Source organism: Leopardus geoffroyi, chromosome A3 (genome assembly GCF_018350155.1).
Source record: "Leopardus geoffroyi isolate Oge1 chromosome A3, O.geoffroyi_Oge1_pat1.0, whole genome shotgun sequence".
Classification (NCBI taxonomy): Eukaryota; Metazoa; Chordata; class Mammalia; order Carnivora; family Felidae; genus Leopardus; species Leopardus geoffroyi.
Window position 1 is genome coordinate 1,483,310 of NC_059336.1, and position 1,124,032 is coordinate 2,607,341.

The 1,124,032-nt window shown below is 58.2% G+C and overlaps 14 protein-coding genes and 9 long non-coding RNA genes across 43 annotated transcripts in view; 10 read left to right on the forward strand and 13 right to left on the reverse strand.

The window, feature by feature from the left end:
- GATA5 (GATA binding protein 5) overlaps positions 1-8,289 on the forward strand; it is a 10,244-nt gene extending 1,955 nt beyond the window's left edge. The window contains exons 2-6 of one of the 2 annotated variants that reach the window (XR_006702997.1): positions 231-406; positions 5,111-5,236; positions 6,024-6,173; positions 6,428-6,555; positions 6,907-7,022. Coding sequence is in view for 1 of the 2 variants with exons in the window: in XM_045444055.1 (XP_045300011.1) it covers positions 231-406; positions 5,111-5,236; positions 6,024-6,111; positions 6,428-6,555; positions 6,907-7,062 (674 nt within the window). In the remaining variant the exon portion in view is untranslated. Of the gene's footprint in view, positions 1-230; positions 407-5,110; positions 5,237-6,023; positions 6,174-6,427; positions 6,556-6,906 lie in introns of both variants that reach the window. The other variant, XM_045444055.1, reaches the window with a different exon arrangement.
- Positions 8,290-33,287: 24,998 nt separating this feature from the next.
- RBBP8NL (RBBP8 N-terminal like) lies at positions 33,288-48,003 on the forward strand. 2 transcript variants are annotated; one of them, XM_045444031.1, is made up of 14 exons: positions 33,288-33,512; positions 38,646-38,792; positions 39,599-39,641; positions 40,188-40,283; positions 40,569-40,681; positions 41,350-41,422; positions 41,818-41,948; positions 42,095-42,177; positions 42,394-42,560; positions 42,948-43,632; positions 43,891-44,017; positions 44,492-44,562; positions 44,839-44,968; positions 46,592-48,003. In XM_045444031.1, the coding sequence occupies exons 2-14, from the start codon at positions 38,732-38,734 to the stop codon at positions 46,720-46,722; spliced, it is 1,911 nt and encodes a 636-aa protein (XP_045299987.1). In that variant the 5' UTR covers positions 33,288-33,512; positions 38,646-38,731; the 3' UTR covers positions 46,723-48,003. The 2 variants fall into 2 exon arrangements, with proteins under 2 accessions (XP_045299987.1, XP_045299988.1); XM_045444032.1 differs by having other exon boundaries at positions 38,646-38,785.
- A 1,836-nt stretch (positions 48,004-49,839) lies between these two features.
- Positions 49,840-65,048, forward strand: CABLES2 (Cdk5 and Abl enzyme substrate 2). 3 transcript variants are annotated; one of them, XM_045444034.1, is made up of 11 exons: positions 49,840-50,349; positions 54,109-54,153; positions 57,738-57,809; positions 57,915-58,007; positions 59,198-59,275; positions 59,880-59,988; positions 60,528-60,693; positions 61,086-61,189; positions 61,550-61,656; positions 62,479-62,683; positions 62,878-65,048. In XM_045444034.1, the coding sequence occupies exons 1-11, from the start codon at positions 49,868-49,870 to the stop codon at positions 63,016-63,018; spliced, it is 1,602 nt and encodes a 533-aa protein (XP_045299990.1). In that variant the 5' UTR covers positions 49,840-49,867; the 3' UTR covers positions 63,019-65,048. The 3 variants fall into 3 exon arrangements, with proteins under 3 accessions (XP_045299990.1, XP_045299991.1, XP_045299992.1); XM_045444035.1 differs by lacking the exon at positions 54,109-54,153; XM_045444036.1 differs by lacking the exons at positions 62,479-62,683; positions 62,878-65,048 and adding an exon at positions 62,338-62,472.
- Positions 65,049-65,161: 113 nt separating this feature from the next.
- On the reverse strand, positions 65,162-66,328 carry RPS21 (ribosomal protein S21). Its single transcript, XM_045444057.1, has 6 exons — positions 66,256-66,328; positions 66,042-66,104; positions 65,879-65,942; positions 65,671-65,742; positions 65,316-65,371; positions 65,162-65,229 (listed from the first exon to the last, which is right to left on the reverse strand). Exons 2-6 carry the CDS (start codon positions 66,089-66,091, stop codon positions 65,220-65,222), a joined length of 252 nt encoding a protein of 83 aa, XP_045300013.1. The 5' UTR covers positions 66,092-66,104; positions 66,256-66,328; the 3' UTR covers positions 65,162-65,219.
- A 17,878-nt stretch (positions 66,329-84,206) lies between these two features.
- LAMA5 (laminin subunit alpha 5) lies at positions 84,207-135,178 on the forward strand. Of its 2 annotated transcripts, none has more exons than XM_045444027.1 (80): positions 84,207-84,587; positions 88,836-88,988; positions 98,430-98,547; positions 99,205-99,323; positions 99,412-99,582; positions 99,673-99,770; positions 104,594-104,709; positions 104,921-105,039; positions 105,192-105,282; positions 105,448-105,582; positions 105,743-105,802; positions 110,188-110,328; positions 110,413-110,550; positions 110,647-110,781; positions 110,862-110,996; positions 111,071-111,208; positions 111,684-111,736; positions 111,970-112,075; positions 112,192-112,244; positions 112,334-112,439; positions 112,742-112,841; positions 112,944-113,100; positions 113,236-113,374; positions 113,670-113,812; positions 113,890-113,996; positions 114,098-114,251; positions 114,753-114,913; positions 115,016-115,124; positions 116,318-116,415; positions 116,497-116,698; positions 116,786-116,912; positions 117,500-117,639; positions 118,290-118,405; positions 118,511-118,722; positions 119,067-119,271; positions 119,465-119,609; positions 119,831-119,971; positions 120,114-120,275; positions 120,490-120,591; positions 120,696-120,779; positions 121,437-121,667; positions 122,142-122,255; positions 122,496-122,623; positions 122,826-122,906; positions 123,032-123,246; positions 123,430-123,530; positions 123,639-123,819; positions 123,901-124,050; positions 124,599-124,750; positions 124,819-124,929; positions 125,113-125,224; positions 125,857-126,027; positions 126,206-126,402; positions 126,517-126,633; positions 126,772-126,926; positions 127,234-127,375; positions 127,480-127,582; positions 128,159-128,269; positions 128,993-129,172; positions 129,263-129,411; positions 129,492-129,662; positions 129,790-129,926; positions 130,001-130,154; positions 130,291-130,424; positions 130,500-130,662; positions 131,185-131,319; positions 131,436-131,584; positions 131,654-131,786; positions 131,870-132,013; positions 132,117-132,247; positions 132,350-132,514; positions 132,605-132,743; positions 132,855-133,000; positions 133,069-133,261; positions 133,337-133,501; positions 133,629-133,785; positions 133,895-134,028; positions 134,140-134,233; positions 134,390-134,512; positions 134,695-135,178. In XM_045444027.1, exons 1-80 carry the CDS (start codon positions 84,282-84,284, stop codon positions 134,832-134,834), a joined length of 11,103 nt encoding a protein of 3,700 aa, XP_045299983.1. In that variant the 5' UTR covers positions 84,207-84,281; the 3' UTR covers positions 134,835-135,178. The 2 variants fall into 2 exon arrangements, with proteins under 2 accessions (XP_045299983.1, XP_045299984.1); XM_045444028.1 differs by having other exon boundaries at positions 105,746-105,802.
- LOC123579913 lies at positions 111,759-134,789 on the reverse strand. Its single transcript, XR_006703005.1, has 3 exons — positions 134,669-134,789; positions 125,055-125,062; positions 111,759-111,769 (listed from the first exon to the last, which is right to left on the reverse strand). It is a non-coding gene; the product is annotated as an uncharacterized LOC123579913 (long non-coding RNA).
- A 201-nt stretch (positions 135,179-135,379) lies between the features above and the next one.
- On the reverse strand, positions 135,380-141,695 carry ADRM1 (ADRM1 26S proteasome ubiquitin receptor). Its single transcript, XM_045444054.1, has 10 exons — positions 141,581-141,695; positions 140,631-140,844; positions 139,915-140,031; positions 137,858-137,981; positions 137,454-137,540; positions 136,925-137,006; positions 136,464-136,696; positions 136,074-136,231; positions 135,814-135,916; positions 135,380-135,608 (listed from the first exon to the last, which is right to left on the reverse strand). Exons 2-10 carry the CDS (start codon positions 140,841-140,843, stop codon positions 135,505-135,507), a joined length of 1,221 nt encoding a protein of 406 aa, XP_045300010.1. The 5' UTR covers position 140,844; positions 141,581-141,695; the 3' UTR covers positions 135,380-135,504.
- A 6,169-nt stretch (positions 141,696-147,864) lies between these two features.
- OSBPL2 (oxysterol binding protein like 2) lies at positions 147,865-184,832 on the reverse strand. Of its 5 annotated transcripts, XR_006702996.1 has the most exons (15): positions 184,702-184,832; positions 171,508-171,680; positions 168,060-168,204; positions 166,516-166,591; positions 162,631-162,765; positions 162,100-162,197; positions 159,234-159,416; positions 157,517-157,624; positions 156,819-156,908; positions 154,442-154,565; positions 152,929-153,057; positions 151,814-151,937; positions 150,815-150,905; positions 148,681-149,072; positions 147,865-148,032 (listed from the first exon to the last, which is right to left on the reverse strand). XR_006702996.1 is itself a non-coding variant. In XM_045444037.1 (14 exons), the coding sequence occupies exons 2-14, from the start codon at positions 171,542-171,544 to the stop codon at positions 148,970-148,972; spliced, it is 1,443 nt and encodes a 480-aa protein (XP_045299993.1). In that variant the 5' UTR covers positions 171,545-171,680; positions 184,149-184,338; the 3' UTR covers positions 147,865-148,969. The 5 variants fall into 5 exon arrangements, 4 of the variants coding, with proteins under 4 accessions (XP_045299993.1, XP_045299994.1, XP_045299996.1 ...); XM_045444037.1 differs by lacking the exon at positions 184,702-184,832 and adding an exon at positions 184,149-184,338 and having other exon boundaries at positions 147,865-149,072; XM_045444038.1 differs by lacking the exon at positions 184,702-184,832 and adding an exon at positions 178,437-178,567 and having other exon boundaries at positions 147,865-149,072.
- Positions 183,862-186,841, forward strand: LOC123579908. Its single transcript, XR_006703001.1, has 2 exons — positions 183,862-184,098; positions 185,694-186,841. It is a non-coding gene; the product is annotated as an uncharacterized LOC123579908 (long non-coding RNA).
- Positions 186,842-201,191: 14,350 nt separating this feature from the next.
- On the forward strand, positions 201,192-206,146 carry HRH3 (histamine receptor H3). Of its 2 annotated transcripts, XM_045444041.1 has the most exons (4): positions 201,192-201,773; positions 202,845-203,011; positions 204,134-205,050; positions 205,698-206,146. In XM_045444041.1, exons 1-4 carry the CDS (start codon positions 201,524-201,526, stop codon positions 205,723-205,725), a joined length of 1,362 nt encoding a protein of 453 aa, XP_045299997.1. In that variant the 5' UTR covers positions 201,192-201,523; the 3' UTR covers positions 205,726-206,146. The 2 variants fall into 2 exon arrangements, with proteins under 2 accessions (XP_045299997.1, XP_045299998.1); XM_045444042.1 differs by having other exon boundaries at positions 204,134-206,146.
- A 10,602-nt stretch (positions 206,147-216,748) lies between these two features.
- On the reverse strand, positions 216,749-231,331 carry MTG2 (mitochondrial ribosome associated GTPase 2). Its single transcript, XM_045444056.1, is given in 8 exon segments — positions 216,749-218,192; positions 218,802-218,940; positions 219,065-219,283; positions 220,002-220,117; positions 221,006-221,068; positions 221,071-221,152; positions 223,283-223,473; positions 231,215-231,331. Coding segments are annotated over 7 exon segments (1,200 nt in total). The 5' UTR covers positions 223,469-223,473; positions 231,215-231,331; the 3' UTR covers positions 216,749-217,797.
- A 1,067-nt stretch (positions 231,332-232,398) lies between these two features.
- On the reverse strand, positions 232,399-262,841 carry SS18L1 (SS18L1 subunit of BAF chromatin remodeling complex). Of its 7 annotated transcripts, XM_045444044.1 has the most exons (13): positions 262,597-262,829; positions 262,145-262,217; positions 252,495-252,571; positions 251,944-252,033; positions 251,756-251,840; positions 250,028-250,172; positions 249,329-249,526; positions 247,998-248,162; positions 247,561-247,665; positions 246,590-246,679; positions 238,833-238,952; positions 235,805-235,932; positions 232,399-235,258 (listed from the first exon to the last, which is right to left on the reverse strand). In XM_045444044.1, the coding sequence occupies exons 3-13, from the start codon at positions 252,569-252,571 to the stop codon at positions 235,232-235,234; spliced, it is 1,230 nt and encodes a 409-aa protein (XP_045300000.1). In that variant the 5' UTR covers positions 262,145-262,217; positions 262,597-262,829; the 3' UTR covers positions 232,399-235,231. The 7 variants fall into 7 exon arrangements, with proteins under 7 accessions (XP_045300000.1, XP_045299999.1, XP_045300004.1 ...); XM_045444043.1 differs by lacking the exon at positions 262,145-262,217 and having other exon boundaries at positions 262,597-262,837; XM_045444048.1 differs by lacking the exon at positions 251,944-252,033 and having other exon boundaries at positions 262,597-262,834.
- Positions 262,842-263,025: 184 nt separating this feature from the next.
- PSMA7 (proteasome 20S subunit alpha 7) lies at positions 263,026-268,822 on the forward strand. Its single transcript, XM_045444058.1, has 7 exons — positions 263,026-263,281; positions 265,436-265,562; positions 266,109-266,233; positions 266,878-267,000; positions 267,460-267,579; positions 268,134-268,196; positions 268,607-268,822. Exons 1-7 carry the CDS (start codon positions 263,186-263,188, stop codon positions 268,697-268,699), a joined length of 747 nt encoding a protein of 248 aa, XP_045300014.1. The 5' UTR covers positions 263,026-263,185; the 3' UTR covers positions 268,700-268,822.
- A 1,589-nt stretch (positions 268,823-270,411) lies between these two features.
- LSM14B (LSM family member 14B) lies at positions 270,412-281,752 on the reverse strand. Of its 4 annotated transcripts, XM_045444050.1 has the most exons (10): positions 281,434-281,747; positions 279,538-279,701; positions 278,324-278,459; positions 277,449-277,565; positions 275,312-275,479; positions 274,985-275,062; positions 274,601-274,762; positions 274,153-274,303; positions 272,196-272,381; positions 270,412-271,614 (listed from the first exon to the last, which is right to left on the reverse strand). In XM_045444050.1, the coding sequence occupies exons 1-9, from the start codon at positions 281,558-281,560 to the stop codon at positions 272,210-272,212; spliced, it is 1,275 nt and encodes a 424-aa protein (XP_045300006.1). In that variant the 5' UTR covers positions 281,561-281,747; the 3' UTR covers positions 270,412-271,614; positions 272,196-272,209. The 4 variants fall into 4 exon arrangements, with proteins under 4 accessions (XP_045300006.1, XP_045300009.1, XP_045300008.1 ...); XM_045444053.1 differs by lacking the exon at positions 277,449-277,565 and having other exon boundaries at positions 281,434-281,752; XM_045444052.1 differs by lacking the exon at positions 274,985-275,062 and having other exon boundaries at positions 281,434-281,750.
- Positions 281,753-282,572: 820 nt separating this feature from the next.
- Positions 282,573-297,936, forward strand: LOC123579906. Its single transcript, XR_006702999.1, has 5 exons — positions 282,573-286,329; positions 291,903-291,992; positions 292,637-292,709; positions 293,433-296,381; positions 296,634-297,936. It is a non-coding gene; the product is annotated as an uncharacterized LOC123579906 (long non-coding RNA).
- An 8,315-nt stretch (positions 297,937-306,251) lies between these two features.
- Positions 306,252-310,401, reverse strand: LOC123579905. Its single transcript, XR_006702998.1, has 2 exons — positions 310,005-310,401; positions 306,252-307,199 (listed from the first exon to the last, which is right to left on the reverse strand). It is a non-coding gene; the product is annotated as an uncharacterized LOC123579905 (long non-coding RNA).
- TAF4 (TATA-box binding protein associated factor 4) lies at positions 308,196-374,020 on the forward strand. Its single transcript, XM_045444029.1, has 15 exons — positions 308,196-309,597; positions 344,791-344,957; positions 346,167-346,286; positions 349,344-349,463; positions 350,227-350,349; positions 351,778-351,867; positions 352,440-352,685; positions 354,916-355,063; positions 355,474-355,588; positions 357,682-357,851; positions 358,175-358,305; positions 358,971-359,096; positions 359,532-359,588; positions 360,012-360,131; positions 372,535-374,020. The coding sequence occupies exons 1-15, from the start codon at positions 308,274-308,276 to the stop codon at positions 372,700-372,702; spliced, it is 3,225 nt and encodes a 1,074-aa protein (XP_045299985.1). The 5' UTR covers positions 308,196-308,273; the 3' UTR covers positions 372,703-374,020.
- A 6,119-nt stretch (positions 374,021-380,139) lies between these two features.
- On the forward strand, positions 380,140-386,417 carry LOC123579911. Its single transcript, XR_006703003.1, has 3 exons — positions 380,140-383,375; positions 384,137-384,337; positions 385,990-386,417. It is a non-coding gene; the product is annotated as an uncharacterized LOC123579911 (long non-coding RNA).
- Positions 386,194-928,891, reverse strand: CDH4 (cadherin 4). 2 transcript variants are annotated; one of them, XM_045444030.1, is made up of 17 exons: positions 928,748-928,891; positions 926,169-926,280; positions 541,618-541,844; positions 520,179-520,352; positions 453,734-453,889; positions 446,211-446,355; positions 435,860-436,032; positions 416,175-416,312; positions 403,512-403,697; positions 397,271-397,524; positions 396,661-396,803; positions 393,314-393,547; positions 391,974-392,207; positions 391,751-391,890; positions 390,963-391,127; positions 389,723-389,904; positions 386,194-388,945 (listed from the first exon to the last, which is right to left on the reverse strand). In XM_045444030.1, the coding sequence occupies exons 1-17, from the start codon at positions 928,802-928,804 to the stop codon at positions 388,753-388,755; spliced, it is 2,913 nt and encodes a 970-aa protein (XP_045299986.1). In that variant the 5' UTR covers positions 928,805-928,891; the 3' UTR covers positions 386,194-388,752. The 2 variants fall into 2 exon arrangements, 1 of the variants encoding a protein (XP_045299986.1); XR_006702995.1 differs by having other exon boundaries at positions 388,834-388,945; positions 389,634-389,904.
- On the reverse strand, positions 685,957-693,159 carry LOC123579909. The gene is made up of 3 exons (XR_006703002.1): positions 692,289-693,159; positions 689,204-691,296; positions 685,957-688,817 (listed from the first exon to the last, which is right to left on the reverse strand). It is a non-coding gene; the product is annotated as an uncharacterized LOC123579909 (long non-coding RNA).
- LOC123579907 lies at positions 693,520-694,080 on the reverse strand. The gene is made up of 2 exons (XR_006703000.1): positions 693,955-694,080; positions 693,520-693,705 (listed from the first exon to the last, which is right to left on the reverse strand). It is a non-coding gene; the product is annotated as an uncharacterized LOC123579907 (long non-coding RNA).
- Positions 809,954-810,971, reverse strand: LOC123579912. Its single transcript, XR_006703004.1, has 2 exons — positions 810,757-810,971; positions 809,954-810,456 (listed from the first exon to the last, which is right to left on the reverse strand). It is a non-coding gene; the product is annotated as an uncharacterized LOC123579912 (long non-coding RNA).
- Positions 928,892-1,002,316: 73,425 nt separating the features above from the next.
- LOC123579608 lies at positions 1,002,317-1,007,528 on the reverse strand. The gene is made up of 2 exons (XR_006702843.1): positions 1,007,317-1,007,528; positions 1,002,317-1,003,715 (listed from the first exon to the last, which is right to left on the reverse strand). It is a non-coding gene; the product is annotated as an uncharacterized LOC123579608 (long non-coding RNA).
- Between the last annotated feature and the right edge of the window lie 116,504 nt (positions 1,007,529-1,124,032).

Here is a 1,124,032-nt window from a genome sequence, read left to right on the forward strand (position 1 = left end):
GTCTGACTGACTTACCTTCCCCCACCCTGCAAGGCAACCCTAACCAGCTTCTCTTTTAATCTGGCACAAACTTTATAATATGTAAAGTTAAGTTTCAAAGTAAAATTAGACAAAATAAATGTTAAAATAAAATGAAAGCCAGGGGCACACACAGCGGGGAAGACGCAGCAGACGCTGGGCCCCGGGGAAGGGCAGTGCCTCGGCCCGCGACCAGCTGCCTGTCCCCCCAGTGCCGGACTTCCTGGAAGAGCTCCCTGGCGAGGGTCGCGAGTGTGTCAACTGCGGGGCCCTCTCCACGCCGCTGTGGCGCCGTGACGGCACCGGCCACTACCTGTGCAACGCCTGCGGCCTCTACCACAAGATGAACGGAGTCAACAGGCCGCTCGTGCGCCCACAGAAGCGCCTGGTGAGTGCCGCCTGCAGAGGGCCGAGCTGAGTCCCCAGAGAGGCTGGGTGCCCCAGCAGGGCCCTGGGAGCTCTGTCTGCCGTCCATCTGGGAGCCGCCGCCGGGAGGCCCAGGCCCCGCCACAGGCCCTGCCCTGCCCTGCGCGCCTCCGCAGAAGGGCTGGGCTCACTGAGCCCAAGGCGGTGCTGCCCTGGGTCTGTGGGCCTCCCCGGAAGAGGGGCCACCCGGTGACTCTGCCCAGGACCCGGGGCACAGGATGGCTGTGGACCCAAGCGGCCTCCTGGGGCTCAGCCCTGCGGCTCCGAGGGTGGCAGGGAGCACAAGGTGACATGGCCCGGGCGTGGGGTTTGGAGGGAAAGGTGGCCGCTGGGTGGTGGCTTTGTGGCAGGGGTTTGAAATCCAATGCAGGAGGGGTCCTGGGGTCCCCTGCTCTTGGGGAGCACTTTCCCCCCGATACCAGGGGGCTGGAGCTGAGACCGGGTCTGGGGTGGTTCCATGCGCAAAACTTGTTTTCACTTTTGGTTTCTCCTGGCGTGTGGCTGGGTGCTGAGTGGAGAGGACTGGGGACTCACTTTTGCCCCCAGGCGGGCAGAGTCCCCGGAGGCTGTGTGAAGGTTTCGAGGCACTGGTTCTCTGCCGTCTCACCGGCAGACTTGGAGGTTCGAGGAATTCTGCGCGTGGCAGGGCCCGCCTTTGCAAGCTGTCTAAAGTTCGTGAGGCCACAGTGACTCCTGAGTCCTGGGTCCGGGTATGGCTGTTTCTGGGGATGCCGGGCCTTCTGCTCTAATGCTGGTGTGAGCCCTGTCATGGCCGGTCAGCCGGCTCTGGCCGGTTCTGGTGCATCGGAGGGTGGGTGGGGGGCTCGCCCCTGGAGGCTGCTGCAGGTGGCCCGGCCTGCCTGCCTGCCTGCCGCGGTGGCTGTTCTGGGCTGCCCTTTACGGAAAACCCAGACCTGGGCTGTGGAGGCGCCCGACCGATCCAGGCTCCAGACCAGGCAGGCAGGAGGCAGCACTGACCCAGCCAGGCAGTTTGGGGGAAGCCACTGTTTTTCTCTCCCTGTTCTAGCCTGGAGTCTGGGGCTCCACGGGTCCCCTAATTCCCCTCCACCCACACTGTGCCTCCTGGAAGGGGGGGATACCTCAGAATCCATATCACCTCCTCACTTACATTTCTGCCCCTGTGATCATGCCCACTCCCCCCCCACACACACACACATGCACAGCACTGGCTTGGCACCTGGTGTGGCCCTCACAGATGGGGAAACAGGCTAAAGCAGAGGTGTCCTGGGGGACTGACCCCCCCCCAACTCCCAGGGAGCAGGCCGGCTGCTCCTCTGCTCCCTCCCTTCTCCCCCGGGGGGGGGGGGTGGGGATGGGAACACTGGTAAACAGGAAGAGAAGGTTCGGATCCTCCCGTCTCTGCCCCCCACCCCTCACAGGGCTCACCTCCCAGCAGCAAATTCCTGACGTGGGGGTAAGCAGGCAGGGGCCATGAGGCATTGAGGCATTCACCTTCACAGCAGCCCTGTGATGACCCCAGGGCTCAAGCCGCTCAGAGAGTGGCTTCCCCCAGCAGCCCGGCGCAGCAGGGCCTGGGACTGCCTGCCTCGGGCTCCCGTGTGCCCCGCCCCCGCTGGTGATGCCCAAGGCCCCTGCACCCACTGTCCCCCTGCTGCGTTGGAAAGATTACTTTAGGTGGGGTGCTTGGACAGGCCTTAGCCCGCTCTGTGGACTGGTGTGGCCTCCGCGTCCTGGTCCGGGGCACAAGGAATGATTAGCTTTAAGGATGCTTTGTAGGGTAGAGAATGCCCTCAACTTACCCCCCCCCCCAGGTGGCCGGCCTCAGAGGGTGGTCAGCTGGTCATCCCTGCGTCCAGGCCCATGCATATCTGAATGCAGGACGAGCCTAGGAAGGGGGGACGGTGTTCCTAGAGGGGTCCTACTCCCCTCTCCTCCGAGCTGGCTCCTCATGGATGGTTTCCTCTGATTTGTCTCTGGGCTCCTGCCTGGCGCTCAGGGAGGGTGACCCGGCTGGCGGGGCCGGGCTCGCGTGGAAACTCAGAGATTCTCGGAGAGTGCTGGGACCAGAGCCCAGGCTCCAAGGCAGCCGTGGCGGGGCTGGGCCAGTCACCCCAGACTTGTCCCCGCTCGTGCCTCACTCTCCCTCATGGGTGGGCAGCACCGATGCCCCCCGAAAGAATTGTCCTAACCTTCTTTCAAATGATTACAGAAGTTCTAGAAACTTGTCACCAACAACACAGGAATGTGACAATAACAAGTGTGCGTCCACCACCCCCTAGGCCTCACCCCCAGTCCCAAAGGAGTTCATATCTTTTCTGCCCTTTGCATCCTGGCTGCATCCTTAGTCACAGGCACGAACCTCTTACCTGAGGCTTCTGTCAGTGTGGGCGAGCGAGTGGGGAGAGTGGAGGTGGCCCCACAGACCCCTGCGTGCCTGCTTGTGTGGCCAGGTGCTCAGAGCCCTCCCCCACCCAGCCCCACCCCACCCCAACGTCAGAGCCCTGCGGCCAAGGCCAGAGGGCCCCTGGCGGCACCACCTCCAGGAAGGGGCCCCGCATCCTTCCAGGAGCAAATCTGGACCTTGACTGAGGACCCCGGGTTTTCCTTCCTGCACAGTCCGCCTCACAGGCTCGTCCCTGGCACGGTCTGCCCTTGGCCAGCAAGGGACACACGCTTTGTCAGGTTAAGCGTCGACCGTGTCCTTTTCCGAGAGCCGGATGAGGGGACCCACTTGAAATGGGGCCATCCCCCCTCCCCCCCGCTGTACCTCTTGTTGTGAGTTTCGAGCTGCGTCTCTTACTTTGAAAAGTGGTTTTCGCTGTGTGAGCTGGCCTCACCCCTCCCAGCCGAGGAGCAGCAGCGGCCCCTCTCCCTGCTCCCCGCTCCGGCTCTCGGCCCGCCCTGGCTGGGCCGCCCAGCGTCCTGATTTCTTCACTTGAATCAGACGCGTGCGGAGCCTGGAGCTGCTGCAGCCAGCAGGCTTTGAAGTTTAACTTCTTTTGAAAAGAACAGACCAGAGAAGAAAACAAAATACAGCGGCGGGGGGGGGGGGGGGGGGCTGGCCGCGAGGGGGCCCTGAGAGTGGCCAGGCCTGGCCACTTGTGCAGGCAGCGAGGAAGGTCAGAGGGACGGCACCGGGGATGTGTCCTCACAGTGCGCTGGGCTCAGGGGGGCGGTTCCGTCCACCCCGATGCCTCCGGCCCAGCAGCATCTCTGAGCCTCGGTGCCCCATCCGTAGCACACAGCCCGATGAGGGGAGAGGAGAATACAAACGAAGAAACTTTTTACATTTTTTTCCAGGTCCTTTCTTCCCCTCTTTTTATTAATTTTAATTTATGTTCACTAAGAAAGAATTCACTGCTTAATCCAGGTTCCAGATTTTTCCCTTGCACTCCCAGGGTACAGAGGGACGGCTCTTGGACCTCTGGGCTGTTTTCTACACACACACACACACACACACACACACACACACACACACACGGCATCAATTCCACCTGTGGTTGTTTCCACACCTGTGGGGGGGGGGGGCGGCTGCGGGGCGGAACCGAGGCTTCTCTTCTCGCAAGACGCACAGGCGACCGTGAGGACGTTTGTGGGAGGTGCAGGCGAGCTCTGTGTGTGTACTCGTGAGTGCCGCTGAAAACCAGCACTGACGTTCAAGGCCCCGCGTTGGCACCTTTGTGCCCTGGCCTGAGTGTTTCCGTAGGAAGGATTCAGCATGGGGCGGCATGATGGCCCAAGGGGAGGGGTTCGGACTCCTACTTTTCTTTTCTTTCTTTTTTTTTTTTAAATTTTTTTTTTTCAACGTTTATTTTTGGGACAGAGAGAGACAGAGCATGAACGGGGGAGGGGCAGAGAGAGAGGGAGACACAGAATCGGAAACAGGCTCCAGGCTCTGAGCCATCAGCCCAGAGCCCGACGCGGGGCTCGAACTCACGGACCGCGAGATCGTGACCCGGCTGAAGTCGGACGCTAAACCGACTGCGCCACCCAGGCGCCCCCGGACTCCTACTTTTCAATGATGGTGCAACTTTTCTGGGAGGTGTGACGGCAGTATGAGCTCTAAGGGAGCAGCTGGATGGGGGGAGCGGAGGTGCAGGAAGCGGGGCCCTCGTGCAGCCCAAAGGGGTAGGTCAGGGTCACACACAAGACAGTCAAATGTGAATTTCAGATAAACAGCAACTAGCCTTTTAGTGTATGTCCCAAATACTGCACGGAGGCACACTTCTGCGAAGTATTTGTTGCATATCCGAAGTTCGCATCTAGCTGGCATCCTGGTGTGTGTAGTTTTTGTTTGTTTGTTTGTTTGTTTTTTGCCACATATGACAGCCTGGGGAAGGTCCTAAGGCCCCCTGCCATGCCAGGAAGGTGGGTGGACTGGCGGGGGTGGGGAGCCCGGGGCCGGGGTGGGCCGCAGGAGGGCGCCCCCTTGTGCGTAGCTCCTGGCACCGAGAGGCAGATGGGAGAGAGGGCCGGGGCAGGGAGAGGAAATTCAAATCGTGTCCAGTAAGAGCAGCTGCCTTCCAGACAGTCAGGATGTGGCCTCGGCTTCCCGGGGAGAGACTCGGGCGGACCCTGGTTGACTCCGGGTCCAGTGCTCGTGTCTCCGAGCGTCACCGTCTGGCCGGGAGGTGGAGCAGCAGGGCCCCGGCCCCCGGCTCACACCAGCCTCCCCCGTGCACAGACCTCGTCCCGCCGCGCTGGCCTCTGCTGCAGCAACTGCCACACGACGAACACCACGCTGTGGCGGCGCAACGCGGACGGCGAGCCGGTGTGCAACGCCTGCGGTCTGTACATGAAGCTGCACGGGGTGAGCGGACGGGGTGGGCGGGGTGAGGACGGGGGGGGCGGGGCCTGGGTGAGGGAACGGGGCGGGGCGGGTCATGGGTGGGGCCGGGCACGGGGTGACTGGAGGGGGCATGGGTGGGGCAGGGGCGGGGCCATGTGGGGGTGGTGAGGACTGGATGGGGCGGGGCGGGGTGAGTGGAGGGGGGAAGGGGGGGAAAAGGGGAAGGCGGGCCATGGGTGGGGCAGGGGCCCGGGTGAGGACTGGGTGGGGCGGGGGAAGGGCGAGTTGGGGGCGGGGCATGGGGCGTGGCGAGTGGACGGGAAGGGGGAGGCAGGGGCGGGGCTGCCCTCTTCGGGTCACGTGAGACACGGGGCCCTGGGGAGGCAGGTGGCAGAGCGGGGCGGAGCGTGTTTCCCGCGTGGCCCCCACTGACTGCGCGCTCCAGGCCTATGCTGTTACCGTTAGGCCCTTTTCACAGATGGGCCTACTGAGGCTCAGCGTCGCCGAGGCAGGTCTGCAGCCATTCAACCTGAGACAGGGGCCAGGCCCCTGGTGTGGCCTCTGTGCGCCCCTAGAGCCCTCCTGGCCCCTACAGCTCTGGGGGGTTGGGCCTGGACTGGCTCTTGCCCGCTTTGCCGGGAGGAAGGCCCCAAGCCCAGGGCCAGCAGCTCACCAAGGGCTCTGACGACTTGGTCACCTCCCAGAGTGACTAGCTCTGCAGGGCTGACATCAGGGCATGTGGCCATTCAAGAGGCCCAAGGGTGAGAAAAGACAGGACCAGTCACCCTCCCCTGCCTGCCCCTGCCAGGTGCCTCGGCCCCTGGCGATGAAGAAGGAAAGCATCCAGACGCGGAAACGCAAGCCCAAGAACGCCGCGAAGACCAAGGGCTCTTCAGGTGTGAGGGACCAGGGCCCATCGGGATGCCAGGAAGAGGCCAGTCCCCAGCCCTCCTGCGGGGTACACGTTCTCCCCTTGGAGTCGCTTTGAGTGTCGCAAATTTCCACCACTAGAGATGTGCACGTTTAGTTCAAGCATTGCCCTCCCAAAGCACAAGTACCCCTGATCCTGTCCCGGGACCCGTCCGGTCTGGGGAGGGGCCGGGCAGTGCGAGCCTACCCAGCTGAGGGGCAGCAGGGCAGGTCGAGGGTGCCACACCCAGTCCCTCTGACCCATTAAGTGACCAGTACAGCTGGATGCGCCCCCCCTTCCAGGATGCAGCACAGGGAACCCCACGGCCTCCCCACCCGCTGTCCCGGACACCGAAAGCTCAGCAGCTACTTTGAAACCCAAGTCCAACCTGGCATCCCCTTCGTGCCCTGGGTCCAGCGTCACCTCCCAGGTAAGTCAGGTGGGGTGGAACCGGGGACCCAGAGCTGGCTCCCGGGCACCTCCTCAGGGAACCCTGACTCGCCCACCAGGTCAGACCCCCATCAGCGCCCCCAAGGGCCTCTCCCAGGAAGGAGCTCAGGGCTGGGCACTCAGTTGGCCATTGGTTCCAGCAGCTGACCTGTGGCACGCTCCAGGCTGAACGCCCTCACGTGTTGTCCTGTCCGTCACACGGGGCCTCCCGCCCTCTTCCAGGGTCTGAGAAGGCCTCTTACGGCAAACGTCCCGGTCCCGTGGGCTCCCTACGCCAAGCGAGGCCTACTGGCCATTCCTGCATTCTCGTGCTTCCCTGTTCCCCCTGCAGGCCTCTGGCCAGGTGAACGACCCCCTGGCTCCCAGCCACTTGGAGTTCAAGTTCGAGCCCGAGGACTTTGCCTTCCCCTCTGCAGCCCTGGGCCCCCAGGCTGGCCTCGGCGGGACCCTGTGCCAGGAGGCCTGGTGTGCACTGGCCTTGGCCTAGGGCCTCGGGCGTCCATCGGACCCGCCTCGCTGCCTGCCTGGCTCCAGCACAGCAGAGGGAGACCATCAGGTCCATCCACCAGCAGACGAGCCAGCGGGACCTTGAGGCGCTGGGCATCCCTCAACACGGTGGCGGGGAGGTCTTCTGTACAGATGGCGGTCAGGCCCCGGAGAGGGAGAGAGGCTAATGAGAAGGCCTTGAGCCCCCCCCCCCCTGCAGACAGCAGGGGGCTCCCCCAAAGGCTGTGTGACACTGGGCCGCTCCAGCCGGGGCTGACCTGGAGGGCCCACTCCCAACAGTTCTCTTGTCCACATCTGCCATCGCCGTGTTGACACAAACAACAACAAAAAAGCCACCTGTTGTAAAACCAGGATCACAAATGAAAGGGCCGAGGTCAAGCAGGCAATGTGAATGAGGGGAGCCGCCCGGCATGGGGCCTCCTCAGGCTCGGGATCTGTTCCTTTTCTCACATTTGATGGATAAAGACACGGCACAGAGAACTTTCCCTCCCTGTGAGTGAAGGACTGCTAGGGACAGATGTGCAGATGTGCAGGTTGTGCACTGTGCCAGAATGCCACCCCAAGGGCAAGCCATTCACACCAGCGTCGTCGTCTACTTGCGTATTTATTTGGATGATTTCCCCAGAGGGGGCAGTAAAGGGCCTCATTCTGACTGAATCTGTGTATCGTGACTGATTCTGACAGAGTGAAGGACCTGGGGTCCTGTGCTGACCCCACAGGCACTGCCAGTGCTGGTGGTGGAGTGACCGCATGTCCTGGCCTACCTCGGATCATCCCAGCTGGCTCGTCCCAGAGGAATTCTTACTAGCCCCCCTTTACTTGCGGAAGCCCTCCCCCCACGCTGGGGTGACCCCTTAGTTGGTCAAGCCGGCTAGAAGGAGCTGTGCCCGAGGAACCGAAGGACGAGCGGCCGCCGGGGTCGGGGAGACAATAAGGCATGGAGGGGAGCGGGGCGCGCCTTGCCAGGGGCCTTGTCCTCGTTTCCGCTCAGTTGCCGCCTTTCGCCGGCAAACATCCGGAGACAGCAGGAGCAGCTGCCAGCCGCCAAGCCTCCTGGCTGAAGCTCGCCTTTCATATTTAAACACCGTGGTCCCTGGCGTTAGCTTCCAGAACGCGTCCTCCTGAGGCTGTACCTCCGGTTCGAGCAGCACAATTTACACGTGATGTTGTCTTTTTTTTTTTTTTTAAAGACAAACGATGCCATGAGTAAAAAATGTAAACTAAAGGTGTCGATTTTGCATTTCTTTTGCCGACGCCTGTGGGATTCGCAGCCCGGTCCCTGCCCGCCGGGTCAGCAGCGGGTCCACTGCTCACTCAGGCCGCCTCTCCTTGCGGACACTTGTCTCCATATGTCGGTCTGCTGGACCTTGCTGACCACACCGGGTCGACCAGGAGACCCTCAAACACAGGCTGCCCTTCTCTAGGCCGCGTGCCCACAGGCCTCGGGCTGCCCTTCCCGGGAGGCTACTCCCAGGAGAGCAGGTGAGGAGCCTCCCAGTTGGGCAGGGCGGTGCCCCCTTCCCGCCTCCCCACCCCCGACCAGGCGTCGGGTCCCGAGCGAGAGACCCTCACCGTTATTTTGGAAGAACCAAGCGGCAACTCCCTGCTCGGCCTTCCCAGCCCAAGCAGCTGTGCCGGGGACAACGTCCGTCCTCCGGGGCCATTGGGGGGCGGGGGGGGGGGGGGTGCCCAGGCTCCAGGTGAGGGAGCAGAGGCCCCGGAGGGCAGGAGAGGCGGGAGCCACCCGGCACCCTCGAGGACCTCCTCTGGGCTTGCATTGCGCTCCGCCCTGTCCCCCCTGCGAGGGGGCTGGTGCGGGTCCCCTCTTCTCCGATGGGGGAGACCAGGGCTCCGAGCGGTGGCACAAGGCACCTGGCCACTGAGGGGCCCGCGTGGGGGCCTGGGCTTGGAGGGACAGCACGGCATCCTCTCACCCAGCGGTGCTTCCACTTGGGAACCCAGTGGCTTTTGTCGGAGCCTCGGTCTCCCCATCTGCCGGGGGAGGGTGCCATGTGCCTGTGGCCGAGTGATGCACACACGGGCGCAGCTGGTCCGGGCCTGGGGGTCCCCGTTTCCAGGGGCGGCGTTCTGCACTCCCCAACCCAAGGAGGCTTCCTGGAGGCGTCCACAGTAGGACAGGTAGGGTCCTCACAAAGAGGAGGGGGACTGGATGTCCCGGCCCCCCGGCTCCCCGCCCACGAACAGGGATCCTGACAGGAAGGGGGGGGGGGGTGACGACGAGGGAAGGAAGAAGCCATCTCTTCCGTTTTTGTCATTGTTGGATGTGTCGTGCCCAGGACGAGGGAGGCTGAGCGCCCTACCTCTGGGCATGAGCGTTGCTGCTAATTTAAGCCTTTGCCCCCAGTGCCCCTTCGGGGCCGGAAGCTTCGGGACCCGGAGCCTCCATGTGGCCGCCAATACCCCTTCCTGTGGTGCTTCCTCCTGCCAGCCCACCCTCGGCTCCGCCTGGCCGGCCGGAAACCACCGGATGGGCCGGGGAGGCTGGCGGGCGTGGGCAGCCGGCCGCTCATCGGAGCCGCCGGACAGAAGGAAAGGCCTCTCCGTCCATGCTGCCTGACCGTGCACTCGATTCCCGTCACCTTCCCAGCTAGAGCCGCCCCAGAGCCGGCAGGAGGGGACCCGACCCTGCGGCTGTCCCGTCCATTGAGCCCCCGCTGGGGTCCGTCCGGGTGCCTTGATGCGGGCAGAGCTGAGAACACAGAGGAAGGGGTGACGCCCGGAGTCCCCTCAGCTGGGGTCCCCCCCCCCCCCACACACACACACACACGCGCTTAGAGCCCAACGCTTCACTCCAGGGCGTGCCAAGGACGGGGTCTCGGGGCTCCTCAGAGGGGACGCCGCCCGCACGTCCTCTCGGACGGACCCAGGGTGGGCGACACCCGGGGGCAGCTGCTTCCCCGCTTCTCCGAACGCCGCTGCGTTTAGCCGAGAGTGTGTCCCGAGCCCACGCCAGGGTGCACGTGCGTCCCCTCGGGCCCTCGTGCTGCGGCCCCACTCGGTGCCTCCGTGCCCGCCCCAGCTGACCCCCTGCAGCCCGGGTCTCCCCCCCACAGCCCTGCGGACCTGCGGGGAAAATGGAACGAGCTCCTTAAGAAGGGAACAGGGTTCTTCGGGGCGAGCCATGCAGGGTACCAGCTTTTTATTTGACCAAATAAGGCCATTTCTTAGAAAAGAACAGTTACTGCTGTCACCATCATCAGAAACAGGCCATTCTGCCACCAAACACAGCCGGCCGCTGTCTCTGGGAAAGGGACCACGCCTTTGTCACTTCTCACTGCTTTCCTTCACCACGAACCGTGGACAGCTAGTGGCGGCCCAGGGGCTGCCCTTCTCCAGGCCGCGTGGACAGGCACTCAGGAAGAGGACAACGAGGCCGGGGTCCCAGCCCCCAGGGGGACCCCCATTCGGCCGACGGAGGCCAGAGAGGCCAGGTGCCCCCTGAGGCCGCGAGGCTGCGGGCGCCGGGAGGGGGGGGTCCCCGTCCTTCCTCCCACAGGCGCTGCGGCAGCCGCTGAACGGGCCCCAAAGGGGAGGGGGCTGGCTGAGCCCCACAGCCCTGCTGGAGCCGGGCTGGGGGCGGCCGGCCCTAGACGACCACTCGGAGGCCGTGGCAGGCAGCACCCCCCCCGCCCCATGCCCTGTGACGCCCGCCAAGATGTTGACACGGACGGCTCCAGCCGCCTTATTTATTATCTGATAAAGGGCTCTCGGCACCGCCGGTGGACGTCGTCTGGCCAGGCTGGGGCCTGGGGGAGGGAGGCGGGTGGGTGGGAGGACAGGAGGCCAGAGCAGGGCCTCCACACTGGACTCTGGGGCAGGACACCCTGAGGCATCTGGGCTTCTCCTTCGCTGGCCGACGGCCTTCCTCCACCACCACCATCGAGGCGGCCGGCCAAGGAGGAGCCCCGCTCCTGCAGGAGGGACCCGGGCCTCCCTGCGTGGGAGCCGCATCCCGCACAACCTGCGCCCCTCTGCTGCCAGCCGCTGCTCCCCATGGTGTCTGCAGAATCCCCGGCCGGGGTCCTCCTCACCATCGGCCCCTCCCATCCAGCTGCCCACCCTCCTCCACCCCTCCCCCGGCCCAGAGCTCAGATTTCCCGTGATGCAAATCTGGGCCGGTTTCCTCTTTGTTTCCAAACACCCTGGCCCAGGTAACACCCCAGCAACCGCGCAGTTGGCCAGAACCCTGACCACCCCGTGACCTGAGGGCTCCCCTTTCCCACACCTGCGTCCTCTCTTGGGTGTGGGGGACACTTGCCAGCATCCAGGCTCGCCACGCCTCTGGGCCTTTGCACATGCTTCTCCCTCTGTGCACCGGACAGGGGCCAAGACCCTCTGATGGCGCCTCCTCCACGAAGCCTTTCTCGGGCAATGCGAGGAGGTCTCTCTGAGCACAGCTGTCCCACCGCCGGGGGCAGGAGGGAGACACCCTGTATGCCCGAGAAGAGGGGTGGGTCACGTGACAGAGGGATCGGGTAGAGACGGCCTTAAAGATCAGAGCTCCTGAGAATATGTAACAATTACAGCTCCTTCTAAACGTGTTCCCCTGAGCCTTGTCTGAGGCTTTTATGAGCAGGAGGGGACAACAAAGTACTGAGCCCAGGGCCTGGCCAACACTCAGCGGTGGTGGAATATCAGTGCATGAGTGGACCCTGTGCCCTGCTGGCGTCTGGGGGGCAGGCCGGCCAGGCCCTCCCGGGACCGCCTGCTCCCAGAAGCCCGTCCTTCCACCCACCATGGGGATGGTCGGCCTCCGTCTGTCCTCGGTCACCCCACAGCTCTCAGTCCTTCTGAGGACAGTCGAAGACGGGGACAAGAGGGGTAAGGTGGGGTCCCCGGAAAGGCAGATGCGAGGTGAGGGGTCCTGGGTGAGGTGGGATCCCCAGAAGCGCACTCCCAGAGGGGGACTTGCGTGGGGGTGATCCATGCAGGCCCTGCTCCCATGTACCTGGAAGGGGGCGGGGAGAGCAGCACCCAGCCAGCCCCAGCCCTACCCGTGTGGACAGCAACCCCCGCCCTCCACCAGCACAGCCCTGTGCACACAGGGAAAGGGCTCCAGGAACCCCAGTTAGGAACCCCAGATAGAGCATGCACTGCTGTCCCGCCCTGAAAAGCCAGGGCCAGTTTTGACAGCTGGGCCCCAGGGCCTGGCCAGGGTCGGGGGGTGGGGGGGTGCTGGGTGGGGCTGATTCCCACGCCCGGACCACCAGGGGTGGGGATGGAGGGCCAGGCCAGGGGCCTTCAGAGCCAGGCATGTTCTGGTCGACCACAAGGTGGGGCAGGCCTCTCCCCAGGAAGGCTTGGGGGCTGGCGGGGCGAGTCGGAGGGATTCTGGTTCCCGGGGGGGGGGGGGGGTGGCGCACGAGGGCTTCCCGTCTGACCTCCAAATTCATCTTTTCTAAGTCGTGTCTCCTTCGTGTGAGATGTGCCAAGTTGTGCAACATAAACATTTTAGAGATTACACAATTTTCAAACCCTGTTCTGACGATTCTTTGTTTTTTAATGCACAGAAGACAGCAGAGCACGGTGGGCGGTGCCCTTGACCTGACCTCTGCCAGGGTCTGGTGGCCAGGAATGGGGCAGGTCTAGTCAGACCCAGAGCAGGCCGTGTGCCCGGACGAGGAGGAGGAAGCCACTCTCTGTGCAGAGTAGGAGGGGCTGAGAGGGGGCGGCAGGGAATGGGGACACAGACACGGGGACAGCACAGAGCACAACTTCGACCCCCTGACCCTTCGTGCCCTTTGGTCTGATAGCCACAGTGCCCCCTTTCCCAGTGGTCTGTCCTGGGGCTTGTGTCCCTTCCCACCGTGTGAGGCCTGCCGGACCAGACCCCCAGGCAGGCCCTGGGGGTGACATCGGTGGGGGCAGGGGGGACTCAGGAGTGCCCCAGCCCCTCCGGCCCACACTCAGGGCCTCCCCACAGAAGACAAGACAGGCAGGTGGCAGGAAAGGACAAAGGATCGCAGCTTCCAGAGCAGAGGCCGCCAGACCACAGGGAGAGCAAGTGAGGCGTTTCTCTGAAGATCTTGAAAGAATTACCAGAAGCCCTTCAAGCCCAGTGGGTCATGACAGCTGATCCTGGGCCAGGGCCCAGCCAGATCCTTTCTATGGGAATCTCTGTCCAGCAATTCCAAACTGGGAGGTGGGGGTGGGGGATGCCCAGAGAGTCGGGAGGGACCCCACACCCCCGGGGCCAGCCAGCAGGGAGCCCTGACCCTCACCCTGCAGGGAGAACTCCCGGGTCATCCAAGGGCACCGGCCAGCTTGAGGCTGACAAAGCCTGTCCTTGGGACTTGAGCCACCCAAGAAAACTTGGGGCCTAGGTTCGGATGGTTTGGACACAGTGTCCCCAGGAGAACGGGCAGCGGTCCTCAGCTCGACCGTGGCGGCCGCGAGCCCGTCTCCCACTCTTGGGGGTGAGGGCAGGGGAAGGGAACAAGGAGGTCCGGACAGCAGCCTGACCCTTTGCGCTGGCCATAATCAGGGATGGGATTTCTTCAGTGGAGCCGGGAAGTCCGTCCCCGACATAAGGAACGGGATTAACGGAGATGGATGGCTTTGGGGGCCCCTTCCCTCCGTGACACTCAAGCGGGTTCCAGGAGGATGGGGGTAGGGAACAGAGCCCCTCTGAGGACCTCAGTGCTCAGCCCTTAGCCCGATGTTCAGGGAGAGTGCAATGAGTTTTTCCAAAGCCCGTAAACTAAACACAGAAACCCCCAGACCCACGGCCTCCTTAAACCAAGAGCTCTCTGAGCGGGCATGTGCCGTCCGCTGAGCTGATGGACGACTCCCCGCCAAAAGCTCCGCCGGGGTTTTCTGGGGGAAGATTTAAGACCCTCCAGCCCAGCCCCGTTAGCCTTTCAAAGTATAATGGTAGGTCTGTCCGCTTCCGGCCCGCGCCTCCCCTCGGTCAAGTTCTGAGGGCTTCCTGGCCTCGGCTGCGCAGGGCGACCGCGGGAGTTCACAGCCACTTGCAGATAAACCTCCCTTGTTTATTTTATGAATGAGAGAGGACATTAAATACTCAAGTAAAGTACATCTACGCACCCGAGGCCAAGAGATACTTAGAGCACCAGCCCTGTGTGGGGGACCTGGGAGAACACACAGCCAGACCAGAGGGACGGCCACCAGGGGGTCCCCAAACCCACACCCCACGGCCCCCGGGGGGAGAACGGGCAGGTCCAGGACCTTACGGGGTGGGGGACTGCAGGTAGAGGGTAAGTGCTCAGCTCTGGGGGGAGTGTGGGCCACAAACAACAGCAGAAACACAAGGCAGCCCCGCCGAGGGTCTCGTCAATCACCAGGCTGGCACAGCTCGGTCCTGGCCGGCCCTGGAGAAGACGAGGAGCCCCTCGCTGGGTCCTCTCTGTGACCCCCCCCAAAGAGGCACAGACCCTGGAGACCCGGGAGGAGGGGGACTGCTGACAGGGCCTCGGGACACCCGGCGCTCTCCACGGCCCCCCTCCATGCCTCTCCACCCCACTCCCACCCCACCACGACTGTGAGGGGCCCCGCTGTCCGCTCCCGCCCTGCTCAGCCGCTCCTGGGACTCGGCTACCCCGCCAGCCTTCCCAGGGCCCCCACAAGCGTGCTCGCGACCCCGACAGGGCTCTTCCCCGCTGCCGGTCCCCAGCTCCCAGCTCAGCGGTGGGCACACAGCAGGTGTTCCAGAAGACCGGCCCTGGAGGAGCGGTTGCTGGACTTCAGACGGACACAGGCGCCCCCTCCCCAGGGGCCCAGCGCCCACTCCTGTCCTGCGGGGAGAGGTCTGGGCGCCGCTGGGCCTCCCTTGAGACCCACACGACTCTCACACTCCCACCTCGGCCGAGGCAAGTCTAGGAGAACCCGATCGGGACAGACAATAGGCTCTAAAAATACACCAGGGGCAGGATTTCCCAGGGACATCTGTGAGCTCTGTCCGGCGGGAGTTATAAATACTAAATAACAGTAATTCAGAGTCACTAGTCATCCGGGGACAGCCACGTCCTTTGTGGGGACAAGGAATGTTTTTCCTGATCCATAATTTATTGCCCTTTACAGTTAAATTCAGCTATAGACCAAAAACAAAGACAAACGAAAAAAGCAGGGTCCCCTTGGAGCCACTGAGAGCTGGGCCCCTGGGAAGGTCGGGAACAGGGCTGGGCAGCTCCTGGACCATCTCTGTCCTGGGGGGTCCATTGCGCTTAGCTCTTCCCTGCCCACCCTCCTCCTGAGCACCCCTCCCCGTGGGCCACTTGAACGGGCACTGCTTTCAGGGAGCCCACCCGGTGGGTCCCCAGCACCGCTCCATCCATCCCGACTGGGGCTCCGGGCCCCCCTCTGTACCAGTTTCAAGCACAAGTCAGATTTGGGGCCTACTGCACACAAAGTCCGGGACTGGGGGCTGCTGACTCCTCCCCCCACACCAAGTATATGGACCGAATTGTGTCCCCACCAAATTCACGCTGAAATCCTAACCCCCCGTATCTCAGAACGTGACCGTATTTGGAAATAGGATTGTGGCAGATTTGCTCGGTTAAGGTATTGCTCACTACGAGGGGCCCTGATCCGATGTGGCTGGTGTCCTTGTAGGAGGGGGACATTGGGACACAGGCACACGCACAGGGAGAAACCCATGTGACAGTGAAGGCAGAGGTTCGGTGCTGCTTGTACAAGCCAAGGAGCTCAGGTGCTGCCGGCCATGGTGCCCACCAGGAGCGGCCAAGGAGCTCGGACCCTCCCCCAGAAGGAACTGGCCGTGAGGACACCTTGATCTCGGACTTCCAGGCTCCAGAACTGCAAGAAAATTCATCTCTGCTGTTTAAGCCTGGTCTGTGGTACTTTGTCTCGGCGGCCCCAGGACATCGGGCCTCTTCACCCGCCCTTCTCTCCTCCACCCAGGAGAGACCACCTCACCCCGCTGGCAGCCACAGAAACCACAGCCCGTGCGACCGCACGGGCCCAGATCCTTTTAAAGCAAAGTGCATGGACCTCACAATCACGGCTCCCCTGAGTATCCGGCATGCTGGTGAGGCGACCAGACCACATCCTCAACCCCGTCCCCCAAAGTGACTGGAAGGCACAAAAGAGACTGGAAGGCAGGTGTTCCACATCTGGGCCAAGGCAGGTCAGCAACTGCCCCAGGACTCTGCTCACTCCGGGCGAGGGGACCTGGGCAGGCAGAGCAGGGTGCCCGGCATCTGAGGGGAGCTGGACCTGACCCCCCTCTCGGGGAGCCGCCCCGTTCACTTCCGTCGGGCCGTCACGGTGACCCGAACTGTGCTCAGCACGCACCTGTCCGTTTGTGGTGTGTCTGCCTCCTGGGCCGCCCCGTGCGGTCCGGGACAACTATACCTCGGGCCACGCGCGTGAGCCCAGAGTGCAAGTGGCCATAACGGGAAAGGGAAAAGAAACAGGCACAATGCATTTAATAATACATTCTTCTCTCTCTCTCAAAAATAAATAAACATTAAAAATTGTTTTTCTTAAAAATCATATATTCTAACCACGCGTGTCCAAAATGCTGTCGCTTCAGCATGTCAGCAACACAGAAGGTGCTGATGTGACCCCCCGCAATGGCGTGTTTGAGCTGGGCCTCTGCGAACCCCCGTGTTGCACACCCACCGGGCAGCTCAGCTGGGGCCAGACAGCCCTCAGCAGCCACATGTGACTCGGGGGCCCCGGGCCGCTGGGCACAGGCAGAGACAGCTTCGTGGAGATTCATCCCCAGTTTTCACCCCCAAACCGAGGCAAGGGCAAGGTGCTGACACCCAAGTGTATTTGCCACTAAATGAAAGAGTGACCCAAGCTGGCCTCCAAGCTGTAGTCTGCACCACTGTGGGAGGGGCGGGAGGCAGGGCAGGGCTTGGGGGCGTGTGGGTGTGGGTGTCCCCGGCCCCGAGGTGCAGGTGGACCGAGCCCTACAGGCAGGAGGCCAGGTGCAGGGGGAGGGAGCCAGGCTGCTCCCCTCCAGCCTGCTTCCCCGAGATACGGGAGCAGAGGGGAGGGGAGGGGAGGTGGGGAGAGCCTGGGCCCCCCTCAGCCCTCTCCATGACACCCAGGCCAGCTGGACTCCGGAACCCCAAAGAGGAAGGCTGAGCCAGAATGTGGAGATGAGGCCTTTGCAGACTGAGCCCCCGGGTCCACGGCGCAGCCCCTGTCAGTGACAGATAGGGTGGGTTTTCCACGCAGCCTCCTGATGGACACCCCAGGGCAGTCCGGCCACCCAGGCAGTGTAGGGGTCGTGCCAGGCTCCACTGCCAGGCGGAGGTGTCTGCTGATGCCCCCAGACAAGGAAGGGGCCTGGTGGGGAGCCACGGCCAGGAGGAGGGGGGACCTTCCTTCTCCGATGAGAACGCCGTGGGGGACTGCTGAGCTCCACCCTGAGGGCCGGGCCATCGCCCTGGGGCTGCTGGGGCCGGTCAGCGGGGCTCACGTGGGCCCGGGGGGTGGCGAGCACGTGCCAGAGCGTGTCTGCCGGGGCTCCCAGGTCTCCCTCTGGAAGGGCGGTGGCCTCCCCAGGGCGGAGCCCAGCTCCAGGCACCGGGAGGTAGTCTGTGGGTCCCTCGCGCTGCTCCCACCACCCGCACTGGGCAACACTGGGAGGGCACGTGGAGGGTGGACGAGTGCAGACGCTCAGCGCCCGGCTGGACGCAGCTGCCCCGTCCCCACGGCTGGTCAACGGCCCCTGCAGGCCGGGGCCAAGCACGCCCTTAGCCTCGGGACCAACAGCCGGATGGTGGGGAGCACACACGGGCCGTGGTCCTCCACACAAGCAGGGGTGAGCCTCAGCGGCCGTAACATCGTCAGCGAGGGACAGGTGCAGGCTGGGTAGGGGCCAGGACCCAGGCCCCCCCCCCCCCAGCTCTGCGCGTCCTATCTCTGTGCCTGGACTATCACGGCCCTGCTCATTACCGCAGGGACCGGCAGCCCCCGAGGCTGAGGGCGGAGGGGCCTGGACGACGAGCTGGGCCGTGGGCCCGCCACAGGTGGAAACCCCCAGGATGGTCCGCTCCATGCACACGAGGCCCTCGTCTGACCGCTGCCCCTGGGCTCTTCATTCTGGGCCACCGCCCGGACGACACCCCAGAGGGACGGAGTGGAGGGCGGTGGCCAGGGCCGTGTAGCCCATCGGCCTTCCCAGCAGCCCTGCTCCACACACGAGGGCACGGAGGCCCGGGGCTCTCGGTGACGCACCCGTGGCCCCCCGCACCCATGGGCCCCTACCGCCCTCTCCACTCGGCTCCCGGCAAGGCTTGTGAGCACAGCCGGCGTGTGTGTGAGCAGGGTCTCCTGTGTCATTGTCCCCGGGTGGGGGGGGGGGGGTGAGCATCCCAGGCAGAATCTGGGGGAGATTCCCTGGGGAGGCCTGGCCCCTGCCGGCAGCCCCAAGCCCCCCTTCTAGGCCCCCTCCAGCCGCGCTCTCCGGTTCGTGTGGCCACCAGACGTCCAGCAGGCCTGGCAAGCGGGGCCCGCAGGGAACAGCAGGGCTCTGCCTCGCAGTGACAGAACATTCTCTCTGAATCCCGGGCCAGGCTGGGGTTGGTCACTCCCCTGGGTGATCAGCACCCCGTGTGAGCCCTGGGACCCTGGAAATGGGCGGGGCTGGCTCCTCCCCTCCGTCTTCACCCCACCTGCCCCTGGGTTCACTTGACCCACGTCCAAGGGGAGACTCAGAGGCCCTCCTCTCAGGGGAAGGAGGGTCGAGGTGCTAAGCTGTGGAGCTCAGGCAGGCCTGGCTGTCCCAGGTCAGAGTGGGCTGGGAGTGGGGTTGCTGAGACCCAGACAGGTCCCAGGGGACACACCACTTGGGAAGCCCCTAGCCTCGAGGCTAAGTCCCTGGTGGGGGCTAAAACACAGTGAAGGAATTCCGCATTTCCTCAGTTCTCCGTTTGCTCAGAAATACATATTACTTGTCTATTATGTGCTTAGTCTGCCCCCTTTCAGTCTCTGGATTTCACCTGAAATCAGGGTAGCTTCAGGGGGAGCCTCCAGGGGGAGGGTCCTTCCTGGCCACCACCCCCCCCCCCAGCTCCTGGTGTCCCCAGGTGTCCCTGGGACTGTGGTTTCACCCTGCCCATCTCTGCCTCTGTCTCCCTGTGGCGCCTCCCCTGTGTTTGTCTGCATGGGGACGTGTCCCTATGAGGACACCAGCCGTTGGATCAAGGCCCAGCCTAGTGACCTCATCTTAACTTGACCACATCTGCAAAGACCCTATTCCAAATGAGTCCGCCTTCACATCTGCTGCGGTTAGGACTTCAGTATATCTTTTGGGGGACACAGCTCACCCCACAACAGATGGCGGTTCCACTGAGGTCCGCGAAGGCAGCTGTGAAGACGGCCAGCCCCTCTCACCCTGAAACAGATATTTGAGTGGCGGCAGGACAGAAAATGTGTGAAGAAGGAAAGGAGAAAAGCAGACAGCAGGTGCAAAGGCCCTGAGACAGGAGCTCTCAGGGAAGGGGGGGGCAAGGAGGCTGGAAGAGGGCACAGAGGGCGAGGGCTCTGTCCGCATCCCCGCTGGGCTCCCATAGAACGGGTTACGCACCTGTCTCTGTTGTGTTGCCCCCGTAAGTGTGGGGTCTCAGTGTTTCCCGGCGACCCCCATGCACCTGCTCCCTCAGCGTCCACACGGTCCCCTCAGATTCCCGGGCTCTGAGCTGCAGGGATACAGCGGCCAGTGCAGGGGCCCCGCGCTGGGCGTCCCCGACACCCCCTGACCAGCTCCCAGCCGCGGCACAGGAGGACACCTAGGAAAACCAGAGCAGGCAGCTCGGAGGCCCGTGGGGCCGGTGGCCGATCGGACATGCGCTCAGGTGTCCTGACGTCCAGGGCCGCCCTGGGCCGCACACAGACAGAGCACATCCCTGAGGCACGTGGCACGGCACGCCGGGGCCTCGGCTTGGCCTCCGCAGGCCGGAGCTGTGGCGCCAGCCTCGGGCTCCGAGGCCAGGCGGCTGGCCAGGCGCCCGGCGGGGTGCACACCGGCCGGCACAGACCCGGCCCCCGAAGGCCCTGGCCGGCACGGGCACGGACGTCAGCGCTGTGAGTCGTCACGAGGGGCCTGCGCCTCGGGGCTCCGAGGGCCCCCAGCCACCCGGCCCCGGGACCCCCGCCGAGCAGCCCGCGCTTGGTAGAGCCCCTGCCTCCAGGCCCGGGGCCGGCCTCCCTCACCCTCTGTTTCTTTAAAGACCAGACCCTTGCTCATGCCTTTGATCTTCCACAAATCGCTGTGGCTTCTGCTCCGCGTCGGCCATGACATTGACAACTGTTTATTAGTTCTAAAATAGCTGAAATTCATGTCAGACATTCCGCATGTTAGAAAAATGTTTATGAAGTGCTATCATCGTTTATGTAACCGTGCGTGTTGGGGAAGCCACATGGGACGGATCGGACCACACAGGCCTCGGGCCTCGGCCCCAGGGCCACACCTCCCCGGGCAAGCGGGCGTCCCACGGTCCGCCCAGCCTTCCGGCCCGGCCCTGCTCAGGGGGCTCTCCCCGCCTCTCGCGGTCAGGGGGCTGCTCCCCGGGCCGCAGAGCGACCAGCCAGTGCTGGGTGGGGGCGGTCCTGAAGCTCCAGGGGCTGTCTCCCCGTGTCGCCCAGCAGACGGGCCTCAGCCCCCGTCTTGGGCAGGTGCGCTGTCCTGCGTCCCCTCGGAGTTCGAAGCGCGCGCTTATAATCCCACCGGACAGGCCTTTCTTTGGACGTAGGCACCTAGCTTCCTCCCTGGTGCTCTGAACGGTGCTGAGGCCGGGTGGGGTGTCCCTCGGGGGGGGGGTGGACTCAAAGCCGGGGGGCAGCGAGCCCGGCGGACAGCACCAGAAAGGCCCCTGGGCTCGCTCCCGCCCCCCAGCCCCCTCCATCCCCCCCCCCTCCCCGGGCAGCCGTGGTTTCTGCCCTCCCCCGGCCATCCTCTCCAGCAGGACACAGAGGTGTGAACAGCTACTCGCTGTCATTCAAATGTGTCACTCGCTGCACGAATGCCAAGTGGGGCGCGGGGGCCATGACATGCTGCTCCCAAAGGAAGCGGAGGCCACAGCCGGGTGAGTGGCCGCGTGAGGGGGCTCTGTGCGGCGATAAGTATGACCGCCGGGAGAGCAGCGGTGTGGACGGATCTCGGGCACGTGGCTCTGGCCAGAGAGGCTGCAAACGGATCGCACGGGTTCTGCGGGAGACCACGTTCGCCTCGCGTGACGGAATGCGGGGTGTCGGCTGCATCTCGGGGCGGGAGGCGTGCGGCTCCCCAGAAAGGGGCCGGAGGGAGCCCACCAGGAGAGGCGGTTCTCCACGTGATCGGGGGTCCCGCGGCTGGATGCGTTGGCCAAAGCTCTTCAAACCAAACGCTTCAGATTAAGGGAATCGCCCAGCAAAAGGCCAGCCGCCGGGTCAGTGCTGGGCCACAGCTGCCACTAGTCAGCAGGGGCATCAACACCGGGGGAGAAACTGTATCTCCATCTGGACAAAAGTACCCGAAGAGTTGAAAACGGGACCTCGGCGGCACACGTCCGAGCCTCACGGCTGCACCCGGTGACGGCTGGGGTCCACGCACGCACTGGGTACGACTCGGCCACGAGAAGGGACGAGGCGCGGACGCCTGCGACCCCACTGATGAGCCTCAAACATGTGACGCTGAGTCAGAAAAGCCAGACACGAAGTCCAAGCGTAGGATCCCGCTGACAGGAGGCATCCAGAACCCGCCAATCCAGACACGGAAGCAGAGTGGTGGCCTCCAGGGCAGGGGAGGAAGAGAGGGAGTGACCGCCGATGCGAACGGGGTCTCCTCTCGGTGGGACGGAAGCGTGGGGGTGGACACACGGGGGTGGTTACGCACCGCTGTGGACAGACTGTCACTGAGCTATTCACTTTAAAATCGTTAATTTAGGGGCGCCTGGGCAGCTCGGCCAGTTAAGCGTCCAACTCTTGATTTCAGCCCAGGTCACGATCTCACGGTTCATGGGATCGAGACCCGGCAACAGCCTCTGCCCTGGGGTGGAGCCTCCGGGGGATTCTCTCTCTCTCTCCCTCTTTCTCTGTCCCTCCTTCCTCCAAATAAATAAATGAATGTGAAACAATAAAAATAAATGAAATGGTTAACTTTAAACCATGGGAACGTCACCTTAAAAAAAAAAAAAAAACCTGAGCAAAGTTTTAGAGGAGCCTGACCCTGGGTCAGGGGCACACATGGGGGGCCTTCCCACTGGGGCCCAGAGAGCTGTGAACAGAGCTCACGACTGTCACTGGCAGAACCCGGGGTGGAGCAAAGTCCCGGGGTGGGGGCTCGACCACAGCCGACAAACCTATCGCCGGTCTTTGGTGCTCATCGGCGTCCACCGGGGACAGCCCCCTGGGGTCCAGGGACTGGCAGGAACCCACCTGGCCCCCTGACCATCCGCAGTACCTTCCCTGGACCCTTAATTTGCTCCTTTGCAGGGAGTCGTTCAAGCTGATTCACAACATGAAGCTGTAAGCCTTGCACCGTGGCGTGTGACCGTCCAACGGGGCGCACGTGGGAGCCAGGAGAATGTCCTTCTGGAAAGATCTGGGGTAAAGCTAGCCACCGCCGGGACATCCCCGTCCAGGCCCAGAGCCAGAGGGACCCTGGGCTCGGCCCTCCCCGGGACGTGCCCAGCCTGTCTCCAGGCCTGCGACTCTCTGGACGAATCTTCAAGCCCTTCCGGGGGAGGAGACGCCCGCCCGCCCACAGGTTCACAGAGGGGCTGCGGAGGCCGGCCTGCCCGTCAAAGTCGGCCTCCCCGCCCTGTCTCCGGGACCCTGGGACCAACAGTGACAGATATTTTGATCTCCCTTCCCACGTCCTCATTATTTAACTTTCTTTTTAGGCCATAAAATTCTGACTTTTAATATTTTCAACTCTTGTCTCTCGTAAAACAACAATATTAGCATTTCTCTAAAGGCACATGTACCATTACTGTATCTTTATGATGTGTGCGGGATGCGTGGTGCATGGACCGTGGCCTTCTGACGGGACGCTCCCGGTCACGAGGCATCAGTTACAACATCTTGGTTTGACACAAGTCTGCCCCGTGCGTCGCAGGAAGATGCAGTTTTATTATCTGTGATGTGCCAACAGACAGCCCAGCTCAAGGCTGGGCTCGCTCCTGTCACAGACACCTCCTCGCCCCCTCCCCCCTCCTGAAGCCAGGGACCGACGTATCCTGACCTGCCGTGATTTACAGTCCCCGTCACGTGCTTGTATAAATCCCCACAGCTCCGGGAGGCCGGGGGCCGTTCTGCGCAGACACGCGGGGCCCTGGAGTGCTGCCATTGGCCCGGGCCGGTCACATCCGGGGCGAGGAAGCAGAAAAACAAGGTTTCAGCTTCCCGGAGTCAGGTGAGGAGGCCCAGAACCGGGCCGGTCAGGACACTGGCTCAGGGGCAAGACGGCCTTTGCTGACAGGCCCTCTCCCTAGGCCCATGTCCCACCTGGCCGACAGGTTGAGGGGCCTGGGCCCGTTCCAACCACAAAATGGGAACAAATCAAACATTTTCAGGAGTGGCACATGGCGGGATGGGAGCCCCCATCGTCCCTTGGGGTTGAGGCTACGGAAGGAGCAGATGACCCCAGGCCCCTCTGTCCCTCCCCAGAGCCCTCTGTCCCTCCCCAGACCCCTCTGTCCCTCCCCAGAGCCCTCTGTCCCTCCCCAGGGCCCTCTGTCCCTCCCCAGGGCCCTCTGTCCCTCCCCAGGCCCCTCTGTCCCTGCCCAGGCCCCCTGTCCCTCCCCAGGGCCCTCTGTCCCTCCCTAGGGCCCTCTGTCCCTCCCCAGGCACCTCTGTCCCTCCCCAGGCCCCTCTGTCCCTCCCCAGAGCCCTCTGTCCCTCCCCAGGCCCCTCTGTCCCTCCCCAGAGCCCTCTGTCCCTCCCCAGACCCGTCTGTCCCTCCCCAGACCCGTCTGTCCCTCCCCAGGGCCCTCTGTCCCTCCCCAGGCCCCTCTGTCCCTCCCCAGAGCCCTCTGTCCCTCCCCCAGGGCCCTCTGTCCCTCCCAGGCCCCTCTGTCCTTCCGCAGAGCCCTCTGTCCCTCCCCAGTGCCCTCTGTCCCTCCCCAGTGCCCTCTGTCCCTCCCCAGACCCGTCTGTCCCTCCCCAGGCCCCTCTGTCCCTCCCCAGGCCCCTCTGTCCCTCCCCAGTGCCCTCTGTCCCTCCCCAGGGCCCTCTGTCCCTCCCCAGAGCCCTCTGTCCCTCCCCAGGCCCCTCTGTCCCTCCCCAGGGCCCTCTGTCCCTCCCCAGAGCCCTCTGTCCCTCTCCAGGCCCCTCTGTCCCTCCCCAGGGCCCTCACCCCATCCCAGGAAGTCTGTCTGGAGTCGCTGTGGGAGATTCACTGCAATCCCACTCAAATCTCAGGAAGTCACTTTATGGATATTGACAGTGGACGGGAGGCCACGGACCCAGAGGAGCCGACGCAAGAGCTGGAGGGGGACTGCCCGACGTCAAGCCCACCGCGAAGCCACGGCAATCACGCCGCCGTGTCCCGGCGGAAGGAGGCACAGACCGTGGGACGGAACAGAGCCCAGAAACGGGCCCCAGAAACCCAGTCGACGGACGTCTGACAAAGGAGCGGAGGCGACACGACGGAGCAGAGACCGTCTCTTCAACAACCGGGGCCGAACCCGCCGGCCGGCCGCCTGCAGAAAAACACATCTGGACACGGACCTTACCCCCTTCACGAAAATTCACTCAAAGTGGGTCACAGACTTAAAGTAAAATGCGAACCCTGATCTCCTCGATGACAACCCAGGAGAAAGTCTCGGTGACCCTGGGCATGGCGATGAGCTTTCAGACACAACACCCAGACAGGATCCAGGAAGGAAAGCTGGCAAGCTGGACTGGGGTAGAATTAAAGACGTCTGCTCTCGGAAAGACGGTCAGGAGAATTAGAAGACAAGCCACAGGCTGGGAGACAGGATTTGCCAGAGAAACATCTGACAAAGGACTGTCATCCAAAATACCTAAAGAACTCTTAAAACATAGCAACAAAAACACAAACACAAACATAGGCCCGAGACCCAAACAGGCAGCTAAGCGTCCGACCCTTGACTTCAGCTCAGGTCATGATCCTGTGGTTCGTGGGTTCAAGCCCCAAGTCGGGCTCTGTGCGGACAACTCGGAGCCCGGAGCCCGCTTCGGATTCTGTGTCTCCCTCTCTCTCCGCCCCTCCCCTGCTCGTGCTCTGTCTCTTTCTGTCCCTCCCAAATATAAATAAATGTTAAAAAAAAATAAATAAATAATGCACAAAATCGGCCCGGTGGAATCTCCTGGGCAGCTCCCACCCTGGACCAGGTGTCAGGACTGGGGGACGGCATCCTGAAGTCACCCTGCTAATCAACAGGCCGCGGTCACTGAGCCCTGCGCCCCACGAACCTGAGAAAGGGTGTGACCCATTCCGCAGCCAAGGAGGGCCGCTCCGTGGAGGTGGTGCTCAGGGCGAGACCTCGCCGATGCCCGGGACTTAGCTCGATGAGGGGGAGGGCTGCTCAGAGGGCGGGCCCGGCCCGGAGAGATCGGACCCAAGGCTGTGTGGAGGCCACTAGCCGCCCGGCTGGGAAAGCGGGAGTATCTCCGGGATGGCCTGTGGAGGATGGGGACCACCCACCCTGGCTCGGGCGCGGGCCATGTGTCTGACACCCCGTCTTCCCAGCAATCTGAACAGGTGGACACGCCGTCAGCCCCTTCCACAGATTAGAAAACAGAGGCCTCGCTGCTCAGGTCTGTGCTCGGCGCTCCAACCAGGGGCCTGCAGCAGATCGGACGGCCCTTACACAGCCCTGAGAGCGAGCACCCCGCTCCCCTCACCCCAGGCCTGTCTGTTTACGACCTGATGCCCCGTTCGTTCTGCATTTTTTCTATTAATTTTGATCTTTTAAAATATTGCATTGAGGGGCACTGGCCAGCTCAGTCGGTTGAGCGTCAGACTCAGGTCACGATCCCAGGGTGCTGGGTTCGAGCCCTGCTTTAGGCTCAGCACTGAGTGTGGAATCTGCTTGGGATTCTGTCTCTCTCTCAGCCCCTCCCCAGCTCGCATGCACTCTCTCTCTCTCTCTCTCTCAAATAATAATTTAAAAAAGAAATTAAAGTACTGCGTTGAAATATTATTAGCACTTTTCTTGACAAACTTCACACACAGCTCCCATGCGATGCAGCAAGGGCCGCGTTCCACGGGGACAGAGACCCACGTCTACACGGCGCCTGTGTCTGCGTGTTCGGTGGTGTTATACGAATAGTGTTATACACTATTATACGATAGTGTTGGAATGACAAATTTCAGAAACGCAGAACAGATTCGTGGCTGTCCGGGTTGAGGGAGGCAGGCTGGGCAGAGGTGGTTATAAAGGGACAAGAGGAAAGTCACCAAAGGGTGTCGGGAACGTTCCCTGTTGACATGGGTGGTGGGTGCAGACACCTAGGGAGAAGATAATACTGTAGAATTTAACACACGCACCCACGCACACACGCACGAGCCCATGCGGGGTAACTACTGGGTCGGGGGCAGCACCTTTTGTGGAAAGGACGCACAGTCCTTACAGCTGCGGGTGACCCCACAGTTATCTCAATAAACATTGTATTTATGTTTTTTTTTTAAGTTTATTTATTTTGAGAGAGAGAGCGTGTGCGTGAGAGCAGGGGAGGGGCAGAGAGAGAGGGAGAGAGAATCCCAAGCTGGCTCCATGCTGTCAGCACAGAGCCCGACGTGGGGCTCGAACTCACGAACCGTGAGATCATGACCTGAGTTGAGATCAAGAGTTGGAAGCTTGAGCGACTGAGCCCCCCAGGCGCCCCTCAGTAAAAATTGTAATTAAAGCAACGCCCAGCAATGTGCGTTGTTTCTCTTGACTGTGGAGCTGGTGGCCCCTGCCCCTGCCCCGTGCCACCCTCCAACCCGGCACCTCGCGTCCTCCCTCCACAGCCCAGCTCAGGGCCGGCGTGCAGCCCGCTGGCCCCGGGAGCACGCTGGCGGGGAGCCCCCCGCCAGTCCCACTTCTCATGTTTCCGCAGGCATCAGCCACGGTCATGGGCCAAAATCGAACCAAACCCCGCAACCAGAAGCAACTGGAATGTCTGTGGGGGGCAAACGGCTAAATCCAGTGAAGATGCCCATCTTGAGGGGTGCCATTGAGCCGTTAAGGAGGAACGAGGGGCGTCGTGCTTCCAGAACTGACCAGACTTCACCTCTGACCTGCCGACCCTCAGTCTCCAGGGCAGGGCCTGGGCATCCGGCATCTACCTATCCGTGTGTCTGTCTGTCAGCCATTGATGTCCATCATCTGTCTATCTATCGATCGTCTCTCTATCTGTGTATGTGTCTATCAATCGATATCTGTCTGTCTGTCTGTGGGTCTATCTATCGACCTACCTACCTACCTACCCATGCATACGCATCCATCCCTCATAGATCAATCTACCTACCCAGCCCTCCATCTATCCACCTGTCTACCCATCTATCCCCTATATGCCATCTATCATTCCTTGCCCTGTCTTTCAAACGCCGTAATAGTTACACAAACGGTTGTTTTTAGCAAGAACCCATCAGGGTGCAGGGTCTGTTGTGCTGAAGATTGTCAGGGACTCTCCTCAGCTGCACCACACGAACCTGCAGAGTCTCTGAAAGTCCTGAGGCCTTTGGCGGGCAGCACAAGGCTGCTCCCGTCGCTCCTGCCGTGAGGTCTACGCCCAGGAGAGCTGGAAACAGGCGTTCGACCGAAACCTTGGATGCGTGTTCGCGGCAGCACCATTCACGATCGCCACAAGGTGGAAACGGCCCAAACGTCCATCAGCACGTGGCTGGATAAACAGGCCGTGCCCAGCCCGACGGTGGAATACTACCCAGCCCCAAAGGAGGGACGCACTGACGCTCGCTCCAACACGGAAGGAGCTCGAAAGCTTTGTGCTCAGCGAACAAAGCCAGACACGGAAGATCACGTCCTGTGAGATTCCGTTTCTGGGAAGTGTCCGGACCAGGCGAGCCACGGAGACCGAAAGCGGCTTAGCTGTTGCCAGGGGACACGGCGAGCCACAGCCGACCAGCACGGGGTCCCTTCTGGGGGGCGACGAAAATGTTCTGGAATCGAACGGCAGTGAGGGTGGCACAAAGTGGCCACGGAACTGTGCGCCTTCAAGATGTTCGAGTGCACAGACAGCTGGCTGCACAGAGAAAGACCTGGCAGGAAACACTGGCAGGGCAAGCCGAGGCCGCCCTGGGGAGCGGAGAGGTGACAGCAAAGGGGGCTTGGGCCTTATCTGCAGGGGGCCGTCTTGTGGCTCCCGAGCTACCAAGAAAGAAGTGTAAAATCGGGTGCCTAGCGCGGAGGCCACGTGGAAGGTGGGTGGAGGGGTGGCCCCCACTCCCAGCTGCCCAGACCAGGTCCACGCTTGCCCCCGTCGCGAGCCGCAGCCTGGCCCAAGCTGGGCACACAGCACCCCGCCGCCGGGTCGTCAGAAGCCTGTCTGCAGCGAGGGTGGGGACAGAGACCGCAGATATAACCGCAGGTAGCCTTGCCCCCGGAGCCCCCCCCTCTACAGGGCCACATTCATAGGTGAGCCATTTATGTGGGGCCAATGCCCACACCCCCATCTATCAATCCAGCAGCACAAACAGCAGGACGGCTGGGCTTTTCAAGCTGCATTTGCAGAGGCCTTTGAAGCCTTATCTCCCAGCCCTCCAGAGCCAGGGACAGAGCCTGGGGGCGCCGCCCCTCACCCCTGGGCAGGCACCGTGCCCCCAGCAGCCTCAGGAAGCAGGGCTGGGGGGTCCAGGGGTCCCGGCTCTGCAGCCCCCGCCCCTCAGCTGTGGGGGAGGGCTCCCTGGCCCCGAAGAGCCCTGCGTTGGGCTCTGGGAGCTGTTCCTGACCCCCTGCCGCCCCTGCACGGGTCACCGGGCCTCGGTTTCCAGCTGCTCAGTTTGCCGGGTGGCAAAGGAAGGGTCTCCGGTGTCAGTCACGTTTGCTGGGGGCCTGGGCGTCGTGCCGCCCGAGGGGGGGTGCCGCCCAGATAGTTCGTCACACCCCCGGCCCCCGGCACCCAGCACCTAGGGTTTCAGAAAGCATGGAACGAATGAATGAGTGAAACGAAGGAACGAATGCCAGGGTGTGATCTCATTCCACCTGCACACCTTTGTCTTTGGTTGCAGATGAGTAAACTGAGGCTCAGGCCCCCCCCCCCCAGCAGGAAGAGTGGGTGGGAGAGTGGCCTCCGGCTGGCCTGTTCCCTGTCCTCTCTCCTCCGCCCCCGGAGAACCTTTGCCGGCTGCTCCTCGACGCTGCCGGCTGGCCCGCCGGTGTCTCCGGCTCGGTGCACGGGCAAGGAATGCCCCCAGATGTCCCCGAGGGCCGCCTAGCCCAGCTGGGCCATTCCACGGGGGTCTCCTGTTTCTGCGGGCCGCTGGGACTTTCACGTCGGCCAAACGGATCCACCCTTCCCGGGCAGGTGGCTGGGGAAACTGAGGCGTGAGCCAGAGTCTCCCGGTGGATCAGAGACAGCCGGCCTCAGGATCCAGGGCTCCCAACACCCAGCCCGATGGAGCAGGGAGGCAGGAAGACACGGCTTCCCGTGGCCGCCAGGTCTCGGGAAGGGGCCACGTCACCCTCTCCCCACTAACCTCCCAGCCCATTTTGACCTCATGGGCCCTCCAGGCCTCCCCACGCACATGCGCCCTCTGGCCCTGCACCTTCACCGCTGTGTCCCGGTCCTGTGTCACCGGCCCCGCCCTCTGTGAACCCCCCACTGTCCCCCCTCAGGCCTCCATGGCCGCTCACGGACCCCACGCCGGGAACGTCCAGGGACAGACTTGGGCACACACAGCGGGGAGGAAGAGTTAGAGAAAGAGCAGAGCAGGACCCCGCCCAGGGGAGGACCCGCCCCCGGACCTGACTCTCCATCCGTGCGGAGAGGCCACATCGTGTTGGGGACACAGGTGCTGCTCTCAGACAGAGCGGGCTCGGATCCCTCACGAGCTGGTACACCTCGGCTCCCTGGCCTCGGCCTCCCCGTGAGATGGGGAGGGGGCACGAAGGGACTCTGGTCACAGCATTCGGGGACAGAGGTTGTCACCACTCCGGCGAAACGGTAGGAACAGGGGGCCCTGAGTGCAAAACAGGGGACGCTTCCTTGTCCCCCAGTAGCCGGCCACCACCGTGCCAACACACTGTGCAGAGGGGGGTGACAGGGTTCCCTCGGTGATGTCAGGTCCAGCTACCTACCTCCCAGAGGTGGGGGCGGGGGCTGTGTCCTCCCCGCAGCCCAGGGGCCACACCCGAAACCGGACGACGCCCGAAAGAAATCGGGCCTCGGGCGGGGCGAACAGGGACAACGAGGCCGGTGCCCAGCACGGGTGTTCTGCCCCGAGGCCGGGCTGGGACTGTGTCCACCCAGCAGCCAGGGAAGGGGCCAGGGGCTGACGCCGCTGGGCGACCACGTGGGCGGCGGGTTAGTCACACGTCCTTGCGTCAAGAGCGGTTTAGTTTCCTACAGATAGACTTTGTTCTTACAAAACGAAACCCCGCCTCGCCGCTCAGTCCAGCAATGGTCCCATGTTACCTGAAGGACAGGGGACTTCTGTCCACGGAAAACCCGCACGCGGGGGCTCACAGCGGCCGTCTCCGTGATGGCCAACACCCGGGAGCGTCCGAGATGCCCTTCGGCACGTGACGCGTAAGCGCCCCGTGGTCCGTCCACGCAGAGGGATTTAGGCAGCGCCAAGAAGATGGGGCGCCTGGCGGCTCGGTCTATTGTGCCCGAGGCTTCGTTTCGGCTCAGGTTGTGATCTCGGTTTGCAAGGTGGAACCCCACACTGGGCTCTGCGCCGATGGCCAGGAGGCTGCTCGACGTTCTTCCCCCCTTGTCTCTCTCTCTGCCCCTCCTCCCCTTGGGCTAGCTCTCTCGCAAAATAAATAAATAAACTTAAAAGAGAGAGAGAGAGAAACGAGCTACCAAGCCGTGAAAACACAGGGCAGAACCCTAAAGGTACATCACTACGTGCAGGAAGCCAATCCGAAAGTCTCCACACTGACTCCACCTGGATGAGCTTCTGGAAAAGGCACAAGCTTCTGGAGGCAGTAAAGAGGTCAGTGTCTGCCGGGAGAGGGATGAGTAGGAGGCACGCAGGGGATTTTAGGGCCGTGGAAACACTCCGTGTGACACTAACGATATGTGTCCGAATCCGCAGCACGTGCAACACCAAGGGCGACCCTAATGTACTGTGGACTCTGAGGGCCATGGTGCATCCAAGCAAGTGTCCACTCTGCAGGGGGAGGGGTCTGTGGGCAATCTCTGTGCCTCCCTCTCAGTTTTGGTGGGAACCCTAAAACTCTTCTAACAAAGAAAGTCTATTAATTTAGGGGCGCCTGGGAGGCTCAGTCGGTCAAGCATCCAATTTCAGCTCAGGTCGTGATCTCACAGTTGGTGAGTTCGTTCGAGCCCCCCAGTCGGGCTCTGTGCCGACAGCTCGGAGCCCAGAGCCCGCTTCGGATTCTGTGTCTCCCTCTGTATCTGTCCCTCCGCACTCACATTCTCTCTCTCTCTCTCTCTCAAAAATAAGTAAACAAAAAATTAAAAAACAGAAAGTCTATTAAAACAAAACAACTTTATTGAGGTATACTTTGCGTAACGCCGTCCCTCTGGGCCGCAGCAGCCCTCGCCCACAAGATGCTGACTTTCGTCCACATCCCTGGGTGTTAGGGGACCGTCCCTCCCCGCCACTGGCGAGCGCAGCCCGCTGACGGGTTATCCACACGCCCGGCGATGCACGGTTGGGCGATCGTGAACTTGGCGGTGGGAGCGTCACAGGGTCACAAGGTTGTGGGCGGATGTGTTTACCTTCTGGAAACTTACAGCTATTGTTTGGTTACTAACGTGGTCTGGCCAGGGCCCCCGCACCCCCGCTGGCCGGCACGGGGTGCGCCTCCTGGGGCAGACCCTGGCCCAGCCATCGTCACAAATTCCGCCCGGCGGAGGAGGCCCCGGCTCAGAGAGGCTGGGTGACTGGCCCAAGATGGCTCAGCTCTCCGGGGGAAGGCGGGGGAGGGGGGCGCAGAGTCAGGACTCAAACCTGGCCGAGGTGGGGGAGGGGGAGCAGGGCACGGCCAAGCTGACCCTGGACGGCCACACGCCCACGCGAGAGAACGCACCACACGTGTGCACACGCGCAGGTGAACACGCACAAGGTGTGGGGCAGCTCACGGAGCCACGGCCAAGCACATCCGCTCACGGTCCCCACGCCCCCTCCCTCACGCACACACACACAGATCCGCGCCCGACAGCACACAGACGCATGGGCCCCGACAGGAGGGCCGGTGGGAGGCCTTGTGCAGAGGCGTCCACAGAGCTCCAGGGTCCGGCCAGAGCCTGGGATCGCCCTGGCTGACCTCCAGCCCCTTCTGAGATCCCGGGGCCCGGCCACCGCCGCCAACGGGGCCTCACCAGGGAGCAGGAAGTGCCTCCCGGGACCTCACCAGGTCTCCTGGCCCGGAGCCCGGGCCTCCTCCTCTCGCCCTGAGGTCTCCCTGGAGCGCACTCAGTGCCCCTGGGGGAGGCTGGTGCTCCTGCGGGGCCCTGAGGACGCCCGGAAGGGGTGTGGGGAGGGGAGCGTGGGGGGCGGGGGCAAGACGGGGGTGGGGGGTGGGGGCAAGGGAGCATGGAGGGAACGTGTGGAGGGGGAGCGAGGGGGTGCAGGACAAGGGGTGCAGGGGGCGCGTCATGGGGCAAGCAGAAGCCGACCTGTCTCTGCACGAGCGTGGCCACGACGTCCCAGCACAGAGAACAAACGCAGGAGAGCTCCCTACCGCAGCAGCCCCCCGCCCGGGCCCAGCCTCACCGAGCACCTCCACCTGCCCGGGGGCCCAGAGATGCCCCTGACCTGGGACACCTGGCCCTCTGGGAGCGCCCACCACGCAGGGGCTCCCCAGACGCAGCAGGGACACTTCCGACCACAGGTCTGGATTTCTGTCTCCTGACCTCTGGGAGGAACATGCCTGCGCCCATTATCCCCGCCGTACAGACGGGAAACCGAGGCCGGAAAGGTCAGCCCGTGGGGAGCCAGGATGCGAGGCAAAAAAGGGACACCGCGGGCCTCTGGCCCCCACCCACCTCAGCCCCCTCCACTCCCCTCCCCTCACGGCCCAGGCCCCGGATTCTCCCTGTTAACTGGCCCCTCGGTAATTATGGGAAACAATCCCGGGTCTGTGTGGTTCAGCCCCGACCCGTTTTGCCACTTTCTGTTCGAAGGCAGAGCCCGTTTGGCAGCTTTGGGGCAGTCTCTGCCTCCTTGCTGCTCAGAGAACCCAGAACCTGTCCGGCGGGTTTGGCCAAAATTGTGCCTTGTTGCCCGTGCAAGTTCACACACTGCTCACTTCTGTCTCCCTCAGGTGGGGAGCGCTGGGGCTCGGCCCGAGGTCACTGGAGGTCGCTGCAGCGAAGGACCATGTGAGTACCTGGGGACCCCAGGGTTCGCAGCTCCAACAACGGGGGAGGGAAAGGAGGGGGCTGGGGTGCCCAGCCCCTGCTCCCTGAGCAGGGGCGGGGGGTTGGCCGGACGGGCATTAGAGGCACAGCCACCTGCCCTGGGGCCCCTGGCCGAGGGGGCTGGGGGAGGAGGCCCAGTGGGCTTCCTGGGCAGAGGGACGGGGTGCAGAGAACTCTGGGAAGTCGTCATCTGGTGGGGATCCAGGGGCACCAGGAATGGGCCGCTGGCCGGCACCGCATCCTGGACCTGCCCCACTGCCTGGACCCCCACAGGGCAGAGGGGTGCAGCCATGGGGGTGGGGGTCGTACGCAGCGCCACCCCCCCCCCCGGTGCAGTGCTGGGCACCCCGGGACACTCGGCGGCCCCCGAAAAGCAGCCACAAACAGGGACGCGCGTCCCGCGCAGGCTCCCTTGACCAGGCCTCGGGGAGGAAGCCCGGGAAGGCGCAGCCACAGAGGGCCAGCCCATCCTCCAGGAGTCAGGTTGCAGGGCCCGCTGTTACCTGAGCCGCAAAGCAAAACCTCAGCCCGCCAAGCAAGCGCACACCTGCCTTGTTCCCCTGAGCGTGCATGCGTGCGTGTGTGCACACGTGGGGTACGCGGCTACACGGACCTGTGTGCGTGCGTCGGCGCGTGCGGCTCTCCCCGGGCCTGCGCAGGGCTGCGTGTGCGGCCGGGCGGGGGACTGAGGGCGGCACCGCGTGCGTGGGGTTTGTGTGTCGGGGTGCGCAGGAAGGCGTGTTAGGATATTGTCGGGATGCTGTCGCCTCCCTGTGTGCGTGCGGGCGTCACACACGTGTGGCACAGGTGATGTTAGAAACCACCGGGCAGTGACGCCCCCCTGGGCATAAACTGGCCCAGGAGCTATCGGGAGACCCAGGCCATGGGCTTGTGCCCTAGCTTTGTCCCTTGCAAGCTGGGGACCTCACTCTGAGCCTCAGCTTCCTCAACTATAAAATGGGGTTGCCACAGCTACTCCGTGGGTGAGCGTGAGACCCCATGAGTCGTTGCACGGGAAGCTCCCGACAGGTGCCTGGCGCCCAGGCTGGCCCCTGACCGCCAGCCAGCCACCCGGTCCCCGGAGCACCCACCACACCCGAGGAGACCCGACAGCCCGAGGTGGCACGGCCTCTGGTGCTTCCGGGAGCCCAGGTCAAGATACACGCCCACCGTCTGTGTCAGGGCCAGGGACACGGAGGCACAGCCAGGCGGGCGACTTGGCCAAAGTTGCCACGGAAGAGGCTTTGCCCATCACCACCGAGGCCCCCCAGAGAGGGTGGATGGAGGCACTGCGGCCTCTTATGCGCTCTGAGGCTCAGCCCCGAGTCTGCAGACCCGGAGGCCCAGCACCTTCTCGGAAGGTCTCGGGGCTCCCGTGTGTGTGTAGCCGGCCCTCTCCCGGGGCCTTGGCACTCTCTTCTGTGTGAGGGGGCCGGATGGCACCTCCCCTGGACACGGCCACCAAGACCCAGGGGACCCGAAGCGTCCACACACTGGACAGCTGTCCAAGGATGCAGGTGTGCACCTGGCGAAGTCTGAGGCCTCTCCCCTGAACTTGGGTCCGGGGCATCCTGCCCTCTCGCGAAGGGTCTTTGTGGCAGTGGGATGCGTGCTTGTCTGAGAGAGGAGGCGCCCCCGTACGTGGCACTATCAGCCACCTGGGGGCCACGTGAGGGAGGCGCTGGTGGAGGGACAGCGGGCAGTGGACACAGGGTCTCCGTCCGCACTTAGCTGAGCACTCCGCTGCCAGGCCCTCGGCTGGACGCGCATTGCCTGGACACGCGGCCTCTGGAAGGTGTCGCCTGGACAGCTGTCCCTAGATAGATAGAAAGGAGCCTGCTCCTGCCGGGGGGCTCAGCCCCAGCAGAGACCTTCCGGTATAGGCGTCCAGAGTGTCCACGGGCCCCGAGGAGCAGAGCTCAGGCCTCTGTCCCCACCGCACCCCGGCCAGCAACTCAGGCCACCCCCTCCTGTGCACAGGCCACCCGGGCCCAGAGACCGGGGCCCAGCCCCCCACCTGCGGGCACTCCTGGCAAAACGCGGAGCAGCTGCTGGGGAGAGCTGGCTCCAGGCAGGTGGGGACCACCTGCCTCCACCTCCCGCCCCTTCCTTAGACCCTCCCCCTTCCAGGAGAGTGGAGGCCAGGACAGGGTCTACCCCAGAAGACCGAGTCTGTCCACTCTGCCTTAGCCAGATGTGCTGTCACCTGCCCCCCCGGGGAGGTCACACAATCCCTGCAACACTGTCACCCATGAGCTGGATGGCTCTGGGCCTCTCCGGGAGAGGGGAGGAGATGAGAGGGGAAGGGAGGGGAGGGGAGGGGAGGGGAGGGGAGGGGAGGGGAGGCTGCCGCATGATGCATCCCTTCCAGCTCTATTTCCAGCTATCAGGACAACCTGCCCTGTGTCGCTGCTATGCCCTGCCCCGCGTGCAAGAGACCATCTCCTCTCGTGACGTGGGGCCTGAGGGGCCCTGAGGTGGGGGGAACGGGGTCCGCCGGCCCTGCGTCGTCACCCTGGTGTCGTCGTGGGGACCCTGGCCCACCTCCCGCTCAGGCTCAGGGTGCAGGGCTGCTCCCGGGCCTATGGGCACCAGAGGCTCCCTCGGGCAGCTCCCTGTGGACCAGGCGCGGGCCTGTCTGGCAGGTCTGGGTGGAATTTCAAGCACCGCGACTCAGCCCCTGCCTGGCGCTCCTCGCCCAGCCTCCCGACGAGTCTGCAGAGGCCCCCGCTCCCTGTGTGGCTCCGGGGGCCCTGCTGCACGATTAAAAGCCCCCCAGCCAGCACTGCGGGGCCACAGGGGAACGAGCCAGCGGTGCGTGCGGGGCAGGGCACAGCATCCACGGACCCCGGAGCCGGTTCAAACCCCAGCTCCACTTCCTCCAGGGTGGCTGGGGAGCATGACGTGATCTCTTTGGGCCTCGGTTTCCCCCTTTGGACAGCAGGCCGGGACTGGCATTAATGCCTCGCTCGAGCACTGGCCTCTCCCGGCCCCTAGAATCTCAGGTCTTGTCTCCTAACCTCACCAGGTGAGCTCCAGCCCCCAGCCTTGAGGTGGGGTCCCTCCTAAACTCTTGTCATCTCCACTCAACACGCAGCCACCGAGCAGCCACCCCCGTGCCCCTGGCCATCACTCGGGGGTGGCCCAGAGCCCAGGCGGGCCCTCAGAACAAGCTAAGGGGCCCCGGCATCCCAGCACCTGCGGCCAGCCCTGTTCAGTGGGCTCCCACAGCCAGTGCAGGCCAGAGGATGTCACCGCGTCCTCCGGCCGAGGCCTCCTGGTGCTTTGATGCTTGACCTCAGGTCCAAAGAGGCTGCTGAGAGCCACACTCCACGGTCCAGTCTCCCTCAGGCAGCTTCAGAAGCCTCCGGCTGGCCCCGACCCCTGGGTTCTCTTGGGGTCACGGTCAAGGACACTCCTGGGTTCCACCCCCAACTCCAAGAGCTCAGAGCATCGTGCTTCTTCTGTGCTCTGTGAGCAAGAATCACCAGTCGGGCCGGCCTTCTGGGCCGGCGCCCACCATGTGGTGGCACAGCATGACGGCCCCTGGGGGCAGCCGCCACCCCTCCCAGCAGGGACACTGGCAGTGGCACGTGGGGGTTCCCAGCGCGGGGCTGCTCGGTGGGTGTTGCTGCAAACACTCGTGTGCATGTCGTCAGCGCAAACGGGATGAGACGGCGCTCCCTTGGGCCGCCAGGGCCAGGACTCGGGCACAGCCTGGTGTGATGGGGCCACGGGCAGCTTTGAGCGCAGGCTTCGAGGGCCTCGAAGGGCCCAGTGCTGTGCAGAGAGTGTGTCCTCATGGGAAGGGGGGTGACGGGCCCCGTGGGCGTAGCAGGAGAGGGAAGGTGGGGTCTGGGTGGATGTAGGAGGCCGACGGGCGGCTGTGGGAGGCCAGCAGGAGACGGGCCAGGAGCGCCAGGAGCTCAGCCACCTGCTTGCGGGGTCCAACGGACCCCAGGGCTCCTTGGGCTGAAGCCCAGAAGAGGCCACCTCCCCTGGCCTGGAGGTGAGATCCAGAGGGAGAGGGTGGGGTCCGGCCCCAGGTGCACCTGGGAAGAGTCCGTCCCTTTGGAAGAGTCCGTCCCGCGGGGCCTCGTCCGTCCCGCGGGGCTGGCAGCAGCCTGGGTAAACACAGGCCAGAGTCCAGACGACCATCCACAATTACTTGGGGCGAACTCAGGGAGAAGGGGCGCTGGGGCCTCAGCACCCCTTAATACATGCACACACAGCATGGCACACACACATACAGGCACACACAACACGTGCAGTACTCGTGCACAGTACACGGGTGCGCGCAGTACTCGTGCACAGTACACGCACATACGCGTACACACATACCACACGTGCAGTGCGCACACCACACACACACACAGGGCGTGCACGGCGCCCCGCCTGGCCCAGGACGGAGTGCAGCCTGAACGCGTGGCAGCCCAGAGCAGAGGTCTGGGTCGGAGGCCCGCACTCGCTCCAGCAACTGGCAGTGCCCCCTCCCCTCAGAGAAGCACCTGGAAGAGAGACCTTCCCAGAAGGGCTCTGCATGTTGCAACCAGCTCACGGGTTAACAGAGCATGTAATGGGTGCCGGGAGCCACTGCAGACCAGGCCTGGCCCAGCCTCCTGACCTGTGGCCCAGCCTCCCGGGCCTGGGACCAATCTGTGGCCACAGGGGCAGTGGCAGGCGAGGGGAGGAGGGGGGTGGCATGGGGACCCACGGCCCTGTGAGCCCACTCCTCCCAGCTGCCCGCCCGCCAGAGATCCCCGCCCGCCGGGGCCCAGAAAGGCCTGGAAGGGAGGGAGGGCAAGGGCATCCAGGCCCCAGCCCCCGGGGCCCCTCAATTCTGATCTCAGGCAGTGGACCCTCAAGGTGTGCACGGCCCAACCAAGTACCTCTGAGGACCTGTGGGGAGGAGGGGGTGGGGCCAGCAGTCAGTGGGATTCCTGCCCCCTCCCCAGGACCCTGTGGCCTCTCAGTATGGGCCCCACTTCCCTGGGCAGACAGACGAGGCTGGTGTGTGTGTTTCTGCGGATCTGCGCCTGCATACACAGACCCTTCCCCAGCCAGAGTGACCTCTCCCCACGCCTTCCTCTACAGGCTGGGGACAGAGGGGCGGTAGAGGCCAGGGGGCCGTTCCCTGTACCCTGAGCACAGAGGGGCCTGGGCCAGAGCCCTCGGGAGCCATGGAGAGCTTCATGGAGTCACTGAACAGGCTGAAGGACGTCCATGAGAACGAGGTCCGCGGTGAGTGCCACGGGGGGCGGGTGTCCACAGCCCTCACCTGGGCCAGGTCGGGGTGCTCCTCCACGAACCTCCAAATCTTGCCAGACCTGGAGGCCCTGCCTTCCAGGCCCAGACGGGGAGTCCTGACCCAGAGCCCAGAGGAGGCAGGCGCCCAGCCTCGGATCAGCATCCCTGAGTGTGGCCCTGGAAGGTGTTCTCCCAAAGGGTCAGCCGACAGCAGAGCAGAAATAAAAAGCCAGGCCTCCAACAGAAAGCCAGACGCTTGGGTTGAGATGAGCCCCTCACCCAGGGCAGGGCAGGGGTGCTGGCGGCCCACAGCCGTGTGGTTGCCCACCTCCAGGGATGGATGGAGGCCCATCCAGAGCATTCCGGGGTTTAGAGCTGAAATCCTGCTCCCCGACAGGACCCCCGAGGCCAAGATCTGCCCCAGCCCACAGGCCTGTCCACTCCACCCCCCGTCACGGGGCTGGGGCCAGCATACTCCCCTCACTCTCGGCCGGCCCACAGCCCTCACACACCACCCTGAGGGCCCGAGGGGCCCGGATCTCTTCCCCGGTGACCTGGAGAGGTGGGGACTGCGTGGGCCCAAGTCAGACTCCAGCCCAGTGGCAAGGGCTTCCCCAGAGAGCGTGTTTTATTTCCACACTGGCTGTGCCCCCAGAAACCACCCCTCCGGGACTCGGCCTGGTGGGATGGCCTTGGGGAATCAGTGAGGGGGTCCAGGCAGGCGGTGGGGGTCCGCAGAGGGCTCTGCCTGACAGCCAGGGGCAGGAGGTGACCCCCACCCCTTTCCTGGCTCCCCCCAGGTCTGCAGAATAAACTCCTGGAGCTGAACTCCGAGAGATGCCGGTGAGTCAGGACAGACCCTGGCCCGGTGGGAAACCAGTGGGAAACACAATGACCACAGTCCAGGGCGCTAACGCTGCCCCCATCCAGCGATGCAGAAGGGGAAACTGAGGCTCGGGGCTGGGGGCGGGGCTGAGTCACCGGTCCGAAGCCGTGCCTCGAGTAGCTGCTGCAGCCAGGACTGGAACCTCCAAGCCCCGCCGAGCGAACAGGGGCCCTCCGGCGGGGGGGGGCAAGCCGTATCCGCTCGGGGCACCCAGGGCACCAACAGTGGGACCCCCAGGGCCCGCGGGGCAGGTTTTCACATCGCCGCTTCACAGTCGGCCGCACTCCTGTGCCACCGCCAGCAGCGCGTGGACGCGGCCGGTCACCAAGGTGGCCACGAACGCTCGCGTTTGGGCCGCTGGGCCAGCACCGCCCTCGTAAGGCCGGGCCCTACTAGCATTCCCAGCAGGTGCACCCCGCGGGACCCAGCCCGGGACTCACCCCGGCAGGAGGGGCCTCCCTCCCGGGCAGAGCAGAACCCGCGCCTCGGCTCGCCCCCCACAGGGACGCCCAGAGGGTGGAAGAGCTCTGCACCAAGAACCATCAGCTCAGGGAGCAGCAGAAGGCGCTGAAGGAGAACGTGCGGGTGCTGGAGAACAGGTGAGTGGACAGGGGTGGGGCGGGAGGGCAGCGGACCGCCGGGAGGCCTCGCGCTCGGGGGGGACTGAGCCAGGCGGTGCCGCCCGAGCCCTGAGCCAGAGGCACTTCTGCGGCTCCTTCTCACGCTCGGCAGAACAGGGAAGGCTTAGCCCACGTGCCGGGGCTTCCGCAGTCGGGGGAAGGCAGGGCCGCGTCCCCGGAGCAGGGCAACGAGGGCCCCAGCCCCCTCCGGGGGCCCCGGTCTCCGTCCTGAGAGCGGCCTCTTGGCCCCGCCCCACACCGCAGGCTGCGAGCTGGCCTGTGCGACCGCTGCATGGTCACCCAGGAGCTGGCCAGGAAGAAGCAGCAGGAGTTCGAGAACTCGCTCCTCCAGAACCTGCAGCACGCCGTCCTCCTCAGTGAGCCCCGCCCCTGTCACCTGCACCTTGCTCTGCCCCACCCCGTCCTCCTCAGGGAGCCCCGCCCCTGTCACCTGCACCTTGCTCTGCCCCACCCCGTCCTCCTCAGGGAGCCCTGGCCCGTTACCCTGCACCTCTCTGTCGCCCCCCCCCAGGGGGCCCAGGGACCCCCAGGACCTGCTCGGCCTCACATGGGGGTCTCGGGGAAACAGACAGTGATACAAAAAAGCCCCAGCGGGCCCCGGCATGTCCCTCACTGGTCAGTCACCTGGGCTGGGGGTGCCCCCAACCTCGGGACGCAAGCCCTCCTTCCTGTGATGAGGACAGTCCCACAGAGTCCGGAGCCCCCGCCTGCCAATGAGGAGGACAAGCCGCCTGTCCCCCAGGGGGCGCCCCAGGGACAAGCTTCGTTGCGGGGGGCGGGGGGGGGCGGTTCCCACCACTTTTGATGGCCTCCACTGCCTGGTGCTGTTTACTCAGTAGGGTCCAACCACGCACTCACACAGCAAGCACATACGGGGCGCCTGTGGGCTGCCAGACCCCGGGCCGAGTGCTGGAGTCACAGCTGGGGGACAGGCCAAGGAGGGGGACTTCCCTGGTGTTGTGGGGACCCTGCCCCTGCCCTGCCTCTCCTCCCCCAGTTCTTCACTGATCAGCGCATTTTGCAGCCAACGAGTTGAACCGGCTGCAGGGGGAAAACGAGACGTTGAAGGAGGAGATAAAGCGGCTTCGGGGCCCACGGTGAGTGGGGGAGGTGAGCACCCACACTCCCCAAACCCCCCCCCATGGGAGGCCCCCGCCACTGGTGCAGAGAGGAGGGCACAGGACCCCGGGGGGTCCCCACAGGCCATCCCCACGGCACAGACTTCTAACCTCTCATAGTCCAACAAGTGGGGGCCTGGGGGACACCCTAGAAACTGAGCTGGGTCCCCAACACCCGCGGCAGCCATCAAGGTCTTAGCCCTGCGGAGCCATGGACGGCGGAGTCTCAGGCAACATCAAGAGCGAGTGCTTTCCTGGTCACCTGAGTGTCCCCGCAGGGGTGGCTTGTCCCCCAGGAGGGTGCGCCCTGGCCTTCCTGGTCCTGGCACCGCCCTTGCTCACCCTCCCTGTCTTTGCCTCCCCTCCGGAGTCAGGCTCAAGCCCCAATACAGGGAGGGTGCCTCAGACCCCCCCTCACCCCTACCGCTCCCCTCCCCGGGCGCTCGGAAGGCTGCCATCGAGAAGACATCGGGAGGCCATGAGGAGGCCGAGGACGACCATCCAGGTGGGAGTCCCCAGAGGGGAGGAGCTGTGAGGGACAAGAGGCCAGAGAGTTGGGCACCACTGAGGAGCCCTCTGGCTGGAGGACGGAGCTGCCCACGCCTCTGAGTGCCTCCTAACCGGCCCTGCCCACTGCTTCTCCTCCCACAGAAAAGTCCACGGGGTACAGGACACCTCCAGTAGCCAAAATCTCCCCAAGCGCCAGCCTGCCCGAGACGCGGGCCCCAGACACGGTGAGCACGAAGGCCCCCAAGCCTCCTCCCCTCTTCCAGGCAGCCCCAGGCTCTGTGCCGGGCACGGCGCCCAGCCCCACGCGGCAGGTGGGCCAGCCAGGGACTGCTGGGTGGAGGCGAGGCTCAGAGCGGGCGGCTAACTTGCCCAAAGTCACAGAGAACAAGGGCAGAGGCCGGCGGCCGCCCCCGCCCGGCTGACGCGTCCACCCGGCGCAGAGCCCCCAGCGGATCTCCAACCAGCTGCACGGGACCATTGCCGTGGTGCGGCCTGGGTCCCAGGCATGCTCTGCTGACCGGGGCTCCACCAACGGGACACCCGCACTGCCGCTCACCGGGAGCAGCCCCCCCAGCCCACCCAATGAGCACAGCCTCCCCCTGGACAGGTGAGGCCCTGCCCGCCACCGCCACCCCAGCAGAGCGCCCGGTCTCCAAATCCGGTCCCACTTTTCAGGAGGCGGCCAGGACAAGGGGAGGGGGGTGTGGGGGTAGCAGATGGGGACTGAGCCCCGGGAACCCCCTCGGAATTGGTCTAAGACCGACCACCCTCAGTGTCTGAGAGCATCGTGTGGTCGGGACACAGGGGCTGGGGCCGGAGCAGGCAGCTAAGGCCGGGAAGAGAGAAAGATCTCCGTGTGCAGCTCCTTCCTCAGAGCCCCGGGCCCCAGGTCACTTCTGGCCCCTCCACGACCGTGTGCGCGGGCCTGCCTTGCAAGCTGGGGCAGCTGGGCTGTGAAATGGGGGCTAACCCAGGGCTTCTCCTCTCCCTGCAGCTTTCTGCGGGCCGCCCGGCACCCGGTCATGACCTATGAGTCCCTGAAGCGCTCCCTCCGGGCTGACCGCCTCTGCCTCCTGAACCGCCACCTGGCCCTGCACCTTCAGAGCCCCCACGGCGGCTCCCAAGTCCCCGCCTCAGCCCCCAGCGGCCCCTGGCCCCAGGGCCTGAAGGCTGGAGAGGCAGAGGCCTGGGAGGAGCCCATGGGCCCGCTAGGCCTCCCGGGGGGCCCAGTGGACATGCGACACCCTCTGCTGGAGGGACAGCAGCTGCGGGCACAGGGGCGGATGGGCAGTGCCAGGCTGAGGGGCCCGCCCCCGCCGGGGGGCACTCCACCCTCCCCACCAGTCAGCTCTGACTCAGAAGGCCCCCAGGGCGAGGCAGCCCTGTCCGGAGGGGGACACGCACAGCCCGCCGGTCCAGGTAGCCCCAGGGGAAAGGAAGCCACAGCCACACAGGACTATGTCCCAGACAAGCCCCTGGACCTCTCAGAGCGCGGCCGGGGCCGGGATGCCCCCAAGCCTCCTGACCAGCCGGGGTCACTCAGCCCCCCAGCTGCCCACACTCCCAGCCCAGAGCCGCCCCACGGAGCGGAGCCGCCTGCCCAGCCTGTACCCTGGGGACTCAGCAATGGCACCAAGGGAGCCAGAGCTCCAGAGGCAGAAGGACCCCCAAGTCCTGCGGTAAGGGGCCCACCCCTGTTCTCGGCCTCCACACGCCTCCAACCCAGGCCCGGCATCCAGCCAGGCCCAGGCCGTGCTCCCCCCTCTTTCCATCAGGTTGGTCCCCAGTGACACAGCCTGGCTGCCTGATTCACGCTAGAGGCGATGCCACCCTCCAGCTGCAGTCAGCCAGAGCCTGCTAGGCTGTGCCCAAGGCTGGGCTGGGGGCAGGGCAGGTGCCTCAGATGAATTCAGCTGCTTCCTCGCTTCCCCCCCCAGGATCCCTCCCAAGCTCTTCCAGGGCCCCACCCCAACGTGCCCTCTCCAAGCGGGACGGGAGATGAAGCTAGGGGGAGACCAAAACCTCCCCCCCACCCACACGGGCCCGATGCTGATGGCCACCCAGGTAGGATGAGTGCCTGGGGTCAGGAGCACCTGGGCGAGATAGTGGGACGGGAGGGGCCGTGGTCAGTGGCCGCCGAGGAAGCCCGTCCTAGGGCCCAGCTCAGCCGCCTGGACCTGCTCTGCCAAACCCTGGGTCTAGGGCTTGGCACCCCAGCTGCAGTCCCAGAAAAGAGTTGGGGGCCCAGGGCAGGCACATCTCTGATCATAGGCAGTGAAGGGAAGACCATCCTAGCAATTAGGGCTGCAGGGCAGGTACCGAGCTCCCCGTCACACAGCTACCCAGCCTGGGGATAGCCCAGCAGGTGGGGCCGCGGCAGAGGGTCCCGGAGACACTGGGAATGTTACTCGGCCCCTCGGTGCCTCAGTGTCCTCGTCTGCAGTTGCCACTCTTAGTCTGGCCTGCTAGAAAGGCCTGTGCATCCGCTAGACTCCAGGGCCCCCCACCCCGGCCTGACCCACACCCTGCGTCCTGCAGAGCTCAGCAAGGCCCAAGTGCAGTGGCTGGAGTCGGACGACCTGGACGAGTCAGACACCTCGGACGAGGAGGTGAGGTGGATCCCCAGCCGCACGCTCCGTGGGGCGGGGCCGCTGAGCCGCCTGGGCTGCCCCAGGCTCGGGGGAGGATCCTCGTCCTGACCACACCCCCAGGCCCTCAGGTGCGCCCAGGCTCGGGGGAGGGCCCTCGTCCTGACCACACCCCCAGGCCCTCAGGTGCGCCCAGGCTCGGGGGAGGGCCCTCGTCCTGACCACACCCCCAGGCCCTCAAGTTTGCCCAGGCTCGGGGGGAGGGCCCTCGTCCTGACCACACCCCCACACCCCTAGGTGGGCCGGAGCTGCGAGGTGGGGGCCAAGCCGAGCACACCGCGGGAGGGGCCCAGGTGCTTCTGCACCAAGGAGCGCGGGCAGAGCCTGCAGCAGAAGAGGAAGCGAGCCGCGGGCCCCTGGTGCAGAGGTACCGCGGGGACCGGGCCGTCGGGACGGCGTGGGGGGCAGCCGAAGCACAGCGCCCCCACCCCACCTTTGTAGCCGCTCAGAACAGAAACCAGCCCTGGCACCTCCCCCTGGCACAGGCCCCTTTGAGCAGGGACCCAGGTCAGGACAGTGTGGATCCTGGCTCTTCTCAGCCTCACTGTCCCGCCTGAGCCAGTCCCGTCACCCCGAACCTCAGTTTCCCCCCAGAACCGGCAGTTGGGGGGGGGGGGTGGCAGTAGCAGAGTGAGTGTGAGACTTCCGTGGGATAAGGCTGAGGACAGTTGTTATCACCGTCTTTGGCATCAGGGCGAAGGGGCTTCCTGGGCCACAGCAGCCCCCAAGCCCGGTGGCGTCCTGCTCCTCTCCTGGCCCCTCATGGCGGGGGTCTCCCGGACCCTCCTGTCCACCTTCAGAGAGGGGCATCACAGAGGGTGCAGGCCTCTGGGTGCGGAGTGTGTCTGTTCCCACTGAGGCGGTGGGGGCTGCTGGAATGTTTGCCGGGGGCGGTGCTGTGGGCCCCTCCCAGGAGAGCGCCCGGAGCCGGCGGAGGGTATCAGAATGACCTTTCACTTCCTGGTCAGGCCACAAAGGCAGCTGGGCTGAGAGCCTGTGAAAGCCTGAGCTAATAACACAAGTCGCCCTGGTGTTTGTGCAAGCAGACCAGCAGTAGGCAGGCTGGGCTGTGGCGCCACAATGTGCCATTGTTGCCTGGAAAGTGACAGTGGCCTGTGTTTGCTCGGGCGAGCCATGGAGGAGGCCAGCACACCTGTCATATTTCAAGGCACTTCCTGCTCGGCATATTCGGAGACTGTCCTGGTGGCCACAGTCCACAGGGGCTCTTGGGTATCCACCGTGCCCTCTGCTCTGAGCCAAGTCCCATCCCCGGTCTCCTCCCTGGGCGAACCCAGGGGCTCCCAAGCCGACACCCACCCAAACCCTGCAACGCACACACTGCCCGTCAGCGAGAACGGCGGTGTCGCCCAGCTTGTGGCGGGCACCGCTTGGCTCCAGGGGCAGCGCCCCTGGGTCCTGTGCCCACGCGGAGGTTCAAGGTGGCAGATGGAATCGACTGCCTGGGGGCCTCGCCACCCTGCCCAGTGACGGGGCATCACTGTTGCACAGGTGGGAAAGCCAAGACCCCCAAGAGTTAATCTGCCCAAGGCCACAGGGCTGGTACGTGGGGCCAGGATTCCAACGTGGCCTATCCAACCCAGAGCCCTCGTTCCGTTAGGGCCCAGCATCTTGGCAGGACCTACCTGCGAGGGTCCCGAGGACAGACCAACTGCGCCCTAGGCCCATGGAGGCACCCCACCAGTGTCTCGGGGATTCTGAGAGCATTTCCCGAGAAGCGGGATTTATCTAGAAGGTCCTGGGCCTTCAGCAAAGCATCGAGGCACTGGGGCCAAATGGTCTTGAGTCACACGCCTGGGGGGAGAGCCCACCCTCCAATCAGACCAGCCCCGCGCCAGTGTCTGGTGCCTCCAGGAACACATCAGCTCCCTTGCCCAAACGCTGCCCACAGGGCCCTGGGCAAGAACCCAGCATCACTGCGAGGGGGACACAGACTGCTGCCTGCCACCTAACCTCGGTCTACTCTCCACAGCCTCCAAGAAGCCACCCCCAGGGAGAAGGAATCCGGGGGACCCCCTGACAGCACATGAGGGGTCCAGGAGCCCAAGGGACACTGAGGACGGCAGCCCCCCACCAAGCAACGGCAGCTGGGAGGAGACTTAGCTGCTCCTGGGGGCACCACACCCAACTGACAGCCCAGCACAGGGCAGGAGGGGACCGGGACCTGGACCATCTCCACAGGGGCTGGAAAGGCCAAGAGGGGGTCTTTGGCTGGTCACTTGGACCCCTCCATCTCCACCCATCTCAGAAATGACCAGCTAGTCCTGGCGCTCGACCCTCACCCCACCATCTGCTTCTTTGGGGGGCAGTAGGGTTCTCAGAGGCAGGGGAGGCAGGGGTGACTCAGACTCCGGCCCAGCGCAGTCCCCACTCCTGCTGCACGTAGGCAACCCTTCCTGGGCAGTGCCCCCACTTCTGACGGTCTCAGACTCCACTGGCATCCCTGACCCCCAGGGCCCTGCGCGCCCGGCCACCCCCTCCCTGACTGGGCGGAGTGCGAGTGGTGGTCTCGGGCGCCCCCTTGTGGAAGCCTGCAAATGTGCCGGCAGTCAGGGTGTCGGGAGGCCAGCGGGCGGCAGTGGGCGCCCCACTGGAGAGGGTAACCAAGAACAAAGGTGTAAGGGATGGCATGTGCCGCTGGCAGAGTCAGGGGGTCAGCTGGGTCTCCAACTGCCTGGGCTCTTGAATGCATCCAGGCCTGGGAACAAAACCAGCCCCGTTTGCAGAGGGTACAGGGACCAGGGCAAACTCTGGGGAGGGCTGCAGGGAACAGAACGGAAAATGTGCCCCAGCCCCCACACAGAGTACCCTCCTCACTGACCGACTACTCCTGTGTCCCCAGACCACACGTGCAGGACCCCAGGGCGGCTGGGCCAGGATTGCACCCTTAGCCCTCAGGGGTTAGGTGCTCCTTCAGCCATTGTCACTTTAGGAGGGTGTGTCTCAGTACCCTCTGGGGGAGGAGCTTAAACAGGCTCCCAGGCCCCATCCCAGACCCACTGAACTGGGGTCTTGGGAGCAGGCCTGCACGCGAAGTCTGAGAAGTTTGAGAATTGCTCATTCTGGGCAAAGGCAGGCTACAGGGCAATGGCTGGGCCGGGTAAGGCCTGCGACAAATTGAGGGTACAGGTCTGACAACGGGAGCCCCACTCCCCCTCACTCACTGGCCTTCCCGCCTGCTGGCCCCAGAGACCAGAGGGACTAAATGCCCAAGAGGGAAGCTGGGGCGGGAGGTGCACGTCTGTGTGTGTGTGTGTGTGTGTGTGTGTGTGTGTGCGCGTGTGTGTGTGTGTGCGTGTGTGTGTGTGTGTGTGTGAAAACTCCTATTGTCAAAAGTTGCTCTGATCTGTCTGACATCAAATAAAAGCTGTGTGCAGACAAGCACGGATGGGGCTGGGGAGCAAAAGATAACAGTCCTCCATCGCTCCGTCCCCCCATCACCCCCTTCTCATCTTCCTCGTCTGACATCAGCTCAACTGTTAGCTACCCGTTTGTCAGCTGCCCACCTGCCAGGGGCCCCCCTCTAGTACCGCCTGGGCAGGACTGAGGGTCCACTCTGGGTCTAGGCACACCACTTCACAGCTCTGGTCTCACTCCTTCTAGGAGCCCCGCCAGTCACACACAGCGCCCCCACTTCACCGACAGAGGGGCTGAAGGTCGGGGAGGGTAAGCAGCTGACCCAAGGTGGCCCAGCTGGCAGGTGGCAGAGGAGGCAAAATCCGGAGCTCAGGCTCTTGGCTGCCCCAGTCGCCATGCTGCCCACTCCCCGCGCACCGGCAGGCAGCAGCAGCAGTGGGCACCACCCATGGGCACAGGGACTCCCCAAGAGGGAACTTCACAGGGCAGTTCTGCTGCCCGTGAGTGCCTGGCGGCCCACGTTCGGTCCTCATTACACATTTGGTCAAGCCCCACTTTCTGCCTGACGGGAAACTGTCCGCTCCCTCCCAAGCACAGGAGAGGCCTTGAAGGCCAACTTGGTAGGGCATCGGGAAGAGGAAAGAGGACAGGCCGGACGCTGGGCGAGCCTACCTGTGATGGCAAATGAAAATCAGTGGGAGGGGACACGGCCACGGTGGGAGGTGGGTACGGGGACTGAAGGGGGAGTGGCCGTGCAGCAGGCCCCAGCTGGGACAGGAGACTCCCTCACTCATCCTGCCCTCACACAGAAGCTCACAGCCAGGTTGCGTCTGCCCCGCCCCACCCCTCGCCCTCCCCAGCAGGGGCTCAGAAGATTCCCTGGATCAGGGTGTGTGCCCAGCAGCTACACGCAGAGGCACTACTGGGCCAACCCAGCAGCAGGTGCCCGGATCTGCAGCAGCACTGCTGACCCCGTGCTGGGATGTCCCTCACTGATCCTGAGTAATCCTGACAGTACCCTGAAGTCGTTGTCCCAGGCAGAAAGTTGGACAGAGCAGACGAGGTGGTGGCGGGACCCTGTCCCCCCCCCCCCCCGCCAAAGACACAGGTGGGCTCCTGGGGGCTCCAGAGGGCAGTACCCGAGCACGAAGCCACCTGCTCTGAGGTCAGGGGCACCTGGGTACAGAATGGGAAAGTGAGGCCGAGGCACCACGAAGGCTCAGGTCACGTTGCTGCTGAGGGAACTGCAAGACCCTGCCTGAGACTGAAGGCCCAGCACTGCCCCCATCTGCAGGTGATCCCAGGCAAGTGCCTTCTCCCTTCAGACCCTCAGTGTCTTCCTCAGTCAGTGAGGGAAGCCAGGTGGCACCACCTGCCATTCCAAGGAGCCTTGGGGCTCCTCGAGGAGATGACCTTTTGCAAGCTGAAGCCCCCTCTCCTGCAGAGGGCAGGCGGCACAGCTTTGGCCCCCACACCCCAGCTCCCAGCACCGACACACACCCCCGAGGAGACAAGCGCTGGAGCCTAAAGACTCAGGCTCAACGGAGGCTGACCACGAAATCCGCAACCCAGCAAGAAGAACAGGGCGCCAGCTCCCCGAAGCTCCTGCTTCCGAAGAGGGGATTCGAACCTTGGGTGACAGGGCTGCCTTGCCCGCCGCAGCAGAACTGCCTCTAAGACCCAGGGGAGCCGCCCACCATCCTCCTCCCCCTCCCCCCCCCCCCACAAACGGGCGACCTCCGCGGTCCGCCCACCGCGCCGTGCGGGCCAATGAAAAAGCACAACAGCTGTTCATTTGCATGCGGGGCGTCTCGGCCAATGGGCGGCGTTCGCGGGCGCGTGCGCGCAGGTGGGGCGGCAGCGGCGGGCGGCCGGCGGGCTCAGTCCGAGGATGGCCGCGGCCGCGGCGGGTGGAGCCCCGGGCCCGGCCCCCGGCCCCGCCAGGGCCCCGCCGCCCGCCGGCCCCGGCCCCGCCGCCAGGGTCCCGCCGCAGGCGCCCCGGAGGCGCGGGGACTCGCGGCGCCGCCAGGCCGCGCTCTTCTTCCTCAACAACATCTCCCTGGACGGCCGGCCCCCGAGCCTGGGCCCGGGCGGAGAGAAAGCCCCGCCGCCGCCGCCCCCGCCGCCGCCGCCGCCCGCCGAGGCCCACGAGCCGCCCGCGCCGCCGCCGGGACCCCCGGGACCCGAGCCCTCCTCCCGCGGGGCCCCGCCGCCTCCGCCGCCGCCGCCCGCGCCCCCCGCCAGCCTGCCCGGGCTGCCCGGGATCGCGGGCAGGGCGTCGGCGCCCCAGGGCCTGCTCAGCCCCGCGCCCGCCCCCGCGCCCGCCGGCCTCGGCCTCGGCCTGGGGCTCGGGCTGGACGGGCAACGCCAGAGGTGAGTGCGGGCCCTGAGCTGCAGCAGCGCGGGGCTGGGGTGACCTGGGGACGTCGACCCAGGAGTGGAGGTGGGCCGGCGACCTGACAGCCCAGGACACTGGGTCAGGGTGACCTGGGCGGGGAGCGTCGGTCCAAGGCATGGGGGCACAGTGGGCCAGGCCCCCTCTGCACAGGACTTGGGGATCGGGGTCACCTGGGGCCCTGTCGGCACAGGACTTGGAGATCAGAAGGTGACCCTGATCTCCTGTGAGCCGCAGACCCAGGGTTGGGGTGCCCTGGTTTTGCCAGCCTGAGAAAGAGAGTCTTGCTTGGGCCCGGTCAGTCTAAGATGTGGGGGTCAGCGTCCTCGGGGCTTGTCCCCAGACACCGGGGCCACGGTCCCCTTAATTCTTCCAGCTCCTCAGCCCTCATCAGCCCCCAGACACACAGCCCTGCCAGCTCTGGACACGCCCCTCCCCAGCCCGCCTTTATCCTGGACTCTGGATTCTGGAGCACTCTTGTGTGGCCCCTTGCGTTCCCTAGCTGGGCGACCCCTCCATGTGGGCCAGGGTTCTTCCTGCACCGTGACATCCAGTTTCTGAGTCTTCTGTACCAGGGCCAACCTCCCAGCCTGCCATCCCACAGCTCCCGCTCCCTGGTACACTCCCTACCTCTGTGCAGCCTCCCAGCCCTCCCCCCCACCCGCCCCGGTCCCCTCTGGGTTCAGTGTCCCTGGCCCTGTCACACCCCAGCTTGCACTCACTCCGCCTGCTCGGATTCCATTTCCAGGAAGCCCTCGGCCCATTTCGAGGAAGCCAGATCAGCCCCCACCCTTGAGCCCTGCCCCTCCAGTGTGCCTGTGCCCAGAAAGGCCTGGCTGCCAGACGCCCTGCCTCCTGCCCCGGAGACCCTTGCCCAGCCTCCTGCGTAGCTGCAGCTTCGGCTGCCCCTTCAGTACTGCTACCACTACCCTGCCTCCTCGCCCCTTCCTCCAGGTTCCGGGGCTATCCCATGCCCTGCCACTGCCCACCTGCACCTTGAGGACCCATTTGGGGCCTGGCACTGAGGATGGGCTGCGGTCACGGTCCCCCTGGAAGGCCACTGTGTGCAGGACAGAGCTGCAGGGTGTGCGGAAGGGCCCCAGTGCGGAGCCCCGCAGCCCAGGGCCCTGCAGAGGCGGGCCACTCCTGGGGTCCAGAGGCGGCTCTTCTCAGCTGGGGGTCGTCACGGCTGCGCACGCCATGGTGCCTCCCACCCTCGGCCGTCAGACGGGGGTCACGGCATCGGGGTCTTTTCTAGGGCTGTTTTGGTTGGGAAGGTTCAGTCCAGAATACAACGCTTGGCTCTCACTTTAGGGTCAGAGCTCTTGTGTGTGGCCCGTGGAGAAGCGCTTGCCGAGGTCACTGTCCCACCACAGTGGTATTTCTAACCATACAGAGGAGCGGCTGCCTCCTGGGCAGGCCGGAAGGACACCCTGGACCCCTTCCTCAAACAAGCCTGGCTGCGCTCCGGAGGCGCTTGGGGGGCTGACTGGGGCCAGGGGATCAGAATCCCCAACACGCGGCAGCTCGGCAGCCCGCGTCCGGTCCCCTGGGGGGTGACATGGGGGTGCTTGTGCGAGAGGAGGCTGACACCGAGAACCAGCTAGTTCCCTAGCAGGAGTCCGTCCGTTTTAAAAACAGAGCCCCGAAGCGCACTTGCCCTCGGCCTCGAAGTGGTCGAGGACGGTCCCCCCTTGCGCCGGGTGGATGGCAAAGCCCGTCTGTCGTGGGAGGAGTCGTGGGGCTTCGGGGGGAAGGCGGCTCGCCTGGAGACGGGCCCCAGCTGGAGAGCGATGCGTGTGCTCCCCGCCGTGTGACGCCGGCCGCCCCCTGCCCCTTCCGTGTGCGTGTGCCTGTGCGGACCACGTGTCTGCTCAGCAAGCAGGCCGCCCTGCTGTGGGCCGGACCCTGCGAACCAGCCTGGCCAGCAGCCTGCCAGGGAGGGGCTTGGGGGCCGTGGATGCTGGATGTGACACCGTAACCAGGAGCCCTGTGAGGCCGCGTGGCCCGTGGTGTCACCGCGTGGCCCATTCCTGGGGCGGGGGGGGGGGGGGGTGCAGGGGCCTGAGCTCGGGAGGAGGCTGGCTCGGGATGGGATATGGTGTGGGTCCGGGCGCCCTTCGGTCTTCCTGCTGCGTCCACCCCCGTCCCCGTGTCCCTCCACCCCTGGCGTGAGCCCGGGCCGTGAACCCACTGTCCCTCCCGGCGGACAGATAGCGGGCCCCCCGTGTGGGGACTGTCCACGTCACTGTGAGTTCCCCAGGCCCAGAGACGGGCCCACAGAGGGAGTCGCTGCGGAGTGCGTGCGGGGGCGGCCGGCCTAGCAAAGGGGGCTCCTAGCTGCAGGCTCAGTCGAGAGTCTGTTGTTTTCCAGGAGCAGGCGGGGGGAGGGCCTCTTCCAGAGTCTGTACCAGTGTGGTGCTTCGACCCAGGCCTGCAGAACAGACCTGTGCCCGTCAGGGGCTCTGTGACCACTGGCAGGAAGCGCGGCCCCACTGAGCCTCAGTTTACTCCTCTGTGAAGTGCTTCTGCCGTACATACTGTGAACCCGAGGGGCTGTGTGAGGCCAGGGGAGGTCACGGGCTCGGCGAGGGGAGGCAGCGGCCAGGGCCAGGCGAGCAGACGCTTGTCACAACCAGGTTACCAGCGAGTGCTCACACGCAGTCCACAGCAGGAAAGCTGTGTTTCACACTCAGGGTTGAGTCTGGCATGGTTTCTCCTGCTAAGCCGGTGAGCAAGTCATTGGAATCCCTGTTCCTCTCGAGCCCCCAGCTTGGCATTTATTTTCATTTCAACACTGCAGTCGCTTACCACGAGCGGGCAGGACGCTGGGCTCCTCCAGCCGGCAGAAACAGGTGGCCCCCGCCGGGCCCCGCGCCCTCCTCTCTCGCTGCCAAAACAAAGCACCGTGGGCTGGGCGGCTTTGAACAACACAGGGCTTCCTCGCACCGTCTCAGAGCTCATAGGTCTGAGGTCCCGTCTGGAGGCTCCAGGGAAGGGGCCTTCCTGCCTCCCCCGGCTCCTGGTGGCCCCAAGCGTCCCTTGGCTCGTGCGTGGCCTCAGCCCCCCAGTGTCGGCCTCCATCTGCACGTGGCTTCTCCTGGGTGTCTCTGTCTGCACCTGGCGTTTTCCCCTCCTTAGAGGGACACCAGTCATTGCCCACCCTAATGGCCACATCTTAACTTGGTCACATCTGCAAAGATCCTACTTCCAAATATGGTCACGGTCACAGATATCAGGGGTTAGGACTTCAGTGTAACTTTTGGGGAGCCCAGCTGAGCCCACCACAGTCCACGTTAGTGTCCAAGGGACTCATGACCGGGAAGGTGAGCCGGGGCACGGGGGAGCCCAAGGACATTGCTGTGTCAGCTGGGAACGCAGACTCTCGCAATCCTGGAGGGTTCACGCCGGAACGGTCCTGAGAAGGGGCTGAGCATTTTAGCCACCATGTTGGCCAGGAGCCACCTCGTGTTCCAGAAGCTGCCAAGCTCCTGTCCAAATTGAGCCAATTTCAGTGGCGCATCTGGCAGTGTGCTCACAACTCTGATTCGGGGGCTTCTTGCTGGAGGGCAGCCAGAGGTGGCAGCCAAGGTTAGAGCCTAGAGGCGCTGCCCCAGGGTGGCTCAGAGGCCTGAGACCTGAACCCCAGAGACCACACCCTGGGTCCCATGGCCAAGGGGTCTTCAAGCCTCCCTGAGCGGTTGGCTGGAATTTGGGGTTTGTGCTTTGCCTGGCAGGGACTTGGCGAGATGGGGCACCCAGGACCACCACTCCCTGGACAGGTGTGCACCAAGGGTCTGCGAGGTCGGCCGCTGCGCTCGGATGGGCACGGAGCAGGAGAGCGTCTCAGGTCATTGGCACTGGTACCTGTCAGCAGCCTGCTCTCAGCTGGCCTGACGCCTTCACTGGGCCCCTCCCTCAGTCTGGGTGGTCCTCGGCCCTCAAACAGACCTCAGGTGGGCACCCTGCTCCGTTGGGCGTTTCTGTAGTTACAGAGTAAAGGACGTCCATCAGGTGCTAGAAACTAACAAATAGCAATCTCTCTTCCTGTTTGTGTTTCACGTTTCGTGTTTCGGGGGCAGGTGGGGGGTAATTCTGAGCGCGAGCCGGAGAGCCAGCAAGCCGTGGTCAGCACGGTGGGCACCTGTGCCCTCGACAGCCTCTCCCACACCCCTGACCTCTGGCCCCTTCTTCCCCAGAGAGTCAGATGGCGAGTAGACACCATCCCGCATACACTGACCTGGGCGCCACGGAGAGGCTTCTGGGCAGGGAAGACCCGTGTTTGCCCAGACATCCAGGGCTGGGGGGTGAGGCAGTGCAGGGGGCAGAAAGCCCGAGCTGTGTTCTCTGTAGCTTGTTTGTGGGTGGTGTTTTTCAATGGGGTGTAAAATGCAGGCCCAGCTCTGGGGCAGCACACGGCCCCCCCCCCCAGAAGCTCTCCGCAGCCAGTACCCTTCGCACACCAAGACCCCCACTTTTTCACCGCCATCACGGCAGCATGTGATGTGCGGGCACAGGGAGGCGACCACACGTGGTGAGCACGGCGTGCCCGGCCTCCTGCTGACCGCGCCCGCTGCCCCCAGCGGGGAGTGTGCTTCCACTCGAGCTGCCACAGGGCTTCTGTCCTGCCTGCTGGCCAGACGGACGCCTTTCTGGGTGGCTGTGTCCAGAGAGGCTGAGCCGGGGCACCCTCGGCCGGAGCCCGCCCATGCTGGGTGGCCCATCCTGCCGGAGCTGTGTGTGAGGCCCTGGTGGTCTCACCTTGGGAGTCCCCAGAGGGCTCCACATTCCTCCAGAGGAAGCCACCAAAAGACCGGCCAGCAGGTTCTTTGAAAGGGGGCGCTGCGTAAGGGACGGCTGGCGCTGCTCCATGTCCTGGGAAGGGCGAGCCCCTCCTGACCACCAGGGGAGGCCCTGGGAAGGTCCTGCGTGTCCACCACCAGGGCTCTGGCCTCGCCTGTGGCTTGACCACCGGCTGTCCTGCTGCCTTTGCCGCCCACGATGCGGTCACCTCCACACCCAAGGATGTTGAGATCCCTGGGAGCCTGCAGGCTGCTCCTCTCCTGCCCACAGACTCACTTGCGGAACGTTCTGCAGCTCACTCCGCCCTCTGCGGACGGATGCGCCCAGTAACGCCGGGGAAGCCGGAAGCGGCACACCCGGGCCTCCCGTGTCCCAGGTGCCCACCCAGACCCACGGCTCGGGGTGCCCTGACCGGGGGCCACAGGTGTTCATCCACGCGCTAATGGCATCTCTGGAATGGAGGCCAAGTTCAGCAAGGGAGCACCTGAGGAAATGTCTGGGGGGCGGCCTCGATTCCAGCCACCCCAGCCAGCGCTGCAGCGGTAGTGGTCGCACAGACCGCCTGCGGGGGTGCAGGGCCCAGTACCGCCTTACAAGCTGCGTGATCTCGGGCAAGTTGCTCGCTGGCTCTGTGCCTCCGTTTCCCCACCTGAGAACTGAGAGTGAGGGCATGGCCCGTCACGTGCCGTTATTGCGAGGACTGAGCTTATATGTAAAATGCTCACGCGGAGAGACGAGTGGAAGAAAACCACAGATGTCTGCAAAAGCAACTGGGAACAGATCTTAACAGCTTGCTGAGCTGACTGCCTCAACCCGGAACCCACGGGAGGAGTGAGCCAGGCAGCAGAGCGCCGTGACGCGCCTGCCGCTCCAACGGGCGCCGGGCCAGAGGCCGCGTGTGGGGCCGGCGTCCACGGAGGTGGCTGTTGGCTCCGGGCACGCGAGCTCCCAGGCGTGCAGGAGCCACTGGAGCATCGCCTGGGAAATTAGCCGAGGAAATGAGTCTGAGGAAGCCACACGGGGCTGCTCCGTGGGGCCTCTGAGCCAGCCCTGCAAAGCAGCACACAGACACCCCCGGGGACGGTCGGGCTGTGCCCAAGCCGGTAGGTCCCGCACATCCACCTGCTCACCTGGCGCGGGGACGGTGCTCACCTGCACCCACCCCAGGCTTCTCGGGACGCTGGGTTGTGCCCGACACGCCCCTCCTGCTGCCTCGTGAGCAGTCAGCGTACCTGCCTGCGGAGGCCCCTGCCGCACATCCCCCCGCCACCCTGGCCAGGCCTCGGCGCCCCCCCCCCCCACCAGACTCCCCTCGCACTGACGTCCCCCGCCCCGGGCACTCTCCTCCGACGGGCGGGTGTCCTCCACCACCACCAGCCCCGTCTCTGGAGGTGGGGCCGCTCTGGGACACCCGGCGTTTCACCGGAGTTTCCACTGTGTTCAATTCTCATTTCTTTTCGATAAGCTTCTGCTGTCTTTGTCATTGTAAAGAAGTAAGTGGAGTGTGGGCTGTGGCTTCATGGTGACAGCCTTGGGGCCCCCCAGACTGCCCTGCTTGTGTGACCTCGGGCAGGTGCCGAGTTGCCGCAGGCACTCGATCCGGCGCTCGGTCCGTGGCCGGTGGGGGTGGCTGAGCCCCTAGGGCACGACGGCTCCCCAGGGACTCACGGGCTCATAGCGACCTGGATTCCAGGCTGGCTCCACTTGGTGAGGTGGCCTGACCACACCGGGCCTGGATCGGAAGCCAGGGGTCCTGCCGGGGGACAGTGTTGCTCCCAGGCAGGCTGCAGCTCCCAGGAGTGGCGTCCTCTGCCCTGTGCCACCCCCCACACCGGTCCCCTCCCCAGGAGCCCGCCCTCAGCTCACGTTTGGAGTGAAATAGTGCCACGGACACCGGGGCACCCACCCGGCACGTGCCGGCCCAGGCTGAGCTCAGGACCCGTGTAGCTTCATGTCACAGAACACACGGCCTCGGCCCCCCGGAGCCTCCCTCTTTTGGGGAGGTGTGGGGGCTCGGGGCTCACCTGTGAGATGTGCTTGTGACCCCCACGAGGACTAGGAAGTCGACGAGTGACCAGGTGGTGGTCTTGGTGCCAGTAACCCGGGTGCATGATCTTGACCTGGAGGTGCAGCCCACACAGGGTCTGAACCTTCCCGCTCGAGAAGCCCCCTGATGTGGGGGAGGGGGGAGGTTGGGAGCCCTCCAGGAGCGATTCCTCCAATCCTGGAAGACTTCCAGAAGCCCCTCCCTGCCTTCAGCCTGCTGTGGCTGAGCGGAGCTGCCGTGCCCCGTCCTGGGCCAGAGAGGGCTCTCGGGACCTGCTGGCCTGAGCTCCGGGAGGCAGTGGGCAGCGGTGGACCAGGGCGCTGGTCCCCCTTGCGATGTTCTGGCACAGTCTGGTCCTGAGTCTTGCCCGCGACTCAGATGTGGCCACAGACGGGCTCCTGACACCATGGCTGTGCGCTGCTGTCCAACGGGGAGAAGGCCGCGAGCGCGTCTCCAGGTCCGACAGCAGCCGTCTCCCCGGTCTGTTGCTGAGGCCCTGCCCTGTCTTTTTTACAGACGGCGAGTTGCCTCCCAGCGCTGCTCTCTCGAGTTCCTGGAAGATGCTGTGGGATGTGCCTCCGTTCAGAGGTGAGGGTCCCGCTGGCTCTGAGACCCCGCGCGCCCCAGCCACCAGGCTCTGGGGCCAGAGGGGCTCTAGAGGGAGGGGAGAGTGACCTGGGGTTTAAATTGCAGAACCAAACACATATCCGGCTCCCCAAGACATAAAGGCCTAAAGAAGACTCACTTCATCAAGAACATGCGACAGTACGACACGAGGAACAGCAGGTACGCATGTGCCACGGGAGCAAGCGTGTGGCCGCCCAGAGGCAGAGCGGGAGTCCGATCCCGGGCCCACGCGTGCAGCCGCGGCGCTGCCCCGCACGTCCACCCTCGAACCCCGTGTCGGCGAGCGGCTCCTGCTTCCCCCAGTGTTCAAGCTCGGGTCCGCCGCCCCCTTCCTCTCCGGTGTCCCGGGTGAAGGGCCCCCTGGTGGACACCAGCTTGAGTAGGAGCGCTGAGGTGAAGGGACATCGGAAACAGAGCAGGTGTGGCGACGGAACGTGGCCGGGAGAGGAGGGCAGCGGCCGGGAGGTTACACTAAAAGCCGAGATCTGGCTGCCCCAGACCAGGGTGTAGACGGGCAGCCGGGAGGAACTCCTGGGTCTGTGGGTGCTGTGTGGGTGCCCTGAAGGCGTTCCCGTCGCCCGTCCCTCACGCCCTGTCCTGCCAACCCTGGGGCATCTGAGCTCGGTGCCCTTCCTGCTGGAGGCCGTGCTGCCAGGCATCCACCCGGTGGCCTTGTCGGGGAGCTCTGTGTTCTAGCAGTGGCCTGGACCCCCCCAGCGTGAACCCCAGTGTGACAGGCCCGTGCTGGTGCTGAGGAACAGGCCCCAGCGCTGGGCTGGCTCCCGGGAGCCCCGGGGGGCCAGCAGTCACAGCCAGAAAAGAGGGGAGTCTCCTGCTGCTGGAGCCGGGCCGGGCCGGGCAGGGTAGATCCCAGCCCAGAGTGGGGGGAAGGGCTGGCCTTCCTGCCACACGCCCCACGCGGGGCGCCTCCTGGCCAGCTTGGCTCAGGACGCAGAAGTAGGCGCTTCTTGGCTCTATCAGCCCCTCCAGGTAGGCTGAGGACAGGCCCCCTGAGCCGGACAGTCCTCTGGGTGCACACCTCTGCTCTCATGTCCTCCAAAGCCTGGCCTCTCCTGGGTGAGCAGCCCCGACCACTGGCCTCCCGCTGCCTGCACGGGCCAGGCCAGACCTTCCTGTGCCGCACATCCTGTGGAGGGGACGCACCTGCCAGCGGGACCGAGCACCCTCGCTAAGCACCTGCAGGGAACGGGCGAGAGCTGGGACAGCCAGACCGACTGGCTCTCCTGTCCCCTGGACACCCCAGGCAGCTTGCATGACCCAAGTCTAGGCGGGAAGGAACTTTCTCCTGGAAACACCTGCCACCTGCTCTGACCAACCCTTCCCCCCAGGATCGTGCTGATCTGTGCCAAGAGGTCCCTGTGTGCAGCCTTCTCGGTCCTGCCCTATGGAGAAGGTCTGCGGGTCAGGTGAGTGACCAGGGGGCCATGGGCTAGGCCCCCCCCACCCCTCCCCCGGGTTGCAGTGGCCTCACACCGAGGCCAGCAGACCCGCTTCTGCCAGAGCGCCTCGGGAGCACTGAAGGCCATTTGGGTCCTGGTTCTCTGGGAGGGGTGTGTCCGCACGTTACTTACACGCAGTTGCCTTGGGGCGGTCCTCCTCATGGGGATGCGTCCTGTGGCCGACCCTGGCGAGTGCATCCCGGCATAGCTCCAGGAAGGTGACCGTCAGGGTGGAGATAGCACCACAGGACCTGCCGTGAAACAGCAGTAGAGAAACCTGCCAGGCGAGGGGCCTGGGTGAAGCTGGCCCGGGGGGGAGGCCTAGGGAGAGGCTGGTGCCGCCCCATTACTGCCAGCCTGCAGGTGTTCTCACAGGAAGTATGTGGGACTGGGAAGGGGCAGGACTGGGCAGCGCGGGGCCCGGGGTCCTTCCCCTGTGCCCGAGGCAGTGCTGGTACAGTTCCCGTCCCCCAGCTCTGGGCCTGGCGGGCGCAGAGCGGGGGCCCCTGCTCCCCTGCCGCCTCTGGGGACAGAGGAAGGCCCGGCAGCCGCCTCCCCCCGTGCATTGCAGTGACCTGCGGGTGGACGGCCAGAAGCAGAGGCATCCGTCAGGCGGCGTCTCCGTGTCTTCCGAGATGGTCTTTGAGCTGGAGGGCGTCGAGCTGGGAGCAGATGGGAAGGCAAGAGTGGAGGCCGTGCTCAGTCCGGGCTGGTGGGTGGGCTGGGAGCTTGTGCTCGCCCAGGCGATCAACACGGAGCTGGGTTTTTCTTGACTCCTAAAGTGCAAAGTGTCGGGAGGAAGCCACACAGCCCTGTGCAGATAGGCCCCTCACCTCGCTCAGCAGCGAGCTGATGGGAACCCGCGTGAGTTGGGCGGGGGCCCAGGTGCTGCCTCTGTGCTGGAAGTCAGAGGTCAAGGGCTTCAGAGGCAGCAAGAAGGTTCCTGTGCTGCAGATCCCACGTGGGGGATGGCGCAGGTGGCATTCGGGGACGTTCTTGTTACTGATGACACTAGCGTCAAGTGTTGGTGTAACAGGGAGGGATGCCCGGGAGCGTTAGCTCTCAGTGGGTCCTTCCTTGTCCCCATGAGGGTGTCGTTCGTGTGGGGGCTGCCTGCAGCAGAAGGAGTAAGGCACAGCTTGCTTGGACTTCTGGTCTTACGAGGGGCTGTGGACCCGGGGATGACTGGGACTGAGCCCTGACACCCGTTCCCCTCCAGGTGGTGTCTTATGCCAAGTTCTTGTACCCTACCAACGCCCTGGTCACTCACAAGACAGACAGCCACGGCCTGCCACCCCAGCCCCGGCCCAGCATCCCCCGGGCTCTGCCAGGGTCAAGATACAAACCTACCCCAGCCAAGTCAGCACCAGCCGGCACGGATCTAGGTACCCCACGTGCCCTAACCGGGTGCCGGGCAGGCAGCCACACCAGCTGGGCAAGGGACACACTGTGGCAGGCAGACCAGAATCACACTGAAGCCCATAGCCCCCGGTCCAGACGGGGAGCCAGGCTTGGGAGAAGGGAGCAGACGGCCTGTGCTTCATCCACCCAGGAACCCGAGAGATCCCGTGTCCACACACAGCTCCGGGGCAGGGGCAGGGGTCTCTCGGTCAGGACATCCTTCCACCCAGCCCTCAGGGACAGGGAACTGTGGCCTAGAGTCCCTCCCAGACCCCAGAAGCGTTGTTCCCCAGGGGCTAGTCCAGGGTTCCAGCTGAGGCTTGGGTTGGCCAGAGCCCTGGGCTCATGGTCGGTCAGGGCTGTCCTCTGCACACAGGGACTGACGCAGGGGACACGCTGGAGTATAACCCCAACCTCCTGGACGACCCACAATGGCCCTGTGGCAAGCACAAGCGGGTCCTCATCTTCGCATCTTACATGGTATGGGGGGCACCGGCGCAGGCCCAGTCCACACGCCTCTGGGTGTTCGGGGGCAGGCCGAGAGCGAGCCGCCAGGGCAGGGCTACCGGGCCCCCCACCCCAGGGCACCAGCACCTCGGGGCAGCAGGGGGTGTGCAGCAGGCCAGAGGCTGCGCTGACCACACCGCCCTGGCAGCCTGGGTCACCACTCTGCATCCCAGGCTCTGGGACCCTCTGTCCTGAGACGTGTCCTCTTCTGATCTGCTGCCTGAAGCCATTTGCAGACCCAGGCCAGCGTGAAATCAGCCCCCAGGGCCTCGGGTGGGTGGCCCCCAGGGCTGTGCGGGGCCGACCCCTACCCTGCGGCCTTCTCGCACACAGACCACGGTAATAGAGTACGTGAAGCCCTCTGACCTCAAGAAGGACATGAATGAGACCTTCCGGGAGAAGTTCCCACACATCAAACTGACACTGAGCAAAATCAGGAGGTAAGGGGACTGAGGAGAGATCTCTGGGCCCCGCCACCGGGATGAGGCCGTTCCTCTCCTCTCCTGCTTCTAGTAGGTTCTTGAGCTTGATAAGTCCAGATGTGCCCCGCCCAAGTCCCCTCCTGCTATCTGACCAGGCCAATATCAGCAGTTCCCCACCCCACCCCCGCCCGCCCGCCACCTCCATGGGTCAGGCCGCCTCAGGGCTGCTTGCACCCACACCTGCTAGCCCTGCTCCCTGATGCCCGTAACCACACAGGAGGTGGGCACTGTGGTGACCCCATCTGACAGACAGGATCAAGGGCCGAGGAGGCTTGCCCAAGACCTCAGCGAGCTAAGTGGTGGACCGTCCGGAGCCCAGGCAGCCTGGCCTAGTTGGGACTCCTGGGGATCGCCCTTCCCCGGGCCCTCCTCGCCCCACTGTCTCACTGTCCCCCCTCACCAGCACCAACGGGCTTCGCCGAAGGTCCAGACACTGCTTCAGGGCCTTTCCGCGGTGCTATTTCTCCCCACATCGTCCCTCTCGCAGCCACAGGGGAGCAGGGACTCTGTCCTCTGTGGTGGCCCCTGGAGGGCAGCATGGGCTACCCAGTACACTTCGGGGGGGGGGGGGGGGGGAGGGGGAGAGGGCACGGCCCGGCCCGAGGGGCAAGGGAAGCCAACATCCGCCTGCTTGTCCAGCAAGCTGCGGACCCTAGCGCCGGCCGTGCCCACCTGGAGGAAATGGTGCCTTCTCAACGGCCCGGAGGGCCACTCTGGAGCAGGGAGAGGGGCGGCCACTTCCACTGCCCGTCAGCACCCGGCTTCCGTGTAAACCCGCAGTTTAAAACGGGAGATGCGGAACCTCTCTGAGGAGTGCAGCCTGGAGCCTGTGACGGTGTCCATGGCCTACGTGTACTTCGAGAAGCTCGTCCTGCAGGGCAAACTCAACAAGCAGAACCGCAAGCTATGCGCCGGGGCGTGCGTGCTGCTCGCCGCCAAGATCAGCAGCGACCTCCGCAGAAGCGAGGTGAAGCAGCTCATCGACGTGAGTGCGCCCGGCCCCGCCCCCGGCCCCGCCCCGGCTCCGCCCCCGACCTGCTCTGGACCAGGGTGGGGGGTGGCTTGTGCAGAACCCGGCTGGGGCGGAGCGGCTGGTGCAGAGCTGGGGGTCCACATAACCTCCCTCCTCCCTCTTCCCTCTTCCCTCCTCCCTCCTCCCTCCTCCCTCCTCCCGTGCAGAAGCTGGAGGAAAGGTTTCGGTTCAACAGAAGGGATCTGATCGGGTTTGAGTTCACGGTGCTGGTGGCCTTGGAACTCGCGCTCTACCTTCCCGAGGGCCAGGTGTTACCTCACTACAGACGCCTCACGCAGCAGTTCTAGCCCAGCCTGGCCTCTGCCCGGAGGGCGGCCACCCCTCCCACACCGCCCAGACGCCCCGGCGCTCAGGGCCCCAGGGATGTGTCCGTGTGAGCGGCCGCCCGGCAGGGACAGCAGGGACGCGCCTGCCCCTCAACTGATGCCGCTGTCTCTGCACACCTGCTCCCTTGGAGGGACACCGCTTTCATTCCAAAGCACACCACCCGCCATGGTACATTCCTGAGAATCTTCTCGCATTTTTACGCGAGCAAAACGTGAGGTTTTATTTTTTTCCACGTGCCTGAGACCGACCCGATCCTCAAGTGGTCATTTCGGCATCTTTCCTTTGCACCGCCTGGTCTTCCGCAAACCACCACAGCCACTGCGCTCGCATCGCAGAGATCTGGGTTTCCGGAGCCTGCTGAACACTCTGGAATTGCAGAAGTTGGTGTATCGAAACATTAGTCTTGGCTCTTTCCGGTTTTCGTTGGTGGACACAGCTCCCTCCCGGCCCAGCTGAGCCCCTCGGGATGCCCGCTGGCCTCCCCCACCGCATCCTTCCACAGGCGGAGCTCTGGCATCAGTGCAACTAGGGCAGACTCCGGTTTCTCTCACTTCTTACTCCAAGCATCGTGTCACTGTGAAATCCTGATGCCCGAGCGTCACACACGCCAGCAGGCCTCCGCGCAGACACTAGCCCACCCCAGGGGGGACCCACCCTTCACCTCTCACCGGGAAACCCTGCTTGCCTGCGACACTCTGGACCTTCAGGATGTTTGTTGGACTGCTTGCTCCTGGCTCTTGATCTTTCTAAGCAATATCGTGATGGAGAAAACCGGTGTATTTATTGTTACTTGGGATTTGGTTTGATGGGTCTTAAGGGAACAAAATCTGGTCGAGAGCAGTTGAGGCCGTGACTTGGAACACCACACTGGACTCTCAGGCAGGCAGGAGGGGGGCGGGCTACTCGACAGCCCCATCTCCCTGGGGGGCGGATGCACACGCCTTTCTTCGTAGGCAGGACGCAGTCTTGGCTGTCACACGAAGCAAGCCCAGGGAGTGGTGGTTGTCACCTGTGTGCAGGCCTCTGCCCCTTCTCTCCACAGGGCCCGTGTTCGGCTTTCCCAGGTCTGCGTGTCCTTCCTGCACGTTCCGTGACCCGGTTCTCCAGCTCACTGTCCCGTCAAACACTGAAGAACCAAGGATGATTTCCCTCCCTGGGTCAGCTGGCGTTAAAAATGACCACGTTGGCTGGGCCATTAAGCTGCTTCCCTGCTGTCCTACAAACCTGTCAGTCTGTGCGACAGCCCCGCCCTGTATTGTGTGTGAACTGATGCTTTTGCCAAAAGGAGACACCGGTTCTGCTCATCACAAGGCTCAGGCACCAACGGCTCGGCCTGGACCCCAGCACCCGTGTCTGCGTGCAGGCCAGCTGTTCCTCTTCCCCCGGGGGACGAAGCCCAAGCCTGTATTCCAACCCTATTTATTGTGGGATAAACTCCCTGTCCCCCTCGACAGCCCCTAATGCACACGTGTCCCAGACGGATGAGGGTGGGAGAGAGCTGAGATACAGGTGCTTTTCTCCTGGACAGCAACGTGTGTATCCCTCATATCTCAAGGACACTCTAGTGTTCCAAGCACTGGAAGGGACGGGTTCCCAGACTTCACCTCAAGAGGGCATGCGTCCTGGTCCTCGACAATTTCCACACAGGTGTTCGAACAGCTGACAGCAGTTTAGGTTTCTGTGTTCCCATAGTAAGATTTAGTCCTTCACAGACCTGTAACTCTCCCTTTGGTGTGTCCTGTCCTCGACGCCAAAAGCTGCTCATGTGGCGGTCAGTGAATCACTGCAGCAAAGCCAGTATTGAAGCCAAACGTGTCTGAGCCCCTCACTCTCTAGATCGAGCCCACACATCTAAGAGGCGGCTCCGAAAGCAGCTGTGCATTTGAAAGTGCGCTAAGCGACTATCTGACCTCAATGTCAAGTCACATGTCATTTGTTTGCAAACGGTAATGTATTTGTGGTTCAAAGTAAAATGTGATTTTGCAAAGTATGCCACAGGTTGCCTCCTTTCAGCTGACCAGCCGCGTCCAGCTTTACAGCAGCCCTCATACTGATGCCCAGAGGAACGCATCCACACTCCCAGAATGAACCAACACAGATGGGTTTTGCTATTTTTGTTATTTATTTAAGACAAACATCTCACATCTGTAATCCTCTCTGGTCAGAAGTTCCTACGACAAAAGTAAGGACGACGTTAAAACCTCATTTCAGGAAAGGTCCCGGGCCTCTGTGCCCAAACAAAGGCCATCTTACTTACTTTGAAACGATGCCATCGGCCTTGGCCAGTCGTAGAATGGAGTCATCAGACTCACCCTGGAAAAAAGTGCTCGACTATCACCCCTGCTACCCCCAGCTGGCAGGAGGTCCAGTGGAGAGGCCTGGCACACGGCCTCATACCTGATTATGGGGGGCGGGGGGTAACCTGAGTGCTTTCTCGGGGGTTCCTATCTTGGGCCCCTTAGCACCCCTATTCCGCGGCAGGAAGGGGCAGACGGCTAGCACAGCCCCACAAGTTCACCCACTCAGCCCACAAATCTACTCGAGCCTCCAGAAAGGAAGACCCCCTTCCCCACTCAACCGCACACCCCGTGCGCAAAACTAGGGAAACTCACCATCCTCCGGATAGCCCCGCAGATCGCATAGGTTTTAAACTGGCCGTTAAACCTACCCGTCACCTTGTCAACCTGCAAATCGTCAACGCGAGTCCTAAAGATCTGGGGTCCGGGAGTACTCAGCCCGCTAGGCCACCCCGACCTGGCTTCGGCCGCCCCGGGGGCTTTCCCCCGGGCGGGACGGGCCCGTTGCCTCCGCCCGGCTCACCTCGGCCACGTTCATCTGGATGGACGCGTGGTCCTTGGCACCGATGATGCGGTTGCTGGCGGAGCTGCGGGGAGGGGGGGGGGGAGGGGGGCGGTAAGCGCAGTGAGCGGGGGAGGGGAGGAGGGGAGGGGGGGAGCGGGGGCGGGTGGAAGGGCTCGCTCACCATTTCCGCGGCACGTACAGGTCCACGAACTCTCCGGCGTCGTTCTGCATGTCGACGGCAAGCCTGCGAGACCCCGAGGCGCCGTGAGGCCGGGCCGCGTCTCCGCTGCAGCCGCCCCGGCCCCCGCGCCGTCTCCCCAAGCCGCCCCGGCCCTCGGGTGTCGGCTCCCGCCCGGAGACCCCGCACGGAGCCCCCGCCCGGCCGCGCGACCCACCTGCTGCCACCACCACCACGAGCGCGAGCGCAGAAAGGAAGCACTTCCTCCGCCGGCGGCGGTATTGGAGGACGGGGCGGGGCCTCGGCGAGTGCTTCCGGGTCCCGCGCGCCGCGGGGCGCCGCCGGTTGCCCTGACGCACTTCCGCTTCCGGCGGACGGGGCGGGACCTGCGGGTGGTGGCGCCCGGCGGACTCGCGGGAGCCGGTGGCGGGCCCAGGCAGGCGTCGCCGGGCTGGGGGACGCCCGGGTCTCCGCGGCTTCTGCTTCCGCTGTCAGCCCCGCGTGGGCGGGCGGGGGCCGTGCAGACCCCTCCTGGGACTTCGTCCGCGACAGTGGCCGAGCGGGAGGAAGCCTCGAGCAGGCTGGGAGGCGGCGGGCGGACTTGGGGTCCTCTCTAGGGCGCGGGGACACCGCTGTCGGGAAATCGAGGTCGGGGCAGGGAGGGGACGCTGCCAAGCTCCCGGGGCAGGACCCGCTGAGACCTGCCTGTGTCTGCATGTGGGTCAACCCAGCTAGTCCTGGTGATCAAAAGATTGTGTAGCTGGAAGGTGGGAGAGGCAGCTAGACTACCAGAGTGCCAGGAAGGAGAGAGTAGCAGAGAGAGGTCTGCGGAGGGATTTTCCTCGAGTGTTCAGCGGAATAGGGACCCCGGAAATAAACCACATGTGTGGTCAAATGATGTCCTACAAGGCTGCCAAGACCACTGTGGGGGGGAAAGGACTGTCTTTTCCACAAACGGTGCTGGGAAAATGGGACATCCGCATACAAAAGAAGGAAGCTGAACCCTTACCTCAACACCTTATGTAAAAACGATGTGGATCAAGGACCTAAAACAAAATTCTTTTTTTTTTTTTAATTTTTTTTAACGTTTATTTAGTTTTGAGATAGAGACAGAGCATGAATGGGGGAGGGTCAGGGAGAGGGAGACACAGAATCCGAAACAGGCTCAGGCTCTGAGCTGTCAGCACAGAGCCCGACGCGGGGCTCGAACTCACAGACCGCGAGATCATGACCTGAGCCGAAGTCGGCCGCCCAACCGACTGAGCCACCCAGGCGCCCCTAAAACAAAATTCTTAGAAGAAAACCTAGGGCACAGGCTTTACGACATTGGACCCGCCATGATTTTGAAATGAGACCAAAGGCATGGACAAAAACGACAAATCGCGCCTCATGAAAATTTTTAGGATTTGTGCATCAAAAGACACCATCAGCAGGGTAAAAAAGCAACCTACAGAATGGGAGAATATGTTGCAAATCATACACCTGGTGAGGGATCAATATCAGGATCTAGAGAGAACTAAAACTAAACAAAACCTGTTTTAAAAGTAGGCAAAGGACCCCAGTAGACATTTCTCCAAAGACGTATAAATGGTCGGTAAGTACATTTAAAAGATGCTCAACAGCACTAGTCCTTAAGGAAATGCAAATCGGGCGCCTGGGTGGCTCAGTTGGTTGAGCGTCTGACTCTTGATTGCTCAGGTCGTGATGTCCGTGCTGACAGCACAGAGTCTGCTTAGGATTCTCTCTCTCCTCAGTGTCTCTCTCTGTGCCTCTCTTTCTCTCAAGATGAATGTATCAACTAAAAAGAAGGAGGAGAAGAGGGAGAGAAAGAAGTAGAAAAGAGGAGGAAGAAGAGAAAACTTTAAAAAGAGGCAAATGTTGGCATGGTTGTGGGAAATCGGAGCTTTTGCTCGTTGTTGGTAGAAATCTGAACCGTGCAGCCATCGTGGGAGAGAGTATAGTGGTTCCTCAATTAAAGATAGAATTCCCGTATCCAGTAACTCCACTCCTGAGTGTACACACAAAAGAATTGAAAACAATGTCTCCAACAGATACTCGCACACCCATCTGCAGCCGTATTATCTACAACAGCCAAACGGCAAGAGCGACCCGTATGTCCGTTGGTGGATGAATGGGTGAACAAAATGGTCTACACGTACAAGGGAATGTTATTCGGCCTTAAAAAGGAAGGACATTCTGACACAACAGGTATAGTTAAACCTTGAGGACATTATGCTGAGAGAAATTAGCCAATCACACAAAGACAAATGCTACACAATGACACTTACATGAGGTAGAGTCGTGGAAACCAGAATAGGTTGGTAGTTGCCATTGTGTGGGAGAGGGAAACGGAGCCAGTGTTGAATAGGGAGAGTTTCAGTTTTGCAAAGTGAGTTCTGGAGTTGGATGGTGGTGATGCTAATGTGTTGTTAGAGTATTTACTACCATCGAGCTGTACGCTTGCAAATGGTTAAAGTGGTAGGTTTTACATCTGCGTGTGTGTTTTAACGTTTGTTTTTGAGGAAGAGAGAGTGTGAGGGCGGGGCAGACGGAGGGAGGGGGAGAAAGAATCTTAAGCAGTCTTCACGCTCGGCTTGGAGATATCCAGATATCTTTATTTATTTATTTTAGTGTTCATTAATTTTTGAGAGAGAAACAGAGCAGGGGAGGGACAGGGAGAGAGGGAGACAGAATCAGAACCAGGCTCCAAGCTGTCAGCACAGAGCCCGATGCAGGGCTCGAACCCACAAACCATGAGATCGTGACCTGAGCCAAAGTCGCACGCTTAGCTGACTGAGCTACTCAGGCGTCCCAATATTTATTTATTTTAAAGACTTTATTTTTAAGTAATCTCTACACCCAACATGGGTCTCAAACGCACAGCCCCAAGACCAAGAGTTGCACGGCTCCACCAATGAGCCAGCCAGGTGCCCCATGTTACGTGTATTTTAACACAATATTTACGTATTTTTTAATGTTTATGTAATTATTTTGAGAGAGTGAGCAAGCAGGGGAGGGGCAGAGAGAGAGAGAAGGAGAGAGAATCCCAAGCAGGCTCCACACTGTCAGCACAGAGCCTGAGGGTGGGGCTCGATGTCATGAACCGTGAGATCATCACCTGAGCTGAAATCAAGAGTCAGACGCTCAACTGACGGAGCCCCCCAGGCACCCCCAAAACAATTTTTAAAAATGTAAGACGATAGGATGCACACACATGGGTGTGCACATCCTTTCCTCTAGGGCAGAGTCTCAAGGCCAAGTTCTTCAAGGGGAAGAAACTTGTGCCCCCCACCCTGTGGCCCAGGAAATCTGGATTTACTCTCTTAAGAAACGTTGCTGTCCAAGGTCCCAGGTCCCACCTTGGAGCAAGTAGTCCCTGACAGCAGCCAGGTACCGGGGGAGGGAGGGCTGCAGATAAGATCCTAGGTAGGGATGGCCTCGTTGTGCCTGTGCTGTCCCCAGCAGCCACTATGGGGCGTCCAAGAGCTGTGTCTGCACTGCCTACAGCTGCGCTGGGGCCCTAGGACAGAGGCTCACCTGTTTGTTCCCGGCCCACTTCTCTGGAACTGAAGGGGGCTGAGCCATCTCCCTCAGGACCCTGGTCCCTTGTCCGTGGGGTAAATTGTTTACTGAGCTTCCTCTGGGGTCTCCAGGTTGGGCAAGGGCCAGAGGCCGGGTGGAACAAAGGCAGCGGGGGGGGCAGGAGGACCTGGCACTTGAAGACAGTCAGGCTTAGCCCTTTTTGTAGATCCCAGGGCAGCCTCTAGGAGCTCAGCAGCAGCTGTCCAGCAGGGTGGTGCCGTCCAGGGTTCCTGAGTGCACCTGTTTCTACTCAAGAGTATATGCCTGTGGGGTGCCTGGGTGGCTCTGTTGAGTGTCTGACTTCGGCTCAGGTCGTGATCTCATGGTTTGTGAGTTCGAGCCCCGCATCGGGCTGAGAACCTGGAGCCTGCTTTGGATTCTGTGTCTCTGTCTCTCTCTGCCCCTCCCCTACTCACGACCTCTCTCTCTCTCTCTCTCTCTCAAAAATTAACATTTAATGGGGCGCCTGGGTGGCGCAGTCGCTTAAGCATCCAACTTAAGCCGGGTCACGATCTTGCGGTCCGTGAGTTCGAGCCCCGCGTCGGGCTCTGGGCTGATGGCTCAGAGCCTGGAGCCTGTTTCCGATTCTGTGTCTCCCTCTCTCTCTGCCCTTCCCCCGTTCATGCTCTGTCTCTCTCTGTCCCAAAAATAAATAAACGTTGAAAAAAAAAATCTAAAAAAAAATAAAATAAAAATGAACATTTAAAAAAATTGGTAAGAAAATTAAAAGAAAAAAGTATACACCTGTGCTCTCAATAACCTTGACTTGTCAATATCACATCAGGATCACAAGTCAAGCTTGCACTGTCCCTCTAAATTACTCAGCTGCCTCCTTCTGGCCATGAAGTAGGGACAACGGTAGAGCCACCCCACAGGGCTGGGGTGGTCTGCATTCAACTAGTTAACACATGCAGTGCTCAGAACGAGTGCGGCACTCAGGAAACCCCCAGCCTGCTAGTGTTCATCACCACCACCATCACCATCACCATCACTACTGTTGTCATAATGTGGTTCCAGGTCATACTGTTGGGTTTGAATCATAGGCTGGTGACTGGCAGCTTGCACCAAAGACAGCCCGATCTCATACGGGTCCCCGTTCAGGCTGCCCGGGGAGGGCGATGGCGGCCAACAGCAGCTGGTTGGTGTCTGTGCAGCAGCCACGTCCTGCAGCACCCCCCCACACACGCCCCCCCCCCCCCCCCCCCCGCATGCACAGGTAAACGAGGCCCTGAGACGTGCAGCAGCTCAACCTTCCAGGGGAGCCTCCCCCTCCTCCTCCCAGAGCAGCTGTTTCTGGGCCAGGCCGGTCTGAAATGCATTGTGTGTGGAAGGGAACCGGCCAGAACCAGGAAACCCTCCTTCCGGGCCCGGGGCGGGGGCCAGGGTGAGCGGCAGGTCAGGGCCGACCAGACCTGCCCAGGAGTTACAGCCACCAGCCCCTCCGGCCTGCCCTCCATTCCCTTGAGAGCAGGCCTAGCTCACCTCCCTGGGGCTTGGGGAGGGGCGGGGAGTGTGCAAGCCAGTGAGCCACCAACCAGGGCCTGGCCCCACAGCCTCCCAGGCTTTGGGATCATCGTCTGACCTCAGAGAGACATAGGCAGTCACCGGCCCTCCCTGGTCTTGATGAGGGTCAAGGGAGGTCACGGTGGGCATGCGGCACCCCCCATATGGGTCAACATAACTGGCCCAGAGCTTAGGGCATCTGGCATCTTTACTCAGCCTATCGGGGCCCCAGGGAGCGTGGAGGGGCCAGGCCAGCGCCCCGTCCGTTCTATTTTACCTTGTTTTATTTTTTCATTTTGTCATTTACTATTTCGCTTTCTTTTGCGTATATGTCATTTTGTTTTTCTATTTGGTTTTTTCATTGAGACGTGATAAAAAGCACAAATACAAATCCTGAGTGTTCCGCCCGCTGGATGCTTCGCTCCGCTGTTCACCTAGGCAGGCAGAGCTCCCCATGACCATGCAGGATGGAGTCAGGCTCTGGGTGGGGCCTTCCCCCCCCCCCCCGCCCCCACCGCCCCTGCCCCGGCTCCCAGGAGGCTCATGCAGTCCTTCTCAGGACACAGGTGACGTGCTGGGGAGTCCGGTGGGGGCTGAGCTAGGCGCTTGGGGCGCATCTGTGCACCGGGCCCACCTGGAGGGGCCAGCTGACGGCAGGGGGGTACTGAGGTCGGACACCCAAGACTGTCCCGCCTCCTGGCCCCACCCCTCCTGTGGGGGCTGGCCACAGAGGTCTGAGCCAAGTGACAGGAAAGGAGGCCCTTCCGTCCGAAGCACACACAGGGCGTCCAGCTGGCTCGTCCCCGCGGACACACAGGGTTTGCCAGGCTGGCCGGAGGCCAGCGCGTCCCAGCGCAACCGGGTGGGGATCCAGATTCAATGGGAAAGCATGGCAAAGCGCAGGCAGCAGAGCCCCCCGGGGCCCAGGCCAGGGTCCGACCCAGGCACAGGCGGAGCCCCCACGTCCAGGCAGTGACTCGGGCGGGGGGACCTGGGAAAGGCCTGGGTTCCGGCGCCGTCCCCCTGCCCCTAGGCCTTCTCCCCTTCTGCTTCCCCATCAGGAGGTTGGAGCTGTTGTCCCCACACCCATGGGTGGAGGTCAGGGCTCAACAGGAAAGGGGCGGCTGGGAGCCCGGTGAGCGGTGCAGAGACGGAACGGTACCACACCCGGGGGAGCGCTCTGGTCAGGGAGACGGAGAGCTGCTGTCCCCGTGGGAAGTGGGCCCGAGGGTGACCCTGCAGCACTGCCCAGGTCCCAGCCCGCCTGTGCCCGGGCTCCGCAGGAGTGGGTGTCCCCGGCGCCCGGCCAGGCAGCCGGGACAGGGAGCTCTCGGCCTGGCACTTCTGAGGGAGGTTCACGCTTCCTGCCTGTGAACCAGCAGCTGGGGAAGGCTCCGCAGAGGCCCCATGACAACCCTGTGAGCCCATTTTACAGAGCAGGAAGCTGAGACCGAGGGAGAGGATGTCTCCCCCACCCCCAGCGTCACATGGCTGGGGCCACGCGGGCTGACGGGTGAGATGATCACAGCCAGGACCCGGCCTCTGTGCTGGAGAGGAGCTTGGACGGTGGGGTCTCAGGCGCAGGCACCTTCAGAACATCCCTTACCTTCGTCTGTGCCCCAGCGACACGCCCTGTGGGCCTGAGCTGGACGAGACAGGTAGATGGGCAGGTCCCCAGCCCTGGGCGCTGAGCTGGGCCCTGCCCCCAGCAGGGCGCATCGGCAGCTGCCGAAACAGGCCCAGAGGCAAGGTGGAAAGTGACGGAATCCAAATTCCTGTCCCAGGCATGTGGGTCTGGCCCGGGCTTGTCCAGCTGGCTTGGCCAGCCACCAGCTCCCGCCCCTCCCCACCCCCAGCTCTGCAGGCGCTCTGGGCCTCTGCGGCCCCTCCACCCGCCAGGACCTCCACCCACCAGGACCTCGTGTGAGTGGCAGTGGGAAGGCAGTGGTGCCGGGAGCTGTCCTGGGCCCAGGCTGGGCACTGGGCACTACAGTGTGCGAGACCGATGGTCCCTGTCCCCAGAGAGCTCATGACCCAAGGAAGACGGCCATAAGCATCTCATCTCAGGTGTAGGACAGTGGGTCCCACCCAGGAGCTGTCCCCCCCCCACCAGGATCCCTGCCAGGACATCACACCTGGGGGAGGAGAGGTGCTCCTGGCCACCAGTGGGTGCGGGCCAGGGGCGCTGCTCAGCCAGCCGCCCGTGGTGCCCACGACGGCCCCTTCGGGAGGCCTCGGGCCAGAATGCCTGGTCTAGGGTTTTGAAGGGCTACATCGGCTGGGCGGTCAGGGAAGGGATGTCCGAGGAGGGACAGTGCCACGTAGTGACCAGCCCTGAGAGGTGCCGCGCCTTTAACACCGGTCACCCCAGTGCCCCTGCGGACAAGGACTGAGTGATGGGCGCCCTGGAGTGGGGGTGGGAAGAGGTGCTGGGCTGGGGAATTCCAGAGGCTCTCCTGCCAGGTTCTCCGCTCCCTGCAGCCCCTGCCACGTTCCTCCCCTGGGTGGGCAGGCGATGGGGCTCAGTGCACTCCCGGCAGAGATACAGCGGGCCCGGGAGCAGCCCGCACCAGCCTCCTGAGTGACCCAGATCACCGTGCAGGCCCCAGGGGCCTGCTTCCTGGGGCTGGGGCCACAGGGCCTTGCCAGGACTCAGGGTTGCCGTCGCTGGAGAGCAGCGGGCCACACCGTCTGCCGTGAGCAAACCTCCCAGGTGGGGAATGAGTCCCTTGCAGACAGGGTCAGGACTTACCGGCGTGACGTGGTCAGCGGGGCCCGAGCCTCAACAGGCAGGGTCACACCTGGCCTCTCCGATCGTTGGTGCCCCCCTCTGTAAAATGGGCTTTTGTGGGCATCAGATCAGATGGCGCATGTTAGGCACTTGCCCGGCACCAGGCACGAGGGCACCAGACAGCAGCTGCCTAATGGCCCACTGGGTGCTGGGCGCGGGGTGGCTTGGTGCTGCTGAGGGGCTGGCCCGACAACGAGGCAGGAAAACGCAATCGGCTCCATTTACACAGGAGTCCGGTGGGGCGGGGACGCCTCTGACCTCAGGGCGCACCGCAAGCCCAGGACAGAGCTAGGAGGGTGGGCTGTGGGAGACCTGGGCCCCGAGGGAGGGGTGGCTCTTAGCTCCCAGCCTTCACCCCCCTCACTGCCACTCGCAGGTTCCGAGAGGGGGCCCAGACCACTTTCGAGGAGACTGGACTCCCAGTGGACCCCCCCCACCCCGACCCTGCAGTGGCCTGACGGGAGCCCCGCACGTCTCCCTATGTTTACATTCCCCCGGAGGAGCAGGACACATGTTTGTAAATGTCTGCTGGAGGCAGACAGGCCTGGAGCTGAGCCCAGCCACCTTCATTTCACCCCTGGGGCAGAGGACAGCCCCAGAGGATCCTGGAGGGGCTCTCAGCAGCCCACCCCTCTCTGCCAGGCCAGACCCGAGCCGGAGGCTTCGGACACTGGCTGGGTGCGCACCTCCAAGCCTCCCCCACCTACTGGGCATCCTGGAGGGCCCCCTGAATGAGATCAGGGTGACAGTGGAGGGACGTGGTTGGGGGTCAGCTGCATTTGAAACACTGGTGACCCTAGGGGAGCCCCAGGTCAGGCCACCTATAGGATGTGCAGGGGTGAGGCCCAGTGCCTCTGGGGTGTGAGCCCACAGGCCCCCTGCACGGTGACCAGGGCCTGCACAGGGGACAGGGCAGGAGGGGCCGTGACTCAGCATCTCTGCAGACGGGACCCAGTGGCATCACACACTCAGGCTGAGTCAGTCCACTGTTTGGGGTTGGTGTCTCTGGTTCACCGCGGCCCTAAACACGGGCCCACGTGTCACCAGAAACACAGGACCGGCAGGCCATGTGGTGGTGGGTCCGCAGGCACCCTGGCGCATCCCTGCCCCCACCATCTCTGCTGGAGGCCCGATGGGCACTGTTCCTGCGTATGCTGTGCCTTCCTGGCCCCCACTTGGCATCCACGCTCCTCTTGATGCCTGGGAAAGGCCAGCCGTCAAGCCATGCCCCAAGCCCTCTCCCAGTCCCTGCACAGCCCCTGCAAAGAAGCCATCTCCCGGGAATCATCCATGGTGTAGCAGCACCGAGACTTTGCGCCTCTCTGGGCTGACGCGTGCGCCACAGCACGTGGAGCCACACCTGGTCCCCCACTCGCCATGCGTGGACATCGGGACTGTTGTGCACAGCGCGGCCCTCGATGTTTGTGGACAGGAGCTGTGTAGATACGTGCCTGCCTCTCTCCTGGCACGTCTGCGCAACGGAAGGGCCGGGTCACCCGGTGGCTGCACTGCCACCGTCTGGTGTTTCCGTTCTGCCTGGTGGCCGTAGAACAGGGACTGCTGGAGACGTGCGGCAGGTCAGGTGCTGAGCCCTGACCCCCTTGGCCTGCCTGCTGCGGGGCCTCCGGGCCAGAGTGAAGGCTGTGGCCATAGGGTCACCTGCTCAGCACGGGACTCCAGACACAAGATAAATAACAAAATGATGAAATGAAAGAAATAAAATTTTTTTAGAGTTGAGTGAACAAAGGAAAAATGTGCAACAGAAAGGGGCGGGTCCTGGGGCCGTGGTCTGCAGGTGGGTGAGAGCGGACAGGGAGAGGCGCTCCTGGCCGCAGGAACTCCTTCGTCACAGCGGCTGGGGTGCTGGGGGCCATGTGGGGTGGTTTGAGGTGGGGCCGTGGTACAGGGCCATGGTGCAGAGCGCGGTGCAGGGGCCGTGGTTCAGGGGTGTGGTTCAGGGGCGTGGTGCAGGGTGTGGTGCAGGGTGTGATGCAGGGGCTGTGGTGTAGGGGTGTGGTTCAGGGGCGTGGTGCAGGGTGCGGTGCAGGGGCGTGGTGCAGGGGTGTGGTGCAGGGGCTGTGGTGCAGGGGTGTGGTTCAGGGGCGTGGTGCAGGGTGTGGTGCAGGGTGTGATGCAGGGGCGTGGTGCAGGGGTGTGGTGCAGGGGCTGTGGTGCAGGGGTGTGGTTCAGGGGCGTGGTGCAGGGTGTGGTGCAGGGTGTGATGCAGGGGCGTGGTGCAGGGGTGTGGTGCAGGGGCTGTGGTGCAGGGGTGTGGTTCAGGGGCGTGGTGCAGGGTGTGGTGCAGGGTGTGGTGCAGGGGCGTGGTGCAGGGACCATGGTGCAGGGGTGTGGTGCAGGGTGTGGTGCAGGGCCGTGGTGCAGGGGCCATGATTCAGGGGCGTGGTGCAGGGGTGTGGTGCAGGGGCCGTGGTTCAGCGGCATGGGGCAGGGGCATGGTGCAGGGGCGTGGTGCAGGGGCCGTGCTGCAGTGGCGTGGTGCAGGGGTGTGGTGCAGGGGCCGTGGTGCAGGGGCCATGGTGCAGGAACGTGGTGCAGGGACCATGGTGCAGGGGTGTGGTGCAGGGGCTGTGGTGCAGGGGTGTGGTGTAGGGACCATGGTGCAGGGGTGTGGTGCAGGGACCGTGATGCAGGGGTGTGGTGCAGGGGCCGTGGTGCAGGGACCATGGTGCAGGGGCGTGGTGCAGGGGCCGTGGTGCAGTGGCGTGGTGCAGGGGTGTGGTGCAGGGGCGTGGTGCAGGGGCCGTGGTGCAGGGGCCGTGGTGCAGGAACGTGGTGCAGGGACCATGGTGCAGGGGTGTGGTGCAGGGGTGTGGTGTAGGGACCATGGTGCAGGGGTGTGGTGCAGGGACCGTGATGCAGGGGTGTGGTGCAGGGGCTATGGTGCAGGGGCCGCGGTGCAGGGGTGTGGTGCAGGGGCCTGGTGAAGGGACCGACTCCAGGCTTGAGGGCTGATGGCTTCCCAACAGGGGCCACAGGGCTGCTCGCCTCCGAAAAGCCACCTGAGCTGACAGGCCCAGAGGCCTCTCGGCGGAGGCGGGCAGAGAAGGGACCCTGTTTCTCAGTGGGGGCCACAGGGCAGGTGGGCCTGAGCCCCCGGACAGCGCCCAGGCCAGGGCTCCCCGATGTCTGAGAGGCACCAGGACAGATGGGCACGTACCGCCCAAGGCCTCCCACCGCTGCAGCGACCCCGGCCAGCCCGTGGCCCTGCCGCCGCGACCCCTTCAGAGCACCTCCCAGACGGACGGCTGTCGACACCGCGGGTGTGCGCCTCTCCGGCCCTTCCTGGCTCCTCTCCTCCCCAAGCCTCGGTTTCCCTTCTGGGAAACGGAACGGTGTTTCCCAGCGGCCACCCCAGAGCCTGCCTGCGAGGTGCAGGCACATGGTGGGCCCAGGGGCCCCCCCATCATTCTCAGGAAACGCACCCAAGCCAGTGACTTGGGGGAGGCCTAGAGGTGCCGTGGCTCCGGGTCCCTCCCTCGGTCAGCTTACCCAGACAGCAGGGGAGGGGACAAGAGTCCCGGTCTCCACAGCTGGCCCGGAAAATGGCTGCCGCCAAACAGGGCATTACCACCGGTGCCATTACCACCGGTCTCCCTCTGCCCTCGGCCCAGGGCCTCCCTGGGGGTCTGCCCTGTGGGCTGGCAGGTGGCCTGCGGGTGGGAGATGACAAGGTGGAAATCGCCCCTACTTGTTGCGTCCTGGGGCCGCGTGGGGGCGTGGGGTCTGTCAGCTCCGGGTCCCAGGGGAGCCGTGACCTTGGCAGCCAGCTGCTGGGACCCTGTGACTAGAGCTGCGCAGGCAGGCAGGAGTGGCCCTGTCACCACCACTGCTGTCCCTTGTTAGAAATGAGCCCTCTCCAAAGGCTTCAGGAGACCCCAGCACTCTGAGACCAGACATGGGGGTGGGGGTGCCCAGGGCTGCCCGAGTGGCTGAGCTTGGCCGATCTAGGGCATCGGGCGGGGAGGAGAGAGAGACAGAGACAGATAGTGACAGAGGAAGGGACAGAGACACAGAGAGCGCAGCCACAGCCTGGGAATGAGAAGCCTGGACAGGGAGAGGGAGAAAAGACAGAGGAGCGGGCCGTGATGAGGAAAAGGATGGAGGGTGAGGGAGGGGAGGCCTGGCTCCGGGGTGGGGGGGGGGGGCACTGCTCTGAGAGGGGCCGGGCCCAGGCCGGGCCGGAGGAGGGGGCTGGGGGGGGGGGGGGCGTGTGCCTGGCTGGTCGAGGCCTGGGGCAGGGCTGCTGGTCCCAGGCCAGTCCCTCGAAGGGAGAGGGCCCCACCTGTCGGGGGCTGCTGTGGTTTCTGCCCCAGGAGGGGTGCAGACCCAGCGGGGTTCAGGGGACCCTGCTTCCTGCCTGTGACCAGACGCCATGGGGAGCTGCAGGTGCGCCCCTCTGTCTCTGGGCCCCCGACCAGATGTCGCAAAGTTGGGAAGGCATCCGGGCGAATCTGGCTCCCTTCGAAGGCTCACGGGCCCAGGAGGCTGGGGTCTGGGGGCTGCTGGAGACGCTCCCAGCCGTTGGCTCACGGCAGCCCTGGCCCTGCCCTTCCCGGGGGATCAGATTCCTCCTGGGCTGAGGACTCCTGGCCATATAAGGCCGTCTGCGGGCACCTCCTGGAGAAGCGGCAGAGCCCTCGCCCTCGCCCGCCCCCCATGGGAACCAGAGCTTGGCCAGGCCCCCAAGCATAGAGGGGGGAAGGAGCTTGCCGGAGTCCGGTCCTGCGAGGGAGGAGGGCAGGCCCCATCCTGGGCTGGGGCTCGGGGCCCCCGGGCGCCACCCTTCCCTCCGTGCCCCTCACCTGCTCCCCCAGGGCTGCCCAGTCTGCGCTGTGAAGGAGGGAGGTGGTGCGGATGGGGTGGCGGAGCACTGGGGCCAAAGGTCAGATAGCATAAAAACGGCCCCACGGAAGTGTTGGCGCCCTGGGTGCCCGATGTGGCCGCTCGGTGGTGTGTGCTCCCCACGGCCCGGACCCCAACCTCACACCCCAGCAAGGTGCTAGGAGGTGTCCTGATGGGGGCCCCCCCGGAGAAAGCTGCACGGGGCTGGGGTGCCAAGAGCAACCTCATCACCGGCCCAGGCTCTTGGTTTGCCTCCCAGACAGTGATGCTGGGGCTCAGCCCTGTCCTTCCCTTCCCCCGAGGCTGGGGCCTGGGGCTTGTTGTAGAAGCTCGTTCTGCAGGCCAAGGGGGGTCCTCAAGTGGAGGGGTGTCTTGCCAAGATGCAGACTCCTGGCCCATCAAAGGTGCCACCCTCCCCTACTAACCCTGGCTTCCGGCTCACAGACCCCGGGCCTCGAGGGGGTGCAGGCCGGGGGGCAGGAGTGCGGTCACTGGAGCCATGAGGGGTTCTTCCCAGGAGCCTGAGCCTTCCTCTGGGAGCCGCAGCCTGGCCGGCTCGGGGGAGGCAAACCCGAGAGGGCAGTTCATGCCGGGGCCGCTCTCTGGCACCTGCCCTCTGCCAGGCCTGGAGATACGGCTGGACTGACAGGCAGGACACAGCTGCGATTTAATTTAATAAAATGAACGAGTCCAAGAAATGAGACGGGGCCAACGCCCACTGGCTCTCTGGGGTGGTGCCTGGAGGGGCCAGACCCGAGGCCAGACCAAGGGGTGGGGGGGGTTCTGTGGTGTCCCAGGTGGAGGTAACGAGGCCAGAGTCCCACGAGAGGGGCGAGGACCAAGGACGGCTGGACGGAGGGGCGTAGCCGGGAGGCTCCTGGCTCCACAGGGCCCGGTGGGCTGCGGTGAGGGGGGGACGGGTACAGCGCAGGGCCAGCCCAGGGCCCAGCACCCAGCGGCCAGCAGGCGCCTGGAGCCTATAGCCGTCATCACAAGAGTTCCAACCCACGAAAAGCAGCCTCTGACAACGCTGACCTTTCTGGTTCCTTCCAGCTCTCGGTGCATTTCACAAAACCAGGCAGCTCCACGTCGTTGTGGGAAGGGCTCTCCCACACCCACCCAGAGTCACTAAGGCTGCAGGAGGGGGATGTCCAGGCTAGACCCCGGACTCTGACCCCCTGGTCCAGGACTCTCTGTACACTGAATGTACATCATTCTGCGGAGAGCCACGAAGTCCCTGATTTGAGCAGCCCCGGCCAGCAAGCTTTTTATAGGGCAGCCTGCCTGTCCGGGGCACCAGCTGGGGAGAAGGCAAGCCGAATTGGGGACGCTCCTGGGGGAGCCCAGGATCCGGGGGGACTGGCCGGCCCTGGTCTCCTGGCCCCTGGGCGCACCCTAGCCTGTCTGTGCCCCCTCCGGGGCACCCCCCACCTCCCACCATGAGGACGCCTGCAGGTCAGGCCTGCAGTGGGCAGTGTGAGGGGCATGGCCTGAGGGCTGGGCACACAGCAGGCAGAGAGGGACCCCTCCTGGAGATCTGGGGTCAGAAGGCTCCCAGAGTAGGGGCCTTGGCCGGGCAGCCCAGGGCGATCGATCCCAGAACCACGTGTCCTCAAAGCCAGGGAGAGCAAAGCAATGGCCGGCTGGGGCCACAGGCTGGGAGGACAAGGTACCACTCCTTCCGGAACAACCAGAGGCGTGCCCCGGGCCCTCCTCCCGCCAGGAATGCCAGGGCTCTCACCTGGCTCTGTCCTTCCGGGAGGGGTTGGACCCAGGTGGTAGCCCAGGAGGTAAGCGGTGCCCCGAGCTGAGGGGAGGGGCTCAGCTGCGGCTCTGGCCCTCTCTCCAGCCCCCGGGGTCCTGGCCCCCACGCCTCCAGGCCTGTCCTCTGCCCACTGGCCTTCAACGCCCCAAGCTCTGGGCCCGCTGCCACTGTGGCAGCCAAAGGCCACGGGAAGGCTCTGGGCTGAGCAATGGCCAAGAGGGCACCGGGAACTCTCCCAGTCCTGCTGGGTCTACAACCCTCTGCCGAGGCCTTCTCCCAGCTGGGAGTCCTCAGAATGCCCATCTGGTCTGCGTCCCTCCTCCCACTCGACTGGGTTCGACCAGGGCCGACGGTGGCCATTCAGCTCGGTGCCTGCGCCCAGCCTCTCCGCCTGAGGACGGGGTGCACGTTCTCGCCAGCTGGGCTCCCTGGAAGGGCCTCAGAGCAGGCCTCCCGAGACAGCGCCCCGCGACATTCCCGACCACAGTGCCGGCTGCTCCAGCAGCCCTCTTCCTGCTGAGACAAACTCTCCCGGCGACAGAGCAGAGCCTGGCCGCCTGGCCGCCTCCTCCACACACAGCGAGGCGGGGACACCCCTCGGTGCAGCTTCTTCCAAGGGTGCAGGGCCCAGTGGGTATGGGTTGGGGGGGGGGGGTCCAGCACAGCCGTCTGTTAGTGATTGTGGCCACGATGATGCGGCCTGCATGAGAAGCCAGCTGGCACCCGGGGCCCCTGCTTCCCGGAGAGGCTTCCTGAGTTTACTAGGCTCAGGTTGAGTCAGGTGTGCCCGGCCTGCCCCTCCCCTCCCCCACAGCTGCTCTGCGGATGGGGCTGAGCAGGGGGCTCTGTGTGGGGGAGGGGCTCGGGTGGGGCAATTTGGCCCAGGGAGGAGGAGGAGCCTGCCGGGGGCCGGACATACCCCCTCAGGCTGCCACCTGCCCCCACCTCCCCCCCAGGGCCCAGTTACCGCACAGTTGGGGGCTGGGTGGGGCGGGCTCTGGTTTGGGACCTCCCATCCGGTGGTGGCCAGAATCTCTCGCAGGAGGAGGAAGACGGGCTGCGTCCGTCCGTGCCCCTCCAGCCTGAAGCGCACCCTGGGATGCCCACCCTGGACTGAGTGACACAATGCTAGGGCAGTGGGACAAGGGGGCACTTCATTAGGGACTAGTGCCCAAAAGGTGCCCAGTAAACGGGGGGGGGGGTAGAAAATGAATGACCAAATTCCTCCTCCTTGCTAACTTGCCCTCCTGGCTGACCCCCAGACTTTTTGGGCTCAGTTTCCCCACTCGTAAGTAGGAAAAGTGGCTGGCTGGCCTGCGAGTCAGAGGAAGACGGGAGACATGGGTGGGCCACCTGGGGATGACTTGCCAGACGCGTGACATGGGTATCAGAGGTAGAGGCAGGTAGAGGTGGGCAGAGCTGGACTTCCCCTCCCCTGCCCTGCCCACCTCCCCCCGGAGGTGCCCTGGAAGAAGCCAGTGTGTAGCCTGGCGGGGGTGACACCTCCATCCTCCGTGCTGCTCCCCTCCCTGGGCACACCAGCTGGCACACGTGGGGGCAGAGGGTGGGCACCTCCCCCAGCCCCTTTCACCACATTCTCGTCCGCCCACGTCACCCCCCGACCCTCCCAGCCACCAGATGCTCCCGGGGCAGCTGTCTGCCGGGAAGCAGCTAGCCCCGGGTTAACCCTCCCTGCGCTGGGTGCCTTGGCTGACTCAGCACATTCTCTGGCAGCCACCCTCCGGGCTGCTCGATGCCCTCGGACTGGGAGGCCCGGCCGCTAGGCTCAGAGGGCTCCCACTCACCACCTCTGCCCGCCGGCCCTTCCAGCGACGTTGGGAAGCTGACCTGGGGTGGGGGTGGGTTCCCAGTCTCCCGCGCCCAGACCACCAGGACCCCCAGCTATCAAGGGAGTGCCACGGGCCAGGGTGCGGTGCAGTGATGTCCGCAATGGGGGGTGGACCCGGGGTGGGGGCAGCTCAAATTCCCCATCTGGGAACTCTGCTACTGCCCGGGGGTGGCTTTCTGTCCTTCACAACGGACCAGAAATTAGCTCATGAGCTGGCTTGCCTGCTTGGGGACCCCAGAAATCTCCGCATCCCCCCGCCCACCCGGCCGCCCTCTGGGCCGGCTCCTCCCCCACTCAGAATTTCTCCTACAAAGGTACCCGCCTCTTTTTACCCTCCCCCAGGTGGAAGGACAAAACTATGGCGTCCTGAGGGGGCGGAGGAGGCTCATCCCCCTGGCCTGTTTCCCAACTTGGAAGACAAGGGGCCTCCCAGCTCCCTTGGGATACAGGGTCTGCGGGAGGCCGGGGACAGCTAGAAAGATGTGGATGATAGTGCGACCTTCCGGAACAGCTGTGGCTGCAGGACCCCCACGAGGACCGGCTGCCCGCCACCGAGGACCGTCCAGGGGGTCCCACATGGGACATACACCCAGCTGGCGTGGCTCAGAGAATGGGGGGAGCTGCCAGGTCAGCAGCTGCGCAACACCCCCCCCCCCAATCCCCCAGGCTCCCCATGAGGCCGATTTGGGCCAGGAGCCCGAGGGGAGGAGACCCAGTGGCCACAGCCACCCAAACCCAGAAACAGCTGGGACCGAAACTGAGTTCTGGCCTCTAGACCCCGTCTCATTTCCCAGGCATCTTCCAGAGAGCGAGCGCCTGCCCAGCGCGAGGGAGTGGCCCCGAGCAGAACATGGCGGAGGCCACAGGCACCTCCCGGGCACAAGGGTGGGCTCGCAGCCGGCCCGGGACACCACAGGTGCTCAATACATGTCCTTTGCAGCCCATCTTCGCCGCACCCTCAGGGCTCTGAGCACCCTCCCTTTGCCACAGGGGCCCACAGTGGGCACCTGTGCCCTGTGCCTCTTGGTCCATTTCCCTACTTCAGAATATCTCGAAGCCAAGCCTGGTGCAGGTGGGAGCTAGCCAGGTGGAATCTGACCTGGCCGCCCCAGGGGCGCCTGGGGTCTCCGGTCCGGGTCTTCCCATCCCTCCCTGCAGTTGGGACTTCCTTAGGGCCCCCACTCATGGCCAGTCATGGCGGGTAAGAGCACACTTTCTCCACCTGCAGAATGACGCAGACACCGGGGGCAGGAGGAAGGGAGAAAAGCCAAAGCTCCAGCGACAGAGGGTGAGGTTGCAAGGGGTCTCCGGAGGTCACCGCGTCCAGTCCCCGGGGAACCAAGGGTCCGGGCTCCGGCGGGGCAGTCGCTCTGGACGGTGTGCCGGTTCTGGGGTGGGGGGCGTGGACGGGCTGGGCCGCTGTTGGGACAGACCGCGAGGGCTGGCCGCTGGGCGAGCGCGCCTGACTCTCCGCGCAGCGCCTGCCCCCGGGCCGCCGGGGGCGCTCGGCCGCCAAGAGGTGCCCAAAGTTAGGGAAACCAAGAGCGGAGCCGCCGGGCTGGGAGGAGCGGGCCGGGCGCCGCGGCCGAGGGGGCGCCGCTCGGGACCGGGAGCCAGGCCCCGGGGCGGGTGGGGGGGGAGCCGCGGTCGGGCCGCGTCCCCACGGCCTGGCCCCGGGCCAGCAGGTGCCCCTTCCGGGAGGCCGGCCGGGCCGGGGTCCGAAGGGTTAAGGCCACCGGCCGCCCCTCCCCCGCCCCTTCCCCGGGGCGCGGGACGCGGGCGCCCGGGCGGGCCGGGGCGGGGCCTGACGTCCGCGGGCGGGGCGAGCCGCCGGCCGCCGCCGCACTCCCGCCGGGCTCCCGCGGCGCCGTGGTCCCCCGGAGCTGGAAGATGGCGAGGCCGGACGCGCGGCACTGCGCGGGGTGCGCACGGGGGCCCCGGGGGTCCCGGGGCCCCGTGCCGCTGCTCCTGGCCGGGCTGGCGCTGCTGGGCGCAGCGCGGGCGCGGGAGGCGGCGGGCGGCGGCTTCAGCCTGCACCCGCCCTACTTCAACCTGGCCGAGGGCGCCCGCATCACCGCGTCGGCCACCTGCGGCGAGGAGGCCCCAGCGCGCGGCGCCCCGCGCCCCACCGAGGACCTCTACTGCAAGCTGGTGGGCGGCCCCGTGGCCGGCGGAGACCCCAACCAGACCATCCAGGTGCGCGCGGGCCGGGACTGGGTCGCCGCCGGGCGGGGCGGGGTGGCGGGGGCCCCGGGCGCCGGGGCGGACTTGGCGGGGAGCGCCCAGGTGCGGACCGAAGCCCGCACGTCTAGTACGGACGCCCAGGTTCCGCATTTCGGGAAACGGAAGGGACCCCAGCTCGGCCATTCGGGGCCGGCCAGAGAAGTGTGCGTCCCCCTCCGTCAAGGAGGGACGCAGCGTGCCCGGGGCGGGCCGTGGCAGGGCGGGAGGGGGCCCGGTGCCCGGTCCCCGGTGTCCCCAAGTCCCGGGATCCCGGCGAGGGCGGGACTTGGCCTCCATAGCGGCTGCCTGTGGGGAGGGGGTGGGCCCGCTCTGCCTTCCCCCGCGACAGGCTGGAACCTGCTGGGTGGGGGTGGGGCTGGGGTGCGGGCGGATCGGCGGGTGTTCCTAGAGTTTGGGGCCAGACCCAGGAGGCCATCACTGCGGATTGCAGAGGGTTGAAGTTCTCTCTGGGGGTCTAGGGACTTGGTGGGACCCTTTTGGGGGGGGGGCGGGCAAGCAAACAATGGTATTTGGAGCTGAGCATGGGAAATGCAGACTCAATCGGGGGCGGCGTCCCTGCCCCGCAGGTGCTGAGTCTGTGGGCTTCGGTCTCCCTGGGGAGACGTGGTCTCAACCCTGAAGACCCCCTGGAGGCATGCCCACCCCGCCACAAGTGTGTAGGTGGAGAATGGGCCAAGCGGTACCACCTGACCAGGGAAGCAGGGCCGTTAAGACGCTCTGGACTTCAGCTGAGGGCTGGGGTCCTGGGTTACCCTTGCGGGGGCGGGGGCGGGTAGGGTCTGCTCCGGGGGCCCCTTGACACCCCTGCTGAACCTTAGGGAGAGTGGGGGCCCGGGGCTGGTGTAACCTGAGTCGTTCAGTCCGGGTAGGAGAGGTTGGGGGAGGGGAGGAGGGCAGTTGGAGAGTGGATTAGCTGGGGTGGGTGATGAATGGAGGAGCCTCAGCTGGGCCCCCTGCACTTCCTGCCTGCCCACTGCCCTTGGCCCAGGGGAGGGAGGGACTGAGAGGGGGCTCTGGTGCCACAGAGCCCTCCTGGGACAGAAGCGTCACCTCCCTTGGGCTCCTGGGCTCACCTTGTGCTCTCCTCTGAGCCCAGCACAGCTGATATAAGAGATGTCAAGCCCACATTTCAGGTAGGGAAACTGAGGCCTGGAAAACCTGCTGGAAGCCCCACAGCCAGGCCAGGATCGGGCAGGGGTGGGCAGTGGAAACCTGGGTCCCTGCTGCAGCGCCCCCACCCCCCCCCACCCCTGCCACATCCGGTTGATGTCAAAGAGGCTGGGTCTCAGGGAGCTTGTGTGTGGGTCTCCAGAGCTGCCCCAGAGTGCCTGGCTGAGCCCTCGCTGCTGTCCCTCTAGAGCATCTGCCTGCCCCCTTACAACTCCTCGCTGTGCACCTGGGGGGGGGGGGGCGGCAGAGTGGCAGCTGCCAGACCCCTGAAGGGAGGGGCCTTTATTGCTTAAAGGAGCAGCTTGGGGGCCCCTGGTCAAAGCCTCTTTCCTCTGCTTCTCTTAGCTGTGCAGTTTCTCTCCCTGGGCCTCAGGCTTTTCATCTGCAAAATGGGCACAGTACGAGAGCCTTCTTCACCTGAGTTTGTGAGCTTAGCCTGAGGACCCTGGGAAGCCATCAGTTATAGTGACTTCTGACAAACGTGGTGTCACACGGGAGGGAGCAGGCCCTGAGTGAGCCCCCACAGCGCATGGTCAGGCGAGAAAGAGGAGGAAGCTTCCCTTTGAACGACCGTAGCACTTGTTGGTTAGCGTCCCGGTTCTGACACAGGCTGAACAGCCGTGTGGCCTTGGACCAGTCCCCGGCCCAGCCGGTGCCTCTGCTCTCTCCTCTAAGGGCAGAGGGCCTGCTCACCGCCCTGGCCTTCAAACGGGCTGGTGATAGGGCCTCACCCACAGGCCCCAACTGGAGCCGAGGGCCTGGGGTAGGAGGTGCCAGGGAGGTGACCCCCACCTTCCGTCCATCCCGAGAGCTCAGTTTTGTGCCAGCATGGGCTCTGGGTCACGGAGGATGTGAGGCCCAAGGATGGGGGCTGGCTGGCAGCCCCCAGGGCCCCCGGTGGGGGTGTCCCATCTGGGGCCCGGGGTGGGGGCTGCTGTCCGGGCAGGACGGGCACTGGAGCGGGCAGAGGGCAACTTGGCATTCAGGCCCTTGTGGCCTCAGGTGGGCATTGCAGGGATTCCGGGCTGGCCCTGGGCCCCGCAGGGGAAGTCGGGGGCTCAGCTGCCGGTGTGGTGACTCACGGGGAGGGGCGTGTTACTCCTGTTTCCTCACTGTGTTCCCGGCAGGACCCTCTGTGGGAGGGAGCCTGGTTTCCCCAGCGCTGCCCACCGTGAGCCAGAGCCGGGCTGGCAGGCTGGCCGGGAGAGGCGCCCGCCGTAGCCTCTTGTGGGGACTAGAGTCAGCTCTCCTTGACCCTCTGGGTGGGCCTGAGCAGAAACTTTCCTGACCTGCCTTGACCCTTGACCCAGCTTCCACATTATGCTCCCAGGCTTGGTTGGGGGCGGGGGGTCTAACCACAGGCAGCCTTCTCTGGGAGGCCCACCGACCCACCAGGTGGCCCTGCCCACCTCCCTGGCTTCTGGTGTGGGGTCACCACGTGAGCTCGGCAGTGGAGCCACCCACAGACATGACACCCACCGTTCTGGGTGGCCGCTGCTCCAGCCCCTAGGTGTGGCCGCTCTGGGCAGCGGGCTCAGGGGCACAGTCAAGAGCTGGGCGGTGGTCCCGCCACCACTGAGCTCTGGGCCCCTGAGCAGGGGACAGTGACCAGAGAATCGCTAGTAGCCAGAGAATTTCAGGCCCTGTGATAGGACGAAGAGGCGGGTGACGTACGGGGCTTGGCTGGTTGGCTGCCTGGGTGGTCTAGAGCTCTGGGGCCCTGCAGAGGGGGCGACATCTGAGCTGAGACAGGACAGGAGATGAGGGTCCAGAGCCCACAGGCGGGAACAAGGTCTGAGACAGGGTGACCCGGAGCACCTGGCACCGGGGGTCCTGGAGGCTGCTGGGTAGAAGGCTGGGTGCTCAGGCTCCGTTGCATTTTGGTCTCACTGTCCCGGGCCCGGGGCAGACGGGTCCAGGAGAGGCAGGGGCCCGCCTTGAATTTGTGGAGGCTTGGGGGCTCTCTTGGCTGCCAGGCCTGGGAGTGGGGGAGCAGGGGATCTCCCACGCTCCTACCTCCAACTCCTAGGACAAGGTCTGGCCCCCGGGGAGGTTAGGAGGGGTGGGGCAGCCACATTTCCCAGACACAGCCTCTGGGGCCTCAGTCAATGCCAAGTCCCAGAGGGCGGCCTTTGTGTGCGGAGGGATGGCAGGTCTGGTTTCCTCTGGGGTGGGGGTTGGGTCTCCACTCGGCCTGAGGCCAGTGCCTAGCTGCCCACCCCCCCCCCCCCCGCGCCCCCAGGCTCCCAGCACCTGTTCCTCCCTGACAGGGACGCCTCTGTCCCCCCCAGAGGATAGGCCCCCGGCAGGTGGCTGGACCGTGGCAGAAGCAGCTGTTGGGCCCCACGTGGGATCCGTTAATCGTGCTGTGGCCGAGGCAGGTGCTAGTGTCATCCCCACTCTTCGGATGGGGACACTGAGGCTCACGGTGCTGTGACCTGGCTTCGTCCCAGGGGCTCAGAGGCGGCAGAGCCTGGAGGTCTAGGCCTCTCCTGCCGGCTGCCCACACGCCTCCACTCTGGGCCTCTCCCCACAGGCCGCCGGAATGGCTTAATTCCGTCTCTCTGGAGACCCTAATCCAGCCTCTGGGTGAGAGCCCGACTTGGGGGGAGCTGCTGACGGAGCTGGGGAGGCAGCCTGAGTCTAGCCGTCCTGGCCACCTGGACCCCTGCCTCCCTGCTGTGGGGGGAGGTAGTGGTGACATCCCCCGCCCGGCCTTCTTTCCCCTCGGCTCTGGCCGCGTCCTCCTTTCTTGTCCTCCTTTTTCCCGTTTCTCCTTGCTTCTTCCCGGCCTGGGGCCTGGAGCGCACACTCCACTCGCCTCCTCGGGGAGGCCCACGCTGGTTTTCCCACCTTAGGAGGGTGCCGCTCTCCCGTTTCCTCCGGGAGGGGTGTGACCGTGTCTCGACGAGCCAGGTGCCCTGAGTCCAGCCCATCGCAGGTGCTCCGTGTGTGTTTGCCGGGCGGACGAGGGTTGGCAGGTTGGTGGGCGGGAGGGAGACCGGCCATCTGAGCACCCCGTCCCCGCAGGGCCAGTACTGCGACATCTGCACCGCCGCACACAGCAACAGGGCACACCCCGTGAGCAACGCCATCGACGGCACGGAGCGCTGGTGGCAGAGTCCGCCGCTGTCCCGGGGACTGCACTACAATGAGGTCAACGTCACCCTGGACCTGGGCCAGGTAGGGCCCCTTTTTGCCCCCGCAACCCCCACCGCTGCAGCTGCAGCTGGAGAACTCACCGTGGGGCCCCGGGAGAGCCCTGGGGACCGGTGGGGGGGGGCTGGGCACAGGTGGCTGCTGGCCGCAGGCCCCTTGCTGACGGAGGCGTGGGGGTGGGGGCCTTCTGTGTGTTTGTCAACATCCCTGCTGCACTCAGGGAGGGAGGAGGGGGGAGGGGGCTCACCAGGGGTCATGGGGTGAGGGGACAGCTCGGAGGAGGGCCTGGTGTTTACTCAGAGGAATTCCTCTGCCTGGAGCCTGGCTCCGGCTGGCGGCTGTGGGAGGAGGCCCTGGAGGTGGACATTCCTGGAATAGCTGCGTTGCAGTGAGGCCACCTTGGGGTTAGGTGTGCGTGCTCAGGCCAGGCCTTGTGCTCTCCTTGGCCTTTGAGGTCTCTGTGCAGGAGGAAGGGTGGGGCCGGGCATTTCTCAGTGACACACGAACCCCACTTGCTGGCTCTGGGCTGCGTCAGACTCCCCCAGGCTGCGTCCTGCTCCACGTGTAGCTTTGCCAGGTGCCTGGCCTTGGGGTCTTGCCTGTGAAATGGGCCAGCAGTCCTGTTGCCTCTGCCGCTGGGACTTCAGCGGGGGCAAGTGGATGAGCCCAAGCCCGGAAGCAGCCAACACTGGGTCTTCTTAGGGTCTGGGCCCCGAGGCCAATCCTGCCAGACCCCTGCCTGCTCACGGCGGTGGCTTGGCCACCGTCCTGGTGTGTGACCTGGTGGGTCTCTGCTCCAGGTGGAGCCTCCGTCCCGCTGTCACCCTCAGGGTGTTAGGAGAGGTGGTGAGGTGGCCGGAAGGGTGGGCCCCATGGGTAGATTTAGGGTACGTTGTTGGGGTACCTTCTGCCCCTAGCCGGGAGGCCTGCAGGCCCGGCCCAGGGGAAGGTGGGCAGCGAAGGGGTGGGTTCAGGCCCCAACAAGTGGCCTGGCATTTCCAGTGGGAGAAGCAGCTGAAATGCAGGGGCAGGAGTTGGGCCGGAACAGGGGTGGGTTGGGGGCGGCCGCCTTTAATGGGCTCCCGGCCAGGGGCTCCTCCGGGCTGGTGGTGATAGCCGGCCCGAGTCTGCAGGGGGCTTGCTCCGTTTCCCTTCAGCTCACTGGGTTTTTACCACATCTGTGCTCTCCTGTCCTCTGGAAGGGGTCTGGGAGGGGCCTGTGGGACCCCGGGGTCCTCCTCTCTCTGGCACCGCCGTGGGGGTCCATGAGAGGGAGGGCGGGTGGGGAAGTGGAGCCCACTCCTGCTCCGCCCCGCGGTCAGCCGGGGGGACCTGTGCTGAGCTGGCATACTCTTGCCTCTTCACCCCCTCTGGGGGACAGGCCCTGCCGCGGAGGGGAGGGGGCAGGGAGGGAGGCCCCTAGCTGGGTGCACAGTGGCCCCATCTCCATGGTCACCCCAGGGTGGCCGCAGAGCAGGTGGGCACGATGTCTACCTGAGGCGCAGTGAGTGGGGCCAAGGAGGAACTCGGACGGTGCCCTGCACCCTGCAGCTCTGACCCCTTTGGGCTCCGTGGCCCCTGAGCCGTGGCCTCCGTATCTGTGAAACGGGCCAGAGTTGATGAGGCTGGTGGTACCTTTGCTTTGTGGACTGGTTCCAGGCCAGCGAGAGGGTTCGCCGCATGTGTATCCGGACTCTCCAAACCTCGGTTTCCCCAACTGTAAAGTGACACAGAGGGGAGAGGGGTCATTTCTAGCTGTGTTTGGGGGAGATTGACTCACCCATCCACCTAGCCATTCTTCTCTCTCTTTCTCTCCTCCCCTTCCTTCCTGTTTTCTACCCACCCATCCACCCGCCCGCCCACCACCCACCCATCGCCAACCCATCCATCCATTCACCCACTAACATCTCTTCTTATCCACTCACTCCTCCCTCCTTCCTCCCCCCGACTTTACTGACTGCAGACAGATCCCCCAAAGCCCCAGTCTTGGTTGGGCCAAAGGGCTGCCAGCCTGGATTGGGTTGGGGGACAGAGGAGGACAGATACTGCCTGATAAAGTGCTTTGGAGTTGGATGGGGCACATGGACCCCGTTTCTAACTTTGTGGGGAAGAGAGATGTCTTTCCTGGGGATACTTCCCAGTCAAGATGGAATTCTGGAGGAAATTCCCGAGTTCGCCACCTTCCCTCTTGGAAAGGGAGCTCATTGCTCGTTCTTCCCTGAGCCACCGAGCAGTGACTGGGTCCCTCCGGGGTGCCCTGCTTGCTGGGGCTGGGGATGGAAAGCAGGTCCTGACATCAGTGCCCCCATGTAGGGAAGGGGGAATTCAGCGAGGGCTCGGAGGGCGGAGCAACAGCGGCCGGTGCATGGTGGGGAGGTGTTTTAGGGAGTGGCCCTAGAACGCGGCCCTCACAGTGACCTAGGCCTGAGCCCTCGAGGCCCCCCCTGGCCTGGTGATGGAGTGGCTGATGCCCAGTCAGACTGGGGACGTCCCCAGGGCAGGGCCCTCCGAGCACACTCCCTGGGGCGGATGGGGTGACAGGCTGGGCCCGAGGGGCGGCCGCTTCCAGGTTTTCCGCCTGGGGGCTAGGCGGTCCCGCGAGGCGTGGGCCCTGGGGTGGGGCTGGGCTTCGGTCAGGAAGCCGGGCTGAGCGGGCAGTGGGGCTGGGCACACCCCTTGTGGCGGGCTGCCAGCAGCCTTTGTTCTGGGATCTGGAGCGGATACCCTGGGAAGGGGGAGGGGGCAGCTGGCATCGGGCATCGGAGGCCTTCCTGCCTCTGGAGAACTGGGCAAGGGGGCGGGTGGGCCACAGGACAGCTCCTAGCCATGGTGGGTGGGCCCGGGGCTGGTGGGGCTTGATCCCTGCAGCGTCTGTGTGTCTGGAGGCAGTGGGGCCCGTGGGGCCTCGTGAGCCTGACCCTTCTTTTTCTGAGTCACTCGCATCCTTGTGTGGTCTTTCCCGTCTCACAGTGGAGGGGGAGTCGTTGGACCCTCCTCCTTCCCGTTTTGCAGACGGAGAAACTGAGGCTCTGAGAGCCCAGCCCTGGCTGCAAAGGGCATGGGGAGCCCAGGCCGTGGCTCCCTGCCCTACTCGCCTTGTGGACCTTGGCTGGGAGCCCTCAGACCTGAGAGAGCCAAGCCGCTGGTCTGACCAGCCTCAGAACTGGGCCTCCTCCGGCGGGGTACAGGACGACTCCACAGCTGGCACTTTCCTGGGTCCCAGTGACCGGCCTGGGGGTCTTCCCGGGCGCCTCCTGCCAGCCTGAGGCTCCCCCTTCCCCCAGGGCAGGGTGGGTGTCGTTCTGACTGCCCTGGCTCAGGCCCACACCGCAGGGTAGGTCCTGGCTCAGATGACCTGCCCCCTTCAGGGGTACGGCTGTGGGGTCCCGGGCCTTTCCCCCTGAGCCCAGTGGTTTGTTTGTTTTTTTTTTTTAATGTTTATTATTTTTCTTCAGAGAGACAGAGACAGAATGAGAGTGGGTTAGGGGCAGAGAGAGAGGGAGACGGAATAAGCAGGCTCCAGGCTCCGAGCTGTCAGCACAGAGCCCGACACGGGGTTCGGACCCACAGACTATGAGATCATGACCTGGGCTGAGGTCGGATGCTCAACCGACTGAGCCACCCGGGTGCCCCCAAGCCCGGTGGTCTTAAGGAGCTGGGCACAGATAGCTGGGGCTCGCTGTGGGGTGGACCCCCTCCCTTTCCAGACACCCCCTGGGGCCTGGCCACGGAGGAGGGGCTCCCCTCAGTGGTCCTCTCCCTCACCTGCCCACTGCCACCAACTCCCCAGATCTGGCTTCAGGTGGGGATGCTCATCCCCTCCCAGCTGCGTTCTTGCCCTGTGGCAGGGGCAGGTCAGCCCTTTGTCCCAGCCCTGAGAGGTATGGCCAGGTAACGGTACAGAGGGACTGGGGCCAGCATCAGGGTGTGAGGCCAGGGTGAGGAGTCTGCCCTCCGTGGGGGACAGTGGGGAGACAGGGCGCCAGCAGCCACCCCCCACCCGATGAGGGTGCCAAGGAACAAAGCCTTGGCACAGCTGGTAGCCACTGGTGGGTGAGCCCCCCGTGGGCACTTGGGGAAACTGAGCCAGTGTGGATGGACCAGGACCCTGGTACTGGTTTCTAGATGAGTTGTCGGGCTTGGTCCCAGCCAGGCCACGTGGCCTCTGTGCCTCCTGGGCTGTTCCTTCCTCTAGAGTGGGGACAAGAGCACCTCCCTGTGGACTTTGTGCCTCAGCAAGGGCCCCAGAACCCACTGGCGGCTTTGCCTGTTGGGGTCCCCCGTGTGGCTCTGCCCTGCCAGCCCCGGTTCTGGGCAGGATGCCCTCAGAGGCCAGCCGGCTCGGGGCTCCCCTGGCAGGCCTCCTGGTCCCCGGGTGCCTGCTGGCCTGGCTTTCTGGCCCAGCTGGGCACTCGGCCATGCGGCCAGCACCCTGGGAGTGTCATCGGGGTTGTTCAAGGGAAGTGGCAGGAAGTATGACCAAGGCTGGTGGCCGGGCTCTGGTTACGGAGCCCAGCAGCCAGGACAGGTGCGGGGGCTGGTCTGGACATGGCCCCTTGAGCTGGGCTCCCTCGGGGAGGACAGTGAGGGGGTCCTGGTGGCATCCCTGGGGTAGACATCCCCCCTCTCCCGAGAATGAGCGAGACCCTTTACTCAGAGGACACAGGGCCAGAGGGGCCACCATGCTCACACGAGCCACCCGGCACAAGGCACACACACCTCCCTGCCACCTCACAGGCCTCCCCTCCCGGGCCCCGGTGGCCCCCAAAGCCTCCTGTTTTCTGTCTGTAAACAAACTCCATGCATCAGTCACTAGCAGCCCCACTCACCGAGACTAAACTGTTTAGGTTTGGGCACCCCCCGCCAGGATAAACTCTACTTCCTGTGGCTCGGGATTGACCATCTGGCCTGACCTGGGCCAGGCTGCAGGGAGGAGGGGATGGGGGGCAGTGAGCTTTGGGCTGGGGCTGGGCCCGAAACCCTCCTTCAAGGCCTCGGCGGTTGGGGTCTCTGAATACCCCCGGGGCCCAGCTCTGTCGGGGTGCCGAGCCATGTGGGACACTCCATTCTAGCCGTTGGGCTCCTACACACCTGTCAGAGGCCCTTCCACGCCCCCCATTCCCTGAAAGTCTCCCCATGCCGCTCTGCCCACCGGGTGCCCTGACCAGCAGTGTTGAGGCCCTGACGCCTCTGCGTATCCTCTGTTTCCGTGTCCTGCCTCCGTCCCGACCGTGGCTTTCCAGTCCTTGCCTCTCCTGGAACTGGTCCACGTGTAGCCTGTTTTCAGGCTCCCTGTTCCTGCTGTGTGGACGGCCATGCTTATTTACCCAGTTGGGGGCTTGAGTCGACACGCCCGGCCCAGCCTCGCCGGCCCGTGCCGCGGCATTGATCGTCATGGATGTTTCCAGATGGAGTCCCTGCTTAGAGGGGTGCAGACCCAGGGGTGCTGGGCCCTGAAGGTGGGGGGATCCAGGAGGTCAGGGAGCTAGCCCGGACGCCTGGTCTAGGAGGGACTTCCTGCCTCCACCGGGCCACAGTTTGGGACCCTGGCCCATCCCGGGAATGTCCCAGGCATCGGCATGGGGCCTTGCTTCCTTCAGGGCCAGGGCTGAGTCACACACTGAGGGGTGATTCACACCGCCCAGCCCAGCAGGGGAGGAGGGGGCTGGGCTTCCTCCCCCCCCCCCCCCACCATGGACCCTGGTACTGGTTTCTAGATGAGTTGTCGGGCTTGGTCCCAGTCAGGCCCAGCCGGGCCCACGCCACACAGGGGTGTGAGGGCCGGCCTGGGTCTTTTCCAGCTCCGAGATGAGCCGGGGCAGAGGTGGCCGCGCTGGCCGTAAGCACCTCGCACTCCCATGTTCCAGCCGTGGCCCTGCCTTTAGTGATACGGGCGCCTTAACCGAAGAGGTGGCTGACCAGCTGTCACCTTCTGCCCCCCTCCCATCCCTGGGGGTGTCAGGGGCCCCTGGCGGGGTCTGGAGTCCCTCCCTATGTTGTCTGGACCCCAGCCCTGGCCCCTGCACATTCCCCTCCCCCCACCGCTGCCTTGGCACCGAGCATGTGTTGGGCACCGGGTGCCCTGTGCACCCTCCCCGCCACCTCCAGGGACAGGTGGTGTCTTCCCGTTCGGAGCTTTTGGAGAGACACCGCGCCCTGACCCGCACCTTTGCCATGGTTGTCTTCTGACCGTGCTGTGTCCAGGGAGGGGACGCACAGCCACCGCAGTCTCTAGGCCTCCTGTCCTGGCCCCAGCCCCCCTCAGGCAGTGGTCACCACCGGGGCACGTGCCCTCCCGGGTCAGGAGGGCGTGGGGGCCAGGGGGTGCGGCGGCCGAGAGGCAGGTCTGGCTGCCGTCCTGGAGACGTGCCTGCCCCGGAATAGCCAGATTTTTAAAAATAACTCGGAGGCTTTTGTTTGGCTCTCGCTTTAAAAGACATTTTTTTCCTTTTGCACAGAACTTCGCAGCAGCGGGAAAGGTCAGCCCCAGCTGGCAGCGGAGCCCCGCAGGCGGGCAGGCGGGGGGAGGGCCGTGTCCAGGGAGGCCAGGGGTCTGCTCCTGCTCCCAGGTCACATCCAGGGCAGCTGTGCGGTCCTGGCAGCCGGAACCGGTTGGGGACAGATGGGGAAGGCTGGGTGCACGGCTACGTCCCCTCCAGCCTGGGGCTGTGGGCACAGCTGTCTGGGGCCCCCCGGGTGACAGGCTGGTGATGAGGTGGCAAACAGACGGAGGCAGGGGTCTTGCTCGCGTCTAAGGGCGCTGCGCATGGGGTGGAAGTTTCCGTGCTGCCCTCGTCCCGCCTGCTCCGTGCGTTCGAATCAATATTTGTGCAAGTGCCCTCAGCTGGGAAAAATACGACCGGCCGCCGACCTGGGGGAGGGACAGAGCCGGCCAGCGGAGGGCGCAGCCTGGTGGCCTCGCTCAGGGAAAGGCGGGGGTGGGTCCCAGGGGGCTTGGCGGGAACCTTTCATTTCCTCGGGGCCTCTGCTGGGGGCCGAGCTGCCGCCCCCACCCAAGAGCAGCCTGTGGGCACCTTACACACACCCAGGGCCCCCCCTCCACCTGCCATGCCCCCCTCCTCCCTCACAAAGACCCCTCCTGCAGTAGGGGCCATTTGAGGTCCCCGGGGCTCCCTGGAGTGCCTGAGGGCTGGCCAAGGTGTCAGTCTGGGTGTGGGGTCTGTGCCCCAGAGACTCAGCCCCTCCCCCGCGGGCAGCACTGAACGGACGGTGACCTCAGAGCCCGGCTGTGGGTGAAGAAGCCCGCGCCCCCACCCCTCTCCCCGGGGAAAGGCGGCTCTTGGCTTCAGCTGGGCCCGACTCTGAAAACTCCAGGCCTTCTGGGAATGACAGGCCTCGGAACGGGTGTGTCCCAGGGGCCTGGGACTTTCCCGTCCCCCTCCCCCCATCCTTAGCGGCCCGTGCCCACCTTCCCTCACAGGATCACCACGGCGGCCTCAGTTGATGGGGGTTGACTGTGGGCCTTGGGCAGCCCTGAAGTGGCCCCTGCCTCGTCCCGTGGGGTCCCAGTGCTCTGTTCCGGGGCAGCAGGCGCTGGCGGGGCCCTGCTGAGGGCACGGTGGGGGGCCTGATGGGTGACGTCACCTCTGAGGCTGGTGCACCGTCCACTGCCTACCTGGGGGGGCCCTGGGAGTGCGCCTGGGGTGGGGGTGTGGGCGCCCCACGCGGCCTGTCTGCTCACTCTGTCTGCTCTTGTGTGGGACCCCCCGCCCCTCCTGAGTGCCCAGCCTTCCCTGTGCAGATTAGGGGCCGTCCGAGTCCCACTGCCCGCCCTGCCCGTGTCTCCTTGGAGCCCAAACACACCCTGCACGGGCAGAGCCCGCACAGTGGCCCCGCCGGCTTTGTTGTTCCCTTAGCGGCGGGGCAGAGGGCTGGGGGAGGGGGAGGCGCTCACTGGCCCTCAGAGCTTCGAGGCCTGGAAAACACTGTCCCTCCCCCATCCCGTCAGCACATAGGGGAGGCTGAGGCCGGGTGGGTGCAGGGACACCACCCCCCGGAAGCGTGTGTGCAGGGGCGGGGCAGTCACGCCCGGCTGGTGTGCGAGGGTGGGCCTCCCCAGCCACCCTTGCCTCTCAGGGGTCTCGGTGGCCCAGCCTCATCATCCAGGCCACGGCCGGGCAGGTGCCTGAGCCTCCTGGCTGTTCTCAGTGAGCCAGAGCCCTTTCCTGGGAACTGTGGCCCAGGGTTGGGGGCTCTGGATGCTGATGTGGGGACCCCCTGCCATGCGCCGCACCCCCCAAGGAGCTGGGTCCGCAACCTGTAAGGGTCCTCCAGCCTCCGTGGGGCGCTGCCTCTTGAAAGGGGCTCCTTCATTACCTCGCCCCATGTGTCTGCCTACCGGGGGCTCCGGAGCCAGCATGGGTGGGCTGCAGTCAGGAGGGCTTCCCCGAGGAGGTGTCCCGATTGCCCTGTGGATCCTGTGTCGGATGGGGCTGGGGGATCAAGGCTAACACCTGCTAGGCTGCAGGGCCGGGGAAGCAGTCGACAGAGGAGGGACCCCACCAAGCCCCTGGAGGCACAAGACATTAGGGACATCCCGGGATGCTGTCCTCATCCTCTGGTGAGGAAGAGGTGAGAGGCATACCTCCCTGGAGTGAGGTTGTGCTGGGGCAGAGCAGGAGAGGTGGCCCTGTGCTGCCTGCCGGTGCTTGAGGGATTCTAGGTGCCTCTGCGGGAACAGCTTTGCCCTTCCCGGGCTGGGTGCCGCCCTGACATGCCCCGGGCCCTGTGAAGTACCAGCTCCTGGGCTGGCGAGGGTTCCTTGGCCCAGATCTGAGAGGGCTTATGGTCCAGCCCCTCTGCCCCACTGGGTCTCCTGATGAGCACAGGGACCTGCCGTCCGGCCTCCGGGGCCGTGGGCCGGTCAGTGGGAGAGGGAGCCGGTCCCGAGTCAGCTCTGAGAGTGCCATGGGGGTGACCGGGGTGAGGCTGGAGAGGGGCCCCGTTCTGGGAGCTGCTGGCTGTTTGAGGAGGCCAGGCTCATTTGGGAGCTGGGGCTACCGTCTGGCCACCTGCCCAGGCCGGCCACCAGAGCCTTGGGGACAGTGGAATGAGCGCCTGACTTGGCCGGCCAGCCTCGCCGCCTGGGCACTGTGGACAGACTGCCCCTGTGCCCCTTCTACCCCGGCCCCCAGGCCTGCCTGCAGACTCAGAGCCTGACCCATGTGCCGCCGGGGCAGAGGTGGAGGGAGGCACCCCAGGCCCAGGAGGGGAGACTGTCAGAAATGGGGGTTCCCACCCTCAGTCTCTGTGTCCCCAGCATGGGCCTCGGCAGCCACAGGCCTGAGCCAAGGGGCTGTGCCCTGAGCCGGCTGGCCCTTGTGGGCCAAGCCCACAGACGTCCAGCGTGGGAAAAGAGAGCCCCCCTTACAGGGTGGGGTGGCCGTCCAGGCCCTGAGCTGAGGGGAGGGGGCCTGGGGGCGTCAACACCTCACCCTCCCGCAGGTTTTCCACGTGGCTTATGTGCTCATCAAGTTCGCCAACTCGCCGAGACCGGACCTCTGGGTGCTGGAGCGGTCCACGGACTTCGGCCACACCTACCAGCCGTGGCAGTTCTTTGCCTGTGAGTCTCCCGGCCGGGGCTGGCCAGGGGCGTCCCCTGGGGTGGGCCGCCATCCCCGTGCTCTCAGGGGCCCCGAGTGCCAGGCCTGCCCTCACGCCCAGCTTCCGCGCATCAGGGCCGTCGGGCGTGAGGTCCCAAATGCAGGTGCAGGTTCAGCAGTTCCTTTCCTTGACGCGGGTCCAGGCTGGGTCCAGGTGCTGGTGGTGCCAGGATCTCTGGTGCCACATCTTGGCTCTCACTGGACCGGCTTCATGGCCCAGCAGCTCCAGGAGTAACAAGGGGAGCCGGTCAGGAGCCCTGACGTCTCCCTGGCGCACCTGTCCGGCGCCACCATGACTGGCCATGTTGATGGGGACGCTCCCGCTGGGTGGGCCTGGGTCACGGGTCCCTCAGGACTCCGGGGGCGAGAGTGAGGGCGGGGAGTCCTCCACAGGGCAGTTGGGAATGGTCCCCCAAGCACGGGATGGGGAGGGCCATTGCAGGGGGGGGGGGGGGCAAGCGAGGGCCACGCCCTCCTGGGGAAGCTCCCTTCTCAGCAGGTGGCTCGCTCCTTCAGCAACTCTCTGTGGGGCCGGCAGGGCGGCCCCTCGAGGTGCAGCAGCGTCGGGGAGTGCTGCTGGGGCCCCGCGCCCTCACCTTCCCGCCCGGTTCCCACAGCCTCCAAGAGGGACTGCTTTGAGCGGTTCGGGCCACAGACGCTGGAGCGCATCACGCGGGACGACCACGTCATTTGCTCCACCGAGTACTCTCGGATCGTGCCCCTGGAGAACGGCGAGGTGGGCTCTGGGGCGGCACGGTGGCCGGTCCCTGCTGGTCTGATGGTGGCGGCCCGCACCCTGGCCTGACCCTTTGCCCTGTGTGCAGATTGTGGTATCCCTGGTGAACGGGCGTCCGGGGGCCATGAACTTCTCCTACTCACCCCTGCTGCGTGACTTCATCAAAGCTACCAACATCCGTCTGCGCTTCTTGCGCACAAACACGCTGCTGGGCCACCTCATGGGCAAGGCGCTGCGGGACCCCACCGTCACCCGCCGGGTGAGACGCCGACCGGTGGGCCCCAGGGGCGGTCTGGCCGGGCTGGGGCTGGTGCGGGTGGGCCGTGGCGCTCACTGCCCACGGGTGCAGTATTATTATAGCATCAAGGACATCAGCATCGGTGGCCGCTGCGTCTGCCATGGCCACGCGGACGTCTGTGACGCCCAAGACCCCGCGGACCCCTTCAGGTGAGGCCCTCCTCTCCCCGCCAGTCCTCATCCCCTTCCCAGCTCCGGGGCTTGGAGACCCGGTGCCGCTGCCCGCCGCGTCCCCGGATGACGCGCCCTGGCTGCCGTCCCACGGCCTCGGTTTGCTCACATGCGCGGTGAAGCGGGGGGCAGCGCGCGTGCGGCTCCCCGGGGGGCCCTGGGCCTGGCTCGCACCCGTCTGCCCAGAGGCCGGCAGCGAGGGGTTCTTGTCCGGCCCTCCGGCTTCTCCCGCCCCAGCAGGGCAGTCGGGCGGGCGTGGGGACATGCCTGAGACTGCACGTCCTTGTTCTCTAGTCCCCTCCCTTCCCTCGGGACACAAATAATACCTGCTCTGCTGTCCCCGTGCCTGACCTCGTCCCCCACCACAGGCACGGGCCCAGGAGCATCTGTTCTGGGGAGACCGGGAACGTGCGAACCTGTACCCAGTGTGGGGTCCCTGCGGGGCTGATGCTGCAGGGCCAGGCGGGTCTGGGGCGGACAGAGGTGCCAAGAGATGTAGCCGAGTCTGGATGGGGGGCCCGTGGAGACCCCTGCCCGCTACAGGGAGCTAGCAGGCCGCCCCTGCCGCTTCCCTGGCCTTGAAATCCTGCAGCCCCCACCTCATGCATTTGGGGTGGGGGCCTGCGCTGTGCTCTCTGCAGGCCATTGTCCACACCCCCACTTATGGGGGGGGGGCAGATGAAGCCCGGACAGCAGGGGAGGTCACCCCGTTCGTGGCCTCATGAGCGGCAAGCCCCAGGCCTCCTCAGATACGGCCGATGGGTCTGAGGAGAGAAGGGTACGTTCACCTGGCCGGAGGACGCAGGCTGGCTGCCCGCCTCCTGGTGGCCCTCCGGACCCATCCGGCCCGTCCTGCGGCCCTGTGGCCCCGACTCGGGCCCTCGCCGGCAGCGTCGGCTGCTGAGCTCGGGCCCCGCTAGTTGCTCTGGGAGATCGGGTGCCAAGTGGGAACACGTGCCAGCTGGCAGAGGCGCCTGCTGGGCGCCAGACCGGCCTCGGAGGAGACGCAGGCCTGCCCTTGCCTGCCGGGAAGGCGTCGGTATCTGCTCTGACTCACCTGCACACGGGTGTGGACGGGGCTCAGCTCACCCTGTGGGGCACGAGGGGTGGTGCCCACGGGGCGGCTGCCCCAGAACCACAGACGCCGACCCCCCCATGCCACGTCCCAGAGCTCCAGCCTGCTCTGCTCTCCCTGTTCCCATCTCCCACACCTCTGCCCTCCTCCGGGGGGGCGGGGGGGCTCTGCCCCTTACAGCCCCCGACCCACCATTTCCCGTGGGTCTCTGCCTCCTCCCCCGCCTCGGCCTGCACCATCCCCACCTCCTCCACCTGGAGCACCATCCCCACCTCCTCCACCTGGAGCACCATCCCCACCTCCTCCACCTGGAGCACCCACACCTCCTTTTCCTCCTCCGCCTGGAGCACCTGCACCTCCTTCTCTTCCACCTGGAGCACCCTCACCTCCTCCTCCTCCTCCTCCACCTGGAGCATCCGCACCTCCTCCCCCTCCTTCACCTGGAGCACCCTCACCTCCTCCTCCTCCTCCACCTGGAGCACCCGCACCTCCTCCTCCTCCTCCTCCACTTGGAGCACCCGCACCTCCTCCCCCTCCTTTACCTGGAGCACCCGCACCTCCTCCTCCTCCTTCACCTGGAGCACCCGCACCTCCTCCTCCTCCACCTGGAGCACCCGCACCTCCTCCTCCTCCACCTGGAGCACCCTCACCTCCTCCTCCTCCTCCACCTGGAGCACCCGCACCTCCTCCTCCTACTCCACCTGGAGCACCCTCACCTCCTCCTTCACCTGGAGCACCCACACCTCCTTTTCCTCCTCCACCTGGAGTACCTGCACCTCCCCCTTCTCCTCTACCTGGAGCACCTATACCTCCTCCTCCACCTGGAGCACCTACACCTCCTTCTCTTCCACCTGGAGCACCCTCACCTCCTCCTCCTCCACCTGGAGCACCCACACCTCCTCCCCCTCCTTCACCTGGAGCACCCTCACCTCCTGCTCCTCCTCCACCTGGAGCACCCACACCTCCTCCTCCTCCACCTGGAACACCTGTACCTCCTCCTCCTCCACCTGGAACACCGTCACTTCTCCTCCTCCTTCACCTGGAGCACCCTCACCTCCTCCTCCTCCTCCTCCACCTGGAGCACCCGCACCTCCTCCTCCTCCTCCACCTGGAGCACCCGCACCTCCTCCTCCTCCTCCACCTGGAGCACCCTCACCTCCTCCTCCTCCTCCACCTGGAGCACCCGCACCTCCTCCACCTGGAGCACCCACACCTCCTCCTCCTCCTCCACCTGGAGCACCCTCACCTCCTCCTCCTCCTCCACCTGGAGCACCCTCACCTCCTCCTCCTCCTCCACCTGGAGCACCCGCACCTCCTCCTCCTCCTCCACCTGGAGCACCCGCACCTCCTCCTCCTCCACCTGGAGCACCCGCATCTCCTCCTTCTCCACCTGCACCACCACCATCACCACCATCTCCAAGCCCCCTGCACCCTCTCCCCCATCTCCGTCACCACCACCACTACCCGCCTGGCTCTGTTCAGAACCCCTCACTCGCTCTCCTGCTTTCCTTTGATTGGGAAGTTACACGTTTTCTTTCTGTTGCTGTGTCACTGTGTCAGTCGCCTGGGCCGCTGTGACGAGATACCATAGACACGTGGCTTATCAACAACAGAAACACACTTCTCACTGTTCCGGAGGCCACGACGGCCCACTTCCTGGTTCTTGGTGTGTCTTCACACGACAGAGGGGGTGATGGAGCTCTTAAGGTCCTTTCATAAGGACACTAATCCCACTAACGGGGGCTCCACCCTCAAGACCTAATCACCCCCCGAAGGCCCCACCTCCCAGTACTGTCACCTTGGCCGCTAGGTTCCGTGCGTGAGTTCTGGGGGGACGCAGACACTTGGCCGGTGGCCGTGCTGTTCACTGTAGCGGTGAGACCCTTGCCTAGCGTCGGGCATACGTGACCAGATCAAAGCGTAACCAGCTGCTCTGTGGCCCTGATGACACAGCGCCCAAGAGCTCTGACCCCGTGCATGGTGCGTCTGTCCAGTGGGAATGTGTGGTCTCTGATGACGGCTGTTGTCTGTGGCTGTTTCGTCCCCACTCTTGGGTGGGGGGGTAGCTTGGCCGACTAGAATTCTGGTTGACGGCTGTGTCTCTCACGCTTCAGAGAAAGCATTTCGCTGTCGCTTGGTGTCCTCAATGGGTGGGAGAGTCACTGTCACATGCACTGTTGCCCCTCTGGTTTGTCTGCCCCTTCTGGATGGTTCTGTGACCTTCTCTGCAGAATATCTGTGGCATCAAGGAGTGGTTCTGTCTTCTCTTGCTCAAACTCATGCTTTCTGAATCTGAGAGAGTGTTTTTGTTGGTTCGGGACCATTCCTGGCCATCGGCTCTGACCTTGCCCCTTACACCTCTTTCCTTTTTCCAGAATTCTGTTCCATAGACGGGAACTTCTTACGGTTTCCTTCTGTCTCCGGACTTCACGTGTGCTTCCCTATCGGTTTTCTGAGCTGCCATTAGGTGGTTAGTTTAGGTCACTGAACCTCCGGCTGAGAGTAGCCTGTCCAGTCCGTTTCTGGAATTTTGGTGATTGAATTTTTTGTTTATAGAAGTTCTGATTGGTTCTTTGGCTACACCTGCCTGTTTTTCATAGCGTTACAGTTTTTGTTTTAGGTTCCTTTGGTTATAACTTTAAACGTTCGTGTTTTTGGTTTCTTCCCATTTGCCCCCAAGTTGCTGGGGTCGTGTCCTGCTGATCTGCTGTGTTGGCTGCGTGTTGTGTCGCTGCTGGGCCCCAGACTGGGAACGATCACTCTAGAGTAGTTTTGTGAGGGCCTTTGCCAAACACCCCAGGGTATCACTAGCCCAGTACCACTTTTTACATTAATTTTTGGTGCCCTGACCGTGTAGACCGTGGAAGAACCAAACAACAGGTGCGGACTCTACATTACGGACCCTCAGAGCTGGGGTGGAGACAGACCGGCTTCCTGGGGCCACCTCTCTCTGGCAGCCACTCCTGCTTCCTCTTCCACGGAGGCTTCCCAGACGTCCCCTGGCCCTGAGGGCGAGCAGTGTTGATTCCCAAGGCCCTGCAGACACTCTGGGGGGAGGGGCTGGATCCGTGTGATCTGAGGCCTGGGTCTCCGTGGACCAGCTTCTGAGGTCCTGCTCAGGACACGCACAGTGCCTGCAGCTGCGGTGCTGGCCCGGGACCAGAGTCAGCAGCCCCGAGCTGTGGTTCCTGCCCCCGCCTCGGTTGAGTGACGGAGGTGTGTGTCGGGTGGGGCTTGGGCATGGGTGTTCTGCAAACGCAGTCCTCAGCTGCGGCCAGCTGTCCCCCTGACCACTGAGCCAACAGGAGCTGCTCTCCAGCACAGCAGGCAGGCTTCCAGCCGTCTGGTGTCCACCCCCGCTGGAAGAGGAAGCAGTTCCTGGCCACTTGCCCCTGGGGCGGCGCCCTGGATGCCTGGGGGTATCTGGCTGAGCTCATACTGCTGAGTGAGACCTGGGCCTTGGAGCTGGCCCAGGGAGGCTGTGGGCTCGGCCTTAGGGCCCGGCCACAGGCAGGAGGGCTTAGCTCCATCAAGAAGGACCCGGGGCTCCAGGCTGACCTGAAGGCAGGGGCCACCTACACTGGCCACTGAGTGCCCTGTCCCAGCCCCCCTGACACGCATCCTGGGCCCTCCTCCCATCCTCCGTGTGCACAGCCCCTGCCATCTTTCTCCTCGTGTCCCTTTGGGTCCATGGTGGGGCCCCTCCTGTCTCACGTGTTCCCCACAGGCTTCAGTGTGCCTGTCAGCACAACACATGTGGGGGCTCCTGTGACCGCTGCTGCCCAGGCTTCAACCAGCAGCCGTGGAAGCCGGCAACCACCGAAAGCGCCAACGAGTGCCAGTGTGAGTGCCCTGCACGTGCCTGCGTGTGCACACACACGTGCTCACACGCCTTTTCCCTCCGCGTGCTCTGGCCACGTGGCGGGCTCCCCCCCACCCCCACCCCAGCCGGGCCACACCCGGGGTCACCCGTGGTCTGTGAGGTACGCCCTGGGGGTTCCCGCGAGAGGGGGGTCAGGGAGGGCCTGTGAACAGCCACGCCCCTTCTCTCCAGCCTGCAACTGCCACGGCCACGCCCACGACTGCTTCTACGACCCGGAGGTGGACCGGCGCAACGCCAGCCAGAACCTGGACGGCGCGTACCAGGGCGGGGGCGTGTGCATCGACTGCCAGGTGGGATGGGGGTGTGATGGGAACTAGGGCGCAGGCGGGGCTCTAGGGGGGTGTGGGCAGGGCCGCACGCAGTCTGCTCACCCAGGGCGGGGGGCGGGGGTGGGGGTGGGGGAGCACGCCCGGGCTCAGGGGCCCCGTATCCGCCACCCCAGCATCACACGACCGGCATCAACTGTGAACGCTGCCTGCCCGGCTTCTTCCGTGCCCCGGACCAGCCCCTTGACTCTCCCCACGCTTGCCGCCGTGAGTGGGGTTGGCCCGGGTGGGGCCTTCCGGGGGCGGGGGCGTCCGGGGTCTCCGGCTCCCTGCTCCGCTGGGGTCCCCGCCCCGCCGTGGGAGGCCCGGCTTCCCCGGGGCCGGCCCAGTGGCCCCGGGCCTGCCGTCTCACGACGCCTCGGCCCCGTCCAGGCTGCAACTGCGAGTCGGACTTCACGGACGGGACGTGCGAAGATCTGACCGGCCGCTGCTACTGCCGGCCCAACTTCACCGGGGAGCGCTGCGACGCGTGTGCCGAGGGCTTCGCCGGCTTCCCGCGCTGCTACCGTGAGGGCGTCCGCCTGTGGGGGTGGGGGGGTGGGGGGACCGGGGCTCGGTCCCCAGAGCCCTGGGAGGTGGGGGGGACCCAGGGTGGACCCTCCGGCCCTGCCTGCGTGTCCAGTGGTGCTGAGGCGACCTGGCTGACGCGCAGCGTCTCCTCCCTCAGCGGCGTCCTCCTCCCCCAACCACACCGGGGAACAGGTGCTGCCAGCCGGACAGATCGTGAGTAAGTGTCCCCCGAAGTCCCCGTCCTGCCTGGGCTCCGCTAGAGCAGTGGGGCGGGGGGAGCCCCGTGAAGGACCCCACGGAGGGGGGTTCACTGTGCTCACCTTACTTTTGGTTCTTGTGTATTTTTTAAGTTTATTTTGAGAGACAGAGTGGAGCAGAGGAGGGGCAGAGAGAGGGGGAGAGGATCCAAGCAGGCTCCACGTGGTCAGTGCTCAGAACCTGACCTGGGACTTGAACCCACAAACTGTGAGATTGTGACCTGAGATGGAATCAGAGGTCAGACACTTAACTGACCGAGCCACCCAGGTGCCCTTTGGTTCTTGTATTTTTATGCAAATAATGTATATTCGTGCTAAAAAACAAACAAACAAACAAAAAAAACGTTCCGGAAGGATGGGTAAGTATAAAGCAGAAAAAAAAAGACATCCAAGATTGCGCCATTTACAAATAAGCCCTCTTCCTACAGCCAGGACCTCCCTGTGTGCCTGCACACTTCTGCAGACAGCCACGTGTACATGAGCTTTGTAACTGTGTTTCCACCCGCTGTGGCCGCTGTGGCCCTGCAGACGTGTCCCTCCGTGTTCCGTGTCATCCCAACAGATGTAGCGTTGACTTCACTCCCAATTGTTAGAAATTTAGGTTCTTTCCAATTAAAAAAAAACGCTACGATAAACATCCCTGTAGCTAAAACTTTCCATAAATTCTCAACCATTTCTGCAGAACGATTTCCTAGAAGGTTCTGAGTCATTAGACATGCATGTTCGGGGACATTTTTGGCTGCAGGTTGCCAAACCGCTCTCTGAAACGAAATAGTGTCCAGTGCAGTCACGTTAGCGGCATCAGCGGACGCTCAGGGCATCACCGCAGCGACACAAGCTGCTTGAGACCATCAGCCCAGCTGGCAGGACGCTCACCTGTCAGAGACTGCCTCCCCCTTGTCTTTCTGGAAGCAGGCGCGCCTTTCAGCAGATGGTGTGTCCCAGTGTGATGGGCAGGCGTTTTTCTTCCGTAACGGCATCCACGTTGCTGGCGGGGCTGAGCTCTCTGCACGCTCAGCAAACGATGATGCGTGGCTCACATGCCGGTGCCTCCACCGGCAGGGTCCTCTGCCTTGTGTCTTGGGGACTCTTCTCTCCTGTGCTGCCGTTTCAACCCTCCGGTGGTTCTGTCGACGCTTCTTGCCTCTGACTCAGTCGTACGGAGGTGGTGCGCCTAAACTCACTTATTCTTGTGTCGCTTGGTCTTTGACGGTCTCTTCTTTACATTTAAATGTCTGTTCTTCGTCAGTGGCGTAAACAGCGGTCAACAGACTTCTTCCAGAAAGGACCAGACGGCCTGCCTTTGATTTTGAGGGCCAGGTGTCCTGTCGTGGCTCGTGAGCCCCGCTGTCGCGTGCCACAGCTGGAAAGCGGTGTGGACTGTGTGAACGTGAATGGGCCTGGCTGTGTTCCAATAAAGCTTTATTTGCAAAGCAGGCAGGGGAGCCAAGCCCTTGGACTACAGTTTGCTGAGCCCCAGCATAACTCCCAAAAGCCCTCCGGTCCCTGTGGCCCAGGGTTGGCGCTCCATGAAGGCCATGCTGGTGGGGTATTCAGGGCAGTCTGCTCCTTGTCCAAAGAATTCCGTTGTGTCTTTCCTAAGTTTTTTTTTTTTTTTTTAACGTTTATTTATTATTGAGAGAGAGAGAGAGCGTGAGACAGGGGAAGGGCAGAGAGAGAGGGAGACAGAATCCAAAGCCGGCTCCAGGCTCCGAGCCGTCAGCACAGAGCCCGACGTGGGGCTCGAACTCACAGAGTGTGAGATCATGAGCTGAGCCGAAGTCGGACGCTTAACCGACTGAGTCACCCAGGCGCCCCTATTGTGTCTTTCCTAACGCAGACCTTTCTGTATCTGTTGGGGAGACTGGTTGAGGGTTTTCTTGGTGTTTTTTTTTGGTGTGTGTGCCATCTTATTTTCATTTTGTAATTCATTTTATACAATACTTGGGAAATGACCCTCGCTTGGGAGGTTTAAAAATCACGGGAATTGGGGCGCCTGGGTGGCTCAGTCGGTTACGCGTCCGACTTCGGCTCAGGTCACGATCTCACGGTCGGTGAGTTCGAGCCCCGCGTCGGGCTCTGGGCTGATGGCTCGGAGCCTGGAGCCTGCTTCCGGTTCTGTGTCTCCCTCTCTCTCTGCCCCTCCCCCGTTCATGCTCTGTTTCTCTCTGTCTCAAATATAAATAAACGTTAAAAAAAAAAATTAAAAAAAAAATCATGGGAATTACCCATTTCTTAAAAGTTTGATAGGACTTCTGAGACCGCGGGCCCTGACACCTGTTGTTTACTGGAAGTCTTCGACTGTGGTTCTCGTTCCTCCCGTGGTTTTGTATCTGTTGATTTCCTGCCTCAGCCTAAGTCCATTCTGGTCGTTTATATTTCTTAGCAAATTGCTTACATCTTTTGGTTTTGTTTTGTTTTTTATTAAAGATGTTTTAAGTCTATTTTTTTTTGGGAGAGACAGACTGTGAGCAGGGGAGGGGCAGAGAGAGAAAGAGAGTCCCAAGCACGATCAGCACTGTCAGTATAGACCTGAGCCGAAATCAAGAGTTGGATGCTTAACCAACTGAGCCACCCAGGTGCCCCTGGATTTTAAAATGTGGTGGTATAGAGCCACACACAGCGGTCTGTCATGATGTCTACCTTCCCTTTCGTTTCTCTCATTGTCTGTTTTCATTTTCTTTCTTTTCCTTTCTTCCTCTCCTGGAAGTTTGCTTAATTTATTGGCATTTCCAAAACACAGCTTAAGATTCCACCTATAAGATCTGCTGGAGTTTTTTTCTTTGTAGTTTGGGGGAGAGATTTTGTTTCCTAATATTGAAAACCTTGAATTAAAATCTTTCATTCCTTCTACTTCTTTTTAAAAAAAATTGAAGCTAGTTGATGTTCAACATCCGGGGAGTTTCAGGTGGACAACGTCTTCGTTTGATATTTGCACATATTGCGAAACGATGACCACGGTAAGCGTGCTTAGCGTCTTGTCGCTACACGATTACAGAATTACTTTTTCCTCACGGTGAGACCTGTTCAGATCTTTTAGCAAATTTCCAGTGTGCCATCCAGCACAGTGAACCGCACATCACAGCCCCACAGCTTTCTCGTTTTTACACCCGGAAGTTATACCTTTGGACGCCTTCACACCTTTCTCCCACCCCTGGCCCGGCAGCCGCCAACGTGTTCTCCGCATCTGTGAGCTTGGTTTTTTGTTTCTGTTCTAGATTCCAAGTATAAGTGAGATCACACGGTATTTTGGTTTTTTTACTTTCTTTGGTACTGTTTGAATCACTTCTTGAATTTATTATTTTCGTTCTGTCTTAGTTACAGCAAGGTGTACAGCATTGGGTCTCAACCAGGGGTGGTTTTGATTCACGGGAACGCGTCTAGGGCAGGCCGTCGTTGCGACTGCGCGGTGCCAGTGGCCCTTGGTTTTTCTTCAGGAGCCAAACGGAGGCCTCTGAGTTTTATCTTGTGAAAGGAGACGTGGCCGGCAGGGACGTGGCCTCGGTCGGGGCTCCTGCTCTTGGCTGTGTCCCCTCTCCTCCCGCGGGGTCTTTCCTTCCCACGTTTGGCCAGATTGGGCAACAGAAGGTGTTTTGGTTTTGCACGGTTTGTGTTTCCTTCTCAGGGGTCACAAGTTCCGTTTTTGTCTCCTCATCTGGCCCGGGGTCACCCTTCCATTTCTGACAAATATCAAACCATTATCTTCTACAAGCGACAAAAATTAAATAGTATTTACGACCTCTTCTCAGGCATAAGTTGAGACGTTTGGCTCACTTTTCTTCCTTCTCTCCAACCCACGGAGTTATTTATAAAGACTACAATGTTCTTGGGGCGCCTGGGTGGCGCAGTCGGTTGAGCGTCCAACTTCAGCCAGGTCACGATCTCGCGGTCTGTGGGTTCGAGCCCCGCGTCGGGCTCTGGGCTGATGGCTCAGAGCCTGGAGCCTGTTTCCGATTCTGTGTCTCCCTCTCTCTCTCTGCCCCTCCCCTGTTCATGCTCTGTCTCTCTCTGTCCCAAAAATAAATAAAAACGTTGAAAAAAAAAATTAAAAAAAAAAAAAAGACTACAATGTTCTCTATGATTTTGTTTGTACGTTTTCTCTGGTGGGGCGAATGCCTGCGGTTGACTTAGCTGTGTTAGCGACGACTAATTACCCGGACTACAGCCGTCCTGATCTCCTTGCTTGCAGTTTTCCAGAAACGTGGGCTTTGCCTTCTTGGGATTTTTGTCCTTTCGTCCTTGTATGAGCGCACGAGGCATAAGGAGAGTTCGCGGAGAGAAGAGGTTTTCCGGCGGGGAGGGCTGGGGTCTGCGAGGCGCCTGAGACTCCCCTCTCACCCCCCAGACTGTGACTGCAGCGCCGCCGGGACCCAGGGCAACGCCTGCCGGAAGGACCCGCGGGTGGGACGCTGCGTGTGCAAACCCGCCTTCCAGGGCGTCCACTGCGAGCTCTGTGCCCCGGGGTTCTACGGCCCGAGCTGCCAGCGTGAGTGTGGCCCCGTGTCTGTCCTCGTGCGGGCCCCCGGAGCCTGCACCCTCTCTGACTGAGTGTGGCCACCCCTCCCTGCAGCCTGCCAGTGTTCCAGCCCCGGAGTGGTGGATGGGGACTGCGACCCTGACTCAGGCCACTGCGTGTGCCGGGAGGGCTTCGAGGGGGCCGCGTGTGACCGCTGTGCCCCGGGATACTTCCACTTTCCTCTCTGCCAGCGTGAGCGAGGCCACCCCAGCGGGCACGGGGGTGTGTGGGGCCCAGGGTGTGGCCCGCCTGGCTCAGGGGGCCCCCATGTGCTCCTTCCCTCTACAGTGTGTGGCTGCAGCCCCGTGGGGACCCTGCCCGAGGGCTGTGATGAGGCCGGCCGCTGCCCGTGCCGGCCAGGGTTCGACGGCCCTCACTGTGACCGCTGCAGCCCGGGCCACCACGGCTACCCCGACTGCCACGGTGAGCAGAGGGGCGGGGCCCCGGGTGGAGCGGGAGGGCCACCCACAGGTGCCCCGGGCCTAACCCCGTGTCACCTGCAGCCTGCACCTGCGACCCCCGGGGTGCCCTGGACCAGCTCTGCGGGGCAGGGGGCGTGTGCCTCTGTCGCCCCGGCTACACGGGCGCTACCTGCCAGGAATGCAGCCCCGGCTTCCACGGCTTCCCCCACTGTGCCCGTGAGTGTCCTCGCGGGGGGAGGGTGGGCGGCCGCGTCCCTCCTGCCCGCCCACACCCTGCCTTTCTCACCCAGCCTGCCGCTGCTCCGCCGAGGGCTCCCTGCACGCGGCCTGTGACCCCCGCAGCGGGCAGTGCAGCTGCCGGCCCCACGTGACGGGGCTGCGATGTGACGCCTGCGTGCCCGGCGCCTACGACTTCCCCTCCTGTGAAGGTGAGGCCGGCGCGGGGTGCGTGGTCCGTGTAGTTGCCCCTTCGTTCCTGTGTGCCCACGCCCGTCCACGCGCCGTGTGTGCTCACGCGTGCGTTCGTGTGGCCGTTCACGCACTGTGGTCACGTGGGGGCCCGCGTGCCACGTCTGTGCGTCTGTGGGCCTCGTAAGTGTGCGCACACGTTTTCGCGGGATTGTTCTCGGAAGCGCGTGCTCCCTCGCCGTGATCACGTGCTCTGTGCGCCTACAGCGTGTGTTCACACGTTTGCATGTTCCCTGTGGCGGGGGAGGGCACGTGTCTTTGTAGCCGAGGGAACCAGAGCACAGAGGCACCCTGCACGTGTTTGCACGCCTGTTCATGTGAGTGGGAGGCACGTGTGCTGGCTCCCACGGAGCCGTGGGTCCTGGCCGGGCCCGGGGAAGCCCTCGGCCCTGAGTCAGTGACTGAGAAGTGACCAGAGCCCGTGTCTCCCCGCAGCCGGGTCCTGCCACCCTGCCGGCCTGGCCCCGGCCGATCACACCCGTCCTGAGGTGAGCCCAGGTCAGCCCTCAGTGGAGTTCAGCCTGTCACCTCCAGGGAGACCATCGCTTCCCCTGCTGCCCTGTCGCCTTGGCAACCTCAGGGCCCGTTTGTTCCCTTGGCTGGTCCTCGGTCTGCATCCCAGGGACATGCCCGAGATGGGGCAGGGTCGGGGCTCCAGGGCTAAGGGTTTCGGGTAGAAGGGCAGGGACCCGTTCCGACCCTCAGTCTCATCTTCTCCCAGGCACAGGCCCCTTGCACGTGCCGGGCTCATGTGGAGGGGCCGAGCTGCGATCGCTGTAAACCCGGGTTCTGGGGGCTGAGTCCCAGCAACCCCGAGGGCTGCACCCGTGAGTCTGGGGGTGGGTGGGTGTCGGAGTGCTGGGGAGGCTCTGGGGCACGGGAGCGGTGTAGGGAGGCGAGTGCTAGCCCCGCAGGGTCCAGGCCCGCTCTGCCTCTCCCCTAGGCTGCGGCTGTGATCCCCGGGGCACGCTGGGTGGAGTCGCCGAATGCCGGCCGGTGAGTCTGGGGGCCGAGGTGCCTGGGGGCTGTGGGGCAGGCGTGTCCCGACCCTCCCTGCTTGGTCTCACCTTTTCGCCCGGCCACAGGGCGACGGCCAGTGCTCCTGCAAGCCTCACGTGTGTGGCCAGGCCTGCTCAGCGTGCCGGGACGGCTTCTTCGGGCTGGACCGAGCTGACTACTTTGGCTGCCGCAGTGAGTGACTGCGTCCCGCGGGGAGGGCCTGGCTGTCGTGCGGGCACTCGTCGGGCAGCCTCCGAAAGCCTGGCCAGGCCTGTGCTGGGCACGGGGCTGCCCTCTCTCTCCTGTGCCCCTGGCAGACGTCACTGGTCGGCCCCAGGGTCTCATCACTGTCCGGAGCCCCAGGCGGCCCCTGCGGGTTGTGGGAGTGGGCTTTGTGGCCCCGTTGCTCTGCAGATGGGCCCGGGCCCGGTGTGGGAAAAGCGCCAAGGTCGGCTGGGGGTGGGCGGCACTGACCTGGCTCCCTCCCGTCGCAGGCTGCCGGTGTGACGTTGGCGGTGCGCTGGGACAGGGCTGCGAGCCGCGGACGGGCGCCTGCCGGTGCCGCCCCAACACCCAGGGCCTCACCTGTGCCGAGTGGGTGCCCCACCCGGGGGGCCGGAGGGCAGGGGGCCGGAGAGGCAGCTCGTCCGGTAGGGGCCCCGGGGGACTGCCCTTGACCGCCCCTGTCGTGGCCAGGCCGGCGCGGGACCACTACCTCCCTGACCTACACGACCTACGCCTGGAGCTGGAGGAGGCGGCCACGCCCGAGGGCCGCACCGCGCGCTTCGGCTTCAACCCCCTCGAGTTCGAGAGCTTCGGCTGGAGGGGCTACGCGCAAATGTCGCCCATCCAGGTGGGTGGGGAGCTGCCCGGCCCAGGTCTCAGCGTCGAGTCCCCACTGCGGCCGGCAGACGGGGCGGGCAGGGGACCAGGCTGGGAATGGCCAGGGAGGGGCGACCCCGATTCTCTGTGCCCTCGTTCCCCCCAGCCCAGGATCGTGGTGAGGCTGAACGTGACCTCCCCTGACCTCTTCCGGCTCGTCTTCCGGTTCGTCAACCGCGGGTCCAGCAGTGTGAGCGGGCGAGTCTCTGTGCAGGAGGAGGGCAAGTTTGCCACCTGCACGAACTGTGAGTGCCTGGGGGCCTCTCGCTGCCCGTCCCGCTGCCCACCCTGCCCCAGCCCCGCTGCTCGCCCCACCCCAGCCCTGCTGCCCACTCCGCTGCCCCCCCCCCGCCCCCCGCCCGCCCTAGCCCTGCCCAGCCCCGCCCCAGCTGCTCCTGCCCCACCCCCTACCCTCCCACTTCTGCTCCAGCCCCACTGGGGGCCCATGTGTGGGTGGGGGGCCGGTCTGTGCCCTGGGGGAGCTGCAGCCCGGGGTGGCCCGTGGGCTGAGACTAGGAGTCTCACAGTCCACGTCCCCAGGTACGGAGCAGAGCCAGCCTGTCACCTTCCCACCCAGCACGGAGCCTGCCTTTGTCACCGTGCCCCAGAGGGGCTTTGGGGAGCCCTTTGTGCTGAACCCCGGCGCCTGGGCCCTGCTCGTGGAGGCTGAGGGGGTGCTCCTGGTGAGGCGGGGGCTGAGCGGGGTGGATCAGGGCCCACGGACGGGGCCCTAGTACCTACCTCTCCCCCCGCCCGCCAGGACTATGTGGTCCTGCTACCCAGCACCTACTACGAGGCGGCCGTCCTGCAGCTGCGGGTGACCGAGGCCTGCACGTTCCGGCTTGCCGAGCAGCGCTCCAGGGAGAAGTGAGGGCCGGCCTGGTGGGGGTGGAGGCCTGACCCTCACTGTGCCCACCGCGTGTCCCTGCTGACGGCATTCTGTGTCCCCCGCCCTCCCCCCAACCCAGCTGCCTCCTCTACACGCACCTGCCCCTGGATGGCTTCCCCTCAGCTGCAGGAACCGAGGCCCTGTGTCGCCGTGACAACAGCTTGCCCTGGCCGTGCCCCACGGAGCAGCTCAGCCCTTCGCACCCGCCCCTGGCCGCCTGCCTGGGCAGTGACGTGCGTGTCCCTGGGACCCCACAGAGGGGCAGGCAGGGTCAAGATCTGGGGAAGGCGTGCCCTTGGCTGGAGGTTGGGGGAGGGAGGGCCCGTGCCACAGTGACGGCACACAGGTGCAGGCAAGGCCACAGGTTTGACGTCGGGAGTCAGAACAGCCTTGGAGCCTCATTTGTAAATGGGGTGTCGCTGACCCCCCCGCCCCTCCAGCTTATCGCAAGGAGGCAGAGAGTCATTTGTTCTCTCTGAAGACCCAGGCTGGGCCTCCGGGCAGCAAGCACTCAGCAGCACTGAGGCCAAGAGGCCTTGGGAAGGCAGGGGAGGCTTGGAGTGAGCAGAGGTTGGAGGCCAAGTGGCCGTGGGGGTGTCCTGGGAGGAGTGCCCCGGGCAAGGACAGCAGGTGCAGACTCAGACCTGGGGGCGGGGAGGCTGTGGGGGCAGGCGGTAAGGGCTGTGCCGTTCTGCCGGTGGGGCCTCTGATCACTCTGTCCCCCCCACTCCCAGGTGGACGTTCAGCTTCAAGTGGCTGTGCCACAGCCGGGCCGCTACGTCCTGGTGGTGGAGTATGCCAATGAGGACGCCCGCCAGGAGGTGGGCGTAGGCGTGCACGTCCCGCGGCGGGCCCCTCAGCAGGGGGCACTCACTTTGCACCCCTGCCTCTACAGGTCTGTGGGAGTGGGAGAGGATTCGGGTCTGGGGGGGGACGTGTGGGAGGGCTTGGGCCCCGGGGCTGCCCCACCCGCTGACCACCCCACCCCCGTCCCCAGCACCCTGTGCCGGGGCGCCGCCCTGGACACGCAGCACCACCTGGCCGTCTTCCACCTGGACACGGAGGCCAGCGTCCGGCTCACGGCCAAGCAGGCACGCTTCTTCCTGGTGAGGCCCTGACCCCTGACCTGCATGGGCCCCAGGGCCCCCCTGTGGCTTCAGGCCTTTCGGAAGATTTCAGACGGCATAGAAGTAGAAGAGTGTGGGGAGCCCAGGTGCCCAGCAGCCGCCCCACCGTTAGTGCGCGCGCACGGCTCGTGGGGAGGGGGTGCGCGGGGGATCGGAGAGGAGGAGAAAGTTACTCTGTTAACAAAAAACCGCCTCCTGGTATAATTTGCAAGAACATCGCGGTGTGAAGGGGTCTGTTCGGCGGGGTCGTTGGCTCCTGGTCGTCCTCCGTGCTCTGAGAACGAGGACGACCTTGCCGCGACACGGGCCCCTGCACCTGCCTGGGCACGAAGCATCACGCTGTGCTAACGTCGCGGACGCCCAGGAGCGAGCGGAGACGTGCCCTCGATAAAGCTCAGGGCGGGTGACGCTCGCTCTCACAAGACCAGTGTTACGTTTCCCGCCCTTTAAAAAATGGATCTTCTCCTGCACATGCTGTTGTAAAAGCGTCGCATGTCGGGAAAGACTCACAAAGGGAAAGGGAGCCCCGTGGCTGCCCGCCGCACCCCCTCCGCGCGCTTTCTGGGGCTGGTGTGTTTCACGCGTGTTGCTGAAGACACGGCCGCAGGGCTCCTGCCCGACCAGCTGACGTCAGGGCGCCTGCGTCTGTGCTCAGCCCTGTGGCGGGGACCCAGACCTGCCTCGCGTGCACAGCCCAGCGTGGCTCTCCCTCAACCCCCACACCCAGGCCGGGAAGCAGCACGCCCCCCTCCCGACGCCCTTCGGCCCCTGTGGCCACCCCCCGGCACTGACCGCGCCATCCCATCAGTGTGTTCTGGAGCTTTGTTACCAGAATCGCACAGGGCAGGTGTCCCCGCCTCCGCTGTGGGGTTTCCTGGGCAGCTTTGGTGTCTCGCGTTTGTTGTATTTGCCACACAAAATACTGTCGCTGGAGCTGAGGGGGAGGTCGCGGTCGAGGAGCCGCAGAGAGTGACAGGATGGATGGCGGAGGGGAGACAGGAGGGTGGCCCCGAGGAGAGCTGAGAAGGGCTCTGGTCTAGAAGCTGCAGTCGAGGGCCAGTGTTCGTGCAGCCAGAGGAACCAGGGACTAGGCGCGGAGAGCGGGACGCGGGCCCGACGTGGGGTATGGGAGGGTCCCACGCGCACGTCCACGCCTGGCCCTCTGTCCACAGCACAGCGTCACCCTGGTGCCCGCGGAGACATTCAGCTTAGAGTTCGTGGAGCCCCGGGTCCGCTGTGTCAGCAGCCACGGTGCCTTCGAGCCCAGCAGGTGGTGGGGCCGGGAGGGGCCGGGACCGCTGGCGGGGCACACCGGCCGGCCCGCAGGGACTCATTCCCGCGCCCCCTCCAGTGCCACCTGCCTGCCGTCGCGCTTCCCGAAGCCGCCCCAGCCCATCATCCTGCGGGACTGCCGCGTGCTGCCGCTGCCTCCCGGCCTCCCCCTGGCCCGCTCGCAGGACTTCACGCCCAGCGCGCTCCCGCCAGGGCCCCAGCCTCGGCCCTCCACTGCCGTGGACCCCGACGTGGAGCCCACCCTGCTGCGCCACCCCCAGGTGAGGGCCCAGGCCGGGAGGACTCCACCCTCCAGCCCAGCTCGCACTCCTACCCCCGCGCCCGCTCAGCGGAGCCTCTCCCTGCAGGGGACTGTGGTCTTCACCACCCACGTGCCTGCGCTGGGCCGCTACGCCTTCCTGCTGCATGGCTACCAGCCGGCGCACCCCACCTTCACCGTGGAGGTCCTCGTCAGCGGGGGCCGAGTCTGGCAGGGTGAGTGGCAGGGGCGGGCCATGGGGGCGGACCCCCGGACGAGGAGCCAGCCCGTCGGGGGTCTCTTCACACGGCCCCTCGTGTGGTCATCGCGAGGTGCGGACATCGCGAGAGGTGTCCGCTCTCAGAGGAAGGGCCCAGGGCCCAGGGCAGGCGGCAGCCCCAGCCTCCGGGCCCCCTTCCCGGATTCACTTGATTCCCTTCCAGAGTCGGGGCTCGCCCTGTCACATAGGCGGGTAATCCCGGGTTCGCCGTGGGACACGTGTCGACGGCACCTGTGTCCTCACACGTGTGTCTGCTTCGTTTTTGCTCGGCCGAGCTCGGGACCCGTGCCTAGCGGGCCTCTGTGTGTGGCCACACCCGATTCACGTAGCGCGAGCGGGCCCGGCCAGAGAGGCCTGACGCGCGGTCACATGTCTGCCTTGTGCATCGCAGATGCACGCCCCTTGGTGGGCAGGGCGCTGTCCCGTGGCCATCTCTTCCTCCCTGGTGGCTCCGGGAGCGACCCCGGAATGAGTCCACGGGGCCACGGCTGGTCTGTGGGGCGTGGAGGGTGTGCGCCGACCTGCCTTTTCATCCCCCTCCAGGCCACGCCAACGCCAGCTTCTGCCCACACGGCTACGGCTGCCGCACCCTGGTGGTGTGTGAGGGCCAGACTGTCCTGGATGTGACCGACAGCGAGCTCACCGTGACCGTGCGTGTGCCCGAGGGCCGGTGGCTCTGGCTGGTGAGTCCCGAGGACGCCATGTCTGCACGCAGATGTCTTGGGGCCTGACGTGGGGCTAGCGTTTCCGGGTATGGATGTCCTGAACGCGTCACACCATCGGTCACCTCAGACAGGGTGTGTCCATCTGCGTGGCCCAGCCCCACGCCAGGTGCCAGGGAGAGCGGGCTCCATGGACCTCCGGGCCAGGCTGTGAGGCTGGTGGAGGTGGGAGGGTATCTAAGAGCCAAGATGTTGCCTGCTATCCCCCTGGAGCCCTGCTGGTCAGGGTGGCCTTCTCGGAGGAGGAGGCCTAGAGGGATGGAGAGGGAGGGCAAAGGCATGTCTGGCAGACAAGGATGGGAGGGGGGTACCAGGAGGCTGGACGTTTCTTTATCGCTGAGCATCACAACCCCAAGCGTCCATTAGGCCCCAGAAGCCGACCTCCCTTCAGAGCAGCCCACTGGGCACCCAACACCTGCCAGCCTTGCTGGGGCCCGGGTTGGGTGTGGTGCGGCCACTACCGTCTTAGCTGCCTGGCTGGACCCTGGCCGGTCACAGAGACCCCCCCGCCCCCCTTCGTGATGTGCTGCTTCCGGCAGGCTCTGGTATACTTCCCCAACCTGGGTCCTCCCCTGGGCCCACGGGAAGGTGACCAGGCCTTGGTGCTCTAGGAGTATGTGCTGGTGGTCTCCGAGGAGGCCTACAGCTCCAGCTACCTCCGAGAGGAGCCCCTGGACAAATCCTACGACTTCATCAGCCAGTGTGCCAGCCAGGGATACCACATCAGGTGGGCTGGGCTGGGGCTGGGGCGGGGCTGGAGGCGGGGCGGTGGGTGGGGCTGGGGCGGGGCTCCGGATGGGGACTTGGCCTCACCACCTGATTCTCCCCCCAGCCCCAGCAGCTCGTCCCAGTTCTGTCGTGATGCAGCCTCCTCTCTCTCTCTCTTCTATAACAACGGGGCTCGGCCTTGTGGCTGCCATGAAATGGGAGCCACGGGCCCCACTTGTGAGCCCTTTGGGGGCCAGTGTCCCTGCCGTGCCCATGTCATCGGCCGTGACTGCTCCCGTTGTGCCACTGGCTACTGGGGCTTCCCCAGCTGCAGGCGTGAGTAATTCAGCCCCTGGGGGTGCCGGCGAAGGAGGGTCCTAATCCCAAGGAGGCTTCCCAGTGGAAGGAAGTGTGGGTACGGTGGCCAGGAGAAAGTTCTAGAGCTCTGCTGCCCCGTCTGTAGGACCTCAGGCAGCCCGTGGCTTGGCTGTCAGGCAGGATCCGGGGACCGGACAGCGATTCTGGGCAACTGACCGCACATCAGAGGAGCCGCCTGGGCCAGGCGGCCTGGAGCTTGGCGAAACCGGGTCGGGGTGGGGTGGGGTGGGGTGTCCTCGGGCCCGGACCCCCGGCCTCTGATGGGGCAGAGGGTTCACCACGCCCGTGCCCGTGCTCTGCAGCCTGTGACTGCCGAGGCCGCCTGTGTGATGAGCTCACCGGCCGCTGTGTCTGCCCGCCTCGCACCATCCCGCCCGACTGCATCGTCTGTCAGCCCCAGACCTTTGGCTGCCACCCCCTGGTTGGCTGTGAGGAGTGTAACTGCTCGGGGCCTGGTGTCCAGGAGCTCACGGATCCCACCTGTGACATGGACAGTGGCCAGTGCAAGTGAGCTGGGCAGTGGGGCTGTCACCATGGCCCGGGGTCGGTCCTGGGTCAGGGATGGCATTGCCACTGAGAGCACCTTCCCCCGGGTCTGGAGGGGGGGTTACACCTTGGGGATCCGCTGCCTTGGGGGCCACCTGTGGTCTCCGTAAGCGTGGAGGGGAGGCCCGGCCAGCGTCTGAACTTCCTCTGGCAGGTGCAGACCCAATGTGGCCGGGCGCCGCTGTGACACCTGTGCCCCTGGCTTCCACGGCTACCCCAGTTGTCGCCCCTGTGACTGCCATGAAGCGGGCTCCATGCCCGGCGTGTGCGACCCCCTCACGGGCCAGTGCTACTGTAAGGTGAGGGGCCGGGGAGGGGGGGGGGGGGCCTAGGTGGCCTCCACGGCCTGATGCCCCACCTCCTGTGTCGCCTCAGCCGCTGAAACTCCTCCTCTGGGGGCACTGGGGGCTTCCCGGCCGCTTCTGGGGACTCAGCCCGTCAGCGAGCGGGTGACAGCGAGCCAGGGTGGTCGAGCCCACAGTACGTGGCCGACCGACCTGCCCTGTCCACCCGCCCCCAGGAGAACGTGCAGGGCCTGAGGTGTGACCAGTGCCGCCTGGGGACCTTCTTCCTGGACGCTGCCAACCCAAAAGGCTGCACCCGCTGCTTCTGCTTCGGGGCCACCGAGCGCTGCGGGAGCTCGGCCCACACCCGCCGGGAGGTGTGCGGTCAGCAGGACCGGGACTGGGGCAGGGCCGCCTCCCAGAGGGGACACGTGACCCCCAACCGGCAGGCCCCGGGTGCGGGATGGGCCCCCTGGCACGTGAGGGTGCTCACCCCGCGCCCCTCCTGTGTGCCCACAGCTTGTGGACATGGAGGGCTGGACGCTGCTGAGCAGCGACCGGCAGGCGGTGCCCCACGAGCTGCGGGCGGCCTCGGAGCTGCTCTACGCCGACTTGCGGCTCGGGGCCGAGGCCTTCCCTGAGCTGTACTGGCAGGCCCCACCCTCCTACCTGGGGGACAAGGTGAGCGAGCGAGCGAGGCCGGCCCTGGGGACGGCACTGGGAGGGTGTCCAGGAACCCCCTGGAGGCTGGGGGAGGACAGCAGTAAGGAGCCCACGTCCAGGGCGGGATAGGGGCTCTGTGAGGGTGCCCGGGGCCCAGCCCAGCCCCGTGGCTGGCGACCCTGGGCCCGCGGTCAGGGTCTGGCCGGGTCACGTCTCTCTGCCCTGCCTCCAGGTGTCATCCTATGGCGGGACCCTCCGCTACGAACTTCACTCGGAGACCCAGCGGGGAGACGTGTTCATCCCCATGGAAAGCAGGCCGGACGTAGTGCTGCAGGTAGCCGGACGGGGCGGGTGTGGCTGCGCGGGCTGGCGGGCACCGCCGAGCGGGACGGCGGGCAGCCCGGCTGCCGGCCCTCATCTGCCCGCGCGCCTCCCCAGGGCAACCAGATGAGCATCATGTTCCTGGAGCCGGCGTACCCGGCGCCCGGCCACGTCCACCGTGGGCAGCTGCAGCTGGTGGAGGTGAGCAGAGCTGGTCCGGGCACCCGGGGCCGTCCTGGATCCTGGCACGGCCCAGGGGAGCCCAGGGGGCCTGAGGCTGCCGTGCCCGCTCTCCGGGACAGAAAACGGGGCCCGGGAGCGGGAGCTCGGCCCCTGCCCCGCACACATCGCCACCCGCTGCTCTGGCCGCCCGTGCCCGTGGCGCTCCCGGCCGCCTGCCGGCCCGCGGGGCCCTGACCCCCAATGGCCGAGCAGCTGCGGGGGCGCCCGGTGGCCCTGCGGGTCCAACTGCCTTTTGCCCCGGCCTCCCTGTGTCTACCTCGGGAGCAGCGGCTCTCTTCCCAGCTCGTGGCCCGTCTGGGTCTCTATCTGAGGTGTCTGCGGGTGAACGGAGATTCAGATATTTAACGGATTCAGAGTTCTTGATTTTTCACGCGTGGTTAGTGTTTTTGTGTCTCGTTCACGTGTCAGTCTCTGGGATCAGAAAGCGCTCACCTACGTTTTGTTCTAAAATTCAAAGCATCTCCTCCGTGTGTTCGAATCCTTACCACGTCTGGAGGCGGTGTCTGTGCTCCGTGGGAGGTGGGGGGCCGGGGGCCGGTCCCCCCACGGGTGGTTGGGCTGTTCTGGCCCCGAAGTCACCCGTCCGGCCCCGCTGAGCACCGTCACGGCCCACAGGGGAACTTTCGGCACACGGAGACCCACAGCGCCGTGTCCCGCGAGGAGCTCATGATGGTACTGGCGGGCCTGGAGGAGCTGCACATCCGCGCTCTCTTCTCCCAGACCTCCTCGGCCGTCTCCCTGCGCAGGGTGGCGCTGGAGGTGGCCGGCGAGGCGGGCGGGGGGCCTCCAGCCAGCAACGTGGAGTCGTGCATGTGCCCTGCCAACTACCTTGGGGATTCCTGCCAGGTGAGGCGGGGGCAGGCGGCCACGTTCCGGCTCCCCGTTCACCTCCCGCCCGCCGGCTGATCTGTCTGCCCCTCCCCTGTCACCCGTGTCCCTGCCTGGCCCTCCGTACACACGGCTGCGCCGTATCCCTTCACTGCCTGGTCCGCCTGCGTCCGCGGGTCCACCCCGGCGTCGCCGCGTCCCACGCCTGCCCGCCCTCCTCCCCTTCACGCATTCGTCCCCCTGCTTGTCCGAGGGGTTCGTCACTGAGCACCCGCCCGCTCAGAAGAGGCATCTGGAGGAGAGAGAGGCGGCCCAGCCCACGTTGGGGGGGCTGCTCACCGGAGTCAGGGCGTCCGTATGCCTTTGGGGATCTGACTTCATGTCTCCAGCCGGTCGGGGCCAGGATTCCTGAGGGCCTGAGAGCGTGGTCCCTCGTCTGCACTCTGGGGCTGGCTCTGCTTCCTTTCCTGAGCACTGTGCCTCTGCCCCCAGGAGTGTGCCCCCGGCTATTACCGGGACGTCAAAGGTCTCTTCTTGGGTCGCTGTGTCCCCTGTCAGTGCCACGGCCACTCAGACCGCTGCCTCCCCGGCTCGGGCGTCTGCGAGGTGAGTAGGGCCCAGCAGAGGCCGGGCAGCCCACCGAGACACAGACTCGGGGAGACCAGCGCCCTTGGATCAGCGGTTGTGGCCACACTGGGGTGCGGGTGGAGGGAGGTGTCCTGGGCGGGGCACCGGCTGGCCTTGGGCACAGAGTCCCTGGCACGGCTGGCGGGAGGGCTGGTCAGACCCTGCTGTGAGGAGCAGGGCCTGTGTCGTCAGCGCCCCCACCTGTGCCTTCCGCCCCAGGGCTGCCAGCACAACACCGAGGGCGACCGCTGCGAGCACTGCCAGGCTGGCTTTGTTCGCAGTGGGTCCGAGGACCCGACGGCCCCCTGTGTCAGCTGCCCCTGCCCCCTCGCCGTGCCTTCCAACAAGTAAGCTGGGCCAGCCGGTCCAGGGTCCCCCCAAAGGGCGGCTGGTGGCCACGCTCCCTTACAGCTCAGTGTGGAAGGTCACCATCCCCTACCCGGTTGGGTCAGCACTGCTCTCTGGAGGCCGGGACAGCTGAGGTGGGCTTTCCGGGTGGGGGCCCCTGGTGGGTGTACCGCTGTAACAAGACCATCTCCGTCTCCACAGCTTCGCGGTGGGCTGCGTCCTGCGAGGTGGCCGCACACAGTGTCTCTGCAAACCCGGCTATGCGGGCGCCTCCTGCGAGCGGTGAGCTAGCTGGGCGTGGGGACGGGGGCTGTGGGGGGCGCGCGCGTGAGTCGGCATGTGTATGGGTGGGCGTGCGTGCGGGTGGGCGGAGGGACACAGGCCGCTCACCTTGCCACCGTCCCCAGGTGCGCGCCGGGCTTCTTCGGGAACCCTATGGTGCTGGGCAGCTCATGCCAGCCGTGCGACTGCAGTGGCAACGGTGACCCCAACCTGCTCTTCAGCGACTGCGACCCCCTGACGGGCGCCTGCCGCGGCTGCCTGCGCCACACCGCCGGGCCCCGCTGCGAGAGCTGCGCCCCCGGCTTCTACGGCAACGCCCTGCTGCCCGGCAACTGCACCCGTAGGCGCGGGGGCCGCGGGGGAGGGCGGGGGGCGGCGAGCAGGCCGCCGCGGGGGCCGCCGTGGGATGGAGGGCGGGGGGACGGCCGGGCGGAGCGAGGGGCTCAGGTCCGAGTGCGGCGGCGAGGAGGAGCCCGGTGAGGGAGGGGGCTTCAGGGCTCTTGCCGCGGCACCCCTTCCGCAGGGTGTGACTGCTCCCCGTGCGGGACGGAGACCTGTGACCCCCACAGCGGGCACTGTGTGTGCAAGCCAGGCGTGACAGGCCCGCGCTGTGACCGCTGTCAGGTAGGGCTGCCCGGGGGGCGGGGCCTGCGGCTGGGGGGCGGGGCCTGCGGCTGGGGGCGGGGCCTTCCAGCCGGGGGTGCCCCGCCGTCAAGGTGGTCTGTGCCGCAGGAAGGACACTTCGGCTTCCAGAGCTGTGGGGGCTGCCGCCCGTGTGCCTGCGGACCAGCCGCGGAGGGCTCTGAGTGCCACCCCCAGAGTGGGCAGTGCCACTGCCGGCCAGGGGCGGGAGGGCCCCAGTGCCGTGAGTGCGCCCCGGGCCACTGGGGGCGCCCCGAGCAGGGCTGCAGGCGTGAGTACCGGGGAGCCTTGGGGTGGCCGCCCCTCCACCCCCGACCTTCTGCCAGCGCTCACCCCGCCCCTCTGTACCTAGGCTGCCGGTGTCAAGGGGGCCACTGTGACCTGCACACCGGCCGCTGCACGTGCCCCCCTGGGCTCAGCGGGGAGCGCTGTGACACCTGCAGTCACCAGCACCAGGTGCCGGTGCCCGACGGGCCTGGAGACCGCGGCGTCCACTGCGAAGGTGCGCCCCTGTGCTCTGGCCCTGGTCCGCCAGCCACGCCCGTCCCCGCATCCTCCCAGGTCTGCCTGTGGGCGTGTGGGTCCCAGCCCGTCGTGACCTGGCAGTCCCTATGCTAATTTCAACTTCCAGAGAAATGCTGTGACCCCAACTCTCTCTCAGTTTTCCAAGGGGTCCCTGAACTTCATGCTGACCCACTGCTTCCTTCTGATCCCCAAGTCCTGGACTCCCCAACCGGTCCTTAGCACCCCTGGACCCACCCTGACCTTCTACCCACTTCCTAGCACCTGCCCAGTTCCGTGCTGACGTTCTGAGTCCGTGCCGACCTCTCGGTTGATCCTGTGATTCCCATGCTCGCCTCTGACCCTTACTAACCACGTCACTTTTAGCGTAGCTCAACATTCCTGTGCCAGTTCTGTGATCCTTGGCTGACCCGTCCCCACCACACCATCCCCCCGATTCCTTCCCTGGCCCCACGCCAACCCCCGACCCCATACTGACTCCCCCTCCACCCCCCCTCCCCCCCCCCCCCCCGCCCGTGCTGCCTGCAGTGTGTGACCACTGTGTGGTGCTGCTCCTGGACGACCTAGAGCAGGCCGGCGCCCTCCTCCCTGCCATCCGGGAGCAGTTGCACGGAATCAGCACCAGCTCGGTGGCCTGGGCCCGGCTGCACAGGCTGAATGCCTCCATCACTGACCTGAAGGTACATGTCAGTCCGGCCCCCCAGCCTGTCCTCCCAGGGCGCAGGTTCTCACCTTCTCTCCTCCCCAGAGCCAGCTCCGGAGTCCGCCGGGCCCCCGCCATGAGACAGCACAGCAGCTGGAGGCCCTGGAACGACAGAGCTCAGGCCTCGGACGGGACACGCAGAGGCTGGACGGCCAGGCAGGACCCTGGGGAACGCCTGCGGGGAGGCCCCTCCCCCAACGCTCCCGGGGATGCTCCTCCCCTGGAACACCCCTTCCCACAGCGGCCTGGACCTCCAGAGGTCCTCTCCCAGGGCCCCCGACCGTCTGCTCTCACCCCTGACGCTCCGTGCCGTGTTCTGACGGGACGCTGTGTCCACAGGCCACAAGAGCCCTAGCCCGGGCTAGCCAGCTCCTGGACGGCACTGAGGCCTCGCTGGGCCGGGCGCAGACACTGCTGGCATCCATCAGGGCTGTGGACCGCATCCTGAGTGGTAGGGGTGAACCCAGCTGGGCAGGGGATGGCAGGCAAGCAGAATGGTGCTCAGGGTCCGAGCCGGAAGTGCTGCCTCCAGGGGGCTTGGTGTCGAAGAGCCCCGCAGGGTTGGCTGTGTCGACGGGGAGATGGTGCCATGCCTGAGTGGGCCGCAGGGGGCAGGAGGGGATGCAGGTGTGGCTGGAGAGGAACGGGCAGGCGGATGCTGTGGGGCATGCCCGCGCCCTCTCTGGGGATACCATGCCCCCTTCTGGCGGTGCCCCATTGCCTGGAAAAACTTACGAACAGATCAGTCACCACAAGAAGAGACTGGGGGGCGCAGGCCCGGCCCAGGGGTCAGGGAGGAGGGGAGATTTCAGCCCACTGCTGTCCTGGAGCAGGAGCTGGCCAGGCAAGGAAGCCGAGGGGACGGGCTGAGCAGATGGGCGGCAGGGTTTGGGGTGGGGGTGAGGAGGTCAGGCGGCCCAGCAGCCGAGCACAGCCGTGGCTTGGAGCCAGGGTCTTTCGACTCATCCAGGGCGTTTCTGGGTCACGTGCTGGTGCCCTGAGCGTGCTCAGGCGGGGTCTAGTGGGCAAAGGTCGGCCTGGGCCGCGGGCTGGCCTTGACAGACCCCACCCCTGCCCCTGTAGAGCTTGAGTCCCAGACAGGCCACCTGTTCCCGGCCAACGTCTCAGCCCCGTCGGGTGAGCTCGTGCGTCGGACGCTGGCCGAGGTGGAGCGACTGCTTGGGGAGATGCGGGCCCGAGACCTGGGCGCCCCAAGAGCAGCGGCTGAGGCTGAGCTGGACAAAGCCCGGAGACGTGAGTGGTGTGGGTCCCAGAGAAGGAGGGATGGGGAGGGACTGGTCCGGGAGCCCCAGGGGGTGATGGTCAGCCCAGAATGGTGAGATCGGCTTGAGATGGGGCATTGGGGACTGGGCGGGACCTGGGCCTCGGGAGTTCTGCCTGAACTCCCGTCCCTGTGTGGGGTCTTGGCCAGTGCTGGCCCGCGTACAGGAACAACTGACCAGCCGCTGGGAGGGGAACCAGGCACTGGCCGAGCGCACCCGAGACCAGCTGGCCCGGCACGAGGCCGGCCTCATGGACCTTCGAGGGGCCCTGAATCGGGCGGTGGGCACCACTCGGGAGGCGGAGGAACTCAACAGCCAAAATCAGGAGCGCCTGGAGGAGGTCCTGGTGAGGGGCCCTCCTCTCCTTCCCTCTCCCGCTCACCTTCCTGCCCTGCAAGCTCCTTGTTACGTTGTCCCATCTTTTTGTCCCTGTCACCCTCTTCTTCCCCGTGTCCACCAGCAACGGAAGCAGGAGCTGTCCAGGGACAATGCCACTCTGAGTGCCACCCTGCAGGCGGCCCGGAACATCCTGGCCCAGCTCTCGGAGCGCCTGCACGGCATGGACCAGGCCAGGGAGGTGAGTGCCGCTCCTGGGGGCACCCAGGCAGGTCCGGGTGGGGCTCTGCGTGTAGGACACGCCTCTGGGTTCCCACATCAGATGAGAGCGAGTAGGGGGTCGGCTTGAAGGTCCCAGTTAGCCCTCCCCACCCCCCAGGAGTACGAGCACCTGGCCGCAAACCTGGACGGGGCCCGGACCCCGCTGCTGGAGAAGATGCGGGCCTTCTCCCCGGCGAGCAGCAAGGTGGATCTGGTGGAGGCCGCCGAGGCACACGCGCGGCAGCTGGACCAGCTGGCCCTCAACCTGACCAGGTGCGAGGCCCGAGAAGCGCCTCGGGCACTCGCCGGGTCCTCTCTGGGACACGGCGAGTCTGGGAGGGCTCTTGGAGAGGCTGCTGCTTCCCACAAGGTCTGGGCAGAAGCCCTGACCCCTGGGCAGAAGCAACTGGCCATAAGCTACAAGGAGGGCACACCTGGCAGGGAGCAGGGAAGGGATGAAGGGTGGGGGGCTGGAGGAGGCGGGCGGGCTGGCCTGGCAGCTGTGATGGCAGGAGGGAGGGCCCGAGGATGTCTGGGTCCCCCGGCCGCACAGCCAGTGTCCCTCTCCCACCCCCCACAGCATCATCCAAGGAGTCAACCGGGACCGTTTCATCCAGCGGGCCATCGAGGCCGCTAACGCCTACGGCAGCATCCTCCAAGCCGTGCAGGCCGCGGAGGGCGCTGCTGGCCAGGCTCTGCAGGAGGCGAGCCGCACGTGGGCGGTGAGGCCCCGCCCCTCCCCACAGCCCCGCAGGAGCCCCTGCCCTCCCCCTGCCCCGGCTCCCGCCAGGCAGGTGTGACCCGGGTCCCGTCCCCGTGTCTGCAGACGGTGGTGCAGCGGGGCCTGGAGCCCCGAGCCCGGCAGCTGTTGGCCAACAGCAGCGCCCTGGTGGAGGCCGTCCTCCGGGAGGAGCAGAGGTTGGGCCGTGGTGAGTGCTGGGGGGAGGGGGCGGGGGGACGGGGGCGGCCCTTTGTGCCCGCTCACGTTTGGGGAGCCCGCTCACGTAGGTGACGGCGTGAGGGAGGGGGAGGGCTGCCTGTGGGGGAATCCTGGTCACCGTCCGCGTGCTGCCCTGGCAGCCATGCAGAGGGCCACCACTCCCCTGACCTTGTAACGGGCCCGGGAAGGGTCTTTGCTACTGTCCCGATTTGGGGGCCGTGTGCACACCAGCCTGTGGCATGAAAAAAGGTGGCAGGAACACTCCCTCTGCTGCCAGAACCTTGAGGTGTGGGCAGCCCACAGGCGGTGGCCCAGCTCTTCCGAGGTTCCGTTATCTTATGCACGAGATGGGGATAATTACGCCTGTGGAGGGACCGGGTGGCTGCCACGAGCCCATCACTCCAGCTCCTGCCCAAGCTGGGGGCCCTCGTGTCCAGAATTCCCCGTCTGTGTGCATGTCGGCCTGGGTCCATCCTTGCTGGTCGGGCCGGCAGAGAGGGCTGGGCCTGCATGCCAGGAGTGGGGGAGGAGGGGCTCCCGGGGCTGAGGCTGCCTTCCGCCACAGCGCGGGCTACCCTCCAGGGCACCGGGACCCCGCTCCGAGATGCCCAGGCCAAGAAGGAGCAGCTGGCAGCCCGAGTCCGGGAGGTACAGGCCATGTTGGCCATGGACACAGGTAGGTTGGTCTCCGTCTGGCCTCACCTTCCGCTTGTCCTGGGGTGAACAGACCCCTCCCCCACAGGGGCGTCGTGCTGGTCCGTGCTCCCCAGTGGGCTCTGACAGGGGACGTGTTTACACTTGGGTAGCCCCAGCCCTGGGACCCTGCCTCTGGGGCAGGGTGGCTGCATGGGGAGTGTGTAGTGGGGACATTTCACCCGCAGGGGTTTGGGGCATTGGGCAGGACCTGGCTCCCGGGAAGGATGTCCAAGGGAGGACAGGGGTGGTTGGAGGACATGAGGTGTAGGTGGGACCGAGGCGGCCGTTGTGGCCGGAGCCAAGGACGCAGGCAAGGCCTCTGGGCAAGGACCGGTGTGCCCCACCCAGGTCCAACCGTGTGGCTGCCCGCTCGAGGGTAGAACGTGCCAGCAAGCTTGCAAATGGGGGCCGTGGAGACTTGCGCAGGGCCCCGGGACAAAGGACGGTGGCCATGGGGAGGCAGGGCCCTGGGACGGAGGACGGTGGCCATGGGGAGTGGGTGTTAGGGTGACCGGGGTGTGGTCTGAGAAGCTGGCGTAAAAGGAACCATCTGGAAGAGGAGAGGACAGGACAGACAGCGGTGTTTCCAGTGCTTGTTCTCGTGAGCTCTGGGGGGAGCTGGCGGTCTCCCCGGATGGGAGGTGAAGCCAGGGTGGTCCTTGCCTGCGTCGCTCTGAACGTACCTGTCCGCCGCCCACCACAGACGAGACGAGCAGGAAGATCGCTCATGCCAAAGCTGTGGCCGCTGGAGCCCAGGACACGGCCGCCCGTGTGCAGTCCCGGATTCGGAACATGCAGCAGAACTTGGAGCGGTGGCAGGGCCAGTACGGGGGCCTGCGGAGCCAGGACCTGGGCCAGGTGGTGCTGGACGCGGGCCGCTCAGGTGGGCGCCTGGGGTGTGGTGCCCCCGACGGGGGTGGCCCGGGAGCCTGTGAGACGGGGCCATCAGGGTCACCCCCTCTGCTCCCCGCAGTGTCCACCCTGGAGAAGACGCTGCCACGGCTGCTGGCCAAGCTGAGCCTCCTGGAAAACCGCGGGGCGCACAACGCCAGCCTGGCCTTGTCCACCAACATCGGCCGCGTGCGGGAGCTCATTGCCCAAGCCCGGGGGGCTGCCAGCAAGGTGGGCACGAGTGCCGGGGGAGAGCGGGCGTCCGGGGGGTGAGACGGTGGACGCTGATGAGCCACGTACCCCCCGTGTAGGTCAAGGTGCCCATGAAGTTCAATGGGCGCTCGGGGGTGCAGCTGCGTGCCCCTCGGGACCTCTCCGACCTCGCCGCCTACACCGCTCTCAAGTTCTACCTCCAGAGTCCAAAGCTGGCGTCTGGCCAGGTCACCGGGGACCGCTTCGTGCTGTACATGGGCAGCCGCCAGGTACTGGGTGGGCACAGCGGGCAAGGCGGTCTGGGCGGAGCCAGGCACCGGGTTGGCGGGGGGGGGGGGGGGGGAAGTGTTGCTGTGCTGGGACCCCCTACTGCTGAGTCTCCCGCCGCCTCCGCAGGCTGTTGGCGACTACATGGGCGTGGCTCTGCGCGACCAGAAGGTGCACTGGGTGTACCGCCTGGGGGAGGCGGGCCCCGCCACCCTGAGCGTGGACGAGGACATAGGGGAGCAGTTCGCCGCAGTCAGCATCGACAGGTGGGTGGCCGGGCCCCCCGTGCTTCCCCTGCCACCTGGGGGGGTCCACTCTTCACCACCCCCTCTGCCCTCAGGACCCTCCAGTTCGGCCACATGTCCATCACGGTGGAGAAGCAGACGGTCCATGAGACCAAGGCCGACACGGTGGCCCCTGGGGCCCAGGGGCTGCTCAGCCTGCATCCTGACAACTTCGTCTTCTACGTGGGGGGCTACCCCAGCGACTTCACGGTGAGCCTGGGCCCGCACTCCGTCCCGCCAGACCCTGCTCCGTGTGTGGCTGCGGTCCCGCGTGCTGCACCGTGGGCACCCCAACTGGGGTCTGCCCTGGGCGAGGGGCGCCCTGACTTGTGCCCTGTGCCCACAGCCCCCGGAGCCCCTCCGCTTTCCCGGCTACCTTGGCTGCATCGAGATGGACACGCTCAACGAGGAGGTTTTCAGCCTCTATAACTTCGAGGAGACCTTCCAGCTGGACACGGCCGTGGACAAGCCTTGTGCCCGGTACGTGCAGCCGGGGCCTGGTCCTCACCGGCGCTCGGCCCGCTCTTGGCTGACCCTGTGACCTCTGACCTGTAGCTCCAAGGCGACCGGGGACCCGTGGCTCACTGACGGCTCCTACCTGGACGGCTCAGGCTTCGCTCGCATCAGCGTGGGCAGTCAGATAGGCCACACGAAGCGTTTCGAGCAGGAGCTCCGGCTTGTGTCCTCCAACGGGATCGTCTTTTTCCTGCAGCACCAGGCACGTCGCGGCCCGGCCCCAGCGTGCCCCCTCCCCCCACCACCCTGTACCGACCTTGCGCCCCCTCTCCAGCCTCCCCCCGGTACCAGCCCTGCTCCCCGCTCCCTAGTGCCCCCCTGTGTACCGACCCTGCTCTGCTTTCCCTAGCCCCCCCATACCAACCCTGCTCCCCTCTCCCCAGCCCCGCCCCATACCAACCTTTCTCCCCACTCCCTAGCCCCCCACCATACCGACCCTGCTCCCCCCCAGTGCCCGCCCCGTACCGACCCCGCTCCCCCTCAGCGCCCCCCACCCCGTACCGACCCTGCTCCCCGCCCCCTAGCACTCCCACCCCCCACCCCATACTGACCCTGCCCCCCCTCCCCAGCCCCGCCCACTTCCTCAACCCTATACGGACTCTGCCCGCCCTCCCCCCCCCCCCCCATACTGACCCCGCTCCTCCTCCCCGGCACCCCCAGCCCATACGGACCCTGCCCCCACCACCCCGTACCGACCCTGCCCGTCCCCCCCCCCACCCCCCAGGACCAGTTCCTGTGCCTGGCAGTGCGGAAGGGCAACCTCACCCTCCTCTATGACTTTGGCACCGGCCTGCAGGAGGCACAACCACCCCACAACCTGGCGCACAAGCTGCAGGCCCTGACCTCCGCCAGCAAGGCGGTGAGGCGGGGGGAGGGCCGGCGGGGCCCCGGGGTCGCCCTCGGCGGTGAGGCGGGGGGAGGGCCGGCGGGGCCCGGGGGGTCGCCCTGAAGCCCCCGCACGCGGGCGCCTCGCAGATCCAGGTGTTCCTGCTGGCGGAAAACCGTAAGCGCGTGCTGGTGCGCGTGGAGAGGAGCTCCGTGTTCAGCGTGGACCGGGACAACACGCTGGAGCAGGCGGACGCCTACTACCTGGGGGGCGTGCCGCCTGACCAGCTGCCCCCCAGGTGAGCCCGCGGTGCCGGGGCGGGCGGGGCCTCCGGCCGGGCGGTGGCCCTGACACCCCTCCCCCGCAGCCTGCGGCAGCTCTTCCCCTCCGGAGGCTCCGTCCGCGGCTGCATCAAGGGCATCAAGGCTCTGGGCAAGTACGTGGACCTCAAGAGGCTGAACACGACCGGCGTGAGCGCGGGCTGCACCGCCGACCTGCTGGTGAGCCCGCCCCCGCCCTGGCCGGCGGCACCCTCTCCGGGCCCGTGTCCGGGGCCCTCGGCGTCACCGTCCTCCTCCCATAGATGCAACGGGCCGTGACTTTCCACGGCGACGGCTTCCTGTCCCTGGAGCTCCCTCACGTCGCTCCCCTCACGGGCCACGTCTACTCGGGATTCGGCTTCCGCAGCACGCGGGACAGCGGTCTGCTCTATCACCGAGGATCCGAGGTGCGTCAGCCCCCGCTCCCGGCAGCGGCCGCATGGGGCTCGGGCGGCTGGAGGGCAGGAGGCGTGCCCCGGCCTGGTCCAGTGACCTGGCCGCTATCCCCAGGATGAGCTATGCCAGGTGTCCCTGAAGCAGGGCCGCGTGACGCTCCGGCTGTTGAGGACGGAGGTGAAAACTCGCGATGGCTTTGCTGACGGTGCCCCCCATTATGTCGCCTTCTACAGCAATGACACAGGGTGAGCCCAGCCCGCGGGGCCTCTGGCTGCGGTGTTCGGGGACGGGGTGGTGGCAGGGCCACCGGCAGGGCAGGGTGGGGGAAACGCTGCTGTCCCCTGCAGGGTCTGGCTCTATGTGGATGACCAACTTCAGCAGATGAAGCCCCACCAGGGCCCGTCCCCCGGGCCCCAGTCCCAGCCTCCTCAAGCCGCTGAGCTGTCCTTGGGAGGCAGGCCGGAGCCTGGCGACTTCTTCAGTGGCTGCATCAGCAATGTCTTCGTGCTGCGGTGAGCCTCTGGCGGGGCTGTGGGGGCTGCCACCCATCCCCCCATCCCCCTGCCCCCCCCCCCCGACGCTGACCACACTGCCCCCCTCAGGCTCCTGGGGCCGCAGCGTGTGTTCGACCTGCAGCAGTACTCCAAAAGCGTCAACGTGACCGCAGACTGCACTCCTGTGCCACGTGCCCAGACCCTTGGGCGGGCACCTCAAGGACTGCGGGCTGCGGCGCTGCGGAAGGTAGGGCGTGGGGAGGGCAGCGTGAGCGAGGCAGAGCTGGGGACTGTGGGAAGGCGGCCCCCACGCATTCCTGCATCCCATCTGACCACCCCGCCACCCCCCCCCCCCCAGGCTTCCCGACGCAGCCGCCAGCCCCCCCGGGACCCTGCCTGCACACCACCCCGGCCCCTCAGGAGCCCCCGAGATGCCTACCAGTTTGGGGGGCCCTTGCCCAGTCACCTAGAGTTTGCCCACGTCCCGGCCCCCCCGGGGGACTGGTAAGTCTGGGCCAGGTGGGGTGGGTGTGGGGGGGCCGCCCAGGCTGATGGCGCCGCTTGGCTTCCAGGTCCCAGGTCTCGATGCTGGTCCGCCCTCGCACCCCCCGAGGACTCCTGCTCCTCGCCGCCCCTCTCACGGCCAGCGGCCCCTCCCTGCTTCTCCTCCTGAGCCACGGACGCTTTGTCGCTCAGACAGAAGGTCCCGGGCCCCGGCTCCGTGTCCAGAGCCGCCGGCGTTCACGGGCTGGCCGGTGGCACATGGTGAGGCCCTGAGGACAGGGGACACGGGCGGGGCCCTGGGAGCTCCCACTCTGACACGCTCCCTCCCGCCCCCAGGTGTCTGTGCGGTGGGAAAAGACTCGGATCCAGCTGGTGATAGACGGGGTCCGGGCCCAGGACCGGGAGGAGCCTGGCCAGCAGCGCCGGGAGCCGGGGAGCCCCCGGCCCCGAACTCTCTTCGTGGGGGGCCTTCCTGCCAGCGGCTTCAGCCCTAGGCCCTCCGTGAGAAGCACCTCAGTGCCCCCCCCACACCCCCGAGAACCACCTTGCTCCCCACCCCACCCCCCAGCTGAACTCCCCTCCCGGGGCTCCGGGGCCCTCCCCACACCAGCCCGTCTGTGCCCCACAGGTGGCCGTCAGCGGCTTCAGCGGCTGTGTGAGGAGACTGAGGCTGGATGGGCGGCCTCTGGGGCCCCCCACGCGGGTGGTGGGGGTCACGCCATGCTTCTCCGGCCCCCTGGAGAAGGGCCTATTCTTCGCAGAGAGCGGGGGAGTCGTCACCGCAGGTTTGTAGGGCATCGGTACGCCCCCAGCCCTCTGGGGAGGGAGTGGGGCTCTGGGGCGGGGGGGAGGCCGGGCAGCCCTGCCCCCCTCCCTCACAGTGCCTCCCCACAGACACCCTGGGGGTCACCCTTCTTGACGTGAGCCTGGCGCTGGAGGTACGGCCCCGGACAGCTTACGGCCTCGTCTTCCACCTGGGCCGGGACCGGGCGCCCCCCTACCTGCAGCTGCAGCTGCGAGAGAAGAAGGTAGGTCGGGCGGGGGGCGGGGGGCGGGGGGTGGGGGGGGTGGCGCTGCTCCCCCACCGCAGTGTGGACCTGGGTCAGCGACGCTCTCCCGACTCACCCGCCCCGCCCCAGGTCCTGCTGCGGGCGGACGACGGTGGTGGGGAGTTCTCCACGTGGGTGACGTGCCCTGCAGCCCTGTGTGACGGGCAGTGGCACCGACTGGCAGGTGAGCCGGGCCCCCCTCCCACGGCCGAGCTCCCGCCCCGCGCCTTTGTGCTTGGGGGAGCGCCCAGGAGGGGCAGCCGCGGACCGCGCAGTGGGACCCCCTGGGCCAGCAGCCCGGGCCCCTCCCAGCCCAGTTACAAGGACCCTGTGCCCGCAGTGACCAAAGGTGGGAATACCCTCCAGCTGACGGTGGACACACAGACCAACGGCACCCGAGGCCCCACGGAGGCAGTGGCCTCAGGGGACGCCCTGGCCCCTCTGCACCTTGGGGGCCTGCCCGGTGAGTGTGGCCTCTGCCTGGGGGTGGGAGCGGCCCCTGAAGGACCAGGTGCTGGGATTCCCCCCGCTTCCACCCCACCTTCTGGGATGGGGCAGCCGGGGAGACAGGTTTCGGGGGAGGGGGCGCTGCTGGTGGCACATTGGCCTCTGTTCCAACCTGCCCATCTTCCTTTGTGCCCCCAGGGCCCACGAACACACAGGCTGGGCCTCTGGCCTACCATGGCTGCATGAGGAACCTGGTGGTGAACAGGTCCCCCGTCACCTGGCCTCGCTCTGTGGGTGTTCAGGGGGCAGTGGGGGCCAGCGGCTGCCCCGCCACCTAGCGCGGCTGCCCCTCCAGTGGCCGTGCAGGACAGTCTTCAGGGGCCCCGGGCCTGGAGTCCACGGGAGGGCAGCCCCAGGCAGGCGGGCTCCCACCTTGGAGCCCGCAGGCCCTGCCCTCTGCTGTTTCAAAGTCTGTCTGGATTTTAGGTTCTAGGGGCGATGAATCTTCTTCCTGGAAATGGCTTTAAGTTATATCTCTTTAGACAAAAGGATAAAATTCTGTAAACTGGGGTTTTTAATACGTTTTATCTTTCAGTTTCGTTGAGATTTTCCTCCACCAATTTTTAGTAACGTGAGAAATCTGCCCTGCTTCTGAAATTAAAAAGTTACTACTTCTGTTTAACGGAGCGTTGACTTTAATTGTGAAAGGAGAAAAGCAGTCAGAGGCGATCTAGCCTCCGGACGTGCTCATGGGGGCAGCGCCGGCCCGGGGGCTCCCCTCGCCTGGAGTGGCTGTCCCCCCACCCCCGAGTCAGAACTGCCAGGGCTGGAGGGGCAGCGCTTGGCCCGGCTCCCTCCTGGGCACACGGGAAGACCAGAGGTGGCAGGTAAAAGACAAGACCTTTATTTCTCAGCAAGCGGAACGGAGGTGAGGGCGCGCTCCGCGCCACAGGCGCCATCGCAGAGGCCGCCGGCCGCGAGTCCCGACCCCTTGGGGACAGCAGATGATTAATCTAAGCTCATGTCCTCCTCTTCGTCCTTCTTGTCCTTCCCGTCGCCCTCCTGCTCGGATCTGGCACTGTTCTGCATGGCTTTGGCAAATGCTTCCACATCTAAAATACATTTAAAAACATGAGGCGCCCTTCCTAGACCCCGGCCTGAGACTGCTAACTGGAGGGCACAGGAGATGAAAACGTCAACACCAAGACCCAGGGCCACAGAACCTCCAGGGCCCAGCCGGCCAGCCCTGTGCCATGCAAACTACAAGGAGAAAAACAAACCCTGCCCTGGGCGCAGGGTGGGGGCGCGGGCACTTACCGCCTTTGTTGGCCGCCTCCACGGCCTCTGCAGGCAGGCCAAACTGGCACATGAGGGGGCCCAGCTGCCCAGAGGCCAGGGCTGCACTGAACATGCCCAGGGCCTGCAAAGAAAGCCAGACGCCCCCTGAGCACACGCTATTGGTGGAAGCCCGGGAGGGGGGCGGGGACGCTCCGTGACCGGGAGCCACGCTGAAGCTCGGTGAGCTGTGCCCCCTTCCACCGAGCACACGGCAGGGGCGCCCAGGCCACAGCGTCTACCTGCTGGAACTGGGGCGAGGTCAGCGTGTTCTGGATCTCCTCTGCCGTCTGCGGCAGTGACTCCCCAGAGGGCAGGTAGGGCAAGAGGCGCTCCTGGACGTCCGCGTTGGCGAGGATAGGTGCCATGATCTCGGGCGTCAGAACACTGGCCAGGTCCACTAAGACAGAAGCGCAGGGCCGTCAGCGGCTCGAGGCCGACGCAGACACCCGCGTAGGAAGCCAGCCGCGGACGCCCAAGCCGCGAAATTGGCGGGTGTGGCAAGGTGAGGGGGGGCAGCGGCTCAGCCCGGGGACGTGCTCGGCCCCACGCCTCGGAAAGCCAGCAAGCGAGCAGGCAGGGGGCGGCAGGCACCCTCACCCCCCAGCCTGGACCCGAGGAGCACATGTTACCTTGCTGGCCGCCTCCTGGCCCTGCCGGCACGTTCATAGTAGCTAGAATGCTCTGAAGGTCGCTCAGCTGGATGGGCTGGGTTGGGCTGGCTGCCGTGCTGGTTCCATTACCTGAACTGGGTGCGGGGCTGGGGCTGGTCACCGAGGCAGCTGCTGGAGCGGAAGGGGCGGGGGTGGCTCGGGTGGAAGAGGTGGTGGAGGACGGGGTGACTGCTGCCGACTGGCTCCGCGAGCTGGGGAGAGCGAGGGCAGCGATGGCACGGCCTCACACCCTGAGGGTGCCCGCATCGGTCCTGCCCCCAAAGTCCCGGAACTGCTGGGACTCCGGCAGAGTCTAGGCCCCAAAGGACCCTCCCCGGGGGGGGGTTCTCTGTCCTTCGCCATCTCCTATGTCCGGTCTCCTTCGAACGAGGGGACGCCTGGGGGCACACAGGCATGGTGGGGCGGAGCACAGGGCTCACCTGGACGAAGAGCTGCTCGCCGGAGGCCCTCCACTCCCCAGTAAGCTGGCCAGGCCTGGCCCGGTCAGGGCCCCCAGTCCCCCTGCGAACAAAGAGACGTGAGCTCAGATGCCACACCCTCCCGAAGAGCCCACCTCTCCCGGCCAAGCATCCTGCACGAAACCCAAGGGATGAGGGGAAAGCAGTGGCCACAGCGGGCTGAGGTGCCGGACTAGCGACTGCCTCACTCCATTAGGTCCGGGCACCTCCGTCCCGGTCTGCGGACGACGCACTTAGCGCGCACTAACACGCGCTGCAAACCTGGCGGAGCAGCGAGCGCTTCCCAGGCGTGCGCGACACACACCCGCCCCGGCACAACAGCGGGGGCAGCAGGGAACGGGGGGCCCTTCCCAGGGAAGCCGGCATGAGGAACACGTGTTCACAGAGACCACTCGGAGCCAACGAGGAACTAAAGGAAGAACTCGAATGGCAAAGCGACCCTAACTACGGCTGTCCGCCCCTAGCGCAGGCGGCGGGGCCGTGGGGTTACCCAGTCCTCCAAGGCCGGCGGGTCCAATGAGCTGCATGAGCTGGCTGTGGCTCATGTTCCCCAGCAGACTCTGCAAGCCGCCCTCGCCTGTAAGACAGGAGGTGCTCAGACTCGGGCCTGTCGCCGGGTCAACACCCACGGGGCCCCAGGGAGGCTGGGGGACTCGGGCTGACGCTGAGACGGAGCGCGCGCTGGGACCTCTCCCTCGGCTCTCCCCCAGACCGCAAGTGCCACGAGCCGACAGGGTGGAGCTCCGACGTTTCGCCCCTGGAAGGTGGGGCTGGGGACTGATGGGAACTGGGACGCCTCCGTGTCCCTTTAAAACAACCAGCCTGCGCCATCAGGGATCCAAGACCTCGCCACGTGCGCGGACACCCCAGCGTGTTCTGGGAGGTGACCGTTACCGCCCAGTGCAGAGAGCTCGTGGCCTCCACTCCCACTCGCCCCCAGCGCTCCAGGCATCGGGGGGTTGTTCAGATACTCGTTGACCTTGCGGCAGTGCTCCTCGTCCTGGTCCGTCTTGGGCTCCTGCGGGGGGAGGGGGTACAACCGGAGCTGCCACGGGAGAGCCCACCCGCCACCGAAGGGACTCACACACGAGGGTGAGGGGCTCAGACAGGTGATGTTTCCTGTCCACAGTCACACAGCACTGAGGACACGGCCCAGCAGGGCGGACAGGGACAGCAGTCCCACAAGATCGCCGGTGCCGTGGCAACGCTGGTTCTCAGGGTAACCCGCGAGGCCCTCTGACCCTCCAGGACCGGACCCTTTACACAACAGTCTAAGAGCCATGAGACCTTCCGGTGACTCGCGTGAAGCCACAAAACCACCGGTTGTGACCCCACGGCACACAGAGCAGCCCCAGCCGTGGCCCCTCGGGTCCGCTGGGAGCTCCATAAAGAGGCTTGCAGGCGCTCACCGGCCACAACCTCCCGAAGTGCCCCCAGGCCCACGAGCCAGAGTGCCCGCGACCCATTCCTCCGTCCCTGAGCGTGCAGCGTGGGCCTGCAGGGTGCTAGGGACACAGAAGGGACAGAACAGAGCTCCTCCCCTCCAGGGCAGAAGGAAGTGGGGAGAAGGGCAAAATCGGGAGAAACAAAAACAGTAGAGCTGGTGAAACGATTTTTAATTACTATTACAAGTTTCTATCTTTGAGCGAGCACGCATGTAGTGGAGGAGTGGGGGGTGGGGACAGGATCCCAAGCAGGCTCCCGACTGTCAGCACAGAGCCGGACACGGGGCTCGAACTCACGGACCGTGATTCACGACCTGAGCTGAAGTCGGACGCTTAACCGACTGAGCCCCCCAGGCACCCTCTGAGGAAACATTTCTTGGCCAAACTGGGGAAAAAGCTCATGGCCCCATCTCTGTCTGCAGATGAAGTTTTAGTGGAACAGGGCTGCCCCCATTCGTTCACTTCTCGTCCACAGCGGCTTTCACGCTCCTTCGGCGGAAACACAGCCTGTCCAGCCCACAGAGAGGAGAACCTTTTCTGCCTTGTTCCCGAAAGTGCTGAGGGGAGGGCGATAGGTTCACCTCTGGGGAAGGAAAGTGGCAACATCTGTCAAAACTGCAAAACCGGGGACACCTGGGTGGCTCAGTCGACAAAGCGTGGGACTCTCGATGTCAGCTCAGGCCACGATCTCTTGATCTCATGGTCCCCACTAAGTGTGGAGCCCGCTTGGGATTCTCTCTCCCTTTCTGCTCCTCCCCTGCTCATGCACACACCTGCGAGCCCGCTCAAGATGTTAAAAAACCCCAAAAGCAAAAAAACCCTGCAAACGCACTTGTCTACCCACTTCTACCAAGTCCGCTTCTGGATTTTAACACGGCGATCACCACCACCCCCTGTACGGGAAACAAACCTGGTGGAAAATCACTCTTTAACACGCCGCCTGCGACAAATCGGAGATGCAAACGGGCCCAACGGCCGACAGGTGGGAGAAGGCTGGGCGGCTGTTACGCCCAGTGGGATGCTGCCTGCCGCCGTGGGCACCAGGAAGCCCTGCCGCGCTGACCCAAACACCCCACAGCACACAACTGGGGGGAGGGCGAGGCAGGGCTCAGAAAAGCCTGGGAAAGAACACTCCGTTTCTGTACAAATACACAGCAAGGAGAAAGCGTGTGGTCAACCTTGCTTCCGCCGTGCGTGCTCACAGCCCAGGGGGGCGGGGGGAAGAGTGTGTGACAAGCACATCACAGGCCGGGTGCCCGTCGACGCATCAAGACCGGGGCCCGGTCCAGAAACCGCTCTGTGTGCCAGGGAGTTCCGGGTCGTGAAAGGGCACCGGAAGCCCAGCCACAAGCGTGTACCCTCTGCAAAGGTCCCCTGCTCCGCTGCCTCTGGCGCTAGGAGCTCCACGGAAATTCTCAGGTTCCGCGGCAGTCGCCTTCGGCCAGCACCAGCTCTACCGCCCGGTGAGCCACGCGGAAAGACAACAGGCCAACAAAACCTACCCACCTGCATCCAGAAGAAGAGCCGTTTGGACCCTGCCTTAAACTTGAGCACGTAGACCCTCCCGCTGGGGCACTGCGGCACGCGCTTGAACTCACAGTCGTCAGGAAAGATGATCAAATCCTTCAGAGAGCCACAGGGGAGGAGTTAGTGTCACACAAACGCTGCCTCCGCGGGAAACACGCTGGGTCCCGTGTCGGGGGAGGGGGCGGGGTACAGGACGCACCACCGGGTGGAGAGGCCAGGGCCACAGGCACCCCACCAAGGGCATGAGGGCCGGGAGAGGGGTTCGATGCTCAACAGGGAAGGGGGGGCCTTTCGGCTTTTCAAGGATTTTGATCAGAGACGTCTTGGGAACGACGTTCCCAGGTGGGTTCAAAGTGGGTCTGCGCTGCTCTCAACAAGGAACACACGAGCCTGGAGAGCAGACAGCGCTAAAAAGGAGGAGAGCTGGTGGAGCGCAGCGTTTACACGGCACCCGAATCCCAGGCACAACGACAGGAGCAGTCTACAGATCCGGGGCGGGAGACCCGAATGCCCGTGAGCAAAGCGGAACAGCTGGTGTGGGCCCCCAGAGCAGCGGCGCCCGCATATCCCAGCAGCACACCCCCACCGTAACAGGGCAGCTGCGTGTCCAGAGCCAAGTGAGAGCAGCTACGCGTGCTTCTGGAAAACCGGACGGTCCTGACGACCAGGCGGGCTTCCTAAGACCAGACACTTACGTCCTCCACGTTCCCAGATGTCCTGTCCTTCCAGCAGAAGTGAATGAGGGAGTCATCCGTCTGCTGAATGTACACGAGCCCTTTCCGTTTATCTGGGGTGACAGTAGTTCCTTTTAGCGACATCTTTCCTGCACGAAACTCCACCAGATACTTGTTGGAGGAGCCTCGGGAGCCTGGCACCAGGCTTGGAAACAGAGCGCCTGAAGTCGTCATCCTGGAAGAGCGACCAGCAAGCAAACCCGGTCAGGATCATGAAAGTCCCAGCTTCCTCGTCCAATGTGACACTGGCGGGACAGAGCGAAAGGCCGCCACCAGGCCGGGAGAGAGGGGGCCCCCCGCGGCGGCGCAGTCTCCCTGGAGCGCGCAGCCAGCAGGTGCCGGGGCGCGGCCGCAGCTGCTTCTCAGGTTTCTCCACGATCGGAATTAACCTGTGCACCCCAACCGCGCCCCGCTTCCCGCCGAGAACCCCGCTCAGCGCCACTTCTGCCGCCCGGGGCCCCGAACAAGTTCAGCAACGTGAGCTAGGCGGAGACGGCGCCGACACCTCGGACAGGACCGAGACTCCGGCCGGGCTCCGTCGGGGCACGCCCGTTAAGCTGCGACTCGGCAGACCGGCGCCCTTGCACAAACGAGCGCGGTGGGAGGGTGGGGAAGGAGACGGGACAAGCCCCAGGACCGGGGTCGCGCCGCGCCGAACCAGGCTCCTCCGCGCGGGGCCCACGGGCCCACTCCGACCTCGCGGCCCCCGCGGCCCCCGCGGCCCCCGCGGCCCCCGCGTCGCGCGGGGCGGTCGGGCCGGCACGGCCGCCGCCGGCCCGAGAGCCCGAGGCCCCCACAGCCGTCGCCCCGCGCACGGCCCCTGGCCTCCGCCGATCCGACCCCGGCTCGGGGACCCCAACGGCGCAGGCTCCGCCCCCGCATCCGTCCCCGCCCCCCGGCGACCCCCGCACCTGGCCCGCGCCGCGACTCGGCCGAGAGGCGCCGTCCGGGCTCGCTCTTCCTCCTCAGCGCCTGCCGGGCCCCGCCGGAAGTTCTTTCTCGTTCCGCCCCTCCCGCCGCTCTCGCCGCCGATTGGGCCGTGTCAGGGGAGGGGCCGACGCTGAACCGCCAGCGATTGGAAAGGGCAGCCGTCCATCGACCCGCCCCGCCCCGCCCCGCGCCCCCTTCCGGCGGAAGCGCGGGCGGGCGGCGCGCGGGCCAGAGCGGCCCCTATTGTTGCTGTGTCATAGGGGTGCGGCGGCGGCCCCTGGCGGCGGCAACCGGAGTGGCGTGGCAGGCGCCGACCCAGCGGTGGGCGTTGGAGCCCACATCCCCACCGTCGCGGGAGAGCGGCGGCACCTGCGAGGCGCGAGGGCGCGTCTCAGGTTCACGGCCAGCGCTGCAAGCCAGGTCCCAGGACGTGGAGGAAACAGTCCCCGAGTCAGGGGAAGGGCGTCTTAGGACCCGGGGGTTGGGAGGGCCGGCTTCACGACCGCAGGGGTGTGTGACCGAACCAAAGCCCAGGACTCGGGGGCCTGGACGCAGAGCCCACGACATCAACGATGGTCCTCGGGGGCGACAGAAGTCCCGTGCTGTACCCCCGGCCCCGTTTCCCCCGTAATGGTGCTAAGATGGGGCCCCCCTGTTCTCCCCCAGGGGCCCCCCATTCCAGTGAGGACAGTGCTGGCATGGCTGCCTCCCTTCTCCCTGGGGGGGGGGCGGGGTGCCCCTACTGACCCCATTCTTGTCCAGGCCCCCCCCCCCCATACCAGCGAAGACAGTGCTGGCCTGGCACGGCTGTCCCCCACACTCCTTCTGTGCCTGGAGTCCCCAGGGGCTGATGTGTGTGCTCAGAGTGGAGGGCAAGAAGCCCGTCCTCCATACTCACAATGAGTGACGGGTGGCCCTCCTGCTGGTCTTTGAGCCGCCGTTTCCATCCTGCACTTTGCTTCGAGGCTCCAAGCAGTTAGCAAGGGGGCGCACACGGAGCCCTGCACCCTCCCTGCCCCATGCTAGACCCCCGTCCGCCACCAAAGCAAGGCCACTGTGCGAGCTGCCTGACGATTTACCAACTAGATGTGTATACACAGGCTTTGTTTGAAAGCTTTTTGTAAAAAGTGTAAAAGTGGAAAGTAGTTTTGTTTTGAAGATTTACTCACGCTGGTACGTGTGGGTCTGGTGCATTATTTTAATTCCTGTATAACCTGTGTAATAATAGTCTGAAGGACAACCGCTTCTGTGTCCATTGTCTTGAGATCTAAAGACTCACCAATTTTGTTTTGGAAAATATAGCTGCTTTTCATTAAAAATTGTTCTTTATGTTAATAATGAGTTCGTTGTCTTTTTATTAAATACCTTTACTTTTCTTCATTTCGTTTCTAGTAGGGTGAATCCCAACAGGTAAGAGCCCCCACACAAACCCCACGGACCTTGATAATTCCTGAGACCACAGGGGAGAGGGGCGCAGCTGTAAGCCTGTGACCGTGACCGCCCTCTCGGAGCTCAGGGGAAGCCAGAAAGGACGACAACGGGAAGATCCGCTCCGGGTGCCTCGAAGATGGGCCGGCGGGCAGGCGGCACTTGTTCAAAGTCAGGACAAGTTAAAAAGCTGCCGCAGGAAGCCGCAGGGAGACCAGCGAACTTTCCAGACCCTGCAGAGCATGGGGCCTCGAAGGGCACTAACCAGAGCGTCTCCTCAGGCAGGGGGTGGAGCCTGGGGCCGGCCCGGTGACACGTGAATGAGAAACAGGCATGGCCCAGGCCCCCGCCGCGGGGCGCCGTGGGGAACACGGCATCGGGGTGCGCCCTGGCAGCCCCAGCAGAGCCGGAAGCCCCCGCGGCTCCTCCTGCGCCAGGCGGCAGGGCCTGGGCGCAGCAGCTAGAGAGGGGGCAGGACGTGCCCAGACGCGTCACCAGAGAGGGCACGGCCGGCAAGACACACAGGAAGAGAGCCACACCGTTGTTCCCGCGAGTGCAATTCAAACACGCGGAGTAGAACCGTCAGAGCAGAGGACAGACGGTGCGGCGATAGCAGGCGCCACCGGAGAACACGGTTTGGCGAGTGGGTTTTTGTTTTTCTTTCTTTCCTTTGAGTGACATGTTCCTTTTCAGAGCAATCACAGGTTCTCTCCAAAATGGAGCCCATCGCTCTCCACATACGCACAGCCTCCTTGCCACGAACACCCCGCAGAGGGTGTGCCGTGACAGCCCGCGGCCCCCACGGACATGTGGCATCACCAAGAGCCCGTCTCGGTGCGCACAGCCCGCGGGTTTGGACAAACGTATGGTGTGGACCCACCATCTCCCTGCGCGGAAGTGCCCCGCGCCCTCCTGGCCACCGCTCCCTCTTCCCTAAGCCCCGGACGCCACGGGTAACTTTTCTCCAATCTTGTTATATTGTGATAAGATACACGGGCCATATGATCTACCATCTGGACGTTTTTGAGTATGCCGTTCGGTGGTAACTACATCGGGATGTTGTAACGTCTCACCACCGTCCACCTCCAGAGCCCCCGTCACCTTGTGAAACACCAGCTGCCTGTCCCGTGTCCCCTGCTCCAGCAGCCACCACCCTACCGCCTCCAGCATTCTGACGACCCTGCCTAATGCAATCAGTGGCATCAGACAGCGTCCGTCTTTCTGTGGCTGATTTCAGTGAGCGCCACATCCTCAAGGTTCACCCGTGTGGCAGCAGGCGTCAGAACGTCCCTCCTTTTCAAGGCAGGGTAACAGCCCCTGGTCCGTTCGTCCGATGGGGGGACACAAGGGCTGCTCGCAGGCTTCAGCAATGCTGCCTCACGCTGCTGTCGACATGAACGTCCGAGTCTCTCTCCCAGACCTCGCTTTCAAGTCTTTTGGGCGGAACTGCCGGATCATCTGGTAATTCTATTTTTAATTTTTTGAGGAGCTGTCATACCGTCTTCCACAGCAGCTGCCCCGTTTTCTGTTCCCACAGACAGCGCACGAGGGTTCCGATGTCTCCACATTCTCGCCAACACTTGGTTTTTGCTTGTTCTCGACAGCCGCCACCGTAATGGGTGTGAGGCGGGACCTCCGTGTCGTCGTGAGTTGCATTTCCCACAAGATTAGCGATGTTGAGCACGTTCCCACGGGCTGATTGGCCACTTGTGCGTCTTTGGAGAAATGTCTGGTTTTGAATCAGGTTGTTTTCTGTTTGCCCGGTTTTACATCATCAGATACGGCAGAGGCTGGTGGAGCCCCTTGTCCGTGCACCTGGGCATCCCGAAGGCACTGCCATCCTGTGGACCATCTGTTCCTCTGACCACAGCCACCATGGCTTTTTGGATGACCGTCTCCACTCAGCTCCTCCTCCTGCGAAGTATGTAGCTGCTGGGCACCTAGGCCAGCAGCCAGGCAGCACGGACCTTCCGGTCAAACTCACACCACATTCTGGGCATTCTGTTGTTGTCACTGGGGGCTCTGATCCCCAGGAGAGAAGAGAAATGGTCAGTCCGAGCTCCCCACTTCCCAGAGAACGCAGGCCCCTTCACCCACCCATTGTGCCCACACAACGGTGTCACGGTGTCCCCGAGCCCCCACCACCATGACAGACAGTTTTCTGAAGCAATCCGCGTGCGGGGCCAATCCTACAGAGTGCACAGTCCGATCCGACACCCGTGCGCGGGGACTCGTCTGTGGCCGATCTGCAGTCCTTTCCAGAGAGGCCAGAACGACTGGGACAGTGAAAAATTGCTCAGTGCAGAGCAAATGTCAGCCACCACCCACTTCCAAGGAAATCCGTATTTGGAGCTGGGGTTGAACATTCATCTTCACGGATCTGTTCGGTCCTCCAAGAAGAACCTCCAAGAGTAGTGGATGCTGTTTACACGGATGGGTACTGACAGTTATGACCTATTATAAAAATAAATCCGTCTCACCAGCCATACTCCTGCCTGACATTTTCGAGCTACACTGACACAGGATAAACAGCGTGGCAGGCCAGCCAAGCACGTGCCCAGCAAGGAAGGAAGGGCCCGTGTCTGTGTGTCGTCGCCTGCTGCAGAGACCACGGGGCCTTTACGAATCGTCTGACACAGGACCGCTAGGTTCGCAGAGGGGCGACGGAGCGGTGCAGCCAGGGAAGGGCTGACTGTCCAGTAAACTCACGCAAGAGACACGAGAAACAGTTTTTACTTTGCAAAACCCTCCCACCATGCACGCAAAAGACAGTGAGGCCCAGAGTAATACAGGTGGAGGGAAGACCACCGGTGTGCCTTGGGTCTGGTTACATGCTCTGATCCGGGACCCCAATCTCTGCACCACTGTGGACCTGAGAAAGGCCTCGGGAAGACGTCTGAAAGTGCAGACATTGAGACGGGACAAACCAGGACCGGCGGGAACCTCGTGCCGACTGAACTCTCCTCGCCGCCCAGCCCTCCCCTCGGAACGCAGGGGTGATCAGGAGAAGGGCCACCGGAGGTTCCCAACTTGGAACTTTACCAGCACATCCGTGCTCTGTGCTCCTCGTGCGTACGTGAGACTGGGAAAGCCGGTGAGTCGCCAACTCTGTTGGGGAGCACTCTTTCCCAAAGAGCCAGTGTCCCGAGAGGAGGCTTGTGGCCAGGGCCGCCTGGAGGGCTGCCTGCACCTCGGGGAGCCTCCTGGCATTCCTCTCCTGTTCTGATTTCCTGACTCCATGTTCCGACCAGAACCCAGCAAGCAGACGGCATGGCCTCCGCTTCACCGGACGCGCCTCCCCAGCGGGTCGGCGTCACGCTCGGTCAGACACGCGGCCAGTGGCACCGGGCCTGGGCCTGCCCAGTGCCCCCAGAGGCCACCAAGGCTGCACTTGATGCCTCCCCCAGTGCCAGGCCCGCTTGGTCTGACACGGGCCCCCAAAGCAGGTCACGTGTCTGGCAGACCGGTGGGCTGACACTTCCACGCACTTTGCGGAAGGAGTCTGAAGGGGACGCGGTGGCCAAGCCCTCGGAGCTGCTCCTCAGGGGCGCCCTCCCTGCGGCCGCTCCGGCTCTCCACGCCAACACTCCCATGCGGCCGCTACCCTCCTAGGGCCCGGGGTCTGTGCAGAGCCGTCTGGGCCCTCACGCGTCCCTCCCACCCGTGCCGGGAAGTGGCAACCCGGGGTGGCAAAATGCCGTGATGTCCCCGAGGGCCCGGGGCCTGCTTCTCCGCGGCCTCCTCCTGAGCAGGAGCCACAATCAGGTGCCAGTGACGTCCTGACCCTGGCCGCTTGGGGACAGATTCGTGCCAGCTGCCCCCCGCCCCCAAACAGACAGGACCGTCGGTCTCCAACACCAGGTGGCCTATGAAACCTAGTCAGCGACAGGGGCCCCATGACATTAGGTTATATCGCACACGAGACACTATTCCAACGTGGTGTCTCTCTGTCCCTGGCTCAACCTCCAGTGGCTCCTGACACCTGTGTGCCCAGTCAAGGACGCAAGACTGGATCCTCACCTCAGAGGGGAGCAAACTCATCACATCAAGTGCTCAGGGGACAGTATGCTCCACTGTCCCTGCTGCACGGACGGTCGAAGTTACAAAATTACTCTAGAAAGCCCCTGGGTCCTTACGGCAAAGCCATAATGACATCAACGTGTGGCTGAGAAGCCACCACTTTCCACACAGGCCAAAAGCATCGGTAGCAGGTGCCTGTGTTTTGAGATGCATTTTCTAGTGAAAAAAATCTTTAGTAGAGACAAACCTCTGGCATCTGAAATGACCAAGGGAGACGAAGTTGAGGCAGTCACTTTACACGCTGGCATTTGCAGAGACCGAAGTTTAAAAACCATAAGCCCAGTGAGGACGGCCCCACAAATGCGTATGTTCTGGTGTCCACCGTCCTGCCCTCCTCCTCTGGGGCCTGGGCCCGGTGCGTGCTGAAAACCGGCCTCCCCAGCAGACTCAAAAGTGCAAACCTTGTTGGCCTGTTATCAGTGGCAGTGAGAAACGGATTCATCTGCAAGAAGTTGTTAAACTGCCCGAAATACTGTCCTTTTAAACGTGTCCTAGGACTGTGCCCTTCGACATTTTCAGCTCGCCCTCCCTCGTGGACAGCGAACCCGCCCACGGCCGCAGGTGCATGAGGTCCCCATTCGGACGACCAGATGCGCCACGACCCCGTCTCAGAACAGCGTCAGAACCGTAAAGCCTCGCACACCTCTGCCCGTCGCCAGTGGCTCCGCTCCTGTCTCCGTGGAGCAGACGCTCGGTTGCACCCAACACCTTGACTTCCGGTTTCCAAAGCTACAGAATCAAGGCTGCAGAACAACTATTCGCTTTTAAAAGTGTTTTAATGACAGATGTGACGTCGAAGCCCGGACACACAATGACGACAGCCTGCCACCGAGAACCCAGCACTCCATATGGCCGCGTGAGTGCGTGCACGCTCAGCAGACGCTCTCCGTTCAGAGCTCCGCTGAGGCCTGTGGTGTTGACACTTCTACAGAAAGACAAGAGCCACCAGAAGGGATGTTTCTAGGATGGACACGCACCTACTTTTTGTTAAGTAACTTTAATGACACAGCCGTAGCAGCTGCTGCTTCGGAGCCTCCCGCAGGGCGCACCTGCCGTAGGCACGGCGACCCTCTGTGACGCAGGCCTGGCCTGCAGAGGCCACGAAGCCCCGGTGACAGAGGCGGGGCCCCTTTTGAGGCTGGCAGCAGCCTGGGGAGGTCCGTCACGACTCCCGAGGTTTCCGGCCACCCCAGGCTGTCACGGTAATGCTTCGTTTCGGACAGTATACGATTGGTGATTAATGCAAACCTTGCTCTCCGGCAAAATACTATTCAAGTAGTTTTAACTTAAATATTTTAAAAGTAATCTTTACATTATTGAAGACTGGTAAAAAATACAGAATCTGACAGCTTTTCATTTCATTCCATCTGGCGCTCTGAAAGTCTTCACTTTTGCATTACCGTAATCTAGGAAGCAACCCCTGGCCCCGTAAAGCTCCTTGAAGGGTTACTTTCAAGATCCGTCTTCCCCTGTTACTGGTTCAAATGCACGACAGTCTCAGAAACCCTTTGCCACTGCGTTAGGAGGAGGGACACGGGGGCACTTAGAACTAAGACCCTTCCTGGTTACTTACTTCCGTTATGAACTTTACAATGAAGAGGGCGCTGTAACAAGCCGGGCTGATTCCCGTCACGTGAAGGGACGGCAGAGGATTGTCCTTTTCCGCCCTTAATGAAAACATGATGATCCCATGTGAAGCTTGATGAACAGTAGTAAAATGTTTGGCGATCAGAAGTTAATTAGAATCAAATCCTTGGCCGGGGATGGTGCTGTCTCCACGGACACAGTCGCTGGAAAAGCTGGTTTCTGCCGTGACCACTTGACGGAGTCCGGTCTCCGGTCCTGGGGGCCACTCCGGCCCCTCAGTAGATATCTGGGCAGCGGGAGAAATTCCGCTCAAAGTAGCCCCCCGCATACAACCAGTCGGGAGCCCCCGTGTGCGGGTTGCTGCCTTGATGAAACCACCTGGAACACAGAGGACATGGTCAGGAAGCACGTGGACACAACCTGGCTCGTGTTCCCTGCAGGGAGCATCACCGGATCGGCACGCAGCTTTAGATGCAGCCCAGGGCAGCAGCCGCGGCTGAGAGTTATTAACCACATTTTCTCTCGAATGCCGTCCCCGCAAACAGCCCAGAGTGGGCTTCGCCAGCAGACCCTCAAGGCCTTCACAGAAACACGCTAGGCTGTTAGCGGAGAACGGCCACTATCCCTTCCGAGGGAAGGACGGGCACAGTGCTGGTTCCTTCCCTGGAAGCGGGCCTGGCGTGTCTAACTGGGGAAGGGGACGACCTGTGGGCAGGGAGGCAACGGGGCCGCCACCGTGGGCACGTGTGTGGCACGTGCCCTGGGAAGCCCCCCGGACCCTCGACTGCCGGCGTGCATCCTGAAGACGACGAAGGACCTGGGGCTCACAAAGTAGAAGGAGTCATCTGAGGACCAAATATCGCTACTTCTGCAATGTATTTTTTAAATCGATTCCTTAAAGACAATGAAGGAGGGTGGATGCTTTGCAAGCTTTTTCTGGAATGAAGCCAATTCCAAATATTGGAAAGACTGAAAGCGCAAACTTAAATCAGGTCGGAAGCCCGAGCACAAAGAAATGGTTTTAAAAATGTTAGTCACAAAACAGCCACAGGAGGCGATCGTGACCAGACCTAGAAAACAATGCCTACAGCGCATCAAGCTTGACTGGAAAAAACACTCAGTGAACAGCTCAAAGCCACCCCAAGATTTTTTTTTTTTAATTGTTTATGTTTTTTTTTAATTTATTTTTGAGACAGAGAGAAACAGAGCATGAGTGGGGATGGGGCAGAGAGAGGGGGAGACACAGAGTCAGAAGCAGGTTCCAGGCTCTGAGCTGGCAGCACAGAGCCCGACGTGGGGCTTGAACTCACAGAGTGTGAGATCATGACCTGGGCCGAAGTCAGATGCTCCACCGACTGAGCCACCCAGGTGCCCCGTGCACCCCAAGATTTTGCTAGGACTAACATTTTAACGGACATATGTTTTTAATTATGCTCAAGTATTACGGTACTTACCCGACTGAATCCTCACCGAATGGGCTGTTTTCACGTAATTGCGACCACTGACAAACCAACCGCGCTTTTCCAGTGAGACAGCAGGAGGCCCCGGGCCCACAGGGTCTGCTCCCTGTCTCTATCTGTCTCTGTCTGTCTCTGTGTGTCTGTGACCCTCTCACCTGGTCTGAACACAGGTGTGTCCCCACCTGCGATGCCCCCGGGCACCGCTCTCCACGCTACCACGTGGGGCCGGCCGGGGCCTATCCGGCCACCTGTGCCACGTGGCAGGTGACGTGGACAAGAGCAACCTGCAGCAGTGCCAAAGGGCGATGGCCGAACACACCATTCCGTCCACAGCACTGCCTTTCCACAAGCTGTGTCGTCCTCCAGCTGGTGGCCTGGTTCAGACTACGGTTTGTTTTAAACCGTGTCCTATTTGAGAGGCATGCTCAGGGTCAGATGCGCTGTGGGCAGGACCGCCAGGCCCGGGTCGGAGGGGACCTGTCCCTGCACTGGCAGGGTGCCTACTCACCTTCGGGGACACTCGGCCCGTCTGTGTCACGGAACCCACGCCAGACCCGGGGCTGCGGCCCCGCGTTAATGGGACCCCAAAATAGCTTCTGCTCAGCCACAGGTGCACGTGGGGCCCTGGCCACTGCCCTCTCCCAGCCACCGAGGCCTCACCTGGTCTGCCACTCGGCCTCCTGCTTGGCCCGTTCCCTCCGGGCCTCCCGCTGCTTCTCTTCCAGCCGCTCCTTCTCCTGGCTCGCCAGATCTGGGGGCCAAGCACACGGCGTGGGTAAGGACTCAGAGTTGACGGTGAGGCTCCCGGCTTACAACCAACGGAGGCGAGGGTGGAAGGAAACAGACAGATGCGGCAGCGCCCCCACCCCCAGGCCCTAGGTGCGAAGTCACGCTGGTCAGAAATGTCGTCGTCTGCAAACCACACCCGGTCACGAGGCTACAGCAGCGCCCCGACCCCAGTGTGGCTGCGGGGAGAGGCAGGCCTTTCCCCCGCACCGCAGAAGGGCGCAGCAGGGCTCGGGAAGGAGCACCACGCAAGGGCAAGCTCAGGCTCACGGGCGACTTGACCCTCAGGGCAGGGCCGGGGCCAGCGGGGGCCGCTTCCCACAGAGGACCGTCCCGCATAACCTGACCCTCGGGGCTCTGCGGCCCGGTCCCGGGTGCGGGTGCAGACACTGGACCTGGAGAGTGGGGGGTCTCCCTGCCCCGTGCAGTCCCTCCACTCGACACCGACTGTGTCCACAAAACCCAGGACCGCTTGGGACGGCCCTCTGGCCAGCGGCCCACCGCACGGCTGACGTGGACGGGTGAGCCGGCGTGCGGCCGCTCCCTCGTCACGCGGAGACATCCACGGTGCGCGAGCAGCCTGGGCCTGGGATACGGTCCTACACTGACTTTGGACGGAGAACACGTCCAACCTTGGAAACGTTACCCCAATTTCGCTGATAAGAAGAACTGGGGGACGCGTGTTCCGCACGCGTTGTCCTTCATTTTTCTAGTAACTTAATCGCATCCTATCCACAAGGGGACTGGTCTGCAGCAGGCTGGGATTTCTAAACCTCTTCCACCTCGGAGAGTGCGAGATGCACTGTCCTCAGTCTCCCTGTCTGTCCACCTGCAGCACGGGCGCGCCCCGCCCCCACCGGCCCGCGAGCGCACCCATGTCGCCGTTCTCCATGCCGCGGATGTCGGGGCGCAGGCGGCAGTCCGTGGGAGCCAGGGTCTTCTCCATGCCGCTCTGCAGCTCGTTGAGACTGACGGTGAAGCTGGTAAAATTGTACATCTGGGGGGAGAGGCGCGGAGACCCGTCACCACGCTGGCATGTTTCCGCGCTCCGCTCAGCTAGGCCGCTCGGGGCGGCTGGGTCCTGGCCACTCCTGCTCTGCCCCACAGTCTGTGCGGACGCAGCCCCCCAGCCGCCCCGCCCCCGTCAGGTCCGGGGAAGGCCCCCAGCACCTCCTCACTGTCCCGCACCTGCCGGCCCTCCAGCTCCACTCCTGGGTCCACAGACACGAACCACAGGGAGGGGGAGCAAGTGTTGTTTTTAAGAGGAATTCCTGGCAAGAAGTACCCCTCTGCCCTGTCGGGTCGAACTATTCTACCCTCTGCTGGGAGCCAGCAGTGGCTGCGTCGAGGTGACGTCCGTGTAGGTGGGGGTTCTGTGTCCTTTTTACTGTGGTCTGGTAGGGTGATAGGAGCGAAGGTATACTTCACATGTAGTCTGTGTGTTTTACGTATGAACGAGACAAGTAATGATAGATATTAAAATGAGTTACTACACAAAATTATTACATTTATACAGTCACCCTCTATACTGCACCCTATCGTACACGATGTAATAAGCTTATCATGTGCAATATAAATTATAAGCGTAATTTTCAAACATAAGTACCAAAATGCATTGAAGCATCTGAACCGACAAGTCGGGAAAATAATCTCTCAAAAGCAGTCCGGAAGCCCCTTTCAGTGAGACCCAGTCGGGGCAGGCCGCCTAGAGAAGGTACCGTGTGCACGCGGGGCGCCTGTCTCACCGCGTGTCAGGGGCACGGCAGCACACCCACACGACATGTTGGCGGAGCACTGCCTTTGCCCCGGGGAGGCCAGGCCGTGGCCAAGGCTTGACTGGGGCTCCGGGAGGGCGGGGAGCCCTCGGAGGCTCACTCTGCGGAAGCAAGGTCCTAGGCGGCGCAGACACGGGGCCGGGGAACCGCTGAGGGGTCCGGCCTGGCCAGGGGTCAGGGGTGCGGAGAGGGGCGGGGGTCGGGGGTACGGACCTGGGCAGAGTTGGGGGGCCGAGTGTTGACCCTCCAGAGTAGCTTGCTGCCTGGAATGACCTGCACAGTCTCCTGGACCTCGGGCACGGCATCCGCCACATCGCTGTCAGCTTTCTGGGAGCTGTCGTCCTGAAACACAGAACACCGTGGGCCGGCCGGCCAGGTGGGACAGCTACTCTCGGAGCGACTGTCAGGCAGGGCAAGATGGGCTCTCTGGTAAGGGAGAAGATGCCGTGATGCTCTCTTTGCAGGGGCTCCCCGTGCTGGGGCTCCCCCAGAGGGCAGGAAGTCAGCAGCACGGAAGTACACCCCCCCCCCCCCCCCGGAGAGAGCACACACCAACACCTAGGGAACCACCGGCTGGCAGGTGGGGCTGGGGGGCTGGGCCTTCTACAGCGGCGGCCGGGCGGGGTGTGGCCCTCCCCGGCTGGACCCAGGCCCCACACGCCGCAGCTCGGCCCTCCGCCAGAACCGCTCATGCCGGGCGACCTCATGGACCCTTAGCACCTCTAGACTGAACCCCGCCTACAGACCACATCTGAAGACAAAACGCAACCACCCTCACATTTCCCAAGCGGCGGGACCGGAGAAGGAAGCAGTGGCCACCCCGCAGCTGCTGCGGGAGAACGCGGGGACATGACGACGCGGCCTCGGGACCCTCCCGGCCGACGTCCAGCGGGGCTCGGTACCGCTGGCCGCGGGCCACGGGGTTCGGTGCCAGGAGCTACAGAAGGCTGCTCCCGGGCAAGTGCTCACACAAGTCTGTCTCATGTCGAGCCACCCAGAGGACAACGAAGCTAAACTAAGGCACCAAAAGCCACCCCTCCGGGCATTTCACAGTCCAAGTCTGTGTGGTCTTCACATGGAACGTTCCTTTTGCTTTATAAAGTCAAAGAGCACGTTGGAAGGTGTCCAGCAGCACTCAGGCGATGCCACAGGGCCGGACCGCTGAAACCCTGGGGGAGGCTGGACGCCTTGGGCCCGGCCCACTCTCTCTTCTGACCTCGAACAACCTGACCCTTCCTTTGAGCTACCACTTATAGTTTTAGCCCTGAGATCATCAGTATTCCAAAGCTCTGGGGGGGGGGAAGTATCCTTGCCAAAACTTCCCAACTGTGGAATATATTACCTGGTGCTCAGAACTGAAAACACAGACATGACAGTCTTGATTTTTTAATAGGTCTAAGCTAACGAGGTGCTGGGAGACAGGAGGTTTACAAAGAAGAACCCGGAGCACGGCGTTCCCAGAAAGAAACGTAGGTGCACTTGGGCTCTGCCAGGCCTGGGGGACATGGCGTACCAAGTGGCCCCCGAGCCCGGCTGACGGCAGCAGCCTCTGCACACAGAAGACGCAGGTAAACCGAGGCCCCGAGCAGCACACAGACGGACGGGCGGATTCCAGGACCCCACAGGCCCAGCAGAGGGAAGGCAGACTCCCCCCGCACTCGACTCTGAAGCCCTCCCCGCCTCGGCCACCCCCCCCCCCCCCCCCCCGCCGGGGGCAGCACCTTACCGGCTGTGGCTTGCTCAGGTGGTCGCCTCTCCTCTCCCGCTTCTTGAAGGACTCGTACGCAGCAGGGTCTATTCCCCACAAACACTCTGTCCATTTTCCATAGATCATAAAGAGCTTCTTTTTGCTGTAGTCAAAGGGAATTTTTATTTTGCTGAAGTTTTTTATTTACCTTTAGTAACCTCTACACCCCACGTGGGCTCAAACCTACGACCTGGAGATCAAGAGCCGTGTGCTCTTCTGACTGAGCCAGCCAGGCGTCCCATCAAAGGGAATTTTTAAAACCGTGTTTACGGCAACTATAAACCCTTCATCTCAACAGGCAGCGCCTCGATTGTGACCGTGACCGTGGAGTCCATTCCCATTCTGGTTTGTCTCCTTGTAAATTTTAGAACCTCTCTGCACAGAGGTGTGAAGAGGAAACTCTGCCTTTGAGGGTCCCCCCTCAAAGCAGAAAGAAGATAAGGGCACAGGCCCCCACGAGTGTGGACAAGAAAAGGTGAGAAAAAGGCAAGGTTTCGCTGGAACCCACGTGCTGGTCTGGCCACTGCCCCCGACGTGCACGAACCTCCAAGACTGTGTCCTTCCCTTTCCTACCAATCACATCAACAGCCCCCGCAATGTCAGCTGGCATGGTCTGCTTTATCTTCATATCCACAGATCGGATGCCCACATCAGTACCCGCCTGCTTGCTTCATTTCCTGACGACCTCTGGAAACTGTCCAGACCGACCACCAGAGCGCTCTGCCGGACTCCAAAAGGAACAACGCCAACAGCGCTGGACTGTGTTTTGTTTTTCCTTTCTGTCTTTTTTGTGTCTTCCTGCGGGGAAAGCACGGTGGCCATGCACCCCCTGGAGATGCTGTTCTGCCAGGCGTGTGACATTTCTGGGAGGGCGGGCACCCCTGCCTCGGGCTCAGCCCGGAAAGTGGCCACGCGGGGACTGGCGGGGGACACTCGGCCAGTCCTCACTCAGGACTTCGTCACCTTGGCCGGCATATTCTGTCCCCAAGAGGCACGGCGTTAGGCAAGAGCTCACTCCAGTTTGGGATGGAAAATCAAAAAATCAGAACAGGGTTTGCAGACCCTCCGGGACGGTGCGCGTGGCAGTGAGGAGTGGCCCGTTTCTGCAGGCCCGTTTCACGCGGACCACGGTCTCTCTCTGGGTTGTTTCCACCACCAGGGACGGGCTGCTCGGGGCACTGGCCGGTGCCCTTGTCCTGGAGAGGGCTGCTGTCCTGCAAGGTCTCCGAGCTGAGCCCCGGCTCACTTCAGTGGGCACGGCGGTCAGAGTCTAAAGTCTAAAAGCATCTGACAGGCTGTTTGAACAGGTGACTTTCTGGTACTCAGCAGAAGAAGAAACAGCACCCACCGTTTTACACTGGAAACTTGTTTCTAATTAAAACGTAGGTGGGGCACCTGGCTGGCTCAGTGGGTAGAGCACCTGACTCTCAATGTCAGGGTGGTGAGTTCAAGCCCCATGTTCGCATGGAGGCTACTTCAAAAAAAGAAAAAAAAGAAGAAGAAAGAAAGAAAGAAAGAAAATGTCTAGTTTTTAGGAGGTGGAAGGGGTTTCATGACATTATACAAATCCCAATATCCTGACTGGGGAATAAAAAGTGGGAAATCTGAGGCCCAAAACATATAAGATAAAATAACCCAAAGGTCGGGGCGCCTGGGCGGCTCAGTCGGTCAAGCGTCCGACTTCGGCTCAGGTCAGGGTCTCGCAGCCCCGAGTCGGGCTCTGTGCTGACAGCTCGCAGCCTGGCGCCTGCTTCGGATTCTGTGTCCCCGCCCGACCCTCCGCCTCTCTCTGCCCCTCCCCTACTCACGCTCTGTCTCTCTCAAAAATAAGTAAACATTACAAAAAATGTTTTTTGAAATAACCCAAAGGAGAGAGAACCCCGGAAAATCTACTGGGAACTTCTGACCGTGTCTCTGGTCCAACACTTAAAAAGTCTCTGACTCACAGAGTGCCACGAGCCGGCCCGTGGAACTGAGGCTCCCACTACGGTCTGAGTTGCGTCTGCCGCCACGGAGGAGACGCGTGGCCACGTCTTCCACCTCAGTTCTGTTTGCAAAAGCGCAGCGTTTCCTCCCAGTGACAGCACCTCATCTCCTCCGTCCATTTTAGCAAAAGGAGTCAGACCCAGACCTCTCCCCCTCCGGAGAGGGCGAGACAGACCCCGATCACTCACCGCCCGGAAACGACACTTAAAACTAACCCTTCGTCTCTCTGTAGACCCAGTGAGGGAGCGTCTTCTCTAAACCAAACAGAGTCATAATCTTTTCTAGTGTGAACAAACGTCACTGGCACGACTACATCGCCATCAAGGGGCGCACGCGCCGCCCACGGTGAGCCACCCGGACGCAGACCTACTTTTTGTCCTGGATGTGCCCCTCCACTTTGTGAAGTTCTTTTCCAAACAGTCCACATGGTTTAAAATGAAGCACACACTTATCTCCAGTTCTGCGGGAAAAACAAAACACAGGCTTCCGTCGTACGACGCGAAATGTCTGGGAAAGGTGAACCGAGACCCCCGGGTGGCCGGGGCTGGGGCGTCAGGCAGTGACCGCGATGGGCGCGGGGCACCTTTCTGGGGTGACGGAGATGCTCTGACACTGCCTGGTGGCAACGGTACAGTTCGGTAGATACACCGAAACTCACTTAAATGCGTGAATTTTACGGTCTGCAAATTGTATCTCAATAAAGCTGCTGCAAAACAAAGCCGCTAGGTCACGAACTTCCAGGAGGAAGGTTCGAGGGTGGACAGAGGTCAGTATTTGAGGATGTTTCACGTGGGAATCCCATCGTTCTTCAGTGTCATTTAAAATTTCAAAATCAATTCACTATTGCGACTGAAACCAAAACAAGAGGTAAGCAGGGGCACAAAGACGATGCCACCACCGACCAGCACCGTGGCGGCCACCCCCAGGCCTGGCTCTTCCCGCAGGCGCGCCGAACCCCGACAGCCTGAATGGCAGCCCGGAGCAGGCCGGAAGCGTGTCCCCGAGCTCACGGCAAGCGCGTCTAGAGCTCGGCGCGGTCTCCGACTGGCGCACGACCGGTGCCATTACCTGTGGTTTACAATCTCCACCGTCCCGTACTGCTCTATCCAGAGCTTCCCGATAATCACGTTGTGCACACAGCAAGTAGGGTTGGTCCAGGTGTAAGCCTCATTGTGTCTGTGAAAGATGCCAGAAAACACGCAAGTCAGACGCCAGCAAACAAAAGCACTGCGTGACCCTAAAAAGCAAAATACCAGACAGAATTAAGCCGTAATTGCCTTAAAACCTGTGCCGGAGTAGAATATCGCTTTGAACTCCCTCGAACAGCGGCTATTTATTTAGCATTTGTTTGAAATTTATTTCTGCTTTCCTTTGTAGCATCAACAAAGCTTTCTACTTAAATGTCAAGACAAGTTAATAAGCAACAGGAGACCACCGAGACAAAGAGAAAAGGCTGTCCCGGGAAGCTGTCCACACAATGGCCTCTTCAGCCGGCGCCTGCGGGAGCCGCATGGCCCACACCCCGCCCGAGGTCCAGGGAGCAGCTCCGTTTGGGACGCCTTCCCAGACGCCTTTGCTCGTATCCCTCATCCTCCCCCAGTGGCCTGACCCAAGGAGAAAAGAACCCCCACGGATGTGATGCAAGTTCATGAGGCCCGTGTCTCGAGGGAGGCCGTGTCAAAGAGCCATGATCAAGAGCAGAGCCTAGCTCAGAGCAGAAGTATTTCAGGACAAGTATTCGGGGCCCCTCAAATTTCCAGGGGAAACTCAAATGCGTTAATCAATAAGATTTGCCACTTTTCAATTCTGCATGCCCCGCCCCAAGAAAGCACGGACCGCCGCAAGACGCACATGCTCCCCAGAAATGGGGTGCCCTCACTGCACCTGGTGACCCCATCAGCCCTGAGGTACACGGGGGTCAGGGGCTGGTATTCTCCGGCAACCAGCCAGGCTGGGCCAACGTGAAACAAAAATCACACCCCGTGCTTCATCATGGCGGGCCACGGTTAGCAAGACGTGCATCTCAGGGAGCCTGCGGCACACCGTGGCCTAGACCGGGTCTACGCTGGTTTTGCAACGTCCACGCGACTGCTAGACATTGGGCTTTTGCTTTGTGAGGGGTCCGAACAACACTGCACTGGGGAGCGTTTGGACTGAGATTTCACGGGTGTGCGGGCAGCCTCCACGACGCCCCTCAAAGTCCCCCACCTCCCCAGGTTTCATCCGTGTCTCCCTCCCACCCTCAAGCAGCGTGGTCCTCGTGACCAACGAGGGTTTAAGGTCAGGGTGAGGCCACTTCTGCGATGAGGTCCTAAGAGACACTGTGGCTCCATCCCCCTTGGGTCCCCAGCTCTGGTGGATGCCAGCACCCCGCTGTGAGCACCCCCAGGCCTCCCGCCAACGGCCACGGAAGGGGGCCTACAAGCAGATGTCCCACCAGCCGCCTTCGGCCCGCGTCCTGCCCGCCACCTCACGGGACCCCGAGCCAGAGCGCCCGCCACGCCGCCCCCCACCCCGGCCCTAGCCCTCGGAAACCACGTGGCAGAGGAGAGAGTGGCCGTTGTAAGGCGCTACGTGCGGCTCGTCACCAAGCGGAAGGACTATCACAGGCAGTGACTAAAGCCATCCAGGTCCTCGGGGGGCTGTCCCAGACGCCCACATCGCACCCAGTCCCGATGAGGGGTCTGGGGGGCGTTGCCTGTCCGAAGGAGTGTCTGCTGGGGGAAAGACCCTTCCGCTGGAACTTAAGAAAGGCGCCCGCCAGGCCCCCGGCCTCCGCACTCACTTGAGCAGCTCCAGCGTGATGGTGCCCCGGGGCTCGGCCTCCACGCTCTTGCCCCAGAACTTCAGCTTCGGGTAGATGGAGCCGTGAAACGAGAAGTCCTGGTGGAGGCCCTCTGAATAAAACGCACTGACCGGGGGGTGGTGGCTCACCTGCTCGGATATAAATCTGAACCCTAAATCCTCCCTGGGCACAAAAACAAGAGGGAGAGAGCACATCAGTGACAGCGAAATCCGACAAAAGGCTGGCTCGGCACACCTCCTGGGGGAGCCCCGCAGCCCCTGGCCACCCTGAGTGACAGAAATACTCAACACTCGCTCTCTCAGGCCACCCTTGGCCTGACACTGACTGCCCCCCCCCCCCCCCACCACCACACAGACACTTGCACGTGCACCCACCGCCTCTGGGCAAATCTGAACCCCGCATGGAAGGAGAAAGAGTGTGAGGGGCCTCCACTCACGCTGCCCCCAGCACGTGCAGGCCTAGAAGAAAACTCCTAGAGCCAGTGATTGAGACGTGGCCACCTCAGCTCTCAAGGGGCACCCAGCACCCAAGAACCGCAAGAGTGGGGAGCTCGCGGCCTTCCCGAAGGGAGCCCTCCTCTAGTCCCTGCTAGGGCTCCTGGAAGTTCTGTGACATGCCATGTCTGATGCCCCAAGATACTCCTGGGCCAGGAAACGGGATTTTTAGTACATGCTCTTTTTCAATAAAAATGTCAGTTTTTAATTGTTCCGGAACTGTGAATACACCTACAGTTGTAGTCCTTAAAAATTATAAAAGCTAAACCACATAATTACTAACTTAACTGGAATCAGAATTTCCAATCGTTACAGAGGAAGGAAAGTTGAAAAATTAGATTTTAAAAGGTTGCCAACCAAGGTATGTAATTTACAAAATGAATACTTGTCTAAGAAAAGAAAGTGCTATTTTTAGCCGTTGAGGAGCAATCTGTAGGGAAGAAGACACTGGAGAACGACTTGGTTTGGTTACAAAGCTCCTCAGACCGGAAGGGCCCTCGGGGCCCTGCGTGCAGCAGACGCGGCCGCAGTGCGACCTGGACCCGAAGACGGGCCTGCACGCCCCCGGGAAGTCAGTCCGGGGCTTCGCCTCAACCCCTCAGCCGAATCCTGGAAGTGACTGATGATCAGGGGTGGCCGTCAGCGCCACGGGTCGTGGATCGTGGGTCATGCTGTCTGTGAACCCACGCGCTCACTTCCCGTCGTCTGGAACTTCTTTCCTATCAGCTTTAATTCCTCTTTTCAAGATATGTTAATGGTGCTTTTTAATAACGAAACGCCAATAATTTCCTGGTGGCTAGACAAGGTCAGAGCCACCCACCCCGGCACCAGCACACATGCACCGTGGGGAGGCAGCAGAGGCGTGGCTGATAAAGAAAGCGCTCTCTGGGAACTCACAAGAAAAGTTCCTCTGAACAGTGAGTCTCGGGGCAGGTCTTTCCCTCACCTGGGCCTCAGGTCCCCCATCTCTGGACTGAAGAAGCAGGGACTTGCCACGGTCACCCAGGGTCGCCTGCACGGACCCCCACGGCAGCACCATGCCTCTAACCCGCCCGGCTGCCTCGAAGGCAGCGGGGTTCCGAAAGCAGGTGCCCGCGCACCGAGCGGCAGCCAACATCTCCATCCGTGAGAAAACCAGGCCAGCGGCACGCAGAGGGGCCAGCGGCAGGGCCGCCCCGGGCGGCCAGAAACAGGCCAGAGCCTGGACCCGGACATCTGTGCCACCGTCCCGAGTGGGAGGTGATTTACGCCTGTGTTGCTAACACTGCCGACTCCTCCCGCAAAGGTGTGAAAGCAGTGCTGACACACACACCCTGGCACACGCTTCCCTGAGCCGCACGCGCCCGGCGCGCTGACTCAGGCAGACCCACCCCCCACCGCCCGTCCACAACCACTTACTCACCTTTGAGAAACTCTCATCGTGAACAACTCGGCCATTAAGGGCAATAAACGGCCCGAGAAGCACGACCCACAGGGCTCCCTGAGATCAAGACGCCGTGACGACACAGCACGCCGCCACGACTCCGCGGCGCAAGGGGGCGGTGCGTGCGTCAAGCTGGGGCGCACGCAAACGCCAGACACAAAACGTGGCAGCGTAACTTAGCAAAAGCCTGTGACACCGTGGGGAAATGACGATGGCACGATGCTAAATGACAGACCACACACGTGCACACCTCGAGGAAATCGACCACAACCTTCACGGTCTCCTGTGGGATGACGTCTCCCTTTTCGCTTTTCTCAACTCACGCGTCTTCTAAAAAGGGTGTGCTCTTATCATTGAAGTTACGCTTTCATTTACTAAGACGCCCCCACAGACTCTCTACAGGACCCGGAGGGAGCCCCAAACGGCCCCACAGAGGAGCCCCAGCCGGGCTGAGCAGACGGCGGGCAGCACAGCGCCACCGTCCGCTGATTTACTTGCTGGTCTGGGTGGGCACCTCACGCGGGCAGCGGGGTCGGGAAAGAGCACCCCAAACAGGCCCGGTCCACCCTCGTGGGGCCCCCGCCAGGACCGCCACAGGCCGTGCCGTTTCTGGGGCGTGTGCGGGGCTCAAAGACCAGGTCAGAAGACCAGGTCGGGGGGGGCAGCACGGGGAGCCACCCAGCAGAAACCCCACCCGGCCCCTCGCCAGCACACGGGAGCTACTGCCCGCAGCTGCACCTGCCCTGGTGACAGTCACCAGATGCCCTGCTGACGTGGGCCGGCCTCACGCACGAGGGCCTGTGTCCACGTCAGTTCCAGGCGAGCCAGCGCCCCTCCGTCACTTGTCGCCTCCCCTCCTCTCCGGAGCCAGGCGCTCCGCTTCATCCCTGCGCAGCCATGCCGGGCGCCTGCGGCCCCGACCCCTTACCTGATCAGCTCATATGTCTCTCCCAGGAGCGGGTTGAAGGGCTTGCCGGTCCTCTCCCACTGGGAAGCCACCGCCGACACCGCAAAGGCAGCAACGCACTGGGAACAGCACACAGGACGGTGAGTGGGGGGCCACGGGGGGGACGTGCAGCCTCTCCGCGCCAGATGGTCTCCCTTGTCACGTGTTTTGAGATTACGGAACTTCCGGGGAAACGCCCTTCAGCACGAGCACTTCCTCAAACCACACGGGCAGGAACCGTGTGCCCCCCTCCCCCAGCCCGGGCAGCCCTGAGGCCCCGCGCCAGGTCGGCCGGGGTGGCCGCACCCACACACGGTGGGGGGGACGGGGGGGGGGGGGCAGGGGGGCCGGTCCCGAGCGGACCTAGTTGGAGCCGAGGCACAGGGCAGGACGGCACCCAGGAGTCAGCGGGAGCCACGCGGGCCGATCACCACGGGGCCACTCACGTGGCGTCATGCTCACTGAACACCACAGTCTCGTGTCTGGCGCCCCCAGAAGGGGCCCGCCGCCCACCTGCATCCTTTCCAGGGCCTGGGGCTGGCAGGAGGCTCTGTGAATGAGGTCCACATGCTCCATGTACTCGGTGATCCGCTGGAGGAAACTCAGAGGCTCGTTGAAGGCGATGGGCATGGTGATCTTGGACAGCTCCTGGAAGGAGCCAGTGAAGACTCGTCACCACGGCACTGTCCCCAGGAACCCGAGCCCACGGCCACCCCGCTCTGAGCACGGGGAAGATGCTCGTCTAGCTCGTCAGGAGAAAGGAAGTCAACCCCGTGGAGACCCGGCTTGCTCGCCTGCTCGATCAGCAGCACTGCACACGGGCCACAGGCAGGGCAGGGCAGGACGGAGAGAGGCCCCCACAGCCGGTGGGGGTGCAGAAGGGGGCCGCCTGGAGACGGGGCACCACGGCAGAAGCGCGTGTGCACCTGCCCTTTGGTCCCGCGGCCCCTTTCTGGGAGCCCGCCCCACAGATGCTCTGGCAAGCACACAGCAGACATCTGACGGGGATAGGCGGCCAGAAGGCACGGCACCGCGAGGTGACCGTAGGCCTAAGCAGTGGCTCTACGTGGCTGTGGCACCACGCAGTGAAACAGAGGCGGAAAAGCCTCTGGTTCGTCTGAAGAAAGAGGGAGGAGATGATACACGGTCCCCTCATGAGGCACGGGAAGACAGACCACGGAGGGTGGAAATGGTCTCCTCGAGGGGAAGGGCCAGTGCAGCGCGAGGGCAGGGACAGGAAGGGAAATTCTTGGAACCTCAGCCCAGAGATTTAGGTTTACGATTTTGAACAGAAGTAATTTAGAAAAGCAATGTCCAGGGGCGCCTGGGTGGCGCAGTCGGTTGAGCGTCCGACTTCAGCCAGGTCACGATCTCGCGGTCCGGGAGTTCGAGCCCCGCGTCGGGCTCTGGGCTGATGGCTCAGAGCCTGGAGCCTGTTTCCGATTCTGTGTCTCCCTCTCTCTCTGCCCCTCCCCCGTTCATGCTCTGTCTCTCTCTGTCCCGAAAATAAATAAACGTTGAAAAAAAAAAAAAAAGCAATGTCCAAACATCGAGAACAAAAGAAGCAAATGAGCGCACGCAAGCTCTGGGGGCCCAGCCACGTGGACGGGGACCACGGCAGGTAACTCCAAGCACGGTGACCGGAGACACGCCCTCCGGACAAAACGACCCACAAAAGGCAACCAACTCCCACGTGTCGGCACACACGCTGGTGGCGGCAGAAGTGGTCCTGTCCTCCGGAACCGTCGTGTGTGTGGGATAGAGCAGGTGAGTCATTAATTGAGTGCTGGTCTAAATCGGTCACCTGCACTGTTGTTGGAAACTGGGATGGTCGGTGTGGGGGGAAAGCGGCACAGACATTCGACCGAGGGGGCTGGAGTAATCCCGTCATCCCAGATTTCAACCGTCGTTGAAACAAATCCAGACAGCTCCTAGCTCTCCCCCCGGAAAGACCTAGAACAGCAATTCATAGCCCACCCCCTACCCCCAGGGCCCAGCTGTGGTCCTGAGTCCTCTCTCTCCCTGCACAAGCGGCTGACTCCAGATCCTGGACGAGAAAGGGACAGAATGAGCCAGAGCTTCGTCTATAAGGGATCACGGCCAAGCCGAAGAGGCTATTAACAGCCAAAGAGGGAGTGGCTCGGGGGCTGGAATGCACCGGGGAGGTCGGACTCCGTGAGTTTGAAAAAAAGAAACACAGACAAGCTAGCTGGTTACACTGGCCATGCTGGGTCATGCTAGTGAAGCACATCACGTGGCGACCGTGATAAAGTGAGAATCACTCACTGACCCTGACTTTCTTCTGCAAACTGCACTGGCGGCCACAGAAGGGCACGTTCTCGGCACAGAAACGTCCCAGGAAATAAAGGAAGAGTGACAGCACCGGCCCGAGCGCCAGGAGCTCTTAGTCGGGAGGGAGGTAACACCACAGACGGCAGAAGCACAGACAGAACGGTGCTCCGACAGCCGGGGACTGGACCCGGTGGGTAGCGGATGGTGCTAACGTGTGGCCTTCTAAAGTGTGAGGGTGGCCGTGCTGGTGGTAAAGAGAATCTGTATCCTTCAGCAACACGAAAAGTATTCACGAGTGGGGTCTGCTTCAAAATACGAGGAGAGGCGGGCAGCGGCGAGGCGTGGCGGTGTTCCCCGGCCCTGCCTGCCTCAGCGGCCCGTTGGCCAGCCCGAGGCCGCCGTCCCAGTGGGCGAAGGAGGAAGAGGGCCGTGTGCCACCCCAGAGGCGAAGCCCGTGGGTGCCGAGCCGGTGTAGCCCGGGGATGCGCCGACCCACGTGTTAATCCGAATCCATCCTACGGTGGGTCCTTGGGGAATGCAATGTGATGGTGTCGCTTTATGACAAGAAGCTGCAGGACCAAGGAGCTAGTCAGTGTTTATTATTTATTTTTGAGAGAGAGAGAGAGACAGACAGACAGAACCCGTGCTGGGGAGGGGCAGAGACAGAGGGAGACACAGAATCCGAAGCAGGCTCCGGGCTCCGAGCTGTCAGCACAGAGCCCGATGCGGGGCTCGAACTCACGGACCGTGAGATCATGACCTGAGCCAAAGTTGGATGCTTCACCGACAAAGCCCCCCAGGCGCCCGACCAAGGAGGTAGTCAAGTTCGACACCTATCTTCAGACAGATACACCCACCTAGACCTGACCTGCTCACACAGCCAGAAACGTAGGAGAAAACACTGCTAAGAGAAAAGAATCCCAAGCGTGCCATTTTAGAAGACAAGAGACGTGTGGGGCGCCTGGCTGGAGTGACTCTTAGTCTCAGGTTGTGAGTTGGAGCCCCATTGCTGGGTGCAGAGTTACTTGAAAATAAAAATCTTAAAAAATTAAAACACAAAAAAAGCAAAACAGGTGTGTACACAAACCCGTGTGTGCAGAAGCAGGGTCAGAAGGCACGCCTGGGCTTTCCAGCTCTGTCTGCCGAGAGGCCTGGGGCAGGGTCGCCCCAGGAGCGCCAAGCACATCCCGCGCCAGCCCTTGGTGCCTAAACACCAGCCGCCAGTACGAAGACAGCAGGGGGTACTAGGAAAGCCAAGTCAAGTGCGTGGTGAGCAGTGACGCTCCGACAGGAAGGCTGGCGTCTCGCTCACCGAGCCCCGGCTGCTACATGAGACGTCACCACGACGGGAAGCCGGGTGAAGGGCAAACAGCTCAAAGTACCACCCGCAACCGTCTAGAAGTCCAAAGTTACTTCAAAATAAAAAGTGGGAGAAAAGAAGCAGTTTCCTCTGGGAAAGGGGCTGAAAGAGACGAGGGCAGAAATACACAGCGGTGGCAGCACGCGTGGGAGGCACGGGGGACAGGGCCGCGTGCCTGTCGGTACAACGCTGTTGGTACAACCCACGGCCTGCGGTGCGCCCTGCCCTCCCGAGGGGGGCACAGCTCACATTCCCAGACAGTGACAGTCCCGTCACACAGGACCACGAGAAAAGAAGCCTGCGGCCCCGGGACACCAATTATCCAACCACCTCCTCTGAGCAAACCCTGATGCAAACCCTGAGCATCTGAGCTGTGCCCCAGGTCCCACACTCCTGCCCGTGGCTCGCCCTCGGCCTGTGTCGAGCAGCCCACGGAAGCTCCCCACGTCGTGCGGACTGTCCAAAGCCGACTGTGAGCCCGTCACAGCACGCCAGGGTCAACGTAAACCCCTGTGACGCGTCTCACATCAGGAGGCTTGCCTGTGGGATCACGTTCCCGCTGGCTGTGAACACCTTAGCCTTCGTGCCTTTTCTCTCCCCCACCCCGTCTGTCCCTGTCCTATCTTATCGTCCTCGTGCTACAAATGTGCAGAGCACATCTCCCTAAACTATCAGCAGTGCAACAGATACCCAGGAATTGAAAATGTTTCAGCTTCAGGCCCTGAAATGAGTCCCTCTGAACTTACCAGGCCGATGCATTTCTTTAATATACTCCACACGCTGAAGTCACTTCTGGTAAACATCGGGGCAGGCAATGACGTCCTATGAAAGAACGACCAGAGTGACACGGGTTGGTCCCTCCAGCACCAGGTTCACTTACAACTGATGATTTTGCCCAGTGACCATTTTTTTTTAGTTTTTAGATGCAAACACCGGCCATGTGTCTGCTCTGGCAGCCTGAGTGCTGTTAAGTCCTAAAGAAAGGTTTCTGCACAGGCATCCTGGAGGGTCTCCCGGGAAAGGACGGTGACCACGGCAGAGGCCGGGCCAGGAAGGCACAAGACAGAGCCGCGTTAACAAAACCTTTCGGAAGCCTGCCGGGAGCCTGCCGGGAGTCCCTTTCAAACACAAGTTTGTTCTCCTGAGGCTCATTCCTTTCTAGGCTCTCTTCCTGCCAGCTTCCCGGGGAGGCCTGGCAGTCTCCCTCCCAGGAATTGGGCTGGGATGAGACACTATTCCACCTGGGAAAGAGGGGTGCCTGAGCGGGCTGTGAAGCTAGAGTTGGGGGGCAGCGTGCTGGACCCATTGGCAAGGGTCAGCAGGGAAGAGCAGGAGGAGGGGGCCGGGGGCCAAGATAGCAGGGCAGATGGGGCTCCGCTGTGGGAACGGGCTGGATGCACCTGAGGACTCCAAAGAGGCCCCTGTCGGCTGGGACCAGTGACAACGGGCCCGGGGCCGGAGCCAGAGGAACACAGAGGGCCGGCCCTCATCCCAAGAGGAGAGTGACCCTGCGGTCCCCTCTCCCAGCCAAGGCACTCTGTTCACCATCGCTGGGGACCGCGCAGACACTGGCCGAGAGGCAGAGGCAGTGCATTCAGATCTGTCTAGTGCCCGTAGGGTGGAGAGGAGACGGGAGGGTGTGGAGGCAGTTACGGGCGCTACAGGGGCGCAGGAGAGGCGGCCGGACTGGGATGTGACACAGGAGCCGGGAGGGCTGAGGAGCCCAGGGGCTGCGGTAAGGCTGCAGGGCTCCCTCGAGCTGCAAAGCAAGTCGGCGTGGTGGGGGACAGAGGCCGCCTGCCCACCGCCACCACCTCGCGGGGCCTGTCTTGCCCTTGTCCTCACTTCTGCTGGGGAAGACTTAGGTCACCGTCTCCAGAATCTAACTCGGAAGGAAAAGGAAATGTGGGGAACAGGAAAGGGGGACTTGCTGCTCTAAACACCCATTTCCACACCATAGGGCAGACAGGCAGTGCGACATTGAGAGGCAGGCGGTCTGCAGGGGGCAGCAGGAGGGCGGCCCTCCCGCCGGTCCACCCCGCAAGTCCTGGGGCGGGGACCGGAATCAGCAGGCAAGGAAGTGCCATCACTGACCTCCAGGAGCCAAGGAGAGTGGCGTCGGGTCTCAGAATCTGTGGCTGAACAGGGCACCAGGGGATGCTGTCTGGGGGCACCATGGCTGGGTCACCCCTGGGCTCGGGACTCAGGAGAGCTGAAGGAGCGCCCTGTGGCACGGCCAGGGCGTCACAGATACAGCGGAAGATTCTAGAACGCGCGCACGATGGCGTACCTGTGCTTCTGAATTCCATTTTCTCGAGGGGGCCTCTCCCCGGCCTTTCCGACCCCGTTACTTCTGCTGGAGTCCACACACATCACCGCAGCGACTCTCTGACTTGCCTCTGAAAATCCCCCGGAGGAGCTCTCAGAATCGAAGCCTGCACACAAGCAGAGTGGTGGTTTTTGCAGGGCCGGGGGGACACGGAAGCCCGGCTCCAGGAGCTCTGACCGCGGAATTCCGGAAGCTCCACTTCATTCCTAACGGGCGCATTTTGCCACAATTCGCTCTGGTCCCCCAGAGCCCGAGGCAGAGGCAGAGGTAGGAACGCTTCTGGGGGCTTCCCCAGGAGCTCAGACAGCACGGGTGCCCTGTGCACCCGGTGTAGCCTGGCCGCCACCTGAGGTCTGGCTGGGAGGCCGGGGAGCGCGGTGTGCCCGGGTCTCAGGCCGGGCTCACGCCCTTCGGGGCAGGCCGCCTCTCCGGCACTGAGACCCGCCTCTAGGCTGCAGAATGTCCTGTCTCTGCACAAGGTCTGCAGTCAGCCCCGCCTCTTCTAAATGCAAGCCGTGGGGGCGCCTGGGGGGCTCAGTTGGTTAAACGTCCCACTCTTGATTTCAGATCAGGTCACGATCTCATGGTTCCGTTCATGAGATCGAGCCTTACGCGGGACTGCATCCTGGCAGCACAGAGCCCGCTTGGGGTTCTCTCTCCCTCTTCCTCTGCCCTTCTCCAGCTCGCGAGCCACCGCCCCCCGCCAAAATAAACTTTAAAAATAAAATAAAATACAAGCCACGGCACTGATGCTACAAGAACCTGCACCACGCAAACACACCGCCAGACTCTCACACCCATGAGCAAGACCCCAAGCATAGAACCAGCTGGAGCTCAGAGCACACCCCACGTCCACGTCCACAAAGAGCCACAAAGAGCTCGGTGAGCCGCAGCCACCAGGGAGGGGCTCCCGGACCACGGCGCTTGGCCACGACAGTGACCGTTTCCGGGAGGACGCGGGCTCACAGGGAGCTCGGTGCTCCCGCTGGCCCCTCACTTCACAGACCGGGGGGAGGCCCAGGGCATAAGGCCAGGCGGGTTGAGCACGCCGTCAGGCCCGAAATATAAAGAAACCTGCCACGACGCTTTCCTGAGGACACACAAAAAAGTCCTGTCTCGTACTTTTCCATATCGACAGGTTCCCAAGATGGAGTGTCCACACTCGTCACATGGTGGCTTCGAGAGGATACATTAAAAACAAGCCTCTTTAACGATCAACATTGTCTGAAACAGCCTGTCACCTCTGACCTCACTGAGACAAAAGCAACATCGACTTAATCCCCAGTCCAAACTTGGCTTCTTAAGGAAACCCCCGTGCTGCAGGGCCTGCCCGCCCTCCTCTGTGTGTCCCTGTCCCCACAGAACCCCCCGTCAACGCTAAGAGGCTGCAGGCGGCAGCTGTGAAGGAAAACGTTCACCTAAATCACTGCCCGAACCTGCGCCCGGGAAAACAGGGCGACGCATCACTGAGAACCCTGCTGAAGTCTTTTCTCACATTAAGCCAGCGCGACATAAACGGTTTAAACATTTTAACGTACAACACGTGTCTATTACAGAAAAACATACAGATAAACAAAGGAGAAACTTGAAGTCACCTGTCATCTGATCACCCAGAGGTGCACGCTGTTAACAGGTCTGTTTCCCTGGCCCTTAATCTGTACAACTTTTTCATGTACTTTGAAAACTGTCCTCTTAATAGTGCCGGTTCCTGGAGGAAGTAACTGCCCACGAAGCCATTCCTCTAGTAACTGCCGGGCGTAGACACTTCCCCTTAGATTACACAGGAAGGTGAGTCCTGTGGCGAAGTGATCGGGATTCTGCGTCCTCCACGGTGCCTCCCTGGGGCCCTGCTGCTTGTCTCCCACTATTTGGTTTAGACCAAAGAGCTGAAGTGAGCCATCATTTCCGTGGACAGCTGCGTCCCGGGTCTCAGAGACGTGCAGACAAGTGCAGGCGTGCGGGGGGGCGGGGGCAGGGGGAGGGGGGGCGCTTCTCTAAACGGCGGGCTACACAAAGCTCAGGTCCCATCCGGGGAAAAGTCTCCAGGCAGCGTCTGGAGACGCTCAGGGGTCCAGGTCCACTGGTCCCAAGCAGAAGGAAGCTGCCCACAAGAGTCCTAAGGGAAGGGCACGCCAAGGCCGGCTCTCTTGGCTAGAGGCCTGGTCGCCCCGCAAGGGCCAGGAGGCCCACAGAGCACGTCTCAGACGACACAAGCGGTCACTGAGGACCGTGCAGGTTAGGCGGACAAGCACATTTCCTAGGCGCACAGTCGCAAGGAAGACCGCAGCTACGAGACCAGGAAAGACGACTCAGTAACTGAGCTCAGCCCCTCCTGCTGCCTGCATCTCAAACAAGAATAAGTCAACAGTCGGGCTGTCGGTCCATCAACCCGGTCTGGGAGGAGGGGCCGGTCTGGCCGGTGAGTGACGAACGCCCCAGGCACACTGACCGGGCTCCCGGAGACAGACATTCACACAGCAAAGCGTGTCCAGAGGGGACAGTCACAGCAGTCACTACGGAAGTAGCCCCTTTGGCCACACCTGAAAGACCATCACTAAAAACCTGGTCTGGAGAAATATTTCAAAGTTGCTATTTTTATGCTCCTCCACCTAAGGAGGAGGGAATTGGACTAGAACAGTTTCTCGAAGTCCCTTTCCACCAGTAAGAGTCCTCAACAGATGACAAAGGACGTTCCAATTGTTGACCACAGAGAATGGAGGGCCGTCTTGAACTTGAAGAGTCTTCGGGCCCATACGGCTACTTGTCACTTTCCTGCAGGTGCTCAGGGCTCCTTCCCGGTGATGGCGAGCAGCCAAGCTGAGCCAGTGTGGGCTGACCCAGCCCAGCCTCCCCTCCCCTGCCCCCCCCCGCCCCCCGCCCCCGCGCAAATCCCCATGCCCTCAACACACTGTTTTCCGTCAGGCATACACTATCGTCTTTCGGACTACAGGCTGCGCAGCAGTCCTTAAAATGGTCACAGGAAAAGCGAAACATAGCTGAACTCTGAAACGGTAAGAGGCGTCGCGGAAGCACACACACTCACGAGCCTTGGAACACTTTACGCAGCACTAAACAAGATCTGGTTAGAACAGAGGACAGCGAGGCTTTGATCGTTATGTATAAATAACGTAAGAGAACTGCCCGTCTCACTTAGGATCCAAATAACAGTATTTACGCTCCGGGGCAACTCTTTTAAAGACTAAAACCCAGTTGCCCCTTCTTGTTATCACCTGTGGCCCAAAGCTGAGCTTCTCCCCCGCAGCTGGGATAGGGTACATGCGAGTCAACGCCGGGGGACACGTCGCGTCTCTCTCCTGCATGGCCTCACATCCCAAGGCCAAGTCCAGGACCCGGACCCAACCTCCTGCGCCCACACCGTGGCCTCTGAGTCACTTCCTGCCCCGCTCACCTGTGACAGCATCAAAGAATTCCTCCTCGCCGTTCATCCTGCCGTAGCCCGGCTCCCTCGCCACCCAGTCTTGGCTCTTCTACTGAACCATTGTACTGGACCTACATCGACAGCGTAAGTAATCGTGCGCCGTGAACTTTCCTTCTGGTAAAAACCCAACAGGCACTGGAAATCTAAGGGGAGAAAACATTTCAGTACACTTAGCTTTCAGAAGTTATATGGTTCAGAAACATTTAGAACATACCCATTCACCATTCTTGAAATCAATCTCAATTACAACGTAAGCAAAGAAATAAAATGAGTGATCTAACAAATGCAGGATTTCAAAAGGTATGAAAACATCCATAATATAAATATCCATCAATGAATAATAGATCAAGAAGTAATCATTATTTGAAGTTATTAGTGTTTTTTTAATGTTTATTTATTTTTGAGAGAGAGACAGAGTGCGAGCGGGGGAGGGGCAGAGAGAGGGAGACAGATTCCGAAGCAGGCTCCAGGCTCCGAGCTGTCGGCACAGAGCCCGACGCGGGGCTCGAACCCACGAACCGTGAGATCGTGACCTGAGCCGAGATCAAGAGTCACACACTTAACCAACTGAGTCACCCAGGCGCTCTTATACAGTACTTCCATTTTTTAAAGATAATTACAAATTTTTAAAAAGAAAACAATGAGGGGCGCCTGGGTGGTGCAGTCGGTGAAGCGTCCGACTTCAGCCAGGTCACGATCTCGCGGTCCGTGAGTTCGAGCCCCGCGTCAGGCTCTGGGCTGATGGCTCAGAGCCTGGAGCCTGTTTCCGATTCTGTGTCTCCCTCTCTCTCTGCCCCTCCCCCGTTCATGCTCTGTCTCTCTCTGTCCCAAAAATAAATAAAAACGTTGAAAAAAAAATTAAAAAAAAAAGAAAACAATGAAATGATAGATTCGGAGAGAGTTACTGTACAGGTGGAAAGGCGGGTCAGTTTCCGTGGGTGTTCACTCACATGTCTGGGGCTCAAACCTGCCCCCAGACGTCCCACTGAAGGTCACCACATACCCACACGGAAGCTACAACAGGTGGTTATAGGCAAATGTGCAGAATGATTTTCAAGTATTTGTTTCACGCCAACTTAAACAATTTTTTTAATGTTTGTTTATTTTTGAGAGGAGGGGGAGGGGCAGAGAGAGAGGGAGACACAGAATCCGGAGCAGGCTCCAGGCTCCGAGCTGTCGGCACGGAGCCCGACGCGAGGCTGGAACCCATGAACCGCGAGATCGTGACCTGAGCCGAAGTCAGACGCTCAACTGACTGAGCCCCCCAGGCGCCCGGAAGAACAGGATTTTATAAATGGAAGAGACTGAGCAAAAGATTAGCCTTGTCCCAGAAGGTTTGACTTTTTACAAAAACAAGCGGAGTCCATCTCACTATGTTAGTAACACAGATCTGGGTCCCCAGAGCCCTCCTGCGAGTTCTGAGGGTGGTGAAGGAGCAGCCGGTCCCGAGGGAGGGACATGCCCTCTGTCCTTGGAGTGGAGACACAGCACTGGGTGACGTCCCCAGAGCGACTCATCTCTGGCCCCGTCCGGTGCCACACGAGCTCCCACACTAGAAAACAAACTGGCATTAAGTTCCTCCATTCTTCCTGCCTTGAAAGGCTCTCTCAGAGACGCCTTTTCCCTTCCCACCGGCGGAACCAGGCACCAGGCGGCTTCTGGAAACACCCATACAAAGCCTCGCTCACAAGTCCGGGATTCGTTGCCTGTGCACATGAGAGAAGTTATTACTTACTTCCAGTTCCTCTGGGACAAAATGTGTCCCCTCTACAACACGTAGCAACTTGCTCTGCCCCGCTAGAAGCCACCCAAAGGACCCAGGGTCCCTGGAGGAGAAATGGCTGAATCCAGGACTGGGAACCAACCCTCCAGGGCAGCAAGAAGCTGGGGGTCCCGGCACAAGATGCAGGATGGGCCTGCAGAGGCTCCGTCTGCAACAGGAGAACCGTCTGAGCACCAGGATGCTCCAAGACACTGAGACACATCGGGGACAGCTGGGTCCTCGCTCGCGAAGATGCCGGAAGGAGACGGGGCGGCCGTCCCGGATGATGCCGGCACACCCGGTCGTCCTGGAGCAGGGGCCACGCCGATCTCCTCAGTGTGGCTCTGATGTCGTGCCCGTGCTGCCGCAGCGAGCACAGCCGACTTGCTCTGAAAAACCAGTCAACGACGGGAGCACCAGGAGTCCTCCTGTCTCCTCTCGGGCGCAGCCTCTCTGCACCGCTGGGGGGGGAGGGGCCGGTAACCAGGGTGGGCGCTGCTACAGAGCAGTTTCCAGCGGGTCCATGGGATGGGATGAGGGTGTGCGAGAGGCGAAGGGGCCGGGAGTCCTGACCCGTCCGTGCGGTGATCCCCCACCACGGGCTGCAGTGGATACTCACTCCCGGCCTCTCCGGGGGGACACCAGCCCAGGAGACACCACCAGTCCTCCTGGCTTCCCACAAAACGCCTGCCCTCATTGAGAGGAGTCTCACCCAGCTCTCTCCGAGGGGCGCCCTCTGAGTGCCGTCCGTGCGTCCAGGACCCCGGCTCAAAACGCAAAATGTTCCTCCACCACTTGCACAAGCACCTGTGCCTAAGCCTTACACATCCATCTGCACGACTCTCTCAGGAAAACAAATCTGCTCGTCTAGGACTGAGTGAGTGGCTAAGGGACCCTGGAGGTTACTCTCCAGGGTCGACTCAAGAGGAGAACTGTGAGTTCTCTCTCTTTCTCTATAAACACCAGGCAAGGCCACCCAGAGGTGATCTTCACAGGGAAAGACAGGGACACGAGCAAACGAAAGTGCTGAATCTACTTCTGCAGTTAAATTACCGATTCTGGATTTTTAGATTCTTCAAACGAACATAAATCCTATCTAACACTTTAAAAACGTGCTGGCAGGCACCAACCAGATGGAAGGGAAGGAAGGAAACAGAGGACCGGCCTGACACAGTAAACCAAGCAAAAATACGGCACACACCTGGAACACGCCCCGACAGCAGCAACAGGACACAGGGTCTCCAGCAGCGACCGGATGTCAGGCCACAGATTACATCTCAACAGATTTTACCAAAAACTCTCGCACAAATCACCTCCTCTGCCCATAAGGCAACGAGTTAGAAATCAATAACAGAAGGAAAACTGGAATACTCACAAACTGTGGAAATCCAACGGCAGGCTCTTAAGCAAGCAACGGGTCAAAGAAGAAATCACAGGGGAAATGAGAAAATACTTAGAAACAAATGAAAATGAAGACACAATATACCCACACGTAGGAGACGCAGTGAAAGCAAATGCTGAGGTGAGGGAAACATAGCTACCAACACCAGCATCAAAAACTCTCAACCTAACTCAAATCAACAACCCGACTTTACAAGCTGAGGAAAAAGAACAAATACCAGGGTTAGCAGAAAGAAGGAAATAAGGACAGAAAAACAGAGAAAATCAATGAAACTAAAAGTTGGTTCCCTGATAACACCAGCAAAATGATCACCTTCAGCTAGGTAGACTAAGAAAAAGAGAGAGAATACGCAACTACAATTGGACATTCTTACCGATTCGACATAAATACAAAGTACTCGTAAGAGCCTACGGACTATGAGCAATGATACACCAACCACCTGGATACCCTAGATTGAAACAGACAAATTCCCAGAAACACAAGACTCACCAAGACGAACTCACAAAGAAACAGAAAATCTGTGACTAGTAAGGAGACCGAACCAAGGATCAAATCTCACAGCAGGGGCGCCTGGGTGGCTCAGTCAGTCGCGCGTCCAACTCTTGATTTTGGCCCAGGTGATGATCTCACGGTTCGTGAGATCAAGGCCCGCATCAGGCTCCTCACGGACAGCATGGAGGCTGCTCGGGATTCTCTCTCTCTCTGCCCCTCTCCCTGCTCACATTCTCTCTCTGTCTCTCTCAAAATAAATTTTAAAATTTCACTTAAAAAAATCTCACAGCCAAGAAAAGCCCTAGGCCTGATGGCTTCCCTGGTGTATTCTACCAAACATCCAAGGAAGAACTAAGACCAATTCTTCTCAAACTTTTCCAAAAATTGAAGAGGAGGGAGCATTTCCTAACTCATTCTATGAGGTCAGCATGACCCTGAACCGAGGCCAAACAAAGGCACTACAAGAGGAGAAAACTACACTGCAATGTCCCTTAAGAACACAGAGGCAAAAGTCCTCAACAAAATAACAGTAAAATAAACACATTAAAACGCATTCAGCAACACATTAAACGGGCCATACACGATGACCAGATGGGATTTCTTCCTGGAGCGCAAGGATGGTTCAACATATGAAAACTGATTGATGTAATAGGTCACATCAACAGAATCATGGGGAAAACACACATGACCTTCTCAGTCGATGCATAAAAGTCATCTGAGAAAATTCAACACACATTTTCGTGATAAAAACTCTAAAAGCTAGCGATAGACGGACAGTACCACCCCCTAGGCAGAGCCAAATATGAAAACCAACGGCAAATACAGTCAAAGGCGAAAGCCTGAAAGCTTTTCCTCTAAGATCAGGAACAAGGCAAGGATAGCAGTTCCTCAAAAATTAAACACAGAATTATCACACGACCCAGCAATCCCACCTACAGGAACGCAAGGTCCTGGAGAGACGCAGGCTGACAGCAGAATTATGCACAACAGCTAAAACGTGGAAGCGAGCCGGTACCTGCTGGCGGGTGAACAGAGAAACCAAATGTGGTTTATACGTGCAATGGACCATCCCGGCCTCGGAAAGGAGGGGAAGGCCACCACGTGGAGGGACCTTGAGGACACTGTGCTCAGTGAAGTGAGCCGGGCACAAAAAGCAAATACTGTCTGATTCCACTTACATGAGGACTTAAGGAGTGGTTAAATTCATAGACACAGATGATGGCTGCCAGGAGCCGGGGGCAGGGGAATGGGGATTAGTGTTTAATGGGGACAGAGTTTCAATTTTACAAGATGACAACGGTGCCAGCGAGGGGTGGCAATCAGGGCTCCACACGGTTATGAATGATTTACTACCCCTGAAATGCACACTTAAGAACGGTTAAGATGGGTGCGCCTGGCTGGCTCCGTCAGTGGGACGCGCGACTTTTCATCTTGGGGTTGTGAGTTCCAGCCCCACCGTGGGTATAGAGATTATTTTTTTTAATGGTTAGGATGGTAAATTTTATGTTATTCTACCACAACTGTAAAAATTGCAAAAAGTACATAAGCACTGCAAACAAAAAATAAACGATTATGCACAGAGCTCAAACGCACTGGCTGCTAAGCTTACTCAGCTTTATGCTAAAAGGGAAAAGCTGCCATTATCACCAGCGATGGGACTGTTGCTAAGGAGGGACCCCAAAACCTCGTCTCACACTCCAACCTCGGGGAATGTTTCTGCTTCTGACGGCTCAAAGTGGTGGCTCATTCTCACCAGGAAACCGTGTGGCCGTGTGAAATCGGGGACCTGCAGAGCAAGGTCGGGCGCTGGCACGGGGAGGGAGGCGGACGCGGACCCCAGGCCGGAACGCAGGGCGGTCCCAGAAGAAGCGGGCCCAGGGCGATCGCCAGGGCGACTCGGGAGGCCCTGCACGGAGAGCAGCCCCGGGAACTGGGCCCGCGCTCAAGGCGCCGACTGCCTACGGCTGGGTTTCCATCCAGCACAAGTCAGAAGCTGTACCTTCTAGAGCACAGTTCATGGCAAGGCTCTCATGGCCCCAGCTCTTAAGGTCAAGGCCAAACAATCTAGAAACAGATGCCCCGTCCACAGTGCAGAGAACTCGGTGAGCCTCAGGCTAGGGAGGCGACAAACCAAAGCCCCCCCTCTCCCCCTCCCCTGGGTCCCCGTGGGCGTGAGACCCCTAGAGAGACGTTACAGTAACACTGAAAGTTACCAGAGTGCTCGGCGGTTCCCCAGGATCCCCGGAGCAGGAAACACTGTCACTTCCGAGCGTGGAAGCCGCACGGCTCGGCACACACTGGACAGTTAGCCGTGGGCGGGAAGTGAAGAACAGGATGGCAGAGATGGGAGCGAGAAATCAGGAACAGGGAAGCCAAGGCTTCTCGGTGACGCTAACGCGTGGCAAGGGGGACGCGGGCCCTGGCGGAGGGGCGGCCCCCGGCTCGCGGGCTCTCTCCACCAGGCAGCTCCACAGGCTCGAGTGAGGGGCCCCGAGCCACCCCGTCCTGTGCCTCTGGAGACCTCGCCCCTGTGGGGGGACACCGTGCTTGGGGCCGCTCGTACTTCTCGTGCCTCGAAGCCCACTTTGTGCACGAGGCCCACCTGTCACCGGATGCCTGCAGACCCTTGCCCTATGGATGCCCACTATGCCACAGCCCCGCTTCCCTCCTTCGTACAGCCTCAAAAATTCATGCAGGCGCACACCCCACCCGCACAGGCTCCAGCCCGCCAGAAACACACTCGCGGGCTCCGTCGGGCGCGGGGCCGCTGGCTGCCGGGGACTCTGAGCCCCCAGAATGGGGCTGAGACCACGGGGCGGGGGCCTTTCCCGCTGCCCACCCGGCAGCCCTGGCCAGCTCCCGGGATCCCGCCACACACAAGGAGGCGGTCGGCAGAGCAGGGAGGCGCCGAAGCACCGGGGCCGGTCGGAGCGGCAGGACCTTCCCAAGACCCAGCCGCCGGGTGCGACCCAGTAAGGATATCAGGCCAAGCCCGCCGTTCGCTCTCCTTTCCAAGACCGCCTGCACTGCTCAACTCGCGGTCACGGAAACACGCCTCGGGCCACCCGCTGAGGGACCCTCCGGCCCGCCCGTTCCCACAGCCGCACAGCCGGGGCGGTCAGCGACCTGCTCGGGGCGCACACAGCCTGTCCCACAAGGTGAGCCGCACGGACTGACTGCCTCCCTCCCGGAGAGCGCCGCGCACTCGGGCCTCCGGGACCAGGGGCGGGAGCAGGGACTGACTGCTGGGCTCTGCGTCCTTCCACCCGTGCGGGATGTGATTCCATCCGGTTGTACGCGACGCTCCATCGAGTGCCGTTTCCAGGCCACGGCGGGTGAGCCGTGTGTCCCTGTGTGTGTCCCTGCCCGGGTCTGCGTCATGTTCGTCGCAAAAACCGGCCTCCCGACACTGCAGAATTTACAGCTTCTCCCCCGACGGGCAGCTGTGGGCTCTTTCCAACACACTGGCGCTGATGCCGCGCCACCCTCAGAAGGCACCACCTCGCTTCCAGACCGGCCAAGCCGGTTTACCAGCCACTGTGCAAAGGCTGGTGGGCGGGGTTAGGAGTCCACTCAAGAAACGGAAGGCTTCTGGGCTGGAGGAAGGTACACAAACCTCTCATGCTCTGTCAATCGCTAACTGTTTACCACTCGCCAGGCCAACAGGGTGGCCTTGAAAGGCAGGCAGAGGGTGAAGCTGCCTGGCCCGGAGGAGGAGGAGAGCAGGGAAGCCACACTTCCTGGTGGGACTGGGCCGGCCGGCTGGCTCGGCAAGTGGGAGTGAAGCACTCCACCACCCAGGACCACTCCTTCTAGCTCCCTGTGCCCCCTCCAGCTCCCTGTGCCCCCTCCAGATCCCCGCCTCCATTGAACCAAACTCCTTCTCATTCAACGAGTGCCAGGAATACATCACACACTTCAAGGAACAAGAGCTTAGAACCCAGCACCAAGTGTTTCCAAACATGCATGAGATGAATGCAAGCTTTTTCACGTACACACGTTTGTTTTAATCGACCTCGTCATTGCGAAACAGAAAAAGCGGTTCCAACTCAGCTCGAGAGAATGCGTGAGAACACTCGGGAACTCTGTCCACGGCCTGTGGTCTGTGTTCACAGAAGACCGCCGAGCAGCCACCACGCCAGAGGGTGCCGTGCAGAGCCCTGAGAGTCCGCAGGGCCAGCCCCCCCCCCCCCCCCGCGCTGCCTGGTAGCCTTTGATGAGCAGAACCAAATGCCACGGACCAGCAAGCAGCGACCGTGGCAGCTGGGATGCGGGGTGCGGTGCGGGAGCGGCGAAAGGGGGTGCCCCGGCCATCCTCAGGGCACCCCACTCCCACAGAGCCTGCTGCCAGCCTCCGTCCGGCAGGATGCTTCAGATGCCATCTCCGTCACGGCACAGAGTCCCGTCTGCCATACCTGCCCTTCCGTCTGCCTGCCGCCCTTCCCTGTCCCACGTCCTTCCCGCTCATCTCCAGGTACGCCCTTCTCACCGCGCTGGTATCAGACCTGCTGGTTACTCCCGGCTACACTTCCTGAACAGTAACGGTGGGGACGGGCGGCGTCAGGGATGAATTCGTAACCAACGTCCCAAATACGAGAGAGAAGCAAAAAGGGGAAAAATCGTAAAACTCTGTGTTCGTTGTTTTTCTTCAGGAAGGTAACTAGGTTCTCCACTAAGTTCTCCAAAGGGCTCTGGATCCAAAACGGGGCTATGACCCCACGTGCGGGCCCCACGTGCCAGTGAGCACACCAGGCACCTGAGAACAATGGGAGCGGGTCACACACACGTCCCGGAAGCCCAGATCCAGTAGATCGGGCTGGGCCTGGAACCTGCACTTCTCAGAAAACTCCCCAGGTGTTTCTGATGAGAAGCCAGGGTTAAAATCCCTCCGTCGCTAACCAAAGAGCCTTCCGCCCTGACAGGCATCGGCATTCGACCCAAAGCACAGACAAGCACCTACAGCACCACTGAGAGGCTGGCTCCCCGCACGGGGACCCCTCCCACCCTGCTCTGTCCTGGGGACCTGCCCTGCTCCCCCACCCCGGTCAAGGACTCTGGAAGACAGGTCCTTGGTCCTAACTTATACAGGATTATACAGCATGGCTCCGGCCCTTCTCTCCCCTGTCCAGTGTGTGACAGTGTGACATCTGTCACCACTGTCCTTTTTCCTGGTGCTTCTCTACACACCAGAGGGTTCCAGTGTGCACATCAAATCATACGGTCACCCTGCTTTTAAGGCAATGGCAGAAGTCACTTTCTGGCCAACACAGTGGCTCAACGTGTCAGACTTCAGCTGATCTTTTCCCGCGATCAGCCTTTTGTTTGTCCAATAAAACTCACAGCCTTCCCTGCCCCGTGGCTGCCACAGTTTTTTCCAGAATCTGGATTCAGTACAGCTTCCCTACAGACCATTCTCGTGTATGTCATGCTCTCTCCCAAGAACCTCTGCACCAGCCTGGACCAAGATTTTCTCCGGGCACCTTTTAAGGCCAGTGCCCATCCACCGCTCACCATCAGACAGGCCTGGCCACCCAGGAGCGGCCCAGATGGTTTCCACCGCTGACAGGCCTCAACCCTGGGGACAGCCCCAGACCCTAGCACCCAGGGACCCAGGGTTTCTTGAACAGACTCCCAGGCACAGTGGGATGAGGCCCAGAAGAGCGCCACGCACACGCCCACCCCCACCCCCATCAGGCCCCAAGGCTGTGGAGCCAGGGGCCGCTCAGCCAGGATCGATCCCAAAGTCTGGGTGTCCAAACAGCGCCTGCAGGCAGTGCCGCCCGGATCTCAGACGTCTGCTTCTTCAAGACAATCCTTGTTATTTTTTTACTTGTAAGTCTTCTCTACCCCCCAATGTGGGGCTCAAACTTACAACCCCAAGATGAAGAGTCGCACGCCCTACCGGCTGGCTCAGTCCAGCCGGGCGCCCCAAGACAGCCCTTTGGAAAGGCTTACTTCTACTCTGGCTCAACACAAAGATCACGACATTTGCATAACCTGAAGGTCCAGGTGAAAGACCTGGTTTGGGGTTCTGCCCAACGGCCCCAAGTTCTTTTCTGAGTTTGGAAGGGAGAGGAAGAAATGCCATCAAGTTCGCAGGCCTGCCCGAGTGGCCATTGATCACACAGTCCCCAAGGAAAGCCACGGGTACGGGCCGCACTCCACACCGCGTCTCCCAGTCCGGGCTCTACCCAACCCGGGCGTGACGCGGCTGTCACACCAAGCACTTTGAGAAAAAGAAATGACGGCAGGGACACAAGTTAATCACCGCGCGCGGAAAGCGCATTTAAAGTATCCAAGTGCAACCCAAGATTCTAATGATTTTTATTGATCAGTCAAGTTCACATACTAACTTCCTTTCGGTCTCACTCCGCTACGACTCAACTATAGTAAAGTGCGCCAAGCTCAGGGGGAAGCTGCACACGGGACAGCGTGCCGAGCACTAAGTCAGGAGTCAGTCTCCACCGGGAGGACACGGCAGTGGCCCCGACCACGCGCTGGCTGTCCCCACGCCCAGGGCCCTCGGCTGAGGTACGGTGACTCCGTAAGCACCCGACAACCCCACGCGAGCAGTCGGAACTTGAAGGCATCCCCGTGACTCATCTCAGCAGAAGGCAGAGCTGCCCACCAAAGACGTCCTGGCTTCGCTTCGAAACCGCATCTGCGTCTGTCTGTGTCACGGCCAACTTCAACGCTCTCTGGCCGGGACGGAAGGGGCAGCCGAGGGGCACCCAGCACCCGTCATGATACTGGACACTCTTCCGTTACATTTTCACAGACAGTCCTCACAGGAGCCTGTGCTGCAGCCACAGACCCCGGACGCGAGAATGAGAAGTATCTCTGCCCCACCGAAGTCAAGGGGCTGCGGCTGGAGCCTGAGGGCCCCCGCCCGCGCTCTCCCTGCTGCCCCCACCGCCTGCGGAATGATTCTTCAACTCTGGAGCATGTCAGCCACCTGGAGCACCGTCCTCCCGGCTCTCACTCCATGTAAGCCCTACGTGCCTCATATCCGCCACAGCCAAACTCCCAGGAAAAGACGAGGCCATGGCTTTTCAAAGAAATACTGAAGAAACCATTTGTACGAGACAACTAGCCCCGTTCGAAGACAGTACTGAGTGCCTAAAAGGTTGGAAAACTTCCCCACTAAAAAACCAAATGTCCTTTTGTAATCAGCTGAATGTAACAAAATGTTAAAAGTCCAGCCAGCTTTAAGTGCACGTCCAAGCCTCATTTGCTAGCATTTCCTGGAGGGCATGGCTGAGGGCACTAGGATGAAAGTCAAGTGGCACTTTTGAAACATTAAAATAACCCCGTTGGTCAAAACACTAGACAAAACGGGAGTCTGATGCCCGAAACGCCTCTGAGACAAGGAATGCCCTGGGCATGCTTCGCGGTAATGCAGCAAGTCTGCTCAGAACTGAATTGCGAGTCACAACGTCAGACCTGCATGGACCTCCATCATCGCCCCGCTCCTACAATTCAGCCTTCCGCACAGTGAACATCAACCACCTTGCTGCCAACGAAGCAACTGGGCAGCAGGTGGGATATTTCAGGAAAAGCTGCGATAGCCAGATGGAGAATTCCTTTATTTCAGTAGGAATAAAATGGTTTTATAAACACTCGTGCTCACAAAAGAATGAAAATCTCTCAGGTGCATATGCTGTAAGAAATACAATTCTGACACATCATAACACAGCACATGTAGAATGTTCCAGAAGAAAACGTTAAGGGGCTATTGTAAACAATAATTTTGGTTTTAAAAGGCCATAGGGAGGGGCGCCTGGGTGGCTCAGTCGTTTGAGCTTCCGACTTCGGCTCAGGTCATGATCTCGTGGTTGATGAGTTCGAGCCCCGAGTCAGGCTCTGTGCTGACAGCTCAGAGCCTGGAGCCTGTTTCGGATTCCGTGTGTGCCTCTCTGTCTGCCCCTCCCCCGCTCATGCTCTGTCTCTCTCTCTCTGTCAAAAATAAACAAACATTAAAAAAATTTTTTTTTTTTTTTAAAAAGGCCATAGGGAGAGGCACTTTAAGAGTGTAAACTCTGAAGCCAGCCTACTTGGGTTCAAATCCCTGCTCTATCATCCACTACTGTGTGACTCAGAGTAAGTTACCCACCTCTCCGCTCCTCTCACTCATGAACACATTAAGGATGTCAAACACAGGAATAAAATGAATATAATAGGCTCGCTGCAGTCCTGGGAAGACAACTGTTACACAGTATCACCACCCGAGGTAGGAGCTGTTATTAACATTAAGGGCATGTGACGCAGACAGGAAAAGCAAATCTACCCAGGAGAGTCAGTCCATGCATGGTCATGTTTTCAGTGACAACACCATGCCAGGCCCCGCGCTGGACAAGGAGGAAGTGGAGCCGGTAAGGTTCCTGTTCTCAACAAGAGGAAAGGGAACTAATAATCTGGAGCACCTACTATGTGCCCGGGACTTGGGGGTGATGGGGTCGTCTGCTCCTCAGCCCTGCAGGTAAATGACATATGGCACAGAGGAAGGAGCTGAGGCTGGGGGAGATGGGAAAACACCACCCAGCAGACGGTCAGCAAGAGCCTTCTACTTGCAGGGACGCCCTCGGGGACACCGTCCTTGCACCAGCCCCCAGGGCTGTGTCCCTCCCACATCCCCAGTGGGTTGGAGGGGTCAGGCAGCTTGCTGCCTGCATTCCAGAAATGAACGAAGCGAGCGAAGCCAGGTCTCCAGATGTGCCCAGGCAGGCAGCTGGTCCCGGACTGACACTCAGGATACAGACCCGGGACGTGAGCACGGCTTCCCGGGAGGTGACCCTCACACTCAGGAGCACCGGGAACACCGTGCCAGCACCTGGTTTCTCCTCCCGCACACGTAGGGGTACCGACTGGAGACCGCCCCAGGCCCCGTTCTGCGAGGCTGCTCTCGGTAAGTCCGACGGCTTGCGCGGGAGCGGGGAAAGAGGAAACACGTCCGACCTGTGCGACATCGGAGTCCGGTCCAGGGCGCCCCACGGCACGACGGGCAGCGACGGCTGACACACGGACGGCGAGCCAGGCGCGGGCGCACCAGCCCTCTCACAGGTGGTCGCCCGGGGCGGCGGGGTCCCCGGCGGGGACGCTGCCCCTCCGCGCGGCCCGCGTGTGCGACCCCGGGCCGCAGCCCAGCCCGCCCCGGCCCACAGCCCGCGCCCCCGGCCCTCCCGCCGCCCGGCGGGGCGGGCAGGCGAGCCCAGGCCTCCCAGCCCACCCGACTTCCGGCGCCGCGGTTGCCCGGCGACGCGGGGCCTCCGCCGCCGCCCCCCGCCCGCCGCCGCCAACTTTCCTCCCAAGTTTCCCCGGGGCCGCAGGGCTGACGGGCGGGCGGGCGGCGGGGGTCGGGCCGGGGTCGGGCCGGGTCCAGGCCTGGCCGGCGGGTCGGTGAGCACGGGGCTCCCGCTCCCCACCACCACCCCGCCCCGCCGGGCCTCCCGCCCGCCCGACGCCCGCCCGAGCCCCCGGCGGACGCGGGGCCGGGGTCCGGGCCGCTCACCTGGACCGCGGTCTCTCCGGCGCCGGCCGAGCCTCGCCGCCCACCCCGCCCCCGCCCCACAGGCCCGCGACCCGCTGACACCGAGGCGGAAGTGCGGCCGGCCGCCAGGCAGACTGACAGCCGGCGCTCTCCACTCGCCGCGCCCGGCGCCGGAGCGTCAGCGGCCGTCCGCCCAATCCGCGCCCGGCCCGGGGGCCGCGCCGGGAGGCGGGACTATGCTAATCATTTGCGGGAGCGGCAACCCCCGTTGCCCCTCGGGAGTCCCGCCCGCGCGGAGGAGTGACGCCACGGACAGCCAGTCACAGCAGGCAGAGGCGGGATTATGCAGATATTGACCCTAGGTGGGTGGGAGAGAGGGAGGAAGGGGCGTGGCTGGACGGGTTGAGTTTACAAACAGCGAGTCAGGTGGCGGGGGTGCTGGGCGGTTGGTGGCTCTGCGCTACGCTGTTCCCGACCCCCAGGGGACGGGCGGCGGCGGGAGTCCTCCTCTCAAAGCTGTCTTCCTCAGTTCAAACATGTTGCGGGCTCCCCCTTGTCCACCCTCCTTAGCATACCATTCATCGCTCACCAGAATCCTGCGCCAATTTACCCTCCGGCCGTATCCCTGGCAGTTAATTCCCCTGTTTAAAACTCACTAATCTGTAGTGGCTCCGCGATTGAGCCCAGAAGCTCTGGAGTCAGACCCCGAGCTTGCATCCTTATCAGCTGTGTGGCCTTGGGCAAGCTAACTAACCTCTCTGAGCCTATGAGCACCCAGCTTTTCCTTTGCAAACTAGGTTTCTCCCACCCTCATCCCATTTGAATCACAGGTCTGGGTTTGGGTGAATGGAGTAACAGGAACCAGGCTGGTTGCTCAGAAAGTGATTGATTCAGGGGTGAGCAAGTGACCCTGTCCTGGCCAATGAGGGTCCGCCCTGAGACTTCCGCTGGGGGTCGGAGAGCTCAGGCCAGAAGGAAGGCTGAGGCCAAATGACTCTCCCATCTGCCCACAGACCTCTCCAGAACTGGGCCGGCTGAGAGAAAGACGCTGTCTGGAGCTACTTACTGGGCGTCTTGCCACCGTGAGGGATGTGGCGCCCGGGAATGAGGCCAGCCCAGAGGGAAGCAAGAGCACACGTCCTGGGTCACCTGGAACAGCTACACCCTAAGCAAGCTCTGTCCTAGACTTTTCAGTTACAGGAGCTACTGTATTTTCTTTTCTGCTGAAGCCAGTTTGAGTACAAAGGAATACTGGGTCTTGCACCCCCAACAGTACTGACAGAGTAGTCGTGACCACATGGCACATGGAGACAGTCCCGCTCACGGCCGCCTCTTCCACAAAGCCGGACCCCACCCCCACCGTGCCCCACCCGGCCTCCTGCCCCCCAATGCTGGTCTCCGCGCTGCCGCCTCAGAATGTGATTCCCCATCTGTAGCAAGGAGGAGGTACTGACAGGTCACCCCCAGCAGGACTAAGGGTGCCTTGAGGGCAGGGGCCGGCCTCGACTGAGTGGATGGGGTCTCCGGCAGGGGTGGGGCCCAGAGATCCCGTCATCCCCCATCCTAGAGACTGGCCCAGCTCACTGGTGGGCCCTGTCACTGCCGCCCGCCGACGTGCTGGGACTGAAAAGGAGCTCTCCCAACCTCTGCTGTAGAGAGAAACCAGGAGGGGGTGGGGCCAAGCCTCTGAAACAAAGGCGTTGCCATGGTTACCCCTGAAGAAACCGACCCCAGCAGAAGAGGGAGGTGTGTGCAGGCCCCCAAGCCAGGACACCGACAAGGCCTGTTGCCATGGAGATGCTCCAAAGCTTCCCTTGTGGGCCTGGCCAAAGTCCAGTGCAGGGTCCCGAAACCACCACCCCTCATTCTGACGGGGCTTTGCGATTCTGACCTAGGGCAAAGGACACGCCCCGAGGGATTCAACCTGCCGGCCCACCCCGTGGCCATGACCTCTGGGGTGAGTGCGGTATCGGGGAGCTAGGGCCAGAGGAGAGGCTGGTGTGGACAGAGTCTCCTGTCTGCCCACGGGCCACACCAGGGCTGAGCTTGACCACATCTGCCCTGGCCTTGGAGTGGGGTAGGGTCTGACCCCAGGTGGGCCCTGCGGCTGGGATATCAGTTTACCCCCTTTTAACAGATGCAATAAACTGAGTTCCAAGGATCAGGTGCTGGTCCTTCCTGGTCCCCGAGGCCAGGACTGAGTGAGAATCACCTCTTGGCTGATGGCTGGCTGCAGGCACCTGGGAGGTGGCACCTGGGACCCAACTCAGGCGCATTTTTCCTGATCTTCAGTAGGTCAAGAGGCCGATTCCAGAGGCAAAATTCTCTAAGAATGGGACAGGAGATGGGAGCGGAAAAGGAGACAGAGGGTTTGGGGCCATGCGATGATGGTGGTGGTGGCTGACATCATCCAGTGGGTGACATGTCTTGTCCAGTTTCATGCCTGCGACGGCCAACCGAGTAGATACTATGTGTGATTCCCACTGTGCAGATGAACAGACTGAGCTTGTGCCGAGGAAGCGGCCCAGGAGCTTGTCAGAAAGACAGAGACCTGCCCAGACCTCTCCACCGGGTCTGCCCCTGAACCAGATGCCCAGCTGTTCCTGGGTGGCTGGGGCCCCGTGGGACTCCATATGGGTCACCGTATCAACTACTGTTGACCTACCCACTGGCGGGGGATTGTCACAGAGTCTCCTCCATCCTGAGCGCTCAGGCCTGGCTTGGCTCCCAGGGTCCCCTCGGGATCCCAGGGGTCCATCCACGTGTGCTGGGCTGGTACGTAACTTTCAGGGTGCCCGCTCCTGCAGGAATTGCTCTCCGACCAGGCCAACCCCAAGAGCGTCTGTGTGTCCCTCACCGCCCCAGAATTAGAACCTCCCTGTCCCACGTCCCGCACGAGGCTCAGTTGATATCGTGACCCAGCAGCCCTGTGGGTGGCTGCACAGCCTCCCCTCAGCAGCTGGCCGACCTGTGGGCCCGATGCCCGGAAGCCCCAAATGTGTGGGAACGCGTGCCCTTGCTGTGCCGTCAGGAGGCACATTCACGCGTACTACCCTCCTGGCTGTCTCCCCGTGAGGACGCAGAACACGGATGATGCCTCCTTCGGATGGGGAAACTGAGGCTCAGGCAGCAGAGCAGGCTGTCCGCTCGCTGCAGAGCCGGCCGGCAGCCAGAGCCACCCCGTAAGCCCAACAGGGCTGGGCATCCAGGAGTGCCGATGCCCGCACTGCTGGCCTGGCCTTTGCCTTGGAAGGGGGCGGGGCGGGGCCCGAGGCTCAGCCCTCTCCCTGCCACCCACAGGCCTTTGCAGAGACACTTTCCGCTCTCTTCTGTGGGATGCTGGGGCGTCTCCTCTGAGGATGCCACCTGGGTGGCCGGAGAGCGCTGGCCACCGCGGCCTGGCCCTGGCCGTCACGTGGCCCAAGCGGATCCTTCCCCATGCAACCTTCTCGTCTCCTCTGCAACGTGACAGCGCTCGGCTTCCCCGTCGTCGGAGGAGGGTATTTTTAGTTTTGAACCCACCACGTGAAGAGAGACAAGTTATCAATAGCAGCGGCAAAGGGCTTTTTCTTTTTTTTCCCCATGGCTTTGGGGCCTGAGCAATCTGCACCCGTTAAATTCTGCCAAAGAAAAAGCAGTGCCTTCCTCTTACCCACTTTCCACCCCGCTGCGGCTCTGCCAGCCAGCTCCTCCCGGCGCGACCCCGCCTGACTCAGCGGCACCCCCATCCCTGGGGGAGGGAGTTGGCCCCGAGGTCAGTGTGTCCCCTGAAGGAACGGGCGGGGGTGAGCTGACCCCGGGGGCCGAGAGAGAGGGCAAGGCAGGCACGTGGGGGTTGGCGGGGCCCCGCCTTCCACACCCACAGAGGTCACACGGGCCCCACTTCCAGCTTCAGTAGCAGCCCTGGCATTTATTGAGCACTTACTGTGTACCCAGCAGTGGGCTGAGCATCTTCGAGGGCGCTTTTCCAAACCAGGTGCCATGCAATCCCCAGTCCCTTGTGGCTGTTATTAGGTGTTTCTGGAAGAAAGGGTTTCGTGGCCAAGTAGGTTTGGGAAAGCTACGTAAATGAAGCCGACGAGGGGGCACCCAGGTGGCTCAGTCAGTTAAGCGTCTTGATCTCGGCTCAGATCATGATCTCACGGTCCGTGAGCCCTAAGACCCATGTGGAGCTCAGCGCAGAGAGCAGAGCACAGAGCGTGGAGCCTGCTGGGAACTCTCTCTCCCTCCCTCCCGCTCTCTGCCCCTCCCCCGCTCGTTCGTGTGCGCGCGCACACGTGCGCACGCACGCGCGCTCTCTCTCTCAAAATAAATAAATAAATGAAATCATAACTAAATAAATAAACTAGGCCAACAAGTGTCCTCTCCGATGCAGGGCTTCCCAGGGCCCTGCTCACTCTGGTGTCTGTGGGAGCCTCTGGGATACGGAGGACCCACCTGCAGACCCAGGATTTGCTGGAACTGGGAGCTTTTCTTCCATGGAGTGTCCTGCAACATCCTGGAGGGACCCCTACCTTGCTGGGGGCAGGGACGTTCGGACCAACGCAGCTGCCTTCCCTTCAGGGTCAGCTGGAGCTGCATATATAGAAACTCAGAACAACAGAGCCTTCCGCAAGTGTCCTGTCTCACGGGACGCAGCCCGAGCTGTCCAGGGCTGGCGGGGAGCCATGGGTCATCAAGGACCACGCCCCAGCCCATCGTGTCGCCGTTCTGGAGTCAGCCTCCATTCTCAGTTTCACCTCATGGCCCAAGATGGCTGCGTCTACTCCAGGCATCTCATGCATATCTGGCCAGGAAGAAGGAGGCAGAGAAGGGCAGAAGTGCTGCCCCACAGTGAGTCGGCCCCATTTGAGGATCGGCCCCTGAAAGCTCCAGGCACTTCTGCTCACTCTTCACTGGCCAGAACTGCGTCCCACACCATTCTTGGTGGGACAGCAGCATTTTAGCGGAGGGCATGGCCAGCCTGAACAAAACAGAGGACCCATGGCCTGTGCCTGTGCCTGGCGGGATGCTCAGCGTCCCCGGACACTGAAGCGCTCAGCGTGGGCCTGTGGGTTCCCCCTTCCTGGCGGTGCCCTGACTTCAGGCCGGCGGTTCCTTGTGGTACCTGTCGACCACCTGCTGTGCTGGCTCCGTGGTGCCACTGGGAGGCCCTGATTCCAGGAGGCCAGAGGGGACCGAGGGCAAGGGGAGGGGCGGCTGGGCCCTGCCCCTTCTCTCTCCACCCCTCCTAGGGGCCCACGTGGGGCAGGAGGGGTGCGGTGCGTCTGCGTGCGGGGCATCAGCAGGGTGGGCAGAAGCAGGAGAAAGGGGCACCGGCAGCAGGTGGGGGTGGGGGTGTCGGGTAGGAAACACTGGGCATTTGAGGTTCTTCTGGGGGTCAGCGTGCCCCCTCCATGCCATCCCCGAGAGGTGAAGGCAGGGGAGGGGAGAGGAGGGGACAGCTGGCCACAGTGTGCCAGGCACGCCCCAGGCCTGCCTTCGTGGCTCATGGAGGACTGTGCCCTGTGCGACCTGTGCAGTCAGGCGAGGCTCCGTGCTCAACTCACTGCCCCGCTGTTGCCGCCTTGAAATTCTTCGTTACTGGGGAGGGGCCCACATGTTTCTCTTGCGCGAGGCCCCACAAATTCTGCAGCTGCCCTAGAGAAGGTACAGGAATCAGGGCCCACAGGTGCTGCCTCTCCAGTTCATGCACACAGCAGGCTGGGTGGCTCTGTCCCCTCCAGGCAGGGTGGCAGGCCGGGTGAGCAGGTCGGGCTTGTTCTGGGGAACGGGCAAAGGTGCTGAGAAGAGGCTTCACGCTGGGGACTTAGCCAGACCTGCCCCAGCTCGGGGAAGGCCATCTGCCCGCGAGTCCCACAGCCAGGGCACCACCAGAGACGAAGCCATCGGGCACCTTCAGCCACTCACTGGCCACAGGAGTAACATTGCTTTCTGGGCTCCTAGCCGAGCTACACACAGTAGGTGCTCAATAAATGCCCCTGGATGCTGGCAGGAGGTGGGTGCAGGTGGTCTTGGCAGGCAGCCAGGGTTGCGATGGGGCCTGGAGCCCCCTGCAGTTTGCAAACAGGGGTTCTTTCCAAGCCCGCTTCCCCAGGGCTGGGTGGAGCCCAGAGGAGACAGAGTCGTGGGAAAAGCACCTGTGAAGGCAGGACACAGGCGTAGCCCCAGAGCCGAGCAGCCAGCGCTCTCCCCAGCGGCCACCCCTCCCTCCAAGAGTGGCCAGATTCTCCTGAGGGACCTCCACCCCGAGGCTGGCCCGATCCCGTACCCCAGGCAGGTCACGGGATGGGACCTGGGGCATCACTGCATCACTCTGGGGTAATCAGGCAGGCGGGGGGCTTGGTCTCAAGGGCGTACATTGTGCCACGGGGAGGGGAGCAGAGCTGAACCTGGGGCGGGGAACGCGGGTTCTGATGAGAAGCCTCCAAGCCCGCTTCTCCACACGGGGAGTCCAGGCCTCTGGAGTGCTCCTCTCCCCATCAGGGCATCGCAGGCTGGGACCACCCTTCCGGATGGTGCACTGGTGCGTCACTCAAGACAGACTCCAAGGAGCTCCAAATGTTTCTGGGGGCATTTAGCCACTGGCTTCTCCAGTATTGCACCATTGTACAGATGGGAAAACAGAGCCCAGGGAAGGGATCATTACTTGTCATATGGGTGTTTCCAGCTCTGCATGAGTCAGCAGAGCAAATCTGGAAATGTGAGAGGACTATGTGATGCCAGGGAAAGGTAGATCCAGGCTGAATCTGGCAGGGGCATGGGGAGAGGGCAGGGGCTGGGGGAGAGGGCAGGGACTGTGGAATGGGCAGGGGTATGGGGGAGAGGACAGGAGCATGGGGAGAGGGCAGGGTGTGGGGGAGAGGGCAGGGGCGTGGGGTAGAGAGCAGGGGCATGGGGGAGAGGGCAGGGGCATGGGAAGAGGGCAGGGGCATGGGGAGAGAGCAGGGGCTGGGGGAGAGGGCAGGGACTGGGGGAGAGGGCAGTGACTGTGGAATTGGCAGGCATATGGGGGAGAGGGCAGGAGCATGGGGAGAGGGCAAGGGCTGGGGGAGAGGACAGGGGTGTGGGGGAGAGGGCAGGGGCATGGGGGAGAGGACAGGGGCATGGGGGAGAGGGCAGGGGCTGGGGGAGAGGGCAGGGGCTGGGGGAGAGGGCAGGGACTGTGGAATGGGCAGGCATATGGGGGAGAGGGCAGGAGCATGGGGAGAGGGCAAGGGCTGGGGGAGAGGGCAGGGTGTGGGGGAGAAGGCAGGGGCGTGGTGGAGAGAGCAGGGGCATGGGGGAGAGGGCAGGGACATGGGAAGAGGGCAGGGGCTGGGGGAGAGGGCAGGGGCATGGGGAGAGGGCAGGGCTGGGGGAGAGGGCAGGGGCTGGGGGAGAGGGCAGGGGCTGGGGGAGAGGGCAGGGCTGGGGGAGAGGGCAGGGGCTGGGGGAGAGGGCAGGGGCATGGGGAGAGGGCAGGGCTGGGGGAGAGGGCAGGGCTGGGGGAGGGGGCAGGGCATCTCCCCGGGTAAGAAGCGGCCCCTCCCCCAGGGCCCTGGGGAGAAACCGGGTGCCCCGTGTGTCCCTGCAGAAGGCAAGTCTCTAGTCTGGGTCTGGGCACTGGGACTTCATTGTCCTCAGTCAAAGCTGAGCCGGCCTCTTTCTGCTGTAGCCTGGGTCACGCCGCTGTTGGAAGCAATCTCCCTCAAGGACTTGGGGACATCTCCCTTGTTGGGTCCGGTGCCCCGGTACTGAAGGGACATTGCTATTATTGGGTCCAGCGCCCCAGCACCGCAGTTGGCTCTCTGGTTATCTTCCTGACAGACACAGGCCCCACAAGGAGCCCCCCTGAGCCCCGGGGTTCCCGAAGCACAGAGAGGCGCCTCGCCAGGGCCGGGCCCCGTCTCCTCCTGCAGGAGGCAGCTCCGGGGGTGTGGGCCCCGCGTGCAGGCCCCGTGGGGCCCCCCTGAAGGCCGGCCACCTCAGGGGGGAAGCGGGGCCCGGGGCTGCAGGCAGGGGCAGGGTGACGCTGGTGTGCTGGGGGCTGGGACCGGGCTCACGCGTGCTCGCACCCTCGGGGCCCAGCAGCCGCATAGGCAAGATGAGGGCTTCGGGGTGGGGAGGGGGGCACGGGGACCCGTGGGGGGTCAGGTGATGGGTCAGGTGTGGGGGTAGGAACAGAAGCTCGGCCAGGCTTCAGGCTCCAGGGCCAGGGCTCGGCCTTGGGGGCCCTCACGAGGCCCGAGGCCCGAGATGGGGACCGTTGACCTCTCGGCCTCACCCCTGGAGCAGAGCAGGGCAGCAACCAGTCAGGGGGAGTGGCCTGCACACAGCAATCGATGTCCCAGGACAGCCCCCAGTGTGCCCAGCCCAGAGGTCACCCCGTCCCCTACCCCCGACAGACTCCTCTACCTGTACAGTGCTGACCTCAATGGTGCCGTCCAGGGGCAAGGGCATTGTCGGCCCGCGTGCGGAGCACGTGGCCCCTGCCCAGCCTCAAACCCCAGGCCTGGGGGTCTGCAAATGGACTGCGGTCACCAGGCCCACCCCGCCTCATCATCATAGGAGGGGCCCAGTGGGGGACAGGCACATCGAAGGGAGGGGAAGGTCGGCCCCGGATGACGCACTAGGGAGCTAAGGTGCTGTGGCCGTGCTGCTGCTGGGCAGAGGGCACCGAGCAGAAACACGCTCCGGTCAGGGCAGGGCCTCCAAGGGCAGGCAGCAACTGGCCAGCTGCCAGCCAGGAGTCCAGACAAAGGAGCGGCTCAGGGCAGGGAGTGTTGGGGCCGGAGCACGGCTTTCAGCGTGGGACGGGACCCTGGGCACCGTCCCCCGCTCACGCAGGCCCACCCCTCCCCACTAGCCCACTGCCACAAGCCCTGGGACTGGGCCCCGGGTCAGCGTGGCCTGTCCCCACCTCTGTCCGGGCTGACGACCCCCAAGTTTTGACATTTACAGGAAAGAGTGAGCTCTGGTCGGTCCAAAGTCCCCAGAGCAGTGGCGGCTGGGGAACTGCTGAGTATGCTCAGCCCAGGTCCCCAGGCCCAGGTGACCTGTGGCAGGGCTGGGTCACCCAACCAAATACTCTTGGGGATGGCCGGGTCCCGTCCCCCACAAGCCGGATTCAGGTTCAGAGCCCTCCAGCCTCTCACCAGGCCCCGTGACAGCCCCCACGCAGCCTGACCCAGGGCCCTGGAGGAGACACAGCAGATGAGAGCGGAGTTCTCTGTTTTCTCCATGGAGCGTCCAGGCTTTGCCCATGGGGGGAAGCTGCACAGATAAAACACGCCCCATTCTGGGGCGACTGGCGGCTCAGTCGGTTGAGCGTCTGACTTCGGCTCAGGTCATGATCTCACGGCTCGTGGGTTCGAGCCCCGTGTCGGGCTCTGTGCTGACAGCTCGGAGCCTGGAGCCTGCTTCCGGTTCTGTGTCTCCTTTTCTCTCTGCCCCTCCCCTGCTAGCGCTCTGTCTGTCTCTCTCAAAAATAAACATTAAAAAAATTAAAAACCAGGCCTCATTCACTCAGGGAGTACTCGTCAGCCAGCCGGGGGTGGGCACAACCAGAGAGAGAGCCTGGGTCTTGCAGGGGGACTTTCTGGAGGTACAGGTGCCTCTTTCCTCAGAGAAGGGCATTTGTTACCCCTCTGGCCCCTCAGCTGTCCCCGCCCCTCCCCCAGACAGCTGTCCCCATGCCCCTCAGACCACACCTCTCCCAGGCTGCGCCTCTTCCGGGGAGCCCACCAGAGATTACCCTTCTTTTGCGTTTGATGACTCCACCCGGCCCCACCCTTGGGGGAAAGAACCCAAGGTGAGGACATTTCAGACCCAAGTCAGGTGCCGACTCCCTCTCCACACTCACTGTGCTCTTGGCGGCCTCAGCCTCTGCCCTCGGCCTCTCGTTCCCCCCAGTGGAGACCAAGGCCCCGGAGGGGGTCTCTCCAGCAAGGACGAGGCGGGAGGGGCTGGAGTGGGGTGTGAGCTTTTCTGGGGCCCGCTGACCGGGCTGTGGGCCGGGCTGACCCAGCCTCCGAGCCTGCAGCACCGGCTCCCGGCAAGCAAGAAATAGGCCAGGAAGGGCTGCGGGCTTCCTTCCCCCCGGCCGAGCCGGAGGCGGCCTCCAGAGCCGCCCTGCCCGGGCTCTTTGCGGTCTGCCGGGCCTGAGCCGCCCTCGCCCCTCACGCCCCTGCACGCTCTTCTCCCCCTGTGCCCCGTGCTCGCAGCGGACGCTCGGGAAGAAGGCGGTCTCGCAGTCCCGGCTGCCCCCAGGGACCCCCCCCCCCAGGGGCTTTGTCCCAGGGGCCTCTCACCGAGCTCTCGGGGCCCAGGCCCACCCCCAGGAGCATGCCCGGGCTCCCTGGGCCCTGCCGACGAAGGCCGTGCTGGGGGAAGGGCCAGGGGCCCCCCACGGGACCCCCCACCCCGTGGCGGGTGCGGGGGGCGACCTCGGCTTGCCGCCTACCACCCTTCCCCCTCCATCCTTCCTCTACCCTCCACAGGGGTGGGGTTCTAATGATGTCAGCCCACGCTGCCGCAAGCTCAGGCACGGCTGCCAGCCACCAGGATTAGGTCTGAGCCAGGCCAGTGGCACTAATTCTGGGTTTCTGTTGGCAGCCCCTCCTTCCTCCCGGGGAGTGAATGAGAGCACAGGAGGGCAGCCCAGCCGCAGGCAGCGACCTCAGGGACACATTCCCTGCTGGGAATGGTGAATACAGGGAAAAGACAGATGGCAAGAAGCTGCTGTTCTTTGAGCTCCTGGATACAGCCGTGTCTGAAACCTACCCCCTGGACCTTTCGGCCACAGGCCACAATCAGTACCCCCTCCCTGAGGGGTATTGAGTCGGTTTTGTCATCTGCAGCCACACTACAGCAACTATATCCCTGGTCCTCCCGTCCCCTCTCTCCTTCCTGCCACCTGGGCCCTGGGCCCAATTCAGCTCTGTCCCTAAAGGCAGGGAAATCAGACCCAGCTTTTATTCCAAATTGGTGGCGTCCAGAGCCATTCTGGTCACACCCGGACCCTGAACTCATCAGGACGCACCAGGAGCTGGCTCAGAATGTCACCAAGAGAAAAAAAAAAAAAAAAAGACAAGGAACAAAAAAAGAAAACTCTGCATTCCCCGTATTCAAATGAGCTCCTGCAGAAAGAGAGAAAGCAAACAGCAGTGGTTCCTCGGAAAAAGTGTCACCGCGCTGGACCCAGAGGCCTGACGAGTGCTCTGGCAAATGTGCCGGGGCCGTCACCAGCAGGACAATCGCCCCGCAGCTGGGCCTGGGCAGTTCCACGCCTCCATTATTCCTCATTAGCGGGCACGTCCCACGCGGCAGGGCAGCGCGCTGCGGGAACAGCCGCGGGCACGCGGTTGGTTGAAGGAGAAAGGTTTTTCCAGCACAACGAGGGTGGCTAATGGCAGAGCCCGGTGACAGCGTAGGACGCAAGGGACGGCCAACTTTGTCTCTCCGGCGCGGAGCTCCTCTAACCCAGGACCCAGGAGGAGGGGGGCGGGCTGCCGCGGGGCCCGGCTTCTGATTCCAGAGCTGGGGCTGGGCCCTGGGGGCTTGTCGACGTCTGTTCCAGAACGTCCAACGGGCAGTTGAATCTCGGGCACCCCATTGGCCCCAGTCTGCCCCTCCTGCATGCTCCCTGCCCACCGGTGCCACACCCTCCTCCGAGCCACTTGAACCCAAAGCCAGAAGTCAGGCTTGACCTCTGCCTTTGTGTCACACGCCTCACGGGTCAGCTTCAGAAGACGCCCAGAATCCGGCCAGGTCTTCCGCCGGCACTGCCATGCAGGGCGGGGCCACATCACCCTCACCGGGGGCACCTCCCCCGGCCCTGGGCCTCTGCCCTCCACCCCGCCAGACTCTGTGCACCGAGGAGGGGGGCCCGGCACAGCCCGGAGCCCTGCGGGGCCCCCCCCTCCAGGCAGCATGTCTGCCCTCTCCCACGCCGTCCCCTTGCTCTGTGCCCCAGCCACAGACACACGCTCCCACGTCCTGGTCCTCTGCTCCCGCAGTTCCCCCTCCCTCCAGACACCAACCGGGCCGCCCCCTCCCTCCTCAGTCCTCGGTGGGAGGGACAGCTGAGCCCCTCTGAGTGCTGCAGGTGCTGTCCCCTGCACGCGGGGGCCCCCCCGGGGCTGCCCCAGCCTCTCTCCTGGGGGGACAATTGGAGGACAGGGATGGCGGGCGAGCCCCTTTGCTACGGCCGGTCTCGGGGCTCAGCTGGGGCTCAGCCCCTCCCTCCTCCACGGTCCAGCCTACCCGGCCAGCCTCGTCCCACCTCTGTGTCACTCTGCAGGTCTTGGGGGCCTGCCTGGGAGGGTGACCCACACTCTCACCCCTGAGGGTCTGAGTCCCTGGTTGCTGTGCCTTCTAAGGCTGGGACAGCTGCCCTGTCCATGCACATGATAGTCACACGGGGGCCCCACGGTGCCAGGAGGGCCCTGCACTCCACACGTGTCCCCACGGCCGCTTTAGGTCCCAGCAGCCCCACCCCTCCTGCTGACGGAGCCCTGACTGCTCCTCCTGTCTGGGCCCAAGGGGCTCGAAATGCCGGGGAGGCAGTCGAGGCTGAGTTCACCAGGCCCTTGCCCGTGTGTCTGGGTGCCAGTGTGCCTGTGGGAAGGGGCCTGCGACCCTGCAGAGCCCCGGGGGGGGGGGTAAAATTCCTCCACGGGCCACGGCGTCCGGGAGTTCGTTCTCCTCCCGCCGGGCATGCAGTGCCGCGTACAGACCGGTTCGTTCCGCTGGGTCCCGTGGGGCGGTGCCCGCCCTCTCGGCCATTGCCCTGCTGTGGTGCCTTGGAAGGCTGTCCCCGTCTGCGTCCTGCGAAGCGACCCAGTCCAGGCTGGTGCGGCAGGCCGAGCAGGCAGCGGACTCCACGCTGATGGGCCCTGACAGGGCGCCGCCCGGCATGGGTTTCCCTGTCCTCCGGTCAGGCTTCCATGAGGCCCTGGGTCACGGTGACGGGCCCACACCCGAGCCCGTCTGTGAAGACCGGCGAATGTGGAAGGGGCCCAACGTATCCAATTCGCCACCAGGTGGCGATTTGTTCTCCAGAAGAATGTGCCATTTTGGGGACTCGGCGCTGGTCTCTGTTGCCGGCGGGTCAGACGTCCAGAGGAGGCGGTAGCCAGGTCGTCCTGGGCAGGTGGGAGCCCGTGCTCCTGGCTCACGCGTGGCCCCTGGCGCGACCGCTCTGTGCCATCACGCCATTCCCGGGGAACACTGGGGCCCATAGTCACACGTCCATCCACACGGCCCCAGCCCAGAGTCCTTGTCCCCACCTCTGACCTGACGGGTCAGGCCCCCGACCAGCCCCGCAGGCTTTGGACCCTGCCCCTGAACCCACGGATGTTGTCACCTGGGCCGTGTTCTGGCTCACGCGGCACCTGCCACCAGGGGCTGGGAGTCCCACCCACTGGGAAGACGTGCGCCTCGCCTCAGCTCCAGTTCAGCAGCAGACCCCTGTGCCCCGCTCTCTTGAAAGGAGAGCTGAGTGGCACACGCCGTGGCTACCCCAGGCCTGTGCCCTGACACCGTCTGTCCCCTGCTTTGCTTCATTTCCTACAACCGTCGGACGGAGGCATTTACTCAGTCGCCGCCTTATGCCGGCCTCCCTCCGTTAGGAGAACCTGGCGCGATGCCTGATATGCAGTAGCTGCTCAGGAAAACCTTGTTGCATGGATGAATGAACGAATCGATCGATCCGTCGGTGGGTGAATGATCTCCTCTGTGTGGGGTTTGCAGGAGATTCTGGCTGGAGTTTGTGTGAGTGGGGTGCTTGCTCTACGGCCCCTTTGTGAGACTGGACGTTTGGAGAAACTGGGGCACGAGCCACTCTGCGAGGGTCTCGGTGAGCCAGAGTAGGGCCCTGCTCCTGTCCCCCAACCATCAGCCCGACTGTGCCAGGGTCTTGGAGGGTCCATGCCATCCAGGGACCCGGATACTCACTTCTTGGGACAGAACCCCCCGGGCAAGATGTCCTGTGCACAGCCGTATGAAGACCTGCCTCATTCACCCCAAATTGCCTTGGCCCAGTTGGGCCCAGCCCAGCGGACATCAGGCTTCTGTCCAACCAAGGTCGAAACTGGCCTCAAGGGCCTTGATGTCAGAGCCGGGCCAAGAGTGTGGCTGTTAAGTGAGGGGCCTCTGGCCTCGTGTGACCTTGGGCAGGTGGCTTTCCCACTCTGCACAGGGACCTTCGGTCCTATCCACCTTTGAGGGCAAATGGGAGTTAATGAGGTCATGCATGTAAATGCCAGGAGGAGGTGCTCACCAGTCTTGGCCATGGTCACCCTCAAACTTGTGGGTCAGCCCTGGCCCTCCCTCTCTTGATGGCCTCAACTTACAGAGGCCGTCTCCACCTCAGGAAAACACATGACTCCTTTGAGTCATATAGCTGGCCCCCCAGTGCCAGGGTCTAACTGAGTCCATGACCCCTCCAGCTGCTGTGGGGACAAAGACTGCCAGGGAAGGCTCCAGAATATTGATAGTCACAAGGACAACCACGGCCAGCTTCACCAAGACTTCAGAGGGGCTGCCCTCTACACAGACTTCCCCTTGACTTGTCCCTCCATCCCGTACAGTAAGCAACACGGAGTCCTCATCCCAGAGGGGACACTGAGGCTGGAAAAGGGGCTCCCAGCTAGTGAGAGAGAGCCAAAGCCCCCCTCCAGTCCCCCATCAAACTCCATCTCCCAAGGCCAGGGGTGAAGGGCACCCGCACAGCACCATCCGCCCAAGGCCAGCCTTGGGCGACTGGGAAAGAGCAGGGCCTGGGGGACCCGCTCAGCAGGGAGCCGCTGGCAGACAGAGCGTGGGGCACAGAGTCCCGACCCAGGACCAAAGGTGCAGGAGAACTTGGGGGATGGCAGTGATGGGGTCCAGCGGCTCTCTGCTCCTCCAGAAACTCTCTGCGTGGCTCACCTCACCACCAACTAGCTGCCTGGTCCTGGCACAGCCCTGCCCACCAGGCACACTGGGGTACGGTGAGGAGAAGCCGGGGAGCCTGCAAGAGGAACAGGGCTCGCTGGTGGAGGGGAGTATAGCCAGGTGCTCAGAGAGGGCTTCTGGGAGCACGAGCTGGAGCCCCACACTCCTCCTCCAGCACGGGCCGGGCCGGGAGAGGCCGCGGAACAGTGGGCCCCCTGGGGCGAAGGTCCGGGGTCTCCTGCCGCACAGCCAGCTCTGAGGAAGGGTTAGAGGGAGCCTAGCCTCCTCCACTTCCCAAAGTTTCTGAAGTATCTCTTGGGGCTAGGGCAAGAGACGGTCCCCGCGTGCTGAGGAAGCTACGGTAAGTATGGGAGCGCCTGTGTGTGCCGGCGGGACAGCAGCCCCTCCCCCCAGCCTCGCTGCCCCCACCCCCCCACATGCAGACTCGCCCATTTCTGTCCTCCTGGAGGCTTCCGCAGATGCGCGCCGCTGGAGACAGAGCAGAGAGAGTCGCTGCTTTTCTCTCCCTCGGGCGCTGTTCCCTGGCTGTCTGCTGTCTGCTGTGTGTGTGTCTAACTGCCGTTCGTGGGTCCCCAGCCTGACGCTGGGTGGCTGTTTCCTTGGTCTGTGGGTGTCTGTGTGTCTGAGTGTGGGCGCATCTGTCTGTCTCGCTGTGTCTCCTGCCGAATCTGTCCTTGACCCTGTCTATCTGAGCATGTGTGTCTGGGGGGGGAGGGGGTGCTCCTTCCCGCCGCCTCTCCTCCCACCCCCCCCTCCTGCAGGCGCTAACGCAGCCGCGGCAGCTGCTGCCTTGGCTGCGCCCTAAGCGCAGTGACCTCGCCTGTCCCTGCAGCGGTGACCGCCTCACTCTGCTGTCAGCAGGGGGAGGGGGCCATGGCCAGGCTCTGAACCTCTGGCCTCTCCCTGCTCAACCTGGGGCCGCCGGAGCCCCGGGGGGGTGTGCTCCCTTCCCGGCTGGGCCCACTGGCCCCCCATCTTCCCTTATGTAACTCCACAACCGTCTGCGCCTTGCAGGTCACCCTAGACCCTGCGCTGGGCTCTGCCCAGAGTCCCACGCATATGGGGGCTGGAGCGGACCCCTGGTCGGGGCCCCTGCTCTCGGAGACCCTTCCCCCTCCTTTCTCCTTGGGACGTTCCTTCCCCTGAGACCCGCTTGCCTGAAGCATGACAGGAGGAGGGGTCCCGCGGGGCAAGTTCCCCTGGGCGCAGGAGCAGGTGCACCCCTCCCTGCATTTCAGGTCCCCACAATCGTCCCGACTCCCGACGAGGGCCCGCCAGGGTCGCCGGGGTTGAGGGCGCGGGTTCAGGCCCGGCGGCGCAGGTACCGGCTCCTGTGCGCGCGGGCCGGCTGGCAGCAGGCGCGCCCCCCGCCCCGGCGCCCGCCTGCTCGGGCCGGGCTCTCCGCCAGCCGCCGAGCGCTCCTGGCTGGGGCTCCGGCGGCCCGGCGGGCACGCGGCGCTGTCCGTGGTGCTGCCGGCGCCGGGCGGGGCGGGGGCGGGGCGGGGGCGGGGCGCGGGCGGCAGCCAATGGCGGGGGCGCTGCGCGGGGCGCGGGGGGCGGCGGGCTGCGCGCGGGGCGCACTCGGCTGCGCGCTGCACTCGGGGCGCACCGGCGCTCTGGCGGCGGCTCGGGCTCCCGCTCCGCTCCGGGTCCGCCCGGGCTGCAGCGGTCGTGCCGCTGGCCCCGTTCGGCTCGGATTCCGGCCCGAGCCCCCTCGGCGCCGCCAGCCCCGGCCCCGTCCCGGGTCTCGGCGCCCGCGGACCATGCGCCGGGCACCCCCCGGGGAAGCCGGCCGGGCCGAGAGCCCGCAGACACCAGGCTCCCGGGCCGGGGCCCCTCCCGGCCGCCCGGCCGGCGGTCCGCGCCCTGCCCCGCGCCCCGGCGCCGCCTGAGCCGGCGGGTCATGGAGCGCACGCCGCCCGACGGGCCGCTGAACGCGTCGGGGGCGCTGGCGGGCGAGGCGGCGGCTGCGGGCGGGGCGCGCGGCTTCTCCGCCGCCTGGACCGCGGTGCTGGCCGCGCTCATGGCGCTGCTTATCGTGGCCACGGTGCTCGGCAACGCGCTGGTCATGCTCGCCTTCGTGGCCGACTCGAGCCTCCGCACCCAGAACAACTTCTTTCTGCTCAACCTCGCCATCTCCGACTTCCTCGTGGGTAAAGCCCCCAGCCCCCGCCCGAGCCCAGGAGTGTCCAGCCTGGCCCGGCCAGCAGGGATTGGAGCGTGGACCTAGGGCGCCTTTCTGTTCGGGCACACGGCCCCGCCAGGGAGCCCTGTTTGGGGAGGGGGCGTCCGGGACCCGGGGGGGGCGGGGGGAGCGGGCGAAGTTCCTTGCCTCCCCCACCCGGGACCGGGGCTGGGGGGTGGGGGGGGATGTTCCTCGGGAAGGGGCCCCGGCGGGCGGGCGGGCGCTTGGCCAGGCGCAAGGCGCAGCGGCCGCGAGTGCACCGCTGGCTCCTGCGCCGTAGCCAAACAAAGGCTGCTGGCGGACTCAGGACGTGCGGAGGGCGCTGGGAGAGGTTTGGGGGAGGGGACACGGAAGGGAGTTTTTAGAGCCGTGTTGGGGGAGGGGGGCGTGGGGGAAGCGGGGTGGGGGTGGGGAAGATGCTCGGAGGAGCGCGCTCTCACGTGTCCGTGCACTGCTGCCGGCTTGGGGGCGGGGCGCGCGGAGGGGGCCCGAGCGCCAGACACCTGTTGGGGCTGCTAAGTGCGTCTGCCAGACCCTGGGCCTTGAGAGCGGCTGGCGTGGTGGCAGCCAAATGCCCTCTGGGTCGGGAGAAAGGCGTTCTCTCTTTCTGAGCTGAGGAGGAAGGGCTGTCCAAAGGCTGGGTTAGGGGCTGGGGTCCAGCAGGTGGAAGAGGAAGGAGGAAATTTTCCTGCCTCCCTTTGGGGACTGGGAGGACTGCACAGAAATGTGGACATACCGAATCAAGGCTTGGGGGGGGGGGTCTCATCGTGCCCGGAGGTCCCCACCCCTGGATCTTCCCTCCTACCTCCAAGTCCAGGGGACGCCAGTGGGACTGGAAGCTAGGCAGGGGCTGAAGGCCAGTTGCAGGGTAGAGGGTGTGCCTAAGAGACAGGGCGGAGGCAAGGGCAAGGTCAGGGTTGCGGGTCCCAGGAAAGCGGCCGTTGCGCCACCCCCAGGTCCTGCCTGTCTCTCCACTGTGGTGGGTTTGACCCCAGGCCCCTGTCCAGCCTTGGCCCACCGTGGCCCTACTCTCCCACAGGGGCCTTCTGCATCCCACTCTATGTGCCCTATGTGCTGACTGGCCGCTGGCCCTTTAGCCGTGGTCTCTGCAAGCTGTGGCTGGTGGTGGACTACCTACTCTGCACCTCGTCCGTTTTCAACATCGTGCTCATCAGCTATGACCGCTTCCTGTCAGTCACCCGCGCTGTGAGTCTGGGAAGCCGGTGCCCCGTGTTCGCTCCTGGGAGGGGGGTGGTCAGGAAGTGGCCACAGCAGAGGATGGCCACTTCCAAGTTGTGGGCAGTACCGGGTGGGCTTGGTCTCTGCTGGCCTCACCCCGGACATACTGGGTACTCTATGGCCAGCCGCCCACTCGGTAGCCATTTGCTGCCAGTAGGACGGGTCCCGGGACAGGCAGGAGGCACGTGTGGACCCGGCATCGGGTGTTCCTGAAGGAACGGGGGCAGTTCAGCCTCCGCCCTGGAGCAGGTCCAAAGTCTGGAGGGCTGAGGGAGGATCTGGGCCAGAGGTCGTCAGTGCTACCCTCCCCACCGTGCGCTCGTGTGTGTGTGTGTGTGTGTGTGTGCACACAAGCGTGCGTGCATGTGTGCACGAGTGTGCCTCCGGAAGTCAGTCATCAGCTTCTGGCTCCACAAGCTTTTCCTGGTGTGAGTAGTCACCGTGAGCCAGGGACGCTGGGCGGCCTGGGCTTCCTGCATCAGGGCCAGGCGGGCACGGGGGCAGCAGCCGGAGTCCCGGTTGGCCCTCTTCTTTGAGATGACTCTGCCAGTCACTCTGAGCGCCCTCTGCTGGGGGCCCCACGTGTCCCCGCCTGGAGAGGCCAGGAGACAGTGCAGAGCAGGGGCTCAGGGTCCCCTTGAGCCAATCCACCTGTGGTCTCCGCCTCTCTCCCTGAGCCACCAGGGAAGGGAGGACAACTTCCACCGTGAAGATTGCACGAGACAGCCAGCAGGTGCCGGGCACGGAGCCCGGCACGGGGGGCGCTCCGTGGGCAGGGGAGGGTGCCAGGACCTCCCCCACCCCCCGGGTGCCCACGGCCAGCAGGGGTAGCACACAAGCAGCCCGGCATGAAGTTAGCGTTTGGGGCCGATCTGAGGGAGGTTGCATGACCGCGGGAGAGTGTGCTGGGGCCTCAGCCGGCCAGACGCACGTGGGGAGCGGGGGAGGGGAGGGAGGCCACGCGCAGAGGCCCAGAGGCTGCGGCGGTGGCGGGGGCAGGGGGGGGGGCGCAGGGTGTTGGGGGAGCTCCCAGTCCCCTGTTGCCGCTGCCCGGGCCCCTTCCGTCCTGACCCAGCGTGTCCCGGGCAGGTCTCCTACCGGGCCCAGCAGGGCGACACGCGGCGGGCGGTGCAGAAGATGGTGATGGTGTGGGTGCTGGCCTTCCTCCTGTACGGGCCGGCCATCCTGAGCTGGGAGTACCTGTCCGGCGGCAGCTCCATCCCGGAGGGCCACTGCTACGCCGAGTTCTTCTACAACTGGTACTTCCTCATCACGGCCTCCACACTCGAGTTCTTCACGCCCTTCCTCAGCGTCACCTTCTTCAACCTCAGCATCTACCTGAACATCCAGAGGCGCACCCGCGTCCGGCTGGACGGGGCGCGTGACCCCGAGCCCCCGCCCGAGGCCCAGCCCTCCCCGCCGCCCGCCGCGCCCGGCTGCTGGGGCTGCTGGCAGAAGGGGCGCGGGGAGGCCGTGCCGCTGCACAGGTACGGGGTCGGGGTGGGCGAGGCGGCCCCGGGCGCCGAGGCGGGGGAGGCGGCCCTCGGGGGCGGCAGCGGTGGGGGCGCCGCGGCCTCGCCCACCTCCAGCTCCGGCAGCTCCTCGCGGGGCACCGAGCGGCCTCGCTCGCTCAAGCGGGGCTCCAAGCCCTCGGCGTCCTCCGCGTCGCTGGAGAAGCGCGTGAAGATGGCGTCCCAGAGCATCACCCAGCGCTTCCGGCTGTCTCGGGACAAGAAGGTGGCCAAGTCGCTGGCCGTCATCGTGAGCATCTTCGGGCTCTGCTGGGCCCCGTACACACTCTTGATGATCATCCGGGCCGCCTGCCACGGCCACTGCGTCCCTGACTACTGGTACGAGACGTCCTTCTGGCTGCTGTGGGCCAACTCGGCCGTCAACCCCGTCCTGTACCCGCTGTGCCACTACAGTTTCCGCCGAGCCTTCACCAAGCTGCTCTGCCCCCAGAAGCTCAAGATCCAGCCGCACAGCTCCCTGGAGCACTGCTGGAAGTGAGCCGGCCCTTGGCGGGCACCCGGGGTGCCGGAGGGTGGGGGGAGGGGGGCCCTCCCCCCGCCGCCCCCGCCAGGCTCCGGTTTCCTGGGCAGCCGGCCACACCGCCCCCGACCTGGCCGCCCCCGGGCGTGAGCCACGCCTCGTCTCCAGCCCGCCCTGAATGCCACGGCAGAATCTCTCAGACCGTCCGCCTGCCGCGGGGGCAGCTCGCTGGGCCGGCCAGAGCGGCCCCTGCTGCCTGAACCGGAGCCTGGTCGCCCACCCCGCCGCTCAAACCCTAGCTTCGCCCCGGGAGGAACAATCCCAGCCGCGCCGCCCGCGCCCCACGGACGGTCCGGTGGCCGGTGGCGTCCACCCTTTTGCACAAGTGCTGCTTGGTGTCCTTCCCAAAGCGAGTGATCGGCGTGCGCTCCGGGCCTCGTGAGCAGTCTGCCGCTGCACGTGCACACACCTGCGCACACCTGCACACGCCCTCCCCCCCCCCCCCCGCCCTCCCCACAAGCCAGGGCCATGGGCTCTGCTGCTGTCTGTCCCCTGCTTGAGCCCAGGCCCCGGCCCCCTCCAAGTCCCTACGCCCCCAAAGTGCCAAGTGCCCCCCAGGAACCCGCGGCCGTCCTCTGCCCTTCCATTCTGGGTGTTTCAGGAAGACGAAGAAGAAAACACGTCCGTGAACTCCATGTTCCTTGGCTGTTTAATCAAGAGAGACAAAATTGCTGAGGAGCTCGGGGCTGGATTGGCAGGTGTGGGCTCCCACGCCCTCCTTCCTCGCGCTGCTGCTTCCGGCTGAGCTGCGCCAGCTGCTTCTGCCCACCCCGCCCCCGGGCTCGGGGTGCTGGGCCCTGCCTGGCGGCTCCGGGCGCGGCCGGGGCCCCGGACGCCTGCTCGTCGGGAAGGCCGCCTCTCTTGCTTCATCCGCTCCGGCCGAGGGGTGGGAGGGGGCCCCCGGGGCTCGCAGGGGCAGCCCCAGGACACCGGGGCCGTCGGCCACGTCCCGTGCACCCCGTCGGCGCTGTGCATGCCCCGCTCCCCGCCTGCCCGCTGCCCTGCAGACTTCGAGGTCCACAGTAAAGTGTATTTTTTTATTGGTGCTGATTCCTGAGGCCTTCCTGGGGGTGGGCTGAGCTCCCGTACTTTGGTCGGGACCCCAGGGAGACACAAGGCCACTCAGCAGGGGATGAGGGGCAGGGGGGAGATAGGGCTGGTCTGGCCTGTCCTACAGGTCTGATCCCGATCAGAAACACCGTGCCCCGAGCCACGCACCCCTGTTCAGGAAGGCGGCATGGAGCGAGGAGGGCCTCACTCCTGCCTCAAGAATATGACCCACAGCCCCGCCCCCTGTGCCACCTGCCCACCACCCAGGACCGGAGTTCTCCTGTGTCACAGGATCTTCTACCTGGGGAGCTGCCAGGGGACCAGCTGAACTCCAGGGGTGGAGGGGAAGGGATGGGCCTGAGGAGGGGAGCCGCCTTGGATAGAAGAGGGGTCCCGGGCAAAGGCGTGGAGGCGGGACTGAGGGTGGCAGATGGGGACGGGGAGAAGAGGGTGGTGCTGGGTGAGCCTGCGTCCAATGAACAATCAGTCCCTGCATGCTCCACGGAGGGGGCAGACCTTGTTCCCGCCCCAGGGGCTCAGAGTCCACTGGGAAAGGGGGCGAGGCCAGCACAGCTTAGGGGAGATACAAATTTGGGCGGTCGGAAGCCACCTCCTCCAGGAAGCCTGCCTTCCTTTCCAGCCACTAGAGCGCTCCCTCCCCTGACCTCGTGCTCTCTCCCCACCACGTGGGTTCTACTTGCACAGCACTTCTGACCCCTTCCTTCCTTCCCTACCGCAGACACAGCCTGTCTCTTACGGCCACATGCCACCGGGCCCTCGGCACCGGTCAGCAAGCTCTGATTCTCTCCACTGCAGAGCGAGGTTTTTCATAGCAACATTTCAAAGCCTTCCTCCCCCAGACACCTCTCACCCCGCAGCTAAACCTGCACCCTCATTTCCCAAATGCCCCAGAAAACTTTCCCAGAGCCCTGAGCTGGCGCCCCTTTCCTCCACACTCTCCAGAGACCCCCTCCGGCCCAGGCAGGATGTTCTTTTTTCCCCCCTCCTTGGTGCCAGAGGGAGGGCCGAGCCTGGGGGCTGGGCGCTGTCTCGAGCAGAGGTCGGAGCGGGGGCTGCAGGGGGAGTGGTGGCAGAGACGGGGAAGCCCTCGTGCTCTGGGGGCCCCCCGTGCACTGCCAGCCAAGTGGCCTCCCTGCTGGCCCCGCGGGACCTGCCTGCCAACCCCCCACGGCGGGGGTCTGTCCCTGCAGCCCAGAGCTGTCCGGGGAAAGACAAAGAACCTGTCCTCTGCAGCGGCGGGCGCCTCCGTGCCAGCAGCACAGCCAGAGCCCTCGCTGCCCCTCCGCCCAGCCCTGCTAAATGGCTACAAATTGGAGGATAAAAGCACAGGCTTTCAGGCAATTTTGTCTTCAATCTCTGGAAACTGCTGCTCCCCGAGCTCCTGCGTGAGGCTGGAGGAGGAGAGAAGAAAGACACCGACTTTATTGGGCCTGAGTCCTGCAGCAAACAAACACGCCAAGGGGGCCTTTCTCCTTGGAAGCAGGCGCACCGGGAGGGGACACAAAGCCGGCGGGCCCGGGGCGGGAGCGGCAGCCTCTGCAGGGGCTCGCCCACGCCAGCAGCTGTTGTTTATTGAGTGCCTACTGTGTGCCAGGCACCGTAAGGGGTGCTGGTCGGCTGGGAGGCGGACAACCAACTAATGGCCATTTCCACGGGGACTGAGGACTGCAGGGGACATCAACAGGGCAGGGGCTGGAGAGGAGGGGCCGCCAGCTCACTAGCCAGGGGCTGGGAGCCTGTGTGAAGGGTGGCGGTTCACGCGCTCACGACATTGACTGACCCCGGTGGCGGGGCGCTCCAAGACGCCGCAGGGACCAAGCCTGGGGCCCGAAAGAAGGGCGTGCAGGCAAAGGGGTGCCCCTGGGAACAGGTTCCAGGCACCGTCCCTCCCAGGCTGGTGTGGACCCTATGTTTTCAGGGTGCCATGCGGGCACCCCCCACCTTTCTACAAAAGGGCAAGTTACCCAGTGTTTCCTCTGGGGAGCCGGGGCCACGGCAGGGACAGCTGGGGCCCCTCCGGCTCTGGAGCCCTGCCGTTTGGGGGAGCCACGTGGCCGTCTGTCCTCCGCCCCCACCCATCCTCACACCCACGGCTGGGCTTGTGGGTGCAAAGAACCTTTTCCAGCGACACTTGCTGGAGCCCCTCTGTCCTCACAGCCAGCCCACGAGGGGTGCTCACATTCTCCACTCTGCAGATGTGGGAGCCAGGGCTCTGGGTTCTGGGAGACTCACCCCACATCACAAACCCAGTACACATCGGGGGCCAGGACTCCACCCTCCCATTCCACTGGGGTCTCCCCTGTGCTCCCCTGAGCACCAGGGGCCCCCGTGTTGTCCAGGAGGGGGCTCCGGGGAGCCTTGGAACCGGAGCTCAGCGCTGTTGATCTCAACACAAGCACGTGTTGAGTATCGGCTGTTTGTGCTCTGTTGTGTTGTGCACAAGGAGCCGGGGAAAGTCACCCCTCCTGAGCCAGCAAGTAGAGGAGAGAAGGGGGAAGAGGCAGGGTGGGCTATGGAGTGGGAAGCCCCAATATCCAATGCCCAGGTCAGGCAGGGAGTGTGTTTGGAGAGGAAACTGAGGCCTGGGAGAGGGGACTGCCCCGCCTGCCCAGCGGGTCTGTGGGGAGGCTGCGACTGAAGCCAGGTATCCTAAGGGAACATCTAGCCCTTTCTCCTTCCTGTCCCAGTAAGTCTCAGGGGCCAGGCAGGGGCTCCTGGGCCTCAGTTTCTTCCTCCACAGAATGTGGTCCTGGCTCGGCAGGGTGATGCAGGGGCAGGGATCCCTGAGGCTCTCTCCTGGGCCCCCAGGGGCCAAGGGGCGCTGGCTCTGCCCGCCCATCATTACAGAAATGGCCCCATCGTCCATGCTGTCTGCCCTGTACCCAGCGGGTAGCTCTGTGCTGATCTGTGCCTCCCGCCTGGCAGCAGGCAGGCTGGCTGGAGGGGCTCCAGGAGTCCCCTCTGCACTGGCGCCTAGAGGGCTCACCTCTGCCCCTGCTTTCCTTCCTTTCTGTGGAAATGAGCATGGGATCTGGGCGTGGCTGGACGGGCAGGTGGTCTGGGCCGTGCCACCTTCCAGCCTCGGCCCCTGCAGATCTAACAGCGTCCTCACAGGGGCTGCAGGTAGCAAAGGACACCTTGTGCCTGCTACTTGGGGGACCGGGCCCGGCCCCCCAGTCCTCAGGGCACATCCGGTGACGGTGACCCACACTGGCGGGGGCCATCCGGGAGCTGGGGATCCTGCGGGAGGGGTCGGGGTCAGGGCTCAGGGTCAAGCCCCACCCACAGGAAGAAGGCAGGGACTCGGGTCCAGCAGGTCAGGACCAGGGAAGGGGTGAGGAAGCATGGCTGTGGAACCTGGCCCCGGGAATGTTCTCCGGGCAGGAACAGCTCCCGGTGTCTAACACTCACGGAGCCCCAGGCCCCATCGTGAACCTGCTTCCCATCTACACTCATCTGGTCGTAGACAGATGAGGTGCTTCTGTTCCGTTCGACAGGTGAGGACACTGAGGCACAGAGGTTGAATAATGACCTGCTCAAGGTCCCACAGCTAATGAGTGGCTGAATTGGTGCCCGTTCCTCCTGTGACCACTTTCCCAGCAACCCAGCCCCTAGGGGCCACCTTCTCCGGCTGGTCCCGGGCCTGACAGCCCGGGCACCTGGAGCCCCTTGGAAATGCACACAGGCGTCTGGCCCCCTGCCCCTTCTTTGGGGAACCACTCCCCCTTCACTCCAGCGAGTCCCGGGGACCGGCCCCACCCACAGGCTTCAGGACCGGGGCGGGTCCCAGGCGTGGCTGGTCAGAATTCCCGTGACAGGTTGGGGTAGCGCACACCCCGGGCCCAGCCGGAGAGCAGCAGCGCTGGGACCTTGGCTGGGACTCTGGGAAGCCCGCGCTGCCCTGCAGCTGGTGGCCCCCGGCGCCGCCCTCACCGAGGCTGCCCCCTGGCGGGAGCACAGCTCTGCGGCCAAGGCAGAGGAAGGCCTGTCAAACCCTGGGAAGAGGCAGCTTCCTGGTGCCATTGTCCGAGGGCCTGGATCCAGCCCTGCCTAAAGCTAGCGTCTGGATCTTTCTGTTTCATGAGTCACCAAATACCCTTTTCTTCCTACAGCTGACACAAGATGGGGTTTTGCAGTGTGAGGTGCTGAAAATGTCCCATCCAGCAAAACTTGGCCTAGGCGGGCATCCCTCTGTCTCGGGGGGCAACAGAGCCTTCCTGCCCATGGGAGGTCTGTGTCTTTGATTAAGAAAAAATGGGGAAGTGAATCAGTTATTTAGTAAAATAATAATTAGCTGTTTGTAATGGTCATGGGTAGGAGAGCAATCTTTTCTTTTTTTTTATTTTTGGGGAGAGAGAGAGAGAGAGAGCGTGCACAAGTGGAAAGAAGGGCAGACAGAGAGTGAGAATCCTAAGCCCTGACTTGGGGCTCAATGTCACGACCCTGGGATCATGACCCGAGCTGAAATCAAGAGTCTGATGCTCAACCGACCACCCGAGCCACCCAGGCAGGCGCTCCAGAAAGCAATCTTTTAACGCATTAGACTCTGGGGGTAGAAAAGTCAGGAGGCTGAGGCCACATGCCTGTGACATCTGTCCTGTCCACAGGGTGCCATGCAGGGACCTGACCAGGGCATCCTGTCCCCCCCCACCCCCAGGGAAACAGGCAGCTTGCTGTGAAATCTGCTCAGAAGGTCCCCAAAATACAAGAGCCCCCCCTTACCTGTGGGGACCCCGCTTCAAGACCCCCACGGAAGCCCGAAGGCGTGGGGGCACCCAGCCCTACACGTACCTAGTGTTTTCCTCGACACACACCCCGCCCTTGGTCGAGCACGGTTTATAAACCCTAACCGGGCGCAGCGGGAGATTAACAATAACGGTGAAACAGAACGGTTGTGACAATGTGCTGTGACACACGTCGTGTGACTGTGGTCTCTCTCCGGGGCACCTTCTTGTCCTGGGCTCACCCTCCTCGTGCCCAGGTGACGGGACGAGATGCCCGCGCCAGGGGATGGACGTCACGTGAAGGACGCGGCACGTGATGCAGAGCCAGGTTGCACCTGACCTTCCGACCTCGAGTCAAGGGGAGTCAAGTCCTCTGCTTCCCGTGGGGAGCCCGACGGCGGGTTAGGAGGGACTACTGTCTCCTTCAAAAGAAAAAGAGAAGGGAGAGAGGAGATGCTTTTGGGCGTAAGGAGGGGAGGTGACGAACTGTGCTGGGCTGCAAACGCATCTGTGACACACCAAAGTCACACCAGTTTCCAAATTCAAACATGACAAATTTCATGATCTTTAAATGCTTCTACTTTAAATGCTGATGATCTTTAAAGAGTCCAGCAAACCCTGGTTCCTAGCTGCGGTGTAGGAGTTGGGGCAACTCAGTGCATGGGGAAGAGCCTGCCTTTTGCCCTCCTTCCCAGGCCCCAGCCTCGGCTGGCTCCCCAGCTTGGCAGAACCCCGTGCTCCAGGGAAGCCAGGGGGCTGGGCAGGTGGGCAAGCTCCCCCTGGTGCCCCCAGGGCCCACAAGCTTTCTTTGTCAGCTGACGTTCTGCTCGGTCCTGCTCCTAGGCCCACCAATCTATTAATTCATGCTAAAGTGTGATGGACTACTCAGGGAAAGATGGAGATTTCCACTTGAACAGAGGGCATTCTTTAAGTCCAAGTGAGTCACATTCTAATGCAGGGATTTCAGACAGGGACATACCATGAGTGGATGCAGGGATGGTATCAGTGAACCTTCTCGAGGCCCTGCTACCTGCTGGGCCTTATGCTGCACACTGATTTGGTCAAAGGTTCCAGATCTATCCAGCTGGGAGGTCAGAGCCCTTGGACAAAGCCCCTCTGGTGGTGCAGTGGTTCTGTGGGGTCACCAGGCTACGGGACTCTACTGGGGCCACAAGGATATTTCCTGGGATCAGAACTGGGCCCTTTGAGATGCCCCCTTTGGTCATCTGTGGATCCCAGACATTCCTCAGTGGTCCCCGTGAGCCAGCTGGCACGGGGGCAGGCCCAGGCTGGCTCCTCTGAGTCACTTGGGAAGGCGTCCACTATCTCTGGGAGGGGGTGGCTTCTGCTGGGGCCACCCCGAGTACACCAGGGGGAAGCTGGTTAGAAGTGGTCGGTTAGGGCTGTCCTAACACAGGTGGAGTGCAGAAGTGACTTAGAACACGTGCTTTTGGGGTGGGGGTCCGGGCTGCTGGGGGAATTTGCTGACTCTACCCTCCCAACCTGGGGGCCTCCCCTGGACTTTGTCAGCTGAAGGCCTGTCCCTGGGGCTGAAGGGGGCCTCCCTGGAGGACAGTGCGACAGTAGAGTGTGAGCGAGGCAGGCCTGGGGCAGCGTGGGCAGGGCAGAGGCCCGGGGCGGGGTGGGTGGGGAATCACATGGGGGCGGGGGGTTTGCACCTGCCTCTGGCCCTGGCTGCAAGCCTGTAGCCTCCCTCCGCCTGCCAGGGGCTTCCCTCTAAGGGGTTGGCAGAAGGCGGTGCCCTAGGCCAGGGGGTGCCCCCGCTCCCCTCCAGCCCTCCCTCCAGGCACTGAGCTTTGTGTTTCCCCGACCCCCCTTCCCACACCTCCTCACTTGAGGCAGGCAGATAAAAGGCAGGAGCCCATGCTATCCGGATTTCAGATTTGCAACAGCTAATGCTTTAGCGTAAGTGTGCAGAGCTCTTTGTTGTGGATCTGAAATGCAAATCAACACATCCGGCAACCCTCCCTGTCCCTTCTCAGGGACATGACTCTGTGGGGGAGGGGGTCCAGGGGAGGGCCCAGCTCTAAGAAGCCACCCAGCTGTGTGGAAAGGACAGGGTGGTTGGGTGGGGGCGCTGGAGGGGTGTCGGCCCGAGGCCTGGACCCCTGGGTGTGCTCCCTGGAGTATCCCGGGTGGGGCCGACGTGAACAAGCATAAGACGCCCAGGCCAGGCCAGGGGTGACCCTGCTCCCCCGGCCTTACCATCCCCACTGTACAGATGAGGGAGACCAGGCTGGAGGCGGGGTTAGCACAACTCCCAGTGCTGAATGTAACAGGCATAGCATACGGGTGTAGTAATGGACCATGGCCAAGGCAGCAATCGGAGTGATTTCCCGGCTCTGGGGGAAATATGGAGCCATTGGTACCCATCAATTTTTTGCAAAGACTTTTTCTTTAAGGAACCAAATGATCACAGGACGGACACTACCCCTCAGTGCCCCATCTGTGGCCCCCATGGCCCCCAGGCAGCCCTGGCTGTGCCCCGGAAGTTTAGAGACCTGTGGACTGTGGAATCACTAGGTACTGCGACTCCCCTTAGCCTGTGTGGCACTGTGCACTCTGGACCAGGTGGCCTGGGGGTCCCCCTGCCCCATCTGGCCTTTCAGAAGCCTGGAGCGATGCTGACATCAGAGCCCCAGTGCAGGCCGTGAGGAGCAGACCGTGCCCGGCGGGTCTCGAGGAATTTCTGCCCACACCCATTGACCCCCACGGTGCCCTGGACTCAGGAAGGATATTCCCTGCAGAAGCCTGATGCCCAGGGGTTGCTTTGTGTCCTTTCAACCTTACGTGTCTGCTTTTAACATTTATCAGGAACGCCAGGCTTGGTGACAGAGGGGACGACGCAGGCCCGATCTCCCCGTCTCCACGGAGTTCATCCCAGAGCAGCGGCTTCTCCGGTGTCTTTTCTGCTTTTCTTTCTCTTTGGAGGCTGTCGTGGATTCACACGCAACCGTGAGAGACAACGCGGACCCCACGCTCCTCACCCAGTTTCCCCGTGGGAGCCGCGTACAGGACCGCCCAGCGGGACCACAGCACGAGGGCCACCTGCACTCGCGTGCGAGCGTGGGGCGGGTGCCTAGTTAACGCTCTCATCGCAGTCAAATACACAGAATCTCCCCTTTGACCTTAAGTGACACCAGGCACGGTCACGCTGTGCACCTGTCACTGCCGTCCAGCTCTACCCCCTCACCTTCCCAAACTGAGCTGTGCAACCCGAGAAACACGAAGTTCTAGGAGATTTTACCACCTGTGCAGATCGTGTCACCACAGTCAAGACACAGGACAGCTGTCATGGGGGCCCCTCGTGATGCCCCCAGAGCCCTGAGCACCACACATCCACCACCCATCTGGGCAGGTCCTCAGGAGTACCGTTGAAACGCAACCCCACGTGTGGCCTCGGGGGTGGGGTGCGGTGTCCGGTTCGCTCCCGCGTGTCGCTGGCCTTCCGCGGCCTTCCGTGGTACGCCCCGACACACATACGTGGTCCTCAAGGGCACCGTCGTGGCACAGTGCACGTCACAGGTGCCCGTTGTCAGCGAACCCCGCGGGGGCAGGAGTCGCGGCACAAGCCAGGTGGCCGCAGGAGCCGAGACAGGCTGACAAGGCCCGCGGTGGGCCCCGTGGGGAGGCCTCCCCAATTTCACGGGGTACCTGGGGAAGGGCCCACGGACCACAGGGAGCACTTCGTGTGGCCCAGAAACAGCTGGCGCGGGGGAGGGGCAGCGCGAGCGGCCAGGCCAGGGGAGGAGGGGCCTTTGCTCCAAGGGAGCAGGTGGCCCGGAGCCGGGAGGGAGGATCTGGGATGTGCAGGGGCCACACCACCCATGCTGCTGGCTGGAGAGAGGAGGGGACTGACACCCTGCAAAACACACATGATGTCGAGGTAAAAAGGGGGCTATCCTGGCTTGACTGGCCGCTCCCCCGTTCATATACAGCAGAACCTCAGGATGTGACCTTATTTCGATTTGGAAATAGGTCCTTTGCAGACAGAATTAAAGATCTCAGAATGAGGTCGTTCTGGCTCGGCGTGGGCCCAAAGTCCAGTGACTGGTGTCCTCGTAGGATGAGGGGATGCACAGAGAAGCCACGTGACCGTGGAGGCAGACCAGAGGGGCATGGCACAAGCCCAGGACACCTGGGGGAGACAGGATCCCCCGGCGCCTCCCGAGGGGGCACTGCCCTGCCCACGCCGTGGTGCTGGACTCGGGGCCTCCAGAGCTGGGACGGAATGAGGTTCTCGTTGTAAGCCCCCAGCGTATGGACTTTGTCACGGGAACCAACTCCCCCGCCACGTCCCTGGCCTGCTCCCCTCTCAGGAGGGCGCTCGTGTCTGGGTGGAGCAGGTCTGCGGTGGGGCTGCAGGGCCACAGGGAGGGCCTCCAGGCCCCACCACACCTGGGCTGCCTGCCAAGGAGCCCGAGGCCATTGTCCCCAGATAGCTGAGCTGGGCGCACGGGAGAGATCGGGGTCTCAAGGCGCCCGGATGGAGAAGCCCCACCCCCAGCTCACTCTGCACCTGAGCTACACACCGATGTGGACCCCAGCCCCACATTCCTGGCTTGAACCCACGGTGTGGCCCGGACCCCGTGCGGACAGTGTGGACGGCGTGTTTTTGCCTCACCCGGGCCTAGGGAGCTGCAGGCTGGAGGCCTGTCGGTCCCTACCCTACATTCTGCAGGTTAGGACAGGTCACCGGTCAGCCCGGTCTAAAGGCAGGGACAGAGTCACCTCTAGCAGGACAAGACGGGACAGGACAGGCAGCACAAAGCTGTGGTCATCCGCGGTTGCCCTCGCATCTCCGGGCAGGTGGCCGACCTCCCCGTCCTCCTGGAACCACCATGTCCACTCGCACCCACCAGGCTGGGAAAGGCGTGGGGGACAGACAGGCCTCTGCAAAGACAAAGGGAGGGCAGCCAGCTTCCCCAGAGGCCAGCAGAGCAGGGCCACCTCTTGGGGTGGGGTGGGGACAGAGCCGAGGGCAGGGGTGCTGAAGGCACCCTCAGGAGCCATGCCGGAGCCTGGAGATTTGTTCTTTGGAGCAAGTGGGTGCAGGCGCTCTGGAAGTGGGGGTACCAGGCCTTAGGGCCAAAAGTGGGCGGATTTGGGGAGCGCAGCATCCTGAGGCTCAGGCCCCCGTCACAGCCACTTCCAGAAAGGCCATGAGGAACCAAGTGACAGCCACCTTGACGGGAGGGACTGAAGCAAGGGGCAGAGCCTGGGGGGCAGCCTGCACAGGCCACATGGGAACTGCAGGCGGAGAGCACGGGAGAGGGAATCCTCAGGGCAGAGGGGGACCGGGGGCTAGAGCATCTGGGGAAAGAACCGACAGGGAGGGACAGGGGTTAGTTAGGACAGACAAGGGCAAGTGGCCCAAGGCAGAGGTCAGCTCCAAGGAAAGGATGGGCCACACAGAGGGCTGGACGCCTCGTGTAGGTCCCAGACGGCACGCATGTCCCCTATCCACAATCATGAGAGGTGGCCCTGGTGTGGGGCTGGGACGGGAGGGCGGTGGCACTGGGGCCTTGGCCACTCAGTGAGTCCTCCCGCCAACCACGTGCCTTTACAAGATATATTTTTCTTAAACGTCCATTTATTTTGAGAGTGTGTGCACATGGAAAGGGGAGGGGCAGAGACAGAAGGAGAGAGAACCTCGAGCAGGCTCCTTGCTGTCAATGCAGAGCCCGATGCTGGGCTCGATCTTGTGACTGTGAGATCGTGACCTGAGCCGAGATCAAGTCAGATGCTCAACCCATTGAGCCACCCAGGCGCCCCTCAAGATATTTTCAAACGAAAAGAAACTTAAATGTACCTAACATCAGACACCATTCCGTTCTTCGTTCCATAAATATTTATCAGAGCGTCTTCTGGGTCAGGCCCTGAGGCTGCCGGGGGCCCGGCCGAGAGCAGGGCAGACGCGGGGAGGCAGCCAGTGTCGCCCCTGTGCAGAGTACCGCGTGCCGGGGCCCAGCCAGAGATGAAAGGCCACGATAATTAATGCCGCTCTACGAAAGCCTTTGTGGTGGCCCCAGAGAGAGCAAAGAGATCGCAAAACCCATCTGTGTTTCCAGAACACAAGGACCTCGGAAATTATCAGACATTAAAATAAAGCTGCAGGCCAAGGACTCTGGTTCCAGCGCAGATGTGACGGAAGTTCAGAACGGAGCTGTTCCTGAGGGCTCAGGTCAAGTTTATCATCTGAGGGGACGCCCGGCACCCAGACCCCAGGCCCAGCAGCCGGCGGCGGGGACCCCCGTGGCTAGTCCCCACAGGATCCGGGGCCCCCTGCTCCCCATCCACTTTGTCCCTGAAGGGCCCTCAGGGCCGTGCCCCAAGCGTCAGACTTTATCTGGGGGGAACACAAGTCTGCGCCCTGAGTTAATAAGCCGCACGCGGCCGGGAGCCAGCCGCGTCCCCGGGTCGGATATTGGGTGCATTCAGTCGTGACGCAAGCGGCTCCGCGCAACACAGCTCCGTCTGGGAACAACCGGGGAGGCGTCGCCCTTCCTGCTTCTCTCAGACGGGGGCATTCGAGAAGAGCCTCGCGCCTGCGGGCGCACCCGGTCCCCGCACCCTCCTGTCCCCTCCTAGGGCGTGCGGGCCTCGGGGGCGGCTGCCGGCACTGACGGTTCCGGTGTGGGTGCCCCTGGGCCCGTGCCTCCCGCTCGGCTCATCCAAGTTTGGGCCGCTCGGCCGCATTTGAAGGCCGCGGGGTCCTCGCGAGGAGGGCGCCGAGCGACACGGACGAGACCCCCTCCGCCCGCTGGCGGGTACGGGAGGTGCGGAGTCTGCCGGAGGGGGAGCCCAGGAGGGCGCGGCACCAACGCTGCCGATTCTTCGCAAGCGACTCTCGTCTCCGCTCCGAGCGGGGGGATGGGGGGGCGCCTACCACCTGAGCGGCTGGCGGCCGCACTGCAGCTCGGTGGCCACGTGCTGGCGGTGGAGCTCCTGCAGACGCAGCAGCAGCGCCTCCACGTTCTCCCCGGTGGCCGCCGACAGGGCGACGGCGCTCGAGCCCAGGCGCGCCCGCAGCCGGGGCACGGCAGCCCTGGCCTCGGGGAGGTCGACCTTATTTGCCACGACCACGTGGGGTCGCTGGGACAGGCCGGCCTCGTGCTGCTCCAGCTCCCGCTTCAGGTCCTCAAGCTGAGTCCACGGCTCCGGCTCCGAGAGATCCACCACGAACAGGAGGAAGCGGCAGCGCTCGACGTGCCTGAGGAAGGCGCTCCCCAGGCCTCTGTTCCGGTGCGCGCCCCGGACGATGCCCGGGATGTCCGCCACTGCAGGGGGAGACAGAGCAGGGGGGCTGCCTCCGGAACCCTGGCCACGGATGCCGCCGGATTTCCCGCCGGAGCGACCCATCGGGCCGGCTGCCGTCCCGGGCACCGTGGCTCTGAGCTGCCAGAGGCTGAGGTATGCGGGGACAGGCTGGCGGGGGGGGAGCCTGCCCGGTAAGGAACAGTGAACACACGCCAGCCTCTGGCTGTAAAAATGATTCAGAAAAGGGGAAAACGGCCTCCTGTAAACTGTGAGGAACTGGATTGCTGACAGAAATTATTATAGAGCACTCTGCAAACGCAAAGCGCTATACGAGTAACGTGAGCGGCAGGCTCACTGCGTTTAACGGGTACCTTCCCTCCCAGGGAAAAAGTTTTCTTCCCTCGAAATGGCACGGGGAAAGCTCTGAGGTCACGTGTCACCTCCGCGACAAGTGCTGAGGGGGGAGGCAGGCCTTCCTCAGGCCCGAAAGGAGCACACGACTCCCGAGCGCACTTCGACAGGGGCCGCAGCAAGGCCGCATCTGGGGGGGCGGCTCTGAAGGCCGACAGAAGCACGGCTCCGAAGGACACTGTCTACACCCAACCTCGGAGAGGACTATGAAGTTCCACCTGCTATCTGTTGGTGATCGTCACAGCGAACAATCCCAACGTGGGGCTTTAAGGTGGTGAACGGGTAGGACGCCACGGCAGGCCTCGCGTTCGAAATGGCCCGGAGAAGCGAGGACTTCCCGGCATTGGGGAACCCAACCTGGAAGAGAGGCAGAGATGGGGTGTCACCGCGGGGCGCCTGTGGCAGCACTGGGGACAGAGCGTCTATCGGTCGGCTGTGCCCACACCCCCTCCTCCCGCCTGGGGCCCCACACGATACTCACCATCCCGGCGTGGGCCACCGTCTTGAGCTCCAGGAAGAGGACACGTTCTTGACCGGGCTGCCCGGGGGTACAGGTCACCGGTGCACGGTTGTCATTGGCCAGGAAAAAGCGGTTGCCTTTTCCTCCCGCACCTCCCCGAGCGGCGACGTACTCCGCGCCCGGGCAGGACAGGTCAGCCACGACTTCACTGCCCTCCTTCACTAAGGTGCCCACAGGGACCTGAAAATAATGAAGCACTTGCGGGACTGGAGGGCAGACACGTGAGTGGACCAGACCCCATGCATCTGTCCATGTCTAGAAGCGGGGGGTGTAGCAGAGGGAGGGGGCACCACTAGGTCCCCCTTCACAGAGCTATGAAGCACCAAGAGAAAGGTCCCGACCTTCACAGGGACTTTATGGGGCTGTCGTAATCCCTGCATGGCATTCAGATAGCTTCTTCAAACAGTGTTTCTAAAACATTAGGGTGGATGGAAGCATCCGGAAAACACTGGGATAATCTGAGAGAGAGATGGCCTGAGAGGGTCAGGACAGAGGAAGAGCGGACCCCTGGAGTCCCGCTTTTTATTTAAAAATAAAAAATTTTTATTTATTTTTGGACAGAGAGAGACAGAGCATGAACGGGGGAGGGTCAGAGAGAGGGAGACACAGAATCCGAAACAGGCTCCAGGCTCCGAGCTGTCAGCACAGAGCCCGACGCAGGGCTCGAACTCATGGACTGTGAGATCATTGACCTGAGCCGAAGTCGGCCGCTCAACCGACTGAGCCACCCAGGCGCCCCTGGAGTCCCACTTTTTAAATACAATTATTTTGTGATTTTTGAGAACGGGTCATACACACGTGTGGGATAAAATTAGGACCAAGTCTCGGTCTCGGGCAGCTGTGTGTCCGAGCCAAGGGGACCCCTGTGAGGCACCCCCCGAGGCCACGACAGGCTTACCCGGATGTAGAGGACAGCGCCGCCTCGCCCGGAGCAGTTCTTCCGGCCGCCGGCTTGCCCGTGGAAACCCTGGTACCGCGACAACACAGAGGACAGCGACTTGACTTGCTGGTCAGCTACAAGTCAGAGCAACGACCTTCACCATTGTTGGCTTAAAAGCAGAATTCTCTGCACACTGTCCACTTCCTCTGGTTGGGTTGAAGGACATTAGGAATGCTTGCGCACGGAAACATGGAATGAAGTCATGGCACAAGTTACCGAGCGAGCAATGGGTATTTTAATTTTTTTTTTAAACATTTCTTTCTTTTTAAGAGACAGAGTGAGAGCAGGGGAGGGGCAGAGAGAGACGGAGACACAGAATCAGAAGCAGGCTCCAGGCTCTGAGCTGTCAGCACAGAGCCCGATGTAGGGCTTGAACTCACGAACCGTGAGATCATGACCTGAGCCGAAGTTGGACGCCCAACCGACTGAGCCACCCAGGCGCCCCGCAATGTGACACTTTAAAAAGCTAAATTCTCACTTCCTTTCAAAAAAATACAATTTCTGAAAATTCAAAATCACCTATAATACCATCATCAATGTAAAAGTAGTTCCACTTTCGGGTTTGCCTGGGCGGCTCCGTCAGTTAAGTGTCTGACCCTTGGTATCGGCTCAGGTCACGACCTCAAGGGTTCATGAGCTCGAGCCCCACAATGTGGTCAACGCAGTCCACAGCCTCCCGGAATGTACCGAGACAGCAACACCGACCCTGTTGTTACATGCTGGACTAGAACGTTACACTCCCTGAGAGTAAACGCGCTCTGTACTCCTCAAATTTAGAAAAACCCACCACTGAAGTTGGTTCAGGGGCGTTAAGTACAAACACACATATAATTTAATAAAAATGATGTCCACACGTCAACATTTGAATTCAAATTCCCACGCGGATAAGAACCTGGAGACGCTCCGCCCCAAAGAGGAGCAGACACCCCGATCCTTCCCACACAGCCCCTGGGGACACGTGCCTTTCAGGATGACATGGCCACCGTCACCTCCATCACCACCGTCCGGGCCTCCGAACTCCTTCCGGGCTCACTGTGGAAACAGCTCACCCCGTCGCCTCCACATCCCCCTCGGATGAGCACTCGGCGATGGTCCACAAAATGCCTCTTCTGCAGAGAGCACAGCGAGCCCACTCGTTACTCCCTCCGCGATCCTCGCGAGGACCAGGCAGCCATGTGGAATGTGCCTTTTGTATCTATGACAGGTTTTAAGACTAGAGGTAAATGACGCTAAGGTTACTAATCTCGCCTCCAGTGCAAAAATAGGAAAAGGTTCCCATGAGCCCCTACTACTTGTAGGCCCACGTCAGTCAACAAGGCACATGTAAAAAGTGGTCAGCACAGAACTCAGTTGGATAACGAAGTCAACATTCCCAAACTAAAGAAAATGAGAGTTGTTTAGAGAACATTCCTGAAACAAAGCATCTTTCCATGTTTTTTCAAATAGCAATACGTTACTGAAATACCAGGTCTTTACTAATGGAAAGACGCCATAATGAATGCGAGAGTCCTTGGTGGATTACCAGGCTTCTGACTTTAAAGAAAGAATGTTTTCTGCAGCCCAACTGAAAAGGGCTTATGTTTGTTTATTTATTTTTTAATTTAAAAAAAAAAAATCTTTATTTTTGAGAGAGAGAGAGAGAGACAGACAGAGACAGAGTGCGAGCGGGGGAGAAAGAGAGAGAGGGAGACACAGAATCTGAAGCAGGCTCCAGGCTGTCAGCACAGAGCCCGACGGGGGCTCGAACTCAAGGACTGCAAGATCATGGCGTGAGCTGATGTCGGACACTTGACCGACTGAGCCACCCAGGCGCCCCTGAAGAGGGCTTAGGTTTAAATTTTTTTTTTTTTTCAACGTTTATTTATTTTTGGGACAGAGAGAGACAGAGCATGAACGGGGGAGGGGCAGAGAGAGAGGGAGACACAGAATCGGAAACAGGCTCCAGGCTCTGAGCCATCAGCCCAGAGCCTGACGCGGGGCTCGAACTCACGGACCGCGAGATCGTGACCTGGCTGAAGTTGGACGCTTAACCGACTGCGCCACCCAGGCGCCCCTAAATGTAGCAATATAAACAGAACTCCTGACCTGAGATTAAGTGTTGCTCTAGGCCCCTAAGGGAGGCACAATCTAGGAGAAGAACTAGAACTAACTAGGTTCACATTTGATAAACAGCTCATCCTGGCCAGCTCTCCGAGGTGCCAGGGCACAGTGCCGGTGTCCCGCTAGCGGGGAACCCGCCACCCTCCTGCACGCGTGTGCGGGTGGACGCAGCCATCCACAAGGCCCCTCCACCAGGACCCAGGGCATCTGCATTTCTGTCCGCTACTGCATAAGCAGTTTTTTTTTTTTTTTTTTTTTTTAATACCCAAGTATTTTAAGATTCTCTGGCACCACCACGTGGAAAAACCACGAATTACTATTTCAAAAACTTTGCTGTAGGCCAACATAATCAAGATCGACGTGATGGGAAAAAAGCACAACTGATGAACATTCTAGGGAAAATAAAACTTAGATTCAATTTGTACATTCAGCTAAGACCATGCAAAGCTGAGGTACGTGGTAAGTTGTCCACAGAAAACACTGTTGGCCCAGGTGATGCTTATCTGCCCACACCCATTTAGGAGGAAACAAAGTGGGTGGTGAGCACCTATCTTCTTAAATTTAATCAAAGGTCATTCACGTTCTTAGTAGGTCTTGGTGAATTTAGAACAAAAACCAGGTAAGGCTTAAAGAAGTATAAAGCTAAAGGCATGCCCCTTCCCCCCACAGATGTTTTAAATAAAGAACTACTCGTACATACTTAAGAACGTACCTAGTACACACGTCCCAGGGGCGCCTGGGGGCCCAGTCTGTGGAGCCTCCGACTCTCGACTTCGGCTCAGGTATTGAGCTCACGGTGGGGGAGTTTGAGCCCCACGTCGGGCTCCGTGCTGGCCTGCCTGGAATTCTCTCTCCCTCTCTCTGCCCCTCCCCTGTTAGTGTGCACCCTCCCTCCCGGCTGCAGGGAAGGAGCACGGCGCTCCGGCAGCACCCACGTGCCTTCCCCGCTCTTCGTAGTTTCCACGAGCAAGGACTCGGCACACACAGACCTTCTTTCCATCTCATCGTGTTCAAGATGCTACATGTGTAGCATCACACACATCAGAATGAATGAACAGGAAAATGAGATCTCAAAACACTGTGCCTTGCTTCTGAGAGAGGGAACTGCAGGCAACCTCCTAAAAGGTCAGAAATCTCACCAGCTTCTTCTCGGAGAGCGGTTTCTTTCCGGGGGGCTCCTGGTGCCTGGAGAGGTCCGCACGGCTGGCCGAGAGCAGCCTGGGGGGAGCGTGCCACGGGAGCTGGCCGGGCGCGACCCGAGTCCAGCGCCCCACGCCCCCAAACACGGTCCGCGGTCCTACTGAGAGAAGCCTCGAAGGCACCATGGCTCCTTAACAAAAATCAAATTGGCAAAATCAGACGCCTGGTTTAAACCTGCAAACCGAGGGGCGCCCGGGTGGCTCAGTCGGTTAAGCATCTGACTCTTGATTTCGGTCATGATCTCATAGCTGTGGGATGGAGCCCCAAGTCGGGTTCTGCGCGGACAGAGCGGAGCCTGCTTGGGACTCTCTCTCTCAAAATAAATAAACTTAAAAAAAAAACAAAACCCACAACCCTGCAAACTGAAACTAAAGAAAAGGCCTGTGCACAGCAGTATCTCCACGTGTGGTTTTGAAACACGTAAACAAACTCGCTAACAGGACAGTCTTCCATCACCACTCTCAGCTCCGAGCCAGGGTCACCTGCCCTTCTCAGCCTCTGTCTTACTTGGGAGCAAGCTGTGTGTACAAAGGATTTAAATCGTTAAACCTCCCGCAGCACTGGATGCACTCCTCTACAGGTTATCAAATATCTGCTCAGTGAGAACATTAAGAAGAAAACCTGAGCCTCAAATAAAAAGTTCTTAAAACACCCAGGGGTGCCTGGGTGGCTCAGTCAGTTGATTTCAGCTCAGGTCATGGTGTCACGGTTTGTGGGATCGAGCCCTACGTCAGCAAGGGGTCTGCTTGGGATTCTCTCTTCCTGCCCCTTCCCCACTTGTGTGTGCACCCTCTCAAAATAAATATTAAAAAATGTATTAAAACACTCAATTACTCAAATATTAGTGGGTTATCCTGTGCAGTTCAAAAATAGCCAAACTGGACCAGTGAGAATACGGGTTATGGAGCACGGTGGTTATGCCCCCAGACTGGAAGCAAATGTCCCCTCTGCCCCTTGTCCCCAGCGTGGACCTGGAAGCACTCTTCCCTGTGTGGCCTCACTCTGTGCATCTGTCAATGGGACGGGGCTGGCAGGACAGGCCGCCCACGTGCGTGCTCAGTGTGAGCCACCTGTCCCTCACTGGGGGCTGCTCCCACCCTTCCCAGTGCCCACACATCTGTAGGTGCCAAGGCCACATGTGAGGCAGCCTGGGACCTGGCCCTCTAGGGGTGACAGCCCCTTCTCCCTTTGCTGTGAGGGCCTGAAAGCCACGCACTCTCAGACGTCCCTGATGCGTGGGCACATGTGTGCCACGTAAAAGAAAACTCAGAAAGCTTTCCTCCCGTTTCTAAGTATGAAATATATACGCAAATAGGAAAAGAAACGTACACGTAATGTTTAAAATATAATTAGAGGGGCGCCTGGGGGGCTCAGTTGGTTAAGCATCCGACTTCGGCTCAGGTCATGATCTCACAGCTCGTGGATTCTAGCCCCGCGTCGGGCTCTGTGCTGACAGCTCAGAGCCTGGAGCCTGCTTGGGATTCTGTGTCTTCCTCTCTCTCTGCCCCTCCCGTTCACTGTCTCAAAACTAAATAAATATTAAAAAAAAAAAAAAAATTAGAAAGCCACCAAGTGTGTAACACAGCAGGAGAAGAGACAGAATTTGCTTGGACCTCAGAAACCCCTCCCGTGAGCCTCCAGCTCCACATTCGGGCTCCGCAGGGAAGGGATACATTCTTTGTAGGAATTCTTCTCCTAGCAAGGCACTGAAGAGTTTTGCTTCTCATTTGGAAACTGTCACAGTCATGGAAAAGGCAGAGTCGGGGGTGAAGGACCCTTTCCTTCCTGAATCGCCTGCGGGGAAGCTGCCGACCTGACGCCCCACGCCCCGGATCACCCCATGCGTGCCCCCCGTGGAGCCGGCGTCCCCCACGAGCAGGCCGCCAGCCGCACGCACGGCCCTCCCTTCAGCCTCCCTAGCCTGGGACGCTCCTCAGCCTCGCCTTGGCTCTCGTGCCAGTGACGCTTCGAGGCCACGGGCCAGGTGTCCTGCAGCAGGTGTGTGTCCCCCGTCTGACTGACGTCCCGTCCCCTCGTGACAAGAATGCCACACAAGCCCCGCAGAGGGCCGGGTCTCCTTGGTCCTTTCCTTTTTTTTTTTTTTCCTTGGTCCTTTCCTGATGCACTCTGAGCTCCAGCCCTCTGGGGTCCCTGCCGGCTTCCCCCTCCTCATTAGCTCCCCATTTATTCACCGTCGTGGGCTCGTGCTTTTCTGTTTTAGTCACCTACACTTGGATATGCATGCGTTTACTTATTTATGATTTATTTACGTATTTATTTATCTATCTACATATCTATCATGTTCAAGCGGTCCCCAGTTTGGCCAGTGGCGGCCCATCAATCTTTGAGGACTTCCTTGCTTCCGGGTACAAAACGTTCTGGGCTTACTTCGTATTCTCCCCAGACGACCCTGAGATCAGCCTTTACTCAAGAAGCCCCAGTTGCTGTGAGTGGAGAATGGGATTCAGAAGCCCCTGTGCCCGCTGGGCAGGCTGGGGTTTCACAGCTTGCGGGCTCAGGGGGGACCCGGAGGGCAGACAAAGGTACGCACACCCACACACCCACCTGTGCATCACTGCTACGCCTGTCCACCCACAGCTAGCGAGCAGCGTCTGTCCAAATCCAGGAACTCACACCCACGTGCCCAATTGCACACCGCAGGACGCACGCTCATTTCCTCTTTCTGTCTCGACAGCTCCATTCTCTGACTGCCAGGTCCCCGCTTCCAGCGTCCTGGACATGTTTGTTCCCTGGCTCAATCCTCATAGCAGCCCAACCCTCCCCTCCTCCACCCCCCATGCGGGGCTGAACCCCAACCCCCCCGCCCCGGGGATACCCTCCTGTTACCCTTCTGTAAGTGCATACTGTTTTTACAAGGAACTTTCATTTGGGAATGATTTTAGACTTACAAAAAAAAGGTGAAAGATATTCCCACATACCTCTTGGCCGGTCTCCCCTAACGTTAGCGTCTTACGTGACCGGGATACGTTTGCCAAAACTAAAAACCCAACTTGGGTTAAACTCCAGGTGGCATTCGGAGGGCACGAGTTTTTCCACCAACAGCTCTTTCTCTTTTCCAGGGCCAGAGCCAGGGTCCCACACCGAGTTAAGCCATCCTGGAGTGCTATCTGTAAGACAAGGGCTGTCCCCAGCATCACAGGCCCAGCAAGAACGCGCTTCAGGAGGGGAGATGAAACGAGACGGTCTCAGACGGTGAAAAAGCATCTCTACAAGAGATGCTTGGGAGTTCCCGAGGTGAAGGAAAACGGCACCAGAGGGTCACCCAGATCTTCAGCAACGGGAGGCAGCAACAGAAAAGGTAAATGAGTTACAAGCACTGCCAATTTTCCTGGTAAGACTAGACACGTGAGATCACAGCAAGCAAGACTTCTTTATAACACCGTCCAGTGGGTTTTCAATGCAGGCAGAGGTCCTACACCTGACAGCGTCAGATCGCGGGGAGATGAAAGGGACCGTGGGGGGCAAGAGGCCCGCACCAGCCTCAGCGCCGAGCAGGCGAGGACAGGCTGGGCATGTGCACCGTGTCCCCCCAGAGCCGCCGCTGACACGCAACACAGAGACGGCCCGAGAGCCAACCGGCAGGGACAGGGGACGCTTCAAAACACGCCAACGGTTCAGAAGAACAGGGCTAACGGAAACAGAGAGGACACACAGAAAATAAACAATAGAAGAGTGTAGTTTAACCTAACCAGACGCGTAACTGAGGTAAGACAGACGTCCAGAAACAGCATCACCGGACGCGAGGGAAGACATCTGATAGTGACCCAAGGGCACCGAGCAGCTACAGATGTGCACAATGACTACTTCAAAACACATGAAGCAAAATCTGAAAGAACTGAAGGGAGAAACAGACCGCTGCACAGCCATCGTGGGGAATTTTAATATTGCTCTCGCTCTCTCAGGAAGTGATAAAAAGAAAAAAAAAGTAGCTGAAGAGAAAACAAGCAAACAACCGAAAACAGCCACGAAGATGCAGAAAATCTGAGCGATCTTATCAACAGGGTCGATCTGACATGCACAGAGCAGTTCATCCAACGACTGCAGAGCAGACGCTATTTTCAGGCGTCTGGAACACTCACTAGACAGACCATCGGACGGGACGCAAAGCCTCAAGCACTGATTCAAGAGGATGGAAACCACCGAGGGTGTGGTGTGTTCTCTGGCTACAAGAAGACCGAAGTCAGTCAGCATACAGTACTGAGGAAACCCCGGTTACCCGGAAGTTATACGGCACGCTTCCATTTTGAAAGGAACGGCAAGGACAGCACAACGTGCCCAGTTCAGGGGACCCTCGGGGCTCTGCGTGCTCACCCTGGCAAAGAAGAACAATCTAAAACCAGCTAAGATCAAGAAACCAGAAAGTGCAAAGTGGAAGGAAGGAAATAATAAAGAGTAGAAATAAACCCTAGCAGACGACAGAAAAACACCACAGCCACTGAAAAGATTCATGGCGCTAACAAAGCTCTCATCGGACTGATCAAGAGTGAACGCAGATCCCCAATGTCAGGAATTTAAAAGCGGTTCTCAGCACCAACTGTCCAGATACGAAAAGGGTAAGAGAATGCTATGAACAAGTTTTTGCCAGCAAACTCAGCAACTTACGTGAAATGGACAATTTCTGAAAAGTGCAACTTACCCAACTAATACAAGTAGAAAATCTAAATGGCTCTGTGTCTACTAAAAAATGTTAAACTGGGGGCGCCTGGGTGGCGCAGTCGGTTAAGCGTCCGACTTCAGCCAGGTCACGATCTCGCGGTCCGTGAGTTCGAGCCCCGCGTCGGGCTCTGGGCTGATGGCTCGGAGCCTGGAGCCTGTTTCCGATTCTGTGTCTCCCTCTCTCTCTCTGCCCCTCCCCCGTTCATGCTCTGTCTCTCTCTGTCCCCAAAATAAATAAACATTGAAAAAAAAAAAATTAAAAAAAAAAAAATGTTAAACTGCTCATAAGAAACATCCCCCAAAAGACTCTAGACTCAGACGATTTTACTGGAAGATTCTAAAGAACATTCAAGGAAGACATAACAGCAATCTTACAGAAACTTTCTCAGAAAAAGGAAGTGAGATCACTACCTAACTCATTTTACAAGGCCAGTGAAACTCTAGTACCAAAGCCTCATTATACAGAGAAAATTACAGTCCAACATCCCTCATGAACATAGACCTAAAGAATCCCTAACAACACAGGGTCCAGTTGAGTCTACCGCGAACCAGGGCCAAGCGGGATGACTCCTGGAACACAGGCTTTATTAGCAGTTACAACCCCACCCCCCCCTTCCCACTGGCAATCACACACACCTGACCCAAGTCAACAGCCATTTGTGATCAGGAAAAGGAAACGCTGCAGCAAATGAGGAACGGGAGGGTACATCTCCAAGCTGACAAAGGGCATCTGGCCCACGCGGCCATCACACGGGATGGAGAAAGACTGGACTGTTACCCACGATGGGGAAAAAGCCGCTATGCTCACCACCGCTACGCAACACTGTGTTTCAAACGCTGCAATAAAGAATTAAAACAAAAAAGGAGAGGTGACAGCGCAGAAGATATGATTGTTTCCACAGAGAGTCCCAGGAAAACCTATAAAACAATGACTAAAATTAATAAAACGATTAACCAAGTTTGCAGATTACAAGGTTAACGCACAAAAACCAATTGTACTCATACACTAGCGGCAAACAACTGGAAAATGAAGAAAACAGTCTCGTCCACGGTAGCGCCATACAAAAAAAGTGCCTAGAAATAAGCGTTAACTATCAACATTCAAGACGTCTACCGTGTTGCAAAATACTGAGCTGAGTATTTTTAGGGATCGCCTTATCTGGGCCTCACAACTACTCTGTAAGCAAAGTCCTTTCAGTCCCCCGACTGGCAGATGAAGAGGGAAAGTGGCTCCCCCGAGGTCTGAGTGGTCAGGCGGCAGCGGCGGAGCGAGGAAACTGGTAAAGGGACCAGTCCTCCAGCATGGCTACCAGCACATCCACGGCAAAGCCCGCTGCAGGGCTGTACCGTGCACCCAGCCCCGGCCGACACCGGGTACAGGGCACCGGTGACACGAAACCCGGAGACCTGTGGCGGAGAAGGTCATCGGCTACAGGGCCAGCCAGAGACCTGCGCTCTGAATCTTGCCTACTGGGCTTACTTCCTCCTTCCGGGCCCTTCCAGCGCCGGGTGGAAAAGCCTGCTGATTGCATGCCTGAGTGACAGGGCTTCCCTCGATAAGTAACAAGTTCAACTTTGCTTCACACTGCTGTTTTCCTTCTAAATGCCATCCCTGCACTGCCCAATGAGCCAACCACATGGGGCTATTCAACTTAAATTAGTTAAAAATTTAAAAACGGGGCACCTGGGTGGCTCGGTCAACTGCACATCCGACTTTGACTCAGATCACGATCTCACCCTTTGTGAGTTCAAGTCCTGCATTGGGCTCCGTGCTGATGGCACAAAACCAGCTTCAGATCTTCTATCCCCGTCTCTGCCCCTCCTTTGCTCTCTCTCTCAAAAACAACATTTAAAATAAATAAATAAAAAGGTAAAAATACCGTCCCTCAGTTACACAAGGCACATTTCAAGTGCTGACAGCCACGTGTGGTCAGCGGGCCCCATACTGGACATCACACTTCCACTATTACAGAGAGTCCTTCTGGAGAGTGCTGGTCTCTACTGTGGGAACTCAGGAAGTGAGCTCAGATTCCTCCTGGCAGCATCTGTCTACTGGGCCCGTTCAGCAGGTAAAGGCCAGACAGTGATGAAACCCAGGATCCAGAGTCCAGTGGATGTTATGATTACAGGATGGGGCTTTTACAATTGCTGGAAAGGTACTCAGCACATGGCAAGGGCCCCACTTTATTGTTTTTTTAATATTTACTTTTGAGAGAGAAAGAGAGCGTGCACGCCGCAGGGTAGGAGGAGAGACAGAAAGGGAGACACAGAATCTGAAGTGGCTCCAGGCTCTGAGCTACCAGCACAGAGCCCGACGTGGGGCTGGAACCCAGGAGCCTTGAGATCACGACCTGAGCCGAGGTCGGACGCTCAACCGACTGAGCCACCCAGGCGTCCCTCCAGTTTGTTTCTTAAATTACTTATTATTGTTTTTCTTCAAGTAGGGTTCCCGTCCAACGTGGGGCTATGAACTCCCCACCCCCAGATCAAGAGTCGGATCCTCTACCGACCAACCGAGCCAGCAGGGCCTTGGACACTATTACTTCGCTCTATAAAGCGTTAAGCTCAGTTGTACTGCTGCGCAGAAGTTATTCTTTGCCAGGAACCTCTTCTAAACCTTCTACAGAAATTTCAAAATTCATTCCTTACAACCACCCAAGAGCGTGCGCGCTGTTTGCAGAGCCGGCCCGGAGGCACTTGCTCTCCCTGCCGTCGAGGAAGCTGGTTCCGGGCCGCTCCCGTCTGGTTCTGGTGGCGGCACCCTCCCCACTAAATCCTCTGGGTCCAGGGGCAGAAGCAACTCCACCGTCGCAGCTCCAGGTCGGCGTCCCGACTGCACGGTCTCCGCACACGTTCGCTCCTCGGCGGCGCCGCCCGCCCCGGACCCGGGAGCACGCCTGCTCGGGGGCCGCAGAGACACCCGCCACACCGGGAGCGCCCGGCGCGGGAAAGCGGGGCAGGGAGCCGCGTTTGCAGCAGCGCTCCGTCTACACGCGCTCCGACATGTTTCGCAGGACGTGTGAGCGCTCGCGCCCTTTCGCGCGGCCGTGCGTCCCCGCGGTTACGCAGACACGCACGGAAGGACGCGGGGGCGCCCGGGACCCAAGGCCGCTCTCACAAGGCGTGCCCGCCGTCGCCGTCCCCGCGCCCCCGTCCCCTGGGCCGCCCCGACGCCCGCCAGCGCCCGCACTCACCGCTCCTGGACACGTCACTTCCGGGGCCCGGACCCGGGCTGTCAGATCACTTCCGGGGCCGGACCCGCCCCCGGCAGGCTGCGCCTGCGCAGGGCCTGCCTAGCGAGCGTGAGCGGAAGATAGGACCTACTCCGGCCCACGTCCTTGGGCGCAGTCCGAGTTGGCTGTGTCGCGGTTGGAGGGGCGCCGGCTGGCGGGCACCCGGCCACCGCGTCAGACACCCGGAGCCCCGTCCGACTGACGCGGGTCATCCCCATCAGAGACCCGCCTCCTCCGTCAGGCACCGGCTGCCCCCTTCGGACAGACATCTGTTTCCCCCGTCATGCAGACATCTGCCTCCGCCTTCAGACGCCGGCCACCCCCATCAGAGACCCGTCTCCCCCGTCAGACACCTGCCTCCCCCGACAGCCACGGGCCGCTCCTGTTAGACCCCTGCCTCCCCCGTCAGACCCCTATCTCCCCCATCAGACACCCGGTGCCCCTGTCAGACACCGGCCTCCCCCGCGAGGCACCGGCTGCCCCCATCAGACACCCCCCCCCCCCACCCCGGTCAGGCACCGGCCACCCCCATCAGAGACCTGTTTCCCTGCTCAGCCACCCACCTCCCTCTTCAGACACCAGCCACCCCCATCAGACATCTGCCTCCCCCGACAGCCACGCCCCCCCCCCCCCCCCCCCCCGTGACACCTGGCACTCCTGTCAGACACCGGCCTCCCCCGTCAGGCACTGGCTTCCCCGGTCAGACATCTGCCTCCCTCTTCAGACACTGCCGCCCCGTCCAACTGATGGCTGTCTGCATCAGAGACCTGCCTCCCCCATCAGACACCCGCTGCCTCTATCAGGCACTGGCTTCCCCGGTCAGACATCTGCCTGCCTCCCTCTTCAGACACTGGCTGCCCATCAGACACCATCGCCCCGTCCAACTGACGTCAGCAGTCTGCATCAGAGATCCACCTCCCCCACCAGACACCAGCCTCCCCCGTCAGACACCTGCCGCCCCCAACGGCCATGGGCCGCTCCTGCCGGACAGACACTTGCCTCCCTCATCAGACACCAGCTAGCTGGGTCAGACGCCTGTCTCCCCTGTCAGACAGACACCCGCCTCCCCCGGCAGTTACCCACCGCCCCTCCCCCATGACCAGGTGCTGGTCCCCTGGGTCCGAACACAGAGAGAAACTGCCCTGTTAGGGTGGTTTTGAAGAACCAGTTTATTCATACATTACACCAAATCATAAGCAATTTATATGCGCCAAACTCCCGACCGGAAAAAACTGAACTGATAGGATGTTTTTCAGAAAATGTACCGTGCTCACAAATAAGACGAATTTGACCTGTTCCGTTACTAGAAATGAAGTAACAGCGCAACAAATCGAGAGGGGAACAGAAACATCTTCCTCCTGTGCAGCTCTGAACAGACGCCCGCACTCAGACCACCTGTTCCCGCAAACACCGGCGGCCCTGAGGCTTGGGCCCTCGCAGCCCAGCGGTCCTGAGGCTGCCCCCCCCCCCACCCCCGGAACCTTCCAGCAGCCCAGGTCCCCACTAGCCAGTGGCTGCACGGCAAACTCTAACGGGGGTGAGGTTCCGCGTGCCGCCGTGTTCACGTGCACTTCTGGACGCCGCGGGCGTCTCTCAGGTCCGAGACCTGCTGTGGCTCGGGGACAATTGGGAGGAAGAATGAGCATCACGTTCCGAGCGTCCTTTGCATCGTCACTGGCCTTCTGTGGAAGGAGTCATAAAAAACAAAGCACCATCGACCACACTGCACGAACAACTCACTTTAGCCTAAGCTTTGCAAACATGTTACAGAAGAGAAGATGTAATAGGTTTAATGATACAGAACTGCTGGCACCACCTCTTCCCCACAACAGCACACAAAAACGGACGAGACATTAAATAAACATTCCGTTATTAATCAGTAAATATATTAATACCCCAAATCATGTATAAATTAGGAAATAAATGTACAAACTATTTCACAAAGTGCTTTTTAAAATATATACACAACATTCAAGAAATTCTTAATGTAAGACATTTCAGATTGAAGTTCTGGGATAAGTGTAAGTGTCCTTTCCTTTCAAAAAGTAGTAATACAGCACTTAAAAAAACACACACACATAAAAGGCATATTCGCAGATTGGCAAGGAATAAAAATGAAACCACTTTCACAGTTATCTAAAATGTGTAACGTTTTCAGTGGGAAATTTTAGTTCCCGATGGAGTTTGCAAGTCAGTTCTATGAAAACTGTCAGGAAAGAACAGGACAAAATCGAGGGAGACACCTCCCTAAATGAAATTACTCATGTCTGTGTCATTTAGCAACTACGAACTCTCTTTCAGTAATTTAATAGAGTACGTATCTTTAAGCCCTTACCAGCGTTAAGAGTTTTTAAAACCCATATGCCTATAAAATAGACACTCCTATCCCAATGTACGTGTGATTCTGTCCCCACAGAAGAGGGGAAAATATGCTAGAACAGGACTGGTACTCATCTGGGGCAATCTTTAATCTGCACCTCCGTTCTTCATCTGTAAAATGGGAGCAGTAATTGCCTCCGTATTTCCCAGTGTGGACTGTCACGATTCATTCAAGCAACAAAACAAAAGAAAACAAAACAAAAACAGCATAAAATGCCTTGTAAACTGTAAGCCATTCAACACCTCCGGATGAAGGACTATTGTAGACTTTTAAAACGCGAAACTTATCAATTTAAAAACACCATCGTCAGTAGACCTGGTGTGTAAAGAATTGGATATTTTTTTGCATTTTCTTGGTTGTTCTTGGAAGTGTGTCAGCATTTATCCAAATATGTTTTTAAAGTATTCACATGGATACTATTATCCAGGTAAAAGCTGACAGAATGTTTGTATTACTAATTAGTGAAACAGAAGGTTTCCTTTTACTATGCTTTTCCAAGTGAGCTGTGTATAATGCTTGAGAGCTTAAATGGGATTTGATGTTCTAGGAATGTAAAATTTACTCAAATTTCCCTATATGAATCCTTTTCCTTGGGAAGAACACAGTCAAATTTGTGGGGTTCTTTTTGAAAATAAGGTGTGAATTTCAGATATCTCTAAAAGAAAAGGAACACTTGCTTAGAGAGCTGGATAAGCAGGTCCTGGAAGAAAAGAATATAAAAGAAAATACTTGCCAACCGTTTGGAAATTTTGGTATAAATATTTTAAATTCTCAATTCAGAACAGGGCAATATCAAATATCCAAATCCCAGAACTGACCGTCAGATAAATAAGGGCCAAGGCCAGTCATTTTAAAGAACTACCCTCTTTCCTTCCCTGGGTCAGGCTAATCGTACGTTTATCTGGAATATACTCGTTGATCCCTCTTTACTCTTTATACAAAAACATAAAACATTTTGGATAAACACAATTGGCGAGAGACACAGGGAGCGCACGAGCCTGGCAAGGGCTATTCGCAGCCTCCCCAAACGAAGCACGTTTATACTTTCCGCTGCGTACCAGAAACTGACCCAAAACACAGAAGATGCCCTCCCCCGCCATCGAGGCACAGGGAGAGGCTGCCACCCAGGGGCTGTGCGCGCGTGTCCAGCTGCGGTGTGGCCAGTGAAAGACAAGTTTACAACCCACATGACGACAACTGCGTGAGGAGGAGCAGACCCGAGGCCTGCTTGTGTGAACACACGGACTATGGCATCTGGTAGATGTGTCCCATTGCTGGGCACAGAATACTCTGGTGACAACAGGACCCCTAAAGCTAGCTAGAAACATCAAGGGGGAGGGGGACAAAAGAGACAACCTCCCCGTCGTATGGACGTACAATACTATACACAGCACCGGATATGTCACACCATCAAAGCGCCGTCTCTCGCCAGCGGTGCACCCTTGGCATCGTACCCAGATGAAACGTGCACGCTTCACATGCAGACGCTGCGTGGGGCGGAGGGGCAGTCAAGAGGTCAGAGTTCACCAGAACTGCCACCGGCCCAACCATCCCCAGGGGACATGCCACCACAAGGCTCTACCAAGAACGCTTGTCCCTTACTGCTGGTAATTTCCATACTGGCCCTGTAAGAGACCGAGACACGTGTTACACTTCCGTAGTTGAGACAGACCTCCCACCCCGCACCCCGCAGCCCACACCCAGGACTAGGGACGGAAGCAGGGATGGGAAGCAGGCAAGCAAACAGCTCTCTGCCTAGATCTCGGGCGGGCAACACGATCGCTGGCTTTCTGAAGGCCGTCCATCCAAGCCTGCGGCCAATGATTTAGATCAGAGGGTCAGCGAGGCTCACCCTTACCAGCTGCCCCCCAGTAAGACCCCCCCAAGGGGCCAAGCTCCCACAGGTGACTGGTCAGCAGCAGGGCTGGCTGCAAACTTGGGCTGGGACCCAGACGCAGAGCCACTCGGCCAGCCGTGTCTGACTGAGTGAGGGTATGCTATGCGTACAGTAATTCGCAAAAGCCTTAGCGGATCAGAGAATTCACATTCTGGAAGAGACCCTGGCAGCCAATTCCTTCCTCTCCTTATTCCTCACGACCGTAAGAGAAACCTTTGTCACGTTTCCACAGACACGACGGATCTGCGCGTCTGAAGGCATCCCCAAATCTTGCCTGCTCATAGCCATAAGGCCGCTGCTGCTGGGCGGACGGGCCCGTCTGAGATGCCCTGTAGCTTCCGTACTGCTGGCCTTGTCCTTGCTGGTACCCGGAGTACTGTGAGGCGGCTCCCTGGGCAGGCCCTGTGAGGACACACACCCGAGCCATGAGAACGACCCAACGCCCACCCCAGCCCTCCGGAAGTGTGCCACACCGCTGGATCCAGCGGTGGAAGCTCAGCCGAGTGCTCAAGCAAGGCTGCCGGCGGCTCCCGCGCGGCCCCCCCGGCCGGGGCTAGCGGGCTGCTCCCCGGCGCACCTGCACCAGCTTCCCGGCAGCAGCGTGTCCGCCAGGGTGGTCGCCACAAACCCACGAGTTAAGCACCACAGCAGCTGTTGAAGACTCGCGTGCGAGAGGAAGGAGGTAGGCGTTCCCGTGGAAACTAAGGCAAAAGCTTTGGAAAGAACCGGTAAAGGCCAAGGGGGCACCTGGGTGGCTCAGTCCGTTACGCGCCAACTTCGGCTCGGGTCACGATCTCTCAGTTCGTGAGTTTGAACCCTGAGTCAGGCTCTGTGCTTTCAGCAGGGAGCCCGCTTTGGATCTTCTGTCTCTGCCCCTCTCCCCCCTTGCGTGTGCTCTCTCTCTCAAAGACAAACCCTTAACAAAAAAATAGATTTTAAGGCCAAATAATTTTTCAAAAAATTGTTATTTAGTCAGTCGTGGCTATAAAAGGTTGAACAACAATCTTGAACTGGGGCTTACCTTCCTCACCGTGTGCCACGGTCACCTGTGAGCTCAGGAAGACACCTCACGCAAGGGCCCCGCCTGGCAGGTGATCCTGAGGTGCAGCGAAGGCCGAGTCCCGCGGCCTGGACGGGTTCCCTCAGGGAGGCACACGGTTTATGGAGGGGACGGGGCCCAGCTCTGGCTGGATGAGCGAGTGGGGGCTCCTGACTACAGTAAACGAAGACATTTTGGTACAGACAGATGGAGGTTTTATAAAGACTCGCAGACTCACTCTTAAGGAGATAATCACCCACTCGTTCAGGTGGCGAGGCCGGCTTTCACTGTATTTTATCTCATTGTATGTATTTATTTATTTAAATGTTTATTTTTGAGAGAGACAGAGCGTGAGCAGGGGAGGGCCAGAGAGACAAGGAGACACAGGATCTGAAGCAGGCTCCAGGCTCCGAGCTGTCAGCACAGAGCCCGACACGGGGCTCGAACTCACGAACTGCAAGATCATGACCTAAGCCGAAGTCGGACGCCCAACCAACGCAGCTACCCAGGTGCCCCTCGCGGTGTATTTTAAACACTGACGGTTTGCCGGGCCATCACGTGGTGGCCATGTCAGGCAGCGGTCCTCCTGTGACAGCAGCACCTGGGCTCTGGGGAGGGTGACCCACATGCGCCTCGGGAACAGGCGGGGACCCTGGGAGAGCGTCGTGCGGTCTCGGGCTCTTGGCAGACATGACCCGCAGGCAAGAGGCCAGGCCTGCCCTGTTTCAGGTGTACCTGCCTCAGGGGCCGAGGCCCAGAGAGGGCTGGGCGGATGGGCGGGCTATGCTCCCGGCAGGACGCTCTGCTGTGCCGGACGGCCTGACCTCGGGGAGACTCCGCTGACCTCCAGTGGACGGGGTGTCTCCCCTTTGTGGCTGCTGCAGCTCAAAAAGCCCACGTTTCTGTCCGACGGGCCTGGAGACCAATGCTTGCCGGCGGGCTCCAAGGCAGAGCGCCCCACCCGGGCCCCTTCGCCGTCTGGGGAACGCTCGTGGGGCGAGCAAAAGCTGACGAACGGGCGAGCCCCTCCAGGAGCTGCTGTGGGACTGACCCACACGTGGAGAGGCTCAGAGGATGCCCACGTGCCCCTGGCTCTCAGTCCCTAACAACGTTCTCTCGTCAGGGAACCAGAGCTCCCGTGAGACCTGGCTACGTCTAGGGCTAGTGCAGGGAGAGCATCGCGGTCCCAGAGAATAAGGAAATGCTCAGAAACAAAAGGACGGGGACATGTCAAAGGGACTGGAAGAGCTCCCACGAGGCAAACTGGACACGCTGAACAAAACAGAGAAGTACTGGAATACAACCCAGCGTATAAAACTAATATCCACAGACACATACTAATAAATGATTAGAAGCGGAGTGAGCCTTATAGAGGAACTCCAAACAGTCTACGGTAGACAATCCCCCCCTTGAGTACGGGCTGGACTCAGGGGCTTGCTTCCAATGATTGGGGGAAGGAGAGGAAGATGGGACAGCTCGATGGCGGGGGCACCGGGTGGATGCCTCTAACCAAGCGACCACACCCAGCATCAGAGGCACATCACGTTGATGTGGGATGAGAAGGGTCTTTCGCCCCTGCGAGCTTTCCAAATCCCACAGCCCACGGTCATCCTGAGAAAAAGCTCAGACAAAGCCGACCAAGGCTGTCCAACAAAGCACCCGTCCAGTCTCCCTCACGACTGTCAAGGTCCAGAAAGACCGGGATTTCCGAGACTCTGTCCCAGCCTAAGGAGCCGTGAGACTCAATGTCCTGTGGGACCCCAGAGGGGTCCCGGGACAGAATAGGATACTGGGGGAAACCCCGTGAGATCTGGATAAGCCGGGAGTTCCGTCCACAGCAACGCGCCAGCGGAGTTTCTTAGTCGTGACGATCACGCTGTGCTCGGACGAGGTGAACAAGAGAGGAACTCTGTGCACTAGCCACACAGCTTCGCTGGAAATCTAAAACCATTCCAAAAGGGGGGCGCCTGGGAGGCTCAGCCGGTTGAGCGTCAGCCTTCGGCTCAGGTCGTGATCTCACGGATCATGGGTCCGAGCCCCACATGGGGCTCTCTGCTGACAGCGTGGAGCCTGCTTTGGATCCCACGTTCCCCTCGTTCTCTGCCCCTCCCCGCTTGCGCTCTCTCTCTCAGAAATAAATAAAACATTAAAACACAGGTAAAACTATTCCCGAATGAGCGCACTAAGTGTCACTGAACGAACAGCAGCGTTACCGCGTGTGGGGCCCGGGTGGGAAGGCGTGCCCTCCCCCCGACCCCCTTACCGTAGCCCGGCTGCTGCCCGGGATAGCTCTGCTGGTTGGGGTACTGCTGCTGGTACCCGGCCTGCTGCTGGGCTGCGCCCTGCTGGTACCCCGCCTGCTGCTGGCTGTACTGCGAGTTCCCTGTGGGGGGAAGGAGACACGCGGTTCATTCCCAGGGACAAAGGCAGCCCTTCCTGCCACTCAGGACGTGGACGCCTCGGAAAACCCTGGGCCACCTCGACTACCTCGGAATCTTCTCTTTCCCACAAATCTTTTACGACATTTTCTCTTCTTGTTTTAGAAGATTACGAATAAACACCCAAAACGAAAGTGAACCGAAAGCAAAGGTTAATGCAAGTGTTTTGGGTCGAACCGTGTCCCCCCGAAAGGTACGCTGGAGTCCTTACCCACACACCTGTGCACGTGGTCTTATCAGGAATTAGGGCCTCTGCAGATGTGATCAGTGAGGGGCAGGCTGGCTGGACTAAAATGAGCCCTAATCCAATGACGGGTGCTGTCGTAAGAGGGAGTGTGGACACAGACGCAGGGAGAGCCACGTGCTGACAGCAGCGTGGAGTGACATGCCTACAAGCAAGGACACCCAGGACGGCCGGAGCCACCGCAAGCGGGGACAGAGGCCGGGGACACACCCCGCGTCGGCTCTCGGACCCCTGGCCCGTTTCGGCAGCACCTGGTCACGGCGGCCCTGGGCCACCACGACAGCCAGAGGCGGTGAGTCGGGACAGTCCATCCCGGCAGCCGCTCAGCTGTGGTGCCGGTCGTGGGAAGGACAAAGCACGAGGACTCGCACAGGCAACTGAAAGGACCGCTGCCGACGCAGCCACACGGCGGCCAGTGGGGGAGGAAACGGAGAAACTCTAACGGTCTTGGGCGGAGAATCAGTACCGGTCAGTGAGCCTTCGGAATGTTCTACACACGTCCCCCTCCCTTGCTGTCTCTTCTCACCGGTAAGGTGTGTGGGACGGGGCCGCGGGCCAGAGTGGGTCCCAAGCAGGCTACACGGACTACCTCACGTGCTTCCCATGACACTGGGAGGGGGACACCACCACACCCCCATTTCACACACGGGGCGCAGAGAAGGGAGATTCAGAGACGGTCGGTCCTGTGGCTGATGGGGGACGCTGAGGTGAGCGGCAGCTCTAAGGCTGTGTCTCCCCACGGCTCGGAAGGAGCCCTGATGTTTCCAGACACCTTCAGCGTGGAGGCGCACGTCCGTGGTGCTGGCTCAGATCCACATTGGGTTTTTCCTTTGACGTTAGGAAATCAGTGCCACAGAGCATTTTTTTTAAGGCAAATATATACCTGTATATATGTATATTTTTTTAACGTTTTTTTATTTATTCTTGAGACAGAGAGAGAGCGTGAACAGGGGAGGGGCAGAGAGAGAGGGAGACAGAATCTGAAACAGGCTCCAGGCTCCGAACTGTCAGCACAGAGCCCGACGTGGGGCTCAAACTCACGGACCACGAGATCATGAGCTGAGCTGAACTCGGATGCTCAACCGACTGAGCCACCCAGGCACCCCAATATACCTATATATTTTTAAACATTTATTTATTTAAGTAATCTACGCCCGACGTGGGGCTCGAAGTCACAGCCCCGAGATCATGAGCTGCATGCTCCCCCGACCGAGCCGGCCTGTATGTTTTTATCTTCACGTTGGTAAAGTCCAAGCACGATTTCAGATTCACTTTTTCTGTTTTTCAGGGAAAATGCCTTAACTCTCATTTTCAAGATCTCACCAGGCAGTGTCCACGCTAAAAGCCTCATTGCAGAAGGAAGCTTGCAGTGAGAAAAGTGAGGGTCCCAGTGAGCGCCTCGCCGGACGTGGGCCGAGAGTTAGATGGAAATCTTCCTAGAGCCTTCCCGCCAGAGGGTCTCCAGAGCTGCCCGTTCAGATTCAGGCTGGAGACGAAATTCCATTCACGGGTCTCCGAACGCTTTTATAAAAAATCCAGCATAAGCGTGGTTCTGTCGTGTTCTTTTGAGTTAGGGCTTCGCTCTTCAAAACCACGCAGAGTGTGCAGCCTTCGTAGTGCGTTCGGTCCTGAGTCTGCAGCGGGGGCTCAGGAGACCCCGGCCCTCACTCGCCAGCGACACCTGCCAGCAGACGAATGGCTGGCCCAGAGAGGATGTGGCAGCCCCCACCTACCCGTGGGGACCCCGCTCCAAGACCCCCATGGACGCCCGAAGGCGTGGGGGCGCCAAGCTCCACACACCCCAAGCGTTTTCCTCGACACACACCCCAAGTGCGGTTTATGAACTCGGCACAATGGGAGATTAACGGTAATGATGAAACAGACCTAGCGTCAGGGAGGGGATCCTCTGCTTCCCTCGGGGGGCCCCGTCACTGAGACGGCAGGGAGACTGTGGGTGGGGGGAGGGAGGGACTACTGTAGTTGCCTGTTCTTTTCTTTATAAGCAAAACATGTCCCAGAAAGAAGAAAATAGAGGCCAGATTATGAAAACCCGTAATTGTCGAATCCTTTTTTCTACTTTATTTTCCCAATTAAAAGTAAGTTTTCCTTTTCTAGGAGCCGTAAAATACAAGTATTTAAAAACCAGATCCTGGTGGCGTATTTTTCTAAGCAGCAGCTTTCCCGAGAGCCAATTCACCCCGCGAGGGCGTAAAACTGTCCGCGGGGACGTCAACAGCAGCCACCAAAGCAGCGTGCTCCAATCCCAGGGCGAGTCCCCCCTACAGGGGCCCTGCAAACCCACCGCATCTGCTCTGACAGCTCCTTCCCCGAGGCCAGCAGGCTGGACAGCCACGGGTGGGCAGCCACAGGGCAGATGCAGGGCAGGACGTGGGGCGGGACGTGGCAGGCTCCACCTCGCCTCGCTCACCCTGGAAGCACATCTGAGACACGGCGGGTCCTCCTCAGGGCTTGAAGTTTTTGCTCAGTCTGCGTACCTCAGCCTCACAGCCCCTTCTTACTGGATGGTAACGGAGGAGCTCACTCACAGGCTATCTGGCTGCGGCCTGGCACCCAGTAGGTGTGTCACAAACGTTAGCAGGGACGCCTCTGGGAAGCACACATCCGCCCTCCCACGCCCGGAAAACCTTCCCTCCACCGGAGTCAAGCCCAGTAGGAAAGGGGCCTGGCTGAGCGTCGTGGACACAAAACCACCACCAGGAACCAGTGACCCATCAGCTCAGTGACGCAGTCTATAAAAACTACGGAGCAGGGGCGCCTGGGTGGCTCAGTCGGTCAAGCGTCCGACCTCGGCTCAGGTCATGATCTCGCAGTCCCTGAGTTCGAGCCCCACGTCAGGCTCTGTGCTGACAGCTCGGAGCCCGGAGCCTGCTTCCGATTCTGTCTCCCTCTCTCTGACCCTCCCCTACTCATGCTCTCTGTCTCAAAAATAAATAAACATTAAAAACAACAACAACAAAAGCCAGGAGCAAGGGTGTACCTCGGGGACACGCATGGGCCACTCCGGGTCTCCTCGGGGCAAGACCCTGAGGACACCCAGGATAACAGCGCCATGACCATGGGACCAGGGGTGCGATGGGTCTGGACGGCCACAGGGTTGGGCTGCTTTGATCTTCGGAGATAGTCAGTAACGTTTAATATCTGTAAATTTACCTTCCGCACAGGCAGATACGTTCGCGAGATCCACAAATGTGAACACGAAGCCAGCCCACCTTCAAGAGGTTCAGGGAAAAAGCCACCCGCAGGCTGCCCGGTCGCCACCCGGTCCCCTCGCAGCCACTTCCATCGGTGTCCTGACCGTCTTTCCAGAGTTTGTCCGTGGGGTGTGTGTGCACGTGCCAACACGTACCGTGTTCCGCAGAAGGCGCCACCCCAGACACCCTGGTCCTCAGCACCCGGCACCACCCGGATTTTCCACCACGGCAGCCACAGAGGCTTTGCTCCTTTAACAGACACTGTTTAACACACACACGGACCGGTCACAGGGCCACAGACCCTGGCTCTGTCTGCTCTCCGCCACTGCCAAGGCTTCCGTGGACTGCTCGGCGGGGGCCCTGATGGCGCCGTGTCCACCTGGCTCGGCCGGCCCCACATCCCCTCATCCCGCTTGGCCTGGAACCAGCCCTCTGCACGTTAGCGCCCTCTCATTCTATGGGACCACCCGGGGCTCCTGTCCCGTGCCACCTCCTGTGAACCCCAGGACCAGCCGCCGCACCCCACAAGACTCCCCATCACACTGTGGAATAATGTAATGACTGGAAGACTCTTAATTTTGGCTTCAACCTACCCCCTCATTGCTTCCACTCGGTGCCCTCCGCCTGCTCGGGGCCACGGGCCACTCACGCACATCCAGTCTCCTCAGAGCAGAACACCGCCTGCCTCTCACACCACACCCGGCACTGCCACCCACCGTGGGGTGACCTGGGCCCTGTGACACAAGTACGGGTAGTGCCGGGTCGAGGTCCAGTTAACGAGACGGAACGAAACGCTTCCAGATTCAGGAGGAAACCATTCCGTCTGCCACACCTGCCTTAAAAAAAGTGACCGTTTTAGCAAACGTCCCGCGGATTATGGGAGGCGAGAACGCGTGAGCCAAACCTAAGGGTATATAAATGTGCGCTTCGAAGTTCCAAAGGCTGAGCGGCACATCCTGAACTTGTCTTTGGAGCAGTCGTTTCTGCCGGAAGGTTCTTTCCTGAGCACTCTCACCGGGACGCCGCAGAGCTGGCGGTGAGCAGAGGGCCCTCCCAGTGGAGAGGGCTGAGCGCCGGCGTCCCGGGAGGCGGAAGGAGGGCCCACGGCCGCGGCCTCTGCGGACAGGCCCCAGTGCTGGCGGAGGAGCGAGTGCAGGGATGAGCCCCAGGTGGCCCTGGGAGCTCACCTCTTCCCGGCAGGCGGAGACCCAGCGGCGCAGACACCTGAGTGCGCCAAACTCGACTTTTTACGCGTCGAGTTGTTTCTATAATGGCCCAAACACGCAGAGTTTTAGCCGTGTAGAGCCCACCAGATGGCGTACCCTGTGAAGTGTCACCAGCAGCTGCTGCCTGGAGGCAGGTCAGTGCTCCACAGCTGTCGGCCCCTGGCCCGGAGCTGTGCTGCTGGGCACAGGAACCCTCACCCCGGGACCCCCGTCTGCAGCGTGGCCTCTGGCCGCGGCCTCTTGGGTCTCCCGCTGCGAGGGGCTCCCCCTCCAGCACCCTGTCCAAGCGCCTCCCGGCGAGGCTGCGTGGGCGCGACTGCCCGGCGTGGGCCCATCTGTTCCCCCGTCAGCCCGCGATCCCTCCACCCTCCCGTACCCGTGCCAGTGACAGCGACACGGGCCGGCCACCACGGTCAGGAGCCCGCAGAGCTGTCGCTGGGCCTGCGTGCGTCTTGGAAACGTCCAAGGTGAGGGGCATGTGGTGCGCCCCGAGAACGCTCACTCACACCCGCCTTCAACTGGAAGTGAAGAGAAGCAGCTGAGCTTCCGCTGCAGAACAGCGCTTGGGGCGACCGTGTGGATGAGGAGACCGCCTCGGTGGTCTCGAGTGGCGAGTTTACTGTGGTCGTAACGGAAGGCACGACCAAGCGCGACACAGGAACCACCTGAGTCGTGGTGAGGAGGCAGGATAAAGGTGTTGCCCACAGGGCGCGTGCGTGGCTCAGCCAGCTAAGCGTGCGGCTCAGGTTGGGGAGTTCGAGCCCTGCGTCAGGTCCGCTGCTGTCAGCGCAGAGCCTGCTTTGGATCCTGTCTCCCCCCCTCTCTCGGCCCCTCCCCCATTCTCTCTCTCTCTCAAAAATAAACAAACATTAAAACACATTTTTAAAAAAAAAGCGTCACCCTTTCCCCATCAATGGCCAACACTCAATCACTTGACTGGTTCGTAAAAACAACGGGGAACATGAAGTTGTCCATAAATAATTTTACTTCAAGGTGGTTGGGATGTTTTGTTCTCTTGTTCTACACCCATCATCAGGTTTCAGATCCAGCCAGGGGTGATGGCCAGGTCACGGCACCTGCTTTGGGAACAGGCGGGGCACCTGCCGGGGTAGGGGTGAGGACCTGCCTGGCTGTGTGATGCACAGGCACGGGCCATCACGGGGCCTGGGGAGCCAGACTCGCCAGGACAAGAAGGCTGGGTCTGAGCCGTGTTCGCAAGCAACACCCAAACGTGGGGACAGGGGGAATCGCTGCGGGGAAGTCCTTCCAACTGGGCGATTCTCCCGTATTCTCCACATGTCCTCTAATCTCCTACCGCTGTAACTAAGAAACAAGATCGCGCCACAGAAGACAGAATGCAGTTCTTCAAAAAATTAAACACAGAATTACCGGACCACCCCTAATTCTACTTCTGGGTATAAATGCAAAGGAAACGAAAGCAAGGACTCGAAGAGACATCTGCACGCTGACGTTCACAGCAGCGTTATTCACGACAGCTGAGAGACAGAGACAACTCAAAAGTGTCCATCGATCAGGGCACCTGGGGGGTCAGTCGGTTAAGTGGCTGATTTCGGCCCAGGTCACGATCTCACCATCCGTGGGTTCGAGTCCCGCCTCGGGCTCTGGGCTGACAGCTCAGAGCCTGGAGCCCGCTTGGGATTCTGTGTCTCCCTCACTCTCCGCCCCTCCCCCACTCACGTCGTGTCTTTCTCTCCCTCTCTCTCTCAAAAATAGATGTAAAAAAATTTTAAAACATCGACCGTGAAATGGACGAACAAGTTGCTGTGCCCACACACTAGAAAACGATTCCGCCTTTAAAAGGAAGGACGCTCCGATAGCTGCTAACACACGTATGAACCCTGAGGACATTATGCTGACCGAAGTGAGCCAGTCACAGAAGGACAAGTGCTGTATGATCCTGCATGATGGACGCAGTCACACGCAGAGACAGAAAGTGGGCGCCGGGGGCTGGGGGCAGGAGATGGGAACCAGTGTCTGATGGGGGCAGAAAATCAGTCCGGAAGACGAACGAGCTCGGGGACGGACGGTCGGGACGCCGCCCAATGTAAATGTGCTGAACGTCACTGAACTACGCTCAGAAATGGTTCAAGCAGTAAATACCGTTGTGTTTTTAGCTTAATTCTTTTAAAAAGCCACTGTAAACACCCGACTTGCAAACTGCCTGTTTCATGGTTTATCTGTGTTTCCTTCCCCAGGGGCCCTGCTACGAAACCTCACGCTGTCTCCCTTCTGATGTCCTGACCGGGAAGCCTAGGCTACAAACGGGCTGATGTCCCAGTGCCCCGTGGCCTCGGGGTCTCGCAAGGGCAGCGAGGCACCTTCACTCTACAGGGGCCCCATCTGAGAGGTTAACGTGCAAATTTCTTCCTCGTTGTGTTTGGTGACATCACATTGGTGGCTGGAAGTCAGTGAGTGGGAGTATCCACAGCAGGACAATGGGTGCGTGCTGCTACTTGGCTCTGTGTTGTCAGAGTCTGCTTCTAGAACATCACCGCCTCACCCCACCTCTGCGGACAGCTCCCAGCCCAAGCTGCACTTGATCTGGCCAGCAGGTGTTTCAAGAAACGCCCAGGCCAAACCCAAGGAAGCCGCGCACCCCATGTGCATTACCTGCCTGGCTCGGGAGGGACACAGGGTGCCCGGACCCCCCGACCGAGTCGGGAACTCTTAAGGGAGCCCGTCTGAGCTCCCCCTGCACAGATGGTAGGGTCTGTGCCCCCACAACTCCAGAGCGGCCACTCCAACCACCCCGCCCGCGTCATGAGCGCAGCGTACCCTTGAGTACCCAGCGTCATGAGGCCACAGGTACCCTTGGCCTCACAGAGCGCGGCGCCACCCGGCATAGCGCGTGTCTGAGGCGTGGGCCCCGCGCAGCTTACCGCCCTCGTAGTAGTGCTGCGTGGACTCCTCGAAGGACCGGTCGTAGCTCTGCTCCGTGTACGACTGCTGGTAGGCGTAGTCTCCGTGTCCTGCGGGAAAACCCACATGGACCACGGTCAGTGGGGGGTCCAGGCCGCCTGGGCTCGGGGTTCAGTCGTGAACTGAACGGGCAACACGTCGGGTCAGGAGTGCCCGGAGTCAGGCCCGATCCGTCTTTTTCCCGCAGGTTAAGTCTGTGAAGCAGCTTCCCGCCACCTCCTGGCCTCCGTTCCCTTGAGACGCAGGCAGCCACCCTGCTTGGGGGTGAGCGTGAGGAGTCCGTCTGTCACAGTTTACAGAGAGGAGACCGTGTACTCAGTGCCCGACACGTGACAAGGCCCGGAGGCCCCTCATCCCGGGCACCGTGAGCCCTCAGGAGGCCTTGTGGCATGTGGCAGCAACACAGCTCGCCCTGCCCTGGCCTCAGCCGCCTCCCTACCACCGACCCCATGCATGCTCCGTGCCCAGGGTCCTTCCCCCTGCAAATCCCACTAATCCTAGGTGACCACTTTCCACACCACCTCCACAGATCCTGAGACTGTTTAAACGTGACCAAAAGGCGGCACCAAGGGAAAAGAATCCGCAGAAACTGAGCAGCAGATACAAACCGCCGCCTTCGGAAGGCATTTCATAAGGGCTCCCGTGTCCACCTTCCAAAACAATTACGTGCCCTGACTCAGGGGACGGCACATCTCAGCCTCAACCCCCTGCTGCCGTTTGGGAAGGGAGAGAGGAGCCTCAAGTAGGTGAGTGGCTGTGGCCTGAACTGGAAGCTTCTCTCAGCAGAGACCAGACGTGCCCTCACGCCTGTTCCCAAAGGCACTCGGGCGAGGGGGACTCCGGGTGCCCTGCCGGCAGAGGCCGGGGGCGACCGGAGCACGGCAGTGGGCAGCCACCCCACGGCCGGTGCCGGGGCGGGCGCGGGCCTCACCGTCAGGGTAGTACTGCTGGCTCATGGGCTCCGAGGCGGCCTGGCCGTGTCCGTACTGCTCGCCTCCGTAGTACTCCTCCTGGCCCAGGTACTGCTGGGACGAGCCTGGGGGCAGGACGGTAACTCAGCAACGGTTCTCCCGTGACGTGACAGCCTCCTCAACGGCCTGGTCGGGACCCCCTGCATCCAGCCCCCAGTCCCCGGGACCACACTTACAAACCTGACCGCCCCGGCGCCTGCTGCGGACCCTGCGCCTGACTTAACCCCCTACAGCCCCTCAAGCCCGTCCACCTCCAGGAGCGGCACCGGCCCTGGTCCTTCCCTATTTCGTCAGCCCCGCGAGGCTCCGGACCATCCACGATCCTTGCTCAATACTAAAGAACTAAAGCCTCACGCCCCCCAGCTTCCCAGGCAGAAAGACGCGGTGCGGGCATTACCTTGCTGGGAGGGCCGGTAGGGCGCCAGGGGCCGCTGCCCCATCATGCTGCTCCCCTGCCCGCTCTGGCCCATCATGGCGATGGACGACTGGCCCTGGTAGTGCTGGCTCCCGCCCTGCGCCGAGTTGTAGTGGGACGAGGCCGCCTGCTGGTGCATCATGGACACTGGGCGACACGACAGACCCGAATAACCCCGAGAAGCTCCCCAGGCGGGCGTCCTCACCCTCACCCCAGACTCCGGCCGCATCCCTGTCTGACTCCAGCTCCCGGGCCACCTCCACGCACAGAGAAACACGAGTCCTGTCCTGTCATCCCTCGTCTCCTAGGCTGGTTGCGAAGGAGCCATGCCCGTGCCTCCGGATGCTCAGGCCTGTGCCCTCTGGCCTGTCCAGTCGTGCCGCCCCCGCTCAGAGCCCGCTAGAGCAGCACTGCCCAGGAGGACGGGAAGTGAGCCATGCCACGACAGTAAAACAAACAGGTGAGATCTATTTCAGTAATATATCTTGGCTCGATATGTCTAGAATATCCTCATCTTGGGGCACCTGGGTGGCTCAGTTAAGTGTCTGACTGTTGATTTCGGCTCGGATCATGATCTCACCGTTTGTAGGTCCGAGCCCTGTGTCGGGCTCTGCGCTGACAGCGTGGAGCCTGCTTAGCTTTCTCTCTTTCTCTGCCCCTCCCCTGCTTGCTCATTCTCTCTCTCTCAAAAAAAAAAAAAAAAAAAAAAAAGGTGCCTGGATGGCTCAGTTGGTTGAGCATCTGACTGGCTCAGGTCGTGATCTCACGGTTTGTGAATTTGGGCCCTGCGTCGGGCTCTGCTCCCCCACCCCCATCCCTCCCCCTGCTCATGCTCTCTCCCTCCCAAAAAAGCCAGACATTACAAGACGTAAAAGTAAACTAGGGAGAGGGCTCATGATCTCCCTGTCCGTACCAAGCCTCTGAAATTCAGTGTCTGACACTCTGGGACAGCTCGATGGGGACCCGACGTTTCCCAGTGCTTGGCACCCCACTCCCAGCCCACGGGGCTCCCTCGGCCCAGCGTCTGTGGCCCTGCTCGCTGCCCACTTCTGCGCTCTGGCCACACCGCCCCCGACCCCGCGTGAGCCTGGTCCCGTCCTCAGATAGGGCACGGACCGCCCCTCGGCACGGCCTCGCCTGATGCTCCCGCGGGGACTGGTGGAAACCCCCTCTCCACAGAGCCAGACCTTACGTGGTCTGTTCCCACGGCCCCCACCCCTTCAGAAGCCTCACAGGACCGCGTGCACGGTCTGCACATATTTCGAAGGGTCACGGGGGCCGGCGGGGTGTCCCAGGGCCGAGCAGGGCGGTACCTGGGTTGGACTGCATGTTGATGTTGGCCCGGGACACATAGTTGCCGATGGCGCCCTGGCCCTGCAGGGGCACGCTCTGCGAGGCGGGTCCCGAGTGGCTGTAGCCGGGCCCCGTGCCGTGGCCACTGCCCGACATACTCATGGAGGTGGTGGGCAGCGTGCTCTGTGCCGTCTGCTGCATGGACACGTGGTTCGGACCTGCCAGGAGCACAGGGAGGGGGCCTTAAACCCACCAGGGACCGCGTCTGATGGCAGGCCTGGCCCTGCCGCCAGACACCCCACGTTTCCTTCGAGCGATCGCGTGGAGGGAGGCCAGCGCGTGGTTGGCAGCGCCACCGATTAAGGAAACAAACCGAGCGCAGGAATCGCACGTTCGCTGTGATGGTGACGGTTCCCGGTGGCTAGAGATCTAGCTCTTGATCCGGAGATGACCTTTTTGGTCTTGTTTAAAAAACCCACCCGGAACCCCACGTGTGGATGTGAAGTCAAAGCAGAGCAGGGGACCTGAAGCGCTTTATCCCCTTTGCATGTTACCCCTGCGCACGCGCACCCGGGCACAGCGGCGCCCCCGCAGCCGGGGCCTCTGGGAGGAGGGATGCCCCACGCTCAGCTCTGCAGGGCACGGGGTGCTCTGCCGAGACAGCCAGGCACCGGGGAGCCCGAGGCGGTGACCCTGTCGCCAGTGCTCCGGGTACTCACCGTTGCCGATCTGGCCCTGCATGAGGGAGGACGGGGGCAGGCCCGTGCCAATGGCATCACTGAGGCTGCCCTGGGAGTGCAGGCCCTGGCTGGAGCCGCTCTGGGACAGCGCTCCGGGGCCCAGGTTCATGTTCTGGGTGGGCGGCTGCAGGCGACAAGAAAGTAACGGGAGGCTGGTTAACCCAGAGACGAAGCACCCGAAGCCCTCCAGGGACTCGGCGGTTCGAGAGAGCTACCTCGACGGCTCACGGCCACCTGGCAGATGTCTGTGACTGACTGCCACTCACACACGTGATCGGTGACTGCGGACTACGAGGCCCAAACACCTCAGGCCAGGAGACGGTACACCGAGCATTCTTGTGAGCGTTCAGACCTTAAGCGAGTACCAAGCTAACCAGCACATACCGGAGGTTCAAAGATGGGCCCTCCTCACTGGGGATGCAAGGGACCACCTCACCGGTCCACCACACTGCCCCTGCCCCTGCCCCCTGGCCTCAGCTGGCCAGGATTCGCTGTGTCCCTCATCCACACCACCCCATGCCCCGGGGCCTTTGCACAGACTGCCCTGTGCCCTAGCCCTGGCCCTCTCATTGCTCCTGCCGTGCGTGTGCCCTGCACCGCAGCAAACCCAACCGTGATCAGGATATAGAAGGCGACGGGACGCACGAGGGACCCCTGCACCCTCACCTCCCGGATCCAGACCAAACAGCAGCTCCGAAGGTTCGGAGGCAGATGCTGTCTACACCTGGCCAAGAAAATGAAGTTCCCCGCAGGATCCACTGCCGTCTCCAGAGCGAGGAATCCCGATTTCATAGGCCAATCAATGTCCGTTTAACAATTTCGTCGGCAAGACACCCTGGCACCTATGACATCACTTTCCAGGGCACCAGGGGGCATCGCGTGTGTGCCAGAACGTCCCTGCCCACCACGGTCTACACGGGCCGGTCCTTCTCGCAGCTCTGCCTTCCGGTCCACCTGCGGGAGGCGGCCACTGCTGGACCTTGCCTTTGCAGCAATTATTTGATTTGGGGAAAATGGATTTTAAAAAGTTAAGCAGAAAACAAAGTATGTAGGGGCGCCTGGGTGGCGCAGTCGGTTAAGCGTCCGACTTCAGCTCAGGTCACGATCTCGCGGTCCGTGAGTTCGAGCCCCGCGTCGGGCTCTGGGCTGATGGCTCAGAGCCTGGAGCCTGTTTCCGATTCTGTGTCTCCCTCTCTCTCTGCCCCTCCCCCGTTCATGCTCTGTCTCTCTCTGTCCCAAAAATAAATAAACGTTGAAAAAAAAATTAAAAAAAAAAAAAAAAAAGAAAAGAAAACAAAGTATGTTGACACTTAAAACCTTCACTGCACCGGCAGAATCTCACAGTTCCGTTGCTGAATCGGAGCGCCATTTATTCCCGGGCAGCGTCTTCAGACTCGCTCGGAAGGGCTCACGATAAAGAGCGAGAACCCCCGCACCACCTCCTGTTCCCCGCGGAGACCTGCCGCCCATCGTTTCTAGGTTTGCTTCCTCAGGGTCACCTCCCTTTGCTACAGAAACTGATGTCACGATTCTGACCGGTCCGCTTCCGACTCGGGCCGACTGGCCTCCTGCCCCCTTTGCGGGCTCCTGTCTGTTCCTTGGCTACTCCACGTAACACGCTCCGACGGCTGCTCCCCGGATCGCACCGGGCAACTGCACTGGGTGAGGGTGGCCCACCGTCCCCCCCTGCCCCCCGCGGGCACTCACGGCGGGCAGCAGGGACTGCATGTTCTGGTTAGAATCCGCGATCGTGGCCAGGTAGACCAGGTTCCGGTGCAGGATCTGCTGGTACCTGCAGGGGAGGGGCACACAGTGAGGCAGCGCCCGCGGGCCAGTCGGAAGAAGCGAAGTCCACCCGGGACAGCCTCGCAGCCGGGCCCCAGGGGGACACTGACCTTCGGGGACGGGGCACGCGACATAGCGCTCTGTGCTCTAGCACAGAGCCGGGCAGGGAACAGGACCCGGCCTGAGTCGTGAGCGGGATCCTGTCTGACGAAAACATGCTGAAAGGCCCCGAGGCGGTGGCCCGAGGGCCCGCGCGCCACCAGGTCTGTTCAGAGTGGTGGGAGGAGGCAGAAGACTGAGGGAGACACCGGAGCGGGAGCGGACGCCAGAGGACAAGCCCTCCTCCATCTGACCGTGACACGCGGCGGACTTGATCTCTCTGCCCCCTGGACGGGGCAAACAGGCCGGGAGGACGTGGGGAAGCCCCCAGGCGCGTGGCGGCCGCTCACACACGCCAGGCCTCCGGTGGCTCTGACAGCCCCGGGGGTCACACGAGGTCCCGCCCGGGGGCGCTCATCGTCCGCTGGTGTGTCCGCCAGCAGCCCCCTCCGCCCACCCTTCACTTCCCTCCACGTCGTCTCCCCCTCCTCGGGGAGCGCCCCGGGGTGGGGGGACGAGGCCGTCCTCTGAGGGTGACCTCCGCAGCCCGACGGCCACTTACTGGGTGCACTCGGCCGTCTTGCCCTTGCTCTGGTAGTCCAGGATACACTGGATCAGGTGGTGGTTCTCGTCCAGCATCTGAAGGGGAAGCAGATGGGAACAGGGACACAGATGTGTCTCCGGCGCCCGGCTGGAGGGTCACGGGGCGGAGCTGGAGTCGCTCCATTAGGTGCGTGACAGTAACCGTCACCCGCGTGCAGGCGTTCTACGCGCGGAACTGCCACTCGCGCGCATCGCAACGCTCGGCAGGACCGAATACTCTCCACGTCCCTGTGCTAAGCATGTGGCCCTCCATGTGCCAGGGTCAACCCCCTGCCCCCCCTCCCACCAGACCCAGGGGCGGGTCCCAGGACCTCTCACCCGGCAGAGGAAGACCCACAGCCACCGGCTCACCATTTTCTAGGGCCCGTGACCACAGCGCATCTGTCCAGCTAGGGTGGGCCCAGAGTCTACGTTAGGGATGCTGGGCCGCCGGGTCTCTGTCTGGAGAGGCCAGGCAGGCAGTCCCGCCCGGGCGAGGCAGCTCGCAGCCCTGCGGGGCACCACAAAGGCCTACCACAGCCAGCTTTCCAGGACGGCCACGTCGGGGGCAGCGCCCGGGAGAGTCCGGGGAGACCCGGGAGGAGGCGATGGAAGGAAGCACAAGGGGGAGGAGGGCCTAGTGGGAGCAGGGAGGGGTGAGCCGGTGGGGAGGGGAGGGCAGGGCAATGTGCACGGGGCAGTGCCCACCAAGGTGAGCCCTCCTCCAGCCAGCTGTGAAGAGAAGATCCCGGCTTATTCACCACCCGTGCCCGTGAGCACCCTCTGGAAGGAGGGGCAGGACCGCGCCCAAGGCCAACGCTGCTTTCCAGGGAAAGGTCTTTACTCAGAAACTCGGGCCGAAAGAAGGCTCTGAGACTTTTGTCCTCAACGACTACCGGTCACCACGGTGCGGGCTCTCCTGGGAGGGCTCAGCGCCACAGGCCCCTGAGCCAGAGGAGGCGCCCCCTGCTCGCCACCGCCCAGAAGGCAGCTCACCTTCCTCCCTGCGCAACGTGGGCTCCTCCCTGCACTCTGACCACGGAGTCCTCCTCCAGAGCTCGGGGCCCGAGCCCGTCCACGGAGGGGAGGCCAAGGCGGCACAAAGGGCCTGACTGGGCCACGCTGCAAGGCCGAGTCTGCCCCGCGGCCCTGCAGCCCTGCTAGGCGACCGTCCCCCAGCCTCTGCGACCTCGGGGTCGGTCTCTCCTGCTCGGTCTTAGTTTACAGCTCTGTCCTGTCTACCCTCCGCCGTTTTCTCCCACGTGGGGGCAGTGGAGGCAGGCACTGCGGGCCCAGGAGCCGCCAGGGGGCTTGCTGAGGGCAGGTGGCGGTGGCTGGGCCCACCCCGAGGGCAATCGGGACTCGGCGTCCAGGTTGATTAAGGTAAACGACTAGAATGACCTTCCTCTCCCTCTGAGAGCCACCCCTCTACGGCTTCAGCTTCCTGCCTGAAACTGCCGGGCAGGGATTCTCTCCCAAGGACACACGCCGCAGAGCTGAAGTGCTATCAGGAGGTCCGTTTTAGCATCATCCTTTTTTTTTTTTTTTTTTTTTTAAATTGACTTCTTTTGAGACAGGCAGTGACGGAGAGAATACCCCAAGAAAGCTACGTGCTGACAGCGCAGAGCCCGACGCAGAACCCGATGCGGAACTTGAGCTGATGAACTGGGAGATCGTGACCTGAGCCGAAACCAAGAGTCGGAGGCTTAGCCAACTGAGCCGCCCAGGCGCCCCACCACATCGTCCTTAACGTTCCAAAAGGGACAGAAGCTAAAGAGTCAAGGCCAGCAACACTTCAGCGGACCGTAGCGTAAGCAGCCATCGCGAACAGTTCGCAGTTTTCCTGCGCACGAGGAAATGTACCGTAAGGGAATCGAGGAAAAGGACACGAAATGGAGCACCATCTCAGTTAAGTTACGAACACTTGGGAAAAAAGGCCAGGCCAGAGTGGGTGACAGATGGCGGGCGGACTGGAGGCCCCTGACCTCTAAACCCTAATGACCCGGTGAGCAAGGGACGTGAGCAGAGCTGAGACAGCAGTGCCAGAGTTCTAGAACCGGAGAGCAGATCCTGGGGTGCCGGATGTGACACAGCCACACCGGGAGCCCAGAGACCAGGAAGCCGGAGGCCCCAGGACCTTCCCCACTGCTCACCGGTAGGCTGGGAGGCGGAGAAGGGGGGGCGAGGCAGAGGGGTAGCACCAGGGCACCGGAGGCAGGGGCGCACCCCCCAGTGTCACCACAGACCAACCCGCCCCGGGCCCTGGCCCTGAGCAAGAGTACTCCCGGGAAGCCCGCCACCTGGAAAGATCTGGACGATCTAGACGATCTAGACAAGCTGAGGCCAGCTGCAGACGCCGAACCTGGGGGAGACGAAGACCATGCAAAAAGGAAGCTTAGAAAAACGAAAGGAGAGAAAAGCGCAACTGTTACTCATGCCCCCAAAGACAAGAAAACCGTATTCGTTAAAATATTCTTTTATGTTTATTTTTGAAAGACAGAGACAAAGCACGAGCAGGGGAGGGGCAGAGAGAGGGAGACAGAATCCGAAGCAGGCTCCAGGCTCTGAGCTGTCAGCACAGAATCCGACGTGGGGCTCAACCTCACAGACTGCAAAATCACGACCTGAGCCGAAGTCGGACGCTCAACCGACTGAGCCCCCCGGGTGCCCCAAAAGACTGTACTCGTTGATAAAAGATGCCACTAAACAAAGCCAAAAGAGCTCTAGAATATTTCTGTATTGACCGGAGCAAACAACAATTAACGCAAGGTTGGAACATAAAGTTGAGAAAAACTCCTAGAAAGCAAATTAAAAACACCAAGGTAGAAAACAGAAAAGATACCAAAATTAGAAAAATGATCTCACTGGCAAGAAGCAACTCTTCGAGGACTTCCAGAAAAAACACACAGGGAGAAAAATCATCTAAAAATTTGTTCAAAGTATTTTCTCAGAATTGAAGGATGTGAATTTCCATATCAGAAGGTTCTCCAAGGGGCCAACTTGCCAAAAACATGAAGGACAACACAGAGATCCTAAAAATGAACCAACCGAAAAACTACGGCAGTGAATTTCTCCAGACAGGCCAGAAGTTGGTGGACAGTGGAGAACAACTACCTGATCCCGAGAGAGGCTTCCTGAGGCGGGGCGACCGGATCCCGAGTGAGGCTGAAGAGGGATGACCAGATCCGGAGACTTCCTGAGGAGGGACGACCAGATCCCGAGTGAGGCTTCCTAAGGAGGGGTGACCGGATCCCGAGTGAGGCTTCCCGAGGAGGGACGACCAGATCCGAAGACTTCCTGAGGAGGGATGACCAGATCCAAGTGAGACTTTCTGAAGGGGGATGATTGGATCCTGAGGGGAGACTTCCTGAGGAGGGACGACCAGATCCGGAGTGAGACTTTCTGCGGAGAGATGATCAGATCCTGAGGGGAGACTTCCTGAGGAGGGACGACCGGATCCCGAGTGAGACTTTCTGAGGAGAAATGACTGGATCCTGAGGGAAGACTTCCTGAGGAGGGACGACCAGATCCCGAGGCTTCCTGAGGAGGGACGACCAGATCCTGAGTGAGACTTTCTGAGGAGAGATGATCGGATCCTGAGGGAAGACTTCCTGAGGCGGGGCGACCGGATCCCGAGTGAGGCAGAAGAGGGATGACCAGATCCGGAGACTTTCTGAGGAGGGACGACCAGATCCCGAGTGAGGCTTCCTGAGGAGGGACGACCGGATCCCGAGTGAGAGTTTCTGAAGGGGGATGATTGGATCCTGAGGGGAGACTTCCTGAGGAGGGACGACCGGATCCTGAGGCTTCCTGAGGAGGGATGACCAGATCCGGAGACTTCCTGAGGCGGGGCGACCGGATCCCGAGTGAGACTTTCTGAGGAGAGATGATCGGATCCTGAGGGAAGACTTCCTGAGGCGGGGCGATCGGATCCTGAGTGAGGCAGAAGAGGGATGACCAGATCCGGAGACTTTCTGAGGAGGGACGACCGGATCCCGAGTGAGAGTTTCTGAGGAGAGATGATTGGATCCTGAGGGGAGACTTCCTGAGGAGGGACCACCAGATCCGGAGTGAGACTTTCTGCGGAGAGATGATCAGATCCTGAGGGGAGACTTCCTGAGGAGGGACGACCGGATCCCGAGTGAGACTTTCTGAGGAGAAATGACTGGATCCTGAGGGAAGACTTCCTGAGGAGGGACGACCAGATCCCGAGGCTTCCTGAGGAGGGATGACCAGATCCGGAGACTTCCTGAGGAGGGACGACCAGATCCTGAGTGAGACTTTCTGAGGAGAGATGATCAGATCCTGAGGGGAGACTTCCTGAGGCGGGGCGACCGGATCCCGAGTGAGACTTTCTGAGGAGAGATGATCGGATCCTGAGGGGAGACTTCCTGAGGAGGGACCACCAGATCCCGAGTGAGGCTTCCTGAGGAGAGATGATTGGATCCTGAGGGGAGACTTCCTGAGGCGGGGCGACCGGATCCCGAGTGAGGCAGAAGAGGGATGACCAGATCTGGAGACTTTCTGAGGAGGGACGACCAGATCCCGAGTGAGGCTTCCTGAGGAGGGATGACCAGATCCGGAGACTTCCTGAGGAGGGACGACCAGATCCTGAGTGAGACTTTCTGAGGAGAGATGATCAGATCCTGAGGGGAGACTTCCTGAGGCGGGGCGACTGGATCCCGAGTGAGACTTTCTGAGGAGAGATGATTGGATCCTGAGGGGAGACTTCCTGAGGAGGGACCACCAGATCCCGAGTGAGGCTTCCTGAGGAGAGATGATTGGATCCTGAGGGGAGACTTCCTGAGGCGGGGCGACCGGATCCCGAGTGAGGCAGAAGAGGGATGACCAGATCTGGAGACTTTCTGAGGAGGGACGACCAGATCCCGAGTGAGGCTTCCTGAGGAGGGACGACCGGATCCCGAGTGAGGCTTTCTGAGGAGAGATGATTGGATCCTGAGGGGAGACTTCCTGAGGAGGGACGACCAGATCCCGAGGCTTCCTGAGGAGGGATGACCAGATCCGGAGACTTCCTGAGGAGGGACGAACGGATCCCGAGTGAGAGTTTCTGAGGAGAGATGATTGGATCCTGAGGGGAGACTTCCTGAGGAGGGACGACCAGATCCCGAGGCTTCCTGAGGAGGGATGACCAGATCCGGAGACTTCCTGAGGAGGGACGAACGGATCCCGAGTGAGAGTTTCTGAGGAGAGATGATTGGATCCTGAGGGGAGACTTCCTGAGGAGGGACGACCAGATCCCGAGGCTTCCTGAGGAGGGATGACCAGATCCAAGTAAGAGTTTCTGAAGGGGGATGATTGGATCCTGAGGGGAGGCTTCCCGAGGAGGGACGACTAGATCTGAAGACTTCCTGAGGAGGGATGACCGGATCCCAGGTGAGGCTTCTTGAGGCGGGGCGACCGGATCCCGAGTGAGACTTTCCGAGGAGAGATGATTGGATCCTGAGGGGAAGCTTCCTGAGGAGGGACGACCAGACCCAAGCGAGGCTTCCCGAGGAGGGACGACTCGAAAGGCTGGCAATACCATCGGGACGAGCCAGAGGTCAAGGTGGAGCCGTGGCCGGCGAGTCGTGGCGAGACCCTCCCGAGCCGCTCTCCACCCCCCCACCCCCGAGGCCAGCAGGGTGACCGGCCCCCCGCTGTGCGCGCACGGGGGACACCCGCCTCCTGCCGGCCTCCGCGGTCCCTCCGCACCCCTCTCCGCGGCTCCCGGCTTCCTGAGGCCTCCGCCGGCACCGCAGCCGGGCCCGCACGCACCGAGCGCCCGCAGCAGGCCGGCCCGTGGGGGGGAAGGGCCCTGGCTCCCCGGACGGGAGCCGAGCCGGTGCCCGGTCCGCGGCCGCCTCCCGCTCCGGCCTCGGGGGGGGGGGGGGGGGGCGGCGCCGGGGAGTGCGGTCACTCTCCGCACCGACATCCGTCACCTCCTCCCTGGAGCCTCTGGCTTCTGTCACGTCGGCGCCGCAAACGTCACGGTGCCCGCCGTGGCTCGGGCGGGAAAAGACTGGCCCGATCACTTCACGGGCCCTGAGGGACTCGGGGACATCGGCGCCGGGTCCCCCCACTCCCGCACCTCGGGCGGGGGGCGGTGCTGCCTCGGTCACAGCCCGGGGATCCCGGGACAACCGGCCTCTGACTCCACGCACGCGGGCCAGGTGCTCGGGCCCCGGCCCGCTGGCCGGGGGACAGGTTAGGGGCACGGGGCCAGGGCCACCAGAATGTCAGTGGAGACACCTGTTGGTGTCACGTGGCAGACCCCGGCTGCTGCCCCGTCCCCGGGTCCCGGGCTGCACCGCGAGGGTGGGAGGCCGGTGCGTGCTGGGGGGAGCGCCCGGATGCTTCCTCACCCTCCGGCCCGAGGGGGCCCCGCGGAGCCCGGGCGGCACCTTCTCCGGAGGAGGGCCCGTGGCCTCGTGTCACGGGGCAGAGGGCCCGGGCCCGGCTCTTCCCTCCCGGAGACGGTGCTTCCTCACACTTCCCCCACGGGGGCGGCACTCAGGGCCTCACGAGCAGACCCACGGCACCCCGCGCCCCGGCCGCCCGCAGCTCCCCGGGGTCCACCGGCCCCAGGACCGGCGCCCCCGGGACCAGAGGCGGGAGGCATCGCCCCCTCCCGTCCCCGGGGATGGAAAGAGAGACAGGTTCGGTGCCTCCCTGGCCTGGGACCGTGCTCACGGGGGAGAAGGCTCTCGGTGACAACTGCCCGAGAGAGTCAATTAGGCAAGTTGGGGGCGGGGGGCTCGGCATCCGCAAGCTGCTGGCAGCGGTAGGACGGCGAATCGTTAAAAAGACCAGTTTTACCTTCTTTACCGAGTCAGCTCACGTTCTTGAAGACGAGTTCCAAGCCTGAGAACGTACGGCACCCACCCCCAACCCAGACGGCCGTCCTTCACCTCTGTGCCCCTGCCCCCCAGCCCCCGGGCACGAAGGGCGGTGGCGCAGGGCTGGTCTGGTGCCGCCCCCTCCCTGACGCGCAGATCCCGAGCACGGCACCTGCCCTCGGGGGTCTCGCTCGTCTGCACGGGACCCGCGCTGGCAGACACGCCAGGTGCCCAGCTCCCGCAGAGCCTGTCTCCCCCCGGACAACGTGCCGGGGGCACAGGGGGACAAGACCCCGTTCCCACCCTCCGGCCCAGAAAACGAATTAAGGAGAACGACACAAGCAGGGACGGTAAAACTCACGTTTATTAAGCGACTACCGTGTGCCAAGAAACTAAGAGGTGCCTGGCCAGCAGTCAAGGCCTGGTGTCCGGGGCCCCCTCCGATGTGCCCAAGCCCAGCCACACGGCCCACGGACGCGACTGCCACGCCACCCTGCGAGCGCAGTGGGAGCGCGGCACTGGGCGGCGGGGATCCCCTGGTCCCGAACCAGCAGAGAGCGGCCCACGCGGGTCCCAGCCTGCAGGCCAGCTAGCCAGCTGCGGGGACACTGCCCGTCTCCACCTCAGGGTCCCTGGCAAAGTCACATTCCCTACGGTCCCCCCCAAGTGCCGTGCTGCCCTCTGCCCCGGCACCGACACGGTTTGGTCACCACCGGAGAAACCTCCCGAGCGCTCAGCGCAGGCTTCCCCCAGGCTGGCTCTCCTCGCCCTTCCGGTTTGGGCCCCGTGACCTGCTCCGTGTAGACCACCGGCAGGACCACCCTCGACTCCTTCAATCTCCCGCATCCTTCTGTGCAGACCACGTGCGGGACCGCCGCAACTCCCTGGACCTTCCAGAGCCTTCCTAGCCTCGCTCCTTGGTTTTCCTTGTCTGGAATCTCTCTCCCAGACATGTCTTCTGTTACGAGTTAAACCGTGTTCCTCAAAATATTAGGTTCGAATCCCAACCCCCAGAGCCTGCCAACGCGGCCAGATTTGAAAACGACGTCTTTACACCGTATTCCAGTCCAGGCGAGGTCAGACTGAGGTCGCGGGAGCCCTAAATCCCACGAACGGCGTCCTTAAAAGAAAAGGGCGATTTGGACACAGAGATACACGCGGAGAAGAACACCCCGGGAAGGCCGAGGCAGGGGTGGGGTGAGGCGTCGACAAGCCCGCAGCACCAGCAGCTCAGAGACAAACAGCAGAGCCTCCCCGAGAGCCCCCAGAAAGTCACCAGCCCTGCTCCCGGCTTCATTTTGGACCTTCTGGCTTCCAGAGGATGAAAAGTAAATTTCTACCGTTCTAAACCACCGAGTTTACGACAACGACACGGCAGCCACAGGAAATGAACACGTCTGCTTCTCCCCGACGCTTCCACTGGCGGAACCAGGGTCACAGACGCTCTAGTACGTACCGAGCACTAGCTGTGCCAGGCAGCGGGCCAGGCTAGGGACACAGCGAAGAATAATTCGGTAACGTGCCAACTCAGGAGCCCCGGCAACCTGTCAAAGCGCTGCAGTTACCCCAGGACTGCCAAGAGGGAATGGGGGAGGGGATGTCTGAGTGGGCCCTGAAGGCCGAGCACAAGTTCGCCGGGCAAAGTCCTGCTCAAATAGATGCTGAGGACAAGCCGTGTACTTCCTGCTCTCTCGCCTCCCTCAACGCTCCGAGCGTGGGTGTAAGACCCGCGCCTCTCAGCCCCTCACACCCAGCCAGCAAGACCCCCACCTGTTCCCTGCCACAGCGCCAAGGTAACACGCGCACTGCCAATCCCGTCAGTACAGATCGGGCGAGGGCCTAAACGGAAGACCCGTTTTCCAGGGTCAGCGAGTTCCCCTCTTTTCCACCTGATGCCTGGGGACATCAGGCGCTCTGGCACGCGGTTTTGCCCGAAGACTTCCGGGAGCTTTAACGGGGCGTGAGCGCAAAGCGCAGATAGTTAGATGGGTGCTAAGCCAAAAGAGGCTTTGGAAACAGTGTCTGCGCTCATCACGTTCGAGCTCCAAAAAGGCAAGGTGCCAGGAAACCCCCCTGGATTGCCCGAGGGTGCCTCTGAGCCGATCGTTTGACCCTGTGTTTAGCCAGGCGCTCCCAGCGCGACAGTCACTGGCGACAGGTGACCCTGGAGCCACTGTGCGGGTCTGTCTCCCCGCGAGCCACTTAACAGCAACCACGCTTGTCTTCACTATGCCTCAGTTTCCCTATCTGTAAAACGAACACAGTACCTGCCTGCCACAAAGAGTTAAGATCCGTAAAGCCCGGCGAGCAGGGCCAGGCAATGCAGAAAGTGCTCGGTGTTTACTAAACAAACGCAAACGTCGCACTTCTGCCCCTTCTCAGGTGCTCTTTCCCGTTCGCAGCTCGCTGACGTCCACTCGCCAAAACCGGCCGCAGCAAAGGCAGTCTGCAGACAGGCAAGAGGCAGAGGACAAGGTCCACAAGGTCCTGGCGAGCCCCTAAGCAAGAGGGGCCGCGGTCGTGAAGGCGAACCCCGCCGGCGAGAAGCAGCCAGTGGGGAACCGAGGCGCACCGCTGACCCGAGACTCCCCAGGGCGAAAAAGAAACCAGGGCAGCTGCCAGAGACGCCGAGAAAATGCAAACGGGAATGGCTAACACCGATTTTCTTCTGAACTTGCCTTCTACGGAGAAACAGAAGACTTAAAATCCCGGACCCAAAGCGTAAGGCTTCTGGTAAAGGTGCCCCCACACCCACGTGAGCGTGATCTCGGTAAAACCACAAGGCCAAACTTACAGGACGCGGGGAAAGGCTGTAAAGCGAATCGGTAAAGTTTCTGTTAGGTGAGGAGGCTGGCCGGGGTGTCAGGCTGAAAAACAATGTGACACGCGAGTAAGGGCCGCGGCGCGCGGCGGGCGGGTCGGCCCCGGGGCTGCCGCGCTCCGGGCCGGGCTCCGGGGCCGCGCGGGCTCGGCGCCCCGCGCTCCACGCGCCCCCGCGGGCCTCGCAGGGCCGGGCCCCCGTGCGCCCGGGGCCCCGCCGCCGCCCGCGCCGCCCCGGCCGCCGCCGGCCCGGCCCCGCCGGGCGGGCCCGGGCTCCGTCCCCCCGCCGAGCGGGGCGCGGGCGGCGCGGGGGGCGGCGGGGTCGCGGCCGTCGGCTGCGCCCCGGCTTTGTTCGCGCCCCGCGCCCGCCGGCAGCCCGCGCCTCGGCCCCGCGCGCCCCGGCCTCGCGCGCCCGCCCCGGCCCACCTTCTGGATGGTTTGCTGCGTGACCTCCCCTTTGCCTCGCGGCCGGGCGGACGCGAAGGCCACCGACATGGTCGCGCGCGGGATCTGCCCGAGCTCCTCGGGGCTTCTGCTCCGGCGGCGCTCGGCGGCCCCGGGCGCTCATTCTCCGCAGTCGCTGGGGGGGGGCGGGGGCCGCGGGGGGCGCCGCGCCGTGGGCTCGCCCGCCCCGCCGGCCCCTGCGTCGCCCCCGGGCCCGCCGCGCCGCCGCCCCCGCGCGCCGTCCGCCCCCCCAGGCCGAGCCCCCGGCGGCGCCCCGCGTCGGCCGCTCTGCGCCCCGCGCCCGGCCCTCCACCACCGAGCCGCCCCCCGCTCTCGGTCGCCGGTGGTTCGGCCCGGCCCCGCCCCGACGCGCGCGCACGTCAGCCGGACGCCGCCTGACGCCGCCCGACGCCGCCGTAAGGCGCCGGACGCCAGCAGCGCAGTGCGCGGCGGCGGGGGCGGGCAGGCGCGCGACGCGGGAGCAGAGGCGTCGTGAATCGCGGGCCGCGCGGCCGTGAGTGTGCGCTTTTCCCCGGCTCCGCCGCCGCCGCCGCCGCGCCGCGCCGCCGGCATGAGCTACGACCGCGCCATCACCGTCTTCTCGCCCGACGGCCACCTTTTCCAAGTGGAGTACGCGCAGGAGGCCGTGAAGAAGGGCTCGACCGCGGTGAGCGGCGGCCGGCGGGGCCTGGCGTGCGGGGCGGGTGGCGAGAGCGGGGCGGCGGAGGCTGGTGCGCGCCGGGCTCCCGGGGTCGGCCCGGGTTCGCCCGTGCTCACGGCCTCCGCCGTAGGGATGCGCTTTGTTCGGGCGGCTCTCGTGGAGCCCCGGGGTCGTTGGTGTCGCTGAAGGAAGCGGGGCGGGGGCCCGTTTGGGACCTGCGGATGCTGGGACGGCCGCGCAGGCGGGCGCAGGAGAGTCTGGGGCCACTGCCCTCCTGCCGGTGGGTTCTCACCGAAGGGTGGCAGTGCTACATGTGTGCCAGTGACTTCGCACGGGCGCTCGCGAGGCCGGCGCGCTCGGTGTGAGCGCTGAGCCTTGGAGTACCGGTTTCTCTTTCCCTCGGGCGTCTCCAGGGTGTATGAGCGGCCGTGGGACGGCCATTTTGGCGGGTCACCCTGCAGGGCCCTGCTTGGGCCCTGGGCCGTGGGCGCGGGTGCGGGCGCCTAGCAGCAGGGCTGGGTCGTTGTTGGCTCGGTGACTCCTTCACGTCCGTAAGCAACTTAAGTGAGCCGCACCCCTGCGGTCCCGGCCAGGGGACTTCCCCACTGGGGACGGCAGTGGTCCTGGAAGCCCAGGTGCGCTTCAGGAACAAAGGGAAGCAGGCTCTCCGGGGCGGCGGTGCCACCGGGAGCCCTCCACCGGGTCGGGCAGCTTGGCGATCATTCTCCTGCTGCCATCTGAGCACAGATCTGACGTTTGGGCCACCATTTGAAATTTGGATGGGGGATGCGTTTGAGACACCTGTGGGTCTGTTTCCTGGTGTTACTGGTTTTCCTCTTACCTGCTGCTGTCTCGGAGGTTCGCGGGCACAGAGAAAAAGGACACAGCTCTGGGCGATGAAGTGCTTTCATTTCCTGAATCTCTTCTGAAATTCAGGTCCAAAATCCATCTTTTGGCCCAACTCGGGTTAAAGAACACTGGGAGAGGAGCTGCTTGGACACTCCCCGGCCCCCGTACTCCCTCGGGCCAGCCAGGGTGGCTTTGCTTAATCCTCCCAGCATCTCTGAGCCTGGCTCCCTTTTCCCAGGGGAACCTGGAGGGTCACCTAAGAGCATGAAGAGCCTTGAAGTCAGAAACACAGATCGGTGTTTTTCCACCGTGGCCTGGGACGGGGGGTGGGGGTGGGGGGCACGGGCTGGAATTTTGCGCCCCAAGGGGTGTTTGCCACCCGGTGCAGACCTGTTTCTTTGCCTGTGAAGTGCTGCCAGCTGACATCTAGGGGTAGAGGTGGGCAGGGCAGCCCCAGGGCCCGCAGTGCCTGGGCTGAGATGTGTTGCTCCTTGGAGCGTTGCCCCGTTTCTATCCGATCCTGCCCTGACGGGGTCGAGGGATCACTTGTCCAGTGGGAGATTTTTCCATGTTTCCGAAACGCCCTCCTCTCCTGTACAGGATCTGCTATATGCAGAGAGCAAGCTAATTCCTGGGAATAATTGTTAAGATGTTAAGAGTTGTCCTTCCACTTGAGGGCAAACCAGACCTTCCCCAGAGCTGTGCACAGGTGTGCCGCGGGGGGGGGGGGGGGGGGGGGGGTGTTGTTTCAATGTTTTTTTTACTTAGAGAGGGAGCGTGTGCACACGTGAGCAGGGCAAGGGCAGAATCTCAAGCAGGCTCTGCACTGCCAGCGCAGAGCCCGACTCGGGGGCTCGATCTCACAAGCCACTGGGAGATCATGACCTGAGTGGAAACCAAGAACTGGATGCTTAACTGACCGAGCCACCCAGGTGCCCCCAGCGTGGGTTTTAATATGCTTCACAACTACAGAAACATTGCTTTCGAGGCATTTGTCTCAAATGTCAGGATCTCGGGCTTAAAAGCCTTGCATGTGTCTCTTTGATTCTCCCGGTTGAAGGTATATACACAACAGTTACTGTGTTGTAATTGAGACTTCGTATCAGTACGTTCAGTGCACAGGAGTGGGCGCCCAGGTCGTGATGCTTGGGCCAGCTCTGCCAGAAATGGGTCAGTATCTGTGATCTGCGAAGCGTGGGGCCCCCACCCCCAGGGTGTTCGCAGGTCCCGGTTACCATCTGCTAAGCGCCCTGAGCCTGATGGCAAAACCTCTCGTTGCTTTCTTAAGCACCGTGTTGGTTTTTATTGAAGGTCGGTGTGCGAGGGAAGGACATCGTTGTTCTGGGCGTGGAGAAGAAATCGGTGGCCAAACTGCAGGATGAGAGAACCGTCCGCAAGATCTGCGCGTTGGATGACAACGTCTGCATGGCGTTCGCAGGTGAGTGGGGCCCGTGCCCTGGTCCTCAGAGGCCCTTATTAGCACTTTGGAGGCCGTCTCAGCGGGTTGGCTTTTGGAAGATCTGGAAAGTGGGGAAACTAAAGTCGTTTAAAAGGAGTCGATTGGGACCTTTGCCAGCTTCACCAAAGCTTCCGGGGGTGGGAGGCGTTGCTGTTGCCGGCGCATGACTGGATCACAGTCTGGAGACAGGCCTGGCGAGCCTGGCTTTCGCCGACCACAGTTCCCTGCCGTGGGGCATGATGTGTGCCCCGGGCACTCTCGTGGCTTCCCGAGCTCCTCTGTGCGGGTCCACTCTAGCAAGCTCCCAATTTACGTAAACTAACCTAGGGACTGACGTGTCTTGTCCGAGGCCTCTGTGCACAGCCAGAGGACGATCACCCCGGCGTCCATCACCCAGATGACCGGAGAGCTGGGTTTCAGAGGACTGGCTGGAGTATGTAACTGCCGTGTGGTCGTGTGACCTGTGCCGTCCCCGATGGGAGCCGATGAGGCGTGGCTCCGGTGGCAGTCTTTGTGCTGTTGCAGGGCTCACTGCGGACGCGAGGATAGTCATCAACAGGGCCCGGGTGGAGTGCCAGAGCCACCGGCTGACCGTGGAGGACCCAGTCACCGTGGAGTACATCACCCGCTACATTGCCAGTCTGAAGCAGGTGGGCATCCCGCCACAGTAGTTCATGGTACCTGTGTGTACCTGTTTGCAGAGGTCCCTTCAGGGGAATCAGAAAACTGCTCTAATTCCACGCACAGTCCCGATCTTTGTGCAAATGTAACTTGCCGTAGGTTATCCACTTTGGTGGCATTGTTTGCGTTTAGTGGCGTGGGACGGTCCAAATTCACGTTTCTGAAGGGACATGGTAGTCTCTGTCTTGATGTCCTGAATGGTTGGCTTCCAAGCATTTGGGAGGAGCTGAGAGCCACCTCCACCCTCTGGTGACGTGCCGGTCGTTTTAAAGTCAAGTGTGTAGCCAAAGCGCGTGTGTTGTCAGAGTGGCTCCAGTGGTCTCGGTTGTGCTCTACGATGCGTTCGGTTGTGGGCAGGTCTTGCACACCTTTCTGAGCCAAACTGCACAAGAGAAGGAGGACCGCTGAGTAGTCCGGGCTCACGTCCCTCATCGTTGGAACTGCAGATAACTTGAATGTCTCCATCCCTTCAGCGAAGGCTCAGCTGTTGGGAACGCCGTGTGCGTGTGTGTGTGTGTGTGAGAGAGAGAGAGAGAGAGAGAGAGGGGGGACTTAGGGTGGGTTCCACGGGGCCTTTCGTGCTGAGGCATTAACATGGTCCTTCTCCCGCCAGCGCTACACGCAGAGCAATGGGCGCAGGCCGTTCGGCATCTCCGCCCTCATCGTGGGTTTCGACTTTGACGGCACCCCCAGACTCTATCAGACGGACCCCTCGGGGACGTACCATGCCTGGAAGGTGAGGCCCTGACAAAACAGAGGGTCTTCAGGCGGTCTCGCCAGTAAAAAGTTGCAGAGGCCACCGGAAGGTACCGGGTCTCCTGCTGGTGTAAGGAGGCCGTGTCCTGCTGGTGCGCGTGCACGCGTACTCACTACCCGTTTGTTCTGTGACGCTCCTGCTGATAGAGCGAAGGAGTCATTGGGCAGTGCTGTTTGAGACCGTGTCCAAGGATAGGGAGCAATGGGGGTATGTGGCGCGAAGCACAGTCACCCGTGTGTCTTTCAGTAACAAAGGAGAATCCCACTCGTGGCTGAGGATCAGCACCAGTTCCAAATAGCTCTTTGGGAAAGGAGTCCATAGGGCAGGACCAAGGGGCCAGGCTGCCTCTGACACGGCTGGCCCAGGCAGCTGCGGTCTTGTCCTCGGGCTGGTTCTGGATTGTCGTGCCCCGCACCGTAGAACACATTCCTCTTTCAGGCTAATGCTATAGGCCGGGGCGCCAAGTCCGTGCGTGAGTTTCTGGAGAAGAATTACACTGACGAAGCCATCGAGACAGACGATCTGACCATTAAGTTGGTTATCAAGGCCCTCCTGGAAGTACGTTTGCATTTGAAATCTGGTGCTTGGGCTGGGCAGAATGGACAGCACAGAAGTGGGCGGCTGTGTGCAGGCAGCAGGAGCGGGGGCGGTGAGGCTGCTGGCGGTAATGCTGGGCGCCCCAGGGCTTGCTCGGCCGGGCCCTGCCCCGGTGCTGTCAGCTCCCTCATGCGGTTGGGGCAATCAAGGACCGAGTTGCTGGTCCGAGGGCATGCTCAGGTGAGGAGCGGCAGAGGCAGGACGGGAGCCAGCAGGTGTGGAACTTTCCACTCAGAGCACACTGCTGCTAAGATTGGGGGATGAGGAGAATGGGGACTAGTGGCTGGGAGCTGTGGCCTTGGGCTTTGTCAGTACTTGGGAGATGCTGGCAGGTAAAGCCAAAGAGGCAGGGGAGTGGCCAGAAGGGCCAGGCTGGCGTCCAGCTGTTGGGCTTTGGGGGGGGGGGGTGGGCAGGGGGGCTGGGAGCCTAGCTGCTGTGTGGAAGCAGGGGTGGCGGGGCGGGTGGTGCTGGTGCCATGCAGGTAGGCACCTGGCCTTATTCTTCGCTTTTCAAGGTGGTTCAGTCTGGCGGCAAAAACATTGAATTGGCTGTCATGAGACGTGATCAACCCCTCAAGGTAATCACCGAGGTCGTCTGGTGTCCTTTGCTCTGGAGCATCCCCAGGGATGGTGCGGGGGCGGGGGGGGGGGTGGTGGTGGGAACAGGGACCCTACTCCTGTGGCGCTTGTGCTCCAGGAGATTTCTTCCCAAGGCTCCCCACAAACAAGTGGAAGAGTAAGCATCATCGTGTGGGTCTCCGGGGGAGGCTGGGGCTCGCGTGGCTGCTGGGCACGTTGAAAAGCTGCCGCAGGCCTGTGGCAAGCTGACCGGTGTCACCCGGATCAGGCGCGCACACCCTAGTTTTTCTGTTAGAAGCTGCTGTGAGGTGCATGTGGCTGGAGCCCCAGAGCTTTCCTCCCCAGAGGGGGTGCTGGTTCCCTGGTGCCTTGTGTGCTTTGGAGGCTAACTGTAAACTTCCTTTGGTAGATTTTAAATCCTGAAGAAATTGAGAAGTATGTTGCTGAAATTGAGAAAGAGAAGGAGGAAAACGAAAAGAAGAAACAGAAGAAAGCATCATGATGATGAAATCTTGAATTGATTTTTAAATTCAAATCATGGATTTTCAAAGCGATACATAGGCATTTCCCTCCGCTCCTCTACTGTCCAAGGGTTCTGCAATAAACTTCCTATTTGTTAACCTTTCCTTCAGAGCGTGTGTCTCTTGGGTGCAATCAGGACGGCTCTGTAGAAAGGGGGTCTTCCCCTCGCTGCGTCTGAGCGCTCTCCTTAGTGTTGCGCTCTCCTCTGTGCTCTGGAAGTCGCCAAGCTACTGGTGGCGGGCCAGGGGCGTCCAGCTTTTCGGTTTGGGAGTCCAGCAGTGCCAGGAGCACACGCCAAACGTGACGGCTGCTGTAGACAGGCGCGCGGCATTAGAGACAGACGCCAAGACTCCCGAGTTTCTCTTCCCAGAGGGGCTAGCAGACGGACCTTGTTCCTTCCTGACGGACACACGTCAGGGAACACGTGGCGCCCAGTTGGTTTTCACTCAGGATCCCACAGAGCAGCAGCCGTGTTCAGAACGAGTCGTTCCTGGTTTCCCTAGATCAAGTCTTCGCACCTGTGTGCTCTCCCTGGAGTTCCTGGTGCTGATTGTCCCCTGTGCCCCCTGTGCTTGCTCTCCCGCCAGAGGTGGCCCTTCCAGGTTCCAGCCAGCAGCAGCCTCGCCCTCACCCCTGCAGCTTCACAGCTTCACAGGAAGCTCTGCCACCAGTCCCCGTGACAGGACCACCGTCGGGCACCCCTGCCCCACCAGGCGATGGCACAAAGGGCTCTTTGAGTCCCTGGGCCGGCTGCCCTGCCGGCTGTGCCCTTGGGATTCCAGGGCGCTGCTCCCACCTCCGTCTGCAGCTTCCCTCACTGGGTTCTCACTGAATGGCACATATATATTTGATTTAGAAAGGAGTAAAAACGCCCAGATACGTTTTGAGCTCAGTGTAAAATGTAGAATTGTCAAAACGTCAGCATAGAGCGTCAGTAGTGAAGTTAGTCATTGTGGTAACCTGCCTAGTGCGACCGCTGAGTCACCTACTTCGTGGAGGATTCGTGTTTTGGCCACCTGCATCTGACTATGGAAGATTTTAACATTTTATTGGCCAAGGATGTCAGTTGTTTCCCCCAAAAAGAAGGTTGCTAAGAACTTGTTGAAATTGTGAAACTGACCACGGTGCCGTGCCATTGCAGGCCAGCCCCCCGCTGCTTGGGCCTGCTCTGGGCCCAGCGGAACCACAGGCAGGCACCGAGGGAGCGGTGACACGGTGGATGGGGCGGGCCTTTCAAAGACCCCCAGAAACCCATTTCAGTGATGCGGGGCGCTTTTGGTCCAAACAGCCACGTCTTCTGGATGGTGCGGGGTCCAACCCTGGAACAGGCCACAGGGCACAGAGGACACAGGAGCTCCAAGCAGCCTGGGGTGGGGGGGTGGGGGGGTGGGGGTGGGGGGTGGGCAGGCATCTCCCAGGCAGGTTTACTGTGGACAGAGCTTTTAGAACCAGCTCTTGTCCCATGTCTGGAGAGCAGAGCCCCTTGTTCTGGGAAGCTGGCCCGCTGCACACTCGGGCTGGCTCATGCCCTTTACCCAGACCAACCGGGTCAACGTCACTCGAGAGCAGATGTCGCCAAGGAGCCTATTAGCGCGAGGCCTGAACAGCTCCTGCCTCGGGACGGGCACGGCAGACAGGATAGGACTCCAGCAGCACAACCAACAGAACGATTTTACTCTCAGAGCAGAGAAGAAAGTTTTAAAGGTTTGCACGTTTATTTATAATTACAATTTACATTACTCCAACAGAGCAACCCATTGCTAGGTTCTAATTCTTAGCCATTAAGTCCTACAAAAATAAACCCAAGCTTTTACAGTAACTGAATCAATACAGAACTAAAACCTTTATAGCTATTTAAAGGGGTTTAGTTACCAAGGTGCTTATGTTCAACACAATGCCCTGTCCATCAGAAGGGCGCATGCTTATACTAAAGGTCTGACCCATTTACTCATGCAACAAATTTATATTCCCCACCCTCCCTCTACCCACCTGTAAAACAAAAACACAGAACTATTTACAATCAAGAAGAAATATGTTCTCGGTCAACCGACCTTGCAAAAAAGACTGGCTCGTTTCCAAGTGGATGAGACACTGAACGGTGGCCAGGGTCCAACAGTGACTGGCCTGGGTCAGGGGATGGCAGGGACGGGGCAGGAAGGGTGGGGACACCACAGGGCTTTGGTCCCCAACACTGATTCCTATGGAAGCCAGGCTCTGAGCAACAGTTCCTAGCTCACGTTCAGGACCCCTTCCTAAGCCTCCAGGACTTAGCCCCCCCACACCCCGCCCCCACCACCCACCAGCCCTCAACCTTGACATCACGGCTCTGGATGCAAGGGTTGTCTGGTTTGCTTCTACAACATGATCCGTGGGACACCCCCACTCTCCCTGCCCAGGCCCACCCACCCCCGCACGTCCCCAGGCTGGCCCTGCCTGACTCCTGAGACCCCAACCTACGGCACTGGGGGGTGCCAGGCCAGCAGCACCAGAGGCCAGTTGGGTTATAAAGATGCAACTGGCTGCCACGTTTGTCGAATGAGATTTGGCTCCACTTTAAAAAAGTCAAAGCTGTCACACAAAAAAAGTCACAAAGTGAGGATCAAGCTTTTGCTCTAGAAACCTTTTTCCAAAATACCAAAACCTTAGAATTAGGTTGTGTGCAACTAAAGAGGAAAGACAGGCCAAGATACCTCAAAGAGGTTACCCACGAATACTTCCCCCAAACAAGTGGTTCTAACTCAGACCACGTCCAAGTCCAATTAAGTCCAAAACATAAGTAGTAGTACGGGAATTTTCCAAACTCGGTAAACAAAGTGACCCACGTCTCCCAAGTAAGTGCAGCGTTTTCCGATAACCTCAGACACAGCTTCGTTTCCGTGCTGCTTCCGCAGGCACCTGCGAGAAAGGGACAGGACACTACGTGAGCACGCTCAGCACGTCCCACTCGGCAGCCCCCGCCCCCCTGGCAGGAGCCAGGCACACAGGGTCCTGGGGAGAACGAGGGTGCTCAGCTTCCCTCCCACCCCAGTCAGGCCAGGGCTCCCCAGACTTTCCAGTCCCAATCAACGATGAAAATCACCTTTGTACACACTGGGCACACCTGTAGCCCACTGCCCGCCCAGACCCACGGGGCACACGGGTGGATGGGACCTTGTTCACGCGTACCTGGGGGTCCCTGCGGGGCAGGGAGGCCAGCTGGTGACGGCAGTCCTTGCCGACCACACTGCAGTAGCCCGCGCCCAGCCCCCACGCCCGGACCCGCGCTTCGGGCGCCTGCCGTCCCTAGGAGCCCCCCAGGTGATTCAGAGGGCCAGGGCCCTCATCTCGGCCCCAATTCCCGCAGGCTCCTCCTCTTGCTGGAAGCCAGGGCCGCCGGCTCCAGGGCTCCTAAGCTCTTCCCGAGGAGGGTGCCCACAGGCAGTGCCCCCCCAACGCCCTCCCACCACCGGGTCCAGGAGCCCCCTTCCGTCACTCACCTGCGGCCCCATCCTTACACCCTGCCGGTCCCAGCTCTGTGGGAAGTTGGGTTGCGGCGGGTTGTACCGTTGCCCCTGCCCCCTCGAAATCCACCCCTGAAGCTACGGCCACGAAGAAACCTTCCCGATACCCCGAAAGTCTCCGTGTTGAGCTTCCGCTCTTCGGCCCACGTAGTCCGCCTAGAACTGGACCACAGACAGGTGCGTGAGACCGACTGCGGCCGGCATCTGGTCACAGCTTCCTGAGCCAGCACAGGGAGGGGGTGCGGGGGAAGGACCGGCAGGTGGAGCCATCAGAGGGGGTGACCCAGTCAGGACCCCGCAGCCAGAGAGCCCACCCTGCGGGTGCTCCCGGCCACACTGCCAACGGGGTCTGCTGCTCACCGGGCACCCCGGGGCTGCCCAGCATGAACTCTCCTGCCTTTATCGACAGGTGAGTGCGTGACACTAGGCAGTGCCCAGGCAGGTTCCGAGACCTGGAGCGTACCACAGACCCCTCCGCAGAGAAGTTTCTAGTATGTGAGGAGAGGGCTGGGCTAGATGGAGCGGGATCTCCAAGAATATGAGGCTTACACCCTGGGGATGGTGGGGCCACGGCAATGACACCACGCACCACTCAGCACCCTTCGTACTGAGGATGCGGCCAGCACCCACCTCTGTGTCCCAGGTGAGGGCCCCACGTCCGCTTACAGGCACAGAGCTCCCGCTCTACTGCCCCCTGGCCTCGCTTAGAGAGCCAGCAGCTGCACCCTCCACCCGCCCAGCCCGACAACCCCGACGGTCGTCTGTCGTGGTTCCCCTCACAACCTGTCAGCAAACCCGGTCCGCTCCCCCTGCAAAGCAGAGTCAGCAGCCGAGCTCTCCTCCGCCGCTGCCACCACCCGATTCCGAGGCCCCAGGACTACTGCACAGGCCTCCGGGGGGCCACCGGCCCCTCTGCCTGCCTTCGGCATCCTCAGCGGAGACGGGGGAGAGGTCAACCGGCACCGCCCTCAGCTCCAACCTGGACAGCCGCCCACAGCTCCCGGCACCCAAGCTGGTCGTCACCGTGACCTACTCGCCCTGCTCGCACGCGCCCCCTTCATCCCTGACCGCCTCTCTTGGGACTCTGCTCCGGCGTGTGGCAGACGCCTGGCAGGCGGCCCGTGTGCAGAAGCTTCCTCCGTCCACCCACGAGCGCTCCCAGCACCACACGGTGTGACACCTCCGTACTCGGTTTACCTTTACCTTCCCCCCCCAGGCCCTGCCCAGCCTCCTCCTGCCCGTGCCCAGACGCGTTTCTATCCTACTCGCACACGTACTCTCTACTTTCCCTGCCGGGATTGAAACATAGGACAGCAGGGCCCCAGTGTGTGCTGTGCCCTCGATGCCCAGCAGCGTGTCTGGCATTCCGTTTGCGGAATGAGTGCACACAGGTTTCTGTGCCTGCCCCTTCTATACTGTCTAGCTTGCTCGCAGGGTAACCTCTGAGCACCAGTCTCCAGGGGCTCTAACTGCACGCCCAGGTCCCCAGTCTCAAGCAGTCGGGAGCCGAACACGCAGGCCAGCTGCTGCAGGCAGCAAGGGCCTCAGGCCACCGGGTCGGCTGCCAGGACAAGGCGGCGTGTGACCGAACGACCCATCACTCAGCTGGGGAGCATGGTGCCGAACTCAGCCTCAGTGGACAACAGAGTAGCAGAGCCAAGATGGAAGCGGAGGCCGGACCTCGGTCCGACCCTCAGGTGCCTGTGACTGTCAGGGGTTCCGCGCTGCCTCCTGCTGGCGCCACCGGGACCGGTGTACTCCCACGGCAGAAACAGGAGGAGGATCTTAGGTTTGTCCTGAACTTAGACGGGAGTCTGGTCTTCAAGAGAGCATGGCCCAGGCTCCGGAGTTTTGAGGCAGAATGAGTGTCTTCCTGCCAGCTCATCCAGGCCTCGCCAGCCCCGAGCCCGGCCCCCTCACCAGGCCCCCTGACCTGGTCTTGAGCTCAGAAGAGATGTTGTCAAAGAAGGACTTGGACTTGTCATAGTAGCAGTTGGGCCCCAGGTGGTCTTCCTCAGCAGGAGCCTCGTCACTCTGGGTCACCACCGCTGGGTCCTTCTCGTCCCCCTTCTCAGCTTTGTCATCTGCAGAGAGAAGCAGAGTACACGGTGATGCCTCCCTCGGCCAGGGCGGGCCCCTGGTCAGCTGTCCTCAGGCCAAGCACATGGGGGGGGGGGGGAGGAGGCCCACCCCCCCCCCCCAGCCGTGTAGCTTGCTTCTCACCCACGAGCAGTTTGCGCATTACCCCAAGCCTCGTCCTCACTCAGGAATTCCTTAGATGGCGCCGCTTCCGCACCTGCCCCGCCCCCACCCATCTGTCTTGCACCTGCAGCTACAGACACTCCTTGGTGGGGAGGCACCCTCTGCATAACGCCAAACACCTTTAAAATTCAGTTTCTTCTTAAACTCTTTGTCCAGCTCCTCTCTGTTGAACTGGGCGTTTGCACTCTCAAAATCAAAGTCGCCTTCAAACTTGATCGTGTTCTCTTTGACGTTAGTCGGGCGGTTTTGCCCTCTGGAGCGATTCCTCGTTCGTCTGTTCCCTGGGGGAAGGAAGGAAAGCCGTGACTGGTGAGCCGCCGAGCTGACGTTACTCCAGTGAGATGGGTGACAAAGAGGGGACAAGGCACACGGAAGCGGACACTGAGCCCCAGCACCCCAAAGCCGTCACCCACAGAGACCAAGCAGAGGGGCGAGCAGAGAAGCGGAGCACAGCCGGGTGGCCCGCGGCTCCCCGGAACTCAGGTGGCAACAACAGCTGTTACCTGATCTCCTCCTCTGAGGTCTTCTGTTCTCGTCGTTCACCTGCCCTTGACTCTGCACAGCTGTCGGCTGAACTACATCTAAGGCGCAAAAGGAAAGAGTAAGGCAAGCGCCCACCGAAGCAGAGCCCAGCGACGGAAGCGGGGTGGCGCTAGCACAGGGGCCACGCAGCAAGGGCAGGCCCTGCGAGAACACGTGGTGTTTACGATGGGGGGCAGGGGGTGCGGGCTTTTGAATGAAAAAGAAAGAAGACAGAAAAGAGAACCCCAGGAAGCAGGGCGCCACTCTGAGGCGGTGAAGCGGACACCAGGACGGGAAGGGACAAGTACCGCTGGTGGTCTTGCCGCCTGGCTGGGCCGGGCGCCCGTTCAGCTGCATCCCCACGGTGGCCTTGCCAGGTAACAGCTTTTTGGCATTCAGGTTATCGACAGAACCAGTCTGGACGGCCTGCTCCACCATGGGGCTCTTGCCGACTGGGATGGATGGAAAACCAGCTCCTGAGATGGGAAGGGAAGGAGCGCTGAAGACCAGAGAGGAGAAAACCTCACGGCCCTCCAGCCCCTCCCTCGGGGCGGCAGGCCGGGCAGTTGAAGGCACCACCTCGAGACTCTCCCAAGTCTGGCAGAGCTTCCCGGACCATCCCCTCCCGTGACTAGCCCGGCGGCCACAAGGCCAGCTCACCAGGGAGCCCTGAGCCCCCGATCCCCAACCTAGGTAACCCCGAGGAGACAAAAACACCCTGCCAGAAACGAACACTTCCCAGGTGGTTTAGAAAACAGCTTTCCAAAAACCACACAAGCTCTAAGCCCGAGGGGGCTCCTTGGTTCCAAGATGCTGGCAAATTCACGGTCTGGGAATTTGTTTTGTTCTGGTCCACGCTGGACAAGAACCATCCCAGTCTGGGATCTTCTAGTAAACGGTCATTCTTTAAAGTTAAGCTCTAGAACGCGGTCGTTTCTGCTTGAAGCATAACAAAACCAAAAAGAATGGTGTGATAAGACCCGACTACAGAAAAGCAGTGCATCTTGAAGAGACGAAGGCTCCCAGGCTGCCCTTGGTGGTGGGGCCGTACCAGAGTCTGTCCCTACAACACTGCAGTCTCAGCCCTCGGCGGAGGTCCCAGCTCCCGAGGTGTCCTCTGAGGCAGGAAGGGGGAGAGGGCACGCCACCCACACTGGTCCGTCCCCCTACCCCCCCCCCACCCCCCGCCCCGTACCGTCTAAACGGGGCACTGTGGGGCTGGGCGGAGGCATACAGAGCTCTGAGGCACAAAACCTGGGCCCTGAGCACGGAGGTCACCATCAGGAGAGACGGCCCATTACGCGTGAAAATTGGCTATTTCAGCTTTCTGGTTTTTCACGTGAGACAGAAACTAAGGCAGTTACTGTGAATCCTTCCTCACGACCAGATCAAGAGAAGAGCTCCCAAGGCAAGCTGGACGGCCTCGCATACTGGCGCGCGCAGGTGTCCTGTGACAGGACCACGCTGGAGCCCCCTCCCCGGCCTGCCACCTTGCCCAGCAGGGCCCTCCCAGGAACGCAGCCCGGCTGTTCCTGCCACACTCTAACTCGATGGGGGTGAGACTCAGGCCCACCCGTTCTTGATAAAACAAAACCATCGACAAACCACCCTCCCCTGAGAGCAGCTTTACACCAACAATTCAAAGAACAAACCGTCTAACGTAAACTTTAACTGGGCAAAAACACCACTGCTTCTACGTCAGGGACACACTGGCATCCGTGTGGGAACGGAAAGCAACACGTGCAAAATAAGAGACTGGCATGGATGCTCTGGGTGCGACCCTGGACCGAGCCTCCGCAGTGGGAGGGCAGGGCATGGTGCTCTACCCAGTCAGGCACCTGAACCTCAGCTCTCAGAGAAACGAGAAGAACATCAAGAAAGACCAAGAAGCCCCAACAGGTGCCACGGCCCAGCTGAGACAGGCAGTGCACCCCGGCATTAACAAGCTGGTCACTCGGCCCACGCCGTTCCCCTGCTCGAGCGCATCTCCCAATTCTAACGGGGCTTCACGTTAGAAAGACACCCGAGGCCTCTCGGAAGGGTGACGAATACGCCACGCGGCTCCCAGAACAGCATGTGAGTTTCTTAGGGACGCTCCCCTGCAGTGTCACCCAGCAATCTAGAACACATTCTGGGCCAGCTGAAACCCCAGGGAAAGGCTTTCTGTGCAAAGCCTCCCACATTTGGTAGTCTCGATCCAGGTCCAAGCAGACCCTGGACCCAGGGGGGGAGTGAACAAGTTCCGGGTCAGTTCTAACGCCTTCTTTAAAACCGTGCGAGCTCGTTAGTAAGTCACGACTACGTATTGAACCACATGGAAGCAGCTGAATTGACCCTCGGGCTTGGCAAAGCATCTACTACAGCCACTGTCGCTCTGGGCTACTGGTTTACCCCCTTGCTCTCAGGACGGCAAGACAGCATGCAGCTCTCCCCGACTGCGGTTACCCTTGGAGGTGAGCTGATGTGGCTCTGAGGACACGTCAAGCTCTGAGGCGGGCTGTGGAGACGGAGAAGAGCTAGGGCTGGAAGCTGCGGCCGAGGCTGGAGGGCTCACCAGCTTCTCTAAAGGAAGACAGAGGAGAGCAAAAGAGAAAGTACGCAAGTAAGTAACGAGACACCGGTCCCGTGTCCAGCAAGCTCGGAAGAGCCAAGCAACCTCTCACGGGACACGTGGCTCACACAAACCTATTCTAGAAACACCGTGAGCCAGGCAGAGCAGCAGTCCGGACAGCGTGACTCAGGAGCGGCCCAAGAGCAGGTCTGCAGGGCCTGCCCACAGCCCCGGGCTGGGGTAGGAGCCTGCCGACTCCAGGGTTTGAACGCCTCGCAAAGCTGCGTCCGGGGCCAGGCAGACTGTCACGCTACACGTGCAGAAGAGAACCTCATTCCAGGACCGACCCACCTCGGGGGACGGAACTTTTGAGCAAAGCAGGGACAGCAAAATGCCTAACGGATGGGTATCGATTCAGCTTTTTGCGTTTACAGGCTTCCAAAGGTGTCAATAGTTGGAGCCCATCCGTAATCACAAAACCAGTTGTTTCTTATTGAAGCAAACATGCCGTGACTTCCACCCAGACCCAGGCTGGCGTTTCAAATGAATTTTGATTTGACTCATCTGTCCCCAAAGTCAGACGAACTCTTTTACTCTCAATTGAAGAGTTAGCCGGCGTTCTAACGGGTTCAAGTTGCACTGAGTGCCGTGCTGAGCGTGCGGAGCAAGCAGAACAGGCCAGGAACAGGGTGTCCCCACGATCAGGGTCTGCGGCCCCGCCTCCTGGAGATCACGGCGCGAGTTTAGCAGACAGAAACAGGTTACTCACCTAGACCCAAGGAAGCGGCGTACTGCTGGCTAAGCAGAGAGCTGGCAGCCAGCTGGCTGTAGGGCGGCATCCCTCTGAAGGGGCTGTAAGGCACGTGTGGCTGGAAGGAGGAGGCCGAGCCCGAGCCCAGGGAAGACTGGCCAACGAGACACACAGATGAGAGCAGCGCAGAGCAGTCAGACTTGTCTGCCTGTGTTCCTGGAGGCCCGGGGTCGTGGGGGCCAAGCCTCCAGAACCACCTAAGGGAGCTCAGAGCTGCCTTTCCCACATCCCGTAGCCAGGTTCGCCCGTCCGGGTCACTCTGACCGGAATTTCCCCTAACTCAGTTAACCCCTCAGATGGCTCCCCATCGGCTGTCGTTCCCTAGTTTAGCCTCTGTAAGAGGGCAGACTTGCCATCCGAGATTTGGCCCTGCCCCCAACACGCAGCAGCCCAGCCACACAGTTCCCACACGTGCGACACCTCTCCGGTCCCCATACCCTCAGGGACGCTGCTGCCTGTTGCTCCCCAAAGACCTCTTTGTGCCCCGAGGCCTGACTCAGGTACTTGCCTCTTCTGAAGTCTCTGAGAAGTCTCCCTCCAGACCTTTCATAGGTCTGGCCCGGGGCTTCTCCACATGTCCCCAGAGCCCCCCCAAGCATGCTACCTCCCAGGGAGCTCCCTCAGCCAGAGCCTCCCGCAGAAGCAGCCTCGGAGCGACCAATGAATATTCAGATGTGCAAGTCAAGAAAACATTAAGCTAGGCTCCCCGGTAATCCTGGGCAAATTCTGCCCTAATGCAGGAGGCACGTATACGGCATAAGAACCGCAAGGTCCATGTCCCACGACACTGGGGTTTAAAATCCAGACGACGTCAGGAGAGCAAGTCCTGCTGTCTCGACCCAACAGTAAGGACAAACATGATTCCCCAAGCCTCCCCGGAAGACTAGAAGCACCACCCCCTTCTCTCTCTCTCTCTCTCACACACACACAGACACACACACACACACACACACACTCGCACACACGGAGAGTCTCACTCTACAACACACGACACCGCAAGCTGAGGTTAAGACTTTCTGCAGCAACAGCCTGTGCAGAAATTAAACCACTTTTCATTGAAAGGCTATTCCTCGAGTCGAGCGCTCCCGCCAGACAGAGGACACCAAGTTCCACTTGGAAAGCGGCACCTCTCGGAAAGCGTGCCCACGTCGGGAGCAGGGCAGCACACTTACTTGGACGATAGCAGGGTCCTGCGGGAGCGTGTGCTGGGCTTTCGGAGGCTCACACACGGTGATATCTTTGATATCACTTCCCCGGAAAATGATGTACTCATAGATCTCCTCTCGCGGGGGGGCCGGCCTATCTGTGGGACGGTCTTCGGTACCGAAAGACCTCACTTGGGAGTTGAGAGAGAGAAGGGTTAGGTTGTCGTCCTCGGCCAAGGGCGTTCAATCCATCCTCCTGCACTGCAGCCCTCGGGCACTCTGTGCCCGGCCCTGCCCTGCACACCACCCTCGGTCCACCTCCCAACGGCTACTCCGCCCCCCAGTTTCCAGAGCACAATGCCTACAAGACCCCGGCTGGCAATGCTCCAGAAGGTTCGGGGCCCAAAGACAAGTTAACGAGTTCTGAGGCCCACAGTCCCCTGAAGTTGACGGTTCTCAAGTGTGAGCACAGGAGGGCCAGCGCCCTGAGCAAACAGTCCACTTTGCGGAACACCCCTCTACACCCGACTTCCGAGATTAAACAGCCCGCCAGCTGCTTTTTGCCTGAAACCTCGCCGCACGTCACCCCTGGGAGTTTGTTTTGTTAGGCGAGAAGCCTGTGGGCTTGTTACCCGCACCCTCCCCGGGAGGGGCTCTCACAGAAACAACGGGAGAAGCGGGCTCAGAGCCTGGACCCACACCACCGCCAGCCTGGGTCTGCCTGAAGGCCTTCTTGGGGTATGCACCCTTCCCAGCAGGGTTCAGGCTCTGGGGGCAGAGCTGGGCTCGAAGCAGCCTCTATCTAATCTGAGCACAACTCCTGCTAAGGACCAGAGGCTCTGGGCCTCAGTTTCTCCAACGAGGATGGCATGCCAGATACACTCAAGTGCCAAGGGTATACGTCAACACATAACCTTGCAACTCTGGATTCTGTCCTGGAGCCACGCAATTGGTCTCTCCTAGAACTCGAGCGCCAGACTTTAGGAGGTATGCCCGGAGTTTGGAATGACTGCGTCCTGAAGGCCCAAGGCTCCCTCTGACGTGGGAAACAGGGACGCCGTGCCCTGACCCTCACAGGCCCAACGACACCCATCAAACACCCAGGGTTTCTGCAGCCCTGGCTGCACCCGGCACTTCTCTCCAAGAGGCAAGGGAAGGACACTCGCCATCTTCCCCCGGAGGATGAAGACAAAGAAACTTTGAGCCACCTCCTCCTGCCTCTACAAGCCTGGAAAAGATTCTGGACTCCCCTAGAGCCACATTCCAGCCTCCTGCCTCTACGTCTGGCGGGGGCTTCAGGGTGCTCACGGCGCCTCCAGGGAAGGGTCGGCCACAAAAGGGGAAAGCCACAGACTGAACGTCTGCATTAGGGCAGGAGAGCGCTTTAAGTGGGGGCACCTAGCAGCCGACCGATGCTCCTCTCCCGGCAGGAGGCTCCATTAAGACGTGGTGTTTGTTCAGGCTCAAGGCCCCAGCTGCTTAATAGGTTCCAGAAGGGCTCACAGGAGTAGCGTTCTGGGGAGGCCCCGGGGAGCCTCAGGCCCCTCGCCCCGCCCCTCCTCCGCAGGGACCGGGATCTCGGCGCCCGCCGCCCCCTCCGCCCAGCCCAGCAGCACCGGCCCGCCACCTGCAGAGGTGGGCTGCGCGGAGGAGGGGGCGGCGCAGTGGGAGCTGGACCCGCCCCCACCTCCCCCCCCCCCCCCACCCTCGGGCTGGGCGGGCCGGCCGCGCACAATAACCCGCCGCCGGGGCCGGGGGAGACCATTGTGCCGGCCGAGCCCGGCGGGGGAGGGGGGGCTTCGCGGGGGAGGAAGCGTCCGAGGAGGTGGGGGTCGCCTGGAGCGGGGGGGGGGGAGGCGACGGCGCCCACCGGCTGTTGGCGCCCGGGGGCCGGGGCGGTTGGGGCGGCCGCGGGGCCGCTACCTTTGGCGAGCGCCACGGTGGAGTTGTCCGTGTCGATGGTGTAGAGGATGCCCTCGTAGCGGATCTGCGCCTTGGAGATGAGGCTGATCTTGCTGCCCAGGTACGGGGTGCCCGAGGAGCCGCTCATGGCGGCGGCCGCCCGGCTGGGCCTGGCCCACTCGCCTCCGCGCGGTCGCCTCGCCGCCGCCGCCCGCTCCTCCGCCTCGGCGCCTCCTCACCGTCGCCCGACGGGCCTGCGCGGGGACCAGCGAGCAAGCGGCGGCGCGCGGCCGGGGGCTCTGAGGGGAGCGCGGGGGAGGAGGGGCCGCAGCAGCCACATCCGGGGCCTAGCGCCGCCACGCCCCGCCCCCGCACGCTCGCCGCCCATTGGATAGCCGCGCCTGCCTCCCTTTAAATATGGCCGCGCCGCTTGCCTGGGGGCGGGCCCGCTCTCCGCGCCTGCGCAGCACGCGCCGTGAGCCCGGGCGGGCTTCCCCCGGCTCTCCGCCCCCTCCTCGGCCAACTCCCGGCGGGCCCCGCGCGGGGTGGGAGCACGAGACCTGGCTGGCAGGCTCGGGGGGAGGGGTGGGAATCGGGAGGGGCGGAGCGCGCGTGCGCAGGCAGGGGGCGGGGGGGCCAAGCTGGAGGGGCGGGGCCGGGGGGCGGAGCGCGGCGGCGAAGCCCTGGGCGCCAGTTCTTGAGAGCAGTCTCCCGAGCTCCACATCGTCTCCGCCGAAGAGACCAGAAGAGCTTCCCCTGTCCTGGGCTGGAAGGTCGCCCGGCCGGGGTGCGCCCCGTCCCTCCCGTTCTAAAGCACCGGCGGGCCGGAGTCCCTGCCCGGGGGGGTGGGGGTGGGGCGGGCGGAGGCGAGGGCTGCGGGTTTCTGCCCGCGACGTGGAGGCGGGGTGCGGGGGCCGAGGTCCCTAACCGTGACGTGGAGGCAGGGGCCAGGTCTCCCTGTCCAGCGAGGTGAAGGCGGGGTTCAGGGTCCCTGCCTACGAGTGGAGGCGGGGAGACGGGAGTCCTTGTCTCGGAAGGTGAAGGCGGAGTTCAGGGTGTCTGTCCCTCGGGGTGAAGGGGGGGGGGATTCGGGGTCCCTGCCTGCGACGTGGAGGCGGGGGCTCGGGAGTCCCTGCCCAGGGAGTTGAAGGCGGGGTTCGGGGTCCCTGCCTGCGACGTGGAGGCGGGGGCTCAGGAGTCCCTGCTCAGGGAGTTGAAGGCGGGGTTCGGGGTCCCTGCCCCAGACGCGGAGGCGGGGGCTGCCCTCTGGGCGCAGTGGCAGCTGCGGGTAACGAGCGCTTCCGGCGCGTCAGCCGCTAAATATAAAGTGCTGAGCGCATCTTCTCTTTTAATCCCTCCCCTCCCCCAAACCTGCGGTAGCTTCGTGTCCCTTAAAATAAATCCCAGTCCGCTACCAGCGCCTCAAAGCCCCGCCTGGCTTGGCCTGGCCCGCCCGGCTCCAGCCCGGAGGCCTCCTGGGCGTCCTCGGTGAGAGGCGGAGAGGGGGGCTCCGACTGTCCCTGCGCGGTCAGCCACTAAGAGCGCGCACGTGTGCGCTGGCTTTTTGTCCGTCTCTCCCTCTGGCCCGGCCCATCAGATCAGGGATTAGTGCTGGGCCCTGGAAGAAACTTGGTGCATGGTGACCAGCATTTTATAAAAATGAAACACAATAAAACGGAAGATATCAGGGCATCCCACATAGACTATTGTTTTGTGTTGAGACCATTTACATGCGTGAATATTTACATGGGTACTGGGTCAAATGTGGGATGTGTTTCTTACCAGAGTGCCAAACAAACGAATGAAAGCCAGTGCCGAGAACAACTTGAGCCACCCCACAGACCAGGCGTTCTGACTCCCCTGGTCTTAACAGAGGAGGACTGAGATCCAGCACAGGACAGAGGAGCTGCTGGCAGGACAGGTGCCTGCCCGTCACAGAACACTCTGGTCCCACTGGCACTCAGCCATGGCCAGTACCAGAATTTGAGAAAAGGGAGCGGGAGAGATGGAAAAGTCTTCAAAATGTATCTGCCAAGAGCTACCTGTACATTTTAGACCTGGTTCTTGACTCGTGGAAAATTGCAGTGGTGAGGAGAGCAAGGACAGGTCGGCCATGGAATTAGTGTAGCCCCACTGAGAGAGATCTCTGGGGATCCGGGCCTCCTGCTCCTGGAACAGAGGTAGGGCTCTCCCTCACTGTGGCACAGCCTTTCCCTGGGAGCGCACCTGTCTGGAGTAGCTGTCGTCCCCTGTCCCCTGATCATCTCTGCAACCATCTGGCCTGGTTGTCCCCCCGTGCAGCCGCAGCCCTCCTTCCCTCCACTTTCCAGCTCTAGAACATGACTTGCCCAATGTTATAGATTCTGTGCCTCCCAGATCCTGGTTTCTGGGCCACAGGCCTCTGTGTTGGAGGTGGGGAAGGACTCTTCACTAACAGGAGTTGGTTCTGTCTTGGAAAAGAGAGTTAGACCCGAAGCCTCAAGACCAGGGTGTGGTGTCATTCCTGGAGACCTCCAAGAGCCTGCTAGGCTTCTTGGTGTGCAGCTAGGTGGTTCCCTGAGGACATTAGCCATGGGGCAAATGCCCAGGCAGGGCAGAGGCTAAAAATATATGGGGCACACAGGCCCAGGAATGCCAGTCCTACCACCCATTCCTTGGTGTCCTGCCCAGAGCGGAGGGTACTTTGCAGAAGGTTTGAGAAGGGGAACGGTTGTGGCAGTACCTAAACTTGACTCTGGAGGTCATCGGCGTGGTCTGTGTCCCAAGCTGGGGCACACCCATCCAGCACGTCCACCTTAGACAGCTCTTCATGGAGCCTATCTATCGCCAAGCCTTAGACTCCTGGGGTGGGGATGGGGGGGGGGGTGGTGGATGGAGAGACTGCTGAGGAGCTGGGAAACCCTGAGCAGTTCGGACTCCCTCTCTCAGTTTCTCCGTTTGTCCAACAGAGATTATAGCTGTGCTGCCCATCTCGTCAGTGCTGGTGAGGAGCCTGGAGGACCGTGCCGTGGGGGCCTTGGCAGGGGCCAGGAGCCCACCGCCTGGGCCCACCCAGTGGGAAGCTGGCTGTGCCGAGGACCACCCACTGCAAACATGAGCCGCTTACCTAAGCACCTGCTGTGTGTATGGAGAAGCGTGAAGCGGGCCCTCACAAGGACAGGTGTGAATATGTGGACGTGGGACGCTGCCCTGGGTCCCATCACAGGCTGGCAGCGTCACACGGCCAGCGTCCTGCAAGAGGAGGGCACGTTGCCACAGCATATCACTGTGACTCTGATGTCCCCCTGAGGAAGTATGGGCCACGTGACCATGGGTATGCTAGGTATCACTGCTTGCTAGGAGCAAAACGTAACAGGTGAGTTGATTCAAAGACACGTCAGTGATGGGTGATCTACAGGGCAAGTCAAGTCAGTGGCCTGAAGCGTGGGAGCATGCCAGCGGGGCAGGACCTCACCCGTCTCCTGAGACTGGCACAAGGGAGGCGGGTGCTCGCCTCTGGGGAAGCCCTGGCCCAGCTGCAGGTAGCGCCGCCCGGAGGCAGCCGAGAGTACAGGTGGGCTGGGTGCGGAGATCAGGGCTGGCTTTGAAGGTGCAACCTACTAGGCCTTCCCAGCAGGGAAAGGGGCTGGAGGCCCAGGGTGTTTGGGGTGTTGGGTGGCTGGAGGAGCCGGGAGGGAAAAGACTGGAAGGGGATCTTGTTGTTCTTCCGGAGCCAAGAATTTTGAGGTCTGACCTGCTCTTTGTGAATCCTGTTGAAATCCATTTCCTCCTGCCCAGGGCCCTACAGGGCTGTTTTCCTTAGAGACACGAGGAGCACCAGTAGGTGAGGGCTTGAGGTTCATGCATCTTGTTCCCCCTCTCCCCTCCCCTCCCCCTGCCCTCTCCCCTCCCCCTGCCTTCTCCCCTCCCCTCCCTCTCCACCCTTTCCCAGTTAAGCACTCTGGTGTGAGGGAGCTAGGGAGTGAGAAGTCCAAGAAAAACATTAGGGCCCCGACCCCAGCAAGCCACAGCCACCTTTCCCGGCTTCCCGCTGGGCAGAGGGCTGAGCAGAGTTGGCTTCCCGAGGGGAGCTGCCCCTCAGAAGTTCAGAGGGAAACCCTTCGAGATTCTGGAAATAGGAAGGGGCACCAGAGGAGGCCCGAGGGGCTTCTCTCCTGATGGCGGTCAACTCTGCTGCTGCTCCCCAAGGCTTGAAGAGTGGGGACAGTGTGGGGGGACATGTTCCTGGGCCTCACTGCTGGAACCCGGCCCAGGGCCTCCAGGCTGTGGGCTCTCCCAGCGTCCGAGACGTCTAGACCCCACCTCAGAGAGACGAGCACTGAGTGTGCAAGGAGCTGCTCACGTGGGACCAGCGCACAGAAGAACCCAGTCATGCCCCGTCCCGGATCCCTGCCTGCGGGGCCCTGTAAGTGAGGGTGACAGCCTGGGTGGGGTGTGGGCAGCCTCAGGACCGCCACCAGAGCCATCCTCAGCCACAGGGCCCTGCCACCTCTTCCCTCTGCCTGGGGCCCCTCTCGGCCTTTCCAGGGAAGAAGAGACATCCAGGCCGAGAGGGGCCCGGAGGGACAGCCTCCCGGCAGGTGAGGGGGTGGTTGGGGGTGGCCTGCTGAGGACTGAGCTGGACAGCAAAGTGGCAGGTGGCCTGGGGGTGGCTCCTGGTTCCCCCTCCCCTGCTAGTTGGTGGGGGCCTCTGATGGTGCCACCCTGCCCCCCACCAGCCTGAGAGCCCTTCCACAGCCGGCCTGGCTCGAGGGGAGCGTGCCATTGTAGTCTGTCGGGCTCAGTTTACAGGGGCCGTGAGAGCGGCCGGCACAGCGAGTCGGTCCGGGCCGCCTGCCGGCCACCTGGACCTTGTCCCCTGACAGTTCCCGAGGGAAGAGGGAAAGGACGACCAAGTGACCAAGGCCACAGCTGAGGGTGAGGAGAGGGGATGTGACGAGTAGGGAAGGGGAGTGTATGGCCCCGTGCCCCTAAAAGTTGGCTCTGAGGACCCAGCGACGGTGCGTCTGCTCACCAGCAATTGTGCCCCAGAACGCTTTCGCAGTGAAACCGGAAACCCCCGGGCCCGCTGGCAGCAGATTGGACCTTTGATGGCAGCGTGTGCCCTGCTGGAAGATTCTGGGGCACTGAGTGTGAGTGGAACTCGGCTGCAGGGACAGGGTGGCAAGAGAAAGAGACGGAAAACGATGGCCTGACCCCCTGCACGTAGGCTCACAGGGAAGCACACCCGCGCTGTTATGGTGGCGGTCACCAGGGGCCTAAGGGCTCGAAGGAGCCCGCGTGGCTTTGGGAGTCAGCCACGCATGGGTACTGGTTACACAGGTGCGTTACATTTGTGGATATCCGTGGAGCTGAACACACGTGACCTGAGCACTTCTGTGCGCATGTCTATCACACTTGGAAAGAAAGTAAACGGAGAGCCTTGTTCCAGGGCAACCCACCATGCTTTTACTAAGTGCCCACAACGGCCAGTGTTTACTGAGCCGCCCCGTGCCGGCACCGGTGCCCGCCCGGTCGTGTGTTCCCCTCCCCTGACCCCGGTCCCGGGCCTCGGAGGTGTGACACCGCACCTTCAGAGGGGAGGCGGCCAGCCAGGTGCTCGGCCAGAGGCACACGACCAGCGGATAGCAGGGCCGGGATTCCCTTTGGAGCATCAGGCTGCTGGCCTGCGCACCGTGCCCCACAGCCCTCAGCCCTGGGGGCCAGGGACCAGAAGTGACTTTTGTGCTCAAGGAGCTCACCCTTCAAAGGTGTCCCGGATGGGGGCTGCCCTGAGGCTGGAGCTGGGCATTTGGGGAAGCAGTTACTTCTTCAAGGCTCTGTCCTCACCGCACATCCTCGGCAGTTGCCATGGAAACCCACAGGCTTGCCCGGAGCGTCCCAGGATGCCTGCTCCAAGTCGACTCCAAGGCTGGGCCCTGTGTGCCGGTGGGGCAGAACTGCAGCCCCAAGAACGAAGTAAAGAGGGAGTGGGAGAGACCGCCCAGGCTCCCAAAGCCTGGACTCCGCTGACAGCACTCCATAAGCCAACCTGAGTGCCCCTTGTACGCTTACTAAGACATTCTCACGGCCCAGTAAAAGGCTGCAGCATGCGGGTGAGCCAGGCACACGGGTATTTTCACTGCGTTAAGGTCTGGGGTGTTAACCCAATAAACCTTCCCTTCTGCTGCTGCCTTAAACATCCTGAACGCAAAGGCTGGATTCATGCACCGGGTGGAAAGAAATAATGTGCATGAGGAGCCTGTAGGTGCCCAGGTGGACACAAGGCAGCACGTGGGCCGGGCTGGGAAGAGGGCTCGTACCCCAGGAAGATGGCTTCTCAGTACAAGACCGCTTCCAGCTTTTCCAGTGGGTTCCAGAGGTTACACAGAGAGGACGGCGCCCGAAACCACAGCCCGTGGCCCATCTGGTTCCTACAGGCCATCACAGACCTACGTGAATACATACTGGCCTTTCTCAAGCTCTGGGCCAGGAGAGCCACGTTTGCCTTGGGACTCTTGCTGGGTTTGGGGGCAGAGTGTTTTCACAGACAGCATTCAGCATGAACTGGGGGACCTCAGGATGATCACTCCAGAGTCTGGTGTCTCCACCATGGGCTGGACTGGAATTCATGCCTTATTCACTTCCTTATTTGTTTAAAAGTTTTATGGACGGGCATCTGGGTAGCTCAGTGGTTGAGCGTCCGTTTTGGCTCAGGTCATGATCTCACGGTTCGTGAGTTCAAGCCCCACATTGGGCTCGCTGCTGTCAGCACAGAGCGTGCTTGGGATCTTCTGTCCCTCTCTCTCTCTCTCTGCCCCTCCCCTGCGTGTGCATGCACGTGTGCTCGCTCGCTCTCTCTCAAGATAAATCAACTTAAAAAAAATGAAACTAAAAATAAATAAAAATTTTGAAATATTACATATCCTAATATTCACCTATTTACAGCATACAGTTTAGGGGCGCTTGGGTGGCTCAGTCGGATAAGAGTCTGACTTAGGCTCAGGTCATGATCTCACAGTTTGTGACTTCTAGTCCCACGTTGGATTCTGTGCTGACAGCTCAGAGCCTGGCACCTGCTTTGGATTGTGTCTTCCTCTCTACCCTCCCCCACTTGTTCTCTCTTTCTCTCTCTCTCAAAAATAAACAAACATAAAAAAAATTTTTTTAACGTACAGTTTAGGGACACGAGGGTGGCTCAGTCAGTTAAGCATCCAACTGCAACCTGGATTGTGATCTCACGGTCCATGGATTTGAGCCCCGCGTCTGGCTCTGTGCTGACCGCTCGGAGCCTGGAGCCTGCTTCGGATTCTGTGTCTCCCTCCCTCTCTGCCCCTCCCCCGCTCATGCTCTGTTTGTCTCTCTCTCAAAAATAAACATTAAGAAAAATCAAAGCGTACAGTTTAGTGGGGTTTAGCACCAGAGGCGTAAAGCCACCTCCAGTGAATTCCTGGAGCACTTCATCCAAAACCTCTAGCCACTAGTAATCACTCTACGCTCCACTCTCCCTGAGACTTAGGCAACTACTGTGGGTTTGCCTGTTCTAGAAATTTCACTGCAATGAGATTCTATACTATGTGGTCCTTCGTTTTGTTCTGTTTTTGGCTTCTATTTCAGAGAGAGAGAGCGCATGCGCGCGCGCATGAGCGGGGGAGGGGAGAAAGAATATCAAGCAGGCTCCATGTTCAGCACAGACCCCAATGCAGGGCTCGATCCCACAACCCTAGGATCACGACCTGAGCCAAAATCAAGAGTTGGACTCTCAACCGACTGAGCCAACCAGGTGCCCCTACGCTACGTGGTCTTACGTGACGGCTTCTTTCACCTGGCATCCTTTATACACGTTTTCAAGGCTTATCCACATTGCAGTGTTGATTGGGGCTTCCTTGTTAAGGCTGAGTCACATTCCACTGTATGAAGTTGCTTGTGTTTTCTCAGGTGATGGCCGTTTGGGTCGTTTCTAATTTTCAGCTACCACGAATAACACGGCTGTGAACATTTGTGTGCAAGTTTTTGCGTGGACTTAGGTTTTTGTCTCTCCCAGGTATATACCTAGGAGTAGAATTGCCTGGGCACGTCATCATTCCATATTTAACATTGTGAGAAACGGCCAGACTGTTTTCCAAAGTGGCCGTACCACTCTATATTCCCACAGCAGCATGTGAGGTCAACCGGGCCCGGCCCGATGTTATCTGGGGACAGGGTGTCCGCGTGTCAGTGGTGCTGCTGCTCCATCCGGGAATGAGACTCATTTCCCTGCTTGGGTGAGTGCCTCGGCACCAAGTGTCCACTCCCTGCCAGCATTTGCCCGAGGGGCAGACTTCTGTGCTCAGATGAGCAGGGCAGATAGAACTTTCTTCAAAGCTTGGCATTGGGAGGGGACCGGCCACCCCTGGGAGAAGCCTCTTAGCCTGGCTGGTCACGCAGCACAGTGGACACCGGCACGCAGCCCAGAGACCCTGATCTCCAGTTCCAGGTCTTCAAGCCTGTTGTTTCCTTCCCCATCCTGATGCACGCAGATCACGCATTTTCATTTCTTGGAAAAATAAGGCCCACACGGTAAATAGTTTGCAGCGAGTGCTCGAAGGAGAAACCATAGCAGTTGAGATTTGTAATTGTTGAGCGTGTTCCGGGCATCGTGCTAAGCAGCCTGACAGGCACAGCAACGCTCCAGAGTGGTCTCACAAACAGGAGACTGAGGACAAGGACAGGTGGGGAGCGTGCCCACAGTCCGAGCAGAGCCCGAGTGCACACCCAGGCTGGGAAAGCCACGGTCTCCAGTGTGCCGTTACACATCCACCCCACACGTTTGCTGAGTGAATAGGTGAGCTGTCCCGGCTGCCCTGCCTGTCCTCACACAAAGTCCAAGCGAGAGGGTCCCAGGCTGGCTTCTCCGGCAAGCAGGTGCCGAGACGAGGGATGGTATGGATTATTGGGAGTAACACCCATGGGGGAGGTCGGGGAAGTCAGGCTGGGCTGGGAGCTGTCAGCCACTCTGCAGGCCTGGCCAAGTCTCTGCCCACCCAGCGGGAGCTGCTGCTGAGGAGAGAGAGTCTGGGGAAGGAGCCCCACACTGGGCAGAAATGGCCAGGCCCTGGTGCCACTGCCTCCCACCATCTCTGCTGGGCTCAACAAAGGCGAGTCAGAGCCTCAGGCCACAGGTGCTCGACCTCTCACAGTTGGACTGCAAGTCCCTTTAGGAAAGGAGATCTGTGTGGCCGCAGTTCCCTCCTTGTGCCCACAGGTGCCGTCCCCTTGCACGTGGCCGTTCCTCCAGGGCTGGCCCAGCCTCTCTTCCCTGGAGGGAGGTCTCATAGAGGAGGTAGGCAAACCAGCCTAGTTGGTACACCTGGTCTCGGGGCCCAGCTGGTGCTCACCCCCTCCCTCCTCCGCTGTCCAGCCTTCCCGGCCAGGCCAGCCTCACCCCACCTCTGCTGTCACCTCTGCAGGTCTTGGGGGCCTACCTGGGGCTGTGACCCACATCCTCATTCCTGAGGGGCTCGAAATGCCAGGGAAGTCGGTCTTCCACTTGCGGTTTCCACTTCCTTGATGCTCTTCCTCTGGCCTTCCTATGGGCCAGCCCTCCCTTCTCTTTCTGATGTCATCCAATCAGACGGGCCATCTGCAGCCACCAGCCACCCTGTGAAAATGGCCAAGCAGCCCCGCCCCGCATCCCCTGCATCCCTCCCTACTTTACCCCCCACATCCTATCCCTATAGGTGCCCTTGGCTCTGCCCCCTAGGATGCCAGCCCGTCCCCAGTGCCTGCAGCGGGTGTGAGCACCTAGTCCAGATGTGCAGGGCAGACTGCTGCCAGGTGGGTGGAGAAGACAGGCCAAGGCCCTGGTCCCGCCCACTGCTGCCCTGTTCTCCAGGCCCGGGGCTCGCACACTCACTGGTGGGGAGAGCTGTGTCGTGGCGGGCGGGGTTCGGACGTCACGTTTCTTGGGGGGGAGGGACGGCCATCGCCCCAGGTGGTTTGTCAAAAGTTTAAAGTCAATTTTTATTTGACAGATAAATACATAGAAGCTCAGGAAAATTAAGTGGCCTGTCACGCACACTTGGCTTTAAGTGCCCGACGCAGTGCTGTCTCCAGAGCTTCCAGGCCCGCCGGTTTTCAAGAGGAGTTAGAAATCTAGATTTTTAAAAATGTGTTTATTTTTGAGAGAGAGGGAGCGTGCGAGCAGGGTCGGGGTCAGAAAGGGGGGGAGAGAGAATCCCTCCCTCCAGCAGGGCTGGAACTCGCAAACGGTGAGATCATGACCTGAGCTGAGATCAAGAGTCAGATGCTTCATCGACTGAGCCACCCAGGCGCCCCTAGAAATCTGGATTTCATGAGAAACCTGGTTTTATTTGTCAGCAACTCATGTAATTGTCCTATGACACTGTGCCCAGATTCTTCCTGAAGCGGCGGGGGGGGGGGGGGGGGGGGCTGGCAGGTGCTCTTGGCCCCTTCACCACAACCCGCAAAAGCTCTTGGGTCAGACACGGCTTTTCTTCCTTCTCTTGCAGACAGGCATTCAAGTGACATTTCTTGATGTTTCCAGAAGACTTCCCCCGCCCTCCCCACCTCTGGCCAGTGTTTCTACTGAGTAGTTGGAGGTACGTATGGTGGTAGCGGGAGATGAGGGACAGCAACAGTGAGAGCTCCTTCCAAAAGTGCCTTTCAGACAAATCCAAATGTAAGGGGGTGACTTCCGGTTCAACCTAGCTTAGCGGGCACACGTACCGCTATCCCCTCCCAGGACCCAGCAGGGACCACAGAGGGACGCTGTGGCACCTCCTCTCCCTCATCTGGAAGACAGGTGCCGCGGAGGCCCTGGCAGTCGGACCAGGGAAAGCCACAGAGGCTCCAGCACGCCAGGGGGCTCTGAGGGTGGGGCGTGAAGGGGGGGTTAGAACAAGCATGAGCAGTTATGACCCCAGACCCAGGCTGCAGAGGCTGGCAGAAGACCAGAGGCCCCGGGTTCTCTCTCGGGGGTCAGGGCCAGGAGGCTCTGGGCTCAGGGGGCCCAGGCACAACCACACGCACCGGCCAGGGAGGAACAGGGAGATGAGTTCACAGGCACATCTTGAGAGGCGACCTTGGCCCTGACTCTGCTAATTCTCAGAGTTCTGGCAGCCAGGCTTGCCTCCCGTGCAGGAGATGGGGGGATTCTGCAGAATTGGCCTGGCTTCCCGAGACTTCTGGCTGAGTGTCTGGACCCTGCTGCTTAACTTTAGTGGTCTACCCTCACCCCACCCAGCCACACTGCTCGTATTAGCACCTAGTGCCTCTCATGAAGACCAGCAAACCTCCAGGATCACCAGCCCCTCGAGGTAAGAGCATCTAACACGAAAGACAGATTCCATACCTACCAAAATAAAGGAGCCCTAAGGAAACAGAAACAATAAGTAGCAAAAGATCATATAAAAAAGAAAAAAATCTCTAAGAGAAAATACCACACCCATGACCTAAGAACAAGATGTTATGAAAAAGGAACAGGCAGAGAATAAGTAAGAGCTCATTTGGGGGGCATCTGGGTGGCTCAGTTGGTTAAGTGTCCAGCTTTTGATTTCAGCTCAGGTTGTGATCTCAGGGTTTGTGAGATCGAGCCCTGAATTGGGCTCTGTGCTGACACCATGGAGCCTGCTTGGGATTCTCTCTCTCCCTCTCTGCCCTTTCCCTGCTTGTGCGTGTGTGCTCTCTTTCTCTCTCTCAAAATAAATAAATTTTTAAAAAGAGCTCTTTTTTTAATTAAAATATAAATAGCAAAAGTGAAAACTCGAAGATAAGTTTCCCACAAATTAGAAAAAAGCAAAATGAAAAAATACAAGAGAAAATATAAAATTAGACCACCGGTTTAGGCACAATGTAACGTATAATTAGTGAATTAGGAGAACACAGAAGGGAGAGCTTCATCAAGGCAGTCATCCACCAGAAAATGTCCTAGAACAGGAGGATGTGAGGCTCTAGGCCAAAGGAATGAAAACCCACCCCAGACAGGGTGTTGCAACATTTCTAGAACCAGGGCACATCAAACTGACTCTTAAATCTTCCAGAGAGCAGGCCAGGTCCCCTGTGAAGAGCCCCGGATCTGACTGGCCCTGGATCTGGCAGCCATCACACGTGGGCCCAGGTGACAGCAGCACGGCCTTCGAAGTTCTGAAGAAGCTGCGTTTGGAATCCCAGAAGCTCTACGCAGTGAATCTTGAAAGAGGGCTGCATCAGGCCACCTGGAGGTGACAAGGGGCCCCACGCACCTGTCCCAGGAAGCTGCCAGAGGATGCACGAAGAGTGGGCAGGGGGCCCGTGGAGGGGTGCACGGAAGCCAAGCAGGGCTCGCCGACACCGGGAGAGCTGGGGCACGGGGTCCCCTTCCAGCACAGGGACGTGCACCCCCGGGTGGCCAGTGGAGGAAATGGGGGGTGGAGGGCCCTGGAAAGGGGCAGAGCCCCCACACTCTTGTGTCAACTCTATAAGTAGACGTTAGGAAATTGCCACAGGCAGGCCGCAGATGGGGGTCCTGCCGGGGTGGGAAGGAGGGGGAGGTGGGCTATGCTTCCTTAAGACTGACTTTGCTCCGACGCTAAGTCCGTCCTAAGAGAGCTGGGAAGACGGCCTTCTGCCCGCGCCCTGCCCCCATCCGGGAGAGCAGTCGGTGCGTCTGAGGGGAGGCAGTGCTGACGGGACACGCAGGGATGGGTGGGCTGTGCTGTCCAGACATGGCCAGGTGGTGAGAATGGGCCCTCCCGAGGCTGTCACAACCGGTGGCCCTGGACCCTCGGGTCACCATATCATCGATTCTTTCATTAACTGCTTGATTGATTAATCCCCTGGTCACTGATGCGTTTGTGCCCCCGACGTCCGCTGGGGGCCTTCCGCACGTGAGACCCTTGCTGGGTGCCAGAACGGAGCCAGGATCGACACCGCACAGCCACAGGCTGGCCGGAAGGTGGCCTTGGGGGCGGAAGCTGGGAAGCGGGCCAGCGTCCCCGGCAGGGTGTCAGGTCGGTGAGGAAGCCCAGAGAGGCCTTGCGGCAACCGTGCTTTTTGCTCGGGCTCCGAGAGGTGCCCGTTGCTTCCCCTCCCCTGGGTGGCACGGGCGGGGACGCATGCCATGCCACCGCTGCCGGCGGGCCTGGGCCTAGCAGTGTCCTTGTTGCTGGGACGTCCTCACCCTCCTGACAGGAGGGTGGATTGAGGGCCCTGCAGTCTGCCGGTCGGCCTGGGGGGCCCTGTCTCCACACGCCGCCGGGACTGTGTGCCCCGGGGCACCTCGTCCTTGGCCGTGCCGCCCAGGACCTTTGCACAGGCTGTCCCGCACAGGCTCTGTGTCTCTTTTCACGTGTCCCTCCCGCTCTGTGGATTGGGCCAGGCTGGCTCCTCCCCACGCCCTGGTCCTTGCACACAGAGTGAAGGGCACAGAGGTGACAAACTTGAGCCCCAGGCCAGCCCGAGGCCATGCAGCAGGAGGGGACAGAGGAGGGACCAAAGCCATTCTGGGTGACCATTACCTGCCTGGCCCTGTGTCTACACCACTAGCCAGTGGGACAGTGAGGAGACCAGCCCAGCACAGGTAACACCTAGTGCCCAGCTGCCCTGCCTTTGCAGGAGAACCCCTTGCTGGGCCCTCACCTTGCCATGCCTGAGTAGGCCTGCTCCCACGACACTGCCTCCTGGAAGCCCTCCTGCCTCCCTTCCAAAGCAACACTTCTGTATCACCCTGCTGACTGTCCTTGTGCTACTCTGGCTCTGACTCCCTGACTCACGGCCTTTCTGATTTCCTGTCACCATCCCGTGCCGGCACGTGTCCCCGGAGCCCAGCACAAGCCTGGCGCACGGTGGCGTCCGGGAGGCGTCGGCCAAGGAATCGAGGAACACGCTCCCCTCCCCACATCGTGGAAGGAGATGCCTTTGTGTGGAGTCCCTGCCCTGTGGAAGTCTGTCCCTGGAGCCATTTCTCTCCTCCCCCCACATCTGCCTGGGAGGCCCCTGGTGGCCCCTGCCGCAGGCCCCCAGGGCACGGGCTGCGCGCCTGTGTGCCAACGTCCGCAGCTAGCCGCGTTCCCGGGAGAAACGTGCGTTTCTGCCCCCGCTGTCCGGCAGGGAATGTTCGCGGCAGCTTTCTTCACTGTGGCCCTGCCACCTGAAGGGCGAGTACACAGGCGGTGGGTATCCAGCCGGTGGAGAACCATCTGCGAGAGCTTGCCCGCGCACGCGGGCCTCACCTGCCCGGGGAAGGGTTCCCAACACAAAAGAGAAGTCTGGGGCTCCGTGAGCCTGACCCGGCGTCGCCCCACGACCCTGGCGCTCCTCTCTGAGGGGGGTGCCCAAGACAGGCGACAACCTGTGTCCGCCCACGAGTGCGCACAGCAGCACCGTTCCAGAGATCGAACAACCCAACATCCGCCAACCAACGGACGGGTCCACCAAACGTGGTCTCTCCACCGGCGGAGTGTCACTCGGTCTCAATAAGGAGCGAGGCATGGACACTGCCGCGTGGACGAGCCTTAAAAACACAGTTCAGAGTGAGAGAGGCCGGGCCCGGGAGGACACACGTCGTATGATCCCATTTGCAGGAAAATCCACAGGGACAGAAAGCGGCCTCATGGTTGCCAGAGACTGGGGAGACAGTGGGGTAAGGACTGACTGTTTCCAAGTCTCCTTTGGAATGATGGAATGTTCCAGACTGAGAGGGGACAGCTGCACAACAGTGCCAATGTACTCAATGCCACTAAGTCGTATACTTTGACGTGGTTACAGTGGTGGATTTTATGTGGCGTGCATTGTATCACAATGCAAATCAACCCCTCACAAAAATAAAACATTGGGAGTGGAAGAGCGTGAACTCTGCCTAGTTCCACTGACGAAGTTTCTGTATGAGCTCTAAAAACAGCATATGGGTTCTCAGGGCAGGACCTTAATTTTGCAAACTGTTTCCGAGTTGAACAACCCCCTTTGATAGACTGGGAATATCAAAACGCCTATTGGCATGGATTTGGGGAAAGGTTTTTTTGTTTTTTTTTTTTAAAGTTTTTTTTTTTTTTCAACGTTTATTTATTTTTGGGACAGAGAGAGACAGAGCATGAACGGGGGAGGGGCAGAGAGAGAGGGAGACACAGAATCGGAAACAGGCTCCAGGCTCTGAGCCATCAGCCCAGAGCCCGACGCGGGGCTCGAACTCACGGACCGCGAGATCGTGACCTGGCTGAAGTCGGACGCTTAACCGACTGCGCCACCCAGGCGCCCCGCGGGGAAAGGTTTTAACGTGTGAGAAGACAAGCCTTCCTCCCCTAAAGAAGAGATCCACTGGCTTGTCCATGACTTCCAACCTCATACTTTGGACACATGCTACTCTCTTTGGCTTCCCGAGAGAAGGGCAAGTGACTCATCCCAACCATCCCCCCACTTCAGGAATCCTGACGGAAAAGATCGGGAGTGTGGGCATCTCTTGTGTTAGAGCACAGAGTCTTAACCTCAGGGGATGGGCGACTCCTCTGGATGAGCTTTTCAGAATGCAGGTAACTGGGTCCCTCTGAAACCTGCGGGTAGAACTCCGAGAGAGGCTGGGTGCACCTGCGTGCCTACCTGTGCGGGTACACACAGCACCTGAGTCTGTGTGTGTTTTTATTTGACTTCTCAGGTGCTTAATGTCTCATGTATATACAAGAATGTATACATCATGGTGTGCCTTTCATAATAAGGAAGCAGGAGCCCACGTGCCCACCTCCCAACCCAAGAAGTAGAGTTTAACCAGCACCTCCGAGCCCTAGAAACCTTCCTTAATGGTGTCCTTCAATGGAGAGACCATCGCTCGGTCCACTTCCACTGCCGCCTGGCTTGGCTCCTGCCGTTGAGCCTGGGTGTCTTTGGTTTATGCTCTCCAGGGGTGGGGGTAGTGTTGCCTGGCTGTGTGGGATGGGGCTTGGGTAGCAACACGGGGTCCAGCTACACTGGGAACTTCCAGTGCCTTCTTGGTCCATACACCAAGGAAACTGGCAAATGTTATAAATCAAGGCTCCCCCACCCACTTAGGAAGACAGTTATCAAACATTCACCAACGCCTAACTGGGTAGTTGATCCCTGACTTCTAGGACCTCAAGTTCAGTGGAAGCGGTAAAACCTACAAGCATAAGATAACTTAAGAATGTTGACGAGAACCCCTCTGGGTATATCCCCTAAAGAACCGAGATCGGGGTCTCGAAGAGACATCTACACACCCACGTTCACAGCAGCATTATTTACAACGGCCAAGAGAGGGGAGTAACCCAGGTACCCATTGACAGATGAACGGATAAATAAAATGTAGTCCATCCATACACTGGAGTATGATTCAGCCTTAAAAAGGAAGGACGTTCTGACACCTGCTACAACATGAATGAACTTGAGGACATTATGCTCAGTGAAGTAAGCCCGTCACAAAAAAAAGACAAACCCTGTATGATTCTACTCACATGAGTGACTCAGAGTCAAGATCATGAAGACAGAACGCAGACTGGTGGTTGCCGGGGGCCAGGGGCAGGGGAAACGGGAAGCTGTTTAGTGGGTGTAGAGTTTCAGTTTGAAAAGGTGAAAAAGTTCTGGAGATCTGTTGCACAACAATGCAAATAATTCATTTTTTAATTTTAACGTTTATTTATTTTGGAGAGAGAGATAGAGAGAGAGGAAGGGAGGGAGGGAGGGAGGGTGAGCAGGGGAGGGGCAGAGAGAGAAGGAGACAGAGGATACGAAGCAAGCTCCAGGCTCTGAGCTGGCAGCACGGAGCCCGACACGGGGCTCGAACTCACCAGCAGTGAGATCGTGACCCGAGCCCAAGCTGGATGCTTAACCGACTGAGCCACCCAGGCGCCCCAACAGTGCAAATAATTCTTAACAGCACTGAACGGTACAGTTAAAAATGGTGGAGATGGCAAATGTTATGTTGTTGTCGTTGTTATTGTCTAACCACGACCAGAGAGGAGGAAAGAAGGCATTTTGATGGCAGCAGATTGCTGGTGGGGACAGCCCTGGCTGGGGACGCAGGACACTTGGGTTTGGGTCCGTGTTCTCCTATTTCCTGGTGGCCTTACGCAAGTCACTCACCATCTCCGAGCCCTGACGTCCTTGTCTTACGGGATGAGGGTTTTTTTTTTTAGGCTTTCCAGCTTAGAAAGCTGAGCATGCACAAATGAGTCTGACACGTTCCCTCATTGACTTTCACTCAAGTGTGACATTTACAAAAAAACTACACGCATCAACACATTCTCTCAAACCGAACACACCCGTTTAATGCCATTATGTGAATAGACTGCCGTTTATTTACCCATTTTCCTGTTGATGGAAATTTGGGTTGTTTCCAGCTTGGGGTGACCATGAACAGTGCTGCTTGGGCCCCTGCAGCACCTTCCGCTGGTGCACACAGGGCCCTGCTGTGGGGCACGTGTGCGGGAGGCCTGCTGGGGGGGCTGAGGCTGCTCAAAGCTCTGTAGAAGTTGCCCAGGAGCTTCGCATCGGCAGGTGCTCCTTCTCCTGGCCAACTAGGTAGTGTCAGCCCTTCCGAGTTTGGTCTCTCGGGGTGGGGGAGGTCTGTAGCGGGCCTAACTTGCATTTCCCTGGTGACCGATGAGGCTGAGCACCTCTCACGCCCCAGTTATCCTCTCTGTCTGTCAGAGGTGATGTCTTCTGTCCATTTTCCCGTGTTGTTCAGATCTTCTCCCATCCGGTGGGCCACTTCCCGTTCTTCTGGTGGCATCTTTTCATGAGAAATTCTTAATGTGGTCCAATTTATCATTTTTTTCCTTTATAGGGTTTAGTGCTTTTTGCACTATTAAAAAAAACCAAAACCTTACTCCAAGATCATAAATATGTTTCCTTCTTTTTAGAATTAAAAACAATATTTATTTATTTATTTATTTAGAGAGAGAGAGAGAGAGAGCACGCACACATGAGCAGGGGAGGGGCGGAGAGAGAGGGACAGGATCCCAAGCAGGCTCCCAGCTGTCAGTACAGAGCACAACTGGGGGCTCGAACTCAGGAACCCTGAGATCGTGACCTGAGCCAAAGTTGGACACTTACCCGACTGAGCCCCTCAGGCGCCCCTAAACATGTTTCATTCTAGAAGTTTTATTTTACCTTTTACATGTAGCTCTTCCAGTTCAGCTGGACTTGATTTTTCTGTATGGTGTGAGGTTTGGATCAAAATTTAAAAAAAAAATTCATTTTTCTTGCTTGTGGGTAGCCAACTGACGAAGTGCTAATTATTGGAAACCAAAAACCATCGTTTCCTCACTGCAGGTGGTTGTCCATTTTGTTGTGAGTAGGCTGACTACGTGCGAGGTTTTCCTGGACCGTCTATTCCATCCAGTTGGCCTGTTCAGCCATTGTACCAATACCCCACTGTCTTAAATACTCGTTACAGTGGCTGAATATGTGGTGGGGTAACCCTCCAGCTTTGCTCTTTTTTTTATAATGATTTTTTAATATTTTTATTTATTTTTGAGACAGAGAGAAACAGAGCATGAGCAGGGAAGGGGCAGAGAGAGAGGGAGACACAGAATCTGAAGCAGGCTCCGGGCTCTGAGCTGTCCGCACAGAGCCCGATGCGGGGCTCAAACTCACAGACTGTGAGATCATGACCTGAACTGAAGTCGGACGCTTAACCGACTGAGCCACCCAGGTGCCCCCCCCCCCCTTTTTTTTCAGCTTTTCTCTTTTTTGCAATTATCTTAGCTATGTTTGACCTTTTGCATTTCTGCGTGAATTTTAGAACTAATGTGTCCGTTTCTTTTTTTTATGTTTATTTATTTATTTTTTGAGAGAGAGAGAGAGAGAGAGAGAGAGAGCAGGGGAGGGGCAGAGAGGACACAGAGGATCTGAGCCTGATGAGGGGCTCGAACTCATGCAAAGTCAGACACTCAGCCAACTGAGCTACCCATATTTGAGAGAGAGAGAGAGAGAGTGAGAGAGAGAGAGAGAGACAGTGTCTGAGTGCAGGAAAGGCAGAGAGAGAGGGAGACAGAATCTGAAGCAGGCTCCAGGCTCTGAGCTGTCAGCACAGAGCCTGACACAGGACTCAGACTCACGAGCTGTGAGATTGTGACCTGAGCCGAACTGGGAGCTTAACAAACTGAGTCACCCAGGTGTCCCTAACGTGTCAATTTCTAATACAAGGATATTATAAATGAAAACCCCCTCTGTGCTTTGCTTTTGTTTGCAACCCACACACTTTGGTAGGTGGTATTTTCAGTAGCATTCAGTTCAAAATATTTTCAAATTTCCCTTGTGATTTTTTTTTCACCCTGGGATTAGTTGGATATTTCCAAATATTTGGGGGTTTTATAGCTATCTTGTTGTTATTGGTTTTAATTTAATTCCAGTATAATCAGAGAACATATTCTGTATGATTTGAGTCCTTTTATATTTATTGAGACTTGTCTTATAGCTCAGCATTTGGTTTACCTTGCTAAGCATACTGTATACATGAGAAAAGAATGTGTTAGGTGTGTTTGAAAAATACTAGCTCAAGATAGTTTATATAGTGTTCAGATCAGTTGTGTCCTTCATGAGTTTTTTAGTTCATTTGTTCTATGCAGTGCTGCGAGACCCATGTTAAAATCTGCAACAACGATTGCTGAATTATCTGTTCTCTTCTTAATTTTGTCAATTTTTTCTTTATGTATTTTGAAGCTGTTATGAGGTACATACCGATTTACGATTTTTGTCTTTTTGATAAAGTAACCATTTTTCATGAGGCAGCCTCTCTGTTTATCTCTGACAGTATTCTGTGAAAGCCCATTTTATGTGATGTTAACACGGCTCCTCCAGTGTTGGCAGGCTTACTGTTGGCATGATAGATTTTTAAATTTATGCCTCCTGTGAAAATAGCATATGGCAGAGTCTTGCTTTTATATCCTTTTCATCGAGGTGCTTAATGCCTTACACTTAATATGATTGATTTGGTGGGCTTTAGGTCTCTAATCCATTTGTTTTGTGTGTTTCTTCTAAAATGTCCTCTTCCGCTTTCTTTTGGGTGATCTGAATATTTTTTTTACCTTTCTGCTTTAGTTATTTGTTGGATTTCGAGGTGTACTCCTTTGTGGTTTGTTTGTTTTTTTAGTAATGGCTTTGGCGATTGCAGTGCACAGTGTCTGGGAGCCAATATAGCAGAATGTACCCCAGATGTAGAGCCTTCCAATGTCACAGGCCCATTGTCTGCGGTCGTTGTGTGCCTCACAGCTACATACAGTAAGATCCCCACAATGGAATGTTACCATTGTTGCTTTACACAGACGTATGGATTTTGGAGGAATGAAGAAGAAAGTACTCTTGTATGTGTATTCAGTTATGTATCCTTTTTATTCTTTCCTGATGATCGAGTTTCTAGCTGGAATCATTTTCCTTCAGCCCGAAGAATTTCCTGTCTAGCATGTCCGGTAATACAGGTCTGCTGGTGAGGATTTCTTTTAATATTCTTTTATGTTAAAATATATTTACGTACTCTCATTCTTGAAAGCTGGTTTGACGTCCTGCAAATGTGTTGACAGGCTTTCTTTCAGCTCTTTGTACATGTAGTTCCACTCTCTTCTGGCATCCATAGTTTCTGATGAGAAGTCATTAGACTCGATGTGTCGTTCCCTGGATGGCTGTGACCGCGTGGCTACTTGTAAGAGTTTTCTCTTTACGTGTGCCTTCCAGCAATTTGACTATGCTGGGCCTATGCATGGTTTTCTCTGTGTTTATCTTGGTTGGGGATCATGGAACTTCAAGTATGTAGATTCGTGTCTTTTACCACGTATAGAAGATTCTAGAAATTACTTTTTTCAAATACTTTTTCCTGCCCCATTCTTTCTCTCCTCTCGTTTTGTAATTTCAATTACACGTATGTAGACCTTTTGAAATGGTCTCACAGATCCTTGGTCTCTTTTATTTATTCCCCACTCTTTCAGATTGAATAAAGTCTATGGATAGATCTTCAAGCTCACTGATTATTCCTCTGTCATTCACTCTTCTGTTAGGCCCATTTAGTTAACTTTATACGTATGATATTTTAATTTTCAGTTCTACAATTTCCATTTTCTAAAAATAGTTTCTAAGGGCACCAGGGAGGCTCAGTTGGTTAGGCGTCCAACTTTGGCTCAGGTCATGATCTTGCAGTCCGTGGGTTCAAGCCCCGCGTCGGGCTCTGTGCTGACAGCTCGGAGCCTGGAGCCTGCTTCAGATTCTGTGTCACCCCCCCCCCCGCCCCTCCCCCACTCGCACTCGGTCTCTCTCTCACAAATAAACATTAAAACAAATAAAAATAAATGAATAAAAATATACATATAGTTTCTAGTTCTCACTTGTGGTTTTTAAAAAATATTTTCCCCCATTAAAAGCATATTTTTCTTTACATCAGTGATTACAGTTATAACAGTTATTTTAAAATCCTTGTTTGCTAATTCCGCAATACGGGTCACGTCAGGGATCAATCTCCATTACTTACCCTTTTTGGTTTGAGAATGGCTCTGACATTCTCCTTTTCTTTGTATATCAAGGAAATTTGGATTGTATCCTAGACACATTGTTATTTTCTGTTGACTTTGGAGTCACATGTACACATCCCCAGAGTTGGTTTTATTTTGTGTTCGTGTTGTTGTGACGCTAAGACTCGGCAGTGCTCGGGCTACGAACAACGACCCGTGGGCAGCAGCTCTGATCTCATGTTAGACCTCATCTTGGTTCTTTTGTCCTCAGCCTACCTGCCTGGAGTCGGCCCCATGCATGTGGTCCAGTGTCACCTGGGGATTTAGGCCCTATTTATAAACAGAACTCAGGCCCCTGTTTCTCTTACCCCTTCCCTTCTGGGATGTCCCTGCATCTCCCAGAGGGTGTCATTGGCCCGGCTCCGTCTCCTAGCCCCTTAGGCAGAAGGACTATAGGTGTTTTGTTGATGCTTTTTTTTTTTTTTTTAATTTTTAATTTTTTAAAATTTACATCCAAATTAGCGCATAGTGCAACAGCGATTTCAGGAGTAGGTTGGTGCTTTATCTGGTCAGTGTGGCATGGGCTGCAGCCTGGCCTTAGGCCAGGAGTGTTGAGACAGGCAGCTCCCCTCCCCAGCATCTGCCTGCCTTTGCTCACTCTGGCGACTCCAGGAAAAGGTGTTTTGTATTTTGTCCCGAGCTCAGAGTGCTGTCTGTGGGAAGGTGAGTTCAATAGGAGGTTACTATTCTACCACACTGGAAATGGAAGCCCAGCTTTCAATTTCTGTGAAAAAAAAAAAAACCCTGCTGGGATCTTAAAACCTGTTTTGTATTGAATCTGTAGATCACGTTGAGAAGAAAGGACAGGCTCCTAATTCTTGAACTTTGTATATCCCTCCACATACTTATTTTTTCTGTAATTTCTCTCAATCGTGTTTTACAATTTCCTCTCATTTTTTGTTTCTTTTGTTTTGAGAGAGAGAGAGTGAGAGAGAGTGAAAGAGAGCCAGAGAGAGCACGTGTGCGTGCATGAGCGGAGGAGGGTCCAGGGGGAGGCGAAGAGAGAGAAAGAATCTTAAAACAGGCTCCAAACCCAGCTCGGAGCCTGACATGGGGCTTGATCTTACAACTGTGAGATCTCATAACCGTGAGATCAAGACCTGAGCTGAAATCAAGAGTTGGACGCTGAACTGACTGAGTCACCCAGGCGCCCCTCTGTCTGTCGGTCTTTTGCTTTGTTTTGTTAGTTTTACATTGAGGTGTTTGGTTGGTTGATGCTTTTGTAAATGGTCTAACTTTCAAAGTTTAAATTTTTACATTCTCACTGGCATTTAATGGTCAGTGCCTAAAACCTTAGCTTTACGTATCTTGTGCAAACAGTTAATGCTAATGACACAGGTTCCAGCGACAAAACCTATGGTTTGGTTCATCTCCCAGAGCACCTGCAATGAAGTTTTCGAGAAGGTAACTTTTCAGGAATGGAGGCTGGGGCTTTACGAATTGAGCATTTAAGCTGAATGAGGGGCAAGCTGTGTCTAGGAATTAGCCAAAGCAATAGGCAGTTCTACCTGAAAAAACCCTCTGAGGGGCCTCATACTCAGAAAATGGAGTTCGGCAGCCTCACCTTTCCAGGGAACGGGGACTCAAGACACCAGCAGACTCCTCGGACTTGATAGGAAGGCTGTTTCTTGCTTGTACTCTGACGTGGCAAGGGAGACGGCCCAGGAAGGCTGACCTATCGGAGTTCCCACCTAAACTTTGAAATAAGCCCCTCCCTGAGCTAAACTAGTAAAATCCATCCGTGACAGCTGTAGTTAGCTATTTGTGGGAGTCAGCCAAGACACCGTCGTAAATGAGTCATTCGAGAGTTTGTAGACAGCCTGCATCCAGCAGATCCAGGTCAAGCTCCGAGAGGAGGCAGGCCTGACTCTAACTTCGGAGCAGACATCTAATCAGTGTACCGAGGGCTCGGTCCACCTTGCCAGTCTAAAAGGAGCATTGCCAGTGTCTGTCAGCTCTGGGGTCCGAGTCCCGGGTTTCTGTCTCCACCGGGAGAGACCTTGGGCTACTAATGACATCCTTCCTGAGCGTCAGTCCCCTCATCTGCCACACAGGCTTGGCCTGGCATGGAGGGAGAGCTCAGTGTGTCGGTGTCGCTTACCTGTGGCCACGGAGCAGACTTCAGCACCACACTTTCTTTCCGAGGCAGAACAGGGAGGGGTGGCCTTGGCTAGTGGATTCCACTCCAGATGCACCAACTCTCAGGCTACTGTTCTGGGGCAAAGGGGCCGATCGGGCTGATGACGGCCTTCTGATTGATCTGAAATTTCGGTCTTCTTTCCATAAGTGAACAAACTAGTCATCTGTTATATTGGGTTGAAGTGTCCCCCCCAAATTCACATCCACCCAGAACCTCAGCACATGACAATCTGGAAATGGGGTCTTTGCATATGTAATTGCTTAACAGTGTTGAGATGAAACCATTTTGAATTTATGGTGGGCCCTAAATTCAGTTAGTAGTATCCTCTAGAGATGAAAGGAGGGGCACCTGGGTGGCTCAGTCAGTTGGGCGTCCAACTTTGACTCAGGTCACGAGCTCACGGTTTGTGAGTTCAAGCCCCGCGTTGGGCTCTGTGCTGACATCTCAGAGCCGGGAGTCTGCTTCAGATTCTGTCTCCCTCTCTCTCTGCCCCTCTCCTGCTCATGCTGTCTCTCTCAAAAATAAATAAAAATGTTAAAAAATTAAAAAGTAAAAAAGATGAAAGAATACACAGGTGCTTGAATGGCTCAGTTGGGTGAGTGTCCAACTTTGGCTCAGGTCATAATCTCATGGTTCGTGAGTTTGAGCCCCACTTCTGGCTCTCTGCTGTCAGAACAGAGCCTGCTTAAGACCCTCTGACCCCCCCCCCAATCAAAAACAAATAAACATAAAAAAAAAAAAAGATGAGAAGACACAGAGATGCAGAGAAGCCGTGTGACCACAGAGGCACAGATTGGTGCAAGCCCAGGGGCCACCAGAGGCAGGAGGTGGGAAGGACCCTGCGCACTTTAATGTTGGGCTCCTGGCTTCTGGAACTGTGAGAATGAATTTCTGTCGTTTCTGTAAGTCCCTGTTTATGATAATGCTGACAGCCCTAAGAAGCGGATGTGTCTACATCTATGGATCAGTTAGGTGTTCCTGCACTTGACCCCGGGTCAGGGATCCATTCTTGATGACCGGCACACCCTGCCAGATCCACGGGGCTGAGGAGCACCATCCGCTGGGGTGGGGAGGTCCCCCAAGTGAATGGGACTCTGGTAGCCTAGGCCTGGGTCTTTAAAAAATGTTTTCTTATGTAGTATTGCAGGTAGACAACAGAAGCAAAGGGCATACAACCAACATCGCGTACCTTTCACACGGCCAGAGCAACGCGGAAATGATTTACTCTCGTGTTTGAGTGTGTCTGATGCTTTCTCTATTTTATTGAAGAGACACTGAAAAGGCGCACAAGGTGGCCCCGTGGCTTCCTCACTGCCCCTGTTCACTCTGGAGGTGGGCAGTGCTCCAGGGAGCACTGTGGCTCCCATCTTCCCTGGGGTGGGGGCAGGGGACGGGGACTCCCCTGGCAGGGAAATGGGACCACAGGGGGTGAGGTGGGGTGCAGACTTAACCGCCCACACTTCCTGTAGGACAGTGCCCTGGAGCAGTCTGCGGGTGAGCAGGGAGCAGGCCAGATGCAGAGGAGAGCAGCGATGCTGGCCTGCGTCCAAGAGTGCAGGCTGATCGGAGGCTGGGGGAGGGGGGTCCCGTCAGAGAACGCAGGAAGCCACCGCTGTGTGGAGAAGCAGGGGTGCCCTGAGATGGCACCACCAACCTTCCTTCGGGGAAGACGACAGTAATGTAGCAGGGGCGACCTGAGAGTGGGGATCCCCCCTCCCCCGCAGTCACACCGGCCCTCCAGGGTGCAGCGGAACAGAACAGTGGGCTTCACCCCAATCGTAATGCTTTGAGGGTGTGGACGATGGCTCACATCTGTTTCCCGGTACAGATGTCATCACACGGGGCCTGAAATCAGCCTGCCAATGCTGTTGCTTGGCCTACTTTAAGCTTTTCTAATTATTTGTAAGCGTTTAGAGATTACGATTTTATACAGAATTCCACATTTCCGCTATTTGAAAGCCAGACCCCAGCCCGGGCCGGGCTCCAGGGGCTGGAGGAGATGGGCACGGGAGCCGAGGGTCCCAGCCCCCCGCCCCCACACCCGGGGCGTCCCGTTCCTCCTGCGCGCCCCGTTCCTCCTGCGCGCGGAGGTGCAGGTGCACGGGTCCCCCGCCCCCAGGCGCGCGGGTCTGGGTCACGCTGCCCGGAGACCGCGGTTGTCCTCGCCAAGCTTCCCGGAACACCATCTGTTGGTAAAAAGCAAACAAGCGAAAACCCGGCACGAAGAGCACTGTACCTGAGCTAGTCAGTTCTACAGCGGAGATGCTCGTGCACAGTGTTTAGGTCACGCACTTTGTCAAAGGGAACAGAGCAAACAGGAAGAGGCCGTCCACACAGGACCGCTCCCGACTCGGGACTGCCGGTCACCACAAGCGCTGTCGGCTCCCCCAGTGATTTATGGATACCCGTGTGCGGGAGCCGTGCCGCCCCAGGCCGGGCGCCACTCCCTCCGGGGAAGCTCGGGCCGCGGCGGGGGGACGGGGACGGGGTCGGGGACGCGCGGGGCCCAGGACGCACCGCCTCGCCCGGCAGTCGCTCAACCGACGCCGCGAGGCCAGTCCTCGGCCAGGCCCGGACCGCCCGCAGCCGTGGCGCCGCCGCCGCCCGCCTGTCCCGGCTCCGGCCCCGCGAAGGCAGCGGCGGACGGGCCTCGGGAGCACGGCCTCCCTCCCATCCTCCCTCCCTCCCTCGACCGCCCGGCGCTCCCGTCAGCTCCGGCCGCAGCCATTTTGGAACGAGTGCAGACAAAGAGCGAGTCACCGTCGTTGCCCCCAGCAGGCCCGGGGTGCGGACCCCGCCTGCCGCGCCTAGCCGTCCGTCTGCCCCAGTCCCTGGCCCTCCCGGCCGCCCGCACCCCCACAGCCCGCCGGCCCGATACCGCCCGCTCGCCCACCGAGCCCAGGCCGCCCGCCCGCGCCCCGGCCTCTGCCGCTAGCAGCCATTGGCCGCGCCTTTTAAGCGCGCGCCGCGGCCAATGACGAGGCGCCGAGCGGCCGGGCGGGGGGCGCCGTGACCAATGGCAACGCGCCGAGCGGCGGGCGGGGGCGGGCGCGCCGCCGCGCCTGCGCACCGCGCCGTCACCGCCCTCTACACCCCCCCCTACGCCGGCCGCCCCCCGCCCGCCCGGCCGCCGCCCCCGCCCCGCAGGCGCGCGCCGCCCCCCGCCCGCGCCTGCCCGCCCGCCCGCCCGCCCGCCCGCGCGGAGCCTCCTCCCCGCCCAGCGCCGGCGAGCGGCGGCGGCGGCGGGCCGAGGAGGAAAGATGGCGGCGGGCTCGGATCTGCTGGACGAGGTCTTCTTCAACAGCGAGGTGGACGAGAAAGTGGTGAGCGACCTGGTGGGCTCGCTCGAGTCGCAGCTGGCGGCCAGCGCGGCCCACCACCACCACCTCGCGCCCCGCGCGCCCGAGGCGCGGGCCGCGGCCGCCGGCGCGCTCGGGAACCATGTCGGAGCCGGAGCGGCCGTGCCGGCCGAGGGCGCGCCCGCAGCGGCGCCGGAGCCGCCCCCCGCAGGTAGAGCGCGGCGCGGCCTGAGCGCGGGCGGGCGCCGGCCGGGCCCGCGTCCTCACCGCGCCATCCCGCTTGTCCCCGCAGGGCCCGCCGCGAAGCTGAGCGCGCTCGAGGCCGGCGCCGGCGCCGGGGCCGGGCCCGGGGCCGGGGCCTGCGCGCCGGGGGCCGCGGCCGCGCCCGCCGCCCAGCCCGCCGCCCGCAACGGCCCGCCCGGCGGCCCCGGCGCCGCGCAAACTTTGAATGGGAGCGCCGCGCTGGGGACCTCGCTCCGCGCCGCCGCCGCACCTGCTGTCAGCCTGCTCCACAACGGGCCCGCGCCCGCGCCGCCGCCCAAGCCCGCCGCTGCCGCCGCCACTGTCATCCAGACGCCGCCCTTCCTCGGCGCCCCCGCCGCGCCCGCGCCCCGCGCCCCCTCGCCGCCCGCGCCCCCCGCGCCCGCCGCGCCCCCCGCCGCCGCCGCCGCCCCGCCGCCTCCGCCGCCGCCGGCCGCCGCCAGCCTGGCCCGGCCGCCCGGCCCCCCGGCCGGAGCCCCGGCGGCGGCGCAGAACGGGGGCAGCGCCGCGCCCGCGCCCGCCCTCGCGCCCGCCCCGGCCCCCGCGCCCGCCCCGGCCCCTGCCCCGGCCCCGGCCCCCGCGCCCGCCCCGACCCCCGCGCCCGCGCCCGCCCCGCCGCCCGCCGCCAACAGTCAGCCCGGGCCCGCCGCCGCCGCCGCCGCCGCGCCCGCGCAGGTGGCCAAGGCCGACTCGCCCAAGACGGCGGTGCAGCCGGCGCCCGCGCCGCCGCAGGCCCTGGCGGCCAGCTGCCCGGCCGGCGCGGGGGCCGGCATGATCCTCGGGCCAACTATGCAAGGGGCGCTGCCCGCCGCCGCCGCCGCCGGACTGCCGCCGCCGCCGGCCCCCGGCACCCCCACCGGGCTGCCCAAAGGCTCGGCCAGCGCGGGGCCCCAGAGCCTGCCCAGGACGCCCTCGGCCACCACCGGCGGGATCCGGGCCACGCTGACGCCCACGGTCCTCGCCCCTCGCCTGCCGCAGCCGCCTCAGAACCCGACCAACATCCAGAACTTCCAGCTGCCCCCAGGTGAGTGGCCGCGCCGGGCGGGCCTGGCTGCCCCCGCGGGGAGTCCAGGAAGTTGTGGTGCTGGCAGGGCGCTGAGGTCACGGGTCTTGCGCGGGCCTGCAGCGAACGAGCCGGGGCGCTCCCCTGCCGGGTGCGGGAGAGCTCTCTGCCATGCGTGTGTGTGTGTGTGTGTGTGTGTGTGTGTGTGTGTGTCTGCGGGCACGGCCCCCGGGTGCTGTGGCAACAGGGGTCCCCTTTCCTGGGGCAGCGCTTGGCCTCAGCTCGCTGTTTGCATTGCAAAGTTTCTGGGCTCCCACCGTGCAGCCGCGGCTTTTCTGCTCTCCCGGCTCCCTGTGGCCCCTGTCCCGCTCCTCCCCTCCCCCCGCCGTGCAGCACTCTGGCTGCCGGCCTCCGCTGGAACGGCTTACTGGGTTATGCAGCCTGGGTCCGTGGCTTTCCCGGGTCTGCTGCTTTCCCCTTCTGGTTTTGGGGATCGGTTGTGTTAGGGCCTGTGAACGGAACTCGTCTGCTCCTCTGTTACTCTGGGCTGTGATGGAGGGCTGAGCACTCCCCCCAGCTGGTGAGGTCAGGCAGAGTAGGGACGCCCCTTCCTTGTGGCCGGGCAAGCGTGCGTGGAAAGCTTCCGCTTCCCTGCTAGCGGCAGGATGGCAGAGATCCCAGGTGAGCCCTGGAGGGATCCTTGGGCACACACACCATTCCTGGTCCACGTCCCTGCCTCCCACTGTGTCGTGCACTGCTTCGGCCACAGCGTCCAGCACTGCCGTCCTGCGGGTTAAAGGATGCTCAGTCGCTCTGGTTAGTGCCATCCGGTGAGATCAGCGGGTCTCTCAGAGGTGCAGACAGTGGTGGTGTGTAGTGAGGGGGAGCAGTCGCGGCCACAGCCTGTGCGTTTCCCGGTCTCTTGGGTCATCCCTGGCAGTCGGTTGGGGTTCTTCAGGTCTGACACTGAAAGGTACCCCACAGCGTCCCAGGTCATGCTGCTGTGTTTTGGGATTCTTGAGCAGAGAGAAACTTGAGCACTGAGAAGCCCTGTCTCTCGCATCCCCTCCGCCTCGCCTGCCAGGACCGGGAGCTTCTGGAGAGCTCCTCCCTGGCTGTGTAGTAACATGTGCTGCTGTAGCGGCCAACGCGGTGGCGGGAGCGGAAACAGCACCTCCCGTGTCCCCGCGTGCTTTCTGGGAAAGAGCCGTTGGTCACCTTGACAGAATTTCAGCGTCTAAACAAGGGAGGGTTTTCTTGTCAGAGCCCGTGAGGGTGTTCTTCTTAGGCCGGCAGGGGCGGGGGAAGTGGGCAGCCCAGACCCACGTCTCCCGGGTGGGAGTGGGGCTTGCCGTGCTCGGAGGGGACAAGGTGACGCAGAAGAAGTTGCTGGAGAGGTGTCAAGATGCCCCTTAGGACGCGTCTGGTTTGTTTTTTGAGTTTGTAGTGGGCACTTATTTGAAGGTTCTGTTTTGCTCGTTATGTGTGTTTTGACTTTTCGGTGGAGAATAGGGCTGATCTTTTAGTCACCTTTGAGAAAGGGAATTCGGGGTTGTGGTACATTATGTAAAACGTGGGAATATCCTTTCCCTATGTATAAAACTCCCTTTCTGGAGGTCCTGCACAGCTCAGCACCTGCCTTACTCCTGCCAGAGACCATTCCCGTGCCGCACTCGTGTTGTTGGAAACTGGTGTGAGCTGGTCAGTAGTTGGCGAGGCAGGCGCTTGGCCTGACCGGCAGGGCCCGTGTGATGCCTGCAGGTGCGGTGGTCTGGGGATGGCTGGGTCTCCTTGGTCTGCGCCTTAGCGCAGGTGAAACCCCTTCCTTATTTTTGTGCCGGGGGAGGAAGCCATGGTTGGGAAAGGGCGTCTCTGCCATGTTTGTCACTAGTGACCCTGGACTCGCTTCCATCTTTGGTTTTAACGTCGCTGTCACAGAGGTCTTCGTGTGCAAGCAGACCACTCCTTGAAAAAAGCTGCAAGAGTTGTCATGAGTGTTCGCGTTAAGTCCCCGGGATTTGAGAGCAGAGAGCAGCCCGTGTTGACATTGGGGTGACAGATGTCTTCTAGAATATAAAAGATGTGTGTCCGTGTTTTCTTTGACGCTCCCCCCACCCCGGCCCCCACCGATTGGGAACTCTGAATAGTTACATCGCCTCCTTTTTACAACAGCGGGAGCAAAAAAAGTATTACCCCGAAACAAAGTTCTCGCTTTTAAATAGTGCAATTTTGTAAACCAAAATGACAGGTTATGAATATTCTAGTTATATAATCGATCAGGAAATACTAAACTCTCTTCCATCATGTTGCCTCTTCATTGAAATCCCTCATCCCAAAGACGTATACAGCGGAGGTAGAAGTGACTTATAAAAATAACCGTGCTTGGCTAATAGCTCGTTCTTGCTACAACTCAGAGACGCAGACACTTGGGAAGGGGTCAGGGGCGGGAGGCCTTTCCAGGCTGCACACAGGTGTCAAGTGAGCGTGTATGAACGAGGCTGGCCCCTCAGCTCCTCTCCTTCCTGCAGGTTGAGCTCCAGATGGAGAGAGGAGGTACGGGGGTCTCACCGGGGCCCCAGGCCTTCTCATCGTGCACTGGAACCCATGTGGATTTTGGCTTTAGCGAGTTCCATTTTGATCTTCTTTGTTAGGTCAATTTTGTAAAGAAACGCTTACGTTGTTGTAATCGGTTTGCTGGTTTGAAGGTACCAGAGTGTCGGTTTTGTCCACTATGGGGATAGCAAGAACAGATAAGAGATTTTTGCCGCAAAGGCACTTCTCCAAGAACTGCGAAAAGCGCTCGTTTCATACAGCTTGTTAGTCGTAACATCCCGGTAATATTACGATCGTCATTGAGAGAAAAAAAAGTGATATGACACCAAAATTAGCATGTGTGTAAATGGTTTTAAAAGATCTTTTCAGGTAGATGCTACGTTAAAGATGCTCATTTCCAAAGGTTATCTCTTGGCGTGGCAAGTTAGCGTTTTTTGCAGTGGACGTCTGTTTGTCCTGCTTTTGCAGAGAATGCTCTCCTGTCACCTGAAGGTTTGGCCAGGGCGTAGGTTCTCATTCCGGGACGGAGCACCGTTTCCTCTCCATCTGCGTAGATGCCTTGGCCTGGGAACATTTGCATGCTCCTTATTGGAAGTGAATATTATCACTGTTAATATCCTTGCTCGTAAAAACGTGGCTCCCACCATGATGAACGCGGTTATTTGCTGGTAGGGAAGGGAAGAACCCAGCGGTAGCCGACTGGGCTGTTGGGCCGGGTTATTTCCCGGAGGGCTGACCCTGAGCCGGGCGGTAGGGTGTGGAGAGCCCAGCACTGACGTTAAAGGAACTGGACATTCTGGTGGCCGGTCTTGCCCGCAAGTGCTGTGGCCCGAGGGGTGCGTTTGCACCTTTAGATTTTGTTACTTGAGGGCACTCTTGGTTTCTCTGCTTGGAGTCCCAGTTGCCCCAGCTAGAAAGTGCCGCTGACCATATTGCAGAGCATTGTGGAATCCTGTCGGGACGAATGGGACACACCTCTGTCGTGTAACGTCTGTTATTTATGTGCTGTCCCAGTGACGTTACGGTTTTCGTGGGTCTTAAGCGTTATGTTGCTGTAGATGGTGCCAGGTCTAAAGACAGCTTTATTCTCATCAAAACCATAGCAGCCTTGGACGCGTTTTCAGTCACCAGGGAACCTGGTGCGGTGGGTGACTCTGGTTGTGTGAGTGGGAAAGTTGCCGGGCTGTCACAGGCCGGTCACAGACCCGGCGGACGTGTCCTGCTGCCGTGGGGGCAGTGGGCGCGGCTGCCTGCTCGGAGTGGGCTTTGGCATGGGGTTTGCTTTAGCCCAAAGGCCTTGGGGTTTTGCTTTTGATGTACTTGTGTAATGGTGACGTTCATAAAGAGAAAGGGAAAAGAACTCCTGGAGAGCCACACGTGGCCGGCACTGGACAGCTCTGCTTGGCGGGGACAGAGGTAGCTTCTCTGAGCTTCCACACCGTGGGCTTGGAGGGGAGGCCATCCTCTGTCCGCACCTCGCCCCTGACTGTCACCGCTACCTAAAGGGAGGACAAAGCCGTCTTGGCGCCTGGGGGTGGGGTGGCGTTTCAGGCGTACGTGGGGGTCTTTTGGAGCTGGTGGTTCTCACCTTTTGGCAGTAACCAGGAAAGGGGTCCCTTAGACCCTCCAGGGGTATCTGTTCTCTCCTGCTGCCTACCGTGCCGGAGGGCAACGCGTGCTGTGTGCATATGGCACAATTACTGGAGTTTGAAAAGTCGAGACTTCCCGAGTCCTTTGCGTTTGCCAGTTCAGGGTAGATCCGTATTTCTTAGCGCCCCACGAGGAAGTGGTTAGCAAGCGGGATCTTGCTACCTGGGTGGCCGATGAACCCAGGGCCAAAGGGCCCGACTCCCAGGAGTTCTGTCACCTCCGGGCCGTGGCGAGTGAGTGCCCTCGCTTGTGCTGTAGGAGTTGCTGACAAGTGGGCACTGGGTCCCCTCGGGCAGCGGTGTTTGATCAGAACGGGACTGACCCAGTTCACACCCTGCCCTAGAAACGAAGCAGGTCGGTGGGGCAGAGCAGTGGGGCGCGCACGTGGCTGTTTCCTTGAAATCAAAATAAAGGTAGTTCCTGGTGTGCTCCTAACCCCGGCTTCGGCTTCGGTGTGTAAATGTAAGCTTTCCTCATCTGAAATGATACATTTGAAGAAAGCTTTTCGAGAAATAGCTGGTCGTGTGTGAGTTGATCAAGACAGAATTAACAACTGGTTTGAAAAATCTTGAGGCAGAGATTTCAAAGGACTCTGGAGCAACTTGCCTTGGGTTTGGGGAGTTTGCAAAGTTCTCAAAAGCACTTTTACTTTTCCTCATGTTGATGATAAGCAGGAGTCTCAGGTTTTCTTGATCATCCTGGGAAATAGTTACTGTTTTAGGGCTCTCGTCTCTGAAACTTGTCTTCGACTGGAGGCTGGCAGTCTTTTATGTGATCAGGTCTTTGATAGTAAGAAGACTGAAGGAGAGAGGTCCTTTCTCGCCACTGGAGCCTCTGTCCTGGGTGCCGTGCACCAGCGTGTGAGGGACAGTTGTTTCCAGCTGGGGGTGAGATTGCCACGGCGTGGGGCACTGTAGGTTAGAAACACGCGGACTTCAGGGCGGTAGATTGATGACCAGTGCCTCTTAACACCCTGTGTACTAGATCAAGTGCTGTAGCCTCGTTTGGAAATTGAGAACCTAATATTTCTATGCTAGAACCGGGAACCCTCTCAAGTACAATTTTTGATTCTTACACATCCTTAGATGTCTGCACTAAGGGAATGAAATCTTCAAAACACAAAGAGGTATAAACGTTGTCCACAGTTTAGGCACCCACCCCCACATTTGAAAAGTGCATGGATACCCCCCCCCTTTTTTTTTTTTAAGAGAAAGAGAGTGCAGATGAGCGAGGGGGAGAGAGAGAGAGAGAGAGAGAAAGAAGCGGGGCTCACCTGAAGCAGGTCTTGAGCTCACCCGAAGCGGGGCTCAAACTCATGAACTGTGAGATCATGACTTGAGTCAAAGTCCGATGCTTAACCGACTGAACCACCCAGCCGCCTGCCCCCTTCTTGTCCAGCTTTCCTCTGTGGCCACTTGCCTGGCCACATCCCCCTGCATATGAGTGGACGGAGGCCCTCCCAGTGTGGGCGTGTGAGTGAGTGTAGATTGGGCTGGAGGCTCAGAGCCCCTCTGCTGGCCTTCTCAGCTGGGTCGTCTTTTTTTTTTAGTTTTTTTTTTTTTAACATTTATTTATTTTTGAGACAGAGAGAGAGCATGAACAGGGGAGGGTCAGAGAAAGAGGGAGTCACAGAATCCAAAACAGGCTCCAGGCTCTGAGCCGCCAGCACAGAGCCCGACACGGGGCTCGAACCCACAGACCGCGAGATCATGACCTGAGCCGAAGTCGGACGCTTAACCGACTGAGCCATCCAGGCGCCCCTCAGCTGGGTCTTTTATCCCGAAGTTGGAGTCTAATGGGACCTCTCTGCCTCTTGCATGTGGCCTGGGAAGGGGGTGATGGACGTGTGTGGTTCTTTGACCACTGAGCTCCTGAGGAGGGTGTGACCAGGTGGTGTGGGACCTCCTCGCTGACATTGGGGAACTTGTATCCCGAGGGCATATTTTGAAATGTTTTCCAGCTCTTGAGCTTGGGGAAATCCTAAAACAGGTCTTTATGACCGCATTGCATTGGACAGCAGATTTTAGCTGAGGAGCAAGCAGTGAGAAGGTTCTGTCGCTGTGCAGTGACTTGTTTTGGGCAGAGTGGACACGGAGTGGACAGAGCAGGACACTAGGAGCCAGAACAGCAAGGCCCTCGTCCTCAGTGCTGCGCCCTCTGCACTCAGAGTGGCCGGCGTTGGCCTGGGCACTCTGCAGAGGGCAGAGAGGGGCCTTGTGGGGTCAGCGATGAGGCCAGGCGCTTTGGGGAGGGGGGAGGTGCTGGGGCGTGGGGTGGCCGTACTGTGTGGACTGTCTTGTGTTGCCACCGCAGCTGGCAGGGGACGGAAGGCAGCGTTTCCACCTCAATCTTTGTGCCACGGTGTGGGGGCAGGTGCGTCAGGGGAGCTCTCCAAGGGGCCGTCACGCCTTTCACAGAGGAGCTTTGTCGAGTGCTTTTTAATATAATCCGTGTACGGATTTGCGTAGACCGACGCCGTGGGTTAGTGAACACAGCAGGTCACGGGCCAGGCCTGGCGTGGTCTGATCTCGTCAGGGCGCCCCCGGCGCCCCCACGTTGGGGAAGGGGAGAGGTGGGTGCTGCTGGTGGGTGTTGTAGCAGAACCACAGCGTCGTAACACTACTAGTCCTTTGAAAGGGACTCCTTTCCCACGTTTTTCCTCCTGATACAAAGTTTTATTCATTATGGGAAGTGTGGGCAGAAAAGAAAAACATGAGGGAGAAAATAAAGTTCCTCATAATCTCGCCTTGCCCGGCTGGTCACCACCTGTATCTGCCTGCATGAAGCACGTGCAGAGGGAGACCTTCGGTCACCGAGGTCCTGCCGCGCCTCCTGCCTTAGCCTGTGTGGGGAGTGCCCCCGCCCCGGTGGCCTTTGAAGTCCCCTCCTTCGGAGCTTCCCCACAGGCCCCTGGGAGGGGCTGCTGTGGCTCACGTCCTGTCCCCTGGTCGGCTGTGAATGACCCTCAGGTGAATGTCTTTGTGCACAGCTCTGCAGGCGTCTGATGGGTCAAGCATTCATGAGTCTTTGATACAAATTGCCTTCTTGAGGACTGGACCATTTACGCTTTTAAAATTAAAACCGTGGTTTTGAGAGCCGTGGCCAAAATGATGACTTTTTAGAAATTGCTACCATTCTACAGGTTTCGTTTAGAAGGTTGTGTCTGGTTCTAGGGTGTATTTCTTTGACCAAGTGAAGGTGAGCCTTTTCCCGTGGATGTGGATGGAGACCGAGGTCCTTTGCTCTAGGATGTACCTCGGCCGGGGAGCCGATGCACGGCGCTGCGAGGACAGGGCATCACGGGGTGGCTGAGACCGAGGACTGCAGTGAAGGGGGACGGGGGCGGAGGGCCGTGGGGCTGTCTGGAACGTGAAGCGTGTGGTGCCGTTTCTGAGGAGGCATCAGGGGTAGTTGAGCGTAAGGTGTGGGCTGGGGGCAGAGGCCGCGAGGGGTCAGAATTTGGGAGTCCCGTGGCATTGATGGAAGTTTTGGCCGTGAGGGTGAGGCCGCCTCCTGGGGGACTGTCTTGGAGCAGGGGGAGGGCGGCCGGGAGAGCAGGCGGGCCCCCCTGCTGCAGGTAGGGGGGGCGGAGGAGGCCTAGGAAGGAGGGGCGACCCTGAACGCCACCTGCCTTTCACCTGCCCTTCGGAAAAGTGGACACGGGGCAGTTGTTGTTTTAGGAGCTTTTTATGAAGTAGGAGTGTTTGTCATTAAGGCAGCAAATTCCTCCCGGCTTCTTTGCCTTTTTATGTGTGGAAATGGCTGGGGAGGGACATTAGCACTTCCGATGAGGTGACGAGGTGCTGCGGTCGAGCAGCCCACGTGGTTTTGCACTTGTGTGCCCGCCCCGGGCTTCCTGCCGTGTGCCGATGGACAGACTCGTGAGTCTGAGGATTCTAGAGCCGGGTGGTCCCAGTGAAGATGCTGAGACCCAAGGAGGTGAGTGGCTTTTCAGAGACTCCTCAGCCCCTTACCCGAGAGGCTGGGCCCAGAGAGAGGCCAGCCAGGTGGGAGGCCTGGGGCGATCACTCCTTCCTGCCGCGTCTCTTGTCTTCGTGCCTACTTGAGCCAGCTGACACAGGGCCGGGCCTTCTCGCGAGAAGATCCACAGCCCGGCGAGTCCCGAGCACACGGCAAGAGGCTGGCTGACCCCAGGGGCCGACACGCTGGTGCTGTCTGTTCCAGAGACCCGGCTGTAGGAAGGCAGGGGTGTGTCCAGCCGCCGCCGGACTCCTGGGGTCAGCGGGGGCTTGTGCCTCGTGCTACCAGACGGCCCCCCGGCCTCCTCTCCGAGTGGCTGCGGGCATTAAGGTTGGGGCCATCCCGACGGCGGGAAGGGGTGAGTGGTCGGGAGGTCCCCTGGTCTCCAGGTGCAAGGCCCTTTCTCCTGACTGCAGAGCTGTGCCTGGGCGGCCACCCATCAGCCCTGCTTGTGGCCTCGAAGGGCAGAGCCACGCTTCGTGAGTTTGATTAGTCGGTCGATGAGCAGACATTGGGCACCAACTTCAGATCAGACTTGTGCTAGAGTAGGGCAGTCCCCGTCCTCGGGAATTACTTTCTGATGGGGCTGTTGGTGGGCCATGGAAGATGGGTTTGCAAGGGGAGGAGGTGGGGATAAATGCAGCATCGTTTCTGAAATGGAATCTCATTAGCCGCTCCTTTTCCTGCAGTAATTGCTGAAAATAAGCTTTCTGTCTGTTATAGTCCATTTTGGACACTCCAGCGTTTTCTCTGCTGCTCTGGACTGATTAGATAACAAGTCAGGGTTGCTGTCACTTTGGTACGTATTTAACAGTTGAGAAACTTTGTTCAGAGCGTCTCCCAAGCTCTAGGTGACATAGTAAAGACAGCCTCCAAGAGGGCCGTGGGAGCCCGGCACGGAGCTCACTGGGAGTCCTGCGAGTCTGGGCCAGGGTCCCGACCGCTCTGGGCCGGGTGCCCGGTGGGCCAGCCCTGGCTTGCGTTTCATGCTGAGTGGTTTGGACACCGCTCTCTGGGGTCCCGATCCTGGAACTGATGGTGGAGCCAGCCCCTCTCCGACTCTGGGGGCTCCACGGTCCAGACACACCTCCGTAGGGGTCTCTGACCGTACTTGGCTTGGTGACTGCCGGGACAGCTGGCCGTCTCCCGGCGTGGGTAGGGCTGCCGACCTGCTGGGGACACGCCACCCTCGAGGACACTGTTGTGCCGTCAGCTCCGGGAGTTTGCTGGCCTGGCCTTCTTGAGACCGTCAGCCTCAGTCCCTCGGAGGCCCGGTCACGAGTAGCTGCGTGTGACGGTATGCGGCAGGGGCAGAAGCACGCTCTGTGCTCAGTGCTGGCATGTTGGACGGCAGAGGTGCGCTGTGCATGGAAGGCAGGTTAGGGGTGGCGGAAGGGGGCGCACGCTCTTCAGGTCCGCGTGTCGCGGGCATGTGTGTGTCCAAGTGTGGGAGGTGGCCGGAGGGTGTCCCCTCGTTCCCTGCAGGTGGCTGCTTCTGGGGCGGTGGGGGTACGGGCCTGCGCATGGGACCTCCACTTTTCTCTGTAATGTTTTATTTCTCTTAAAGAGACCTGAGGCCACTATGAGAATTTTTAGTGACTGTTTGTTCTGGGGGGTGGACCCCTAGAGCGTTTCCTCTTGCAGTTGTGTGTAGTTTAGAACTTTCCAGGCAGCTCCTGGATGTCCTCATCAGTAGGTGCCCAGTGTGGGGTCGTGGGCAGGCGCCAGGTGGGGCTGCAGGCACGGGAGGGTGTAGTGTCGGTCACTTGGGTGCCTCACTGTCCCCGCCCCGTCGCACTACCTGTTAGTCGCGCCTCGTCATTCCTCACTATGTCCCCTCTGCTTGGGCTGCTGCACACAAGGACCTCCACAGGTCCCTCGTTACTTCTAGAACAAAGCCGGACTCCTGACGGTGGTCTGGCTGTGGGGCGTTCACAACCTCCCCGCCTGCTCTGGCCCCCCCCCCCCCCCCCCCCCCCCGCTTGCTTCCACAGTGGGCAGCGCGCCAGGTCGCGGCTGCACCTCACAGCATTATTTTCTGGGTGCTTCTGCGTGTCGTTCAGGCCCAGGCTGCCGCAGTGCTTCTGGGCGCCGGCCTCATGGCCCCCGTGGTAGAGCGGGGCACTTCCTCGGGACTGGCGTGTCCCACCGAGGCCCGTCTCCGCGGGGCCTGGCAGTGGGCGGGTGGCCGTGAGTCGGTCCAGGCGAGGCTCTACCTGCCGGCGAAGCGGGAGCACCTGAGGTCAGAGAGCGTGGCTTGTGCCGCGTTCATTTTTGAAGCTCGGCATCAGCGTGGCGCTCGTGTGGCGGGGATGCCTGTGGCGTGAGTCAGGGAGTCTTCTGGAGGCGTTTGTGGTCTGTCTGCTTGGTGGACGGGCCACGACTTTGAAAAGCCATTAACTGAGACAGAAGACTAGTGCGGGACAGGATGTTTTGGATCTTAGACGCGCAGAGTTGAGTTAGGCACAGTCTCCGGTCCCCGCGTGACCTGCTGTATGTGACGAGCACCTGCAAACTCCACCCCACAGAACAGCTGGGAGCCTGCCAGCATCCCACGGGACCGTCCCACCCCCGCCGCCCCCAGCCTGTGGCCGCCGTCGTCCTGACCCCACGGCCTCCACGCCTTTGCTTCTCTTTTCCTAACTGCCCGTGGCCTCCCTGAGCATCGTTGAGTGTGTGGGGTTTTTCAGCTTCAAGCGTGTGGAAAGGGTACCGTGCTGTGAGGCGTCCTTTGGGACCTTGGCCGTAAGTGATGCTTCCGTCCTGTGCTGTGTGGTATTTTGTCACGTGGAGACAAGCAGGACTCCTCCATCCCCTCTTGTGTTGTTTGTGAGAAAGGCCCTCACGCCGCGCCTGGGTCTCCTGCCTGGGGAGGGGTGGCCAGCCCAGGGGGCACTGGCCGACTCTCGTCGACAGAGCCGCACGCAGGAGAGATCTTGAGACAGGCCGGGTCTCTTTACGGAGACTCACGTTCTTGGTTCTACGTGTGTACGCGGGGGTCGTGCACCGGGTGTCCGGGAGGGGGTCAGGGAGACCTGAGATTTGCGTCTGAAATTCAGAGGTGGGTTCAGGGCTGGGGATCGGGGGCGGGGGCCCTGATGATATTTCAGGAGACGTGTCTGGCTCAGCTGGTGGGACTCTTGATCTCGGGTTCGTGAGTTCAAGCCCCACATTGGGTGTAGAGTTTACTTTTGAAAAAAACAAAAACAAAAACAAAGACTGATGTCATCTTAAACCACGAGGGTGGTGTGCTCACCGGGTTTGGAGGAGGGACGGTACAGCCCAGAGAAGAGAAGACAGGCCAGAGACCTGTTGGGGGACATCTGACACCTGGAGGTGGAACAGAGGAGGAACCAGCAGAGGGGAGCAGGCCCAAGCAGGGGGCCCATGGGGGGCCCGCGGGGGGGTGGGGCGCAGGGTGCCAGGTCATGGGGTCAGGGGTGTGTCCGGGCGGTGAGTGTCTACCTGTTGTGTGTCGGTGGCCAGCTCAGGAGGTTAGGGGACAGACTTGCTTTTGGATCTGCCCCTGGAGGCCGGGACAGGCCGGGCCTCGGGGGGAAGGTGGGGAGGGGACAGCCTTTGGGGATGCTGGTTTCGGAGGGGGAACAGAGCCATGTGCTTGGAGTGTAGGGACAGTTCCTTTTGTTGTTTCTGGACTTGTTTCCCGAAGACGGGAGATTGGGAGCCGTGCTCTCCAGGAGGAGTGTGATGCGGGCCACACACAGAGTGTGAAGTTTCTGTTAGCGCCTTCAAAAGGACAAGGGATGTGAAAACGGAACAAGGTGAAGTCCGTGTTAACGCATCGGGTTCAACCCCGCCTCCCAGGTGTTGCCAGGTCGACACGCTGCCCCCATGCACGGTGTCCAGAGCCGCTGGCGTCCCGCTTCCTCTGGCTGCTGTGCCTGCACGTTGGCTCGCTCAGGTGCCTGCTGGCCGCCCGGGGCTCGTGGCTGCTCTGTACGTCCCTGCGTACGGGTCAGCGGTTGCCACAGAGAGAGAAAGTGGGGGGCAGGGCCCAGGGGGCGGCCAGCAGGCTGCAGAGAAGGGGGCTGGTGCCAGCCGCTGGGGGATGCCAGGTGTCCGGTCAGGCATCTGGGGGGGTGGCCGAATGAGAGGACAGGAGCTGGGGAGGAGGGACGCTGAGCCAGCCTCTTGGATGAGGGAGGGTGAGGGGCTGAAGTGGCCCAGCCCCACCTCCACTGGGGGGTGAGAGGGAGAGCTCGCCCTGGTGGGGGCCGCCGGGTGGCAGGGAGGGGACACGACAGAGGTGGCCTTCCTGCCTCCTTCCTCTGGAGGGCCGGGGGCGTGCGGGAGGCTGTCCCCGGGCTCTGTGCTGGGCGATGTGCCCTGTGGCCCGACCGCCACACAGCACTGCGTGCTCCTGAGAAATCGGCGTCCCGTATCAAACCAGAAGTGGGGTTCTCTTGGAGGAGGGGCACCCTGGCGGGAGGGTGGGTCGCCTGCAGGGCTGGAGGGTCAGGTGTACACTTGCCTGGGATGAAGGTAGCTGATCAGCAGGGGTGGTTGGAGAGTGAAGGGCGGATGTGGGATCACGGAGCCAAGACGGTGTGCAAATGGCTTGTTCTGGCAGCGTGGCCCTGGGGCCAGAGGGTGCAGCCGGCAGGCTGGGGAGGCCTCCCGCGGCGCCCCCAAGCCTCCCGCGGCCTGCCTTCCGGGTGCCGACGTGTGCCTGAGCGCTGTCCGTGCATGGCGAGCACGTGTCCCCATGCCCGAGACACCTGCACCGGCTGGAAAGGAGGCACCTGCGGAGCCCGGCGTTGCCGGGTCCGGTCTGTGCCAGAGGTCCTTTCCTCACCTGGTGTTCCAGGTCCCCTCTAGGGGGGTTTCCTCCCTTCTAAGTAATGTCCTGCTGTTCTCTTTCTGAAATTCCTTTGAGTTGTCAATTTTCTTGTGTCTGGGGGGCTTGTTTGCATGCCCCCCCCCCCCCCATCTTGGCACTTTCAGCTCTTCCCCAGGCTGCTTCCCTGCTTCCTGAGGGAGGAGCCCCACGGGTGCCTGGTGCCCAGGATGGTGCCGGTCACGCAGTCGTGTGCAGGTCTCTGTCTTGTGGGAGCCTGTCATGAAGGGTCTGCCAGTTCTGGCTCATGTGAGCGCTGTACGGATGGAGAGCCATCGTGGTGCCCTGGCTCCCCTCGTAGCGGTCAGGCGGGACTGGACAGGGGACCCTTGACGCAGGGATGTCCTCTGTTTCTGAGGAAAGGACCTCATGGCCAAAAATTCTTCTGCCTAGAGCATGGACATCCTGCCCTGAGCCCTGGGGGGTGCCAGAAAGACCCCTCCCGTTCTCTCAGAGTCTGCTTCTCTCTTTCTGCCTCTGCGGGCATCTCGTCCTTCTGTTGGCTCCTCCTGTCGGGGGTGTGGGGCCACGTCCATTCCTTGACTCTCGGCTTAGTGGGCTCTTGGCGGGGGAAGAGGTGTGGCAGATGGGGGAGTTCTGCTGGTCAGCCAGCTGTCCACAGGCCACTTCTTAGGGGGTTTGGGGTACCGCCCTTGAGTCTCCAGGTACCAACAAAAGCAGATGATGTGTTTTTTGGGTTTTGTTTTGTTTTTGGTAAAGAGCTTAATTTTTTTTTTTTTTTTTTTTTTTTAGCGTAGTTTAAAGTTCACAGCAAAATTAGGAGGACAGTACAGAGATTTCCCATATGTCCCCCCCTCCCCCCCCAGCACAGCCTCCCCACTGTGGCCATCTCCCACCGGAGGGTACCTTTGTCACAGGGCATGAGCCGCACTGACACGCCATCCCTTAGGGAGCTTGCATTAGCTTTATCTCAGAGGTTTGGACACACGGAAAAAGACACGTATCTGCCTTTATAGTGTCAAACAGTATTTTCACTACCCTTAAAATGTTTTGTGCTCCACCTGTTCACCCCTCCCCACCTCCCGACCCCGTCTTTTTAATGTCTGTAGTTGTGCCTTTTCCAGAAGGCCCTACAGTTGGTGTCACACAGTGCGGAGCCTTTCAGATTGGTTTCTCTCACTTAGTGATGTGCATTTATGATTCTCCTCCATCTTTTCATGGTTTGAGAGCTCGTTTCTTCCTATCACTGACTGACAGTCCATATTCTGGATCTACCACAGTTTATTTATCTGTCACCTTTGAGGGACGCCGTGGTCGCTCCCAAGTTTTGGCAGTCGCGAGCACAGCCGCTATAAAAATCCGTGAGCAGGTTTTTGTGTGGACACGAGTTTTCGACTCGTGTAGATAAATCGCAAGAAACGCGATTGCCGGCTCGTCCGGTCAGAGTATGATTCGTCTTGTAGCAAAACACCAAACTCTCCTCCAAAGCGGCCGCGCCATCCTGCGTTCCCGCCGGCAACAACCGAGCACTCCTGCCGCTCCGCGCCCTCGCCAGCGTCTGGGGTCGTCAGGGTCGTGGGTTTGGGCCCTGGTGACAGGCGTGCGTGGTGCCTCGCTGTTGTGATTTGCGTTTCCCTGACGACCTGTGAAGCGGAGCGTCTGTCCCCGCGCCCGTCTGCATCTGTGCGTCTTCTCCGGTGAGGGGCCTGCTCGGGTCTCCGGCCCGTTTCTAATTGGGTTGTTTTCTTACTGTTGAGTTTTAAGAGCTCTTTGTATATTTAGGATGACTGTCTTTTATCAAATGTCGTTTGTACCTATTTTCTCCAAGTCTGTGGCTCCTGACCGTCTTTCCGAGAGCAGACGTCTTTAATTCTACCCCAGTCCAGCTTGCCAGCTTTCCTTCCTGGATCCTGTCTGGGTGTTGTGTCTGAAAGCTCATCGCCATGCCCAGGGTCACCGAGACTTTCTCCTGGGTTGTCATCGAGGAGATCAGGGTTCGCATTTTACTTTAAGTCTGTGACCCGCTTTGAGTGAATTTTCGTGAAGGGGGTAAGGTCCGTGTCCAGATGTGTTTTTCTGCAGGCGGCCGGCCGGCGGGTTCGGCCCCGGTTGTTGAAGAGACGGTCTCTGCTCCGTCGTGTCGCCTCCGCTCCTTTGTCAGACGTCCGTCGACTGGGTTTCTGGGGCCCGTTTCTGGGCTCTGTTCCGTCCCATGGTCTGTGCCTCCTTCCGCCGGGACACGGCGGCGTGATTGCCGTGGCTTCGCGGTGGGCTTGACGTCGGGCAGTCCCCCTCCAGCTCTTGCGTTGGCTCCTCTGGGTCCGTGGCCTCCCGTCCACTGTCCATATCCATAAAGTGACTTCCTGAGATTTGAGTGGGATTGCAGTGAAGCTACCGACCAAACTGGCAAGAACTGACATCCCGACGATATCGAGTCTTCCTGTCTGTGAACATGGACTGTCCCTCCATTTATCTGGTTCTTTGATTTAATTCATCAGAGTTTTTAGTTGGCTTTATTTGGTCTTGTATTTTGTTAGATTTATAACTAAGTATTTCATGGTTTTTGGATGCTAACGTAAATGATAACGTGTTTTAATTCTACTCATTGTTGGTTTATGGGAAAGCGATTGGCTTTTGTAAGTTAACTTTATATCTGGCAACTTTATTGTAATCATTTTTAGTTCCAGGAGTTTATTTTGTCATTAAAAAGAAAAAGCTTACTTAGTTTTTGAGAGAGAGAGAGTGCGGGAGAGAGCAAGCACGTGCAAGTGGGGAGGTGCGGGGGGGGGGGGGGCGCAGAGGATCCGAAGCAGGCTCCGCGCTGACAGCAGCATGCCCAGTGTGGGCTCACACTCCCAAACCAGAAGGTGGTGACCTGAGCCGAGGTCAGGTGCTCAACCAAGTGAGCCATCCAGGCGCCCCTTCTGTCATTTGGTGGGGGCGGAGTTCTACGTAGATGGTCCTGTGAACAAAGACAGTTTTTTATTGTTTCCTTCCCAATCTGTGTACCTTTTATCTCATCTTCTGTGTTGCACCAGCTGGGATGCCTGGTGCCGTGTTGACGTGCAGCAGTGAGAAGAGAGACCTCCTTGCCTTGTTCCCCTTTTTAGGGAAGCTTTGAGTCTCTCATCGTGAAGTAGGATGTTAGCTGTAGGTTTGTTGTGGACAGTCTTTATCAGGTCGGGGGAGTTGCCTTTATTCCTAGTTTACTAAGAGTTTTTCTCACGAATGGAGGTATTTTGGGAAGAGTTGTCAGTGAGCATCTTCCCTGGGAGGTCAAAGGGGGGGTCAGGCAGGGAGACCTTAGGAGGTTCCTGCCATATCCCGTTCTCAGGAAATGCGTCTTGGTCTAGCCAGGTGGGAACGGGGGCAGTAAGAGACATTACCTTGGTGAGGGCAGGTGACAGACAAGGGGACGGGGCACAGGAGGAGGATAGGATCGACCCAGAAGGGCGCCCATGAGTTCTCTGCCCACCGGGGGAGGGACGTAGAAGTCAGGCGCTGCGCACGTCTCCTGCACCCCCACTGCCCTCTTGCAGATGGGTGGCTGAGGCTCGGGTTGGTGAGGCACGCTGCCCGGGGCCTCCCTGATCCTGAGCCCGCTTGCCCCTCCCTGGCCTGGGGACCGGTCATGATGGTGGCCCGGTGGGGGCATGCGTTAGCCCTGCTGTGTCCAGAGGAGCAGCAGCTGTGTCCGGCCCGGTGGGTGGCACAGGTGCGGAGGTGGAGGTCAGAACTGCCGTAGCGGGAGCCGGTGCGATGAGTGTGTGCGGGGCCGAAGAGCTAGCTGCCTGGGGAAGGGGAGTGCGGGAGGGGGACGAGCCCTGGGAGCCCTGGGCGGGGGGAAGTCCCCTTCGACTCTGCAGGTGGTTCTGGATGTTGCTGTCCTCCTGAGCCAGGGTCAGACGGGCCCACACAGCGACAACCAGTAGTGGGACTCTGTGCAGCCAGGCTCCACTGCTGACTGGCTGTGCAGGTCCCCTCAACCCTTGAGTGCCAGCTCTCGGAGCCATAACACGGATGGTTAGCAGTGCCCCTCAGGGGGACAAGGAGGCGTGCCCCAGGGAGTCTTGGTACGGCAACAGATGTCACTCTGCTCAGCCCCCACGCACGATTCAGTGTTTCTACAAAAGCATTTTCGGTACATCAGACTCCTCAAAGGCAAGCCCCCTCTTTGGTCTGGGGTTCGGGTGAACAGGCCCCCATGTGCTCCAGTACCTGGGAGGAGTTGGCCATGTCACTGCAGGAGGGAACCCGCTCAGCCCAAGACCTCCTGGGGCTTTAGGGGACTTTCAGGGGTGATTTTTGGTACTTGTGTTGGAAAGCAGCCCGCCACAGTGAGGGGGCACCTTGGTGGTGGAACAGAGTGGGCGTGGTGATGAGTGCACGTCGGGGTGGTCGGGGTGGACGGGAGACCAGCCTTGGCAGAAGGGCGCATGTAGGAGGGAAAAAGGTTTGGGGGCCACCCTGGCCGTGGGGGATCCCGAGGGAACAGCGTCCTGGCTGATGCTTGCTCGCCAGGCAGCCCCTCTGTCTGAGTGTCCTGGCAGGGAGAGGTCTGGGAGCCGGCGTTGACACAGGAGATCTCAGGCTCCCTCGGCTGTGTCGTCTTGTACGTGATTGAAACGGGGCAGCATGGGTTTGTAGGTTGTAGGGTACTGCGTTTGTACCGTGGGAACCAGGGGTCGCTTTTCTCACGGCGAAGCCGGACTTGTTCTGAGGCAGAGTGAAGCACTCTGGGGGCGGCTGGCGTGCTCCGTTCTCAGCACAGGATTTAAGATTTTACCCCCCACACTTGTGAGTCAGTTCCCTTAGAACGAGACTGGCCCCGGCGCTCTGTGGGTGTGGCTTCAGACCGAGTCCGGCAAAGACATGGCCCTGCTCTGCTTTGGTTGGTCCTCACTGTTCTTGCTTCCAGCTTCCACCCGCCCCCTTGCGCTTGTAGGGCGCCCGTTTCGGGGTGGGGGGGAGGTAAGGCGAAGCACAGTGGGTCTCTGCCGAGCAGTCTCACAGACGGACTGTCAGGTGGGAGCGAATAGCGCCCAGCTTCCGTGCGCGCTCCATCACACCTGGTGTGCCGCTCCGGAGAGAAAGGATGTCAGCAGAAGTGGGTCGGGGGCAGACGCTGGCCGCAGAGTTCCCAGAAGTGGCAGTGTGGCCCTCTGGCCGTGACACTGAAATCTCAGGTGGTGATCTTTGTGACCGCGGGTTAAGTTAGTACGAGATTTCGTAGGACACAGGTAGCCCGAACCGCAGTGGAAAAGATCGATACACCAGACTTCAGAATCAGAAGGAAACTTTTGCTAGGTGATAGTCGTCGTTAATAAACTGGAAGGCAGGCTTTGGAGTGGGGTGGTGCATCTGACGGAGAACTTATGTAGAGCACAGGGAGGCAGGTCAGAGCAGTGGTCAGAAGACCGATAAGAATGGGCAGAAGAGGGGCGCCTGAGTGGCTCAGTCAGTTAAGCGTCCGACTTCAGCTCAGGTCACGATCTCACGGTTCGTGGGTTCAAGCCCTGCCGTCAGGCTCCGTGCGGACAGCTCGGAGCCTGGAGCCTGCTTTAGATTCTGTGTCTCCCTCTCTCTCTGTCCCTCCCCCACTCGTGCTCTGTCTCTCTCTCAAAAATAAATAAAAATATTTAAAATAAAAAAAAAAAGAATAGGCAGAAGGTCTGAACAGACACAGTAGAAGGTATAAAAACGGCCCTCAAGCATATGAGAAGATGCTCACATCATCGGTGATCAGAGAAGGACACGTTAGAGTCCAGTGGGTACCCCATCGCTTCCACGCCCACTAACAGGCTGCACCCCAGCCGGTGGGTGTGGGGGTCATGGAGCCCGCAGGTTGCTGGGGGTGAGTGCCCAGTAGGAGGAAACAGCATGTGGCAGGTGCTCGAACAGCACTGGGTCCTTGCTGTGTCCAGCAGCCTGTCCAGGAGGAGTGACGTGAACGTCCGCGAGGGACTCCCTGGCCGCGTTTGCAGCAGCCCTACTCACCAGAGCCCAACTTGGAAATAACCTAAATGTCTGTGAGGTGCACGGCGTGTGGCCCGTCCACACTCGGTACTTGGTGACGTGGAGGAGAGGGTGCTGACACCTGCAGCCTTGTGGAGGGGCTCACAGCACTCTGCCAGGTGCAAGAAACCAGGCCCCGGGGACTGGCCGTTGCACGATCGCAGGTCTCTGAGACCCCAGGAGAAGCCGCGTGGTGCGCGCAGCGGTGGCCTGCTCTGGGGAGCCTGCCACGTGGTGCCGGGGCGCTTTGTAACTTGATGGCAATGTTTCAGGTCTCGGCTGCAGGAGTGACTGCTCAAGTGTGTTTATTTGCTCGAGCTCCCAGATTGTGCACTTAAAACAGGTGAACTTTATTCTTTGTAAAAACTAGATTTCAGCAAAGCTGCACTAAAAAGTTAGGGTGCCTCTTTGTCTGTCTGCCTCGGTGCTGCATCATGTTCCGGAAGGGAGGGTAGTTGTCATTTGTATAAAGTGCCAGCGTCTGCGGTCTCCTGAGGCCAAGAAGCTGGCACTGGTGTTCAGGGGCTTGTTTGAAATGGCTCCGTTAATGGTCGATCGGGTCTGATATGGGTACGCGCTTTTCTTACGGCTAAAATAGAGCGCTTGGAAGCATCTGCATGCGGTGAGGAGAGGTTTGTTGGCTGTGCCTGGAGAAGGGCCGCTGCCCCCCCCCCCCCCCCCGGGGCATCTGTGTGAGCAGTTACGTGCTGGGGGCCGTGGGCACCACCCGAGTCGGGTCTGTCTTGGCTTCGTTCAAACGGAAGCGTCGTGTGGTCTTCGTTAGAGAAAGTTGAGTGTCCGTCAGGGGCTGGCTGTGCACTGAACCCCACGGATGCGTCTGGGGCTTCCCTCCAGGCCTGGCCGTTTCCGTAGTGGCCGCTAGAAGGTGCAGCTCCCCTTGTCCGTAGTTACAAACAACATCTGGTTTTTAAACAGATGTAAATACAGCAGCCCCCCCCCCGCCCTTATTTGCAGGGGGATCCGCTTCAAGACCCCCAAGGAAGCCCGAAAGCGTGGGGGCACCAGGCCCTACACGCACCAAGTGTTTTCCTCGACACACACTCTGCCCTTGGTCGAGCGCGGTTTATAAACCCTAACCGGGCGCAGTGGGAGATTAACAATAACGGTTGCGCAGCGGGAGATTAACAATAACGGTTGTGACAATGTGCTGTGACACACGTCGTGTGACTGTGGTCTCTCTCCGGGGCACCTTCTTGTCCTGGGCTCACCCACCTCGTGCCCAGGTGACGGGACGAGATGCCTGTGCCAGGGGATGGACGTCACGTGAAGGACGCGGCACGTGACGCAGAGCCAGGTTGCACCTGACCTTCCGACTTCGAGTCAAGGGGAGGGTCCTCTGCTTCCCACGCGGAAGCGGCGGGAGCCCAGCGTGGATGAGGGGGTAACTGCCGTGATGTATGCTCATCCTGCAAGATTTGATAAGGACAAAAAAATACGGGAAAGATGTGAAGGGTGATCCATATTCTTGTCCCCAGGCGATCATTGTGGCTGTCCCTGACGCACCGTTTCCTTTCTAAAAGTTCCCCGGTCCTCCACTGCTGTGGGGAGTTACAGACTCCGTGGTCTTAATGGCCGTGTCCTTACCGAGTGCCAGCTCTGTGCCGGCACGTTACATGTGATGGGGGTCCTTCCGGGAGGGGTGACGGGCCACGTGCGCCACACGAAGTTCCAGCACGCGCACATCGGGGTCTGCTGCACAAGTGAGGCGGGGTAGGAGGTGCTGTTCAGACGGGTGCTCAGGGAGGCCACTCCGAGGAGGGACAGGACAGGGGGCCCCTAGAGTGCCTGTGGAACTTTCCAGACAGTGGGCTGAGCCTGCATTCTGGGAGCAGCCAGTGGGGAGTGGGGTCCCAGGGGTGTGGCTGTGGCAGGTGGCGGGTGCGAGCATACTGGGTCGCTTGCACGGCGGGCTTACGTGTGGTCCGCGCTGCTCTGCGGTCTCTGTGCCTGTGTGGCGGGGCTTGGTCCCCGCCTGCCTGTCCCCAGGTGCTCTCTTGTGTCTTCCTCCACGTGCCCCGAGCATCCTTTTCCTCCCGGCCTCTGCCTGAACCTGGAGTTAACTTCTGTGTGCCGGCGGCGTGGCTGTCAGCGTGCGGGGTTTGTGGACGTGGGAGGAGGCGTTGGGGGATGGCCCTGCGCTGTCGCTCTGTCCCCGTTGGCAGTGAGCGCCCTCTTCCTTCAGCCGGAGAAGTGTCAGCACGTGGCTTGGGCAGGGCCCCGCATCTGGGGTCAGGGAGCCAACCGCAGGGTACTTCCGATTCAGGTTGCTAACCCAGCAGGGGTCCCTTAAATTCTTTGAAATTGTGTTTGTAGCTCTTCCCTGGCTCAGAAAATCATGGGTCTGATAATGCAATCCTGTTTACTCACTTGGCGTATCGTACCATATACTTAGAGTTTCACAATTAAACAGTAAAAGTGGAGTTTAAGGTTTCTTGCAGTTCCTGTGTGTTCAAACTCCATTGAAATAATTCCTTTTTCTGTGTGTTTTGTTACCAGTTTGATGATACACGCTTTAGTTCTCTGCCCGCGGCAGGAGAGCTGGGTCTGCAGAAGCCTTTCCTCTGTCCCCTCTCTCTTGCCTGTCCCCAGAGACAGTTTAAAGTTTTTATTTTCATTGGTTTCTGGGCCATTCATTCAGTTTCTTTTTCTTTCTTTCTTTCTTTCTTTCTTTCTTTCTTTCTTTCTTTCTTTCTTTCTTCCTCTTTCAACAGGCTTTTTTATGGGGAAGGGACTGAAGAAAGGGAATTGGATGAGAACTGATTTATTTTTATTTATTTTACAGCTTTTTATTTTTATTTTGTTTTTTAATGTTTATTTATTTTTTGAGAGACAGAGAGACACAGAGCATGAGCAGGGGAGGGACAGAGAGAGAGGGAGACACAGAATCCGAAGCAGGCTCCAGGCTCCGAGCGGTCAGCACAGAGAGTCCCGTGTGAGGCTGGAATCCACAAACTGCGAGATCGTGACCTGAGCCAAAGTCAGACACTTAACTGACTGAGCCACCCGGGCGCCCCAGTATTTCTTTTTGTAAGAATAAGCATGTTCGTGTTCACACCTGAAGTGCACGTGTGCGGAGTTGCACCCTGTTTTCCTTGATGATGTACCCTGGAGATCATCTTGTGCTGGCATTCTGTGTTAACTGAGAAACGGACTTTTATATCTGGTCCACTCAGAGAAAAATTACTTTTCCTAGTGACACCTTCCTGCACGGTGCAGGCACTAAAGCCTTCAGAATACCTCTGGAAGGAATGGTCCAGAAGGACACCTGAGCTCCTCCTGCCACAGCGATGAGGCCCAGCAGCCCACGCCGGCCGAGCCGGGGAGCTCCGGGCTGCAGGTGGGGGCCTGCCGGGCGGTCCCGCCGGCCGAGGTGAGAGGCAGCTCCCCCCGGGCTGCTGTGCTGTCGCCAGCGGGTGACTCAGCCTCCTGGCCACGCGCCAGCCGGGTGTGAGGAGGCTCGCCTTTAAATAGCGCTCAGCACGCGTAAGGCTTTTCTTGGGGGTTAGACGCCCATAAGACACATGCGGCACAGTGCACCCGCTTTGAGAAGTGCGTGCATCTGTCCGGCCCCCTCACACTCCGGACGCACGTGCTCCGTTCACCCCCAAGGGCCTCTCCTGCCCTCTCGTTGACAGGCACGCGCCCTGCTTCGCGTCTCTGTAGTTTTGTTTGCCGTGTCACAGTTCGCGGAAACGTACTTGCATGTCGCGATCGTGTCTGGCTGCTTCACGCGGGGTGTTCTGGGTTCGCCCCGGTCGCGCACACACCGTATCCGTCAGTCCACCGGGCGCCGGCGGTTCGGTTTCCTGGTTTGGGCAGTAATGAACGAAGCGTCTCTGAGCGTTCGTGGACAGGGCTCGGTGTGGACGTACGCGTGCGTGTTCATTTCTCCAGGGTAAATACTGGGAGCGGAATTGCTGAGTCACAGGGGAAACCTGTGTTCAGGCTTCTCAGGCTCAGACCAGACTTTTCCTAAGTGGTTGTGGGAACGTGCTGTTCATCCAACAGGAGAGTTCCTGTCCCCGCACGCCTGTGCCGGGGCATGTGGCAGGGTCGGCCTCTTGCGTTCTAACTGCCAGTGGGTGTGCGGTGGCGCTCCACCCATCTGGCTTCACGGTCCTTTCTTGAGACTTAGTCTGCATATCGTGACGTCGACCCCGTTGAGCGTCTGACTTTGTGAGTTTTAACAAACACATACGTTACGTGTGACTGCCACCACGGTCAAGGTGTGGACTCCTCCCCAGGCCTGTTGGCGGTTACCCCCGGCGGCCCCTCACTGGCCCTGGCACCCTGTCACTATGATTTGCCTCGTCCGGAGTTCCGTAAACGTGAGCTTGCACAGTGGTGGTCTTGTGTGTCTGGCCTCCTGCACTTAGTGGGACGCTCCTGAGGCTTAGCGGGGTGTCGCACGCACCCCTTTCATCGTAGACGACTGTTCCATGCCGTGGATTTACTGCATTCTAGCCGTGCTCTGAATCGTCTCTCTCTAATTGGTAAGAGTTAACCTCTATCCCGGTTACGATTCCTTGGAGGTCACGTATGTGGCTGGTGTGCTCCTCAGCTGACGGCCAGCCTTTGCACTTTTCTTCATGGCGACGAGTGGGTTTCTTGGTTTTCCTGTAGCAGCATTTGTCTGTCTTGTCTTCGTGGTAAACACTTTTGAGTCATGTTTAATACCTTCTTCCTAACCCCAAGGTCCCAGGGATATTCTCCTGTATTTTCTTCTGACATCTTGACATTGGCTTCCGTCCCACAGGATCAGCTCTGTGTGTGTGTGTGTGTGTGTGTGTGTGTGTGTGTGTGTGGTGCGGTAGAGCTCGGGGTCACTCTCTCCTCTTTCTCCAGCAGACAGTTGCCCCAGCACTGTTTCTTTGAATGGGCCTTCCTTAACCCACTGGTCTGCACATCCCTCTGCAGTATTTCAAGTTTGTATTACATAGGGGTCAGTTTCTGGGCTCTCGGTGGCTCTCACTTGGTTTATCTGCCTTTTCCTCGGTAGCATCGTGTCCATAGTGTAGCTCTGTGCTGACACTGGGGCAGTACCTCACTCGCTTCTTCCAGAGAATTGTCTGTTTTTTGGTATTTTGATCTTGCTTATACATTTTTCAGCCAAATCTTTGAAGCTTGTGAAAGTCCCCATAGTTGCTTTGATTGGGATTGTATTGGTCCGTGGGTCAGTTCGGGGAGGATTGACATCTACGGTATAGTGCCTATGTATTCACGAATTTGGTTAATCACTCTATTTAGATCTTCTGTAAGATCTTTCATTCAAGTGTATGTATTTTTTTCCATGTAGGTCTTGTTAGATTCTTTCTAGGATTCTCTAAATAGTAGTTTTTAAGAATTGCATTTTCTAGTTTTTGGTGATGGTACATTGGATTGTAGTTGAGATTTGGATATTGACCTTATGTCTACCAATCTTATCGAATGCTTTCATTAAAAAATGTGTGTGCCATTAAAAAAATTTTATTTATTTTGAGATAGAGAGTGAGCGTGTGTGGAAGGATCAGAGAGAGAGAGAGGGGAAGAGAGAGAATCCCAAGCAGGCTCTGCTCTATCAGTGTGGAGCGTGATGTGGGGCTTGAACCCATGAGAACCGTGAGATCATGACCTGAGCCGAAGTCAGACGCTCAACCGACTGAGCCACACAGGCGCCCCTGTGGGTGCTGGTTTTTTTGGGTGTTAGATGTGCAGAATCCTGTTCTGTACAATTAATGACAATTTCATTTCATCAGAGCCTTATGCTCCCACTCCCTGACCTGTCCTCTGGGCTGTCGGCTTGCTGGGACCTTGGGTACGGTGTTGGGTAAGAGAGGTGATGGCTGGCCTCTTTGAATTATTCCTGATTTCAAAGGAAATGCTTCTAAAGATCTGCCATCGGAGATGATAGTTTGTAGATTCCCTTCATCAAGTTAAGGAAACTCCTTCCCACTGCTAGTTCTCCGAAGTTGTTTGCTTTTTTTGGCGGGGATATTTATTCTGTAGTCATGAGTGGATGTTGAGTTTATCAGATGCTTTTTCTGCCAACTGTGGGAATTGCCTTCATGTTACTGAAAACTGCACAGTGTCTCTTGTCAGCACCTTCTTCCTCCCACCTGCGCTCTCCTTCCTCGTTCTCCGGCTTTTCCAGCCGCACCCCCACACCCACACTTCCGGAGAGTTCTGAAGCCACCAGCTAGGAGCCCCCGGCTTCTCCTTCCCGAGTGCCGGCCCCTCCTGCCTGGGCCCTTGGGGCCTCGCTCTCCTGTGCTTGGACCTCAGCCTCCTGGGTCCCCTCTCTGTGCCCTTCCCAGCTGCCCCTCGCGGTGTCCTCGCCTGCGTCTCTGGGACAAGGTGCGTTCTCCCTCACCCTCCTGGCAGCGAGACCCCACTCCTTCCTGCGTCTTTACCGTGTCGCTTCCTCCGTGAAGCCCGTTAGGCCCCTCAGATGAGGTGCGGAGGCCCCCTGGCTCCGGGCTCCTGCAGTGCTGCGTGGCCCCCCTCCACGGCCTGGGTGGACGCGCGCGGGTCCGCTGCTCGGCTCGTGCCCCCCCCCCACCACGCGGGAGGCCCCAGGAGCGGGTGCCGCCTTGTGCTCCTGGTTTTCGGTGGTGCGTGTCGCACGCTGGCACTAGTAGGTCCTCCGTGGGTGAGTTGCTGGCTGACGGCGGGAAGGGATGGGCTCGGGCCCCTGCTTTGCTTCCTCGACTCCAGTGTTCTGAGAAGCGGGGTTGCCCGGGGCTGATGTTCTGCCGTAAATCACGTAAAGTCACGGCCTCTGCCACCTGACCTCCGTTTCCTTGAACTTGTGCAGCGTTTGCACGAAAACTTCCACAAGAGGCAGGGCGTCCAGCGTTCAGTGTAGCTGCTACGGCCCCAGGCGCTGGACGGGCCTCCAGTCTGGCTCCCCGAGTCCGGTCCCGCGGCACGGGCGGCTCTGACTGGCACGGCGCCTTTGACGCTTTGAGGTCAGTCCCTCTCCTGCGGCCTGTGTGGCTCACCAGCCAGCTGGACACGTGCGAGGGCACAGACGCTCACCTCGGGGTGGCCGAGTGTGCGGATTTGAGGGTACAGTAGATGATACTGACTGTGTGAGGACGTAGACCTTGCCGAGTAGAAGGCCATGGGGATGACCCTGCAAGGGAAAGTGCCTTTCTCTCCGCTTACTGATCCTGACAGAGACCCAGAATGTTCTTCCAGAGCATCCTGCGCATTCTCCGCCTCGGTGTTCGTGCAGAGCCACCTGTCCTATTTCCAGAGCTGCTCTTGGGACCCTGGACATCAGCACAGCTTTGTGAGAGAGGCGGTGCAGAGGCGGCTGCTTCGGCACCTGCCTGGGGCTGCTCTGCACGTCTGCTTTGGGACTGCGTTCCTGAGGCTTTGCCGGGAGCATGTGCGCGTTTACTCTTGTCTACGCACGGTTTACACTGGGAAGCGCTGAGGGTGAATAACAGCAGTATCCCTCACAGGAGGAGACAGAGTCCAGAGAAAGGGGGTAGGGGAAACGAAGGAAAGGCAGGATGGACTGGGGGCGAGGGCACGAGGGGCCCCGGGCTGTTCCGCTGCTGTGGGTGCGCTGGGGGCACAGGTGGGGAGCAGAGCCTCCCCCGGTCAAGGCTGAGGGAGCACCAGAGGAGTGCATGAACCGCACCTGGAAGAGCGTGGTAACGTGTGTGTGCAGAGGCTCTCGGGTGATGCAGGGCGTTTAGGATTTCAGCCTGAAGAGTAAGAAGAGGTAACTGCATTCCGTCTCGATGCTGAGAGTTCAGGGAGGTTGAGGGGTTGACCTGGGCCAGTGGGGGTGCTCGCTGCCCACACGGGGAGGCTGCCCGGAGCAGGGGTGCAGGCAAGTCGCCGACGCCCCTGGATTTCAGGGGTTTTAGAGAAGTGAGAACATGAGAAGGTGGCGCTGGCCGAGCAGAGGAAGGGCGGGGGCGCAGAGCCCACGACTCCTCTCCCACGCGCCGTGCCCTCCCAGGCAGGGGCAGGGACACTGGGTGAAGTGCACTGGGCAGGTGCTTGTCCGCCAGCCAGGCAGGTCGGGCCGCCGGCCCCTTGAGAGTGGGGAGGCCTGGGGCCATGGTGTCGGAGGGCAGCCTGGCCCTCTGTTAGGGAGGCTGTGTCCTCTGTCCTGCCCTGTTGTCGGAGAGCCGGCCGTGTCTTTTCTGGGGACAGCGTCTTCGCTCCACCTTCCAGAAGAGCAGTGACACGTAGACGGTGCTGGAGCCGCAGGGCGGGGCCGCCTGGACCCTCTGGCGCGTTGGTGTTTAGTAAGTGTCTGTTGAGTGCGAGGCCCCGGCCGCCCCCGGACACGTGCAGCATGGAGCGTCCGGGACCGGGCTGGGCAGACGTCCACGGGAGAGAACGCCTCGGCTCCCAGGGTTGCGATGGGGCCACAGGGGTGGGGACGGTGCGTGGGTCCCGGGGTGAAGTGGTGGTGGACCTTGAGGAGGGAGGGGGGCAGAGGTGGCGTCAGGCAGCCCTCCTCACAGCCCGTCACCCAGCACTTGCCAGCCCTGTTTTTCTCGCTGTGGATTTAAGTGACGTGGGGACTGTGACGCTGACGTAAAGGGCCGTAGACGGTGGGGCCGCGCGGACACCCTGAGCCGTGCGCAGACCGTGGTTTTCGGCTCTCAGCACACCGCTGAGCACGCCCGCGGCACTGTCACCCGGGTCGGCCCCCTGTGTTGCTTCGCAGGTGTATTTTTACGTCACACATCAAGGACGTGCGTCTCTCCCGGCACACAGTCGGAGCACATTCCTCTGGATGATGTGCGGCTCTCGTGCGGACGCGGCCCGCTGGCTGCACCTGTGCCTCCCGGGCGAGGGACGCGCCTTCCAGCACTGGTGCTGTGAGAAGGGACCCTTGCCCAGGATTTAAGCCCTGCATCCACCCCAGGCTGTGACAGATGTAGGTGAAGAGAGTCATCTAGTAATTTGCCCGTCTTCGTCAGTGAGGCTGAGCTCCTTGCTGCCTGGCCCTTTGTGTTGCTTTTGGGAATCACTTGATACATTCTTTGGCCACTGATATTTACTTAAAAAATGTTTTTAGATTTTATTTTTAAGTAATCTCTATACCCACTGTGGGGCTCGAACTCACAACCCTGAGATCAAGAGTCACATGCTGGATGGACTGAGCCAGCCAGGCGCCCCTTGGGCACTTTGTAAAGTAGATGAGGCAGCTGTGATTACGACAATTCAGTCAAGATTTGGACAGAATTTTGTTTTCAGAAATTGTGCTTTAAACACATTCATTACAAAATTTCGACCTGTATGGAAATGTTTGATCCACCCCACCCCCCACCCACGGCCTCTTCCACCGGCCCAGCCCGTGGCAGACGGTTTTGCAGGGTGTGTGTGTGTGTGTGTGTGTGTGTGTGTGTGTGCGCGCGCGCGCATGCGCGTGTACTTGTGTGTACGTGTGTCTAAAACACAGTGTCTGAAGAGTTCTGGGGACACGCTACTTTAAACCGTTAACGTCCTAAGTTTCATCAGGACTTGGAAAGTCCCAGGACGCTGTGAGGAGAGGGAAACGTGATGGGTTATGGAGTCCTGACTCTGTCTCAGGCCGCCATCCGCTTTGAACCCTGAACTGGCTGGGGATCCACCTGCCCTGAGGCTTTTTTGTGTTTCTTTTTTATTGAAGTGCCGGGGACCCGCAGTGGTATGTTGGTTTCAGCGCACGATGCACGACGTATGACGTGGCGATTGGCATGTCTGTCACGGTCATCCCGAGTTTGGTGTTTTGTTTTCATCAAACATTTCAGATATTTTTTCTAATCTTTCGCATTTGAAAGCATTGACAGCATGGGAAAACAGTTCCCTTTTTTTTTTTTAATATTTATTTTTGAGAGAGAGAGAGAGAGGGAGAGAGCATGAGCAGGGGAGGGGCAAAGAGAGAGGGGGACACAGAATCCGAAGCAGGCTCCAGGCTCTGAGCCGTCAGCACAGAGCCCGACGTGGGGCTCGAACCCATGGACCACAAGACCATGACTTGAGCCGAAGTCGGAAACGTAACCCACTGAGCCACCCAGGTGCCCCAGGAAAACAGCTCTTCACATGCACGTCCACCAGATAGCACACTAGCCACTGGTTGTATTTTTCTTGGCTCCTTGTCCTTACGATGGTTGGGCTTGTTTGCAGCTGGCCCGTGGAGTGCGGCTGGAGGTTGTGTTCTCTTTGTCTGCCTCTCCATGCAGACGTTTGAGGGTGTCAGTCCTGCCTCCAGGGAGCTTGTGCTGAGGGAGGCACCGTCCGGGAGCCACAGTCGTAGGATGTGGGCCTCGAGCTGGCTCTGGAGGCAGCAGAGCAGAAGGAATGTTCTAGAACAAGGCCCTATGGTAGGCGGGGGCTCTGTGGCTGGCGTCTTCGAGGTGAGGCTGCAGAGGGAGGGCCACCTTATCCCGAAAGCTGTGGGAAGCCCCTGCAAGCTCTTTGGTGGTGAAGGGAGGCTGACCATGCTGCTGGGTGCCAGTAGCCCATCCCTGGTCATCTGTGCTTTTCTGTTTTATGGATATTCCAGAGTCACTTGTCCTTTCATGTGCTGGTGTACTTCTGGTTTGTTCCCACCTTGTCACACACAAAGCTGCTGCGGGTGATGTGTGTGTGGGTCTGTGTGTTGAGGTGTCGCCCTGGGGACCTGATGTGCGCTCCCTGATGACTGGTGTGGCACACCCTCACGTGTGCTCACTCGCCATCTGGTATCTTTGGTGAGTGGTCTCTTCAAATGTGTTGTTTCTTATGTGTTTTCTTGAATTCTGTATGTGTTGTGGATGCAGGCCTGTCCTTGGGTGTGGGCCCTGCGAGGACTCCATCCCGCGGCTTCTATTTTCATTCTGAGTGTGGTTTCCAAAGAGCGGAAGTGTTTAGTTTTGATAAAGTCCAGTTTACCGATTTGTTTTTATGGGTTGTGTTTCTGGTGTTGTGTCTAGACTATCTTTGCCTAACTCAGGGTCACAAAGATTCCCCTCCCCTCCCCACATTGTCTTCCAGAAAGTTAGAGTGTCAGGGCTCACGTTTAGGTCTGGGATCTGCTTGGAGTTGCTCTCGGTGTATGGTGTGAGGCATGGATCCAAGTCCATGCTTTTCGCGTGTGGATGTCCGCTGGTTCCCCATTTGTCGAAAGGCTGCCCTTTTCCCATCCAGTTGCCTTTGTAGCCACCACTGGTCCGTGTTTGCGCAGGCCTATTTCTGGGCTGTTTTGTTCCTTGATCTGTTCGACCTTGCCTCAGTGACCGCGGCTTTCTGATGCCTTTGGAAACGGTCAGTGTTAGCCTCGACTCGGTCCTTACTCCCGCTTGTTTGGGTTACTCTAGGACCTTGTGTTTGTGGATTGTAGAATCAGCTTGTCTGTTTGCACACAAAAGCCTGCGGGGGTTCGGGTGGGTTTTGTGTTACATCTGCAGATGCGTTTGCGGGGAGTTGACATCCTAACCACGCTGGCCTGGTGAGACTCTCCACGTCACGTGTTCCTTAACGTTTCTCGGGCCGTGTTTGTAGCTGGCGGTGTATGCTCAGATGAACTCAAGTTCGTGATGATGGCATGTGTGTTGTGCAGGGAGCTGCACAAGCTGGAACATGAATCAGGTCAGAAGCTTCATCTCCAGCTAAATATTCAGAAATGCGGTGCTGCCACTGCTCCCTGCCCCGGAGCAGCAGCGTTTCCTCCTGTGCTGCTCTTGCTTCAAAAGAAAATATTGAACTTTGCAACAGTAAACAGGTCTTAAAAGGAAGGTGCCCTCGGTGTGCACTGTTAAACACTGATGCCCCCCGGAAGACGCAGGATGAGCCTTGACGAACAGGGCCCCGCACTCTGGTGGGGACTTCTTCACCCCCGAGCTGGCGCCCCAGCTCAGCTGGCCGGTGGGTCCTGCACCACTGTCTGCTGGCATTTTAGGAGCCCGGGGGGAGTTTTCCAGAAATGATTGTGCAGTTTATGGACGAGCGTGGTGAGATGTGACATTGACCAGCTGCTCGTGAAGGGGTGAAACCCTGGGACCAGGGCCACGTGTCTGGCCTCACGTGTGAGTCGGGTGTGGATTGGGCTCAGCAGCACCGTTTGGTACAGTTGGTGCGCTGTCCCCTCCCTGCTTAGGCCTGCGTGGCGGGGTGTGGTGCCAGGACGCGGGAGCCCCGCCCACGCGCTTGTCTGACCCTGTGCCCCGAATCCTCGACCCTGTGCGTTTAAGAGGCGGACAGCCATGAGAGTAAAAGGAACACTTGGGCCTTAATTTCCACCAGCTTTACCGGTGTCCCTGTTAGCATCTTGCTTGGTCTGCTGCTCCTCCCGGCGGGGCTGCGGGTGGCGGTGTGGTGGGAGGGCCCCAGGGACGGTCTCCCTTCTTCCCCGGCCCTCCCTCCCCGGCCCTCCCCCTCCGCGGTCTCCTCCTCTTGGCGCGGGAGCGTGGGGTGTGCGGCACTCAGAAGTGAACCATCCAGTGAGGTGCAGACAGACTGCGCCCTTTTCTTGGGCACGTCCTGACTCCGGCTTCTTCCGCATCAGCGTCGGGGCTCGGGGCACAGTCTCCTTCTGCACGTGTGTGATCGCGGACGGCTTTGCCTTTCCTGCCGCTGTCTGTGTTGACTCTCACCACGGCCCGGTGGAGACCTTGTGGCGGAAGTCTGGTCCCCCTGACCCCGGCTGCTGCTCCCTGCTCCTGTCACTCCAGCTCCCGCTGTTCCCTCGGGGAGGCGCCCCCTCTCCCAGGCCCGCGTGTGAAGGGCCGTGGCCCGAGCCCCCTGGCTTCCCCAGAATTGAAACAAATTTGTTTTGCTTTTAAATTTCAGCATGGTTTATTATGAAAGGGACGTTTTGGAGGGAAGCTTACTTAATGGGCAGGTGGGGTTCCCGGCGGAATCCAAAAGTGCCTGTTTAATTTGTAGTGTAGCTTTGACCTACATTTTGGTTAAAAATACGATAAGGAATGTTGTAGGAGAGGGATCATGACAGCTAACATTGGGTGAAAGCCTTGGTTTGTCCTGAACTCTGGTGCTCGAGGAGGGGTCGGATCCGTTCTTAGGAACTGGCGGTCCGCGCAATACTGGGATACTGTGTGTGCGCTCCGCTCTGCTGTGTGGGGCGCCCTGCCTCCCAGGGAGGCGCGGGGTCAGGGTCTCGTGCGGCGAGCACAGGGAGGCCGCTCACTGCTGCATGGCACGGACCTTGGAACTACCGGCAGGGTGTTCATGCCGTGCGCTGTCATTTTAAAATCTGAGCTTTCACAGCAGCAAAAGATAGAGCATAGTCCAGTATCCTCACCAATAAAGAAATCATAAATACGTTTTGGATGGAATATTACGTAGCTACTGAAAATTGTGTTTTTGAGGAATGTTCAATGACACGGAAACAACTTACGCTACAAGAAGTGAGAAGATGACGCGGGCTGAGTAGCAACGCCATGGCCTCAGTTGTGTTCACAGTGGCCTTGGCGTGTTTTCCACGCACACGGTCACCAGAGGACGCGGGATTTCAGGAGATTTGTTTTCCGTGTGCGTCTCTGAGTTCCTCAAGTTTCCCGTACAAACTCTACTCTGGGAAAGATACTAAAATTGTTAAAAAAGAAAACCCAAGTTCTTTTCTGTCTGCCCGATCAGGGTTGTGGCTTCCGTGGCTTTAATGTGTCTGGAGTAGAGGGGAGGCGGCGGCTCCCGGGTGAGGGAGGGGCCGGGCTCCATCAGGAGGTCTGGAAGGCCGGTCCGGGGCTCCCGGCTTGCCTGGTGACTGCCTGTAGGGCTCGGCTGCACGGGCCAGACAGGCTCTGAAGGGTCTCCTGAAGTGGGCGTTGTGTTTTCCGTGTCAGGGCTTTGCCAGGTGGCCCGGGTGTGCGGGGGGACTTTGGCGGCGTCTGTGGGTGGGGGAGGGGCCTACCTTGCCCCTACAGAGGGTGGGGAGGGGCGGCCTCCCGGTGTGACTGTGGGCCAGGCCTGTGTGTCTCAGCGTTGGCAGGAGTAGACGCTGTACGGCTGCTTATCTGTTTGAGATGAGTGGTCACAGCCAGAGTTGACGAGATCCAGGGCTGCGATAACGTTATTAAGACGGGGTGTTCGACGCAGCGGTCAGTGTGGTGACCGTCCTCGGGCTATTCTGCCTATTGCCCGATCGGTGACCATAGCTGGGGAGACTGGGCGTGAAGTGCGGCCCCAGGACAGCACCTGCCCTCCTGTGCACGTAGCCTTCCCTCCGCCTCAGGAGCGAGTGGCTGTTCTCGGGTTCGCGGTCAGTGGGGGTCCCGGGGTCTACGAGCAGCCCGCCTCCCTCGTGTCCAGCTGTGTCCGTCAATCTCACCGCTCCATTTACATACCCACTTGGACGTGTTTGTAATGCCCGAGTCCAGTTACGTTACCTGCTTAAAGTTACGTGGTCACTTCTCCAAAGTTTGTTCAAACCACAGGCCTGCTGCGTGGCTCATGGTACCTTTTCTTTTTTTTCTTTTTTTTTTTTTTTTTCCCAACGTTTATTTATTTTTTTTTGGGACAGAGAGAGACAGAGCATGAACGGGGGAGGGGCAGAGAGAGAGGGAGACACAGAATCGGAAACAGGCTCCAGGCTCTGAGCCGTCAGCCCAGAGCCCGACGCGGGGCTCGAACTCACGGACCGCGAGATCGTGACCTGGCTGAAGTCGGACGCTTAACCGACTGCGCCACCCAGGCGCCCCTCCTGGTACCTTTTCTTACAGGTCTGTGGGGCCAGGGTACCACTTCTGTTTTGTTAGCATCTTAACCACGTCACTGGTTCATACATGTTTATCCTTTAAATATTCCTCTAAGTTTCTGTAGGTGCGATTTCTTAAGCAGAAAAGCTGCTGATAGTCAAAGCGCGTTCATGCACTGCCACGTTAACAGGCTTAAAGTTGGGGCACTAAGTCACGGGTGCTGCCGGGCCCTTTACGTGGCCAGGGGCCTGGCCATCCCTCCTCGCTGCTTGGCGACATCAGCAAGTGGCTTCCCAGAACCCTAACGAGGGGGAGGGGGTCTCTGGTGACTAGTGACGGGATGGTGGGCTTGAGAGACTGGCATTGGGAGGAGGACCACGTTTCCTCTTTTGGGGTCCCCAGTGTGCTAACGGGCTCCAGGGTCTGGGAGAGTTCAGCAGAGTGTTATTTCAGCAGCTGGTTTTTGTTTTGTTTTTACATTTCAGCATGGTTTATTATAACGGGGACGTTTTGGAAGGAAGCTTACTTAATGGGCATGAACGTGGTTCTTTGAAATGAGGGATTATAGCTGTGAGCCCGGGAGAGGCCTGTTACTTCTGGACGTCATGCTGGGTGTCGAACGAGCCGGGACCCGGGGGTTCAGGGGCTCCTCTGGGAGTTACTGGGGTCGCTCGAGCTCCCGTTTGGTTTGGGAGGGAAAGCCCTGATGCTGCTCGTTGTGAGGCTGGCTGGCCGTTTCTCCTCGGAGAGGCCACCTTGCGTGCAGCCTGGAAGAGGCCGGGCCGCGCCGGGGAGGCCTCCTGTCCCGGAGCGCCAGGCACCGGGCCTCGTGCGAAGTGGAGCGTTTCTTCCTCGCCCTGTCCCACCAAGTGGGAGACTTATCTCCAGGTGGGGATAGGCTGCTGTTTCTGGTGGAATTGACGACGTAAGTGCTTTGTGGTTCTTGAAGCTACAGTTAATGCCGCGTCTGGCTGGTGGCACTTGCTTCCTGGTGATGGAGCTCTGGAGCTGCCAAGTGCGGGTGGCCGTCCCTGTCCCTGTGTGTGTGTCGCGGGCGCCCCAGGTTAGCCGCGGGCGTGGCGCGGCCCCCGCACCCGAGAGCAGTCCCGGGAGTTGTGTTCCCGAGAGGAGTGCCTGCTTCGGGCCCCCAGGACCCCAGGCCTCCCTCCTCCGAGACGGCCGGTGGGGCTGGGGGCGGTGGCGAGCGCTGGGCCGCCTCGTGGGGCTGGCGTGTGGCCGTGCAGGCGGCCGCGGGCGGGTGCTGTGGCCGCGGGAGCTTCGCCGCCTGGCTTCCTTTCCAAGACTCAGTTGCTGCTTGAATCCCACGAGGAAAACCTCGTACGTCTTTCCGTCCCGGACGCCGTCTTTCCGTCCCGGACGCCGTCTTTCCTGGTGAGCGTGCGACCCTGCACTCTCGCAGCTTCTCCTTTTTCCTTCTCAGAGCCGACCGGCTCCCCTCTGGTAGGGTCAGCACCTTCCCCGGCTGTGGCGGAGGGGGGGCGGGGGCGGGCACGTCTCCTGACGCCAGGTCTCCTCTATCCCCAGGTATGGTCCTCGTGCGGAGCGAGAACGGGCAGTTGTTAATGATTCCTCAGCAGGCCTTGGCCCAGATGCAGGCCCAGGCCCACGTGCAGACCCAGCCTCAGACCACCATGGCGCCCCGCCCTGCAACCCCCACAAGTGCCCCTCCCGTCCAGATCTCTACCGTACAGGTGAGTGCACGCGCGCCAGGTGGCAGCAGCCCGAGGGACGTCCTTCCGGCAGGTGTCCCGCGAGGGCGGAGAGGGGCGGCCACGCGCGGCCACCCTCGGGAGGCTCAGGGGAGCCAGCTCCGCGTCCGTGCTCAGCGAAACTCTGCCTGGACTCCGTCCTGTCTGTCCCCTCCCCTCCCGTGACTCCACCCCCGGTGCCTCAGTCTCCTCTTCTGCAGAGTGAACCCTGCGTGCGTTAGTGTTACTGTCAGGGAGGCGCGTGAGAGCGTCAGGAGATTGCGTTGAACGGCACCCCCGCCCCACGTGCTTGGGAGGTTAGCACCCTGGGCCCGGAGGTTGGCTGGAGTGGGGACGGGACCCCCGTGCTGGCGTGTCTTGTCCGCATCCTGACTTCCGTTCAGCGCGTGCCAGCACGCTACCCGCGTCTTGTCTCCCGATGCCTTTCTGCCCGGTGCCGTGACCCTGCCGTCCTGACTGGCTGGCTGGTTAGTAACTCAAGTGGAGGCTGGAAGGGGCTTGAGGTCTCTTCCTCCTGTGATTTCAGCCGCGTTCCCTCGGGAGGTGAAGGCCTGCACTGTAGACGGAGGACTTGGCTGTGCAGGGAGACACCGTGCCCCTCATCGAATGTCCAGGGCGGCTCAGAGCAGTGTTGTCAAGGCCCGTGGGGCCGTGTGAAGCGAGATGCAGGCAGATGACACCCGTGCTGTCACTGTCACGTGTGTGTGTTACCGTCTGGCCGCCAGCGTGGCCGCTGTCAGCCCGCGTCTGCACCACTGTGCTCAGGACTGGCCCCGTCTTTCTATCCGGATTAGTGTCAGTGGGCCGCTCGGACCGCTGTCTCCTTTACTTCCTGTTCCGCAGCAACGTGACCCATCTTTAGACCCAGGGGACGCACGCTTCTTACCGTTTTAGTGCTTACGAACAAGATGACTAGAGATCCACACAAGGACTGATTTCCCAGATACTCGCGTTCTTTAAAGTCCACGTTTGGTAGACTGGGGTGAAGGAGCCCGGTGGTGGTGTTACCACAGTACGCACAGATTCCGGTCACACGCTGCCCCCTTGAAGTGGGGTGGCTCTGTCGACTGTGGCTCGCGGCCCGATGCGCCTGAGCCCCCCTTCTGCAGTAGCGGGGCGATTCGGCTGTGCTGGGGGCGGGGAGCCACGTCAGTTGTTGCTCCTTTCAGATGACTCCTGCTTACTTTTCAGGCACCTGGGACCCCTATTATCGCACGGCAGGTGACCCCAACAACCATAATCAAGCAAGTGTCTCAGGCCCAGACGACGGTACAGCCCGCCACGGCACTGCAGCGCTCGCCCGGAGTGCAGGTGAGGAGGCCGTGGGAGCAGCGCCCTCTGCGTGGAGGTCGGGCCTCGCGGGCTGGGAGGTCGGATGCAAAGGTGGGCTTCGGGAGGAAGCGTCCTGAGGACTGTTCTGTCTCTGATGGCCTACCCAGGCTAGGTCAGGCTTTTCTTTAAACCGCATGGGATTGAACACCAGCGGTGGGTTGTTTTTTTGTTTTTTTTTTTTTAGTATTTATTTATTTTTGAGAGAGAAACAGAGCATGAGCAGGGGAGGAGCAGAGAGAGGGAGATACACACTCTGAAGCAGGCTCCAGGCTCTGAGCTCTCTGCACAGAGCCCGACGCGGGGCTCGAACTCATCAATCACAAAATCGTGACCTGAGCCGAAGTCGGTCGCTCAACTAAGCAAGCCACTCAGGCGCCCCGACACCAGCAGTGTTTTTAAAACGTCCCCCTGGGGCGCCTGCCTGGGTGGCTCACTTGGCTGAGCGTCTGACTCTTGGTTTCAGCTTCGATTATGATCTTGGGGTTTACGGGAGCAAGCCCTGTGTCGGGCTCTGTGTTGATAGTGTGGAGCCTACTTGGGATTCTCTCTCTCTCTTAAAATAAGTAAATACACTTAAAAAAAAAAAAAAAGCTTCTCTCTGTGCCAGAAGCATAATTACAAATAATCACCTTAATTAAAAAAAAATTTTTTTTTTAAATTGAGAGAGAGAGTGCATGCGAGTGGGGAAGGGCAGAGGGAGAGAGAGAATCCTACAACCTCTGGGATCATGACCTGAGCCGAAATCAAGAGTCAGAAGCTCAACCGACTGAACCACCCAGGCGCCCCCCCCCCCCCCCGCCTTGTTTTTTAAAAAATGTTTATTTATTTTGGGGGAGGATGGGCAGAGAGAGAGAGGGAGAGAGAGAATCCCAAGTAGGCTCCGCACTGTCAGCACAGAGCCAGACACAGGCTCGAACTCACGATCTGTGAGATCATGACTTGAGCTGAAATTAAGAGTCAGCCGTTTGACCGACTGGGCCACACAGGCGCCCCAGAAACAATCGCCTTATTACTATGGGGACCGTGAAGCAGAGGAATCTGTAGTGTGGACGGTTTGGGCGTGGTGCCCGCCGACCTGTAAGTGTGGGGGGCGAGGATGCGCGTCTCGTCTGGGAGCGGGGCTCCTGCTGCTCGTGTGCGCTGATGGGTGTGATCTCCACAACCCCCTCCTCCTGGTGAGGCACTGACAGGTGAGGGGTCGGGGCTTCTGGAACGCACCCCTGGGCCCGTGTGCGGCTGCCCAGCTGCCCTGCGTCCCCGAGGCCTGTGCCCTTTGCCAGGAACCAAGTCCGGTCCCAGAAACGTTCCCCATCAGCCTGCTGGGGTTGGTGTGTGTGTGTGTTCTTTCCCGGGTGTCTGAGGCTGTGGCGGGGAGAGTGCCCTGGTGACCCTCCCCTGTCAGCCTGCCTCTGGTCAGTCAAGCCGAGGGCAGGCTGGCCCCTTCCGTCAGCCGGGAGGAGCCCCCTGGGCAGGGTGGCGGCTGGCGCTGGGCGGCCAGGCTGGGAAGCCGGAAGCAGAGGGGTTCAGAGCTGTTCGGTCCTGAGGTGTTTCGAGCGTCCGTCACGATGCAGGTTGTGCGGCGTTGGCTACTTTGTGTCGGACGTCTGCCGCATGCGGGGACCGCGCTTCCGTCGTCGCTGGTTGTCGTGTGACTCCCCCCTGTGCCGCTGTGGGGCGGGCGCTGTTCCGGTTTCCCAGATGAGGAAGCCGAGGCAAGAGTGGTGTGGACGGTTGGCGGGGGAGGCCCAGGAGCTGCCTGGCGCCGGGCGCCCTGCCCTCTGGCTGCACCTCGTCGTCTTTCCTTCTGCGTCTGCGGCAGGGAGGTTGTTCCTCGGAGCAGCTGGACAGGTGGGAGCAGAGCGGCAGACTCGTGTCCTCGGAGCGCCCGTGAGAGGGTGGCTGTCCTGGGACTCGCTCTCCGCCCGGGTTCAGTCCGGTGGGCGTGTTAGAGTTCTGCTCACAGTGAGCGGAGCTGTCCTGAGAAGGCCCTGAAGCTGGCGGGTCAGGTGGAAGGCAGACGCGGTGTCGGCACTACGGGGTGACCTATGCACGCGTCAGGCCCGCAGAAGGGAACGTGGGGAGTGTGGCTTGAGGTGCAGGGGCCTTGCACGGGGTGACAAGTGCCCTGGCCGTTTCCGGGCGTCCGGAAGCCTCTGAGCGGTCCCCCCAGCTGCCCCGAGACGGTGGCTCCGTGTGTCCTTCCCCGCGGCCTTCCTTCCAAGGGTGATGTGATGTTCTCCGTAATCCCTGCGAGAGAACCTTAGGAGTGAGCGAGCACACTTGGGTTGTAAGGAGAGGGCCCGCCGTCTCTAGCTCCGTCCCCTTGCGGGGTGGGGGGTTGGGGGCTGAGCGAGCCACCGGCATAGCCGCAGATGCTCAGGGGAGGCCTCGCGGCGCGCCGGGCCACAGACAGCGAGGTCTGGAAAACCGGAGAGGGAATGTCGAAGGCTAGACGCATCAACTGGGAGAATGTAATACACAGAGCAGTAACTGTTTGTCGTGACGGCTCGTGTGGAGCCAGGCTTCGGGAGCCCCCAGGGGCTGCCGTGGGGGTCGCTGGCCCCTCCCCACTCGCACCCACTCCCTACGGATTGCTCAAATCTGCTCGGAAAGCCCTCGTTTTGTGATGTTTCTCGATGAGGCTCGCTCGTGGAGAGCAGGGAGAGGCTGGCCTGGTGGCGGGGGCGCAGCTGGGGCCCCCGCCAGAGGTGATGCGGGTGGAGACCCGGCGGGAGGACGGTCCTTACCCGTCACTGGCTTCTGCACAAGCCAGGTGACACGTTTTCAGCTGTAGTTTCTCCGTTTTGCTTCTCATTTCTGGGAGGACAGACACTTCACACTGGTGGCCGTGGGACTCCTGGCTCCGGCCTCCGCCGGCCAGGCTCTGCCCTGCCCGGGCTCCCTGTCCCCAGTTTTCGGCCAGGCTCGCTGTCCGCGGGGTCCAGGGCTCCGCCTGCTGTGGGTCTTGTTCTTTTTGGGGGATGTGAGGGCCGTCTCTGCAGACCCTCTGTTTACCTTGCCTTTGGACTCTCGTAGCCTCAGCTGGTTCTGGGTGGTGCTGCCCAGACAACTTCCCTCGGGACGGCCACGACTGTTCAGACGGGGACACCTCAGCGAACGGTGCCAGGGGCCACCACCACCTCCACGGCTGCCACGGTGAGTGCTACCCGTGGGTGGGAGACGGGAGCCTCGAGGGGCCCTCCACCCGCCCGCAGCCCCCCTTCCTGCAGGGTAGAGCTGCACGGGGCAAGCACGGCCCGGGGACCTCGGCCTCTCCCAGGCGGGCTGTGAGCCAGCGGGCTCTGCAGGGCGGCGGGAAGGCCCTGTCCCCCTGCTTGAGGCTCCAGGCCGCACAGAGGTCCACGGTGACAGAAGCCCAAAAGGTGGCATTTGAGGCCGCGGCCTGTGCAGCATACAGGAGCGACTGTCCCCAGAGCAGAGCCACGTCCCTGCTAGGCTTCCAGTGGCTCCCCGCGCACGTGCGCGTCGGTCACCTGCCGGGGTCCTGCTTTATTTAGACTCCCTCTCACGCTTCTCTGCTCAGGCTTTTCCGCATCTCTCGTAGCTGGGTCATAGTTTAATTCCTTTTGTTGCGTGTTTACGTAGACGCCAGCTTTTCTTTATGGTAAAGCCACGTCGTGGGGAACGTGCCACAGGTTCCTCATGGTCACGCGTATGGTTGTTCACCCGGTTACGTCCCCGGACGTTGAGCTGCTGGCTGAGTCAGGGTGAGCTCTGCTTGCCCCTCGGTTGGCGTGGCCACACGGCACATGTCCCGGCTTCCACCCCTCAGCAGCCCTGAGAGTCGCTGCATTTTCTGCAAAGGAGTTCTTGTAGACGTTCCGGTGAACCCAGAGGCTCTGACGGAAACCTGCCTTTTTAAGACTTTTTCACTTGTATCTTTTTAACTCGAATCCAGGAAACCATGGAAAACGTGAAGAAATGTAAAAACTTTCTATCTACATTAATAAAACTGGCCTCATCTGGTAAACAGTCTACGGAGACAGCCGCTAACGTGAAAGAGCTGGTCCAGAACCTACTGGTAAGAGGATGCGGCTCTGAGCACTTGTTTGACACGCAGGGAGGTCCCGCCAGAGGCGCGCGTGGCCTGTGGTGGCCTCCTGGGGACTGACCTGCACCCTTGGGTGGAGGCCGGCGCCCGGCCCGTCCTGCTTCCCACGGCACTCACACGAAGGCCACTTGAAAGTGTTCTGTCCACCTCAGGAGCATTTGTAAACACACCTGATTGAGAGCGTTTTCAAGGCTTTTTCTTGCACCTCTCTGCGGGCACGGCCGTCTTCTCTGTGTCTCCTTTGGTCTCAGGTCCCTCCTCCTTGCCCTTCGCTTTCCTTTTGGTTTCTTTGTTGAGGAAGCCTGGTGGTTTGACATCTGGGCTTTTGGATGCTTTCCGTCCTTCTGCTGGAGGGATGTGTCTGCCCGGGGCCTCCGTTCTTGACGCAGGCAGCCGGGTGGGGGGTAGAGGGGGGACCCCTCCCCCGGGGTGACGGGTGGCGGGACAGCCACTCTCAGAGCTGCTGTCTCCTGCCCAGGGGGCTGGCTCTTGCCCTGCTTGCAGGCCACCCTAGTTTTGGTCTGGAAAGGACAGAAGTCGTGCTCCCGCAGGCAAGCAGTTGCTTGGACCACGCACTTAAGTATTTTCAGGGAGCGTAGAGATTGAAAAACGATCTCCCCTCTCACGGGAAGCAACAATTCCTAGCTTTTTGTTTTAATTGTAACAGTTCCGCCTTCTCGTGAAAATCGCTGACGAAGTAAATGTCTCTCCTGTTCATCCCCGTGGTCCCTTGTCTGTGGTCTGTCCCCTCTTGCCGAAGGAGCCACTTGGCACTATGTCCCTCGCTCCCCACGTGATCTGGCAATACCCCTGCCCCCGCCTGGCTGTGCCCTCGGCAGGGCACCGGGGCCCCTGTTCCACCTTCTCATGGGCCCTCCTGGTCCCCTGGATGCTGTTGCCGCTTCCTCTTTGAACCTGGCATTAGTTAGGGCCTGGCTGCTGGTAACACCCCAAACAAGAGGGCACAGGTTGGACAGGTTGGGCGGAAGCTCGAGTTCCCCTGCGGGACCCCAGACGTCGGCAGCCCTGGCTGAGAGCGCTCCCTCTTAGGGCTTCCTCTCGAGGATGGCCCGTGACGTCCCGTCCCTGCCCGCCTCTCTTTGCCTCCCCTACCCTGAGACCACACATGCTTCGGTTTCCAGAACAGGGTTGTGCCCCCCTCTTGTCTGGGTTCTCACTTCCCACCCCGGGCTTCCTCCTGGAGGCTTGGGGGTCTCAATGTGGGTCGCCTCTTCTTGTAAAGGCGTCCCTGACTTGCCCCATGCTGTCACCTGTGCCCCATGCAAGACCTGGCGGAAAGGACGCTGATTCCAACAGGGCACCAGAGCAGTGCTGAATAACCAGAGGAGTGTTAACTTGTGTTCACGAGAGAATTTTGTTGTGGTTTTCGTTTTTAAGGATGGAAAAATCGAAGCGGAAGATTTCACCAGTAGGTTATACCGAGAACTTAATTCTTCACCTCAACCTTACCTTGTGCCTTTCCTGAAGGTAAATGTGGAGACCCCCTGCGGCACTGAACGCCGGCAGCCTGCCGTGGGCCTGGTGGAGGGGAGAGGGGGGCGCCCAGGTGGCCCCGTGGGCTTGTGGGTTTCAGGTGCCCTGTGACGCTCCTCATGTTCCCCGTCAGGGGATTTTTCTCTGAGCCCTGAGGTCCCTGGCCTGTGGCCTGGCCACTGGCACAGAGCAGACAGAAGCACTGGCCGGAAGGCCGATGGACGGGGCTCGCCCGTTGGCGTTGGAGTTCAAGGGCATCAGGCCGGCCCTCTTAAGTAACTTTTGCTGCCGTGACATTCTTAAGAGCCTTTCAGAAATACCGCCCTTTTCTTTTTTCTGAACAAATTCTAGCCGGTTCTTTCGGAGAATAATCCTGCTCGGTGAAGGTGGGGCTGCGGGTTAGCGCGCCCGGCTGCCCGCGCCGACGCCCAGAGGCGTGAAGGCGCTGAGACCCGCGCGCGGTTGAGCTTGAGGGGCTTGCTTCTCAGAGCGGGAGGTTTCTGGGTTTGTGAGGAGGGAGCCCGGCCGCGTGCCGCTGCCGACCCTGTGTCTGTCTTCCCGCCCAGAGAAGCTTGCCCGCCTTGAGACAGCTGACCCCCGACTCCGCGGCCTTCATCCAGCAGAGCCAGCAGCAGCCGCCGCCCGCCTCGCAGGCCACCACTGCGCTCACGGCCGTGGTGCTGAGCAGCTCGGTCCAGCGCACGGCCGGGAAGACGGCGGCCACCGTGACCAGCGCTCTCCAGCCCCCTGTCATCAGCCTCACGCAGCCCACACAGGTTGGCGTTGGCAAGCGGGGGCAGCCCACGCCGCTGGTATGAAGGCGAGAGCCTCGCCCGTCTCCCCCGTGCCCACCTCTCACGCAGATCGGCCACGGCTCAGGGACGCGTCCCCGCAGGCAGGCGGCAGGGCTCCTGCCGGGGGAGGCCGGGGCGCTAACAGAGTTTAGGCGTGAACTGGGGCCGAGGCCCCGCACGCGTGTTTCCTGGGAAGACGGGATAAGCCCGTTGGCTCTTACCCAGCGGCCTGTCCATTCCCGGTATCGGCCGGGGGTGTTCGTGCCCCCAGTGAACACCGGGCATTTGTAGTGAATCTTCAGTGGGACGTTATGTTTGATCAGGAGCAGCGGCCCCGGGACAGGAAACCGTGTGCCTGGCGACGGACACATCAGGCAGGCGGTCGGTGGGCCTTTTGTCTCACGGCCTTGAGCCCAGCTCTGCAGTCCCAATTTGGGTCTCGGTGACACAAAGCTGCAGGCTACCGACTGTTGATTTGAGGCGTGGATCCAGTTTTCTGAGTCCCGTGGCTAGACGAGGGCTGTCTTTGCTGGGAAGGGTTGCATTTCAAACTTTTTTTTTTTAAGTTAATTTTGAGAGTGAGACCGTGTGAGTGGGAGAGGGGTAGAGAGAGGGAGAGAGAGAACCCCAAGCTGGCTCTGTGCTGTCAGTGCAGAGTCCGATGTGGGCTCAAACTCATGAACTGTGGGATCGTGACCTGAGCTGAGATCATGAGTTGGACGCTTAACCGACTGAGTCACCCAGGCGCCCCAGGAGTTGCATTTTAAATGTGCTCCCCAAACCTGGAAGGGCAGTTGGCTTTTTTAATTTCAGAGGGATTTTGTTGCTTCGCAGACCATTAAAGCTCCCCCACGGTGCAGGTTCCCTTGTCACCTGATAGCGGGTCGTAGAGTGTGTTTTGTCACAGCGGCCACATAGTAACTGAGTGAGCCACCGGTGAGCCACCAGAGTCCGTGGGGCTGTTTGCCCACCTGCTCAGGGAAGCCTCTGTCTCGCGTTGACCGCTGGTGAGGAAGGTGTGCTGAGATGGTGGGTGAGAGCGTCTGGTCTGCCGGGCTGGGCACTGTGCGAGAGGAGGGCTTTTCGTGCCGAGGGTGCAGGTCTGTACGTACAGGGCCGTCCTACCCCCCTGGCCTAATTTGTGCTAAAGGGGCGTTCCCTTGAGGAGAACCTCGTGGGTCCCGGTCTTTCCTGGAAAGGTCTGACTTGTGGTGCGTAGTTGTGACCTGACCCGTGTTCCTGGTTTGTGGTCAGAGGCTGTGGTGACCCACGGGGTCACTTCTGCACTGCGTTTCCCAGTCCTGCCGGGGGGGGGGTGTGGGGGGGAGCAGCAGTGGGGTCAGGCCTGAGTCCGGTCCATTCCTGGATCCTGGAAGCCTATGGAGATGAAAACCGTGGCTTTTCCCTTAGTTTGTGGCAAAACCTGACTCTGACTCTAACCACCCTGAGGCAGTTGTTGTCTTGACTCTTCCTTTAGAGGGTGAATTTTCATGGGTTTGTTGCAGAAACAGTTTGGTTGCAGGGCACCACCCCGTGTCCCCAGCAAGTGTCTCGTAATACCGGGCACGCCCATCAGGTCACCTACGTAATAACCTTCTGGGCCGGGCAGTGTGTCTCCGGCACAGGGAGTGCCACTGTGCGTGGGGCGGGGCGCTGGGCTGGGCCCAGGGTTAGACGGGGCGGGGTGGGGGGGGCGGGGGCCCTGGAGCAAAGGCAGAGGCAGGAGCTCGCTCTGGCTGATGGAGCTCCAGGCAGCGCAGCCCCGATCAGGCCTGGGGGCAGCAGGGGACACAGCTGGGGCTGGACTCAGCTCTGGGGTGTCTCCCCAGCTCAGCTTCGGGTGGTGGGCACGGGCAGGCCCCCACGGGGAGGCCGCAGGAGAGGCTTTTCCCTGAAGGCCCAGGGCTGAGTTAAGGGCAGGATGCGGGAAATCTGACCCCCCCCCCCCCCCCCCCCCCCCCGGGGTAGAAGGCGGCGCATCTCTTAGAGACCCTGTCCTGTGCGGGAGGGAAACCGGGCCCTACAGTCGCTAGCAGCCGTATCCCCTTCTGAGATTTGGGGGGAAGGCGCGTGTTCCACGCCAGGCCGCCGGGTCAGCCTGCCTCGTCCTGGCACCGACCTCAGGCCCCACGTGCAGATCTGCCCCCAGAGCTCACCTCTTTTGTGGCGCGGACGGACGTGGGCGTCCAGGTCCCGGCAGGGCCCCCGGCTGGGCGTGGGTGCTCATGGGCCCGTGGCTCTGCCCCAGGTCATCCAGCAGCCGCCCAAGCCCGGAGCACTGATCCGCCCGCCGCAGGTGACGTTGACGCAGACGCCCATGGTCGCTCTCCGGCAGCCTCACAGCCGCATCGTGCTCACCGCGCCTCAGCAGATCCAGCTGAACCAGCTGCAGCCAGGTGAGGGCCGTGGGCCGCACAGCCGGGGCTCCCCGCCACCGCCCCCCAAACGCCCGGTGCCCTTTGCTGCGTTCACAGCGCCGTGCGGCCATCGCCGCGTCGGGGTGATTTCAGGGGCAGTGGGTCCAGTTCGCGCGGCTGGGTTCTCTGTCCCGAGCCCCTCCTGCACCTGACAGGTGCGCTCGTGCCTTTGCCCAGGATTTCGGGCGAGGGGTCCCGCGTGTTGACGGGCGTCACCGTGGTGGGTCGGCAGTGATGCCCTCCCCTCAGCCGCCGGGCTCCCGAGCGGTTGGGCCCATGTGTGTGGCGGGGGAGCGGGGGCACGCCCGCGTGTCCCGTGGGGAGGGTGCGGTGGGGGGGCGCGCGGGGCACGCGTGCAGCGCGTGGACCGCTGCTGTCTTGTGTTGCAGTGCCCGTGGTGAAGCCCGCCGTGCTACCTGGAACCAAAGCGCTCTCTGCCGTCTCGGCTCAAGCAGCTGCCGCGCAGAAAAACAAACTCAAGGAGCCCGGGGGAGGCTCGTTTCGGTACGGGGCGCACTGTCCGCGCTGGGCCTGTGGCAGCCTCGCCCGCGGGGCACCGGCGCTGTGGTTTTGGGACCGCTTTCTTTCCGTGCCTTTGACCCCCGTGTACGCGTTTTCCCGCAAAGTTAGCGCAGGGAGATTTGCTGCAGACGCATAGCAGGAAGTAAATGAGCCGCTGTTTTCTGTGTGAACTGACGGAAAAGCCATCGTTGTGACGCTAGGTCTTGGTGTTCCGAGTGCGTCGTGACCATCACGTAGGACGCCTCACCTGCCCCTCTTTTCCCTTCAGACTTTTGGAAATAAATGCTGTGGTTTGGGCTCTTGAGCAGCTGGGTAAAAAGCTGCGTGTCAGGGACGCGCAGCGGGAAGGCCGTGGCGTTGACGTGGATCACGATGAAGCAGCGGGAAAGGACACGTGTCCTCGGGGTGTTCACGGGCCCGCCCCCACCAGACTTCGTCCCTGACACCGTCGGCCGCTGGAGCAGGGCTGGCGTCAGCGGTGCCGAGCCGGGGTCGGTGCCCGAGCGGGGTGAGGAGGGCGCTGTGCCTGGATGGCCCGGTGTGGAGGGCCTGCGCCCGGTGGGGGCGGGGAGGACTGCCCCGAGGGAGGGGTCCACCTGCACAGCAGAGAAGCGAGGGAATGAGGGCCACGGGGAGTCCGGGTATGTCCCACGGAAGGAAATTTTACTGCGGGCACGAGGCGAGCTAGAAAGGCCCCGTGGTGCCAGGTTAGCTCGTGGGGTCCATGTCCGTGTCCACGCACAGATTGCAGGGGCTCCTTGCTGTGTGCACCAGAGGCACCTGGGAGTAGCGCCCGGATGGCAGGGAGCCCGCCCAGCGCTCGGACCACGGCTTCCAAAAACCGTTGTGGCGCCGTGACCCAGGTGCCCGAGAAAGGCTGGTTTCGGGGTCTTTGCAGGGCAAGCTAGCGCATCTCATCGGGTCAGAGAGCGGTGCTGGGGTGGATGGGCTCCCTCCCACTGTGCGTGTTTGTAGTGACAGACTGTGTGCTCTGGGTGAGACAGGAACGCACGAGCCCGTGACGGTGAATAAATGGGGAGCTAATGAGGAGGGGGAAGCCGGCAGGGACCCCAGAGGGCTGGAGCTCAGAGTGCATCAGGAAAGGACCAAGGAGACCCGGCCCTCTGCGGGGCTTGTGTGGCATTCTTGTCACGAGGGGACGGGACGTCAGTCAGACGGGGGACACACACCTGCTGCAGGACACCTGGCCCGTGGCCTCGAAGCGTCACTGGCACGAGAGCCAAGGCGAGGCTGAGGAGCGTCCCAGGCTAGGGAGGCTGAAGGGAGGGCCGTGCGTGCGGCTGGCGGCCTGCTCGCGGGGGACGCCGGCTCCACGGGGGGCACGCATGGGGTGATCCGGGGCGTGGGGCGTCAGGTCGGCAGCTTCATTCAGGAAGGAAAGCGTCCTTCGCCCCCGACTCTGCCTTTTCCACAATTGTGGGACCATTTTAAGAAAAGAATGCTGTTTGATTTTCTAAGCCAAGTTTCACTGGGAACAAACTCCTTGAAGCCGTGGGTCCTGTGTGGCTGGGTTTGCTCTCTGAGCTTAGTCCTGACCGTGGGGGAGCCCTCTACACGCATCCTCGTGCTGGGACTCCTGTGCAGCTTTAACGCTTAGCTGGTCTTCCTTTAAAAGAACGGACTCCCAGGGCGCCTGGGGGCTCAGTCGGTTGAGCGTCCTACTTTGGCTCTGGTCATGATCTCACGGTTCGTGGGTTCGAGCCCCGCTTCGGGCTCTGTGCTGACAGCTCGGAGCCTGGAGCCTGCTTCGGATTCCATGTCTCCCTCTCTCTCTGCCCCTCCCCTGCTCGTGCTCTGTCTCTGTCTCAAAAAATAAACATTAAAAGAAATTAAAAGAAGAAAAAAAACCAGACTCTTTTTCAAAGAAGACCGCTGGGCTTCCTCGATCAGGTGACGGTGCAGGGCCGGAGGGTGCCGGCGGGACGCTCGCCTGGAGGGGCGTCCGTGCGCTCTCTGCACGGGGTCCCCTGCCCCGCTTGTGGACCGCTGGGTCAGGCCCCCCGAGCGTCTCCCGACGCGCCCCTCGCTCAGTCAGCTTATCTTCCTCTCTGAAGGGATGACGATGACATCAACGACGTGGCCTCGATGGCGGGAGTAAACCTGTCGGAAGAAAGTGCACGAATATTAGCCACGAACTCTGACTTAGTGGGCACCCTGACGCGATCCTGTAAGGATGAAACCTTTCTCCTACCAGCGCCTTTACAGAGAAGAATCCTAGAGATCGGTACGTGGGTGCCGCCGTCACTGGGGCCCCCGGTGCACATGCGACTCTAGCCCCGCATAGAGCCGTCTTCTGCCCAGCTCCCCGGCGGAGCGCACTCGGTACCTTGTCCTGCCTGTTACCGGTGCGGTACTTTCCCCGAGCTCGATGCCGGTGGTTCTCAGGTAGTTGCAGCGGGTGTAGACCGGCCCCCCACCCCCACCCCTGCCCCGAGGGCCTGTCCAGGCCGCCCTCCGATCGCTCTGAGCGGTGAGTCGTGGAAGACAGAACGGTGACTTGGAGAGGAGAGAAGGAGCTTCGGCGGCTAAAGCGTTGCCTACCCCCAGGTAAAAAACACGGCATCACGGAGTTGCATCCGGACGTTGTGAGTTACGTATCACACGCCACGCAGCAGAGGCTACAGAATCTCGTGGAGAAAATATCCGAGACGGCCCAGCAGAAGAACTTCTCGTACAAGGTAACACACTGCCGCCCTGAAGAGGCCGAGCTGGCCATGGACTCCGGGTCGGTCCTGCCGGGAAGCCTCTTCCTGCACCGGGCGCGCGGGGCCGCACAGGTGTCGCACTGGCTCCGAATTCTCCACGGAGCTGCCTCAGCGCCGTGCGCCCGGCCGGAGGAGGAGGGCAGGCCGGGCCTGCATGAGGCACGGGGCCGGGGCCGGGGTGGGGGTCCCGGAGCCCCTGCCAGGGCCACCGTGGCATGCCCACGGCCCCGAGCCAGCCCTGCTCCCGTGACTCGGGCCGCTGCCCCGTTTGTGTCGTGGAGGGTCACCTGCACCGAGGTCCTGCCTTCAGGGGCAGGTTGCAGGGTGGGATCTGCCTTCCTCTGTCCTCACGTGGGAGCTGTGCAGAGGGGCCCAGCCGCGTGAGGCCCGTGCCCTCGGAGTGGCAGCGAAAATCAAATGATGCACGAGCGTTTGAGGTGGAAACCCCTCGTGAGCCCCAGCACGGCTCACCGAGACTCCGTCTGCATGCTGGCCTGCAGACCCGTCCCACGCAGGCCATCCGGGCCGGGGGCGGGTGTGCGGGGCTCCGTAGGACTCGCTGTGGGGAAGTGGGGTGTGCGCAGCCTGTCCAGCCCGGTCCCCAGGTTTATTATGACCGTGTTCTTGCCTTTCTGTAGGATGATGACAGATACGAGCAGGCAAGTGATGTCCGGGCTCAGCTCAAATTTTTTGAGCAGCTTGATCAAATTGAAAAGCAGAGGAAAGACGAGCAAGAGAGAGAGATCCTCATGCGGGCGGCCAAGGCAAGTGTGTGCGCTTCTCGCGGCCGGCCGCTCCCACCCCAGGCCCCGGGAGGCCAGCGTGCTGTTGGGGCCGGCCTGGGCCCGAAGGCGTGACGCATTTGATTTGGAAGGGGGCCTTGGGTGGGCTGCAGACCTGAGCCAGAGCCCCTTGGGCCGACCTGGCCCACCGTCCGTCAGAGCCCTTGACCGGCGGGCGTGGCGAAAGCCACGTGTGAGCTCTTCTCCAGGGGGACTGACCTTCATGATGGCTGTTTTTTTCCCCATGGTGTGCAGCCTAAATTGTTACGTTTGGGCCGTAAAAAAGCATTGAAAAATGTAATATACGTCCCGTCGTACGATCTGGATGTTATCATATCACGAGTAAGATAGTGTGTCTGTTAGACGATGAACGCTTAGGTCCGAGCTTATTTTTCTTTTTACCTCTTTAAAAAATAGTCTCGATCCAGACAAGAAGACCCAGAACAGCTAAGGTTGAAACAGAAGGCAAAAGAGGTAAGCGTCTTTAGCCAGAAAATCTTTACTCTACGCTTGAAAATAGACTCTTACCTAACCTGCTCGTGCCACACAAGAAAGGGTGAGGAAGGGGCGGTGTTTCTGTACGATGGGCACCGACACAGCCGCTCGAGACGGCTGCAGACAGCCCGCGTCCCGCTCCCAGATGTGGCGGTGTTTCCCCCTGGGTGCGCCGTAGCCTTTGTACTTTCAACTCGTTACGTCCTCTGGGCTTTGAGAGGCGCGCATCTGCTTCTGCTTCATTTTTCTGATTGCGGGATAAGCTTACCGTTGAAGCCAAACGTGAGAGAAATTTCGACTTTTACGGTTTCCGAAGACCCGCTGCCGCCTCTGTTTTTTTCGTAGCAAAGCGAGAGCCACGCGTGTGACCTGACGGTCCTTGTTTTCCTTTTCTCAACAAAGATGCAGCAGCAGGAACTGGCGCAGATGAGGCAGCGGGACGCCAACCTCACCGCGCTCGCCGCCATCGGGCCCCGGAAGAAGCGGAAGGTGGACTCTCCGGGACCGGGGTCGGGGACGGAGGTACGGTACCGTGGCGGCGGCGGCGAGGAGGGCTGGAGGGGCCCCGGGGGTGTCTCCGCTCTGTGCGCCAGGTCGGGCAGGTGCCCAGGATCCTCAACGGCCCCGCGCCCCCCCCCCCCCCCCCCCCCCCGCGGGCCTCCCTGGCGTACTTGTGCGCCTGACACCTCACGCTCACGTCAGCTTGTCGTGGACGCTGCGGGAGCCCGGGTTCTCGCCACACGGAGGCTTGGTCCGTGTGCGTGGACGCGGTGAGCGTCGGGCCGCCCGTGGAAGGAGCCGTTGGAAGAGGCCCGTGCGTGGGGCGGGTGAGGAGCCGGGCCGGGAGTCTGGGTGCCGGGGAGAGGGACCCGTGCCGCTTTCCGTGTGTCCAGATTTTGTTGGTTTCTCGTGTTGTTTGTTGTGATAGCTTCACACACGGTTATAAACCCAACCTTAGGGTTTTGTTATCTTGGTTTACCGTCTGTTGTGTTTTAAGTTACGGGAAGAAAGAGAGCCTGGCGTTTCCCGTTGGCGTGTGTAGTTTCTGCTTCTGGAGGCCGCGGTCCGGGCCTGCACGAGCCCCGTTTCCCTCGGCCCACAGGACCGTGTCCGGCATTTCTAGTGGGCGGTGCGCTGGTGGGGGCGGGGCGGGGTTCGCTCAGCTTCTGTTTACTCGAAAGGGATGGCGTTCCCCCCCCTCAACTTTGAATAGTACTTTCCCTGAATGCAAAAGTCTGCGTTGACAGCCCTTTTTTTTTTGCATTCTACGCTCCTGAAGGAGCTGAGCGTGTCCAGATGGGTGCCGTGTACTTTAGGTGAGGACGTGCTAAGAGGGATGTGGGAGCCCCACGACCAGGCACCCCTTATGCCCCTGCTCCCCGAGCCCCTCTGTTTCATGGCTGGAGTCCTTCACGCTGCGGAGGGCACCCCCGTCCCAATGCTGTGCTGTCTCGTTCCGGATCACGAAAAAGGTGGGAGGTTTCCTGGCGTGTTTTGCAAAATGGCAGAACCCTTTTTCCTAACCTGATCAGCAGCTGCGATGGATGTGTGACCGTCTCTCTCCCGTGGAAGACGTGGTTCCGGTGTCTTTGGGCCCCACGTGGTTTACGCTTGTGCCGCGCACCTGACGTATCTCCCTTTTCTGGCTGCTTTGACGTTTTCATTGTAAACTTGAGAAGTTTGTCTCGGTTCTTTTTAGACTTGGTTCTCTTGACATTTGGCCTGCTTGGGGTTCTTTGATCCGTAGAAGAAGTTCCTCAAATTGGGGACATGGTGGCCTTCATTTCTTCAAAATTTTTTCCTCTTGGACTTGCCAGCGACACGTACATGAGACCTGGTGACGTTGCCCTCGGGTGTCTGGGACTGTTCATTTTTCTTTCATCTTCAGGCAGGATGATTGCCCCTGTTTGTCCTCAGGCCCCCTGACCACAGGGAGCCGTGTCACCCACAGGCAGCCGTGGAGCCCACCCACTGAAGCTCGCGCCCGCCGATGGGTTCACAGTTCTGGGGTTTCCAGTCTTTCTTACGGTTTCTGATTCTTTGCTGAAGTTCCCTGTCTGCTCACGTGTTGAGAGAGACCACAGCCCCCGGGACATCCTGCCTTTGGCCTGTTCATAAGAGCTGCTTTATGGGGCGCCTGGGTGGCTCAGTCGGGTAAGCGTCCGACTTCGGCTCAGGTCATGATCTCGCGGTCCGTGAGTTCGAGCCCCGTGTCGGGCTCTGTGCTGACAGTTCAGGGCCTGGAGCCTGTTTGGATTCTGTGTCTCCCTCTCTCTGCCCCTCCCCCATTCATGCTCTCTCTGTCTCAAAAATAAATAAACATTAAAAAAAAAATTAAGAAAAAAAAAGGCTGCTTTAACACCTGTGCGGGTCCAGGGTCTGGGCCCAGGCCGTCTCTGCTGGCTGCTCTTCTCCTCACCTGCGGGTCCCACTTTCCTGTTTCTCTGCGTGTCTAGCGATTGCCACTCAGTGCTGGAGATGGTGGGCGGCAGATGGACTCACTCCCAGGAGTGCGGGTTCTCGCTTAGCAGACGGTTCATCCTGACTCGGTCGGGCGCTTCGTTTTTCCCTTTGGCGTCAGTAAGGGTCTGTGGAACGCCCCTCTGACCTAGTGCGCCCCCCGTAGACACTGCCTCCCCTGTCCAGGTGGCTCCCGGGGAAGGGCAGGTGGCCTCGAGGCTGGGTGCTGGGGTGGGAGCAGGGTCTTCCCGCTCGGGCAGGCGGGGCTCTGGCCGGGAGCGTCCTGTCGTGCGTGTCGAGCGTGTAGCGGCCTCGCTCGCTGCAGCAGCGCATCGCCCCACGGTCCCTCTCGTCCTCCCGCAGGGTTCCTCGAGGGACCGTGTGCGTCACACGGATGATTCATCTTGATGTTGGTGTCTGTGTGGTCGTTTCGGTTTTCTGTGATTCCTCTGCCGGGTTGTTTTGGGATGGTTCGTGGGGAGGGCGTCTGCAGGTGCTTACACGCGGAAGCAGCTCGTGCCCTGTGTACTTGAAGGCCCGTTTGCGTAGCTGTGAAATCCTTGTCTCCCATTTGCTTCCCTCGAGAATCTTGAACGTGTTACTCCGGATATTTATTCCTGGCATAAAGTGTTGCTGTTCAGGCCTGATGATAGTCTAATTTTATTTCTCTTATACGTCATGTGTTCTTTTAGCCCAAGTTACCCAAAGAATTTGTTTTTTTTTTTCTTACGAGCCTTTAATTTTCCTTGGAACCGGTTGTCTGGGTTGGCGGTCTCGGGTATGGGTGGCGTTCACACAGCTTCAAGTCTGTTTTCGTTCGGGAGCATCTTTGGTGGCTTGTTTCCCCGGCTTCCTCCTTGGAGACCCCGACGGGGACCGTTGTGTCGTCCTTGCCTCTTGAACCCTCTGTCGGCCTCACTTGCACTCACGTTCTTGTGCTCGTGGTTTCTTGAGTTTTCTGTCTAATGTTTTCTCAATTCTGGCGCCTCGTTTCTGAGTTTCGCTAATTCTGGCTTCTCTTGTTCTTTACGACTGTCGTCAGTGTCTCTTCGCTTGTTTTGAGGTAGACCGTTACAGTTTTGGTCTGTTTGTTGATTCCGTCTTCTCGGTGTTTTTCACTGTCTGCAAGGATGTTACCCGTCTTCGTTTTCTCTCTTCCCTGTAGCAACTTGGAGGGGGGGGGGGGTTCAATCCTCGTGCTGTCCCGTTGGCTCTTTTCACGTGACGTTCGTTTCCTCGAACTCGATGGGCGTGTGTGTCTGAGGTAGCCTGCGAACCTGGCGGAGCCCCTCTCTCGTGGCCTTCGTGTGCTGGACGCTTGCTCTCAGCATCCACGGCTCCCCTTCCCGCCTCGCCCCTGGGCCGTCCCTGTCTCCACCGCCCCGTCCTGCCCACCTTGTTTCCCACCTCCCCGATCTCATCCGTGGGATGCTGCTCTGTGGCCGCTGCCCCCTGAGGCCTCCAGCCCGGCGATAGCCCGTCCTGCACAGTTCTGGGGGTCCCGTTCGGGCTTGTGACCGCCTGCGGCTCATCTTCGCGGGGTTTGCTCTAGATAGCAGTTGCTGGTTTTGGGTTTGGCCGCTCAGTTGCCGTGAGTCATACACGGGCCTTTGGGAAGATGAAGAAACTGCTGCCCCTGTTGCTGTCTTCCCAGCAGACAGTGCTTATTTAAAAATACAGCTTTCTTTTAATTGAAAATCGTTTCCAACCTACAGAAGAGTTGTAGGAGGAGTGCACGCAGCTCTTTGTTTATGCTCTCAGTTCTGAGTGTTGCATGACCCCGACCCCGTCACGGTGTCTCGTGTGTGTGTGTGTGTGTGTGTGTTAAACGTGTGTGTGTATACGTTCCTCTGATGGAGTGTTTCTGTGCAGGGACGTGGGCATCCAGTTGGCTTGCGCATGAGCCTGTTACGGATCCCTCGTTCTCAACAGCGCTCAGGGGACGGCACTTCCGTCCACGGGATGAGCCTCGGCTTTAGGTCTGTGTGACTCTGGCAGAAACGCCTCCATCTCGATGGCACTGTGTCCAGTCTGTCACATGAGGAAGCACCCCGTGTGGTGACCTTCCTACTGGTACGGACCATGGTCACCAGGTTCGGCCACACTGTCCGGCGTGTAGTCACCGCCGTTCGGTTAGTATTTGTTTGCCTTGAGCGAGGAGGTGTTCCAGGACTCCGCGGGCCACCCCAGCCTCAGCGCCATCGCGGCTGCAGGCCGTGACGTCTGTCCCCTTCACGCCTTCTGCTGCAGGAAGACCTTTCCCTGCGTCCTCCGTCCGCCCATTTGTTCGTGCGTTTGTTCGCCACCGTGGCCGGGGCCGTGGTCTCCCGTGGTATTCAGTGGGTTGTAATCAATCTCTCGTTATTTCTAGATTGGGCAGTGGAAGCTCCTTCAAGCTGTTTCTATATCCTTTTGAAATGTCACCCTTGTTGACACGTCGCGGTTTTACCGGCGGGAGAGGCATCCGGAGCCTCCGGTACTCCTGCGCCCTCGGGCTCCCGGCCAGGAGCCCCGGTCCCCCGCGGGGGATGGCGTGTGGAGGCTGGTTCTGAGCTCTGCGTGCCGGTTCCAGGCCCGTCTGCAGTCCACGCGGGGGAAGGTGTGTGCGGGCACAGCCCTTCTGCGTCTGAAGCGGTCCCCGCGCTTCGGCGGGCACCCCGCTTCTGGTCCGCACCCAGGGGCGGCTTCCCGGCCTCCTCCCTGTCCTCGCCTGTGAGTCCGTGTCCGTGGGAGATCGAGTGCCGTCATTGCCGATGTGTTTGGTCCTTTGCTCAGCACACCCGGCCTCCCAGACGCTCTGGCTGCTGAGGCCCCGGCGCTGGGGGGAGGGGCGGGCAGGTGGGCAAGGCCCGTGGGTGAAGGTCCGACTGGGTTCAGATGTGTCTGGAGGACACGCCAAGGAGCGGGACAGGGGAGGGCCGGGCACGAGGTGGCTGCTTGCGGTGAGCGCGGGGGACCCTGAGCGACACGGTGGAGAGACGCAGGTCGCCAAACACTGTTCTGGGAGGTTCTTTCATGCGTTGTTGCTTTTGTCTGTTTTTGAACTTCAGAGGGAGGCTTATGTGTTACGTATGTAACAATTAACATAAAATCCGTACTTTAAAAAGTTCTCCATATGCCTCTCCTCATCAGTGGTAATGCTTAGTTCTTTTTCTTTTTTAGTTTGGGATTATTTCCTTGGGATATGTCTTTTTAAAGTAACTTTTTTTTTAACTGATTTTTATTCATTTATTTTAAATGTTTATTTTTGAGAGAGAGAGAGCGAGCGAGCGAGCGAGCAGGAGCATGTGAGCGGGGGAAGGGCAGAGGGAGAGCAGGGCAGAGGCTCTGAGAGGGGCTCCACGCCGTCAGCATGAACTCACAAACCGTGAGATCATGACCTGAGCCGAAGTCAGATGCTTAACCGACTGAGCCCCACTGGCGCCCCTGAACTAATTTTAGACCCGTGGAAAAGTTAGGTAAATATTGGAGTATTTCTATACACCCCTCACCCAGCTTCCTGTAGTGAGCCGTCAGTGTGCTTAGATGGTTCATAAGACCTTATTTGATTTGGTTTTTCAGAATTTAATTTTTTAAAATTATAATACACCTTGTTTTTTGGAGGAGTTTTAGGTTCATAGTGAAACTGAAAGTGCAGAGATTGCCCGCGTGCTACCTGCCCCCGAACACGCACAGCCTCCCCCCCGTCAATACCCACCGGAGGCTACATTTACGAAAACTGATGAGCCTCCACGGACGCGTCATCACCACCGAGTCCACGCGCGCCTTGGGGTCACTCTCGGCGTCGTGCGTTCTGCGGGTCTGGACAAACGTGCGGTGACGTGCACCTACCTTCACAGCATCGCGCGCTCTAGTTTCACGGCCCCGAAACCCCCCGAGCTGCGCGTGTTCATCTCCCCGCTGCCCTCACCCCCACCTGCCGCCACCCCGACGGCCACTGACCCTTTACGTGTCCACGGCTGTGCTTTTCCAGGAAGTCGTGTGGCTGGACTCACGTGTGGGGGCTCCTCAGATCGGCCTCCTGCCTTAGTGACGAGCGTCGGAGCCTCCCCCTGCGTTTTCGCGACCGAGAGCTCGTTTCTTGTGAGCACGGAGTAATGGTCCACCTTGTGGATCTACCACAGTTTATCTGTCACCTTCTGAAGGACGCCGTGGTCGCTCCCAAGTTTTGGCAGTCGCGAGCACAGCCGCTGTAAAAATCCGTGGGCAGGTTTTTGTGTGGACACGAGTTTTCGACTCGTGTAGATAAATCGCAAGGAACACGATTGCCCGCTCGTCCGGTGAGAGTATGATTCGTTTTGTAGCAAAACACCAAACTCTCCTCCAAAGCGGCCGCGCCATCCTGCGTTCCCGCCGGCAACGGCCGAGCGCTCCTGCCGCTCCGCGCCCTCGCCAGGGTCTGGGGTCGTCAGGGTCGTGGGTTTGGGCCCTGGTGACAGGCGTGCGTGGTGCCTCGCTGTTGTGATTTGCGTTTCCCTGACGACCTGTGTTGCGGAGAGTCTGTCCCTGCGCCCGTCTGCATCTGTGCGTCTTCTCCGGTGAGGGGCCTGCTCGGGTGTCCGGCCCATTTTTCATTCAGGTTTATTATTGTTGAGTTTTGTGAGTTGTGTGCACAGTTTGTTTGGGGTGATGGTCCCTGACCAGATGTTTCTTTTGCAAATATTTTATCTGTGTTTGATTGTCCCCATCGTCCCCCTGGGGACCTTTTCCTGTTGTCACTCATGACCCTCTTTGCTCCTTCCTCCGTCGCTCCTTGTTCCCTCCTGATCTCAACGCTCACGAAGTGTGGGGGTCACTTATTTGGTACAGACTCCCTCAAGTTGGGTTCATCCTGGGTTTCCTCACTATTAAGTGCACGTTCCGTAATCTTAGCTAGAATTCACAAAAGGGATAAGGTGCCCTTCTGAGCGCGTCACGTCGTGGTGACTTGGATCCTTTGGCTAAAGTGGCGCCTGCCGGGCGATCGTGCCGTGAGCTCCTACTTTTCCCGTGTGGCTGTCTCCCGCAGCGGTGGTGGTGCTGTCTGCCCTCCGTCCTTTCCGCCCCGCCCCCCTGCTTATTCCTTCATTTAACGATGACTTGTGTGCCGTTGTGCCACGCCGGATGACCTTGTGCCCGAGGGTCTTTGTGTTCTGGGGCGCACCGCTGAGGGCGCAGCAAAGTTGCCAGGAGGTCTTGTTAGGAACAGCCGGGCTCCCCTCCCGAAGATCGGGTCGCTTCGCCGTCCCCCGTCTCACCAGCACCGCGGGAGGTTGTTCAGGATTGTTTAAAATTGTGCCAGTCCAGTGGTGACACGGGGAATCTTGGCGACTGTGCTGTGGGTGCCTGAGAACAGGCCTATTCTCCCGAACGGCGTAGAGCTTAATAGATTTCCACAACACTCACCTGCTGCTCATGCTGACCAGTCTTCTGAATCCTTGCTTATTCTTGTCCACTCGATGGGTCTCGTACGGACTGTGGCGATGTAAAGTGTCTGTCACTCGTGCGTTTCTGTCTTTAGCTGTGTCTTCTGCAGCTGATGCTTTGTGGCTGGGCTGTGTGTGCCACGTTGTTGGGTACGGAAGTATTCGGAAGTGTCACATCTTCTGTGAATTGGCACTTTTAGCGTTAAAAAATGTCTGCCATTGTCCAGTGGGCTTGAGCTCTGCTGTGTCCTGAGTTAGGACCATCATTCACCCCGCTCTCTGCACTTCCCTCACCAGAGAGAATCTCTGTCCCTGCTTTGGTCTTATACTTCCTGATTTTAGGTGTGGCTCACATCTATAGCACGTGGCTACGTCTTGTTTTCTGAGCCGAATCGAAAAGCTTTCCCTCTATTAGGTGAATTGAGCCCATTCGCCTTCTTCTGATGTGATCAACACGCTTGGTCTCTTCTGTCTCACGGTGTTTTAGAACTATGCCTATTTCTTACGTGTGCTATGATTCTCTTCCTCTGAAGTGCATATTCTTTGCTCTTTAATGAAGATGTTTGTATTTAGGAAGGCTTACGGTTGTATTCTGGTGGTTATTTTTGCACATAAACCTCGTTAAATGCCCCCTGGTTTTTCTTAGCTGTTCAGCTTCTTAGTTCCCATAGGGCTTGAGCCCCGCCCACTTTCTCACAGCAGCCAGGGCACATGCCCCTTGCTCTCCGTCCTCCCGCCGGGCCCCTCCTCAGCGTCAGTAGGCGGTGTGGTTTCCTTACAAGTGCTTCCGCCCGCCCCAGCACTGCGCGCGTCCCTGCCCATTCCTGGCTTGGATGACGACTGCACTGTGGCCCAGCCCGCGGAGGCCTCCATGCGGAATCCCCGACCCTTGCATGTTGCAAAAGGTCTTTCTGTGGCTTCGATAGGGAGGACGGTCTGGCTTGGATATAAGAGCCTTGGCTCGCACTTTCTTTCAGTCCTTCTGTGAATGAGCGTCCGTGGTCGTCCTGCTTTGGAAGCCGGCTTTGAAGAGCCCCGATGCCAGGCTGATTCACTTGCCTTTGTCATTTATTGTCTCTTTTCCACGAGGCCTTGTCTTGATCTTTGAAAACTAGCAATTTCACGAGGAGATGTCCGAGTCGGTTTTCATGGGACCTTTCAGTGTGTAGATTTGGTCTTTCTGGTTCCTGGACTCTGGCTTCCATGTCTGTTGTGTTCTGTCTGCTTCCTTCTTCGGAGGCTCTGTTAACACGGGCCTTTGCCTGCCCGCCACCTGCCCTCCCCCAGACCTTCTGCGGCTGCGCCCCTCACGAGCCTGCCTTTCCTCGCGGGTCTGCCCTCGGTGCCTTGCAGTTAATTTATGCACTTCTGAGAGATCTCTGTGTCTCCTTCCCGTTTTTTTCTTGCATTTACTCCACTCTCATCCCTTCTGTTTTTTAATCTACTTCTCTTAACGTTAGGGATTTTTCATTCAGGGCACTTCTCATGTCCTCAAATGTTTCAGGACATCTTTTGGTTGTTGGAAGTGTTGTCTTAATGGTTTTCTTGTTTTTCCAGACAGTCTCTGATGTGCATGGAATTCTGTTTTCTGATTTTTTGCGGTAGATCTTGACGGACTTGCTACTCTTGGGTCACTTTTGCCGGGTTTGGGTGTCTCATCAGACTTGCGGTCTGATGGCGCCCTCTTCTGGCCGCGCTGAACAGTCGGGTAGTGTGGCCGGTTTTCTGTTTGCGTTGCTTGTAGGAGGGTCCTGTGTCCTTTGGCGTTGATGTCCCGTCTTGCGGGAGCCTCAGTGTCCCTTTAGTCCCTTCCCTTGTCGGAGGCTCTGTGTTCTGAGGACTCTGGACGCCAGACTGGGGTGGACCGGCCATTCTGGGTGGCCTCTGTCAGACCGCGGCCCCTCGCTGTCTGCATCCTCTGCCTTTGCCACGTCACCTTGTGGGTTCAGGAGGACCTGCCAGGTGTCCTTATCTGGAGTCTTTCTGGAGCAGGGCGCTCCGTGCCGCCACGTCTGCCGATGGAGCGATGCCTGGGTAGATTGGTGCCTTCTTGTTCTGAGTTGGTTTTGGGGAGACGGAGGGAGGTGTCGGGGTGACTGAGTGGTATGTGTCCTCCTGAGGAGAGTACCTGCCTGTCTTTGCCGCCGCGTGTACTCCCGGCCGCCTGTCTGCACCGGGTGCTCTGTTTCGTGGACAGGGAAGGCGCAGAGACGGGTGCAGGCGAGTTGGGGAACTGAGGGGAGCAGGGCGAGCCGGTCGGAGGCTGTGCCATTGGGTTCGCCGGAACCGGTTCGGCCCAGGCTCCTGGCTGTCCAGCTGAACGCGGGGCGGGGGCGCAGCCTTGAGGGGCCCCTCGCTCGGGAGCCGCTTGGCCGTGCTTCTGGGGGCCCTGAGTGCAGGGCTCTTGGCTGCTGTGGCCCCGAGGTGGACATTTCCCTGAGACCGCGCCCAAGGGCCCGTGGCACCGGGGCTCACGTGTCGGCACGCATGGCGAGCACCCAGCCACGCCGGGGGCTTCTCTCCCTGTGAGCATTGGCCCCCAACTGAGGTGGCCCCATGAGCCGGGATTTGGATGGAAAGTGGGGTTTTTCCCGTTCGGTTTTACATCAGGTGCTCATTGCCTGTCAGATCGATTGTGGCATTTTGCCAATGGCAAGGTTGCCTTCAAAAGAAATAGCTCTTTTTTTTGTCTTAGACCAGTCCCGTGACCGGGCTGACAGGTGTGCGACGTGCCGTTTTCAGGGGAGGACCTGCTGTGTGCAAGCGATACATCCAGGGTCGCCTTGCTCTTAGCCCAGCGCCTGCAGAGACCGGGCAAGGCAGCCGTTTGATGGGGTGTGGGCGTCACCGCTCCCCCCGGGGGCCACTCCCCCCCCCCCCCCCCCCCGACCGGTTGTTCCGTGATTCTGGGCTGGGCGTGGTGTCGGTAGGCTGGGTGGTCACGGCCGTCCTCTCTCCCGGGCTCCGGGCTCCTGTGACCCCTCCCGCAGCCAGAATACCCGACGAGCATTATGACCAGGACCCTGGAGGGAGGACGGTGAACTGCGTCCTTCCGTTTTGGCGTGAGATGGGGAAACGGTGCTCGGCCCGTGTAATTAGAAGTAATGTGAGTATTAAGTAGGATATCTTTGAACATCGGCTTTTTACAACATCCATAGAAACACCAGGAATTGAAGTTTCTCGCTGGCCCTCAGAGCGTGCCGCCTGCACCTGGGGGCGGCACTCCACCGGCTCACTTGCCCGTTAATGCTTTGAGACCAGTTGTGGTTTCTAAGAAATATTGCACTATTATTGCAATAATATCGCAAGTATTATTTGTCTTGAGTTCTGACCCCCGGTAATTTCCACCTGAAGTGGGGGCCCTGTCCTACCTGTTTTTGGCTGTTGGCTTTCTGTTTGGAAAGTAGAAACATCAGACGTGGTCCAGAATTGGTCACGCGTGTTGCAGAGATGTTTCGGTCCGTTACGTAGGTAGTGCCTTTGCTCTCTGCATGGCTGCGCCTGTCCCCGTGAGTCTTGGTGTCTGCAGGGGAGGTGCAGAGGGCAGGCCACCGTCCGCGGGCAGCTGTCTTTCCAGAAACTGGCCTCTGCTTGGGCGTGCTGGGCTCTCCCCATGGTGTCTGGCGTGCAGAGCGGCGGGCCCCCGACGGGCCCCCGGGCTCCTGCCACTCCAACGTCATCACAAGCCTCTGCGGGGGGAGGAGGGGGTGGGGTGGCGCGGTGTGTGTCTTGCACAAAATGCTCCTTTAGGGCTGTTACCGAGGCTCAGGAAAGCACGGAGAAACCAGAATCGTTCTTCCAAACAAGGAAAAGTAGCTGCCACGCAACCTGGCCTGGAGGAGGGACCTCAGCCGTGAAGGGTGGTGGAGGGGGTGCAAATTGTAATTGAGGTCAAAGACGGGTGCGTGTGCACAGGGACTCCCCTGGGGGAAAGGGCTCAGGTGGCAGAGGGACCTGGTGCCCGGAGCGTGCGTGGGCCTCGCCCGCCACCTGCTGGCCGGCTCCCGGAACTGCGGCCTGGTCAGGGCAGGGCTCTTCTTCAGCTGTCGGGGAACCCTTTCCTCCCACCTTCCTCAGCTGTGAGAACATGCGGTAAAAATACCCTGTGTTATGTTTGCACTTGAAATATGCACGAGCAACTTTAACCATCAGAACGCAGATGCTTAGTTTTCATTCTGAACGGAGAACCAGGCACCACGCAGTCGGGAGTCGTGTGGTCGGACGGAGATGCGGTGCTGGCACCCCAGGACCCAACACGACGCATCCGGGAACACCGCCCCCAGTGACTCCTTGTCCACGTGCAGGCGTCAGAGACTCGCAGAAGCTTGGCTGTTCCCCAGCGGTGCAGGCCCTGAGCCCAGTTGCTGCTGTCGGCCCGGAGGTGGCAGTGTCCCGCTGAGACTGGCTGGGAGCAGGGTGCCCCCTGTTGGCCGCGGACGACCGCGGTGACCCCAGAGCTCTGCGGTCCGGCCCGCTAACCGGCTGACCGCCCGCCCGCCCGCCCGCCCGCCCAGCCTAGGAGTTTAGACTTTGCGGCATTGGGAAAGTGCCTCTGCCGGCGACATGGGGACGACACGATTGCCCCGGGTGTGGCATCGGTCCCACCTGGCCGCCTGGACACATGGAGGTCGGGGACACCAGCTTCAAGCCCAGGAGCTGTCTTGCCATCCCCCTGGGGCAGGAGCCTCCGCCTGTGCCTTCTGCAGGCCCTGAGGGCCGGAGTCTGAGCCCTGGGAATTGCAGGGGTTAGTGCCCATATGGGTGCTCGAGACCACCGGTCCCGGAGGTCAGCTTGGGGGCCGTGCCCCCTGCTCGCACCCCCTCCCTGTTAGGGACCCGTAAAGCACTTCAGCTCCAGGAGCAGGTCTGCAGGAAGGAGCCTGTCCCACACGTGGCTTCCTCCAGCTTCAGGGTTCCTTGGCACACCTGTAGGGAAACTCGAGTGGCTGTGGGCACGTAGCCCTGGGGCCAGCACCCGGCCCTGCCCCTTCCTGCCAGCGCCTTGGGTCCCGCCCACCCGTGCACACCACTAACTCGGCTGTCTTCTTTCTCGTCACCAGGGGTCGGGCCCAGGCTCGGCGGTCCCAGGCAGCTCCGGCGTCGGAACCCCCAGACAGTTCACGCGACAAAGGATCACGCGGGTCAACCTCAGGGACCTCATATTTTGTTTAGAGAATGAGCGTGAGACAAGCCATTCACTGTTGCTCTACAAAGCATTCCTCAAGTAGCACAGGGCGGGCGCGGCGTCGCGGATGGAGACGCCTGGGACGCTTTTATATATTTGCAGATGACGCCTTTTGTAACAAGCAAATGGGACATTGTTTAAAAAACAGCCACCTCTTTACAACGGAACAGTTTTATATTCCTGTTTCTAAGTCAACTCTTCAGTGTGGAAGAAAACACGTTTCTGTAACAGAGAACACAGAGGCCCGTGGGCCCTCTTAAAGGACAATTAACTCTTAACTCATCTTTGATTGAGTGGCCTTCTTGCCAAACAAGCCATATATAAAAACTGATGGAATCGTTTAGCAAATAATTAGTTGCCCTCTGTCACCTTGTAGCGGTTTCTACATTATTTGTGCGTTTTGGTTCATTCAACCCGACTTACTGCGTAGGTGTGTGTCTACAGCGATGACCTCATTTCATTTATTTTATTTTTGTATTAGTCAGTTGGCAAAGCAAACTGATTTTTTAGACTATTTATCTGCCCGTCCCCTCCCTCGCCAGAGTCCCCGAGGAGCCCGGAGCCCACGGCGCGCCCGCGCGGAGCGGAGCCACCTTCCTGCTCAGGAGAGGCCGTGCCGCCGGCTCCTCCCGAGCGCGTGGTCGGCACCTGTACAGACGCAGTTTATTTGCTGTAGTTTGTAAAGCTGTAAAGTTGAAAGAAATGAAAACCTTTTCAGCATAAATATATTTTACTTGCACTGTGTTTTTTAGCTAAAAGTGGAAACTTAGATGAAATAAAATCAAAGTTGAGAAGAATCATCAAAAGACTGTTTCTCAGTGTGAATCAAGTGTTGAAAAATGGTTGGTGTATTTTGTCAGTAATTGTACATAATTTTTGGCACATAACATAAAAATGGCTATGTAAACTATAATTATTTTGCTAAGAGACTGTAAGCAGGCTGTGGGCCAACTTTACAGATGTCCAGAGCAAAGCCCCCTCTTTGTACCTATTTTTTTATTACAAATATACTAATTGGTTCTTTATATTTTCAGAGGTTATTGTATTAAATTGTCTATTGATAGTACTTTTATGACTGTAAATACTTTGGCTTTCTCCGTGTGAATCCTCACGTCAGACTTTAATTCGCGCGAGTGTGAACCGAATGCTGATCAGTATTTTTTATCGACGCCCGAAAACTGTTACGCCTTTTATTTCGTCTTTTAGGAAATCCCTGTCTTTCCATTTTTTCATGTAAATTTTGCACAGTTACTTGTTCATATGTAAATATTTTACTTTCAAAAATGAAGTTTTTAATTGCTATTGTTTTATATAGGATTGAAAGAAAATTAACTCCTTTATTAAAAACAAATTTATCTGTATCTGTTTTGCCCGTTTTTCCCGGTTTTCCAGTTTTAGATCGGCCGCCAGAGACTCGGCTCTGGTTCCGCTGAGGTGTTTGTTTAGGGGCTCCTTGTTAGCATCAGTGTGTAAACCCCAGCCACTCTGGGAGGAATAGCCTGACCTCCGCAGACGGGACCTCCGCGCTGCAGAGTGAGGCCTGGCAGGAGGGCCCGAAGCCGAGTTGCCTCCCCGCGTGCTTGGGCCGTCCGGGCCACCCCGCCTGCCTTCCGTTGCCGGACCGCCCCACCTCGACACAGGTACGCTGGGCACCTGTCCTCGCAGCTGGGGCACCTTGGGGAGAGGTGAGGTGAGGCCCTTGTGGGCCCGGGGTGGGGGGGGGCGGGTTCTGAGCACAGACTCGTGCCCTGGAGAGCCCGGTGCGGACACAGAGTGGCGGAGCTGGATGGGGTCTCCAGGACGCCCGCCTCCTTTCTGCCAGCCAGCGTGGTGGACCGGCCAGCGCCCTGCCTCCCGAGCGCTGCTGGAGCCGGGCGTGGCGCACTCGGGGCTGGCGCCCAGTTTTCACGTTAATTGTAACTAGTCTGACGACACGCAGTGACGTGTGGGCTTCCGTACAAGTTACACTGGAGAACACCGCTCGCGTCGGGGTGCCCGTTCCGTGGTCTCCGGGGGTTGCCAGCCGTGTCCCCGAGGCCTGTGTCCCCGTTCTGGAGGCCAGAAACGTGAGGTCAGGGTTTGGCAGGGTTGGGGTTCCCCCGAGGCCGCGAGGGAGTCCGTGCCAGGGCTCTCCCCCAGCTCTGGTCGTTGCTGGCACCTTGGCCGCCATCCCTTGGCGTTTGTGTGGCGGTTTCTCTGTGTGTGTCCCTCTTCGTGTCTGAATCACCCCTTGCCACGGGACCACGAGTGACCTCATTTTAACTTGACCTCCGTAAAGACCTTGCCTCCAAGTAAGGTCATGTTCTGAGGTGCCGGGGGTTAGCCTCCACTGATCTCTCTTGGGGGGACACACTTGCCTGTGACACCTGTGGTGGCCGAGGACAGAGCCTGTGCAGGAAGCGCTTTCAGGGTTTCTAAGTCTCCCGCCCACGGGAACAGGCCCGAGGTGACTTAGCGGGCAGGTCACACTGGTGCTTTCTAACCACGACCTCTTTGTTTTCGTGAAGCTGTTGGCCTGAAATAAATCAGGTCAGTCGGTAGAGGACGGTCGTGCTCAGATTTCTGTGGGTGTGACTGACTTCCAGCTTGTCTGCACGTCCTACCGGGTCGGGGACGGTCGCAGCCACAGCCGTGACGCCAGCAGGAGGCCGCGCACGGCCGAGGTGCTGCCAGCAGCCACGAGGCACGGGTCTGTCCGTCATTTTCCCTCACCAGACCGGTAGCTGTGGGTCGGCGCCCACCACGACACGTTGTTAGCTGTCCGAGGTCAGGTCTGGGTACGCGGGCGGGCTCGAGGGCAGAGGGCTGGCTGGCGTCGTCTGGGACGCCGGCTCTCACCGCTCCGCTGCAGCAGAAAGGCAGGAAAAGGAAGTCAGGCATCACGTTTGGAAAGGAGGAAGATGGAGGAAGAATCCCAGGTGGCGCCATTGTGCGCACGCAGAAGACTCGGACACATGCTGCCCAGATTCGGATTTGGTGAGATTGTAGGAGGGGGGTCAGTGTCCTAAATGAACCGTGATTCTGCGTCCCAGCAACCCGCGGCCACCAACGACATGACCAAGGTCAGGATACCTAGGGATGCGTGCAAGGAACTACAGAGGAGACCCTCACGCCCAGACGAGAGAGACGAAAGCAGGTCTGAGTGGAGAAGGTGCCACGTTTACGGAGCGGACGGGGTGTCGCGGGGAGGGCGGTGCTGCCGCGCCCAGAGCCCCAGCGGATGGTCTGCCACGGGACGGTCTGAGTCTGGAGACCCGTACGGAGCTGTAGATGACTTGGAATAGCCAAGGCGGTCTAGAGCGGAATCAAAATGCTCACGCTCCCGGGTTTCAAGACTTGGCGTAAAGCCGTGCTAATCGAGCCGGGGTGGTATTGGCGTGTGCGGGCAGACCCGGCCAGCGAACACCACAGGGTCCAGAAGTGGATCCGCGTGTCACAGCCACTGGGTTTTTGACAAAGACACCAACGCAGGGAAGGGAGGCCGGACGTTAGTGCAACTGGGGGCCTGAGGGCGGAGGGTGAGTCTTGACCCCGTCCTCACGCACACACAGCCTCACTTGAGATGGACCGCGGGCCTGAATGTGGAAGCTGAGACTCCAGAGCTTCTAGAAGACTGGAGTGGGCAAGGACCCTTATGGACATGGAAGGCACAAGCCATAAAGAGAAAAACGGCAAAGTGCACTTAAGTTCTGCCTGTCAGAAGATGCCCAGTGAAGGCAGACGGGAGGCCATAGGCCGGGAGAGAGCGTGCACGGGGTGTGAACCCGATAAGAACCCGCATGCAAAGTGTGTAAAGAGTTCCACGGCTCAGTAAAAAATGTACGAGACACTTGAATGGGTCCTTTATGAAAGACCTACAGGTGGCCGATGAGTGAAAGAAAAGTTCCCCATCGTGACTGGTGATCAGAGAAATGGAAACCGAAACCATGGCGAGACCTGCCACATGCCCACCGTGGTGGCTCAGACTGAAAGAGGCTGACACGGGGCCCCCCCGGGGCCTCAGTCGGTTGAGCGTCGGAGACTTCGGCCAGGTCATGATCTCGCGGTTCGTGGGTTTGAGCCCTGCGTCGGGCTCTGTGCTGACAGCTCGGAGCCTGGAGCCTGCTTTGTATTCTGTGTCTCCCTCTCTCTCTGCCCCTCCCCTGCTTGCACTCTCACTCTCTCAAAAATAAATAAATGTTAAAAAATTAAAACAAACAAATGGAATGGGGTGCCTGGGTGGCTCAGTCGGTTAAGCATCCGACTTCACAGTTCGTGACTTCAAGCCCCGTGTAGGGCTCTGTACTGATGGCTCGGAGCCTGGAGCCTGCTTTGGATTCTGTGTCTCCCTCTCTCTCTGCCCCTCCCCCACCCACGCTCTGTCTCTGTGTCTCTCAAAAATGAATAAACGTTAATAAAAGTTTTTTTTAAAAAGAAAGAGGCTGACAGAATCACGTTGAGGGGCAGGACGCCGTTGTGAAACAATCCAGCCACTTTGGAAAACTGTTGCCCTTTTTTTTTGAATGTTTATTTTTGAGAGAGCGAGCGTGAGTGGGGGAGGGGCAGAGATGGGTGGACAGAGGATGTGAAGCAGGCTCCATGCTGTGAGTGCAGAGCCCCACGCGGGGCTCGAAGTCACCAACTGCGAGACATGACCTGAGCCGAAATCAAGCGTCGGATGCTTATGTGACTGAGCCACAAATGGAGCGCGTGTCTCCCTGTGATCTCGCGGTTCCTGCCCCCGTCATATCTGTTTGAGAGAACTGAATGCCTTTGTCTGTCAGAGACCGAAGGCGAACATTCATTGTAGCGCCGCTCGCTCATGGACTGAGGTGGAAACAAGCCGCCGTCCGTCAGGTGGTGAGTGGATCCCAACTGCAGTGTAATTGTCGATGCGATACTGCCCCGGAGGAAAGAGGGATAAACCGCTGATGCTCTCAGCAGTGGAGCTGAATCTCCAAAGAATCATGAAGAAAGAGGCCAGTCCCTCTGGTTCCATTTGTGGGAAGCTCAAGGCCAGGAGAATCCCGGAGGTGATAGGCGTCCGCGTGGTTACCCCGGTGGCTGGCGCGAGGGGCACCAGGACCCTTTGGGCCGGTGGGAATGTTCTGTCTCCACCCGGGTGGCGGTCACGTAGGGGTGCACAGACGTAAACAGGCTGACAGGTGAGGTCTGTGCATTTTGACACATGCAAAGTGCACCTCAGTGAAGCCTGGGGAAACCCCCCTGGGCCGGACCTCAGCTCCACCTGGACAGGTGACCTGGCCCCACGTGATCTGGTGCCGGATGAAGAGGAAGGTGTGGGGATGTCTCGGGACAGGTGACGACTTGTGATCTTGTGGTTGTCCATACTCATTGATCGACTAGTTGATCGTTAATAGTGTATCCTTCTCTCAGACTGTGGTCTCCAAATGTAAGTTTTATCTTAAGAAAAAAAGTCTACCCAGCCTCCCTCCGTCCCCGAGCTCAGGGCCCCAGCTTGCCCCGAGCCTGAGCCTGCCCCTGCCCACCTCGCACAGCTGAGGCCGCCAGGCTGTTCTGGTCTCCTGCTGCGTCTGAGCTGCTTTGGGGACCCACCTGCCACCCGAAGCCTCTGTATCCTTCGTGCCTCGCATACAGCAAGCACACCACCAGTGCACGCTCTCAGGGTGGAGGCTATGCAGTTAGAAAGACCACAGTCCGCGGGGAGCCTTTCCAAACCCTCCCGTTCCAGCGACGGGCTGGCAGCCTCCTCTGGGCTGTTCTGGGCCATGCCCAGGGCACGTTTGCCCCAGGAAGACCAGCCCCAGGGAACTTGTCCCTTCTCCTTGAGAGATAAATGACGCCTATTTTCCAAGAATCTAATTGTCGGGTGCAGGTTGCGTTATCAGGCTTTGTTGTAACTGCAGGATTTCTGTGTTTTTGAGAATGGGCACCCACTTAACCTTTATTTCCTAAAACGTATTTAGCAAAGGGGAGCCTGGGTGGCTGAGGTCATGATCTCACGGTTGGGGGGTTCACGGTTGGTGGGTTTGAGCCCCACATAGAGGTCACTGCTGGGATTCTGTCTTCCTGTCTCCCTCCCTGTCAGACCGCCCCCCCCCCCCCACCGTGTCTCTCTCAAAAATAAATAAATATTAAAAATAGAATAAAACGTGTTTGGCAAGTATCAATGAGCACGTCTCCCGCAAGGACGGCTTTTGCAGGGGCTGGGGGGTGCGGTCGAGACCCAGTCCGCAGGGGCGCTCACACAGGGCTCTGGCTGGGAGAAGTGGCCTGGGCACTGGTGGCCACCGAGCGCCATGGAAGAGTGGGGCTGTCTCCTAGACATGTCCGGGGAGGAAGGTGGGAGCGACTTTTCAGGCGCTTGTTTGGAAGTTAAAGCAGGAAGATGCCCGCACACGGCGTCGAACGGGGTGCACCTGCCCCCCCGCAGCAGGTCCCTGAGAGTGTGGGCGCCTCATCCTGTCCAGCCCCGTCATCCACGCGCTCCCGTACACACTTCTCCGGGAGACACGGGAGATTCGGCCACGCGAAGACGCGTACACAGGTATTCACAGCCGTTTTATCTGAAGTCGCCAAGACCTGGAAAAGCCCCGGTCGTCCGAGAGCAGGTGACGGACACACCTCGGTCCGCTCGGCCTGCTCGCACAGTGCTCCCAGTGGCTGCCAGAAGCGCCGTACGTGGGCGCCCCGGGCACCGTGAGGGGGTCTCCGCGTGAGTGCGACAAGTCTGCGCACTGCGCCTGCGCAGGGGCGAGGAAACTCGGGGTTATCTTGGTTGTGGGGCCGGCTTCGTGCGCGCGTACCAATGCCGGAAGTTTGCAGATGGCGCGCTGTAAGCATGTGCGGGGTGCCAGACATCAGCGATAGCTCAGAGATGCCAAAATGAGTGGATGAGAATAAAAAGCAAATTGGCGTTCCAGTGCAGACTGGCTTGGCCAGGAAGTGGCCCACAGGAAGGCACAGGTGGAAGGCACAGGTGGGCGGGGGGTGGCCTTGGAGGGGGGAGTGGAGGTGGTCGTGGCTGGACCGACTGGATGTGAGGCCGAGGGACCCCGTTCTGGGCCGGATGTGGGGGGGTGAGGCAGAGGGGCTCCCCGGTTCCAGACTGGATGTGAAGCCAAGAGGCCCCTGGTTCTGGGCCGGATGTGTGTGTGTGGGGGGGGGGGGGGGGGAGGTGTGAGGCAGAGGGGCTCCCCGGTTCTGGACCGGATGTGAGGCCGAGGGGCCCCTGGTTCTGGGTCGGATGTGGGGAGGGGGTTGAGGCTGAGGGGGCCTGGGTCTGTGCCGGATGTGTGTGTGGGGGGTGAGGCATAGGAGCCCCCTGGTTTGGACTGGATGTGGGGGGGTGAGGCAGAGGAGCTCCCTGGTTCCCGACCGTATGTGAGGCCGAGGGGCCCCGGTTCTGGGCCAGATGTGGGGGGTGAGGCAGAGGGGCTCCCCGGTTCCGGACCTCCAGATGTGAGGCCAAGAGGCCCCTGGTTCTGGGCTGGATGTGTGTGTGTGTGTGGGGGGGGGGGTGAGGCAGAGGGGCTCTCCGGTTGTGGACTGGATGTGAGGGGGTGATGTGGAAGGGTCCCCGGTTCTGGCGTTGGCACAGGGTGAACAAAAGGGGGTTTGTGGACTGAAGGGGGAGGTCTGCGGGGGAGGGAAGGTCCAGGCTGGGGCTGTGGCCATGGGGGTCTCTGGGGGTGCCAGGCAACAGGCAAGGGCCAGGACAAGGACTAATGGTGACAGATGGGGACCAGGAACCTGAGAGGTGGGAGGGAATCTGGGGGGCAGCTGCCCGGGGAAGCCAGGGGCACTAGGGGGTGGGGGGGTGGGAGGGTGGCGGGCGCGGCCAGGGCCTGAGGTTGTGGGCTGGAATGTGCCCCTGGTGAGGACCCAGTGGGCTGTTTGAAGGTGAAGATGCTGGAGTCCGTTTGTATCTCGGGGGACAGATCCCGGGATGTGGCAGGGGGGTGGTGGCAGGGCAGGTGTGCTAGGAAGGAGAGCCGTGCAGGGCAGAGAGGGGGTGCAGGCATGGCTCAGAGGGAGCGCCTCATGGTTGGGGCTGGTAGGACCGGTTGTCTTGTGGGGAGCTGGACTGAGACTCAGCCGGTGCAGAGGCAGAGTGAAGAGTCTTTCTTGCTGGTGTTACTGGAGCACCTGGATCCAGCTGTGCCTGCAGGCCCTGCACTGATCCTTTTCTGGAGGTGCGGGGGCAGGCGGTGACTAGATTTTCATTTGTCATTTCAGTTGGGCCTGCACATCCAGCCCAGCCCCGAGAGCTGACTCCTATGGCTCCCCCACATCCCTCTCTCTGGGAAGGGAACCTGCCCAAGTACTGCTCACTCCCACCCCGGAAGAGCAGGGCCGATGCAGCCAGGCAGGCAGACCGCCACCATGTGGGGAGGGCAGAGGGTAGGGCGGTGTCAGACATAAGAGACAGCGGGGAAGGAGGGAGATGCCGGGCCATGCGGTCCGCGGCTGAGGTTATGTCTGCATGGCCCTGGGGGTGCCTGGGCTGAGGGGGACATGACCGGACTGAGGCCCCTCATTTGGGCACCGGCAGGTGGGGAGGGGACCCTCAGCCTGCACCTACCCCTAAACACCTTGCCGGGTTCCTGCCCAGCTGCCCAGGGTCCCCTGTGCACCCAGGGCCGAATCAGGGCTCACACCCCCTCCTCTGGGCACACGTGACCTCACCCTCGGAGCCTGTTTCCTCGTGTCTGAAACGGGGACAATGGCAGCATCCCCCTCCCCAAACCCCACTGTGGCTTACAGGTTAACCTGAGCCTGCGCAGGGAGCCTGGCCCCGCCCACACTTGGGTATCAGCCTGGGGATACGAGTGTGGGACTTCTGGCCTCCAGATCTGTGAGAAAATCAACCTGAGGTCAGCCACCCAGTCTGTGGTCCTCTGTTACGGCAGCCACGGGACACTGGTGCGTCACTTGAGCATTTTACAGCAAGCCGTGCGGGTCAAACCATGTCTGAAGCTGGGTCGACTTGGGTCTCAGTGCGGACCCTCCAGAGAAGGGGCTCGGGGGTCCTCAGCACTGCCAGGAGCCCTGCTGCCCGAGCTGGCGTTTCCTCTCCGACACAGCCCCTCCCTCGCAGTGACCTCGGCTACAGGGACTTCCAAGGCCACCAAGGAGCAGGGCTTTGTGTGGCTGGTCATGGCGCGGGCAGCCGGGACAGCAGAGGGGAGGGTGCCGAGAAGGATGTCCACCGGTCTGTGACTGTCCCCACCTGACCCTCCCCGCAGGCCCCATGACCTGTGCCCCCTGCCTCTTCCGCCTGCTCCAGACCTGCTCCTGACCGCCAGCCTCTTGGTTTCCATGACAACCATCCCAGAGATTGAAAGGGAGGGAAAAGCAGGGTGGCGGCTGGCACAGGAGCCTGCTCTGGGTTCGGGGAGCTCACCCCTGCCTGGTCACTTGGCATGCTGCACTGCCACACCCCTTCCTCGGGGGTCTGCCCTGCCCCTCCCTGGGGGCTGCTCGTCCAGGGCCCCTACCAGCTCCGGGTGGGTGTCCCCTCCAAGGGGGCCCGTCAGCCTTGCGCAGTGGGAGGGGGGGAGGCAAGGTCGCTCTCCGTGGGATGCAGGTCTAGGGGCCTTGGTGGCCGTACGAAGAGGGAGGGACGGTTTGGGTGGGTGTGGGCCGGCCGGGCTCAACACCGTGGGCAGAAGTCAACGCCAGCCTGCCCTCTGCTGAGCCAACAAAAGCCCTAACCATCCGAGCCAGTCGATGTGGCTTCTCTGCCTCCACCTCAGCCAGTTTCTGCACCCGAAGAGCGGAGATTGATGCCTCCTTCCCGGTGGTGGTGGGTGGAGGTCTGGGCAAAGGAGACCAGCCCCTCCGCAGCTGCCCCCCATGGCCCAGGAGCGACATCCCCACTGGCTACCTGGGGGTTGGGGGGTGCGTGCTCTCTGCACCTCACGCCGCACACGTGCTCTGCTCCTTTGGTAACAGAAGCACACGGCCCTGGACGACGGGCCATGCGGCTGGGCTCCCAGCCCCCACATACTCCCTGGGCTGTCCTGAGTGCTCGGGGGCGCTTGGCCTCTGTCGCATCTCACTTCGTCTCCCCACCTGCCCACAGTGCAGCTGGTGTGGCCCCAGAGACCTTCAGGGACCTGCCCAGGGTCACGAGCTTCAGGAAGGACAGAACTGGACGAAACCCCGGGTCTTAACTCCAGCCGGGCTCTGGCCACACTCCCGCTGCTGCCGCTGGGTCTTCTCAGCTGGGCCGGGGTGGGGGGGGGGGGCTCCTCCCAGCCACGCCCTGACAGGTGCTGGGAACTTCGCAGCGACAGCCAGGGAGGTCGCTGCCCTGCTAACATGGGGGGACAGGCCACAGCATGTAAATGTTAAGTCACTAAGTTGTTGTAAAGACCGAAATACAGACCGTGAGGAGAGACTGAGGGCACAGGAGGAGGGTCCCGCGTGGGACAGCTTTTCCCACAGAGAGCTCTGAAGATTCAGGGCCACGTGGGCCTTCCCGGGAGGCTGTGCGGATGGAGCCCCCGGGAGCCCACTGGCCGGCGCAGCAGGGTCCCTGTGGCTGCAGCTCAGGGGGCTGGACCTCACCCCTCCCTGTCCCCACGGTGGTCTCTGAGGTAAATGTGCAAGCAGACAGTTCGTTCCTAGAATGCGGAATTTCCTATGGACATTTCCAGAAGCCACGCAGCAGGAGTGCCGCCAGTCGGAGGGTCAGCACTGCGGACCGCGGACAGCGCCCTGCGGGAGCCCGGGGACGTGCCTATGCAGGTGAGGGTGTGAGCCTAGGGGCTCGGCTGGTGAGCTGGTGGGCGTTTGGGGGTGTATGAGGGAGCGTGCGTGTCGGGAGGGTGGAAGGAGAAGCCGGCGACTCAGGCCTGCATGAGCGACCCCTGCCACCCGGCCACATACCACTCCCTCTGCCCTTCAGTGGGCACCCAGAGCCCATGCTCCCTGTCAGTCCCGAGGACCCATATTTGGTGGGGCCTGATGCTGCTGTCCTGATGACTCAAGTGGCCATCGGTCCCCAACGTGCCCCCCCATTACGATGTGACCCGAGGGCCTCAGTCAGGACAAGGTTACTGCCACCCCAGCCTCAGGAGTCCACTGGTCAGGACAGCAGGTGCAGAGCTGTGGGCATTGTGGGACGGGCCCTCTGTGGGAGCCTCTGGGCCTAGGTCCCACTTAAGGAGGGACCCTGCCCCCCACCCAGCGGCTGAGGCCCCTTCCATCTCCGGTGAGGCTGCTGAAAGCTGCAGACTGGAGGGTGTTGAGCCACCACTGTTTGTGCCCACGCACTGGCCCTGGGTCTCAGGTGCCGCAGGGCTGTGCGCAGAGAGGGGCCCTGAGCGCCGAGGGGCGAGGCCCGGGTTAGCTGGCCAGCACTCCCGCTCACGGGGAGGTGCCCGAGAAGGCAGTTGCCCAAGCCTTGGTGGCATGTGGGAGCAGGGCTCACAGCCCTTCAGGGCCGTTGTGGGGGCACAGGGGGCAGTGGGGTCCGTGCTCTGTATGTTCTTTGCTGACAGTAACAGGACTGAAGTGGCCTCATAAGTCAGCCATTGTCCTCCGTGGAGTTGCGCGTCAGAGCGTTTCCTGCACTTCTCACCGTGAGACGCTGTGTCGAGGCATCTGGCGCCTTATGAGAGCCCAGCGCCTTCCTCCCGCCCCCAGCCTGGCCTTGGGCTGTCAGGGCACAGGGCAGCTCCTGGGGACACCAGCTTGGGCAGCATCAGGTGGGCGGATCGGGGGACCGACCGATCGGGGGACACAAGGAATGTGTGGGAGGAGAGAAGGGTGACCTTTCCCCGGGCTACTCAGGGTCTGGGGTCAGAGGGGAGAGGAGGTGGGGACACCTGCTCTGCACTCCCACGAGGCAGAGCCCAGTCTGTGTTCGTCTGTTAAAATCAGGTTCAGATTAGATGTCTATTTCTCAGGTAAAACAGCTCTAAGGTGGACGTTCCCTGATTACACCCTAGACCCACTCCTGCTGGCCTCATCTTGAGCTCTAGACTGTCCACGTGTGGCTGTGCCATGGGCACAGCCAGCAACATGGCCAGAGCCAAGAGCAAGTCCTCCCCACGCCTGGGGCAGATCCGGGATAGGGGCCCCCACGAGCCCTAGGCTTCTCAGTCCACCATCTGCTCCTGCCCGCCCCCCCCCCCCCCCGCGTCCATCCTCAAGCCCTGGCCCTAATCGGATCAAGGAGCATTTCTGCTGCCCTCCCCCAGGCCACAGCATTGACCTCTTGCCAGGAGGGTGGGCTTCGGGTTGGTGGCTGACCTGCCCCTGAGGCCGTGGCCCTGTGATGTCCTGGGGGAGGGGGCCTCTCATGGGGCCTCTGGGCAGCTGCCTGTGGCCCCTCTGCCCGTCCCAGGGTCCCCGGCCCTCAGGGTGGGTTGTCAGTGGGGGAGCCAAGACCCCTGGGGCTCTGCCAATGCACCGTGTGAAGTGACCGAATGCCCCTCCTGGGCCTCCAGGGAAGGGGCCTCCTGGCTTCCCAGAGGCCCCAAGCTGGACTCCTCCGGGATGACCAGCCCTGTGCTGGGGAGCTGGGTGTGGGAGGCTGTTCTTTAGCACAGTCTCCCCTCACCTCCACCCCCCAGGGCCTCACTCCGGGGGTCTGATTATAAGGAGTTTGTGCCCTCCCACCCCCCACTGCCTGTCCCAGGCCCAAAACACTAGCCTAATTATGCATGTAATTAGCTGCTTGCTTGGCACCCTCAAAATTAGCAAGTGGCTAATTGTGCCTGTAATTATGAGCTGCACCCGTAATTAACCGTGTGACTTTTTGTTATGCATGTTATTGTGGATGCAAATTTGTGCCTAAGTAAAGGCCGGAGGGAGGTCGGGAGAGTCAAATCTGCCCGGGGGCTGGGGTGCAGGGAGCAGCCCCCTTGGCTCAGGTCTGGCTGGACCACTTGGTAGCAGGTGAGCAGGGTGGCCCCTCGGGCTTTCTGAACTCCGTTTCCTTGAGGAGGGCGGGGCGTCTGCCGGCCCAGCCTGGTCGGGCTGGGGTGCGCGGCCTCTGCCACCCAGCACTGCGCTAGGGGCCCGGCTGCGGGGCAGGGGAGGTGTGAGCCACCCCTGGGGCAGTGGCAAGCCGGGAGGCAAGGGGCAGGTCATGTGACTGAGCTGGGCCAATCAGAGGGCTTCTGAGGCCCACCCGGCCTGGCTGGGTTCCCAGCAGACGGAGAGCCTCCACGGGGAGGCGGCCAGGGCCTTGAGACGACCCGTGGGGCATGAGGACTCTCAAGGTGACCCTGGCCGTCCGTGGCATCACGAAGGCAGGAGAACCTGCGGGCTCGACGTAGAACTTCTAGAACCTGGAAACGTTGGCACCTGCGGCCTGTGGGCTTTCGTTTGTATGCTTTCCCCGGCCTCACAGATGGGAGGATCGTGCCTGGTTTCGTTCACGCGCGTGCTCCCGGAGCCCAGAACCGTGCCTGGGACACAGCAGAGGCCCCAGAAACGTCTGCCGGATGAACAGACCCCACTCTCGACACCGAAGCCCCATATCCGGCCACCTGCTGTCCGGGGGCACCACTGGCTTCTCGAATGCTCGGAGAAACACAAGCCAGGTTGAGCCGACTATTTAAAACGGGGACTTTATTTACTCGTCTGGAGCAGTGCGCCAGGGCCCCGACTCCGCTCCAGCACAGGGCGGCTCCGCAAAGCCGCTACTCAGTTTGGAACCAAGACTGCCGGGCACTAAAAACACATTGAGAAAACATCGACGCTCTTCCCTTTTTTTTTCCCTTGGCTTTTTTTGTTTTTGTTTTTGCTTTTTTGGTACAAAATGATACAAACAACAATACAAAATAGTTGTGCTGTTGACGGTTACAAAAAAAGTTGGGGCGTCTGCCTAACTCCACGGTGCTCAGAGTTGCAGTGGGGACACATCATACTCCGGTATCTTTCCCCAAAACAACCACAGTCATGCGGGCTGCTACACATTTTGTCCATTTTCAAAAAGAAACATGCAAAAAACAAAAATCAGAATGGGAAAAGGAGAGAAAAGGAAAAGCAAAACGCGTTCCAATTATACACAGAGGAGGCTCCCCGCTGGGCAGAACCTGTCTTATGTGAGCGCCGTGCCGTGAGCGCGCTTCCGCAGGACGCGCTGGGTGTGGCGCTGTCTACGCGAGACCTTGCGGGTTTTTTGGTGCCTTTTCTAGCACTGACAAAGAGTGAGACTCCCCTCCCCTAACTTTGTACCTTGGAGAGGACAGAGGCGCCCCGTGCGTCAGCCGGTGCTCACGCTAGGGAAACTGAGGCATCGCGAGGCCCTGACGTTTGGCTGTCTGGGAGGCCCAGACAGATGCGGGGGTCCTCGGCTGGGGTGCCCGCCGACCACGGCCGCGTTCTCGCCTCCACCCTACGGTGCAGGTGTGTCCTGTTCCCAGAACGAAATTCCCTACAGGAACGAAACTGTGCCCTGGCACTTTGCCAGTGCTGAGTCTGGGCCTCCGTGGCCCCGATCACGGGCACGTGGGGTCTACAAGCCACGTGAGAGAGGCGTCTGACGCTGCTTGCACACTTAGCTAATGCTAGCTTGACCTCGGAACCTGTTCCGAGGCGGATGTGGGAGGGCAGGGGAACCCCATCTTTGGCCCCCGAGGACTGCAGGGGCGAGCGAGAGGGGCAGCTGTCTAGACATTTGGAAGCAGGGATGGGTGTGAGAAGTCCCCCGTCAACATCCGCCCAGCTGGCGGCCACAGCCTCAGCCTGCAGGATTTAGGCAAACTGCATCAGGGGCCGGGTGGCAGTGAGGGGCAGGGGTGTGGGGCGAGGAGGCAGGGGAGACAGGCACCTGTGCTGGGGTCCACGGGACCGGTGTGCAGGAGGCCGGGTCCTGGGCCAGGCCTGGCACGTCCGTCCCTGAGGAAGCCCAGGGCCCTGGAAAACCGAGAGACTCGGGATTTCAGAGGAGAATCCACAGCTGCCTCAGTGCCCGGACCGTGTTCACACTTAGAAGTTCAACAGGTGGATGAACTTTCCAAAAACAACAAAACACACAAGATTCCAACTCGCCTCCATCAGTCCTCACCCCACCAGCAATCCCTCGAATGGCCACGTCCCCAGACACAGGGAGAGTCCTTGCCTGGCCCCGAGGCATCTGCATAGCTCGGCTTTGGACAGGGGTCCTACTCCCCCTTTACAGCCCCCCCCCCTCCCCGAGATTGCCGTCTGCATAGACGGGGCTTCCAGTGTGTGACACAGTGACTGTCTTTGTCCCTCCCTTCCTCCCCAGGCAGGGGGAGGGGGTCAGGGGCAGAACCCACTTCAGCCTCACCACCAGCCAGCCACACGCCAGTGCTCACGGCCCCAGCTCAGCTCTGGGAGAATGGCGAAGTTGGCAAGGAGTTTGGCACACGGAGGAAGCCTGCCGTCCGGTGGGGACAAACCCAGACCCACTGCACACACACACACACACACACGCCCCCATGTATACCTTTGAGGCCAAAGCTGTTTGGAAAAGAGGGTGGCCACAGGCAGGGGGACAGGCCATAGGCTGAGACTGCATCAAAGACAACCAGACGGACAGCACGGACAGCAAGCTGAGCCCTAGCCCTCCCCACCTCCCCAACCCTTGAAGCTTTTCCTCGAGGCTCCAGGGTGGGAAACCGAGGCAAGCCAGCTTCCCCGAGGGCACCCCAGCGCCAAGTCCCACCCACAGCCGGCGCACCCTTCGGCCCCTTTCTCGGGGAGCCTGTGAATAGACCAGGGTTCTCCTGCGAGGCTGTCTTCTCCCGCCGGGGACCAAGGAGCCTCTTCTCACCCAGAGAACAAACGCGGTGGGGTCTCCCCAGTGGGCCCTGGGGACACGGCGCCTTTCACGTCCTGCGGAACTGACTCTCGAGTCTGGTGTATACGTTGGACCTGCCTGTGCAAAGGGCTGTTGCAACTCTCGGAGTCTGAACAGCTGCTCGGGGCTGAGCTGGGTCCAAAGGAAAGGAGATGGGCTGCTGTTTCAGGTGGGTGCCGTCCAGACACATCTGTGGGACCCATGGCACAGCAATGTCAGGGCAGCCTGGCCACTTGGAGCAGGTCTTTGCTGCGCACGTGAGCTCAGGAGCATCGGGGACTCCGATGCAGAAGGGCTGTGGCTTGTGCGGGTTCCCGGCCCTGCCTGCCGTCCGCACGGCCCTCACGGACGTGTCCGGTTCTCGGGGGCTGGGCCTCTGACGGGGTCCTTCGGGAATCCAGTCGCGAGGGGCGGAGGGCTCATGGCAGGGTTTTCGGGGATGCTGGCTGGTTCGGGCTGTGGCTTCTTGGGACGCTGTATTCTTCCGGACCAAAGGCAACGGGGACTTGGGTGGAGTTTGGGGTGACAGTTGTCTCTGGGGAGGGACCCGGGGACAGCCGAGGGAAGAGATGGTGAGCATCAGAGAAGCCCCTGGGAACCCCACCCGCCCCAGCTATTTACAGCGTCTAGAGCCGGAGGGCAGCCAAAGACGCGTTGAAGCCAAGTGCACACAGCGGTGTGTCTGGTGGACAGGCCTGGCCCGCCCCTGGGGAACTTTCTGCGGCTGGGTCTCCTGCAGCCCTCCAGCCTCCAGGACACCTGAGAGCCCAGGAGACCCCCACCGTGTAGAGCAATGCTGGAGGGCTCGGAAGGGCCGTTGGGATTTGGACCCCAAACTGGGTTTTCTTTGTAAATTTTGTGAAGCAAATCACCCACTTTAAAAAAGAAGGAAAAAAAAAAAAAAGGCCACTTTCTCTCCGATTCCTTAATTGGTGCCTTCAGAGCTGGGACTGGCTGGGGCTGGGGGTGGGTGCTCAGGACTGGGGTTGGGGGGCCGTACGTGGTCTGTCTGCTTGCTTTTAGTCACTCCTGAGTTTGAGGGAATCTGATACATGTACCAAAAGGCACTTTTCTTTTTTTGTTTTTAAAAACAGTGCTTCTGTTCTAGGAAATTCAAGTTAAGACAGAGTGCCTCGCGCTCTCCTCCAGCGCCAGCCAGCTACTGCGGTGGGCGACGCGCGCCTGTTGGGGGGGCTGGGGCGGGGAGGGACCCCCTAACACACCACTAAAGGACACGTCCGCAGGGAGCCGGGCAGCCCGGCGCCTCCCACAGGCCCCCTCTGCGGCTCAGTCCTCCTCGCCGCCTCCGTACATGTCCGCCAGCTTCTTGAACCTGGGCCCCCAGTCGTTCAGGTAATCGTAGTCTTGGTCCCCGGAGCTGGACGAGTTGAGGGAGCTGACGGAGCCCGCGGTGGAGCCGCTGCCTTCGTAGTCGAAGACCAGCAGGGAGTCGTAGGGGGGAGCTGTGGGGTCATTGTCGGCGGCTCGGAGGCCCTGGGTCACAGAGACACGGGGTGAGGGGTGGGGGACACGGGGGCGCCCGGGAGCGTTGGGGAGCAGGCCAGGAGGCTGAGCTTTGCATACAGTAGGTTCTCAGTTAAGTGCGGCCTTGTCTAACCGAGGGGCCTCAGAGAACGGAGTAGGGCTGGGGTGTAGGGAAGGGGGAACAGGTGTGGCACGCTAGATGCTGGAGGCCACACGATACCGTGAGGCGAGAGAGAGGGCTGGGTGGGGCCTGCGCCTGGGAGCAGCCCCTCCCCAGGGGGCAGACGGGTCGCGATCCCGTGTCTCTGCCACTTGGAATGTGACCCTGAGGTGGCCACAAGTCAGAAGTCTCAAGTTGCCCCACGGTCACCGTCCCCGTGAACAAAACCGGGGACGTAGCAGGTGTTGCCAGAGCCCCTCCCCGTGCGCCCTGGCCCTCTCTCCTCCCGCCAGCAGCTGCGCTCTCCGCCCGAGGGGTCCTGTGGCCTCCTCCGGGACCGTGGGGGTGGTGGGTGCACACTACCGCTCCTGAGCCCGTGGGGAAGGGCTCCCGCTGGCCCCGCCCCGGGCCGTCCCCGTGGGGAGGGGCTCCCGCTGGCCCCGGGCGGTCACTGCGGGGTGGCCTGGGTGCCCACAGCGTCCGCTGGCTGCGACACACCTCACTGCCCAGCCCTGCCCTGGGCAGGGCACCCGTATCACCCCTCCGTAAGAATGGTTTGAAGTTTCCATGTTTACTTTTCTCTAAGAATTATCCGAAATGGGCTTTTAATCCCAGATCACGGGTTTTGAAATTTCATCACGTCCCGGGGAGTAAGTGCCGCCTGAGGCAGATCAGCTCTGGGGCAGTTGAAGAAATCTGCGTTAGAGAGCAGACGGGGGGACACGCGGGGCCCCTGTGGCCACAGGGGCGCTGAGGACAGGGTGACTCCTGAGCCCCGGTCTGGATCTGTCCCCTCGGCCTGGCCGCCCCACGCGGCGAGGGGCTGTGGCCTGTGCGCGGTGCCGGGGCCTTTTGCTCAGCGGAGCGGCCCTGCTCGGGCGGCCTCGCCCCCGTGCGGAGCACCCACCTCGGTGATGAAGTCCCCGATGTCTCCCGGGTGCGGCACCACGGGCCTGACCGGGTACTGAGGCTCGGCGCCCACGGGCCGCTCGTCCACCCGCCGCACCCCCGGGGCCTTGCTCAGCACGTGCTCCATGGACTCCGGCTGCTGCAGCTGGCTCAGGTCGTAGTCCTGGGGAGGGGCCGGGCGGGGGTACCAGCGGGGGCCGCGGGCAGGGGTGCCCAGCGCGCCTGCCGCCCCGTCCCGGCACCCGGTCTGCCCTCCCCGCGAAGCCCGCTCCCCAAATTCATCCCAGTCCTGCCCGTGACCCCAGGCTGCCCTCTCCGGTCTGACGCTCCCCCAGGGCCCCGGGGACCGCACCCCGCCCCTGCCAGGACGCGCCTCCTTTGTTCCCGGGAACAGCCCGGGGCTGGGGCGCCCGTTCACCTGTCTTAAGGGGGCACTGAGCTCTGGTGGGGTGCACAGCCGCCCCAAGTTCCCCACGGCCACCTCAGACCCAGAGTCCAGCCAGGCAGCTCCCTGGAGTCCACGCTCCCAGGCGCCCCGTGCACGTCCCCGTCGTGCACGTCCCCGTTGTGCGCGCGGGCCGGGCGGGGACGGGGCTGGGGTCCCGGCTAAGGGGGGAGAGCGGGATGGGGGGCGCCGTGCCAGCCCCCGGGTGCGGGCGAGGGCGGGCAGGGAGGCCACGCCCACCTCTGCTGCCCTGGCAGGTGCGTGGGCCCCTCCGCACCGAGACGAAGGACAAAACGCCCTCCAGCTGCGAGCCTGGAGGGGGCCGCGGCCACGCGCCTCACCTGGTCCTCCTCGCCGCCCCCTTCCTCGTCGTACTTGAGGATGTTGTCACGCACGTCGTCCTCGGGGTCGATGAGCAGCTGCTTGGTGTGGCGCTCCTTCTCCCTCCGCTTCATCCACACCACGAACAGCAGGACCATGGCTGTGGGGGCAGGGGCCGCGCCGTGAGCAGGGGCGCATGCGCGTGTGAGCACGGGTGCGCATGCGTGGCTCAGCCGTACTCACTGAGCAGGATGACGACGCAGATGAGGATGGCCACGATGGCGCTGGTGCCCAGACCAGCCGCCGCCACGGCGCCAACCGTGGTGCAGTCGCCGTTCTCGTCGCACGGGCACACCTTGACCTTGATAACGGACGTGTTGGACAGCGGAGGGTTCCCCGAGTCTGTGACGATGATGGGGACATCGTACATTCCAGCCTCCAGGTAGAGGATACGCAGGCTCAGCTGAGCATAGTCACCTGGCAGAGGGACAGGACAGGCTTCGTTCAGTCTGCAGCCAGCACTCCTTTACCCCAGGACTTCGAGGGGACAGAGAGTCTGACAGCACGAAAATCTAAAATATATTTGGTCCATGCACGCACGCACACACGCACGCGCTAGATCGTTCCGTAAAGTGAAAAGATATTGTCAGTTCAAGAAAAGAGCAATTGCAACATGTAGGATGAAGAAATCACTTCCTTAATATATAAAGAGTTCTGCCAAATCAATTTACAAAAAAACCTCAAAGAAAATTAGGCAAGGGCATGGAACAATTAACGGAAGAAACAGCAAATGGCCAATGAATAGATGAAAAGAGGGCACTGGTAGTTAAGAGATGAAAACGGAGACAATGATTTTGGCTAATATTAGGAAAATGCTCTTTAAAACTGACATTCAGGGCTCCTGGGCGGCTCAGTCAGTTAAGCGTTCGACTCTTGATTTCGGCTCGGGTCGTGATCTCATGGTTCATGGGATTGAGCCCTGGATTGGGGTCCTTGCTGACAGCATGGAGCCTGCTTGGGATTCTCTCTCTCTCCTCTCTCTCTCTCTCTCTCTCTCTCTCTGCCCCTCTCCCTATTCACACATTCTCTCTTTCAAAATAAACATAAAACATTTTCTAAAAACCAAAAAATAATGACATTCAGTGTTGGTGAGGGCTTGGGTAAGCAGGTGTTCTCTTGTACTCCTGGTCAAACTACAAATTGGTGTGACCTTTCCAGATGCATCCTCGGTGCTAGAAAATTTCAGAATCTGGATGCCCCTTTATACAACAAATCCACACCTAGGAAACTGCCCTCGGGAAATAGATCGGTCAGGGTCCCACCAGTCAGTGCCGCGTGCAGGAAGTAGTCACAGACATGAGTGGCTGGGGCTGCAGGATGTTGATGGCCGTGCTCGTTCTAAGAGTGGGACTGCCTTCATGGCCCCCTCAGGAACGGACTGGAGCACGGCCAGCGTCCCCTGCCTCGTGGGGGTCCGGTGGGGGGGGCAGGGCTCCCGTCTCCACTGCTCACTCTTCCGTGGGCCCCCTTGGGGTGCTGCGCCCCAGACGTGTCCACTCTGCTGGTGCCGGAGGCGGGCTCACCGTTCAGGCGGGTGATGGTCCAGTTCTTCCGCACGGCGGCCGGGGCAAAGGGCAGCTCGAAGACATAGGGGCCAATGTTGGGGTCAACGTCGGCATCGGCCGCGGTGATGTTGATGGCGTTCAGGCTGGGCTTCTCACAGATCTGTGCCTCCTTGGGCAGCAGCTCGGGGGCGTTGTCGTTGATGTCGATTAGATAGATCTGGAGGGTCCCGGTGCCGCTAGCAGGGGGGATCCCTGTGGGACAGGCACAGGGTGACTGTGCGGGGTTGCTCCTGATTCTCCACGACCACGGGCACACGATGATGCACGTGGGACCCGCCCCAGCCCCACCGCCCTACCCCGGGATGGACCCCCGGCCACGTCCACAGCCCTGAACCTGCACCGACACCTGCTGTACAACACACACAACCACTCAGCTGTGGAGCTGCCAGTGTGCGCGCGTACACATGCATGCACACACGCAACACGTGTGCGCATGCACACACACGTGTGCACACATGCATGTGCACAGTCGCCCACAGCACACACGCGCACGCAACACGTGTACACATGCACACGCATACATGCGCACATGCTTGCACGCAGTGCACACATGCAAACACACCCGTGCACACGCGCAACACGCACGCGCACACACACGTATGCACACATGCATGTGCACAGTCGCCCACAGCACACACGTGCACGCAACACATGTACACATGCACACACACATGCGCAATGCATGCACGCATGTGCACGCATGCACACGCACGCACGTGCACACATGCAAACACACCCGTGCACACGCGCGCGCACACACGCAACACGCATGCGCGCACACACGCAACACACATGCGCGCACACGTGTGCATGCATGCATGTGCACAGTCGCCCACAGCTGCATGCACACGCGTCCATGCATGTAACACGTGTACACATGTGCACACACACGCATACACGTGCACTCATGGATGCGCACACATGCAAACACACACCCATGCACACGTGCACACACACACATGTACGCGCACACATGCACGCACACACGCCTGCACACACGTGCATGTACGCACACACAAGTTGCCCACAGCACTCACGCGCACGCACTTGCCTGCACGCGCACGCGCGCGCGCACAGTTGCCCACAGCACTCACACAGTTGTCCACAGCACTCAACACGCGTGCACGCATGCACACGCACAATGTGCACACACGCACATGCCCACCGTTGCCCACAGCACTCACGCAGAGCTCTACTGATGCACAGCTGCAGACGGCGCTCACCAGCCGGGACCCACCCCTTCCGGGCCCCGTGCCGCCGGCACCGGCCTTCTCTTTCCCGAGCCTGGGCTCCTTGCGCAAAGCCCGTCCTCCGACCCTAGGAGGCTGGGTGCAGCCTCCCCTTTTCGGGCTGCCCTCTACTTTCTGCTGCTTTGGCCACGGGTTCATTTAAAACCACTTTCTAATCCGGCAGCTTGAGCTGCTGGAGGAGGGGCACCACCCCCACCGGCGGGCCCTGCGCACCTCACGGTCAGCTTCCGGGGCCGGGCTTTTGCAGACCCCGGGGGTCAGGGAAGCCAGGAGGGAGGCCAGCAGGTGGGGACCGGGCCCCAGCTTTCACTTGCTGTGGGACGAGCCTTTGTGCGAGGGCTACTCTTGCTCCTGAAGCCTCAGCGGCACCACTGTCCTAGAACCCACCGGGCGTAGGTCTGCCTCAGGACCTTTGCACATGCTGCTGCCTAACTCTGGGACTCCCCTGAGACCCCATCTTCCCTTGGCTTGTTCCTTCTGGTCCCACAGGTCTTGGCCCCACGGCTCGGGAGCACAGCTGGAAGCCCTGGCCCCTCCCTCCCATGCCCTGCTTTGTTTTCTTCCAGACCTTGCTCCCTGAAATTATCTGGCTGACTTGTTTCTCATTCGTCTCGTGGGGGCAAGAGACTGCTAAGTTGTCCACTAATATCCATTTCCCTGTTTGTCTTTAAAAGACCTGGAGCCCCAGATTTTATCTGGGATCATCACTGCCCAGCCAGAAGACCTATATCTCAACATCCCTTGCAATGAAATGTGGCTTCGTGGCTAAGTCCTGGCCTTTGCGAGCTGGGGGTGGAAGTCCTTAGAAGGCCAGAAATGTGTCCCTGTCTTTCTTGGTCTTCCTCCTGTCTGCCGGCATGTGGTCGTGACGGCTGGAGCACGGCAGCCATGGTGGACCGTGCTGTAGCTCGCTGAAGACACACAGGTGGCCAGAGTGAGCCTGCTTTCTCAAACCAGACCCCAGACCCACGGCTGCCGGCCTGCCTCCAGTCTTCTTTCGCGTGGGGGAAAAGAAACCTCACTCGTGCCGCGATTTCTATCACCGTTACGCGGCTGGACCTGGTTCTAGCTGACACACGGGCCCCTGGAATGTCAGCCTTGTCTGTTCGGTCGGCTGATGAGCGCCTGGCACACAGCAGGAGCTCGTGGCAATGACAGCACTGGCAGTGGCGCTGACCTGGGCTGGGCCCTGTTCCCAGGGCTTCAGGGGGCACCAGCTCATCAATTCTCACAGCCCCAGTGGAGGCGGTAGGGTTATCCCCACTTTGCAGAGGAGGAAACTGGGGCACGGAGCGGTCAGGTGTCTCCCCACCACTAAGTGGTGCCGGGACTGATTCCTGGCTCTGGGATCTTTCCTCTCCCCTCCTGTGCAGAGTTGGGTAGACACCCTGGGCTCTGGGCCTTGCCGGCTCCTGGGTGCCCTGGATCCGGGGCGGGGTGGCCGTGGGGCCTGGAGTCCCAGCACCCATCTGTCCACACCCCTGGGAGGCCCCAGTGCGCGTGAACCTTCTTCCTGCCCCATCCTGGCTCCACTGCTGCCGCCTTTGCTCAGCCCTCCCTCCCTCACCCCTGCCCAGCCCTCCTGCCTCAGCCCAGTTCACCTTCACCCCTACCCGAGGCCCCTTGGGGTTCCCCAGTCTGGCTCAGGGGCCTCGCCGTCACCCTCTCCGGGCTCCCAGGGCTCACGCGGTTGGCACGTGGCTTCTCACGGGTGTCTGCCCTGCCTCTGGGGCCCCTCGTGGGCCCCTGCTCGGACTGAGGCTGCCGGGGCCCGGGTCAGGGGTGGTCAGAGTCACAAGGGGTGGCAGCCCCGGGGCTGCTTGGAGGAGGCCCTTCCCCGGCCCCCTCTGGTGGTCAGGCAGCCCAGAGCTCTGAACGCGTGCAGAGAGGGGCCTGCCCGAGGGCACTGAAGGACGATGAGGTCCCCTTGCGCCTCCGCACAGGACACCTGGCGTGGCGGGTGCCCCCCTGCTCCCCTCCTCCACCTTCTCCGGGTGCTGGACGGGCCACGGCAGGGGTGAGCACCCGACAGTCGCCCCCTGGAGTGGGACGCACCGTTGTCAGCTGCCAGGAAGGTGGCCTCGTAGACGTTGTTTTTGATGTAGAGGGATTCGCGGTCAAGGACGGCTGCCGTGGTGATCTGACCGTTGGTGGCATTAATGTGCAGCCAGTTTGCTGGGTCCGACAGTTTGGAGTATCTGAGGAGGGAGGAGGTGAGGAGGTGAAGGGGGGAGTGACCCCGAGCCCCCGGCCTGCCCTGGCCACCGGGCCCGCCAGCCTGCGCTTGGCAGGACGCAGCCCTCGCGGGGCGCCTGCCTGGACCCCGGGGCTTTCCCTGCCGCCCGGGATGGGGTCCTCCCTCAACAGCGGCTCACGGTCGCCGTGGCGGACGGGTTCCCGATCCTCACAAGGACCCCAGGAGGCAGATACTCTCATTGTCCCCTCTTGACAGACGGGGAGACTGAGGAACTCAGACGGAGAGGCCAAGGGACCCGCAGCGACCTGGACCAGGACCAACCTGACTCGAGATACTGCTGAACGTGTTGAAAACTTTCCACCTTCTTGGGTGAGCGCCTGTATCACCCGGGCCGGGTGATCCCCGCCGTCCCCAGCCCGGAGCTCCTGGTGCCCCCTGCCCGGACGCACAAGACAGGTCGGGACCCACCTCACGGCCTGCTGCATGAACCGGTCGGGGTCCACTGCCGAAAACGTGGTCAGTACGGTGCCGGTGGGCACGCCCTCCTCCAGGCGGATCAGCTTGTGGTTCGAGGGGAAGTAGGGCGCCTCGTTGATGTCCACGACGGAGATGGTCACCCCTGCCGTAGACTGGAAGGACATCTGGATCCCACTGGCCAGGGGCGCCTGGTTGGACACCATCACGGTCAGCATGAACGCTCTGTTCAGCTCGTAGTCGACTGCCTGGAACAAGGGAGGCCCCAGGGGGTCAGCCGGCACAGGCACCCACGGGGCCGGCTCAGAGGGTGGGGGCCGTGGGCTGGTTGGTCTGCACCCGCCGCCCCAGTCTGTGCCTGTGCCTCCCGCCCGCTCTGTGCCCAGGAGGCCGGTCCCTAGGGAGGCCAGCCGCTCGTCTCTGGCTTCCCGTGGAGTTTGCCAGCGGGGGGAGAAAGAGTTTGGGGAAAAACTCTTTGGGGCAGAGAGGGAGGGAGACACAGAATCCAAAGCAGGCTCCAGGCTCCCAGCTGCCAGCACAGAGCCCGACACGGGCTTGAACCCATGAACCGTGAGATCATGACCTGAGCCGAAGTCAGACGCTCAACCGCCTGAGCCACCCAGGCGGCCCCTGGGCTTATTTTTAAAGCCTCTGATGTATATTCCAGGATAAGGTAAATAAACGCGTGTAATAACGTGGTTTAGGAAACAAGATTTTCCGGGTACGAGAAAGGAAAGACGAGCATGAAGTCACCGAAGTTAAGTAAAAATCCTCCAGCGTTAAATTCGAATAAAACGGCCATCGGAGTCAGTGAAGTGAATGCAGCCGGGCAGGGTGGGCACGTGAAGGGTTGCTCCTCGCTCTGCCCCCTGGAACCCCGAGGAGAAACGGCAGGCAGGCAGCAGCGAGCCCCTCCGCCGTCCGGATGCTGGCTTCTAAGTACCCTTCTCACTGGAGAAATGGCCGACCCAGACGGGAGGCAGGCCGGGCCGCGACATGAACTGGGGGCGTCCGGTTGGGCCACAGTGCAAGGAAGCACTCAGGAAGGGACCCAGGAACCAGCCAGGGGAGTTCCCGCAGGCCAGAACCGATCATGACTGCAGCTGACCAAAGCACAGTGAAGACATAAGAACCCACGCATTCTTAACCATAGTGAGAAGATGAACACACGCGCGCGCGCACACACACACACACACACACACACACACACACACATTTTGTTTATTGCTCTGGTGGGATGATTAGTGGTCTCCAAAGGCGTCCAGGTCCTGATGTCTGGAATCTGTGACCACGGCGCCCTCCACGGCAGAGGGACGTTGTGGACATGATGAAGGTAGGGGTCTTGCAGTGGGAGATGGCCCAGGACTCCCCCCCAGGGGGCCTGAAATGCCATCCGAGGGTCTTTACAAGGGGAGACAGAGGGACACGGCATCAGCTGTGTGAGCACCGAGGTTCTGGCTCTGAGGAGGCAGGAAGGGCCACAGTGTAGGGATGTGGTTTCTAAACTGGAAAAAGCAAATGGAATCCCCAGGGGGAGCCCAGCCTTGCCGGCTCCTCGGTTCCGGCCCAGTGGAGCTGATTTTGGACATCCGACTACCAGACGTGGGAGAGAATAGTGTGTGTGTTGAGCGCCTCCCTCGGGCTGGATGTGATTTGTTACGGCAGCACCAGAAACTCGGAGGGACCGCGGCCAGCCGCCAGGCTGAGAACGGACGAAGAGAAGTAACGCATACAGGATTGATCTTGCGTGTCCTGTCGGGCCCCGTCCTGGTTTCGTGTTCCTATTTAGTGGCTTAGGGCAACACAATTTGTTATCTTACAGTTCTGGAGGTCGGAAGTCAAAACTCAGCGTCGCCGGGCTGGGGTCAAGGTGTGGGCGGGGCCGCGCCCTCCCGGACACTTGCCTTCTGCAGCCCCCGGAGCTCCCGTGCTCCTGGCCCCTCCTCCCCCTTCCGAGCAGCAACCTGCCCCGTGTGGTGCTGTCTGAGCTCTGCCTCTTCCCCACGGCTCCTCCGACGCTCACCTCCTGCCCCCGTCTTGCAAAGAGGCTGAGTCCAGGGGGCCCACCCGGACTTCCCGGGGTAGCGTCCTCTCCCAGAGCCCCTAGCTGACTGCTATGCACTGGCACGTTCCGGGGACTCGGGCCCGGGCATCTCTGGGGGGCCGCTGCTCTGACCACCGCGACCTGCCTTTCACCTAAGTGCACAGCCCTTGCTGCTGAGGGCAAGCTCTTTAGTACTGACTCACCGCAGCCAGGGAACGACTGATTCTTAACAGCCCCGTTTTGTACGAGTGGAGACACGTATCCGGACAAGGGCCACCAGCAGATGATAAGACCAGTGGAGGCAGACCGACGGAGGACTGCACGTTTGCGGGTACGAAGCGTCACGCCGCAGCCCGCGCGCCGGTCATAAGGGGGGGGGGGTGTCAGGTCTACAAGGACGGAAGGGGCTGTCAGCGCCCGAGCCCAGTGGGCAGGCTTACGTGGCCAGAGAGGAACGGCCAGGGGCTTCCCGATGGGACTCCTCCGCTCCAGCCGCAAAGCTCGTTCCCAGGGAGGGACCCTGCAGGTCTAAATCCCAGGGCACGGGAATTGTGGGAGAAGAGGAGAAGACACATCGTGACGAAGTGACTGGACAAATCCGCCACGCGGGGCCAGATTCCGTCGGCCATCTGCCGCTGTGTCTACGACAGGTGGATGGTGGACGGGACGGTGGAATCCTCTAGAGTATGAGAGGTTCGAGAGATGCTACGACCAAAGGCATGCAGGGACCCCGTTCAGATCCAGGTCTGAAAAACCACCGCAGACAGACACTTTCAGGAAGGTTAAGGGGAACGGAGCACAGATTTGGACCGGAGACTCTGAAGGAAACACGGCCCGGGGCTGGTACGTGGTTCGTAAGCGGAACGCGTGTCTGAGGGCGATGCATCCTGACATACTTAGGGGTGGAGAATCACGAGGCCGGGGACTGAAAAACGCATTTCAGCCACAAGTGTGGATGGCGGGGGATACGGAACAGGCTCACGGCCGTCCGACTCCTGCCAGTTTCCACGGAAAGTAGTCGAACGTGCTTCTGCTTGGAGAGGAAAGTATCTGCTGTGTCAGTTTTCGCTGCGGACCCCCGACTTGCTGGTGGCGGGGCCGCCCCGCTGATCCGACCCGAGCCCCCTTTCCCCCCCACCCAGGTCCATCCCCAGCAGCTCATCTGTGAGCATTAGAAACCTTACACGCACTGCATCAAAGCCACACCTTCTCAGCTACTGCGACAGAGGGGGGATTAAGTAGGACACGAAGGAATTTAAGAGCAGTGAATAATATTACGGGGTGGGCGCGGGGCTTCACGAGACCCCGGGGCCGGGCCCACGGCAGAGACCGGGGCTCTGGCCTGATGTCCCCATCGCCCTCTCCAGGCGTGGTCCCCGCGGGCCTCCGGGAGCCCCGCCCCACCCCCACCACGAGACGCCACGTCCTTCCGTGGCACAGGCCGTGTCATGACTGCCGTCTTCCCCTGCCCCTCACAGCCCTTCGAGGAGGGGCTTCACCTTGTGTCTTAGCACAGAGCCAGCGTGGGTCGGCCTGGGGCGGCGGGGGATGGTCTGACGCCTCCCTGGTCGCCCACCGCTGCCCATCACCTGGCACATGATGCTAGGTGCTGCAAGGCACGTGTTTGCGGGAGGGCCTTAATGTCACCCGGGCAGGACCCTCACCGGCCCCAGCGGGCGGCCGGTGTGGTGAGGCACGCTGGCCCAAACCATACCGGGGGACTTCAGGCCAGAGGCCAAGAGCCCCTGTCCCTCCCAGGTGTGGGCTTGGTTCCTCCGTCCTGATGTCCGATGGCCTCCAGGCCCACAGCACACACCTGCACCCACGCTGTGTCCAGGGCCCCTGGGGCCAAACGGCGGCTGGTGTCCCAGCGCCTCCCCCAGGACCCCCCGAGAGCCGTCTGGGGACGGGGCGATGCCACTTCAGTGTGATGGTTTTGTCCGCGAACGAGCCACCACAGGAAGTAATCTTTCTCCCTGTTCATTGGTTCGTGTCCCCGGGGGACACGGAATAACGCTGCGTGTAATGCATTAAGATAGTGTCACCGGTCTGAGTGAGAACGCCTTCCAGAAACACTGTTATGGCCAGTAACCGTCCGTAGGAGGGCGAAATAAAACACACTTGTAATGGGGAAATCGATAGGTAATCTGCCCCTCCAGATTCCATCAGGGCGGCTGTGTGTGCTCCCTGGTCTCACCGTGGCTGCCTCCCCGGACGTGGCCAAGACCCTTCGCTGAGAGGCGAGGGGCTGGGGGCACCCTGCTGAGGGGGGATTCGCTTCTGGGTGGGAGCTGTCACCTGCAGGGCTGCGGGGCTGGTGGAGGGAGGGGCTTGTGGGGGCCACACGCCCTGTTCCCCCCGACCCCTGGTCCCCTGCCCCCCTGCGACCCTGCTTCGGCCTCTGGGAGCCTTACTGGTGCCGAGGGGGGGGCGGACAGAAGAGGCCAATTCTTGGCTTTTCTGCTTCAAAAGCTGAGGTCCAGGTGAGGCAGGAGAAAGGGCCTGTGATTGGTCTGCGTCTGTGGTTTTCTCCTTGGGAGAGATTGTGGTTTCATGGTTGGAGGAGGGACAGGAGGGGGACGTGTGGGGAGAGGCCGGGGGCTCTCGAGGAGGCTGGGGATGGTGACAGATGCCCACCGGGGCTGGGGGCCTGGGAGCAGAGCGGCTGTGCCCCAGCTTGGCTAGAGCCTGAGAGATAGCAGGCCCAGTGGGGCTGGAGAGGAGGGGGCCGGGGGCGTGGGGGGCAGGGCAAGACCTGCCCGAGGGGACTGTGTATTTCCTCAGACTTCAGGGCCGAGGGACAACGCAGCCAGCCTGGGCCAGGGGGCTGAGGGCCAGGCTGGCCACATACATCTCTGCAGTGGCCCAGGGATGCTCTCCTCCCCTACCTGGCACCTGGTCAGCCCCGAAGGCAGAGGAGGTCCCAGGACTCGGGGGGCACAGGGGCTGGAGACAGTAGCCGGATGGTGTGACAGAAGGCAGGCACACCTGCGGCGAGAACGTCTCCGTGGCTCCTTCTCACGCCCCCCTGCAGACTGTCAACTCCTGCAGGTCGGGCAGTGATGTGTACCCAACACAGGGCCCCATGCCTCCAAGGGACCTGGGGACCCTGGTGGGATTGAGGTGACCTTCCTTGAACACTGGGGGACGGGTGGGGAGGCAGCCAGTCCGTGTCATGACAGCAGCTGTCAGGTGAGCTCTCACTGCCTGCCAGACGCTGTTCCAGGCGCCGCCCTGCCCTTCTCTGTCCAGGATCTACTGCGGTGTCAGCGACAGCCCTGCGCGTCCGGGGCACAGCGAGGGCGACTGGCCCGTGCCCGCGGTAAGGGAGCCAAGAGCCGGCCGCCTCCCCTGACTGCCCCCCACCGCCCGCGCCCCCTCCTGGCCACCCTCCTCTGCAAGACAACGTCTGAAAGGATGCCGTCTTTACCAAAGAACGCAAAATTAACCTGAACGTGCTTTCCAACACCCATCTTGCCTTAAAAAGACTTTGAACCGGGAGTCTGGAGGAAAGCCCCGGGTGGGTAGCAACGCAAAGAAGGAAAAACGGAGAAGCGTGGTGCAGGTGACGGATGCCATCTGTACACGCGGTCCGGGCTCCGTGGGGACGGTGCGGTCGCCTGTGCGCCCGGCGTTAAGGGCCGTGAAACTCAGTCTCAGGTGCACATGTGGTGGGACTCACTTGTGACTTCTGACGAGCGTGCAGTCCTCTCTCCCGCACCCAAGCCCCTCACCCTGCCCCCCCAGTCGTCACACCCCCGTCCCCAACACCGTTCTTGACATTTGTCTATAAATCGCGACACCAAATCCTGGATCAACACAGCACGGGGAAGGGAAGGCACAGGCCTCAGCTGTTCAGAAAGGTACATGACCAATCTTCAGACGTTAGACAAACAAGTCCCGCCATGCCGGACGAGGACACACTCCTTCGTGGCTGAGCTGGATTTATCTCCGGGATCCAGGGATGGGGTTCACCCATTCCTGGACTGAGGCAGCGATGTGGCCTTCAGGGAGGGGACAGGAGAGTGGTCTCTGGGGGGTGGGGGGGAGTGGCAGGTCAGGCCCCCCAGTCCCTGGAGGTCACACGACCAGGTCCTCGGGAGCCCGCCTCTGGTCCAGCAGGTGGGTCCCAGGGTCGCGGCCCCGGGGCGGAGCTCGCCACGGCCGGCAGGAAGCGAGGAGGGCACCCACCTTGACCACGGTGACCATGCCCTCGTTGGTGACGGGGTCCGTGCGGATGCTGAAGTGCCCCGAGGGGTCCCCGCTGATGATGCGGTAGAAGGCGTTCCAGTTTGGCGAGTGGGGCTGGTCTCGGTCCATCACGGTCAGGTTTGCAACCACCACCTCCACCTGGTTTTCGGGTACCTCCCCTGCGTACTGCAGAACACAAGGAGACAGTGTTCTCACCCTGTGGGGCCTCTCGACCAGCCCCGGGGATGCACCCCCTGTCGCCCGCAAGTGGGCCCATCTGGCGCGCACGGTGGCTGCTGAGAGCCCTCCGGGCACCCCCCCCCCCCGCCCCCGCCCCCGGCTGGCCCGGGGCTCAGAGCCGTACCCACCACCTTCAGACCAAGGCTCACGGGCACCTGCACACATGTGCACACCGGCCTTCCTCCTGAACCCCCTTCAGACCTTCCCCGTGTGCCCGGAGGCCCGTGTGACAGCTGGGCACACGAGACACCACAGCACGTGCTCGCAGCGTGCAGGGCTTCCCGGGAGAATCCTGCCCGGCTCCCCGCCCCCCGCCCCCGGTCCCGGCACCGTGCCGGGCGCTGCCCATGCCGTCTCCTCAGGGTAACCCTGTTCTCACCCCCATTTTACAGATGAAGCAAGAGAGGTTAAGAGACCCTGGGGCACCACAAAGTGGGGTGCAGAGTGCCAGTCCTGAGGACCAGCCCCCCTGTCACCGTGGGCCGGGTCACCGGCCGGGGAGGAAGGAACCCAGAGACAGTCTTGGGAGTGGCCCCAGGCAGCCTGGCTCCCAGCCCTTGTCCTCCCAGGCCCCCTCCGTGCCTGCCTAGTTTCAGCAGAAGTGGTGCCCGAGCCTCACGGGACTCCCCGTCACCACCACCCGCGGCGCATGAGGCCTCCCAGCCACGCTGCCCTGTGCCCACCCGGGGGTTGCGGCCCCAAAACGCCCTTTTGCCCCCCAGGACAGGCATGGCGTTGCTTTACGCGGAGGACAGTCTTCCTGTGCACCCAGGGAGCGGCGGGCCTTGGCCTCTGCTCCAGAACGAACTCACCACCCCTGAGTGCGTTTCAGAACGCCCGGCGGGGGGTGTCAGGCAGCCGGTCACACGTCCTCCACCACCTGAGTGCGTTCACGGCTCGGACTCTGCAGCTACCATCTGGGTTCTTTGACACTCTGCGTCCGGGGCTGACGGCAGCCCAAGGGCCAGGCCCCTACACACGGGGCTCCCAGCTGGCTGGCTGGCTCTGAGGGGACCCCCTCCCCCCGGGCGACGGACGCCAGCTGGTGGGTGTGGCATCCGGCCTCCCGTTCTCTCCCTCGGGAGCTTGGGTCATCCTGGGAGAGACTGGGCCCCTCCAGCCCGGCTCTGGGCCTGGACTGCCGCACTGGTTTCTGCCCCCCGGCACTCGAAGATTCGGGCCTCGGCTGGTCGTTGGCGAGGGGATTCTGGGTGCAAAGAACAGAAAATTGGGCCACAGTGGCTTGAACACAGGGGTTGACTTCCCAGAACCGGGAGCCTGAAGGCCGAGGGTGGCCATCGGTGGTTCTGCGGGTCAGTGACGTCGGGGCTGGTGGCTCTGCTCTTTCTGGCTTCCTGGAGGTCAGAACCCTGCAGCTCGGCCAGTGTGTGCTTGGTGTGCGGCTCCGGGGACCTGGGGCCTCAGGCCCAGCGAAGCAGGAACCGGAGCCCCGGCAAGGTCGGCTGCCTCCGGGGCTGCAAAGGGCTCTGTTCAACCCAAGGCGAGAGCACGGACCTTCACCTGCGCTTCACAGGCTCAGGAGAGGCTCCTGTGTCAGCCTCCTGGACTTTGGGCATCGACATCCTGCGGGGAACACCACAGCCCGGCCGCTCAGGCGCGCACAAAGGGCCCCCGTCACCCGGGCCTCGCAAGTCTTCAAACCCTGATAGCATCACCTTGTCAGCAAGAACAATTGTGAATTTATCCAAGAAGGATCTCTCCCACCAGGCCCTCAGACGCCGTCCCATGCAGCAGCACGAGATCCTATCGTGGGATTCGGGGGTGCTGGCGCCCGTGACCATTCCGAGCTAATGGCCTGTGGCCACTCCCTTCCTCCAGCAGGTCCCGGTCGCCGCTGTCCTCCCGAGCCTGCCTCCACCAGCGGGAGCTGCGGCCCCGGGGGCCGGTCCGGGAGGCACGCTGGTGGGCGTTCTTCCCTTCATCCCCAGGGCCCCAGGGACTCAGCCGGGAGCAAGGGGGCCGGCCCCTACCCTCGTGGGACTGCGGGGTGCCACAGTGCACAGCATCAAGGTCCTGGCAAGGGACAGCAGGGCTATTCAGCCCAGTGGCCAGAGACCCAACGTGGAGGGGGGAGGCGGAGCCCTGCCTGACTGGGGTCCCAGGCCCTTGTTGTCGGGGAGGGAGCGGCCCTGCCATCGCTGTGGGTGGGGCGGGGTCCTGGGGCGGAAAGGCCTCAGGTAGAGGACCATGGGGGCAGGGCATTCAGAGGGCACTTTGCCGAGGCTTGGCCATGAGGCCTGGAGAGTGCAAGGGAGGGTTGGGGGGCTGGGGGCCAGGAGGCGGGTCGTCCTGGGGGGGCACAGGGCTGCTTCGGGCAGTGTGTGCGTGTGTGTATGCATGCGGGGTGCCCTGGTCCCTGGAGCTCTCAGGAGGAGCACAGGTGTGGGGTGACGCCCCCCAGTGGTCCTCAGGGAGGTGGGAGCCGGGCAGAGGAAGCAGCGGAAGGCCTGGAGCCGGCACAGTGGCACCCCCTGCATTCGTGGGGGGGCGGTGGGGGGAGGGAGACTCAAGGCCCCCTGCTGGGGCCAGTCTGCTAACCGCACTGAGCCAGCAGGCCTAGGTCCCACCGCCTGGTGTCGCTTGAGCCTCCGGAAACACACCTCCGGCTGGTGGACGATCGCCCGGGCCTCCCTGCTGCACCCAGGGCCACGCCCTCTGCCGGAGGTCACCGTGTCCCCAGTGCAGGAGGCGCTCTTGGAGGCTGTGACCACCCGGGGGCTGCCGACCTGGGCTGAATGAGAACCGAGTTTGTCATCCACAAAACGGGCACGCCGCCTCCCCTGAGGCTCGGGGATGGAGAACGGGCATGAAAGGCCTGGCACACTGCCTGGCTCGGCTCCGGGCCCTGAGCACAGCTCCCCGGGAGCGGAAAACAGCACCTACCACACCGGGCGAAGCCACTGCCCGAGGGAGCCCGTCCAGGTGGGCGCAGGCCTGGCTTGGCCTCAAGCAGCCGTGGAAGCTTAAGGGGGTCCCTCGGCCCCTCTGAGCGGGTTTCCTCAACTGAAGACCGGGGCCAGGGACACCCGCTGCCCACCTCCCAGGCGGCAGGTGGGGAGCCGGCAAGCAACGTGTGCCCTCCCCGGACCGTCTAGGAATTCAGAGTAGGGATGACCCAGAGCATCTGTGGTCCTGGGGCCTCGGCGCCCGGACTCTCGTGAAGGGCTTGGTGGGAATGGAGGCCTGGCAAATGACAGGGCCAAGTTCAGGCCATAGCCCGTCTTGTTAATAAAGTTTGATCGGCACACAGCCACGTCCCTTCATTTAGATGTTGCCTGTGGTGGAGTCCACTGATTGTGACCTGGAGCTCCCAGACTTGGAAGTGATGGCTTTATGCCCTTTACAGAAAAGATCGTGGACCCCTCTCGAGGCCGCGATGCTCCCCACCTCGGTGATTCAGAAATGGGCACGTGACCTCCACCAGCCAACCGGGGCTCACCGAGTTCTGGTGATGTCTCTGGCCTGGGTGTTGCGCCCACACCTGCCTGAAAGCGTCGGGTGCGGTGGGGCCGCCATCCGTAGCCTGAGGATGCCAAGCCCAGAGGAGGCGTGTCTCGAGGGAGGCTCCCGGCGGCTCGTGGGGCCCGGGTCCAGCCGTGCCTGAAGTCAGTGCTTGGTTTCTGGCTTCTGAGACCCGAGGAGTTTTCTTTTTGGTTAAGTCGCCAGAGTCAGTAACTTTTTGGTTAAGTTTCTTTTTGGTTAAGACTGTTAGGCTGCCTGGCTGTCTGGCGCCTTCTGAATCCCTTTCTTTATTTTCTACAAACTTGCTTTCGCAGCTTCCTCTACGGCCACGAGCTGGTCAGGTGGCCTAGGACCTGCCAGTCGCATGCGCCTGCCTGGCTGATTCCGAAGCAAGACGAAGAGGCCCCGTGCTCTGGCCCCTACGGGGATGGCACCCAGTTCAGCGTGGGCAACAGGAGGGGCTGCTCCGGCTGGAGCCTCCGTGCCCGACACGGCGGGCCTTGGGTCTTGTGACCGCTCACAGCCTCTGGCAGCTTTCCTCTCTGTTTAGATGACTGGGGTGGGTCCGGGAAGTGTCACCTAAGAGCCGGGCTTTGGGTGTGCCCCCGCGGGTCACCACAGCTGGCCCGATGGGCACCTCTGTCTGCTCTGCTCTGTCTCTGCCTCCGGGGTGTGGGGTCCGTCCCAGAGCTTCACGGCACAGGCGAGGCCTGTGTGTCCCGGAGCCCGATTCCTCCCAGACTCTGGGTGAAGTTTATTCCAAGAGTCTATTTTAATTCATGCGAGTTTAATAAAGGTTCACAAAGAAGGGCCTTAAGCTGATAAATCTGGCTTAGGATTTTCTTATTAACCTTCCCCTAGCCATAATGAGTTTTTAATTTAATTTTTTCAGGTTTTCGGGCACAGGGAAAGCCTCTCCCATTCCTCATGGGATGCGAAGGCAGAGATTTGGGAAAGAAGGAATTTTAAGATCACTGGAACACAGGGTCTCGCCTAGATGGTAATCCAGAATTCAAATGTAGCCCCATCCCCGGGGGCGGGGAGGATTTCATCTAGCACAAACACAGCTCCGAGGCAGAAATCCGCAGGGCTCCCAGGGGAAGGTCACATTAGCATAGAGAAGGATTTGGGTGGGGACAGTGAAGCCCAGCAGGATTCAGAGAGGACGGAGAATGCCAGCCTGTCCACACCCCACAGCATAACCCGTGAGGCTGTGTTTTTGTTTCTGTTCCGATCACTTGGAACCATGGCTGGTCCTAAAAGTCCTAAAAGACGCGTGCGTGGGCCGGAGGACTTGACCCTCCCCCAGCCGCCTCTTGGGATGCAGGACACCCCCTCCTCTCCAGTCTGCACCCCCTGCACTGGTGGGGCATCTAACCGGGAAGGAGGGGTGCCCTCCCTGACCTGGAACTCAGGGACGTGCCACAGTCATTAGCAGAGCCTGGAGAGCGGGCCCCGGGAGTCCCCGTCTGGCCAGGATGGGGCTGTGGGTGCTGGGTGGGCACCTGGGGAGGGGTCTCCGTGGAGCCCCCCCCCCCGGGCACACACCAGCACTGCCCCCCCATTTGTCCTTGGCCTCTGCTGGCATGTGTAACTACGGATGCGCCTCTGGACATTCCAATGGTTTTATTGTTTAGAATTTACTTTTGTATCCAGTAAAAACCATGATGGTTTCTGCTGGGTTCTGAGTTCAGATCAGAATCAGATTGGAGGACCAGTGGCCCTGATCCAGAAGCAACCTGAAGGCTGTCTTTATTCACCCTGCACATCACAGGGGAGGGACTGAGGTCTGGGGGCCAGGATGCCCCCCTGAGCCTCTGTCCCCACCCCGAGGAGCTGTCCCCAGAGAAGGCAGATAGCGCACGGGGGCGCCCCACCTCACAGGGGAGGAAACAGGCACGGGGCCTCCCGGACCTGCCTGAGGTTAGCGACTGGTCTGTGTGGGAGACCGGTTAGCAGCCGGGACTCTGGCTCCAGCCTCTGACCCCCATGTCTGCCTGCAGTCCGGCTGGGTGGGGACCCAGGAGGTCGAAGAACGTGTCATCTTTGGGAAGTGGACACCGGCATGGCAGGAAGGGCTTGTGGTGGGATGTGATGTCGGGTGGGGACGGGCGCTCCCGCCTGCCGTCTCTCGGTGCTCGGAGGAGATCCGAGTAACTATTTATGGCAGAACTTTGCACCGCGTGTCCGTGCGCAGTTAAGGGTGTTGAGTCCGTGCCTGTTTTGAGATGCCAAATTCTGATTCTCAGAAACTCATGCTGAGTTGAAATCTCTCCCTTCTCCTGGGTTTGTGGACGTAAGTCGAAAAGCTGAGGAGACCTGGGATTCACAGGACCTGGGGGGCCAGAGCGGGCCCACTTTCAGGCGGTGCGGGCCCAGCCAGCCCCGGGGAGGGCGGAGTTCGCTGGGGGCCAAGCGCTGGCCTCCACACTCACTGTCCTCCTGTCCCATCCCCAGAGAACAGGGCGGGGGGGGAGGGGGGGCACCATGATCACATGCCCTTTTGCTTTTAACACTGACTTGAATTTAACTAAATTACTTAACTTAACATTAATTGTTTTCACATGTAATCTCATCCATGCTTCTCTGGGGACGGGAAGCAGGCCATGCGGTCACCACGTACAGCGGGGGCGCCGGGGGGGGGGCTCAATCGGTTGAGCATCCGACTCCTGACTTCGGCTCAGGTCATGATATCCCAGGGCCATGGGATCGAGCCCCGAGTCAGGCTCTGTGCCAAGAGTGTGGAGTCTGCTCAGGATTCTCGGTCTCTCCCACTCTCTCTGCCCCTCTCCTGCTCTCTCTCTCAAATAAAGAGAAAAGAGGAAACGCGTCTTATCAGCTGCCAAGTTTTAAACTGCCATGATAATGCATCTTAATGGCTTCTATCCACCCCCTCCCCCGCCAACAGATGAGGAAACTGGGCTGACAGGGAGAGTTCTAGTGGCTTTGCTGTGAGTCCCTCGCCTGCAGAGTGAGAGCTGGGGCGGGACTCCAGTGTGTGAAGGCAGGGGCCTGCTCGTGCTGCTGTGACGGGCTGGCCGCCGCCCGTGGCACGTTCAGAGTGCAGCACGGTTCCAGGCGTAAACCTTCACGGACACCAGTGGACGCTCCTGACATCCCCTTGGGACCGATGACACTTTTGTGTAAAGTGGGGACATTGAGAGAGGTCCGGCTATCAGCCCAGGTTACAGGGCTAGGAGGGACCAGGCGGGGGGCTCGTGAGGGGCCTCCTGACTCCAGGCGAGTCAGGGGGAGGGTGGCTGAGCTGGTGGCAGGGGCCTGGGACCCCGGCTATCCAGGCTCCACTCCGGGACCCGAGGACGAAGCCAGCAGGAGGTCGTCGGGGCTGAGTGCGTCCTGGGGGCCACCAGCCCCCCGCCCCACCCCCCACCCCCGCCCAGCTGACCCCCACGCTCACCCTCGAGGGGTGCTGAGTGTCCAATGGCCGTACAACCCGCCAGCCCTGCGGCGGGGGCACCTCGCGGCAGCACACGCACAGGGAAAATGACTTTTAATTAACATTTAAGGGTAGGAAATGGATCATGCAAATCCCCCCCATCTCCTCAGCTTCTGCTGATTGTTCTTGATTAAGCTCGATAAAAATAACCTGGCTGTGCGGGGATGCGGCCGGCCCTTGGCCCCGCCCACCACCCCTGTGCCAAGCAGTGTCCTGGGCCCTGCCTGTCACCCGTCTCCAGGGACACACCATGGGCCACCCTGACCCCTGAATCTAACCCACGATTGCCATGTGACCCAGTTACCAGGACGTTAGCACATGGGTGGGGGGGCGCGCACTCCTGCCCGGAAACTGGTCTCCCCCCCACCCCCGCCGCAGCGGCCTTCGGGTCTGACCGTAGTGAGGCCGCCCCCTGAGCGCTGTCCTGGCGGACGTCAGGATCCGAGGTACCGCTGAAGCACTCCGCCTTGACTCTCGGACCTGGGGCCTGCCCGAGGCCGGCCGGGGCACAGGAGGGGCAGGCGGGACGTCCCAGGGAGCCAGGCTGTGTCCACCTGCCCTTTGCCTGGACGGGGGTCACGTCTGGGGTCAGATGCACCTTCTCTCCAGGGTCTCCGTGCGCTTCCGTGGCGCCCGCTTCTCAGAGGTGTGTGCGGATCAAGGGGTGCCCTCCTCCTGGTGCGTCCCCCCTCCTGGTGCCCCACACAGCGCTCCCTCCTCTCGCTCCCTCCCCGGCCCTCCCAGGACTGGCACTTGGGGGAGCCCGCGGGGGTTTCAGTGCGGCTGCGTGTGGAGGGGAAGACGGGGTTCGGGCTGGCAGAGCTGGGTTGGGGCTGGGCCGGGGGGGGGCAGAGGTGGTCCCCCCGCAGGCCTGCCCGCAGGAGCGGGTGTGGGGCAGCCGGGGGCCCTCGCTGTGGTTGCTGAACGTGCTCCGCCTCAGGAGAGGACAGGACAGCCACGTGGCAGAGGCGGGGCCTGAGGCAGCAGGCGCTCTGGGTTTGACAGTCTCGCTGTGTGACCTGGGGCAGCCCGGAACTAGCCCTCTGGGCCTCAGTCGTCTCTGGTGGAAAAAGGCGCAGTGGCCACGTATGTGATGACCACCGTGGCCACATCAGGAAAAAACCTCTCAGGAAACACAGAAGCTTCTAGGTGTGACCACAATGGCCACGTCGGGCGGGGGGGAATCCTCTTAGGAAACACAGAAGCTTCTAGGCGTGACCACCAAGGCCACGTCGGGGGGAAAGTCCTCTTAGGAAACACAGAAGCTTCTAGGCGTGACCACCAAGGCCACGTCGGGGGGAAAGTCCTCTTAGGAAACACAGAAGCTTCTAGGCGTGACCACCAAGGCCACGTCGGGGGGAAAGTCCTCTTAGGAAACACAGAAGCTTCTAGGCGTGACCACCAAGGCCACGTCGGGGGAAAAGTCCTCTTAGGAAACACAGAAGCTTCTAGGCATGACCACCGTGGCCACGTCAGGGGTGGGGGGAATCCTCTTAGGAAACACACAGAAGCTTCTAGGCGTGACAGCCATGATGCTATGGCTCCGTCCCCGGTCCGGGCGGCCATCTGCAGACACAGCAGTGGCACGGGGACACGGAGGACACGCGATGGTGGCCAGTGCACATGGCTGTTCCGTGTCTCCTTCCCGCTCCGACGACTCTGTGTGAGCCTGACGTTATTCCCAAACGAGCACTGAAAACATCCCAAGGCCACTCGGAATCTACGGACACGGGAGGGTCTCTGAGACACATCGTGAGTGACAGAACACAAGTCGGAGGACACCAGGTACGGAGCGGGGCGCAAGGTGGAGGTGGCGGGGGGCGGAAGCGGACGCCTTCGTCACGGTGGCTCCCTTGGTAGCTTTTCGGTTACGCTACTGTGTGTGCGAACTACCCGATTGGAAGCTCAGCCTGGTCTCCACTCTGCCTAGAACTCGTTTGTGGGCCTTGTGCGTAGAGCCGCACACGCAGTCATGGCGGCTTGCTTGGCTCACGCTCCGTATCTGGACTTGGGATCAGAACGGGCCCCTCTGTTCCTGACGCCAAGAGGGATTAACTGCCTCACCTCCTGGAGCCGGACCGGGCTGGCCGCCTGGACTGCATCAGGGAGGGAAGAAGGATACGCAGCCGCCCAGGTTCCTGGGATAGTGATGCCGTAAGAGAAGCAGAGAAGACCCAGCTGGCTGGGGACGGCACGGAGACAAACTTCATGACCAACCAGGGACCACACACGGGCGGTGTATCCGTCGCCCTGGTGGGAAGAGCTAGCTGGAAGCCTCCCCCGAGGGGAGGACGCTCTGCCCAGGACCCTCAATCGGGACCCCACCCGGGCCGTTCACCGCGGGGCCTCCCCAGCCGGGAGGCTGGATGTGGTGAGCACCCGATGTGATGCATGAACCCTTCTCTCTCCTTCTCCGTACTCTCTCCCCCTTTATGTTTACTCTGTTTACTTCCATACATTCCCTTTCCCTTATAATCAATACAGTTTTCCTCCATGAAACAGAAAGTTTAGCTATCGTGAACTACTGTCATTCAGAACAATCTTTAAAACAGAGAAAATGATTAAACGAAGGAGGGCATCCCAGGAACGCGGGAGATTGTCCGACCGCGCGGGTGCAACCACAGACGTGGGCTCCACGGGCGTTCTGTTGGATGAGAGAAGCCTGGCTCCGCAGAACTGCGCGACCCGCGTGACTTCATCCACGTGATGTCGTAGGACAAGCAAAGGTCACCTTGGCGATGGACGCAGGGGTGGGGGCTGCCTCTGGGGACGGGCACGGGCTTGTGCTCCTGGCCGGTGGGAACGTTTCCCTGAAGGTCCGTGCGTTATGCCGCATTCCCGTCACACCTCTACAGCATCGGCAAGATCTCCATCTGACTCGAAGCCGGAGACCAAGAGGTCTCTCTGGGAGCGCTTGTCTGGAGCCGATGGGCTGTGTCTACTTTGGCTCCTGGTGCATTAGGCAGCGGCCGACCATCTTGGGCGTAAAAGAATCAGGCTGTTTGGGGGCAGGAGGGTGGGCGCAGGCTCTGGTCTGCCCCATGCCGGAGCCCTCTGCCTTTCCGCCTGTCGCTGCAGCCACCGGTCTGTGCCATCGCCTGCCCTCCCCGGGTGGCCACACTTTCTCCAGGGCACCTGGGTGCAAGTGTGGGCCAGGATCTCGAGGCAGGTGGGGGCTCTGAGCATCCTGTCCGGTCTCTGGGAGCTTTTGCCAAATCCCGTGGTGGCTGGAGGTGACCAGGAGGGCTGGGCTGAGTCCTTGACTCCCCGGGTCGCGATGGTGGCCCATGCCCGGAAGCACATCCTTCACTACCAACAGGGACAGCTGGCTTGGTTTCCTTCTGCCCTGTCCCCGTGGCGACAGTGGAGGTCCCGAGGCTGTTTCCTGGGGGTCCTGGCGGTCACTAGGGCTGGTGCCACCGCCCCAGCAGACAACAAGGGTTCGCAGTTGGCACCAGGACACGAGCGTATCCCCGGGAACAGTGTCCTCTTGCCTGGGCACCCGCCCGGGACCACCTGAGACCCCTGAGGCGGAAGGTGGGTTCTGAGTGTCCAAGGTGCCCACCCACTCGGCACAACCGCCAGGGTCGATGTCAGATGCCTGGCGTGGTGCTGGCTCCGCTCCTCACTACAAGGTCACCTCTGGGAGGCGTCCTGCTCCCGAGGGTGCTGTGGTCAGGCGCTAGCATGGGCCTGGCGTGTCCGGAAGACAGCCAGGTCTGCCCGGCCAGGTGTGCGCCAGGCCCTGCTGGGGCCTGCACCCTGGGCATTATTCTCCTTCCAGAGTCGCTCGGGGCCGCTTCACCCATGTCCAGACTCCCCGGGACATTGGCCCAGGGCCTTTCCTGCCATTGCCCACTGGCCCAGGAGAGCAGGTGGCCGCGGAAGCCAGCCTGCTCCTCGCCAGGTGGGCTGTGGATCAGCAGCTCCGCCTGCGTGCAAGCTACCGTCCGCCCGCTAGATGGCGCTGCGCCCCCACAGGCAAGGCCACCGCGCCGGGTTCCGGGATGTGGGAGGTTGGGGAGGGGCGTGGAGGTACAGGGGTGTGGGGTCTGGGGACTCTGTGATTTGGGGACAGGAGCGCTCGGGGCGTGGGGAAGCAGGAGGAGAGGATGCTTGGACCCCAGGGAGGCTCTCGTCTAGATGTCTTCCTGGGGCTGATTGGCCTTCTCGGGGAGAAGGAGGGGTCTCCTCTCTGTTTCCCCACCGCCTTCCCCTCCCCCTCCCCCCTCCCCCCTCACTGCACAGCAGGTGCAGCTTCTGGGCTCCAATCCCAGCCGCTCCCACTTACGGGCTAGCAGTGAGGGTCTGGGCAAGTGACTTCGTGTCTCTGAGCCTCTGTCACTGAGGGACTGTCGGGCGAGGGCCCTGACCCTCACAAGGTTGGGGGGACCAGAGCCTGGCAGGGGAAGGCTCCCAGCGTGGCTTGTGCTGTCGCCATCACTGTCACTGTCATTGCCGTGGCCCCCTCACCCAGTCGGCCCTCCGGGAGCCTGGTCCCCAGCAGAGGCGGTGGCTCTGAGGGGCCATCCCGAGACCTTGGGGTGGCAGCCGCCGGCCAGCACCACTCTGGGGGCCCTTGCTGACCTGACCCTCCCTCCCGCCCATCCTCGCCCCTGCACCTGCCACACCTGAGGACGGGCGCCTGCCTTGGCGGGGGGGGCACAGCGCTGCTGGCCAAGGACCTGGGCAGTCATCCGGGGAGGGTGTGGACCAGTGAGTGGGGAGAGAGCAGGGCCGGCCCCCCGAAGACGGCTGGGTGGCACAGGAGGGGGTCACCAAACGTGCCGGGCACTGAGTGGGCCGTGAGGATTTCCTGGGGAGGGGCTCCTGGCGGGGCAGTGCTGTTGAATCTGTGACCCCGGGGCCCTGCCCCTGGGACGTGCCGGCATGAGCGCAGCTGGTCTGTGTGACTCGTGGGCTCTAGACTCAGAACGGAGGCGCATGAATGCCCACCAAGCGCCCTTGGGCACCCAGGCCGGGAGCAGCCTGGTGTGGGCAGCTCTGCCTGAGGGGGAGGAACGCCCAGCGTGTCCCCACCCTCCACGACGTTCTGCTCACGGCAACGTTCTGCTCCTGCAGGAGCCCCCTCCCCCCCCAGGAGGTCACGTCGCATCCACGGCCACACGCAGCCGCACGCGTGCCTCCCAAAGCGACCGGGCCCCCAAACCACGGGTCAACTCCGGATTCAGCGAGCGTGTCCAGCCCAGTCTGTCCCGGGCACTTCTCAGAGCGTCAGCTGCGGCTCAACATCGGGCCTCGCGGTGCCCGACTGGAGCACACGTCCCCCCGCACCCACCCCCGGAGGCAGAGCCTTGGCGGGCTCTCCCGCCTGTCTCCCGCCGCAGACCCCGGGAGGCCCCCTCCGCGTCGGCCTCCCGCTGCCCAGGACCACTGCGGCCCCGCTGTCCGTCCCTCCATCACACTCAGGGAGGGGAGAAGCGGCACGAGCCGCACCCGACGGCCGTGAGCTGCGTACTCACCGTGCTCGTGGTGAACTCCGGCGGGTTGTCGTTCACGTCCGTCACCGAGATGATGGCCGTGGCCGTGTTCGACAGGCCGTAGTTGAGGTTCCCTTCCATGTCTGTGGCCTGGACAATGACTGTGTACTGCTGCACTTTCTGGAGGGACAGGGGCGGGAGGGAACAGGCATCAGTTTGGGTTTTGGGTTTCGGCCCGTCCTTTCCATCAACACGCACGCTCCCCGTGGCCGGCCCCTGCCGGGTGGGACGCTGCCCGCAGGGGCCCTGGCCGCTCTCGGCTCCTGAGCCGCTGGCAGAACGCTCTCCTCCGCTTGCTGTGGGGCCACCGCGCGGCCCGGAGCGGCCTGGCTGCTCTCGTCTCGGCGTTCCCGGCTTCGGGAGGCGCGGATCATCGGTGCCGACGCAGCAGGGAGAACGGGGGGCCGAGAGCACCGTGTCGCGTGGGGTTCGGGAAACCAGGGATGGACACTTTGCAGAGAGAGGGGCAATCCCACGGACACGCCAGGGCTCCATGAGCCGCCCTCAGACCGGCCTCCACATCCGCGGCTCAGAACAGGGTTCTGAGTTTACGGTTTTGTGCCATCGTTTCCTCGTTGTCTGTGCTCACCAAACGGAGCTCTGGGAGGCCACGGCTGTCTTACTCGCCACCGTGTCCCCAAAGCCAACTGCAGTGCCCAACACATAGAGCATTAAATGTTCCTAAGCGACCGTCGGTGACAACAGAGATGCTGAGGAATAGTGAGCTTGTCCACTGAGGTCCCTTGGTGCCTGATAAGGCGTCTGGATATTTGTGGACAGCTGGGAGTCGCTGAGGGGCCTGGAGAGAAATCACGTGATCCAACAAGCATATACAAGGGGTCAGCAAATTATGGCCCTCGGGCCAAATCTCTTTATTAATCTGTATTTAATCTTTATTTAATCTGTAAATAAAGTTGTACTGACACAGGGCCACGTCCACTCCTTAGCGCGCTGTCTGTGGCTTGTTTCTGCACGACAACAGCTGAGTGGCCGTGACAGAGATCACGTGGCCGGAAAAGCCTACAACGGTCACTGTCTGGCCCTTGACAGAAGGCGTGCGTCAGCCCTGGGCTCTGACACCAGACAGCATGAGCCGGGTACCCCCGGGGCAGGCTGGGCAGGGACACCACAAGCTTCTCCGGGAGCCAGGGCGGGGGAAACCGGGGGAGGCTTCTGGAAGAGGAGGGATGTGCTGCCCGGAGGTGACAGCGTGGCAGCCCCTCCCCAAGCTGGGAGGAGCGCGCCTGGGCTCACGAAGTCCATCTGGCTGGGCCCTGGACTGGGGTGGGGGCTCTGGGGGCTCGGGAGCGTCCACACACTGTTTCCCACCTAGAACCTGCCCTGTCCTCCCACCCGTCAAGGCCACTGTCCCATGCGACCGTGGCCTGGGGGCCCGGTGCAGCCCACTCCAGGGTCAGGACGCGTGTGGGGGTGGGGGGTGTGCTGGCTCCTGGCCCCCATCCTCCCCCCACTTCCTCCCCCTGGCTGTCACTCCAGGTGGTGACAGGAGCCCCTGGAGGAGCAGGAAACCGCTCCTCTGTGCATGCCTGGGTCACTCCTTCTAGGGGACCGATCCGTTGGTTGGGGGGTGGGGAGGCTCAATCAGGGCTCCTCAACAGGCCTTCCAGGGCGACAGGCACGAGGGGAGGGGCCGAGAGGCGCGGCGGCACGGGGGCCGGCCTGCCAGGCCTCAGTCCCCATCTGTGAGAGGCTGTGTGCCTGGACTCCAGCCTAGTGCCTGGTACACAGTGGACCCTCGATCAGTGTTTGTTAAGTGAATTGAGTAAATGCCTAAACAGCTGACACTTGTGAAAATGGAGACAACTTGCAACCAAGGAGACGTAAAAAAATAATAGAAATAGCTTCACTCTGGTGCTGTGCCACGTTCGAAAGTTTTCTCACAAAAGATAAACCTTTACTTCCTTCCGTTCTTCCTCTCTGTCATCCATTTACCCATCCACCCACTCACCCATCTCTCCATCATCCATCCACATATCCATCTATCCATCCCCCCATCATCCCTCCCTCCCTTCCTCCCTCCCTCCACCCATTCATCCCTCCATCCCTCCATCCACCCACCTGTCCACCCACCCATCCACCCACCCATCCCTCCATCATCCCTCCCTCCCTCCCTCCCTCCACACACCCCATCCCTCCATCCCCCTGTCCCACCATCCACCTATCCATCCAGCCTTCCACCCATCTACTCACCCATCCACCCATCCACCCACCCATCCACCCACCCGTCCACCCACCCATCCCTCCATCATCCCTCCCTCCTTCCATCCATCCCTCCATCCACACACCCCATCCCTCCATCCCCCTGTCCCACCATCCACCTATCCATCCAGCCTTCCACCCATCTACTCACCCATCCACCCATCCACCCACCCATCCACCCACCCGTCCACCCACCCATCCCTCCATCATCCCTCCCTCCTTCCATCCATCCCTCCATCCACACACCCCATCCCTCCATTCCCCTGTCCCACCATCCACCTATCCATCCAGCCTTCCACCCATCTACTCACCCATCCACCCATCCACCCACCCATCCACCCACCCGTCCACCCACCCATCCCTCCATCATCCCTCCCTCCTTCCATCCATCCCTCCATCCACACACCCCATCCCTCCATTCCCCTGTCCCACCATCCACCTATCCATCCAGCCTTCCACCCATCTACTCACCCATCCCTCCATCCACCCACCCGTCCACCCACCCATCCCTCCATCATCCCTCCCTCCCTCCCTCCCTCCCTCCCTCCCTCCATCCACACACCCCATCCCTCCATCCCCCTGTCCCACCATCCACCTATCCATCCAGCCTTCCACCCATCTACTCACCCACCCACCCATCCACCCACCCGTCCACCCACCCATCCCTCCATCATCCCTCCCTCCCTCCCTCCCTCCCTCCCTCCCTCCCTCCATCCACACACCCCATCCCTCCATCCCCCTGTCCCACCATCCACCTATCCATCCAGCCCTCCACCCATCTACTCACCCATCCCTCCATCTACTCATCCCTCCACCCACCCATCCATCTATCCCCCATCATCCATCCTGACCCCTTCCCTCTCTCCTTCTAACCACCTGTCATTTATGTCAGGAGAACCACAACCACCCCACGAGGTGGCTGACATCTTCTCCTCTGTGCTGGGCACAAGGGAACTCTAGAAAGAGGTAGAGGCTTCCCCTTGGAGGTGCATCAGAGATGGTTCTTGAACGAGGAGTGTAGGGCTCACCGGAGAGGGAAGCTCGGACAGGCAGTGTGAAGGCCCAGTGAAATCAGCCCAGCACGTGGCCCTGCGTCTCCTCACAGCTGGGACCACCGAGCGCACCAGGGGCAGGTGGACGTGCCGGTGGGGATTCCGGATACCCGTCGTTGCTTTCTGGCTTTTGTCGTGGACAAAATGCCTATGGAGCCAACGGTGCCCACACGGCAACATCAGTGAAGACACCTAGCGGGTCTCTTTCCGAACGGACGGTACACGGAGAGCGTGGCCGGCGCCATCCTCGACGGACTGCGCGCGAGAGCAGCACGGTCAGGATTCACCTTCACCGGCGCGGACAAGGCACACGCAGAAACCCGCCAGGCCTGGCCTCGTGGCCCTGCCCGCGGCAGAGGCCGCGTCCCCAGGGCAGAAGGAAGACGCCCTTCCTTCCCGTCCATCAGAGGGGCCACCTGTCTCAGGTCACAGCTCTGCCTTGGCGAGGACTAGGACGCTCGTGCTGGAGGCGGTGCCCGCGCCGGGGGAAGGCCGGCAAACCGATCCTGAATCCCCACACGCCTGAGCCTCGGTCCCTCTGCACCCCACCCCGCGTGCTCCCTGCCCCACCAGGACGCGGGCACAAAACCCGGTTTCCCGCAGCCTCGCCTTGGAAGGTTCTCTGGTTTAATCTGACTTTCTCCTCCCCCCGCCCCCGCAGGACCGACTTCCAAGGCGCACAGAATCTCGGCGGAATCCACCCGTGATGGGCAGGGGACACCTCGGGCCTTCCTGCACGCCGGTGTCCCTCATCACGGGGCAGCCCGGCCACCCGGCTGGGTCGGCGTCCCTCTGCCAGTCCTGCCATGTGGCCACACGTGCCCAGGCTGGGGCACACTGACTGTCACATCGCCCCCCATGGCTGGCCTGGCGCTCGGGCTCCGTGGCGAGCACCCTGTGGGCGCCATCGGCGGGAGCAGTGAACGAGTAAGTGGGGCCTGGCAAGCCAGCGCCCGGCGCACGAGTGGGCAAGTGACGTGATGCCTGCAGGATGCGGGTATGCAGGACCACACCCACCCCCCTCCTGGGTTGCTGGCTGCACTCTTCCCCTGGCGCATCATGGAGCCCTGGACTGTGAGACAGCCGGCACGTCCCCACCCCTGTGCTGGCCTTGCTCAGGGCACACGGCAGCGTCCCCTTCAGTGAGGCTTCCCCCACGACATCTGCCACTGGGGCTTTGACTGTCTGACCCCTGGGGTGGGAAGGAAGGGGGTCCGGTGGAGCAGACACGGAGCGACCAAACCTCCTGCCCCACCTTGCCTCCCAGGGCCACCACCACAAGGGGCCAGAGCAGAGGACCCGAGAGGGCACAGGCTGGAGGCCGAGGGAGAGATCTGGCCAGAGAAGAGAGGAAAGAAGTCTGATTGGAATGTGAAGTCTCTTTTCCACACTGTCCTGTGTCCTCAGTCATTGACTCACAAGCGACATGGGACCACCTGGGCTACTGGCCTCAGAGACACAGGGACACACATGCATGTGCACGTACGTGTGTACGTGAACGTGCGTGCCTGGTACCTGTATGCGGATGTATGTATGCACGTATATAGGTATGTGAATGTGTACAGTTGTGTGCAAGTGTATTTGTGTGTGCACGTATCCGTGTACATCCGTGTGTGCATGTTTGTATATGCACACGCACGCACACATATAGGTACATGTACACATAGTGCACACGTGCATGTATCCACGTGTACCTCCGTGTATGTTTGTGCACGCACACATGTGCACACACACAAGTATATGTATATGAGTATGCGTGATGCACGTATCCATGTGTACGTCTGCGTGTATGCACACACACGCATAGAGGTACGTGTACACGTATGTGCACACACGCATGTATCCACGTGTACGTCCATGCGCGCACGTTTGTGCCTGCACACGTGTGCATATAGATATATGTGCACGCGTGTGCACGCATGAAGGTATCCACGTGTACATCCATGTGTGTGTGCACGTGTGTGCAGCCCACCACCACTAGAGGGTGTGCTGGTCTTGCTTTTGGAGGGTGGGTGGGTGACTCTCTGGGCCCTGAGTGGGTCGGGGGGAAGACCACCCCCCCAAGGAAGAAATGTGGGCAAGGCCCCAGCAGGGCTGGGCCTCCCGGTGGGCGGGGCTCGGAGACCCCGGCCAGCTCAGCCCTGATCAGGGTTTGCACGGCTGTGAGGCTCCCGGCTTGCGGGGGGTGGGAGGCACTCAGCTACCGTGCTGCTGCTTATGCTTTAGAAAGTACATTCTCAAACCCAGGAATGTCGTCTTTTTGCGGCACCAAATCCCCTTCTGGAACGGCGTTCAGAGGCTGAGGAAGGCGGCCAGTCACCTGGCGTCCTTGGACAAGATACCCTTACATAACCATCCCGTCGTTACTTACGGGAAGGCTGTGGCATGGTTAGCGGGTTGATGTATTCATTAAATAAGGCTTCGTGTCATCGTTTCCGTGAGGCCTGGTGTGGGAGCCCTGACACGGCAAGGGACGGTTTTCAGGGCTGTTCTAGTGCCTCCGGCTGGCGACGCCACAGACCACGTTTGCCGCGAGGCGCCTACGTTCCAGCGGCCCTGGGGAGCAGGGGTGAAACCCTCCCTACTTTGCGGTGGATCAAACTGAGTCCCGGGAGGGGGGCGCACATGGCTGGTGGATGGTGTGGCCGGGGTCTGGCCGTCTGGAGCCCCCAAAACCTGCCGCCCGGCTCTCCTGGGACAAAGAGATGACCCTGGACCCACAGCGGTCCTTCTCCACGGGCTGAGCTGTGCAGCGGGCCTCTGATCTCCATATCGGCCCCTGATGGAGCTGCAGGGAGGTGGCCGGTGGGGAGTGGGCGGGCCTGGGCCTCCTGAGTCTCCCACCAACACCCCCCCCCCCACTGCCCAGGGGGACCCCTCCTCCTCCGGTGCAGTGAATTCGCTGAAATGGGATCTGGCCATTTTCAAGTTCGAGACGAGGTAAGAAAATCGAAAGTGGGGGGTCCCGGGGGTTTTTGCTTAAGATCCCCATAGCTCAGCATTTAAATTTTGCAGAACATCCGTCAATAATGCAGCTGGCTGACCTGCCCAAGAAAAGCATCAAAGCTTCCTGCGGGCCCCATGTTACCCACTCCCCGTGCCGGCCACCAGGACTGCACCCTGACCCATGTCAGGCCTGGGCTTGGACCCCCACGTGCCGGAGGGGCCCGGGCCGCCCGCCCCCCCCGGCCCAAGAATGGCCCGTGTCACCCCCCACGCTCGTGTCTGCTGCAGGTGCTCTGCAACGGGCTGGCAGCCGGGATGCAGGTGTAAGTTCAGGCTGAGAGCCCGGCGTCCACCAGGCAAGCCACAGACCCTCCCGGCATCCCTCCTCCCTGAATGAGGCTGGGGTTCTCCTGCTGTCTGGTCACCGCTGGTGCCCCGATGCTCCCACCCTGGGCCACAGGCCCCCTCGTGCTTCCCTGCCTATCACTGCAGTCACTGCTGGAACTGCCATCCCTCAGACGCTGACCTACGAGTACACTGGGGGCTTGGCCTCCCCCCTGCGCCTGGGGCTTACGTTGCTTAGCACCTGGGTGTCGGATCAGGCCCTGAGGACCAGGCAGGAGAACTCACGGGACGGACACTGTGGGAGGAGGGACACGGGAGGGACGCCGGGGGAGGAGGGGACACAGGAGGGACACGGGAGGGACGCCGGGGGAGGAGGGGACACAGGAGGGACATGGGAGGGACGCCGGGGGAGGAGGGGACACGGGAGGGACGCCGGGGGAGGAGGGGACACGGGAGGGACGCCGGGGGAGGAGGGGACACGGGAGGGACACGGGAGGGACGCCGGGGGAGGAGGGGACACAGGAGGGACGCTGCGGGAGGTGGCACGGGAGGGACACCGCGGGAAGAGGGGACACGGGAGGGACACTGCGGGAAGAGGGAGCACAGGGGGGAGGGGGTACAGGAGGCGGGGGAGGGGTCACGGGCTGCTGCTCCTGTTCACTGGGACTCGTCCCAAGGGGTGTGGGGAGCGTGGCCGCCAAGGAACATGGGCTCGGGTTCTTGAAAGCTCCGTCACCCCACGAGCAGTGATCTCGCGCCTCGGCACGTGCCCGGGGGGCTTGGAAAAGAGTCCAACACAAACGCTTGTCCAGGGCTCGCAGCTGCACTGGCCACGCGGCCACAGGTGCAAACAACCCGGACGCCCATCCACCCGTGATGAATGACCGGCTGCGGTCCACGCGCACGCTGCAATACGACTTTGGCGGCTCCGGGAGGAACGGAGCGCGGACACGTGCTGCCCCAGGGGCGAACCTTGACGGCACGGCACTGGGCGAAGGGAGCAGACCCAGAGGCCGCCTGCTCTCGGGCCCCGCTGACGTGACACGTCCTGCCAGGGCCAGCCAGTTGAGACAGACATCGGAACAGTGGCCGCTGGGGGCCGGGGGGGCAGGAGGGGCTGCCGGCGGGGACAGCGTTTTGGGGGGGATGACCAGGCGGGGGGGCGTCTCCACTGCCCTCCGCACCCTCGGGGTGTGTGGGGCCGGCCGCCTCCCCCCAGGGCTGCGGCGATGCTGCGGCCGCGACAAGCCTCACCCGGCCCCCATCTCCTCCCTCTGCACCGCCAGGTTACTCTCTGCAAACGAGAGAACGTTCCAGCACTTCAGGGACGGCGTCCTCCCTCGGCCGCATGGGGAGTGGCCATGCAGTCCCCAGCAGCGGATGAGCAGGGTGCCTGGCTGTGTCCCCATCTCTCTCTGTGGGACCGAGGGGAGAAGAGCTCTCAGGAACGACCACCGAGGATTTCGGGGGTCTGAGACCCTGGGAAGACACAAGCCAGTGGCAGGGGGCGGGGGGGGGGGGGCTGTCCCGTCCTAGGAGATGCCTTGGTCCCTGAGTCCTGGAGTTTCTCCTCCTCGGGGCCCCGCCCGGCCACCCGCCTGGGTCACAGACACAAGCACCTGCGCTGGCGGGAGGTGGGGCAGCCACGGCCACGTACGCACAGCTCACGCCTGATCACGGAGGGGCCACGTGCCCTAGTTCCGCAAGTCCAGGATTCGGCGGGGCCTGCAGGGCCCCTGCCCTCCTGCACTGATGCTCTGGGCGTTTCCCACTTGGTGTTGCTGCCATCTGGGGCCACGTCATTCTCTGAGGGGGGCCGTCCCCAAGTCGCGACGATCAGAACTGTTGGCAGACGTGGGGGAGGGAATCACCCTGGCTGGGAACCATCACTCCAGGGGAGGAGACAGCCGATACGTGAGCAAAACGTGCCACATCAGGTAGTGACAAGGGCTGTAGGAGAATGAAGAAGAAGCAGGCCGAGAGTGGTGGGGGTTCGTGGGGCGCTAGTTTCCACGGGCTGGCCACACAGGGCTTCTTTGTGAGGAGTCACTCGATTGGCCAACTGGTGGGTATCCTGGGGAGGGATGTTTTAGGCAGCGGGAACAGCCAGTGCAAAGGCCCTGAGGCAGGCACTCTGGCGTGGCCGGGAAGGGAGGCCAGCGAGCAGGGGCAAGGTGGACCAGAGGGTGCAGAGGATACAGAAGCTACATTTGGATTTTACTCTGGGGGAGACAGGAAGCCACAGGAGGGTCTGAGAAGGCAGCGGTGGTCGGACCCGGTGTGGACTGGATCCCCTGGCTGTTGAGTGAGGACAGAAGTAGGGCAGGAGAGGTCAGGAGACCAGCTGGGAAGGTGCCATCGAGGTCTGGCGGGCGGAGCAAGGAGGGGTGGGTGAGACAGACTGGAGGGGCCGTGGGGGCAGGGGCCCTTGCTGCCGAGGGCGTGGGGACGCAGGCCAGGTGGGGGCGGGGAGGGGGCCGACATGCGTGGTCGGCACAGTGACCACGTAGGGACATCCCTCCCTCTGCCTGGAGATGCTGGCTCTTCCCCCTCTCTCTTGGGACGGGGTCGCTCTCCCTTCTGCCCCTCACTCTTGCTGGCGGCTTCGTGTGAGAGAACACAGGCGCCTGCCTGGGGCCCGTGGCTGCCGGACGATGGGGCTGCAGGGACCCCCGGGCAGAGGCCAGCCTCCCGGCGCCTTGGGAGAGCAGGACCCAGGATCCAGAGCCTCCCAACTTTCGGAGAATCCAGAAACTGGGACTTTTGTACAAAAATCTCCCGCTTAAACGCCGTTTTAAAACAACAAACCCTCACTTCTGTGGCCGAACCTGTCTCTGGGCTGCTCGAGACCCCGGATTGGCTGACAAGGTGCCTCGAAGCCGAGGGCACGGGTGAGATCCCTGTTCCACCCCAAGGAACGCGCCAGCTAGGAGTCACCTGAGGTGGGAGCAGCTTTGGGGCCGCCCGGTGTCTGCCATCGTGCCGGGAGGGCAGCCGCCTACGTAGACGAGTGAGCATGGCTGCCACGCCGGTGGAACTTTAATTACAAAGTTGGATTTATTCACAGGCTGGGTCTGGCCGAGCCCCGGCCAGCACCGCTCTGACATCGCCCTCCTCCGGAGCCCGGGCGAGGGCGGGCCCTGCCCCACCCCCCACTGCCATCCTGTCAAACCGCACACCTCCAGGAAGAGGGTGGCCTCCCTGCGCCCCTGCCCTCCAGCCAGCCTCTGAGGAGGAGGCAGAGATGGGAGACGCCTGTCAGGGCTGAGAAGGCGGGGAGGGCTTCCTGGAGGAGTTGGCAGGTGGTCCTGCCACGACTCCCATCCGAGGGCTGGGACACGGGGCCCGGGCTGTTCCCGTGGGAGGCCCGGGCCCTTGACCTGCCTCCTCTTGCCCTGCACTCACATCTCGGCTCAACAAAAAGATCAAAACCAATGAAAGGTCCACAGCGGGGGACACGTCGCGCAGATCCCAACGACGGAAAGCGAGGAGGCCGTGGCGGTGATGGGGGAGGAGGGTATCTCCCAGTGTCTGTGATGCACCCCAGGGGGCCACACCCTTCGGCCGTCAGGACGGCTCTGCTGCAACTGAGGACGCAGCGGCCACGGCGAGCGCAGGGAAGGGCACGCGGGTGCGCCCTGGTGTTCGCGTCTCTTCCAGAGCAAGGATGGCGGACCGCTCTTTTCTTCTTGGTGCTTATTTGTGTTTTCTTTAAAAACGTGTTTCTAGGGGCGCCTGGGTGGCTCCGTCGGTTGAGCGGCCGGCTTCGGCTCAGGTCACGATCTCGCGGTCCGTGAGTTCGAGCCCCACGTCAGGCTCTGGGCTGATGGCTCGGAGGCTGGAGCTGCTTCCGATTCTGTGTCTCCCTCTCTCTCTGCCCCTCCCCTGTTCATGCTCTGTCTCTCTCTGTCTCAAAAATAAATACACGTTAAAAAAAAATAAAAAAAACCATGTTTCTAAATACTTATTTATTTTGAGAGAGAGCATGGGTGGGGAGGAGCAGAGAGCGAGGGAGAGAGAATCCCAAGCAGGCTCCGAGCTGCCAACACAGAGCCGGACGTGGGGCTCAAGCTCACAAACCGTGAGATCACGACCTGGGACGAAAGCAACAGTGGGACACATAACCGACTGGGCCCCCAGGAGCCCCCTTACTTGCGTTTTCTACCACGGACATGTTGCTTTTGTGATAAGAGAGACCACGAGGCGTTATCGTGGAGAAAGGCTCCAAAGGCTCCAGCCTGGGCTCCGGGGCAGGAGTGGCTGTGACGTCCAGCGCTGGACCCCGTGGCCAGAAACGTGGCTCTGAGGGTTCACAGCATGCGTGGACGGGCCACCGTGTCGGGAGCGGGCAGGGGCGGGTGGCAGGGTCTGGGGTGCAGATCAAAAGCCCCATGACGAGAGCACCTTTGTGTCTCCTCTCCTCCCCTTTCCGGCGAGGAGAGCGGGAGGACTTCCCGGGGGACATCCAGGCCACACGTGGTGAACTTACACAGGGCTCCATAAACATGCCTGAACACCGGCCGGCGAGGAATGCCCACCTCCACCCTGCCCGGCCCCGCCACTGCCTCCCCTGCAGTGGGCGTCTTTGGAGGGCTTACAAGGGGCTCATTTTCTAGGAAAACACAGTTTTGGAATTTCCCGTGTGGCCTGCCACCAGGCTTGTCATGAAGCAAAGGGGACACGCCGACCCTGTGACCACAGGATGCTCCCCCCCGAATCCGAGTAACGGGACGGCGTGGACTGCGGTCGATGGCGGTGATCCACAAGGGTCATCACACTGGAGCAAAGCTGCGTGGACCCTCCTCCACGAAATCTCTTCGTGTGCCGACAACGCAGGTGCGGCATCCCGGGAACCCCGGGCAGGCGCTGGCTTCGCGTCCCTGCAAGTCCCGTGAGGCCACGAGAGAACTTCCTGGGCCCACCCTCGTGCGGGGAGACACCGCGAATTGATGAAGGTGACTGGCGAGGGTCAGCACGCGTGGGGACGGAGAGCCTGGGTGGGGTCCGTGGTGACGGAGTGACCTCGCCCAGGGGTAGGTGAAAGCGAGTCCCAGGACGTCCGGGGCTCGACACCAGCCGCACGACACAGCCGTCAGAACAGAAAGCCACCCTCGCCTTCGGAACGGGGCCCGAGTGTCACGTTCGCCGTCCCGTCCGGCCACGGACACTCTAACCGGGGAGGTTCAGGTGAGCGGTGCCTCCCGCTGGGCACACAGGAGACGCTGGGGCCTCTCACACCTTACGAGGCCTCTGCTGACATTTTAATCATGTAAAAACGCTCAATTTACATAGCTCTGCCTAATTAGACATGGTGGCAATTATGTTTGTGGATTTTCCCGTCCATAAAGATGGCTCGCTCTGCCAGACGGGAAGCTGGCTCCGAGCAGCGTCTGCGGGGTTTCTCTCCCCAGGATGCTGCCGTTCCCGGGGTGGGGGGACCAATACCCTCACGGAGAGAGAAGGAAAAGGCAGATTTGTGTAGGTGTCTCGTGGAGAAACCACGTCATGTGGCCTGCGTGCCGCCCAAGGGGCAGGGGGAGGGCGCCCTGGCCGGGCAGGGGCGCGGGAGTCACCTGGGGTCCCCGGCCCCTGCCAGCAGCTGCCCGCCGCTTTTACAAAAGCCTGGAAATGGAGCTGTGTTACTGTTTGCCACCGAGCGGCCCGGACCAGGGCGTCCGCTCGACTGTGGGCCTTTATTCACACTCTCCCGGAGGCCAGCGGGGGAAGCTCAGGGCAGCTGGGACCGAAGCACAAGCAGGAGCTGGGAACATCAGTGAGGGGAGGACCCTCCCGCGGCCACCCCCACCGCGTCCTCTGCAAAGGCAGACCCCGCGGGGAGCGCCTGTGGGCAAAGCGGGAGTGGGGATCTGGTGCGGGCCACCTGCCACCTCTTGCCAAGCGGCTGACGGGAGCCAGGCAGAGCCACAGTCCTGGCATCTCCCCGGGGCACAGAGTCACAAACTCAGAGTGAGCTCCCCCAGGGGGACAGACACGGCGCCCTGAATCCTGACGGCTGGTATCTCACGGTCATCCTCAGAGCGTCCCTCTTTGAGCTCCAGGCCCTACACTCTGATGAAGTGCAAATGCCACCTTGTCCTGCCTCTTATCAACCATTCCCACTTTAGTATAAAGCTCTGGGTACCATCTCTTGTGGACCGAGCCAGTCCAGTAAAAGAGGCCCCAAAGAGCGAGGACACACAGGTTGGAGCGCTTGGTAGCTGGGAAACAAAAAAGTCCAGGCAAGTCCTGATCTCTCCGAGCTTCAGTCAGAGGCAACAGGTAAGAGAGATGGGCTGGCACAGATCCAAGGGATAAGGGTGGGCTGGCTGCAGCCCTGAGGGGTATGGGGCAGGCCGCACAGGGCTCAGGTGGCAGGGGTGACAGATTTCTCAGACCGTGTCGCCGTGGGTCTGCCTCCCTGCGGGTCCCGCCCTTGCCACGTCCACCCTGCTGACGCTTCCACACGTTTCTTGAGCAACCGCAGTGCCCGAGGCACCCAGCCGATCGGCGGGCGGTCAGACTGGGTCTGCCATCCAGAGAGTGTCGGGCAGGGCACTCGCTGTAAAGGAGCCAACAAGCTTGCGCAGTCTCCCTCGAGGGGGGGCCGTGAACGAAACGCCCGGTTCAGGGGGAGGCAGAGGACGGGCGCCAGCCCTGTGCAGACTGGTCAGAGACGCCTCCCTGGGGGCGGCGTCTGTGGAGACAGGAAGAACCGGGGCCTCGGGTCCCCGGGGACAGGGGAGGGCGTGGTGGGGGGTGAGCCATGAGGCGGCGGTGGAGGGGTGGGCCAGCCCTCAGCACCTGGGGAGTGGGAAGCTAGGCGGGGGCTGTGGGCAGCATGGGCACAGAGGCGGCTCCTGGCACGTCTCAGGCGCCGGCTCCTTCCTCCAGACCCCCTGACGTCCCTTCTGTCCGGGGACCTCCCCCTTCCCCTACAGAGCTCCCGGGCTTGCCTGGCATCACCACGATGCCTCGCCCCGCGACGCCGAAGGAGGCAGGGAGTGTCCACCAGCCGCCTCAGGACCACGGATGCGCTCATCCGTGCCTAATTATTCACTTGACTCGCTTAAGATTCAGAGACCACCTGCTCTGGGCGGGAGGATGGGAAGGGCAGCTGGAGAGGGGCTCTCGGCCGCTGAGCGGACACGCGAGGCGGCCTCCCCAAAGGAGAGGCCCAGCCTCCCGGCGGGACGGGGCCGAGGGGCAGTGGAGGCCGGCGGACCCGGCACGGCCACACTCTGCCCAGGCCGAGCGATGTGCGGGCTGGTGCGTTGCCAGCGTCTCTGAGAACACAGGGCAGAGGCCGGACGGCAGCGCCCGTGGCGGTCCCTACGCCAGGGGCACAGTGCCGGCAGCAGGCGCACGGCAGGGGTGTGGAGGACGGGGCCCACGCGGTACAGGGGCTCAGACAGGACAGGAGGGTTCCTGGGTGGGCCATCTCCACTCGGGTGCAGGGGCTCTCCCCGCTGGACAACACAGCCTTTCTGGGGGGGCCTTTGTGGGGGCTTTGCATCTGCAAAGTTGGCTCGAAGGTCTGAAGCGTGAGGTCAGGCGGGGGAGGACTTGACTGCAGGGCTTTGTGCCGAAGGCCGGACGACCGTCCAGCACAGGATGTGGACGTGGCTGTAGTGTGTGGGGGTGGGGGGGGTCAGGCCAGCACGTCACCGCACGGGACGCTTGTGGGAAGAGCTCGGCTGAGTGAACGGTGAAGACAGAGGGGCCCGGAGACCCTGGGAAAGACTGGATTTTGTCCTGAGAAAGGAGGCCATGGAGGGTGTTCATCTGGGCGACGGCTGACTGGAGACTCGGGGCAGAGGGTCACGGGGCACGGAGGTCATTGTGCTTCACAGTGTTGGGTCACCGGTCACTCTCTCACCAGCCCCCTGCTCTGCACCCCTCGGCCGTGTCTGTCAAAGGGTGCCCTCCCGGCCTCTGGGCCCCGCGTACAAGGAGCCACCCCTGGTTCGGCCGGTGTCCCTTTAAGGGCGGGCGCGGCTGTCACTGGCCGACGGACGGGGCATCTCACGTCTCCCAGGCAGCGGCGGTCGGCGGAGCTGGGAAGGCCCTGAGCCGCGGGGCACACGACCAGCCCCACTCGAGGGTGCCTCCTGCCACCGGGCTGCCTGTGCCCTCAGAGGTCACGTCCTCTTCCTGTCCCGCCTCTCCTGATCGGCCAAACCCGACTCTCGAGGACCCCGTCGCCTGTCACGGCCGCTCCAGTCCCCCCTCTGTCAGATGTCACCGTGGTGCCCACTGAGGGGGGCAGGTGCGTGAGTGGGCTTCTCAGAGAGCCCTTCCCACGGACTCAACACCGGCCTGCTCGGCCCCCCACCTTGGGCCCAGAACAGGGGTTCGAGGGGGGATGGCCGGTTACTTCAGGGTGGGGTTGTTAGAAAAAGCAAATACAAATCCGGACGTACCCCCCACTTAAACTGGAACTTCAGACAAATGACCAACTTAGCATAAGTATGTCCCATGCGGTATTTGGGACATACTTACACTAAACAGGACTTGTTTTTCTGGAGCTCTGTGCTCCGTCTGGCAGGGGTGGAGCTGCCCTAAGGCTGGACGTGGCCCGTCTGCCTCGCCTGGGATTTTGAAAAAGGTCGAACCTGGGGCGCCCGGTGGCTCCGCCCGTTAAGCGTCCGACTTGCGCTCAGGTCACGATCCCGAGGTTCGTGGGCTCGAGCCCCGCGTCGGGCTCTGTGCTGACAGCCCGGAGCCTGGCGCCTGCTTCGGATTCTGTGTCTCCCCCGCTCTCTGCCCCTCCCCCGCTTGCATCTGTCTCTCAAAAATAAACATTAAAAAAGAAAAAGAGAAAAATCGAACCCGGAGCCTTCCCTGCTCGAGGTTCCAGTGAGGTCTGGGCTGTGGCAGGTCGTCCCCAGGCCTCTGGCACCCTCCCCCATGCCCCGTGTGACCTCCCAGCCCCCTGGGGCAGAGCCTCTCTCCTGCTCTTGGACCTGCGGCCTGAGACCTCCCCCCGCCCCCAGGAACCGTGAGCCGCTGTAGCCTCGCCTCCCTCGCTTGGGAAGAAACACGACTGCTAGCACCCCTCCTTCTGCACCCCCACCCCGGGGCTGTTTTGAGGACGAAGCGGTGCTGGGTGCACTGCCGGGCCGCGTGCAGCTTCCGTGGGGCCCCCGGAGGGGCCCTGGTGTCCACAGCAGGTGCCGGGTATCTGTTTTCTGGAAGCAAGGACGGGGCCGGAAACGCCCACGCGTCGGCAGTTATCCCTAACTCCCGCCGTCAGGGGGCCTGGCCAGCGTGTCCTCTGTCCTTCCCTCCCTGAGCGGGCCTGTTGGTCCATACACAAATTAGAGCCGGGAACAGAGGCCCCGTTCCTCCAGCACGGCAAGGCTGGCCTGGGGAAACGGTAGCACGGTATCCAGAGCCTTGGCCTCCCGGAAGGGTCCTCTGGAAAGAGGCTCTGTAGATGCCTCTTTCCTTCCGGAAGAGCCGACCCCGCCAGCCGGAGCTCCCGGTAGGGCCTGTGGTGAGCAGCTCTTGTTATCTGAGAAGGAGCTGAGGGCAGCCGGGCGGGCGGGACGCTCGGCTGGCTGGAAGGACACCAGCCCTCCCGCCCCTCTGTCCCCTGTGCCTCAAGCCCACACCCATCAAATACTGAACAGAACTCCGTGGAGAAGGTCGTGGGACGGCGGGGCTGGGGTCTGCCCGTGTGAGAAATCGACGTGCCCCAGAGCGGGCGCCCCTCCGCCCTGTCGCGGTGGGGGTCTGGGGCGGGGGAGCGGATAGGGCCACCTGCACAGGAACCTGGGGATAGCTCGCAGCAGCAGGGCTGAGGCGGTGTGGCCCGGAGCTCTGAGACACAGGGCTGGTGAGACAGCCCACCCCCACCTCCCGCCCCCTGCAGGCCGCGGACAACACCAAGATGGGGAGCGGGCCTCCTTCGGCCTCTGCGCCGTGGTTTAGGTCAGCTGACGGACGCCCATGTCTCTGGGGGACTGGATGAGGCACAGGGGCCACGGTGTCTGCCCATGGACACAGGGAGGTCACGGGCGGGCATGAGGGCGGAGCCCGAGATGGGGCTGGCAGCAGTAAGGACCCGGATGCTGCATTCTATTTGGCGTTAAGGATGTCAGTTTCAACGCCGCACGTGGCTGGTGGCTATCTGCAGCCCGCCCTTGGAGGGCCACTTCCTTCCCATCCTTGAGTTCAAAGGACACCTGTTAGGATTTAGGAATCCCAAGAAGAGCAGGTCAGGCCTCAAGAGTCGCTCCCCCAAATTCCTGTCCACCTGGAGGCTCAGAATGTGACCTCATCAGGAAGGAGGGTCTTTGTGGGTGTAACTGGTTCAGATGAGGTCACGCTGGATTAGGGTGGGCCTCAAATCCAATGACGGTGTCCTCGTAAGAAGAGGAGACACAGAGAGGCACACACAGAAGCCACGTGACCCGGAGGCAGAGCCTGGAGCGACGGGGCCACCAGCCAAGCAGTGTCCGCAGCTGCCAGGGGCTGTGACAGGCAGGAAGGGTCCTCCCCTCGGGCCTCCAGAGGGGGCCGTGGCCTGTCCACACCGTGGCCGCGGGCTCCTGGCCCCTCGAAGTGTGACACGGGAGTTTTCGGAACTTGGTTACAACATCCCTGGGAGACTCCTCCGATGCCCTTCCTGGAGGCAGCGATGGGGCAGGCCCTGGGGGGGCTTCCTGCCCTCAGCGGAGGCACATGGGGTTCTCCCTCTATAACCCGTGCTGCTTCCCGGACGTATTTGTTCACTTGGTGATTTCTTCCTTGCCGGCTTCTCCTTCCCGCAAAGCGAGCCCCACACGTGCTGGGAGGCCGCCTGCCCTGGTCACGGCTGTCTCCCCAGCGTCTCTGATAGTTTTTAGCACATACGAGGTACTCAAAATTTTTGACCGAATGAAGGAACGTGCCTAGTGGGATCTATGATTTCTTGAGGCAAGTTAGCTGTGTGATGCGTAGCATTCAGGAGAAGTGAGTGCTGGTCATTTGTCCCAGAGAGCAGAAAATGTGATCGGTTCTACCAGACCCCAGGGTCCGAGCAAGGTCACCTCCTCTGAGAAGCCTCCCCGGATTTCTCCATTGTGAGAGCACCTCATCCATACAAGATACTTTGTGCCTGCGATCCCCGGCACCCCCCTGCAGCATACTAATTTATTTAGTCCCCCACTCCGCAACCCCCCTCCCCCTGCACACCTTTGGGGACAGGCCTAATGAGCTCTCCATCCCCTGTGCCTCACCCAGCACCTCTGTCCAAATCTGCTACACAAGAAAGGAAAAGACTGTGTGAATCTCTCCAATGGCCTTCCCATCGGGAATCACTGTCACAGCCTGAGGCTCCACCTCCCCGGCTAATGACAGCAGCCTCCTGGGGGCCGGGGAGCAGTCCCTCCCCCCGGTCCCTGACTCCAGGGCCTGGTGTGGACGGAGCCGGCGCCTGTCTTGGTCCCTGGGAGGGTGGTGGGGTCTTGACGGGTCCCCCAGTGCACACATCTCCACCGACGCCAGGACAAGAAAACTCTGAACCCGTGCCTCTGCAGCCCCACGAGCCTCCCTGCCAGTTCTCGTCCCGCCGCCACGGCCAGCGCCTCCCCTCCCTGCCCACCAGGCTGGCGTCACTGTGTCCGTGTCTCAGAGGGAGGGCACTGTGGCTGGCGCTCAGGGCTGTCCGCTAACACGCTCACGGCCGCGCGGCTGCCAGGGCCACCCTGCATCCTGCTGAGCCCCGATGCTGCACAAATGACCTCTCGCGTGACCTCTCCGCCCCAGTCCCCCAACCCCACTACGATTTAGGAATTCCAAGGAAGGCGCCTCATGCCTTCCCGGGAGGCGGGGGGCACTTTCCATGCTACAACTTGGCGTTCATTGATTAGGAAGGTGCAGGTGGGGCGGCCCGGCTGGACAGGTTCTGGTAACTTTGTCGGGAGGAGGTCTATACTCTAGGTGTTAGGTGTCCCCTCTCCAAACCTGCAGGATCACCAGGTGTGGGGGTCAGTCTGGGACGGGAGAACCTGCTGGGAGAAGCTTGGCCCTGAAAATTGACACTTGGCAGGGCCCCGGCTCACTGTCCCAGTTCAAGATGAGGTCCCCCGGACCCAGAGAACAGGCCCGTGACACTTCCGGGGAGGCGGAGCCATTGGCCACCGAGATGAATGTGGCCAGGAAGCCGTTAATACAGGCAGCGAGCCAGGACCGAGGAGCACAGCCCTGTTTGCTCTGAGCTCAGCCAGGGTCTCCTCCCAGTCCTGGGAGCCGAATGCTTTAGAGGATAAACTGAGTCACGTATCCTTTAGAGGACATGCCAGCCTGTGGTCACAGAGCGAACAGGAGGTTGTCATCGAGCCCAGAGGCAGGACAAGCAGGTGACAATCCTCTGAGAAGCTTGGAGTACCCGCGGCTGCCACCTGGGGACTTTCAGCCAGGAGCAGCTGCCGAATCTGCCTGGGGCCCCAGAGCCAGGTGACTGGGGCAGTGCCGTCTGTCCACACGGGAACGTGCGGCCCAGCGCCTGCAGACACACCCGAGTGTGGTGGGAAAATGCCTCTCCGGCGGCAGCAGCAAAGGCTCCTTTTCCCACCCTGTCCGGAGGTGGCCTCCCTCCGGGGTCCGGCCCTGGGTGGGGTCCACACAATGGGGTGAGGGAGTCTGGGTGCCAGCCTCGCGGGGTCCCGGGAGGGGCGGGGAAGGTGAGAAGTACCCAGCATCGGCTCTGATTGTGCCTGGCCCGCGCGAAGGGTGCCGCCCCCTCTGTGTGCCTCACTTCATCGCGGGGTACAGCGGATGGCCTGCCACCTGGACGCCAGGGTCAGACGCGGGAGGGAGTTCCAGGTGTGTACGTGCCAGTCCCCAGACCCGGGGACCCGCTGTGCGGCATCCTGAGACCCACAGAGGTTCGCCCCCGCTTTTCGGAGCCTGGGCCCCTCGGCCCCACACATCCAGCTGGGCCTGTTCTGGAAACCACACGTGGGGCCAGCTCCGCGATCTACTGGGACTGCTTTGTGGAGACCCCGGTCCTCCCACCCCCCCACCAGGCACAGTAGGAGATGAGTCTTCTGGGGACACGACCTGGGCCACGGCGGCCTCTCCCACACGGGCTCCCCGGCCCCGCGACGCCCACCTCACCTCTCGGTCCAGGCCAGCTGCCACCGTCACAATGTCCCCCGTCTCGCTGTTGATGGTGAACATGTTCTGGGATGGGCTTTGTGGGGTCTGGGTCACGATCCGGTACCGCACCATCCCGTTGGCCGTGGTGCTGTCGTCAGCGTCATTGGCCGTGACCGTCATCACGTAAGTGCCTGCGACAGAGAAAGCATCTCAGGTGGAAATTACTGGCGACACGTGCGGCTGCGTCCTCGCACACACCCAGGGCAGACATCACCAGCTGATCGCAGATCCGCGTGGAGGCCTCCGCAGCCGCCCATCCCCCACCCCCGCCACGTGCCGGAAGCCGGCCAATCACGGGAGATGGCTCTAGGAGGAAACCTGCTCCTGCACTTCCACACAGAGACCCTCTGCAGGATTTCTGCTCGAGCTCAGGGCTCAGCCCTTCCTTCTTTCTCAGCTGCGGGAGGGCCGAGGCCCAGAGACCACGCTTCTCATGCTCCGAGCCCAGCGCTCTCCACCCGCTTGGCTCTCAGCCTCCGCAGGGGCGCGGGGCGCGGTGCAGCGGGACGTGGGGGCGCAGAGTGGCGGGGACGGGGGCACGGCGGGGACCTGGCGGCACATAGAGAAGGAACGGGGTCTGGGCGGTCTGCGGAAGGCATGGAAAAGCGCTTGTGGGGCGCAGGGAAAGCGAGCCGAGGGGAGACCCCGCAGGGGGCTGTGCACACGGGGGTGGAGGTGGGGTGTACGTGCAGGGGTGCCTGCGGGACACGCGGCTGTCTGCGTTTCAGATCCAAGCGGTTGGGGAGCCGCCCCCGCGGCCCCTCGTCTCAGTGCTGGCGGGGGATGGCCCGACCCTGCCTCGTGACTGCAGGTCCTTTTGGTGTCCATCCTCCCCGGGTTGGATCAGCGCATCCTGCCCCCTGGCCACTGTGATGGGTTCAGCCATGGGCACCTTACCCATCAGAGCCAAAGGCAATAGTTTCCTTTGCTGGGGTTTCTGGGAAACCAAAAGTTGTCCCTGACCCTGGAGCTGCTGGCTCAGTGAGTGAGGTTGGGGGCTATGGGCACTTTGTGGCCACAGAAGGCCAGGGCCATCTCACGTGACAACTTCTCCCTAGGAAGCCCCTGGATCAAGCTGTACCTGACTTTTTAGACATCAAGACTTTAAGGAACAGTAGTTTAAGGTTCATAGCAAAACCTAACTAGAAGTACTTTCGTGTCACTGAGCTCAAGCATTTCCATTCTTGTGCCATTTCAGTTGGAGTCTGTGTCACGTGCAGCTGAGTTCTGAGTAGCACCACCCCCAGCCTCATGCCTGCCACTGGAGCCCTGGGTCCAGTGGCCCCTGTCCTGAGCTGCATGTGTTGACTTCAGTTCCTCCCTCCCAGGTTGGGAACAGGTCCAGGGCCCTGCAGGGGTGCCGGGAGTGTGGGCACCTTCTTTGACAGGATCCTTAAGACAAGGTTGTTGTCTTAAGCTGGGGCTGAACCCGGTTTGGGGTTTCAAGCTGTGCAGCTAGGCCTCCAGGCCTGAGAAAGGGCAAGGAGGAGGGGGGAAGGGCAAGGAGAGAGGGGCTCTACACCCAGAAGCCCCGTCAGCCGGGCCTCCGTTTCCTCATGAGCTCCTTGACGAGGTCCCTGCTCCCAACACGGCCCCTGACTGGTGACCCGGGGAATCAGTTTCAGGGACCAAGGCGTTCCCAAACCTTTAAAATCCCAGGCTCAGAGTCAAATTTGGTGCCTCGTGAGAGAGAGTTCTGGAGGCAGAGTGTGTGTGGGCCGGATGCTGCTAAGGCTCTCGCTGTCTGGGACCCGCCCGGTCAGTCCGTGCCCTCTGGCTGTGCCCCGGCAGCCGCTGGGTGTGGAGCACTCGGTCTGGCTTGTCAGTAGCAAGAGCTGCCCTTTAGTTTGGGCTCGTGATAACACCGTGTTAGATTCAGCAGCCGCATGTTTGCTAAACCCAGGAGCCTGCTCTTTAAACAGATGATATGCTTCTGACAATTCTTCTCTGATTGCAGAAGGAAAGCCCATCCGGTAACCAGTGCATATTCTCTGGAAGATATCAGATGGTTCAAGGTAGGAAAAGCCCACCCATGACCCAGTCCCCGACACGACTGCCTAGCACCTGGCTTAGAGTCTCTGGTCAAGGAGCCTGAATCTCACATCTTCACCACCGAGAGCCTTTCTGCCCTTCCTTTTTTTTTTTTTTTTTAAAGCAACTTTATTACTGATTAAAGAAATGAAAGGAAGGCATTTTTCACCAAAAAGGCAAACACTATTTAAAAGTAACGATGATACAGGGACGCCTGGGTGGCTCAGTGGGTTAAGCGTCCGACTTCAGCTCAGAATCTCACGGTTTGTGAGTTTGAGCCCCGCCTTGGGCTCTGTGCCAACAGCTCTGAGCCTGGAGCCTGTTTTGGATTCTGTGTCTCCCCCTCTCTCTCTCTTTCTTCCAAAAATAAGTAAACATAAAAAAAAATATAACGATGATACAGAATAGCAGTGATATATAGAGGACCTGGGACTCCCGCGTCCCCTTCTCTCCAGGGAGCAGACGGCCTCAGCTTCCAGCCTCAGCTTCTGGAGGCAGTTCCACTGTCTGTATGTATCCAAATGCCTTTAAAACGTGTCCAGTCAAGAAATCCACTTGTAGGAATTTGTCCCAAGGGAAAAATCACAGATGTACAAGAGATGATTGATCCGTGCCCTCGGCTGTCCGTGCGGACATGGCTCCCGATGGCCAAGTGTGAAAATCCTCGACAGAGACTTACCGAACACCCACTGCATGCCAAGCACCGTGTTTGGCATTGCACGTTAGTGAGCAAAACGGGACAACATCCCTGATGCACAGGGGTGGGTGTGACTATCAAATCCCCCACATGAGGACCCTCGTAGGGATGCGGTGCTCCATACCTTGACTGGATGGACCCCCAAGTCCTGGCTGTGATATGGTGCTGAGGTTCTGCGAGACTGAACACACAAGCATATGCCAGCCGACCAGACACGAAAATAGAGCTCTAACCCGCCACCCGCAGGGACCAGCCCGGTGGGGGACATGACCCGCCACCTGCAGGGACCAGCCCTGCAAGCACAGGTCTCTACAGGCCCGCTTGGAGGAGGTGAGACCCTCTATCTCTGGTGACAATCCAGGAAGCCACACGTGAGCCCAGCAGCAAAGAGCCCAGAACGGCCGGGACTTGATCAATACCTGACAGCTTCCCCTGCTTCTGACTCAGGGCTGACCAGGGTGTGTCCCCAGTGACACAGGACCCCCCCTCCCCCCCCCGCCATCCCCAGGCCCGCAGTCCCATCAGGGACACGCGGACGCTCTCTTAGATGCACGTTGCACGTGGCTCTATAGCGATCTCCAGTAATAGTCCAAGTGGAAAGACCCCTGACCCGTGAAGCTCACGTCCAGTGGTGCAGACAAGCAAAGAGCATAATCGATACGTAAATGATATTAGCTGTAGGACAGCGGGGTGCTGGTTAAATAAATCATGATGTTCTTATAATAACATTCCTACGATGGACTAGCTCAGAGCCATTAAAATGTTGTAGAAGAATATTTAATGATATCTGAAATTTTCATGATACACGTACGGCTCCCTGGAGAAGAATGAGGTTTCTCAACTCTTCAGTACGACCCCGGTCTTTAAAATCTCGTGTTTATGCGAAGGAGAGAAGGCCAGAGGGTGTATGTCAAGTGCTCTCGACAGCAATCTCTGAGTGCGGGACCGCACGTGTAATTTGATTTTTGCTTTCTGAGTTTCTCTCTATCTTCCAAGTTTCCTTCAAAGAGTTGATTATCAGAAAATAAAATGTTACTAAGAAAAGCAAAACAGAAAAAGAAATACTCAGCCGAGAAACAGAATATGGGACTTCTTTTTTTTTTTAAACCTAAATCACAATTTGGTTTCTCTCAAAAAAAGAGAGATTCTGAAAATCTGCTGGGTCTGTGGTCACCACTGCACAGTCAGGTGACGGGCGCATGTCACCGGAGAACCCTGCCAAAGGTCGGAAAGGGGCAGGGTCGCTGGGGAACAGAGGAGATGGGGGTAAACCCAGGGCCTTCAGGGCCACGGAGCTGAGCAGGGTCCAGGAGGTGGGAAGAGGCAGGAGGAATCCCTTTTCGAGAGCTTGGAGGGCCCTCTGGGGGAGGCGGCCTCCCTCCCTGTCCGGGTGTGTTCTCCACCCCAGGTGAGCTTGCCCACCCGCTGGGCACCGGGACTCTGCTGACCCGGGGGCAGGCTCTGACCTGCTGGGTCCCTGTGCCACCGTGTACTCCCGACACACGAGGGCTTCTCCTTCCAAACCCTGCCCTCCTACCTTGGTCTCGGCTTGCTTTCCCCGAGGCCTGCAGTGAACGCTGTGGCCTGTGGCCTCCTCCATGTCCTTCTGTCCTGGGGTTTGGAGGGGTGAGCCCGACAGGCAGTGGCTAGTGGCCATGACCTCACTCCCTCCTGCAAGGCTCTGGCAAGGTGGGTGGTCTGGCAAACCTCTGCCAGGCAGCTCGAGGCCTTTCCTCGGGCACGGACGAGGTGCTGGGGGGTGGGGGGCTGAGACGGTGCTCCGGCAAACTGGACGGTTTGAAGCAAGAGAACTTTATTATCCCCCAGAAGTGCAAAAACAAAGTGTCGGCAGGGCGGCGCCCCCTCTGAAGGTGCCGGGAGCGGAGGGGGTCCTTCCTGCCTCTGCTGGCTCTGGGGGCCGCCAGCCACCCTTGGCATTGCTTGGCTCCAAGCTGTCCCCTGCCGTCACGTAGCCTCCTCCTCTGTGCCTCAGTCCTAATCTCCCCTTCTTACAAGGGACTCCAGCCCCGACACATCCTAATGAATTATGTCTGCAAAGATCGTGTTTCCCAAGAAGGCCACATTCCGAGCTTCCGGGGTGACCCCGGTTTGGGGGGACACCATTCCATCCGGTGCAGGGACGGGGGTGGGGCTGAGACGGGCAGTTAAGCCAGGCAGTCGGGCTGACCCCTGGGTAACAAGGCACTAGAAGAGAGACCTTTCCAACCAAGCGCCTGTGGCCTCAGGCCGAGCTGGGCTCAGGGTCAGACTGCATCCGGATCAGACCCCGGCCCTGCTGCTCCCGGGGCCTGGTTCTGAACCTCACTCAGCCTCTTGGAGCCTGGGGGTCCTCTTCTGGAAGCTGGACGTCTCTCGTGGGGTCCCGAGGGCATGCGCCGGTGCCTGGGGCGTGAGCAGGGCTGTCCCCATGCGTCTGGAGGCTGTGGCTGCCGGCCTCCAGCCAGGCGGGTCTGAGTCCACGCACAACCACGAGCCCCAGCTACCCCAAGGACAGGCCACGGCCCTGGGCATGCCCTCCGCTAAGGAAGCGCTTACACCAGCAGCATCTACGGTAACACGGGGAGACGGTGCGTCCTTGTTCCCGGGGCCCAGAGGACGAGAAACGAAGCATCCTTCCAGGGTTTTCTGGGCGCCTCCTTGGGCCTCTCTCCCCAGTAGAAAGGCTTCCATTTTTCTTGGCGAATGAAACAGAACATCGGGATTGTATTTTCATCTACGCGGGGCCGCTGCCTGCTGCCGGGGTGGGGAGCATCTCTTACTGATCGCGCCGGCAGGGAAAGGGGAGAAAGCAGAGGGTCGGTTCTTGCAAGAAATTCGTGTACAAACGCGGCCGTCCGCCTTAAAGGATTAATTTCACAAGCCTTAAATTGAAGTTTAATTTGAAAACTAATTCAGCCCCATAATTGGCTTTCTGCTCAAATCACTGAGGCTAAAGATTTAAATTCTTAATATTCAGATGACTTTCAAGTATCTGGTACCATCTGTGCATTAGTCCATGGCATTAATCTCAGGGAGCCCTCCGCCGGCACAGAAATAAAATAAATAAATAAACGGGCCACTAATAGAATAATCTATTTAAGCAAAAACTCTGCGTTATCAAGATGAGGGTTTCTTTGACTTCATTGGCAGCATATAGATTTCTCTGCTATTTAATATTTTAAGGCGACATTAATTTCAAAATTTATAATACAGGCCTTCACACAGTTACGAGGGGTTAGGGAAATCAGGAATTCCAATTAAAGCCTTTTTTAGTTAAAAGATAATCACCGCGGAGGCATCTTTTCTTGTGAGGTTCTCGAAGCCTGCCTCGAAGAACTGTCAGCCGAGCAGCTCCGAGCTCCAGGAAGGAGGCCCCGGGGCGTGTCCTGAGCCCTGGTTAGCCTCCAGGGCTCCCGGGTAGGGGGGCTGTCGGGCTGGGGCTGGGGTTCACGGCGTCCCGCCCTCACCTGGGCGCACAGCGGTGAAGAGAACAGATAGGATCTCTGCCCAGCGCTGTAAGCCAGCAACAAAGTAAGTAACTCCATGAGTAATGGAGTATTAATGGAAAGCGGGGGGCCGACAAGCCCCCCTCTTGTGGGCTGAAGAAGCACCACGTGAGCTGAGGGAGGAAAAGGGGCCAGTGTCACAGCGACTGGGGGCAGGACACCCAGGCTGAGGGCACAGCATGTGCAAAGGCCCCGAGGGAGGAAAATGCTTCCTTTTCCCGAAGGCCTCGGCCCAGGTGAGCATCTCCTACCACTCGTTAGCACGTACATAGCATATAGATTTTGGGGTTCCTCAACTGGACAATGGACACCTTGAGGGTGGGGTTTATATTTTCCTATCCTGGAGAAAGGCGCTCTCACGTACAACATGTGTTTTCAGCGGGGGGGTGGTGGGGTAGGGGGGTGGGTGGGGAAACTGCCCACGCTACATTCTGCCCTTCTCCTGTTTCTTTCTCGTCTTTTTGCCTGATAGCGGATGTGATGCTTAGAGGCACGGCAGCCATTTTGTGACCATGTGGCAAGAAACAAGAAGGGGAGGCAAATACTGTGTGCACGGATGGCTTCAAGCTCTCCCCCAAACCCCCACTGGTCCAAGCTGGGTTTTCTGTGACTTGTGGCCAAATGCGTTCCTGACAGAGACCTGGGGAGGGGAAGCAGTTTGTACAATGGTTAGCACTGTGGCTCAGGAGTCAGACTGCCTGGGTTTAAATCTTGCCTCTGCCTGCACTAGCTGTGTGTCCTTATTCACCTCATCTCAAAAGTGGGGAAAACGAAAGTGCCTGTCCCGTAGGGCTGTTGCGGGGAGGTCTTGGAGAGCTGCACGGAAACACGCACACGTTAGCCTGCGGACATGTGCGTGAGGTCCGTGCACTGCACAAGCGTCAACATCCTGGAGTGATCTCGCACGACAGTTCTGTGAACCGTTCCCCTGGGGGAGACGGCTGGAGGGTTTGTGGGTGTCTCTGTATTCTTACAGCTGCGTAAACCATCTGCTTTTCCTTCGGGGATTCACGCCCGCCACCTGCTCCGACCCTATGACTTGAGGGCTCCAGAGCCAGACCCTGTCTGTGCCTGCAACACGCTCTCAGTGCACGCCCTGGCCGCGGCGGCTGCCTCAGGCCCGGCACACGACCCCAGCCAGGGCATGGGGATCTGCTAGGGCTCCTGCTGGACTCCCTCTCCCGGGGCCGCCCGAAGCTCAGAGACGCCTGCAGCTGCTGGGGTGGCTTGTCCACAGGAAGAGAGAGCCTCCCTGGGAGCGAGCGAGCACCGGGGAGGGGACAGTCGGACAGTGGCCAGCAGGGCTCCGGCCGGTCCCACTCTGGACACAGTATCTCGGCATCTGAGGCTGCTGCCCGTCTCTGGACTCTGCAGTTAGATGAGCCGGTGAATCCCCTTTTCCAGGGGGGCCTCTGAGGTGGGCTTTGGCTACCCAGAGATCTAACAGCTGTGATCAGAGCAGAGGCCCCTCTTGACCCCAAACCACGATAAGCACTGCTCCAGCCTGCAGGACGGGCCATCCCGAGACCTCCACGCCCTCCCAGCCTGTGTGACCCAGTGATTCCAGGGAGCATTTCATGAATCGAGGGGCGCCGGGGCTGGGGAAAGAACGCGGGGTGAACGTGGGGCCCGGCTGGGACCCTGGTCCGGAGTCAGCTTGCTAACGTCCCCAAGTGAACTACCCAAACCTTAAAAGGTTTTTACCTAGCTGAGTCAATATTTCATACATCCTTCCGTTTGTTTTCCCTGGCACGTACACCTGAAGCCCTTCATTAGCCCATCACGGCAGAGAATCGTGACTAATTTCCAGTGGTGGTTTTCCTTACCCCACAAAGGCACCGTGGGAAACCTGCCTGTTACCGTGATTCCCTGACGTAAGGGGAGGCATCGCAGAGGCCATTTCCAAGTTCCGCCCGCCTCAGCGATGCCACGGCTTTGTTTGGTGTCAGCCTGCCCTTGACCAGGCGCGTGAGGGCGTCAAGCTGGTCCTTCGCATCGCGGCACCGCTCCGCCCCGGGCTTTGCTCTGGGACGTGGTGTCCCCGCTCCCCTCTGATGGCTGTTCTGCGGTCAGGGACAGATGCTGGGTCCCCCAGGGACTCTGAAAGTCAGTCAACACCTCGTGTAGACAGACTGAGAGGCACGGGAGTGGCCAAAGAGGACCAGTCTTGGGACCCACACCGGCCTCCGGTCTTCCTGGCCACGCTTGGCACGCCACGTGGCCACGTGGGGCTGGGCTGATGGAGGGGCTGCTCCAGTCTCCAGGCTTAAAGGCTTATTGCTCGTTTGTTATCCTAATGAGTAAAGCCGGTCACACATTTGGGAAGACTGTCTCTATCGATTTAAAAGAAGGACGGGAGGTTTGAGCTGTGATATCCGGGCGCCTTTACAGAGCGTTCTGGGTCTTGGGGCGAGGGGCCCACCGTGTCTGTGGTAACGAGAAAGCCCCCCCAGCCCGGCACCCAGCCCCCTGCCTCCGGCTGCATAAGGAGCTGGTGGCTGGCGGCTTTCGTCCGGTCTCTCTGGCTGCTTGGAGCTGATGTGCCCGTCGGCCGCCTTCCTCTGCCTCTCCAGGGACTGTCCCCTGACTCTCCAGGGGAGGAGCCTCCCCGGGTGCCGGCAGAAATGACGTCACACCCCGTCCCCTTCACTGACACCAGGCTGGCCTGCGTCTTGAGGTTCTGAGACAATCAATCGAAAATGGCATTCGCCTTGTGGAAACAGCAGCCCCGGGAGACGGAGCTATGACAACGTCCTCGGGCGGGAAAGGGATGATAAATGCTCGCCCTCGCCGCCCCGTGGTGGCATGCCACCGGCCCCTCCCAGGAGGCCGCCTCCGCTCGGGGCTCCTTGTGCCCGGGCTTCCGCTTGCCCAGGGCCAGGGGCCCCGGAAGGGCCCGGAAGCCCTCCAGGGACGGGGCGTCGCCCACTAACTTACAGACGCCAGTCACGCTGAAGTTCAGATCGGCAAGGCGGCCTCTGGCCCTGGAAGCATGTTCCGACGTTGCGTGGGGCACACGCGTGACAATGGCTACCCTCACATGCAGCTGGGCGTCCTGTGTTTTCATGGCTACTCCCGGCTCAGCTCCACCCGCCCCGACCCCGCAGGCAGGTGTCCCGGGGACGACACCCCATCCTCGGAGGAGGTAGCGGTTTAGGGCCCTGCCTCTCAAACTTGGGCCTGCGCACAAACCACCGGGGGGCGGGGCATCGTGCCCAGACTCCAGGCCCCACCTCCAGAGCCTGAATCAGGGGTGAGTGCTGAGAGGTTCTGCATTGCCAGCGTGTTCCCAGCGATGCCACTGGTCCCCCGGCAAGGTTCCGGAGTCGGCTGGGGATTCTGGCCCGCTATGCTCAGGAGGGCTGCTCGCTTCACCTCCTCGGACCCTGAGCCGTGTCTTTGCTAAAGGGGAGAGGGAGGGCGCCCGCTTCTTGGGGGACGCGGATCCAGAGACACATCACGTGCTTCGCCAGGGGCCCGGCCCATGATGAAGTCAACATCATTTACGCCAAACTGAAGTCTGTGGGAAGACTGGCTCTTGGGTCAACTCTGAGGGGTGCTGGGCCTCGGGCACGCAGGCTCACCTCTCGGGGCTGGGGGCGTCTGGCCTTCTCCTGGGTTTCCCACGGGGCTTGGAATAAAATGCAAAGTGTGGCGTGGGAGACCTCGAATGGCAGGTCTCCTCTCTGAGCTCGCCTCCTGCCCCGGGACCTTTGCCCGTGCCTTTTCCCTCCCCAGGCCCCCTTCGCCCACACACAGACCGCGGACCCAGCCTATAAGTCACCTCCACAGAGGGGCCCTCCCTGATCTGCAGCCACCTCCAAGACTCTCAGCGCCCCATGGCTTCCTTCTGAGACTTATCATCACTGCAGTGGCCATATTCACCTGTGGTAGCCTGTCTTGTCTGCACCCCTCTCCGGACCGCTCCCAAATGCACCGTGGGACACGCAGGAGGTGGTAAATGAACGCATCGGCAGAAGGGTCCCGTGGGGGCCGCACGGCCTCCCCGGAGCGCGGGGCCTCCTTGCCCGCTGGCTCCTGCTGGCCCGCCGGTCGTCAGGGGCTGGGGGCTCACCTGGCTTGGAGCCTTCGTCCACAGAGCCATTGTAGACCTGGTTGACGAACTCGGGACGGTTGTCATTCATGTCGATGACGTAGATGTACAGGTCGATGGGGTTCTCCACCTTGTTGCCGTTCATGTCCACGGCGTGGGCTCTGAGCTGGAAAGCAACACAGACACCGTGAGCCGTGGGGAACGGCCGGGAGCAGGTTCCCGCAGGCCCTTGGCAGCAGGCTGGGGGTGATGGGAGGGCCTGGGCCCCTCAAGGGAGGGTCTTGGCAGGGGCGTGAGATTGGGACACGTCATGAAACTTCTCTGAGCCTCGGCTCTCGCCTCCGTGGAAACGGGGAAGGGTTGTCAGCAACCCTTAGTTTTTGGATGAGTTCATTCATTCATTCACCGTTCACTCATTAATTTATTCACTCAGCCAGTATCTGTCACAGGCCTCTGTGCACCAGGCACTGGCTATTGCCCAGTGGAACAGACGTGGCCCAGCCCTGGGGCTTCTCATCTGGAAGGGAGAGGGACGTCAAGAAGGAAGAGAAGACAGGTAACTTGGGTGTATGGTAGCGGCCGGCTGGGGTTGGGAGGAGGCCGGGCAGGCCTCCCAGAGGAGGTGACGTTGGAGCTGAGGCCTGACGAAGGAGATGGAGAGGAGAGCAAGGGTGGAGGTCCCCATGGGGGTCCCAGAGTGGCTGAGGCCAGCCGAGGGGGCTGGAGAGGGGCCGTGTCGGGCCTGGGATGTGGGGGAGAACCGGGTCTGCCCAAGGTCTCTCTTCACCAAGGCTGTGACTGTCCCACGTGTCCCTGTGGAAACCGCATCACCCTGCAAGCTGGACACGTCGGACCCCACCATCTTTGCAACAGGACGGCACCAGGCCAAGGGCGTGAGAAGAGCCGTGCTGGAAGCCTGTTGGAGTGTGGGGGGGTGTCCCCGAGCTGGGCAGGGGGCACACGATCCTCTCCACGGCCTCCTTGGGGCCCCGCGCCAGCTTCTGGGAAGGAGGAGGCCGTGTGTGTTCCACACCTGCCCCACGGAGGCTCGGTTCATCGCGACGGCCCCGAGTGGAATTTCACCCTTGAAGTGTTTAAGGAGCCGGGCGGTGGCTGCAGCCTCTGGGGCGGATGTGAGTCCCCAGCACCCTGGTTAAGGGACGTGAAGCCCCCTCGCCGTGTTAGCCCCCGGCCGGCCCATCCTGCTGCAGAAGCTCTGGGCGGCGGCCAGGTGACCCTCCGCCTCGTCAAACGCGGCCCTGAGCAGCGCACGGGGTCAAGGGTCAGGAAGCCTCTGGACAAGGTACTCCTGAGCTCCGGTTAATGCTGGCATCTCCCAACGGAAGTGGCGGTGCCCGCTTTGGCGCGGCCCTGTAGCAGAAGCGGCCCCTGGCTGTGAGGCCCGGGGTCCTCCTGGTCTCCCCCCATCCCGCCCCCCAAATGTCCGTCGCATCGCTAGCTTCTGCGGGGGTGTCCGAGGCCCCCTCACCGCTCGGGGGGGCCCGTCCTCCTGCGGAGACAGGGAAGCTGTCCGCGCCTTCAGCGACCTGCAACCCCAAGCGTCTCGTCTCGCGTGAAGGGAACGTCCCGCTCCAGCGATGTTGTGTGCAGGACGTGTGTCTCGTCTCGCCATGGGAGGCGGACAGGGGGACGCCAACTTGTGAGCTTGGTCTCGGGCCCCAGAGGGGACGGGACAAGAGCGGTCGATACGATGGGCGCCTGCTGCCTCTCCAGGGCTCGCGCTGCGTCTCCCGCTGGAGCACGGACCGCGGAGCACCCCACGTGGGCCCTGAAGCCACCTGCGGGTAGGCGTTGGGGTGGCACTGGCCACGTGCCTGCTCGGGGCTGGGCAGGGCCCCAGGAGCCCCACACGGGTCACTCACGCCTCGGGTTTCACAAGAACCCGAGAGACCACCTGGTCCCGACCGCTAGTTTACGGACGGGGAAAGCGAGGCTCAGGAAGATGGCCGTGGCGGCGGGACTCAGCAGTGGGTCTTTCGTGCGGAGCCCTTGAAAGAATCTTCTGGAGAACCATCTTGCAAAGCAAACACGACCCCTCTTCGTTTCGTGCGTTTGAATGCTCGTGTCAGTGACCCGTGGCCACGGATGATCAGCCGGCTCTCAGGTGGGAGGTGTGGCCGAAGGTGCCCGGGGATGGGGCGTGTGGATCCCCAGATGAGGGAGCGATGGCGGGTCGCCCCCCGACGGGGCGACGTTTTGTGGCACGGCTGACCGCTACGCAGGGACGCCGTCTGGGCGGGACGTGGTGGCCTCGTGGCTCTGGGATCACGGTGCTTCCCCAGCCGGTGGCCTCAAGGGAGCCGGACGCTAGACAGCGGGCGGATTCCGTGCACAGCTTGAAAGCGGAGGGGGCCACGCGCCGAGGGATGCAGGTGCCTTTAGGGGGCGAGAGGGGCCCCAGCTGCCAGCCAGAAGGAAGTGGGGACCTGGGCCCGGCACGGCCTGAACGGGCAGGAAGCAGACACTTGTAGGCCGGCTTCACCTCGACCTCCACCTGGTGAGACCCTGGGGCACAGCTGCCGACTTCTGACCTCCAGAGTGTGAGCCAGGAAGCGGGTGTTATTTGAAGCCACCGAGTTTGTGCTCGCGCTGGGGGGCACCCCGTAAGGTAGGAGTGCCGGGAGGGGCTCGTGCTGGAGTCTTATGGGGGCGTGAGGGCCGCCAGGACCCTGACCTTGGTGGGGACAGCAGAGGGTTTCACGCGGTGGGACAGAGTTGAAAAACGGGACGTGAGGGTTCAGTCCAGAATTTGGCAAATGGATCTGGCCACCCTCCGGTCCGGGTCCCGTTGTCTCCGGCCGACTTGTCACCCGCAGGGGGCAGGGCTGACACTGCTGGAGGTGGCTGCCAGGGGTGGCCCTGGGAGCCCCAGGGCAAGGGCCCACATTGCCCACTTGTGAGATGGGGTCTAAGGAGACTGAAGTCAGCAGCCCCGTGGGGCACATTTCCTAGTTGATGACGAGCGGGAAACAATCATTTCTCCGTCTCCCAAGACGGGACGTCAGGGCCGTGGCAGGAGACGGAAGAGAATATGGGCAAAGTGTCTGGAGGCGAGTGAGTCACCCAGAGACCCGGACACCGAGCCGAGTGTGTGGGGACAGGTGGATGGTGTCCCCCGAGTTGCCGGCTCCTCTCGGCCGGCTTGGGTGAGCAGGGGGTGTGGCCTGCCTGCAGGTGTCCTTGGAAAGGACCAGGGGCCCTCGGGGGCATCTCCGCTTCCTCTCGCCCAGCAGCCATCCCGGGGGCCCTGCCCCGTGGCCACAGGCAGTGGCACCAGCCACTGGGGCAGCAGCAGGAGGGCTGAACCGGGGCCCTTCCCGGGGAGCCCAGAATTCCAGGGCTGACTTTGGTGTGAGCTGCAGGGGAGAAACAGTGAACTGGAAACACCAAGAGCAGGTCTTCATTTTGAGCTCAAGGTTTCCAAAGTAATTAAGATAAAATGCAAGGGAGAGCCTTCCCGCACGGCGTGCGTTCTCCCAGGAGCGGCTGTGCAGTCAGCAGGCGCTGGGGCCTGCGTCCTCTGGAGCGGGCTTGGCGGACAGCCCCCGGCACCGTCCCCAAGCCCCGCCCACTGTACCTGCCGGCCGCGCCGTGGTGAGAATCTGAGAGAGACGCGAGCTGTGCCCATGTTTGCATCTGCGGGGCTGGGGCTCTGCTGCTGGCAGGTCGCGCCCCCCCCCCCCCGTCTCTCCCTCTCCCCCTTGTCTCTCTATTTCTGTGTCTCTGTTTCTCCCTCTTGCTCTGTCTCTGGGTCTAGCTGCGTTGTCGGCACGTGAGGGGGGCTGACTCTCCATCTCGAGTCGGGCCACAGATGTGTGTGGACGGCCCGTGCAGCCCGTGGGGGGAGCCCACGGGCGCGTGAAGGGGATGCGTCTCGGGCGGCATGGCTGCGTGAGCGCCCGTGCTGGCCAAGTGTCGGTTGGCGCTGAGGACCTGCCGTGTAGCGAGCGGTGCACCAAGAACTCGAGAGGAGGTCCCAGGCCGTCGTCGGTCCACCTCCTTTCCCAGATCCCGCCATCCCAGGGCCCAGCCTGGGGTGTCCGCGTGGGCTAAGGTGCTGGCAACACTCGGCCGTGGGAGAAACAGAGGTCAACACGCAGGGGCTCTGGGGGCAGCTTGCACTGGGGCTGACAGGGCTTGGGAGGCCCAGACAACGACGGGCTGTGAGACCCACCCCTCACAAGCCTCAGTCTCCGTGAAATGGCCTCGCCGTCGATCCCACCTCAGACAGGACCCCAAGCCTGGAGGCTGGCCACGCCGGGTGGGCTCCGTGGCCTGAGACCACGCAGCCTACGGGCCCCGAGCTCAGGAGGGCCCGCGTGTGGCTGAACGCCCTGCCATCACTATCTTGAAATCCTTAGTCCAGATGAGGGTCCCCCATTTCGTTCTGCACTGGGACCCGGAATGTGTGGCCATCCTGGATGTCAGAGCTGAGCAGGACCTTGCCCGGGGCGGCCCCTCCCCACCAGGCCAGCCAGGGCTGTGGTCACAGAGCAGCCGTGGGGGGCAGCCGGTCCAGGGCCTATGACAAAGGCTTTCTTTCAGCGGTCTGGACGGTCCGTAAGAAACAGCCAGAGAAGACACCTGCACTGGGGACAGCAGGGGTCGCTGGAGCCCCAACGAAGGCAGGAGAGGTGCCCCACCGGGAGCTCCCCCTCCCCAAACCACGAAGCAACCGCGGCCGATGGCTGCAGTACAGAGAGAGGAGTGACGTTTCAGGGGACACTGAAGAGCCACGTGGTGCCAGCCCTACGGTCAGGAGAGGGGTCGCCTGGGGCCAACCCTACCGTCAGGCCTCAAGAGAAGGGTCTGGCACCTCAGGCCCGGGGGAGGGGCTTTCTCTAAGCAACCGTGATAATGAAAGACCAATCTGTCTAATCTTGAAGGAGGTCAGCATGATCACCAGCACGTGGCCTCTTTGTGGGGCTGTTTGGAGACAAAGCTCTCCCATGTCGGCCGAGGCTCTGGATGTCATTGGCCAATCAGGGACGAGGGCCGCAGGGCAGAGGGACACCTGACCAGGTGGGCGACGTAGCGAGCCAGCAGCCACCCCCTGCCTTCTCTTCTCACTCACTGGGAACGCTCACCGGTCCCCGACCACTGGCTGCACATCCCTTTAGACTCGGGGGCACAGACGCCTGGAACAGCGCATTCAGAAGGGGCACGTGCCTCTGGAGGGTGGGCAGACCACAAGGGAGGTGGGAGGGGGGCAGGGAGGAGGGGTGGCGCATCCCCAGCGTCCGGCCCCCGCTGAGTGTTGGGTGTGGGAACAACCACGCCTTATTTTACCAGGGCCTTGGGGAAGCCCCCTGCAAGCCCCTCCCGGGGGAAGGCACCCCTGAAACGGCCTGCCTAGACGCCAGCAGCAAAATGGGCCCGAGTGTCAGCGGCCACCTGCTTCAGGGTTTTCAAGTCTGTGTTTCTCCCTCCATGTTCCCTAGCCCCGGGAACGGAATGACCGGTCTGGCTCAGAAAAGATGTAGTGATTTTCCTTGTACCTGCTTCTTCGCCCTGACCCTGGCCCCCACCGTCCGAGGGGCAGTCAGGATGACAGCCGGATGCCCATTCCCAGTGGCATCTCCAGGCAGGACACACCCACTCCGTCAAGACCTGTGGTCTGATTGCTGAAGAATCTGGGCACGTGGTCTTTCTTAGGGGTTTCAGGCCAAAAGGCTTTGATGCCTTTTAATCCCAGTGGTATAAGCTCCCCCTGACCGGGGCCATGTTTGTTCATGTTATCACTGTAGGCCCACTGTCAACCACAAGGCCTAACATGTACTAGGCACTTGAGAACTGTTCCCTGGATGGGTAGATGGATGGATGGAACGTATGTATATATGGATGGATGGATGGATGGATGGATGGATGTATCAGTGGATGGTTGGGTGGCTGAGTGGGTGTGTAGATGGATGGATGAGTAGATGGATGGATGGCTGGATGGATGGGTGGATGGGCAGATGTGTGGATGGATGGATGGATCAGTGGATAGATGAAAAGATGGACGGACGGACGGATGGATGGATGGATGGATGGATGGATGGGAGATGAAGTGGTATACCCAAAGGGAAGAGTCTGGAAGTATGAGCCAAGGTTTCTCTTGGAAGCTTCTCTGAAGAGGGATGTCTGGGTCTAGTGAACTAGGGATTTCTAGAGCTGGGAGCCTGAGTTTGATTCCACACCTGTCTCTACTCATGGGCGAAGACCCATGAGTAGAGAGGAACCTTCTCTTCCATGTCGACTAGCTCTGTGAAGCTGAACCCACCTGGGACTTGGGCAGCCAGTCTGAGACCGTGGCTAAGGAGGATGGACCAACCTCCCAACCCGGCTTCCCCAGGTCCAGTCAGCCTCGCACCCTACTTCTCATGGGGCATCAGGGGTCCCTCGGGGGAGGCAACCATTGTCAACGACAGAGTTAACCTCTCCCACCAATTCCTTCTCTCTGCAAGTGGTTCCTGTGCATCCCCTGAGGGCCAGGCTCTGTTCTCGGGCCTGGCGATGTGGTGTGGATAGCTTGATGGCTCTTTGCCACGTGGAGCCTTTCTGCTAGTGCCAGGAGGTGGACAGTGGGCCCCAAGCAGATAACCAGAGAGTGGCAGTGGTGTTTGGCCATATTCGGCACTGGGGGCTGAAGCCAAGTGAAATCTGGGCCGATTACGTCCACATCAGGGCAAAAGGCTGAGAATACGATGCTCTCCAACGACGGTCTTCATTTCCAAGTTACGAGCGAGGACCTGGACATTCAGACATCGTGATGACAACTACAATGTGCACACCGGCCGTATCGTGCGCGGGGCTCTGTTCTCCGGGCTTCGCACATGTGAACCCTGCATCCTCCCACCTGGTGAGGGGCCCGGGGTCCTCACCTCTGCCTCCAGCTCACCCTGCCTCCAGCTGGTGCAAACCTGCATCTCGCAGATGAGGAGGGGGTCCGGACGGGGGACTGGCCGTTAGGGTGGAGGCCACGAGACGCTGCTGCTTTCACCTGAGCTCCGGGGTCCCTCCCCTGAGCTACCACATCAGGGAGGCCAAGCGGGAGAGGAGCCAACAGCCCCCAGAAGCCCGAGCCCTGCAACGTTTGTGGTCACGTCCGTTTCCCCTCTGCGTGCCCCGCTCCGAGGTGGCACCAGCACAGCACTCGTCCCGGACCCGCTGCCGGCTCTCAGAGAAGCAGGTGTGTCATTCTAGGGCTGGACGGGATGGAACTGCTCACACAGGCACTCCAGAAGAAGGGCCCCACGGTGCCCAGCAGCCACGTGTCCCCTCCCTCCACCAGAACTAATGAGCTCCTGGGAGCACACGTGGATCCAGAGCTTCTAGACCAGGGGCCCTTCCAAGGTGGTCCCAGACCTTCCTGTCTTCCCCCGAGAATGTGGCAGAGGTGTCCATCCCGGGCCCACTGAATGAGAAGCCCCAGGGTGGTGCCCAGCGCCGTGGGCTTTACTCAGCCCTGCGGGCAATCCCAGCACAGGCTCAGGCTGACAGTCTCCTTCCCAAGTTAGGAACCCAGGGCCCGAGGTACTCACGTGGTAGGAGGCTCGCTCCTCCCGGTCCATGGGCCTAGTGACATACATGCGCCCAGACATGGAGTCGATGCTGAAGACCTCCATGGGGGGCTGGTCGGCACCCACCCCCGTGATGCTGTACCGGATGGGGATGTCGTTGTCTTTGTCGGACCGGATCTGGAAACAGGAGCAAAAGCAGAGGAGAGTCAGCCTGCGGCGGGGGGCAGGGGCCACGCTTCTTAAACGTCCACTCATCCCACCCCTGATTTGCTTGCACTTGGCCAACTTGGGGAACATCAGGTATCCGCTCTGGGAACTGGGAGGGCGGCCAGTGATGAGGGGGTCATGGAGAGCCACCAACCACACATCCGGTGGCCCAGCAGGGGACGGGGAAAGACGAGACCACGGAGCAGCCGCTACAGAGTCCAGAGGGGAGAAAGGCTAGGACACAGCACACACACCCGCTACGTGTTCGTCCGTGTCCCAATATCTTGCGCCTTTGACGGGGGCACCAGAGAACAGGGTCCGGTCCCCGAAGGTGGGAGGCTGTGAGGATGGGTCGGGGCAGGGAAGACCCGCAACCGGGAGGTAGACACAGATTTCACACTGAGGACTGTTGTCACGATGGCTACAGGCTACATGTGAACGTAAAAGTATTTTCACGGAGAACTGTGAACTCTTTCATTTAGAGGAAGCAAAAGCTCTTGTAATGGTAAGGGGCACCTGACGGGAACGGGGGTGCCGGCTGGAAGGTAACTGGTTTCTCTGAGCCCCGAGACTGAAAAGGTATAATTGATAAGGTCAAAGTAACAGATTGGAATTCAACTTTGAATACCGTTGACTCTTGACCACGGGGTTGAACGCGCTGGTCCATTTATATAGGGAATTCTTTGGGATAAATACAGTACAGGACCGTAGACGTATTTTCTGTTCCTATGGTTTTCCTAATAACGTTGTCTTTTCTCTGGCTTACTTTATTGTAAGCACACGGCACATAATGCGCTCAACATAGAAAATATGTGTTAATGGAGTGTTTATGTTGTTGGTAAGGCTGCTGGTGGACGGTAGGCTATGAGTAGTTAAGTTTTTGGAGGTCAGAAGTTATATGTGGATTCCAGGCGGTGCTGGGGGTGGGTGCTCCAATAACCCTTCATCGTTCACGGGTCCCCAGTATACCTTTACAAAATGCAGTTTTTTCCCTGTAAATCAAAGCTCAGGGATCATAACAACATTTTATAACGAAACGGATGCGATGGAAACCTCCAATTCTACAGAGCAGGGTCGGCTTTATTGCAAGACTGCAAATAAAATTCAATGCAGAAAAAAAAAACAACCCCTGAGCTCATGGACACAGAGGACAGGCAGGTAGCTGCCAGAGGTGGGGGCGTAGGGCGGGCGGCATGAGCGAAGGCGTCCAGGGTGCACGCTTCCTGGTCTAGAATAAGGCAGTCACAGGATGGGGCGGTAGTTAACGGTCCTCTCCTGCCCATGTGCCAGCTGCTATGTCTCCAAGTCCTCACGACAAGAGTCGTTTTTGTACCAGGTAGCGACAGATGTTAAGTAGATTTCTCGGGTGGTTGTTTGGGAATGTGCCCCCCGCCCCAAATACTCCTGTCCTCCACCCTGTACCCTCCCCCCTCCTCCACAACTCCTCTTCCAACCCCATAACTCTCGCCTCCCCAGCCCCTCCCCCCTCCACAAACCCCTCCCCGACACCCCGCTCCTTCCCCCTCCACATACCTCTCCCCACCCCTCTCCTCTCCACATATCTCTCTCCCACCCTGCCCTCCCCTCCCCCCCCAACCCCTATCCCACCCCCACCCCCCACTCCTCCCCTCAGTCTACGAGGACTGTCTTTGTTTCCATCTCCCACCTCCTGGCTCTGCCCTGAGCAGCACACACCCGGCAGGGCTCAGGCCAGGCCACGGAAAGAACGGCCGGGGCCAGGGCTGGGGACGCATGTCACCCTGTGCCGTCCCTTGGGCCGTGGGGGTGTCGGAGCTCTGCTGTGCTCATCTTGGCCACAGCCACCCCTGCCTCCCTCCAGGGATGAACACATTGGGTCCCGGGCCTGCAATCGCTCACAGCGCTGGGCGCCCCAGGACACGTGTGTACCCTGTGGTCATCATGGGCCCTCTGCTGCCCACCGAGTAACGTCCTTCAGCCAGGACAGCCGTGTGTGAGCAGCCCAGCGCACAGCCACGTCCAGGGAGATGAGCCTGTACGGAGGACAGAGGACAGAGGACGGGCGCCTTCCTGGCCACCTGGCTCCTTCCCCAGGGCTCCTTTCACAGGACAGCGGCCCTGGCCCTCCGTGGCCGTGAGCCACCTCTTCTCCCCCGAGGGAGTTTGCGCCAAGGTGCGGTCGCCAGGGAAATGGGGCGGCAGTTGCCAGTCTGGGTCCCAGAGAGGAAGACCCCTCTGGCCATCTGCACCTGCGCTGTTTGTCTGCGTGTGGGGAACCCGTTAGAACAGATCAGACCCCATTGGGGAACTGTGTGATTAATGTAGAAAGCCCCAGGCTGGCTGCTTATGAAGCACAAGCTCTGTCTTCTGGGAGCCCGGAAAGTTCTAGAAAGTTCGGAGAGTTCGGCACTTGAGCACACAGAGGGCCCCAGAGAAGCGGCCGAGCTGCGCTGGATCGAGGGGTCGCTGGGTTCGGGCCAGGCAGTCCTCCAGAGGCGGGGGCTCCGGCAGCCGGCCGGCGAGCACAGCGGACGGCCTGGCACGCTTCTGCCGCGTTCTCTGGGCCAGACTGCCCATCCTTCATGGGGAAATTTAATTATAAAACCACTGAAAAGAACCCACCACATATTTAAAGAGGTTTTATTTTTTGCAAAGGAATCTCATTACAGTTTGACCACTGGGTGCCTTTGCTTAATTCCCCAGCTGCTGCTCTGTGTGGGCGCCCGGGACTCAGTGCTGGCTCGGGGATGCTCCGCACAGTTTACCACATTAAGAAGAAATACTGTACAAATGAATTCACCAGATCAGGGGAGAGCAGTTTCCCCTTGATTTGTGTCTGGAAAATGAGGAAAACATCACGGCAGCATACGATAGGGCCATGAATAAAGAACACAGACAGGCGTTTCTATCACCACCTCACTTTTACGACGCCACGGAGAATTAGGCTCTTTTGCATTTGTTATTAAAGGACAGAACAGATGGTAAAAGGTTAGTTTAAAGTGACGTCTACATTAAAATAACTTATGGTGCCGGGCGATTGTTTTCACCCAGGGACTTGTGCGTGGAAGGCCGGCTCGCGTCCTTAGGAAAGGCCGGATGAAATGAAGGATTCTGGCAGAATCTTCCCCAAGGAGGAGGTATTTGCCTAATCTCAAATGAACTTGAAACCGGAGAGAAGTCACCATGTGTGGGTTTGAGTCGCAAACACCTCGGAGGTTTATTCCCAAAGCATCGAACCGGAGAGAATCACGTCCAGACTCCAGCAGAGAAAGCCTCACCCCAGGAGAGGAAGACACCCCAGCAAGGAGAGAGGACCTTCAGCTTCAGGCTGGTCCCCCGCTCCCGCCCCGCGTCACTCCAACACCTCCACGTGCCGTGGGCCGGGCCCTGCTCTGGGCGGACCCTGCCCTGCCCTCACGTGGCTCGCGTGCCCGGGGAATCAGACACACCTGAAAAAGTGACACGCTCTTAGTCCACAATTAAAAAGCGTGGTAACGACTGGCAGGGAAGGAACAGGGTCCTTGAGAGGCCCCAGGGGAAGAGCTCAGGGACAGGTTTGAACTCCACCGCCTTGTGTAGTTTCTCCACACGCACCACGCACGCTCGCGCACACACGCGCACACGCGGCTGGATCTCCCCTCCCCTTTTGCACCCAGTGTCCTGGAAGGTGCGGGTTCCGTGTCCTCAGGGTTTCCTTGCCCGCTATGAGGTGTCCCCGGGACCTCCTGCCCTGACACTTGCAAGCTGCTCTCAGGTTCTGAGGACCAAGTTCTTCTGCGAGGACGCAAATAATTCTGTGGCGCCTTCTGGGTGTTCCTCCTCGCCAGGTATTAAGCCCGGAGACCTTCCCAGCAAACAGACTACACACCCTCGTTTTTGTTACCTCCTGGGACTGCTGAGGTGCAGCGGCCGCCGCTCGCCCTCCGCCCGGCCCGGGACCATCGGGACGCAGGAGGCGGGTGGACACGCGGCCGTGGCTGCAGCCGGCCAAGAGAGGCAATTTTCTTTCAAACCCTTGACTCCCAGCAGAGCCCAGAGGTAAGAGAAGGGTTTCACCGGACACATTTGTAGCTCCCCTGTGGCCGCAGCGGGGCCCCAGCTCTGACCACTGGGGCTTCTTGGTTTGCTCAGGGTCACCTTAGGCTTTCTCCGTCTGCTGTCCTGTCTGTGTGAATGCCCGCCTGTCCTCCCTTCTCTCTCCCGCGTGAGCACTAACATGCTCAGCTCCCTTTTCTGGGCCCCAGGAGCACAAGCACCACAGGCTATGTCTGCAGGGATGGCATGTGCAGCTGTGGGTGAACACAGGAACCATGGACACATGGCCTGGGGACGGGAGCCACGGACACTCGGCCTGGGGACAGGAGCCACGGACACACCACCTGGGGACGGGAACCAAGGACACTCGGCCTGGGGACAGGAGCCACGGACACACGGCCTGGGGACGGGAGCCACAGACACACCACCTGGGGATGGGAACCACGGACACTCGGCCTGGGGACGGGAACCACGGACACACGGCCTGGGGATGGGAGCCACGGACACACAGCCTGGGGACGGGAACCACGGACACACGGCCTGGGGACGGGAGCCACAGACACACCACCTGGGGATGGGAACCACGGACACTCGGCCTGGGGATGGGAACCAAGGACACTCGGCCTGGGGACGGGAGCCACGGACACACGGCCTGGGGACGGGAGCCACGGACACACGGCCTGGGGACGGGAGCCACAGACACACCACCTGGGGACGGGAACCACGGACACTCGGCCTGGGGACGGGAACCACGGACACACGGCCTGGGGACGGGAGCCACGGACACACGGCCTGGGGACGGGAACCATGGACACACGGCCTGGGGACGGGAGCCACGGACACACGGCCTGGGGATGGGAGCCACGGACACTCAGCCTAGGGACAGGAGCCACGGACACACGGCCTGGGGATGGGAGCCACGGACACTCAGCCTAGGGACAGGAGCCACGGACACACGGCCTGGGGACGGGACCCACGGACACTCGGCCTGGGGATGGGAGCCACGGACACACGGCCTGGGGACGGGAACCACGGACACTCGGCCTGGGGACGGGAGCCACGGACACTCGGCCTGGGGACGGGAGCCACGGACACTCAGCCTGGGGACGGGAACCAAGCACACTCGGCCTGGGGACAGGAGCCACGGACACACCACCTGGGGACAGGAGCCACGGACACACGGCCTGGGGACGGGAGCCACAGACACACCACCTGGGGATGGGAACCATGGACACTCGGCCTGGGGCAGGAACGGGGGGTGGGGCAGGCAGACAGCAAGCAGATGGCCAGTGTCACTTCCACAGCCGCAGGGAAGCCTAAGGCAGCGGGGCTGGGGGGGTGGGCGGCACCCAGGGCTTCTCTGAGCCCTGTGGGAGGACGAGGTACACAGGGAGAGAAATGTGGGGAGCAGCCAGAGGTGGGAGGATGCAGGTGCACTCAGAGCCTCACAGGCTGCTGTGTGAGTGAGGAAGTGAACAGAGAAATAAGAAGGGGGAGGGGAGTCGGGGAGAGAAGCAAGGTCTGGTCACCCCTCACCTCCCCCGATGTGGATCCCACAGCAGGAGAGGAGGGGGTGGCTCCTGGGAAGTTCTGCTCCCACCTTTCCTGCCCTTGCAGAGACCTCTGAGGGTCAGAGTAAGGGAGTGGCCTTTGGCAGGAGAGGAAGGGACCTCGGAGGCTGGTGGGCCCTCTCCTCACGCGCCAGCAGGCCGGACGGGACCCCCCCCCACCTCGCGCGCCAGACGGGGCTGGCAAAGGGAAGGCCGGTCCCCCACCCGTTCCGCCCCTGTTGGTCTTGGGCCTCTTTGTCCAAATTGGGGTTTCCTCCTATGTGTCCTCATGCCTCAGAAGCCTCTGTTAGCTCTGAAGGAATCTCCACCCCGTCCCGGAACTCCTTGGGGACCACTAAAGGGGAGCCCCAGAATGTCCAGCCCCACCCCACCACCTTGTCCAGTCCATCTGCATATACGGGCGTGGGGACCAGAGGGGCAAGGAGGGGACAAGTCGTACAAGTAACTGGGGACCGAGAGTGGAGTCACCTGTCTTCCCAAGAAGGCTTTTATACACAGACAGGGAGGCCGAGGACACGGGGCCCCTTGCACAGTCACACCGGGGACAGCCCAGAGGGTCTCTGTGTCCCCCAGAGCGGCTCCCTGGTCGCCACTGTCACTCGGTGTGCGGGGACTGTGGAAGCGCCATGTTTTAAAAAGCCACCACGACTCTGAGCTCTGGGACCAGAGCTTCAGTTCAGCTGCTTTTGAGAGCAGCTGTGACATCGTGACCAGTGTCTGCGTGTGTCCCTTCCAGCTTGCCGCACTCTGAGGGCCCTTTGCCACCGTGCTGAGAACAGCGAGACCCGGTGATGATCAAACTGCTCTCATCGAATTAACGGGCCCAACTTGGGGCCGCGGGCGAGCCAGGGTTCTTCCCTCCCCCAACCCTCGCTGCTCTCTCCCACATCACCGCGAGGGGCTTGACGATGTTTGCCCGTCTTGCATTTTATCCAGTATTTTCCATGTGACAAAATCCAGCCCTCAATTATTTTCAATTAGGTTCTTGTAATGACCAGGAAACCCCAGAATGTGATAGGAAGAGGCATTTGTTGTGTAACATTCACACTGTTACACATTACCATTCACAATTACTTTGAGTTTTAGAAATCATGAAAAAATCCTCAAAGTCATATGAATACTAATGAAAGCCATGAATATGTTCTTCCAGAATTTGCCTGGTGGGGAAGAGCGAATTAGATGCTTCTCAGAAATGGCCTTCGGGCTGCACCGAATTAACAAAGACAGGTAGCTACTTAATTTGTGGTTTGGGATTACAGGCTGCACTACGGCTGGCGGTGGGGGTGACTCAGCACCCGTTCCTGGCTCTTCTAGTAACGGAGGCCCGATTTCCTTTGGGGGGTCATCGTTCCCCATCGTGAGTGGTCTTGGGGAGACAGTCCACACCCCCTGCACCCCCCGCACCCCTACCAGCCACCAGGCAGGCCCACCGGCCAGGCTGGGCCAATCAGCTTCTCTTTCCCAAACGTGGATCTTGAATCGAGAATGAGTCGGGGCCTCGGCCGCAGCAATTTCTTACTCGACCCGGCTCCATAGTCAGGGGAATTAAAAGCAAAGATGAACTACTGGGACCTCATCGAGATAAAAAGCTTCTGCACTGCAAAGGAAACAATCAACAAAACTAAAAGGTGACCGACGGAATGGGAAAAGATATTTGCAAATGACATATTGGACAAAGGGCCAGTATCCAAAACTTATAAAGAACTCACCAAACTCCACACCCGATAAACAAATAATCCAGTGAAGAAATGGGCAGAAGACATGAATAGACACTTCTCCAAAGAAGACATCCAGATGGCCAACAGACACATGAAAAGATGCTCAACATCACTCCTCATCAGGGAAATACAAATCAAAACCACACCGAGGTACCACCTCACGCCGGTCAGAGTGGCCAAAATGAACAAATCAGGAGACTCTAGATGCTGGCGACCATGTGGAGAAACGGGAACCCTCTCGCACTGCTGGTGGGAATGCAAACTGGTGCAGCTGCTCTGGAAAACAGTGTGGAGGTTCCTCAAAAAATTAAAAATAGAACTACCCTACAACCTAGCAATTGCACAGCTAGGAATTTACCCAAGGGATACAGGAGTGCTGATGCACAGGGGCACTTATACCCCAATGTTTATAGCAGCACTTTCAACAACAGCCAAATTCTGGAAAGAGCCTAAATGTCTACCAACTGATGAATGGATAAAGAAATTGTGGTTTATATACACAATGGAATACTACTTGGCAATGAGAAAGAATGAAATCCTGCCATTTGCAGCAAGGTGGATGGAACCGGAGGGTATAATGCTAAGTGAAATAAGTCAGAGAAAGATACCGCATGTTTTCGCTCATATGTGGATCCTGAGAAACTGAACAGAAGACCATGGGGGAGGGGGAGGGGGAGGGGAGAAAACAGTTCCAGAGAGGGAGAGAGGCAAACCATGAGACTCTTAAATACTGAGAACACACTGAGGGTTGATGGGGGTGGGGGAGAGGGGAAAGCGGGTGACGGGCACTGAGGAGGGCGCCCGTTGGGTTGAGCACTGGGTGTTGTACGGAAGCCGATCTGACAATAAATTATGTTACAAAAAGAAAAAGACTGAGTCAGGGTGGAAAATCTGGCTGGGGTCCCTCCACTAGTACAGAGCCACCTCCTGGGCAAGACCCGGAACCCGGGCCCCCCCCCCCAACCCCGGCTGGCCTGCCCTCCCCTTCCCGTCCGTGGGAGCCCAGGACCCTCCTGGGCACATTCTTTCCGCTTCGGTAGCTGGACAGCTTCCCACGGCCTTAGGTCAAACCTCCTGCCCCCGTGCGGGCCGCAGAGCCCGAGCACAGCGCTGGGCAGGCACGTGCTAAGCACAGGAGAGGCCACTGGGGTGCTCACGTATCCGCGCCTGGCACCTCCCCGCAGAGGCCCCACCCCGACTTCTGGATCCCGGGGTCAGAGTGGCGCTCCCTGTGAGCAGAGCCCGACACAAAGATGCTTCTGGGGGGCGGAGCGGCTGAGTGGGAAAAGGAGAAGACACAAGAGGGAAAAGAGACGTGGTGCCCGGGGTCTGGCTTTAGTCTCATCCCACGGTGGCAGGGGGAGTCCCGGGGTGTGACCTGTGGCAGAGAAGTCCGGCCTTGGGGCGAGGAGGTGTGGGCCAGCCCAGGGCGAGGGGGGTCCTCCCGGGCACCTGCCACTGGGGCACGGTCAGCCCTCTGCAGGGGTGTCTGACTCTGAACCGCCAGCAAGACCCTGAGCAGGCGGGGACGGTGCGCCGGCCCCTGGGGATTTGACGGTACCAACGGCACCGGCTGCACCCCGCTTACTTGTCTCCACGGTCCTTGTCACTGCCAGCGTTTTCTGGCTTTTTCTGTGTCGACTGCCTTCTTTCCATCCCCCACTGGGCTGCGTGCTCAGGAGAGAGGGGCACACGGTCACTCACACAGCACGTGGCCTCGAGCGGCGCTCGCCCAGCAGTAGGTGCCCGGGCAGCCTGCTGGAGGGACACGGGACCCTGAGCAGAGCAGCCTGGGGCAGCTGCGCGAACGTGGTCGCTAACGAGGGCCGTCGTCCGCAGACAAGCCAGAGCGGGCCCACTTCCCCCGTCCAGGACTTGAGCTAGGAATACCCGTGTCCCTCAGGGAGCCCAAGACAGGAAGCTGAGTCCACGGGTGCACTTCCTGCCTCGGTCTGATCAAGTAGGGATCAACGGACCGGATGCCGTGACACGGCAGCTTGTGGGCTGAGTGTTCCCTCAGGGTTGTCGTCCACACCTTGGTGGCTGGCATCCTGCTCCTCCAGATGAACAGCGGGGGTCTGGCCGGGAGCTCTGCCTCGTCGGTGTTCGACACGCGTTCCCTGCCTGTGTCTGGAAGGCCCTGCCCACGCGGCCTCGGTTTTAACACAACAGCTCGAGTCTGCCGTTGCCGTGTGCTGGCCCGGGCTGGGGGTGAGGGATGACACCGGACGGGATCCAGTCCTTGGGAACGTGGGGCAGGGTGGGGGAGACAGAGGCTGTGGTGGCCAGGCCATAGCTCGGGCTGGGGGGAGGCCGCGGGAGGGAGCCCCGAGGGGCAGGACCCGGCGCTGGGATGAGCCCCCAGCCCCTGAGGGACAGGAATGGTGGGGGTGTGGTGTGAGCAGGCATTTGGGGACAGCGAGGGGGGTGAGGCTGCGAGCAGGCCGAAATGGGGCACCCAGGCAGCCACCAGCCCTGCTGTGTCTGCTGAGGCCCCCCCCCCGCCCACCTTCAGAAACCACTGCCCCCCATGCTTTGCACGGGCCGGTGGGGAGGACCATCCGTGGGCACCAGGAGCACGTCCCCCAGCCCAGTGACTGGCTCAGGGAGGGGCATGTGACCCAAGCTGGGCCCACGGGGGTGTTTCCTTTTGGGATGAAGGTCTCCTCCTCATTCTCTTGGGAAGAGCGCCCCAGGGACTCAGGACAGCTGCCCTCACCTCCTCTCTAGCTCCCCTCCCGGGTCAGGTCACCTGCCGTCTTGCTTCCTCGTCACCACCTGGAAATGGGATCTAATGCCAATCCCTGAGAGCTGTTGTCAAGAGCGTGGGACAGACTGCAGTGGATGGTCTGCAGCATGTCTGAGGGCTGAGTCTTTGGTTTAGTCAGTACCAAGGGCTGAGCACTGTGCTTAGTCAGTACCGAGTACCGTGTTAGTACCAGGGAGTGAGTACTATGCTTAGCCAGTAATGAGTACTGTGCTTAGTACTATGCTGAGTACGTTGCTTAGTTAGCAACGAGGGACAAGTGCCGTGCTTTCTTAGTACTGAGTACTGTGCTTTGTCAGTATAAAGCAGTATGTTTAGTCAGTTCTGAGGGATGAATAGCGAACTTTTTCAGTAAACGATAGCTGAGTATTGTGCTTTGTGAACTGCGGGCTGAGTATGACTTAGTGAGGGCCAAGGACTGAGCCTTGCTGAGTTTATGCATTGCCAATAGTGGGGACCGAATACTTTGCTTTGTCATCAGTCTGAGCAGAGTATTCGACTCTGCAGTAACGATGCCTGGGTGCTTTGCTTTGACGTCTCCTCCAGAGAGCCCAGTGTTCCAGTAGATGCACAGAAAATGCTCTGCAAACCAGACGTGGATGACTGAACAAACCAAGGGACAGGAGGACACAGAAATACCAGATGAGGCTGAGGTTCCGGGCCACAGTGCAGGGGATACAGTCTGCCCCCTCGCTACCACAGGGCATTTGAACCCTGTCCTTTGTCAAGTGTCAGAAATCACGCTAACTGGCTCGAGCAAAGAGGCAACGTACTGGCTCTTGTGTGGGAATGGTGTGGGTTTCAGGCACAGCTGGATCGTGGCTCAGGTGATGCGCTCAGCACATGTTCTCTCCCTCTGTGGCCCTTCTCACTTCCGTGGTTACACCCTATCTGCCTAGCAACCCAGCAGCCACGGGGACAGACCGACAGTCACCGCAGCGCAGCAGTCACACAGCCGCTGTATCCGTGGCACGGACACAGGGGCAACGCAAATGTAATCACGGCCACGACAGCTCACGCTCCTGTACCTAGCCTGCTGGTGCCACGGGTGTTATCTGCCCACCCGCACAGGCTCAGTTACCGCTCAAACTCTACAAGCGGCGTCAAAGCCCTATTACAGACAAAGGAACCGAGGCACAGGGAACGCAGCCACTTTGCCAGGCCAGCCGGTTCCCAAGCACCCGAGCGGGGTCCACACCTAGGCGTCCTCCCCAGAGCCGGCGCTGGTGCCCTGCGCGCTCCGACCCGGGAGATGCCGCCCTCCCGGGGGCTCCATGCAGCTGCCGTCCCGTCCTGGACCCAGCAGCCGCGGCTGGAGATCAAACAGGCAGATTCGCCGGGCGCGGGGATGGTGGCCGAGCCCGGCCTCTCCGTCCGTGCCGCCGAGAGTGGGTGAGGAGGTCCCCCCAGCGAGGTCGAGGTGGGTGGAGGAGAGGGGTGCCAGGCGTGTTGCGGCCCCTGCTGCCAGGCCGGTGGCTCCCAGGCCGGCCCTGCCTGTTGGGGGCTGCATCTCAGTGACCGTCTGGAAGCCACTGCACCCCTAGCCTTCGTGGGGATCGTGATGGCAGAAGCCCGAGGGGCCACAGGGCTCGGAACGGGTGGCACCATGCGCGTCGACACTCTGCTCCCGTTACTGGTGGAGTCCCAGCTACCGCTGTGGCACAGCAAAAGGATGGTTCTCCTTAGTTTTGCTTTGCTCCAGGAGCCTGGAGAGGGGCCATGCTGGGGAGCAGGGATGGGTGCCGGGTGAGCAGGTGGTCCTGAGGAGGGGGAGGGGAGAGGTGTGGAGTGGGCTGGGGTCCCGAGGAGGGAGGGAAGGTGGGGGGTGCAGGGGTGGGCTGGCGTCCCGAGAAGGGAGGGAAGGTGGGGGGTGCAGGGGTGGCCTGGCGTCCCGAGGAGGGAGGGAAGGTGGGGGGTGCAGGGGTGGGCTGGGGTCCCGAGGAGGGAGGGAAGGTGGGGGGGGGATATGGGGTGGGCTGGGGTCCCGAGGAGGGAGGGAATGTGGGGGGGATATGGGTTGGGCTGGGGTCCCAAGGAGGGAGGGAAGGTTGGGTGGGATATGGGGTGGGCTGGCGTCCCGAGGAGGGAGGGAAGGTGGGGGGTGCAGGGGTGGGCTGGGGTCCCGAGAAGGGAGGGAAGGTGGGGGGTGCAGGGGTGGGCTGGGGTCCCGAGGAGGGAGGGAAGGTGGGGGGTGCAGGGGTGGGCTGGGGTCCCGAGAAGGGAGGGAAGGTGGGGGGTGCAGGGGTGGGCTGGGGTCCCGAGAAGGGAGGGAAGGTGGGGGGTGCAGGGGTGGCCTGGCGTCCCGAGGAGGGAGGGAAGGTGGGGGATGCAGGGGTGGGCTGGGGTCCCGAGAAGGGAGGGAAGGTGGGGGGTGCAGGGGTGGGCTGGGGTCCCGAGAAGGGAGGGAAGGTGGGGGGTGCAGGGGTGGCCTGGCGTCCCGAGGAGGGAGGGAAGGTGGGGGGTGCAGGGGTGGGCTGGGGTCCCGAGAAGGGAGGGAAGGTGGGGGGTGCAGGGGTGGCCTGGCGTCCCGAGGAGGGAGGGAAGGTGGGGGGTGCAGGGGTGGGCTGGGGTCCCGAGGAGGGAGGGAAGGTGGGGGGGGGATATGGGGTGGGCTGGGGTCCCGAGGAGGGAGGGAATGTGGGGGGGATATGGGTTGGGCTGGGGTCCCAAGGAGGGAGGGAAGGTTGGGTGGGATATGGGGTGGGCTGGCGTCCCGAGGAGGGAGGGAAGGTGGGGGGTGCAGGGGTGGGCTGGGGTCCCGAGAAGGGAGGGAAGGTGGGGGGTGCAGGGGTGGGCTGGGGTCCCGAGAAGGGAGGGAAGGTGGGGGGTGCAGGGGTGGCCTGGCGTCCCGAGAAGGGAGGGAAGGTGGGGGGTGCAGGGGTGGCCTGGCGTCCCGAGGAGGGAGGGAAGGTGGGGGGTGCAGGGGTGGCCTGGCGTCCCGAGGAGGGAGGGAAGGTGGGGGGGGGATATGGGGTGGGCTGGGGTCCCGAGGAGGGAGGGAATGTGGGGGGGATATGGGTTGGGCTGGGGTCCCAAGGAGGGAGGGAAGGTTGGGTGGGATATGGGGTGGGCTGGCGTCCCGAGGAGGGAGGGAAGGTGGGGGGTGCAGGGGTGGGCTGGGGTCCCGAGAAGGGAGGGAAGGTGGGGGGTGCAGGGGTGGGCTGGGGTCCCGAGGAGGGAGGGAAGGTGGGGGGTGCAGGGGTGGGCTGGGGTCCCGAGAAGGGAGGGAAGGTGGGGGGTGCAGGGGTGGGCTGGGGTCCCGAGAAGGGAGGGAAGGTGGGGGGTGCAGGGGTGGCCTGGCGTCCCGAGGAGGGAGGGAAGGTGGGGGATGCAGGGGTGGGCTGGGGTCCCGAGAAGGGAGGGAAGGTGGGGGGTGCAGGGGTGGGCTGGGGTCCCGAGAAGGGAGGGAAGGTGGGGGGTGCAGGGGTGGCCTGGCGTCCCGAGGAGGGAGGGAAGGTGGGGGGTGCAGGGGTGGGCTGGGGTCCCGAGAAGGGAGGGAAGGTGGGGGGTGCAGGGGTGGCCTGGCGTCCCGAGGAGGGAGGGAAGGTGGGGGATGCAGGGGTGGGCTGGGGTCCCGAGAAGGGAGGGAAGGTGGGGGGTGCAGGGGTGGGCTGGGGTCCCGAGAAGGGAGGGAAGGTGGGGGGTGCAGGGGTGGCCTGGCGTCCCGAGGAGGGAGGGAAGGTGGGGGGTGCAGGGGTGGGCTGGGGTCCCGAGAAGGGAGGGAAGGTGGGGGGTGCAGGGGTGGCCTGGCGTCCCGAGAAGGGAGGGAAGGTGGGGGATGCAGGGGTGGGCTGGGGTCCTGAGAAGGGAGGGAAGGTGGGGGGTGCAGGGGTGGCCTGGCGTCCCGAGGAGGGAGGGAAGGTGGGGGGTGCAGGGGTGGGCTGGGGTCCCGAGGAGGGAGGGAAGGTGGGGGGTGCAGGGGTGGGCTGGGGTCCCAACAAGGGAGGGATGGGGGGGGATATGCGGTGGCCGGGGTCCCGAGGAGGGAGGGAAGGTGGGGGGTGATATGGGATGGGCTGGGCTGGGGTCCCAAGGAGGGAGGGAAGGTGGGGGGGGGGATATGGGGTGGGCTGGGGTCCCGAGGAGGGAGGGAATGTGGGGGGGATATGGGTTGGGCTGGGGTCCTGAGGAGGGAGGGAAGGTGGGGGTGCAGGTGTGGGCTGGGGTCCCGAGGAGGGAGGGAAGTTGGGCGGGGATATGTGGTAGGCTGGGGTCCAGAGGCGGGGAGCACGCTGCTGTGGGAGCCCCAGGGACACCTGCTGTGCGGATGCCCCCAGTGTAAGGAGCAGTGACCCGTGAGGTCCTTGAGGCACAGGCTGGTAGGACAGGGGAGCAGGTGAGAAGCTGGTAGTAATAAAAGTTGCCACGCTGGGAGCCCTGTGACTCGGCTGGCACAGCCCGTTCGGGAGCATCGGCCTGGCTGCAGGAATGGGGGCAGCCGTTTCTAGAAAGGGGGGCGGCCTCCTCAGATCCAGGGATTTGAGCACAGGTGCTGGAAACAGGTGCCCTGGGACTCCCCCCCCCCCGCAAGTTTTTCCTGCCCCCTAAGAGCTGCCAGCCTTTAAAAGAGATGCTTGTGGGGCGCCTGGGTGGCGCAGTCGGTTAAGCGTCCGACTTCAGCCAGGTCACGATCTCGCGGTCCGTGAGTTCGAGCCCCGCGTCGGGCTCTGGGCTGATGGCTCAGAGCCTGGAGCCTGTTTCCGATTCTGTGTCTCCCTCTCTCTCTGCCCCTCCCCCGTTCATGCTGTGTCTCTCTCTGTCCCAAAAATAAATAAACGTTGAAAAAAAAATTAAAAAAAAAATAAAAGAGATGCTTGTTACTGGGAATTCAGCCTGAAACGGACGCCAGATCTCCACTGTTCCTAGAAGGGATCCATCACCACGATGCATCCTTTCAACTGAAGTCCCACTTTCTCTCTACGCTCGGTTACAAGAGGCCAAACATTCCTTGGGGCCACTGGGGCAGGCGATCAGGCCACGGGAAAGAAGTGGCCGGCAGACAGGTTTGTTCGGTGACGTGAGGCCCTGGCAGGGACGGGGAGGATGGGTGTGAAGCGAACCCCATCCACAGAGAGGTCCCCAGAAGGGTGACAGCTGCGTCTCTGGAAAGCTCGAGCCTCGATGTCCCTCCCAAGGCTCCTCCCCTCCTGCCCTTCGAAGCCTTCGGGTCTCCCATCAACGCCATGTCCCCAAGCAGCCCTCCAGGACTGCCCTGCCTGAGTGGCCCTATTCAACGGCCGCTTTCAAAGTCCTCTCTCGACGCTCGCGTATGAGCTGGGGTGTGTGTTGGCACCGATGGCCGGTCTCCCCTCCGCTGGTGCCCAACGCGGCCTGGGCCGCAGCCCCCGGGGGAGCTCCCGAGGCAGCCGGAGCTCGGGGAACGCGCGCTGGCTGGGTGGGTGGGCAGGGCCGCAGAGACCCCCTTCCTCCCTCCTCTGGTCCCCAGAGACCCACTCTGTGGACAGGAGCAGGTGCCGGTCCCCAAGGCGATCCTCCGCCCGCGTATGCTGGTGCACCTGGGGTGGCGACTCTGTGCCCGGCCCCGCCCTGAGCACCGCACCCGGCCTCCCCGACTCCCGCTACAGCCCCCAGGCGGACGGTGCCAGCCCCGTGTCAGGTGACGACACCGAGGGTCAGGGAGGGCCAACCCCTTCTCCGCTTCGTCTCCACCTGACAACGCCTGGGCTCTCTGGGACGCTGGACGAACGGGAAGCACCGACGCCGGGTCTCGGGGATCCCGGGAAGGCTTTGCTCTACAGGCAGTTTCCAGGCCTTCGTCTCCTTGGGGCCGCACCCCGTAAGCAGACGCGGGTTCTCTGATGTGTGCTCGGCGGGACCAACAGCGAGGAACCTGAGGGCCCCCGGGCGGGATGGCCGGGGTGGGTGACACAAACGGGCCCGTGCCCAGAGGAACACGTGGCCGAGAGTTCCTGGGGAACCGTCCTTCCTGCCGGAAGGGGCCCCGGGGAGCGTGGGAGTCTGCATCCTAGAGCAAAGGAGCCCCGTGTCCAAACACATTCTCAGGAGCAAGTGGCCAACATGTTGGTGGCTGAGGAGTGGGGGGTCCCCCAAGCCCCGGGGGACGTTTGTTCCTCTCTGGCCCAGCTAATGCTGCCATGAGTCCCTGATCCACGTTCCGAGCCAGGGCCCATGCCTTAGGCATCTTTGTACGCCGTTCCCTGCACCGTGTGCCCTAGATCTGCTGACTCCTGCCAGCACACAGAAGAGGCTCAGGGGAGCACACGGGAGTGGTTCAGGGGAGCACACAGGAGAGGCTCAGGGGAGCACACAGGAGCTCAGGGGGAGCACACAGGAGAGGCTCAGGGGAGCACACGGGAGTGGTTCAGGGGAGCACACAGGAGAGGCTCAGGGGAGCACACGGGAGTGGTTCAGGGGAGCACACAGGAGCTCAGGGGGAGCACACAGGAGTGCAGGGGGAGCACACAGGAGAGGCTCAGGGGAGCACACAGGAACTCAAGGGGAGCACACGGGAGCTCAGGGGGAGCACACAGGAGAGGCTCAGGGGAGCACACGGGAGCTCAGGGGGAGCACACAGGAGAGGCTCAGGGGAGCACACAGGAGTGGCCCTCCTCCTGCCCTGCATGTGTGGGACAGAAACTTTAGAGCCCAGGACTCAGGGCGCCCAGGAGCATTGAGTGGGACTTGTGGTCTGTTTGCCCACCACACGGATCGCCCGGGTGCTCACCGCACCCCTGCCTCGTAGCCCAGGGCACCCTGTCTCCCCCTCCCCAGCTGGAGCCTGCAGAGAAGGTGGGTGCTGCCCCTGGCCCGACAGATCTGGGTGCAGGGAGAAGGTCATGCTGAGCCCCTGAAGGGCAGAGCCATCGGTCCCCAAACCCGTGAGCATGGCCACTCTCACGGCAGGAGCAAGGCGCCCCTCTCATCCCGCAGCGCATCTGCCGATGGCTGTCCACACTGAGGGCGCTTCCTTGGAGCTCCTGGAGCCCAAGCCCTACCCCGGCGGTTTGTTCACAGAACACGCTTGGTGGGGAAGCACTCGCTCAAATGCCATCTCAAGTGGATGCCCACGGACCACCTCCTCAAATGTGAGCGTCACCATGGGACCCAGACTGCACTGGGCATGTGCCCCAGGGACCTAAAAACAGGTGGTCAAGGACCACTTGGACACGGATGCTCACGGCAGCACCGTGGCCCGTGGCCCAGCAGACACGGCCCTGCTGCCCAAGCGCTGACGACAAGATTAGCGAGGTGTGGCCTCTCCACACAAGGAATATTATTTGGCCATAGCAATTCCCGCTGTAACGCTATGAACCGCACAACCGCGGGGCTCAGGGGAAGACGCCAGACACGGAGCCCACGTGCCGTGTATGTCCACTTACACAAAACGTCCCGAATAGGCGAATCCATAGACACGGAAAGAGGCTTTGTGGTTCCCAGGGACTGGGGGAGGGGAGCGGGGACCGAGTGCTTGAAGAGCGATGGGATGTTCTGGAACTAGGTAGCATGATGCCTGCATGACATTGTGGACGTATTAAATGCCACTAAAGGTAAATCGTATGGGTGTGTATGTCACCACAGTAAAAAAAGGGGGGGGGGTGAGGGCCAGAGAGACCGTTCATGACTCAGAAGCACTAGCACGGCTCCCTGATTATGTACAAGTCCCCAAACTTCAGGACACCAGGTGGCCTGAGAGCAGGACGAGGGAGGCCGACCTGTGAGGACACCTCCTGTTCACGTACTGAGGGCCAGGGAGGCAGCACGGCCCGTGTCACCTGCCACGCCATTGGCTGTGGTGGCCTGGTGGATGATGGTGACAAGGACCCAGATTCCAGCTTGGCATCTCTAGGTTTAAGGCAAAGAGCGGAAGCTGTGGCTTTCCCCTCCAGGGACTGGGTGGTGAAAACTAAGGACCGTCCTGAGGTGCCGCAGGACCTCCCATCTGGACCAGGACCTACCGCCCAGGCACTGGATCATTCTCCATCGCAGGGTGGGGGGGGGGGTGCGTCCTGGGCACTCAGGGTGCTGAGCAGCATCCCTGGCTTCCGCCCACTAGATGCCGGTACCCGCTCCCCCTCCCCCCTGAGGTGTGACAACCGAATGTGCCTCCAGACACAGCTCCATGTCCCGGGGGACAGATCTGCCCCTGGTTAGCTCCTGACTTAGCTCGGTTTGCACGAGGCTGTCCCACCCCTGAGCTCCCCTGCTCTGCCTGGAGGGGGAGAAGGAAGGGCTCAGGAGCGTCCCCTTTCTCATGTGAGTCGGGGACCCTGATGAGCTGGAGGTGAGGACAGGAGCTATCCCGAAGCCACCTCCGGAAGCCCTGAGAGTGGCTTCTCTGTTCAGGGTGACACGGGGCGGAGACCAGGGTGTGAGCCAGGCTGAGCTCTTGTCTGGATGCTCTGGGAGAGTCGGCTTCCGAGCTCCTATTTTGCCGGTGGGACTCAGTTTCCCGAGGCTGGAGGACGGAGGTTCCCTTTCCCAGCTGACCATCCACCAGGGAAGCTGTCAGCTCCTGGGGGGCACCCGCACGCCCTCCCACCTGGCCCTCCCCATCTGCAAGCCAGCCGCCACATGTCCCGCCCCTCCCGCGCTCCGATTCTCGGACCTCCTCTCCTGCTGGAGAAGGGGCCCTCCTACACGGTCTCCCTGTCCTAAAGCCGCTGGGCCGCGCAGAGTAACGTGACCAGGATGGTAAGTCCACTATATTCACAGCAGTGTGCACACCAGGGGGCAGGATCCCAGGTCACCTTAGCAGTCTGTCTACACCCACCTTTCGCACACGTGTGACGGGCTGAAGGGTGACGGGTACTGATGTGGGAGGCAGCAGGGGCCGTACTGGGTGGACCCCGGGGCGGGGTAAATAGCAGAGGTTCTGAGGGCCCCAGCCTGAGGGCTACTTCAGCCCCAGGGCAGGCGACCCGGGGGACGGCCGTCCCAGGGCTCCACATGGGGATGCAGCCCTTGCTGGGGAAAGACGGGAGTGGAGGGTAAGGCTTTGTGTTGAAGAAAAACTGGGCCAAGCTATCGTCACCTCGACAAGGGAGCCCAGTGAAGAAACCCGTCAGGGGACAAGAAAGAAAGGACAGATGTTCCCTTGGGGCGTAGGGGCCCGCACCCCCACAGCATCACCCGAGGGGGAGGCGTGTCCCCCAGGAAAGGACACTGCTGAGGTCCGCCACCCGCGGAGGGGTCCCAGAGCTGGGCGGGCATGATTTGGGAAGCGGGGCAGGGCCGCGGTTTTCTGGCTGCTGGCTGCCAGGCATCGACCCGCCCACGTGCGAGGGACAGATGGCCCGGGCGGCCGAGCTCAGGCCCCGGGGGTGCTCCCTTTCCGCAGACTAGTGAGCGGACAGCCCTTCTCTGTTCTCTTGATTCTCTTGCTTGAAGAATATTAAGAAAGCAAAACAGAACTAAGGGATCCACAACGTCACCTGTACAAGGGTCCATGAACAGGGTGACTTCAAACAACGGTCATTTATCTTCTCACAGATCCGGAGGCCTGAAGTCCCCAGCCAGCCCCGCTGGGCTCAGGTCAAGGTGCCGGCGGCTCGTGGGGGTATCTCTTCCTCACCTCCGCCTCTGCTGCCTGTGGCCACGAGGCCACGGGAGTGTCACCACCTTCCCTCCTGCTCTGCTCTGTAGCAAATCTCCCTCCTCCTCCCCCTGCTGAGGCGACAGCTGTGCTGAGGGCCTGTCCGGTGATGCTCTCCTTCATCCACATGGTCCCTCATCACCGTGAAGGTGACCCTTCTGGGTCGGGGGGGTTGGGACAGGGAGGTCGTCTGGGTGGGGCACCGTTCTGGAGCCCATCACGCCATCATTTATAAACAAGAAGCCAAAGTTTCCTTTTTACAATAAAAACTGTGTCTCCATTGTGGGAAAAAATCTTTAACGGCAAAGCCTGCCTTTTCCTGTCTGTCTTAAGTTGAAAAACCTACTCATGTTCATGGAAAACCTTGAAGCCGTGGGATAGGGACCAGGGCGAGGGGTGAAGAGTCGCTTTGACTCCCTTTTTCCCTCTTAGCCCCTCTCCCAGGGACAGGGACAGGTGTGAGCGCAGGGACAGGATGGGATGGGTACAGGTGTAAGCATATTACGGGCCGGGTACAGGCGAGGTGCAGGTGCATATACAGGTGGGGGCGTAGGTGGGCCTCATTCTTTCAAGCGGCACACAGCATGTCATCGCACGGTTACACTCTGATGTACGTAACCAGGCCGAGAGAACTTTTAAATACATTCTCTTCACGCCTTTTAGGAGACGTTTTGCCAGGGGAGAGGCAGGCATTCGGGCGGTGCCTTGTTTTCCACAGGGAGAAGCCCTGACGGGGAGGGGCTGCTGCGACTCAGAGTTGGGGTCAGAGGGGGGACATCAACGTGCCTGCGAGGACTGGCACGCCGGATTTCACTGCGGAGTCCTCCCGGGCGTTTCCCCCTTACTCTGAGTTTATTCTGAGCTCGGAAACAACCGTGGGTGACCAACAGAGGATTATTCTTAGTAGGAATAACGGCCTTGACCCGAACTGGGAGGAGGGAACGAAGTTCTAGAGAGTAACTGTCCTATTTCTGGATGGCTTCACAGGGTTTGCTAGGCCGTGGACAGGATGCTGACTCTGCCAGGAACCCGCCTGTGCTGCCCTTCCAGTGGGCTGGCCATCACGTACCCCAGCCTCTGCACTCGGGCCCAGACAGGACACGCCGGCCATCCCCGGCCTCTGCAGGCACAGGGCAGTGCCCCTCACTGGCTGCCTTGGGCCAGCTTTGGCTCTAGGACTGGCCCCTGGCCCCGGCCAGGGGAGCTTGCCTCTTTCTCTGGGACTCGTGTTGGCTGTGAGAACCTGGTGCTGGCTGGGAGGAGGTGGGCAGACCTGAGATTGCCAACAAAGGTTTTCCCGCCCTGAACCTGACGCCAACCTGGTTCTGCTTCCTGGACTTGCCGTCCAGCCCACACCGAGGGACTCTGCTCCCCGGCCTCTGCAGATGCCCCGCCAGGCCCTCTCGCCTCAGCCTTTCCCACACTCGCCTCCTTCACTCTTTCCGGACACACATCTCAGAGACGCACACTAGGCAGGGGCACGCTACAGCCCTGGAGAAGTCCCACGGGAGGGAGGCCGGCTTCACCGTGGTCAGCCCGGCATCTGCCAAAGCCCTCTGACCAGCCAACATCCCGCCGACCCCACAAAAGCGCCATTACCGTACCGAGCACTGGTGAGATACGCTTTGATAGAAAGTGGTCTGTTAGAAACCAGCACGGTGCAGTCCCAAATCAAATATCTATGCATTTTTCCAGTTCTCTGATACTCTCAAAGAGCTGAGAATTGCTTGTACTTCCGTTCTACATAAGCTATTTTAAAAATTGTAATCTTTGTGCTGGCGGTTGTGCATAAAACAAGAAGGTAGACCAATTCCTTTTCCTCCAGGCAGTAAGAAGACTCATAGAAACGGCACCTTGTTTAGCCTGTTTATTACTTATGGTGGTGATGATGGCGACGGTGTTGATGGTGTTGATGGTGATGACGATGGTGACGTTGGTTATGGAGATGGTGGCGATGACGGTGGTGATGGTGATAATCGTGGTGATGCTGGTCATGATGATGGTAATTGTGATGGCGGTGACGTTGGTGACGTTGGTGACGTTGGTGATGGTGCGGACAGTGATAATGGTGGTGGTGATGGTGGAGACAGTGATACATCAGTATCATGATGATAGAAAAGGTATGTTTGAAAACGAAGTGGGCAGCTGACCATATAATGGAGATGCCACAGAGCGAGTTGGGTAAGAGTCAATTCTGGGTCCAGACCACGTGGGGCTAATTCCTGGGCCTACTATTTCCTCCCTTCTGATCTTGGCCTCGGTTTCCCCATTGGTAAAACAGAGATCCATGTAGTACCTACCATCAAAGTTTGGGTAACTTTTAAATGAGGTCTTGTATGTGAAGCACGGTGTCTCGTCCACAGTAAGTGCTCAATAAAATTCTTTTTTATTTTTTTTTATTTAAAAAAAAATTTTTTTTTTCTTTCAATGTTTATTTATTTTTGGGACAGAGAGAGACAGAGCATGAACGGGGGAGGGGCAGAGAGAGAGGGAGACACAGAATCGGAAACAGGCTCCAGGCTCTGAGCCATCAGCCCAGAGCCCGACGCGGGGCTCGAACTCATGGACCGCAAGATCGTGACCCGGCCAAAGTCGGACGCTTAACCGACTGCGCCACCCAGGCGCCCCTCAATAAAATTCTTATGAGTGAGCCCGGAGTTGAGGCGAGAGTCAGAGGCTGGGTTCTACAAATTTGAATGTCAGTGTCATCAAAGAGAGAATTTGGGGGGTAAGTCATGGGGTAAAGGAATGAAAGAAGGAAGAAAGGAAAAAGGATTCACCAACTCTAGGATCTGCGGGTCGAGTGACAAAAATCAGCTGTTATGCCATAAACTCAAACACTGTAACTGTGGCTCCTTGGTAAGAAAATGGCCATGGGGTTCAAGGAGAGTGTGGGGCTTGGAGAGACCCAACCTTTAAACGTCCTGTTCGAAGAAGCCTCGTGGTTCAACTGCCAACACTCAGAAAATTTAACTCCATCTGGTCACCTTAGGAGGACTAGGCCTGTTTTTATAACGCACGCGGTCCCAGTGACATCGGACGATGTGATGGGTCCTTTACAGAGTAAGTGGGAAAAAGGCTGGAGATGAAAGGAGTCTTCAAATGAAAGGGTTCTTTCCCCCTTCGAAATCTCCCCACAATTGGATTAAACATGACCTGATCCCTTGTTTGGCACTGGCTTACTAGTTCTCATCAAGACCTCTTTTCTCCCAAGTTTTCACGCTGGTTAATTCCAAATACATTAACGAGGTCAGTATTAGAAATACGAACACGTGCACACACAGGCTCTCACAGCAGAGGCAGATAGCTCAGCGTCCGGAAGAAAGCGATGGGACAGTCCCCTCCTCAGGTAGGACCTGTGGTCTATAATGATATTCCCCAGGAGTCTCTCTGTTTTAATGCCATCCGGCCTCTCCACCATCATCAATTCACTTAACGCACACGGTGGGAGGCGGCGCGGGAGACGTCTTTTCTGTATCTTTAGCCATCTCTGTAGGATTCAATGGCCACTACTCATGTCAAGCCATACACGTTATCCACGAATCCAGTAACCCACCGGCACCCGGCATTTAGCAAGGTGGTAGCAGACATGCCTTTGGAGAGCCAGACTTGATGAGACCACCCTGAGGTCTGACGGAAAGCTGGCGTGGAGTAGAGCTGTGATCTTAGAGCCACGGAGGCCGGTGAGATTCTCTCCCTGGGGGAGCTGTTGCTCTAGATATCTGGTGGGAAATTACAATGAAAAGAGAAAAGGAGCCGATGTGTTTAACTACGGCAAACACAATAGTGGTCCTCAGAGACTCGCCTTCCTCCAGCAATTTCTTCCCTACCCTAAAGACATTGTCTTTTGCAATCTTCTCAACAAAACACGCTTTTTACACCTAAGAAAGCTGGCCCACTACATGGCTTTACTGCAAAGTATTTATCGATTGAGCCATGCTTTGGTGTAAAATTTACTTAGCGGAGAAAAGCATGCCTTACTTTTAAAGACCTTACGTGAACTGGCAACGTAAGTGTGTTACGTTCATTTATTCTTTGCTGCCAAATATTTCAGTGGACAAGGGGTTTAGCAATTCAATTGAGCGCAAACACACAAATGCATGGTGAAGATACCATGTCAGTGACCATGAGCATAGGTTTGGGAAGCAGACAGTTCTGGCTTCCAACCCTCCCCCTGCCACGTGTTAGTACACCGTTGGATAACCTTGGCCTGTCTAGCTCTCAGTCCCCTCGTCTACAAAGGGACGGTGATTCCTGCTGCATAAAAACCGTCAAGAGGATCGAAACAAAGATGCTTATAACTCGGAAGACTCCTAGAAAGTGCTCAAGACAGGGTGATCACACCTTCCTCCTCCTCTATGACCATCACTGTCACCATCATCATCAAGCTCACCACCATCGTCACCATCACATTCATCACTGCCGTCATTATCGTCACCATCACTGTCACCGTCACCACCACCATCACCGTCGTCACGAACACCATCCCCAGCATCACCGCCATCATCATCGCTTTCGTTAACCCTATCGGCAGTTGCATCAAGCATCGACATCACCATCAGATTCATCACTGCCATTGTCACCATCACGGTCACCGTCATCATTAGTGCCACTGCCATCATCACGGTCCAAGGGGCTCGCTTGCCCAGAAGGAGGGAGAGCAAGAGACACAAAAAACATGTCATCTACCCACACTGAAGAAACGGACGAAACCCAGAAACAGACATACCCAAGAGTACTTACGGGGTAGCTCAGAGCATCTGAACATTTCCAGGGCTTCAGCCTTTGCATCTCTCAAGGATTCTAGACATCGTGTCTGATATCACAGGGGGTGCATGTGTGACCCTCCTGTGGTGAATTAAAATTTCCTTTACTTAGTACCTTGGGGCAGCGTGTTTGCAACTAGGGGAGCGTCAGGTGGTCCAGAGGAGGAATCCCCTGGGTGCTTGGGGCGTCGGTTCAGCCAACTGGACTGGATGCCCAGCAGCTCCCTCTCACTTCACTAGGGTCTCACACAAGTGGCAACGAGCCCCAGGAGGTGTCCCTGGATCCATTAGGAGGCCGTGTGGGCTGGGGTCCAAGGCCATGATGCTCACCCACTAACACCTGCCGGGTGACCTGGGCTCACCTTCCTGGCCCCTTCATTTCCTGGCCTGTAAAAGGAGGCTTTGGACCAAACAACCTCTGAACCGCCTCTCCTGCCTCGAAAGCCTGCTTTTATGACGACACAAAGTGCAAAACGCCAAGTGCGTGTTTCTGAAGCAGGAAGCTGAAGACCTGCTTTATTTCTCGCGGTGTCCAAGTGACAGTGTAATCGGGAGTGACCTTCACCGGCTTTAACTCAGACGGCCCGGCCGTAAACCACGTGTGTCACAGAGAGAGACTCCACTCACCCTTTGGGGAGGTGGTGAGACACAGGCCTTCTCGGGGAGGCGGAGGGACCGAAACCCTACAGAGGACGGCGGTGCGACCGCGCTGGGCTCTCGGCACCTGCTGAGGGGAAGCTGGGCAGACGCTGGCTTCGGAGTCGGGGCGGGTCTGAGGGGAACGCGGTGCCGTGACTGTCCCGAGTGTGTGCCCTGTCTCCTGCCTCCAGGGGGGCAGAGCTGTGAAGGTCTCAACAGACCCAGCACTTGGGACGCTCCCGTTTCCTGTGGAGGGAAGCCCGGCGCAACACGGGGCCTTCCCACGGGTCTGGCTGCCCACCGCTTTCACCGAAGAATCCGGATTTTCAGCGCCTCTTTAAAAAACTGGGACATCCGGTCATGCCGGGCTCATGGTGACATTCAGGGGGCCTGAGACGGTACTCTCTTTATGGGGGCACCTGCTGTCGCGTCCACTGTGGTCCCCACCACGCGCTCTTGTCTCCTACCCTCACATGACCTCACGACAGGAAGCCCGCAGCCACCTCGGAGCCCCCACAGCACCCGCTCAGGGTCTCGGGTCTTATGGTTCCATCCCAGACCGGTGGCTGCTTCTGTGTGGGAGGAGGGCCTTGCAGGAACTCGTCACACAGGGCCGGTTCCCCGCAAACGCAAAACCACCACTGACCCAGCTCCGCTCCCTCTCAAGTTTGGAGGAGCCGTGGGACACACCCCACCCCTCCCGCCCCTGGTGCTCTCGGCTGTGATGCTTCTGAGCCTCAGATGGGGAGGCAGAGAGTGTCTGCGCGGGGTGTCAGGATGGCCGGGTCGCGGCGGCCTTGGCAGGTGCGTCCGACCCCCTGCCCTGCACGCACACCCCTGGACGCTGTCCCTGCCCAGGGTGGCCTGTGTGCCCCACTTGGTCCCTAGAGACAGCCCTTTGCTTCTGCAGACAGCCCGGCCGTCAGGGCCTTGGCCTCCACTTCCTTTCTGCTGATAGCCTGTCAGATGGCGCAGGCGACACCCCGTGACCCCGCCTCCCTTCCACTTGGACCAGCGGCCTCTTTGGGGCTGTGCTGTCACGTCTGACTCCATCCTGCCCGAGCCCTTCCAGACAGACACCCTCAGCTTACCAGGATCCCCCGACTTGGGCCGCACTTGTGTAGAGCCGAGCAGGACAGGCCAGTCGTGGGCTGTCGGGCCAGACGAGGAGGGACGCTCGCCTCCCTCGTTCTAGACCTCATGCCTTTATTAAGGCGGTCTCTGGCGATGTTCAGTTTCCCCAGTACACCGCAGAGCTTGGGTCAACCGAAACCTCGCGTGTGTTTTACGCCAAAGTAGCAGGGCAGGGGTGAGCGACCCAGGGCGGGCTGCTGGAGCCAGCTTCCCGGAGCCTGGGACTCTGCTCCCCACCTGTGATGGCTGACTTCGTGCGTCAGCTGGCCTGGGCCACGGGGTGCCCAGTTACGTGGCCCCACATTCTTCTGGGTGAGACTGCCATTTAAGTCAGTGGACTTCGGGCCGAGCAGACCGTCCTCCCTGAAGCGGGGAGCCTTCCTCAAACCAGCTGATCTCTGAATAGAGCAAAGGGCCGGCCTTCCCCAGGCACGGCAGAGTCCCCGCAGGTGGCCCTCAGACCGTGTTGGTGCCATCGAGTCCCCAGCCTGCAGTCCTTATAATCCTGCTGTTTCTCTGGAGAAGCCCTGAAAGGGCACCGGAGTCTCTTCCCGCCCCCGTCCCCCCCCCGCCCCCCACGGATGGTACATCGCACGGCGGTGCCAGCTGCCACGAGTGACATCCTCTGTGGGGGACTCAGGGGACACACCCTCTAGTGCTTCCTCAGAGACGTTTCCACTGACCAGCTCCTTCCTCGGGCCCCGCACAGAGGAGGCGCCACTGAATACCTCGGCGATGGCTGGCTGGGTCAGACCCCGGCAACTCCAGGGGCGTCAGCGACGTGCCCCCCTTATCAGTTTTCATTTTAGCACCCTAATAAAAATGCTGATAATCTAAACATGGCAATAACTCTGCTCTATAAAAATGACTGTCTCCTCGTGTTACCGCTGTCATCGGAGGCTCCATAACCCTCGCCCCACGAGACAAGATGGTTATTGTATTAGAATGAATAAATGACAAAGGTTTTATTACGTGAGTGATTTTTCTAGGCATCAAGATGCTTTTTATGTTGTACTCGGGTAATGAACACATAATTCACCCACACATTAGAGTGCCGACCTTAGAGTCTGAAGGCACAGTCACTGCAAATAAGTAAATTATTAATGAGATGATATCTAAAAATACAATCGCAAAGTCCCACCTTCCTCCCTAAAGAAAGAAAACCATCTAGTAACCACTGAAGCCCAAGGAGCTAGGAAGGGACCAACCCTCCCCCCCACCCCCCCGCCGCCACCGGGGAGCTTCCTTTGTGGCATGATGGATGCCACGGCCAGTCCGAGCTCCCTTCTCCTGTCTCCCCCGACAGAGGCTAGAATTACGCCTCCCTTGGAGCTGGGGGAGGCCTGTGACCAACCTCTAAGGATGAGGCAAAAGGGAAAGTCTGTGGCAGCAAAGGGATCCTGGTGTGTTTTTGCGTTCCCGACAAGCATGAAAAGATAGTTACTACTGTCACTTCTTGAGGTGGACAAGATGGCAGGAGCATCAGCAGCCCTCTTGCAACCACGAGGACTCAAAGCCAACCCTTAACAGTGGTGGAGTCAGGAAATAAAGTGTTCGAGTCCTTGAGCGTTGCCGAACCCCTGACCCGTCACCGACTTTCCCTTCTCTTCTCAGACGTGGAATAAAGAGCCAGTGCTCAGGCTGCTGTAGGCTGGGTGCTCTGTTTGCAAGGAAAGCGGCCTCAGGGATGCAGACCGTGGGGTGTTCTTGCCACGAGGCGGGGGGCTCCCAAAGGGAAAGCAGGGGCTAGCCGGCCACAGGCCCTGCTTCCATGGCGGACAAGTGTCCCTGTATAAGGAGACCCCCACGGGTCCCCTCGGAAAGCAAGAAGAGTGAGACTGAGCAGGGGGGTGAAGGGACGCGTCTGCTCCCGTCTTGGGTGTGGGACTCAAGGCGGGTGCCTTTGTGCTGCAGGCCCCGGGCGCTGGGACCTGGGGGCGCCGTGGGGAGCCCTCTAACACCTCGTGGCTGGAAACAGCCATCTCCCACCTACAGCCTCTGGCCAACCCCATGCGACTTTTGCCGCGTCTTCTCCCAGCCCCCACACAAGCGTGGCTGGTGTGACAGAGGCGGCGGGGGGTGGGGGGGCTGCAGAGGGCGGTGCTCACAGACCCCCTTTCTCATCTCCCTCGTGGCACACAGGTGTGCGCATCCCCACCAGCCACTTCTTTTGTGCAAGAAATCAGAAAGGTTACAAGCAAGTGGATGGAGGGAGGTCTCCACGTTCCATTTTGTACAACTTTACAGAAAATCGGAAGATCTTCTAAGTGTGTTCCTGTATCCTGCCTAATATAAAAGGCCAATGATGGTGATGTGGGTGAGGGTCTTGTCTCTTTTCTTTGTTTTCTTTTTCCTTTCCTTTCCTCTCCTTAGTTTTTCTGTATTTAAAAAGACCTAAGAAACCTATTTTTAGAAACACAACCCCTTTGCTGATAGCCTTGCCGCGGGTGCCCCCCCCCCCCCCACCCCACACACTAGAGGTTCCGTGAGCTTCTCCCTCATCAGCTTGAAGGTCAGGGGCCTGTAGCTTCAGGCAAATGTGCAAGATACGAGGGCAGTTGTGTTCACAGCATTCGAATCCAGTTCAGGCCAACTGAACCGGCACGGAAGTCAGGATGTGTGGGCTCTGTTTCCAGCCGTGTCATTAAGTGGGCTCCAAGCAGTTCCAGGTGGGGTGGGCTTCGTCTGTCCCCTGGGCTGCGTCCGGGACCCCCGAGCTGAGCCCGGCCCACTCTGGGCAGCGTCTAGCCACCTTTACATCATGACCTCGGCTGTCCCTGTCTGATCCCTGTGGGGACTGAGGCCAGTGTCCCCTGCCCTCCATGCTGCCGTTGTGAGGACAGCACACGCTCTGTGCGGTGGCCCCATCGGCGTGAGGAGAGAACGAGGGTTGATGTGCGTAAGTCATCGGGCACACGGCCGATGAAGAGCCCAGGGCCACGTCGGTCTGGCCACCTTCCTCCACGTTGTCAGTCTGGCCCGGGGACACTGGGCTTTGGCCCAAGGCACCATGGCTGGGGATAAATGGCCAACGACAGTTGGTGGAACCATTCCCTGGGGTGACCAAGGGGACAGGGGCAGGACGGGGGAGGCCAGAGACGGTCCCTCGAGAATGAGGGCAGGTTCCATAAGGAGAAAGGAGAGGCGACCCCAGATTCCAAGAGGCTGTGCCTGAGGAGTCTGACCCGAGGCCTCTGAAAGCAACCTAGCTCAAGGTCACAGAGTGAAATCAGTCACTGGCTCCTCCGCCCTTCCCCCCACCCCCCTCTGTCTGGCCTGGCTTGTCCAGTCCCCGAGAACCGCTAAATACCCGAGCCCCCGCCCCCACCAAATGAATATGCATTTCATCCATACAACTAAAATAGCTCCTTCAGAAGCGTCTTCCCTCCTCCCGGCACACAAAGCTGGAAGGGAGGGCGGGTAATTATACGGGTAACGCAAGTGGTCCCAGCCTGGCTGGGGGCTTAGAGCCTTCCTAAAAATTACACCAATCAGCAGCACAGGGGAAAAACCCCACAAGGATATCGAAAGTGATGCTTTCTCCTGATGTACACAAGTCCTGGGTTGTGGCAAAACAGCATGTGTGTGTGTGTGTGTGTGGGGGGCAGAACAGCACGTGGGGGGTGTCGTCGTAAAGTGAGCGTGGGGCCCCAGCTCAGCCGCCTTCACAAACACGTATGATCGTCTCGATGATGTATCGGGAGGAGACGTGATAAATCACAGAGTTAAGGGGTCTGCGGAATACAAATGCATCTGGAATTTTCCTCAGGAGAAATGAATGATGTGTTGTAAATGAATCTGAAAACCATCTGCGGATGCAAATATCGATAGGCTCCATTCTGACTCTGGGTCCCCCTCTCTCGGAAGGGGGCAGTTTCACGACCAACGCTGCTTCTGTTGCCCGGGAGTTGCCTCTGACGCTTCTTCATGTCTGTTTCTCTTAGTGCCTTCCCGGCCTGGCCACGATGCTCTCCCAAGCCAGGTGTCCCGGGAGACAGAGGATAAGGCATTGCGGGTCCAAGGTCCTTGGACCTTGGGGATGGGGCTGAGAACACAGGAGAGAGCCCAGAGACCACCGGCTGGCGCCTCCTTTCTGATGAGGGTGTCCAGGGGCATCGGGCACAGCCACGGGGTTCCTGCCGCGAAGCCAATCTCAGAAAAACCCAGTGGGCCCCCCGACAGCTCTGTGTCGCTTTGTAAGCAGCCCCCCAGGCCGGGGCCTGGAGAGTGACCAGTAGAAGTTTACAAACCCACTACAAGTTTGCGTCATTGATGTGGGTGACACGCAAGGCTTCTGTTTGGGTTTTTGGGGGTGGAGACGGGCAGGGAAGCTGCCCAGAGAGCCAGTGGTCCCCAAGAGACACCCCCAGGTCCACGCAGGACCTGCAGGCAACTTCCCAGAGCTTGCAATTCAGACCTGGGGCCCTGGAGGGTGGTCCTCACAGACTAAAGCCGGGAGATGGGGAGGGCTGGGGAAGGACAGGGGCCCCGGCCCCCCGGGGAAAGGCAAGCTACTTGGCTCTGGCCCGAGCCTGGAGTCAGGCAAGCCCTCCTCGCCATCCGAGTGAAGTCGGAAGGGGTTTGCAAATTATATAAAAATAATTATATAATGGTCAAACCTCCAATGGTTGAAGGCTGTGGGCTAAAGTCTGTGGGTTCCTGAAGGTCGTGAGTCCTGACCGGGAGCTCAGATGAGCTCTTCGGCAGCTCAAGAGCCCTCGCTGGCTCCTTACGGCCCATTGGGAGATCGTCCGGGCATCCACGGCTGTGTCTCCCCTCTCGAACCTGACTTGCAGTTAAAGCTCTCACTCTGAGTGGCCTTTTTTTTTTTGCGGTGGAGAATGGACTGTCCAGCCAGGCAGCTCTGCCTGTGGCCATGGGTTGGGGCCTGATGAACTCTGTGGGTGGGTCTGTGACCTCTGAGAGCTCACCACCCAGCACAGGAGACAGTGAAAGAGGAAGTGACCAGCTGGGCACAGATGGCTGGTGACAGGCAGGTCGGGAGGGGGACATGCCCAGAGGGGCCCACTGATACAGGCAGGGGCTGGGGAGGCTTCCTGGATGCTGCTCAGCCCCAGTGGCAGCACCAGCAAAAGGTCCGGTGAGCAAAGTGGAGAGGGTACCCCAGGCAGAGGGATGGGCCCCTGACATGGCCGGAGGCACATGCGGGAGCCCTGGGGTGGGGAGGCGGGGCCCTGCGGGTGGGGAGGCGGGGCCCCGGGGTATGGAGGCGGGGCCCTGCGGGTGGGGAGGCGGGGCCCTGCGGGTGGGGAGGCGGGGCCCCGGGGTATGGAGGCGGGGCCCTGTGGGTGGGGAGGCGGGGCCCCGGGGTATGGAGGCGGGGCCCTGCGGGTGGGGAGGCGGGGCCCCGGGGTATGGAGGCGGGGCCCTGCGGGTGGGGAGGCGGGGCCCTGCGGGTGGGGAGGCGGGGCCCCGGGGTATGGAGGCGCGGACCCGGGGTATGGAGGCGGGGCCCCGGGGACTCGGTACAGGCCCCTTGGGGATGTCTGCCCAGGACTTAGGCCCATTCTGGTTGAGGAGGGCTCACACGGTTCTGCCCCTTAGAGCAGCCTCCCCAGAGGACAGGCCATCCCGAGGGGGCTCATTACAGACCCTGGTATCTGCATCACCCACATTTTCCCCAAAATCCCTGGCACAGAACCTTTTGTTGAATAACACCCGCTGACATGTGGGGGGCACCTGCCTGCCCTGGGGTCCTAATCTTGCTCCCTCAAGAACGCACATGAATGAGAAATTCAGGGCTCAGAGTCAAGACTCAGGCTGCCTGGTCCCCCGCCACCTGTTTTGTGACCTCTCTGGGCCAACTTCCTCCCTCCCTGGAAGATTGGGAGAGTGACGGTCCTGACTGTCCAGGCTTCTTGTGAGGAGTGGAGGGCGTGACTCAGGAAACACGCTCAGCGCAGGACCAGGGCAAGGACTGTCCACTCCTTTGGTTTTTGTTTTCATACTGCCTCTAGAGCCCTCCTCCCTCAAGAAGCCCACCCTGCTTGCTGTGCCCACACCAAGCTCTCCCCTTCCTGGCAACGCAGGCACCTGCACGGTTCTCTCCTTCTCGTTCCCACTGAACCACTGGCTCCCAGGGACACAGATAAGCCTCTCCGTTTTTAAGGGTCTCCCAGGGCCTGGCAGGGGAGGAGGCCACTGCGGGCACGGGTGTCAACAGGTTCCACGGAAGCCTGGAAGGTGGCTGATGACACAACGGTCCAGGTGAAGAATCACCCGTGTGACTCAGCAGACCGTGAGCACCGCGTTTTAACGCAGGACAGATGCTCTGCCGATGCACAGCAGCCTTTTCTTTAGGCACGAGCTGCAGTGTGGCGTTCTCTGTTCCTTTCTGGGACGAGCTGCTGCCAGAGCGTTGAAGTCAATATGGAAGCAGGTGCACGAGGCAGAAGCGGGGCCGGGAGCAAGCACACGTGACGGCCGAGTGCCCAGACTCGGTGTGGGGACAGAGGGGCAGGGGAATCGCAGGGCAGCCTGTGGCTGGCGTGTCCCCCGGGAGACGGAGCACATCTGCTGGTCCGCCAGGTGACCAAGTGCCGTCTGTTAGGAGAACTTCTGTCCCGGGGGCGAGCTGACGTGACCAAATCGTGCCTGAGATTCTTCCGGACTCCATCGGCCCCCATCCTCATTCCCACCCGCCTGGGGACAGATGGCCGGCTTTCACCAACGGCTCACCCGTTGCAAGAAGCCAAGAGGCCCTGTTCGGGGCCCTGCTCTCATCTGCCCCTAAGATAGGCAGCTACTTGCCATAACCAGCTTCCGCCTCAGGTTGGCAAAACCACGGCCTCTCTTATTACAAAAGTGAACATCTCGTAAGATAAGAGAAAATAAATTTGGTGTTTAAAGAAGTGGAAAATAGAATTTTCCACGCTTTTTCCATAAGAATCTCAGCGGAACTCTGCCACCAGAGTCGTTACTTTTTTATTTAGAAGAATCAGGGAGCAGTTGAGAAAGCTGTTCAGTGTGAGAGCCCACAGCAGCGTGGGGTTTTAGGTTGGGACGGGTGGCCGCCCCTCCCCAAACGACCCCTCGTCTCCCCTTGTTTCCTCTTGCCCGAGGCTGCTGCAGGGACAGGCTTCCAGCTCACAGCCAGGAACCCTGAGGGCCCTTTCGTGGCACATTCGCTCCAGAGCAGAGCCAGCATCTTGGGGGCCCCGCACAAGGGAGCCGCCTTCTAACGCCCCCAGTTTGCTCCCAGATGCAAGAGCCTGAGTTTAGGTGAGTTTAAGCTCCTCAGTGCCAAGTGAGATTGCTTCCTTAAGCCTCTTTTTGTAAATGGAGAGAAGTGGAGGGTTAATAAATAAATACAGGCATCTGAAGCAGCCGGGACAGCCAAGGACAGATAACCCAGCTCCTGGCCCCAAACCTCAGCCTGTCCTGAGCTTTTCATTTCTGGCTGGGGTGTATTTTGCATTTGATAATCTAGGATTAACAGTTTCTAAGATTTAACATCAGAAAACCGGTGTTCCCTGGGTTTATTTCCATTGTAGCTTGGAATTCCCCGGCTGTGGCCTCTGGGGGCCTGAGAACATAATCCCTACACTTTTAGGGGGTTCCCCTGCTGCCCGCCCCCTTGATAGGAAAGGTGGGTTACAGTCAAGTAGGTTTCCACTTCGGTGGGGCAGGGGAGGGGGGGGAGGCCCGAAGGGAATCTTCAGGGCTCCTGGGGGCCAAGGAGTTTAATTGCAGGCGGGTTAACCCTCCGGAGGTCTGAGTGCAAGGCTGTACCTTCCTGTGGTATCTCAGAGCCTTCCTGGACAAAGGGCGTCAAGGGTCAAGGCCAGGCAGGGAGCTCATACCGTTTGGAGGACAGCAAAAGGGCCACCCACCCTCCCAGCTCATGAGTACAGAAGTTGCCGGAACTCCCAAGCCATTACTGGGCTGGGACAAACGCTTCGTGGTCACAAAGCACAGGGACTGCGGTCCCAAGTGCCACGGCCCTGTGGCCTCTCCTGGGTAGACGTGGCAGGCGTGGCATCATGGTGCTTGGGTTAGGACTTCATGGGTCGCAGGGCACAGCCCCTCCTGGCCTGAGTCGTCCTCCCCACGCACGATACGTGCTTTAGCAATTCCAGGGTACTCAAGCGCACTCGGGGCGCAGAATTTTCCAGCATCCTCGTCAGTACTTTCTGAGGTCCTGGGTTACTGCAAAGCCAGGCAGGGAACCCTCAGTTGACAGAGCGGAAGAAACAGAATTGCAGAAGCTTCCTCCCAGTGTCCACAAGGGAGCTTGAACAGGTACTAGAAAGCCTCGTGCACTGAGCAAAGGGTCCGTGGGCCGCTGGGCTGGCAGAGGGCTGGGCAGGCGGGATTCCTGCCTGGGGGCCTAAGGGAGCACTGACCTTCATGGGGGCGGGGATGGGCAGACTTAATGCAAAGAAACGGCATTGTTAATACTGCCCCAACCCACCCCAGGGCTCCAGAGGCGGGAAGGTGCTCCCTTCTCGGTGTTCACGCAACAGCAGGTGCCTGGCAGCGAGGACGCTCAGAAGCTACCTTCTTAAACACTCCCCGCCCTGACGAACGGGCAGTTTCAGTGCGGGGACGTGAAGGGCCAAGAGTTTAAGAAGGTACCAATTACAAACACTCCAGCATCTTAAATCCGTATTTGCTGGATGCAGTCTTCTCGTGAGGGCTCGTCTTCATATCACCACAAAGCAGGGTTTAACTGTGTGCTGGAAGCGTTTTCTCAGAACAGGAGCCCCGCGTTTTGTCTCTTGCACAAGTGAGTTTTCTGTGTGTTAGTCCAGGGCCTCCAGGGTGAGAGGTGAGGCAGGTTCCAGCTCACTGGCTGCGAGGATGCGGCTTCTAGGGCGGACCAGCCAGCCTCGTTCCCCTGGGGTGGGCGGCTCGGCACCCAATCCTAGCTGTGTGACCTCGGGCAAGTTACTTACAGTCTCTGTGCCTCACTTCGCTCGTCTATACAGTGAAGCACAAGAGGGTGGAAATGAGAAGAGATCACTCCTGGGATGTTCTCTGGGGGTGTCAGTCATCACACCATCTACGAGGGGGGGGTTGTATCATCCCCGACTCGGGTGAGGAAGTGGACGGCGGGAGGGGCACAGTCACACAGCTGGGAGACAGGGGCCCGATCTGAACCCACAGCTCAGGCTCCCAAGGGTGGGCTCTTCTCGGCCGTGTGGCCCTGGCCCAGGTGCCAGGGTGTGTGGGGTCTGGAGCCCCGACAGGCACAGCTGCTCCTAACCTCTGTCGGGTCTATGCAGAGTCCAGGCCCTCCTGAGCCCACGCGGGCTGCTGCTTGAGCCTAGAGCCGTGGTCTGCGTGCTGGGAGTGTGGACGGACCACACGTGCACTGAACCCCGGCCGCAGGCTGGCTTGGGTCCCGGGGCCGGGGAGGTGACTCACAGCCATGCCCACGTGCACGTGCGGCAGGGGCTGTGACAGAGTGTCAGAAGTGACCGTCATCTGCCGTACTGGAGAGGGCAGTCAGCGAGGCTGTGGGGCCCCCAGGCAGCCGGGGCAGCTCCCCGGGGGCAGAGGAAGTCACACTGCTGTCCAGGTGGAGGGAACGAAACACGTGAAGGCCGGCAGCAGCTGCCAGAGGCCGAGCTCGCCCATTCACCATTCTGGGGGTCCCACCAGAGTCTGGGCTGCCCTGTGCTGCCGGGGTGAGGGCACTGGGTGCTGTTCACACTAAACTTTTGGAAGCAGACAGGCCTGGGTCTGAGGCTGCTGCCTTCCGGCTGTGTGGCCTTGGGCCAGTGACTGAGCCTCTCTGAGCCTCCGTGTCCTCCTCTGTGAAAAAAGGAAGATCACGGGGTCTGTGTAGAGATGCTCACTCGGCCCAACCTGGGGTGAGGGGGACCAGGCCAGAGGTACAGGTGAGGCCCGGCTCTAGCCACCTCGGTGCCCAGCCAAGGGCACTGTCGTCACCAACAAAGCTCCTTGGCTGAGAGAGGAATGTGGACTCCTGAGGGCACCTGGCCTGGGTGGCCAGGGAAGAATCCTGGCTCGTTAGAGGATGGGCGGGAACGAGGCGGGGGGCCTCGAAAGTGCTGGAGGGAGCTGGAACCACGTGTTAAACATCCCCTTGCAATGTTGTTTACACTGTTAATGCTCACAACTAAAGGGGTTTGCCAAGGACGTTAGAAATTCTGTTTGAAATCTGCGCAGGAATAATTTACGAGCTACTCTCTGGGAAGGCGGGAGGCAGCGTGTGGGTCTCCGTGGCTCTCCGACTGCATGGGGACTTCCTGCCCTCGGGCCCGGCACCGGCAGCCGTGGGCGGGTGTCCTCACTCCGGGTTGGGGCCTCAGAGCCGTCCCGCTGGGTCAGACCCCGGGTTCTGCTCGTGACCAGGCGGCTGTAATTTTTCCTGACCTGTTTCTGTGACTGAAGTCGACCGGTTCCAAGAGGCCCCTGTCTGTTGTCGCCGTCCGGGGAGCAAAGCAGCCGCTTAGAGATGAATTGCTCCTCCGAGATATTTGGGGGTACGCTAGTTGGGGTGGGTGCAGGAGGCTGCATGCATCTGGCACAAATCCAAGTCCTGGAAAGTGCTCACGTCCGAGTCCTAACTGCCTCGCCTCTCCCCAAGGGCCCGGGTCAGTAATGAGCCATTTTCTACATGAATTCACTCAGTATCTGTCGGTTGGTGACTGAACTGTGCACCAGGACGGGACAATGTGGTCAAATTTCAAGGCTACGTTTGGGATGGTGTGACTTAAAATCTAGGCTACGTGGGGTCCGGCAAGGTCAGAGGACAAGGGGAGAGGCAGCCGGTGTCCTGCCCACACCCGCTTCCCTGGGCAGTGAACCCTCGTCCAGCTGCCCCCTTCTTCGAGAGCTGCCCTTGGCCAGTGGGAGCCCCGCCACGTGGGAAGCCAGGCCCCACAGCTAGCGACTGTTAGGGGCACGAAGCGGGGCCACGACTCCGCCCCCAGCTCCGGGGACGAGCTGAGACCACATGCTTACTTACCCTCTTCTCTTTCCTGCCCGCCCCCTCCCTCCCCTGCCCCCAATCACAGCCACTGAAATCCCGGTCTCAGTTCTGCTTTCTGGAAACGGGCGACATGCGGGGACAGCGATCCTTGAGAGCAGATGAATGTGTGGCCCCTGGTCCGAGATCCCCGGAAAACACAAAGGTGGGGTGGGTGCCTCGGGGTGACAGACCTCAGGCCCCACGGCTGCAGGGGAACGGCCCCTCGCGGGCTTGCAGTCGTGACCGTGGGCGCCAGCCAGCAAGGCCGGCGAGCGCGGGCACCAGAGACCCCAGCACCTCTCGGGCTGTGCAATGTCCAGCCCTCAGTTCGCTGTTGCATTTGCTTCGCTCATCGCTGCACGGCGAGCTTCCCTTTCCCATCGCAAAGGCACACAAGCGGTTTACTGAGCTTTCCTCGATTTGCGTCCTCAAACGTTTCGATCTGTCTTACGGGAGAGTCACGCTCCCCCCCCCCGGCGCAGTGCACAGCCTGGGTTGGGGCAAGCCTGAGATGCCAGCGTCTGGATCCGGTGTCTCGGGAAAATCTCGTGTCTTGAGCCCGAGTCACTTGGATCTTGCCCCAGCACTCTCTCGCCTCCACCTGGATCACGTCCACGGCGGAGCGCGTTTTTTCTCCTCCCTAAGAGCTTGGGATGCTTGTGTTTGTTAAAGATGTGGTTTCTGTTGTGTTCTTTCCAGAACAGCACGCCTGACAGGCGGCAGCGAGGCTGCTGATGAAGCAGCTGTCAGCACATCCTGCCACGTCTGCAGGGGTGAGGCGCTGAGCTCACGCGACGGACCCCCTTCTAGCTCCCGCTACAACCGCACCTGGTTTGCAACAGCAGGATAATGTCAGGATGGCCCAGAGACTGCAAGGGCCACACCCTCGCCCCGCTCCTGCCCGGAGAAGCCCGTGGAAGGGTAGCCGCTCTGCTGAGAAGCTCCGAGACCCGGAGGGTGACCCAGGCACCCGGCGGGTCGGGACCTCCTCAAGGACGGTGGCCCCCCACTTGGTTCTGCCCTGGCTGCAGAGAACCGATTCTTTCGGATACGCTTATAGTTTTTGGTGTTGGCCTTGGCTTGATGGGGGGCTGGTGGGGGCTTGGTGGAGGGGAAGGAGCGGGGGGGCACGGGGACCAGGCTGGGGGCACCCAGAGTCTCATCTCTGGTGGCTGTGGCTCACTCTTTAGGATTCCAGATAAACCCCCTAGGGAGTGAGCAAAATGAGGGCTCCAAAACAGAAATGCAGCCAGCAACATGCCCCAGGGCAGGTTTTTTTTTTTTTGCGGGGGGGGGGGGAACAGGATAAAAAAATATTTATTAAATGTCTACTGGATTACAACCTCAATTAGCAGGATTGCGTCGTAGGCCACTTTATCTTTTTCATTTAAAAAAATAGGTCCAGAGTAAAGGAAAGGCCGTCCGTCACTGAGCCACTGTAATTCGGAGTTAGGGTGAGAGATACGTGCTAGATAAACTTGCAAGTTACAGAGAAAGCTTCACGTCTGGCTCAGTGTTCCCTATTTAAGAGACAAATTCTTTTTTTTTTTTTTTTAAATAAAGGGTTTTAGATTTTATTTTGAGGCTAGCTAGCTTTGCATAGCAATTCTTTTTTTATTGTGCTAAAAAACATATACTGTTAAATTTACCATCTTAACCATTTTTATGAGCACAGTTCAGCGGTGAGTGCATTTGCGTTTTGTGCCGTACAGCTTCAGAACTTTTTCATCTTGCAAAACTGAGCACGAATGAGCCCCCCACCCCCCCCCCCCCCCCCCCCCCCCCACTCTCGGCCGGGGCCAAGCCTGGCTGGAAGAGCGCCGTGAGCCGCGTGCCAGGAGAACCACACGACACACGCAGAGGGGCAGCAGCGGTGCTATTAACAGCAACGGCAGCTGTGACACAACCCAGTCCCCCACGCTGCAGGGCGGCGGTGAGATTCTGCGGACGCCCGAGACCCCTCCCTGTAGCCCCTGCCCTCCCCCCTTCCTCGGGGCCAGCGGTGCCTTGCTTGGCCGGGGGGATCAGCGTGACCGCCTTGCCTGCCCTCGTGCGTCTCTGCCTCTGTCTGGAAAAAAGCCTGGTTCCTGCGGGAGAACCTTCCTGCCGTGAGGTCCTTCGCTCAGGCCACGCCCGCCAAATCCCCGCGCACGGGCAATAAACCCCAGCATTACGAGGTGTCTGTCCTCCAGGGCGGCCTCAGCAACGGACACGGTGCCCTTTCCAAAGGAGACCCAGGTCTCCCCCAGCAGCCCCGTCGGACTCAGAACGGCATCCCCACACCCCTCTGTGGCCGCCAGGCCCCGCACGCTCCGGCCCTGCCCAGGGCTCCCCATCACCACCTTTGCTGCCCTCGACCCTGGACACCTGTCCCGTCCTAGGTGTCTGTCCGTTGTAACACTGGCGTGTGTCCCAGCTTCTGCCCGGTTCCCCAGCCGGCCGGCGACGAGCAATGTCCCCCAGGTTAGAGGCCACGAGTTCTGGCTTTGGTTTCCTCATCCATCATCTCGAGCGGGATCCAGAGACTCCTCCGCGCACGGCCTCCCCAAGTGCAAACGCTAATTAGGCCGGGTGTCACCTACGTGTGGGCACAATCGCACTTAATCACCGGCATGCCGGCAGCACCTCAATGTTTTAACGAGGTGTCACTTGTTTTCAGGTTCCTCGGAACTCGGGATTGGTTCTGGGAAGACGGCAGGTGGGTCCGCCTTCCTGGGTGTCATTTGCGAGTTGCGACAACATTAAACAGCACGGATTAATTTGATCTCTGAGTGCACTGAGGCTCCCAGCCAGCCTCCCCAGAAGCCCCGGGGCTGGTTAGGACGGCACTGGTCCCTAGAGACGCTTCTGCACAGTAACGGGTGGGAGGACCCGCCTCCCCCTGGGAGGAAGGCATCAGGGACGGGTCAGTTCCGAGCGAAGGTCTCCAGCCCCCGGGACCACTCACCACACCGCTGCCATCACGGGCATTTTCCGATCTGGGACAGGTGCCTCCTTGCTGGGACCAGAGATGGTTTTCGGAGGTGGATGGATACAGGGTTCCTTTAAACAATAACATCAGTTCTGCTGCCATTCGGGGCAGTTCCATTCTCTGTAGGTCTGGTCACCGGGTTTCTTTTTTATTAAACAAAGGTTACGTGGAATATGCTTTAAAATACACGTACTTAGTTTCAAAAGCAAGTTGACTTAACTAACACCATCGGGGAAACAGCAACATATGTGGTGTCCGAACAGAGGCAGGAAGGGTAAAGGTGGGGCGGCAGGGGACTCGCCCCGGCGGCCCGACCCCGTCAGCGTGCAGACAGTAAACAGCGAGCGTGTACGGCCGCAGCTCACACATTTGAGAGGCAAACAGGAGGCTGAAAGCATCAGGAGGGAGAAGTGACAATTGCAGAAGCTGCTTGGAGGTGTTGGATCACTCTTCTGTTTCAAATCACATTAGGAATGAGTTTTGCATATATTTCCCTTAATGTTCTGAGACGCCGTGAGATGGAGGAGGGAGGGGTAAAGCCGGGACTGGAGAAAAACCCTACACATCATTAAGATCTAGAGTTGGCCCTTAATGTGTCCATAGCCTCAAAATGAGGTCTAAATGGAGGCTTTTTTTCCCCCTGACTATAGGGTGTAGCGATTATAAATGTGTCTTTGCACGGAGCCTTAGCTCTATTTTTTTGCAGCTGGCATTGCTACATTTGAAACAAGTCCAAGAAAACAGATGATGTGTCCATGAGGTTCCAAATCAAAGTGCAGATTCTCGAAGTGCAGATTCCTCGGCGACTGGCAGAGGCAGTGTTCTCGCACCCAGAGCGTCGTGGTGAGAACCTTGCAGCTGTGTCCCCCGAGTCCCCAGCGTTGGCAGCTGTCTCCTCGCTCGGACGCGGGTTCCGGCCACTGCAGCTCACAGCCCAGCTGCAGACCCGACGTTCAGCGGGATGAAATCCGTGCATCCCAAATACGGTGGGAGGACATCTCCCGGCACTCGCCCGGCTCGAGCTCACCAGGCCAGGACTGGGGTGTGCTGGCTTTCTGGCCATTTCCACGCCGGAGATGCGCCCAGGACAGGCTCGCTGCCTCTGTGGCAGGCTTGCCCGAGGCGGTCGGTGCCTGGCCCGAGCCCGCCCAGCCAGGCTCTGGAGCGCACCCTGGCCATGCCCACGAGCCCACCACTGGGTGGATGTTACTTAACATAATGACGGATGATGCTGCTGGCTGTGAGCTTTCTGGCTTTGCCGAGCAGCTCGAGACGTGCAGACAAGACTCCTGTCACCTCCCTTCCTGTATTTCACAATCCCAGAGGTATGTGGCCACCCTCTCGACACCAGACGTCTCCCCAGGGCGTTTGCTCTGTTGCATCGTTGGAACCTGAAGAGCCATCAGTAGCTTCTCAGCTTGTCCTCTGGTGCCTGTTTATTTTCTCGAATGCTACTCGGTCCTTACTCTGTGGCTGCTTCACACAAATGATCCCAGCATATGAGACCTGCCCGCAGCCGCCTCCCCCTGCCCCCCAGATGGCAGCATAGCCATGGCCAGACCTCAGACAGGGGCCAGGGGACCGACCGCGGACTCCCCAAGGGAGGACCGGGAGCAGACTGGGGAGGGCGAGGTCTGGATCCAATGGATTTAGCTCCAATAGCCTCACACACAGACGCCTGTCATCAGATGCTACGAGACTGGTCCACAGCCCACATTAAGTCCACCTGAAGACACCGGCTGGGCCTCCAGCAGCAGCCACTCTCTCGTCTAATGTCACTGACACATCCCCAGGGCTCGCCCCACCAGCTACTCCGCAGCCCTGCCGGCCGACCCCCCCAGACACCCCGTGAGCCCCTCCCAGGACGCCCCTCCCCCATCGGCGCTTCTGCTCCGGGCGGGTGGCGGGTGGTTTCCATGGCCCCGGGAACTCTTACACCAGGGATGAACGAGACGTTTTCAGAATCATCTACTGTGGCGGTTTCTTAGCAACCCATTATTAGAGGGCCTCGCCGTAGTTAAAAAAAGATCTCCCTCTCTTGAAAGTGGGGCTGTGGTTTCGAGAAGCCCAAATCGTCTCTGTGCCGGGCGCCGGGTTCACCAGGACAAAGACGGCTCTTCACCAGGTCCTTGGGGCCAGTGTGGTTGCCGCCCAGCCTGGCCTCGTGGAGCACGGACTGACAAGGCGCTGGGCACACGCCTGGGACGGCACACGTGTGTCACGGATGGTGGCCCCTCCCAGCGGCCTGCGCTGGACTAAGGTTTCCACCTGCATTTCCACGCCTCTCGCCCCAGAAACTGAATGTCCTCCTGAGCAAAACGTGAAGAGGTGTTTTTCTCCAGCAGCCCCCAAGTCTGATTTATATCCCAATGCTGTTATGGCATCGGACCCCCCACGGGAGCGCCCCGCGGCTCTGATGGCGTGTGTGTGCGTGTGTGTTTCTCTGGGGAGGGTGTCTGGAACTTTCCTCGGACTCTCGCCTCTCCCTGCACCCCTGTACCACAGCAGAGCACCCCCTGACCCTGTGGTGCCCCTTCCTCAGGGCAGCGTCCTCCTCCGGCTTTTCTAAACCTGTGGGAGGTGCTGGAACCTGGCTGGAGCTGGGCGTGAGATCTGGGGCGCCTTCCCTTGGCGTGGAAACCTCTGTCCTCATCTCTGGAACGGGAACAGGGATGCACCCCTCCTGGGGTCTTTGAAAGAACAAAGGGGCCACCCCTGCAGAGGGGCCCGCATCACGCTGGTCCCAGTGGCACTCAGGACCCCGAGCCCACCTGTCCCTTCAACAGAACCGCGGGCTGAGAACGGCAGAGGCAGGCGTGTGGAGCACTGGCCCCTTGCCGGTTTATTTATTGAACCGGATGGAGCCGCAGCCCATCTGGCTGCTTCCCAGAAAAATATTGTCCAAGATATCCAAGCTTTCTTCTCCGATATGAAAAATGAAACGAAACAGGGCTCAGTGGTTCCACGTGGGTGTCTGCTGGTTTCCGGGGGGAATGTCTTCTCATCCCCCATGGGGTGGGTCCTGGTGCATTTCGGGGGGGGGGCCCGGCCGTTGGCACACCTGCTCATTCACACTCAGCCCCTGGACGGTACGGGTCCGAGCCCTGACTACTCCCGGCCACAGGTGGTCAGGATGGGTGGGGAGCTTGCCCCGGCATCTATGCCTCCATACGGGGATCACACGGGCTTGGCGGGCACCGGGGGGCCCTACTCTCCAGGCCGGCGGTTCTCAAGCGTGGCTGCACAATTAGAATCGCCTGGGCCGCTTCTAGGGGCCACCGGTGCTCGGGCCACCCTGAGACTCTGAGAGCTGCATGTATGGGGCAGGGCTCCAGGGTCTCCCCGAGGGGTTAGAACAGGCAAGCGCACACCCCTCCCGCTGCCTTCACCGTCAACCCGCAGCTCCCAAAAGTGGCCTGACCTGTGGGGTCCCCCCCCCCGTCCCGGTCCAGCCCCCTCAGCCCACCGGACGGCGCCCCTCCCCAGCACACGTGCCCTAGCGGGGCTCGTCCGCAGGTGCCTGTGCCCGGGGGGCTTCCTCGTGTCCTCCAGCCTCCCCGCCCGGCGGGACCTCCTCCTCCAAGCCCCACACATGCCACACCCCCGCCCCATGCTCATACGCCCGCCCGCCTGCTTGTTCTCCTGTGCGGTGTCTTCAGGGGAGAGATTCGAAAGACACAGGCGAGTACAAGGCTGCAAGATGAGCCCTCGCACTCCCGTCTCCGGGAAGGAAGCCTCTCGTCCGCCTGGCCGTGTCCCGCGGCACCCAAGGGCCACAGGGGAGCTGCGCAGACAGGCTCCCTGGACGCCTCGTGTCACCCCGTCCTCGTGTGCCCACGGTGTGGCGGGAACTGCCCGCCTGGCCGGGCCCCGGGAGGAGCCGTGTCCGGCTGCGCTGACACCCGCGTAAGGCAGCCGGGCGGAGAGCCAAGGCTCTGGCGTCTGGGAAGGTTCAGGGGCACTTCCGGCTCTGGAGGCCAGAGCTGCCCCGTCCCACATGTCAGCCCGTCGCACAGGACACAGGCCTGCATGTGGACGTCTTCCCCAAAGCAGTGGCGTCCCAGCCAGCCTAAATGCGCCCCACAGCCCCTGCCGCGTGCGCACCCGTGGCGCAGCCGAGGCGGGCCCTGAAGCAGGCTTCCTGCCTTCCCCGCCCCGGGCCACCACGGCCCCCCTCCCAGCTCAGGGCAGCAGGAACTGCGGCAGACCCCTGGCGAACACGAGTGGCTTTCTCGTGGGCGTGTGCCCGCATGACCAGCCTCCCTGCACACTTTCCCACACGACCAACGAGCTGGAGCCTCTCTCCACACACCTGTTCATACCCCCAGGCCCGCCAGGTGGGGTTTAAACACACGACGACCCACTAGTTGAGTGGCACTGGGCCCTGAAGCTTCCCCGGTGATTCTGGTGCAGAGCTGGGTTCTCCCACACTCCTCACGGGACGGCAGATGCCTGGGTGCTGAGAGGAGGAGGCGGGTGCCTCCCGGGACCCTGGGACGGCCGTGCCTTAGGGGACGCTGGAGGATGGCTCCACGTGTGGCCCTGGTCCTTGCTGACCTCCCCACGCTTCCTATGCCCAGAGGACGTGGCCCACCTCCAGCCACCCCGTCCACAGACCGTCCATCCTGGTCACTTTGAATGCACCTGTCTGTTTTGCTTGTCTATCACCCGCCTCCCTTCTGCTGGGGAGAGCGTCAGATCTGTCCTTCCACGCCGACCGGTTCTCCCGCTCGCGGGCACTGGTTCAGTTCCGTTCACAGCCGGCCTCCCAGCGTCAGCACAGACCCACGGTCAGGGGCTCAGTCCCACGAGCCTGCCCGCACTTCACACGCCAGTCGCCAGTCCCAGCTTGTCACCTGAGCTTCTCAACGAGGGCCATAAATCAGGGGTTCCCACAACCCCCCCTCATGTTTGATAGTTTGCTGTAATAGCTCAGATAACTTGGGGAAACGCTTTACTTAGGATCGCGGTTTACGGTGACGGTACACGTGGCTGAGCAGCCAGACCGCGTTGCACAGGGTGAGCTCGGGAAAGGTCCTGAGCGCGGGGGCTTCTGTCCCCACGGAGCTGGGGCGAGCCACCCTTCCCGCGAGTGTACTGGAAAGGTCCATGAACCCCGTCATATAGGGGTTTTTACGGAAGTTCCCTTATGTAGCCGCAGGTGATTAAATCATTGGTCCTTGATGACCCTGATGTCAAAGCTAGACCCACAAGTCACGTGGTTGGTCCTTCTGGTGACGGCCCTTCCTGAAGCTGTCAAGGGGGCGGGTGTGAGCGATGACCCTTCAGGGACAGCGCCTGCCTCTCGATTCACTGCTGCCTGCCTGGGTCCCGTCTCCTCGCCTGCACAGCACAGCTGGCCGGGACCAGAGGGGACAAGGCACGAGAGGCATCTTGGCAGGGCCATACCGCGGTCCCATCCTATCCTCAGCATTGCCCTTGGGGCGGCTTGCACTCACATGCGGTTCGCAAGCCGTGGCTTTCACCTCCTGAACAACCCCCCCCCCCACCTTGGTATCTGTTCCATCATCACCCCTGACGAAAATCGAATCTGTTTGGAGAGCACGTGCCTCTGTTTCAGCCAGATAATTCACAAGTCTGGCAACCTCCCTGGATGAGAGGCTTGTGTCACAGACAAAAGGTGTCAGTTGTTTGTAATCCCACGGACCCGGCTGCCTGTGTGACGTCTGCTGGAGACACAGGGCAGAACGGAGCCCGCGGGCCCGTCCTCGTGGACACTGCCCCTACCGCACGCGGCCCTTCCTCTGGGCTTCCAGCTTTGAGCCCTCGCTAAGCTGCAGGGCCACTGGAAACGGAAGCTTTTCTTACAGCGGATTTTCGTTTTGACAGTTTAATAACCGAGGATTGGACAGAGGCTGGGACATTTGAGATGCACCTTCCTCGGGGACAAAGCAAGGGGCTGGTACGTCCCCCCATCTGGGGGAACCATGGCTCACAGGGCAGCGAAGCCTTGTTGTCGCCGGAGGATGTCACCCCCCCCCGGAAACCAGCAGAGCCAGCGCGGAGGGTGCCCCTGATTTGGGGGGGATTCCATCCCCAGGGACAAGTGCCCTCGCGGAGGCAGAGATCACAGCCGCCACCTCCGGCCAAAGCTACTTCCTGTGTATCAAGTTGTGTTTCATGTTCCAAGTACCGTTGAACAGTTGGACGAAAAGGTCTCATTTGGGAACCGAACTTACATTAAAATACTGCCTGCCTCCCAGAATTAGGGGTTTTTAGACTCGGAAATAACCAGCCCAGGGAAACCGGTTTGGACGGAGGCATCGGCTGGGTGCGTCTGTCTGGGGCCCCGTTAACTGCTGGCTTGGCTGGGCCACCGTGAGCCAAGTGCCCATTGGCTCCTCGCTGGTCCAAAAGCATCGGGACGGAGGCTGGACGGGGCCTGTGCGGGGCCACCCGGAGGGGACCCGGAAGGCCTTCGTGGGCGCGGGGTGAGGCCCGCCTCGTCGGCTGCCTCACCGAGGAGCCGGGATGGCTCTCCCACAGGCGGCCATGTCGCGGATGGACGCGTGAGGCGTGTGCGGGGCGGGGGCGGTGGAGGCAAGAGGAGGCTCTTTGCTGTCCGAGGACTTGGATTCCGGCCGTGACGACACAGCCCCTCCTCCCCAGCTGCCGCACGCGAGGATGTCAGACTGGGACAGCCGGGGTGATGAGAAAACGCCTCTCGGCTGGACTCGGCCAGAATGTTACACAAAGATGACAACCAGGAGGGGACAGAGTGGGTGAGGAGGGCGCTCAGTGGCCCCCAGCCGCCCCCAGTGCTGGTGCTCGGAGCCCAGATGAGGGCAGGCCTGGGAGGTGGGCAGTCCAGTCACCTGTCCCGTCCCCCCTCCCCTCCCCCCCCAGCAAGGCGGTATCTCTGTCCAGCCAGCTTCTCTCCCCCCACGCTGTCCCGGGTGCGAGGCACCTCTGCAGACTTCACTTCGCTCGTTCTCCGTCTCTGTCTCATTGGCAGCCGCTCTTGGAGCCGCCGTGGCCGATTAGCTTTGGGCAGCAGATGAAAGGCAGGAGCAGATTCCCAGTTCTCCTTCCCGGTCTTCTCCCCCAAGTCAGTTCTCATTCCCTCGCAAAGAGAAGGCTGGTCTTCTCCCCCAAGTAAGTTTTCTTTCAAAGCAATCTTCTGCAGAAGAAATTAATTTCTTTCTTTCTTTTTTTTAAAGCTTATTGAATTTGAGAGAGAGAGAACAAGTGGGGGAGGGACAGAGAGAGAGAGAGAGAGAGAGAGAGAGAGAATCCCAAGCAGGCTCTGAACTGCCAGCCCAGAGCCTGATGCGGGGGCTGGAACTCACGAACCTTGAGATCACCACTGAGCTACCCAAGGGCCCAGAAATTCATTTCTTTATAACTAACTTGGAGATAGTAAAAACAGGGATAATGGGGCCACACCCACGAATTTGGGGGACTTTGGTTCCCCCCCACAGTTAGCCAGCCATGACCAACCTGTATGAGGTTCTCGGTTACACTCAGAGGGATGGCTGCAGGGTGGGTTTTTTTTTAAGTTTATTTCTTTTGGGGGGGGCAGACAGAGAAAGAGAGGGAACCCCGAGCAGGCTCAGCACTGTCAGTACAGACCCCGATGGGGGGCTCGATCCCATGAACCGTGAGATCATGACCTGAGCTGAAACCGAGAGCCAGATGCTTAATCGACTGAGCCCCCCAGGCGTCCCGGGGTTGGAAGCCCAGCTCTGTGCTTTGCGAGGGAACCTTGGGCTCTCTGGGCTGCCGCAGGGATCACAGGCAGGTCAGAGGGTGCCCCTCCTTCCGCAGGGGCTTGAACAGAGCAGGGGTGTGTCGGCAGGGGTCTGGCTCCTCAGAGGGCTAACAGACCTTAGCTCTTGTCGGCATCCTTCTTTTGGGAGGCAGGGTGAAGGGCGTCACCGGCGGGAAGGGGGCAGAGAAATCTGAGCCTCTATCTCGCTCCGCTCAGAGGGGTCCTGCGGCATTCCGCTGTGGCCCTCACCCAGGCCCTAATCCCTGCCGGTCGCGAATGTCACCTTACATGGCAGAAACCAGTTTGCAGACAAGACACAGTTTAGGACCTTGAGAGAGGAGGTCATGCTGGGTCACCCGGTGGCCCCAGACGCAATCACAGGTCCTATGAAACAGGAAGAGGCGGGTTTGGCTCCAGCGGTGGGGAGATGTGGGGACCAAGCAGAGAAGGGAAGATGGCCTTGACCATGGAGGAGAGGCCACGAGTCGAGGCTCGACAGCGCCTCTAGAGGCTGGAGAAGATAGGGAAACAATTCCCCGAGAGCCAGCAGGGCCACCATCGCCTGCAGGCACCCTGATTTTCACCCATAGAGACGGGGTTCGGACTCCGACCTCCAGAGCTGCCAGAGGGTAAATGTGGGCTGTTTTAAGTCACTGATTTTGTGGTGGTTACAGCATCCATAGGAAACCAAGGCAGCCAGGGGGGGCCTCTTCTGTGTTTCAGAACCATGGGGGGGGGGGTGGGGTGGGCAGGGGAACAGGGTTAAGTCGTCAGGCCTCCGAGGGCCGTGGCTCTGACCGCGCCTGCCATGGGTCGCAGTAGACACCCCCAACCCTCTACCAGGAGGATTGTCTGCCCGCTCCCCAATCTCTGGGTACAGGGGTTCTGCTCTGCTCTCTGCCAGCAACTAGGCTGCAGCCTCTGGGGACTCAGAGCCACAGAGAGCGAGGCCCTTGGCAGCCGCCATCTCCCCGGGGCAGGGGCTCCGAGGCCCGACTTCACATGGCAACGTGGGCTTTCCCAGCCCCCACGGACGACCAGGCCTAGCCCCACGATGCCCAAGTGCCTGGGTGAGAAGATGCGGTCAGTGGCCCTCCCAGGTGTTCCAGCAACGATGTGTGGGGGCCGGAGCTGGGCCTGTGTTTACACCCAGGCACACTCAGGCCGGAGGCACAGATGGGCCCTGGAGAGGCCACAGAGGGGACACTGGTGGTTCCCACCTGGGAGCAGTGAGGCCCCCACATGCCAGAAGGTTCTGAGGCCTGGGGTCCCTAAAGGGCTCATTGATCAGGCAAGGTGAGACAGGAAATTCCAGCAGACCTGTGCCCCGTGGGCACACCATGAAACTGTCCACACCCTCGGCCTGCTGAGCCCTTGCCTGGAGGCCCAAGGCTCTGCCAGAACCTTCCGAGCCCCTGCCCACAGGCTCCACTTACACCACAGCCCCAGAGATGTTCCGCTCGGATGGATGTGTGCTGGCCGGCCACCCTCCCGAAACCACAAAGGGTCACACACACCAAATGGAGATGCCGGTGGGGTCGCCGGGAACCGGAAGGGAAATCCCCACAAACCTCCAGAGAATTCTGACTCAGGAACACTGTAGTTCGCTCGAGTCCTCCTGATATTCGTGGGAGTATTGAAAATAATCCTTTTACATTTGGACACAGATTTAACTCCACCCCCCACTCCTGAGTGAAACAGCTGTGGATGTCAACCCAATCCACACGGAAACCAGCCCCGCACACAGACCTGCCTCTGTAAAGTTTCCCAGTCTGTAGCTATTTAAATGTGATTTACAGATCAGAGCAACAAGGCCGTTACTTAGTTTATTTAAGGTATTCGAATATTATCTGATTATTTAGAAACACTTATAGGAGCTAAATATAAAGTAACAGTTGATCATAAATGTAGCAACTCTAAAATTAACCCTCAATCCCACAGCTCTGACAAGACGCTAGCATGCATGGAACATAAGGGAAAATCTTTAAAAATCTCCTTTAAGAGGGCCTGGAGCCCGGCGGGATCCCAGGGGAGGGCCTGGAGCTTCAGTGCGATCTTAGGGGACCCTTGATTGTGACGGAGCGGTTGTCAGCTCTTGGCCTCCGGTTCCAAATGAGACAGGGTCAGCGGGGCTAATTGTCATTGGCTGCGGGCTTCACAGGGAAACGCTGACAGCAGTCAATGACACACAGAGCCGGGCCAGAGGGGGCGGCCCCAGCGCTGTGCAGCGGCCAGACCTGGGAAACACGGCCACCGCCCGGGGAGACTGCGGCCGGCACCCCAGGCCACAGGGGCCTTGCCTCCCTGTCCGGCTCAAGCCTGTCCTCTCCAGGGTCGTCCGGGGCCCCTGGTGTCCGGGCGGCTTACCCGGCCTGCCGTCCAGCCTGCCAGCATCCGCGAACACCCGCCCCCTGGAGCAAGGGGCCCGAATGAAGTGCTTTGGTGTGTGGGGTGCATCCAGTCTGATTTCCAGGTGGTTCCCCTCAGCACCGCCACGCCAGCATCGTCTGATGAGTCACTTTCTTCCCGGGGAACCCGCAGAGGGTCTCAGCGCAGGGGATATTGGGAGCCTGGGGCCCTGTGACCTCTTGCTGTGGAATAGCACCGAAGCACCAGAGAAGGAGCTGTGGGGTCTGAGCAGGAGGAGCACCACCCCATTCCTGGCTGTCTGTGGTGAGAGGTGCTGGGACCCATGCATCCAGGGGAGGCTGAGGCCAGGGAGGGATGCGCCCCAGAGCAGGCGGCGGAGGGCAAGTGAGAGGCAGGATCACCTCAAGCGGAGGTGGAGGTTGGGCCGGTGCGGGAGGCGCCCGTGGGGCCCAGACTCTGGGCCGGCAGGTGTGTGCGGCTCAGCTGGTCCCAGCGGCCTGCCGGGAGCAGCGCTGCTTGAGCTCAGATCACAGGGGACATTTATGAACCAAGTGTCCTGGGCATTGCAAGGGATAAAGGGGCGCTTTGCAGAGAACTCTGGCTGCGGCTGGCTGGGGACCGGCTGCCGGGGAGAACAGGGGAGCGGAGACACGGGCCGTGGACTCCCAAACGCTTTGTCCCCTCCGGCCTCCCAGGTGGACTGACACCCGCAGGGGACGAAGGCAGAGTGGGAGCCCCAGCGTCACCCACATTCCTCCAGCACAGCCGCGGGGAGGGCACACCGTCCGTCCGGGAGCGAGGGGCCGCCCGACCTTCCTGATCAGCCGGGGCTCTGCGAGGCCAGCACCGTATCGTTCTTGTCCGGCCCCCGGCCTTTGGTTTTCAGTGCAGTCACAGCTCCGCAGAACTTGCTGGACTGAGAACCGGGCCGTGGAGAAGCAGCACAGATGCGTACCTTCTGCCGCAAGGGTCAGGCCTCTTTGCTGACCGCCCCCTGCCCCGGGCACGGCCACACTCCTCGGGAAGAACCCCATGTGCCGTGAACCCTTCTAACTGGCACGGTCATTGGCGGCCTTCCAGCGCACGGAGAAGGGACTCGTGTGGCCAACGGTCCGCCAGGGTGGCCGGGCCCTCGGGTCAGCCCTGCACAGGACACACGGGTGGCCCCCGCGGGCCCCTGCTGGGGCCCCACCCCCCCTGCAGCCGGGAGGGAGGGTGGCCCTCCCGTTGGGGACATGCGTGGAGTCGCTAAAGCAGGTACCATATGGCGCTCTTGTGGCAAGCCGGAACAGGCGTGAGGCTCGTCACCGTTGGGAAAGCAGCGTGAAACTCAATTTCTCGGCGAGGCGGAACAGTTTCCACTTTAGCACAAGCCCCTGCAAACGGCGTCTGCTCGGCGGCCCTTTGTTCTCCCGTCCTGACTCAGCTCAGCAGTGGCTGCTACGCCCCTGTGCAGCCCCCACACCCGGCCTGTAACTCAAGCGGTGCCCTCAAGGTCGGCCCCGCCCAGGTTTGACCACCCAGGACTGAGGTTCCCCCCCATGCCTCCCGAGACCCTCCCTTCCCCCAAGCAGGGGCCGCGCGGGGCCCAGGGAGAGGGGGACCTGGTCCATTCCTGCGGGATTTCCCTTCCAGGGGAACAGGAGGCAAGAATCTGGTGCAGGACGGGGAGCCGAGTGGAGAGCCCAGCCCCAGGCTGCAGGCAAAGCATCAGGTGACAGTCGGCCGGGCCACCAACAGGGCCTTGTCCACAGGCCGGGACGGGGCGGCTTTGAGCTGTCAAGTCAGTGCACAGGGGTGGGGCGGGTAGGCGTCCTGCTCTGTTGTCTCATGGCTGTGTGACCTTGGATGAGTCACTCAACCTCTCTGAGCCTCAGTCCCTGCCTCTGGGAGTAAATGGTATTGCTGCTTACTGCATGGTCTGAGGGTCACGTCAGACGGCATCCCCTGGGGCAAAGTGGAAATCCAGGAGTGCACGTGTGTGTGCATGCACGTGCCCACAAGTGCACTCGAGCGTGTGTACAGCACGGCTTTGCTGGACACTTGGGGAGGCCTGTGGCTGGAGTCAGGTCAGGCGGGGGCCAGGCTCAGCAGAGCTGGCGGGGTTCCGTCTGTCTTGGGGGCAGTCACCATTCACACCCGCTGGCCGGGTCCACCTAGGGAGGGAGGGGCCCGGATGCCAAGTCCCATCAGGCTGATGGCCACCACTCCTTAGGAACAGGAGAAAACCAAAGTAGTGGACCCAGGCAGCCGCCAGGGCCTCAGTGCTCCAGGGCCTGAGCGTGGGCTGAGTTAGGATGCGACAAGGGAATGCACCACCCACAGGGCATCCCGGGGGCACTCAGACGCCCACTCAGAGCTTCGAGGCCCCTTGGGCCTGGGAGGGATGTGGGTGCTGGAGCCTCAGGGCCTGCTGAGCCCCTGGTCTGGGTCTGTCTAAATGCTGGTCCTCGTAGGCACAGACCCCACCTGACATGCTCGGGGGTGCAGAGGCCTGAGCGGCTCACATTTCTTCCAGAACAGTGAGGACAGCGGGCCCGGAGTCTGCATGTAACACCCCCACCCCTTTCCTGCCAAGTGACAGGGGTGTGCCCGGGTGGCTCAGCCTGAAACCCTGGGAACCAGAGAGTGTCCCTGTCTCCACCCCCCACTCCCTAATCAAGTCGTGTGGAGTCTTTCTTCCGGCCTGTCTGGGCTCCCTGGCACCCCACTCCTCCCCAGGCACCTCTCCTGCCCTGCCTGGCCCACACCACCGCTCCCCTGGGCCGGCCCCCTCCTCCCGAGGCTCCGCTGCAGCTCTTGTCCTTAACCTTCCATCCCCCACCCAAAGGCACTTCCCAGACCACCACGGGTGGGTTTTTACAGGCTTCTCAACATGTGGGGCAAGGGCTGAATCTCCTGCCTGGTCCAGAGGGCCCGAGGGGCTGCTGGGCTCCTGCTCTCCTCCTGGTCTGCCCTCCCACCTCTCCTCACTCACCATTCTAGCTGCAAAGACTTTTCCAGTCCTTGGGTATACCGGGCTTGTTCCTACCCCAGGACCTTTGCACTTGCTGTTTTCCCTGCCTGAGCTTGCCACAGCTGGCTCCTAGTCTTGCAGGAGCTCAACAGCGGCTTCTTGGAGAGGTCTTCACCAACGCGCCCCACCTAAAGCACCTGCTTCCTCCCCACCTCGCCTGTCCCCGTCTGTCTCATCCCTGCGTTTCATCTTCTCTGTGGTTCCGTCCATCTTCTGGCAGTTTCCTCTCCTCTTGTCTGTCTCCACCACCAGTGTGTTAGCTCTCGAGGACGGGACAGAACCATGACCATGGAGAGGCCGCTGTACCTCAGTGCTGACCAGAGCCGGTGCTCAGTGAATACCCCCGTGTCCTCATGATGCGCTATGGGGAAAGGTGATCAGCACGCGGTGGGGCGAGGCGGAGGGACCCTCCCTTCTCCAGCCTGGAGGGCCTGGAAGGCTCCGGACTCTTCTGAGATGCTGGTTAGTTGTCTGCTTAATTTTGCTTTTAACAGACCGAGGACGTAGTCCTTTTCTCGTCTTCATCACCTCACATTTTTGGGAAAATGAGATCAGCCTCTCCACTTGAGAATTACAGCCCGTGAAGCCTCTAAAAGCCAAAACCAAACAGGAAACTCAATCGAATAGCAGCCTGAAGACCCAAAAACTTTGTGCAGGTGCTCAGAATGCAAGGCCTCTTCCGGCGGCTGGTACGGAGATGTCCCTGAGTCCCGGGTGTGTGGCCGGAGACCCAGCCGCTGTGGGAAGGGACTGTCAGCCAGAGGCAAACAAAGCACAGAGGAACTGTGTCACAGCAGACTCACCAGCACTGGCTCTTTCTCTGGTGTCATTTGGGGGCAGACGCGTGGCTGTCCCAGCATCACTGGGGAGGCCGGAAAGCAGTGCACGGTTTTCCGTCGTCTTCTGTGGCCTGGAGTGGGTCTGGTTTCCCAAACACCACCCGTCCTTGGACCCTATCCGTTCCGACTGGCTTGGCTTTCGAGCCTGTGTCCCCACACCCTCCTTTCTGTGGGTGGCAGTTGGGTCTTTAAGCCGAGAGCTTGGCGAGGGCAGCTGTCTCCATGCTGGTTGTGTACAAGCCAGAGGAAGTTGCCAGGAAACACCAACAATCATCGTGAGCGTGAGCGGGTCTCCCGCGGGAGAGAATGGCCCGGACCCCCAGGAGGGCACACGCGGCCTTCAGCCCGTCTCCTCCTTGGCTCTAGGGAGCACCTGTTCCAGGCACCCGGGCAGCTCCTGACCCCATGTCTGGGTGGCGCCTGGGATGCGGGAGAAGGACCTGGGCCCGTGTTTTCACCTGCAGCCGTGCTCCTGTGCTGTCCGTTCCCTTCCGAGCACGCAGCCATCTTTGAAAACAAAGCCTGTGTGCTACGCTGTCCCAGCTCCGTCCCTGCAAGGCCCAGCCCTGGGGGCTTGGGCTTCTGGGGGTGCTCTGCGGCTGCCTCCCAACCACGCGCGCGCACTGGGGCCCGAAGCCCCACGGCCCTGAGGCCACCGAGTGGACCCCGAGGTCCAAGGGAGGCTCTCACGCCTTGTGGGTCACGAGTGTCTGGGCCAAGGCCCCCACTGCCACCCCCGCATCACCCCTGACGTAGGGCCACTCGAGGAGGAGCAGACACGCCTCGCAGGCGCCTGTCCCAAGGTGACTTTCAGGGAGCCAGCGGGGCGGGCCCCGAGCCGCCCTGCAGGGCAGACCGCACGGCGTGAAGAGCCCGGCCTGTCTTGCACGCCCTGCCCAGAAGCAGGGGTCCCTGCGGGACCCTGCAGAACAGTCTCCTCCCCAGGCCCCGTCCTCACCCCTGCCCCGCCCCCCCCCAAACCTAAAGCACGGGTGCCTCGCCCCTGCTCGCCGGCCTCAGCCCCTCACGCTTCCCAGTGTCCCATCCTCGTGCCCTGACCCCGGAGCCAGGCTCACCACATGGCCACGCGGGCCAATCCGCGGCTTGGCGGGGACGTCACTCCCCGGTGTTCGCAGGCGCTGGCCTGCCCAGGATGGGGGAGTGGCCCGGAGCGGGATGTTTCTCCTGCGGCTGCCGGGCGCTCCTGCCCACATCCCTGCGGCCCCCGCCCCGGCAGGAAGCGGAGCTGGAATCCATCCACCCCGAGGTGCTGGCTGGCCAGGGCCCCTGCCCACTTGTGTCCTGCCCGCACCTGCATGTCGCTCCGTGCCCACGGGCCTGCCCTGTCCTTCCCAGGAATGTGCTGGCCCCATCGGAGCTGCTCGGTGCACTCTGGCTCGGGGGACGCGACCCAGGTGCTCACAGGGGCCCCACGGGACTGTCGGTGAGCGAAGCAGGGGCAGAGGCTCCCGGTCCCGCTGATGCTTGCACCCAGGACGGGCTCGTGGACGGCGGCTGTCCCGAGCGTTCAAGGAAATACTCTCACGTGTGGTTTTTCTCTAGGGAACGGAAGCCCTACGTTCCATGGCGTAAATGCTGGGAACGAATTCACGTTTCCGCGGAACTCCGCTTACATCACACTACACGCATCTGCAAGGTGACCGGGTTCTGGCTGCTGGTCCATCCACCGTGGGCCAGGCCGGGGGCGCCCTCCGCTGCTCTGGGATCTCAGGGAGGGATGGGGGGGGGTGGAGAGTCACACAGGGGTGGCCTCCTTCCCTTCAAGCCCAGGCTCAGATCGGGGAGAGCCCAAGGGTCTCGCTACTCCCACAGCAGCAGCAGATCCCAAATCTTGAATTTCACTGAGATGGAAACGTAACAAAGAGGTTTTGTCGAGGTTTTCAACTCCGTTACCGTGCCAAGCAAGGGCAGTGGGACAACGCCCTTCGGTGCTGGCCGTTGCAGGGGCCCCCTCACCAGGCAGTCTCCTTCGGCCGCTGCCACTCTGCCTGGTCCCTGAGTGGCAGCCGGAGGAGTCTTGGCCAATCTAAGCCTCATCCCATCACCCCTTGGGTCTCAGAGTAAAACAAGCCCCCCCCCCCCCCCCAGTCACATGCCCCACTCAGGACCTGGACCTCTGGGTCTCCAAGCTGGCTGCTCACCCTCCCCCTCTCTCTGGCTGTCTCTGTTCAGCCACTCTGACCTCCTGGCTCTTCCTCTAAGACTTTGCTGTTCCCCCTGCTCAAATCTCTTCCCTTCGGCAGCACCATGATTCTTCTGCTACTGTGCCCCACACCCTCTGGCCCCTAATAGTTGGTTTACTTATCTCTCTCCCCTGAACATAAACTCCAGGGTGGCTGGACTCTGTCTCATCCATTCTCTGTGTACCCTCTGCACCTGAACAGCACAGAACGGGCGTTCAGGTTGTACGTAAAAGCTTAATGAGTGTGTGATGGATGAACAGATAACCTTCCCCACGACCTACTGTCACCATTTCACACCAGAATGAAGGACACCCTTTTCCAGGAGAGGGCCGCCAGCAGCCTTACCCCAATATACTCTGAGGACTCGACCTCCTCTTGGCACTTGTCGGAGGACCAGCCCCACCCTACGGTAGCCCCAGGGCAGCCAGAGGGGACAGGGGAGTTTCCCTGGTAACAACTAAATTGTCTTGGAGGTAAGTGAGAACAGGAACAGTGAACCAGACCTGCCAGCCAGGTGGGATGCAGCCCTCACCTGCCCAGCCACCTCCTCCCACCATTGCTGGACACTGCTCCTTGAGTTCCAGAATATTCTGAGCCCTGATCGGCCCGACCTCCTCTTTGGCCTCCACAGTGAGGCCCAACGGAACTCCCAGCTCGTGCCCACACTTGCAGATGATGTCTGGTCTGCAGACTCGAGCCTGGTGGCCATGGCAAAAGTCCTACTCGGCGGGAGCCCCGCTGTGACTCTCCATTTGTGGCAGGTGCTCAGAGCGCCTGCCCTAGACACCCACCCGCACAAGGCGCTACAGCTATTCAATGACTAAATCAAATCTCTGAATATTAAATTAATGATGGAAATCTAAAATATTAATATATTCTAATTAAATATTCTCCAATAAATTATCGGAGCGTTTGCAGTGATTTGATTCTACTTTCGTTTCTTCAAGATCTTTCAGCTGCATAAATATAGCCATTAAAGCAATTCAAGAAAGGGAACATTTCCTGCTCCGACGAGGGAACGGTAGACACAAAGGATCTGCACGGTTCTCTCGCGCGATTGATTAAATCACAGAACCCAAGGCCGCCGAGTCGGTGAACGGCTGCTTTCTTCACGTCCCTCGGGCTTTAGCAAGGACAGTGTGAATTCCCTTCAGGTCTCCACACGATGTGTAATTACAGGGAGGCTGGACGGCTGCTGCAGAAGGGTCTCGAGTGGTGTGTTTGTGTTGGAACCCGGGCTGGGCGGGGGGCAGGGCCTGAGCCCCCCCACGGGGGGCTGGGAAAGCGGCAGTTCCCACCGGGACTCACGGCAGGAGGAGTCACAGAGTTTCCAGGAGAACGTCACTCCAGGTCATTAAGAACTCCCCTGGAGTCACGTCTTTAGTCAACGGCTCCTTCCGTTCCGGTGACAAAGCCGTGGATGCCACCGTCTCTTTAGCTCTTATGAATTATAAACCCCACAATACAGCACCACACCTTTGCTTTAAACAGTCAGCTGTCTTTTCAGTAAAATATTATCCCCCAAGTGTATCTTTTCCTGTTCTCCCCATCCCTTCCTGCAGATCTAAAAAATTTCCAGCCTTGTCCTTTCTTTTCAGCCTAAAGAACATTCTTTACCACTTCTTGTGGGTCTGCTGGTAATGAATTCCCTCAGTTTGCTTATCAGAAATGTCTTTATTCCACCTTTAATTTTGAAGGACATTTTTTTTTTCTGGATACAGAATTCTTGGTTGATAGTTTTCTTCATTCAGCAACTTGAAAATGGCCTTCCATTGCCCAGTGGCCTCCGAAAGAGAAGCCAACCTTCGCTGCCCCTGCCCTCTGACAGACTGTGTCTCTTCCTCTGCTTTCAAGATTTCTCTCGAGTTTTTGAATTTCATCAGTTTGACTATGATCAAGATTGGGCTTTCTCTGTATTTATCCTACTTGTGGTTCAATAGATTTCTTGGATCTCTGTAAGTTCGCTTCTCTTATCCAGCTGAAATTTTGTGTTTCAGTTTTCTACCATTCTTCAGATTAGGTGATTTCTACTGATCTATCTTTAATTATTTAATTATTTAAAATGTTTTATTTATTTTTGAGAAAGAGAGAGACTGCAAGTGGGGAGGGGCATAGTGAGACAGGGACAGAGGATCTGAAGCGGGCTCCACGTGGTGACAGCAGAAGGCCACATGTGGGCCTTAAACTCACAAACTGCGAGATCACGACCTGAGCCGAAGTTGGACGCTCCACCGACTGAGCCACCCAAGACCCCCTGGTCTATCTTTAAATGTAGTGACCCTTCTGCCATCTACAATCTACTTGGAAGCCCATCCAGCAAGTGTTTATTAGGGATATTGTACTTTTCGGCTTTACCACTTCGATTTGGTTCTGTTTTTAGTTTTCACTTTTTTCTGCTGTGGTTCCACATGTATTCATTCGTTCTGACTGTGTTTTCCTTTGAGTCCTTGAACGTATCTGTACAAGATATTTCAAAAGTCTTGTTGGTAATTTTAACATGGTAATCCCAGAGTTAGATTCTGTGGGCAGTTTTTCCCTCTTAATTATGGGTTACATTTTGTCTTCTTTCTCTCTTTTCCTTCTATTTTCTGGGGATATGACTAGTAATTTTTGTTTGCGCATTGGTCATTGTCGATGGTACATTGTACAGACTGGTTCTGTTACCTTTCTCTGAAGGGTGTTCATTTCTGTTAAGGCAGGGAGTTAACTTGGCTGGACCTAAATCTAAATCTGTTTCCCTTGCAGGAGACAGCAGTTGAAACTTCCGCTCAGTTCTTTCAATCTTCTTGCTGTTGCTTTTTGCTGGGTTCTTTGGAGTCTCCCTCCCACACGCACAGCTTCCTGGCTAGGCAGAAGTTATAAGCAGATGTGAGAGTCTCCATCTGTGGCTACAGGTCTTACGGGATTGATCCCCTCACATTCCGCTGCTTTGTCAGTTCTAAACCCCATCTTCCGACCCCTCTGACCAGCGAGATGGGTTTTCTGTGTGAGAGCTAGCTGCCTGTTGATGGCAGGATGAGAAGTGATCTCAGAGGGAAAGTCACATAAACAAGATCTCGCCCAGTGCTGTTTCCTCCTTTCAGTTCCTGTCGGCTACTGACCACTGTCCAGCAACTTCAAATAGTTGCAGACTTTTTTTTGCCGAGTTTATAATTGTTATTTCAGAAGTGTTAGTCTGACATACGCTGCTTTACCATCACCAGAAGCGGAACTTCCGAAGTAATTACTTTCAAGGATTGTATATTAAACCTCACAATCTTCAAAATGATCATGAAAGGCTAACCAGTAGAGATGGGCACAATAGCTGCGTCATTCACTCATTTGATAAGTCCTTAATGACACCTACTTTGTCCCCAAGGTTGTGCTTGACAGGCGGACTGTCCCTCAAGGACCTTTATGTCTAGTGGGAAAGACAGATCAATAATCATGACAAGACAGTGTCAAAAACTCTGCCACAGTGGCAGGCAATGGGGCTGCCATGCCCCCTGTGGGAGGGCCTGTGCCGGTCCTGGGAAGCGGGGTATTCTCAGAGGAGGCAGGGAGGGGCCGGGCTGGGGAGCATCAGGGGCAGTGAGAAAGTCCTCCAGGCTGAGGGAAGGGCTCGTACGCAGGAGTCCAGGTAACCAAGGGTGTGACCAATCTGCACGTAGCCCAGCGTGGCTGTAGCTGGGTGTTCCAAGGAGCGGAGTCAGACCATGAGGTCCTGTGAGACATGCTAAGGAGTGAGACCCTGTCTTGGAGACTGAGGGAACAGAAGAAGGGGGGAAACACACACATGCCACGTTTTAAAGGGCCACCTGACTTTCGTGAGACGGTGAATAATGATCGCTTGGTCACTCACACATGAACGGATGCCTTCCAAGAGCCAGAAACTAGGTTCCTAGGCGAACGCAGTGATGACCACACCACAAGGTTACCCAGCGGACGTTTCGCAGGATAACACGGAGTCAGACCTCAGCTGGTCCCATCAAATGCATTCACGCATCTGATCAACATCTATGGAGGGTCTACCCTGGGTCGGATACGGGGTGACTCTCCGTGTCCCCGTCTCACACGTTCACAGTGCCGGCCCCGGCCCAGGACACATCGCTCACGGAGCTCCGCAGAGACCCCACCCATCCGCACCCACACAGGTCAGCAAATGTTTGTGGTTGGATATGAAGCAATGTGGCACCTGTGCACAGAACGGGCGCCAAACTTATCCTGGAAAATGCGAACCGGTCCGGTCTTCTCAGCTCTCTTGGGCTGGTAGGTGGGAAGCAGATTCTGGCAGTCCTTCCGAGCCCCCTGCAGCCGTGCTCTCGTGAGCTCCCTGCTCGAGAAACGGCCTCCCGCTCATCTCTCACCTCCGCCGCGTGGCTACCCTTTGTGCTAAGCGATTATGTGACGATCTCCTTTCCAGGCCTTGCTCCGAGGACAGGTTTGCACGAGCTGCTGTCTGTTAAAATACCGACTTCTGAAATTGAAGGACGCGGCTCCCGGTAGGACAGCCTTCTTCCTCATCATCTTGAGCGGGTTCCTACAGTTGCCCCGGACAACCTCTCAAGTTAACAACTTCTGAATTTTTATTAGACTTCTTAGAAGTCTGATTTTATCCTCATTCCGAATCTTGCCAGAAGTCAAACCTAACACACATGCTAGAAAAGCAAGTGGCTTTTCAGAACCCTCCACGAAGGTACACGTGAAGGAATCCCAACAGTGGTAGCGAAGGGACCAAATTCTGAATGACGGGCAGCAGGCGGCCTGCCCGCAGGCCCTCGGAGCTGGAAAGTGCTCTAGTCCCCTCCCTCTGAATCTGGTGCCTGCACGGTGCTGGGCACCTCAGCTGGCCCCAAACCGTCCCTTCCAGAGCTGGGATTCAGGAGCAGGGAAAAATCCCCTCCTGCCCCTTCCCAGAACACAGGGTCTCCGGCTTCTCAGGGGATCAGCCCGCCTGCGAGTGTCCCCCCTTGGCTCTGAAGCAGGGACAGCCCGGAGCTTCTGAGTGCTGCCTCTGTGATGTGGCTGCTCTCCCCTCCCCACTTAAATTTAGACGGCGGCCTAATTCCGGGGGGCACGCCCGCAGGAGCGCTTCCATACTGTGCCGCAGACACTCCCCGCTCCTGGCAGCCCAGCCCATCGTGGCCAGCCTTCCCTTTTCAGGGTTCTCCTCCACCCAAGTTGCTTATTCATTCTCCCTGCATCGCAGAACTAATGCTAGTCCTTCCAAGGAAAAAGCCTGTAATTAACAGAGGCTTTTGGGGAAGAACGTTCTGCCTGCTTCTCTCCTGCCCAGTTTTTCATTTAGCATATTTTATCAGAATGAAATGCCTTAATGAGCACACAACTGCAGCTGATCCCAGCTGAACCTCAAAGTGCTCCTCGCTTGGCTTCCTGGCCCCATCAAGCTGGATTCACATTTGCTGGGACTCGGGCTTCTTTCTGGAGCAACTTCCCCCAAAACAGGGACAGGAAACTCATCAACGTCCTGCAGACAGAGACGGGGGCAGGAAGCCTCCCCAGACCCCTGCCTGGGCTAGGTAAGAGCTGAATGGGGGGAAGGGAGGGAGCCAGAGGAGGAGGGAGGCAGGAAGTGAGCACGTCATACACGTGTGCTATCACGTGGGATGGCACCGGTGCACACGTGTGTGCGTGCTTCTGCCCCGAGTTCTGACGTGATCACTGGGCGTGCACTTGGAAAAGACAAATCTCTTACAGAAACTGTAAGGAGATTCTGTTTTCCATCTGCTGAAGATGCATCTCCCCATAAGATCCCAGCTCGGCTTGGGATTCCGTTCCACGGAAAGTACTCCACCATCAGTCAAGAAACTCTGAAGGCCCACCAGGAGGGGCCGAGATCTCTGCCGGGACCCTGGTGCCCCGGCCTCCACGGTGTGTGAGCCGCTGGGCGCCCAGACAGCGCCCCCCACTGGGCTTTGCTGCCATCACTCATTCAATGAACGTAGTGCCTGCTGTTTACAACACTAGAGGCGCGGGAGGCCTGTGCTCAGATGCGTAAGTAGCAATCATGAAGTCACATGGTACTAAGTGCTGTGGAAAAAGCAAGGGGGGCCGTGGGGCGAAGACCAGGCTTGGAGGGTCAGGTCTGACCTCTCGTCAGGCCACCCCTCGTCCCGTCCCCCTGGCACAGGGGAGGCATCACAGACGAAAGGACACACGTGCTCTCACAGGGGAACCTTCCGGGGGCAGAGACGCACATCCCCTTCCCTCCCTGCACAGCTGGCCCCCGTTTCTCCGTGTCCCTTGCGATAAGGCACGGCCACACACCTGGTTTCGGCCAGTGGACTTCAGGCAAAATGAGCGCCTGCCACGGCCAGGCCTAGCCAGTCCTGCAGCCCTCATTCCGGGGCCCCGAGTGACCGTGGTACAGAGCCCCCCTCCCCCAAACCACCTTCACAGGAGCAGGAAACAACCCGTCTCGTGTTCAGTTCTGAAATTCCGGGAATGCCCTTGATAGCAGTCAGCTAACACTAACGCACACCCTATCCTTCAGCTCGTGGCCTGTTTTGGAGTGGCCGTGCCCAGCACGGAGGTGGCCTCCCTATGGGGGCTGCTGGACACGCCAGGGTGTCCGCGGAGCGGAGGACAGATTTGTTCAAAAGCACAGCCACGGGGCGGGCCAGGGGACAGCGAGGTTGAGCTGGTGCCACCGGTTCCCTGCTTTTCTCGGCGGACACCTGAGGCCACGTTCCCGTTTCCTTCCTCGAGGCCCAGGTTAGACGTGTCAGCGGCAAGGGGGTCCTCGGGATGCTGCGTCCGCAGGGGCTCTGGAGCTCTGGAGCTGCTCTGCGAAGCCAGCTTTGTAGCCGCGCAGTTGGAAGGCGGCACGGCCCCCATCAGACCACACAGATGTCCTTGTGACCAACCCCCTCCCCCATCAATGCATCCACGGGCCGTGTGGGAGCCGAAGGCTCGGCCGGCGGGGGAGACTTGGCTATTCTTGCCTCCAGCTATGACTGACTGGCCCCCGAGACCACGGCGGGTCCCTCAGGTAGAAAGTACAGAGGTGTCGTCTTCTCCATCATCCAGGAGGGGACAGGCCCTGGGAGTCCTCGCGGGTCGGGGGTTCCGCCTACGGTACCTTTCACAGCCTGTGTACGGATGGGCCCAGAGGAGGAAAGATTCGTGTGTCCCTACTAGGACCACTAACCTGAGAAACTCTGAAAGCCAGGACGGCAGAACATTCCAGAAGTGCCAGGATGCACGCACAACATCACGCGTGCACCTGCGGCGCGTGAGCAGACCAGAGCCCTCGGTACCCATCACAAGGTCGCGCACTCACTATAAGGTTCCCGCCAAGTGCCGGGGAGGTGGGCCAGGGTGCTTCCCGGATGCTGGGAGGTAAGCTGGATGTGCGCTTGTCAAACTGGGCTACCTCTGGCCCAGTGCCTGTTTCTGTAAGTAAGGTTTCATTGGAAGACAGACACGGGGATAGTTCACGCGTTGCCTACAGCTGCTTTCGTACCGCAAAGAGTTGAGTATTTGAACCCGAACCTGGTTGGCTGCTTAAAATTTTTTTTTTTTTTCAACGTTTATTTATTTTTGGGACAGAGAGAGACAGAGCATGAACGGGGAAGGGGCAGAGAGAGAGGGAGACACAGAATCGGAAACAGGCTCCAGGCTCTGAGCCATCAGCCCAGAGCCCGACGCGGGGCTCGAACTCACGGACCGCGAGATGGTGACCTGGCTGAAGTCGGACGCTTAACCGACTGCGCCACCCAGGCGCCCCTGGTTGGCTGCTTAAAATGGCTACTATCTGGCCTTTACAGAAAAAGTCTGGCGACCCCTGAGTCAGAGCAACTGCTCCCGACTAAGCTGGTTTTTGAGCAGTGCAAAGCACGAGGCCGTAAGACTGAACCACACAACGGCAAGCCGGCTCCCCTTCCACTTGGCTTTCCATCCTGATGACATTCAAGAGGAAGCTGCTGGTACTACAGCCTCTTTGGAAGGCTGATATTTGCTCTTCGCCTCCCTTAGAAACAAGTCCCAGGCGGCCTTCAGGCTCTGAGGGTGACAATTACACAGCCAGACACCAACAGCTGTGTTTTCTCTGCCTTCTGCGAGTCTCACGGTCAGCCTTCCTCGCAGCCAACAATGCCAGCTTTCCAACTGTGACCGCAAATAAAGTCTCCTCTTAGCATAATTTATGTTAAAAATGAATCCCTGACAAAAAACACTAGGTAGGCGGATGAGGAATGCTAGTCAGACACGGGTCCCCAAGGGCAGAGAGGGGGCGCGCACGCACGTGGGGGCCACAGAGCTAAGTCATCCTGTCGGTGGCCGGTTGACCTTGAACACGGGATCCTGGGACTCCACCCCCAGGTTGGGGTTCACGTCTTGAGTGTTTTGCTCAAGTCTGTGCCTGCAACATTCAGGAAACTCAAGGGCAGGAGGGGCTCTGGAAAGCTCGAGCTCCCCGTCTCACGGGGGAGGGGGAACTGAGGTCAGAGGGTGGCTTCTCCCCACGAGTGGAAAGACTGTCCCGTGTCCCTCCTGCGCCCTCACACGCCTGCAACACAGGCCACACTTCTGACCCCCGAGGGTGGGGGGCTCACCCACCAAGCAATCCTGTGACACTGGCGGGGTGTCTGAAGTTTAACTGACACAGTTTATTCTGACGCGGGCTGTGAAAACAGCAGGTGTCCGTCCCACAGGGAGGGGCTCAGTCCCGCATCGCGGGCTCCCACCCAGAGGGCCTGCCAGGACCCCCTTGTAGCCCAGAGCAAGTCTACTCCCTAGATTGTCATAATGAGTGTAAGTCAGGAACCCCCGATGGGTAAGATGCGGACATGCCAGGCTCCCTGCCCCTCCCCGGGCCGCCCACAGGAGGCTCTCCACACCTTGTCCCTCGGGGGTTTTTATGGAAGCTGCATTACAGACTTGGTTGATTAAGTCACTGGCCACTGGCAACAGACTTGACCTCCAGCCCCTCCCCGTCCCAGGCGTTTGGGGGGCAGGGCTGAAAGTAAGGTCTCCCCTCTCAGAGTCGGTTCCCCTGGCAACCAGCAATCAGTCCCCAGTCCTTAGGGGACTCTCCAAAAGTCACCATTAACGTGACAAAAGACAACTCCAGCACTCTCAAGGGGCAGGAAATTCTGAGGGTTTTAGGGGCTTGGTGCTTGGGGATGAACAAGGTTCTGTGGCCAGGGCACCGCGGCTGTGGCGTGTGTGGAGGGGCATTGGCTGTGGGGCCTGCTGCCTTGCTCTGCTCCGTGTCTGCATTTGAAACGCACAGCCCAGCTCCCTACGTGGGTGCAGCGGAGACAGGACAGGCTCAGCAGCCCCCGGAAGGAAGGCCACCCGTAGCAACACCCCGCCCAGTGGGGTGAGGCGCTCCCCAACGATGGGGCGCTAAACAGGATCCTCACCGTCGTTTTACCAAACTATTGCCCGCACTGGGTTGCAAAGGGAAGGAGGAGATGCTAGTTGATGGCCTTGATTTTGAAACACAGATCTGTAGAACCACCTCTTCCCTTCTCCCAGGGAAAGCACCTTTGGGGAGGGGGCCGGGAGCTCGTGCACTGCAGGAGCCCTACCCCCGACTAGGGATGCAAAAGCCCCGAATTTGGGGTCAGAGTCTCCGTCCCAAGTTCCGGAACTTCCCACCGCCACCGTCATCCCCAGCACAGACATGCCGTCTTTCCACCATCCAGTGTCTTAGTCGTAATTGGAAAAGAGCGTGAGCAAAGAAGGGTGTCAGAGGACAAAGGCCATGCCCAAGTCGCCACCCTGCCCCCTTCCATCAGCACAGGCGAGCCAACCCAAGTCCGGCCGGACTCCCCTTCCCTGGAGGACGAGGCTGCCCTTCTGATCTCTGTCTCGTGCCGTCTCATTACCATCTTGACCTTCTTTGGACACCGAGTGCAGACCATCCCGTGCTCCCGCTCCAGGACAAGCCCTCCAGACTCACCTGCAAGATCCCGGAGGAGAGGACGCACTGAGCTAAGACCCTCCCCAGCCAGCAGGAGGGTCTCCACTTACCCGCACCAGCTGCTGTGGGAAGGGCCCGCGGGAATTTTCCGGCACGTTGATGGGTGGGATGACCCAGTCTCGTTTCTGTCTCCTCAGCCCGTTGGCATTCTGGTGCTGGGGCCACGGCAACAGCGTGTCATTCGGAGGCTGAGAGGCGTCCAGACCCGCACTCGGCTTCCCTTTCTGCAGCAGTAGTCGGAGGGGGGAGAGAAGAGTCAAAGAAGTCTGGTTAAGTTCTGCGCAGAGGAAAAGGCATCTGTTCAGAGAATCTGTTCTGTCCTAGATCAACACAGAGAGACTGGATGATGCTTGGGAAAGTGGCTAAGTGTTAGGGGGAAAAAATCAAGCAACGGAAGAATGGGGAAAAAAATCACAAGGGAAAACACAGTTTATTTGTTTATTTTTATTTTTTTAATGTTATTTAATGTGTATTCATTTTTGAGAGAGAGAGAGAGAGAGAGAGAGAGAGAGAGAGAGAGAGAGAGTTGGACCAGGGAAAGGGCAGAGAGAGAGGGAGACCCAGAGTTGGAAGCAGGCTCCAGGCTCCGAGCTGTCAGCACAGAGCCCAGCACGGGGCTCCAATTCACAAACCGTGAGATCGTGACCTGAGTGAAGTTGGACGCTTACCTGACTGAGCCACCCAGGCGTCCTGGAAGACACAGTTTGATTTAAAGTTCTTGTTTATGAAAACACACCCTGAACACAGTTGATAACCCCGGTAAACATGATTTACAACAAATCTGTCAAAGGATGGAGAGTCTCACTATATAAAGAGTTCCTACAAATCAATAAAAAATTTAAATCTTTTTGGTAACAGGAAAGGACATGAATAGAAAGTCATGGCAAAATAAAAAATCAGTAAGCTTATTAAAAATGTTCACATCTTCCGTTAATCAAGTGAATGCAAACTGAAGTAACATACTCTCTTCACCTATCAAACTGACAAGATTAAATGAACGGATCTTCAGTCCTGTGCACTGCGCCGTGTTAGTCGGCTCAAGCGGTGTTTGAGGGTGTAGGAGCCGGCGTTAGGCAGACCCGGTGTCTTGTGTCTATATGCATCCTAAGGTCCACTGACTCTGGGCGAGTCGCTCTGTGTCTCCAAACTCCAGCTGCTTTTATAAAACGGGGCTGGCAATAACAACACTGATTTCAGAGGGTTGCTATGGCAACTAAAGCCATCAGAGCCCCTGCCTACGGGGCAGCCGCCCTGACCGGATGCTGCTGGGGGCTAACCACAGCCTTCTGCTGCTTTATGCCAGTCCATCAACAGCCTCAAAAATGCTCCTTGCTGTCAGCTGTACGTCAATTAAAAAAAATTAGGAAAAAACCCCCCAGTAGCTCCACAGCTGGAAATCTGTCGCCAAAACACTACACGCAAACAAACATCTCCATATAAAACGTTCACTGCAGATGTTTTTGTAATAATATTATGGATATTATGTATACATCAAGTAATGAAAATAATCGGAAAAAAACCTCTGGAGATCTGATAGCCGCAAATAATAGGCAAAAACATTTTTTTCATGTGTATTTATTTTTGAGAGAGAAAGAGAGAGACAGAGACAGAGCGCGTGTGGGGTAGGGGCAGAGAGAGGGGGAGAGAGAATCCGAAGCAGGCTCCAGGCTCCGAGCTGTGAGCACAGAGCCCGACGTGGGGCTCGAACCCACGAACCGTGAGATCGTGACCTGAGCCGAAGTTGGATGCTTAACTGACTGAACCCCCCAGGCGCCCCTAAATTGTAGTCAAATGCAGAATGCTATGTTTGTATCTTGGGATATTACATAGTCATTAAAAGCTACCCTTTGGAGATGGGGACATGACGAATGTCCATCAAATAATGTAAGTGGAGAATGGCAACAGAGTATACACGTAGCACAAGTCCCTATTTGTGTGTGTGTGTGTGTGTGTGTGTGTGTGTGTAAGGACACAGAAAAGACCGGAAGGAAACATCAAAATGTAAGCTTTTGTTTTCTCTGCTCACCAGTGAGCTTTCCCCAAGTTTACTTTATTCCTTTTACCTTTCTATATTTCTGAATATTGCATCATGTATGACTTTCTATATTAAAAAGTTTCTATATTAATTTCTAAATTAAAGGAGCCACAGCAGAGCTTCACATACACACACGGTGTCTGCGGACCCTCACGCGCGCGCCCGCGTCTGTGCAGAGCTTCGAGTACGCAGGGCGTCTCTGTGTGTGCCACCTCCTTGCTCCTTTTCCGGGTGCCCCGGCACTGTTTTCATGGCAGGTGCTCGTTTGACTCTGCTTTGGAGCCAGCTGCACATCACGGCTCACAAGGCAAAGACAGACCTGGAATAGGACAGCCCACGGCACCTGGCCACAGTCCACCCGCCCCTAGCCACGGCGGGTCCCACCCTCTGCCAGCAAGATGGGCCTGAGTGGTCTGAGCACCGCCGTCTGTGGACCCAGGACCTTGCCCACTTTTTTTTTTTTGCAAAAGAACTGCATAGAAATAAGTTAAGTCCATGTGGACAAAACTGCCTACTTGATGAAAAGGTAAACTCTTCCCGAATCCACGGGCAATGCCACGTGGACAAGCCACAGGGGAAGGAGAGACCCCCTCTGGGACGCCCCCCAGGCCCCAGTGGACTCCCGGCCCGAGCTTCTGCAGTCGAGCGTTTGAGGCAACTAAAACCACAAGCCTTTCGTCCACCACTCCCCACCTTCATCGGAAAGGGGCCACGCGAGGTGTGCACGTCCCCGGGGGCCTTGACTTCTGTTCACGTCAAACCAATGGCTGCTGTGACTCATCTTCCGGCTCTCAGGATGACACAGCGATGGGGTCGCATCCTTACTTTCCTCCGTGAGCTTCACAGAGAACCACAGAACCGCTTTCAGAACGGTCCTGGCCACACACGGTCCCCTCACAGCCCGGGCACAGACAACTGCCTTCCCTGCCCACATGAGTAGCTGACGCCTTGTGGGCCGTGAGCGTCCCTCGCGGTCTCTGCCTGAACTCCCCTCGCCGACTCAGCAGGACGTGTCCTCAAGCCCACTTTCCTAGGGAGGCACAGAGGGGGCCTCAGAGAGGCCGAGTCACTTCAGAAGGTCACACAGCTCAGTGGGCAGGGACAGGATCTGAACCTGGGAGTCAGACCTCAAGACCGGAGCCCCTGGCTGAGTGCCACCCCTCACTCGTGGGTCTCGTTGCCTGGAGGTCACATCCCCTTTACCCGTCCTCAAGTCATGTGTGCAGAGACCCGGCAGGAGTCAGCGTTCCTGGAGAGCTGCGTGCAGTCTGAGTTAAGGAGCCCCCAGGTGACTGATGCGTTCCACAGCCCGGTCTGGGGGCTTCTCAGCTCGCAGCTAAATAGTTCGCCTGTCCCCGGGCACCTGCCCCGGGAGGAGGGACAGGGTTAGTGTTTGTTCTTAAGCGTGTCGGCTTGAGGGCAGCCAGCCGGACTTGGGAGCCTTGCACGAGATGCCGGGGAGCCCCGGCCACAAGCACAGCCCCGGGGGGGGAGGGGGTGCTGGCCATCTGTGGCTCCCCCGATGTCTCCCCCAGTGACGGTGCGGAGAACACGGGTCTGCCCCACCGGCAAGGCTTGGGCGCCAGCAGGCAGAACACTCACCTGAGTCCTTTGTATTTCAGGCTCGGGGTTTTAAGGAGTTTTCATAAAGCTGCTTTTTTTTTTTTTTTTTGAACTGCTTTATCTTCATTTGCTGAGGACGAGCTTGCATGGCGTTAATTTCCCTAGTGTTGTTTAAATAAATTGCACATATTTGCTACTATTTTAAAGCTGTGAGACACATATAATAACAAAATCTGGCGAAAATCGATGCCAGACCCGTGCAGCCTCAGCCTGGAAGACACGCCCACGTCTCCAGGCAGAAACGTTGGTGCTGATGATCGGTTGCCCCCCTGGAACAAGCGTGCCGTTCTGACACGCGGTCACCCTGGGCCCACTCGGAACACGGCGCCTAAACACCGATGCACAATTGCGCTAGTTATAAATAATGCTTCCAGTTACTCTCAAAAATATTTCCTAACGGATGACACGCGCGGATTTTCCCAACGCGCTCCCGAATTCTGTATTTCTGAGTAAATGATGGCTGGGTGCCGGACGGCAGAGTGAACGTGACCTCTGTGCCACTGTTACTAGAAATTATATACGTGCGTGTGCACATACAGGTGTATATAGGTGCGTGCATGTGTGTGCGTGTATGTGCAATGCACGCAGGTACGTATGTGTGTGCACGAGTACGTGCATACACGTGTACGTGCGTGTGTGTGTGTGTGTGCTGTGTGCGTGTCTATAACACTACAATTTTCCCAAAACCGACAGCCCGGCATCATGATAGGCTGGCCACACCCCATCACTGGCTCTTTACAGTCTCATCCAAGCTAGAAGGGTCATTACTGGCAGGGATGGGGGGGGGTCCTCGCTGCTGAACTGACCTTTGGATCCGGCCAAGCTCACACCTGCACATCTGGAGAACAAAGAGCCCTGAGGAAATCACTTGGTCCTGCTGTCCTCTTACTGGATGCCCAAGAAGGTGTGGTTAAGAGGTTAACTTCCTGGAGGTGCGGACAGCTTGTGGACGCACCCCGCCCGCAGGGGGCCGAGGCATTATTTTGGCCCCACGGGGAGGGTGGGGTGCTGCCCTGCCGGGGAGGTCGTTGGGCTTCACGGCCACTCACTCGGCACAGAGCAAACTCAGTGGACAGATGTAAACGTGGGGTTCCCCATGCTTCCTGAGCGCCGAGTAAGTGACCCTCAACCTCCACCCTCAACTGCTCGTGTGGAGTGGCAGGCCAGGAGCCCTGATGACAGTGATGGCTGTCACGGGTCATGGGGGCGCCACGGGCCCAGGTAATCTCCGACTTAGTCCTCAGGACAGCCACACTCTCCATGGGACAGTGATGAGCACGAGCCAGGAACAGGCGGGTTCGAGCTGGCACTGCAATTCAGGCCATCTTGGGAAGGCATAGATGCTTCAGGGGGATATTCTACCTGAGTGGGGTACTGAGGGGTGAATAGGAGTTTGTTGTCGGGAGAATGAATAGCCAAGAAGGGGGCAGATGTGGAAGCAGGACGCTGTGGGTGCCTCAAAAATCAGGCAGATGCCCTCATGAAATTCAAGGGCTGTTTGGGGCCTAGAAATAAAGTAGAATGGGGGGGGGGCGATGTTGCAGGCTTTCGGGGTCACAGGGCTGGTCTGACACGGGCTGCTCTTCACTGGCCCTGCTGGTATTTGTTTTGACCCCTGCACCCCCGAGCCTTGGTTCCTCTTCTGTGAAACGAGGAGGCCCTTACCGGGGGGCAGTGTAGGTGACAAGGTGATACCGAGGGCATAGGGCAGATGGCGGGGTTTCAGCCCTACTGTCAGGCTCACGGTGGGGAGAAGAAGCCCAAGAAGGGTCACGCCGGAGGGGGCTCTGGAGGCTGGACTGGACTCCCAGGGGTGCAGAGAGAACAGGGTAGGGGGGCTTTAGCCTGGACACCTGGGGGTGGTGGCTTGGCCTGGAATGAGCCCCGAGTGTTCAGAGGGGCAGGTGGGCTTAGGACTGTCCCATAACCTCATACCCCAGTTAAGGAAACTGAGGCACAAGGAGGAGAAGGAATGTGTCCAAATTGCCTAGTAGTGAGGGCGGGGCTGAGCCAGGGGGCGGTGGTGGGTGGGGAGGGGGGGGACAGCCCAGGGAGGAGACTTGAAGGGTTTGGTGTCCCTGGATGGGCCCATCCCAGAGCCCTGTCCGGACATGGGCAGGCGTGAGTGTCCACCTTGGCATCGAGCTTGGCACGCCATCTGCCACGGTGGCCTCCCCCAGGCGGGCAGGGCACTACCCCCGGCTGCAGGATGGATGGGCTCCCTGCCCTGGATTAGGGTACGACGGGGCGGGGGGGGGGACCCCCCACCCCTCACTACCTGGGCTGCTGGTCTCCCTGGCCACACGGGTAGAGCCCCACCTGCCTCCCGCCCCACCCTCCCCTCCCCTCCCCTCCGAACACCCCAGCCACACCCCTGCTCAAGGCTGCACACTCTTGGTGCCCAGGTGCCCCAGGCACAGCCCACCCCGCCCCGAGCACGTACGGGCATCTCCCAGAAGGGGCAGATGAAGGGTGTGGAGCCCGGCCACCTGGGGAGACGTGTCTCGCGGTGCAGACACGCAGAGCCACCCTCTCACTCGTGAAACCCTAACTCCGCTATCTCTTAATTAGCTTTATTCACAAAGCGTTTCCCGTTTCCGATCGCCTCTCCCCGCTGAGTCTGAATCAGCAGTGCTCTGGACTGGATTCGTTCTGCTGACGTTGCTCTGGGACCGGGATTTAGGGGGACTTTCTCAGGCGGGCGTCCCAGTGCCGGGAGTGGGGCCTCGGGGGGTCGCTTACAGCCTCTGGGCCTTGGTCTCCAGGCTCATGGGGCTGGATGAGCTCTGTGCTTTGGGGCCACCTGGACAGCTGGGGTGCAGGGTGTGGGCTGAGGCCCTGACCTGGGGGGGGGGTCAGCCTCACTCCACGACTTGGGGAGGGGTCATCCCCCTGCTGGGCTGGAGTCTGGACTCCCTGTGTCAGCGGACACCGACTTCAAGGAGACAGAACGCCATCCTGTGTTTGCACAGGCTGTGGGGCTGGTCCCTTTGCAGATGGTCTGTGGCACCTGGGGGCCTGGGGGACCCAGGACTGGTGGCCTTAAGGTCCCTCCAGGCCAACCTGTGTGGCCCTGGCAGGTCCCTCCCGGCAGGCTCTCTGGGCAAGTCCCAAAGGCAGGTGTCCTCTCTTCCTAGGGATAATGTGACCTGGTCCTTGCACTCAGCACAGGGGCTGTTATTTTAGGGAGAGAGGTGGGAGGTGATGGACCTGAGAACAGAAGGACGGCCCGCCAAGGACAGCAGCCTTCCATTTCAGCGAGACCGAGGCCCCCGAGTTCACGGGCAAGCTGCATGTTGGAAGAAACCATCCTTTCCACCCCCGAGCCCTGCCCGTCCCAACCTGCACCCCAACAGCCACCTGCGAGGCCCTCTCCCCAGGCGGGCTCTCCCCCCACCGGCCCCTCAATCGGCACACTATTCTCCCACGCTCCCGGCAGCTCTGGGCCGCCCGGTCCTGCTCTCCATGCACCACAGGGCTGTTCTCTGTGTCTGACTGTGAGTGTAATTGAGTGTGACCTCCAGGTGAAGTCTTCAGGGATTCCTCAATATGAGGGAGAAGCTGGGTCATTTCCCTCCATCATCAATTCACCAGCGAAAGGTGAATAATGCAAAACTGACCTGAGGCAGGATTTAAATTATCGCCTTTTTTTTTTGAAAAAGGAGAAAAAAAAAGAAAGAAAAATTGTGCCGGGGGAAGGCTATAATCATCCGTACCTCCAATCGACATGCAAAAGGTTATAATTCATCACATTCTTCTATTATCTAACCATTCACCTGTTAGGGGCATAGAATTATTAAGCCGAGCGTGAGCACTGGCTGTAAGTAAACGGGCTGACTCATAAAACATCAGAGGTGAAGGTAAACAGGGAGCATAAATAATCAAGCGTCCGCCTTTGGGACAGAGGTGGGCATTAAGCGGTGAGTGTGTGAATACGTAACAGCGTCCCTTTTTCCTTGCGACAGGGATGCAGACGGCAGGTCCCGCCACACCCCCTCCTGACCCAACACAGTGGGCTCTGCAGGGTGGGGTCCAGGGGTCTGCACGGTGGACACGCTCGGCGGGGGGAGGGGGGCATTGGAGTCAAGCACCAGCCCCACAGGGCGTAGACGTGATGCCCAGGGACACTAGAGAAACAGCAGTGTGTGGGCAAGGCCAAGAGAAGAGCCTCGTGAACAGACAGGCGGGGTGGGAGGAGCCCAGTGCAAAGCCCGGGCTCTGGAGCGCAGCCGGGACTGCGCTCCCACGCACGGTCGTCAGGCGGGGACACTTGGCGCTTTTGCAAAGCGCGATGGGTACAGAGTGCGTGGGCCACTCTCCGGAGCCGTGGCTCAGAAGTCACTCCTCCCAGGAGGCGGCACGAACCCGGGAACGGCTTCAACATTCCCACATGCCAGATCCCAAGGGCTGTGTTTCTAAGGGGCGCCCAGCAGCCCCGACCCCTGAGGGTGGGGTCACAGACGACAGACAGCCTGACGTCCCCGACAGCCCAGCCCACCCCGTCCTCAGGTCCTAGGCTGGATGCTCCCTTCACACCTCAAATTCCTTCCACTTTGAGACAAGAGCATGAGCACAAGTCCATCTGATTCGATGAAAAAGTCAATGAAAACATTTTCAAGTTAGTTCCCTGTGGGACATGCCACGTGGGTGCAGTGTCTGATGTCCTAGAGACGTCTTCTTAACCAAGGGGGTCCTGGTCGGCATCCCGAGGCGTGCCCGCCCCCTCCACCTTGGTCTGCATTCCCCGAGTCGGTGCCTCCTGGGGAAGGTCCCCGGGCCACCTGATGTCTCTGACCGGCAGTGCAGCCCTGCAGACCCCTGTCACCCCCAGCCTCCCGGGACAGGAACATCTGCACTCACGGGACGGAAGGCTCTGGGGGCCCTGGTGAAGCCGCGAGCTTCTCTTTTTCCAAAAATAAACCAGCCCTTCCCTCTCATGACACTGAGCAGTCTCCAGAGAACACAGCTGGTACGTCTTTCCTTTTAGCCAAGCTGCCTCCGCCGGGGTCCAGTGTGGGCTCCCGGGGCACCTGTGACCTCTCCCGCACACACAGAGTGACCACACGCCTATTTGCACAAGCTCATCCGACCGCTCTGGGTGGCCCTACTGTTTGGTAAACACGTGGCCAATCTCAGCCATAAACACGAGACTCAGGGGCAGGGGTCCCAAGGTGGCCGGTTACACAGGGGTCTGCGGTCGAGGGCTGAGTGGGGTGTGACGTGCCATCCTGCGCCGTGAACTCCAGCCACAGCATCCTCTGTGTTCACCTTGGCCCTACCTCTGACGGCACGAGGGCGGTGAGGGTCTATCCCCTGAACCCGAGTGTCATTTCTGCCTCTGCCCCTGGCTCACCGCCCCTCCCGATTTCACTGCCTCCCTGCGGCTCTCGGTTACAGGTGCGTCCATAAATAGCGTGCCCCCCACCCAAGTGTCACACGTGGCACTGACTTTCACTGAGGGCAATTAGATTCCTAACGAAAGAGGCACTCAAGTCTACACCAATCGTTCACTCCTCTCTTCCTACTTCCCTTTCGACGTGCATTTGAAAACCGGTACATGTCTGCCTGCAAGCATGTATGTTTAAAATATTTAACTAGGGTAGTGTCGGCACCCTTCTGGCTGGTTTCCATGGTAGCTAAGGATGGACAAAGTAAAGTGGTATTTACCAAACACAAAATGAAACAAGGGAGACGCATCCCCGTTCTCCAGCAAAGAGAACACGCAAGCCATTCTAAACACACATTTGCATGAGGTTGGTTCCGAGAGGTGCTTAGTGGAGTCTCTTTCCGCGACACTGCTGCGTGGAAGAAGGCGCTGTCTCCCCCATGCACCGCTATGGTATTCCTCACTTCCGATCTCTTCTAGGAAGGGGAGGGAGGTCGTTTTGAAAACTCCCACGGAGAGCGTACAAAGAGAGGTCTCCTGAACAGAGCAGCATGGTTGTGCCTTCAAGTATCTATTTGGGAGGAGAGTCTTAGTGACGGTGACAGTGGGGGGCCCCCTGGCCTCGCTCAGGCACGCCTAGGCCACTTAGGGAGGGAGGGGCTGGTGCAGCCCTCGCTCACACCTGGCCAGGTGGGGGTCCTGGCAGGTGCAGTGACCGGTCCCGTCATGCAGCTGCAGCTGGGCCTGGCCCTTGGCCCCTCTCTGCCCTGTGGCCGGTAGGGCGAGTGCAGACGCCGAGGGCGGTCCTGACACCCCCTCCCACCGGGGTCAAGCAGGCCGCCGAGGTCGGGGAGTTGTGAGCGGCCCTGCGGGAAAGAGTTCAGTCACCGCTGCTCAGGGACTTTTCCCGTCGGCGCCGTTTTGTTGGGAGGGTGTCATGCTGTTCCCAAGTGGGGTCCAAACACATTTCTCTTCACGAACGCCTCAAAGCTCGCCCTTGTCCCCTTAAGCCTCGTCTCCCCCCCACAATGAAGACACGAGACAAACCCGAGAGCAGGCGAGATGGGCAGTCTGTGTGCAGACGTCACGCTCGCGGGCCATGATGAGGATCCCCATCCGAGCACAGAAGAGGACAGGAGACCCCACAACCTCCAGACAGGCCCCTGCGTGCGGGCGTGTGCGTGCGTGCCCTCGGCTCACGGCCGCGTGCCCGGCCAGCCTGCTCACGGTCCCCGCCTCCCCAGCTGGCCCACGGCCCCCAGCGCCCGTCTCCAGACCGGGGCCTGTACACCTCGGCACTGCCGACATCTGGAACTGGGTCATTCTCTGGGGTGTGGCCGTCCTGTGCATTTGTAGGGGGCTGGGTGGCAATCCTGCCCCACCCACTCGATGCCAGAAACACCCCCCTCCCCCTGCTGTGACAACCCAAAATGCCTCGAGTCTTCTCTGAACGCCCCGGTAGAGAACTTGCTCTAGAGAATCACGAAAGTTGTTTGGTTACAAACATCTTACATGGGATTATTCTTCCGTTTATAGGAAAAAATACGATCGCGGTAAAAAAACCAAATGAAATTAAATCAGCAAGTTAAGCCAAACTGTGTCACTTTTTCTGGGAGCTGTTAGCGGTGGAACCGAATGGACTCTCGCACACGGGCGTCAATGGGTGAGAAAAACGGTCAGTTTCGCCAGCGTCGAGGATTCTGGAAGGCTTCGGTGAGGACGTGGGAAGGGTCTGACGGAGAGCCTTAACTCAAGCCGACTTCCCGTTATGTTCCCCCCGAAAGGCGCCTGGGGACTCTGGGCCTCCAGTCTATTCCCAGCGTCTACCGCGGACGTGGGGCCCACGGGACGGGCTCCAGGCCACGTCAGTGCCCAGCTGGCGGGTTTCAGGTTCACAGGTGTCCCTGTCCGTGCTGGGGGCTCTTGTCGTGGCGGAAAGTGCCCGTGACCCCGTCGCTGTTGTTTTCACAAACAACTTCAGGAGTAAGGATTGTGTATTTAACCAAATACCAAATGGGAGCCCAGGCCTTGGAAGGAACCAGAAACCTGTGTTGGTCTGGAAACCCGGTTCGATTTTCATCTGAAACAGCTACAGGAGGGCAGCGTGGACACCTCACGCCCCACACTTCCTGGGGGGGGGGGGTTCTCTGCAAGGCCCCCAACACGCTCACGCATGCACACTGGCCCCATCAAGAGCCACAGGCCCCGGGGCGAGGGTGAGCAGGGCACACACGGGCACGCGCGTGTCTGCAGGGCTCACGGTCGCAGGCGTGCACGTCGTCTCCGCCCACCTGGCCCCCGGGGAGGCAGCGCGCGGAGAAGCGCCCCGAGTGCCGGCGGCCCCGCAGCCCAGGCCTGGTGGGGCCGAGACGGGATTCTGCCAGAGGACGGAGAAGCCGGGGTGGGAGGAGGCCTCGGTCTGGAGCGCCGGCTTCTTCTCGTGTTTCAGGGCTCAGCTCAGACGTCACCTTCCTGAGCCCCGGACACAGCAGCGGCCCCTGCCTGCTGCTCAGCCCCCACCCCCCCAATTCCCGGTGGTGTCCCCGCCTCACAGGACAGAGCCTGCGGCAGGGTGCTGTCTGGTGGGGACGCGGCAGCACTCCGTCGTCCTTCCCCCGGGAAGGGACCTGACCTGGGACCTTTCTGACTGCCTCCCCGGAAGCCTCCTTGCCCGGCCTGGCAGTGGCCCTCCGTGTGGGGTCCACGGTGCCGTGCGGATCAGCAGCGAGCCACCCGGACTTCTCCGGCTCACTCCCCATCAAGTCTCGCTGACACGGTGCCTGGGGCAGTGTCCCTGCTGGGTCTGGCTGGGCACATTATGGGGGTTCTCGCTGGCTCTGCAGAGGCCCTGTCACCACCGCCCTGCCCCCCCCCCCCCCGCCCCCCCTCTGCAAAAGGAAGGGTTGACCCGGGCACCTGTTCAGGGCCGTTCGCAGCCTGAAACATCATCTACGTTTGACCTTCTCCCTGGTGCCTCCCGCTCACCGCAGGCCGGGAGAGGCAGGGTCGGGGACAAGTCACACTTGCCCCAAGGGCCCTTCTCCGAGACCACAGACAGACAAGGAAGCCGAGAGGCACCTTCCACCAACGAGAACAATCGCTGCGCCCTTCATGCCAACGAACGGTTAAAATGCCGTGAGTTTGAGAAGTTTTGCTCACCCCTGGAGACCCACGGGCGTGGGGGCGCTCGCTGACCGGGCTGCGGCCGCCAGCTCCGGCTCTGGACGGGGACCAGCCCAGCGGTTTGTGCGGGTCTCGGGTGTGGCGATACACGAGAATCTGCACGTGTGGCTTCCCCAGGGCGGTCCCGCCAGGAGCAGGCCCCGCGTGCGGTGACGTGGGCTGAACCCACGGGAGCGCGGGGCGCATGAGCACTCGGCTCCCCACGGAGAACCTCGGACCCTGTCTGCACCTCGCTGACCACTGAGGCATCTCCTGGAAGGTTCTTTCTGAAGACACACACTCCATTCCCTGGGTGCTTTCCCAAGGCGGCACCTCGCACGGAAAGACTCATGTGGGCCCCCCTTCGGTTGAAACCGCCGAATCTGGGTGTTAGGGTTCAGGCAGGGGCACGGCAGCCCTGTGGCGCTCACCTGGGGGCTCTCCTGACCCGGCCGGCCTTACCATCTCTCAGGTGGACGGCGGGAACCGGTTCTCCCCTCCCCTCCACCGGGGACCAACCTGGGTGCCCTTGGTGATGCCGGTAACGGGTTCTGGCCCGCGCTCAGGACGCAGGGGTGACAGACTGTGGGTCTGGGGGGCAGACCCTGAGACGGAGAAGTGATGGACCACAGAGAGGAAGGCTGCTGGACCGTGAGGCCTAAAGCACCAAGGTCTTGGCCACACTTGTCCTCACTGTACTGGGGACCCAGGCGGCTGTATGAAGGGGACTGGAGGGCATCCGCAGCCCTGGGGGGTTACACGGGGTCTGTCTGCCCTCCGCTCGGCTGGCGGATGAGGCCACACACCTGCTGAAAGCCACTGAGCCACGGCCTGGGGGGTGTCGACCGCAGACATTTACTGTCTGGGTTCTGGAGGCCGGCAGTCCGAGGTCAAAGTATCAGCAGGGGTTAGCTCTTCCCAGGGCCGAGGGGGAGAACGCGTCCGGGCCTCGCTCCTGGACTCTGGTGCTTTGCCGGCAACCTCTGGCCCTCCTCGGCTCACAGAAACGTACTTGCTGTCCGTCTCCACCTCCAGAGAGCTCTGCCTGTGTGCGCATCTGTGTCCAGACGTCCCCTTTTCCCGAGGACGCCGGTCACTGGATTGTGGCCCCCTTGAAGGAGCTCACCCCAACAAAAGCCTGTTCACTGTCTCATTCCCAGCGGCCGAAGGCCAGGACCCCAACATACACTCCTCAGGGGGACGCTTTCGGCCCACACACGTGGGGAAGCAGATACCTCGCCGCAAGATTCGCGCCAGCCTCTGGGCCCGGCTGGGTGTGGGCGCCGCTCGGCTGAGCGTGGCTTTCATAAACGCTGACGTGCGCGTTAAGAGCCAGGATTAGTTTCATAAACAACAGTTTCTTTTTTGCAAACTATACCCACAGGTCCCATATTGCCGCCTCCAAGCGCCACCGCAGCCAGTCAGCTGACAGCCGCACGCGAAACTTTATCTTCAGTATTTACTGTTAGGCCAGAATATTGCTCTGATTCCTCAGGGGCGATTCAGCACTCCGGTGGGAAATATGTGACCTCATTTGCATTTTCTAATTGAATTGCTATCAGCTTTCCTGCAAGACTGCACAGAAAAAAGTTCTTCCAGATTCCAGCACTGCTGGTATTACCCATAAAAAGGCCGCCTTTGAATAGTTGCTAAGAGAGGAGAGGAAAGGAGGAGAAGTGTTGCCAAATTCGTTCGGTTCACGTAGCTGTCAGTGCTGTCCAGCCCCAACGAGTCGCTCAGACACCGGGCACGGAGGCGGGGCTCGGAGAGAGCCGGACGCTAGAGACACGGGATTCACAGAACCGGGAAATTAGGGGGTCCCTGAGGGATGTGCTTCGGAGCTTTTGCAAGAGCTTCTCGGGACTTTGCAGCCTGTAGACTGCTCCCGGACAAGGGCGCTTTGTGTCTCTAGAACCTTCTGCCGGCCGCACCCCCCACTCACCTTGTCCCCGTCTGAACGCCCCGCTGTACCCAAACCCGGGCAGGAAGCCCTCGGCACGCGCTGAAAACGTTCCACCTAGAGCTGGTTTTGGGGTGTGGGGTGGGGGAGGGGCCAGTTCACCTTTTTTCCTGAAGGGCACCCCATCAGTCCAGCATCATCTACTGGAAAGATGGTCCTTCCTCCATTACCCTAGGGAGGGCTTGGCACACTTTCTGCCAAGGGGTCAGACGGTGACATATTTTAGACCCTGCAGGCCAAGAAGTGAAATTGAGGCTGTTGATATAGATACGCATGCAGCCATTTAAAAATACAGAAACCATTCTTAGCCTGCAGGCCATCAAAAGGCAGGTGGCAGGTCAGCTCTGGCCGCGGGCTGTGGTGCGCTGACCTTGGCCACAGAGCGTTACTCTGCACCGTGCGCATATGACAAGGTTTATCAAGCTGGATACGTGAAGTGGGAGAATTCCGTTGTACAAAAGTGATACCTCCATGGGGATGAATTTTAAAGAAACATTACCCCCTTTTTTCTGTGCTATTCTGCCCCATTTGTGCATCTGATTGTTTTTGCTCCCAAACCACCCATTTTAATTACTGTAGTTTAGTGGTTCTCAAGTGGGGGTGATTAAAAAAATTTTTTTTAAGGTTTATTTATTTCTGAGGCAGAGAGAGACAGAGCATGAGCGGGGAAGGAGCAGAGAGAGAGAGGGAGAGACAGAATCCGAAGCGGTCTCCGGCTCTGAGCTGTCAGCACAGAGCCCGACGCGGGGCTCGAACCCACGAACTGGGAGATCATGACCTGAGCTGTAGTCGGACGCTGAACCGACTGAGCCACCCTGGCGCCACAGGTGTTTCTTCATCTATTTACGAGCAGCCTGGCATACAGCGGCCCACCCTTTCTGCTCCTTCGGGGTTCCGGCTGGTTTGGACGGGGCGCCTGTTTGGCTCTCTGGACAAGTTTATAGGGGTGAGCTTCAACTCGTCCTCACGGCGGGTAGAACTTCCCGTGTGGCCACCACGTGTGCGCGTGCCCTTGGGATAAGGATTTGAATGGAAATTGGCTTGTATTAACGAAACAGCTCAGATTTTCTTCTTACTTCAGTTTTGCTAAGTTGTGCATTTCTGTCAATTCAGGAAGATTTTCAAATATGTTGCTATAAACTGTAGGTAACACACTGAAATGCTGGGTGAGATCGGTCGTGAGGCCGAGTTTTCACTTGTGACGTGGACTGTGGTTTTCCCTCTTGCTCTGATCAGCTGGGAGTTTAGAGTCAGCTGCTGTCTGGATTAATTCTACCATTTTCATTTCATTACTTTCTCCTCTTGGTTTGACTGTTTCCTCCTTTCTATTTTGTTTCATTTCACTTCTTTGTCTAATTTCTTGAGATGAATGTTCAGACTGCTGGCTTCCTCCCTCCTCCCGCTCTCACGGGCACGTCAGGCTGGACCCTGCATCCCGCGTGGCTGTGGCTCCAGCTGCCGCTTCCCGGGCTCAGCTCAAAATACTCTGTAACCAGCATGGGATTCCTTTCCTACCCGAGGCTCAGTCAGAAGTTCTTACTCAACTTCCACACCTGTGGGGACTTTTCCTTACTTTCCTCGTGACGGATTTCTAGCTTCACTGCTCGGATTTCCTACCTCTGGAGTGTGGGGCGGCCTGGTTGGAGGTTCAGCCTCCGGCCACGTTTCACGCAGGTTTTACGTGTATTTGAAGGTCACGTGCACGCAGCCGTGGTTGGTTTCTGTTTCAGACCTGTCTCAGGGAGGTCAGGCTTGTTGAATCTGTGCGTCTCATCCTCTAGTTCCTTGCTGGCATTCTGTCTGCTTGCTCTAAATGTCCTCAGAGGTGTTCGCTAAATTTTGCTGTTAATTGAGTATTTGTTTATTTCTCCTTTCAGTGCCGCTAACTTTTGCCTAAATATTTTGAAGCTGTATTATTAAGTGCACACAAATTTAGGATTCTTTTTTTAAAAGTTTATTTATTTTGAGAGAGACAATGGGGGAGGGGCAGAGAGAGGGAGAGAGAGAGAGAATCCCAAGCCCTCCATGCAGAGCCCAACGCGGGGCTTGATCTCATGAACTTCGAGATGATGACCTGAGCCGAAATCAAGAGTCAGATGCTTAACCAGGCGCCCCTTTTTCTAAGTTAATTTATTTATTTTGAGAGAGAGACAGAGAGAGAGAGAGCAAGAAAGAGAGTGAGCAGGGGAGGGGCAGAGAGAGAGGGAGAGAGAGAATCCCAAGCAGGCTCTGTGTTTTCAGCGCAGAGCCAGATGCAGGGCTCCATCCCACGAATCATGAGATCATGACTTGAGCCGAAACTGACTGAGCCACCCAGGCGCCCCAGATTCGGGATTCTTATGTTAACAGAGGCCCCAGTTTCCTCCTGACGAGTAACTCCAAGGCTTTTCCCCCACGTCTTTCCACTTGCAGCTTTTCTCCACCCTTACGCTTTTTAGATCTATCTTCTATGACCTGCGTGTAGCTGGGGCTTTTCTTTAACCTGTCAATTTGTTTTCCTTTAATTACAGCAGCTTATCGATTTTCATTTGTTATAATGATCAACGTATTTGCAAACCCACCATTTTCTCACAGAGAAAAATGGGGTTCCTCTACTCTTTCCTTCCATTTCTTTGACGTTTTTTGGATTGATGTTTTAGTATTCCATTTTCCCATCTATTACGTTAGAACTTAAACAACCATAGGACTCTTTTTTAAGAAAGACTTTTTAAAACTTATTATTATTATTATTTTTTGAGAGAGTGCAAGTGAGCAAGGAGCAGAGAGAGAGGGAGAGACAGTGTGGAGCTAGATGTGGGGCTTGAACTCACAAACCGTGAGATCATGACCTGAGCCGAGGTCAGATATGTAACGGACTGAGCCACCCAGGCGCCCCAAGAAAGACCTTTTTTTTTTAATTCACATTGATAATAGAGGTAAAAGACAAATTATATTTTTAAGGCATTTAAAAAAAATGTTGGCTAAGTTTGCAGACTAGAAGAGGTGAAAATATATACACAGGAAATACCCAGGATGCTTTGCACAGAGCTGGTCATTAAGTTATTTGGCTGCAGCCTAATGCTTTCATCTATAATCACATTAGAATCCCATGAAAATCCCAAGGGAAAGTAACTATCTGTCACTACGATAGGTATCTTTTTCTCAATTTGATACAAGGTAAGACTGACTCTACGTAGACTTCAGGTAACTCAAGTTAAGACATACTTTATGACCCAAAATACTGTCTACCTTGGTCAGTGCCCATGTGCCCACGACCGTGACCTTGCAGTGGTTTTCCCGGATCTTCTACAGGGGTCTTTGTCTTATCCGAGGGTTGTATTAGTTTGATTTCCATCATCTTCCAGGACAGAGGGAGCATCCCAGACCCTCCGAGTCCGTGCACCCTGTCTGCAGGTTACCTGTCCTGTATCTTTCACCCCTGCAGTGTCACGCCCTCACTGCTCACAGCTATTTCCGCCTACTTGACCTCATGGCTGTTCATTCTGGGATTCCATCTCGAAGCGTCCTGTTTCTGCCTGTGTCAGAGTCTGTCGTGGCGCTGCCTGAAAGGCAGTTTTCCTGGGTCACAGAATTGTCTCTGTTACCACCCGCCACCTTCCGGGCCCTACTGTTCCTGCGAGAAGCCAGCTTCTGTGTCACCACTTCACCTTCCACGGAGCTCGGTCTTCTGTCTGCTTTTGGATCTATGTGGCTCCGGTTTTCAGACATTTTACCATAAAATACCTGTTGGGACTGAAGGTGTGTGACCCCCGAATTCATACGCTGATTCCCGACCCTCAGGTGTGATGGCGTCAGTAGGTGGGGTTCCCGGGGGGCTGTGATTAGGACCGAGGAGGAGGTCATGAGGGCTGAGCCCCCATGATGGGATTAGTGCCCATTAGTGACTTTCTAAAGGTCACGAGCAAGGGTGTTTCCTCTATCCGCTCGCTGCCAGCTGAGGATACAAGATGTCCGGAGAAGCAGTCCAAGAGACGGCCCTCCTGGGAACCTGAGCACGCAGCCACTCTGATCGCAGACCTCCAGCCTCCAGGACTGTGAGGAATACATCTCCATTGTTTACAAGCTCCCCTGTCTACGCTCTTTCTTTACAGAGGCCTGAATGGACCAGGACTGTGCTAACCCACAATTTTCTTTGTGTTACCCCGCTTAGAGGTCACGGGGCTTCGAGTCAACGTGTGGATGTCTGCTGTCAGTTTTTGGAATATCTTCTGCCATTGTCTTTTCAAATATTACTCCTGTTCCATTTTATCCCCCCTCGTATTCCGAGTGTGCACATGTCAGAACTCCATGCTACCTCTCCCATGCCCGTTACTCTCTGTTTACTCTCTTCCTTCTGATATTTTCTGCCTCACTAAACCTCTCTTCAACTGTGTCTAATCTGCAGAAAGATGGACTCTTTGAGCTCTTTCTTTCGTCTGTTACATTTTTCAGTCATAAACGGCTCAGTTCTTTTTTATTCTTCTAATCCTCTGTCAAAAGCTTGTCTTCAATGTGCTTGAACACAGCGAGTGCAGTTATTATCACATCTGTCTGATAAGTCCGTTACCTGGAGCCACTCTGTCACCTGGAGCCATTAAGGGTCATTACTGTCTTCTGTATCTGACTTTTGTGTACCTTGTCCCATCCCCACGGGTGCTCAGTGACTTTTAGCCGAGCGCTAGACATTGTGTGTAAGAGAAGACGGGGATAATTTGAGGCTTACTGAGATACTTTTCACCAGAGAAGATTTACATTTGCTTCTTGCGGGTGGTGAGGGACATCAGCCACACGGCACGACCTTAATCCATGTACAGAGGGTGACCTCATTCAAAGGTTGGCATTGGTCTCTGTAGGGACTTACCAACTAAGTGACTCAGTGTCTCACACAGACCCTCCTCCCTGCCCCTGGGCACCCCCCTGAGGAGGGTCCAGTGGCTGTGACGGGCACAGGACCACAGGACTCTGGGGGATGGGGCCGTGCTGATGACAGCAATGAGCCCTGTCCTTGTGGCAGGGGCTGTCCAGAGACTGCGATCCGCATGAACTCACATTATCTCACATAATACTCATGACAACCCTACTGTTATCCCATTTTCCAGAGTAGGAAACCTCCCAGAGGTCATGTGACTCGTCCCAAAGCATCAGCCAGTAAGAGGAGCCTTGATTTAAACCTTAACCCAGGGCAGCCAGGCTCCCTATGATGCTGAGCTCAGCCGTGCCTAGGAAGCCAGTTTGCACTCCTTTCTGGAACATAATTCTCCCATGCAGCAAAGGGGCTGTGGTTGCACGGCTCGGCGTCCCTATCTGTAAAGTGGGGACAGTGACAGCACCTGCTTCCAGACGTTTTGAGGGTCAGAGGAGTGGCCACCTCTTAGGGCAGGGCCTGGGTAGGGTCCTAAAAAGTCAGGACAAGGTACCCTTGGTTTGAATGTGAGAGGAAGTGGGGTGCCATCAGGTGACGTGGAATAGAGAAGGGCTGGGTTGGGTGAGCTGCAGGGACTCTGCCTGCCACGTTTCACACACTCAGGGGTGCTGTCCCTACAGCACTTTTCAGCTGGACTCCCTAGGATGGTCTGAGCCTGGGACCCGGATTCCCAGTCCCCCCTCTGGGCGCTTGTTGGGTGGGCCTGACGTGGGGCCGGAGGGGCTCTAGTGGCGGGGACTAATTGCAATCACCTTCCAAGAGGAATCGGGATTAATTGCATCAGAAATCGCTTCATTAACACGCCTAACAAGAGGTGTCATTATGTTTTCAATTAGCGCCTTTCATCTGAGGCCTTCCACAGGCTTTGAGGAACTCCTCTGCTCACAGGCTCAGGGTTTCTGCACTGCGATCAGGGACGTGAACCTTGACCCGGCCAGCCCCTCGCCTAGAGGGAAGGGCCGCCCCAGGGCCCGCCTTGCTCACTCCTTTCTCATCGGCACTTCGTCACCATCACTCGGGAAAGAATGGGAAACCACGTCCGTCTGTCTTGGGGTCTGTAGCATCCACATGGTGAGGCTCACGAGTCTCTAGGGCGCCAGTGTTAGAAACACGTTTCCATGCCTGGTTCAGTATACCCATGAGGCATGAGGGCACCTGACCTCCTTCCCAGGTGGATCAGCCCCTCACCGAGGAGGGAGAGCTATCTGCCCCGTCACCACTTTCTCTCTCTCTCTCTGTAAGTTTATTTATTTTGAGAGAGACCGAGAGAGAGGGCGAGCAGGGGAGGGGCAGAGAGAGAGGGAGACCGAATCCGAAGCAGGCTCCAGGCTCCGAGCCGTCAGCACAGAGCCCGACGCGGAGCTCGAACCCACGGACCACGGGATCACGACCTGAGCCGGAACTGAGTCAGACTCTTAACCGACAGACCACCCAGGTGCCCTGCCGCTTTCTCTTTTGAAACGTAAACCACCTCCAGTTTGTTTAAAAGACAGGATAGGGGCGCCTGGGTGGCGCAGTCGGTTAAGCGTCCGACTTCAGCCAGGTCACGATCTCGCGGTCCGTGAGTTCGAGCCCCGCGTCGGGCTCTGGGCTGATGGCTCAGAGCCTGGAGCCTGTTTCCGATTCTGTGTCTCCCTCTCTCTCTGCCCCTCCCCCGTTCATGCTCTGTCTCTCTCTGTCCCAAAAATAAATAAACGTTGAAAAAAAAAAAAAAAAAAGACAGGATAAACAACACACAGGTCCCTGTTTTCCCAAAGTGGGTTCCTTGGCACACCCGTCTTGCAAGGTGTTCCAGGAAGAGGGTTCCCTGATCAGCCGGCCTGGGAAGCTCGAAGACGGCCTGCCCCTGGGGCTCTGGGTAAATCTACAGAAAGGCATCTGACCAACTTGGTTTAACCCTCTGCTTCCCAGGGCCTTTTCCTGAGGGACTGCCTGGGAACGCAGTTGAAGGTATGTTCTTTTCTGCTAACCCGCCGCATACATTGATTGCATCAGGATAATTCGGGGGCCCTGTTAGCTGTGAGGGTCTCAGTCCATGTTCTCCCTCTGCTGGCTGATGCCTGGGTGTCACGGGCCTGTCCCGGGGGCAAGCAAGCTGGAACTTCCCGCTCACCCAGCAGCCCCAGGCCTGAGGCCAATGCCGCGGGCAGGAGAATTTGGGGCACCCGGCGAGGCACGGAAATGCGGGGCCTCGGTTTTTAAGGCTGTCAGGAGGGCGAGAGCCACGTATCAAACCAGGCCTGTGCACCTGCCCGCGAGGCCAGCGTCCCTCGGGAAGGTCGACCGTCCGATGGTCCTCTTGGGCAGACACAGCCGGCCGCGTGTCCCATGCTCAGGGGACTCTGCAGATGCTGTGCCACAGTGACCTCAAGGAGAGGAGGGAGGCCACTCGCCAAGCCCCGCGTGGGGCCACATCTTACCTTGTGTGCCGGGCGCGCAGACGAGGGCTGGGCCACCAACAGCCGCACCACGGCGTCCCATCGCTCGGCCGTCTGGCCGTCCCACGCGGTCACGGTGAAGGCCACCTGCTCGGAGGGGATCCGCAGCTCCCGGGTGGCAAAGACGGTCCCGTCTGCCCTCACTTTGAAGTCCACGCTGTTGGTCTCATACTGGGTCCCCTTGGTCCCCAGACAGCTGCTGAACGAGACTGCAAGCGGAAAGGAAGACAGGGTCAGGACCAGCCCGGTGCGCAGGGGGGCGTCACGGGCGCTCACGTGGCTGCACCTCGACAGCGGGTCTCCTGATGCGCAACACGGGGGAAAACAATGATTTAAAACCGACTTCTTGACCTTCAGGGAACGTGCTTTCTCTCTACCCCCAGGGAAGGGGCGGCCGGCCTCAGAAACACCACCTCCCCCGTCACCGCGTCTCAGTCCACCCCGAGTCCGGCCGTTAGAGGCGCCACGGGGATGCTCTGCCCGCAAACACTCCCTCGTCCGACCCCACTCACTGCCTGCAAACCTCGTGCCCCCAGCATCCGTTTCCTCAGCCCGAGGACTCTGGGTTTGGGGAAGGAGTGGGCCAAAGCGGTGTTCTGAGTGAGGCCGCGATCTGCTGTGGTCTCTGGTGCGTGTCTTTTCTCAGGGACCCCACCCGACCCCCGCGCGCTGTCAGGGCGGCTGGGCCGGGTCCGGGGCCGGCGGCGGCCTTCGGGTGACCCGGACGCCCGGCGGCTGAAGCAGCCCGCACGCTGACGCTGTGGCCTGTGCCCGGCTTTGCTTCCCGACCACGAATCAGGCACCGAGGTGCCCGCCCCTCCTAGCGACTCCGTCGCCGGTCATCGTAGCCCCGCGTGGGAAAAGGCACCTCGGGAGCCGTGCGTTCGCTGGGACCACATCAGCGCGGTTTTTTTTTTTTTTTTTTTTACACGACTGCTTCCGCCACCGCCGCCACGGTAGGTAAATTATGAGGCGCCAGCAGCCAGTGCCGCATTCTGCTGATAGAAACAATGGATAAAGTTACGTAGTATTTATAAAAACGTGGGTCTCTCAGCAGTTACGGCGGGAGCAGTGCTTTTTTAAGCAATTTCACTGTCACCGCTTACGTGATTTAATTACTATTTATTCCAGAAACTAAAAAAAGCATCTCACGGTTACAGTGGATAACGCGTTTCTCCCCTGCGTTCACCTCGTATTGTTGCTTTGCCTTGAAAGCATAAATAAGGCACTCGCTCCGTCATCTCACGTGCTTCACCTGAGACGTCCCCCCCAGTCACCACGCCTCCCACTTGTGGGGTGCGAATAAAAATGTTTTCAAACAGGACGAAGCCAGGCGTTTGCACCCGGGCTGGCCCGAGGGCGGGAGGGTGTGCTTGGGCTCCGGGGGTGGGGGGGGCCGCAGAAGGTGAGGGCGCCGGGGGCTTGGGTGGCTTGTGGCTCCCCAGAAACATGTCCCCCAACGGGGGGATAACGGAATTTCATTCCAAGTGACAAGAAAATTCCAGACTGCTCTTAACGGTACCATTCGCAAGCAAATTAAAATCAGCCGCAAACTCAGCTGGATCAATCATTCCTGACACCCAATTGTCACTGACAAGGATACAAATGACAGCCCTGGGAATGTTGGGAGATTAGCACAAAATACATAAATAAGCCCCTTTGTTCTCTGAAAGCAGATATGTAGCAACGCTAACGGAACTGGACAGCGACGGAGGGTCGGCATTTCTTCAAGACTGAAGGGCGATGCTGTGGCATCCAAACACCGTCAGAGAGTGTGGGCGAACTTAAGGGAGAGTTGGTGTGGCCCCAACGGGAAACGCAGAGTGCTGTCCCCAGGGGCCCTTCGGACGGCGCATGTCCCCAGGGGACGGGGGACCCTCCGGGACACCACAGGTGCCGCCACGCAAGGCCCTGTGACGTGCAGCTTGCCAGCAAGCAAGCCCTTGGGGTAAACGGAGGGCTGCCCCACACGGGCGGCCACGCGACGCTCGTGGGTGTTAGAGGCGGACGTGTTTCCGGTCTGACAGGGCCCCGGCCGGTCCCCACAGAGCAGTGCTGTGAGTCCTGGAGAGGCCGTGCCTTTCCGTGGGCACCCTTTTGGGCACACGGAGAAACCTGGCGATAGCCATGCGTCACCTGGCCTGCCCTCTGGGAGGGGTCGCCCCCACGACCACGGTGCTTACGGGGGAAGGGGCACGGCCTGGAACCCCCGGACACCGGCACGCAGGGCCGGGAGCCGCAGGGGGTTCGGTCTCCAGACGTCAGGGCTCTGGAGAGGCAGCTCCGCGTGGCCCGGAGCATCTCTCCTGTCGACCCTCGGGTCAGGGTGCTGCCTGGCGCCTCGTGCCCGCCAGCTCCTGCGCAGGCCAGGCCAGCATGGGGTTCTGAGAATGGCCTCCACCCTGGCTGGGTTTCCAGGCTGGCTCGGGACAGACACCCAAGCTGCAGGTTTCTGGCGGGGTCCTCCCACACCCACCCACCCCGAAGGCACTGGACCCCAGGCCCGGGCCAGCCCTCGCCCCCTGCCCCTTGCCGTGCACCACCCCGTTCTGCCTGGGAGAAGCCTTTTGCTTCTTGCCCGTATCCACCTGGACGGCCACGCATGTGAGGGCAGGGCCGCCGTCCTGGCTTCCCACTGTGTCCCTGGGGCTGAGGACAGTGCGGGCACAGAGTCGCTATGACAGGAGGCGAGGCCTCCCCACAACGCTCCCCGCCCTGCCCCGGGCAGCTAGGGGAACGGCCAGGGTCAGTCCAGAAAGAATGTAAAGTCCCAGGAGATTGTGTCAGAAACGTTTCCCTCGATGTTGATACAACCAACAAACGCAGAGAAACTCCTGCTCGGAGTAGATTTGGGTTGCACGTCCATCCTGCTTCAGGCCGGGGCTTTCTGGGAAGGGCCCCCTCAGCTGGACGCCGGGTGGTCTGCTGGGCACGGCCGCTCCCGCTCCAGAGGAAGGCACAGCTGGCGGGCGGCATCGTCCCCATTCTGCAGATGGGGACACTGAGGCCCGGAGACGCTTCGCACCTTCTCGAAGCGGCAGGAGGGGGAGATGGGCTCTGCGGGCTCCCGGACGCCGCCCCAGGGAGACCCTCCTAGTCCGGCTCTGTGTGTATCTCGAGCACCAACTGTGCTGCTGGGGTGGTACCTGCACCTGGCCGCTGGGGCTGCGGCCCCCCCAGGCCCCCGGGAGGCCTGAGATCTGCAGGTGGGAAGGGGGTCTACAGCACTAGCCCCTCTGCCTCTGGGACGGGCGGCCCAGCACTACCTGCGAGGGGAAAGTCGCCCCTGGGGAAAGGGCGCGTTCCCTCCCACCCCAGAGCCCCCGGGACCCCTGGAGGAGGCCTGCTCTGGAGCTGCGTCCTCCTGTCCTGGGCGGCGACGCAGGATCGTCCCCCTCCAGCCCCGACCTGCTGCACGCGTCTCTCTAGGGCTTGCTAATTACTTCCATTAGTTTTAAACAAACCTGACGAGAGACAGGAGTCCTGAGAGACATGAAAACCAATAATCTAAGTACAGACAGCCACGGCCCCACGGCCGGCTCCCCCGGTGGCAGCCTGGCCCGCACAGCCAGCGTGGCGGGGGGGGGGGGGCTGGGGAGTGGGCCCTGGGGGCAGGACTCGGGCGGGCTGCCCGCCCCAGGATCTTCCCCGGTGAGCGCCTGGCCGACCCTGTGCCACCAGAGATCACCAGTGCCACGTGTGCTGCGGGGAGGCTGTGTGCATGGCCACGTCCACGTCCACGCCCGTCCGGGCCCCTCTGGGGTAGGGCCTGAACCCAGGTCTGCGCTTGACAAGCAGCGGCCTGAGCATCTGGCTCTGTCCCCGCTGTGGCCGGGATGCGCCTCACCAGGCACAGGACAGACCGGTAAGTGCCCGCTTGTCTTACGTGGTGGCCCAGGGGAGCAAAGGCTCTCAGCCAAGGACACGCAGGGTCGCCCATCCCATAAACATCCGTGGCCTCCTGGTGCCTGGCACTGGGGCTACCCGGGCACAACAGAGTGGAGGCTCGTGCGCGGGTGGGTGGAAAATGACAGCTTGGCTGGCTGAGGCACACAGGCTGCTGTGTGGGCCAGTAAGGGGGCCCCAGACCAGGCTGGGGGTCCCCAGGGTGCCGATGGGAGCCCAACAGGATGGGTGGGGTCAGCCAGCACTTGGGGTTCTGACCCCGTGGATCTGCGTCCACACCCGGGGCCCCGCTGCCCCTCCCCAGCCGGAGGTGTGGACGCAGCAGCTCTTGGCGTCTGGCTGTGGAGGCAGGCGGGGCCTGGACAGGATGCATCTGATCTTCAAGCCCATGTTCTGTCCCGGGAAGAGGCCCAGGGAAGAGCGTGAGCTGGTGCGTTCACCACCCGCCAGCGTCCCCCCTGCTCCTGACGTGAGTGTCAACACTTAGCCAGTGGCAGCTGCGTCTGACCCCTGGCTGGACACTGGGGGCGGGCTCAGCACCAGAAAACGCGCCGAGTGTCCTGAGGGATTTCATTGCTGTGGCCGCCTCCCTGCTCCCCTCCCCTCGCCAGGAGGTTGGCAACACAGAGCGGAGTCCGATCGGCCTTCCGGGCTTGTGGTCCCCCCGCTGGGACGCTGCCGGTCCACATAAAGGGCAGGCATGCACCTGCCCGGCCATCTGTCACGGACGCAGGTTCCCGTGTGCCGTGTAAGTGTCAGTATCTGCCGTCCTGGTCCCCCTCGGAGGGCCTGTTTGAGTGGTTGGTGGAGTTTCCGTGGCCCCCCTGCCTGCCCTACCCTCCCGGGACCCGCATGGAGTCTATGGGAAGGCGCTGCCCCACGCTAAAGGTGGCTCTGAGCACGCGGAGCTCACGAGAGTAACCCCACTCACTCATTCTAGTACCAGAAACAATTCACTTACAGATACAACAGACACCAAAGCCAAACACAGTCGCTGCCAGCTAGAGGTTAGGGTGTGGGGTGGGTCAGAAACGAACCGAGTCATTACATCAGAAAGTTAACACTCCCAAGGGAAGCATGCCGGTGGCGAAGGAGAGCCTGACCCAGACTTGGTGGGGCGGGGAATGCTTCCCCTACGATTTGAGGGATGACACAGCTCCTGTGAGGCTTGGGCAGGCCACACCGGCAATATGTGCAAAGGTCCTGTGGCAGAGGCAGCGCGGGGTCTCGAGGACCCCAGAACTAGCATGACTGTAGCAGGGGCTGTGGCAGGGTGACCGGAATGAAAACAAGCGGGCAGGGACCAGCACAGGCTGAGGGAGGTGCTTGCAAGGGATGCCCAAAGCCTCTCAGAGTCGGCTGAACTAGGACACCCCCCCTCCATAATCCACGCAGGATCAGTAGAGCTCTGCCCCAGGAAGGAAGGGCCACCTGCCACTCAGCAGCCTCTGGAGCTGAGGGAGTGTCCTGAGTGGACGAGACACCCCTTTTGGGGGCCAAAGTGAAGAGAGGGTTAGTGTTTTCTGGCCATAAAAACGGCCCAGTGAACCGAGCTAGGCATCCGCCACTGTGACTTCAGAAGCATGTCCTCAAAACCTAGCCACAGAGTGGATCACAGGACCCCGAGCAGAAGGCCCCAGAACCCACTGCAGACACGTCTGCTTGGGACAAGAACGCCAAGAGCCAGGAACAGAAGGAGCGAAGGAAGAGGGAAAGAGCAAGGACTGTGGGCGAGGGTCCCTCCAGAGGGGACACACGAACCAGGGACACCGCGCAGGGAGGTGCCACAGGGGTGGGAAATGAGGTCGTCCCCACGGGACCGTAGGACCCACCCCACCCTGGTCCTGGGGCCCCCGAGGGGGCCTCTCATGGGTCATCCATCCAGCTTAAATAGCCTGCTGACTACGAGGCCACCTGGGGACCGTGACCACTGGCCTTGCCCGCGGAGGGCTGCCCGCAGAGCCAGAAGGCAGACTGGTGGCGCCCGGGGCTGGGGGAGGAGGGCGGGAGTGGCCGCTAACGGGTGCAAGGTCTCTTTCGGGGCGGTAAAAAGTGTTGGAACTACGTAGAGGTGACGGCCACTCATCACCGTGACCCTCCTGAGCGTCACTATTCACTGTGAAATGGTGAGATGTATGGTCTATGAGTTCTGTGTCAATGAAAACCAGCTCCTGGGGCTCCCTGAGTCCCCAGGTCCTGGCTGTGGGACTGCCATGGAGAAAGACCTCCCTAGAAGGGCCCGTCCTTCTCCCACAGAGGCCTGAGGACCAGCCCGAGGCATGTGGCCCTCCCCCACAGCCCTCCCCCTTCCTGGCCCCAGCTCTCACCGTCTCGGCCCCAGGCACAGACCAGGGTGCTCATGGGGGTGCCGGGGGCAGGAGTGCTGAGAACGGTGCACGGTGTCACAACTGCACACAAAGTGCAGACACCCGGGTCCCAAGTGAGGGGCAGGGAGGGCACTCGGGGGTGCAGGGACGCTTCCCGAAGGAGGCCACGTCTCAGCTCGAGCTCCAGAAGCTCACTGGCATCGCTGCCTAAACAGACAGGAGTGAGCTGCGTGTGCCCGCGTGTGGGATGTCTGCACGACGCTGGGAGAGCTCAGGGCTCCAGGTGTTTCTAGAATTTCCTGGGAGTGTCACCGACCCACAGAATGTCCGCACCACAAAAACGAACTACTCCGGGCCCTCACCGTAATGCGAAGCGGCCTCTACGTGCCGGAAGACGGTTAATTATGTTTTAGAACGCATTCGTTTATTCGAGTGACCCCGCGAGCCCTACTGACCCCCTTACAAGATGCCCTTGTTCTGCACACGGGCCCCGGGCGCTTTCAGCGCTCCGTTAATCGACGCCCCGACACTCGGTGTGCCGCCTCTCTCATTTCTCCAGGATGGTGCAAAAACCTGAACGGCTCATCCCTCCCCGGCCCGGCCCCGCTGGCTCACAGCAGACGTGTGCGGCCACGCTCGCCCGGCTGATGCAGAAAACGCGCCGGTGAAAGGAAGCCCGTCACCCCTCCTCGAGAGGCTCCACATTTAACCCTTTACCCTCATCACTTTTAATTGCTCCTCCGTGGGAAGAGGGGGGCACGCCGGGAACCGCGGGCGAGGGGCGCGCGGTTCTGCCTCGTCTACGGCAGCGCCCGCCTGACACTTACGGAGAGGCCGTGGGCTGTGCCTCCACTGGAGAACTGCGTTGTGCTGATGAGACGGGGCCCTTTTGATTCTTCTCCTTGTTAGGTGAGCCGAGAGAGATCAAATGAGCCAGAGGCGAGCTCGTAGCTGGGACAGGGCTGAGGATAACTTCACCCGATAGAGTCGGCCTGCCTGCCTCCCTCCCTTCTCTCCTTCCCTCTGCCTACCCACCCACCCACCCTTCCTTCCCTCCATACCCCCTCTATCTATCCATCCCACACTCACTGCACCTCTATGGTCAGGTACTGGGGAGCCAGAGGAGGTCAGGGCAGCCTGGGGCCACAGGAACTTGGGGGGAAGATCAAGGTGGGAGAGGAGGTTGTGAGCAGGGGCCCTGGTGGGGGCCACTCTGTGTCGAGGGCCCCACGGATACCTCTTCTCCCGCCGATTCTCCCCAGCGAGCCCCCACCGCCCCACCCAGGGACCCCTGCCTCAGGGGTGTGAGCTGAGGCTGCAGCTGAGGGCTCAGCGAGGATGGCCAAGCAGTCACCCCCAGCCCCACTCGGGGCTCAGCTCCCACCACTTCCTCCAGGTGAAAGCCCTGCCCCACAGGGGCGGCACAGAGGCCAGCCGGCTGGATGCCCAGGGCTGTGCTCACCCCACCAGCCCCCCGGCCCCTGACAGAGAACCTCCTCCCTGCTGGCCAAACGCTCCAAGCACTGGGCCTTGGCACACAGGCTCCCCTTGCCCGGAACATCCTTCACCGCCACGTGAGCCTCCTCCAGGGCGTCTTCCCGGATTCATCTCAGCTGCTGACCCCTCTCTCTCAGAGCTTCATGCTCTCCAGTGGCTTCCCAGGGTCAGAGGCCGTGCGACGTGCACCTGTCTGCCCCCACGGACGTCTTTAGGGTTGCTGGGGCACAGGGATAGTAAAAAGCAGAGGGATGTTTGGCGGGTTTTGTTAATGTGGGTCATGCGTGTTGGCGGTGCCTGAGCGGGACCCCCGCTAAGAAGGGGCTGCCTCACAGGCCTCACGTCTGCCGCTGCCCCTGCGGCCTCCGAACGCACGGGGGCCTCACTGAAACCTCAGGCAACCGGGACCTTTGCACGTCCTTCCGGGCTGTTCTCTGACCCATGTTTTTAAACACAGACACGATGTTGCACATGCCCCTTCGACACGGGCCCACGACCACGGTGCACAGCAGAAGCGGGGTTCCTGTTTGTGGGGTGCAGGAGGCTGGGTCATGGAGCCTGTGTGTCCACCACTTGCAGTCCGGGAAGCCTGTGCCCCACGGGCTGACGCCCGGGAGCAATCGGCCTGCACGTGGCCACCCGCAGATGTGCCGGAACCTGGCGAGGGTGCCTCGGGGCCAGGACGGAGTCCGGGGACCCGCGGCCGGTCGTCTTGTCCTCTGCCACCGTCTTGCCCCGGCCAGATTCCCGAAGCAGCCGTGTGTTCACGGAAATTGGCAAAGTGTCATTTGCAGCAGAGTGCGTGTGAACCTGCTGACCTTCTCCACAGCGGGTGCCCCGTGCCAAGCCCTGAACTGTGCGAGGGAGGAAGTGGGGAGACAGGCAGGCCCCCCGTGCAGATGGCTGGCGCACGTCACCCGGGAGGGCATGTCCTGGACACGTGAGCTAGGCGTTCATGGGCTAGGTCGTGCCCCTCTCACTGCAGATGTCCTAGTGCCGGGAGTCCCCTGCTGCCCTCCACGACGCCACCTGCGACCTCACGAGCACCAGGAGAACCCACACCTCGGAGGACACGTCCATGAGGTGAGCACTGTTGGAACTTCGACGGGGCCTTTTGAACTTTAAATTGATGTGAGGGGCGCCTGGGTGGCTCAGTCGGTTGAGCATCCGACTTCGGCTCAGGTCATGATCTCACGATTCGTCAGTTCGAGCCCCGCGTGGGGCTCTGTGCCGACCGCTCGGAGCCTGGACCCTGCTTCGGATTCTGTGCCTCCCTCTCTCTGCTCCTCCCCCACTCACACTTTGTCTCTCTCTCTCTGTCTCTCGCTCATTCTCTCTCTCTCAAATACAAACAGAAACGTTATTTAAAAACAAAAACTTTGAATTCACGTGCATTCAAATCAAGTGCGACCCTTCCTCCCTGGCCCTTGGCCGTCACAGCTGCAGGCCCCCAGCTGGGTGACGCTCGACCCCTGCACCTGCCACCCCGTCTGGGACGCCCGCCCTCCGCTCCATCTGTAGGGTTCCGATGAGAGCCGGAGCCTCCGCCTGCTCAGAAGACCCTAACCCTCCGCCACAGACACAGGCCCCGCAGACACGGGCCCCTCCGCCCTCCCATCCCGTCTCCAAACCAGCAGCTGACAACGCAAAGCCGAGCTGATTCATTCTAAACTGGCTCAGCGCGTTATTCATGTTTGAGCATGAAAAATAACAGCCAAGCTTCCTCCGGGCACAGAATGTGTACAAGCCTCTGCCTCCAGCTTCGTAGGGGGAAGTGGGGTGCGTGCTCTCAGAGGTCCTGTGTGGGGCAAGCGTCTCCACCATCGGCCACCCGAGCTGCCCCACCTGTCCCGCTCCGTGCCGTCCGGGGCTCGGCCACCCGGGCGTGTTTCTCCCCACAACACATGCCATGTGTCTCCACGCCGTACGCGGGGATGCTCCCTCCCGCCCAGCCTTGGCCACGCTCCAAGTCCCCCCCCCCTCCCCTGCAGCTTGTGGGGGGCTGTCCTTTGTGTCCCCACAGCCGGCCACCCTGCTTGCTTCGTCTGGCTCCGGCCACGGCCGCCAGCCTGCGAGCTCGGGCTGCTGGGCACAGGGCCTGCACTCCTCACAGCGACCTCCAGGGCCGTGGTGCCCAGAAGGTGCTTGAGAGATGCTGGGGCATAAACGCACAAATCCCATTTCCAGGAGCTTCGGAAATGAATATCCAATGAACTAAGAAGCCAGGGGGAGACACATCACAAAGTGCAGGAAGCCAGTCTGACTCGGATTCCACGGCGTTCTGGAAGGGGCAAAATAAGGAGACCGTAAACAGATCAGCGGTTGCCAGGGCGGTGCGGAGGGTGGATTCGTGGCACTATGCACTCGTCCAAACCCACGGCAAGTACAACTTCAACCACGGGCTGCAGTTAACAATAACCCACCAACACTGCCTCGTGCCCACTATAACGACACCCCCCACGAACGCGAGGTGTGAATCAGGGGGGACACTGTGCGGGGGGCGGGGGAGAGGGGTGGATGGGAACCCTCCGAGCTTTGTGCTCTGTTTTCCCATAAATCTAAAACTGCTTAAAAAAACCTATTAAAAATGGATATTCACTATCCATTAGACATACCTTCTCCAGAGAAAACACGCCGTCTCAGAAATGTTAAAAATCCCATTTGGAAGCAAAACACTGGAGCCTCTCATGCCGTTTCATTTACGGCTGGTAACATAAAACCTGCCTCTCCCGCTGGGTTTCCTCGTAATGAATCGAATGCCACGCCCCAGCCATCACTGACTGTGTCTCTTCTAGGACACTCTGCCTGAGAAAAACCAGCCAAAGTGGCCACGCACGTGTGCCCTAGTCCGAGCGACCTGTTGTCCTCCAACATGCCCCCAGGCTCCATACTGCCCTCAAGGACTCTTGATGACCTTATTTCGTATTTCTGGTGCTGTGTGGAAACTGGAGGCACTTTCGGGAGAGGCAGCAGGGTGTGCGTGCGGCCCTCACGTGGGGACCCAGGGCGGGGGACCAGTCTCAGCACGGTCCTGAGCTCACGCACGGACAGCGAGTTCTCTAGGTCCAGGTACTGATTAACGGTCCTCTGTTCAAGAAAACAAAGGCGCAGGTGCGTTGGAGATGCCGACATGGGGTGGCGGAGAAAGGTTCAAGGTCTCAGGGGGGTTATTTATGCCTCAGTGCTTTCCCGGGGAGCTGTCTGAGCTCCTCATTAGCACCTCGCACTGATGCCCCGTCAGAACGAGCGTGGAGACGTCTCCAGCAAGGCGGCCCTCCCACCCTCGCAGGGGCCTGAGCAGAACGTGACGTCGGCCGGTCCCCCCACCCCCAGCCAAGCAGGGGACGCGACCGGGCCCCATTAAAACACGCCGCAGGAGGCCATCATCGACCTTAATGGCTATGACCGCTGGTGGCACCCAGCTAGGCAGGAGGGCTCGGGACGGGTGTTCTGTCCAGCGAGGGCCAGGACCGTTGCATGGGCTCTGCCCAGGGTCACCGGAGGGAGGGAGGAGGGGCCGCTCGGTCCAAATCTCCACGTGCAGGGATGTGGGAGTCGTCCTAATGGCCCCAAATGTTGGGGGTGAGCTCCAGGAAGTGGGGGTGCCTCGAGAACCCGGGAGGGGTGGCTGTCCCCGTCTGGACCTCTGCTTTCTCGTCCAAGGTTCTGGGAGCCCATGTGGAGAAAAAGCGGTGATGTTTTGACCATTAAGAAAAGAAGGGTATGTTTTATTGAACATGTGAAAGCAACGTTTCATGAACTGTCACGAAGGAACATTTTGTGAATATTCATTCGTTCGTTCATTCACTCACTCAGGCCCCTGCCAGGCGCCAGGAGCACGTGACCTCGCCGAACCCTCACAAACCCGTAATGAGTCCTGGGATTTTCCGTTTCACAGGAGTGAAGCTCAGAAACACAGAGGGTCACTGGACCCCGAGGTCCACGGCCAGTGAGTGGCAGGGCCGGGGCTGAGGGGGGCCCCCAGCTTTGCTGCTCGCCTGACCCCCAGCCACCAGGAGCGCCCCCTTCCCTGTCCTTCCAAACGTGATGGCGGTCATTATAGCGTTAACGGCAGCTTCTGTGTACAGAGTTCTTACCGCCTGCCAGGAAATGTGCCAAAGTCAACACCCAGACCACCCCCCTCACGCTGCAAGTGCTGAGGCAGGGACAGTGGTCACCCCAGTTTACAGACAAGCTCCCCAGGGAACAGACACCGGTCATGGCCTCTGCCTTCAGGAGGCGTCCGCCGGGCTGGGTGTCCCGGGACGTGTGGCACAGCTGCCACAGCCCAGGCGGGGCTCGCCGGACAGCTTGGCCCCACCGACGGGAGCCCGGCACCCGGGGCCCACGCAGGCCTGCGGCTGCGAGAGGGGCGGGTTTGGGGCTGCACCCCCCTCTGGGTTTACGAGTGCCCTCGTGCAGGGCCGGGGGCTGGGCTCTTGTCACACACTGAATGCCACATGCGTGAGGTGGTGAGAAAGACCTGGAGCTGACAGCCAGGGCTCAGGGGAGCCAGGCCCGGGGGTGCCCTTCACGGCCAGGAAACAGGACCGACTATTTTTAGAACCGCCAGCCTCCCTCTCATTAGCACCTTCACATCAGGACCGAGCTAATGAAATCACTCCCCGCTAAGGCCCAGGTAGAGAGATGGCCCTCTTTCCTGTCCCCAGAGGCCACCTCCCCCGCCCCGCCCCAAGTCCTCTGTGCAGAGGGGGGAGCCCGCCAGAAGGGGCGCAATTCCCGATGACCTGCAGACCCGCTTTATAATTTTACTCCATTTCACCAAAAGGGCAGTTTGGGGCTGTGGGTTTTTTTTTTTTTTTAATTTTTAAAAAAATTTTTAATGTTTATTTATTTGTGTGTGTGAGAGAGAGAGAGAGAGAGAGAGCGAGCATGAGCGGGGGAGGGGCAGAGACAGAGAGAGACACAGAATCCGAAACAGGCTCCAGGCTCCGAGCTGTCAGCACAGAGCCCGACGAGGGGCTTGAACTCAAAAACTGCGAGATCAGGACCCGAACCGAAGCCGGACGCTCAACCGACTGAGCCACCCAGGCGCCCGTGGGGCTCTGTTTTAAAGGCATTCCTCTCTGGTCGACTCACCCATTCACAATTTAATTCCTTCTTCTCAAAGCTCCCACGGAGCTGTTCCAGACACCTGAGGAGCATGTGGTCTCTGAGGCCCCTGGGAGGTTTGGGGAGGTGGCCCCACTGACCATTCATGAAGGGCTGTGATCCAGGGGAAAGTCCGGCTCTGAGTGTGGGGCCGGCTGTCCTGCCGGGAAGGCCTGCGGCCACCACGGCCCCCGTGGGCCATCTGTGGGACGGGTCCTACCGTCTGTCCACCCTGCCCGTCTGCGTGCTGAGTGGCCTGGCTCGAGTTCCCATGCTGCCTCCTTCCAGAGCCTCTGTTCTCCAAAGTGGGGAGATAGTAGGCAAGGCCACGTCTGATCTCATGGTGCCCCCATTCTACTGGAAGGGACAGAAAACAGGATGTCGTGGGGCAGCTTAGGGGGCGCTCAGAGCTACAGAGAAGAGTAAGACAGACAGGGCACCGAGGGGCGGGGACAGTCAGGAAGGCCCTGGGCTCGGAGACCAGGAGCAGGGGGCGGGGGGGGGGGGGGCAGGGGGACACACACACACGGGTGCACGCGCACACTTAGGGTTCACATGTGCATGCGTGTGCTCTCCCTGCAGACAGGGCCCCTCCTGAGCTGGATGTCTGCATGGGACGGACGGGACAGAAGAGAACACGGGACTACTCCCCAACTCATCCACGCCCCAGATGCGCCAAAGAGCATTCTCTCCTGGGTCTCTTCACCCCTCTTTTTTTTACATTTATTTATTTGAGAGCAAGAGAGAGCACGAGCAGGTTGGGCAGGGGCAGAGAGAGAGAGAGAGAGAGAGAGAGAGAGAGAGAGAAAGAGAGAATCCCAAGCAGGCTCTGGGCCCCCAGCGCACAGCCCGATGCTGGGCCTGAACCCACGAGCCATGAGATCATGACCTGAGTCGAAATCAAGAGTCGGACGCTTAACCGACTGAGCCACCCAGGCGCCCCTGGGCCCTTGTAAATTAAAAACGCACAAATAAACAAAACGTGCTTAACCCTCTGCCCTTGGCTGCAGACGTTCACACCAGGAGGAGAATTTAGAGGCACAAGGGAACCCTCCAGGTCCTGGCCCCACTGTGCACCGCACCAACCACACGCAGCCCCCGCGGTGTGGGATAAGCCCACTTGTTCGTCCTGTGACGCGTGGGACGCCGGACGTGTGTGTCAGGAAAGGCCACTGCGACTCAGAAAGCAGGCTGTGAGGCTGCAGGGGGCAAGGGCGTCCGGATTTCGCAGGGGCGCGTCCTCCCCCCACCGCCAAGAGCTGGAAGCCGGAGGACTTCTCCCAGTGGCTCTCAGCTCACAAATCCTGAAGCCTCGGGGTTCTGAGCGGGGCCCCGACCGAGTCTGGGTGGGCCACGAGGGTCTGGGCTTCTCCGGGTGCCCGCCGCCACACTTGCCCGGCACCTCCTGAGGTTGGGCTCGTCGGGGCTGAGTGTCACCACGGACCTGAGCTTCACCGGCCTGCTCCCTCTATAAATACAGCTGGGCTGCTGGCCAACCATTTTCCTAAAGTAAATAAAAAGGAACTCAGGAAAGGCAAACACATTTCTCCCTTCTCTCAATCACGCAGACGGCCTAGACCTCCATCTCCATGTCTCATGTCATCAGACCTTTGTGTCCCAGGTGTATTCACACCATGTGGGCTTTGACGCGTGTGGGGACCCCCTTGGGACGAGCACACCTTGGGGTGGCTGCAGGCCAAGGGCGGAAACATCTGGTCTGTCCCCCGTGCCCATGCCTTCCGCGGGGCTGGGCAGGCCTTCAGAAAAGTGCAGACTTGCTCTCAGGAGTCTCAGGGTGCAGGGGAGGGAGCCGACCACCTCCCCTCAGGCCCACAAATACACTGAAAATGGTGGCCTGTTAGGAGTTCCGTGGTGCCAGGTACCAGGAGAGCCCCAGAAGGGGGCTGATGTCCTCATGGAGGGGGAGCCTGGACGGGAAAGCAGGAGCCAGTCCGACCCTGGGGCAGAGGGGGACAGCCCCATAGAGGCCACGGGTCCACCTTGCCCTGGGCCCATCTGGGGCCCCACCAGGCCCTGGGGGTGTCATGAAGGGGTTCTTCAGAAAAAATGGGGCTCCTTCCAGGATGGGCCTCTGACCACACCTGGGGCTCTGCGAGTGACTGGGACTTGGGGACATGTTTACCAGGCTTATGACCAGAACTGCTCAGTGGTAAGGGCTGAATTGCCCCCCAACACGGACTCATGGAAGCATCCTCTTTGTCAGTCAAGGGTCACCCCAAAGAAGCAAAGAGCTCGTGTAGCTCGTGGTCCTGATCCAAATCCTGTTTCTAAAGGAAGCAAAGGAAACCACTGCACATTCTTTTTTTTTTTTTGCCTTAAAAAAAAAATTTCTTTAAAGTAATCTCTACACCCAACGTGGGGCTGGAACTCAGGACCCCGAGATCAAGAGTCATATGCTCTACCGACTGAGCCAGCCGGGTGTCCGGCCACACACTATGCGTCACATCATTGTCCAAGGCAGGTCTGAGGAACATGGGCCCACGGCTAGTGGGGGAGGGGCAGGGACATAGTTTTGCATCTGTGACAGTGGTCACTCTGTGTCTGTCTGGGACATTTCCAGTGCAGGTTAGAGCAAGGCGAGGGTCTGGGAAGTCCTGAAAGGTCAGGAGATCTGCATAATATGAGAGCTGGGGATTCAGGGTGCATCAGTCAGCAAGAGGCTCCGTTAAGCCGAAGTAACAAACATCTCCCAAATCACGTGACACGGGCCGTCTGGGAGGCCTCGGGCTGGGGAGTCCTCACTGGCTTTCAGGTCCCTCCCAGGAGGGACGAACCTTCTTCTGCTCCCATTGCAACAGCAAATCCTGCGGCCGGCCCCCACGCCAAAGTCATGAGGGAGTGAGACCCTGCCATGTGTCCTGAGGACCAAAGAGCAATGCCATGTTGGTAATATTTAATGTGGACACAGCAAGGTTGGCAACGGCTGCTCGTGTGACCGTCAGCTTTGACTGTGGTGCCTGCCACGACATGGAGAGGCACGGCTACTCTTTCCAATAAAGAAAATGGCGCTCGGGAAGATTAATGCCCAAAGGAAGTCCTGCATCTAAAGAAACGATTTTAGTGGCTGCCTCCAGCTGCCTGCCACTTCATCCCAGCCAGGCGTCCGCGCCTGTACGTGGCTCTCAAAGGCCCTCCAGGCTTCTCTGCCTTTCCAGTTCCTTCTCCCACGTTAGCTGCATGTTTCCTGAAGGGGGAGGTTCTGGCATTTCTCCTTTTCTGTCCTCGAGCAGCAGTGACATTTGTGCAGCGGTGACCCACACTGTCACACAGCCTGCTCCTCCGACAGGGGCCAGTTGGTAGCGATGGCCTTTAAGTCCCACTGCCTGGGGAGAGAGTCTTGCGCTGGGTGGGTCCCTGCCCATCTAAGCTCCACTTTGGTGACGTTGTCCTGGCAGGAAAAACAGCCAGTTAACGAAGTCATTTTGGAGGGGATGGATCCTGGCCTCACACGGTCCTTGGCCCGATCCCCACACCACATCTACGGTCCCTTACAGAGCAACACAGCAATTGCAGACCCTGTCCCTAAGGGAGCCCGTGTGGAACGTCAGGCAAACGAAGAGTTTATCTCAAGGTAATTGTCCCTTGTACAAGTCCGACACGAAATCTTGATAAAGGATTGTGGTGTAATATGGTGGTGAGGCAGCTCAACCAGCTGCGTAAAAATTATATGACATTTTACTCCTGAGTGTAAATTAAAATTTGCAGAAAGGTCAATGAAGCAGGAGTGATATTTTTCAGATGATTTGGGCAACAAGAACGGAGGAGGCTGGAGGCGGAGGGGAACCCCACCCACCTGGCCAAGCCGACCCGGCCCAAACTCAGTCTGCGCCCAGCGGGCCTCGCTCCCGCTGGGCGCACGCTCCAAGATGGCCAAAGAGGGTTCCCGGACTTTCCCTGGAAAGAAACGACAGCCTTTGGACCAGACTCTTCTGGCTGCTGAGAGAAGAGACATTCGTGCAGTCTGCCTCGCTGAGTCCCTACTATGTGATCAGCACCTACTACGTGCATCACAGTGCAAGAGCATGCAGCTTGCCGCCTTGCCAAGAGCAGAGGCCCGGGAGCCAGCAGGGCGAGCTGTGTGGCCTTGGAGAGCGTGCAGACGTCTCTGAGCATCGTATCTGACCCAGCGCCTGCACCCCAAAACCACGTGGCTTGAGCCCGGGGCCCACGGTCAGATTTCTGGACCTTCTGCCACGAAGAGGTTGCCAAGCTAATGGTTACTCCCTCTGAGCCAGCCCTGCCCGGCAGGACGTTTGCCATGATTAAATGAGATAAATCGGGAGAACAAGCCCAGCACAAAGCCCGGCAGGCAGCCGGCTGCCTAGCCTGGAGGCAGCGGAAGCAAGTGGGGGGTGGGGATGTGGGGACTCACTGGGGGCGGGGGATGTGGGAGCACCTTCCAGCCCCCAGGGACCGCCCTGGCTCCCGGCCTCCTCCTCCTCGGCGACACAGGGAAGTGAAAAGAAGACGCTGACTTTCACGATAACAAGACGCAAAGTGGCAACGTGGATGTTTAAACTGCAAGTAAGCAACGTCTTATCACCTTCCTTCCTTTTAACAAAAGCAAGGTGCTCCCCCACCAGACGTGTCTTTATCTCAAGAGTCAGGGCTGCAAAGTGTAACTTAATTTAAAAAACAATTATGAGCGAAACACAAGCTCCCAGGAATTATCCATTCTTCAGAAGGAAAGAACAAAGGCGTCCACAGAAAGCCACGAGCCCCTCTTGTCTTACAACATTAGCGCGGATGTTCACACGCACTTCAGGGACGAGAGAACCCCGACTCCCTGCACCTCCCCGTGGTTTCTCTTCTGGGGGACCGGAGAGGGCGGCTTCGTAGGTGTGCACGGTCTAAATACAGCTCTGTGCGGTTTGCATTCACAACGCTCAAGGCTTTGTGATTTAAAGCAGCAATTACATAGGGAAAGAAGATAAAGACTGGGAGAAATTATCTCTCTGCAAGGTTGGGAGGGAAGGAAGCGAAGGAAGGTTAATCCTTTGGTGAAGTATTTCCAGTTTTCTCACGCAACCGTTTTGCAATATCCCTAATGTTTTCGCACATTACATGCTCTTCCGGGGGAATAACAGCTTGTGTTTTTGAAAGCAGGGAATAAACACCTCACAGGGGTCCGTGGCTGAGCCGGACCCCGGAAGATTCTGCAGCCACGTCCAGCCACCAAACAGTGGGGCTGAGTCTTTCTCTGTGTTGGTAACGAACAAAAACTGCCAAAGCTTAAAAAAAAAAAATCTCCGATTAGAGCCCACCGAAGCTCACGATTACGCGCTGCTCTCAAATGCAAAGCCGTTGGCCGCAGGTAACGTCAGGGGGTTGGATACTGTTTTGGTCTCTCGCTCCTGCCAGTGCCCCCCGTGAGCACCGACGCGGAGGGGAGGGTCCTCTCCGCACCAGGTTCCGAGGACTCAGAGCCGCTCGTGACTGCCGAGTGCCGTGTTTCCGTGGCTCAGGGCAGCCAAGTCCCCGGGGTGGCTGTCACTTCACCTGCTGGCCAGCGCCCTGGGCATGGAGGTGTGTGAACGAGCAGGAGACGGCGTCCGTCATGGCGAATCACAAAGTCTGAGAGTTAGCCGCTGCCAGAAGCCCCAGCATTCAGGGGACAACGGCCTCCAAGGCCAGAGTGCGGGTCCGAGTGTGGGGGCGGCAGGCCGTGTGGACTGACGGGCTTCACCAGGACTGTCCACTGACCCCGGCAGCGGAGGGCACGCTGCTTGGCATTGCCACCCTTTGCACGAATGTGAACGCTCTGCTGGGGTCCTCGCATCTGGCTGTGCCCAGGGCAGGCTGCCGTGAGCGGCTGGGGGTGGGGCGTCCCACACGGCAGAGCAGGATGTGGGGGGGGGGGTGAGGCAGCCGGGGTGCCGCCCCCAACACGGGGTCTGGGTGTGGCGGAGATGTGCCGCTTGCTACACTTGGTGTGACCTGAGTCCTGCCCTCCAACACCCAGAGGGGCCCCGTTTCACCGGCCCCGCCTTGTAGGAAAGAACAAGGACAAGACAGTGGCTTGGTCTTAGGGAAGGGGACACACGAGGGATCTGGGGAAGGTGTCCCTTCCCCCCGCGCCCCAGACAGGGCAGCAGGACCTAGTGATTCTGCTCAGGCAGCACCTTCTTCTCTGCGACAGGTCAGTGGCCCCGGCTCTGAGAACCCCGCGAACGTCCAGGGGCAGGGACATGGGCCGTTCTGTCAGGTTGAGCACACAGAAAGCATCAGTTTTGCCTGTGCATATTTTGTTTATTTGCCCAGATAGCGTAAAGATCGGGCGCTTCTGAAATGTCGGGGTGAGAAAGGCTGGCTCCGAGAAAACAACTCTGTTCGACCGACCCTGGCTGCATGGAAGCTTCTAGAGCCTTCTCTCAGCCTTCACTGCCCAGTCTCAAGTCCCAGGGCCGTCCCTGGTGAGTCAGGGACAGTTCTGCTATTTGTTCCCACTGGCTCGTTAACATGAATACATACAACTTCTGGGGCACCCGGGTGGCTCAGGCGGGTGAGTGTCTGACTCTTGATATCGGCTCAGGTCATGATCTCACCTTTCACGAGATTGAGCCTCACGTCAGGTTCTGTGCTGACAGTGTGGAGCCAGCTTGGAATTCTCTCTCTCTCCCTCTCTCTCTGCCCCTCCCATGCTTGTTGTCTCTCTCAAAATAAATGACATTAAAAAAACCATGACTTCCTACCCATTCAAGAAGGAACTCTGGCCACAGCCAAGGGGCTCACTCTGTTGGCGGCCTAGGGACGGATGCCCCGGGCAGCTGGTGATGGGTCGTCCCTGGGAGTGGACGCTCCTGCAGAGCCGGGGATATGCCGGCAGGATTGTTTCCCCCATACACGGATGTGTGACACAGGCTTTAGGCTGGTGAGGAGGGCGGGTGGGGAGAAGGGTGTGAGGAGTAGGGGCTGGGGAGCTTGCCAGACACGAGGCCAGACACCCTGCACACGACCCCGGCTGCCATCCGGCCCTGTCCGGGCTGCCCTGGATCACTGCTGCCCTAGCCCAGGCCTGTGTGTGCTCCCAAGCACCCTCTCCCAGCACCCACCGCACCTCTCACCTACTCGCTGCCCTCCCACCAAGGCCGGGCAGACCCCCACCGTCCCCTGCCCCCCGGGCTCCAGGCTGATCCTCACTCCCCAAGGTCCAGGGTCCTTCTCAAACCTCAAGGCTCCCTCCCCTGCCCCTTGCCCTGTAGGTCCCTCGCCCTGGGACCAAGGTCGTACAGGCCACTCGGTCTCATCATCGGCCTCGCCCAGCCTCCCAGCCTGCTGTGCACCAAAGCCCCCTCCACCTTGTGCCTGCACCCCTGCAGCACCTCCTTTTGGCCTGCAGTGTCAGCCCTGTCTGGGCCTCGCCCGCCCGCCCGCCCGCCCTCCTGTGCACACCCCTCACTGTGGGGCAGGTGTCTCTGTCGCTCATCTCGGTGTGTAAGTATCCACTTTGAGCATCCAGGACGTTGGCACTGACCGGTCCCCACGTGTCCAAGGCTGGCTGTCTCTTTCCCCGAAGGTGGGATGTCGCTTCTGCAGAGACGCCTCTCCTTATCCTCCCTGCCATACCTCGCTGCGCTTTCTGGCCCAGCACACACGGGCTTTACCCAGGGCTCCACAAACCTGCGGGACGGTAGCTTGTCTCCCTCCACGGGGGGCAGAACGACGGCCCCTCAAAGTGGTCCACGGGGACATGGCAGATGTCCTGAGATGGGGCCCTCGCGGTAGTCACAAGGGTCCTACAAGGGGGAGGCAGTCGGTCAGAGCTGGAGGCTCGGCGAGGGGAGCAGGTCAGAGAGAGGCGGGCAGGTGCCAAGCTGTGCAGGGGCCTCCAGGAGCTGGACGAGGCCGGGCGAGGACTCTCCCCCAGAGCCTCCCTTGGGAGCCAGCTCTGCCCACACCTTGGCTGTGGCCTCACTGTGGACTTCTGACCTCAGGACTGTAAGTTTCAGTCCTCAGTTTCTATTCTTTGAAGCCACTAAAATCGTGGCTCTTTGCTCCAGCAGCCCAGGACACCCCCTCCCTGGCAGGCACACCCCCTGAGGGTGGGCCTGCCCTCCGGCTCTCCTAGGACGGGGCCCAGCACGTGCTGAGCGAACGAATGGGTGTGAGCCACAGCGGGTCACCTCGCCTGCAGCGCTGCGAGAAGGCGACCCGCGCTGGTTCCGCACAGGGCCCGCCACCCCCCTACTCAGGCTGCCACCTCAGCAGCCTGCCGGCCCCAGAGTGGGGGGCTGTTCGGTTCACTGAGCAAGGTCCCTGCTCATCGATTTGCATCGCTTTAATTACGGATTGCATAAATACATACTTGAAGCTTGCCACGAGGGGTGTTCTGCCACGGAGAGATGACTCAGAAGCAGCATGAAGACGGAGGGCCTGTTGTGGCTGCAGACTCACTGTGCTGTGTGGTTCATCCTCCAGAACCTTCCATCAAAGCTAAATGCCCTCATCATCGCTCCCTAGGACAGGGCGCCCTGAGAGCCCACGAGCCGCAACTTCTCCAGGATGCTGGGGCTCAGAGAGGCGAGCTCACTTGCCTGAGGCTGCACAGCCAGCTGGCAGCAGAGCGGTTTCTGGCTACCAATTTTTCTGGAAAGTTCTCTGGCTTGGTTATCACCAGTCTGGGCTGGGGGAACCCGCTGAGTGGAGGGGAGCCAGCCGAGAAGCTCCGAGGCCCAGCCACCAATGCCTTCTGCATCCCCCAGCCCCTCCCCCACCAACAGGCAGCCAGCAGACAGGTGAAACCTGCCCCCTCAGCTATTGTCTCAAAGTTCTAAACTCGCGGCTGGTGGCAAACTTTTCACTAAATACACAGATGGTCCTGCCCGATCCTGTTAATGAAAATCTCTCACATGGCTACAAAAACAGACGTGATCATCTGTTTTCCAACATTTTGAAAAGAATCTACAGAGGTGTAAGGTGCTACACAAATGAGAATAATTAGCTTGTGCCATCTGTGAAAAAGAGGAAAGGAGAAGCCGTCCCTGCCTGCTGCAGCCCCTATTTCTGGCTTTGTGGGCACGGAGAGCCGCCTCAGGGGTCCAGGGGCAACGACGGCTCTGTCCACGGCGTTCTCGTGCTCTCGCTTCCCCAGGAAGCGCACGGTGGCCCGCCACCTCCCGGAGGCCCTGTTGGCCTGGGCCCAGGTCCACACGTTTGCTCACAGGCTCCGGGCGGGAGGAGCAGGTGGTCTCTGGGCTCACTATCTGGGCAGCCGGCCACGTGGTCTGGTGCAGGGGTGGCGGGAGGCGGGGAGGCGGGGATCGGGGCCCTGGGGCTTCTCTGTGAACTCACTCCCGTGTCTACGCACTTGCTGGGCACCGACCACCAGGCAGGTGCGGTCCTGGAAGGGGTGCCAGCCCAGGCCCGTCTGTCCCGTGGAGCCTGCGTTCGTGGAGGGGGCAGGCCCTGAGCCGTCCGGTCCATCCGCTGAAAGACCAGCATTTTACTTTTTAACCAAATCTCTCTCATGCATGGATACTTTAAAAAATTTTTTTTCTTTTTAATATTTGTTTATTTTTGAGAGAGAGAGGGAAAAAGAGAAAGAGAGAGAGAGCATGCAGGGGAGGGGCAGAGAGAGAGGGAGGCACAGAATCCGAAGCAGGCTCCAGGCTCCGAGCTGTCAGCACAGAGCCCGACGCGGGGCTTGAACTCACGAACCGCGAGATCATGACCTGAGTCGAAGTGCGACGCTTAACCGACTGAGCCAACCAGGCGCCCCAAATCCAATAATGTATTTAAAAACATATACCATGACTAAGTGGGTTTATCCCGCGTATGCGTGGCTGGCTCAAGATTTGAAAATCAATGAATGTAACCCATCACCTCAACAGACTAACAAAGGAAAATCACAGGATGACATCAACAGGTGCAGAAAAAGCATTTAGCAAAATCCAACACCCATTCACAGTAACAACTCTCAGGAAACTAGGAGTGGAGATTATATTCTCAACTTGATAAAGACTATCCACAGAAGCCGTAAAGCTAACATCACACTTAATGGTAAGAAACTCAGAACTTTCCTCCTCAGACCAGGACCAAGGCAGGGAGGTCTCTTCTTGCCACTGCTTTTCAACAATACACGTGAGGTCCTTGCTAATGCAATAAGGCAAGAAAATGAAGCAAAAGATACACTGATTGGGAAGGAAGAAAGAAGACTGTCTTCGCAAAACTAGAAGAAGTGATTATGGCAAAGTTATAGGATACAAAGTTAATACACAAAAGCTTATTGCTTTCCTATACACAAGGAACAGATGGAATTTGAAATTAAAAACAGTACCGTTGACATTAGCACCTCCCAAAGTGAAATACTTAAGTACATATCTAACACCATACATTTCAGATCTGTACGAGGAGAACTCCCAAACTCTGATGAATGAAATCACAGAAGAACTACATAATGTGGAGATAGTCCATATTCATGGATAGGGAGGCTCAATATTGTCAGGATGTCGGTTCTTTGCAGCTTGATCTATAGATCCACTGCAGTCCCACTCAAAATCCCAAGAAGCTCCTCTGGGGATTTGCCCAAACTGATTCTAAAAAGCGTATATGGAAAGGAGGCAAAGGAGCCAGCATAACCACCACAGTATTAAAGAAGGACAAAGTCGGAGAGCTGATGGCTACCTGACTACAGACTTGCTAGAAAGCTGCAGTAATCCAGACGGAGTGGACAGGCTCCCCTGGGCAGCAGCCAGTGCAAACCCCGCTGCCCACTCCCCAGGCCAGGGCCTGGGTCCATTACACAGCCAGCTTCAGTGCTGAGGCCCTCGTCCAGGCGTCCTTTTGCATGATGTCAGGGGTCACCGTAGTGGGAATCAACAGGGCCAACATGTCCTTGAACCGAGATCAGGGCGTGCGAGGTGATGGGGAGGGGGACTGAGGAGCGTGGATGGGACCCCCAGAGGAGGCGTGAAGGCAAAAGGGAACCTCCTACCTCACCGGTCCCCAGGACTGCTGGCAGACACATCCTTGGTTGCCTTCTCCTGATTCTCCTGCCCCACTGTAGCAGTCAATCCTGCAATGGCGGCCACTTCTCCCACACTGAGTAGGGCTGACCTGTGTAGCCACTAGGGATGTGGCAGAAATGAACACGTGGGACTTCTGAGGCTGGGCCATAAGCAGGCTGGGGCTTTCCTTCTGCTCTCTCTCTCTGGAGGCTACGTCTGGGGAACAGCAGCCATGTTGTGGGGATGCCCAAGCATCTGCCTGGAGTCCTGGAGGGAGTCCGCCTGGCAGGGAACGGAGCACCAGCCAGCCCCGCTGCAAGTGGGTCCCAGAACCCCACCAAGCCCCTGGAGACCAGCTTGGCTACAACCACATGAGGCATCTTGAGCCGGAACCACCCAACTAAGCTGCTCTCAAGTTCACGAGCCGGTGATCACACGGTGATCAGTGTTCATTCACTCTTTTGGAAGCCACTAAGTTTGGAGGTGATTGGTTACTTTTGTTATGACACCACAGCACTACCCCACGGTCACTTCCCATGGGAAGGAGGAACGATGGCTGAGAAGGGGCCTTGTTGGGTCTGAGTAAGAGAGAGTAGGAGGCAGCCCCTCCACCTACTAGGGAAGGAGCTTTAATTCTCTGCTAAGGTGCTTGAAATACTCCATTCTGGGACCCTTTCTCCACCCAGACAGCACACCCCCTGCCTCTGACCTGGGCCTCTGGGGCAGGTGGAATGGGTCTTGGCATCCCTGAGGACTGTGCTGTGGGCCTGGCATGCGGCAGGCAGCAAGGGAGCATCCGCAGAGCAGCGTGATGAGATGGCTTGACAAGCCCGGGCCTTAGCCAAGACAGGCAGCACCCGCCAGTAGAGTCTGGGGGAGCAATCAGCCCCCCGACATCACCCGCGACAGTCCCAGAGCCACAGTCCCACTGAAGCACATCCTCTTCTCAACTTCTCCCCGGAAATCACCTCTGTTTAAGTCATTTCCGTCTGTGTTTTGGAGAAAGTTGCCGGAGCTGGGTGTGGGGGTGCTGTGGGCACCATCGAAGACGTGGTGGGGGCCCTGGGGACAGATCTGGCCACTGTGACCCTCAGAGGAAGAAGGGGAGTGTCCCCAGGGACAAGCCAGGCAGAGAAGTGCACCCACCCCAGGCAGGCTCCTCCTCCCTGCACCCCCACAACCGAGGCCAACCCCAGGCCTGACGTCAGGGTCTCCTGCAGCCTGACCCCGTTCTGGACTCCCAACGCGCCCCTTCACAGACCACCTTCCACTGGGTGCTCCATAATGCAGTGACCTGTCTCACCCACGTCTCCACATTGCCAGCATTTGAACACAAGTGTAGCCACTGCTAAACGGAACTATCTGGAATCTTACAGTGGTGAGCAGACCCTCTGACTTGGGGTGATACCATTTCAGGTGTTATCCATTAAAAACAACTACTCCTGGGGGAATAGTCCATCTGTTCTATCAACCATTAACATCTTAGTGAGAATCAGTTTGCCTGATGAATGAAATCATCATTGTTATGCCTTCCTAGTATGCACAAGCGTGGCATTCCAGAAAGGTTAGAACCTTCTATTATACACATGCCGTTTTCACTGGATTTACCTTTTCCCAGCTTCTGTGTACGTAAGAATTACATGTTTAACTTCTGACTGTCCCGTAGAAAAGAACCAGGGCAGGGACCACACCTGTTCATCTGCGGCTGCAGCCAGTATGCAGCCGTCAGGAGAACCTCTGCAGACGTGGGCCGGAGGAGCGAGCAGGAGTGTTCCGGGCTCTGCTGATTCATCACTGTGACTTCCTCAGGGCGGCTGGCTGAAATGAAGACAGCGCTCGAGGAAGTCTTGGAAAAGACAAGAGAAGGTGGGGGAGGAGAACACGGTGCAGGGGGCTCAGCGCAGGGGGGAGCCGTGTGCATGGGTGGAGGGTGGGGACCGTCGGGGCTCGGGTCTGGGGGTGGGTGCTGCTCAAGACAGGCCCAGACCCGTGTCCCGGGAGCCTGGTGGGGCCTGACCCCACGAACTACAGACAGCTGCACGCGCTTCACCTGAGAGGAGCCCGGTCCCTGCCCCACCCCCATGCCCCGGGATGCCCCCCGCTCTCAGGGACTGGGGGGCCCCGGGCAGTGTGCCCGCAGACAGAGTGGCAGGAGCAGTGTTGTGAGGGAAGGCCTCGGCTTTTCCAAGGGGGCTGCCAGAGACGGAGAGGGCCTTCCCACTCCTGGAGGGCTGGCTGGGGGCCACGGTGGTCTAGGAGCAGGAAGGCCACAACGGTCCCTGAACCCGTCCTGGGGGGTCTCTGGGAGTCCGGGGAGCTGACCAGGTCAGGCTGCCTTCTCCCCAGCCTTTTCTGCCATCCGAGTTCTAGGGTTTCAAAGCAGAGGCAGGTGATCTCTTGGGGTCCTTTCCCAGGGCCGAGACCCCCTATGTGCCTGAAGGAGCACCCCAAGGGCAGCAGAAACACAGGAGAGCAGAACAGGTGTGCAGGAAGCGCTGTCATGTCCCGAATGCGGCCGCAGAGCTGGGCACCATGGGCTTGCCACCTGCGGGGGCCACCCTGGCACCCCAGGGGAGCCGCCCGAGCTGACGTCGCTGTCGGAGCGAGGCTAGGCTTCGGGCGGGCGTGGGCGTGAAGAAGGCTCCACAGACGCTGACGAGGAACGTGGGCCGCTATTTCTGGATTCTGCGTCTGTCTCCTCGGGAGGAAGCGCGCACAGCCTGGCCTCCTCTCCACGGGCCGGCGCTGCCGGACTCGCCGCCGGGCTCTTGGAGCCGCAGCGCGGACGTGCGCCAGGAAGGCTCCCCGCAGCCCTGCCAGGTGGATGCCCAGAGAGGGGGCTGCCTTCCGCAAAGCCCCCAGCCCGGCACCCCGTGTGGCTGGACTCCATCCCGGCTCTGTCTGCTTGGTGGGTCCTAACCCCTCCCAGCACTGATCAGGATGTTACCGACCCCTGCCTCCGGGTCCCCCTTTTACGAGGCCACCTTTTCGTGAGTGACAGGACAGGATGCTGTGAGTGACAGGCCCAGGGGCGCCTGGGTGGCTCGGTCAGTTAAGCGTCCGACTCTCGATTTCGATTCAGGTCATGATCTCATGGTTTGTCCCTTCCCGATTTAATACTGTCCTATGGGGTGCCAGGCACATTCCAGCACGGCAGGAGCGCGCCGTGGCACAGGGCCTGAGAGCTGCACGCGGCCCGCCGTCTGGGTTCCGATGGCCTCTCTCTTTGTAAAAGGCCAGGCCGGGCTCCCTTTACCACCATTGGGCATGTGGCTCCAGGGACTGTCTGAGGCCGAGGGCCGAGATTTCTCTCCAAGGCTGAGTCTCGCCATTAACATCCTTCCGGAAGCCCGTTCGCTGAAGCTCACCGCTCAGGCCAAACCACAAGCGTGGTGCACAGAGAAGTCAGCCTTGCGCTTTCCAAACGTCAGGAAGTGTGCGGTTTATGTGGGATCGGAGGGAGAATGTGTCCCCCAGCCGATTTGACTGTGGAAACCCACCTTCCGGCTGGGCCTGTCTTTCTGTTCGTCCTTCCTCCCTCAGGGTCTGCCTGTGGCCCAACCTTCTCTGCTCCTGAGACACCTTCCCCCCTCGTCACATCTGCCACATGTGTGGCTCTCCCACAAGCGAGGCCACCTGTCAGAGCCTCCGGTGTGGTGCCCTGGCGGCGGGCAGGGTCTTTGGGTCCCTCGTGATGCCCCTGGGATGTGCGGAGCCTCCTCGGTCAGCGGCCCACCTGCCTGCCTCCTTCCAGAGCCGTCGGCGCCCTTGACGTATCCGTTTCTGTGCCGGTACCATACCGTCCTGATGACTGCAGCTTTGTGATACAGCTTCAAGTCCGGGACTGTGATGCCTCCAGCTCTGGTTTTCTTTTTCAGGATTGCTTTGGCTGTTCGGGGGTCTTTTCTGGTTCCGTACAAATTTTAGGATTGCTCGTTCTAGCTCTGTGGAGAATGGCGGTGGCTAAATGGGCAAGGGGCCCTGAGGAAGACACTTGCCGGGATGAGCGCTGGGTGTTATACGCAGGGGCTAAATCACTGGAATCTACTCCCGAAATCATTCTAGCACTAGATGCTAACTTGGACGTAAATTAAAAAAAAAAAGCGGTCTGCCAGGCTCCCTGGACGCTGGGCCTCCCCCACTCCCCATCACCCCCAGCTGTGAGCGGGGGTGGGGCACTCGGGCACTGCCCGAGGGGGAGGGGACTCTCAGACCTCAGCTGGGGGTGGGGGTGGGGGCCATCCAGCGCCTTTAAGGGGAGGAGGCGACACTACGGGTTTATGGGGAGCTCTGAGCTCTGCACATCACGTCTGGGAAACCTGACACAATGAGGGTATTTGATTTGGCCGTCAGTGATGCGATTTTTCACTGTTGACACGTGTGTGCAGAAGAACCCAGCAAAGCCCTTGCAAATGGAGCCTCCGGGCCGTTGTGCAGGCTTCTGCCTAATTTACAGCTTCACTGAAGCCTCTGAGGTCAGAGAGGACCAGATGCCGGCCTCTGAGCCTGGTCGGGGTGGACAGCCGGGCGACACCATTACTCCTGCTCTCCCCGTCCTGACCCGTGGGGGTCGGAGCAAGCCCCACGATGCTGTCTCCCGATGGAGGGTCCCTTTGAAGTGGCAGGAAAAGGACACGCCGTTGCTTCTATGAACGGCCACTGGCCACAGGCACCGGGATTGGCAGAGGTGGTGCCAGGGGACATCTTCTGAGTGCCACAGTCCTTGCCTCGCCACAGGGTCAGCCCCGGGGTGGGATGCTTTTGCACACCTTAACCCAAATCTGAGGCCGGAGCTTCAGGGCTGAACGTTCTCCCCGCGGGGCGGGGTGAGCCTGGTCCTGCAGGTGGCCGGTACCCACCATGTCCCCTGCTGGACTCCCTGGGGGCCGGATGACACTCTGTGCCTTTCAGGTAATTGGTTAACCCTCCTCCCCCCACGACCGTCTGCAGTGAGCTCAGGCCGGAGGCCGTCACAAAGATGAGAGCAAACATTTCCAAATGAAGCCACTTCCCAAAGCTTGCCGGCCCGTGTGGTTTACAGGGAGCTGGCAGGGACCCATGTGGCACTGAGGAGGGGACGAGACTTCAGGTGGCTGAGATGTGACCCAGGCAAAGGGGACGGAAACCCCAGGTGCTTAAGGGAGCCTGGGAGCCCCGCACGCACTTCTGGGCTTAGCTACTAACTCATCACGGGTCTTCTGGACCTATTGCAGAACTCCCCAAACGAAGGCTCACGGTCCAGATCCGAATTCTCACCCAGGGGTCAGCGAGACCCCCCAGGGGTGCCTGGCACTCTCTGGAGACACCTTCAGTTGTCACGCCATGGGAGAAGAGCTACTGACTGGCACCTCGCGGGTGGAGGCCAGGAGGTTGCTCAACATCCTTCGACACCCAGGACAGGCCCTCGCCATGATCCATTGACTGGGCCACACGCCAGCAGTGTGGAGACTCGGAACCCCCTGTCTAGGCTGTAGATACTACATACTGGCCAGTTTCACATTTAAAAAAATCCAGATTTTTAGCTTGTCAGGAAGATTCAGGAGATCTGGCGACATACAGCCCTCTTTATGGCAGCCGTCGGCGGGAGGTCGCATCCACCCGGACGGCCGTGCGTTCACGGCCATGCCCGCTGCTGCCTGCTGCCTGCCTCCCCGCTTGACCTCACGAGCCCCGAACCCGAGGCTGCTGACCCCACGTGCCCTTGCCTTGTGTTCAGGTTGGCTGTGTCTGAGGGCAAGTTGCTACCCTCTCGTGAGACGCGTCAGCCAGGCATCCAGGAAGGTTGGCCCGGCTCTGGGATGGACGAGCACCCCAGCTTTAACAGAGGCATCCCATATGGCTGGTGGGCATGGTGGACACAGGGACCCTTCATTGCAAGCCCCCCCCCCCCCCCCAGGAGTGAGGAAGCTCCCACTGAGACTCCTGTTGGAAAGGAGATCGGATCTTGTAGACTTAATATCCCTCCTGGCACCTGTCCAGGCACGAAGGTGGCCACAGGGAGAAGCCGAGGCCCAGGGACACAGTTCAAACGCTTCTGACCCCATGAAAATTAATTTCAGCCACCGACTCCTGTTCCCAGCTGGTTAATTCTCTTGCTTCCAGTGGGCTGAGCTGGGAGGGCTCACAGCTTGGCTTTGCAGGAGGCTGGGGGGAAGGGCCCCGGACTCTAGCCTTGCCATCCAAGGGCCGTCTTTTCTCCCCACTCGTGGCGGAGGCTGGGCTTCCCCGAGCTCAGAGCATGGCCGCCTGCCTGGCCGCTCCCAGAGGCAGCGGCCCCCTGCTTCTGTCCCCACAGACATGCCACGGCTCCGCCCAGATCTTCAACCTTTTCATTTTATTGGCAAAGTTTACTTGGGAGTTCTGAAAGGTCACAATTAATATTTCCAAATGAAAAATACAAGGTAAAGAGCTCTGAGTAAATACTGTTTAAACCCACAGCCAATCAGTGTGCTTAGAATCAAAACAAAGAGGATGAGACGAAGGGGAAGGGAGGCCATCGAGGACCCCATCTACGGGAGGGAAGAAAGACCCCCCCCCCAGAGCCTAGCGGAGCCCCGTCTGGGGTCCAGAGGGGATGCTCTCTCGAGGTGGACCGGATGGACGTGCCTGCCGTGCTCTCTGCAGGTTCATGGGGACCCCGGGAAGAGGCGGCGTGGACGGAGAGGACGTAGGGGCTTTGATTCCCACGCCCCAACCTCGCTCCTTCCCCACCAATTCGTGGGTGCGGACAGATGACACCTTTTCAGGATTAGGTTAGCTAGCACTCCGCACAGCCGCGTCATAGTGCACTGCCACCGCCGGCCGCAGCCCCTCCTTTATGGGATTCCAGGCCACGGACGCCCCCAGTCGCGCTCAGACAGCAACCACGCCCACGCGTGCCACGGTCATCTTCTCCGTCAACACCACTGCCACCTTGCATTTGGCCTACGTGCTTGGGTGTAGGGTCTCCTCCAACCAGGAAGGATGCTCTGGTGTTGGGGTCCCTGCGTCTGCATGAAGGAGGGGCTCGTGCACAGGAAGGAGACAGGGGACCGAAGGCTGACGTGCTCAGCTTGCTCAGGGGGCCCTGCTTCTGATCATCAGCTCGGCCTCGGCAGCGTTTATGGCGCCCGAGGGCCCCGGCAGTTCTGTGAGCCCTCTGCGCCACGTGACCGTGAATTCGGCAGAAGGGGTGACCTCTACCGTGTTTGTGCTCTACCCCCAAACACGGCACCGCCACGGGACGAGGAATGTGACAGACACAGGTCTGCCGAGGGAGGACGCTGGACACCGTCCTCACGGAACACGCACACGCCTTCCCGTCTAGCACACATCTGTGGGACCCCCCTCCCTCACCACGGGGCAAGCAGGTGGTCGGGCACACCAAGCCCTGCTGGCTTTGTAGGAAAGTGACAGGTGTAGATGAAGAAATCTAAGTTTCTATTGAACGGAACAGCAGATGAGTTGCAAAGTCCTTTGAATCGCTTTGCAAAAACCAATCCGCTAAACCAGGCCCATACACCCTGTGCCTTTTCTACACCCTGTGCTGCCTGGGACTGGGTTTACAGAGCACTTGGGAACCTGCAGCTCACGTACGAGGTCGTTGTGATTTTAAGATGCACACTCAGAGAAATAAAAAGCATATATTACTAGCAGCCGTTCGGACTTGCTTTAACTCCGACGGCCCTGAATCAAGGTCGCGATCAATTCCGCGGACATGAGAGCCGTGAGCCGCATCAGTGAGATGCCCGCAAGGACTCGCAGCAAAACACGAAATGCAGAAACACTCTCACCCGCGTTGGCTTCTTCGCCTGCACGGGGGAGGGTGGCCTTTGCTTTCCCTTTGCAAGGCAAGCTCCCGTGGGCTTCTGTCTGGAACATTCCTGGAGGACAGAGCCGTCCATGTGTCCCCTTCCTGCCCTGCTAAATGCAGAGCCCCCGCCCTGGGCTGTGATCCCGCAAGGGTTACAGGAAGGGAATTACAAGCCACTCCGATGTGCCGTCTTTGCGTGGTTCTCAGTAAAACCTACGTTTCCAGGATCGGTGCGCACAAGAAGGCCACGGGGATTTTGCGGGAAGCGGCAGACGATTACGTGCTCCGTGGCAAACTCTCAGATCAGTGACGTCCGGACAGAGCTGAAGGGACAGGAGATGACAATAACAAGGACCCTTTCTTCCCGCTGTCCGACTTGTGTCTGGCAGAATTTGCCTCGCTCGGTGAAGACGGGATTTCTCCGGGCCTCGCCGTGGCCCGGTGCCACCTTCTGGCCGTCCACTGACCGGCCAGCCCGGGCTGGAGGAGTTTCTGCTTCGCCTGAGCAACACTCATTCCCTTGGGACAGAGTCAAGCTTGCAGCCCAGGAAAGCAGGTTCCTTCCAGGTTCACCGACACATTCCGCGTCTGGAAAAGCCTCACCAGGGGTGGCCTGTCTGCATCTGCCGGGACAAGGCCAGCTCTGAGCAGGGCGATCCTTGGGTCGTGCAGGACCTAGGGTCTGTGTGCAGGAGGCCTGGCTTGTCTGTTCGCACATTCTGCTTCCGTTCTGTTTGTCCAGCTGAGCACGGGCGGAACGCAGCCGCCACGTGGGACCGCCGGAGAGGGCCCCATGTCGGATTCTAGACCGACCTGCCGGTGGGCCGGAGCCTACTGGTTTATCCGCACTCAGGCCTGCAACCGCTCCCTCTGGGACAGCCAGAGCGACGACACGCATCAGCTCCACGGACCCCTTTGTCATGGGCTGAGTTGGAGGAGGGTGGCCACCGGCGTCCTTCGTGAACACAGGGGCGGACGTGCCCAGAGGGAGCCTCGGGGAGAGCACTGTCTGCAGGTGGAGGACGGGCCGGAGCACGCGCCCCTCGTGCCCTCAGAGGGAACCGACTCTGGGCCACAGCGGGACCTTGGACCTGCAGCCTCCAGAACCCAGACGGCGCAGTTCCGTTTAAGCCACTTGGGGTTCTTTGTTAGAGCAGATGCTTCCTCTGCCCAAGACGCTGGACCTCCCTCCGGCCACAGCAAGACAAGGAGCGTGTGGCACGCATTCAGTGAGCGCCCGTGGCGCGGACACATGTGCTGCACTGGGTCCAGGCACTACATCCACGGACGTGATGCCTGTGACCCCAGCAAGCGGAGCTCGCCCGGGCTGTGACGCTCTCATTCAACACGTGCGTGGCGGGGCTGTCCGCGGGGCAGGTCCCGTGCCGGCTGACAGCACTGAGCCCTCGGGAGCTCACGTTCCAGCAAGGGGCTCGGCTGGCAGACAGGAGTCAGGACCTGGGTCCCTGATCCCCGCTGTCATTTCCAGCAACACCTGACCCCAAGAGCCGAGGAGAAGCCCTGGGGCCAGACTGGGAGTGTATTCCAGCCTCAGGAAGAGCTCGGAGAGCGCACGTCCTACGGGGAATTAGAATCCTTGCAATAAAACTGCTTCCCTGCAGGTGCTGGGTGGTCTGGCCGGGGGCAGAGTGGGGCCCCACCCGTCTGTGGGCAGAAACGGGGGCACGCAGCCCTGCGACTCGGACACCTGGCCAGGCGGAGCCTGGTGCTCAGATCTGGGGGGAGCTCAGGTTTAACACGGCCCTTGGTGCGGCCAGAAGAAGAAAAGCCTCTGTGACCTCTTGCCGAAAGGACACATCCTTCTCCCCAGGAAGGAGGGGGATGAGCGTCGGGCTCAGAACACTTGTCCCGCGGCAGGGGCTTTATCCCAAGGCCTCCCTCGTGCTGCCAACCCGTGCTGGCTCCTTCTGCAGGGAGAAGGTGCGAGCCGGCCCTTCCGGGGCGCGTTCGGCAACGGTGCTCGTCCTCTGGATGCGAGGATCTTGTGACTTCAGGAGAGACCCAGCAGGGAACCTCTCTGCAAGAGGAAGAGAAGTAAAAGCCCAGAAAGTAATTCTCAGGGCGGAGCTCAGCAGGAGCACCGGGTGATGGGATGGCTTCCCGTGGACTTGGTGCAGCAGCATCTCTGGGTCCCCAGCTCCGCCCCCTCGATGGCCTGGTGGCTGTGGGCGGGAGCCGCTGGGTGATGCGCGGACGGATGTTTCTTTCTCCCCCTGAGCACTGTAGTCAGTGAGAGCTGCCAGGCGAGCACACACGGCCCCCAGCTTCCACGTGGCCTTGTGGCCTAGGACGCCGTGCCCACGTGTCTCGCGTGGTTCCTCAGCACCCCCACGTCCACGTGGTTCTGCTCTCAGAGCAAACACTGGCTGCAGAGAAGTCCAGGCAGTGGGCTGGTGGCGTGGGGACGTCGGCCTAAATGACCGACGCTGGGCTGGCAGCCTCGCCCTCGGGCCTCCTCAGGACCAGGATGGACGCCGTGGGACCTCCTGGGCGCCATCACGTGGGACGAGAAGGGCCGAGCATCCTCGATCTGTCCAGCTGAGGGGCTCCTCCTCGGGGTGGCACCTGGGGGCCAACTATGACCCCCTGTCCACTTTAGCCTCCCTCCCTCTACCCCCCACCCGCCCTCCATCGCTCCTGCCTGTTTACTCCAGCCTTTCCCCGCAGGAATTTCCACAGGCTTCCTGCCTGCTCCCACGCGGCCTGCCTTCCGGAACCTTCTCTTCCACGCTAGTTTTTCAGCTCTGTGCTCACTGTGACGCCCAATGACACGGTGACCTGCACTAAGCAAGTGGCGTTGGTGACTTGGGATCTGTGGAAAGAACCCCTTCGTGAGGGGACAAAAGCGCCATGGAAGGCGGCCGTGTTATCCTAATTGGCTGCACGGGGCTTCTGAGTGGGGCGCGTGTCGCTCGTGGGCAGGCTGCGGCCAGACCCCCCCCCCCCCCCGCGGTGTGTGTGACCCACACACAGGCTGTGTGTGTGAGGCACCGTCAGCCTCCGTGCCCCACCCCTCCCCGGGCCGGTCTGCGCTGCCCTGCGAGGGGCGTGCGGTGCTCGGGGACGCCGGTCTCAGCCATGGTGGCGGGGCTTGTGCGCAAACACGTTATCCCCAGCAGGCATCTCCAGCCACGATGACCTTTACGCGAGGACGGCACGACCGGCCAACTAAATGGCAAAGAAGTTCAGAGCACCTGAAGGTCACCACGTGTTTCACAGTGAGGCTCTAATAAGTCATGCCCGTGGCCCAGGCTGCCACCTTCCTCCAGGTAAGGACCACGTCAACACGTGTTCCACGGTGGGGCGTGGTGGCCATTGTGCACAATGCGAAGTGGCCCTGGAAACCTCCAGAAAAACCAAAAGAAAAAACATTTTACATAAACTGGACCACGCTAGAACAAACGCTGGAAACCTCAACTCTCCGTTTTCAGTCGTGGCCGCCAGAGCCGGGAGCAGAGGCTGGCCTGGCGGGGGTGTCAGCGCGGGCTCACCTGGCCTTGTGCTCGGCTCCCAGGGCAGCAGCAAGGGTCCCCGGACACATGGGGGGAGTGCGCGCGGGGCTGAGGACGTCCAGACCCGCACCGCCCAGCACAGCAGCCACGGGCCACTTGTGATGTGGAGTGTAGCACCTGAGTTGCCACATGTGGCTGAGGCCACGTGTTGGGCGGTGTGGCTCTAGACAACCCTGGTCATCTCACAGGAGGGAAACCGAGGCCGGGAGAGTGGCTGACTTGTGCAAGGCCATATAACCAGTCCACGGCGGGCCGGGCACCACCCGTGTCTCCCGGCGTGGTCTCGTGGCTCAGCTGCCCATTGCCGCCTCCCCAGGGAAGGCGCTCATTCGGCGAAAGGGAAAACCCATCTGGGCCCCGGGGAGGCGTGTCCCAGGCGGGTGGGCAGCAGGACCTCCCAGCCTGGGGCAGGGACGCAGCCTCGGACGTCCTGCGGGGACAGCGCAGGAGCTTAGTTTTCAGACGGCGGGTGGCAGGGTGCTGCGTGGGCTCCAGGACACAGGGAGGCTGCGACGGAAGCTCCTGCCAGTGTTGGTGCCACCGGGCGTCCCGTCCCTGGGGTGAGGCTCCCAGCCCCGACCCGGCTGTGAACCGGCGAACTGAGCTCTTCACCATCACACTGTGCCCTCCCCTCCCGGCCCCAGGAACCACCTGGAAGCCTTCAGCCACATGCCAGCGAATCTGAAATCAGGTATCACCCTGCATTTCACTCCTGTGGTTCCTGTAACAGATGACCCCAAACCCGTGGTTTACCACAACAGAGAGTCATTCTCTCGGCCTCCGGGAGACCAGAATCCGGACTCCAGGCGGGGCAGGGCCGCACCCCTGCGGGGGGCCCCAGGGAGGTGGCTGCGGGGGCTCCTGGGCTCGGGGCTGCCTCCCTCCCTCTCTGCCTCCGTGCACGTCTGCAGGAGTCCCGGGTGCACCTTGCTCCTACACCGGCAGAGTCACCCCAGGCCCACGCTGTCTCCCGCGAGGCAGGCTCCCGTGGTCTCTGCAGGCTGGAGACCCGCGTGTGTCTACAGCTAATCCTCTCCCTGCCGGCGACCCCCGTGCCTGTGGCGCACGGTGCTAATTACTCTAAGTAGGTATTAGTCCTGTATCAACATTCCCAACCTGGAGGCGTGGCTTCCGAGCATTAGAATTCTGCTCTCAGAAAACACGGCTGTTTTGATCTTTCTAGGCAGCCAGGCAGGAAAAACGCTGCGCAGATTTTCTGCACCTATCCGAAGAAATCTATCTTTAACACCCTGCTTCATGCCATGTCAGTCTCTGAAGGCACGGGGGGAGGGGGCCTGTTTCTGCTCTTCCGCGGTGCGGCGGATCTGAAAATATGACATTTCACTCCAGCTGCTGTCAGCACTACCCGCGGGTGTCGCTGTGCACGGCGGGGCCCTCTGACGGGGGCTCCCGTGCAGAGGAGAAAACCGCGGGCTAATGTCCTCTTTACGGCGTCTCGGGTGGGGGTGGCTCACGGTCTGCAAGGGACGCAGACGACTGGAGGCGCAGGCGCGGGGCTCCCCGGGGGGCACATCTCGGGGCTCCCCAGGGCGCTGCTCCGAGGGCCTCTGCCTGTGTCCCAGGGCTCCGGCTGAGTCCCTGCCCGGCAGCTCATCATCTCGGGGGGCCCTTGGTGCCCCCGAGGAGCACCGCTGGTGGAGAACATTCCCAGTCTCCGCTTTGAAATCCCAATTCACATTTCATCCGGCAAGGAGGACTCAAACGCGTGTACCGCCTCATCTCCCTCCAAGGGTCATCTTCATATTTTTACCTCGTCCTAAATAAGAACAGCGTTCTCCTCTGTGTCAAAGCTGGGGGGTGAACAGGCAGGCAGGCTTGACACAGAGCAGACACGTTTAGCTCCCCGCTGAAGGAGACAGCGAAAGCCAGCATTGCAGGCTCCAAAAATGCGAAACAAATGAGGCCGCCCCTCACTCCTGCCATCACACCCGGCAAGTCTTTCCGACATCTTGCGGGTTCACAGAAGAATGTCGCCGTGGGTGTCGCGGAAGGGTTCTCGGTGGGAGGGTGACTTAGAGAAGCCGAGGCAATGCTGGCGTCTCGAGAACAGCAGCGGACTCCACGTCCGCGTGCAGTTGGGGGACACCCGCCAGCGCGTGACTCCACCCGTGATCTGGAGGGCACCTCTGCCTGTCCGCCAGGTTCTAGGTGTGGCGGTACTGACACACAGGCAGAGCCGTTGCTCTAGAACATTCTAACTGGAGATACTGAAAATCCCAAGTAAAGAAACGACTGCATGCGGTCCTGGGGAGTGGCATGCTATAAGAGGATGCAGGATGGGGCGCCTGGGTGGCGCAGTCGGTTGAGCGTCCGACTTCAGCCAGGTCACCATCTCGCGGTCCGGGAGTTCGAGCCCCGCGTCAGGCTCTGGGCTGACGGCTCAGACCCTGGAGCCTGTTTCCGATTCTGTGTCTCCCTCTCTCTCTGCCCCTCCCCCATTCATGCTCTGTCTCTCTCTGTCCCAAAAATAAATAAACGTTGAAAAAAAAAATTTAAGAGGATGCAGGTGTGTGGACAGACGTGGCAGGTGTGACATGGCAGGTGGCCAGGCTGGGGGTTTGCCACGGGGCAGGTGCTCTGAGGGGCAGAGAAGGAAAGTGATAGAGGCCTTCACGCTCGGGGGACCTGGGGAGTTTGCGCGCGGCTTCTTGCCACCTTAGTGCTGTGACCCTTGCTCCAAGGGTCCCAAGCAGCTTCATCAGGACACCCAGAGAGCTTCCCTGAGCGCGGGGCGAGCCCCCCGCTTTGGCTGCCCCCTCCTGCTCAGCCTCTGGGCCTCTGGCGAGTTTCCCCAGTGTCCAGTATGTGACAGGCAATCGATGAAATGTGGGAACACAAGAATGATGGGGTGACAGACCCTGGTGGCCCGTGTGACCTGCCTTCCCTGTGGGAAACCTCCCACGACACTCAGCTGAGCCAGCACAGGACTCGTCCATCTGGGAGCGACAGGTTAACAGCGGCTGGTCCATCGGGTGAAGGTTAATAGAGTTCTTGGGGATCCCAAACCAGCCATTCAAAACCCCAACTGCCATTTCTCCAAAGCTCCATGCTGTGTCGTGGGTCATTTTAATTGGATAACTGAAAAAAAAAAATCCCTTCTTTCGTAATCCTCCTGACACTATTAGCTTCAAGGCTTTCAGGAAAATGTGCTAACTTCTGACCAGTATCCCCAGAGGCATTTCTGAGGCCCCATCTAGCATTTGCAAGACAAAAGACCGAAAAAAAGCAAAAACAATAACAACAAAAAAACCCCACTCCCTTGCTCGTAGAAAATGGAGCATTAAAATAGAATCTAAATCCATTTTTCTGATCGATTGTTGCTGAAATGTGTGAAAGTGGCAGCAAATTGAGTCACATGGAGCACAGGTGGGCTTTTGCGATGGTGCGCACTTGTTAGAAATGTGCCCCCTGCCCCAGCCCGCCCGGCGCTCGGGGATTTGCTGGCGCGGGTGCGTATCTGAGAAAATTTCCCGGTGCAGTCCATAGATGTGTACTAGGGAACGCGGCATAAAACACACCCACAGTGAGCAAATCTGTGTGATGTGGCACAGAGCGTCTCCCCCTCTTCTGGCTTTTCTCTCAAGCCTAAAGGGAGATTGGTGTGAGGTCAGTCTATCTATTTAAAACAGATCCTTTCAGGAATATGTTGACCAGAAGGAAAAGAAAATGCCTCTGATGCTTCTGGAAATAAATAAATATTCCTCTGATGAACTCCTTGATTAAACTTGAGGACACAGGTGGTGCAAACAAATGTAAGAAGTTTCACAGACACGTGCACACACGGGCACATCCTTATCCCCCGTGGCCCTCAAGTTCCCTCATGCCTAGAAATTGCTTTGCACCGAGACAAGGTGGAGAATTTTCCTTTCTTGGCAGAAACAAAGGGGCTTACTTCTTTGCAGATTCTCATGCTACTTAGAAATGTTAGGAAGGCTGTAATGGATGCAAATTTATTTCAATGATTCAAGACTTTCTATATTCACACACACACACACACACACACACACACACACACACACACACACTTCTCTTTCCTCTCTCTGACCTGGAGTGGTGGCAAAGCAGGCAGAGGTCGCAGGGCAGAGGGCAGAGGGCAGAGGGCAGAGGTGACGCTGCAGAGGGAGAAGAAGCCTGTGGGCCAGTCGGGACCTGGTCCCTTAAACCCCCCACGCAGCCGATGCAGGTGGAGTCGTTCTTGGGAGGAGAGGGTCACTCAGGAAGTTCATCTCGGGGGAGGGAGGGCTGGATTCCGGAAAGCCCGAGAGGCGGGGCCTGCGCTGTGCAGAGCCAGCGGGGAAGGCCCCGGGAACCGTGTCCACTCCCAGAATCTGGGCAAACGCCGCCCCTGGGTCCCGGCTGCTCCTTGAACCTCACAGACCCTGGGAGACCCGCAGCCAATTCTCTGGTTTCTCCTGCCAGACCAGACCTGACCCCGGGGCTCGGGCCGCAGCTGTTCACCGCGGGGGCGGGGCCCTGGGGACGGGTGGTCCCCTGGGGATAGGTGGCCCGCGGTGGTGATGTTGCTGTTATTCTCTCTGTGCACAGGTGCACCCGGGAACCCTGCCAGGCTCAGGCCCCAAGGTCTGGAGCAAGTATAGGGAGGTGCGATGGGCGCTCATTGAGACAGAGCAAGAGCCACTCAGAAAAACGGCTCAGGCATGTGGACGTGAGCAGCCGAGTGGACGCAGTGGTCCCTCCTCGACCCTCCACTGTCCCCACCTCGGTCCCTGGGGCTGATGCCACATGCCGGGAACCACCCCCCGGCCAGTCCAATCACACACAGCAGCACCTCCTCCAGGAAGCCTCCCAGGAATCAGCCATTGCTGAGGCCCGGCCCCTGCACTGACCCATCCGCTCTCACGCTGCTCACGCAGCCACCGGCCGCCGTCCTCGTCCAGTGGGGTTAGCACCACACCCCGCTGCCCCGAGCAGCTGTGCGGGTCAGTCATGGCCCCTTGCACGTGGGCCACCACACGCGGGCTGGACTCAGGGAACACGGAGCGTGGGCGTCTGCCCAGACACCCTGGGGAGAAGCTCGTGGCAGAGTACGTCCAGTTGGGTTTTAATTTTGAGAGATTGAACGCATCATCTTTATGTGTTTTTACCCTGTGCAAAAGGTAAGGTCTCAGAGGATCATCACTTAACTCATGGTGATTCTACTAAGTGGTTAAGGTTACAGGGACCCTCCCCACTGATGGCACACAGGCTCAGGTCTGAACTTCTGTGCAGCAGAAAATGCAAGGCAAGGACTCATTGATTCGTGGAAGCCCATGGTCCTGTGGTCACTGCTAAGTTCTAGCTCACAATGGAGGCCCTTGGAAGGCATTTTGGGAGGAAGCAGAGCCGTGTGGTGGTTCGGTCGTGGGCCTGAAGCCCGACAGTATGGGGCGGGGAGCAAATGAGAGGGGGAGAAGGGGCAGGGGGAGACAGGGAGGCTGGATGGAGAGGGAGGGAGGACAGGGAGGGGGAGACAGGGAGGCTGGATGGAGAGGGAGGGAGGACAGGGAGGGGGAGACAGGGAGGCTGGATGGAGAGGGAGGGAGGACAGGGAGGGGGGGGAGGAGGGTCCAGTCAGCATAACTTGATTTGGTGACTATTTGCACGACAACACTTCATCTGGTGCCAGTGGAGACAACAATGCACAGAATAAGAATACTCCAGATCATGTCAACCCTACAGGTTAAAGCAATGGTCCAGCTTAGGAGAGGGCATCACAGCTCCCAGGGCAGGTGCAGGGAGGGTGCAGGGTGGGAGGAGGGAAGGTACAGGGCGGGTGGAGATGGGTGCAGGGAGGGGGCATGGAGAGAGGAAGGAGGGTGCGGGGCTGGTACAGGGAGGGGGCCCCTGGGCTGCAGACCAGACCCCTGAGACTCGGGTCCACCTCAGAGGACCTTGGTCTATTGAATTTAAATATTATGTAAGCAAACTGTTAACAATATCACGACTAAAATAATAGCCACACTAACAAATGGGATTTAATTTCCTCCTAGGAAGGGACTTAACACTGAAAACAAAAGACAAAGACCCCCCACCCCAGGACCCAAAAGCTTCACACCCCTGGGGTCTCTCCAGGAGCGCCAGGTTCCCTCCTGGAAAACACCTCTATGCTCTAGATACACGATAACCACAAGCCACATTTCCATTTTTTAAAATAAATGCGCGCCCCATCAGGTGCTTAGTGACGAGCAGGTGCTCCTGGAGATAAATGCTACCTGTCAGGACCTCCCTCCGATCAGACTGTGAGGGAGAAAGGGTTTCCAAGTCACTGACTTGGGAACTTAAGAAAGCTGAAGTGAGTTTGCCCCGAAGGAAGCCTTTGCCTCCTCTGTCCTCAAACCTATTTCTGAAGAGTTCTTCCTTGTGCTTAAACGGCTCCTGCCTCGGTCTGTAGAATCACAGCAAACTCCCTGACCACAGGGCCGCCTGAGTCGCGAGGACAGGGCGCAGGTGCCTCGGGGACGTTCGCCGCACCTGCGCACCTGGGGGTCACGCCCACGGTCCTCGTGGCACGAGGGCCGCCTCCACGTGCGCACAATCACCCTGGGTTTTGGGAGAAACTATCTTTAAGGACTCACATCCGCAGGGGAAAAGCAGGGGAACAGCCGCTGTCCGGTGAATGGGCCGGGGGCAGGCAGGGGACCCCGTGTGTCCACCGTAGGGGTGGACCCTCTGAACAGGGGCTCCCGGGGAGGGCTTTGTCCGCTGTGCGCTTGGGTCACAGGACGGTAGGACCAAGGGCGCCCTTGCTGGCGAGGGGGCAGAATGGCTGGCGGACCAGCTCTACGGAGCTTCAGGGTGACTCGAGGGGCGTAGGGAGTGAACCACCCCTTGGTGTGAGCACACACGCACTCACGCTCACGGACCGTCTCCTCCCTAAACCGTTGGGACGCACGCTCTGTCTGGGTCTGTTCCGGCTGCTAGAGCTAATATTTCAGGCTGTGTGGCCTGTTTCTTGCAACTCACAGGTGACGCCTTCCCACTGGGTCCTCAGAGGACGGGGAGGGTGAGGGCGCTTTCTGGGGTCTCCTTCCACGGGGGCCCCACTCTCAGGACCCCATCGCCTCCCAGGGTCCCCCTCCTAACACCGTCTCCCTGGGGGTTAGAATTCAGCATGCACATTTCGGGGGGCGGGGGAATGCTGTCTAGAGTGAGCTGGTGGGCGTCCTGGGCCAAGCAGGCATAGGACAGGGGAACACTTTGCCGGGGACGGGGCCACGGCTCTGCGGCAAACCGACCGCCATCAAATTCACCAACGGTTTGTGCAGATCCAGGACTTTCACAGAAATCCCGATTCTTTTAGGAAAAGCTGGCAAGACCTCCATTCTCTTGGCAGAAAAACATGCAAAATGATCGGTACAGACGCCACTGGGCTATTTTCACTGGGAAAAAAAAAAAAAAAAAAATCCCACCACCTCGGCTAGTGCTAGAACGGATCTTATTTTTGCCTTCTGTATTTATCAGAATTTTCAAGAACTGCAAAATGTCCTCCGGTAAAGGAGGGAGAGGGGTCTGGAAGGGAGAGCCTTTCCTTCTTGAATGTTGCCATCCAGAATGTCAAAGGCATTTGGCAGGTCAGAGGCGCCAGGACGGTCAAAGGCGCTGTCCTGGAGGGATCCATGGGCTGGTCTGTGCCGCCCGCGGTAACGTGTAGGTTCATGCACCGGGCACTTTCCGGTGGGTGGGGGAAGATATGGGACGAGGGTGTGGGACCCCGGAACTCCGAGAGGTGCCCCAGGTGCCCAAAGTCAGGACAGTGGAAGGGGCCCGAGGGCCAGCTGGCCTCATGCTAAGCGTGGAGAGCCCGAGCTAGGAAGGGAAGCAGACGATGTGCAGGGCATCGTCAGGGCAGCTGCAGGGCTAAGGAGCGTCCTCTACAACGTGGAGATCTCTGGGGCCGACAGAGGGGGCCTAGTTTGCCAGGAGAGCTAACACGTCCCAGGTTTGTCTCCGGGCAGGCAGGTGAGACAGGGTGGGGAGGGGGGTGGTATCCAGACTTGTCATTCAATCCCCGTATTGCGCCAGCCGGAGATGGACCCCCAGTTCACCCACGGGGTGACCGAAGCTTTAACAGATGAGTAAGGGGAAGCAGGTTTGAAGCCGGGCCATATATGAATGGCTCTCAAGAAATGATAGAAGCTAAAAAATAGATTAAAACCCGTTGTACTGAGTGAAAGAAGCCAGGGATAACAGCCACGTGGCGGACGAGTCCGTTCATGTGAACCGTGCAGAGCGGGCGAAGCCACGGGACAGAAAGACAGGGGGCATATTAGCGGTGGTCACATCCCCTTTTGGGGTGATGAAATGTCTTGTATAAACTGTATTGTACGAAAAGGTCTGAGACCCTGCCCTCCCCACCCAGCTCCACCCCTGCACCACACACATCATATCTGACCTACTTGATCCGCGTGAGTAAGACAGGGAGGCTCAGAGCCACAAGCTCTGGGTCCGCTCTTCCCCTAACTAGAAAGTTCCATCAGGCAGAGCCCTGTGGCCATATCCGTGGTGCTGCCTCCCTGGCCCCGCTTCTGGGCAATCCCCACCCTCACTGGCAGCATTCCTGACGGTATCCTTTTTTTCCAAAGCCAGTGGTTTCATTCATTTGTTTCTTTGGTGGTTTCTGGAATGTTCTATGCCCTCAGGGCAGGGCCTCCTCTAGATGAACTCTACATCCCTGCCGCCCAGTGGGTGCCAATCACCCTGGTTAAACAAATCCACAGACAGGGCCTGAAGTATAAACATCCTGCTCTGGCCCCCACCTCCCCAGAGGTCCACCACCAGGAAAAACCGGTCTCCTGTCTGTCTGTCTGTCTCCACTGTCGATGGCTGAAAACAGGGCTTTATATCAGATGGTTCACGACCACAGGGCCTGGTTCAGAGCAAGAGGAGCTGGGACCACGTGATCAGTCTTCCCAAGACAGATTTACGGTGCGTAAGGAAACGCATCTAAATATTTGATCTGAAGATGAAGTTTCATTCCGTAAAGCATGCGTTTCACTCCACCGGCAGCCGGTAAGCTACAAGCAAAGGTTCAGAACTGCTGGCCCATCTGCAGAGAAAGCTGACAGAGCTCATCGCGTGGGCCATCGTCCCGCCCGCTGGAAGGCAGGTGTCTGCCCCTCCCCAGCCGGCCCTCCCTCCTCAGGCACCTGCCCACTGGCTTCCCCTGGTGGGGTCCCAGGATGCGTGGGGAGAACCCCAAGAAAGCCAGCACACGCTGGTCATCACGGGGCCCGAGAGGAGATCTGCCAGGCCCGTCTTCTGTGTTGCGGAAACAGCGTCTGGAGCGGGTTATTTCCTCTTGTCCTGGGGTCCCCTCCGCCGTCCTAATGTCTACTACTTACTACTTTCAAAGACCGGGATTTTATAAGACAAACATATGGATCTCAAGATTTATCATATGCCTTCCACCACATAGACGTGGGAAATACAGCTGTGTGTACTTATTCATATTCTGAACATTTATACGCGGCATATAAATTCACATAAACACATTCCGGGGAGAAAACAGCGTCAAAATCGTGTGAGGTGAGTCCAGCTGCCAGGCCTGAATGGCATGGTGACTTTGTATTTATTTTAATGGACTCTTGTCTGTCATTTCCAGCTTCATAAAAATACAGCCGATTTTTAGGAAAGCAGCCAAGAGAGAACCATTCGCAATTTGTTCTTACGCATCCTTTCACTCGATGCATTTTCCTAAAGCAAGAGTAACGCTAGCTGAGTGAGCAGGTAATATACCTACTTGTAGTACGCTTGTTTATGGACATGTTGCCTCACAGGTAAAAAAAAGTTCCCACAACAAATGCCATAATCCTACACACTTGAGAGGAATACGGTGCTACACAGATTAGAATCATCTGGAATTTTGCAAGATGCCTCTTCACTAGACCAAAAATGTCAGGTGTTCCCTCGGGGCTAAAATCCACACTTCTTTCAGCCATTGTTTTATTCTTTTTTTTATTTTTATTTAAAAAAAATTTTTTTTTCAACGTTTATTTATTTTTGGGACAGAGAGAGACAGAGCATGAACGGGGGAGGGGCAGAGAGAGAGGGAGACACAGAATCGGAAACAGGCTCCAGGCTCCGAGCCATCAGCCCAGAGCCCGACGCGGGGCTCGAACTCACGGACCGCGAGATCGTGACCTGGCTGAAGTCGGACGCTCAACCGACTGCGCCACCCAGGCGCCCCAGCCACTGTTTTATTCTTAATGAAATTTTAATGCCTGATTCTCTCCTCTTCCTTCCATCCATTCAATCACTATCTATCCATCCATCCATCCATCATGTATCCATCAGCCATCCATTCACCATCCATCCATCTAACTATCTACCCATCCCTCCATCCATCCCTCTGTCCATCCATCCATCCATCCATCCATCCATCCATCCAACCATCCATCATGGATCCATCACCCATCCATTCACCATCCATCCATCTATCCAATTATCTACCCATCCCTCCATCCATCCCTCTGTCCGTCCATTCATCCATCCATCCATCCATCCATCCATCCATCCATCCAACCATCCATCATGGATCCATCACCCATCCATCCATCTATCCAACTATCTACCCATCCCTCCATCCATCCCTCTGTCCGTCCGCCCATCCATCCATCCATCCACCCACCCATCCATCCATCCAGCCACCTTCTTCTGCTCCCTGAAGGTAAGTGCTGTAAAGGTAGGGATGCCTGGCTGTCAGAGTGGAGGCAGATGCCCAGGAGTTGCACGTTTACTGGCAGTGCTGAAGCCACCAGTACTCTAGTAGCATCTCCGACGCACTGGACCACTTCCTGCCTCCCTATCCCTACTGTGCCTTTCATGCTCTGCTTTGAAACTGCCCTGATCCCTCATTTCTCCAGTGGGATTACACTGGATGACGTGGGACTTGCTGAGGAGATGCCTCGGGATTTGAATCGCACTGGGAACCCTGAAGTGACAGAGACCCAGGAGGGTCAGGTTGGCTCAGGGATGTACTCAAACCAGGAAGGGCACTGAGTGGTGCCATCAAAGCACAGGGTTAGGGGTGTGACTGACACCTTTCCATTCTCTACCCTTTGACCCGCCTTTGTCTTGCTGGGGGCTCGGGCATCCTGGCTTTCCTGCCGCGTGGGGGCCTGTGGCTCAGAGAGCGTTAAGGGTGGACCTGTTTGTGGCTGTCCTAATAATCTGGGCAGTCCCACACTGCTGCTGGTATGGTAAACACGCCCCAGCACAGAGCCTTATCCAGAGACGGCACTGGCCTGGGGCAGCCAGAGCAGAATGCACCGCCTTATACCTCAAGGCCACAGAGTCTGTGTCTCAAGTGGATGAAAACAGCCCCTGGAGAGAAGGTGAGTGCCAAGGAAGAAGCAGTTGTGGAGTCCCTGCTTCAGAGAGGGGGCTGACCGTGAACTTCTGGTGGTGGGAGGGGCCCCCGTTCGCATGGCCACCTGACCAGTGAACTGCACCACCCAGGATGGGACCAGTATCACATCAAGGGAACGTGACCTCAGTTTAGGTCCTCCTGATTCAGGAGCTCAATGTGTCCCCAGACCGGCAGCAGCAGCATCCGTTGGTGGGAGTGTCGGAATCCACAGGCCCTACAGAAATGTCAATGTTCTGAACCCCCAAACCTGTAAATCTATCGCCATCCACGGCCAGAGGGACTTCGGGGATGTGGTTGGTTAAGGGTCTGGAGATGGTCCTGGAGTATCAGGACGGCCCAATGTCATCATAGGGTTCTTCCAGATGGAAGGAGGAGGTCAGAGTCAGACAGATGGGCAGCTGCTGGCTTTGGAGGGGGAGGAAGGGCCAGGAGCCAAGGCATGCGGGGGCCTCTGGAAGCTGGGAGAAGCCGGAGCAGAGCCTCCAGAACGAACATGGCCCTGCCGACAGGCTGACCTCAGCCCCGTGAGACCCGCTGTGGACTCCTGAACTCCAGCACTGTAAGATGACGGCCTCTTAAGTCCCTGGTTTGTCACAGCAGGCACGGAAGGCTAACCCACTGGGGACTGTTCACAGGGAGAGTTCCCAGGCTCTACCTCAGACCTGCTAGATTGGAAACTGTAGGGACGGTGCCCCCAAATCTGTGTTCTAATGAGCCCCAGGGGCCCAGTGACCCTCATGCCCTTTCTCTGTCCCAGAACCCCACTGAGGCACGGCTGGCCAGATGGTTTCAGACAGGAACTCTGCCTCTGTCTCTCTCGTTTACCTATGGTTTGAGCCCCTGGGGTGGGTGGGTGCTGGTGGGGATTTGCAGGCCTGGTCCTCAGCCCCTCCATACAGGGCACTGCAAACAGCTCACGGAGCTGGGGATGCTGAGTCGCCCCAAACAGCAGGGACACGAAGGACCCCTGTCACGCGGGGTCACTGGTGGCTCACACAGGGACATAGCCGTAGGCTTAATTAATTAAGCATCACGTTTTCTACTCCTGCCCCGCTGCACCACATACACCCTGAAAAGACAAACTGTGAAGCACTGTGCCCGCTCCCTAACCAGGAAACCAAAGGTATCTTAACTCAGCAACCATTTGCAAACTCAGACACGGAGCTTGGTCCTGCGGGAGCTCCAAATGCACCCCTATGCCCAGCTGCAGAGGGCACCCCGACTTTCCATGTGCCCGGGAAGCTCTTTTTGGGGGTCTGCAAAGGCAACCACAGCCCTGTGCCTGGGCCTGATCTCTCCAGAAGGACTATGATTTCCTCCCCACCACTGGCTGGTGCCCCATTTTCTCACCGCCCCCTGGGAACGAGGGCCAGGGGGAATAACAGATTCCTTCAAATGTATACGCGGTTATACAGTTCCAAGAATTTTCGAATGCATTTTTGTCACCTTTTGGGTGATTTAAGCCTTATTTTTATGCATGGCAAAAAATCTTAACAATTCACAAAGAGTATTTTATAGGATTTGGACAAAAGAGAAAATTCATACTGAGCCCTGCAAAAAACTCCTTAGTGGCGAAGTACCGTGTACAATTTGTAGGTAATTCACATCAAATTACGTCTCCAATTTGCCGGTGTGTGGTTGGAAGACGGGAGTGTGGGTGCGCAGAGTCCTGAATGATGTTAGCGGGTCCACATCCTCTCCCTCTGGCCACACCGTCAAATCATCAGAAGTGGGGTCAGACACAGAGGGCAGGAGAAAGGTCACTGCGCCTACTCCTCGCTTCCCAGCAGACGAGGCCCCTCAGAAGTATCTGAATGTCCCCCGGGAGAGAGGTGACCTCCCCCCAGCTGGCCTTCAGAGGGTGCAGGATAGTGAGGAGCCAGAGACAGGGCAGGGGCCCCAGGGCCTTTGCTGGCAGTGTCGGACACCCTGTGCGGGGCTGGGGGGGAGGATGGCCTCACCGGGGTGGTCTACGTCCTGCGATCCCCACCAGGGATGCACTGACCACTGTTTTAGAAATGAGACGCTGACACCATTTCTGGTGCCCTGACCGTCACAGGCGTGAGCGGGCCTGGCGTGGGCTAGCGCTTCTCCGTGCCTGCCCCCTCGGCCGCCTGCCCATCCTCCCTCTCTGCCTTTCCTCCTGATTTCACGGCCTCTGCCTTCGGGGAGGCGATCTCCCCACAGCTGGCCTGCTCCAGCAGCCTGGAGTGACGGTCGCCGCTCTCCCCACACCCGGACCCGGGAGGTGGCTCCTGCGGGTGTTCCCTCCCATCCCTGGCCTTTGTCCGAGGAGGCCCTGACTTAGCTCAGTGCAGGACCGGGCACTGGCCTTGGCCTCACCAGGCCCCCACGTCTCCGGCAGAAGGAGGCCCCCAGCCCCGTTAGGTGCCCACGTCCCTCGGCCTGGCTCATGCACACGCCTGTACCCAGCACCCCTGCAGCCCCTTGGTCCATCTTGCCGTCAGCCTGGCCAGGCCCACCGCCCTCCCTCAAAGTCCAGGTCAAGGTCTGGCTCTGGCTATGCCACCTGACATTCCATGTGCCCAGGAGGGGCCACGACCGGCCTGTGATGGGGAGGCCCCTCCTCCAGCCCCAGGCAGGGTAGGGGTGGCGGGGGCCTCCGGGGAGGTGGCACTGAGCTCCCTGGGGGCCAGCTCGGCGTGGTGCTCCACAGCCAGCGTGACACAGTGCCGTCACCTGCTCACTCTCGGGGGCGGCCCTCGAGGGCAGGGGTCCTGCTTCTGTTTCCCTCCTCCCTCCGCCTCTCAGACCGGCACCGTGCGGTGCTCCAGCCAGGAGGGGGCTCCTCGGTGTCTTTCCTCCCCGCTCTTTTAGGGGCCCTCCCCAGGGCCTCCCCCTGCTGTGCTCCCTCCCTGGCCACCGTATCGGCCTCCCCTGAGATCTGGATCTAAGTCGTCCAAACACCTGGGCTCTGCTCCCCGCAGGGGCCCCAGCAGCGTCTGTGAGGCACCCTCCCATCTGAGACGTGCCGGGGACACACTTGGGGGGTGGAGAACGGTGTGTGGGCGGGGGGCGCCCCGAGGTGCAGAGGGGGCAGGAGCGAGAATCCGGCCCCTCCAGGGCAGGGAACAGCAGGAGCACAAGGCAGGGGGCCCTCCCCTTAGGAGTCTTCAAGGACGCGTGTTCAACCCACAGGACAAGAGTTACGGACGCACGTGCTTGCTCCGTTGGGCACCAGCGTGGGCTGAATGGTGTCCCCCAGATTCAAGTCTGTGTGGAGCCTCAAAATGTGACCTTATTTGGAAACGGGACTTGGCAGGGTAGAATTAAGGTGGGGACAAACATGTGTTTGCACTGGGCCACACCCGAGTGGCTCAGTCGGTTAAGCGTCCGACTCTTGATTTGGCTCAGGTCATGATCTCATCACGGCTCGTGGGTTCGGGCCGGCATCAGGCTCCAGGGCGGACAGCCCGGAGCCCTCTTGGGGTTCTGTCTTTCTCTCTCTGCCCCTCCCCACTCATGCTCTGTCTGTCTCTCAAAATACATAAACTCAGAGTTAAAAAAGAAAAAAGATGGGCTCCTACAGGATCAGGGTGGGCCCTAAAACCAACGGCAGGTCGCTCACGGGAGACAGTGAGCCCACACAGGGCTACGGAGAAGAGGCCACGCGGCGGTGGAGAAGGAATCGGTGGCGTCCACGAGCTGAGGAACACAGAGGACCACTGGCCACCCCGGGAGGGGGGAGGGAGGCGCCGAGCGGACTCCCCCACAGAGCCCGCGAAGCGACCAGCCGCGCGGCACCTCGGTCCCAGACTTCCGGCCTCCAGAGCTGTGGCAGAAGGAACCTCTGCTGTGCAAGCGTCACATCTGCAGTCATCTGCACGGCAGCCCAGAAACTCCTACAGACCCCAGACAAGCGCCCGGCTGAGCAGCTGGCTCTTGTGGCTCCTGACGTCCGGGCGCCTGCTGGCCACACTTCGCTCCTGGGTGCTCACCGGTGTTGTTTATGGCTCCGGTATCTACTTACTTTTTTTTTTTTTTTTTAATTTTTTTAACGTTTATTCATCTTTGAGAGATGGAGCGCAAGCATGGGAGGGGCAGAGAGAGAGAGAGAGAGACACACACAGAAGAGGAAGCAGGCTCCAGGCTCCGAGCCGTCAGCACAGAGCCCGACGCGGGGCTCGAACCCACAAACCGCGAGATCATGACCTGAGCCGAAGTCGGACGCTCCGCCGACCGAGCCACCCTCGTTTACTTCTCATTTGAAGATTCTGAACTAATTGACCAGTTAACATCTTTAGAAAATACCGTGTCCGTCTGCCTGTCCGTCCATCTGTCGGTCTGTCGTCTTCCTCTGTCCTTAGGTGGTATCGAGCTAAGCCCGCTTCACTGAGATCTGGCCGGGAGGGGATCCGTCAGGAAAGGAGGGTCTCAACTAGCGAAAGAGTGTGGAGCGTGAAGTCCTGTTGGTTTTTTTGGAAGTAGATGGTTTTATTTCTTTCGAGTCTGAGCGTTCACGCGGACGGGAGCACGTTAGCGAGGACCGCAGCGAACTGGGCTCGTCAAGCAGAGGCCGGGCTGGAAGCGTCCTAGTGAGGGGGCACCCGTGTTTCTCTCCGCACTTCGTGTCCGTGTCGTGCATTTAGCACGTCTGCTGCCCGCCAGTGGCGGGCGGTGCCGCTAACGTGTCTGATGCCGGTTGTCAGCCTCGGCAGGTTAAGTGCCGTCCCCGTAATTGAATCTCTCCTGGAAGTCGGCCCTCTTCCCCAGGCTCTGTGCCAGCAGCCTGATGGGCAGCCTGTCCCGCCCAGCAGCCGGGCCCCACCACACCGAGGGAGTCCGCAGTCCACCCTGGGGACTGAGCCGTGGGTGTGATGTGCCCTGTCAATGCCCCTCCTGTCCCAGGTCCCCCGGTCACCTGGTCCTGCTCTCCTCTTCCAATGGTGGGAGCTGGCACGAGGCTCTGCTCGGCTCCCGGGGGGCACAGGGGCACATTTGCTTGTCGTCTCAGGGTACATGGAAGGATCTAGAACGCTGCCGGGCACGCTCCCTGCATCCCCTTAGAAGAACAGGCAGATTGCTGAGGACAGCGCAGCCCGAGCCTCCCGGCAGACCTTGGGGCTTAAGCGTCCTCTGCTTGCTTGTCTGCCCCCACCCCATGCCCTGCTCTGAAAGGGAGCCCATCCTGGGTGGGGGGAGCCCCAGGACCCCCACCATTTGTACTGCCCACCCCACCCTCCTTCCGGGCCTCTGTACGCCCTCCTTCTCAGGTGACGGGGGATTCCCCAGCACACTCGAGTCAGAATGAGCTCCACCTCCTCTCAGGGCCACATCAGCCCACAGCCTGCTTCCCGAGCCGACCCCACGGCCCCGCTTCTCCATCTGAGTTCTTGTACCGAGACTGTCTTGTGGTCGGCGAACAGACCGCGGTGAGGTACAGCCCAGCACCCCTGAGTCCGGGCGACATGAGCCACACCAGCACCCCTGTGCTCGAGGGAGCCGTCACCCGCGCCCACCCTGCCTGCACGGTACTGCGGCCTCCACCGTGTCCTGACACACGGGGGGCCGGTGCTTCTGGGCTCTGTGCGTGGGGAGGGCCAGGTGAGAGCCGGGCCAGCCCGGGTGTGCAGGCGGGCGGCATGCAAGGCACCGGCTCACAGTGGCACAGGGCCTGTCGTGAAGCGCTCTGATCTCAAACCCCGCGGGGCTCGGGCCTGTCCCCTCCCCCCCGAAGTGGGAGGGGGCCCGCTGCTGCCCGAACCTGTGTCAGAGCGGGCCCCCGGCCAGACCCCACACACAGCCCACGCGGCAGCCACAAGGATCCTGGCAAAGAGGCAGCAGGCCCCTCACGCTCAGACCCCTCACGGCCCCGCCTTTGCTCTTAAAGAGACCATCTCTGTCAGGAGCCAGTCAGCAACATTTTCCACAAGGGGCTGCACAGTAAATCCTGGGCTGGGTGGGACGTACGGTCCCCTTTGGCCACTCCACTGGGACATCCAAGTGCAAAAGCAGACACAGGCAATATGTCAACGACGGGCGTGTGTGCCAAGAAAACTTCACTTACAAACACAGGCAGGGGGCCCAGGTCTGGCTCAAGGACCCCAGTGCGCCGACCCGGGCCTAGGGTCCAGGGCCTCGCCGTCTGGTGAGACAGCCACCAGCCACGTGTGGCCACAGCGCCCGCGAAACCCGGCCAGCGTTAACTGAACTGAGCAGTCAATGTAAAGCATTGGCATGAAAAGAGAGAACGAAGTTTCTCATGGATAAACTCTTCCGCTGACCACGTGTTGAAATGCTGGTTTGGGTACATCGGGTGGAATAAAATACCGATTAAAATTCATTTCACTTGCTTATTTCTACTTTTTAAATGTAGCTCCTCGAAACTTAAAAACTTCAGAGGCAACCTGCCTGCGCGGCTCCGGTTTGCTTCCAGTTCTGATGCCCCCGCCCCCAGGCCCCGAGGGGAGGGCTCCGCCCTAAGGATGGCTTCTCCTGTTCCCTGTGACTGTCACACCCTCCTCCCATGTGGAAACGCGTGTCTGCCCCGTGTCTCCAGCTTCCTCCTTGGCAGCGCTCTCTTTAGCTCAGCTCGCTCTTCTGGAAGGCGGCCGTGTGGCCGCCCACTGACCGGCACAGCTGCCCCGCCACTCTTGCCCCTCGTGCTACACACCTCCCTTCTGCGCCCTTCTGCTTCCGCGGGGTCCCCAAGCTCATGTGCGTCTGTCCCCAGCTGACCCTGGACAGCCTGAGGGTGGGGACCCTGTGCCAGGCCCGGAAAGAACGCCTGGGGAATCTTTGTGGGACAGATTCAGAGTCTGCAGAGGACAGCGCGAGAATCGGGCAGCGCTCACGTGCCCACCCATGCCGCACGGTCCTTTCTGGGGGCCGGAGACACAGCTCTGTCCCTTTATCAAGCCCTCCGAGGTCTTCCTTTCATTCCTACTACGATAAACGTTACATTCGGAGCATGGGATCTTTCAGCCCGTGCCATTTGGAAGGGGACCCTCACATGACACAGAATGTAAGCACCTTCACTTCTTGAAGGACATCCTCCCTGACCGCTGTCTCATTCTGTCACATTGTCTGAAAGAGACATGAGACTTTGATTTCCCCCTTAGCAGCAAGGTAATTTGCGCATGGTATTTGCTCTGTGGGCATCTCCATAACCCGTTCAGAATTTATTTCATGATGTCTCTTGAAACCACTGTGGACCCAAGACACGTGGAATCAAACTAATGACCTCCGTGCGGACTGGCGGCCTCCCCCTCCCGCGAGAAGCTGGGGGAAGACGGGTAAATATTAAGGAGCAGGGTTCTTCTGGGCCCTGGCCACGTGTTCTCAAGACAAAGAGGCCTTAACAGAGTTGCAGATGTTCGCATGCACTATGGGATCTGCCATTTCATCGGAGGCAGAATCGTCAAGCTCTGTAAGAGCCTCTTCTCTCCAGGTACACGGGGTAAAGAGACCCACGCGCTCAATCTCAGGTTCGCACGGTGGCGCTCAGGGTCCCCCACCCCCCTTCACTGGGGAGTTTTAAAAGGAAATGGTGGAAAGATAGCTGGAGAAAGGGAGGCCGGTTTGGAGCTGTCTGTCCTCCTTTCTGCAAGGTTAGAGACCCCATCTGGAGCTGCGGGCCCATGGCTGACAGGCGCGGAGGCCCCGGGGCGGCCGTGATCAACCACATCGTCCACAGCATTGTCCTACAGTTGTCCGGGGTGGGCAGGGCTGCGTCCCCTCTGGACGCTCGGGAGGCCGCCTGCCTTCCTCGGCTCCTGGCCCCTCCCTCCATTTTCAAGGTCGGCAGCACGGCACCTGCCTCTCTGACCTCTGTCTCTTCTGCCTCTTTTTCCCATCCAGACCCTCCTGCCCCCCCCCCCCCCGACCCCCGTACAAGGACACGTGCGGTTGCATTTAGGGCTCGCCCAGGTCATCCCAGTCACTCCCCCCTCAGCATCCTTGGCTCACATCAGCAAAGTCCCCTTTACCATGTTAAGGTGACACTTCACAAATACTGGGGAGTGGGACGTGGACGTCTTTGAGGGCCACCCTTCTGTTCCCCACGTGTGGCTTCTCAGACCTGAAGAGTCTGGGTGCCATACTGAGGTGTCCCAACAGGGAAGCCCGTTTGCTCTGCAAAGTGGAGGACGGTAACCTCCCACTCTCTCAGAGCCCCCTGTGCTTCCCAAGCCCCTCCCTCCTCCTTCAGCACCAATGGCTGGCTGCAGACTCACCAGGGCCCCACCACACCTGAGCTTCCTCATTTCCCTTCTCGGCTCCCCTGCAAGGGCTGCTGTGTCCAGCTGGAGAGGACGGCCAGCTTGCTGGGGTCACTGGGCACCGTCTCTGAGCCGACCGGATTCTCAGGGGGCTCTGTCATCTTCCCGCTTGTCCTCCACTGCATCCTCTCCAATTCCGCTCAAAAAATACTCCAGTCTTCACCACTGACCCCAAAGACCTGCTCTGGGCCACCCTCATCCTTGGCAGGTGGCCTTGCCGTTCACCTCCAGAGACCAGCAGCTCTGAGCTTTCACCCCTCCCATAGTCTCATATGTTGCCTTGCCTATGGCTATTTTGAGCCATGACTCATTTTTTCCACAGAGCCCCTACTGCGGTGGGCATGATACTAGATGCCGAAGTGACACCTGTGAAGACACTATGTAGATATGTGTCACCCTCATGCAAAGTATAGATGCCTGACTGGGGACTGTGTCTGACTTGGAGAAGGGTACAAAAGGAATGGGCCTTTAATTCATCCTGGAATCCCAGTTCAGACACCGAGCATGGTACACATTCTTAGTACATACAGAGCACTTGGGAGGCTCTGGGATGGATATTCCACCCATCCTTCATCCATCCACCCAAGCCATATACCTATCCATCAATGTATCCATCATCCATCCATCCACTCATCCACCCACCTAACCAATCATCCACTACCCACCCATATACCTATCCATCAATCTACCCATCATCAATCCATCCATCCATCCATCCATCCACTTATCCATCCATTCATCCATCCATCCATCCATCCATCATCCACTCATTCATCCACTGACCCACCCACCCAACCATTCATTCACTGATTCATTCATCCATGCATCATTCATCCAGCTACCACCCATCCACCCACCCACCCATCCATCCATCCATCCATCATCCATCCTTCCATCCACCCAAGCCATATACCTGTCCATTAATGTATCCATCATCCATCCATCCACCTATCCAACTCTCCACTACCACCCATATACCTATCCATCGATCTACCCATCATCAATCTATCCATCCATACATTCACTTATCCACCCATCCATCATCCACTCATTCATCCATTGACCCACCCACCCAACCATTCATTCATCCATCCATCCATCATCCAGCCAGCCACCACATATCTACCCACCCATCCATCCATTCACCCATCCATCCACCCGCCATGCATCCATCCATCCATCCACCCACTGTCCATCCATCCACCCGCCGTCCATCCATCCACCCGCCATCCATCCATCCATCCATCCACCTGCCATCCATCCATCCATCCACCATCCATCCATCCATCCATCCACCCGCCATCCATCCATCCACCCACACACCCACACACCGTCCATCATCCACCCACCACCCATTCACTAATCCATTAATCCGTGTATCCATCCCTTCCTTAATTGAGTACTGACTGTGGGTCAGGATTTGATAAGTATACACAATTCTTTAAGGGCAAAGACCACAGCTTAAACTTGGACCATCACAGGATTTTTAAGACTGGTCCATTTACTTCTGTCTAACCTTCCAGAGGCCCCTTGTTTGGTGGAGAGGGTCCCAGAGCTCAGTTGTGTAAAACCCGCTTATAGGCCATTATCCTACTGACCCTCATCCCTTGTCCACTTTCTTTGTCCTCACTGACACCCTGGGTCCACCTATTGGGAGTGGCTGACAAGTCCTGGGAATCCCGACAAGCCATGCAGTTTTGTTCTTCCTGAGTGGATCCAGCAGCCTCCAAGTACTAAAGCAACCGTTTCCTTGGATAAACGTTCCCCCACCTTCTGGCAACAGTGCCTTGTTGTGCAGGGAATCACCCCTCCCTCTCCTGGTCCATTTCCGTGGTGGGAGTAACGGCCTCACCATAGCTCCAAAAGAGGGCACGTGATCCTGGTCCAACCCCACTGCCCACATGTTCACGGCCTGGGTCAGGGACGGACACACCACTGAGGCTGAGTCAATGACAGTCACTCCCAATATTTTCTTGGAAATACAGAGGGAAGGAGAAAGTCTGTCTCTTCATGCTGAAAACTTCCATCCTGAGCTACAAAGATGGAAACCCGGAGGGCGGCAACCAGCCTGGGTGGGAACCTGCGTCGGGACAGAGGTAACCAAGAGAGAAGCACCACTGAACACACGTCTAGCCGTTCCTGCGGCCGGATCTGCCGATGTTGCTGCGGGAGCCACACTGTTTGTCAGGGTGCTTCAAGCTGTTTTGCCGCGTGCAGTTGAGCAGCCCTGCCTCCCGCCAGCGCCGTGTTTCGGCCACGCGCTCCTATCGTTAGGTCCGTTCCTTCCAGAAAGGGTGTTGCTGCGGTGGGGTGGGCGGAGTCCCCCCGAGCCTTCCCACGCTGAGCGGCGCTGGCCTCTTGAGTGCACAAGCCTGGCTCAGCCGCTCTGCTCCCGCTGCTCAGGGGCACCGGCGGCCTTGCCGTACTGGGGCCCGGAGCCCCTGTTCTGCAGCTAGAGCCGCGTCCTGCATGCATTCATACGCTTTATTTATACTAAGATGTCACAACCATCCTACAGCAGGCGCTGGTAAACACAGCTGCCAGAAATTATTTTCATTAAAGCCTTTTGTGGCTGAGGGGGAAGGAGAGAGGGAGAACACTCTTTGCCATGCAAAAGGAAGGCCATTTAATGGGAAAATGATCACTTTGGCCAGCAGCAGATTCGAATTCCGGGAAAGAGCTTTTCTCCGGGAACCTGAGGCACACGGGGTGACTTTCTGGTGGGGACTTGGGGCTTCTGCTGTGCACTGTCTCACTGCTCCTTGATTCCTCTGGGCTTGAGAAGACGCGCTACAGCATAGGACACTCAAGTTCTACCCAATCTGTGTCCCAGCCTCCTGCTAGAGCCCTCAGTGGCTCCCCAGTGGCCTTGGAGTCAAACCGAAGTCTGCACCATGGCCTCTAAGGCCGGCAGTGGCCTGTGGCTCAACTGTGATTCTTGCTGAATGTCTCCTGTCATGGTGCCACCGGCCCCTCAGTGTGGGGACACGCCAAGCCTTGTCCTTCACTGGCCTCTGCATTTGCTGCACCTTTTGCGAGAGCCACCAGCACGGCAGGGATCCACACGACCGGCTGACTCTCTGGCCTCCAGCCACACGTCCTGGGGATGCCTGTCCTAGGACTATGGTGGGGGGGGGGGGACTTGTCTGTGCTCCTTACCTTGTTGCCTGAGAACATGGGCTCCATGAGGCAGGGCCTGTGGCAGGTGCATAATTACCCCAGAACGAAGGAAGGGCCCGCCTGACGGTGTTGCCGGCTCTGGGGACCTGGGGCCGGCCCTGGACCCGGCAGGACAGGGCTCTTCCTGGAACACCTACCCCAGCTTCCCAGCACGGCCTGCAGGGCGGGTGGGGGGAAGGGCTCGTGCGCAGTGCCGACGGGTCCGGGGTGGGGGGCTGCCGGTAGAAGGGACCCAGGTGTGCCAGTGGGCGACCCACATTCTAATTACGTGTTTTCCTCGAAGCCTTTACTTTCTCTCTGGAAGAAAGCTCAATCGCAGCAGGCAGTTAGGGAGGGAAAAGCGGTCTCTTGAGGGCCAGCTTGGCCTGGGGACCAGTATCCTGCCTGGGGTATCCTGCCAGTACCGAGCCAGTGGGAGCTTCTCCAAAGCCCCGGGTTTTAATGGGGCAGTGACGCCTGCTTGACCGGGCCTCTCTGACCCCCGCTCTTCTCCCCGCTGTGGTGGGGAGACCGCACACGGCCTCGGGGGAGACTCCCCTGGACGCGGAGCCCTCAGTGTGCCGGCGGCCGGGGTACCCTGACATGATGCACATCACAGGACACGCGTGTGCCGGTGTGAGCCCGGCCCCGGGACAACCTCCAGGGCGGGGTGCACGTTCCACATGGTGCCTCTGCTTCCAGAAGCCGAAGGCCCTCCCTGCCTCCCATGGCCACTTTCCGAGGATTATGTACTTTTCTTTCCAGGCTAGTGCATCGTCTGCAGCTCCTGGGGCTTCCCGGGGCTGAACGCCACACGCCCGCACACACGTGTGCGTGGCTGTCTGTCGACACTGGGACAGACACGCACCTGCACGTCCACAGCCATTTGCACACTCGCACTGACAGCTGCTCTCCCTGCACACTCACACGCATGGCCCAGAAGTGAGGCTTCCCCAGGATGACAGCCAGCGGACAGCATCTTGAAGGACACGGGGCTTCCCCTCCCCCAGGGCTGGAGAACGTGAACACGGCAAGGACCCACCAGCCCAGGAACGCTGCTCTGGCCAGCACCTGTCTGGCACTAGAAGTTTCCCGTAAACCACCCGAGGCGATCAGCCGGCTGGTGTGCAAGGCAGAGGTGCTCCCGGTGCAGCCTCCAGAGAGCACACGGGGTGCACGGCAGCCCCCCCAGGCGGCGTCCCCCCTGCCCCCAGCCCTGCTCACCGCCGGGGTCTCCCTCCCGAGACACAGCTTCCTCCCACCCCCTTCCCATGCTCCTGCTCCTCACATGCCCTTTGAAGCACCTGCTTGGCCAGCAAACGTGTTCGGGACCCGGGGGGGTGAGGCCAGCCCAGAGTCTCGTGCATCACCCTGACTGTGTCACCCCTGAGCCTGGGCACGTCAGGTGCTGTGGCGGCCACCCCTGCTCCATCGGAGCCGACGGGCATCTCAGCGGAAGTCACGGGACCACAGCTCGCACACCCCAAACGTGACAGGTTGTACGTCTGAGGACAGAAGAGTTCCGCGGGGCTCATGCGGTGAGACCCCCCCCTCCACCCCGGGTGCGCTGGCTGCCGCCGCTGGTGTTCAGACAGTTGGCCCCCTCGGATGGATTCGAGGTCGGTCCGTGGAGTAGCCGCCAGCTCCCAGCCTCTGGTCCTCACCGGGGCACTGAGTTCTGGGGACCGTGTGCCACCACGACCGCCTTCTTTTCGGCCAAGGGCACCAAGAACAGCTTGGTTAGGAGGGCGGGAAGCTGGCCAGCCAGCCGAGGTTAGGAGAGGGCTCCTGGCTCCTGTCTGCACGGTTCGGGAAAAGGCGCCTGGTACGTAGGCCTGGCGTCCACCTCGGATGGACGGGCACGGCTCCCGTACTAACGAGACTCCCCAGCCCTTCTGCCGTCTCAGCCTCCGCCCTGACTCGGGCGAACCGGCCTTGCAGGGTGCCACCTCAGTACGCGGCCGCCGGGGACCCCTCACTGCCGTGTTCTCTGCTCCCCGCCGTCAGCCGAGACCAAGCAGATGTTCAGACAGTCCAGGGGAGCGGGGCCGCGGTCCGCGTCGGGAGGACTGTGTAAACCCTGCCCGCAGCTGTCGCCAGCCTGCACATCAGATGCTCAAAGGTCAGGGATAAATGTGATGTTATGTGACCCGCGTGGACCATCAGAGAGCCCGGCTGCCCTCGGCTCCGCCCACACCTCATCAAAAACGAATACACAGGAAGCCGCCCGGGAGTGCCCGCTCGCTTCCTTGCAACCGTGAGGAAGTGCTTGCGGATCTTTCCAGACCCCCTCAGCCCTTGGCATGCACACTTCACGGGAGCATTTGTCACTCGGTGAGCAGACCCAACAGGGATCCTGCACCGCAGAGGACGGGGAGGCAGAGCCTGGGGGAAGGGGCTCACCGTACGCGCGCGCAGGCCAACACGCAACGCGAAATCGCCCTGGGCCGCTTGCGGACAGGCTTGTCGTTCAGACTCAGACCTGAAGACCCAGGCTGGTTTTTGGTCGGTTTTCCTTTAGCATCATCTAGCCGATCACAGATCAGATAGGCGCGTGCGCCATTTGGGGAGTGAGCATTCCCGCCCGGGCCCGGCCAGCGACCGTGTCAGAAACAGCTGCCCGACCACAGGCGGTGATGCTGGCACTTACTGGGCTTGGAATCCAAGCCCACCACAAGCCACTGGGACGGCTCCTGCCTTCTTCTTCACGATGTGCGAGCAAGACATTGTCATCAGCTCAACAGAGCACATGCCCCTCAGGCGCTCACACGTGCCGATTCCAGCACTCGGACCCCGCCAGGACTACCCCGAATGCGTTCCACCCCCCGACAGACTTGGCGAACCGCCACCCACCTACGTCGGCAGCGTCTCTGCCTGGCAGTCCCCATCTCTTAGCAACCAGAAATTTGTATTTACTCAACCCCAGACTGATGGGCTGGCAGAAATATTTTCAATTATTGGGCTTGTTTTCTGGGGAGGAGTTCCGTTCACATATGATGGCGACTGTTAATTTCAAGAAACTTCATTTGACTCACGCTGCCGTGGTCTTCCGACCGAGCGCTGAAACGATGCGTCTTAATTGTGGAATCCGATACCCAATGTTGCAACAACAAAGATTCTGAGTTCGTGGGTGTCTGCTGATCTCCTGGAAGGCAGTGCCCCCTGGAATGAAGGGACAGGAGCCCGGATGTGGAGCTGAAAGCCTGGCCCCCGAGCAGATACCCCGTGGATCTCATGGGAAGATCCGAGGGAGATGCCCTTTCCTGTCTGTGCACCAGGGTTGATCTGGGCAGGTGTATTTCGGGGAGGGGCGTGCCAGTCAGATACAGGAAAAGCTGCTCTCTGGTTTCCTGCCTGGTGTGGCTTGGGGTTCAGCCACTCTCCACCTACACTCGCTGGCTTCCCGAATCACCTGGGCCTGGCCCTCTGCTCGTGCAGGCAGCTGCATGTTTAACGAGCTGGTTAGGGGAGACGTACAGACATGTGACATTCAGCCAGCACGGGGCGGCAGGTCAGCTCACCCTGTGGCCGTGGCCAGAGCTGTGGTCTCTGCCTCCCTGCTCCGTGCCCCGGCCTGGTGGACCCCTGGCCGCTCTCATCCTGCTTTTGACTCACATCCAACAGGAATAAACACCTGGGATCAAGTCAATGGCCCAAGTGCCTGCTGGATCAAGAGGCAAGAGGAACACAGCTCCGGGAGGGAAGGCAGACAGATGAGGGTCCTTCCTGGGCCCTGCTCTCCCTAACGTGCGTCTGTGCGGGGAAGGCACCTCCATCGGGCAGAGGCCCCGTGCTGTGAGGCTGGGAGAAACCACTGCTCGGGCTCCGGACGGGCCCCTGCCGGCTCCCCGTCATCCGTGCCAGTTCACCAGGGGGGCACCACACCAGCACTCTGTGTCCGCTGTCCCGCCTTGTCTCGTGCATGGTGTGCCCCTGTGGTCTGTGCTCTGATAGGCCCGGTTCGCAGGTGAGGGCTGGCGATGCGGGGGACAGGGGCTCTGGGTCAGCAGTCACCCGGCAGAGCCCGGTCCTGGCTGTTAGGTCGGGAGGGGCCCCAAGGAGTCAAGGAGAAGCGTGTAGGGCTGAATTGCAAACTGGAGGCTCCAGGCGAGTGGGACTGGCCTCTCGGAAAAGGGGCTGGAGGGGAGGTCAGGGCCCCGTGGGCGGGGGGTGGGACCGCGGTTTCTGGGCCTCCCTGGCATCAGTACCCCACTTTCCTGAGGCGGCGTCCTCCTGCCCTGGCCTTGGTGGAGGCGACACGGACCGGCCAGGCACAGGAAAGGGACAGTGTGTGGTCAGCAGTGAGGCAGGAGGGGCGGGAGGGCCCAGGGTGGGAGTGATGTGTTTGCTCCTGGGTTCAGTGGCATACCAGCGCCCAGACGCTCAGCCGGGAGGGGTCCTCGCCTGACCCGACCCCCACCCCCCACCCCGGGCCGTCAGCACGTCCTTCCAGCCTCACCATCTCCAGAGACACCAGCTACATCCAGGCCACCATCGCCTCCGGCCTGGACGAAGGCCAGTCTCCCTGTTGGTCTCCCGGGGCGGCCAGGACAGCTCCCGACAAACATAAGCCTGGCCGGGCACCAGACGCTTCCCCATTTGCGACACGTCCCCATAGTGACAGTTGGTCTGAGCCTCGTCTGCCTCTTCGGGCTGCACGTCCCCAGTTGTCCGGAGCCGCCCCTCCGGCTGGCCCGGTGGCCCCGCCTCTCAGGGTCTTAGTTCCCACGTGGCTCCTTCGTTAACTTTCGGTGCAATGTCACCTCCTTGGAGAGGCTGCTTCTGACCCCTGTGCCGGGAACCTCATTCCCCCCCACGAGTTCACTCACTGTGTGTGCTGTCGTGCCCTCCCTGGAGATAGAGCCGGCCACGCGGCATTCACCCGTGCCTCGTGGATGGAGGGTGGCATCCAGTGTCCCTTTGTCCCGAGTACACACTTTAGTAGAGGACCCGCCGTGTGTCTGTGCCATCTGTGTTGGCCTGTAGCAGTCAGTGTCACGTGAGCATGATTGGGGACAGGCTTCGACCGCAGGCTGGCTGGTGGCAGGCTTCCTGGAGGAGGAGGAGGATGGCAGGGCCCTGAAGGATGAGCAGAATCCCCAGCCAGGTGGGTGTTTTTGCCTGGACACGGGAGGCGGAGAGGAGGCCTGAGGGGCTGCACGAGCATGTGATCCGGGGTGGCCACTGGAGAAAGCTGACACGCCTGAATCACAACACTGTCCCCCTCCCTCTGCACAGTTACTGGTGGATGAACGGATGTTCTGCACAGGGAACGGCACCCTGTTCCCCCCGCTCGTGCCCCCGCTAGGCCAGCCCTGGCCTGACTGTGCTCCCCTCCCTGTTGACCCTCCCCCAGGCCCCTCCGCGTGTGCACCTCTGTGTCACTTCACTGCGCTGGCTTCTGTCCCCAAGTCTTTGTGCAGCCCCAGCCCCAGTCGTCGGCCTCTCTTCCGAGCGTGAGGCCCACACTCGATGCTACGAACGTGGGCGACAGATTGTTTCATAATTAATTGAATAGCACAGCCTGGACGTTTTCAATCACCTGCTGACAACGGTTACTTTGTGCGGCTCCAGGACGCCGGCAGTGAGCTCTGGAAGGTTCCAGCACACGCCTTAACCACCTGTCATTTCCACGCGCTCTAAACATGCAATTTGAATCAGGTCTGATTTGGAAGAACCGTTTCCACAGCTTCCCTAAAGGTGAGTGATGACAGTCGGAGGGTGGAAAGCACCAGTTAGGTTGGCAGACGCACAGCATGAAGCCTGCCCGTGTGACCTCCTCCCACGGACGGCATGTGGCACGGACGCCTGGGGCCGGAGAGTGCCCGTCACCCGTCCCAGGGCCGAGAGAGACTCACTAGGACGTGGTCCGCCTGACCCAGCAGGAGCCCCGCCCCCGTGCTTTCCCGATGGCCCACAGAAACAGGGGTGGCCGCAGAAGTTTCTGGAAAGGTTTCCTAACCCCTCAGACGGCTCAGCTTTTTCCACCGCCCTCAGCACTTCACCGTGCCAACACATCCAATGCCACCTGGGTGCTATTTTTCTTTAAACCGACCCACTTTATTATTGTCTACGCATATAGACACGTGACCCACGTGCGCACACACGTGTCTATACACGTGTGCATGTTTACACATCTGTGCACCCCCCCACACTTCCCCTTTCCATCACTTCCTTAAATCTCCCTTAGGTGGAAAACCAGTCTCATCACTTGCTATGAAAAACAGGCCATTTTAGAAAGAAGAGAATGTCATACTGTTCTGGCCAGAGGGGCTCGGAGGCAGGGCGGCGTGACGGTCACACACAGCAGCTCCGGGGACAGACGGCCTGGCTGAAATTCCCCTCTGGAGATTTGCTGCTGTGTGACCTTGTGCAAGTTACTTAACCTGTCTGAGTCTTGGTTTTGTCGTCTGTAATGAAAAAAAACCCCGGGTCATCGAGTCCTGCAAATACATGGGTTTGTCCCCAAAGGACAGACAGTAAGGACATAAAAGTGTTGCTGATTATTTGAACTGCCCCCCTGATCATCTCCGGGCTGGAGCTCTGTGCCCGAGGCCGTCTTGAGAGGCGTCACGGGCACATTTGTCAACTGGCATTTTCTCCTCGAGGTTGTCCGAACAGGCGGGAGAGCCTTAAACAGAAAGCATTTTCTTCCCGGCGTGATTTGGCTTTTTCACGCAGTGTCCCTGTGCTGCTGTGCGCCCCGGAGTCCCCTCGGGTCCTTGCCCACTGGGGGGCCATCTGCCTGGAGCCTGAGGGCTGTGAGCTTCCTCACGGGTGGGGGGGGGGGTTCCAGAACTTCTGCCATTCTTGGAGCGCCTAGCAGTCAGCGCTCCCTGGACAGGGGCGGGCGGAGAAAGGCCGCTGCGCCTTGCCTTCCAGGCCCTGGTGAAGACGTGGGAGCCCGCGAGTGGGGTTCTGCCTCCAGATGATAATTCTCGCAGGGGCTGGAGCTCCAGCTTCAGGAGCCCCTGTGTGACGTCACGCGAAACGAAACGCCCAACGGGGTGGCTGTTGCAGGTGGGAGATTCCACGACCTCACTGTCGTCGGGTATTGTTCCCCGGGAGCCCGGGCGCTCCGTCTACCCAGAGGGAGGGGACCCTTTGCCCCAGCCTGGGCACCAAGGCTGCCTGGCCAGAAGGCCAGGATACAAAGACAGCTCAAGACTTAAGTTTTTTTTTTTTGTTTTTTTTTTTTTTGTTTAAGGTCTGTGACGGCTGCTTTTCATGCCTGCGTCCGGGGACCCCGCGGCAGAGTACGCGGAAGGAAACAAATTAAAACGGCTCGAACTGAGCACGCGTCTCCTGAATGAAACATCAAAGCCAGCCCCGGGCGGGAGGCGGGTGCTGTTTTATTTATGGTGAGGCCCTATTTACAGACTCTGAGAACCTCCTCAGGCCGTGGGCGTCCTCTCTGCGCGTGCACCCGCCGTGCCCTGCACCAAGCCCTCCGGTGTCTCCACACGGGCGGAGGGTGGAGGTAGCCGCCCCTCCCTGGACCTGCTCAAGCCCCCGTCGGATGGGCAGTCACCGCAGCGGCAGACTTGGGAGGGGGGTGAGACGGGAATGCTGAGCACCTCTAAGTACTTGGACATCCCTGGGTACTAAGCACCGAGCACCCTAGCGAAGGACATAGGCACCCTTAAGTACTAAGTACTGAGCACCTATGCTAGTACTCAGGCACCCTAAGTACTAAGAACCACACACCTCTTCTGAGTACTCAGGCACCTCGAAGTGCTAAGTACAGATGGTCCCCGACCTACGATTGTTCAACTTACGATTTTTTGACTTTACGATGGTGCAAAAGCCATATGCATTCAGTAGAAACTACCCTCAAGTTTGACTTTGGATCGTTTTGCGGGTCAGTGCTATGCGATCTGATGGTTTCTCATGACGCCAGGCAGCGGCAGCTCCCAGTCAGCCACGTGACCAGGAGGGGGAGCGGCCACCAGGGTACCTATGACCACCCTGCACCCAGACATCCTGTCTGCTTCTCACTCCAGGACGGTATCCAGTACGCTACACAGTCAGCACTTTATTATAATGCTGGCCTGGTGTGAGAGGGTCCTGCCCAGCCATGGGCTCAGCTCACACGAGTGTTCTTGCACGGGGAAGGCAGGCGGGGCTGAGCTCTGACGTGCAGGAGGCCAGGCGTATGCCTGCATTTTCGACTGGACGATATTTTCCACTTAGGACGGGTTTATCAGGACATCTCCCCATCGTGAGTCCGGGAAGGTCTGTGCCAAGCATCTCTGTGAAGCTCTCAGGCTCCTGAGCAGACAGGTGGTCGGCAACCAGGCAGGACCCCGATTCACCTCTGGGTGTGACTAATTGTCAGTGGTTGGCCCCGATCTCACTCCATGTGGCTCCGTGGGATGACCTTCCTTCCCCTTCGGACGTCTGTCCCCAGCTCCTGACGCGTGTGCGGACTCAGTCAACGGCCATCTGCCAGCACGGACCACAGCGGACTTAGGGTAAGGGTGGAGAATGGCCGGGGTCCTCCCGGGAGCTCTTGGTAGAAGACGCACAGAGACAGGGCACACAGACCCGGCTCTGCACCGAGCAAGACGGGGAACAGGGGGGCGCGGGAGAAGCAGGCTACGTGTGTGTGCGCTTGTGCATGTGTGTATGTGCCCGTGCGTGTGTGTTGTGGGGGGTTGTTCATGGAAGAAAATTTCCTGGAGGTAAGTCCCAGGGAACCAGCTTGGCGAGACAGGTAGGGTGGGACCTTCCAGCACACCTGGGTTTATCAGATTCAGTCTTATTTTTAAAAAGTTTTAATTTTGAAATAATTGTAGATTCACAGGAAGTTGCAAAGACAGTAGAGAGAGGCCCCAAGTGCCATTCACCCAATTTCCTACAAGAGTCGATCTTAGGTAACAGCGGGACAGTAGCAGACAAATCAGATCTCTTACGTGGGAATGACTACGAGGTGTATATCCCCCCCTCGGTGCCTCGCCAAAGACCTGGCCTCTCCTAAGGGCTAAATCCGCGTCCCGTGAACAGCCTGCCGACGTCACACATGGTCAGTGCAGACGAGTTCTGTGGCTGGGACATCTCTGCCATAACTTGCTACAAGGTCACTATCACAGAAGGCTCCTGAGACCCCTTTCGAAATAGGAAATTGAGGGGCACCTGGGTGGCTCGTCGGTTAAGTGTCCAACTCTTGGTTTCAGCCCAGGTCATGATCTCACGGTTCATGGGTTCGAGCCTCATGTCGGGCTCTGTGCTGCCAGCTCAGAGCTGGGAGCCTGCTTCGGCTTCTGTGTGTCTCTCTCTGCCCCTCCCCCGCTCACGCTCTGTCTGTCTCTCAAAAATGAATAAATGTCAAAAAAAAATTAAGGAAAGACTCTGTCTCTCTCAAACAAATAAACTTAAAAAAATAAATTGGAAATTGATTTGGGGGCCCACGTGGGACCACACTCCGTGATGTAGATGGTGCCACCCTGGTCCTTCTCTCCAGCTATTGAAAGAGAATTTCTTCCTAGACCCAACTCTAACATTCATGAAGGTATCACAGCACATCAGAAGCCAAGGTGATGTAAGGTCCCATGAAAGTGCGTCCTTTTGTCCTAAAACAGAACTTGGGTTTGTGTGGTGAATCTTTCTCTCCCTCTGGTTTGTGGGGCATGACGGCGTCCTTGCTCCCACACACCGAACGGAAAACACGAGGCTTGTGAAGTCAGGCGTTCCTGCCCAGCTGCCCTGGCCCCCCAGAGGTGGCTCCCTGACCCCTGGGCCAGCCTGGACCCGGCCACCCTACCCTGGCTGTCCCTCTCCTTGGCTCCTCCCCAGCCCCGTCTTCTCTTTGGCAGCGGTCTCATAAAAAACACTCTCAGAGTTTTTAGAACTCACCTTCGGATTTTAGGAATCTGCTCTCCGGCAGTCTGAGGAGGACAGGACGGGGGGCCTACCAGGGCACTCACTGGTCTGGAGCGGGGTCACGAGGCCTTCCGGGCCCCGCACAGGGGCCTCCTGTGGTTGCCGCTGGCGAAAATCCAGGGGTTTTGTGAGACCCCTGATTCTTAAATGCTGGCGACTAGTTAAAAAAAACAACTTTTCCAGGCAATCAAGAGTTACTGGTTGCTATTAATATTTTAAACAAAGGTTTCTCTTAAATCAGTCAAAACTGAGAACAGTAAGGGACTTTATTTGACCTTCGTCGGTTCCTTCTCTGATCCGAGTCTCCGACCTACAAACCCTCTTCCTTTGCCGTGAAGAACTCGCCAGGCAGGCCTACCGTTGACAGGTTCTCCGGTTTTGTTCGAGAAAGTCTTCAATTTTCTTCACTCTTCAAGGATCCTCGTGCTGGATACAGAATGCCGGGGGTGGATTTCTCTTTCAAACCTCCAGGGCTGGCCCGGTTCCTGAGGGGATGGCCACCGTGGCTCTCACCCCGTGCCTCTGTCTGGCAGGTGCGGACTTTCTCTCTACGGCTCTTCCGTCGCTCCTGATTCCTGATTCCTGTCCCAGGGCCCCGTCGGCACCCTCCTGGCTCGGCAGGTCCCACCCTGGGGGGGCCACCCTGTCCCCGGGACTCTGCACGTGGAACCAGCACTCCCAGTGCCGTGCCAGAAGCTTCCGCGTGTTACCGTGCTCACCCTTCACTTGGCAAAGAGAGTCACACGCTCGTCCTCAAAGCGACGCCAAGGCCGGCCGCAGCCCCTGGGAACTTGTCACATGTGACACCTGCAGACTCAGGGGCCCGGGCGCGGGTGGGCGGGTGTCTCTCCCCTCGACATGCCTGAAGATCACACGGGGCGAGCCACAGATGGGCACATCGGCATGATCTTTATAGCATTCGGGTCTCCCACCAGCACGGATTTCACACTATTGATTTTTGGTCTATCTCAAATCCCACTCGGCGCCCCGTTTCACTACGAGGTGAATGCTGTGTTTACATTATTAAGTGTTCTGCAAATATCTTCATTTTGAGACCCTCTCTCTGATCAATGTTCCTCAGCAAAACCCAGAGCGTCAAGTAACCAGCCCGAGACGAGGTGGAGAAGTCTTCCCGTGGTTCCCTCCCAGGAATGGCTTCTGTTTTCTGTTTTCTGTGACCTTGAACAAGTCACAGAGTCCCTGCCCTGCGTGTTCCTAATCTGGGGACCTGGAAACCGCCTCGACCTGCGCCTGGTCACAGGTGCTTGAGAGGAGCTTTTTGATAAACAAGAAGAAAGGTCCTAAAACGGTAGTGTGAGACAGGCACTCACGAGCCGCTTAAAAACGGTCTCGTGGGTGTGTGTTTATAGCCCCCACCCCCAGAAGCCACTGAAACGCACCCACGGGAAGTGCACCCGTGGAGAACTTCCTTCTCATGGCTCAGGGCCTGCACGGGCACCGGCCTCGCGTCGGCAGCTCTGAGGTTGCGTTCACGCATCAAACACTCACACGGTCCGAGACAGAGACCGGAGGCCCTCCGGTCGGAGGCACGGACGCTCTCCCTACTCAGCCTGCTCGGATCCCCGCGGACAACTCGCAGGTGAGACACGGGCCCTGTCATCAGATCCACGCAGACGCAGTCAGGTCCTGCTCGGGCCCGAGAACGTTCTAGCTGCTGGGGACGTGTCCCTGGTGGCCTCAGCCACGTGCTCAGGAGAGGGGCTGCGGGCTCCCAAAGCCCTTGGAGGTCCAGGCTGGACAAACGTACCAGCGCCTAGGCCCAGCGCACGTGAGGGGAACCCGCTCCCCCAGCCTGCCCGTCACCCGCGTCCGCCCTGGGGGTGACACCAGCAAGTTCTTCCTTCGTCCACCTGCTCCCTCCCAACCTCCCAGACTCGTGTTCTCCGCGGCAGGGCTGAGCTCTGAGGGCTCACTCCTCCAGGCAGTCCGCCTCCCCGCCTTCTGTGACTGCCCATGAGGGCTGAAGCCTCGCCCTCGTCTCTCCACGCTTCCGCGGCAGGGTCACCTCGAGGCTGCGTCTTGCCATCCTCAATGCCTGGTGGCTCTTCACCAGCCGACGGCGTTCACCTGGGCAGTGCCGCGTACCCACTGTGTGCCGGGACTGAGCCCGAGACTGAACCCCCTGTGCGTCGAGACTGAGACCGCGTACCCACTGTGTGCCAGGACTGAGCCGTGTACCTGCTGTGTGCCGGGACTGAGCCAGTGTACCCACTGTGTGCCAGGACTGACCCCGAGACTGAACCCCCTGTGCGTCGAGACTGAGACTGCGTACCCACTGTGTGCCAGGACTGAGCCGTGTACCTGCTGTGTGCCGGGACTGAGCCAGTGTACCCACTGTGTGCCAGGACTGACCCCGAGACTGAACCCCCTGTGCGTCGAGACTGAGGCCGCGTACCCACTGTGTGCCAGGACTGAGCCGTGTACCTGCTGTGTGCCGGGACTGAGCCAGTGTACCCACTGTGTGCCAGGACTGACCCCGAGACTGAACCCCCTGTGCGTCGAGACTGAGGCCGCGTACCCACTGTGTGCCAGGACTGAGCCGTGTACCTGCTGTGTGCTGGGACTGAGCCAGCGTACCCACTATGTGCCAGGACTGACCCCGAGACTGAACCCCTGTGCGTCGAGACTGAGGCCGCGTACCCACTGTGTGCCAGGACTGAGCCGTGTACCTGCTGTGTGCCGGGACTGAGCCAGCGTACCCACTATGTGCCAGGACTGACCCCGAGACTGAACCCCCTGTGCGTCGAGACTGAGGCCGCGTACCCACTGTGTGCCAGGACTGAGCCGTGTACCTGCTGTGTGCTGGGACTGAGCCAGTGTACCCACTGTGTGCCAGGACTGACCCCGAGACTGAACCCCCTGTGCGTCGAGACTGAGGCCGCGTACCCACTGTGTGCCAGGACTGAGCCGTGTACCTGCTGTGTGCTGGGACTGAGCCAGCGTACCCACTGTATGCTGGGGCTGAACCTGAGGCTGAACCCCCTGTGCATCGAGACTGAGACTGCGTACCCACTGTGTGCTGGGACTGAGCCAGCGTACCCACTATGTGCCAGGACTGACCCCGAGACTGAACCCCTGTGCGTCGAGACTGAGGCCACGTACCCACTGTGTGCCAGGACTGAGCCGTGTACCTGCTGTGTGCTGGGACTGAGCCAGCGTACCCACTATGTGCCAGGACTGACCCCGAGACTGAACCCCCGTGCGTCGAGACTGAGGCCACGTACCCACTGTGTGCCAGGACTGAGCCCGTGTACCTGCTGTGTGCCGGGACTGAGCCAGCGTACCCACTATGTGCCAGGACTGACCCCGAGACTGAACCCACTGTGCGTCGAGACTGAGGCCGCGTACCCACTGTGTGCCAGGACTGAGCCGTGTACCTGCTGTGTGCTGGGACTGAGCCAGCATACCCACTATGTGCCAGGACTGAGCCCGAGACTGAACCCCCGTGCGTCGAGACTGAGGCCGCGTACCCACTGTGTGCCAGGACTGAGCCCGTGTACCTGCTGTGTGCCGGGACTGAGCCAGCGTACCCACTATGTGCCAGGACTGACCCCGAGACTGAACCCCCTGTGCGTCGAGACTGAGGCCGCGTACCCACTGTGCGCCAGGACTGAGCCCGTGTACCTGCTGTGTGCTGGGACTGAGCCAGCGTACCCACTACGTGCCAGGACTGAGCCAGCGTACCCACTGTATGCTGGGGCTGAACCCGAGGCTGAACCCCCTGTGCGTCGAGACTGAGGCCGCGTACCCACTGTGTGCCAGGACTGAGCCGTGTACCTGCTGTGTGCCGGGACTGAGCCAGTGTACCCACTATGTGCCAGGACTGACCCCGAGACTGAACCCCCTGTGCATCGAGATTGAGGCCGCGTACCCACTGTGTGCCGGGACTGAGCCCGAGACTTAACCCCCTGTGCGTCGAGACTGAGACTGCGTACCCACTGTGTGCCAGGACTGAGCCGTGTACCTGCTGTGTGCCGGGACTGAGCCAGTGTACCCACTATGTGCCAGGACTGACCCCGAGACTGAACCCCCTGTGCGTCGAGACTGAGGCCGCGTACCCACTGTGTGCCAGGACTGAGCCGTGTACCTGCTGTGTGCTGGGACTGAGCCAGTGTACCCACTATGTGCCAGGACTGAGCCTGAGACTGAACCCCCTGTGCGTCGAGACTGAGGCCGCGTACCCACTGTGTGCCGGGATTGAGCCCGTGTACCTGCTGTGTGCCGGGACTGAGCCAGCGTACCCACTATGTGCCAGGACTGACCCCGAGACTGAACCCCCTGTGCATCGAGATTGAGGCCGCGTACCCACTGTGTGCCGGGACTGAGCCTGAGACTGAACCCCCTGTGCGTCGAGACTGAGGCCGTGTACCCACTGTGTGCCGGGACAGAGCCCGAGACTTAACCCCCTGTGCGTCGAGACTGAGGCCGCGTACCCACTGTGTGCCAGGACTGAGCCCGTGTACCTGCTGTGTGCCGGGACTGAGCCAGCGTACCCACTATGTGCCGGGACTGAGCCAGCATACCCACTATGTGCCAGGACTGACCCCGAGACTGAACCCCCGTGCGTCAAGACTGAGGCTGCGTACCCACTGTGTGCCGGGACTGAGCCCGAGACTTAACCCCCTGTGCGTCGAGACTGAGACTGCATACCCACTGTGTGCCAGGACTGAGCCGTGTACCTGCTGTGTGCCGGGACTGAGCCAGTGTACCCACTATGTGCCAGGACTGACCCCGAGACTGAGGCCGCGTACCCACTGTGTGCCGGGACGGAGCCCGAGACTTAACCCCCTGTGCGTCGAGACTGAGGCCGCGTACCCACTGTGTGCCAGGACTGAGCCCGTGTACCTGCTGTGTGCCGGGACTGAGCCAGCGTACCCACTATGTGCCGGGACTGAGCCAGCATACCCACTATGTGCCAGGACTGACCCCGAGACTGAACCCCCGTGCGTCAAGACTGAGGCTGCGTACCCACTGTGTGCCGGGACTGAGCCCGAGACTTAACCCCCTGTGCGTCGAGACTGAGACTGCATACCCACTGTGTGCCAGGACTGAGCCGTGTACCTGCTGTGTGCCGGGACTGAGCCAGTGTACCCACTATGTGCCAGGACTGACCCCGAGACTGAGGCCGCGTACCCACTGTGTGCCGGGACGGAGCCCGAGACTTAACCCCCTGTGCGTCGAGACTGAGGCCGCGTACCCACTGTGTGCCAGGACTGAGCCCGTGTACCTGCTGTGTGCCGGGACTGAGCCAGCGTACCCACTATGTGCCAGGACTGACCCCGAGACTGAACCCCCTGTGCGTCGAGACTGAGGCCGCGTACCCACTGTGTGCCAGGACTGAGCCCGTGTACCTGCTGTGTGCTGGGACTGAGCCAGCGTACCCACTATGTGCCAGGACTGAGCCAGCGTACCCACTGTATGCTGGGGCTGAACCCGAGGCTGAACCCCCTGTGCGTCGAGACTGAGGCCGCGTACCCACTGTGCGCCAGGACTGAGCCCGTGTACCTGTTTTGCTGGGACTGAACTGAGGTGCGGGCCCCAGGGACCCGGGCTCCCTGTCGGGCGAGGCGCTCCAGTGTCTAGGACGAAGGCTGGCGCCTGAACGAGTGAGTGCACGAATGAATGAGCACATGTGACCTGCCTTCGGAGCCGACGCGCTAGTGGAAAGGCCGTGATCTGCTTGGCTAGGGCGTTCCCATCTGCCAAAGCTGGGCCAGCAGGACGTGGCCTCTCCTCCAGAGAGGGGGACGAGCCCCTGGTCAGAGGAGCCGGGCCGGGCCTGGAACAGCAGCCGTGTCTCTGAACTGGATCCCATCTGCCATTTCATCCTCCAAAAGGCCAAACAAAAGAGGTGTGCGTGCGTGCATGCTTTTAAAACCGGTCCCACGTATACATTTCTTCTGCTGGGGAAGTAACGCATCTATTAAGAAATGAAGGGCACATCCAGGTGTAAAGCAGACCAACCCCAGGAAGGAGCCTCAGGCGTATTTTCACATTTGCTTCCAGCCCTTCCTCTGCATTCATACACATGTAAGAACCTGCACGGGTCCGTATGCACACGGTTTCAACCAACTACAGATACAACATATGGAATAAAAGTGACAGTCCCTCCTGGTGTTCCTGTCCCCTGCCTCCCCCCCACCCCCACCGCCATCTTTCCCAAGGAGGCGGGGGGCGTATCTCTACACGGACCACGGCTGGGACGGCCCCTGTGGTGTGACCACCACTCTGCACGTCCAGAGCTCCGTCCTCCATGTGTGATGGCCACTCTCTCAAGGTTCACCAAATGGTGAGATTGTGCTCCCCCAAACTGCACATACTGCTTTTGGTCTAACGTAATTTCACACCGTTTCACGGCATTTCACTCTTCTGTAAACATTTTCAGTGTTATTAATGCCAAATGAACCTGAGAAATGGATTAAGACACATCCAGGGGCAGCTGGGTGGCTCAGTCGGTTAAGCATCCGACTTCGGCTCAGGTCATGATCTCACAGCTCGTGAGTTCGAGCCCCGCATCGGGCTCTGTGCTGACAGCTCGGAACCTGGAGCCTGTTCGGATTCTGTGCCTCCCTCTCTCTCTACCCCTCCCCTGCTTGCACTCTCTCTCTCTCTCTCTCAAAAAAAAAAAATAAACATTACAAAAAATTAAAAATAAAACAGAAATGGAGTGGAGCGCCTGGGTGGCTCAGTCGGTTAAGCATCAGAGTTCGGCTCAGGTTGTTCATGGGTTCGAGCCCCATGTCGGGCTCTGTGCTGACAGCTCAGAGTCTGGAGCCTGCTTCAGATTCTGTGTCTCCCTCTCTCTCTGTGCCCTGCCTCCTCCCCTCACCCCCCTGCTCACGCACTCTCTCTCTCTCTCTCTCAAAATAATAAACATGAATAAAATAAAACAATTTTAAAAAGACCCATCCAATAAATAAAATGAAATAAATTATAAAACTCAAAGTGAAAACATAAAACAATATTGCATATGGCTGTTTTGTTAAAAATTTACACTGTTTCCCATACAATGTAAATACACAACTAATGAACAATTAAAGTTTCTTTTAGATTCTTGACACTTCCTCTGGCATAATTATAGGAAACGGAATTTTTTTTTTCCCAAATGAAAAATCACCCCACGAATTAATGTCCCAAGCATCACCCCGGGGGGCCACAATCAGGTAAGACTGCATTTCAAGGGTTTATGAATTTGAACGGATTTTGGATTTTTCCCAAATGCTGATGGTGGGGAAGCATATAGCGAACGCTTTTCTGAAGGATAAAGGCAGTACAGGTGACCCCCCACCCCCATCATGACCTGGTAACTCTGTTGGTTTACAGTGTATCCTAAGTAGCAAGCAAATGCAAAAATGACGAAGCGCGCTCATTACCATGCGGTCTACAACTTCGAAAATCGGAAGTGACCCAAACATCAGTCGTAAGTGCTGATTAAATCGCGGTTTCCCCATACTTGTGGAGTTACTCACTTAAAATGATGTAATTTACAACAGGGAGGGACGTGCGTGGTTTTGTAAGTAAGCAGGCACCCTGCCCTTGACTGAGGGCAGCACGATCCCGCTGTGGTGAATGAGTCCGTCCACCGTGCACAGGCGTGAACAGGAGCGTGCACGGCGGGACCGTGTGGACTAGCATGGAATTCTGTGCGGATACTGCGGTTCTGGAGTTTGCTTTTCTGCATTTTGTACTGTTTTCTACCACGAAGGTGTGTCGTGTACCTCGAAAAGGCTGAAGAGATGGTGACGTCGATTCGAACCCCGTCCTGTCCAGCCCGCTTTCCCTCCTTCCCATGACTGCAGCTCTGGTCCCAGGCAGGGACGTCCTCGAAGGACATCCTGGAGGACCAGCTGCTGTCTTTGCCCCCCAGAGCCCACCGCTCCCCCTTATGGGGGGTCTCCTCTCTCCGCAGGGCGTCCTCTAGGCAGCAGGAGCTGCCTAGAGCTTCGGTAGAGCTATTGTGGTAGCCGTGCATAGAAATCAGTATGAGGACCATTTAAGAACATCATCATGTGGACAAACTACGTGTGGATGTGTTCATTAAAACCCTTGCCGATGTCTGAATGAAATGCATTTCACGCCAGTGAGGGAGGCTTAGCTAATTGTCAGGTCTCGGAAAAACTAACAAAGTCCTACCGATTTCTGGATTAGCAGCACTGAAGACCTGTAATTATTATTACCTTTGAGTATGGAAATAAATCACTTAAAATACAGTACAAATACACCATATAAGTGCTCATATGTCGATGCTAAAAGATAGTTTTTCTAAAGGTGAGAACTTGTCTTATTCAAAACTATATCCTGTTGCTTAGTACAGAGCCTGACGTACGGTAGACGCTCGGTAAGTATTTTTGGGGGTGAAAAGATGACATTTAATCATAGATAAGAAACACAGCATTCATTCGGCAAGTGTATATTGTATATATTGGCCGCTGAGTATGTGCAAGGCGTCCTGGTGAGCGTTAGGAATTCAGCTTGAGCCAAACAGTCCCTATCCTCGTATGGTGCACACACTCCTGGGGAAATTCGTCTTGAATAAGTGTATAATTACAGAACAGGAAAGGGCATGGAGAGAGAAGGACCGGGCTGCAAGAGAATAATGGATGGGGGAGGTCTCATCCCCACTGAGGTGATGGGGCAAGGCTCTCAGAGGAGGTGAGCTCCCCAAAGGTAGGAGAGGACTTTTCCAGGTGAGGGACAGTGGCACTCGAGCAGCAAGGAGCTCTAGACTCTGAGGCTGGAGAGCACATGGCCCAGGGACACCAGGGAAGGTCTCCTGAGGCCCAGACGCGGGGCCCCAGTGGGAAACGTAGCCCCAGGGGCAGAGGTCAGCAGCTGCCTGCCGACAGGGGGTCTGGGGGCCACGCCGAAGAGTTCTGATCATGCTACATGTGGCAAAGCCTGTGACGGGTTCTAAGCAAAGCAGCAGCATGATCTAATTTTTGAGCAACCCAAGAGGACAGTGCTGGGGGACCACTTCCTCTGGAACTAGTGGGCCCAAAGACCTGTGGCCGTTACTACCTTGAGTCTGGAGACAAACCCTGGGACTCTGCTGCCCCAGCACAGACAAGGAAGGAAACCGTCCCCCGCGGAGAGCTTCACGGGTGCAACTCAAAGAGCTTCCCCCGGATGCTGTGTGCCCTCCCTCAGCCCCACCGGCCGTCGCTCAGCATGTGGGGGATGAGGCCACCAAGCCAAGGTCCTCAGTCATCCAGGTGTCAAGGCTCCAGACATAACAACAAGGGAGTCCGAAGCCAAGGGAGCATCCAGGGAACAAGGGATCACAGCGGCTGCTTACAGCCTGCGTGCCTTCCTCGTAAACAAATCACAGACCCAGGCGCTTCCTTCGAGTGACCCTACATGTCGCTTCCAGATACCCAGTCTCCCCGCGTCGACAGCGAGGCCCCCGTTCAGAGGCGCTGGCGGGAGCTGAAGCCCGAGCCCTCCTGGCAGGTGCCAAGCCGGCACGTCGCCTCTGCCGGCAGGAAGCAAAGCTTTGTCATGAATGCCGAACTCCCTGGTTCCTGGTTCCACTGCCGAAGAAAGTGTCAGCTCTTCACCTCCAAGAGAGGTTTTGTGACAACTTACACACTGGGACCTGGATGTACAACTTCTAGAATCTCAAAAATGAGTTCAATGAAGCGGCATGTGGGAGGAAGATTTTTACACAAGAAGTTAGAAAGGGAGCCAAAAATACAGAATGAAGTCTAGGCTGCACACCTCGCCTACAGGGCCGCGTCTCGGCCTCACCTCCCACCCGCCCCTGACCTTGGGCTCCGGCCGCGAGACGGAACGGCCAATGCCACAGGTGAGCGCACGTGTCCCGTGGACTCTGCCAACAGCCAGTCTCGGGGACAGAAGGCTGCAGGTCCCAACGGCAGACAGACGCGTGTGAGCAGGGGGGCTACCTGGGGCGGGACCAGCCACGTCCGTGACTCTGGTCACGATGGGGCCGTCCTGGGGGGGAGGCGGGTTTCACACCCCAGTGTGAGCTCCTTCCGGGAAGACCCCCGAGTGGTAACACGTGAACAGCAAATACGGGTCCGGCAATTACGGGGCAGGCAGGATGCAAGCACTTCGCACGTGAACTCGCCGGCCCTTCCCAACTCGTACGATCCCTCTTTGACACGGGTAGGAGCTGAGACACCGGTGCTGTGACCTTGGACCCTGGGAGCGTGGCCCGTAGCGACCTTTCTACAGGTGCTACAGGGGCCCTGCCCCTGGTTCCCTAGTTGTAAAGGGAAAACGAGATACTCGCCCGCAGGGAGACTAAAGAAGGACTGGAAAACATGGGCTTCTAGCAGCCCCCACGACGCCCCCGCCTGGTGGGCGTCACCCCGTCTCTACCCTACAGACCAGGGAGCAGAGCGTCAGTGATGGGATTCGAATGCAGGTCCGCCAGCCCGGGGGCCCGGGTCCTCAGGTTAGTGCCACATCGTGTCTGCAGAGGAGGGTCCTGTTATCACAGTGCCACGAGAGCAGGCTGTGACAATGCAGAGCGGTGGGCAGCCTGCTGACCCTGCTCCTCCCGCCCAGCGCCCATGGTGGGGGGGGGGGGCAGCACCTCCATTCTGAAAGCCCACTCCCGCTCTCACACTGTCAGGAAGACCCAGATAACGGACAAGCACGTGGAACGGATCATCTCCCCTCTGTGCCACGTGAGCTGCTCAGCTAACAGGTGGTGTGGAGGTGGCCGGCGTTTCCCGTCCTCGTGTCCTCAGAAGGGATTACGGCGTCGGCTGGAGCCTGCAGAGCCTCGGCCGCCGTGAACGCAGGCTAATCGGGGTGCTTGTCCTCTGTACCCTGGTGGCCACCAACAGGCTTCCTGCTGGCCAACCTGTGCCCCTCCCGTACACGCCCAGCAGGTGGCAGGGCCAGCACCCTCTGCGGGGGAGCTCCAGCGAAGCCCAGTGGGTGGTGCGGCCGAGGCAGTGCCGGGAACATCCCCGGTTTCCGGTTTAACGGTGCACCAGAGCACTCGCCGCGGTTCTGGCCACGTGGCCGAGGTGTCCTGAGCGAAAGCCTCTCCAGGAACAACAGGCAGGGGGGGCACTGGTGGCAGATTCCCCATGAAGCCCCGAGCGACGCCCGGCGCTGTGTGCGTGTGCGCATGCGTGTGGATGTCCGCACACACAGATGTGCGTGCAAGGGTGTGCGTGTGCACGGGTTAGATGCCTCCACTCTGTCCCGTTGAGGTAAGGAGACAGAGTGTGCCCTTCTGGCATTTGACAGTTTATTCGCTTAGCAAATCACCCCTCGCGCTTGACTTTTCACAGCACCGGGTGAGTCATGTTTTCGGAGCCCTTGCTCTGCTGACACAGTGGATTTGGAATAAATATTTTGTGCTGGAGAAGAGAAGCTGTATTAGGACTCAGCACAAGGACGTGGGTCGGCTGGGTGACCAAGGTGCCACTTGAAGCCAAGGGCACTACCAGGGCTGCTCTGGTGGTTCAGGATTTCGTCACATGTGGAATCGAACCCTGGCCCTGCACCCCAAGGCTGAGCTGGACCAGCAGGGAGTTTGTCGGGGCCCCTGCTTACAGGGGAGACACCTGCTCGGGGACATATACCGGGGCTCTGCCAGAACGGGATGAAGCCCCTCCCTCCCCCCCCCCACCCCAGGGGACGGCAAGGGCAGGCTGGGCCGCAGCTGGAGTGTCATCCGCTCTCCCTCTCAGCCTCTCCGTGCCCAGTTTTGCATCGTCGCCTAGAACAACAGGACGCTGCGGGAACTCCTGGGAGGTCACACCACGTGGGAGTCCTCATTTCCCAGGTTCCTCCAGTCACAGACACTTTCGCAGCCACACCCGCAGTTTTGAGCCGGCATGAGTTAATACGCGTTCCAGCGATTCAGAATCAGAGAACGTTCTAGCATCATGTGTAAGGCTGGATATGCCTTCAGATCTGTAGAAACGCATTTCTTCCTTAATTTAATTCACGGCCCTTGGCTGAAGCGCTGTTGCAGAATTTTATGACGCTCTGGGCCTTGGCGAATCCAGGGAGACCTGCCCAGGGACAGGCGGCGGCTGGCTCCCCGACCTTGGTGGGGCGGAGTAGGGAGGGGCCTCGCGGAGTGGGGACACTGAGGCTGGGCACACGCCTGCCGCCCTTGCCTGTGAGCACGTAGCGAGTGAACGGGCTCAGACGCCACCCCATCCCTCCGCTAGCCCCACGGCGAGACGCGGACAGACTGGACGACTCTGCCTGCGGGCACAGCCGGGTGAGCCCAGGGGGGCCTGGTGCCCACGCCTGCACCCGTCAAGCACAGCCCGGCCCGCCGCATGGTGGCCTCACGGGATGGCCCAGCCATGGCGTGCAGACGCCTGACCAGGGCCCCACACGGGATGCTGAGTCCCTGCAGGCTGGCTGGACACACACACCCGGAGGGCCCTGTGGCCCGGGGACCCGAACGACCAGGGGGTTCAATCCCACCCGGGGCCAGGTGGGGGTGCAGCAGCGTGAGGCCGACCCTGCCTTAGGTGACAGTTTCTCGAACGAGCCGACTTCTCAGCGCAAACACTGCAGGTGTGCTGGGCCCTCTGGGGTCCTGAAAAGGAAGAAGATACAATCTGACCCGCCCAGGGGCGACGACACGGCCGCGGGAGGAGGCCCGGCACAGGGAAGGCCTGCCGTAGGACAGAGCTCCTCTGCCCAGCCTTGCCAGGACGGCCAAGCCGGCCTGGCAGCATTGCTTGAGAGGGAGAAAGGGGTACCCGTGCCATAAATAACAACCAGAAAGCACCAGTCACAAAATGGGAAAAAGCCAGAAATCCCCCCACAGCCACGGGTGGCGGGTTCCAGTGGGGCTCTGCCCTTCCCTGCCCCCGCGTCAAGCCGCCCTCCTTCTCAGGCGTCCCTTCTGATCCCGAAGAAGTCCCTGACCCCACGCAGGGCCTCGGACACAGAGAAGAGGCAGGCCTCCTGCTACGGCCTGTGCCCCGGGCACTTCTCTGGTCCTGACATCACGCCCGGGGCAAGAGGAGGGGCCTGGACCACGGGTGCAGAGCTAGGACAGCCACGGGTGGGGGTTGGTCACCAACAACCTTCCTGTGGACACGGAAACACAGCCCAGACGCGCTGCTGACTGCTCTGCCCGGCACCCAGCCTGGACGGTCGCTTGTGTCCCCCACGTCGGAGCTGAGCCTCACAGCCCTAAGGGGTTGTTGGTAGAAAGGGACCGAGAGTCACCCAGACACAGACCAACAGCGTAGCGCAAACTCCCACGTCGCTTCGAACATTAATCAGTGCCTCATGTTTAATTAATCTTTGCTGAGTTTGCTGAGTGATGAAAGTAGAATTTTCCATCGGTAGGAACAACACGTATGTATTCAGGGCCCTTCTATAATTCTCTGCCAGAGAATTTCTGCCAACTCTTAAAGATCCATCTCCAATCTCCCCCTCTTTAATTTTTTTAAGTTTTATTTTAGACAGAGAGAGAGAGGGTGGGAGAGAAAAGCAGAGGAAGAGAGAGAATCTTTAAAAAAAATTTTTTTTTTTAATGTTTGTTTATTTTTGAGACAGAGAGAGACAGAGCATGAATGGGGGAGGGTCAGAGAGAGGGAGACACAGAATCCGAAACAGGCTCCAGGCTCTGAGCTGTCCAGCTCTCCAGAGCCTGATGCGGGGCTTGAACTCACGGACCGCGAGCGAGATCATGACCTGAGCTGAAGTCGGATGCTTAACCGACTGAGCCACCCAGGCGCCCCGAGAGAGAGAGAATCTTAAGTAGGTCCCACCGTCAGCGTGGAGCCTGACTCAGGGCTCGGTCCCAAGACTTGAGCTGAAATCCAGAGCTGGACGCTCAACCGACTAAGCCACCCAAGTGCCCCATCCAACGCCACCCCCACCCCCACCCCCACTTTTTTTTAATGTTTATTTTTGAGAGAGACAGACCCTGAGTGGGGACGGGCGGAGAGAGAGGGAGACACAGAATCCGAAGCAGGCTCCAGGCTGAGCTGTCAGCACAGAGCCCGACGCGGGGCTCAAACTCACGAACCGTGATATCATGACCTGAGCCGAAGTCGGATGCTTAACCGACTGAGCCCCCCAGGCGCCCCAAACCCTCCCACTCTCGATGCCTCTCGCCTCCTCCCCATGGGGCGTGACCGGGACTCACAGGTAGAGACTTACTTTCATCTTTCGGCCATAGCAGCACCCCTGTGTTATACTGGCCAATACACCTGTCTACACTCACAGACAGCCCCCTGGATGGTGACAGTTCTGCCCCACCAGTCAGGTCCGCCCCCAGTAAACACCTGGCTGACCGCATACTTGTCTTCTGAGTTGTATCTGCACCTGCCCAGGGCACGCTCCCACGCCACCCCCAGAGGCAGGCCCCCATGCACCCTGGACGGGAGCAGGGCCACGTGGGTCACGGGCGCTCGGCCACAGACACACACACGAAGCCACTCTTGGTGCCCTCGATGAGCTGGTGTAAACTCTTCCGTGCAGGAAGGCTGACCTGGCTGTACTGTCTGAGCATCACGAAAACCCAGCAGAGCAAACGATGTTGAGCGCACGGCTTCCTTCAGCTAGAGAGAGATCTTGCTATTTTCTCTGGGATTCTCTCTCTGGATGTACCACTAAACACCAAAGCGGCAAGGTGTCACGAGGAAGTGCGATCTCTGGCCTTCTTCCTCCCATCAGCTCTCCCCAGTGGACCATCCACGGAGAGAAAACAGTAAGACAGCCTACAAGAAAGTAATCGCTTCAAAACAGAGCAGAAGGCAACGGTGACAAAACAGAGCTGCGTCTGGGTTCAGCCTCTGCCAAAACAGTTCCGAGGTGACAAAGATGGGCATTTTCACTGCCAGATAGCCAGACCGTTCTCTGTTCACGATGGCATTCTCAATGGGAAAAAAGGACATCAAGTAATTGGCCAGCTGACCTGAAGTCCACCAAGAAATAAAGACGCGGCTCACAGCCCTGAGAGTTACTGAAGCTCGTGCCTTCAGCTCTGCGTTCAGAATATAAATTGCCAGAGGAGACGGAGATGGATCTTTCCGGAAAACAGCCCTTCCTTTTAGAACTTTGCAGGGTCGTGACCCATTTGTGGACAAGCACAACCTTGATTTACCCTGGACTCCCAACCGCCATGTGGAAGTCCAGCACTAATCAGGGTGACCTATCGCTCAATGCCTCTCTCATGACCTTCAAGGAGGTCCTGTGTTGAAATCACTATCGTGAACGGTTTCTATTTCAGGTGGAGAAGAGCGGGCATGGTAGGAACAGCGAGCGAACGCACGACGGAAACGACAGGGCAGCAGCGCGACACGATCAGAGAAAGACGTCAATCCATTCAATGGCACTTGCCATGCTGAACGGCCGAGCTCGGGGAGGGCGGAAGCCCGACGCTGGCCCCCTCCGGAGCACGACAGAGGGGAATGCTCTGGGAGGCGGGCGAGAACTGTGGGCACTTAACCACGCTGACCATAATTGCACTGATTACCACAATTGAAGCGGGTCAGGTACCTGCATTAGAAACTCATGCTCCCCGAGCATTTTCAGTTTACTGCCTGGCACGAGCTTCAGACGGCTGCCAAATACCGTAGAACATCACCTATCCTGGCCAGACACGTTTTCCAGGTGGACGCAGCTGTTTTCCTTCTCAACGTCATTCATTCGTGATTGCGCTCATTCATTCGTTCCCGCGGCGGTAGGGACAGCGGCTGGTGTTTGACGAACACCATGCCGTGTCCTGTGCTCCGCACGAGAGGCCATCCTACTGCCATGACAAGGCCACGAGGCGCTTCCTGTCTCACGAACGTGAGGCCTCTCTACGCGTCCCCCCGTCCTTCAGCCAACACCGTGGGAGCTACCAGGAGTCCTTCTCCCCGGACAGCCCACATCACCCCTGGCACCCCTCTCTGGCTCTCCGTCACCACTTCCCTTCCAGATGCCCTCAAAGCTCAAACACTTCGTCATCTCACGGGCCCCAGTGGTTCCCCTGGCTTCTCACGCCAGGCCCACCTGCCATATGCAAACCCACTGGGCGCTCCACAGAATTCAAGGCTTCCTGTGTGCACGGACGCACTCTCCTTAGAAAGCATATCACAGACCGTGGGTCCTCACCGTGTAGTGGGGACTAAATATTCGGCACAGCACCGGGCACCGTGAGGTCAGCAGGCAGTCTGCACACCAACACCTTATACGGGAGGCTTGACCTTTCTATTCAACCGCGGGGGACACTGTTCTCTCCTCACGTCTCTGGCTGCCTTGCAAGCCCCCCAGCCTCGAGCCTCTGGTGGGACCCCCTCCCCTGTCCTTCCACCCATCCATCCCTACGTTCACGGTCTTTCTCCTTGCTCCACGGAGAGCTCCATGAGAGTGCCACGGAAGGGTCTTTGAGGCCATCAGTGATTAAGATTCATGCAACCTCCATGGGTTCCTCTCTGTAACTGTGCCCTCCTGAAGGCTCTGGGTCTACCCAGCACACGCACCCAGACACCTTCTGCCCTGTCACCTGACTTCCAGTCCACTTTCCAAGAAGCCAGAGACACCCCACTCCCAGCTGGGACGCAGTAAGCTGTCTTCTGGAAGTTTCTGGAACCTTGATGCTCTCACACCCATCTGAGGTCAGGCCTCCATGTGCCAACTTTCTGAGTGAAACCTCTTCGGGTTTTTGTTTTTTTTTTTTGTTTTTTTTTTTTTGCTGCACTTGACTGTGCGTCTTGAAGATCCTACTCAAATGCTGGCTACTAAGACGGCCATGCAGGGAGACGAGGAAGTTAGGGGAAAACCAAACACGACTGCCGCTGGCAGGGGGAGGCTGGCCCCCACGGGATGGAGGCAGAGAGCTGCTGATGGGCACGTTCCAGAACTGTCTTCATAACCCAGCGAGCGGCGAGCTGAGTGGTTGGACAGCACTGTTACTTGGGCAACCGAGCTGCACATACACGGAGCCAGCCAAGTCTGCGCGACAACGCTCCCATCGCCAAGTTGGCCTGTGAGCTCGGGCGCCTGGCTGGGAGCGCGATGGCGGGTCCGCAGCGAGCAGAGAGGGTGTGGCCGGAGCTGAAGCCACCCCACTGACAGCCTGAGAAACCATCCTCTCTCTGGCCCCCCCGCGTTTTCACGTGCCCTGTGGCCCCGAGGACTTGCCAGAGGATAAACCAGAGAAGCACCTTACGGAGCCTTCCTAACTGTGCAAAGCAAACTTGATCCAGAATCCGTTTCAATGGCGAGCCTCAGAGGAAGCCAGGAAAGGCACGGACGGAGTGGGCCTGGAATTATAAACGGGTGGCAGAGTCCGGATCCTCAGCAGGACTCCCAGCTCCGAGGTGGGAAGGCTGTTCTGGCCAGACTTACAGAAACCAGTTTTAAGGGAAAAAACAAGCAAACAAAACTCTCCACGGTTCACACAGGGAAAAACAAACCTAACTGAAGCCAGATCCGCCGACGCTCGGCCTGAGACGTCATTCTTGCCATGTACACGTTACAGGGGATTCAGGGTCAGCGAGGGACACGGCGGGGAGTTCGGAGACTCGGAGAAACCGTGAAGCGGACCGCGCACTCCCGGGCTTTACAGCCCCAAATCCGGAGGGGACTACCCCCCCAGGGTCCGCCCCGCGTCCCCGTGCACAGGGCAGCCGACCTCTGCAACAGTGCAGGTCTCGTCAACGCGCAGGTTATTCTTATAAAGCCACACGTGCCTTGCGCTGGAGAACAAGGCTAATATTGTACAAGGCTGGCATGAGGGTGGAAAGGAGAAGGACGAGAAAACGAGGACAGGAAGACAAGTCCACACACAGCTGCGAGGGGGCAGGGTCTGAGTCACCACAAACCACTGAGAGTCAGGGCCGGGGAACCTCCGGGGACAGCCCAGCAGGGGCTTCCCCAGGGGACGAATCAGGGCTGTGTGCCCGCGTCAGCCCTGGGACGGAGCTGAGGCCCTGAGCTGAGCGGGAGCCCCCAGAACAGTCCAACGACTGGAGTCGAGATGAAGCTTGCGTTTCAGCTGGCAAAGGAGCAAACTAATTTTTCAAACTAAGATCCTCCTTTAAAACCCCCTGCACTTGCCTTGTTAACGTAACAAGAGTCCTAGCAAATCTCTCTTAAAAAGAAACTTTCTCACTTATTTCTGATGCTTGGAGTCAAATTCCCCTAGATTAAACAGAACCCTACTTACTGCCTTTTCACTAAGGTTCTGACTTCCCCACGTTTAATTTTGGGGTTTCCAGGGGCCGTTTCTTACTTAGGGGACACACAATGCGAGGTCTAAAGAGAAGTGTGCAGGCGGGCTCTGCAGAGTCCTGCCACAACCACCAGCACAAGCTCTGCGAGGGGCCGCCGAGCTCCTCGTCCTGGGAACAGACGGGGCAAGACTCACGAGAGACCCGGGGGTGCACGCCCACGGGCGAGAACGCAGCGCTGACCAGTGGGGACGGCGGGGGTCTCGTGGGCACGTCGGCCGCGCCGGGTCCGCTGACGGGAGCAGAGGGCTCCAGAGGGGGCTTCTCAGAGTCGAGCCACCTGGGAGCACCCCCGAATGCAGATTCCCCGTGAAGCAGGCACCACATGCTATGGAACTTGGAAGCGGTTTCCTCCCCACACAGGGTCCGTCCCAGGTGCCAAAGCGCGGGTGGACATCGATGCAAATGCCTGAACACCGTCACTATGGGAGAACCACGGGCGAGAGGCTGTCTTATGTGTCTGCTCATCCCCAGTCCCTGGCTGAGGGTCTTACACACAGCGGGTGAACGAGACAGAACCGCCACGACCACAGAGCTCCTCCTCACTATTTGCTGCGGCTTGAATGTCACCTCCTCAGGGAGGGCTTCCGGGCCCTCCTGACCTCTGCCCCTCTCCCATTCCTGCTCATTTCCTTCTTAGCCCTGTCAGCCTCATTGTGGGGCTCGTGTGCCTGCCGCCCCACGGGCATGGACGTGTGAGAGCGACCAGTTCTGGAGCCCCAACACCCGGCTCAATGCCCACCTGCCGGGGGGGCAGGCAGTGTTTTCCAAGAGAATAACAGGGCTTAGTTTTGCAGCCACTGCCATCCACTCGTGCTTTAGCAGGAGCACTCGGACCCGGCCACAGAACTGGGATCAAGAACTGGGCTCTTGCCCATGCTAACCGGAGATCCTGGGAAGCGTCGTGGGGTCTCGAGGAATTTTAAATCAGAAAATAAACTTGTTTCCGGCCAAATGTGAATCCTCACGCACGGAGATGGGAGAGCATTAAGGCCCCATTAAGGGTAGTGCCAAACGGGGGGATTTGGGACCCACAGGTGGACACCCCGAGGTGTGAGCAGGGGCATCTTCGGGGACGTGAGGATCCCCTCGAGGGCCAACACGAATCCACACCCGCCCTGACCACATGGAGTTTCCCGTCTATGGATCCAGGCTGCCCAGTGCTTCCCCTTCAATGGCAGCTCTGCTCACGGCGAGTCTGGAGCACAGCGGCTGGGTGGGTGTGCGCCTGGGCAAAGTGTCCAAGTTCCAACCTGCTCGGTGTACCGGTCACGGCCGCGATGCCCAAGCACATTAGGAGAACCCAGGGCACACCGCACCAATGCTGAGGTGTGACTGTGGCCAGCGGGGGCTGGAGAAAGTTCCGGGCTGGGGTTGGTGGCCAGGGTTCTCCAGGGTCTGTGGTGAATCCACCTTCAGAGTTCAGCTCTGGGGGGATGTCCCAGGGCTGGGGCTGCCCCCTTCTAGGCCTCTGTGGGCACCAGGAACTTTGCCAGAGCCTCTCACCCACCTCAGAGCCCATATCCCTGATTCCGTGTCCCTGATTCCATGCCAGGGCAACCACTGGTGCCCCTGACCCTTACCCCCTGCCTCCGTCTGCCCAATAAGAGAGGCAGCGTCCCATCTAAAGACCTGAGGCCATCTAACAGAGAAGCTCGGGGGGCCCACTTGGCTGTGAGGAGGAAGGGGACTCGGGGACACAGCACCTTCACTGGGCAGGGCCTGGGGGGCGGGCAGTGTGGCAGATTTTGGCAAGGCCGCGGCCCCCCCGGTGCTCCCCCACGGCTCCTGCGGCCACCTCCAGTGATCATTATTAACAGGGCTCCCTGTAATTGGAAGATAAACCTTCCAAGTTCATAGCTGTCTCAAATTCATCTTTAACTTAAAAAGAAACATCAATAATTAAAGCCAACCGCATGTGCTGCGGCAGCACGTGTGGGGGACAGATAAGGACCCGCCAAGCCTCTGATTATGGTTCCTTCTGCCTCAGGGGATTTAGACCCTGGAGTCCAAGCTCTGAATTATTTGTTTTAATTTCATTTCTGGCATCGGTGAGTGCCTAGAGCCTCCTCTTTCCTATGCCCCCGGCGGCTGCTGGGAGGGACTCGGGCCAGAGGTCAGAGCCTCGGTCAGGCCAGGTGGCCGCAGCCAGAGGGTTCGTCACCTCTTGGTGGCCGCTGCTGTCCCGCTTCCCACGCTCCTGGGCACCACACGTCTGCAAAGGAGCCCCGTGCCCCAGCATCTGCAGAGAAGCCGTTGGGGCCCCGAGGGACTCTGCCCACTGGGTCAGGAGCAGAGGCGCCCCAGATGGAGCCCCGACTCGTCTGTGAGATGCCTGAGCTGAGAAGCGCACACAGGTGCACGCTCATTAAGCATTTATCAAGCCCCACTGTATGCAGTGCACCACCAGAGACAAGGCTGGGAGATGAAGGAAATCCCACCACCCTGCCCTGCCGGACCTCGAGAGGGGAGCAGGGCCCCGCCGTCCACTCAGCGGATGCCGTTACGGGCCAGCACCGAGGGTCAGGGCGCCTCTCCCAGCGTGCTCACTTGCCCCTGTGCTGTCAGGCGTGAGTGTGCTCAGTGTGGAGGTGGGGCCGGCCCTGCTGCCCCACGGACGGCTTCCCTTGTACGTGAGGACTGGCCAGGCCCCGGGCAGGAGCACTCGCTGGAACTTTCCGCCGTAGCGAGCGCCACGATGCAGGAAGTCCTGAAGGCCACCTGATGTGTGGACGCACCCAGGCCTGATGTCCCAGGGAAGGCAGAACGCAGATGAGCCTGTCCCTAGGGCTCCCTGGTTGGGGACGGGGCCCAATCTGGAGCGCACCAGGGGCCCAGAACCTGCGGCATTTTCCGCCTGACATGTGGTCAGGGGTCACGGGCAGAGGGCACAGAGAGGGGCTGGGGGCCTGTGGGAGGGTCCTCGGCAGTATGGGAAGGAAGTCAGCCCCCCCAGGGCTAGTGCCACGAGTCCCTGAACTACACACCAGCTGAGGACCATGGAAGGGTCCTGAAAATTCCCAGTGACCTTGTGCTGCATGAGGAGGGGGGACTGAGATTCCTGGGTGGGGGGGTGAGGAGAAGCCTGGGAGGCTGTGGGCCTAAAGGTGCCATGAGGGGAGAGGTGAGTCCACTGGGGGGGGGGCACTGATGGAAAAGGGAGGAAACTAGAATATCTGCCCCCCCTGCTCCCCGGCCGGCGGGGCTGCCCCCCATTGGCTCCAAGAGCTGCTGTCCACACCTCTGTGTGACCACAGACACCTGGCTGCAAGTGTGGGCTCCGTGGTCGACAGCCTGGGTGTTCCCCAAAGGCCACCACCCACAGATGAGCTTCACGGGGTGGTGGCCCTCACGGATGTCAGCTTTCCCACTTGTAAAAAAACAAGGACAGCCAGAGGTGCCTGGTGCTCACTGGGTTGGGCATCCGATCCTTGATCTCGGCTCAGGGCACGATCTCACGGTTCATGGGTTCAACCCCCACGCTGGGCTCTGTGCTGGTGGTATGGAGCCTGCTTGGGATTCTCTCTCCCCCTCTCTCTACCCCTCCCCTGCTCTCTCTCTCTCTCTCAAAATAAATAAACATTAAAAAACACACAATAAAGAAAGATGGACATTATCTACCAATAGTTCTCCTCCACGGGGGAGATTCTGTCCCAGGAACATGTGGCAATGTCTGGGTACATTTGTGGTGTCACAGCTGGGAGAGGGTATAACTGGAATTTGGTGGGTGGAGGAGGGGAGGCTGTTGAACGCGCCCCCCTCCCCGCCCCCCATACTGCACTGTGCCCAGGGCAGCCCACAGCTGTTAACGGTCCCCGGGCTGGAGGCCTAAGTGTTCCCCGAGGACCAGCACACCTGCTCACAGCACCAAGTCAGCGGGACCAGAGGGGGCCCAGCAGGTGCACGGGGCACAGGAACGACCCCACACCTTGCGCTCAGGGACACAGTGCGCAGGAGCCATCATCGGCCTAGAGAGAGACGACCACCACGGCCACGCTTACAGGGGTCACGGCCCTGCTGTCCCCCTGGCGTGCGTCCTGAGGGAGGCGGTCACCCCCAGACCACAGAGGCAGCCTCTCCGAAGCTCCGTGACCGCCGGGCCAACGGGTGGGGGAAAGCGGCCCCACTCCCTTCTCTGCTCCCGCCCTGGGGGCCGAGGACTTGGCTCTCACCCTTGTCTGAGATACACTTGCCTCTGAGCAGTCATGCCGCCCCCCAAACCCTCTCCTCCTCACGTCATCGGGGGCTGTGTCAGCCTTGGCCCTTGCTGTGGGACGCTTTCCTCTCTGCTCCTCAGGCCACTCAGGCCTCAGTGACCTTCTGGAATGTTCACCACCCTCAGCGCACTCCGGCATCAATCCAATCTCATCTGAAGTGCTCTGTAGGGGTTTACCGGGCTCCCCAAGGACCCACTAGAATTCCTGATGAACTCCTGGATGAAGAGCCCTCGTCGCCCCCCACCCCCACCTCAGCGAGCAGCGTGTCCTCGGAACGGAGTCTGCGGCGAGAGGGAGGGGAGGCTCCCGACCAGGGCAACGGCATTGCCCCTGCACCCCTGCACCACACCATGGACTGTGCCCCTCGGCACCCAGGTGGGCATCTGTCTCAGTGTCTCAGGGCAGTCGCAGACCTGATGCCCCAGGATCCCTGGAGGCTAAAGAAACAAGTGGGCAGAGCAGGGGACGCCCTGCTGGGACGGGGCAGCATCCGCGTCACCTGCGAGATGTGGGCTCGCGGGGCCCAGGCACGCCACAAACCTTGTGTGACGGAGGCGGGGCGGAAGGAGGTGGGGAGGCAGGGAGCAGGAAGGAGGGGGCGCTGATAATTAATAAGGAAACTTCTGGGATCCTAAGAAGGAACCAGAATCCCAGAGCCCGGGCAAATCTCGAAACGGGGTCCAGACAGGACGTTCAAGTGACAAGACGCTACCCCTTCCCTGGGACTGGATCTGAAGCCAGCTCCCACAGGAGCAGGAGGTGGCACGGGGGGGCTGTGGGACGCTTCGAAGTCTTGGGATGCCAGGTGTCTAGATCGACTTCTCTTTTTAAAATTCGCTGCAGCAAATGAGGCAGTGTCGAACGGACGCCGGCAAGAGGAGGCAGGGAAAGGGAGTCGTCACAAAGCAGCAGAGGTTGGGAGGCACTGGACAGACCCGGGCGCACAGTCGGGTTCTCCAGCCCAGAACATTCCCCCAGGTGTGCACCACCCTGAGAGGCCACGGCCCTGTCACGGGCGCCGTGACTGGCATCTTGGCAGAGTCAGTCCCCCTCCCTAACCGTGAGGGGCCGCCGCGTGGTTAGGCATCTCTTAGGAGCCGCTGACCCTCTGCCCGAAGCAACGAGCCGATCCGAACCGCTTTCCCCTGGGGTGTCCAGTTCCGCCCACCGGCGCCGAGTCCTCCTGTGTGGGCCGCTGTAGGGGTGCAGTGACGTCTCTCCCCACGGGGTCATGAAGCCGATTCAGAATCTGACTTCAGGGTGATCACCCACCCGTCTAGGAAGAGAGGTTTGCAAACGGCGGGTTTTTCTACTCATTTCCCGGTCTGCATTTAATTTTTCTGAACTGTTTTTCTTTTTTTAAAAATTAAAAAAAAAATGTTTATTTATTACTGAGAGACAGAGACAGAGCATGAGCACGGGAGGGGCAGAATCTGAAGCAGGCTCCAGGCTCTGAGCTGTCAGCACAGAGCCTGACGCGGGGCTGGAACTCACAAACCGTGAGATCATGAACCGAGCCGAACTCGGACGCTTAACCGACTGAGCCCCCCAGGCGCCCCTAATTTTTCTGAACTTTTAAATTTTTCTTCAAGTGCCCTTAAAAGAATTCAGGATGCTCTGAAAATACCTGACTCCCTATAGTTCTACACACAGGATAAGGGCAACGGGTTACACATTCTTTCCCACTCTCTTAATGACAGCAACCAAACCCTCTATGGTTCACAGAGCCACCTGGGGGGGGGGGCTAGCTTGGAGTCCCCTCCTTCCTGACCACACAGGGGATAGTCCAGCTCCCGAAGAACTGGAATGGCAGAGCTCTCAGCCAATCAGAATGGAGGGGCGTGGCCAGACACCTGCAAACCCCGGGAGCATCGGTCCTGGGGTTCCGCCTCCCCAGAGAGAGGGCGCTTCCCCGGTTCCGTCACTGAGTGTTCAACCACGTGCACACGCCTCCAGAAAGCCTCTGTCCCCCTTCACTTTCCACACCTACGTGCTGACTTTGGGGACACGAGGGTTTCTCCTTCCCGTTAGTGAAACTCACCTATGTGGTGCTCGCACCTGCACACACGCTCTGCTCATGAGCCCAGGTCGAATGTCAGTAATGCTCTCATGTCAAAGCAAAACAAAAAAACCATGAAGAGTGCACGGAGTGAAGACAGCTGGCATCTTCCACCCGAGATGGGCTTGAAAGGGAGCAGAGTTTTTCTCCTCTGCTCCGACCTCTCCATTTAAAATTGAACCCCTCCCTGACCCACGCTACTTCCCACCGCCCTGCTTCCCTGATACCCTAAGGTTTACTGATTGTGTCCAGCCCTCCCACCTCTACAATGGCCACTTCCCAAGGGGAGGGATCATCGGCTCCTTCTGTCTCCTGCCCCACCCCCTCCACCTGCCACCTGGCAAGTGCTCAAAACACAAGCTGAACGAAGGAATGCCCCTCAGGGTGCAGAGGCTCTGCGAGACCATCCTGCCCCCAGACAGCGTGTCACCGGGCAGGGAATGGTTGACCTATGCATAGCAGGTGCACAAGCACGTTACAGTGCCTTCTGGCCAGCCAAGCGCATTCACGCACACAGTCCTCTGAATCCTCTCTACAAGGTGGGGACAGACATCAGGACCATGTGACTTAGGATCAGAAAACTTGGGGCCAAGACACGGCTCAGCCCCGGGACCACACAGGTCACGAGTCTCCTCTGAGAGGTGGGGGTGATGATCCGGAAGCCTCCCTACTCCGGGGAGGCTCACGAGGCACTCTGCAGTCTGTGACATCATCTGTCCTGAGGTACAAAGGCCCTGAGCCTCTCAACAGTGTCTGCCTCTGTGGCCAAGTCTAAAAAAAAAAAAAAAAAAAAAATCCCCGAAAAGCAAATAAAATCCTTGTTTTTTTCCTCTTTAAAATGATGTTGTTTTCACTGCTTTCAGATTTGTTTTCGTTGATCTGCTGATACTTGGTTCTCACAATGAGTAGGTGATCATTATTTCTGACCTTAATATAGCCTTGTGTTTCTCATGCTTCCTCCTCCCACACGGTCTTTTTGGAACAAACTATCACACAGGCTGCTCAAAACTGTGGACGCCTCACACACAAATCCTTAATAAAGATGCCACGTTGGTTCAGCAAATGTCAGAGATTTCTGATGTCATGGGGGAGGAAAAAGTTCTCATTAAATATTTGAAAGTGGAATGAATGTATTAATTAAATACTCAGAGAAACGCGATCTTGTTCAAAATGGTCCTTCCCTCCCCACCACGGAGGGAGCAGAACATCACCACACCACCCGCGCCCGGTGTAGACGCCTCGGGGTCCTGGGCACCGTCACAGGAATCCTGACAGAGGCTCTGGGCGCCACTCGGGAGAGACACGCCCCCTGGCCCCGCCCCCATGGGTCCCCTTACCGGCATTCGCGCTTCCTGTCAAGGACCTGCCACCCTCAAAAGGCAACGTGAGCGGCCCGGGAAGGCCTCCACGACTCAGGAACAAAAGCTCCATCAACGTGGGTTCTGAGCCTCACAGCTGATTTACGATTACAGGGAGCGGGACTCAACTCGTCCACTGGGTCGTCGTGTGGCCCCGGCCACCGGGTCGACCCCCTGGGCCTCAGACGCGCGGGCTTGGCTCGCCCCCATCTTGCAGATGAGGAAATGCAGCCCCAGGAAGGACAGGCAGTGTCCCAGGACGCGAAGGAGGAGGTGTGGAGTCCGGGTGTGAGCCCTGGCCGTCCGCGCTGCGGTGGGGACGCCTCAGCGCCGGTCCCCCCGGGCTGGGTTTCTCCCAAGAGGGCGCAGGTGTCTCCGTCTCTTTTCAGATGCTGCGTGCGTGTTGTTTCCTGTTTGCAAAAATAACCTTATGCTCAGTGACTTGTTCAAACGGCACTTACTGTTGATGGCTGGTCCCCAGGGCCACACAGTGACAGGCCAGGGCCTCCGTAAAGATCAGCGCTGGAGCACTCTCAACAAGTGACGCGGATGCCTGGCCGCTGGGGGTGCCCCTCGGAGGGCGGAAGTAGGGCGCAACCGCCTTGTTTTAGGTGTTTGCTTTGTTCTAAACCTGCGTCCGTTGAGGTGGTGTTTCTGCAAGTTCTCACGGAGGCGTGGTCCGAACCAAGAAGACACAGGCGAGCCCGGCACCTTCACTATCTGCCCCACAAGGGGGCTCCACCTGGGACAGGAGCACAAAATGGCCAGGTTTCTCCACGGCGGCGGCCGCAGAACACAGCTGCTGCCTGCTGACCGCAGGACGTCCCCAGCGTCCCACTGCCCACAGGACCACGTGGGCTCGGAGAGACATGCTCCCACTGATCCCCACGTCGACTCGGCGAGGGGCTGCTCTCACCTCCATCTTGCAGACGGAGAAACCGAGTCTCAGGAGGATGTTCACTCCCCTCCCCAGGGCCACCCAGCGGGCGCACCGTAGGCTCAGAGCTGGAGCATGGACCCATTTCACCCCGAGTCCAAGCTCTGACCTCGTCCTCCCCGCCCCTGCACTGTCATCACCTCGCGTGACGGTTGGCGTCAAAGGCTTCCCCAGGCTGTTTGACTGATTTCCTGAGTCACGCGCTGTGGTCCAGGTTCATCATGCAGGTTCATCCCAGGGGTTCACCATGACAGCTTCCTGGGCCGAGGGGCACCGGCCCTGACGAACCCCACCCCCGCTGCTCGGCCCCTCATTTCTCCGACTTGTGGCATCTGTGCAGGCAGCCGAGCCGACCCTCACGTCTGGGGCCCGTGTGTGAGACTGAGCAGGACCCACGCCTGAGACTGGTGGTTGCAGAACATGCTTTCCTTCCTGGCTGGCGGGGGGGGGGGGGGGGGGGGGTGGAGCTTTGATGGGAAGCCGGTTTCAGTAATTACTAGTTTAAACACTTAACCTATTTTTATTTTTAAATTAAACACCTGTGTGTATTAGGGATCTTTAGACAGAAGCACACACATTTCATTTCAAAGTGGGTTTTCATCTGTGGCAAATTCAATAAAATATGAAATTAACAAATGTAAATAATACAACAGTCCAAATTAAATATCAAAGCCATCTTGTACCTCAGTGACTAAATGCTACTTCCAAAACAAAGTCCCTGAACTATCAACCACCCTTACCAGTGCGACGCCCAGCTGTTGGGCGCTCCGCACTGGAATGACGTTTCCCCACGCGGCCGCCGGCGTGTACGAGCCGGGGGAGGGCCGGGATGGAACCCCGTTTGACAGATGCGGGCGTCAACAACTTTGTTACTCTGACTGACTGCATGGTATTTTAGGCAAATTAACCTGTCCAAAAAAATTCTTTATTACTGCGCTCATGCACAGATGGAAATATGAACTTGACAATTCTGGGTACCAGCTTAGCAATTAACTGAAATGTTTCAATAGACTAATGAACTTCCATTCGAGGCATGTTCCCTGTCAGCAGAGGAGACAGGCTGTTGTCTGGGCAGGAGCTGCGGAATGTCAAACAGAGCCCAGAAACCACGCTCCGCACAGAGGGGCAGGCGGGGCAAGTGCAGGAGGACCTGATGGGTAGGAGGTTCCGGAAGGCCCGGGAACCGAGCACCCCAGCCTGGGATGTGGTCCTTTCGAGAGTTCCTTTATCATGTTCCAACTCCACCTGATGGTTGGGTTTTCTACAGAAACCTAGGTTCACGACGCTGACCTTTGATGGAAGAATGTGGATGGTGCCATTTTAAGAAACGCACAAGAGCAAATATTAACAGTATGGCTGGAAAACAGGAACAGAAGCTAAGGATTCCTTGAACTCTTGCAAACAAGTACATTTACAGATGTGATGGAGTGACCACCCTGAGCTGGGATGAACCCAGGGACGCAGGGAATGAACACTCCTCTGTGGGACAAGGGCCTCCCACCAGCACATGGTTGGGGAAACAGGGTGAGGTTCCTGTTTGCTAAATCAGGACGGCACACCCAGGAAGGTGCTTTAATTTTGTATCTGGTCCTTATTACAACACTTAAGGCCACTCTCTGCAAACAGATAAACAAACACCTCTCTCCAGGAGGCCTAACAGAAAAGGAAAGAAGTTGGTATCAATTAAATGGACTAAAATTAAAATAACTTAAACATTTTTGTTAACGAATTATGGAACACACTGGTAAATAGCAACCTCATCTGTAGTCTTCTAGCTATACTTTGTGTGTACAAATCTTCAACAGGTAAATCTGTGAGAGATGCTGTATATGTGGTGAAGATTTGTACATCTGTCTATCATCTATCTATCCATCCGTCCATCTGTCTGTCCATCCATCTATGTATCCATCCATCCACCCACCCACCTATTCCCGTATTCATGTATTCATCCATCTGTCATCTACCTATCTATCTATCATCTATCCATCCATCCGTCCATCCATCTGTCTGTCCATCTGTCTATCCATCCATCCATCCACCCACCCACCCATGTATCCGTCCATCTCTCTATCCATCCGTCTGTCCATCCATTCACCCATCCGTCCATCTATCTGTCCATCCATCCATCTATCTATCCATCCATCCATCACCCACCCATGTATCTATCATCTATTTATCTATCTATCTATCTATCTATCTATCTATCCATCCATTCATCCATCCGTCATCCATCTATCAATCATCTATCCATCCATCCGTCTGTCCATCCATCCATCCACCCACCCACCCATGTATCTGTCCATCTATCTATCCATCCATCTGTCCATCCATCCATCCACCCACCCACCCATGTATCTGTCCATCTATCTATCCATCCGTCTGTCCATCCATTCACCCATCCATCCATCCGTCCATTCATCTGTCTATCTATCCGTCCATCCATCCACCCACCCATGTATCCATCTATCTATCTATCTGTCCATCCATTCATCCATCTGTCATCCATCCATCCATCCATCCATCCATCCATCCATCCACGTATCCATCCATCCACCCATCCATTCTAATGTGATCATGGCACAAAGCACTACATGCCCAAGCCCATGAGGATGCTCTACCTCTTGAGTATGCCCTCTTGACCCCACCTCTGAGTTGACTCAGCCACAAGGAAGCCCAGGAAGACACACACTGACAGCAGCTGGGATTCCCAGCCTGTCCCCTCTAGGATTCTGGGCTAGAGATGCCACCGCCTGCAGTCTCCCTTCTACAGGCATCTCCCAGAAGCTCAGGGGCTGATGTGCCCCACTTGGGAGCTGCCAGCAGGCTCCCCAGCAGCCACACCCCAGCACCTCACTGCCTGCTGTCATCCAGCACCTACAGCAGTGTCCTCCCTGGACACAGTCCTTGAGTGTCACTTGTTCTCCCCTGCCTGTGTGACATCAATGCCCTCGCGACATGCCCGAGCGCCTTCCCATCCTGTGCACACTTGCAAACTCACGTGCAAGATTCCACCCTGTGCACCAATGCCCCAGTTGTGACACAGGTCGCAAATAGTGGACATGTTCACGGTAAAGACTAAAACCTGATGTGGGACTCTACGCCGAGATTCAAAGAGCCCCCGCAGGCTTCACACGGATACCACCATGTTCTGGGGACCAGGGCAGAGTGCCACCCGAGTAGGTGTGAAGCGTGGTCCGGGACTGACAGTGAGTCGTCAGCATTCGGTAGAGCTTTTGCTCTGGGGTGAACCCGGAGTTACGATCATCATTTTGTTTTTAGAGACAGTTTTGGTAACGAAAAATAGCTTCGGGTTTGTACAAAAATAGATTGTACAAGCTGGACACAACTTCAAGAAAGCATTTACTTGACAGATACCGTCCTACTTTGGGAGAGTCCAAAGGCTACAGCAGGGAGTACGGCAGCCAGGGAGGTGCTGGGGGGGATGTGGAGGGGGAGGGAAAGGGGGTCTTGGGGGGGTCCGTTCTTGTCCCACGAGTGACACTGCGGGTTAACCAGTACACATCTCCCCTCCTGCTCGGCAACAGCGTGAAGGCATAGACGTTTGTGCGCAGAAGTGTCAGTGACCACGCCTCGCACACGCTCGGCCAGGCCTGCTGGCTTGAGCCCACCATAAGCCGGGGAAGGGCCACGGTGTGCACTTGTACTCAGAAAGAAGAAGGCGTGTGAATCTGATCCCCCACCCTAGCCTGTGCCGTCCTCTGTCGAGTTAGCCCCACCCCTGCCTTGGTGATGTGTGTGCACTCCGAGCCCAGACCTCAGGGATGAAGGGAGGCTGGCGTGCTATCTGGTCCCCTGGTCTCTGTCCCCTCCCTGCAGTTCACCACGTGCCCTCAAGCCTCAGTCCTCAGGACAGAATGGACAATTTGCCCCAGTGGTGCCGGTCTAGTTGGGGCAACAGCAACTGCCCGGCACCCAGGATGCTCCCAGAACCCAGGATGCTCCCAGCTGCCCTGCCCCGGCCCTCCGCTGCAGCCAGCACCTTCCCATCCCTCCAGCCACCCGCCCTAAAGCCCCCTCCGTCCCAGATGGACATTCCATTGCATGAGTGGGGCACGAGTGCCCCGGGACGAAGATGGGTCACCACACGTGTGGGGAGGGAGCCCCTTCCAGGAGTTGCTAAGGCACACAGTGTGCACGGGTACAGACACACCCACCCTGGGTCACAGCAGTGGGAAACCGCAGTCCCCACTGGAGAGGTGGCAGGGCAGGATGACACCATCCAAGCCCTGAAGCCTCGTCTCAGGGCGGCTGGTGGGCTTGGTTTGAAGACAATGAAGAAGCAGATAGGTGTTAAGTCCTGAAGTTCACCTTCTCTGCTCTTGAGAAACGTAACAGTTTGCTAGTTCTGAGTCGCAGGTGGGGGGTTATCCAGCCTGCAGATGGGGGGAGGGCTCTGATGCACACACGTACCTCCCCCTGAAATGCCTTCACCTTGCTCCTTCTGTCCGCTCAGCCACTGGACACGGTCTCTTCCCTGCCCTCCGGCAGCTTCCCGAGGCCCACTGTGCCCCAAAGACAGGGAGGCATGTGGAGGATGCACAGTGGGGTCCCCACCCGCTCCGGATGCATGGCTTAGGCCGTCACAGAGGTGGGTTTCGGGTCTGGGTCTTTGTGCAGAGGCCCCCGAAAGGTCAGCCCCTCAACGGAACACACTCCGGGCTGCGGGCGAGGACCACATGATCACCGCGGTTTTGGTCGCAAACACGCCGCGGCAGAACAGCAGGGGGAAGGAGCCCCCCGCGGGTCTGCACCGACGCCACCGGCTGCTCTCTCTGTAACAGGGACATTTCTCTCATGTAACCTGCACACCTGTCTGTTGCTTTCTCTTCTGCCGGAGGAAAACAGAGTTAAATACGCCTGGTGACTATCTGGCCACCCCACCCCAAACCCCCGCAAGGTGGGTTTCTTCTGGGGAGATCCGAGAGCGGAAGCCACTCTCCTGTTACACGGTCCCTCCTCCAGCCTGGTTCGTACTGGGGTTCCAAGACTCGCCCAAAGACAGGTGTGCCCGACTCCACGACACCGAGGGAGCAAAGACGTGGGCTCACAGATGAAGTGTCCCACCCCTCGCCTGCCCAGCTGGCACAAAGGCAGGGTGGGGCACATGGCTACCTCCTCGTCCCACCTGATGAAAGGCTGCAAGTGACCAGCTGTCATTTTGGGGATGTTGAAGCCAGGAGGGCTGCCCTCTCCTCCCAACCCATTACCTTCCCCATCAGAGATGACCGTGCAGACCCTTGGTGGCCAGGGAGGAAGTTCGTGGGCTCCGTGGCCTCTCTTGCCCTAGCTTTTCCTAGTTTTAGGTTCAGCCCTACACCTACTGGCTCAAGCCCATACGGCTAGAGGGTCCTCATCTGTACAGCAGGGTTGGCCTGAGTCCCCACCCGAAAGACCAGCAGGGCAGGGTGTGTGGGGCCGTGGCCACGGGGCAGTGTGTTCAGGGCCGTGGCCACGGGGCAGTGTGTGCAGGGCCGTGGCCGTGGGGAAGTGCGTGCAGGGCCGTGGCCACGGGGCAGTGCGTGCAGGGCCGTGGCCATGGGGAAGTGCGTGCAGGGCCGTGGCTGTGGGGGAAGTGCGTGCAGGGCCGTGGCTGTGGGGGCAGTGCGTGCAGGGCCGTGGCCGTGGGGCAGTGTGTGCAGGGCCGTGGCTGTGGGGGCAGTGCGTGCAGGGCCGTGGCCACGGGGCAGTGTGTGCAGGGCCGTGGCTGTAGGGGCAGTGTGGGCAGTGTGTGCAGGGCTGTGGCCGTGGGGGCAGTGTGTGCAGGGCCGTGGCCGTGGGGCAGTGTGTGGTGTGCTCCCTTCCTCCCCAGTGGATGTGCACCAGAGACCAGCTCTGCACGGGTTCTCGAGAACTCCAATTCATCTGGAGAAGGGCGGGGGGGGGGGGGGATTACCATGGAAACCGTGATACCAGCAGAAGAACTTACACAACCTGGTGAACTGTCCCTGTCTGCAATTGCCCTCACCAGCGGCCTACATCTAGAAATGCAAGATTCAGTTGGCCCTGTTTTCGTACATGCTGGTTTTTACAGAAATTGTTAATTCTGCTCTCTCTGTCAAATCCCTCCATTAATAAATAATTATGAGGTCTGTTGGGAAACACAGAGCTAGCTGGGCCCAGATACATACGTTTTCCTTAAGACACTACAAAGAGAGAAGAGAAAAATGCCAAACCGTGAATCGTCAGAGTCAACAGGCAGAGTACGTAACACCAAGTTTCCAACCACCCGCTCTCTGTTAATTTATTTTTCTCTACCTGTTATTAAGGCCAAAGACTTAAGAGTTCGTAACTAACTTACACGGGATCACTTTGAGGTTTAACTGATTACAAATGTTTTTCATTATGGGACGCTCAAGTTGTTCACTCAAAAAAAAAAAAAAAAATCCAACAACAAAAACTCACGTGAACTATAAGTCTACGTTTCAAGGGCATAAATTCCAACACAGCTAGAAACGCAATCTTGCCGCGAGGGATGGCCGCCGGTGCAACTTCTGGTCTTCTCTGGGCGGGCAGAGCCCACTGTTCTCCCGCCATGGGTGTCATGCCCACGAGGGGCTGCCGTGGCTCCTGCAGAAGGGCTGGGCCGGGGGCGGGATTGTGCCACGAGCTCCCTTGCTGACATGTGAGGGAGGAGGGGTTCGGCTCTGGTCACCCACAGAAACAAGAGGTACTCATTTTCCCGGTGCTCTTTGCTCACATCCTCTGGGGTGTTTTCTCTGGCACCGACCAGTTCTCGAATTCTCTGACACCCGGGTGTCCACCAGCTGGACCAAGGACACCAACCACGTGGAGTTGGTGCAGGTCCCACGGGTTAGGGGCTCAGTCCCACGAGACTGCGCCCACTTCAGACACCAGTCACCAGTCCCGGGTCGTCTCTGCCCTCCCTGCGTGCCACCCCCACCCCCGCCCCCCAGCCCCGTACTTCTCATTGGCTGGGGTTTCCCATGATCCCTTCCTCGGGCTCAATAATTTGCCAGAATGGCTCACAGAACTCAGGAGAACAGTCAGTTCACTTATGTTTATGGTTTATTATAACGGACAGAACTCGGGAACAGCCAGATGGAAGCTACGTGTGGGGTGAGGTTTCCTCACCCTCCCTGGGTGCACGGTTGTCCAGCACCTCCTGTGCTCACAGCCCGGAAGCTCCCGGAATCTCACCGTCCAAGAGGGTTTATAGAGTTCCATCTCTAGCCCCATCATCTCCTCTTCCCGGAGGAGGGCAGGTGGGGCTGAAAGTTCCAGTCCTGCAGTCACCACATTGTTCTGGTGACCAGCAGCATCCCCAGGCTGCCGGGGGACCCAGGGGACCTCACTAGCTCAGGGGGGTGGCAGAGGCTCACGATGGGTAAGGGACACACAGGAAATTCCTGTCACACAGGAAACTTCAAGAGTGTTAGGAGCCCTGTGCCAGGAAACAGGGACAAAGACCAGATACTTTTCTTACTGTACTGCCCATCCCTTCCGGCCGCCTCAGCTGCCTCCACCTCCCTGCGCTGTCCCGCCTCTGCAGGCTGAACAGCTGCACGGGAGGCTTGGTCACCTTGGCAATCACAGGGACCCTAGAACAGGCGCACGCTTAAGCCGTGGCGCATCTGGAAAAGCAAGCACCAGCAACTGCCGTGGGGAAACAAACAATCTCCTGAAACCGCTAATCTGAGCTTCAAGGATGTTGGAAACAAACATCCTTGTACAGAGAGCACAAGGCTGCAGAGTCCGCTGCTCCCAGGAGCCTGCTGACCGCCAGCCCCAGGATGAGGCCCAAGATACACAGAGAGAAAGGGATGAAGGCAGATGCAGACGCCCCTCATACAAGCTTTCCTCTCCTTCATTTAATCTCCTGGAGTTAATTATTTCCCTGGGGGTTTAGGTATCCAGCTCACTAGATTTATTTTCTTTTGAAGCCCTTTCTCCCAGACTTTTTTTTTTAGTATCACATCCTGCATTCTGCTCAGAGAAGGACAGTTTATAAATGACTATTACCAACACCAATGTGGAGGTGATGAAAAGCAATGTGTGTTTAACACGGAGGCAAGCGTGTTTCTAGGGAAATATTAAGGGGTGAGAACACTGCCACGTGGCGCTGGAGGTTGGTGGCACTGGAGGTTGCTCCCGCTGGCTGACACATGCAAACGGGTGTCTGGTCGGATCCGTCACGAAGGAGGAGGTCTGCACCACTCCTAGATGAGCTGCTCTGGAATAAAGCCTCTGGCTTGCTCTGCCTGGAGGGCAGTACTGGCTCCCTCTGCCGGCGTGTGTGCTTTCTGAAGCAGCGGGGCGGAGACAGGGGAGACAGAAAGAAGGAAAACCCCACTTCTTTCCCCAAGGAAGCACTGGGAGCTGAAGTGAGATGATACAGAGATGTGAGAAGCTCCTCTCCCTGGGCCAGCAGGACCGGGAGCCACACCTTTACTCGCCCTCCTGGAGGTGTGACGGGCTGTTTCCAGGTCATTTTCCGCTCTACACACAACACAGAGATACAGGTAAAGCTCCTGGAGAACCGAGTTCTCTGCAGTAGCAATTAGGCAGAAAAGATGGCCCAGGGCCAGAGACTGAGGGGGAGAAGTGAGGCTCCAGAAACAGACCCATGTGGGTATAGTCCCTACCTCACACCAAATGCGAAAGCAGAGTTCTCACAAGTTACAGAGCCCTGTGAAACATGTAAAACCACAGCATCAATGGAAAATGTAGGGGGCTGTTAGTGATTTGGAGGTAGTGGGGGATTCCTTACATAAGACCCAAGAGTCTAGACCATGGCATGAGAATGAAGGATTTCCCTTCCACTAAGTCTGTAACCGACAGAGTCAACCAACGAGTGCCCGCTTGGAGACATCTCACTTTGCAAAATCAACACTGGGTACAATATCCCAAAAAACCTTTGCAAAACCACAAGAAAAAGTCAGGAAAATATATGTCTTTTTTAAAAGACTGCAAAGGATATGTGTGGGCAGAATTCACGGGCGAGGTAACTCAAATGGCACTGAGGTATGTGAAAAGATGCGAATTCAGGAAAATGCTCAACAAAGCACAAAGAAGCCAACTTTAAGCCCGCTGGATTCGAGAACACAAGAGGTAACCAGCATGCCCACTGGTTTGCTTATTTCACATCCTGTTTGAACAGTGATCATTAAGAAAGACAAAACGACACGTCGTCCCTGTGAAGGCTCGATGCCACTGACGTCAAGTATGTTTGCCTGCCCCAGACACATGCCCTGAAGCCTGAGAAAGGAAGCCGGCCTGGGATTCAGGCTGGACACGGCTCTTGGTATTCAGCACTGCCCTGAGACATGTGCGGCACAGCCTGGCCCCACAGGAGCATCTTCATGGAGGGGCCACGGCACAAATGCCACAGTGGTGGCCTGCGAGGAACGTGGACATCTGCTCTCTGAAGCAGGGGGTCATGCCTGTATCCCCGTTTGGTTGGGGGCATGACGACTTCATTGGCTAGTACTTCCAGTAGTAATCCTGGGACCTGCTGACCACACCCAGCAGCCACAGAACGATGATGATTAAGAGAACATGTTGGACCAGTGACTGGGAGAGCAGCTCACCTGGCACCCAGGTCTGCAGAATCAACTCTCCGAATAAAATAAAGGGAAGTGAGGAAAGCTTCAATGGACCATGTCAGTGGCTGGGTCGAACATTCCTAGACCACAAAGCAAAACTGTGAGCATAAAAGGCAAAGAACAATGTGCTCCAGAGTCAGGCCACAGCTCCAGTGCTGGGTGGGAGGGCAGGGGTTCTCCAGACAGGTGTCCAGAGACCCTGGCTCCAGGCCAGGGGCTCTGTCCAGGGTGCTGCTGGTGACCACTGACCAGGGTTCATGGCAGCCCCATCTGGATGATCAAAGAGCCAGCATATTGGCCAGGGAGGGTGCCCCATGGGTTGCGTCCACTGACAGGCTTTCTCTGTTCTCAAAATGACAGCTGCAACTTCCCATTTGACAGAAGCCACTGGGTAAATTTACTGTTAGCACTTTCCAGACCTGATCAAGACACCACCCTGTCAACACACATGGCTTAAAAATAAACCTGCCCGCACCCAAATTAGGTGTGCTTGTGGGACTGAGCATCCAGTGTTCTAGAAAGCTGAACACATCTGGGCTGGATGCCTGCAGCCCAGGACCCGGCCAGAACATAGCACCCCACACTCCAGGGGTGGGGGGTGGGGGTGGACTGGGCCAGTATGGGGGCAGGGGGACAGAGAGGTGCAGGAGGACAAGGCTCATTTTTGGGAAACTCAGTTTCAAGGTGGAGCTCAAAAACTTGCAAGGGAGGAAGACTTCCCTGAATGAGGAGCAGTAGGAGGAAAGGAAGGAAGGAGCAGGTGTTGATCTGGGTCTGGAGTTGACAGAGGGGGAGAGACCCAGCACGTCAGACCCAGGACAGAACCAGCCAGACTATGGTCTCCAAGGTGAAATGAAAACTTGGCCAGGGGCTGCCTGGGTTCGAGGGCAACCTGTCCAGGTGAGGAGAACTCTGACCCCAGAGAGGGCCCATATGCTGATGTTCCCGGACCTCTAGCCTCACAGAGGCTGACAGGAGTCCACATGCCAGAAAAAGCCCTTTAAAAAAAGTCACACATTTCCGCTTGATCTTATTACATTAGCACCGACTTCATGGTTGCCAACCATTTTGTGTGTTCGCCCCCTTTTTCGCTCTGCTGGGCTAGGTTTTACGTCCATTTTTAAAAAGTCCACAAGAAAAATAATTTATGAGAAAATCATAAATAATGGGTGTGGGCCATCAAATGTGTTTTCAAAATAGAGCTTTTTCTTCTTAAATGGAATCAAAAAGCTTTTTGCATTAAAAAAAAAAATCTTTTTGCATTCCAGAAGGTCATGGTATTACTTAGCGCTTTTATGAAAGGAAAAAAAAAGCAAACAAACATTAAAAAGAAAACTATCTCAGTTCATGCATCCGGGGCCCAGGAGAAAATTCCACCTTTATATATGTGTGTATTAAAAACCCATTTGGCCCTCACTTGAGGGGTGTGTTTGTTTTCCATCACGCTCGTATATTTAGCCGAGCATCTGGCTTTCAGTTCACGCGGTGGAGGCAGATTCAAACAGCAACAGCGTTAAGACAAGACCGCGAAGGTTAACAGACCAGGAAATGGACAAATCACTCCCGTGGCCGCGCCAGGTTTGTGGCTCCACCTGGTCCTGGTCCCGCCTCACGTGAGACCTCTGGCCCAGTTTCCGGTGGACCAGTTAGTAGTTTCTGGACGCTGTGGCCCCCACAGAATCACAGCTGGGACCCTCAAGGCAATTTGGGGACGATGGCATCCGGGCGTGCACTCTTTCCCACACAGCTCTTCAAATAAGGTCACCCAGGGTCACTCAACTGCAGTCCATTAGAAATCCATTTCTCTCCCTTCATGACGCATGGGGCACAGGCATGACACTGGACACGTGCACGTGCGAAGGGAGAGGAGGGGAAGCCCCCGGAGACAGCGGGCCCTCCCCCTCCTCGGTGCCTCACGTCTCCTCCTCAGTAACAACCGTGAAGATACACAGGACACTCAAAGGAGCAGAGAGCCCTCAGCGAACACCCAGGACAGGATGCCCGTGAACTCCGTGAGCCGTGGAGGGAGAGCGTCAGGCTTTGCAAGAGGAGGTGAGCTCGGTGGAGAGGCTCGGATCCTGACTCAGACTTTTCCTGCTGTGTGACTCTGGGGGAATTGCTCAGTGTCTCTGTGTCACAGCCCCGCACAGGGTTGCTGAGGCAGCGTGCAGGCCGAGTAGCCACCCTCCACCCTCCATCTGCCCTGTGGTTGCATCACCTAGGCTTGTTTCTTCGTCTGTCAAGTGTCTGTGCAGGACCCTCACAGGGAGACACCACGTGGACGGGCTCTGGGCCAGGGAGGGCCATGCAGAGCTTTGGCAGTGCGTTGGATGTGAGGCTGGCCTCAGCCATCGGGGTCTCAGCTTTGGCTGGGGCGGGGGATGGGGCCATTCCTACCTCGCACATAGGGGCACTGGCCTCAGCGGGTTCCAAACAGCCCTCCTGTCCTGGTGCCAGCCCCCTCCCCTAACAAGAGGCGCGTTTGGTCCCAGACATGGTTCATCCCGGACGGCAGATCATGCCCAAGTCCTCGGCAGCACTGGCTCCCTCCCCTCCCCTGCACTTGCTGCTTCGTCTCCACAGAGTGGGGCGTGTGTTTTCACCTCCTGTGCTGACTCCCTCTGTACGGGGATCATCAAGCTGGCACAACGATGCTTTATCTGTGTGCAAAAGCTGCATCCTGTGTGCAGAACCTGCCAGGTAATAGGTTCTAATGGCATCCTGCTGTTCCATGGGGCAGAGAAGTAAGGAGAAGGCAGCTGGGAGAGAAGCGTGCACATGTGTGTGCGTGTGTGCATCACCGTGCATGTGTCTATGTGTGTTCGTGTGTGCATGCATGGGTGCATGTATGTGTGCACTGTGCACGTGTGTATGTGTTCTTGTGTGCATGCATGGGAATGCACATGTGTGTGTGCGTGTGGGACAGAGGGAGGGAGAGAGACAGAGAGAGGGAAGGAGAGGAGGAGCACACAGGAAGACGGGGACAAAGACGGAGAATTAACAACACCGAACACCATCCAGGTGGCAGCAGAGGTTTGTGCCTTGCTTTGTGGAGGGGCCTTTGTGACCTGAGCCCCAGGGGCCTCCATCAAAAGCTGAATTTGCTCAGTAGCCAGCGCCCGGCTGCCTACCCATGCCCAGTGGCGGGCAGGACTCATTACTTCCAATAACAGTAACTCAAGCTCATCACCTGACCTGAAGGCTGACATCTTCCTGACCGTGTGGAATTGCATTTCACGGAGAAGTGCAAATAGGCAGGCACGCCCCGGCCTTCCACACGGTTCACACCAGAATTTCTAGCACAAAGCACTCTGGAACCTCACTCGGAACCGACAGGCCCGAGGCCGGCTCCGATTCACAGAAGTGGGGGTGCTGGGGAGCAGGACTTGCCCTGCCAGGGCCAGACCTCTCTCTTCCACTGCCCATTTTCCCCCAAATTACCCAAGGACCCCTTGTTTATTTCCATTTCTCCCCAAGTGGTGCCCAGAGCAACGCTCGCCAGGAGCTTGGTAATTAGGCCATTACTGCAAGCTGCTGGATTGAGAAGCAGCACATTTGTGAAATGCCTCATCTAGAAAAATGGTAGTAAAGAACGCACACGTGTGCGCTGGGGGGGGGGGGGGTGGGGGGCGCACACGCGCTCTCAAGTTCGTGCACTGTGGCTCCTCCCCCACCACATGTACCCCAGGGCAGGGGGACGCTATTCCTACAGGACCCGAAGGCTGGCGATGCTGCACGAGAACTGTCACCGCTCCCGGCTGGCCTCTGGCCTGGGAGCGCGTCCACAGGAGAGGCCACAAAAGCAATTCTTCAGCCGCCAAACGTTCCCCATCCCGGATCCTGTGCTCTCCCCAGTTACTTAGGCTGCGTCGACGTCCAGGAAGGCTCATTAGGCACCAAGAGGAGCTGCCGCCGCCTGGGGAGATGCTACCATTAAGTCTGCATCGCATCCTCCACGCAGGGGCCTCTCTCCGAGTCTCAGGATGCTGCCTCCCGGCCCTAAACATGCTGTGTTCTTGGCTTCAGACACAGAGGCCATTGGGAAGACAAGACATCAGCACAGGGCCTGGGAGTTAATTCTGTCTAAACATACAGTCTAGAATGTGCAGGTGCGGGGGTGGGGGGGGAGGGGCACAACGGGACGTGTCCTGTCGGTTGTGGCTGGGTTTTAGGAAAGATTCTGACACACGTGTGTGTGCACATACGCATATGCACACGCGCACCGCACGCCCACAGGGATATATGAACACGTCCCGGGGCTTATTATGGGCCCAGTGCTTTTCCCGTGTTGTCTGTGGTCTGACTGAAGCGTCCAGGCAGTTAGGGAGCTGAGTTCTTCACTTCTGCCTCTGGAGAACTCGGCAGGCCTCCTGGCCCAGCTCAAATGTCCCCTGGACATTTGGGAAGTCTCATGCACCTTGCACTCAGAACTGCTCTGGGGGCATGGGGACACAGAGGGATCCTGGAGGGGAGAGGGAGGACAAACCGGGGGGGGCGTGGCCTCCTTGGGGAGGGGCTGGGGGGCGGGATTTCTTGGAGGGAGGGGTGGGAGGCGGGACCTCCTGGGGGGAGGGAGCTGGTGGTTGGGACTTCTTGGGGGTAGGCGGTAGGACCTCCTGGGGGAGGGGCTGGAAGACGGGACCTCCTGGGGTGGAGGGGCTGAGGGGATGGGAACTTCTGGGGGGAGGAACTGGGAAGGCCTTTCAGCTTGCAGTCCTTGGAGGCTCCCCCTTGTGTCCCTGCAGACACACGTGTTCCCAGGACGGCCCTGCCACCTCTTCGGCGCACGGCTGGCTTCTCTTGGCTCTTGCAACACCTGCCTCGGGGTTCTCCATATCCAACCGTGCCTCCCTCTCCGTGGGCTTCCTCGCCCAGGTCTGGGCGTGGCCATTCCCTCGGGTGACCTCACAGAGGGACCATCGGGAGTGGTGTGGGGCCTGGGGCTGCCCCACTCCAGGACTCTCTGCCCCTTTCTGTGGCTTGATTTTTTTCCCTGGCGCTCTTCACCACCGGATGGAAACACTTCTGCGGCTGCCCGTGGTTTCCTCTTCTCTCTGTGCTCAATCCCAGACCCGTGGAATCAGGGGCTTGCCTGTCCCATTCAAGGTCACATCCAGTGCCCGGCAGGGTCTCAGGCACAGGAGGGCTCAGACAGTTCTCTGTTGCCTCAAAGAACAAAGAGGTGGATAGACCACACTGAGCTTTTAACTTATCTGTCCTTCACGCCAGACAGAACTTCCCAGGAGCCCCGCTGGGCGCTTCTGGTCCCCGGTAGCCACACAACCTGTGGTGAAAAATGGTTGGTCCGTCCAGAGCTTCCCTAGTGTCCATGCCCGCGGATCACCTGGGATGTGCAGGACCAGGGCGGGGCCCCGGAGTCTGCATTCCCAACAGGCCCCAGCTGCTGCTAAATCTGGGAACTGTACTCGGGCCTCGAAGGCTAACATGTGCTGTTAAGTCAGTGAGCCCGAAGGGTCGGTGGGGGCCCCAGCAGCTCTGTGCACAAGTGCCCACCGTGCCGGGCACAGTTTACCATCTGAACGCCGCCCCTGGCCCACCTCTGCACCCCAAATTTTCTGAATAAATGACCGTATGAATGACACAGAGAATGGGGTGCTGCGCACCCCGGGGGATTTTCGTGTTAAAGCACGGGAACGAATCTCCCCTCCCCTCCTTCCTGCTCACCCGGAACGTCCATGAACACTGAAGCTTGCAAAGTCCAAAGGGTGGCTTCTGTTATCATTGTTGTTCATACTACTCACTTCATTTTTTGCTAGGCCCCTTCCCCTGAGCACCTGTCCTGCCTGTCTGTCCATCCTCTGTCCGAGCCCAGGACCCAAGGTTCCAGGCTTCCTTCCGAGGACCCCGACATCCGCCCAGAGCGAGCTGCTTCTGGACAAGCGGGAACGTCCATTTCCCACTGGGGGTGGCTCAGGGGTCTGTCCCTTGCTGCACGGGGGCCGTGCTTGAAAGGCGGCGAGGAGAAACCCTGTGACCCCACCAGTGCTTTAGCGTGTCAGTGATGCCACTGGCCGCGTCCACAGCAACCTGCTTCTCCACTAACCGGGAGGACTGCGGTCAGACGGCACCGGGAGTCACAGCCGTGATCCGGGCCCAAGGTTGTCAGGCGTGTTTACTCAGAAGCACCCCGTGTGGGCCGGGTGGCCGGGCCTGTGCTGTCTGCCTGCTGGGGAGCCTCGTTCTGGGGAGACGCGGTGAGGTGGGACAGGCAGGGCGGTCAGATGTCCTGCCACTGTCCCTCCCGTGACGTGCTCTTGTATCTAGTATTCAAGAAAGAGCTTTCTCGACAACTGTGTTTCCAGCCCAGGTTATGTGGCTGCTGTGGGCTTAGCGTGCGCCGGGGCCATGCCGCTGAACTTGGGCTTAGGCTCACCGAAAGGTGGGGGCGTCTGTCTCCTGCAAAGACTCAGTGGCCGTGAGTGGGACACCGGCAACACACCGGCGAAAATCAGCTACTGCCGGCAAGGTGCTCCGATGTCTGCTTTCAGCCCCGCCCCTGGCTTGGCTGGCTTTGTCGTGGGGACGGGCGTGGAGGGGGTGCCTGGGGAGGCACAGGGAGGCAGGCAGCAGCGGGGGTGCCTCTGAACAGGCCACAGGAAGGGCACAGCCGAGGTGCTTCCCCTTCTGCACCGTTAGCGCCGGCCGGGGGCCAGGCCACACGCCCCGGAGGTGCGTCAGGAGGGCGAGACAGAGACCAGGGCCGCGTCAGGGGCTGTGCAGGTACCGGGGCAGCAGAGCAGAGGGGATCGGGAGACCTGCCTCGAGGAGGGACAAACAAGCAAGGTGTTGAAGGTAAGCATCGGCTCACTGGAGAGCAAGCGGGGCTGAAAGAAAAAAGCCCAGGACGTTATGCTGACTCACGGCTGAAGCTGGCCAAGTGCTTCTTCCGGGGGAACACCACGCCGGGGGCTTCCTGGCATTTGTTGGCAGATTCTCACTGCAGCTCAGTGGTTCCCGTGACAGAGACAGGGGAACGGAGGCTCAGCCCCGGCCCCGCAGCGAAGAGGCAGAAGATCTCTGCCTGGCACCAGAGTCCTTCCTGCCCTAAGACACGCTGAGCCTTTGCAGTGTGGAAGCTGGCATCCAGGCACTGCTCATCAAACCTGTCAGCTGCCCGCACCCTAACATCCTTCCCCAAAATCAAACGCCGTAACGCCTGTGGTTTCGCGCAACTCCTGCCTCTCACCACGCCCTCTGCTGTGCATGTCGGCCGTGCGTCCCCGGGCCTGGGCCGAATTCCACATCTTGTCCAACCGTTTTCTTCGTGGCATTCTGGGAGCCAGCCGGTTCTGAGAAGCATCTCGGCACAGTCAGTCTGTTCACACGGAAAGCATTCTTAAATTATAATAAACCCTTCACGCTTTCCCCGTCATTAAAACGGTGTACCTGTCACTTCGACTCAGGAACCGGTGGCATCTCCTCGGAAAGGCTGCTTCTCTGTCCTGTGGCTAAGACTCCTTCCTTGCTTTATTTCTGAAGCGAGAGCACAGCAGTGCAAGACGGCTCCTGTGTTATGCATAGTGAACTGAAGCAGGGTTCTGCTTCAACCAGGATCAGGGGGAGGAAGTGTCATCGACAGAAAAGGAGGAGACAGTGGGGGTGAGAGGGAGAGACAGAGCGCCTATAGGAGCAAGACAAGCACAGAGAAGTTTCTCGATGCTTCTCCACTGCCACATTTGTCACCAGGACGGGGCGCACGTTCACAGAAGTCTATGGTCTTGCAGGGACACGCGGTCAGTAGTCATGCCCCGTGTGTCCTGTGGGCGCCTGGGTGAGGCTGCACCCCCGGTTTCCAGAAGCCCCTGCCCGCGTGGGGGTGGAGGGGGCTGCAGGCTCTGGTCGTTTCCCAGTTAACACTGCAGCTCTCCACGGAAGAATCGGGAGGGGAGGCCTTTCAAAAGCACTCATCAAACACCTGTGGGGTGCACAGGGCAGGGCACCGATGCATTAACTCAAACGGTGGGTCTGCACAGCACCGGAGAGAAGGGCAGAGCCCAGGGCCCGGCGGATATGCCCGCCCTCTGCCCCCTCTGCAGCCCGCGGGGCCCCCCAGGAGAAAGGGAAGCCACAGCTCCACACGCAGCACCTCGGGCCCCTCACCGGGCACATGAGGCTTCCCCGGCCTTCCTCCAGCAGCCCCTGCCCTGGGCTCAGGAAGCGGCATCATCTCATGCTCCTGCTGGAGCTGGGGGACGTCCGAATACCCAACTCCGAAGTCTGTGGCTACTGCCGGGCGAGAACCCGGCGTAAGTGATGGCACGGGCCGCTAAGGTCCCCCCTCCCTGGAAACACCTCAGCTCTTCCAACAGAAGACACGAGCGAAGCTGGTCTCCGCACAGTACCTCTGAGGGCGCCAGGGGGTGGGTCACACTGGCCCGGAGGGTGGGTGCAAACAGAAAGAAAGGGGCTTCAGGTGATGCCACGCTGAACATGTCGGCACGGTCGGTCAGCTGAAGCGGACACGGGGACACTGGGGCATCCCTCAGCTTCTCCTGTCCCTAGCCGCCTCTGAACATGTGCTCAGTGGCCCCAAGATGCTTCGTAGCCTTTCCTGACGGCAACAGATGCTGGAACCACAGGTGCAGGGTCCCCCAGGAACAGCTGGCGCCAGGAGCTGGTATTAGCTGGTGACCCCAGAACCAATCCACCCAGCCGGGAAGGTGCTGGCCACGGACAACCAGCTCAGGCCACTTTGCATCAGAGGTCATTGCGGGCCGGCACAGGACCCCCAGGGAACCAAGTACACGTTGGGGCGAGTGGGGAAGAAATGCAGGAATGTGCCCAGATGTTCTGAGCTCCCCAGCCCCCTGCTCAGAGCAGCTTCTGTGCACCCGAGTCACGGATGTACAGACCCCACCCCAGGCTACGTGAAACCGAAGGCAGGGGCCAGCTGGGAGCCCCATGTCCTCCTGACCCAGGTTTCTGCGTGAAAGCCCTTCTCACCCCACTGCCCAGTGGCTGCAGGGGCCATCCCACCCTTCGTGGCCACTCAGCTCACCCCTTCCCCTCCGAGGGGGTACGGGTCCAGCAGAAGGGAGATACGAGGCTTCAGACAGGAGGCAGCCCGAGGTGGGAGGAATGGGGTCCTGGGGTGGGAAAGTCTTAGGGATGCATGACCTCCAGAGGGGCTCCTGAGGGGACGGTGCCACATGTCAGTCATGCGGGCACAAGGGGAGCCACGTGGCACAGCCCGTGATTCCCCATGGCACACCGCGGTTGAAGACCATCCGAAAGAGCATTGTGTCAGCGCCCCTGGGAGATCCAGCATTTCCTGGCCCACTGCCGGGTCTTGTTACTTAACACGCTAATGAAAACACGCTTCTACGTCACAGCTTTTTTTTCACGTTTCGTTAACTACCTGCCAGTGTGATCGCTGGCCTTGCGATGCTGGCCTCAGGTTTTGCATGCGAAGGCACGGCTCCGCTGGGGGGAGAGGCACAGGCTGCACTAGCCGTCCAACAGGGTCAAGGAAGGGCAGAAAACGGCCTCAGAACGAGAGGCGCCGAGGCCGGAGAACGTTGGCGATGTGGGCGGTGGGGGGCTGGGAGGGGGAAGCCTGGGTGGCCCCACGGAGAGTCACCGTCCCCATCCACAGTGTCGTTCTGCGTCACTATTACTAAGCAGGGGAGGTCCTGCCACCTGCTCCATCCAGGTCACAACTGCGTCCCCAAACCCTGACCAGAGCTGGTGCTCGAGGCCCAAGAAATGTTTGTGACTTTAATGCTCTCAAGTTACATGTTAAATGACTTTAATTAAATGTTAGCCACTGTTTTTATCACAGCAGCACTATTATGCTCTCTCCTCCTCCACCCACCCCCTTCCCTGCTGACCCTTGGGCAGAGTCGATCGATCAGCCCTCCTTCCCTTGATGAGACCCCGCCCGCAGCTCCCGAGACCGGTCGCTTCAACCTGCACCTCCCCGCACACCCCTCCTCTCTTCAGGCCAGGGGTCGGGGCATAGGTGTCAGCCGCCGTTGTAGCGAAGCACCCCCCCGCCCCCACCCCACCTCCAGGGCCGCATGAGCGCAGCACGTGCCCTGGACAAGCACCGAGCGCACTCTGCCCCCTGCTCCTGGGAAGCCCGCTCTCATGTGTCAGCACGCAACCCTCTCTTTGCTTGTGGTGCTGGGAAGTAGTCCCAGGGAGCAAAAAAAAAAAAAAAAAAAAAAAAAAAACATCATGGGGGCTGAGGTCAAAACTACTTTGTCCCGGTGCTTAATGCCATCTGTTCCCCAGAGACTGCCCAGCGCCACCCACTCAGACCTTCCCATGCACGCTGCAGGATTCGTTTGCTCTGGGGCTGAACTCTGTAATGGAGAGGCCATGGGCTCCCGGAGGACCATTCCCCTGCAAGCTCACACATTCCGGTCGGGAGCGCATGGCCTCTCCTTGCCCTGGGCCAGTGGAGATTGGATTTTTATGGGCAGACGTTATATGGGGGAGGGTTTTATGGGAAGCCATTATGGGGACATTCATAACAACCAAGCCCACGGTCGACTTCTCAAGTCAGAGGCTGGGCCAGGTCCTCGCACGTTCAATCTTTCTCACCAACGCGCTCCTCAAATGCAGTCCCCAGAGTTAATCCACATGGCGTGGTTTTGCTGTGTATAATACACCACGTAGGTTGGACGGACAGGGATGTCTTTGACATCTAAATGAGCCCCTGCTTCTTCCATTCTCCACGGTGCCTCTTCTAATGTTTTTAAACACTAAAGAAGAACCGACAGAAACATCTTCCTGAGAAAGAAAGGCTAACTCTCGGGTGGCCCCCATCATTTGCTCTACGGGAGACGCAAAGGAGGACTGGAGTTCCCACCACTCGGCAGGGTCACCATGGAGCCCCTTTATCCCTCCTACAGGCTTCTCTGTGGGGAAGGGGATCTGGACTCAATGCAGGCAGTATGAGAAGCCTTGGGAAAGGCAGCCCGGCGCACACTCAATGTGAGCGCACCTGCCTGGGGCTTTAAGGAGACCCAACACTGGGGTCTGGGCTGAGCTACCCCTGAAGGCCGCCCCGAGTCTTGTCCTTCCCATGTGCATGGCGTGGAGGGCGGGCGAGCTTGTGGCACACAGCTGGGGGCACACCCGGATGGACGCTGGCACCAGGGTCAATGAACGCAGGAATGCTTTAAGGTTGATCATGACGTCGGGTCTAGGTGTGGCCAAGGTTTAGGTTGGTGGGCGGGCTCTCCCTGGAGAGGCAGGTGGGGCTCCAGCATCTCTCTCACACACCACCCCCCGTGCTCTGTGCTGCATCCGTGCTGTTCCAGGCCAGAGCGGCCGTAGGTGTGGGCTCCCTCCTCGCCACCATGCGGGGCACAGAAAGAAAATATCTGCACATGACGTATCTGATAAGGGATGCGTATCTAGAATGTACAAAGAATTCTTACAATCCAATAAGAAAAGATAAATAACCCAATTAAAACAGGGCCAAGGACTTGAATAGATATTTCTGCAAGTAAGAGATCCAAATGGCCACTAAGCACATGAAAAGATGCTCACTGTCCTTAGTCATTATGGACCCATCCAGAGCAAAGCAAATCAGAACCCGAGATACTATTCATACCTGTGAGGAATGGGTATGGTCATAATAACAATAAAAAACCCAGAAAATAACAAGTGTTGGTGACTGTGTGGAAGAGTTAGAACGCTCATATGTCCCTAGTGGGCTATAAGCAGCTGCTTTGGAAAATATCTGGCAGTTCTTTGAAATGTTAAACACGGAGTTGCCATACACACCAGCATTTTCACTCCCAGGTATCTACCCCCAAGAACTGAAAATGTATGCCCACACAAACACTTTGTACACGAATGTTCCTAATAGCACTACTCATAGTAGCCAAAAAATGGGAGCAACCTAAATGCTCATCCCCGGAATGGATTGGGAGGATGGGATATATTCGTTCTGAATGGCTGTGTAACAAACGACCAGAAACTTATGGTTCTGTAGGTCAGAAGTCTGAGCCAGGTCAGCAGATTCCTCATGGAGGCTCCAGGGGAGAATGTTTCCTTGCTTTCCCAGCTTCTAGGGGTCACCTGTGTCCATTAGCTCGTGGCCCTACATCCCTCTGGCCTCTGCTTCCAATGTCCTATTTCTCTCTCTGACTCTGACCTTCAGCTTCCTTCTTATATGAGGACACCTGTGGTTACACTGGACCCACCTGGCTAGTCCCAGATAATCTCCCCATCTCAAGGTCCTCACTTGAATCTCATCTCTAAAGTCCCTTTCACCATGTAAGGTGACATAGACACAGCTCTGGGTGTTAGGCCGTGGGCCTCACGGGGGGCCGTTATTCTGTTTACTACCCATCCAATGAGTGTACAATGAAATACTCTTCTTCAGTAAAAAAACAATGAAGTATGGACACACTCTTCAATGCACATGGACCTGGACAACAGTATGCTAACTGAAAGAAGCCAATCACAAAAGACCACATATTTTATGATTCTATTTACATAAGACATCCAGACTAGGCAAATATACAGAGACAGAAAATATACTGGTGGTTGTGTAGAGCGTGTGTGTGTGTGTGTGTGTGTGTGTGTGTGAACAGGCAGTGAGAGAGTGGTTAGAAGGAGGATGGGCAGTGGCTGCTAACAGGTGTGGGGTCTGCTTTGGGGTGATCAAGAGGTTCTGAAGTTATATTGATGATGATTGCCCAACTCTGCATACACCAAAAACTGTGAATTTTACATTTTGAAAAGGTAAATTTTTTGGTATGTGAATTTTATTATAACAAAGCTGACAAAAAAGAGGTTATTTGTCTTTTTCACCATGATGCCTTTGCACTGATGGTAGAATGGTGGATGCCATGGCAAAACCCAGGCTAGGGGCTCCAAACAGTAATTGGCAGTCAGTATGTTCTTCATCACCGAGTCTTTACTGGGTTGGGGGAGGGGGGCGGTGGATCATTTCACTAAAGAATGTCCTGGATGAAACAGACCAGCAGAAATTAGTTTTGTTAAATCTTGACTCAAACACATTCCTTTCCATTATTCAGTGAGATGAATGGGGAAGCAGAGGTGAAGGACATACCAAAGTGTGGTGGGTCAAGGTGCAAAGCACTTGTGTGACTTTTGAGTTACAAGCTGAACTAGCCACTCTTCTCGCAGAAAATTATTTTTACTTAAAAGAACAACTGACAGACAAACCATAGTTAGTCACATTTGAATGTTTGGCAGACATTTGCTTGGAAATTAACAAAGTGAGTCTGTCACTTCAAGGAAAACAACTGACAATATTTATTGCCAATGATAAAATTAGAGCTTTCAAGCAAAAATGAGAGTTTTGGAAAACTGGTGTCTGCCATTGTGAGCCTGAACAGCTTCCCGGCAATTAAATATTTTTCTCATGATACTGATGGTGATATTAATGAGTGAATTTTTAAAAATATTACAAGATGGAAGATATGAGAACTCAGAAAACCAACAATTTCAGAAGACTGAATCCATGTAATCCATGGATTCTGTAATCCATGATGTTACAAAACTATGCATGCCTTAGAGATCCATTCAAAGTACAAGATAAAACAAAGTAGGAAAAGTAGTGTGATGGTTTTAGCTTCCATATTGTAGCTAAGCTTTAGGAAACTAACACTTGTTAACTTTTGGTGTAATATCAAAGAAAAGAACCCATCGTTATCTGAAAAGGGCATTAAAATACCTCTCCTTTTCCATTTACACATCTACGGGAAGCTGCTGGGTTTTTTTTTCCCCCAACCCAAACAACATACCACAACAGAGTGGATACAGAAGCCAGACATTAAAGAGATCTGCAAAAATGTAAAATACTGCCACTTTTCTCACTAAAATGGTTTTGTTTTTCACAAAATGTGGTTAGTTTTCATAAAATACGCTATTTATGTTAGCATATATGTGGTTTATTCTATGTTTAAAAATTTTTTTTCATGTTTATTTAGATGGGAAGGGGCAGAGAGAGGGAGACACAGAATCCGAAGCAGGCTCCAGGCTCCGAGCTGTCAGCACAGAGTCTGACACAGGGCTTGAACCCACGAACCGCAAGATCATGACTGAGCTGAAGTCGGATGCTTAACTGACTGAGCCACCCAGGCACCTCTATTCTTCTTACCTTTAAATGAATTAATTAATAACTATTTTTCAAATGTCTTAGTCTTAATGTCTACTATGGTAAATACCAAAAAATGTCACCCATATATGCAAAAGGTCTTTGGGCCTTCAATAATTTTTAAGACTCTAAAGAAGCCCAGAGAACATGATGCTGGGGAGGCGCTGGCATGTCCTGCGGGATGTCAGCAGATACAGAGCCAAGCAGGAAAGAGTAGAAGGAGAGCATCCGGAGCACTGGGCTGAGGAGATGGGCTGCCAGCCAAACAGGGAGGTCAGCCTCAGAGGGAGTCCTGTGGGCTGAAGCATGACCCTCAAATCTGTATGTTAAAGCCCCGACCTCCAGCACACAGGACATGACTGTGTTTGGAAACGGGCCCTTTACAGAGGTGATTAAGGTTAAATGAAGTCATATGAGTCAGCCCTAGTCCAAATGACTGGTGTCCTCATAAGAAGCAGATATTAGGACACAGGTACACACACACAGAAGGATGACCACGTGAGGACACAGGGAGAAGATGGCTGTCTATATGCCAAGGAGAGGGGCCAGGAGGAACCAACCTGCCCACACCTTGATCTTGGACTTCCAGACTCCTGACCATGAGAGAACTCACCTCTGTCATTTAAGAACCCCATCTGTTAAGGGGACCAGAGCAGAGTGATATGGGGAGAGTCACAGAGTGTTCAAAGGGACTGAAGAAGTTAAGCAGGTAGATAGGAGGAGGAAAGGTGTCTCAAGCGCTGGGAACAGTGAAGGCAAAGACCCTAACATGGGAACAGCACATGTGACTACGCTCCAGAGAGGCGGGTGGAACAGAGTGATGGCAAGAGCAGGGGGCAGAGTATGAGGTGAGTGGGAGCCGCTACAAAGACCACACTCTGCTTTGAGTTAAATGTGGACCCTCTCCATGACTGGAACTGACCAGTGAGGTAACCTGGCTTGAGCTTTGGTAGGATCCCTCAGTCTGCCATGCTGGGCAAGGACCAGGGTCAGCAAACTTCAGCATGCCCACCACCATCTGATTTTGTAAAGTTTTATTGGAACTCAGCCACACCATTCATTTACATGTTGTCTGTGGGTGCTTCACACTCCAATGGCAGACCTGAGCAGCTGCAACAGAGTCTTATGGGCACCAAAGCTGAATATATTTATTATGGGCCTTTGATGGGACAAGTCTGCTGATCCCTGATATTGACCATGGGGATGAGTGTGGAGTCTGGGAGATCTGTCAGAAGATGATTTTATCCCTCATGCATCGCGTGCTAAGAACAGCTTTTGGGGGGTGACCGCAGCAAAGTGGTAGAATAGGAAGCCCCTGATCCTTCTTTTCCTATGGTGACAATGACTTTACAACAGTACATAGATAAATCTCCTTTGAGAAAAATCCAAACACCAGTAGGGTAAGAGGTTCTTGCATCCCAGACGAGCCAAGAAGTACTACATCAAAAGTGGTAGGAAAATTCATGGTATTTATTCTTCACAATCCCTCCCTAGCACAGAGCAATGTGATGGAAAGAAAACTGCCAACTCCTGGGTTGGGAGGGGAGAAGAAGAATGGAACGTAATTCAAGATTCTGACTTTGGGGTGTATGTGTGGCCGAGAGAATGGTTTTTGTCTTCCCTGAATCTAAACGCTGACATGTATGGGAGCCAGGTTGGAAGGCACTGAGAAGAAAAGACATCCCAAGACAGTCTGGCACCAGAGAGGCTTAAGTGCTACAGACAGAATGTGTGTGTGTGTGTGGGGGGGGGGGGGCGTGCTGAGTAGAAATAGACAAACCTCAACTAGGAAATTACATATAGCAGCCCAGAGAAGATGCCCTCCCAGAAAAGGCTTGAGAGGCCTCCAGAATCTCTCTAGCAACCTACACTGGTGAAAGTCTTCTATGTACTAAACCAGATTGTAAAGACTGAGGAAGGTGGTTTTTTCTCCAAATGCTGAAGTCCCAACGAATGATAACAAAATAAACAACAGAGGGAGGGAGGGAGGGAGGGAGGGAGGGAGGAAGGGAGGGAGGGAGGGAGGGAGAGAGAGAGAGAGAGAGAGAGAGAGAGAGAGAAATGTGGCCCAATAAAAGGAACAAGTTAAATCTCAGAAAATTAGCCTTAAAGAACTGAAAATATATAAATTACCAAAGAATGCAAGAAAAAAAAAAAAAACCATTGTTATCAAGAATAGTCAATGAAGCAGAAGATAGCACAGAAGAACAACTAAATGGAAGCAGGAAAATGATGCATGAGTAAAATGAAATATCAACAAAGAGACAAAAACAGGGAAGAAACAAACAGAAATTCTGGGGCTGAAGAATACGATAACCAAACTGGAAAATTCAATGGAGGAGTTCAGCATCACACTTGAGAAGGACAGAAGAAAGAGTCAGTGAACTTAAAGACAGGGTATATTCAAAACTATCAACCAGGAGAATGGAAATAAAGCAGAATGCAGAAAAGTGAAGAAACCCAAAAAACTTGACACCATCAAGTGGACGATGACTTACGAGAGCCCCAGGAGGAGAAGCAAGAGGGAAAGGGGTTAGAGAGCCGATCTGAAGAGACAATGGCTGAAAATCGTGAGGGGAGAAATGGACGGGCAAATTCAAGAAACTTAAAGAACTCCAACTAGGATGAATCCTGAAGACCCCTACACTGAGGCACATTGTAATCAAACGCAAAAGCCACAAAGAATCTTGAAAGTAGCAAGAGAAAAGTGACTTATTGCCTACAAGGGAGCTCCCATAAGATTACCAGTGATTTCTCCGCAGAAACCTTGCAGACTGGAAGGGAGGGGTGTGATATATGCGAAGTGATAAAGGAAAGAACCTGCCAGTTTAATGAAGAAAACTGTTGTCTGGCGAAACTGTCCTTCAAATATGAAGGAAAAACTAAGACTTTATCAGACAAAATTAAGACTTTAGCAGATAAAAGCTGAGGGAGTTCATCCCCACTGCAAGAAACACTAAAGGGAGTCTTTCCAATTAAAACAAAAAGATACAGTGATACAAATTCACACGAAAATACAAAACTACCTGGTAACGGTGCATGTACAGACAAATGAAGAAACCCGTATACTGTAACGCAGGAGCACAATTCTAGCATATTATTAAAAAAAACGAAAGCATACAAGGTAACTATGAATCTATGTCAATGGGTGTGCAATATTGAAAAGGGTAATTTGTGCCACGGTCCCATAAATTGGGGGGTAGAGATGTAAAAGAGCTTTTATATGTGGCTGAACTGTTACGCTCTTATCAGTTTAAATTAGATTGTTACAACTTCGTGTTGTTTTATGCAATTGAGATAGTAACCACAAAGAAAACACCTATAGAATGAACCAACAGGCAAAGCAGAAGGCAATTTAAGCAGGTCACTACAAAAACTGGGCCCACGGGTGTCTTAGGTCCTATGTGAGTCTCCTAGGGACGGCATGTAGCTGGATTCTGGTGTTTTCTCTGGTTTTACTCACTCAGCCCATCTGTGTGTTCTCACTGGGGAGTTCCCACCTGATGTGGCTACTGATGGGGAAGGACTGATTAGCGCCATTTTGTGAACTGTTTTCTGAACATCTTGGAGCTTTTTTGTCTCTCCTTTCCTCCCTTGCTGCCTTCTTTTGTGTTTTCCTGATTTTTCTGTAGTGACACATCCTTAGCTAGGCCAAGAATAAAATGAGAAAAGACTCACATAACTAAAATTAGAAGTGGGAGGGGGCGTCACCACTCATGTCGCAGGATTGAAAAGGGTAGTGAGAGAACATGATGGACAGCAAAGCGATTACCTGGAGGAAATGAGCGCCTTCCTAGAAACAGCCAACCTACCGAAGCTGAGTCACGAAGAGATCTTACAAGGCTCTGAACCGACCTACGACTAGTAAGCAGAAATGTACTCAGGAGCGAGGCGGACCCCCGGCGCCGGCCCGAGGATCCCACTTGAACGCCGCCTTCTTCGAGCTGTTACTCGGACAGAGGAATGATCCCTCATTTCCCAGAGAAGGGCTGTGGGCACAGGTCTGTGCTCAGTCAGAAGGTATCACGTGATGCCAGCCTCCTCCAGGAGCCGGCTGTTGCCGGCGGCCCTGTGCTGTCTGGACACACGCGCAGCAGTGAGGGGAGATCAAGTTTAGTGTGCTCCTCTCAGGGACTAGGTCTCCAGGCTGCAAGATCCGTCCTTCCGGAACATTCCCTGCTCTGACACCGCCAGGGCCACCTGCTGCCAAGAGAATGACGCGACGGCTGCCCTCACTCCGACCCTGGGTTCTGGCCAGCGTGGGGTACTTGCTGTCCCCTCCTGGCCTGCCCCCTTCAGCCCCTGAATTGTAAGTGTTGGCTCAGACTCAGTTCCCCATGGAGCTCCAGGGAGTCTAAATGTGTAGCTTCCTGCTTCTGCCCCCTCCCCCCCAGCCACCCTCTCCCCTGGTTGCACCCCATCTCCCCCCCTCCCCCTGCAGCCCTGCTCTCTGGCTCCCACCTTCTGCCATAGAGAGAGTTCTCATTTCTTGGGTTTCCAGCCAGCTCCCTACTGGCACCCATGGGCTCTGTCTGGTTCTTTCTGCTCCTGGAACTGGCCCCCTGCCTACGTCAGTCCTCCCTCCAGGCTGTTTTCCTGGACATGAAATGCTTTTTGCTTTGCGAAAGCCTCCCCTTCCTTCTGGTCTCATATTCAATGCTGCTTCCCGTGGGTGCCTCCCCAGGACAGTCACCCCTTCGTCACGCCCTCCTTGCACTAATTTTCCCTGGAGTTTGTCGAGTGGAGCCATTTGCTGAACAACCATCACAAGCTGCAGGCTCTGGGGAAGGCAGGGAGCCACAGCAGAGTCCCGTACTGGGACCACCCCCCTCCCCGCCCCCCCCCCCCCCCAGCACCAGCCCAGCAGCACAGGAAGACCCCACGTGGCCAACTGCTCTGACAGATTCTTCAGTGAGCAACTGCTGGGTGCCGGGCAACCCCCTGGGGATAGGAGACACAGCACACCCTCTTGCGGAAGGAGGGGCCAACCGCAAACACACAGGGTCGTCTAAACCTTCAGATCGTGCCGGGCAACACGAGACAGAGCAGGCTGCCCCAGAGCGGGCTGGGGCAGGGGAGGGGGCACCCCCAGGACACAGCCCGGGGGCCCAGGGAGGACTCCAGCTTTTATCCTCAGCAGAGGGAGATGCCGTGGAACCCTGGTCAGAGCCGGGCTTTCCGAGCGGACACCCTGCCCCACCTGCTCTGACCCGCACAGATGTGAACACACATCATGTGGGAGCAGGGCCACGGACGCGGCCGGGTGGAAAGGCAGAGGGGAACAGGGTCCCGGAAGGGCTGGGAGCAGGTCCGCTGAGTGTGTGAGTGTGGAGGGGTAAGTGAGGGACGGTCTCCCCAGAGCAGAAGGGCCGTGTCCCTGGGACTCTGGAGGATGCCGTCCAGGAGCACTTCTGTGTTCAGCAGGGGCAGGGCAGACCTCGACGTTGGGGCGTCACAGAGCCGTGACTGGCCTCATTCCTCAGACTGGGGCCTGGAGACCCTGAGACCCCCAGCCGTCAGGCCTCGGACAGGCTCAGCACACACGGATTTGTTTAAAATGCCACATTTTTTTTTTTTTAATTTTTTTTTTCAACGTTTATTTATTTTTGGGACAGAGAGAGACAGAGCATGAACGGGGGAGGGGCAGAGAGAGAGGGAGACACAGAATCAGAAACAGGCTCCAGGCTCTGAGCCATCAGCCCAGAGCCCGATGCGGGGCTCGAACTCCCGGACTGCGAGATCGTGACCTGGCTGAAGTCGGACGCTCAACCGACTGCGCCACCCAGGCGCCCCAAAATGCCACATTTTTAAAGACAAAATACAGGAGACGTATCCCAACAACGTGACAGGACACCATCTAGATGGCGGATGGCGTGTTAACCAGAGTCTGCCCCTGACTCCGGCCCACCGAGCGGAATGTGGAACACGCTTCCCCGGCCCCTCCCCCATATATTAACGTGAACAGAGTCCCTTAGGGAAACGGTGGAGGGGCCGCCCCGAGTCGGTGTGGGTCCGAACGACCGCGGCTGCTGACGCTGAGGAGCCTCTCCTCGGGGTGTGAGTGGAGGTCCCTCGTCCTTCTGCCTGCACCCTCCTGCCCCGGGTGCTGGAAGGCCTGTGGGAACCACCCGCACTCCCCTGCCCGTGGGCCGCACCCCTCCTGCCATCACACACAAAGCCAACCTAAACCAGCCTGCAGGACACCCCGCTCGGGACCACCTTCTGGCCTCCGTGTTCACCGTCAAGTCTGCCCACGTCCTTGAACAGCGGCCGGCCTCCCCACTCCCCCCTAATCCCCCCACACCAGTCTCCCGCAGCAGCCAGATGACCACAGTCACCAAAACCATCAGAGCACCAAGTTAAGTGTGCTCAAAGCCCCACGCCTGTGCCTCACCCCGCTGTCCTCTGTCCATGGAGCCCACCGAGCTCCCGCCCGCCCCACTGCACCTGCCTCTCCCCTGCCTGACGCCCGCGTTCTCAGCCCGCACGGCCAGCTCTCCCACCTGTAGGAATGTCTGGCCTCCCCTTCAGGGAGCCCTGTTCACCCCACTGGCCGTCTCAGCTCCCGGGAGCCCTCGGTGCCGTGGACTGAAGTTCCTGTTCATGGAGCTGGCTGGCCTGTGGCCCATTTCTCTCCCCCAAGGTTCTGGAGTCCCCAGGGCTGGAAGTTCCGTCTTTCCACTTGACCCCTGAATTCTTATGATCTAGCACTTGACCTGGCATCCCACAGACAGCTGTGAAAGAACAAAGTAAGTTCTGGATCATTCTGGTGGGCTCACCTCTGTTCCTGTACATTACCTACTGAATTACATACGCCACAGGCATATTGTCACCAAGAGAAATTTCCCAGCAGCAAAAAAAGAAACGGAGAGTTTCTACATTGGAAACAGTTCAACGAGCAGGATGAAAGGGGGCCAGCTACCTACGTCCCTTCCCCGAACATTTGAAAACTCAGATGAAGAAATTACTTTGGATTCTTAAATCCAACTTGAACCTCTTTGTTTTAACGTCCCTTGCTGCTTGGGCAGGAGGCTTTGTTCCTAAGACACGATTCGAGTCTTATGTGTGCCTCCATGTGAGTACAGGTAACTCCAGGAAGCCTGCTCGGCAAAACTTAATCGGAAATCAGAGATTACGTTTCCCTTTATGTTATGCACACATTTAAAGTCATGAAGGAAAATTCTAAGCAAATAAATCATGTTTTACAAATTACTAATACCCAAGGAACAGATTAAGATGTGCAATGAAATTACGTTCAAGTCTCAGACGTACCGGTACACACACATCTCTGATCTATTGTCAAACGCTCGAAATAAAACAATTATAGATGTTCGCGTATATTCATCTTCTCCTGTGTTTTCAGAGCCGAATGCCAAGAGTCTGCTCGGAGCCGCACAAAAGATAAAACAGGACGAGGTCTCAGCCCTCGGGGCGCACAATCAAAGTGAGACAGATAAAACAATTCAGACATGAAATACATCAGCTGAAAAGCCTGTTAAAATTTATGAGGTGCAAGGTTTTGTTGGCTTTTCCAGGGAAAGGCAGACCCGCGAGGGGAGCCAAATGACGGAAAGCCGCCGTGGACCAGGGTGATGCAGGGGAGGGCCTAGTGAGAGACGCCGGGCGCCTGGGGCTGTGGCAGAGAAAGGGCGCTGGGCCAGCGTGCGGGGCGGCCCGTGTCTGGGAGAGCAGGGACCCCAGGTCAGAGCGGATGACTCAGTCTCCCCGTGGGAACGTGCCTTGCTCAGATTTATACACGGAGCCACTTGTACCTGGAACTGGCCGCTCCACGCTGAGCTCACGCTCTCCGCTTTTCGTGTCCCCCCCCACAGGGCCTGAGTACAGGCTGGTGCTCCGCGTGGGTGCAAATGAACAGGGAAAGAGTCCCTGCTGCCTGGCCCCTCACCCTCACTCTCTGCCCAGACTCTGCTTCCGGAATTCCCGATCGTGGGGCCTGAGACCAAGGCGGCCGTAGGAAGAGGTCTGTCCTCCTCCCAACGGGTCAGCGTTAACGAGTTTAGACCATCTCCGAAAGCCACCTAAAAATCTGGAGTTTTCCCAGTTTCCTGGGTCAGCATCTCCCCCGATTGTGGCTGCAATTAATAGGAATGAAAGGCAGCACTTGCAGAACGGCCACGGCACGCACGACGCGTGGCAAAGCGCTTCCCCGTGCGTGTCCCGGAAGGATGCCCGGCGCGTACTGCCACGGACAAGCAAGTTCTGCGTGACAGCAGCGCTTGGGTTTCTAAAATGGAAAACAAATCTGCACACTTTCACGTGTGTTCGTATCTGTACAGGAAAGCGAGCACACGAGACTGAAAACGCCGGCCGACTCCAGGAGCAATCGATCGCGGGCTGGGTGGGTGTGTGGCGGGGCTTGTGGGTTGCTCAACAATGGGAAATCACTCATGTGTTACTTGTGCAATTAAAAACGAATTTGAAACAATAAATATCAATGAAAGCAGCTGCTTTCTGCGGCTTAATCTTCCTTCAGAAAAGGCGCTGAGCACCAGGTGGGCGGTGAGGCCGGGTCTCCCACGCCAGGCCCTGCTGGCCGGGGGGGGTCACAGAACCACCGCCCCCGCTGGCACCCCCCCCCCCCACCCCCGCTCTGTGCCAGCACTCACTTCTGACAAGATGACTTAAGACCAAGGGCTCGATGGGAAGACGGGAGCCCTCTTCCCAGGTCTCAGAGTCAGTGTTATCTTGGTTAAACTGATTTGGAAATCAATACAAAACTCCAGCAGAGGAAGCACTGTGCCCAGTGGGGCAGGCGTCCCCGGGCCTCTGCAGGCGGGGATGTGAGCAGGAATGAAAGGGGCAGAGTTAGGTGCACCTGCCTGGGCTCTGCCCGGTCGTTTGGTGCCCCCACTTCAGGCTGCCCGGCCTCCCTCACCTTCCTGGAGGATTGCTCACTCTGCCCTCGTCGGGGGACCTGTGTCCAGGTCTCCCCAGGGGCGCCTCTCCTCCCTGTCCCCCCTCCGCTCTCTCCCAATCTCAGTCTTCCTTCAGCAATCAGATGAAGACCCCTGATGCCCAGAAGCCGAGAAGCCATGTCTACCTTCTCCAGTCCCCGTGGACACCCCTCCCTGCACCTCCTTCCTCGGTCGTGGGGCACGTGGAATGGAGGGAGAATGGATTCTCCCTCCTGCACTCGAGTTCCTCGGAGGATGCCTGCTTTGTCCACTCTTATCCCTAGGGTTATTAGCACACAGTAGGCACTCAGGTCTGTTCAACAAATAAACTAATTACCGCAGCACAGCAGATGATTTTAGAAGTAGTATTTAATCGCTTTGTGTGTTTCTTGTCTCCCATAACCTGGTGAGTTTCCCAGTGGTGGGGTGGTGGGGGACGGAACATGACCTGTGGTCCCAGGCAGCCTGGGTTCAGATTCCGGTGCTGCCACTCACTGGCTGGGCAACTCTGGAAAAGTCACTCTGACTTCCCATGCCCCTGGTTCCCTATCTCAGAAGGAAGATGCTTCATAGGGCTCATCTGTGAGCATCAAGCACATTCACGTGTGGGAAGGGCTTTGGATTGTGCCAAGGGACCCATCAGTTCTGAAGAGTGTTCGCTGTAGTCTTCATCACCATCAATGCCATCATCAACATCGGCATCATCACCGTCTTCCTCATCACCACCATCACCACCACCTTCACCTTCGTCATTACTACCATTACCACCATCTTCATCAACACATTCACTACCATCATCCTCACCACCATCATCACCGTCACCATCACCAACATTATCACCATCATCGCCATCACCACCACCACCATCATCACCACCATCATCATCATCACCATCACCAACATTATCACCATCATCGCCATCACCACCACCACCATCATCATCACCACCATCATCACCATCACCATCAACATTACCACCATCATCACCATCACCATCACCAACATTATCACCATCATCGCCATCACCACCACCACCATCATCACCACCATCATCACCATCACCATCACCACCATTATCATCACCAACAACTCTAATGTTCCACCAAGTTCCAGAAGGATCCCACAGTTGATCTTCAATAAAATCCTATTGCATTGAATTTGACCAAACAATCAGAAAGACAAAACTTCCTCCGAATATGAAAACTGAAAATTAAGGAGGAAGCGATACCTAAGTAACATACACTTTGCAAAATATAAATGACCTCGTATCAAAAAAGAAGCCGGCCCCAAAACGAGACCCTGAAAAACAGAGGCGATTTGGCTGCTGGGTTTATCATCGAGATGACAGACAAAGAAGAAGCGGAGGGAAGGCAAGGGCAAGGGGTATTTCTGCAAGGTCAAAGGCAAGCCGGCCAAAGGCACTCAGACCCGCGATCTGGGCCTCAGCTGCCCCACACAGCATTGGCTCGGGCAGACGGTGTTTTCCAGCAGAATCATTTTGTTGGAATGTTTCAGAGCAGACCCGTGGCTGGGTTCCAGCCCTGCTGCTTACCGCACCGGTCACCCTGGGCCAAGATTCCCGAGCTCCGGGCCGTTTTCCTTATCTGAGCCGTGCAGGCAGAGCAGTGGAGGGAGCCCAGTGCCGGCACGTGACGAGCTCTCAGCACTGGGACGGCTGTCCGCAGGTGAGGGAGGGGACAGAGGGCGCTCAGAGGTGACCCCCCAGGGAGACACCATCACTCCTTCCAGGGAAGCTCCGGCCTCACTCAGTGCTCTTCTCACCAAATCTCGCGGTGACCCGAGGGCAGGCAAGTGTGAGAGCCGGAGGCCGGGACATAGCACCTCTGTGCCATTTGCCTTGGGACGCGGGGCCGTCTGGGGGCATGGCGGCCTGTACGGGCTCTGGATCACTGCTGCCACTGTCTTGGGGTTGTGTTCCCAAACCCATTCCCGCAGCCCCTGTCCCGATCCAAGAGGCCCACCTCTGCCCCCACACACATTCCCACAGGCATCTGTCTGGCTTAGCCCACGTTTCACTACTGTCTTAGTGAAAATCTACGAGTGCGTCTGTTGAAACGCAACACCTCACCACCTTCCCCTTACAGTGGCCAGGCCACGTGCTATCGCCGGAGACAGAACCACAGGTGACATAGGACCTGTCACTCCCCCTGAGTGGCCATTCTAGCAGGAGAAACAGACTATACCAATCTGCTAACAGGCCAGACAATTAGTGTGAAAAGAGCCTGGGACAAAACGGATGGTGTGATGGGGCCGGGGTGGGCCAGCGGGCATTCCAGCCTAGACCTGCAGGGTCTGGTGCAGCCTGGGTGCCCGAAGCCCAGGACAGAACATTCCAGGTCCCGGGAAGCCTAGCTAGAGGGCTGGCTGAGGCTGGACCGTTTAGAGCCTTGACAAGGAGTTCACGGCTTTATTCTGGGAGCACAGAGGACGCTGCTGGGAGGGCTGAAGCAGGGGCATGTTGTGAGCTGGTGCATATTTAAAAGGTCGCTCTATTATTCTGAAGTCCTCTGTGGTCATATGGTCATTCTGTGCTGCATGTGGGGCTGGGAAAACGAGGAGGGGGCGGACGTGTAAGATGGGCATCACGGCAAGGAGGGGTCGGGCCACCGGGAAGGCAGAACCCCTCGAAAACCAATCCTCATCTGCTCGTGTTGTTTGAGCGGAGGCTGTGGGTGCAGGCACCAGACCGGAAACGTGACGTGAGCATAAGGCCAGAGGGTTAGGCCTGTGGGAGGGAGTGGCCCTGCGTCAGGCGAACCGCCCTGATTTGGACAGTAAAGTGCCAGGCGGGTCCAGGGGGTCCCTGGGGGGCGGGTGTGGCCACGTTCCACCCGGGTATTTTTAAGGAGCCCCAGAGCGTGCAAGACAAAGCCTGTACACGGGCAGATGTTTAAAGAAAGGAAACCGGATGCGAACAGCAGCCCCAGAGTTGATGCTGGCTGCAGGAAGGTTCTAGAATACGTCACTGGCCAGATGGGATGGCCCAGAATGGAGACGCATTTGTTTGAAAAGAAAAATACTACACCATTCTACATACTTTTTGTTCTCTGTGAGATGTTTCCACCGACCTCCCCAGAGTCCCTGGAGACCAGAGTCCCGTAGGTGTGTGGGTTGGAAGCTGCCGCGTTAACATAAATGTCATGGGAGAAGGTCTGCGTCCCCAAGTGACACCCCGTACATGCAGACGTGCCCACAAGGGTCTTCCCCAGAGGGGCCTCAGCGGTTTTTTTTTTTTTTTAAGTTTACGTATTTATTTTTAGATAGAGAGGGAGCACAGTGGGAGAGAGGCAGAGAGAGAGGGGGAGAGAGAACCCCAAGCAGGCTCCGTACTGTCAGCACAGAGCCTGATGTGGGGCTCAAACCCACCAACCACGAGATCACGACCTGAGTGGAAATCAGGAGTCTGACGCTTAACTGACTGAGCCACCCAGGCGCTCCTGGTCTCAGCTTTTAATCCTGAGATCAGGAAGGTCCACAGAAAGGTTATCAGAGGGATGGTAATGAGTCCAACATGATACCCAAAGTAAGGAGTCACTGAAGCTCCGTGTCTCCTACCCCAAGCTCGTTCCCCTGTCCTGCCAGGGTGCCCACGGGCCCAGCCTCCCAGCAGATGTCCACGGTGCTGCTGAACCCTGGGCAGACGCTCTACAGGGCAGGGCAGGGCAGGGCAGGGCGGGAATGAGGTCCGGACGGGGCACCTGCTGACTAGTGCCCTGGGAAAGCTGACGTGCCCCGTCCTTATTTTCCAGGGAACAGGTATCATTTGTCACATGAGAGGCACCCTTCCCTCTTTGCAGGGATTTTTTTTACAGCAGGTGCAGTGGCCCACGTGCCCGTCACTCAGGTGCCATGCCTACTCATGAAGCGGTAATAACACATGCAGGGTTTTTTTGTTTGTTTGTTTTTTAATAGCATTTGCCTTGACTTCATACGGATTCCTTTCTTGCCGACATAAGAGCGCGTAAATCAAGGCCTTTACCCTGGGTCGTGTTCTAGCCCAAAAGGGTGCGCTCCAGCAAATCAGCTGCTTTCTAGCTGATAACGACGCCGCGAGCACGGAAATTGCGGGATGAACGTCAAGAGCACAGATGCTCATTTCACAGTTTTCTTTATAATGAAAGTGCATGCAATTTAATTAGCCATTTTATTTTACCAAAAAAAAAAAAAAAAAAGTACATTTTGGCTCTAAGAGCTTCTGAAGGTCTCCTAATGAGGAGGGACGCTTGCATTCAGGACGAGCCGCCAGCCTCACACTCCAAGTTTCCACGTGAAGGCAGACGCCACCAGCTCGGCACCGAGGTCTGCAGCCCGGCCCGGCCGGCATCTCCATGGGCCTGAGCTCTGCCTTGGGCGCCCCGGGGAGGAGGGTGTGGGGAGTAGGCCACACGCAGGGGACCTCGCACCTCTGGAAGGGTGGACGTTACCGCGTGATCCGGGAGACAAGGGGAGGCAACGCCTGGCGCAGCTGGCCAGCCGTGGGTCCTCCCGGTGGGTCTGGTGGCCCGGGGCGGGGGTCCTGTAAGCATGAGTCTGAGGCCAGAAGGGGCGTGCTTTTCTCATTTTGTGGCCTCGCACCCCCTCTGGGAAGCCCCCACCCCTATTCTCAGGTGTGGGGTTTGAGCAGGAAAGACCCCCGTGTGGTTGGGCGGGGGGCTCAGACTGGTTCAGGGACCGGGCTCAGGCCTGGTCGGGGGATTCGGGGAAAGAGAACCAGCTGCTCGAGGTGTTGTCCTGTCATCCCCTGTGTGGGCGGGACCACCACCTGCCCGGGGACAGGTGTGTGGAACCCCAAACTGACGACCGGAAACCCACTACAACGGGGAGGATGAGGGAGACCGTGTCTGGTGACATCACCTACTGTGCACAGACTTTGAGTTTGGTCTTGCGTCCCTCACGCCGCAGACTTCCAGCTGCACGGCAAGTGCGAGCAGGGTGTGCGGAGAGAGGGGTCCCCGCAGGACCCTGGGACGGCCGGCACCGCCTCCTCGGGTCCTGGGCTATGGTGGCAGGTCCAGAGCCACAGAGACGTCCTGCCCTCGATGAGCTACCGTTCGCTCACTGCGCAAAGTTCAACCAGTGGGAAGCGCGCACATCCCCGGGGAGTTTGCATTAATTTACAGGGAGAGCCCGCGGCTACACCCAGTGCGCTCCCAGAATGCTGTAGCACAAAGCCCAGCCTCGAATCTTGTAGAAAACCCGATCTGCTCGTTTCCGCACAGCGCCCACATTCACCCCGCCCGGACCGGCGCCCAGGACAGTGGGGACACAGTGTCTGTCTGGGGATAGGACCTCGGTCCTCCCCTGCGTGGGGTGTTCCATGTGGGGCGTCAGACTGGGAGTCGCTGGGTGGAGGGGCCGGGATACGGAGGGAGGACCGGGGTCGCCGGGCTGGACAGGATGCCCCACGGTCCAGAGGGGCCCATGCAGGGGGAGGCCGTGGGAGGACAGGAGCCGGCAGGGAGAGAGGCTGGAGGGAGGAAAGGAAATTACAGGGGAGGAGACGGGAGAGGAAGGAGGGCCTGCTTTGCAGGCTCCCAGCTTCGCCTCAGGCTAGCTTGCTGCTAAGACGATACAGGGAGGGAAGACAGTGATCAGAAATGTTAATTATGTCTGGACGCAGGCCTCCTCTAGAGCAACTTCTCGTTCTCCCGGGCCGCCCAGAGCTACCTCCAGGACGGTTTAATCAACCACGGTGGGCGCCTCCTCCCACCGACCTTGTAGGCTTCCCGAACCCGCTAGAACAATAGAACAATAGGCTGCTCTTTGGTAGGCCGCCTGCCGATTCTGTCCGCCCTCCCTGGGGACCCAGGCCCCAGGCCCGTGGCTGCGTCCTAGGAGGCAAGAGTCCTCTCAGCTCCTGTAGACGACGGTAAAGTATTTTCTCGGCACAGGTCCGTCCACACCCAGGACACGGGTGTGGACGGCACAGGTAATGGTGTGCACCTGCTTCTCACGGCATCCACTGCATTTTCCGTGATGACTTTTAATTTCCTACCTCACTTTATGGCTCTTGCAATGATGTCCTTGTCTGGCATTAAGAGTAAATACACCTCAGGGTGCCTGGGTGGCTCAGTCGGTTAAGCGTCCGACTTCAGCTCAGGTCATGATCTCACGGTGCGTGGGTTAGAGCCCCGTGTCAGGCTCTGTGCGGACAGCTCGGAGCCTGGAGCCTGCTTTGGATCCTGTGTCTCCCTCTCCCTCTGCCTCTCCTCTGCTCACACTCTGTCTCTGTCTCAAAATAAATAAACATTAACAAAAAAAATACACCTCCCAAGACCCTAGAGTCCCCAGGCTTAGCGAAGTTCATTGTGGATGCACATTTTCAAGCTTCCAGAGGGAGTGCTGAGGGGCACCCTTGCTTCTACAGAGAAGTGGGTCCCCTCCGCACAAGCCGTCCTGTGCAGCCGGTCCTGGGGAGGCCCGTGGCCAGCGGGGTTCTCCTGGGTGCCGATGCTGGCTGCACTCCCCCGGCAGGGATGGATTAGTGATGCCTGCCTCAGGTGAGGGCTGGGGAGACGGCTTCCCCACTCGCAGCTCTGTCCGGGAGCCCGGCTGGTCCGCAGGAAGTAAGGAAGCCCAGAATGGGGGATTATGGTGGATGGCTGATGCGTTCTGGGCTCAGTACTGTCAGCACCGAGGGGTTCTTTATTCTCTCCCGACCCTGACCTGCCAGCTATGAACACTATCAGCCAGAAGAAGGACTGGGGTGGACAGAGTTACCACCACGGGCACAGGACCCAGTGAGGACGAATCTGAGGCACTGTCTTGCGGGAAGAAGCTGTGTTTTATGTCCACATACACACACAAAACAAAAGCCAAAATAAAACCCACACCGAGGAGCCCAGCTCCCTCCGCAGCTTTGGTAGAGAGCCCGCACCCACCCGCCCTGGGCTGAGACCCACCAATCCTGGGGGTCCGCCTTTTATCTTGTCTCCCACTGTCGCTTCTCCTTCTGCCCTCCCTCCCTTTCCAGTCCTGACGGTGGTCCTAACACGGGCACCAATTCTCAGAGCCAAAACCCCTCACCAGAAGGGCGGGTCGCCCAGGGGTGGTGGCCCCCACCTGTCCTCCCAGCCCTGCCCCACGCCACCACCCCGCCCCTGCCCCACCTGTTTGCGGAGGTAAATCCCATTCCTTCCTGAGATCTCAGGTCAGGAGCCCCCAGGGACGCGTGTACCAGTCTCCCGTCGGGGTCACTTCCTTTACCATATGCTCTACGGGAATCAGCAAACGCTTCCTGTAAAGGGCCAGACCATACAGCGGGGCACGCGGTCACTATGGCAATCACTCCACTGTTGTCCTGTAAGGCAGCTTAGCCAATGAGACCTGCATAAAACAGGCAGAGGAGCGTGATGTGCAGACCCCCGCTCTGTAAAATCCATGGGGCTCTCTTCTGCTCTCTTCCTTCATTCCAACATTTTATTAATGGCAGAGTCTCTCACAAACAGATTTAAACTCCATGAGAACAAATTCATGTCTTTCTACCACCATTACAGTCCATCTGATAGATGCTGGTGCCATGTGGCCCTGAGCCCGGCACTAGAGCAGTGTGCAACCCAGAAGCATGTATCCTGGTTAACACTACCAGGGAAAACCTTTCTCCTTCGCCCTCTACTAAAAACTTGGGAATATGTAGGCTTGAATTGACCACTGCCAGCTTGCTTCCATGACGGGAGAGCGTGACTGAAAGGAGCCAACCTGGAGGTGGTGGACATAATCATGAGGACCGCTTCAGTCCCTGGATCAAGCCGTACCTGAAGCCGTCCCCAGGATTTCTCTGTTATACTTAAGATTTTGTGCCAGCCATTTGAGTTGAGTGTGGCCACTTCAAATGGAAAGAGCCCTAAATGAAGAACTTGATTAGTAAAACACAGATCTCTGACCCCACTTCAATGCTTTTCCAGTGCCTCATTTTTTAACTTGTAGAACTCTCCATGAGCTCATTATTACGTTACAAGCTGCGAAGGTTGTCCCTACTCTATCCTGAGAAGATCTTTGCCCAACAAACTCTCCGCCGTGTTAGTTTATCCCTCGCTGGAAGGCTGCCCAGGGCGTTTAACTAGCTACTGTTCGGGCATATGGCAGTTGACGCATCTATAAGAATCCTGGACTTGGTCCAAGGCCTTTATGGGTGAGGCCAGAGCCCACAGAGAAGAGCATACAATCTAGTTCTAGAACAGGGATGTGAATACACCCCTCCAGGGAACAGCTGGGCCTTCATTCACAGATTCCTGGCCCCAGGAAAAATGAATGAGACTTTCTCACCTGACCAGAATTTACCGCTTCTCTTGTCTGGTTCAATGACTGGAGCTCTTGGAAATGCTTTTTTTGTTTTTTTACTTAAACTGAAACTTATTTTTCTCTCTAATTAAATAAGTTGCACAGATTTCGGTGGCATTCTCAACTGGGGAGAAAGGCAGGAGAAGGGAAGGAGGGGGCGGTGGGGCCAGGCTGAACGCGACAGCGTGAACTGTGTATAAAAATTTATCTCCCGGCAGCGATTTACCGGCTGTGGCTGCCGTTTCCGATGTGCTCCGTGGTTTCCCCCATTACATTAAAATACCTCCATCCATTTTCATTTCATTTGCTCCTCGGGGCTCACGTGCCTTCTCCCCAGCACATCCTCGCGTGCAGAAAGGCAGGCACATGCGTTTGCCGACTCAGAGGGTGAGCGCACAAGATCCCCACTGAAAATATTGACCTTGGCGTGGTTACAAGTGAGGAGATGCTCTTTTGAATCTAACGTGTGGGCTGGGCTCCTGCCACGAGGAGCAGGGAAGGCACCTTCGCGGCCGCTGCCAGGGCTCCGAGCCCGCGGGCGGCTGGCACGGGGCACCGGGCTGGTGAGAGGCGGATCCTGGAGCGCGGGCCCAGGGCGGTGGTGCTAATGGGCTGCGGGTCCAGCTGTAGCCGGCCGGCTCCCCGGGCCCCCTGACCCTTCAGGAGCTGCGGCAATTAAAGCCACGCCTGCTGCTTCTGCAGAGCGAGGGCGAGGCGGGGAGGCGGGCAGAGCAGCCGCGGGGAGGGCAAGGGCTCCTGGCAGTGCGCGAGATGCTATCGGCACGCAGCCTTCCCTCCCATCTGTGCGGGATGTGAGTTCCCCGAGATCGTGTCTGTGTGCAGTTTACCTACGTGCACAGCCGTGGTTGTGCTGTGAGGGGGCCTCTGCCTTACGAGGGCCCAGAACACACAGGCGGCTGCCGCTCCCCCTTTGCTAGTAACACAGGAATCGCACTAACGGCAGCGAACGAACGTGGGGTGTGCGGAGGGCTGGCTCCCGGCTGCCGGCTGCCGACTTGGGCTCATGCCGCTCAGCGAACACCAGCGGCCGGGGGGCCCCTTGAACGGTGCGCGCCAGAGGCTCCCTGCCTGGCCGTGGGGGTGCTCACCGCTGCTCACAGCGCCCGGGGCCCCACCCACCTGGCTCCGCATCTGTGATACGAGGGCCTGCGGGGTCGGGCTCGCATCCTGAGGACCCCTCGAGTGTGCCCACACGCTCGCCAGACCGAAGCCCCCGCCCTCCTCAGTGGTGTCGGGTCCAGCAGCAGCGATGATCTTCCTCTCCCAGAAGTGCCACGCCAGGGGACATGTCTTTGCACTGGGGTCTCCAGATGCTCAAACTTTTTTTGGTTTCTGAAATGAGCCAATCCCAAGGCAAATGGCAAAACGAGTCACCAGCACCGCCTGGGGCCAGGGGCCGCAGCGACGGGGACTTTTCACCCCTCCTCCGGGAGGCTAACGGGTGATACTCCGTGGGCTCCTCTCTGGTGGTTTCTTGCTTCCCGGGGCCCAGGGCTCAGCTGGAACGGGAAGCCCTCCCCTGGACCAGCTCGCTCTCCCTGATTCTGCACAAAGTCAGGACCCGCAAAGGGCTCCCCCAGCGTGCTGTCTGCCCTGCCTGCCGACCTTCCTTCTTCCTCGGGGCTCTTTAGAAGGTGGTACCCCAGGCAGCGGCCCTCCATCCTCACCGTGTTTAACTGCGCGGGACTGTCGTGCTAACCGACGTGCACTGGTTTTCTAGCACCTTCTCACTGTGCAAAACTGGAACTCGGTGCCCACCGGGCACTCCCACCCCACCTCCCAGGGCCTGGCACCCACTCTGTTCTCTGTCGCTGTGGTTTGGGCTCCTCCGGGGACCTCGGACGAGTGGAATCACACGGTATTTGTCCTTCGACGTCTGGCTTATCTCGCTGAGCATAACATGAGCAAGGTTCACGTGTGTCGCAGCCCCTATCAGAATCCCCTAACTTTGTAAGGCCGGGTAATACCACGTCGCGTGAAAACACCACACTTGGTCGATCTACTCGGTGGCCGACGGAGGAGCACTGTGCTTTTCTCTGCGAGGGATTTTCACCAGACCCACCCTTCTGGTTCACACGTGGTTTGGGCTCGATCTTCCCCGAGCTCCCGTTCGTGTCATGCACAGAAATGATTGCTCTTGGCTGTGTGATGCAGACTGAATAGGGACGAGGGACATACGCAGCCTTTACAGCTAAGAGCTGCCCCCCCCTCCCCGAGGCATCGTGAGTGAGAGGGGAGGGGCAGCACCCGCCAGGAACCGGCCTTGAGCGGATGGATGCTTCCAACGGAGGCGGGCAGGACCTGGGGAGCCTCCTGCCCAGGCAGTGGGGGACAGGCTCACTCGGCCGCCCCTTCCGCCACAGCCCGCAGGCCAGGTCGGCGGCACCCATCCAGCCCAGGTGCCCATCCCCAGGTGTGCCCCGGAGGCGAGCCAGGTGCCCGCTCCCAGGTACCTGTTCTTTCATTCCGACGACAGCAATGCTAACACACGCTCCCATCTGAGAGGCTCAGCGTTACTCCGCGTGGAGGAAACCCGCAGATTTACCACCGCCCGCCGTCCCCTTTACCTCTGGGAACTGGACTGTTTAGTTCCAGGAGGGACGCTGGGTCTGCCCTGGACCTGCCTTCGATGCCTTTCTGGATCGCTCCGAGGGTCTCAAAGGTGAGTGTGCTTGCAGGGGGCTGCACACAGAAGGACGTGCGCTGTGCTCAACGGGCCTAAGGGGTGAAGAGTCCCCAGACTGTGTGCACATTTGGAACCTCAGAACGTGACTGGGGTAAGGGTCTTTGCAGAGGGACTGGAACCAAGGATCTCAGGACGAGGTCGCCTGGATCAGAATGGCCCTAAACCCACCGTCCGGAAAGTGGAGATCTGGAGACAGACATGGGCGCCCTCCTCCGAGGCCACTGGGGACAGGTGGGCACGCAAGGTGGGGGAATGGGACGCAGAAGGCGAGGGAGGGCAGAAGGAACGTCACCTTGCGCAGGGAGGGGGGCTGTGGAAGGAGCTGAGCCCGGTCCCTAACAGGTCGGGCTGCATGCAGGACCCGCATCGTCTTGACAGGTGCCGAACCTGCCTGGCTTCAGCTTCACATCTGCCCGATGCTACGGCTGCAAAGTGCCTTAGACGGAGGTCATTATGGGGCAAGAGCACACGATCCCACGGCGCCGAGGTGCCTGGGACACAGCTGGGGCTCGGCGAGTGCACTGCCATCGCTCCCCGAAGGAGGGGGCTTCAGGAAGGACTGCATTTGCACTCCGGCGGGGGCGGCCTGGGCTGGGAACCATGGACATCCAGGTTCGTGGCAGCGAGACCGGGCCACGGTTACTCGACCCATCAGGGCAGGGAGAGGACCTGTTTCGCGGGACGGGTGTGAGGATGGAGTGTGGTGGCGCCCCTAAGGCCCCAGAGCAGACCCTCTGGCCTGCCCCGCTGTGCCCGAAACGCAGAGAGCAACCAGGAGTGGATGTGTCCTAAGTGCTGACGGCAAGATCCGGGACAAGGCAGGGAGAGGCAGGAGGTACCGGCTGGAGCCTGGAATCTGCAGACTTGCCCCCTGTGGCCTTCCGTGCCCACGGGGACCCCCTTCCTACAGCGTGCCAAGGAACCGAAAGCTGACCCGTAACCCCACAAGCGTCTGCGTTTTGAATACGGCTGCCTCCCTGGAAGGAGCAAGGGGGCGTCGGGGGTAAAAACAGCTCCACGAGGCCACTAGACAGTGCCAGCCTTGGGTGCCCACAAGGTCACGCCCAGATGTCGCAGGTCAGGAGAGGCTGTGCCTGGGGCAAGGGGGGCACGGCTCTCACCAAAGCAGGCTGGGCCTGGCCACCCCAGGAAAGGCATCACCGCTCGGAGCCGAGATGCCCACGCGTGGAGTTACGGGCATCGGGCCACGGGGATTCGGCGACTGGGGTCCTGCCGGGAGAGTGCTATCTCGTCAGAGCCTGCATCGGCCACTGTGTGATAACTCGCTCTGCCGCAATTTACATACAAAGACAGCTTATTTAACTTTTTAAATTAAAGCTTAAAAGCCCTTAATTAAAATAATAAATCAGAGAACCATTCCCATGGCAAGGTGGGAGTGGCTGGGTGGATTCTAGATTCCTCTCATCACCCACGCAAGGTCTGGATCGCAGCATCATGTGGCCACTCTCCCCGCCCTGCAGGCTGGACCCCGAGTGCTGATCCGAGCTCAGGTCCCGCCGGGATGCCCCTGCTACACAGGGCGCACGTGGCCGGCTCCCCTCTGCCCCGCCGGGTTTCTCGGACAGCCACTGTCCTAATAGTCAAGAAGCCCCAGGACCCTGCCCACGGCCAGGCACACCCAGTCTCTCTCCCCCGGCAGCCGGTGGGCCAGCACCTCGGGAGACGGCATTGCCACCACCCCGGTCCCGGCCACTTGCCAGAAAGAGGGAGCTTCAGCAGCCAGAACCCGGAGAAGGGCTGATTCTGGAGCACAGGGAAGGCAGTGTAAGCGTTTGTGGGGTTCTGTGTGTCTGCTCCTCTCTTCCCGCCCACGTTATAGGAGCAGGATCCACACAGGGCGGGCTGCAAACTCTGAAGCACGATTCACCTCTGCTGTACTCGTGGCAGAGACGATGAGGACAGTCTGCTGTGCTCCAAGACCATTTTGTTTGTAAGAACAGACAGCAGGGCAGGTCTGGCTCCCGGGCCGCAGCCAGTGGGCAGAGCCCGTCAGGATAAGGTGCACCTGCCCACCATTCGGTTTCGTGGGAAACACCCAAGGAACGGACCCCCTTCCGTAATTCTGCTGCACACAGGACATGGGGGGATGGGGGTGTGTGTGGGCACCGGAGCCTGAAGCTCTGGGTTTGCATCCCTCTAGCTGTGTGGCCCGGAGCAATTGCACACCTGAGCTGTGACTTAGCTTCTCAGCTGTAAGATGTGGGGCTGCGGAGGGGACCCCAGCGGGCTAAGCCCAGGGGACCACTTAGCATAGCTTCGGCTCAATCCCCACCGCACAGGAGTGGTTGACGTACCATCTCCGGGTCTTTCTCTCTGGCGTCACAGTACACACGGGGGATCAGGATGGGAAGGGAATTGGTACGATTCCCCATATGTAGTGTGACACCAGAGACAGAGAATTATTCGCTGATGAGTCCGAACGCATCCAGGGTCTCAGGGCAGAGGAACAACTGTGTCTGGAAGCAAAGGAAAGTATGAGTCTTGAAATGCTTGGATACTTCCAGCGACTAACCCCTCGGGGATCTGGGGAAGGGGATGGACAAGTGCCCACAAGTCCCACGGTCCCACAGGTGGGTGGCCTTGCCGTCCCCACCTTCCAAACCAGAAAGTTAAGGCACAGAAGCAGTAGGACCGGCTAGCCAGGGGTGGGCAGCAGCGTGGACCCAGGCAGCGGGGGCTACCCCTTCTGGACCACTTGGACGGACGACATCTAGAAACGTCCACGGAACAACTTTTACTACAACGGTTACGTGCACTTACACATTTAAAAAAAATGCCTGCATTGATTAAGCGTTGCTCCCAAAATACTATATTTTTTTTAAAAAGGCACCCGCTCTTAAAATTTTGTTTTTAGTTTACTTATTTTGAGAGAAAGACAGGGAGAGCGAGTGGGGGAGGGGTAGAGAGAAACAGAGAGAGAATCCCAAGCAGGCTCCGCACTGTCATCGGGGAGCCCAGGACGGGGCTCGAACCTACGAATTACAAGATCATGACCTGAGCCAAAACCAAGAGTCGATGCCTAACCAACTGAGCCCCCCCAGGCGCCCCAGGCACCTGTCCTTTAAACCTGTTACCCCAGACTTGGTAAAGCACCCAGGGGAGAAGGGGCCCTGTCTGCTGTGTGGATGCCCGTGGGCTCCCAGGCTGCAGCCACATGGAGGTCTTCTGCCGTCTGGGTGATGGGGTCACAAGCACACGGTGTGTGGGGCCGGGCACCTCTTCCCTCAGGCACCGCCGGGGGCTCGGCTGCCAACAGGTGACGGCAGTGCAGGTGAGTCAGGCTGGGAAGCCAGTCAGAAGACGCCACCAGACGACAGGTGCGCTGGTTCAGGTGTGCGGGGCCCGAGGGTCTCGGCTCTCCCGGGGGGGCCAGCGTCTGCCCACCAGCACTGCTCTGGCAGGCGGGAGGACCCCGGGAGGCCAGCTACGCGGCCCACGCACGGCACGGATGACTACGGGGATCGTTAACTGTCCCGTGGGACAGCGACCACACCCCCTCCTCCCTCGCACATGCTCCCTCGTGCCGGTGACACACAGGGGTCCTCCCTCCTCTCAGCTCAGGCTGTCAGCATCCCAGCACACACCATGTTTTGTTGCCCTCTTGTTTCCAGGCTGCCCAACAGGGAGAAAGGCATTTCATCTTTAAAGCCACTTAGCACAGCTGGTGACTCATCAGTGAGGGGACTTGAGGCTGGGCCAGCTGGCAGCTGACACACCCATCCAGGCTGCGGCCACCCCCTCCACGGGTCCCCCCGCCCCGTCCACAGGGACCCCCACCCTCTCCACTGGGACCATCACTTTCTCCACAGGGGCCTCTGCTCCCCCCATGGGGACCCCCACCTTCTCCACAGGGACCCCTGCCTTCTTCCCCGCCCCCGTGGGGACCCTCCCACCCCCTTCACGGGGACCCCTGCCAGCAGGAGACCCTAGAGGCTAGAGGGCCGCTGCTGTGCGTGTGACAGGGAACCTCTATGGGGTGCAGGTCAGTATGAGTTTCTCTAACCACCTTTACATAGTCAATACTGACTCCAGCTTTCTTCATGGTGGTCTTCCTTCTTTGTGCCTCAGTTTCCTCATTTGTGAAAGGGGAACAGTAATAGTATCTGCCTCCCAGGTGAGGTGAGGATTTGATGAGTTAATGCCACTCGTAGAATCATGAAAGACCTTCAGCGCCGGCTGGCAATGACCTTTCATTATGAGGGAATGTTGACATCTGGTGAGGGAAGCGGGAGGGGGGCGTGACTCTGGTCCTGTGGCCATGGCACGCTCAGGGCTCCCCAGCGCACAAACGACACAGGACCTTCATTCATTTGACACATGTTCACGGACCACCTACCACACTGTGCACGGGACGGAGGGTGGAACAGACCGATCCCGGGGTTACAGCAATGAGGCCTCCGGGGACGGTCGTCCGGTCACAGAGCACACAGTGCCTGTTCCTGTGCCTTCGGCCTCAGAGCAAGAGAGAGGGTCTAAGGGGGAATCTGATTCCCACACTCTGTCCCCCCCAGGGCCCTGTTTGCACTGAAAGTGGGTACGGGGAACAGAAATCGGGCTTTGGGAGCAAGGTACGGCCAGTGTGACCATCTCTGAGAGATGGTCCTGGATTCGGGTCAACTCTTCTCAGGGACACGATTCCTGGCGGGAGTTACTGAGCATCCCTGTGAATCCTGGACACCGCGGAGAACCGGGTAATCTTACGCCAGAAACCACCACCAGCTAGACGGAGTGAGAGAGATTCCGTTTCGTTATCAGCCGATCATCACAGGTGGCCCGAGTATGCTATTACCACACTGGTAAAATTCTGTTCCGAATTTCACAAAAACCAAAATTTCAACCTGGAAACATAACTGTTCTCATCGAACCGGCAATTTCCGAACAAGCCCCGACCCACTCCAAGAGCCACTTTATGTCACGGCTTGAAATCTGGTTGGAATTACCTTGATAATAATACAGCCATTCGTTTAGCAACGGTGCACCACGCAGCTAATGGATCTCGGAGGCCTAATTTCTAGAATCCGGTGCCGAACCGTTATCGTACGGCGGGAATTAGCGACGCTTCGCCAGAACGGAACGGCCCGAGTTTGTCTCTGCGTGATTAAAACACAGGTAGTCGCACATTAGTGTTGTTAACAAGACCGCCCATTCCAGCCGGGTGATCCGTCCAGGAAGGGCAATCCGCCAGAGCTCAGTGCTTCCCGACACCTGGAAATCCACGCGCGTCCAGACGTGGGGAGGCTCGATCTGGAATAAGTCTCTACGTGGCGGCTGTCTGGCCCACGAATCCCCGCGAATGTGCCCTCTCCTGTGCTCCTGTGAGCTGTCGAGAAGCTCACCTCCAGCACCGAGCCGAAGTCTAGCGTAAGCAGGCCGCGGTCGCGGAGCACGTGAGCCTTGCGTGACCCAGGGCCGTCGTGCTGAAGTCACACAGGACTAAGGGGCTCGTAGACCAAACGTGGAACTGTAGCCCTCGAGCTGCATCAGACCGCCGCCCGGCCTGTGGGAAGGGGTCACGCCCACTTGCGAGCTGCTGTCCCCGGCTGCCTCTGTGCCACAGGCCTGAAGTGCTTCCTGTCCGGCCCCTTTCAGAAAACATGCCTCGTCCCCTGTCTCAGACCGCAGGGCCTCCCCCCCCGCCGGGAGAGCTGCCTGGTGAAGGCAGAGCCGGGAAGGAAGGAGGGAAGGGCCTTCGCCGGCCCATCCGCTTGCCCTGTGAAGGCACAACTGTGACTTTTACGGATATTAGCTCACGGAGGGTGTCTGCTCACCCGTGAACACGACACCCAGAGACAGCCAAAAGGAAGGTTGAGACTTGATAAAAATTCTCACCAACTCATCAAAGGATGACCTTACATTTGGAAAGACCCAGAAATAAATTTCGATTAAACGGAAAATCAATTTCCAGTGACATTTCTGTTCATCAGGCCCCAAACTGAGGCAGAGGGCATGAGGAGGGTGTGGCTGCCTGGTCGGGCCGGCCGCGACTCCCTCCCCCCCCCCCTGCGTACCGCTGCTCCGCGTCTGTGACCCCTGGCCGGCCGCGTGGAGCCACCACGCACCGTCCCGGGGCCGACGCACCCGAGGCGCGTGCAACCGCGAAGACCGGTGCTCTGATGGGCAAGCTGCAGACCGCTTGTTCTCAGAGGGGGTGCTGCCCACACGCGGGCCTGTCAGATGGCGGCAATGCCGTGTGCCGGACCACGGGGCTCCCACGCCCGTTTGCTCGCAGTCGTGGCTCAGCTGAGAGAGCATTCAAGTTCACGCTTGGACTCCGGCCGTTTCGCTGTAGGGGCCCTGCTCATATCGAACAGAAGTCTGTGGGAGGAGTGCCCAGGTGCACCGGTGGTGATGACGACAATCTCCGCACGGAGGACCGCATCACACCCTGCCGCCCAGAGCCTCTCTCCAGGGCACCTTTCTTCCCCATCCTAAAAACATTTGGGTGATTCTCCACCTCCTTCTGGATCCTGCTGTCACAGGAACCTCTAAGAGACCAGGGCTGGCATCTGCCCAGATCTTTCGACACGTATTCATGGAAGAGACCCAGATTTCAAAGACTCAGTGATCCCCAAATACACGTTCTTGACCCCAAAGCTCAAGCCATCCCTGGTGAACCGCTGTGGTCCCCCGTCGAAAAGAGAGGGAGGAACATGCACTTCCCTCCGGGCAGGGGGGCCGGGGCGAACCCATCGCGGGCGCGACATCCGAGCGAGGGAGCGGGGGCCGCACGCAGAGCCACAGGCAGGAAGAGACACAGGCTGTGTCCCTAATACCATTTGTAATGTGTAATCAATCTTTACGGGCTGTCCTCACGGGGAAGAAATAATGGAATCAACTCACCACACAACTGCAAGCCATGTGTATCCCGTTAAAAACGGGATTGCATCACATTTCCTGGAGCGGTACGGACGACTCCTTGAGGTGGGTGGGAATTGTTTCTAAAAACGAACGCTCTGTGTGATTTAAAGAAACCTAATATGATAAAGGGATGTGCCCTGCCACTCTAACGAGCCCATAACTCATCGTGCGGGCCCAATCCATCCCAAACGGCATGGCCGTTTATGTGGAGTTTTTGAATAAAGGGTGTGATTTGTGATTCATCACATCAAACCCGCTTAAGTCTCTGCACAAATGGCTCCAGAGGTGAACAGAATAGAAAGGTGGAGAGTGACAGGCTGCTTCCCCTCCAGGTGTGGGGCGGGTGCGGGCCCCGGAGGACCAGCCGAGCCGCCAGGGCGTCTGTTCCAGCCAGCGGCAGGGGCTCGTGCTGCCGGAGGTCACCGGGCAGGGGTGCGCCCAGCTACCTGCCCCAGGACCCGCTGCCAGGAGGGCGAGGCTCGCGTCACGTGCCCCATTGCCCTGGCTCCTACAGAAGGCAAAGCGGACTCAAGGCCCCGAGTTCCTCACCCCGTGAAACATACGTACGGCTTCGTGGACTGACCTCCATTCATACTCATGGAGTCACTCGCCTGGGGACTGCCTGGGGCTGGGGAAGCAGAGGAAGGAGCTGCTCACAACGTGCTTCGTGAGAGCACCTCCCCCATGCACGTGCCCTGTGCACACACACATGCCCACATACACAAGTCAGGCCCACGGTGGCTCCTCTGCTCTGCTGGGGGGCAGGTGCAGCTTCCAAGCCTCCGGCTTTCCAGGCAGTCGCGGCGGGAAGCTGGTTGGTCACCTGTTACCAGCCAGGGCTGGGTTCTTGCAAAATTCCCTGTTTTTTTTTTTGGTTGAGGCCCCCCCCCCCACCTTCCGACGGCTGACCTCCACACAGAAAGGTTCCTTCTGGGTCCATCTGACTTTAGGGGGAAGTCAGGACTGATTGGCAGTGGTGATGAGCACTGAGGTGCTGCCCTGTGGCTCTGTGTTCCTCACCATGCCATGCCCATGTGACAGGGGTCACAGGACAGCTCATCCACTGGCCGCCATGGAAGGTGGGTGTCCAGCCAAGACGTGTGTCTGAAGGAGATGCAGGTCGGGGCTTCATCCCGAGTAAACAGAGGACACCAGAAACGGGCAGGGGTGTGGTCTGGGGACAGACCCCAGTCTCTCCTGAAGGCCAAGCGGATACAGAGGATTCCATTCCTGGGACCCAAACGGAGATGGGCAGGGCTGCTCCGAGCGACGGACAGGGGAGAGCCCACCCTTGCGCTGGGGAGGGGACCCCTGGCCTGGGCGCGTGCAGGGGCGGCTTCAAAGACACAAGGCAACTGACCCCCCCCACCTGGCTGCCCCGGGACGGGGTTCCCTACAAGCCATGTCCGAGCCTGGCACTCATCTCGGAGGACCGCGTCTTGGGGCCCCGGCCGCCAGCACTGGATGCACGTGTCCACACGGTGTGATATGGCAACGGCAGCTCAGCATGGGGAGCTGTGGCGAGGAGGGGGAGAGAAGGTGAAAAATTCAGTCTCCGCCACAGTGGTTACCACGGAAAGGGAGGTGACACCAAGTGCCAGCGACGCTGTGGAGCAAGCAGGACGTGGATGGCGCTTGAGAACGTCCCCTCGGAGCCTGAGCGCGTCAGCCTCTGGGGAAGGGGTGCTTGTTACAGATGAGGGGCCGGGGCTCAGACAGGCTAGGCCACCGGCCCAGAATCACGCAGCAAATACGCAGAAAAGCCGTGACTTGAAGGTCCTCAGTGAACCATGAGAGACCCGTGTGTGCCCTCCGTGTCCCCCTAACACCATCCAGATGCCAGGGACGCGGACGACGTCTTTCCAGTGAGATGGACGAAGGCGGGAATCAAAAGGCTGCCTTAAAATACACGATGGAAGCTCTGGATTTGTAAGTTTGGGAAGAAATCGGCGTCTCCCTGGGAGCCTGCTGCACCCCTCCCCCCACTTCCTTCAAAGCACTGTAGCATTTTTGAAAAAGAATTGCCCACGTTTGCATTTCCAAAGGTTTTCAAAGAGCATTCCTTGAGCTGGGAGCTGGTTCTTGGAGGGACGCCAGGAAGACGCCTGTGGTTTCAGAGAGCCTTCCTGACTCCTTTCCAGCCACCCAAGGCTGGAGATCCCCTGCCTGTTGTGATGGGACAGGTGGGAGGGGTGCCGGGGCCCCGTCTGTCACCAACCGCCCTGCCCATTGGCTCAGCCTTGGGGTCCGAAACATGTTTTTCAAGACGGAAGGGAAACGACTTCCCATCGGGATGCTGGAAAGCAGGGAAGGACAGAGCTCATCTCTGAGCTGAGATGTCTCTGCAGAGTCGGGATCCGGCATAACCAAGGATGCTGCCTGGACCCTATCTGTGGGCCTCGCTCTGGCCCCCAAATCTCCATCCCGCCATTGTGACCCCACGAAACGAGGCACGCAGCACCCTCCTGAGGTTTCAGCCCTGTGCTCTTACCAAAGAGCCGTCTCTTCCCGCCAGGTTGAGGATGATATTCCAACCACCTGCCAGTGGCTCTCCTCACCACCTCCTCATTGTGATGCTTCTCCCCAGAACAGGCTTCATGGGGTAAATCTTGCAGTCGGGCTGCATAATCAGAAGGCACTAACTCTGCCCTTTGAATTGCTTAAAAACAGGCGCAATTTATTTGCTATACCGTAAGAATTTATTTTTTTTCCACCCTAAGAATTTAAATTTATGTAATCATGCTTTAATTTTTTTAATAGACATTTCAAGCCACTGAAATGGAACCAATCCGAATAAAACGATGCCCCAAGAAGTTGGCCTGGCAGTTAAAAAAAATTAAATTTGAAAACATCCTAGAGCAGGTGACGGGGTGGGAATGATGTCAACATCTTAGGCAAACACCTTCGCCCCTCTCCTGGGGTCTCCTGGTGATTTATATACCGTTTCTCCTTCTCAGCCCGGAGCCTCGGCCTGTGGCCCTCCGGGAGCCCCCCACACCCAGTCCTCGCGCCGTACCTCTGGCCGTCCACCCAGTACACACCTGTCTCCCACCATTTTCTAACTTTACAAGTGCACGGGAGATCCGACCTGGCCTCCTCAGAAAATACGACTTTTCCACAAAACAAACGGTCTGTGAACCTGGCCAGAACAAAGCTGATCTGGGTCCCCTCCCCACGCCGGCCACGTCGGGGAGAGGAGCCCATCCAACCCCAGCCGGGTACCAGATGCAAATCCGGGTGGGGGCCTTCGGGTCCGACCACCGTTTTCTGGCCAGCAAACCAGAGAAACAAAACAAGGGAAACCCACAGGTCAGCAGACGGGCTCATAAGCATCCGCAAGGGGCTGAGACGGGAGAGACGCACACTCGATGCTCTTTGTTCCCACTGGGCCCCCTCTGGGCTCATCCTGTCTTGTCAGGGAGGGAGGGGGCAGTGCCCGGTGCCCCTCGTGTCAGCCCCCCTGCGTCTGAAGTCCAGCCAAGCAACAAGTTACCCAGGAGAGCTGAGTGTGACCTTCGAGGGGCCACGGTTTCTGGGTGCCAGCGTCGGGCCCGGGGCCCCTCACCCCGCCAAAGCCCAGCTGTTAACCGCAGTCTGGCTGGTCTCCTGCCAGTCTCGTTTGCAGATGCAATTCATCCACAAGCTGCATTCAAAGCCTTCGTCCTGTGTCCCGAATCTTCCCCGAGCGGCCCAGAGACGCCACTCTGCCAGCACTGATACAGCCCCCCAGCCACACTCCAACAGCTTCCCTCCACGGCCACTGCCATCAGCCTGTGATACGGTTCTCGCTGCTCACCTGGCCGCGTGGGCCCGGCCACAGGCTCCTCGAGGGGTGGCCGCCCTTGCGTCTGCAGGCGCGTGAGCTGGGGTGCTCCTCTCACCTCCAGCGGCCTCTTCATCCGCGACGGCGGCCCCAGGACGCAGACACAGAGGGGCTATCCAACCCCAGGCCCCGCGGCCGACACACACAGCCACACCATGTCCACTGGGTACATGCAGCGTGCGAGGAACTAACAGAATTCGGGCTGTCGGCGCCGGGGGTTCAGGATCTGGGGCGTCCCTCACCTACCCTGGCAGGGTCAGGGCTTGGGGCGGCGAGCACGTCTGTCCTGCCATGTCTGTGGCCAGGAGCCTTGGAGATGCCCGCCCACAGGTGTCCGTGCAGTGAATCCATGAAAGAGTAAATGACGACACGGCGAAGCTAGGGTGTGTGTGTGGGGGGGGGGGGCGGGGGGGGCAGCTGGTTTCCCAGCAGCATTGCAGCAGGTGCCCGTCTGCCGTCCCCCAGACCCGCCCCACCCGCCCGGTGTGCCCTGAGCCCGGACTGGGAAACGCCCGGCTCCGAGCTTCGGGGTGTGTCTCCGGCCCCCGAGCGCTCCCTGAGGGATGCCCGGCCAGCCCTCCCGTGGCACCTCTTCCTGCAGGGGCGCCTCCTCCGGAGGGGAAAGGCCTGAGTCCCGCCGGTGGATTCATCGTCAGAGTTTCAGTGCTCTCAACAGGCTGACTTGTCACGTCCGGGACGGGTCTCCAGGCAGCACGCAAACGCTCCCCCAACTCGGCTTGCACACAGTTGGCGTCCTCGCTCTTGGAGCCAAGAGAAACACACCGCCGCCCATGAGACTCCAGTGGGAAACATCACCCACGAAAGGAGGGGACCCGGAGCCCTCTACGGAACCACCGAGCGGGTACCAGCCGAGACTGGAAAATGCCGCACACTCGGCAGGTCATGTGTGCCGGCGGCACTGGGAGGCCGAGGGCTCTGGCATCTGGGCAGTGAGGGCTGGTGGGAAAGGAGTTTGCACCGTGACTGCGCAAAGCAAACCCTGGTCGCCAGCTGGGTCTTTCCGGAAAGTGGGGGCGGGGGTGGGGGAAAGCGTGGCCCCAGGAAGCCGGGGCGGGGAGTCCGCATGGCGGTCGTCATCCCTCCCATGCCGTGCCCATGACAGATCAACGCCCGTGACCCCAAGGCGAGAGGACATTTCGCTGGGACCGGCTGCCACAGTTTAGGACACTTCCGGCAGCGTTCTGAAATGTTCATTGGCCTTTCGCGGCATTTACTGCCACTTCCCAAATGTAGACTTTTTGGACACGGCCTCACTTTTCGCATTTTTTTTTTTTTTAATTTTTTTTTTTTTTCAACGTTTATTTATTCTGGGGACAGAGAGAGACAGAGCATGAACGGGGGAGGGGCGGAGAGAGAGGGAGACACAGAATCGGAAACAGGCTCCAGGCTCTGAGCCATCAGCCCAGAGCCTGACGCGGGGCTCGAACTCACGGACCGCGAGATCGTGACCTGGCTGAAGTCGGACGCTTAACCGACTGCGCCACCCAGGCGCCCCACTTTTCGCATTTTAAAGGTAATTTTCAACGTAACTTAAGGGAGAACTGCTTGGCCTTTCAGAAAGGCTGCGTTTGTCCCCAGGGTGGTCGGCAAAGTGTGAGGCTCGTGGGGGCGGGGCCTTCCACCTGGTGGCCCCGGGTGCCGCCCACCAGGATGGGCCCTCGGAGGCGGGGGCCCCGTGTCCCCCAAGCCCACCCACGCACAAATCATTTCCTAAGGGCCCCACCTCGCTCACCTGCACGTTTAATTCCTTCTTCACGTAAACGTGACTTTACCCAGCGAGCGTATTTGCCAAATTCCAAGATCCCAGTACTAAGTCCTTCCCTAAATGTGAAATTCGGTTTTATAAATCATAAAAACTCTCCTTCCTCAGGAGCAGGGAGACTGACCAGCTCCCGCAGGTGAGCTGTCGGGGAGTAGGGAAGACGGCCCATGGCCCACGCCTCAACCACCCAGGCTGCACCCCAGCGTCCAAAACGTTCCCACACTGGCATCTGCCCAGAACCGGTCAGAGTTCGGTCGGGTACCGGCCGAGAGGAGCTTGGCAGTCTGGGGTCCCAGGGCCAGCCTGTCCCCACTGAGTCCCGTGCGTCCCAGCACCATGAACACAGAGAGACCCTGTGCCGCCCATCACACCTCCTGCCTGGATGGACACGCATCCCACACGCTTCCCTGCGGGGATCCGATGCCCTGTTTCCCAGACGGTGGCAGAGTACTCATGGGGCCCACGGCAGAAGGCGGCATACGCCCCCTGTCCCGGCAGGCCGGCCAACAGCAGCCTTTCTCTTCTGGGGGGCTATGGACACCTGGGGCTGGGTCCCTCTCTGCTGGGGACACGGGGCAGCGTCCCCCCGGGGGGAGGTCCCACCGTCTGCAGAGACGCAGGCCAGCTGTGGGTCTTGGAGGAAGAGGCCACCTTGCCGACGTGGCACCTGCCACATTCTTTTTAGCTCAGCTGAAATGGCTTCTTGCTGGCGACACAAAGAACCCAGGTCAGAATCTCAGCACCTTCCAGAGCACCTTCCAGAACGCCGAGGGGGCGAAGGTTACTGGAAAGCTGTTCCGTCAGCAGCTCCAGCCAGATAAACAGATTTCTAGTTGCCCCTCCCCCCCCCCGCCCCACCCCCCGGGGCAGCGTTAGGGCAAGGAAGGTACCAACCCTGTCAAATAAACATTACAAAAGGCCCATTTACCCTTGCAGAGTCACTTGTAACGGGCACCATTCAGGAGGGGGGCCGCAGCTGCGGTCTGGGAGCGGACGCCTCAGCCCCTCTAGTGTGACCACACCCGACCACGGCCACACCACGTCACATCTCAGCACCAACACGCCCAGGTGCGCCCTCCGCGTTTTGCTTTTGACACATTCTTATAACCAAAGTTAGAAAGAAAATATTGCTCAGTTTGGCAATGTCGTAAGTGACAAACGAAACCTATTACGGCTGAGAAATTAGCAGCGCTAAGTGACATTTGCGAATTTAGCAACAGTTTTATTGCTCGACCAAACTTTTACTAACAAAAGAAACTGTCGCTTCTCCAAATCACGGGCACCTGGAAGATGGTTTCTGGAGTCCACCAGAAGCATCCGAGGGGCCCCTGCCAGGCGCTGATGAGTATCCTGGAACCCCCAGTGCACACCCTTCCTGATGCCAGAGCTGTTTACCAAAAGGAACAGAAAAGCCCTTTTAAGATGTTGTGCTTACATAATACCCCTCATGTGTTTCCAAAAATCCACACGGTTGGCGGTTGGTGAGGGCTTTTTTTCCTCTTACGCCAACATGGAAAATTCCCCAATATTGTGCAAAATATGAATTTTCCACGAAAAGGATTGTTACTTGCGTGATCATGGAAAATAATACTTTGGAGCCTCATAACTAACTCTGTATCGTAAAGAGGGTACCTACTGCAAATTAAAGCAATGAGATAATTAACTTCACGCTCCTCCGTCTGGCAAATGCGCAATGTCTCAAAAGCGCTGGGGGGGAGGGAAGGACTCTCCCACCACGGCTGGGACGGCAGGCTGGAACAGCCTTTCTGGAGAGTAAGCGAGCGACAGCACGGGAATTAAAAACACAACTGCCCTCTGATGCGCAAATCCGGGTTCTTCCGGAGTCACACACGATGCTCTGCGCTGCCGCACTGTTCGGAATGACACAGAGTCAGAACCGGCTTCTGTCAGTCAGGACGGGGTGTATTTTGCCGCACTAACAACCAGCCCACAAACCTCAGGAACTTAACCCCAAACGATTCCACTTCCAGCTGGGGCAGCCCTCCGGCCGGCTGCCCTGTGGCTGTTGGCTCGGCGTCCCAAGCTGCTTTGGGTTGATGAATTTCCATATGGGAAAGGGCCCCGAATGGTCTCACGTGGGCGGCTGGATGGTTTGACATTTGGTGGCACACACCACTGCCACTCAGATTCCATCGCCCAAAGCGAGCAGCGTGGCCACACCTGATCCAAGGGGCACCCCCACCAGGCGCCCTGCAGGTGAGCAGAGGCGGGAAACTGGGGAGAAGCAGCCACGGCCCTGCACCCCACCTCCCCGGGAGAATGGGGAGTGTCTTGTGGCATGTTTGTGGGTGGGCAGCGGCCAAAGGGCACCGGGTTACTACGTGCCAACGGAGAGAGATCTCCAAACAATATTACGTAAAACAGGTCCCCTTCTAGTACGACGCGGCACGGTCCCATTCACACACTTTTTAGATAAGTCTGTGCAAAATTTAGCATGGCTTCTGTACCGTACGTCATGGAGAACAGAGAAGGTACAAAAACACGGATGGAGAGATGCCACAGGCAAAAGTGTTGCTTCTGGTAAAGAAGGAGATGTCACTTATCGTGTAGTGATCTTCTTTCCGTAGAAGTCTATTAACGTCTGCTGATTCTGGACGGCGGCCACCCCAGTGTTTACGAGGTCGCTGGCACTTTTCAGTGCTTTATGGAGTTTTTTAAAGATACAAAACTGGGGGCACCTGGGTGGCTGGTCGATGGAGCGTCCTACTCTTGACTTTGGCTCAGGTCACGATCTCATCGTGTGTGGGATCGAGCCCCGAGTCAGGCTCTGTGCTGACAGCATGGAGCCTGCTTGGGATTCTCTCTCCCCCTCTCTCTCTCTGCCCCTCTTGTTCACGCGCACACACACTCTCTCTCTCAGAAAAATAAAAATGAAAATAAATAAAGATACAAAAAGTAGGCAGTACATGCACTGCAAAGAGGAACGCGCCCCATACGGTGGCACGCAAGTGAAGAAACAGCAGAGAGCGACGGCGGCCAGGCCCCTCCGATGCTGGTGAGCCCCCGACGGCTCGGTCGCTGGTCTGACGGGTGGCCTCTCGGGCCCAGCTTTCCTCCCAGTGCTCCATTGATACACATTCAGTGCACGTTAACTCACTTGCACGAGGTATCGACTCCACTGCTATGGCAGCAGATGATGGAGAATTCCACATTTTGATTAATAACCTGAGCAAATACATACAGAATTCATGATGACTGCAGTGTTTAATTATTTTCTGGAGAGGGCGGGAAAGACATTAAGTTTCCCTGAGACACCTTCCGGGCACACGGGGAAAATGGCAGTGAATACGCTATTTTAGGCAGCAACGGGGAACCGTCAAATTTGTCCTCCCACCCATCCTTCCGCTTTTGACAGTCTGTGATGAACACATTGAGAGAGAAACCTGAGGGTGTGCCGAGCCGGTGTGCCGAGCCTCAGCGCCGGGGAGGGCTGGCGGGGGGTTCCAACTGCACACACCCTTGTGCCATGACCGCCTTAGTGGAACGGGTCAGGGTCAACCGCGTCACAGGAAGCCACCAAATTCTAGTGCTGCCGAGGGAATCAGGATTCCTAACGCTGCCTCCGGCCAGCCTCGAAGACGCCTAAATAAGCCGGCACCCAGCCGTACCACACGATTCCATCGAGGTTCTGGAAAACACCCCAGAGTCAGACACAGGAGTGGGAAGCACCTACTGAGAGCTGTGGCGGCTCTGAGCTCATCTGTCATTATGGGGGACTTGTAAGGTCCTGCTGCCCGTTCCCCTTGTTACAGCCACAGCACCCAGCACTTGGGAGGGTGCACGGAGCACCGCCTGATATGAGCTTGTGAAGACTGAAAGCCCAGGACCAGAAGCTGACATTATGTGTCCCAAAGCACATTCTCCTGTCTCACCCATCACAGGGGTGGGAATTTTCCGTGATTAGATATCAACATCTGGGGTATTCGTTCTTCTGTGCTGTTCTTTTTTCTTTTACATGTTTATTTTTGATACATATATATGTCTATATCTATATCTATACAGATATGTATATATATAGAGAGAGAGAGAGAGGGAGGGAGGGAGAGAGAGAGAGAGAGAGAGAGAGAGAGAGAGAGAGAGAGAAAGCATGAGCAGGGGAAGGGCAGACAGAGAGGGAGACAGAATCCGAAGCAGGCTCCAGGCTTCAAGCTGTCAGCACAGAGCCTGATGCGGGGCTCGAACCCACGAACCGTGAGATCATGACCTGAGCCAAAGTCGGACGCTCAACCCACTGAGCCCCCAGGCGCCCCTCCTATATTCTGTTTCAAACGTGGCTCTTGGTGGTTTTGTGACTGTTTCTTGATGCTTCCCAATTTCCAGAGCACAAGCACCGTATTTACTGGTATTTTTTGCTGGGTTTTATACATCTTTTCATAGAACTCTTTGCCTTTCAATAAAGTCAATTTCTTAAATGTGCTACCACATGCAGGATCTTTCTAACTGCGGTTTCTAAAGCTGGATAAGCAATATGTCGCTGTTCTTTCGTGTTCCGCCCACTTCCTGAGCACCTGCCCAGTGAGGCCATGTTTGAGGCGCCAGCACGGCAGGGGTACCAGACCCACACACGTGTGTCAACTCGGCCTCTGAGGTCCCTCTTGGTCTGTTACCTGCCCTTCCTCTGTCCTCACATCCTCATCTGACCACAACCCCATCGGTCTCCCATCCTGGCTGAGGTTGCTGGGCAGCAGGGGAGGAGAGGGAGGGGAGGAAACGGCAGGGGACGTGCTGAGCCTGTGGCTGCTCTCGGGGTGCCGTTCCCCTTGGCCCCCCAGGGCACGGACGGCCCCTGGAAGGAGGTGTGGCACGGGAGCAGCTCCGGCCAATGGGATGTGTGCAGAGGAGGCTGTGGCTGGGAGCAGGTGTGGTCTGCTCCCTCCTTCCCTGCGGGACAATCACAGGCACAGGTGCCAGGGGGTGGGGGCTGCGGGATGGAACCCACCGAGAACCAGGAGCCAACTCAAGACCGACGGTGGCCTGGGATAGTTTTCTGCACTTCTGGGCGGAACTGTGTCCCCCCCCAGGTTCACGTGTTGGAGTCGTGACCCCCAGCCCCTCAGAAAGTGACCGCACTTGGGGACAGAGTCTTTAAGGAGGTGACTATGTTAATGGGGTCATGGAGTGGCCCTGGTCCAATAGGACTGGGGTCCTCACAAGAGGAGGAGATAGGGACACAGAGGAAGACCATGTGAGGACAGGGGAGAGGACGACAGGAGGGAGGCCCCCGGAGGAACCCACCCATGACACCTGATCCTGGACCCCCAACCTCCTGATCGCAAGAGAGAAAACTGGGCTGTGCCCGGTGCCCGGATACCTGGCCCGGCAGCCACCGAGGCCCACGTGGGGAGTGAGCTGCGGCATGGAGCTTGGACGTGGGGAGAAAGGCGAGCGGCAGACATGGGGAAGGAGGTGGCGGACGTTCGCAGGGCCTGGGGTGCAGGGCTCAGGAGCCCGGACTGCATCCCGCCTGGGGGGCTGTGGCACGGAGATCAGGACCCTTCCCTGGTCCTCCCCGCACCCCAACAGCATTTGGACAGGAGCAAGCTTCACGACGTCGAGGGCCAAGCACCCCGTGCCCAGGCGGGAAGCCGAAGCATCACGGCCCTCGGCATGGGGCAAGTTCAGGGCCTCTTGTGGGCCAGACCCTGTGTTCCAGCCCAGCCCAGCCCGGAGCCCCCGCTCAGCAAATACATGCTGGGTCAATGAGAAGTGGTGTGTCTGCACGGGGGGCTGCCCCCAGTCACGGTCTGACCCAGGCCTGGGGAGTCACTCGTGGTGGATATCGGGGCAACTGCAGTCCTTGTCAGGGCGTGCCAATGCAGCGGGGGAGGGCCTTTGGTTCCCTGCACACAGGCAGACAGGGGTCGTGTTCACTCTCCCAGTGACGGGCTGGGGCTGACCCGGTGCCCCGAGGACGGCAGGAGGAGCCAGGGACCCAGAAATCCTAGCTGGCCTGCATGCACCACGCGCAGGGGTCCTGCCCGAGGGGCACGGACAGGGGTGCCCTGGGGGTGAGCTATCTCCCTGGCTCCCAGGAGGTCAAGGCCACTGAGAACCAAGGGGCAAGAGGGAGAAGGGACGGGGCCAGAGCTGGGCTGGGCCGGGTTTGGCCTCCAGGTTGGAGCTCGGACTATTAATTCTATCCTTTCATATCCATGCAGAACAAAACTCTGTCTGTGAAAACACCTGTCAATTCGGTTGCTTGGGGGCCTCCCCGGAGGCGGCTGGGTGCACTTGGAGGGTGTCGTCCTCCCGGACGAGCAGGTATGGCCGTAGGTTGGCGGGGGTGAAGGTAACGAGACTAAACCCTCCGCCAGAGAAAAGACTGCTCCAACAAGAGAGCCGAAGGAAAATTTGCACCAGAGCACGGTGCCCACCGGATGCCTTGATACATGGATGTGCCAGTTCTCCCGACACATGGGCCCCGGGTTTATCTTGGCCCACTTGGCCACCCCCCCCCACCCCCGCTGACACGGCCCCCGCAGCCCTCAGCTGGGCGCCAGCTGGGTGCCCAGCTGAGGGCTGCCTCTGTGTCCGTGACCGTGGCCAGCGGCAGGGAGGCACTCGCTGTTGCTTCGGCGGTGGGGGCGGGGGGGTGGGCAGTGAGTTCAGTCTTCAGAGCAAAGCAGTGAGGGGCGCGACCCCGAAAGACCTGGTGGCGGTGACTGGGGCGCAGCCGCTGGCTCCGAAGGGCTGGTAAGAACAGGCAGGTCTGACAAAAACTCTGCCCCTTTCACGGCCCCGCGATGTCCGCATCGCTCGCGGGGACCTTCTCCCCGAGTCCAAGTCCAGGGCTGCCCGGCTTCCACCCGGTGAGGCCCTGTTTCATCCTTTGCTTTGACAGGCCGGGCTCACTGTTCCCCACGAGGCTCTGGCTGTTGAGTTTCCGTGCAGAGGAGAGGGGTCCGCGGATACACGGGGGGGACACCTCATGGAGGGGAGGGCGCGTGGCTGTGCAAAGCCCATCGGCCTCTGCTCCCCTCAGTTCTGGAGAATTCTCCGTTGCTCCAGCCTTCCGTCCTCGGGCTGGCTGGCTCTGCTTTGCAGCGTCCCTGACGTCCACCCACGCGGTGCCGGGGGACCCTCCCAGGTGCTGCAAGTGTCTGCAGGTAGGACACACACCTACAATCACCCGCACATATACACAGAAGTTTGCGGTTGGGTATTTTAATCACAATGTTACTTGTTTTTTAATGGCCTTCACCAAGGAGGTCTGGGGTTTCCCTACTGCACTTAGGCACAGGCCTCGGGGAGGCAGGAGGAGACAGTATTTGAGGGGCGAGGGCCAGTCCTGATTTTTGTGGACCGTCAACGCACATGAGCCCTTCCTCCCCTGTGGGAGCCGCCCTGTCAGTGAAGTGTCCTGGCCTCAGGACAGTCGCCCCCACCCCCACCGGAGGAGGGCCCCGTGCTGTGGGGGGAGGGGCGGCGCTGTGGCTGTGGGGGTCCTCTCCCCGGGGAGGCTACATCCATTGAGTGAGTGAATGAAGACTGGCACGAACGCTGCCCTGAGCAGGACTCCCCTCGGGTCCAGTTCTAGCTCTGGCCGGTCTGGCGGTCTGCACCTGTGGGGAGCCCCGGCCGCTTGCTGAGACACGGCTGTGATTTTCCAGGCTCGTGTGGGATGGAAGGTTGCTGTATCTTCTCTCAACAGAATAAGGAGAAAGTGGGAGCATTCACTGGGGTGGGGGGGGGGGTCCTCTGAGGCAGAAATACCCTGATCCTTCAGGATGTGGCTCAAAGTCCTGGCAGGGATCAGCCTGCTTCCCAGCCTTGAATCCACGGAGGGGCAGGGGTTCTCTGACCAGCAGCAGGTGCAAGGGAAGTTCAAGTGGCCATGTGCAGGGCTCCCAGGAAGTCCTTCTCAAGTGCCCCAAGCACTTCACCTGGGCCCACTCAGCCGCAGCTGAGGTCTGTGCACCGGGCCGGTGCTCACAAGGGCTTCATAATGTGTTCACCGCTCTCTGTCACTGTCCTGAAATTCTCAACTCTTTGTGAACAAGGGACTCTGCGTTTTAGTTTGCACTGGGCCCCACACACTATGTCACGAGTTTTAGACTTTCCTCACATATAATTTATTTCTGCAACATTTTACTTAAAAGTTTTTTTGGACAACTATGCATTGATCTTTTTTCTAAGCCTGATATTACGACCGTTAGTTTAAATACAGTTCTGTCTTCTCTGTATCGGCAGAGACGAGCAAATGCACCTGTGGTCCTGTTTCATGGGCCCGTGGATTCAATTTGTACACGTGAGGGCGAGCCATGTGGGCCCCTCCAGGGGTGTCCCCGTGGCCAGCGCCCCCACCTGACTCTGCTTACTTCTCTACAGGTTGCTGGGGATCCAGGTGAGTCTACCGGACCCATTTCTTGTCTAACTGGCACTGATTTGCCACTCAGGTCAGTAAACCGTTAGATCATGCTTCTGAGCCTCAGCTTCCTCATCTGTGACATGGGAGTAATTATAACCGCCCAGCCTGGGTCACAAGGTTTCTGGGAGATCATCTAGGGTTGGGGCTTAAGCAATGTGAGCGATGGATGACCCTTCCTTGGAGGAAATTCTCAGACTTGAAGGGCAGAAGCTCTGTGTGTATATGGCTGTGGTTGTCGGCATCCAAGGGGTGGATGGGATTCATGTCTTCGATTGGCCAACTTCTGGATGAATCCGGGATAAATGCTCCCTTCCTGCCACGGCCACGGTGGAGGCTGCCACATGCGTCCTCTACGGTATTTCGACGACAGAGGCTAGAAAAAGGCCCAAGTGTAGGGAAGGACCTCAAAAGCAGCAGAACCTGATCAGTGTGGAAGCACAGGGCTGTTTCCCCAGCTCCAGACCCCAAGCCCAACCGAACAACAGCCTTGGGGGCTCCCCTCGCTCGCCTGCAGACAGATGGCCAGGAGCTTGGCGGGGTGCCTGGCCTTGGGGTAAGTCTGAGGGCCTGCTGTTTGCTATTTACCAGCTTTTAAACAACCGTATTAACATAGAACACATATGCCAAGACACACACATGGTCACAGAAACCAAGCAAGCAAACACAATTTTCTCCCCGCCTCTCCCGTGGGCCACAGTCCAGCCCCATGTGGTTTTCATTCGGCCCCTTTCGCTCCCAGAGCTACAGCAAAGTCCCTTAGTGCCCCTGTCTGTACAAGATGCAAGTGGAAAATGAGAAACAAAAAATGGAACAATCTCACTAATATTTTAAGCCACAAAGTAATATTTCTATAGCAGAGTGCAAATAGAATTTTACATAATGCACAGAATAAATGCCTCTGAAAATCAATATTTCCAGCTGGATGTACAAATTAAATGATGATATTCAAGTGCAAGATTAAAACAATGATTTAAGATAGAAATTGAGTTATATTATCTCATGCCTGCCTACTGCTGAATATGTTAATAGAACAAATTTGTTAGCATTCAGTCAATTTATCTCCCTAAACAGGAGGAGGTGGGGATTCCTGTCTGAGAAGCAAAAAGCATGGGGAGAAACACCTCCCAGAGTACATTCTGGAGAAAATACTGCCCAACCAGAGGCTTATTTGGGAATTGGGAGGCCGGATGTGGCTTGTCCTCCCCTGTCAGGGAGACTCGGGGTTAATTTTCCAGAAGGATCCTTGGTTCCATCCCTGCAGGTCCAAAGGCCTCGTGAGGCTCCTGCCTCTCCTCTAATGCGGAGGGTAATTAGGCCCGGCACATTCGAGGTCTGCAGGGCCCACGCTCCCCACAGTTAACACCCACGGTCACGTCCTCACCCTATTTATTCCCTTTGAAGAGTGGGAGCTGGCTCCGGCCCCTCGGGATGTCTGCTCAATAATGCAGCAGGAGGCACAGCGTTAATGGTCCCTGCACACGAGGCATCTCTAATTGCAGAGAAAGGCGGCAGAAACGAGGGAGCGGCCAGGAGCCCCCCGCCTGGCGTCGGCCCTCTCAGGTCCCTAGGTCTTCTAACACCTGCGGGACAACGGGCCACTTGGTCGGGGCACAGCTTGCCAAGCTGTCCATGCTGCAGGGTCCTGGCACTCTTGGCGATGACGTTGCTGACGACGGCTGAAGCAGCAGGCATACCTACTCAACCCAGGCCCCCCGTGACCGGCAGCCCCCGGCGTGGGCTTCCTTCCCCCACAGCAGCCTCAGGCAGCGCTGGCCCCAGAGCTGCTCTAGGTTGCCGCAGACCTCGCGTTCTTCAGCTGCTTTGCAGAGTTTGCTGCCATGCGGCCTTCTTCCTCCTTAAAACTCCCTTTCCCTTGAGCTCAGTGACAGAGGGTCCCCACTCATCCCCCTGCTGTCTGACCGCTCCTCCTTGGAGCTCCTCCTCTTCCGCAGCCGCCGGCTCTCCACAATCCCCAGGGTCCTCACCCTGGGGCTGTCTTTCCCTCGCCCCACCTTGCCTGGGTGGCCTTCCTTGTGGAAGAAGCTACGTGGAAGGTGTGAGAAGGAACTTGCTGCACCAGGAGAGCCTGGGTGAGAACAGGGCGCAGCCCCAGCCAGCACCTGGCTTCACTAACAGAACACCAACACGGGAGCAAACTGCACTGGCATTCCCACGAGCACCGCGCTATGGGACCCCGTGTCCCCAGAGCCTTGACAATGACAGCAAACTTTTGGATTTCAATAGATTGGCAAGCGTGGCCCTCTGGTTTGCTTTAAACGGGCTGCAGGTCTTTCTAGAGATGAGTTGCATTTGACACGAGGTTGGGGGAAGTCTGAGATTTACGGACCCACTGTAATTCCTGGCTCAGACTCCGTGCATCTACCTTGGCATTTGCTCTCATGTTGGTCAGGGCTCAAGGGCCCCTCAGGACAACTTATGGAGCATCCCTTATGTGTTAAGTCCCAGGAAGAGCAGAGAAAGCGGCACATGGTTTAGTCGGGGCACCATCCTTCCTGGAGTGGTGGTGGTGGTGGTGGTGGTGGGGGGCACAGAGAGAAAAGCCCACCATGCTGTGGCGCTGGTGGAATTGGATTGCCCGTGTGGAACCTTCCACCACGGGGTCTGGGCTCTGTGAACCGTCCGAGGGGGCAGAGGGTTTTTTGTGACAAGGGATCAGAGTTGGCGAAGTGTCTTCGTTTTTCTCACACACATTTTTATCAGCATCTCCTCCCCGGATGGCAGCAAGCCTCAGGACCAGCGGCAGGTGACACTTCTGAGAATCCATCTGACGTTTTTATGGCTGAAGATCCCAGCCAGGGGCCGAAATCCCCTCAAGTTCCCACACTTGAGCAGCGAGGAAGATAAGACCAAACTTTTAAATCCTGGATAATCCTCACTTTACTAATAAGCAGTTTTTATCTAAATCCTGCATTTAAAATTGTGCTTTCCCAACTGATGCTGGTAAAATCAAGTTCCCACATCCAATTTCCAGTCTGCACTCAGAAAGTGCTAACCCCTCCAAAGGCTTGTTGCCGTGCCTCCTCTCAAACAGACCCTTGGTCCCCATGAGCTGGGACTCAGCCAGTGCCGCCTCCACTGTCCACATGCCTAGAAGAACCATGAGGTCCCTCAGTTTCTTGTGGGTGGAATTCACTCTTGTCCTCCCACCATGACCCCACCCTCAAGGACGGCCCATGAATCCCTTTTAAAAAATCTACTTAATTCCGAAAATATTTTTTACAGCACACATCGTTGTGTGCCAGACGCTTAGGTCTTTAATATTGATTCTTTCATCCCTGTTAAAACACCGAGGTAGATCCTTTGCCAGGCCCATTTCACAGAATGGGAAAGTGAAGCAAGAAGGAGGCCACCGAGATGGTCAGTTTGGGAACCTGAACTCAGACACGGCAGTCTGGGTCAGGGTCTTCCTACGTAGCAGCTGTGGGTAGTGAATCCCAATGATGTTAAAATAGGTCGGTCCTATTTCTTCCTTGACCCACACAGGTGGGGTTCTAGAAACGCACCTTGAGAGTGACTATGTGCCAGCCCGGTGCTGTCCACCAAGGGAGGTGCTGAATATCTGTCTGAAAGATGGAGCTGCTCCAACGTCGTTCAAAGGCAGATTCAGCACCCCTCGGTGGACAGCACCAGGCCAGGGCCGAAGGATCCAAAAGAAGAAAAAGTTGCAAGACGCTTCCACTGTCTCTACCTGTTAGATCAAGCTGAGTCTTGTTCTTAGCCCAGGCGCATATGCTCCTGGGCTCTGCCTTCCGGATATGGTGGAACAGATCTGACTATTTCATGACATTAGACACTCCCAGTGCATTTTCTTCCCATCCAAAAGCATCCTCATTGCCAGTCTGTTTTCAGAGAGGCTCCCCGCCTTCCCCTTGATGGTTCTTGCTGTCTTGTTTTGGCTCTTGTCCAGTCTTCAAAGATCTTTCTGGAGATGCCAGGGCAAAAGGAGTGCTTTGCCGGTTCCCAGCTGTGTGGGTTCCAGTCAGTAAATGGCTGTGTCCTCCACCGCACGGACGGTGTTCACTCAGCTCTACTCCACCCGCCACGGGCAGCTTTAATCAGCACAAAAAGACCCCAGATGCTGTCAGAATGAGACTTCAAGAAAAGGGCCACCTTGGGGGCAACTTCCACAGCAGCTAACGACGAAAAATGACGCTATGAACATATTCCACCCAGCAAACATTTCTTCTACTGAAAGAATCTAGAATAAGAACAAGAAGTTCTGAAAGTAAGCTACAAATTATCAAGGAATCATGCTACAGATTTCCTGTAGATGGATCCCATGTCATGTTATAACACATTTGTGTGAGATTATAAAAACCAATATTCACCCCGGGATTGTGCAATAAATAGAATTTATTAAAGTACTTGTGAAATGCCTCCAGTGAGAAATTCATCTTTGATCCAGATTTTAATAAGGATTATATAATCATAATGAGACTGTAATAAAACAGCATTACCTGAATAATCCATTTTATTACCAATTTTATTATGAGTTCTCATTTATTACAATTCACTGGATATTTAAAGCATATGTAAATGATGTGATATAAAATATATGAAGAACCAGAATTATGGTATGTGTCTATGTAAATTTATCTTCCTGATATCTAAGATCTCCAGATTTCCAAAGATTATATAATCAGAAAGGCTCTCAACAAAAGGTTAAAAACGTGGCTTTGGGTCTCAGGAATCAAATATGAATGCCTCACCATGGAAATGGCCATTCCATCCCACAGATACGAAATCCAAAGTCTGCAGGATTAAATCTTTATTAGGAGCAGAATACTCTAGCTAACAGATACTGAAAACGTCACCAGAAAACTCCTTTTACTTTACTCCTGCATTATAAGTGTAATATGTGGACATATGTAATCTTCAATAACCAAGATCAAGATCATGCATTTGTAAAAACAAAACAAATCAAAAAACAAGGCCAACACCAACTCCCTTTCCAGAAACAAGGAGACTAGGGTAAACGACACCTGCCTTGCCCACATCACATGTCCCGATTGCATCCTGGCTTTGATTGTCTACATAACCTGCCTTCCATCTCTCGATCTCCTGGCTCTGGCCTCCTCTTCTCTCCCACATTTAGGAGAGAACTCCTCCTTAGCTCCTCCTGCCCTCCCTGATCCTTGCTTTTTGGGTGTGCCCTGTTCCCAGCTAATCAATAAAACCCTTAAGAAAGGGGCAACTCCAGGCTCCACTGTGTCCAACTCTCAGAATAACACCCCGGAGACTGCCAGCATGCCTGATGGCCCAGAGAGGCGTCATCCCTCTCTCCAAAATCCAAGGTGCCACAAAGCAAAAGCAAGATGGCAACGGAACACGTTTGCTGAGCCGGTTCTAGTGAGTAGCTAATGATGCTCTTCTGTCTTGGTCCACGCCCATGATAAAATGCCACGTCCTACTGATGCAGCCCTCAAGTGTCCAGCACACAGGACGGAATGCCTTCTGTAAGAGAGGGAGCCGGGAACCACGGTGATATATCCTCAGAGCTCTCACTCACTGGAGACAACGGGGCCAGGAGTCTCTCCCTGTTCTTTCACAGACACACGCAGAGCACCATGGGGATGCTGGGACAGGAGAGAAGACACGCAGATGTCACAGTGCCTCTCGGCTCACTGCACATATGCGCCTGTCCTCCGGGAAGGGAAGAACGGATCCCCGCCTGAAAAGCTCTGATTCCTCTTCTGTGAGGACGGAAGGACGTCAAGGATGTGGAACTAGACAGAATGTACACAGTCACGGCGTGCCCCGGAGGCCTGCCTGCAACATGGGGCCTAGAGTTCATTATAAGGTTTCACGGACTCTAAGAGTCTTTGCGAGGGTAGAGCTCATGTCAGTGTCCTCGCCACAGTCACAGACACACAAAACAACCACAAAGGGACAGAGGGAAGCTTTTGGAGGTGAAGGATATTCACTTCACGATGGATATCGTGACGAAGGTAACACGAGTGTGTACACGTGGGCCAGAACTGAGCAGACCACACATTAATTGAGTGCAGCAGTCTTTGCACCAATTGCACAGTCAGGCTCCGAGGGGGGACAGCCAAGAACCTGTGCTTTCAAAAGTCGACTCGGGAGGGGCACTAGGGGGGCATCTGCGTGCTGGGCACGTGGTTGTGACTCCTGTGAAAATTCAGACAGATGTAGTACAGTTTGTCTGCTTTTCTGTTCGTATGTTGTCCTTTCCGCCGAGTCTGAGAAAATGAGCAGAGGGCTCCGAAATTTGGAAATACTGTCAAAGGCAAAGAGCCCCCCCCTGAGTGCCCAGGGGGTCCCACACACTGTGGCTGTGGCCTCGGTGACAGGCACTTGACAATCAAACTTGAGTCAATTTTCAAAGAGCTTTCTGGAATAACACAATTAGATTAGAACATTACATTTGTTAATTTTTCAGTTGCTCATTAAAATTGACACGTCATTTGATTTTGACAGAAACCTTTTTATCTTGATGTAAAGCTGTAGGCATTTTTTTAAAAAAATAAAGCTATATTTAGGAAGTTCTGAAATACGACAACCACAATCATGAAATCGAACCGCTCTCTCCATCACTCACATCCGAGAATCACAAAATAAATCATCTTGCCCCCATAACATCGGAAAAGAAAAACAAACAGGGCTGCAGCCTTTACTTAAACTTTTTTAGAGATGAGTCCATTACGGGGCGGGGGCGGGGGCACGTTCCTGACTCGGGGGAGCCGTTCAGGGTGCCAATGGTTAGCCCGCTCCGCAGACGAGTGCCAGGGAATTCAGACCACAGGACGTGGGTTCCAGAAAGGTCTTTGTTTTCTGTGTCACAACACGGCCCTGCTAGGCCCTCCCTAACACGGAAGCTGAGAGAAGAAAAAGATCCTCCTGCCTGTGTTCAGTGAGGACTCCTGACGAGTCGGAGCAGAACCACCAGGGTCAGCAACTTCCAGAAAGAGGGGGTGGGTGGTAGGAGGCACGGAAGCCTTTGGGGAGAGGCAGGCATGGGTCCAGTCCCCCCTCCCACAGATGAGCCACGTGCTCCTGGACCTTCTGGTCCCGCATCAATAAAGTGGGAGTAATAAAAGCACTAACCTTGTGGCAAAGCCAGGAAGCTGACCACCAACGCAGGTGCCTGTCCATGGGAACAGGTGGCTGCTGGGGAGCAGATGCCCAAGGGGGGAGGCTTTCACCTGAGCGGCGCCTTGGGACTCCCCACTGCGTGTGTGAGGGGGACAGATGTGCCTTCCCTCGTCTCTCGCAAGCCCGCTGCCAGGTGGACGGGGCTCCCAGGACTCAGAGACACTGGAGGCTGACACAGGGTTCTTCATCTCTGAGCGAGGGTGGGACACCTGCAGTGGTCTGTGACTCACAGCGAGAAAGGGACGTGTGGAGACCCCGGGAACCACGGAGGCCACAGCGCAGAGAAGGTGAGATGCGGGTCTGGCCATCGCATGGAGCCAAGCACAGAGCACAAATGTTTGTTTCCTCCCTCGTTCTTCCTTCTAAGCAAGTCGCCGGCTCCTGCACAGGGAGAGGCTTTAGCTGAAGCCTATGGACCCTTGCGATGCATCCTCGGTACGTCCCCGAGGAGCCGGCTGGGGGTGGCCAGATCCTGGCGTTCGGGGCTGCACGCCAGCCCGGGATGCACCAGGCGAGCCCGAATGGGGCAAAGGAAGCAAGCCCTCCACGCTTCTCACTCCCACGAAACTCCCTAAATCTCCCACGAAAGCTCGGCCCAAAACGCAGCTGCGGCCGCCCCACCCCGCCCCCCAAACGTCTGCTGTTCCAGTTTGGTCTCCAGTCACTGGAAACTACCAACTGCGTTAAATTACACGGGAGATGGCTGAGCAAATGGGCACAGGATGAAACCAGGGAATTCACCCCCTGTGAGGTCTGTCCAAGGTACTACTTGAGCTTTACGACGACAGAGCTATCATTCAGAGACTGACACGCCCTAAGTCACTTCTGACCCGGAATAAAAGGATAAAAAGCTGGCTCTGAAAGCAGCCTTGTAATTTCAACGCACATTTCAACGTTCCCATTAGAAAGAAGGATTTTTCGTTTGTTTGGTTTTGACGAAGGATGCCGGGGGTGGAGAGGATAAGGAGAGGCAGTCGCTTTGTGTGCAAGATTCTGGTTTCTCTTTGTTAAAGAATAGACTGGACAATCTGTTTACAGATACTCCTGTAACGGAATGCTCTATGAATATGGCTTTTTTAATTTTAATTTTGAAGTTATTTGTGACTCACAGCAGTTGCAAGATCAGTGCAGAGTCCCTGAGGACTCCTCCCCCAGACTCCCTCCGGACAGCACCTTACAGAACCCACGTCCTGGACTGCGAGTGGGGATGCGACGTCGGCACGATGCTGGGGACACGGCGCAGCCCTCGTTCAGTCAACACCGTTTCACACACGCTCTTTTAGACCTTGCTGTGAACGCATTCCTCCACCGGCAGGCGTGCGAGGTGGGGACACGGCTCTTCCCAGTGACACTCCAACCCCAGCAGCGTCAACAGAAGCAGCACAGCGACCACAAGGAGCTACTGGATGTGTGTTTTCTCCGCAGCTGTAATAAACGTGCTCAGAGTGGTGGGAGGGGTGTTTAGAGACGGGCTGGTGCGCGGTCGCTGGGCTCCGGGGAAGTCCCAGGCTCCTCACTGCAGGGCACATGATGCCCCATGCTGTCACTCAGGAGGGCCCGACGGAACGCCCCTAGCACGGCGGATCCACGCAGCCCCCTAGCGCCAGCCTCCCAGGGACTGTCCCCTATGGCAGGGCCCGGGAGACGCTCAGGGAAGGCGATAGCACCTTCTCACTAAACTGCTCAGCTGCACGGATCCCCAGCCTTTCCGGCCTCCCCACCCTGCTTCTCAGAGCTTTGTCTTTTTGAGGCAAGGAGCCGCCTATGGGAATGCTGCCCACTTCGGGGGTGTGGGTGGGAAGAAAATCTCTCCCAAACTTAAAACTTTGGTGCTAGTTCTGGAAAACCAGTAAAACCACGCAATCCACAAACGGTAACCGGGATTCCACTGCACTTGCTGTCCCTGTGCACAGTGGTCTCTGCCTGCTCCCCTCTGCCCTCCAGGTCTCAGCAGCTCCGCTGGCCGCAGGGGGTCTGCAGGGGTCTTTCTGGGCTCTGGGCGAGGCAGACACCCGTCCCTGCCTGGCCCTTCAGCCTCTGAACACAGTTCACCATCTGGAATGGAGCGATTCCACACCTTGCAGGATCTGACAAAGATCCTGCCAGCAGACTTCTGTGTGTGTGTGTGTGTGTGTGTGTGTGTGTGTGTGTGCACCTTGTGCACGTGTGAGTGCACCATGTGTGCATCTGTGCGAGTGAATGTGTGTGGAGCACTTATGCGCTCACGCGTGCACACCGCATGCACCTTTGTGTGCAGCTCCGTGTACATACACGTGCATGCATTTATGCGTACTAGCGCGCACACCGTATGCACGTGTGTGAGTGCACTCTGTGTGCGGGCATGTGCGTGTCCACAACCCTTTGCACCAGAGCTCTGGAGACGCTCTCGGGTCGACCTGCTCTTGTAAGGTGGACAAGTCGGGTGCACGTAAAACCGATGTCCCCCTCCCTCTGGCCCAGGGCCCTAAGGTGGGAATTCTTGGTGCCTCTGTCATCGCTCAGAGTGCGGACTGGAAGGTCGAGCCTCCATCGGCTGTACTTAGGCTCTGAGAAGTTCCTGCCGCACCAGTGAACATCTCTGAGCTTCCCTGGGACTGTGCACGGGACACACCTCCTTGCGCAGGGCTGCAGCACCGGGAGGGAGGGCTCTTTCTGCCCCCGGGGCCTCCACCTGAAGGAAGTGCCCTCGCCTCAGGTCCCGCCTCTCAGGGGGCATTTCAATTAAAATGGCTAAAAGTCACCCCCCACCCCCACCCCAGGCACAAGAAGCAGAGGGGGAGGCTGAGCTCACCAGCCCTGAGAGCTCAAGGTCTGGGGCCCGGGGCCTGTACAGCTTCTTCCTGAACGGAGGAGGGGCCGGTGGGGGCGGGGAGCTGGCAGACAAACCTCCGAGAAGCAAGCAAGTTCTAGATGTTGCTCCTCGGACGCTGGAACTTTTGGAAAATGAAGGCCTGCGGGGACCGGGGCGTTGTCCCTGCCCCTGGGACCACCAGCCCTGTTTCCCCCGCTGAAAACGGGGGTGGCCATCAAGGGTCATGAGGGGCAGGGGGCGGGAGCTGACGTGAAGATCCAGGTGACGGCCGCTGCTCCGACCCAAGGACGTGAGTCCTGCTGACACTGTGCCTGCTTCCCGGACCTGCGTGCGGCGCCTTCCTATGGACGGGTCAGATGCTTCACAGCCATGCTGCCCCTTCATGAACCGTTCTCACCCAGGGACGGTTTGTCCAGCCCGCTCGCACCCCAGGGGTGCTGGGCAGTCATGTCCGGGGACATTTCTGGATGTCACAACCGCGGGGGCTGCTCCTGCATGGAGCAGGCAGAGCCCCAGACGCTGCATCCTAAGATGCATGGTCCACCACAAAGATGCTCAGCTCCAATGTCGGCGATGCCCGGGCGAGAAATGCTGACCTATGCCTTCGGTCTCAGACTCTCCTGTGCAAAGATTTCTTAACAAAATTTTTTTTAACATTTATTTTTCAGAGACAGAGAGAGAGAGAGCGAGCATGAGCAGGGGAGGGGCAGAAAGAGAGAGGGAGACAGAATCTGAAGCAGGCTCCAGGCTCCGAGCTGTTAACATGGTGGAGCCTGATGCGGGGCTTGAACCCACAAATGGCAAGATCATGACCTGAGCTGAAGTAGGCTGCTCAACCGACAGAGCCACCCAGGAGCCCCATCTATGCAAAGATGTCTTATCATTACAGCTTCTCACAAAAAATTCCTATTGCAAAACTTTTAGAAATATATATTTTTTGAGTTGTGGTGGTGGGAGGGTCAGAGAAAAGAAGGAAAACAATGAACACGTGTTTCACCTCAAATATTTCCTATTACAATAGGAATCCAATTTCTTTCCAGTTTTTTTTTTTTCATTTCTGAAACAGGGAGGGGTGTAGACTATATTTTCCCCCTTATTTTCTCCCCACGTTTTTTTAATAGGCACCCACAAACCCACTGTGACCCAGCTGTGTTTCTCTCCCCTCCTGCCCCCACAAAAGGGTGGGATTTAATTAATTTCTCAAGGTGCTTTTTTGTTCCAATTCAAGTTCAATTAGTTGGATGAAATGACATAATGGGTATGAAACAGCTCCGAGAAGAGTTTAAGGCCCTACACACATAGAAAGTGTCATCACCGAAACCACGGAAAACAATTTGTCCCCATTGTAATTATGTGGCATTTGCACGGGTAAGTAACAACAGCCCGCGTGTTCGTACAACGCCTCAGACTTCGCGGACCCCTTGTGTGCGTGGAGAGAGGAGCAGTGAGTGGTACGCAGCCCTGCAGCCCTCCAGAGGCACCATGTCTCAAAATGCTTCTCCGTCAGCAGGGAGACTGAGTGCAATGAATCAAGCACCTTCCCCTCTCTCCGTGAGAAAATCCAAGCACAGGGGCTGGGGTCGTCCTGGCTCGTGTTCATCGGTGGCAATCAGGTATCAACGCTTCCCCCCAACACTAACCATCTTCAATTTTAGTTTTTAAAATGTTTATGTATGTATTTTGAGAGAGAGAGAGAGAGAGAGCGAGAGCGAGTGAGCAGGGGAGGAGCAGAGGCAGAGGGAGAGAGAATCCCAAGCAGGCTCCACACTGTCAGCCCAGAGCCCAACACAGAGCTCAAAACTCACGAACCGCGAGATCACAACCTGGGCTGAAATCAAGAGTCGGAAGCTCAACTGACGGAGCCCCCCGGGGGCCCCTGATTTTACTTCCGGCACGAAGGTTCCCAGTGACGAAAGGAACCCGCTGCTCACAGGTGACGAGAGTGCTCGGACGCTGTCTCTTCCCCCAGTGGATGGCAGAACCTTGCCCGTCCTGAACGCCAGGGGATGGGTGGCCTTGGGGCCCGAGGTGGGGGGGCAACTGCTCTGCACGCGTCCCCCCCCAAGGTCCCCACAGCCTGCCTGACCAGAGGGGGAAAATGAATCAATTAATAAAAGCGAATTACCTTTTACCAAGTTAAATAAAAGCTAATATAAATGAAACACTGCGTGTGTGGCAGATTTATACGCGCTATAACCATTCCATTCCAGGATGGAAACGTTTTAATGTGATATTAAAAAAGATCAGATTAAACTTTAATGCACGCAACCCTTGGTGTCAGAAGCGGCAAGACGCCTCTCTCACGTTTTCACGGAGCCCACGGACCGCGGGTCCACTCGCATCAACTTTCCAGAGGTGGGGAGGGGTGTCTGGCCTGCAGCCCAGCGCACCTGCTACCTCCTCCCCGAGTCTGGGAGCAGAGACCCCAGGTCTGCCCCAGCGCCCCGTTACTGGTACACGAGGGCTCAGGTGGGGACGGGAGGTGGCACTGAGGCGGAGCTCGGCCAGAGCTCAAGGAGGACTGCAGGGGGCGCAGGTAAACGGACAGGGAGCACGCATGCTGAGGAGCAGGACAGGCTCTCCCAGCAGGAGACCCCGGCTGGCATTCGGGGGGAAAGGCCCAGAACCCCTTCAACTCCTGGGACTCAGGCCAAATCCCCCCACAGGCCCGGGAAGCCCACCGCACGCCGCAAAACACAGGCCTTGGCGCTCTTTCGGGAAAAGGATCCCAACTGACGAACTGTCCTCGAACCAGTTGTACCAAGATCTGTGCTCCCCCTTCCCAGGAAGACAAACTTCCCGGATGCTCGAGGGGCCACAGTGCTGCAATGTTCCCGCTGGAGAAGGTCCGGGCCCGGCTCTGGGTGCCTCCGCATGGCTCTCTGGGACCTGGGTGGGGTCAGCCCAGTAAAGCCGCGTCTAGTGGGTAGAGATGCCATTAAGGTCTGGGCTCAGGAACTAGGTACTCCCGGTTCGCGTCCTGGCCCCCCGAGACCTGGTGACTTTGCCTGCTGAGTGTGCCTCATGTCCCCCCTCTGTGACACGGGAAGGTACCCGTTTTCTCAGAAGCCCACTGGAGATCAACGAGCGAGTGCACGCCACGTGCTCGCCGACACCGCTCACAGGGACGCGTCTGCCAGAAACTCCACTCGGACAGTCTCAGGACAAGGAGCCGCGGGGGGCTGATGCCCCCCGCGTCTTCGCCGTCCCGCAGACTCACGGTCTCTGTCTGTGCGGATCCTGAGAGACGCATCTGGTCATGGTTTAGAGAACCCCAGTTGTTTGCCGGTCGGGTGGGGGTACCGAGGACACGCAGATGAGCCAGGCTGTCCTTGTCCGGCAGGAATGCAGCCGGGCAGGACGTGCGGGCACACGCGGGCAGCCCCCGCACACACGGTGCTGACCGCAGAGGGCAGGGAACGAGCCCGACTCCGCTGGATCGCAAGTCCTTCCCGGCGACAAGCACTGTGAGGGCACCATCCTGAAAAGCGTCAGTGAGGGTCACGTTTAATTCCCGATGACGGCACCGGCCCTCCTCTGCCCTGAGAGATCCGCCCACGTCGCCAGCACGGTGTCCACCCCACGCGCCCCGCGAGGCCCTGTGGGAGCTGTGCCCTCACGGATCCTTGCTGACCCCCAGCGCAGGTGAGTATCCCCAGCCCACGTGAACATTTCATTACCCTCCTCATTTTCGTGCCACAGTTTGGGTGATCATAATCCTATTTTCCCAACGAGGCTGAAAGCTCTTTGAAGTCAACGAGTTCGAACACGCATAACAGCAGAGTCACTAAGCCTTCGGGATCCGGGGCCGGGAGGCCTGCTGGTGCATTCTGTTCACAGCTCAGCTCCTGGGCCGGAGAAGGTGGCAAAGATCCGCGTCCCCCCCAGGGCCACTCAGAGGATCGAAGAAGTAAACGCAGGTCGAACACCGATCTCTCAGTGCCTGACCCATGGGAAGGGCCCTGCCGACCGGTCAACCTTACCAGGAGGAGTGGGGACAGGCGGCATATGCGTGGTGCCCATTCCCCGCTGGGCGTCGTCCTGAGCGCTTCGCCTCGAGGTGTCTACGCGGAAGGAGCCATTATTGCCTCCATGTCGCAGCCGAGGACACTGAGCCCAGAGAGGTGAGCTAACTTCCTGAGGCCACACAGACATCACGGGACGGACGTGTGGGCTCTGGAGCCAGGCTCCTAACCCTCACTGGGGGCTGATCCCACCCACCCGCCCCGGGAGACACCCCACTCTACAGATGGGAAGAGTGAGACCAGGCGGTCGTGTCTCCACTGACGTGGGCATTTCTGTGGGTGACTGCCACCCGCCAGCTCCTGGCAGGACTACGGAGAAGATCCTTGGCAGAAATGTGTGGCTGGACTGGTGGACGTGCGCACGCGTCTTGAGACCCAATAGTGTAAAACTGTGCCGCGTGGGTCTCTGCTGTCAGGGTCGCGGGATCTCACAGAATGGATGTGGCTCTTCCCGGGAAAGGTGGCGGGTGGCACAGCCAGCTGCTGGGCAGGTGGGGCAGGCGCTGCTGGCGTGCGTCAGGGGCCTCTAAAACGGGACCTCGAAGCCCTTCGGAGGCGCCTGCACAGGGGGCATGAGCACAGCTGGGACCGGCCGCATCAGCTCCTGGGTCAAAGAGGCGCCTGAAAAGAATGGCCATCAGCCTGCTGTGACCTGTGCGTCTTCCAGCAGCAGCCGCTGGACTGTTGGCCAGGGGACTGGAATCAAAGCTCCGGAGGCTGGGGCGCCTGGGTGGCGCAGTCGGTTAAGCGTCCGACTTCAGCCAGGTCACGATCTCGCGGTCCGTGAGTTTGAGCCCCGCGTCAGGCTCTGGGCTGATGGCTCAGAGCCTGGAGCCTGTTTCCGATTCTGTGTCTCCCTCTCTCTCTGACCCTCCCCCGTTCATGCTCTGTCTCTCTCTGTCCCAAAAATAAATAAACGTTGAAAAAAAAAAAATTAAAAAAAAAAAAAAAAAAAGCTCCGGAGGCTAGAAACAGGGGTGGGAGTGGCCAGAGGCAACGGCTTCGTGTCCAGAATGGAGGCATCCCATTTCCCCAAGAGTCACGAAGTGTTAGGAGGGGTGAGGTCAGCTTTCGAAGCAGAGAAAGGTGCCATCCTATGACAGTCCCAGATGCCACTAAACGTGAAGCCCTGTCCGCTAAGGAATGTGAGAGAGAGTCCAAGAGCCCAGAATCTTGCAGTGGAAACCTCCAGTCCAGCATCACACCTGCGGGGTGATGCCCACACTCAGCCACTTCAGGAAGGTCCAGTGGGAGGCAGTGGGGCTCTAGGAGCATGTGTGCCATGAATGGGTGGAAGGTTGGATGGATGGATGGATGGGTGGATGGCCCCATTATAATGAGTGATGGGTGAACGTGGATGAATGGATACATAGGTAGGTGGACAGGTGGATGGATGGTCCCATCAAACATAGAATCTAGCTCCGTCCAGATTCCAGTCTGTCCTTCAAGGGTACTTTTCCTATTGGGGGAGCAGAATTACCAGAGGGAGTGGTTAGGGACTGTCCTCTGTACCTCAGACCGCTCTGATATAATAACACCAGCCACGCAGCTGTGGCTCCATGGGCTTCCTGGGCTTGGGAACTAGGGATGGTCAATAAAGGGACGATGGTGGTCTGAGCACCTGCCCGGTGCCTGGGACACGTGAGTGAAGAATGAGCACTAGACGCTCGGAGTGACAATCGTTACTTCTTGGAACCCAAAGGCCATATCTGATGGTCCCTGAGAGTGAACAGGTGACAGGTGACATGGGCCACACCCTCCTGGTGACGGAGAGGCGCCTCAGGCCCCCATCACTGGGGGGCCTGGCCACAGGAAGCCCCACCCTTGAAGCTGCGGTGGCCACGCCTGTGCATTCATGGGGAGGAGACCCAGAAGGGTGCTCAGGCTTTCAACTCTGCACAGACCAGAACTGAAGACATACGGAACAGGACTGTCCTGAGCCACGACGGTGGATACGCGGCTGGCAGCACGATGCTCAGGACCAGACACGGGGAGGGTCCTGTTCGAGCGCTTTGCTTTCATGGTCTTGTCTGTTCCATTCCCCCCACAGTCCTATGGGGGGGCATGTTCATTACCCGAGCTCTGTAGTCCAGGGGGCTTAGCCACTTGCCACGTTCCAAGGTCAGGAGTGGCAAAGGAGCGAATCACTGTGGAGGCTCGTCCCCCTCCCACGGGCTGCAAATAGGCAGCTCTGGGAAACTGTGTGCAGTCTTCTGCCAACACCGGGCACACACCTGCGCCAGGCCCCAGCTGTCCCAGCGGGTGTGCGGGCGCAGAAACGCACCAACGCCTACGCCCACGGATGGCCGTTGCAGCCCTACCTCCTGACCCTGGAAATCTCCCCAGCGCTGTCAGCAGGCGGAGGGAAAAATGATCCTGTCTCTTTCTGCAGGGGACAAGCAAATGCACAGCGGACTGGTTACGGCACACAGGACACCGCCGATGGACTCAAAACCCCACGTCCTGCTAAAGGATTGAGCCACAAAAGATCCCGCGTACCTCAAGTTCAGAGTCAGGCAAACTAGTCCAGAGGGTTGGGCTTGGGCATCTGGTCACCCTTCGGGCATGGGACGGTAGCCCCGAGAGAGCTTCCCAGGGGGGTGGGAGGTACACGTGATTAGCTCCACGTGCCGGCCACACTGGGGTCTCGTTTGTGAAAAGTCATCCGGCCGCGTGCTTATCATTCATGAATTTTTTAGGGAGGTGTATCCCAATACGTTGAAGAAGTCCTGAATTATACCAATAGGACTTGCTGTAGGTGTTGAAAGGGTGACCAGCCTTGTACCCTGGACGGGGAGGCAGGCAGGCACGCCCAGGGCAAACTTCTAAGGAGGAGCTGGGCGTGAGCGTGGCACTCATTCTAGGGGACCTGGGAACGGGGCCCAGGTGGGAAGACCAAGGTGTGACGTTCCACCCGAGGCCGCGTCGGGCCCTGTGCTGTCACCATCCATCCAGGCTCTCCGCTATTCTGACGTTTTGCTCTAAAACAGCCCAGCCACCGGGGTGCCTGGGTGGCTCAGTCGGTTGAGCGTCCGACTTTGGCTCAGGTCATGATCTCGCAGTTTGTGGGTTCAAGTCCTGCGTGGGGCTCTGTGCCGACGTCTCAGAGCCTGGACCCCGTTTTGGATTCTGTGTCTCCCTCTCTCTCTCTCTCTGCCCCTCCCCCCGCTCAGGCTCTGTGTCTGTCTCTCAAAAATGAATGTTAAAAAAAAATTAAAAAAAAAAAAAACAGCCCAGCTGCCGAGTCGTGTGCCAAATGACTTGTAAACTATCTTCCGTGATGCCGGGACTCAGGGACATGCTGGGGGCAGATGCCCTTCCAGGGTGGTGAGAATATAGATCCTGCCTGCCAAGTGCGGTGCAGCATAGCCACTGTGCCTCGGTCTCCCCACCTGTAAAGTAGAGGCTGTTAGCGTACCTCCGGGGAGTCCAAGAGACGAGGGGCAGGATGTGATGCCCAGGTCGTGTCTGACGTGGGCTCCACAAATGACAGGTGTTGTCCTGGGGAGCGAGGGCGGTGGCAGAGAAGGGGCGGAGCGCTGAACGGGCTGCTTGGTCAGGGCAGGATGTGTGGGTCTGTGGGCCTGTCCCTGTTGCACTGAGGGCCCAGGGCTGCGGGAAGAGGAGGCCGGAGTCCACTGCCCAGCGCAGGGCCCGGCAGGCTGGCCGGGAGAGTGGGGACAGCATCCGGGCAAGAGAGCAGCTCTTGGAGGCATCACGTCAGGGAGGGCCAGGGGCCCGGCTGGCAGAGAAAGGGACTCTGGGTCTCGCCTGGGAGCAGGTGGGAGGTGCACGGGGTGGCATCTCTGTGGAAACCGGACAAGCCGGGGGGGGGAGGGGCAGGGAGGGAGGCTGTTCGATTAGCTTTCCGAGAGGACGAATACGTCCGAGGCAACGAGTTGGTCTGCACCTGTCACTGTGCGCGGTGCTCTCTGTTCCCGGCTGTGGTTGCCCTTCAGCGGAAGGATGGCAGCGTGGCACGGAACCCGGGATTTGCTGTGCGTCTGTTCCTGGGATCTCCACGCAGAGTGACGCTCCGTGTGATGGCAGCCACAGCTCAATCACGTCCTCAGGAAGGACACCTGGGACGGAGCAGGGACCCCCCCCCCCCCCAACTCCTGACAGACAGCGTGTGCAGCTCGAAGAGAGGCCTTGCGAGGAGGGTCCCACCTGCTGGAAAAGCATAATCTAACTGGCTGGCTGTGTGGGGGCGGCCAGGGGGCTCCGTGGGCCTTCATGCGTCCCGAGTCCTTCTGTGCTGACCCTGCAGGGCTTGAGGTGGGGGTCCCAGGCCTTATCATGAGAAGTGATCGCCCTGGACCCAGGAGGGGGACAGCACGCTGGGCCACCTGAGAGTTTAAGCCTTTTCATTGGTTGCTGGATGTAAAACTAAGCAAATTCCACATTGAACAAAACCTCCTTTTTCTGTCACCCGAACACGATTCTGAGCCCTGTGCTGCGCCTGACACTTTGAGGGAAGCGTGGGGACAATGGTGTCTTGATTCCAGGGGTAGGGTGGGGCCCAGGGTGTCCACCGGCCCCCTGTCCCCAAGGCTCAAGGCCACGCAGTGGCCAAGGCAAGTTGTTCCGAGGTCTCCACAGGACCTGGCCCTTCCCACCAGCCCACAGTGGCCGCCTGTGGCCTCTCGTCCCCACGTCCAGAAAACAGCATATTTACGACCATCTAAATCCTCTGGGCCACAATATTCCAGACCTGCTCTTGAGATGATGAATATTTGGGCCAAAATTCCATCTGTGTTTCCCGAGGCAAAATAAATCTACCACTCAATTCAGCGAGGATCATGTCAATATATCACCAGTCAACCTCGGGCCCAGGAAATATGTGGCTTCAGTAAACGTCCGGTCACTCAATTAATGCCCTTGCCCCTGCTTGGACGGAAGCAGATGGAGCCTGGGAGGGCACAGGGGTGAGCAGGATGGGGACAGCCATCTTATACCGGGGACGGCTGCTTCTGAGCAGCAGGGGCCTCATCCCAGCTGTATGGATGCCCACCGGTGCCGTTCTCAGAGCCCGCCTGGGGCCAGCTCCCAGGATCTGCCTTCCGCCTGGAGGGAGCCCACGTCTAGGGAAGATTCATGCAGGAGGTCTGTGATTCAAATGACACATGAGCCCTGAAAGAAGCGGCAAGGGCTGATCGGAGATTCAGCTTTATGTGTGCGTGGGCAGAGGGGAGGGGGAGGTAATCAAGTATGGCTTCCTGGAGGAGGTGACATTCGAAGTGAGCTTTGAAGGGAGATGTGAGTGACAGGTGCTGGGGACAGGAAGGCAGGAGGTGGGACAGAGGGTGTAGGAGGCACTGGGGAGAGAAGGGGGGGGGGTGGGGAGGGGGAAGGGCTGAGTGCTGGCCCCCGTGGTGTCACGTCTTGCACTTGAGAGGTAAGGACATCCTATTACCATTCACAGATGCTGACAGACAGCAAGTTTTTCACGCACAGCTGGTATCTCAGGATGTTATGGAGCGAGCATCATATTTTAGGGGTAAGAAAGGAGGGAGAGAGAAGGGGCGGGGGGATTTTTCCATATGGTGAAGGTTCTCATTAAAATCAATTGTAAACTTTGCTAATGGCTGGGTTAACATCATTTGGAAATCATTGTAAATATCAGCTGCATCTATATTCAGCATTTGAAATTTCCTTATTGAAAGCCTGGGTAGCTTTGTGTGTGGTTTTCAGTGGAGCGTTATTCATTTAAAGTTGTTTGAAAATCCGATCAGAAAGATCTTCAACCCAGAAATTTAGTGATTTGAAATATGCTGTCTTCTATACTCTCGGGTGCTCCTTTTGAGGGGTGTTCGGAAAGAGGACAACTCCAGGAGTGGTATACGGGGTGCGTGCGGGGTTTCCGGACGGGTCTGGACCTTGTGCTCCGTGAGGCTCTGATCTGTCCTTGGGGATCCTGATTGAAGGCACGAGGGGCTGGTTCAGAGGGTTTGCAGGGACGCTGAGTTTCACCTCCATCAAAGCGGGGGATGGGACGCTTACTACCTGAATGTCCTGATCTGCCAGGTGGGCTGGTGAGTCCCTCCTGGAGAGACAGGTCTGTCCCGCATAGGTCCCACTGCTGCCTGGTGTGAAGGCTGGCCACCCTGGTGCTACTCCCCATCATTGCCACGTGATCGGATACCCACCGCTGGATATCTGGGGGATTACGGCAGTGCTAGAAACGCGTGTCCTAAGCTATTTTCGGGAAGGTGGGTTCTAAGAGTGTGAGGCGGCCGAAGATGCCAACGGGTGGAGCATGTTATCGAGTGAGCTAGAAGTTTCCTCCGTCTGGGACGATCACCGACCTACACTGTGGCTGGCGGGTGGGTGTACATCCGAATCACCTGGGGGGCACAGAGACTCCCCGCCCTGGTCCACACCCCCAGCTGCAGTTTTCTGAGGCAGGGCCTGGAAATCCACATTTGGGGACCCCGGACCTAGATGACATCCTATATTTTCTTCCATTCCCCTCCCTCCGTCTATTTCCATGCCTTTACTGGGATTCTGCACTGACACACCAAGTGGTGAAGCTCGGGTGTTCGTTTTCTTTTTTTCATGGATATACTGTAGAGTAATATCTGGAAAATTCCTACATGCCTGATAAGATGCTCACAGAGAATGAGTTCCTTTTATCTGCTCTCGAGAACTGCCACGTGTGCCCGCTGGGATGCTGAAATTCACAAAGACACCCTTCGCCGGCACTGATTTATTCTTGTTCCCACCCGTCCAGCGTCTGCAATCAGGCCCACTGTGTTTGCTGACGCGGAGGTGAGGTCTCCGGTTTCTAAGGACGGCGAAGCACTAAATCAGAGCCAGACTCTGCCTCGCGGCCTGGCCGCGGGCCGTCACGGTCTGCTCGGCGGAGGCCAGTGCTCTCTCGCGTCTACGATCATCGGGCCGCACCTCTTTCGTGCTCCCTCCGTGGTGGCTCGGCTTGTGCGTGCGTGTGTGCGTGTGAGAGCTCGGAAGGCCCCGTGGGCTTTTGCGGCCAGGCCCGCCAAAGAGATTCTCAAACGCAGGGAGAAATGAGCCCCGATCACTTAAATTGACCATCCTCTGCTCCGAGCTGCTGCCTATTTGCAGTTTGAATAATAAGCTTCCGCGCATCTCGGGCCCGCAGAACGGCACGTAAAACGGCTGAGTCCGTGAAAACATACATCACGGAGCCTGCCTCCTACCATGACCCAGTTCTGCCAGTGCTGGAAGCGGAGACCAAAAGTAGGTCATCAGAAGGAGAGGACGTGGGTGAGGGGGAGAGCATTTCATGAGCAATTGCTGAAAAACGCTCCGGTGTTGGCTTCGCGAGAGTAACGAAACACCGGGGCCCTGTTTTCAAGACACGTCGGCTCCTCAATTAGCAGGAAGTGCTGTGCCCCCATCCTGAGCCCTCGCGTGCGGTGCCGCAGAGCCCAGGTCAGCTGCGCCGGCTCCGGGACGCTCATGGTGCTCCCACACGGTGCTCCAGCCTCCCTTGAGTGGGGGCCAGCTCCTCGCCCGCCAGCGTGCAGGGACTCAGCTGCACGAGCACCGACTGGCCGGATGTGGCCGAGGACCAGCTCCCAACAGGTGAGGGCGGCTTCTCCAGGCGCGGGTCTCCGCCTTGGAGCATCAAGACCCCACAGCGGGGGCCCCTCAGGCTGCGTGGGGCGTGAGGGGTGTGCCACACCGAATCCATTTCTGAGCTTACTTCCACTTTCAGGAGGAGGCGATGTTCTCCCAGAATGCATTTACTTACATTCGGACCTCCCTATTGGTGGACTGATCGGCCACATCGTTTTTAGAGACGCGGGGATGATGCTGTGTTCCCACAACAAGAAAGGGAAACAGGATACGAACTTGTACCCCCCACGTGGTTTCCCCCGGCGAACCCCGGAGCACAGAGATGGCAGAATATACCAGAATATTGCACTGGCCGCGGTTTTGCTCCAGTGGTAGAAGCGGGTGTTCTAATTGACCTTGTTTATGAGTTTTTAAAACGGCCTTTGAAGTTTAGGAAAGTTTTGCATTTACAGAAAAGTTGCAAAGATGGGACAGAGAGGCCCCCCCCCCCCAACTGCACCTCACTGTGGCGCCTGCCGCTGTTATCATAGCAAGCAGATGCTGACCCATGGTTACAAACTGAAGTCTGTTCACTATTCATTTTTTTTTAACTTTTTAAATGTTTATTACTTTGGAGAGAGAGAGAGTGCAAGCAGGGGAGGGGCGGAGAGAGAGAGGGAGACACAGAATCCGAAGCAGGCTCCAGGCTCTGAGCTGCCAGCATGGAGCCCGATGCAGGGCTCGAACTCAGGAGCTGTGAGATCATGACCTGAGCCAAGGTCGGACACTCACCCGACTGACCCCCCACGCGCCCCAAGTCTGTTCACTATTCTGACACCCTTGGGACCCCACCCAGGACCCCACACGACACTTAATCCTCATGTCTCCTTGGGATCCACAGGGCTGGGCTGTCACAGTTCCTCAGACTTGCCTTGTTTTGGGTGACCTTGGCAATTTGAGAATCGCGGCCACATGTTTGCAGGCTGTGCTGTTTTCTGTGAGCGCATCATTTCTTTTTCTTCGAGTGGAAGCTTGTCTCTGAGGCACAGCGAAGGCTGCCTGTGCTGATGGCTTTTCTTCAAACTTCCTCCCGGAAAGCACGCAACTGCTCGGAGGCACTGCCCTGCTAAGCCCCCGGGCACCGTCCCCATGGTCTCACAAGCTCGCTGAAACCCTTCTCCTCCATTTGGATTCCTGGCTTCGAATAAGAACTAAAAATAAACCAAATCTACTTACAAAATAGATGTTGAGTGAGCTAATTTAACAGCGCATTATCTGAAGACGGTTATTATAATCAAGATGGCTCTGCGTTGTTCTACAATCTCCTAATTAGATGTGGTACCAAAAGCTATTCTGGCTTTTAGAAAAATTACCTTTGGAGAAAATGTCTGTATTTATAAACGTCTGTGTATGTGTGTGTATATATATTTATTTTTAGTTGTTGCATCTGACTTAAGAAACTATATTCTACTGAAAAACTCACACAACATGTTGCAAACTCACTCAGGCAGATAAGAAAACCCAACACCCTCGCAATGGGGTGCATGTCACTGAAGCCGTGTCATAGGGAAACTGCGTGGTTACAGGACAGAGTCGTGGTTACAGGTGACCTCGTGTCTGCGTGGTTGGACCTCGACGTTCTCTGCGTGTCCGGGGCTTTCTGGACACCGGTCGCCCTGCACCGGTTCCGCCCGAGTGAGAAGAGCGGCCCCCGATGGGTCGACGGGTGGACGGACGGATGGACATTCCTCACCTTGGGGACGCCGGGCAGGAGGTCGGTCGTGGGCCGCCCGCATTGCCACACGCGGGTCTGCCTTGTACCCTGTGCCCTTCCTTTCCCAAACCCTGCAGGCAGGTGCGTCTCCTTCCCCGCGAGCCATACACATGTTCCCGGATTAACGCTTCGATTGGCCAAGTCGCGGAGCAGAAAGATGGAGGGTGTGTCCTCGAGGGGGAAGGAAGGAGTCGCGTGGACACGTTTAAGGCCTTGGCAGTTTTCCGCCACATCCCTTCACTGAAAACACCCCCGCAGGCCCGCCGCGCTCCAGAACCCGGCCGGCAGTGGTAGGAAGCGTGGGGCGGAAACAGCCCTGCTCCCAGGGAAGCATTCACTCTTCCCGCATTCGGAGGACCCGGAGGCCAAGGCACAGGTGCGGCGGTGACGGCATGTTGGGAAGGATGGAGAGGGGCCGCGAGCTGTTTCTCGCTTGCACCACGTGCGAGCTGCCTGGCCCCTCCGGGCCTCAGTTTCCCCATCTGCAAAGAGGGCTCGTCCACTGAAGGTGCAGGTTCCTCACTCAGGATTCCGGAAAAGACTCACGTCCGGGACAGCACGTCACACGCTCCCTCCCACACTCGATCTGGACACTCAGCACCGACCGGAAGTCTTATTCGCATTCAGGACGCTGACGGGGAGGGAGCAGGGAGCCCCACAGCCCGCCCTGCGGTGGGTCTTTGACACTCCACCCTCATCTGCCTCCGACCCCCCGTGTGGATGCCGCATCCGGTCCTCCGTGCACGATTCTTTCCCGACACGTCACTTGCTGGTAGGGAATACGTAACAACGAATGGAAAGGACAGACAGGGGAGCCCGTGTGGGGCCGCGGAGTGAGCAGCAGTTCTGCCACGTGCGAGCAGGCAGACGCGGAGCCCGGCCCCCCCCCCCCCCCCGTGGCCCCCGACACCCCGGCCCGTGGGAGGGAAGATACACTCACGTGCTGTTCCTTCCATCTCGCTGTTCCCGCGACAGCTACTTAGCACCTATCCCGTACGGGCTGGATGCCAGGGTCGTGACTCAGGCAACAGCCCCGTCCCGGCCCCCAGCCCCGTTGGCGCTGACCCTCGAGAGCCACGAACAAGTCAGAGTCAGCTGCCCCGACCCAAAGTCCGTGTTGGGCTCCTCCGGCCGCGGGGTTACCTTCTGTCCCTAGGGTCACAGGAACGAAGGCAGAAAGTGAGTCACGCCTGAGTTCCTGGCTCCCAGGACCGTGGACTGGATCCCAGAGCTGCTCCCCGCAGGGACAGCGCACTCCCGGCGAGCCAGGGGACGCGGGGCCAGTTCCCACGTGTTCAGGACCGGCTTAGAGCCTCCCTCCCCCCCGCCAGCCCGCCACCAGTCAGGGCGACAGCGGCCCCCGCCCCTTCCTGCCCAAATTCACCTCTTTCTCACCCTCACCTTGCGGCAGCCACTGGGACGCCCCCCACACCTCACATCACAGACCTTCCTTCCAGACGTGAATGAAAGCAGGCGCGAACTTAAGAGTAATCTCCTCAAGAAATACAGCCTCAAGCCCTACATCTTCAGCAAAACGCTGCCAGCGAAGCCGTGAGTGCTGAGCTGTGTTCTGGAACAGGAGCGCTGTCCCCGCTCCGCGCTCTGACCACCCGCCCTGTGCATCTCTCCCTCCTTAAACCACACGCGTCTCCCAAATCCAGCCCTCGGTGGACCTGGAAAGCACTGAGCAGGCACCGTGCGGGGCTGAGAGGGGGCGTGCACTTCCCTCCCGCTGACTCTGGGCCCAGATCAAGGACCACACTGCCACACACGGCCATCAGGAAAGGAGTGATGTCACCGTGTTTCAGATCAGTCAGATTTACACGTGACAAGGACACCTGGCTGCATCGTCCACAGCGCCCAGCACGCAGGTGAGGGCCTGCAGCCCGGGCCCCTGCCCCCCACGTGTCTGCCCGGGGAAGACCAGGCCCAGAAGCCCTGCACAGGCGGGTCAGGATGGCTCATCACCAGGTGCTGTGTGGTCCTGAATAGCTGCCCAGCCTCTCTGGGCCTCAGTGTCCCCATCTGCAGACAGCACGCAGGAACCACACAGGCCTCCCAGAGTCGAGGCACTGAGCGCCAAGCCCCAGGGACTCCAGAGCGCCTCCAGACAGCTGTAAGTATTGAGGTCCCCCTTCCAAGGACAGCAGTGCCCTGATCCAGGGCGGGACACGAGGCCACAGGGAGCTGGACGCATTCGCCCCAGAGCCCAGAGCAAGGAAGGGGGATTTCCGTAAAAAGCACGCTGCCAGCCCTGGCGTCCTCGGTGGGCCCGCGGTATCTCCCTGCGGCGCGAGCCAAAGACACATGAGAATAAGTGGTGATACTCAAAGGGAAGTGGAAGGGTTGGGTCCATTTTCCACAGACCTACCTGGCCTGTTGAATCACATCAAGCAGATGATACGGAAGAATTTCCCACTTTGTTCAGGATGTGGGTAGTTGGACCCTCGACCCAATCCCCCCAAGGCCAAATGCCACACTGGGACTCCAGGTAAAGCGTGACCTATGCCCTCATATGACCCGTGACCTTTGTCCTTCTACAGATGCTGGGCGAGTCCCACCGACACGGAGCCTGCACAGCACAGTCCGGCGTTCACGATCCCGCGAACGTGCTCACCCGAGGAAACATCCGGGCCGCGTCTTCAAAACAGCTTTTACATTCACTTTTACTGGAATCATTCTTTAGGACCTTTTGTTCTGTTTCTTTCATCCTCTTTTAAAAGAAAGTCCCTCTGGGGCGCCTGGGTGGCGCAGTCGGTTAAGCGTCCGACTTCAGCCAGGTCACGATCTCGCGGTCCGTGAGTTCGAGCCCCGCATCAGGCTCTGGGCTGATGGCTCAGAGCCTGGAGCCTGTTTCCGATTCTGTGTCTCCCTCTCTCTCTGCCCCTCCCCCGTTCATGCTCTGTCTCTCTCTGTCCCCAAAATAAATAAACGTTGAAAAAAAAAATAAAATAAATAAAATAAAAGAAAGTCCCTCACATTCACAATTAGGCCTGCACCCTGGGCCTGCCGGCTGCCCACGCTCCGTGAGATCTCCGGCCATGCCCTCCTCCTAGGTCCGCGATGGGCCCCTTCTCCCCAGAGGTCCTCCCCCCGACCATGTGTCCCATTTCTCAGGCTGGTTACTCCACTCACAACCAACACCCCAGGCCGCTGCAGCCCGGTCCAGCCTTTCCCTGTGCTTCCCAGGGCGCGTACCCCCCCGCGGCGATCCCAGGTTCTCCCTGGGATCCAATCAAGCCACTGCTGGAATGTTCATTCGGACAAATCATCTTTGGCCTATACAACATCAGTGAGTTGGATTCTACTGTTATTCCCACTGTTTTATTAAGTGAAATGGCCAAACAACCACATAAAACCTGGGTCTTTTGTCTAGAAATGTTCCGAATATTGTCTGAAAGGAACTAACTTCCATAGAAGTCTTTTCCACCGGGAACAAAAAGGAAGGAAGAATGTTTCCGGCTCATGATGTCGCATTTCCCTTCACTCGCTGGACGCCAGGAAGCTCACAGCCAAACGCGAGGCTCCCCGTAGCACTCAGGAAGATGTTCCCAGCACGCAGGACTGCGCGAGCTCGGACAACGACAACCGTCACCTCTGGTGTGTTTCTACTTTGCACTTGGCCTTGACCTCTTCCCCACTGCTGACACCCCCGCACGACGCGGGGTGGGTATGGACACAGGTCACCGCAGGTGCGGGAGTGCCCACTGCCCGGCCTCACTCTTTTCTTTCTAAAAACAGTAACGCGCGAAAACTTCCACGTAAGCTTAGAGAGAGCGATAAATCCCACTCTAAGAGAGCGCACGGCTCAGGCGCAAAGAGAACATCTTCTGACCACACCGATTCACGCCACACCTGCATCGGTCTGGATTCCAGGGAACAGGAGGCACCTTCAGCTATTTACCGTTAACATTTCCCGAAACCGAAAACACCTCTGAACTGGTTGCCACCAACAGAAGGACAACCTGAGTCTCGAAGAAGCAGCCCAAGGAGACCCCGCGAGGCAGAAAACGGGGTCCCAGCAGGAGCCCGCACCTCCAGGTCACACAGAACAGACCAGACCGCCGGGCGGCTACGGTGCGAGCGGGTCTGATGCTCCCCCTGGAATCCCGTGCTCTCTTCGTTTGGGCCTCGCGGATTGCACCCCGGTGGAGTCTACCCGCTTTCTACACTGGCTTCTCAAGTCGGAGCGTCCACACCAACTGCTCATTGGTTCACGGCTTCGCTGCCTCCTCTGCACCCCTCCCCTAGGCGCACAAGTTAGCGACGCCCCCGCAGACTCGGACACGTGACCGGTGTCGCCCACGCACGGCCGCAGCGGCAGATGCGCTCACCGGTCTTCGCGGTCCACGCAGGACCTTCGCGCGGCACCCACGGGGGAGCCCCGGGAGCGGAGACACGTCCTCGCGGGCGAGGCGGGTGGGTATGGGCACGCGTGTCCAAGCGGGATCACTTACCTAGGAAGAAGAGAACAGAGAAGTTTCGTTAGTGGGGTCCGGCCGAGCTCCCCTGCGATGCCCTAATGGAAGGGGGTAACACCCACAGGTGTCTCTGCTTGTCACGAGTATTCTGGACCCCCCGTTTAATCTGCATGGCACACATGCTTTCCAGAACACTCTCCTCTCCAGCTGCTGAGCCCCTCTCGAGTCGGGCGGCCAGGGTGGCTCTCTGCGGCACGGAGAGCGTGTGCACAGAGGCGGTAGGGTCAGCGGGTTGAAGGGGGCTCCTGACCTCTCAGCCAGGATTCTTCCCACCTGCATTACAATTATTCCTAACTGACTCTCAGTGCCCGGACAGGGAGCTTGGTAAACAGCAATAATCAGCAGCATTTCCTTGGGGGGCCTTAACTCCGTCTCAAGTTCCCTGGGTCCCCCCACGCCACCCATTTATAACGGCTCTTCTGCACAGAAGCCGGACAGAATAATGTATTTTCTACATTGTCCTAAGCTGCACGCTGGAAGGAGCCAGGGACGCTGGAACTACGAAGCTTTAACATCAGATACGGAGAAACAGCTTGAATCAAGACGCTGGACTGTGGTACCACCTCCCGACTCTGACCTTCCTCTCGCCCCCAGCATGAGCACACACGACCCATCTAGGGCACCAAGAAAAACACGGTTCTGGCACCGACCAGAAAAGACCCTGGAGAACATCCACTACCTATAGGAGAAGACAGTTCTTTTTCCCGATAGTGTTAGTGCCGCCCGCTGTGGACACAGAGCCTGGCTCCTGGAGAGGCTCGCTCAGTACCCTACTGCAGAGACAGTTAGCTGTTCCAGATGTGCAAACATAAGGAGTTTGCACTTCCTGTCTCCATGGCAAGAGGGTTCCAATGGACACCTGAACGTGCCCACGTTGGGGCCTGAAATTCCCAGGGCACCTCTTGCGCCCAGGACCTCTCAGGACCCCCGGGCCATGAGGCCGTAGGATGGGGTGCTTGACTGGCTAATGGTTTTAACATAACTCGCAAAGATGAAATATGAACATTAACAGGAAATGCTCCCGCCTAACCCCACAGAGAGCCTGCCAGAGGGTCAAACTTTTCACGGTAGGCGAGTGCAGGCACCTCCTGGGGCAGGAACACAAGTTGCAAAATGCAGCCCCTTCTCTCGCTCTGTGCCTTCCACTCCTGTGCGAGCACATAGTCCGTGCTTCCCCCGGGGACGTCGCAGTCTGAGGGCGAACCCAACGGCCGGGTGAGGTGGGAGACTCGGACAACACGTTTTCTTTCTTTTTTTATTTATGTATTTTGAAAGGGAGAGTGAGCACGAGCAGAGGAGGGGCAGAGAGAGAGAGAGAGAGAGAGAGAGAACCCCAAATGGGTTCCGTGCTGTCAGCATGGAGCCTGACGTGGGGCTCAAACCCGCAAACTGCGAGATCACGACCTGAGCTGAAATCGAGTCGGATGCTTAACCGGCTGAGCCACCCAGGTGCTCCTGACGCACGGTCGTTATGAGCGAGTCCCGCCTGTGGGCTCGCTCCCATGTGAGCATCTGAGCCCACTCTGGGCCCCCAAGGCAAGTGTGAATAATGACTCCGTCGTCTGTGGCCATCAAGCTGGGGCCTCCAGTGCCCTCCTGTCTTTGTAACTACCAGAGAGCCTATTAAAAATTTAATTTCCATTTCTGAGCGCAGCCCGTGCCGTGTCCGTTATCTGAGAAACACAACGGTAATGCAGACGGATTACCGACCCCTCCCCCATGCTGCCGCCCAAGAGGTCCCACGCAGCTGGGAGACCCCACATCACCAACGCGGACACCCTGGTGGCTCCCGGCAGGGAAGTGACGGTCCTCATGCTGACAGCCATCGTCACAGCAACAAGAGCCATCGTAAAACAGTAATAGTCATAAGGGCCCAGTGACGACTCGGTGACACTTGAGACGGGCCGGTGCCCATCTAACAGCTCTGGATGGACTACCCTGCTGACACTGCCAACCACCCTGGGGCAGACAGAACCGTCACCCACATTCTGGGGACGAGCACGTGATGTGCAGGGGTGCCGGGGAAGCCAGGATCAATCAGAGGCATCTGGCCCTGGGCCCAGATGAACGGAAAGCAGCCCCTTACCCGGGATCTCACTCACAACCTCCGCTCCCTGGGGAAACCGAGGGCGGGCTCTCAGCGCAATGTCTGGGGGTCCCTGCACAAGCGGCAGGGCTGTGGGATGGCGGGCCACCCTCCAGCCACATTCGGCGACCCGAGGACCCTTTTCTGTGCAGCCTGAGACTTTGCTCCTGAGTCTGATCCTCGCTCACCCATATGCCCGATTCTGCTGTTCTCTGCCTGTGGCCCCCAGGCTGCCATCCACACGGGGAGGAGGTTCCTCCAGAGGAGTGGTGAGTCCTGGGGCCTTAGCTCAGCTGAACTCCACTCACAGAGGAGATACAGCCAGTGGGATGCATAGGGCTTCCACAGATCCTGGGGAAAAACTGGGTCAGTTCTGGGGGACGACCTCCTGGGACCGTCCGAGACTCACCTGCAAAGCGGGGCAGGTGAGGAGGAGGCTCGGAGTTTATCCTAACGTTCAATGCTTTTTATATTAAGGGGATTCAAAAATTCAGCAGTTATTAAACTGAATTATTTCCAAAGAGCTAATAAAATCGGGAGCCATGCTGTCCCCCGAGTTTGCTTACCATTAATTATTGAAGCGTCGATATTTACACAGTAAGGAGAGTGAGAGTGTACATTTGTGGTCACTCGAGTCAGAACACTCTGGAAGTCCTCTTTCACTGGGCTGTAGACGAGCCAACCAGTGTCTGCTGAGCCCTGACCCCCCGCCCCCTGTGCCCCCAAGGCTCTGCCTCAGCCTCCTTCTAAATGAAGCTTCAAGTAGATGGTGTGCACTTTAATCCCTACAGCAGCCCTAAACATAACGTAAAGGGTAGAAGAATCCAATAAGTAACGTAAAATTCTAAAAAAAAAAAAAAAAAAAAAAAATCAATTTATATAAGAGGGAAAAATGAGAAAAAGAAAACTCACAAAGGGAGACAGACGTTTGACTCCAAGCACATCAGTAATAGAACTGAGAGGAGGCACACATCCCATCACAGGGTGCGAACTGTCAGAACTCACAGAGAAACATCGGGACCCAGATACGCACCATCCACGGAGATGCAGTTAACACAGAGAGAGGCGGGTGGAGGGGAGATCGAAACACGCCCGCCCCACGGACGGTGAGCGCACGGAGGCCTGGGCCGCTGTCTTGATGGCACATAAAGAGACAACGACCGGGGCACCTGGGTGGCTCAGTCGGTGGAGCGTCCGACTTTGGCTCAGGTCGTGATCTCGCGGTTCGTGGGTTCGAGCCCGCTTCGGATTCTGTGTCTCCCGCTCTCTGCCCCTCCCCCGCTTGCACTCTGTCTCTGTCTCTCTCTCAAAAATAAAACAAAAGACAAAGACAAGACCAAGAGTGCTCACCAGGGAAACGCAGAAAACACCCGCCCACAGCAGGATGTCTGAACGGCCCCAAACGGCCAGCAGCTTCCCACTGCTAAAAGGCAGAACCCAGACCGAGCCTGAGGCGCAGCCCAAACAGGTGCACTGATAGTGGACGCACCACGGGCAAGCGGTAGTGAGAAGTCAGAGCAGCGATCGCCTCTGGGGCCGGGTGGGGAGGGGCCGGCCGGGCACAAGAGGGCTTTCTGGAACGTTCTGTGCCTCGATGGCAGTTTTGGTTTGTCCCACTTGCCACGTGTGCATTTCTCTCTCTGGGAACGTCTGCCTCGAAACCGCCAACAAATACTGACATCTGTTCCGTGAGGTGCACGTGGAGTGTCGGGCTGTGGCCCCCGTTCATCCGTTCTGGAGTCCAGACAGGGGCGGCAGGGAGGGCTGGGCGTGCGAAGGAGCCCTCGCGGCGACACGTTAAGCGCGGAACTTACGCGGGGCCGTACGGGTGTTCCTGGCTCAGCCGCTCCGTAAGTTTGAAAGGTTTCACAGCAAACGCCCGGGAAAGTCCCGCGGTGGGTTTCCCTTACGCGCCAGGTGTCTGGAATGCTCTCTTCCTCTGCCTCCTGCTCTCCGCCCCTGGTTCCCTCGAGTCCCTCTCACCTTCTTTCAGCTTCTAAGTGGCCGTTCCCACCTGAATGAGGATGTCTCTGTGTATTAAAACAGCGAGTGTGCCCCCGTGTGGGCCTCCTCACCCCACCGTGGGCCTCCGCCCCTGGCCTCTTGAATTCGAGTCTCTGCCTGCCGCTCCTGCTGTTCAAGGCCGGCTACCTGAGGACAGCCTCTCAGTGCCTCGGTTTCCCCAGTTCAGACAGTCCGCTGGCAGGCACACACCCCCAGAGAACGTGGATTAAGTGAATACACGTTGACTCCCTTACTTATCGTGTTAGCCGCGCACAAAACGTCCCATGCTTGAACCACGGCCTAGAGCGCTCCACCTTCTAGAAGGAAACAGTAGCCCCAGAGCAGGTAACGAACTCCCCACGAAGGGAAGAATGCCAGTTTTCAGTAAGTCCCTTTCTCTCCCGTGCCTTGTTACCCAAGATTGATGCCTTTGACTAGATGTCTCCAGAAAAATTCTTAACTGCTATGTAATAAAATCTATTAGTGGATAATTCAGGTTCTCCCACATATAGATTTTTGTAGATACAGAATGTTTTAGGAGAATTATTCTCTCACACATGTTTTATTAAAAAGCCTGGCGCTAAACATCGTTCTTCTTAAAACAAAATTACTACCTGCAAGGAAATAGCTGTTTTTGAAAGAAAGGAAGGGGAAAAAAGCCCTTTCCCATTGTGCCTTCCTGTGTTTCATTACGAGCTGTTTATTAAGTATTGAAGGGATAATGGATAACAATGCATTTGTTAAATGACAAAACTTCAAATACAAAGACTCATTTATGGGTCTCTTTCATAGCAGCGTATGATTTTCTAAATCTATTCAAGGCTTATAGATTTTAGTGATTTGCACACAGCATGTGAGGGCAGAGACGGGAGTTCGTTATCCAGTTTAGAAAAAGTAAGGAAGACGAAGGCAGCAATTTATGCAAATCTCTCAACTTTCAGGATGAAACGGAAGCAATAATTTTTAAAACAACCGGGAGCGGGGATGAACCTCTGGGCCCCCGGGGCCTCGTGGGCAGAGTCCCGGGAGACCATCCCCCAGGCGGTGGGCTCCCGGGGGCCCTGCCCCAGTGACAGGCTCCTTGGTGCAGCTGCGGAGAGGGAGCTCGGTCAAATGCCCGTTTTCCTGCCACCCGCTGTGATGCCCGGGGAATTTTGCCGGTGGCCTATCACAGCGACAGGAGCCCGGAGTCTCACTTCGCTGGTTTTTAGGTCTTGCTTCCGGGGGACACCGAGGGCCACAGGGTGGGACCGGAGGGGCCACCCCTACCTCCATAGCCCACCCGAGCTGGCTCACCTGTAGAGGAGCACAGGCCAGATCTGCTCTCTCCCTGGAGGGGGGTTCAACCTCCCAGGCAGGAGTGGGGCGGGAGGGGCCGTGAACAAGGAGACGGGCTTAGTGGAGTGGGGGCGGGGGGGGGGGGGGCAGACAGAGCCGGCTAGACTAGTGGTCTGTCACCTGGCTCCGTGGACGGGGTGGGGAGCCAGCCTCTACACTGCCGTGTGTGTGTGGGCCCACCGCTCGTGGGAGGCACAGACACGCTCGTGCTGTTGCTTCTGTGCTGGCCGCCTCTGCCGTCGCCAACGAGAACAGATGACGGGGCGCACAGGCTTGCGGCCACTGAGGCACTTTATGCGGCAGTTCATCGGCTCTCAGTATCCAGCTTGTTTTTCCAAAAAAATATTTTCATGGGGGGCAGCAGAGGCCATGACCCCCAGGAGGGAAGATTGCTCTGTGAGAAGCACAGACTTCAGAGAACCACAAGGTACTTCTGGGAATCACCCAGGAGTGGGGAGGACAGATCTATAACCTGAGCAGGGTGCAGCCTGTCTGGGGACCGTGGGCTCCGGAAGGGTCCACGTGGAGTGTGTGCTGCTGGTTTGGAGTGGATCGTAATCAGCTTCCTCTAGAGAAAGGTCAAGAGCTGGGAAGATCCATTCTGGTGAATTTCCAGGAAAGATCTCGAGCTAAAAGTAAATGGGTTTCAACGATCTGCTTGTGTCTCTGGGTGAATTCACATACTTCATCCAATCCTGCGGGGCTCAGGGCTGAATCCAAGCCCTTGGACGACCTCCCAGCTGATGACTGCCAGCGCTCAATGCCGGAAATGATGCTCCATTCCTGTGCATCACACCCCGACGCTCTTCTGCCCCTGCACTCGGCGAGGGGATCTGTCCTGATGCAGCCGCCAGCTGCTTTGCTCATTCGTGCGCTCTGATGACCTTCCCTGTCGCTCACTGTAATGTAGCCCAGCTCTATCAGTCTACCGATGGTTATCACTTTTATTGTGTCCACACACTCCCTGCTTTCTGATACCGTCTCTGTGTGGGGACTTGTTCGTCACATGGGTGCCCTGCTCAGATAGGGAGTGGCCTGCACGAGAAGAGGCATCTCAGGGGACCTCTTCGCCACGGCATCTCCGATCCCCGTGATACTTGGCATCTGGTAGACAGCAGTCTCTCCGACAGAGCCTTCCACTGGGAAAACGAGAATGCATGAAGAAGCCCACCCACACCACCACCACCTCCGGTGTCACCACCAGTATACCAAGACCACATCACCAACACTGCCACCACCAATCCCAACACCATCAACGCTACCACCGGCACCACCACACCAACATCACCAACATCATCACCACCACCGTCAATGCATCACCAACACATCACCAACATCACCAACACCAACATCATCACTATCACCGACAACAGCACCATACCAACACCACATCACCAACGCTGCCACCACCAATCCCAACACCATCATCACTACCACCGGCACCACCACACCAACATTACCAACATCATCACCACCACCTTCAACGCATCACCAACATCACCGACACCACCAACACAATCATCAACACTACCAATGTCAACACCACCACACCGACACGACTGTCAGCAAAACTAACACCACCAACACCAACATCCCAACACTACTGTTGCCAACACGAACACCACCAATACGAACACCAACATGAACACCAGCATCAACACCACCAGCATCGACGCCATCATCACTGACAGAAACGCTGCCAATATCATACCATCAACACCGCCATCACCAACATTAACCACACCCCTGCCAGCAGCACCACAGCAACCAGTATCAACACCACCATCACCAACACCAACACTACCACCACCGACATCAACACCGCCAACAAAACAGAGGAAGGACACGCCCACAGGGTCGAAACAACAGAGAAAGTAGCACACTTGTCTTAAAATTGCCCCCAAAGAAGTTCTTTCTCTGCTCTTTAAGATCAAGTCACAATTTTTAACATCTTTAACATTCCGTCCACTACTTGAACTCCATACGTCACTCTGTGCTGTCCCTGTCCTGTCCCTCTTTTTTGCATTTTCTGCTTTTCACCAGCCCGTGGTGGTGGAGTGTGCCAGTGTCAGGAGAGTTACAAACACCCGTCCCGTGAGAGGGCTGGGGCAGGAGCTCTACAAACACGACAAACGTGAGGGTCAGGCCCTACAGTAAACCACACAGGATGGGGCTGCTTGGTCTCAGCCGCCATGGTCCGCTCTGTCGCACAGCAAACCCTCCTGGCAGGTGCTGTGCCACCTGTGGGCTTATTCACAGGACGCACACACGGTGGTTGGGAGACTCGGCGTAAAACCGCTGTGAGGTAACACGCATCTGGTTACAGCCTGTGCCATATGTTGTACGACAAGGAGTCAGCAATAAAATTATGCTACTCTTCTCCGAGGCACTCCATTCCTGAAGACTTGAGGCCGACGGAGTTCGGTAAATAGTCATCCAGCGCAGGCAAGGATTTCTGCCTAGTCCGATGTATCTTGAATGTGACTATACACATCTTACGCGAAATGCCCATTAAAGTACAGTCAACCATCCCTGTTGGCGCTGTGATTATCCTGAGTGTTCTTTTATATTTCTTTAACAGTCAGGGGTATTTTAAGATCCCTGCATTGGACCAGTCACCTGACCACCTGTGCACAGTAGCAGGAAAAGGCCCACTTAGTCCAGAAACACGTGAGAGTGTGATCTCATCATCGCAAGTATAAACACGTGTAGATTCGGGTCACAGGTACAGAAACAATACCGAAAACGTTGAAAATAAATATACCAGAATTTTCGTTGTGCTCATCCTCGGGTGATGACATCCAGCCAATGGCTCCTTCCAGATGGGACGGCCGCAGCCACAGACAGCCCTGTGTTCCTGCTCAGACAAGCAAAGAACGTTCTCCTAAAGACTTGTCTCCCAGAACACAATGCCCCCTGATGTCACCTAGTGGCTCTCCTGAAGTGCCATCAGGGAGTGAGCCTACACCAGATATGCCTCGCGGACCGCGGGGATGCGGCGAGTGGGGCGCTCCTTGAGCGTCCGGCACGGAAGAGTCACCTGGGCCCAGGTTAAAGTGGGCACTGGTGCCCGTTCTACCCGGAGGCAGGTGTGCTCTGTGAGTGGGGGCATGCAAATGCCCCCGAGCAGGTTATAGGACAAGCACAGGGGAACCGGCCAGCAGGCATCCTCACTCTACAGTTACCTAGTCACACGAAACCGCACTTGGCCTCGCCATCCGTGAAAACTGCTACAGTGACGACATGGCGAGCAGCAGCATGCACGAGCTCGATGGACCCAAACCGCACTCGTGAGAGTTGTCGTCTGAGCCAGGGCACTGGAGTCCTGGGATCACCCAGCCCCGCCCCTGCCATCTGTTGTTGTTGTTAAAACGGTTGTATTCACGCCCCAGCGTACGCCTCACCGAAGCCCGAGTCACGGCCAGTCTTTGTGGGACGGTCTGTGAGGACTTCCCTCCACCCAGGAATAAGCTGCTTTGGAGGTAACTTCCGTAGCAAGGACTGGGGCTGAAGTGCCCCGCTGGCAGGCCTCAACCGGGAGAGGAGAAGTGAGCCGTTCACCGGGTTCTCGCTGGGGCCCGTTCGCTGTCCCGAACCAGCCAGATGAACCTAAGGCCCCCGCGGCCTCCTAGGGCGGCACCTGCCTCTTGGATCTGGGAGAATTCCAGCCGGCAGCTTCCCGCCCGCACCCAAGTCTAGACTCCACAGGGAAGGCAGGGGGCCCCGATTTCCAGTCCAGCCTCACGGGTGACAAAGTGGCCAGTCTGATCCCCGCCGGGCTCCGGTATCCCAGCGATGGCTGGAAACCTCAGAAGATGGCTCTGGTGCACGGGCACCCATCAGATTTCTGGCAAGCAGGTGACCATAAGTGACCACCTTGCATCATGGGGCAGCCGACACCTCCCGAATCACCCAGGCACCCACCCCCGAAGAGAGTATTTTAAATGCATGCTCCTGGGCCCCGCTGACTAAGAATCTCCCTGTGGGGGCCCAGGGAGCTGTATTTTTCAGCAGTTTCCCCAAATAATGCTGCCGAGGGGCTGCCTTTGGAGACCACTGGGTTCTGACTCCCAGCCCTGGCGGATTAGGTTCCAAAAGTCAGTTGCTCAACCGCCTGCACAGTGTGCTAACCTCTAAATGGAAGGCACGGCAGCAGCCACGTCCTAGGGTTGCCGAGAAAGTAAAAAAGCTTAACACGCACGTGGCGTTTAGTGTCCAACCCTGAAGCACAGGACACACGTTAGGTGTCGGCAGCAGAATCAACTGGCCCGTCGAAAGGACCCTGGTGGAGAGCCCCGCTCACCCTTGGCTGTGACTCTTGGCACCTGGAGCTCAGCCCTGGGGGAGCAGGGATGGACAAGTCAGGCCGCTTCAAGTTCAACGCCACTCTGTCCCAACGCTGTCCGTGGCGCGGTCAGTGTGCTGAGCCTGGTCTCGCCCCGTGACCATCACGGGCGACGTCGGGGGTTCCGCCGAGTATGGCGGTCAAGCCCCCGGAGACGTGCACGAGGGGAGATCACAGCACACAAGACCCCTTTGTCAGTTCTCCTGACCAGGGTGGCCCGTGTTAGCGAGACTGGAAGGGAAGGACAGGAGATGGAGGGATGCCCGGAAGCTTCCAGGCCAGGAGCTGGGAAGTCCCGACTCCACGTGGCGGAGACGGCCAGGGATGATGTCAGGCAACACATAAAAGCACGGAGTGAGGACGGACACTGGTTTTCCAAACTGATGGATGAATAAAAACTAAATAAACTTGACTGGTATAGAACAGCTAGACCCACCGATTCCCTGTCTTTGCATCTCTGGACATGAGAAACGCTTTCAGGTCATGCTGGACCCAGGACATGCCGTGGAAGGCAAGGCCCACGGTCCGTGTTCTGTGTGCACCTACAAATGCTCACGGTCTTTTAGAAAACGCTCCAGGGACAGAGGACAGCGGCAGGAGAATGGCCCCTAATTTCTAACGACGTTAAAAACCACTTTCGGCCTTAAGACTCAGGAGACCAAGGAACAGGGTCGAGGAGCGGCGGCGCCTGAACCCGATTTGTATTTCTGCCTTCATCACTCAGCCCTCCAGCTGCCACTCAGGCCCCAGGACACTTTTTACAGACTAGGCACTTCTTGTGCTTTAGAACTTATCCTGCAATTTAAAATAAATCAGCCCCGTACAGATCCTAGCACAGGCATAATTCACTCCAACGGAAACAATCGTAGAGCAATCACCACCGCGGGATGCCTTTTAGCCAAAGCCACTCAGAAGGATCATTCCACGGGGACCCTCGGGAACTCTAGGCGTTTGTTTACGGAGGCTCTCGACAAACGAGTTAATCTGGAATGCTCTCTTAAGAAATTAGAAATGGCTCTGTTCTGTTAAACAGGCAGGTGTCTCTGTGACAGGGACTGGTGTCTCCTGTCCCCCCGAGGCTCGTCCACACGGGAGCTGACCCCCGAAACCTCGCTACCACGTGTTCCAGGGCTGGAGCCTGGGGTGTGTGTGGACGCAGAGGAGGCCCCACTGCTAAGGCCGAGGAAACGCAGACGAGGGCCGGACTCACAAGGATTCGTCCGCGGTCACACGCAAACGTGGGGGAAAGTCCTGCCCCGGCCCCGTGCCTCCCGCCACGTCCAGGCCAGGAGTGATCCAAGCCCTTCCCGATGCCATGAGTCCCTACACCGGGCAGGTGATGCAGCCCAGAACTACCCCCCGCCCCACTTCTCTCCTTATTGGTCAGAGGGCATATCCTGGCTTCCTGGCACTCCGAATCCATGAAAATAATCGTTCAAGTGCGTGAGCGATGCATCCGTGGGTTTGTTGGTCTCCACTCAGAGGCGGGTGTAGGAGAGGAAATGTGCTGGAGGGAGAACCGGGAGGAGCCTGGGGACCGGGACCAGAGTGAAGGGACTCAGTGTCTGCTCCCGGGCGCCCCGCCGGCAGGAGGCTGTGTGTCGGCTGAAGCCTGTACTGGGCACCGCGGCAGGCACAGCTCTGTGTCTGGCCACCGTCTGGGCAGCGGCCCGTAGCCTGTGCTCGCTCATTCCACAGTCACTCTGCCTTTTGCCAGCGGGCAGGGGCGTCCCTGACCGTTGCCGCAAGGGCGCTTCACCGAGGCCATGGGGGTGGCCAGCGAGCCCTCCTGCTGCCACCGTGCATGTCCCCAGGGGCCCACCTGGATTGCGTCTGGCGGCCTGTCACGGGGTCCCCCCCAAATGTGGCCACTCTGCAAAGCCGGAGGTCTGTCTCCCGCAGCTGCGCGGCCCCAGGACCTCACGCCGTCCTCGCCGAGTGGACGGGCTCAGTGCACATTTGCTGACGGGATCCCCAAATCCCCGCTCGTGATGTGGAAGGCTCTGGGGGAGAGTGTGCTGCTGGGGTCCACACGAGCCGCTCGACACCCGGCCAGAGAGGGTGGAGTGAAGCAGGCAGGTTTCCCTGACACCCTGCACTTCCGTTAAGAAGGTAAACGGAGCACGGTCCTCTGTCAGGGAGACGCGTCGAGGCCCGTGGCTGCCAAGCCCGTCCCACGAGGAAGCAGGGGCACTGACCTCAGTTCTGAAGCGCCCAACGCACTGGCCTAGAGCACCGACACGAAGTGTGGTGTGCCCGTTTCATCCCGGGGGCCGCGGGCGGCTGGGGGGGCCGCCTTCCCGCCTCTCGGCAGGGAATCTGCACCACACCCACGTCCTCGTCCCCAACGCACAGGTGCTCCCCGCCAGTGCCTCCTTCCCGGCCCCGGGGGAAGGCCCGGACCGCTTCAGGCTCCGGTTACTTATCACGCCTGCTCCCCAGACAGAGGGGGATAAACACGCGCACGAGGGGGCAGTGGGGTAGCCGTCAGGGGAGGTCGGGAGCTGGCCGCACACACTCATGACGCAGGTTCAAACCCGGCTGGGCTATTCGGGAAGTCGCGTCACCTCTCTGCGCTCCAGGCGAACGGGGTCACGACGGCTCTCTCGCGCCGTTCGTGTGACGAGAACGGACACACAAGTTCCCGGGATGCCCGCCAGGGTGGGTGCACTCCGCGAACAGCTTCCGAGGTGCAGCGAGGACAGCTATCACCTGGGAAGCTGTTGGGGCTCTCGGGCTGCTTGTCACCCGGTCGTGGTGACAAAAGGGCAGAGAGCCAGACGGCTGCCGGGCATCTAACGTGGCCCGTTAGCAGGAGACCGGCGGTACGGATGCGGCGGTGAGCAGGATGGAGGGACGGGGACGCACCCCGGCCACCGTGCCCTCTCAGGGCAGACGCTCCACCAGAAAACACGCCGCCCAGCAGCGCGGCCTTTGGAGGCTTCGTGGAGAAGCCAGGAGTGGAACCTCAGGACGGACAGAAGCACGCAATTCTGAGGAGTGTTAGGGGCACGAGAGTGAGACCTGGGGATGTAGCCGGCACGGTGGCAAGTCTTTGTTCTGGGGGAGGATGGAAATGGGGGCCTGGCACGTGGCAAGTCTGGGAGGCCGGGCGAGACCGGGCTTTGGGACCTCAAGAGTGCTCTGGGCATCTGCCTCGTGTCCCTGAGGCCCGGGGGACCTACAGGGTAGGACAAGGTGAAGACTGTGTTTTAGGAACGTGGGTCTGCAGCAGAGAAAGGGGAGAAACATCCAGAAGCAGGTCTGGAACACGGAGGATGCCAGGGGAGGGAAGTGCCTGAACACGAGCAGCCAGGAGGCGAGCGGGGCGTCAGAACGAACGAACGAACGAGGGAGTAAAGACGAGACGCGGCAGGACGAAAGCAGGGCTCAGATGCTTTGGTTTGCGTGGGCTGCTCCCCTGGACCCTCGTGGGCCAGAAACCCCCAGGGGCCTTCAGCAGCTCTTGCCTGGGGCCACCTGAGAAGCAGTCAGACACCCGGTTGCTCGGCCGCACGCACCCAGCGGTGAGCTGTTGGGGGGGCGGCCTGGTTTCTCCTTCGGGAGGCTTCCGATCGGCTTGGGCTCCTTCACACCCCGATCTTAGGCCCCCACCACAGTCAAGGAGCTCCCAGGCTCAGCCCGCTCTTAGCCTCAGCTCACGGTGTGTGCCCTGACGTCCCACTGGCTGAGGCCACCCTTAGAGGGAGGAGCACCATCACAGTCAATAGGGTGCACGGGGTGGGGGATTTCTTGTAACCGTCTCTGAAAGCAGCTGGCAAGATGGAGACAGAGGTAACGACAGGTGGGGACAAAGCCATGGTCTTGCGCTTCTGTGATTAGGTTTGAACCGTTTGCTAGGAAAGTCACAAATGCAGTGCGAATGGCTTCAGCTACATTATTGAAGGGGCAGTAACGTCTGGGGGTACCTTCAGGTACAGCTGGATCCAGGCGCGCAACTATTCCATCAAAGATCCAGCTCTCACTTTGTACCTCTCAGCTCTGCCTTCCTCTGCCTGAGCTTCACTTCCTGTTCCACCTTCCTACCCGGCTGGCCCCCAGCAGTGGGCTCCCAGATCCAGAGGAAAGAAGGCTACTCTCTCCCAAAAGTCTGTGGCGGCAGGAAAGGAGTGCTTTGGGGCAGCTCGGTGTTGGGGCTGACTGACCGGTTTCAGATCCTGGCTCTACCGGTCCCTAGCTGTCTAAGTCCCGTGCCTCAGTTTCTTCACCTGGAAGATGGGGATGGTGATAGCATGACCCATCTCAGGGGGTGGACTTGGGGACAGCGTTTGGCATGGGATGGGTGCTGCATGGGCGGCTGCTGTTGTCCTCGAATCAACCACGTAGGCAACGGCCCATCCCTCCAGAGAGAGCTGTCAGTGCAATGGTCACGTGAACTGGATGGCTCCAGGTCACATGACATGTGCCCCCAGCGTCTAACCACATGGGGGGGTAGTCAGCTGAGCAACGTCCAGGCCCTGTTTGCAGAAGGGTGGGGAGAGCGTGAGTGGCAGGCTGTGAAGAGAGCTCAGTCCTGGCCGAGAAACCAGCCGTGGCCCACCGCCTGCCCCCAGAATGCACGAAGGCAGTGCTGACCGCAGTCCGTGCTGCTGAAATGGGCCGTTTGCTTCCAGAAGCATCTCCTTATGGAAAACGGAAACGCACACTGGAGACAGACATTGCCAGCATCTTGAAGAACACTGGTACAAGTGCATTTCGGCATCATTCTGCCTCCAACTCTCTGATTACACCTGGCATTTTCAGGGCCCTGCAGAATCCTTCCTCTGGGAATCCGCATTTTGCAGAGAATTCACGTATCTGGAACGAGCAGGAGCGATGGAGCCGAAGCAGAGGGAAGTCCCACGTGGCGGCTTCCAGAAGCAACAGGGCACATCTGTGCCCAGTGTGAACACACGCGCACTTCATCCTGAAAGATGAAGCCGTGGGCCCCTTGCTCAGGACTGTCCAGCTGAGCCCGGCAGGGAGGAGTGGAGAGAAACAGGAGGGCCATGGATGTGAGGTGGAAAACTCATCATAAGGGACATCGCATGAATAAAAATTTAGAAGCATTTTACTGCATTTGAAAATCATTTTCTGAAGCAGTTTCCTGGAAAAAAAATTTCACGTATTCTGATGATCTTTTCTATGCAGAAAAGCACCAGGAGCTAGAGAATGAGAGACAGGGTGACTTCTAACTCGTTCTTGCATTTTTCACATCGAGTTAGCGCTGCCTGTGGGTCTGGTACTGGGCCCTGGAGGGAGAGGCGCCTCGGGAGGGAGAGCTTGCTCACCCCAGCCCTGCACACCCTCGAGAAGTCTGTGCTGGGACTCAGCTGTTTGAGTGCACAGGTGACAGGGGGGTTTAAAGGCATGCATTCTTCTTACACTCACGGAGACACAGGCGGCAATGACACAGCCAGCACACGGTCGTGCCCTGGGAGCGGACAGGCGGCCCTCTGGCGTTTCCAGACCCATGCACGGACAAGGGCGGGCTAAAGGAGTTCCACCTTGGGCCCATTTCCCTGACGTGTGTGGCCAGACTGTGCTTTGCTGCCGTGGGGTCACCCTGGGCACTGCAGGGTGTAAGCAGCATCCCTCGCCTCCAGCCGTTAGGGGTCAACAGCATTCTGTCCCCTCCCCAAGCTGTAACAAAGCGTCTCCTGATCTTGCCCGGTGCTCCCAGGGGCAGCATTTCCCTGCAGGATGTCGAGCACAGGGGAGAGGGGACTCAACCTGCCATCGAGTGACTTGAGTTCCAGACCAAGGATGGTCACTGCCCAGTTGTGCAGCCGATGGTAACGGTGCTGACGGTGTGCTCCACTCATTCATCTGTAGAACAGAGAAGATGCTCCCTGCTTCCCTCTCCTTTGCCTCTCCCAGAAGTCCTCTGAGAAACAGGCAGAAAGACCGATGTGAACACACTCACGGTCCTCTGAGAACCGAGCGGAGAGATCAGTGTGAATATGCTCACAGCCCTCAGAAAACTGGAAAGACTGGTGTGCACACACTCACAGTCCTCTGAGAACCGGTGGGAAGACTGGTGTGCACACGCTTACAGTCAGCAGCATCTGAGCTGCATTCACTTTGCGACTCCGTGTGTGCACAGAGTGTGCAGGATTTGCCCCAACATACAGGCCACCAAACTGAGGTTCGGAGAGGAGAGGCGTGACCTCCTTAAATTCAACAAGTCGGTGCCAGCACTAGACGACCGAGCTCACAGTGCTGTCCGTGGTCTTGGGGTGGTGCAGGGAAGAAATGGCAGGCAGGCAGACCTGATGTCCTTACGTGTTCCCATGGCACAGCCCAGCACCCACACAGAACACTCCTGGGGACCCTGCCAGGGAACAGCTCCTGCCTGCCCCCACAGGGCTCTGTCCTCCCCACAACATGGCCCTGCCTCCTGCACCTTCACCACCCCGGTGCCCAGTCAACCCCCCAAGATCTGATCACTACATGGATCTCTTGCTCTTGGGGAGAGTATGGCGAGGCCCCTGAGGATCTAGAAGACGGGCACCAACTCTACACTTGCCTCTACGTGGCACATCACTCCAATAGGGGTCTTCCCACTGAGATGGGGTCACAGGGCCCAGACTGACCCACCACCCAGCTCAGTGATCTGTGGAGAGGAGAAATACAGGGCAAGCCCAGGATTGCCCCCTGCTCACTGCCTGGAGAGAGTTTCCAGTATGGGGTTCTGGGTTCAAAAAGCCAGGGGTTCCCTGGGCTGAGAAGATTGAGTGAGGGTCTGGGAGGGGAAGGGGCTTAGAAGTAATGAGGCAAGAATATACACCCGAGAGAGCTATAGAGCTGTGGAGGGAATTCCTTCAATCTTGGGCTGAACATGATCAGAGGACACATGTGAGAAAGCACTGGAAGCATCAGGGGAGCTCACCTAGGGCTGGAAATGGTGTGTGTCCCCCCCAGCGGGGAGGGGCCTCAGACTTCACGGCACACTGAGCAGACAGTCAAAACAGGAGCAAAAAGAAAAACTGCCCCAGTCCTGGGACACACTTAGCCCTGGGCTGAATACTGCTCTGATCTTCCATTAACAACACAGAAGAGCGAGATCCAAATGCATCAGTTTCCAAGTAACTTCCCCATGTCCTAGAGCAGAGATCAAGAATATTAACAGGAATACAGAAATGCTTACACACACAGAAGCAAAATTCACAGTATCTGGCACTGCATAAAAAATACCAGGTGCACAAAGAAGCAGAAAGATATGACCCATAATGAGAAAAAGTGATCAATAAAAAAGATCAGGAGGAGAGAATTAGCGGACAAGGACACTGGGAAATTATTACACCTCTATCCATATGTTCACGATGGTGGGGGAGCAGGATCGTGTCCTGCATCAAACTTGTGTGGGGGAAAGCCACAGCACCCGAGATGCGGAGTGAACTGGGGTCGCTAGCAGACCAGCCGCTGCAGGAGAAAAGAAACTACCAGACTGGCAGATACATCAACAGCAAGTGTCCAGATGAAGTACACAGAAAAAAAATAATTAAAAAAAATTTTTTTTTTAATGTTTTATTTATTTTTGAGACAGAGAGAGACAGAGCATGAGCAGGGAGGGTCAGAGAGAGAGGGAGACGCAGAATCGGAAGCAGGCTCCAGGCTCTGAGCTGTCAGCACAGAGCCTGACGTGGGGCTTGAACTCACGAACTGTGAGATCATGACCTGAGCTGAAGTCGGATGCTTAGCCGACTGAGCCACCCAGGCACCCCGAAAAAAAATAATTTGAAAGAACAAAGAATCGGTGAGTTGCTGGACGCCTTGAAGTGACCTATTAAATTTGTAATTAGAATTTCCACAGGGGATGGGGGCAGGGGAGCAAATGTGTTTGAAGTAATGACTACAATTTTCCAAATGTGATGAAAACTATAAATCCAAAGACTCAAGAACCCAAACAAAAGAAACAACAAGAAAACCAGGCCAACACAGTTTATGATTAAATTGCTTAAAACCAGTGATAAAAAGAATTCAGGGGTGTCTGGGTGGCTCAGTCAGTTGAGAGTCTGACTCTTGACTTTGGCTCAGGTCATGATCTCATGGTTCACGAGTTCAAGCCCTGAGTCAGGCTCTTCGCTGAGCGCGTGGAACCTGTTTGGAATTCTCTCTCTCCTTCTCTCTCTGCCCCTCCCACATGCATGTACATGCATGCTCTCTCTCTCAGAATAAATAAATAAACTTAAAAAAAAGAAAGTCTCAAAACCAGCCAGAGTTGGTGGGCGGTGGGGGATCCATTATGTACAGATGAACAAAGTTAAGGGCAACAGATTTCGTCTCAGAAATGATGCAAACCAGGAAACGCTTGTGCCATATTTTTAAATCTTGAAAGACAAAACAAACAAACAAAACCCCAAACCCAAAATTTTATACCCAGCAAAACTATCTGTCAAAAAATGGCAAAATAAAGACTTTCTCAGAACACAAAAGCAGAAAGAATTCATCACCAGCAGATCTGCCCAATAAGGCATGTTAAAGATCTTCTAGATAGAAGGAAAATACAACCAGATGGAAGTCTGGTTCTACACAAGGGAATTACAAACTTCGGAAATGACTGAGGGAAGACAGAGCTTTCTCTTACATCATTTCTATGAAGTGGTAAATGAAACATAGCTAATCTCTGTTATGCATTTATCACATCACGACAGCTTGTTGTTTCTCTTCTTTTTTTTTTTTTACATTTATTTATTTTTGAGAGACAGACTGAGACAGAGCACAAGTCAGGGAGGGGCAGAGATAGAAGGAAACACAGGCTCTGAGTAGGCTCCAGGCTCTGAGCTGTCAGCACAGAGCCCGATGTGGGGCTTGAACTCACAAACTGTGAGATCATGACCTGAGCCGAAGTTGGATGCTTAACCAACTGAGCCACCCAGGCGCCCCTGTTTCTCTGTCTTCTATGTTCTGGTCTTTGACCTTGACAGATGGAAGTAATGCGTATTCACTTTGTATCCTCAGGACACACATGGCACTTAATAAATGCCTGATGCATTAGCACACACTTGTTGTAGGCTACATGTGCATCCTGGTGGGCAACAGTAAGTTGTGTCACACCTGGGTCATCTGCTGGATGGAAACCAGATTCAGCTCTGGGTACTCATCACTCATGTTGTTATGGACCGAATGTTTGTGTCCCCCAAAATATACATGTTGAAGTCCTAACTCCCAATGTGATGGTATTTATAGGTGAGCCTTTGGTGATTAGGAATAGAGGAGGTCAAGAGGGTGGAGCCCCCGTGACAGAATTAGCGTCCTTTTAACAAGAGGAAGAGACACCAGAGCTTCCTCGGTGCCATGTGAGGACACAGCCAGAATGTGGCCACCCGTGAGCCAGGAAGACATCCCCCCTGAGGACCCAGATCTGCTGGTGCCCGGACCTTGGGCTTCCCAGCTTCCAGAACTATGAGGAACAAGTGTCTGTTATTTCAGTCCCCGAGTCTGTGACAGCAGCCCAAACAGACTCACACACAGGAAAGTAGGTCCGCTGTTGTGAATCAGGATTGGGTCACTCTTAAAACACAGCAGAGTCCCCACTGCTCTGATGTGTCCACAGCTGTCCCCAAATCAGGGGCCACTAGGTAAGCTCGTTTTGAGGGTGAATGCCCATGCCTGGCCTGGCTGCCCACATTTTTCCATCCTGGCACCGATGCCGGCTGCTGGCACCCCTTCTCCTCCAGGCTGCACCCTTGGGCACACACATGCTTGTGGTCCAGCAGCGCGCACGGCATCTGGACCCAGGCTCTCTGGGCGAGCCCCCTGTTGTCTGGGGTGCCAGTTACTGTTCCCGATTTAGAGGCATATTCTTGTACTCAGAACAGCCACGATCCCTGCCAATAGATTGAAGGAAATGTCACTGCTCACACAATTACAGACAGCTCCAGCTCTTCTCTTACAGAAGTTCTATTTACATCTCATAAACTATGTTGGTGCCTTTTTTTAAACAACGAAAGCTCTATGTCTGTGTATAAGATTGGGAGGAAGGAATTATTTCCCAGCCTGTGAAACCTTCCACAGGACGGAAAGGTTCTGCTTCGGAATACGACCCCCTAAAGTGCTCACCCAGCAACAGGGTCGTGAACGGCTCCAGGAGGGGTCGTCCTTCCCCCAGGGGGAGACGCACGATCTTCTTAGGGACCAACGGGCTGGAAGCAGGGACCGCCACTCCTGGCAGTCCTGCTGGGGGAGAACCAAGTTTCCCCCCGGGCAGCTTGGGGCCATCGTTCACCGTGTGTTAAATGCAGGGTAACAGGGGTCCCGCCAAGAAACACGGGAGCTCAATGTGAGGCTCCATGTGAGCGCTCCAGTGCCTGGAGGTCTCTAAGTTCACCCCAAAAGTCGTAATCTGATTGTAAAAACTAGGTGGGGGTCATTTTGGAGAAGCACTGAACTGGAAATCCTTTTTTGTAACAGGCTATTTTTCAGAGCAGTTTCAGGTGCAGAGCAAAATGGAGGGGAAGGTGCAGAGGGTTCCGGAATGCTCCCTACCTCCACCCATGCACCGTCTCCCCACCGTCGACACCCCTCCGGAACTAAGCATTTACCACAGTCCATGAACCTACATGGGCACGTCGTCAGCACCCCAAGTCCCTGCTTTATCTTAGGGCCACTCTCAGTGCTGGGCATCCCGTGGGGCTGGACACACGCCCCAGGACATGAAGCACCCACACAGCATCACACAGAAGAGTTTCACGCCCGGTAAGTCCCCCGCGCTCCACCTGCCCCTCCCCCTCCCCAGCCCCTGGCAAACACTGGTCTTCTACAGTCTCCATACTTTCATCTTTTGCAGAATGTCATATGGTTGGAATCACACAGTGTGTAGCCTTTCCAGACTGGTTCCTTTCACTTAGTAATTTGAATTTAAGTTCCCCCCATGCCTTTTTATGGTTTGGTAGCTCATTTCTTGTTAGTGCTGACTGATATTCCATTGTCTGGATGGACCAGACAATGACCCTCCCACCTGCCAAAGGACACCTTGGTTGCTTCCGAATTTTGACAACGACAGATAAAGCTGCTGTAAACACTGGGGCAGGTTGTTTCGTGTGGACATTAAGTTTTCCATTCCTGTGGGTAAATACCAAGAAACATGACTGATGGAAATCCTGTTTTTAAATTTTTTTTTTTTTCAACGTTTATTTATTTTTGGGACAGAGAGAGACAGAGCATGAACGGGGGAGGGGCAGAGAGAGAGGGAGACACAGAATCGGAAACAGGCTCCAGGCTCTGAGCCATCAGCCCAGAGCCCGACGCGGGGCTCGAACTCCCGGACCGCGAGATCGTGACCTGGCTGAAGTCGGACGCTCAACCGACTGCGCCACCCAGGCGCCCCGGAAATCCTGTTTTTATATTAGAAACTTCCTCCTAATTGAAAAGCATTGAATGCCACTATCAAAGGCACCTGCCCAGCACCCCTCCCGGGGCCAGCAAGAAGTAGAAGGGACATCTGAACGTTGTCCTGTCCAACAGAAACTTCTGCGGTGACAGGAATATTTTGTAGCTGCTGCGTCCAGTATGGCAGCCAGCAGCCACATGTGGGTACTTGAAACGTGGCTGAGGAGTCAACGGTTTCCTCTTATTTGATTTTACTTTACTTAAACTTAAATGGCTACATGTGACGAGTGGTTGTGATGAGGGACAGAGGTGAGCTCAGGTGTGCTCGAGGTCTCCCGAGGCATCAGGCGTGGGTTCTGTCACCCAGAGATTCCTGCCTCCTGAGCATCGTGGCCATCACGTGGGCCTCTTCCCCTTTCCAGTGGTCTCAGGACACAGTGGGTTTCCCACACTCTCTGAAGCTCCTCATCTGCCTGTCCTGTCCCTGACTCATACTCTGTCCTCTGCCCCTGACCCGCACTCTGTCCTCTGCCCCTGACCCACACTCACCCCCCTCGTGGCATGTGCAACCCCCATCTCCCTGGCACAGCTGCCCCCCGGACCATCGCCCTCTTGTCTCCTCTCCCTCTTTCTACTCAACCCCGTGAAGCCTGGTCCACGTCCCCTTCGTGGACAAAATCTGGCCAGAACTTCTTCCCGCTCCCTCGTGCCGCATCTCCCTGTCTGCCCTGCGGCCCCATCCCTGCCCTCTCTCGCCCTGGACCGTAGTGCAAGGAGCTGACGTTCCAAGCCCTCTCAGACTGACGGCCAACAAGACTTGGCCAGTGGAAGGAGGTGCGGGGGCAGCGGCCGGGGCACCTGTCCCTCACCGGGGCCCAGCACCCCGCCCTGCTTGGGCCCCGGCCTCCAGCTGAGAACAGGTATGTCTTCGGGCCTTCACTCACCTCTAGCTGCCCCTCCCCCGGCTTCCCTCGATGCTGCTCAGGTCTTCTAACACCTGGGTCCAAGTTCTGCATTCTTTCCTCCAGGAGGGCCCAGCTGTGTTTCTGTTCTGAGACTCAACTTGGCCCGTGACCTCACCTTAGCGGCCCTGAGCATGGTCCCGCCCGTGCCAGCGAGCAGACCCAATCTTGTCCCCAACGGCATCTCCTCAACCGCCCTCTGAAATGTTGTTTTGTTTTGGAAAAAGCTTCCGAACACACGGCTTAAACTCACGGTCGGTCTCACCCTGCCTAGTACCTCACCACGGAGCCTTCACCTCACACAGAGCCCTGAAGGGGGCGTTAGGGCAGCGCTGGTGCCCGGCGGGCGGGGTGGGGGTCGCGGTCACCACCGTGTCTCACTTCATCTCTGAGCCTCAGTTTCCTCGGCCGTGAGACGAGGAAAGTAAAGAGCCCACCCGGTAGTGTTGCCGCGAGAATTAAATCTATACATGTAGGAATGTGCATATATACACGTACGCGCAGGGTCCACGTCTAGAGGCACACACACACCTGTACATTTAGGACACATGATCAGAGCACACACACGCTCTCTCGATGGGTCTGGCAGGCAGGGACGTTCTGCAAATTGTGGTTTTGACTTCCATCCTCCCACGCACAGGAACCAGCACTCCAACCCCCCTGCTTTTCTGGAACTTTCCTATTTCGGGACTCAACGCAGGGCTGAGATTAACAAAACATTTGTGGATTAAGAGCTTAAAGAAACTCCAACAAAATGTTGAGACCTGAGTCAGAATCACATCTGTTGTAAAAATTGTGTGTTCGGTCTTTAACTCCTATTAAGAGTCCAGCGAAGAACATCAAGGATCCTCATTAACCAGAATTAAGCGTTTCGAGTTTTCTCACATTACTTCCAGGGGCTGTAGCACTGTCCACCCAGAAATGCTAATTATCACCAGTGCCACTGCCCCAGTGGTGACGACACCAGGCCCCCTCCTGCCCCTGAGGGGCTGGCTCTTCCTCACCTGGACCACATTCGGCGTCTGTACTGAGGCTCGCATTACCTGGAGTTCTGTCTCTGGCCATGACACCCACAGGCAGACGCAGGAGCGGTGCCAAAAGGAAGATTTCCTGCAAAGTCAGTAAGCCAACACGATGCAAATTTATCTCACAGTGGTGTTCGTTTGCAGTCCATGGCAAAATAGCAAGTGTGCAAACATTTCTAGACCGCCATGAAAGCAGAGGTGAGGTTTACTGTGAAGCATGAAGCTTCAGGGGAGGAAGAGGAAGGGAGGGAGGGAGGGAGGGAGGGGAAGGGAGAAAGGTGAAGGGAGGGGGAAGGAGGGGAGAGAGAGGGAGGGGAAGGGAGGGAGGAAGGGAGAAAAGGGAAGGGAGGGTAAGGGAGGGAGAGAGGGAGGGAGAGGGAGAGAGGGAGAGGAAGGGAGAAAGGGGAAGGGAGGGGGAGGGAGAGGAAGGGGGAGGGAGAGAAGTCCTACAGCAAAGAAGGGGAAGGTAGGAGGGGCCGGGGGCACCAACCCAGAACACCATGTTTCCAGGAACATCCCCTTTTGGTGGAATGGGATTTCAGATTTCAGATCTGGGTGTCTCAGGGTGTGCAAGTCCGAGGGAGGCTCGGGACACGTCTAATTTCTCCCCAGACGCTCCGCATCTTCCCTGGCACTTTTTAGCACTGTGCTCACAGTGGTCGGGGTGGGGGGGGGTGGCTGTGCATTACCGACCTCATAACACACACATCCCCTGTCCGGTGAGTTTCGTAGGTGGTTCATATTTGCAGGCTTTGCAAACAGAGCGCCTCCTGCAAGACGTGGGACGGCTCCAGTCGCAAGCATCACAAATGAGAGGGGGGAACGGGCAGATTCTCCTCGTGCAGTGTTTGCCTGGAGTATTTAATACTTTCAGAGATCCTGGCAACAAATGATACTAGGAAGCAGATTGCCTAGTGGCAATGAAAACCCCAAAGTTGACAAGCAAACCCTGCAGCCTGCACTCCAGATAGAATGTTCTGAAGTCCTCAATAATATGCTCTAAAACCTCATCCAAGGCGGAAACAACAGAGTGCTGGTACCATCAGCCACAGCAGGAACTTTCTTAATAGAATATATAAAAATGCCCCAGGCAGTAAAAAAAAAAAAAAAAAAAAAGAAAAAGAAAAAAAGAAAAAAAGGAGGATATTTCCAGAAAGAAGAATGTTGAAAGCAATCATAATTATGTCTTAAAGAGAGGGTTTGATTGCTTCACCCACGTCACCCAGGGCATAGTGATTATAAAACTCATCTCTCTTCCCATCGGAGGTAAGAGAAGCCTTCTTAATAATCTAAAAAATATTGCGGTCTCTCTCCCAACCGGTGGGAATTGATGATATTTACGATCCCTAAGGCACTGCATTTCTTTTGTATCAAGGAACACCAATAATAATGTACTATTCCATTACAGAAGAATGTCTCACTGGGTGGATGTGTTCCAAGGATCCAGAAAATGGAGGAAGTTAAAAAGTCATCCTCTGGGACCCTCGACAAAGCAGCCTGGATCTATACAGAGAACCAGGGTGGTCCGATACTCTCCGATGCTTTTTCCAACAGAATCCAGAAGACGCGCCGTGAAAGCATGAACTGGTACACGGTGAAGCAGACGAGAGAAAAAAAGGACACAGGTAGCAGCCATGCATTCAGAGCTGGGCACCAAAATCAGCAGCGTTCCCTCCTCCCGGCACGGGTGTGAGAGAACGTGTGTGCACGTGTGTGCAAGCCACTCGGTGCTCAGTGCCTTATTAAAGTTGCTTTAAGAAAACCATACAGACATGATGGGCTTTTTTACCCACAATGTATTTTATTACAAGTGCACAGAACCAAGAACTGTAAGCAATTTGCTAAGTGAACCGGAAATTCAACTCTCTGCTTATGAATTAAGTTATGGGGCCCGTTGGTTAAAACGCGAGCTCCTAAAATAGGTTATTTCTGCAAACAAAGGCTTCGGAGTGGAGAAAAACAACATGCTGGCAGAGACGACGCGGGAGACGCTTGGCTCCTCACGGGAGGGACCGGCAACCCCTCCCATCACGGCCCTCTCAGCTGCGGCGGACTCCTATTGGCTCGATAGAGCCCGTTCTTAAATACCCAGAAAACGGGTCCTCCTGCTGTTAAACACAGACACTGTTAAAAACTAAACAATACGGGGCGCCTGGGGGGCTCAGTCGGTTAAAGGTCCGACTTGGGCTCAGGTTATGATCTCACGGTTCATGGGTTTGAGCCCCACATCGGGCTCACTGCTGTCAGCACGGAGCCTGCTTGGAATCCTCTGTTCTCCCCTTTGTGTCTCTGTCCCTCCCAGCTCTCCCTTGAGCACTCTCACTCTCCACGTATGTAAATAAACTTAAAAAAAAAACACTAAATGGATTACACTCACAATTAATATATTATATTAAAAACGTGTGTAATGAATACTCAAAATTTCTCACTTCCTAATTATTTCACTACGTTCTACTAACTTGAATGCTGTTGGGGTTATTCAGGCCTCTTGACGCCCAAAGGCAGAAATCCCATATGATGAGGTGCGATTTTCATCCCTCCCGAGCCCACGGTCAGTGCCGTCACGTTGCAGCTCGAAACAGGCCACGGGATGCAGCCCAGTAATCGGCAAATGCCAGGATCGAGGCTCCGCACCCCCCACTCTGTGCCGCGAGGTCAAGGCCTGGCGTGAGGCTGCTGGACACAGACCACCGGTTTCATACCGTGTCATACTTTTGTATTCGGAGAACGTTCAGTAAGAACAACATTTTCCCACGTGACCTAACTGTGCGGGGAAGCAGCTACGTCCCTTTCCTAGCAAAAGGGAAACAGGGGATTCCCATTTGGTCACAAAGCAGACATGCGTTCAATTCTGCCTCCTGCAAAAATGTAGGCCAGCGGCAGTGTTTGCCGAAGAAACTCATCAGTAGATGCTGCGGACGTCACGGAACCGACCGCAAGCTACCGAAATTACAACAGCTTCCCGCGAAGTGGCCAAAGGCAGACCGCGAAAATCTTGAACTCACTTGAGAAAGTCAAGCCGGCCTTGGCCCTCCGCCCCAGGGGGACGTCCTGCCTGATGGTGTCTTTCTTTGCTGGTGAGGAACTCTGCGATGTGGACTGGGGGCTCTGGGCCGTGCTGTCGGGTGGACCCCCAGAGGGGCTGCAGGCGGGGTCAGCCATGGGCTGGTCCGCGGTGCCTCAGTGACAGAACTCACACCAAGATTCTGGACGCCTGAGGGAGCCCGTTTGGCGCCACTCTATGCACGCCGTCACACATGGGTGCTGCCGTGCCCAACAGGAGAGGACAGTGGACACTACCCCGTAGCGGTGCCTCCTGGGCTCCCCCTTGACTGATTTTAATCTGGGTCCTTTTGCTGGACCCATCACTTCTGATGGGTTCTCCATCACTCTGATGGGTTTTAGCGAGTTCTGGGAGTCTCTGCGAGTTATCGAACCCTGAGGGTGGTCCTGGGGACCCCTGAGCTCTGCAGTCGACCTCAGAAGGGAGGGTGGTCTTGAGGCCGGTCCTCGAACTTCGAGCCGCGTGTGCACCAACGGCTGATACGCGTCTCCCGGCAGACACCCTGCGTCCTGCACACGCGTGGGCTGCTGCTCTTGGCGGTGCCACAGCAGGGCTAGCGCGAGCGGTGAGGGCAAGCTCGTGGTTTCTCAGCGCACTCGAGACGAGGCCTCAGAGACTCGGCCACAAGAATGGCACGTGGGGAGAGTCACCAGCGCATACACATAAGCTTTCAAAAGACAAGCAGCAGAAACGGAAGGCGGTCTTAGCGTTTAACAAATGTTGGCTTGGTAACAGCACACGAGACGTTCTTTGTTGGTCGTCAGCGTCTCGGTGGGGCCTGATTTAGGTCAACTGGCCGTGGCCTCGAGAATGAAGAGAGCGTGGCCTTGGGTGGCAGGGCGCCTCCCGTCTCCCCCGCAAACCGGACAGGTGGCCCCCGCGTCCCCGCAGGCTGGGTGTGCGAAGCGGACGGAGAACTCACTGCAGAGCCCGCCACACTGTAGGCACTCTCAGAATGGCAGATGTTATTAAAATGCCCGAAAATATCACTGCTTACGGGGAGAAGAGAGGTACAGATGAGAATTTCAATCTTGAATGAACGTCTTCAGCAACTTTAAGAAAGGACAGGGTGACTGGGGAGCCATCCGGGCCACTCTAACCAGGGAAGGACTGAGCCTGAACTCATCGCCCTGTAGCTGGGACCCTGTGGCATCTCATTTGGGGAGCAAGTGTGTCGGCCCCCACGGTGGCCCTGGGACCAGCCTGAGTCCTGCCTCCTGCACGGCTCTTCCTCCCCGTGGCTCTCTGCTCCATACTACGGCCCAGGCTTCCCCTTCGTAGCCGTTTTTATAAAAGGAAAATAACAAAACAGGGAGGAGAACGATATCTAATAGGACTGCAGCAAAATCAACTATTTTGGTCAAGATAATACAGCTGTGTTCACATATTGTCAAACATCTGGAGAGAAGCTTAAAAAAACCCACTTGAATCTAGTCGTCTTATGCTGGGGCCTCGATGCGTATAGGCGGCCTGTTCTTAGAAGTGTCCAATTTTCCCCCGTCAGTCGGCTGCTGTGGTGGCAGGAACGGTGGCCACGGCGGAGAGAAGGAAGTGGAAATTCAGGTCTCCTTTGGTGGATGACACGTACTACACGCGATTCACACGCTGAGCTAAATGTGATGAACTCAAAACGCAAGCCCATCCCAGGGGAGGATTTGATTTTGTGTCCCTGCCGTCCCACATAGACACTTCCTTCATCAGCGAGCTCACACAGGCAAAGTAATTTGGAAGGTAGTCTATGGAGAACACAGGAAAGTCCAAATTTGTCCTAAATAAATAAATAAATAAATAAATAAGGCTGTATTTTAGTCCCCATAAACTAGTACACCAGACTTGAGAATCTGTTTTTCTGGCTAATGGTTTTTTTTTTTTTAATGTCTATTTATTTTTGAGACAGAGAGAGATAGAGCATGAGAGAGAGAGGGAGACACAGAATCCAAAGCAGGCTCCAGGTTCCGAGCTGTCAGCACAGAGCCCGATGCGGGGCTCGAACTCACGAACCGTGAGATCATGACCTGAGCTGAGGTGGGACACTTAACCGACTGAGCCACCCAGGTGCCCCATGGGAATAGGAGAGTGTAAAAAAAAAAAAAAAAATCTCTGGTTTGATATCCACCAGCCCCTCCCCGTTATCGGGTCTCCCTGGAAAGTCTTTTTCTAGTGCATAATCCCACAGAAATCCCGTTCTTCCTGGATGCTCGGATAAACACTGGAAAGCAGCAGGTAAGCTATGCCCGAAAATCAAAATGCAGACTCTCCAGCAAATTCTATGATGAGCCCCTTCCTCGTTCCCAGAGGGACAGAAAACACACACCGCGCTGCCCCTTCCAGAACTCCACACGCCTGACCCAAGTCCCCGCTGACAGTCACCGGGGATGTTCAGACACATCTTTTAAGTGTGTGGGCATATAAAACTCACACACACTCTAAAGAAGTTCGACATTTTCAGACTTTTAGCTTATTAAACAGGAAAGATGTTAAGAAGCGTGACCTGGAAAGGAGAGTCCTCCTTCGCGCTGAGCCTCTGGTTTGCAAGCGGCCTCTTTGTTCTAGTGAAAATTAGTTTGGTAACAGCTCGGAGCCCACAGTGAGTGGCGAGCCCATCCCCCACCAGCGGCGGGTACTGGCACGAGTGCCCACTCGCTCGGGAGAGGATCTGGGCTCGGCACATGAAGGCTGAATTGCTTCTCACCCCAAGGACAGCAGAGACGTCCAAGTTAGTTATTGGACTGTTAATAAAGCCCATCCGAGGGACCCCTTGGTCCAGCTGGCTCCTCCAACCTCCACTCCAGGATCCAGGGAAGCCATTTGTGTCCAAAATTGCCCAAATCAATTAACCTTCTCTGGTATTACTCACCACTCAGGGACAGAATTCTGTGTGCAAAAGCAAAATGATGTCTTGGCCCATCATCAGGCCGGGCCCTCCGAGGTAATAACAAATGAGGATATTCTGGTCAACAGCCCAATGTCGGACTGTCATCTCTCAACTAAATTACAGGGGTGGCGTTAACTTCCTTCACTACAACCTGAAAACGGCCCAGAACATACTCCAAACACTCGCTCCTTATATTTGTTCCGGGTTCCAAGTGGAAGTTAGTAAGATCCCATCTGTAATAATTACAGCTGGAAACAAGCCTACTGGGACTGTTCAAAAAACATAATACGCAGGGACGGCATTAACTGAATACTGCTTTTCTCTGTTTGACCGTAACAGGGCTTACCCGTCCTTCTGGGACTGTCTTTCTGACACCAGGCGAGGCCCCAACGTACCAAGTTCCCCAAAAAGTGACGCGTCGCAAAGGAACAAGTTTTATGAGAAGAGGCAGTGCTGGCCCCACTAACTTCTAAGCTCGTGGACAGGGGTGGCGTCAGCATGGAAATCAACCGCCAGGAGGGGGGCCACCTGTCCCGGCTTCCCGCCAGCCGGCTCGAGCTCCAACCATACCTTGCCATTCCCCACTGACCACGGTCGCGCTCCGCTCAGCTCGGCAACTTTGGGGCAGGAGTGTCGTCCTGACTACGGGCCCGACCTCCCTTTCTTAGAGCATCTGTTTTGGAACATCGCACTTGTGAATCCTGCCTCTACCCGACCAGGAATGACTCCCACCAGGCTCCACGGAGCAGGCAGGGCCCCCGCCTCCCGGTCTCTGTGGGCGGGTAGGAGCCTACCTGCGGTGAGCGTCGATCAACAAACGCCGGTGGCCCAACTCACAGCACCGCCCGCCCCGCTTCTTCCAGTTCCTTCCTGGCGCTCACCCCCGTGTGAACGTCTTCGGTTCTAGCGGAGCTAGGCGCGCTCTCTGGTCCCTGTTACGGGGATGTTAAGATCTTGCTTGCCTGCTTCGGGGTCTCTTTCACGGTTCTGGTGCCGTGACTCAGCTTCATTGCTGGGCCCTCAGACTCCTCACCTGGGACCCCAGGTGTGCACGGTGGAAGCCTCTGTCTTCACTCCGGGCCGACTGGAGGGGTCCCCTGGTGAGCCCCACCCCGGAGCAGCCGCTTGAAGCTCGGTCGGGACACCTGGGCGCTTGGGTGCTGAGTGCAGACTCAGGCGGGGTTGGGGTCCCGGGCCGCTGTGTGGGCGAGGCGTCACTGGCGTCGAGCACGGGTTATGTTGCCGAGATCTCGCCGGGCGGGGCTCTGGCTCTCCAGTACTTGGCGTGTGCTTCCTTCGTGGACGTCTTGCTGCTGTGACCCCGGTGCCCGCGTCCCCCCAGGGAATTCTCACCCGTCTGACTCTCCTCCCCTGGAGACTCCTGCTCTGTCACCAGCTGTCCACTTCCATCCCCAGTGGTGGGATTTCACTGAGCATGACCTGGAGCTTCAACAGAGAACAGAAGTTCTTTTCAACAGCAGAGAAGAGGCCTGTTCCGTCTGGGCTTTGGAAAGTCAGCCCACGACAAGGACGGTGGACAGAGCTGAAGCCGTGGTCCTGGCTGGTGCGGGGCTGCCTTCATGCAGTTCGGTCGCCTGCCCAGGCAGGTGCCTCCAGCTGGTGGAGGGAGGGGTCCACGTGGCGCCCGGAGCCCTGGGCTCAGAGGGAGCAGGTGGAAGGTGTGGCAATTGTCAGGATCTAGCTCTGCTTGGGAGCCAGGGACGAGCTCAACAGGGAGGAAATCTATGTAAGGATTTACTTAAAGTGAACTTATTACTGTCAGGGTCCTGGGGGGGCTCAGTCGGTTAAGTGTCCGACTCTTGATTTCTGCTCAGGTCATGATCTCAAGGGTTTGTGGGACTGAGCTCCATGTCAGGCTCTGTGCTGAGTGTGGAGGCTGCTTGGGATTTTCTCTCCCTTCCTCTCTCTCTCTCTCAAAATAAATAAACTTAAAAAAAAAAATGTGATTTTACTACCTTTAGAATATAGAAGCAGGAAAAGATTAAGGAATCCTTAGCCAGAACTGCAGGGCCCCCTTATTTAACAAACAGGTAAAGGGACGCCTGGGTGGCTCAGTCGGTTGAGCGTCCGACTTCGGCTAAGGTCACGATCTCATGGCTCGTGGGTTCTAGCCCCACGTCGGGCTCTGTGCTGACAGCTCAGAGCCTGGACCCTGCTTTGGATTCTGTGTCTCCCTCTCTCTCTGCCCTTCCCCTGCTCATGCTCTGTCTCTCTCTCTCAAAAATAAAATGAAAATTACAAAAAACCCAAACAGGTAAGAAAAATTTTACTCAAAATACCAACTGTTTGCATAAAAATGACTCTCCTCCACCTTGGAAGACCCACAGCTACTTTGAGGAGTCCTTGGCCACGGAGGACACAGAGGAAACCCCAGCAGGTCGTGTTTGCAATCAGGCAAAACCTTTTTGTGCTGCTCAGCTGGGATTCGGAGGGAGTGGTGTCCGAAGTACGGAGTCCTCAGGGTGTTTCTGTCCCAGAGGACCCGGTGAAGCGAGGCGCAATCCCCACAGAAAGTTCTAATCTGCAAGGAGGTTTCAGAAAGGTGAACACGGAGATGCCCAAACACCCTTCCCGTCACGGGTTTCATCAGCTGGTGCTGCAGGGCCATAGCACTTTCCGGTCCTGGGTTGACCTGGGGACTTGCTCATGAGTCCAGCTCGCCCCTCCTCCTCGACAACTTCCTGGTCAAAGAGCCTCGCTGTCGCATCATGACCTCTCGTGCACACGGGTGCCACCCTGGGGCCTCAGCCGGGAGGGCCGGACGCACCGATCCTTTGTGTCAACTCAATGTTTAGCGGGCATCTTAATTTTTCATGGATTTGCCACCGGGTTTCACGTTGACCTCCGGCCCTCGGAGCTCACGCGGCTTCCAGCGCCTTGGGCAGCAGATGCCAGTCAAGTTCAAGGGCCGTGCGCTCGTTCCATAAGATTCCTCTGCCAACGGCGCGCATCCTGGCGGGACGACTCCAGGTCGGTGCACAGGGTAAGCGAGCGAATACAGAAACGACACAGGAGGACATGACACCAAGTGCAGGGGAGCAGGAGTTTAGGGAAAAAGCAGTCAAGCCCCTGCCCCCATGGCAGGCGCCTCCCCTCCCACCCGGGGCGGGGGGGGGGGGGCTCTGTGCTTCCCAGGCCTCCACCCCTGCCCTCAGGAGCCAGCGCCTTCCCTCCGCCTGGAGCCAGCCACTTCCACGAAGACTGTCTGAAAAGATGCCTCGTCACCGGGCCTGCAGTCTCCCCATCCTTCCCGAGGCAGGGAAGTCACCTGCAATTTCTCCGAAGATCATCTACGAAGGCGCTTTCCCACCGCCGAGGTGTCAAGTCTTGACCGTCTGCATGTTATGTTCCGGCGAAGAAATGTAGTTCATTAATCCCGCAAACTGACAATTAAGAGGCAGTGCTTGCCAAGTGCTGCTTCGCGCCCCTTTTAATTGCGGGGAAGTGGAGGGGCTGTGGCAAGGCTGTCTCCCTCCCCGCTGAAGTCCCGGCTTAGGGATTTTGTACCTTTCTAATCCAATTTGCTCCCGACATTGCCAATATTCCCTTCCTAACAACTGGCACAAAACCAGGGGCAAGAGGGGAGATAACGACACTCACTGTTCAAAGTCGGGGGTCTACACAGTAGGCCCGGTTCTGCATCAGGAACCTGGTCCTCCGCCAGCGTGCACTGCTAACGTCTCGGGAAAAAGCTGCAAACAGATCAGGGCAGGACCACCGAGGCGCAGGGGCCCGTCCCCCGGGGGGTGTCGGGAGAGCCGAGGCAGCGGGCCCAGCTGCCAAGCAGGCCAGCAGGGAGCAACAATACTGTGTTTCATAGTAACAGTAACAGGTGACCGTTGCCATTTATCGAGTCGGTGGCGAAACAGAAGACCTCATCGGTCTCCCCAGCTCTGAGACGTGCACCGTCGCCTTGAAGCCAAGTTCAGCACCCCCTGCTCCCTTCCGCGGCGAGACCCCCTCTCTAGGAGAGACAGCCAGCTCAGCCACCACTCAAGGGACCCAGGGTCACCCACTCAACACGTTCCCCTCCCACAGAGGCTGCCTCACCATCTGCTCCTGGGAACAGCTCCATTCACACCCGGATCGGGGTGGCCTGGCCGCTTCCATCCTAGCCCCCACGTGCAGACCCTGTAAAACCAGGTCCCCCAACGGCAGGTGAGTCTAGGGCTCTGAGCCCCCTACTGCACCCTGTCAGAGCAAAAAGCTGAGACCCAGATCTCCTAATCACGTCGTAAGGCCAAACATCAGAAGAACCGGCTGGCTCCCGGGCCCAAGTGAAGGAAGCAGGTCTCACCTCCGATGGCCTGGGCTCACCTTGTTCCTTGCAGGACAAGACGCACCCCTTCTCTGCTCCAGAGCCTTGCTACATCGATCACAGGCTTCCCTTCCTTGGCAACGGAGCTGGGGTGCCAATGAGCAAAGACAGTGCTAACAGCAGGGCGTGTGGTCACTCAGTGATTACACACCTGCATGGGTGACGTGCTCCTGACCCCTCTTCTCCTTGAGGTTTACACCCATGCACGTTCATCCAGCAAACGTTTATTGACTTCCTACTAATGGAGAATATCGACCGACTGGCACAGCGCCCTCTCGGGCCCTGGTGTCGGCCACCTGCCCGATACATGGGCGGCTTCCTGACCTCCACTCGCCCAGCGCTTCTAGACTCTGCAGGTGGTTGCTGGCCTAGAGACCCCCAGAGGGAGGTCCCTGTGGGCCCTGGGGTCAGCGTGCGCCGAAAACCCGAAGTTGAAACTTTCGGCGGACCACTAAGGTTCTGTGTGTCCCTCTCCCCACCTCAGCGGTGTGACGTTCAAAGAGGTGATTTCAGACAAGGGCACAACACGGTCTCTGAATGCACACACATGCGAGAGTCAGGGACGTTATTTCCGCCTCACAGACAGAAAGGAGAAGGGAGCTTTGACACGTTCTTGGTTCATAAACATAAAACACAGGCTTCACTGTGTGCCCCAAAAGGAGTCGCTGCTGAAATGAGATGGGCACCCCCAGGATGGGGTCCTGGGATTGCCGCTTCATGATGCCCATTCCTTGCTGGGGACCTAACAGCCCCTCAAACCCTGACCCCATGTACACAGAAAACTCTGGTTCAGGGATTCTCAGTGGTGACTTCCCACTAGACCTGCACAGGCCAGGAACTAGGGGACAACGATGCCTACCTAGTGCCCGTATCTGCTCTCACGTGGCTGACCTAGAGAGGGTGATGGCTGAACAGGCCAGAGAGAAGCTAAGCCTGTGCATCAGGCGATACAAGTGTAAAAGGACACTGAGATGGCGAAGGGGCACTGGGGAGGCTCCAGGGGACAGTTTGGGCTGCAAACTGACTGACCAAAAGGAGACAGCCAGAGGGAGATCTCGGTGAAAGACTTCCAGAGAGAATAAAAAATGTAAAGTCCCAGGTGCTGGGCCAAGCTTGCTGGTCCCCAGGATGGATGGACTATGGGACTGGCCAGAGCTCAGAGGCAGGAGGTGCAGGGGAGGAGCAGGAGGAGCTGAGGCCAAGAGGTGTGTGAGATCACTGGCGGGGGGCAAGCAGGGCCAGAGGCCAGCTCTGCCGACCCTGATACGGCTTCAGTCATCACCACCACCACCATCACCATCACCATCATCTCCACTATCACCACCATCACCACCACCATCATCATCATCACCATCATCGCCATCACATCATCATCGTCACCTCCACTGTCACCACCATCATCACTACCGTCACCACTGCCACCTCCACTGACATCATCACCTCCAGCACCATCATCATCACCATCACTGCTACCTCCATTGTCACCACCGTCATCACCTCCATCACCATCACTTCCACCTCCACTGTCACCATCATCGTCACCACCATCACCATCATCATCACCACCACCACCATCATCAACATCATCACCACCACCATCATAACTGCCGCTTTCATCATCAGACCACAGTCACCAACACCATTGTATCAATACCATCACCAAATTTTGGCTGCTTTGCTGGTCAACTTTCTCAGAATAACCGTGTATCCTAATGTCTCCAGCTCTATGTTTGGGTTACCCTTACCAGAGTTACTTGAGGGAGGATAAAACAAGTCACTCCCTCACTCCGGAGATGGTGCGGGGCGATGTGAAGCTCCAGTGAACAAAGAAACTAATCGGAGGTTTTGCCCACCTCTAAGGTACACAGAGAAACTGGCTGTGGCGGCCATAGCGGCAGATGTCGGCAACAACTAATTGTTTCCAAAATGGCCCGTGTGGTTACTGCAACAAGGCGGCTGTCTGTGAACTCCATGTAGGTCCTCATTGTTTTCAAATGGCTCTGTCCAACAGAGACAGTAAACACAGGTTCGCTCGCTTTTAAGGAAAATCCACGCTCTGAAAGGAGAGCTCTGGTACAAAGCACCTCTCGCCAGTCGGTAATTTTCTGACAAATTAAAACACCGATTTTTCTTTGTGCGGCAAGTTTCCATTTATTACCCATTGTGAATCCAGGCTTCTCGTTCTCTGTCTGTTAACTTGCTCACCCCCAGGAGAAGTTTTCCTATTATTCTCAGAAGCATCACTGCATTTATAGAACAACTGTGTCTCCACATAAGTATATATAATCACACTAATGACACATCTAACATACAGGGCGCACCCTCTGCTCTGAAGACACCCGGAGAAACGTCCTTACAGAGCTCATCCCTGGAGCTCCTCCCCCACGTCTCTCGTCTTCTGTAGGTGCTCTTTGTGCATCCATTTTGTTCAAGGCTGTCTTCGATATTCCAAAAATCAATTAATTCGCATTCCAGTAGCTTAAACATAGTACAGCCGATCACCTGGGGCAGTTTCTCAATCCCAGCACTTTGACAGCCTGGCTGGATCCTTCTTTGTTAAGGGGGCTGTCCTGGGCAGGTGGATGTTTCCTGCACACGCAGGGTGTTTGGCAGCATCCCTGGCATCTACCCACTAGATGCCAGCACAATCTCTGAGGCTGTGACAACCAAAACTGTTCTCAGGAATTGCTAAAGGAGCCCTGGAGAAAAAGCAAAACCAGCTTTGGGAACCACTGACCGACAGTAAAACCTCAGACGCTTGCATAACTTAGTGTTCTCATGACAGCAAAATATGGTTTTTACTCACCAAGTTACCAACATATTCTACTTAGGGGTGGAGCGGTCCACTCATGCTAACGGCCAGAGATGGTGAGCCCAGCACATATGCTGGAGAGCAGGCTCCTGAGGGTGCTTCAAGGACAGTGTTATTTAAGAGCCATCCCCCTACCCATCTCTCCATTCATCCATCCATGCATCGATCTATCTGTATCAGCTATCTATCCATCCATCCACCCATCCACCCATCCATCCATATTATCTCTCTATCCATCCATCCATCCATCCATCCATCATGCTTCCTTCTTTCCTTCCTTCCTTCCTTCCTTCCTTCCTTCCTTCCTTCCATCCATCCATCCATCCATCCAACCATCCATCAATCCGTATTATCCATCCATCCATCCATCCATCCATCCATCCATCCATCCATGTTTATTTGGCTACTTCACACGAGCAAGGGCCCATACTACAGATGAAGTGTAAGGACTAGCTACAGGGTCCATGAGGAACTCCTAGTTGATCACAGTGGCTTTCATGGGGATGGCACCATCCCAAGGAGTGGTTTTGACAATAAGGGGGGTACATTGTTGTTATCACCACGTCTGAGTGCCTTTAGCATCTTGTGGGCAAGGACTAGGGATGCCAAGTCGTCCTGCAAAGCATGAGAAGTTTCATGTGCACAGCTGATGTGGCTTGTCCTGTAAGCTTAGAATCATTTGGGCCCAGACCTTAATTGTGTCTTACATGTAAATATCACCTAATCTGGCAGGGATTCAATCTGCAGTGAATTTTCCCAGGAGGGACATTACCACATCAAGAGAGGGGGTGCCGTCCCTTGTGTTGTTCAGCACTTTCCAACAGCTCTTCATCGTTTCGGAGAGTCAGGTCCCCAACTGTCCCCAACCTCAATGCCCACCTGAGCCACTGAAGTCACCAACCTAGCTGCGTCCGACACAGCAGCTGCCACCCACCCAGGGGGCCCAGCGATGGGCCACAGGCCCCCGGCTGGGTCTTCTAGTGGAGTCCTGCCCGGGTGTGGGAACCCCGTGGGTGGCGCATGCCGTCCTTGTGACCCTCCTTTATGTCACAGGGATGCCAGAGAGTCATTTTAAGTGTGTGCCTTGGGACACGAACCACTCTTCGGTTTTGATTGTGGTGGTAAAATAACCTACATGAGATAAAACTACAGACAACCTTTGGGCGTGATGAAGTTGCCCTGAACCTGGACGGTGGTGGTGACCGCGAGAGTCTGACAACACTAAACGCCACTGACCTGCGTTGAAAGGTGTGTGCGTTATATCACGGCGAAGCTGTTCCGTGTACGTGGTACGTATACAGCCCCAACTCCATCCAAGTCCGAGCTTCCTGCCCTGCCCGCAGCCTTCCTGACGTGGGCCCTGCCCCGGCACGCTCCTGAGCCACTGCCCCACTCACACTGGGGGCACCCAACCAGCCTCGTTCAGGTTCTGACCGGGCCACAGACCTCTGGGCTCTGGGCGGCCTAAACGCCCCTCCCTCCCACCTGTGCCCAGCGAGCCTTGGCTCCACATCAAGGGGTTTTCACTAACACCCACCACGCCCGACTTCCACACAGGCGGCATCTGACCATTTCCTTGCCGGCTCCCGTTCTGGGCCACCAACTCCACGAGAACAGGAACCACCTCCACCTTGGTCACCTCTGTGTCCCCAGCAGCCAGCACAGAGGCCGGAAGAAAGGGCGGGCACTATCAGTGACCACTGGTTGAGTGAGTGTTTGGGCGTATTTCTCATCAGAGGCAGAAGCTGATGTGAAGCCGTCAGGACCTAGGTGAAGAGCAGGCTGGTCGGTTCACCTTGCGCTAAACAAGCGATCACACACTTTAAAAACCGCGTGGAACCGCACACACGCACGCCCAGGTGCAGGACTGACGGCTGACGGGACGGGCTTGGGCGTGGTACCGACTGTGATACTGTCCCACGACGTCACTACTGGAGGCAAGTGGATGAAGGGTGGGCGGAACCTCTCTGTATGGAGCTGTGACTCTCTCTTAATTGACAAAAACCTTTTGAGCACGTCCCACGGCTGCGCCCTGACCCCCAATGGTGCTCGCGGTCTAGACGTGTCGAAAGCGTCACACAAGATAGGAAGTCTGATACATGTGCAATTGGGCAGCGTGGGGGTGCCACTGAGAACGGAGACCCACCCCGGGGGGGGACAGGTGAGCGGACGGAGGGTCCACAGCTCCCGAAGAAACAGCGGGGTGCTCCCCACAGGGTGGCCCTCATTCTCTGCCCCACGGCCGCCAAGCTCGGTGCCTTCTTGCACTCATCGTGCGAGAAGGCAGCACCTTCCGCCCCCAAGATGTGAGCTCCGCGGACGGTCTGCCTGTTTGGCCCCCAGAGCGGCCGGTACATGGTTTTCATTTGATGGAAGCTCTTTTACAAACTTCTGAGGGATGGATGAGCGCTCTGCACGCGGCCACAGGCAACGCGTTCCAGAACACTGGAGAGGCGCATGCAACCCCGGGGCCTGGCGATTAGGCATCTGCGGACAAAGACGGCGGGGATCACACAGGCCACGCGGCCCGGGCAGAGGGCCTGGCTGCCAGGTGTGGGACCCCTGAGGCAAGGTCAGGGGCCGCATGCAGGCCCAACGGCTCCCGGAAAAGGCCTCCCGCCGTACACAGAGTTTCCTTGGGGCCTACGATGGGTGACGGGAAAGCCTACGATGCACCTGCTGAGCCCATCACCGCTCCGCCCTCTCCAGGTGTGTAAAATGCATGTCCCCGGGCATGACCAGGCTTGAGAGAGCAGCCACCTCAGGGGCCAAACACCTGGCTGCGCCTCAGAGGTGCCCTCCACCCTCCCCCCCCCCCCCCACACTGGGGTGTCAGGTGGCCCCACAACAGAGACAGATTCTCTCGCCAAGGACCATGCATGGGGCTGACAGTGACTATGTGGGCCTGGCTCCCAGAGAGCACGTGTCCTCTTACCTGCTGGTGAAGCCCAAAGTCTGGTTAAGGGTGGGGCTTAAACTCTAGTGCCCTGGAAGGAAGTCGCTGCTGACTCACATTTGGTGGGGATTCTGAACGGGGGGTCTGAGCCCCCCGAGGGTCCCCAGGGGACAGACGAGGAGGAAGGGAGCTGAGGCCCTGCACACATGCTTGCCACAGGCCAGGCCCGCAGAGGCGTCTGTGGCCCCGAGGACGGGATCTCTTCTGCGAGGGTGACTGGCCTGTGTGTGGGGAAGGGAAGCATTCCCTTGGTGTCATTAGCCCCACGCTGTAAATGGAGGCAGGACCATTCAGGTGAAGGTCGTGGGACCGCATGCAGGGCAGTGACGGACATCCGGTGTTCCAGATGGCACCCTGTGACTCTACTAAGGAAGATAGGCCCAAGTTTGGGTTTTAAATAAATGGAAACAAATCTGCTGCCCACACCACCCTTTCTGTGTGGTGCTGAGCGCCTCCCGAGACCCGGCCCCCACAGAACACATTCCACACTCTCCCGACGGCCGGGGAAGTGGGCGCCGTGGATACCTCTCTCTGCAGGGACCCCACGCTGACCCGGGCTGACAGAGGTCCAGCCACTTGCCAGGGCCTGGTGGTGAGCCAGCGGGGGAGGTGTGTGGGCGGAGACCCCCGTGTGGGGCGCTCTCCCCTCCACAACTGCATTTCCAGAAAGAAATTCAAGCTCCTTCCGGGAACACCTGGAGAGGAGTCATCAACACCACCACCCACCACGTGTGACAGCGCTGAGACCCACACACTGTTCGTCTTCCCGGGTATCAAATGACGACGTCAAAATTACTTCATTGCTTCCCGGAAGTTCGGTTTTCACTTTTACACGTGCTTCGTTTTTAAAAAATTGTTTTACTTTAATGTTTATTATTGAGAGAGGGAGGGACAGAGAGAGAGAGAGAGAGGAGGGGCAGAGAGACAGGGAGACACAGAATCCAGGGTCCGAGCTGTCAGCACAGAGCCCGACGTGGGGCTCGAATTCACAAACCGAGAGATCATGACCTGAGCCGACGTCGGACGCTTAACCGACTGAGCCACCCAGGTGCCCCACATCTGCTTCTTATTAAAACCTTTTTCTATGCAGTGAGCTTGGGAGGAGACACGGCACTGGTCTGACTTTCGAGAAGTTGCCAAGATTAAATGACACACTAGCTACGCTGTTTCCGAAGTGTGTTATTACAGGGTGGTGGGCGGGTGGTGGGGGTGGGGGGTGGGGGAGGCTGGGTGAAGACTGGGGCCTGGCGGGGCTGGCTGGGAAGAAAGGGACAGAGGAACGGTCACTGTTTTTCTCTTTTCCTTGAACCTTGAACTCAACACCCACCTTGGCTGCCAGGGGCTGCCTGTTCGTGGGGTTACCTCCCCCTGGGGCTTATCCACTACAAGGCCTTTGCTCGTATTAAAGAACGCGTCCAGAGGATTAACGGCAAAAAAATCAAATAACGTATCTCTTGCTTTCCCTGCCTTACTTCTTACAAAATGTAGGAAAACTCTCCAACAATCGCGGAAATTTAAAAGCCGAATAACAAAACTCCAGCAGCAAGCCCACCAGATAAGACGCTTCAACAACCATCTGTACCTTTGAAATTCATTAACGAAGGCAATTTACTGAGCCTGCCCCGGAATGCATTATTCACGCGAGAACAGCGGCACTTGATAAATATGGAAGGCTTGACTGTTCTGCAGGGTCTGAATGCTTTTACATAAATTCCCACTGGGATTAGCAATCTTTCCAGAAATCAAACGACACCTATAAAGCTACTTAAAGTTGGCTTTTCTTCCCCATCAGGTGGGGTAAGGAAACCTTTAAGTGAAGGACTAAGATCCATTACGGGCGGAATCAGGCATCATCTCAAATAATTTTCTGACACATGACAGTGACTTCGAAGTTGCCGGGAGCGCCCCCTGTGAATCTGCCGCCCGACCGCAGATTCCGACCGGGAGGACGGAACGCTATTACCTGATCACAGCCCGAGCGCGACACACGACAGCCACGGAACTCGCGATCAACCGGCCAACCCGCCAGCAAACAGACGGAAGCAGGTGCGGGAACGGCCGGTGCCAGGTTCTGAGGCAAGGGCCAAGGCCGTTTCCCACGAGCGGGGCTGACCGTCAAGCTGACGTTTTGTAAAGTGAACTTAAGTGGTAGGCAATTATCTGGATAATTAATTTTCAAATGGTTTCTGCCTAGACCATCTGAACGCCTGTGAATGAGGGAGCAGCCGGGGGAGAAGTCCAATTCCCTCTGGATCTCAGCCGGGCGGGTTTGTTCCTCAGAAACAAACGGCAGCACGTGTCACCGTCCCCTGACCACGTGATCGCCGTCCACTGACCACGTGATCACGGAGCCTAATCTGAAGACACATGTGGCTCAAAGAGTGACACACGCTCAAAAGAGTGAACGTCTTTCTTCTTGGTCAGACCAGTGCCGGTGGCTCCAGTCGGCCGGGCCGGGGTGGGGGCCGCTCACTGTCACGGCCACGCCCCAGTGGGCAGACCAAGCTCACGGGGAGAAGGCGCCCCAACCAGATCCTGCTTGTGAAGTGTCTTTGCTGTGCTGCGGGATCTTGGACAAGGGTCCTGTCTGTCCCTCTGATCCCCTCATTACCCGTCTGCAAACTGGGGGTGGGACGCTAACGTCTCCTACACGCGGCACAAGGACGGGGATTCACACGGAATCCACTCACTCCAGGTTCCTGTTATTTCTACTGATGGAGCAGAGCAGCCCTGTTGGGGGGCCACCCAACCTCCCGACCAGCCCAGGGGCCGAGGAGCCCCCTTCTGTAGGCTCCCACCCCCAAGTCGTCTGGGTCATCCTGTCCTGACACCCTCTTGCATCCTGCAGGTGTCTGCACCCCAGGCCTGGAGTGGGGGGCCCTGTCAGGGGCCACGAGGGTACGTGTCTCAGAACCCCAGGTTCACCGGGCCTGGGGGTTGGGGGGCATCGGGGAGGGTGAGAACCGAGTGGCCACGGTGCTGCTGTCACCCCTGTAAGGGGCCCTCCCTTCCCTGCTAGGCGACAGCCCAGACCCCCCGACTTCCAAACAGCGGGGGCGCCCAGGTTTTGATGTGAAGTCTCGTGATGGTTAACGGCGGGCGGCCCGCTCTGTCCCACAGACGCTGCAGGAGTGGAGAATAAACCCGGGGGAAGCTCCTGGTTCCTCTTACCTTCCCAGCCTCACACCCTTTGCCGCCACCTGTCCGCTCACCTGTCCAGGTGGACAGGTCAGGGACACGATGCAAAACCGGCCCTCAGGGCCAGGCCAGGAGCCACCCCGTCCACAGCCGCCTGGGTCCTGAGCCGACCTCGTGAGACCCCCCTCCAGGGCCTCTCACTCTGGGACAGGGGTGGGGGCAGGCCCCGCCTCAGGCCTCACGGGTACGGTGACCCGACTCTGTGACTGTCTGTAAGTCGGGAAGTGACTGTGGTTTCGGGACTGCTTTACAACCAACAGCACAGAGCAGCGACGACCACGGTGTTGCGTCCAGGAGCTCGCTAACATGCCCACCTCGGCCCTGTCCCCACCTTGCTGTCCTCCATCTGGGGCTGAGCTCCCAGGATCCAGGCTCAGGTGATGACTGTCCCCGCCCAGTGGCAGCAGGGTGGGCAGGAAGGAAGGGGCTGTCTGGGCTCACCGCCCTCCTCTCTGCCTGGACACCACCCTCCCAGCCCCTCCCCTCCCCTCCCCTCCCCTCGGTGGAGCCCTACACCTCCCCCCCTTCCGGATCCTTCCTCCAGGAAGCACCCTCAGCCTCTCAGTGCTCAGGGCGACTCTCCTCGACTCAACACCCAGCTCGGGCCACCGGGTCCTGGGTTCTCCCTCCAGGCGAGCAGGAGCCCCCTGGGAGGGCAGGAGAGAGAAGTGTGAATGCAGGTGCGCATGCTCCCTAAAGCTGCTAGCTCCCCTGTGTCCCAGGAGCTATGACTACAGCTTTTGTGCAGGCCAGGAAACCGGGGCTTTATAGGGATTATACGGTGTGGCTTCTACGACACGGTCACACTGGGATCTTCACTATGTCGCGGGGCAGAGGCGGGTGAGACGTCGCGATGTGGCTCAGAGGGGCCCTTCCCACGGCTCCCACCCTGAATCTGTGGCCTCCGAAGGCAGGTGCCACACATGTGCCTGCCCGGCACGGAGCGTGTGGGTGAAAGTGCACCGAGGGCCCAGGGAAAGGCAGGTGGGGTGGGGAGGAGGGGGGAGGGAAGAATCTCAGAAGACGTGCGGTGTCTCTTGATGCAAACCCGCTTCTCTGCTGACCGCGCCAGTCCCCTCTCTGCGGGGGCTTGTGACCCTGATACGTGGAACGTGTCCTAAGTGAGCTGCGTGGGATCGAATACAGATACAGGTCTGCCCGGCACTTCCCAGCGGCTGGGTGGCGGTCAGGACACTGGGGCGATGCCAGGGAGAACCCCACTGCCCTTCAGGGGTGGGGAGGCATTCATGCAGCCAAGGCCCGCTGCTCTGGACAACTGTGCCCAAATAACCTCCACCAAGGCACCTTCAGACACCGCCATGGTTTGCTTGGCACAATGATCAGGGCACTGAGATACTGACACTAACAGACCTGCTCACGTTCCGGCCGTGTTTTCACAACTAACTGTATTTCCGTGTAAAAGTTGGCCTTGAGTCTGAAGCCCCCCAGGCAAATCCTCTGTCGAGTGAAGAGTCAGCTGACGTGAATCGGGTCTCCAGACGTTAGAAGCCGGTGTGACCCACATCGCGTCCTGTCCCCGCTGCAGGGAAAACTGACGTAGATGGACAGTCTGGGTGCAGATCCGGCCCTTGGTCCTTGGCCCAGGGTGGCAGGGGAGGGTGCTGCCACGGGCCCTGCACATGTGTGTGCCTCCTGCCTCTGGGTCCTGTTAGCCCCCCCCCGGGAAGCATCTTTCCCCAGCCCCAGCTGGCCCAGAGGCCTGCAGCTTGGGGTTCCCCCAAAGCCCCGTCCTGGGGGATGCCCCCTGACGGGGGCTCATCCCGAGACAGCCCTGACCCACAGATGGGGTTTCACATCCACAAACAGGGCCCACGGAGGATCATCCAGGAAGACTTCCAAGTATCCGCCTAGACAGCTTTGATCATCACGCGCTCATCGTCAACACCGTAGAAACAAACACGCCCTCACTCCCATTCCTGGTAAGGGTCCCGGTCAGTCACAGGTGCAGAGAGCCGCCTGGCTGCTGCAAGCTGCCCAGTCCCCTCACACGGGACCCAAGCCTCCTGCTGGAACTGTCTTCCCTTTAACGACAGGAAAACTGAAATCAGGCACGCTCTGAACTGGCTACGAAAACTCCTGAATAAACAGAGTACCGCGAGTCCGTGCACCTCTAAAAACAGCGCAGAAAACTACATATGACACAGAAAGCAGCCACAGTCTATGGATGAGGCGGGGGCCAGGCAAGATTATTTGGCATAGTTTCATTTTTGTAGGCTTAACAAGAAAGGGTAGAAGGGATACACGTAGCTCAAAATACCTAGAGTGGCAATTTGACGTTCTTAATCTTCGTCCACCTTCATTAAAGTCTTCTATCAACGTACGCTGTGAAAGTAATGTTTAGAAAGCAATGAACGTTGAAATCCCTTCTTCTGGTCCTATTAGGGGACTGTGCAAAGCGATCGTTTCTGCAAGATGGGCCGTACATTTGGTGAAAAAACGTCCTCTGTGTCTCGTGACAGGCAGTGCGTGCGAGACAAAGAGGACGGGAGGGCCTGGGGGGCAGACAGGGCGTAAAGACCAGTCCTCCAGGAGCACAGGAGAACACGGGCAGCAGAGAATACGTAAGGAGTGGCTTTAATTCCCCCCCGCCTGGCCGTCCACGTGGCCCTTGCTGCCAGGTCCTGCCCAGAGCGGACAGGGGGCCGTGCTGCGGGCCTCCCCAGCCAGCCTTCGCCAGGCTGGTGCCGTGCCCTTGAAGCATCACTGTCCCCGGCCATGGGGCAATGCCACAGTTGACAGACGCACCCCAGTCCCCATCCCCGCGCACCTCCTGGGGACTGTGAGTGCAGTAACACAAATTAATGTGAACCGGGTTTTTAAACCGGTAGAGAAATCCTCGCGGGCTGAAGACCTATAGCAGTGCCTGAAGCCACGTGACTGCTGCGTCCTCCTGATCAAACTTTAAATGCTTCAGGGCCTTTTCATTTTGTTTTTTGTGTGTGTGCCATTATTGGTATTTCTCCATCACTAAACTCGAAGATTGGCTTAAGAAAGAAAGACAGAATAGCCTTTTCAGAGTATCAGAAAGAAGTCCTCGGATGTGCAGGCCTATTTGTAGATTCATTGTACGGAGCTGTGCGTCCACGCGCGGAGAAGCTCACCATCACCAGGTTCGACACAATTGCGATTCCTGAGGCTTGGTCTATTTCGGTCATTTCCTGCAGCGGGGCGCGATAACGCAGGCCGCGGAGGCCCTCCTGCGCCTATCAGAGCCCAGAGCTGGCGGAATCAGAGATGCCTTTGTCCGTTTAAACGCACCCATTATCTCTCTGGAGAACACAATATGTGTTTATTTTACAAAAACCCCCAACACAAATGGAAATTAAAAACACACGCACACATTACGGAGGAGATTGGAGGGACCTGCTCCATGGTGTACGATTAACCACATTCCATCAGGTGCGAGCAGCAAACATCGCTAAACAATCCAACTTTCTAGTATCTCTTTTCTCGTTCTGCTCATAAAACGTTCGCAGAATGCCTTTCTGGTCTGGCGGAGTGTGGCTTTGCTTAATAAAAATCTCTAATGGAAACTATAAAAAGTCCTTTCAGTCAACAGGAGGTAAAACAAATCACTCAGCACCCACGACTCCGGGGACACTGAAGGATCAGGTGCAGACTTGTCCAGGCATGGCTGCTAGGGGCCCAGCCAGCTCGTCCCCGCGGCCACTTTTAAGATCCTTCCGGTCCCAGCCCTGAACTGCTCCAGGGGGGACGGGAGGGCCCCAGTGCAGGAAAGGGAGGTCACAGCAGGCCCACGCAGGGACCTGGGGAAGCCTGGGAGTTCACTCCAGCGGCGGCAGCAAAACCAGGGTGAAGAAAAAGGAAGGGAGAAAGGAATCGGGGACACACAGTGGGAGATGGTAAGGAGTCTGGGAAGAAGGTGGGTCACAGAGAAAGGCAGTGGGTCACGAAGGGAAAATAAGGGAAACGCATCGGGGGAAAGACAGACATGGTAACAAAAGCAAGGACGTCTTCGCGTCGGCCGGCACTGCGGATATCACCAAAAAGCAAGAGAAAAACGAGGGATATGTCTGCAGAGAGAGCGGGGCAGGCAGAAAGCTTCACAAATGGCACGCAAGGAAGTCTTCCAAGTTGGAGAGCAGAATTTCAGTGGGAAGAAGGAAGCGAACAAGAAAACAAACCCCTGAAGATAACAAATTCAGCAAGAAAAAGCAAAGGGTCCATAAATTAGGCGCAAGAAAAGTTCAGCTTCACTGACTAAAAATGTAAACAGCCAACAACAGATTTTCCCCCAACAAGCTGTACTCATTAGCGCAGGTGCGTAAGCGTCTTCCAGTCCCACCTCCACGCCGGGTGACCTCACAGGTCCCCACGGTCTGTGAACATGCCACACGGCGGGGCTTCTGGGAGGGCGGAGGGGCGGTGCATCTACAAGCCTGAGACGTGCCCCGAATCTTCACTCCTGACTGGCCCTGCGGGCAGTGTCAGAAGGTGCAGGGGACACATGCACACGAACGCCCCCTTCAGAGCCACCTCCTGCGACGAGAAATGGAAACCAGCTGACCTTTCAACATGAGACGTCACAGTTCAACCGTCGTCAGCCAGCCCTGTGATGGAACATTTACGTGGCCGTGAATGACGGCCGTGACCGATGACGGAAAAGACTGCACGTGTGAGGGGCATATTCAAAGCGTTTGTTCAAAAGCATGGCCACCAATTTGGCTTAAAACTGTTTTCATCGAAGACACGGCTGATCGAAGTGCAACGTCTTTTTGGGTTGGAAAGTAACTTCCGTAGGCTGAACAATCAAACATACACTTGTGTAACATTAAAGTCTGTACTCCTACTTGGGGTGATGGGGGGAGGGGAAGTGGGTGATGGGCACTGAGGAGGGCACCTGTTGGGATGAGCACAGGGTACCGTAGGGAAGCGACGAATCACGGGAATCTACCCCCAAAACCGAGAGGCACGCCGTATGCCCTGTATGTTCGCCGACTTGACAATGAATTATATTAAAAAAAATAAATATATAAGACACCAAAGTAAATTTATGGAAACAAGTTTTGTACAAAAATAGTTGGCCGTTTGCTCTAAGAAGTGTATGTGAAATGATCATCTTTGGGGGCGCCTGGGTGCCTGAGCCGGTTGAGCGTCTGACTCTTGATTTCACCCTGTTTATCGTGGTTCGTGAGTCTGAGCCCCGTGTCGGACTCTGTGCTGACAGTGTGGGATTCTCTCCCTTTCTCTCTCTGTGCCCCCCTTGTTCTCTCTCTCTCAAAATGAATAAATAAACTTAAAATAATGTATACGTTTAAATGATCGTTAAAAATTTTTTTTTTAATGTTTATTTATTTTTGAAGGAGAGAGAGAGAGAGCATGAGCGGCGGAGGGGCAGTGAGAGAGGGAGACGCAGAATCCGAAGCAGGCTCCACACTGTCAGGGTAGAGCCCAACTTGATCTCAGGGACCATGAGATCATGACTTGAGCTGAAACCAAGAGAATGTTCCACTATGTTTTTAAGTTCAAAAAATTAAAGCTAAATAATGTTTAGGGAGAAACACGAGGTAATATTTTTAAAGCAAGGGAAAGATAAACATTAATTCAGGGTAATGTATACGGGGAGAGCACAAGGTTATTGGTAATCTTCAAACTTTTATTTATTTTTCATATTTATTTTTGAGAGACAGAGAGAGAGGGGGGCAGAGCATGAATGGGGGAGGGGCAGAGAGAGAGAGGATGACACAGAATCTGAAGCAGGATCCAGGCTCCGAGCTGTCAGCACAGAGTCCCATATGGGGCTTGAACTCACGAACTGTGAGATCATGACCTGAGCCAAAGTTGGACGCTCAACCGACTGAGCCACCCGAGCACCCCAAATGATCATCTTTGGCCGGTGGCACCGTCTTCTCAGCTAGACCAAAGAAGTCTGGGTTTCGGATAATCTCAGTAAAACTCACCCTTCTGAAGGATCACCCCCACATACCTCCGGTCTTTCTGGGAGTGCTGAACATTGCAAGCTTTGTGTTCTGCAAGCACATATCTGATTAATTGTTTTGCCTATGAAAATTACTTCCCCAGTCTAAAGACCTCTAAATGGTAATCGTCTTTATGTGGACAAAAAGAGCTTCATCATTAAAAAAGTCTGAGAAGTTGTGAGCTTTCATTTTATTACTAGTCTCCCTTTTTTATAATCCAGAATGCAATGGCAAAACGGCATTAAACGTATCTGCCTCTTTCATATTTTATTTAGGTACATGGAGTTCACTGTTTTTATGTTGTCTATTACCTTCTGTTAAAAGAATCTGAGAAGTAACTGGGGACAACTGACAAATTGTATATATTTAAGGAGTTAACAGTCCTTCTGAGAGTGGACTTACGACCCAGTGTGTTTAAATTAGGTGCCCGAGGTCCCCTCTGGCTTCAGTCCTCCTGCCTCTCTACTGCATTGAGAACGGTCACCGGACCCTGTGGGGACCAGACACGTGACGTCAGGGTTCTTCTGGAGGAGAAAGATGCCAGCATTTGCCCAGACTCCCTCCGCGGGGGACGAGGGGCACGGGGACCCACCCCACCCTCACGCCAAATTGGGAATGTGTGGCTTTAACACTGGACCCAGGGAACATAAACACTGCAAGGAAAGGAAACGTCCTGCAGTTTGCAGGAGCTGAATTCTGCAGTATCTCCCCCCCGATTGGGAGCACGGGAGCTCGGCTAAATATAACAGAACCAGGCAGATTTAAAGCTGGTGACAAAACCACATCTCTACAGCGAAAGGTAACACTGCCATGGTCCCTGAGCCCACTGACTTGCAGGAGGCGGGGGAGAGGGAACGGAGGGCATTTCCGGCCCTCCTGAATTCCGCCCCTCCTGTTGTTAGCATTTGCTCTGCCTTTTAGGGATCCCTCCCTGCGTTCAGTCTTGGCATGGGGCCCACTTTGGGGGACATGCCCCCCCCACCCCCGCCCGGCAGCTGTGCAGAGCTCAACTTGGGCTTGGCCAACCGGACCCTTCCTGCAGAGACAGAGTGTTGCACACTGATGCTGGTCCCCGGTGGGGGCACGACGGGAGGCTCCAGACGGGCCCCCTTGCTTCCCACCGGTTGTCCGACTGGGTCCTCCAACTCCATCGATACGGGGCCTCCCTGATGGGCTTTGCACATCCGTTCCTGTGTGCCAGGGATGGCCGGAGTTGGGCTGTGACTGTCGCAGTCAGGAGCAGAGAAGGGACAGCAGGACGACAGTGGCGAGAAGCGTTCCCGATGCCTTCCGCACGCGCGCACGCACGCACACGCGGCCCCGTCCTGCCGCCAGCCCGCGATATAAATGAAATGAGTTGTAGCCTTCAGATCCGTTCATTTTAATAACTTAGCCGGCAGTCTTCTCTGGAAATGAATATCTGCTCCAACGGCTTCCAGCTTTCCTTGTAAAAATAATGGCAGTTAATAGGGAAAGGCTGTCATGTGTTCCGACTCCAGGTACCGCCGGCATGACAGCTGTGTGATCAGACGGAAGGTACGCTGAGACAAAAGGAATAATTAAAATGAGCCACCAGAACCAGCCCTGGATTTAAATGTTTAAATGTTTTAATTTAAAAGAACAATGGCACCGGGAAAGTCTCCTCACATCCGGTACTGACAACCTGCCATTTATTAATCAGTGTTAAATACCAGCAGCTCTGGGTTTGACACCAAACAGCAGATGATGTGCGACGATCCCTAAAATAGCAGCCGTGTCTCAAAGCTGATTTCCCAATGACTCTGGCGTAACAAGAAGGCTCTGGAATATTTACTGTACCAATTAAACAGCATTAACCACCCCTGCGGCAAACTGAGAGTCCCGGGCACCGATACTAAACGCGCAGAGCCCTCCGGGCAAACCGAGGTGCTTTTGCATGTGGCTCACGGTGTCAAGTCCGCTCAAAAAAAGCAAAAAGCCTATTACGAGGGCAGTGGCTGTCCACCAGGGGCCCCTTGGTCTGCGGGAGACATTTGGCAATGTCTGCAGACACGTCTGATGTTCATAACTGACACTCAGGGAGGCGGGTGCTATTGGCATCTCGTGGGCGTGGTCACGGCTGCTGCTGGACATCCTCGCGCACAGGACATGCCGCCCCCCTCCCCCCCAGAACGATCTGGCCCCGACGTCAACAGCACCGAGCTTTAGGGACCCTCGGAGTAAAAACATCTACTTCTGGGGAAGCAGGGCTCAAGTTGAAGGAATGTGTACTCACACACATACGTTGCTTTTCAATCAGCAAACAGAGGGTCAAAGATCTGCTTTGTTATTTATTTTATACAAGGAGCTGCATCTCAGGAGTCCAAGAGCCTTCCCAACTGGCCGACTTGACTTCCGTCTGGAGCCAGGGCCCCACCAAACGCGGGTCAGTGTCTAGCCTGTTGTATCTTACTCCCCGGAATGCAAACTCCCGCTCGGGACTGTGGGCGCCAGAGACAGAGTCTGACGTGTGACCCCCCCCCCCCCAGGGCAGCCCCGACACACCCCAGCGGGCCGGTCAGAAACGCCACGTCTACTTAAAACGGTGGTTAGCTCTGCGTTTTCTTGGAGTTCCCCACACCTGCTATAATTTCTTTAACCACAAACATTTTCACAGCAGGATGATAACCGTAGACATGGTTCACTTCGATCCGACGATGATGATGTTGGTTAAAACTACGTCCTGAAGGTGATGTGCTCAAAGGTCCCCCTCTCGGGGAGACCCGGCCCCACCCCACACACTGGCTTTCAACCCCAGCCCAGCCAGCGTTCCCGGTGTCAGAGCGCCCCGACCTGCCTTGAGTGCCTCTGGGATGAACGCTCGCGAACTCGCTCGGCTCAGCAGAGCCTGGGGAAAGCCGTCCTGCCGACTGTGGGCAGCGAAGACGACATTAATGGCCCTGGAAGGCGGCTTGGGGCTCTTTGGTCAGATTCAGGCTGGTTACCGTCACCAGGAGGACGCGCAGGTACACAAACGTGGTTTCTGAAACCCTGCGGGACTTTCTACCTCCGCGGGGCCTGAGCCCCGTTAGTCAAGAGAGGCGCCTGGGGGGGGGGGGGGTGGGGCTCGAACAAACACGCCCTGCAAAGCGAGTAGTCAGTGCCACCTGCCTCTTCCTTCTTGTGGACCAGACGGTGGTGCACGGCAGTGGTAAGAGGGCGTGGCTGGTGCCAGCGACTGGAGTCCCAGCCCCAGCCAGCAGTGTGGCCCGGCTGGCTCTGTCCCGGTGCCCACTCTCGGGTCAAGAGCCTGGTGAGTGTGTGTGTGTGTGGGGGGGGGCGTCCCTTCCTTCAAAAAACCCCCTTTCTAACGCTTAGTCCTGTCTCCTTTCAGTTGTCCCAGAGAATGGGCCCTTAGGCTCCCGCGGTGGGCAGGACACCGGCGGGGCTGAAGCTTCGACGCGGCATCACAAGTCTGAGACCGCGGGAGAGCCCCGCGGAAGCTGGCACAAAGCTTGCCAACTCCAAGTCGCTCCCGACTCGGAAACGTGTGAAGAACTGTGTCTTTGTCACCCTGAGAATGAAGCCAGAGAGAGGAGATGTCTTTGAAGTTCTATCTGAACTCAGCGGAAACTTCTACCTCAGACCCGGGTCTCAGTGCTGATCGTTCTGACGCCTTTGCCCACGGGCAGCCTGCCTGCAGATGTGCTCCTGGGGCCTTCCGGTGACTATGTCCCTGTGAGCAGCCGCGCTCAGGCTCCTGACACGGATACCAGGCCTCTCCGCTCCTCCCCCTGCGTCAGCACAGCACCGTGGCGAGCAGGGGCGCCGGGACACCTGCCGGAGGGCGCCCGCGTGAGGGCGTGCTCCCCGAGCTTGACAGGCGAGTGGGAAGCTGCACTCTCAACCCCAAGCACCTGCGTTTAAGCCTCAGGAGATCCTTGTCAAAGCAGACGATCCAAACTCTCGGACAGACACAGAGTACAGCCGCCGAACGCCGGAGCGAATGAATGACGCGAGTCAAATACTGGATTAGCGCCGTATGTCGGGAAACAAAACCAGAACTTGCTGAAGATACGTTTATTTTTCCTAGTGTTTAATAAAGTTTCGGTTCTAACGGCGACTGCGCGCTAGCGTTGAGAGCGAAAGACCGAGTCAAGCAGCCTATATCTGCACACCTTCTTACGAACCAAACCCCCTGCAGCCCCGACAGGATGTTCCTCTTACAGGCGACTTTAGAGCCCTTCTGTACGCAGTGATTGTTACAAAACATAGTCTAGAATTCCATGGATTCTCAGAAGGTGTTCTCTTAACTATCGGGCGTCTTAATAGTTCTCTCGGGTGAACGTACGTCATCATCGGCGAAACGCTGATTTCTGCCTCTTTGATGACCGTCTGCCTGAGCCCCGCCCTGCTCTGCATCTGTCAGGACGCCTGGGCGGGATTCCTGCCGTCGTCCAGCAAGGCGCTCATCGTCTGCACGGAATCCTGTATTTGTGCACTATTTGCACCTCCACTTTGCAATCATTTGACACGGCATTCGGGGTTTACCGTGGGCCCGCAGCAACACCGGACGATCCGCGGAGAGTGAGCCAAAGAGGCGCGGTGTGCTGGGCTGAGATGCGCCAAGCAGTGAGCAGAGAGGCAGGGGCCACTGGGAACTCCGTGTATGGGTGGTCTGTGCACAGCCACGCAGTGGGGGTGATACAGAGTCACAGTGTGAGGAGCCACCCCTGGGGCCGCGGTGGGGGAGGGTGTCTCCAACGATGGTGTCACTGATTCCTTCCTTCTCTGTACTTACAGACTCCTCTTCCCACTAGAGGGAGATGCCAATCCCCTCCCCGTGAATGTGGACTGGCTGATGACCACATTGACCAATAGACTGCAGTGGACAGATGTTCTGGGACTTCTACCGATGGGTCACACGACCCTCTGGCTTCCATCTGGGCCCTTGGAATGCTCTCTTTCGGGAGAGGCATGTGTTTCGGGACACATGCCTCAGAACTGGTCCCCAAGCTCTGGGAAGCCCAAACCATGTCTAGTCTGCAGTCTCGGCCAACCTCCCGGCTGATGGCCGCCATCCACTGCCAGCCATGACGTGCGCCATCTTGGATGTCCAGGCTGCTCATGGCCTGGGATGACTCCAACCCCAACCACTACCAGACCACAGGTGCATGGGAAACCCCAAGACGAACCACCCAGCTGAGCCCATCTGTGTTTCCACAGAACCGAGCAGAAGTATCGTACCGGTGTCTTACTCCTCTGAGTGTTGGGGTTTGTCATACAGCGACAGGCAAGTGAAACATGTATGCCAACACCCTTCTTGGGGGCTGGCTTTTAAAAGACAGGCCCACATCTTCCAATAACACAACTTCCAATGCCGAGATTGTTTTGACCATTTTGACAAAAAGTCAAACTATTTTCCAGTTAAGAGACAAGTCTTTTAAAAGTTAAAAATACAGTCAGTCAGAACAGTCAACAGAGAAGACATATGCCTCTCGGAGAGGAAAAATACAGGAAGTGATGACAAGCCACACCCGGTGATTTCAAGGCATACACGTAACAATGGGACTTCGCTGTTTTGATGTTTTTAAATGAGTTGAACCTTTTCACTAAGTTTTTACTATTTGGGATGCTGAAAACGCATTGGGCTTTTTCTCAAGGACTTCTGGGGATGTTATCGACTTAATAAGACGGCAAGACTTGGTTTCTGTCAAGGATCTATTTCAGGACACTCTGGGGGGTGCTTTCTGTGGGTAGAATCCTATCAATACAGCGTTGCAAAGTCTTTGCAGAAGTTTTCTGAAGCATATATATGCTTCTTTTTCATATATAATGTCTTCAGGGAAGCTTTTCCCCACCTTATCCACTTAAATAAAGTTCTGACATGCAGATACATTTTGCATAAGCAGAGATATACGACACCCACAGTTAAGGACTATGGCCAACCAATTACACCCATGTGTCATTTTGCGCTTTTACAAACCCCTGATAAAAGAGAAACTCTTAAAGAAAGTACTTCACACATAAAATATTTCTTTTATAGCAAAATGTGTCCAATTGATTTATGAGGTCCTCTCAAGGAGAACAAAACACACACTATAAAACTGAAGCTCGCAGAAAGGTTTCTTGGCTTCTCTAGAAGAAACACTCAAATTGTACGGGGTACGGATTTTCATACTTCCTAATGTGAATTCTTCACGGAAGCCGCGGGGCCCTACTGGTGGGTGTGTTATTTTTATGATAGTAGACGTTTTTAAAAACAGTAGAGCTTCTCAAGCACTGGGCCTTTCATTCAGGACACAATTGGCCAAATTTGGTCCATGGGTTAGGGAGACGTGGGGTACAGCCTGCCTGGTTGAGGACTTTGAACCAAGACCGTCGAAGGGGATGAGCTCGGTGTTGGCACACTGGTGCCCACCGGCCAGGTGTGGCCCCGCCATGGAGAGATGTCGTCGGGGTCCAGACGGCTCATCATGGCGGCTCTCCTGCTGTGAAGGCAGAGCCGTATGGGTGCAATGGAAGGACGGAGCACGAAGCCGAGGACATTCGGTGTCTGGCCCCCAACAGAGCCAGTGTGGTGACTTCAGGACTGGCTGAAAATGGCCAGTCCCTTTGGGATGATCAGTGTGGTTTTGCAGGGGCTGAGGGCAGGTCACTAGAGATGGCCGCTTTGGCGTGAAGGTTATTCTCAGCGGAAGGCAGCTGAGACCCCACGGGCTCAGAAGGAACATCTGCCCCTCCCTTAACTCCATCAAAGAATCTAAATTGCAGGTTTTTCCCAAAAGAAAGGTTACTGGCAGAGATGCATTTTATCTGAGCGACCCATCTGTGTGGCAGGACCGATATCTAGTTCCCTGCTCTGCTCTTATCTCCGTGTGAAGGGCACTCCTTCCCTCTCAAGTCCCAGACCCCGTCCCCCTACTTCAGGTCACGTATGCCTCATTTTGCCTGCCTGTCTTTGGAGTTTGTGTCTGCGTGGATTCCCGGTACGCACGCCATTAAATGTGATTTTCTCCTGTTACTCTGCGTCGTGTCAATTCGATTCTTACTCCAACTAGAACAACCTTTGAAGGGGACCAGAGTCCTTGGTCCCTGATGGCTTCTGCTAAGGAGACGGGTGCAGGGCTGGTGGGGCCATCAACCCTGCACCTGTCCCTACAGGATCCCGGTGACCTCCCGCCTCTTAAATGCAGCGCAAAGGACCTGAGTTACACAGTAGAAGCCGCCAGGCGGTGACGCTCAGGAGCGACAGGAAATCCCTCGTTTCCTTGCAGCCTGAGCGCGTGGATGGCCTGCTTGTAAGGGCGCCGTGGGGTCACGGCACGGGCTGTGCGGGAGGAAGGAACCCGAGAGCCCGGCTCTGCCATCGGCACCCGCACCCCCGCTGGCTGAGAACGCCAGGCTTCCAGCTTCCGGAAGGAAGCGAGCGGCCACCTGACCGGCTAAGTGCCACGGTTTGACACACGTTGCACAGGAGACAGGGATCCGACCGGAGAGAGTAACACACACCGAGGGGGAGAAGCACATCAAGGTCAAGAGATTCCTCCCGCGAGCCCAGGATGTGCCGCGAGAGCCACGGCTGCGGAAGCCGGCGGACGGAGCCAGGGTCAGAGCGGGGCCGGGAAAGGCGTGGGGCCCCTGCTCCTCACACGCACAGACGGGCCGGGGCCCGGCTCTCCTCCAGCCTCCTCCGAGCCCAGCCTCGCTCACACGACTCCCTCCTCCAAGCATGGCTACTGCGGGAGCCCCCACCCCGAGTTCCGGGCACGGTGCTGGGCGCCGGGCAGGCGGGGCCCCCCCAGGCGGGCCGGGAATGACCTCGCTGTTGTACCGTGAGAATCGGGTCTTTGTCCCTGGCCCCCAACACCGGGCATCTAACAACCCTCAGGGTTTCCTGAATATGGGGAGTTTCTGTCATGCTCGTGAGGCCCCTCGTTTCGGGGGGGGGGGGGGCGGCCGTCACTTGAAGCCTCAACTGCACACCTGGAGAGTTGGGGATTGACCCAGCCTGACCTCCAGGGGCCAGGGACAGGAGAGGCGGTGACACAGCCAGTGCCCGAACCAGCCGTGCCTAGTGACGGGTGCTCAGGGAAAACAGCACGCAGAAGCACAGTGGGGCGTCCCAATGCCACTCTGCTGCCCCCGGGGACAGGAGCTCCGCCCCACTGCCCAGGCCTCTAGGGACACTAATCAGAACTGTGGCCTTTTGGGGCCCTGTGGGTCCTTCTCCCAAAGTATCGAATCTGAGGGGGTCACGGGAATTCTGGAGCCTGTAACCCGTTGGTCAGAAGTACGGCGGTAGTTTGGAGGAATTTGCCTGTAGCCTGTGGGGCCTGAGCTAACACTGGGCAGCCAGTGTCCGAGTGGAACAGCAGAAGCCTTGGCTGGTGTGGGACGGGGTTGAGGGGAAGTGGAATCCACGGGGACCTGTATGAAGGGCACGTTGCCTATCACCGTGTTTAACAGAAGGACGGGTAGGTCAAGGCTGACACTAGGAGGGCCTGATGCGGCCAGGGACGTCAGGGGCGGCTTCCTCGAGGATCTAACCAGGCCACGAAAGGCTGAGGAACAGCACGTGCAAAGGCCCTGTGGTGAGACCAAGTGTGGCCAGAGAACAGAGAGCTCGGGGAGGCCTTATCACAGTGGCTTCATGGTCACAGAGGAGCTGTGGTCCAAAGCCCTGGGAGCCCCCTTACCAGCACCACAGGCCCAGAAGGCCCCTTCTGACATGACAGCGGCTGGGGCTCTCGTCCCCACCATAAGAGCCTGCAGCCTGTCCCTGGGACTCATCAGAGAGCACAGGGCTCTGCCAGCCCCTCCTGGGCACACCTTCAGGGGCTGCCGAGGGCTGTGAACACATCCCTGGGGTGGAAGCCTCTAGAACCAAAGTGGCAGATCCATTTAAATGACTGGGCTCAGCATCTAAGGCCCTGCCAGGGGTGAGGAAGCCATCAGTCACCGGGATAACAGAACGGCTAGTTCAGAGCAAGACGGACAGAGGCCAGGCGCGGCCTAGGCAGCGGATGCCCCCGTGTCCTGTGGGTTGAGCCGCAGGAGGTCGCCTGGTCAGCGTCGGGCTCCACACCCGGCAGCTGGGTCTCCCGGGCATAAGAGGGCCCAGGGGGCATGTATGGTGAGGGCTCGGCCCTGCGTCAGCTGCACACAACGCGGGGCACCCCTCCTCGCGGCGCCTGGTCCCGGGTCCCTCGGTCTCCCCTCCCCTGCCCACTCGATTGAGAGCTCCGTTCTGGGCTGCACCTTCTGCAGCCTTCCGCGCACCCAGGCGGGGCCGCCAGAAGAGGCTGCGTATCCCCAGAGCCGGTGGGCCCCCAGGGCCTGCTGGGGTCTCCGCCCCAGTGAGAGCCTCACAAACAAACTCCCTGGAACAGCTCGGGCAGGACGCAATCCTCCTTGCTACACTTCTGCCTGCCTGTCGAGGGGCAGCCTCGGTTTCCTGTCAATGAGCCCAACACGGAATCCAAACCCGCAGGCATTCTGCAGATTCACAGATCACGCACACGCAGTAAGTCACGGCAACTACGAGGCCGATCGCCGTGAATTTGTGGCTTAACGGTCTCAGAAGGAAAGCCAGGTTTGCCTACACAACCCGGCCTGAGCACAGAGCCAGTGACTTCAGCTTCCTATGCGTGGGTGGGGCTGGCTAAGGCTGCAGATCTGAGATCCAGGCGCTAAAAGAGAGAGAGAAAGGAAAACCCAAGGGGTTCCACCTACTTTACGTCGCGGTGGGGGTCCGCAAAGGTAGAAGGATCAAGTGCCAGAGTCACTGACAATCAAGGCTTAGGAAGAAAGGGACGGGGGAGAGAGCGGGGTGGGGGGTGGGGTGCAGGGGTGGGGAAGGACCCCGGGGCAAAACGGGCAGTGGGCAGCTGGGGGGAGCACCGGCCCGCACAGCACACGCCGATCACAAGCTGCCACTGCAGGCACTGCCCTCCTGCCCTTCAGTCCGGGGAGACTGTGCTTTCTGGTGGCCTCCGTGTGACAGCGGAGGAGGTGGGGCCGGGCCTGGAAATTAAGCACACTGGGAGGCACTTTAGTCCTCATGAAGTTCCCTGATGCGCCTACAGGAACAAGAAGCAGGCACCTACTCCCAGGACCACTGCGACGGAAGCAATTTCCACTGTGGCTTCTCACACTTAGCACTCACTAAAGCTTGCGTTCTCTCCCCAAAGGAGAGCCAGATTAGGTAGGGAAGAGCCTGACGTCTCTAATGCAACCTGATCTGGCCTCGCCGTGCGCAGGGAACGTGCAATCTATCTCATAAATGCATCGCAATGTTCCACAAATCACCCACGTTTATCCCCCGAGACGTCTTTAACTCGGGGCTTAGAGTTACAAATGAATTCTCCTATGGATCTATTATTCTCTCAAATAGCAGAGAGAGAGGGGATGGGGTTGCACAGCGCTTTCACGGAGCTGGGCTAAATTAGATCATGCAAAACCTAACGAGGATCATTCAGAAAAACGATGGAACTAGGGCAGCCGTGAACTGCAAGCCGACTCCTAATTGGGCACTTAGCCAAGGATCAGAGGTCACTGGTGTGTCCGCTCCGTGGGCCACGTGCCGATCTGACCCCTGACATTCGGAGGCGAAGTCACCGGAGAGCGGTCGTGTGGCATGAGCCCCTACTTGGAAGTGGCTGGCGAGTGCCGTGTTCCAGCGGGTACAACCTCCTCTCCAGAAGACACTGCACCTCCCACAGGGCGGGACAGCCACAGCCAGGGCAGGAGGAACACCCACTCAGACAGGTGGGTGGGTGGGTCAACGGCCGGGCAGAGATTTAAACCCACCAGCACTGCGGCCCACGTGCTAGGTGCCATGGTCCGTTCCGACCCCTCAACAATCAACAGCTCTTTCTACACGTATCAAAGTTGACGAGGCCGCCAACAACGTTGTGCTACCTGCCCCGCAGGAGCATCCCGGACCCCCTCCATCCACGGCTCACTCCTGGCCAGCTACCGCCGTGGACGGAGGTGTGCATGGCCATGGCCGGTGTCGAGATTTCCTGCAAGGGCACAGGCATCAGGGCACGGTGTGCAGGCAGAGGGACAGAATCTGACAAAGAGAACCACACACAGGGGGTCAACTAGTACTTGACAAAACAGAGCGATTTAACAGGAAACGGAAAGGCTTTCCAAGAAACGGTGCCGGCATAACTGGACCCCCGCGTGGAAAACACACTGATCCCTACCTCACTCCACACACAGAGGTTAACTCAAAACCGCGCACAGATCTGAATACAGAAATGAAGCTCTAAAACATGCCAAAGACCCAGGGGAAACCACTTCTGGGGCTCCGGACTAAGAAGAGATTTTGGAGACAGAACGTAAAAAGCGTGACCTGTAAAAGGAAACATCGACGAACTAGATTCTGGCTCTTTGAATGATATTCGCACGAAAACAAGGCAAAAGCCACTGGATGGCAGAGAACGTTTTCATTATAGCTATCTGACGAAAACCTGCACGCAGAATATACCAAGATCACTTGCAACTCAACAATAAGATAAACAACAACAATATCCCAGAATCAATAAAAGATTTAAACAGCGGCTTTGCAAAAGAAGACACACCAATGAGCAATGAGAGTGTCCAATGCCAACAGCCTGTAGGCAATGGATATTAAACCACAGTGAGGTTTACACACTCACCCAGGGGCCACAGTTCCAAGCACTGGGCACACCACCTGCAGGAAAGGAAGTGGGGTTCTCACACGGCTGGTTTGGAAAGCTGTCCGGCGATGTCTAGGAAGTTAAGCACCTGCGTCCCAGCCGCTCACGCCAGACAGCTGACACACGAAGGACGCGGGCAAAAACGTTACGGCAGCTTATTCACAGCAGCAAAAACCTAGAGAAGATCCAGAATGCCCACCAGCGGGGGCACAGAATGCATGTCTCCGTTCAGAGGAATACCAGCAGGCAACAGTATGGCGACACACACACAATAACGCGGACAATCTCTGAAACGTTCAACAGGACAACCGAAGAGTATGTGCCCCTTGACCCCGTTTTTTCAGAGCTGCAGAAAATGTCAAGTGATCCACGGTGACAGTAGCCTGATCACTGGTGCCAGAGGTCAGCAGGAGGAGGGTCCACTGCAGAGAAGCAGAGAAAGCTTTCCAGGGGAGACGGGATACTCGGAATCTTGCCCTGGTGCAGGTGTCATGAGCATATGTATCTGTCAAAACTCACGGAGGGGCGCCAGGGTGGCTCAGTTGGTTAAGCCTCTGACTCTTGGTTTTAGCTCAGATCATGGTCTCACGGTTCAGGGGACTGAGCCCCAAGTCGGGCTCTGTGCTGACAGTGCAGAACCTGCTTGGGATTCTCTCTCTCTCTCTCTCTCTCTCTCTCTCTCTCTCTGCCCCTCCCTGACTTGTGCTCTCTCCCACTCAAAATAAATAAACATTACAAAATACTTTAAGAGCTCAGGGAAGTATACACTTTAAAGGGGGTACAGCATATTGTACATAAATTTTACCTGATAAACTTGATTTAAAAAAACAAACAGTAATCTTGACCAAGCGAGATTTTCTCCTACACGGGAACTTCAGAAGCCAAGATTCGTTGAACCCATCTTCCCCATAGAATGTTTATGATTTGAAATGGGGGCGAGGTGAGGGGAGTTTTGTTTGCTTGGGTAAAAGAAATGATTTCAGCGACGCTCTAAATCCAAGGTCCCCTCTATCCCTCACTGACGCGCTCCCCCTGGGTCGGTGGGGCCCAGCACGTGTCCAACACGGCCTCGGTCCACGGAGGCAGCGCACTCCGGCCGAGCAGGGAAACCCACCCCAGAGCACCGCTCGATCCACGCCGAGGGCAGCGCCTCTTCAGGAGGTGGCGTCTCGGGCGCCGTGGAGCGTGGGCAGCCCACATCACCCAGCTGCCAAGGCGGCTTAAAACCCGGTTCCGCAGCGGGGGCTGGGGCCGGGGGCCGTAAGCACAAATGAATACCCGGGCTTCCTTCTCTGTCTCTCGGTCAGTAGGAAATAAAGAATACACTTTCAGCTAAATGAGAGCTGAAGTGTACTGGAGGAATGCTATAAATTATATGCAGGCCACCAAATAAAATTCAATTTTCAGGTAATGTGAAGGTGTAATGCGTCTGGAGAAGCTGTTTTGCATATCACACCAGACAGCAGGTAATAAGGAGGCAGGGTTTGCGACTGATCTGTCACAGGGCCGCCGCGATTGTCCCAGTCCCTCCCTCCTCTAATCACACCATTGCAGTGTTGATTCAGAACACCGCGGCCCATGAAAAATGTCACCGTTCTGTCGATGGCGCGGATCTGCTGGCAATTCCGGCGAGCAGCCGCTGCACATGAAGGTGATAAGGCGCTCTATCCTGCCATGCTCAGCAGGTTTCTCGTTTCCTCCTGCAATTACACATCAAACTGTTTTAGCTTCACACGCTCTGGCACTATAAATGGCCTCGAGGCAGAAGGCCGCCTGGAGCACTGAGGAGCGGGCTTCAAAGCCGAGTGCAGACTCCCGAGCCGGGGAGGCTCTCCACACCCTCTCGGCCCCTTCCCTGCGTGCACACACCCACTCTGCAGAGCCCTGAAGACATGCCCCAGAAATCATTGTCTCATTATCTCTGTGTAGTCCAATTAACAGAGGGCTCGGGGAAACATTATTAAGTGTCAGTGCAGGAGACACGGCCCCAACGGAACTGGAGCGCACTTCACGCCCTGGCCTCTCCAGCGTGGTCCACGGTCTAGCAGAGCAGCACGTCCTGGGAGCCTGTTAGAAATCCAGTGTCCCAAGATCCCTCGGGGACCTGCTGACTCATAATCTCTAGAGGTGGGGCCGGGAATCTATATTGATGGGGCATCTCCAGGTACGAAGCCCAGCCCCAAGCTATAATCATTCAAGCCTGCCTGTATCCCTGGTGCTTTTCTCAGGAATCACTTACCTGGTCTCTGATCAGACACCAGACAGGCTCAGAGGGGGTCTTCATAGGGCATACTTTTTGGAAATTCTATTCATCTACCCACCCATTCATCCATCCATCCATCCAGACATCCACTCGCCCATCAATTCACGCATCTATCTATCCATCCACCCATCCACCCATCCAAACAAACATCCATCCATCCATCCATCCACCCACCCACCCATCCATCCACCCATCCATTCACCCAACCATTCATCCATCCATCCATCCAACCATCCATCCATCCATCCACCCCCCCCACCCATTCACCCATCCACCCATCCACCCACCCATCTACCCATCCATCCACCCACCCACCCATCTACCCATCCACCCATCCATCCAGACATCCATTCACCCATCCACCTATCCACCCATCCACACATCCATCCATCCATCCATCCATCCCCCCCACCCATTCACCCATTCACCCATTCACCCATCCACCCATCCACCCACCCACCCACCCATCCATCCATCCATCCATCCACCCACCCACCCATCTACCCATCCACCCATCCATCCAGACATCCATTCACTCATCCACCTATCCACCCATCCACACATCTATCCATCCATCCATCCATCCATCCATCCATCCATCCATCCATCTATCCAACAAACAGATACTGGGCACTGCCTCATACTGGAAACACAGGGATGAGAAGCTGTCCCGGGTGCTGAGCTCTGTATGTATCAAGCACATAGCTGGCCTTAAACAAACTGACACCTTCATCACTAGGAGAGGCAAAAGAGCCTGATGACTGGAGTACATGTGGATGCTAGAGGCTGGGAATGCTGCTTCTGCCCCTGACCAGCTGTGTGACTCTGGGAAGCAGGATAGCCTCTCCAAGGCTCAACTGTGTTGGATCTGTGAGATGGAGATAATAATGGTCTCTGCCTTGAGGGCTGTTTGTAAAGATTAAATGAGTTAATACATGGAGACCAGCATCTGGAAAGAGGAGTCAAACATAAGTGGCCACTATTATCATCGTGTTATTGTCACCCCCGAGAACAAGGAACCCACAATCTGGAAAATGCAAACAAGTACATTATAATTTCTTTCAAAGGGATAGAAAAATACAGACTGAGAACAGGGGAGGAATAGACCCGTCTATGTAGGACTGTCCCCAGGACATAGTAAACAATCCTCCTCATTCATTCACTCTCTGTCTCTCTCTCTGTCCCCACCTACCCTCCTGCCCATCCATCATCCACCTACTCAGCTAAGATTAATATTACGGTACACATATGGCAACACGTACAAATCACAAGTGCACAGCTTGATGGATTTTCAAAGTGAGCACCCCCAGCGTGTGTCCAGATTGGACTGAGAACATCGTCAGGACCAGAGAAGCCGCTCTCATGCCCCAACCCAGCGCCCACCTCCAAAGGCGACCACTCCTCTGCCTTCAGTCGACATCCAATCTGTGATGGTCACCTTTGGTGTGCATTCTTCCGGAGGCTGGATAGTATTCTGCTGTACAGATATCTCATGATCTACTTATATATTCTATTATTGATGTCTCGATGGTTTCTAGTTTGGGGGACATAACGGGTGACGTGGCTAAGATATTCCTGCGTTTGTCTCCTGGTGCCCATCTGTATGCGTCCTGTTAGGGATCTGTCTCACGGTGGAGCTACGGGGACACAGGACACGCCCACATTCAGCTTTGGCGGGAACTGCTGACAGTTTTCCTAACGGTCGGGCCAGTGTCCATCCCGCCACCAGCATCCCAGGAGCTGCTGCACGGCTCCCCTTCAGGGGACTTGGAATGGCCTGTCTTCTCAGCATTGAGAATCAACACACCACAGCCCTTCCCACTCCGTGCCCGTTCTCAGCCCCTGCAGGTGCTTTCTGCCCAATGTCTCCTCTCGCCCGAGTGTCTCCTCCATCGCAGCCCGGATGTCAGCACCCACTCCAGCGACCGTGCCCCCCCGTGAGACACCGGCCTCTGTGCCCTGTAGGTCTCTTTTCTCTGGGATTTTGGCCTCTCAAGTCCTAGCTGTCTTGGGTGTTTTCTGGTGTTTTCGAGTCTTTCCTTCTTCCTCTGTTTTTCCCTTGTCCCTCCCCCCTCCCTTCTATCTACGTAGGGCAGCCATTGGTTCCAGACCAGTCTGAAACCACCCACTCTGCCCCACTGAAACTAGAGGTTCCGGTCGGCATGTGTCGACGGATAGATGGCCTGGCGGGGCCGTCCTGGTGGGGGACAGCTGCTGGCAGAGATGTGAATAATGACCGTCATGAAAATTGGGGGTCTGGAGGTTGCATTGTGGGCAGAAGACAGAGCAGGGGCTGCAGGCCCCCGGGGCTCCAAGTACGTGCTCCTGCTCGGGAAACGGGAAGAAGGCGCTTTGTTGTGGTGGAGAATGAATGATGTGCAGGGGAGGAAAGGGTGGGGGAAGGTGACACGGCCAGAACGACCTCGGCTGGGGGACAGTTCTGATGAACGCAGGGTGGCGGGAGGCGGAGACTCAGAGAAGATGGAGTTCTGGTTTCTCGAAACAGAACCTGAAGCCCCTGCAGGAAAACGACTCACGCTCCTGGCCTTGGATGTGTCTGTGCTGGAACTGAAACACAGCCTCCACCCTGGCCCACCGAGAAACGGGCTGCCGAGCCCCATCCGCGCGCGACAGAGTCAGCCGTGGTCAGCCGTGCGCAGGACGGCGCCCCTCACACGCTCAGAGCCCGTGGTCTCTGCAGCGCTGGGGACACGGAGCCACAAGGAAGGGCTCAGCAAACACGCGTGCGTCAGCCTCCGTGTTTAAACACGCAGCGGGGGAGGGAGGGGAGGGTGGGTGATGGGCATTGAGGAGGGCGCCTTTTGGGATGAGCACTGGGTGTTGTACGGAAACCAGTTTGACAATAAATTTCATATATTGAAAAAAAATAAAAATAAATAAACACGCAGCAGGGAGCCACGCTCTTGGCTTCAAGGTTGTTTTTAATTAACTGCTTGTTCCAAAGACGCCAGCCTGCGAATCACTTTCTGACTCTTCTCCTCCCTCATTAGACCCTGAGTTGCTGTCCTACACACGCTGCTCACTTGAGTGGTAAGTGAGTGACACAAACATTGCGAAAGAAAACACCACCTACCGGGAACACGATACACGATTACAGAAAAATTAGCAACAATTAGCCCGGACTCCGCGCTGGTTTTCCCTAAAAGGTCACAAGCAAGAAGTTCGTTTAGAAGAACATCCTGAGCGTCCAAATGGAGCCCATACACCCCGTGCTCCCGAGACGACCCGCGAAGACAGCACGGAGGGAAACACGGCCTCAAGGGTCTCCGGGAGTTGCCGTGACTGGTGCCCTCCGCCACGTGCACTGGCGCCCACGGCCCAGGTCCCCTTGACCACGAGGCACCGCTGTGGTCTCAGTGTCCAGGACCCTCCTGCCCCGCACGCCCACGCCACGGCACCACCGGCATTTCTACAGCAATCACGACTGGGGGCTACGAGTCACACACACACAGGCCGGGGACGCACGGGAGGGGGCGACGGGGGCGGCCAGAAGGCCAACGATTCCTGCAGCCTTTGACGTTCAGAGCCGAGAACCCGACCCGAGGTTCCGCCGTTTTCCACGTAGAACAGCGGACTCCACCCTGCCCCCCATCCTACCAACGCCGTGTGAACGTGCGCTCCCTGAACTTAGTCACATGACAACGTGCGTGTGGGTCCCAGATAACACGCTACAGCACGTTAACGCCACTCGCTGTAACTTTCCTGTGTTTCTCATCTTTCATATACGAAGCCAGGGTATTTTCCAAGCAAAACCGCCATCGTAATCAGCCCGATTAAAACACCTGCTGTCAAAAACGGAGATTATTCCTTCACCTGCCAGATTAAAAAAAAAAAAAAAAACCAAAACGAGCCATCTCCACTAAATACATTATGCATTCCTCTGTCCTATTTATTTCATTGCTTTTCCCCCCGTAACACGAACACCTCTTCATCACTTTTTAAACAGCAAAGACTGCAGAGTAAACCCCGCAGGGTCTCTCTCCAGATGGACCGTTGCTAATTGCGGTGTGGTTTCGCCGCATTAGCGGAGAGCGGGTGTGCACAGGCTTTGGTTCTAGGGATGGCCCAAGGCCACCGATGACATCAGCGGCTGACGTCTCCGCCTGGGCAGTGCCCCTGCGCTGGAACAGGGAGGCTTCCTGAGGCTCGTTGGACGGCCTTTCTGGAAGGCATGGACCCCCACCTCACCTCCCAGCAATCGCCGCAGCGTCGACCCTGGTCAGCCGGTCCCTCCTCCCTGGCTTGGCCTCGAGGACCACGTCCCACTCAGGTGCCGGCTGCAGACCTGGATTCTGCTTTCTGCCCTGTGTTCACCCGGGAGCCCCCATCCCCTGTCCTGAGGCTCCCTGAGCTGCTCCCTGCCCCGTCCTGGGTGTTCCACCCAGGCCCTCACTGACCCTCCCTCGGCAGACCCCCCCCGAGTGCCCAAAGCGGGCTGCTCGGGGTTCAGGGCGGGCTGTTTTCCCAGCCGCCCTCCTCCAACCCCTCACCTGCCCGCAGTGAGCGTGGCGCTCAAGGGACGGGTGTGCCGCCCGTCCGCGGGGGCTGGCGCGAGCTCCGCTCTGCGGTCCAGGCGTTGCAGACCTCACTGTAAGACGGGGCTGCCTGCAGGACCACAGGGGCGGCTGAGGGTCCGGCTGAACCGTGTGCTGGGTGTCCCCTCCCAGCCAGCCCTCCGGAAAAGCAAGACAGCAATGGCTCCCATCACGGTAGACCACTTCTGAGCTCCGGATGATGGGAAGACGGGGCCGTACTCTTGCTGGTGGCGGCTCTCGGGGATGCTGTGCTCACATCTGTCCGCACCTCGGGCTGGGGCAGCACAATCGCCCTTCACCCTTGCTGTATGCACACCTCACGTGTGTGAACGTGCCCTGATTCGTTTCCCCATCCCACTGCGGATGGACATCCGGGTCGTTCCCAACTCTGGACCTCCGCGAACCTTCTAGAACATGGCTTTGAGGCACACCGTGCCCTTCTGTAGGGTATAATCCTACAAGGGGAGCAGCTGGGCCACAGGGAATGCATAAGCAGCTCTAAAAGACCTGCCGTGTGGTCTGAAATGATTGGGGCTGTTTATTTTATCTTTGGTGCCCCCCCCCCGCAAAAATCACTGTAAATAGAAGTAGCAGTGAGACTTTCCTCGTCTCATCACGTCCCACGCGGGGCCGGCTGCCCTGCACTCTGGTGCTGTGGGGACAGAGGTGACACCTCTCCCTGCTGAGACCTCTCATTCCACAGTTCTGGCGATGACGTCGCGCCTCCAGAGCGAGGGGGTCACGGCCTCCCCTCTGGCTCTCACCCCCTGTCAGCTCCAGCCCCACCAGGCCTGGTCCTGACCCTGCCCTGCTGCCCCACAAGGTCTCCGTGCAGGGGGAGGGGCTGACTGCAGAGGGAGGCTTTTTCTCAGAGACCGGGATTCCCGTGGCCGCCCGCACTCCTGTGACCCGCGCTGGCCGAGGCTGGTGCTCCTGGACTGGGCGTCAGACACTCCTGGGTTAGCGCCCGGAACCTCCTCTCCAGCAGTGGGTCTGGACCACTCTCCACCTGTCTACACTCTCTGGTAAAATGGGGCCCGCTGACACCCCCTCGGAGGGCCATGGTTAGAATGTGAGAACACACAGCCTTTGCAAACAGCCTTCAGCCTGTACGTCCTGCACGGGTGCCTGTCGTGAAGCTGTGGACAGTCATGTCCTCACCATGGGGACGGGTGACACCGTGGCCGTGTAATTCAGAGCCCGACGACGGCACGTGTGCGGAGAACAGACAGTAGGGCATCGGTCAGGCACAGGGTGCTGGGCAGACCTCCACAGGGTGACCCTTCAGCTGAATCAGCCAGAAAAGGGAAAGTGCTCATGCGTAGAAGGAACAGGATGGCAAGGGCCCAGAGGGGTGAGCCTTGGCGCGGGAGGAGAGGGACAGCCAGGACGGCCCAAGTGAAGCAGAAGCAAGGACAGCAGGAGGGGAGCCCAGGGGTCAGCAGGGCCACAAGTGTGTGGCTGGGAACCGTCGATATCCCTGGGCTGAGCGTGCCCCTCCCTTAGTGCTGTGCTGGGCCCGGTGAACAGCCATCCGCCAATGCACAGTCTGGGATCTCTCCTTCATCTCAACGGCCCCCGGGTCTTCACGTCCCCCGGGTTTGGGCTCCAAGGCACCGCTGACCAGTCTAGGTTGTACCCGTTATGAGGCAGGAAGCCCTAAGGGCCCCAGCGAGGACCGTCGGGGAGGCCATCATCAGGGCACAAGAGAAATCAGAAGTCGACAGGTGAGGGCAAGAACCGACCCACAAGGTGCTGCCCTCTGGGCACAAGGTGGCCTCGGCTGTACCTGCCACGGGGGGACAGTGGTCCAAGCTCAAGGCACTTCTGTACTGAGCCCTCGCTGTGGCCAGCAGCCCTGCCAAGCTGTATGCGAGGTCCTTCTCTGGCGACAAAGTGTGGATCCACTGCGGGGGACTGAATGGTGCTCCCCCCCAAAACACAGGTCCCCTGGGACTGTGAGCGTGACCTCGTTCGTTAAAAGGGTCTTGGCAGATGTATTTAAGGATATGGGCCCTTGATGAAATAGGGCCCCGGATCCAGGGACAGGAGAAGAGACAGGGAGGAGGCACACACGACCCACAGAGAGGCCACGTGATGGCTGAGCAGAGACGGGGCGTTAGGACACTGAGGGTGCTGGCGGGGCAGAGAGCAGAGCACGGCCTCTCCCTCGCCACCCGCACGAGGAGCCAGCCCGCCGACACCACAACCCCAGCCTCCCGGCTCCCAGACCGTGAGGAACCACATTCGGTTGCTCTGAGCCCCCGGCGGCCCATCCTTACAGCAACGGGGCCAGTGACACACACATACATGGTCTCACTTGGCTGTCACACGCGTGCTGTTCTTGGCCCACTTTACAGACGGGAAACCAGAGGTTCAGGGAACCTGACCGGGGTCATCTAATAACCTCTCCTAGTTACAAAAGAAAAAAAAAAAAAAAGCCAGGGGGCACCTGGGGGGCTCAGTCGTTGAGCGTCTGACTTTGGTTCAGGTCATGATCTCACGGTTCTTGAGTTCAAGCCCCATGTCGGGCTCTGTGCCGACAGCTCGGAGCCTAGAGTCTGTTTCAGATTCTGTGTCTCCCTCTCTCTCTGCCTCTCCCCTGCTTGCACTCTGCCTCTCTCTCTCTCAAAAGTAAATAAACGTTAAAAAAATTTTAAATGCCAGGGTGTAAACTTGAACCACGATGTTCACTTCAATCTGATGCCTACGAATGGCCTCGAGACCAAACGGTCAGTAAGAAGCCAACGGCATCTTCATTTTCCCGATCGGCATTTACTATTTCACAGCAAAACAGCAGAAGCAGGTGAGTTCTCCGTGTGCTCTGTGAGCGGACGCGGCTCCCTCCTGCACACGTCTCGAGGGCCAAGTACAGCCCCGTGAACAGACAGACGTGTGCGGACAGGAAACCTAATGGATCGACGGCGTTCTTTCCCCACACGTTTTGACTGTGAAGACGGCCTGGCTGCCAGGCTGCTGACCAGAAGCTCTGTGCACATGAAGGTAACACCCCCGACCTGGGTCTGGCCTCTGGGGCCCAGTCAGCAGGATGCCGGTGCCACTGTCCTGCCCCTGCCCTCCCTGTGCAGCTCTGGTTGTTTACTGGGGTCTGCAGATCGGTCATTCTGAGCCACAAACAGCTAGAGAGTTCTCCCAAATCTCCACGCTACTTATCAATATATAAACACACTCCAGCCGGAGATGGGCTGGGGTGTGTTGACAGCTGTTGATGATAACCAACTCAGGAGGGAAAATGTTCTGCTGGCCTGACTCCTTGCACCGGAAGGTGCTATGCACACTGGCGATATTTTTAGAGGTAGCACCTGGCACTTCGACGTGGGGCCCACAGCCCACAGCTGGCTCAAGGTGGAAGAAACAACCTCAGCAGATTTGCAGGTACAGAGAGAGGGGGGGAGGGAGAGAGGGAGGGAGGGAGGGGGGAGAGGTAGAGACAGAGAGGGAGGGAGAGAGGGAGGAGAAAGGGGAGGGGTAGGAGGAGAGGGGATGGGGAGAGAAAGAGAGAGGGAGGGGGAGTGAGGGAGGGGAGAGGAGGGGGGGGAAGAAGGGGGAGAGATAAGGAGAGAGATAAAGAGGGAGGGGGAGAGGGAGGGAAGAGCAAGACAGGGGAAGGGGAGGGGTGAAAGACAGGGAGGGAGATAGAGGGAGGGGGAGGCAGGGGAGGAGGTGGAGAGAGAACACAGGAGACTTAGAGTCTTTGGATACCTGGACGGTGTGGCCCCTGACAGAGGGCTTTTCCTATAAAGGAGACAGGCCACAGGATCTGGGTCTCATCTGAAAGGCCCCTGGTCAGCTCCGAGGGCCACGCTGTTTACCGAGAACGAAGGTCAGGCCGGTCCTGCTGTATTCTGAGTGAGTGTTTGCACACACCTCCCCAGAGCAGCCCCTCCTTGGGTCCATGGTCATGTCCATCCAACACCTGGGCCAACCACCCCCCACATGCACCCCTATGATTGTGTACAGACATAAAACGCTTCCCAAGGGCAGGGAGTCAGGAAAGTACTGTCCAAAGACTTTACCGCTTCAAAAAGACTGCCTTTTATTAAAAAGCATAAGCCCCCAGTCCCCAAAATGGCACTCGGTAAACTTTCCGTCCAACATCCGTTCATGATAAAAACTCTCCACGAAGTGGGTATAGACAGGACGCACTTCAGCACAAAAGAGGCCACAGCCACCATCACGCTCGCTGCTGGCAGACGGGGAGCTCTCCCCGAAGATCAGGAATGAGACAAGGTGCCCACTCCCCCCATTGCCCTCCACACAGCGCCCCAAGTCCTCGCCCGAGCAAGCAGGCAAGAGAAAGAAATAACAGGCATCCAAAGCGGGAAAGAGGATGTAAAACTGTCTCTGTTAGCACATGACATGAAATTATACCTGGAAACACTAAAGGCTCCATGAGAAAACTTCGAATAAGTGAGTCCAGTCAAGTTGCAGAATACAAAATCAATACGCAAAAATATCTGTTGTGTTTCTACATAGTGATAACGAGCCATCGGAAAGAGAAATTAAGGAAACTATCCCATTCACGATTGCATCAAAATGAATAAAACACCTAATAAAAAAACACCGAAAATCACGAGGTATCCGTGGAATAAATGGCAGACGACACACGAATGGAGAGATGCTCCATGCTCCTGGACTGGAAGAATAAAGACCGTTAAAATGTCCATCTGGCCCAAAGCAATCCACAGGTCAGTACAATCCTTATCAAAGCCCAATGGCATTTTTCACAGAACTAGAAAAAGCAATCCTAAAGTTGGTATGAAACCAAAAAGGACCCCAAACACATGGTGTGGACAAGTCTGGACGGCCTCATGCCAAAGAATGAACCTGGTCCCCTCTCTTACACCACCCACAGAAATCAACTCAAAAGAGATTACAGAGTTGAGCATAAGACTTGAAAACATGAAACTCCCAGAAGTCAACACAGACGGTAAGCTCTCTGACATCAGTTTTAGCAATAAATTTTTTGATTTGTCAGCAAAAGCGAAAATGAACAAGTGGGAGGCTCAGTCGGTTAAGTGTCCAACCCTTGATTTCGGCTCAGGTCATGATCTCCCTGTACATGGGATCAAGCCCCGCATAGGGCTCTGTGCGGACGGCACGGAGCCTGCTTCGGGTTCTCTCTCTCTATCCCTCTCTTCCTGCCCCTTTCCCCAATAAATAAACTTAAACAAATAAGCAAGTGGGAGCACATCAAACTAAAAAGCTTCTGCACAGCAAAGGAAACCATTAACAACACGAAAAGACAACCTGCAGAACAGGAGAGAATATCTGCAAACCATCTGATAAGGGGCTAAGATCCAAAATATGTAAAGAACTCCTGCAACTCAATAGCAGAAAACCACAAACGATCCAATTGAAAAATGGGCAGGGTCGCCTGGGTGGCGCAGTCGGTTAAGCGTCCGACTTCAGCCAGGTCACGATCTCACGGTCTGTGAGTTCGAGCCCCGCGTCAGGCTCTGGGCTGACGGCTCGGAGCCTGGAGCCTGCTTCCGATTCTGTGTCTCCCTCTCTCTCTGCCCCTCCCCCGTTCATGCTCTGTCTCTCTCTGTCCCAAAAATAAATAAACGTTGAAAAATAAATAAATAAATAAATAAATAAATAAATAAATAAATAAATAAAAAATGGGCAGAGGAAGGGGGCGCCTGGGTGGCTCAGCTGGTTAAGCGTCTGACTCCGGGTTTTGGCTCAGCTCATGACCTCACAGGTCATGGGTTCAAGCCCCACATCGGGCTGTGCACTGGCAGTGCAGAGCCCGCTTGAGATTCTCTCGCTCTTCCTGTCTCTCTGCCCCTCCCCTGCTCATGCTCACTTTCTCTTCCTTTCAAGATAAGTAAATAAACTTAAAAAAAAATTAAAAGGCGGGCAGAGGGTCTGAATCGATGTTTTTCTAAGGAAGATATGTAGGTGGCTAACAGGTATATGAAAATATGCTCCACGCCGCCCCTCATCAGAAATGCAAATCACAACCACGACGAGATCCCGCCTCGCCCCTGTCACAAGGACCATCAAGAAGAAGACAGCACGTAACGAATGCTGGGGAGGGTGTGGAGAGAAGGGAGCCCCGTTCCCGCTGGTGGGAACGCAAGTTGTTGCAGCCACGACAGAGAGCAGGACGGCAGTTCCTTAAAAGATTAAAATGGAACGACCATATGATCCGGCAATCCCACTTCTTGGTATACATCCAAAAGAGTGAAAACAGAATCTCAGAGCAATACCTGCTCTCCCATGTTCGGTGCAGCCTTATTCACAACAGCCTGGCGCCCCGCATCGCCTAAACGGGTCTGATCATGCGGAGAGTAAGATTCAGCCTGAAAAAGGAAGGGCGTGCCGACAGCTGCTACCACGGGGGTGAACCTTGAGGACACTACCCTGAGGGAAGTGAGCCAGTCCCGAAAGAATACTGCGCGAGCCCGCTTACACAAGGGACCTAGAGCCGTCACATTCACAGGGACAGAAGGTCGGAGGGTGGCTGCCAGTGGGGGTGGGGGAGGGAGGGAGAACTGGTGTTTCGTGGGGACGGAATTTCATCTTGGGAAGATGAAGAGGTTCTGGAGATGGACGGTGGGGACGGCTGCCCAACAGTGTGAATGTTCTCCATGCCACAGAGCCTACGCTGAAAAATGGTTAAGATGGAAAATTCTGTGTCATGTGCATTGACCGCATTAAAAATCATCCTCAACTTTTTCTTTATACCTTTTCTAATGTTTTTTTTTTCTTCTAAGTTTATTTAAGAGAGACAGAGACAGCACGAGGTGGGAAGGAGCAGAGAGAGAAGCAGAGAGAGAGAATCCCAAGCAGGCTCCACACTGTCAGTGCAGAGCCCGACGTGGGGCTTGAACCCATGAAGCCACGAGATCACGACCTCAGCTGAAGCCAAGAGTCAGACACTCAACTGACCGAGCCGCCCAGGCGCCCCTCGCCTGATCGGACAGTTCTGCAGGCCTACGTGACGCACACCTCTGTGCCCCGGGGGTTCTGATTCAGCAGGTCTGGGGGTGGGCTGACCGTGTGTCTCCAACACTTTCTGGGGAGATGTGGATGCCACTGGCCCGGGGGTTTGGGGCCTGGAGTAGCCCCCGCTTCCGGACGGAAGTCCTGAAACTTGTGGATGGCAGAGGGCCCAGCCTCTCCCTGGCTGAGCTGGCAGAGCTCGAGGAGGGACACAGGACATCAGTCCCCACCTGGTCTCGGCTGCTGGAAGACGCCTGAGCACTGGGTGCAGGTGCGATGGGCGTGGTCTCTCGCCGGGAGACCTTCGCCGATGGGGCATTGGGTCCAGCCCGGCCGCCCAGCCTCATTTCCACAAGGAGGCGAGTGGACTTCAGCAGGAGGCCGGCAACCGGCTTTCCGAAGGGCTTCAGATTCCTCTCCCGCTGGGGAAACCACCCGACTGCGGCTCCGGTCGGAATTCCGATTCTGGGAACCGACACTCCCTTCTGCCGCTCGCTCCCGTGCCTGCAAGGGGACCGTCATCAACAGCGCCGCCAGGAGGACCACAAAGAAGCACAAAGATGCCGTGGGGCTCCGTTCGCTACAGCCTGCTGGCCCCGCGGCAGGACCGGCCTCTGCAGGAGCTCAGGCTACACAGGCAGCCGCAGGCTGGCCGCCCTCCGGAGACGGCCCGGCCCGAGCAGCCTGTGCCGACCGAGGGTGGGGGAGGCGCACCGGCCCTGCCTCTGGCGTGCCCACGGCCCGCTGGCATCAGGGCCTGCCCCCCCCCCCCCCCCTGCCACCCGGGGCGTGGTGCCTTCACGCGCAGGTGACATGTCTGCATTAAGCCGGCCGCTGGGGAGCGTCATGTCAGACTCTGGCCCCAGGACCTCAGGATGTGGCCGTATGTGGAGATGGCGTCTTTCGAGAGGTGAGTACATTTAACGCCGTCACCCGATCCGACAGGCACCTTCACAAGAGATGAGGACAGAGACGGAGGGACAAACACATGAAGACACCGTCCACAAGCCAAGGAGAGAGGCCCCAGGAGAAGGCCTGCCCCCACCTTGACCTCTGACCGTGAGAAATCTCCCAGCTGGAGCCCAGCAGCACAGGAAGGGCTCCCGGGAAGACCCACTTGGACCTGGGGCGCTCACATGGACGTGGGGACCAGGGACAACACCTGTCACAAATGAGGGACCTCGGTGAGAACCTGTGGCAGACAGGCCCTGGCGCCGGGGACGCGCTCAATCAGTGACGACTGGAGCACCGAGCGTGCCGGCCATGATCACACGAGAGCCGCAACATCACGGCAGTGACAGCCACGAGGGGGGCTCTGCTGTGACGCGGGCATGGGGCAGCCTCCATCCGATCCCTGCCGTGGTGCTGTTATGTCCCCAACCTCCAGGTGAGGACACAGCCTGCCCACAGACCCAGGTTGCTGAGACAGTGAGGAGAGGCCAGCCCCCTCCCAGCCCAGGTGCTCCCCACCCCCCCCGGAGCACGGAGGTCAGGTGCTGTGCTCCCTCTCTTGCTCACCCCCTCGCCCCAGGCCCACGGCCTGCGCTGGCAGCTGAGGGGCAGGTTGAACAACTTCGCAGTCACCTGCAGCCTGGCAGAAGGGAGGCAGGGGGGAGGATGCTGGCAGTGGGGGTGCAGGGCAGGCGGGAGGGGCAGGGGGTCAGCTGCAAAGGAAGGAGGGGGAAGGCGCTTGAGAATGATGGCTTAAAACCATGGTCGACACAGAGGGCACCCTGCATGGGAGTCACGTACAGACAAACAGCCAGGAGCACCGAACCGAGAAGGGGTGGGTTCAACGCAGTCATTCTTAGAGGCAGAGGGGCCCTGCCAGCATGCATGCCCTGTCCTTGGGGATCAGGCCCCAGGTCCCTCTGCCCTGGCTCCCGAAGTTTGGGGGGGCTGCCTCTGCCCCTCCAGCTCAAAGGATGTTACATGGCCCAGGCCTGACCAACCAGAACATTCTATTTATTTTCTTCTTCTCTTTTCTTTTTATTTTTCTTAAGAGATAGAGTATGTGAGCGGCCAGGAGGGGCAGAGGGAGAGAGAGAGTATCCAAAGCAGGTTCCATGCCCAGTGTGGAGCCTGATGTGGGACTTGATCCCACAACGCCAGGATCATGACTTGAGCTGAAATCAAGAGTCAGATGCTTAACCAACTGAGCCACCCAGGTGTCCCACAGAACATTCCATTTAGAGCCACTGCTTCAAGGGGAAAAGGAGAGGTAGATTAAGCCAACCAGATGCAACCCAAAGCTCTTGCTAGAGCTCCTAGCTAAGAAAAGCTGTTTTGCTGGGTTTGCTGATTCTGTGGACACTGTCGGAGCTGATAAGGTGGCGGGAGAGGGAGCCAGCCTAGTTCGAGGACACAGTCCTCAGTCCCTGGACGTATCTCTACCAAGACATGCCATGGAAACTTCAGTTATATGAGCCAGTCGATCCCGCCCCAGCCTTCTCTCTTGTTCTGAAGCCACTCTGAGCTGAGTTGGGAAAACAGGAGGGGCCTCGAATGCCGTGCTAAGGAATCTAGACTTCAGGATTCCAAGCCAGTGGGGCGCCGGTAAACGCTGAAAACCGGCTCTCTGGGAAGGACACTAATCTGTAGCATTTGCCAAGTTCCAAGGCCACTCTCAAGCCCCCACACGCCAAGACTGATGGTGCCACTGGGGGCAGACCGCTCAGTTGGCTCAGGCAGCAGTCAGGAGCCAGTACCAGCCATCCTGGGTCACGCCTGGGGGCCCAGATCTTAGCAACATTCACTGAGATTCCCCTTGGTTTGTCTCAGTGTAGATTAGACTGAGACAGACATTCATCTACCTACCAGGATTCAGGAATGAACCAGACATGGGGCAGTCCCAGAGGAGGACATGGCTGCTGCCTGCAGGGGACAGCAGATTGTATCAGTGGCCAAAAGGCATCCTTCATCGCTCTCAAGGGCCTGCCATAGCCAGGCACCCCTGCTTTAAGGGTGGGGAGACTGCATTCACCTCTTTCTAGAGGAGGCGGCTCAGTACTCACAGTCCCGCACTGAGACGTGGCGTGGCCCCCATCGTGGCCCCCCTACAGGACCACGCTAAGGAGTGAGCATGGTGACAGGCGCACGTCCTGCGGGCACCAGCAGATGCCTGGCCTGAGGCTTTTCTGTCCAGCCTGTTCACACCAGCGGGCCGCCTGCCACGCTCTGCCCCCGGTGCTGACACATCTCCACCCCCATGCATCCCCCAACGCACACACAGTCCTTCCTTTCTGGCACACATTTGCTCCCTTTATTTTTATTTTTTTGAGCTCCAAACTTGCTCTGTATCAGACAGAGCTCAATGAAATGAGCTGTTCAGTGTAGCTGCTGAGCATATGGTGGGCCACCTCTAAGGCATGACTGTGGTGGCACACAGTGCAGTCCAGCTGGTGGCTGAGCCTCCATGTTGATGCTCGGCTGTCTGGCCCTGTGGGACGCTGCCCACTTGAAAGCTAATACAAGAAAGACAAGGAAGTCTTACTTGAGGTTGCGCCAGCCAATCATCCAGGCGCTGTCTCTGCTGAGGTTGTTACATTGAGAACGCAGCTTTTCCTTGTGTGAGGGAGTGACTAATGCGGTTCTGAAATCAGACCCCCTAGACGGGCCCCAAGGCAGATGCTTGGGGCGGGGAACTCCTGAGGACACAACATGGTTCCCCATTTTGATGACAGTGTGGGACGGTGAAGAAGAATATCTGATCCATGAAAGCAGGGACCTCATCAGCTTCGTTGGTCATGGAATCCCCAATATCTAGGAAGGAGGGATGCATGCGTGGGTAGGTAGGTGGACATATGGATGAGTGGGTGAATGAACAGGTGAGTGCATGCGTGTGTGAATGCGTAGGTGAATGGATGGGTGGCTGATGGATGGATGGATGGACAGGTGGATGGATGAAAGGGTGGATGGATGAACGGATGGATGGATGAATGGATGGATGGATGGATAGATGAGTGGAAGGACAGATGGATGGATGGACGGATGGATGGATGAGTGGGTGGATGGATGGATGGATGGATGGATGAGTGGATGGACAGAGGGATGGATGGATGAGTGGAAGGACAGATGGATGGACGGATGGATGGATGGATAGATGAGTGGGTGGATGGATGGATGGACAGATGAGTGGATGGACAGATGGATGGACGGATGGATGGATGGATGGATAGATGAGTGGGTGGATGGATGGATGGATGGATGGATGGACAGATGAGTGGATGGATGGATGGATGGATGGACAGATGAATGGATGGACAGAGGGATGGATGGATGGATGGATGAGTGGATGGACAGAGGGATGGATGGATGAGTGGAAGGACAGATGGATGGACAGATGGATGGATGGACGGATGGATGGATGAAAAATGGATGGACAAGTGGATGGACGGGTGAGTGGGTGGACAGATGGATGGATGGATGGATGGATGGACGGACAGAGGGATGGATGGGATGGATGGATGGATGGATGGATGGACGGACAGATGAGTGGATGGACAGAGGGATGGATGGATGAGTGGATGGATGGATGAAAAATGGATGGACAAGTGGATGGATGGGTGAGTGGATACAGGATCACAAGATATTCTTCTTTTCCTTAATAACTTACAGGAAAGGCATTAAAGTGTCACTGGACTTTCCTACAGCTCCAGCCTGTCCGGTCTCAGTATAAAAGCCAACACTCCTGAGGTGCAGCTGGCTGTTCTCAGGACTTTGACTGGTTGGGGTCCCTGCTGAACCCTGAGCTGTGCGCCCTCGGGTAAGTCCCTTCCCTCCCCTGAGCTCATTAGTTCTCATCTGGGAAAAGAAGTGAAACTACATTCACTATCGGGTCTGGTCAAGGACGCCCCGTGGCGCTGCAGGCCCCCGACGTTAAGTATGACGATCAGATTTCTAAAACTTTGAGTATTCTCAGCCACCAAACGGTATATTGTTAGTAGCTGTGACTGAGCCTCTTTCAAAGTTTCCACGCTGGGAATATTAAAAAATGAGTGACATTTCAGGGCGACAGTGAGGATGCAGGGTTAAAGGCTTGCCCACATCTTCCTGGAATGATCCTGGGGACTTACTTCTCTCACTTACAGCAGCTTCCACCTGCTTAAGATATGCTTAGTAGTTCTTATCCTATTTCCTCTTTAAAATAATTCTAAACCACACAAAGTGAGACAACAATACAGAGTCAGATTCCCTGCCTGTTGGTAGGGACTGTGGGCCCAATTTCCAACCATGCACCAGCTCTAAAGAGCATCCAAGCCGCTCCTGGCGGCCCCAGTGAACCCTCGCGTTTTGATGTTTAATTTTCAATTTGCATCTTTAAAAAGGTAACATTTGATCCAGATGAGTTGGTCTGGTCTGAAATGTTTATCTATGAAGAACACATTTTAGTTCCTTCTGGAGAGGGAGGAAACCCCTTTTCATGTTGTAGTTATTTAAAGAGTGTTAGGGAGGCGTAGTGTGTCTGTCTCCGAGGCCCAGCTGTGTTGATGCGTCTTTGGCGGTTCTGATTCTGGTACCAAATGAGGGAGAAGCTCAAGGTCAGGGACGCCGCCTTGCTGGCCGTGAGCCCTCACCACTGCTCCAGGGGTTAGGAGGCAATTCCGAGCCCAGGAACGGGGGGTGGGGCTGGGGGGGGGGGTGTTGCTGAGCAGGCCTCTGTATCTGTGCCAGCCCACGCGGGGCCTTGGAAGGCAAGAGCATCTTGAAAACGTTGCTGCTTTCCTTTTGGCAAGATTACCGGCAGCTTCCCGAACTGCTCAGTTTCCAGAGCCTTCAAGTGAATAAGCCGGCAAGAGCCAGACACACACTGACAGCACCCGAGGACAGAGCGACCTGGGGCCACAGCAAGGAGTGTGGGCGCCCCGAGAAACCGGGAACAGCCAGGAGACAGATTCTCCCCAGAGCCCCCCCGGGGGACACGACCCTGCTGAGAATACACCTACGCTGTTTAGGCCACTGAGTGTGTGTTGATTTGCCACAGCGGCCGTAAGAAACCGGTGTTCGTCTGGCCTGTTCGCAAACCTCACAGAAACGCAAGCGAAGAAATGGAACGGCGCGGCGTGCAGCCTTTCCAGTCCGGCTTCTCGTGCTCAACAGAACGTGTGTGACCATCATCGACGTCGTGCTGGCTCCTTCCCACTGTCACCACGTGTCACCCTGCAGGGCCGAGCTGCGGCCCTCTTCACCCATCTTCCCGGGCGTGTGGGCTCAGGAAGCTGCCATGTGGAGCAGGTCAGCATGAAGCTTCTAGGAAGAACATTCCTGAACATTTTTTTTGTTATTTTTATTGTGACATGTGTCTTGGGAATATACCTGGGGGCAGAGTTTCCGGAGAAACGTCAGAAAGAAGTTTCTGTCTAGCTTTGTGAAGAGACAGAAAGTTGTGCAAAGCGGTGAGGTGCAGCCCACCGCTGTCCACGAGCCACGAAGACGAGATCGGTGGCTCCCCACCTTCCCCGTGGCCTCCCCGTGCTTCGGTTACAATTCTACCGCCAGCCCCCTGAAAACGGTGTATCTGAACAGTGGCCAACTGCTGGGGTGCGGGTGCTGGGATTCGGGGCCCTCGCGGGTCCGCCGGCCACCAGGTGAAAGGGCCCCGCCACACAGGCCACCAATGGTGAGCACAGGAAGCTGTGCATGTGGGGAGGGGACGTGCGTTCCCATCGCAGGGTCGCAACAGGGGGTGGCCTCTCGAGGGAGCTGCCGTTACGGTGGAGTACGGAATAGTGGAACGGGGCCAGCTGTGTGAGGCAAGGGGGGAAGAACCTTCTAGAAGGAGGGAGAAGTAACTGGTGATGGCAACTACTTTTTGTTGTAGGCGTGTTCACGAGGGTCTCGGGGAGCCGGGGAGGGGCGCCCCTCTGGGAGTGAGCGCCGTGGACGGTGTATCCAGGCAGAGGGCAGAGGCCCCGAGATGAAGCCGGATATTACTGGGGAACCAGGGACATCTGACCCTGGAGGCTGAGGACAGAACCGCCCTGCTGAACCCCAGTGATGACAACGCAGGTGGGGCCTCTGGGAGATGATTAGTAGTAGACGAGGTCATGGGGCCCATGACCCCATGATGGGATTCACGCCCTTAAGAACAGAGGAAGACCCTACCTTCCCCCATGTGAGAACGCAGCCGGGGCAGGGAGGGGGCAGGGCGGGGCAGGGACAGGTGCTCACCAAAAGGAACCAAAGGTGCCAGCTCCCTCACCCGGCACTTCCAGCCCCTGTAAATGTCTGATGCTCGACCGCATCTTTGTACAGCAGCTGGAGTGAGCACTGCCTTCAACACGCCTTCCCACCCCTTTGCTGGAATATTCCGTCGCTGTCTCCTCCAGGCTGGCTCCTGGATGCTGTCCAGCCTCAGCTCAAATTTCTCCCGGTCAGAGAGGCTGGCGGTGGCCCCTCAACATACAGTGACACCCCCTCCTGTCAACGTCCCCACCCCCCCCCAATACATTGCCTTCTGACAGCAAAGGGTGTGTTCCCCCAGATCAGCCCCGGCACGAATCCACAAGCCAACCGTCTCCTGTGCTCTCCACACTGCCAAACACCAAACCACCTAAGATCCTCCCCGAGAACGTGGAGCCCTGGAGGCAAAGGGCACTGTGTTTTCTCCAGATGAGGATTTGGGAGATTTGCTGCAAGCCCGGGGGGCGGTTTAAGTGATGAGGGACAAGTGCTCGCAGTGCAACCTCGTGTGCATCACAGAGAAGATCTGCTGGAGAGACCCTTGGATTAAATCCACGTTTCAGCCTCGGCTTTATTTCCCCCTCGGTGCAGACGTGAGGATACTGACCAGTTAAACAACGTGAACGCGGGGGGTCGGGGCCGTGGCTGAACCGGGTGTGGTCCTGCCACACGGACTCCGTGAGCGGCTCTCGCTTCCTGTTCTTCACCGGTGTGGGGGAGTCCCAGCCCCGAGGTCAGACGTGGGCACCAGGGTCCGTCTCATAGACCAGGGGCTGCCCCCACACCTGAAGCATCGGTGCCACGGGGACGAGCAGTTTCTAGAGTGTCTCCCAGCACAGGCACAGTGTGGACGCGGCATGGTGTCTCATGGGGAATTGCCAGCCCCCGGCGGGCGGCGGGGAGGCCGGCTGTGGCTTCCGAGGGGTGGGAGGGCTGAGGCGAGACGACAGGGTGATGGACAGCTTTCAGTGTAATCTCGAGGCCCCCCCAAAGTCAGCAAGGTGATGACACTGACATCAGCCAAAAGAACGCACGGTCTTCTCAACAATGTCCGTCCTACAAAGAACAAAACAGCCGTCTCACCTCCAAATCCCGGGAGCCCCTGGGAAATTGGCATCGTCCCCAAGAAATGACTCCGATTCAGGGGAGGTGTGACTGAAAGAAAACGGTGCCATGTCCCCTCGCCGGCCCTGCCGTGCGGTCCCCGTCCCACCAGCTGAGCCACGCCGGGGACACCACGCCCCCTCGGCCGTCACCATCCCAGTTAAGTCCCGCAGCCCCGGGTCTGAGCCAGGTGTGTGGGCCGCTTTCAACGCCACGGGCAGTCTCAGGGAAGGCAAGAAGCATGAAATCTACCTGACGCTCTGACGCGAAAGCACTCCACCGCGGGGAGCAGAGTGAAAGGTGTAAAATTAGACAAATTAACCCAACTTCCCAGAGAAGCGCGGTGTTCAGGACGGGAGCAGCTGTTGCCGCTGTTTCTGGAAATTCAAACAAAGACAAGGAAGCCGAGGGATGTGCCGAGGGGCCTCCTTTCCCTGGCGGGAGGGGCACTGTGCGCGAACAGGTGGCAGCTGGCGGAGGGCGGGGAACGGCTCCGGCTTCGCCCACCCGTCTGCCCACCCCCCCCCCCCCCCCCCCCGCCTCAATGCCGTGCCTTCCCGGTGCCAGCCCCTGGGACGCCCGGCCACCCCGTCTGATCAGTAGCACGTGAAAAGACATGGTCTTCTCGTTATCACTTAACTGAGGTTGTCAGTCTCCTAATTGCTTCAATAAAATATAATTAATTAAGAATAACATGTGGAGATACTTACATGAGCTGGAGATTGCACACGGCAATTTCTAGATTTTTCCTGATACTCTGTGTCCTGCTGCTGCATTCAGACAAAGGGGGAAGCTCTCCAAGATCAGAGACGGTGCTTTCCCGTTTGCCCTTTGGGTTTAGGAATAAAGGCAACTGAAACGGCATCCCATGAGGCATGGGGAGCGTGAGCTCGAGTTGCTGGTAGGAAGATGCAGACACGGGAAGGTGTCAACTCGGCCCAAGTGGCTGCACGGCCACCAGCAGAATAGCTCAGAAGACGACACACCCTGAGGTGCAGGCGGAACCGAGGGATGTGCACGGGGACCCCTTCTCTTTCTCTGGGTCCAACTTACACGTTTACCGTGAGATGCAGTGTTTGGAGCCACTGCCCCCACATGGAAGTAGGGGTACAAAGTGGTCACTTTCCAGAGTGTCCTGACTTCTAGGGAGGTAGCCACATACCTCAGAGTATGACAGCAGCCGATGAGTGAGGCCACACCTGGGGGCACCCCCCCCAACACACACACTCGTCATGTCTCTGGTCTGTGTACCTGTGGCTTCTACCTTCAAGGTCACCTCGTGGACCCAAGGTAGCTGCTGGACCTCCAGCCATCACTTCTGTGTTCCACATAGGAAAAAGGAGGAAGGAAGAAAGCTGAGGGGGAGGCAGAAGGGAAAGTTTGCAAAAAGAAAAAAAAATTTCCAGAAGTCCCCCAAATAATTCCATGTATCCGCACTGGGTCAGAACTTAGTCATGTGGTAACACCTAGCAGCAAGGGAGCCCGGGAAACAAGCCTTTTGTTGAGGAGATTACTTATCCCGAGTAAACGTGTGGATCTGTGAAGAAGGAAGAAAGGGGGGAACAGGACTTTCTCCAACAGATTCCACTGTGGTGACCAGTGGGAACGTCGCTAACCCTTCCGTTTTCTCATCTGTAAATTGGTCTAACACCTCCGGTCAGACACGCATGTGCTTTAAGAGTAAAGCTCCACGCAAATATTCATTAGGATGAAAATGCATTCTGTGCTAAAGAGCTAAACAACTGGGCAGATGTTAGGGCAGGTTTCCAGCCGCGCAGGCGAGCAGGGCCCCCAGCTAACCCTCGCTCCATCCCTCACGCGTGGAAGGCCGACGAGGAGCCACGTGAGAACCACGGGCTCAGGGGACGCTGGGTGCCCTCGCTGCTCCCGCACCCTGGGCGGCACCGGGTGAGCCTGGCCCCCAGCCCCTGCCTGGAAGGTCCACGCACCCTGGAGGGCAGGGTCAGTCTCTCCAAGACAACAGCACGCACGTAGGACCAGCTAAAACATCAGCTTACAAGCTGGCGATGCTTAGGGACGATGTCAGATGTGAGCCAGGGGCACGCTGGCCTGTGCCAGTGCCCACAGTGATGCCCCCCAGAAAATGACGACCAGTCTGATGCCCTGTGCTGCTTCTACAAGGAAGACAGGCTGTTTTGGGGACAGATGCAAAGAACCCATGTTGGTGGATAGAAGCTGGTGGGGGGAGATCTGGAGGGGTTGGGATTTAAAAGTTCTCTCTGCTTTTGAATATGTTTGGCATTTTCCATTAATAATCTCTTTTTTAAAAAAAAAAGGTTTGGGGCGCCTGGGTGGCGCAGTCGGTTAAGCGTCCGACTTCAGCCAGGTCACGATCTCGCGGTCCGTGAGTTCGAGCCCCGCGTCGGGCTCTGGGCTGATGGCTCAGAGCCTGGAGCCTGTTTCCGATTCTGTGTCTCCCTCTCTCTCTGCCCCTCCCCCGTTCATGCTCTGTCTCTCTCTGTCCCAAAAATAAATAAACATTGAAAAAAAAAATTAAAAAAAAAAAAAAAAAAAAGGTTTATTTGTTTATTTTGAGAGAGAGAATGAGTGAATGAATGATGAGTGGGAGAGGAGTAGAGAGAATCCCAAGCAGGCTCTGCACAGTTAGCGCGGAGCCTGATGCAGGGCTCAAACTCAGGAACCGGGAGATCATGGCCTGAGCCGAGATCGAGAGGCGGACACTTCACCGACTGAGCCACCCAGGAGCCCCGAACTTCCATTTTTTAAAAAACATCATTAATGAGGGTGCCTGGGTGGCTCAGTCGGTGAAGTGTCCTCCTCTCGATCTCGGCTCAGGCCATGATCTCCCGGTTCCTGAGTTTGAGCCCCGCGTTGGGTCCAGGCTGACATCACCAGAGCCTCGTTGGGGTTCTCCCTCTCTGCTCCTCCCCTGCTCACGCTCTCTGTCTCTCTTCCTCAAAATAAATAAACATAAAAAAACCGCAACAAACTCTGTTTTGCTTTTAAATAATTGAAGATACTGTTTGAAGAGTCTGGTGTTTGAAGAGGTTAGTGTGCATAAAGATTTGGGGTTCAGTTTACAGCAAACTCAGCCCAGCCAAGCCCAGTGCGATGCCCTCACAAGAGGCCGCACAAGCTAGAAAAGCCAGCTCCCGGGAGGCAGCCTCACCAGGCCGGGCCCTGCTCGGTCACAGTGTGAGGGCTGCTCTGTTGTGGGGTCTGCAGGCGCGTGTTCCATTCTGGGCGCTCTGCTTACAACTGTGGGCTTGACTGAAGGAACACCCAATGGCTGATGCAAGCCGATTACTTTTCCCAGACACGAGGAAGTCATGGCGTGGAGGGGAAGGTTTCCCCCGTTGCACAAGGCTAGCCCGACTGAGATACAAACACGGCCCCTCTTCCCTGTTCAGAAAAAAGGCCGGTGGGTGGGGGGGAAGGGGAAGGGGTTGGGGCTCAAAGTCCAGCAGTGGACCCTGTTTTCCTGCCGTTCCTGGTTCGGGGTGGGCAGGGCGGGGGGGGGACAGCCGAGCTGAGGCGGTCTGGTTAGGACCCAGAGTGAGTGACAAACCATCTCGAACGTCCTCGCCGTGTGACTCAGAGGACCTGACTTCACCACTCAAACCCATCGCGCTCGGGAACCACGGCCGCGGATCCAGGGCTCACTCGCAAACACAAGTGTGTGCAACAAGTTCATGACAAGAGAACCAAACAAGGAAATGGACGGCTTCCAAGCCTGTCCAAGAGCGGGACGTCACACAGCAGGAATGGTCATCAGGAACATGTCCAAACCCAGTGTTTTTCTGGAACCTGTGTCTGAGTTCATCGGGACAGAATGTACGATGCCCAAGAAATACGTCAAAATAAATCCCCACTCAGCTGGGTTCCACTGGCCCAAGGCACGGTGCCCGGCCCGCGTGGGGCATGTCTCTCCTGTGTGCGTCACCGGGGTCACCGCTTGGGGGCACGGTGACACTCCTTGGTGCCAACCCTCCTTTGGGAGGCTCAGAGCGCACGAGTCCCAAGAGGAAGCAGGGCAGAGGAGGAAGGACATGCGCATGTTTCTAATTTCTTGCTTACTCCCCACGGAGAAACTACGGGGCGGACAGTAACAAATGGCGAGTGCCACTCTCCCCCGACCCAGCGGGTAAGATTCATTCCACTAAACCTAGTCGCAGTGAGTGGCTCACGTCGAACACCACTGCCTGCTTCTCTCCAGAGGGAGGTGGGTCCCCCAATGGTGCCCATCAGCGAAGCCATGGAATGACCCCACGGAGCCCACGGGACCCAGATACTTGCTCAAATACCAACCTACAGGTGCCTAAAGGCCCTTGAGCGATAAAGTTGGTATTTAAATGAGTAGACTTTCAGTAAAGGAGATCACCTTTCACAATGCGGTGGGCCTCGCCTAATCACTTGAAGTCACAACAGAAAAAAGTCCGAGATGCCCCGAAGGACAGGAGATTCTGCCAGCAGGCTTTCTTCCTACTCAACTGCGACATCCACTCCTCCCTGAGCCTCCAGCCGGCCGCCCGCCCTGCAGATTGCAGACGTGCCAGCCGCACAAAGTGTGGGGGCCTGTTCCTTCCGGTGCATCGGTCTCTGTATGCACACAAACTATGGGTTCCGTTTCTCCGGACAGCCAGGGCCAACACAAGGGCCCTCCCGCTCCCCTTCCCCTTATAGGCGGTAAGTCTCAAATAGCGTAATTCTGTTCTTGTTCTTACTCCTTTGTGTGCAAGCATCACTCCTAAGAACCTCATCTCTTGACTACATAAGTTGTAGAGACCCAGAGTGCAAACCTATCCTAGTGCAAAATCAGGCCTCCGTAAATATTTAACGCTCAAAATCTTTCAAGCTACATCATCAATGCCAAGATAAATAACCAGGACTGATAATACTTCAATGTTCACTCAACGCTAACGTGAGAATGTAAGTGAACGAACGCAGAGGGGAGTCCCACAGAAATACGGTCAGCTCGTGCCCCGACGACCTTCCTTCCGCTCTGCAGTAAGCAGCATACACAGCTCGCCATGTGCTCCCCGCGCTCGCTGCTCAGCGCCTGGGTCTCTAGCACACAAGTGAGCCCTGCCCCCCGGCAAACGTCCATCCTGTGGACGGGGCGTGCTTAAGAGACAGTAATGCAGAGCAAACAGGTATTTAAGGCCAAGTCGCAGAAACGCTGGTGGTTCCTGGACTCGTGGGGAGAATCACATCTGTTCATCTGTTCACTCCACAGGCCCTTCCCCTCCCCACGTACAGGTGCTTGGCTAGGAGTGGGCACCCCAGACACCAGTAAGAAGTGGGGTCCCTACCCAAGTGGGAATTGTTTATTTTTCTAACAAAAACTCTGACATAACTTAAATGTTTATATCTCATTTGCCAACACTTTATTTTTTTTTTATTAAAATTTTTATTTTTCAACATTTATTTTTGGGACAGAGAGAGACAGAGCATGAACGGGGGAGGGGCAGAGAGAGAGGGAGACACAGAATCGGAAACAGGCTCCAGGCTCTGAGCCATCAGCCCAGAGCCCGACGCGGGACTCGAACTCACGGACCGCGAGATCGTGACCTGGCTGAAGTCGGGCGCTTCACCGACTGCGCCACCCAGGCGCCCCAGCCAACACTTTATTTTAAATTTATTTCTAATGTTTATTTTTGAGAGAGTGAGAGCATAAGCGGGGGAGGGGCAGAGAGAGAGGGAGACACGGAATCCGAAGCAGGCTCCGGGCTCCGAGCTGTCCGCACGGAGCCCGACGTAGGACTTGAACCCACGAACCGTGAGATCATGACCTGAGCCGAAGTCAGATGCTCAACCGACCGAGCCGCCCGGGCGCCCCAACAAACGACAGGATTTACGACAGTGATGCACACACAGCAGGGGCCTCCCCCAGGAACGGGACACAGGTTTCAAGTTCCATCTTGTCAGCTTTTCAAGGTGACTCTGGGTCACCTGCGTCCACCCTCAAAAGCCAATGCTTAAAAATATACGTGTTTAGGGAATCATACAATCCCTGCAGAAAAGCCGAGAAGTCGCAGGCATGCAGTCTGATGGATTTTCACAAAGTGAACCCCCCCCCGTAAACCTCCACCTGGACGGAGGAAGGGATGCCGACAGCCTCCTAGGACCACCCCTCCTTCTCCTCCCCCTTCCCAAAGCAAACACCCCGGGAGAGGCCTCGTTTTCACAGACTTCTTCGTTGTTCCCTATTTGAGTAAGTATTTTTATCAAAATAATTTTCCCGTAAGGATTTAAGTAGCACTAAAAAGTATATCACAAAACCCAGCAGACGTCTGTCACACCTTCCCTCTCTGTAGGAGCGTCCAGTCCGATCCCAGGGCTGACACAGGGTTACAGGTGCCTCCGTGTGGACCTCAGGGCTCTGAGCCTGGAAAACGGGGAAGGGCCGGGGCTCAGGTGTCAGAGGAGTGAGAAGGCAGGCCGTTCCAAGTGGGTGGTGTGGACACTCGGGCCTCAGTCACAAAGGTCTGAGTGCACACTGGCCATTGCCACAGTCAGCGGGATCCACCATGAGACCAGAGCATTTTCTTTTTTTTTTTTTTTTTTTTTCAACGTTTATTTTATTTTTGGGACAGAGAGAGACAGAGCATGAACGGGGGAGGGGCAGAGAGAGAGGGAGACACAGAATCGGAAACAGGCTCCAGGCTCTGAGCCATCAGCCCAGAGCCCGACGCGGGGCTCGAACTCATGGACCGCGAGATCGTGACCTGGCTGAAGTCGGACGCTTAACCGACTGCGCCACCCAGGTGCCCCTTTTTAAATTTTTTTTTTTTCAACGTTTATTTTATTTTTGGGACAGAGAGAGACAGAGCATGAACGGGGGAGGGGCAGAGAGAGAGGGAGACACAGAATCGGAAACAGGCTCCAGGCTCTGAGCCATCAGCCCAGAGCCGACCAGAGCATTTTCTAGATTCGTCCTAAACCTGCTCTTGGCCATCACAGTGACCCAAGGAGCTCATTAAAATACAGACTGGGTCCCTGCCTGCCAGATTTCCAAAGGAGGACTTAGCCTCTGGATCCTCAAAAAAGTCCCCTGGTGGTTCTGGGATGGGGCGTCCTGTGTTTGAGAACCATTACTTTTTCTAGAAAGGTCCGGTTGACGGATATTTTAGGCTTTGAGGGCCCCATGGTTTCTGTGTCAACTACTCAACTCTGCTTTTATATAAAAGCCGCCACGAAGGATACCTAAGGAGCAGGTAAGGAACAGGTGTGGCCGTGTGAGGATAAAATCCTATTTACAAAACAAGCAGAGGGCCAGATACGGAGGCCCCGCCTCTAGTCCTAATCCAAACGGTCTGTCAGACACATTATGAGATTAAAGACCATGGGGGCCCTAAGTCGCTCTGAGGAAATCATCCAGCGCATCTGATGTTACTGAGGCTACGCGAAATGTGGGTCTGTCCACACTCTCACTAGTGAAGGAGCTCATTCTGCGTGATCGCTGTGCCTTGAGATCGCAGCACGATGAGAGACAGTTAGCGAGCCCTTTAAAAATTAAGTGTTTAGGGGCGCCTGGGTGGCGCAGTCGGTTAAGCGTCCGACTTCAGCCAGGTCACGATCTCGCGGTCCGGGAGTTTGAGCCCCGCGTCAGGCTCTGGGCTGATGGCTCCGAGCCTGGAGCCTGTTTCCGATTCTGTGTCTCCCTCTCTCTCTGCCCCTCCCCCGTTCATGCTCTGTCTCTCTCTGTCCCAAAAATAAACGTTGGAAAAAAAAAAAAAATTAAGTGTTTAGGGTATGAATAACGTTATTAATAACACCAGATGTGTATTAGTAATGCCACATATATGAGCACGAAAGCTCTTTTACTGATAATAAATTAAGTAAACGTTTATTTGTTTCACCTCCTAACACACCCACGTATGTTCACTGTGTGTCCTCACTCAGTCGCAGCAAGACGGGGGCCCCTGTGCATAATTTAAAGGATAACAAATGTCCGCCTTCTGGGATTAAGCGGTCAAATCTTTTTTCTCTGGGGTTTGGAACCACTGACGGAGGGATGGGGTCCCCAGAAACTTCTCTCCTCTCACAAAGCCTGGAGATTTCCGGCCTCGGAAGGGGTGAGGGCCTGAGAAGCGGAAGGAGGACGCCAGGGCCCCCCAAAGGCCTGGCCTCCCGAGAGGAGAGCCAGCGTCCGATCAGGGGCTGCCGCGCCTAGCGCTCTGGGGTGTCTGCCCTCCGGCCTTGGTGGCCCATGGCTGGGCGGCCAGGCAGGTGGCTTGGGCCTAGTGGGCAGATCTTCGTGCCGGGCACGGAAGCTTCTAGAACATGGTGGGCGTGCAGGAAGGCCGGACATGGGCGTGCGGGCACTCACGGTCTGATGGCTGTGGAGACGTCCTAACTGCACACGTGCCTGATTTGGCCTACGTGCCGGCTGAGGAGCTCTCTTTGTGTTTTAACATGACGCTTCTGACGTGTAAAAAATGGAAAGATTTCACATAAAAGTCTGGGTTTGACTCCTTTTGGGAAGTTGGCAGGTGTGGCCTCTCTGGCTCAACAGGCCGAGGGCCGGGCGCGGCCTGACTGCTGTGGGGGGAGCCCGGTCACCACTCGCCCCTCCCCGCTGCCCAGCACCCGACCCCTCCTCACGGCAGCGTCCGGAGGTGCCTCCCCCCTCCTCCCTCCTCCCTCCTCCCCCCCACCAAGGTGCGGGCGCGGAGAATATGCTCTTCCTTATGGAGGTGACATAGTTCCCAGAATGGGGCTTTGTCCCTCCCCGTCCTGAGAGACGATGGGGGCGGGACGGCCTTCCGGGGGGGAGAAAACGCCGGAGCGGAGACTTACACGGGGAAGCCGTCAGGGAGGGAGGACACGTCTGAGATGGAGGGGGACGGAGGTCAAGGGCAGGGGTGGGTGGGGGGTCCAGAGGAGGGAACACCCTCCAGGACGTGCGGCTCCTCCCGAGACGCAAAGCCGAGGTGACCGGGGTGTCCCTCGGGCGAGACGACCCCCGTCCTCTCCCCCGTGAAACAACAGCCAGCACTGTCCCAGGCGGTTGGCACGATGACAGCGCAGTACCTGCAGGAGGGCTTCACGTAACGCGTGTGAGGGACTAAGGCCACCGGGTCACACGGACACAGTCCAACAGGTGCAACCGCTGTTACCAGCGAGGACGCCGATGACGACGGACCCATTTTCCGGGAGAGGTGAGCTCCGTGAGGCTCGGCAGGTGGAAGCCGCGGGCACTGCGGCACGACGGATCTCGGCACAATCCACAGGTTTAGACAGGCTGGTTTTGAATCCCAGCGCGGCTGCTCCCCAGCTGTGGAACCCCTGGGCAAGTCACTTAGCTTCTCCGGGCCCAACGTTCTCCTGTTACGGGTACCGTGCGAGTACCTACGATGCTCTGGACGCTGTACGTGCTGATACCAGAGAAGCGTGGCTTGGATCCCTGCCTGGCACGTGCAAGGGTTTAATAAACCTTGGCATTTGCCGTTGGTGGCGGTGATGACGATTATTAATTATCGGGCACTTATCCCTGCCATGACGCTCAGCTCAATACGTGCGGTATCTCATTTAATCCTCAAAAGAACGCAGCAGGCTGCACACTCTTATTCCCCTGATACCACGGAGGAGTTTGAGGCCTGGAGTGATCGGGCACACGGCCAGGAAGTCCCCTGAAATCCACGCCGGCACGGTGACGCCGTGGGTCTCTGCTGCTCGCAGCTGGACGGCCGAGCCCTAACACGGGGCTCGGCGGTGAGAGCAGCAAACGTCTGCTAAGTGACAGAGGGGCTCGACAAAGACTTCCGGGCCGGGCAGTAACGCAGAATGACTTTTGCGAGAACAGCTTGTTTCAGGATGTTCCTCGACCCTGCCAATTCCCGGTTCGATCGTGCCAACGCCTGGGGGGGTCCTCAACATCAGAGGGCTGGTGGCCGTTTATCTGTGCATCAGACACTCAGGAAGGAAGGCTTCTCACAGGCCCCCCACACTGATGGAAGACCGAAGGCTTGCCCCGCGTTTCCTTCCAGAAACACGGGGTCCACCATCGGACCTCTTCGCGGTGAAGGGAAGACAGGGCTCCACCCCCGCCCAGGCCAGCCTGCGTGAGGACCCATTAGCAGCACGGTCACTGCCACCAGGACTGTGCTGCAGAATCCGGCAAAGGCCCTCAGTCAAATCAGGTGACAGAAAGGATATTCCTATAGAAGGAAATGAGAAGTGGAAAAGAAACAGCTTTGATCACAGACCGGGCCAGCAGGTGGCACACGGGCCGCTGTCCCCACGCTCCCTGCCCGGTGGGTCCTGTGCCAGGGAGCCGGGGAGCGTGGGGCCCCCCACAAGCTCCTGCTGCACTGGGGAGCCTTTGTGTCGGTCAGCTGGTTATTAGAAGTCAGGTGACACGGGAAAAACAGCGTGGGGAGAAAGGAAGGCTAATGCATTTGACATTTCTAGAGAACCGTGGGGGGCAAGCGTTCCTCCCCCAGGAAATAAATGTGCCGTACTGGGCTTCTGGCAAGTGCTGCGAACAACGGTCCGAGGTCCTTTGAAAATGTCAAATTTAACAGCACGGGAAAATGTCTTTTGATTCGGAAGATGAGAACTCAGGGGAGTTGAATTAACAACGGAGCAAACATTTTACCAAGTAATAGGGCCTTAGTGCCCTGGCACGGGGCACGGCGAGGGGCAGCCTTTAATCTCTGGAGTTTAATGAACTTTGAAAACTACTCAGTAAATACTCCAGGCCTGGCAAGCGCCCTGGCAAGATAACGCCAGCCCCACTTCAACGGCCTGTGTCATTTTTGTTATTAAAGAAGGTTAATTTTCATATGCAAGGAACTCAGTTCCCTGGAAAGGAACGTCAGGGCGGCACGTTCCGTCCCAGAGGCCCCTGTGCTGCCTGGGCCTCGCGGAACCGGGTTCTAGAGACAGTTCTGGGTGAGCACCTGCCTGCACGCGGGGTGGACCCGGGAGCAGCGGCTACGTTCTGCAGAGGCACCGGCCCCGGCTCACTGGGCCCGCCAACCGCAGGGGGCACGCCAGGCCCGTCCTGGGGGCGTCAGACTCCCCGCCGAACACAGGGAAGGGGGCCTTGGAGACACGGCGCTGTGTTCATCCGGCAGCCCCGCCCCCCACCGTGTCCACATCCTACAGCACAACCTGGTCACCGCCCGGAGTAAACGGGCATTTGTCAAAGCCCAGCACGAGTTTACCGCGGGGCTCGCCCGAGCCTCGCACCGGGCTCCCCCCGCGCACGAGACAAGTTCGCACGACAGCTTCCTCGCCAGCCAGGCCTGGACAAGGCCACCCAGCCAGCTCGCCCCGATCTCGTCCCCGCCCCGGTCACCGAGAGCTGCTGCCCCCCACACGCTCGTCACTACCTCTCTGCTCGGCGCCGGGAGGGGAAGGGTGCCCGACAGCCCCGATGCGGCGGCCGATGCCCTCCTCCCGCACCACCAGGGCCGTGCACCCACGGGCGTGCCTTAGGAGTGCTGCCCAGCGAGGGCAGATTGGAGGCACGGCCATAATTAGGGACAGACGGCATCCTCAGAGGACAACGTGCCAATGCAAAAATACGCTTTCCCTAGTTTTTTTTTTTCCTAAGGGTCATTCTGCTTCTACTCCCCGAGGCAGAGAGGAAGAGAGTCGGAACAACCACTCTTATGGCCCAAGCACTGACACGCCAGACCCAGGGAGCGTCCCCGGAAGGAACACGGGCGGGAATAAACACACCTCTTTGCTGCTCAGGAATGAGCCTCTGCTCAGGTAACCCCAGAGCCCTCACGCCAAATGGGGATTCCCTCAAAAGGCTGTGGGAATGGCGTTCAGAGGGACAGGGGCACAGGTGCGGTCCAGACGGCATTCCTCTGCCCATAAAGCGCGTCAGGGGGGTGCATGGGCCACGACAGGAACTGCTGACGGGACACAAGTGAAAAGCGGCTGTCCTAGACCTCTGTCCACTGTCAGGGTCACGTCTAGGGTGACCCCAGGCCCGACCCAGTCCCAGCCAATGGCTTCCAGGCCCCCCGACACAGCAACACGGCGGCTCAGCCCCTCTGTCCCTAAATGATGCTGAGTCTGTCCGTTTGGGTAAATTGTTCCTTCCCTGGGCTCACCTACCTGGCAGATCACAGGGTGGACACATCCCAAGGGTGTTTTCTAGAACACCCCCTGAGCTTCCGAGGATTCTGAGGCCTGAGGGCACGTGCAGCTACCCAAGCCAGCACCAGAAGTTTCCCCAGGGACAAAAACTAGCAGGGAGGAACGGCGTGCTGTGGCCACGCCACTCCCACGAGCCACACTGCCTCTCCATCCCCAGTCTGCACTAATTAAAAATACCTCTTTAACTAGCGATTTTTAATTACAAAGTTACATCAGAGAATTTGCAAAACCGATACAGGGAAAAGGAAGGATCTCTCGAACGCGACCAGGGTTTCTCACACTTGGCACTCCCAACGGGAGGACCATTCTCGGCCGCGGGGGCCGTCCTGTGTCTTGCAGGATTGTTCAGCAGGGTCCCTGGCCCCCAGCAGATGCCAATAGCACCCCACCCCCCACCAACCTGTGGGAAACCAGAATGTCTCCAGACGCCGCTGAGTGTCCCCTGAGCCCAGGTGAGAAGTCCGGACCACAACCCCATGCGGACACTCTGCCCACGCTCTTTCTACGCACGCATCAAGTCAGGTATTCATCCCACGGGTACTTGCGAGGCACCTACTATGCGCCGGGCATCGGGATGAGGGGAGACGGATGTTGTGGTGAATAAGAACGGCAAGGTCACATTTTTAAGGGAACAAACAGATGCTTACAAGTTGTGCAAAGCCCTCAGCGCTCATCCGACACAGACGGGGCCATGTGATCACGAGGGGCTGGGACGGGCCAGCCTGGTGACCGGATGGAGAAGCCTAGCACTGAGGGAACGAGGCTTGCACCCCCACTGTCCCACCAAACGCCACCCTCGCACGCCACGGCGTGTGCGTGGGACCTGGGGCTGACCGCTCTGCCCTCCTCCGAACGATCTCTGTGGCTGTTTTCTTCCTCAGGAAACAAAACAAATGTGGGGGGAGAGGGGAGCACGCCGTTTTCTCACGTTAGTCCTTCCCTTCGAAAACTAAAAATTCTCACTAAGTGGATGTTTTCGTTTATCGTAAACTGCTGGGTTGAGTGCGATGGGCTAATTATTTCCGCACGGTCTAAAAGAGGCCCAGAATAATTGTCTACAATTTTCTGCATTTGCTTTCTCCCAAAGAACGTATTTTTCTTCCTTAAATCTCAGGGCCTGAGTTCCTGATTGGGCCCTGGTGATATCATCTGTAACATAAGGAGGCGCTCCAATCAAACGTCAGTCACAAAAAGTCTCAGCGATCCTTCAGGGCACGAGCTGGCGGCCTCTCGGACAGACAGATCAGGGAGGGCACCGGCCTCCAAAACCTCACACCGGCCCTGGCGTGAGCAGGGCTCTCGCCTCCCTTCCCTCCAAATCTGAGATGCCGCCTGCCGAGTCCCACCTAAGCCTCCCCTTGCAAAGTACCCTTCTGAGTCCCCATCTGCTGCGCTCAGATGGTGACTGTGTCACCCGGTGCGGCTTGTCGTTTTCAAGAGCTTGCGAGATTGTAAAGGATGACCCTCCAGCGTTTCCACTGCATTCGTGTTGGCGCCCGTCTTTCCCTAGTCGGGAGAGGCCTCTCGAGCAGGTACAGGGCGCTCAGTTCTGAGGTCACAGAGCCCAGATGCCGCAGGTCTTTGCAGAACCCCAACCTTTCCCCTTGCCAAAGCAGTAGTAGGCCCCACACCCCCTTCTCTCACCGCAAAAAATCTCCAAGTCGTAATAGCCATGCGGGCTGCCCATATTGAGCCACTTAACAGTTCATATGGTCTTTAAAATGCATATCGTGTGACAGGCGATCTGGATTTGTGAATGACAGCTTTTTATTAGAACTGCCTTGCATCCTCAGGAAAGATATTATCTTCCTGTCTTTGCAACTTGCCAACAACATCTTGAAGGATTCAGGGAGGGGCACAAATGGAGGGGGGGAGAGGAGGCTTTGCGGGCTCCCGCGGTTGTGGGCGGGAGAAGGGGAGGGCGGCCAAGAGGGCTCCAGCCGACTTGCTGGAGTTTCTGCGACATGGGACGTGCACCTGTCCACAGATTCCCCATTGGGGCGGTGATCGCGACGGTACCGAGAGGTGACCCGGGACCGGGACGAAACGGAGACAGGTGCGATCAAAGCACGCACGGCGTCCAATCCACCACGGGGGCGGTAACAAAGGCATTAATTTAGCTGCAAACATTAAACGTGTACAGTAAGAAGGATTTTCTTAACAGTTCAGCGTGGCATAACCTTGACGCAGTACATTAAAATCATTCGTTACAATGAATAAATAGCTTAACGAGACTGGAGGGTCGAGCCGTCTCCGTGTGAACGGGTGATGGAGTAAAGCAGGTGATAGCTGTCACCGAGCATAAATTATGCAAAAATAATGCCCTTAATATCATCTCTCCAGCGCACTGTTGCTTTTGTTGAATATTCAAAGGGACGGCTTCCCACGACAATATCAAATTAGTCTGTGTAATTAAAAAAATAAATAAATAAAGTCTGCAACAAAATTATTTACCCAACCCGCATCACACTCCACCTTAAACACCGGCCAATTACCGTCTGATTTTCTCTGAACGATCTGTCCGGGCTCCACACATACCACCCAACTCCGAGTGAGTTTCTTTTTTTTTATTTTTTAAGACTTTTTTTTTTTTAATTTTTTTTTTCAACGTTTATTTATTTTTGGGACAGAGAGAGACAGAGCATGAACGGGGGAGGGGCAGAGAGAGAGGGAGACACAGAATCGGAAACAGGCTCCAGGCTCTGAGCCATCAGCCCAGAGCCCGACGCGGGGCTCGAACTCCCGGACCGCGAGATCGTGACCTGGCTGAAGTCGGACGCTTAACCGACTGCGCCACCCGGGCGCCCCCCTCCCTTCTATTTTAGGTTACAAAACGTGACAGCCATCCCGTCAAACGGGGGCGGCGGGCTCGACACAAAGTACCGGTACTCAAAGCACTGCCACTGCTCTCCATCAGGAGGATGAGGTTCCAAATTTCCTCAGTGACCCGTGCGGGATTTTGCTACACAGGCTCCCGTGCTGAATGATCTTCCATGGCTATAAACACCACGGCCCTAACCATTCCCTCCTGTTTGGCGCTGGTGGTGAGGAGCGTGACTTTGCACGGCTGACTGCCGATGAAGGCCGCTGCGTGCTGTGGGCTCACCCATCGGTGCCCGAGCGCACAGCGCTCCGCCCGGATCCCACCGAGACCCGCCAAGGGGCTCACTCCAAACCCTTTGCGTGTTCCGCGTCTGATCTCCAGACCCTTCCCAGGAGCGGACCCGGCAGCTTATCCTGTGCCCGAGCCCCAGCTTGAATCTATTGAAAGGAGCAGCGCTCGCCACGCGGGGGGAACGCGCCCGGCGCGCCAAGCACTCACTGTCGCGGCCACCATGTCTGTGGTTCTCAAGCTTCCCTTTCCGTGGTGGAAGGCGGAACCCTGGGCGGATGGTGAAATCCGGCCTGAATCAAACGGCTTTGAAGGGGGCCTGTGCTGTATACACACCTCTCCGACTTGAAATCAGACCCTCAAAAGACAATTATGCCTAAAATGTGTGGACTGTATCGAGGTCAGTTTGCTGGGGGTAACTTCCGGGAGTTAGACCAGGAGGGGATGGGGTCAGGGGGCCTTTCTGTACTATGTTGCAACTTCTTTGTAAATCTGTGTTTCAAACTAAAAAGTTCGTAAATTATGCTAAACCATACAGAACGGTGCAAGGAGGTTTGAATGGTGACCCCCCCAAAAGAGAAGTTCACGTCAAATCCCTGGAACCTGTGTGCATCACTCTATTTGGAAAAAGGAAGTTTGCAGAAGTAACCGGGTGGAGATCTTGAGATAAACAGATCAATCATCCTGTTGGATTATCTGCTGGGTCCCTAAATCCACTGACCAGGGTCCCTAGAAGATGGGTCCCTAAATCCAGTGACCAGTGTCCCTAGAAGAAAAGGAGAGAACCGCGGGAGAAGGGCAGGTGATGTGTAAGCGGGACAGAGACGAGGGACGCGGCCCCCAGCCAGGGAGCACCCACAGTGTCAGGACCGGGAGGAGGCCGAAGGGTCCTCTCACTAGAGCGTCCGGAGCAAGCGCAGCCCTGCCCACACTTTGATCACAGACTGAGCTGTTAAAGCAGCCACAAGATCCCAATATGCTATCCTTTCAAACTTTTCAAGGAACAAAACCTGTATCCCAAGGAAACCATTAGAACTGCTTTTCCGGAATACGTTTATCAGATGAAGCAAAATCAACACCACGTTAGAAAACCTAAAAGGACAAAGTGGTCACGTTATTCCTTATAATTGGGGGATGTGAGAAGATGCTGGGACTGCCCGCCCGCTCATCCCAGGGGCCGCGTGGGTCTGCTATTCAGCCCGTCACAGGAGTTGACCTTACAAGGTCCAAAAAGCCTACGACGTCAACGCGGGGGAAGATGGGGAGCCCCTCACCTGGCGCTGAGGCCCATCCCATCACTTTGAACTGTGGTTCTGACGTAGCGGCCGGGACAGCCTGGTTCTGAAGGGTACTTGACCTGAGCCTAACGCTGACGTTCTCCCTGGGGATCCAGTTCACACCCTTCGGACCACGTTGAAGACGCAGAGGCCGCCTCCCCGCTAACGTGGTTGGTGGACTTCGGAAAGCCACGGTACAGGGGGTTTGTGTTTCACATCTGAGAGGCAGAAGGCCCGCTTCTCTCCGTTCCCGACCGAAGGGTTCAGACGCTCTCAGAATCTGCGGGATGTCAGGTTTTCCCAAACCGTCACGGGGCCTCGGGGCTCTCGGATGTGGACGGAGTCGGTCCCCGCACGTGCTGGAGGACCAGAACGACAGGCTCTCTGTGCAGGGCATGGAGTGCGCAGCCCGCGGTGTGGACGGGCCGGCTCGGAGCTGGGAAGGGGCCTCCGGGCCGCATACCAGCTCAGAGTCCCCAAACCCCCCCAGTCTCAGTGACACTCGAAGGTCACCTAACAACCACTTCTCATGCGGGCCGTGCGCGGCAGGCCTGGCCCCTGGAGGGTTTCGCACTCAGGCCAGGGACAGGAGTGGAAAAGAGAGGGTGGCAGAGTGGAGCCCAGGAGGGGAGGCCCCACAGAAACCCTCAGCCACGCAGCCACACAACGCCTCGGCCACCGGCTGATGCTCACACGTGGCACACGATCCTCTGGATCTGTCACGGGCCGGGAGCCCCCAGAGTGGCATTTTCCAAGGGGACCAGAGCTCCTCACCCGTCATGCCATGAGACGCGGCCACATTCCCTGGAGCCCCTCAAGCTTCCGACCTCCGTCGTTCTAGACTGAGCCACAAAGTCTTCCGTGATTGCAGAGTACTGTTGGCAAAATGTGTCACTGGGCGGTCCCTTCCGAATCTCCCGTTACCGTGGCAACGCAGACGTGCAGGACAACCTCCCATCACGTTTTGGTGGTGGGAGCGCATTCGTAGTTTGATCCTCCTACAATTCCCAGCTCGCCTCACCGGTGCTCACGGCCTGGGATGAGAGAGGTGTCCCCGATGGCGCACGGAGTGGGCTTTCGCCCCAAGAGATCCGCCCATCCTGTCGGAACTAAGAAAGACTGTCAACGGGATCTTGGCCCAGGGAACTTCCAGCGGGGAGAGGCGGTGTGAACGGGGCCTCACACTGCGTGGGATCCCGGACACCCTCACCTGGGAGGCTCCAAGCGGTCCTGCCACGACCCTAAGCCCATGTCCTTCACCCGTGAAATGGAAATATGAGTGTCCCTCCCAGGACTTCCCTGTGGGTCTGTGCTGAGACACATGGTAGGAAGGGCAACAGTCCTAGAAGAGGTCAGAAGGAGGGGCTCATACCAGCCACACGCCATGGGGAAGAACACAGAGGAAGTGGCAGGTTCCAAGGCTGGCCTTCGCCCCACTCCCCGCTGATCTAACCTCTGCTCTGGGTATGGCTCTTCCAGGACCAGAATGTTCCACGTGCAAGCGTCCACTCGAACCCCACGTTCTCGCTCCGTGACCTTCCCCAGGTTCCTCCTGCTTCCACTGCTGTGAAGTTGCCATTTCTCCAACCGGGGAAAGCTGGCCCAAGGCTGGCTTCCTCCAAAAGGGTCCCAGCTACCCACGAGCTCCCTCTCCTGAGATCTTTGCCAGTAGCACTCACATTCCACACCATAGCATTCTGGGGTGATTCACTCCGTGGCCACTTTCTCACATCACACAGTCCATGCTCATGTTGCCGACACCAATGGGGCCCAGGTGACAGACATCATCACCACCCTCTCTGCTGTCAATGTTGGAGGTATCACTGCTCATACCACCATCACCACCACCATCATCACTACCTTTACCATCACCACCTCCATCACCACCACCTCACCATCACCATCATCACCACCATCTCCCTCACCACCATCACCGTCATCGTCACCATCACCACCATCATCATCACCATCATCTCACCATCACCATCACCACCATCACTACCTTTTCCATCCTACCATCATCACCATCATCACCACCTCCATCACCACCATCTCACCATCACCATCATCTCCATCGCCACCATCACCGTCATTGTCACCATCATCACCATCATCAGCACCATCACTACCTTTACCATCATCTCTATCACCACCATCACCATCACCATCACCACCATCATCATCACCACCATCTCACCATCACCATCACCACCATCATCACCATCACCACCACCTCTAACACCATCTGATCATCTCCATCACCACTATCACCATCACCATCATCACCACCATCTCCCTCACCACCATCACCGTCATTGTCACCATCACCACCATCATCATCACCACCATCTCACCATCACCATCATCATCACCATCATCACCATCACCACCACCTCTAACACCATCTGATCATCTCCATCACCACTATCACCATCACCATCATCACCACCATCTCCCTCACCACCATCACCGTCATTGTCACTATCACCACCATCATCATCACCACCATCTCACCATCACCATCATCATCACCATCATCACCATCACCACCACCTCTAACACCATCTGATCATCTCCATCACCACTATCACCATCACCATCATCACCACCATCTCCCTCACCACCATCACCATCATTGTCACCATCACCACCACCATCATCACCACCATCTCACCATCACCATCATCATCACCATCATCACCATCACCACCACCTCTAACACCATCTGATCATCTCCATCACCACTATCACCATCACCATCATCACCACCATCTCCCTCACCACCATCACCACCATCATCATCACCATCATCTCACCATCACCATCACCACCATCACTACCTTTTCCATCCTACCATCATCACCATCATCACCACCTCCATCACCACCATCTCACCATCACCATCACCATCATCTCCATCGCCACCATCACCGTCATTGTCACCATCATCACCATCATCAGCACCATCACTACCTTTACCATCATCTCTATCACCACCATCTCACCATCACCATCACCACCATCACCATCACCACCATCATCACCATCATCACCATCACCACCACCTCTAACACCATCTGATCATCTCCATCACCACTATCACCATCACCATCATCACCACCACCACCACCATCACCATCTAACTGTACTGAGCAGCTGGTGGGTGCCAAGCACTCTTCTAAGCACCAGCCTTAAAAAGCCCCTCTGAGCTAGGCACTACTGTTATCCCATTTTACAGCTGAGAGAACGGAGGCCCAGACAACATAAGCAATTTGTCCGAGGCCACAGGGAAAGCACACAGAGGAGCCAGCACCCGAGCCCAGGCAGTATGACTCGAGTCAGCCCTCCTAACCACACCCCAGACCGTCCCCCGACCCTTCTCAGGACCCCCTGGGAACTCTGTAGGCACACCACACACGCCATACATGAAGGGATGCCCCAGTTGACCTGCTCTCTCACCCCCTCCCTACCCTGGCCATCTCTTCCCCTGTGCAGCCTTCCTGGATTCTGTGTAGGGGTGGGGGGGTGGGGGGGTCCCGCATCCCCACCACGTCACACGCACCGCGCTCACGTTCCCACATCTTTGTCCCCTATGAACACGGGATCCCCTAAGAAGCGACCACGTTTCACTGCTGTCACCCCACCAGCACCAAGCTCCGTGCCTGATCCCTGACGGCTGTTTGACAGGCGTTTAAAAACTCAGAGTAGCTGATCTGCCAAAGCTTGTTGACTCACTACTGTCAAGGAGCCTGCGCCCTCTGTAGCTGTAAACTCTCCCCGAGCCGCACGTGAGCCACCTCCCGTACCCCGGCCACCCTCCTGCTCTGTGTGTGGCAGCTTCCACGCCACTCTGCGTCATTTCTGAAGAGGACAGAGCGTCCCAGACGCTAAGGGTGAGCGAGTTCAGAGTTCACGCGGCCACACACGTGTTTCCGTTTTCATATCACCACACACCCGAACGCGTCACACTTCGCGTTCATGCGACCCTCAGCGCTTTCGGGTCACTTTACGGTGTGTTCGACAGCTGATCCGACCGTGTCCAGAAGCGAAGCATGAGCACAGCAAGGTCACAGTTCACAAAACGGCCCAGCGCCCGCGCCCGCCGGGCCGCGGTGGCAGGACGATTCGGGGTAGATCTGGTACCGGGTTTCAGGGTTTTTCGGGGCGGGGGGTCAGACACAGCGAGGGACGTCTACAGCGATCCCCGCTGCTCTCCCTCCGCTAAGCCCCAGCGTCCTGAGAGGCCCCGGACGGCATTCGTCACAAGAAATGCAGCGGGAGAGCGCGCGTCACGTTACCTGCAATGAACACAGAAGATGCTCGCTGGTTTCAGAATAAAATGCGCCTTGAGCGAGGCGCCGGGCACCGAGAGCGAGCAGTCAGAAGGCACAGCCCACTGCACTCGGGTCTTGTGGGACTGCAAAACCTGCCTCCCACTCGCGGACCTGAGCGGCTGTGGGGCCGGGAGCTCGGAACTGTCTTGGGCCCCGGCGGGGCTGCTGATGGCGGCCACGTGCAGGAAGGCACGCAATTTCCTCTCCGGCTTCGGGGCCAGACGGGAAAGACGGGTGCAGGGTCCCCGGCAGGAGAATGTGCCAGAAGGAATGGGCTCCGGGCAGCCAGAGCCTTCGGTTTGTTAGGAATCAAGGCAGAAATCGCGATTTTTAGGCAAGACAGGAGCGAGCACTGACACGTAAAGAAGACAGAAGTGGGAAGCATCGTGTGGGACGGATAAGGGACGTGTGGCCGGCGTCTGGGCTGCAGGCTGGTTTATGACGGCCCCCGCGGCTGCAGGTTCGACGCCGTTAACCCCACTCCCCGGCATCACCAGCACGCACGTCCGGCCTTCCCGCGGATGTGGAATCAAACTTTCCGATCCGGTGAACACGTTCTGTCACCACCGAGGTGGCCGTCCTTCCACCTGGGTGAGCGTGACCGTCACCTGTCTGGCTCATGGGTGGGGGGGGTGGGGGTGCGGGGCGGTCTGGCCGGGGCTCCCCAGGGGTGGTCGCTGCCCCCCTCCCACTGCCACCCGGGTGTGTGAGAGCGCCGGCGACGGCGAGGCTTGGGAGCTGCTCCTGATGCCGCTTCGTCATTGACGAGGATACCTCGGCGCACCTGCGAACAGGTGTCCACAGCTAAGGCAGCACCACGGAGCCCTGCAGCCCAGCACGGACGCGCTGGGCGGGGAGCGACGGGCAAGCGTGCGCTCAGAGACGGTGCCTCGCTGGTTCTCTCTGGTCGTCACACCGGGTGGGAAGGGCTGGGGTACCGCTCCTCACGCCGCCGCCCCCGTGTCTGCGTGTGACACGGGCCGCGGCACCACTGCGTGACTTCAGGACCAGCGGCTGGGTCGCACGTGCGGGGCAGGCCAGGGACGGTCGGGCATCCGAGGTGGTCACGTGCTTACTCTGGGGCCAAGACGGCCTCCCGGCAAGAGGGGGCAGAGAGCGAGACGGGGTCCCGGACGTGGAACAGACGTGTCGAATTCAAACAGGAGAGCACGCAGATTCACTTCAGTGGTATTTTCTGGAACCCAAAACGGGCAGTGTCTGCAAACACAAGCTGCCCGCCTGTCGTGCGACCAAACCCCACTTCTGAGTCATCCTCACGAGGCCGGGCTTGGTATGAGCTCCCCAGACGACAACAACACATGTCTGGCCGGGGCGAGGGGCGACCCGCCCTGCGGAAGGGCCCACCCCCTGCTCTCCCGGCTCTTCAGCCAGGCTCGGCTCAGGGCTGCCCTGGGCAGGACCGGGGGGGTCCCATGGGAACGCAGCAGGCCCTCTCCTGGGCCAAACGCAGCGACAGAGCTGGACCCAAGGTGCGAAAAAAGGTCTGCCCGGCCCTCTGGCGGTGGGGGCAGGGGGCGAGGGGGTGCTGTTGTTTAAGGGCAGCATGAGCCGGGGGGCTGGGGGCCCCAGGGAGAAAAGTGTGGTTTGGAGAACAAGCAGATGGGCCTGCCCACACGACCACCAGCTTGACGGCCTTTCCCGCCTGGCCCGGAGCCGACAGGATGAACGCACATCCACGGGTCTCCCAGTTCCTGGGTGGAAGGGAACAGCCTTTACTGAGTGCCTCCTGGACACCAGGGGCCATCCCAGGAGGAGCCCCCGCGTCTCCAGCTGCCCCCAGGACCACAGGGCCCCAAGGCGGTCTGCCTGGAAGACGCCGCGGGACCACAGACGACGGCCGTGACCTCACGCCCAGAGTGGAGGCCCGCCAGTGCCCAGGGTGCCGGCCTCCTCTCCCGCTTTCCCACCCTCTGCTGCCTCACTTCTGCCAAGCCCTGTGCAGCCCGGGGCCAAACCAATCAGGGCAGCTCCAGAGGCTTCTGCGGGGCTCAGAGCACAGGCTGCAATCAGATTACACGCTCCAGCGCCCAGCCCTGCTCGCTCCCAGCAGAACGGAGCCATTCATCAACACTAAGGCCAATTAAAAAGTAGGCAGGCTCCCAGATAAAACCGTCCCCAAGCTGTGCGTTCCCACCACCCCAAGAATCCCACGGGGTGACCACTGCCCGTGCAGCTTGCGCCCTCGAGGGATGGACCGGACTCAGGACAGGGAGGAAGGACCGAGGCGACACTGGCTTCCCACGCTGCCCAGAGGGCCGTCCCTGGGGGGCTGGAGGTCGACTTGAACACAGCGCTGAGCCCACCGCAGCCTGGTCCACATTTTGTGTGCTTTTCACGGAGTCATTTTGTGTACTTCCATTAAAGACCTTAATATCCAAGTGACGGGGGGGAAAAAAACCCAGCCTTCTCGTTATAGTCTCTGTAAAAGCAATATTGTAAAAATTTACCACTGAGTTATTTACAAAGCAAGAGACGTAATCAGCATTTAAGCACCCACGGGAACGATGGGTCTTTCGCTGAGAGTCGCGAGCCCTGGCTGGCAGAGAGTGTTTGAATCCTTTCCCGGGACCTAGAACCGAGCGATGGTCTGTCCTTTGAGGCGGACACATGCCTGTTCGTGGTGGAAGCCACGACCCATACGAGGCCCTGGCTTTGGAGAAGGCCTCTGCGTATGCCACGGGCATCACCATGCCTACTTATCTCAGAGCCAGGAGCCCCCTGGGGGCACGGAGAGGCGTCCGGCCCGGCCCTCCACCCGCCTGAATCCGGTGACACCACAGCCACCCAGGTGCTCAAGGTGGAAGAACCGGGCCACCTTTGAGCTCCCCAGGTCCCGCCAGGTCTGCCACTCCCCTCCATGCCCGCGTCCCTGCTGGAGGCTGTCTCCACGGACGGAAGGGTACCTCTAGCTGTACAGTGGCAATGGCCTCGGCTAGGGGGGCACCTCCAGCCCTGCCTCATCAGCAGCGGGGAGGTGATGGACCAGCGCACAGAGCTGGCTGCGGGCCGTGCTGCTCGGGAACCTTCCCGCAGGCTCCCGACACCTAGAATGGCATCCACGCCCTCGCTGCCCTGCAAGCCCCCGGTGTCCCGTCCCTGCCCCCTTCCCACCGCTCCCCCCGCTCCTGCGTGCGGCCCCACGACGCTGAAGCCTTCCTGCCGTGGCACCTGCACCTCTGCTCTCACCGACCCCACTGTGCGCGGCCAGCTCCTTCTCTTCCTCCACGTCTCAACTCAAATGACATCTCTGCAGGGGTCTTCTCTGACCACCTGATCTCGGCAAAGTGCTCCCTGGACTCCCACCTCTTTGGGCTTGCACTGCTCACTCGTCCTGTAATTCTTGTTTTAATAGCCTCTCAGACGCACAGAGAAGTTGCAAGACCACGCATGACCAGTCTTGCCTGCAGGTGATTTCCTCGACCCCACGTGCTTGACTGCTAACACATCCCCCAATATGTATGTCCTAGAGCCAAGGACATCCTCCTTCGTATCCCAGCTCAAACATCAAGATCAGGGCGGGAACAACTGACACGATGCTACGATCTCATCTACGGACCTTTCCCAGATTTTTCTAACCACCCCAGGAACGTCTTTTAGCAAAAGAAATTCCCGGACCAGGCACGGAACTCCGCTGTCCCCACTCGGGTTTTCTTTCGTCAGGTTTGTGACCTGCGCATTACGTCTTAAGTTTATTTATTTATTTTGAGAAAGAGAGAGCAGGACAGGAGCAGAGAGAGAGGCAGAGAGAAAGAATCCCAAGCAGGACCCACATTATTAGCACAGAGCCCGACGTGGGGCTCGAACCCAAGAACCGTGAGATCGTGACCTCAGCTGAGATCAAGAGTGGGACGCTGAACTGACTGAGCCTCCCCCTCCCCCCTTTTCTATACAGTTTATTTATTTCGTGACTTGGGCATCTTTGAGGAGTGCAGGCTAGTTGCTGCAGACTGTTCCTCGGTTTGGGTTTGTCTGAGGTCTCTCAAGAACAGATCCGGGATCCCTGGGGATCAAGGGCTGTGTGCCAGCAGGCACGCAGTTGCCATGTGTCCCGCTACCGCAGGTGCCGTGGCTTTGACGGCTTCACAAGGACGCATCTGCCCCACGCCCCACGTGGAAACTCACCTTTATTTTCCCCTTTATAACTGTTAGGAATCTTTAGGAAAGATGTTTTGGGTCCGTCTGCCTCTCTACCCTCCTGAACTCTCGCCGACCAGACTCACCACCTACGGACGCTTCTCGCCTGCATCACCTGCCGTCAACGCTGCGTCGAACGGCGCATTCCTGGTTCCGTCGGTCACGCCTCACGTGCCGGCTGCCCTTCTTTCTGCTGCAAGGATGCCCCGCCCCTTCCTCACCCCCAGTCTTTTCTGTTTTCTGTCAACGTGGACTCACACATTCTCGCTCTACTCCCCAGGCTACGAGCCCCGCTGTCTTACTTATTTCTGACTCTCGCGCTTCCCCAGATCGGGCTGGTGGGGGCCAGTCAGGCTGCTTCCTGGGTCTCTCTGCCACGTCCCCACCGTGGCTGGGCACTCCCTTTCCACGCTGTTCTTCTCCTCACCGTCTTCACTCGGAACTCGCTCAAATTCTGAGGCTTCCTCGTGCGTCGGTCTCATTCACTCACCCCTGTCCTGCTGTCGGCCTCATCACTGCTGTCTCTTCAGCTCCAGAACGTGTCTGGCACAGGGCAAGCCCTTAGCCAGAGACAAACAGCACACGTGTCAGGACACGGTGAGCCCGGGGAGCAGGTGTCCGAAGGAACCCAGTGGACACGTTGGTGCCCTGCCCATGGCCCCTCGGCCCCCGGTGGGGCTGGCGTCTTTGATGGCCAGTTCCTGCCTATGTGGCTCTCCCGGCCACGAGCAGTTACCAGCCGGCCCCGGGCAGTGAGAGGCGGGCACCGATGGGTGAATGCCTGCCTCCTCCTTCCACGCGGTGGGTTCCCCGTGGTCTTGCAGGGGGTCCCCAGAGGGACTGAGCTACACTTGCCCGAGGCCGCGACCTCCTTCACAGGCCCTTTTCTGGTTTTCCTCCTTAGACTGTCTCCCCTCGTCAGCTTTCTTGGCATCATTTTCTCAACGAGCTGCTTGCAGCCCTTCCTGGCAGGGTCAACTGTTAGGGCACTCGGAGCTGAGACAGGAACCTCGTCCTGGGATGAGCCCCCAGGGCTGCAGAGGCCAGCTGGAGGCGAACTAAATGCAGGAGCTCAGGAACACCTCTTTGGAGGTTCAGCCTTCAAACCTGGAGGAGTGCAAAATGCAGACGCAGGCATTTCCCCAGCAAAGCCCGCGCTCCAGTTCCGACAATCTGTCCCCACAGGGAGCCCACGCTCGCCCTCCATGCTGAGACGCCAGGGAAGCCGGGAACGGCGAGAAACCCTCTTGTCCGGATCTCTGACGCCCGGGCTCGTGCCCGCGTGCCCACCCGAATCCTGCACGAAGGCAGCTTGCCGGTTTCGGTTTTATCGCAGCTCACGTCTTCGTGGTCGTTAGAAAATAGCATCTAATCCCTCCCGGCTCAGTAGAATTTGGTCTCGTTTAGTTATCTGGGGTCTGCCTGGGATCTGTTAACTAAAAATTATGCTGACACCTGTTAGAGATGGTAAGGAGGGCGTCATTAAAGGGGGACCACTGGAGTGGGGCTCTGCAGGGGGAGGGAAGGGGCTCAAATCTCTGAATGCAAGGACAAGCGGGTACCTGTAGCCAAGGGGCAGGGATATGTTGCCCGCAAGTCCCCAGGGCTCAGTTATGATCTGATGGCTCTCAAAAGCCACCTGCAGGCACCTGACAACTGTCTGTCCAAAAGCGGATGCAGGCACGCCCTCAACGCAGCACAGTCGACAAGCCTCAGTCTCCCCGACGCTCTCAACATCGCCGCGTCAGATCGAGTTCATCTTCAAAGACACACAGGCCTCGATGGGGTCCAGGCACTGCTTTCGTCCCAGCTACGGCCCCTTCTTGCTCCCCCGCCCCTAGCCCACCCTCCAGACTCAGCTCCGCCCCTTCCCCCTGACTCCAGCCAGGAAGACTTTCCACTCAGCGGACCAAGGGGGTGCTGTCTCTACGACCCCGCGGCTCCTCCACAGCGTGGAGCTCATCGCCATCTGCCCTTGTCGAACAGGAGCGGCTCGTGAGCAGGGGCTGTCCGCTTCCTGGCAGGCCCCGCCACCGCCCCACACTTGACGGCTTCCTAGCAGGTGCCTGCAAGTTCCAGAGAGACGCTGAGCCCTGGAAAAGACCCTGTTGGGATGACGATCATTTGCAAGAACTGACAGAAAAGTTGGGAATCCTACCCAAAGGATACAGAGACGAAGAGACAGTCCCCAGACTGGAGGACGCCGTTGTGCAGAGGCTACCAGCGTGAACGAGGAGGACAGACGCACAGCCCCCGGCGGAAGCTGTGACAACCGCCGTCACCAAGTTCCCCAGGTGGCCCCAGACGCTCCCCCAGTTCTCACTGGCCACGCTGTCCTGGAAGTGCCCCCCGGAGGTGGGGACGGTACTCAGACTTGGAGACCACACGTGGCCATGCCAGGACTGGAGCCCAGGGACACTGCTGCCTTTCAGGACACCAGGGGACCCGCCTAGGGGCTTACCACAGTCACAGCGAGCTAGAACTCAGGAAAGGGACTTGCCAGCTGGAGGGGCGGGACAGGGTGTCTAAGCGGGGAGAACAAGAGGATCCTGGGGCACTTCCTCACAAGCCACATCCAGGGCCGGGCCCAGCTGAGACCTCGAGCTTCTGGGGCTGCTGGCAGATCTGAGGGAGACGCTCAGCAGAACAATTGCCTCCGAGGCATTCCTTGGTCATTCCAAGACGCTCACTGAGCCAGAGTGAGCGAGCCGGTGAGTCACGTTTCGGCACTGGTACGCTCTGGTGGGGAAGGTAAAGGAATGAAATCCCGATCGACTGGGACGGTGCTCGGCCAGAAACCAGCAAAACGCAAAAGTGGAGACCCTAGTGGCGGGGGCGGGGGAACCTCCCACGAGCAGGTGGTCAGTGCAGGTCTGTCTGAAGAAGTGACGTTTTTACCATAGCTGAGGGACGAGAAGGTCTTGGCATGCAAACAGAGGACAATGTCGTGGGCGGCCAAAACTACGCGCAAAGGTCCTGGGGCAGGAAAGCGGTCCACGGATTTAAAAGTTAAAGGCTGTGAGGCTGAGGCTTGGTGGACCCTGTGATTAGCAGAGGCCAGGCCCTCCTCTAGCCTGGGCTTCAGAAGAAAGGTCTCAAGCAATCGTGACCTGGTTTGTATTTTCTCACATCCCTCAGGCTGGTGAGTGAGCAAGGGAGAGTCTGGGATCATTAAGAGGTGACTGCAATCGTCGAGGTCTAATTGCTTATCATCTGGGGCTCAGCACCGCGGATTTACCTAAGTTGCTGGGAAAAAAAGTCACAATCAAGGAGACTTTAGCTCTAACAAGGTGCATGAGAATATCTTCCTGGATCATCACAGGGTTTAACAACAACAACAACAACAACAACAAACAACAACAACAACAGGAAACCCACACTTGCCCACAGCCCACAAGTGAGTTGCCCGTCGTATACTGCTCATCCTGGAGGATTTAGTTCCGCATAGTTCCTGAGCAGCAACTCCCTGCGTGGTCACGTACGCATCCGAGACAAGGTGAATGCCTCACAAACGAAGACAGTTTCTGCGTGGAGCGCAGGGCTTGCCATCACACACCACAAATGTCACCCAAGAAGAGGGATGTTCAGGGAAAGACATCCCCGTCGTACAGATGACCTTATAAAAAGTAAAGATTTCTCTTTTATTTTTTTAATATAATTTATGGTCAAACTGGCTTACATACAACACCCAGTGCTCAGCCCAACAAGTGCCCTCCTCAATGCCCATCCCCCATTTTCCCCACCCCCCACCCCCCCCCATCCACCCTCAGTTTGTTCTCTGTATTTAAGAGTCTTCTGTGGTTTGCCTCCCTCCCTCCCTGTTTGTAACTCTTTTCCCCCTCCCCCTCCCCCATGGTCTTCTGTTCAGTTTCTCAAGATCCACATGAGTGAAAACATACGAGATCTGTCCTCTGACTGACTTCACTCAGCTTTTAAAAAGTACGTAAGTAACCAAAATCAACTTGGTAATAAGTAGGACATCTTATCATCTCTAATCATCTAAGAAAACAGTGTACTTAATGTTCATACATACAGGGACACACATATGCATACACGTGAGTGCACATAGGTGCGTGTGCACGCACGCGCGCACACACACACACACACACACACACACACACACACACACACACGGCCTGGGAGATGTACAGGTAAGTTCCACCCAACAGTCAACAGAAGATTTTCATTTTGTACAATTTCTCCCAGAGATTAGAACAAGAAGGGCCAACCCCCGTCCCCATTTGGTTTTATGAACCCAGTGTAACCTCAATGCCAAAATCAAGCCAGAAAAGTACAAGGAAAAATTATAGGTAATCTTACTTTGGAAGACATAAAAATTACTAATTATATAAAAATCAGTAAAATAAATCCAGCAAGGCATACTAAGGTTGTGTCTCATGACCCAGCAAAGTTTATCTCAACAACGCAAGTTTGTTTATTAATGCAATTTCCTATGTGAACAGATTAAAGAGAAAAATTATGAGACTGTCTCAATAGAAAAAAAAAATTGCAAAACAAAGTCATGATAAACTAAGAATGAAAGAGAACTTTCTAAACCTCATAAAGAATATCTTTTAAATCTACAGCAAACATCGTACTTAATGACGAATTATTAGAGCCACTGCCTTTTAAATCAGGAACAAGACAAAGTTATCTGGTATTAACATCTCTATTTAACACTGACTAATTAGCAAGAAAAAAGAATCCAAGGTACAAAGAAATAATTAAAAATAGCATTATTCATAGATGACAGGATTATCTACATGCTAGAACCCCAAAGAATCTATAATTTATTAGAAATCAGAAACTGAACAGATTGCTAGATACAAGATAAATTTACGAATGTGCATGGCACTTCAATACTCTAGAATGTGTGGAACATGTAATTTAATAAAAGATGGCATTACTGATCATGCGCGAAATATCAAGTACTATAAGTAACTCTGACAAGAAGTGTGCAAAAATTTTTGGAGAAAATTGTGTATTACATCATCCATTTGTGCAATGGAGAAATAAATCTTAGGGGTAAATATATCAGGTTCTCTCCCCATTGGGCAATAGGTTGAAAAGAATTCTAATGAAAATTCCAGAATATTTTTGTGTTTTCTGGAAGGCGTTTCCAAATTTCTATGGAGGAACAAAGGATAAAGGACAGGCAAGGAAGTCTTGGTGAGAACCAGGTGGGAAACTGCCCCGTCTACACCCCAGGCTTAGAACAAGGCTGAATCAGCATAGGGTATTCCTACAGGCTTTGACAAACAGAAATCCAGAAACACACTTGCACGCCTGAGAAATTTCTATATGAAGGACTTAACTGGAAATCAGCAGAGAGTAGAAGGGTTACCCAAGGCACCATCTCAGTCAGCCCTCCACACGGAATGAATGAAGTGAACCTGTATTTGCATCCCACTCCATTTACAAAATCAGCTCCCAGAGGTTGGAGGACTCAAATGTGAACTTCTAGAAACATCTGAGAAGCAAATGTACCAGAGTGCGCTTAAGGAGGCACTTCCTAATGCACACGAACAATCCATAGTTGCAGGAAACAAGCGGTAAGCTCCCAGCACTCAGAAACTTGTGTTTAACAACGACGGCACGAAGAAAGCTGAAAGAAAAGATGCTAATTGGGAGAAGATATCTCTTCCCTTCAAATCTAATAAGGAATTCACAGCTAAGGTACCTAAGTAACTTTTACAGATCAGTAAGAAATGACAACAGAAAACTGAGTGAAAGACCCAAGCTGAAGTTAACAATAGAAAACCAAAAAAAAAAAAAAAAAAAAAAATGTCAAACACATGAAAAGACGTTCCACGTCATTAAGAATTTTGGAAATGGAAGTAAAATCATATCCGCAAGCCAAAAGTTTTTTTGTTTGTTTCTTGTTTTTTGTTTTTTTTTTTAATCTGCTCCAAACCTTTGAAAAGCATTTGAAGCCATAGAAATTCTCAGACGTCGCTCACAGGAAGGTGAACTTTTCCAAGCACTTAGAGGAGCACGTGATGTTTCCCCTTAAAAGGTGAAACAGTCCCATTCCACCGGGCAGCAACTGCACGTGCACCTGTGCACCGGGGACACCCTTGCACACGGAATCAACAAGTTCGCAGAGGTCGCATCCGTAAGAGGAGAAAACTGGAAACGAGTCCACGTCCGTCCGTGGCAGGTGCATAAGTTCTGCTACGTCCCTCCGACAGAACCGTGTGCGCCAGGGAAGGAACACACAGCAGCCACGGGGCAGCCCCACGAGCGGAGCCCAGAAACACAACGCATTTGTGAACGTGAGAGGCTGCGCGCCCAGCCAGAGGCACAGCACTGTCCCCGACACCGCGGAAACTCACCAGGAAAGGAGGCCGTACAGGCGAGGAAGCTCGGGCACAGAGGGTTTCACGGGCTCGCTCCGGACCGCGGGCTCAGGGCCGGGTCTCGAACCCGACAGCCGGCTCCGGGGTCGACATCGCTAGCCCTGTCGGTGCCGGTTCTCGGTTCAGAGGGTGCATCGTAGGACTTCCCGCTTCCAAAAAGCTCAGTCAACACACAGACACCAAACCGCGCGTTGGAGGAAATGACGGAGACACAGTTCAGCGGAGCGCCTGCCTCTGGCGGGGTGGGGTGGGGGGGGGGGGGCTGCGATGGGCAGGGTAGCCGGGGCTTCCCCTGCCTGGATGGGGAAGGTGCGGTCTTTGTGTTGGGAGCTCCTTTTCTTAGGTCTTAACACATAACTGTTTGTGTTAATATTTTGCCTATTGTTTAGAAACTATCGCAGGGAAGACAAAAAAAACCTAAGGTAAAAACACAAACCACAACAAATCGAAGGAGAAGAGACCCCAGCCGGCTCCCTGATCTACGTGGACTGTAAAAGGCGCCCCAGCCGAGGCGGAGGACGTGGCAGGTCTGGTGCGAGGGGTCATGTGGCTCCTCGCCTTACTGGGCATCAGGAACCCCCGGAGGGCTAGTAAAGACACCACCTCCGGTGTCTGTACCCCAAGAGTTCCGGATTCAGCAGGTCTACCCAAGAATCTGAGTTTCCAACGGGCGGTGCTGATGACGGTGGTCTGGGGCCACGCTCTGAGAACCACTGGGGATCACAGAAGCCCCTGCTCCTCATGATCTCCATGGAAACAGGCTCACTGTGGCCTGGGGTTGAATGGGAGATGTGTCCCTCATTCAAAGTCACTCAACTGGAAGCAAGACAGAGGCTGCGTCTTCATCCGGGGATTCTAGAAAAGCAACTTTTTTTAAACTTATTTATTTTTTTTATTTTAAAAACAGCGGGGTCGGGGGGGGGAGCAGAAAGAGAGAGAGAGAGGGAGGGAGAGAGAGAATCCCAAGCAGGTTCCACACTGTCGGCACAGAGCCTGACATGGGGCTTGATTCCACGACCCTGACAGCACGACCTAGCCAAAATCAGAAGTCGGACACTTAACCGACTGAGCCGCTGAGGCGTCCCAACAACTCCCACTCTGGGGCCCGAGCACGTGTTCACGGCGGGCATGTGCATCACGTGGATGTGCCCACGGGCCTGGAAGCCGGGGAGAGGGTGGGCCCCAAGCCCCCCCGGGAGCCCCTTCTGAGCGTAGAACACAGTCGTGCGAGCTCGGGCTGAGCTCTGCGCGGGCAGCGGCCCCGCAGAAACAGCCACGTGAGCCTCCCGGAGGCCAGGCCACGAGGCGCCTGGAGCTTCAGTGGCCTGTGAACGAAGTCACACACCTTGGGGAAGGTGGGGGGGGGCCCACCGCCGCTGGCTGGGTCCACGGGAGCTGCTGCGTGGCGTCCTGGGATGCACCACTCGGGGGTGCCCGCCACCAACAGAAAGCCCCCACGAACCAGGCAGAAGGGGTACAGTCAGAACCCTTCTTTCCCAGGCCCTGCTCCAGGGGGGGAATTCACGGTGAGTGTGGAAGGTCATGTGGAAAGGCCGGCCACGGGCAACTCAGAAGTCACGGTTCCAGATCTGGTTGTTCTGATTCACTCATCCGAGAAACATTCACATTCTGAGCTCCGGCCACGTGGTCCCCATGCGGCTCAGGAGCTGCCTCGGGCACCAGCAAGGAGCTGCTCTGCCCTCGGGCCCCACCTGGCCACCGGCTTGGCCACGAACCCCCGAATTACCCGCCTGTGGGCCCGGGATCTCTTCATTACATTTGTCAGGATTTTACTTCTGCGGCTGCGTGTGTGCGTGGGCACGCGTGGGTGAGCACGCGTGCGAGAGGGGGTCTGTGATGCTTCTTGAAAGACTGAAGCCCCACAGGCGGAGGGGCCGTCTGTCCTTGGCCAGCGCGTCCCTGTCACCCAGCTTAGCACTTGGCAAACGCCAGACGCTGGGCGAGACATGTCTCGTGCACGAATGAATGAGCGAGCTAACGAACGTGCGAGCGGGTCGGGGGAGTGACGAAACGCAGGTCACACCAGCAGGAGCAGTGGCCGCCCGGAGCCCCAGGGACCCCAGGAAGGAATTGGGGGCCCCGCACCCCCTCACTTCATGGACGAGACCATCAGAGCCCCCAGCCACTCCTGCACTCGGGCAGGCCACGTATCCAACGTGTGACCAGCAAAGGGACATGTGAGGCAGGTCGAAAGGCTTCCTGATCAGTTTTGAAAACTTCCCGGTGAGGCCCTTCCAGTCTGTTCCATTGGCCAGTCGCGCACAGTCTCGGTAACTTCCTCGTGCTTGACGGCATTTTGAGCCAGCACAACCTCGTGATCCCGCCCCTCCTGCCCCAGAGCTGTCACGGACACCCCTCAGGGTGGGCCCCACACCCAGCCGGGCTCCACCGTCCAGTCCCACGCTGAGCCTGTGGACCAGGGTCCCCTTCTCCCCCGGCAGCTTCCCTCACTCCAGCCCGCGGCTGGCGTACCCAGCGCATCCCTGCCAGGCCCTGCGCCCGCCGTGCCCTCGACCGGGACGCTCCCCTCCTGACACACTGCCTGCCTGGCTCCTTCCTGCCTCTCAGGACTCGGCCCAAATGGCTCCTCCTCTCGGACTCTGCTTCCCTAGCACCCGCCCTACTGGGCTCCGAGCTGCTCCTACTGGTCAGAGCACCGTAACCCTCACTGCTTGCTGCTGGTCCCCTCACCGGCCCCTGCAGACTGCGCCCCTGCTGTGCGGGAATCCCCCGTGCCCGGGCCATGACGGGCAGCCGGGTGCTGGGCTGACCTCGCTGAGGGCAGATGCCACCAGTGACACGTCACGGTGTCCCTCCGGGTGCCCTGGGCACAAGGACGAGTGGACGGACGGAAGCCCCTGCCCCCTGACCTCACGCCTGCTCTGCTCCCCAGTCCTGGACATTGGCTCCCTGTCCCCGCACCCTGTGCTGTGTGGGCTCGTCACTGCTGTTTAGCAGATGTCCGTTCGAGGAAGGAATCGGAGCTAGCCCCCCGCACACACGATCGTCAGAAACCGAATCACAAGGGGAGCCTTCTCCTTCTCGGAGCGACAGACGCCATGCAGATTAGAAGGAGGTCCAAGCGGCGTGTCCGACTCACGTGCTGTGCTCGCGGCAGCTGCGTGGCCTGTCCCCGGAAAACCACAAACACTCCCAAGGACTCAGCAGCCCCGATCACCTGCGCTTGTCCCCGGGCTCGCTTTTCTCTTTTTGACACACATCGTCACGAAAGCTAAGGAGTGATTTTTCTCCTCCTTCGCCCCGACCCACCAAGGTCACGTGAGCACGTCTTGGCCAAGGGAGGCGTCCACTGTTGTGGCTGGAAGAGTCTAGAAGGTCTAGAAGGGTCTCCGGAGCCCAGGTGGGCCCCACGCTGCACACAGATGGAGATGTAAACTCTCAGTGGCCTCCTGTCTGTAATTTATCAGCAGGACAAACACCCCGTGAGCTCCTGGACAGAGCTTCTCCACTGCTACCTCCTGAACTCTGATGCTGGCCGCTCCCCAGCCTGTGTTCTCGGAGCAGCCAGCCCACAACGGTGGAGCAGAGGTCCTGTTCCTGGGATCCGAGTTCCCTGTGTCTTTCCCCAAACTCCTCCTGCTGCATTCTTAAAAATTATTTTTATTTTTTGAGAGACAGAGAGAGAGAGAGAGAGAATGCAGTGGAGAGACAGAGGAAAGGAGGGGGGAAGGGAGAGAGAGGGAGAGGGAGGGAGGGAGGGAGGGAGGAAGAGAGAGAGAGAGAGAGAGAGAGAGAATGAATCTCAAGCAGTCTCCATGAACAGTGCAGAGCCGGACATGGGGCTCGATCCCACCACCCTGGGATCATGACCTGAGCCAAAATCAAGAGACGGACGCTCAACCGAGGCGCCCCCTGCTGCACCGACCTGCTGTGCCTTCGCCCAGCCTTCTGCCGAGATGGGAGGAGCCAGCCTGCACTCTGCTTGGGCACAGGCTTGGAGCCTCAGTTCACGTGTCCACAGCCCTTACCGATCAAAGCCATCTTCCCAAAGTTGGGGTTTACATGCCTCTGAGTATTCTGGCCGTTTGTCAACAGATTCTGTAAAGTGGTAGTGGTGGTGGTTTTTTGTTTTTTTTTTTGTTTTGTTTTTTTTTATTTCATGCTAAGTGTAGAAACCCTCATGATTCCCAGGACCCGATATCTGGTCCAGAACTGAGCCCTAAGGTCTATCTTTGTGCCCTGACTTCCCTCTTCCTGGAAACCCTCCCCAGGTGGCCTCTTTCTGCCCCAGTGACATCCCGCCTGGACCTTCCTCACTGTGGTCACCATCCCCTGCATTTGAATCACGGCACCCTTGACCGTGAGCTCCTGGGCAGGGCCCTGTGCCTGGCTCACGGTGAACAGGAATAAACAGCAACCACTGGGAATGAGCGGCTGCTGAAAGGACCCATAACTGAGACGCAGCCCTGAGCTCCCTCCAGCCCCACTGGCATCTTCTGCTTCCTGTTTCTGCCTCCCACCCGGCACCCTTCTCTCTGAAAGCCCCTCAAGGGTAAGGAGCTCACTCGTTCCCCAGAGCACAGCCCGGGGGGCGCCCGGCAGCACACTTGGGGTACACGTGAGCATCGTCCGCTCTTCCCGAGCCCAGAGCCCATCCGCCTGGCTGTGGCCGCTTCTGCAAGGTACTGACATACAGAGATGGCCTCACAGGCAGCCTGGCTGGGGCTTTAACGACGCCGGTTATAATGTGGGTTCAATGAGAAGAGAAAGCTGTGTGTGGCAATTACTTCCATTTAGAACCAGGATCTTGCCAAGAGTCCCAGATTTCAGCTTGTGGATGTTATTTGTTATTCCTTCCAGAAAGCCATCGTCTCTGTTCACTTTCCTTCCGAGGATTTGTTTGATCTGTTGTCTTATCTGAGCTTATTATGGCTAATTACTCAATAAAGAACTTCCTTCCTAGGCCTTTCCCTTTAAAGTGTCATCTCGTGGGGGCAAAGTCACTGTCTGCCTCTTTTGATTTCGCTCCATCAGAACCCGGCTTTCATCAAGACGCTCCACAGACTCTGATGGGAGCAGTTAGTGCAAAACGCAGCCTTTAGATTCCTCCTTCCCTCTCGCCTCTCTCCCTAACGCTGAGAGATGAAATGTGGGAACGGAGAGGGTGGCTCTAAATCCCACCCCCCCCCCCCCCCCCCACCGAAGGCACCGAGGGCCTGCACTGCTGGGGACGCATGCCTCATTGGCTACTTTGTGGGACAGAACAAAGACCCCAGCCCAGCCCCCTGGAGCCCTTCGAAGCCCCCGCGCTGGGGCGGCGAGAACAAATCAGCCTCCGTTCACGGGCCATCCGTGCGCCGGGAACCAGGCACTTTCAAGGCAGATGTTTCTAGAGCGAACGTGGCCTGCGTGCATTTAACTGCAGAATTTCCCAGGAAAGGGAAGGGGGGAGCGCACGCACACGGACCCTCAGACACACATAAACACGGGCGCACACGCGGAACACGGGATTCTGGGGGCAGGTGCGGAAGTGACCCTCGCGATGAGCCTCCTCTCATCCCACAGAAAGGGCGCATGAGACACAGAGTAAGGAACTCACCAGGCTTAAGAGGGCCCTTCCCAGGGTGGTGATGTGTGAGTTCATTGTTTCTTTACGAAAAGAAAGCCAAGATGAGAAGTCACTGACCCAGAAACTTCCCTTGGAATTAATGAACTCAGGCTGCCAGCAAGAGAAGTAAGGGCACGTCTCCTTGCTGGCTGATTTCTGGGCACCTTTGTCTTGCTGCCTCCACATCCCGACTTCCCCTCCTGACCTTGACGGATTTAAGGACGTCCATGTGGTGAACACTCTGATTAGAAACGCCCCCCCCCATTTCCATGGGGGGTGTCCCGCAGCCCAGGGCTGGGTGCACGACAGAGGAAACGTTCTCCCTCCCGCCGACCCCGGGCGGAGATTTATGGGGAGCACTTGGTGGCAGAACTCCCTGCCGGGCAAATGGTTTTATGTGGTTTTATGTGTCTTCCTCTCCTTCAGCTCCCGCATTAATGGGATTGTTCCCTCTGGTAAGAATTACTGTCTTCGGCCCCAGGCCAGGCTCGCTGTTGCCTTAAGCCCCCAGCACCCGGCCCTCCAAACCCCCAGCGAATGTGTTCTCAAGACAGAGTCTAGGCAAGCGAGGGTTCCAAGGGGAAACAGAGTCTGACCCTCTCCCAGAGGAACACTGGGGCATCTGTTCACAAGGGACCGGACGGACTTCAGATCTCGCTAATTGACAGTATAATGCTGCGGATTGAGAATGCCCTCGCTCGGGCGGCAGAGAAACGGGAAGGGAGCCGTTGAGAAAGCCACAGTTGGCTCTGCCTTCATTCACGGAGTATTCGTGGGGCGCCTGCTCTGAACGGCCCTTCGGGAGGCCTTAGAGCAGGGACATCGCGGGTTCCCGCCGCCCTCCTGCAGGGCACAGTGAACAGGAAACACCTGGGGGCTGTGGGGACAGCCTGACCGGTGTCCTGGCGCGGCGGGCGCAGGCCTGGGGCTGCGGGGACAAAAAGGCAGCAGGATCGAGTCCCCGGGAGCCCTGTTTGGTGGGTTGTGAAGATGTCAGCAGACACCCCTTATCGTCCCAGCCGATCGTCCAAGGACCGACTTCAGCCATGGTTTTGAGGCCTTCGTGCGGGAAACACTGGCCCTGGCTCGGCTCATGGCCCATCTGTCACCCCAGCGGAAGACAAGAGGACAATTCCCGGGCATTGACATTAGCGCGTCTTACTGTAACTGGCAGTTAGAGCACATACGTTTGGGAAAAACCAAGCACGAGGTAGAACTGTTCTAAATTTTGAACCTGACAAAAACAAACACGCTTTTTCTTTCCAAAAAAAAAAAAAAAAAAAAGATTCATGAGCAACTACCAAGTGGCCAGTTATGTCCGTGTTGCAGGGGGGTGCCAGGGAACAAAAACTCGAAACAAGGAGTCCTAGGTCCTGCCCTTGGGGACCATAAGATCAAGGTTGGAAATGACTCAGTGGCTTGTAGTCCTCGTTGGTTGTGGGGGAGGGATCTGCGCGGCGGGGCCCGCGCTGCGTGTCGGCAAAACATGTTAATTAGCTGCCGATATTTGAAAACGGGAGATTGCACATTTCATTCCGGCTTCCTGGCTTCTTGTGGAAAATCTGAAGGTCTGGCCGCACTGGGCCTTCATTCTGAGCTGCCGTGAGCTCGCGCTGGTCCCCTACTCTGGGTCACGAGCTGCCCGCTTTGTCTGGTCCCTCCCAGGGGACTGTCCGGCCCCTGTACGGATGGGAACACGGGGCCGTGACAAGTGGGTAAGAAGAGACATGAAGAGATCATCACCACCGGGGTGGAGAAGAACCCACACAGGGGGCCCCGCGGAGGGGAGGGACGGCTGTGGGGATCGGAGAAGCCGAGGGGTTTCCTAACCGTCCACCTGTGTGGTGGCAACATGGCAAGACTTAGCTTTAGACCTTAGCCAGCCACCTCCCGTCCTTCTGTCTCACTCGAGCTCTCGGACAAAGCCACGAGACGCTCAATGTCCAAGGGGAGGCACGACGTGAGGGGATGAGGCGAGGGGGCAGGTCACAGCTCAGCACAGGGAGGATTTCTAATGGAGCGGCCCAACGCGGCAGTCTCGGCCGTGCCTCCAGCCGCTGGGGGTGCGCAACCTGGGGATGAGGGCCACGTCCTGAAAAGGCACCCCAGCATCTCCCCGGGCGGAGAGCCCTTCGCCTCTATGGAGGGTCCTAAGTCAAGACCCCTTGAGGAATCTGGACCTGCCAGCAACCTCCTTCCTTTCTTAGAAACACGTGGTCGTGTCAGAACTGTCTCTCCCTTCCAAGCAGCTGCCAAAGGGAAGAGGGAAAACCCGAACAACCTCTCTGAACTAAATTTCACATTTTTCAAACGTGTACAGTTAATCCCAACCGAGATCCAATCTGCTGACTTTAAAGAAGTATCCCAAACTGGCTGATTTTCAGTTGGTTTGGCTTGATTTTTTTTTTAAGGGATATTTTCTAATAGATGAAAAAAAAATTCCCTTTCATGCTTCACTAATGCAAAAACAGCTGAACCAATTTAGCTCAAAGTTTCTCAATAGCTTGTGACAATCCTAATTAAAATATTCACATACGGCACAAGCTTTGGGGAACATAAGATCGCACTGTCAGTCAAATTCTGGCTGAATATTTACAACCAGCCGAACAGAAGCAACTGCTTGGATTTTACTCTTTGTTACCTCTTGAAGAAAATGCAGCCAGACAATTAATGGTGAGGGGATTAAAGCGAGTGAGGGGCACTGCATTTCTCCGCTTGGCCGGACTCGTAAACAATTGGGTATAAAGACTCTCAGGGCTCTTGGCGGAGCTGGGGTGGGGTCAATGCCAAAGACCTCATTTCCCCAAGTCTCCTGGGAGACGGTGGCTCTCAGCTCAGGGAATGGCCGTGAGGGTAGGCGGGAGGGTGTAAGGGCCCGAAGAGAACAGAACACATTAGCACCCAGATGTACCACCTTCCAGCTGCAGGACCCCGGGCAAAATGCTAAACCCTCTACCTAGATAGGTTCCCCATCAATTCAGCGGGAAGGACGATACCCCCAGGGCGAGAACGCATGCAGAAGTCTTAGCTCGCCATTGGGTACCCAAGGGATGCTCTATAAATGCCGTGGCTATATTTTATCAATCTGCCTCAGCAGCGCGCCCAGGCAAAGACAAATTCTTCAAGTACAAAATTCTGAGAAAAAAAAAAAGGTATAGCCATCCTGGAAACAAACTTTTAGCAAGTGCATGATAAGCTTCATTCCTTCTGAAACACCAGGATGCTCTCCTGACAACCCGATCATTTCCAGAACAATCCATCAACGTCTTATTCCACAGACGTCAATGTCCTTTTGGGCTGTGAAGAACACAGGGGATTTCCCAAACTCCCTAACACTTTCCAGTTCTTATGAATGCCGTGTATGTGTGTGTCTGTGTATGTACGGATGCATACGTAGATGGATGGATGGATGGATGGATAGATGTGTAGATGACAGACACACAGATGCATGGATGGATGGACCGACAGAGGTGGAAGACGATACATACACATACACATACACATACATAACACGCATGGGTAGATGGGTAGATAGAAGACACATGCGCAGACCATGTGTGTGCTCGCACACATATGTACATGTCTAGGGATTTTTCCCCATCTTAGCTATCAGCTACTACTCCTCAGTGTCCTCTGTAGGCCTGTCTCCATCAGTCCCCATGTTTCTCCTCTTAAACCAGAGCAGACGGCTGACGTGTGTGCAAGACAACAGTCTTGAGAAGGCCCGCGCGAGAGCTCAGGCTGGACTGTCATTCCCACTCTGGAGGCACCTGTTCTTTCGCTTCGCTCTTTTGTGTTTGTCTTAGATCCAGAAGCCTCCACAAGAGGAACACTTATGTGCACCCTGCCCCACCCGCCTTGGTCCTGCCGGGGTCACTGCTGAGCCCCGAGGGTAAGGAAAGCCCCCAGAATGGCTGAATGTACCTCGGTTCCATCCAAGCACCCACTTTTCATGTTGGCAAAGGCAGAATGGAGTCCAGCACCCACTCCAGCCTTCCGAACTTCCCCTGTGTTGGCCATCTCCTGACTCAGAGCTCCGTTCAGGGCCTTCAGTCCTCCGGGGAAGGTTTGCTCACTCTTTATTGCCTGGACATTAAAGGATTTGGGGGTCTCTCCTCAAAGAACTGAAATGGAGCGTTTTCCTCGCTACTCGATGATACGGCAACATTTGGGGAATTTTATCCCCACAGTGGCTGCGTCAGATGTGCTGAGCGTGAAGCCAAAACCCCAAAGCCAGCAAGAATTACGTTGGCTTTGCTTTTCTTTATGAGAAAATGGCCTATAAAATGTTAACGTGCGACTCCCGATGTGGCCAACGACGCCTAATTAACAGGGCCTCCGAAGGTAAGGGAGCCAGGCACGGACAGCCAGTGGGGGACGGAGGCTCTGTTGTCCCCACAAAGGCCCGTCCTCACCTCCATAGCATACTTCTGGCCAGCTTCACGGAGACTAGGAGCGGGGTGGTCAAGTGGGGACAGCGGGTTGACCGAGGCCGGAAAAGCCCGGCGCTGGCGGGAGTCAAGGTCAGCTGTCCCGGCTGCCCCCGCTTGTAGCCAGGCCAGAAAGGAGGGTCTAGCAGAGGGCAGACGGGGATAAGCAGCAGGCTGGGGTAGACGATGTGTCACATCTGGGCCCCAGGGCAGGCAGAGGTCGGAAAGCCGCCCTCTCTTCTCCCTGAATTCTGATCTTTGACTTATGTCAACAACAGCAGCGTTGGCAACTGCCTCCTGGGCCCTGGCCACTTGCGGGCGTCTGCTGAACTCAACCACGCATTCTGATGACGTTCGCAAAGACCCAGCTTGGTGGGTACTCCTCTCCAGCTGCGGTACCAGGGAGCAGGCTCAGGTGCTGATGTGACGGAGGCTTGGAACTCAAGCGACAAGGGTGTGGCCCCCTGCAGCCCCTTCCGGCCAAGCTCGTGCTCTCCCCCGCCCACCACTATCTGGAGAACACCCCAGTTCCACGGAGCAGCGGGGTGCCCACGCCCCATCCTGCTGACCTCGGGGCCTCGGCTGGGGGGTGGGGGGCTTCCCCAGCCCTGGAAAATGTTCACCAGCACCCCTGGCCCGTGTGCACTTGATGCTGGTGATGACAGCCAAAAATGTCCCCAGACACGGCCAAACGTCCCTCGAGGGCACGATCACCCCTCCCCCCCGTCAGAAACCAGCGTCACAGAATCTTCGGTTACCACCGTCACCGTGAATTCTTTACTCCCCACACCCAAAAGCAGGAAGACAAAGTCTTCCAACAGTAAAACTGAAAATGAGCCCCCTAAACACACGGCGGGGCTGACATCACTGTTCTCTACCGTCCTCAAAGAGAAGCTCCCCGAAAGCAGCCGAGCTAAGTCGCAACCTCCTTTTCAGAGGTTTCTGAAGTGGCCCATCCCGCGCCCCGGTCTGCAGGGCCGCCCGTCCAGCGGGAGGCGAATCAGGACACAGCAGCAGCTTTTACAGGCCAATCAAGAGTTCTTTTAAGAAATGAGGAGGAGAAGGAGAAGAAGAAGGTGGAACCGCCCCTGAACGCAAAGCCGGACGGCAGGAGGAGTGGCGGGTGGGAACGGCGTCCACGCTCACCCCCGGGGAACAGCATCCAGCTTCATGTGAAGACTAGTCCGTGAGGCCCCAGCATGCGGAATTAATTTTACCGGAGGGAGTGATGCTCGCTTCAGGGAGAGAGCCAGTGGCTGCGTGGTCCAGGCCTGGGTGCCTTCAAACCCCCAGGGGCCACACCCCAACTGTGAGCAAGCCCCTCCCACCTCCCACCAGCTGACCAGGCTTTGCTTCCACTCGTAGGAGAAGCAGGTTTGTCATTTACGGGCTGGAGAAACCCACCAAGAATGAGGGCAAAGTCCAGACGTAGAGCTCGGTGGGGCAGAAAACCAGAGAGACCCAAGCAGGTTAAGAAGCAGGGGAGCTCCAAACGTCTGGCCCTTCATTGACTCGGAGTTGGGTGAGAAAAGGCAGTGCTCTGTCCCAGAAGCGGTGGGAGAGCATGAAAACACAGTCGGGGTCCCCAGGGGCCCGAGTCGAGCCTGGGCACCTGGCAGTCCCGCAGGACACAGGGAGACAAACTCATCTCCTTGGCAGGTTGCTCTGTGAAGTCTCGAGGTTTCCAGGGTCCTCCGACCTGTGTGTCTCAGTGGAAAATAGGCCCCGTTTCTTGCCCTCAGCATTTCACACATTCATAGGGTGTCAGGTTACTTGCTGAGCTGTTCAGAAGAACGGAGAAGACCAGAAAAAAGCCAGGCAACAGACTGCCAGAAAACAAACATAACATGTGTAACAAATAAGGAATCAACGTCTAGCATATATAAAGAGCTCCTACGAATCAATAAGAAAAAGCCAAACCGCCCCAAGGAATATATTCACCTATGCAGAATTACAAATGGGCCATATAAAACGTAACATGTTCAAACCTACTAGTTATCAGGGAACCAGAAATTTTAAATAATATGATGCTCTAGTTACCAGATGGTCAGAAACGAAAAGGGCTGTAAGTACCAAGTACTGGAGAGGCTTCCCAGAATGAACACACTCATGTATTCTCAGTGGGCATTTAAATGAGTGAAGTCATTTTTAAGGGCAATTTAGCATGTGTCTCCCATTTTTAGAGGAGTTCACCACAATGGAGAAAGACATCAGTCTAATAAGGAGCAAGGAAGGCAACAACCTCGATGTCCTCAATACTAGTTAAATAAATTAGTAGGATACTCAACCTATGGGATACCCTGCAATTTTTAAAAGAAAGTAAACCCGCATGTTCTGATAACGCACGTTCTCCAAGGAGATTTAAAAAGCAGCTTGTGGAAATGCACATATGACAAATTCCATTTGCGCTAAAATATTTACCTAGGGTGATGTACCTGTGGAAATACCCTGGAAAGGTGCCAAGGGGAGCCGATGGGGGACACGGGGAGGCCTTAGGGTCTGCCTGACTGCATGTCTGACAATGACGATTCAGTCTCCTACTACTCGTGGGGTGCACCAGCGAGAGAACAGAATTATTCCATATCCTACAGGTCAACCCCCCGTGGGGGGGGGGTCACATGTCTTCATCCTGGGACGGGAACCCCCTGAAAGGACACGTACCGTGCCCGGACACCGGCCAGGGACGTGTCACCGAACTGAGGCCACAAACGGCCGATCTACACCCTTCTCAGGTCTCATTTCAACTGCGTGCTGTTTCTTTGTTTTTAAAGAAGCTGTAGTCACACTTTGGATAAAGTGGGGGAGACGTCACTTCTCACAACGTCCAGAAACTCCCAGACAGGCCTGCTCCACATCTGTCTGCTTCTTCAGAGTTTAGCGACTGTGCGTGGTTTTGCAGCAAACCTTCGAGAGGCGACTGTTCAGCCCGCGGCCCTGAGGACGACCAGGAGGCTGAGCCCGCGCCGGCGACCCAGGTGGCGGGCAGACAGGGCAGCTGGAGCCCAGATTCCACCCGCGTGTGGCCTGGCCCCTCCTGTGTCTGAAACGGACGTTCCCTGCCGTGGTGCTGCCCGGGGGACGGAGGGGACGGGAGGCGGCAGGCTTACTCACGTCGGACCCCCGGAGCCCCTCCACCAGCAGGGCCACCACCACGGCCACCACGGCAGGCCTGGCCCAGGTGTACCGATGTCTCTCGAGGGAACAGGGTCTATCTATGCAGGGCCCACCTCAGGCTGGTTCAGCCTGAAGCATGTTCTCTGCCTTCTGTGACTCACTCCCCGGTTCGAACAGAGTTTCCTGTCAAAGTTACTTCTAGAAAATACAGAAGACCAACAGGCAGGTTCCCAGCGTCACATCTCCTATGAGGACTACAGGTTTGTGCACTCGAGACAGGGCCTCTCCCGAGGCCACATGAAGGGAGCCCCTCAGCAGAGGGCGAGGGCAGTGGCCTGGGGCAGGGCTCTGCTGACCTCGGGTGGAGACAGCACGGGGCGCAGCTGTCCCGGCTCAGAGGTCCCCATCTCCTCTCTTAGACGACGGTCCCCAGACAGGGCAGACAGGTGGTCAGGTCGACTCCTAGCACGGGGGGCGTCCCACGCGGGGCCGGGTGAGGGCTCTGCCGGGCTGTGTGTGCTGCGTCCCTCTGCAAAGTGCCCTGATGCGGTGGCCCTGTCCTTAGCACGTGCTTCATTTTGTTTTTCCCAGTTCCAAAGGGAACGTTTATTAGAACAACAGGCTCAAGAGTAACGGTCAAGCCGATCTTTCTCAAGCTTAGCACGCGTAAATTACTACGACGAGGTATCAGCCACCTACTAACAGAACTCGCTAGAACAAGTTTTGATGTAGGCAAGCCCGCCACCTGGGACGCATCTGCTGTTTGCTCTTTTATACGGGATACTCACCATCTACCGTGTTACCAACACGCGTCTCTAAGTTTCAGTTCTCACCTGCATTCCAGAACAATGATAAAATAATGCCGTTACTTCAATTACAAACATTAAGAAACACGTTTATCGACGGTTACCACTTGTGAAGATCAGAATGCGCTTCGCCGAAAAAGAAAAGGAGAAGAAAGTCCAGACCGGCGACGATGGGGAAACCGACTCTACTGTTGGGCAGCGGGAGCGAGAGGCCAAAAAAGTCACAAGGTTCCGTGATGTCAGTCAGGTAAAGGGGAGGCAGACCTCAGTGTACTGCCTGAAGTAGAATTACATCACAGAAGAGGTGACCCGAAGAGGCCTCCTACGCAGGCTTTTATTCCAGCACATGCTTCGTGTTGGAGGGTCTCACCGTGCGGTCCGGTCGGCAAGGCTGCCCCCACTGAGCCGTGCACGAACGTGACCGCGGTGCTCCCCCAGACGGGGCTCCCCGTCGTGGAGCTCGGAGAGCTGCAGCTCCTCGCCCCGCACCCCCCCGGCGGAGGTGTCCGCACCCCGAGTCTGCCAGCCAGCCAGCCAGCCAGCCAGCCAGTCCAGCACCCAGCGAACACCGCGGCTCCCCACGGCCAACGGAGAGGTGCGACGGCCTGGAGGGATCTGTCCTCACCCACTGTGTAAATTAACTGGCTCACACCTCGAGAGGGTGTCTCGTCCCTGCGACTCAATTCACAGCAACCATGAGCCAGCGCTCAAGATGGTACTACCTCGGGACACGGTACGTCCCACGCGTGGCGGGAGCCTGCGAGGCGCTGCTCTGAAGACAGACGGGATGGGTGCGTGCTTCGTTCTTTGTCCCTAGAGCCACCAAGTGCACCCGTCACTGTCTGCGATGACAACACTTTGTCCCTTTGGACCCAGGCGGCTTCCAGAGAGGTGGTGCATGTTCCATGCAAGAGGCACCCTGCCCCGTGACACAGTATGACTTTTTATGCACAAAATCCTGGAAATCCTGGATCCTGGACGCCAGGGTTACACCACATGAACGAAATATGTAACGGAAAGACTGTGGTAAAGTGTGACCCTCCTTCTCCCCTCCTCATTCACGGAAGGGCCTGGGCAGCCAGGCCCTGTCGTCCCAGGGAGGCGTGGGCCCCACATCTCTGTGCCTTTTCTCCAAAAATGCCGCTTGCAAACAAAAAGTAAAAACAAAAAACAGGAGTTTTCAGGACCCTGTGTCAATTATATAAAAAAATCCAAACGGTTTGCCCTTCTGCACCAGAAACGAGAGGCAGTTCCTAGCTGTCGTCCGCCGGCTTATTTGAAAGCTGGGACTGTCACCTCTGAAATGACACGTCCTTCTGTATTTCCTGAAGTCTCACCCCACACTCGTCCACCCTGCCCCGGGGGAGTCAGTCTCCAACCAAAAAACAAAACAAAACAAAAAAACAAAAAAACAAAAACCACCATGGGGTGCAAACGGATTCTGGATTATTTAAATACAGGAGGTAAAAGGAAACAAAAGAGGAGCAAAATGATGCTGTTACTGGAAGGTCTGTTAGAGAAAGTCTGGGCAGAATTCAATCTTCCTACATTTGGCAAGAGAGGACAGCTGTTAGTAACTCCTCTGTGGTGAGGACAACCAGCTTCCTGCTGTCTCTGGACTCAGTCGCTTCAGATGCACAAATATTTAGCATTAAGGTGGAAAAATGGGGCAGTGGGAGGTCACCATACCAGAGGGTCAGCCGTACACGGAGGAAGGTTCTCCACAATAAGCACGTACGTGGGCGTCCAGACTCCTCTTTAACCATGTGAGGGGTGACCTCTAGTTACGGGATAGCCGCGGGATAATCCGATGACCGTGTGCACAACATGAACACCCGTGCCCACACACCGCAGATACCTAGGTCCCAGCTCCCAACCGGCCAAGTCAGCCGCAGCGGAGGAGACCGACGGCTTCTTCCCAAACCAAGAGGCTTTCTTGGGTCCCAGGGCTACACGGCATAAAGCAAATACCTAACAGAAAGACTGTGATAAGGCATGAGCCCTCCCTTCTCCCCAAGAGACTTTCTCAGTTTGGAACAGGTCCCCATTTGCCTGTGTTTGCACAGCGTATACAACTGTGCTAAGACAAAGCGAGGTGAGCAGATGCTTCACGGACACCCAAGCAGGGTTCGCTTTGCCCTGTGAGCACCTGTGGGTCTCAACTTGGACGAGCGGCGGACTGGCAGGTGAATGACCGGTGGGAGCAACCCTCAGGGCCTCTCTCAGAGCTCATACCGCAGGGGACTGGCAAGCTCTAGTTCATCTTAAATAACACTGACAGCTGCCATTAACACTCCCCTCTGAGATTTGTCATCATCCTGAGTCACCACAGGAAAAATCGTGGGAGTAGATATCCTGTTACATTTTTTTCCTCTTTGGTAAAGTATGGAAAAGGAAAAATGTGTTGATAGTTTGTGTGTTTTTTCTTCTTTTAAGCAAAATCCAAGTAAGAACATTTAGAACAATCTGAAAAAGGCGGCTGCTCACCTGATCACACATATACTGCTAAAAACAGGTAAGCTATCACACACGGACCCCGCCGGCACCACTGAGGTGCGAGGTCACGACTGGTTTGCCAAAGGGCCCTTCTACACTAAAGAGAGGGTCCTGGGGCCACGCAGGGGATGAAGCTTTGGGGTTGGCCCCAACAATGTCGGGGTCCAATAACCAGAGTCAGTGAGTCAGGGGCGCTGTGGGTTCCTACCACGAGGCCAGGACGGAACGGGGTCCTGGAGATGAAATGTTGGGTAAACAACCATGTGATATGTGGTTTTTTACATGCATGTGCCGTGCCCATCTTTGGGGCAACAAGAAAAGCTGGTGAATTACTCCGTCTGGGATGTGTGATGGAGAGGAGGGGGGCAGACTGGCCAGCCACCTGGCTACGGAATGAACAGGACTTCCATCCTCTCCCAATGCAGTCACCATGCCTCCCACCTGCACGAGACTCTGCTGGTGAGCCTGGCTCCCTGCTCCACTCCCGCTCCTACAACCCAAGTCTCTGCAGGCAGTGGAGGCATTGACATGCCTCCCAACTAAGCGTGGACCCCAAACTCCTTGTCGGTCTCTCTATCTGCGAACAGCCTCCTTCCTCTGACTCACTGTGCCCAGCCGCTGGGACCGCCTTGTCCCTCTAGGACTTCTGGTGCATCCTCTGCCTCTGTTCCCTCCTCCAGAAACGCTCAGCCCCAAGGCCTGACCCCGCCCCCCTGTCCGGACCTCAGGTCCTGTCCAGACCTGTCCGGAGCTCAGTCTTCCGCAGCAAAGCAGTCCCCATCACACCGTCCTGCTTTATTTTCTGCATAGCGCTCTCCTACATGAAATCATCTTGCCTGTGTATTTACTTGAGGGCTTTTGCCTCTCCTTCCGGAAGGTGACTCCACGAGCAAAGGAGAATACAAGCAGAAAAGCCTAGGGAAGTCCTGGGTCCAAAGCAGGAGCTCAGTAAACTTTTGTTGGATGGAAGCTCAAAGCTCGCTGAACGGTGACCCTGAAGAAACAAGTACCTTGGAGAGCACCTCGCTCAGTTCCCAGGTCTTTCCTTCCAGCCTGGAGCCAACCCTTCCCTACACACAGAGCTGACCCAGAGTGCAGGGGCCCCTCCTCCAGAAGGAGACGCCAATGCTTGAGGCTCTGGCGGCCGTCTTTCTTGCTCTCCAGTTAACTCCCAAGCATACGGATGACTACGCAAACCCTTCATGTAATTGCAGTGCAAGCTGAAAGTAAATCGGGCAGAGTGGGCTCTCGGTCGAATGAGACGTGTGAATTATCAGCAGTGTCCCAGTGAGGATGCCTTACGCTGCTGTTACAGATCTGACACCTGGGGACTCCATCAGTAATGGCTTCTTCGACGACGCAGACTTCTTTCAGCCCGTACTACATTAAGCTGAGTAAAAATTAAACGCTGACCGTTCAGTGACACTTTATATTCCCAAGGAAACATGGCTAGTGAATTGTAGGGGCTAACACTGTGTTTAAAAACTGGAGACTTCGGGTTTCACTATGTTAGAAATCACAAGGTGGTGTCACTGGCGGTGTTAAAGCTAGAAACAAAAGAAGAAAATGATGCACCTGTCGTCCACTGTTCGTTTCACTGGGGTAGAAATGCCACCTGGATGGACGAATGCATCCACTAATACGTCAACAAGAAGGGGAACAAATTAGGACCGGTACAAAACGCACACACAAATCTACTTATGTTTCTCATCAGGAGAATGTTAATTCTTAGAAGAATTTGATTGCTCACCAAGACATGGGTAGGAATCAGAAAGGACAGAGAAAGCATTTCTGCTCCCAGCATCACTAAGCCAAAGGCGTTCTACCCTCGGCCCTTAGTACAGTCTTTCTCGTTACCCAGCAGGATCTTACACTGACTCATGCTGGGTCCCTGTTCTACCCGTAAATTAGTAGTGATTACTACCAGTGATTAAGTGTCCCATAATTCCCCTGATTTTGTCCCTGCCTTCGTATTACCAATTTTAAACTTACAGAAAGCCTTATTCTGAGCGTGCGTCTATGAATTTGTGTTAGCACTGTAGACATAACCAAGACATTAAAATATTAAAATTGAACACAGGACGCTAGGAAGCAAGGACTCAGCCAAAAACGACAATGAAAACCTAACACGAGAAATGTCAGGACATATAAAACTTTATAAATTAATGAGCCACGGGAGAAGCAACCCCTTCCTTCTTCGTGAATTGGCAGAGCGGCCCCTGGCTACCTTGTCACCGGGAAAAATGGCAAACCTAAAACCAAGAACACTGGAGGACATTCACAAGAAAGGAACAGACACGGAATTTCCCTGAGTTGTGTCTTCTCTCTCTGTCTCCATTTTAACAACCTCAACATATATCTGTGTTTTATAGCAAATTACATCAAATCCTTTTGGAATGTGGACAGAAGAATGACAAACAAATATGGAAACCCGACAGACTAGCTGAGCAATTCCCAAAGCAGGACAGACATGCACGTTGAGAGCGTAATCAGTGGGCTCTCCCTCGCTGTGATCCTGGGGAGGGGGGGACCCTGAGAGCAGGACCCTTCAAAGAAGAGCACAAAACACGGACAAAGAGCAAGGCACCATTTGGCGGGTGCACCCCCTGTCCTACGAGGCCAGCATGATCTCCTCTCCCTCTGTCGGGCCCTCCCTCTGCCTCCCATTTCTGCTCTCACAGAACTTTGGGGAAGTCCTTGTCACCCGCTAAGGTCCGTCGTGCGTCCATGGCTTCGTCCAGAGTCGTTCTTCCTCCCGGACTCTGCTGTCTTCACTCTCCACACAGACACACTGCTTTACATCTGAGCCGAGTCTGTGTCTCAGGGAGCCTCTCGCCATTGGGGTATTTTTCATCTCTGCCCCTACAGAGTCTAGCCTTGGGCACTCTTCCAGCCAGTGTGACTGTCACGGCAGTGATGGGCACTCTGCCATGTGACGTGGACACAATGGCACATGCCATCTTGGGTCATAAAGCCTAGGGAATCATGCATCCAAAGTCAATCCTCAGCAAGTCATAGTTACAAGAAGAACAACTAACAACTTCGGCCAGGATGCCACAGTGGAGACGACACGAAGCGGACCCACAACAAGTCTGCGAGCAAGACAGACACCTTCTCCTCGGGACCGAGTGGGGTCACGTGGTAGTCAGCCCCAACTCACTGACGCCGAGCGATACGGGAGCGATCGAAGGTTTTTATGCTGGAATGGGGCGCAGGGGGCAGGGAGACTGGGGAATAATTACGCAAGCTCCTGCCGCAGGGTCTTACATGCACGCACTAGCTCCCTGAACACGTCCCACCTGTTGGATGCGATCAGTCTAGGTTCTCACACGGACACACGGCATCCGCACGCGCACACCTGCACACGCGTTTTCCCGCAGAACCGTTCAAGAGTTCTAGTTAAATATTGCTCTTCTCATGTTCTTGGCTCCCAGCCAAGCTCTTGATACAATCTGAATGAAAATTCGTTTTTGGCAAGGACGGCTAACCTGAAGTTTCTTTTACCTTAATTCATAACCATTTTGGGTCTCACGTTCCAGCCTAGACCAGACACTCAGCTACTTTTCCACGTTACGCTTGCTGACAGAAAACACTCCTTGAAAGTACCGTGCCTTCCAAACAAGCACAGTCCACTCCCGCCCCCCAGCAGAGCCCTACGATGACACCACACCCCAGTCTGTGTGCCCCCCAAGGAAGCAGGCAGGGCAGCACTCCCGTTTTCTGAGGGGTCAGTGAGGTCCTTTGTGAGGGCCAGAGAAAACGCAAATCTGACAGCGTTGGGTCAAGGAGGGAGGATTTCAAATATTCAGGATCCTTAAATTCCTTAAAAAAAAAAAAAAGGCTAACTGTACAGTTGGGTAAATTTCACTTTACATCTATCTGGCCAGGAATGCCGGGCAGAATTTATCCACCTGGGAATTTATCCACTGCTCCTAACCGGGCGCCCACAGGCCCCGTGGTTGTGAGGGAAGTGCTTTCAAGTTCAGAGATGACCAGAGGGGTGGTTGTGCGGGGCCGTCCTCCCTCCCCGTCCACCCTTCCACCACGGCAGAGCAAACAGTCTGCACCATACCGCCCGATGGTTCCAATCCGCGCTCTCCCGGGAAGCTGAGGCTCGCCGTCCTTCAGACCCGAGGCGCCTAGCTGGTAGTAATCCGTAATCCTACACAACGTCACCACTGCCAGCAGGCCTCACAGACGGCGGCCTTATGCATTTTGAAGAGTTTTATGAATTCCAGATCCTTGGATTAAGCAATCAGGCCTCAGTGTGCACCCTGCCATCCACCAGCGCCCCAGGCAGGAAAAGGCACCGCTCGTCCCTAGAAAATACTTCCCCCGGAGCCTGCTCGGATGAGGCTGGCGTGTCCAAGCCTTGCCCACTCGGTCTCCGGTCCACCGCTATGCAGCCTTCTCCCTCTCGCCTTGAAGACGCCGTGCATGAAAAATGGCCCTGAACACGCAAGCAACGTATGGGTTTACGAGACCTCTGCCAGCCACTTCTGATTACTCAGCCTCCTGTTAATAGCACACGGCCATCAGCCCACAACCGTGTTCACCATCGTAGAAGAAAGCGCGTCGGCCGTGGAATGATATATTTGCCAGCAGACTCATCAGCCAGTGTCCAAGACGGCCGAGAGTCCCGATCTCCTTCCTTAACCTAAGTTTATGTTCGATAAGATACATCGCACGCAAGCGTGTGCAGCCTTCTCCCGGCAGGTCAGCACACAGCAGTGAGGCCATGTTTTGGCTGTTCCCCAGCTCTCTGATTTGGTCAGTATTTCGCCGGAAGATAGTTTTCTTGGTCACCGGGGTCATGGATGTCTCCAGTTATACAGCTGAAGTTAAAGCTCAATAAAAACAGTGACAATGACTGACATTTACGGGGCAAAGCGATGTGCCCCATTTCGTGCTGAGCACTGCCCCCCACCGATCAATCACTGCCAACGGCAGCACCTCCACCAGTGAGGTCCTTCCTCGGAAACGTGGGAACTCGCACGGAGGCACCCGTAATACCAGCCACTCAACGGGGAGCGTCTGCCTGGTGCTTCCCCCGCATCACCCTGAGCACAGACGCGTGTCAAGGGATCCTGCCTTTCTGGAGAAGGGGGCGGACAGACCCGGGGTTTATCCCACTCCCCTTCACGGGACCACCTCAGGCTGCTGCCGCCCGATGGGAAACCGTCTGGTCCCATGGGAGACACAAGAAGCACCTCAGAGTTCACAGTCTAAACCCGATCACGCAGCTTTGGCCAGTGCAGCCCTCACAGGGCCACGCACTAGACAGGATGATTTGTACCCAGTGTGCAGGGCTTTATAAGGAAACGGCAGCAAACATAACCAAAAAGGGCAAGGAACCATGGTTTCCTTGATGGCATATTCTAAATTCCTGGCCCAGCAGTTACCGAAGGATGAGTAACTTCAATACACAAGTCTGCGTAGAATCAGTTCTAGAAAATCCAAGATGCCATCCCGCGGACAGACCCCTCTCACGATATCCCCAACAGACGGGCGCCCGGCCTTGGCTCACTAGCCCAAGTGAGTTCCTTGGTTCCTTGTGCGCTCAACTGGAGCGTTGGCGTGTGGCCCACACCGGAAGGCTCTGGTGTGAGTGACTTCTCTGTACGTTCGTGGAAAACCATCTCCTGGACGTCGACTGCTGGCTTCCGCGACCTCGGGGCCAGAACGGGTCTGTGCCAACCTCGCACCCTCCTCCACAAGCGGCTGGCCTCCCTCCCTCGCTCACTCTTCCTCCCTGCCCCTGGACCCTCTCGTTGGGATTACTCGTATTGTACAGTCACATAGTATTTTCCAGTCTCCCGTTCAATTTCAGGTTTTAATGATGGGATTACACTTACCTGGGATTTTAAATTATGTCAAAGAGGCTTTCTGGGAATTATGATTTCTTAATTAACTCATCTTCTTAAACTCGGTTAATACTCTTTATATTCATAAAATGAACTCGGAAGCAATGAGATGGCATTTAAAATCTGCAAGCAAATAACTCTTTAAAGGTTGTGACTAATTCAGAGGGCTTTTCCCCTCAAACATCCTGCATTGGTTGCTCTAGATTCACTGCTCTGATCCAGCCTGGGGAGGGGCCCTTCTCAAATGCTGCATCAGATGATAAATCCCCACGCCGTACGATGCCCAGCTATGCCTGGCAGGGAAGGGGTCTGAGCTCGAGGAAGCCCCAGGGTGTCCACGTAACAGGTGTGGGGAGAGGCAAGGACCCGCAATGCGTGTGTCCCAATCTGCTTTGGAATCCTTTGCGAATTCCCACAGTCTGCCTCGCGGAGTTCAACGTGAGCCAGTTTTTATCTAGACCACTTCTTCTGAGAGGGCCCCTTGTTCAAGACCAATTACATAAAATCTCTTCAAGTCCGTATCGTTTAACGACGAAACACTTCAAAACCAAAAAAAAAAAGCGTAAGAAATAATCACACACACGCGCACACACACTCACCCCACCTAATTGAACAAATGAGGGCACACACCATATGCACTTCAGATCTCCAGGAACGACCACACATCCCAGTGGGAGCTCCCTGGGCCCACCCTCCTCCGTCCTGGCCTCTTCTGGCAAGGCAGAAACCACCACTTGGAAATTGGTTTGTGTCTCCTCTCTTCATTCCCGTGCTTTTGTTCCGCATGGACATATAATCTGAATATATTTGATCGAATAGATCAAATATATTTGAGGGTATTTCAAAACATCATCTAAATGGTACCATTTAGTCAATATCATTCTACAATTTTTGTATACCATTATGTTAGACATTTATCCACGGGGACACGGATACACAGTTTATCACAGAATCACACTGTTTGACCATATCACAGTTTACATATTTATTCTCCTATCATCAGACATTTTGGTTTTCTTCTGTTTGCTTCTGTTCCCCGCCCCCACCCCTTTTGAACAATACAGCAGTAAATACCCTGTGTGTTCTCCATGGGGATGTGTTCAAGAATGTCTCCAGGGGATACACCTAGAAGCAGCGAATTCGCTTTAGGACTTCCATGCACATAAAACGAAGGATGAGATTTCCTCTAAGATGCTCAGTCTTCCGATGCTGCTATTTTGGCCCTAAGGATAGTTTAATGATTAAAGAACAAACGCTTTCTGGAGAACCATTAGTATAATTAAAAAGTCTCCCTCCGATTTCAACTAAAATCTTTTGTGTTGTGCAACTCTTGAAACGATTATTAAAAATGAACAGTAATGGTCAGTGAGTGTGGAGAGGCACAGATGACTCAGCAATGGGCAGACACGCCAGGGTCTGCGGGGGAGGGGCAAATGAAACAGGAAGAGCCCCGCCCTGAAGCCCTGTGGTGGCCTGGCCAATTCTCTGGTCCCCATTCTTCAGGAGGACACGACTTCACGGTGAGAAGACGCACCAGCCTCGTCCTCCTCCTTTATTTCTTGCCCGAGTCTTACAACCATTCCATCCGTCAAGACGGAATGTTCTCCTCTGAGGTCCTAGGTGCACGAACAGACTCGTCTGGTTCTAAACCTCTGATTTTCTTCTCTTCGACCTTTCCCCAACATCTCTCCTTAAAGTATCTCGATAGCTTGAACTTTTGAATGAGTTTTGAAGCAACGCGCATGGGAAGGCAAAGGCTGAACCACTGCTCTACAGAAATGGCTGGTGTTCTTCTCCTTGGTCAAACCAAAAGGGTGAACCTAGCCCCATGGCGTTCCTGGGGACAGCCAGAGGTGATTCCAACGATCAAATCTCTCCTTGTCCGTGGCTGCCCTGCGAGCCCACCACCCTCTCGCCCAGCCCTGTGACCAAAACCTTGCAGAAGGCCCCAACGAGGAATAGGAGTCCTTGGATATTTGCCCAGTTAATAAGAAAACTATAATGGTATTATGAGATAACCAAACTAATTAACCCCCTGCGGTTTGAGAAAACTAAAAACTCCGGGGCAGAAACTCACACACTGCAAAATTACCAGAGGAAGGAAGGAAGAAGGAAGTGCCATTCCTACCCTCACAGCAGTGCAAATCGTCGATGCAGCATGGGTTGAGAGAGTAGGAGAAAGCACACACAGGAAGGGAAAACTCACAGCTCAAAGAAACAGAAATATCAAAGAGGACAGAAGTCACGGAATGGGACGTCAGGCCTTCCAAACGGGGAGCACGTGGTGTGAAAGAGTGGAAGGGACACCCTTCTATCTATACACTGTCATCCCCATGCCCATCGTTATCATTAGCATCTTCTTTATCATCGTTACCATTATTCTCTTCGTCACCCTCCTCGTTATCATTTTCCTTCTCATCCTCACCTATATCGTCATCACCATCACCACCCCCACCACCACCCGACAAAGCAGTGCGCCAGCCATAGCCAGGAAACGACGCATCAGCCTCTCAGGCATCCCTGGGAGGCATTTTCCTGGACCACCCCCCCTCACGGTGGAGCCCTGGCCGCTCAGAGAGCAACGGTGGCTCACCCAGGGCAAGGAGAGTGGAGCCGGGATTCCACCCCTCACCCGTTTTCCCAAGCTGTCAGCCTCAGAGACCGAAGGGGCGTGGCTGTTTCCCATCGGCCCGACTGAGGCCAGAATCGCCGTGCCCCCCAGACCGCTTGTCCTCACCTCCACGTGTGAGTGGATTCACCGCTACAGGGTTTTGTTGCCATGGGAGGAAGGGAAGAGAGACCTTTACCTACAAGGTCTCATAGTGAACACAGGGCAATCAGGCCCTGGGACCTCAGAGTCAGCTGAGTGTCAGTGACTCGGGGCCACCTGCCCTCTGCAGGAAGGAGTGGAGATTCCACACCGACAGCCTCCCCTGGTTCCTGTTAAAAAAGAAGCCGGTCTCCGCATGGACAGAATCCCGGGAGGCACTCCCTCCTCCCCCACAATACTCAGTGAGGACCTACAGGCACGCAGGATGGGCACGACCAAGGGAGACGGGAGGAGGACCGTGCAAAGGCCTTCCTGGAAGGGGACCAAGAAGGGACCGAAGAAAGACCACGTGCTGTGCTGGGGAACAGGTGCCAAGAGGTAACAGACCCCCGAAGGAGACAGGGTGGAGCACTCAGATTTCGCCACACCACTGCTGATGCTGGAGGAGGCAGGGGAGGAAGCACACCTACTGTGTGCCGGGCACGGTGCCATGTGTGATGCACACGTCACCACACCGCATCCGCAAGCCGACCAGCGAGTGAGGCGGGTCCTGCTCTAACCCCCACCGGAGAGAGAAGACAGGCTCGGTGAGCTGACACGATCCTCTGGACCTCACAGCCGGGAAGTGGGTCCGTTTGGGTCTCGTGGGATTGAGGCAGGCGGGGACGGGGGGAGGTGCCCCGAAAAGGAGATGCCCCCAGTGGGGGTGATCGACGGAGCAGGACCTCCTCCCAGGACGGCATCAGAACTGGGCCAGATAACGAGGAAAAGGCAGACCTCCTCACTGGCAGGCAAGTCGCTCGGGGGCGACCGTGCCGGGGGCGGGATGGAGTGGCTGCTTTTATCAGAAGACAGACCGACAGACTGAGTCGAGGCCGTCTGTCCACAGACACCTGCGTCTACCTCAAGGACTCTAACCAGATCGGAGAGGTAGAGACAGAGTCACCAGCAGGGAGAGACAGTGGCCGGTGGCCAGCCACTACCAAGGTCACCCTTTAAGGAACCAGACGCAAGAGCGCTTTACGGTTTACCCCAAACGCTGCCAGGAGCAAGCCGTGAGCCCCTGGCTCCGGGCCCGGGAGGAGGCGCAGGTGAGACGCACTGTGCCCTCCAGGAACCACACCTTGTACATCACAGAGAAACTGCAATTAGAATTTCTCAATATCAAACCAATCGATTCGTCTGGAATCTTAAAGAGCTTCGTACGCGCCTTACTCCTAAGTTTTCGAACAAAGCGAACGTAATTACCTTCGATCTCCCTTGGACCAGATAGCGGCAACTACAACCGTCACGGGGACCACAGACAAAATTGCTGACCCGGCCCTGCTTGTCTTGGCACACTGGCTGGGCCGCTAGGGGGAGAATCGATAGAAATACGTCGACATCTGCCCACAGCCACGCGGCCTCTGCTCTCGGCCCTCGCGGAGGTGTCACCCCCACGCGAGAGGGCATCTTCAGATATGCTTGATCTCATCAGCCTCCCGCGGCAGCACTGTCGCGGCCACCGTGCTTATTAAGAAGACGCGGAATGCCTCTCGCCTCTGTTGACAGGTCTTTGAGACTTAACGGCGACTGAAGGCTCGGGCAGCCCCTGAGCGGACTTCACGCGGGGAGGGCGGTCTGGGGGACCCTCCCCCTTGTCCTCCGGGAGTGTTTCCTGGACGCCGTGCGGTCTTTCGCCCTGCACCAGGAAGGCACGTCTCCTGTCCACACCCCAAGGTGCGCGCCCCGTGGGCAGCCTCAGAATCCTGTCCGAGGTGAGACGGGCACGTCCAATGCTGCCACTCGATGCCCATTCATCCAGCACGGTTTGGGTACCTGCTGTGCGCCAGGCGCTGGGTGCAGAGCCGCGAGCCAACAGATGCCTGTCTGCTACAGAGTGTCCCCTCCCGTGGAGGGAGCAGACAGCAAACACGTCAACGAAGGGGGCAGTTTCAGAGGCTATCTGTGCAGGGAGCAGAGCAGGGTGACCGCTTCAGACAACTGATACCCGGAGAGGTGGCTCCTGAGCTGAGACCCGAGAGGAAGCCAGCTTGGCAGGGGCGGGGGCCAAGGGGGAGGGCACACAGGCGCCGCGCAGAATCACCGGGCAGGGCGCCAGGGGAGGAGAGCAGGGGTGAGACGGGCAGGGGTGTGAACGTAAAGGGGCCTGGGGGTCCCCTCCTCATGCAGTGGGAGCTGGGGGCCTGGACACCAGGCTTTCTTCCCAATAGCTTAATCGAAATATAATTTATACACCAAACAGCCCATCCATTGAAGCATAAGCCACGACGGTTTTTAGTTCATTTTCAGAGCCATGCCACCATCACCGCCACCTAATTCCAGAACATTCCACCATCAGAGTCACTCGCCATCTCCCCACACCCCAGCACTGGAGACCACTGAGCTGCCTTCTGTCTCTACACGTCGCCTGTCCCGGACCTTTCGCAGGAACGGGACCCTGAACTGCTGTGACGCCCGCCCGCACCGAGCCTAGTGTTCTCAACTACAGCCGTGCTGGGGCGTCCATCGGGACCCATCCTTTTTATGACCAAATCACGTCCCCCTGTATGGACTTGCCACCTGTTGTCCACTCGTTCACCTGCTGACAGGCGTCTGGGTGGTTTGCACTTGAGCTGATGTGACCACCGTGCCCAAGTCTTTGCCCGCCCTTGGGCCTCCTCCCCTTGGGAGCACACGGGGGTCACAGGGGCTCCGGATCTGCCCTTAGGAAGCCACGTTGGAACAGGAGCTCTGGCTGCTGGGTGGAGACCAGCTGTGGGCAGCGCAGGGTTGGGGGGGGGTGGGGGCAGAGCCCTGCTCAGCGGCCGCGAGGGTGTGGCTCTCAAACGCATTCTGGGTGTGACGCAGTTTGCCAGGGGGGATGAGGGAGAGTGAGAGCATCGGGGCCGTCCTCATGTGTGAGCCAGTGGGTCCTGGAGGCTGTCCCACCTCCTGCTTCTCTAGTCCAGATGGGCAATTCCAGGGGGCATCCAGGGTGCACGTGTGTGTGCACACCCATACACGTGCATGTTTATACACACACGTGATGGGCACGTGCACACACTTATACACACATGTGCATATACACAAATACACAGCATATAACACACATACACAGATATCCCCATACACATATACACGTGCACACGTGCATACACACACACATTTACACACACACATGCAATGGACACGTGCACACACATACACACACAACCATACACACATATACACACATATGTGCATGTAGACACATACACACAGATACCCATATACACATGGACACATACACACAGGCACACACACACACACAGACGCATAAAGATGTACACATCCACAAGCACACGCACACAAACACACACGTGCACACACGCACCCAGATCCATCCCTAAAGGTCTCGGACCCGGAGGCTGTGTGAGCGTCCTGAAGTGCACGCCGTTGGCTTGTGAAGCCCAGCCCCGCATGGGAGTCCCGTGCCATCTCTCAGGTAAGGACACTGATGCTCTGGGGCCGTGGGACGTCCCCAGACCGCCCCCGTCCCTGTGACGTGCTAGGTGCATGGGCCGTCCAGTCAGCCGAGCCTTTCCCTAACGAGCCCACAGCCTTCAGGACATTACAGCTGGCAGCTTGGCCGCAGAGCCCGGTGGGGTGAGCACACGCTGTGTCATCGGGCAGGGGGCGTGTAGAGGCACGGGGGCATCCCGAGGAGAGGAGGGGGAAACTGAGGGAGACAGCAGCGAAGGGGGGCTCCCACCGGGCCCATCTCCCCGAGGCTCTGGGAGAGGGGTCACCCCCGCAGCCACGCGAGGCAGGCCTCACGGTCACAGGACACACGGTTACACTCACGAATGGAGCCGCCGGCCCCTGGCCCATCAGGCGGGAGCAGCCAGCCGGGGGCTCTGTCAGCAGAGAGCGCAAGCCTTGAGCGCAATCTTAAACGCGTTCGCGCCAGTCAAACAATACTGAAACTCAAGAGGTAGGACTGATTTTACTAGAGTGTTTTATTTAGCCCAACGCAGCCAACGTGGTATCGTTCACACACGTCCTGTATACAGTGCTGTTAGCGGAGGCCCTTCCCTCTCTCTGCCGCGTCTCAGACGCCAGCCCGCACGGCGCTGACCCGGTGCTCCGGGAGCGTCCCTGGAGGCTGGGCCCCCTGGTCCGGGAAGACAAAGGTTTCGAGCTCGGGTGCAGAAGACTCCACCGTAAAGCGAACGAGGGAGGGGAGAGTAGCCCTTCTCGGCAAATCTGAGCGTTATCGGTCCCAGTGCCTCCCCGGAGCTGCAGGAAGGGGGCTGAGGTCATGAAATGCAAACGCCGATGCCCGTTACCGGCCATAAGGAGCGCACGCGTCATGCTTTGCCCGAGCAAGGGCAGGAACGTGCCACTGTGTGACCTCGCGTGGGGATTTGACCCTCGGAGCCTGGACGTGACCTGCAAAGTAGGGATGACAGCTGTGCCCTTCTCTCAGGGTGGCAAGGCTCACGTAAGATTACCTGTGACACAGCCAGGGCCAGACGGGCTTTGATAATGAGCAGGACGCGGTTTCAGGAAGGGAGGGCAACAGGAGGGAGGCTGGGCTGGCTGGACAAAGGCTCGGTGGGGGCGGCCCCAAAGGGCGCAGCCCAGAGCACGTCTTGGGGTCAGGCCCATCCTGGGGGAGTTTTGCCTCCCCTGCCCCTACCTTCCCTCTGGAGCCCACCTGTGCCCTGAGCTGTGGCCGGAGCCCCACCCCCAACCCAGGCTGCCCACCCCGTGGCCAGGTTGGGCAGGCTGAGTCCTCCAAAAGGGGCACATCCAGGGGCAGCAGCAAGGAGGCTGCCCTCCCACCTAGCAAGGGGCCCCGCATCCAGCCACTCATTCCCAAACGGCAACGCTGCAGCCTCTAGACTCTGAGGCCACCCCCAGACACAGCAGGCAAGGTGCCTGCCCCCGGCACTTACCATCTAGGGGAAGAGGACCCCAGAGAGGAAACGGTGACCACAGCAACTGCTCTAGGGCCAAGGACGGTGCCCTGCCTGCAGGTGCCAGTGTCTGGGGATGAGGGGGGCCAGCCGGAGGGCACGGCTGTGGGCGGCATTCCAGAAGAAGGGAACAGGGAATAGAGCAGGTGCAACAGCAGCAAAGGCGGGAACGTTCCACCTGCAAGGGAGGGGTGGGAGGCCTGCCCCCTCGCAATGCTCCCCCAAACGCAACCAGAGGACAAGCAACCCAAGGGCCTGTGGAAGGGCAAGGGCCCCCGAGCTGGGCGCAGTGAACCCAAGCCCCATTCGGTCTCTTCAGGTCTCAGGGGCCGCACGTGCTGAGCGGTGGTTCCGGAGCCGCGTGGAGTTATGTTTGTTTTCTCAGCAGGCCGTCCAGACAGCACAGACTTTAATTCTGAGCCACTCCGACTCAGGGGCAATAAACCACATTATTACACGCCTCGCCTGAAATGTCAACCCAGGGCTTTGGCAGACACACCAGGCACCTGAGCCACGGAAGGTGGCTCCGCTCACCGCAGTGCCACGCAGTGGCCCCCTTTCCCGTCCCACCACGGGCCCCGGACGCCCCAGGCCGCCTCCACCTGCACACGGGCCCACGTACACGGGCAGGGCCACTTTGGGCCACGCTGATCTCCTCCCTAACCGACCGCAAGCGGCCTGGCCCGGCTGTCTGGCCGCCTGTGCGGTAAAAAAGCCACTGCTGGGGTCTCCTGAAGCCAGGGTCTCAGGAGCGCCCCTTACGGCCGCACCCCTGCAACGCCCACCCTGGGGGACCGCGACTTTGACTCTGCGAACGTTCAGTGTGCGAATGCAAATGGTGGCCACGCCTGTGCCCGTTTCTCTTCATCAGAGTTGCGCGACGCCCCTAAAAATAACCCCCGCTCTCGGAGGGCCGGCCAGCAGTCTCTGCCCCGGGAGGCTCGTGGGAGTGAAGCACCAACACCCTTTACAAGTACATGTCCGGCCTGGGCCAAAAATAAAGACACCCCAGCGCGCAGAGGGAGAGGCTGAGGCTTTGTTTCGGGATAACGCTGGGCAGGATCGAGGCCTGGGAAGGGAAGAAAATCTGAGATCTGTGTGGCAAAGAGCACTGAGATCGCAGGCTCGTCCCGAAGTAGCTGGGCATCTGAGAGCACGGGGGAGGGGGGGCCCAGGAGGGCTGGGGCCACCGGGGGAGGGGGAGGGACAGCCCCCGAGACAGGGCATCTCTCACCACAAGATGCACAAGAGCAGAGCCCAGAGCATACGAGAGGCACGCGGGGGCGACAGGTCAGAGTGCCCGAGTTAGCCACAGACGGAGCCTGTGCGGGTGAAGAGCCTCTGGGGGCGACCCCACCCGGCGGCCTGAGGGTACGCAGCCGGGGCAGACAACGCTAAGACACACGGACCACTGGTGGCCCAAGGGACCCACCAGGAATCGCCCTGTTGCCGGCGAGACGGGAAGGAGACCCAGGGGTGGTGCCCCCCTCATGGCTCAGGGGGGTGCACCGTGCTGCGGCCACGACGGGGACATCTGACCCCCACGCAGGTGCTCTGGGTACTCTGCTGTCTTCGGGAACGCCGCCTGGCGGGCCAGCATCACGGGAGGGGTCTCGGATCCTGTGCGGACACAGCTGGACCTGATGGCTCCCAAGCCGCCACCACGGCGGAAACCTGGTGCCGCCCCGCAAACACGGGGTCCCCCTCGGCCACCAGACACGCATTTCCCAGGCTTCTCGCCAGAGAAGCCCTGAGACAAGCCCACCTTCCGCCGGGCTCTGCTGTGATGAGAACAGTTACGGAAACAGGGCCGGGGGAGGGGGGTGCGGTCGGAAAGGGCTGGTGCCTGTTCAGCGCATGTCCGTCTTACCACCCATGACTGGCCCCTGCCACCGGTCACGAGCTCCTCGGGGCCGGCCCGCGCCCGGGCCTGGCCTTGGTGCTGCAGATGCATGGCAGGGAAGCGGACAGAGAGCAGCACCTTCCCACGTGGGGCTTCTAGTCTCGCTTCTCTCTGAAGAGTCTCTTCGGGCCCTCCACAAATGCTTACCAAGGGCTCCTGGAGCCGGGCACCATTCAGCGCCAAGGACGACAGCCAGGGCTCACGGTCCAGGGGGACGAGAGAAATAATTAAGCCAGACGGTTTCTGGCAGGGACTACTGTCAGAAATGAAACCACGCGGCGAGCCAACGTCTGCTGTCATCTGGGGCTGGGGCGTCGGCCGAGACACAAACAACAAGGACCACCCATGGCCAGAGTGGGGGGGGGGGACATTCCAGTTCTTGAGGACAAGCTGGACAAGTGTGGGGAACAGACAGGACCAGGTGGCGGGCACGCAGCGGCTGTGGGGAAATGTGCCAGGGCCGGGCCAGGTGGTAAATGTGTGCACGTGTTTGCCAAGCACGGTGGGGCTGGGCAGGGCAGGAACAGGATGGGATGCAGGCTTTTTAAATGACCCCTCAGACCAGTGTGGGCAATGGATTCGGGGGGCAAGACGGGATGTGCTGAGGGGCGTGTGGTCATCCCAGGGGAGGGGAAGCGGAGACGGTGAAGCAGTGGCCATGGCAGGATGCAGCCCGCGGTAAGCTGGGAGGGACGGGGGCACAGATCTCTCCTGCAGCAAGCCTCTGGAGGCTGCGGGGAGATCGGCCCTTACACACATATTGCTGACAGCGTAAACCACACGGTACGGCCACAGACAACATCCACCCAGACGTAAAAGGCACAGGCCCTGGGACTCAGCCGTTCCAATTCTGGGAAGTGATTCTGTGAGATGTTCCTGGATGTGCAGGATGATTTCTACTAGGAAACTGGTAATAAACGACTCCCTGTCTGGCAGGAGCCGCCTCAGGCACGGGCAGAGCACCCACAGGACCGGATGCCAGGCAGCTACTGAAGAGAACGAGGCGGAGGGGCGCCTGGGGGGGCTCAGTCAGTTAAGTGTCAGACCAGCTCAGGTCATGATCTCACGGTTCATGAGTTCAAGACCCGCGTCGGGCTCTGTGCTGACAGACCGAAGCCTGGAGCCTGCTTCCGATTCTCTGTCTCCCTCCCTCTCTGCCCTTCCCCCACTCGCGCTGTCTCTCTTTGTCTCAAAAATAATTATTTTTTAAAAATTAAAAAAAAAAGAATGAGGCATAACTCTACGAATGGCCATGAAACTCTGATCAATAACTCATCTTAAGTGAAAACGGCAAACTCACAAGATGACGCATGTCGTGACCCCGACTGTGGGGACCGGGGGGGTGTTCTGCCGGAGGGTGTTTGTCCCGTCCACACAGGGGTTTGTCCAGGCAGCACCACGCGGCTGCAGCATAACCACGGGACCCCACCCCAGGCAGGCAGGCTGGACTGAGCGATCGGGCATTCTTCCTGCTCTGGTGACAATCAAATGGTCACAAGTGACAGTCCGGGGTGCGTGGAGTGTGAGTGGATGATTTCCAGGAGGTTCTGACGCCTCAGGAAGAGCTGCCATTGGAAGAGGGACAGAGGGGTCTCACTGTCCCCTACACGGGGCCGCGCGTGCACGGGGTGCCAGGAAGCACTGTGACCACTCACCCCACAAGCTCTAGGCCACAGAGGGCGTTTGGGAGCAGCACGCTGTGACACAGTGGACGCACTGGAAGCAGAACACACGAGGTATGCGGAGACTTTTATTACGTACAAAGTATAACAGGAATTCTGTTCGTTTGCACCTGACAGAAAAGGCTAACTTCCCCTTTAAGCAAACTGTCGTTTAAATTAGCAATTTTATTAAAAAGCAATTTAAGGCCACCACAGATATCTCGTGACAACAAGTAAACCCCCCCCTCATACTGCTCCCCGCCCCCAAGCCAGAGGCAACGTCACCTTTCCCCACATCCCCCTAAAAATGCTCTATGAGGGGTGCCTGGGGGCTCAGTCGGTTAGGTGTCTGACTCGGGCTCAGGTCGTGATCTCACGGTTCGTGGATTCGAGCCCCACGTCGGGGAGCCTGCTTTGGACTCTGTGCCTCCCTCTCTGTCTCTGCCCCTGCCCCATTCTCTCTCTCTCTCTCTCAAAAATAAACATAAAATTTTTTTTAAATGTTCTATGAATATATATAAGCACAAATATTACCTAACATAGAGTCCCCAACAGATAGGTTATCTCGCAAATTTGCTTTTTCACCTAAGAGTAACTATTACTCAAAATTCCGTGGCCATTTGTAGAATTATACCTCATGCTTTGTAAAGGCTGCCTGGTTTCCTGTTCCGCACTTGGCTGAGACAGTTCTCGGCCGATCGACAGGGGTGGTGTCTCATTATAAATAACCGTCTGGTGAGCGCACGTGTGCACCTGGGAGCAAACGCCAGAGTGAGTTTCTAGACATGGAAATGCTGGATGGAGGGGTGAGTGGACGTTGTCAAATGACCGTCCAGAATGTCGGCTATAAATCCCACCCCCCGCCCCCACCCCCGCCGGCCACATGCACGAGCGTGGATTTCGCCGCACATCCCAACCCCGAGCGTCACACCTCTTCACACCTGCCAACCCAATTAATAAGAAAGTTTTATTTTCCATCGAAGTGAGTGTGAGCACCTTGAAATGCCTCTCCGGCACCTAAAATCCTTCTCCTGTCAACTGTGTGTTCGCCGAATGCGGCCACTGTTTCTTCACACCCCCCGCCATCCACGCCAATTTGAGCTCCTCTCATTGATTTCCAAAAACTCTTTACTTATTAAAAGAACCGTCAAATGTAATAAAAACGTCTTCCCCAGGTGTCTGTTTTTTCTGTGAAGTTTAAACCGTCCGCTTTTGACAGGAACTTTAATTGTTACACCCTCAGACGTAATTGTCTTTCCTACGTGGCTTTTGGGCACACGAATTTCTCGGATAAAATAGGAGGCTTCCTGGGGACCATGCCAGGCGGCACCCACAGAACCGCTCAGGGAGAGGGGAGGGGCACGGCAGCCCCCTCTCGCCTGGCCGACACGAGCCCTACACCTTCCGGCCAATAAAAACGCACCCGAGGGGCACCTGGGTGGCGCAGTCGGTTAAGCGTCCGACTTCAGCCAGGTCACGATCTCGCAGTCCGTGAGTTCGAGCCCCGCGTCGGGCTCTGGGCTGATGGCTCGGAGCCTGGAGCCTGTTTCCGATTCTGTGTCTCCCTCTCTGTCTGCCCCTCCCCCGTTCATGCTCTGTCTCTCTCTGTCCCAAAAATAAATAATAAACGTTGAAAAAAAAAAAGTAAAAAAAAAAAAAACAAAAAAACGCACCCGACCGGCCAGCTGTTTGGAAATGACCCCCAGGAAGGCAATGCCAGAAACGGTTGTGTCGTGCGCCTCGAGACACCGCGAGGCCGGGCCCGTCTCGGTGCTTCAGATGCTCTCGGATGACGGAGATGAAAAGTCCTAAGAAGCTGCACGCCTTGCACTTAGGGCTGCCTTCTCACCGCCAGAAGTCAAGTAAAAGTTTCCTCCAAGGAAACGAGCAGCAACTCCTCTTTGGCTGCCAGCTGACAGAAAAGGCCGTCCTGTGGATCCTCGCCCTGAAGCACTCCCAGGAAGCCCGTCCGCCCACCCCACAGGCAGCAACCCCTGCCCCCCTGCGCCGGAGGCTTCCAGAATGCCCATGAGGCCTCGGGATCAGAAACTTCACTTCATACGGTGCAACCTGAACACGAGTTCTGCTTTCTCATACGGAACCTTAGAAAGATGGTCACTGATGGGTCAGGACATGCTCGTGCCCCCCCCCCCCTCCCGCCCCGGAGCAGCTGAAACCCCACACCCTCCAGGCTGGCCACACAACAAACACACCTGCATTTCTGCGGGCTTCCGAAGCCACACAGCACACGAGACAGGTAAGTGTGTATTTCACAAGAATAACCCTTTTTCTCCCTCAGCCGGCTTCCTCTTATGCGAGGAATTTCGTACGAGAGAGCCGAAATAGCTCAAAACCTGCCACTCACTCACTCGTTCATTCAGTGTGTATTCACGGAAGCCTTCCATGAGCTCAACTTTGGGCGAAGCTCTTTCTAGAACAAGTCACGTAAGTGAGGCGTCTGGAAGGGGAGTACTAATTACCTGCCTAAGTAGAGGCTCCTACAAAGAAGCGCTAAGGGGAAACACCACAGAAACACTATATTTGTCACCTAAAGTTAGTGTCTGGAGACAGAAGGGGACAGGAGGGGACAGCTTAATTATGGCAAGTTTCCTTCAACTCCTTTTCTCTCCAGGATCTGTCCACTCGGAACGGCAGCCTCTACTTTCCTGATGGGTTTGGAAGGGCGTCACCGGCACAGGGGGAGTGGGACGTGTGGGGACCGGCACTGCGTTTGAGGCCAACCCGGTGGAAGAGGAGACCCAGCCCATTCGATTAAGCAGCCGCCACAGCGGCACAGATCTTGTCCGGGTTTTCCGATAACCCCCTGACCAAGACGGCTGACGTTGTGGGAGGCAGCTGGCCACGGAACGTTCTCCGGAAGGAACCACGTGGACAAGAGAAGACCAGCACCGATGACACCCGCCTTCCTGGGCACGCACCCCTCCCCCAGCCCGAGCCAGCCGGCCTGGGCGTCTGCCTTTACTGCACGGAGCACAGACTCCGTCCATAGCTGCCTCTTCTCTCCCAGCCCCAGCTGGTGTGAAAGGCTGCGTCCCACCTGCAGCGTCCTCTCCCTCCCAAAATACACGCCTCCCCGGGGGCGCCTGGGTGGCTCAGTCGGTTAAGCGTCCAATTCTTGATTTCAGCTCAGGTCACGATCTCGCAGGTCATGGGATCGAGCCCCGAGACGGGCTCTGAGCTGACGGTGCGGAGCCTGCTTGGGATTCTCGGTCTCCCTCTCTCTCTGCCCCTCCCCCGCTCAGTCTGTCCCTCAAAAATAGATAAATATTTTAAAAAAAAACACACCTCCCATGCTGACACAGCTCAGGAAAGACACAGGTCCTAGTTTTCTTCCACCTTTTGTTGGAAAAAAGAGAAATTTCGAGGCCCTGCTCTCTACAGATAAGGGAACATTAACGGAATTTAAAATAGCAAATTCATACCTGAAGGGGAGGATACCTTGGAGACCTAAGATTTCTATTTTCAGCCAACACTTACTTACGACCCACACAGGACAGCAGGGTTACAGAAGCCAAAACACAAACCTGCTATCCTCTCTTTGCTGACAGTTGACTCTGGGCCAGGCACCAGGCGAAGCCCCGGCCAAGAACGACTCCTTTAACGGTGGGGGGGGGGGGGGGGGTGGAGACAGTGCTCCTGTGGCTGCGCCCCTGCCCTTGTACCGCGTGAGCAGGTGGGGGGAGCCAGCACTCACCACCGTGACCCCAGGGACTTCCTCCAAGTTTAAGAGAAAAGCTCCGTGATGCTCCTGCCTGCCTGTGCCCACCTGCCGGCCTCCGGAGAGTTTTCCGCCGCAGAGCTCTGCCCGCAGGAACAGCCTCGACAGCGAACGTGTAGACCCCGTCTGGGTGCCAGCCCCGCTCCCTCCGCCCCTCTTCTGTCTGCCCCGAGGATCAGGGCACAGGGTTAACAAAACCCCCCTAAGTTCACGTCTGCCTGGAAACTCAGGACGTCTCTCATCTGTAAACACAGCCTTTGGAGACGTCATAAGGGACGATGAGGCCACACCAGATCAGCGTGAGCCTGAATCTGGAGACAGAGGGAGATGTGGACGCAGGGTCCCCTCAGACACACAGGGAGGAGGCCGTGTGATGAGGGAGGCAGGGACTGGAGTCGTGGTCGCCAGCCCAGGGCCTCCTCCGGCAGCACAGGAAGCCAGAAGAGGCAGGGAGGACCCTCCCCCGCAGCTCTGGGAACGTGGCCCTGCACACACCTTGATTTCGGATGTCTGGCCTCCAGAGCCCTGAGACCGAACACGTCGGTCGTCGGAAGCTACCCAATTCGTAGGGATTTGTTATGGCAGCCCGAGGACACTCACGTGATCAGTTCCAATTTAGCACCCAGACTCCTCCAGGAAGGCCTCCGGGGTCGACAGCACAGACAGAGCCCCCATCAGGTTCCCGGCAAGGCTCAGTGCACAACCGCCCCTCCATATCCATCCCCCCGGGACTGGCACCTGGAGGTCAGGGTCACACGGGGACGGTCTCGCACGGTCTCACAGGTACGGATTTCCATGCAAAGGTAAACGGAACCGCTTCCAGGTCAAGCCCCAGAGTCCCGGAAATGACCTCTGTGATCTCCCCTCAATGCGCTGACATCAGAGCAAATACTGTCCCGTCATCTCAGGAACGAGGGCCTCATCTGGGGGCAAGTCACACCCTAACCTCCTCTCTCTGCCTCAACATCACAGAGCCTTGACTTCATCGTTTCCCCAGCAAGGAGGAATTAATTCCAACAAGCCTCTTTGATGCTCCGAAGATCTACAACAGCCACAGTGTGCGTGTGGCAAAGGTCACCACGTCTCGTTACCATGTGACGGGCAGACCACGCCTTCCCGCCAGAGCCCCTTTCTGGGACGGGGACCCCACGACCTCACCGTATCAACTCAGCCACCCAGAACGTGCTCGGATCGCTTCCCGGAGTTGGCAGCTTGGCCCGCCTGCACACCGGCTACTTCAGCCAAGTACCACACCAGGCGCGGGGGGCGTTGGGGCCCCGGGAGGTGGGACCGATGTCGGCGGGAGCCGAGCACCGCTGGCCCGCCCTCAGAGACGTTGCAGTCCCTGCGTGGGCTCGGACGGCTGGACAGACCTCTCCTGGCCGAGTCCGCAAGAGCAGAGGGTGTGGGTATCACGGCTGTTGCTGCGCGAGGGGCCCCCGAGGCGTCAGGCTGACCAGTTCAAGCGGAGGCCAAGCTGAGGAGGGGGGCTGACCTTGCCGTCCGCTCGGGTCCCCAGACCCGTGGCCAGGGATCCCGCAGGAGACCCGGGGATCGCAGTCTATCCTCAGACAACCCAGCGTTGCCAGGAACCTTCGCCCAGTCCTGGCACCTGTTTCCACTGCCGACTGTTGTTGACATTTGAATTCGGGGAGGCGAGGGGCACACCGGGCGGCGGGCGGGGGCAGAGGAGCTGGGCTCCGCGACAGGGCTTTCAACCCCACCCCCCGCACTCGCAGGATGGCCACGAGGGCCTCAAACGCCGGAGCTCCGTCCCCCGCTCTGTGAGCCGAACAACATGAGGAGACCTCCCGGCAGCCCGGGGCGGGGGGCGCAGAGGGGGTGACGTCCACTTCCCGGTGCGTGGAGCACACTCAGGAAACACTCTGAGCGTCTACAAGCCTCACCATCACGCCTGCCAACGGCCTTCCCAGCCTCCTGTGGGCACGTGCACTGGCAGCTCACCGGGGCGAGCCCCCTCCTCGTGCTGTCCTGTCTCTCTCTGCAGGTGAGTGCTCTGTTCCAGAACCCTACCCTGGGTAGCTGCGGGGGCGAAGGCAGCATCCTGTGCGGCTGGCACACCGCCACGTCTGGAAGGGATGTGGGGACTCTGGGGACCAAAGCCACTCCATGCACAGCTCCGTGCTGCCTCAGCACACACCAGCATCTTACCTACTGCAGGGACACGTGGGGGGGAGCCAGGTGTGCAGCAGGGGGGGCCCAGCATGCACCCCAGGACTCACCCTGAGGCTGCAAAGGAGAGGAGGGAACCCCTCCTTTCCCACCCAAGCAAAGAAGGGAGAGAAGGGAGGGGAAGGGAGAAGGGGTAGGTGGGCAGGGGGAGAAAGGAAGGAGAGGAGGGGGAGGAGAGAGAGGAAAAGTGGGAGAGGAGGAGGGAGAGGAGAAGGGAGGGGAGGGGAAGGGGGAGGGGAAAAGGGAGGGGAAGGGGGAGAGGAAAAGGGAGGGGAAGGGGGAGGAGGAGGGGAGAAAGGAAAGGGAGGAGGCGGAGGAGGAAGGAGGCAGAGGAGAGGGAGAGGAGGGGAAGGGGGAGGGGGAAGAGGGGAGGGGAAGGAGGGGAAAGAGGGGAGGGGGAAGAGGGGAGGGGGAAGAGGGGGAAGAGGGGAGGGGGAAGAGGGAAAGAGGGGAAGAGGGGAAGGGAAAGCAGGTGAAATGTCCCACGTGTAATAAACATCCGGCCTTTCTCTGTCCTGTGAGTCGTTGTGGTCCGTGGAGGTGAGGCCCGGACCCGGAGAGCGGGAACACAGCAGGTGTCGACTGCACGCACCTGGGAGGACCACACGCCGTCCTGTACCTGAGGAAGTTCAAGGACCCAGAGGAGGTCCTGGCTCGACCTCTGACTAGCCAGGAACCTCAGGCCAGTGACTTGCTTCTCTGTGCCTCGGTTTCCCCATCTGTAAATTGGAGGGACTGCTGCTGCTGCTGACAGACCCCCACCAGGTCACAGAGAGGACTGGGTGAGTACCACGGGAGGAGCCTCCCTGCCGGTACAGACCACTGTAACCGAGGTCATGACAAGTCCCCGGCACATCGAGTCACCAGGGCGTATTGCACGCGGACCAGCATTTGCCAGGGGCCACCAGGGAGGGGGCTCTGCCATCAGACAGTGGCGACGGCTGGACGCAGCAGAGCCAGGGGGCCCCAGCTCGCAGCTCCGTAAATGCCCAGGAGGGAGATGACGTCATGCACGGTCTCCCGAATCTACTCACCCTCGGGTGGAAATCCCTACATTCACAGACACACACGCACACGCTCACACCTGCATGCATGCACACACACTCACACACATGCACACACACACGTGCACACACATACAACTATTTGTGTTTTTAAAGCATTAGCATTCCAAAGCCCCCATCTTAGAAGACGTCGGAAACAGCCACAAAAGCAGCGACGATCGTGGAGCTTCTGGGTCAAAAGGGGCCCTCACCTTCAGAATTCACAATATCGGCTTGGCTTCCTCTCCGCGCTCCTCGGGGAAGGCGCGGTTCCCTAGATCGACGAGCAGACTGTATTCATTTCCCAGGGAACTAACTGGTCTAATTTGCAGAGTTAACTAAATATTGGAGCTCTCTGACCTCGATCAACTGCTGATGAGACCACAGAGCCCCCCCACCCCCACTCCTCTCTCTTTCTCGGAAAATACGCAGGGTGGCTAGCTTTATTTTTTTGACCACTGGCCAAAGGTGAGACCAGCCGGGTCACACTGCCCTGTGGAGAGCCTTAGTGTCAGATTATCTTGGAGGACCCAGTGGTCAGAAAGCTGGAGGCACACAAGACGAGCACGCTGGGCAGACCACAGGCCACGTCCCCAAAGGCAGGCAGTAACAAGCCCCCCACCCCCGTGCCTTTCTCAAACCACAGTCTGCCCACCTCTCCAGCCACCTGGCCATTTCTCCTGTTCCCGTTCAGCCACGTTCCCCTGACCACAGGACCTTTGCACAGGTTGCTCCCTTTTCCAAGATACTTGCTTCCTTCTTCACTTGGTTGGCTCCACTCATCTCTTGGATCTCAGCTAAAGCCAGGCTTTCTGAACCCCATGAACACTTTGTGCTGGATAATTCTGTGTTGAGGGGCATCCCGGCGCTGCAGGATGTCAACCAGCAACCCTGGCTTCCACCCACAAGATGCTCACAGCCACCCTCCCCCACTTTGACAAACAAATGTCTCTAGGTGTTGCCGAGTGTCCCCGGGGGCAGGCCAGGCCCTGAGCCCCTGGAAGAGGCCATACCCTCCAGGTCCACTCTTCCTCCCATCTGTTCCAGCCCCAAGGTCTCCATGGTCCACTCGCCAAGCTCAAATCTACCTTGAGCTGGTGGTAGGTGGTCGGTGCTCACCCAGCCTCTGGGCTGTGAGCTCCCAGGACAAGAAGCACCCCGTTAGTCCCCGCGCCGAGCACAGTCTGACTCGTAGGAGCTCAGAAATGCTGGCTGAACGAATACATGAACGACCACAAAACAGAACAAAACAACAACACAAAATACAGGGAACCAGAAGGACACCTGTGCCGGCCCCCAAGAGGCTCAGGAGCTGTCTCGGGGCCCCTTCTGGAGCCCTCCGGCGCTGCCCTATCAGCCACACAGGGGTCCCAACTCAATCCAGGGATTCCCCTTGCCCCATCCCGGGGCGCCCCCAAATCACCCCAAAACATTCAGCACGAGGTCTACTCTCCCACCGGTTTGTAAGCGGATAACAGTGCTGACCACAGGCACAACGTGTGCGGCAGAGTTCCAGAGTATCACCGTCCTGCGCAACTGTGCTCTCTACCTGCGGACAACGGCTCTGCACCTGTGGACAGGAGCCCCTCACTTCGCCTCTCCCCCGCCCCTGCGAGCACCTACCATATGATCCAGCAACCCCACGTCTGGGTATGCGTCCAAAAGAACTGAAGTCAGGATCGCAAAAGACATCCACACTCCCAACGTCCCCTGCTGCCTTAGTCACAACAGCCAAGACCTGAGAACCACCCAAGCCTGGCCCTGGCTGGATGGCGAGGGCAATTTAAAGGCTGCCGCTGTGACACTAATATTGAGATTGCAATCTAGCCCTACCTCCCGGCCGGGCATGGGGAGAAACCTGTAACGGCAGAACTCCCCAACTCGGATCATCCTGTTGACCCTACGCATGTGTCCATAGGTGCATGCAGACCCAGCTGTGGCTAAATGAATGACCGTGACCTGGAAGGGGTCTCTTGCTCTGCCCTCCACCTTACTGCCCGCGTCCAGGGGCAGGCACACATTTGCTGAGTGAACGACAGCGAACACTGCAGGGGGTAAATTCAGTTCAGTCGATGAATATCCAGTGTTTTCTTCCCTATCCCAAGTGCCCACCGGTAATTGAGGGTATAGAGGAAAACAGGTCGGACACGTTTCTGGACCTTAGGGGGCTCACAGGTTCCTGATCAGGGGCTACGCATGGAGTAGCACCCTAACTCAGTCATCACGGATCCCAATTCCCCCCTGGGCTCGGGAAAGTCTCCTGCCGCCCTGGATCCCCTACACCATCCGTCCCTGCCACACCCGTCCACACCTGCTGCCCGACTCACCATCCATAAAGCTTCGAGGACAGGACTGATTCCTCAGGAGAGAGTCGACATTAATTCTAAGAGATAAAAAAATGGGCAAAGAGGAAGGAAAAAAGAGCGTCTGTCTGGGTAATCTTCACACACCTAGGTTTTTTTATGGTTCACAGCAGGAAATCCGGACAGAGTCGGACTCGGGGCAAGGCTGCTTCCCGCTGCGGTCACTGCTGGTCACTTCAGAGCTGAGTCCTGGAGCTTCACCCCGACGAGCGGGACAAAGTCCGAGGCCGACGGAGAACCACTGTCTGAACAGCAGCTGGTGTTTTCACCTTCATTAGGGCATCAGGTGCTGGTTTCTAGGGCGGGCAGAGGAGCCCTCAGCCCACACTCAAGGTTTTGACAAAAACTGCGGCGAAGAGGGCGAGGGTCCTCCTGCGGGGCAGCCCCAGGCCTCTCAGATTCGCGGGGAACAAACCAACCGGCAAGGTGCCCCCAGCACGACCCCCAAGGGTGCCAGACCGGCCTACTTTTTCCCAAACGCCACGGGGCATTCCACTTCTCCCCGCCTTCTGACGGGTTCCCTTGCAGAAGAACCACGCAAATTCACCCTTGCAGCTGGACAGACAGACACCCACAAGCAGACACGGAAAGCGCCCTCCATGACCGGCCGTTGGAGGAGGTCACCTAGCCCGCCGGCCGAGTGGGGGAATCGGCGGCTCCTGACCCCTCCCTTGTCCCTGGGAGGTGGATCTGCCCACCCTTCCCCCACGGGGAGCCCTTCCAAGGAGTCAACCTCGAGAGGGCGCGAGGCCCTGAGGCCATGGGGGCCGAGCAGTGATGGAGACCAGTTGCGGCCTCTCTGTCAATGCGAGGTTCCACAGGCAGGGGCAGGATCTCCTCAACTCCCGGCCGGCCCAGCGGCCTCACAGGGAGGTCCCCTTGCTTATGAACCCTGCCACCTACCCAACCACAGTGGCCTGCACCTGCCATCTTCCCTTACTTTGCACGGACGGGGCCAGTTTCCGAACCAGCACCGGCCCTGCATCTAGAGCTGCGGTTCCCGACCAGGGGGGATCTCCTGCCCCCCAGCGGACCTGGGGCGACGTCTGGAGGCATTTCTGGTTGTCACACCGGGGGAGGGGCTGCCACGGGCACGGGGCGGGAGGAGGCCAGGGATGCTGCTGGGCGTCCTACAGAGGCACACCCACAACAAGCACCATTCCGGGGCCGCCGGGTGGACAAGCCCGGTCTAGAGCAAAGACAGGGGCCTGGGCCGCGGGGCGGGCTAGTGGGAACACACTGCGGCCGCAGCCTCCCCCTGCAGGTCAAGCACGAGTTGACAGGATCCACAGGGCAGGCGCCTGGACACTCGGCCGCATGGCCACCTCCTTCTAGAAGAACGGGCTTCCCGAGACACTTACAGCTGTGAAGGTGCAGGGGAGGCTCGCCGGAGGGAGGCCGGAGGACCCGCGTCCAGGCCCCGTGGGCGTGGCGGCCGTGACCTTCCCGCTCAACGGCGGCCGTGGGAGATGCGGGCGGCGGTGCCCGGGCCCAGCAGCAGCTCAGAGAGCCGCCCACGTGTGGAGTGGAGCCAGGGCGCTCCAGCGACAGCGGCTCTCCCATCCCCTTCCACGCGGTCGGCGCCCGCTCGGCTCCCATTAGCCCATCTGTCTGATCAAGCCCCACTCCCGGCAGGCAGCCACGTTTGTGGCCTACTAAATTAATTGCACTGAAAAGCATCCACTCTCCCTTTAACGGACAGAGCGATCCCGCTCAGAGGACGCGGCATACGGCGGACGGGCAAGGGCGAGGGGCGGAAACCCGATAAGGCGGCGCTGACAGCTCTACTCCCCCTCGAAGCCCGAGGTTCATCCTGCCCCCTGGAGCAGCACGTGTGTTTCGCTGCCTGAACCTGACTTAGGGGGACAAGTGGACTTCTTCAAACTCCTCCGAGCCTCCAAATTGTAAACTTGGTGAAGCACGAGCTCCATCTGCAAGGGGCAAGGTCTTTTCCATCGCCGAGGTTCCAGAAAATTAGATTTTCCTGTTCTTAACCTCTCCTGACGGAATGGATTTTGAAAAACACACATGCGTCAAAAAGCCAATCTGAAAACACCTTCCGTTTGGAAGCTGAGCCCCATTTCATTTCACGGCTTTCCTGAAACCCGCCAGCCCCCACCCACCAAAACCCGCTGGCGGGAGGGAGCGGGTGTGAGGACGGGAGCGGTGTGGCCTTCGCCGCCTCCGATAATCCCCCGCTGTCCGTGGCCTCTCTCCTGAAAGCGTCCCGCCTTTCCCAAGCCCTGACGACAGCGAACTAGGAACAGGCCCAGCACGCGGCTCCCTCGGCCGGACCCCCGCCGCCTGGCCCCCCGGGAAGCTGCAGGCATCCTTCACTGTCCACCCCCTGGCGTCTGTTTCTGCAGCAGGAACGGAGAAACCAGACTCCGGCTAGCTTCGCGGGGCCGGTGTGCTTCTGCAAGCCCGGAGTCAGGCTGCTTCCATCTGAGGTGGCCACCTGTCCCCAGGGCCAGCTTTCTCTGTCAGCTTGAGCTCTGTGCTCCCTGAAAGCACCTGTTCCCGGGGCTTCTCTCCTGCCTGGCGTCCGGCAAGAGCTTCTTACCCAGGAATCTGGAAGCTGGAGCCCCTCGACGGTCCTGTCCCATCACAGGCCCACCCCCACACCACCCCGTGGCCCTAGGGAGACAGACACTGCTGCACGCGGGGGCATCCCTGAGCACCTGAGCTGGGGGACCCTCCACAGAGCACAGGGGCCGGGCCTGGGGGCTTCCCTCAGACACAAGCTGAGGCTCTGTGACCAAAGACTGGCAAACAGGCCAGGGACAAACAAACCAGGTCCCCCCGGTCCCCAAGGAGCACTCAAATTCCTTGGGGTCCACGAGCTAAGTTCATTGCCCTCCACGGAGCACGGCCACTACAGCCAGGGCATCGGTACCTCCTGGCTCCCTCCCTCTGCGGTCTTTCCGGAGAAAACCAGGGACTGTTAGGTTTTCAAGAGCGTCCTCTGGGGCCCCCAGAATAAACGCCCTCCTCCCACACACAAGCGGTCAGCTGGCATTCATCACCTGTTGTGTCTGGAAGGAAGAGACTCATCTACTTAAACACCACCTCCCAGACCTGCCACGGCCCGATGGAGGCGGGGGGGGGGGGGAATCTCACGTGGCTGCAACGGTCCTCCCTCGATTTGCATGTGGAATTAACAGCTCCCTCTGTCTGGTTCTAAAAACATAATTACGGAGAGGTTTATACCCGTGACAAGTGACTGGTGGTGGCCCAGCAGGGTCTGTCTGTACGAAGCACGGTGTGCCGGGGGCAATCCGGCAGCAAGCTAACAAATCCGAGCGAAGGGCGCCCTCGATGACGGCGCTCAGGCGGCTGTGCAACCACCTGGGACTGTCCCTTCAACCCCCTCCCCAGCCCAGCCCCCAGCCTCCGGGCCCTGAGCCCTCGCTGGTGCCCCGGGTGGTGGGGGCTGAGTCACCACCAAGCACCGGGAACGGGGACGCCTTAGCAGGCCTCTTATCTGACCCTCGGGCTGAGCCAGGCCCCATGCAGGACACGGGATTAAGAAGGATGAAACGAGGGGCGCCTGGGTGGCGCAGTCGGCTAAGCGTCCGACTTCAGCCAGGTCACGATCTCGCGGTCCGGGAGTTCGAGCCCCGCGTCGGGCTCTGGGCTGATGGCTCGGAGCCTGGAGCCTGTTTCCGATTCTGTGTCTCCCTCTCTCTCTGCCCCTCCCCCGTTCATGCTCTGTCTCTCTCTGTCCCAAAAATAAATAAACGTTGAAAAAAAAAAAATTTTAAAAAGAAGGATGAAACGAACAGACTTTAGCCACGACCGGGCCTCGATTGGCCACAACATGAAAGGCATCCTGGGCAGGGCCAAGCCTGCAACGTGGATTTCCTCCTCACGTGATTAGGGTCCCATCCCTTGAGCGTGGGCCCTGTGTTCCGTCCTCCCCAGGTCTCAGTGCGGCTGGAGGGGAGACAGGAGAACAGACGTAGAACGCAGGGGACCCAAAGGAACACCAGGCGTCCCTCGGGCCACGCTGGGGTAGGGTCAGGTGCAGGAGAGGCCGCGGTGAGCACAGAAGGCCTGCGCCGTGCAGTGCCTACTCCCCTGCCTGGTGGGGGGGGGGGGGGAGGCGCATCCTACCCACACCCCCGATGTCTCTCTTTAGGACTGACTAGATCCGGAGTCGCTGAGTAAAAGCACATGACCATTTCTCCGGAGCTTGACGGATTCTGTCACTTTCCCTTGTATCTCAATTTAACATCTCTCGCGACCATGTAAAAATGCCAACTCAACAGGTGATTGGCTGGTTTTAGGTAACACCGCTCTAAAGGGGAAGGAAAAGTTTATTTAACTGGTAGGACAAAAGTGGAAAATTCCCATTTTCAGGTCATTTCCTTGGTTACCAGTAGGAGCGCACGTTTTCCCCGCGTTAGTCGATATGGGCTGCTTACACTCAACGGGTTCCCACCAACCCGCATCACCTCTTTGTATTTAAAGGTGAGAAATTCTCCATCACACGTATCACAGTTCCTTCTCTCAATCTGTTTGCCTTTCCACGTGAAAACATTTCGTTAATAAAAGGATTTTTTTAATCTTTTTTTTTTTTTTTTTTCTGACCCAAGCCTCTTTTCCTTTCTGGTTCCATCCCAGGCTTTTCTGTTCAGCAGGGATATTTCCCACCCTATTCAGACAAACACGCGTCCCTCATATTTCCTGGGTGTTGGTTTTTTCAGGGGCCAACTTGAAGTGTCTAACGGTCCATCTACAACTCAAATAAATATTCATCTGATCCGGGGCATCATCTGGCCCTGAGCCCCCGCAAAGCTGCTTCGCCGTGAGTCTGAGTCTGAGTCTGATGGACCCAGGACAGGTGCCCAGACCCCGGCTAGGAAGTTGAGACACTCTCTCCCATCCCTGTCGGGCGGTACCTCGGGAGAGCCACCGCGAGCTGAACCGTCCTTCCCCCTAGAAAACCCCTCAGCACCCACGACTGTCTTTACGTGTAGAACCTTTAAAAAGTAACATAGGCAAAGTGAGGCCCTAGAAATGGTCTTCATGCGACGATGGCAGGTGTCCTTGTAAGAAGAGGTCAGGACACAGACACGCACACGGGGAGAAGACGGCTGTCTACACACCAAGGGGAGAGGCTCGGAAGAAACCAGCCTGCCCACACCGTGGTTTTCAACTCCTAGCCTCCGGACTGCGAGAGGAAAGGTTTCTGTCATGTGAACCCCCGGCCTGTGGTCCTTCGTGGCGGCCGCCGAGCAGACTCCTCACCTGGCTTCCAGGACGTGAACCTGGCTCCCTAGCGAAGAGCCCAGACTGCCAGCAGGCTCGGGGCTACCCCACCGCTCTGGGCCCTGCTGGTTCAAGGACGGGGCCATCCTGCAGGCTGAGCTCCATGAACAGTTTGGGGTTCGGAGGTGGGGAGGTGGCCTAAGCCATCCGGCTGGCATGAGCCTTAGGGTCTTTGCACAGCTGGTCCCGGACAGTGACCGCGGCCTGTCAGCCACACTGAGACGGCCCCTCAGGGGACCGCCCTTACACACCTCAGCCCCACTCTTCTCTCCAGGGGACGCCGAAAAGCTGGTCTGCAGTCACCACACTCAACCCCAGGATTGCCATGTGGAGTACTCGTCGTGGGCAAATACCAGAGATCTTTCTTGGATTTGTTTTTTGTTTTAACGTTTACTTATTTTTGGGAGAGAGAGAGAGAGAGAGAGGGGCAGGCGCAGAGAGAGAGGGGGACACAGAATCCGAAGCAGGCTCCAGGCTCCGAGCCGTCAGCACAGAACCCGACGTGGGGCTCGAACCCATGAACCGCGAGATCGTGACCTGCGCTGAAGTCGGACGCTCAACCGACTGAGCCACCCTGGCACCCCCTCTGTGTATTTAAACAGTAAAGACGATAGGCTTTTGCCCTAAATGCATTTCAGGTGAGTCGGACGCTTAACCGACCGAGCCACCCAGGGGTCCTGAAGCTCTTCCTCATTTTCCAACCAGGGACCCCAAGTTTGTTACCAGGCCCACAGATTCGCAGCCAATCCTGGGCCAGCAAGGGCTGTCAGAAGGGGGCAGTCCGGGCATCCGCTCACCCACCGGAATCCAGATCCAGCAGGCATCGGTTCTCCTGCCACCGGTGGGCTGCAAGCCGGCTCCCGTGGCCCGCTCCCGTGGCCCAGCCTCCGGCCGGGTTCTGAGCAGCTTCCGACGTACAGAGGGCCTATTTCAGGCCTGGGGACAGGAGTCTGGCAGCGAAGTCTCACCTCCACACGTCGGAGGGCCGGCCTCTCCTCCACCAGCAATCATCAAATTCACTTTCAAGTCAAGACCCCGGGGGAGCTGCCTGACCTGGTCCCCGTTAGGCAATGACAACCAGGCACTGGGTAACTGGAGGCACGGCACACTGTGTCCGCCTCGCGCCACGCGGAGAGCCCTGGCCCTCCCCGCTGCCGCCTGCCTGCCCCCCCCCCCCCCCCGGCAATTATTCCAGTGAACAAAAGCGGCAGCCGCTTCCCCAGAAAAATCTCGGAGGCTGCTGGCGTGTCTGGCTTTTGCCAGGATGTGCAGGTGGACAAAGATCAGCCGAGCAGCTTTCCTGCAAAACGGGGCGGGAAGGGGGTGTCAGGGACGCCACCGCTCCCCGCCCCCTCCTCCCCACAAGGACACTGGATCCCACTAGCTCAGCCCACCCACCCCTGCGGCTCAGAGCGGTTCTGTAACAGCTTTGCTCGAGCGTGTGCACACATAGGAGGGTTGAACATTAAAGAACCCGTCTGCAGCGTCCTTGAACGTCACACGCCCCCGTCGGGGTCCGCACCTGTGGAAAACACGCTGCATACACTTAAAACCAAGAGGCTCGCGGAACACCAGCTGAAAGGTGCAGAAGACGTTGGCATTCGTTTCCCCCCGGGCACCGAAGTTCAACCCCGACACACTCCACTGTCTCAACCCGTATCGTGCTCCCAAAATTCCGGTCATCCCACCAGCACAAGGGACGTGTTCCCAAAGGCCAAAGGCCACCGCAGAGACGCGGCACGAGCCGTTCAGGGGGCACCAGCAGTGTAGACAGGGCGCGAGCACCTGCGGGGAGCAGGCTGCCTGTCGACAGGAGGGAAATCAGAGTGCGCACGGACCACCACCCGAACGACTCAGAGGTGGACCAGAGAAGCAGATCCAAGAGCTCAGAGGCCACGGGTTTCCACCGACCCGAAGTTCACCATCAGGCAAAACGGGGGTGGGGCAGACGCCTGCTGGAGCGGCAATCCTAGCAGAGGGCCCAGAGGAGGCTTCTCACTCTGCCCCTCCGTAAGCTGGTGCTACGGGAGGCTCCATTTCAGAGGCTTCGTCGTTTGCACACACTCAGGACTCACGCCCCTTGTTTTTTTGTTTTGTTTTGTTTTGTTTTTTTTTACCTTGCACATAGTTACACGGCAATCAAACATTTTAAAAGCGTAACGGCATCACGGCAACAGAGCAAATGAAACCCTTCCTGTAAATTGCAGTTTTGAAGGAACCTAGGACGTTTTGCCTACAGTATTCTACGGCAACTTGCTTCGTCCAGATGCACAATAATCATCCTTCCCGATAACTCTGAAAGACTCTTAAGATCAACAGGTGGAAGGAAACCTAAGCAATGAAGGAAAGAACAGAAGCTTTCAGACTCTGAAAGAGTGACAGCCAGGGACGGAACAGACACACAGCCCCGCCGCCTTGGGCCTGGAGTCGTATCAGAGTGGTGGCTGTGTCACAAAACCATCAAATGGCTAGAGAAGCAGAAGGGGTGCCGTTCGATACGGCTCAGCGGTAATTACAGGCGGGTCTATTTCTTGCCCCGTGGGACCGGTCTGTGGCCCCAGTTTCCACACCGGAGGCCAGACGTAGACGCACATCTTCAGCTCTGGTCTCCAGGCATCTCCCTGCTGGAACGTTTGCCAAACCCACGTGGGATGGGGACGCACCCTTCATTCGTTTGCTTCCGTCTTCCTGACAAGCGGAAATGACGACGCCAGACCGCAGCGGCTTGTTCCAATCCTGACGTGACATCAGCCACACCGTTGGTTCTGAGCAATCCGACGGCCATTCAAAGCGGGTGCAAACGCATGCCCACCAGCACCCTGAGACGCTCACCGGCCAAAGGGAAGAGAAACCCTGGTAAACAGGAGGCAGGAGAATTGGGGGGAACCGAAGGGTTTAGTCACAAGCTCCTAGAAACCGCCGTGGGGGCTCGGGATGACACGAGGAGGTTCGCGTGCGGGACCCTTGCTCCACACAGTGTGGTCCTGAGTCCGTTAGCTACAGCGTGGGGGCCCGCAGACCCTCGCGCCCCAGCCAAGACCCTCGCGGTCAGAATCAACATTTCGCACAGGATTCTCGTGTGATCCGTGGGCGCACGGCCCCCGAGAAGCCTGAAGCACGGCTGTGGCACTGGATGTCCACACTCAACAAGGGTCACGGATACAACGCTCCTCTCCCCCCGGGACGAAGGGGAAGCCTCGCGAATGAAAAGACAAGTTCACGTGCAAAACGCGCAACGCGTACTCATGGGCGGTCAGGCTCAACGGCACACGTTGCTGGGAAACACACACGTACGAACCACGCCCGTTTAACACGCACACCCCTGCGCACACACACAGGTCGCCTCCTGCCCTCCAGGGGCTCGTGGTTCAGAGGGGAGACAGGCAGTAAAAAGACGTAAATCGAAGGTAATAAAGTGTCACAGGCTTGGTTCCAGAGTGACTGAAGGGGAAGGAGGAGGCTGCACAGGTCAGAGTCATGACCTGGGGAAGCTGTCACACAAGCACCCTCGCTCAAGGCAGACCGAGCTGTGTGCTCAACTCCATCCCAAATCCCGACTTGTAAGAGATGGGGGGCTCGCCGTCCCCGCCGCTGCCCAGGCGCTGGGAAGGAGCCCGAGCCCCTCTCACGGGACAGCTGGCCGGGCTCTCATCCTGCCCGGGTGTCCCGCCAGGCACCCCCCCACCCCCTTCCCGGAACGCAGGAAGAAGCCGCAGGGTGAGGACTCGGGCAGAGGGAGGAGGGAAGGGTGCGGCCAGAGACGCGGAGAGACGTGAGCCTGAGCAGAGATGCCTCCCCTGGCTCCCCCGGGGGCCCTGCGGCGGCTCGCAGGGAAGGGGCCTGCATCACCTCAGCGGACCCTCCTCCCCCGCGCCCATTTCACAGGCGAGGGCACGGGTCTCAGAGAGGGAGGCACAGCGGCTTGCTCGAGGCCACACAGCTGCCCGGCTCCCCGTGACTGCGTCACACACGCTGCGGCCGTAGGCGACACGCACAAACCACCCTGTCCATCGGGGCTCCCGGGGAGATGCTGTTCCTGGCCTCTTCCAGCCTCTGGAGGCGCCTGCACCCCGCCTCCGTCACCTGGACCTCTGCTGTGGGCGCCTACCCCCCACCGCGGACACCGCCTCCCTCAGCGTCTCACCTCCGCGTTCTTGACCAAGTCCCATCTGTCCAGTCCCTTCCGCCCTGTGGGTGGAGAAGCGGGTGTGTCCCACATGGAGCCCAAATCGTAGGCTGATCCCTCAGGGTGCACAGGGCACGACACGGGGGCGCGTTAGTAAGGCAGAAGCCCGGTCCCTGCCCCACGCTCAGTCAGACCCTCCCAATGGGGACGGAGGGATCCTCCCACGCTTGGGGGAAGAACAGGGCTGGGGACGCCCCCGGGTCAAGGGAACACAGGCACGGGAACATCCTGCCCCCGTCGTGCCTAAGCTGAAGTCATACCTGAAGCTGCCTCATCACTCCGGCTGGCTTAGTTTCAGAAAGGCCTGCTCGCAAAGTCGGGGAGATGCGTAACGAACCGACAGACCGCAGGCACATCCACACGCGACGATCAGCCGTGAGCCGCACGTGCACTCACAAGTCGCCAGAGCAAGCCGTGAGCTCCTTAACTGAACCCGTCCCGTGGCCGAGGGTCCCCGGGCTGGGGGGCGCCCAGCCAGCGGCCCCCTCTGCACCCCTCTCTCCCCCCCGAAAGGTGCGCTGACTTTGGTGGGCTCCACTTCTGTCAATTGGATCTGACGGGAAAAACGAACCGAATCTCCTCTTCCCTCTGCGTTATCCTCTAAGTACTTAAGTTTTAATTATACCTAAATCTACCTGAAGACGTTCGGTGAAACTTCCAATCCTGGGCATCAGCGGTGGAACGCGGTGCAAAAGCACATGTAATTTCCAAACCCCTCGTTGTTAATGAAATCCCAAACATTCAGATTTTAATTGAACTAGATAAAGATTAAGCAGCTTAGCCCAGCTGGCATCACGAGTTAGTTCTCAGCAGAGTTTTATGTTGTACGCTAAATCATTGCTTTTGTAATCGTCCTAAATTGTCCTTTATCTTGCTAATGCAGATATGATTCTCAGGGAGCATCAGGCTTCCCTGTGTCCCCGCCGCCTGAAATATTTTGATGTGTAAAGTCTTAATAGTAATTTTAATAATATTGTGATCTATACGTGTGATGTATATTCAATAAATTCTTACACTAATTAGAAAAATACTCGAGCCTTTTATGTGACCTATTTTTAGAGAGGAGGTTTATTGTCTGAGAATAATCCCTGGAAAGAAGGGGCCAGAACTCTCGGGGAGGGGGGGGGGGTCGCGTGTCCAAGGTGAGGGGCGCGTCCGGAGCCGCAGGGATCAGCCGCCAGGTCTGCCCCCGGCGTCAGTGTCGTGCACACCCCTGGGCAGAGGGCACCCGCGGTCCCACTTGAACTAAGCTGGCAAGTGTTTCCGGACGTCGCTGCCGTTCTCGCACGTGGCCCGGTCAGTGAACTGCGGGCGCGCGGACGCCGTGAAGGTGCCACTTTCTCCCCATTCCCACGTACCCATGACCCGAAGCCCTTGCAGGACCGTCGACAGAGACGGGCAGGCTCGGTGTTGTTCCATCACAGTCTAGCGGTCACAGAACCCCGTCCGTAAAGTGGGCTGGGGGCGGTGGGCTTGGGACCCTCCGGTGACACACCGCAAGTGTCGCCCTGGGGGCCACGGCCACGATGAGGCCACGGTGGCCGGCTGCCGTCACCTTCCTCCTCCCCGTGGAAACCTTCCAGGGAGGTTAGCGGGGGTTAAGAGCTGCAGGAAGTCCGTGGCTTCCCAGTGGCTTATGTGTGCAGGTGGGAGGGCCCTGCCATCAGTCAGCCAGAAAATGTTCTAGAAAGAAGGGCACGAAGAGGGGGGGTTGTTTCCCTGGGGAACCCGCCTTCCCGGAGGTCCGGCCAGAAAACCAGGGCTTTTCCGCCTGAACAAAATGGTACGTAGGCACCGGAGGACGGCCTGCCTTACCCCTGAGGGGTCCGTGCATCTTGGGGGAGAGAGGCAGGGGCCCTGAACCAGGCCAAGAGCGGGGCATCCTCCCCATCCAGGTAGGCACTGCTGCAGAGAGAACCCACAGGGGCCGGAACCCAGGCGTGGCCCATTCAGCCAAGGCCCCTGCTCTTAGGCACCGAGGGCTCTTGGCTGCGGACTGAGGGAGAGCTGGGTCTGGGGCAGAGGAGACCTTTGGCTCAGCGCTCCCCACCTGCATGGGTCCACCGTAAGAGGCTCTCTGCCTGTCCCCTCTCCTCTTGTAACTCCATTTGTCCTGACCACTTGGGGCTTCCTTCTGTTCCTGGAACATGCCCAGCTCAGGCCTGCCTCAGGGCCTTTGCACGTGCAACTCGCTCTGCCCAGGACACTCTCCCCTTAGATCCTCATGTGGCTGGCTCCTCTCCTCCTCATCACTCAGTTGTCCCCCCCCCCCACCTTTTTTTAATGTTTATTTTTTGAGAGACAGAGAGAAAGAGACAGAGAATGAGTGGGGGAGGGGCAGAGAGAGAGGGAGACACAGAATCCGAAGCAGGCTCCAGGCTCCGAGCCGTCAGCACAGAGCCAGACGCGGGGCTCGAACCCATGAACCATGAGATCATGACCTGAGCTGAAGTCGGACACTTAACCGAATGAGCCACCCAGGTGCCCCTCAGTTGTCCCCTTAATGTCACTTCCTCTGACAGGTGCCCCCTACCTCCAACCTCCCCGGTTGTCTGGCTTTGGAGCACCAGACTCTCTCCCTGAAGCTTTTTTTTTTTTTTTCTTTCTTCCATATTGAGATGTTATTATTAGGGCAAGTGTGTCCATGGTCTGTAACTGATTTCACCCACAAGCATGACTTCCCTCTCACGGATTCGTGTCACTGTCAGCCCTGCCCTTCTGCACTCCGTGTGTGCTCCGAGCAGGCAGGAACAGAACATCCTCGTCACCAACTGTCCGCGCCTGGACCCGCCCACGCTTGTTTGGTGCTTGAACACACACGCGTTTCCCTAAAACAAATGATTTTTAGTAACGTCCCTTTGTAAGAACCAGTCCCAAACCCGGTCACCCTTCTCAAACTTCATCTCGCACATTCACACGGATGCTCGCTACAAGCCAAGCCCCAGGGGGACGATGCTGGCCGATGTACTGCTGATTTCCAAAGGGCCCCTGCCACTTTCCATAGGCTGTTTTTGTCTTTACCCCTTGCTCCTAGAGCACGGTTTTACGAGCCTCCCACAAGGCAGGGTAAGAAGGTACAAAGCTGAGGAGGGTGGGATGGGGTGCTGTGGGTGTCTGAGGGGCTTTGGGGAATAATCTGCATCTCGCTGAGATGCCGGGAAAACCCCACGCAGGTCCTGGACGGTAACCCTGCGGCTCTGGGCTGGGCAACTGCTGCGTCCTCATGGGAGCTGGTGACAGAACAGTCACCCAGGGTCACTGTGGGACTTGCTGAGGAGGCAAGTCAGCAGTGCACGTTGGGACCAACACCCTTGTTCTTGGCTTTCCCCAACCACCACATTCCTCAGTGCCTCGGCGCCCTGGCACCGTGTAACCAAATACCACCGCGAACACAGCGGCTTCAAACAACAGAAAGCCACCCTCTCCCAGCTCCGGATGCCCGAAGCCCGTATCCGGCCACGTCCCCTCTGACGCCCGGAGCGGGGTCCCTCCTGCCCCTGCTGGGGCTCCCGGGGTTCCCTGGTTTGCGGACACCTTACTCTGGTCTCAGCGTCCACTCCGACCTGCCCTTTCCCTGTGGGTCTCTTCCAACCAGACTGAGCATCCCCTTCCCCTCTCATTGGGGCACCACTCACAGATCCAGGGCCCATCCGAACCCAGTAGGACTTCATCTTAACTTGAATAAGTTTGCAAAGATCCTTCTCCCCCCAGATAAACCTCGCTCACAGGGGGTTAAGACTGACACAGCTTTCTGGAAGCCTGGGTTCGACCCACCGTCCTCAGGGACGCTCATTCAAATTCCCACCAGCACGACTAAGATTCTGCTGTTGTCAGAACCAACTCTGTCCTTCCCCAGCATTTTTAGTCCCAGAATTTCAACGGGCTGTCATGTTAGCACATGCTCTTTCTGTCGTTACCATGAACACAGGGGACTCTCACCACCTATAATCTCAGACTCCTTTGCAGCTTGACTTGTTAACAATTTTCTTCAGTGCAGGTTCTTGTAAATGTGTTTAAAAACAATTTTTTTTTAGCGTTTATTTATTTTTGAGAGAGGGAGAGAGACAGAGTGTGAGCAGGGGAGGGGCAGAGAGAAAGGGAGACACAGAATCCAAAGCAGGTTCTAGGCTCTGAGATGTCAGCACAGAGCCAGACGCGGGGCTCGAACCTACGAACTGTGAGATCGTGACCTGAGCCGAAGTCGGACGCTCAAACAACTGAGCCACCCAGGTGCTCCATAAATGTTTTTTTAATTAATGCTTTTTGTTTTGTTTTTTGGCAAGAGACAAGGATGATGTTTACTGCAGGATTTGAGGGCAAGGTGGCTGCCAGAGGCTCACGGTGTCTGTCATAAGTAATATGTGATTTTCCAAAGAAGTGATGAACACCAGAACCTGACCCCCAGACGGTCTGCAGCAGGCAGGTCTGTAAGGCTCGTGAGGGCAGAGAGGGACCTGCAGGATGACAGTGTTCCAGAAACACAGTCCGGGGGTGGGGGTGGGGGGTGGCAAGGAAGGGGCGAGTCCAGGGAAGGGGAGGGTGGTGGGGAAGGGGCGAGTCCAGGGAAGGGGATGGTGGTGGGGAAGGGGTGAGTCTAGAGAAGGGGGGGTGAGAAAGGGGCGAGTCCGGGGAAGGGGAGGGTGGTGGGGAAGGGGCGAGTCCGGGGAAGGGGAGGGTGGTGGGGAAAGGGGCGAGTCCAGGGAAGGGGAGGGTGGTGGGGAAAGGGGCGAGTCCAGGGAAGGGGAGGGTGGTGGGGAAGGGGCGAGTCCGGGGAAGGGGAGGGTGGTGGGGAAAGGGGCGAGTCCGGGGAAGGGGAGGGTGGTGGGGAAGGGGCGAGTCCGGGGAAGGGGAGGGTGGTGGGGAAGGGGCGAGTCCAGGGAAGGGGAGGGTGGTGGGGAAGGGGCGAGTCCGGGGAAGGGGAGGGTGGTGGGGAAAGGGGCGAGTCCAGGGAAGGGGAGGGTGGTGGGGAAAGGGGCGAGTCCAGGGAAGGGGAGGGTGGTGGGGGAGGGGCGAGTCCGGGGAAGGGGAGGGTGGTGGGGAAAGGGGCGAGTCCGGGGAAGGGGAGGGTGGTGGGGAAGGGGCGAGTCCGGGGAAGGGGAGGGTGGTGGGGAAGGGGCGAGTCCAGGGAAGGGGAGGGTGGTGGGGAAGGGGCGAGTCCAGGGAAGGGGAGGGTGGTGGGGAAAGGGGCGAGTCCAGGGAAAGGGACGTGGCGGGGAAGGGGCGAGGGAGGGAGGTGAGCCAGGCCTCGGGCTGGGCCGTGGATCCATGGTTCTCCGGGGGAGAGCTGACTGTCTAGGGCAACTGATCAATGAAGCCACAGGCTTCAGTCTAATCCTTGTAACTCACACACAGTCAACTTCATTGATCTCGCTGCCCAATCACGGCCGGCAGCGGGGAGGCCTGCGGTGGCCCGGGGCTGAGATGCCTCTGTGCTGCTGTCCCAGGCCAGGACGCCGCCGCCCAGCACGGGCCGGGAGCGCGGCTCTCGGACAGACCGCCCTGCTCCAGGCCGCCTTCCTCCACTTCTCCGAGCTCCAGCGAGGACCGGAGTCCCTGGCCTCACCTCGGGAGAGCCAAAGCCGTCGGGGATTCCCGCACGGGCATCTCTGTGCCCCGGGCGCTGGCCTGACACCCCAAGCCCAGAAAACCCAGAAGGAGGCGGGGCACTCTGCCAGAGCCAAGACCCTCACAGCCACGAGTAGCACCTCCTGATTGTCATTCCAAGCGCAGCACCGCAAAACCCTCCCCGGTCTCCCCACAGACTCATCAAAGTCCAGCCGGGGGCGCACACTTACTGGATTAAAGGAACATTCTAAAACAATAGGAGAGCGCTGGCAAAGGGTCTGACGTGCAGTAACGTCTCCATCACACGCGAGGAGGGAAGGGAGCACGTACCGGAGGGCTTCTGGAATCTAGCCTTCACAGGGGGGCAGGGAAGACACGTTCCTTCACCGGACGGACAAATACTCAAGTGTATGCTGGGCGCCAGGCGCTGACCTTGGCACCGGGAATATCAGCCACCAAGGCTGACAAACCCCTGTCCTCAGGGGCTGGCCTGCCCGGGGATGCCACGCCTCTGCCCAGTGACCCAACCTGATCACTGAAGATCACCTTCTAAGTGATGCTTTACGGTGAGCAAGGCCTCCGTCCACAGGGCTATTTGTTTGACATGCACACAGGACACCCTCCACGGCACAAGGTCAGTGCTTCTCTGAGTTTTTAAACAGAAGGACCCCCGTCAAGAGCCCCCACAGCGCACCGCACGTGAACAGAGAGGAAGATGCTTCAGCTGACACTCGGGGGGCTTTTTGGTCCTGCCCATCTGACTCAGTACCCCAACGTGCCATCCCAGCAGCTCCAGAAAAATCTGAATAACCATCAGGAAGAAGCTCAAATTAATCCATCCCACCCTCCCTTCCTCTACCCATCCCTCCACCTCCTCACCCATCTATCCAACCATGCATGTACCCATCCATCTACCCACCTGTCCCCCATCCTTCCTTCCTTCCCTCCCTCCCTTCCTTCCCTTCCTTCCTTCCTTCCATCCATCCTTCCTACCCACCCACTCACCCTTCTATCCATCCATCTTTCCTTCCTCCCTTCCTCCCACCTATACCCACTCACCCACCCATCCACCTGCCCATCCCCCCATCCATCCACCTATCCATCTCTCCACTCACCCACCCATCCCTCCACTTCCCCATCCTTCCTTCTTCCACTTACCCACCTATTGTCCATTTCATATACCCATCCCTCCACCTCCTCACCCATCTATCCATCCATGCATGTACCCATCCATCTACCCACCTGTCCCCCATCCTTCCTTCCTTCCTTCCTTCTACCCACCCACTCACCCTTCCCTCCATCCATTCATTCATTCATCCATCCTTCCTCCCTCCCACCTATACCCACTCATCCACCCATCCGCCTGCCCATCCCCCCACCCACCCACCATCCATTCATTTCATCCACTCATCCTTCCACGTGACTTAGCCTGAAACATCCTTCCGCGTGGAGTGGCCCAGGGAGAAGGAAGCATCTGGAGCGCGTGCACATAGGTCCAGCCCCAAAGCAGACTCAGTCCTTCCTGGGCTGGGGGACCTTGGGCAAGGTTCTAGTGCCTCCCCAGACCATCTTACTCACTCACAGAAGGAGTGCAGCTGGCAGGGGAGGGGTATAAGGGCAGCGATTTCCCCCTGGAGCACTTAGAAAGATGCGCCAAGCAGGCTGTGGAGGGTACAGGGCCCTGCGGGACTCTGCTGCCTACGGGGATATCCCAGGGCCACTTCTGGTCTCACAGGACATCACCAAGCAAGTCTCAGACGTCTGTTAAGGCAAACGCCGAGAACGCACAGGTCCCTCTCCAGGCACTCTCAGCCCCCCAGCGCCACCCCCGCACCCCAAAGCGCTGCTAGCTGGTGAGACCCTTGTGCCTGTGCTGTAGGCGTGCACGGGCAAAGCCACAGGCAAAAGAGGCTGAGAATCAGCCTGCCCCCGAGGAGAGGGAGGCCTGCGGGGGGTGCAGAGCTCAGCCAGAGTCACCCAGGGACTGGAGTCCCCACCCCCAGCACCCTGAGCTGCATGGAGGAAATGAGAAGGCAGCCCTGGGCACACTCACGGTTCAGTATGTTCCAGACCCCACTGGGACCAGCCGCTGCTAGGACTGGACAAGGCCGGGCAGGCGGGACAGGGTGTAGGGGGTCACCCCTCCTACTCCCTTCCCCCCATCACCCCAACACTGCTGGGGCCTCCGTGAATTCTCCATTTGGCCTGGGAGCAAAAACCACCCCCCCCCCCCCCAGAAAGGGGCTGTCCATAAACCCCGCTCCCACTACAATGGCTGGGAGAAAGGAGTTCCCTGCTTTTTAAATGTTTTTTGTCCTTTCCTAATAGGATCTGGATAAGCCATTTTCCTTTTAAGCCCAGTTTGCTTGCAAGGAGCCAGAGTCTGTGACTTTCGCCGCAGAACCTGATGATTTTATTATCGCCTGAAGACCGTGAATCCCCTTGAACGGCCGACACAGATAAAAGCCGTGTGTTGTGGGGGCCGCGCTGCGTCCCGCGAGGGGCAGCCCCTAATGTCAGCGCCTTCAGCCACGGTGGCCACCGAGTCCTGCTTCCGCGTCACCTGTCCCTGCCGCCCGGGCCCGCGGTAAGCACAGTTGCACCTGTCGCCGGGCCGCGGGCAGCAGGGGGTTGCTGGACCAGCGGGATCATTAATTAGGAGCCGCTAGGCACCCACCCCCTTTTGCAGGGGCTCCTGGCCACTCTGGGCGGATGATGTGATCAGCGGGCAGCTCGCCTCCCCCACCCAGGCCCCTGTGAGACCTGCCTAAGTGCCTGAGGGTCACCCAGGTCACCCCACAGCGCATGGCCACAACCTCCGACACCGGTGGGCAAGAGAATTAGGCTGTCAGTCAAGGGGGACAAATGTGATTTTTTCCGCTAAAAGAGGTTACACAGTTCAACTCTGGGGGCCTGAACCAAAGATCAGGAAAATCCCATTTTCACGGATCAGCTAGGAACTGTGGCCACTCCACGCAAGGGGGTTTTTGTGGGAACACGTAACCAGAGAACTCCACCGAGGAACGCATTCTATTTGGGGAAAACAAAATCACGAGAATAAAAATATGCCCGAGGCTTCTCTCAACAAATGGATTTGGATAAAGAGATTTTTTTTTTTTAAAGGCTGATCACTGTCCTTCCAAATCCTATTGGCTGCAATTTTCTTTCATCCTGTGAAACCCGATCTCATTGAAAACATGTGGCGCCCAAATGGTGTTTCACCATGGCTGGAGGAGCAAATGTGCACTCGTTTCCGGACAGACACGGCTCAGTGCCAAGTCACCTGCCCGTCCGTCCGGGCACCCGGGCATCTCAGCACAGCTCAGCTGCTGGACCGTCTTTCTGAGCAGGTCGGGAAACCAAGGTCTATCCCACGGTCATGCTTTCCTTGTGGGCTGCTGTGGGGGGGGGGGTGGGGGGGTGGGGGGGGGGTTACCCAGTAAGCCTCACCCGCCGGGGCAGGGGGGTGCCAGACGCAAGGACAGACATGCAGGCCCAGAGGCACGCCCGGGTACCCAACGCACAGCTCTGGAAGCCACCCCAGCGAGCGTGGGGAGGATGTGCAGGGAAGGCCGCTTCTCAAGCAACCTGGGAACCAAGCCCGTGGCGTCCACCCAACTCCAAGCTCTGACACGCACCAGATGCCCCGCAAGGGGGGGATTGCGCTGGGCGTCCCCGAGACTGCAGGCTGCTGTGGGAAACGAGCACAGCTCACAGGCTCACAACCCCCATCAGTCCCCTCAAGTGTCTTCGTTTTCACGAGCTACCGGGGGCTGAGCGACGACCATCCACCAGCAGGCGCGTGGCGAGGGCACACATTTCACTTCTGGACACCGAGGGCACCGTGGCTCTCCCCCCAGGGTGCAGCTGAGAAGGCAGACTCCCAGGGGGTACACGGCATCAGGGCCACGGAGCGGGGGGCGGAGGACCCCGGCATCCACGGCACGTGTGGAGATTCTGTGTCCCATCTAGAGTGGCCGTTTTACCACACATCCAGTGTTCCGAGAGGCACCGTGGAGAAGTCTGACGTCAGCCGTGTTTAAAATGACAGGGCTGAACTTTTCCATCCTCCCAACTGGGCTGGTGGACGGTAAGCCTTGGGCAGATGTCAGTCACAGAGTGCAAGAAAACAAGCCCAGAGGACGTCTGAGTGTTCACAAAGCAGTAACAGATGCAGTTCTGAAACTTGCCCGTAAACCAGTGAGAATGAACCCGTCAGATCCTTCCCTGCAAGCTGGCACACACATCCTTTCTCATTGTTTTATTTTAGGGTTTCAGTGTCTTGTGAACCAGACCAATATGCAGGGCTGTTAAGAAGCGTTTATACTGTCATATGTTTGTTTTCACAAAGTTGCCGAGCAGAAGTGTTTGCTCATAATTTCCCTCCTTGAGGAAAAGCATTAGCTACCAACCGCTCTTGGCTTGTGAACTGTAACCAGCAGCCCCTCCCACCTCAAGTGGGAAGGTTCTATCCGATCCGGAAGGTTCTATCAAGTCGTGCGCAGAATGGCTGGAAAGGCTGGCCTCGTAAAGTACCGCCGTGGGATGTCCAAGCGTCATTGGCCGCTGCACCCCTGCAGCAGGGCTGGAGGCCTGGGGGGAGCGCGCCCTCCCCGAGGGGCCCTGGGGCAACAGAACCCAGGCGGCTCCCACCCCCTGCTCTCCACGCAAAAGCCCTGGGAAGGAGACCACGGGCCACACGCACACAATCTGGCCAACATGCCATCAACCTGAACACCGGTCTCTCATCTCTCAGCGCCCTGCCGGGATGGTGGGCGGGTAAGGCGCCCACATCACTGCCAGGAACGGCTCCCTCGGGCTCCGTACGGCCGCCCCACTCTGCCCCCAGGCACGTGCGACCCCACCGGCCGGGACGCACTAGCTGTGCAAGTTCACGGCCTTGGGAAGAGGAGCCGACAGAGGGGGGTGAGGGCGCGGGAGGGGAGCAGGCTTCCAGCCCCGGGGACGCCCTCCCCGTGAGGGCGCACAGGGCCCTACGAGCACCTCCCGAGCAGGTGAGCTGAACGACAGCACCCCAGCCGTGCAGGCTTTCAGGGGAGTCGCGCCCGTTTCTCTAATGAGGCAGAACACTGACATTTGGATTCCACGTCTCTGGAGTAATCCTGTCCTTTCCTTATCTGGGATGAACAGAGCAAAAAGGAGGTGGGAAATTGGTTCATTCTTAACCCTAGATTTGCAGTTACAGGTCATTAAATTGGAAACTGAATACACTATCCATCAGCGGTTAATAATGTTTCATTTCCTTTATCTTTCACCGTTACGGCCGTCGTTACGGGTGTCATTATCATCTGCCCAGCAGCGAGCGCTGGGCGGCGGGGCTGAGGGGGCAGGCCGGGCTCTCCACAGCTGCGTCCCCGTGTCCTCTGCGTCCTCTCCAGCCGCTCGGGCCTTGGGGGCTGTGGCTTGCAGGCACGCGCCCCAGCCTCTGGCCCCAACGCCGGACCCGCGCCGAGCTGCACTGACGCGGGCAGCCGTGTGTTCAGCGTGACCTTGGCGACGCCGTCTCCGCTTGTTGGCCTCGGTTTCCTCATCTGTCCAATGGGCGGACAACACCATGCGTCATGTGCTTGCACGAACGCTACGGACCGATGCATTGGGAGCAAGAGGTCTCACCCAGGGCCCGTTCTCTCCCACACGTTACAGAGAAGGGCAAAGCGGAAGCGGGGGGATCTGGCAGAGGAGTAGAAGGTGGGGCTCTGTGCCGCGTGGAATCCGGCCCACAGCCTGGAGGTGGGGCACACGGCACCCCTCTCCTCGCCAACTGTCCATGGCTGCTTTTGTACGACAAGGGCAGAGTCCGGCACGTCCCGCCGTCCTCTGCCTACGCAGCCTCGGTGATGACTGTGTCAGGCCCTCTACAGGTGGACGCCCTGGCTCCCCAAGCCGTTTAAACCCTGGACTCCAGGCCTTAGAAAGTTCCGCTGACTTTCAAAGAACCCGTGTGGGGGCTTCAGCCAATTTGGATGGGTTTTGCTCGCTCGTTAATACAAACAAACGGCCCCTGGACAGACCACATTCCAGCAGCTACGCACCTCAGCACCCAGGCAGGGCACACATTAGGGACACGTTAGCACCTGCTAAGCACTTAGGGATGACGATCACCAGGGTGTTGGGAGGAAGTGATGAATCACGGGATTCGGCTCTGCTGTATGCTAATGAATTAGAATTTAAATAAGAATTAAAAAAAAAAAAAAAAGAATGCACCAAAACTACCTGAAACAAATCACAAAACTCCCCAGAGGGGCGTCAGCAGCAACTGGGCTCGCAGAAGTGCACGGCCCTGTCGGCTGAAGACAGATGTCGGATTTCCCTGATGAATCTGCAGTTTGCGTAGACCACACCTATCGCCCCTGCTAGGAACGCTAACGGGCTCCTACGTGCAGTTTGCAAGAGAAAAAGCGGAGGGAAAGGCAGATTTTTTGAGCACCCAGCCTCTCGACGGATGACGCCGGTCACCCCGGAACATGGCTTTAAAGGAACGGCCGCGGAAGGGCCCCTGGGCGTGAGGCGCAGGGACACGCGCGTCCCCAGCGTCCTCACCGGGATGCAAATCAGCGCCACCTCCTAAATGAGCGGATCCTGAGCCGCACGAGGAACACGGCCTCTGAATCAGCAGTTCTGAGTTCCGCCCCTAGGGATTCGTCGTGAGGAAGCAACGAGAGACGGTCCGTAAGCTGGGTTCACAAAGACTCATCACGGCACGGATTCCAGCAGCAAAGACCCAGGGAAGTCCTGTCCCAGCACACGCACGTCACGTCCACACGTGTGCAAACACATATTGGGCACCTGCACACAGACACGTCACACGTGGACACCCACGTACACACCCACACAAAGCACGTGTGCGCACACACGAACACAAGCTACAGGTCTGCATTAGATCGCACCCACGTGTGTGGTTGTGCACACACACAGGAGTCCCATGCACACTCACACACACTGCATACATGCACATGCACCTAGTATGAACAAAAGCCTTTTAAAGGTCATGTAAAGTCAACAGTAAGTATATCGAGGGGTGCCTGGGGGGTCAGTCAGTTAAGCCTCTGACTTCGGCTCAGGTCATGATCTCACGGTTCATGAGTTCGAGCCCTGCGTCGGGCTCTGTGCTGACAGCTTGGAGCCTGGAGCCTGCTTTGGATTCTGTGTCTCCCTCTCTCTCTCTCTGCCCCTCCCCTGCTCAAGCTCTGTGTCTCTCTCTCTCTCTCTCTCTCTCTCTCAAAATAAACAATAAAAAAATAAAAAAGAAACCACCTTGTCTAAAGTGTGTTTGCAGAGGTGAATCCTTGCTCTGTTTCATCACTAATTATGCTCCCAAGTGGCCCCCACGCCAACCGTCTCGATTCCTCTGAAGCCTCTCTGCAGAGCAGCTGGGATTCTCGAAGGAACAAACACCAGAAGCATGGCCGGAACCTGCTCAATCAACAGATGCAGCACGTCTGTCGTGTTTATCGTGTCGGCAGTCCGCCTGGCCGAGCTGACGGGGGGCAGGGGGGCCCGTGGCGGGTGCACAGGTCCAGGGTCAGTTCCCTTACGTGGGCTCCAAGCACACGGCCCCTTCGGCTTCGGCGCTGGCTGCATGGACGCCCCTCCCCCACACGATTTATGGGGCCCACTTCCCGGAGGGGGTGACCAGGCACCCGAGGCTGCACACCGCTGCCTGGAACCCGGGGTGTGAGGGAGAGCCCTGCCCGCCACAAACCCGGAGCAGGGAGGCCGACGGCTTGGAGCCACGTGTCCGAGGGGTGAGGACAGCGTGCGTCCTGGGTCTGCCCCATCTGCAGACCCTCGGGACCGTCGTCGCTTTTCTTGAAAACTCATGACTTGAGCGGGAAACGTTTCATCAGCACGGGACAGGCAGCCAGTGGCACTTACCGTCCAGAGCGATGGAACCACAGCCGCGTGAGACGGGGCCCAGACGCCGCTGCCCCCCACCCCTCGCTCAGGGGAAGGGAGAGGAGGTCGCACACTCGGGAAGGTCGTCCAGGCCCCCGGCCGCAGCCAGAGCGATGGGCGCACGCCTCACGGACGGACGCCACGCGCTGTGGTCTCCCCTCGGCCCCCTCGCGAGTCAGACCTCTGCTTCTGTTTTAATGGACTCCTTGATTTTATGGAAGCACGTGTACTTAACAGGCAAATTTATATCAATGCCCAACATGGCGCTTATAAATAAGCACAGTAAAAACAAAGCAACGCCGCTAAATCTCCGCTTCATACCTGCTGCTTGCTTTCTCGGTGAAAAATCGAGATTTGCAAGAATTGGGGCGTCCTGGTTCCATCCTGAGGCCTGGGAGACAGCATAACAGGGCCTCTGTCGCTGCAGGACCCCTGGCCCAAACGCCGCGTGGGCCCTGGGAACCCCGACGTCCTCCAGACCTACCGCAGACGCCATACCTCAGGAGACCATGCGGGGCCTGACTCCCTGGTCCTCAGGCACCGACAGCCCGCGTTTGGACAAAGTGCCGTTAAAACCCACTTGCCCACCTTCGTGGGCATTCCGCCTCCAAGTAAGGTTCCTTCTGCCCTGCTCACCTGCACCTTCCTGCACCTTCCCCCCACACCCCCTTCTCACACCCAGCCCCAGGGAACGGCCACCCCACCCCACCCAGCCCCAGCCCCAGCAGTCAAGGCTCATGGCCAGTGGGAGGGTGGGGCCGTCGCCAGACCTGCCTCGCCAGTGGCTACCGATAGGCGTGGAGGTCTATTCTTTCACACCAGGCCCGGCCTTGACCTCCTGGAGCTTCGTCCTTGCAGCCACGGGCCCTGACTAAGATGTCCCCTTTCCTTCCAACTACCTGTCTGCAAGGAGTGTCTGAACTTCCTGTTAGCGTGGGCCTCCACACAGCCGCCCTGTTACTGGAAACGGCATTAACCCGCCACCAAGCTCGAAGTCCAGCCTGGCAACCGGGGTGCTGGACTCACAGAAGGTCACAAAACTGGAGGTTTTCACATCAGGGTTTGCACTGCTCAGGTTTCTTGGGCACTAGGGGTGCAGGCCGAGTCTGTGTCCCCACAGGGCTTAGGCGAAGGCACCGCCCTCACAGGACGCAGGCTCCCCGGTTCTCAGACCCCTCCCACAGTCTCCCTCCACCATCAGGGCGCCCCGGTCTAGTCTCAGGGGCAGGCTCTTTCTTCCACCCAGGCATCCAGCGACCGTGGGTGCCTGGCCCCTGCAGGTGCATGGGGAGGAGGGGAGGAGATCCAGCCGCTGACCTTCCCAGGCTGAGTCCCAAGGCAGCCCCATGGCAGCCGAAGCACCCTCCCCACGGGCAAGGGATCCTAGCCTCCGGTGGGGGCTCTGGAGAAGACCAGCCACCAGGGGTGAGGGGAGGTGGGAACCACTCAGGGAAGGAAAGCAGAGAAGAGGGATGAAGGGCCGAGCAGTGCTGGCCCAGAGGGAGGGAGGAGGGCGGGAGGGAGGGAGTCAGGGAAGGTGGGACAGTCACACAGGCCCCACTGGGCAGGACACGCCCCATCGCCTGCTCAGCGACCAGCCCCAACTGGTCCCTCTGGGCCCAGCCTGCTCCAGGCCTGGGGGCACGGCAAGAGGCAGGTCTGGGAGCCCACGGGGTGGTGGAGGGAGGGCGACGGGCAAAAAAACACTGCTGTCGGCTCTGGACAGCAGGGGAGAAGCAGAGGGGCTGGAGCACAGCTGGTAGCAGAGGCAGGGTGCCCAGCCCAGGAGGCGGCCCCGCAGAGGCCCCAGCACAACGGGAAGCGGGAGGCACCGGGCGCTCACTTTTGCAGAGTCTCAGGCGGGGCAGGGTGAGGAGTGCGCGGGGCTTTGTGGCAGCCGCAGAGCACTGGGTCCTCCAGCTCGGCTTCCGAAGCTGGTTGTGGTGTTTCAGCAAAGGGTGCGTTTGAGAGTGACAGCTGAGAGGCAACAAGGCCCTGGGAGGCCACGCCCACCCGTGCCAGCCCCTGCCCACCTCCTGGAACGTTCCCGGACCTGCTCCTGGCCACAGTGTCTTAACTTTGGAGGGACAGCTCTTGGGAACAGCAGTCACGGCCTCGTGACTTCTCACCCTAGATGTAAAGGAACATGGGGCGGTCCTCCGAGGGAGGCAGGGGGCCAGAAAAGAGATCCCTGCCCGGGCCTCGACCCCGGGCTTTTGCAAGTCGTGGCATATCCACCGGCCTCGGCTGCTCCCAGGAAAGCTGCTGGTCGATCTTGAACCTCCACCAGGAAGGGTCCCTGCTGCCGGGATCTGAAGCCAACCCCCACTTGGGAAGTGAAGTTCATCCCATCAGCACCTCCTTGATCACTCACCATGAGACTCTGGGGTACCGCTCTTTCCCGGAGGCCTCTGGCTCCCCACAGGCCCATCATCAGAGACCCCGCAAAGCCTCCACTCCATGCTTCTGAAGGAGACAGAACATGCTTCGCGGCCTGTCCCCACTCCCTCCCAAATTCCCTTCCAAACTGCCTCCGTCTCTGATTCTGAACTCCTCCTCTGGAAACAATGATTACGCCTTGCATGTTTCCCTGGGGGCTGGGCATCCCCTGCCCAGGAGCCGCCACCCACGAGTAACTGCAGGAGGTGATAACACACACATCCCTGGCCCACGAGGAACACATCGTATCATTTCAACATCTACAGCGAGAACCTCCACAGCGCCAAAATACTGAAGCATCACCACCTCACCTGGGGAGGCCTCCAGCTCGCCAAGACCGGGAGAAGAGTTGAATCAATAAAACGTTATCAGCCAAGCAGCTTGACTCCTGCACATTGAGGCACGCAGACACCCCCAGCTCGCCATTCCCTGAGGTCAACATAACTCTACAGACCTACCCAAAGCTCAGCAGCGGAAGGATCCTGGCAGACAGGGCGCCCTGGTGAACGGTGGTGGTGGCAGGGAGGGAGACAAAGTCAAGTAATTTAAAAAATGAAGCCCCCTGGCCCCCAGGTGAGAGACCACCGCGTGCCTTGCCCATGCCGGGACCAACCAAACAAACCGGGAGTTAAAATTTACCAAAGGGCAGAGCCCATGCGCCTTTCTGCCGGCTTGTAACACAGGCCCTGAGTCAGAGAGGGGCACCACGGGCTGAAATGTGCGGACCAGAGCTGGAGGAGTCATTCACCCCTGCCCCTCGTCCACCAAGACTCTCGTGAGCCGTGCCGTGCACACAGCACACAGAGAGAGAGGCTGTCCGGCCCTAATGCTCCCGATGCAATCATCACCACCGTCACCCAATTGTGCTCCGGACACCTGAAGCTAACGCGGTCCACAGAGGGCCGATTTCATTAGACTAAGGCCCACTCGCCTTACTTTGCTTTGATAACGCCTTAATAAATACACCGAGCGAGCCCCAATACAGAGGTGCAGAATGAAAATACTTTGACTCTTCCATTTTATGTCCCTTCTTCTCTGGTTTTCATGCTTTCAAATTCTCATGCTTGTCAGTTCCAGCCTCTGCCCTTCCAAGAGGTGGGAGAAAGCTCATCTCCTTTCCCTGCAAAGATTCCTTCCCGGGAGGGAGGCTTCGCGGGTGACCCGGGCGTCGGCCTCGCCCTCCAGCTCCCTGGCACACATGCTCCCCCACCTCTAGCTGTAACGCCATGCACACGCGCACACACACAGTGCAACCACACTTGGGCAGACGTGGAGGAGAGTACAATAAACACTACATCATCACACGCTTTAATAAAGCGGTGAGACAATGGAAGCAATTAATCTCACTTAGCTCAGGCAAAGGGATGGGAGTAGGCAGCAGAAGGGGGCTCCACAAAGAAACAGCACTTGAGGCGGGAGGCCCTGGAAGGTTCCCGCCGATCACAGGGCAGCTGCAGGGGCAGCCAAAACAGAGGGGCAGAGGGAGGAAGGAAGGGCTGGCAAGTAACACTCGTTTCGGCACGTGGCTCAGTGCCCGCCCGAGGAAGGGGTGGGCGTGGCACTGGGGACGTGCCATGGAGGGCTTAAGACCCTCTGGGATTCGTGGCCGATGGGCCAAAGAGTGCCGCAGCCGCTCCGGTATCTAGGAATCCGAAGATTCACAAGCGCTTCCGAAGCAAGGCGTCACCACCAAGCGCTGAACAGTTAACGGGGTGTCTTAACGCAGCGTGGCGTCTGGCCGGACCCCACGACTTTCTCTGTCCAACAGCCCCTGACCCCACTGCCGTCTCAGAGACGCTGTGACAGAGTATTAGGCCCAGTCTCCGTTATCCAGCACCCTGGGCCTCCACGGACGCCCACCCCATCAAAACAGACGTGGCCACAAGGGAAACAGCAGTGAGCGAGAGGGCCGGCGTGGACACCAGCCCTGTCACTGTCCGGCTGGCGACAGGAAGATGGCTGGATTATGGGATCACTCCGATCCACGGCGCAAGTGTGGCCTCTGGTTCTCCCTCCCTCAGTTCCCAGGCAGGACACCAGGATTAGCCCCTGGATCAGGAAAGCTCCCTACAGAGGAAGCTACTTACGCCGAGTCTAACCAAACACGTCCAATCTCAAAATCTGAGATCCCTGGAAAGCAAAAGGCAGAAGCACCTTGTCGGTACAGAGCGCCTGGAAATACGTTTAGTGCCCAACTGCACACACACACCTCTGCCCCACGGTCCGGCCTAAGAGTTCAAACAGAAACGAGGCTTTGATTCACGCTCAGGAAAATAAAAAATACGTTAATAGGAGGCGAGTCAAGCCGCTGGGAGAGGTTGGCTTTTCTGTGCCAAAAGACAGACACTGCAAGTTTCCCTAAACAGGTTATCATTTTAACATTGTAAAGCACTAGACTTCGTTTTTAAATAGCAGAACCACAATTATCTCCGCACGCCCGTATCGCCGCTCTGCAGAGCTCCCATGTAACGAAGCAACTGTCAGCGATACGGGCAGGACGCACATGTCTGTGCCACGCTAGACGGCCAGCCTTATCAAAACCCAACTGCATTAATCCTTTCCTTACATCAAAAATCAAATAACTTTCTGGAGAGAGGCTCCAGTCTCACGAAGAGCGGTTCCACTGGGAGACGGTGAGTGGAGATTAACCGCACAATATGGTCGGAAATACATAGATAAGCGCCTGCCTCCCCAGCGCCTGCTGAACACTGGGAACCCGGGACTCTTTCAGAAAGACACACACAAGTGTCCGCAGCCACACGCGGCCTCCCCGTCCCATCTGTCCTCCTCGAGACCGACCAAGAACTCTGGCAATAAACGAGACACCCGTCCGTGGCGCCATTTCCAACAACAGCAGTTTTAACCCGCGTGGCATTTAAGCAAGAAGGAAATAATGTTATTTCAAAACTGATAAGGGAGAAACGCAATGAAACAATTCCTAGATAACCGCGGGGAGGGGATGCCTTCCTGATAAAATACCTTTCAGAGTGAGGGAACAATGTGCTTTTCTGCCTGCACAGAGGGCACACCTCTGTCCTCCTCATCTTGGGAGTCGCCCCTGCTCCCCTGTGCTCACAGGAGGTGATTAATTAGAGCCTCCTTGAAGCGGCAACCTTAGAAAGCCACTGGGGAACTTCATCTGCACGTCACAGGATGCCATCCTCCCAGAATCCTCCTTTTTGAGCCCGACAACGGGGCCTATCTCCGGCAGGCCTGGGCACCCGCTCCAGGGCTCCCAGAGGACAGAGGCCTGGCTTAGAAAGGCCTCTCCTCTCGGTGCCTCTTCCGTAAAGGGAGGAGATGCCACCCGTGACACAATTCCAAGGCCAAGTGTGGCGTCCTGCTTCCAAGTCCCGTGCTCTCAGGCCCCTGCCGCCTTCCGCCCGCCCCCGGCCGTCAGCTCACACAAAGAAACCCAGGAGGGTCGGTCCCACAGTCCCCACCTGCCTCGACCCAAACCCTGGCTTGTCGTTGTGAGACCCCAGCTCCCCTTTACTGTGATGTCTCCACTGGGGAGAGGCACGAGTAAGATCCCCTCACACCGTGACAGAGCCGTCCAGCTCGCATGGCACCTTCGCTCAAGCCCCTGGGGGGGCACGGGGAGTGGACGACCTCCAGGCCGAGGGTGCCGGAAAGTCAAGTCCCTATTTTAGGTTCGCGTGGCCTCACGCACCGGACGAGGGGGACAGGTGAGAGGCACTGATGCAACATCGGGTGAGCAGGGGAGACTTTCAGAATCTACACGCAGGCACGTGAGCCTCTTTGCTGCAGCCCGTTGTTAGGAGACGCCAGAGCCAAGCCCGCGGCCCCGTGCCAGCCCCAAGGGGAATTTAATCCTGCTCACCAAGAAATTAGGAAGGCAGCCCGCTGGCCCCTCCACCACGCTGATTCAGCGCAGCTGGGCGTAAGGACTGTCTTCTGTCACTTAGGAGGAAGGGGTGCCCTTGTCAAGGGGCTCGACTTAATACAGAAGGTGTGCGGGATCCAAAGGGCACGGGGACATTCCCCAGGCCGGCCCTACGCGTTTTCTCTAACTGCTCGGTCACCTGCTCTGCACACTCAAGACTCGCATCCAAGGAAGGCAGGCAGGACGGGAGAGGCGGGCAGACTAACACGAGGAGGCCCTTGTTTTCCAGTCCCCCAATTTATCCCTGTGGAGCTCTAGAAAGCTCCCGAGTCCCTGTGCCCTGGAATTCCTACCTAAAAAGCGGAGACAAGCCCATTCTAGTTTTAGGGGCTGCCACAAAAGGCTGCCACTGTCACCGTGTTTAAAACCCAGAGACTCGTAGGCAATACCACGCTTACGGAATTTTCCAATGCAAATCCCCAGAGCAGGGCCAGCTCAATGACCCACAAACACAGGGCAGGTTTAGCGAGGACTGAACTACCGCAGTAAAAATTCACCTGCAGTTTCCGGGACTAGGAGTCCGGAGCATTTGTTCAACGTTTGAGCCAAAAATACCCGGGAGAAAGACTCCCCCTCTCTGGAGAAGCTTGTACCTGGCTTCTCCATCGCTCAACCACCAAGGAAAACACTTGAAGCTCCCACTACGCTCCCCCCCCCACCCCCATTTTCAAAGGATCCGAGACTTTAAATGGATTTCAAAGGCCCCTGTAATTCTGCCAGCATGACATTTTATGTCTTATAAGGTACTTTTATTAGCCAGGATTGTAGAAAATTGTCGTTTACCAGCCATTAACCTTTCAAGCATGTAACTATTTTTTTCCCCACGTGGAAGTCTAGCTCACACTTCTCTGCAGATCAATCCTGAAGCTGTCCAGCTCCTTTAAGGGAAAAAAAAAAAATCATTGAAAAGCCTCCCTGTTCTGAAGAAAACATTAAGTTCTGTAATTTCACAGACGTCTGATGGCAATTTTATCACCTTCAGCCCTTCCTGGCATTCTGTTTTTTATCTTAAGATATTAAGAGCTGGTTAAGACAAGTGATCTAACCCCTCCTTTGTACTGAGGGAAGGTAGGAAAGAATGACAGGTAGAGGGAAAGGCGTCCAGCTTTACAGAGGGACAACTGGCACCACGGCCACACTCGAGTCAGCCTCTGACCCCGCGGGCGCGTCCCTGCTCCAGCGGCAAATACGACCTGACACGGTCCCTAAACAACCACGGCGAATAACTCACATTCTCACTTGCCTCTCCAGGAGCCCACAGAGCCCGAAGGAAGCCACGCCTCACTGACTGCATCTGAAACACACGCCCTCCGCCAACAGGTCTCTGGCCACACGTGAGAACGTCAAGAAGTCCCCACACAAAACCGTAAAAGCCCACCGGATGGAGCTGCCATCTCACAGAAAAGCTCCCGCCCCGAAGGCCGGCTGCCCGCATCTCGGGGCTCGACGCTCAAGGGGAGCGTCCGAGGTCCTCCGCCGCCGACCGAGACGCCTGGAGAAGACAGGGGCCCGTGGCCCCAGGCGCCCCCCCCCCCCCCCACTCATCGGGAATGAGTCCGCTTCCTGCTGGGGCCTGGACGTGGGCTGCACCCCCCCAGCCTGGGGAAGGGAGAGAAGCAGGGCAGGGGGGATACCGCGGGGCTGAGCAGGGCCAGCTGCACTGGCTGAGGCAGTAGCACCCGTGACCCGGTGACCCGGGGCAGCTCAGCCGCGCCCTCAACAGGCCAGGTCTGCCTCCCGCTCGTTGTACGTCTGCCTGCAGGGCCACCCAGACTCCCCCGCGAGCCCAGGGCTCCCATTCATCTCCTCCCATGGCCAGTGCGACAGAAGGTCACGCAGGTCACAACATGCACCTGGGGTCACACAGCTGCAACGGGGCACTGGGTCTGGACACCCCGAAGCCGAACAGTCCCGGCCCTCCCACCCGGAAAATCCGGGACCGCGGTGATGGTCGGGGCAGGGGGACGGCGTCAGGCGCCAGTGGGGGAGCGTGGACGCAGGACCCCGAAGTGTCATGCGTCAGCAGCCCTTGCTTGGTAAAGGGGGGCTAGTGACGCGCCTGCCTCCCGGGGTCGGTTGCGCAGATGCACGTGGTTGGCCCCGGGGAGGCGCCCAGCACAGAGCCCAGCTCAGAAGAGCCGCGGTCACCACACGAGAACGGCCGTCCCACCGTGATGTGCCGGTGCTCACCGAAGGGGGCTGCACGCGTGGCCCATCCCGTTCACGGCGCTCAGTAATCAAACGCCCACGGGCGTCCCTCCGACGGGCCAGCCCAGGCCCGCTCTCAGTACCTCGCCAAAGAATAAAAAAGAAAGGAAGAAGGGGGTCTTTCTCCCGGAAATCCCCTCCGAGTACAAAGCAGCCCGAGCGTCAGGACCGAGCCACCAAGTGGCTTACCCAGCAGCTCCGGCCACCAGAGGCAAACGCGGCCCCAGGGCCCAGCTGGGGCGCGACTTGGGGACCCCAGGCATCCTGCGTCCTCCCCTGGCGGGAACAGGCTGCCCACCCAGACCCTGGAGGAGTCAGGACGGACGGGCTGTGGGACCTGCGGCAGCAGACTCCCCGCGAGGTACCCGGGGCTCCCCGGCAACCGCTCAGGGTACCCTGCAACCATCCCCAGGGACACGGAGGCTGCCCCCAACGCAGCTGCAAAGGAGCAATGGCAACAGGGGCTGGGCCCTTGCAAACCGCCGAGCGGCTGCTCCAGGGCAAGCCGGCTCCCTCTGCTTTCAGAGGCACCGAGCTCGGAACACGAGGAACTCGGAGACGGAACGCACGCCTTTTTGCACCGGCTCGGCAAAGCAGCCCTGGGGGGAGGAGAGGCTCCTTGTACCCATGCCTCCCTGCCCGAGAGCAGGGGGAGCGAGCGGAGACGTGCGCCATTCCCAAATGCGCACCTGGAGAGTAACACGATATTTACGACGCGTCTACGCAATATCACCTGAGCTATCACCCTTGTTAAGATGGCATCTGACAAGGAAAGATAACGGGAGGAGAGCCAATGTCCCATATACATTTTAATTCCGATGGAACCCTCTGTGTCACGCTCTGGAACACAGAATGCTGTGTCACCGTGCTGAGGGGCCTCATCTGCCGTCCTGGAGACACGGATGCTCACGGCCTTGTTCCAACCACCCCACCCCCCGAGGCACGCCTTCTGATGCGGGCTACCCCCCCCCCCACACACACACACACCCTCAGGGAGAACACGGTTCCTCACGAGGGATGCTGACCCCTGGGGTCCTGAACCCTCTAGACCCAAGGCCCTCAGGCTTTAATGAACATCAGCTTCCCCACGAGACACATCAAACAGGCAGAGGCCCAGGCCGCATCCCCAGGATTTCTGATGCGGTAGGTGTGGCAGTGTCCCAGGGCACCTGTAACAAATGATCACCAACTTGGTGGCTTCAAGTGACAAAAATTTATTCTCTCGGAGTTCTAGAAGCTAGAGTCCAAAGTCAAGGTGTGGGAAGGGTCCTTCCTGCCTCCCCTCCTGTGGCTTCTCCCCTGTGTCTCCTCTTCTAAGGACGCCTGTCACTGGATATAGCCCCCCTCCCCCCGGATCATCCAGGATAATCTCATCTCAAGATCCTTACTTAATTATACCTGCGAGAGCCTTTCTCCAAGCAAAATCAGCCGCAGGTTCCAGGGAGATGTAGCTTGTGGGCCCCCACCATTCAACCCAGGCCGGAGGGTCTGGGAGGGGACCCGGGGCCTGCCAGGTTTCACAAGTGCCCCCCAGGCAGGTGGTTCCTCGGCCACAGGTGGACGTGCTAGGTCTCTGCTCTCCAGGTAAGGAAACTGAGGCCCAGGGAAGGGAGGGCACCCCGGCTCAGCCCCCCTCCCAAGAATGCCCCTGACTCTGAGCCTGCACTCTTCTATGAGCCCTGGTATAAGCAGGAGCCCGGGGCCACGTGTTCAGCAAACAAGGGGTCCCCCCTCGGCTTTCCAGGCAGGTCAGTGTCAACCGTGGTCAAACTCACACTTGGGTGGAAAAACCAAAGACAAAAACCCGACTTTCTTCCGAGTCAGGTGCACAGGCACACGCAGGTGGTCCTGAGGGAAGGCCCAGAAGGAAAGCCTCTCTCCGTCTGGTTCGGAGACAGAGAGAGAAGGATCCTTCCCGGCAGACACAGGTCTGCACACGCCCCACCCCGGGGCTGGAACTCCACTGAACTGTATCCGGACCAGGCCAGGAACGCCTCCCTCCACACCTGTGGCTCCGTCTGGTCCCCTCCCATCCTCCGGGAGGACCGTCCTCCTAGAGACAAGGCGGGGACTGGCACTCTCCCGCCCGTGGATGTTTATCTGTCACTGAAGGCTTACCTTAATCCTTCCCAAATCCCCACACACTGTCAGCGAGAAAACAGTGAAACCAAACAAGACAACGTTGGCAGCAGCCCGACCGGAAGCTGCTCTGGGCTTGGGAGCCTCTGCTTACCCTTCACACCCTCGAGTGGCAAATCACATCTCAGGACCCACGAGGAAGCTGCCAAACAGGGTCCCAACTACGGACACAGCTACGGCAGGTGGGGGCCCCTGCCAAGAGGCAGGACTGGATGAGGGCTGCGTGGGGCGTCCAAGAGCCGGACCTCTTCACCCTGCCGCGTACCGGGTTTCCTCGGTCACCCTGGGCCCCCGCTTCCCCCGCGGTGAACTGGCGGTGTCCACGTGAACTGCTGAGGACCCCTGGAACCGCACGAAGGGACGTGAGGAGGGGATACACGTGGGAGCAGGAAACGACCGTGTGTCCCTCCTTCATAACGCCTGCGGGAGGCCCCAGGGATGCCTGGAGTGTCGCCTCACATGCACACGGGCCTGCGCAGAAGCAACCTGGGGATGATTATGGATCTCGGGTCATTTTCCGGGTGAACCCAAAGCCGTCACAAGGGTCCTCCTAAGCGGAGGCGGGAGGCAGCCAGGTCAGAGGTGGTGACGGGAGCACAGGAGAAGGTACGGGCAGAGGTACCAGGGTGGCCGTGAGGTCAGAGCCTCCAGAAGGAATCAGCCCTGCGCAACCGCCCCCCTGCAGACTGAAGCCCAGAGGAACGGCCCCTGTTGGAGTTCTGGTGTCCAGAACAGCGAGAAGATAAATTTGTGTCCGTTAAGCCACCAAATATGCGGATCACTGGGCTACACTAAACTAACACGGTCCACGACCTAAGTGGACTCCTCCCTGGAAAAGTCGTGCGGGGGGTGGAAAGTCACAGAGACCCCTGCACAGAACCTGGTGGGCCGGGGCGTGACCTACCAACACCCTGAGCCGGCAGGTGTCTCGAGGACATTAAGTGAGAGGGCAGGTTAGCACGCGGGGGGAACACCGGGTTGAGGATAATCAACTAGGTTTGCTTTGTTTTGTCTTCTTCCCTGTAAGAATGGAAGTCAGGGAGCCAACCTGAAACAGTGCCAGAGGCCACCAGGAGAGGGCAGCCTAGAGCGCGGGCAAAAAGTCACCCAAATTCTGAGCCTTCTGACAAAAGGAAAGGATTTCACCACCCCCGCTGGCAACAGGCCAGGCCCCCCTCTGAGGACGAAAACTCAGAGGCAAGTGCCCTGAGGTTTCACAAGAACACACGCGGGAGAACTTTGGACTCTCGACGCAAGGAAACTCACATTAGGGTATTTTTTTTTTTTTTTATGGTGAAATCCATTTTAAGTAAAGGTTGTTCCTTCAGAAAGTCAGAATAATCAGGACGTTCTCTGGAAAGACGAATGCTTGCTTGTTCACTTGTTCTCAAGTTCTCAAGTGATGATTAGTTCCGGCATCTACTTCAGTATGCTGCAAAGAAAGGTGGGGGAGGAGGAGGAGAGGGGGGAGGGGAAGGGGGAGAGGAGGAGGAGAGGGGGGAGAGAGGGAAAAGGAGAGAGGGGAGGGGAAGGGGGAGAGAAGAGAAGAGGTGAGGGGGAGGTGAGGGAGAGAGACGGGAAGGGGATGGGATGGGGGAGGGGGGGAGGGGAGGGGATAGGCCTGGAAACCTAAAATGGGAGGCCCCTGCAAACACCTGGGACCCCAGACCCAGGGTAGAAAGGACCACAGCAGATGGAAGGCACACACATCCGGCCAGGAGAAAGTGCCAGAAACCTCCTTCAAGCCATGGTCTGTGGCCCCCCTGGCGGTCCACGACCGTAGGCCTCCTCACTGTCCCCAGGGCCCGGGTCACCCATGTCCAGCTTGCAGGCTGCAGGCCTCGCCTGGGGGGTCTCTCCCGGCCTCCCCCAGCGCTGGCGGGGCTCAGAGCCCCCTGAGCACATGCCCTGGGCCGTCTGCTACGTGCCCAGAACTGAAGACTCCTGTTGGCCTCACGGAACCCTGGCTCTGCTGATCCTGGGGCCGGTTCTGCAAACCCAAGGTGTCCACAGAGTTTGGACCCACTTCAGATGAGCCCTCACACATCAGTGACGCCCGTCCAGCACCTCCTGATACACTGGGCTTCTGTTTGTTGCAAACGTCCAAAACAGGAAACAATTAGCACGTCTGAATGCTTGATAATTACTAATTTTCTGACGGTGCCCGGAACATCTGGGCTATCCTATGTGCACGTGACCTTAGCGCTCCGGAACCATCTTTGCGCACGGTACGTGAGAGATGTAAATGAGCTACAAGCATGGGTCTGGACAGACAGGGAAGGCACAGCGGATCAGCGCATTCTAGCCAGGCTCCCGACTTGGGTCATTGGCTTCTGATCCACGAAACGGGACCAGTGCTACTCATGGGCAGAGCTTTCGCGAGGATCACAAGGGCGGTGTCCGCGGAGGCTGGCAGGCAGCGTGGCCCGAACTCCGCGTTGTTACGGGACAATCACACAAGGCCTCCCGTTTCCTCATCTCGAGAGGCCGCTAGAATACGCGGTTCTGAACCGCAAAACCTTCACCTTTAAGCCACAGCTTCCACGAGTGCATCATCCTCACGTCTAACTGGCGTGTGAGCTCTCGGCACTGAGGGTTTTGATTTGGTGACAGGTGATTATACACATGGGGCAGAAGTCAGAAGACGGAAACTCCTGACACACTGCCTCAGGGACCCGGTGCGCAGCACCCAGTCGGGCCACGAGGGCCGCGCCCACGGGGGTGGAGCTCACAGTCGGGGCGCGGTCCTGCTCTGCGCCCACTCACCTCCACCTAGTGGAGACCAAGGTTCCCCAGAGCCGGTCGATATTGCGGACAGAGACGAAGTCCCAATGCCCGCTCTCCTGGATGAGGACGGCTAAGAGAGCCCACGGAGACTGTGCACTCCACGATGGGAGGGGCAGACACGTAAGGACTCACCCACATCCTGGCCACGGACTCGAACGTGGTGCCCGTTCATTTCATCTGCCCAGCAAATACTTACTGAGTGCCCACGGCACGCTCTCGGCTAGGCATGGGTACTAGCCAGGCCGCTAAAGAGAGACGGAAATCAGGGCCCAAGGAACAAAAACTGAGAAGGACCCCAAAACCTGGGCACAAGTCAGAGGATGAAATGTACTCCAAGCTTCCAGAGACAAGGACAGGCACTAGCTAGGGTGCACTGTTTCCCTAAATCAGGAACTGCGTTGGGTCACGTACGGCAAGAAACTCAACTGCGGTGTGTTAGCCTCATTCTTCTCATCTCTTGGGGGACAACGAGCCCACGGATTATCTGGATGCCCTTCAAGGACGCCACCTAGGATCCAGTTCCCGCTGTACCGTCCTCACAGTCACAAGATGGTTGCTCTGCCTCAGACATCGCATCTGTCTTCCAGGCAGGAGAAGGAGGTAAAAAGCAAAAGGCAGAAGGCGTGGCCAGCCGAATCTGTTCCTCTTTACCAGGAAGAAAAGCGAACAGAGCCACACAAAACACCCTTCCCAGAAGCGTCATCTAAGAGCATACCCTAATGCGGCCCCACGGCTTGAACCGCCACCTTGGTGTGAGGGCGTCCACCTGCCGTGTGAACATCTTAAACAGGACTCCGCGTACGCCAGGCGGGTCGGTACAGAAGGGGTGTCGCCGAGGAAGAGGGCGAGGTGGTGCTGGCCGGGCAGCCGCTCCTGCCACTTCGAAGCGCACGTGGCCGGGAGTCACCAGCGCCATTTACCCGCTCGCTCACGGCAGCTCCCGCTCCCCCGCGACTTAACCAGGGCACCCCAGACGTGCCAGGGCGTCGGCGCTCTCGGGCTCCTTTGTCACTTCTTCATCCGAGACGAAAGCCCGCACGCGGCCCGCACACACGCCGGGCACGAAGCCGGGGGCTGGGTAGGCGGGAGGGCTCGCTTACCTTCTCGCGCGCGCCTGGGGCTGCCTTCTGCCCGGCAGGAGCGACCTGTCCACACGGAGGGGGCAGGGCGGCTATTTTCCACGTCCTCGTCCAGAGGACATAAGGGTACTCGTGGCCGCGCCGATCACATCGTGGCAAATGCTCGCTTGCTGACCGCAAACGCCTGCACTCGGACGGTCTGGGACCGTCCCGCCCTCTCCCGCCTGGTACGCAAAGGAGTCGCTCATCCCACGACGCGGCATTTAGGGCGCCGGCAGCGGATGTCGCTGCTTGTCTCCCTGCGTCCACCCCTCCCTTCCTCCTTCGGAAAACAGAATCCCACTCGCTCCGAGGACACGGCTCTACCAGGTGGGGGATCGTAACAGCGCTAACCCAGATACGGCGACACAGCCCTCTCCTTCCCAGCGTCCCCACCCCTCGCGGCTGGGAGCGGCGGGTGACCAAGCTCCAGCCGACCAGGACAGCGAGCCACCTGACAAAGTGCTTGCTTTCCCGGTACAGGGAAGGGATGCGGACGGTGCTACCCCCTCCTCGCTTCATCCTGCTCCAAACTCATGTGCGATGCCCGGAGCCGCAGCAGCCAGTTTACAACGATGAGGCAATAAACCGAACTGACAAAGTAAAGACGGCAGGGTTAAACCAGGCAAGTGATGATGCCGCTGATAAGCTGCCGCCCCAGCCCTCGACCATCTCTCTCCTCCTTCTGAACATCCTGAAATGATCTAAAATAGTAAACTGGAGTGACAGGCTGCGGTCCTCATGAAATTTCCGGTTTAGGTAAGAGGGCTGACCGAGCAGAGAACGGAAGTCCTCCGATGAGGGTGCAGAGTGTGGCCCGGGGTGCACACACGGCCCCACGCTCACGCAGGAGGGGAACACAACAGCTCATCATCGAAGCAGACTCCTTTTCCGTGTCACTTGAGCCCGCTTCCCTAGGTAAGGCCCAGACCCCTCCGAACATTTCTACTCACACGCCGCCGCCTCTTTTCCAGCACCCGGAGGAGACAGGACCCGTGCGTCGTGGGTCCCCGCCACACATCCTGTCACCCTCCCATCCTCGGGCGGAGCCGCTCTGGGTTTTCCAGAACTCTGCCCGCCACAACAGAGCAATGCAGGTCACCGCCTCAGCTGCGGCCTCCTCAGCAGGGCTGACCGTTAATTATTAACAAAGCAGAGAAAAAGACACCGGCTCGGCAACCGGCCCCCGCTCAACCAGGGCTCCCAGAACGTTCCATGTGGGCCCAGGGAGAAACCGCTTAACCAACCTACTGTGGGTATTACCATGCACCGGTGATGGCGGCCGTAGTGAACTACCTTGAAAACAAAACCACAGCTAAGAGTCCATGTGGCCACACACACGTGCTTGCCGGAAAAAGCAGACACAGGAGACAGAACTCGGAGGGGATCTAGGAATCTAGGAACCAGCCAGGGCGGGGCACTCGTCCCACAGCACGTTCTGCTGGTCCAAAGGTCCACAGTACCATAGTATTTGCTCTCCTATGGGGGAAAGCTATTTTAAGCCTAATTAGCATGAAATTTTTAGAACGGAAATGCTTTTCATTTAGACATCAAACAAAATGCCACGACATTTCTTCCATCCACTTATCATAAATAAGTTAATTACCATGTAACAAATCGCTCCTTCTGGAATCTGGAGGTTCGGGGCTGCTGGTAAGCTGACTCAGGCAGAGAAGGAGCCACCGAGCAGTCGTTAATGGCTTACGGCGTGCTTACAATAAAATGGGGACGCCGCGAAGCTTTGCTCGTCAAATGAAGGTTACGCTCTCTCCGTTGGAGTAACTCAATTATAAGGAGTCATTATCAGCTTAACCTGATTCCTACCAGAATAACAGAAGTGTTGTGTCATTATCTTATCTTGGACCCACACATCTTCACTGCAGTCTTGTCACTTGCAAAGTTTGTACACAGAGACATTTTCATCTGTCCTGGTTGGAATGTACGTCAGCGTTGGCTTTTGCTTCCGTATCTGCAACAATTATTTCTGAGACAGAAAACATCTCTCTGTCCTTGAGAACGGCGTGGTGGAGGGGGACGGAGGCAGGTGCAGGAGAAGCAGCGGGGCTCCAGCCTACCCCAGAGGAGGGGAGGAGCAGGCCCCAGTGACTGGGACACAGCTCCCCTCAAGCTGGGCTGCGCTGGGCCACATCTCAGGTACAAGTAAGGGCCCAGAAAATGAGTCCCGCGTCCACAAAGTCTGTCTGCTGGCCCCAGTTCGCCTACCGTGGTGGGCTCTTCACCCCGCGCTGGGTAAAAACCACCTGGGCTCACGGGCCAGGTCAACATTCAGCCAGCGATCGTGACTTCCCCACCACGCGGGCCAAGAGCGGAGGGGCCAGCTCTCCACCGGGGGGGGGGGGGGGGGAGACCAGACGCCTGTTAGAGGTCTGAGATTCTGCCATGCCCTTCTGCGGTAGGTAGTACTTACTACGAAAACAGAGGCCTTCTTTCTGAAATTCCTGGGTCAAAGTGAAACTCCAAGATCCCATCAGGTGTGGCTCCTTGCCCAGAGAGGCACAAGAAGCCAGGCACAAGAAGATCAGCACACGGGGGCACCACAGCGTCCCTGTTGTGTGCAACAGTACAATGCACTGAGAGTAGAAGAATGTTCCAGGCCCTCCTGAGGGCACACAGGGATGCTCGGGAGACCAATCCATCCTGAAAGAGGGTCTACCCTCTCGAATTCTGAAATGACACGCACAGCACATTCACAGAGCATCTCCTAAGGCTCTCACCACATATGCCTACTCATGCAACACGCCCATTCTGCTTCCGGGCAACTGCCGCGGATTTTTGGGGGCAGGGAGGGTGGGTAATCCATGAAAAGGCTCCACAGATGATGCCCTTAGCAGGTCAACGCAGATGACAACAAACAGGTGAGGGAAGCTGCACTCAGCCCCAAATAAAAATCCCGTTCACGTAACCGAGAACAAACAAGATAAGTGACCGAGCTCTGTCCCCGAGGAAGAGAATCCGAAAAACCCCCACCACCGCCCCCCTAAGGAGCTGCTGTCAGCTCTTGAGAATCTGAGATTCCCTGAAACCCAAAGCTGGGGAGAAAGTCAGCGCTATGAGGATTATTTAGTCGTGAGTGCTGAAATTTAGCTCTGAAGCCTTATCCAAAGTTTGCTCCCTCCGTCACTCCGAAACTGGCTAAAAGCTGCTGCTTCTGGGAAGGCGCTCAGCCACGGTGTTCGCGGTAGGACTTGGAAACCTCACAAGGAAGGCCTGATTGATCTCCCCTCCCATACACATGGGAAGTTTAATTAGTTTGTCTCGAAAGGGAAACGGATCAACATACAGAATGATCTCCTGTCTCTTGACTTTTGAAGCTGCCTCTGACGTTCCCATCACAAACGTGGATATAATCCTACAATTACGATAAAGCTAATTGGTAGTTCCCTCCTGCATGTGTGTTTTCGTGTTATCAGTGGGGTAGTAATGAAAATGAATACCACATTTGTGAACAGAACGTCTGTGGGTTTATTTACCGCATTTCCAACAACATCGTCTGCTTTATCATGCATTTCAAAGCAGGGATAATTTAAGAATCCAGAATTTCATACATAAAAATACTTAGCAAGAAAGTCTCTCTCTCTGCACATTATTTGGGTGACGTTACATCCGAATTCCAATTTGTTGCCCAGGAAATGATTCACCTCACTCAAAAATGACAGGCATTCTGAATCATTCACCTGGGATGCAAAATGCCTTTGAGGTCCACGGAGGGACACCTCATTGACCTCACAACCATCATTTGGCAGACAGCCTGCCTCAAAGACGGCCCCGACCCGCCTTTTCCATGGAAAGGTCTCCCCAGTCCAGAACACAGTGTGCGATTTCTTCCCACCCCCCACGCCCCCCTACCTTTGAGAAGCTTCTCTCCTTCCAGAATATTCTCCGAGATTAGTGCCGTGTAGTCTTCTTCGGAGAATCCAGCCTTGCAGGTCTCCCGGGCTGTAAGATCCCCATCATGGGCCTGAGAACAGAAAGAAAAGAGGTCGGGACAAATGTGAAGTTGGCAGAAATTTAATCCAACCCCTTGTTTCTCAGTGGCTGCCGCAGGCAGGGTCTGGCCTCTGGCTATGACAGAACCACCTGAGCCACAGCCTTCCCCCCAAGCTCCCCTGCTTCCGTGCTCTCAGGGACTCACCTGGTCCAACAGCACCCTCCTGGGGGGATTCCATCCCAGACCCCACGGAAGCCCGGAACCCCGTATAAACTCGGTATAAACCGCTTTTTCCTCGACACACACCCCCCGGTGGAGCGCGGTTTATAAACCGGGCACAGTGAGCACTTGTGACGTGTCCTGTGATTGTGGTCTCTCACCGGGGCACCTTCTTGTCCTGGGCTCACCCGCCTCGTACCCAGGTGACGGGAGGAGATGCCCTGCGCCATGGGATGGACGTCACGTGAAGGACGCGGCACGTGACGCAGCGCCAGGCTGCACCTGACCTTCTGACCTCGAGTCAAGGGGAGGGTCCTCTGCTTCTCGCGCGGAAGCGGCGGGAGCCCAGCGCGGGTGTGGGGGTAACTGCTGGATTGGCCTGGGCACGGGGGTGCAGGCGGGGAGGAGGGCCAGCGGATGGCAGGGCTGAGGGCCTCGGAGGGCCTCTCTGTCCCCGCAGAAAGCAACGTCTGAGGAGTGTCCGAAGACAGCGGAGGAAGCCACAGAGAGGAGGGAGGTGCAGCCAGCCGAGGCGCTCTCGGCCACCGCCCCTCGGGGCCCCAGAGCTGGGCTTCTGTCTTCTCTGTGGGTCCCCAGGGAGGGAGGCGGCGGCAGAGCAAGAGAGGAGGTCCTCCCAGAGGCGGCTCAGCGCTGGGCAAGGAGGGAGGCTCCCGGCGACGCGGCTCCACCCTCCAGCCCTGGCACCTCCACTGGGCTGGACACTTGTCCGCCCGTGGAGTCCCCATCTCTGGCCCAAACGGGCGAGACAGCTGCCCTGACTGACCTGAAAGGGTGGGTGTCCTCGGGTCTTGCCCAGCGGGAGGGGCTGGGGGGCGGGCGGGGAGCCCCCCCAGCCAGGCTGCGGGGGACAGCAGCTACAGGTCAGCCTCGAGCGGAGGGGAACCGTCGAAGAGACGGCGCGCGCGGCAGGACGCTGGGCCGAGACGTCGGAGCGCAGCGGCCCCTCTCCCCCGGCCAGCGCTCGCCGGCAGCAGGGGCGCAGCCCGCGGTCGTGGCTTCGCGGGGCCGCCGAGCGGAACGCGCCTCCCGCCGCGGCGCCCGCTCCAGCCCCGCGCGCCGCCGCCGCCCGCCCGCCGGGCCCCAGCACCGCGCCGCCGGCCCGGACGCGGACGCCCTCCCCACAAAGCGCCAAGGGGAGAGCGAGGGGCGCGGGCTCGTTCCTTGGGAAAGCTCCAAGCCGCGGCTCCGCTCCTCGGGAACCGAGCTCCACAGAGAACCGGAACCCCGGGGGCGAACTCGCCCGGGAAAGTTTCGCCCCGCCCGGGCGAGTGGCGAGCGCAGCCGGAGCGCCCCGCAGCCTCCGAGCGGGCCTGGGGGCGCCGCACTTGTTTATTTCGGAGGCTGCAACCGCGCTGCCCGGAGGAGCAGCGAGGCCGATCGGCCACGAGAGGGGGTTCCTGCAACTCCCGCGGCCCCGCCGCCTCCCCAGGGGCGCCACCCGGCGCAGCCCCGCACGCCGCCCCCGGGGCCTGCACCCGCCGCGCACAGCCGGTCTGGGGGCCGAGCTCGCGGACTCGGAGGGAAGGAGGCGGGCGCCCGGACCGCGCTCCCGGGCACGCTCACCCCGCGCCCGCCTGACTTCCCGGCCCCGCTCCGAGCGGCGAGGGCCCCGCCGGACACCGGCTCCAGCCGCGCCTGGGGGACTCCGCGGCGAAGGTGCCCCGCGGTCCACGTCCGCCGCCCACCCGCAGCCGCGGTCTGGGTCAGCACCCGGAAGCCCAGCACGGAGGAGGCGCCGCGCCGCGAGACCCCGGCCCCCGGCACGGGGCGGCGAGACCGGGTGTCCCCAGCACCCTGGTTCTTCGCCTGCTGCCGCCGGCTCCCCCGCCCGCAGTCCCGGCCCGGGCTGGGCTCGCCAACTCCGGAGGCGCGCGGCTCCCGGGCGATGGAGGGCGCGCCGGCTCCGCCAGCGGGCAGCCTGCCCAGGCGCGGGAGAGCCGAGCTCCGAGCGGCGGCCGCGGACCTGGGGCGGCCGAGGGATGCTTGGCGGGTCCCGCTTCGGGCAGAGCTCTCTGGGCCCTCCACCCACCCGCACCGCACCCCGCTCTGCACCACGGCTCGCCTCTGCCCCGGCGGCTCCCCGCTCCTGCCGACCGCGGGCGGCTTCGCGGAGCGCGGGAGCCTCTGGATGCAGCGGTGCGCGCGGCGGGGGCGCCCGGGAGAGCCCCTCCGGGCGAGTGCGCGCCCCGCCGGCTCCGGGGGCGGCCCCGCGGTGCCCGGGGCTTCCGAGCGGCCGGGACGCCAGGCGGCAACTTACCCGGAGCGCGCCGGAGAGCGAGAGCAGCACGAGGAGCACGCCGGAGCCCGCGGTCATCTTCCCGCCGCGCCGCGCCCCGGCGCCCGCCCGGAGCCCGGCGCCCGCAGCCCGCTCCCGGCCGCCGCCGCCGCTGCCGCCGCCGCTGCCGCCGCCCCGATCGCGCAGCTCCGATGGCCGCCGCCGCCGCCGCCGCCGCCGCTCGATCGGGCCCCGCGCCTCCAGCCCGGCCGCGCCGCCGCGATCGCCGCCCGGCTCCGGGAGCCAGGCCAAGTCGGCCGGCGGCGCGCTCCCTCGGGCCGGTGCGTCCGCCGGCCTCGCAGCCGCCCGCGCCTCTGTTCCGCGCGCTCCGAACTGCAGGTGAAGCCGCGCGGCCGCCCCGCCGAGGCCCCGCCCCGAGCCCGGCCCCTGCGCTCGCTCGGCCTGACGCGGGCCTTAAAGGCGCCGCGCCCCCCGCGCCGCGCCCGCGCCCGGCGCCTCCTCCCCGCGCCCCCGCCCCCCACGGCGGGGCGTCCGAGCCCGGGTCGGGGGAGGGGAGGAGGGCGGGGACCTGAGGACTGAAGGAGGCACAGAGTCTCCCCTCGCCCCACCCCCACATACCCTGGGCGCCCCCTCTGGATGGGGAGCCCCTGCTGCTCAGGCCAACTTCCTGCCCGGCCCACGGTGGGAGGGCGCTCCCCTTCTGTTCTCCACGGTTTAGGGTGTCTTCGCACCGACTCCCGCGGCCCGGGCCCCACCTCACGAGGGACCTTGCACCCACGCTCGGCGGGCAGGAGTCAGCCCCGAGAGACCAGGCGGGCCGTAGCGAGGGCGCAGCGCGGACGGGCTGTGGTTCCGCCTGCAGGCTGTGCTGACCCTCCAGCGCAGTGCAGAGCCCTGGCCGCGCTGCGCCCCTAAGGACTGGGGACGGGACTGATTCCTGGTCGTGCATCAAAACACACTGCTAGGCCTGAGAATCCGGGAAAGAAATGAGAGGCCCCGGGAAAGAAAAGGAAGAAATTTTCCGACAGGAGAGCTGTGTCAGGAATGTCCGCGCCGCCTGTCCAGGCCGGCTGCGTTTGCTCTGCTTGGGTGATGTGCGAACCGGGGGGGACACTTGTTTCAGGGATCCTCGAGTGAAAATAGGTGCGGCTTGGAAAGTGAGTAAATGTTTCCTTTTGGCTTGGAGATTGAGAGAAAGTGGTTTTGTTTGCTCAGGTATTTGAAATTTCTTTGTCTTGGTTTGGAGAAGCTCTGTGTCCAGAATACATTAGTTCTGGTTTAAGAAATGCGCCGCAAAGGAGGGAGAAGAGGACTGAGTGCAAGTGTGGAGCCCCAAGGTCAGAGCCAACTTGGGCAGGTGCGCAAAGAGCCGCAGAACCGCCTTTTCTTCTCCCCCAGGGGCCCTCCCACCTGGGCAGGGCGGTCTGTTGGTTAGTGCGCTGCACGCTTCAGACCCCAGGTGATCGGATAAGCCAGGAGGAGCCTGGTTAGGCGTAGATGCAGCCCCACAAGGTGACGTGCATTTTCTCGCCCTGCAAGCGTGTGCAGCTAGTAAAGGGAACGGCACATCTGTACCAGCCTGCCACTCTACCTCGCCCTGCATCTGGGCACATTCCTAACCTGATGGGGAACTAACATCCCCGAATGTGCCTGGCTTCTCAGGGTCACGCTTGCACAGAGGTCCTGCGTCACCAGTGAGGTTTCAGGGATAAATGTACCGGAAATCCACACGGGGGGGAGGGGGGATTGCATTCCTCGGCCATGTGCTCACACCTCTGAAAGACCCCTGCTCCTGCCTCCCCTCTTAATGTACCCCGACACTGCCTAGAGAGCCCACACAGGCCGTCCTGGAATGTGCATCCCGGGCCCTGCCTTTGTCTCTGGAAGACCAGAGCTTGATAACAAGTGTTCCTCAGGGGACGAGTTCCAGAGCAGGGCATTTGCTCTCCTTGCTCTGTAACCCGCTGGACTGCAAACAGGCATGGCCACTTGAACTGCAAAAACGGGGGTGTTGGGTGGGGGTCCCGAGGCCCAAACACTGGAGGACAGGCCGGCCGCTGAGCGCCTGGGAGTCATGAGCCACCAGGGCTGCCTCCACTTGCAGACGGGGTACGCGCATCCTGAGAATACCCGCCTTGAGTCAGGCACAGACGGACAGACGAGCTTCGTGTCAATTAACTCCTGGGGTTGTCCTCACTCCGTAACCGGGCTCTGTTCACACCCCCATCACACGGCAGGGTGAGGGGACTTAGAGAGATGCGTCCGTCTAGCCCAGGCCCCGCAGCCCCCACAGCACTTCCCCAGCTCGTTTGATGGAGGCAGCCCTTTCACACGGCGTCTGATGTCTTATGGGAACTCACATTTTCAGGAAGACGGCTTCAGAGGCCCTGCAGTAGCTGATGTGAGTCCAGTAGAGAGCATTGGTTTATCAGGCTTGCTGCGAACGAAGCAGTGAGGATACATTAAGAGAGGAAGGAAAACTGTGATCGAAGATGCACGGGCAGTGGAGTGAGTCTAAAGGATGGTCTCCAGCCAGGTCGCTTGAAGTGTGACCCCAGACCAGCAGCACCAACAGCCCTTGGGAGCTCGTTTGAAATGCAGAACCTTGGGCCCCGCTCCAGATCCACCAACTAGGGATCCACGTGGTAACCACCTCCCCTTCCTCTCCGCCTCGGCCCTCAGATCATCTGCTTCGGAATCCGAGAGAGGCTCTTGAGAAAGCTCAGCTCCTGGGCCCCACCTCCCAGCTGGGGCTTTGGGGATTGGGGCCTGGGACCCGGCCCCTTGCCAGCCTCTTGGGTCAATGTTCATGTACCCTAGCATTTGAGAACCACTGGCCGATCCCGCAGGTAAATAAGCTCGTCCTGGGAGCCTCATAAAAATGCTGCTTCCTGGGCCCTGCCTTGGATCTACTGAAGCCGGACAGCTGGGGGGCAGAGCCTGGGAATCAGCAGGAGGAAGTTGGCCAAACCCTGTCCCAGGGGCCCTGAGGGAGGACTGCAGCCAGCCCTGCTCTGCCTGACCTCCATCCTTCCTCCGGGGGCTCCAGCCCACCTGCAGGAGAAGCTGTGCTCTCTACCTGCCAGATAAAGAACCCTAGAGAAAAGTGGGCTTTTGTTTCCAAGAGAGATTAGGAAAACTCATTTGGGGGGGGGGGGTAGCATGTGAGTGACTGTTTCCTCTCGACACCTGTAAACTGTTGACTGTAATTGGTCCACAGATGTTTGCTGAGCACACTTGCTGAGGTGGGTTTGGGAAGGGGCTCATCTTTAGAAGCAAGTCAGATGCTTGTGTCAGGGCCGCGTTTCCCTGCGTTTTTGTCTGCTGCTGATTTGCTTTTCCCCAGTTACCATTATTTTTTAGGCACGTCAGTGTTAGATAAAAGCTGTTTTGTAAAGAAAGCAGGGAGATGCTAGTAAAAGGTGTGTTCCTAGAATAGAACGGAATCCTTGTGGGCAGCTGAAGGTATTCAAGGCACAGTAGAAGTGAATGAAACAATCCCGACACCCAGCCCGAGAAACCCTTCCTGCGTGGAGCAGAGAACAATCCTGAGGGAAAAAGCAGACGAGAGACGGGCTGGCACACAAAGCTCTGTGCTTCAGTTCCAGTGACGCTCAGCCACGAAGCCCATTGACTGTCCCTGTTGTCACCAACATCATCATGGCTCCCTTTTTTTTTTTTTTTTTTAATTTTTTTTTCAACGTTTTATTTTATTTTTGGGACAGAGAGAGACAGAGCATGAACGGGGGAGGGGCAGAGAGAGAGGGAGACACAGAATCGGAAACAGGCTCCAGGCTCTGAGCCATCAGCCCAGAGCCCGACGCGGGGCTCGAACTCACGGACCGCGAGATCGTGACCTGGCTGAAGTCGGACGCTTAACCGACTGCGCCACCCAGGCGCCCCCATCATGGCTCCCTTTTAACATTTTCTGATATTTACTGTGTACCAGACCTTGCCTCAAAGGTTTTGAATCATCATCTCACGTCCAGAAGAGGCAGTGGTTCCCGCGGACGGAAGGCGGGCCTGAGCTGGCATGTGGCCAGGCTGTGAGGCTGCGCTGGGCGGCGTGACTGAGAACCTGGGGGCCACCTCCAGACTCTGGTACAGAAGCCTAGGAGGAAAGCTACAACTGCCCCTGCCCAGCCCGCACCCACCTCCTTCCTTTTCCGGCCTTCCCCAGGTCAGGCCAGCCCACCCCCCACCCCACCCAGGAGCCTGACCTCTGACCCCACCAGGCTGGCACGTCCCTCTCGGCTCCTGTGTGTCTGCCCTCCTGCCCTGTGCCAGGACACCGTCAGCCTTGGGGGAGGTGGCGCTGCTCTGTCACTCACATCTCCCTCTCTTCGGGGTCAGCACCTGGCTTTGGCTGCTCTGGGACTTCGTGCACACATCCGTCTTCTCACTGTCACACCACCCTGGCACTGTTCTCTGCATGCCTTCCCTGGGACACTCGGAGAGCCTTGCGGGCACCGGTGTAGTATTCACCCCCCTCCACGGAGCCCGGACGGGCAGGGCCACGGCAACAGTGGTGGCCCCCAGGGCAGATCCCATGACCGTCTGGGCTGCACCCCGCACTCCTTCCGGACCCAGGGCAGAACACTGAGGAGCCTGACCCGGAACCTGGGGCTGCCTGAGTCCGGACCCACACCCTCGCCTGAGCCAGTGCCCCGAAGCACGGGTCCCGCCTCCTGTATCTGGAGGAAGACGCGGCCCCGTTGGGTACGGCTCTCAGGGCCACTGCTCCTCTGGGGCTGGGGTTGGGGACAGGGGTTTGCCACTTAGGTGACTTCGGTAAAGTAGGAGAGCAGCTGGGAAGGGAAAGGGATCAGGACAGCGCAGTGTAAGGGCGCAGCGGTCCGCGGCCTGGGACCTGCTGGGGGAAGAGGTGCGTCCCGGCCACGGGAGGGGAAGGGCTGCCTCGGGACCCCAGCAGTTCTTTCCTGTGCTCATTTGTTTCCTGTCTGCTGCAGGAAGAGGGGGAGCTCCGGTGCTGGGAGCAGGGACACATGTCACCAGTAACAGAGTGCTCACTCACGACCTCGCATGGTGTCGACTTGTCGGCTGGGTTTTCGAAGCAGCTGACAAAGGAGGAAGGGAGGTCAGGTGACCTCGGCTGACGCGGGCAGGCTGGTGAATGTCAGCGACAGAGCCGCTGCGCACCCGTCCGTGCGTCCCCGGGATGCCCGGGAACGTGGGTGCCCCGCGCCCCTGCTCCCTGGCACCTCCTAAGCTGGGACGGAGCTGTGCCCGTCCGTCTCTTGGGTGCCCTGCATCCCCGGGTGGGATCAGGGAAGTGAGTGCATTTTTTATCCTTTTACTCTCTTCCTTGTCCGGTGGTCCTTCTAAATCGTATTGCACGTGTGTCTTCTTCCCTCTACCCGGGGACTGAGGCCTGTAACCTCTCACCCCTACAGCCGCCTCCTCCCCTCTGCTCTCCCTGCAGACCAGGCCCTGCAGGGCCCCCGCTGGAAACGTGAATCCGAGAGTGTCACGTCACGCCCCTGCTTCAAGCCCTCAGGTTGGACCCTCGATGATGTGTCTGTGGCTCGCCAGGACCCATGCCGTCTGGTCCCCGGCCCGACTCCGCTCCTCAGAGCTGCTTCTCGCGTCCAGGTCTCTGTGCTTTCTGTTGGGAACATTCTACCCCCGCGCCTCTGCATGGCTGACTTCCGCTCAGGGGAGAGGCCGTGCAGACCCCTGCCCCCCACGGGCCTGCTCACGCACCTCCCACTCAGCCAGGACACCTCGCTCCTGTCACTCTGATTCTCGGCTTGTCTGAGGTGTGTGTGCAGTGGGACAGGGGCAGCCCGCTGTGCCCCTGCTGTCTCCCAGGGCCAGGGACAGTGCGTGCCCCGCCCAGCACTGAGCAGATGAACAAGAAAGGTGGGGATAAGGCGGGTCTCCTGAAACTTAACCTTGGAAGAGTGAAGAGGGCCCCTCGGTGCTGCACCCACGTGAACCTTTGCCGACACCTGGAAGAGGCTTTTCTTGTCTCTTCTGGAAAACTCCAGGACAGAAGCACAAGAACTGAGGCCAGAGGAGGCAGCTTGAGCAGAACAAGCTGATGACAGGAGGTTCCAGAAGGCAGGGGCTGGGGGGGTGGGGGGGGGTTGGAAGCAGGACGATGAAAACAAATGTCTGAGGAGAAGGAAAGAGATGATACAGGATTTAAGGGAGGGAGAGCGGGCGGGGGGACGTTGGAAATCTGAGCAGACCAAGAGCGGTGATAAAACACAACAGAGACCAGGAACATGGAAAGCAGGTGAACGCAGGCTTTAGGTGTCAAATCAGCGCCCAGGCTGTGACACTGCGCTGGGATGACACCCCGTGGCTTCAGCGCCCCGCCGCCCCCACGCCTGGCATCCCCGGGGCCACGGCTGCCACCTGCTGAGTGGCTGGCTGGATCCTTTCAGGCTACAGTCACCCGGGTTTTGGTATCCAGCTTTGGGGGATTAGTGCCCATCAACTCCCCCCAGGGCACAGGACGCAGGCCCCGGGGCTGCTGGGAGGTGGCTGGACTCCTTGGGCAGTGGCAGGAGATCCCAGCCCCGTCCACTCTGCTCAGGTACAGCTGTGGAATGGGCAGCGAAAGCCTGAGCGTGGTCCTGTGCTGAGTGTGGGGGCCAGAGATGCGCGTCCTTCAAGAAGCAAACCCTCGTGTTGCCTTCCGAGCAGCGCCTCTGTCTCCTTCCCCTTTCCGGGTCTGTGGTTGAATGAAGCTTTACCCGGAACAAGCCTCAGAGGCAGATGGGGGAAGCCTCCTCCCTAAAAACATGACCCCCCACCCGTTAGAGATTCACTTCTTTGGGATAAGGATGCTTGGACCCCAGCCCAGCCCCGTAGATTCAGGTGCAGCGAATATCAGTTAGTGCCTGATCAATCTGTTCTCAGGGTTTCCTGGGTGACTCAGAGTGCACACCAGTGGCTAAGGCATTAAGTCACCTCCAAACCCTTCCATCTTGAATGTCCTGTTGTGGCTTAATGTTTGATACTTCTCCAGTAAGCGGGCCGCCTTGGGTTGAGCGAACAAATTCCTTGTTTGACGGGCGAAACCGTGGCAGGTGGCCAGAGTGGCGGTGATATCCCGTGTCCCGGTGGAGCATGAGAGTGGGATTCTCGGGACCGCTGGCAGGGCCCTCGAGGCCGCTGGGCGCTGTGTGTGGAAAGGAGAGCCTTGTAGAAAGGAAGCGGGGAAGAGACGTGGTCGTCCAGTCTGCTCAACAGGCCATCCAGCTCTCGAGCTAACACTTGTGGAATTGATGATTCCCAAGAACAGGATTCCCCCCCTCCCACACACACACACATAGCAAATGGCCTAGACCTGGGTCTCCAGCTGCAGAAGAGGTGAGTCCTGGTGAATGAGTAGAAGCAGGTGCTGGGGCATCAAGAAGGAGGCAGGAGGGCACGAAATAACCCAGCGGGTGCAGAGCCCTCTGCCCCCAAGGCTGCAGAAAGGATCGCCCCCGGGGCCCCCACGGAACGTCTCCAGCCAAGGCTGGGTGCTGGAGAGCAGCTTTGAGCTGCTTGCTGGGGGACCACGTGGACGCTCAGGCAGCACCCTTGTCTCCCGAGCAGGGTCTCGGGCACCACCCCATCCGCTTGCTGCAGCCCCGTTTCACTGGGGCTCCGGGAGGGACGTGGCTTGCTTCACATTGTGAAGCTCACCCAGAACAGAACAGGGAGGTGAGCACAGGTCTGTCCACCGGTCCTGGGGCCTCTCTGGGGGGCATTTTAATTTAAAAAAAAATTTTTTTAGTGTTTATTTTTGAGAGAGAGAGACAGAGCATGAGTAGGAGAGGGGCAGAGAGAGAGGGAGACACAGAATCCGAAGCAGGCTCCAGGCTCCGAGCTGTCAGCACAGAGCCCAACGCAGGGCTCGAACCCACAAACCTTGGGATCATGACCTGAGCGGAGGTCGGATGCTTAACCGACTGAGCCCCCCAGGGGCCCCTCTCTGGGAGGCATTTTAGCTCCATAGCTACAGCACAGAAAGCAGCTCCTTCCGGAGCATTCCCAAACTGAGGAAGAAGAAGAGAGACAGCGGGAGGTCTAATCCTGATCACAGCTGTTTCCGGGAGACCGTGTGGGTGGTGGCCACCCCCCGAGACAGGGGTGAGGAAGGCCTGTTCGCTCCAGCAGCCGGGGTCCTCGCTTAACGAGCTTGGGCTCGAGCGCACGGACTCCCTGACTGATTCGGGTTGAACAGGTACTGTGCTGCATCCCAGGAGACCCGCCCCTGTCCCCGCGGGTCTCACCATCCCACGGGGAGGTTAGGTCTCACACCAGGGCCGGGCCAAGGCCGGGGGCTCCATGAGGCGCGCACAGCAGCAGTGTCTCATCTCACCCCTGTACACCTGCTGTTCCAGCTCGCCCTGGCCGCCTCCGTGCTCCGGAAGTGGGACCGGCAGCATCGGCCTCCATTTACAGGTGAGAAAACGCAAACACTTCCCTGGGGTTAGGACACAGGTGCCATACTCCTCCCTGAGCCCCTGTATTCGGGGTTCCGGGGGCTGTTGTTCCAGGACGGAGCCAACTGGGGCTTGTCGTGCCAAATGCATCCACCGTCACACGTCGTACGAGCCCTCGCGCTGCCCTCAAATCCCCCCCGTGCCCTGCCTGCCTGTGCTCGGCTCCCCAAGCCCCTGGCAGCCACCGGTCTTTGAGTCTCCATAGTTTTGCCTTTTCCAGAACATCGTACAGTTGGAACCGTGTAGTGTGAAGTCTGTTCAGACCGGCTTCTCTCAGCAGCACACACTGAAGATTCCCATGTCTGTTTAGCACCGAATGACGTTCCATCGTCTGGATGGACCACGGTGTATTTGTCCATCCACCTGTTTAAGGACTTCCTGTTTGCTTCCAATATGCCTGTTTTATTTACGTTTATTTTTAATTATTTTTAATTTTTTCAATGTTTATTTTTGAGAGAGAGAGAGAGAGAGGGAGGCACAGAAGGGAAGCAGGCTCCAGGCTCTGAGCCATCAGCCCAGAGCCCGACGCGGGGCTCGAACTCCCGGACCGCGAGATCGTGACCTGGCTGAAGTCGGACGCTTAACCGACTGCGCCACCCAGGCGCCCCTGTGCCTGTGTTTTTAAACAATAAAGACTCCAGGCTCTTGCCCTAAATGAATTTCAGGTAAGTTGATGGCCTCTCTCCTGACTTCCATGGTTCTTCTTTGTCTTCTTCTTCCTAATAGAATTTATTGTCAGGTTAGCTAACACAGAGCGTATACAGTGTGCTCTTGGTTTCGGGAGTAGATTCCTGTGATTCATGACTTATGTACAACACCCAGTGCTCATCCCAACAGGTGCCCTCCTCAATGCCCATCCCCCATTTTCCCCTCTCCCCCACCCCTCCATCCACTCTCAGTTTGTTCTCTGTATTTAAGAGTCTCTTAGGGTTCGCCTCCCTCCCTCTCTGTTTGAAACTATTTTTTCCCCTTCCCTTTCCCCATGGTTTTCTGTTAAGTTTCTCAAGATGCACATATGAGTGAAAACATATGATATCTGTCCTTCTCTGACTGACTTATTTCACTCAGCACAATACCCTCCAGTTCCATCCACGTTGCTGCAAATGGCAGGATTTCATTCTTGCTACCAAGTGGCCCAGGATCCCAATCTCGGAGCCTCCGACCCAGGCCCCGTCAGGTGGGTTGGGTTAGTGCCCCAGCCTCTGGCTGTGAGGCACTGCTCAGGGCGTCTCCCCCCACCGCTGCCGCCTCCGTGCCGACAGCCCCCCCCCTCCTCGCTGTCCTGGAGCCGAGCTGGCCGCCTTCCTGGCCTCTTCTGAGTCCTGGGGAACACCTTTCACAACAGGATTGTTAGATGCCAATTAGCCAAGTTGCCCTCACTCTCTCCCACTTAGGTACTCAGGATTCTGGAATTGGCAAGGATGAAGCACTCTGCATTTATAAATAGTCTCCTGCTTTTTGGGATTTCCATGACTATTATGATTGTTCTCCCTCATTTATAAATTATTGCTGGGAAAGGCACATTCTCAAATACTCATTTCTCTTAAGAGATAATGATCTGCACTGAACGCCACAGCCTTCCCCATGCAGGAGCCGCTTTATTGCACTCGAGTCAGCGTTGAGAGGAACGTGGTGGAAGGTGCCAGAGAGATACGGCAGCTGGAAGAGGGCGGGCTGGCGTCGCCGGGTGGCTCTGGCCCACGTGGTCCGGATGCACCTCTCCAGGTCGGACCAAGGGAGAAACAGCCACCTTCCCCACTGACCTGTTCAAGGGACGGAGACGCAGCTTTGGGGCGTGATCCCACTTTATTCTCAGGCCCGTGTTCAAAAGTGGGGCCCATTACTATCGCCATCGGCTCAGGAAGAATCGAGACTTGGGCAAGAGGTAGCAGCCGGGCCTGCGGCAGAGGAAGGATGGCTGAAGATCCTTTGTGCCTCTTCCCACAGGGCGCTGAGGCTCCTTGTCCTCCCGGAGTCCAGGCTGGCCTCAGCGACTCGCTTGGCCAAATGTGACAGAAATGACGTTTGGGGAGACATACCAGGTCACAGGAGGCCGTGCAGCCCCCAGGGGGTGCCCCCTCTCACAGCATACTCACCGGACCCCTGAGTGGCCAGGTGCACGGTCTCACCACGCTGAGGCCACCACGCGGGAGTGGCCGGGCACAGGCCGCTGTCATCGTGCACGTCCACCTTGAGAGTGAAGGTCTCCAGGACCCTCCAGACCACTGGGTCGCCTTCACTGGCGTCTGTGGAACAGAAGAATCACCCAGCTGAGTCCTGTCCAAATTCCTGAGCCACAAAACTGTGAGATACGATTGGAAGTGGATGTTTTAGACACCAGGCCGTGGGACAGTTTGTACACAGTTAACTGTTACCTTGCCCGGCTTAGGAGGCAAGAGCAGACTCAGACCCGCACGACTGTCTCTGCAGCCTGCTCGTGTAGCTAGTCGCGGCTAAGACACAGGACAGAAACCCCTTCTCACTTCCACGGTGCCTTTGATACTGACGAGCTGTTCCGGGCAGCCCCCGGTTTTGCAGGGGTGAGAGGAGGTGTGTTTCCGCCGGTGCCCCCCGGGGAACCAGCCGACCCCCGGCAGCTGGCTTGGCCCAACATCTAGTTGATTTCAGCCCTAAACACAGAGCTTGGGGCTGGAAATCCCAACCGTGTCCTGACAGGTTTGCCTCTCACGCAGCTGGAAGGCAGGGGCGTCCCCAGGAGGCCCCGGCTCAGCGTGCAAGGCCCTTCCACGCCCTCCCTTCACACACGGAATGCGTTATTCTGCTCACACTCCCAGTTTGCAGGGGAAAGCAAGACAGGAATCGGGCATCTCAACTCATGTTTTCTCCAACGCCAGAAGGAGGCAGGGGGAAGGGAAAGACAGAACAAAACCAGAAGAGTGCAATACTGCATCTCCGGGGACGTCCTTCCTCCGGCTGCGTGGCCTGGGCTGCCGCGGGAGGGCTCCTGGCAGACGCGGTCCGCTGCGCGTGCGTTAGGTTCTCCGCCGTCACGCGAAGGGATGGTGCCTGGCGCCGCGCATGCGTACACGGAGCTCCGCAGGGGGAGTCGGCGGGGAAAGGGAGAGGAACTGAGGCCAGACGCGATGACGCCGGCCCCGGGCCTCCGCCGAGTGACACTGCATTGCAGGGGTGGCCTCTGCGAGGCTTGCTCCTGGATGGTCCAGATGTACACGGAGAGCCCTCTCCCCCTCCCTGCCCCCCCCCCACAAGGGGGGGTGAGGACGGAACAAAAGAACAAACCTTCCAAGTCTTCTTGGTGGAGGGGACTTGCCACCCTCACCCCCGAGCAGGAAGCTTCCCGGTCTGGCCCTGCTCCACAAGCTCATCTCGCAAATGGTTTGGGATGTGCGATTTGCTAAACGCAGCCCCAGAGCCCGGAGGAGTAGCTGAGGCACCTCTCCAGCCCAGGCCAGGGCCCCCTGGTGGCCCCAGGGCGGGTTCTGCTCTGAGGTTGTGGCTCCCGCTGGGTCACGTCTCTAGCAGGCACTGAGCACCCAGGTGGCCGCCCGCCTCAAGCCCTGGAGGTCCCTCCTTCTGCCTCCAGGGCATCCTCCACCCCTGCACAGGCTGAATCCAAAAGCACATGTGTGCGTGTGCGCAGGGAGAGAGGTCGGGGTGCGGATCTCGCCTGGGGTCAGCCTGCCTCCGGTGGTGGGTGGGAGTGAGCGGGTTAGTACCCCAGCTCCTCACTCCGGTAAAGCCAATCTCTCAGGTTGTCAGAGTGCAGAAGTTTCCGCTTGTATGGCAGAAATCTGTCGTTTAAAAGCGAACGGAGGGCAGCACTTTTCTGGGCCGAACCCCAGGTGCCCGGTCAGTAACCAGCTGGTAAGTCACCCTCCACCCTCCCTGTCTCCCACCTCCTGAGCGCATCTGTACGGTTTTATGAGTGAGAATGCCTTCATTCATTTATTCTTTTACTCTGGTAAGAACGGTTGACATGAGATCTGCCCGCGTCACAAAGCTGTAGGCGTGCAGTTCGGGATCGTTAACTATGGGCTCTAAGCGGTACGGCACATCTCTAGAACTTACCAAACTTTACACCCGTCGAAGAACAGCTCCCCATTCCCCCTGCCGCAGCCCTCGGAAACCACCGTTCTGCTCTCATTTCTAACTCTATTTTAGCTCCCTCACATAACAGGAACTACACGTTTTTCATCCTTCTGTGTCTGGCTTGTTCACTCAGCACAATGTCCTTCAGGTTCATCCCTGTCGTTGCAAATGGCAGTTTTTCCTCCTTAAAGCTGAACAGTGTCATGTTGTTTACATACACCACGCCCTCTCCATCCACCATCAATGGACGTTGAGATGTTTTCCCACCTCTTGGCTCTTGTGAATAACACAGCAACGAGAGGGGACTGTGTGTGCCTTGTTCTGAAGCACGTGGGCTGTTCCTCAAGACAGATCCCATCGTAGGTGACAGAACTAGTCTTAGCACATTTAAGAAGAATTCAGATTGTATCGGGTATCTTTTCCCATCACAACCAAAAGGAACCACAAGTAAAATAGCAGAAAGAATGGGAGAAAATTCACAAATACGTGGAAATTAACCCCCTCTTGCACAACCAACAGGTCAAAAGAGAAACCAAAAGGGATTTTAGAAAATGTCTTGAGACAAATGAAATAAAAAACACACCATAAAATTTGCAGGGTGCAGCCAAGGCAGTTTATAGTGATGCAGCCAAGAGGGAGGTTTATAGTGATAAGACGGCTACATTAGGAAGGAAGAAAGATCGCAAACAAACAGCCTGATGTTACACCTCCAGGAACTAGAAGAACAAACTAAACTCGAGGTTAGCGGAAGTCTCGAAGTTCGCGGAGGGAAGGCTTGGAGGTAGCAGAAGGAAGGAAATAGTAATGATTAGAGCAGAAATAAATGAAGTAGAGAATTCAAAAAACATAGAAAAAAAATCAACAAAACTGAGCTGATTTTCTGAAATATAAAAAGATTGACACGACTTTAGATAGACTAAGAAAAATCTAAGAAAAAGAGACTCGAATCAGAAAGAGAAGATGTTACAACTGATTCCACAGAAAACAAAGGATCTTAAGAGGCTGTGGACAATTTTATGCCAACAAATTGGACAACCCCAAAAAAATGAATAAATTCCTAGAAACACACAACCCACTGAGACTGAATCATGAGCAAAGAGAAAATATGGACGGACCAATCATGACTAAGGAGAGTGATCATTCAAAATCCCTCCCAAGGAAGAATATTCCAGGACCAGATGGCTTCCCTGGCGAATTCTACCAAAACTTAAAGGAAAATCTGCACACCCGTCCTTCTCAAACCTTTCCAAAAAATTGAAGAGATCAGAACCCTCCCAAACTCATTTTATGAGGCCAGCGTTACCTTGACACCAAAACCAGAGAAAGACACAGGAAAATTACCTTCACCGGGTGATATCCCTGATGAACGTGGATTAGCAGACTGAACGCGACACCACGACCAGGTGGGGTTTATCCCTGGGAGGCAAGGTGGTTCAGCAAACACACATCAAGGAGTGTGACGCCACATTAACAGAACAGAGGGTAAAAAGTCGTAGGATCATCTCGATAGATTTGGAAAGAGCATTTGACAAAATTCAAGTGTCTTCATCAGAAAACACTCTCAACAGGCTCGAAATAGAAAGAAACACACCTCAACACGACAGAGACCACACAGGACAAGCGTCCAGCTCACATCACACTCAGTGGTGGACAGCTGAGGGCTTTTCCGTTAAGATTAGGAACAAGATGGGGACGATCGCCGTTGCTGCTTCTACTCAACGTAGCACTGGGAGTCAAAGTCAGAGCGATTGGGCAAAACACGAAAAGATAAAGTCATCCAAATTGGAAGAAAAGAAGTAAATGATCTCCCTGTGCATATGACATGATCTCCTATGAAGAAAGCCCCAAGGACTTCACACACACACACACACGTAAAGGTTGCAGGATAAAAAAAAAAAAAATCCACGTGCAGAAATCAGTTGAGATATCCTTAAATACACTGTCGCACCCAAGGCCCTGTCTCATGCTCTACTCTCAGTGAGTCCGTCTGAGACCAGAGGACCCATGGATTTTCAGACGGGACCTCCTCCCAGAAGCACGCCTGCATCAGGAGAGACGGGCCGGGGTCTTGCACAACCGCGTGGAGGGCCTCCGGAAAACCATGTGCGCTGGCTGCCCCGGGAGTCACCGGAACACGGCACCGGGGCAGGAGGCAGACAGAAAGTTTTAGCCACATTTATACACAATCAGAAACCAAGTCCTGGCTTCAGACCTTGCCGCTGACACTGGGCTTTTCCCTTCCAGCATCATCTGAATCAAGGAAAGTTCCCGTGCAAAGGGGAATCCCAGGGTCTCCAGCCCGGACAGTGTTTTCCACTGTGAGCAGAAATCCAAGGACCTTCAGAGCGTTGGCTGTTTTCCCGAGGTCTAGAACAAAGTCAGGGCTCGGGTCACCCGCGTTACACGATTCAGTGGGGTCCGGCCACATCGAGGGGGACAGGTTTGCATAGCCTTCTCGATAATTGTGTGTATTCATTTACATAGATTTTCCTGTTGCCTGTTCAAAATGCCATTGACTCCAGCTGTGCAAAATAAAGTAACGTTAATAGTTCAACGTAAGTCAAGTGCACGCACACATGTTACTCAGGGCCACTGGGAGAGGGGGCCTGTGGCAGCCCAGCTGGGAAGAGGGCTCAGCCATCTGCCCCATGTCTGAATCCAGGGGCGGGAGTCGGAATAGCTGGGACTAACGGCTGGCTGGAAGCCGGAGGAATCTCTGGCTGCCTCTAAAGCAGTAAAAATGTGGGCTGGGGACACCACAAATGCTGGAGTGGGCGACACGCAGTTTCAAAGAAAAGACCTTGGAGAAAACCCGCCTTCCCGTTTTCATTTTAAAATGATACATTTCCTCCGTACAATCGGATCACTTCGCACTCTGACAACCTGAGAGATTGCTTTTACAAAGGATAGCACTTGAAGGAATTCAAAGACTACTATTAACTTAGAATCCGACTCTTGTGGTTGCAAGGAAAGGCGAACAATTGCAGAAGGCGATGGGGAGACTGGCTCTTAGTATTTGGGGTCTAAGTTGTATTATCAGGACATTGTTTTCCACTTAGAAGAGGGTGAATTCCAACCCGTACTGGCTTATGTTAAAAAAAAATAGAATACTGTATATTGGCTCAGGTAACCCCAAAGCCAGGACCTACGTTGGCTTCAGGCATGGCTGGACCCAGGTGCTGAACAGATTTCTTTTGGCCGCTGGCCTCGGTCCCCTTCTGTATTGCACATGTTAGCTTCGTTTGAAGTAGCTTTCTCCTTCTACTAGCGAGATGGCCGCTAGCAGCACTTGTAGACCTGCCTTGTCAGTAACACAAGTGATAGGAGACTTGACCTTACTGGTCATCCGAGTAGAAGGCCTGGAAAGAGCCTCATCGGACCAACCTGGTCCCTGCAGCCTTCTGAACTAGTGGCTGTGCCGGGATGATTCAGTGCTCCGATTGGCCATGCCTGGGTCACACGGCCACTCAGGCATGGAGTCCATGAACTTGCGTCTCACTGAGGAGGGAGTGGAATCCCCCAGTGAGAACTGAGGGTCTGTTACCAGGAGAAGGGGCTGGGATGGGTTCCGGGAAGGCGGAAGCCACAGAGATCCATGAAACGGGTAACGCTGAGCCTAGCACTGCAGCCTGGGCCTGGGGTCTTTCCCTCAGAGGCAGGGCGCTCCTTCCCTTGAACGGATGTCATCGCTGAGTGCAATGTCATCTCCCTGGAACGGGTGTCATCGCAGGAACACCTGCAGGATCATCTTCGGGAAACGGTGCCGTTGTCAAAGGGTCGGTGTATTTGTAATGTTCCTGGGTTCCGCTTTCCCTTCTTTAGAGGCAGCCTTAAAGAGAAATAAAAGGTTTGCTCTCTGCGAGCAGCTTGCCTCTTTAATTATCCAGACTGTCATGACCCCAGGTCACCTTGGGGCGCAGCGTGGGAGTGGGGTGCCTCCTGTCCGGGGCTGCCGCCGGGCCCCCTCCGGGGGTAGCCCTGCCTCTGTTGACTCACCTTGCGCGGGGTGAAGCGGGTCCTCCCCACGTCGCCGAGCAGGACCCCACAGGAGCCAGAGGCTTACAGGAGACGCTTCTAAATCAATGTGACAATGACGCGGTGACATTTCACCTTCACGCGGCGCGGCTCCAACAGAGCCGGCTTTGAGCAGTAAGATTGAAACTAAATGGAATTTCAGGGGTGATGGTGGCAGGGGCCGGGGGTGGCGAGGCTGTCTTTGTGGCGTAAATTCATATGCATTCTAAAAAATATTGCCCGAATCGAAAGAACTCGGCACGGGTCCAGGAGACGAACAGACAGCAGATTCGTGTTTACCCAGCATGCTTCAGTAAACTTCCAATCTATTTACAGGTATGCATGACAAAGTGCCTTGAATGTATGAGTTATTGGTTCTGCTATAAATGAAATTAATAATATGAGGTGATGGAACGGTAGTAATAACACATCACTGAAGCCGGCTAAGCTCGGAGACCAGAGATCAGCTCTCAAGTGAGAGGGGCCTCCAGCCAACTGTGGTGCGTCGACAATTGACCTGGACACCCGTGGGTTATCTAAGCGGGACGAAAAGGCACTGTCTCGCACAGGTGATTAGCTAGTAAATAAATCCGGGAGGACGGGGGGAGGTTGTAAAACAGAATCACATCCCTCCATCGCGGTGCCGTCGGAGGTCCTCCATGCCCCGTCCTCTTGCCAAGGGGGCTCTCGCAAAGCCAGGAGGTCGCCCGTGATTTACAGACAGACGGTCACAGAGACGCTGGCGGTGGGACGCGGGCCCGCCCGGTCTTGCTCCGTATTGCAGATGGTCTCCCGGCCGCGCCACAGTCGGGGCTTGCTTGGTCCGCGACTGAGCGAACGGCGCATCGTGGTCTGACCAGCCCTTGAAAGCAGGCAGATCTCCGCCCCCCACGCTCAGGGCAGTCGGTGTTATCATGACTGTTACTGACACTGATGATACGGATGAGGCTTGGAGAGATGGGCAGGTGTCTCCCGGGGAGCTGGGTCCCGCCACCCGGCGCTCTGCCCCGCGCACGGAAGGCCCGCAGGAGATGCTGTACAGGAAGTCCAAGTGGGGATTAGCAAAGGGGATGTGTGTTTTCCTGAAACACAAACACACACACGTAGTTCTCTGTTCTCCACAGGCATTTTTCTCCCCATTCATCAAAACGCGAAACCTGAATAATTCACCCCAAACTCACATCCAATAATGTAAAACCTCACCGAGATTGACGGGGCTGGAAAGTGAGTAACAGCCTGCCAGCCTCTGGATTTCCCATCGCTCTGGGCGAACACAAATTAGGAAGAGCAGAACCCACCAGGGAGGGCGAGGCCCGGCTCTGACACCATTCTCTTTCCCGGCTCTGTCGGCACGTGGGAAGGCTTTCCATTCATTTGCCAGAGGCCAGGGAGCTTTATAATCATGGGAATAGAGCCGTGGTTTGAAAGCGATGGGGAGTAGTGAGGCCTTGGCCTCACCACCTGCTGTTAGCCGAGCTGCGTGCGCCCCGGGCACGGCTTTCGTCCGGGCGGCTCCTGGGTGCCGGAACGGGCTTGTGTGCCTCTCACGAGCCTCCAGAGGCCCCGGGACAGGAGAGGGCTGGGCCGAAGCTGCAGCTCATGTGTCTGGACATCAGCAACCCATTTCCCAGACGGCAGCATGGCCGACGCCCCGGCAGGGTGCGCTGAACCAGGTGTGGCCGGATGTGGCCTGGGCTGGTCTGGGGTGACCTGGGCTGGCCTGGTTTTGACTGCTCACCCTGGCCTAGCCTCCCTCGACAAGGTGGCTCGGAGGATGAGCCAGGGACCGGCCAGGGGGCCACACACCCTTCTCTGAACACACCTTGAAAAGCTTTTTGGGTGTGCATGGGAGACGTTGGGGGGTCAAGCACGGCCACTGGCATAAATATGAATCTGGGGGCTGTAGGGGCAAGGCTCAGAGTGAGCGCTGGGACCAGCTGGGGCACAGGAGGTGCCCCGGGGAGGCGTGAGGGGAGGGGAGGGGGCACCCAGGGCGCACACGTGGAGCGGCCTCACTCTCGAGCCTGGACGAGCAGGGGCTTGGCCCTGAGCGGGTCAAGAGCACCCTTAGGTGCCTGGCCTGCCTCACCCTCTTCTCGGGCCACCCAACACCTGCCTCACAACTCATGACAAATGACGAGCGGTATGGCCGTGCGGCAACCCTCCCCTCCCCTCTGCAAATCTTCGATTACTCCAGAAGGAGATTCTAGGTGGACCCGAGCCAGGCTCGAAGCCCCTCACCAGCGACCCACATGCTTACCTGCCTGGGAAGAGGTGAGTCTCTGTCCCCACGGCACGGGGACGTTCCCCACCCCCATCCTTGTCAATGCCTCGGGTTGTCTCCGGACACTGAGGCTCTCCACACTCACTCTGCCAAAGCGTCCTAAATGGAAAATTCACGCAGCTAGACTCTGAATGTGATACACACTCTGGGATAAGTTCAAGAGAGTGAGGTTTTACTTTTTCTCAAATACGTGATCGGTATTTCTGTGAAGCGTGTGCATGTGTGAATACGGACAGGGACAGACAGGCAGATGATAGACCATAGCTAGGTGGACACAAGATAGATAGGTGATGCCAGACGGAGCTTACTTCCGCCCCCAGGTCCCCATGCACAAATATTAGGTTGAACACCAGACCATTTCATCCCGTCATATGGCTCTGTTGAATGCATCGATACACGTACGCATCCCTTAATTCACTCATAGATTGCTGCTTTCTGCAAATTCCAACAGAGCTCTCAGATCCAGAGAGCTCTCAGGACAAAGCGGAAACGTGACTTCTGTAAAACCCCATTTTTTCCTTATCACCCAAACTCCTGCGGACTCCCAGCAGGGCGCGCCTGTGGCTCACGGCCACTAAGTGGCGCTGTGTGGCAGCTTGGCTTCCGGCCCGCGGGGCTCAGAGGGGCCACCACACCCGCCCTCGGGGGGATGACAGGTCCAGTGGGCAGGGTCCATCCGGCCCTTCCCCAGGCCAGGCCAGCAAGGAGCAGGGGGCATGCCCTCCAAAAGGAAACCGAGACACCACGAGATGCACACGGGCAGCGGACGGCCCGGAATCTGAAAAGAGGCAGGAATTTTCTTGCACAAACAGTGAAGGCTAAATCAAGTATTGAGATGGTACGGCGTGAATAAAAAGCCTTTGGTTTTCTCCCTGGGAAGCAAGAGGAAATGGAACAGTTCACATTTCAGAAGGCTCGGAGGTGTGGGAATGAAACCTCTTTCCGGCGGGGGTGACAGAAGAATGCCACCGTTCCCAGCACCGTCAAGGGACGGCACGGGGCGAAGCGGGACCAGAGGTCCAAGACTGTCTTCTCATTTGGTTGCTCCCTACACTCAGCTTCTCCTCCGTCAGCAGAGCCCCTGCCAGCGTGACCTGCGTGCCACTCGCCAAGATGCCTCCCCGGGGGCCAAGCCGGTGCAGCCTCCGGGGCTCACGAGGCTGACAGAGCTATGGGGTCACGAAGAAGGGGCACCTGGAAACCATCCGGTCCACTTGCAAGCAGATGCTCTAACCTGCAGGCCTGTAACTCTGACGAATACTCTGTAGTAAAGCCTTCCGCCTGCACGGCCACGCTTTGTGTCCTCGCCACCCTCGTGAATTCTCCATTGTGCATTGCGTGCCACATGGCCCCTTCCTCCTCTCATCCAACCGTGGCTCACGCACGTCGGGTACCAGCAAGGAGCCGGTATTTCTCTGCGCAGGACCTCATTTAACCCCTAAAGCAATGGTGTGGAGCAGACTCACCGGTGCCCCCGGCCGCAGGGCTCGGGGAGTAGGCGTGGGGGGCAGCGGGGACTCCAGAATGGTCTGCGCTTCCTGAGGCCGCTGTAGCAAATCAGCACAGACCTGTGGCTTAACACAAGCGTACCCCCTCACAGTTCTGGAGGTCAGAAGTCTGAATCAGGTCTCACCGGGCTCCCCGCGGCCGTGTTCCCTTTGGAGGCCCCAGGGGAGAACGCCTTTCGCGCCTTTCCCGGCGTCTGGAGGTGCCGCGCTGCTCGATTCAAAGCCAGCGACAGCGGGTGAGGCCTTTCTCGCCTCCGTCTCTCTGACATGCCCTCCAACTTTCCGTGCCTCTTTCTGACCACAGCCGGGGAAGGCTCTCTGCTTGTAAGGACTCATGGGATCAAAGTGGCCTGACCCAGACGATCAAGGGAGACCTCTCCTCTCAGGGTTCTAACCGTAGTCACAGCTGCAAAGTCGCTTTTGCCGCGGAAGGTCGTGTGTTCCGAGGTTTGGGGCACTGGGAGGTGGAGGTCCCGGGGGCGTTATTCTACCCACCACGGGAGCCCACAGCCGCCCTGCCTTGTCTGCGCGAGCCCTCCCACCATCATTCCCGGTGGCAATGTCCCTTCCTTTCCTCTTTGCCCAGTGTGCCCCTCACCCCCTCCCACCGGCATCTGAGTGTCTTCTAACTTCTGGCCACAAAACAGATGCCTCCAAACGCTGCACACATTTTTCACGTTCTGAACAGACAGCATCCTTAACCCATCCGCTCGTTCAGTCTCTTGCCGTGGTTGAACTGCTTTGGTGAGCGGCTCGTCTCTATCACGAACTGAAATCCAGAGCGATGCGGGGAGTGGGACTTCTCAGGGCCAGTTCTGAAAAGACAGCCGAGGGGCCACCGGCTTCCTCGGTGATCTGACCCAGACGACAGGTTACGTGTGGCTGAGCCAGTTAGCGTGGCTACTTGAAGCAGGAATTTACTTACGATGTTAACTCCCTTTAAGGCAATTTCTGCTTGATCTGATTTAATTTGCTCTGAGTATGCGCGAGATAGATTTTTAAACAGGAATTGCCGCATGGATCCTGAACGCGTTCTGAGCGGTAGACGGCACGGCCTGGGAGTGGCAGGCAGGGGGCCATGGTGACGTGGAAAGGGACCCGCTTCTGCTACCGTGGAAAGGTACTCCCCTCTGAAGGTGGATGCTGAAATGAGAGGTTGTCTGAAACGCTGCCCCAGGGGATCGGGGCAGACGTCGTTGTGGGCAGGAAAGAGCTTGGGCTGGATTCTGTCTGCAGGCAGTTCTGGCAGAATGTACCAGCAGGTCAGCGTGTCCCTAAGAGGGAGGCTTTGTTAGGGATGCGGATTCCTGGGCCTCTCCCTCCAGGGGCGTGGCTTCCAGCTGGGTGGCGCCCAGGTGGTTCTGATGAGCGGGAGACCAGATGGCCCTCACCTCCTGGTCAGGCTCATGCTCAATGCTTTCAGCCAACCTACAACGATGCTGAATTCTGCAGGCGGCTGCCCAGTGCCCGATCTGCCAGGAGCACTGGGTTCTGGGAGTATGAAGGTTCTGGGTATGAGGGCCGCAGGAAAGGCTGGTCCTGCAGAGAGAGACGCAAAAAAGATACAGAGGATCGTCCTCTCTCTCTCCCCCACGGACACACACACACACACACACACACAGTAATGAATCCTTTCTCCCCTGAACACCAACACATGTGCACACACAGACACAGTCTCATGAGTGAATTGTTTTGGCTTTAAGAGCGTAACATCTTGCAGAAGAAAAAAAGGAAAAAGGTAGTTCCTTGCAATAATGAAAGTGATCGGACTTACTGTTTCCACATATTTATTTAGCGTTTGTCCAGTTGTTAGACCTTGTGTCAGAATGAAGGATGCGTCAGTAATCAAAATGGACACGTCTGCTCACCTCCTGGCACCTTGCGAGTTCATTAATTTAATTAACCCTCCCAGGCAGCCTGCGATGTGCAAACCTCCCCATCCCCCAGGTGAGATTCCTCTGCACTGAGACAACAGGTGTGTAGATAGGCCTAGAACCCAGGCCAGCTGGACTCGTTTCTCCCCTCCCCCAGAAGCTCATCACTGAGCAGCGTGCACATGAATTGCCCCACAACCTACCCTGACCTGGCTGTACCCAAGTTCTTGTGGCGAAGCCACAAGTTCTAACAGTGAACGAGGTCACCCACCAACTTCAAGAGACAGAGGAGCCCGGGTGGGAACGGCCGCTGTCCTGGCCACAGCCCTGGGGAGATGGGCGGATGCTCTGGGGCGCTCCGGGACACACCCGCCCTCCTGGGCTCCTGGTGTCTTGGGCGGGGCTTGGCTATGGCACACCTTCTATAAACAACGATTGAATGAACGAGATTTGTGGTTTCCTGGTGACGGAGAGACTCAAATTGGGACTCTGGCAAGGGGCGGCGGCAGCCTTTATTTCTTTCCGTCTTTCATGCCCACCTCTTCCGCGCCAGGAAGGATCGCGAAACAGCAGTGATGACCGGCACCGGCCGGTGTGCCAGTCCCCAGGCTCAGTCCTTGCGGACACGGACTGTCCCATCATACCACAGTCCCGGGAAGAGGTCCCACAACACCACGGCCCCGGGAAGTGCTCCCACCGGCCATGGCCCTGGGAAGTGCTCCCACCACACCACGGTCCTGGGAAGAGTTCCCACGGCACCACTGTCCCGGGAAGTGCTTACCTTCCCATTTAAAGGTGAGCCAAGCGAGGCCCAGAGGAATTAAGTGCCCTGTCTCGGGATACACGGCTGGCATGTGGTCAAACCAGGCTGGACCCCAGACTGAGACCCGATCCCACCTCTCAACCCTATGCCCCTGCGCCTACCTTGCACACATCGTCCACGTTTCAGACCAGCTCCGTCCAATCAAAATGTAACGAGAGCCACGTGTGAAATTTAAGCTTCGCTAACAGACGCATTAAAAACAACAGGTGAGCACTGACGTGGTATGTAAGCGATGAATCACTAAATTCTACACCTGAAACCAATTTTACCATATATGTTGACTAGAATTTAGATAAAACTTGAAGTCAAAAAATACATAATTATTTATAAATTTAAAAAGGTGAAATTGACTTTAATGATCTATACGCAAAACATTATCATTTCGGGGCACCTGGGTGGCTCAGTCAGCTAAGCATCTCACTCTCGACAATCGGCTCGCGGTTCATGAGTTCAAGCTCAGCGTCAGGCTCTGTGGTGACAGTGTGGAGCCTGCTTGGGCTCTCTCTCCCTTTCTCTCTGCCCCTGCCCTGCTCTCTCTCTCCCTCCCTCTCTCCAAATAAATAACCTTGTAAAAACATCCTCATTTCAACGTATTATCGATACAAATACCATCCAGTAGGCATTTCTGTGCCTTTTCTGACACAAAGTCTGTGAACTGGTGTGTGTTGTGCCCTTGAGGCCCAGCTGGGCTCGGACCTGCCACGCTTCAGGGGCTCCCCAGCTCTGTGTGGCCCGAGTCTGTGCAGGACGGGCACAGGTATTTTCCTGGTCTGCACAGGCGATGACACAGGCCACCCAGAGATGCATCTCTCTTTTCCCAAAAGGCTTAAATGAGGCCAAGGAAGGGCTTTGAAGCGGAGCAGAGTAAGCCAACACTTTTTGTTATCACCAAGGCTACCAAAGCATCAGGCCGCCGGGCACAGACAAAGGTCCTGTGGTCTCTGAGCCCCAGGAGACATAATTTTGTCTGCAGAGCATCTCCCCTTGTGCCCGGCCCACATCTGGGGCTTTTTCTCCTGGTCCCACACAGGGGTTTCCTCTGGGAAATCAGTCCACGCCCAATCCCGGGTAATGCGGGGCCGAGGACACCCTGATTCTGGGAAAGCACGTGCCAGGTCAGCCCTGTGACCACCAGGGAAGTGTCAGTGACACTCGGGGCCTTGGGGCCGAGGGGAACACGGGACCCTGTAGATAGTTGTGTAAAGTGTGCTTGATCTGTTTTTTTTTAATTAAAAATAATTTTAATGTTTATTTATTTATGAAAGAGAAAGAGAGAGAGTGTGTGAGCTGGGGAGGGGCAGAGAGAGAGGGAGACACAGAATCTGAGGCAGGCTCCAGGCTCCGAGCTGTCAGCACAGAGCCCGATGTGGGGCTCAAACTCACAAATAGCGAGATCGTGACCTCAGCCGAAGTCGGGCACTCAACCGACTGAGCCACCCAGGGGCCCTACCTGGTCTGTTTTCTTATCTCCAGCTCTGGAAAACCGGCAGGTAGCCCCTGCCAGATGCTCCTCTTAGGAAAACATTCCGTCCACACGTGTGGACATACCACACGTGTGCATCCGTGGAAGGGCAGACATGGACATGGCTACACCCTGGAAACACCACAAAAACATGATGCTGAGTGAGGGAAGGCAGACGCAGAGGCCAGGCGTGGAGGTTTCCCTCGACAGGAAGCGTCCAGGGCAGGCCAATCCTCAGAGACAGAAGCAGACTAGTGGTGGCTGGGGGCTGGGGGCTGGGGGCTGGGGGCCGGGGGGCAGGGGGTGGGCCCACTGGGTGTGGGATTTCCCTCTGGGTGACCCACACATTTTGGGAGTAGATGGAGGTGCTGTTGCAGAGCATCCTATATGCCGAATGCCACGGAGTTGCATTTTTTCAAATGATGAAAACGGTAATGAGAAAAGAAACCATGGTGGGGAGACTGGCTTTGTGGTTATAAAACATACTTTGGAAAAAGTGAACTATATCTTCTCCTGCATTCAAAGAGATTGCATGTTTTTTCTAACCCGTAGACTTTTGACTGATATCCATTATTTTCATTCTGTAGCACACACCTGTCGCTCGGCAGAGAAGACAGCGGTTCGGGTCATTCTGGGTCCTTCCTCTGGCTTCCTTCCAGGGAACCCGCCTGGCCTCACGTGGAGCAGTGGCTGGAGGGAGCATCAGTGCCTGTCTCCCTCGAGAAGTTGGGCAGAGGAGGGCAGCTCCCCACTCCCGGCCCCGCTCCTCCGTACCACCAGCCCGCTCTCTGGGAATTCTGACCTTCCAGCCTGTGGCTTGAAGGTGGCAGAGACCGGGCGTCTCTTCATCCCCTCGGACAGACCTGGCTGTGGACCATCCTCACGGCTCTCAGGGGCTCCCTTGTCTAAGCTGCTTCCCCAGCCACCTCCGACAGGGAACTTTCTAGACCCACAGTCATTGGTGTCCAGCCCTTGTACCCGATTCCTGTAACCTCACGTCCGGAAAGTATTAGATAATTGAATCTGTGATCCAGGTGGTGGAAATTTTTTTTTTTTTTTTTAAAGCACAATGTGGGGCTTGAACTCATGACCCTGAGGTCAAGACCTGAGCTGAGATCAAAAGTTGAATGCTCAGGGCATCTGGGTGGCTCATTCCGTTAAGTGTCCAACTTCAGCTCAGGTCAAGATCTCAGGGTTCGTGAGTTGGAGCCCCGCGTCGGGCTCTGGGCTGACAGCTCGGAGCCTGGAGCCTGTTCGGATTCTGTGTCTCCCTCTCTCTCTGCCCCTCCCCCGCACATTTTCACTCTCTCTATCTCTCAAAAATAAATAAACATAAAAAAAGTTGAAATAATAATAAAAGGGCATAAGATTTGAATAGTTAACCACACCATAGAAAATATATGAATGAGGGGCGCCTGGGTGGCTCAGTCAGTTAAGCATCCGACCTTGGCTCAGGTCATGATCTCACGGTCCGTGAGTTCGAGTCCCACATCGGGCTCTGTGCTGACAGCTCAGAGCCTGGAGCCTGCTTCCGATTCTGTGTCTCCCCCGCACTCTGCCCCTCCCCTGCTCACGTTCTCTCTGTGTCTCTCTCTCTCTCAAAAGTAAACAAACAAACAAATAAAAAGAGTTGGATGCTCAACTGACTGAGCCACCCTGGCACCTCCGGGCACTGGGATTTTTGAAAAATTTCCACGGTGTTTCTAATATACAGCCAGGGTTGAGACTACTCCAAAAAACTTCTCCCCCACCCCCTCCTTTTTTCTTTTTCTTTTTTAAATGTCGTTGGAATCAGCGTCTGTTGACTTGTGAACGAAGAACCATCGGGCTTGGAGCAGCGTGCCCAGGAACACACAGTGGGAACCCTCGTTGTACCTAAACGTGAGCACCTTGGAAAGCGCTGATTCCTTCTTGTTTCTTTGTTTTCCCTTGGGAGTGATCAATGTTGACTTACTCATGCCCGTAATTCACAGCGAGTGGCCTCCTGTGCCTGTGCAGAGGCCCCTGGTTGCCTTCCGCAGTCTCGGGGAGCCCGTGTGACGGGCCGCAGTGTTTGCTCTGTGCCCTTTAACTGGCTTTAAGAGCAGAGGCGGCTTTAGCCGAACAAATATTTAAGAGCTGCGTATGCTGCATGTGCAGGGGCTCGCTTCGAGAGATCACGTTTCACCAGGACCTCCAATCCCCAGTGATCGATAAAATAACTTCCTAGCAAGTACGCGGACGGGCATAGGAGCTCTCGAGGAGAAAAGGCAATATTCTCCTATGATTTCGGGCAGCTACTTTCGGCGATCCCATAGCTGGGACAGGATCCCGCCGGCTGTCATTTTCCCAGGAAGCCCAATCAGCCAGCATTCCTACATAGCACTTGTCAAATGTACAGTTCTTAGTATGAGGATCAAAATGCTGAAACTGGCAAGTTAATCTATAAATCTTGTTTTCCTCGTTTAAAAATGTCACTCAATCTGGATTATGGTCTGGGAGTTCTGAGGCATCTGGAGGTATCTGTGACTGCTGAAGGGAAGTTGGAAAATGTGCATCTCGAATGGTCTTTCTCGGGCCCAAACGGCAGGGCTACGAGGATCTTTCGTCAGCGGATTCTGAGAGTGGGCTGTGAGGACCAGTCCTCCCAGAGCACCAGTCCGGACAGCAACACCCAGGACCGTCCTTCCTCAGCAAGACGTGTGTCTACGTGTGGTTTTGTTAACTCCAAAAAGTTCAAGGGCATTGTTTTTATTGTGCACTATATTTTTCATTGGTGGCTACAATGAGCCCTTTATTAATTTTGCATGTGCAATAAAAAAGCACCAAGAGCGGGCCACCCCAGGGCATGCACTTCGGTTGAGGGACAACGTGTAACTTAAATTGACAGGTACAGTAACCAAAGAAATAGATACAAGACATGCAGACTAGAGGTCTTTTTCAGAAATGGCAGGATGATGGATGAGCGAGCATGGCTTTTCAGGGAAGGATTGTATTTCTAGATTCGGGAGGCTGGGATGCGCCTGTCCGCAAGGCTGCCCCTTCCAAAGCCAATGGCTGCCAGAGTGTCATAGACACATGGACACGTTCACAAATGTGTCTTCAGTTCTCTACCATCCGAGACAAGAGCCACTAGCCAGATGAGAGTATTTAAATTTCTTGAAATGAACTAAACGTAGATATTCAGTCGCCCAGTTGCATGAGCCACATTACGCGTGCCCGGTAGCTGCCTGTCCCTAGAGGCGGCCGTATCGCACAGGGCAGATACAGAGTCCTTCCAGCAGCACAGAAAGTTCTACTGGACGGTGAGAGCTAACTGCCCCCTCCGTGCCATCATGCCCTTTTCTCTTCCCTTTGAATCTTTGTACTTTTATCTTCCCCCAGGGTAATAAAATGGGCAACTGCCGACACAGGGGAGAATTTCTCATATGTACGTACCACTGTTTTGGGTACGCTCAAGACCCGACCGAAGACTCCCGGCGAGCTAGGAGCCGTGGGCCACTGGGTAATGAGTGGGTGGCACAGTCGTTTGCACCGGAAAGGCTGCTTTAACAACCGAGACCCCCTCTCAGCTTTACCACATTAGTAACTCTTTGCGACCATGAGCCTGGCAAAGTGATACAGAGGCCTTGTGTTTATTCTTCTGTCCCAGAGATGGATTTTTGATATAAATTCCAGATCTCCTTTGTAAGAGCCGTTAACAGGGATGGTGCGAGAAGCAAACCACAAGTCGAGATGGATGCTCGCCACACAGAAGGCTGATCTTCAGTCGCTTTGCAGCTTGACTGGCAATCCGGGACTCCTGGGACTGCGGGACAGTGGGCAGAATGTGGCTTTGGGTTCGCGCCCTGCTCTCGAGGGCCCTCATGAGGAAGGGCTCTGAGCCTATAACCCGCTAAGTACCCATTTTCTCAGCTCTAAAGTCAGGCAAAACCTTCCTCAAAATCAAGCCGGGGCGAGGAGAGAGAGATGGTCTGTGAGAGGGCCCAGGAACATGCCCTGCACCTACAGTGTTGGCCTCTGCTCCTGACTCTTTTTCTCTAACACGGACCTCCCCCTTCTGCCTCCTCCTTCCACCTCCCAGATCACGGTGATGACACCAGGGCAAGCTCCTTATCTTAGGGTCAGCGATTAGCCACCTCTGTGCCACCTGTGACCTTAGTTTCCAGGGCCACGTGGCCTCATCTTCATGGGCTTGGGGCACCTGGGTGGCCATGTTTTAGGAGAGCGTAACCCCACTGATCACCCCTGAGAACAGCACAGCGGAAGTCAGGAAACAATTGCACCGTTTCCCTTTACGGTGCTGCACCTTCGACTGCTAACATAGAGCATCCTGACAGGGAAAGGGAGAATCGTCGAGATACTCCCTTGCGTTTTCCATCGTTTCCTACGACAAGGGAGGAAGGACAACTGGTAAACCTCCCTTCCCCCTTCTCTCCCCAACAGCACATCAGGGTAATGCCTCTCCCAGAGTTCACATCCCTCCCCCTGCCTGAAGGACCCAAGGTGGGTGCTTATGGGTGTCTCCTCTTTCTGCTTTACTTGGCTTCTGAATTCTCTCTCCTGAGGTATCTTCCAGACCTGTTCACTCTCGACTTTGCACCCTTTAGGGGCACCGTATATGTGGTGCCTTGTTTATCAATTAATTCCTTCTGCGACAATTACATCATGGCCGATGACAAACCACATTTGTTTAATGATCGTTTTCCAGTATGATAGTTAAGGAGATGATTTAATGAGGCTGAAGTCAATGGTACTTACCATTGCATTACTTACCATAACATTACCGCGTTATTTAATAAAACAAATTTTAAAACGATGCTGGGGAATTAGGTGCATAACTCTCATTATTGTTAATGGTTGTTGCATACCTAATTCCCTGCTCGGTGCGCTAAAATCTTGGCTTCGGCTCCTCCTCCTATGGAAATGAGCTGACGAGCATCTGCACAGAACATACCGGCCCCAGGTATAAATAACCGCGGTGATGTTTCTTGGTGTGTGCAGAAATTAGCCCTGACCCCAATAGAGGCAGAGCCCGCATATGGATTCAGTTCAACAATCAGTGCCATGGAAGGGTCATTACCAAGGAAATGAGGTAAACATCTAATTAGTTTTTATTGACTTACACACTCAGAATGTAAATCTTGGGAATAGGTAGGACTCACTGCCTTCTGGGGTCTTAGTACTGACATTTATGCATTTTAACAAGACGGTTTGTTCATTGAGTGGGCAGCTGGAGAACGGGCAGGCCCGTGGGTGGTGCCGGAGGACGGTGAAAGTGGGCAGGGACCCGGGGGAAACGTGGCTGGGTTCTCTCTAACAGACCAAGGGCATGGCCGTGTGCCCTGCCCTCTGAAGAGACAGTTACGGAGGCCGCCCGAAGAACTGGCTCGTTGGGATTCAGACCTTAGGTAGGAGCACGTCTGGATCAGAGTACAGCTTTGTGAACGTTCCCCCAGACTGGGCAGCACAGGATGGCCGTGGCGGGCTGAATTTGACCATTAAAATCATCCCTGTGGGAACAGGGGGCATGCTTACCTTGTCTGTGCTGGGGCTCTGTGCTGGCTATATGGCCGGAATATAGCAAGTGCTCAATAAATAACCATCAAACTTCTGTCCAGGACAGTTTTCCAAAGACTGAAGTTGAGGGGTTCCTGGGTGGCTCAGTAGGTTGAGCGTCCGACTCTTGATCTCGGCTCAGCTCATGACCTCGCGGTTCGTGGGTTTGAGCCCCACGTCGCACTCTGTGCTGACAGCACGCGGAGCCTGCTTGGGATTCCTCCTCTCCTTCTCCCTGCCCCTCTCTCCCTCAAAAATAAATAAATGATCTTTGAAAATAAAGATTGAAATTTAAATGTGAAAGTAGGTGTTCAGGCCCCTTTTGTTGGCAAGTGGCAGAGAGATACAACTAAAACCGGGTTGAGCAAAAACAGTGAGCATTGGTTCCCGTACAACTGTGGAGGCCCTTAGACTTCAGGCACGGCGGTTTAGGTATTCAAGTTACTCTTCGGGATTCGCTTCCTCTTTCTTTCTTTCCTTTCTTTCCTTCATGATGGCTTACCAAACTGGAACTGCCCCAAACAGAGTTCTCTTTCCCAGTGATTAATTTCCAGCCAAAGTCCTGTGATCGTGTCTCATGGGTCTGTCTTAGGTGTGCAAGGAGCTAGTATGGCCAGAGTCTCCCTGCCGGGGTCTGGGACCAGGCTCACCCAAACACATGGACCCAGGATGGGGCGAAGTACCTTCCCAAAGGAAAAGAGTGTCCCAGTGAAGCAGGCACGAGTTGCCTTCTTCTGTGGGAAGGGTCGCCTATCCCACAGCAAAGCCATGGACAGGGGTAAAGTCAAAGCCTTTAAAGACGGGTAGGAGCTTGGTCAAAGTTTTACCACCGGATGTTGTGATTTTTTTTTTTAAACCGTCTTCATTTCAATGCAGCTCATGACATTTGCTCTGCCTACATCATCGGGCTTCTGGGAGGAGTAAGGGGGCTGATATTGTCCAAGATGGTATTTTTCACTGCAGGACACAAGAAACACAAAATGTGCTGGCGGGCCCCATAAACAAAGCAAAACAAATTTGAATTTCAGATAAACGATGAGTGATTTTCTAATACAATTATGTTTCCTGTAATATTTGGGACATATTAACACGAAAAAATTATTTATCACATGAGACACACATGTGCCAATGCTTCCTGTGATTATCTGACATTCAAGTAACTAGCTTGTTTTTTTTTTGCTAAACCTGACAACCTTCCTATAGTCATTACATAAGACCAACACATTTAATTTTTTTAGTGTTTATTTATTTTTGAGAGAGATAGAGCGTGAGTGGGCGAGGGGCAGAGAGAGGAAGACACAGAATCCGAAGCAGGTTCCAGGCTCTGAGCTGGCAGCACAGAGCCCGATGTGGGGCTCGAACTCACGAACCGGGAGATCGTGACCTGAGCCGAAGTCGGATGCTTCACCGACTGAGCCACCCAGGCGCCCCCCCCCCCAAACATTTAATTCTTACGCACGATGAGCCTTTGTCTCCTTTCTTGTCCTAGTGTCCAAGAGGGTGTGGTGTGTACATCTGGACGCTGTCTGCAGTGCTGGCCCCCAGGGCCCTGGGAATCCGCAAAGCCGTTACCCCAAAAGGGAGCAGAGAGAGGGCCGCTGCAAGAGATGGGCCCAAGGGATGAGTCACTTTCCAAATGAAGAGGTCAAGGGGACATGAACTAAATGTATTTCGTCAGGAAGCAGATGGAGAGGAGGGAGAAAGGAGAGTTTGTTTTCAAAATCCCAATCCCCAAATTCCGGAGGTATTTTTGTGCAATCTCAAGAAAATTGTCTTAGATTAAATAGAGGAAGTACGATTTTATGCAATTGGAGTTAGACGTGTGGAAGCCATTTCTGAAGGGCCCCAAACACACATATGTGCGCGAGGAATTCCAACTCACTGGTGTGTTCATAGATATTTATTGAGTGCTTCAGGCGTATCCCTGTGGGGCTGGACCCCGGGAGGTAGACGCTTCCTGGCCTGTTGAGGACGCCACTGAGTTCCAGGGAAGGAGGAAGGCGTGGAATGCCAGGGACACGAGCCAAGTGCCGATGCTGTCTGGGACCCGTGAGGACTGAGATTACATCTACACCTGTCTTCCTGAGGACCTGAGATTACATCTTCACCTCCACCTGCACCTGCACCTAATGTGCACTCACACCCACACCCACACACACCTGTACCTCTTCTGCACTCCTGTCTACGGCGACATCTACGTCCACACCTACACCCATACCTACACCTCCTTTACGGCACGCCTTCTTTATGCACGTAAATAGATATCAACGCATAAAGACCCTAAAGGGAGAACTTCTGACGAATACATGCTTGCAACCGTATCGGTACAGATGCAGAACATGATCGGCACCCAGAAGCCTCTCCTCTCTTAGGAGGACAATTGACTTACAGATCGAAGCATTGGTCGAAATTGACCACTAAAGATGAATCAAAAAGGGCACGCTTGGTGAAGGAAACAATGAATCTTTGAGCAATTATGTAAGTTGATGAAGGCCTTGCAGCTAATTCTAAGGGCAGCTGGAGGCTCGTCCCCACGGGGATGGGCTGTGTGTTGTCAGGGGCTAGGGGTGGCTGCTGATAAGAGAAATACCCTCCCCCTACCCAGAAGCAGTGCTTCCAAAGGGGTCAAAGTCGGAATCTCCCAGGTAGAAGCCTGGAGGGAGGCATCCGGGGTGTGGTGGAAAATAGTTCCATAGGGTCGTCTGGGATTCTGGCTCCCATCTTTCCGCCCAGCAACCCAGCACAGGGTTTTCATCTCCCACATCAGCTCCTGGTCCAGAATGATGCTGGAGCAGCCACTGCCAGACCGAGCTGGAGGCTGGAAGAAAGGGAAGGCCCTCGGGGCACCGGCTGTCATCAAAGTCCCACATCACACCTTTGTTCCTCTCATTAGTGAGAACACAGCCAGGTGCGGGGTGGGGGGGTTGCTGACAGCCATCAGGTTTTCCCCAGGAAGGAGGGGGGCAATGGCTGCCTCGTCCTCTTGGGGGAGTAATTCTGGCGTAAGAAGTCGGCGGGTGGGAAGAATCGCGGGGTGGGAGACAGCTCAGCGACAGTGGACGTTCACACAGCAGGGAGGGCGAAGGGAAGGATGCAGTGGATAAGGCATCTCTGGGGTCGACTGGGCAGAATCTGGTGACCAGAGACACTGGGTGACCGGGAAAGCAGGTGGCACGTTCGAGTTTGGGAAGCGGGTGGTGCTGACGTCTTCAAGTAAAGGGGTGGATGCACCACGTCCGCAGGGCTGGGAGGGTGGCAGTGTCTCCAGGCGTCAACGGCCAGGCCGGAGCTCGGGAGACAGGCTAGCATGGGAGGTGCTGGCGTGGAACTGAGAGTAGGGATGATCACTGGAGCCTTGGGAGCGGGTGAAGTCATCCACGGAGACACTGGAGGAGAATTGCGTTGGCGTCCCGGGAAGGACCAACATCAAGGGACGCGTTCAAGACAAGCTCAGAGGCAGGAGCAGAGCTGGGGGAAGTGGCGGGAAGTCAAGGGGGCAGAGTGTTTCAGAGAGTGAGGGCAGGCTCCAGATCGCATCCTGGTAAGTGGAACCGGCCCGTGGGACCCCGTGGACTGGAGGGCTGGGCCAGAAGGAGGAGCTGGAAACCTCCTCCTCGTGTGTCCACACTTAGCATCTTTGCTGAGACGGAGCCAAAGAGCCCTGTGGCTTGAGGGCACCACTGGCCAGGCCCAGGGAAACCTTAGCATCAAGGTGAAAATGACAGGGACGGGTTACAGCACATCAAGCATAAGAACCCATGAATCCACACTCCCATAAATGACAGAATGAATGATGGTTTCAAAAGTTAGGGTACACGAGAAAGCTATTCTTTACAGAAAAATGTCGATTACTCAATGTAGAGAAGTAAAATGGGGAAATCATCACTTTACAGCCTCTGTAGTAATGACTGATTCAGGCGGGAACCATCAACGGTCACTAACATCACTGGATAAAAGGCCGTTGGTAAAGAGGGTGTCTACATTGTCTCAAAGTCTAGGATCGCTTACGAATCGCTGTGGTCACATGATAGCTTAATGAGACAGAAACCAGCAGACACATCTCAACCAAAAGCTCAAACCTAACAAAGCGAAGGGTGGGGACGTGTAACCCCCCAAGGTGATGCGCCCGGAAGGAAACATTTCCTCCGGGGTGGTTTGGCCAGAAGTGATTATCCTGAACCAAATCAGGAGGGAATGATCAGATAAACAATCGGAGGGATTCTCTGCAAAATAACTGCCCAGCATTCATCGGAAGATCCATGCCACGAAAGACAAAAATAAAAATAAAGTCAGGGGAACTGTTCCAGATTAAGAAGGGATTAAGGGAATTTTAGGAAACACACACTGATACGTTTAGTGATGAAGTGTCCTGACGGCTGCATGATTCACATGGTTCAATCAGTACATACTGTAAATATATAGATCACTGTCCCTTGGTGTGTGTGTGTGTGTGTGTGTGTGTGTGTGTGTGTGTCTGAGGGCACACGATCACCTTACTAGTTTGCAACTATTTATTTTCCAAAATAAAAAGTCAGGGGGAAAAAGAAGGGGCAAATGTCCCTATGAGACATGGCAGGTGTGTTTGTGAATCCAACTGCCTGCGTGTCTATAAACACACACACACGCACACACACACGTGAACACAGCCGTTCTGATATTTTGAACCCATGCTGCAGAAATGAGAGCACGCTCATAAAGATGCACCCTTAAGGAGTCTTTCTACACCAGAAACAAACAAAAACATTCACAAACTGACTATCCATCCATTAATGATTTAAAAGTGGGACATTTATAATGTGGGATTTTATGCAACTATTAAAAAGAATGCCTTCTGGCAGAGGGGTACGATGGATATACAAACTCCCCCAGTGACACAAAAAATGCTGGATTAAAAAAAAAGCTTTAAAATGCATGATGTGCTGGCAAGAAAGCAAATTCTCCTTGGAGGCCAGCAATTGATTATTGCTGGGAGCCCTGAGAGGTGATAGAGCAGGGAAGCGGGTCCTCCCTTGAGGGTGCCTGACCGACACGCATGTCTGAGCTTCAGTGTTACGGCCTGCCGATGCAGGGACCCAAAGCCAAGCTCACGATCCATCCAAGGAGCCAAGCCTGCTACTGCTCCCCCTCTTAAAGCTGGGCCCGTGCTCCCCGATATGAAGGGGAAGAAACAGATCCCCCCTGAGGGGCTGCACGGACACTGTCCTCTCAAACCTTGAGGCAGATTTGAGACCTGAAACTGATACCCCAAGAGTTCAGAGTCGTGGCCTGAGTTTCCATCAGCACCTCGCCTGCAAAACCCGAAGCCTAGTTGAAGGCAGTCCTCGCTGGTCATGTTCTTGGAAGCCTGCAGAAGCAGAAGAAATAGTCTCCCCTTCAACAAAGGCTGAAGGGAATTTCAAAGGTGAAGTTCCAAGTAGACAGAAGTTTCATTCAAAAATCTTAAACTCATTGGGGCTCCTGGGGGGGGGGGCTCTGTCAGTTAAGTGTCCGACTTTGACTCAGGTCATGATCTCACGGTTGGTGGGTTCGAGCCCCGCGTCGGGCTCTGTGCTGACAGCTCGGAGCCTGGAGCCTGTGTCTCCCTCTCTCTCTGCCCCTCCCCCGCTCACGCTCTGTCCCTCTCTCTCTCAAAAATAAATAAACACTAAAAAAAAAGATGTAAACTCACAAGGACACATGTGTCCAAAGGCTAGAATTTTCCAGAACCGATGAAAGACTCCAGTTCATGGATTCAGAAAGTGCAGTTGATCTTAAGCAGAATAAAAATAAATCCATACATAATACATACCACCCTCCTCCCCCAACGAACTCACACATCTACACACATTTTGGTGAAACTACAGAAACTAAAAATAAGACACAGTCCTCAAGCAGAAGGAGAAGAGGGGCAGCTCGCAAGTTTATGACAATTAGATAAGCGATTAATTGGCTTATCAATAGTGACGCCATAGTCTCCTCCACAATTTCCTACATCTACAGAAGGAAGTGCCTCACACGTTTATCTCTGTAACCCACATCGAGCGGGTCGTTGCGAATGATGTGAGTTACACGTGTAATTCTTTTTTCCTGCAGGAAAACCGGGTTGCCAGTCACCGTTTACTGAGAACTGCACCTGTCTCCCCTGGTCCGCTCTGCCGTGCCAGCTTGGTGGCAGATGAAGTGTCCACGGACATCCGGTTCTGGTTGTCTCCCCTTTCACTGGTCTATTGGGTGATTCTCGGGGCCCTTAATTACTGCAGGAAGAGCTCTCCCTCCTCACGTCTTCTTCCCCGTGTAGACAAAGACGTCCGTGTCCTTGTGTGTGGCTGTTTACGTGGTGCAGGATCTTACCAGGTCACCCGCACACGTTGCTATATCGGGGTCTTGGCTGTAACTGCTGTAGCGGCACGGACTCTCCACGTCAGTTTGGAGAGAATTGACGTATTTAATTTTTTTTTTTTTAACGTTTATTTATTTTTGAGACAGAGAGAGACAGAGCATGAACGGGGGAGGGTCAGAGAGAGAGGGAGACACAGAATCTGAAACAGGCTTCAGGCTCTGAGCTGTCAGCACAGAGCCCGACGCAGGGCTCGAACTCACGGACCGCGAGATCATGACCTGAGCCGAAGTCGGACGCTTAACCGACTGAGCCACCCAGGCACCCCAAGAATTGATGTATTTAATTATAGTGAAGCTTCAGATCCATTGATATTGTGTATCTTTTTATTTACTTGACTTTTCTTCGTGCATCAGTGAAATTTAATAATCCTGCGTCATATAGGTGTTGCAGAGCTCTTGTTAGATTATCCCTGGGTCTCAGCATTTGGGTGCCTTTGTAATTAACGTGCACTCGACTTTCATTTCTGTTTGCGGCTTGTATAGCGATAGGAAATTAATTTCGTGGAGGTATATATTTTTTCCGGATCTCTGAATAAACTGTCTTATTATTTCAAATAATTTACCCGGAAATTCTATTCACAATTATGGGTAGTTTTTTGTTGTTGTTGTTGTTTTCAAACTTTTCATATGTACTATTTCTTCTCGTTTTAATACTTTCCGTTACATGATAGCATCCTGTTTTATTTGTTTCATTAATTTCTGTTCTGACATGTATTATCTCTTCCTTCCTTCTCCTGAATTTCGATTGAACCTGTAATCTTTTGATAATGTGCCTGATAGCTTATTTATTTTCAGCCTTCCTTCGCTGCTAGTGTGACAATTTAAGGCTACAGATTTTTCTCTAAGGTAGCCTTGCTGCCTCCATCTTTTTGAGGTAGGATTTTTGTTACTATTCAGTTCTAAGTGGTTTTTAATTTTAAGGTTTAAAACTTTTGCTTTTTAATTTTTATCATGACTTATTCTTTGTCAAAGAAAGAATGAAAGTTTGTCAAAAATTCTTTGTCAGCGAATTACATTCAAAATATTATACATTCAAAAATATATAGGCATATGACATTTTAGTTACCTTTCAAAATTGCCGATTTCTATTTTAATTGCAGATAATTTGATGTGTGCAATACCCATCCTTTGAAATACATTAAGGATGTACCCTCAATGTATTTCATATCGCACCATGAAGTGTCCTCAGCAGAGCTATGGCTCAGTGTGTGGTCACTTCGTATAAATGTTCTTTGCGTCTCTGGAAAGACTACATGTCTGTGACAGTTGCACACGGTGTGCCCAGGGAGGCACGAGGACATCTGGTTGATACGACATCCCCCGTGGATGGTGATGTGGACAGTGTTGGGAAACCCAATCGTACCAAACCGCCCCAAACAGCCTCAAAAGTGGGACACAGAATTCGCACCACATCAAACTGAAAGGTTCAGTGTTTAGATATATAAATAACTCCCACGACACATTTTTCAATAAAATAAAGATAATCCAACACGACCTGAAAAGACATTACAGGAGAGGAATTCTGAATGGCCAATAAATACAAGGTAAGTGTTGGGAGTTGTGAACCACAACCCACCAGACCGACTAGCGTTCCAGCCACGACAAAGCCTCTGACAAGAGTGCAGCCCTGTGTGGATGTGGACCCATGGGTGACCCGGGAATCCGATGGAGGCAGGATGAGCGGACACTAACACTCTGGGAAAGTACTTGGTGTTCCTCAGTAACTTCGGAGATGCACGTAGCCACGGGCCCAAAACTCCCAGCCCCTCACCCCAGAGAAGCTCCGGGCCCACGGCAACAGGACGGGCCAGCACGTTCACAGCGGCGTTGTGTGTGATACAGAACAATGGTGGAAACAACCCAAATCCACCGAGGGTGGAACAGAATCAACGTGCGGGGTGCTCCTGGAATGGAACATCACGCGACACTGGAAAGGACAACTTAGAACTGCACGCGGTCAGACAGATAAAGCCCGGGAATAGACTGTTCAGTGGAAAGACAGGTGAGAGGAAAATACATATGGTGTGTTTGGTTTAAAACGTGGAAAACTTAAAACACGGGAAAGCTGAGGATATATTGGTGGAGACGCAAACATTTACGCAAGAGCGCAAGAGCACAAATTAGGGGTGACTTCCGAGGGGAAGGGTTGGGGGGGCAGGCTGGCGGGACGCCTCCAGTGTCTTCAAAGTTCATGGGTTTTTTGGGAGGGGGGATGGGCTAAATGGGTAAAGGGCATTAAGGAATCTACTCCTGAAATCATTGTTACACTAGATGCTAACTAATTTGGATGTAAATTAAAAAGAAAATTAAAAAGAAAAGTTCATGGCTTTTTTTCTTAATCTGTTGCTGGGATCTGGAATAGTGGTTTTGCAATCCTTTGCATCTTGTAATCACATTACAAATAACCTTTTGTAGATGCCTGTAGACTCTCTCTTCCAAATCCATTCTCCAACAGCATCCAGAAAGTTCTTGCCAACATGAAGATTTGATCAGAACATGCCTGTGAAGGTTAATTTTATGTGTCAACTTGATGGGCCACAGGCACCCAGCTATTTGGTCAAACATTTTTCTGGGTGCTTCTGTGAGGGGGGTTTTGGAAGAGGCTACCATTTTAATTGGTAGGGTAGAGGAGATTGTTCTCCCCAATGTGGGTGGGGCTCACCCAATCAGTTGAAAGCCTACAAAGAACAGAAAGACTCACCCTCTCCCAAGCAAGAGAAAATTTCTCCAGCAGGCGGCCTGCAGCCCTCCCCCAGTGCCTCTCCTGGGTCTGGAGCCCACCTGCTCTTAGAAGAATCTCTTTCCGTGTGTATATACACCCTATTGGTCCTGTTTCTCTGGAAAATCCTAAAACAACCCCTTTTAAGAAAATCTTCCTTTGGCACCAGTTATCTCTGGATCACTATCGGTCCCTGACACGTCACACAGGTGCTTAGGTAGACTCATCTCTGCCACCTCTTGCTAGGACCCGGGCTCTACTCTGAGCTACAGCCTTGCCAAGGCCTAACACTGATCTGATCTGATCTTTCAGCTTGAAGGATATGTCCCCCGTCCCCAAAACTCCGTCCTCAAGATTCACCTCCAATGTGTCGCCTTTGTGAAATCTTCCTCTCTCCTCCAGGCCACACAATGTATATCTCATACCTTGTAAGTTATACTATCATATCATGCTTTACTTCCGTAAAGACCTGTGTACGATAATGTCTTTGGAGCCAGACAGACCAAGACTTGAACCTTAGCCTTGCATCTTCCAACTTTGTGAGTCTGGCAGCCAGTAGGAGCCTGAGGGAACCAGACAGACATTATTCAATTGGAGAAAGACACCACTGTTGGGGCATCTGGGTGACTTAGTCGGTTAAAAGTCCGGCTTCAGCTCAGGTCATGATCTCACGGTTTGTGGGTCCGGGCCCCGCGTCGGGCTCTGTGCTGACAGCTCGGAGCCTGGAGCTGCTTTGGATTCTGCGTCTCCCTCTCTCTCTGTCCCTCCCCTGCTCACACTCTGTCTCTCTCTGTCTCTCAAAAAGAAATAAATATTAAAAACATTTATACAAAATAAAGGAGATAGACCCTACTGTCCTCTCAGGCTGGAGCCAGACGGCCACATGTCAAAGGGACACATCAACAGAACCAACCGATACTGAACCGTGGCTTTATCCACAGTAGTGGAAGGACTGGATGAAGCCACTGTCATTAAACAGCCACGCCTGTGGCACCAGAATTCGCGCTCATGTGTGCCTTCTGATGTTGGTCGAAACCCGGGGATGAGGATGTGCCATGGCCTTTCCCAAGCGGTCTGACTTCATGGGTGTGGGTGGGCCCAGCACTGGTGTGTTTTCAGAGCTCCACACCGAGGACCCCCTCTAGGTACCCGCCCGTGCCCGTAATTTTGCGTACGTAGGCGATCGTGACAGAAACTAGCTCAGTTTAGACAACTCCCCAGGTATCACCCGTTTTACATCCTGCAGCAAGTGTCACTTCAGTGTCTGCTGGTGACAGCCCCGAGTCCCCCCAGGTGCTCAGCAGGGTGAGGGAATGAGCTCTCCAGCAAGAAGCGAACAGAGGTGGCATCTGTGGGGTTTTCTGAAGCGTGGTATTTTCTCAGTGTGCATGCCTTACAGATCCAGAGCCCAGTCACTGCCCACTTTTCTCCAGAACCTGGGGTTTGTTTTTTTGCTTCATTCTGCTGTGGTTGGGGACTGTCATTTTGCTAACTTTTCTCTTATGACGTGTCGAGGGGCTGTGGGCGGGGATTCCTATAGGCCACGAGTCCCCTTCCCTCCTAAAGGAGGCCCACTAAAGTGGCACCTTGGCCAATGAATTCGTAACTAGAGTGTTCTGTGGCTTCCTGGAGGTAAATGAGAGGCTTTTCCAAGGCTGGGAGTCTTTGGAGGTGTGTTAGGCTTTTGTGAGAACACTGCCTCTCAGCTCAAGTCCTGAGGGTAGCTTTCAAAAATAGACTCACGTGAGGGCCTGTCCCTGGAGATTCGGGTTTGGTTATTCCATGTGGTATTTCCACAAGCTTCTAGGTCGCTCTTACATTGTCCACCCCTCTACCTCATGTTTTGAACACACGAAACATAGTTAAATAACTATATTCATGTCTTTTTCTGGTACTTAATGAATTGCTTTTTATGTGTATTCTTGTGGTTGAACTGAATCGTAGGCTCGGCAAACAGGCACGCACTGATTTTCGCCCCCTCTCCAAAATGTGATGCTGCCTTGAAATCAACAGGTGCTTATTACGGTGTCTGTGTTTCTTGACCAAGGGAGAAATGTGACATCAGAACATAGGGACACATGGAGTCTCTTCCTAGCTTTTGATTTTCTTTTTCTTTCTTTCTTTTTTAATGTTTATTTATTTTTGACAGAGAGAGAGAGAGAGAGAGTGAGAGAGAGAGAGAGAGAGAGAGAGAGTGCGCATGAGCGGGGGAGGGGCAGAGAGAGAGGGAGACACAAAATCTGAAGCAGTCTCCAGGCTCTGAGCTGTCAGCACAGAGCCTGACGCGGGGCTCGAACTCACGAACCACAAGATTATGACCAGAGCTGAAGTTGGACACTCAACCGACTGAGCCACCCAGGTGCCCCCCTAGCTTTTAAATTTCAATCGCGTAGATCCCTGGGCAAACAAAAGACCTGGGAATAGTCTGTAGACTTGGGAGGAAGCCAAGGGCAGACTCTGTTACCCTTGGACGAGGCAGGCATCCTTGGGCAGATGGGGAGTGGGTGGTGGATGGTCTGAGGGCCTAGTCACTAGCGGGCATTGTGGAAATGGGCCCTGCTTCCTGAACTAAGCACCAGGGAAGGAAGTCAAGCCCAGAGAGGCATGTTGGGTCCCAGAATACAGAGAAACGATGCCTTTCTTCTGGGGATAACTTAGAAAGAATGTGGCTGTTCTAGGGAGTGGGGAAGTTCCAAGAGAACCCTACAGCATGTCTGTGGTCCTAGCCCATGGCAGGAACTAAAGAACATCCCCATGTGATGGGCCTGGTGGTGCAAAGGAGGATGTCTCCAGGGTGGCCCCTGGGGCCAGGATGAGGGACATCTCAGTATCAGGCTGTCGGCCCGGCATCGAGAAGCATGTGAGTCCTTGCCTTCTCTCTGTCTTCCCACCTGGTAGACTTGTAGGACTCGCATCCACGGGGCGAAGGAGGTGTTCAGAGTTACGCAGGCTGAGACTGAATTTCGCCCACCTCTGTGGAATGGAGCTTGGGGGGTGGGCTGAGTTGTAAATAAATGAAGAAAGTTTCATGTTAAAATATATGTATCGGTTGGCTGATTTTCATACCTGCCCCACTCATTTTACTACATGCCACGGATCGCCATGTGAGACCACGAAATCTCAGCTGCATGTAAATTAAGCATTGGTGGGGCGCCTGGGTGGCGCAGTCGGTTAAGCGTCCGACTTCAGCCAGGTCACGATCTCGCGGTCCGTGAGTTCGAGCCCCGTGTCAGGCTCTGGGCTGATGGCTCAGAGCCTGGAGCCTGTTTCCGATTCTGTGTCTCCCTCTCTCTCTGCCCCTCCCCCGTTCATGCTCTGTCTCTCTCTGTCCCCAAAATAAATAAACGTTGAAAAAAAAAAATTAAAAAAAAAAAAATTAAGCATTGGTTTCTCGTGCGTCTGTATGTGGACCGGGGTGGGGGGGGGGCGGTTCGTGGACCCTCGTGGGATTGGCTTGGCGGCTGGAAGTTTCCGTCCACGGCCTGACACCAGCAACCCTGTCCCTCCTGCCCACGTTGCATCGGCCGGAAGGAGTGTCCCGCCCACACAGCAGCCTCGGCTTATGCCAGTCGCCTCTCTGTTAGTGAGAGGAGATGAAGAGCTACTGGGCACGGGCACAGATTTGGGACAGGTGGGAAGGAGGCCAATTTGTCCACCGGCCACGGAGGTCCACGGGCAGAGAGAAGTCCATGCACACGGAAGTCTGGAAAGACATTCACAAAGTCGAGCAAGACTGGACATTGAGGAAGGAACAGAGACAGTTGCACGGAATGGCGTCCCGCGTGAGGGGGTGGCCCCGACAAAGTGTCGGCATGAGACACCTCGAAGCCACGCGTGAGCAGCAGTGAGCACCCTTGTTGTTCTAGAAGTGATGGGCAGAACCTGAGCTCTGTGGACCCAATGGCAATTGACACTTTTCCATCAGGACAGACGAAAATGGCTGCTTGATCTTTAAGCGAATATAATTTTCAAGAGCCCATAAGGTATTATTGGTTAAACAGAATAAAGGAGCAGTAAATTTCCCAGCAGGAAGCACTACACTTATTGTTTCCGGTGGGAAATAAATACCAATCCTAAGTGGTATTTTCGGATGCATCCCTTGAGAAGCTAAGTCAGCTATCCCCCCCTCCACTGTGTCTCGCGTGGCTGATAGACAAGCGCTGGGTGACCGTGTGCCACGGGTCATTTGGCCACCCACAGCCTCGCCCTGCTCGTTTAGCATGGGGAAATCTGCACACTTTTGCAAATGACTTAGAATCTTGGCGTGCGTGTCTCGGCCCCTTGAACACTGTGGAGGTCGTGGAAAGAAATCTTTGTTAAAACTGAGCTTCTGAGGAGCCCTGAGCAAGGAGCTCCAGAGCAAAAGGAAGACACGCCGAGTAACCAGCGCAGAAAACTAGCGTGGGCCTGTTCGTCTGGGTGCAGCCAGTCTGGCATCGCACAGCTGGACGCAGGTCTGGAGATAATGACGTCATGCCCTCGCTCCCTTGTAGCAGATAACACCGCGTCATCATTGGGATATGTGATACCACCATCTCCGCCAATGGTTCCAATGCAAGTCCAGCAGAATTCATGGCAATGTGACCAAGAGAGGGACAGATGCCACTGGTCCTGCACACTGTTCCATTCCAAATGATGCATGACCTTGTGCCAGCCGGTTTAGGGTTTGAGAAGTGAGGTAACAGCCTGAGAACTGGCCGAGGAGAGCTGGAAAGGGACACACTGAGAATTCTGAGGCTGAGATCCCAGACGCGTTCCTCAAGAACGTTACAGAATGGGAAACCTGCCTGGAAGGTAGCTGAGACAAAAGGAAGGAAGACCCAATGGCCAACAGTGTCCCCTCCTGTGCAGTCCTGCCCCGGACCACAATGGCTGCCCCTCCCCCCCCCCCCCAGCTGGTTTCCTCTCTCTGTGGGTGAAGCCAACTGGAGACGCAGCTCCATATTTGCAAGGCACAGGCAATCCAGCTCCCTTAGGCAGATTTTGGTCATGGTTCCAGGAGACGGAGGTTCTCGGAGTTTGCTCACTGGCCAGGAAGGTGGGAGGATGACCTTTCTCCGGAGTCCCCAGTCATGTATTGGGCTCTTTGGTTACTTGCTGAGTCTTAATCTGATTCACATGAAAAATCAGCTCAAACTGGGTTAAACAATAGAGGAAACATGTCGGCTCATAACTGAGAAGTCTGAATGAGGCGCTGACTTCTGGGAGAGGGTGATCCTCCCATGACATTCTCTCCTATTAACCAGCAGTCGTCTGGGGGGTCACAACATGGCACCACCAGTCTTCCACACCTCGTCAAACTTTCACAGAAGGCTTCGAAGACTTCCGCCATTTTGAGGGTCATTCTGAGTCAGTGGTTTTCCATTGAATTGGCTGGTTCCCATTACCTATAATGATCACTTTCTCGGTGATGGTTACCTTGTCAGTGTCTACCAACACCCCCTTTGGTTAGCTTTCAGTTTTTGTCCTTTTAATACTATTATCAAACTTTTAAAGAAAGGATTCTTGCTTTCTGGCAACAAGATGTTCCAGGATCAACTGTACTTTGCCCTTCCCTGGACATCAAATCAATTGCTCCGCGAGGAGCTAAGATTCCTTGTAGGGGAGACTGGTTTTCAGAATCAAAACCTAGATGTGCCAGGATGCCTCACATGAATCCCCAGGGCCCCTTTGCTGACATGGGGAAAGTACTTATTGTTTAAAACGTAAGTTCACAATTTAATAATCCCATCTATTAAACACATTATATTCTAATGTGGAAAAGGGTGGGTGTTTTTGCTGACATATGCCCTATAACTGTGCTTATAATTCTTATGTGGGCCATCGGCCCCCGTGCTGTGGTCACCCTGTTGACCTGGTCTGCTCCTTTCTCATTGGCCCAAAGCTCACTCATTGTTTCTTCTGGAAGCCCTTTGTTGCAGGCATAGAGCTACATCCTGGGAACAAACACTGAACAAGACAGACACAGGCTGGACGTTGCAGAGTTTATGATTCAGAGGGGGACACAAAAAAGTGCTTACGGAGAACCGCGAGTAGCACAGTGACGTGTGGCTGGATCCTGGCTCTGAGCAGAAGTAGGAAGTCAGGAAACAGAGCCATTCCTCAGGCTCCCTGGGACCCCACTGTCACCCACACAGGCACTGCTTTCTGAACCCCCGGTTCTGTCACCTATGGTGAGTGTGAGGTCCGGCGTTATGCGGGTGGCCCTTCAGGGCTGAACGGAGACAGGTTCTCTAAGACAGGACTGTGGTGGCTGAGGAGCCGATGGCTTGTGCGTCCACCACGACCCCGCCAGGGGCGCCGTGGTCTGCAGTCACAGGTGCTCGGGAAGATCGCCCGTGTTCTTCCGTCTGCCGCCCATTCACGCCCCAGCCCGATCGAGGCCTCCTGGTTGTGTTAGGACAGTGCCCTGACCTCACACAGGGGACCCTTCTTTAAGAGGGGCCCATTCCCCCACAAAGACGGTTAGAAGCTGGGGGACCTCGAGGAAAGCCCCAGGAATCAGGTGAGATGATAGAAATGCCCCTAGACATTTTCAAGAGGGCAATAGCTACCTCCCAGACACTTTTAGTGATGGACTAAATATGTATGAGTATGAAATGTAGCCCCTGGAGTCCATGGAACTGATTGACGCATGGCTCCAGAGCTTTAAAAATTTTTTTAAATGTTTATTTATCTTTGAGACAGAGCGAAACAGAGCACAAACGGGGGAGGGGCAGAGAGAGAGGGAGACACAGAATCTGAAGCAGGCTCCAAGCCGTCAGCACGGAGCCCGACGCGGGGCTCGAACTCACAGACCGTGAGATCATGACCTGAGCTGAAGTCAGACGCTTAACCAACGGAGCCACCCAGGCGCCCCAACATGGCTCCAGAGCGTTTAAAGTGGTCTTCAAACATTTGAGACAGATTGGCTTCTCTCTGAAACATAGGCTTTGTCAGTTAATGGACTCATGTCAATTTTTCAGGATGTTTTATTGACATATTAAATTTTAAAATAAGTTTAAGACAAAACTTTCTTATACCATTTGTCCAGGAATACAATAAAGCAAAAAATAACTCCCCCCAAAAAATCTTAAAGCGCACAACCCCCCCCCCCCCAAACTGAGGGAACCAAACAACACAGAACCACAGCAAAAGGAGAGAAAGAAGCCATAAATATGCCAGGCAGTAGATGGTCTTCTAACAACTGGGTAGCTACAGCTGCAGAGAGGAAGAAACAAGATGTTTGTCGGGAACAATTACCCTTCAAGCAACTTGATTCTGGAGGATTTGCTCAAAGAGAGTCAATCAGAAATGAAACAGCTGCTTTCAATGGTGGGGGGAGGGCGTCGTTGCCTCGTGGAATAAGTCATGTAGCGGGAGGGGACCAGAGAGGGGACCAGAGGAGAGCAGAAGGAGCCAGGATGCTCAGTGAGGCGCAGGGCCCCGGGCGGCCCGACCACACTCCAGGGAAGCAGCTGGCAAGCTCCCCACCTTCTGATGCGACAACAGACTCCGGATAATGTATTTTCCGGAAGGTGTTAAGTCTAAGCATACACACGGAAAGCTTTCCCACGAGTACCCTTGACTTTCCTTCAGAAGCTCCTGCTAGGAACAGGATTCCAGAGAGTTTGAATTATCTGGAGCATTTTTTTTTCCCCTTTCTTTCCTTTTTTTTTTTTTTTTTTTTTGAGGGGGGGAGGACAAGAAGGACAGAGAGAGAATTTTTTTTTTTTTAGTTCATTTATTTATTTTGAGAGAGAAAGTGCATGAGTGGGGGAGGAGCAGAGAGAGGGGGAGAGAGAGAATCCCAAGCAGGCTCTGTGCTGCAGCAGAGAGCCCAACATGGGGCTCATACTCACGAACGGTGAGATCATGACCTGAGCCGAAATCAAGAGTCAGGTAGATGCTCAACCGACTGAGCCCCCCGGGGGCCCCATGCTGGGGCGTTTCTTAATTTGGCAATGGGAGGCTGAATCCCATTGAATACATACTATTTTGATTGAAGGTGACCTATTAATTTCTGCTTCATTCCAGAAAGGCCTGTTTGATGGGATCTGAGCATCTAAGCACCAAATGTCACCGCAGGAGCCACATCCTTGATTTTCAGCGAGCACCGATGTGTCAGGCACTTTGCTAATCTCATTTTATCTTCAACCCCAGGAGGGAGCCATCCACGTTGCAGGGGTGAGGAGATCAGAGCTCAGGAAGGTTACAAAACCCGTTAGGATTCAGAGCAAGTCAGCCGCAGAGGAGGGATGGAGTGAGAGGGTCTGATCCGGAGTCATCTTCCCAACCGGGGGGCTCCCAGGCCGTCTGAACCCCTCCCCCGGAGCGTGAGTGTTCGCTCACACTGGCCAACGTCTCTGAATTCGCGGCTGCTCCCTGCAGGGCAGTTAACTTGCTCAGCGCACTGGATTTTTTCCTCCCGGTAAAAACAGTCCGTGCCAAGTCCTCCGGAGAACTGAGTCTCCTTACCTGTGGGTAAGGAGCGCACACATCCCCAGTGGGACCCGCAGAGTCCGTTCAGCGGCTTCTGGAATGGGGGCGGGACTTGGTGCTTCGCAGCCCCCACACCCTGGGGTTTGACGGCAGGGGGGGTCCCATTTCCGTCCAGGAGACGTGGCGTGCGGGCTATGTGACGCGGGGTCCCTGGCGTTTCCTCACCTGGTCAATGACCTGCTTCTTCAGATGGTGCCCTTGCCAAGTTCCGATATTAACTACACGCAGGTTCCTTTCGGGCCACAGGGTAATTTTATCTGTTTAGAATTTATCACCATTGTTTCGACGACGCTCGTCTCCCGTTAAGTGTTTTGCCTTGAGCACAAAGAAGCTAAACAATGAATTTCAAAATGTTGGCAAGAGGCCCCCGGCTAAGAACATAAGATACGAAAACCATAATGTCTGCGTGCGCGGTGCTCACGCTCCTTCTCACGGCACTTGGAGGGAGCTGTCTGTCTGTCTGTCTGGTCCCATGCCAGGTGGCAGTGATGGAGGTCGGGGAACCGGCCCTCCCACCCCACCCCTCCTCGGAGCGCCCGTGTTCCGGTTCAGGGGCTGAGTCCCTACGCTGTGCCAGGCTCCGTGCCGGGTGCTGGGAACCCGCAGGTGCCAGAGCCCCCCCCCCCCCCACTGCCCGCAAGAGCTGGGACTACGTGGGGGTCCGGGGACGCGGGCAAGCGAATGAGTGGACAAGGCCCCGTGTGACCACAGGCACGGATGCCGGGAAAACCTGAGCCGGAGGTGGGGGTGGTGACGGAGGGCGTGAGCGGGTGTGGGTGCACGTGTGCGTGTGCAGGAACAGGTGTGATTTCGTGCACCGGTGCATGGCTGGGGAATGCTGCCCTTGGAGCTTGGCCTTGGTGAGGGACAGCAGGAGGCCGGGAGCGGCCAGAGGGCCAGGTGCAGGGGAGGGACCTCACATCAGCCCCGCGGCCTGCGAGCTGCGACCGTGGACGTGGGAGGAAGGGGTCCTGCCTCCTGCAGGACGAAGCATGGGGCCACTGGGGATGGTGACGCGCATCCTTGCCTTGTCCCCAGGCTTGGGGGTAGCACCAAGTGTGTCCCCGTCAGCGCGGGGTTGGCGGGAAGTCCCGTTCGGCGTAGATAGATGTCCTCCGTCCGTCAGAGATGTCCCTTCTATTTCCTGGTTTGCCAAGACCTTTCTCCATGAATCGGGGCTGAGTTTCATCTGACTGACTTTTCGGCGTCTATTAAAGTAGCCTTATCTTTTTCTTGTTTATACCATTAATATGGTGAATGATATTATTTTACTTGGACGGTTGAACCAGACTCGCATCCCTTGGATAAACCCTGTCTAATCATGATGGACGAGCTGCCTCACACACTGCTGGGTTCACACTGCATCATTTTGTCGAGAAGTTTTGCAGAGATGTTTATAAGGCATAGTGGTGCGTTTCTTCCTTTCTTTTCTTCCTTTGTCTCTTTCTTTCTCTCTGTCTTTCTGTCTCTGTTTCTCTCTCCCTCCCTCTTTCTCTCTTTCTCTCTCTCTCCTCCCCCCTCCTTCTCTCCCCCCCCTTTCTCTCTCTCTTTCTTTCTTGTAATGTCTTTATTTGGTAGTGGTATTAAAATAAACCTGGCCTCTACATAAATTGAGAAGCATTGTCTTTTCCCATATTCCCTAGAGGATATTGTGAACATTTGACATGCTTCTTTTTTACGTGTTTCATACAATTTGCCAGTGAAGTTGCCTGGGCCGGAAAGTTTCTCTTCTGGAAGGTTTTTAACTAATAACCTCTTTAATATATGTGACACCATTCAGGTTACCTACTCAGAGTACGTTTCAGGGGCTTGTGCCTTCCAAGGAGTTGGTGCAGGTCATTTATGTTGTTGCATTTATCAGCATGGCGTCGTTCGTAAAATCTCCTTATTGTCCTCGATATTTGGGGGTACCAGAAGTGATGACACAGTCGTTGTTGATGCTGGTAAACTGTGATTCACTCTTTTTTCTGGATCTGCCTGGCTACAGCTTTAGGAATTTTACTGATCTTCTGTAAGAACCAGATTTTGGTTTCTTTGGGTTTCTTTGGGTTTGTCTACTATTTTTCTGTTTCCAATTTTATTGATTTTCTATCCTCAACTTTATTATTTCCTCCCTTCTGCTTGCCTTGGGATTAAGCGACTTCCCTGCTTTAATTCCTCAGGGTGGAATTTTATTCTGTTTATTATTATTAGCATGTCATATTACAAATTGTCCTATAAACTGTTTTATCTGCATTCCACACATTTTGATACGTTGTACTTTTATTGTCGTTGAGCTCAGAATCATTTTAATTTCCTCAGAAAATTCCTTTCTATCCGTGCCTAATGGAGAAGTATATTATTTAATTCCCAAATATGTAGAGGTTTTCCGGATATTTTTATTATCTGGATAGATATCTGGATAAACATCCCTCTTTATCTCTGATGATATTCTTTGTTCCAAATTCTGCTCTGCCTAAAGTTGATATATTTCTTGCAGCTTTCTATCTTTTGTGTTTGCGTGGTGTAGAGCATTCACTAGCTTCCGACCTTCAATGCATGTGTGTCTTTGTATTTAAAATCAATATCCCCTGGACCACATGTAGCTGTCTTCCTTTCTCTGAACCCAACCTGACAGTCTCTGCCTTTTAACTGTTGTATTGAGACCACCCACATTTAAAATGATTATTGATGTAACTGGATTAAAACACATCATTTTGTGCGGCACCTGGGTGGCTCAGTCGGCTAAGCATCCGACTTCGTCTCAGTTCGTGATCTCTTGGTTTGTGAGTTTGAGCCCCGCGTCGGGCTCCGTGCTGACAGCTCAGAGCCTGGAGCCTGCTTCGGATTCTGCGTCTCCCTACCTTTCTGCCCCTTCCCTGCTCACGCTTTGTCTCCCTTTCTCTCAAAAATAAACATTAAAAAAAATAATACAGGGGCGCCTGGGTGGCGCAGTCGGTTGAGCGTCCGACTTCAGCCAGGTCACGATCTCGCGGTCCGTGAGTTCGAGCCCCGCGTCAGGCTCTGGGCTGATGGCTCAGAGCCTGGAGCCTGTTTCCGATTCTGTGTCTCCCTCTCTCTCTGCCCGCCCCCCCGTTCATGCTCTGTCTCTCTCTGTCCCAAAAATAAACGTTGAAAAAAAAATAAAAAAAATACATTAAAAAATTAATTAAAAATCCCGCCATCATTTTGTTACTTGTTTTCTAGTTTCTAAAAACTCCCCTCTTTCTGCTGTGCCTTCTCTAGGTATGAGGGACCACTGTATGATTCTACTTTATTTCTTCTATTACTTATACCTCTTAATTTTGTGAGTGTTTTTCCTCGCATGTACCACGCACATTTGAAAAAACCTAAGCTCACCTTCAGATGGCATTGCCCCACCTCGACGCAGGGTAAGGGACTTACAGGTATGTCCCTAATTCCCTCCCATCCTTTATGCCACGGTTGACGTGCATCCCAGCAGCACATGTGATACACACAACACCTGGTGTGTTTGACAAGGACGCACCCCCACCTGGGGGGTAGCAGCCCCCATGCACTTGACTCTCCTGTTGCCCTTGTTTGGCCTTTGTTAACCAGTTAACAGTTTACAGATGAGATTCCTACCAGTGCCAGTGAAATCAGGCAACATCTGCCCTGTGTCAGCGAATGCTTGTGTTTTCTTCTTCCCTGCAAGCATCTGTTTCTCCCCAGGTTTGGGTGCTTTTTTTTGCCTGCTCTGCAGCCTTGGTTCTTCGGTGGGTTCAGAAAAAGCCCGTGGCTTGCAGTGCGTCCAATTCTTCACTCGCGGTAAAGGCGGAAGCAATGATCTGTCCAGGACTCTCCGACACGACACGGAAGGAACGTGTCAAGTGTCTGACTCCACTTTGCTTAAACTGTATCTCAGCCTCTCTCAAAGCACAAAGTTGCATTATAGAAACTTGATCGTATCTGCTTATCTGGCTGGTGCATCTTCTACCAACGTGTCCACGTGCCTGCCAAGGCTTGTGGACACCTGCCCGTTGTATCTCACGCTGGAAATCTGCAAGGTGTTATCTCCCGTTTTCACCACTTGCAACATTTCTTTCTTTCAATCTCCACAGAAGAGCTCTCAGGGAATCTTGCAAGGTGCCCTTCGAGTGGCAAAAACACTTGGAACCAGGCGGACCTGGGTTCGGATTCATGTTCCAACACTTCTGGTTGCACCAAAAAGGCGACTTTCTCAATCTCTCTAGGTCATCTCTTTTTTTTTTTTAAGTTGATTTATTTATTTTGAGAGAGAGAGAGAGAGAGCACAAGGAGGGGAGGGGCAGAGAGGGAGAAAGAGAATCCCAAGCAGCCTCTGCACTATCAGCACAGAGCCTGATATGGACTCGAACCCACGAACCGTGAGATCGTGACCTGAGCCGAAACCAAGAGTCGGACGCTGAACTGACTGAGCCACCCAGGTGCCCGGTCCAAAACTTATCTTCCTGTCTCCTGAGTTACTGCCCTTCCTCCCAAAACTTCCATCATCCGTTTGTTGGGAATATGCTCCACCTGGGAACCGCTGCCTCCTGCTCTCTTCTACTCCGCTGCTGAACACTGTTTCTGGAACGGAGTCCTGGCTCTCCGCGGCCCCAAGCCATTGCTGGTTCCCCTGGGGGTGGTTCTCTTGGTGAGCGCTCCACACCGTCCGCACCTCCACATCGCCCCTCTCTGCTCCCCGACTCAAGTGTGCTCTGTTCACTGCAACTAGCTGAGGTCCTGCCATCGGCTTATAGCCACACGCAGTAAATATTGGTCCCAGAGGTGAATGAATGGAGTTTTATATTGTGAAAAAGCAGGGGTGGGGCGTCTGGATGGCTCAGTCGGTTAAGCATCCGACTTCGGCTCAGGTCATGATCTCACGGTTCATGGGTTTGAGCCCCACCTCGGGCTCTGTGCTGATGGCTTGGAGCCTGGAGCCTGCTTCAGATTCTGGGTCTCCCTCTGTCTCTGCCCCTCCCCAGCTCACACTCTGTCTCTGTCTCTGTCTCTGTCTCTCTCTCTCTCAAAAATAAATAAATATTAAAAAAATTATTATAGGGGCGCCTGGGTGGCTCAGTCGGTTGAGCGGCTGACTTTGGCTCAGGTCATGATCTCACGGTCCACGAGTTCGAGCCCCGCGTCGGGCTCTGTGCTGACAGCTCAGAGCCTGGAGCCCGTTTTGGATTCTGTGTCTCCCTCTCTCTCTGCCCCTCCCCTGTTCATGCTCTGTCTCTCTCTGTCTCAAAAATAAATAAATATTTTTAAAAAAATTATTATATTCTGGAAAAGGGCATCAAACTTGAGAGAGAAATTATACAGTCCCCACGGCCATGTGCCCAGCAGTTTCCAACAGTGATTTCATACGTGCCAAGCCCACAGGAGTATTGAGGTACAGAGATGCACACAGGGTATTCCATTGTACGGATGCCCCCAAATCAAACAGATCCCTCCAGGTAAGTATCAGGTTCATGACTCCCCACTGTGCATCTTTGTTCATTTGTGCTGTTATTTTTACAGATAGATTTAGAAATGAAATTGGGTCAATGGTCATGCACATTTTAATTTCTAAATGATACTGTGCAACTGCCCTCCAAAATTAAAAAAAAAAAAAATCAAACAAAACGAACAAGAAACGACGTAAAGATGTTCGTAGATACGCTCTCTCATCAGCAGCGGGCGGGGGGGGGGGAGTTCATTTCCCCACACCTTCGGCAAACACTGCAGTCAGATGACGGGGCTGACGGCCCTCTAGATCTGCGAGGATGACGGCATGGCTGACCCATCATCCTAAGAAGACAAGCTGCCGTGTGGACGGGTCCTGGGGGATCCATGCAGAGAAGGGGAGGGTGGCGACATCGTGCATTTAAAAAGTAGCTCGATTTATAAAGGCACAAGTAGGAATTACCACCATCAAGGAGGGTCTATTTGCAGATTGATGCGCACACGGTCGGGCAGGGGCCCGCGTCTGCTCCAAAGCTGCACACGCCAGGGTGCTGAGCGTCAGAGGCGACGGTGGCCCGAGATGCTGGGCTGCGTGACTCTGCTGGCCATACCTGCCATACCTGCCCTTTGACTCCTGAGATGTAAATTTGTAGACGCAGCCGCTCATGCTTGGATTACAGCTCATCAGACAAAGACCCAGCTCGTCCCCATTCGTAGCCAGGTCTCTCCCTCTCTCTCTCTCTCCCCCCATTCTCTCTCTGCCTCTCTGTTCTCTGTCTCCCCTCTCCTTTCTCACCTGCACACACCCCCATAACAAAACCCTGGCTCCTCTCCCTTCTGCTATCCACCGGGCCCTTTGGTTCTGCTCTTCAAGGCAAAACCCAAGGCAAAGGGCGAAGCTGGCCGCTGTGCTCGCGGGCGGAGTAAGTCAGGCCTTGCGAGGCCCTGGGGTCAACAGCCGCGAACGCTCGCGATTCGAGGTTTATTATGTGTTTACATCCCTCCTCTACATGTTTACATTTTGCCATTATTCTTATTTTAGAAAATGATTTTCAGGCAGATATTCTAGAATTTTGCTTATGTTTTGAATTGGAATTTTTTAAAGTTTATTTATCTTGAGAGAGAGAGAGTGCACGTGCGGGTGCGAGTGGGGGGAGGGGTGGAGAGAGAGAGAGGGAGAGAGAGAATCCCAAGCAGCCTCCAGGTGTTGTCAGCGCAAAGCCCGACGTGAGGCTCGAATTCACAACCCCGAGACCATGACCTGAGCCGAAATCAAGAGTCAGGCACTTAACCGACTGAGCCACCCAGGCGCCCCTTGAATGGAAGTTTTCAAGCCTGCAGGGAGATCTTCTGTAAAATGTCTGAGTTAGGTGTGCGGGCTCTTAAAATCTACTTCATTAGGCGGTAGGGTGGGCATTTCCAAATCCTGGCAAAGACTTCCGAGAGCAACAGAGGCTCCTGAGCACTTGGGAGAGAGACTCTTTTCTGTCCCTCTCGCAGGGTCTGGCAGCTGGAGATGGGACCCGTCTTCCACGGAAGGAGGGAAGAAGGACAAAGCTGTCAGGCAAGCCCGCAGGGTCAGGCAGCAGCCCGGCCTTCTTCAGAAGCCCACCCCTCCCCAAGTTCACTCTGGGGACATCACGCTGGTGGCTCTCACTCGGCTACGGTGAGTGTTTACCCCGTGGAACTTGGCAGGTGCTATATACACCCTTTTCATCCGAAAGCTGGTTGCTAACCACTTGCCAACCCGTCCCCAGCTCCTCTGCCCCTGATGGATGGAGCTGCTGGCTGATGGGGGTCTGGCTTTCCAGTTGAGACCAGGCGGGTGGTCCCCCTACGTGTCTACAGGTGCCCCAGCAGCTGGGTGCCATCCACGGCCACCTTCTCAGGGAGCACAGGGCTCCCACCGACCCCTCCAAGCAGAGCAAGCGGAGGAAGCCGGGGTGGGGGGTGGGAACGAGGACACCTGCAGAGAGGGGCCCATCCGGGCTGTTCTCAGGCGGGCACTTGCCTGGGCTACACGGCCCGTGGCACCGGAGAGAGATGTGTCTGCTCTGCCTCCAGAGCAGCCCGAGGAAAGAAACAGACACCCAGACAACGAAGGAGGATTGGTCCAAGTACTGGGGGAGAGGAGTCCAGTGTCTCCCGGGTACATAGTGATGGGGGAGGGGATTTGAGAATCTTAACGGATGGAATAAAAGGAGAATAAGGGAAGAAGATGGAAGTTATTGAACACGAAGTGACTTGGAGTTGAAGAAGCACTGGCTTATGGGAAGAATAAGAAAAACAGCTTGACTAAAACGCTTATTTATTTTTAGGCTCCGCGGAGTTTGCAAAGTAAGACATCGATTGATTCATTCATTCATTCAATCAGAAGCTTAGGGAGAAGCATACTGTGTGCTGGGCAAAACGTGTGCGGGGGTTTGATGTCGAACAGATTAGGTAAGGCGGCTAACTGCCTATCTGGAGACACACGTTAATCCAGTGATGACTTAAATAATTAGATAATTAGAAAGGATGGCGTGTGTGAGTGTGAGGGTTATAGAGTGCAGCATGTGCAAAGGTCCTGAGGTGTAAGTGGGACTGGAAATCAAGGCGTGCCAAGGAGGCACGTCGTGCGGAGGCCCGCCGGCCCTCACCTTGTTGCTGTCGGTGCTGATGACAGAGCGACAGGCGGGCCCTGAAGGTGTAAAGCCAGGCAGGTGTGTGCTCGGATGTGCCGTGTTAAGGCCCACTCGCCAGAACGCCGTATGGAGGACAGACTGGCCGGCGGCAGGGCCTCTCGGGAAGGAACGGAAGTGTGGCTGTGGGCACGAAGCTTTTCCTGCCCCCGCACTTCCTGGTTCTGCAACTCCGGGTTTCCCACGGCTTGGGATGGAGACACAATGGCACCTGTTTCCCGTGCTTACTTTCTGATTTTCATAAATGCAAATTAAAATACTTATCTGCTCTGTAAAGACTTGACATGTTTAAATAACCATTATCCCTTCAATGTATTCCAGGCCTGTCGGAGTCATTATTCTCAGGATAGAATAGGCATTAAACCCACAGGGGAGTCATTAAAACATGGCTCTCTCTCTCTGTTTGACCAAAACGGCAGTTGTAATGTATTTATTCAGGATTTAGAAAATGGAATTCAATTAGCACTGAACCGGGGTTAAATTAAGTAATTCCTATTGTATTTGTCTGACAGACAGGGGTGGCCTGACCTGGGAGGGAAGGGACCCCTCCCACGGCCCGGGTTCCCTTGTGCTGGGAGACAGATGTCACTAACGGGGTGGATCCCGCTTAACCCCTTAATCGCCCACTTAGCTCTGTTGGTGACATCGGAGAACCAGGCAGGTCTGCGGGTCTGACGTGATACCTTAACAGGAACCCTCCTTATTCGCGGTGACTGGTAAGGGCTTCGCTTCTGCAGTCTCAGCGTCAGGTACCAGTCATGTGGCCTCATCTGCTCCCTTTAAGTAACAAGGTATAATGAGAGTGTAAACCAGATGGAAACGAATATGCCTGTTACTTCATATTTTACTTTTTTACGGTGATAGAGTTTGAGATTTCGATGACAAGGAGACTTCAAGCTGTCTGGGAAGGAGCTGCTCTGACACTTGCCTGGTTGCAGCAAGATTGTCGATTGCTTCTACCCGCGAGGGAGGACTTCAGACGATTATTATGGACCCGAAGACAGAACTTTCTAGCTGGCGGAGAAGCAAAATGAGAAAGAATAATGATTGGACAAAGAACAAAACGCCCCAAGAGAGAAACACAACCCGCGGATCTTAGGTTTGAAACCAAGTGACTTTCTCACGTCGCTATTCGGTCGCCCCCCCCCCCTTGGCCGCACGAGCCCCCTTGGCTGACGTGCATCTCTGGACACCGCCCTGGGGCAGACCGCCAGGGTGGGAGCTGCATGACAACTACCGTGACAATCACGCGTGCAAATGCATTTTCGGAAGACGCAAAGGGCATCGTGGAGAGCAGACCGCCTTTTGAGGTGATAGCCACAAGGGCTGCGGTAAACTTCCCCTGGCAAAATGGTGCCCCGTCCACCCCGCCCCCCCCCCCCCCCCCCCCAGTTGCACAATCCTTTCCGAGACTCAGAGCCAACGCGGCGACAGCTTTTCTGTTCTTACAAAGTACACGCCGGACCGTTTGGCTTGGGGAAGAAAGGGAAGGAGGACGCGGGGCTTAAAGCAACAGCGACTGTAGGTTTCCGAGATGGGTGTTGGAATTCAAGCATGAATTGAGACAAATCGGAGGGAATTCTTCGCGTCTCTTGACGAGCAGCAGCGTCAGTGAATTTTTCGCACCTGCAGAATGAGGAAGGTAGATGTGGCAACTTGCGAGGAACTTGCCCTCACGGAAGTGGCTAACGTGATAAACAGCCCAGAGGACATGGGCTGTCCCTCTGGACTGTCTCGAAGCAGACGCTGTGTCTTTGTGGGAATGAAGAAAAGTCATGAAGGAGCTTAGGCGGGGGGCCGGGGTGGGGGGCGGCCTCGGAGCGTTCGGCTCAGCAGGATGCTCTTTACCCAGAAGCCCGACGCCAACTCTGCTGATCAGGAGAAAAATTCTGGAGTTCAAACGAAAGGTTACTTCTCGAATACACCGAGGAAGCAATAACTCATGACATGAACTTTTGTTGCTCTAACATACACGTTCTCACTTTCCACTTCAGGCAACTTCCAGAAAAGCTCAAAGCAGTTAGTGTTCACTCTGGAGGAATGAAGTCATCAGCTGGAAAATCGGATCAAAACCTCATTGTGCTGAACAACCAGAGGAAGCCTCAGCGCTTGTGGATGAGACGGAGAACGGCAAGGACAGAACTCAGCATCCGGCGCGCCCGGCTTGGGTGGGTGGCCGTTCGCCTGGACGCGTGTGAGTGCCGAGTCCTGCGGGGTTGACTGCGTGCGATGCGTTCAGAATATACAGCCGGGGCGCTCAGCGGAGTGAGTATCTCATTTCATAAGAGACGGATCTCGGCTTCCTGCGGGATGCTGTATGCCTTGAATCCCAAACAGAAAGCCACAGCTCCCTCCCCTCTTCGGAGTCACCTGCGAGCCCCTGTGCACGTCCCTCCACGGCTCGGCGTCCCTGGAGCTCCCCCGACTTTATGGCCATTCGGTGCACTTGATATCCCTGTTCGTGGCCTGTGGTCTGTTCCAAAGAAAACCCCAATAGCTCCAGCTGTCCTTGCTCTGAATCGCGGGCCTGCCCGAAATGGGGTGCAAGTTCACGGCCGCGTGGTCAAGCAGGTGCAAGGACTCCAGGCTGCAGCACTGTGGATCTCGATGGGAAATACCAAGAACACGCACGCCTTAATTGTGTCCTCGCAGCATTATCTCCAAGGGGCTTTCTTAACTTGGTTAGATCTGCATGACTCTCCTCAAGAGTGAGAATGATGACAAATAGCCAAGTCTACGCATGAACCATGGAACACGTCACTTCACCGGCCAGAAGCAAAGGGCGCTTGTGGCAAGAGCGTGCGATAAGCCATTTGTCCTCTGGAATCATGGCAGGCGCACCTTGGGACAAGGACTGGACTTCGTGTTCCTGTTGCCAGCACACCGAGTGGACACTCAGAAGCAGCCGATGCAGGGGGCAGACAGTGGATACTTTGCAGGTCGTTTCTGAATCACTGTTTGAGAAATGTTGTTCTCAGTCATCGGTGCAAGTTCCGGTAGCTGTCCAATTCATCTGGCCTCGTCCGATCAGTTCCTGAAATACGGGTCCTAGCAAAGCATAGGTGCTACAGAATAGTATCTAATAATGCGTTTGTTTGCCTCGAGCTGTATTTTCAATGTCGCCTTGTGGAGTTCTTACAAAGTAGGTGTTACTATTCTACCTTTAGAGATGAAGCCTAGCAGCCAGATAACTTCCCCAGACAGCAAAAGGGGACCCCACGTTGTGGGGAGGACACCGGGGTCCGGGCTCCCCCACCCCTTAACTGTCAGCGTATACACCAGCCTCTCAGCCCCGTAGCCAGTATGCGTGTGTCATTTGCTCTGCGGGCACCGTGTTGAGCACGTTGTGTGCGTTGCCACCACCCCCGAATGTTCGGCATGACCTGGCTGTGTTGTGCCCGTCACACATGAATGGCCTAGAGTGACCATGGCGGCAAGGTGGTTTCTGAAGCCCGTCTTGTCCTGGATGTAGGCGAACCTTGAGGGGGGCTCGTTGGAGCAGAGATGGGCTCCGGGCTACCGTGGGACGCTGTCCTCGGCTTCCAGCGTAAAGACTTTGCACCTCTCGCCCAGGAACACCTTCCGTATTCTGCCCTAGGTCTATACCCGGGGGGGACAGAAGGCTTGTTTCCATGACCTTGGTCACTCATTCCCTTCTCTGTTGCTTCACCTGCCCTGCGATGAGACAGTCAGACTCAGGAGCAAATGCTGGGTCGGCTGTACTTTTCAAGGAAAATAAATGGAAAAAAAAAAAAAAAATCACATCTTCCCAGTCGCTAGGCTTCAATCTTTCACCAGTGATTTAAATTTTAAAATGCCTCTATTATAAAGCCGGAAGCATGGTTTCTGCAAGGTTCATCGTGAAGTCGCCCTGTAACAATCCCATCCCTGGAAAAAAATCAAACTTAGGTAATAATAGGAGAGTTGAAATAGAATGATAAAGTCTTTTTCTAACACCTCCCCCCCCCCCCCCCCCCCCCCCCCCGCATTCTAGGGGGATGACAATTCCGTTTACTCGGTTCTGGTAAATTCCAGTCACATCGTGAGCTTTTTAGGAGAACGAGAAATTGATTTTCTCCCCGGACAGCACAGAGCACAGACTCTTATCATCTTTACATGATCTTTGCGGCGATCTACGAAGAAGGCCATCGCCGAACTCGGACCCAGGTGGGCCAGGGTGGCCTGCGCTTGCCAGCTCCCGGACCGAGTGAGACCGGACGTCCAATGGGTCTGTTAGGGGAGGGGACTTGGCTCACACTCGCGTGGCCGGGGCGTGGGTCACGTGGCAGGTGCGTGGCAGGGGTGCGTGGGTGCGTGTGACACTGGTGTGCACAGTGGGGAGAGGGGTTCCTCCCTCCCCGTAGCTAGAGCGTGTTCCGTCCCACGGGAAGGTGGCCGCGGTGCGGTCGGGTCTCGATTTTCCATGAAAAGCCGGGAATCAGACTTTTTATGTGAAATTTCCCAAGCCTGACGTATCGGCGGTCGTTCCAAAGGCAAAGTGAAAAGCACCACAAAAGCCAAAGGAAACAAACCCGCAGCCCGCGCACACCGGCCAAGGGCAGCCTGGCCGTGGCCTTGGTCCCAAGGGCAGGTCGGGTCCACGCGCTGCAGTGAGCTGCGCCCCTGACAGGTTAATTACTCTGAGCGCCTGTTCTGGACATCACGGCTTTTACGTTGACGCATTTTCCCCATGTTTCTATTAATACGTCTAATTACGCAGTTTATGGCTTTTCCTCGGGGTCCATTGTCACTCGCACATTTCTATCAGCAGCCTGATTGCACAGGTTCCCTCAGTTTAGAGCCCACGTTACCATTCTACTCAATTTTTTTTTTTTTTCTGTTTCCTGTTTTGCTCTGCTTTACACATCCATGAAGACATATTGGGAGCTTCAAACGCATTCAGCACTGACCGGTTTATTTAATAGAGTGATTGCTTAGTGCCCGTTGCAACAATTGCATTTAAAATGTATCGTTCTTTTATTTACTGGTCTGGTCGGCCCTCTCTACTTGACGCCTAACATTACTTGACTTCTCCCTCAATCAATAATGCCAGAGAGCAATTGGTTTCCCCGAGCGCCTTCACAAATGTCCTTAATTACCTGGCTGTAATTCCCAGAGTCGTGTGTATTAACTCTCCTGTCCAGTGGGGCTGCAGCTAGGTGGCATCCCACGGTGGTTGAGGGGAACCCGTTCGAAATGCTAAGCGATGATCTAAGCCTGGGTTTTTCCAGTAGGTCTGTGGCTCCTTCTCCTTCTGCCTTTCATTTTTAATCCTTTAGCACACGTTATCTAATTTATGCACCCTAAAGTAACCTCATTTTAAATTCACATGGGTTGTCACTTAAAAAAAATAATCAAGTCACATAGGTATCTAAATGTATGATAAACACCCGTACTACATAGGCTATGGAGAAATTTAGAAACTATTTCCTATAAATTTTCCATGAAGATTCGTGCTGGAGCTAGAAACACAGGATGCCAGTGGCAATTGCTTTTTCTAGCAATTTGCTTTTACAAATAAAAGATGTGCTCTCAAAATTGGATATTAACAGTGGTACACTGGAAATTGACATGAGCAATGTTTTCGCAGTGTTGTTAGGCATCTCTGTGCCAGAGAGAAGTTGGCTCAGGGAAAATCGATGATTTTATTAATATATACAGGACCCAGATCCTCATCCTGCTTACAGGCTTTTTAATGAGGTCGATGCTGCAAAAATGGGGTTTTGAAAAAAGTTGGAAAAAATGGCATGTCAGTTCTGTTAAGTCACGGCTGGTTATGTATTTTTTCCTTTTTCTTCTCAAACGTAGCGGGCTAACTGACCACAGCGCGTGGACGCCGTGTGGTCTTGTTAAAACCAGCTGCTGGCTCCCGAACTAAGTCGCAGAAACAAGGCAGAGGCAAAGCTGTATCCCGAAACCACGCGAGCGTCTGGATCCCCAGTCCCTGCCAAGACCCTTGTCTCCATCACTCCCAAGATCACAGAGCTCATTAGTGTCACAATTGGTGTGATATTAATTTTCAGAGCTACTGAAGATCTAATTAAATGGAATGACTGATTTTTAAACACTTCAGGCTGTGGATGACACTCACTTCACAAAATACATCAAGCTTCCCCACGATCGGGCCTGGGCCTAGTGGGTTGGAAGACAGAGTGCCATCCTTTCTTCCTGAGTGGGAGCAACGCTCACCGCTAAGGGTCTGGGTGCATATCGGTGTCGTAAAGGGTTAGCTCACGTATAGTTCCTCAGGCAATGCTACTTAGTTGCCAAGTCTTAACATTTTTTTTAAAATGTTTATTCATTTTTGAGAGACAGAGAGAGAGAGACAGAACCTGAGCAGGGGAGGGGCGGAGGAGAGAGAGAGACACGGAATCCGAAGCTGGCTCCAGGCTCCGAGCTGTCGGCACAGAGCCCAACGCGGGGCTCGAACCCACGAACCGCGAGATCATGACCTGAGGCGAAGTCAGATGCTCAACCGACTGAGCCACCCGGGCGCCCCAGTTGCCAAGTCTTAACTGGAATATTTTATTCCTTAGAGGAGGAAGAATCATCTACCTTTTGGGAAATCCAGCTTTCATCCCCTTCTCTCTGTACTTCTAACTGGATTTTTTTTTTTTTGAATATGAAATTTATTGTCAGACTGGTTTCCATACAACACCCGGTGTTCATGCCAACAGGTGCCCTCCTCGATGCCCATCCCCCACCCTCCCCTCCCTCCAAGCCCTCCTAACTGGATATTTCAAAGGCAAGACGTGTCACACTGTTCACAAAGGCGGCGAGGGGGGAAGGAACGTGGTTTAGCGTCTTCCTTAAAACTGCAGCCACACCCGAGGAGAGCGATCTGTCTCCGGCAGAGACGGTGCCGTGTGCGGGGCTTCGGCGTGGCTGGGAACTCGCGACCTTCGGCGTGCACTGGTTATTAAGATTTCATAAGTGTTACAGTACATTGTCACAATATTATGTCACCTCCTCCCAAAGTATCGAGGAAACGATGGCAACATGTGGCTTGTCAAACAATTATCCGTTGAGGCTGATTACTGCAGTCAGCCTGTGGGGATATTTCAGGTAAATGCTGGAGCTTGGAGGAGAAGCAGGAGGGCATTCTGTGCTGGTTCCCTCGGAAGAATTTAGAGAGAAGAGAACACTTTGTTTCTCCCACGGTAGATTTTCCCACGTTCCTTCTTATCCCGTGGCCATTCCTCACCTTGCGGGATCGGTTCCATTCTGCAGAAACAGCAGCGTGAGTGTGCAACGTTGTATTAAAAAGAAGGTTCAGTGCAGCGTGCTTGGTGCTAGGCAATCATTGGGAGTCACCTTCTGCACGTGTGCGGGGGTGGCGACACCATTCAGTCCACTGTGGCGCATTCGGGGGCGGAGTAGGACGCGGCCCTGGGAACAAGGTGGTTCATCTGTGCTGACGTGTGAAAGGCCAGAGTATAGTAAGTGCAGAACACAAATTGTAGAATCCCGATTTTGTTAGGAAACAGTACGAAAACTGAAATTTCTACGTGAGTGTGTGTGTGTGCGCCTCTCTCTGTGTGCAAGTGCGTGTGTGTGTACGTGCGTGTTTGTGCACACGTGTGTTTGCGTGCGCACGTGTGCATTTATGTTTGTGCACCTCTGTATGTGTGCACACACGTACGCATGCTTGTGCGTGTGTCTCTGTGTGTACGTAGGACCGTGTGCACTCACGTGTGTATGTGTGCACACACATCGCAGAACGTAACATACCCAGAAGACCACACGTGCGTCGGTTTTCCGCTCCTGCTTCTGTAGACAGTATTCCCTGCAGGTGAGTTTTCCATTCCATACGTCTATCGTGTCTATTGTATCTCCTTCATGGCAGCTGACGTGGGCTACTTTGTATTAACTCCAAACGACGGAGAGCCTACAGCAGGAAAAAGAAACGGTCGTCTGGACTGGACGCAAACTCTACGCGACACGGGCCAGGAGGGAAAGCCAGCAACCTGGGAGTGTCTGTGACATCCAGTTCCGTCATGAAGTGTGCCCGGAGGAAGTGGAGGGATCTTTCTGGAAGGCAGTGACAGTGTTCTGCCGGACTCCCTTGGGCGATGACCCTCCTACACGCGTAGTGGCCCACAGGCGCAGAAACCAAAGGAGAACACAGGCTGGGCACGACTCCTGCAGAAATGCCCCCTTCCCTTAAGTTTGCAGAGCAGAGGAGGGCAATTCAGACTCTGTCATGCAAGTAATAACGACGATGACCGTCTTAACAACAGTCGTGGGTCTTTTCTAAGTACTCCCCAAGTAGTATCTCATTCAATCTTCAAAGCAACGGTTTGAGGGAGATATTATTATTAGGAATCTGTGGATGAGAACAGCAAACTCAGCAGCACGGACCAGTTCATGAAAACTAGTTTATTTGTAGGTAATTTCGGGGGAGGGGACACCTGCTGGTCTCCCTCTGCCCTTTGGAAGAACGAGTTTAGTGGCAGGAAAAGCTGGCCTAGGGCCCGGCCCCGCCCCCCCCTCCGGGGATTTGGTCTTGTCTCCTAAACGCCCAGCTTTGTTTCCTGCCCCGTTGAGTGGGGACAATGACACTGGCCTCACGGGGCTCTGGGCAGCCTTGAGGAGTGGAGAATCGAGTGGAGACGCTGGGTGCAGTGAAAGACCGTGTCCCCCGTGGCTGCTGACTACTCCCTGAGAGTCCCGGAGATGAGCACAGAGCTGGGCCTGCTCACAGCTTTCCTACTTGTAACAGCCTCAGGGGAGGGATCTGGGCCCTGGAGCCCCTGGCTCTCTAGGCTCCCTGTGCTGTCCCATGCGCGTCACAGCTGTCTGCGAAGTTCCCAGGCTCCGGCTTGCACCGGGGACCGGGTGGGTTGGAAGCCTGGAGCCCAGGAGCCCAGACACGTAGCTTGTTTGCAGGGGCAGAGGTGTCCTCCCCGGGGGAGAGGGGGCCGGGCCGGGCAGAGCAGAAAGGGACTCTCCACCTGACCCTCCCAGGACGAATGGCTGACTTACCTTGCGCCCCCCCTCCAATGAGGCTGTGGCCTGCTGGCCCAGGGCACGAGGTCGGATGAGTTCCAGCCCGAGAGGGGTTTCTATGAAGCGTTCATGTTCTGCTGGGACATCCATCTGTCATTCCAACCCTGTGTTGAACTGGTGGGGAAACTTGACCTGACACCTGGCCCCAGGTCGGGGGAATCAGAGTGAATCATTACCCTGGGGGACAGATAGCACGCGGGGCTGAGTCCCTGGGGCCCCCAAGGGCGTCCCAGTGTGCAGTGACAATGCCCTGTGCTGTCCCCACACACAAGGATGTCCCCTTCCTGAGAGATGGAAGGGGGGGGGGGTGGGCTCTGCAGGACTGTCCTGAGCTCTCAGAACCATCCGTGTCACTTGCCTGCTGCTTTGGGCCACATTTCCCTTGGGTGGGAAAGGTTTGTCAGGGCGAGGGTGGGGTCTTACGGCACATTCAGAGACAGACAGAGCCTCTCAAGCACAGGAAGACCATTATGATGTGAGTTGGGGGTATGGGAAACATAATCCTTTCTTTGGTATTATTGGTGAAAATCTGTCTTGAATTTCACAAGTAACTACATGCTTATTTAAAAAAAAAAATTCAAGGGGCGCCTGGGTAGCTCAGTTGGTTGAATGTCTGACGTCGGCATGGGTCATGATCCCGCAGTTTGTGGGTTTGAGCCCCACACTGGGCTCACGGCTGTCAGTGTAGAGCCTGCTTTGGATCTTCTGTTCCCCTCTCTCTCTATCCCTCCCCCACTCCCGCTCGTGCTCTCTCTCAAAAATAAATACAACATAAAAAAATAAAATAAAAATAAGAAAATGAAAACGAAAGATGAGGCAGAGTTCCTTGGACTCTCAGCCAAACCCACTTCAGAGGTAACAGCCGTCGATGGCTTTGCGTCTGTCCAGGCTTCTCTGTGCTCACAAGCAGATACGCCCGTAAAGAAATCGTGGTTTCAGGGTGTCCGGGTGGCTCAGTCGGTTAAGCGTCTGATCTTGGTTTCAGCTCAGGTCGTGATCTTGTGTTTCGTGGGACTGACCCTGGGTCGGGCTCTGTGCTGACAGCCGGGAACCTACTTGGGATTCTCTCTCCCTCTCCCTCTGCTCCTCCCCCAATTGTGTTCTCTCTCTCTCTCTCAAAACAAACAAACAAACAAAAAAGACACACTTTTTTTTAAGGTTTGTTTATTCATTTTGAGAGAGAAAGAACAAGTGGGGGAATGGCAGAGAGAGAGAAGGGGGCGGAGCGTCAGAAGCTGGCTCCACGCCGACAGCACAGAGCCTGAGGTGAGCCTCAAACCTATGAACCGTGAGATCATGACCTGAGCCAAAGTCGGAGGCTTAACCGACTGAGCCACCCAGGTGCCCGTCACCTTCTTTAAAATTTTTTTTTTAATATTTATTTATTTTTGGGAGAGACAGAGACAGAGCACGAGCAGGGCAGGGAGCAGACAGAGAGGGAGACAGAATCTGAAACAGGCTCTAGGCTCTGAGCTGTCAGCACATGGCCGACACGGGGCTCGAACTCACAAACCTCAAGAATATGACCTGAGCCAAAGTCAGACGCTTAACCGACTGAGCCACCCAGACGCCCAGAAACACGTGGTTTTGTTTTTCTGTAAACATAATCATACCACACTATCTCGCTTTGCAAATTGTTTCTATTGTAACACATTTTGAAATCTCTCAGTGCTAATAAAAATAAAATAAAAGTAGTTATTTCCTTGTAAAATACGTAATGTTTATGTTTGTAGCAAAGACCGGAGGTTCAGCAACCTGCAGCCCAGAGGCGGAATTTGGCCCGCGGCCCGTTTTGCACAGCCTGTAAGCTGAGAACGGTGTTTACAATTCATGTGGTTGTAAAAGAAAAAAAAAAAAAAATACAAGAGGACCAGGAGACCAAAACTGGCCCACGAAACCTCATGTGTGTTATCCGACCCTCCACAGAAAGTGCCTGCTGACTCTGGTCCAGACACACCGGAACTTAGCAACAGATTCCCTCCTTGTAGACTTTCTGGGCAGTTCGAGCACCTTTTGTTTATTGTGTTAAATGCATAATGCAAAGCTTGCCGTGGTCACCAATTCAAGTGCACATTTCAGGGGGTTAAGCACACTCACAGAGTGGGGTGACCATCCCACTATTTCCAGAACTTTCTCATCTTCCCAGGCATAGGTTCTGTGCCCTATAAACCGTGACTCCCCGTGGCGCCCCCGTCCCCGCCCTGTAGGCTCTCTTCCACTCGCTTCCTGTCTCAGAATTTCCCTATTCCAGGCACTTCCTGGAAGCCAGTCCCACTGTGTTTGTACCTTGTGTCTGGTTTCTGTCTCTCAGCATGTCCTAGGTCCCTCCGCGGTAGCAGGTGTCGGGACGCCATCGCCTTCAATGGCTGAATCACATCACACTGTGCGGATAGACCCCGTTTTGTTTATCCGCTCGCCTGTCGATGGACACTCGGGCTGTTTCGTGGTTTGGCAGTTGTGGCGGAGGCTGCAGGAACATTTGTGTGCGACGTCTGGGTTCGGGTTTTCGAATCTTTGGGGCACATACCCCCCCCGAGGGCCCGACCCCGTGCCCTGCGGCATGTGGGTTCTGCAGGCCCCCACGCGGCTAACCGAGCTGGGGCAGGTGTCTGTGTGGTCCAGAAGCTTCCGCTGGACGTCAAGATGCCGGGTCTGCGGCGGCTCAAACTCCTGAAGGCAGGGGTGGAGGAAACTGACGGTTGAAATCAGTGCGTAGTTGCTGTGGACGTCCTTTGGCTTTTCCAAAGGTGTTGTAGCCCTGGAGGCCTCTCCGGGGAGGCAGCACCTCTGAGGTCCCAGGGAGCCCCGACGGGTCAGCGCACCCCCTTCCAAGGGTCCGGGTCTGTTTTGCGACCACCTCTGAGTTGGGAGGCGCTTCTGCTGACGGGGAGTCCGTGTCTATTGTGGCGTTAACACAAGGCGCCGTGACCATCCTTACCCTCATCCCCGACTTCCTCCTGAGCCCCAGCCCAGCAGCTGGGAGGAGGGGCGGGAGGACGGCCCACGCGGCTCCCGCGGGATCCCTGGTTCTGGCACACACCGCCGAGGCCCAGATGTTGAGACTCCCCGGCCCCTCCCGACTGTTCCTTCGTCCTGCAGCGTCAGCACGTTTGTAAGGGAAGCAGAACTGGCCTCTGGGTGTGCAGCTGGGCATCCGCTCTTCTGTCTCCGGGGCCTGCCCGGAGGGCTGGGCGCGGCCCGGAGAAGCCTGGCTCATCCATCAAGGCCTCCGGGGGCGCTGGGGGAGTGGAGTGGGGCTGCTTCTGCCTCCCCTGGTGCGGAGAGAACACGCTCCACCCGAGACCTTCGGTCCCAGAAGGGGGGGCCTGTCTCCGCTCCAGCCCTGCACTGAGCAGCTGCTTACAAGGAGGCCCGCCTGCCCGCGGGCCACCGCCCTGCCTCTCTGTTTAAAGGAGAGCACGCCACCCCAGGCCCCTGCACGCACAGAGCCGGGGTGGGGACCGCAGGGGTGCTGACAGCCTGTGATCCTGCCTCTCCCAGCCATGCTGAGCGGTGCAGGGTGAGCCCCTGACTCAGGAGCATCCAGTCCTTGGCAGGGTCTGGGACAAACCCCATGTGGTCCGGGCTGAGACATAAACAGAGCCAGCAAGGCTCCTGATTACACATTTGAATCAGAGACACGGACGGATCTGCCGGTGTAGGCGCTGTGGCAGAAACCAGGGGCCCGTCTGCACCTGCTTCTGGGGCTGCGTGTGGGGATGAGCCCTCCGGATGCAAGGCTAACCTCCCTGAGCCTTGGCACCTCAGTCTCCCTGGGATTCCTCCTGTGGCTTTCTGTGCAATTTCCCTACCAGGACCCTATGCCCAGAGCGGCCGGGGCGGAGTCTCTGATCCTCCCACCGAAAAACAAGACTAAAACAGGATGCTTTTAAGTGCCTGGTCGTAGTAACGGGTGGCCATGATCTGAGCGCTTAGTAGTGATAACGGGGTGGCCCTGAGCTCTGATAGGGCGCTGAGCACTCCACTCAAACCTTCACTTGAATCAACTCATTGAGGACACCGTCCTGGGCACATCACGCGTTTGGGCACCAAGTGCAGGCGCGACGACCTCCTGGGCACGGGGGAGCCTGGCCTGGGCAGCGTGCAGCACAGGGTGAGCCTGCGGGTAAAGCGAGAAGCTTTGGAACCCGTGGCTGTGACCTTATTGGGAAAAGGGTCTTGGCAGCTGTGACTGAGTTAAGGAGCCTGAGATGAGGGGTCATCCTGGATGACCCGGGTGGGCCCTGACCCCACACCAAGTGCCCTGTGGGAGGGAAGCGGAGGGGTCCGATGGACGGGGGAGGGGGTGGTGGGACCTCAGCGGTTAGAGATGGGAGTGCCAGAGGCCCCCAGAGCTGCAAGGGCAGGCCAGGACAGATTCCTCCAGAGCCTCCGGAGGGAACGAAGCTGCCAACACCTCCATTCGGATCTCTAGCATCTACACCGTGAGAGAGGAAAACACAGAGAGGGAGAAAAGGGAATGCGGTTTCCCAAAGGAAGTCCGGGCACCGCCATCCCCAGAGGGACACAGGTGGAGAATGACCTTGGGGCCCTTTCAGCTCGGCAGCTTGCCCCCTGGATGGACCCACTCCTGGCTCCCAAAGGCACATGCTATCCAGGAACTTGAGACCCCAGGGCCGGTTTCTTTCCGCCCCCAAACATGGTGGCCTCCCCAGGCACCTGCGGTGGGGAGCTGGCTCACTCCCCCCGCCCCCGCCCCCTGCCAGACGGTAGTGCGAGGACACCTCTGTCACCGATCTGCAGCGTGTTTAAGACACTGTGGACGTTGGTCCAGCCAAAGCGCACACTTTAATTAGGATCCCTTTTTGTGAATCATGCTAATCATTGTCCCTGTGGTGATTTATTGGCCGTTCAGAGCCTTGCCTCAGCAAGGTGTTCAGACCTGCTCCGACAGCCCGAGCAGGGCCTGCCAGACAGCCGGGACACTGTTTCATTTTAATTACGGAGGAAAACAATGTTTACGAAGGAGACAGCTTCATTTCCTCCCTCGGTAGATGAACAGGTTCTGTGCTCAGACCAAGAGCGTCCCATGCAGAAGCTGGGAATTAGGTGTCGGCTAAAGGAGGGCAAAGCGGTTTTAATGTCCCCAGCGGAGGGCTGGATCTGCCCAAGCTCTGGCCTGGAGTCTGTGCTTGTGGCCAACGGGGAAAATGTGTATCCCAGCCACCTGCAGCTTGGCCCCTGGCCCCGAACTTGGTTGAAGGGGGCAGTGGCTTGGGAGGAAGTGTGTTTTTAGGAGTGGCCTGGTTCCCTTTTACTGCATCCTGCTCAAAAACTCCACCCCCAACAGTGTTGCACGTAAGCTGAGCTGGCTTTTTGCAGAAACGCCATCGGGCAGGTATTTCCTTGTACAGATGGATGCGTTCAAAGCATCCCCAGGCTCACGGCCGCTGAGGGCGTGACACAGGCCACGCACTGCTCAGAGGGGGCCCAGGCTTCGGGATGTCCTGGTGGGGGCACGGCAATGAGTTAGGACACCCACAGTCTCTTTGGGGAACACTTCGTCTTGTGAAACCGCGACCCTGTGCGCACGCTGGGAAGGACCACCCCGAAGTCACTTCTGGGGATCCCAGTTACTGAAAGGCCCAAGGTCCGTCTCCTGCAAGGACAGGAAAGCAGAGGAGGCAGAAGGACGAAACTGGAGGCCACTCCGTTGCAGTGTGTCACGTGGACCCGGGGAAGGAGCGGCTGCCACTCAGGACTTGTGACCAAACCGCTCTGGGAGCAAGTGTGGGTGACGGACCGTCCGTGTTGTGGGGGCCTGGGTCGCGGGCGGGGCTGCCTTTCATGGGTTGGACACATGAGGAGAAGGGCTGAAGACCCTGCGGGCTCGGCGTCCGTGACAGTACGGGCCCCTGGGCCCCAGATCCACGCAGGTGGCTGGCACCGTGGTCCCCGTAGACACTGGCGGCAAGACCAGTGTCATGCAATTGTCTGGAGCTCTGACCGTGGACCAGGGCCTGCTCTTTGGGAGGCAGAGCTTCAGTCCAGAGGCCTCGTGGACACCTTGTCTTCCCACTCCACTCGAGTCCTGTGAGCCCACGCCAGGCCCCGGGGGTTCTAGATGCGTTGGGGTGGGACCCCGGGGCTGCAGGGAGGAGAGATGGGACTCCGGCATCCGGACTTGGCAGAGCTCCTGGCGGGATCGAGGGGACACGAGAAGGGGACAGGACACCGGGCCCACTGTCATTAGCTCCCAGGGAAACAGACATTTCTGCTTTTGTTCAGCTCGCCTGGTGCTAGGAGCGTGTCTATTACTGAACAGTCACTGAATAAATGAAAGATTTCATAAGTGGGTGGGTGGACATGATCCCACACAGCTCCCTGGGCCCGTCCTTCCTAGACCCACTCCGGGGCCCTGCAGAGAGCATCTGAAAATGAAAGAGAAGCCTCTGGCCATTCATCAGGCTGGCTCAGCGCCCTGCCGCTAATGGTCATCAACAGAGAGTGATCCAGAACTCCGACAGGCAGGCAGCTCCGACCCACTCCACAAGCAGCCTTGTGTTATGCTTACGATTCTTACAAAGAGCAAATGATCTAGCATCAGAATTTTATCTAGCTGGGGGCTAAACACTCCCACAGCATCCTGGGCCTGGTGGTTTGCAAAGCACAAGGCTGTTTTTGTGACTGCTGTCTTCTCACACAGGAAAGCGGGTCCCCGGGAGTGGATCGTACAAGGGACAGCCTGGAGGAGGAGGGGGCAGGCACACGCAGGAGGGAGGAGGGGCACAGATTCCACATTTGGTGACGTGTGAGGAAGCTGGCCGCTGCTCCCCTACACCTGCTCGCTGCTGTGAAAGGGCTCATCCTCCTTTGCAAATGAAGGCGGGTGAGATACAGCACATCCTTACTGGACACAGGAGATTATTAATGGGCTCTGTGCTGGTTCATCTTATGTGTCAACTTGATGGGCCACGGAATGCCCAGAGGTCTGGTGAAAACGTGATTCTGGGTGTGTCCGTGAGGATGTTTCTGTGTGAGATGGACATTGGTGGACGGGGGAAGGCAGGTGATCTCCCCAGTGGGGGTGGGCCTTGTCTAAGCAGTTGAAGGCCTGAATGAACAGAAGGGCTGAGTTGAAGGCATGCTCCTGCCTGACTGTGGACCTGGGACCCTGGCTTATCCTGCTTCCAGATTTGAACGGAAACATCAGCTCTTCTGGGTCTCCAGCTTGCCAGCTGTCGATCTTGGGACTTTTCAGTCTCCCTTATCATGTGAGTCAACTCCCTGTAATAAATCTCTCTCTATCCTACTGGGTCCGTTTCTCGGGGGAACCATGAGGAACACAAGCCCCCGTGGTGGGAAACTCGGTGGTGTCACTGCAGAGGCTCCCGCTCCCCCTCTATGTTGAGTCACTGCTCAGGCGTGAGTGCAGTGGGGGGCCTACAGTGCCCGACCTGGGAGCTGCCTCCTGACCTTGGCCTCCATCAGTCACTGTGGAGGCACCCTTGTCTGGGGGCCACAGTCCCTGGAACGGAGGCTTTCTGAACTCCCACCCCAAGCTCAGGTGCATGCATGCCAGCTCATGAGCTCCGTGGCTCCCGTGACGTCGCTAAGATGCGGGAGGGCTCCGTGGCACAGCACGGTCTGGTGGACCACCGCCCCCGATCCCAAGTTCTGAATTAGTGAATACTTATTGTAAGGCAGCTGTATTACTCCCAAGTTGACCTCAGTTTGAGTTCAGCCAACAGGAAAATGCCCATTGGAACCTACTTATTAAAAACAGGTGTGGACAGTGGCAAGGCATGTTCACCATCCGAGAAGCACAACGAGAGAACATTTCACGTTTTATTTTATATACTTTGGAGCCAGTTTCCTATTGTAAGAAGCCATATTATTTCATAATAAAAATTAAGCACAGGTTAATATGGTTTATAATTAGCATATGATAAGAATTCGCAGGGAAACAAAGGTCCTAAGCCTCTTAGAAGCAGCACGTGCTCGTAAGCATGGTGGGCATGTCCCTGGTAATTGTATTTACATGAAGGCTTGTCTACTAAATAGATTTTTTCCCCATAGAGATTATAGAGATATTTAAACACATTTTTTAATGTTTATTTTATTTTTGAGAGAGAGAGAGAGAGTGTGAGTGGGAGGAGGGGCAGAGAGAGAGGGAGACACAGAACCCGAAGCGGGCTCCAGGCTCCGAGCTGTCAGCCCAGAGCCTGACGTGGGGCTCGAACCCATGAACCGCGAGATCATGACCCGAGCCGAAGTCGGATGCTTAACCGACTGAACCACCCAGCTGCTTCTATAAAGATGTTTTTCAAGCAGAGCCTTCCTGCATCACAAGTTCTGAAGTAGCAGAGTCCAAATTCATGAAATTTCCTACAATCAGCGTTGTTACCGGTCAACCAAGCAGTCACGATTGCTGGCTGTGTCCTGCGTGCTGCAAATAGGGGAACATTCTTGTTGCCGAATACACAGGTACAATGCTTCGTGGGCACTGACTTCTATCTTCCCTTAGGCTTATAATATCCTGTTCTGCGTCTATGCAGAAAGGAAAAAACCACATTTTTGTCTTTTGATTCATAATTCATACGCTTGGTACATAGGTCTGCTTATGATCTCAATTGTTAATGTTTTCCCTTTGTAAGACGGGGTTGGAGCAAAGTCAATATTTTAGTGTTGACAGTTCATGCTTGCTTGACGTTATTTGTGTATTACTTTCTTTAGAAACCGAAAAGTGAAGAAAACACCCCTCCCGGAATAAAGTTTTCGGGCACGAACGAGACTGCCACATTCAACATTCAGAACCCGTGTATCTCAGGATTTTTAAAGAAATATTAGCAATAGTCTCAGCGGCAAGATATCCCTAGAGCAGTCCACAAGATAAATTAGAAATGGGGGTATCTTGCTTTTGATTTATTACACAGAAAATGTAAATGCGATCCTATGAATATTACTCACAGAGAGAAAAATGCCCAGGGTGGTTTGTCGTGATCCTTCGACGCTGGAATCCCGTCTAGCTGTTCCACCAGCAGACCGGTTGCTAGGGACTGGAGTCTGTGTGACATCCTTCTGGGGAAGAGTGCTGGACGTTATCCCTTCTCTCTGGCAGCGGTGAGGGGCCAGGGCTCTATGCCTACGCGCTCGACTGCCAACAGGAGGCTAAGATTTCTTGGCTGCGTGGCTTTGCAAGGCAAGCGACTGCCACGGCGGCACAGATTATGATAAAATGTTGGGCGCCTCACCCAAGCTCAGTCCTCACCGTGATGGTGTTTACCTGGGTGGTGAGCTTTGTTATGCTGCTATTGCTCAATGCACGTAGCCCCCCCCTCCCCCCCAATGCCGCGGGCTTGCGCTCCCCTTGTCGAACGTGAGGCTTGGGCTCCAGGACACTCACTCTGTCAGCAATTATCACGAGATTGGCTGGAGAGGCCAACCGGAGTGAGTGCCTTGTGCGCAAAAGTAAAGATTTTACAAGAAAGGTCAGGGCGCCAGTGCCTGCTCAGCGGTGGGTCGTGAAATCCCACACCGCCTGCACCACAGAGGCTCATCACGTCCACAGGCTGCCGACGACTCACGATGTGTCACCGCGGGCGAGGGCGCCCCAGCCCTGCTCCTCAATGCTCCCAGAAATGTCTGGCAGGGAGAACCTGAGGTTCAAAAGCTTGGGACCACCGGTCTGACGTCACAGCTCCAAAGTCAGGGCCTAGAACAGGTGCAGAGTGGAGGACCAGGTACACGTCAATGACGCACCTGCAGTGTTCTGGGCGGGTGTAAACACGGGTGAAATCCATCGGGTCCTGAGTTCCACTTCTGAGATGTAATTATCATCAGCTCCATGTTAGGATATGGAATCTGAGGACCCGAGAGGTGGCCCACTTGTCCACGGTGCCGTAGCTGCTGAGGCAGATGCCCACACCACCCCCAAGCCTTGGAGGGGGGTGGCTTTTCCAGCTGTGTCACAGCAGGAGGCACGGCTTGGGTCGCTCCATCCTGGCCAGTCACCCTACACCGTAAATGTTCCTTCACAAGGAAGCAGCTGGTGAGTCTGCCCCTTTGGAAGCCCGTCACGTTCTCGCTAATTCCTAAGACGAGCTTCACCTGCGTGCCCGTGGCCCTCGGCTGGCTGCGTGACCAGCCCATGGCTCTGACCTGTCCTCTCCAGCTGGCCTGGGTCCCTTGGCTTTTCTTTTTCAGCTGCCTCAGGAGGCCATGAGGAAATACCGAGAAGCAGCAAGGAAGAGCCCTGATCCGACACGAGAGAGAACGGCACCCAGTCCAGCAGCGTTGAGTCGGCAGCCTTTGAAAACAGACCAAGAAAGATAAATAAGGATACACATCTCCTGAAGCCATAAAGGAAACTTTGACATTTTAGAGCCAATCTGGTATCAGAAATAGATTTTTTATCTCTATTTTTCATGTGCCCTTTAGTCTATAGATCACAATTCGGTAAAGCAAATAAAAGGACTGATGTTACTGGCTCTGTATTTTACGCATGATGAAGACATCACGGTAAAGCCTTCTCTTATACGTCGGTAAATAAAAGAATACTATTACAAGGGGTGGTAATCAAAGAAATAAGAAATATAATCGCCATTGAGGAAACAGACTGTCACTCTGGGCATTCTCTCAGGAAAGAATAGATATCAGCACAGGATGAATTTGTATTTTCCTCTCCCTGGTTTGTTATGTCTCTTGCTGACATAAATAGAAACCCAGTGCTCTGTGTCCATGGGACCGAGTGCAGCACAAATCACAGAACACAGCGTGGTTTCTGCTCCGCTGTTGCATAATAAAAATGCCGACTCCTGGGACTGTCAGCCAGAGCTCCCTCTCGGGCTTTCGGAGCGTCCAGGGACAGGTGATGGCCAGCACCTAGCGGGAGAGAACGTCAGGGCCGGGACTTGCGGAAGCAGAGCGGGGGGTGGCGGGGAGAGGGGAGTGACGAAGGCAGATGTGCATTCGTGGCGACCTACTTCGTGAAATGAATCCATGTGGGATGAACCCTAGCAGGAAGCACCTGTTCGGCCTCCACTCCAGGGTGGCCGCTGGATCCTTGGTTTCTGGAGCACTCCTCACACGTTACCTCCTTGGCCACCTCCCTGCGCACGATGGCCCAGATACATCAGGGAGCTGCTCTTTGCTTCTTTTCTGCTAACCCACGATTACCCTCCCACTTCATCCATCCCCCAGATTAATCTACCCTGTGCAGTTCAAAGGGGCACGTCATCGTCTTGTGCTGTTACCTTTTGGGGGCCGAAATTCTGGGGGACTCAGGACCTGTTCGGATGCAGCCTCACGTGGAGAAGAGGCTGAGCTGCCGTGGCCTCCCACTTCCTTTTTCTGAAATGTACACTGGGTTCTCCTTGGCTGTTGGAATCCAGCCTCCGGCAAAACGGAGTTCAGCATGGCAGGATACAGACACCGTGATATGGTGACAATTAAGAGACCAACAAAGGAGCAGCGGACGTCCAAGGCGTCACCCCTCAGAGAAGGGCTTGCTTCTTGCCAGGTGCGGAAGCCTGGGTTTAAGATGAGCGTTTGGGACGCCGCCCCTTCCCCTCGCGGCTCCGTCCGTGACGGTCTGCGTGCCGGCTCGTTCTGTCGGGTAGGTGGCCTGGTGGTTTTGCCGCAGCTTTCCTAAATCTCAATATGTTGTGCAGAAGTAAAGGCTGGCATAATTTATGACAGTTGAACATGTGCTTTGTTCAATGACAGGGTAATTAGACATTCTTTCAGCAGACACATTAAATATATACTTATGCATTAAAGCTCTGTGTCTCAGATCAGCTCTGTTGATTTATTCTTTCTGCTTGGATCTTTGCCTGTTGATAGCCATATAAAACTAAACTTCCATGCCAAAGAATAAAAGTGGCAGGAAAAAAGAAATGGCTTCCATATGCTCACGCAGTCAAGTGGGGGGTGGGAGGTGGTGGGGGGGGGACGGGGAAATGCACGCACGCACACGCGTGCACACACACAAGTATATACACGCACGCGCTTAGCGCTCCAGGACAGGCCGGGGCTCGATTCTCCGTTCCCTAGCCCGGTAAACATTAATTATGCAGTGATGACAATAATTTTGCATGCATAATGCTGACCTCTTTCACTAGAGGGCAACAGAAGCCCAGCTTAAGGAACCTCCACCTTCTGCTGCCAGTGACAAGAAACGTTAATAAGATGCCGCGTGGATTTTATAATGAACACCCTATTAATTTTACATAAGAGTAACGTTACTTTTGAAAATCCAGTTACGCTCCTGAATATACATGATCCAGCCTTCTCAACAGGTGGCACGGAGCGGTCTGCGAGTTCCTGTCACCGCCGCGCAGGGTGCCGCCGGGCTTTCAGGTGGGTGGCGTCTTTGTGAGGGTGGAGGTTCTCCAAGCAGGTACGCTCAGAATCACTCCGGAGCTGAGCGCCAAGTGGGCAGGAAACAACTCCGCGGACTGACCTGCAGACCCAACAGCCCCTGCAGGGCGGCCACGTGTCGTGAGCGTCTCTTGGTCCCCAGACAAGGCTTGCTTCCGGAGCATGTGCCTGGCTTCCGGAGGCATCCTCCCCTCCCTCCTGCCTGAGGAGGGATGTTGGGGTGGGGGCTGCAGGTCACGAGGGGCATCTGTCTCTGGGTCTCTTTCACGAGGCTCGGAGCTTGAGCAGCGAGGAGTGGAGCCGATTGTCATCTCTGCCCCCAAATGTTGAATGTAACTCGTCCACCACCAGAGCCTGTATCCTCGGTGCTGATTTAATGTTTTAAAGCTCACTCGCTCTAACAAATGGGGTTCCTGGGTCTTCTTTCCACCTTGTGAGTGGGAAGGACCCACTGGATGCCGTGCTCTGTTGCTGAGGAGGGAGAATCTTTAAACAGCCCGAGAAATTGATGGCACAGATTCGGCCAATTGAAAGCTAATTACATAAATCTGTCGTTTGTTCCTAAATATGTTGAAAATATCAGGAATCATTAGGGAAATGCAACGAAGCTTCAAGTTTCAAGAGTCTCTGGACCAATTATCGCGTATGAAAACAACACTGAACTTCTACGAGAAGCGTTTCAGGCCAAGATGTATAATGAGGGACCGCATGACATTCTATAAACACCCTGACTCAGCATTTACAGGTTTTGCTTCCAAAAATAACCATGGCCTTTTCTTTGAAATGAGGTCTTTGAAATCGGTGCTCGGCCGGCTCTCCAGAGTGGCTTAGTTTAGCCACTTAGTTTAGCCACTTAGTTTAGGAGGGTGGACGTGTGTGTTGTGCGGGCTGGGGGGCGAGGAGAGGCAAAAACATACAAATCTGTTTTTCACCGTAGAGCTGACAGCCCTTTGGGAACCAGGGGGTGGGGGTGGGGAGATGTAGCCAAGAACTGCTCAGAGCATCCAGGGTGTTTTCATGGTGAACTTGGCATCCTGCGTTCCAAGTCCTTAATCCTGGGTGGCAGGGGCTGAAAGTCTTTTCCAGAAGCCTCCTTGGTGCCCTTCATGTTGTCCCGTCTGGTGGGGAAGCTCTGCTGTGGTCCAGCCAAGCCTGGGGCTGGGAGGGAAGTCACTGGCGTGGTGCCTCGATCTCCCATTTGCCGGGCTCCGATGCGGCTCGGCCGTGCCGCAGTGTTCCACAATTTCCTTTGAAATGTAACTCATTATACAAAAGCAGAACTAAATAAAAAATACTCCAGAGAGGGAACAGATTGTTAGCTATAGATTAGAAGAGCAGCCTAATCCTTCACAAGCATTAAATATTTAACATAATCACACCACAGGTGCCAAGAAGATGTCGGCGTTGTTTAATTAGACTTAATTAAACATAAGGAAAAATCTAATACTAATTCAGGTCGAGTTTTTTAATCGATTACAACCCCCACTCCCCCTTAGAGGTCCCCATGTATTAGCCGTATCGTTCCTTACCTTCTTATTAACCAGAAACCTCGCCTGGGTAAGAGTTGAAAAGTCGTGCAGAAAGGAAGGAGGTGCTGTCTATGAGCAACCAGACTGTATCAATGGATCACGGAAAAGAATATTTCTGTGGCCAAGAAATGGCATGAACACGTGGTCACTTCCAACATCTGTAAGGTGGGCACAGGACTTTTATCTGACCCACGTTGCTTTATTGATGTGAAATGTCTTAGCCGGGAACGCGTCCACTCGAAGCTTTAATCCGTTCATATATACGTGCGTGCGTGTGTGTGTGTGTGTGTGTGTGTGTGTGTGTACAGGATAGCCTTCAGACTGTAATGTCCACAACAGAAAGCACACACAAAATGTGACAAATTATACCTTGACCACGTGTTTGCAATACAAACTCCAAGACCCATTAAAGCACAGGCAAGTACATTTGTTGCACATACGAAATGTTTGAACATTTAGTTTTTATCGTTGAAATAATAACCTTTCTTGATACTGACACTGGGTGTGAAATTGCTGTTTCAGTTTCCCGTACTCTGGGTCTCCAAAATGAAGACAGAACACAGGGGCCGGCATGTAGCCGTGAGAAACACTATGTTTAACAAATCAACATTTTTTAAAAAACTTTTACTGCTGCTCATAGAATTATAAATGTGCACTCTTCACGGGCACGTATGTTGGCTACAGGAACGCTGGGGGCCGTGTCCCGGTTAACGACGCAAGGTGAGCGACACAGAACAAAAGAACACTTGGGTTTTTGTAACACCGTGGGTCCAGACACTGAGAATTTTATCTTAAAGAAACAATCACAGATGTGCCCAACAATTTAACGATGTAGCGAGACAGATGTTCATTGCAGTGTTGACTAAAATAACAGCAACAACAGAGAAAATAGAAATGACCTAAATGTTGCATCTGCTGGAGGAAGTTAGGGAAATTTACATTGTAGAGAAACCTAGCTCTTTCAACTGCTGTCTGGTCCATTACCCCGGTGGAGGACCTTACATGCAATCCTGAGCAGGGGAACGGCAGGGGTGCGGAGAGGCGAGAGGCTCCTTCCCCATCCTGGCTGAGCGAGCCAGCCCCGCGTGGGGGGAAAGCCAGGGAGAGTGGACTCCAGGCAGAGACAGTGATGGCACGGGGTCTGTTACAGGGGGTCTGGGGCAGCTGCCAGGAGGGACAGAAGCCCCTGGAGTGAGGGTCCTGGGGCACCAGTTCTGGCGCTGGGTTTGGGGCACTTGTGTGGCCAGGCCTTGTCTGCGCAGAGGCTCGTTCTGCAGAGCGCCAGGCGACTTTTGGGAGACGCCCGTGTTAGTTTTCTGTCTTGCTGTAACAAACCATCACAACCTAGCGCCTTAATGTAACATAAACATATTATCGCAGAGTTCTGGGGGTCAGAAGTCCAAAATGGGTTTCATGGGCTAAAGCCAAGGTGTTTGCAGGCCTGGTTTCTTTGGGACATCCTGGGGCGTGGTGGGGGGGGGGGGGGTCTAATCTCCTGGCCTTTCCAGCTTCAAGGCCCATGTGCATTCCTTGGCCCGACCCCTGCCTCTCTTGTTGCCTCTGGCCTCCTGCCTCCCTCCTATAGGACCTTTGTGATGATATCGCAGATCATCTCCCATCTGAATATCCCTAACGTGATCCTGTCCATTTGCCGTGTAAAGTGACACACTCGTAGGTTATGGGCATTAGAACGGGGGCATCCTCGGGGGCAAGGATCCCGTCATCCACAATGCCTTTCCTGCTAAGGTTAGCTTTTTGTGACCAAGCATCGTGACGAGCCGGTCGGTTTCCCGGTTATGGTGCTCACAACGGTCCCCTTCATGGGCGTGGGGCATAAATTGTGTGAGTGTGCGACTCTGAGTGTGTGCACGTAAGTATTAACAGAGACACAACATTGGAATTGGAAACGTTGGAATCTGAACGTGGTTATGCTGGCTGAGAGATTACCAGTGACTTAATTTTCTTTTTCCTTTGAGAGAGAGAGAGAGAGTGAGAAAGAGGGCGCCTGTGTGGGCAAGAGAGGCAGAGAAGGGGGGGGGGAGAGCACAAGGGAGGGGCAGAGAGAGAGGGAGAGAGAGAGAATCCCAAGTAGGCTCCACACTCACCACGACCCTGGGATTGTGACCTGAGCTGAAATCAAGAGTCGGACACTCACCTGCTGAGCCCCCAGGTGCCCCTGAGTGACCTGATTTTCTTCTCTTTGTTCATGTCTACTTTCCACGCTTCCTACTTTTGTGTATGTTTACATTTTGTGGTCACTTGCGTCGCAGATTTTAAAATCCTATCAACCACAAAGTCAAGTACAAGAACAGGATTAACCTGTTCGTCTCCACAGGAAACTGCCCGATGTGGAAATGAACGTTACATTCATCTCTGGCAAAATGCTCTAGAACTTTCAACTTAATTACCAAAAGTCAAAACATTTTCGTGTCTACAATGTCATTAGATACTTCTCCCTACACTGGCAGTATTATTTGCAAAAACTGCAGAAATTGTGGTTTTCTCTAAAAGCTAAGAGGGCTACTTTTTGGAAAGTTAAACTTCCTCTGACAGCTTCTCGACCCTGTTGAACCCTAGAATCTCTTGTCCAGCATTAGAAGTTCCATCTCCTCCTGCCCCACTGTCACCTTTTCTGGGAGACAGGCCTGGATATTATTGTTAAAAACAGTCCCGGGGTGATTGCAGGGTGGACACTTCACTTTTTGTCTTTGGACAATGGTTTGGAAGGCACTGCTCTCGTCTGTAGAGATGATGCTTCCACTTGTGGCCAGCCCAGCAGGATCCACACCTGCCCAAGGCCACAGACCAGCCCGGAAATGGCGTCTGTGTTCACGCCGTGCTGGTAGGAGAAGCTAACAAGCGTGCTTTTTCCTGGTCTGTCCCTACTCTTGTTCAGTGGCCTCAGGATTGGCTCTTTTTTTTTTTTTTTAATGTTTATTTATTTATTTTGAGAGAGCGAGCCAGCAGGGGAGGGGCAGAGAGAGGGAGGGAGAGAATCCCAAGCACGCCCCATGATGTCAGCCCAGAGCCCGATATGGGGATCAATCCCACGAACCAAGAGACCATGACCAGACCCGAAATCAAGAGTCAGGCACTTAACTGAGTTGCTCAGGCGCCCCTGGATCAGCCTTTACAGCAGTAACGTGGAGAACAAGGAAGGGTGGAAACCGGATGGTTGAGCTTCAGGGCAGACCTTGGAAACCCACGACAGAGCTCACAGGCTGCTGGAAAAGCCATCTTGAATCCAAGAATAGACACTCCGGCCTGACAAATAGGCACAGAGAAACGCATCACCAGTTGGGTGGAACTGCTTTTCCCCAACTGCCCAGACTAGACAAGCCCTCCCCATGCTTGGAGGTGGGAGAGAGTCTAAGAGGGAAGCTATATGACGCTGGATGGCCCCCCTCGAGAGTGGTCCTGCGCTCTGCCTGCTGTTGAGCCCCGGTGGAATGCTCCAGTAGCTTGGGGATGGAGACAGAAGGGCGGTCTCCTCCTTCCCACCCGGAGCTCTGGGAGGCAACAGGGTCCCATCGAGTTGCTGTTAGCCAGCAGGGCGTGTTAAGGGAGGCAGGATGCGGGCCAGGCACCTGAATTCCTCTCAGCTGCAGACTTCGGTGGAGGAGGGCGACCAGTAGAGGCCGATGGCCAGAGGAGGAGCCAGAGCCATGCTCTCCTGGGTGTGCGTGGAAGAAGGGACCAGAAACCAGCCCGTGTGCCACGGAGAGAGATGTCAGTGACTCCTGCCGCATGATGTCCCCGCCCTCCCCCCCAAGGCTGTGGCACTGGGTTCCCTAAAAGCCAGTGGCAGCTCCTGGGAGAAACAGGGAGGGAGAACCCTGTGCCCTTTGAGACAAAGATGGGTGGGTGAGCCCTGGAGCGAGTGACGTGGTCATTTACCAGGAGTTTAAATGTCTCAGGGGGGCCACAGGGCACAGGACAGCTCCCATTAGTTCTTCATTCATTAAGCTGAGAGATTACCAGCCAGGTCCTCCCATCACCCAATTATTTGGATTCACCTAAACGTTTCGCACACTTAGAAAAATTAAACAAAATGCGGATTAAGACCCTCCTGAAACCTATGAGGGCATTAGTCTCTACCCCTAGCTCAGAGTGTCACCTCCAGGATGTGGTTCATTTTCCTCTTTCTGTCCCCTGCCTGGGGTTGTGGCCCCACCTGCCCCCTGGGGGGGGTAGAAGGGCCATCCTGGGGGGATCTGGGGTCTGGGGTCTCAGCACGTGATCCTCTGATAAAAGACAACTGGCCTTCCTGAGGTGACCGCGGCCCAGGCTGGCCAGTGATAGGCTGGGCGTCCCCCTGGCCATTCCAGTGGGATGTCCCATGGGCGTGGTCAATCTCACACATCTTCCTTTCTTGCTACACTGTGTTACCTTCTGAGAATCACTGTGCCTTCCGTTCTCGTTTTGACGGCTTTACATGACTTTACACAACTCCTCACCCCTTATACCTACCAGTCTGGTCTTTTAGGTGTAACTTTTAAATCTGATGTTATGGAATGTTTCCACTATTTTCTAGGGCTCTACCAACCACCTAGAGTTGTCAGTGGTGGTGTAGGTTCTGGGAGATAAGTCCCCTTCCTTGACACCTGCCTGGGGGTATTGGGAGGTGTACCCTCAGTGATGCTGGCCTTTACTGGGCACCTTGTACAAAGATGAGGTCTTGTATGCAGTGGTCCCCTGCAGTGTATTCACCCACTTCGAGTGTCTCCAGGTTATCGGCGGGGAAACTGAGGTCACTCAGCTGGTGAGAAGTGAATTCAAGAACTGACCTGTCTCTGACCAAGTCTGTCTTCTCTTGGCGTCCTTATCTGCTTCCATTCAGGAGCCCAGCCGGTGCACCTCTCTTTGTGCCCCCCCCCCCCCCAAGCCTTCTCTCCCTCCACCTGCTGGCCACCCGCCCAGCTCCCTGGCTCCCGGGGCAGGCTTCCCATCAGCACCCTGGAGAGCTCCACTCCACCCTCCCCAGGCAATGCCAGATTCTCAGCCTTCACATCACTTCCCTCCCCTAACATCCGCCCACAGAGCTTCCCTGGCTGCAGGATGAAGTCCTAACACCTACTGTGGGATGGAAACTTCAAAACCCAACGCAGCCCAAGCCAGCGAGAATCAGCTTCTGTATTCATCCTCTGGATCATCAAGCATCCCAGCAGCGTCTGCCCAGAAGAGATCAGCCTCATTTTCGTCTCCGAGCCTTTCCCGTCATGTTCCTCTTCCCGGAGACACTGATCTTTCTCTCTGTCTGCGTCCTTTATAACAGGCCCGGGCTGTTCCCCTTCACGGAAGACGTCCCTGCCCTGTCTTGTCCACACTGGTTGCCCCTTCTCCAAGGCCCTGCCCCAGGGCAGTTCTCTGTGAACCACTCACTTGTATGCCATCTACCCCCGTCAAGACCTATTTCCCTGAGTATCTGGTCCTCCCCCACCGGGCTGAAGTTCCTGCTGGGCCAAGGCTAATTTACATCCTTGCATCCCCCACCCCCACATGCTAGCACAGCACCTTGAAATACAGCAACTGACGGACATTTGTGGGGTGAACAAACTTGCTACAGACCCAATACTATGACACTGACACCAATTGTAGCTCCTAGGATGGGATCCTAAGAGAAACAGACAAAGTCGAAATAAGTCACACAGCCAGGCATAGGGAAACATACAAACATAACATGCACAACAACAAGATGATGTTCTCCACTGCCCTTGACATGGATTTGCTTGTCGCTGGGGTGTGGTGGTCTGGGAGAGAGAAACAGACGAACAGCCAGAGGGAAGCGTGGCTTTGCGGGTCGGGGCTCAGGCTCCAACTCTGGCCCCACAGTCTGTGCACTGGCTGACCCACGTCTGGATGTGCGCTGTCCCCTCCGTGGTTCTCATCTACTCCTCCCACCTCACAAAGTCTCTGCAGCCAAATTAAGGTAAAACTCAAGAAGCAGCTTTGGGATTATTTAAGGATCTCTCCAACGTGTTAATGAAACATGTTGAAGTGATGCTCTTTCCGGTACATTCCTTAGGATTGATTCAAAGATCCACACTTTTTTATGTTTTCCTGAAATTGGGCTGAGTCATAAAAGTAAAAATGTACAATATGTACAGTGCCCCTCCCCCGCGGCTGGTTTGAATTTATAATTTCTTGTTTGCGGTTCTTGGTGGCAGAGGGCCGAGGAGGTACCGAGCAGTTACGGCCACTTCAATGTTTAGCACGATAGTGGGAAAGCATCCTGTGACTCTGGACAGCCCAGCTGTGGCACACGGTGCTGTCTGCAGTCACCCCAGTGACAGCTTCCGGGGGAAGGCAGGAAACAATCGTGTTCTCCCTCTTTCTAATGAGGACAGGCGCTCCCCAAGAGAGGGGAGTATGAATAGCCAGCCTCAGGGGGATCTGGCTGCAAAGGTTGGGGTTCCGTCCCCTGGCCTGTGGGACGTGCCAGAGCCCCCGACATAGGGGGTTCCATTAGCCGTCTCGTTTCTGCTTTCTATCAATGGGTGTGGGCTCATCTCCCAAGTAAATTTCTTCGGCTTTTCTGGAAATACAGATGTTAGCCGCAATTGCAGGAAATAGCCTAATAGTAAGGACAAGGAGGCTGTCGGAAGGGACGCTGTCTGGCAAGACTCACTTCTCAGAGCCAGGGGGGCCTCTTGTTCATGCGTGCACTTGAAGGAGGCACAGGGTGTGGCCACCTCCAGCATCACTGGGGTCGCTGAGGACCGGCAGCCTTCAGCAGCTGCGGGGGTGGAGAGGGGAGTGGAGCAGGGTGGTTGTGGGACGTGAGGATGTGCTCAGCTGCCAGAGCTGGTGACCTGTCCCTGCCGGCCGCCTCCCCACAGCCCAGAGGCCCACTCTGCCCGACCCGGCCGCTGGCTCACCAGCCTCGGATTCGGGACAGGGCCTCTCTGATGGAGCTCTGTGACCAGAGAAGTGCCTTTCGTTCATATTAAGAATGTCCTGCCCTCCTCCGGTCACTTCTGGTCTTGCCCACCCGTGAGCATGGTTTCGAAGAAGCTCGTGGGACCTGGGATGTCAGAGGAGACAACGCTGTCAGAATCACCTGCGTCTCAACTCCCGATTCATGCAGGTCTGGCACCATGAGCTGCTCTCCAGGGCTGGGAAAATTGCTGAATTTCTGAGTCCCGGCCCGTCATCTGTGAAACGTGCAGGGACGCCCTTGTGCTCCGAAGTCGCCGTCTGCATGTATCTCTCAGGAGCTTAAGAGGCTGGTCGGTATTCCCGGCTCAACAATCCTGGGTTCAAAACCCTGCTCTGCCCAAATAGCTGGATGGCGTGAGGCAAATGTTCAAACTCTGATACTTAGTATTCTCGCGAAAGGCAGGCAATCACATCTATCTTGCAGGTTGTTTTGAAGATTAAATTAAATGAGACTTTGTAGATGAAGCATTTGGCATCATGCCTAAGCAAACTATCAACGATAGATCTTAGGATAGTTATTTTATATGCTCCCCAAACCCCAACTGAGTTATTTTTAACATCATTTTTAAAGATGGAGAAACTGATTTGACACATTAATTTTTATAGAAGCCTCGAGAAAACTGCCAGCTGTCCCCACCCCAGCCTAGAGGGTGAAGTTTCTAAGTGTTAAATCTGATCACGGCAGCTGGTGTTGGATTCCCACCACCTTTGGAAGAGAGTCCAAGAGCTTTAACCCGAGAAACACGTGGCCACAGGATCAGAGCTCAGCACTCCTCCAGCCGCGGGACATCTCGGGGTTTCCCCCTCTGGCCACACTGTGCACCCCGACCGCTGAGCCCTGACAGGCACACACGTCTGTTCCTTGCGGAACGTCCTCACCTCCATCACCCCGTCTGCTCAAGGATCTGCCCCACCACGTCCCCATCAGCTCACGTAATCATCCGTTCGAAGATGTGTGTGACCTGATTGCCCCCAGCACACCCCCTGCTCTCCGGGTCTTCCGGACGCAGCCAGACCACCTGGCATCTAGTGAGTGCCCAGGACCCGTGGCCCCGGTGTGCTCACCATCACCACCGCGGCCTGGCCGAGCCCAGTTCTGGCACATGCGAGGGATTGTGCTCTGAGATGCTCCCAGTGCAGTAGGATGGGGTGCAAGCCCCAAGAAGCATTTCCAGTCTTGGGGTCTGTGGGTCTCCATCCTGCGAGGGAGGCTGTCCCCCTCTATAGGTGCTGAGGATTAAGAGTGCAGCAGGCTCTAGGCTGGCAGCTTAGAATCACAAAGGACCCCACCCACAGAGGGGGGATGTGACCCCCGGGGCCACTGACCAAGGCTGTGGGATCTTGGCAACCCCAGGTTCCCTCCCCAGGAGAGGATGCCACAGCCCAGGACCTCCTGGAACCTTCTCAGAAAAGGCACTTGGGAAGACTGGCCTTGTTCATCATGATAGAGGATTCTTAAAATGTAGGTAACACACACACACACACACATGTGCACACGCATGCACACACTTAATAAGGAAGAACCACAATCCACGGGCCGCAGAGATGCGGGCACTGGTGGCCTCCTGTTCTAGAGACAGTAACTTTCCACGGCGAAGAGCTGTGTCCGTGAGATCCCCTTGAACTTGTCACACAGGCCACGTGGGGAAATGCACTTACCCTGTGGTGGCTGATGTACTCTGGAGGTGACGTTGTCGAAGAAGTTTTCTTTATGTGCCAACACTTTAGCGTTTCCTTGAACTATTAGTGAGGCCAGCGGATGCCTGGCGAGCGAGACATCATGACGGGCCACGTGGTGTGGGGTGGAGCCACGGCGGGAGCCACCTGGGGAGCCTGGGTCCTCAGGTGCTCACCGTCATCTCCTTTGTCTTTTTATGCACTGATGTGCTTTTGGTTAAAAAAAAATGTTTTCTGGGGCGCCTGGGTGGATCAGTCGGTTGAGCGTCTGACTTCGGCTCAGGTCATGATCTCACGGTCTGTGAGTTCAAGCTCCACGTCGGGTTCGGTGCTGACAGCTCAGAGCCTGGAGCCTGCTTCCAATTCTGTGCCTCCCTCTCTCTGTCCCTGCCCCGCTTGTGCTCTGTCTCTCTCTGTCTCTCTCTCTCAAAAATAAATAAACATTAAAAAAAAATATTTGCTTAAAAAAGAAGGTAGATTCTGTTCTGGCAGCTCTAGCTAAATACCCAGGCTGAGTCGCTCAAGAAGCAGACAGCCCCACGCCGAGCGGGCAGGTGCAGGCAGCCAGGCCCCGGGACACCCCAGGGTGGGCAAACCGCCCTCCCCGTCCACGCACCGAGTTCTCCCCTCTCAGCCCTGTTGCTTTTGTGCAGGTTTCTGCTCCTTTTGTGGGGGACGGTCCCACCTGTTCAACCGGGCACCTCAGGGAAAGGCTGGGCTGTGCTCCCCGATCATAACCGTGCTTTGGGGAATTGATACGGAGTCATAATTTCTTTACCTTTTTTCTTTTCTTTCTTTTTTTTTTCCGCAGCATTGGTATTATACATAATACATACTGCTGTTATACTTCGTAGCCTGTGGCTCATTCATCAAAGTCTCGTCCTATTAGGAAATGCTCTCTGAAATTGCGTTTTTAAATGGCTGGATGCTATTCTATCATATCAATGCACCGCACTTAACTAAATTTTAATATTTAAATTATTTAAAGTATTTTGCAACTATAGGTAGTGCTGTGATGGATTTCCTTAGAAACAAATTTTTGTGTGACTCTGATCATTTCTCGTGAATAAATTCCCAGAAGAGCTTCAGAAGTTCTAACTGGTTTTAAGTATTTACAGCCACGTTGACAAATTCCCTCGAGAAATCTTCACCAATTTACATTCCTGATACTAGTGTCAGAAAATATCCATTTCTCTTGTTTCCTCCTAAACCGATATGATCGATTATTGGATATTTGCTAATGTGTCAGGCAAGGAAACGGAGAGGATCTCATTGTCATTTAAATCTAATTGGTTATTGGTGACATTAAATACCTATACATTTTTCCTTTGAGTATCCGTTGGGCCCCATCTCTCCTTTGTTTAGAATATTTTAGATGTTTAAACCCATTGCTCCTGAACTGAAATCTGGGAGACTCCCTGTGATCTCTGATGCCCTGGGGGACCCAGCCCTGCCTCCTGTTTCCAGCCGCCCTCGGCTCCCCAGCCCCTCGGCCCCTCCTGTCCTGGGAGCAGCTGTCACCCAGCCCTCTCTAGCAGAGCCTGCGGGACCATGTGAAGCTCCCTCCTTATCTCCGCAGAATATCTCTGCCACCTGCGATTCTCTTATTGATTTAATTTTCTTCTTCCCGAAATGGGTGCTTCTTGACCCCGGGGCTCACGGGACGGTTCCCAGAGGACAGCAGATGCCCTCACACGAGTGGTGCTCCACATAGTTGTTGATTGGACACGGACCGGCCAGAGTGGAAGGTGATGGACTTAGGAAGCACGTGGATGGCAGTGGTAACGCCCACTCAAGGCCACAGCATTTTGGAACTGTCTGGAACCAGCTGTGCTCCCAGGAGAACCGGGAGTTTTCCTAGCTTTGTGCCAAGTCCCCGTAAAGGACGCCCCAGGTGGGGTGGATTGGGGCGCATCTGTGGACGTGATGGGAGTATGGAGGGTGCTGCCTGGTAGAGCTGCAGGGGGAGGCGGCCAAGCCCGTGGAGGCGCTGACACTGCCTCTCCCTCCTTTCCAGGTGAACGACTGTGGCCTCGGGGAGAAGCAGATCCGGCTCTCGAGGAGGTGGCCCGGGGAGGACCACCGGTGTCTGTGCTCAGTCAGTGCTCACCGATTCCCACAGGACTTCTCCCTGTTCGTTCTATAATTTTCTTATTTTAAGACACACGTTTGAAAATTAACAAAGAATGCAAAATTATAGGTAAATTTAACGTGATTTGGGGGGTCATTCTTCCTTGTACAATTTGCCACTTGTTTAATGGACTATGTACTTTAAAAAAACATTTTTTTTAATGTTTTATTTATTTTTGAGACAGAGACAGAGCACAAGCGGGGGAGGGGCACAGAGAGAGGGAGACACATAATCAGAAGCAGGCTCCAGGCTCCGAGCCGTCAGCACAGAGCCTGACCCCAGGCTCAAATTCACGAGGTGTGAGATCATGACCTGAGCCAAAGTCTGACGCTCAACTGACAGCCACCCAGGCGCCCTGCTGTTTGCTTATTTTTGAGAGAGAAAGAGAGAAAGAGAGAGAGACACAGAGTGTGAGTGGGGGAGGGGCAGAGAGAGAGGGAGACAGAATCCGAAGCAGGCTCCAGGCTCTGAGATGTCAGCACAGAGCCTGACGCGGGGCTTGAACTCAACGAACCTTGAGATCATGACCTGAGCTGAAGCCGGATGCTCAACCGACTGAGCCCCCCAGGCGCCCCTAATGGGCTATGTACTTTTTTAAAAATTCAGGCAAAATGCACATAAAATTACCCGTTTTTTAAGTGAATAAATAATTCTGTGGCATTTAGTACATTTTTCGTGCTGTGCAACCACCACAACCTCCATCCTGGTCTAGAACATTTTCATCACCCAAAAGGAGGCTTCATATCCAACAAAGAGCTTCTGTCTGTCCCCACCCCCCCCCCTCAGCTTCCCACCAACCACCAGTCTGTTTTCTTTCCTATGGATTTGCCTGTTTGGGGCATTCTGTATAAATGGAATCATGCGATATGTGGTCTTTGGCGTCCAACTTGTCTCATTTAGCATGTGGTGTGTTTGAGGTTCGTCCATATCAAAACCTCCTTCTTTTTCACGACCAAGTAATAGTCCATCATATACATACATACACACACACACACACACATATATATATATATATATATATATATATATATATATCTCCTCCATCCATCTGTTGGGGACGTTTGGGTTGTTTCTACTTTTTGACTACCATGAACAGCGCTGTTATGATTAGGCCTGTTCATGTATTTGAGTCCTTGTTTTCAATTCTTTGGGGTATGTATCTAGGAGCGGCATTTCTGGATCATACGGTAATTGTGTACGTAACTTCTTTTAGGAACCACCAAACTGTTTTCCACACTGACCGAACCACTTTCCATTCCCAGCAGCAATGCACAAAGGTTCTGATTTCCTAATATCCTTGTCAACACTTGTTATTTTCCAATTTTTAAAAATTATAGCCATCCCAGTGGGTGTGAAGTGGCCTCTCATTGTGTTTTGATTTGCATTTGCCTCAAGACCAATGATTCCGAGTACCTTTCACGTCTTCTACACATACGTGTCTATTCAAGTCCCTTGTGCATTCTCTGATTGGGTTGTTTGGGTTGTTGTTGTTACATTGTAGGAGCTCTTTGTCTATTCTAGGTAGAAGACTCATATCAGATAGACGATTTACAAATATTTTCCCTCATTCTGTGGGCTGCCATTTCACATCCTTGATACTGTCCTTCGATACACAAAATTATTAATTTTGATTAAATCCAATTTATCTATTTTTTCCTTTGTTGCTCATTTTTGGTGTCATAGTAAAGATACCAGTGCTAAATCCTAGGGTTTTAAGATTTATCCCTATGTTTTCTTCAAAGAGATTTATGAGTTTTAGCTCTTTTATTTAGATCTTTGATTCATTTTTGAGTCAATCATTGTATATGGTGTGAGGTAGGGGCTCAACTTTACTCTTTGGCACATGGACATCCAGTCTTCCCAACACCATTTGTTGAAGGTGTGCTATGCACTTTTGCACCAATATTTATTTGTCTCTGCAATTAAGCAGTCATTTGCTGGGCAGTGGACAAGGTAAAACAACCCGATCCAGTTTCCAATGGGGTAGGACCCTTGTGTCACCAAATACCCTGTCTGAGTGTGGACGTCTTCCTATACACACATCTCATTGATGTCAACAATCTGGGTACATGTCTGGCTGTCATGAAAGTTGAGCTCATACGCGGCTTTCTTATATGTACACATATCCTTAAATAAAAAGGAAGAGTTTTACAGTGGTCAAATTTTCTATAAGGATGGTGTCAGTGGGTGATAGAAAACAGGAAGAAAAGTTTTAGATGATTCTAGTGTATGTTTTCTAAAAAGAGTCAACGAAACACACACACACACATTGCAGATCACCTGGTTCTGTACCAGCTTTCAAAAGGAGTTTCAAGCCTCTGCCCGCCCACACACACTTCTTTACTAAGTACAAAATGATCACGTATATCCACCGATCAAGCCTGTGGTGATCATGGGTACCTGCCGATCAGGCATGAGATGACCCCATGTACCCTCTCCCTATCAGGCACGAGGTGACCCTGTGTACACCTCAATAAGGCACAAGGTGACCACATGTACCCACCAATATTGCACAAGGTGACCCTGTGTACGTGTCCCCCCACCCCATCAAGCATGAGGTGACCCCATGTACCTGCTGGTCAGGTACAAGGTGACCACGGTGATCAATCAAGTCTCCTAGGTTTCATATACATCTGTATTCCCTTAACATCCATCAGTCTGGGCGCTGTAGTCAGGAAAGTGGTCGCGGCTGTAGTGGGACACCCTCACTGTGATCACATCCAGTGCGCCTGTGTCCTCTCATGGCAGCTGTGAACCCCAGCTTCAGACTCAGGGTCACTCACAGCCGAGCCTGTCCTAAACGGACAGGGTTCCACTTTTGCTTTTCTTGCAGTTTGGTGACCTCTCCGAGCCTCAGTGTGACGCATCTGTAACTCCTCCCTCGTGGGGCTACCGAGAGGCATGGGGTGCACGTGGTCATGGGTTCACGGGAAGTGCTGTGCACAGTCCCGGTCCTCAGTTTGAGCCCAACAGGTAAGCCCAAGCTGTCCCTTCTCAGTCACCATTTGGAAATTGGATTATGTGAGGGGATGAGAGCGGGTTTTCAGAGGAAACGTTCTTACTGAGTCTGAAGGATATAAGTCTGTCTGCCAACCCGTACTGCTCAGAACTGGGAATCGTATTTAGGGAGGATTGAGTGTGCGGCCCCATAAACACCTTCCAAGTGTCATCAGATGCACGGACAGAAGGTCTGAGTGTCACTCTGTTGGAGGTATGGTGTCTTCCTAACTTTCTTTTATTTTTAAGTAGGCTTCATGCCTAATGCATAGCCTAATGTGGGGGTTAAACTCACGACCCTGAGGTCAAGACCTGAGCTGAGATCAACAGTCAGATGCTTAACTGACTGAGCCACCCAGGCGCCCTGTGTCTTCCTAACTTTGAAATAAAAGATAGGAGAAACTAAGTGGAAAAAAATCAATTACAAGTTGAAAGTTCACATTCGATAAGAAACAACTGAAACAGAAGTTAAAGGAACATTCTGGAAAACGTTTCAGACCCATGTGAAGGGCCGTGGCACTGACAGCATTTGTAAAGTGACCAAGACCAGCGTCGAGGGGATGACACTTGGTTGCCTACCTGGGACCTGGGACAGCATCTGGTACATGGAAATCTGCCATCGATACTCTCTTAGGTGGGGTTGGCAAATGAAATACAGGAAGCCCAGTGAAATTTGAGTTCCTGAAGGACAACAAATAGCTCTTCAGTATAAGTATGTCCCAAATATTGCACAGGACATACTAATCTAAAAATTTATGTGCTGTTTATGTGAAATCCCAATTTAACTGGGTGCCTGGTATTATCACATGCAACACTGGACAGCTCTCTTGTATTTATTTATTTTAATTTTTTAAAGTTTCTTTATTTATTTTGGGAGAGAAAGAGAGAGGGAAAGAGAAAATCCCAAGCAGGCTCTGCTCTGTCTGCCCTGAGCCCCACATGGGGCTCGAATCCATGAACCAGATCATGTCCTGAGCCAAAGTTGGAGGCTTAATCGATTCAACCACCCAGGTGACCCAATCTTTTTTTAGAGAAAGAGCACACGAGCAGGGAGGATGGGAAGAGGGAGAGAGAGAACGAAACTTTTTTTTAATTAAAGTTGATTTATTTATTTTGAGAGACACAGAGAGAGAGTAGGGAGAGGTGAAGAGAGAGAGAGAGGGAGAGAGAGAGAATCCCAAGCAGGCTCTAAGCTGTCAGCATAGAGCCCCATGCAGGGCTCTATCCCATGAACCGTGAGATCATGACGTGAGCCAAAATCAAGAGTTGGATTCTTCACCAACTGAGCCACCCAGGTGCCCCAAGAGAGAGAGTATCTTAAGCAGGCTCCATGCTGAGCATGGCTCCAATGCAAGGCTCGATCCCACACCCCTGGGATCATGACCTGAGCTGAAATCAAGAGTCAGACACTCATCCGACTGAGGCACTGGTGCGTCCTTGGACAATCCTCTTTTATTTTTTTATTTAAAAAAATTTTTTTTTCAACGTTTATTTATTTTTGGGACAGAGAGAGACAGAGCATGAACGGGGGACGGGCAGAGAGAGAGGGAGACACAGAATCGGAAACAGGCTCCAGGCTCTGAGCCATCAGCCCAGAGCCTGACGCGGGGCTCGAACTCATGGACCTTGAGATCGTGACCTGGCTGAAGTCGGACGCTTAACCAACTGCGCCACCCAGGTGCCCCGGACAATCCTCTTTTAAATAAGTGAACTGATGATAGTTCAAGGAATTGGAGAAGAATTGTGAATGGCTGGGTGACACAATACCGTAATGTGGGTAAGGATGGGAAAATGTTCAGTCTCCCAAATGTCGAGCAAAATAATAACGAGGAGCAGTACTGAAGTCTGGTCAATTAACATAGTAAGGAAACCATAATCGCTAGCACTGTTGGGTGTCCTGTGTGTCGCCATCACAAGTTGCTGAGGGCAGCACGGGCTGGGAATAATCGGACTGCATGTAAAAATAGCCGTACAAATGTAAACAGCCTCAGACACGATGAATGTCGCTCCCTGGAATCTACCCCGAGGAAGAAGCTGCATCACTAACAGAAATTAGGAGTGACCCGCTGTCTGTTGTCTACACGGCGGCAGGAAGACCGAGTCGTAACAGGATCCCCACAGAGCCCGTGCTGCTTCCCAGATAAAGGCGGGAGCAGGGAATGACAGAGTCAGGAGAGGGAACGGAACACGAACTCCTACCTGAGCCAGCAATGTGCCTGAGTGTCGTTATTTATCCTCACAAATCAGGGTCAAAAGGAAACCCCAAAAAGGGGGTAGTAGTCGTGAAATTGTCAGCGATCAAAAATGAAAAGAACAAGTTAATGTTGTCCTGTCGTTAATTTTGTTTGAAGTGTACGTTTAAAACGTAAGTAACAGGAGAGGAAACAGGCCTTCGAGCAAATGGAAACAATAACCGACCCGGACAGGGCCTCCCAAGGAAGCTCTGGGTGGCAGGGTTATTGTGAACCAAAGCCCCTCCAGAGCTGCGTTGGCGCCCCCTAAGACATTTGAACAGGGGCGCCCGGGGGGCTCAGTTGGTCAAGCGTCCGGCTCTTGATTTCGGCTCAGGTCATGATCTCACCGTGTCATGAGTTCGAGCCCCACATCGGGCTCTGCGCCGACAGCATGCAGCCTGCTTAGGATTCTCTCTCCCTACCCCTCTGCCCCTCCCCCCTTCTCTTTCTCTCAAAATGAGTGAGCTTTAAAAATAAAATAAAATATTTGAACAGATTCTATTCCTCCCAGCGGCCGCCTCACGCTGGGCTCTCAGCTGCCCAGTCCCGTCCGGAGGTCGGTGGGCTCGTGCTCAGCTGGGTCTGAGGCTTTCCTCCCTCCCCAGCCTCACCGCTGCCGTGTCTCCAGCCGCGAACACTGACTCTTCCGAAGCCTTTCACTGTTGGGATTCTTTGAGCCCAAAAGGTGTCACATGGACCCAAATTGCTTTCTTCCCGTTTTATAAAACGTCTTCTCATTTCCCCGTCACTCCACTCTGAAGGGAACACAATGAACGCATTCAGGCCCTCTCCACGTGGACTCCCGCGTAAATATATCGTAAACGGTGTGCTTTGTTCGAAAGAGTTGACAGCTATCTTATGGGGAACGCAACTGGGAGAGATTCATGCTGACTGAATATCCCCTAAGTCAGGCTTCAAGGAGCCGATCCTTTCAAAGGCAGACAAGCATCCGATCCTTTTGTGAGAGCCCTGGTCTAATAGCTGCTGCACTTATTATGGGCATTTAACTATTGCGTTTAAGAATTACGCACCGCTTGGGTTTTCACTTGAATTCTGCCTCCTGGCTTCCTTTGACTGTGGAAGAGGAGGAGTGAAAGGGGGAAACACAGCCACTGAATCTCTGATTCTGCTTCCACGTTCCGCACCAACACTCATCAGCTTCGTACAACGCCCTCCGACGCCCAATAAAAGACTGGAATTGCCAAGAGCCCAGAATAAGGCGGCTAATAAAAACCAACCCTCCTGGTAGCCTGAGTTCTGAGCGAAGTCTTTAGAGACACGAGGACAGTTCATTAATTTGCCGTCCCTGAGAACAAGCTTGGAATCAAGTTCTGATTTTTTTTTGTAAGCGGATTCAAAGAAGTCAGCCAGAGAAAGCTGCCTTTGAAATTCCTTTTCATCCACAGCAAGCTGAATTACACCTTTGATGGCACGGCTGTGTTAATCACAGGGTTCAGGGTGAGCGCCAGCACCGCACTTTTTGTGGGGCTCTATTATTGGGCGTGAATGTCCAGGCAGTAACGAAAGCAGCCATAGGCTTGTTCCTGAGGTGGGCAACAGAGCCCCCGAGGGGCGTCACGGGGCCCTCAGGTAAGGCGGGGATCTCAGAGACAAAGGGACCGTGCGCGGCCTCCCGGGGACAAGTCAGAAGCCATCTTCATGGCTCAGCCACACGTGGACCGCTGTGCAAGCCAGGGATGCCTAAGTTTTCACTTCCTTGGTGAGGACAGGCTCTGGGACCAACGGCCACGGTTCACGTCCGGCGTGACTGTGTCCCTCGTGGATAAGTGGCTTCCGGTGTCCGTGTGTGAGCCATCAGCTATGGATTGCCCAGTGGTGACTCGAAGGTCGATGGAGCCCCCGTCCACACTCGCAGTGACCTAACCGTGTGCATGCACTGGCCTCAGGTGAAGTTAGAGACGGGGGGAAGGGCAGGGGGACAGAAAACGGGCCCCAGGAATTGAAACGTGGCAAAAAGATGTCGAGATCGTTTCCCCGATGATCCAGAGCCACGCAGCAGAGCCCCGTGCAAAGCCCACCGAGGCCACGTTGCCACCTCCAAGCCTGGGGGCACAGCCAGGGTGCACCCCGTTCAGCACGAGGGGGGAGCCCTCTCCCTGCACAGGCTGGCGCGGGTCCTTATGTTCTAGAATAGCATGTCTTTGGAAACAAAAGCCTTCCAGTAGGGGCCCAGGTCCTGAAAAGAGTGGGAAACACTGGATCTTGTCACACGGCCCCCCGAGTGCCCCGAGCAGGAGCTGGCAGGGTGCCCGGGAGACAAGGGGATGACCGCAAAGGGAGGCCGACCGTGGAACCTATGAGGTGCTTGAGGAACAAAGCAGGTACTCACGGGACAGATGCCTGGGGACGTCACAAGACATTTACGGCAGCCAGTCAGCTGTGTCACTGAGGAGAAAACGCTTACCCTGAGGAGAATCAGTGACAAGAGGTGAAGTGACGCTCCTGTCCTGGAGATGTGTGTGGGGTGAGTTCCAGATCATACGGGGAGCCAGAAACAGCCAGGCAGTGGAGGGCATCTGGAGAGCGGGGTTGTGGGCACCACTAGCCGAGGACTCAGTCGCTGGGACCGAGGTGGGCTACCCTGGGTGGGCTCCTCGGGGGCTGACCTCTCCTCCGCGGGCTCCCCTCCTGGACTCAAGATTGCTGCCACAGCACCAGCCACTCTCCTGGTCCCCCCGGGGCAGGGCCTGAAGGACCGATCCTGGGGATCCTCTGGCCTGTGAAGCCCCGTCTGGCTGGAACACTGCACCCGTCCTGGGTTAATTACTAATCAAGTCTCTGACCCCCAAGGCCTCCAGGCCATGAGCCCCAACTCTGATGGGTCAAGGGGCAGGCACACGGAGTGAGGCTTGTGGGTTCAGGCCACTTGAGACCGGGGCGAGGCCCGCATCCTTCCCAGGTCGCAAGGCGCCGTGAGTCTCCCTGTCGGGAGGCTGAAGGATATGGAGCAAGGATGTGGCCCGTGAGCCCCGGGGAAGGCACCGTGAGGCTGTCCTACACCTCTGTCCTGACAGTGGGGCTGGCAGAACTGGGTCAGTGGGAGGTTCGTCTCAGCCATGACTGAGGATGGTTCCAGAAGTCATGGCCAGGCTCCTATAGTCCTCTTAGTGATTTCACAGGCTCTTAAATCGTTCTCTACAAATCACTTTGCTTGGGGACCGTTTCCGCCTTTCCCACAAATAGAAGGGTACCGAGAGCACCCCCACACCCGTCTCCCAGAGTCAGTGACCATGGTCACCGGCCCCTCTTCTTGCCTCCTCCTCCACCAGCCCTCCCTCCTTGGATCCACTAGGAGCAATGTCGGATGCTGGATTCTGTCTTGACTTTTTTAAATACCAACATTTTAGCCTCTGAGAATTAGTGGCTATTATTTTCCCTCTGGCCTGTGAACTTTCGAATTCTATGTGCTAACGTTATAGTTTATAGCTTCTATGTAAGCTTATTAATGGGCACTGGTTTATTCTCTCTCTGGGCAGCCCTGCCCACCTGCTCTGTAGGGAGAGAAACCTGGTGTGAGGGAAGCAGAGTTTGTCTGTGACACCCGTGCATTTAGACCGAGTGCCCCCTGAATCAGTCAGCCGTCCCCTCCTCACCACGCAGCTGCTCTCCATCTGGCGGCAAGGAGGTCCCCACTCGTGTCTCGTATCCTCTGACGGGCGTAGTGGGGCGGCTTCCCGAGCAAGGCCTGAGATGCTGTCAGCCTCCAAGGGCGGTGGAAGCCAGGTGAACACGGGGCCTCTGTGCCCGGTGTGATGAGCCAAAGCTACCAGGGCCCAGCCTGCTCCAGGCCCAGAGGGAAAGGTGCTGTGGGCTCGGTCCAGTCCCGGGGCGGGGAAGCGAGGTGCCCGTGGAGCACGCGGTTTCCATTGGCAGCTGTGTGGGCTCCCAGCACCTCCCCCCGCTCCGTGGCTCCAGAGGGATGTGTCTGCTGTGGCATTACGACTCGCCACTACGGCTGGGCCCTGAGCTGCAGAACGGGGAGTGACCTCCGAACGGTGGCCCAGCACAGACGGTGGGCCTGGGCTCCGAGTGGCAGCTGGCTGGCCTCCCTCACTTTGAGGCAGGGCTCTCCCCCCACCCGAAGCCCCATTTTGCTGGCCAGGTCTTCTTGTTTGGACCAGAGACGGAATTATCCCAACGACTGCTCTCTTCTGGGTAAATGTTTTCTTTGTATTTCCTGTCTATGGGGACCTGCTGAAGTCTCAAGGAACAGAAAAGCATATTTAAAAAAAAATTTTTTTTAATGTTTATTCATTTTTGAGAGACAGAGAGAGATAGAGCATGAGCAGGGAAGGGGCAGGGAGAGGGAGACACAGAACCCAAAGCAGGCTCCAGGCTCCGAGCTGTCAGCACAAAGCCCGACGCGGGGCTCGAACTCACGAGCTATGAGATCATGACCTGACTCAAAGTCAGATGCTCAAGCCACCCAGGCGCCCCATACAAAGGGATATTTAAAGGGGGGGAATGTGGCTACTGGAGAGAAGCAGCCACGGAGAAGGAACGTAGCTTGGAATCTGGCTGTGCGGAGCGCTGCCCTGGTCCGTCACTCAGATGCTTTCCCAGCACAGAGGAGGCCCACGGAAGGCGCCCGAATCATTTCCAGCCTTCCACGGATCCCCACGGGGGTTTGGCAGAGAGTGCTGGGGGCTGATGGCAGGGAAGCGGGCACAGGGAGACGGATTTGCTTTTGTCGATTTCCCTTTGCCCGGCCATCGGAGAGGCTTCCCTCCGTTTCCGGAGCGTGTGAATGGGTGGGCATGGATGCACACTCGGGACTCCGTAGCCACTCAGAGGACAGTGGTCCCAGGAACTCAGCTTTGCAGAAGCCCAGAGAGGACGGGGCGCCCCGCGCGCCCTCACGCTCCCGGGGCAAATCCGTGCAGCCGTGGGGTTGGGCCTTGCACACTTCTCACTGCTCTATTTCCGCTGCAGGCCGCTCTCAGGGCCACGTCCCCGGGGCTCATGCCTGAGGGAGGCTGGTTGACAATGAGTTGCGAGTTCCTTCTCTCCCGGCTTACAGCTGTATGACCCCCTGTCGTCTTTCAGAAAGATTGGGTGGCCACAACTGTGCTCATTCCAGAGCGTTCTCAAAAGCAGCTGTTTATTAAAGTGCCAACAGCAGTGATTAATCTCCGGTGCTCTGTAGGACATCTGTTTGTGGCCTGACACGCCCCGCTCGAGCTGGAGCCCGGGTTCCCCCGGAGCCCCCACCCACGCTGCTCCCGAAGACGCATTTGTTTTATTCAAGGAAGGCCTGTCCGTGAGCCCAGGGTCCACGTATTTGGTGCCAGTGTTTGGCATCTTCACAGACAACTGGCACCTTCTTAAAAAACAAACCGGAAAACAGCCCAAGAGAGGTGGGGGTTAACAGTCTGCATTAGAATCTCTAAAGAGGACATCTGTTAGCTAGAATTCCAAAAGTGGTGATGGATTCACGATGCCCTAAATCGCATGTGTATGGGCACAGAGGGTGGATGGGCTGTGAACTCTGGCGGAAAACAGCTGTCAGCAGCCAAATGCCGATCCGAGTTTACGCAGCACGGCATGAAAAACCCCGTCTGAGGGCGAGTCTCAGGGGTGTGAGGTGGGGGAGGGCAGACCAGCAGGCTTCACGTCTCATCGGGCTCCTCGACCACATCTTTCTCGACCCTGGCACGCTGGCAACAGTGTTTCGCAGTGGTTCACGCGGCCAGCCCTCGGATCCGTCAAGTCGAAGCAGCGAGATGAGGTTCAGAAGAGAACGCTGCGTGTCTGCAGACAGCGGAAGGCAAGCTCCTTGCAGAAGGGTACTCTCGAGAGCGTCTACGGCTGAGCGGGGGGTAAGCTCTGGACCTACAAGCTTGGTTGGCAGAACTAACTCGTGGTCGCTCAGTTCACCAGATGAACGCTTGGCTGCGGGATGAAATGCCTGAGATCTAACACAGTGCCACCCGCTGCAATCAATTTGCAAACGTGTCGACTGGGTGAACGACGTAGGCGCTAAAAACGTGCTTCTATTCACTGCTAATAAAACGCGTACAATTCCAGTCGCTAGCCTTTGAGGATGTTGCCAAAAGATCGCGGAGAATGGCAACACGACGAGCATTTTGGGTGTCAGGCGTGGTGCGTGCCAGGAGCGCACACACTGTGAGTGTTGGGAGGATCCCCCTCCCCGTGCGTTTTCCCCTGGACTTTGGTCTTAATTTGCGGATTTGATTCTCGGAAGGGAAGAGAAAGTTTCGCAGCACTGGAAGGGCAGCCTGGGAAAATGCTACACATTCAGAAGGCCCGTGCATATTTCGTTGGATTATCCTGGGAATCAGGAGGGACCGTGTGCCAGAGGGCCCAGCATTCAGTGGGAGCTGGGTCAGCGTCTGCGCATTCCTACTTCAGCGGGGTGTTCAGCAACACCGTTCAAGGTCTCCCGGCTTCGCTACCAACATTGTCCTGAATTTTCCGTGCTCTGCATTTGGCCTTCACGGGGCATTCCAGGCCTGCTGTTTATCACTTGCGGAAGCCCTGCGCCCTCTCTTTGAAATATGATCGGGGCACCCGGGGGGCCCAGTTGGTTGAGCATCCGGCTCTTGGTTTTGGCTCAGGTTATGATCTCATGGTTCGTGAGATCAAGCCCCGAGCTGGGCTCCTCGCCGACGGCACAAAGCCTGCTTAGGGTTCTCTCCTCTCTCTCCTCTTCCCCTGTGCACACATTCATGTGCTCTCTCTCTCTCTCTCTCTCAAAATAAATAAACATGTAAAAACAAAACAAAAAATAAAATAATGAAGATCGCAGGAATCAGACTGGAGAGCAGGCCAGACTTTGACCCCCCGGGCCTTGGTCTCTGGGTCAGCATACGCTTAGGGGGGCCTTGGGGATCCGAAGCCTGCTCTGGAGCAATGAATCAACCACGGCTGATGCTGGGCCACGGGGAACAGGACCAGGGCTCTCCCTGGAAGGTGCACAGTTCCCCAGGACACCCCCTTTCTCCTGTATCGAGTCCCCAGCAGCGTCGCGGCACTCGTGTGCTCATCTGTGTGCACTCGTCCTGTGCGCATCCACGGAGCTCTCTGTGCACATTAGTGCTGCGCCGGGAGGAGGGGGCAGGAGAGACACTTCATGGTTGCTCCCCGTGTGGACCCAATGTCGCCGTGTTGCTGAGCCGTCCAGATGGACAACACACACACCAGCCAACAGAGGAGTCTCTTCCAAACCAGCGTGAGGGACCAAAGAGAAACAAAGACACCACCCAGAGTCCAGCGCCCCTGGCTCTGAGAGTCAGGTGCCTGCTGTGGCGAGGCGCTCCGTGAGACATCCCTGGGACACTGGCCTTGGGGTGCGTCCCAGCTGACAGGAGCCCAGCCACGCAAAACCGCCGTGGGACAGAAAGAAATGATGCCGAGGAGGCTGTGACGCGTGGCAAGGTGGACCCTGCAGGGCCTTTGAGACAAGCATTTAAATCGTATCTTAAGGCAAGATTTGTGTGTGGACACAACGGGGAGCTAGCTCAAAGCCTGTCCCCTGCCTGGCATGCATCTGCTTCTCAGGGGGCACTTCACGTCGGCCAGCCTGTCCCTGGCAGCTTCCTGAGACTGGGGCCAAGATCCAGTGAGTACGGAGGGAAGGGGGGACTGTGCCCACGGGGTAGGAGGCACGGGGTTTGGAGACACTCCCGTCCAGGGCCGACCTCAAGGACCCTGCTCTTCCCCAGAGGGCCAGCTGTGAGCGATGGCACTGGCTTCGAACAATCGTATGAGCTGGTTTCCTCGATGGCTCCTTGTCGTCCTCCACGGGTGTTTTCTTCAGACGCGGTGTAGTTATCCGAAGAGCGTCCTGTGGCATCCACAAACAAACCCACGGACGCGGTAACTGGCTGGAAGATGTGTCTCTGTTCAGGGAAAGGCTCCCTCCAGCACCTGGCTGTCTTCCACGGCTGCACGTAGTTTAGTTGAACACTTTTTTGAAGATAAAACGAGCGCACAGCAGACTTTACATCAGTAATCTGCACATTCGCCTGGGCAGCTACGCGTTCGCAGGAGGTCACCGGGAAAACTGTGAGTGGTTAGAATATGGAAGTTCCTACTGGAGGGAACACTCCAGGTCCCAGCTGGGGTATCGGCCGGGCGAGAACTGAGCATTTATCTCCCTCATGCGGAGTGTGGTGGGGGGTGTCCCCGGAGAACACTTTGTGGTCTGTATCATCTAAGCCATTCGGCTAATATCACTGCAGGGAGAGGAGTTGGTGTCATTTAAAGATGTCCTTGGGTGGCTTTAAGTTTCACACTGTTTTTATTGCTTCATTAGGAGAGTGTCTTACGATGCCATCAGAAGATGACACGGGCAGAGCTGAGAAATGCCAGCGAGCTCCCTTCCCGCCGCCGTATTTTCAATGTGCAAATTGGGCTTCCGAGATAATTAGGCTGGCTGGTTTGGGATCTGCCTACGCCGTCCCCAGGCCACCGTTGGTCCTGTAGGGCCGGACCTCGGGGTGCGGGGGCTTTGGGTTGGGAGGCACCGGTGGGGTAGGGAACGAACGCATGCCTGGGGCTGCTTTCCTTTCGCGAATTTAGTGGAAGCTATTAGCTTCTGCTAAACCGGGAAGGCCGCGGAAAGGCTGCTCTTCCGGGCTGTGTTCCCGGTCGGGGTTTGTGCGGTGGCTAAAACGTGGCCCCCTTTTCACATATGTATTTCTAAAAACGTAGGGCTCATCGCTGACAGCCGTGCATGAATTCCTCAGGTCACCACGACGTTCTCAGGGTCCGGAGGAAGGGCAGAGCACAGGTGGATTCCTGCCCGTGGCCTGGGATTGTGGCAGGTGCTGGTTCTGCCACCTCTGAGTGCACAAAGGCCGCCTTCAAGGGCCCCGGCCCACGCGTCTGTGCGAGGTCACCTGCTGAGGTACGCACGTGTGATGGGGGCGCTCCAGCGCTCGGGGCTGCTGACCGTCTGTCCCCATCAGGAGCCCCATCCCAGAGGGCCCTCAGGGGCCTGAATCAGCCCTGCTGTGTTCACAACGCGGACCCAGAGCCTGGCCCAACGTGTGACATTGAATGTGGCCCCCAAGAGGTTCTGAATGATTGCACGAATACAGGATTTAGGAACGAACGTGTGTGTGCAAGCAGAGGCCCGCCATCTAACTCAGCCCGGGTCATGGTGTCCGCACGGAGGCCTCAGGATGCCTGGGAATTTGGCTCTGGTCAGTCTCGCGTGGCTTCTGCAACAAAGCACCGGAAACTGGAGGCTTATATCAGGGAAGCCCTCGCTCTCAGTTCTGGAACCGGAAGTCTGGGAACCAGGGGTGGCTCCAGGGGAGGGTCCTTCCTGCCCCTCCCAGATTCTGGGGGCTCCACTTGTTTGTGGGCTCGTGGCCTCGTCCCTCCACCCTCTGCCTCCCCCTTCACGTGGCCTCTCCCTGCCCAAGTGTCTCTCTGTTCTTTTTTTAGGGTCACCCTAAACCCAGGATGATCTTTCTTTGAGATCTTTGATTGGATCACAACTGCAAAGATGCTATTTTCACATAAAGTCACATCCACAGACTCTGGGGTTAGGATTTGGACATACTTTTCAGGGTGCACTCTCGGCCCCTAACCTGGGAGGGGGCTGCCGGCCATGGGACGTGCACTCAGGGGGTTCATGGTGCCAGGACCCACTGCGGAGGAGTCCAGGAAGGAGGTGGGTCAGCGTCCTGGGCACGTGGGGCCAGCACGTGGGGCTGAACCTACGTGGCAGAGCATGTCCTCTCACTGGGGACTGGTGTCCGGGAAGGTCGGAACCGGGAAGGTCGAGTGGTCTTAATAAGCGTGATTTCTCGTTACCTCATCTACTGCACGCAGATGACCGATTGGCAAGGAGTTAGAATAAAATACACTTAACACTAATGCTATTTTAAACTTAATTACAATTAAGTTCCTCGTGAATATCAATTATCACCGTGTTGTATGATCGCTAGTGAATAGGGAGTTCCGAACGGTAAAATGCCCGATTAAGCGACTTTACTGCACGCAGGGCTGGGCCACACTGAAAGGCCTGCTACTCCTTGTTTTTACCTGAAGGTCACTGGACAAAGATCCACGAGTGGTTTCCAGCTGAGGGCTGGCCACAAACTCTGCTTGGGGGCCTCAGGGCAAGCCTCCGCCTACCCCCGGGCCTCAGTTTCTTCATCTGGAACCCAGGGAAGTGGTGACAACCACGCCAGACAAGGCGGAGGTCACGATCAAACATTACGTGGCAACATTAGCCGATGCTCACATAGCGCTTCCCGTGGGCCGGCCCACGATGCGTTCGTCCTGTTCCCAATTTATAGGTGCAGCATCTCTGAGGTGTCAGGAGGTGGGCGCCCCAGGATGCAGCAGAAGCCAGCTCTCATGCACAGCCTGGGGCGGGGTCGGGCGGCCCCGTGTCCCCAGCTGTCTGTGGTGTTTCTCTAGCTGGAGGCGCACGTGGGGCCCCACCTCCACGCCCGCCCAGGGCACAGACCTTCGAGGTGTGAGCAAAGCGTCCTGCAATACATGCACAACACTGGGTCTCCACCTGCTGGCTCCTCGCTCAGGGGACCCGGCCCTCACAGGCGGCCCCTCAACCCCAGCCCCCCCCCCCCCCCCCCGGGGACATCACCTGGACCCGTCACCGGTGAAGACCTGGAGGCCACAGGGAGCTCGCCGGCTGCCTCACCTGCCTGCTGTTTCCACCGTTTCCACGGCCAAGGTCCTGAGTCGTGAACTGAGAACCTTTATTTCAGAGGTCCTGCTTTCTGCTCTTTATGCTTGTATCCTTTTGATTTTGTTCTTAAGGAACGAACATTTTGTGATTTTATGGAACAAGCTGACTTTTGAAATTCTAGTTCAATATTTCTTCTAGGGTTGGGGCGGGGCCCAAGGACATCGCTGGGGACCCAGGATCCTGAGGACGGACCCGGCTGTGTCAGGGGAGGGCCAGTGGGGCGGCCAAGCGGGATCCCGCGCAGGGAGGGGGAGGGACGCGCAGAGTGTGGACGCCCCCTCCCGACATAAGGGAGATTTTACAGGTCAACTCTGACTTATGCTTTTCTGTTTTATTATTTCTCTTCTTTTTCAGTCACTGCTTCTTCCACATCTTTTGGGTTTAGGTGTTGTGCTGGGGAGGGGTCCTGGGGCAAGGTTGTGGACACAGGCCTGGGCGCGCAGCTGGGGGGCCCTGGCACCCTCACTCAGGCCGAGGGGCCCTGGGCAGGTCACCTGTGACCCCGAGCCGGGCTCCCCGTGGCTACAAATGAGGGTGACGAGCCCCCGAGTCCAAGCAGTCACTGTGAAGTCTGCAGGAAACAACGCCCGGCAGGGAGTGAGAGCATTTTAGGCCTGATTTTTTTGAGTTGAAAGCTTAATTCTTTGCTTTTTTTTAAAAAAAGTACTTTATATTTTAGATCAGTTTTAGGTTCACAACAACGTGGAGGGGGGGCACAGAGGTTCCCCGCAGCCCCCGCCCCTGCACACGCACAGCCTCCCCCCTGTCAATACCCACCGGAGGCTACATTTACGAAAACTGATGAGCCTCCACGGACGCGTCATCACCACCGAGTCCACGCGCGCCTTGGGGTCACTCTCGGCGTCGCGCGTTCTGCGGGTCTGGACAAACGTGCGGTGACGTGCACCTACCTTCACAGCATCGCGCGCTCTAGTTTCACGGCCCCGAAACCCCCCGAGCTGCGCGTGTTCGTCTCCCCGCTGCCCTCACCCCCACCTCCCGCCACCCGACGGCCACTGACCCTTTACGTGTCCACGGCTGTGCTTTTCCAGGAAGTCGTGTGGCTGGACTCACGTGTGGGGGCTCCTCAGATCGGCCTCCTGCCTTAGTGACGAGCGTCGGAGCCTCCTCCCTGCATTTTCGCGACCGAGAGCTCGTTTCTTGTGAGCACGGAGTAATGGTCCACGTTGTGGATCTACCACAGTTTATCCGTCACCTTCTGAAGGACGCCGTGGTCGCTCCCAAGTTTTGGCAGTCGCGAGCACAGCCGCTGTAAAAATCCGTAGGCAGGTTTTGTGTGGACACGAGTTTTCGACGCGTGTAGATAAATCGCAAGGAACGCGATTGCCCGCTCGTCCGGTGAGAGTATGATTCGTTTTGTAGCAAAACACCAAACTCTCCTCCAAAGCGGCCGCGCCATCCTGCGTTCCCGCCGGCAATGGCCAAGCGCTCCTGCCGCTCCGCGCCCTCGCCAGCGTCTGGGGTCGTCAGGGTCGTGGGTTTGGGCCCTGGTGACAGGCGTGCGTGGTGCCTCGCTGTTGTGATTTGCGTTTCCCTGACGACCTGTGAAGCGGAGCGTCTGTCCCCGCGCCCGTCTGCATCTGTGCGTCTTCTCCGGTGAGGGGCCTGCTCGGGTCTCCGGCCCGTTTCTAATTGGGTTGTTTTTTTACTGTTGAGTTTTAAGAGCTCTTTGTATGTTTAGGATGACTGTCTTTTATCAAATGTCGTTTGTACCTATTTTCTCCAAGTCTGTGGCTCCTGACCGTCTTTCCGAGAGCAGACGTCTTTAATTCTACCCCAGTCCAGCTTGCCAGCTTTCCTTCCTGGATCCTGTCTGGGTGTTGTGTCTGAAAGCTCATCGCCATGCCCAGGGTCACCGAGACTTTCTCCTGGGTTGTCATCGAGGAGATCAGGGTTCGCATTTTACTTTAAGTCTGTGACCCGCTTTGAGTGAATTTTCGTGAAGGGGGTAAGGTCCGTGTCCAGATGTGTTTTTCTGCAGGCGGCCGGCCGGCGGGTTCGGCCCCGGTTGTTGAAGAGACGGTCTCTGCTCCGTCGTGTCGCCTCCGCTCCTTTGTCAGACGTCCGTCGACTGGGTTTCTGGGGCCCGTTTCTGGGCTCTGTTCCGTCCCACGGTCTGTGCCTCCTTCCGCCGGGACACGGCGGCGTGATTGCTGTGGCTTCGCGGTGGGCTTGACGTCGGGCAGTCCCCCTCCAGCTCTTGCGTCGGCTCCTCTGGGTCCGTGGCCTCCCGTCCACTGTCCATATCCATAAAGTGACTTCCTGAGATTTGAGTGGGATTGCAGTGAAGCTACCGACCAAACTGGCAAGAACTGACATCCCGACGATATCGAGTCAACTAATTTAGGTCCACTTTTTAATAACACTATCCTGCTTCACGGGCAGTGTGGGTACCTCCTAATAACAAAACGATCCTAATTCTTCCCTCCTATCCCTGTGTCTCCTGCCTGTCTGTCTCCAGTCTTGGGGGCAGTAACTTGCCCTGGGTGCCCCTCTCCCATGAAGCCGAGAACAGTTGCTGAGTCTTTCAGTCTGTTCAGCTTTCACTTGCTAGGTACGTGCGGCAACTTCCAAAGTCCTTACGTGTGGAATCAGAAAATGACAAGCTGTTTGGTTTTACATTTTTTTCCCTGATAAATGCATGTGATGCTGTGTCCTTGACCCTGGGCACCATGTAGACAAATCCATGGGTCCTGGTGGGGCCACGCTCCCTTTGTTGTTTACTGTGTGTTGTGAGTAGCTGCTGTCCTCAATCTCTGACCCTCCAGAGGCTCCCTCTGTCTCTGCACTGTGTGAAACATGTAGTCACCCGTGAGCCAACTACTGTGTTCCCAGTTTCCAGAGGAGCAAACTGAGCCTCAGAGAAGCATCTGGACTCGTCAAGGTCACCTGGAGCTCACACCAGGCTGTGCACAAGTTCACAGCTTGAGCAGGGACCCTGAGCCCTGACTGACCCCCTTCCTGCAGCAGCCACCTGGTGTGGCGTAGGGGATGCACAGCTGCCTGGGGGCCAGCAAAGCTGACCTGCGTGTGGGGAAGCATGTGCAAAAATCGAGGTATTTCTAATGTGGCATTTCATCATCTAATCTATGAAGGGCTGCGTACGCAAGTTTCCAGAGTAACAGTTTAGATGTCTTGTTTGGAATTAATATCTTGCAGCTCTTAAAGCCCTGGAAAAATGGAATATTAGTCAGGTATTTAGTTGCTAAGAAACCAGTACAGAAGCAGGCGGCCCCATTTAGAGCCGACCGCGGAGCCTGAAAAGCTTGATTTGTGGAAAGCATAGCTCCTCCCACACCCGGTTTCCTGTTTAAACAAAGCAGATGTCTACAAATTCTTACCGTGGTCCCCTTATGTCTAAACCCAGTCCCTGGACAAATGAAAACCGAGCCCAGACTTTCTCGCGTTGGCCCATGGGGAGGAAGGCTCTCTGGGGAGTCTTTGCTCATGGCACGCGTCCCTCCACCCACCCTTCCTGGGTACCCAGGCTGGCCCCAGATCCACACCGCGTGACCTTGCTTCTGGCCACAGCTGGATGCACCATGATGTGGAGCCTTGCACTGAGATGGGCAGTCAGAGTATGTGTCCTGGGAATTTGGACCCTGGAGATTCTTTTTTTTTTTTTTACTCCGCACCCAGCACAAAGTCCAAAGTGGCACTTGAACCCATGACCCTGAGATCAAGAGCGGAGCCGATGTCAAGAGTCAGATGCTTAACTGGCTGAGCCACACGGGTGTCCCTGGACCTGGGAGGGTTTGGGGTGAGTGTCTCCGATGCAAGAAGACATAAACTGGGGCCCAGGGGTGACTGTGTGCACTGCCATTGGTAAGGGCAACAGGAGGTGTGCAGAAACCCAGAGCACTTGGGGGTGTTGCCGTTCTGGCCTCAGCCCTGCATGGGCCTGCCTGCCCCTCGGCCCGGGCCTCGGGAGACCTGGGCTTCTCAGCCAGTCCTTTCTCTTCTGGCTTATGTGAGATCAGGTTCCTCTCCATTTCTTGCGACCAAAAAAATCCTAATTAATCCCCTTCCGCTGTTGGACCACATTCAGAACCACATTTACATCTCCCGCGCTCTCCCTGAGGACTTTGATATTTGCACTCTTTGTTTTCAACCATTTTCTGAGTCTTAAGTCTTGGACACGCGGCCTCGACGCTGCTGGGCTGCAGGGCTCCCGAATCCAGGGCGATCCCCCGGCCCCTCCAGTCACCTGGCACCCCTGTCCCGGCCGCCCCGCAAAGCGTGAAGGTGGGGTGCACTGCTGTTCTCCACGCATGCGGGTGACTATAACCCCGTGTTCTGATGTTAAGGGGAGTCGAGTGAGAGTTTAAGAATGTGTTGGCGACGAGCTGGCTGGGCCTGAGGCCCGGTTCCCTGTTTACAAGGCCTGGGGCCTTGGGCAGATTATTGAAGCCTTTTAAGCCTCATTTGCAACATTTGTAGGTTGGAGAAACTGATGCTATGTGGTTTTGAGAATCAAATAAGATTTTGTTCATTATCTTCCGAAGTTGAGTCGTGTCCCCCACCCATTTCGTACATTGGAGTCCTGCCCCCTAGTACCAAGAATGTGACCTTATTTGAAGATGGGTCGTCGTTACAGAGGAGATGATGCTAAAATACGGCTCACGGCGTGGGGGGGTGGGGGGAGGGGCTGACCCAGTATGTCCTGGTCCAAAAGGGGGACCTGGACACAGAGGGGCACGCAGCGAGAACGACATGTGGAGTGGAGGCAGAGAGCGGGACGCGCACCCATGAGTCCCGGCCCAGCGAAGGTGCCCCCGGAACCCAGCGGGAGAGGCTGGGGCGGATTCCGCCTCTGGGTCCTCAGAAGGCGCCAGACCTGCTGACACGTCCATCTCGGACGTCCAGCCTCCAGACTGGAGACAGCCCGTTTCTGTTGTTGAGGCCCTGGGTCCCAGTGGCAGCCGTCTGGGCAGACCCGGGCCTGGGGGGGAAGCGTCCTGCAGGGAGGCACGGAGCCAGGCCCACCGTGTACTCCTGGCCGTCATTCCCTGGTTTCCACGGGCCGCGAAGGCCGCCTTCTCAGTCAGATCCCTGTGGCTGATCTGGGTTCCTGCCAGGAACTGGTCTTTCCTTCCTGGGGAAGTGATTCATGGAGCCCGCAAGCCCCAGGGCCAGGAGACACCCCTCATTTAACTCAGGGGCACTGAGCTCTCTGCACCTGCAAACACAGAATTACCAGATCCCTGGGTTGGGCGTCCGACTTGGGATCGGGTCACGATCTCATGGTTTGTGAGTTCGAGCCCCGCGTCGGGCTCTGTGCTGACAGCTCAGAGCCTGGAGCCTGCTTTGGATTCTGTGTCTCCCTCTCTCTCTCTGCCCCTCCCCTGTGCTTGATCTTTCTCTCTCAAAAATAAATAAATAAACATTAAAAAAAAAAAAAAAAAAAGAATTACCAAATCCTTAAATAAGGTTGTCAGAGGACAGTCTGGGCCCGAGACCAAAAGAATAAGAGGTCACCTCTGGAGGCCACAGGACATAGGACGACAGGAGAGAAATCCAGCCCCCTGACAGCCTGGTGACCAAAGAGAAACAGACAAGTGACAAAACTACCCTCTGAACACCGGGTCTGCTCATCTGGTCCCGAGACTCACTCCTGCTTTGCCCTTTTCATCCTTTCCGGTCTGGGCAGCCACAGGGAGGCTTGCTGGGGGAAGCCTGTCCCCAGCTCACATGGGACTTCGAGAGTCCATGGGGAGAGGTCAGGGAGGAGGAGCAGACAGCTCCCGGTGGGACGCATGCCCCCTGTGGCCTGCCGTGGGGGCAGGACCACGGGGCACCCTTGCGGGTCTGAGGTCCGAACCACACAGACTCCTGGGTCAAATGCATCTTGGCTCAAGTCTCCCTGCTGACCAGCAAGGGACACGAGGCTCAGCATTGCAGGGCCTGCAAACCGTCTCTGCCCCCGGGTTAGGGAGGGTCAGCCCAGTGTCCTCCACACTGGCCTTGATCTGTCACCTGAGCTCTCGGGGGCTCCTGAGGTCTCTGCGTCATCAGGTGCACCCCAGATGGTCTGCTCTACACCCACTGAAGACAGATGTCGCTGCGGCCGGTGATGGCCGCTCTGGTGAAGGCGGAGGGAGCTGGCGGGACACGTGCCACCTTGGCCCGTCGGGCCTGGACCGGTTCTTCTTTTCAAAACTTGTCACTTGGGCCACGTGGGTGCAGTGACATGACAGACTGAAGGGCTCCCTGGGGGCCCGTCCAGTCCCTCCTTCCACTCCCCAGCCAGCTCCCAGCCGCTCGTTTCCGGCAGAGAAAGCTGTGGCCCCTGCACCCGCCTCCCTGCTTCCCTTCTCTCCATCCCTGCGGCCTGGCAGCTGCTGTTTTCCCCCTCGAGCCACACTCGGAGTTGCGAACAGGTTAAGATGCTTTGTGAAAATGTTTCCCATTCCTGAGAGTCAACACCGCGGCGCGCGCAGGCTGTTCCCATGGAGACGGCATAAACAAGGTGGGCTCTCCAGGTGATCAGTGTTGATCAATGATGCACGCAGAGTGAACTCGCACGCATCCTCCCCCCTCGACCCGTGCGGGTGGCCCTTGTCTAAGCAATCTGTTTCAGAAACCTTCCTGGAGAGAGGACTCTAGAAAGTTCTAAACCCAAAAGGATTCACCGGCTTCAAAAAGAGCAAAACTGAGTGCCACCGTGTCAAAGGACCCAGTCTCCCTGTTGTGAAAACAAGCAGATCCTGAGCCATTGCGTTTTTTTTTTTTTTAACTTTTTAGCAAGATGAACCACAAAACCCCTGAATAATGTGTTTCTTCCTGCCACAGGGTGGGGGGGGGGGGGGGGAGGGGCAGAAACGTGTGCACGTCATGATATTTGCAGATGTGAAATCTCAGTTACCTGGAGAGGACCCTCTTTGCTGTGTGGTTGGCTGAGTCACGGCCCCCCGAAGACGCCCACATCCTCACCCCCGGAACCCGGGCCTCGGTCACCTCCTAGAGGGATTCCACAGATGGAATGTCAGGGTCCTTGAGGAGGGGTGTTCCCCGGGTCGGCGGGCAGACCAGAGGGTCATGAGGGGCAGGCAGGGGGGTCGGAGTCACAGGGACATGGGAAGGCGCTCTGAGTGGCTCTGAAGACGGGGCGGTCCCTGTAAGCTGGAGGAAGTGACTCTCCCCTGGAGCCTCCAACCGCACGCACCCGTGTGCACCCCCACTTTGGGCTTCTGGCCACCAGAGCCAGGAGAGCAGAAGTTCGTGTGGATCTCAGGCCTGAGGTTTGTGGTCGTTGCTTGTGGGGCCCCGGGAGGCGGTGTCCTCCCCAATCCTCCTGTCCCTCACGCCCCCTAGAACGCCCTGGGGGCAGACTTAGGGCTGCGGGCGAGGGGGCAGATGGCGGGAAGCAGAGCCAGGCCAGGTGACAGCCCCCGTGCTGGTCCCCACCGGCTTCATGGTCCCCGAGGCACACTGAGCCACGTGCCAGACCAGGCATTTGTGCTGGGCTTTCCGGAAGCACGCAAGCTCTGTGAGAGCAGAGACTCGGTCTGTTTGCTGCAGAACGCACCCCTGCCCGGCCCGGCCCTGCCCCGTGCACTCCTGCCGAGAACATAGCAATCGCTCAGTAAATATTTGTCGATGAGGACACAGCATCTGCCAAGTCTCCAAGGAGAGGCAGACTCCTGGCCGTGTCGGGTCGGCAGTTTTGTTTGCATCTAGATCAAAGAGGAATGAAATGAACGGGAGTAAAACACCTCCTGTGCCCGCCCCTCCCCCCACCCCCACCCCCAGGACGCCAGACTCCCGCCCACCCCCTCCCGCCCTGTGTTTTCCTTCTGCAGCCCCCAGCACAGTGGGACCTGCTGTCCTGCGGGTGCCCAGGCTGAACCCCACAACCCAAACATTTTCATCAAGGGCGTTCGCTTAGCTACCCATTATCACCCCCGGTAGCAAGTGCAGGGTTTCTCTGGCGTGAATCGCTGGGGTTAGCTCCCGGGATCTCCACGGCCTTGAGCACAGTTCAAATCATTTCGGGCACTGGGAGAGGCCTGGGCCTCCGGAGTCCCCCAGAGCTGTCACTCAGCATGAGCCGGTGGGCCTGGGCCTTGATCAGAGACACAGCAGCCTGCCCGGGGTGGGGCTCGTGGTGTTGCTGTTCAATAGAAGCGGCTTATAGACCCTCCCTGGTGACAGCGTAGACCGTGGTGGTGGCCGTTCTAAATCCCCACAAGCAATGGTCTGGATTTAGCCAAAACGTGATCAGGAAAATGTTGACAAGGTGTGTTGATGCTCATGCCTCGTGCTGAACCACAGCAGCATTGTTCTTTTCTCAGAACCTGACTCCCCCCGGGGAAGGCTCTTCTCTGATGCTCAGCCAGTGCTGGGCTCCACCTCTGTTTCAAGAGTAGGTGCTGAGAAGCACACTCCATCCCCACGGACACAAGAACAGTTAGAAAATTCACATGCCAGGATGTGAGGTCCACAGCTACGCGGTCTGAGTGGGCTGGGGTCATTCTGTTGCCACCAGTGAACGCCAGCTGGGGGATATGCCCAGTGCACAGGTGGCCATGAGCTGGGGGACGCCAGAACCAGAGGCAGAGCCCCGGGGGCGTCCTTTGTGTCCTGGATCAAACCGGACCTGAAAGCGGCCCCACCCCTGTAAGCCAAGACCTTGCCTTTGTTTCACCTAACACAAAGGATCTAAACTGATGTGACACTTCCAGCATCGAACTTTCTCCGCTACTCCGTGAGGAGATGGAAACTGAGGCAGGTCGCATGTGTTCCCCCCATTCCAGCTAGCTGCCGCAAGCTGCCTCGACCCCACAGGCTGAGGCTTCAAGGCTTCAGCTCTAGCTATGCCTTTTCCTCCTACGTGTCACCAGAGAGTTTATAGATGTAAACTCAACACAGAGAAAAGCTTGCCTCAGATGGGGCAGCATGCCCTGTTAGGTAGTGAGTTCCAGGTCTGTAGAGGCATTCAAGTGGGGGGTGGACGAAAGGCCTTTGTCAGGAAGCAGATGCCCTGCACCCTGGAGCAGGTGTTTTGATTTCGGGCTGTCGGAGTCAATGACATGATCTGATATAGCAAAGGAGTGTCTTACGGAAAAACTGTGGTGTAGACTGAGCCCAGTTTCAGGGCCCCCCACCTACTTTCCTGCTTCTCCCAATCTCCCCACGTGTGCATAGGGCCTTCATTAGACACCGCGGCCCTCACCGTCTCCTTGACTCCCGTGGCGGCTCTGAGACGTGGCAGAACGGATGCCACTTCTCTGTCTCTGCGCTCGGGGGAGGACACTGAGGCTCAGGAGGGCCCGGGAGTTGCGCAGACGGCAGGTGGTGGTGTAGGAACCACAACGGAACTGGTGCTGTCTGGGTGCAAAGCCCTGAGAAGGCGGCTGCCCCGCGCGGTCCTGCTCACATTCCGTGATCGCACAGCCAGCTGAGCACGTGGTCCTGGGCACCCACGGCCGTGCGTCCGGCGGGCTTTCTCTCCCCCTGGGCAGAACGGTGTCGTTCTGCGACAAGCCGGCTGTGGCCCCTCTGTCCTTCAGAACCAGGCCCTGTCATGTGGGGCCTCCCAGGAGCACCTGAGAGGGGCTGCGGGGGAGGCTGGGAAGGTTCTGCTCTCAGACGTGCGTCCCTGGAAATGCCCCCGGTGAGCCCGGGGTCCTCGATGGACACCTGCACCCTCAGTGACTGAGTGCACTCTCTGTCGTGCAGCCGGAGGCCCTCGAGGTGCCGGGAAGATGCTGAGGATGTGTTACAAAAGGTGCATTTTGATTGGAAGAGGAGGCCAGGTTTTTGGAGGAAATGCGGACAGCCTGGCCGTCTGTCCTCACGCCTGTGTCCCCTTGGCTGAGCTGGGGATGTGGGTCAGTCCTCGGGAAGCAGAGGGGAAGGGGCTCTCTCCAGGGCAGCTCTGCCCAGTGGGATGGTGTTGGGGCCCCGGCAGGAGCACACTGGCCCTTTCTACTGAAAGTCTCCGGGGAATGCCCGGTGGTGGGCTAACCCCTCCCGACGGGCCCCCGGGACTAGGCTCCGGCCTCCTCTCTTCCAGGAGCACAGAATTTGGCCCTCGTGGCTAAGCCTGTGTCCTCTGGGAGAAGTCCTTCCCATCTCCCCACCAGAACAGCACAGTTACCAAGGATCAAAATCATTTCCAAAGTGCTCTTTCCCCAGCTCTGGGGAGAGGGCGCCGGAGGGATTCGGGCTGACAGCTCGTCCTTCTAGATCGTTCACCAGTATCTGAGGGTCCCAGTGGTCCGGGCTCGAGGCGGTCGGGCTGGGCCACACCCACCGGAGCAGGTGTGCGCGGGGCCGCTCTCTGGAGACCCCGGGGCCTTCAGCAGCCTAGCTTGCACAGCGGTGTTCTGGGACTGGCTGCGGTGGCTGTGCCTGCAGAGGCCGGGATGCAGAGGGGCCTTTGGCAGAGTCAGAAAGGTGGAGCTCCGAGCACAGTGTGGCCGACGGCGGGAAACAGAGCAGCGGAAGGTTGGCAGGCTGGGTGAAAATACTTCTGGAAAGTCGTGTCCCGGTCTGGAAGAGCCCACGGAGCCGGAACGGTCTGCATTGAGTTGCGCAGGACGACGGAGAGCGGGCGCCCGTTCCTTCATCAGGCAGGTATTTCTTGAGCGCCGTGCGGTGCTGGGGCCCATGACACCCTGGGAGCAACAAGAGAAATTCATGTGCCTAAACGGGACTTGGGGACGATGAGCGGAGTGGATAATAGAGTAGAGATCACGTCGGGAGCCCCATGGACGACAGTCTCCTGCGAGAAGGAAAGCCTCAGCGGATCCTTGGGCAGCTCCCCCTTATCGACAGACACGGGGGTGCGGGGGCAGTGCTGGGGACCGCCGTGAGGTCAGCGGGATGGCAAACACTTGGCCAGTGCCTGGCACACGGCAAACGCTCACACTCTACCCCACCCGGTGATCACCCACCCGTGTTTCGTCCCTGCCACCTTCGTGGCACACACATAGACCATGCATTTTGCGCTGGATGATGGCAAAGTAATGAAGCACGGTGTTTGTTTCTCAGCAGAGGGGACAAGCGCACCCCTCGACCAATTTCCGTGCTTCTGGCATCTGTGAGTAGCATCTGGCGAGCCGTTCTAAATATATCCCACCTTTCCACGTTGACTGCAGAGAGGGGACCCTGCGTCATTCCAAAGCTCCGGGGGCGGGGGGTGGGTTACGTGTCTCAGGTTCCTCTTATACTGGGGGGCGGGGGTCTGCCCCATATTCCGAAGATGCTGGCCCACGTCTAACACTGTTTGTGTGCGCTGAGGATGGGGAGATACGCGGCTACTTTTGAAAATGGGAAATCAGATGGGGTGGTTTCATAATTATCCAATTAGTGTTCCCCCATCCCCAGCAAACTGCATGCATAACTCCAAAATTAAAGCAGGAATGTAAAACAAGGAAATACATTATTTTGCTCCCTTAAGCACCCACTGCCATATGTACATGTTTGCAAAGATTTTGCTTCACCGAGCTTTCCTGGCAACCCATCATTTCTTGGATCCTGTGGGTTCCCCAGAGGAGCCCTTGGGGGTCGCTGTTTAAATGAGGAGAAAATTGGTTATAAATCAAGTTAATTTTCAAAGATATTAATCCAAGGAGAACCCGATTTTGTGTGAGACGGTGGCTCCATTAAGGGGTACCAGAACTCGTAAGAAAAAGAAAGAAATGTGTCTCTTCAGTCGGAGTCAGAGAAACATTTTAAATCGTGGCAATATTACATTTTTAAAACTGTTTTCCCCAAACCCACTCCCTTCTAGGTTTTCATTTATTATATCAGCTTGGCATCCCAAAGTATCGCACGCTGGAGGAATATGGCAAAAGCAGCCTTTATGTGTCACCCAAACCTCGAATGCCTCTGATCCTCTGCCCCCCTCCATCCACCAGGGGAGGCTGCCATCCCCAGGGTGGGCTCTCGGGCAGAGGGCATGTGACGGGTCACGGTCACCCTGAGTGGGCTCCCACACTGTCCCGGAGGCACCTTTACCGCCTGACCTCGCCTCGTGGTGGGGACTCCGAGGCCCCCAGGTTCCTCCCCCCAGGGAGCTGTGGGGTGGCCACCTGGGCCCCCCTCCTGATGGACGGGTCCCGTCCTGGGGGGGGGGGCAGGGGGCCATGTGCAGTGGGAAAGTGAGAAGCATGTTGGGGGCATGACCTCTGATCCGAGGTTTTATTTGAGTCTGAAATTCGTTAATTATGTACACGGCTTTCCAAGATGTGGTTTCGGTGTCTGCTCTGAGCTCTTCATGGCAACCCCAAGGCGAGTCCCAATGTCTGGGTAGCCTGGCCTTTCCTATTGTTTAATTTACTTGTAAGAATATGACCTTTCTTCTAATTACAAAAGAAATTCACCCTTGTGCAGACATTTTGGAAAATACAGGAAGTTCTTTGGAAGAAAATTAAAGTCTCTGACGATCCCAGCCTTCCCGCACGCCTCCTTTCAGCGACGCCCACCAGGCGTTGGGTCACTCGTGTGTGTCTTGTGAGTGTGCGACACAACCTTTACTCACAAATTTCTGTCTGGCTCTTCCCCTTGTGTTCAGACAGCACGAGCATTTCCTGCATCCTCAAAATATTTGTTGAGAATGAAGTCGCTAATTGTTTCATTTTTCATCATGTGGCTATTGTATTCGTGGCTTACAACCGGCGTCTTGTGGTACAACATGTCGGCTGCATGGAACTTTCCATTGTAATTAACCCATGTTGTAATGCACATCCTTGTATGCCCACCCCTGGCCATGTCCTTTGGGTCAATCCGTTGACGCTTCAGAAGGAGGGACATTGGCTGTGACTCCGGGCTCAGGGGCTGGGCTCTGGCAGACGCTGCCCGAACTCTCAGCTTTGGCAGATGTCATCCCCCTCTGAGCGGGGTCTCACTCCTGGCAGAAGGTGGGCGCCGTGGCTTAGCCCACGAATGAGGCTGGGCGGAGAGAGGGGGGATTTCTGAAAGGGTCCCGGCGGCCTTTGGTTTCAGACAGTCCAAGCAGGAGGAGTGCAGAGCTGCCTTCCAGGTCAACAGAAGTGTTCTCAGAGACGTAACACCAGACGGAACAGGTTAGGAAGGGCACCGTTCACTTTGAACCAAAAGGGGAGAAAATGATCTAGGATAGTATGTATATCATTCAAAACGCTAGTTTTCTCTTTCGGCTTCGTGCTGTGTCCTAGTGTTTGGACTGAGAGATTTTGGGACAGAGGGTCGGGAAAGTCTCATTAAAATCATTTAAAATCCATCATGAGAGGCAAAGGCCCCAGTGTGGCCAAGCCTCAAGCCCGGTGGGGCGCCTGGCTCAGCGATGTGTGATGGGAGGGTGGGATCCTAGCCCCTCCAGACCTGCCCGAGGAACACCGGCCGTTCAGGGGAGGACGAGGCAAATAGTCGGGCAGAACGGACCCTGAAGCTAAGGGCAGAGGATCTTGGTTAGCAGGGGTGGGCATTTCTGGAAGGTGTGCTTCCCGGGACTGGATCTTGAAAGAGCGCTTTCCCGGGACCCACGGCTGATGTCACAAGGACGGGTCTCTGAGGTTGGGGTCTGATGTTTGCCAACGGCTCAGGAAAGAAGGTTGAATTCGTGATAGGGACCCAAGGAGACACGATGAATCCCAAAATTGGCAGTGCTAGTGTCTCGTGGGGGTGCAGCCAGGAGTGGGGCTCCCGGGGCGGGGACCTAAACTTCTACCCCTCCTTCCCTCTCTCCGATGTCCCATGCTTTGCTCCTCCCGTGTGTGGGGCCAGCACGGCTCCCTCCAAGTTCTTCTCACTATCTGCCATCAGATTAAGCCACTGGCAGGGATGAACTTCCTTTGTCTCACTTACGGGTTCTGCAGAGGGACACGCGGAGGGCTCAGCTTGGAAGGGGATCACCCGGGCTCCCGTGTCCTGTGTGCCAGGACCACGGACCCAAACCCTGCCGCTCCTCTGTGTCTCTCGAGACCTGCTCACCCCACAGTTCTCATCTGCAGGATGCATGGGAGTAACCGAGACGCCTGCTGGCCTGGTGGCCTCGGTCTCCGCTTCCCACATGCCTTCCCCTCCCCCAGTGCCCGGCAGCCAGAGTGGAAAATGAGGACCGTAGGAGGCTTCGGAATCCACAGGGCCCACTTGAAGCATCGGCCGTGACAGTTACCTGCCCTCTTCGTTCCGGCTCTAACTGCAAGAGACGATGCTGCTTTTCTTGGAACCCTGCCTGACGATATGGCCCCTTGGCCCCTCCACCCCCTCCCCGCCTGTGTCCCTCCACCTGTGATGGCCTCTTTGAACACGTTGGCCTCTCTGGGTGTGAGTTGCACAAAAGGTGTCATTAAGTGTGATTGAAAATCAAACTGCTATTTCATTAATGGGCCATTATCAGGAAATGCAGTGGCGTTCGAATTCCCGCATGCTGGTACCACGCACGCTCCTTTTCCTTCGTGCACTTCAAGACAAATAGTCTGCTCAGTGGTCCCTGGGCCTTGTGCACTGGTGGGTGTTCTCTGATAGACGTAATTATCCCGGGTGTGCTGGATGATCTTTATTTGAATTCTTTGAATTGATGAAACATGCTGCAAATGCAGATTGTCGAAGGGAAAAAAAAGAACAGTGCAATTCCTATCCTACCAGGTAATATTATTCCTTGAAAATTAAAATCAACTGTACATGATCCGTCCCTGATTCACAGAGGTGGCATTGTGTCATGAGGAAGGAGCTCCACAGAGAGGCTGGACTCGCTTCCCTGAAAATGCCAGGGGTCGAGACACCCTGGGACGGGCGGGCAGTGCCCTGGGAGTAACCAGGGCGGTGCAGGCACCGAACGAGGCCGAATGCACGATGGGGAACAAAATGCCCCAAACGAGAAGCTGAAGGTACAGAGCTGGACTAATGTAAAATATTTATGGAATAAATTACTTCTTAATGTTCTCTCTTTCCAAGGCTGCAGAAAAGAAGCCAAGTCAGGCCCAGAAATGTAGATGAGGAGGTCCCGCCGTGATGGGACACAAAGGCAATTATCCACAAAGCCTGTCCCCAGAGTTCCACCTCTGGCTGAGTTGTGTGGAACTGGGGGCTCTGCTCTCTCACACTGGCGGGGAACCCTGGGCCGGCCAAAGGGAGAGAAAGTGGGGGGAGGGGAGTGTCCTTCTCCCTATCGAGTGTTAAAGTCAAAGTTGCGCGTCCACAGAGGAGCTTGTTCCGTGGCTCACGCGGACCCCACAGGCGGCAGGTGGTTCTAACGGGAGGCGAGGAGGACCCTCTGCGGGCCGGTGGCGATGGTGGTCTCCTGACGATGGTGTACCAGGAGTGACCTCTGAACTGGGCACACAGAATATGGTGCTAATGGCTTGGTGTCCCCCCCACCCCCATGCCCACCAGAGAGCACGTGGGATGACTCGAACTCACATTAAATGTATTCTGATGACCTGAAGTTTAGCATAAATAACCAGGAGATCAGCAACCAGCCGATGTGTTGGCCTCCCCGAGTGGAGAACTTGAATATTTTACTTCTGACAGCTTTGGGGCCCCCAGTCGTGGGCTGTGATGCCCAGGCTCCAGTCTGTGAAAATGGGGGGGAAGGCACTGAACCTTTGAACTGCCCCTGGGACAGCGTTATGTGGAGGGAGTGGGGCGACAGCTAACGGGAGGGACCCCAGGAAATGTGGACACCAGTACAATTCCTGAAGTCTCAAGAACCTGCTGAAACGGGAGCTCTTTTCTAGTGTTTGTTTATTTTTGAGAGAGAGAGAGACAGACAGACAGAACACAAGCAGGGGAGGGGCAGAGAGAGAGGGAGACCCAGAATTCCAAGCAGGCTCCAGGCTCCGAGCTGTCAGCACAGAGCCTGACGCGGGGCTCGAGCCCACGAGATGTGAGATCATGACCTGAGCCGAAGTCAGACACTCAACCGACTGAGCCCCCCGGGTGCCCCCAAGGTGGGAACTTTTGCAGCTTGTGTTGGGACTGGAGGCTTCTCTTCTGCTCTGGGTTCATGACGGCCCGGCGATGGCCTCAAGTCCGCCGTGCCAGGGCCCCCGACAGCTCTGTGATTGGCGAAGGCTGCAAATGAGAGCTTGTTCCCGACGGCCCAGAGCTGTCGCCGTTGACCCTTCACCGGCACACCGCTGACCGTGGGGACCGAGCGACGTCTGAAACTACTCTTCTGGGGAGTGAGTGCTCTACAGGCAGGCACTGTGCTTGCTTTTCACAAACTGCTCCCCTTAATCCCGACGCTGGCTGCAGTCCGAGAGGCACGTGTGAGCGTCTCCACGTGTCGGGCGAGGAAGCTGAGGCTCGGAGGAGGCGGGTCAGCTGTGTGGGCTGCGGCCGGGAGGATTCAGGGTCGGAACGAAGGCCTGGTGGTGAGCCTGGGCAGGGGGACCCTCCGCTCCAGCCTGAGGGCTCTTTCCAGGGGTTCCCCCTTTCACTGCCACTTCGGGGGTCCTCGCTGTCTCCCCACTGGCTCACGGTTGTGCCTGGACGTTAGCTTCAATGCAATAGCTTCTTCCGCTCTCGGTGTTCTTGGCCGATCTATCAATGTTCACCTGCGGCCGACTTTCCCCCTAAAGGACCAGATAGCACATGTTTTCAGATTTGAGGCCCAGAGGCCCGTGTTGCAACGAGTCCACCCCATCCCAGCGTGAGAGCAGCTGTAGCTGTAAACAAACACGTGCCAAAAAAACTGACACTTTGCGAAACCCCAGGGCAGCTGAATTTCACTTGCGGGCCCTGAATCGCCAAATGCCCTTTTCGTCAAAAACGTAGGCTACCGAAACTTGAAAGTATACATTGAGTGCATGGAGTCCAGTAAAGTTTCTAATTTTTTTTTCATTTTGAATGAAAGCAAGGGACGGGTGAATCATTTTTTTCTTGAAATTTCTTCCCCTTTCCGTCCAATGCCAAAATCAACGATGCTGAAAGTGATGTCTCCTCTAATGTATAGAGTTGCTTGGGACTTTTTCAATCATTTATTCGGCAAACATGGGCTCAGGGCCCGTGCTGTGCTAGGCTCTGTGCTGGGCCCGGAGGACAAGGCCGCAAACAGGACTCAGAGCAGAGGCTGGGATGGGGCGCGGGTGCCATCTGGTGACCCTGGGAGACGCCCGTGCAGGCTAATTCTCTCTGCGGGTGTGAATACCCAGCGTCCCCCACACACGGGCTGCAGAAACACAGGGATGCCCGCGGGTTCCAGCTCTAGACCCCAGCTCTGCCCGGGTTTCTGCTCTGGGACCTGAGTGTTGGCTTTTCTCCTCCGTCACTCTCTGAGCCAGCACACAGCCTCTTGGTCCATTCCATCCGTCTTCCCATATTTTTGGATGACAGCAGGCAGCTTTTACTTCCATGGTTTGCACGACCACCGGGGAGCCCCACGCTGAACGAGGGACCGCCTTCTAGATCCTTCATTCCAGCTGCACTGAGCACGTTAAGACTTGCTCGCCCAATTCTTCTGCAGTGACTGAAGGGTATTAACTAAGGATTTTCAGGAGCAGGAGAAAATCATCAGAGTGACGCACCAACCCCTGGCTCCCTGACTACTGCACGCGGTGCTGTTGCCTTTTTCTCGTGTCTCCCAGTACAAAATGAGTACCGCGGTGTGGTTTCCGTGGTAGGCGGGCCGGTGGCGTCTCAGGGGTGGCCGGCCAGGAGGGGCCGGGAGGGGCATCAGCTCACACCCCTGGTAAACTGCCGGCTTCTCTGGTGTGGGGGAGCCCATGGGGGGATTTCTCTGATAGATGCAGGGATGGGAACGAAAACATGCCGTTGGCCCACTTCCCGAAGCCCTGGAGGTTGAACTTGGGCGGCGGAGAAGGGGGAAGAGAATAACACCGTGTTCGGAACAGAGTTGCTAGGCTGGATCCTGCTCCAACTGTCATTTTAAAAATAAAGTTGGTGTCTGGGAGGTGAGTTTGGCTGAGATCGAGCTGGCAGCTGCCTTTGAGAGTCAGAGAACACGCGGGGAAGGCGGATTAGCAGCTAAGCCTCGGCGTCAGATGGCTGTTTTTTAAGGAAGGTGTGGAAGTGGAGTTTTCGGTCTCGTCTGTGGCGTCAGCTCTGTCCTCCCCTTACAGAGTGGCCTGGGTCCCCAGCGGGCAGGTGCCCAGCTGCACGGCCAAGCCCATCACACTGGCTGGCCGCCCTTCCCCCTCACTTTCCCAAGCGGCGCCGGGATCCCGTCTTTTCAGCCTCAGCTAACGCCTACAGCTCAGAAAACGATACCACCGATGGATTTGACTGATCTTCCCCCCAAAGTCACCACTGCCCGGCAGCCCTCAGCCCCCCATCGCCTGGTCGTCTCCGGAGCTCTCGCCACAGCCACCTACCCGCCTCCTTGACTCCGCGCTGCCCCTCACACAACACCCAGAGGGTGCTTCCAAGCACCAAATTGACCGTATCGCTCTTTCTTAAAATTCCTCCCCAGCACCCCCTGTTGGTTGTACCCCCCCCCCCCCATGTCAGGACTCCGTCGCTCTGGTCTGCCTCATCTCCCTCTCTACCGTGGCCCTGGGGAGACCCCACTCCCTGTGTGCTCGTGAGGCCACCCCTGTCTATATTCCTCCTGGGCCCATGCAACGCAGCCCTCCTCCGTGGACAGCACTGACCCACTTTCCAGGCTCAGCCCAGACATCCCCTCCCTTCACTAGGAAACCTCCTGGCTCTGCGCCGATGGTGCCCCAACTCCTGGCCCCCCCTTGGAGACCGGAGTGGATATTGTTGGTGCTGCACCCACATCTCCTCCTTGCCTGCACCAGCACCTGTAACCCTTTGTCCAGGCCCTTCTCTGGCCGCACAGCCCCCGCCTCTGGGCCCAGCAGACCCAAAGTGCCGGAGAACTAGAGCTGCCCAGGACAGCGCCCCATCAATCGGTCTTGGGAGACCATTCAGAAATACTCCCTCAGGCGGGAATGCTCCGAGGGGCACCCTCTCTGCTGGCTCTTGGGGGTCCCCTTGTGGGATTAGCTCCAGTGTCCCATAGTGGCAGCTGGCTTAATGACTCACTTTGTCTTCCTTCCCCTCCCTGTCTCACTTCTCCACTCCCCTGCTGGGCTTTCTTGGGCTTCTCTCCTAACTAAACCTCTTATGCTGAATCCTTGCTTCAGGCTCTGCGTCTGGGGAAACTAACCGAAGGCAGAGTCCCTTGTCCTCGCGTTGTGGTTCCCGTGCTAATCCTCACCGGGCGGGCGGGCTCCACCCGGGCTCTGCCAGGCTCTCGCCTACCAAGTTAACGGTTGCGTCCTCGAGTGTGCTGCCTGGCACGCGGCAAAGCTTCGGTAACAACGCGGTGAACGGGAGGAAGGCAGGCACGCTCACCCACATCGTCGTTCAGCCAACCAGAGTGTGGAAAGGTGTTGGTTGTCCTCTGGGGGCCCCAACACGCTTGATGGTTTGACTCTTGGGGAAACAGCAGCCACTGAGGAGGTGGCTGTATCATCTTCTCTTCCCTCAGGACTGTGTGTGATGCGCTGAGCCTTTCACAGGACTTACAAACGGTAGAAGGTGGATGGGGCAAAACACACTTGCTTTGTCTTGAAACCACACGGCTGATCTTTCCCCTCCTTCTGCTAGAGAAATTCACAAGCTCCTTGGCATTTGGGATTGCTGCTGGTAATATAGCCTTGTTGTATATTCCTCCTGACTTTAATTAAATAGGGAATGATATCTCACCTGCAAGATAAAAGAGAGAGAGAGAGAAAGAGAGAGAGAGAGACTATGAGATGCTCTTTACTTGTTTCTTTCTGCTTTAGATCTCTATTGTGAGCACTTTTTTTAAAAAAAGAAAAAAACTTAAGGCTCTTTCTTGACTGAAATCCATAGCACAACTTCCTTCCTTTATTAATAATTACTTTTATTACTATAGAAACGGTACCCAAACAAACAGAAATTACCCACAATTTTCTGCTGTCAAAGTTCACTCCTAAGATTGGGCAGTTGAAGTGAGTCCCCAGGAATTCTCGAAAAATTATATAATTATGTACAAAGTGTACTAATGATGCTGAAGCAAATGGCTTTTCATTTCTCTTGCCATCTCCTTGACCTCTTAGCACAAATAATTCCAGAGAGGGAGGCAGCGGCCACTCTCTCACTAATGGGTGGGGGTCACTGCTGTGAGGTCCGAGGCTATTTCTGGCAAGTCCAGATAATTAATTTCTTGCAACAGAAAAGAGTGGCACCATGTAGAAGGAGGGTGGGCGGATAAACTGTAACAGACACATGATGGTTGCCGTCTACATTCAGCTGAGGGAGGAACATTTATCGGGGCGGGTGCAAGGGCCCCAAATGCAGGGGTGTCTCCTTTTTCTTCCCGGGGAAGCTGGCTGGAGGTGTAGCTGCTGATGGCAGGTTCTGGAAGGGGACTCTGCCTGGAAGGCTGTGTGACTGGGTGGGACCCAGAAAGTGCCAGCAACCAGAGGCCACCCTCAGCGAGCACAATTTGGGGAGAAATGAGTTCAGTGGAGCATAATGGGAGAATTCGTGCACACTGAAGACAGAAAAGGAAAGAAAAAGACAACGTTCTCCATTGATAAATCTGTATTTAAGAACACCTCCCCACTCACAACTCCATCTGTAACTCATGCTGAGTTAAGTGATCTCCATGGTCAGCTGGGTGATTACGATGTTCCAGAAGCTGGAAGTTAATGGGTATCATTTCAGGTTGTTAGTAATGGTGATGGGGGTGATAACAATCACCTTCGACGTGGGCCCATCCGGCCCGCGAGGCACCCCCGTGTCCTCTGGCACCCCGCTGTCAGTGAGGAAGCTCATTCTAGAGGCGACGAGTGGAATAATGGCCTGAAGATAACTCAGCCTTTAATCTATTGTCATCAATCAAAACTTGATACTCGATTATTCATAGCTAGGAAGTCTCTTCACATCACACGACGTTCTTACTAATTTCATATACCGATTTTGGATCATTTTCAAATTTGGGAAGTATTTTATCAAGCTGATTTCATATATGAACTATACGATTCAGAAGAACTTTCCACAGACCCGCTCCCGGCTCCTTGAAGCTCCCCACCGTTGGCGCTAGGCTTCTGATGTCCAGTGCCAGAGCGGCTGTTTATATCACAGTCCAGCTTCTGGACGTGCTGTGTCGTGTCCCAAGGTCGGATGCCTTGATGTGGGGGAGGACGGAAGGATTCCTGAAAGACAACCTACGCTAGAATGGCTGGCGGTAACCGTGGGGTGCCTGGGTGGCTCAGTCGGTGAAGCGTCTGACTTTGGCTCACGTCATGATCTCGAGGTTCACAAGTTCGAGGCCCGCGTCGGGCTCTGTGCTGACAGCTGGAGCCTGGAGCCCGCTTTGGATTCTGCGTCTCCCTCTCTCTCTGCCCCTCCCCTGCTTATGCTCTGTCTGTCTGTCTCTCTCTCTCTCTCAAAAAAAAAAAAAAAAAATGGCTTGCAGTAACTTAATGGGAGGGGAAGACTGTCAAACTATATTATTTTTGCCACTTCTACAAAATCGTTTGAGTGTCCAGACATATTGCTAGGGTTCCTCGTGGGGCTCTGGAAGTGGCCTGTGCGAGTGAGGGTCCTCAGCCCCCCACCGCCAGACCCACGGACACCCCCTTCTCCGGGGATGGTCGTGGTTCCGTAAAGGAGAAGGGGAGGCAGGCCTGGCCTGCAGCCAAGCGAGGCATATTGCTCCTTCTTGAGTGCAGGCAGGTAGATTTGAAGGAAAACAGATCATTATTGCCCTTTGCCTAAGAAATGGCAGCAATTTTTGGCTGCGCATAAGAAACCAGGTGCAATCTGCTGTCCCTCAAGGACGTACATATGAACTGTGATTTTTCCATTTCAAGAATTTGAGGAGATGTCTGGGTCTGGGGGTGGAAATGGGGAATAGTTACAAAAGGGCTCACGGGCTCTTTCTGGAGGAGGATGGAAATGCTCGAAAGCTGGTTTGGATTGATGTTCGCGCAACTCGGTGTGTTCGGTCGAAGTCACGCAGTCAGACATTTAACACGGGTGAGCCATATGGTGAATCTTACCCCAATAAAGCTGTTCCAAATAATCTGAGGGAAGATAACGCTGGACATGCCAACCCCTCGTCATTTCCCCAAGTTTGCAGGGACCCCCAGGGTGTTCTGCCTCTGTGTCCTGCCCCTGCCCTGGCTTGCTGAGCAGAGGTGTGGAGCCAGGCTCTGGGTGGTTTCCCACTGCCTGAGACCATACGGGTTTGCACCAACGTGTGCTGGCTGGCTCTGCTCCCGTCAGTCGGCCCAGGTGGCTGCAACCCGCAGCCGATGCCAAGTCCCCCACCCAGCTTTGTCACCTGTCATCTCTCCAGCCTTGTCACCTGTTACCTCTCCAGCTCTGGGGCAGGAGGGGCTTCTTCTGAAGGCCACCTGGGCTTGGACCATCTTGTGAGCACCTCCACAAGCTTTGGGCGCTTGGGCACCATCTGTATACGGCCCGAGGACGACTCCCCGTGCCTGTCCCTATTCCTCAAGTCCTGGAAGACGCTGCTCTTAACTGGATGCTTCTTTGGCAACTTGGACCCCAAATCAAGGAATTGTTGTATTTTAACAGGCGTTGCCAATTTCCTGGGAGAAACATGTTCCTTTCAAAGTGAGCCAAGAGGAGGAGAGAGCACCAGTGGAAGGGTTTTGGGACTTTCCTGCAGACACACGGGGCCGCAAACCCCTGCTGAGTGGCCCAGGTCGATTGTGATGGGCTGGACACCTTACAGTAAACAGCTTGGACAAGTCGGGGAGGAAGCTCGCTTCTCCTGCTGCTGGAGCTCTGTGCCAGCCTGGGGGCTCCTTTTCTCTCACCCCCCTGGGAAGCGGGAGGGGGCAGAAGCAGGAGGCCTTCGTGAGGGCCCCGCCGTGGGTGGGGTCCTCTGCGCCCAGAGGGATGGAAGGAGTCCATGTGGCGGGGCACCTTCTTGCCACGTACCCCGCAGCCATCCTATGTGGCAGATGGCCCTGTTTTATCTCCCATTTCTCTGCTGGCTCGAAACTCTGGGTACTTAGTGGGTGAGTGAGATTTTGCGGGGCGTTAGGTACAAGAGGGAAATGAGGTGGGACACGGGGAGGTGGGGCGCAGCAGGCGTTTCTCCGTCTGGGGTCTCGGGCAGCTGCTGGGACGAAGCTGCTGGCCTCTGGGGCCAAGGGGATGTAGGATGGGCTCGGGATGGCCTCGGAGCTGGTCGGAGCATGCATCCGGGCCCCCGGCCTCCCTCGGGCCCCTCAGTGCTCTGGTTCCGCCTTCAGATAACCCTGGACATTAGCGGCAGCGTGGCCCAGCTTATTTCCTCTCCTGATGAGCAAGGAGAGGTTGCCCCGGGGCTTTGTGAGCAGGAGTCAGAAGAAACTCCCAACGCACTGAGCCTGGTGCTGGCCCAAGGGCGGCGCAGGATGCAAGGTCTGGATCATGACTATTACTTGCGTTATTATTACTATGATTATTACCAGTGCATTCTAGTTCTTCACAGGTAGTGAGCCCTCCGTCAATGTCGGATGTTAGCGTTCTCACTAATTAGCATTTCCCTGCGGTCAAGCACGCAGGAGCTGTGGGAGGCGGGTGAGGCCAGCGCTGCAGGAACGGGGCTGGTCCTGGGGGAGTGAGCACACAGAAGACACCATGCAGGCCTCGCTGCTCTCGCCCTTACCTGGACTCAAACCCCTCTCTGTCTCCAGGAGGCAGAGCAGCCTTTAATACGCTCCTCAGTGGTTCTCCAAGTGTGGGCTGGCATTGCCAGCGACTTCTTAGAAATGCAAGTCATCAGACCCCACTCCAGACCCCGTGAATCAGAAACTCTGGAAACCCTCCTGGGGGTTCGGGTGTTTGCTGAGGCTGGGACCCTGTGCTCTGTGTCCACCCGGGCCCCTGATAAGCACACGCCTGGGGGATCGTCTCCGAGACGACCCGGGGAGGGAGGACAGGAGGACAGGAGGATGAAGACGCCTTCGCATCGCAGGTGGTGACTTCAGTCACATAAAGAATAGTTAGATCTTCCAGGAGATGGTGAGAATGCGAAAAGAAGCAGAAAGGCCCCCGCCCAGTGTCGATGACTCACGAATCGATGGTAGGTCCGTGCTGCTTTGCCGGGAGGCAGCACGGGCGTCGCAGGAGGTGACGCGGGGAAGCGGAGTTTGCCCAGCGAGCGTCGGACTCCAGGAGGGAGAGCGTGACTTCCTCCTCGCCTTTTCTTCTCCTTTCTTTTGTTCATTTTTTCTTTCTTTATTCCTCAAAAAAAAAAAAAAAAAAAAAATCTCTGATGGTTTGTTTACTTTTCTTTTTGCCATGTGAAAGAGTGGGGAACCAGTCTGTAAGTATGGCAGAAACGGATTTCTTCGATTTTCAGCCTCGGATCTTTGTCAATTAACCCGGCCTCGAACACAAATACTGAGTTATGGGAGAAAAAAAGCCCAAAGCAGTCACTAGACACACTTCTGCCATTTGTCAAGGATATGTTTCTTGGGGCTTGGGGGAGGGGTGCAGGCCGGCAGACACCCTCCCCCCTCCCCCCTCCCCTGCCCTTCCCCCCCCCACCCAGGGCGATCTTATCAGTATTCAGAAATCAGTGAAAAATCAGGACACTGAACTACACTAGAATTTAGGGAAATACCATGTCAGCAAAAAAAAAAAAAAAAAAAAAAAAGGATCACCATTTCATACCAATCACACTTGCAAAAAGCAAAGAAAAAGTCTGAATGCTTCGCGTGATGCCAAAGATGTGAGGAGGCAGGAAGTCACACAGCGGGCGGGGCGTTTACCCCTTGGAGAGAATTTGCAACGTGAGCACCTAAGAAAGCTGGAGAAACAAATCTGTTCCCAGCGGCTCTGCACCTAACACCTACCCTGCTGGGGAATTTCTGCCTCTCCCCCTGGAGTGTGGCCAAGGCTGTCTGCCCACGGCTGCCTGGTCAGCGGGAGGGAGATGGTGGGAAAATGAAGTATCCTCACAAGCGGAGGGAACAGAGTCTGGTCTCACATGAGCAGAGGGAACAGAGTCCGGTCTCACACGAGCGGAGGGAACAGAGTCTGGTTTAACACGAGTGGAGGGAACAGAGTCTGGTCTCACACGAGCAGCGGGAACAGAGTCTGGTCTCACACGAGTGGAGGGAACAGAGTCTGGTCTCACACGAGCAGCGGGAACAGAGTCTGGTCTCACACAAGCGGAGGGAACAGAGTCTGGTTTAACACGAGTGGAGGGAACAGAGTCCGGTCTCACACGAGCGGAGGGAACAGAGTCTGGTCTCACACGAGCGGAGGGAACAGAGTCCAGTCTCACACGAGCGGAGGGAACAGAGTCTGGTCTCACACGAGCGGAGGGAACAGAGTCTGGTCTCACACGAGCGGAGGGAACAGAGTCTGGTTTAACACGAGTGGAGGGAACAGAGTCCGGTCTCACATGAGTGGAGGGAACAGAGTCTGGTCTCACACGAGCAGCGGGAACAGAGTCTGGTCTCACACGAGTGGAGGGAACAGAGTCTGGTCTCACACGAGCGGAGGGAACAGAGTCTGGTTTAACACGAGTGGAGGGAACAGAGTCCGGTCTCACACGAGTGGAGGGAACAGAGTCTGGTCTCACACGAGCGGAGGGAACAGAGTCTGGTCTCACACGAGCGGAGGGAACAGAGTCTGGTCTCACACGAGCGGAGGGAACAGAGTCTGGTTTAACACGAGTGGAGGGAACAGAGTCCGGTCTCACACGAGTGGAGGGAACAGAGTCTGGTCTCACACGAGTGGAGGGAACAGAGTCTGGTCTACCAGACAACCCTTGACGCGGGTGAGGCAGTGTGCGTAGCTCTACAAACTGCATAGCGTACTGACTCAAGATACAGACAGATTCCCGCGGTACAACGCACTTTGTGCGAATCTCAGCACGCCCCATAGAAGGCATGGGCCTCAGCATAGTTCTACAGTCTTGCTGGGTGCAGTTTGAGCCAAAGAGAAGCCTGGAAATGGGGTGGGGGATTTTTAATATCAAACTGGGATGCCCCCATCTTTCTGCAGGTTTGAATCTGTCACCAAAACATCCCGTTTTACAGGTTGAAATTAATCAGAGTTATGACCCACCTCTGCATGGGAACCAGCCGGTCATGAGCAGAGGGGGCATTTACTGAGAATGCTTTATGGGCAGAAGACTTCCCAGGGCTTCATGAAGAGGGAATAAGCCCCCACTGTTGCTGCCCCTGGGGAGTTGTGACTAGCCATGGATGGTCACGTGTGGACCGGCCCATCAGCATGTTAGCAGGTGCTGGCTGGTAGCTAGCCCACAGGGGCAGGTGCCCGGCGAGGCAGGCAGGGCTGCAGTCCCTCCTTGGGGCTGCGGTCCCTCCTTGGGGCTGGGGTCTCTGTGTGTGTGTCCCGCTCACCACCAGCTCTGAAGCCGAGGGCAAGTCCAAAGCCAGTTGGAAGGGAGCTGCTGTTCTCGGTGGCTGCCGTCCCTTCTGTGAAGATGCTCGGGGGTGCTGGGTGTGGAGCCGTGCTGGGTGGAGCGGGAAACCCGCTTAAGGAACAATAAAACTACTGACTGAATGGGAGGCTCGCGTGTGTTGGTGTCTGAGATGAAAGCAGTGGTCTGGCTTCCCTGTAATTGCTGTCAGGTTTTAAGCGCTCCTCTGTTCAGAACTCTCCTTTTAACGCAGCCGTGAAAATTGTTACCAGGCAACGGAGCGGTCCGAGCGCCGAGAATCCAGGAGTAGCTGGTGCGGGGAAGGAGTGGCTGGTGCGGGGAGCCCCCAGCCGGAGCTGCGGCCACCGGGCCCCCAAAGCCCGTGTGGGCTCGCCTGCGCCACTGGCCGGCAGCCGGGGTGGTGTGAGGGCCGGGGGAGCCTGCGGGGTCAAGCATAAAGAGGTGGACAGATGTGTCTGGGTGCCACGGCGCCCCGTGGGGCTCACCTGCTGCAGGGCGAGGGCGTGGGAGGCTGTGTGTGTGCTCCGCTGGGAGAGATGTGAGTGCGCCAGCCTCGCCACCAGGAAGAAGTCCCGTCCTGGGGCTCCCCAGACTCATTCACCCACGGTGGACCCAAACCTCCAATTCAAGCCCAGCAGAGAACCCACCGCTGGGGACCTTGGCCCAGCTAAACCGCCCTTAACCGTCCCTGCAAAGTCAATCAGCTGGTCAGGTTTCCTCACATCAGCTTGTCCTCTCTCAGCTCCGTGGTTCTGACTTGAACATCTCTGCACCTTTAAGGTCCTAGCAGGTGCGATTTACCTCCTGGACAGCACTGGTGTCTGTCTGGGGGAGTTTATGGACCCCTTCTTGGTCTCAGTCAGTCTCATACGTATATACATATATATATGTAAAATTTTAATGACTGTGTTTTATATATAAAATACATCATATATGTAAAATATTTTAATGACTGTCAATATATGATTTAGATTATGATATGCATCTATATATGCAAAACTTTTAATGACTGTTTTATAGATAGATACATAGATAAGTAGATGATAGATATATAGACAGATCTACGGACGGAAGGAAGGAAGGATGGATGGATGGATATATAGACAGGTAGGTCAGTAGATTAGATGATGATGATAGATAGATAGATAGATAGATAACGTTTATGTATTTAGTTACAGAGAGAGAGGGAGAGAGAGACAGCAAGGGAGGGTCAGAGACAGAGGGAGAAAGAGAATCCCAAGCAGGCTCTCAGCCCAGAGCCCAACCCAGGGCTCGATTTCACGACTGTGAAATTTTGACTGAGCTGAAATCAGAAGTTGGCCACTTAACCAACTGAACCACCCAGGCACCCCAAGATAAGTAGATGATACAGATAATCATCGAATGGATGGATAGATAGGTAGGTAGGTAGATAGAGATAGATAGATAGAGATAAATGATATAAATAGATCGATGACTGGATGGATGGATGGATGGATGGATGGATAGATGATACAGATAGATGAGTGGATGGGTAGATAGATAGATAGATAGATACATACATACATACATGCATGATACAGGTAGATTAATGAATGGATGGATGGATCAAAGAATGGGTGGTTGGATGCATAGTTAGCAAGCTAGCTAGCTAAAATTGAAGAAAGGCCCATAGAGGCACACATGATTGATTAGAGCCCATGACAGACCTGCATCTCTGACTGCAATTGACCTGGCCAAGGGTGATGGGGGCCTGGGACTAGGAAGTGTTGGAACAAGTGGGGAGAGGGCTCGGATTCCCCATATATTTTGCAGACAGAGCTGACCAGTTTGGAGGTGAATGTGGAGAAAGGACTGCCAGTGCCGACTTCCAGAGCTTTGCTGGGCAGTGGGGACCCATTCCTTTTCATCCAGCATCATGTGCCTCAGAGATTCCAAGCCCGCTGGACACAGCTGTCCCCAGAAAGACAGAGAGAAAGAGAGAGAGAGAGAGAGAGCTCCTGGAGACTGGAACGAGCAGACAGGCAGGCGAGCTCAGGGCGAGGGAGGCCGTCTCACGTTTCTAAGGGGAGCTGTCACAATTCAAGCTGCCCCTTGGGGATAGAGATCATGCCCCCTGGATGCCACCAATGTGTAAAGGTGGCCCTTTTGACACCGGTTCTCTGCAGCAGCTGCAGGGAGGAGGGGGTGGGGGGCCCCGTTCTGAGGCGGGGGTTGTCTTTCCCGGCATCAGCTTCTCGGGAGCATTGACACCAGGGCGCTGCTTGCAGAGAGCCTTGATTGAGATCAAAGTGTGTGTGTGCATCATGTTATCGGGGCCTGTTTCCCTCCTGCCACTTTGAACGAGATTCCTGGCTGTTCCGGGCACCTTCAGAGGAAGCATCCCTCTCGCTCTGGCTGCCTTGTGCAGAGCAGCTCAAAGAGAAGTTACTTAAAAAGCCTTCTCGCCTGTGCACTGCTTCTGTGAGTGCATCTTGCTTCCCTGGGCTCCTGGCTCTGGCCTGCGACTCTCTGATGCGTCTCGTTCCCAAGCCCTTTGTGGAGACTTCCAGCAGCCAGCTCGAACAGGAGCAATTAGCTCCGACGGGTAATTAGGCTTGTTTGCTTGTGCTGGGCTTGGGCTCTGGGGCGTGACCGGCTTTTATTTCAAGTCCACTCTGCATTGCCCCCTCCGAGTGTGAGGCAGACGAGATGGCAAGGTGTTTAGAAAACACAATTATGTTCCACTGGCTTCCAAAACGTTCACGGCATGTTCCGACGCGGCTTATTGCCATTTGCTTTCAAGATGACTCTCTTTCCCATCTTTGGTATTCAACATTTGCCTGGTTGTAAGAAAAAAAAAAATGTCTCCGGGCCTACCTGTCTCCCAGCACAGGTGGGCTGCAAGGTGACATCTTTAGTACGTCGTGTGTGTGCGTCTACAGTGGAACGAGTGCAGATGAGGAAAATTATTCCAAAAAGTCTGATCACTGGGACTACGCTGCAAGTGGTCCTAGGGGTCAAGGAAGAGGAGTGTGGAAGGATCTCATGACATCAGTACCAAGATTCCGCCTCCTGGAGAGGTCACGGCAGCCCCCTCCTGAACCGTCAGGTGGTCCAGACGCCCCTCCTCCCCCGGCCACCTCCAGAGACAGGGGCCCTGCCAGCTTTAGAGGAGGGACTTTGCCGAGGGCTTGGATAACGCCTCCTGTCTGTCTCCCAGACGCTTCGCACTGACTGCTCCTACCTCTGGTCTCTACGACTCTCAGGCTAGGAGTGAGCTCTCTGCCAGAGCCAGTGTTTGGGCTCATGATCCTCACTTGATCCTGACCTTCCGTGACCTTGGGAAGCCTTCTTGTTGCCAGTCGTACACCCTCAGGACCCCCCAAAGGACCCAGTTCACACCCGCATCCCCAGCTTGGACAGGGCTGCCCCTGGCTGAGACAGTCAGTGCCTTGGTGCCAAGTAGAGGAAAGCGTCCGCCTGGACGAATGCAGTAGGAGAAAGTCATTTCCTCCGGGAGAGCACAGACCCAGGAGTCTCAGGCTGAGCTAACGGATGACATTTCTGTGCAAAGAAAGAAGGGAAGCGAGGGAGCGTGGGGATCTTTCAGCCCCCATTCTCCCCACTGGTCAGGGTCTTTGGACGGTCCCTGATCTGGCCAGTAATAGGCACTCACGTTTTGGAAATTGGCAAATGGATGAGCTGGTTGTCAGGGTTTTTTTACCCCCTGGGCGGAGCATTCGAGCGCCGTGGGAGCGGATTTGAGAGAACGGTCTAATGGACATTTTCACCTTGCAGTTTGTGTTTGTAGAAAGCGGAGACTTCGAGTGTGCTGGAATTCAGCAAGTCGCAAGCACAGGAAATCGTAGGAAAATGCCATCATACGGAAGGAAGGACTAAAGCTGGTGCAGAGTCTGGATGGAGTCCTGGCTCCGCCCCTGTGACACCACCTGGGTCTCAGCTTCCTCGTCTATAAGATGTGACAGGTTGGGGGCGTACCTGCCTCAGAGCGTTGCTGTGAGGTGTGAAGGAAATTATTTCCGTGGCGTAGGTTGCTACACCGCAAGGCCCCGTACATGCTTGAGGTAGGATTATGTCGTCTAACTCGTGTTTGGCCAAGATGCAAAGAATCTTGAATTCGCACGCAGCAGAAGCATGCGGGCACACGGCAAGAAAACTGAAGGACTTTCTTCTCTTTCCAGGAAACGATCCAGATGCCAGGTGGATCTGTGAGGGCTCAGTGCAGGAAACAGAAACCCCTCAAAGTGGTAAAAGCGGAAAGTGACCTCATACGGGGAATGGGATCTGGCGAAAGCTCTGGGTGGGCAGGAGCCGTGGGCGCTGGAGAGTCGCAGATGGGCCAGCCTGCACAGACGACATGTTCTGCAGCAATGGCCCGCCAGGCAGAGGCCGCTTCGACCCTCGAGGAGGTGGGAAGTCAGGAGACCACCACAGAACTGTTGATCCCAATGACATGTGGAGACTCTGATCCTTTGGTTGGGCATTGGGGCTCAAGAACGTGCTGCCTCCGTCATAACTAAGACACTCAGACTATGTCCTGACTGCCCACGTCGTCGCAGCCGCAAGCCGGCTATCTGACACGGGCTCCTGCTGACACCAGCCGAGGGAAGCCTGCACACGGCCCCCCTCCTGTCTTCCCCCTCTCGACGAGAACATCTAACTGGCAACTCTGGGTGCGAGGTGAATTCGTTCTCCGTCGCTGCTTAACACATTAAGCAACGTGGTTCCTGTGGGGCAACGGTCCGTTCCAGGTGGGTGTGGCTTGGCTCCCGACTAGGGCGGGGTCTCAGGGACAGGCTCACCTGTGGAAGGACCTGCTTCCAAACGTACTTAATCGCCGGTGGAATTCATTCCCCCAGGCAGTTGGGCTGAGGTCCTGGTTCCTCGAAGACTTTCACACCCTCAAGGGGGTCACTGGAGGCCACTTAGCATCAACTCACTGCGCAACAGATTCCAGAAAATGTAGTTTTCAGCTTGTCACCCTTGGCAGGACAGGAGGCACTCAAGGAGGAATGGATAGAGGCTAAGCGCCAGTTGACCACATCCAGGGGTCGAGAGGAAATTAAAGACACGCGGTGTCTCGAGAAAGACCCTGGATGTGGTAAAGGCCGTGATGGTCTGTCCACGTGTGTCTGCTGACAGGCAGGCCTTTGTGGGCTGGGAGACGGCTCAGACGATACTTTCTACAAATGCCGCCAAAGAGGAGCCATCAATAGTGAGCAGGTTATGAAGTGACAGACTGTCAACCTCGGAGCCATAGCATCCTATAGCGGGAAGGGTCTTCGGCTTTCGGACGGAGGCAGAATGATGGAATCATGAACAATCCTTCGGGCCTGGAAGTCTCCACTGGCACATTGCATAGATCACTTCTCTGACCCCAGTGCCCTAATCTGATAAATGAGGTAATGATAGTCCTTACCTTCTAGTGTTGTGAGGGGTTGATAATTGCTTTTATCCATGAAATGCTTTCCAAATAACACCTCACGTGGCATGTTGCTCAAAGACGTGGGATGTTTGCAGCCCCATACCTTCTTTTCCCAGATGGCTAATGTGACACAGATTTTCAGTGACCCAACGGTCCCGTAAGAAGTTCGTGGCAACGGTGGGCCTAGAAGCTGGGTCCCTCGGCACCTAATCGAGAAAGAGGAAGAGATTTCCAGTAAAACAGACAATCCTTTCTCCTATTTAGGCTGAAACGTGAAATTGCTGTTTTATGGTTTAAAACGGCTGCTTGTCGACTGGTTCCGTGTGGGAGCCGCCCCCCCCGCCCCGAAGGCAGGTTTGCCTGGGCACAGGTGGAGTCGGCCACCCCGGGTCCACAGATGCCTGTGGCCTCTTGGCCGGGGATATGGCTGTGCCTCTAGCTCAGGCCAAGTGTCCGCTGATTTCACATTATGAGTCTGCACTAGCCACTGGTTCTGGTTTCCTGATTTACGTGAAGTTCATGCTTCAAAGCAGGGTTTGGCTTGGCCTCTCTACCCTGCCTGCTGCCGTTTGTCTGACAGACGAAAGCTGGCATGACTTGCATGCTTCATTAACCGGGCTGGAAGGGACAGCGTTCACGGTCTACGCACTGTCAGAGGCAGATACGTCCCGCCGGCTGTGGCTCTGCTCCGAGACCAACAGTCCTGCAAGCTTGCTGAGGCCGGCTGGGCTGGGTCGGTGGCCCTTGTGTTTGGGGTCTGCAAGCCAGACCTGTGAGGTGTGCTTTGGGGTCGGTGAGAACCCAAGTCAAGGTGTGACCTGCTGGGGAATGCGGTTTGGAACCCCCCTCCTCGAGCCCGGCTCACCTGTCACCTGAAAGTCCTTATTGTGTGGGAAGAGCTGCAGGGAAAACAAGATTCAGCTCAGTGGTCGGCAGGTGTGGATCGGGGTTCACTTCTACTCACAGGACGTTGCTGGATCCTCTTGTGGGGACACCATACAAGACCTCCCCAGGGAGATGACATCACACCACGAGTGTCAGGAAAGAGCTGGCTGAAACTCCCTGTTTAACCTGAAATCATAGGACGGGGCACCTGGGTGGCTCAGTCGGTTAAGAGCATCTGACTTCAGCTCAGGTCATGATCTCGTGGTTTGGGGGTTCGAGCCCCACGTCGGGCTCTGTGCTGACGGCTCAGAGCCTGGAGCCTGCTTCCGATTCTGGGTCTCCCTCTCTCTCTGCGCCCCCCCCCCCCCGCTCTGTTTGTCTGTCTCTCTCTCTCTCAAAAATAAAATAAACATTAAAAACAATTTTTTTTAACTGAAATCATAGGGGAAAGGATGTCAATTCTGGATGCACATCCAGTTCACCCAGACCTCATCCTGGATGATGGTCCTGGACGGGGCCTGGTCATGTGTGTTTTTCTGAACACCCCGGATGATTCCAAAGTGCAGCCGAAGTGAGGAAGCACTGATATATGCAAATACGTGCATGCCTGGAAAATCTCCCTGCACGGACATGTTTTCATTCATTCATCAACCCATATTCACTTACCGTATTTGTCACCATGCCTGATGTGGTGACAGGGAACACTGCCCAGCCTCTGGCCCTGGCGTGGGTGGCTTCCAGGCCATTGCCACGCTGGGAAACATGTCCTTCCTCAGCTCGAAGTGGCCGGACTCTGCCTGGGAAGCTGTTTTGAACAAAAGGAACTGGGTGAACCTGACCCATCAGAGGCAAACTGTGGACGCCACAAGGCGGGTGATCTCAGCTTGGAGACTTGCAGTGGAGGGTGACAGCCACTCCCCCACAGTCGGGGATCCTGTAATCCCCAGGGATGCGCGGAGGGTGGAATTTGGTATCTGATGCGTGGGGTTGTTTGGAGAGATCCCATCACATGGTGGAAGATGAGCCAACATGATGAAACCTGGGCGGGCGGCCACAAATAGCTTAGCCCGTGTGTCTGCTTTTAGACACTCAAAGTGCATTTTGTTCATAGAGCATTTCCAGGGAATGTTTCCAGGGCGTGACGTGGTGATGGTTTGGAGGCATGGCTCGGAGTCTGTGGAGTTGAATGGGTAGGGACTGGCCGGCCTGTGTGTGCTCAGAGTGAGTGCCTGTCTATGTGGAGGCCGGTGGCTGGGGAGGAGGGACTTTGGCGACAGACTGCTCTGGGTTCACACCTAGCTTCCCCTATTTGTGGGCTCTACCGTGCAAGGCACACACCCTCGTCCATGAAAATAGGGGCAATGACACCTGCATCTTGGCATTCCTGGGAAGACCAGAGCTGAGCCAGTAAAGAACCAGGCACCACACTGACACACGACAGGTGCCTAAGGAGCGGTCACCGTGTTGGGTTTGTATCGGCTGCAACCTTGACACTGGGCAACAGACCAGCCCAACGCCCAAGGGCTGGAGGGAAGTAATGTGAGTCATGAGTGTGGGCTGTGGGGCTGTTACGCTGATCCCAGGCAGGCTCAGCTGTCTCCAGTGGGGGCTCCTGCCTGCAGCCAGCTGAGGGGCATCCACTCTCCTCTAGGGGTCGCTCACATGGTTTCCCTGGTAGGCAACTCTGCATATCTGTGCAAGGCGCTGGTAGGGGTCACAGAGGGAAGGGAAATGCTCGACACTCTTCAAGTTTTGGCTGGAGTCACAGTTGCTGACATCCTGCCGGCCGACGCAAGTGACCTGGCTGAGCCCCGAGTCAGGCGGTGGGACCACCGAATTGTGGGCAGAGGATGGGAAGGGGCACCAGGAGGCCACCAAGGGGGCTATCAGGGCAACCACGTTACCACGCATTCTCGGGAAAAAGGACTCCGAACTGGAAGTTATTCTGCAAATTCCGCTTGTCATTTCTCGTCCAGCTTTGCTGCCTGACTTGGTGACGGTGGACCGTGGGGCAGGACCTCACTGCACTGGAGATAAAGCAGCTGCTCGGACCAGACGGGCGGGACCTATGGGCAGGGTCTACAGGGGCAGAAACGAAAATGAGACGCCACCTCCAGTGGGTTGCAACGATGAACAAACAGCATGATGGGACGTGCCTTCGATGGCGGAATGGCGGAGAAGCCTCATGTTTATAAGACTTTTCAGAATGTGTCTGTTGACTGCACGCTTTCGCTTGCAGATTTCGCAACAGTAAACACTGAAATAATTGAATGTTTGCTGTTCAGAGATGCTCTTTGTGTGAACTAATAAATGTCTTCCAGCCGCGCATTTGGGGAGAAGTTAAATAAAAATGGTCACGCGTGGTTGATTCTGCCCGCTGCAGAGACGTTAACTGCCTCTCTCTCCCCCGTTTCGGAGTCTGAACAACGGGTCCTCGTGAGCAGCGCCTCCCTCGCTGGGGAGAGTGGTGGATGAGGGAGTGCGTGGGGCGGAGGGGCACGCGCTTGGAGGGGAGGACCCTCCGCTGGAGATTGGGATCCTGAGGAGGGGGGCCCTCCAGCTCATCCGGACCCCCAAGCCTCCCTCCATCTGGAGACGCTCCCAGGCATCTCTAACCTACAGGCCATTTTTGGGGGGCAATGCGTTTTCTGTTCTCCATAAATCAGCCCCATTGATCACTTCGGGCATCGTTAGGCTTTATTGTGACGCGTTGCCGCCTTTGAGGGAATAATTGCCCAGTTTGGCCAACATGGGACCTGCGTCCTTTATCTTTATTTCCTCTCTGGGGATGCCCTAATTAGTATTTACTTTCACTTAAAAGAGGGAAATTTCTTCTGATGAAATCAACAGTTTCCTCTGCGTGCCAAGCTTGTTTTATGATATTAAGCATTTAAATAAAAAATTATAAACGTAGCATGAAATGCTGATGGGGGTGATTAATTTATTTTTATTTTGCATATTTTAAGGCAGTGGGGATTGCTGTTTTGACGCAGACCCAATTACAGTCTTTGAGTTCCGCGTAGACACGAGAGAATTAGCCCCTGACGGCGGCTGTGAGTGGGCGGCTGCGCGTCCCGCGCAGGCGGGGCCCACAGGCTGAGCCGCTGTGGCCCCGAGAAATAGCAAAGAAAGACATTGGGGACAGAAGGAGATTTTCAGTGCAAGCGGGGTGCTGGGCGGAAGGGAATCACCTTCCCTGTTCCCTCCCTCTTCTTCAGTCAATGAGCCTCCCAGGGCCGGCCACTTCCTTCCAACCCCCACCTGCACCATCGTCAGGGTCAGCTGACGCTGTGGCCACTCTGAGTCAGGAGGCCTGGGTCTGAGCTGTTACCCTGCTGCTCCCGGTCGCTTCTAGCTGAGTGACGCGGAGCTTCATGCAAACTCCGTGAGCCTCGGTTTCAGCATCTGTGAAACGGACAGCTCCCCTGCCTAACCCGCTGGGGATGCTTGGAAGACCAGTGACCCCGAGAACGTGAGGGCGTCTGTGGACTCCGTGAGCACTTAACACCCATCAGCGTGGGCCCATGCCAACTTCCCTGCCTGGGGCCCCCTTCGCCGGTCTTCCGGATATGCTGAGTGGTTCCATGGCAACGCTAAAGGAGCAAGAATTCCTTTACGGTGGCCAAAGCTGAGGCTCTCGTCAGTGAAGCCCCTTGTCAAAGGTCAAAGGCAGAAGTTGAAAGCGAGCTGGTCAAAGGCCGGATTTAGGGCTTGTGTGCAGACTTTTAGCCCACGCGGTGGTCCGCTGAGCCTGCCTGGGCTTACCTTTGAAGCAGGCCAGTGGGCCCATCATTTCTTCCCCGGATGTTGACAGATCGCCCACTCAGCCCGCCAGCCACCTGAGAAATGCCAACCTGTGGTTTAAACGACAGCTCCTCACGTGCGGGGAGGGTGGGCGACACAACAAAACGCAGGTGAACACAACCCAAAACAGTCTGTTTTGCTTCGTGTTGATGCTGTAGACCAGTATCAGGTTCGGGCTTCTCCACGATGTTCCCCGACGCCTGGCTCTCAGCCCGGAAGGCCAGCCCGCGGTCCCCCGGCACCCCTTCCCCGCGATGTGGGCAGTGGGGCCGACACGGGCGCCAGGACTCGCGTGGTGCGTGAAAGATGCAGAGCTAGGTCCTGGAAGTCATATTCCTGTTTGGTTGCTGTGTGATGAGTGTGTTCTCAGAGGATTATCACTTTGTGTGAGGAACGGACCCAAAGACCAGCCCATCCTCGGAGTAATAGGAGACCTTGTTCATAAACAATCATTCTGAAAAATTAAAACAAAACATAAGAAGTAACACATTAGCCGACAAATGTGTGACACTATAGATTCTTTTATTCCAAGCAACATGGTTTTCAGGTTTTTCAGTTCAAAGCTTGTGTTAGGGGGAAAAAAAATGAAAGCCCTCGTAACAAAAGAACAAAAAGGGGAAATTTAATGAGAAACATGAGAGAAGAGCAGAGAAAACGCAAAAGTTGAAATATAGCAGATAACAGAGCAGAAAAACATTAAATGGCTTTTAATGAAAGGATTACCCTGGAAAAATTGCAAGTGTGGAGCAAAAAGTATTTTAATGATTGTATTACAAGGAGAAAGCAGATTAGCTGTCACCCCTAAACAAAATTAATCCGTACAATAAACTCAATTTGGAAAGAAAAGTTTTCAGTGGAGACTGCCTTGGACAGAAGCGCCGTGGGTGCGAGCCGATTTGCAGGAAAGAAAGTTGAATATTCCTCACCGACCGTATCAGATTCTTAAGGGATGTGAATGATCTAACCTCAGTTAAGCATCTGGTATACACAAAAGCCTTTTAAAGGTCATGTAAAGTCAAGAGTAAGTATATCTAGGGGCGCTTGGGGGGCTCAGTCGGTTGAGCGTCTGACTTCGGCTCAGGTCATGATCTCACAGTTCATGAGTTCGAGCCCCGTGTCGGGTTCTGTGCTGACAGCTTGGACCCTGGAGCTGCTTCGGATTCTGTGTCTCCCTCTCTCTCTGCCCCTCCCTGCTCGTGCTCTCTCTCTCTCTCTCTCTCTCTCTCTCAAAAATAAATAAAAAAGATTAAAAACCAAAAAAATAAAGAACAACAACTTCATCATAGAGCTATTCTGATTATTACATGAAAAAATATATATATAAGGAACAGTCTCTGGGGCACTCAGGTGGCTCAGTCGGTTAAGCATCTGACTTCCGCTCAGGTCATGGTCTCACAGTTCATGGGTTCCAGCCCTGAGTCAGGCTCTGTGCTGACCGCTGGGAGCCTGGAGCCTGCTTCCGATTCTGTGTCTCCCTTTCTCTCTGTCCCTCCCCCACTCATGCTCTGTCTCTCTCTTTCTCTTAGAAATAAATAACAAACATTAAAAAAATTTAAAAAAAGAACAAGCATATTTGCATTCGCTCTGGTGTCATGTGCCGTGTGGGAGACTCTATTTCATCTTTAGCGCCTTCTCAAATTTGAATGTCTCTAAGTGTTTTTGTAAATTTTTTTTAATGTTTATCTATTTTTGAGAGAGACAGAGACAGAATGCGAGTGGGTTAGGGTCAGAGAGAGAGGGAGACACAGAATCTGAAGCAGCTCCAGGCTCTGAGCTGTCAGCACAGAGCCCGACACGGGGCTCGAACCCATGAACGGCGAGATCCTGAGCCGAAGTCAGATGCTCAACCAACTGAGCCCCCAGGTGCCCCATTGAATGTCTCTTTAAACTGTAAAGAGCTGGCTTGAGTATTGATTTCTAGTTGGCCTTGAGCCATCTATTGGGGGTTTCCCGTCGTGCTCTCTTTCTGGATCGGACAGCGTCCTTCCATTCACGGCACTCTCGAGGAATATTCCATATTTGTTAACCCTCCGAGCTGAGACCTGTCTGTGCCAGTCAGCTGCTGCTGGAATAATGCTGATTAACAAACTGCCCTCAAACCCAGAGCCTTGGAACAAAAAGACTTTCTTTCCTGAGTCAGCAGATCAGCCTCTGCTTATGTCCCTTCAACCTAAACGAGCAACATGCTCAAGCTTCAGCAGGGCCCAGGTGCGACCTGGCCCCAAGGGGCACAGGGGTGGGGGATGTCTGTGGAACTGCCACCCGCTGTTTCGTGCCATCTGACGCCAAGGTTGTCCGGGTGCCTTGAGCCCCTCAGGAGGCAGCAGCTCTGAAGAGCCTGGATGGCAAGTAATGGGATTTAAGCTCTGCGTCCGCTGCTTGTCAGCCGTGGGCCCTGGGCGGGCACGAGCCTCGGCCCCCTTGTTTCCAGAGTGGCTCCAGTGGGAAGGAGCAGGGCCTGGGAGCCACACAGATGTGGGTCATGTGTTACTTGTCCGGATGAAAACAGCAAAAAGAACTGTTACAGGACACCTGGAGGAACCCCCTCCCTGATTTCATCTTCCCTCGCCACTTCAGGAAAGAAGGGGTGACGGGCTCCTGGGGGGCTCAGTCAGGTGAGCATCTGACTCTTGATTTCGGCTCAGGTCATGATCCCAGGGTCGTGGGTTCGAGCCCTGTGTCAGGCTCTGTGCTGAGTGTGGAACCTGCTTAAGATTCTCCCCACCTCTCTCTCTCTCTCTCTCTCTGTCTCTTCTCCCCCACTCTCACTCTCTCTTCTCTCAAAATAAAGAAATAAGTATTTTTTAAAAAGGAAAAAAAAAGAAACACGGGGCTAGGTGGAAAGTCACCTTTGCTTGACCCTGGGCAGGTGAGACATACATGAAAGTCCCACTGACTTCTGACCACAGCAGGCCGTGGTGGGGGTTACTCTCACCCTCGTGTTCTTGGTGCCAGAATGGAGGCTCCAAGAGGCTCTGCACCTTGTCAGAGTTCACCAGACTACCAGGTGTTGCTTGCAGAGAATTCTGTCTCTTCCAGGCAGGTGTCTGGCCTGCTCAGGGTAAGGTACCACCCAAGAGATGCTCAGCTGGCAAGAGATGCTCAGGGGCACTTGGCCCCTATGGCCAGTGGCAGGGCAGTGAGGGGGACTCGCTTTGACAAACCCAAGCTGGTATCTTGCTGACCAACCACTTTTTCAACTCAGCCACAGGTTGCTCATGAACGCCAAACAGAAGGGAAGGATGTGATCACACAGCACCTGTCTTCTCCAAGTGGTGGCTCCCCTGTGGCTCCCCTGTGGCTTCTCTGTGGCTCCCCTGTGGCTCCTCTGTGGCTTCCCTGTGACTCCTCTGTGGCTCCCCTTGTGGCTCCCCTGTGGCTCCTCTGTGGCTCTTCTGTGGCTCCTCTGTGGCTCCTCTGGCTTCCCTGTGACTCCTCTGTGGCTCCCCTGTGGCTCCTCTGGCTTCCCTGTGACTCCTCTGTGGCTCCCCTGTGGCTCCTCTGTGGCTTCCCTGTGACTCCTCTGTGGCTCTTCTGTGGCTCCCCTGTGGCTCCTCTGTGGCTTCCCTGTGACTCCTCTGTGGCTCCCCTGTGGCTCCTGTGTGGCTCCCCTGTGGCTCCCCTGTGGCTCCTCTGTGGCTTCCCTGTGACTCTTCTGTGGCTCCTCCGTGGCTCTTCTGTGGCTCCCCTGTGGCTCTTCTGTGGCTCCCCTGTGGCTCCTCTGTGGCTTCCCTGTGACTCCTCTGTGGCTCCCCTGTGGCTCCTGTGTGGCTCCCCTGTGGCTCCTCTGTGGCTCCCCTGTGGCTCCTGTGTGGCTCCTGTGTGGCTCCCCTGTGACTCCTCTGTGGCTCCCCGTGGCTCCTCTGTGGCTCCCCTGTGACTCCTCTGTGGCTCCTCTGTGGCTCCCCTTGTGGCTCCTGTGTGGCTCCCCTGTGACTCCTCTGTGGCTCTTCTGTGGCTTCCCTGTGACTCCTCTGTGGCTCTCCTTGTGGCTCCTGTGTGGCTCCCCTGTGGCTCCTGTGTGGCTCCCCTGTGGCTTCCCTGTGACTCCTCTGTGGCTTCCCTTGTGGCTCTCCTGTGGCTCCTCTGTGGCTCCTCTGTGGTCCCAGCGTCTTCAGTAGGAAGCTGTGTCACATGAAGTTGCAAGTACAGAGGCCTCTTTACTAGGGTGCCCTCCATGCTAGCCCAACATACATCGGCCTCAGAGCCATGCTTTCACACCCAGACAGAGTCAGACGTCAACAGGACTTGCCACTTAAGCCACAGACTGTCCCTGTATTTGGCGTCGTGGGGCTACATGTGGAGGCAGGCTCCTGTCCCAAACCCAAGTTGTTGAGGACTTCCCAGTTTCAAAGGGATATTGGAAAAGTCAAACATTTAGCCCGGCCGGGCTGCCCTTTCCAGGGCCCGCGGACCTGGCATCACAAACAACAGGAGTGTGCTTCTCATGCTCTGGAGGCTGGAGGTCCAAGGTCAGGGTCCCTTTCCAGCAAATCCTCCAGAACACGTCCTCTGCTTCCCGGGCTCCCGGGGATCTACAGGATTGCATCTGGGACAACCGCTGTGGTCTGAGGCCTGGGGTTTGCCGCCAGGCTCACCCGGCCAAGGCTGCCCACGGAGCTCAGAGTGCGGCTGTGACAGGCTGCTTTCCCGGGGAAGCATGGGTAGTGCGGCTGGGGAACGGGGAAGGTTGCTGAAGAGAAAGCAGCCCACACATCACGCTCTGTGGGAGACAAGCGAGCGAAGGCACAGGGGAGCAGGGTCCGAGCACACGAGCTCTAAGTGGCCTTCCGACGCCACAGTGATTACATGGTAATTATTTATAAAGGCTCGACTGTAATTCGGGGACAGGGATGGGGTGCCGTGAGCCTTTTGGCACAAACCATTCTGTACTGTGGGTGCTCGTGGAATCTCAGAGAGGTTTAGGAACTTGCCTCAGGTCACACAGCAAAGAGAGCAGGAGAACCCAGGAACCGAACCCTCATCTTTCTGATGCTCTTAACCACCATCCCGTGCTGTCAGGCTGCTAGGGGGACAGATGGAGGGGAATGGGCCGTCCTGTCGCTCCCTGTGGTTGTCATCGTGATGGCTTCCCAAAAATGCCTATGTCCCAGTGCCGGAATAGTGACCCTCCTACGTTACAGTCACGAAGGCGAAGGGGAAGGCTGGAGGCAGAGCAGAGGCTGCTGGTCAGCTGACCTTGAGACGGAGAGGTGGTCCTGGAGCCTACAGGCAGGGGGGCAGACTCATCAGCTCCCTCGGAAGCCAGGAGGGCGGCAGGAGGGTCGGTGTGAGGGGCGTCGGGGACACGTGCCCATGGAGAACGGCACCGTGAGATCGACCAGCACTTCAGCTTCAATGACGATGATGGCCTCCGAGCTGAGAGGGGTCCCCCCTCGCCAGACCCTCCAGATGGAACATCCACACCCACACCCGACCTCTGCGAGGGGACAGGGCAGACTTCTGAACCCCCTGCACTGTGGGGTCACGAATCTGCGGTGTTGGCACTCAGGCTTGTGGTTATTTGTCAAGGACGCCACGGGAGGGATTCAGCCCCGGCCCCTGTCCACAGATGGCTCACGTCTGCCAGTGAGAGAGACACATGGGACCGCGGACTTTGGGAGGCGGGATGGGCACACGCCTGCCCCAGGGGCTCCCTGCCTGGAAACGCTGGAAGGTCACACACAGACTTGGCGTATCCTCTCTCTCTCTGGACCTCCAGAACCCCCTCTTGCAGTTCCCTGGGCCGCCTCCCGCCGTCTGAGGGTTCCAGGCCTGCTGTGGGGTTTCTGAACCAGCCGACCTGGAGTGTGGCCCGGGAATATGCGTCTCTAGCTGCTGGTTGCCCTCAAGAACTGATTATCAGAACTTCTCTTTGCGGCTTGAATGCATCCCTACTCCGTTGGCTGGGGTCATCTGTGGGCCCGTCTTCCTTAATTCACTCAGCATTTATTGAGCACGTATTCTGGTGGCAAGGTGCTGGACCGGGCTTTTCATGTGCGAGATGATCTCCTGGAGTCGACACAACCACGAGAGCCACAGAATGGCCCTTTCCCCATCGCACAGATGAAGAACCTGAGGCTCGGATGCCCTGTCCAGATGCAAGGACAGTGAGTTGCATTCGAGAAGGTTCCGTATCCACTGTCTTATCAGTTGAACGGCTCCCCTGGGATCTTCCCCAGCTCCAGCCCCTGCGGCCCCTCCTGCCGCGCTGTGCATACAGCAGGCGCTTACTGAGCACTTACAGAAAGAGTAAATCCTACCTGAGTTTCAGCGGATCTCCCCATTTTGTTTCCAAGGAGTATTCCTACAACATAAGACGGAGCTACATCCAAAGGACATGTAACCCAGGAAGCACAGCTGAAGCGGCAATGCTTGGGGAAGGTCTGGTGCCTCGAAACACAGGCCTCCCTCCTCCTCTGCCTACCCGGCCATTGAGATTGGACTCTGGTCCTTCCTCTGCGGTCCAGGAAACCCGCTCCCACGAACAGGCAGTCCCATACAAGACCTCTCCTTCTTGGCTGAGGCCACCCGAGTGCAGGAGGCCCGTCTAGAAAGCGGCCTCCGAGATCACCACGGCAGAGCTCTCCCTCCGTGCGTCGGGTCCCGGGGGAAGGCGCCCCGGCGGATCCCGGTTCCTGTTCCGGAGCCCGAGGTCTCTGCATTAGCAGGGAGGCCTGCAGCCCAGCCTGCTGAGCAACACCGCCCTCCCAACCCCCCCAGAGGAGATGTACTCAGGCGCGCCGTGAAAGTCATTCTGTTCATCGTCTAATCGACTGTAATTAACTGAGGACGAGACACGGGCCCAGAGGGAGGAGAGACACAAGGGACACAAAGACGGACTGTCAGGTGGAGCGCTGCGGGAGGCTGTGCGGACATCCCATTTCCCTTTTCTAAGGACCTTCGTTAGCGTGCAGCGATCACTCACGCCATCACCGGCATTTTTAGCTCGCCAGCTTATCGATACGGGGTGGTTCCGTGTCGATGGGCTGACGTGTTCCCGATACAGCCTGGAGAGGGGACGGTGGATATTCATCTCTGCGTGCCTGTGACTGTGACGGCAGATCGATGTGTGTCCGCATACCCCCGTCCTCTGCGAAACCACACTCTGATGACAGTAATTAAGCTGTGGGAGGCGGTCTGGCTGAACCCAGCACCGCTCTGCTACAAACGTTGCTCACTGATCAAACCTATTCTATTTTTAATATCCACGGATTAGCCTCACTCTCAAAACACTGCATTGCCACGGGCACGTGAAATGAGTCCTCGCCGCGATCCCAGGACTGTGCTCCTTCGGATCTGCCGCTGGGCCGGGAGGGAGGGAGGGGTTCCGTGCAGGGAGGACCGCTGGCCGGAGGGGCCCCGCGTGTGGAGGTGCAGCCCTGAGACACAAGAGGGGCTTGGCCGGGGGCACGGGGGGCTCCCGGTTGTGGTCCCGACCCCACCCTCTCCTGTGAGAGCCAGACCCGGGGTGGAGGAAGGCCGCTTCCGCGTGGGGACCGCGTGGCAACACCCGAGAGGCTCTGCACTGTCTTCCACTCACACCTGCTCCATCCACACGGACCCGTCAGTCTCTGGAGCAGAGCATCTAAGTAGTGATGAGAGGGGGGTGGGTGCCCCAGGGTCTCTGCCCCCTGCACCCCTTCCTCTTCTGGAGCAGGGGACCAGGACAGCCCCTGGATGCTGCGACGGCTCAGGATGATGATGGGACCTCACCCTCACAGCTTTGCTTGGATCCTGGAAAGAGGGGCACTCGCTTTGAGCTTTGTAGGCTTTCATAGGTGGGTTCACCTGGGGCAGGTGACTCTGGAGCTGCAGACCCCAGGTGTGCCCCCAGGCCCGTTGGCATCTCTGGGGCCCCGGACCCACCTCGTGGAGCCCAGCCGGCCAGCGGGCCCCCAGAGCCCCTCGGTGACCAGGGCCGGCGGCCCCCACCCACCCTCCTGTTTCCCCGTGAGCTGGTGTTGGGTTCTCTTGCCACAGGCAGTGCAGCCACCCCTGGACCGCGATGCCCACCAGGCTCTGCGCTGAGAGGAGGGACTGGGAGGCCGTCCCGGGCCCCGAGGTCCAGATTTTCATGCGTGATAAACGAGAGTCACCCTGGTGACTGCGGGATTTGAGGCCCGTGGAGCCTGGTGTCAGGACTGGACTTGCCTGTGTGCCCGCTGGTGTGGCCGGAGGAGCTGGGCCCTGGGGGTTCCGTGGCCAGCCAGCCACGAGCTCTGGGTCTGGCTGGATCCGTGAAAATACGTCAGAGCGTTCTGGAATGGCAGGATGTGGGGTGGGGGGGGAGGGGATTTTCGCAAACTGTCCCTGTCATTCCGGAGGAATGCCACTGTGTGCTTCTTGTCACTTTCTTTTTTAAAAGGTTTATCATTTATTTTGAGAGAGAGAGAGCACAAGCAGGGAGCAGGGGAGAGGCAGAGAGAGGGAGAGACAGAATCTGAAGCAGGCTCCAGGCTCTGAACTGTCAGCACAGAGCCCGACACGGGGCTCAAACCCACGAACCGTAAGATCATGACCTGAGCTGAAGTCGGACGCTCAACCAAGTGAGCCATCCAGGCACCCCCATAACACAAATTTTTTAACAGTTCTATGGATTTTTTGTAAAGAACAATTAAAGAATTTTTTAAATTTATTTGACAGAGACAGAAAGCATGAGTGGGGGAGGGCAGAGAGAGAGGGAGAGAGAGAATCCCAAGCAGGCTCTGAGCTGTCAGCACGGAGCCCGATGCAGAACTCAAACTCAGGAGCCGTGAGATCATGACCTGAGCCGAAGCCTGGGATTTAACCGACTGAGTCACCCAGGCACCCCTGTTGATTGATTGATTGATTGATTGACTGATTTTGAGAGAGAGAGAGTGAGCACAAGCAGGGGAGGGCAGAGAGGGGGGGAAGAGAATCCCAGGCAAGCTCCACACTCTCAGCACAAAGCCTGACATGGGGCTCGAACCCACAAACCGTGAGATCCTGACCTGAGTGGAAATCAGGAGTCAGAGGCTTAACTGACTGAGCCACCCAGGCACCCACTTCTTGCCATTTTCTGAGATATTTGTGCCGTTAGGTGTGATGTCTTGTGTCACTGTGATGGTGTCACCATTACCCTCATCCTTGGGGAGCAGCTGGCCCGGCAGGGGTGCATCCCGAGGCCAGGGTGCCGACTCCACAGAAGGTCTGCGTGTCCTTGCAGGGTGAGGACAGAAAGGCCTCCTCCCCGCCCCCCCTCGGTGACTCTGAGGCTGTCTGTCCCCAGGGGCCCCAGCTCCAGCCCCGGTCACCACATCAACCCCGTGGTACCTGATGGGGTCCCTTAAAAACATGTCTGCTCTCCGAACACTACGGCTCGGGGCTGCCCTGTCGGGAGATTTCAAACCGCATTCTTGTCTGCGGAGATTAGAAACGTGTACCTTTGTATATCTTACTTGCTGAGAACTGCCTGGTCATCTAACACTGAGATTGATTTCCAAAATCTCAGTTGGAAGAATTAGAGAGATTATTTCTTGGGGAAATAACACAAATTACAATGGGAGAGCTCCCTTCTCATTTGCTCTGCCTTTAAAGTACACCCCCCGACACATCTGGGATCGTGCCCGACAACTCTCGTCAGTTCGGTCTCCGCCAGCCACGTAGGCTGTCAGGCGCCATAAATCACTGCGCGTCTGCAAGACGCGGCCGGCTGCAGGGGGACACGCCCCCTTTTCCCTCAGACGGAAGCGTGGCATTGGGGTGTGGCCGTGGATGTGCAGGGGGCGTGTGCACGTGTACAAATGTGTGTATGTCTTTTTTTTTTTTTTTTTTTTTTTTTTTTTTACCCTTTATATATTATTGAGAGACAGAGAGAGACAGAGCACGAGCGGGGGAGGGGCAGAGAGAGAGGGAGACACAGGCTCCAGGCTCCGAGCCGTCAGCACCGAGCCCGACGCGGGGCTCAAACTCACAAGCCGTGAGAGCATGACCTGAGCCGAAGCCGGACGCTCAACCGACTGAGCCACCCAGGCGCCCCAATGTGTGTATGTCTTCATGTGTGCACACGCGTGTGAGTTTGTGTGCGCGTGCACGCCTGCGTGTGCAGGGGGTGGCAGTGCGCTTGGGGCATAATGTCTTTGGCTCCAGGACAAATGCAGGAGCACTTGGCCCCCCAGCTCCTTCCTCTGAGCCCCCGGCCCCCTCCGCTGTGCCACCCAGTGTCGTCCTGGCACCACGAAAAGAACAAGAAACGTGGAGCCATCAGGCACCTGACCTGGTGTCCTGGCGCAGCCCCTCCCGTCTGCAAGGTGGACAAGGGCCCTCGGTCGTCACTTGTGACGTGGCGCTCAGGGCCTGTGCTGCCGGGGGGCGTGTAAGGGCTTCAGGAAGGGCCCGAACGCAAGCGTCTACAGTGATGGTAAGGAGGTGCTGTCCGGAGCGGCTCTGAGTCGTTACTCATTCACACAAGAGGCCTGTTTGGGAGAAGCTAGTGTCCCCTGGAGGGGCCTGGGGGCGTGGAGAGGACAAGGCTGATTCACGGACTCTGAGGGCACAGCGCCACTGGGAACGGGCCCACTGCCGTGGTGATGTGGCCAAGCCCCTGCCCTCTGCAGCCGCCCTCTGCCTCCATGCCCAGGATGCGCTCTAGCCTCCCGCCCGCCTCCCGCCTGCCGGGCGGTCCCGGATCGTGGCGGACTCCTAACCCGGGCTGGCCAGCAGTCACATCCTGTCCGCACCTCTGCTCACGTCTAAACCCCGTCCCCCGTGCTCCGGCCCCAACGGCCTGTTACCACCACACTGTCCCCCCCCCCCCCCCCCAAGCTCGTGCACAGGCTGCTCACGCCCGTTCTCAAAATGCCATAACCAGAGCCTGGTCACTGTGGTCAGTTCGGGACCCCGCGGCCCTCAGCATGGCCCAGGGAATCTGCGCACTGCGGTCCGGCCGCCACACGTCCCGGCCTCGACTCCACCCCGGTGCGTTCGCCACCCGCCTCTCCCTGCAGCCCGATCTGGCCTGTGCTGTCGGGCTCCTGCCCGTCAAGACCCTTCTCCCACCTTCACTTTCTCTTGGGCTCTGGGACACACACACATTGTCAGCGGCCAAGAGGCCTCAACCTTGACGGCCTCTCGGGCTCAACGTGACTCCATGTGTCTCAGCCTCTCCATGGAGGCGGTTCTGGGGCCTTTCCTTCCGCAGCTAAAAGGTCCATTTACAACACATCCTAAATTAAAAAGAAATCTACAGTGGAGATTAATTCATCCGCTTTCTAAAATGAATAAGCAGATGTAATCAGCTTTATTATTTTTTTGAAATTGCATTTTTCCCCACCGTGCAGGGAATAAGCATTCCTCAAGCCAAAGCGATTTGGCAAAAGCTTACGAGGGTTGAAAAAAACAAAACGGCAACAAAGCTTCTCCCACAGCAACCTTATCACAGCGGCCTCGCAGGGCCGGCTTCCCACTGCTGTGACAACCTCAATCCCTTATCCCGCGAGCGGCGGTGGGCGAGGCAGCCCGTGGAACCCACTCCCCCAAACTGGGGATGTTTGCCTGTGCCGGTGTCTGGGGTCACCAGCGATCTCGTCCTCTCCTGTGCTCTCTCGGTTCTTGCCGTTTACAGCACCTGCTACCGCAGTGGAGACATTTCCAGAGATCTCTTCTGCTGAGCCAGAGTTTGTCACTGAGCTCTGCGTGTGTCATCCCTGGCAGCCAACTGTCGAACAGAGGCATGGAAAACTTACAGGCATCCTGCCTAAGCCCTTGGTTAAAACCTGAGCCTGAGCGCCAGGTCCCAGAGAATTCCGATCTCCAGCAGGGACTCTAGTTCCAGGCGAGGGAACGAAGGGCGTTCGAGGACGACGACAGGGTCGAAGTTACTGTGTGGCCATTTGAACAGACACGCCAGGAGAGATCATAGAAGGTGAAAGCACACGACAAGATGCTTGGTATCACAAACCAGGAGGGAAAAGCAAATCAGGGCTGTGATTGCACACTGTTAAAACCATCTATTGGAGTGGAGAAAATGCAAAAGACCGGTCACACCAAGCGTTGGTGAGGATGTGCGGCACCCGGGACGCCCACTTGTTGCTGATGGGAGGGCAGAACGGCGCAGCCAGTCTGGAAAGCAGCTCGAAGCTTTCGTAAAAATGTTACCCAGACAATTGCCATGGGATCCAGGGTTCCTACTTCTTGGCATTGCCCGAGACAAATAAACACTCACGTTCACGGAAAAGCTGCACGTGAATGTTTGTAGCAGTATCGTTCATGATCACGCCAGACTAGAAAGAGCCCAAATACTCTCCAGGGAGCGCCGACTGGATGAACGCGTACGAGCAGCAGAAAGGCTCCACTCCTGATGCACGCGACGACGTGAGTGAATCTCAGATGTGTCGTGGGGAGTGAAGGCAGCCAGACACAAAAGGCTCCGTACCCTATCAGCCACCTATGTGGCGTTCTTGGCAACGCAGGACTTTAGGAAGGAAATGTAGGTAGTGGTTGCCGTAGAACGAGTGCCCCTGAGTGTGGAGGGGGCTGAGGTTGCCCCCACCCAGACTGTGGGGGTGGCTATGAGCGGCCCATCGAAGTGCACACCTAAAAATGTGGATTTTACTGTATGTAAATTTAAAAAATTACCTAGAGGACGGCGGGGAAAGAAAAATTTCTTATGGTTTGTTTCTTACAGTTTGTCCAACTCATTCCGCTTAAGCAGCACAACCAGTAGAGAATTCCACACTTGGGTACGAGCCTCCTCGTGGGTGGGCGTAACCATCCTGCTAGGTTGTTGAGTGGACATAGATTGTTCAGAGGATTGTGGTCAGCAAGGAGTGACAACTCATGATGAAAGCAGAGGTCTGGGCGGATGGATGTCCTTTCACAGGGTCGAGGCGTGAGCTTCTAACACGGACCTCTCAGCACGGGGGTTCTAGGGATGAGAAAACAGTGTGTGAGTTCCTGCGGGTTAGGAATCAGGGCTGCAACATTCCCCTATAAAATAAGACAGATGTTAAAAATATAGGATAAAATTATGATTCACTAGGACCAGGCTATATAGAATGTCTAATTAACCAGACTGTGTTTTTCCTCTTTATTTTCTGCTGTCCTCTCCTTGGAGACCAGAAAGTGGTAAAGAGTTTTACAAATCAGTTAAGGTTTCAGCCCTAAGTTGCGGAACGACTGACCTAACAACCTGAAACAAAATGGAACATTTCAGAGGTTTCAGGATCACTGATCTAGCGATCAGTGACGCACTTAAGACTCTCACATTTTCTGTTCCCCCATCCTGTTGGCGTTAGTTCCCTCATGGTCACAAGGTGGTTGCGACAGCACCGAACATCTCACTCTTAGACATCATCCCAGGGCAGACAGAGACGACAGTCTTGTGTCTCCTTTTAAGAGGTAGGAAGCCTTCTCCAGGAGCCCCTCAGCAGACTGTCCATGCCTCAGTCCCGATTTGTGTGGTCCGCATGCCAATTGTTTTAGGAATACCTAAACTGATCACTGTCCAGAGGACTGGGTTCAACTAATCAAGATTTCTTGCCCTCCTGCGGCTGGAGAGTGGCCCCAGCTCCTCTAAATTACATGGTTACTTGATGCGTGGACGAAATAGGTGTTTGTTCTCTAAGCAAGGAGGAAGAGAGGGGGGCGTGTTTGCATCCACGGTACCTGCCAGCTTCTTTTGGGGGTTTCTTACAAAGTCAATTCCGTAGACTTTTTTTGGTCTTTAGTGTGGCACCCAGCTCTACATTGTCACAGAGCTTCGGATTCAAGTGGGGAAGTGACTGTTGATTTACACGTAGGATGAAAAGTGCCTGACAGCCGTACGATGTCTAGGAGACGATTGCAGGAGGTGGGTGCCCATGACATTGGGGTGGGGGGGGGGGCAAGGCAGCCTGGAGAGCCACCTGTCAGGAGAAATCAAGATCATATAACGATCTCTAACCAACAAGAAGTCCGGTTATGTTCATTGTATGACAGTTCCTAAGACAGATGGGCACTTCTATATTTAGCAATATGTTCGACAATAGGGATTTTCAGAGCAACGAGAAAAATGTTTGCTGATTCCTCTTCAGTTAACTTTAATCATTCATTCATTTGGTTAACTAGGACATCTTGGCCAAGCCCAGCCGTTAATTGAGACTTTCCGCCGTGGTTCTGGCAAAGCCAGTAAAGAAAATGAGAGACAGGATGGGAAAGAGGGAGTCCACGCAGCCCGAGAGGCTCAGACTGAACCGATTACAAGGCGGGGGCCATGCCCGCAGGGATAGCTACTCAATGGCTCCGATTCATTCTTTCAACAAATGGTTTTGAATTTCCCCTTTGCTCAGGGCTGTGTGCTGGGTACTTCTGGGAGATAGAAAGAAAAATCTAATCTAGGGGCGCCTGGGTGTCTCAGTCAGTTGAGCCTCGCGTCTCGGCTTCGGCTCAAGAAGCGATCTCACGGTTTTGTGAGTCCGAGCCCCGCGTCAGGCTCTGCGCCGACAACACGGAGCCTGCTCGGGATTCTCTCTCTCCCTCTCTCTCTGCCCTTCCCCTGCTCAGGCTGTTTCTGTCTTTCCCAAAATAAAAACAAATAAACTTAAAACATTTTACAAATCGAATCTAGCTGGAGGGCTAATAGAAGCACGCGCAAAATTATGATGCACGGTATTTGTGCTATGCGGCTGAAAAGGTTGGGAAAACACGACTGGCAGGTTCAAAGAACTGAGGACACGTCCCTGCTGGGGCTGGGGCTCCGGGGTCAGCTCGGTGCACACCTCTCTGACCGACGCCCCACGGCTGATGTGTGAGTTTCTGGACATTTCCCGGATGGAGGGAATGGAGACACAAGTTAACTGCAAGAAACAAGACGTGAACCGTTCGTGGCCTCTTATAATTCAGGCTGGGTTCTATAATGACACAGGCCGTTCACAAATTTGATGGCCAACCGGTGACCAGCCGATCGTCACGGTGAAATGCACCCGCTCTAGCTCGCCTGGGTTTGCTCTTCCCCAGGAAGCAGAGGTGGCTTAACAGACTGTGATGGTGACGTGTGTGGGCTTTGCCATCACAAACCAGGAAAGATCGAGGTCAAGCCTGAAGGTTGAGGGGGTGTCATCCAGCAGGAGTACTTTCTGCTTTTCTGGAAAATTCTTTAGCTGGTAGGCCATCACAACTGACATGCTGCTTGACCCCACACCTGGGAACGAGCTGGTCCAGATCAACCCAGGATCGGCCGGCGGGAGGAGGGGCCCACGTACTCACCTTGTCTCGTCTTCCGTGCTCCTGATTGCTTTCGACTAGCTGGCCACATAAAACTCTCACATTCTTGAATTTCACTTTGGGTTTAATTAAAAACACCAAGGTCATTCACTGACTATTCCAGCTTGTTCTGATGTCTGTTCAATTTTTATGGAATCCCATTAAAGTTCACTGCAGACATGTTAAAAACGTTAAGTGTTCTACAGAAAGTTTTAAACCACTTTATAATGACTTTTGCCTGCGGAACAAAGGGCATCGGAACCTTCCTCTGTGACCCAAACTGAAGAGGGAGCAGCGAGTCTGGGGTGGGGTCCCAGGTCACTTGCATGAGGTAGGCAATTCCTACGGGAGACCCAGCCCCTCGGGCCCCTGTAGCAGCAGCCCCACGCTCAGCCTGTGTGCCTTTCCTTGCAGGCAGGTGGGGTCCAGGGTGCTGTGCCCACCTGTGCTGCCTAGATGGTGGCCAACGGTCACGGTGACCACGGAAGTGGCACATTTGGGTTGAGAGATGCTGTAAGTGTAAAGCACACACCAGATATTGAAGGCTTAGCCCAGAAAAGAGCATGCAAAGTATCTCATTAATAGTTTTGCATTGATTACGTGTTGAAGTACTTTAGCATTTGGATATAGCGGGCTAGATACAATACATTATTAAAATTAATGTTGCCTGTTTCTTTTTCCTGTTGTGTTTTTAAAAAATTTTTAATGTTTATTCATTTTTGAGAGACAGAGAGAGACAGAATGTGAGCAGGGGAAGGGCAGAGAGAGAGAGAGAGAGAGACAGAATCCGAAGCAGGCTCCAGGCTCTGAGCTGTCAGCACAGAGCCCGACAGGGGGCTCGAACTCACGAACTGTGAGGCCATGACCTGAGCTGAGCTCGACCAACTGAGCCCCCCAGGGGCCCCTTTTTTCCTGTTTTAATGTGGCCACTGGAAAATTAATCTCACGTGGTGTTGCTGTTCTGTGGGTGGGGGGGTGGGGTCTCACCTTCTCCCATGACCCCCTGTCTCGCTTCCTCTCTCCAGCCCAGACTTTCCTGGTTGGAATGGGCTGGAAGGTGCTTCTCTGGGACTCCTCTGCGCCCCTCTGTGAGGGCCTCGGGAAACAATGGGACAGAAGCTCCCAGCCCCACATGTTTGTGTCTCCCCATGGATGGTGCCCGTAGCTCCTTCAAGCGGACAGTGGGCCTGGCCCTTCCAAGCGGGGCGAGGTCCGCCTCCACCCTGCCACACTGCTCCATCAACATCCTTAATTCCCCTGCACAGATGACCAGGGACACAGACACAGGAGATGAGACTGTCAGCCCAATGTCTCAGAGTCTGACCCCAAGCCCATCTCTTGAGTGTTAGGAAGACAGTATTAGAGACTGCCTCACTGATGAGCCCGGTTAGTTGTGTTTTCCTTGCGTTCCCGATGAATTCCCAGCCCCTGGGACAGGGGCCAAGCCGGTGGCCTCCTCTGAGCACCAGGCCCCGTGGGGAATGACAGCAGCCCCTTATTCGCGTCCCCTGTTGCCCTTCGCCCCTTCCTTCCTTTTCTGTCCTTTTCAAGATGACAAATGACGGCTGCACATCAGTGCCCCCCAAATCTCTAGGGGTTCATGTCTCCCAGGCCCTCTCAGGCTCCCTTCTGTCCCTGCCCTGCTTCTGCGCGTGGGCTTGGGGCGGCCGTGCTCACGGCTGGTGGCCTCCGCTCCTGCCCGCAGCCCAGCACCTCCTGGCCCAGCAGGCCCTTCCTCAGCACTTTCCGGACGGAGCCGCACAGCTGGGTCCCTCGGTGCTGCTCCTCGTGACCGGGTAGTGGTGCTGCTTCCGGGCGGGTGGAGAAGGAGGCCGTGCACCAGGGGGAGGCACACACCACCAGGCGAGGGCCTGATGACAGAGCAGGTGGGTCTGGGACTCAGCTCCCATTTCCGGCATCTGGCTCCCTGTGCCGTGAGCTGGCCACCTGGGCGGGGCGGGGGGTCGGCGGGGGGGGGGGGGGGGGTTGGTTGATCCAGCAACCCTCTGCGGCCACCACGTTCTGGTGGCTCCTGGTCTCCTGCTCTGCAGAGTCCAGGCCTGGCTGTGGTGCCTGCGGCCAAAGCTGCTCTGGCTGGAGCCCCTGAAGGGTGGCCCTCGCTTGGGACGCCCCGACCACAGTCCGCGGAGGGCCCTCGTGTTCTGGCAAGGTGGCCATCGGCCAGGCCCCTGAGGGTCCTGAGTGCGAAGCACGTCTTCCTGGCGCTGCGGGGCTTGGGGTCCGTTCTGCTGGTGGCTGTGCCCCAGGGGTGAGCTCGGCTGGGGAAGGGTCCCGGTGTGGGTTCAGCGCCTGTCCCTGCCGCCGCGTCCCCGGCTCTAAAACCGCTCCGCTGTGCTGACCAATGACTAATGCTCCCAACTCCAGCCGTGCTCGGGGTATTTTTGGAGATGCCCCCCAGTGGGCATCTGAGGACCTGAAAAGCCGGGGTGGGAGGTGTGAAAAGCCACAGGGAGGGAGCATGAAGCTGGGGTGGGGGGCATTGGAAGCCGGGGTGTGTGTGCGTGAGAGAAGCCAGGGAGAGGGTGTGAGAAGCCGGGAGGGGGGCGTGAGAAGCCGGTGGGGGGGAATGTGAGAAGCCGGTGGGGGGGGGAGTGTGAGAAGCCGGTGGGGGGGCAATGCTTTAGCTCTGCTCTGGTTCTCCATCTGAGATGTGGGAGGGACCAGTCTCTTCCAGGTTTGTGCAGGGATCCAGGGATGGACAGCTGAGCCTGCGGGCTTCCGATGTGCACAGAGGTTCAAGTTCCAGGTACTCAGCCCCAGTACCTGCCTGATCCCAGACAAGCGGTGGGGCCACACTAGGCCTCAGTTTCCACTGTGAGGTGGTGACTGTCCTCACCCCAGAGGGACGTCCAGAGGGGTAGATGAGTAGTGAGAGCAGGGTCCACACTAAGCCGGGGTGGGTGCGGAACTCATGGCAGAGCTCACGGACGGTGTCACAGCCCCGTGTCACAACCTCATAACCACAATACGCAGTGGGGTTCCCGAGAACAGCCACCTAAGTTCTTGATTGACCCCTGTGTTCTAGAACATCGCTCCCCAAACCTTTCCAGTCGTGCTGTGGACAGACCGTGAAAACCCTTCTTTGGCTCACTGAATTGAAAGGCTGAGTCTGCTGGGAGCCGTCATGATCGGCCGGGGAGCTCCAACCTCCCAGCCCTGGATGGCCCCCCGGGGGCCCAGGAGCTTGGTGGGTCAGCCACCGTCACCCGCTGGGGGTCCACCTCTATACTGTGCTCTCCAGGGCGGTTTCCCCATCTTGGCACACTTGGCATGGGGGAGGGGGCTGACCTGCCCGTGCCTGTAGGCGGTTTCGCAGCAACCCCAGCCTCCGCCCAGCTGTGACAACCGTGAATACAGCTACATGTGCCCTGGGGGGCAAACCACCCCCATGAGGAGTGCCCGTCAGGCTGGTTCATGGGTATCATCCTTTCTCAGTCCGGAACAATCAGCCTCGGGGCGGGGAGGGCCCACTCACTCGACATTTCCGGCTGGGTCCCAGCAAGGCAACCAGGGCCGCTGAGCTCAGGCCACCCCTGGGGGGCTGTGGTCTCACCCTGCCCCGTGGCTCCCTCCGGGCAGGTGTCTGCAAAGACCTCTGCTGTCTCTTCTGTCCCCAGCACGATGTCCTGGATCCCACCGCGGGAGATAACCTCATCATCTCCCAATAAATGACCCAAGATCCCTGTTATCGATGAGAGACGGCCAGGTGCAGCCGGGGGCACCAGGCAGGAGCAGGGGGAGGCACCAGCCAGTGCCATCCACGGCACAGCCTCTCCCGTTCCCGTCCCATCTGGATTTGCTTTTAACTCCATTGCAGTCTGGGGGCCAAAGTAAAACATCTTGCTTCCCTAAAAATAACTAAGGCTTGGTAATCCTGAAAAGAGCCATTTGCATGTTTACTGTTGAGACCACATGGAAATTAAAGTTCTATCAATTATAACATAGAGACTCTCCTTCAACGTAAACACCCACATGCAATTTACTCTGTCTGGGCGTGTGTGCCCACAACGGGTACCAAACAGTATTAAATGATCATTAGCGACAGAACGCCAGGGCTTTCAGGCTGGGGCCTCTTCTTCAGGCTGAGCCGTCAAAATACCTGGCACCGAGTTCCACGCCCGCTCACGCTGCGTCTGGATCCGCATGGTTGGCCGGAAGTGAGTTGGAGTGACCGGCCGGCAGAGGAGGCCCTGGTCAGCCTGACGGGAAGCGCCCTGGCCACACCCGGCGGAGCCCCGGGACTGTTCCCCGCAGACCCGAAGCTCCCGCCTCCTGGAGCACCAGGCTCCCTCCCCCACCTGTCTGGCCGCCTCTCAAACCCTGAGCGCCTCCAGGCTGGGGTTCCCCTGCATCCGCCCCTGTGATCTCAATCACACCCTGACCTTCCCCTTTGTCACGTGCAGCGTAGTTCTAGACTTGGACATTTTCCTGTAGCCACGTCCCCAGCGTGTGGTCTGACACAGGGTTTCCATCGCTCGTCCATTCGTTCGTTCATTCATTCATTCATTCATTCAACAAGTGCTGCCAATACACCTGTCGTTGGTCTGCCAGCTTCCATCACTCGTTAAAACTGAACTGAGTGGGGGAGGTAGACAGGGAACAAGGAAAATGAAAGCGTCTGTGAAAAGCAGCAGGAATAGAGGAGCGGGGGTCGTGGTGTGGGTTCCGGCTCAGGGATGGGCCTGGCTACTTCCCAGGCTGGTCAGCGAAGGCCCGTCTGAGCAGTGGATGAGGCCGGGCTGCGGGAGGCTGGGCGAGGGCTCCGGGGCCTGCTGAGACCCCCAGGGACGCAGGCTCTCGACTGCTCACGTCCAAGCGTGCGTTTCTGTGCCTCCTTCTCTGTCGGGGGAGCCCTGCCGGCCTGGCTGCAGGGAGGCCGCCAGTGCTGGTGGAGGCAGGTGAACCCGCTCGAGATGGCCCAGTCCTGCCGTCCATGCTCGGGGCGGGCTCAGGGCTCGGCCCCAGTTTCTTCATCAAAACGGCCCCATGCACGATGGCCTGGGTGAAGAAATAGTGTCCCTACTGCCCACAGCAAGGGGTGAGGGAGGTGTCCCCGGGGGGACACAGGGTCTCAGGTTTTTTGGGTCAGATGCGCGTCATGCTATCACTCCAAGAATTTTCTATGAAAACTTGGTGAAATGATGATAACATACAGCCTCCGGAAATGCAACAAAAGACAGAGTCCAGGATGGCTGCTTAGGAAAGTGCACACCTGTTTTGTTTTTTTAATCATGTATTTATTATTGAGAAACAGAGAGAGACAGAGTGTGAGTGGGAGAGGGGCAGAGAGAGGAGGAGACACAGAATCCGAGGTAGGCTCCAGGCTCTGAGCTGTCAGCACAGGGCCTGACGCGGGGCTCGAACCCATGAACCATGAGATTATGCTGAGCTGAAGTCAGTCACTCAAGCGACTGAGCCACACAGGCGCCCCTTTAATGTTTATTTTTGAGAGAGACAGAGCACAAGCGAGGGAGGGGCAGAGAGAGAGGGAGACACAGAATCTGAAGCAGCTCCAGGCTCTGAGCTGTCAGCACAGAGCCTGATGCAGGGCTCGAACCCACAGACCGCGAGACCGACCTGAGCCGAAGTCGGACACCCAACCGACTGAGCCCCCCAGGCACCCCTACCTGTTTGGTTTTTGAAGCATCAGGGCGGGGGGAGGGGTGCAGGCTCCCAGCTGCTGCACGTCCTCGGGCCGACGACATGCGCCTCCCAGTGGCCGGGGCTCGCACCCCCGTGGAGCAGGAGAAGGCCCTGTGGTTGTCACCCCCTCCCTGCAGGCTGGCGGGTGGAGGGGACGCACCCATCTTTTATATTTTAATTTGAGGGAGCCGTATCCACTTCCGTGCCTTCCCCGACCTGCCTTCTAGGGGGTCATCATTCTTTGGTTGAGCATTATTTTGATAAACAAACAAAAACAATAAAAAAGGCCATTCCAGACAAGCAATTCCCCCTTTTATTGATTTGCCCTGTCAGGTCCTTTTATGCAGACATACATTTTATGATAAAACTTCAGTCTTGCCTTTTATGACAATAAATAATGCACTGCCTTTTGAGCATTCCTGTGTCCACGTGAGTTCTGCGCCGGCCCGCGGCCTGGCGTCCCCCTGCAGGCCCCAATCCTTTATGTCACCTGCTTCCACGGTTACTGTCAGCTTTCTCTTCCTGAAAGACGGTATCCAGACGACCAGCTGGAAACCACCATCTCTAATTGCCAATTAAATTCCACCGGGTGTTGTTTGTATCGTCTCCTCTCTCGGTTCAAGGAGCCCCGTCCTCGGGGTAGAGCAGCCGACGCCTTGACCGGAAGGTTGCACACGCTCTCCAGCTCGGAACGCCCTTCCTCCCACCCCCAATGGCCCTCAGATCGGAGGCGATGGTCCCTGCAAGGGCAGGTCGCGCCCCTCGAGCTTCCCGGAGGGAGAAACTACGACAGAGCAGAGGACACACAGGCACAGCGCACTCTGCCGTCTGCGTCCCCGTGAGGCGCTGGGGTTCTGGAACGGAAGGTTCTTTTCCTGCCCGGCCCAGCAGCACTGCCTCCGGCAGAGACCCGGATGCCTGTGCGTCTCCCATCGTGAGGTGTGGAGAACCCACACGTGGGTCCCTTGGGGAGGAAGGCGGGAGGGGGTGGCTGCGGGCCGGACCTACCCAGCGTCCTGTGCAGGGTCCATGCACCAGGGGTGGGCGGGAGAGGGGCGGCGGGAGGGACACGCATAACTGGACGGGACAGCCTTTCTCTCCCGGGCCACCGCCTCCCTCCAGAAGGCGTTCACATCGACCACGAGGGACTACAAAGCCCAAATCAGTCTACACTGCCACGTAGCAGTGACCCTATTAAAGCTAATGATGACTCCCTGGAGAAGCTGGTCCCACCCCAAGGCCAGGGAAGATAGGATCGGGTCTTGGCCCCTTGGCGGACTAGGCATGGGGCTGGGGGTCACCGCTGCGGGGATGGCGGAGCAGCTGCTGAGAACCCTCTTGGCCGAGAGCGAGTTCTTTGTCAATGGTCACGACCCGGGTGGCTCCCTGGACGGACTGATCACTTGCTGTGGTAGTAAAATGAATAGTGCATCGTAGATTATTTGAAGGCAAATTACTTTAAGTGTAAGAAATAAAAAGACAAATTGGCAGTTGGGTTTTGTGTGAGGACTTAAGTGCATAATTGGCATTGGCCAGAGCGTTAGGAAGGCAGCGTCCTGGGGGAGAAAATGATGAAGCAGGGCTGGGCGGACACACTCATCTGGGGGCCTCTAGGCTTAACCCCAGAAGACCCCGGGCCAGAGGTCTGGGCTCCTTTGCCGAGCGGTTTGGCAGAGAGAATGACCGGGTTTCCTAACCTGGGAAGGACCCGAAAAGCATTGTCAACAACACAGCTGATTTTTACGCTACACGTTTTAATGGGACAAATATTGATGTTGTCCGGAATAAGTCTTTCTTGGATTGTATCCAGGTCCCCAGAGCTCCCTCGATGGAGACCGTGGCTCTATTAGTTCCAATTTTGCAGGGTGAGCCCAAGAAACAATTGCTTCTTTAAATTGTCAAGGTCTCCTGGGACAGGACGTGCACGCCAGAGCTCTGTTGGAAAACATTCACGGATAGCCAGCCCCATCCACAGCGGGGGACGCTCGTCTATGATATTCCACTGTACGGAAAAGAGGCTCTGGGAACCAGGTATGGAGCTGCTCCCTTGTCTCCCCATTCTTTCTTCAAGACACATTTTCTTAATTTTACACTCAGCTTGGTGCTGGAGGGTTAGCTACGTTCACCAGCCTTGTGCGGTTTATGGTTGAGCAGGAGACGTATGCTTACTGGATGTGCGCATCTGGAGGGAGGGTTGAGATGGGGAGACGCTGGACGTGAGGACGGCTAGGAGGTGACGGGCCGGTCATGCTCAGTCCCTGCAAACACTGCATTCCATGGGGCTCCTGGGGGACTCAGTCGGTTAAGCGTCCGACTTCGGCTCAGGTCATGATCTCACGGTTTGTGGGTTCAGGTCCCACGTCGGGCTCTGTGCTGTCAGTTCAGAGCCTGGCGCCTGCTTCGGATTCTGTGTCTCCCTCTCTCTCTCTGCCCCTCCCTCACTCGTGCTTTGACTCTCAAAAATAAATAAACGTTAAAAGAAACACTGCGTCGCAAATGGATATTGCAATCACCAGTGCTTTGAGATGGAAAGAGAGAGTCCATCTTTTTTTTTAAAAAAAGTGTTTTGGTCAAATATATTTGGGAAGGTAAACTGAGGAAGGCAGGTGTGTTGATCGCAGGACTTTCCAGAGCCTTTCTCAAGGTGCTAATCTTCCGGGGGGGGGGGGACAGGAGGTAGTGTTTCCCAGGGATGTCACTTACCGGGAAGCCCATTTCTCACGCACGTTCACGAACACCTGCGATAGTCGATCTGTGACACACAAACACAAATGCACGAGTGCACACACCCCTCTTCCGATGCTCCCTGGCGGCCCCCACCTCTGGTGACAGGGCACACACCATTTGCCAACGTCACCCAGGGCCAAACACTTTCCACGCTTCCCTCTCTGTACATCACGCTAAACACCGTCCCCCTGAAGCTTCCTGCACCCAGCCCGCCTGCCTCCTGCCTCCTGGAGAGCTGTCCTATGTTTTCTGCAGAATCTCTCTTGCAGAGCACAGGCACTTTCTTTTACCGCCCTCATATCACATGGCCCAAGTCCCCACGCTGCCCCAGTCATGCCACTTAGGACACTGGCCAGCTTGTTGCACCATCACGGGGATCATCCCACATGGACATTTGCGGAGTGTTCTAGGGGGATTTAGCAAGTACTCCGCACCATTGGCCCATCATCTCCAGCTCTCCCGAGCTTATGCTTCTGTCAATGCAGCCCAACATCCATTAAATAATTTTCTGGCATCTGTATCATGTTGGTGACTTGAATAAAACTCAGAAGGTGCTTCTCAAACGCCGACCCTTGGCCACGAATTCTTGTGTCTGCTCTTGGCTGGCCGGGATTTCTCAGGCTTGGACTCAGGCTCTTCCAGTCTATTTCTGTTCAGCACTGACCGGCAAGGATGATGTGCTTGTGGTGGTCCTGAGCTGCCTTCCCGCTCACCCGTGCTTTGCTCGCAAACTTGACAGGCGCTCTTTGGGAGTCCACGCCCAGGCAAGCGACAGGGAACGGGACGGGCTGGTGGAGCCAGCGAGTAGGAAGGCCACCGAGGCCCCACGGAAAGCAGCTGCTGTCATCCAGGAGCATCGAGGTGAGTGTAGGCACCTCGCCCCATCCCCACCTGCCAAACATGATCTGCAGCCGGTTACAGCTCCAGCGCTGAGGCCCTTCCCAGAGAAGACCGACCGCCAGCCTGTGCGTGACACCACCTGTGGTCCTCACCTTGCCCACGAGGCTACCTGGGGCATCTCTGCAATCCCGGGGTGGGACCCCAGTCCCACACGAAGAGGGTATTTACCGCGGGCGCCTCCGGGCCAAGCACCGGGCTGGGAGCCTGGCGGTGTGCACGGCCCTCCCTGGGAGGTGCGATGGGAAAGCCCTTTCTGAGAGGGGACAGATTTGTGCTCTGACAGGTCTGAACGGAAACTCAGTTAACGGCATTCCAAGACACGCCCATTCATGTTTTCCAACCCGTCGCTGCTCGGGTGTAGTGTGTCAGCTGCCCCTGGGGGTGGGGGCCGGGGGCTGGGGAGGCAGAGGCGCCCTGTGCCCAAGGAGCGCACGACCGGACAGCCAAGTCTCAGGACCTCTGTCCCCCAGGCCCCCGGCAGAGGTGGAATGACTCTGCTAAGGGAGCCGGCATCTCCGGACGGGCTCTCCGATCCAGAGTGCTGACGTGAGGCCGCAGGGCGCGTCGCGGTCGAGGCCGGCAGGCCAGAGACTGGGGTCGAGAAGCCTCTCCACGAACAGAAAATGGCGCATCCTTCATTCACTCCTTCATTCATTCACGCTGCATTTGCCAGGTGCCCAGAGCCCTCACGGCACCTCCCCTCCCTGGTGCCACGTCTCTGTCTTCAGATCTTCCTGCCGCAACAAATTTTGGAGAACGTGACATAGCGCCTGCCCCCGCTGACAGCGGAGACGATGAGGAATCTGGGGGAAGAGATCTGCCTTGTGACACAAAAGTGGGTGCTTACGCGTGGAATAAAAAAACCAGAAAACAGCTCATAGTCTTTGTGTCAGAAGTGGGCTGGGCTGCTCGCAGACCCGGAATCTGTTCAGACACCGGGGGCCCAGGGGTTCACAGGGTCTTGACCCGGTTCCAGGTCTCCCGCTGGGGCCTCCCCGGCTCGGGCTCGACTCTCCAGCAGACTCTCCCCTCAGTCTGGGCAAGATGTCCGGACAGGTCGCGGCTCCCAGCCAGCCAGCCCGCTCTTCAGGTCTCCCTGGGACCTCAGACGGGCCACCGCGGTCCAGGCGCCTGCCCCGGCCCCCACCCAGGACGGGTCAGCCCCTCAGCAGCACGGACATGGTGTGTGGGGCTGGGGGAGGGGTTTCTCAGTGAAAAACTGGGCTGTTGTCACCGGGTTGGGGGCAACAGGCACCGGGCAGTGGAGGAGCCACCGTCCGCTGAGACGGGCGAGTGAACAGCACCAGGCCACACCGGCTGACCCCCCCCCCCCCCCGGCCCCCGCCCCGGGCTATCCCATCGAGTCCTCAGACCGCCCCTGCGGGTCGAAGGCACAGTGTTACCCCTTGGCGATGAGCAGTCAGAGCCAGTCGATGCCCAGACCCAGCCGGCCCGCGGGGTGGGGCAGGTGGGGCACGGGCTGCCGTCCTTTGCGTCGGGCGTTCTTGGGGAGCCACCCCGACAGCTACATTTCATTAGGGAGCATCGTCCTCGCCGAGACCCACGGGTGAAGCAGAGGGACGACCGGGTTATTCAGAGATTCCCACGCAGGCGTGGCCTCGGCGATCCACCCAAGACACACAGACCGTGACATCTCCGTGATCCCTCGGGGCTCCAGTGAGGTGCACGCGTCGCCAGGCTGGGGACAGTGCTGGGCCAGCCCAGGTGACGGCGGAGTGAGTCAGGGGCCTCTGTGCCTGTCACAGAGGCAATGGGAAGCAGCACGTGGCAGCCCAGCGGGTGCTGTCTCCTGGCCCCTTAGTCTCACGTAGGACAAAGGACCACGGTCTGCGGTCTACGGACGGAGTTGATCTACGCAGAAGAACACAACTGTGGTGTCGCCTGCGGTCATGCCGGCTGCTGCTGGGCCCTTTAACATAGATTCACTCCAAGAAATATTTTCCAGACACCTTGCCGGTGGCAGGAGTTGCCTGTGGGTGGGACGACAGGGGAGCAGCTGAAATTCGTTTCCTGAAGAGCCAGGGGACCGTCTCATTGACGGCAAATCCAGGGGCGGCCCTCCCCCAGGCAGGCTGTGTGCTGGGCCCTGCCCCCACCCGGGGGCTCTGCTGTATCCAGCCTGGCCCCACCCCATGTCGGCAACAGCCCCGCTTCGGTGCCGAGGCTCCGAGAGCCTCTTCCCTCTCCCCGCCCGCCCCCTCCTCCCGGAGTTCACCTGGGAGCCTTTCCGAGATGCACATACAGATGGTCCCCACGCGTGTCTGGACGTCTTCTGTCCCCAACACCTAACAGCATGTGCTTTAGAAAAGGCATCCTGAGGGGCGCCTGGGTGGCGCAGCCGGTTAAGCGTCCGACTTCAGCCAGGTCACGATCTCGCGGTCCGTGAGTTCGAGCCCCGCGTCGGGCTCTGGGCTGATGGCTCAGAGCCTGGAGCCTGTTTCCGATTCTGTGTCTCCCTCTCTCTCTGCCCCTCCCCCGTTCATGCTCTGTCTCTCTGTGTCCCAAAAATAAATAAACGTTGAAAAAAAAAAAAAAAAAAAAAAAGAAAAGGCATCCTGATGGATCGTCAGTGCCCGTAGTGCAGTGGTTCCCACTATCGCAACTGGGTCCCCGGGGGACATCTGGACATGTCAGGAGACATTTTTAGTTGTCACAACCGAGGGGTGTGGCGGGTCTGCAGTGGGGGCCGGGGTGCTGCTAAGCATTGGATAGTGTCCAGGGCAGCCCCACGACGAACTCCTGTCCCCAAACGCCGCAGTGTGGAGGTGAAGAAAGTCGGCTGCCCTGACCCGTGGGCGCATCTGCGTCCGCGAGACCCTGTCAGTGTGGCTGAACAGCAGGGAGCTGGGGCAGTGAAGGGAGAGGGGAGGCTGCAGGGGACCAGGGCAGGGGGCAGCGCTGGGGGCGGGGCAGAGCCAGTCAAAGGCGAGGCTCTGGGGCGGGAGCACGACGGTGCAAGCGAGTGGGTGCGGGAGAGTGGGCCGATCCAGGGAGGCCTGGCTGCTGGGGGGCCTTGGGGGCTTGGGCAGCGGCTTCTACCCCCTTGTAGGACGGTGGATGCTGGCTGTCCATCCGTCCAGGCAGCAGCCGGAGGGCGCAGGGGCTCCCGGTACTCTGCCGTCCGTTCACACCTGCCTGCACCTGCCACGATCCCCTCCCGGCAGTCAGGGCTGCCTTCCCCCTCCTTTGAGATGCCCGGGAGTCCGGGGCTGAGCAGTGCGGCCCCTCGGGACGGGCAGGGGTCTTTTCCAATCGTGCCAAGGGATTTGCGCGAGCAGAGAAGCGGTACTCAGGGCGCGCGTGCGCGGCAGCTCTTGCGAGGCTGGGGGCCAGCCCGTGCCTGCTCCTGCGCCCCCTGGTTGGTTTTCCTTCCGCCAGGCACTGGGGGCTTTGATGGCCGCCCTCCCGGCCCCCGCGTCACCGCCCGCCACTTCACAGGCCTTTCAGGAGCAAGTTTTTGATCAGATCTTGTGCAAGCTTCACACAGAAGCGAGGACGGACCCTGCTGGGCCCCCCAGACCTTGGTGCTGGTGCCACGGACAGAGCAGGCGATTCGCTGTCTCTGTGATCCGCAGCCAGGGAGAAAGCCTTTGAATCTCTGTTGGTCTCAGGCGGCCCTGCAGCGAAAGCCCCAAAAAAGAAGTGGCCGGGTCCCAGGCACCGTGCTCATTAGGGGAGGGGAGCGAGCGTGCGGTCTCTCCAGCTGACATCTGCCGGGCGCGTGTGCAACCGGCTTCTTATCACAGCCCTACAGCCAAGTTCAAACCCGCCCCTGCCCGCCATCCCCGGAGTCCCCGGTGGGGTTGGTTCCTCCGGGTTTCCTGATCCGCAGCGAACGTGCGGGGGCTCCCACAGCCCCGACCTCCCCAGCACAGCCCTCCCCGTGCCCCATTGTGACTCCCTCCTTCCTCGGTCTGCACTGAGCTGCAGGAGGGTGGCCGATGTCCGTCCCGATGAGGCTGCATTTCCTGCTTCAAGTCCGGCAGGTCGGAGGAGGCCATCCGCACAAGTGCAGAGAACTCGAGCAGCTAACGCCCTAACGGTGCTGGCGGCCGGCCCCTCCTCCCCGCACGTGGGCCGTCTGGGCGAGGCCTCGGTTGTGGTCACTCTGTAAGCTGGGTGCTCACCGCCACCCCTGACCCAGCCCCCGCAGCCACAGGCATGATTCGTGTGCGATCTACACTCCCCATCAGCTCCTAAAAAGGCCTTGAGTGGATGACAGCTTGACCCAGTGCGAGAAGAGAGGAGACAGGGCCGAGCACAGGGAAGGAGGCAGTAATGGCCGCGGGCCGGCCCCTGAGCTGATCGGAGGACATGGGAGAGCACAGGCCGCCTAGTTTCTGGCAGCTACAGCACATAGTTTTTGTTTTCGGACAAGAGAAAGCATTTGTGGAGGCAAAGTGCTCCCAGGCCTCAGCTCCTACAAGAGGGGCTCCTCCTGTCTGCAAGGGATCGGGGCCCCACGGGAAAACCAGCGCCCTGGCAGGTGCATGTCCGGCTGCAGAGCTGGGCCAGCGGGGCTTGTCCATTTTGTGAGCAGGGGGTCCTTTTCACTCAGCGGCAGGTGTCCTGGGCCCCGGAGCACCTCGAGGCACTGGCTAGGTGCTCAGCAAACATCTCCTGAGTGAATAACATGAAAAGCGCCAGCCCTGACGTCGAGAACCGACCATGTGACTCTGTCCACAGAGGATAGTTGGTGAATGTGGAAGGACGCCAGCAGCCGTGGCCGGTTGTGTGATGTTCTGCTGTGGAACCTGGTGCCTGTGCCGGCTCTGGCCGCGGTGACACAGAGGGGGCAGAGTCAGCAGCAGACGCCCATCTCTCGTGGTCTGGAGGCCGGAAGTCTGCGATCGAGGTGTCGGCCGAGTTATTTCTCCCGAGGGCTCTCTCCTCCGTGCGTAGATAGCCGTCTTCTCCCCATGTCTTCGTGTGGTCGTCCTTCTGCACATGTCTGGGTCCTGACCTCCTCTTCTTGTAAGGGTACCTGTCGTATTAGGTCGAGACCCACACTAGTGACCTCATCTGACTTAATCACCTCTCTGAAGACCATCTCCACATCCGGCCCAGCCCTATGGCACAGGAGGCGAGCATTGCCACGTGTGGATTTGGGGGCACACGTCAGCTCACAGCTGTGCTCTGTGGGAACCATCACATCCAGTCCTCCAGCCACGGCTCCGTGGCAGGCCCTGCTACGCTGATGGAATTAATGTGTGTCGTGTCACGGTGTCAGATTGAGGCTCAGACTCAAACGTGCACAGCTCGGGTGTGCCACACACGCAGTGAAGACACGGCCAGTGGACCAGCCCACTCTCCAGCCATAGGACCCCCTCCTCCCTCTTTGCATCCCTGCATCCTGACCTTTGGGACAGACGATGTGCTGAGCCAGGGGTGGGCTATGCCCCTCGGGAGGGTGGCCACCCTTCCCCAGACTCCAGCCGACCGGACCCGCTGCTAAATTGTGGGTTTGGGCTCCTGGGGGGTCCCGCAGGGGAGGCTGTAGCCTGGCCGGGTGACTGTGAGGACAGACAAGATTCCTTTCAGGATGTGCAAAGCCTGCGTCCCCACTGGGCACTGAGCTAGGCTTCGCAGAGTGTCTGAAATACTGACACACGGGGGCCAGCTCATCTGCCCATGTCGGGTGAGCTGGGCTAAACCAAGCAGAGGCAGATGCCCTGCTTTCCTCCACATAATGCGTGCATGCAGACGCTTTCTCCTTTCAGACTCCGCGTTTGCTTTATTGACCTGGAGCTTGCCCAGCCGGGAGGAATGTGTACATATAAATGTGCTGCTCGATGCAGTCTCTTATTATCGAGGAATAAATCAACTCTGATTTGGCTGTTTTCCCGACCGGGTTTAAACAAAAAACCACATAGTTCAACCCCAGTGTTTTCGACCGATGACTCCAAACTGATGCTGGGGGTGCTGGCTCACCTGGGCGTCATGCTGTCCCCAAGGAGCTCAGGTCCCCATCGGATGACGGTGCTCGAGGGTGGACTTGCCCTGTCACTGCTGGGAAGGGTGGCCGGCCCACCACACCCGGGGAAATGGAGGTGCCTCCCTTGGGGGGGTTTGTGGCCCTGTAAGCCCGTGCTGGAAAAGAAGGAAGATTGGAAATCAATCAGACGTTTCCATCTTAAGAAATGAGACCAAAAGAGCAATTTAAGCTTAAAGCAAGCAGGAGAAAGCAAATAATAGCTAGAGTAGATATTAATACAATTTAAAACAGAAAAACAATAGAGAAAATCAAGGAAACCCAAAGCTGTTTCTTTGGAAGCATTACTAAAGCAGATGAATCTGTAACCAGCCTACCCTGGTGGACATAATCTCACAAATGACCAACCTCAGGGAGAAGTGAGGGGCCATCATTACTGAGCCTACGGCCAATAAGCAAATACTACAAACAGCTCTGTCCACAAATTTGATAGTTCAGATGAAATGGACCAGTTTCTCAGGACACACAACCACCCAAACTCACACAAGGAGGGAGAGATAATATGAATAGGCCTACATTTATAAAAGAAAGTGAATCAATAATTAGCTTTCCAAGAAAACAAGCACCGAGATGGGTTCCTTAGTGCATGCTACCGAATATTTACGGAAGAAATGGTACCAATTCTCCCCAATCTCTTGTGGAAGCAGAGAGAACAGTTCCTAACTCATTCTGTGTGGCCAGCATTATCCTAATACCAAAACCAGATAAAGACATTACACAAAAGGAAAACTCTAGGCCAATATCTGTCGTGAACATAGACACAACAGTTCTCAGCAAAATATTAGCAAACAGAATCCAACAATGTATCAAAAGAACCCTACACCATGACCAAATGGGATTTATCTCAGGTATGCAGGAGTTCAGCATTCAAAACCAATTAATGGAAGCCATCCCATCAACAGGCTAAAGAAGAAAAAATGCAGAGAAAAAAATTTGACAAAATCCTGCATCCATTGGTGTAAATAAAGCCAGGCCTAGAGTAATCCATCGCCCAAAGGCCATTTAAAGTTGTGATTTTAAATGTATAGTACATGGCCTTCTATTTTAAAAGTCCACTGAGAATCTACCCGGTTAATACTCCGGTGGGTTTAAAATTCCGCTGAGTGATGCGTAGACCGCTTCCCACAGCCCCACAGAGCTCGCTGTCACTCCTGGACCCACCCTGTCACACTGGGGTGGGTGGGTCTGGGGGTGAGTGCATGGGCGTCAGGGCCCGGGCGAGTCTCATGATCAGTCCCAGTTGGGACGCACAAGAACGCAGAGGGAATGAAGTCCGGATCAAAACCACGTCAAGAACAAAGGTGCAAAGAGGCATCCAGATAAAGGTGTACGGATGTGAGACAGAAAAGCAAAAGCAGTTTCTCAGCACTCATCCACCGTCACCTGTAATGATGGGTCTGGGGCACATTCGCATTGTAATTGTCACATGGATAAAGCAGCAGGGTAACACCACAGGTGAATCCGTTGTCCTGACACCAAAGACCTTCCCTGTTTCCAGTCATTCTGAAACTCCCACTCCTTGAGCATCCATTGAGTGCCGTTGGTGTCCGCGGTGCCCACTCGGAGAGGGGACAAAAACGAGGATGCCAGCCTGGGCTGGCCAGGTTCTCACGGCAGTGACGATATACAATTACACGGATTGCAACAGTTACGACTGTCCATCCCGGCGGCGGAAGTATGGCAATAGATAGACTGTCTCTCTGATTAGACGGACAAGCACAGGCCTGGTTCGGAATTTCCCTGGGCACTTTTGACTTTGTTTCCCCCTGAGTAGAATGGGTGCCCTGGGCCCAAGGGGGTGCGGCATGCTCTCTGCAGGGTCTCCGTGGACGCCTGTGCTCCCCTGGCCGCATCTGAGTCTGTGGACGGTCCCGGCCCTCCCGGAGGGGCTGCGGGGCCATCGTTGATGCCGAGCACACATCTCCCCTCGCTTCCAACGGCAGATTAATGATCCAAAGTCGGAGGAAGCTTCCTCCCCTGGGCTCACATCTAGTTGATCTCGTCGTTCAAAATGACTTTCTCTGTCTCTGTCCCTGTCTTCCCTCCCCCTGCACCTCCTTCTTCCTCCCTCCCTCCTCCCTATATTTGTGCCTACACGTCTATACATGATTTTGTCTTTCTGTCCGTCTTTCTCAGGCCTTACTGGCATTTTCGAAGAAAGGTCCAGAAAAAGAGTCAGGCAGAGGTTGCCATTGTGGATCCCTGGCCCACGGCTGGCCTCGCTGCCCACGGTCGCTGCTGCAGGATAGCCGGGTCCTGGGTCCCCAGTGTTCCATTCTGAAGGTGGTGCTGGCAGTGTGGGAGCCGGGGTCCTGCCTGGGCCCACGCTCAACCTGTGGGGGTGAAGGACTGAGGCCACGGGGCTTGGGCAGACCCGGACGCTCATGGGAGACCCCAGCGCTCCCCACTCTCAGGCTCCCAGGAGCCTTGTTCTTTATAGGTAACGAGCAGCTTTCTTTTCCTGCTCTGGAACATTCTGCTGCATAAAAAAAAGTATGGGGACTTAACAGGACCACTGCTCACTCGTCCTCAACAGACGAAGCGGTTAATAGAGTAGACGCGTCAGGAAATCTCAGTGAGATGTTAATGTGTGTTTTAGTTTTTGAAAATTTCCTTCTTGCATCTGAAAAAGGAAAACAGCAGCTGCTGAGGTCCCGGGGCTGATCTGACCTCAATGTTATGACAAACTGTTGCGATGCTCACAGAGAAGCCGCGTTGCTCTCTGTCGACCATGAACGTAAACAACCTGGGGCCAGGTCCACGGCCCACGCAGGCGCTGTGCATCCACAAGCAGGCCCCCCCCCCCCCAGGCGCTGCCTTGCTGGCGAAGCTCTATCCCCCTCCTCTCCTTCCCGCCCATGGACATGACTGCCGGCTGCCCCCAGACAGAGAACCGCCCCCCTTTCCGACCACACCCAGGCCTGAGCAAGACTCCTTCCTCAGGCCCCCCTCGAGCCCCCAGGCCCACAGTGGTTCTTTCTGTCCCCTTCTCATGGAGGTGTCCTGACTCCCCAGGGTGGCCGTGTCCCTCGCAACCTGCTCGCAACCTTGCTTGTCTGGGTCCTTGGCTGGTTGGACGTAGACATCACCTGAACATCACGTGGACGGGGACAAGGACAGAGCTGGGCCCATGTGTCTCCTTCCCCAGCGACCCCTGCAGGGCTGGGGCAAACAGAGATAGTCTGAGGATGATTTTGTTTCTGATTCAGCATCAAAGTCTAAGCAGCTTATCGGCTTCTGTGGTGGTGACCCAGAAAGAAGGGGACAGAGAGACCATCTGAGGGGAGAGGGGAAGGGAGACAGAAAGAAGGGAGGAAGAGACAAGGAGATAGGAGAGAGAAAGACACAGAGGCAGGGAAGAAGGGTTGCAGGCCTGGGGTCCTGGGCCATAGCTCCTGGACAGCAGAGGCACTGGGGCCTCTAGGGGACGTGGGAGCTCCCTGGCTTGGTGGCTCCCATCCTGGGCCAACGTACCGTGTGTCCATGTGGCCCAGCGGCAGTGGTGCCCAGGATTTGATTTACCTGCTTAGACAGAGAGCACACCAGCTGTGGGTGGCAAATCCTGAAGACCAGGGGGGTGTCTCTGCTATTTGTTTTGCTTTTCCTAAGATCCCCGGTGTTCTTTGCAGGACCCCGGGGATTGGAGAGAGACCCGGAAAAGGCTGGGCTTTAACTTGATTACATGTCACACACATCCGAGTTTGCAAGTACACGGCGTTTACTGCTGCCCACGGCAGGGCCTTGCGAGCAGCTTCAGCGGGAGAGGGACCCCGTCATCCACACGGCTGGCGTCTTGCAGAATAGAAACCCTGGCTCTCCATTGCAGAGTGGGGAAGACGGACTCTTCCTGACTTGTGGAAGCTGTTTTGACTCGATCATTAAATCTCACAATGAGCACATCTTCTGAGCAAACATTTTGTGCCAGCTGCAAATTGTCTGTTGCTGGGAGCGAGAAGCCTATGGCTGCGGCATGGCCAGCGGTGGTACTCTTCATTGGTTGTTCAACAAGCCTTCCCTGTCAGCGAGAGCCCTGCCTTGTTAAAAAGAGGCACACAGCTGGCTCTCATACCCCCAAACCCTTTGAAAGCTGCAAATTCATAAATAAAGCCCAAAATAGAATTTGAACATGAACTGCCTTACCCAAGGTGTGAAACACTTAGCACTAAACAAATCCGCTCTCTCCTAACTGTTGCATAAACAATGGGATTAAATATAAGACCGGATACATTGGGCCCCGGGAAAGAGTTGCAGGGATTTGTTAATGCAAAGCACTTACGGTTCCTGCTCAACCACTCGTGTCCGCGGACAATCACCTTCGTATTTCGGGTGTGAGTTTTCTCCTCTCTGCCTGAATTTACAAAGCAGCGATGGCAAATGTAATTTGATGGGTGGATTTAGGGGGATCCAGTCTAAGCTCGCGGTGCCTTCAGCGCGAGCGGGAAAGGGGGCAGCAGGATCGGAGCGTGGCTCAGTGAGTTTGAGAGATACACCGCACGCCCCTGGAGGTGCTGTCGGCGACCGACAGTGGCAGGCGGCCTGGAAGGTCTCTGTCCCCAGCAAAACGGACTAACAGGAGCCCTTGTAAATCATTCCACTATACAGCTATACGTAGAATCAAATCCTGAAAAGCACAAGCATGTTTATTATTTTGGGGGGATGGAGGGAGAGGGAGAGAGAGAGAGAGAGAGAAGAAGGGGCGTCAGCTGAGTCCCAAAGGCCTGACTTAGATTAGAATTCCCTTAGTTCCCCATAAATAACTTACATGCAAGTCACATTTTTTTTTTATAGCAAAGGAATAAATTTACAACTCGGCTTTCGGGTTCTCCTTGGAAATTCATCTCCATAAAAAGAGTAAGCATGTGTATAATATTAAACATGTCGTTAAAAGGTATTTAGAATTGCCATTTTGAATCCAAAGGCTTGCCAGAACATTTTGCCCATGCTCGCCCTCACCGGGAGCCTGAAAAGCAGGCGTCCCTTTATCTCTCCCACCCCCGCCCCTGCGGCGGCGCGCCCGGCCCATTGAGGATTTTATCACACGCCAAGTTAGAAAGCACAATTTGCTAACATTCGGTTCTTTTGTGTTGCGTCCAACTTTGCACCTCAGAAAAGCATTACTGGGTTTATGTGTCTGGAAGTGTTTTTCATTATTCATATTTAAATGATGTCCCTTTGAGAAGGAGATAAAGGCTGGAAATTTTTATCAAGAGACAAATGATGTAGGTAGGGAAGGATCTCAGCCTTTTATTGTCGACGGCATAAAGCGTTCCAAGAGTAACCAAAATACTTGAATAACTTGAGGTCTGAGTAAAACACATTTAATGACGGAAGTAAGTGCAGGGTTAGCTGGAAGAAGCCTGTTCTTTGAAAACTTTCTTACTTCATCAGGTGGACCAGATGGCCGGCTCTGACTCGGGAAGCATCTTGCTCTAGTCTTTTGGGGAAATTCTCAGGTGCACCTGTCTCTTAGGCACAGGGTGGGCCTCACCTGCCTGAAGGTCGCCCAAACCCAGAGCACACGCATCAGAGACAGTGTGGCTTTTTTACACGGAAAAATTTCCCCTGGGGAAGGGAAAGATAGTTCCAGCTAATGCATCCATTACTGACTAGGCACTTTCAACTCAGAAAGGATTTAATAAGGAATAAAAGCAAATGAACATATCTTTTTAATGCTTATAAAAGTCATAACTCAGAATAAGCTCTTCTTTGTTTATTAAACGCTTTTTTTTAAAGTTTATTTACTTATTTTTGAGAGAGAGAAAGCGGGGGGTGGGGCAGAGAGAGTGGGAGACAGAGAATCCCAAGCGGGCTCTGCCCAAGGAGGGGCTCGAACTCGCAAACCGCAAGATCATGACCTGAGTGAAACCAAGGGTCGGACGCTTAACCGACTGAGCCACACAGATGCCTCCAGAATAAGCTCTTCCTTAAGAGAAGTTTTAAAAGTAGTTGAGTTTGTTCTCCCCCCAAAAAATGACAGCCGTAGAAGAATCCATCCGGTAGCTCTGTGTGGGGACGGTGGCTTCACCGATTTGCTTTGGTTAAGTGGCGAATCTCCAGGATGACTAGAATCCTTTATGGAAGTGTCATAGGACAGAAGCCAGTGGTTTGAGCGTTCACTAGGTGCCTGGCCCGCTGTTCCCACATGTTGGGGTGCATCAGAGCCACCTGGTGCCTTGTTAACATGGGGGTCCTGGGGGCGCCTGGGTGGCTCCGTCGGTTAAGCATCCAACTTCGCCTCAGGTCATGATCTCACAGTTCGTGAGTTCGAGCCCCGCGACGGGCTCTGTGCTGACAGCTCGGCGCCTAGAGCTGCTTCGGATTCTGGGTCTCCCTCTCTCTCTGCCCCTCTCCTGCTTGCACTCTGTCTCTGTCGCTCTCTCTCAAAAATAAATAAACGTTTTTAAAAAATGGGGGTTCTGATTCGGCACGTCTGGAGCTGGTTGAAGGCTGCCTTCCTACCAGGCTCCCAGCTGAGGCAGAACCTCCTTGTCTTCCAACCACACCCTGGAGAACGACGTTCTAAGGCTTTACAAGCAAGAGCTCTTACAGACTTTGGTAGACTCTGTGAGGAGAGCAACGTTACTGCTTCCGCTTTCAAAATGCAGAAACTGAGTCTCAGAGAGGTGAAGAAACCTTCTGCTGGGGGTGATGGCACCCCTCCCCCAAAAGATAGGTTCACCTGGAAAATAAGTCTTTGTGTATGGGATTTTTAAAAACATTTAAAAAAATTTTTATAACATTTATTTATTTTTGAGAGAGAGAGAGAGAGAGCGAGCATTGAGTGGGGGAGGGGCACAGAGAGAGGGAGACACAGAATCGGAATCGGGCTCCGAGCTGTCAGCACAGAGCCTGACGCAGGGCTCGAACCCGTGAACGATGAGATCATGAGATCATGACCTGAGCCAAAGTCAGACGCTTAACCGACTGAGCCACCAGGGAGCCCCAATGTATGTGATTACATTAAAGATCTCAAGGTGAGACTATCCTGGACTAACCAGGTGGACCCCAAGTCCAATAACTGGTGACCTTGGAAAGACAGAAGAGGAGAGACACGTGGGGAAAAGCCACGTGGAGACAGAGGCAGGGTGGGAGCTGAGAAATCCCAAGCCAACGAGCACTGCAGCCGCCAGAAGCCGGAGGAGGCAGAAAGGAGCCTCCCCTGGAGCCTTTGGGGGGAAGCAGCTCTGTGACACCCTGATTTCTGACTTCTGCTCTCTATGCCATGAAAGAATCCATTTCTACTCCTTTAAGCCACCTCGTCTCTGGTACTTTGGGTTGGCAGCTCCGGGAGACCAGCAAACCCCAGAGGTGCCAGCTTAGCAAACGCTGTCCCGGGTCCCGCCCTCCTGCCTGTGGGGGTGGGGTCCTCCTGGCCATCCCGGATCCCGCAGGACCCCTCCCGGTGCTTCACAGGCACCCAGGTCCTCACCTCGCGCCCCTTCTGCAGACAGCCCCTCCACCTGCCGCCTCCAGGCTCTCCCCAGCTGCCAGCCCTCCCGGCTCCCCTCCTGCAAGTCTGCTGGGCGGGGAGCGGAAAGGTGATGGTTCATCTCTGCACTGGGAGTGAGGTCATTGCCTCCTCTGATTGCTGAGATCTTGCTGTCTTCCTTCTAAAAGGCGATGCTCCTCGGGTTTGAATCACCTGGGAGATCAGATGGGTGGAAGTGGGGAACGGTACAAAAGAGACGTTCAGCCAACTCCACGCCTTATCTGGCAGTCCCAGCCGAGGCTGTGACAGCGTGAGGCAGGGACGGAGGAAGGGCTCGTTCCTTCTCAGAGGCCTGCTGGTGGCTCTGGGCTGCAGAGCCCCCTCGACCAACCATCCCAGGCTTCCAGCCCGGAGCCCGCAAAGCGCCCAGAATTTCGGAGAGCACTCCCACCTTCTCTCTGGCGGTGAGGATCTTCCTTCTGTGGGCGGACGCCGCTGCATCCTGTGAAGCATGCGGGGAGCTCGCGGGACTCCTCAACCCGGGACTTTGCTATTTTCCAATCCCACTGCCCTGCAAAGCTGCGATGCCAACGGAAGGGCTGTGTCTGAGCGCCTGGTGATTCCTGTCGCATTCCGGCCACATCGCAGTCAGCCGCACGACGCAGGTGCTGTCCTATCACCCATTTCATGGATGCAGACACAGAGGCTCAGGGAGGTGAAGTCCGTCCTCCAAGTATTTCCCAGCCGGCACGAGGAAGGCTCCAGATACTCACCACGCTGGCCAACCGCTGAGCCCGTGGTCGGCCCCACATGACTCCCTCCGGGGCTTGATTCCAAACAGGAACTCGGGGGTTATTTACTGGTGATCGTTCAGGAACTGCAGGTGAAGAAAGGATTCTTCAGTGACATGAACAGACCAGACGTGTGCCTGTCAGAGGGGTTCAGGCCAGAGCCACTCGAGGGGACTCACTGATGAACCAACCGCCTGGATCAGCCAGATGCCTGGGGAGCTGGCTAACAGTGTTGCTTCTGGTATCACCCCAGACTCGCTTGGGCAACGCGCCCCGTCTGCGGACAGGACCCAGTGACTGCCGTTTTGCCAGGGTCCCGGGACGCTGAGCCCACTGCTTCGTCTCCGTCATTGCCTGGAGGTAGGGGCCCCGCGTCCCTCCAAGAAAGAAGTTACATCCCAGGTACGCCAACGTTGGAGGACGGAAGGTACGAGAAGCCCAGAAGATGAGTAAAATCTCTGGAGATAAAATGTGAAAAGCCAACATTTTTATGAAATAGCACTTAGCGGCAGCGTGAAAGATAAAATGCAAATTGTACGGGGGATGGGGTGGGGGCCGGGCTCCTTCTAGAAGGTACAGGCAGTTCCAGGTTGGCCTCCTTGGACCCTTCTCCCCTGAGAGAAGCCTCCAGCGGCGGATAAATAACCCCTCCAAGGTAACGGATCAAAAACACTTGAGTGCAGATAAAAGCACGAAATACACCTGCCATTCTTTGTTACGGGATTTTGCAGGGAGACTAAGAGCCCAAGGTTAAATTATTTGAAAAGAGCCAAAGGAGAGAAAAAGAAATAGATAATGGAAGCCCAGCAGTAAATAAAACTGTGGCCTCTGAGAACAGGCACTGTCGTGTGATGCGATATCTTTCTGATTTTTACAACAACGCCTAGAACGTCGTTCAGGGTCACCGCGGGCTGTTTGACTTCTCCATCAGCCGAGACGTGACATTGCCCGGAGCCTCCCACGTTGCCCACGTGAGAGCATGTGCCACCAGAGAGCGGTGGGCACCCAGGGCTGCCCGGGAGCGCCCGCAGGCGAGGGGATGTCGCGGCCGCTGCACTAGTGCCAGGAGAAAGGTTCCATTGGAAATCAAATCTTGTTCCTTGTTGGGAGATGATCAACTTCACCTTGATGCCACTGTCTGCCCCCCTCCCCCGCCCCAGCCACGTGGCTCACCATCCACCAAGATGGCCAGTGAGATGAGCGTCTCCGAGCTCTGCGTTTGAGCCTCTCCTCCGTGGGTTTGCCGGCTGGTTCTGTCGATTCAGGGACTCATGCCAAGGGGAGCTTCACGTCAGCTTAGGGCCACTGGCTCTTCCGAATCTGGCCTGCCTCAACAACAGAGGAAATTCTCACACGCCCAGACTCTTCCTCTCTGCTGGGAGAGCTCCCGATTTTGTTGCCTCACATCCTTTATTTCCCACTGGCTGGGCAGGTGCACGTGGGATCCAGAAAAGCTGTCCCCATGAAGACAGATGGCCCAGGCTGTCCACTGTCCTCCAAGTGAACTGTTTTATTTGTCACGAATCTTTTCTCCAAGTCCTTTTTCTGCCTATTTCTGTCTGTAAATAAGGGTGGAAATGGAACTTGTTTGAGAATTAAATGGGATCAGTCAAGTTAAGGTTCAAGGATAAGGTACAGGTCCAGCAAGTCTGATAGTGGAGGAGATTTTCTGTGTGTGCACCTGTGTCTGTGTTTCCAACCATCCCGATGTAGATTCCTCGTTCATAATCTGTCCTGGATAGATCATAGAAGGAGGCAATCAGTTGCTCTCAAAAACATCCTATTTTAATTTTAATTTCATTTAAAAAATCAGTTCACTGAAATAAAGCCTGAAATAAAGATTATGTGAATGAGCAAAACAAGTCTTAAATTATGAAACATTTTATATTTTCTATGGGAACCATAGTAAGACAACTTTGAAGTTAGATGAGGGTGGTGCCCTTTGGTCCTTCTGACCCTTTCTGCCTTCCCTTCCCTTCCGTCCCCTCCCTTGGTCACTTGGTCTTCATAGAGCATGGGGAAAGACACCCTGGCCTCTGGGTGACCATCTGTCTCTGGGCTCCTGCACCAGAGTGAGTGAGAAAGGGCATCAGTGGGTTTCCCTGTTCCCTGGGCCTGGATGTGAAGCCGAGGACTTTGTCCTACATTTTGTGCTAATTCTGTGTTTTGTTTTCTACCGTGTCTACCTCTCCAGAGCCTCCATATAGATGTGGGAAAGTGGACAAAGACAGCACCCACTTGAGGCCCATCCATCAGAGGGGTCGCCAGTCAATGAGCACATCAACAAAACTGGCTTTGTGAGTGTTTACAACACATGTGTAGTGAAAAAACACTTGTCTCCCCCTGAAAGGAAGCAGCCCAGACACCCCACGGAGCAGTCCGTTCTCAACCCTCTACCGACGTGCCATCCTCTTTATATTAAACTTTGATTCTTCGGAACGCACTACTCATCGAAGACAAGCACATGTCAGAAGTGAACCAGTGGCTTCATCTGAAGGGGGGCATCATGGATGTGCTGGCAGGTGGATCCACTGGGATGTTCATCCCCACACCGCTTATAATGGAGACAAAGGGAACAATGTGGATAAGGTAACGGAAGGATGCTCTGACCCCATGATTCCAAAATAGTGTGTGCAATGTTTCATTTTATTTTTTTTCTCAATATTCATCCTTCTATCTGAGAGAGGGGAGGGAAGCATGCAAGGTACCACCAATGAAAATCTTCTGGGTGATGGCTCATCACCCATTTTCACTTCACCCCATTTTGAAATCATTGTAGATTCAGGTGTAGTACGAGATCCCGTGGGCCCTTCACCTAAGTTCCCCAACGGGAACATCTTGCAAAATGAGGTCACACCAGGATGTTGACGTTAAGCAATCCTTATTCAGATTTCACCACTTTTGCACGTGCTGTGTGAGCACGTGCGTGCTCACTTTTCTGCAATTTTATCACACATGAATCCCTTTGACCACAGTCAAGAACCAGAACCATCCATCACAGGGATCCCTGGTGCTGTTTTTTATAGCCACACCTCCCTCCCTCTCGCCCTCTTCCATAATCTCTAGCAACCACTAATCTGTTCTCCACCCCATACTCTTGTGATTTCAAGAAAGCTTTATAGACAGAGTCGTCATTAGCTAACCTTTGGGGACTGACATTTTTTCCTTAGCGTAATTCCCTTGAGCCCCATCCAAGTTGGTGACTGCATCAAGATTCCATTCCTTTTGATTGTTGAGTCACATCCCACGGTGTGGATCTCTGTGCTTACGGTTTGCTCAACCATGCGCTCATGAAGGACCTTGAGGTGGTTTCAGTTTGGGGACATCGCACCCAAAATTCCTTTGGCAATTGATGTGTGGATTTTGGTGTGAGCTTAAATTTCCATTTCTCCGGGATAAATGCCTAAGAGTGCCATTGTTGGGTCATATGTTAGAGCACATGGTTAGTTCTAGAAAACAAACAGATAGCAAAAACCCCACAAACTTTCCCAGAGAGGCTGTACCATTTCACGTTTCCACCAGCAATAGGTAGGAGAGCCAGCTTCTCCACATCCTAACCGCCCTTGGCTTATCATCATTATTAGTTTCAAATCAGCCCTTCCAATAGGAACCTACTCCTTTCTCCCTGTGGCTGCATTCAGCATCTCCTTGATGGCCAGCCGTGCTGAACATGGTTCTGAGCGCCCTTCCCCATCTGAATGTCCTCTTCAGAGACAGCTTCTTCGTGTCTTTTGCTCACCTTCTAGCTGGTTTGTGTGTGAGGGTGTGTTCTACTGTTGAATTTTGAGTTACTCGTACATTCTAGGCGGGAGTCCTCTCCCAGCTGTGCGGCTGGCACGTGGGGTTTTCCAGCCTGCAGCCTGTCACTCTGTCCTCTTCCCGGGGACTTTCTTAGAGCAAATTTTAATGCGAGGAGGTCCAATTTACAGTCTATCCCATTGTGGAACGTGCTTTTGGTGTCAAGTCTAACCTCAGGTCCAACTTTCTCTCACGCTGTTGCTTTCTTGTAGCTCATGTTGTACCCTGATGTCCCACACCGACGTCCACGACCCACTTGAGCTGAGTTGTGCACACGGTGGGGCTTCGGTCACGCCTGCGTGTCTGCCTGTGGCACCCACTTGTCCAGTTGCTGAAGCACCATTTGCTGGAAAGGTCATCCTCCCGCCATCGAGTTATGTCTGTACGTTTTCCCAAAATCCATTTGGGCATATTTATGTGGCTCTACTCTGGGCTTCCCTTTTCTGTTCTCTTGATCTGCGTGTGTCTGTTCCCCGGCCGAATCCACAAGTCCTGGTCACCACAGCTCCATAGTGGGTCTTAGTGAGTAGGGTGATTCCTCCCACTTTGTGCTTCTCTTATGAGATTGTTTTTAGCTCTTTTAGGTTCTGCATTTCATGTTTCTTAAGTGGCGAAAAGCTTTTGCTAGCATGAACCAGGTGTTATGGAAAAAAAAAAAATCAAAGAAAGTATTCTATATCCAAAAAAACCTCTTCAGTGTATAATGGTATTAGCTGGAACATGAAGGGTTGCTAGAAAGTCTGACAACAAATTAATCCTGAGAAGTAAGTAAGCCCCAAGCTGGTGTTTCCTCTAGGATTACACCTGCTGCTGAGGCCCAGAGCCCTGATGGAGAGTCCCCGGTAAAGGGGACAGGTGCCAATCTTGACCCTCCCCCCCCCCCCAGAGTGGACATGTCAGCTGGGGGACTCAGCCTAACATCAGACTCTGGAGGGCAACCAGAGGAGACGAGGCGAGGACTCGTTCATCCAGGGAGACACCTGTCCCGGCCTCAGCTCTGAGCAGAGGGGGTGCAAGGAAAGGGCCACCAGGAATCCTGGCCACACTCCATCCCCAGGTGTTCTCGGGGCTCAGCCGTGGCGCAAGGGGTCACTGCACTGCTTTCTTACTGTCTTTTCAATCTGCATTGTGCTTCTTGCTGTGTATCTTGGTTAGCTAATTAGTGTTAATGTTGTGAATGATCTCGCTGTGGCCCCTTGTTCCTCATCAATCTTGCTGTCTTTCATACAGCAAATTTCTTTTTATCTTTTTGAAATGCTAAAGATCAGAAAAATGCCCGGGAAAAGGATCTGTTACTGAAAAATAACTCAAAAAGAAATGCAAAACGAGACTATAGAGAAATCCTATTTCACATCCTGTTCCCCAATTGTCGCTGGCCGTGACAGGTCATTTTGGCCAGGCTATGTGACAGCCTGTGTCCTCACATACAGCTGGTGGGCGTGAGAACAGAAACGACCCCTTTGGAAACAAGTCAGTGCTACCTGGTCAGGTAGAAGCACCCACGCGTGACCCTGTACTTCCACTCCCACGTGAGCACCTGGTGAAACACTCGTTCACGCGTGGCGGGAGAGGTCCGGCCCCCCCTCGATAACCGTGCGGTGTGGAGAGCAGAAATCTGGGCACAACCCAGATGTTCAGCAGCGTCCGAATGGACATTTAAATCGTGGGGGTCACGGTGCAAACGAGTGAACACACCGGTCCCTGAGCCACAGCTGACCGTCAGAAAGACACCGTTGAGGGCAACAAGTTACCCAGGAGATGACGATGTTTTCTCAATAGATTGTTCAATGACGCGCAAGACGAAATCAACATGGACAGATGCACATAGTTATAGTAAAGCCAAAAAGTGGACTGTGTTTTATATTTTATTTATTTTTATATTATATTATATTATTTTTATTTTTTCTTATTGTTACTATTATTTATGTATTATTATTTACTGTTACTTATTATTGTTATTATTTATTACATTCTTGGACATTAAGAGGAAGTGGAGCCTTGCCTGTGTTTGGTGGAGACACTAGGAGGAGGTAAGGCAGCTACGGTTCCCATGGACTCTCTCCACTTGCACGGGGTTCCCTGTGCCTTGACTCCGGGACAACCGCAGCCGGGACACACTGTCCCTGAAGAAGTCTTTGTGGTCCACTTGAAATTCAGAATTAACTGGGTGCCTCGTATTTTCATTTGCTCATCAGGCTTAGTGCCAAGGCGGGTTCATGGTGCCCCAACAAGCAGCTGGCAGGGTGGGGGACACTCTTACTGCTTTCTCCAAAAGATAGACCCTCTCCCTCCCACCCACTGCCCCAGCCTGACACCCCCCGTCCCCGCCTGACATCGCGCAGAGGGCAGGAGACCACCCTCAAGACGAAATATCCGGCTATGAACAGGTTACCCCCTCCATGAAAGTCGGGCTGACGTGGGACAATCTGGGCTGGTTTTGGAGCTGTCGGGTGGCTGCTACTGAGTCTGTTCCGACCGAGTTATATTTTGCAACAAATCTTTTAGGGGCAGCGTCTGCCACCGAACTGTGGGCACGGGGGTGGCAGACGGGTCTGCGGGGATCTGCCGGGAGGCTGTCAGAACTGTAAAATGTTTAAAAGGCAGGTGCGATTCAAGGTTATCTCTCTGATAAGGAACATAGCTCATGGAAGACACAAATCACGAAGCCCTTGTAAAAATGACTCGGCCGGCGGGGGCGAGAGGGGGGGGCGCTTTTGCCTTCTTGCTCAGCTGACCCTGGGGAAGCATGGGGTGCCCGGCTTCCAGAAGGCACCCCTGGCTGGCAAAGCCGGGCCGCACAGAGCTGGGAAGTGATCGCTGGGGCTGCAGGAAGCTCTTGGCTTGGTGCCGAGTGGGGAGAAACCCAGGACAGGTGCCGGGGTCGCCCCTCCAAAGGTGTGTGTGATAGAGAAGGCTCCTTGGCTTTCTGGGGATCAGCTTCCAAGGCTGTGCCAGCTGGGGGGCAGATGCCCGCACGCGTCCTACGGAAAGGTAAGCATGTTCCGCAGCAATGTTTGCAAGACCATCCTCCTCGCTGCCTGCCCGCCATTCTTACCTGATTTTGCACAGAAGGTCATTAACACCCGGTGCTAGGGTGACCGGGACTGGCACTGGCAGTGTTTTGCAAGGCTGGCCGGGCAGCTTGTGAGGGTGCGTGTTCTTCCGAGAGAACGGAGCTGGTGCGCAAGTGTGCTTCAGATACAGGCAAGTGGACTCACCACGTGATTCGAGAGCTGGTTTATCGTATTTCCAGAACATACATAGACTCATTAGTCAGTTATCACCTTAAAAGACAAAAGACAAGATTGAGAAAAAAAATGGCACAGTAAAGTGGGAATATGTTTCTAAAAGATAAACGTGTTTGTCCTCAGCAGGGACCAGCATTGCCTTGTGGGTCTCACCCGGGGGTGGCACTCAGTCACTAGAGGGTGTTTGCAAATATCTTCGCGGTGGCTGGGGGGTGCTCTCTTTGACAGCAGGGAGGCTCGGCATTCCAGCCTGCAACTGAGAGAGAAACACCCTACCACAAAGCCCATAGGGCCCCCGCCGCAGAGCCCGGGAGGGCAGGGCAGAAATCTGCACACACACTCTGTGGCTTTGCTGCCACCAGCCCCAGCAAGCTCCCTAACAAAAGCTGTAGCCCTGACCACAGGCAGCAAGTCGATTAAAGTATGTCTGTGATTCTGATGTGTATTTTCCATTGGTTGATCCCACATTTCACAATTGAGAGGCAGACGCTCTGGAGAGGGCGGGAAATCTCATGTAAATAGTTATAAGCTAGAAACCCAGGTGTAGAGGGGAAGGGCGTTTGCTAATTAGACTTTCCTGTAGGGCTGACTGGTAGGTGCCATCCAAGCCGTGACTTTGGGGGACAATTCCCTGGTTCTTAGCCCAGCAGGTTTGAACGACTTCTCCCCCAGCGCATCGGTCGGCCACCTGTGCGGTCGATCATAGAAGCTCTCAAGGGCTAATCAGAGAAGAAGCGAAAAGCCGTGAACCAGTCAAGGAGGTCCATAACCACAAGGGAGGAGTGGAGCAGAGATTCCAAAGCAGCACACTGATCTCTCCTAATCAAAGGGATTTTGGAAGGAGAAGGAAAACTCAAAATCTAGTGGGGGATGCCAGTATCTCCCTGGTAGTAACATACAATAATAATGACAATCATAGCAAAAACTGCCATTTATGGAGCACCTGTTATGTGTGCAACATGATAGTGTTTCTTTTTTTAAATGAAGGCAACATCAGTTTTTCATTACACCAATTCACCCAACTCAGAATACATATCCTCATTTTAAGATAAAGAAACTGAGGCTCGGAGAGGTCCGTACACTTACCCAAGGTCACACACTGCAAAGTGTGGAAGCAGGGATTCTAACCCAGAACCTCGGGAAGGCATAGCTCTTGTCTCATCCACACTCTTCACTGCCACCCTCCTGATGTGTTCGTGCTTCATGAGAGAGCTCAGGCGCAGAGGCCCCAGGCTGCCAGGGTCAGAGTATCTGGTGCCCCCTTTATAGGAATCGCAGGGTCTACAGCCTGGTTTATCATTTTCGTATTGTCAGCCATCAATGCATCAAAAACAAAAAAGTGATCAGAGACAGCACAGCACTCCATCACCCTCCAAAGCCTCATCTGGTTTGACTACAGGGCTGGGGGGAACCTGGTGTGAGCTCTCCTTCCAGCAGATGGACGGGGAAGTCTCATTTCCTGTAATGTCTACCCATGAAGAGGAGCGTCTGTCTCCACAGCAGCAGGCATAAACACATTTATCTTCATGGTAGAAGGGGCTTCACTGTGGCTGGCGTTTAGACATAGTAGAGGTGGGACGTACCGTTTACGCTCCTCGGCAGGGGGTCACGGCATGGAGAAAAGTCGTAGATGTCTCCTCTCAAGTGGAAAAAAAAAAAAAAACAGAGCATTTGGAATGTTTGCAATATTTCTTTTTCATTTTTGTGCTCTAGAAACACAAGCTATCAAAGCTCCTAGTTGATAGATAACAAACACTAAACCCTCTGAGGGTGTTAACTGACAACTAGATCATTTGAATAGCATTTCATATCAGACCAAGATAACCTTAAGGTCGTTTATCCAGCACACATACTTTGAGTGTTTACTGTGGCTAGGCTTTGATCTAGGCTCTAGAGATATAATGATGAGCCAAAATTGGCATGGTTCCTGTGCATCTGAGGCTTTCAGCCTTGTGATCAATTATTAATCAGATAGCCACACAGATGAACATTGGACACTTTCCCTCTGTGACTGGGAACGAGGGTATGGTGTGCCGCCCTTACCACTTCTATTAACACTGGTCTGGAAGCCCTAGCCAGTGTTATAAGGCAAGAAAAAGAAATGCAAGGCACACAGAATGGAAACAAAGAAGCAAAGCTGTTGCTATTTGCAGCGGACATGATTGTGTACATACAAAACAGTATAACGTGTGCAAAAATAGCCATTAGAACTAATATGTGGTTTAACGAGGCTCAAGATACAAGGCCAACATGGAGACTTGTTCTTGCTGTGAGATGTGGCCGCTATCAATGTCTTTCCTTCCGCATTGGTCCCGCTGAGAGGAAAGTCTATTGATCCCCATCCTTGAATCTAGGTTGGCCTTAGTGGTTAACTTGGCCAATAAAATGTGGAAGTGACATCCTAGAGCTGGGTCATAAGGAGAGCCCTTCCTCTGAGGGTGCAGGGGGTGTCCAACCACCATAGAAAGGCCAGACGCCCTGAGACCGCTGTGCTATGAGAAGACTATACCACATGCAAAAGCACCAGAAGATGACACAGAGAAAGAGACACAAGGGATGTCAAAGAGCCCCCAAATGCCATACGAGTGAGGAGGCCCAAACTGGGCCCAGGTGGATCAGAGCTGAGTCACCCAGGCAAGCCCTTCTTGAATTTGGGGTATACAAAACCAGGAGTAGAATGTAGCGGTTGTGTTAAGCCACTACATTTGGAGCCCTACCTGTGGCTAGTGGCTGCCATGTTGGATAGCACAGCTCTAGAGAACACACGGGAAAAAATCTCCAGGACGCCGTCAGGCAAAGGTTCTTTAAGCAGGACACAACAAGCATTGGCCATAAAAGAAAAACTTGATTGTTAAAAAATTTCATCAAAGTGAGAAAAAAAAATTGCCCACCAAAAGAGACCCTTAAGATGATAAATAGGTCACAAACAGAGAAAAAAACATTTGTACCATATACACTTGACAAAGGACGATTATCCGGGCTATACATAGAACTTTTATAGATCGACAACCACAAGGAGAACAGCTCAACATCAAAAGGGCATAACAGCGTCAAAGCAACTTCATGACGAAAGCTGCATAAATGGCCAATAAGCACAGAAGGAGGGGTGTTCAGTGTCATCAGCCATCGGGAAAATGCAAATTACCACCACAATGAGATGTCATTTCACATTCATTGGAAGGGTTAAAGTTAAACACCAAGCCAAGCCAAACCCTGATCTGGTGAATACGAATCAGACGGAAGTCTGCTGGTAGGAGAGCAAAATAACACAACCCTTTGGAGAATGGCTTGGAAGTTTCTTGTAAAGTTAAATACGTGTCAGCCCTATGACCCAGCCATTTCACTTTTAGACATTTGCCCACAAGGAATGAAATCATATGTCCAGAAAATGACTTGGACAGCAATTCCCAGAACTGTGCTGTTCCTGGTGGCCAGGGGCGAGGAACAAGGAACACCCCCGTTGGAGGACGGGTGCAGGGGTCCCGCTGCACTCCTCCCGTGGGCCACCCCTCACGCACTCGCGAGGAGAAGCTGCTAGGACCTGCGGCAGCACGGGGACGGGTCCACGAATCAGAATGCGTGCTGCGTGGTTCCGTGGAATTCGAGCGAGAGTAGGTAAAACTGATCCGTGGTGATAGAAATCAAGAAGGTAGCTGCTGTTGGGCAGGGGTGGGGCCTGTCTTTCAGAAAGAGGGAAATTTCTGGGGGATAAAGTCATTTCAAAGCTTGTTTGGGGGGGGTGGTGGCTTTATGGGTTCGTGCAATGATCAAAAGTTAGTGAAGGAAACACACTTTAATGTGTTCAATGTATACCTTGATTAAAAAGAGAGTCACATGGGGAGCCTGGGTGGCTCGGTCGGTTGAGTGTCCGACTTTGGCTCAGGTCCTAATCTCATGGTTCGTGAGTTCGAGTCCGCGTTGGGCTCTGTGCTGACAGCTCGGAGCCTGGAGCCTGCTTCAGATTCTGTGTCTCCCTCTGTCTCTGCCCCTCCCCTGCTCACGCTCTGTCTGACTGTCTCTCAAATTTTTTTTTTTTTTTTTGGAGAGTCATGTAAACGAATGGACCTGGCAGCACTGGGAAGGGAAGGAATGTGTTTCTGGAAGCCTACAGTGGGGAATCGGCCAGTGTTCCCTGAGCAGCAACCTGGTGCTGAGATGTCAGAAGGTCTGGGCAGCAGCTCAGACAGGTGCCCGGGGGAGGGGTTGCTGGGGGGGGGGGGTTGCTGCCCGGGGAGGAGTAACACGTCTAAAGTCCTGCACAGGGGAGCTTGGTATGTTTGGTGGTGAGAATAGATGGCACAGGGCTGCCTTTGACCGTCCAGCGTTTTGGTGAAGATTCTGTTCCTAAGAGTATGGGAAGGCAATGCTTCTGGCACAGAGGGGCTGTGGCCAGCTTTATATTTTTAAAAGATCGTCCTGGCTGCTGACAGCAGACCAGGCTTGGGAGACTCGTCCAGGGAGGAGGAGGTTCCTGCAGCCGGCAGGGTGGGAGGTGATGGATGCTTCTGGGTGGAGAGAGGCAGAAGTGGACCCGTGTAAGGGATGCACACAGGCAAGGGTATGAAAGATTTCTCCGGGATTTGTAATGGGGACTGAATGAGGGAGACGGAGGGATGACCTTGGCTTTCTGGCTTGTGGGAAGGAAGATGTTGCCTTTCTGAAGGAGGGAGCAAACACAGAGGACCAGGTTTGGAAGAAATATACAAGGACTAAATCCCTTTTAGGATGTGTGGCCATCTGACTTGTTAATCCGAGGGAAAAAAATGCATTTCCCCCAAAGTATTAGAATTATTATTAGTTTTATCTTGTCAAAGAGTTGATATTTTGCCAAAAAAATGTGCACGGCTTCATGCATACATTTTTAAATGTGTTCAGATGCAGAGTAAGAAATAACACCAAGATGAGGTGCCTGGATGGCTCAGTCGGTTGAGCGTCCAACTTCGGCTCAGGTCATGATGTCATGGCTTGTGGGGGTTTGAGCCCCGCGTCGGGCTCTGACAGCTTGGAGCCTGGAGCCTGCTTGGGATTCTGTGTCTCCCTCTCTCTCTGCCTGCCCTCCTCCCCTGCTCATGCTCTCTCTCTCTCTCAAAAATAAATAAACATTAAGAAAAAAAATTAAAAAAAAATAACACCAAAAGATCCCCTATGTCCTCACTCGGTTTCCCCCATGGTACCATTTTGCACAATCATAGGACAAGATCGCAAGCAAGATGTCAGTGTGGATGTGATTCACCCATCTTTCCACATTCCCCCTGAGCTTACTCGCTCGTTTGTGTGTGCATGTGTGTGTGTGTATTTGATCTATATAGTTTTCTTCTTTATGCTTTTAAATGTTCTGTCTCTATTTGAGTTTTCCTCTTTTCCTAATAATTTTACAAATTAAAGGAGAGGGATCGACAAAGAAATTGCAAGTGCATATAGGCCATCCCGTTAAATTAATGATGTGGTACCCACCCATCGATCTATTGTAAAACTTGAAATTTCTTAATTGAAATGGGGACTAGGGGAAAAAATATAAAATTCCACCGTAAAAGCTAATGGTATAAATGGATTTCTAACGTCCAAATTATTTACGGCTGTAATTAAATGAACTCTGGAAGGATGAACTTTGCTGTCGCAAATGCAAAGCCACCACGAAAATGGCTTCCCCTGACGCAGAGGACCAGCACCCAAATTCCCTGTCTTCGCAAAGCCATTCATGTGGGCAATGTCTCCACGGCTGGGAGGCTGGAGGGGGAGCCAGCACCTTATTTCAAGAACAATATGTCTTCTCTGGAGACACAATCCTAAGGTACAATATTTTCTCAGGAATAAAATTTCAACGGTGATATTGATGAAGATGTTTGACAATCTCCCTTTTTAGGGCCCCCACTGAGCACTCCGTGCTCACATAAGGAACCTTCTGTCACATCCAAACAACCTTACTGTGAAGAAAACCAAGGCCAGTGAGGGGCAGTAATTCCCAGAGTACCCGGTTGGGAACAGACAACGTCACATTTTAAACCCAAGTCCACTGAACTCTTGGGTCCGACTTTTTAGTTAATATGGCATTTACCTCTATTGTGTTAACGTAATTAATACGCAAATTAATTCAAGACTGGCCGCTGACGGCGTGGCTAACTGATGTCGAAATAATACCCCAAGTCTGAAGGTGGGTAAGTTCCTATGCCTGCATGAAATTTCCACGGAAAAATGTAAATCAAGAGGTGTTTGTTCTTTCTCTCACACTGACTTTTAAAAAATTTTTTAAAGTTTATTTATTTTGAGAGAGAGAACATGCGTGCCAGTGGGAGAGGGGCCGAGAGAGAGGGAGGGAGGGAGAGAATCCCAAGCAGGTCCCACGCTCGGCCCAGAACCTGATGCGGAGCTCGATCCCATGCCCCTGGGATCATGACCTGAGCTGAAATCCAGAGTGGCACGCTTCACTGATGGAGCCACCCAGGCGCCTCTCTCTCACACTCACTTTCAATCCATAAATATATTGTGACAGGCATGGAACTGACTACTGTTTCCACCCACACTGCTGCAGAGACCCCTGGGCCGGTCAGTGGCGTCCACATTGTCCCTGTGTCTGCTCTCCGCAGCCGGCAGGGGGAGGCTCCCGAAGGCCGTCCACACACCCCTGCTCTCCAGACCCTGTGGCCGCCCCACCCCACTCAGAGTCAGAACCGGAGTCCTGGCCAGAGAGCACAAGGCCCTGAAGGGTCTGGCCTCCTCCCTGTGTCCTTGGCTGCCCCTTTCCCTCCTTCACGAAGCATCCGGCCTCTCGGCTCTTTCCCACACAGGTAGGCACAAGGCTCTCCCAGGGCACTGGAGTCTGCCCTTCCCTCCGCTGGGAGCACTCCTTTCCAGACCCCCCTCAGGGCTCACCCTCTCACCTGTCCTGGGTTTCTACTTTGATATCACCTCCTGGACCTCGGAGAACACCCCTCCCGGGCCACTACCTCCCCACTCAGGCGGGTGCATTGGCTTCTGGACACCCTATCTTTCCACCCTATGGCACTGCCCGCTGGCTTTCAGGAGTCTGTCTCCTGGAGGCAAGCTGGGTTTTCCGTGGTGGTGGGGGTGTCACTCCTGCCCTCAGCAGCTCAGCGTCCAGGAGACCAGCTTGGAGAAGCAGGCGAAGCAGGCTGATTCATGTGCTTTTGCCCAGGGTCATCAGTACCGTCAGGCCTTCGTCACTGAGGTGCAGGAAGTCCCCTCAGAGAGGGCGGTGGTGATCAGCACAACTTTGCCTGCCGGGGTCCAGGGGCTGATACTGATAGAACATTCCAGTGGGACACGGGGATGCTGTGGACAGGCTTGCAGATGGCCTCCTCCCACTGTTACTTTTCAGTAAAATTCAGAAAAAATGCAGGCCATCAAGAGGAATCCTGACTCAACCTCTTGAGCTCCCATATTTATGGCCGACTGCTCCCACCCTCCTCTCCTCTTCTGCTTCCCAGGATTCACATGGGTCTTCCTGTCCAGGGTCAGGTCCCTGCCTTTGTGTGCAGAGCCTGGTTCCCTCCAAGGACCAGGGTCACCCTGTCTGCAAACCCCATCTCTACTGACTCTTTCTCAGCCAGAAACTGTGTCCCCCACCCCACCGTGTGTGTGTGTGTGTGTGTGTATGTGCATATGCAGGTGACATGTGTATGTGTGTGCACCTGTGGGTGTGTGCAGGTGTACATGAGTGTGTGGGGGTGTGCATATGTGTGCATGGGTGTGAGGCTAGGCATTGAAGCAGGTTCGACATCCCTAATTTTTAACCCATCTGCTGCATTGCACAGAGTCTCTTAAAAAGGTTAATTCTGCCCCAAACCCTCCCCTAGGAAAC

Coding starts and splice junctions, on each gene's coding strand:
- RBBP8NL (XM_045444031.1), top strand. CDS start 38,732: ATGGAGAGCTTCATGGAGTCACTGAACAGGCTGAAGGACGTCCATGAG. Junction 44,018..44,491: donor CGATGCTGATGGCCACCCAG/GTAGGATGAGTG, acceptor TGCGTCCTGCAG/AGCTCAGCAAGGCCCAAGTG. Junction 44,969..46,591: donor CGCGGGCCCCTGGTGCAGAG/GTACCGCGGGGA, acceptor TACTCTCCACAG/CCTCCAAGAAGCCACCCCCA.
- CABLES2 (XM_045444034.1), top strand. CDS start 49,868: ATGGCCGCGGCCGCGGCGGGTGGAGCCCCGGGCCCGGCCCCCGGCCCC. Junction 50,350..54,108: donor CTGGACGGGCAACGCCAGAG/GTGAGTGCGGGC, acceptor TTTGCCTGGCAG/GGACTTGGCGAGATGGGGCA. Junction 54,154..57,737: donor GACCACCACTCCCTGGACAG/GTGTGCACCAAG, acceptor TCTTTTTTACAG/ACGGCGAGTTGCCTCCCAGC.
- RPS21 (XM_045444057.1), bottom strand. CDS start 66,091: ATGCAGAACGACGCCGGAGAGTTCGTGGACCTGTACGTGCCGCGGAAA. Junction 65,943..66,041: donor CTGTACGTGCCGCGGAAATG/GTGAGCGAGCCC, acceptor CCCTCCCCGCAG/CTCCGCCAGCAACCGCATCA. Junction 65,372..65,670: donor GCGGGGCTATCCGGAGGATG/GTGAGTTTCCCT, acceptor ACTTTTTTCCAG/GGTGAGTCTGATGACTCCAT.
- LAMA5 (XM_045444027.1), top strand. CDS start 84,282: ATGGCGAGGCCGGACGCGCGGCACTGCGCGGGGTGCGCACGGGGGCCC. Junction 116,416..116,496: donor GGTGCCTTCGAGCCCAGCAG/GTGGTGGGGCCG, acceptor CGCCCCCTCCAG/TGCCACCTGCCTGCCGTCGC. Junction 126,634..126,771: donor GCATGGACCAGGCCAGGGAG/GTGAGTGCCGCT, acceptor CCCACCCCCCAG/GAGTACGAGCACCTGGCCGC.
- ADRM1 (XM_045444054.1), bottom strand. CDS start 140,843: ATGACGACTTCAGGCGCTCTGTTTCCAAGCCTGGTGCCAGGCTCCCGA. Junction 140,032..140,630: donor CATCTGGGAACGTGGAGGAC/GTAAGTGTCTGG, acceptor GGCTCTCTGAAG/GATTTGATCATCTTTCCTGA. Junction 135,609..135,813: donor GGAGGCGGCCAACAAAGGCG/GTAAGTGCCCGC, acceptor AATGTATTTTAG/ATGTGGAAGCATTTGCCAAA.
- OSBPL2 (XM_045444037.1), bottom strand. CDS start 171,544: ATGAACGGCGAGGAGGAATTCTTTGATGCTGTCACAG. Junction 168,205..171,507: donor ATTCTTTGATGCTGTCACAG/GTGAGCGGGGCA, acceptor GCTTGTGTGCAG/GCTTCGATTCTGAGAGCTCC. Junction 150,906..151,813: donor CATGGAGAACGGCGACATGG/GTGCGCTCGCGG, acceptor CTTGGCCCCCAG/ATCTGGCGAGCCAGGAGAAG.
- HRH3 (XM_045444041.1), top strand. CDS start 201,524: ATGGAGCGCACGCCGCCCGACGGGCCGCTGAACGCGTCGGGGGCGCTG. Junction 201,774..202,844: donor CATCTCCGACTTCCTCGTGG/GTAAAGCCCCCA, acceptor ACTCTCCCACAG/GGGCCTTCTGCATCCCACTC. Junction 205,051..205,697: donor TCCCTGGAGCACTGCTGGAA/GTGAGCCGGCCC, acceptor TGGGTGTTTCAG/GAAGACGAAGAAGAAAACAC.
- SS18L1 (XM_045444043.1), bottom strand. CDS start 262,665: ATGTCGGTGGCCTTCGCGTCCGCCCGGCCGCGAGGCAAAGGGGAGGTC. Junction 252,572..262,596: donor CGCAGCAAACCATCCAGAAG/GTGGGCCGGGGC, acceptor CTTCCCCTTCAG/ATGCTGGACGAGAACCACCA. Junction 250,173..251,755: donor TGCAGTCCCTGCTGCCCGCC/GTGAGTGCCCGC, acceptor TGTCGCCTGCAG/CCGCCCACCCAGAACATGAA.
- PSMA7 (XM_045444058.1), top strand. CDS start 263,186: ATGAGCTACGACCGCGCCATCACCGTCTTCTCGCCCGACGGCCACCTT. Junction 265,563..266,108: donor CGTCTGCATGGCGTTCGCAG/GTGAGTGGGGCC, acceptor GTGCTGTTGCAG/GGCTCACTGCGGACGCGAGG. Junction 268,197..268,606: donor GACGTGATCAACCCCTCAAG/GTAATCACCGAG, acceptor TTCCTTTGGTAG/ATTTTAAATCCTGAAGAAAT.
- LSM14B (XM_045444050.1), bottom strand. CDS start 281,560: ATGAGCGGCTCCTCGGGCACCCCGTACCTGGGCAGCAAGATCAGCCTC. Junction 274,304..274,600: donor GAAGAAACTGAATTTTAAAG/GTGTTTGGCGTT, acceptor TTCTCTCTGCAG/ATGACAAAGCTGAGAAGGGG. Junction 272,382..274,152: donor TCTTCTGAGCTCAAGACCAG/GTCAGGGGGCCT, acceptor TCTGTGGTCCAG/TTCTAGGCGGACTACGTGGG.
- TAF4 (XM_045444029.1), top strand. CDS start 308,274: ATGGCGGCGGGCTCGGATCTGCTGGACGAGGTCTTCTTCAACAGCGAG. Junction 352,686..354,915: donor GGGGGCAGCCCACGCCGCTG/GTATGAAGGCGA, acceptor GCTCTGCCCCAG/GTCATCCAGCAGCCGCCCAA. Junction 355,064..355,473: donor GCTGAACCAGCTGCAGCCAG/GTGAGGGCCGTG, acceptor CTTGTGTTGCAG/TGCCCGTGGTGAAGCCCGCC.
- CDH4 (XM_045444030.1), bottom strand. CDS start 928,804: ATGACCGCGGGCTCCGGCGTGCTCCTCGTGCTGCTCTCGCTCTCCGGC. Junction 926,281..928,747: donor CGCTCTCCGGCGCGCTCCGG/GTAAGTTGCCGC, acceptor TTCTGTTCTCAG/GCCCATGATGGGGATCTTAC. Junction 396,804..397,270: donor TTCATGCAGCAGGCCGTGAG/GTGGGTCCCGAC, acceptor CTCCCTCCTCAG/ATACTCCAAACTGTCGGACC.